This window comes from Manis javanica, chromosome 7, assembly GCF_040802235.1.
Source record: "Manis javanica isolate MJ-LG chromosome 7, MJ_LKY, whole genome shotgun sequence".
In the NCBI taxonomy this organism is placed as follows: domain Eukaryota; kingdom Metazoa; phylum Chordata; class Mammalia; order Pholidota; family Manidae; genus Manis; species Manis javanica.
In genome coordinates, this window is record NC_133162.1 from 52,108,647 (window position 1) to 53,262,079 (window position 1,153,433).

At 38.4% G+C, this 1,153,433-nt stretch overlaps 5 protein-coding genes, 2 long non-coding RNA genes and 2 pseudogenes across 18 annotated transcripts; 4 read left to right on the forward strand and 5 right to left on the reverse strand.

Moving 5' to 3' along the window:
• Nucleotides 1-68,239: 68,239 nt before the first annotated feature.
• On the reverse strand, nt 68,240-168,251 carry REEP3 (receptor accessory protein 3). 2 transcript variants are annotated; one of them, XM_037003020.2, is made up of 8 exons: nt 168,053-168,251; nt 119,492-119,564; nt 96,304-96,380; nt 92,937-93,057; nt 92,660-92,773; nt 83,567-83,714; nt 72,412-72,557; nt 68,240-71,709 (listed from the first exon to the last, which is right to left on the reverse strand). In XM_037003020.2, exons 1-8 carry the CDS (start codon nt 168,082-168,084, stop codon nt 71,653-71,655), a joined length of 768 nt encoding a protein of 255 aa, XP_036858915.1. In that variant the 5' UTR covers nt 168,085-168,251; the 3' UTR covers nt 68,240-71,652. The 2 variants fall into 2 exon arrangements, with proteins under 2 accessions (XP_036858915.1, XP_073097090.1); XM_073240989.1 differs by lacking the exon at nt 168,053-168,251 and adding an exon at nt 140,496-140,514.
• On the forward strand, nt 165,575-546,303 carry JMJD1C (jumonji domain containing 1C). 8 transcript variants are annotated; one of them, XM_037003016.2, is made up of 26 exons: nt 165,575-167,905; nt 322,319-322,483; nt 454,480-454,593; nt 497,136-497,241; nt 500,024-500,148; nt 501,341-501,484; nt 501,583-501,778; nt 501,894-503,569; nt 507,672-507,844; nt 508,081-510,284; nt 514,556-514,757; nt 523,082-523,296; nt 524,145-524,297; nt 526,189-526,278; nt 526,718-526,845; nt 527,093-527,246; nt 527,762-527,976; nt 528,647-528,925; nt 532,306-532,474; nt 532,999-533,089; nt 533,583-533,713; nt 534,100-534,222; nt 537,133-537,272; nt 538,126-538,302; nt 544,210-544,341; nt 544,650-546,296. In XM_037003016.2, the coding sequence occupies exons 1-26, from the start codon at nt 167,555-167,557 to the stop codon at nt 544,737-544,739; spliced, it is 7,743 nt and encodes a 2,580-aa protein (XP_036858911.2). In that variant the 5' UTR covers nt 165,575-167,554; the 3' UTR covers nt 544,740-546,296. The 8 variants fall into 8 exon arrangements, with proteins under 8 accessions (XP_036858911.2, XP_036858910.2, XP_073097087.1 ...); XM_037003015.2 differs by having other exon boundaries at nt 165,577-167,905; nt 527,033-527,246; nt 544,650-546,294; XM_037003017.2 differs by lacking the exon at nt 165,575-167,905 and adding an exon at nt 243,724-245,581 and having other exon boundaries at nt 527,033-527,246; nt 544,650-546,303.
• Nucleotides 251,864-265,488, reverse strand: LOC108387955 (probable ATP-dependent RNA helicase DDX5 pseudogene; annotated as a pseudogene).
• Nucleotides 390,559-410,448, forward strand: LOC140850410 (transmembrane protein 87B pseudogene; annotated as a pseudogene).
• A 37,336-nt stretch (nt 546,304-583,639) lies between the features above and the next one.
• NRBF2 (nuclear receptor binding factor 2) lies at nt 583,640-611,016 on the reverse strand. Of its 2 annotated transcripts, none has more exons than XM_017672785.3 (3): nt 610,782-611,016; nt 591,879-591,919; nt 583,640-587,275 (listed from the first exon to the last, which is right to left on the reverse strand). In XM_017672785.3, the coding sequence occupies exons 1-3, from the start codon at nt 610,864-610,866 to the stop codon at nt 586,565-586,567; spliced, it is 837 nt and encodes a 278-aa protein (XP_017528274.1). In that variant the 5' UTR covers nt 610,867-611,016; the 3' UTR covers nt 583,640-586,564. The 2 variants fall into 2 exon arrangements, with proteins under 2 accessions (XP_017528274.1, XP_036858897.2); XM_037003002.2 differs by lacking the exon at nt 610,782-611,016 and adding an exon at nt 596,892-596,976.
• Nucleotides 611,017-848,407: 237,391 nt separating this feature from the next.
• Nucleotides 848,408-860,194, reverse strand: LOC140850411 (uncharacterized). Its single transcript, XR_012133234.1, has 4 exons — nt 860,061-860,194; nt 857,990-858,072; nt 856,882-857,038; nt 848,408-855,316 (listed from the first exon to the last, which is right to left on the reverse strand). It is a non-coding gene; the product is annotated as an uncharacterized lncRNA (long non-coding RNA).
• Nucleotides 860,195-860,691: 497 nt separating this feature from the next.
• EGR2 (early growth response 2) lies at nt 860,692-868,049 on the forward strand. Of its 3 annotated transcripts, none has more exons than XM_017653509.3 (3): nt 860,692-860,817; nt 863,364-863,472; nt 864,833-868,049. In XM_017653509.3, the coding sequence occupies exons 1-3, from the start codon at nt 860,719-860,721 to the stop codon at nt 866,080-866,082; spliced, it is 1,458 nt and encodes a 485-aa protein (XP_017508998.1). In that variant the 5' UTR covers nt 860,692-860,718; the 3' UTR covers nt 866,083-868,049. The 3 variants fall into 3 exon arrangements, with proteins under 3 accessions (XP_017508998.1, XP_017508999.1, XP_017509000.1); XM_017653510.3 differs by lacking the exon at nt 860,692-860,817 and adding an exon at nt 862,957-863,263 and having other exon boundaries at nt 864,833-868,045; XM_017653511.3 differs by lacking the exon at nt 860,692-860,817 and adding an exon at nt 862,965-863,079 and having other exon boundaries at nt 864,833-868,045.
• A 1,040-nt stretch (nt 868,050-869,089) lies between these two features.
• On the reverse strand, nt 869,090-874,184 carry ADO (2-aminoethanethiol dioxygenase). The gene has a single exon (XM_017653508.3). It carries the CDS (start codon nt 873,827-873,829, stop codon nt 873,017-873,019), a length of 813 nt encoding a protein of 270 aa, XP_017508997.1. The 5' UTR covers nt 873,830-874,184; the 3' UTR covers nt 869,090-873,016.
• A 39,797-nt stretch (nt 874,185-913,981) lies between these two features.
• LOC108392947 (uncharacterized) lies at nt 913,982-918,804 on the forward strand. Its single transcript, XR_001852151.3, has 3 exons — nt 913,982-915,007; nt 915,116-915,245; nt 915,373-918,804. It is a non-coding gene; the product is annotated as an uncharacterized lncRNA (long non-coding RNA).
• The last annotated feature ends 234,629 nt before the right edge of the window (nt 918,805-1,153,433 follow it).

The following is a 1,153,433-nucleotide window of genomic DNA, read 5'->3' on the forward strand; positions in this document are numbered from 1 at the left end:
AGCTGCCTACCATAAAATACATCTGCTTCTCAAAACCATTAGGACAAATTGGGAATGCTACAAAACTCAGCTCTTTGCTTTCTCTTAGTTCACTTTCTCAGATTCAGCCCTGTGTTTCCAGGTCCATCCTTCTGGGAATAAAAAATGGTATTCCTTTCATGAAAGGCTTATGTACATTTTGAGGGGGAAAAAAACCCAGATGTATATCTGTTGAGACTACTCCTGCCTGTCTGTATCCTTTCTTCTCTGGATCTCCATCTTCCTTTAAGGAGTGAAACGAGAAATAATAGCTAATGGTTATGATGCATTTTCTATAGCCTAGGCTCTATATGCTTTCTCATTTAATCTTTGCACACACTACAACATGGAGACCATTGTTATCCTAATTTTATACATTAGAAAATTGATGCTTCAAGAAATTAAGACTTTCCTAAGATGACTCAGCTAGGAGATGGTAAGCTAGATTCAAACCCCAACAGCCTAAATCCAGAGTCATCGTGCTTTACCCATGCTTGACTGAGAAAGAATCACCTCACATCAGTTGCTAGAGCAGCTTCCCCCAATATCAGTGACCTACTTTCCATTTAACTATAGAAGTGTTCCCTATTTTACTGCTGGGCACCATGTTGAGACTAATTTGGATCTATTATGAAAGAATTACCTTGTGAAAAATAACTTTAGTGCATAAATTATAATAATGATATCAGTATTGATCTTTTTAAATTGACTTGATTGAGGTATAATTTTTATATGACAGTAAGTACTGTATATAATCTGATGGTTTTTGACTAATGTATATACCCATGTATCCTTACCCCAGTTAAGATATAAATATTTCCATTACCTCAAGAAATTCCCTGGTGCTCTTTTGCAGTCAATTCCCCAACCCCCAAAACATCCAGCCCCAAGAAGCTACTGGTCTGCTTTTTACCATTACAGATTAGTTCGGACTGTACTTGTTACTTCAGATAAATGGAATCATACCACATGTATTCTTTGCGCCTAACTTTGTTAGTCTGGCATGTTTTTGAGACCCATCCATTTTTTTGCATCTATCAGTTAATTCCTTTTTATTGCTGAATAGTGTTGCATTGAATGAAGATATGCATACCAAAATTTTTTATCCATTTTCCTGTTGATAAGCATTTGAATGTTTACAGTTTGGATTGTCATGAGTAAAACTGGTAGGAACATTCATGTATAAGTCTTAGAGTAGAATTTTCTTGGTCATATGATAAATGTATAAGTGCTCCAGTTGTTCCACATCCTTATCAACATTTGGTATTATCAGTCTTTTTTAATTTTAGCTATACTTTAGTGTGTGAATAGTGGTATCTTGTTTTTAAATTTACATTTTCCTGATGACCACTACTAGTAATAATATTAGGTATCTTTTTTGTGTGCTTATTGGCCAAATACATCTTGTCTTTTATATAGTAATAATATTAGGTATCTTTTTTGTGTGCTTATATATAAAAGACAAGATGTATTTGGCCAATAAGCACACAAAAAAGATACCTAATATTATATATACATGTACTACAAAGATAGCAAACACTGACAATAGTTTCTTTACAAATTAAAGAAAACCAAAGGATTGTTACCCTATAGTTTCTGTCTCTCTCTGGAATAGTTTGCTCATGATCTTTTTAGTAATAAATTGCTTTGTAAGACACTGGGATTATCTTCTAGGTTTGGGCAGCAGTGGTTGCTTCCTGTCTCTGAAGTCCTGGTGCCCCGGCACAAAGTGGACATCCCCAAAATGTTTGAATTGAAATGCATCGAATTGAAATAGTTGTACTTTTACTCTTTGATGGAGTAGAAGAAGTTGCATCAGGGGTGGGGAAAAAGGGATTCCGTTTTACCAAGGCTTATTTGCAATCATCCATTCTAATAAAAGTATCACTTTCTATGCATTATATCATCTCACATCTTACCCATGACTATTTAATGTCCTTACACACCATGATGACATAGACTAATTGACAATATTTGTCCAAAATAAAACCAGTTGCAATCTATAAGCTTCTGTTAGGTAAAAAAACATTCTACTGTAACCCTTTATGCTACTTCCTATTGGACTCATTTCTCATTTCACAAATTGTTTGACCTTCTGTAAATAATGCACAATGGACTAAAGTGGGAGTATCTGTTGGTGACTTCCTCCGACTTCTAGTTTTCCTTTAGCATTCTAAACTTCCAGATGCTGAGTGAGTTCACGCTGCTTCTAGCATCTCACCCATAGATTTCATTTCTATCCAACCTCCTCAATCTCAAAGCACAACCAGGATATCATATCTAATGTGATAAATTATTGCAAAAATTATAACTATTATTATTCACCATCTTCCCTGGATGTTTGTTTTTCATGATAGTAATAATCTCTTATTCCAAAGGAGTAAATATGAAAATTCACAGGTCTTGTGGTAGGACAGATGATGGCTGGTAGAGTTACTGACTTGGGTTATATAATAATTGAGTTATATAATAACTGTTATATAATAACAGTTATATAATAACTGAGTTATATCTCAGTTATTGACTTGGGTCACCTTTTTCCACGCTTTGAATATAATGTGAATACCCCATGGTAAGTCATGTTCAAACTTGCCACATAACCCTTTGTTTTTAAAAGACAGTGGTCAACCCCTGGGAAGATACATGCAAGCTTTGGTTTACTCTTTGTGAATATTTCAGTAACCTAAAAAGAAGGGTAAAGAATAAAAACCCCAGAGGTATTTGATATATCTGCCAAGGTGGACCAGTCATGATACTGTAACACATGTAACATAGAATTTCATGCCATCTACAATTTTCTAAACAAATCTAAAATAAAGCCAAATTCCATTTTCAATTGTTAAAGAAAACCTATATAAAGCTTCTGCAAGGAATGAAACATAATATATAACTGATCCTTCTTTTAACTGTCTATTATTATAATACAAAATCATGTTCTTAGAACAATAGCAACAAAATCTACTGTGAAGAACACTAGATAAGAATCAAGAAACCTGGAGTCTTTGTCTCACTTCTACCACTAGCTTTGAAACTCTGGACAAATCATTCATTCTCCATTTATGAAATCAGGATTATAATAAATATTTCTCCTGCCTGAGAATAATAGGAAGTGTTAGGGTCTAGGACTCCGGGGTTTCCCAGAGAACAAGACACACGGACACGGAGATGAAAATTCAAGCAAAGTCTTTATTCAGCCAGCAAGCTGGGGTCGACAGTACCTCTCCTGACACTCAGACCGAGTCTGAGCTGCTGACCCCGAAGCAACTTTGGGTATTGATTATATAGGATCTTCACAGCAGTTACATCAAAGCCCGCGCAGTTCTACAACTAATAGGTTTAAAACACACTCTATATTGTAACGAATGGGAAACATTGTAACCTTTTTAGGGAACGCGCCAGTTGCCTGCCTGCTTCAATTGTTATCTCTTGCTTACCCAAGCATGTCTATGTGACTTATCACGGGTTACATCCCCAGGCGTTCCCAGGCTGTTGCCCACTTCTAGTTATCTAACTTAGGGTAGGCGCATTTCTCAGAAGCCTCGGGTAATTTACACAAGAAAAGACTGGGTGGCTCTCGCTCTAGGCAGTCAGGTTAAGTGTCATTAGTTCTTTTTCCTGACTTGATGCTCTCTGCACTCTGTTACATTTCCCCCCTTTTCTTGATCAGACTTAAGAATCTTCCGCAGCGGTGTCTAGGGCCTGATATTTTTGGCGAAGGACCAGGAGTTGGACGGTGTCAAACTTCTCCTGCACAAACTTAAGCAGCCTGTTTATTATACATGGGCCGATGGTAAGCAAAAACAGCAGGATGACCAGTGGCCCTGCAACGGCCGAGAGGAGGGTAGCAAACTATGGCTTGTGCTTGAACTAAGACTCCAACTAGCCTTCGCTGCTGCTGCTTTCATATTCTTTACACCGCCTGTCAAGATCTTTTTTTAGTTTGGCTAAGGAATCTCCGACTGTACCTGTCTTATCTACATGGAAACAGCATTCTTCTTTTAGGGCTGCGCATAGCCCACCTTCTTTTAAGAACAAGAGGTCCAGGCTTCTTTGGTTCTGTAGGACCACCTCTGACAAGGAGGTGAGGGATTGCTCCAGGTCTGATATTGACTGTCGGAGCTGTTCTAGGTCCCTGTCAACTGCCAGCCTCAGGGCTGTGAGCCCTTTTTCCCACGTCACAAGGGCTGTGACTCCAGTGCCTGCCCCTGCTATCCCTAGGGAGAAGAGGGTCCCAATGATCAGGGCGGTAACAACTTCCCTCTTGCTCCGGTGGGGGCTCAGCCTTTCTTCTCAATAAGAAAGGAGAGATTCATGAGAATGATACATTAGGCGAGGTAGAATGGCTACCAGCACACAAAACTCCCTTTTAGCATTGAACACAGAGGTGGATAGGGCTGGAGTGAGGCTTGTTTTTGAGCAGAGCTACCAGCCCAAGAAGAGTATAATCTACTTTCTCTGCTCTCACGTAGTGTTATTATAGGAGGAGCATAACTGGCTCTGGGTCGTTGGGACTGTGCCTACACACATACCAACTACTGAGACTTGAGCGATTGTAAGTCCCCACGGTCTCCTGTCCCAGTAAGTGGGATGGGAGTTGTTGATAGTGTAGGAGCCATTTATCTCAATTGCCTCATAGAAGGGGGGTGAACCTGGGTAGCATAGCCAACAGGGATCGGTGAGGGAGGAAGTGGTGTGGTTAAGAGTCTCTACTACTGCCTGCACCATTTCCCACATGGGATTATCTAACCCAGAGGGAGTGTGCTGGGCCTATAACTCAGAGGTCGATGGACCTGGTCCTCTCGTGAGTTCTGGAGCAAGCGTTCTGGTCGGCATTTTCTCATCCTTTTTGCTCAGGCCCTTGTCCTGGATTGAAGGTTTCTGGGGATTTATAACCGAGTTGGGACCTATGGCGGCGATGGGAGTTGACACGGTTAATTTAATGATGAGGGTCGAGCCGGCATGCCCCTTATATTTATAATACACCATTCCCCACACTAGTCTGTTTATCTAGCGCGATACCTCAGTGTTTTTGCCCGTCTCAGTGAATTGAACTCTTACCCAATCCTGGTCTGTTTTGTCACAAGCCTTGGTTTTGTAAAGGGTCATAGGCTGGTGACGAGGGATGCCCTTGTTGACATAAGTAAATTTGACAGAATCTATTTTTGTAACTGACCATCTCTAATCCCCATTGTTCGAGGTTACACAGTCTCAGCTGGCACAAAAGAAGTCATGCCCCCCCCCCACAGTGCCTTCTTTTACCTGTTCCTGGGCAAGCATAAAACCCATGGGAGTGAGCCAAATTTGGAGGGATGGATCGGTAAACGGGGTTGATGTGCCAAAAGCAGAAATACAGGTCAGGCCACCAGGTTCCGACTGGCGCACTGTGTTGTGTGGAGTTGATGACTTCCCCATTGTTGCTATCAATCAGCATCTAGGTCAGGTTCCTTGGTTGATGGAGGTTGGTGCCTCTGATCTCTACAGATGTGGCTCTTGTGAAGTTCCATACTAAGGAGCTTATTAGCAGGATCTCTTTCATCTTCAGCTTAAGTATAGTTTTAGGGGATTGGCAGGATGCTGCTGCACCTTCCACTCTTCTTTTCGGTTCCTTGGATCGTTACGAGGTAGGATCTGAATGTGGGTGTGGTGCACCCATGGAGCGATACCATCAAACTTGAGAGCAGTGGGGGTGGTAAACAATACAACACAAGGTCCTTTCCACCTGGGCTCGAGAGTCCTCACTTGGTGTCTTTTGACCTATGCCATATCTCCTGGGACTATGCCATGTTCCGGGCTCGGAATTTTCCCGCCCTCATAATATGCTCTGATCAGGGGCCAGATTTCTTGCTGCACTTTAGCAAGAGCTTGCAACACATTCAGATGGTCAGGGGATGGGTCTTCTGCACCGGGAAGCTGCACTCACTGGGTTATGGGTGGAGGGGCCCCGTACATTATCTCAAATGGAGTTAAACTATGTACATAGGGGGAGTTCCGAGCATGGAAGATGGCTAAGGGAAGGAGGGTCACCCAGTCTGCGCCAGTCTCCAATACCAATTTAGAAAGGGTCTCCTTCAGGGTCTGATTCATTCTTTCTACCTGCCCAGAGCTTTGTGGGTTATAAGCACAATGTAACTTCCAATCTACTCCCAAAGCTAGGGCTAGTCCTTGCAGGATTTTGCTAACGAAAGCCGGGCCGTTATCGGAACCTATTGCTTCAGGAACCCCATATCTGGGGATGATTTCTTCAATTAATCTTTTTGCTATTACCTGGCTAGTCTCATGCTTGGTTGGAAAGGCCTCCACCCATCCAGAGAAAGTATCTACCATAACCAGCAAATACTTGTATACATACTTCCCTGGTTTTATTTCAGTGAAGTCTATTTCCTAATTCTTCTCTGGAGCCCTCCCCCTTTCCCGGGTACCTACCGGGTGCAGACCTCTTGGGGCTTGTCTTAGCATTGCACAGCTACTGCATTCTTTCGTGATCTGACGAGCTGCCTCATTCTGATGGGGAAACACCAACTGCGCGGACTGGAAAAGGCTGAGCAGCTTTTTCCAGTCTAGATGGGTGGACTTATGCAGATTAGCAAGCATGTACTGCCCCAATGCTTCTGGTAGGATCAACCTACCTTCTTGGTCTCTACTCCAATTTTCCTCCCCAAACACTTTCCCTGAGACTTGTTTCTTAATCCACTCAAGATCCTGGGGGGAATACTCAGATTTGGGTGGCAAGGCAGGCAGTTCAGGTATGGGTATTTCGAGGGCTGCAAGTACAAGGGAGTCCGAGAGGGCTGCCCTCTTAGCTTCTGCATCAGCATGGCTGTTGCCGACGGCCTCAGGTGTCTTCCTTGATTGGTGGCCCAGTACATGTATAACTGCTACTGCTTTGGGGTTTTCGACAGCGGCTAGTAGTCTTTGGACTTCTTGCAGATTCCTCAGTCCCTTCCCTTCCGCGGAATGGAATCCTCTTTCTCGGTAGATGGCACCGTGGACATGGACAGTGCCAAAGGCATATCTGCTATCTGTGTAAATGTTGGCCTGCTTGCCTTCTGCTCTTTCCAGGGCCTCAGCGAGAGCAATAAGTTCCGCCTTCTGTGCTGAGGTACCAGGGGGCAGAGCTGCGCTCCAGACAACTTCCCCTTTGTGGGTTACTACTGCTGCCCCTGCTCCCTTGACCCCCACCTGCACAAAGCTGCTCCCATCCGTATACCAATTTAGCTCACAGTTTGGTAACGGTGTGTCTTGCAGGTCTGCTCGCACCTGGATAATTTCGGAAAGGATATCTCTACAGTCATGGATGGGGGTCGTCAGATCTGGGTCAGGCAGAAGGGTGGCAGGATTTAGGGTTACCGGGTCAGAGAAGGCGATTCGTGGAGAATCTAGTAGGAGCCCTTGATAGTGGGTGAGTCTTGCGTTCGTCATCCATTTTCCTGGAGGATGCTTGAGGATCCCCTCTACGGTATGTGGGGCTGTTACTCTCAGGTTCTGGCCAAAAGTCAGCTTGTCTGCCTCTTTTACCAGTAGAGCGATAGCTGCTAGGATACGCAGACAAGGTGGCCACCCGGAGGCCACTGGGTCTAGACGCTTGGACAAATAGGCCACAGGTCTTTTCCATGGGCCCAGCTGCTGAGCCAGAACTCCTTTAGCCACTCTCTTCTTTTCATCTACAAACAGGATAAAGGGTTTTTCTGGGTCTGGTAGAGATAGGGCGGGGGCCTGGAGGAGAGTTTCTTTTAGTTTGTCAAAAGCCTCTTGTTGTTCCTGAGTCCATTGCTAGCCCGGCCTTTCTTTGGTCACTTCATATAGCGGTCGGGCTATTTCTGCGTACTCTGGAATCCAGAGCCTGCAAAACCCGGCTGAGCCAAGAAATTCTCTCACTCCCTGGGGTGAGGAAGGGACAGGGATAGTCAGGATAGTTTGTTTCGTAGCCTGCGTTAGCCACCTGGCCCCATTAGATATTTTGTACCCCAAGTAGACTACTGACCTCTCACAGATGTGGGCTTTCTTGGCGCTGGCTCGATATCCCAGTTTGCCCAGTTCAGCTAGCAAGTTCCCCGTGGCTTCTTTGCACTCTTTACAGGTTTCCGTGGCCAGCAACAGGTCATCTACATACTGCAGCAGTGTCACATGGGGGTGGCTCCTGCGAAAGGGCTGCAGGTCTTGGCTTAAGGCTTCATTGAATAAGGTAGGAGAGTTCTTGAAGCCCTGTGGTAGTCTAGTCCAGGTAAGCTGTCCTTTTCTCCCCCCACCCCCAAGCTCTTGCCACTCAAAGGCAAACAAAGGCTGACTAACTTCAGAGAGTGGGATACCTTCAGAAGGTGTCTTTCAGGTCCAGAGTAGTATACCACACATGCGTGGGTGGCAGGTGGCTGAGTAGGCTGTAAGGCTTGGGTACTGTAGGATGGATGTCTTCTACCCTCTCATTGACTTTCCGCAAGTCCTGCACTGGTCTGTAATCTCTACTGCCAGGCTTTCTCACTGGAAGCAGGGGCGTATTCCATGCAGATTGGCAGGTTTTAAGGATTCCTGTCTCCAACAGTCTATGGATATGGGGTGCTATCCCTTTCCTAGCCTCTCCCGGCATTGGATATTGCTGGACCCGGATGGGTAGAGCCGCGGCTTTGAGTTGAACAACGACTGGGGATAGGTGTTTAGCAAGACCAATTCCTCCGGTCTCGGCCCATGTGGAAGGGAACCTCTGTAACCAAGAGTCCATTTCTCCCCAGCCCCCCTTTTCTTGATCTGCCTGAAACAGACGATGTTCGTCGGCCAGGGACAGAGTTAACACATGCGCCGGTCGTAGGAGCTGCCCTTCTTTGTCCATGATTTTTATCCCTTTGGGTTCAAAATGAATGCACACCCCAACCTTGATTAGTAAGTTTCTACCTAACAACGGTGCGGGGCTCTCAGGTACGACCAGAAATGAGTGAGAGACCTGATGCCTTCTTAGGTCCACTTTTCTGCTAGTGGTCCAGGCACATTTCTTGGACCCTGTCACTCCCTGGACTATACTTGTGCGTCCTGGGTTCAGGGGACCATGGGCCTGGTTAAGAACTGAATATTGTGCCCCAGTATCTACCATGAATCCAATGGGAGTCCCCTCCACGCACAGGGTTACCCAGGACTCGGGGAGGGGTGCCAAGCCCCGTCCCCGTCAATCTTCCTCTCCTAGGTGCAGGGTCTTAACAGGGTTCCCTCTTCCTTGTTCCCTCCTTTGGGGGCACTCCCTCTTCCAATGTCCATATCTCTTACACAGGGTGCATTGATCTCGTCTTAGTCGGGATTGGCGGCGTCCTGTTCCTCGAGGTGGCCTAGGGCCGTCCTTCACCCCGGCCAGGAATATCCTGGCCATCTCCTCCCTCTGCTTCTTGTTTTCCCTCTTCTCAAATTCTCTGTCTTCCTTCCTATTTTTCTCCTGCATTACCCATTTCTCTTTCCTCAGCCTTTCTTCTCTATCCTCCGGAGTTTCCCTGGAATTGAAGACCTTCTCCGCCTGCTGCAGCAGTTCTCTAATACAGATCTCTCCCAGGTCCTCCCGCTTGTGGAGTTTTCTCCGGATATCGGGGGCTGCCTGGTTGATGAATGAGAGGACTACAGCTGATCTATGTTCCTCTGCTTCCGGGTTTATGGGGGTATACTGCCTGTAAGCGTCAAACAGCCTTTCCAGATACGCGGCTGGGCTTTCCATTTCCCCCTGAACAATAGTTTTTACCTTAGCCAGGTTAGTGGGTCATCTGGCGACCGCCCGGAGACCAGTCATCAGAGTCTGGCAGTAGACCCGGAGACGCTCCCTAAGGGACGCTACCAGAGACAGTCCTGAGGTCCCAGTCCGGGCACGTAAGTGGGAACGCCTCGTTGATGATGGGCTGGAGGGTAGTGGGTCTTCCATTCTCTCCGAGGACATTTTTCCTGGCCTCATTGAGGATACGCTCTTGCTCTTCCATCGTGAAGAGAGTGCGGAGCAATTGCTGGCAGTCGTCCCATGTGGGACGATGGGTAAACATAATGGACTCACTAGACCTATAAGACACTTGGAGTCCTCTGAAAAGGGAGGGTTCTGAGTCCTCCAATTATAGAGGTCACCAGATGAAAAGGGCCAGTATTGATATTGTTGAGCGATGCCTGTACTGATGGCGCGCACAGGCAGAACCAGCACTGCTCCTTCTGAGGTGGAGGAGGGAGTCTCCCCTTCTTGTTCCCTGGCCCCCCGAAGCCTTAGCTGCATTCCTCCTGTTCTACCTGGCCCCCAGCGTGGGGCCAGGGTGGGGGAGTGTGGGGAAGCTCTTTCCGGCCTCCTGCCTCCCTCTGCTGAAGAGTCTGGGGAAGCTGCGGCCGCCTGGTTCCCGCTGGGTTCCCCAGCCTCATTTTCTATCCTCCCGGCAGCTTCACCCCTCTCCTCCGCATACGGGGGTGGCTGCTCAATCGGCAGAAGGGGGTAGAGAGGAGAACTGTCGGGGAGGACAGGCGGTGCACTCAGGCGCACAGGATTTCTGGCCCTGCGATCAGAGGGCTTTAATTTTTCCTGAGCAACTAGGATGTAGGTCTTTAGTGGGTCAGTATGAGGTTTCTCCACCAAAAAGGGCCTCAGCCAGGATGGAGGGTTCTCGGCTAGATTTTCCCAGACCAAGATATAGGGGAGTTGATCAGGGTGGCCCTCAGGGTCTGGTTGGGAGATAATGGTTTTGACTTTGCCGATAAGGTCCAGGGAAAGAGACCCCTGGGTCGGCCAGCCTACTCCAAAGGAAGGCCACTTGACTGAGCAAAAGGTGTCGAGCTTACCCTTCTTGATGCCAAGGCTCATATTTAAGGCCTGTTCCTTGACCTCCGGGAAATGGGAAAGGATCAGACTCTTAGGAGTAGCCTGAGTCTGACCCATAGTGAAAAAGAAGAAGAAAAATAATATGAGGGAGACAAAGGCGAAGGATGAAGATGCCACTTCAAACAAGATGACTGTTGTATGTGCTTGTGAACGGGTGCCTGTCGCACAGTTTTTCTTCTGCGGGGGACGCGAATTTATCTGGGATTCGCGGCTGTGACCCCCTTATCCTGTCACAGGAGTCTTCTAGCGGCGGGTGCCCTAATGGCTCTTAATTGCCCAACCCGTGCCCGTGGGGAATGATGTAGTGGCAGAAAGGAGGAACGGAGAGAGCAGGAGAACCTTAGAACAAGGAAACTTAAAATGAGAAGCACAAAAAAAAAATATAAACCGAAACCAAAACACAATAAAACAATCAATGATAACACCAAGCACACACACCACATCTGATCGCACTCGTTAGGACTGGTCCTTCTTTCACTCTGGTGCGCACCACCCTCACCACTTTCAGGATCCTGAAAAACTCTCATGATTCTCCCGAAAGGTGTCCACTCAGACTGCCGCAGGGTGACGCGCTCAATCCTTTCCTCCTCCGGCGCCAGGTTCCTGCCGATCAGACTTGCTTTCCTAAGGCTGAGTCACTCAGACCCTAGGGCCAGGATTAGTCACTTGGACTTCACCCAGGGTCACTAACCCGGGGGCCAGGACTACCAACCCGGACTCTCTCACTCGGGGTCACTAACCCAAGACCATACACAGGATGGCGACTCCCACTTTATAATGGATTTATGCAGACATGAGGGGGCGACCCTCGAATTACACTGCCCCGTCCAGACAATTAGACCTTGCCTCCAGCCGTCCTTTGTTCTCAGGGAAGCCGCACGGATCCCGGACGAGCCCCCAAATGTTAGGGTCTAGGACTCCGGGGTTTCCCAGAGAACAAGACACATGGACACGGAGATGAAAACCCAAGCAAAGTCTTTATTCAGCCAGCAAGCTGGGGTCGACAGCACCTCCCCTGACACGCAGGCCGAGTCTGAGCTGCTGACCCCGAAGCAACTTTGGGTATTGATTATATAGGATCTTCACAGCAGTTACATCAAAGCCCGCGCAGTTCTACAACTAATAGGTTTAAAACACACTCTATATTGTAACAAATGGGAAACATTGTAACCTTTTTAGGGAACGCGCCAGTTGCCTGCCTGCTTCAATTGTTATCTCTTGCTTACCCAAGCATGTCTATGTGACTTATCACGGGTTACATCCCCAGGCGTTCCCAGGCTGTTGCCCACTTCTAGTTATCTAACTTAGGGTAGGCGCATTTCTCAGAAGCCTCGGGTAATTTACACAAGAAAAGACTGGGTGGCTCTTGCTCTAGGCAGTCAGGTTAAGTGTCATTAGTCCTTTTTCCTGACTTGATGCTCTCTGCACTCCCTTACAGAAGATAAATGTCAGCAAAGTGCCTTCAGCTGCAACATGTATCTGAGGTATTGTTATTTTTTAGTACAGAAAGCCTAAAAATAAATGTTCTATTGTCCTAAAAATTTTGTTATTTTAATTGGTCCAAATTATATGTTTTTTTATGGAACTTTTTATTGTGCAGAGACAGACAAAAAGAAAATAGTCATGTAAAAACAAGAAATAAGAGGAAATAAATGAGACAACTTTTATTAACATATGCTAAAACTTACTGTGAGAAATGAAAAGGCAATTCTAAATTAGATAGCTACAAGACATGAAATCCCCTTTCAGAGCTATTTCAAACCAAAGCCCTATGAGAGAGAATGAAGCTAAACAAATAACATATGTCACTGTAAAAATGCAGTAAGAGAAATCTCAAATAGCTCAATGGTCTCCACAATTAGAAATAAAGTAGGTATATTAACTGGTAAGTGGATCCCACTATCAAGAAAGTATAGAGATCTCCCTAGGGGTCAGGATGTCCTCTCCTGATTGTCTTTCAAAGTAAAAAGCTAAGCATCAGAAGTTTTTGGTCCTTGATCTAAATCTGAAATCTTGTGGGGCCTGGGCCTGCAGATATTTAGCCAGGGTCTAACCACTAAACCTCAACACCCAGTTTATCTTCTATTACCAAGAATAACGGACTCCAAAAGCAAACAATATCAATCTTGAAATTTTATATCTAGTTAGTTAAAATCAATTTAGCACATGTTAGGATTATGAACAGCAGCTATTATTTATGTTCATATTTAAAAATATAAAAAAGTCAGTGCCTTTAATTGAAAAAGATAAATGCCAAAAAGATACAAAAGTTAGTGAATTGTATGGGTAAAAAAATGACTGTGTTTAACTTGATAGGATAAGAGATTCTCTCTTGAAACTTGAGCAACATGCACTTAGCAAAAACCAAAAGAAGTTCTGCTTTGAACCATGGGATTCTGAGGCAGGAGGAAATAATACCACTCATCATGTAAGTATTGTAATTTTCTGATTACTTATCTAAATTATCAGTTTCTTGAGGGTTAAGTGTTAATCGCTGTTTAGCACAGCATCAGGCACATGAAATGTGCTTAACAAATCTTAGTTCTCTTACACTGCCCTTTCTAGGTCCACTTCTCCCTTGGCGTCTGTGGTCTGTGACCCAGATACTCACATTTCTTCTAGCATGGCAAGATTGTGTAACTACTTTCAAGCTCCCAGGGTAGCTGGACAAAAGGACAGGAACAAATAAGCAGCAGATATTTCAGTCATTTCTGCTTAATTTGTTTCCTGTTTCCATAAGAAAGATACTTCACCATCATTCTTTATGATATAGGAGATCTGGTAAATAGCAGTCCTGAGAGGGTAGAGTGTTCACGCTTGGGTAGGTACTTCAGACATTATATTCTCAAATTTTTGAACACAATGAAAGTTGGTCCTTTGCTTATGTTTACTTAATCAACAGTGCTAAGTATAAACACTACTCTTCTCCAAAATAATTTTTATATTATTAGAGATGTTACCAGGCCATAGCCTGGTTCTGAACCCAAGTTTGGCTGCTTGTCAACCAGGAGGCCAAAACTCAAAAGACAAGTGTTGGTGAAAAGGGCAGGTTGCTTTATTCAGGAAGTGGCAACCTGGGAAGTTGGTGGACTGCTGTCCCAAGACCATCTCCAAAGTGCCATTCAAAGTGAGAGCATTTTAAAGGGGAACTTCAAGGAGGCAGGAGCAGCCTACTTGCAGAATCCAAAATGGACAGTTAATCAATGGCTCAAGGGCAGACTTGCTGGTACCACAAGGAGGCTGTGCTCCAAACTGCCTGGAGCATGGAGTGTCCTTATCTGTGGTCTCCTGTGTGAGCACCCCAGGTGAAATTCCTGAAACTCAGAAAGGTCTGGTTAGAGGGCAACATGGAGGGAACTTCTTAGCTTGCTTCAAAATGGAGTGAGTTAGGCTTTCTTAGAGTCTAACAGAGAAACTATTCATAATTCCAACACAGGGGCACAACATGGCAAAGAAATAATTGGGGGACACCTGAGGAAGTTAAACATAACATAAAAACTGACCTACATCTGCCAAAAATAGCTCAAATATATATTATGTATACATATATATGTATATGCATACACAAACACATGTACACATATATAAACAATGTATGATATAAATTGTGATTAGAATGCCACGGACAGCTAAAACAAAAAGAAATAGTTCATAGATCCTAAGCCAGTAGTTCTCAAAGAATGGTGTCTTGACCAACCACATCAGCATCACCTGAGAACTTATTAGAAATGCACATCCTCTGACCCCACCACAGACTTATTGATTCAGAAACTTTGGTATGGGGGCCCAACAATCTGCTTTAACAAGGATTCCAATTATTAAGTCAACCTGTACATCTTAAATTCACACAACGTTAAGTGTCAGTTATATCTCTGTTAGGGTCCTGGCTTCCGAGGCTTCTCCAGAGAACAAAGTACACAGGCATAGAGATGTAAATACAGGCAAAGTCTTTATTCAGCCAGCAAGCTGGGGTGGACAGCACCTCCCCTGACACGCAGGCCGAGTCCGAGCTGCCGACCCCCAGGCAACTTTAGGTATTGCTTATATAGGATTTTCACAGCGTCACACCGAAGCCCGCGCATTTCTACAACCAATAATTTTTAAACACATTCTATATTGTAATCTTTCAGGGAACACTCCAGCTGCTTGACCGCTTCAATTGTTATCTCTTGCTTACCCAAGCATGTCTATGTGACTTATCACGGATCACACCCCCAGGCTGTTGCCCACCTCTAGTTATCTAACTTAAAGCAGGCGCATTTCTAAGCTTAGCCTCGGGTTGTTTATTCAAAACTGGATGGCCCATGCTGAGAACAAAGCACACAGGCAGTTAGGTTAAATGATGTTATTAGTCCTCTTTCCTGACTCTTGATGCCCCCTGCCCTCCTTTACATCTCCCCCCTTTTCTTGATCAGACTAAGGAATCTTCCGCAGCGGTGTCTAGGGCCTGATATTTTTGGCGAAGGACTAGGAGTTGGACGGTGTCAAACTTCTCTTGCACAAACTTAAGCAGCCTATTTATTATACACGGGCCGATGGTAAGCAAAAGCAGCAGGATGACCAGTGGCCCTGCAACGGCCGAGAGGAGGGTAGCAAACCATGGCTTGTGCTTAAACCAAGATTCAAACCAGCCTTCGCTGCTGCTGCTTTCATATTCTTTACGCCGCCTGTCAAGTTCTTTTTTCAGTTTGGCTAAGGAATCTCTAACTGCACCTGTTTTATCTACATAGAAACAGCATTCTTCTTTTAGGGCTGCGCATAGCCCACCTTCTTTTAAGAGCAAGAGGTCCAGGCCTCTTCGGTTCTGTAGGACCACCTCTGCCAAGGAGGTGAGGGATTGCTCCAGGTTTGATACTGACTGTCGGAGCTGTTCTAGGTCCCTGTCGACTGCCAGCCTCAGGGTTGTGAGCCCTTTTCCCCATGTCACAAGGGCTGCGACCCCAGTGCCTGCCCCTGCTATCCCTAGGGAGACGAGGATCCCAATGGTCAGGGCAGTAACAGCCTCCCTCTTGCTCCGGTGGGGATTCGGCCTTTCTTCCCAATAAGAAAGGAGAGAGTCATGAGAACGATATATTAGGTGAGGTAGAATGGCCACCAGCACACAAAACTCATTATTAGTATTGAACACAGAGGTGGATAGGGCCAGGGTGAGGCCTGTCTTTGAACAGAGCCACCAACCCGAGGAGGGTATAATCCACTTTCCTTGCTCCCACGGGGTGCTATTATAGGAGGAGCATAACTGGCTCTAGGCCGTCGGGACTGTGCCTACACATGTACCAGCAATAGAGACTTGAGCGATTGTAAGTCTCCATGGTCTCCCATCCCAGTAGGTGGGATGGGAGTTGCTGATAGTGTAGGAGCCATTTATCCCGATTGCCTCGTAGAAGGGGGGTGAACCTGGGTAGCATAGCCAACAGGGATCAGTGAGGGAAGAAGTGGTGTGGTTAAGAGTCTCTACTACTGCCTGCACCATTTCCCACATGGGATTACCTAACCCGGAGGGAGTGTGCTGGGCCCATAACCCAGAGGTCGATGGACCCAGTCCTCTCGTGGGTTCTGGAGCAAGCATCCTGGTCGGCATTTTCTCATCCTTTTTGCTCAGGCCCTTATCTTGGATTGAAGGTTTCTGGGGATTTATAACCAGGTTGGGACCTATGGCGGCGGTGGGAGCTAACACGGTTAATTTAATGGTGAGGGTTGAGCCTTCTTCTTCATGTCCCCAAGATTTATAGTACTTTATCCCCCATGTTAGCCCTCTTATCCAACGTGATACCTCAGTCTTTTTGCCCATCTCAGTGAATTGAATTCGTACCCAATTCCGGTCCCCGTCACAAGCTCTGTCCCTTTGCATGTGACGTGGGAGGCCCTGGTTGACATAAGAAAATTTGACAGCATCTCCTTTTGTAACCGGCCATTTCTGACCCCCATCATTCGAGGTTACACAGGTCAATTTGGCACACCAGAAGGGCCCCCACTCACATGATTCTCCTTTACCTGCTTTTGGGCAGGCATAAAATCCCTGAGCCTGGGTGCCAGCTGAAGGGGCGATTCCCCAAAGGGTCGGTAACCTTGGTTGATCCGTCGAAGGCAGAAAAACAGGTCAGGCTACCAGGTTCCGAGTGGCGCACTGTGTTCTGTGGTACTGATGACTTCTCCAGTTGCGCCGTTGACCAGCACCCAGGTCAGGTCCCATGGCGGGGTGGGGGGTGGCTGGTCACAGATGTGGTTCCCTTTAAGGTCCATACTAAGGCACTTATCAGCAGGATCCCCTTCATCTTCGGCTTAGGTGTAGTTTCAGGGGATTCGCAGGATGCTGCTGCACCTTCCACTCTTCCTTGCGGGCCCCTGGATCCTGATGAGGCAGGATCTTCTGAACGTGGGTGTGGTGCACCCAAGGAGCGATACCGTCAACCTTGAGAGCAGTGGGGGTGGTAAACAATACAACGTAAGGTCCTTTCTACCTGGGCTCAAGAGTCTTCACTTGGTGTCTCTTGACCCACACCATATCCCCTGGGACTATGCCATGTTCCGGGCTCGGAATTTTCCCGCCTTCGTAATACACTCTGATCAGGGGCCAGATTTCCTGCTGCACTTTAGCAAGAGCTTGCAACACCTTCAGGTAGTCAGGGGATGGTTCCTCTACACCGGGAAGCTGCACTCGCCGTATTATGGGTGGAGGAGCCCCGTACATTATCTCAAATGGAGTTAAACTATGTACATAGGGGGAGTTCCGAGCACGGAAGATGGCTAAGGGAAGGAGGGTCACCCAGTCCCCACCAGTCTCCAATACCAATTTAGAAAGGGTCTCTTTCAGGGTCCGATTCATTCTTTCTACCTGCCCAGAGCTTTGTGGGTTATAAGCACAATGTAACTTCCAATCTACTCCCAAAGCTAGGGCTAGTCCTTGCAGGACTTTGCTAATGAAAGCCGGGCCGTTATCGGAACCTATTGCTTCCGGGACCCCATATCTGGGGATGATTTCCTCAATTAATCTTTTTGCTACTACCTGGCTAGTCTCATGCTTGGTTGGAAAGGCCTCCACCCACCCAGAGAAAGTATCTACCATAACCAGCAAATACCTGTATCTATACTTCCCTGGTTTTATTTCGGTGAAGTCTTTTTCCCAACTCCTCCCTGGAGCCCTCCCCCTTTCCCGGGTACTTGCTGGGTGCAGCCCTCTTGGGGCTGGTCTTAGCCTTGCACAGCTACTGCATTCATTCGTGATCTGACGAGTTGCCTCATTCTGGTGGGGAAACACCAACTGCGCAGACTGGAAAAGGCTGAGCAGCTTTTTCCAGCCTAGATGGGTGGACTTGTGCAGATTAGCAAGCATGTACTGCCCCAATGCTTCAGGCAGGATCAACCTACCTTCTTGGTCCCTACTCCAGTTTTCCTCCCTAAGCACTTTCCCCGAGACTTGTTTCTTAATCCACTCAAGATCCTGGGGGGAATACTCAGGTTTGGATGGCAAGGCGGGCAGTTCAGGTATGGGTATTTCGAGGGCTGCAAGTACAAGGGAGTCCGAGAGGGCTGCCCTCTTAGCTTCTGCATCAGCATGGCTGTTGCCGACGGCCTCAGGTGTCTTCTTTGATTGGTGGCCCGGTACATGTATAACTGCTACTGCTTTGGATTTTTCTACAGCAGCTAGTAGTCTTTGAACTACTTGCAGATTCCTCAGTCCCTTCCCTTCCGCGGAACGGAATCCTCTTTCTCGGTAGATGGCACTGTGGACATGGACAGTGCCAAAGGCATATCTGCTATCTGTGTAAATGTTGGCCCGCTTGCCTTCTGCTCTTTCCAGGGCCTCAGCGAGAGCAATAAGTTCCGCCTTCTGTGCTGAGGTGCCAGGGGGCAGAGCTGCGCTCTAGACAACTTCCCCGTCGTGGGTTACTACTGCTGCCCCTGCTCTCCTGACCCCCTCCTGCACAAAGCTGCTCCCATCCGTATACCAATTTAGCTCACAGTTCAGTAACGGGGTGTCTTTCAGGTCTGCTCGCACCTGGATAATTTCGGAAAGGATATCTCTACAGTCATGGATGGGGGTCGTCAGATCTGGGTCAGGCAGAAGGGTGGCAGGATTTAGGGTTACCGGGTCAGAGAAGGCGATTCGTGGAGAATCTAGTAGGAGCCCTTGATAGTGGGTGAGTCTTGCGTTCGTCATCCATTTTCCCGGAGGATGCTTGAGGATCCCCTCCACAGTATGCGGGGCTGTTATTCTCAGATTTTGGCCAAAAGTCAGCTTGTCTGCCTCTTTTACCAGTAGAGCGATGGCTGCTAGGATACGCAGACAAGGTGGCCACCCGGAGGCCACTGGGTCTAGCCGCTTGGACAAATGAGCCACAGGTCTCTTCCACGGCCCAGCTGCTGAGCCAGAACTCCTTTAGCCACTCCCTTCTTTTCATCTACAAACAGGATAAAGGGTTTTTCTGGGTCCGGCAGAGATAGGGCGGGGGCCCGGAGGAGAGCTGCTTTTAATCTGTCAAACGCCTCTTGTTGTTCCTGCGTCCATTGCCAGCCCGGCCCTTCGTTGGTTGCTTCATATAGCGGTCGGGCTATTTCTGCATACCCTGGAATCTAGAGCCTGCAAAACCCGGCTGAGCCAAGAAATTCTCTCACTCCCCGGGGTGAGGAAGGGATTGGGATAGCCAGGACAGTTTGCTTCATGGCCTGTGTTAGCCACCTGGCCCCATTAGATATTTTGTACCCCAAGTAGACTACTGACCTCTGGCAGATGTGGGCTTTCTTGGCGCTGGCCTGATATCCCAGTTCGCCTAGTTCAGCCAGCAAGTTCCCCGTGGCTTCTTTGCACTCTTTACGGGTTTCTGTGGCCAGCAACAGGTCATCTACATACTGCAACAACGTCACGTGGGGGTGGCTCCTGCGAAAGGGCTCCAAGTCCTGGCTTAGGGCTTCATTGAATAAGTTGGGAGAGTTCTTGAAGCCCTGAGGCAGTCTAGTCCAGGTAAGCTGCCCTTTTCTTCCTCCCCCTGGCTCTTGCCACTCAAAGGCAAACAAAGGCTGACTAACTTCAGAGAGCGGAATACTAAAGAAGGCATCTTTCAGGTTCAGAGTAGTATACCACACATGCGTGGGTGGCAGGTGGCTGAGTAAGGTGTAAGGGTTAGGCACTGTAGGATGGATGTCTTCCACCCTCTCATTGACTTTCCGCAAGTCTTGCACTGGCCTATAATCTTTACTGCCAGGCTTCCTACTGGAAGCAGAGGCGTATTCCATGCAGATTGGCGGTCTTAAGGATTCCTGTCTCTAACAGTCTATGGATATGGGGTGCTATCCCTTTCCTAGCCTCTTCTGGCATTGGATATTGCTGGACCCGGATGGGTAGAGCTGCAGCTTTGAGTTGAACAACGACTGGGGATAGGTGTTTGGCGAGACCAATTCCTCCGGTCTCGGCCCATGCGGAAGGGAACTTCTGTAACTAAGAGTCCATTTCTCCCCAGCCCCCCTTTTCTTGATCCGCCTGAAACAGACGATGTTCATCGGCCAGGGACAGAGTTAGCACATGCGCTGGTTGTAGGGGCTGCCCTTCTTTGTCCATGATTTTTATCCCTTCAGGTTCAAAATGAATGCGAGCCCCGACCTTGGTTAATAAATCTCTGCCCAGCAACAGTGCGGGGCTCTTAGGTACGACCAGGAATGAGTGAGAGACCTGATGCCTTCCTAGGTCCACTTTTCTGTTAGTAGTCCAGGCACATATCCTGGACCCTGTCGCTCCCTGGACTATACTTGTGCGTCCTAGGTTTAGGGGGCCGTGGGCCTGGTTGAGAACTGAATACTGTGCCCCAGTATCTACCATAAACCCAATGGGAGTCCCCTCCACGCACAGGGTTACCCAGGACTCGGGGAGGGGTGCCGAGCCCCGTCCCCGTCAATCCTCCTCTCCTAGGTTCAGGGTCTTAACAGGGTTCCCTCTCCCTTGTTCCCTCCTTTGGGGGCACTCCCTCTTCCAATGTCCATATCTCTTACACAGGGCGCACTGATCTTGTCCTAGTCGGGATTGACGGGGTCCTGTTCCTCGAGGTGGCCTAGGGCCCTCCTTCACCCCGGCCAGGAATATCCTGGCCATCTCCTCCCTCTGCTTCTTGTTCTCCCTTTTCTGAAATTCTCTGTCTTCTTTCCTATTTTTCTCCTGCATTACCCATTTCTCTTTCCTCAGCTTTTCTTCTCTATCTTCCGGAGTTTCTCTAGCATTGAAGACTTTCTCCACCTGCTGCAGCAGTTCCCTAATAGAGATCTCCCCTAGGTCCTCCCACTTGTGGAGTTTTCTCCGGATATCAGGGGCTGCCTGGTTGATAAATGAGAGGACTACAACTGACCTATGTTCCTCTGCTTCCAGGTTTATGGGGGTGTACTGCCGGTAAGCATCAAACAGCCTTTCCAGATACGCGGCTGGGCTTTCCATTTCCCCCTGAACAATAGTTTTTACCTTAGCCAAGTTAGTGGGCCGTCTGGCGGCCGCCCGGAGACCGGCCATCAGAGTCTGGCGGTAGACCTGGAGACGCTCCCTACCTTCTGCAGTTCCAAAGTCCCAATCTGGGCGCATAAGTGGGAATGCCTCGTTGATGATGGGCTGGAGGGTAGTGGGTCTTCCATTTTCTCCGAGGACATTTTTCCTGGCTTCATTGAGGATACACTCTCGTTCTTCCGTTGTGAAGAGAGTGCAGAGTAATTGCTGGCAGTCGTCCCATGTGGGACGATGGGTAAACAAAATGGACTCCACTAAACCTATAAGACACTTGGGGTCCTCTGAGAAGGGAGGATTCTGAGTCCTCCAATTATAAAGGTCACTAGATGAAAAGGGCCAATATTGATATTGCTGAGCAATGCCGGTACCGATGGCACGCACAGGCAGAACCGGCACTGCTCCTTCTGTGGTGGAGGAGGGAGTCTCCCCTTCTTGTTCCCTGGCCCCTCGAGACCTTAGCTGCATTCCTCCAGTTCTACCTGGTGCCCAGCGTGGGGCCAGGGCGGGGGAGTGTGAGGAAGCTCTTTCCGGCCTCCCGCCTCCCTCTGCTGAAGAGCCTGGGGAAGCTGCAGCCGCCTGATTCCCGCTGGGTTCCCTAGCCGCATTTTCTATTCCCCTGGCAGCTTCACCCCTCTCCTCTGCATACGGGGGTGGCTGCTCAATCGGCGGGAGGGGGTAAAGAGGAGAACTGTCGGGGAGGACAGGCGGCGCACTTGGGAGCACAGGATTTCTGGCCCTGCGATCAGAGGGCTTTGATTTTTCCTGGGCAACTAGGATGGAGGTCTTTTGTGGGTCAGTATGAGGTTTCTCCACCAAAAAGGGCTCCAACCAGGAAGGGGGATTCTCGGCCAAATTTTCCCAAACAAGAATATAGGGAAGTTGGTCAGGGTGGCCCTCAGGACCTGGCCAGGAGATAATGGCTTTGATCTTGCCAATAAGGTCCAAAGAAAGAGACCCCTGGGCCGGCCAGCCTACTCCGAAGGAAGGCCACTCGACTGAGCAAAAGGTGTCGAGCTTACCCTTCTTGATGCCAAGGCTCATACTTAAGGCCTGTTCCTTGACCTTGGGGAAATGGGAGAGGATCAGACTCTTAGGAGTAGCCTGAGTCTGACCCATGGTGAGAAAGAAGAAGGAAAAAGAATATGAGGGAGACAAAGGCGAAGGATGAAGATGCCACTTCAAACAAAATGACTGCTGTATGTGCTTGTGAACGGGTGCCTGTCATTGCACAGTTTTTCTTCCGCGGGGGACGCGAATTTATCTGGGATTCGCAGCTGTGACCCCCTTATCCTGTCACGGGAGTCTTCTAGCGGCGGGCGCCCTAATGGCTCTTAATTGCCTGACCCGTGCCCGCAGGGAATGATGTAGTGGCAGAAAGGAGGAACGGAGAGAGCAGGAGAACCTTAGAACAAGGAAACTTAAAATGAGAAGTGCAAAAAGAAATATAAACCAAAACCAAAACACAGTAAAACAATCAATGATGACACCAAACACACACACCACATCTGATCGCACTCGTTCGGACCGGTCCTTCTCCCACTCTGGTGCACACCACACTCACCACTTTCAGGGTCCTCAAAAACTCTTGTAATTCTCCCGAAGGGCGTCCACTCGGACTGCCGCAGGGTGACGAGCTCAATCTTTTCCTCCTCAGGCGCCAGTTTTCTGCCGATCGGACTTGCCTTCCTAAGGCCCAGTCACTCGGACCCTAGGGCCAGGATTGGTTACCTGGGCTTCACCCAGGGTCGCTAACCTGGGGGCCGGGACTACCAACCCGGACTTCCTCACTCGGGACCACTAACCCCGAGACCATACACGGGATGGCAACTCCCGCTTTATAATGGATTTATGCAGACACGAGGGGGCAACCCTCGAATTACACTGCCCCATCCGGACAATTAGACCTTGCCTCCAGCTGTCCTTTGTTCTCAGGGAAGCTGCTCGGATCCCGGACGAGCCCCCAAATGTTAGGGTCCTGGCTTCCGAGGCTTCTCCAGAGAACAAAGTACACAGGCATAGAGATGTAAATACAGGCAAAGTCTTTATTCAGCCAGCAAGCTGGGGTGGACAGCACCTCCCCTGACACGCAGGCCGAGTCCGAGCTGCCGACCCCCAGGCAACTTTAGGTATTGCTTATATAGGATTTTCACAGCGTCACACCAAAGCCCGCGCATTTCTACAACCAATAATTTTTAAACACATTCTATATTGTAATCTTTCAGGGAACACTCCAGCTGCTTGACCGCTTCAATTGTTATCTCTTGCTTACCCAAGCATGTCTATGTGACTTATCACGGATCACGCCCCCAGGCTGTTGCCCACCTCTAGTTATCTAACTTAAAGCAGGCGCATTTCTAAGCTTAGCCTTGGGTTGTTTATTCAAAACTGGATGGCCCATGCTGAGAACAAAGCACACAGGCAGTTAGGTTAAATGATGTTATTAGTCCTCTTGCCTGACTCTTGATGCCCCCTGCCCTCCTTTACAATCTCAGTTAAAACAAAAAAAAACCCAAAAAACAAAGCCCCCAAGTGATTCTGAGGCACACTACAGTTGTGAAACAACTGCCCTTATGTATACATATTATTATCCTTATTTTACCAGTGAAGGAACATGAGTTCACACATAACCTGTCTTACAGAGCCTAGGTGAGAACCAGTACTTGTGACTCTGAATCCTGTGTGTGGTATTGGAAGAAAAGAATCAATGTAAGAATGAGATAATGTCTGATTCCTAAGGTGGTTGCTCTTTCAGTTGAGGTAAAAAAAAATCAGTTGAAATTTCTTAGGCTTCAGGAACTTCATCTGTGATACAGGGATAGTAATAAGGTAATAACCTCAAAAAAGTTTTGGTGAGAAACAAATTAGAACATATATGTAACCATGATTTTAGGTCCTAAAATGTAACATTTTGGTCATCATTATTTCAAGGGCCTTTTTGCCTTATTAGAAAATATATTCTCAGTTGCTGTTCCACATTAGTAGCTATAGGATATACACGAACTTTTAAACATGATGTACTTCTAATTTTGGTTTCTGCCATGAAAAGTTTTTCTTCTAAGTTATGAAATTATATAAGCTGTAACTACTGAAGATATATTTTTGCATAAGGAGAAAGCACTATGTGACATTTTTCTAGAAGTGATTTCAAGTTTACAAAAAGTCTTCTCTAAGATTAGATTGATATGTATCTAATGCTTTTCAGTTCACTGAAGTAGCTTTCACAAGTGAATTACTGTATATTTTGTACAACTGGCATTTTTTTCATTAACTCACTATTTTAATGAGGTGTTATTGATACACACTTTTATGAAGGTTTCACATGAAAACCAATGTAGTTACTAAATTTACGAATATTACTGAGTACCCCCCCATACCCTATTGCAGTCACTGTCCATAAGTGTAGTAAGTTGCCACAGAGTCACTATTTGCCTTCTCTGTGCTACACTGTCTTCCCCATGATATCCCCGACACCATGTGTGCCAATCATAATACCCGTAAGTCCCCTTCTCCCTCCCTCCCCACCCACCCTGTCCCACCCCTCCCCTTTGGTAACTGCTAGTCCCTTCTTGGAGTCTGTGAGTCTGCTGCTGTTTTGTTCCTTCAATTTTTGCTTCATTGTTATACACCACAAATGAGGGAAATCATTTGGTACTTGTCCTTCTCTGCTTAGCTTATTTCACTGAGCATAATATCCTCTAGCTCCATCCATGTTGTTGCAAATGGTAGGATTTGTTTTCTTTTTATGGCTGAATAGTATTCCATAATGTATATGTACCACATCTTCTTTATCCATTCATCTAGTGATGTGATGGACACTTAGGTTTCTTCCATTTCTTGGCTATTGTAAATAGTGCTGCAATAAACATAGGGGTGTGCATGTCTTTTTGAATCTCAGAGCTTGTATTCTTTGGGTAAATTCCTAGGAGTGGAATTCCTGGGTCAAATGGTATTCCTATTTTTAGTTTTTTGAGGAACCTCCATATTGTTTTCCACAATGGTTGAACTAGCTTACATTCTCACCAGCAGTGTAGGAGGGTTCCCCCTTTCTCCGCATCCTCACCAGCATTTGTTGTTCTTAGTCTTTTCGATGCTGGCCATCCTAACGGTTGTGAGGTGATATCTCATTGTGTTTTTCATTTGCATTTACCTGATAATTAGTGATGTGGAGCATCTTTTCATGTGTTTGTTTGTCATCTGAATTTCCTCTTTGGAAAATTGTCTGTTCATATCCTCCACACATTTTTTAATAGGGTTATTTGCTTTTTGGTTGTTGAGGCATGTTGAGTTCTTTATATATTTTGAATGTTAACCCCTTGTCAGATATGTCATTCACAAATATATTCTCCCATACTGTAGGATGGCTTTTTGTTCTGCCGATGATGTCCTTTGCTGTACAGAAGCTTTTTAGCTTGATGTAGTCCCAGTTGTTTATTTTTGCTTTTGTTTCCCTTGCCTGAGGAGATGCATTCAGGAAAAATAACTGGCATGTTTAATGTATCATTTATTGCATCCTAAGTGGCCTTTATATAATAATCTCATAAACTACATATGTGTGTGCTTTTTAAAAATAACTTTAATTTTGTTATAAGATATCATAATACCATAATAAGTAATTGTGACTTTCATCTTTCCAGAATTTTTTATATGCACACACACACGCATATTTTAACAAAATAGGAGCATCTGCTTTGAATATTTATTAATATATTGTGAAAATATTTCCAGGTAATCATTTCTGCTTCATCAGTTCAAATGGTTCCATTGTATTCCATTGGATATATAGATTGTATGATAAATAAGGAATTAACCAATTAGTTATTATTAGACATTTAGATTTTTCTGGTTATTTCACTTTTTTAACCAATGATTGAATGAATGCCACATACTCATCCAATACCACTACTAATACTCTCAGAATACATTCTTAGAAGCAGAGTTCCTGAATCAAAGAGAAGCACATTTTTTTTCACTGAAGTATTGTTGATATGCAATCTTATATTGGTTTCAAATATATAACACATTGGTTCAACAGTTGCCCATATTATTAAATCCTTACCCCCACTAGTATAGTTACTATCTGTTAACATAGGAAGATGTTACAGAATCATTAGCTTTATTTTCTGTGCTGTAGTACCATCCCTGTGACCAACTTATATTATGATTGAGAATTTTTGTGCCCCTCTATCCTCTTCACTCTCCCCACCCACCATCCAGCCTCTCCCTCTTAGTAATCACCAGTCACTTCTCAGTGTCTATGGGTCTACTGCTGTTGTACTTATTTTGTTTCATTTTGTTTTATATTCCACAAATACATGAAATCATATGGTATTTGTCTTTCTCTGCCTGGCTTATTTCATGTCCCATAATATCCTCTAGGTCCTTTCATGTTGTCCCAAATGGCAGGATTTCTTTCTTTTTTATGATTGAATAATATTCCACTGTGTATATTTACCACATCTCCTTTATCCATTCATTTATTGATAGACACTTCGGTTGCTTCTATATCTTGGCTGTTGTAAATAATGAGGCAATAAACATAGGGGTATATATATATATTTTCAAATCAGGGATTTTGTTTTCGAAAAGCACATTTTTAAAGTTTTTAATTCTTATCCCAAATGGCCCTTACAGAAAGATTGCACAAACTTTTACCCTCACCAGGAATATATGTTTTCCAAAAATCCTCCCTTTTGGAAAAAGTTAGTTTTTATTCTATTACATCAAAAATAATATTTCATTGTTTTCATTTGCATGTATTTAAGTACTAGTGAAACCAATCATCTTTTCATATCAGTAGCAGACATTGCCAGGCCCTCCTATGTATACCCCTTGTACCTAACTTTGCATCCTCTAGCTGCTTACTCCACTGTTGAGGGTATTTGGTTGTCTAGCAGTGAGAAGCTATGCAGCACAAGTGGGAAGTATCATAGAATCAATACCAGCAGGAGCAGCCTCAATCAAGTTAAGGGATAAATACCCCAATTGCAGCCCTTCAGAGGGATAACTCTGGGGGAATGTCCCACACTGTCTCCCAGAGTTCCCAAGAGAGACTAAGCTCTATTTGCCCACAGAGGAAATGGCTTGACTCACCCTTTGTTGGCTTCCTTCCCTTCTTTGTTTCATTTTTCCACATCCTATCAGTGTTTCCTAGGACCATCTCCCACATAAACTATTTGAACTTGAATCAGTAACTCAAGGTCTTCTTAAAGGCTGGGGAACCCAAACTAAGACAATAGGAGCCTTACTCCCAATTATTTAGTCAATTACCTGGTATTTCATACATTTTTCCCCCATTTTCATAGTAGAATTAGAATAATCTATTTTAAAATATTAAGAAGGAAAAGGTATTGATGAAGGGCAACCCTCATAGATCTCATATCAGGAGCTTAATAAATAATTAATTACTGAAATCTATTGCATTCCTATACACTAACAATGAACTAGCAGAAAGAGAAATCAGAAAAACAATTCCATTCACAATTGCATCAAAAAGAATAAAATACCTAGGAATAGACCTAACCAAGGGAGTGAAAGACCTATACCCTGAAAGCTTCAAGACACTCATGGGAGAAATTAAAGAAGACACCAATAAATGGAAACACATCCAGTGCTCATGGGTAGGAAGAATTAATATTGTCAAAATGGCCATCGTACCTAAAATAATCTACAGATTTAGTGCAATCCCTATTAAAATACCAACAGCATTCTTCAATGAACTACAGAAAGTTGTTCTAAAATTCATATGGAACCACAAATGACCCCAAATAGCCAAAGCAATCCTGAGGAGGAAGAATAAAGTGCGGGGGGAGGGGGGATTATACTCCTCGACTTAAAGCTCTACTACCAAGCTGCAGTAATCAAGACAATTTAATACCGGCACAAGAACAGACCCATAGACGAATGGAACAGACTAGAGAGCCCGCATAATATATAGTCAATTAATATACAATAAAGGAGCCATGGATATACAATGGGGAAATGACAGCCTCTTCAACAGCTGGTGTTGGCAAAACTGGACAACTACTTGCCAGAGAATAAAACTGGATTATTGTCTAACCCCATACACAAAAGTAAACTCAAAATTAATCAAAGACCTGAATGTAAGTCATGAAACCATAAAACTCTTAGAGGAAAACATAGGCAAAAATCTCTTGAATATAAAGATGAGCAACTTTTTCCTGAATGCATCTCCTCGGGCAAGGGAAACAAAATAAAAAATGAACAAATGGGACTATATCATGCTAAAAAGTTTCTGTACAGCAAAGGACACCATTGGCAGAACAAAAAACCATCCTACATTATGGGAGAATATATTTGTAAATGACATATCTGACAAGGGGTTAACATTCAAAATATATAAAGAACTTGTATATCTCAACACCCAAAAAGCAAATAACCCTATTAAAAAAAATGTGTGGAGGATATGAAGAGACACTTCTCCAAAGAAAAAATTCAGATGGCCAACAGGCACATGAAAAGATACTCCACATTGCTATTTATCAGGGAAATGGAAATTAAAACCACAGTGAGATATCACCTCACACCAGTAAGGATGGCTAACATCCAAAAGAAAAACAACAACAAATGTTGGCTAGGATGTGAAGCAAGGGGAACCCTCTTACAGTGTTAGTGGGAATGTAAACTAGTTCAACTGTTGTGGAAAGCAGTATGGAGGTTCCTCAAAAAACTAAAAATAGGAATACCATTTGACCCAGGAATTCCACTTCTAGAAATTTACCCTAAGAATGCAGCAGCCCAGTTTGAAAAAGACATATGCACCCCTATGGTTATCGCAGCACTATTTACAATAGCCGAGAAATGGAAGCAACCTAAGTGTCCGTCAGTAGATGAATGGATAAAGAAGATGTAGTACATATACACAATGGAATATTATTCAGCCATAAGAAGAAAACAAATCCTACCATTTGCAACAATATGGATGAAGCTAGAGGGTATTATGCTCAGTGAAATAAGCCAGGTGGAGAAAGACAAGTACCAAATGATTTCACTCATCTGTGGAGTATAAGAACAAAGCAAAAACTGAAGGAACAAAACAGCAGCAGACTCACAGAACCCAAGAATAGACTAACAGTTGCCAAAGGGAAAGGGACTGAGGAGGGTGGATGGGAAAGTAGGGAGAAGGAGAATAGGAGCATTATGATTAGCACACATAACGTGGGAGGGGTGCACAGGGAAGGCATTATAGCACAGAGAAGACAAGTAGTGACTCTATAGCATCTTACTACACTGATGGACAGTGACTGTAATGGGGTATGTGGTGAGGAGCTGATAATGGGGGTAATCTAGTATCCACAGTGTTGCTCATGTGATTGTTTATTATTAATGATACCAAAAAAAATTTGTACCACCAAATTTCCTTAATAAACAGGTTACAATTTAAAGTATTACAAGCTATTGATAATAACTATTATATTTAATGTTAAATTATCCTCTTTTTATCTTAAATGTGTCATACTGAGCTAAAGATTCCTTTGAGGTACAGATAAACTAAAATGTAGGAAAAGGGAAAAAAGTAGCAAATGATGGTGAAGAGAATATATTAGCCAAGGTATAGTAAATGTGTTGAGTGCTATAAGAAAACTACATTCAACAATGTAAATATGTTCCATATAGATTGCCATCATTTTTAAGAAGAGACTAGAGGTCAGTGAAAAGTCTGTTAAGAAGGTTTAAAATGGAGAGACATTTGGGTTAAAAGATATTTTCTAGTATCTAAAATCAGTATGTTCTTAAACAGAATACCAGTCTCCTAAGATGGTTCTGAAAGATGTTAAACACTGTCCAACCAAATGGGATCAGAGCCCAGAAAGTCAGCCAGAGTAGGAGTGCATACTATTAGACAAAAACAAAACAAAACAAAAAATTTTCAAAAGCCACTAACCATTTGGAATGGGAAGAAGGGTGGGGGAGAAGGTGCAGAAAACAAAAGAAAACTACCAGTTTGCATCTTACTCTGGGCCAGGAATTAGATACAATCACTTCAACAGAATCTGTTAAAAGGCCATTCTTCCAGCTGCAAAATTTAAACTAAGCCTTTGCAAAAGTAAAACAAGGACACTGCAGACAACTTGTCTTGTATGGACAATAAATGTTTTTAAAGAAATGTAGAAAATTCTGTCCAGATTTATGTCAGTGCAAATGATGGCTGTTGGACCTCAAATCTGGACATTTGAAATATATTAAAACATAAATCTTCAATAATTTATCAGCTCTGAGCTACTCAGATTCAAAGAGCTCATAGTCTAATTGGTCAGGAGGAAAGTCCCCTGAACATTCCTGTCTGGAACTAAAAATTTATTTACTTAGATACATTTATTAGATGCTCATCTGATTATCGCTAAATAAAGATAAATTATTACATTGCTAACCTTAACAAAAACTGAGTTCTCTAAGGCAATCAGCAGCCATCAGTTAAATAAGCAAGGAAAGAGGTGGCCTTGAGCAAATTCTTTTAAAGCATGATACCACTTCCTGTTAGTCAGAATAGACTTGTGTTTTTCTGTGATTACAATCCACCACCAACTCTCAGTGGATTAACCCAATGCAAGTTTATTTCTTGCTCACACCATGTGCTCCATGTGAATCAGCAAAAACTGTTCTACATATAAATCACTAAAAAAATTGGACAAATTAAAGATCCACCAGCTCATAACTGCACTTTCTGTAACATGTGGCCAGGAAGAGGTGGTGGAAGTAAAGAGATTGGAGAATTCCACATAGATCACTTCTGCTTATATTTCCTTAGCCAGAATTAATCTTATGGCTCCTTCTAACACAAGAGGGGTGAGAAGTGCTGTGGCAGTTGTGCCAGGAAAAGGAATAAAACTGGATATTGGAATAATTTCTGCACACACTTCAATGACCTGGAACTTGGATGATTTCCTGGCACAGTGTAAGGATAGAAACAAGCATTGAGAGAGGCAAAGCTAATGACACATAACAAAAAGTATGAGTCATACTCCAAGGGGAATGAGAAAGCTATAAGCAAGAGGGAGCATGCATCAAAATCCTGGGAATGTCTTCAAGTGGCAAAGGCAAATCTATCATAAAGATCTTTTAAGTGACTTTGTTTTGACACAAAGTAACATTTTTTTCAGAGCATCTAAATATGTCACTTGGTATCTGACATCACCCCATTTACACTGCATCAATAGGAACAGATATATCTGAGGGACTTCACAGAAATATGGATTCCTAGGGCCCACCCAAAATTGTATGGATTAAAATCTCTGAAGAATTTAGGTCCAGGAATTTCCTTTTAAACAAGTATCACCTTGGTAATTCTAATGGATTCTAAACTTTGGAAATCTCTGTTTTAGACTTCTGCCAGGATCTAGAGCAGGTCTGAGATCTGGGTTGGGTGTGAGCCCTGAGAGAATGCCTCCACTTGTCCAGGTCACCAGATAGTCTGCTCTAGGACCAAGAGGCATTTGACTGAATGGAAACTTTACTGAATAACAATAATTTGAGAGCATGGACTCTAGGTTGATTTTGAGATCTTGCTGAAGTTGATTTGGGATAGACTGGTTGAACACAGAATAGCTTCAAGGATAACAGAATTTGTAGGTAGGTTTGCCAACAGATTGACAGTGGTGAGGATGGAGAAGAGCACGGAGTTTCTGTTGTTGAGGTTTTGGAAATGGTCAGATGGAGCAGGTAAGGGCCTTGGAGTTTCCCAGGCATGTAATACAAGTGCTGCTCCTTAAGCCTACTGTGCTAGGTAGAGAGGGGACAGCTGGTAAAGCCTGTACCCTCTTTGCTGAGATTGGGGAAGGGAGTGCAAAATGTTGTCATGGTTATTAGAAAGTGTGAGATAATCGAAAACATATACATTGGTCTCTACCCCCATTTCCTAGCAGAGTTCCTAAATCCCTTGGAATTTCCTAGGTAATAACAGTATCTTTTATTCTAATGAGGTGATTCTTGGTAGGCTCCTGGATTGGGTTCTGGTCACCAGAAAGACCAAACTAAGATTAGAAGCTAGAATTTTCATTCCCATCCCCGATTTTCTAGAGAGGGGAGAGGGACTGAAAATGGAGTTAATGATTGATCATGCCTACATCATGAAGACTCTATAAAAATTCCAAAAGTAAGTGTGGTGTTTGGAAAGCTTGCCGGTTGGTGAACATTAGGAGGTGCTGGGAGAGTGGCATACTAGAGAGGGCATGAACGTGCTGAGCCCCTTACCACATACCTTGCCTTATGCATACATCTCTTCCATCTGGATGTGAATCTACATCCTTTATCATAAACTTTTAAAATACATTAGTAAACAGTAAGTTAACTCTTCTTCCACTCTGTGAAGCACTCTAGCAAATCAGTCGACCAGAGGAGGGGTCATGGGAACCTCTAATGTATAGCTGATGGGGCAGAGCACAGATGACAATCTGGATTTGTAAATGGCCTCTGAAGTAGGGTGGAGACAGTCTTGTGGTACTGAGCCCTTCACCTGTGGGATCTGATACTATCTCCAGGGAGACAGTGTCAGAACTGAGTTAAATTTAGAACACCCAGCTTTTGTTGCTTGGTGTAGGGAAAAAAAAAAACCCTCACATCTGTTGTCAGAAGTGTTATGAGTCTGATAGTAGTGTGAGAGTAAACTAATATCACTGGAAAAGGATTGAGTTTTTCTTAACACAGAAATATTTTTAAAATAAAGAAAAAAATACATACTGAATAATTGTAAAAAGATTTATACACTTTACATAAGGGAGTAGTGAAAGCAAAATGGACACACAAGAAAGCTTTACAACTTTCATAATCTAAGATTAATGGTGAATCATAGGTTAAACTTTCCTTCTCTGAAATATTGAGATGAAATTCTGATTCCAACAAAATGCCTCTGTGAATCTTGGGTGTCAAAAGAAGAATATGATCAAAAGAGAATGATGATGTATATGGAGAAAGATATCTCCAAAATGTAAAGCATCTTATAAAAATTGTTTTATTATTCCAGAAGATAGTATTTTGCTTGAATGGAAGCACTTATTACCTGCAGAATGGATAAGTCCTCTGTGAACTCCTCAAATCTATGATCAGAAAGTGAGCTATATTTGAAAGTATAATATCATGATCTACATGATATGGGGCCTAGGGCTGACATCAGAGGTCTAGGAGTCCATAAGAAGTTCAGACTATTATGTAAGAAAAGAGACAAGGTATTGAGCACAATGGCTCTTGGCAAATAAAATGAAAGAATGCTATACCAAATACCTGCAAACAGTGTTGTTCTTCTTCAGGGTCATCAACATCAGCAGCTATTAATATGTGCCCACCAAGTCTCAAAATCTTAATAAAAATATATTTTTGTTCTGTTTTTAGTTTTATTGAGGTATAAATGACAAATAAAATTGTAAGATATTTAAAGTGTACAATGTGGTGATTTGACATACATATACATTGTAAGGATTCTCACCATCTAGCTCAAAAATTTCTTTCTTTCTCACCTTCCTGTGCAATAAAGATTGGGCAGCTTTCCTTGGAGGCTATCTTCCAGACAGTGACTGAGATCTCTGGACTACTTCTGTATTAGGGCTCTGCTATCCCCTAGTGCCTCCATGGACCCCTCTTCTTGGTATTCACTCAAGCCATCAGGTAAAGAGAGACAGTAAGGAGGATCACCCAGGATGTGAAAAATAAAGAAGTCTGGAAGTGGTGTATGTTACTTTCCTCCATTCCATGGGGCAGACCTACTCAAGTATCATCAGCCAACTGTAAGCAGGACTGGGACATGAATCTTCTTGTATATCCAAGAAGAGAAAATGGGATTGGTGAGCATCTGCCCAATCTCTGCCACTTGGTGACTACTAATCCATAGTCTACCTCTGTTTTAGTCAAAATCATACAACTTCCCAAAGTTGTTTAAGCATGTTTTACAGTGTAACTTCACAAATATATTATTAAAAACTGCAATAAATATTTGAATGTCATTATTGGAATAGCTAAGATTCTCAAAAAAACTTTTAGAAATGCAGGACTCTCTGGTAGTGTGTGAATTAAAAAGAAAGTATTCAGAGTTCAGAATGGCAAATTTTTTCAGTTCAGTTCTGGAATGTGGAGGGTAACTAAACCCTTCTTCTTATAATATGCCTTATAAGACCATTTTCAAAAAGAGTATAGGATAGAGAACAATATGAAGAATGGGCAATAAATTCAAAATCTTATTTATGAACTGCTAATATCTCATTTATAATCCCAGATTTATCCTAATACTGAATCTCTCTGCACACTTATATCAGACCCAGTAGAAAAGTGACTAATGACAGCTAGTTTTGAACATTTCTGAGATACGCCCTCCATGCACATACACGTCATCATTGTGCTTTTTTTTTATATTCGTATTTACAACCCAAGATTCATACTCTGCATTTTGTTGAGATATCAGCATATGCTCTCAGTATTCTAGAGCAAAGGATTTCAACCCATGATTCACTATTAATTTTTGTGAGTTGGGGAATTTGAAACTTTCTGGTTTGCCCATTCTACTTTCAACTTCCTCCCTCCCTCTTTCTCTTCCCATATATATAGCTCTGTGTTATAATTACTTGGCATGCATGTTTCTCTTTATTTAAAAAATTTTTTTCCAGTAGCCATGACAGCATCTTAATCCTTACATTAAGGCAGGCTATCTAAATAAGAAACAGATGAATAAGTATATCTTGGGAAAAATAACTTACAAATATGAGAAAGAAAATTAGAGTAGGCATATGTTTGTGGTTGAGAAACATGTCTGTTCAAAATGTAGGGGAGAGGATTAGTATGGGGAAAGAACTGCTGTACAAAATAGTATTGTCTGTTTGCTACATAAGCAATTGAGAATTCTAGGATGACCTTCAGCCTCTTTGGCTGACAAAATATCCTCAACTAGATATCTAGAGTTGGAAATGATGCCAGGTGGGTAAAAGACAAGGTTGATTCCATTTACTGACACCTCATGTATTTCTGGGGCAGGACAGATAAATAATAATAATATATATATATATGCATCAACATCAAATGACCATCATTTTTCATTTGTTTGCAAAGGTGTCAATGGATCATTGGCACTGAAAACATCTCAAACCTGAGTGCAGCTCCTTTTATAAGAAATTAATATAAACCAGAGATTAGAACCAGCATAAAAAGCATTAACATTACCATATTTCAAATAACAAGCAGGAAGGAAAATATGAAAAGAAAAAAGAATAGTTATAGAGGACCCCAACCATGAGATCTTATGTTAAAGTGAAAAACAGTTCTACAATTTTAGTCAATAATATTGTTATTTATAAAGCTTTAGTCAATAACAGCCTTTCATATAAAGCATCTTTTTTCCCTCTGTGAAGGTTTTTCATTTTACATTTGTCATGTAATCCATTATACATTAATCATTATATTACATTTTAGAAATTAAGTTATATTAAAATTTAGAAATTTTATTTAAAAGCTGTTTAATATTTCTCCTATAAGAGACTCACTTTAAACACCATCTTTATACAAATGGTGAAGCCCTCCTCAGCAGGAACTGCTGCTGACAAGTCATGACGTGGACCTTGATCTCTGACCACTTTTGGAGGGTGACCAAATCAAGATAGAAATATCTCATCTTGCCAAAGACCACATAGGAAGTTCTTGGCAAAGTCAGATGAGAAAGCACAGTTCATGAACTCCAAGGGCTAACATTTTCAACCACTGCCTTTGTTCCTTGTTTTGGGAATGCTTTTTGAATTTAAAAAACAAAAGTAGAAAATTCTGGAATTTTGCTTGTTTTTTTCCATGACCAATTTAATGGAGTGGTGGAAAGAGCTTTGCTATAGGAGTCAGGGACTTATATTCTTAAAAAAAAACAAAAAACTTTGTATAATGGAACATTTCAATGAATACTTTGACTCCATTACTTAGCTTCAAGAATCTTAAACTTACAGTCCATTTTATTTCAGCTCTATCCCACCAAATTCTTTCTTCCCATATAATTTTAAAGTAAATCCCAGACATCATACCATTTCATCCATAAATATTTCAGTGTGTATCTCTAAAAGATGTGTCTTTTTTAAAAAAATCAGAACCACAATACTATTATCATACCTAAAGCATTTGATAATTGTTTAATACTCTCAAATATACAGTGTTCAGCATTCCAACTGTCTCATAAATATAATAATTTAACAGTTAGTTTGAATCAAGATCCAAATAAATTCCACTCATTGTGATTCACTACATTCTTAGGTCTTTTTAAAAATTTCTAGGCTTTCCCTCCATCTCTCTTCTTAATTTGTAACTTATTTGTTGAAGAAAAATTCATTTGTCCTGTAGACACAGATTGAATTTTGCTGATTGCAGTCCTGTGTTATTGTTTAACATGTTCTTCAATTCTCTGTTCTTAAATTGGTAGTTGAATATGACAGGTTTGAAAAGATTCAGATTTGATTGTCTTTGGCAAAAGTATTTTATAGATGATAGTTCTTTATTTTTCCATCAGAAAGCACTAATGTCTGCTTATCTCTTGTTCTATATTAGCACGTATTGGTGCTCAGTATGTAGATTCATTAATTCATTAAGCATTGCATAATGATGATATTATAATTCTGTTAGTCTTTCTTCACTTCACCCAGAACAAAAAGAAATCTTTCACTTAACAATATAGCTCCAGAAGTACAGTCAATAAAAACAAAGGCAGGATAAATGCTTCTTTATTTTTATTATCAGCTTTCAAAATAATGAATCAATTTACTACTATCCTACAAGGACTTACCAGTTCTTGTCATTTTTAGGTATCATTTTGAACTCAGAAGTTCACAGTCCATTGGAGGAAACAGACATACACAGACAATTAAACTGCAGCATGGCTTTTCTGTATTATAGTATTATAGTAAAAGTCAGTAAACACTTCTATGAGTATTCAGAGGTGAGAGTATCTAACTCTTCTTTATGAGGTATGACAAAGCCCTCAGAAAGGAGGCAGAACTTGACTTGAGTGCTGAGGGATGAAGGTAACTAGGAAGAGAAAATCAAGAATTTGTTCTCCCATGACTAATAGAATCTTAGCAGAGGCTACCTTTGTAAATAGTTCCAAGCTTTTTATGTGCTACAACTAATAGAGATGGGAAATGGATGGAATTCACTAAGTCAGGATATAAAGGGGAAAGGAGGAGGAGCCATGTGATATGATGGGAACTGTAGGGATGGGATGAATTCAGTTTCTGTATGTTGAGTTTGTGATGCTTTGAGATATCCAGGTCTAATGTTTGATAGACCCCTGGAAACCTGGTCTAGAACTCAGGAAAACCTTGCCTTTCCTGAGCAGGTCAATTTAAGATTCACCAGTATGTAACACAGGAGTCCACTCTCTTAAGGAGGGTAGAATAAGAAAAGAAGAGGTATTAAGATGAATCTACCACCATAATTAAAGGGTCTGCAGAGGAATATAAATCTATAAGGGATTCTGAAAAGGAGCAGAGAAGTAGGGAATAGCATGGACACCAAAGGAGGGAAGAATTTCAGAATACACAGAGAGGTCCAGGAAAATATCAACTAAAAAGTAAGCACTGGGATTTGCAATTAATTAGGCACTAGTGATCTCATCAAAGGCCATTTCAGTGGATTGGTGAGTGTAGGAGCTACATTTCAGTGGGGACAGAGTAGATGTGAGGAAATAGAAACAGAAGCAAAATTACTTGTTTCAAAAAGTTTGGTAGCGTCTGGTACCATAAAAACTCATTATTTTAGATTGTGTCCCATATGTAACACAAAATCAACCAACCAATAAATATTAATTGTGAACTTACCGTGTGTGGACCATTGTGCCAAACTACTACCAGTATGGAAAAGATATTCATGACAGTCCTTACTATAAAGGATAGCAATTGCAGAGGAGAAAGTATGTAAAATTCATAAATGCATATTTAAAAAGAAAGTTCTTGAGAAATCTTGAGAATCAGATTAAATAGGCATTTCTTTAACATGTTGGCTTTTATTATCTCTTTAAAATTATACAAATAATTATACAAATGTATGATAAGCAAATTCCTTATCGGTTGTACAGCAAAGTTAGTGGCTATCATCACTACAGCTGTCAGTGCTGAGGCCTCCTCCTCAGCCTGTTCCCCGACTCCACTGACCCTTAATGAAGATTTTTCACACTTAATGGAAGTACCCTCATAGTTCTGTAAGTGGGTTTTTTACCATCCTGCTTTTGATCAGCTTTGTCATCAGACCTACTTCAGATTCAAGTGGAGAATAAAACTGACCATGAAAAGAACCACTGAGTGACATGAGTTCTTCCCTGAAGAATAATGTTATTATAAATATAAAAATTTAATATTTATTGGTTGATTGATTTTGTGTTACATATGGGACACAATCTAAAGTTCTTCCCTGGAGCAGCATCCTGAATAATGAAGGGTCTTTTCTTTTGCTGCTCTTCATGGTAGCTTTTGAAATACAGGAACCAGTCCCAACACAAGCAAATAAGAATGCAATGATGGGTAGCACAAAGCAAAAAAATACATATCAACATAAGAAGAATCATACTTGGATGGAACCACCTTCTTTGCTAAAGAGGGAATGTTTTCTTATACATTTAATTCTATTATCCAGTAAGGTTACAATAAGAGGTCAAGGGTGACAAGCAGAAAGAACTTATACAACACTGGATATACCTGTCTTTTCCTTTACTAACTAAGACTCAGTCCTGGACTTGAGTTGTATAGAGTGGATGTAACAGCCTGTTCCATTCTTGAATTCTGTGGCTGCCACTGAGAAGATTCTCCATGTGTTCTGAAAGGTGGTTCACACCTGCAGGAAAGTTATGGAAACCTTTTCCCTGCTCCCCATTCCCTAGAAAAAGAGATGTCACTGGATGGTTCTGATAGTAGTTGGCCTCTACCAGTGGTCCAGGGCCAGGGGTTCTGCAGTCTGACCAGAGAGTGGGCCTTTTGGGGCAGTGGAGAGGGCTCTAAGTAAGCCTTTCCGGTGTCTTGGTGCCAAGAATCGCAGGTTCATCTGTGTCTTACATTAATACCTTCTTTCCTCTAGTGCCTGACATCAGATGGCTAAGTAAATAAATAAATTACCACCAAGTCTGTTCTAATGTTACGACTGTTGAATTTGAGATAATTCCGTTAATCAGTCATTCAAAGAGTTGAGTGTCCTTTGTGTCCTGACCTAGAAGCGAATATCTTTCACCATGACTTTCAGAGTCCTTTGGTGATAAACTATTTTCAGTAACAGGGAATATAAATTAAAGTTTTATTACTATATTTTCTAGAGATGAGTTAATGAAAACCTCTGGGTCCCATTTCACTTTGGAAATAACTGCTGACCTTTAAGAACTGTTGAAGAATTTGGGGGAAAAAAATACAAAGTTATATCACTGTTTTAATTTTAAAATAGAGATTTCAAAATAAGTCAACCTATTAGAATTCAAAAGGGCACTTCAAAACTCAAAGCCCCAACCCACAACTTTTTTTTCAGACAGCCAGATGCTCATCTTTCTTTCACATTAAAAAAAATATCAAGTACTTAGATAGGGAAGTGTTCTACTCTAATTATTAAGGACTTAAAGATGCATATAGCCATAAAACAAACTATAATGGCTGATTTGATATTGTTGATGAAAAAAAAATCCTGAGCCCAAATCATAATATTAGAATAAGGAAATACTGTATTACTGAATTAATTGGCTCTTGAGAAAGCAGTTGAGCAATGATCAGAAACCTTAGCACAATAAACAGTGATCTGTTCTAGATAAGCAGTTGTAAACTTCAGCTATACATCAAAATCACAGGAGAGGGGCCATACAAAAAATATTGACACCCAGGCCCCAACTCAGAGATTCCGACATAATTGGTTATGGAGACTCTAAGACCATACTTTTTTCAAAACTACTCCCACACCCCCACCTTTACCCAGGTGTTTATAATATGTAATCAGGCTAAAAACTCCTGATCTAGATTATTTTCTAGCTTTTTATGATACTGAACTATTATTTATAATTGATAAAAGCAATAAAGAGCAGCAGGTACACTTGTAAAATATTTACTTTATGGTAATTTATTCTAACCACTGTTCTCTGAACTTAATGGTTTAAAAAATTACAATTACTAAGCAAACATAAAATAACATCTACACAGTATTTACAATAAGTAACAAACATAGGTATGTGTATAGATGAAGTTTAGATGAGCAATAAGATAGCCTTTTTATTTTTTGGTAAAGTTGTTTTTAAAAGCTTTGGAATGAAATCATGGAATTTTCTTTCAAAAACCTTGCTGAGGGTAGAAATTAAGTAACTTCTCATTTTGAGAAGACATGAAACCAATGTCCCTGGATTCTCCTCCTAATGTTCTTTCAAATATTTCTTTGATTTTAGTTTCTAAAAAGTAAAGACTACTTTTTGGGAATAATAAAAGAAACCATTACCAATTATCAGGGACTTAAAACAAACATTATAGGCAGTTTATAGAATATTTGTCAGACTGTGGATTCTGGAATCAGATAAACCACAGCCTAAGCCTGACTTTAACATCTGCCACCTATAAGATCTAAACTGTTCTGAATCTCTACATCCTCATCAGGAAAATAAGGATATTAAAATATAGTAATATGAGGGAGAAAAATGGATGAAGGCAAATTTCTGGTCACATGGCATTAATTCCTTCCAACCCTAAAACCTAAAGAAAAGAGGGTGAATCCAGATGTCTCTATTAAGTGTGCTAATAAATAAACAATAAAGGCAAATATATATCTGATAAGGAGTTAGAATCCAAAATATATAAGGAATTCATGTAACTCAAAAGGAAAAAAAAACAATCTGATTGAAAAATGGGCAGGGCAAGTGAAGACATTTTCCAAATAAGACATACACATGGCCAACAAGTACATGAAAAGGTGCTCAACATCACAAATTATTAGGGAAATGCAAATCAAAACCATAATGAGATAGCACCTTACACCTGTCAGAATGGCTAACAAAAAGAGAAAAGATAAGAAATCCTAACAAGGATGTTGAGAAAAGGGAAACGATAACAAATCCTAATAAGAATGTTGAGAAAAGGGAGCCCTGGTACACTGCTGGTGAGAATGTAAACTGGTGCAGCTTCTATAAAAAGCAGTATGGAAGTTCCTCAAGAAATTAAAAATAGAACTACCATATGATCCAGCAATTCCACTTCTGTGTGTATATCCAAAGAAGATGAAATCACTATCTCAAAGAGATATCTGCATTGCCATGTTCATTGCAGTATTATTTACAATAGCTGAGACATGGAAATGACCTAAGTATTCATCAATGGATAAATGAATAAAGAAAATGTGGTATGTACACACAGTGGAATATTATTCAGCCATAAAAAAGAAGGAAATCCTGCCATTTATGACAACATGGATGGACCTCGAGGGCATTATGCAAAGTGAAATAAGCCAGAGAAAGACAAATACTCTATCACCTCATTTATATGTGGAATCCAGAAACATTGAACTAAGAAACAGATTAGAATGGCTGTTACAAGAGGCTGAGGAGTGGGGGAAACACTGGTCAAAGGGTACAAGCTTTTAGTTATAATATGAATAATTTCTGAGGATCTAATATACAGCATGGTGACTGTAGTTAACAATACTGTATTGTACATTTGAAAGCTTCTCTGAGAGTAGAACTTTAATGTTCTGAGCACTACCACCACAACAAAATGGTAATCGTGTGAGATGAAGGATGTGTCAACTAATCAATATATACATGTATCAGCTCTTCACGTTGTACTCTATAAACTTAGATCAATTATTTCTCAGTGAAGATAGGCAACAAACAAGCAAACAATAAAGTTCTTTACAACAGCTCATTCTCTACATTAGTTCTTTCCCCTACATTTCAATGGTTGGCAAGCTATAATAGAGTACTAAATAATTTATTTGTGAATTATATAGAACAATGCCTAGCGTAGAATATGCACTCAACATTATTGTATTAGTTGCAGCTATTGTGCATTACTTAGCGTTGCTCCAAGAAGCAGATGGGAGATCTTTTTTCAGGTAAGTATATTGTGTTCATATTCTAAACAGTTTATATTATATGAAACATTCTTCCATGAAGTCCAAACCACTTCATGGTGCGTAATTGGTAATATTTCAAATCAGTCAGGCAGTCAGCATATATGTCTGCAAAATTACAATAATGAGGACATTTTAATCCTTAAAAAAACTGTAACTCAGTGAAAAGGGAGGGAAAGAAGATGAGCTCTGCCAGCCAAATGAAGTACCAGGCTGGTCAACTCATTGAGCTTATATTTAATGTTAGTTTCCCCCATGTTCTGCACTCTGTTCCGTAGGCATGAGCCAGAGTAGCATTTGGAGAATCAGGAGAAATGGTATCTGCAGGCTTATTTGAAATGTCAGTTCTATGTATACTGTATTTTGGTGGAAGGGGGAATAATTCAACCAAGAAAAGAAACATTTTGATGCCCTTGCCTATCAAATAAACTGACTTTCTGCCAAATGAATGTGATCATGGGCCAAGGGTGAGCTTTTCAATCAGAAAAGCAGCAAAGGACAAGATGACATCAGGCTCATTTTATAGGCTTTGTGTTTGATTAATAGGACTGTCAGAGGTTTAAAAAGAAAAAGATTATGCTGAAATGATGTCATCTACCTATGGAAAACTGCAGTTCAACCCCCTATAGTATTATCAAGGTTACATGTGATGAAACATATTCCAACCCTAAAAAGAAAATTTATAATCTTCATTCTGTAATTACCTTCCTTTTGCAATAAATATTGAAGCTTTTCTATTTCATGTTTGTGGAAGTTTTGTGTAAAAATGGCTACAGTTGCCTAAGATTTCATTGAGACAAACAAAACTTTCAAATAAAAAGGTTACTTTAATGTATCCATTAATTCATTTAACTAATATTTATTGCAAGCCTACTATGAGCTATGCACTGTGCTAGGGAAAATAAGACAATGTGTCTGCCCTCACAGACATTATAATCCAATGGGGGGTAAAGGACAATAAACAAATCAAAAACCTAATAAAAACACAGAGATTATTAATGAAGTACAATGAAGAATGTGAATATGGACTGTGAGAGAGAATAAAGGAAGGAACTGCTTTAGGATTCATACCTGAGTCCTCTGGATTAAGCTCCATGGGCTTGCACCTGCTGGTAGATCTCACCACAGAATCCTCCATTGTATCAGATACATATTGACCCCATGTAGTTGGTTTTCAATACATTTTCAATGACTAGGTCAATGAATAGGTGAGTGGATGAATGAACACCCCATACACATATTTATCAGCCTCTGATGAAAACCTTCCAATCTCAGGATTCTGCAGTTTTGGACAGAGATCTGGACTTTTTTGGACAGTTCTGACCATTCAAATCCCTTGTCTATATTGGGCCAGCATCTGTCTATGATTGAAACCATTGGTCCTAGATTTATCCTCAGGGAAACACACAGCAGCCTTTTTTTGACACAATTGGGACTGGTAGTTGCTTAGGTAACAATAAAAAAGCATTTAAAGTAAAGGTCATGTTTTTAAAAAAATACATACATAAATTAAACATTTTAATTTAACTTAAAATATATGAATGTACATTAATCCACCCATCTTTCATGTAGAAGCAAGTCTGGGAACATGGATCCTTTAATGGTCTTTATCAGTTTATCTTGTCTTTCAGCATAAATCACACCTATATTACATCAAGCATATGTGAAACAATGTTGGAATGAGTGGAAAGTGCATTGAGTAGGAGAAATAAAAACATGACTTGGACCAATCTGCAATTCTATGGCTCATTCCTAGCAAAAGCATTGTGTTAGATGAGGCAGAGCAAAAGTTACAGAGAGCTAAAAAAGACAGATATTTCTTTACTTTTAGTAAGTCAAGGTGATTCATTACCTGCAGTAAGTGAGGAAAGCACTTTTCAGTGTTCTACCCATATCAGAAGTACTAATCAAAATATAAAAATAATCCCGAAGTTCCTAAAAATCAGGCCAATATAAACTACGTGGTTGTCAGTTTCCCTTATATTTAATAGGACATTTCAAGATTTACCAATTCATTGAATTCTCAGACACTTCTCTGATTTTCATTTGGAGAAACAATTTCTATTTATGTTCAATAAATTAATTTTCATTAATTGTATGTTTCATGTTTTCTAATAAATTAATCTGTCCTAATCTGTCCCTTTTTCTTGAATTTTTGGATCGAGTTTTCCTTCTCCAATTCTTCAAAAAGAGGTCATCTGTCTGTTAATGCTTAATTTAAAACTTAAAAACTGAAAAGGTATTTTCAAGTATGTATTTGTTCTTAAAATAGAGTGATACATTTTATTTAAGGGGTAGCACCTATCCCAAAATACTCATCCTCACTTAAAGAGTTTAACAATGTCTTATATTTGTACCATGCAGTGTGGTTTCACATTAATTATCTTGCTTAAGTCTTGAAGCAACTATGGGAGGTCAGTGGTACTGTTTCTGTTTTGAAAAGACCAAATGAAACTCAGAGGTCATCAGTGTCTTTGAATATATATAGGCCACCCAGTGGGAAAGTGGCAGAACTAGGGTTGTAAGGAACCTAGCCTTTTGATATTTTGGGCCTCTTTTAAGTCTTCTAATTCTATCAACCAAGGCCAAAGAGAAGTAAACAGGAGTTCTGTCCTTTTAGTCCATGACTCTGTTGCCCAAATGTATTAACAGGTTCAAAAATGTTATTTATTCAAGTTAAAGACTCTCTCCCTCCTTCTAAAAGTGTGCTAAAGAGCTCCAAGATTAAAATGAAATCAAATTATTTGGGAAGTCTTTGTTAAGTTAGCTAGTTTGTTTTTATAATTTTATAATATATTTGGAACTAGTTCTATATAACATTCACAGTCTTTTGAAACTAGGATTGAAGATCTCTGCCTGATATTGATTGAGCTTTGGGATTGGCATTCTTGAAGCATGGTGTCATTAATAGTTATGGTAAATATTCATTTTTTCATTTTATTATAGCAGAATATACATTAAAAATTAAAAACCTATTTAAAAAGTAAACTAAATACACATTTTTATCTAGGACAGTAGATAGATATAAATAGACCACAAACAGAAAAAAAAGTATTTTCAGCAACTCTGAATCATTCTCTGATTTGAATCAGCCTTTGGTAACAACTTCAATGACTTTTCTTAATTGACATTCAAGGTGGGAAATTCAAAATTTGGAGGGAAACGTGTAAGATCAAATCCTATGAATCATTTAATGTAAATTTGTTTTAAATGTCTTCCACCTGAGGAAAGTTTTATTAACATGGTCAAAAGAGCTGGTTCTAACTTCAGACCTTGTCTTTATATATAATATTCATCATATTTTTATTTATAAAAAATATGCAATCTTTAATTGTATACATAACCCCTGCAGAGAAAATCCAATCATCAATATCTTTTTGAACACCAAATAAAGAGTGAAATAAGAAAGGCTGAGGAATTCATATTTTACCAGAAGCTTTTGGGTTCCTCTCTTAGTTACTATACATGTCATTTTCCTGTTAGGTGGACATGCTCAGTGAGCTTTTCATGACACATATGTCTTTTTTCCTGGTCAAGATGATATTCTGGCCCAATATCCCTGCAAAACAATAAGCATAAATAAGCACCCTTAAATCTTTTTTTTAAAAGAACACACCATTTATGTTTGACTGAAGATCTACATCTATCATAATTTTCATGTGGTTTCTTTATTTGTCATACATACTCAGAACTCATCTTTCTTTTTTACTTATAATGGTACAGATTGGTTCCACCCCTACCCTCACTGCTCCCTTTACCAATGTTTTCCCTTACCTGGGGGATTACAATTTGACTTGTTTAAAGGTTTGATGCCCTGAAAAAACTTATTTATGCATGTCTTCTTACCATGTATTGTTAATTGTAGGGTAACAAAAATCATGATGAATATTGTAATGTGTGAACTATTATTATATCTACTTCAATTTTCTGAGATCATAAATTTGTATTACAGTGATCCTAACTAGGCAGAATGAGTCTACATGCTAATTTCCAAGACTAAATGAGCATACAAGAAAAAAGGTAATGTAGATATTGGCAGCACTTTGTTTAGGACCTTTGAGTTAAAACTTGGAAGGAGGTGAACTCTGATTGAAGGGCCCCCACCAGTAAGATGGCAAACTTCCAGCTTCTCTTCGGGGTCCTCAGTTCTCGCCAGCGCCACCTGAAGCCCAATCACCTCTCGCCCCCCCTCCCAATCCCAGCACCTAGCCAACAGCCACCAGCCCTGTAGAAGAACACCACAATTAACCCATGCCCCTTCCTATATAACCCAGTACCTTTCCCTAATAAAGCGGAATTCTCTGGTGAATTGCTGCTGTGTGTCGATCCTTTCCTTTCATTAGTGCCGAAACCCGGGAGACGGGACACCCCAACTGGGCCCCGTCTTCCCCCCGACACCAGCAGCAGCTTGCCATCATCGTCTTTTTCCGGTGCTGGCTCATCACACTCACCACTCCTCTCTGGCCTTTAGGTAAGTTTTCCCCCTGGAGTGGGCCACTCTTCCCCGAGCTATCGCAGTGCCATTGACCGTGATCGTCTGGCAAGGCCCTGATGCTCGGGGATGAGGAGGGAACTCTCCCCGCCTCAGGCCTTCACGGCTGCGGTGGACCCTGAGGCCCCTCCTCCAACAGCCATAAATCCCCACCTCAAGCCTTTATGGCTGCAGCGGACCCTCAGGCCCCTCCTTTGACAGTCATAAACGCATTTACTGTCCCTTCCATCAGTGCTGAAACTTTTTAAGCAAAATTTCCCCGGGGTGGGCCACTCTTCTCGGAGCTATCGCAGTGCCATTGACCGTGATCGTCCGGCAAGGCCCTGACACTCGGGGATGAGGAGGGAACTCTCCCCGCCTCAGGCCTTCACCGCTGCGGCAGACCTTCAGGCCCCTCCTCCGACAGCCATAAATCCCCGCCTCAGGCCTTCACGGCTGCGGCAGACTCTCAGGCACCCCCCTCCAACAGCCATAAACGAGGTGACTCCTTTGCAGATGAGAACGCTCCCTTCCCCCCCCCCTCCTTCTGCTCCATCTGCCGAAATCTGTTCTGTCTGCCAAAAACTCCTAGCGCTAGGTACCTCGTGACTGGCAAACTGCCTTCTTAGGGAAGTCTGGGTGACGACCCACACTTCCTAAGAAATTCCGACTCGTATACGAGTTTCTGGAGACCACCAAGGATCATCGGGGACGCCTTTTGTCTCCTTGCGGTCTGCTTCCAGTCTGAGGATCTCCGTTCATCTTCCCCTGTTTGTCTCCTTCTCTGTCCTTTAGCCATGGGAGCCTCCTCATCCTTCCCTGAAAGTTCACCTCTTGAATGCCTGCTTAAGCATCTGGCTACCCTCTCCCTGACGCCTGATATAAAACCAAAACTTCTCCGTAAATATTGTTCCCAAGATTGGCCGACATACCCCCTAGATGATAACAACCAATGGCCCGCAGGGGGAACTCTTGATCCTAACATCACTCGCGATCTTTTTAACTACTGCCAGCACCTGAAAAAATGGAAGGAGATTCCCTATATCAAAGCTTTCCGCTGCCTCCACCCCCACCCCGCCCCCTCCCAAGTTCTCCTAGCCTGCAAGCCGCCACCCCCGCAGAAGCCTCCCGTTCACTCCCTTCCCCTTCTTCTCCTACAACAGCCCTTCTCCCTTCCTCCCCCACCATCTCCTCCCCCATCTCACCTCCTCCGCCTTCATCCCCTGCAGATTAAGCCTGAGCCTTTCAGCCCCCCTCCCTTTAACTAGGTCCCAGGGGCCTCCTCCGTCTTTGCCCTCATCACCTGTTTCTCCCCTGTAAGGGACCGCCTTTGTCTTCTCACATGTTTGTAGGGAGAATGGGAAAGCACCTTCCCCCATGTCTGAACGCAGCATGGGAAAGCACAAGCTAAAGAACAACCGGTGCAGTCCTTAGAAGTTATCTGTCCACAAAAACATATCTTGCCAAGACTCCTCACTCTGAAAATAGGGAGACCTTGAAGATGTGTAGAAACACCGCCCCTGCTTCTAGATATGCCCTTCCCCCACTTGCCAATGTGGCAGGAATGGAGAACAAAGAACATTCTGTTTATGCATTCCATAAGCAATTAACTGGAGCCCTGCTGTAGCTCAGTTAGTAGAGTATGGGACTCTTAACCTCAGAGTCATGAGTTCAAGCCCAACTAGAGCGGCAGAGGCAAGCAGCTGGGCTGCTAGCTGGTGACATGTGGGTCCGATTCTATCCTTCTTTATTTTCTTTGCCCCCCCTTCTGCACTTCAAGACCTGCTCGACGAGGCACGGCTAGACCACGTCACTCCCCCACAGACTGAGCCAGAACCCTTCAGTCCCCCTCAGACTCGGTCACGAGGGCCTCCCAAAATTATCGCCCCCCTCCAGGAGGTAGCAGGATCCGAAGGCATCGTGCGCGTTCACGTCCCTTTCTCCTTAGGAGATTTAGCCCAACTAGAGAAACGCCTAGGTTCCTTTTCCACTGATCCCACGACATACATCAGGGAGTTTCAATGGACCCTCCAGTCTTACAGCCTCACGCATCATGACACTTTCATGCTTCTGGCCAATACTCTCCTCACTGAAGAGCGTAGACGAGTTTGGAACTTCGCCCAAACGCACGCTACCGAAACCCACAGGACTAACCCCACCTATCCCCCTGGCCCCACTGCTGTCCCGAAACAAGACCCACAGTGAGATTATAACACCGCCATGAGTCTCCACTCTCAAGATATTTTTGCCTCCTGCTTAATAGGTCTGAAAAAGGCAGCGCGTAAAGTAGTGAATTTTCAAAAGCTCCAAGACATAATTCAAAAGAGAGATGAAACCCCCTCCGAGTTCTTAGACAGACTCACTCAACCCCTATTACAGTATACCCGCCTGGACCCAGAAACACCTGAAGGAAGACATGTCATTATGACATACTTCCTAGCTCAAAGCTACCCTGACATTAAAGCTAAACTCAAAAAGTTAGAACAGGGCCCAGCTACCCCACAGACTGAGATCCTAACAGTGGCCTTTAAAGTCTTCCATAACCGGGAGGAGGAGAAAGAACGCCATAAACAAAAGGCTGATCAGGCCAATTTCCAGATGTTGGCCCAGCTGATAAAACCACAACCTGGGCGCCCCTCTACAAACAAGCCCCCCCCACCAGGAGCTTGTTTCAAGTGCAGAAAAGAGGGACACTGGTCAAGGGCGTGCCCCTCCCCCAGATCTCCTACCACCCCATGCCCCAGATGCCACTAAAAGGGCCACTAGGGGTCTGACTGCCCAACCACCTGAAGGGGAGGCTGGACGAACAACCCCCATCCTAAGCCCACCGTAGTGGGGCTGGCAGAAGAAGATTGACAGGGCCCGGGGGCTTCTCGCCCGACCATTTCCATCACCAAACAGGAGCCCAGGGTTACTTTAACAGTAGACGGTCGCCCCATCTCCTTCCTCCTAGATACAGGAGCCACCTTCTCAGTCTTGCGAGAATACCGGGGCCCTACCATGCCACCCATTACTCCTATAGTTGGGGTAGGAGGTAAACAGATTTTCCCACTAACCCCTCCCCCCCCTTTTATGCACAATCCAAGACAATCCCATACCTTTCTCCCACTCCTTCCTGGTTATGCCCCAGTGTCCCATCCCTTTACTAGGACGGGAGATCCTTTCTCTCTTCCACGTTTTCATAACTATATCCACTCCCACAGCCCCCAGTACTCCCTTTCTGATAGCCCTCATAGCCGACAACCCCCCTCTACCCAATGAAAGCTCTGGTTCCGCCCTCATACACCCTGTAAATCCCAAAGTTTGAGACATTACAAGACCCTCCGTGGCCCTATGTCCCCCTGCTTCTATCAAATTACGTGACCCCTCTCAGTATATCTGTCAGGCCCAATACCCCCTAACCACTTCAGCCCTCATAGGCCTCCAACCCATCATTCAAGATCTCTTAAACAAAAATTACCTCAGACCTACTCACTCCCTGTTTAATACCCCCATATGAGCTGTTAAAAAAACCAACGGATCTTTCCGCCTTGTCCAAGACCTTCGCCTCATCAACATAGCCATTGTCCCTATCCATCCCTTAGTTCCAAATCCACACAGCCTTTTATCGCAGATCCCTGACTCGGCATCCCACTTCTCAGTCCTAGATCTCAAGGACCCATTTTTCTATCCCTCTAGACCCCTGCTCCCAAGATTTTTTCATCTTCACCTGGACGGACCCATACACAAGACATTCTGAACAACTCACTTGGACAGTTTTGCCACAAAGCTTCTGAGATAGTCCCCATATTTTTAGACAGGTCCTAGCTCAGGACCTCAAACAGTTTCATCATGATCACTCCAAGTCCACCTTATTACAATACATGGACAATCTTCTACTCTGCAGTCCCTCGTGAGAACAGTCTCAACTTGACACTGCCTCCCTACTTAACCTTCTAGCTTCCAGAGGTTACCGCATATCCCCTGTCAAAGCTCAAATCTCTTCCCCTCCTGTCACTTACCTCAGATTCCTTCTATCTCAACAAAGAAAGTCCATTACCTTAGACACAAAATAGCTCCTCTCTGACCTGCCCATTTCCAAAACCAAGACAGAAATCCTTTCCTTTCTAGGCCTGGCGAGATATTTTAGAGCGTAGATCCCTAAATTCTCCCTGTTGGCAAGACCCCTATACGACCTCAGCAAGTGCCCCCCTAAAGAACCATTATCCTCCTCAGCCTGACACTCCTTCATTAAGCTCTGTCAAGCCCTTGTAGAAGCCCCAGCTCTCCATCTTCCTGATTTGTCGAAGCCCTTCTCATTATACATTCATGAGAGGTCCAGTCAAGCTCTAGGAGTCCTAGGCCAATATTATGGCCCATCCTTTGCCCCAGTAGCTTATCTCTCCAAGCAATTAGACCCCACAGTTCGGAGATGGGCCCCCTGCCTACGGGCATTAGCCGCTGGACAGCTCTTGCAGAAAGAAGCTCATAAACTAACATTCAGAGTGCCCCTTACCATTCTGTCCCCACATCACCTAAAAGATCTCTTAACCTACAAAAGTTTACAGACTCTCCCTCCCTCCAGACTCCTGACCTTACTGTCCTCTTTCCTCCAAAATCCCGTTCACCCCCTTTGCCATCCATACCCGAATCATGACTTTTCCTCCTTTACTGCTATCTCGCTTTTTTTTCCTCATTCCTATTGTCTTCCCCACCACCCCAGCCTCCTTTGTATGGCGATTCAAAGTCAGACAGACTTACACACAGCATCAAACAAAAGTTACTACCCTCATTGCCACACCAGACTGCCCTCTGAAAGGCTGCTCTGAGCCTTTATACCTCCACTTTCCTCCCTCCACTGAAGTGTTCACTAGCAGCTACCCTTATTCTCCCTACCTCTGCTTCCTCTATGACCAAAAAGAAGCCTATTGCAGGCAATGGCCAGACACCTACAGGAGATGTCCCTACTGGTCTTGCGCCACTCACTAGATGGGTAACTTCCAGTACCCACAGTATTACTCCTCCAACCATTTCATGAAATATCCCAGCGGCTTATTCTCCTTATCAATCCCAGATCCCTGGGACTCTCGATGGGCTGCCAGAGTCACAGCCTCAGTTTACTACAGGGGGTCCTCGACCCCCCATGGTACCCTTCATATCTCTCGAAAGTATGTTCCCTCTCATTCCCAGATCCCTCAAGTTGCATCAGATATCAGACATTCCGAAAAAGTCATTATCCAAACTCTTGACAGCACCTCTTCATCTTCTTATCCCCACCCCTCTTCCCATTTCTCCTATTCTTCATTACAGCTCATTCAGGACACCACCATCTTTCTCAACCACACCCTTAACACTGCCAATTGTTTCTCGTGTGCATCACTACAGCGCCCGCTGCTGGCTGCTGTGCCCCTTAATATTTCCAACTACTCCTTCCATGCAGAAAGACAACCCCTCTGCCCCCTGGCAGACATACCCCTATGGGAACCAGAATACACAGATAATCTCACCATCCACCACTGTGTAGGCCCAACTCCACCCCACTCCAGTGCACTTCACTGCCTCTCTATCTACACCCCTACCTCCGGCTCTAAGACTTTTACACAACCGGGACACTTCTTTTGGTGTAATGGCAGTCTTTTCAACTCACTGCCTCTCAACTCCGATACACCCTGCATTCTCGTCACCCTAATCCCACAGTTAACACTTTACAGCATGACAGAATTTCTTGAGCTCCAACCTCCCTTGCCCTCGCGCACAAAAAGAGCTGCTTTCCTTCCCATCATGGTCGGTATCTCTTTGATCACCTCAGCCATTGGTGCAGGGTTTTCAGGAGAAGCCTTGGGTCACTCTCTATGGGCAGTTAGAGTTCTCAACGCCAAACTTGAGGGAGCCCTGACATCCACTGCCGATTCCCAACCTCTCTCCAAAGACAGGTCACTTCGCTAGCTAAGGTCACCCTTCAAAACCGGCGGGCCCTAGATCTGCTTACAGCTGAGAAGGGCGGCACCTGCGTCTTCCTCTGAGAAGAGTGCTGCTATTACATCAACGAATCTGGCATTGTAGAAACTGACATTAACAAACTCACTGTCCTTGCCTCCAGCCTCCACTCTGCTTCCAATTCCAATGCATTCTCTTCAATACTAACAAACCCCCTCCTCACCTGGCTCTGGCCCATTGCAGGCCCCATAATAATCATTCTTCTCGCCTGTCTCTTCTTACCCTGTATAATAAAGTTCATCAAATCCCAAGTCGGAAAAATCTCTAATCAAGCTTTCAACCAGCTTTTACTCAGGAACTACCAGCTTCTGGCCACAGAAGATCCCTCACCCTCACGTGACCTCCTCGCCACACACTGAGATGGACCCCTCTCTCCACTGGAAACTATTACTGGAAACAATGGCCGCAGACGCCTGGCTCCTGACACCCATATCCTCTTGGCACCATTGGAATCGACAGGTCCTCGACCTATGGTTACAGGGAACCTTCATTGATTTCCAAACCTGAAGAAGTCCACATCTACTCGTCCTTACTGTGGGGAGTCCTATCAACCCTTTCCTCCCAATCCTCAAGCCCTCACTCCCTTCTCCGCCCCTGTTCAACAGGGAGCAGCCAGAGAGAAAGCAACGTCCACAAACCCATAGAGGAGAAAGGGGGGAATGAAGGGCCCCACCAGTAAGATGGTAAACTTCCGGCTTCTCTTCAGGGTCGTCGGTTCCCGCCGGTGCCACCTGAAGCCCAATCACCTCTCGTCCCCCTCCCAATCCCAGCACCTAGCCAACAGCCACCAGCCCCATAGAAGTAACACCACAATCACCCCATGCCCCTTCCTATATAACCCAGCACCTTTCCTTAATAAAGCGGAATTCTCCAGTGAATTGCTGTTGTGTGTCGCTCCTTTCCTTTCACTGGGAACATGATCCAGTTACACTCCCTGCATCCCAGTTTCCCACGCATATAACCAGCAGAAGGAAGTTCACTTCTGATAAAATATAGTAGATGTTGTGACGTGCCCCAAGTTTCCCTTTCAGGACTGCAGCACTTATTCCCCAGTTGCCTGAGTTTGTTGAGAAGCAGTTCTCATCTTAGTCCCTCTAGAGAATTTCTTCCTGCTGAAAACATATGCTAATCCAAGATCACATTAGCTTCCCAGGAAGGAGCTCATATCCAATGACTGTCAATTCAGGGCTGTAAAGGACAGGCCGGTTCTCTTGCCTCAGTTTAGTTCTTTCTGAGATTGGCTGAGCTTCTTGTTAAATGCATCACAGTCCAATCTCTCTGCTGTCTCCTTCTTTTCCTTCACAGATGCTATATCTGAGAGCACTCACCCCATCTTGTTGTAACATGCTGATAGTGAGATAAGAGATAAGAAAGTGCTTTGAAAATCATAAAGTTATCAGCAACTCTGGATACCACTTACCATAGCATAATGAGGATTACCTAGAAAATACTGATGAATTTCTTTATTCTTCCCAGAAACTGTGTCCGCCTGCCGCCATTCTACCATTATGGCCCCAGGGAAGAGAAGGTATTTCCCAGGGAGAGAGGAAACAAAGGAGAAATAAGGGAAAGGAGGTTGAATGCTGTAGTCCACATTTTACCCTTCTTGGGATGGAGTCTTTGTGGGGAGATGATAGAAACATCCAGATGGGTTCAGAGGAGACTGAGAACCTTGGGGCTAGTGCTGCCTCCTCTGGGAATACACAGAGGGAAGGTGCAAGAGAAGAGAAACTCCAGTAGTGTTGTGTGGCCTAGAAGCAGTGACCTAAATTGGCAGAAAGCTCAGTTTCCCATGCTGTGTGTGTGTGACTGGTTGAAAACCTGCAGTGCAGAAACTTATGCATGCCCTCCCCCTGTTCCAGCCAATGTCCTAAGGATGGGGCACTGAGTATAGGGGTAGGCTGGCAGAAGCCCCAGGCTGGGAAAAGGAGAAAGGAACTCTGCAAGACTTAAGCATGAAAGCCTGCTGAAAATATGACAAGCTGACTTCAGGGAGAAATCATGATGAGTTAATGTCAGTCTGGAAGAGGGTTTGAAGATTGAATAGTAGTCAGGGAGGTAGAAAAAAAATCACTGCCTGCCACAGTACAGAAAATGTTTTCCTTTTAAAAATAATTATTAAAAACATAGATTTATAAATAAGTGTAAAGTGACGTTTGTTTTGTGGTCTGCTTATGTTCCATATTTCAGAGATGTTTATTTCACATCCTATTCACTTTTTAACAGCATTAATGATTTGGCCTTGCTATGTGCTAGTATTTAATATATTACTTATTTAGAGCTCTGATAGCATTAACTTTCTGCAATCTATCAAATTTTTCCATCTTATGGGAAGTTTAGTAGAATCAATCAGGGATACTGAAGTTATGACTTATTGACATTTCCATTGTTAGATCTAATTTTTAATTGTTTATGTGTAACTAAGGTTTTTACCTAACAGTGGGCTGGAAGTTAGAATTTCAGATAGCCTTTGTGAATGCTGACTTAAATTCATGGTGGATATCAGAACCTTGTTTTTTATGAGGATGGGAAATACTCTTTTTTACTTAGTTTCTTAAGTATGAATTAAGCTGATAGTAAATGTGAATCAGATTGTTTTGTTTTAAAAAAACAAATGTTTGAAAACTTTTAAAATAATTATGTGCAGTTTGAATCCCTGACATATAATTGTATTATTAGTTGAGAATGTTATGCTTTGCTTTCTGTAATTGATATCCTTTAATTGAAGTCTTAAGAGAATAAAGTAAGGTGTAAAATGAGAGATGGTCAACATGTAAATTTTTTCCAATTGTGTTAAGTAAAATAATTTGAGTGCTTATCTAATGAACTGTAAGTCATTCTCTAATAAATCATTATACAAGACATAGCTTTAATTAATAAATTGTTAATATATTCTCAAGGAATCAGGACTTTCAGTCATTAAATATAGACTAGTTAAATGCCCCAATATCCAGATTTATAACTATACCTTTCTAAGATAATTTTTGTGTGATGTTGTTATCTAAAAGTGGTGGTTCAAAATAATTTTTAGAAAAGTTGATGCTATTCTTCTAATAGAACCTTGATGAGTTTTTATAATACTAATATGAATTTAATCTGATGTGTTTATTGAATTTAAGACTTGTAAACAAATGATTATACAATCATTCACTATTTAGTAGCTTTATTGTTTTATTTAGATAAGTTGATGCAGTTTAATAAGGCTTAGTAATTTTTAAATATCAACTTTCTCTGTTATTATTTTCAAAATCTGGTCTTGACTATGTGGTTTTCTTGTGAACACACAGCAATTTTATTAACTACTATAGAAAGTCCATACTTAACAGACTGGGAAAAAATAGTAATTTATGATATTAACATATCAATTTATTGATACTAAAAAAAGTAAAAATATTATATTGGTATTTATAAAATCATAAAATAAATTTTTGTCAGGTCTTTAATACAGGACACATTTAGTATCTGGTTTTAGGCTATAATATAGAAAGCACCTTAAATTATCTCTTCCAGTATAACAGAGCAAAAATTAGTAGTTGCATTTATGATTTTTAGATTGTTTATTATTAAGCTGTTTTATTTAAAACAAAGGAAAATATATTGAGAAGAGATTATATTTACAGAGGGCTTTTTAAATGTGCTTTATTTCTGGAATGTAAACATACATTTTTGATGCATACTGAAGTAACAGTTAAGGAAGTAAAACGAAATGAAAATTGTAGTAGAGTGCATGTTATCAAATTGAACCACTTGGGTGGTCCTGATATGTAGTTTGGTTGAATATAAATTTCAATACAGTAATTCTTGAGGTATAATTCTTATTTAATATATGCCACAGGGAATTAAAAATATGGCCAGAATGTACTGCAAAATGTTAATAGGTTTCTTCTCAAAGTAACTGATTTTTATTTCCTTTTTTATATTTTTTGGATTTTACAAATTTTCCATAATGAGTGAATTAATTTTTGAGTCACCAAATAAACCCAAAAATGCTAAAAAAGATCTTGAGGAGAATGACTACGATTTTGTTGGTAAAAAATTCTCTTTAATAAGAAGATTGAAAAGCCTGCAAAGGTTGTAGATGACATGATATTGTACATAAAAAACCCTGAAGGATCCACTCCAAAATTACTAGATCTAATATCCAAATTCAGCAAAGTTGCAGGATACAAAATTAATTCACAGAAATCTGTTGCATTACTATACACTAACGATGAACTAGCAGAAAGAGAAATCAGGAAAACAATTCCATTCACAATTGCATCAAAAAGAATAAAATACCTAGGGATAAACCTAACCAAGGAAGTGAAAGACCTATACTCTGAAGACTACAAGACTCTCATCAGAGAAATTAAAGAAGATACCAATAAATGGAAACACATGCCATACTCATGGGTAGGAAGAATTAATATTGTCAAAATGGCCTTCCTGCCTAAAGCAATCTACAGATTCAATGCAATCCCTATGAAAATACCAATAGCATTCTTCAACGAACTAGAGAAAATAGTTCTAAAATGCATATGGAATGACAAAAGACCCCAATAGCCAAAGCATTCCTGAAAAGGAAGAATAAAGCAGGAGGGATCACACTCCCTGACTTCAAGCTCTACTACAAAGCCATAGTAATCAAGACAATTTGGGTACAAGAACAGACCCATAGACTAATGAAACAGACTAGAGAGCCCAGATAAAAACCCACACATATATAGTCAATTAATATACAGTAAAGGAGCCATGGATATACAATGGGGAAGACAGCCTCTTAAACAACTGGACAGCTACATCAAGAGAATGAAGCTGGATTATTGTCTAACCCCATACACAAAAGTAAACTCAAAATGGATCAAAGACCTGAATGAAAGTCATAAAACCATAAAACTCTTAGAAGAACACATAGGCAAAAATCTCTTAAATATAAACATGAGCAATTTTTTCCTGAACGCATCTCCTCAGGCAAGGGAAACAAAATAAAAAATGAACAAATGAGACTACATCATGCTAAAAAGCTTCTGTACAGCAAAAGACACCATCAGCAGAACAAAAAGGCATCCTACAGTATGGGAGAATATATTTGTAAATGACATATCCGACAAGGGGTTAACATCCAAAATATATAAAGAACTCTTATGCCTAAACACTCAAAAAGCAAATAACCCTATTAAAAAATGGGCGGAGAATATGAAGAGACACTTCTCCAAAGAAGAAATTCAGATGGCGAACAGGCACATGAAAAGATGCTCCACATCGCTAATTATCAGGGAAATGGAAATTAAAACCACAATGAGATATCACCTCACATCTGTTAGGATGGCCAACATAGAAAAGAATAGGAACAAGAAATGCCGGCGAGGATGCGGAGAAAGGGAAACCCTCCTACACTGTTGCTGGGAATGTAAACTAGTTCAACCATTGTGGAAAGCAGTATGGAGGTTTCTCAAAAAATCAAAAATAGAAATACCATTTGACCCAGGAATTCCAGTCCTAGGAATTTACCCTAGGAATGCAGGATCCCAGTTTCAAAAAGACATATATATCCCTATGTTTATTGCAGCACTATTTACAATAGCCCAGAAATAGAAGCAACCTAAGTGTCCATCAGTAGGTTTCCTAGATTTCCAACAGCGACAACCAAGTGGCCAGCACTAGCGCAATTCCTAACACATATGAAGCCCTCAGTCAATATTTATTGAATGAATGATGGTAGCATAACTTAGGTAAAGACTGTAAGATATCTGTTTATTAATGTATCATATATAGAATAATTTCAAGGCGATTAAACAAACACTAGCTGGGGTATTTCCAGTCCTTTCTTAAGAGGGTCTGATGCAGATATGTGTGAATGAGTGATCAAGGCCTGGAATAGAGTGGTGAAATGCTGAGCCTAGAAGGGTGTTGATGGACTGTCTGCAGCTCAAATAGATTTTATTCTTGTTGAATCTGATGTGAACCTAGTCTGTTCCAAACAGTACAGCAGAGTTTAAACCATCTCAATGTCCATGATTCCCAGAGCAGCCAGGCACAGTTAAAATAATGCTAAGTCTTGAACCTCCCATTTGTGAACTATTTTCATTTTTATGAAAACATAGAAAAACAGAGCTAAAGAGCCTTCTAGAGATTATCTGGACCAATTCTCATAGTTCACGGATGATTTGGCACACAGGTTTAGGAAAAGCACTGATATTTATTTTTCTGTCAGCTGACAGAGACTCAACTACCAAATAACAATGTTATTTTATAGAAAAGGTGGCCAAGAAAAGCTTACAGAACTGAAAAGTAAGGCACATCTTTTGTTCAGCTATTATAGAGTGGGTGACCCCCTGAAGGTACAATTTCTTTTTTGCAAAGTTAGGGATATTTTTGGCTTAGCTGGAATTTATGGCCAAGCATAAATGCTAGAGTAAAAATGGCTGTAAAATAATTAGTGTGCCTGGTGTTAAAACTAAAATGACAGGTCTAAAATTATAATGAAAACTCCAGTGCCAATCATAATGGACAAGTATCTTATGCTAGAAAGTCATTGAAAAAAATGAAAATCAAGTACAAACGTTTTAGACGTGTTTTCTTAAAAAAATACTCATACATTGCTTACTATGTTCCAGGCACTATTCCACATATTGTCTATTTAATCCTTATTAACAATCCTATTAAAGAGGCATTATTATTAGTCCCTTTCATAGATGAGGAAAGTGAGACACTGTAAGGGTAAATAACTTGCCTAAGGTCTCATGCTAGTGTTGTACATTCCTAATTTAAATTCATTTCCCAAATGCTTTGCACTTAAAGGCCATGTTGTTCAGACAATCAGCATCTTTAAACACCCAGCATGACACATTAACCATACTATGAAAAGCACAGAGGAACTGAGAGTGACTAAGGAAAGAGCAGATTCATTTCCCATCTCATGTTTATTTCAGTACATGCACTTCTTGAGTAAAATGGAAAACAGAATTACTCACACTATTTACAGTTTTCTCTCTCTCAATTTCTTTCTCTCTGTTTCTCTCCAACCCCCTGCCCCAGTGAGTGAATATAGTTTGATTTACATATTTATACACATGTAGGATTAAACTCCATTCTAATAGGATCCATCTCAGAGCAGGAGCCAATCAGGAATAAGCTCATAAGATTGGGGAAGCATGAAATTGCTTGTGCTTACACTGACTGAGGAATACCTTGTTTCCCCACTGCTGTTCCAGTGGAGACTATTTTTACTTACCCATTCAGCAATTACTTACTAGGTTTTTATAAGACAAGAACTGTTTGAGACTGGAGAAGCTTAGTTGAACAAGGTCAACCAAGTCCCTCCCCTCACAGAGCATACATTCTAGAGGTAAGATAAATAATAAGCAAACAGGTGAACATTTAAGAGATTTGATAAGAGATATGAAGGAAAATTAACCAGGGTAATTGATTATGTTGCATCTATATTAGGGGGAATGATCAGGAGTCCTCTCCTAGGTGATATTTGAGCAGAGACCTGAATGAGTTCAAGAGAAACCACACTTAAGATCTGGGAATAAAGGCAGGAAAAACAGCAAATGCAGAGATCCTGAAGCAGGAGTCTGCTTGACATTTTTTGAGAAACAGTGAAGTTTGTGTGACTAGAGAGGAATGAGCAAGGAAGAAAGTGATAAAGGATGAGGTGAGAGAATTAGACATGAATCAAATCATATGGGCCATAGTTAGCAGTGTGGGTTGTATTCCAAATGTGATGGGAGACTACTAGAGGATTTTAAACAAGAGCATGAGCATATTTCATTTATATTTTAAAAGGACCGCTTTGACTGCTGTATGGAAAATGAAAAAATGTAGGGTGAAGGCATGGAAGCAGGGAGAATAATTAGGAAGTTTTTGCAGGTTTGTCAAGAAATGATACTTGGACTAGTTGCTGGTGTAGGAGGTAGTTTGAAGGGGTGGGGTCTGTGATATGTCTGTATGCATATCCATATCCACATCTGTAAATTAGGGCTGACAGAGTGGCTGATAGATTGGATGTGGAGTGTGAGGGTGAGGAATCATAAATTCCAGCTAAGCCAAAAATATCCCTCCTTCGTCACCCAACGATGACCATTCACAAGCCCAAATCCTCTTAAAATCCCTTCCTTCCCCCTTGGAAACCCTGGCATGTCCAGGAAATATCACCTGGACATAGCAACCTTTAGAAACCAAAGAATGTTAGTGCAGGAAGGAAAAACCTGTTGAACCGTTTTAATTTGAAGTGGAGAAACTTAGCCTGTAGAATGTAAGACTCAGTTGAGTTCTAACAGCTTCCCTGTGTATAAAATAGCCCTGACTTTTCTAGATTTGTTTCATGTGCATCTAAAATATTTGTAGGTTTCCACATTTTTATTTGATACAGAGGCTGCCGTGATCATATTTTTCTATAATTAGCAAAGGGAGAAGGAGATGTAAGGAAAAAAGAAGAGAAGGTAGGAAAGAGATGTGTTTTGCACACATCTGTGGATACCTGGTCTATCATCACCATCAAAATAGTGAAATTTTCTCTGAGAAGAGTGATCTTCTCTGGGAAGTGGTTATAATGGGAAACCCAAGTCAAATTCACATAATTTTTAAAAAGTCACATTATGAGGAAAGCTTATGAATCATTATCATTTCACCCAATTTCCTCTAATTAGATTGAAAACTTTACCAGGGCAAAGATTTGGAGTTCTGACTAGTGGCGTGCAGGTTTTACTTGTTGAACAGATGTAAAGACTCATACTTTTAGAGGAGTGACCTCCGGAGGCTATCTTTTCCAACTGCCATTGGCCACCTTTTTTTTTTTTTAGTGACAAAGAGAGCCTACTCTCATTAATAGTAATAGTAAGTTACAGAGTTCTTCCTAGGCATTGGGCTCTGTTAAACCCTTGATTTACACTGCCTCATTAATCTGTAATCCTTACACTACTCCTGTGCTATTGGTATGTGACATTTTAGAAAGGTGAAACTGAGGCACCAGGCACGAACAGGTAGAGTAGCTGTGGGTCACACAGGTAAGCAATGTAAGAGCTATTATGTGGACGCTGTACCTGGAGTACTTAGTACCCTGTATTCTTTTGATTTCTCAGTGAAGCCCGGCAGGCCTTGGGAGAGGAAACATTAAATTTGTTGGGTTTCTCAAGCTGGTGACTAAGATAGGAGCAGAGCCTATGCATACACTGTGCCCCAAACGGGAGATTTGCCCTAAGTTGAAGAAGGCTGTGAATAGAATTATTCTGTATTGGTGGAGCGTATGTGATGACTGAGGCTGTTAGATGAAAAAGCACCAACATCTTTCAACATTTTCCTGTCTGTTGCTTTTCTTTTTTTTCCTTTTAGGGTATTTCCCCCCTCTGGTTTTCTAAATGATCACAAAACGTTTGCGCAATGACCTGGGGCATTATGACACCCTTAGATGTAAATCTAAGGACAATTTGCATGAAGGACAACTTTTAAGTAAGCGCAGGGTCTCGTCTGCCATAGGGTCTTGGTTAAACAGATCGAATGGAAAGGATTTGTTCAGATTCGAGCATCCAGCAGACGCAGCTCTTTGAAAACAGCCCTGACTTCTTGGCAAACACTTTGGCTTGGGGAGACGTCAAAGCTCCTACGCGCAAACAAATGTCCGAGGGGCGCGCCGCTCGGCTCTACGCAGCGGTCTCACACGAGCTTAAGTTTCGGTGAAAGTCTAAGGGGCACGTGCAGCTCCTCCTTCTCTCGGCTAGGATAGGGGGAGGGGAGAAGGTAAGAGGAATTGGGTTCCCGCCCTCGCCTTGTCTGTGATGACGCCCCTCGCCGTGCAGGGGAGGCCCTGGATAGTTGCTCGGTAGGAGGAAAGGTCTGAGTCTTAGCGTTGGTGCAGAGGGCGAGGAGTGGGTAACCTTCCTCAGTCGCCTGCACGATCAGCGCACCCCTCTCCACAGGAAATGTGCCCACCCGTTCCTCCCTTCACCTCTTGGGGACGTGTGATGTAAAACCCCATGCAAGCGGAGTGGGGGAGGGGCTCGGTGACTGGGCGGGGCTCGGTCCTCACGGCGCCCAGCACCCCCAGTATCCAGCCGTTCCCTCCACCCCGTCCCAAAGACCCCCAGCGTGGCTCCAGCGCCTCTACCCCCGCCAAAAAAACGCCAGAACCGCGGCCGCCTTCTCTCGTGTCCCAGGGACCTCTCCCGAAGTTGGACCGCTGCTGTCTGGGCTGCAGGGGCCGTAGCACCGCCCTTAGGGTTCTTGGACTTTCCCGGCCTCAAGGACATCTGGGAGCGCGCTTTAGCGTTCCAGATGTGGCTCCGGAGCTGCCAGATGTGTGCGATCCCCCGGCGCAGGCAGCCGGGGAGGCTGGACGGACGCGTGGGAGGGGCTGGGAGTTTTCCCTCCGAGCTGACTTACAGCTGGCGGAACGTCACCACCCTGGGCTCCCGGCCTTGGCTTCCTAGTGATCCCGGACGCACTGCCAAAAGTTTCCAACCGAGTCCCTCCCTGCCCGCTGCCAAGCAGCCGCCGGAGCTTCTCTGACCAGCCGGGAAAATAGCAACTCTACAGTATTTCTCAAAGGAAAACCCTGTGTTGACCATGAGACCCTAGTCCTGGCCGTGTGACTCCAGGCACTCAGTCCGCAAACACCTGGTGTGGGAGAAGGTGCAGTAGGACTGCATCTGGGACTTGCTAAAGTGCTCTTCGGCTGGTTAAGGATCCCATTTTTTTAAGTTGAAGGTCGTATTCCACCAGGTACAAGCAGTTCAGGGCGGGAGAAAAGCCGAATGAACTGTGACTCAATCCCCTTGGAACGCGCCTGGAGTAATAATGGGGACTTGAAAGGTTCCCTGTGGCAGAGGTAGCTGGTAGAGACGTGGCTCCTGCGCCTGCAGTTGGCCGGCAGCTGAGGGGGGCAGTATTGCCTTTTGCAGTGCTGCTGTGCCTGCAAACAGGACAAAAATACTCGGAGCATCTGGTTTAAATCAACCAAAAAGCATTTCTATCGGCTTAACCCGCTGTCCTATGGAACCTACAGAATAGGACAAGCCAAATATATTCCCCGTACTCTTTTAACACTCCAGCAATTGTTAAATCCAAGCACATTTTACCACAGGGATTTCTAATCCTAATGTACAGTTGTAAATTTGTATATGTTGCAAATTAAACTTCCTTTTATGAGGTTGTGTGTGGGCATGTGCATTTACGTACTTGCAAGCAACGATCTGAAATGTTCTTTTTTTCTTTAAAAAAAAAAAAAGTGCTGTCATTTTGCCCTGCGGCCCTATTTAGAAGAGTAAAAAAGAAATACAAGGCCAACATATGGGTTACTTACACTACTAAATATACAGCCGTGGTTCCCTCCCTCAACGCCCTACGCAGAATTCCAAAAGCAAGCTGGAACAAAAGGAAACGTGTCTGAATGTAAGGAGAGAACTTGTGCCAAGAATTACAGTCACAGGGTAAATAACCTTGTTTTCTCCTTCATCAGTGGCCGCTACCAAGCTCTGTTCTTGGAAGGTGGCCAACAGTCTGTCTGGTGGAGAGTGCTGCTAATTAGAGAGAGCCCATAAACCTCTCTGTCAAAGAGGGCATATGACCTTCCCTTCAAGTCTAAACAATAAAGCTGGCGAACTGCAGACTGCACACCACTCCACGCTGGCTGCCCTGCGGATTCCTTAAATAGGAACAGGATGAAGGCCAGGCTTAAAGAGGTTACCATAGCTCCGCGTTCACACTTTGAGGAATCGCTCACTCCACTTCCCAGTAGAAATTGTTTCAATTATTCTCTATATCTATTTAGAGGAGCGCAGCTTGCAGAGTCCATTGTCTAATCTAAATGAGGAAGCAGTTACTACTTGCAGTCTAATGTGCTTTGAGACTGTCGGGTCAAATATCAACCAGATCTCATGTAACTTTACTTTGCCCTGTGGAAGATACAGTCGTTTAATACCAATTATCTATCTAGGATTTTCTGAAACCATTTTTTCTTTTAAGATTTCAATATTAAGGGTCCCCCACCCCCACTCCTCAGCCTTCAATATCTTCTAATTTTAAAATTCAAGTTATTGTGAAGGTCACCTCTTCTCTTCTATACATCACTTCATGTTAAATATTTAAAAAGAAATTGTTTTATAGGCATCTCAGAATGTAGTAAAAAAGAGTTCTCTAAGTCTTCCCTTCTTTGTCTAATTTACCTCCCTGGGAGCCCCATGCAAGCTTTAAATTGTATTTATTAAATTTAAAATATTAAATTTATAGTCTCTATTTACACATGTAGACTATAAATAATACATTTCCACTATCCTAGTACATGTGGTATCTGTCACCTGCTGTATATCCTAACTGTACTTACTTTCAACTCAAAGATTGAACGAAGTTTATCACCTTAGTAAAAAGGCATTTGGTCCTTTCTGTGTGTTTTATTAGTGAAAGACCAGTACGGAACAATGCACAAAAAATTTTCTTCTTGTGAACGTAACACATAAAAGGGTTTACAAGGTGTGGTTTGAAGGGAGGAAGCCACAGAGCAAACGCTGATGGGAAGGCAAGGAAGGAAGGAAGGAAAGCACTTCCTGAGAGGATACTCCTCCCATTCAAGCTACATCCTCTCTTCAGATCTCTTCCTGTTTGGTTTAGCCAGTGATTGACAGTAAATTCTTATTCTTTATTTTTCCTATTCATTTAAAAAGCATCCTTTCTCTCCTAACTGAAACTACTCTAAAAGCAAAACCTACAAACATCAAATGGCTCAAAAACTTGTTCATTTAATCTTGAGAAATAATCTGAAATTTGTATAACACATATACTTCTGTGTGAGTTTTTACTTATTCTGTCATCAGCAAGACAACCCAGTATAATGGAATTAACAAAAGAGTCTGAAGTCACAAATATTGTGGTTGGGTTTTAGGTTAGTCACTACTGAGTCTTGGTTTCTCTATTTGTAAATAGGAGTGATACCTTTCCCAGTATGAAAACAAACTATAGAAATGTTAGTTATTACAACCAAATACAAGGGGCAGCAGAAGCTTGATAAAGTATAATTCTTCCTCTTCCAAATAAACCATGTGCTGCAACATTCCCTTTCTTTGCAATAAAACTAATAAAATCCAAGATTTATCATTTCTACACACTGAATGTCAAACAATTTTATATTTCAAGATAGAGTTTCCTTTAAAGAACTGAAATGATACAGTGATGGCTAACTGTGTCAAGTATGTAGGCCATGGCACATCAGGCATTACCGTGAAGGTATTTTTTAGCTGAGATTAACATTTAAATCAGTAAACTTTGAGTAAAACACATTACCCCTATAATGTGGATTAAACCTGTAATAATCCAATTAGTTGAAGGCCTTAAAAGGAAATTCTACCTGTATAATTAATGCCTTTAGACTGAAGCTGTATGAACTCTTCCTTTGGTCTACAGTTGGCCATCCTGCTCTGCAGATTTGGGGCTTGCCAGCCTCCCCAACTGCATGAGCCAATTCCTTAAAATCAATAACTCTCCTCTACACACACACACACACACACACACACACACACTCTCTCTCTCTCTCTCTACACACACACACACACACACACACACACACACACACACACACACACACTCTCTCTCTCTCTCTCTCTCTCTCTCTTCTGGTTCCATTTCTCTAGAAAGCTCTAATACAGATACCTACTGTTGACTCTTGGCACTACCATGATCTACTGTAACACTCTAAATGAAACTTAAATTAGGCCTAAGGAAGGGGGAAAAAAATTTCCACTTATGTCCCAAACTCTTTCTCAATATTTTAAAATGGCACCATGTCAAAATACATTAAAATTCAGCCATGTACTGTAATCTGGTTTCATTAACTATTCTCACTCACCTTTTCCAAACAATGCTTGGAAGGGAAAACCTTCTCTTCCAAGGCTGATGTACAAACCATCTGCTCCTGTTCTTCACCTCTCTTCTCTCTTCACAACCTTCTCTCTTTTTGTATTAAAGAGCCCAAAGATACTTGTTGAAAAGGAAGAAACTGACAGTTCTGTGGGACTCAAGGTTAAAAGTCACTTTAAAAAATTTTCAAGGCTACAAATAATGTAGTAAGATTTCCAGAAATTCTGCCTTAAATAAAAGTTATGCCCTGAGTACTCCAGGTGAGAGGATGATGGTTTAAATAGGGAAGTTGGAAAGGAGGGGAGTTTAATAGTCAAATTAGGCATACATTTTGGAGAGAGCCAAAACAACTTACTGATGTATCGAATATAAGAGGTAAGGAAAAGAAGGGAACTGGGGATTAAAAACACAAACAAATAGGTTTTTTTTACCTGCTCTGAGAAAAATCAAATAAATCATTCAATAACCTAGAAGAAATCACAACATAAGTAATACTCAAATAATCCAAACATTTGGTAATAGTGAATGCGTTTTTTAAAGCAAGAATTATTTTCCTTAAATTCCTTGTTATGGAATCCTACTTGGATATTGCAGAAACAGCAGCGCTGTTGTATACTTCAGGCACTCAAAGGAGATATTTGAATGAAACAAATTGATGCTAATTTTATTTGCACATAGTGCCAAAATGCCATACTTTCCATTTTCTTTACCTGTTCCTTTGCCCTTAACCTGGGACTGCCAGGTAAAATAAGAGTAAACATGGTGATTTTCTTGCTTTTGTATCTTTTAGTATCTTACACTTATAATTACCAATCTTGTGCTTTAAAATTTAAGTCAAAGCATTATTTTATAAAAAGCAGTTTAAAAAACATTACCCAAAACAGGCCAGAATGAGGAATGTTTCAAGGCTAGAATATTGATGGGTAGGTAAAAGAATGTTTTCCAGGGAACAATCAATCTCTGACTTGACTTTTGTTCTATGAATCTTTCTCAAGAATAGAGAACCACTTAAAGGGAGAATAAAACATGGAAAAAAAAATGCCACAGTTCATATATTCATTGTGTTCTTTTGACTTTTTAATTAAATTTCTAATTCTTTGGGTCTTCACAAGGATATACCTTCTAATAAAGATGAAACTGTAACTCTACTTGGAAATATTTTTAACAGATTATGTATCATAATGAACTAACACAAGGAAAATTTTTTAAAACAGGATTTCTCTTTAAAGCTTAAATGTGAGGCAGGTAGGCATCTGACTTCAAAAGAGATGGAACTCCAGAACATTTTAAGGATATATAAAACTGAATTTTATGTTATATTTTATGTCTGAGACAATTAACCAATACAAATTGATGGCTATGGTTTCTGTACTAATTGTTTTTTCCTGTCTTCCCTTCCTAACACCCAAATTTAACAATTCAATTTTTCCCTTATAATCCTATGGATAAGCATGCCAGAATGTATATGATTTTTATAATTTACTCTATGATTCATAATCTTAAGTGTGTGCATACATTGTATATTATTTAAGACATACTCAATAATAAATAATATCAATTCATGGGACCCAACATCTGTACTCTGACACAAGAAAAAAATACAAGCTGTCACTAATAAAATGAGTTTATTTGATATTAACATTTTCAAAAAACCCCCACATTTGTAATATTACTTTCAACTAGGCCTAAAGATAGCCTTTACAAAGAGATTAAAAATTGTAAAACTGCTTTCTTTTAATTATTAAAGTACATAGATTTAAAAGGTGTTAAAAGAGAAAATGTTAACTCATGGTCAATGTCTAAATAGTTAATATACATTAATCTGCAGGATACTACAAAAAGATTAAATCTTAAAAACATTTAGAGAAAAAGCTATACTTTCCTTCCAGAGAGCTTTATTCTTAAATTATATTTATGAAGAAATACACACTACATACCACAGAAACGATGAACATCTGAAGATTTACCTGACTGCTTTCTAAATGTATCAGCCTACACAGAAGAAAAAGTAGGAAATTGCTTTTCAATACATATTAACTTCTTAATTTTCCTGATAAATTCTTAAAATAAAAATTTAGTTGATTCCAATTAAAATTACACATTACTGATACTTAATATATCTTCTATTATTTTTAACAACACAGAAATTCAATCATTCCAGAAGCACAAACTTATGCCAAATAAAGAAACATTTATCTAACCAATGTTTTACAGAAATATGGAATATTTATTTACATACTTAATAACACTGTAGAAATCTTTGGTGGTGACATATGAATTAAGTTCCCTGAAGACACTTTAATAATTTTGTTCCATCAATCTGTATAGTCAAGTATTTATAATTAGTAATGCTGGCAATATAACTTTCTAGCCAAATCCATATATACATATAGTGAAGTGTGTGGAGGGAATCTTATGCAGGACTAGTTGGGTTTACATAATTAATTACTTAACAATAATGCCTATTTCTGGCTAATTTTTATACTGGAAAAAATACAGTAAACTAAAGAATAGATCAATTCTTACTTCCAAAGAAATTTTGGAAATAGTTAATATTATAGAATAAGTTGAATGTATATATAGTAAAACAAAACACCAGGTCCAATGTCTGGAAAACCTGTTAACAGCTACCAAGCAGCTCCCTAACTAGGCCTGTGCAACATCTGATGTCCATTCACCAAGTGTTGGTGGTAGGAAAGCAAGGCACGGTGGCCTAGGGATAGATTTTACCTCTTTTTAAAGAACAGACTTAAAAGCAGAAGAATGAAAAATGACCTGCTCCACCTTAAAAGAAACAAAAAAATGTATGTTTATTATACAAAGTTCAAAGCAAAGGGCATGGTAACATACATATAAGAGATAAGAAGCATGACTTAAGGAATAGAAGAGAAGGGAAACAAGATAATAGTAAAATGACATCATTATATATTAAATATAACTGGAAATATATCAGAGGAAGCATTGTGAATGTGAAGAGATACAATTAAACAAAAGGGCATGCATTACCTCTTTGAGACTGGTGTCTTTGATTTGACATTTTCTAGAAGTGTAGAGGGAACAAATAATTCCTCTAATTTAGAACAGTATTTATGAGTTTACTAAAATAATAGGTTTAATACTGAGATTAGACTTGAAAAGATAAAATGGTACAAATCCACCCCCACAATTAATGTTTTTGATACAAAGCCCCTTACATGACCTCTTCAGGCAGTTTGAGATGACATTGCCTTTGCATAGGGAAGACAACCAAGGTGTAGCATTTATACTGGTAAATCTAACACTAGTCAATATAAATAAAACTCTCTTCCAAGAATTTATAATCAAAATTCATAGGAATCCTGAACACAAAGAATTTCTAGAAACTAAGAGGCTAAAAATTAGCCAAGGTAAAGGTTAAAATATTCATAGAATTAAACTTTGGGAGAAAAGAAGTTGAATGAATTTTTACTTGGTGTTATATATCAAAAATGTTAGATAATCTAGAAAATATTTTAAGACTTGTGTCAAGAGAAAACTATGAATTATACTAAGGTCCTCCTGAGTAAACATTGTCTTCTCTGCCAACACTTGGAGGAGGTCTTGAATATGTATTGTTAGCTGGCTTCATTTCTTAAAAGGTAGAAAGGTCAAAGATCTCACAAATCTCTTCCACTGTTTTTTTCTTTTGGACAAACAAGAATAACAATCAAGTAAGTTACCTGAAAAAGTACTACTGTACAAATTTAACTACTGATCACTAGAACTATCAACAAGAATATATTTGCTTAGAGTTCATAATGCACAGCCATCAGTGCAACCTAAAAGAGCCTTAAAGGTCAGTCACGCAAAATCTCTTAGATTAAAAAAATATTTTTCTAATGTCTATTTTAATAGCTTTTAATATGGGAGATTAACATCTGTATTTTTCACTGACACCTATCTTCAGAAAATTATCACAGCCAGAAGAGAAGTGACTCAAATCATTCTAGTCAAAGCCAGATTTATACATCAGTAGCACGTGTCAGTGCCAAGCTTGTGAATGAATTGGCTATTGGATAATTTCATGAATCAGAAGAGACCTAAATGCTGTACTGATCTCTGACTCTTTCATAAAAGTTACCACCTTTAAAAGCTGAAAATGTAACCAACGATAACAAAAATGTGCTAAGTTCACCTACCAAGTAGAGCTACATATGGAAACTGGCTATTGTTTGACATAACTTCTTATCTGTACAGAAGATAATTAAAAATAGTTAAAATTAAACAATTACCTATATTTTTATATGATTACAATCTAATGAGTTTAACAAATGAAACCCACAGGAAAAGACACGATGTAATTCAAGGCATAACTTGTCATGTCAGGATGTGACAAGTAACAATAAAGATAGTGTCCTTAAAACTTAAAATAAATGTGCAGTCATAAAATAAGTAAATGAACAAAGTGTGCAAAACTAGTCAGGCTGGAATAAAAGTGCTATGTCGATGCCAAGTTTTCAAATAATTGTTTTGAAAACTTTCAGTTGATGATGGAAAAACTGGAAAATATTAAAAATGTAAAAATTTAAAGAATACATAAATATCCTTTGTCTTCCATTATGCCCTTGTCCTATCACTATTGGCTTAGAGGCCTATTAAATTACTATCCTTATATGATGTCTATAACATAAATGGAGGTAAACGCAATGTCACAAAGGCTAATGTATCTTGAACCATAAAAAGACTCTTTTCAAGTATACTGTGGGTCTATGTTTTATCTTATATTCAGGCACTCAGTGTTGTTGAGGAATTTGAAAACTGGTAATACAAATTCCTATTATTTCTGACATATATATTTATATATGCTTTTCATAACTACTTTTAGTAGTCATATTTGTAGGTAATTGTTGAAGAAATAAAAACTTTAAACTGATTAAAGTAAACCTTATCACTGCCACAATTTAAAGAAATATTTTAATATATAAATCCTGAATATGTAATATTAGAAAAAAAGTCAATGTATTAGAATAATTTGTCTTGGGATTCTTGAAGTGCGTATGACTAAAAATACACCTGTGGTCTCTTCTTCACTTTATATTTTAGTGACCCATACCGCACCTGGAGAGAGAAATGTGTTATTATTATGAATTAGCTGATAACTTTTTGAAATCAGATAGGCTTGTATAGTTCATAATAAAAGTAATAACTTCTAAATTTTTCTGATATAAAGAACCAATTATCCTATCAGTGTGTACTCAAAAGACAGCACTACTTTTATACTCAAAAATGGAGTTGGTCTATGTCGAATTATGTGCTTCAGATTATTATCACTAATAACAAATAAAAACATTAACCATTACTATGTATGCTTTGCTTGATACATGTCAATGAACATTGCTCATAATGACCTGAGGCCATACACTGGAATCCTCAATGCTTTCTGGGCACATAAACAGTATATTTTTGTGGATAAACTTTAACCGTTTAATCCTCTTAAAGGGTTGCTTCAAAGCAAAACTATGCAGTTAATTTTGCTGCTTTCTATGCTTATGCTTATGGCTGGTAATAATAGTCATAACAACCATATGACTTGCCACTTGAGAATATTGTTTTGTGCTGATAGTGGAAGACTAGCAGTTTACCACTTTCTAAATTTCCAGAGATTCTAATACATCGGATCTGAATAAATAATTTTAAACATAACTGCTGCTCTACTATTTTAATCCTTCATGTATAGATCATTAGTATGCTGAATGATAATGCAGGCAGGGAAATCTTTTAATACTAATAATTAGGAAAACAACACTATACTTAACTAACCTCTTTGCGGCCTTTCACGGTTTTCACAGATTTCATGCTTTGCGATCTTCGAAGCCCTTTGTGGGTTAACATCTCATCATCTGAATATGGCCCATCTGCTTCTTCATCAGTTTTCTCATCTCCGTCCTTAAGTGGAATTCCATAACCTAAATGAGTTGTCAAAACCAGCATGCTTTGGTAAAAGGATACAAGTTAGCACTGCCTCTTCGCTCTGTCTGTCTGTAGCTCTCCGCAGGGTATGAATTTGCCTGGTTACTCCTCTCCCCTTCTCATCTGGAATGTGCTCCCTGCCCTTCATCATTAATCTGTGCCTCTTGCACTATTTTAGATGAAGCTCATAACTCATTTCTTCTAGGGAGCTTTCTGTGACCACTCCTATTTTTATTATACATTTTTCAGAATATTAATGATGATTTATTTTTAGTACATTTATTTTGTCCAAAAATTAAAGGATATAAATAGGTATGTAGTGCAAAGTCTCTTCCTGCCCTTTCTCCTTTTCATGAATTCTAAACAACCTAAGCAATTGTTTTAGTCTGTTATTTATACCTTTGATTTTTATTAGGAATTAAGGGACTTCCCCCACCCTTATGTCAAACCTTTTGTGCAGATTGCGAATGTTAGGGGGAACTTAAGGAGTCAAATAAGACCCAAAGGGGTTGGTTGGAATTCTGGGCAAGATTAAGTTCACTGGGGGCAGGTGATGGAGATGTTTAACCAGCACTGTTGCAGCTGCTGAGATAAAACCCAGGTAGACAGGCTGTAGTAATTAGAAACACCACAGGCTATGATGACAGATGTTAGTCAAAGAAAATAGCCAGCATCGGGAAGGTCAGTAGAGCTCCTGTGGGTGTGCTAACGGCTTGCTATGTGTAGCTCCAAAGACTTAACACTGGCCACTGTGCAAAGGTAGTCAGGATGGTTATTGTTAGGAAGTCGGAGAGAATTCTGACACTGGGATCCAGGGACTAGAATACTCCCATTCCTGAAACAGTGGTTCTCAAACTTCTTAGAGTTCATTAGCACAGACTTATTAGCAAATGTTAGAGTCACCCTGAGAACTTACTAATATGCAGATTTCTGGGTCTAGGGTGGGGCCGGGGCTGGGGATCTACACTTCTAACAAGTGATTCTTAGGCTACTGGTCAATGGGCCCACACTTTGAGAACCACTGCTTGGATGGAGTAAGCAAGGGGCCCAAGTTTAAGGCCGCAAGAATACTACATAGGTTGTTGTTATAAAGGGGTGAGGTTACAAGGTTCTATGAAATTTCAAATTCTCCTAGATAAAGATAAGGAGCATAAATACCCAAATCTTCAGGTGAGAAAAAAGGAGTAGGTTTACCAGGCTCAGGAAGGGGCAAGGGATGGACGTCTTGAATGTGAGGAAAAATATATTGAATTAATGTTTATTAATCTGCTTTCCCAGGACATGAATACCCTTCAGACTCACTAAGCCACAAAGAGTTGTTAATAAGCTTCATAGTCTCAGAAACATCTTTAATTGTATATTAAGCAATTACAAAACATTATGCTGCCAGACTTCTAGGCTACAAATTAGGAAGGACTTGGGAGTAGCATCAGTCATAATTTAGGCCAAGATCCTTTGTCTTTCTGCAGCCATTCAAGGAAGCATGTCCAGCAAGCGTGTTCTAGATAGAAGAGACAGCACTTGCAAAACCACTAGAGAGTACGACTGCTTGGAAGAACTGTGAGGAGGCCAGTGTGGCCAGGGGAGGGATGGGGTCAGCTCTCCTGGGAAAATGCTCCTGATGCAACAGTAAGTGGGGAAAAAATGTACATATAGATACAGAGGAAAAACATCAAAATCTCTTGGAAGTGAGCTTTTAGGTGATTTTAAATGTATTCAGTTTTCCTTTTTTTTTTAGTTAGCTGAATTTTTCTTAAAACACTGTATTACTCTATAATTGGGGAGAATAAACCAAAAAAAAAAAATTGCTTCCAGATGATCATTTCTCTGTTGCTGTTGCTGACATAATATACCTGATCCCGATTAAGAAAACTAAGGTAAAACACAGAATGAGGAATCAAGGAAAGAGAAAGAAAGCAGCTATGACTAGAAAGTTCTCTAAGGTCAGATGAAATTTAAGACTGCTCAACAAACACGGTCCTTCCATTTTCAATGCCCTCCTTTACATGATTAGGAGTTGGAATTTTTTTAAAAAGATGATTATATATACATCTTATTCTTTGTTTTCTAATTTCAGTTAAAAAAAGTCTATTATCTTTCTGATTACGGTTTCAGGTAAAGTGATAGATTGATTCATTATTCCACAAATATTTTTGACAATCTACTATGTGTGAAGCAGTTGCTAAATTACAGGGATACAGTGATAAAAAAGACAACTGTCATTTCCTGCTCTGAGAAACTTATAGTCCAATGGGGGTTAACAGACTCTAATGAGCATTGCAATAATATATAAGATGTTGTAAATAAAAGTTAAGGATGAGGTGCTATGGAAGCATATAGTAAACAAATTTAACTCAGCCCTGGGAGTAGGGAGAAGTGGGTTGTGAGAGGACACTTCTTGTAGGAGGTGGTGGCTAAGCTAAATCCTGAAAGGCTCATGATTCTATATAACAAGCACTTGATGAAGTGGGAGGACAAGGCCAGCGCGATAATACTCCACATGCTAGTGAGTTTGGACTTCATAAGGGAGCAATGCTGGGGCCATTGAAGCATTTTAATTAAGCAGAAGGGTGATATGATATGATTTAGGTTCTTAAAGAGATTCTTCTTGCACTTTGGAGAATGAATCAGATGTGGATGAGACTGGAAGCAGGGAGATAATTGCAATATGGCAGGTCAGAAATGATGGAGTCAAAGGAGTGAGGACAGAGAAAATAGCCAAATTTGGGATCTCACAGGAGATGAAATTGACAAGTTTAACTTAGCAACTTACCAAACTAAAGTGTGCATCAAAAAGGAGTTACTCCTACAGTATGGGAGAATATATTCATAAATGACAGATCTGATAAAGGGTTGACATCCAAAGAGCTCACCCATCTCAACAAACAAAAAGCAAATAATCCAATTAAAAAATGGGCAGAGGACCTGAACAGACACTTCTCCAAAGAAGAAATTCAGATGGCCAACAGACACATGAAAAGATGCTCCACATCGCTAGTCATCAGAGAAATGCAAATTAAAACCACAATGAGATATCACCTCACACCAATAAGGATTGCCACCATCCAAAAGACAAACAAGAACAAATGTAGGTGAGGTTGTAGAAAAAGGGGAACTCTCCTACACTGCTGGTGGGAATGTAAATTAGCTCAACCATTGTGGAAAGCAGTATGGAGATTCCTCAAAAAAACTCAAAATAGAAATACCATTTGACCCAGGAACTCCACTTCTAGGAATTTACCCTAAGAATGCAGCAGCCCAGTTTGAAAAAGACAGATGCACCCCTATGTTTATCGCAGCACTGTTTACAATAGCCAAGAAATGGAAGCAACCTAAGTGTCCAACAGTAGATGAATGGATAAAGAATATGTGGTACACATACACAATGGAATATTATTCAGCCATAAGAAGAAAACAAATCCTACCATTTGCAACAACATGGATGGAGCTAGAGGGTATTCTGCTCAGTGAACTAAGCCAGGTGGAGAAAGAAAATTACCAAATGATTTCACTCATCTGTGGAGTATAAGAACAAAGAAAAAAACTGAAGGATCAAAACAGCAGCAGACTCACAGAACCCAAGAATGGACTAACAGTTACCAAAGGGAAAGGGACTGGGGAGGATGGGTGGGAAGGGAGGGATAACGGGGAAAGGGAGAAAGGAGGCATTATGATTAGAATGTATAATGTGGGGGGGCATGGGGAGGGCTGTACAACACAGAGAAGACAAGTAGTGTTTCTACAGCATCTTACTACGCTGATGGACAGTGACTGTAATGGGGCATGTGGGGGGGACTTGGTGATGGGGGGAGCCTAGTAAACATAATGTTCCTCATGTAATTGTAGATTAATGACACCAAAATTAAAAAAAAAACGGAGAGAGGAGTTACATCAAAAGTTTCACTAAAATGTGCATTTTCTATTCTACTTACTCCTAGAAAGGAGTATGTATGAAAATTCTGCTGTGAGTGATAGAAGTAATTAAAGTTGTACCAAGTTTAAGTCTTTGGAGAAGAGGGAAACCTGAGATTACGAGAAGGCCAAATCTGGATCTCAGCAAGTTGGCTGAATGGTTTATGGGTCTGCCCAGCCCAGGCAAGAAGCTGGTACAGTACTGCTGGCATCCTACAAAGGCAATGCTACGGTTGGCTGCTTTATGTCATCAGTTTAGACTGAACAGGCCCTTAGAAGGGTGTGTTCCCTGCACATTCCGGAGGAACAGTGCCTGGGGACCCAAGGCTGATGAGCTTGTGTTGCCAGGTACCCTGGGGCATAAGGCTGCAACTGTTTGGCAAAGTTCCATTACCATTTTAGGAACCTAGCAGATGCTTTTGCAAACTGACATGGTTTTACTGACCACTTAAACAGCTTAGGGTTGGTATCTTTTAAGTTTTCTCTCCTTGTGATAACAATAATAGCAAATGTTAATCAAGTACTTAGCATATACCAGGCACTGTTCTAAGAAGTTTCCATGTATTAATGTAGTAAGTACAGAAGGACAGAAAGTTTGACTTGGAAAGAGCCTTCACTATTGTGACAGAAGGAGCTATGTGAGGAGAAATGAGTAACTTTGCTATCTATTAACTGTGAGATCTCAAGTGAGTTTTGTCCCTCTCCAGGCCCGTTTTCTTATCTGGTTAGGTGATGAGACAGATGAGAGCTGAAGAACAGGTTTCCATGTGAATGCCAACTCTGAGCCACTGGAGCTGTCTGGGGCACTATGTTGAGTGGAATTCTGAGCCAGCAGGGGAAAGTGCCACAAATCATTAGCAATCTCTGCCACCACAGGTATGGGAGCAGAGAGTTGGCATGCCACCTATTTGCCACCTTTGACTAAACATGTCTAAGGTCTCTTCCTACTCAAATTATTTGAATTCATGGCTCCAGTCCTACTGTTTAAGTGTAGCCTCTTTATAAATTAAAAAAAGAAAGAATAATAATTAGCTTAGGAACCCTGGATAGCTAACTTCTGTCACTGAGTATTAGCCCTTGATAAGTAATTTTAATTTAATCTCAAGTCTGTTTATTCATCTACAAAATAAGCATATAATACTTAACCTGCAGTTATCTTAAGGATTAAATAAATATTAAAGCACCTAAAACAAAAAATAAATAAAGTCTCTTTATGTGCTCATACTCAAACTGAATATTGGACCACTTTTAAGTAATGTGAGAGCAGCAGGTTCTTTCCTGAAAAGATATTTCCATTTCTCAAAATGTGGTGTTCTTAAGGGATATGAACATTATGTTCAAGGCATCCAGTTTCTTACAAAAAAGTTTTTGGAGGGAGCTCTTTTTCCCATAGTGACAATATGTAGATTTGAATAACTTCATCAAAGCAGGACTTCCCTTGATCAGCTAACTTCAAAATGCTCAGAGCAGACCCTGATGAGAATTCAAAAGGGACCCACTTTTCCAGCTATTTGGCTTTGCTTGTGTGAATGAACAATTAGAACTTCTGAAGTAAATGTATTGATCACATGAGCTGGTAAGCAGACTTTGCAATGTGAATGAAATTCCCACACTGATGAACTTACCAATTTGTTTTTGTTCTTGGAGAATTTTGGAAGTAAATGAAATGTAAAAGAAAAATTCATGATATAAAATACTGAGTACCTTAATAATTTTGCAAAAGGAAGAGTACTGTTTTGACATAAATGTCAAAACATTTCTGATTTTGAGAAATAGGGTTTTTTTTAGACAGATGCACCCCTATGTTTATCGCTGCACTATTCACAATAGCCAAGATATGGAAGCAACCTAAGTGTCCATCAGTAGATGAATGGATAAAGAAGATGTACATATACACAATGGAATATTACTCAGCCATAAGAAAAAACAAATCCTACCATTTGCAACAACATGGATGGAGCTAGAGGGTATTATGCTCAGTGAAATAAGCCAGGCAGAGAAAGACAAGTACCAAATGATTTCACTCATATGTGGAGTATAAGAACAAAGGAAAACTGAAGGAACAAAACAGCAGCGGAATCACAGAACCCAAGAATGGACTAACAGTTACCAAAGGGAAAGGGACTGGGGAGGATGGGTGGGAAGGGAGGGATAAGAGCAGGGAAAAAGAAAGAGGGCATTACGATTAGCATGTATACTGCGTGGGGGGCACGGGGAGGGCTGTGCAACACAGAGAAGACAAGTAGTGATTTTACAGCATCTTACTACGCAGATGGACAGTGACTGTGAAGGGGTATGTGGGGGGGACTTGGTAAAGGGGGGGAGCCTAGTAAACATAATTTTCTTCATGTAATTGTAGATTAATGATACCAAAAAAAAAAAAAGAAATAGGTTTTTTTAACAAAAATCCTCAAATCCCACTACTTGGAGCTAAACACTACTAACATTTTTAGCAATACCCTTCTAGTCTCTGCTTTATGTATATATATTTGAAAAATAACCTTACATATATTACACCATATCACCTATCTATTGTATCTCTATGGTATAGAATTACAACAGTTTCATTGTTATTGTTTATTCCTTCATAATCTAGATATGTTTTCATGTCAGTAAGTAGGACTAACAGTATTTTCATGGCTAATAAACCATCCTCTTGCTTAACCACTTCTCTTCAGTATTTGGTTTGTTCCAGTATTTTGTTACCATCTACAGTGAGATGAACACTCTTGTACATGCATCTCTGAACACTTGTCTGATTATTTCCTTATGACATTCCATGCTGAGTTAAAGGGAATATATTTTGATAATTATTGCCAGATTGTCACCCAAAAGGATCATTCTACTTTAAACTCTCATAAAAAGTATATGAGAGTGTTTATTTCCCAACATGCTTGCTTGGTGGTTTTAAGATTTATCTACAAATTCTGATACTTTTCTCCCCTTCCCTTAATTCTTAAGGCCTTTTCTCTTGGGACACCAGTTCCTAGAGTCTTCAGCTGCCAGGTAAGAAGTTCAGTGACCCTCAGAGACCATGAAAGGAGAGGTAGAGAGATGCTGGAGAAGCCCCAACTGTTTTAGCCACCAGCTGTTTGACCCTTCCCAGTTCAAACAACAGTCATGTGAGTGAAGAAGGCTTTGAGATTACAACTCTACCCCCAGTTGCTGTCTGACTACAGCTCCATGAGACCCTGAGCAAGAACTGCCCTGCTGAGTTCAGTCACCCTCAGATTCTTGAGCAAAATAACTGACTACGATTTTTTCAAGCCACTGTTTGGGAGTGGTTTGTTTGTTACACAGCAATAGATAACTAGAATAGATAGAGCAGATACAGAACAGATTAAAAAGAGCACTGTTTATTTAAAAAAGGTTTTTTTGCCAATTTGGTGAGCAAAAATTGTCATTTTTACTATTTTATTTACTATCTTTTTGACTATTTGTGAGGCTGAATATTTTTTTCATGTATTAATTGATCAGCTGTATTCTTTGGTAGAATTGACAATAATTAGCTGGCAAGGGTACTTGGATTGTTAAGCTCTGTACCCTTTGCTTGTAACATATAATGAGGATATTTCTTGTGGTTTGTCTTTTTCATGGTTTGTGTTTTTTTCCCCTTATATGGTAGTTTTATGTTTTATGTTATTTTGCCTACATGAAAATCTCTCAAACTCCTTTATGTTTCTTACTTTTGATGTTCTGCTGAAGAAATTTCATCTACCCTAAGAGTATAAAAATATACACAGGAATTTCCTACTATGTTGTTTAATTTCTTACAGTTAAGTCTTAATCCTTTAATAATTTATTTTGACCAAAGGTTTGAAGTAGAAATAGAACTTCATTCCCTTCCCTGCCTTCTAAGTCTAACAGTTACCCTGACACCACTCATTAATCTGCCTTTCTGAAGGCAATTTGAAAGGCTATCTTTATCATTTGATATATTTCCATGTATATCTGGACTTACATCTATCTAGACTATCTATTACTATCTTCTCTTCAACTATTCCTATTCTGGAACCATACTACTTTATTAAAAATATTGCCAAGGGAAAGTTTTGGTTAAATTTTTTCCTTAGAGAAGAAAAGCTCAGATATATGCTATTCTATAGGAAACCCAGAACTTGATCAAATTAACACATATTAAATTTTTAATTTCCTAACTGAAAAGTACCTTTTTTATACTGCTACCACTGACTTCATATTTTTATAAACCTTAAATTACTTTAATTTCATGGTTTCAAATTTAACAAAAAAATGACACAGCAACTTACTATCTTAGAATACTTTAATCAAATCATTTTAAATTTAATAGATTAATTTCAAAAAAATAGTACTATGTATTTTCATATTTATAATACTCTTTCCATCTAAATAATTGGAGTATAATTCTTAATCAGATCTAAGGTATATTTATGAGTAAATTGCTGATAAAGGACTCAGATAACTGGTTCAAATCAGCAAAATATATACAGCAGACCCTATAATCAGAATCAGTATACCTAATATTTAAATGTGTATTAAGAAAATGCCTATATTAGGTACTATTTTACATTATCGATGTATTAAGGATGATAGTTTGAAGTTCAATGCTCCTCATTCTTAAAGACATAACTACCTTAATTAATGGCTAATACTTAATTACTACCTCTGAGATTATAGCCACCAGCTTTGTAAAGTTATTCATTATAGGGAGAACTTAGAAGGAAGTTCACTATTTTTCCTCAGTAAGAAGTGACTGTTATTTTCTAAATTGGTTTTAATTATAAAGAATGATTTTTAATATCCCTCAAAGAAACTTCTACTTGAAAAAAAAAGAAGACCATGTACTGGCACAAGAACAGAGCCACAGACCAGTGGAACAGAATAGAGAGTCCAGACATTAACCCAAACATATATGGTCAATTAATACACGATAAAGGAGCCATTAACATACAATGGGGAAATGACAGTCTCTTCAACAGATGGTGCTGGCAAAACTGGACAGCTACATGTAAGAGAATGAAACTGGTTCACTGTCTAACCCCATACACAAAAGTAAATTCAAAATGGATCAAAGACCTGAATGTAATTCATGAAACCATAAAACTCCTAGAAAAAAACATAGGCAAAAATCTCATGCACATAAACATGAGTGACTTCTTTATAAACATATCTCCCCGGGCAAGGGAAACAAAAGCAAAAATGAACAAGTGGGACTATATCAAGCTCAAAAGCTTCTGTATAGCAAAGGACACCATCAATAGAACAAAAAGGTACCCTACAGTATGGGAGAATATATTCATAAATGAAAGATCTGATAAAGGCTTGACACCCAAAATATATAAGGAGCTCACGCACCTCAAAAAACAAAAAGCAAATAATCCAATTTAAAAATGGGCAGAGGAGCTGAACAGACACTTCTCCAAAGAAGTAATTCAGATGGCCAACAGACACATGAAAAGATGTTCCACATTGCTAGTTATCAGAGAAATGCAAATTAAAACCACAATGAGATATCACCTCACACCAGTAAGGATCACCACCATTCAAAAGACAAACAACACATGTTGGCGAGGTTGTGGAGAAAGGGGAACCCTCTTACACTGCTGGTGGGAATGTAAATTAGCTCAACCATTGTGGAAAGCAGTATGGAGGTTCCTCCAAAAGCTCAAAATAGACATACCATTTGATCCAAGAATTCCACTCCTAGGAATTTACCCTAAGAATGCAGCATACCAGTTTGAAAAAAGACAGATGCACCCCTATGTTTATTGCAGCACTATTTACAATAGCCAAGAAATGGAAGCAACCTAAGTGTCCATCACTAGATGAATGGATAAAGAAGATGTGGTACATATACACAATGGAATATTATTCAGCCATAAGAAAAAAACAGATCCTATCATTTGCAACAACATGGATGGAGCTAGAGGGTATTATGCTCAGTGAAATAAGCCAGGCAGAGAAAGACAAGTATCAAATGATTTCACTCATATGTGGAGTATAAGAATAAAGAAAAAAGCTGAAGGAATAAAACAGCAGCAGACTCACAGAACCCAAGAATGGACTAACAGTTACCAAAGGGAAAGGGACTAGGGAGGATGGGTGGGAAGGGAGGGATAAGGGTGGGTAAAAAGAAAGGGGGTATTATGATTAGCATGTATAATTAGCATGTTGGGGGGCATGGGGAGGGCTGTGCAACACAGTGAAGACAAGTAGTGATTCTACAACATCTTACTATGCTGATGGACAGTGACTGTAATGGGGTGTGTGGGGAGGACTTGGTGAAGATGGGAGCTTCATAAACATAATGTTCTTCATGTAATTATAGATTAATGAGATAACAAACAAACAAACAAACAAACAAAAAAGACCATGTATCCTTGTATGTATGGACTTAATAATACATTAAGAAATGTCCTAAAGATCTTAGTTCTCAGCTAAGCCTTGAACTAAAACTTTCTTATATGTCATACAAAGGACTAAGGAACTATGTTTTTATTTATGTGTATGTCTCTAAGATCACAATAATGTATTAACATTTTAAAACATATCAATTATGATATGCTCATAATTTACATTAGAATATACCCACAAGTTAGTTATTAAACTAAAATATGTAATTTCAACACATTTTCCACTGGAGTAATCCTGTTTTCAAACTGAGTCATCTTTTGTCACTTGCTTAAACTTTTTATCTTGTTTCAATATCCTTATTTGTTGATGGCATTTACAGTAAAGAGCGTTAAACTTATTGACTTATAAAACTCCTTAAAAGTCACATAGTTTGAGTGGAAAGAATACTGATCACAGGTTAGAACTGGTGCTTGTGGGAGGGAGGTTGTAATCACACCCACTGCTTCTAAAAATTCATGGTAGCTCAAGAGGCCACTGCTACTTTCTTGGCTGGATTATCTCCAGAGTCAACAAAGGGCAATTACTAACTTTATTTAAAGAAAATTTAGTGAAAGAGAACTATAGTTAAATGTAAACTAAAAAATATAAGCTTAAAAATATTATCTATCCAAATTCAGACAGTTACCATGTATTATCTTAGTGCCCATCTTGGTTCAGAATTCCATCTGTGAAAGAACAATGTTAAAACAAACAAGCAAACCTGCTGATTCACTGGAGGCCATTTTACTTTTCCGTTTTGTGTCTGGTAGAGGTTGGAATGGTCTTTGTCTCACAGGCTCATCACCTTGGATAGCTGTTAGATCATGCATACTGAAACTTCGTAAGCGTTCAGTTATTGCTCCTTGGCTCTATTTAATAGAGAAGCAACAGATTCAATAAAATACACTTTAAAATATTTAATATGCTTACATTTAAATTTGCCCCAACGTTTTACCATGAAACTTAACTGATTCTATTCTGAAACTTTCAGAAAAGCTCAAAGAACTTACACAGCGGATAATACACATATCACTTACATTTTGCTATAGTTTCTTTATCACAGATCTACCATCTATCTATCAATCCATTTTTAAAAAATTGGAGCAAAGTTGATATATAATATTATATTGGTTTCAGATGTATAAATAGTGACTTGATAATTATATACATAAAATGCTTTCAAAGTAAGTTGTAGACATCAGTACATTCACTCTCAAGTATTTCAGCTTTATATTGAATTTTAATATGTAAGAAAGGTATGATAAGCTTGCTGTTTGAGTAAAAAGCATCAAGAATTTTGCTCTCTCCTAAAACTAGCACTCTGGGTATGATTTAGAAGAACTTCTTAAAATAAAAGAGATACTGTTTTTTAAAGCTAAGCTAAGTCAGGGATGGTAATGGCTGTACTTAGAACAAGGTAAAAAAATATTTAAGAGCCAAAGAATCTTGGATATGAAATAATATTTAGCTAACGAATTCAGTACCTGGCAACGCTTATCTACTACTAAACAATTTGACTTTAAGTCATTTTAAAGCCCTAACAATATGACAGACACGGGGCACATGTGTATATTTAAATTGGAATTAACTAAAAGTAAATAAATGTAAAAATTCTATTCCTTAATTGCACATTTCAAATGCTCATTAGCCACATGTGACTGGTGGCTACTGTACTGAATAGTGCAGATACAGAACATTTCCAACACTGCAGAAAGTTCAATGATTTCATCAATGCACAGCTCTGAAAAGGACCTTTCTTAAGTTTTCAGACAACTATATTCCTTCTCAAAATATGAAGAGAAAAAAATAATTTGCATAGCATACAGATGACTCATTTCTTATTTATAGCTAGATTAAAATATTCTTCTGAAGGCTTTTTCTTACAAATTATTTCTTCTCACATATGTGAATTTATGATTGCTTCTAATTATAATGTTACCATAGAAACTCATCCATAATGGTTCATCTCAAAGTTTCAAAGCCTAAGGCACTACAAACATCTGAATGTTACTACTAGCAAGTACTTAACACTGAAGAAAAAGGTCTTGATTCATGAGTCTTGATTCAGCTATCCTGAGTTAGTGATGATACCATGTTGTGTTAAAGCCAAACACCACCATTTCTATACCCCATTTAAGCTTCATATTTCCACCATATCTTTTGAATTGTGGAAAGGAATTATTAAAGGGTATATTCCTCAATAAAAATAATTGGGTTCTACACATTTTTGAACTTTCTTGGCATGAACTTTCATTACTTTCTTACTCTTTATTATATTATCATTTACTTCTTCAACAGATAGGTGACAGAAGACTTTGAAGACACAGTAACTGGTCACAGATGACCAGTACTCATCTAAAACAGACGCCTCTTTTCTCAGAACTGTTATTTGCTTTATCCCACTTTTGTATTTCTGTGCCCTTTCACAGCAATTCTTGATTTACCCACTGCCAAACAGATGATAAATGGCATACACTTCCATGATAGCTTCTACTGACTCAGGTGCAATTTCAAAGCCCAGCTGTAACTTCCAAACCCTTCCACTCACAAAAGAACATCTTAGAATACAAATGAGTCCAAGTGCCATTGAATCAATATAGATTCATATAATCTATAAACATTGGTGTCTTTAATGAGTATAATCAACTAATTGCTTAGGGCCTACCTCACAAATGAACTCATGCATTATGATTAGCTCTATTGTTGTCTTGTGTATATTTTGCCTCTAGAGCAAGATTTTAACAAACTTAAAAGGAGAATGACAGTTATTAGGCTTCTTCTATGCTCCTAGTGTGCCTGGTATGGAACTGATACTAGCCATGCAATAAATAAACTAAATACTCCTTTTAATTCATTACTCTTGACTGCTAGAGAATTCTTCATAGCAGTGTGTTTGTTTTAATGTAAACTGGCATTTATATGTAGAGGTTCATTAGGAAACTACAGGTACAGTCATGGGTATCTACATGGGTAGGCTACACAATCCACCAGGCTTAAATCAAAGATGGGCAAGGACCAACCCTAAGGTAGCTGGGTGATCTACATATAGCCTGGATTTTAATGTAGCTCTTGAGTAACCAACCCTATAGTCCCAAGTATTATCAATACCCTAAGGATTAACAGAAGGCCCGGTACCTTAGGTAAAAGCAAAAAGGGACTATGTACCCTCTTTGAGACTCAACACTTCAAAGCCATTACCACTTTGAGAAAGAGGGGTTTCCACTGTATATTTTCTTATGGGCCCAGAATAGAACTAATATGGGAACAGAAAATTAACGTAGTATTGTGAACTTTAAAAGCATTACTTGAAAGAAGTGTACTTACACAATAATCACATTTAAAGGCAGACCTATTCCCTCCAATTTTTATATCCTAAGCACAAAAAGTCCATTAATAAAGGAATTATGTTTGTAATAGAATGTTAAGTGGAAAGTACCTCCCTGCTACCTCAGAATTCTAAATCGTATGCATAATATGGTTGCAAGTATGTAGTGTGTTATAAATAGACAGAAAAATATCCCAAAATGAGAACAGTATAATGCTTAAGCATATTGGATGGGTGATTTTTTTTCTTTTTTTTCAATAATTGAATTCATATTAGAAAGTTAGTCATAAATAGTACAGTGAAGTTTTAATTCTAACATAGTGGACTATGAGAATTTCTGATTTATTTCCTGCTCATTTGTCCTGTATTTACTCCCTTACACCTATTATTATAAGCAAAACTATTTACTATTTTTAGAGCACCAATAGGAAATTATAGCCATTTGTCAATAATAATGCTAAAAGGTTTTGAGGTTTTGTTTAAATTAATAATGCTTTACTTATTTTCTTCTATTTGGTTTATACAACATTAAGCCAAAAGTCTAAGAAAAATGAGGAAATGTTCTAGTATGGGGAGAAAAATATGTGTGGAAATAGCAGTCATAGTCAATAAGGAGGACGGGAGTTTCCATATACTCTAGCATTTTAGATCCTATTCTCTGCAGAATTGTTTGTACACTGTTCACATTAAAATCAATCCTAAAAATTGATGAGAAAATAACAAAGATTATGATGCAAATACAAGAGTAAAAGTAATTAAAAACAGTATTTTGTAGAATATTTTACATCAAAACTGATCATCATTAGCAGAAGTGTTTTTAAACCCTTCAGATAGCTCAGAGTGATCAGGGTTTGAATTTGATTGGTCACAGACTATTCATTTAAGAAAATGAGGACACTGTAGGAGCTGGCCGTGTTGGGGTGTGGGTGTCTAGGTCCAGATCTAACACATTCAAGCTTTGAGAAGGATTCTTTAGCTGAGAAATAATAAATAGGTCCCTGTGTGTGTATGACTAATTCTAATTTTTTTAAACCAAACAATGCTGCCTTTGCTTAAATACTTCATTTCCTGGTTAAACATTATATTAAAATTACTGCATTTTGTGTTAAATAAGGGGAATTCACTGTTTATTAGCATCTTTGTATAAAAGCTTCAACCTATCCACATTTTTTATTAAGATTTAAAAAAACATAACCAGTAATGCTTAATAACCTTATAAGCACACAATCTTTTACAGAATAATTCTTACTATACTGTTTCAGTAGTGAGTGGTGATTGAACTATTTCTTTTTGATCTTTGACATATTACATTATAATTTCGGATAAGGTTAGTTCCCAGTTTTTAGGGAAATCTCTTTCTCCCTGTGGACATTTAACAAATTAATCTGTTCAAGCCTAGAATGAAACTGACTGTATTTGCATTAAGTGAATAATACAGTGGTTTTAAGATTAAAACAATATATATTGATAGAACATTTCAACAGAGAAAAAAAAAGTTATTTGTAACCCACCAGCAAAACTACCTATACATATTGATATATCCTTTTAGCTTTTTATGACTCATACTTTTAGAGCAGGGTTTTTCAGCCACAGCACTGTTGCTATTTGGGGCTAGAAAATTTTTTGTTGGTGGACTGTAGGATATTAAGCAGCATCCCTGGCCTCTTACCTCCCTAGATGAAAGTAGCAGCACCTTGCCTCCCTCAGTTGTGACAACCCAAAATATCTTCAGACATTGCCAAATGTCCCTTTGGGGTGCAACTGCCCCCACTCCCCACCAGCTGAGAACCACTGTTTTAAAGATATAAGAGATTTCAGACATCAGGTTTCATCTCCTCCTTTTATAGGTAAGAAAATTAGAGAGATCAGTGTAACAATTTGTCCAAAATCTCAAGGCTAATATGTGGCAGCATCAGGGCTAAAAAATGAAGATAAACTAGACTAAGAGAATTCCATGTTCATCATAACATTCTGCTTCCCTAGATTTTAGGGAAAATACTATGACCTTTTTTTTCCATTGTCTGGACAAATGCTCTCTTTTTTAGTGGATGATATTAAATGGCTAAATATCCTCAAATCCTTTTTCATAAGCAGAAAGTCATTAAAATACAGACAGTAAGATGTCAGGATTTTGGGCCTCATCACCATCATTGAAAGTTAATTAGATTTCACCATTTTACCTGTCAGGCTTTAATTTTTGTGATATTTGATTTTTTGGTAATGTGTGCTAAAGAATTCACCAAGAAAAGGCTGCCACAGAAAATTCAGAGATATTTACTACAACTAATAGTATTTTCTTCATATGTCCTTTACCTGGCAGTAGTGTGGCTGGCTCATTTGTACAAAAGCCACCTGCATTTCTCGTGAAAGCTATGGAATGTTGAACATCCTCAGCAAAATCCTTGAAGGTCCTTCATATGTTTATGCTTTGCTCAGCCAAAATAAACTTGTACACTGACCTTGTGAACAGATGCCCGGTAATGAGGTCATAGAACTGAGTAACATTTTCAGAAAATTGCTTTACGGTATAATAAATGTTCTGATTAGATTCTTATTTTCATCTATAACATGCTCAAGTGGTTCAACCTGGAAAACCTAGTCAGGGGTATTACTGATTTTTAAAGGTCACACCAAGAGTCCAATCATTTTTACCCTGAAAGATATTTTTAACAAACTATATGATGTAAACATCTTAAATTAATTCTCGAGTCTTACTATTGGCTTTTTTGCAGTTTCTCCTTAAACTTGACCTATTTCCTATTTCAGTTTCAATTTACTCTTCAGTATGAAGTGTCTGGTTCAGTGACTCTTCCATCACAGTGCCTTTCTCTGACCTCTCCAGAGATGAAACTAATTCCCCCTACTTGAAAACAGGCACAGTACAACTTGAGGCAAATACTATTAACATTGTTCAGCATACTTAATGTCTATTGCTACTGGATAAAATCCAGGATGGTTGATGCCAACATTCCTGTGTTCATGCTGAGAATGGCAAGCTACTTCCTCATAAACAGTGATCTTGATAACAAAAGGATCACCACATCACAAAGAAGGGAAAGTTCCAAGATGAATTCAGACCACAGGATATGTGTTTGTTTTACAATGGTAACTTAGATGATTTTTATGCTGTTTCCTGTCTTTGAAGTGGGGAGGTGGTTTTAAGATGTTAAATATATAAATAAAAACAATGATTCACAAAGAAGAAAGCCAGAGAAATGTAAGTATAGGATCGCTTTTATAGCCTCTCTACAGAAAGGTGTTTCTGTGAGTTAATGCTTACTTTAATTATGGAGGGCAAAGGGAGTGCTCCTAACAACCAAAGATGCCATTAAATTCAGCTAGTGAATACAGACATTCAGCTAAACAGTAGCCTGTGAGGGTAGTAACTGTACCTATCTTGTTCATTACTGCATTCCTACTATCTACCATACAGCTGGCATTAAACAAATAGATGTTGAATAAATAAGCAGGATGCTAAATACTGGTGGCAGCGAAGTATACAATAAAAATGAATGAGGAGAGAACGAGGATGAGATAATATAGTTGGGATTTCTGGTTCACCACATAGAGGGTTTAAAAGTAATAAATGTAAGTAAAAGTAGCATAATATTCCCCAAACTAGTCACAATATGTAAGGTGTCTCACAGAGTAGTAAAATTATAAACCATATTTAAGTGTTACAGGGAGGAGGAAAAATGGGATTTGTATACTTCTATGTTTCTCAAAACAGTGTTCTAAAATGTCTGTATTTTCTAAGCCATTTTTCAAGTTGAAATTAAATTTTCCCTTTTTTTGCCATAAAATTATATTGAATGATGCCTTTAAATACAGAAAATTCAGAAACATCTTTGAGATTTAAATAAATATGTGTACTTCATGTGTAAAGTCAAATAATGCCAAATTTTATAACAAAAGAAAGCAGTAAGCTTTCTTGTGTTTTCCCTTGGTCCTTCTCTCCACCCACTGCAGGCATCACGCAAAAACCCTTCACTTCCCTATCTGACAGATGAGGATTTTAGTTCTCTTTCACCTCCTTTTCTCCTTCTCATGTATTCCCAAAAGGACAAAAATCACAGTTGTTCAACTACAGTCTGTGTTCACATGATGATGATGTAAATGTTTTGCTGTTGGACTGTCAGGCTCCATTATTATATTGCCTTATTTATATATAACTTTTGTTTTTTTTCAGAGTTAACAATTACCCCATTTTTTTCTCATATTCGTTTGCATAGTCATCCTACGCTCTCCCTCTTCACACTACCTCCCTCTTCACCATTTCTCATGGTGCTCAGGGCTGATGTGCAGCTGCTCCATCACCACACCTGCTGTCTTCTGACTGGTCACAGCATGTGTTGACTGGTTTAAATATCATCCTTGGATAGGATTAAACCTACTAGACAGTCTCATCTCCATACTTTTCCCAGAGACACCTCTCCTGGCACCCTTCACCCATTACATCTGATTTTGGTCAGTCTCACTCTGGACTTGCTGTGTGGTGTTCATTCTGGGAATTCCTGTCACCTCCCTTCTGTGTTGGATACCCCTGCATCCCAGGTGTTTCCTTTTTCAAACATTATTCCCTAACTTTGGCAGACCGTATCTACTCTGACAAAGGATGCACAGGAAGTAAAGTTTGTGGCTCTGCATGCTTAAACAAACAAAAAAAGATTTAATTTAAGCTCACACATGACTGAGAGCCTGACTCTTACCGAATTTGAGGGTAAAAATTATTAAGGTATCATGGCTAGTATTACTCATCTGTCTTCAAGCTTCCATTATTGCTACTTAGAAATTTAAAGTCACTCTGATTCTTGATCAATTGAGTGTGACATACCTTTTATCTTTGGAATCTTTAAGAATTCTTTCCTTATCTCTAGTGTTTTGGAATATTCCAATGACCTTGCGTAAAGTCAGTCTTTTTCTCATTCATTGTGCTGGGTATTTTGTGGGCCCTTTCAGTCTGAAGATTCATGTCCTTCAGTTCTGAGAAATATTATTGTATTATTTCTTTGACAAATGTATCTATTCTCTCTTGTAGAATTTCTAGTTGTTGAATGTTGAATCTCCTAAATCTTTCATAGTATATATGGAAATCAGGAATGTATTTACATTAAGCAAGAAATAAAAAATCAACTTCCACAATTGAAAATAGTCCTTAAATAAGATGAAAATTTTGCCACTTTAGTATATGTTTATATACTAATAAAAGGAAAGCCAAATAGCAGCAAACTATACCACATTAAAGTGCTGACAGTTAATAATCATTAATAATACAATTGTTTTACACATCTAGTGCTGCATAGTTAAGTTTCCACTTAATCCTCAATGCAACACTTCTAGGTATATCATATAAATATAATTTTGATTTTTAATTATGTTGATCATATTAATTGTTGTACGTGAGCCAGAGATCATTCTGAAAAGTGAAGGCTCATTCTGGGAATTCCATTTGACATTTTACATCTCTCCACCATTGCTATTAATATATAATCACCGCTGAATTAGAATACTTATTTCTATAACATTGTTGTCTTAGTTCAAGATAACTAAGTTGAAAAAGCTTAACTCAGAAGCTGGAATATCATTTAGTCTCAATTTAACTTAATAGCAGCAAACTCAAATTTTTACTTGAATTGAGATACAGATGTGATATATATTAATGTTTTATGGACTCCTACTATATTTTGGCAAGCAATGTGCTTTTATTTATGCTCTCACAGATAAGTATATTATCCCCATTTCACATGAAGCAATTAAGGAATACAGAAGTTAAATAGATAACCAACAGTTATTTAGAAAGTTATCCTCAGCACTTTCTGGATTTGAAGCCTGTTTTCTTTCCATATACCACACACCAAAATCAATTATGCTATGGTATTTAAAATAAGCCACACTGAATACTACATGCAAAGAAATCTAAAAGCCATAATGCAAGTTTTCACAGACGGCACTCATTTGATAACTTGGCTTGCAAAACACAACACATGACATTAGTAATTGGCTAAGTAAAATCTCAAGTTTTAAGAACAGAATTTTTTCATGCCTTATTTGGAATGATCAGTTACCTCAAATTGGTTGAAGGAGGGGTGCAGAAGTAAGCCAGAAATCCTACCAAGATATTGCCATCGAGAGAGTGAGAACACCAAAGACAGAGAAAGAAAGAATGGTCATCTTTACTAAAGGTGATTTACTCAAACCTATTTTAAGGTCATAAAGTAGGAAAATTATAACAAAATAACAGTACCAGGTATGGTTTATTTATTAACTAGCTCTCATTTTATGATCAGTTAAGTTTCAAAATATTGACTAGTTATAGAAAGTATGTGTTAAAATGTTTTTTAAATTATCTGCTTGTTCTTTCTAGCATTACAAAAATAAATAGAAAGCAAAATTCTGCAAAAATTTTATAATGATCTGAAATAAAAAGCCACCCTACTTTATCCGCTGAGTTAATGTGAAATTGGATAAAAAAGGTATATAAAAAATTACCTTTACTGCTGCAGTAACAGCGGCAGTGGCTGCTAAGTTTAAACCTTGCCGCCCAAAGTTTACCATGGTCTCGTAGCCTCGTTCCTTTGCTTGTACAATATAATCATCAATCTCCTGGAAGGACAAACAAATCCACAGATATTAATTTTATTTAAAAATAATGTCAAGAAACCAAGTAGTAGGACTTTTCTCCCTTAATATAAGTTTCACTCATTTTAAATATGTTATGGTGTACATTTCTAATCAGTGATTTGTGGAAATAATTTATATATCTTACCCTTTCCTTTGAAGAAAGAAGTGGATGAAGGAATTTTCTATATATTAAACTTGCTCCTTTGGTATAGGGAGAAAGCAGCCATATGACAAAAGCAATCTTAAGCTCATAGTACAGAGGGAACCTAAAAAGAGAAAATTTGAAAAAACTGCTGATGGAAATGAACTATAAACAATGAGGAAATCAACAAAAAAAAAAGCTTTTAAAAAGTTCAGTCATTGTGTTAGGTTTTTGTAGGTAAAAGTGAGTGATCAGGACCACACGACCCAGTTATTCCGCTTACAGGAAATATACCTGCAGAAAACAAAATCCTGATTCAAAAAGATATATGCGCCCTCATGTTTATCACTGCATTGTACATAATAGCCAAGATATGGAAGCAACCTAAGTGTCCATCAATAGATGAATGGATAAAGATGTGGTACATATACACAAAAAAATATTATTCAGCCATAAAAAGAGAAAGAAATCCTGGCATTTGCAACAGCATGGATGGACCTGGAGGGTATTATGCTCAGTAAAATGAGTCAGGAGGAGAAATACAAATACCATATGATTTCAATTATTTGTGGAATAAAAAAAAACCAAAATGAACAAAATAGCAATAGACTCTTGGACACTGAGAAGTTACTTGTGGTTACCACGTGGGAGGGGTTGGGATGGGTGGGTGGGTGTGAAGGGTGAGGGAGATCAAAGAGCACAAAAATTCTCAATCATAATATAAGTTGATCAAGAGAATGCCAGTACAACATGGAGAATATAGCCAATGATTCTGTGACATCTTCCTGTTGACAAATAGTAACACTAGTGGAGGTGGGGATTTAAAAATATAGGTAACTGTTGAACCACTGTATTGTATACTTAAACCAATATAAGATTGTATATCAACAATACTTCAATTAAAAAATATTATTCCCACTTATCTGAGCCATAACATTTACTTCTCTGCATAACTCTTTTTTTCCCTTGAAGTTAATTATTTCCACGTTTATAAGTTTGTTGATTTTTTGTGCTTATATCAGGGGTCAGCAACCTAGAGTTCGTGGGACAAATCCAGCCTGCTACCTGTTTTTGTAAATACATTTTATTGAAACACAAACACACACAAAGTGAGTGATCAGTGACACAACTATGTTTGAATCTGTGAATTAATTTCCTTAACTATAGATCAGCTAACCAAGTGACTTGATCCTTGCAGAGATGTAGACCTTCTAGCACAAGATATTCTGTTTAAGCAAGCCCAGGCAAGTTGCCAACTGACTGTGCTAGTTCAGAGAGGGCATTAATAGCATTTAGCCAGAGCAGTAAGGTACACCCACCATGTCTGCACAGCCCAACTGCCATGGCGGCACTTGACGTACCTCCAAGCATCAGGACTCAACTTCACATGCTCCAAGTGCACAATGTTATCGACTACACCTATCTCCCTCTCCTTCCTAGAACTCCCAGAAAATTTCCTTTCTAATCCCATTTGGCCAGAATTGCAGCACTTTGCAGACCTAAGTCATCCACTTGCAAGGGAGATGGAACTACCATTGTGGTAGACTGGGAGCTAGGGTATATACCTGTGCCCTCTTCCACGTGACTTTGCAGCGCCTTCCCAGAAGGCCAAGTGCATTTCCTCAGGCAGTGATTGGGGGATTAGCCATATGACCTGCTTTGGCCAGTAGAATATGGGTTGGACATATATCACATGCAAGCAGAAGCTTTAAATGCCCTTTCTCCCTCATCCCAACACCCGCAACCTCTTGCTTTAAACTCGTGCTCTCTGCTATGAGAACAACTGCTTCTACAGTTTCAGTCCTGAAATGAAAAGACACTTAAAACTGAGCTGAACCCAGCAAAGCTACAGCCAACCATTTGCCCTCAAATAGCTTAAGCAAGAAATAAATACGTTTTCCTAAGCCACTGTGCTTTTAGGGTTCTTTGTTGCTACAGCATGATGTTAACTCATCCATCATGAGGGGCCTGTCACCTTGTGGTCCATGAAGTATTAAGATACATGATAACTGAACAGATCTAGGTTCTTCTGATGAGGCAGATGGGCAGGGGACAGTGAGGAACGACTATTGTATAGTCACCCATAGGGTCTCTGCCACAGTGCAATTAGAGGAGTGTCTGAATTTCCATTGCATGGTAAATGTTTTCTTCTTGTCCACTTTTTCATAGTGCATATATGTTACATTTGCAATCAGAAAAAAAGAAATCTCTTTAAAAAGAGAACTTTGAAACTTAAGAGACCTAGCATGGTTTGTTATCTGTGTTCTGTCCCTTCAAAACAACCAGCCAACTCTCCCCTAAACACCTACACCAAAAACTTAGAAATGAATGAGCTTTGGGACAGAGGAATGAAAACTTACATTTCAAATCAGAAAGAAAGATGGGTTCAAATACAGAAAAGTTCATAAATAAGGGTAAGTTGTCAAGAACATTTAAGTCAGATGACTTCTATTTTTTCCTATTAATTCAATGTGACCTAATGTGCTGTGAGAACATGACAAGAATAGCAAAGTCATAAAAACTGTTTAAGGATAGAATAGCAAATGTTTGAAACAGATACAGGAGGGAATGGAAGGAGCAAGAAAAAGGAATGGGGAGGTTCAAATTGTTAACTCTATGAGTAGCTAATTTTTTTGGCTGCATATAGTAGCGGTGGAAAAGAAGTAAAGAAGGGCTAATTGAGGCTGAAGGTTTGTGCACCAAGGGAGGTTGAAGGTACCAGTAAGACAGTAAGTCTAAAGATTTTGAAAGAAGGGTTTCTCCAAGTGATGGCAAGGTTTAGATGGTAATGCACTACTTAACTACAGCACAAGAAGATTTAAGTTGTTTATTAAGTATTGTTTCTCAGTAAAATGTTAAATCTTTAAGGGTATAAACATGCTTTAATTTTGTTGCAGCTATTCGGAACAGAGCAGCCAAGTTGGTGTTGAGTGGGTGTCCACAAGGATGTTGACATCATTCAGTTTGAATGTGTGGAGGTGAGAATTTTAAGGATGGGGAGGGAGTGCTGAAACCAGATGTTGCAAGCTTTAAAAGAGAAGTCCTTCAGGAAGTGATAAAGAGAAAAAGCCCCAAATCAGTCATCACCCTGGAAAAAGGATAATGACAAAAAGGTTTCTCTATTCCATGATACTAAAAGGTATGTGGGAGGTGGGCAGGAATGGCACATGGGGAAAAGAATGAGCTGCTTTTATTTGAAGGAGACTCTAAGTAAAGTAATGCTCTTATAGGGAAACCAGATAGAGAAAATGAGACACTGGATAATTAGGTAACGATCAGATTCACTTAGTTAACAGTAAGAAAAGGGTAAGAACTCAGGATACCTGATAACAAGTCTGCAGTCTGGCGCTTTCTCAGTGGTAGAACTTACCAAGCAACTGTTTGATCTGCTATAGTTTCAATCACAGTATAAAGGGCAAAAACAATCCAGTACATCATCCATCGAACCTGGAAATAATCAAAAATAGTTATGAAATAATAGAGTAAAACTATTTGCAACTCTGAATAATTATGTAAATATGTTATATTTGTTTCTAGATGTATAGTATGTTAGATCAAACATAAAAAGCAATGGATTAATTCCCAGCAGGTTTATGTCTGAGTTCCTCACATCACTAAATCAACAGTCTTGGGATATAAGAATCAAACAGCAAATCTATAGGCCTGACACAATATGATGTAGGAATCTGAATGAAAGAATTGGATGAATAGAATATATTTTCCTTAACTAGGAGAAAATTCTTTGAAAGATCTTATTCTTTTCTTAAGCCTGAAACCACACATCCTTTTCATTCTTCTGCTCCAACATCACAATGGTAATTGCAATACAGTGAATTTTTGTATCTGCCCCCAAATTCATTATGCTGAAATCTTAACCTCAAATGTGTATTAGGAGGTGGGGCCTTTGGGAGGTGATGAGATCCTGAGAGTGGAGCCCCAGGAATGGGAGTAGTATCTTTCTAAGAGGGCTCTCTTGACCCTTCTACCTTGTGAGGACACAGTAAGACATCCATCTATAGACCAGGAAGTAGATTCTCACCAGAAACCTAGTCTGCCAGCACCTTGGTCCTAGGTTTCCCAGGCTCCAGAGCTGTAGGACATCTATGGTACTCTCATTGCTGAATGGACTAGGACAGCAGTTCAAGACATTTTCACCTCTTGCCTGCAACAGAGTGTCCTAACTGGTCTGTCAGACTCGTGGTGTCTCTTTGTGATAATACTTTTCATAGAATGTTGCTAGATTAATATTTCTTGAACTTATTCCCTCAAATTTACACCATTCCTCCTACGTGAATACATGGACTCTCCTATCTCTCAAATAGATTGGATTTTCATTAAAAATTAGAATGTCTGCTCTTCTGTTCAATATTATAATAATAGCTAATACATAAAACCATGCCAACTACAGGCTATGGACTGTACTAACTGCACCACATATATTATTTGTTAATCCCCACAACAGTGTTGTGAGATGGGAAATACAATTTTTTCTACTATAGATATGGAAATGGTGGCATAGATTGGTAAAATGACTTGCTCAAGGTCATTTAGTCAGAATTTGAATTCAGGCTGCCTGACTCTGGAACTGGTACAATTAACCAACTACACCATGTAGAGAAATAAATTGTGGGGAACTGCTGAATGTGAGGTCCAAGAATAGCCACTACTTTCTTTGTTCTCATCCCAATGGGATGACAAAAAAAATTTAGGTCTCTATAAATAGCTAGAAAATTGACCTAACTAGTTTTAGTACAGATGCTTATTTGGGTATTCCATAGACAATATGAAACTATAACTCAAGTAGCTTTTAGAGTTTTCTGTTTACATGGACAAATCCATTAAAAATAGCCATGGATAACTTTGGAAATAATGTATCATGAAATATAAATAATACCAATTTACTCTAATTTATAGACTCCTAAAAGATTAAAAGATTTTTCCCAAAGCAAATCACAGGGCATGTTATATACATGTGAAATACAAGGAAATTGATAAGATTATCATCTCAAATTTTTAAAAAGGCCGATTAAATGTTCTCTTTAGTTTTTCATTTTTTGTGAGTTCTCTTATATTCTTCATTGCTGCCAATTCCAAGCTTTTGTCCAAGTATGGAGATTTTCTTCCAGGGCTAAAATCCCATGTATATTTTCTTCCTGCCCCTCCCTTTTTAAAGGCAAGTGATACTCTCATATGGCCTCATTCATCTAGTCTTTCTAAATCAAATTTAGTACTTTTACCTTTGACCTACACACAGGGTTATCTTTTACCCTGACTGACTCTAAGCCTCCCACAGAAAAAAAGAAAAAAGACTGCAAACAGAGCAATGAGCTTTTACAGAGCTAGAAGGGACCTTGCAAGTGATAAAGCTTTTTAAAACTATACAATCCTATACTGAAAAAAAAAAATTACAAGAGAAACTGCTCTGGTTGGGCCTCCTATTCTAACCACAGTAGGACTCTTGAGACTCCAAGAAATCCTAGCACTCCATGGGGCAGAGTTTGCAAACAAATAATATTGTTAAACTCCTCTTATCTGAGGGCCAAAATAAATAAGGTGATTTATTGCATGAGGTCACTGAGCTAAGAAATGGCTCAAGGCAGCACAGTCTACCCTGCAGCCTGAATGAGGCAGCTCTTCAAACAACTGATTGTCATCAAACCAATTTTTTTAGTTTTCTCCTCTCCTCTCTGTACTCAGGACAGGGATTTCAGTGTAAACATTATCACCTTCTACCCCAGGAGAGTGGAAGCTTAAATTGTCTCTCTCAAACAAAGTTTTGGGAATGTTCAGAAAGCTAAAATGTTCTATATCAATGCTTGTTATTTTTCACTATTTCACTATTTCACAACCATTTTTATGGTTTGCAAGCTTTCAAATGGGTAACAGCTATAAATAATAATCCACAGTCACTTTAAAGTGCTTTGAAGTATATAATGTTTATCCCTAAAATAATGTCATACACTTATTTAGGTTGTAAGAATATTTAGTAGTGTCAAAAATAAAAGAAGAAGAAAAGGAAGGCCATGCCTTTTTCAACAACAATAAATTATCCAGTCATAGGGTATTTCTTGGCCATTTCCTGGGCTATCATATAAGCAAAATTCCACGGTATTAATTTGTCTTTGACAATCTGTTCTCTTAAACTTATGGATTTAAAAATTCTCCTTATTGGAAGTATGGTCCTTAAATTGTAATAGACAGGCAATAATTAAGTGAATTTAATGAGTGTGTTATTCATGGGAGCAACCACAAAGAAAGTTAACCTTGAAAAGATATTGCTCTCTTTTTTTGGTTAATGGATTTGGTTAGGATTTTATATCAAATGATTACTCAGCAAAGCTTTTATTAAGACCATATCTCAAGGCCACTCAGTCTACTGTTTAAGGTTTTGCCAAAAGAAATAACAGAAAGAAGTCAAGGTCAAAAAAAAAAAAGAAAGAAAGAAAAGAGCCAGTCATAAAATTATAGTTAAATATGTAAAGATAAAATATTCTTTAGATCAACAGAAAATATCAATTACAAAATGCAACACTAAAGCCAAACAGTTGGTAGGAAAATAGTCATAGTGATAATTTTATGAGTGTATATAGCCAAACATAATAGAAATAAGTGTTATTAGAATGTTGTGCCAATAAAAGTCAGTAATCACAAGCCACCCTTTAAGTTACTGGGAAAAATGGTTACTGGCATTATCTTTACTTAGTAAAAATTTATGTTCTTGGTTAACTGGGAACAAATAGTATGTATTTCCAGTTCAGAAACAACTGGTAAAATCAACAAACCATTGGTTAGCTATCTTCAAGAGAACAGTAAGTGTAAGAGAGCTGCACCCAACTTTTTCTAAAAAGTCTCTTTGATCCCAGGGAAATGAATTATCCAGGCAAAGCTTATGCCTATAAACATTAAGATGAATATACAACACTGCTTTTGATTTCCTTTCATATCAAACATAATTTTGGGGCAATTCTTAAGAACTCAGATGGCATCATTACATATAATATTCATTGATACAACTGTAGCAAACCCTACTTCAAGTCATGAGAAGAGAAACATGAATATGATAGCTTCTGAACTCAAGGATTTAACATTTTACTGGGGAGAAAAAGAAGTAAACAGCTGTGATTAAGAAAAAAAACAGTTCTGTTTTTACTACATTAGTTGCCCTAGCTCTCAGTATGAGTCAAGATGGCAAGAATTTGAGGAAAGCTTACTAAAGTGACTATTTTTACAGAGTTGTGGCAAGGTTCAGGAAAACCAGTAAAAGACAGTGGAGCACCCTTGAGCTAGTTAACAGTAGGAACTGGCATTGCCTCTGAGTGTGAAGGAGGGAGGAGAAGGAAAGGTTTCCGGGGGAGAGCTGTAGCCTCAGGTAGACAGTCACAGCCAACCCTAGGTGGCAGGGAGGGAGCCAGGAGAACAATACCTGACTTCATCCTCATTCTGCCTTCTGATCTTTGGCAGGAGCCTCTCATGGGTGAGACCTACAAGGAAACCGGAGATGATGTAGTCTATGAACCAGCCTCCTGGGCCTTAAACGAGGCAGAGAAATGTGGAGTATGGGGGAGAAATTCTGCTTGTGGGGCAGATAGAAGGTCCCAGCACTACTCAGCCTGTCAGATCTTTGAAATATAACCAGAATGGCGGTCATTTCTTACTATTTCCACAGATACTCGACAGCTCAGATGGCCCTCATCCCCTGTCTGGATTATTCCAATAGCATCTTACTGCTTTTTTGGGTCTATTCTGCACATAACAGTCAGAGTTTCTCAAAAGGGAAGTCAAATCATGTCATTCCTCCACTCAAATCCTCTGTTGGCACCACTGGAATTCCTACCATGGCCTTGAAGGCCCTGTGGATCTGGTACTCATCTGCTCCTTCTACTCCTCCCCCTGTTCTGCTTCAGTTTCATCAGCCCTTTTACTATCCCTTGAATGCAGACAGGCTCCTGCCTCAGGGCCTTAGTACATATTGTTCCCTTGCCTGCCTGAGATCCTCTTTCAGTAGTTATCCATGATGGATGGCCTCTCACTTGTTTCAGGTCTTTTCACACATTTAGCTGAGAGACCACCCTGTTTAACATACCAATGTTTTTCTACCGCTCTTATCTTGACTTACTTTTCTCTTTAGTGCATATTACATATCATAACAATATCCAACAAATATTTACTTTTTCCTACCTTTTATCTACTAGAATGTGAATTCCAAGAGGGCAAAGACTTTTGTTAACTGCTGAACCCCCTGTTCCTGGCACAGATGGTGCTCAATAAATACATATTGATGAATTATTGCATGACTATGTGGCTGCACATAGCATATTGTGTTCCCTTCTGTAAGGACTAAAAAGAATAGACAGTATATAGAAGGTGAAGACATGATGAGAACAGATATAAACTTGTCTTCTGAGAGATCTGCTTTAAAGAAAAAAAGGAGAGGGGGGAATAAAAAATAGCATGTGGCAAAATGAACCTATGTTTACATCTTCAAGGTTTGAAGATTTTACAAGGAAGATAATGAGACTCAAATTATGGGAAAACAGGAAACAAGATCCTCAATGAGATAGGTAAGATTAGGAAGAAGAGTGGACTCTTGAAAGAAGCAGGGAGGCATCTTCCTTCGGAATACATGGAAAGAAAACAGTGGCTATGTTAGGAAGAAGGGTGAAGTGGTTCATAGTTGAGGACCACTCTTTACTCTGCAGTAATAAAGTAATGTAAAAAAACATTTAAGGCTGGGGATGAGTGGGAAGGAGAATGGATTTTAACAGAGTGGTAAAAATTTAGAAAAACTTCATATGAATCAGAAAGGAGCTGCCTCGGATAGAGATGGAATAGACTATGTGACCAAGGATGCCCTCAGCTGCTCTGGTGTTTGAGCTAGGGGGCTGCCATGAAAGGTCTACGACAATGAAAAAGGAGAGGATGGAGGCAACAGCTTGTTGTCCATAAAAAAGCATAAAAGCAGAGTTGTGGTGGGGAAGTGGCCCAGCCAGGGTCGGTGATTCTCAGCCCCCATTTGCAGGTAGGTGGGGCCATGTGTCCAGTTCTCACAAAGATAACATGAGCTGAGGCTTTTGAGAAGTGGGTGTAGCTCCCTAATAGGCTCTTCCTTCTTGCCGATGACTGGGAAGGCAGGGAGCAGAGCAACCTTGGAAGCATGTGTTGAGGATAGGCAGAGCCACAATTCTTCTTAAATAGTTGCATGAGGAAAATTCCTTCCTGAAACGAATGCCGAAGCTGGACTTATGTAGGAGAGAAATATATTTCTATACTCCTTCAGGCATTGCATTTTGTTGCATATTTAATCATGGCAGCTTAGCTTACCCTAATATGAAAGGTTACACTCTCATCTCTGGAGACTGAGAGAGCAAGGCTATAATAGCTCCACAATTAAGTAGGCATCAATCATGGTGCCATTGGCTGCCATCTGTAGCAGAGCTAATGCCCTGATTGGTGGTAACACTACCATCATGCTCTGGAAATGAAGAGGATGGCCATTTTAAGAAATTTTGGTTGAGATACTACCAGGGGACTCTCATAAGGATTTGGGAAGTAACTGGAGGATAGGAAGGCCTGATGTTCTCATGCAGCAGATTGGGGCAGATCCAGAGAAATAATATTTCAAGTTATTATTGTGATCCCTTGACAAATATGGCTTCTATCATGAATTTGTTAGTATCATTTGCATTGCCAGTACCTATGACTTCAGTGGCAATCCCCTTCTAATTTCAATAGGCCAAGAAATCAGATAAATAAGCTTGTTAGAAATATGAATAAAGTTTAAGGTAAATATATTCTGACTGGAGACTGAGATATCCAAAGAATATACTGCATAAAAGTCAGTAGGATGACTACATGAAAAAAGCTGTTTAAAGGTCTGTTTTCCTTTGTTTTCTTCCCCAGGTATATACCTAATGCCTATTATGGTACCTGGAACAAAATAGATGCTGAAAAATATTTATTAAAATAACTAACTAACTGGATTAACTTATAAGCAAGACTGTAATTTCCATTTTTCCTAACTAGTAATATATTTCTTTTGAAAGCGGTCACAATGAAATGGCAGTCATGTTTCAATCTTGAAATTCACCCTCTATACTTTTTGTGACTAGAGAAATGTGATGAATATTTTAATTTAAAATATAATATTTATAAATAAAAGAGACTTCAAATGGAATCTTAATATCATTTAAATATCAAAATGAATTATTTTCCAAGAAAATACATTCCTATAATTAGGCAAATTCTTTTGAAGATTATGGAGTCACCTGTGGTATAAAACCAGAGCAACTAAAATTACATTCTGGTTTATATAGTGTATGGATCAGATTCCCTTGTTTAACAAGACAGTACTTGCTTTATTATTACTCAAAATCCACAAGGCTTTTATAAAGTCCTAGCATTTCAGAAGCCCAGTCAGTCATGTGATGTGTCCTTAGCTTTACTCTCTCAAAAGAATGAGAGAATATTTTAAGACTGAGTGAATACTGTAAAATGAACATACCCATAGGCTAAATTTACTATCAAAAGATCATGCTCCATTTAATAGGTATGCATTTGCCTACCCTTGATGCCAAAAGAAAAGTAAGCCTCATTTCATGATCTTTTAATACTTTTCAACATGATTTACATTCTTAAACTTTTTATGATTTGCATTCTTAGACACTTTTTTAAAGAAATTGATTTAGATCCCCAAATAAGGCAAATAAAAAGTGAACTACAACTATAAAAGAATCCTCATGATTTACATTACGGAAATTAAGAGCAATGCACAGGCTCCAAATACCTAGGGGGAATATCATGCTCTGGTGAAAGGCAGGTTGCTATGGATTAATAAGTCATGGCTAAGAGCAGTAGTGCCATATTAGTTAAAAAGTATTTTTCTTAAGTTATATCTTTATATAACTTATTCTTATTTCTATGCTATGACTGGTGTGATATCATAACAGCAATTATATTAACAATATTGTATGTTAAATAATGTAACCACTAAATTATACTTGCATGATGAAAAGAAAAATTATAATATATTAATTTGCTAAAGATTTTTTAGGGCCTATTATAAACAAAGCCCTTTGACAGGAAATAGTCATAAATCCTGATGTTAAGGTGTTCCTACCCCCAAGAAGCTTTCATGGGAGGGATTAGTAAAAGACATAAAAATATAGGCATAGTGATTCCCAGCACAATGTCTGATGCAAAAAATTACTACTAACACTTTGTTATACATTGTATTATATATGATTTATTTGTCATGTATGTATGAAAGTTCTTCACTTCCAAAGGAAAGGCTTCCTTAACTATCCGCATCTCAACACAGGTTATATAATAATCTTTGTATACCAGAATTTTCCTTTATAGCATATCTGTGTAATTGTTTGTTTAACAGCTGCCTCTGCTGTTTGACTATAACAACAAATAAGGACCAAAAATGTCTTGCTCATCATCTTGTTTACCTTGTGCCTGGTAAAGCAAGCCCAGAGGAAGGCTTTTATTTAAGTTTCTTAATTTTAAGGTCTGAATTGATGCAAGATTCAAACAAGCAACTCTGGACTGCCAAGAGCAGTTAAAACATACAAAACAGTATGTTTTGTCAAAGTTGTTTTCACAGTTATCAGAGATTAAACAACTTTCCAACATCTCTTAATTGCAGGTCCTTTGAATCATAAACAATTAATGCTGGTCCTTAAGAAAAAAAGGAGAAGTTCCGTATGCCTAATGATTTCAATTACAACCATACTAAGTAAGTTCAGAGCATAAAATGCTGAAATGAGATTCACTGGAAAAAAAAAACCTTTGCTGAGTCTGAAAGGCAATAAACACTGCTGAATTTCAGACCACCCAAAGAGAACTTTATTTTCTGACCATTATTAGTTATTCTATCAAGTCAACTTACCCAAAACGTTCTTTCTACACCACATTTCAAAGACAACAGAGAGACCTTCTAATATAGAATTCTTTAGAAATAGTATAGAGTTGAAAAGATTTGTCCTGTTTCATTAACATTATGCAATAATTTGGTTACTTCATAATGGTTTTTTCCACACTAAAAACATAAAGGAACAAAATGTGAGAAATCAAATAGAAAAACTCCCTCTTTTATCCAACCCAGATGGCTCAGTTACGGGATTTTCCCCAGAACTGTGCCAAGGTAGAAACATGCTTGAAAGTAAGCTAGTTGAAGTTCAGTCCAAATGAATAGAGACCATAGATGGAAATAGTTTTTTTTTTTTTAATGTGGCATGTGTTGGGGGTGAATGTTAGGCTAGTGGTGATTTGGTCTTCCTCAACCTTGGGTTGTATCTTCCCCCACTGCCCCATTTAAGAATGTCTTAACTTTCTACAGTACTCCAGGACTCTGATGTTTGGAAGTCAGACTTCCAGATGCTGAACAAACAGCAAAGTGGGTTACCCTGCTGTTTATGGGTATCACCATCAAAGACCACACAGAATAATCCTGTAGTTCTTAAGGAGAAAATCTTGTATCATATAGATGTATCTGTTGTTAAAATAAATTAAAGTGGGGCATGTGGACATCTCTGTCACATTTTTGCCTTCGTTTTCCTGAGTACGTATGAATCCAGAAACCCCATGTATCTCATCCCTGACCTTAGCGGTTTGAGGAACTTGAAAGAAGGAAAAAGTGCAAAGGTATTTAAAAACCAGATGATATTTAAAAGGGGCATTGAATAGAAAATGCAAAAAGCAGAAACTGCTTATGGGAGTTTCTCTCACAACTGTCCAGAGGAGCAGAATTTAGAATGGAATGACCTCTCAGTCCTAAATAACTCTCACCATCCACACTGGCTGAGAATGGACACTTCACTTTTTAAATTGTTTAAAGTCCTATTGATTTCTTTGGGATAATAAATATTTGTAAGAGACACAGTTCCTTTATAATAGTAGCACACAGAATCTCTTGGGATTCATCATGGCAAAGAGCCTATCCAGATAAGAGTAAATTGGGACATATTGCCATGCTAGTGGTCATCCAAGTCTCCATACTAACTTGTCATCCTACCTTCTTCTTTCCCTTAGTGTTCCCAAGTTTTGGCCCACTATGTTTCCAGCTTGAGGCATTCCCAAGGGCTGGAATCACTTCTTAGGCATCTACGTCTTTCAGTTCCTCATCTGTCTTCACATAGTCAATTCCATCTTGTTATTTCCACAGCGAATTAACCTTACCACTAAAAGGTATGTTCCTTTCTCCAGGTGCTGGCAAGACTGACTAATGCAGTAAATGAAAACTTCATTCTTTAATAAGATAACACTTTCTATATATAAGCTGTAACTTTTTTTATTATAGGCTTGGTAGCATTCTTTAAACATACAATAATCATTCCAACATTAAGAACCAGCCTTTGTACCATATGTGAAAACACACTGTTCTCAAAAGCAAAAAATGGTAGGAAAATAACTCCAGGAAGAACAAAATTTCTGCCACGATTGAAAACGAACCTATGTTATCACATTACTTCCCTTCAAAAGCATGTACAATCAACCTCATACAGAGAACTGAGGTTCATACCTGGGTGATTGGAGAGAGAGGCAAGTAATATAGCACTGGATACCTGGGGTAAGGGAGAGCTGGCCGAGTGCCAGGGTACAGGACAGCCTGAAGGCCCTGGGTCAATGCAGCGGGAAGAACAAAGAGGGTGGGAAAGGTGTAGAAAGAAAGATGGATGATTCTAAAGGGAAACTTGCCAATGTAGAAATTTTGTGTATACCCAGCCCTACAATGTGGGACCTAGGAGAAAGTCCAACTGAATGCCCTTACTCCTAATTGTAGCATGTGGTTACTTTTGTTGAAATGTTTTTGTATAAGATATTCTAAGTTGTTAATCAGTCCATTTACATCCAGATGATTCTAAAACACGCTATTTGTCATTTTAGTGCCCATCTGCATACATAAACGTATAATAAAAAAGCACAGTGTGGTAATCATTCACTTTTCACAATGAAATAAGATACCTCTGAATCAATGATTTTCAACTTGGTTGTGAATAAGAATTACTTGGAAATGAAAAAAAAATTCTATAGATTTCTAGTTCCCACCATTATAATGTGTAGAAAGAAGGCAGGTGGGTGTTTAAAAGGCAAGCTCCATGAGTGTTTGTAATGTGTACCCAGAGTACAGAACGTGTGCAAACTTCTTGCTGTGAGAACTGTGGCCTATAGACAAGCATCCTCACCTGGGAACCTGATGGACATGCAGAATCTCAAGTCCAGGCCAGACCTACTAAATCAGAGCTTGCATTTCTGCAAGATCCCAGGGGGATTCATATGCTCCTTTAAGTTTGAAAAGCACAGCAGCTCTGTAATGTTTTGACAGTATCACCTAGAGCAAAGTGGTATTGTTCATAAAGAGAACTTAAGAGAGTCTTGGATTTGGAGAAAAGATGGTGAACTCAGTTTTGTGATAATTTGTTCAATGCAAACAGTTAAAAATGTACTCTTGATTTCATAACTGTGTTTTGGCACATCATTCAAAAAACGAACAAACCAAAAAGCTCAAAAAATGAAGGGGCAGGGACTTTAGCCCACCTCTCAGGGACACTGTTTATGGCTATGAATTGAACAGACAAAAGCTTTGAGCAAGGATGGGCAGCCCACAGGCTCTTCTACCCAGAAGTCCCATGAATAACCTCCCTGATGTCTACCCATACCAAGCACCTAGAGTTAACCTGGACACTGAACACTAAGTGGCAACTTCCTTTCTTCCCAAGAAAGGAGTACCCTTAGATTCTTTTCCCTAAGAGTAAATCTAAATCTGCTTCATACAGACAGAAGGTAAGAATGTTTATTTAGTAGTCTGAAATTATATTCAAACACTATGTTAGTGGCAAAAACTTCTCCAGTTGGCTCCAATAATTATTTTGACAATCTTCTTAAGAGGGACGTAACATAATAAAACTAAAGCGTTACATTATCATTTAAAAGATGCCTGTTGGAAACCTTTGAAAGTTAACACTGTTATTTTAAAATGAAACTATGCCACTTAATCTATTTCTGTGACTTTTCAAAGCCTTTTGAATATTTTTCCATTTTGCCTGTGTTTGAATCCGCAGTTAAAAAAAAAAAGAAATTAGGCCATATTTCTTCTGGTAGCCAAGAGAGACAAAATTTCATAAATTTGTGTAATATTCAATATATTATAAATTTCTTACAGTTTTTCAAAAGAGCTTCATCTTTTTCATTTTTACTACATTTATGAAGTAAAATCTCTCGTGAACTTTTAAAATTACATGAGGTTTTGGGGAAATATTTTATTTTTCTTACTTAGCTAAAAGCTTCAGGAACGGCTCTAGCTTTTATATTTTTGGGAGGACCTTTCACAGTGTCATGGCAATCTGGCTGACAATTTGATTATTACAGCTGTAGTTGGTAAAGGACTATATTCCCAAAATTGCTTAATGGAAAGGTGATATACATATCTGAACATTCTAAAGCTAATTCTGGGATTGTGTAAAAGAGGAAATATCTCTGCATAAGTAATGGAAGCTTAGGTGAAAAGGAAAAAAGATCAGGTGTATTATTAGAAAACATTCCATTTTTTAATAAAAAATTTTAGGTAGTTTAATATTTTCTGTCACTTAAGTCTATCATTGCTTGCTTAACTCTTCTTGTTTCTCGTTTTGTCAAATCCTTTTTCTACTCTTTCCCCTATCTTAACTATTTTAAGTATTTATCTTGTTAGACTTAATCAAGGGAATGACTCACATGCTTTAATTCTCTCATTTTGTTTTCATTTTTACTTAATTCTTTTATTGCTTTATTTATCCTACTGTTTTGAAAATTGTTTTCATTGTGATATTTTTCTTGTTTTGTGTGTGTATAATGTTTTAGTTTTCTTCCTTCTCAAAATACAGGCCTTTAAAGCTATTGTATTCAAGAATATAAATTGTAGTATGTCATTACTGTCACTTTATTTTTGAATTTTTCTAGTACTACACTTTTGATTTTCTCTTGCACTCAATTATTATTTCTCCCTTCTGGATCTTATTGGGGATTACCTTCACAGTAATGAGGTCATGGTTTCTGACAGATCCGGGGGAGGCAGAACAGTGGCTGCCTCTGAACACAGTTCTCTCTGCAGTTAGGGCGGTGGCAGCTCAGTTTTTCAGTTACTGTAGTGTTTATGATTTTAAGTTGTTCCATCACTAGGGGTTAGGGTGGAGGTGGCTAGGCCTCCCTCCAATTTACTACTTAACATTTCCTTTAATAGAAACAATGGTTTCCCTGTTTTTAAAAAGTCTATTTCCACTGGCACTACAGTTGCTAGAATTCTTCCTAGATAGTAGCAAAAGCCTGAGTTAGCCTCTTAGGTTTAAATGTCACTGTGAGAATTTTTTTCTTTGCATTCGAAGCTAGAAAAAGACAAGACAACTGCGGTTGGCTAGTTTTAGCTTAGCATGAAAATTGTGGAAATGATTTCAATTTACTTCATAATGGTCAAGGGGTACTCTAATTTACATTCTAAAATTTTAGAAGGAACTGTGTTAGACATTCATTTAAAATTTCATTCAGAGAACTGTTTCCTAAGTGGATCCATTGTAATGACACCGTGATGATCATGAAGAAATTGTTTTTAGGTAACTAAAGGAAGAGTATGTTAAGACAGCATCAATTTCTTCAGCAGTGGAGTTACATACTGATATATATAAATAATATAAAATAAGTAAACCTGACACATCAAAAATTAAGTTTATAAAGAACACTCATCACCTACTTCACACTAAGTAAATTAAGTAGATTTACTCATTAAAAGGTAATGAACTGTCCCAAGTGAGTTATTTAACTGTCCCAAGTGAAAAATATGATTTTAGTTATAAAAACTAATCTTACAATTATAACTCAAGGCAAGATACACATCTATTCATTGTATGTCAGCTAAAATTAAATTTTAAAATGTCAAGAATTGAAAAAAATGGTATGTATTACTACTTTAAACTTATCAAGACCAATGTTGATGACAATATACATCTTATTTGACATTACAGTATAATTCAACAAGTATTTCACTCACAAAGTCAGTTTGAAAATATGGGTAAAGATGGTAGACTGAATATATACAATATCCCTCCCCAACAAATCTCATTAAAACAGTAAGGATGATTTTTTTTAAAGAGATACATCTAGAAGAATAAAGAACAGAAGATAGCATCAAATATTTTAGAGCTAGGAAAGAAATGGATGAGTAGTAACTGACTTAAGAGACCTGAAAAAACTGAATATTAAACTGACAGTGAGAAAAACTGAGAAACAATCCAACTTTACACTGAGACCCCCAAAAGGCAGAAGAGTTGGTGGCATAATTCTTGGCCCAAAATACCAAAGATAGGAAGAATGGCTGTAAGTCTGCTTAGGAGAAGGTGGGCCCACAGACCCTTCCACTTTAGGAGGCTGGGGTGCTCCTCTTACCTCCAGCATAACCCAAGCTCATTCTCTGGGAAGGGTGAATCAGAGGGACTATGGATTTGCAAACCTCTGGCACACTGTTAAGTAAATTCATAAATTGAGTACTGAGCCCCTACCTTTATTCTCCCATGAGAAAGCTAGCAACCAAGTGCCTTTCAGAACAGAAGAGTCTCTGCTGAAGAATCTGACTGGCACAAGAGAAAAATACCTAAAGACAGAGACATTGATAATTTTTCAAGGAAATGATTGTTATGGGTTGAATTTTGTTCCCCAGAATGATAGGTTGAAGTCTATTATAGACTGAATTTTGATTCCCAGAATTCATATGTTGAAGCTCTAAACCCAAGGTGACTGCATTGGAGATGTGGCCTCTAAGGAAATTAAATGAGGTCATAAGGGAGCTGTAATTCGATAGAACTGCTATGTCCTTATAAGAAGTTGTTTCCTTGTAAGAAGAGGAAAAGATACCGGAGATCTCTTTCCACACATGCATGGAGAAAAAGCTGTGTGAGAAGGTGGCCATCTATAAGCCAGGAGGAAGCCCTGCCCAAAACCAGCCCTGAGTGCACCTGAACCCTGGACTCCCAGCCTACAGAACTGTGAGGAAATAAATCGGCATTGTTTAAGCTACTCAGTGTGTGGTATTTTGCTATGGTAACCCGAGCAGACTAATACAAAGGTCTAACCCCTGTACTTCAAAATGGGACTTCATTTGGAAATGGGGTCACTGCAGGTGGAATCAGTTAAGATGAGATCAAACTGGGGTACAACAGGTGACTGGTATTCTTAAAAGAAGAGAGAAGAGACTCAGAGATACAGCGAATACCATATGACAAGAGAGGCATAGACTAAACTATTGCAGCTGAAAGGTAGGACCACCAAGGACTGCTGGCCACCACTGAAAGCTTGAAATAGGCAAGAAAGGATTCTCCTCAACAGGCTTCAGAGGGGTGGTGGCCCTGTCGACATCTTGTCTATATACTTCAAGCCTCCAGAACTTTGAGACAGAAAATTTCTGTTGTTTTAAGCCACTCATTTTGGGGTATTTCCTTCTGGCAGCCCTAGGAATTAATACAATTGCCTAGTCAGATCACCCTACAGTGAAGCAAGCCTCTTAGCAGGTAAAGGACTTCCAATCAGCTTTTCATTACAATATTCAAATGTGAGCCATGAACCAATGATCACCCAGCACTGAGTAAATACAGGAAAAAGAGAGGTTAAAAACAAACAGAAAAACAAAATTCAAAGTAAAGAGGAACTATGTAGAAAAAAGAACATGTCTAAAAAATTGTCAATTATCCTCAGACAAAAGGGAAGATATTTTAAGCAAAATAACAATAGTATACTATAGAAAAAGGAACATTCAGAGAATATAAAGAGCTCTTAGAAATTAAGCACAAGGGGAGAATAAATTAAAAGATTCACTGAAGAGTTAGAAGATAAAATCGAGAAACTCCTCATAAAATAGGTAAAAAGAAAAAGAGATGGGGAAGAGAAGAAAAATGATCAGAAAATTAGAGAAACAGTACAAATGGCTTTATAGCTGAATAAAAGGAATGCCATATAGAATAAATAGTGAAAATGGAGTGGAGAAAACCTTTAAAGAAATAATCTAACCAAACTTCCCACAGCTGAAGAATAAAGGATTCCCAGATTAAAAGGGACTCCTAAGGGCTTAGCATAATTGACTCATATCAAGGCATATCATCATGAAATTTTTAAATGACAGGAAGGTACATCATCATGCAATTTTCAAACAACGGGGACAAAGAAAAGATCCCACAGCAGGTAAGAATCAGAATGGCTTCAGACTTCTCCATAGCAACTCAAGAAGCTAAAATACAAAGGAGAAATGCCTTCAAAATTCTAAAAGAAATTTCCAACTAGCATCTCAAAACATTTACCTCTCATATAACCTTCTCAGAAAGGATGCATTTAATTGAAATGAAGTGAAATGAGAAAGGAGAAGACAGGAGATTAAGAAATTTGAGGATGTAAAACAAGAGCCAGTCCAGAGTATCTAATGGATGAGAATGCACTAAGAAGAAATTCACATAACTGCAGCAGATTTTGCGTCTAAATTTGCAATAAGAACAGAAAATACAAATATGTGAGAAAAGCAAAAAGAAAACAAACACAAGATAATGATAACACCAGGGAAACAAACTTGCTCAGGAAAGGAATGATAATGCTAGGATACTACAGAGATCAGTTGCAAACCGTGTTTACATAATGAAAAATATCATATAACAAGTACTGTTATATATCATATACAGATTCAAATGCTTTATATCCATTATACCCTCGCAACCACCTGAGGAGGTAAGTACTATTGTTCTCATTTTACAGATAAGGAAATTGAGGCACAGGTCAAATAACTTGTTCAAAGATAAAGCTAGTAATGGATAGGGCTGGGATGGTAACCCAGGCAGCCTGGTTCTAGATGCTGTGTTCTTTAAATACTATTGCTTGTTTCTAACTTTACCTAAATAATGCAAATATTGAATAACTGACTGTGGGGAAACTAGAAGTTCCTATGGCCAGGGTCCTCACCTGAACTTGAATGACCTGATGATGAAATCGACCTGTTAGGCTACTGCTTCCATACTCACAGGCAATGAGCTATTACTGACTGAGTCACTATATAGAGAGCTCTGCCTAGTTCTCTGGGTGGAGGCAGAGACGAGGAGGATTACAGACCTGCAGTCTGTTGGATGCAGATGTGATTCTAGTGCTTAACCTACCATGGTGAGAATAAAGCTGGATATAAACCCTTTTACCCCAAGAACATTCTGTTGTCATTTCTCGGTCTCACCAAATCCAGAGTGAACTTGCCCGGGGCTGAAACCCTCAGGCAAAGACACTGATCCAACCCAAATTACACTATAATGACTCAGAGGCTATAGGGATGGTGAAATATGTATATGTACAGTGACACTGGGTAACTACTATTAATCATCTCTAGTAGAAGGATATCAACTGATGATACGCATCTGAAAAATTAAAAAATAGCAATATAAGCATGTTATTTAGATATGGAAATAAAAAAGGATTCTGATAAAAATTTGAGAGTAGTTGTCGCTAAAGTGTTAGAAATAGGATGGGGAGGGTGGGGAACTGTTGTTTCATAATAAGCCTTGGAAGATTGCTTGTACTTATTTATAAATTTATAAAAAATACAGCTTTAGTAAAATAAAAACTAAATTAAAAGATCAGAATAGAAAATAGATAAGTAGGTGGCTTGACAAAACTTATTTTCAAAAAATCCCACCTTAGTGGGTTAAACTTTATACTTCCCAAATTAAAACCCTTCAGTCAAATGAGTATTTTTTAATGCAGAATACGAAAAGATGCCTTGCCTGGGGAACACTTCTTGACAATAAAGTTCTTCAGTATTTTTTCCCCCTTCTCCTTCACCCTAAAAGCAGTAGACAGCTTCAGATTTTACCAGTTGACAAGAACTGTACAACTAGTATGTGGTATATTTTTTCATTTTAATATTATCAAATATTCAGTAAAAAATTAGGTCACTTTCAAAGTCAACAGGGTTTTAGAGGGCCATTTCTAGGCCTTTAAAAGGGTAGTCTCCCAGAGTTTTCCCTCTTCTTTGTTTTTGCTCACAGTAAATTTCGGACCAAATGCTGGTTTTGATTTTTAAGTGCTGTCAGCCAGTCTTTTCATTGCCACTTTCTCCAACATTCTTAGAATGAGAACATGGTTTCCTAGAAAAGCAACAGCAATTACATGCAACTCATAAGTAGTCATGAGATGGTATAAGCTTGAAAAAATTTGCAAAACCTAATTCTTCAGTAAGTTTACATTTCACTTACTGCAAGGCTGAAAGACTTTAAGTAGGCCATATCAGTCACACTACACAGGAAATTATATCCTAGGAAAGCTCTGTTTTAAAAATAGGCAAAGGAAGAAAGGATGGTTGCCAAAATACACAGCACTTTCCATTTGTTTGGATTTTGAGCACCACATCTGTTTTATCAGGTGCAATCTATTATTTGCAGGCTTAAGGAGAATGGTGGTAGTTAGGATGGGAAGAAGTAAATTAATCAAAATGTTTCCCTTCTGAAAACTATTTTGAAGTAGGTATCAGTGGAATTTAGGTAATAATCAAATACTACAAAGAAACTGGGCTTTGGATAAGTCAGAACTGGACAGTATACACTTCAACCCAGCAGAATCAAAGCTGAGAAACTAGATCAACCAACTTAAGAATGTACACACTCTTCATTCACTCATTAGATAAAAGACATTGAAGAACACCTACTACATACCACATACTATTCCAGATACAGGAATGTAACAATTAATAAATTAACAAAACTCGGTACCTTACTCTGGTGGGGAAGAGAAACACATATACAAATTAAGTATTATCAGGTAGTATAAAATGCTATTAAAAATATAACAGGGAAATTTAAAGAAGTTTAATTTTACTAAGAAAATACCAGAGGCAAAAGAGCAAATTTGGATGGGATCACTATACAGGAAAACTTCATGAAAACAGAGTTCTGACAAAATTGTTATAATCAGAGGTTAAACTGGATGATGATGTTTAGGTCATCCTAAAATGAGACTCAGCAAGAAAATCATCAAAAATTTTGTCACAAGTAAATTTAGCTTGAAAATACCTAAAAAACTGCTAAGACTTTACATGACTTTGAAAAACTTCTAATTTCATCTTCAGCCATTTTGATCAGTTGATTTAGATGCTTATGGGTCCTGCTCTAGTACTGGCTAAGCTGCCTCACTGTCCTTCCTGGGGGATATCTTCTGAATCATTATGTAACTGTAGTCCCTGAAGGTCTACCTTGAATTAATCAGAAGCATATTCACTAGCTGTTTGTGAAAGCTGTTTCAACTTTTTCATGAAGCTATGATTTCTTATCTCCTTTTCTAAAAGTAGCATAGTAGATGAGAAAGAAAAAGTATTAGGAGTAGAAAATATCCAATCTGGTATCATTCCTATCTTAATTATCCATGTGACCCTAAGGAAGTTAATTCACTTCTCTGAGACTGTAATACTGAAATATTTTCCCCACCTACTTTATAGTGCTGTAGTGAGGACCAGTGAGATATTGTGGTATGCAGAATAAGGTTCTCCTTCTCTAAAGATGTCCCTTTCCTAACTCCTGGAGTCTCTGAATATATTCAGTGACATGGTAAAGGAGAAATCAGGTTGCAGATGGAATTCAGGTTGCTAATCAGCTGACTTTGAGATGGGGAGGGAATCCTGGTTTACTCAGGTGGGCCCAATGTCATCACAGAGTCCTTGTAAGAGGAAGAGGGAGTTAGATGGAGAACCAGAGAGATGATGGTGTGAGAATATCTCAGCTCAACATTTCTAGCTTTGAAGATGGAGGAATAGAGCTATATGCTAAGGAATGGCGGCAGCCTGTAGAGACTAGGAGAGGTGAGGAAACAGATTTTCGCCTAGAGTCTCCAGAAGGAATGCAGCCCTTTGGATCCATCTCAGATTTCTGACTCTGGGATGGTAAGAGAATAAGTTTGTGTTGGTTTAGGTTAATAACTGTGTGGTAACTTGTTACTGCAGTGATTGGAAACAATAAAATATAAAAGTATTTCAAAATTGGTAGGAAATCACATAAATGTGAGATGTCAGTATTCTAATGTTATTTCAGCTTAGACTTTCTATAGCAGCTTTGATGGTTGACAGCTTGGTCCCCAGGAGGTCTTTATAGAGTTCTACCATATTTCCTTATACAGGCAGATATCCAGCCTTATTTCCTTGCTTGACTATTATTTTTAGCTCTCATGCTATTTGTGAAGTAGAGTTGATTACCATGTAATTACCAAACCAACTCCTGCTACCTGCCTTTCTACTTCTCTAACTTCTCTTCAATTACTCATTATTCTGATATTCCTAAAAGGCTGGTTAAGAAAACTTTTTTCAAAGTCACAGTACTATAGCAAAACTATATACATATATTTCCTACTTTGTTAAGTTATTCTCTAAAAACAACTGTGCAAGGCATATGTGAAGAATATACCTAAATATGCACATATACATGGGTAAGTACATATATGTGTATCAATATATATCAAGTTTTATAGTTCTTATATCAGTTTGAATAAGAATGTTAATGGATTCCCTTTCATAGGTTAAATTATCTTTAATTTATGAAGCAGAATTAAAATTTCAGGGTTAATTCCTAGTTTATATAATAGTCCAGTAATAAAAACTGGAATGTTGTATTAAGGAAATAAAATACACAAACCTATGTTTTTAAGTCTTTAAAATTTAACATTAACAAAGTTAAATTAATGCATAGCAAGAAATGGACTAATATTTTTACAATGGTTCTTAGGCCAATCCCTAAATGACACCATCTTTTCTGCTCTTTTAGCACTAATCTACATAATGGCAGGCCTATTTTACTATAATTTATTATACCTTTATATTTATTACTATATTTTAGGGGATGGTAGTTGTGTGTTCACTTATAATATCTTCAGATAATTAGAGTTTCTCATCTAAACTTCATTTTCAATTTGTACTTAACTTTCCCCGCCCCCCCAAAAAAATCATGAAGATCTGGGAGGGAAGACAGAATACCAGAAGCACAAACACTGGTATATCAGTTACTGAATATCCTGGGCTTCCAATACTTTATAGGTGAAATGGCCAAAGGTTGAGAAACTTATCATCCTGTACTTGAATTGTAGCATTAATCAGATTCAGAAAAAAGATCTTGTATAATAAGTGTCATAACCATATGAAATAAGGAGGAATGTACGGGTCAATACATTTATCAAGTCCTTGCCAACTCATGTTTTCATGATGTTTGGAAGTGAAAAACAACTCTTATTTTTATCTTCCAAAAGAGAATCCCAATTAAAATACTACACAGTTGGGCGAAGTGTTGTCTATGGACTAGTGAAAGTCTGTGAAGTGTTACTGTTTTGTTTAAACATAAAAATTGACAATTTCACATCTACTGAATCTGGTAATAAAGTTGGGGTTGTATTTATGTTTTTGGGTTTTCATTTCATTTTTCTACTGATAAGTTTTTTATTTTATGAGATTATTGGCCTATGATTTATTACAATTAAAAACAAACCAACCCAAAATTGGTCCTTTACCACAGGTATATTAAGCATTGTTAAAAGAAGAAAAAATGTTCATTTTCTCAGAACAAACATGTTAGTACTATACAGCAATACTTGAAGAATTTTTTACAGTATATATTAAAACATATCATTTCAAGCCACTCATAAAGCTACTTTAAAGTGCTAGGATTTAATGTGGTTTCATCTCTTAAGACTATTTCTCCAATCCAAGATCCAACAGGTGTGTAGGTGTGTGTGTGTGTAAAATATATATAACATAAAAGGACAGAAAAATTTCAGAGCTCAACTAATTCCTTTACCTCTGCTAGATATAGTCCACCATTCTATCTGATGCATGTATTCCACTTCAAAAGTTTTATGTAAAAGAGAAAAAAATGACTGTAAGAAGGCAACAGAATGGCTGAGTTAAAAGGTTTCAGAACCCACCACCCCTGGGGACAAAAAAACCTGAACAAACAGAATAGAGAATCTTCATGTAATCTCTGATCACTTGAGTTGGATGATAAGCTTACCATCCAAGATCTCTACAAAGAACCATAGCTGTATACCCAAAAGAAATGAAAACAGGTTCTCAAATCCTTGTACTTGAGTGTTCATAACAGTACTATTATTTATAATAGCCAAAAGACAGAAACAAGCCAGAGGTCCATTAGTGGATGAATGGAGAAACAAAATGTGTAAGTGTACAATGGAATATCATTTAGCTACCAAAAGGAATGAAATACTGATACATGCTACAATGTGGATGAATTTTAAACATTTTTATATGAAATATTCAGAATAGGTAAATCCATATAAACAGAATTGGCCGTTGCCAGGGCCTGAGAGAAGGGGAGCATGGGGAGTAACTGCTTAATGGTTTATTTTGGAGTGATGAAAATATTTTGGAACTATATAGAAGTAGTATTTGCACAATATTCTGAATGTACTAAATGCCATTGAATTGTTCAGTACGCAATGGTTAATTATATGTATGTGAATATCACCTCAATTAAAAAAAAGTTATTGATGTGCAATATTCTCAGTGCTGGCTGCATAAGCCTGTTGATTAACTAAAAAGTTATGCTCTTGCTCTCTCTGAAAATTCACTCTTTCACAAATAGTATACTGTGCCAGGAAATACACGTGGGGAAGGCCATTTACTATTAAGCAGTATGAATAAAGTTGGGAATCAGGAAAATTACAGAAATGAGTGAAAAAATAAAAACAATTAATGGAAGTTAAAAAAAATGAGGAAGAGGAAACTGAAAGAGAAGGAACACTTAGGACTGAAGAGATCATTACTAACAGTCTGACCTGAGTAGAAAAAAAGACTGCCATTGTCAATAGTGATGAGGTATCTGCCTATTTAAATCAATTAGAAAGTGACAAAACATGAAAGAAGGAAAAGGTTTAGGGCCAGAGAGAGAGATTCTCAGTATACCTATAAATATACAAGCCTAAAAAACAGACAATCCCCCATCCTCTCATACTGGAAATTACAGACTAAATAAGAGATCAATTACTCCATTTGGGAATCATAGATTCATTTATTTGTAATAGATTATTCATTGAGTATAGTTGATATACAATATTGGTTTCAGGTGTACAACATAGTGATTCAACAGTTATCCACATTATTAAATGCTCACTCTAAGTAGCTACTGTCAACACAGAAAGATATTATAATATTATTGACTATATTCTCTATGCTGTATTTTCATTCCCATGACTAGTTTATATCATAATTTTTTTGTGTGTCTCTTTATCCCCTTTACCTATTCCACTTCCCACTTCCTTCTCATTCCCCCATGGTGACTACCAGTCTCTTTATATCTAATCACAGACTTATTTAAATGCCAACTGACTGAATATTTTTCAAATTCCACTTTGGAATTCTATTCAGAATTAGTTATAAATGTGAAGTAACAAAATTTGTATTTTTTTATTACATTTAGCCCAAAATATTATGCCACCTGTTTCTCAAATTAGTTTTTCTAGTCTTTAAAATTTGCAGTATTAATTAAAGTAGAATTAATAACTCATAAAATCATACTTACATATTCCTTCACATTTTTTGTTTTCACAGCTTTGTATGAATAATATGCAGGGTAAAGCATTCCAAACACCAACCTAAAAATAAAAAGTATGAGAGAACTAATCAAACACAACAATACTTTTAACAACTCATGAAAATTTCAACTAATAGAAAAGTAGAAGGTACATGGAAAACAGATGATGGTATAAATAAATTTGTATGAATGCCAATGTGTGTATAAATAAGTACACTCAGAAAAGCAAAGTAAAAATACTTTCTTTAATAAAAAAGATGATTTCAGTATTCTATCATACAGTTCAAGGGGAAAAAAGTTTTTTTAAAAATTGCAATTAAAAAACTTCTCATCACAAAAACTATTTTGTGGTTACTTGGACATTTAGAAAATGTAGAAAATTGCCAAAAAATTGTGTTAACCCTACCAGTCAGAGATAACCACAGGCAACATTTTATTGCATGCAAATCCTACTTTTTATCCATGTACAGTATACCTAAAACATAAACATAACACATATATACACACAAACACAGTTTGTGATAATGAAAAAGTGGTCCCTCATTATTTTGAGAAGCACTGGCTTCTAATTATGACAGTGCTGTGAAACCGTACTTGATTATATTTATTATATGTATTCAACTAACACTCCTTAGGTAGTTATAAAATAATGAAATTACTAACAGAACTTAATTGAATGCCATTTGTTAAGATTATTTCACCAAATACTAGAACCAAGAGAGACACATACACACACACAAGAACACATATATAATGCAAGGACAGACAGAAATGATGTGGCACGGTATACATGGTTTCCAACTGTCATTTTCATGTAAAACATGGAATTTTTTGCCCTCAGATATTATTCTACAGTATTAATGTCTTCATTGTATTCCACACTGAGGTTCCCATAGTTTATTTAAACAATATTCATAGGCTTTTGGTTAGTTTCCAGATTTTTGCTGTTGCACACAGCACTGTAACCAACATTTCTGTGTACGTTGATATTCACCTCCTGGTTCTGATGTTGTTTCAAAAAGTAACACATTTTTTTACCTATTACTAAAATACCCTCCAGAGAGGTAGTTCTACTTTCCATTCCTTGATGTTGGAAATCCTGGATATTATCATTTAATAAAAAAAAGTCTGCCAGCTAAACAGGAGAAAACTAATAATCTCATAGATGTCTAATGTGCATTTTTGACATCCCGTTTGTCTACTTCTTTTGGTGGTCTATTTTTGAAAGGAACACTTAAGAATAGTTTTAGCTTTACAGAAAAGTCCAGAAGATAGTATAGATAGTTCCTATATACCCTACATTTCCCCTATTATTATCTTGAATTAGTATGGTGTATTTGTTACAGTGCCAACAGTGATTAGATAAAGTCCATACTCCATTCACATTTCTTTTAACTTTTCCCTAGCAATCTCTTTCTGTCCCAGGATCCTTTCCAGAGTAACACATTATATTTAGTTGTCTTGTCTCTTTAGCTCCTCTTGGTTACAACAATTTCTGACTTTCCTTGGGCAATAACCTTGACAGTTTTGAGAAGTACTGGTCAAGTATATATTGTAGGAGTCTTCTCCACTGGAATTTGTCTGATGTTCTGCTGATTAGACGTAAGTATGGGTTTTGGGAGGAAAACCACAGGGGTGAAGTACCATCTCGCCATATTATATCAAGGATGTATAACATCAACATATACTCTACAGCTTATCACTGTTGCTGTTAATCTTGGTCACCAGGCTGAAACAGTGTTAGATTTACCACTGTAAGGTTATCCTCCCCACCACCGCTCTACACTCTACTCTTTGAAAGAAAGTCACTATGCACAGGCCACACTTGAGTAACATTATGCTTCACACCTCCTTGAGGACGAAGTATCTACATAAGTTATTTGGAATTTTTCTGCATGGGAGATTTATCTATTCACCCCATTTATTCAATGGCTTATTTATATCAATATGTTTATTTTGCAGTTTGGGTTCTAATCCAATACTCTATTTTTGCTCAAACCTTTGAACATTGGGAGGTCTTACAGTTAGCTCCTGTGTCCCTTTGACATGCCTCTGTAATTGTGAGACTTTTTGAGCAATTGGTTACTTTGGGCCACTACATGATGTACTAGGCTCACTGTGTATACTACCTGTCTCATTCCTAGAATCATCCACTTCTCCAAGGAGCCTCAGTTCCTTTCACTGGAGGATGGCATTTAAGACCAAGACTTGAGTGCTAGGTATGCTCATTGTTAGTGGAGTGTTATAGATTCTAGGCCCTTCTCTGTCCATTTTTTATGTCAACTAGTATTTTTCTAGGTTATTATTATTTTTAGATTATGTTTGAAGCCTGTTTAACACATATTATGCTTGCTGGGCTTCCATAACAAAATACCAGACTGGATGGCTTAAACAACACATTTATTTTCTCATGGTTCTGGAGGCTATTAGTTCAAGATCAAGGTGCTGGCAGGTTTGGTTTCTTCTGAGTCCTCTATCCTTCAACTGCAAAAATCCCACTGTGAATTCATATGGCCATCCCGTGGTGTGAGTGTGTGTCCCAATCTCTTGTTATAAGAACACCAGTTGTATTGGACTTGGTTGCATCCTAAAGACCCCATTTTAACTTAATTCCCTCTTTAAAGACCTTATCCCCAAATACCGTCACATTCTTAGGGGTAGTAGAAGTTAACACTTCAATGTATGAAATTGGCAGGGGAGGAGAATACAATTCAGCACATGTGTTTGTATATTTAAGAAATTTTATTTTAAATAAGTGTTTGCACTTACATTAAACTTTCTCACATTGAGAGCATGTAAGTATCTACGTCTCTTTATTTTTTAGTTCATTTATAGTTTAACTGGCGAGGGGGACAGTAAATCTCTTTCTTATCCCTCGCAAAGCTGAACCCTGGGTTTAGGCTGATGTCACTAGGTCAGGAGGATAGCAAGTCTCCTGCTGAGGATTTTATTCTCATCAATTGGAAGCCACATCATTACCAATCTCTGCCTTACCTAACAATATTATCCTGAGAATGTTAGTTCACCTGAAGCCAATCCCCAGACTCTGGATATGGAAAATTTTAGCTGTGCCACAGAATCTGGGGCTTTCCAATTTAACACAGGGGCCCCAACCCAAGGTACCGAGGCTATCCCGCTTAGTGATTTATAAGAAAGCAACTAACCTTAAGAACTGAGATGTGAACAAGAGTACAACTCCCAAGTCTATTTTGTGTTCATCCTCACTGCTGACACAGGTACAATCCCATAGTTAGCCATCAGAGTTACAGTTTATATAATCAAGTTAGTAATTTCAATCCACATTGTATTTCACTTTAGAATTTGGATGCAATCAACATATTATCTTTTATATGCCCATACAATTTAGTACCACTGGATTTAAATTCAGCATTAGAATCTTCATTTCTATCGTGGATGGATCTTTGACTTCTCCTTCCCTGGCTACAACATCCATCCAATCTGTAACCCAGTCCTGTTGGTTTTTCTTGTGGAGAATCCATGAATCCAGCCTCATATTTTATTTTCAAATCTGTGGCCAATGATATATTTCGGCTTATGCCAACTCATCTGACTTACTGAATAGTTTCCTAGCACATGCCTCTGGCTCCTCTGTCCAATCAGTCCTCTTGATGCCACCTGCATCACCTTGCTTCAAGACTTCAATAGCTGGCCTCCTCACCGTCTTGCCCACAGCCCTTATGGGGGCTCATTAGAACATAATTTGAAAACCACTGCCTTATATATGACCCCTCTGTTCCAAGGTAGTTTCCTCAATATGCCTCTTGAATTTCTATTTAATCCTGGAGTATATGCTATTGCCTGCAAAGCCTCCCTTCCTCCTTATCTTTCCTCTTCTTCCATTTTTTTTCTTGCACCAAATTTACTTTTTTCTTGAAGATCCAACTTTCCTCCATAGAATTCTACATTAGTTTTATTTTTAAAATTAGAATTTGTCAAGGTTAATCATTTTGCCTTAGCATATTCTATTTTAGATTCTTAGACATATTTTTTTAATGTATATAATTGACTTCCAAAACAAGTTAATTTTCTTACGCATAATAAAGACTTGGTGCCAGTTGATACTATGCATACAGGTGCTTTGCCTTTACTTTTTAACCTTTGTATTGAACAGAATCAGTCAAGTGAATAAATGCAATATTCCTAACAACTAACTCTTTATAAGAGAACAAGAATTTATTTCATTTGGAACATGGGTAAGATTAAATGTATTACTGAATATTGGGACATTTTTAAGCACCACCACTATTAAAATTCTAATTTGTTACTGCTCCAATGTGAATATTACTGAGTAATTTATTACTAACATCTGTAATATTTTCTCATTTTCTTTTCTTGGTTTATTTTCTTTAATATTGGGTCCTACTTTAGATGTTTGCCACCTGGGAGGTCAGGCATGAAGCCAAAGCATGAACACAGTGGAGAAAATCAAAGTTTACTTTAAAAAGCCACCTATAAGATAAACTGAGAGTATATAAAGGGAGTATTTGCTACAAATAAAACTCATGTACAAACTGAATATTATACAGAGCAGGAAGAATTACTCATTTCCTTACTCTTATTTCTGCCTGAAGAGGGAGAGCTCTGCCAACACCCTCATGACACCCTTCCTTCCCACTAACTTCCCAGGTAAAGTTGCTTGTATGAACACTGGCTATGTTTAAAAAAATGTGCACTATTTAAAAAAAGAATTGAAATGTATAGGAATGTAATAGTGGAGATGATCCTTGTATCATTTTTCACATATAGAAAATACTTAAAAGTCAGCATCATTTCATAAAATCGTTTATTCTGATTAACATCCTAAACACAGCTTATTATAAAATTTTTGGAAGATGTAAAAAGTATAAAAACAACAATACAAATCACTAGTAATTTCATTACTGAATGAATCATCTTTCTTTTTTATTAATTGTTATTCCACAAATTTATATACAACTTTTATTAAAGTTTCACAAGCCTGATAATCATTCTCTGAAATGCTCAAAAACTCTTAAAAAACATCAATAAACTTAAGAACAAAAATTAGTTAATTTACATTCAAACAAGTTATAAAGCACTAGTTAGTTCCAAGGATTTACATTTCTTTTATCTGTTTGTCTTATTGTCATTCTTTCTAATAATGTATTATGAAAAATGAAAATATACAGAAATAAAACAGTATTAATATAATAAATCCCTTATACCTATCACCTAGTTTTAAGAATTTAACAGTGATCCATTTTTAACATTTTGCTATTACCTTTTCCAGTTTTTTCTAAAATATCTTTTAAAAACATTTTAAAACATAATTAATTCATTTTCAAGACAGTATTTCAGAAATCCTATAACATAATTAGAACACAAATCAAACATAATTGCATGTAGATTATTCTGCCTTTTCACTAAATGTTACATTATGGGCATTTTCTTATATTTTTATTATTCTTTAAGAATGTCATTTAACAACTACAAAGTATAATATTCCCTCATATGGATGAAAATCATTCAAATCATTACCTATTATATCTACTATTTTTACAATATGAACAATCTTTCTATGATTACTATTAACAATTATCAACATTTTGTACTAGCCAGGATGTTATACACTTTCCATATATTCATTTAATTTTCATAATAACATCAAGGTAGGTATTATTTTCATACCTATTTTACAGGCACAACAACTGAGGCTTACAGAAGTTAAGAAAGCAATCCAGTGTCATACAGCTTGCAAGTTTATTGGCTGGATTAAAAGCTAGGCAAACTCCAAAATCCACACTTAAAATCACTGTTTATTTCCAATACCCTAGAAGTAGAATAACTAGGTCAAAGGATCTGAAATTTTGAGGTCTCTAATATATACTGCCAAACTGCTCTTTAGCAGAGTAACATCAGTTTATATCTTACAAGAAATGTGTATGAAAACACCCTTTTAAGGGGCTGTTTTTAAAAACAGGATTAGAAAAAAGGCCAAACAGATTAAGTAGAGTCAGTAGGCATTTCTGAACAGATGAACTATGTTTCTAAGATAGTAAGATACAGATTAGAACAATCATAGGCATGTATAAATCTTTTTTAAAAATCCCAAAATATTAGTTCATGATACTAACATTTAGTTTCCTAACTATTTAAATCTCTGCTAAAATTGTATTTAGACTGTAAATTTTTTGAAATATGAAAGAATTGTAGTTCATTAAAAGTAAATGTAACAAATAGTTTACTGCTGATAATAAGCTATGTAATGCTCATATGTAATATGACTATGCTCATATAGGAAGTACTTGGCAAATTCTATTCCATAGTTTTCAGAATCATGCTCCCAAACCAAAACAATGTAATTTTGGTGTTCTATTATATTAAAAGACAAGAAACAACTCAATGAGACTAGAGATTAACTAAATAATCATAGTAATATTAAATAAACAAAACAAACTACAGGATCAAAAAACAGAATGATAAAAGATTTTCCAGGCTGTTAGGATATTAGTCACAATTAACATAGAGACAATACCTGAAGTCTTATCAAAGAGTATAAACCCCACTTGTCTGTAATCCAGTTTACACTGGAGACTGTCAGAGACCAGTGAAATTTACATAAGATAGTTTGGCATAGGGATGGCAAACATAGAGGTTTCTCTGCTGCTCCCCATTCCTGTGACCAAGACAGATTTCCAGTCATTCACTTATTCCCTTCTGCTGATCCTGGTCTCAGAATCCTTATCTAAATCTTTATCCTTTAGGTGGTATCACACAAATCTGAATCAAGGTTGACCACCAGATTATCTTCCTAAACTACTATACCTATCTCTTTTGGGGAAAAGTCACTTTTGCTGAGTTGCTATTTAATATTACATTCTTGTTTTTTTCTTGAAATATATTCTAAGAAACTGCCATATAAAACCCATTGCTATAAATACTGGAGGAGCAGTGTTAAGGTCAATATAACAATATTATATTAGTATCCCTATATATGAAATTTCATGTGTGAGATTTACTTTAGAATTCAATACAATGCAATTTCTAGCTTTGAGAAAATAATGCCCTTCCTTCTGTCTGATAAAAATTACATTATTCCTTTTCTTCCACTGATTGAAGGAAGCTCAGAGGCAAAATCTGTTGTTCAACTGTGTTAACTATGGTTGGCCTTAAAATTGGCATATTTATATTTGTATTTATCAGATCTTGATTTTCTACTTTGCTACATTTTCTAGTTGTTATTTTGCATCATGTTTTAACATATACATTCAACAAAATGTGTTCTTTTAAATGGGTTGAAAAACAACAGAGTATAAATAGTTAAAATGTAGTAGTCACTGCAATTAAGCACAAAATCAGCTTAGGTGTCAGAGAATTAAGAAAAACATTTTTAGTTTACCTAGCATGTGACTGGGAACCACCTGTGGTTCCCTAACTTAGCCACACATCAAACCACCTGGAAAGCTGCTTCTTCAGTACTGTTTTTGTGGTTGCTGCTCATAAATTTAACATAGATAATTAATTTAAATAACAGAATAAGGGAGAAAATGCAAAGTAAGTTTTCTCCCATTTTGAAATAATCTGTTTCCCCAAAGATAAGCATGAAAACAGTTTCTTGGGTATCCTATAGTAAAATAAATATATGACATATTAAAAACAAAAATGGTAAATGCTCAAGCTCATTATTTCCTAATTATTTTATTCCTAATCATTTCATATTTTACTATGGTCTTTAAGCTATTTACAGCTATTCTGTCTCCATAGTGGAAACCCTAAGTGTGCTGTGCGTCTCTTTCCAGCCCCACATTCAGTGACATCATGTTGGTAATTTGAGGAAGGCCATTATTGTAGGGAATACTTATGTCATGAAAATTAGCATATAATATGAATCAGTCCTCTTTCCCCCAGTTGTTAAGCATTACTAGCATACCACTGCCTGTATGAATTTTAGCTAAGAGAAAGTAAAATATGTTTTTATCAGAAAAACAGTGAAACACTATATGTAGAGGGAATTCACAGAATTTAGTGAATTAAAAAGACAGACTATAATGGCAACCAAAAAATAAAGGTCTTCATGCAGGATAAAGAGAGGACAAAGGTTTTCTGCTCTTCATTATAGCTCATTGCAATTCTGTTTGAATATTAGGTCTTTAATATTAATACAAACTCTGGTGAATTTTCAAAATAGAATCAGAATCTTAAAAAATAAGGTATCCTAGAAATAGTCTATCTGGCAACAATAGTTTTCTGATCTTTTTCCAAAGCAGCAGTATTTTTTCTTGAGAGGGAATCTTTCCTCAATAAATAAGAGACAAATGCAATTAAGTTGCCCTTAGAGAACTTAATTTCATTGATTGTAGAATCCTGAGGAATCCTAAGCCCTTCAGCACTATTTGAAAAGGAACATCTATGAATAGTCCAGTTCCCCAAACCTGTCTATGTATAACAATCAATTGGGAATGAGAATCTTTGGAAGACGGGTTCAATAATTTCAATTTCCGAATTCTCCATCTTCAACAAACTAATGTGTGATATTATTATGTTTACTTTGGTTTTGGATTAAAACTGATTATGATTAAGCAATATGCTGTAAGTAGGGTAAGCTGGTTTCAGTCTAACTGGATTTTTCAAAGCAAATGAAATTTAATATAGATGATCTTGACTTTTGCCAAACTCTATCCTTACTTATCCTTAAATAAATGTAATAAATCATAAGGGAGAGAGAAGAGTTACATAAAGTAAACTGAACTGATAAAATTTAATTTATCTCTGAAAATAACAAATTTATGCTTGTTTAAGGCTAAATGTTTACAACCTGTGCAAGGTCCAGTGATCATTATAGGACCTGGATATATTCTTCCTACATGAGTCATCATGCCACTGTTTAAGCAGCCATCATGTAGCAAAAGTTTATGGATGATCACTGCCAAAATAATACGTAACTGCTGTTTTACAAATTTCAAGGAAGACATCTGTTGCTAAGAATATCTCCTAGTAGAAAATTCTCATTTAGTAAAACAATAGTTAAGTGGCTACCAGGTAACTATAACCTTAAACAAAAATATGAAAATAACATACAGGAAGAAAAAGCCAGACCCATGAGAAAAACCCAAATCCTGAATTCTACAACAAATGATGCAAGTTTAAACCTGCCAAGGAGAGAACAGGGCAGTAAAAATTCCTTTGAAAGACTTTATACATATTTTAATTATAGTTATCAAGAGCTACGAAGCTTGGAATTTTATGCAGAGCTAAACTTCTAATTTTACTCCAGAACTTCTAATTTCTACTCCAGAAGGAAAGCTCAAGACAAAACTAGGACAAAGAAATCAATCCACAGCAAATTGGACTTGTACTGCATCATCTTCTCACTCTCTCCCCTAGCCACTTTCCCCGCTCTTCCACACCACCGGGTCCTACTATGTGTTAGACCCAAACCAAAGAAAAATGCTTAGAAAGAATGCCAAACTTAGCACAGAGTACAATGTAGAGCCAAAGGCTACAAACCCTTGAAGCACTCAGGTAACTTGGCATCCTGTGGGCGGAGGTCCACAGAATGGCCCACATAGCTAAAAGGTGATGGTCCCTGTAATCTAAAGCATTCCCCAGTTTACCAGCTGTAATTTTTCCACTCTGAGAGTCATTACAAATGAGAAACTCATTGGCAGGATAGGTATTATTGATCTATTTCTACAAATGATAAGTGTGTCAGAGATATGAAGGCTCTTACAAATTATGTGCCCAGCAAACATCAGAGCCAAACATCATGAACAAAGAACTTCAGTTTCAAGACCTAGGTAGGGTCTTTCCTCTATACCAAAAAAACCTTTGTATTTCATATGAATATAATAAACTCATAGCAAGTAGATTCCCAATACTGGTAGTTTAATGAAGCCAATATTCAGAAGGTATCTAAATAACTATAACCTGCCCATATACTGTTGTCATATACAAAAAGATATCTAAGGCCCATTTTTTGTGTATGAGATCTGTATAGAATAATATCCACTTAAATTAACACACCCTCTCCAATTCCTATCAAACTGGTCAGGTGGCTATCTTGGAGTTAAGATTATCATATGATAATCTGACCAACCTGATTCCTGAGTAACTCTTAACTCAGAGGAATACTTTTCTTTATTTAGCCACTTAAGCACAGATTAGTTGAAACCCAAACTTAGCATTAGCTCCACAGACATTAAAGATAAAGAGAGTTCAGCTGTAATCTAAGGTTTTGAAAAAGGTTTTGGTGGAAAAAAGTTACATGCAAACTACTTTGAAAATGTCGAGAATTCCCCCTCTAAGTACATGCCTCTATAGAAGTAAGAAAATGAGTAAAAAAGCCATAAACATGGATTCTATCCTGTTCTGTACACTTTATTTGGTATCATATGACCACGAAGTGAACTTCCCTGAACTGAATTTAGATCTAAAATTGCTGTGAAGTCCACCCATTGGACATTCATACCTACTGTGCAATCGAAGCTAGTCATTTGTATAGTCACCTCTCAAATGAGAGCAGCAATTCTTTTCTAGGCTCCACCCAATCTAAAATGAATTTAACATTCTGCTTCTAAACAATCTTTTAAAATCCTCTCCATTACACAAAAGCAGATATCACTGATGGCATACTGCAGCCAGGCACCATGCCTTCTGTCAGTAAGCTCATCTTTACTTTTTGATTAAAACTAAGTCTGTGATGATCTGGAAATCAAAACATTGTATTTTCATATATTTTAAACAACTTCATTTCATTTGCTCAAATCTTTCTAATACCCCCAGTATTCTCCAACTGAGTAATTTTTTCTTATACACGCCACTCCCTACAGCTAGCATGATCTCCCTCTTTATATTGAGCTCTCCCTTTTTTCATAACCACTCTTCATGGTACTATTCTTTCAGTAATATGATTGAAGGAAAGTTTCATCTTCTTATTTTGTACAGCAAACAAATAATAACAAATTAAATTACTAAAATAAGCAGAACAGAACAATTAAACCTTGTAAGATCACTTTAACATATTCTCTATATCCTTTTGAGATAGTTAACTGATTAGAGAATGTCTCAGTATTTTCTTTGTACAAGAAAATTAGAGAGCTGGGAACTATATATTATCTTGGGCAACTCACCAACAGAAAAAGACAAAAAACAAATAAACATGTGTCATGAGAACTACACCACTACCTAATTTCTGACATCAGTATTTAGAGCATGTAGCCAGCATGCTGGCTAGCTGGCACTACCAAGCCTTCTGTCTCTTACAAAACATCACTCATTGTTTCAGTAAAGACAGTTCGGATGACCCTACTCTCATTCTTGAGAAATGGTACAGTCTCCACCAATTGTAACTGCTGTTTTTTGCTCCCTAAAACCTAAAAGTGATTAAACAAACTGTAGCTGATCTATTAATTGAAAAGAATGGGGTGTTAAAATTCCTCATCACGCAGGGACCATTTTATGTTAAGGAGACTAAAGAGAAATGACAAATGCAACAGGTGATCTTGATTGGATTCTGTGCCTTTTTTAAAAAAGAAAAATAATGCAGCTACTTAAGTATAAAGGCAACTTGGGCAGTCTGATTATGAATTGTAATTTAGATGTTAATATTATTGTTATATTTTTTAGGTGACTAGTGGCTACATAAAAGTATCCTTGACACAGTAATTAGGGCTGAAATGTCATGTCTTCAACTTTTAAAATTTAAAATTTTAGTTTCAGTATAGACTTAGAGAAAAACTCTGATTAGAGTTCCCATATCACACCTAATTTCCCCTATTATTAAAATCTTACATTAGTATGGTACTTTTGCACAATTAATGAACCATTAACAATACATTAGTATTCATTAAAGTCCATACTCTATTCAGTTTAGCTTAGTTTATCAATTCTAGGATACCATCTGGGATCTCTCTCCATTTACCCTATTTAATATTTAGCCTTGTCTCAGGCTCCTCATAGTTTCTCCAACCTTTATTTATTTTTTCTATTTTTTTTATTTCATCCATTAATTTTTTTATTAAGGTATTATTGATGTACACTCTTCTTCATGTTTCACATGAAAAAAAATGTGGTTACTACATTCACCCATATTATCAAGGTCCTCCACATACCCCATTGCAGTCACTGTCCATCAGTGTAGTAAGATGCCACAGAGTCACTATTTGCCTTCTCTGTGCTACACTGTCTTCCCTGTGACCCCTCACACCATGTGTACTGAACATAATACCCCTCAATCTCCTTCTCCCTCCCTTCCCACCCACCCTTCCCCTCCTCTCCCCTCCCCTTTGGTAACCGCTAGTCCCTTCTTGGAGTCTGTGAGTCTGCTGCTGTTTTGTTCCTTCAGTTTTGCTTCATTGCTATACTCCAAAAATCAGGGAAATCATTTGGTACTTGTCCTTCTTTGCCTGCCTTATTTCACTGAGCATAATATCCTCCAGCTCCATTCATGTTGTTGCAAATGGTAGGATTTGTTTCTTTCTTATGGCTGAATAGTATTACATTGTGTATATGTGCCACATCTTTATCCATTCATCTTCTGATGGACACTTAGTTGCTTCCAAATCTTGGCTATTGTAAATAGTGCTGCGATAAACATAGGGGTGCATGTCTTTTTTTAATTTTAATTTTAATTTTATCATTAATCTACAATTACATGAAGAACATTATTTTTACTAGGCTCTCCCCTACCCCAAGTCCCCCCCACAAACCCCATTACAGTAACTGTCCATCAGCATAGTAAGATGTTGTAGAATCACTACTTGAATTCTCTGTGTTGCAAAGCGCCCCCCTTTCCCCCACCCCCACATTATACATGCTAATCATAATACCCCCTTTCTTCTTCCCCACCTTTATCCCTCCCTACCCTCCCATTCTCCCCAGTCTCTTTCCCTTTGGTAACTGTTGGTCCATTCTTGGGTTCTGTTATTCTGCTGCTGTTTTGTTCCTTCAGTTTTTCTTTTGTTCTTATACTCCACAGATGAGTGAAATCATTTGGTATTTGTCTTTCTCCGCTTGGCTTATTTCACTGAGCATGATACCCTCTAGCTCCATCCATGTTGTTGCAAATGGTAGGATTTGTTTTCTTCTTATGTCCAGCCTTTATTTTTTGATGACGTGATAGTTTTGCGGAGTGCTGATCAAGTATTTTTTAGGATGTCCTTCAATTGGGATTTGTCTGATGTTTCTTCCAGGGTTAGACTGGGAATAAAGGTGTTTGGGAGGAGTTCACAAACATGATGTGCTATTTTCATCATGTATCAAGGGTACACTATCAACATGACTAACTGATGATGTTAACCTTGATAACTTGGCTGCATTTGTCCGATAATGTTACTAGATGTTCCCCGAAACCCTGCTCCACTTCCCAAACCATACTTTTTGGAAGGAGGTCACTATATACAGCCTATAGTTAAGGAGTGGCAAGTTATGCTTTGCTTTGCGTACTCAAGGGTCAAGTATCTACATAAATTATTTGGAATTCTTCTGCATGGGAGATTTTTCTATTCCCTTCCATTTATTTATTCAATCATTCTGTCAGTATTACTCATGGATATTTACTGTATACTTTGGATTCTAATTCAATACTGCTTAATTTGTGGCCCAAACCATTCCAGATTTGGTCATTGGGATCTCTTTCAGTTGGCTCTGTCCCTTTGACATTCACCTGTAAGTATTAAAAAAAAAATTTTTTTTTCAAGCATTTCGTTACCTACTGGTATTAGAAGATGGTCCAGGCTCATCTTATATACAGGTTGCCCCATTCCTAGAATCAGCCATTCTCTAAGAAGCCCTGGTTCTGTTATCTTGGATAATGTATTTGAAACCAAGATCTGGGTAATAAGTGTCCTCATTAATATTGTTCATTCTAGGTCCTTGTTTATATCTTAACCAACATTTTTCTAGGCTAATTATCTTGATTTTGTTTATGAATTATGCTGATAGGAATGTTGCATATTTGTGAAACTAAAACGTTTGCATTTATATTTGATAAATCTTTCTTACAATGAGAGCAAGTACGTATCTATTATAGTCTATTTAACTTGGGAGATTGGACAGTAAATCCTTGGCAATTTTCTTTTCCTGGATAAAGCTGAACCCTGGGTTTCAGGGTGATCCAGGTCAGCAAGAACAGATATTTTCCTGCTGGGGAATTTATCCTTACCAATTAGGTGCCACATCATTACCAATCTATGCCGTGCCTAACAATACTACCATGTGAATGCTACCTCATCAGAGGCCAGTATCCAGTCTCTGGATATGGAACTTTTCACTGTGCCACAGGAATCAAGGGCATTTCAATATAATACTGGTTCCCCTGTGCCCCTACAAAGCACAGAGGCTATCCAGTTTAGTGAATCCTAAGAAAGTAACTAACCATACATGGTCACAACATTTTTTTTCTTGTGATGAGAACTTTTAAGATCTATTTTTGTGGCAACTTTCAAATATTCAATACAGTATTATTAACTATAGTCATCATACTGTATTATATCCCAATGATTTATTTTATAACAGGAAGATTGTACCTTTTGACCTCTTACCCAGTTCTATTACTAGATGGATCTTTGACTTCTCCTTCCCTGGATACAACATCCATCTAATCCGTAACCCAGTCCTATCAGTTTTTCATTGGTGAGAGTCCACACATCCATCCTCTTCTTTTATTTTCCAACAAGTGGCCAATCATACATTTAAGTTCATACCAAACCATCTGACTTACTGAATAGTTACCCAATACATGCCTCTGGCTCCTCTGTCAAATCAGCCTTCCTAATATGCTTATTGCACTGCTTTGCTTAAAGACTTCAATTGTTGGCTTCTCATGCCTTTGCTGACCATCTCCTGAGGAACTCTTCAGAACATAATTTGAAAACCACTGTTTTATATAATCCACATCTTACAACATTGTTTCCTCAATACGCTTCTACTTCTACTTCAGTGCTGTGTGTGCTTTTTGCTGGCAAGGCCTCCCTCATCTTTTCTCTTCTCCACATGGACCATTTAACTTCCTCCCCTTGTTTATTTATAACCACCAATTGCAACAGTCAGAAACATTTACTTACTGTTCTATTCAAGTATACATGTATAGTGGTTTCAAAATGGCTGATATGTACCTTCTGGGATACAACTTCATCACCTAGAGTATAGTGCTATGAGAAGTTCTTTTTTACTTTGGTCTTAAAGCCTCCAATCATTTCCAAACTTATTTAGATCTGCACCTTTTCCCTCCATTCTCTCCAACAGTTGTTTAATACATTTGTAATATAGATTTTGTATCACATCCTATTTCCATCAACTTCCTAAGTGATTATTTAAAATCTGCATCTATTAAGGTTCATTCTTAAAGTTGCATAATTTCACATATCCACCATAAATAATGGTTTTACTGTTCTATAGAAACCCTTGTGCTTTACCTATTTAACATTCCCTTTCCCCAGGCAATCACTGCTGTTTAAAATCTCTATAGTTTTATCTTTTACAGAATGTCATATATATAGAATCACATAGTATTTAGCCTTTTCAGACTTGACTGCTATTTAGCAATATGCATTTAAGATTCATTCATGTCTTTGTGTGGCCTGATAGCCCATTCCTTTTTAATCACTGTATAGTGTTCCATTGTATAGATGTACCAATTTGTTTACCCATTTATATAGTAAAAGACAACTTGGTTGCTTTTAGTATTTAGTGTTAGGAACATTCTTCCAAGGTTTTCGTGTGGACCTAATGTTTTCAATACAGCTGAACAAATATGTTAAGTATGTGATTGCTAGATCCTATGGTGTATGTTCAGCTTTGTAATAGCCAAGCTGTCTTCCCACGGCAATGAATGAGAGTTTTATTGTTTGCATCCTTGCCAGCAACTGGTATTGTCTATTTTTATGATTTTAGATATTCTAATAGGTGTGTAGTGGCATCTCACTGTTGTTTTAATTTGCATTTCTCTAATGACATATGGGATGTAACGCATCTTTTCATCATATGTGCATTTGCCATCTGTATACCTTCTTTTGGTAAAGTGTCTATTCATTTATTTTGACCACTTTCTAAAAAATTTGCATTATTTTTGTTTCTTGAGTTTTAAGTGTTTCTTGTACATACATACATATATATATATATATATATTTTTTTTTTTTTCCAGTCTGTGGCTTATCTTTTCATTCTCTTAACAGAGCAGAATTTTTAGCTCAATTTATCAATATTTTTTCTTTCATGGAGCATGACTTTGGTGTTGTATCTAAAAAATGAACACTAAACCCAAGGTCACTCAGATTTTCTCTTATGTTCTCTTTTAGAACTTTTATAGTTTTGCATTTTATATTTAGATTTATGATTCACTTTGAGGTCATTTTGTGAAAGGTGTTAAAGTCTTTGTGTAGCTTCATTTTTTTGCACAAGCACGTCTAATTGTTACAATACCAATTTGTTGAAGCAACCTACTTCAAAAGGTTCAGTAAAGCTATGAGTAACAAAAAGCTGTATACTGCAGAATACTGATGGATGAGGAGGTGAGAGAAAGGGTGAGAAAGATAAAGCAGCTGTGACAAATCATAAACAGGTGATTCTTAGTGAAGAGTATATGGACTTCATTGTTCTCTTTCAAATTTTCTGTAGATTTAACTTTTATCAATAGAAAGCAGTGAAATACTTTTACAAAGAAGGTAGGGAAGAATGAAACACATTTTAGAAGTATTTTCATTAAATTCTGAAAGGGTTAAGTTTCAGTTTTATAAAAGACTATAATTATGTAGAAAATGGGATTATTTAACATAGATTAACAAACTACCACATTCCTAGAGAAAAATATAAAAGAGGAATAGTAAGAACTAAAGACAGAAATATTAAAAATATTTTATGTCAAATTCCTACCGTAATTGTGGATTCATCTATTCTTATAATTCAGTTGATTTTTGCTTGAGAACATCATCTCCTAAATATGTAGCCAGATTTGTTTTGTTATGCTGTTAAAATCTTTTAATTAGAACTGTTAGTCCACTTATGTTTGTTGTAATTCCAACATATTTAGGTTTAAATCTAACATTCTGTACTTTCTAAGTGTCCTACCTGTTCTCTCTCTCTCTTTGCCTTTTCTGGAACTAATGAGACCTAGTTCTTTGGTTTCTAGTTTTATGCTATTAGACTGCCTATGTGGCATGGACCCTTGGACCTTGTTTCCTATTCCAACATGCCCCATGAGAACAGGAAAAATAAAGAACTCAGGGCCATCATGTTTCAGGAAATTCCCTTAGGTGAAAGCTAGCTTTAGTGCTCCCTTTACCTGTTGGGCGTTTGGCCTCTGGTCAGTCTGCACTTTCTAGTCAGCTCAGTGGTGTTATTTCTGCTTGTTTTTCAGTAACTCAACAGGCATTTATTTTGATTGCTAGAGGAGATAACCATCAAACATTTCCAATTCCCAACCATTATATATAAAAATTCATATAATATTCTTAGGTTGTCAACTTTTTGATTGGTTATGTTTGACTAATATTTTATTTATAAGAATACTCATGGTCTTAATATCTTTCATCACTGGTGTTTAGAAAATGTTAAATGTAAATAAATATTTTATGTAGTATTTTTCCACGTTTTCAATGAGAGGGCTCATCAGTTACATTTTTTTCCACCAGACTGCTGGAAGTGAAACTCTAAATTGTTCTTTAGAACAAAGCCTCTTAAAATTTAAATATATAAAGGACAATCTGAAAAATCTGCAAGAAGTAAATGAATCTCTTACCAGACATTTCTAGGGTTGGAGGATGTAAGTAGGAGATGGGAGTTCCCTATATCTGATGTAAATTATGTAAATCAATTACCTAACTATTGCTATACATGAGAGTTCCTAACATTGGATGCTTATGGTGAAAGAGCTTTTCTTAAAAAGCAGTTTCATGTTCAGGGACAGTTTTCTTTTTTTTTTTTCTTGAAATTTACAGCTATTCAAATTTTAGGCCAACTTGAACAATCTCAATTTCTATTTAATACCCCAAATTTAATAGTATAAAAGGAAACACTAGGAAGCTGTGATTCTTTCCCCAACAAATATATAAAGAGGGTGGAAATGTAGTTCAGCATTGCATAATGTTGCCACCCACACCAGATACAGAAATGAGTGCCTAGCAACAGTAAAGGGTCATCTCAGGAGAGTGCTGATTGCTCATTGGAGCATTCTAAACACAGATGCTTTTCCATCTTTATCACTTCCAGTTCCAGCTAAATACATGCTGGTTACCTTGGATCCCAGGGCCATCTCATGAAAACCTTCCTCTTATAACAATAACTGCCTCTCATGGCAGCCTCTACCTTTCGGTTATGTCCTTGAAAAGAAGGCAAAATAAATTTTGAAACATTATAAGAAAACATGCATTTTGTGTTTAGAATAGTTTCTGCATTCTCCTTCTCCAGTGATCATGTTTCTTTTAAGACATGAAATGTTAGTTTTCTTGTTGGTATTTTTCTATTTGGTCTCTCATGCTCACAGTGTTAGCAGCAAGGCCAAAAGCATCAACTTTTAATAAAGAGGTTATGAATGAGTGGAACTATTATTATCTGTGCTTATGATAGGAGGGCTTTTCTTAAAATAGTAATCCATGTTCAAGAACAGGTTTTCATTTGTTTTAAATAAATAGCCACTCAAATTTTAGACTAACTTTGAACAATGTCAATTTCTATTCAATGTTAAAGATTTAGTAATACAAATAAAGCTCTAGTTCTTTTTCCAAAGACATATAAAGAGGATGGAAATGTGGCTTAGCATTATGTAATGTTACCACCACTCCAGAGAAATAAGAGGTCCTTTTACCATGTTTCTTGACTATTTGTATGTTTCCCCTTCCTGCCTTTTAGGCTGAAGTCTCTTGTCCATTTTTCTTTGTAGAGTTTGAATAGAAGCTATCTGTCACCTTCATACATTACAAATATTTTCTCCCACTCTGCCTCCTTTTTTCACTCTAATGGTGTCTTTTGTTGAAGAGAAGTGCTTAATTTTAGTCTGTTTCAATTTATCATTGTCTTTTCCTTTATGACAAATGCTTTTTGTGTCCTGTTTGAAATTGCCTTTCCTCATTTCAAAATCATAAAGATGTTTTTCTACATTTTCATGAAACCTTATTTTACTTTTTATCTGTTATCAGACAAACTGATTTTGTATATCATCTGAGTTAGGACTATGATTATATCCATATATAAATATCAACTTACATAGGACCAATGCTTTTCCCACTGCTCTATGGTGTCACCTTTGTCACAAAACAAGTATCCGTACATGAATGGGACTCTTTCTAGATCCTATGCTCTTTCACTGGCCTATTCCTATTTCCGTGTCCCAATAACACATTGTCTTAATTACTATAGCTTTATAATCTTGATATCTGATTAACTCATTCTGCTATTAATATCTAATCAAGTATGTCATCCCACTACTTTAGTTCTTTGCTTTTCTATTTCAAGATCATCTTGGCTGCTTTTGGTCTTTTGCATTTCCATATACATTTTAGGAGTAACTTGCTACTGTTCTTCTCTAGGTATACTCACTCCCTATGTGAACTCATTCAGTTTCATCAAAGTGTCAACAACCAATCTGTTAAACGTCCTCTGGGAATCAGAGTTCAGAATCTGATGACTGCCAACAACCTGGTCCAAATAACCACGCATCTCTCACTTGTTTATTAAAATAGCCTCCTAACTGATTTTCAGGCCCATCCTTGCCCCTTTACAGTCTGTTCTTCATGGTAGAGCAATCTTTTTTTTTTTTCAAGGTGTCATTGATATACAATCTGATGAAGGTTTCACATGAGCAACATTGTGGTTTCAACATTCACCCATATTATCAAGTCCTTCCCTCCCCCATTTGCAGTCACCGTCCATCAGCATAGTAAGATGCTAGAGTTACTACTTTGGTAGAGCAATCTTTCAAAATAAAATCTGATGTCACTCCTCTGCTCATAACCCTCCAGTGGCCTCCCAGTTCACTCAGAGTCAACTCCAATGTCCTTAAGAGTGGCCTACATCTCTAGTCAAACCACTGCCACACTGACCTTGAGCTTACTTAGCACAGCCCTATCTTGGGGCTTGCACTGGGTCAGCTCCCTTCCTGAGAAGTTCTTCCCTAGGATCTGTATGGCTAATGCCCTCGCCTCCTTCAAGTCTTTGTTCAAATAAATGTCAACTTCTCACCTCCCCTAACTAACATCTTTACTTAAAATGCCAAGTTTCCTTGAGTCTAAATGAAAACTCTATTCCAAATAAGATGCTTCATCTTTTAACTGAAACATAATATGGTGAAGTATGGCCCTTAATAACCATAAGCAATGTAAATGAAGTTTTATTTTTTCCAAGTAGCCAACTGTCTTCCTTGTATTTGTTAAAAATTAAGACAGCCATGGAGATTAATCTACCACATGATAACTACCACAAAGTGGCAGGTGATAGTCTCTTCTGTTGGCCATTGATCCAATAGTTTTGTTTTTTTAATTTGTAATGTATGGAAAGAGGAATACATAAATGGTCTGTTTTAGGGGCATTTAACTAAACCCTAATGCATATCCATATAAGGAGTACTGGGAAGTATTCTAAAAATCCTAAGGCACTAGGGTGTATTTTTTTCTACAGCAGTTATACCAAATGTTACTTTTAAAACTATGTAAATTTGATCTATCCTGGAATATACAACATACATGAAAATATTAAGTCTAACACATGTGAACCCAATAACCAAATTAAAATGAGAACATTACCATTAATATCCACCTACCTCTGTGCTTCTCTAAGTGCTCTGACCACCCTTCTCTCTTAGATCAACACCTTGTAGTTACTGCTGTTGTGTTCAAGCTCATCATTCCTTTTCTTCTCTAAACCTGTTCTTCCTCTCATATTTCCCTTCTCACAAAATGGAGACACCTCCCACTCAAGTAATACAAGCCAGACATATGAAATTCCTTTCTTTTTGCATCGAATCACTAAGCTTTGCAAATTCCCACCTAAATATCTCATCTCTCCCCAGGCCCCAAACACTTACCTCAACTTTAATTCTGGCCTCTCTTCTTTTTCAAGGGGACTATCTGTTCTTAGTCCTGTCTCCAGCCCACAGTATCATTAAAATCTTCCAACTTCTTTTCCTTGTTTTTTCAGTAAAGAAAATTCCTTACCAGGCTATGTAAGGTTAGACCTAATTGATGTGATTTTTCTGACATCTCTAATCTCATATTTTGCAACTCAGTCTTACAATGATACTGAACTACCTGCTGTTTCCCGCGAGAGTCATGTTATCTGTTTCTGTGTCTTGCCATATTTTTTCCATATCTTTCCAAGGAGGATCACTTTGAAGAGGGAATTCTCCTCTGGGTGAGTAACCCCTCCTCCCTGTTCCCACAGCACCCTGCACATACTTGACATGACACTACTAGCAGGGTGACTTTGGACAAGTCATTAACCTTTCTGTGCCTGTTTGCTTTTCCGTATGATGCAATAACAGTAACTACCTTGTTGTGATCATTAGAGTTAAGCCCTGTACAATGCCAGGCACACAGTACACAATCCTCAAACATTAGTCAGTGTTATTGTCCCACAATATTATGTTCACTGGCATTTCCCATCTACTGTTGGTGTGTCAGGTGTTACTTTAGGAGAAAAACTGTGCCATGTTTAATTCTGTATCCCCAAAACCTTAGAACACACTCTGATGCATGCTAGGTACTCAATAAATATTTGCAGAAGAAAAAAACCCCAAAACTTCTTTACTGTGCATAGAAGGGCAGAATGAAATCTTTTGTATGCACAATCTAACATACCAATAAAGCCCAAGCTGAGGAGAGAAAATGAAAAAGTGACAAAGAAACTGACAAAGGGCTAAATATTCAATCTGACAGTCCTATGACTTTCTTTTATGGCTTTTAAACAACGTGATGGCCATTTTGGATTAGAAAACTATGACAGCAGTAACATTTTTTTCTGGTGGGCTAAGTATAATCACTCAGCTAAACACATGTATTGGCAATTTTAATTGTCAATCTGACATACAATGTTGTCTTTTTATCATAATTTATTAAGCCATAAAGTCAAAAGCAGTAATATTTCCCAATGTTATTACATTCATTTGGATGATGATTTTCCTAATTTCTGATTCATCCCTATTTTATAGAGAGCATCTACTCTCAATTTGTTTAAAATGTATTTGCTTCACTAAAAAAAATTTTTCACAGAATGTTTTTGTTATTGGTTAATGGCCAAAGATGTACCTTTTATTTATTTTGTTTATTAATGTTTCCATAGCAACAGAATGAACTATACTTTAAATACCATACAGCTTCCTTCAGGGATGGGGCATAAAAGAGAGGCTGGACAAATTCCAACAATTTCTTTTTAAAACAAACACATATCAGCTATAAGGAAACAAGAGTCACAAAATGAACACCCCTCCAAGTATTGTTTGTTAGCAATAGTATTATAATAAATCGTGTGTGCCCTTATTCATCACTCAGGAAAAAAATTAATTTTGGGAAATACTTTCTTCCACACAAATGTTTAAACCTGTTGAGATTGTTTCCTAAGAGATTTATTCTTTAACAACCAAAGCACATTTTTAGTAAGCTAAAATTTAGCTACTCATGATTATCTAAGAACTGACAAATTATCTATTTTCTTCTTCACTTAGAAACAGTTTTACTCTCTTATTGATCAAATAGAGGTAACTTAATCAAATCATCATAGAACTCAGTTTAAAAGAAAGTGAAAAAGAGAAAGTGTGGTTTGCATACATGGAAAAAACCACAGTTAAATACTTAAAGATGACACCTGTAAATTCTGTTATTCCACCACCAAATTGAAGACTTTAGGTCTAATAGTTTGGAGAATAAAATAAATTAATGCACAAAATAGTTTTAAAAAATAATTCTAAACATGTAATAACAAGTTTGCCATGTGATAACATTAGGAAGATTAAAGCCAATTTCCTCTCTCATACAGCACAGAATTATGAGATATAATAAAGGTTTATTTTTAATTTTTTTTATTTTGTCATCATTAATCTACATTTACATGAAGAACATTATGTTTACTAGGGTCCCCCCTTCACCCAGTCCCCCCACAAACCCCATTATAGTCACTGTCCATCAGCACAGTAAGATGTTGTAGCATCACTGCTTGTCTTCTCTGTGTTGCACAGCCCTCCCCATTCCTACCCCCCCCACATGATACATGCTAATCATAATACTCCTTTTCTTTGTCCCCACCCTTATCCCTCCCTTCCCTCCCATTCTCCCCACTCCCTTTTTCCTTTGGTAACTGCTAGTCCATTCTTGGGTTCTGTGATTCTGCTGCTGTTTTGTTCCTTCAGTTTTTCTTTGTTCTTATACTCCACATATGAGTGAAATCATTTGGTATTTGTCTTTCTCCACTTCGCTTATTTCACTGAGCATAATACCCTCTAGCTCCATCCATGTTGTTGCAAATGGTAGGATTTGATTTCTTCTTATGGCTGAATAATATTCCATTGTGTATTTGTACCACGTTTCTTTATCCATTCATCTACGGATGGACACTTAGGTTGCTTCCATTTCTTGGCTTTTGTAAATAGTGCTGCAATAAACATACGGGAGCATCTATCTTTTTCACACTGGGCTACTGCATTCTTAGGGTAAATTCCTAGAAGTGGGATTCCTGGGTCAAATGGTGTGTCTATTTTGAGCATTTTAAGGAACCTCCATACTGCTTTCCAAAAAGGTTGAAATAATTTACATTCCCACCAGCAGTGTAGGAGGGTTCCCCTTTCTCCACAACCTCGCCAACATTTGTTGTTGTTTGTCTTTTCGATAATGGCGATCCTTACTGGTGTGAGGTGATATGTCATTGTGGTTTTAATTTGCATTTCTCTGATGATGAGTGATGTGGAGCATCTTTTCATGTGCCTGTTGGCCATCCAGATTTCTTCTTTAGAGAACCGTCTATTCAGCTCCTCTGCCCATTTTTTAATTGGATTATTTGCTTTTGTTTGTTGAGGCATGTGAGCTCTTTATATATCTTGGATGTCAATCATTTATCGGATCTGTCATTTATGAATATGTTCTCCCATACTGTAGGATACCTTTTTGTTCAATTGATGGTGTCCTTTGCTGTACAGAAGCTTTACAGCTTGACATAGTCCCACTTGTTCATTTTTGCCTTTGTTTCCCTTGCCCGGGGAGATATGTTCATGAAGAAGTCACTCATGTTTATGTGCATGAGATTTTTGCCTATGTTTTTTTCTAAGAGTTTTATGGTTTCATGACTTACATTCAGGTCTTTGATCCATTCTGAATTTACTTTTGTGTATGGGATTAGACAATTATCCAGTTTCATTCTCTTACATGTAGCTGTCCAGTTTTGCCAGCACCATCTGTTGAAGAGAAGACTGTCATTTCGGGAACAAGGGGTCTTGTTCCCGATCTCAGAGGAAAAGTTTTCAGCTTCTTGCTGTTCTGTATGATGTTAACTATGGTTTTATCATATATGGCCTTTATTATGTTGAGGTACTTGCCCTCTATGCCCATTTTGTTGAGAGTTTTTATCATGAATGGATGTTGAATTTTGTCAAATGCTTTTTCAGCATCTATGGAGATGATCATGTGGTTTTTGTCCTTTTTATTTATATGGTGGACGATATTGGTGGATTTTCAAATGTTGTACCATCCTTGCATCTCTGGGATGAATCCTACTTGGTCGTGGTGTATGATCCTCTTGATGTATTTTTGAATTAGGTTTACTAATATTTTGTTGAGTATTTTTGCATCTACGTTCATCAGGGATATTAGTCTGTAATTTTCTTTTTTGGTGGAGTCTTTGCCTGGTTTTGGTATTAGGGTGATGCTGGCTTCATAGAATGAGTTTAGGAGTATTCCCTCCTCTTCTATTTTTTGGAAAACTTTAAAGAGAATGGGTATTATGTCTTCTCTATATGTCTGATAAAATTCCGAGGTAAATCCATCTGGCCCGGGGGTTTTGTTCTTGGGTAGTTTTTTGATTACCACTTCAATTTCTTTGCTGGTAATTGGTTTGTTTAGATTTTGTGTTTCTTCCTTGGTCAGTCTTGGAAGGTTGTATTTTTCTAGGAAGTTGTCCATTTCTTCTAAATTTTCCAGCTTGTTAGCATATAGGTTTTCATAGTAGTTTTTAATAATTCTTTGTACTTCTGTGGAGTCTGTTGTGATTTTTCCTTTCTCGTTTTTGATTCTGTTGATGTGTGTTGATTCTCTTTTTCTCTTAATAAGTCTGGCTAGAGGCTTATGTATTTTGTTTATTTTCTCAAAGAACCAGCTTTTGGTTTCATTGATTTTTTCTATTGTTTTATTCTTCTCAATTTTGTTTATTTCTTCTCTGATCTTTATTATGTCCCTCCTTCTGCTGACTTTAGGCCTCATTTGTTCTTCTTTTTCCAGTTTCGATAATTGTGATGTTAGACTATTCATTTGGGATTGTTCTTTGTTCTTTAAGTATGCCTGGATTGCTATATACTTTCCTTTTAAGACTGCTTTCCCCGTGTCCCACAGAAGTTGGGGCATTGTGTTGTTGTTGTCATTTGTTCCCATATATTCCTTGATCTCTATTTTAATTTGTTCGTTGATCCATTGATTATTTTGGAGCATGTTGTTAAGCTGTTAAGCCTGGCTGCTGTGGGTCCCTTGTGTTGGGAGTTCTGTGTACTTCCGTGGTCTGATTGTTTCCTCCCCCAGGTTGGGGAAGTTTTCAGCCATTATTTCTTTAAATACACTTTCTATCCCTTTTACTCTCTCTTCTTCTTCTGGTACCCCTATTATGCGTATATTGTTCCTTTTGGCATGGTCGCACAGTTCTCTTAATATTGTTTCATTCCTTGAGATCCTTTTATCTCTCTTTGCATCAGTTTCTATGCGTTCCTGTTCTCTGGTTTCTATTCCATCAATGGCCTCTTGCATCTTATTCATTCTGCTTATAAATCCTTCCAGAGATTTCTGTTTCATTTCTGTAATCTCCCTCCAGACGTCATCCCATGTCATCCCTTAGCTCTTGTATATTTCTCTGCAGGTCCATCAGCATGGTTATGACCTTTATTTTGAATTCTTTTTCAGGAAGATTGGTTAGGTCTATGTCCTTCTCAGGGGTTGACCCTGTGATTTTGGTCTGTATCAAATTCTTTTGTCTTTTCACGGTGATAGAGGTAGTTGTGTGGGGCTGGCTCCATGTGTCGGCTGGGAGAACATCCCTTCTTGCTGGTTTGTGGCCTTCCTCTCCTGGGAGAACAGCTACTTCTATCAGCTTGGGCTGGGCCGCTGCATGCAGAAGGGGCCTCTGATTCCTGCCTGGCTGCTGTGGAGTTAAGGTCTGCAGTTGCTATAGGCATGGTCGGTCTCGGTCTGCTGCTCCAATACAGTGGAGCCGCGTCGGAGGGGAGACAGGTGAGAGGCTGTTTATCGCCGTGAGGGGCCTTCAACCCGTGCTGCCGCCCAAGAGGTTAGGGTGCCCGGTGTTCCCTGGGATTCCCAGCCGCTGGTCTAAGTGTCCGGGGGTGCTTCTGTCCAGCTGTGGGATCTGTCCCTTTAAGACTTTCAAAAAGCACTTGCTTTTCTTTGTCCCAGGGGCGCTGGCTGCAGGGACCCGCTCACAGGTCTTACTGTCCTGTTTCCTTAGTATCCAGCACACCTCACACTTCATGTCTGTGCTCAAGTGTGGATGGCTAGGGCTGGCTATTTAGCAGTCCTGGGCACCCTCTCCCTCGCTGCTCTGACTCCTCTCCTCCCGCCAGGAGCTGCGGTGAGGGACACTCGGGTCCTGCCGGGTTGTGGCTTGTATCTTACCCCCTTCGTGAGGCACTGGGTTCTCACAGGTGTGGATGTAGTCTGGCTGTTGTCCTGTGTCTTCTGGTCTCTCTTTTAGGAATAGTTGTATTTGTTGTACTTTCAAAAATAGATATGGTTTTGGGAGGAGATTTCTGCTGCTCTACTCAAGCCAACATCTTGGCTCCACCCCCCTCTTTTTTCTTTTTTTTATGCCATTAAGTTTTGGGGTTGTTTATTATGAGGCAGCAGATAACTGAAAGCAGGAAGGAAATTAAGGTGCCCCTGACTGAGCACAGATTTCTGAGGGCCTGTAAATCAGGGCGCTTTAACATTGCCTGATGAATGGTTGCAGACCGCTGGTGGTCACAGCAAGGCATGGAGGAAGGTGGCATTAATAGCACAAGAGCTGGAGCAAGAAGACGGGCTGCAGGTAGTTGCTCTGACTATATCTGTGGCATCCTATACCCTTGAATACATCCAGAGGCAAAGAAGGAAAGAGCTGAGGTCTTAACCTATGTCACACAGGTCAAGTTTTGTAATCCATTAGACTCAGGGCCAACGCTGAAGTGACCTTACTTGAGGTCCACAAGTTGGTGTGGAGAGAATACTAAGATATAAAGCAAAAATAAATAAATTTCAGAGTCTGTTTTTCCTCACCTTCCATTTCTTTATGGTTCTAATAACATTTGTTTTTTAATGAAAGGGTTGCAACTTTGAAATACTCATTAATGCCTTGTGGAGTTTTAAGGAACAAGGAAAGGATATTTCTGTACAGGCCATTCACAAAGAATATCACATTTGTGCTTTTCAGCAACTTCTGTGAGTTAAGAACAGAATTAGTCCCATTTTTGGGATGAAGTAAGGTCATAAAACTACTAAGAAATAGTGGTGTCTCTTGTACTGACACAAATAAAAGGATGATATGGGTTTGCATTTATGACACTCTAAGTTCTGTAAATTAGAAATAATGACTTGAAAATATGTTTTTATCTTATGAATAAAAACTGAAATGTGGATCCAAAATTATTATAATTTCATAAAAATTTCAAAGATGGAGAGAACCAAGATGGCGGCATGAGTAGAGCAGCAGAAATCTCCTCCCAAACCCACATACAGTTTTGAAAATACAACAAATACAACTCTCCCTAAAAGAGAGACCAGAAGACACAGGACAACAGCCAGACTTCATCCACACCTGCGAGAACCCAGCACCTCGCAAAGGGGGTAAGATACAAGCCCAGGCCCGGCGGGACCTGAGGCCCCTCACCCCAGCTCCTGGCGGGAGGAGAGGAGTCGGAGCGGGGAGGGAAAGGGAGCCCAGGACTGAACACCCAGCCCCAGCCATCTGCACCAGAGCACAGACACAGTGCATGTGTGGGGTGCTGGAAACTAGGGGAACAGGACAGTAAAACCTGTGAGTGGGTCCCTGCAGCTGGCGCACCTGGGACATAGAAAAGCGAGTGCTTTTTGAAAGTCTTAAAGGGACAGGGACCCCACAGCTGGACGGAAGTGCCCCAGGACACCTAGCCCAGCAGCAGGGAATCCTGGGGAACTCTGGGCACCCGAACCCATGCAGTGCAGCTCGGAGTCCCCTCACCACAATAAACAGCCTCCTGCCTGTTCCCCCTCCAACGTGGCTCCGCCATATTGGAGAAGCAGCCTGAGGCAGGCCACGCACACAGTAAATGCAGAGCTATATAAACTCCATAGCAGCTGGGCAAGATCAGAAGCCCCGTCTGCACACAGCTGCCCAGCACAAGCCGCTAGAGGCCACTGTTCTCCCAGGAGAGGAAGGCCACAAACCAGCAAGAACGGACCTTCTCTTACCCAACACATGCGCCAGCTCCCCACAAATATATCTATCACCATGAAAAGGCAGAAGAAAATGATACAGACCAAGATCACAGAGGCAAACCCTGAGAAGGAGATAGACTTAACCAGTCTTCCTGAAAAAGAATTAAAAATAAAGCTCATAACCATGCTGATGGAGCTGCAGAGACATACGCAAGAGCTAAGGGATGATGTCCGGAGGGAGATTATAGACATTTGGAGGGAGATTACAGAAGTGAAACAAACTCTGGAAGGATTTATAATCAGAATGGATAAGATGCAAGAGGCCATTGATGAAATAGAAACCAGAGAACAGGAATGCATAGAAGCTGATGCAGAGAGAGATAAAAGGATCTCAAGGAATGAAACAATATTAAGAGAACTGTGCGACCATGCCAAAAGGAACAATATACGCATTATAGGGGTACCAGAAGAAGAAGAGAGAGAAAAAGGGATAGAAAGTGTATTTGAAGAAATAATGGCTGAAAACTTCCCCAAACCGGAGGAGGAAATAATTGATCAGACCATGGAAGTGTACAGAACTCCCAACAGAAAGGACCCAAGAAGGACAACACCAAGACACATAATTAAAATGGCAAAGGTGAAGGACAAGGACAGAGTTTTAAAGGCAGCTAGAGAGAGGAAAAAGGTCACCTACAAAGGAAAACCCATCAGGCTATCATCAGACTTCTCAACAGAAACCTTACAGGCCAGAAGAGAATGGCATGATATATTTAATGCAATGAAACAGAAGGGCCTTGAACCAAGAATACTGTGTCCAGCACGACTATCATTTAAATATGAAGGAGGGATTAAACAATTCCCAGACAAGCAAAAGTTGAGGGAATTTGCCTCCCACAAACCACCTCTACAGGGTATTTTAGAGGGACTGCTCTAGATGGGAGCACTCCTAAGACTAAATAGATGTTACCAGAGAAAATAAAATCACAGCAAAGAAAGCAGATGAACCAAATACTAACTAAAGGCAAAAAATAAAATCAAGTACCCACAAAAGCAGTTGAAGGAAGCACAAAAGAGCACAGAATAAAACAACCAACATATAAAGAACGGAGGAAGAGGAATAAGAAGGAAGAAAAATAATGACCAGACAGTGTTTAAAATAGCTCAGTAAGTGAGTTAAGTTAGACAGTAAGATACTAAAGAAGCTAACCATGCACCTTTGGCAACCACAAATCTAAAGCCTGCAATGGCAATAAGTACATATCTTTCAATAATCACCCTAAATGTAAATGGACTGAATGCACCAATCAAAAGATACAGAATAACAGAATGGATGAAAAAGTAAGACCCATCTCTATGCTGCTTACAAGAGACTCACTTCAAACCCAAAGACTATAGGAACAAATAAAGACTGAAGGAACAAAACAGCAGCAGAATCATAGAACCTAAGAATAGACTAACAGTTACCATAGGGAAAGGGACTGGGGAGAAACGGAGGGAAGGGAGGGATAAGGGTCGGGAAAAAGAAAGGGGGTATTATGATTAGCATGTATAATGTGGTGGGGGGCATGGGGAGGGCTGTGCAACACAGAGAAGACAAGTAGTGATTCTACAGCATCTTACTATGCTGATGGACAGTACTGTAATGGGGTATGTGGGGGGGATTTGGTGAAGGGGGGACCCTAGTAAACATAATATTCTTCATGTAAGTGCAGATTAATGACAAAAAAATTAGTTAATTAAAAAAAATATTTCAATGATGCCTGAGAGAAGAAATTGAATATTTTTTATGCTGCTCTATAAGGCAGTGCCATTTAAGGTGGCAGAAATATTCTTTATCCTTCATTTGAGACATCTTTATTATGAAATCTTAAAGAACTTAAACTTCATATAAAATGCTACCAACTGAACTTTAAATAAACCAAACATGCAGTTCTTTCTTCAGTATAACTGGAGGGTTTCTTAGCCTTTAAAAAGTACTTTTCATTGTACAATAAATGTTAGAATAAAGACCATCACTTCCTATTAAGTTATATGTTGGTAGGTGGTTATACTTCTCTAGCTAATAGTGCTTTTATTTGGGTTCAAATGCTACCACTTTCTTTTTGTTTTAATATAGAATTCAAAGAAAATTTATTCTTCTTTGTACAATGTCTCATTTTCATCTGTTTAAGAAAAATTAATTCTTAGTAAGCAAACCCTAGGGTTCTATGGCAAATCTAGAATCATATGAACCTCCAGAAAAGAGCCAATCACAAATCCCTCCCCTTAAAAAAACTTTGGAAAATTAAAATCATAAGGTTACATAGATGTGTTAGTATTTGTTTGTTTTGTACACACAGGAGCTATTCTAAGACCAGCACTTCAAAGATTTCACTTATGGTTGGTATTAAATGTCAAGACTATAAAATAAAGGCATTTATTTTTCTGAGGGAAATTTTATTTGAATTGTTAAATGAATTAAATATTTACTTTAAAAAGCAACATGTTTGGTTTAAATAAGTTTTTTAAGAGATACGATTCATATTTATTACAGAAATATTACCCCCCAAAATCTTAAAATCATCCCCAGATCCACTGTCCAGGAATAATCAGTGACAACATTTGATGATCCAAACATCTTTCAGTTTTATTAGAGAAAGAAGAGATGAAAGTATATAAAATGGGGTCCTAAAATAGATGGCATTTAAAATAAAAACTCTAATTTTGCTTAAATTTAACAAATGAGAAGTAAAACTGGAAGGATAAGTAAAATTTTATGTAAAAAGTACAAATGTCAAGGTCTAATGCAATCATTTGATTCTAAGGAAAGGATTATGAAAGTCTGGCATTTCAACTCTAAACAGCATCTGTCTTTTTGCTATAAAAGATGAAATTTGTCCAGTGCTTCCTCCTATCTTCTCTTGTCTGCAGATTTTCATTACCTATTTATTTTCTGAACCAAGAGATAGAACACATCCTAACCTCACTATTAATACTGGGGATACTTTTAAAGGCATGGAATGATTTTGATGAATTTAACTAAAAATAAACATAAAGCCCCACACCAAGAAATTTTACAAATGATCTTTTTAAGGGGGCATAAGTAATGTACTGCTGCTTATGTCCTATTCAGCCAATTTGAGAAATGTGGTATTTTACTGTTTGCTAGACTTTGTTCACATGCTAACTAGGAATATGAAATACACTTCCAAGTTGAATTGCATTAAGTACTATTACAGAGAATGTTGTAATAAAATCCAGAAATTTCATCTACTACATTCGTTTCCTCTAATACTTCTCTAATTTAATCTGAAAAGGCCAATCAAGTTTGTCTGGAAAGATTACTTCTTGATACCACTAATGTTGGCTCTTTGTTAAGCGTCAGATTATTTTCAAACTTCCTTGTTTTAATATCATGAAATCACTAAAAATCAAACTAAAGGTATTTTTCAATTTTTGTTTCCATGTCTTAAAAATGGTTACAATATTAAGCAGATCAATTCTGTGACAGTTTCCCAACACTATTTCTCGAAAAAAAATCATCACCAGATTGTCTTTTAATCTCTAGTGTAAAGGTTTTTAAACTTGACTGTACATTCCAATCACCCAGACAGTTTTAAAACTAAGTATGTACAGGTCTTATCCCAGGTCAAGTAAGTCTGAACTTTTGGGAATGGGATCTGGGAAAGGTGTTTCAAGGTTTTAAATACAGTATAGTGGCTTTCTGAGTTTTATGCTAAATGAAGAACTCAAAGCATCTCTATGAAAATAGATATTCTTAACTTATCCTGTGTTCAGGAAAAGTAAATAATTAAGATTAAGAGGTGAATGTTATCCTATCAACCATATTTCTCATATAAATGGTAGCATCAATTTTCAACATTTGTAAAGCTTTAGAACTCTTATTTTCTTGTTCAAAGCTGTAATTTTAAAGCATCATATCACACAAAATTTCTTTCAAAAGGGTGAATAAGTTTAAGAAATCTTGCCTGTTTATTGGGAAGTTTTAGAATTAGAGGGATTACATGTTAGCAAAACACATGACTGACTGATAATAATAAAATAAGAATTCAGTAAAGAGTAAAAGGAATAAATGGTCAAGGATTTCAGAGCTCATTTGTAGGCTAACATTATTTTCATTTGCTCTTTTCTGTTTATTCTAGCTTCCAAATGTGTCATTTATATTAGGAGCCCCATTTTACCTCATGAATTTCCAATCCTTTCTAATAAGAGGTGTCCCACAATAGCTCACTTCATGTAGCCCATCAGTACATGCTTGGGTGTTGGGCAGTCCTCCTCTCTTGAGAGGCTCAAGGAGGATTCAATTTCTAATTTCCTTCTTTTTAAACCATTTTTAAGAAATCCTCCAGGACTCCTCAATCAAATAAGGTAGTGGCATTCATGTTAAAAAAAAAGAGTAATTTAGACTAAAGTGGACAATCCTATTGGTATTTCTAGGAGACTGCTGGGGGAGTTCAAGGGTATGAATACCTTTTAGAATCAAATCTAGTAAATTTATAGACTGATCTGGCAAATCTACTAGCTAATGTCTCATGATCATGTTTCTGAGGTGCTGCAAGGCTCTTAATGTTCTCCTCTACTAACCAAGTGAGCACAGCACATGGAATGACAAAGGAGCAAAGGGGCAGCCTAAAAGGCAAAACATATCCTGGCCATCAGTGGGTGACAGATGTCTTCGCCAGATCACCCCCACAGCAATGCTGACTACATGGAAAACACACAACGACTTTGTAGTTTCCATTTTCCTCCTCCTCTATAAATGAGGCTCAGCATGAGTAAGAAATCAGAGCTAGGCATTAGTATAGAAGGTTAATATTGGATGTCATCTCCCACTGGTACGTTCAAACCCATTCCAGATCCTAAGACTAATACCATTTCCTTTGTAATAGCAAGGAGTTGCTCTGAAACATGAAAGCTAGAGTTAAGTATTAGGGAACTTGAAATAATGTAGTATTTTTGAACAGCTAAACTATCAAAATAGACAAGCAACATTAAGAATACAAGGCAGAAGTGTTTAACTTATTTTACATTTCAACATCAACACTCTTAGGTATGTCTTAATCTGGAAGCGGCTATTTTTTAAGACACTGATTGCTTTTTACAGCATATCCCACATAGCAAATGGACAGACAAAAAACAAAAAAACCCAAAACTACTGTCATCTGAAAATAAGTAGGGGAAAGGAGAAAGCTCTTAAGTGGCTATCTATGTACCTACTTCTAGAACCTTGAAAATCCTCTGAGTAAGAAACTGGACATTCTTCATTGGACTCATAACAGCTTTGAGAAAAAGGGACTAGACATAGCCTGCCTGGTGATTTCATAGAGGTTTTGGCCTTCTGTTCACATACTCTTCATGATAGTTAGGTATGTCCCCCATGCCCCCCGTCCCTTTGGAGCTTGGCTAAGCACTAGAACTGGCCTTTATACCACCAAGAAGCATATGGGCTAGGACAGGGACAGCATCTCTTTTCTGTTGGTGTCTGCTCCACATTGTCTTAGCTTGTCCCTTTAGTTGCTGTAGATATATTGGGCTTAACTCACTCCAAGTGTTCATCAGTTTTGTTTATTTTTTACTGTAACAGCTCATATAAAGACAATGTGACATACTTCAAATTGTGAAGCACAATTAATGAAGTGAATTAGTAAACCAATTTCAAAGTAAAATACCACCAGTACCATTGTTCCAGAGCTCTTTCCTCTGCCTGAGGTACTCCCTCAGAGCTAACCCCTATTCTAAAATGTGTTTTCCTTTCTTTTTTGAAAATTAGATCTGCCATATATGCATATATCCCCAAATCATAAAATTTGTTAGTTTTACTTATGCTGGTATCTTCAAAATGGTGTCATACTAAATGTAATCATACCTGGTTTGTTTAAAAAAAAAAAACAAACCATAATTTTTCTAAGTCTTCCAAGTTGATGCTTAAAGTGGTATTGCATTGTTTACTCCTGTATAATATTCCATTATGTAAATATACCAACAGTTACTTACCATTCTCTCTTCTATGTAAACTATCATTCTTGGTAGATTTTTGCTTTAAGAACTTCCCTATAAATATCCTGGTGAATGTCTCCTGGCATATGGACCAAATTCTACCTAATAGTGGAATTGCTGGGTTGTAGGGTATGTGAATGATTAACACTATTAGAACCAAACTGTTTCCCAAAGCAATTGCAACACCTTAATTCTCCTACTAGCATCACAAAAAAGGATCCTGTTACTCTACCCATCCTTGCTAACACTTAGTATTTTCAGATGTAGACTTCTTAATTTTGGTAGTCTAGAATGTGTGAAATGGAATTTCAATGTAGTCTTGATTTACATTTTCCTGAGAATTAATGCATTTTGTATATCTTTTTTTTTTGAGAGGGCATCTCTCATATTTATTGATCAAATGGTTGTTAGCAACAATAAAATTCTGTATAGGGGACTCAATGCACAATCATTAATCAACCCCAAGCCTAGTTCTCAACAGTCTCCAATCTTCTGAAGCATATCAAACAAGTTCTTATATGGTGAACAAATTCTTACATAGTGAATAAGTTCTTACATGGTGAACAGTGCAAGGGCAGTCATCACAGAAACTTTCGGTTTTGATCACGCATTATGAACTATAAACAATCAGGTCAAATATGAATATTCGTTTGATTTTTATACTTGATTTATATGTGAATCCCACATTTCTCCCTTATTATTATTGTTATTATTATTATTATTTTTAATAAAATGCTGAAGTGGTAGGTAGATGCAAGATAAAGGTAGAAAACATAGTTTAGTGCTGTAAGAGGGCAAATGTAGACGATCAGGTGTGTGCCTATAAACTAAGTATTAATCCAAGCTAGACAAGGGCAACAAAACATCCACGGATGCAGAAGATTTCTCTCAAAACAGGGGGGGTGAGATTCTAAGCCTCACCTCTGTTGATCCCCAATTCCTCACCTGATGGCCCCCCTGCGACTGTGCCTGTCTTAGGTTGTTCCTCCCTTGAGGAATCTTACCCGTCTCTGGCTAACCAGTCATCTTCTGGGGCCATACAGGGAAATGTAAAGTTGGTAAGTGAGAGAGAAGCAATATTCTTTGAAAAGGTTAGCTTTTTACTTCTTTACAGGTTTATGCCCTGTGGTTTTTATGCCCAGTATTTGTCTTGAGGTATCTTTACCACTTGGAAGAATTATGATACTCGGTAATTTTGTTATGAGGCACGAATTCTACTTAAGGGTTGTAATTAGGAAGGAGGAAGAAAAGCTATAGAAGTAGCAGACGGAAGAAAACATGGGAATATTGATTATTTCTTTGACATATCTTCTTGTAGAGTAACATAAGCATGTATAGGTTTTAAACTACTAATTAAATTGTGCACACACATTAACATAATAGGAATACAGTTACATAACCAAAGCAGACCTACAATTACCAGCCATCTCCAGTGAAACCAAAAAAACCAGTTAGGCACCCTAGGCATTTGTGAAAACTTATCAATGATATGATGGCTATTGTCTAATTGAATTTGAATAGTTTGAGAAAAATCAGACAAATTAAAACAACACATTCCTGGGAACTGTTCACATCCCATATGTTCTTTTAACAGTAGATAGTCTGTAGTCGCAAGATTTTGGAGTGCTGCAACTTGCACTTCTCCTAGTTCTTGGTTGACTTCCGACAGTATAGGTCCAGTCATATTTGTTGTTTTACTGTATGCACAGGCCAGCTTAGATATCTCCTTCTTCATTCCAATGGCAAGTCCAGGAACTGGTGGGATGAATGCAGCTACAACTGCAACAGTGCCAGGATCTTTGTTGAAGTTTTTTGATATTCATCTTCTGGAATGACTCTTCCAGAGAATGTTGATGTTGGAAGTTCTTCTTCATATTGTATCTTAATTCGTTTTCTGGGTAGCTAAATTAGGCTTTGATCCTCTGCATAAACACAAATAAACCCTTTGCCCACACTTTGATATGCCCTTTATATCACTGTGAACATTTTGTGTATCTTTTTATGTCTAGTTGCCATTGGTTTCCTTGTCTAAGAGATACTTTGTTCTTCTACTCATTTTTCTTTTAGATTATCTATTTTCTTATTGATTTCAAAGAATTCTTAATATCTTCTGACTATCATACCTTCTTTTATATGTTAAAAAATTACATTTCTTTACCCTCCTTAGGTCACAGTTGTAGTGCTGGCTTCCCTTTTTACACTCTCCTCCCCTCCCCTACCTAAGCTATCGATGAATGGAGAAACAGCAATGAGAGTTTCTTAGTAGAATTTTAAAAATCATATGTTGTGAAAAGGAAATTTAAAGTAATTGGGTATTTTTTTAAACACAGATTGGCAGAGAGAAAATTATTCAGGATGGCAAATATAGTAGAAATGGACATTCAACTACAATTGTTGGAAATGTAGAGTGACTCTTGATCAGGGTGGTGATACATGCATATACACATTTGACAAAATTCACTGAAATCGTTGTATGTAAATTCTCTCAGTAAAGTTGATTTAAAACATTTAAAAAAGGTGTAAATTACAACATAGGAAGGGGTATAGCACATTGTTTAAGGTTTGGTTCTAGAGCTAGACTGCCAATTAACTCTGCCACTTAGCAAACTATATGACCACCTTGGGCAAGTTATTTCACATCTCTAAACTTTGGGTTTCTCAATGGAAAAATGGGGATGACAGCAGTATCTGTAATGTTGGGCTGTACATATAAATGAATTAGTTTGAAAGTGCTTAGAATAATGCCTAATGCAGAATGATACTGATGTATGTTGGGATGTATTTACCAATCATTTCCCTTTTAGTTTGTTGTATTCTTAAAAGTTCTTCCCTATTAAATTATAATCATAAATGATATTATCCTACATTTTCTGCTAAAAGTTTAAATGTTTTCATTTATATAGGCTGGTAACCAACTTATAATTTATTTTTGAGTTGCTGTGAAGTTATAGCTGTAATTTATTTTTTTCTGAGACAACACTATTTATTAAGTTATCCATCCTTTCCCACTGATTTTGAATACAGTTGTATCAGATTTCCACATATGCCTGGGTTATTAATTTCTGGATTCATAATGGCATTCCATTGAGTCTGCTGTCAATCACTGCATCAGTGCTATACTGTCTTCATTATTACAACATTATAATACATCTTGATATGCAATAGGAAAAATAAATCTTCCTTCTTGGTTACAACTGTCTTCTTGATTCCTGAGCTTTTGCTCTTTCTTATAAACTTTAATTAGTCTATTAGTTCCATGAAAACAAAAACAATAAAAATCCTGTTGGAATCATACTAAATTTATAGATCTATCTGGAAAGAATTGATAAGTCATCAACTAATAGTGATCCATTAACATGGGTTATCCATTTATTCAGATCTTCTATCTTTCAATCATGGTTTACAACTTTATTTGTAGTTTTTTTTCCCCAAGCGTTTACACTTATTGTCATTACTGATATAACTGAACCCATTTCTACCATCTTTTTTTGTCCATATGTCCCCCATCCTGTCCCCTTTATTTTGGTCTTCTTATATCCTTAATAGTTTTTTTTTTTTGCCTCTGTTGGTTTGGAAACTATAGATTATATATATTTAAAATTGTCTCTCTGCAAATGACAGAGACCACACCATTTTCTCCTCACCTTTATTGAGAGTGAAGGGGTAGAGAGAAAAACCAGAGAAAAATGTGAAGTAAGTATAGAAGACAGGACCAGAGACAGTGATGACATGCCTTGAAGGAGGGGAGCAGAACTGAATTCTTCAAAGAAACTGAATGCTTACCTTCCTCGTATATCATATATAGCTCCTCCTGTCATCATATACATTTGTGTAGTGTCACTTTTAGGTTACAGGTTGTATCACTTGCAGCATTTCCTTTATATTTCTCAGTCATTCAAGGTAATCAACGTTTCTTTCTATTGTAACTATTAATCTTAAAATGGTTTGCCACCATTGTTTTTCTGATCTTAGTAGTAAGCCATTTTAGTTAAAGCACTATAAGAAACTGTCACCAGCAAAACTCTAAGTTAATTGGGTATAGATTTATGAGAAAATAGTCCATTTTATTACTTAGAGGGGACTGACTGAAACAAAGCAGTTTTTGCACTACATTTACCACATAAAATACTACGAGACCTAGGATTTAGAAGTTCCTAAAAAGCATTTAATCATAATAAAAAGGCATAAACTTTGTGAAAAAAAGTTTATCTCCAACTTGGATTTGTTATTTTTACTTGGCAAGGAAAAAGACCAGATATCCTTTCAGAATATCTTTACCCAAAGCTTTCAGACCACTTTTCTCACATAATTTAAAACTTTAATATTCTCATAAACAATCTTTAAGATTTACACATTTCCAAAGCCCTTTTATGTGGATCTAGAGGTATACCTTCAAAGGTATTTTTTCCTATCAACGATCGGTTAAATACTAAAAAAACCATTATTATTTCTATATGCAAAATCAGGTATGCAAAGTGAAAGTTGAAAGGCCCTGTATTTCAGAAAATCAGAAATAAAAACTAGGTTCATGGAAATTAATAATTAAAAAGTACAATGTAAATAAACATTAAAAGAACAACTGGGAAGTTTGTTCAGTAATAGATTGGGCAGTATTTCCAATAGGCAAAAAAAAAAAGACCACAGGCACAAAGCAGTGAAGTACTGATCAGGGCAATAATCAAGTATCACCAAGTTCTGTTCTCATATGTGCATTTCCTCTAAGTCAGGACTCAAGAATGCCTACTGCTCATTGTTTCTGTGGTTCTTTCAAAGATTAAACAAAGAAAATAAGTCAGTTTAGCTACTTTACAGTTTTGGTGAAAATGTATTCCAAATTTTGGGAGTCCTACAGATTGGCGACTGAAGTTTGATGAAAAAGTGTCACATTGGCAGAATCTTTATCAAGTAATTTATTTAGCATATAAAATATTCATGCTACTTTTTAATGCCAAACAATGCTATTTATTAATCTCTTCTGGTAGTCACATAATACAAGGTTAATATATTCATTTACTTAAATATCTAAGTTGTTTTATTAAATACAAACTACTTCACAGCTTCTCACAAAAGCTATTTATGCTTGCTTCTGCACAGGAAGCATACAAGTAATATAGTCAAGATCTTCAATTAGGATTCTGCTCTCTGCCTCCAGTGATGGAAAACACACTGTTTCACAAGGTTGTCAGTCTCAAAGCCAAACAACTCAAGGTGTTTGAAAGTTTTCCCTTATACACTGAATAAAACTGTTTTCCCTGTTAACTCCACTCATTGCTCTAGCCTTATATTTCACAATTTAAAAAATCAGTATCTGCTCTCCCGCCCATGTGACAACTCTTAACATTCAGACAGTTATTTTGTTAGCTTTTTCTCCTTTTCTAATCTAATCCCTAAAACTGTTTCTTGGCATATATACTAGCTTTGTTCAGAATACATAAAAGACATTGTTAAGAGTTGAACAGTGCCACTCCAAAACATGTTTGAGTCCTAAATGCCCCCATCTGAGAATGAGACCTTATTTGGAGACAGGGTCCATATAATCAGTTATAATGATGTAATTAGGGTGGGCCCTAATCCAGTATGATTTGTGTTCCTTATAATGGGAATATGGACACTGATACGCACACAGGGAGAATGCCATGGGAAGATAACAGCAGAGAGGAGGGTGATGCATCTTCAAGCCAAGAAATTCCAAAGACTGCCAGCATACCATCAGAAGCTAGGAGAGGGCCGAGGAACATATTCTCCCTGATAGCCCTCAGAAGGAACAGAACCTGCTGACATCTTCACCTGCAGCTTGTAGCTTCCAGAACTGTGAGAAAATAAATTTCTGTTGTTTACGCCATCCAGTTTGTGGTGCCTCATTACAGCAACCCCAGCAAACTAATGCACTTCTCAGAAATATGACATGATAAAAGGTTAAGGGACTTTTCCACAGCAGAAAATGCTTGGTTTTATTAATGGGTAAGAATACTTCTTTCCTAAAATGGGCTTTCATTATGTGAAAATAGTAATGTTCTGAGCAATACTATATTTGAGTACTTCCTGAAATTAAGTTTTGAATTGCGTGTCAGTACTAACCTATCATGTTTAGATTTTTCCTATGACTACTGTATTCATGATTTTCTTAGTAGCTCTGCTTTGGAAGAGCTGATGAAACTATTAACACTAAGGATAACAGCATACTGGTAACCCTTTGCTCTGTATTCAAATTCTATTATCCAAACAACTTGTAGGACCAAGATCACTGTAACTTGTAAACCATATTTCATTTACAAATTTAGAAAATAAGGAATATAAAAGCTGATGTGCAGAATGTGATTATATAAACTATTTTCAAATTGTACTATATCAATGATTTTCATCAATTTTGGGAAGTTCTCTGTAAATACTAAAATACAAGTTGATTTTGAAATAGTAAAAAGTTATGACAGTTGATCAGCAACAATACATACAGAATATTCTTAAGTGAGAGAGATCCTGAGATACTTAAAAGTTTCCATGTATTCATTATAGCCTAAAATTTCTCCCACAAAGTTCATAGAAGCAGCCAACAGCAAACAACAAACCCATTTTCAGATGAGGATGCCGAGCAGACTGTATCTTATGGGATCACACCAAATGAAATTTCTGTAATGATGGAAATGTGCTATTTCTGTGCTGTCCCATAAGGTAGTTATCAGGCTCTTGTGGCTACTGAGCAGTTGAAATGTGGCCAGTGTGACTGAGAAACTTAAATTAAGATTTAACATAATTTACATCTAAGTAGCCACATGGAATTGGTGGCTACCATACTGAATGAGCTTCTAGGCTCATACACTCACATTTTTTCCTTGCCTTTTCACTTAAATAGTAGTTCTCATCCAGTGGCAATTCTGCCCAATAGGTGACGTATGGCACTATGTGGAGACATTTTTGGCTGTCATAAGTGGGGAGTACTAACGGCATTTAGTAGGTAGAGGCCAGGGGTACTATAAAACACCCAGTAATACACAGGACAGGGGATAATTCCCAGAAAAGAATTATCCAGTTCTAATGTCAATAGTGATAGGTTAACAAACCCTGACATATTTAAAGATGTTTCAGTGAAATTTAAAATACTTTGAATATTACATGGCCATTCATGATATTCAAATATTAGCTAGTCTGCTCTTAGAATAATCTCTAGCCACTGTTCAATAATTCTATTCTAACTGCTACTGTTTTCTCTGTCCACAGTATCTTAATGAATATGCTTTCCTGCATGATTTTGTCATAATGGCCTCTGCAAATTTAACATGAGTAAAGCTGGTAAATTTGCTTTGATTATAGGTATGAGTATGCATAAACTCTTAACAGACAGTTAACATGAAAACATTAATTTTTACCTTTAACTTAACATAAAAAAATGTAAGGAAGCGGTAGTATAGCACAACTGTATAATCAATGACATAAAAATTACCTCATGTTCTGCTAACAGTCTCTGCAGTAATCTTTTTCCATGTGACAAAACAGTAATATATTTTAAGATACTAAAATGACCCATTTATGCCATGATTATTATAATGTACCATTTAATTGAAATTTTGTTCTGTGTGTTTGTTAAAATGGTGCTTTATTTATTTTTTTCAATTAAAAAACTTTTATTTTTAATTTTAGTATAGTTGACATACAATATTATATTAGTTTTAGGTGTGTAGTATAGTAATTTGACATGGTACACATTATGAAATGCTTACTATAATAACTGCAGTTGCCACCTATCACCATAGAAGTTATCCCAATATTTACTGTCTATATTCCCTATGCTGTACTTTTTATCCCCTTGTCTTTTTTTTTAGAACTGTTAAGTTTGTACCCCTCAGTCCTCTTCACCTATTTTGTTGCCTCCCCTACTCACCGTCCCCTCTGGCAACCACCAGTTTGTTCTCTGTATTTGTGAGTCCGTTTCTGTTTTTGTTTGTTTTGTTTTTTAAGATTCCACGTATAAGTGAAATCATACAGTATTTGTCTTTCTCTGAGTTATTTCACTTAGCGTAGTCCATCAATGTTCTCACAAATGGCAAGATTTCTTTTTTTTTAATGACTAATAGTCCATTGTATATATTTGCAACACATCTTTTTTTTAATCCACTCATCTATTGATGGATTTAGGTTGCTTCCATATCTTGGCTACTGTAAATAATACTGCAACAAATACAGGGGTGCATATATCTTTTCGAATTAGTGTTTTCTTTTCTTCAGGTAAATGCCCAGTAGTGGAATTGCTGGATCATATGATATTTCTATTTTTAATTTTTTGAGGAATCTCCATATTGTTTTCCATAATAGTTGTACCATTTTACAATCCCACCAGCAGAGCAAAATGTTCCCCTTTTTTCTACATCTTAACACTTATTATTTCTTGTTTTTTCTTAATACTAGCCATTCTAATGGGTATAAGATGATATCTCACTATGGTTTTGACTTTCATTTCCCTGAACATTGTAATCTATACTGAAAGTAGAGAATATAAAATTTCCATTCTAAAAGAGCTAAAAAATCCAGTGGAGAAAAAAATAATTAACTACAGCAGCAGTAACAAAAAGTGGACAGAAACAAATTGTTTCTGAAATGAAGGCTAATAAAGGAATTCTTTTGAAATTCTGACCTATGCACTGAGAATAAGACCTGATAGTATAGCTGTGTTTTCTGTCTTAACAAAGACAGAAAAGATGACTCCTTGAAGAGCATTCACAACAAACATAATTTTTAAGATTTTAATTTTAAAAATTTTCTTGAAAACATCATTGTTTCTATTTATCTTGTTTCTCATTGTTTAATGGAAATTTCAGTAAATATCCATTTTTAGAAACAACTTATGGACATTTAAGCTAGTCACATGATGGATTTGATCAAAACTGTACATAAAAATGAAATCTACATTAACCTAACTGAAGGAAAATATTTTAGTATCATTGCAATTTTATAACCATTTAAAAATATTTAAAGCATAATAAAGGAAGAAAAATATCACTTATAAATTGTAACTACTTTTAATCTTCTAGAAGGATTTAAAAATTACTCAAGATGTTTTTCACTAACTCTATCAAGATCTTAACACACAAAGTCTAGAAGTAGGATGCGATTATCACAATACATTTAAGAGATGATGCTGGCTTGAGCTAATGTAAGTAAAGGTGGTGAGAATTGGGTGGGTCTTGGGAATCTTTTAAAAGTACAGTCAACAAGATTAGCTGTAGGATTCAATGTAGGGAATGAGAAAAAGAAGAATCAAGGGTGATCCTAAGATTTTTGGCATGAGTGACTAGAATGACTGAGTTGTCCTTAATTGAGCTAGGGCAAGCAAGCTGCTAGAAAAGCAGATCGATAAGGAAATTCAGGAGCTCAGTTTTGGATATTTGTAATTTCAAGATGACTTTCAGATGTTTCCAAGTAGAGTTAAGTAAGCAGTTGAAAACTATATGATCCATGAATTCAGCAGAGAGGTCAGGGTTGGAGACATACGTTATGAGAGTCCTCATAGGAGTACAGATAGGAAAGATCAAAGAACTGAGCCCCTGGACATGCCAACTTTAAGTCAGGGCATTTGAAGGAATGTGACAAGGACTGAGAAAGGGAGTGGCCAGGGAGTTATGAAGAAAACAACAAAAGCAAGTTTTCCTGGAAACAGAGTGAACAAAGTAATTCAAGGAGTGAGCAACTATATCAAAAGTTACTCGTAAATCAGATGAGGATCAAACAATTTGGCAGCCTGGAGGTCACTGCTGACCTAAAGGCAATTTCACTGGAGTGGCTGTGACAGACTAAACGGTATGGGTTTGAGAATGATCCACTTGAGAGCAAGTGGAGAAAATGTATAAAATACTTTTTTCTTTAAGAAAGGGAAAGAAATGGGGGATTAAGATGAAAACTATAATAGGCTGAAAGAGTTTTTGTTGTTTGTTTTGTATTTTTAAGATGGGAGAAATAATAGCATGTTTGCATGTTGACAAGAAAGATCTAGCAGAGAGAGAAAATAGCTGATACTGAAAAGCAGGAGTAAGACTGCTGGAATATGGTTTCTAAGGTATATTATTTACACTCTACAGATACCCATTAAATATACTAAAGAGGATCAATTAAAGAAAGAAGATTGAGGTTTTACTAGTATTGCCAGATAATATTATGGTAAAACAAAAATAAAAGTGTGTTACTAATGCAGTCAATGAACAAGTTGAGCTGTATTAAAACTATAAATTATGTAATTAAAAATATCTAAAGAGAAATATAATTAGATTGAGCAACATATTTACATCAAATATGACTTAAGATTAATTTCTTTATTATGGAAGGAGCTCAAACAAGTAAATTTTCAGATAACAAGAGATAAATGGGTAAAGTGCATGCAGACTATCTGCACAATAGATTAAATATTAAACCTCATTAATAAGAAGTGCAAAAGAAAACAATGAGGTCTGCTGCATTTATGAGGAAAGTATAAAAAAGTTAAAATGCCCAAATCTGGCTATACTATAATAGAGTCAGTACTCATAATAGTGTTGGTGGCAGTATAAAATACTAATTTACTATTGGAAAGCAATTTGGCAATTCATATCAATGGTCATAAAAATATTCATAATCTTTGACTTTGACTCAGAAATATTCCTCTTGAATATTTAGCCTAAGAAACTACTTAAAAATAAAAATACATAAAAATGATGTTTGCTGTAGCATTATAATTATGTTGTAGCATTACTTATGAATATGTAATATTAGAAATGATCTGAAAGCAAAGTTTTAAAAATAGGTGAATGGCTCTGAAAATTATGAATACTGGCCTGATCAAATAGAAGGTACAAAATTTCAGAGCAAAACAGAAGATGCTTACAATATAATAAAGAATAAGTGTGAAAGTTTTTATTGTACTATAATTACAGCTATGTCACCTACACACAAAGAAACAGAAAGAAAATGTAAACTGAAAATAGTTTAAATATTTAACATGCTGGGACTGTGAGGAAATATGTTCGTTCTTGTTCCAATAACACTAATACTTATTGAACATTTAGCATGTGCCCAATGCTGGACTATGGACATACGAATGCACTTTAATCTTACGGGTAGGATTATAGCCAATAAATAGCACAGCTGATATTTGAATTCAGGCAATCTGTCTTTAAAGTCTGATTACTCCCTCTCAATAACTGCTAACTAACCTTTCAATTTTGCCTGTAAAAGTTCAAGTAAACTGATTTTAAATAGATGACATAGTAATGAAAAATCCTTTCATACTATCACAGAATGCTAGAGCTATACAAGATTCTGGAAATTCCCAGATTCCTTTACCTCTACAAAGAATCAGTAAGAATCAGTAATCAGGTAATAAGCTGACGCAAGATCATTCAACTGGCTGATAGAAACAAAGCTAATTCTAAATCCCAAAGATAGTCCAGTGACATTTCTTTCTGTATCATCTTATTCCCCTCCGGCACACATACCCATGTATCTTTTATGTTTTAAGTGCACAATAAAAGCCAGACCCCTCATTTAGTGTGTTTTAATTTAGTCTTTACAACAGTTGTGAGGAGGTAAACATAACCATTTTAAGATGAGGACACTGAAGCTCCAGTAGGTTTATTATGTTGCCCAGGACCACATAGTTATTAACTGGCATCCAGGTCTGATTTGGAAGGCAGTGCTTTTCCCCCAGTTGTCTACCACAAGGCCTGGAGACAAAGTGCTTGTGTACACACGGAGCTCTGGTTACGGAGGTTCCTTGCTGTGGGTAAAATTGTACTATTTCCAGAATATCTCGCCTGCCTTTAGTACATATGCATATCAATAGGCATTCCGAGGTGGAAATAAGTATGGCTTTATTGCATTTGCATCATTCCTCAGGGGTGGAAACACATTTCCTGACACTTGATAAATACATTTCCAAGACCTTTTCCCACTCACATTTTTGCCTCACACTTTAAATTCTGTAGGTTCCAGCATCATAGGCTTTAATCTCTTCTCTCCAGTTAGGGAAGCCCCTAAGATACCTCTCTGTCTTCAGTGTCTCTCCACTTAGAACCATTTCAACAAGAAGACAAAATCTTCCAAAGCAAAGCCACTACTGCCTAATAAAATCTATCACTTTTTCCTTAAAGTCCTTGAAAACAGGCTCCAGCCTACCTTTCCAGTTTTCTCCCCAGTCCCTCAAGTCCTCTGTAACTAATCTGGGCTCTCCCTCTTGTTCTGGCTCACAGTGATACCTTTATCTGGAATCCTTTGTTTATCTTTGGCTGTCTAAATTCAGTTTGTACTATAAGGCTCATCACAAATGTTCTCCCTTGCTTTTTCTGATTCTCCAACCAGATACAATCCCTTCCTTGTCTAAAACCCCTGTAGCACTTGGGTGTAACTCTTACAAGAATTGGCCTTCTGACCTGTTCTACAGTTATCAGAGTTTCAGAACTGTCAGGTCCATTAGGATCCACTCTACTTTACTAACCTGTATTATACACAGCGCCTAGAAAAGACATTCATATTCACAGTTAATGATCAAAAACAAAAATCTGATTTGAGTAAGGCAAACTAAAAGTGCTTCACAATTTTCTATCAGTTAAAGAACTGGTCAAAGAAAAAGGTACAGCTTCTTAATGGGGCACTTGATTTTCTAGGTGCAGGCACAACAGTTGATAGACATCTACTAGGTCAAGAAAGGTATGCCTGAATTACAAATAAGTGACAGACTCAGAGGCTCAAAAAGTCTAAAAAAAATCGGATTGTTTCTGGATTACAAATCAATTATTTCTTGATTTTTAGTGTTCAGATGCATACAGCAAGCTCTAGAAACTGTAACAAGGAAGAACAAACTGCATTAAGACAATCAAATGACAAATTTTGAAGGGTAATGCAAATCAAGTCGAACAAGGGCAACTTCCTAAGTGATTGATTCATTCCTTAACAAAAACCAAAACTCACAGATAATTTAGCTCCTCCTTCCTAGTGAGAAACAAAATAAAGTCTGGTTGGTATTTTTCCACATTCTAAAGCCAATCAGAGAAGCCTGCCGCCTCACAAAAACATTTCATAAAGGTACTGAGGTATTACTCCTACGGAGATCATGAATAATGAACCCACAGGCCTCTGGCTGTAACTATGTCATTTGTTTGTGACTTTTTTCTTTTTAAGGAGGGAAGGCGTTAAGATGGGGAGGATAGGAAGAAGTCAGTTTAAATTGCAGTCAAATACCTTTACAGAGCAAACACCACAACTCAATTTTTCTTATGACCTGTAGTACTTGTTAAGAGCACGATGGAATGAACCGATAATCTGAACAAACGCAACAGGCACCTGCAGGTTCTCAATCACTTAGCAAATACTTTGCCAAGATAGGCCACTAGAATCTGGACGAGAAAGCGGGTGTCACCTTTCAATATAATGAGCTCCTTTCTGGGTAAGCCTGTAAGTCTTGGGGAAACAGGGACCATTCGTAGGGTTCTGAGCCAGGAGCACTCTAAAACAAATCTCTCCTCCTACCACACGTGACCGAATGGCAATCAGCCACCAAGAGAGACACCGCAACGCACCAACCGCGGGTACAAAGGGTCGCTGCCGCCGCCGCATCCTCGGGAGGACCGCGGAGCCTCCCGCGCTCGGCGTCTGCGGAGACTGCGCACGGCGCCGCCGCGAGGCGCGCCGCTCCCAGGCCTGCAGGGCGGTGCCGCGCAGCGCAGGGAGCGGGAGCGGGGAGCGCGCGCCACCCGTCCTGAGCGCCGGCCCACCGAGCGCGGAGGGAGCTGGGCCGTCGCGCCGCACGCAGCCCGGCAGCACCGCAGCCACCTCAGCCGCCGCCACCAGGCCCTCGTCCGCCCGGGGGAGCGCCGCAGCGTCGTGGACCAGGGTGAGCAGGCTGAGGGCCCCCAGCCCCGGGGCAGGCCCAAGGCCGGGCTGGCCCACCCCCGCCCAGGCCTGCGTTCTCCTGGCTCCTGCCTTCCCACACTTTCCCGGGGCCTCGCGTGGGTCGCGGGGCGCCATGAGCGGCACTTACACCACTGCTCTGGAGATCATCCAGGACACCATCTTCCCGGGCGCTCGGACCCCGCCTCGGGGGCGGGTGGACGCCGAGCGTGGTGGACAGGCAACCAACGGCAGGCCGCACGCTCGCCAGCTCCGCGGGCTCCTCGGGGCCGCGCTGGCGCCCTCGGGAGCTGGGCCTGGTGTGTGCACGCGGCGGCCGGTCCCCAGCCCGTCCCGAGCCCGTCCCCGCCCGCCGGCCGAGCGACCGCCAAGCAGCTGCCGAGCCAGCCGGCCCCGCCCCTGCGCTCCGCTGATAGGCGGCGGCAGCAGCTGCGGCGCGTTGGCCGAGACCAGGTCTGGGCTGCTGGGCTCCGGGGGTTGGGCGTGCAGGACCCCGGCCTGCTCCGGAGCATCTGGGCCGGAACCCCTGCGCTCTAACATCGCTCGCCCTTTTCCTTACATCCTCGGGGTGGCTCCCTGGAGAGCATGGGAGTTGGGGTGGCGGGAGGCTAAAGAAGTACTTGGTGGCAGAGGTTGTCGATGTGTGTATGAAAAAGAAAATACGAGCAGCTCTGTGTGGGATAGAATCGCCCGGACCAGGCCCTAGATTCTGGCGAGGCAAGGTTTTGGGATGTGTTCAGCCACATCCGGTGCCCTCACTGTTTACTCAGTCACAGCGGCTTCCTTAAAGGACCCAGGGGTACTGCATTTACAGGGAACGTCTGAGGATCCTTGCATAGGCCTCCGTGTACACCGGATTCTCGTAGCCCTTGGTGCAATGCAGGGAGCGGCAGAGGAGGAAAGCGTTGGGTTTCCTGTTTGCAGCAGGGTGTTTGTTGGTACCACTGTTTGGGCCTCTTAGGGTACCTGTCCACCACAGCATCCGCAAAGTCTGTTTTACAGATACATTTGAGCCTGCCTAGTGAAAGTGGGGCCCAGGATTCTTGACTTGTGCTATTTAAGGTGTCTTTTTTGGGAAGTTGGATTATTGCTTACACCTTGTCGTCCTTACAGATACCATAATTGAAAAAAACTAATTTTTTAGTGACTACCAAATGGAGAAAATGATCTTAAAAGTTCGGTCTTTATTTTTTTCAGTTAAGACGATAATAAAAGATAATTCCAGTATTCAGATGGTATGAAGAATAAGGATGAAATGTGGGCTTTGAGCCTTTAATTAGAGACCTAGAAAATACAGTAGCATATTTGGTGACCAAACTGTAATTATTTTTTGTGTTCCTCAGTTTCCTCATAGTAAAAAGAGGCTAATAATACTGTAGCCTACTTCTTATCATCCAGGGGTGACATGGGCACTGCTAAATAACATGTTTAGGAAGTTCTTTGACTTGCCTGGTAGAAAATCAAGGACATATATAAGATTATCATGGGTTCTATTAAATTTCCAGGTTCAGTAAATTTAGTAATGTTTTGATTATTTAGAAATGAACTCAGAAGCAGTCTTCTACTCTTGCTTAGGTTCTTTTTGCTTACTTACTCATATCAAGAATGTTTTAATTCAAGATCTCATTAATGAAAATTTGCGATTGTTCGGAATCTTATTTTTGGCCATTATTCAGCATTATTTGGGGATCTAGTGTGCCACATAAGCACCAGTTTTCTGGAAAACCCTTGCTCAGTAAAATCCAAACTCGTTTAAATGGCATATAGATTCCTTCACGAACAGGTCCTGAAATGTTTTTACAGCCTTAATATTTACTGTCTTCCCAGCCCCTACTGAGCACTTTTCCTACCTCTCTTCTCTGAACCAAGCTGTATTTTCAAGCTCAGTGCCTTTTGCCTGGACTTCATTTTTTTCTTTAATGACCTGCTCCCCATTCTCTACCTATCAGAATCCTTATTTTTCAGTGTCCTAAACAATGAAGATGTCCTCAGTGATAATTATTCTTAATTTCCCTAGGCCTCCATAATTTATTACTTGAGTTTTTATTTAATGTCTGTGTCATTCTGCTTTAAACTATGGTTATGATTTACCAATATCTAATATATTGGATAGTAAACTGTTTGAGAACAGATAGAGTATATTAGATACCTTAGTGTTTTCCCAGTATCTGTAATAGGGTAATTGTCCAGTAAGTTACCTGAATGTTTGAATGTTAAATACAGTCACTCTCTTAAATGTCAAAACTTCATGCAATTTTGGTCATGTACAGTAGAAGTCTCTCAGTAGAAGTGTTTCTTGTTTAGGGGTCATCACTCTGAATATTATTTCACTGCATCATAATACATTAATGCCATCAGGGGTTGCTGGGATATGGAGGACTACTTGCCGCTCTCTGCAATGTCTCGTGGCTGCTGTGTGTTGAATTTCATTTTGTATGCTTATTCTGTCTTCAGCCTCCTCCACACTCATGTCACTCTTCGCTGCTTTCAATCTGAAACAGCCCCCTTCTTCACATTTCAATATGCCATGTGTTAGAAACCACCTACTCTGTGTCACACGCATGTTTTTGAGCCAACCTTTACAATCCAAATGTTTATTTTGTTTTGATACACTGGAAACTGAGATTTAGAGAGCCTAGTACCAATGACCACATAGCTGATAGGTCTAATCCATACTTCCTAAGAGTTCTTTACTTTATACTGTGACTGAAATCCATACTTCCTAAGAGTTCTTTGCATTACACTGTAATAGCCAGTTGAATTGTGTCTAAGGCAGGGGTCCAGATGGAGAGTGTCCTCTGTGGGGAAATGAGGGAGGCATTTTTTATTTTGGCTGTTGGACTGATTAGCACTACCACTAACATTTGACGGGTATGGGCCAGGGATACTATACTTTTTGCAGTGCATGCGCTATCCTGAGCAAATAATGTCCCTATGTTCTACATGGTTTTGGAATATCCGACGTTTGTGTAATATTTGTGTAAATTGTGTAATATCTGTAAATATATGAACCTAGAACCTTCATTTTACATATAAACTCATGGTTTCAACTGAGACTGAATTTCCATGGTCTATTTTCACATGCAACTGCTCTGTGAAAGGAGATTTGTTTTATTTACATCTTGACTAAGAATTGTTTAGTTTTGGAAAATTGCATCACAGACAACTTTGCATTCATAGCTCTCATTTTCATCTACTAATAACTTTTATGTCTTCTAGTTCAGCTTTGTTTCAAGATTAACATTAAAATATGTATTATAAATTCTTTTCATTCCCTTTTCCACTACATTTTATTTCAGAGTATATATGGGTTTGAAGTTGTCAGTAGGCAGATTGGTACTAATTTCTTTCAGGGTGATAAAGCAGAAGTTGGAAAGTATTTTATGGAAAGGGGACATTGAGTCTGACATGGTTGAGAATTGTTGGCCTAAACTGAGGAGGATGTTACAGAAAGTGCTCAGATTCCAGATTTTTGTCGTGGTGTTTCCAGTCTCTGTATTGGGCTGTGCCTTGGATAATTGAGATATACTGGTAGGTGGCCATGAGATAAGAGCTTCATAGGGTAAGGCAAAATTCTAGAGACAGTGGGAAAAAAGAAAATTAATTACCTGCCATCTCAAAGCTTTTAAAGTGTGGTCTCATTTGGCATACTTGAGATCATTTCTTATATAGATGAAAGAAAATTATTTCTTTAAATACTAAACATTACATTTTAACAAATATTACTAGTTATTCATTAGTTGTGCTGTGGAGTGCTTCCTGCATTGTGTTCTGTAAAGACACTTTTCTTTGGGCATTTAGTTTAATCACAGTGGGAGGCAGCATATTTAAGGCAGAGGATGTTCTATCAGGAGACTTGTTTCTACTACCAGTAATGTGATATTTGGCAAGTCAATCTCTGTTTCATGTTAATGGTGATGATAATTTTATGATGATCAAATGCAAGGGGTTTTAAAACCATAGGGTAATTAAACTCTAATCAAAAGAATTGTTTTCTCTCCTACATTTTCGCTTAGTGTTCCTAGGAGATCCACAGAATGTGCATCTTGTACATGTTAAAGGATTTCATTTATTAGGAAAAAGAATAGGAAAGTCTGTAGATGAGTGGGTAGTAGTAAGAGCAGAAATACAGGGTATAGAGATAGTATCTAATCTATGTAGTTATTAATGAGTGTGCTAATGAGACTAAATACTAGGTCATCTTTCCATTTCTATTGTAGCTTGAAAATATTTCTATTTGGAGAGAGGCTAAGATTTCTAAATGAGTATATCTTTAATAGTTGTTTTGAAAATAATGTGAGAGAGAGGATCTCATAAGAGTGACTTTAAGGAAGAAACCTGTTTCTTTTCCATCTGTAGCCAGATGAACATTTCTTTTATCTTAGCCCGTCTGCCTTATGAGGTCAGATTTGGTCTCTGACACTGAAATTGAATTTAAAGAAATAATATTGTGAAAATACAATTACTGGATTGCAGTAGAATAGATTAGATTCTGAATTAAGTATTTAATTATAGTATTGATAGAAAAAGAGTGCTAGCTAATAATCAATGAAGAAAGCAAAGTATGTCTGTGATGGCTATATCTAGGGAACACATAGTAAGGAATCTACCTTATATAAGGTTCTTGCATATTTGAAGCAGTAGTTTTACTTACAACAATTAAGGATTTAGACAGAGGAGCTCTTTTTTTCTCCTCAGGGTGAAAAATTGTTTTGTGTTTGCTCATGTTAAATGGCAGAGGAACATCTAGTTCGACATATTTGAAGCACTGTCATTATCCATTTAAAACTGATTATTAAATTGTAGTTACCAGTTTTAAAATCAAGGTAGATGAATGATTTCAAGTATTGTTTAGATGCATATGGGGTTATGAAGTAATGTATAGATAGCTGATATATTTGATAATGACTTCATGTCTAGTAAGCAGAACTTTAAAAATCTTTTATTGATGTTTTCAATAACTATTCAATAATCTGAAATTTAAAATTTTCAGTAAGTAAATATTGGTGTAATTCAAACCACATGGAATAAAATTCAAAGTGGTAAACAAAAAGTTAGTCTTCTTTTATTGCTTGTCTCTAGTTATCCAGTTCCCTTCAGAGGCTCTCTCTCTTGCCAGTGTATTTTTTTTTAACCAGAGTAAACTCTAGAAATAGACTCAATAGATATAGGTATTTAGTCTTAGATAAAGGTAGAATTTTACATCAGTTGAAATATGATGAATTTATTTAGTCAATGATTTTGTGACAGCTACACAGCCATTTGATAAAAACTGAAGAAAAATTAATTCTTGATGGATAAGAAATGTAAATTTAAAATCTGAAAGTACTACTAAGGTACAAAAAGAAAACATATGCGAAGGTAATATATAATCTTGTTAGTGAAAAGGCCTTTAAAAAGCATGATATAAATTCAGAAATGGAAAAGGTGTCATAGACTTGATTACATAAGAATTTAAAAACTCCTACACCTCCAAAAACAATACAGATAATATTTCAAGACACTTGACAAACTGAGAAAAAATATTTGTAAAACCAGGTGAGGGTCAATAGTCTAAATATACAAAGCACTCATAAAGACCGTTAATTAAAAATATATCTCAAAACTCAGAATGCCTGGCTTCTGGTCTGGCATGTAAAAAGGAGTTTAGGAGTTACTACTCTGTCCTAACAATGGGTAAAAAGCTGAACAAACTAAAATATCAACAATTCTTCTTAGGTCCTTCAGAGAAGTAAAGTCACAGTATAAACCGCTGCTCCCCATATGGGAGAGGCAGATAGGCAGATACAGAGAATCACAACTTAACAGAGCAGAAACCTCCACGGAGTACAATGCCGGGTAGGTAAACCTAAACTAATTAATGAGTCTGGAGGCTCAATGTGGACAACTTTGTAAAAAAGGCTGGAAAATAATCTAATCATAGGGGAAGCACCACGTATTTGTGAGTTTTAGCAGGGTTCTACCAGGTCCTCACAGATAATATTGGAGAAAAATCTCTGTGTGCTTCCAGCGGTGGGAGTGGAAAAAGGAACTATTTTGAAATACACTGGTACATTCTGCTTTTCTTAACAAGACAGGCTGTCAGGAGAAATTGTTTTACAAGAGCCTAATTGAGGGAAGGGAAATACCCAACAGCCGCCAGCTCTAGCCTCTATCTGGGGGAAAGAAAAACCGAATTTGAGGTCCTCTAGCTAGCTGTACATGTAGGGGAAGGGACATACATAACTCCAGCCTCCTCCAGTTATCCTCTCCCATCTAAGGAGAGATTGGGGAGGTGAGGACTGAAAAGCATTTGTGAAGCTCAGTCTGTAGGTACAGGCTAAATGAAAGATTGAGACCTAATCATAGGACTTTCAGAATCTCTCCCTGACCACCACCATACCAATATATTACTAAAGGCCTTCTTACCACAGTTCCTTTTATCCAGTGCATCATGTCTGTCTTTTAACAAAAAAGTACAAGGTATACTAAAAGACAAAAAATAAAGTTTGACAAGACTGAACAATCTTTAGAACCAGAGTTAGATATAGAAGGAATGTGGGAGTTATCAGATAAGGAAAAAAAAAAATCTGTAGTTAATATGCTAAGGGTTTTAATGGAAAAAGTCAATATGCAATAGGTAGGTAATATAAGAGAGGTGGATATTCTAAGAAAGAATAAAAAAATGTTAGAAACTAAAAAATTAAAACAAAAATGAATGATTTTAATGGGCTCATTATTGGACAGAACATGACTGAGGAAAGAATCTCTGAGTTTAAGGATATGACAATAGGAAATTCCAAACTGAAAGCAAAGAAAAAAAAATGGAAGAAAACCCAGAATATCCAAAAACTATATGCCAACTACAACAGATATACACGGAATGTAAATACCAGAAGGAGAAGAAAGAAAAGAGAATCAATATGTGAGGCAATAATGACCAAGAATTTCTCTAACTTAATTTTAGAGACTAAACTGCAGATCCAGGAAGCACAGAGAATACCAAGAAGACTACACCTAGGTGTAATGTATTCAAACTTCAGAGGACCAGTGATTAAAACAAAACAAAACAAAAAACCTTGAAAGGAGCCAGAGGAAAAATACCTTATGTATGGAACAGCAAGGATGAGGATTACTTTTTCTTTTTCATTTTATGAAGTATAGTTGATATATATTATTATATTGCTTTCAAGTATACAACATAGTTAGACAGGAGGATGACGTTTCTGCAGAAACCATACAAGTTAGAAGAGAATGTAGTAAAATAAAGTATTGAGAGAAAAAAAATCCACTGACCTAGAATAATGAAACTTGTGAAATTATTTTTCAAAATTGAAGAAGAAATACCTACTCAGACAAACAAAAATTGAGGGGATTGTTGCCAATAGACCTGTCTTAGATGAAATACTAAAAGAAGTACTTCAAGAAGGAAAATTGTATACATCAGAAACATGTCTACATAAATTATGAGCATGGAGAAGTAAGTAAAGGCAAAATTAACATATGCTTTTTATTGTTCTAACAGATGACAGTTCAAATGATGGCAATGTATTTGATTCTGTATGTGTGTATAAATATGCCTACACATGCTTATGTATAAGTGAAATTAATGAAAGCAAAGGAGACAAGGGATGGGAGGGAGGAATTAGGAATATTCTGTTATTATAAGGTACTTGTGCTACCTGTGCAGCAGTAGAATATTATTTGAAAGTGGACTTGGTTTACTTGTGTATTACATACTCTTAAGTCAATCAGTAAAGATAAAATAAAATGGAACAGAATCAGAATAGAAAGCCCAGATATAAACCCACCAATATATGGTCATGTAATGTACAATGAAGGAGCCAGGAATATACCATGGGGAAAAGAAAGCCTCTTCAATAACTTATGTTGGGAAAATTGAACAGCTACATGTAAGAGAAAGAAACTGGATTATTGCCTAACTCCAGATACAAAATGAAACTTGAAATGGATCAAAGACCTCAATGTAAGGCATGAAACCATAAATCTCATAGAAGAAAACAGGCAAAACTCTTGAACATTTTTTTTCAATTTTGAATAATTTTTTCCTGAGCACATCTCCTTGGGCAAGGGAAACAGAATAAAAAAATGAGCCAGTGTTACTATATCAAGATAAAAAGCTCCTGGACAGCAAAAGACACCATCAGCAGAACAAAAAGCCTACAGTGTGGGAGAATATATTTGTAAACAGTTTATCCAATCAGGGTTTAACATCCCAAATATATAAAGAGCCCAGGTGCCTCAACACCAAAAATCCCCCAAATAACCTGATTAAAAAATGGGCAAAGGACCTGAACAGACATATCTCCAAAGAAGAAATACAGATGGCCAGCAGGCACATTAAAAGATGCTCCACATTGCTAATCATCAGGGAAATGTAAGTGAAAACCACAATGAGGTATCACTTCACACCAGTCAGAATGGCTGCTATCTAAAAGACAAGAAATACCAAGTGTTGGCGAGGATGTAGAGAAATAGGAACCCTCCTACACTGTAGGTGGGAATGTCATTTGTGCTGCCACTTTGGAAAGCAGTGTGGGGGTTCCTCAAAAAATTAAAAATAGAAATACCATTTGACCCAGTAATTCCACTTCTAGGAATTTACCCAAAGAAAACAAAATCCCTGATTTGAAAAGATATATGGACTCCTCTGTTTATTGCCTCATTGTTTTCAATAGCCAATATATGGAAGCAACCTAAGTGTCCCTCAGTAGAGGAATGGATAAAGAAGAAATGGTACATACACACAATGGAATATTCAGCCATAAAAAGAAAAGAAATCCTGCCATTTGTAACAACATGGTTGACCTAGAGGATATAATGCTAAGTGATATAAGCTGTGTGGACAAGGACAAATTCTGTATGGTTTCACTTATTTGTGGAATATAAAAACAAAGCAAAACAATGAACAACAGCAGTGGACTCATGGACACTGAGCGGTGACTGATGATTGTTATGGGGGAGGAGTTGGGGTAGGTGGGTGGGGAGGTTTAGGGGAATAAAGGGACACAAACATTCTCAATCATAATGTAGGTCGGTCATGGGGATAGTAGTACAGGTGGAGAATACAGTCAGTGATTCTGTAACATCTTCCTATGTTGCCAGATAGTAGCTATATTGGTGGGGGTGAGGATTTAATAATATGGGTAACTGTTGAACCACTGTGTTGTATACTTGAAACTAATATAAGATTGTGTATCATTAAAAAAATAAAATATGTTGTGAGAGGAGAGAAAATGGAATTATAAAATGCTCAGTTAAAGTTCTAAGAGGCAGGAAAAGTGGAAAACAAAAATAGGAACAAAAAAAGGGCAACAAGTAGAAAACAGCAACAAATATGGTAGATGTTATTCAACTATATCAATAATCACCTCAGTGGTCTAAATATAGTAATAGGTTAGTTGATCATATGGGGTGGATCATAAAAACAAGACCCTGCTTAATGTTGTCTTTAACTCACTTTAAAACATGTAAATTAAAAGTAAAGGGTTGGAGGAGGATACACTGTGCTAACACTAATCAAAAAAAGTAGGAACAGCTGTATTAGTTTCAGACAGAGCAGACTTGAGAGCAAGGAAAGTTGTCTGGGATAAAGAGGGACATTGCATATGATAAGAGGGTTGGTACTCCAAGAAGACATAGTAACCCTTAATGTATATACAGCTAACAAAAGAGTGTCTAAATACATGAGGGAAAATCTGATGGAACTTCAAGTAGAAATAGATGTATATCTACTATCACTGGAGGCTTAAATGATCCTCTGCCAGAATTAGACAGATTCAGCAGGTAGAAAATCAGTAAGGACTCAACAGCACTGCCAGTCAACTGGATATAATTGACATATAGAGAGGATTTTATTCTACAGCAGCAGGTTACATATCCTCAAACTCACATGGGCCATTCACCAAGATAGACTTCATTTGAGGTCACAAAATGTACCTTTAAGTTAACAAATTTAAAATAATAGAATCATACAGTATCTGTTCTGAGAACACAATGGAATTAAACTAGAATTCAGTAATGCAAAGATGGTTGGAAAAATCCCCCAAAATTTAGAGATGAAAGAGCGTATTTCTAAAAGTTACATGTGTCAAAGAAGAGATCTCAAGAGAAATTGAAAAATATTTTGAACTACATGAAAATACAACTTAACATTTGTGGGATGCAACAAAAGCAGCGCTTAGAAGGAAATATATAGCATTGAATGCACGTAGTAGAAAAAAGTATCTAAAATCAGTCATCTGAACTTCCATCTTAGGAAATTAGAAGAACAAATTAAGCCCAAAGTAAGCAGAAGGAAGAAATAAGAATTCGAGTAGAAATCAATTAAATTGAAAATAGGAAACCAATATAAAAAAATCAATAAAAAGCTAGTTCTTGGAAAAAAATGAATAAGATCAGTAAGTCTGTGACAAGCTAAAAAAAAAGAAGACTCATAAGTTATTAATAGCACATATGAAAGAGAAGACATCACTGCAGTTCCTATGGATAATAGTGGAATATGAACAAATCTATTCCCACAAATTTGATAGCCTGGATGAAGTGAATTTATTCCTTGAAAGTCACAATCTGCCAAAACTCACACAAGAAAAAACAGACAATCTGAATAGCCCCATATGTATTTTAAAAATTGAATCAATAATTAATAAGTTTCCAGAACAGAAGGCACCAGGTTCATGGTGAAGTCTACTAAACATTTGAGGAAGAAATTATCCCACACCTGTATAATCTCTTGCAGAAGATAGAAGCTCAGGGAATACTTCCTAACTCATTCTATGAAATTTTACCCTAATACCAAAACCAGACAAAACTACATACTAATATTTCTCATGAATATAGATGAAAAAAAACTTTAAGAAAATATTAGTCAATTGAATCTAACACTGTGTAAAAATAATTTTATATTGAACCAAGTGGGATTTATCCCAGATACGAAAGGCTGGTTAAACATTTGAAAATCAGTTAATATAATATATCATGTCAACAGGCTAAAGAAGAACCACATGATCTATCAATAGATGCGGATAGTATTTAACAAAATCTAGCACCCATTCATGATGACAAACTCTCAGTAAACTGGAAATAGAGGGGAAGCTTCCTCAATTTGATAAACATATACAAAAAACCTACAGTTAATTGTTTTCTTAATGGTGAAAAACTAGAAGCTTTCCCACTAAGGTTAGGAATAAGGCTGGGATGTCCCCTCCCACCATTGGATTTCAACATCATGATAGAAGTCCTAACTAATGCAGTAAGGCAAGAAAAGGGGAAAAATTTTACACTGATTGGGAAGGAAGAAATAAAACTTTGTTTACAGTTTTATTTCTGCTTGACCATCTATGTAGAACATCCAAAAGAACTGACAAAAAAAATTCCTGGACTGCAAATGATTATAGTAAGGTTGCAGAACAAAAGAGTAATATGCAAATGTTAATTATTTTCCTATATACTATCAGGGAACAAGTAGAATTTGAAATTGAAAGCAGAGTGCCATTTACTTTAGTGCCCCCCCCAAATGAAATACTCAGGTATAAACCTAGTAAAATAATGTGTATGATCTGTATGTGGAAAACTAAAAAACTGATGTGCAAAATCAAAGATCTAAATAAAGGGTGAGATATTTCATGCTTATTGTTAGAAAGACTCAATATTGTCAAGATGTCAATTCTGACAAATTTCATCTATAGGTTCAATGCAGTGTCAATCAAAATCCCAGCATATAACTTTTATGGATATTGACAAACTGATTCTAAAGTTTATATTCCAAAGTAAAAGTCCCAAAATAGCCTACTCAGTATTGAGAAGAATAAAGATAACTGATTCTACATAACGTCAAGAATTAGTATAAAGCCACTTTAATCAATATGGTGTGGTATTGGTGAACAAATAGAAGAGAGATCAATGGAACAGAATAGAGAGCCTAGCGACAGATACATGTAAACATAGTTAAATGACATTTGACACAAAGAAGCAAAGACAATATGTTGGAGCAAAGATAGTCTTGTTAACAAATAGTGCTGTTTCAACTGTCCATGTATACCTTATGCCCTTCACAAGAATTAACTAAAAATGTACTGTAACTCAAATGTAAAATGCAAAATTCTGAAACTCCTGGAAGATAAGAGAAAACCTAGATGACCTTGGTAGGCAATACTTTTTTAGGTAAACACCAAATGCATTATCCATGAAATAAATAATTGATAAGTTGAACTTGATTAAAATTAAAAACTTGCACTCTGTGCAAGACACTTTCAAGGGAGTGAGAAGGTATGCAACAGACTGGGAGAAAATACTTGAAAAAGACACATCTGATAAAGGACTGCTCTCCAAAATACAGAGAACTTAAACCTCAGCAAGGAAACCCAATTAAAAATGGACATAAGTCCCCAGTGGATACCTCAGTAAAGAAGGTATAGAGATGGCAAGTAAACATGAAAAGATGTTCAACATCACATGTCATTAGGGAATTGCAGAATAAAACAAGATACTACTCTATACTTAGGACAGATTCTCAAGATGGCGGGATGAGTAGGGTGGCGGAAATCTCCAAAAACCATATATACTTAGAAAATACAGTGAATACAACTATTCCTAAAAGAGTGACTAGAAGATACAGTACACCGGCCAAGCTACATCTACATCTGTGAGAACTCAAAATCTCATGAAAAGGGTAAGATACAAAGCCAAGACCCGGCAGGACCCGAGCACTTCCCCCACCCCAGCTCACCGGCAGGAGGAAAAGAATTAGAGTCGGGGGTGGGGAGTGGAAGCACAGGACAGCTAAACAACCAGAACCTCAGGTGTCCTAACGCCCTTGGTGGGAACGCAGTACTGAATCCCCTCATGGAGATAAGCAGCCTGTTGTTCATCTCCCCCTGCTGGCACTGCAAGTGAACCGTCTGATCCACCATTGCTGCGGAGCGACCAGGGAACAGCCCTCCCAGCCCCACCCACAGCAACCACACAGAGACTTCTTCAGCACATGGCTAACTGGGCCAGAACCAGAGGCTGCCCCCTACCCACAGTCGACCGACACAGACAGTGGAGACTGCGGCAGAGTCCGGAAGGCACAAAGGGGCTTTGTTTTTGCAGTGAACACATGCTGCTCGTGTACAACCCCCACCAGTGCCTTAGGCCATCCAGATGGCCACCCTTCCCACGGCAGCTCAGGGAATTAACTCAGAGGCTGCACCTGCATGTGGCTGATGAGCACAGGCAGAGGAAGCTGGCGCGGAGCCCAGACAGCACATAGGAGCTTTGTTCTCACAGCTAATGTGCTGATCGCCTGCAACCACCGCCACTGCCCTAGGCCCCATCCTGAGGGCCGCCCCGCACATGGCAGCTCAGGGGATTAACGTGGATGCTGCTCCCTGTGTGCAGTTGACTGGCACAAGCAGCGGAGATGGCCAAGACGACCAGCAAGCAGGAATGGACTTTGTTCTCCAAGCTGACACACTCGCCACTTGCCGGTAATCACTTCCATTGCCATGAAAAGGCAAAAGAACCTTGTTCAGTCCAAAATCCCTGAAACCCCTGAGGAGAGGGCCTGGGGAGACCAAAATCACCAATCTTCCTGAAAAAGAGTTCAAAATAAAAGTCATAAGCCTGCTGATGGATCTACAGAGAAATATGCAAGAGCTAAGAGATGAATTCCGTAGGGAGATAACAGAAATGGAACAAAGCATGGAAGGATTTAAGAGCAGACTGGATGAAATGGAAAAGACTATTAATGGACTAGAAATCAGAGAACAGGAATACAGAGAAGCTGAGGCAGAGAGATAAAAGGATCTCTAGAAATGAAAGAATATTGAGAACTGTGTGACCAATCTAAATGGAACAATATTTGCATAATAGGGGTACCAGAAGAAGAAGAGAGAGAAAAAGGGTTAGAAAGTGTCTTTGAAGAAATAATTACTGGAAACTTCCCCAATCTGGGGAAGGAAACAGTCTCTCAGACTATGGAAGCCCAAAGATCTCCCAACACAAGGAACCCAAGGAGGACAACACCAAGACATATAATAGTTAAAATGGCAAAGATCAAAGAGAAGGACAAAGTATTAAAAGAACTCAGAGAGAGAAAAAAGATCACCTACAAAGGAAAACCCATTAGACTATCATCAGACTTCTCAGTAGAAACTTTACAGGCCAGAAGAGAATGGTATGATATATTCAATGCAATGAAACAGAAGGACCTCGAACCAAAAATACTGTATCCAGCGAGATTATCATTTAAATTTGAAGGAGGCATTAAACAATTCCCAGATAAGCAAAAGTCGAGGGAATTTACCCCCCACAGACCATCTCTATAGTGTATTTTAAAGGGACTGCTCTAGATGGAAGTGCTCCTAAGGCTAAACAGATGTCACTGGAGAAAATAAAACTACAGCAAAGAAAGTAGACCAACCAAATACTAACTAAATGCAAAATAAAATCAGCTATCCACAAAATTAGTCAAAGGAAATATAAAAGTCTACAGAATAAGACACCTAACTTGTAAAGAGTGGAGAAAGAAGAAGGGAGAGAAATAAAGAATCATCAGAATGTGTTTATAATAGCGTAATAAGTGAGTTAAGTTAGTTAGATAGTAAAGAAGCTACCCTTGAATCTTTGGTAACCACAAATCTAAAGCCTGCAATGGCAGTAAGTACATATCATTCAATAATCACCCTAAATGTAAATGGACTGAATGCACCAATCAAAAGACACACAGCAATAGAATGGATAAAAAAGCAAGACCCATCTATATGCTCCCTACAAGAGACCTCAAACCCAAAGACATACACAAACTAAAAGTGAAAGGATGGAAAAACATACTTCATGCAAACAATAGGGAGAAAAAAGCAGGTGTTGCAGTACTTGTATCAGACAAAGTAGACTTCAAAAGAAAGAAAGTAACAAGAGACAAAGAAGGACATGACATACTGATAAAGGGATCAGTCCAACAAGAGGATATAACCATTATAAATATGCACGCAACACGGGAGCACCTACATATGTGAAACAAATACAACAGAATTAAAGGAGGAAATAGAAAGTAATGCATTCATTTTAGGGGACTTCAACACACCACTCATTCCAAAGGACAGATTCACCAGACAGAAAGTACTTAAGGACACAGAGGTACTGAACAACACACTAGAACAGGTGGATCTAACAGACATCTACAGAACTCTACACCCAAAAGCAGTAGGATACACATTCTTCTCAAGTGCACATGGAACATTTTCCAGAATAGACCACATACTAGGCCACAAAAAGAGCCTCAGTAAATTCAGAAAGATTGAAATCCTACCAACCAGCTTCTCAGATCACAAAGGTATAAAACTATAAATAAATTGTACAAAGAAAAAGGCTCACAAACACATGGAGGCTTAACAACAGGCTCCTAAATAATCAGTGGATCAATGACCAAATTAAAACAGAGATTGAGCAATAGAAGGAGACAAATGAAAACAAACAGCATAACACCCCAACATCTGTGGGACATAGAGTAGGCAGTTCTAAGAGGAAAGTACAGGGCAATCTAGGCCTATTTAAAGAAGGAAGAACAATTCCAAATGAATAGTCTAAAGTCAGAATTATTAACACTGGAAAAAGAAGAACAAATGAGGCCCAAAGTCAGCAGAAGGAGAACATAATAAAGATCAGAGAATAAATAAATAAAATTGAGAAGAATAAAACCATAGAAAAAATTAATGAATCCAAGAGCTGATTCTTTGAGAAAAATAAACAAAATAGATAAACCCCTAGCCAGACTTATTAAGAGAAAAAGAGAATCTACACACATCAACAGAATCAGAAATGAGAAAGGAAAAATCACGACGGACCCAACAGAAATACAAAGAATTATTAGAGAATACTATGAAAATCTATATGCAAACAAACTGGATAACCTTCTAGAAAAATACAACCTTCCAAGACTGACCAAGGAAGAAACAGAAAATCTAAACAGACCAATTACCAGTAACGACATTGAGTTGGTAATCAAAATCTACCCAAGAGCAAAACTTCTGGACCGGATGGAATAATCACTGAATTTTATCAGACATTTAGAGAAGACAGAAAACCCATTCTCCTTAAAGATTTCCAAAAAATAGAAGAGGAGGGAATGCTTCCAAACTCATTCTATGAAGTCAGCATCACTCTAATACCAAAACCAGGCAAGGACACCACAAAAAAAGAAAACTACAGACCAACATCCCTGATGAACATAATGTAAAAATACCCAACAGAATATTAACAAACCGAATTCAAAAATACATCAAGAGGATCATACTCTGTCCTTATTAGGATGGCCAAAATCCGGAATATTAACACCAAATGCTCGCAAGTATATGGAGCAGTGGTGCTTTCATATATTGCTGGTGGGATTGCAGAACGTCAGAGCCACTTTGGAAGAAAATTTGGCAGTTTCTCATAAAACTAAACATGCTCTTACTATATGATCCAGCAGTGACACTCCTTTGTATTTACCTGAAAGGACTTGAAAACCATAGGCCCATACACAAACCTGCACATGGATGTTTGTAATAGCTTGGAAACTGAAGGTTTCCTTTGCAGCAGGTGACTGGTACATCCAGACAGTGGAATATTGTTCAGGGCCAAAGAGAAATGAGATATGAAGCTCTGAACAGCATGGAGGAAACTTGAATGCATATTACTAAGTGAAAGAAACCAATTTGCAAGCCTACCTACTCTATGAGTCCAACTGTATGATGTCCTGGAAAAGGCAAAACTGTGTAGACACTAGAAAGATTTATGGTTGCCAGTAAGTAGGGGTAAGATAAACAATGAATAGGCAGAGCACGGAGGATTTTTAGGGCAGTGAAAACTATTCTGTAGCTTACTACAAAGTTATAAACATGTTATTATACATTTGTCCAAACCCATGGAGTGTACACCACCAAGATTGAACTATAATGTAATCTGTGGACTTTGAGTGATAATAACTTGTCAGTGTAGGTTCATCATTTTTATCGAATGTACCACATGGTGCAGATGTTAATGGCGCAGGTTATTAGGTGTGTAAGGAATGCAGGTATATGGAAACTCTCTCTGTCCTTACTGAAAGAAGAGAGGGAATGCGAACTCAACCGTCCAAGCAGGTTTACTGCTGAACCTGAGAGGGACCCCTCTGTCCTGACAGCAGAACAAATGAAAGAGAGTCTCTAACAGGTCAAGAGGCTTTTTATGGTCAGGGTTTTTGATGGGCTGTTTGAGGATAGGGGTCTGGGGAAAGGTGGGCTTGTGGCTTGCTGACATGTCCTCTGGAGAATGCTTGTAGCCTAGGTAAGATGATACCTAGGTCTCTCTGTGATGGTGGGTGGGCTTATTCAAAAGGTGGTACTCAGGTCCAGACTCTATCACTTACTCCTCAGTTTTCTTTGAACATAAAACTGCTGTAAAAATTGAAGTTCATTTATGAAAATAAATAAATCTCAGTAGAAAAAAGTGTACAAGTACTATCAACAGGCAATTTACAAAATTAGTACAGATGGTCAGGATGTATTGTGATCCTAACTAATCCAGAGATACACATGGTCTAAGTTCAGAACTGGGTCTTGTTTGAGATACATAGTTCAACACAAAAAGTTATTAAAGAGGAATTCCATTTGTCCTCAAAGGAAATTTAGTTCATAACTAGATTAATCTTGCAAAGTCTCCTCTTCCCATTTTTACTGCCCCTGCAGCTTGTCAAAGGTAAAATTCTCAAGGATTTGTGGACCCCAGATCCTCAAATCCAGCTTAAAAAGGTCACTTCCCCTATAGCCTTGCTTGTTTCCTTTATTATGTTAATCAACTTAGTATCAGCAATTCATTACTTTTTAAGAAGGGAAAAATAAGTACAGGGAAGAGGGCTGTGGACATTCTCATATTAATCAATTTTCCCGTTTCACACTAGGAAAATACTTTGTTTCACTGATTATTAAGGAAGTACAAATAAAAATTGTTTCCTTTACTGCCAAATTACCAAGTATTAAATAGGATGTTACTGCTTAGTGTTGGTGAGGCTGTGTGGTACACCCAAGTCCCTACTGAAAATTTCTGGGGATAAAGTGAACACATTTTTTACATTTTTATAGGTACCAGGTCTTTGATTTTTAATTGCACTTCTAAGAATTTATCCTGCGTCTTTTGGTTTAGTCTGTGTGTGGGGGGGTGGGGGGGCATTAAGTATGCGTTTAAAAGTTCTATTTTCATCCTTTTAACGTTATATTCTCAAAACTGACTCCATACCATATACCTTGAATATATGTATGATCTGTATTGAAGTCACCTGTGATGCTTCTTAAAAGAACAAATTCTCACTTCCTACCCTAGACCAACTAAATCAGAATCTCTGGGTAAGGTCTAGGAAATTTTTTTTATCAAGCTCACCATAATTAGATATAAAACTAAAAGAGCCCTTCCTTCAGACTCTCAGGTTACTGAACTTCAGCTCTGATCGAGTTCCAATCCTGTTTAGCTCCAACCCTGAAAGGATTTGACCAGAATACTTGTCCGTCTCTTAATCTTTGAATTTTGATTCTCCTTATCTTGAAATTCCTTTATATCATTTATCATTCTTTTTTAACTACCCCCACCCCCCACCCCCAGGTCTGAGAAAACATACTCCTTCCTAAAAATCACCCCTGGAAGCTTTTGATACTCCCAACTTTAACACCTCTTCCCAGACACTCTGCTTTTCCTGTCTACTGCCTTCCCTCTTTTACTTCATACTATGTTTTTGAGATTTATCCTGTTGTTACTTGAGACTGTATTCCTTGATCACGACTGCTGTGTAATATCCCATTATATATATGTACAACAATCTATTTTTCATTCCATTTAAGGATATTTTGTATGTTTGAATATTTTTTTGGCTCCAGTTTCATGTTTGAAGGTTTTTCTACATGTGCATACTGTTATTTATGGGTAAAAACATATGTATAAATAATGACCACACCCTAGCATAATATGCCAGGCAAAACCTTTTGATTTTTAAGTTCATAAGAAAGGGTGAGATTGCTGTTCATAAGAAAGTTCATAAGAAAGGGCAAGAACTTAGATACTTTAAAAGATGATCCTTTGGTGAAGTCTTGTAGAAGAGAGAGAAGAGAACATAGGCAGGAAGTCTTCAAAGTGCAGTGCAATGCTGGAAATCAAGTTGAAGAACTGTATTAACAAAATGGAACCTGGAGAGTGTGTCAGTGTCACACCATCCCATATGCTAGGGATTTACAAGAATTTTAAGCACCGGAGTATTGTAGTTGGACTGGCCTCTCTGATCTTTCATCTGGATGTAGGGTAGATTTGAGGAACTATTGGAAGCAGGGTGATCAGTCCCCAGGTTGTTATATTAATTGAAGGGAAAATCAGGGGTTAACCAAAGGCTCTTAACCCTGGGATTCACAAATTAGTTCTTTGATGGAATTCACAAGGCCATGAACCTAGAAGATTAAACAATTACATTTTTCCCACTTTTTCATGAAATTTAGCGTATCTGTTAGTTATGAATGTGGGCAACAATAGTAATATTGGTAATACTTCTGTATATCCTTCCCCAACTCACTAAGTTGTATTCTTGATTTTTCCCATCATTAAACCTAACATCTTCCCCAGCCTTGCCTTCCCTATCTCACTAAATTACATCACTCCATGCAGTTCCTGAGGTAAAAACATAGGAGTTAATCCCTGATTTTTTTTTCCCACCTGTTACATCCACTATACTGCCACCACTCCAGGTCCCATCGGTTCTACTTCCTAGCCTTCTGAGTCTGCCTGTTCCTTTCTGTCTCTATCAGCTCTCAGCTGGACTGCTGCAAGTCTTCTGATGAGTCTTTTTATTTCTGTTGACCTGTTAGCAGTCTATCTGCATTGCAACCAGAATGGCCTTTTTAGTACACAAATGATAGGACTTTGTTTACTGCTTAAAACCCCTCCAGTGGCTTTCTGTGCACTTGTATTAAAATCTCTGTGTAAGATTTTAAAAGGCAGTCTCTGCTTGCCTTTCCAACTTTTATATCACTCTCTTTCTGGTCCACTCAGCTTCAGACACAATGGTCATCTTTTTGTTCCTATAAGCATGTCATCCTACTTTCTGTCTTAGGATCTTTACCTTTATTGTTTCTTGCAGCCTTTTCCCATGTATTAGCTTTTTAATACCATTCAGATTCCAGGATGCCTTCTTCATTTATCACCCAAACTAACCTAGTCCCCTAATCATGCTTGGGTCATCCTATTCTAGTTCTCCACAGTAGTACTCCCCACTGCTGCTGTTCATTTCTGTATCCTCTTCTACTCAGAACGTAAAGTCTATTAAAACAGGAACATTCTCTGTATTGCTTTCCTAGTACCTATAATAAGTACTGAAATATTTCGGACTACATTAAGTCTTAATGAATAACTACTTGAGACTACACTAAGTGCTATGCCTCTCACATATTCAAACTAGTCAGGGTTTCAAAACACAGGCCTGGTAATACCTTGAAGAGTGAGAAATGTGTCCAAAGTAAGTAAAGTGGAGTCTTGCCAATGGGTTCAGCCCCCGGCAGGTTTGCTTTTGATTCAATGTGACCAAAGAAGTGACAGTAGAACATTATTGGGGTGAAAGGGTTATACCCAACTTTTTTTCCATGGTAGCAGGTCAATCAGTAAAATTCCATTCACTCAGAGCAAGTCTGCATGCAGCAAGCCAGTCTCTGCTTCTGGGACCCTCTGCCCACACAGCCATCCTCTGGGCCTCTCTCTCCACACAGCTGTCCTCTGGGCTTCCTGCCTGCACAGTTGTCCCACACAGCCATCCTCTGGGCCTGTTTGTCCCCACAGCTGTCCTCTGGGCCTCTCTGCCTGCACAGTCATCCCACACAGCCATCCTCTGGACCTCTCAGTCTGCACAGCCGTCCTCTGGGCCTCTGTCCTTGGTGCTGCCACCACTCTAGCCTCTGCTCTGCTCTTCTGCAGCCTTGTAGCCGTACCACTGTGTCGCCCAGAGCACTGGGCGGAGCTCTTTATATAGAGTCAATAGCAATGTATTGCCCACACATGTGTAGGAAACTAACCAACTAGGGCCAAGTGAGAATCCTGGTGACAGGAACTTTCATTTTATCTACACTCCACCCCTCCAGGATTCTCTCCTCAATCATGTGCCCTCAGTCCTCTGCAATGGTCCCTGTGCAAGGAAGCTGGAACATTGTAATCAAACTCCACAGCAACATAATACAATATACAAATAACAAATTATAAATTATAATAACCCTCAAGACTGAGGAGATCCATTGCCACTAAGTGGTCATCCTGGCTGTATTTAACCAGTTCTACTCAAATGAGTTAACCAAAAAAACTATGAGTGGACCTTACAATACCCTCTTTCTCCAGTCTCTCCAGCAAAAAGTCTTGCAGGCACACAGGCCAGACTTGTGGCTCTGTCTCTGATCTCTGCCTCTCTGGTCTTAATGGCTGTAACTGCTGCTCTGGTTTCACTTGTTGCCATAGCTCTAATGAGATCCTATTTGATTTCCTGTCTAATTTCCTTCCATCTGTTCCTGCCCATATTAAATCAACCCACATCTGGGTCCTTGTAACCTTCACGAGGTCCTTTAAATTCTTCTTGTGAGTAGCAGACCTTATTTCTTTCCGTGTTTTCATTGCTTCAGCTTCTCCTAAGTCTGCTACTGTACATGTCACCTTGCTTATGGGCTGCCCTAAGTGAGGGGAAGAATGGTCACTAGAAACCCAAAGAGGGATGTGGGAGCCATTTGAGGCACAATATTTCTCATCCCAGTAGTGAAAGTCTCTTCATCTGGACCATAATTCTGGATTAAAGATGGTATTATGCCTAGCTCTTGTAGCACCTGTTGGAGCTCAGCATACGTCTGCCATCTACAGGAGAGAATGGTAGATCACTCTGATTGGGCCACACAGTGTGAACTGCAGCCATAAGCCAATCGAGGAGGTAGTAATTTCCTGGGGTCTTATGTGCACTTTGTAACCGCTTCCTCAAGGCAGGCTGAACTGGCAGGGAAGCCAGCTTTCCCATCTCTGATCTCACAGAACAATTCCATCCACCCCTAAGTCCCACAGATGCAGGAGCCAAGCTGATATTGGCTTCTGCCTAAACTGGGAGCCCAAGTCCACCAGCTCAGCCTGAATATAGGGGCAGACCATAGAGTGCTCCACGACCTGGGGAGGGGGCTGCTCCTCTCCTTGGGGAACTTTCAGCTGCTGGGTCTTTATTTTCTTTACAGCCACTGGGCGTGCTTTCAATACAGGAGACGCCAGTGTCTCTGGCACCACCCCTTCATCCTTCCCCAGCCCCTCCATTTCTGGGGCTGACGGCACCTTTCTCTCCCCTTCCTCGAGTGCCTCCTCCGCTACAAAGTTTACCTTTTCTACTGTGCCTCACAGCAATGCTAGCTCAGTCTTCAGAAGCTCTCTTACCTTCACCTCAATGCTTCGCAGCTGACGTTCTCGTGCCACCTCCACCTGTGCTTCCCTCAGGAGTTCGTCTTTTTCCTTGATGGCCTTTTCCTCCTTCAGAACACCTGGCAGCGCTGCCGTCTCATTCTGTAAGGAATCTTTTACCTTTCCAGTGGCACCTTGCTGCCAGCGTTCTCATGCTCCCTCCTCTCCCATCAATGCCATTTCCTTCTTCATGGAATCCACAGCAGTTTTCAGCTCTCCTCGTTTTCATGCTGCAATTTCTTGGGTCTTTTTCAGGAGCATGTCCTTCTCTTCTGTAGACTTTTTTAATACTGTGAGAAGCAGCCAACCCACAGTCCCTGCTCCCTTATGGGCACTCTGTCTCTCAAAAGACCTACTTAGTATACCAAGGGCTACCCCTACTGCCTCAGGTATCACCTCCACTTGTCTCCAGTCCTGGGATGGGGCCTAGCCCTCCAGGAGGCAAGCCACCTCAGACCACATACTCATTGGGGTACTATCCACTGTCTCCCCATTCACAGGTGCAGCCCACTGAAGCACCCCTCCCATAAAGGCAGCCTGTCTTTTCCCTTGGTCAACAATGAACCCTGTCAACTTTCACCAGTTTTCTTGCCAATGGGTTTCAGCTCCATGCAAGTTTGCTATGGATTCAATGTGACTAACGCTATGGTGCAGCCAGCCGTCCTCTGGGCCTCCTCTGTCCACACAGCCATCCTCTGGGCCTCTGCCTGCACAGTCGTCCTCTGGGCTTCTGTCCTTGGTGCTGCCACCACTCCAGCCTCTGCTCTGCTCTGCTCTGCTCTTCTGCAGCCTTGCAGCCATGCTACTGTGTTGCCCAGAGCACTGGGCGGAGCTCTTTATATAGAGTCAATAGCAACGTATTGCCCACATATGGGTAGTGAGCTAGCCAAGCAGGGCCAGGTGAGAATCCTGGCCACAGGAACTTTCATTTTATCCACGAGAGTGGGTGTGACAAAGTTAAGAGTTATTTATGACTTGATGTCACCATATAGTAAATACAAATAACTTTTAAACATTCCAAGGAAGTGAGTCATAATTGTTTCATTTTGGGAGTTGGGGATGGGAAGACTGTGAGATTAGCTGTATAAGACCTTGTGGATACAATGAAGGTTCCTATGGCCAGGATTCTCACCTGGCCCTGGTTGGCTTGCTCACTACCATGTGTGGGCAGTATGTTGTTATTGACTCTATATAAAGAGTTCTGCCCAGTGCTGGGCTGCTGCAGGGCCTCACGGCTGCAAGGCTTCAGGAGAGCAGTGACTGGAATACTAGCAAAGCCAAGGACAGAGACTGAGATGGCTGAAGGGGCAGAGAGGCCCAGAGGCAGAGACCAGCTTGATGCATGCAGACTCGCTCTGAGTCGATGGAATTCTAGGGACTGACCTGCTACTGTGGGAATAAAGTTGTGTGTAAAACCTTTCACCCCATGAACATTCCATTGTTATTCCTTGGTCTCACTGAATCCATAGTGAACTTGCCGGGGGCTGAAACCCATTGTCAGGCCCAATATCCTTTAGGATTTAGCTAAGAAACTACAGAAGTAAGTAATGACTTTGTACACTGTGTATGATATTATGCTTTTTGTCCACAGACTCCCCATAGCATTTTATGGAATGTCCCCCAATTAAATTCAGTCATAATAAAATGATTTTAGAGTATCATGGTAGAGTCTGATTGGGTAGAGTGTAGCTTATAGCAGCTCAAATAGAACTAGGAAGGAAGTAGAATAGGGAAAACATAGTAAGTGCTTATGAGGCACAAGTGTGTGGACACTGGTGAAGTTAGATACTTCTCAATCCATCAGAATGATCCGGATCCCAGAGAGAGGGGCTAGGATGGAGGCTCAGTTACCATATACTAAGTAACTACTAGGGGGTGTTCAGTAGTTGAAGAAGAAGAACTGGACAGTTGGACAGATGGTAAGTCATTAAACACATAGCCAGGGAACCAGAGAAAAAATTGGGAGAAGCCAGGTATGTGAGAAAATGAACTGCCCATGATCACATAATAGAATAAATACGAATTCAGCCTCAGTTCAACTTTATTCAGCTCACCCTATTGAGAGATAATATCAAAGTTTCCTAGTCCTATCAGTGGTAATAAAAATCACTGTTGGATTATATTTGTTAGCTTTGGAGGGAGGAACGGGCTGGAGTTAAAGTTGAGTAGATATATTTCCTCAGTAGAAATGCTTTTTTGGGAAAGCATAAGATGTTGTTAGATCCTTCACAGATCATTGAGATAGGTTAGTCTGTTGTCTCCCAAAATTTTCACACAAAAGATCTCTTAAATTGCTTTTTTCACAGTGAACCCCATATTACATTATGTTTTTCCTTGAATTATTAATAATTTGCTTCCCCATTTTAACCAAGGACTGTAATTAGAGCAGCATATGCTAACCATACTGAACTGACAAAAGTTCAGGTAAGGCAAAAAAAACCTTAAACAAAAACAAAACCTCTAAAATTTTAACTACCTTATTTGGCATTTTATAGTTTAATGGTTGTTTCATTTACATTTTTCAAACATTAAAAATGACCTTCCATTTGAGAGTTTTGGTGCTTGCCAGTTGAAACCCTAAATTAATTTTTCCGGCCCTTTGACTTCAGATTTTTCTTTGTCTTTTCAGAGCTGTGTTCTTTTGCATAGGTTACTTAGCTCTAAGACTTAGTTTCTGCATCTGCAAAAATGAGTATAGTAGTAGCATTTACTTTAGGAAGTTATTTTGAGTATTGCATGAAATTATGCCTGTGAGCACTGGTATATTGCTTGATATGTAGTATAGCCTCAATAATTATTAGCCATTATTCTATTTTTATAATCATGATTGCTATTTAGAGCTATGCAGCTCATATTCCTGGAATTGTATTATAGATTTTGATTCAGAGTTTGATATTTTTATACCCAAGAATCGATTCCCTCTCCTTCAACCCCAAGAAAGACAGAGTTGAACAAAATCTGTTATATTGGTAGTTGTGAGTGGAAGAATTGAAGAGCTGGCAGATTTTTAAAGCCTTCATCCTATACAAAACAACAAAAAAACACAACAGTTGTTCTCCATTCACTGAGCACAGGGTGAGAGGAAATAAGCTTCAACTTCAGTAGTAAGTGGATTGCCGAGGTACTATAATGAGCTGCCAGTGAAATTTTAGAGGTCACCTTATATGGAAGTAAAGAGATAGAAGGGATAAAATCTGCAGATTGGCAGAATTTGTAAATATGATTCTGACCTGAAGTGTCTCTCATGCACCCCATTTTATTGTAACACATTTCATAATTGGAATCAATGTAAGAAGGAATGTACATAAGTGAATAAAGTTTATTTCCTTGGTAGCTACTGGCATGTTATTTTAACACTGTAAGAAAAATATTTCCCTTAGAAGTTATAGTTCAGTCTTATTTACTAACTTTATTCAAAGGATTATTAAATTGTGAGTTTAGCTAGATTTTAATTACTAAAATGAAGTCTTTCTCCTCTCCTGGCATCCCTCCCTCTCTCTTTCCTTTCTCATAACACCACCAGTTTATTCTCACGTGATTTTTCTGGAGATTTAGTAAAACAAAAGCCTCACAGAAATAGTAGTACTCTTTGTCTTGCCTGAGGGTTTCAGCCCCAGGCAAGTTCACTATGAATTCAGTGATACCAAGAAATGATAATGGAATGTTCTTGGGGTAAAAGGGTTTATACCTGGCTTTATACTACCTGTAGTAGGTTGAGCACTAGAATCATATCTGTATCCAATAGTCTGCAGGTCTGTAATCCACCTCTGTCTCTGCCTCCGCCCAGAGCACTGGGCAGAGCTCTTTATATAGTGACTCAGTCAGTAAGAGCTCATTGCCTATGGGTTTGGAAGCATTAGACGAGCAGTAGGCCATTTTACATCATCAAGTAGTTTAGGGTTAGGTGAGCATCCTGGCCATAGGAACTTCCATTTTTCCCACACTCCACCCCTCCAGGATTCTTGCCTCACAATCTACACACCCTCAGTCTTCTGTAATGGTCCCTGTGTGAGAAAGCTGTAGCATTGTGACCAGATTCCACAATGGTAAATAGAGGATAAGAACATACAGATAATAACAAAACTATGATACAGGTAACAAAAATTATAATAATCCTTAAGCCTGAGGAGGTTATCTCAGCTGTATTCAAACCAGTTCTATTCAGATGAGTTCATAACTTGCACTTTCTATCACAGAAATCAATTTTTTGCCATAGTCCCTGTGAGAGAAAGCCAGAACCTTGTAACAACAAAAATTGTAATAATAATTGTCCTCAAGCCCAAGGAGATCTATTGCCACCAAGCCATCATCCCATCTGTATTCAAACCAGTCCCAGTTCCAGATTTGTACAGTCCACAGGAGGCTAGTAGTGGTACTGATAGGGAGCTCCATGTACCCCAGCGAGTAGCAGTTTTTTGCTAGGGTGTGTGTCCAATCCACAAAGACATTAGAGATTAACCTTAAGGTGATAAGAAACATTTTTAATGACATGAACATAGGCAAATCTTGTCCATCGGGTAGGATGCATGCAAAAAAGTGGTAGGAATATGGCAGGAAGGGGGTCCTGTCTGGGTCTGGTATACCATACCTTTACCCCTCTCCCTGTGGGGATTGCTTAGGGGTCTGTAGAAGTATATGGACTGGCCATAATGTTAAAACAAAACTGGGTAAGGTGCTCCTGCCTTCTAGGTGTTTAGGATATACTACCATGATCTTTGGGGACCACTCTACTGTTACTCCAGGAATGCACAGGAGGCTAGCTCCCAGGCTTTGTCCCCAAGATCCCAGGAGGGCCAGCCATTGCTAGTCTGTGTGTCAAAATGTCCAAGGTCATGTCCACTGAATGGAGTCTCCAGGGTTTATTGCCCAAATAGGGATGGGAGGGGGCTGTTTGCAGCACCATATCCAAATCCCTCAAGTAAACAGCTCCTCATACAGGCCCTGTTTTACTGAATTATAAATGGCATTTTTCATGTCCAACTCCTATAACACCTGTTGGAGCTTGGCATATGTCTGCCATCTAGTTGGGGAAGATGGTAGGTCACCCCAGTTGGGCCACACAGTGTGAATGGCCATAAGCCGCTCAAGAAGTGTATGGGTTTCTGGGGTCTAGTGTGTATTCTGCAGCCACTGCCACAGGCAGATGAGTTATCAGGGAGGCCAGTCTTCCCATCTCTGATCCAGACAGGAGAATACTATCCACCCCTACATCCCAAATGTGCAGGAGCCAGGCTGATATGGACTCTGAGGGCTTCTGCCCAAACTGGGATCCCATATCCACCAGCTTAGCCTGTGAATTGGGGTAGAACATGGAATGCTCCATGACCTGGGGAGGGGGCTACACCTCTTTTGCTGTGTCTTTATTTTCTTGAAAATTGGGTGGGAGTTCAGTAGAGGAGGGGTTGGTGCCTCCTGCACCACCACCTCATCCCCATCCTTCTCCACTTCCTCCACCATTTCTGGGGCTGATAGCAGCTTTCTTGCTGCTCTGCAGTGCATCTCCTCTGCTACATCCTTTACCTTCTGTACAGTGCCTCACAGTGACGCTGTCTCAATCTTTAACAACTCTCTTACCTTCCCCTCTATATCTCACAGCTGGAGTTCTCATGCTGCCTCTTCTTGTGCTTCTCACAGGGGTATGTCCTTCTCCTTCATGGCCTTTTGCCTCTTTCCCAGTGCCTTGCAACAATGCCGTCTCATTCTTCCAAGAATCTTTTTTTTTATTAAGGTATTATTGATAAATACTCTTATGAAGGTTTCACATGAAAAACAATGTGGTTACTACATTCACCCATATTATCAAGTCCCAACCCATACCCTATTGCAGTCACTGTCCATCAGTGTAGTAAGGTGCCACAGATTCACTATTTACCCTCTCTGTGCTGCACTATCTTCCCCACGACCCCTCCACACCATGTATACTAAACATAACAAAGAATCTTTACCTCCACCAAAGTATCTCACAGCTTGTGTTCTTGTGCTGCCTCCTCTTGTGCTTCTTGCAGGAGTACATCCTTCTCATCTATAGCCTTTTTAACACTGTGAGAAATAGCCAACCCACATCTCCCACTGCCATGTGGGCACTCTGTTTCTCCAGGGATCTCACAATCTCATGGAGAGTCTCAAATACTTCCTTAGGTGTAACTTCCACTTCCCCTAGTCCTGGGGCAGGGCCCACTCCTCGAGGAAGAAAGCCACCTTGGACCACATGCCCACTGGGGGACACCCAAGTATCTTCCCATCAATCTTCCCGATCACTTAAGTACTCCTCATGAGGGCATCTTACTGTGTTTCTTGGTCTGCAGCGAATCCTTCTGACTATGCCAAAATGTAGCACTGGAGGGCTTCAGCTCTGGAAAAGCTCACTCTGAATTCCGTGAGACCAAATAACACAATGGAACAACGAAGGGTTTATACCAAGCTTTATTCTCACAGTGGCATTAGAATCACATCCACATCCAGTAAGTCCACAATCCATCTCTGTCTCTGCCTGCCTCCTCCAAGCACTGGCAGAGGTCTTTATATAGCGATACAATAATGGCTCATTGCCAACGTGTGTAAGCATGTGCCTGCACAGTACACCAACTGCATCATTGCACATGCACAGTGAGCAAGTAGATTAGTATCAGGTGAGATTAGTATCACCTGCAATTGAAATTTCCTATTTATTGGACTGATAGTTAAATCAATCATGGGTTTTGAGTTGATGTCAATATATGGCAAATTCCTAGTTTAAGAACCATAACGAATGGTTTGAAATCATTTAGTTCTCAATTGTTAACTAGAGATGTTTTTGATATGCTTGTTTTTTGCTTTAATAATGTCTCATTTGTTTTCATATAGATAATCTATTTTGTTATAAGGTGTTACTAGCTCATCAGACATAGAATTGAAGCTTACTTATATTAATTTAGAATTCTTACCTAGGGAGAATGAAAATTTTAAGGAGCAGATAAACGGCACGAATAAATGCAACAATTTGTTTGTTAAATCAGCCAGTCCCACACTTGTACTTCAGTGACTTCCAGGATATTGCTTTGATTTTTACAGTGATTGACTTTGGCTAATATGGGAAAGGCGAAATTAAATAAAATTTACATAGTTTTTTAAAAATTTTTATTAAGGTATTATTGATACACACTCTTCTGAAGGTTTCACATGAAAAAACAATGTGGTTACTATGTTTACCCATATTATCAAGTCCCCACCCATACCCCAATGCAGTCACTGTCTATCAGTGTAGTAAGATGCCACAGATTCACTGTTTGCCTTCTCTGTGCTACACTGTTTTCCCATTGACCCCCACACCATGTGTACTAAACGTAATACCCCTCAATCCCCGTCTCTCTCCATCCTGACCCACCCTCCCACACCCCATCCCTTTGATACCCACTAGTCCCTTCTTCGAGTCTGTGAGTCTGCTGCTATTTTGTTCTTTCAGTTTTGCTTCATTGTTATACTCCACAAATGAGGGAAATCATTTGGTACTTGTCTTTCTCTGCCTGGTTTATCTCACTGAATGTAATATCCTCCAGCTCATCCATGTTGTGGCAAATGGTAGGATTTGTTTCTTTCTTATGGCTGAATAGTATTCCATTGTGTATATGTACTACATCTTCTTTATCCATTCATCTACTGATGGATACTTAAATTGTTTCCATATATTGGCTGTTGTAAGTAGTGCTGCACTAAACATAGGGGTGCATATGTCTTTTTGAGTCTGAGAAGTTGTATTCTTTGGGTAAATTCCAAGGAGTGGGATTCCCGGGTCAAATGGTATTTCTATTTTTAGTATTTTGAGGAACCTCCATATTGCTTTCCACAATGGTTGAACTAGCCTACATTCCCACCAGCAGTGTAGGAGGGTTCCCCTTTCTCTACATCCTTGCCAGCATTTGTTGTTCTTAGTCTTTTCAATGCTGGCCATCCTTACTGGTGTGAGGTGATATCTCATTGTGGTTTTGATTTGCATTTCCCTGATGATTGGTGATGTGGAGCATCTTTTCATGTGTCCTTTGGCCATCTGAATTTCTTCTTTGGAGAATTGTCTCTTCATATCCTCTGCCCATTTTTTAATCGAGTTATTTGCTTTTTGGGTGTTGAGGTGTATGAGTTCTTTATATATTTTGGATGTTAACCCCTTGTCAGATATGTCATTTACAAATATATTCTCCCATACTGTAGGATACCTTTTTATCTGTTGATGGTGTCCTTTGCCATACAGAGACGTTTTGTTTGATGTAGTCCCATGTGTTCATTTTTGCTTTTGTTTCCCTTGCTTGAGGAGATGCATTCAGGAAGAAGCTGCTCATGCTTTTATATTCAGGAGATTTTTGACTATGTTGTTTTCTAAGAGTTTTATGTTTTCATGACTTACATTCAGGTCTTTGATCCATTTTGAGTTTACTTTTGTGTATGGGGTTAAACAATAATCCTGTTTTATTCTCTTCCATGTAGCTGTCCAGTTTTGCCAACACCAGGTGTTGAAGAGGCTGTCATTTCCTTGTTGTATGTCCATGGCTCTTTTATTGTATATTAATTGATCATATATGGTTGGGTTTATATCAGGGCTTTCTAATCTGTTCCACTGGTCTCTGGTTCTGTTCTTGTGCCAGTACCAAATAATCTTGATTACTGTGGCTTAGTAGTAGAGCTTGAAGTCAAGGACCTGCTTCATTCTTCCTTCTCAGGATTGCTCTGGCTATTCAGGGCCTTTTGTGGTTCTATATGAATTTCAGAACTATTTGTTTTAGTTCGTTGAAGAATGCTATTGGTATTTTGACAAGGATTGCATTGAATCTATAGATTGCTTTAGACAGAATGGCCATTTTGACAATATTTATTCTTCCTATCCATGAACATGGGATGTTTTTCCTTTTATTGATATCTTCTTTAATTTCTCTCGTGAGTATCCTAAAGTTTTTGGAGTATAGATCTTTCTCTTCCTTGGTTAGCCTTATTCCTAGGTATTTTATTCTTTTACTTCAGTTGTGAATGGGATTCTTTTCTTGATTCTTTTTCTGCTAGTTCATTGTTAGTGTACAGGAATGCAACAAATTTCTGTGTATTAATTTTGTGTCTTGCAACTCTGCTGAATTCAGATATTAGATCTAGTAGTTTTGGGGTGGATTCTTTAGAGTTTTTTGTGTACAGTATCATGTAATCTGCAAACAGTGGCAGTTTAACTTCTTCCTTGCAAATCTGGAAGCCTTTTATATCTTTGTGTTGTCTGATTGCCATGGCTAGGACCTTCAGAACTATATTGAGTAAAAGTGGGGAGAGTGACCATCCTTGTCTTTTTCCCGATCTTAGAGGAAAAGCTTTCAGCTTCTTGCTGTTAAGTATGATGTTGGCTGTGGGTTTGTCATATATGGCCTTTATTATGTTGATGTACTTGCCCTTTATACCCATTTTGTTGAGAGTGTTTATCATGCATAGCTGTTGAATTTTGTCAAGTGCTTTTTCAACATCTATGGAGATGATCATGTGGGTTTTGTCCTTCTTTGTTGGTGTGGTGGATGATATTGATGGATTTTCTAATGTTGTCCATCCTTCCATCCATGGAATAAATCTACTTGATCATGATGCATGATCTTTTTGATGTATTTTTTAATTCAGTTTGCTAATATTTTGTTGAGTATTTTTGCATCTATGTTCATCAGGGATATTGGTCTGTAATTTTCTTTTTTGTGGTGTCTTTGCTTGGTTTTGGTATTAGAGTGATGCTGGCCTCATAGAATGAGTTTGGAAGTATTCCCTCTTCTACTTTTTGGAAAATTTTAAGGAAGATGGGTTTTAGGTCTTCAGTAAATTTTTGATGAAATTCAGTGTGAAGCCGTCAGATCCAGGTTTTTGTTCTTAGGTAGTTTTTTGATTACCAATTCAATGTCGTTGCTGGTAATTGGTCTATTCAGGTATTCTTTTTCCTCCAGGGTCAGCCTTGGAAAGTTGTATTTTTCTGGAGAGTTACCCATTTCTTCTAGGTTTTCCAGTTTCTTAGCATGTAATTTTTCATAGTATTCTCTCATAGTTCTTTGTATTTCTATGGTGTCCGTAGTCATTTTTCCTTTCTCATTTCTGATTCTGTTTATGTGTGTTGACTCTGTTTTTTACTTGATAAGTCTGGCTAGGGGTTTATCTATTTTGTTTATTTTTTCGAAGGACCAGCTCCTGCTTTTAATGATTCTTTCTATTGTTTTATTCTTCTTGATTTTATTTATTTCTGCTGTAATCTTTATTATGTCCCTCCTTCTACTGACTTTGGTCCTTATTTGTTCTTTTTCTAGTTGCATTAATTGTGAGTGTAGGCTGTTCATATGGGATTGTTTTTCTTTCCTCGAGGTAGGCCTGTATTGCAATATACATCCCTCTTAGCTCAGCCTTGGCTGCATCCCACAGATTTTGTGGTGTTGTATTATTGTTGTCATTTGTCTCCATATATTGCTTGATCTCTGTTTTTATTTTGTCATTGATCCATTGATTATTTAGGAACTTGTTATGAATCCTCCATGTGTTTTTGGCTTTTTCGTTTTCTTTGTGTAATTTAATTCTAGTTTCATATCTTTGTGATCTGAGAAGCTGGTTGGTACAATCTCGATCTTTTTGAATTTACTGAGGCTCTTTTTGTGGCCAAGTATATGATGTATTCTTAAAAATGTTCCACGTGCATTTGAAAAGAATGTATATCCTGTTACTTTTGGATGTAGTGTTCTGTAGAAGTCTGTTAGGTTCATCTGTTCTAATACATTGTTCAGTGCATCTATCTCCTTATGTATTTTCTGTCTGGTTGATCTATCCTTTGGTGTGATGAAGTCTCCTAAAATTGATGCTTTCCATTCTATTTCCCTTGTAATTTTGTTAGTATTTTTTTCACATATGTAGGTGATCCTGTGTTGGGTGCATAGATATTTATAATAGTTATATCATCTTGTTGGACTGACCCCTTTATCATTATGTAATGTCCTTCTGTGTCTCTTATTACTTTCTTTGTTTTGAAGTCTATTTTGTCTGATACAAGTTGCAACTCCTCCTTTTTTCTCCATATTAGTTGCATGAAATATCTTTTTTCATCCCTTTACTTTCAGTCTGTGTATGTCTTTGGGTTTGAAGTGAGTCTCTTGTAGGCAGCATGTACATGGGTCTTGTGTTTTTATCCATTCAGTGACTGTATGTCTTTTGATTGGTGCATTCAGACCATTTACCTTTAGGGTGATTATCAATAGGTATGTACTTACTGCCATTGCAGGCTTTAGATTCGTGGTTACCAAAGATTCAAGGGTAATTCCCTTACTATCTAGCAGTCTAATTTAACTCACTTAGTATCCTTTTATAAACACAACCTAAATGTTCATGTTTTTTTCCTCCTTTTTCTTCCTCCATTCTTTATATATTAGGTATCATACTCTATACTCTTTGTCTATCCTTTGATTGACTTTGGGGTTAGTTGATTTGATTTGCATCTGCTTAGTAACTAATCGGTGTAATTCCCTTCATGTAGTTTTATTTCCCCTGGTGACAGTTATTTCGCTTTAGGAACACTTCCATCTATAGCAGTCCCTCCAAAATACTCTGTAGAAATAGGTTGTGGGCGGTAAATTCCCTCAGCTTTTGCTTATCTGAAAATTGTTTAATCCCTTCTCCAAATTTTAATGATAATCTTGCCGGGTTGAGTATTCTTGGTTCGAAGCCCTTCTGTTTCATTGCATTAAATATATTATGCCACTCCCTTTTGGCCTATAAGGTTTCTGTTCAGAAGTCTGATAATAGCCTGATGGATTTTACTTTGTATGTGATCTTTTTTTTTTTCTCTGGCTGCTTTAAATACTCTGTCCTTGTCTTTGATTTTTTCCATTTTAATTATAATATGTCTTGGTGTTGTCTTCCTTGGATCCCTTGTGTTGGGAGATCTGTGCACATCCGTGGCCTGAGAGAGTGTCTCTTTAAGCCCCAGATTGGGTAAGTTTTCAACAATTACCTCTTCATTGACACTTTCTATCCCTTTTACTCTCTTTTCTTCTTCTGGTACCCCTATAATTGTGAATATTGTTCCATTTGTATTGGTCACACAGTTCTCTCAATATTCTTTCATTCTGGACATCCTTTTTCCTCTCCATTCCTGAACTTCTTTGTATTCCTGTTCTTTTTTTTCTTTTTCATTTCCCATCTCCTCTAGTTTATGTAATCTGCTTTTAAATCCTTCCATTGTATGTTTCATTTTGGATTCTATATTTTTCAAAGCTTGTGTCTCATTTTTGAATTCTTCGCTGGGTTCTTGAATATTTTTTTTAGCTCCATTAGCATGTTTGTGATTTTTATTTTGAAATATTTTTCAAGAATATTGGTGAGTTCAGTTGCACTTGTTCCTCTTTCTGGTGTTTGTGTGATTTTGGTTTGAACCATGTTCTTTTGACATTTCATATTTTTAGGTGGTACCCTCTAGTGCCCAGAAACTCTACTCTCTGGAGCTGCCTAGCCGCTGGAGCAATAGCAGAGGTCACAGGTGAGCAGCGTTGGTGCCTGTTGGGAAGAAAGATCTCTTTCCTGCTTCCTGGCTGCAGTTCTTCGCACCACCGCCAGGACGAGTGGGCCAAGCACTCAGCGAGAAGCCTCTATACTTGGCACTTGTAGCTGCATTAGGCGAGGCTGCTCTCTAGGTAGCTTGGTGCTGTGGTGGGTGCAGCTGGTTTGTGAGCCAGTTCTGGCTGGGAGGAAAAGGACCCAGGCTGTGTAGCATGGTGAGAAGCCTTGTTTCTACATTTCCAGCCAGGGGAGTTGGACTGCCTGAAGCTGCTGAAAATTCCCAATCTGCTGGTCAGAGTGTGCCCATACAGTTTTGTCTACTTGTCTTTTTTTCCTGAGCAGCAAGTTCTGTGCAATCCTTACCCATTTAGCAGCCCTCTTGCTGTTAGGGAGTCTGTTCAGACTGCCCATCTTTCTTTTGTCACAGAGTGCCCAGTTGTAAATAACTGTTCTGCATAAGCAGCTGGAATCTCTGTCTCACTAAGTATTCCGCCTGTCTAACTTCCCAAACACACTAATCTTCAGAGCACCATGTAATGTAGGTTCGTGCTCTCAGAGTAGATCTCCAGGGCTGTATGTTCAGCAGTCCTAGGCCTCCGCCCCATCCCTGTTCCTTTTCTCTTCCTCCCCTCATTGAGCTGGGGTGCAGGGAAAGGCTTGGATCCTTCCAGATCATGGCTTTGGTACTTTACCCTTTTTCTCGAGGTCTGCTGTTTTCCTCAGGAGTAGGCAGTCTGCCGCAGCCTTCTTTCTTGTTGCTGTTTCAGGATTAGTTGTGTTTGTTATATTTTCATATTATATATGGTTTTGGGAGGAGGTTTCTGTTTCACCTCTCACTTTGCTATCTTTAAGCCTCAGGATGCTTGTGATATTTTTATCATGGCAATCATATCCCTCGTTCACATTTATCTCCCTCCCTTCTGCTTCACAATATGCCTTCTAATCCCAGTATTGACAATGTATGTTTTAAAGTCATTAAGCAATATAGCTTCATGATTAGGAATGAGTATTTTGAAGTGAGTGACTATATTTGTATTCTCTCCTTGCCAGTTTCTAACTTTTTCCGTAGGTTCCTTTGCAGTCTGTGGGTGATAAGGCCGCTCATGTGCTTGTTAGAATTAACTTAGCTACTGTTTTTAATGTGGTTAGAATAGGGCTTGGCAGAAAATGGTTACTCTTTTTTTTTTATTGCCAAATTCAGTGACATCTTTATACTGTTACTTGATTGTGTAGTTTCCTGAACTAATTTGTAAAGTTGTTGAGAAGGAAGATACAGTTGTTTTTTTGAATATCTGCCACTTACCTTATACAGATTAGTTATTTTTTTAAGACCTTGAAGGTCCAGGACCTATAATTCTTATAGTTTTGTTTAAACACAAATTAGAATTTCACTACCATGGATCCTTGTGTGTAGAAGTCAGTCACTCATCTAGTGGAGATGAGCACTGTTACCTAGGGTAGTGGTGACTTTCTGTTTTTTTTCCCAACAAGTGCATAGACCTAGACCATCATTTTATTTCTGAATTTGGGGATTTGCGGTTGTGTGGGAGATAACCTTTGTGCACCTTAAGGAGCACTGTACTCATTAAATATTTATTGGCTGATATCTCTCCAAGGTGAAGAACAATTTTATTTTACCTTTATATAGAACAATTCATAGTAATTGGTTACCTTGACATTTAATGAAGGTTTTTAAAAAGTAATTACTTTTACTTTATTATGTGAAGGCTTTTGTTTTTTTAATCGATATAATCTGAAGGTTACATTTAGAACCAATTAAAAAATATTTCTCTGCACTTTTATCCTGAACTTTTTCTAAAGTGGGCAGCTTGCTATTCTTTTCTAGGTTCTTAGGCTTTTAGTCAGGTTGTTACTCAGTGGTATTCTCCTAGTTTGCAAAGAAAGCTTGTACAACTTTAGAGTATAAAATTGACTTAGTTCATTTATAGTGATTTAAATTTTTTAAATGATCTATGTATAGACTTTAAAAATAACAGGTTTATTTAGATTTAATTCACATGCCATATAATTTTCTCAATTAAAACATAAAATTCTGTGGTTGTTAGCATATGTACATAACTCTGCAGCCATCATTACAATTAGTTTTAAAACATCCAAGTCATCCCCCAAAGAAACTCCATGCATTCATTAAACTTTCCATTCATATAAATGGAATCCTGCAGTATGTGGGCTTTTGTAACTGGTTTCTTTCACTGAGCAAAATGTTTTGAAAATTCATTTATAACATGTATCACTACTTCATTCATTTTTATTGCCAAATTTTATTTATTTAGCAATAAAATCTATTGCATGGATATGCAACATTTTATTTAGACCATCATTTTATGCACATTTGGATTATTTCCACTTGCTCATTATGAATAATGCTGCTATGAATATACATGTGTAAGCTTTTGCATGGAAATATCTTCATTTCTTTTTATAGATAATTATTTTTATAAACTAAAACAACCAAGTTCTAAAGGAAAAGCAGTTGTATGTTTTTAGAAAAATATTTTGAAGGTATTTAAAAATTCTCTATCCTTTTTATCCCATATCTTAGCTTTTGCTAGGTTTACTGCACTAACAAATTACTTCAAAATCTCAGTAATTTACAACAGTAAACGTTTGTCTCTTGTTTATGTTACGTGTTAGTTGCAGGTGATTGGGATTCTGTTCCACCAGTCTTCTCATTCCAGGATTCAGGCTGAAGGAATACCCGCTATTTAGGACATACTGTTCTTTGAAGGAGAAAGCAACAAAACTATTGGAAACATGCATTTAAATCCTCTGCTTAAGCTAGCATAAATCACATTTCTACTTATATTTCATTGGCTTAGACAAGTCATATAGCAAACCTAACAATTGTGTAGAGAAATGTAATCTTACCACAGGGCACTGCAAGTCACATTGCATTAGGTGGGGATATATAGGCTTCTTATATGGAAGGGGGCACAGATGACTGGGAACAGAAATTCAGGTTATCACACCTGAGATAGAAAATAATTAAACCTATGGAGGGAAGATGAAGAAAGATGGAGGTGAAGTTGGTGGAGCAGTGTGTCTTTGAATTCAAGGGAATATCCCACAACTCCATCATAAGGAAGGATAATTTCTAGCACTAAGGTCATGGGACGGCCAGCTTAAACTACGGGGTCTGAAAGTGAACCAGAGACCCAAGGCAAGATGATGAGAGTGCGGGTAAAAGATCCTATTCCATATGATACATGGGAGATAATTTATCAGAGAAGAGTAGAAGAGACTTAATCCTGGGTGCAGTTTTTTGACCAGTCACATTCCCCTTCTGAGAGCCCATTCTATAGAAGATCTTCTTCTCCAGGCCCCTCTTTGTCAGCCAATTACTTGTGAAGTTGAGCCAGGAAGAAAACTGAACCAACCCTATTTTCATTCTCCGTATCCACTTTTTCTGATAACCCTTTTCCCTCTATAGGAGGCGTTAAAAGAGCTTTTACTGATTGTCTCTGGGTCATATACTTGACACAGAGGGGTTTCCAGTCTTGAAGATTCTGAGATGGGGCTTGCTGGGGTGAGAGTATAGAGGAATCTCAAGTCAGACCAGTCCCTACCTAAGTACATACTTTGCCTCCCAGCCCAACTATCTATTCTGTTATTGCAGTAGTTCTCAAAGTATGATCCTTGGAGTGACAACATTAGCGTCATGTAGGAATTTGCTAGAAATTCTCAAGACTCCATGCTAACCTACTAGGCTGTGGCCTAACAGTGTGTTTTAACAAGTGATTTCGGTGCACACTGGAGTTTGGGAGCTACTGTATTATGCTGCCTGCTCTTCTCTGTGCATGACCCCCCAGCCCCCACCCCAGTCCAGTCTTTTTTTTAAATCAATTTGTCCCTCCCTTAATCAATTCCTTCCCTTTCTCCTACCAATATGCTTCTCATGTCCCAAGCCTTGCAGCTGTTTTCTTTTTTTTTAGTTTTCATTACTGAAAATTTGGATATGTAAGAAAAATAGAGAATAGGAAAAAATCCCCACATTTTCAATAACTAATTTCAGCAATTATGAATACATGGCCAAGACTAGATTCATTATTATCTTCAGTCACACCCATCCTGCCTCAGATTATTTTTAAGCAAATCATATCAATCAATCTTTGAATATGTTAGTATGTCTCTGTAGAAGATAGGGCCTTCCTTCCTTCCTCCCTTTCTTTCATAACCAGTGTACCACTAGCCTTCCTTTCCAAAAAAGAACCAAGCAGTCATAATTTCTTAATATTATTAATATCCACTTTTCATATTTCCTCAATTATGTTTTTTATTCTTTTTAAAAAATTGTTTGCTTGAATTGAGATCAAAATAAGGTTTGTACCATGTAGTCTCTTAAACTTTTTAAACATGGAACATCCCTCCCCTCCCCAAAATTCTTGTACTTTTTTGTTTAGGAAATTAGGTTATTTATCCTGTAGGTTCCTTCAGTCTTGATTTTCCTGATTTCATACCTGTGGTGTCATTTGACATGTTGTTCCTCTGCTCTTGCATTTCCTACAAATCAGTAGTTAGATTTAGAGGCTTAATCAAATCTTGGTTTGAGTATTTTGGCATACCTACATCATAAATTGTATTTTTCCATTAAGAGGCATGTAATGTCTGTTAGTAGCCATTGATGGTCATTGCATAGATCCATTAATTCACTAGGGGTTGCAAAATGGTAATATTCTTTTTTAAAAATTTTTTTCTCATATTTAATAACTAACATTTGTAAATAGAGGAATTTTCTCTTGTCACCTGTTTAATATCCTGAGATAAAGTTTAAATGGGAAAGGAAAGATAAATGCTCAGTTATTTCTCTTTTAAGATATTTGATGTTTCAGTCCATTTCTGTTTATTGGTGCTCAGATGGCCAGTGAAAGTTTCTTCAAATTGGCTCCTATATCCTCTTGGTATGACCTCAGTAGTCCTTCGTTGTGTTCTTGTTTTTTTGGTATAATAACTTATGCAGGGTCATCTTGTAAGTGTTTTGACTGAGACCTGGAATCAGCTATTTGATCGAAGAATCTTGGTATTTTAGAAACAATCTGAGTACTAGGGTTACTCATTGCTACTTGGATTTTAAGTGAACAGATAAAAGGAAATTTTTTTTTTTATGCATAGGCATTTTGCTTGGCACTTGGACAAATAGATGTAAAACATGATCCCTGGTTTTTTTTAAAAGAATCGAAGCACAGCATAATAACTACTAAAATGTTTGGCTTCTGGTATGGAAGTTTTTAGGGAGTTTGCTTCACCTATAGGGAATAGAGGCATCAAGGTAGGCTTCCTCAGGATTGTAGCACTTGATCTCAGCTTTGAGGAAAAAAGTAAAGTGAAGAATAGTTTTGCGAGGTGTCTGCCTAGGTCATGTGAATAGTGTGCCTTTGTCGTTGCACATGTTTGCTTCTAGAAGTACACAATTAATATAATGAAGTTTATATCTAAAATATTTTCAGTGCTTTTGGAATCTAGAGACTTATTTTGTAATGGAACTTTGGAATTCTTTACTATGGATTAATAGCTTTCCATATTTTGTAAATTAATTAAAAGTCAGCATACCCATTAATCATATACCTTGCTTCCCACCAGTTACAGGAATAAAAGGCTTCCTAATTTCTTTCTTCCTTTTTTTTCCCCCTTTTTTGAAATGTGATCTGGATTGGAAAGAAAACATTCTTTTTTTTTTTTAGTCTGTGAGTCCTGTTTTTAATTGTAGTAAAATGCACATAACACAAAATTTGCCATCCGAACTGGTTTTAAATGTACAATTCAGTCGTGTCATAGACACGGACATTGCTGTGAAACCAATCTCCAGAGCTCTTCACCTTGCAAAACTGAAATTGTACACCCATGAAACAATGAAAGAAAACATTCTTAAAGTAGTTTAGGAGCCTTCTAATCTTACCATATTCTTTCTGCCTTTATTACCTCCATTTATACTGACCACATGTGTGGTTTATGAAAATGGCTAAACCGTAGTTAATTCGTGTTTGAAAGCAGAACATACATGCTCTCTCTCTTAGGGGCTATTGAATTTACTATTTTAATAATCTGTACTCAGAAATATTAAGTTTTGTTACTGTTTACTTAAAAATAGCCTGTGATTCTTATATGTCAACCCAGGTTTTAGTAGTATTTATTTCTACTTAAGTTTCTATTTAAAATTTTCTGCTATAGATATATTATTTCATCAGGTCTTCATACCTAAAGAATTTTCTTAAATTATAAATGGTGTTGAAAAGTAAGCTAGGGAAAGAATAAAGAACAGTAGGGAAATAAATTGAAAGAATTAGATTTTTGAATCCTCTTTTCCCCCCTTAAATAGAAAGCTAACACTTTCATCTGATGCTTCACTTGAAGGTGCCAACTGTTATCTAGATTTACTTTGTAGTCAGAACCTCACAGCTAAGTGAAAGTGAAGACTAGTTAATACTAGGTTTATTCAGGCAAAGCTGTGGTGAGTTACTTGTCTGAACTATTTTCAGTTGCTTTGATTCCACCTCTCCAAATTTTGGACTTGCTATTTTTTGAGTTTAATATATAAAAGTGGTAATTTGTTCTATTTTTCTTACATTTTTAATGATTTTTATTATTTACTAATCAACTTTTTGAAAATTGTCTTTTAAATCTTTGTTGTAAATGCAATCTTCCCATCCGGTGATTAATTTCATCAGTCTTTGTTCATATCAGAAGGAGCCTTTTATTTGAAGATTCAACTTGACATACAAAGAAAAAGTGATAATTACTCTATATGTTATTTAAAAATAAACTCTCTATAAGGGCAAGGAATTTCTTCCAGAGTAGATTTATTTTTTCTTTCTTAGTTTAGAATGAACTCTCTTTTGTGGTGACAAATAGCTGTTTCTGTAGTTGGCAAGAAAACTTCCTCTTGGGACTATTATAGAAGTGTTGTGGCAGCTATCTGATTCAACTGCTTAGAAAGCTCTCTGAAAGTTGCCTTATTTGTCTGGAAAGAGTCGAGCCTAAACCTGCTTTTTCCCCTGAGGATGATTGTAGCTCCAAGCTGGTATGGGAACAGCCATGAAAGATTCTGAATGACAGTGTGAAACAGCAATACCAAAGGATACATTAAAATTTTTGTACTCCAAAGCAAAATTTCACACAGTATAAAAGGGGCTCTTTATGGCACAGATATTTATATTCATATCTATTTTAGGAGACCAAGAGAAAGAAAGGAGAGGAAAGAAAAGAAAGCCTTTCCTTTCATCTTTCTTTATTCTGAATAGTTCACAACCAACCTGACTGCTGTAAGAGAGTCACTATGTGAGAAAAAGGAGGGTTGAGAATATCGGTGCAGATTGTTTCTTATTAAAAAACAAAATTGTAAGTCTTTCTATACATTTTAGTGAATACTGATTACCTTGTATTAAAATATTACATATAAATATTAAAGTATACCATAAAATTATTTTGAATGAGATCAAGTGGAGTAAAGAGTAATTAAAAATCATTGTGAGGGGGGAAAAAGGAAAAGTGATGAAAAAGCAGATTACCTTGTATTAAAATATTACATATAAATATTAAAGTATACCATAAAATTATTTCGAATGAGATCAAGTGGAGTAAAGAGTAATTAAAAATAATTGTGAGGGGAGAAAAGGAAAAATGGTGATGAAAAAGAAGGTAAGAGAAAAGATGGAAGTAGAAGAGTTTAGGAAAGAACAATTCCTGCCTGCCGGCTTTTGGGCTGCCCTGTGGAGAGGCCCGCACATTAAGTTGTGTGCCCAATGGGCGAGGAAATTTAACAGGTCAGTGTTTCAGTTTTCTAATTTCTATAGCTGGTAAATTAGTGCTTTATACTTTATAATTTGCACAGTAGTGCCTGTTGGGTGGTAAGTACTCAATAAATGTTAGCTGTTATTATTACAATCACTATTTTTGTTAATACCATTTTTATTCATGTATTCAACAAAACAGGTAAAGTACCATTTTGGAAGTTGGTGATTAAATAAGGTCCCTGCCCTCATGAAGCTTCTATTCTTGTTAAGGAGACAGGTATGAGCTAGTATTATTTACTAAGTGTTAGGAAGTAAACAGAGGGGTAAGAAAGGAAGAGTAACTGGGGAAGTCACTTTAGGTGAGGGTATCCAAGAAGGCATTTTTGAGGAAGTAGCAATTTAGTTGAGGCCTGAAGAGCCCATTAGGTCAAGAGCCTAGGAAGGTGCATCCCAACAAAGGCAGCAGCATATGCAAGGCTCATAGGTTGGAGGCAGCTCTGACACATTTGTTGAATAGAACATGGAAAAGTGGGCCTGGACCATAGAAAGCAAGAATGGTCTGAGAGAGGGCCCACAGCCCCCTATCCCTCTGCTCTAATAAGCAAGCTGTGCTTCTGGTGCATCTTGCCTGATATGATCTTGGTGCTGCTTGAGGCCCCAAGGGAAGTCAACCCCTCTAGACACACCGGAAGTAATACTAGATGACCCCTCCCCCATAGCTTTCCCTTTCAGATTGATCAGAAGGCCAATTATTTATTAAAAACTTTAAAATTTTAATTCTATACTTTAAACTCAACCAGTTATTACCAGTTGTTTCAGAAAAGACATTACTTGGCTTTAGTTTATTAAAGTTCGAATCCTTGTTTTTTCTGGTTGTGTTATTCATGGTTTCTAATAATTGCAATGTTAAGCTTCTGAATATATATTTTTAAACTTTTATTTAATAGATTATTAAAAAAATAAAATTTTATTTTGTGAAAAGATGGTATGAAGAGGTAAAAACTGAAAAATGGACTAGGAGAATAGAAAGAGTAAGGGAATATCAATGGGATGGAGGAAGAAAAAATAAAAAGATACAGAAATGTTTTGCATCATGTGAAATAGACATATTTCTCTTGTCTACTATGAGTCACATGTTAACTAGTAGACTTACCTGTTTGGAGGAATTTTTGCCAGAGTTGTAGTTACAAAAAGTGGGGTATTTCAGCTATTTTTTTTCAATACTTACAGGCAGTTTTGTTCATATGAATTCTTAACTCTTATCTTACTATTAAAAAATTTTTAAAGTTACTTTTGAAGCCAAGACATTGAAAACACTTTGGAAAATTGCTTTTATTTATTAGTTTTCTGTTTAACCTTAATCTTAGGAGAGAATTCCAGTATTTGGGTAAAAATAAAATGAGACTAATGTATTTGCCTTTTGTTGGCTTTTTAATGAAATAGGATGTCTCTTTGTGATGAGGCAGACTTGTAGTTAGTTATAATTAGGAAATTTTTTTTTTTTTTGCGAGGGCATCTCTCATATTTATTGATCAAATGGTTGTTAACAACAATAAAATTCAGTATAGGGGGGTCAATGCTCAATGTACAATCATTAATCCATCTCAAGCCTAATTCTCGTCAGTCTCCAATCTTCTGAAGCATAACAAACAAGTTCTTACATGGTGAACGAATTCTTACATAGTGAATAAATTCTTACATGGTGAACAGTACAAGGGCATTCATCACAGAAACTTTCGGTTTTGATCACGCATTATGACCTATAAACAATCAGGTCAAATATGAATATTCGTTTGATTTTTGTTCTTGATTTATATGTTGATCCCACATTTCTCCCTTTATTATTATTATTTTTATTTTTAATAAAATGCTGAAGTGGTAGATAGATTCAAGATAAAGGTAGAAAACATAGTTTAGTGCTGTAAGAGGGCAAATGTAGATGATCAGATGATCAGGTGTGTGCCTATGGACTAAGTATTAATCCAGGCTAGACAAGGGCAGCAAAACATCCATGGATACAGAAGATTTCTCTCAAAGCAGGGGGGTTGAGGTTCTGAGCCTCACCTCTGTTGATCCCCAAATTCTCACCTGATGGCCCCCCTGCGACTGTGCCTGTCTTAGGTTGTTCCTCCCTTGAGGAATCTTACCCGTCTCTGGCTAACCAGTTATCTTCCGGGGCCATACAGGGAAATGTAAAGTTGGTAAGTGAGAGAGAAGCCATATTGTTTGCAAAGGTTAGCTTTTTACTTCTTTGCAGATTTATGCCCTGTGGCTTCTATGCCCAGCACTTGTCTCGAGGTATCTTTACCACCTGGAGGAATTATGATACTCGGTAAATTCGATATGAGGCACGAATTCTATTTAAGGGTTGTAATTAGGAAGGAAGAAGAAAAGCTATAGATGTAGCATATGGAAGGAAACATGGGAGGATTGATTATTTCTTTGACATATCTTCTTGTAGAGTACCTTAAGTATGTATAGGTTTTAAACTACTAACTAATTTGCACACACATATTAACATAATAGGAATACGGTGATATAAACAAAGCAAATCTATAATTACCAACCATCTCCAGTGAAGCCAAGAAAACCATTTAGGCACCCTAGGCATTTGTGAAAATTTATCTATGATATGATGGATATTGTCCAACTGTACTTGAACAGTCTGAGAAAAATCAGACAAATTAAAGCAGCCCATTTCTGGGATCTGTTCACATTCCCATATGTTCTTTTAACCATAGATAGTCTATAGTCATGAGATTAGGAATTTTTTTAATGGCTTATGTATTGGATATATTCTTATGTAAGAAATTATACCCTTGTTTGTTGCTGTATTCAATGATGTTTTATCTTTTTGATCACTATCATGTAATCATAATCCTTGGCCTATTGAGGATGACCAAGTTGAATTAAACCCTCAAAGTTGCATATCATTTTAAAACTGTTCTGTAGAATGCTCAAAAATATTTTTCTATAAAAAATTAGACAGGGGCTGTCTATCATATTTAATATCTAATGCATTCTACATTTTCCAGAAACTTTTAAAAACAGAAAAGTTAGACTCATTACATTTGGTAGCCTAGTTGTAACAGAGGGCAACAAAGTGTATTACTTAAAACATTTAAGCTGCTTCTAGAGGAAAAAAAAAATTATTCTTATTGTAAGTATTAGTTTGTCTTTTCCCAAATCTCGCTTTGTTTATACAGTTAATTTTTGATAAATTTTTTAAGATGTTATTCTTTTGGGGAACACCTTTATCTTTTTTGGAATCATCTTGCCTTATTGATATTTGGCTTTAATTTCTTCCTATCGTGCTTTTTTTCAGGGTCATGAAATATATAGTCAGGTCCTCAATGCCTAGTGCCATTTCTAGAACATTCTTCTTCTCTCTTATGACAATCCCTGGTCCTTGAGGCTCATGCCTTCTAATCATAACATTTTTTCATTTTTTCCTTCCTCACTCCAGTTGTCTGTGGACACTCATCCCTTGAAGAACAGAGCTCACTTCCTTGCCATCTGTTCTTGCCATCCTACTTAGTGTCTTCTGCATCCATGTGTGTGACCCACCCAAAACATAGTTTCTCATTTATTTGACCTCATTTCTAGTACCTTTCATGTTTACTTTATTTCTTCTACTGATTTCCAAACCAAACAGTAGTCCTTTAAGTCACCTTGAATGCTCTACCGCTGATATACTGAATTTTATTCCATTCTAATCACAGCCTCCTATCCTTTTAGTTCTGTCACTCGGTTATTCCCAGTATGTCTTTATCTTTTTTTTCTGTCTTGTATTTTTAAGGATCTCTCTTCCACTTACCTTTTCAGTCTTCTCCACATAATTTTTTTGTAGCAATTAATTTTTTTATTGAAACTTATTCTACACACAAAAAGAGTTAATATAACAACTATATACCTCTATGAATTTTCACAAACTGAATACATGCATACAAGTAGCACCCAGAGCCAGAAACAGCACATTACCAGCCCCCTAAAGCTCCTCTCAAACTCTCCTCAAACAGTCACTGCATTTTCTTAATTCGCTATAGTATAAAGTTAGGCTATTTCTTACTGTAGCATATCTTCAGTTACCAAATTCTGGGAAATGTAGAGTTAATCTCAGCTTATTAACGTATGTTATATGTTATATATGTTATGTGTATATAACATACTTATATAACATGTTATATAAACCTCTATTCCTGTTTCTTGCTGTCTTCTTAAATGGTTGTGATCAATTCTGAGAGCAAGTTGCTGTTATAGAATCAGTAGTAATATCTTTAAATATAGGACAGCAGTTTTTCTTTAAAGGTTCATTTTTTTACCCATTTTGAAAAGAGCCTGGGCATAATGTTTTTTCATGGAAGTATTAAAATAGTTGTTTTTTTTCTAATGTGCATTTCATATTATCTTTTAAATACCATATTTCTTTCCCAATCTGGTTTTAATCTAAGACAGGAAGCTTTAGAATTAATATTATTTAAATACTGTTTAAAAATGCTATTTTCCCAGCTCTAGGGAGGCTCCACATGGATGAGCTCTTCTGGTTTGATAGAATTTCACTCCATTGTTTGAAAGCAAGATATATTGAGGATCTTCAATCCAGATAAAGAGGTGTTCACATACATGAATCTATGCTGTGACTGTCAAACACTGAAGGTATGAAACAGATGTGTGTAAACATATAGACCAATCTTCCCCGCCTACTTCTCCTTTTTAAAACAGTCACAGATCTTAGTGTATCAGTTCCTAAAGATGGTCATTTGCAATTCTGTTGTTTTGGAGTGAATCCCAGCTCTGTCATCCATGCTGTATGACAGTATATACTCCCTTTCCCCTTTCCATGTCTCAATTTCATTATCTGTAAGATGGGAATAATTTCTTATAAGTTTTAGGTGAGGAATGAACAAGATGATAAGTGAAAAATACTAGCATCCTGCTAGAAGATATTGGCCTTGGTAAGAGGAGATGGGATGTCTTTCCTCTGACTCTTGTTTTTCCTGTTACTGTTTTGTTCTGTTTGAATGAATATTTGTGAAGCAAAATTGAGGTTGTAAGAAAAATATGCATTCTTTGAGAATGCAAAGGGATTTTGAAAGAACATTTTGAAAGAGGAGAGCACAGAAAATATTTCTGGAAGAACTGCAGATACTTTCCTTTCCTCTGTGTTTTTGAACTTTATACTGACATTTACTAACAACTACAACAAACGATGAATACCTACCAGTTACTGTTCGCTTACTGGTGCAGTAGTAGTTGTTTTATTTCATTGAATTCTCATGAGGCAGTGTTTTTATTATTCCTTTAGTGCATATTCTATCCCAGGAATTTTTTTCTTCCAGTTTGTTAGTAGAGATAATTTTGAGAAGTTCATAAACCATTATGTCAAATTCTAATTCATCTTCCAGTGAGTAAGGGAGGGAGAGCAGCATGAACTTTATCTTGCCCTAGTATTGTGAAAATCCCTGGCCCTTACAGTAGTGGGCTAGAAAAACTAAGGAAACTCTGTTCCTTTGTTTTCTCTCTTTTCTCCTTGAGACTGGCTATTGCAGGAAATATATCATTATTTCCAAGTCAAAGGTCCAAAAATATGAAGTGTATAGTATATAATCAATTTTAGATGTCAGAGTTGAGGTGGATATTTTTATCTATTCATTTTTTTGTTTAAGAGAATATAAAAATAACATTCTCATTGCTTACATTGGTTTTATCAAAATCTTACATTTTCAACCTTATTTTTTCACAAAATCTAAAGTTTGTCAACTACAAATTCTATCACAAAGGCCACTATTGAAGTTCAAAGAAGCACTGTGCCTGGTTTGAGGAGAGAGGAGCTAACTACTGGGAAAAAGGTATCATTGATTTGGAAAAGTTACATATGCCAGAAGTTATATATTTAAAAATTGTTCAAAGAGGAAAGTAGTATTTATCTGAAAAGGTGAGAGGCCTATCAATTCAGTTTTTTCAAAGGATGGTTCTTAGATCTTAATAGGGAAACATCTGGTGCACTGAGTTTGAATACTGGCTCTGGAGTCCAATCTAGATTCTGTCACTAGCAGTATGGCTTAGTCATGTTCTTCTTAGCCTCATTTTTTTAACCTTAAAGACTGGAGGTAATAAGACTTATATTGTTAGGACTAAATGAGGTAATTCATGTTAAATGCTTATCACAAGCTTAATAGATCTCAAATGCAGATAAGTGTTAGCCATTCCTTTGTTGAAGTACTGTGCTCATGACTGACAACATGATATATCTGGTTTAAATTTAAAATTAAGATTAAAATTTTCAATCCTAATGCTAAGGTGGCAAATTTTAAATAACTCATAGTTTAGAAAAGTATTAATGAAGAATTACATCCTTTTGGCTTCACAGAATGTCTTGCCAATGGGTTTTGGCCCTGGGCAAGTTCACTTATGGATTCAATGAGACCAAACAAATGACAGTGGAATGTTCTTGGGTCAGAGGGTTATACCCAACTTTATTCCCAAGGTGTCAGGTCAATCACTAGAATCCTGTCCACTCAGCCAGTCTGCATGCAGCAAGCTGGTCTCTGCCTCTGGGCCTCTCTACCCTCGCAGCCGTCTCAGTCTCTGTCCTCGGTGCTGCCACCACTCCAGTCTCTGCTCTCCTGTAGCCTTGCAGCCATGCTACCATGTTACATATTCTAGCAATATAATATCCAAAAGAAAATTTCTCAAATCTGACATTAAAGTTAAGGTATCTTAGTTTCCTTCAAATCCTGAAATATGAATTATCAAAATAACATTAACAGCTATTCAAGTCCCACATCTGTTCATCAAATATTATCTAGAAAAAGACTTCATGGATTTAATTTTTTGATTTTTACTTTTTTGGGTATCATTAATATACACTTACATGAACAGCATTGTGGTTAATATACTGCCTTCCCTGTGCCCCCCTCTACATTATGTGTGCTAATCATAATGACACTTTCCCCCCTTATCCCTCCCTTCCCACCAATCCTCCCCAATCCCTTTCCCTTTGGTAACTGTTAGTCCATTCCTGGTTTCCGTGAGTCTGCTGCTGTTTTGTTCCTTCAGTTTTTTTTTTTTTTAATGTTCTCTGTCTTTTTTTAAAATTTTGATATCATTAGTCTACAGTTACATGAGGAACGTTATATTTACTAGACTCCCCCTTCACCAAGTTCCCCCCACATACCCCATTACAGTCACTGTCCATCAGCATAGTTAAAATGCTGTAGAATCACTATTTGTCTTCTCTGTCTTGCACAACCCTCTCTGTGCCCCCCCATATTATACATGCTAATCGTAAGGCCCCCTTTCTTCCCCCCTCCCTCTTATCCCTCCCTTCCCACCCATCCTCCCCAGTCCCTTTCCCTTTGGTAACTGTTAGTCCATTCTTGGGTTCTGTGAATCTACTGCTGTTTTGTTCCTTCAGTTTTTTCTTTGATCTTATACTCCACATGTGAGTGAAATCATTTGGTACTTGTCTTTCTCTGCCTGGCTTATTTCACTGAGCAGAATACCCTCTAGCTCCATCCATGTTGTTGCAAATGGTAGGGTTTGTTTTCTTCTTAATGGCTAAATAATATTCCATTGTGTGTATGTATCACATCTTCATTATCCATTCGTCTACTGATGGACACCTAGGTTGCATCCATTTCTTGGCTATTGTAAATAGTGCTGCGATAAACATAGGGGTGCATCTGTCTTTTTCAAACTGGGTTGCTGTATTCTTAGGGTAAATTCCTAGAAGTGGAATTCCTGGGTCAAATGGTATTTCTATTTTGAGCTTTTGGGGAATCTCCATGCTGCTTTCCACAGTGGATGAACTAATTTACATTCCCACCAACAGTGTAGGAGGGTTACCCTTTCTCCACATCTTCGCCAACGTTTGCTGTTGTTTGTTGTTTGAATGTTGGCTATCCTAACTGGTGTGAGGTGATATCTCATTGTGGTTTTAATTTGCATTTCTCTGTTGATTAGCGATGTGGAACATCTTTTCATGTGTCTGTTGGCTATCTGAATTTCTTCTTTGGAGAAGTGTCTGTTCAGGTCCTCTGCCCATTTTTTAATTGGATTACTTGGTTTTTGTTTGTTGAGGTGAATGAGCTCTTGGTATATTTTGGATGTCAACCCTTTCTCAGATATGTCATTTATGAATATATTCTCCCATACTGTAGGATGCCTTTTTGTTCTACTGTTGGTGTCCTTTGCTGTACAGAAGCTTTTTAGTTTAATATAGTACTACTTGTTCATTTCTGCTTTTGTTTCCCTTGCCCAGGGAGATATGTTCATGAAGAAGTTCTTCATGTTTATATTCAAAGAGTTTTGCCTATGTTTTATTCTAAGAGTTTTATGGTTTCACAACTAACATTCAGGTCTTTGATCAATTTTGAGTTTACTTTTGTGTATGGGGTTAGACAACAATCCCGTTCTAGTCTCTTGCATGTAGATGTCCAGTTTTGCCAAAACCAGTTGTTGAAGAGGCTGTCATTTCCCCATGGTATGTCCTTAGCTGCCTTTATTGTATATTAATTGATCAAATATGCTTGGATTAATATCTGGATTCTGTATTCTGTTCAACTGGTCTATGGGTCTGTTGTTGTGCCTGTACCAAATTGTCTTGATTACTGTGGCTTTGTAGTAGAGCTTGAAGTTGGAAAGTGAGATTCCCCCAGTTTTATTCTTACTTCTCAGGATTGCTTTGGCTATTCGGAGTCTTTTGTGGTTCCATATGAATTTTAGAACTATTTTTTCCAGTTTGATGAAGAATGCTGTCGGTGTTTTGATAGGGATTGCATTGAATCTGTAGATTGCTTTGGGCAGGATGGCCATTTTGACAATATTAATTCTTCCTACCTAAGAGCATGGGATGAATTTCCATTTATTAGTGTCCTCTTTAATTTCTCTCAAGAGTTGCTTTTAGTTTTCAGGTTATAAATCTTTCATTTCCTTGGTTAGATTTATTGCTAGGTATTTTATTCTTTTTGATGCAATTATGAATGGAATTGTTTTCCTGATTTCTCTTTCTGCTAGTTCATTGTTAGTGTATAGAAATGCAACAGATTTCTGTGTAATAATTTTGTATCCTACAACTTTGCTGAATTCAGGTATTAGTTCTAGGAGTTTTGGAGTGGATTCTTAAGGGATTTTTATGTACGATATCATGTCATCTGCAAACAGTGACAGTTTGACTTCTTCTTTACCAATCTGGATGCCTTTTATATCTTTGTATTGTCTGATTGCTATGGTTAGGACCTCCAGTGTCTGTGCCAACTCATTCTTTTTCACGGTCTTCCATTGTCTTCTCTACCTGGTCTTTGTGTTTCAATTGGCTTTCCTCTGTAATTCTTCATATTTATTAATAGGTTTTTTTCTCTAAAAACCAAGTCTGATGCTATCACCTTACTTAAAGACATTCTGTGTCTCTGAAAGCTTTAAAGAAAGTGTGGACCACATATTACAGTATATATAATGTGCTAGAAGCATTGGCAACATTTTATAGTGGCCTCAGCCATAGCTGGCTCCTCCCTAGGCACTTTGTATGTAACAAACCGCACAATTTGATGATTCCCTAAACCCAATATTAGGTATTTCCAAACACTAAACTCTGATGCTGTGTTTTATGTTATTTTTTCTTCCTTGAAATCCTTTTTCTTTTAACATAACTTTTCACAAAAATGCTTCTTAAATTTCAAAACATAACCTGGGCATCATTTTTGGGAAGCATTTTCAAACTGTTCCAGATACAATTACTTAACTCCGGTGTTCCGGGGAATCTAATTCTGCCTTGCCATGTTGTATATATTATGTACATTTCTGATTTCCTAGTTAATTAAGGAAAATATAAATATCCTATGATTTGGAATCACAAGATAGTTTTAACTGTCAGAAGTTAATTCTAATGAAGCAAATTTTGTTTCACAACTATGCCTTTCTCTTTTGCTTGACTTATGTTCTATTATTTTGCCTTTACAATTCTTGTACTGATAGTATACATATAGTATTCTCATTGATTTTTTATATACATCCATACTCTATGCCAAAGATATCCAAAAGATTTTGAGTATGTTTTTAAGGCAGTGAGCTGTGTTGTTTTTAAATTTTATAAAAAGGTTCTAGGACCCACCCAAACAAAAAACAAAGCAAAAAACTTGATATGGTTTTCTTTAGTCCTACCTTCATTGCTATCTTTGTTCAAACTTGTTCTGAAAAAAGCACTCTCTTTTGTTAAAAATACTCAGAACATCTTTTCAGTGTTTAAAGTTCTCAGTACTTCACATTAGCATTCAGGAACCTGGCCAAAAAATTCCAAATATATGTATCATTGTTATTTATTTCCATAGAATTCAGCAAGATAACATAACTTAGAAAGTAGTGAGAAGGCTAAAAAGAAATTGATATTAATAAATAGGCATCAGCTTTTGGAAGGTGCTAGATCACCATTTCATTATTCTGAGAATTTGTAAATGAAAAGAATCAAGAATTTATACTGTTTTTCCTATGTAAGCTGGATTCCAGGGTAACAAGTTAAATAGGGAAGGTTCTTTTTAGAAGAATTTCAGATAATAAATGCACAGGATCCAAATCAGTGAAATTAGCAAACCACTTTTGGGTAACCTCTAACTATATACTGGAGAATGATTTTTGGGTGAATCAGGCTGGCAACACTTGAATTCAGTAACCAATTTGAGTATCTCTTTAAGGGGACAACCAGACATTTTTTGAGTCTTAATGTGATAGATTAGGGAAGTACATGCATCACTTAATGGAGTATTCTTGCCAAAAGAGTGAAAATGAGTCATGTCTCTACATCCTACTACAGTTTATCGGAAATGTGGGGAATGGGGGAATAAGTTAACACCATGAGGAAACAAACAGCTAAATTTAGGATACGAGAAATTCTGTAGGACAAACTATTTGTTACAGATTAAGTGAGATATAAAGAGATAGATCAGTCAGATACAATGTGTGGTTCTTGTTTTGTTCCTGATTTAGACATACCAACAGTAAAAATTTCATTTTGAGACAATTGAAATTTGAACATAAGCTGTGTATTAGATGAAATTGAGGAATTATTGCTGATTTTGTCATATATTATAATGGCACTGTAGTATCAAGAAAAGTCTTTGATAGTGTACATTCTTTGCAACATGTGGGTGAAATTAGACGATGTCTGAGGTTTGCTCTAAAATACTCCAACCCACCCACAGAAGAGAAAAGTTGTATAGTGTATAGGAGAAATGAGATATGTTAAGTTGCACGGACATTCATCTATAGTTAATCTACTTCCTTATCTGAATGTTTGAAAATTTTGAGGAAAAAGAGGTTGAAAAATTCTATAGGACAAACGATTTGTTACAGACTAACTGAGATTTAAGAGATTTATCAGTCAGATACAATGTGTAGTTAAAGCCTAAAAAACATATATCACAAAGTTTTCTAGCAGCCTGTATGGAAAGAAAACTGGGTCAATAACGTAAATAGTGTCTATATGATGAAAACAAAAATATCTGCTAGGGAAAAGCATGACTCTTCCCAATATTAAGACAAAAAAGTAAGTTTTCCTTGGTAGTGTTCTTGAGGGCACCAATGTCATTGTAGTGTAAAAAATGTTTTAAACCATATCCCTCCAATAAGTAGAATCTACTTTTTGTAGTGTTTCTCAGAGTCCAGTGGAATACCACCCATGATTAATTTCAGTGAAACCAGCTTTATGGCAAACCAATATGATACATTCTTGGAACCTCACTCTCTGCTGTGCTGGGTTCCCCAGTAGAATTCATTAAAGGTGTCCTTCCCATCTTTTAAAAGCTTAGACAAATGTGATGACTTTCCATCCATTTATTTACCCCTCCTCTTTTCCATTTCTGTTAGGAATTCTTCCCCTAACCCTCTATTTCAAATTAATATAATAGATAAAAGAAAAATTCTTTATAGCTACTCCTGTTAGTCAAGAAAATCTTATTGAACTTTGTTTTCTGTGATTTGTCTCAAAAACAAGTCTTCTTTAAATTGTGAAAGTATTAAAAAAGGCATTTGAAATATAATAGTTATTATCTATTCCCTTAGAGATCTGGATACTAGCTCCTCTCCCACTCCCCAAAGAATCTAAGTTTTAGAATAACTAGGTGGACTGTATAAAGTATCCTGTAGACATTCTTCATAAATACAGTTTTATGTGGGGCTTTTCCTAGGTATTGGACAGCAGTGAATTTGAGATTATGTTTCCTGGCAACTATCTGAAGTATACAGATCCTTTGTGTTACTGATTAAATCTGAACCATTTTTCAGTGAAGCTGTGTTAAATTCAACATTTTTGTGTGTGAAAATTGGAATAAGAACAGGGTATTACCTCTAATTTGAGATAAGCCAAGGGAGTACCCATGGGTAAAGCCAAGATTCTCTAGAAAATAATTTTAATTACCAGATTAGTTTTCTAGTGCTGCATAACAAATTGTCACAGTTCACAGCTTAAAACAACACAAATTTATTATCTCACAATTTCCATGGATTAGAAGGCTGGCACAGTTTAAGATGGGGGCCTTCCAAGGATCCAAATCAGAGTGTTGGCCAGGGCAGAGGTGTCACTGAGCCTCTGGGTTGTCTTCCAAGCTCACATGGTTGTTGGCTGAATTCATTTCCTTCTAGCTAGAATTCAGGGCAGCTTGCTGTTTTAAAGACTGTAGGAAAATCTGACCTCTAGATACTTTTTTAAAGTGGTCACCTTAATTAGGTAGGCCCACCCAGGAAAATCTCCTCTTTGATGAATTTAATGTCAACCAATTAGGGACTTAGTTACGTCTGCAAAACTTTTTCATTTTGCCATTTAAAATAACATAGTCATGGGAAGAATATTCCCATCATCTTTGCCATATTCCATTGGTTAGAAACAAGTAAGTTCCACCCACACTCAAGGAGAGGATAGACAAGGCCATGGTTCATTGGGGGTCATTTTAAAATTTTTCTTGCCGATATGCATTGTCATCTGTCATTATATAATTTGTAATAATAAATAAATATGTATTTGTTATTATTAATTTAAGTTTATGCTACTAAAAATTTTAAGTAGCTTATTTTGTTTATTATATAGATGATACTAATGTAACTTGAAGTAGAGGAGAAAAAAAAGTTGCCCATAATCCTGCTATCCAGTGAATCAAAATGTTTTCCTATGGCTGTGTATATGTATAATTTTTATATAAACTACCTATAGAGCAGAAATAAAATTTTTTATTGCTTTTCATTTAGCAGAGGCATTTCATTGCTTACATAATGTTTCTATTTGCCATTTTTAAGGGATGAAATTGATTCCACTGAGTGTATATTACTGGTTGTCTTAATCAGGTTAATTAAGGTATAATTCACAAACGGTAAGAGTCATCGTTCTCTATGTATACTTTTGTGAGTTTTAACAAGCACATGTATGTATTCATGTAACCACTGTCACAATCAAGATATGGAGTATTATCTTGTGTCTCTTGGTAGACAAGTCCTCCTAATACACCCTAGAGTTTGACAATCACTGATCTGTTTTCTGTCCTTGTAGTTTTGCTTTTTCGAGAATGTCATTATAATAGATTCATATACTTTGTAGGCTTTTGGGCTTGATTGCTTTCACTTAGTATATAATGCATTTGCGGTTGTCCAGCAAAGGAATAGCATTCCTGTAGCATAATAAGAAATACGTATTTGGTCTTTGTCCCTGGTTCCTGGCACAGAGGTCCTAAAATCCTTATAATTTCCTGAAAGGAGCATCTTTTGTTATTCATAACAAGCCTTTTAAAACCATACCTGAGTTTTCACTAATAAAATGACTCTTGGGCCCTAGATAGCTTCAGAATGGGGGCTAGTTGCTAGAGGAGCCAACCATGTGAGTAGAGGGTTAGAACTTTTAGCCACCCTCCTTGGACTTCCAAGGAGTGGGGAGGGGCAAGCGATTGAGTTCAGTTACCTGTGGGCAATGATTTAATCAATCGTTCCTACATAATAGAGCTTCCATAAAACCCCTTAAATGGGGTTTGGAGAGCTTCAGAGTTGGTGAACACATCTACTTGCTAGGAGGGTAGCACACTCCAACAGAAGCTTCTGTGCTCAGGATCCATTTGGACCTTGACCCATGCTCCTTTTCTTCTGGCTGTCCATGTGTGTCCTTTATTATGAACTGTTAATAGTAAAGTTTCTCTGGAGTTTTGTGAACTCTTCCAGCAAATTCTCAAAACTGAAAGGGTGTGGGATTGTTGGAATCTCTGACCCTGTAGCCAAATCAGACAGAAGTATGGGTAATATAAGGACCTGATACTTGGAACTAACATCTGAAGTCATGGCAATCTTGTGGGACTGAGTCAAAAGCCTGAGAAGTCTGAAGCTGACTATTTAGTGTCAGAATTGAAATGAATTGTAGGAAGCCAGTTGGTGTCAGAAGTGTTGTTTTGAGTAAAAATAGCTCAACTGACCAAAGAATGGGAAACTCAGCTGCCTAAGGTTTGGCCCTTGCCCAGTGCCTGGTAAGTGAAACCTGTAAGTCCTTGGAATATCCTGTCTGATAAGAGTGTCTTTGTTGGCTTAGGGGACTTTGGCCACCCCAGAGTGCCTATGCTAACAGTGTGGCTAACAATGTGGTGGAGACCTTGGACCATATGGTATCAGCTTGACATATGGAGTAATTGGAGACTAATAAGGTCATGTAGATTATTACCTTTACGTACATTTCAGACTCTGGATAAAAATGCTGGACACCAAGCCTCAAGTGAGCTTCCCTGGTTATGCAGCTCCATGTTGTCACACATTCTTGCTGGGAGAAATAAACACTGTCTGCACAACTCCATTGGAAACTTGGTGTTTCTGGGGCCCTGCCCTATGTCCCTCTTCCTTTTACAGATTTTAATCTGTGTCCTGCTATAATAAACTGTGACTATGAGTAAAATAGTTCTTTTGAGTTTTGTGAGTCCTAGTGAATCATTGAACCTGAGGTTATAGCCTTGGGGATCTTTGAACTGCAGAGGTTCATCCATATTGTTACATGTTCTTATTTATTGTTGAGTAGCATTCCAAAGTTGATTCATTCACTAGTTGAGCTGGTAGTTTCAAATAAAACTGTAGACATTTGAGTACAGGTTCTTGTGTGAACATAGGTTTTTATTTCACTTGAGGAGGTACCTAAAAGTGGGATTTCTGGCTTATATGAAAGCGTACATTTAACTTGCTTAGAAACTGCTCAGCTGTTTTGCAAAATGATTGTACCATTTTATACTCCTCCCATCTACCACTGCATGAGAATTCTAATTTTCTTCATCCTCCTCAATATTTGGTATTGCCAGTTTTATTTTTCTTTTTAATTTTAGCCATCCTGATAGATATATAATAATATCTTATTGTAGTTTTACTTTGCATTTCCCTAATAGCTAATGATGTTGAGTGTCTTCATGTGCTGATTTTTCATTTGTATATCTTTATTTGAGGAAGCATCTGTTTAAATCTTTTGCCCATTAAAAAATTTTTAATTGAGCTTTGAGAATTCTTTAAATATTCTGGTTACCAGTCCTTTATCAGATACCTATTTTGCAAATTTCTCCCAGTCTATGACCTGTAAAGAATTTTTTTAAAAATTCCAGTAATGTTTAATTTTATGAATTTCATGGGTTTTAAGAAATCTTTGTCTACCCAATATGTTAAAAATTTTCTGTTCTCTCAAGAGTTTTTTAGTTTTATATATATATATTTTTTTTTTTTACAGGTGGTAAACACTCAGTTCCTCTATTTTCGTGATCTTTTTTTTTTTTTTTTTTTTTATTTTTTATTTTTTATTTTTTTGAGAGGGCATCTCTCATATTTATTGATCAAATGGTTATTAACAACAGTAAAATTCAGTATAGGGGGGTCAACGCTCAATGTACAATCATTAATCCATCTCAAGCCTAATTCTCGTCAGTCTCCAATCTTCTGAAGCATAACGAACAAGTTCTTACATGGTGAACGAATTCTTACATAGTGAATAAATTCTTACATGGTGAACAGTACAAGGGCAGTCATCACAGAAATTTTCGGTTTTGATCATGCAATATGACCTATAAACAATCAGGTCAAATATGAATATTCGTTTGATTTTTGTACTTGATCTATATGTTGATCCCCCATTTCTCCTACTATTATTATTATTTTTATTTTTAATAAAATGCTGAAGTGGTAGGTAGGTGCAAGATAAAGGTAGAAAACATAGTTTAGTGCTGTAAGAAGGCAAATGTAGATGATCAGATGATCAGGTGTGTGCCTATGGACTAAGTATTAATCCAGGCTAGACAAGGGCAGCAAAACATAAACGGATGCAGAAGATTTCTCTCAAAGCAGGGGGGGTGAGGTTCTGAGCCTCACCTCTGTTGATCCCCAAATTCTCACCTGATGGCCCCCCTGCGACTGTGCCTGTCTTAGGTTGTTCCTCCCTTGAGGAATCTTACCCGTCTCTGGCTAACCAGTCATCTTCCGGGGCCATACAGGGAAATGTAAAGTTGGTAAGTGAGAGAGAAGCCATATTGTTTGCAAAGGTTAGCTTTTTACTTCTTTGCAGATTTATGCCCTGTGGCTTCTATGCCCAGCACTTGTCTCAAGGTATCTTTACCACCTGGAGGAATTATGATACTCGGTAAATTCGATATGAGGCACGAATTCTATTTAAGGGTTGTAATTAGGAAGGAAGAAGAAAAGCTATAGATGTAGCATACGAAGGAAACTTGGGAGGATTGATTATTTCTTTGACATACCTTCTTGTGTAGTACCTTAAGTATGTATAGGTTTTAAACTACTAACTAATTTGCACACATATATTAACATAATAGGAATACGGTGACATAAACAAAGCAAATCTATAATTACCATCCATCTCCAGTGAAGCCAAGAAAACCATTTAGGCACCCTAGGCATTTGTGAAAATTTATCTATGATATGATGGATATTGTCCAACTGTACTTGAACCATCAGACAAATTAAAGCAGCCCATTTCTGGGATCTGTTCACATCCCATATGTTCTTTTAACCATAGATAGTCTATAGTCATGAGATTTTGGAGTGCTACAACTTGCACCCCTCCCAACTCCTGGTTGAGTTCCAACAGTACAGATCCGGTCAAATTCGTTGTCTCACTGTATGCACATGCCAGCCTAGACATCTCCCTCCTCATTCTTATGGCAAGTCCAGGAGATGGTGGGCTGGATGCAGCCACAACCGCAGCATCGTCCGAATCCCTGTGGAGGCTTTTTGATGATCATCCCCCGGCACTAGTCCTCCAGAGAGTGCTGATGCCGGAAGCTCCTCCTCATATCGTATCTTAGTTCATTTTCTGGGTATCCAAGCTAGGCCTTGATCTCCTGCATAGAAACAAACAGACCCTTTGCCCACACTTTGACATGCCCTCTATACCACTGTGCAGAACTCATTGGAGGTCAGCACACAGTAACTGCTTTTTTTTTTTTTTTTAGATTAAGAGAAAGGAATATTATCGGAAAAGAGTACCTCCATAGCTGATCATCTGACACCCTTTAAGTGATCAACATTAAGGATATTTAAAGCATGCGTTGATCTTTGATTTACCAATAGTTTTATCCTGTTAAGGAGTAATCCCCCTTTTCCTTCTTTCTTTCTTTCTTTCTTTTTTTTTTTTTTTTTTTTTTAATTTTTAATCTACACTTACATGAAGAATACTATGTTTACTGTGCTCTCCCCTATATCAGGTCCCCCCTAACAACCACATTACGGTTACTGTCCATCAGCTTAGCAAAATGTTGTAGAGTCACTACTTGTCCTCTCTGTGTTGTGCAGCCCACCCTCCCCTTGCTCCCTCCCCCCCATGCATGCTAATCTTAATAACCCCCTTTTTCTTCCCCCCCCCCCTTATCCCTCCCTGCCCACCCATCCTCCCCAGTTCCTTTCCCTTTGGTACCTGTTAGTCCATTTTTGGGTTCTGTAACTTCACTGCTGTTTTGTTCCTTCAGTTTTTCCTTTGTTCCTATACTCCTCAGATGAGTGACATCATTTGGTATTTCTCTTTCTCCGCTTGGCTTATTTCACTGAGCATAATACTCTCCAGCTCCATCCATGTTGCTGCAAATGGTTGGATTTTTCCACTTCTTATGGCTGAGTAGTATTCCATTGTGTATATGTACCACATCTTCTTTATCCATTCATCTACCGATGGACATTTAGGTTGCTTCCAATTCTTGGCTATTGTAAATAGTGCTGCGATAAACATAGGGGTGCATCTGTCTTTCTCAAACTTGATTGCTGCGTTCTTAGGGTAAATTCCTAGGAGTGGGATTCCTGGGTCAAAAGGTAGGTCTGTTTTGGGCATTTTGATGAACCTCCAAACTGCTTTCCACAATGGTTGAACTAATTTACATTCCCACCAGCAGTGTAGGAGGGTTCCCCTTTCTCCACAGCCTCGCCAACATTTGTTGTTGTTTGTCTTTTGGATGGCAGCTATCCTTACTGGTGTGAGGTGATACCTCATTGTAGTTTTAATTTGCATTTCTCTGATAATTAGCGATGTGGAGCATCTTTTCATGTGTCTCTTGGCCATCTGTATTTCTTTTTTGGAGAACTGTCTGTTCAGTTCCTCTGCCCATTTTTTAATTGGGTTATTTGTTTTTTGTTTGTTGAGGCGTGTGAGCTCTTTATATATTCTGGACGTCAAGCCTTTATTGGATCTGTCATTTTCAAATATATTCTCCCATACTGTAGGGTTCCTTTTTGTTCTATTCATGGTGTCTTTCGCTGTACAGAAGCTTTTCAGCTTAATGTAGTCCCACTTGCTCATTTTTGCTGTTGTTTTCCTTGCCCGGGGAGATATGTTCAAGAAGAGATCACTCATGTTTATGTCTAAGAGGTTTTTGCCTATGTTTTTTTCCAAGAGTTTAATGGTTTCATGCCTTACATTCAGGTCTTTGATCCATTTTGAGTTTACCTTTGTATATGGGGTTAGACAATGGTCCAGTTTCATTCTCCTACATGTAGCTGTCCAGTTTTGCCAGCACCATCTGTTGAAGAGACTGTCATTTTGCCATTGTATGTCCATGGCTCCTTTATCAAATATTAATTGACCATATATATTTGGGTTAATTTCTGGGGTCTCTAATCTGTTCCACTGGTCTGTGGCTCTATTCTTGTGCCAGTACCAAATTGTCTTGATTACTATGGCTTTGTAGTAGAGCTTGAAGTTGGGGAGTGAGATCCCCCCTACTTTATTCTTCTTTTTCAGGATTGCTTTGGCTATTCGGGGTCTTTGGTGTTTCCATATGAATTTTTGAATTATTTGTTCCAATTCATTGAAGAATGTTGCTGGTAATTTGAGAGGGATTGCATCAAATCTGTATATTGCTTTGGGCAGGATGGCCATTTTGACGATATTAATTCTTCCTAGCCATGAGCATGGGATGAGTTTCCATTTATTAGTGTCCCCTTTAATTTCTCTTAAGAGTGACTTGTAGTTTTCAGAGTATAAGTCTTTCACTTCCTTGGTTAGGTTTATTCCTACGTATTTTATTCTTTTTGATGCAATGGTGAATGGAATTGTTTTCCTGATTTCTCTTTCTATTGATTCGTTGTTAGTGTATAGGAAAGCTACAGATTTCTGTGTGTTGATTTTGTATCCTGCAACTTTGCTGTATTCCGATATCAGTTCTAGTAGTTTTGGAGTGGAGTCTTTAGGGTTTTTTATGTACAGTATCATATCATCTGCAAATAGTGACAGTTTAACTTCTTCTTTACAAATCTGGATTCCTTGTATTTCTTTGTTTTGTCTGATTGCCGTGGCTAGGACCTCCAGTACTATGTTAAATAACAGTGGGGAGAGTGGGCATCCCTGTCTGGTTCCCGATCTCAGTGGAAATGCTTTCAGCTTCTCGCTGTTCAGTATAATGCTGGCTGTGGGTTTATCATATATGGCCTTTATTATGTTGAGGTACTTGCCCTCTATTCCCATTTTGCTGAGAGTTTTTATCATGAATGGATGTTGAATTTTGTCAAATGCTTTTTCAGCATCTATGGAGATGATCATGTGGTTTTTGTCTTTCTTTTTGTTGATGTGGTGGATGATGTTGATGGATTTTCGAATGTTGTACCATCCTTGCATCCCTGGGATGAACCCCACTTGGTCATGGTGTATGATCCTTTTGATATACTGTTGAATTCTGTTTGCTAATATTTTATTGAGTATTTTTGCATCTACATTCATCAGGGATATTGGTCTGTAATTTTCTTTTTTGGTGGGGTCTTTTCCTGGTTTTGGTATTAGGGTGATGTTGGCTTCATAGAATGAGTTTGGGAGTATTCCCTCTTCTTCTATTTTTTGGAACACTTTAAGGAGAATGGGTATTATGTCTTCTCTGTGTGTCTGATAAAATTCCGAGGTAAATCCGTCCGGCCCCGGGGTTTTGTTCTTGGGTAGTTTTTTGATTACTGTTTCAATTTCTTTGCTTGTAATTGGTTTGTTTAACTTCTGTGTTTCTTCCTTGGTCAGTCTTGGGAGGTTGTATTTTTCTAGGAAGTTGTCCATTTCTTCTAGGTTTTCCAGCTTGTTGGCATATAGGTTTTCATAGTAGTCTTTAATAATTCTTTGTATTTCTGTGGAGTCTGTCGTGATTTTTCCATTCTCATTTCTGATTATGTTGATTTGTGTTGACTCTCTTTTTCTCTTAATAAGTTGGGCTAGAGGCTTATCTATTTTGTTTATTTTCTCAAAGAACCAGCTCTTGGTTTCGTTGATTTTTGCTATTGTTTTATTCTTCTCAATTTTGTTTATTTCTTCTCTGATCTTTATTATGTCCCTCCTTCTGCTGACTTTAGGCCTCATTTGTTCTTCTTTTTCCAGTTTTAATAATTGTGATGTTAGACTATTCATTTGGGATTGTTCTTCCTTCTTCAAGTGTGCCTGGATTGCTATATACTTTCCTCTTAAGACTGCTTTCGCTGCATCCCACAGAAGTTGGGGCTTAGTGTTGTTGTTGTCATTTGTTTCTATATATTCCTTGATCTCTATTTTGATTTGTTCATTGATCCATTGATTATTTAGTAGCATGTTGTTAAGCCTCCATGTGTTTGTGAGCCTTTTTGTTTTCTTTGTAGAATTTATTTCTACTTTCATACCTTTGTGGTCTGAAAAATTGGTTGGTAGAGTTTCAATATTGTGGAATTTACTGAGGCTCTTTTTGTGAGCTAGTATGTGGTCTATTCTGGAGAATGTTCCATGTGCACTTGAGAAGAATGTATATCCTGTTGCTTTTGGATGTAAAGTTCTATAGATGTCTATTAGGTCCATCTGTTCTAGTGTGTTGTTCAGTGCCTGTGTGTCTTTACTTATTTTCTGCCCGGTGGATCTATCCTTTGGGGTGAGTGGTGTGTTGAAGTCTCCTACAATGAATGCATTGCAGTCTATTTCCCTCTTTAGTTCTGTTAGTATTTGCTTCACATATGCTGGTGCTCCTGTATTGGGTGCATATATATTTAGAATGGTTATATCCTCTTGTTGGACTGAGCCCTTTATCATTATGTAGTGGCCTTCTTTATCTCTTGTTACTTTCTTTGTTTTGAAGTCTATTTTGTCTGATATTAGTACTGCAACCCCTGCTTTCTTCTCACTGTTGTTTGCCTGAAATATGTTTTTCTATCCCTTGACTTTTAATCTATGCTTATCTTTGGGTTTAAGGTGAGTTTCTTGTAAGCAGCATATAGATGGGTCTTGCTTTTTTATCCATTCTATTACTCTATGTCTTTTGATTGGTGCATTAAGTCCATTTACATTTAGGGTGACTATTGAAAGATATGTACTTATTGCCATTGCAGGCTTTAGATTCGTGGTTACCAAAGGTTCAAGGTTAGCTTCTTTAGTATCTTACTGCCTAACTTAGCTCGCTTATTGAGCTGTTATATACACTGTCTGGAGAGTCTTTTCTTCTCTCCCTTCTTATTCCTCCTCCTCCATTCTTCATATGTTGTGTGTTTTGTTCTGTGCTCTTTTTAGGGGTGCTCCCATCTAGAGCAGTCCCTGTAGGATGCCCTGTAGAGGTGGTTTGTGGGAAGCAAATTCCCTCAGCTTTTGCTTGTCTGGGAATTGTTTGATCCCACCATCATATTTAAATGATAGTCGTGCTGGATACAGTATCCTTGGTTCAAGGCCCTTCTGTTTCATTGCATTAAGTATATCATGCCAGTCTCTTCTGGCCTGTAGGGTTTCTGTTGAGAAGTCTGATGTTAGCCTGATTGGTTTTCCTTTATAGGTGACCTTTTTCTCTCTAGCTGCCTTTAAAACTCTTTCCTTGTCCTTGATCCTTGCCATTTTAATTATTATGTGTCTTGGTGTTGTCCTCCTTGGATCCTTTCTGTTGGGGGTTCTGTATAATTCCATGGTCTGTTCGATTATTTCCTCCCCCAGTTTGGGGAAGTTTTCAGCAATTATTTCTTCAAAGACACTTTCTATCCCTTTTCCTCTTTCTTCCTCTTCTGGTATCCCTATAATACGAATGTTTTTCCTTTTGTATTGGTCACATATTTCTCTTAGTGTTGTTTCATTCCTGGAGATCCTTTTATCTCTCTCTATGTCAGCTTCTATACGTTCCTGTTCTCTGGCTTCTATTCCTTCAATGGCCTCTTGCATCTTATCCATTCTGCTTATAAATCCTTCCAGGGATTGTTTCACTTCTGTGATCTCTTTCCTGACATCTGTGATCTCCTTCCGGACTTCATCCCACTGCTCTTGCATTTTTCTCTGCATCTCATCCCATTGCTCTTGCATTTTTTTCTGCATCTCTGTCAGCATGTTCATGATTTTTATTTTGAATTCTTTTTCAGGAGGACTAGTTAGGTCTGTCTCCTTCTCAGGTGTTGTCTCTGTGATCTTTGTCTGCCTGTAGTTTTGCCTTTTCATGGTGATAGAGATAGTTTGCAGAGCTGGTACAAGTGACCGCTGGAAGAGCTTCCCTTCTTGTTGGTTTGTAGCCTTTTCCTGGGAGAATAGCGACCTCTAGTGGCTTGTGCTGGGCAGCTGTGCGCAGACAGGGCTTCTGCTTCCTGCCCAGTTGCTTTGGGGTTTATCTCCGCTGTTGTTGTGGGCTTGGCCTGGCTGGGGCTGTTCCTCCAAAATGGTGGAGCCCCGTTGGAGGGGGAGCAGCCAGGAGACTATTTATCTCTGTAAGGGGCCTCTGTGCTCCCTGCTGCCCAGGGGGTTAGAGTGCCAAGAGATCCCCAGATTCCCTGCCTCTGGTCTAAGTGACCTGTCCTGCCCCTTTAAGACTTCCAAAAAGCACTCTCCAAACCAAAACAACAACAGCAACAAAAAGGAAAAAACAAGCGATTTTTTTTTTTTTTTTTTTTTTTCCTCAGGTGCCGGTCCCAGGCACCCGCTCACTGGTCCTGCTGCCCTGTCTCCCTAGCACCAGGGTCCCTGTCCTTTCAAGACTTCCAAAAAGCACCCACCCACCGGTCCCGCAGGGAAGGAACGCTCAATATTCTTTTTCCTCAGGCACTGGTCCCAGGCACCTGCTCACCAGTCCCGCCGCCCTGCCTCCCTAGCACCGGGGTCCCTGCCCCTTCAAGGCTTCCAAAAAGCACTCGCCAAAAAGAGAGAAAAAAAGGGGAAAAACGCGCGATTTCTTCCGTCCTCAGGTGCCGGTCTCAGGCACCCACCCACCGGTCCCACAGGGAAAAACGCGGGATATTCTTTGTCCTCAGGTGCCGGTCCCAGGCACCCGCTCACCAGTCCCGCCGCCCTGCCTCCCTAGCACCGGGGTCCCTGTCCCTTTTAGGCTTCCAAAAAGCACTCGCAGAAAACAGAAAAAAAAAGGGTAAAAACGCGCGATTTCCTCTGTCCTCAAGTGCCGGTCTCAGGCACCCGCCCACCGGTCCCGCAGGGAAAAACGTGGGATATTCTTTGTCCTCAGGCGCCGGTCCCAGGCACCCGCTCACCAGTCCCGCCACCCTGCCTCCCTAGCACTGGGGTCCCCGTCCCTTCAAGGCTTCCCAAAAGCGCTCGCCAAAAAGAGAAAAAAAAAACAAAAAGGGGAAAAACGCGCGACCTCCTCCGTCCTCAGGCACCGGTCTCAGGCACCCGCCCGCCGGTCCCGCAGGGAGAAACGCGGGGTGTTCTTTGTCCTCCAGTGCCGTTCCCAGGCACCTGCTCACCGGTCCCGCCACCCTACCTCCCCAGCAACGGGGGCCCGTCTCTCTAAGGCTTCCAAAAAGCGCTCGCCAAAAAAAAAAAAAAACTGCTACGGTTTCTCTCCACCCGCCGGGAGCCGGGGGGAGGGGCGCTCAGGGCCCGCCGGGCCGGGGCTTGTATCTTACCCCCTTCGCAAGGCGCTGGTTCCTTGCAGGTGTGGATGTGGTCTGGATGTTGTCCTGTGTCCTGTGGTCTCTATTTTAGGAAGATTTTTCTTTGTTATATTTTCATAGCTCTATGTGTTTTTGGGAGGAGATTTCCACTGCTCTACTCAAACCGCCATCCTGGCTCCGCCCATTAGTTTTATATTTTACACTTAGTTCTATGATGTATTTTGAGTAAATTTATATGGTGTGAAATACAGGTCAAGGTTAATATTTTTTGGCATATGAATGTCTAATAGGTCTAGCACCATCGGTTGAAGAGACTATCCTTTCTCTATTGAATTGCATTTTTACCTTTGTCAAAAATCAACCATATATGTATGTGTCTATTTCTGGACTCTCCATTTTGTTTTATTCATCTGTCTATTTACTATTTTGCCAATGTCATGATAAGTTGATTAATATAGCTTTATAGTGTAGTCCTGAGGTAAGATAGTATGTCTCTAAATTTTTTCTTTTCAAATTGTTTTGGCTGTTCTGGCTCATTTGCCTTACCTTACTGATTTTACAGTCAGCTCATCGATGTCAACATAAAAAAGTTTGCTAGCATTTTCATTGAGATTATTATTCATTTGTATATAAATTTTGGGAGAACTGAGTCTTCTAATAATACATGCACATGATATATTTCTCCACTTACTTATGTCTTCTTTACATTCATCAATTCTTTGTAGTTTTCAGGATAGAGATCTTACACATAGTTTATTACATTTATACACATTTTTATGTTTTTGGTGATATTGTAAATGATGCATTTTAAAATTTGCATTTCAAATTTTTACTTTTCAGTGTGTAGAGATATAATTGATGCTTGCATATTGATCTTGTATCCTGCAATCTTGCTAAACTCACTTACTAGTTCTAGGAGCTTTTTTGAGTATTGTGATTTTCTAAATAGACTATCATGTCATCTGCAAATAGAGGCAGGTTTATTTCTTCCTTTTCAATCTCTATGCCTTTCCTTTCTTATTGCACTTCCTAGGATTTTCATTATGTTGTTATTGAATAGGAGTGGTGACAGCTCATGTCTTTTTCTTGTTCTGAATCTTTGGGGGAAAACTTTTATTATTAAATATGATCTTAGAAGTAAGTTTTTAGTAGATGCACTTTATCAGGTTGTGTTAAGTGCCCTTCTATTCTCATGTACTAAGCATTTTACCATGGATAGGGGTTGGATTTTCTCAAGCACTGGTTTTTTGCGTTTGTTGAAGTCATCATATTTTTTTCTTTAGTCCGTTGATCCCGTTGAATTATACTGATTGATCTTTCAGTGTTGAATCAACTTGTGTTTCTGGGATAAACTTACTGGTTGTGGTGTATTATCATTTTTATAAGTTAGTGCGTTTGATTTGCCAATATTTTGTTGAGGATTTTTCATTTGTGAGGAATAATTACCTATGGTTTTCTTGTGATTTTTTTGTCTGATTTTGGTATCAGGGCATTGCTGGCCTCATAAAATGAGTTAGAAACAGTTCCTTCCTATTCTGTTTGTGTAGGTTTCTGCTCTTTTTTTCCTGTTTGGTTTTAGCTTTGGTAATTACTGTTGTCTTGTTGTCAAGGTTATTGTTTCTTTCCTCAGCTATGTCATTTAAGGCTTTTAAAAAAAAATTTCATTCATGCATTTCTCATTTTTAGTGTTTCAGTTCAACTCCTGTAGTTTCTAATATTTGCCATCTAATCATGCATATTGTTCACTGTTTGAGCCTTCATCATTATTAATACTTATTTTTAATTTCTTGGCCAACAGTTCCAACATGTGAGTTATTTCTAAGTCTGCTTGTGTTAATTGTTTTGTCTCCAAACAGTGATTTGTTTGTTCTTGAGATTTTTTTATATAATTTGGTGGGAAGAGTGTGGGCTACCAAATTACTTTATTTGAAGGAAACTGGTACAAATGAAGAACTTAAGTAGATGTACTTGTACAACTTACAAAAAAGGTGATGGTAACTCTAGCATTCATGTACTGCCTTGATAACCAGGGATGTCACCCTCACAGCTAGGCTTATAAATTTTGATTAGATGCCATCCATCATTTGCAGGATGGACAGATTGAAGTATATAGTATTTATGGCAAGAAATGGGCATGGCTCTTGTTCTGCTAAGCTAGTAGTATGGGGGTGGTAGAATCAGTCTTGCCTAGAGTTGATCAGGGTTATGTTTTGTTGCTGGTATAGTTACCGTCAGTGCATCATCAACTTTAAGTCCATCAATCACCTTGTGCTGGGGATGGGGGTTGATTCGCTGGAAAGTTTTAACTCAGTGTTTCTACTCTTCCTATATCTTTAAACCTTACTTGCACCTCTGTACTTCAGAGAGGCTCTCTATATACTCTTTAGTTCTTTCTCTATTAGTAAAGTCCTGTTACTACTGGGAGCTAATCCACCTTGTGGTGGGCATGGATCTTTCGCTAGTTTTAGTTTTGTGGTGGTAGGCATGGAACCTTATCTTTTGTCCCAGACGAGCATTAGTAGTATTAGTTAGGCTCTGTTTCCCTTTTTTCTCAGTAATCTGGCTTTTCCCCTAGTAGTAGTAGACCTCTGTTATTTGGGAGTATGATGATTTCCTATCCTTTCCTCAAGGATAGATAGTATCATCTAATTTTGAAGGAATTATAAAAATTTGCATTATGAAAGTATTAGAAGAAAATTAGAAGAATACTTACATGTTTTCTAAGCATGTCTTAATGTTGAAACATAAAGATATTGGCATATTTAACTATGAAAAAATAAAAAACTTGTGAATATCAAAACAAATTGCAAGTGGGGTAAGAAGCATTCATGTAAACTTATGCACAAAATCCAATCAACAATTGGTTTTAAGGTAATTTTATAGTTAGAATAGTTGAAAAAAGGATTTTTAGATATTATTAACAAAGAAGAATATAAAGGCATGCAAGGTAAAGGTTTCAAATATAAAGGTTATTGGTAATGAAGGGTATCTCAAAAATTCCTGCACTTGAAGTTAGTCCTAATTACTTTAGTATAATAATTTTGAGAGCAAATTTGGAGAGCAGGGGAAATAAGCAATTCTACAATGGTATTTAAAATTGTTGTTTAATTGAAAAATTCTTTGTTCTGTGTTATTAGTATGTATGTATTAATGATTGTGTATTGCCATGATATCTTTGAGATAGAACCTTTCTGGCTAAAAACATTTGTTTTCCTGAGCAAGGTTACTTTTGTCAATCCTTTAGTATTTTTCAGGTTTGACCCTACCATGTAATAGGAGAGTATACTTTGCTACTTGCTTAATTATTCAGAAGCCTTAGAAGCAGGCTTTTAGGAACTCTAAAGGTTAGGTCAGCCTCTACATTTTATATATGATTCCTAAGGAAGCAAGGTGATTTGCCCAAAGTATACATTAGTTAGTGGTAGAAGTAACATAGACTTCCACACATTATATGACTGTTAATTTATAGTTTGCTACATTTGGGATATACATTTTAGAATATCATTTTGTAAATGACTCTGTGGAATGGATATTGACCAGTTTTAAAAACTATATTGACTATTGTGTGAAAAGCAACATTGATTGCTTCTGAGTATTTCTTTTGGATATTTAATCTTAGGTAATACAGATATGTGGAGAATGTTTGGGGGATGTTGATTTGAATTCTAAGTTTGTACTTAAAGTCTTTCTTTGAGGTCTTGTTTTCAGATGTGTCAATTGTGATTTTTTTTTTTTTTTTTTTTTTTTGCCTACAGTGACATTAGCTAATTGTATTTTGGAGGCCTAGATTTTTAAAATTGGAATACAGTTCATACACAGTATTATATTGGTTTCAGATGTACAACATAGTGACTTGATAATTATATACATTACTAAATGCTCACCAAGGCAAATGTAGTTACCACCTGCTACTATTCCAAGAAATTATGATATTTTTCGTTATGTTCTCTAATCTGTACTTCTATTCCTATGACTATTTATTTTGTTTTAGTTTGTACCTCTTTGTCCCTTCACCTGTTTCACCCCTCCCCTGTGGTACCAGCAGTCTATTGTCTATTTATGGGTCTCTTTCTTTTTCTGTTGTTTTATTGTTTAGATTATCCATATGAGTGAAATCATATGGTATTTGTCTTTATCTGACTTATTTCACTTAGCATAATACCCTCTAGGTCCATCCACATTATCACAAATGGCAAGAGTTCCTTCTTTTTTAGGGCCAAATAATACTCCATTGTGTATGTGTACCACATCTTCATCCATTCATCTGTTGATTGGCATGTTGGTTGCTTCCATATCTTGGCTATTTTTAAATAATGCTGCAGTGAACATAGGGGTGCATATGTCTTTTCAAATTAGTAATTCTGTTTTCTTCAGGTAAATTCCCACAAATGGCTTTGCTGGGTCATATGGTATTTCTATTTTTAGTTTATTGAGGAACCTCTGTATTGTTTTCTACAGTGGCTGGACCAGTTTACCTTCTCACCAACAATGTAGGAGGCCTCATCCTCAACAACACTTGTTACTTCTTGTCTTTTGGATAGTAACCATTCTTGATTGGTATGAAGTGATACCTCACTGTGATTTTGATTTGCATTTCTCTGATGATTAGTGATGTTGAGCATGCTTTCATATGCTTGTTGGCCATCTGTATGTCTTCTTTGGAAAAATTTTTCCTCAGGCCCTCTGCCCATTTTTTTTTATTTTAATTTTTTTTTACTTTGATATCATTAATATACAATTACACGAGCAACATTGTGTCCCCCGAGTCAACTGTGATTTTTTAAAAGAAAAATCTAGGAGCCTTCAAATACTGAGCTTCTGTGAACACAGGCCTTGGAATTGGAGCACTATTTTATGTACTCTCTTTAATTGAATAAATAAATAATCTGTGATAGTGAAGCACATATGGAGCCAGAAGACAATGCTCTCCTTTATGTGGAGTAATTTATTTTTATTACATATTTATGTTTTGTAGTATGTTACAAGTCTTATTATAGGTGTAATCATGTGGCTTTCTCCAGAATGTGCCAAAGAAAAGATTAATTAGAGTCCCCATATTTCACTGCTAGGTCTTGTTTTGTTTCTCTGAAGCCAGAGCCATTAATTGGAGAAATGTGCCTCAGAGCTGTGTGTTCTTGATCATAAAGTTCCTTCCTTACAAAGAATCTAGCTTCATCTGTGGGGAAGAACATCAATGGAGTATAATTAGCATGCTGAGATTTTAAGTCAGTATTACTTTTTAGTTTAGATTTTATTTTGACTTTCCCTCACTTTTTAGCTTTAAATACAAGAATAGTAGAAGTTTGTTTCCTTCATTTAAACTTCATGGATATGAACCATCATTCCTTAGGATTTTTAGCTCTATTGCTGATAACATGTGGCAATAGTGAAAGCTTGTGAGACTGTTAGGAACATAACCTTTCAGGAACCTAACCTATTCATAAGTAAAGGAGCTAATATAACATCTGAAGATGCAATGTGCAAACTGCAACTGCCATCTAGCATATTTTAGTGGTAATTAATAGTTAAAGCATTAAGGAAAGGGATGATGAACAAAGTGCTGAGGGAACCCTGGGAAGACCCTTGCTGGATGCTCAATGGCAACTTTCCATTTCTTTATTCCTTATAGCTCCTCATGCAACAGATTAGGAAATTTCCAATGCTATGTGCATTCGTTCCAAATTAAAAATTATTTTTATTAGAAATCACATGTAAAGGCTTACTTTTAATAGAAAATTTTGAAAAAAAAGTGGTATGTTTCTCTGCAACCAGAATTTAAATTGAAATAAGATAACAAATGTGAAGAGCTTATAATTAGAAGGCCCAGTATAGATTACTTCTTTTCTCCTTCCTTCCTATCTTCCTTTCTTTTCTTTTTTTTTCTCTCTCAGGCTCATTCCACATGGCTTCAAGAAGACAGAAAGTTGTTGACGTGTTGGCTTCATCAAAGATATCATTTGAGATTGTTCTCCTTAGAATACTAAGAATAGACTGGTGTTTTGGACATATACTAATAGGATCATTTTTGAGTTTACATTAAATTGGTAGTTTGGTAACAAAATGAATGTTTTCCTTGTGAATTGTAACTCTTTCTCTGTATCTGTTCCTTAGAAATTTTCCCCAAGAACAACCTTGCTTTTCTTGTGAAGCTCAAGTTTTGAAGGCTTTATTGTGTACCTCCATGATAAATTGAGATAATGTAGCTAAGACATTATTTTAAAGGCAATAAATAACCCTCTAAGAAGAGCATGAACTCTTATTAATGACCCTTAACTTAGAAATTCTAAGTTCCTCTTTATTAGGTTGAATTTAGAAAAAGGTACATTTTGTTATATTCATCCATTAATTCATCCATTAATATTTACTGAGTACCTGCTCTGCACAAGGCTTATAAGATTCTGGGAGTATAGTTATGAAAAAGACACAATGCCCTTGCACTTATGGAGCTTATATTCCATCAGCAGAGACAAACATAAAACAATCGATCACACAATAATGGTATAAATACTCTTGTGATAAATACTAATACAAATAGGAAATGTTTTGAAAATCCAAATTGGAGATTTGACACTGAGGATCAGAGATGGCTTCCTTGAGAAGTAACATTTGAATTACTTTATCATTATCATGAATGTGATTGAGAAATTCAGTTTAAATAAGTGGTTAAAGAAATACCTAAATAAAAGTTATGTAAGATATAATAGTAAACATGGTAACATAAATTTATTTCCATTCTGTTCTTGGTCTTCTACTTGAATAATTCAGTTGAGACTCTTGACTTTTTCATATTAATACTGGCTTCCACAGTTCCTAGATGTACTCGTATATATAGATGATATGGATCACCCAATCATAACCCAATCTAATTATAAATTAATAAAATCCTCCAGGTTATAATAGATTTGAAAATTGTTAAAATGTCTTAAATTTATCTTCTATGGCATTCAGTTGATTCCTCCTTAAATAAACAAGTCAAGGCATTTCTGTTATCTGTATTTTCAAGGATAGAGGCTCTATCTCCCAAGAACCTTACAGGATGTAAGACACATGGTAAGTGCAGATAAACAAATCAATTATGAATGATGTGTGAAAGCAACTTGGTGACTGACCTTCATGTTTCTTTTCGGTGACTCTTTACCATAATGCAGTGACCTTTGAAATCATATAACCTGGTTTTGAATCCCAACTCCTTAATGTGCATTCTTAGGAAAGTATCTAAACTTTTCTAAACTTCATTTTTTCATCTGTAAAATAAAGTGAGATACTTATGTAAAGTACTTAGCATAGTGTCTGACACACAGTAAATGTTCCATAAATGGTAGCTAATATTGTAAGATACATTTCTAAACTTAAAAAAAAATTGTCAAAAAGTGGAAAAATTTTAATTAATAGACAGTTTGCCTTTTGAAAGTAAACTTCATGAACTACTAATGGTTGATAACTAAGTCGATAATTATGGCCCTTAGCATTGGAATCCTTTATAATGCAAGTCAGGTTTTTAAAAATAAACCAAATAGTTTTCACTCATAAATCTGTGTGGATTTTTAAAAAATGAAATAATAATACCCAAATGCATCTTTTATGGATATTAAGGTTTTCTTGCATTGATATATGTATGTGTGTGTGTGTTTGTATGGGTATATTTAATGTACATATTGTATGTGGGGGATGGAAAAAGTAGTCTGTATTTCTGATCTTCCAGCTTCTGTAAGTAAATTTAGTCACTTAAATACTTCTGTATTAATCTGTTTGCCTATATAATTAAAAATACTATAACTCTTCTTTGTATTGACTAATGCTGGCATTTTCTGAAATCTTTATGGAAGTAAAGGATGTAAGGGAACCACTTGATTGCACAAATACTCTGAGGTTTCAAATCTGGCTTGAAAATTTAATTTCATGTTCTTTATAGTTAAGATTTGGTGGCAAAAATAAATGTTCTCAAGCAAAGATTTGTAGGCAAATTCCTCTAAATGGACCCCTCTAAATGTTCTCAAACAAAAATAAAAAAACCGCAAACAAAAATCCCTTAACTCCTTTTCAGTTTACATTTTTAAAAATGAACTTGAAGTTTTTCCAAAAGCAAATTACCCACAAAGTAGTTTTTTGTTTTTGTTTTCCTTATAAACCTTACGCACTAGCTGTAATCAAGGGATTCAGAGACTGCTGTTTGGAATACTGTCCTAAGAATATAAGACATTTGATTGGAAATGTTATAAGTATATATGACTTTTGAAAAACTTTATTTCTTCACTTGAAATATTTTTATTGATTTGGTGCATTTACATGCTTTTCGGGGCACTTAAGAGGACAGTATTTAATATGTTTGAGGGTCCATAGGGGTCCATTTAGAGGAATTTGCCTACAAATTTGAAATCAGCTGGCAACTTTTATATAAAGTAACCTGAACATTCTATACTCTTAAAATAGAGTTTAGTGAATGGGATTCATGTAATAGGAATGTTATGTGTATCTTTTTCAAAAGACTTTATATTTTCTGACTTGCTCTAGAATATCATAAAGATTAGGAAGCAATTTCCATTGTAACAATTATGTCATGCCCAAAATCACAAAGTGCATCATTGATAATTTGGTATCTGAACATGAATCTTACTCTGTCCTTTCTCTTAACATGTTAGGTTATTTTCACCAGGTTATTTTACTGGCTCCTTACTCTAAGTTGAGATTTTAGAAATCTTAATTAAATCTGTACTTCTCAACATTATTTACTAAGTATTATGTAGTATGTACTAAAAGAGTGAACATGGAAATAAAATTACACAAGTAAAATTAAATTTTTCTCTTAGTTTACCATTATGCATTTCTGATATGGTTTTCCTTTACAATAATTCTATATTTAATTTTTACATTAGCAGAATTAGACTTTGATGACTAAAGTCTGTCTTCCTTGTAATTTTAGTTTATAACCTGTTTAGTAGTGGCCAACACTGGAAACAGCTCAGCTTGGGTGTTCTGAGAAAGCCAATAAAAGCCTTACGTTTATTTTAAACATTCATATTACTAGTGTGAACTCCTTTAAAGGGTAGATTTCTTTTTTTGGAATAGAGGTTTAGGAAAATCTCTACGAAACTGACATTTAGAATGAGTTTTTATTAAGCTAGAAGAACTTTTGGAGTTGATTGTAGTCAGCGGCTCTGAAAAAAAACCACGACAGGGATTAAAAACACTATCAAGTATGTCTGAAATCGAACTGCTTACTAACTTTATAAGAAGGCTTGATCTAGAAGAGTTCAATGGTTGAATCTAAGAATAACTGTTCCAAGTTTGAGAGATGGGTACGTGTATGGGTAACAAAGTCCTGTTGTGATTGGACGGCAAGTAAACGTACTTTATTTTCCTGAACTGTGATTGGCTAAAATCCTTTTCTTTCCACGGTTTTTTTTTCTATTAACTGAATTCAGAGCCTCCCTCTGCTGTTATCTGAGCAGTGAGGTTGAGGTATGTATGTACTAGCACTGAAAGTACTCAGATTGGCGAGAGACCGTCATGAATTTTAAGGACTTGACAAAAGCCCTCAATCGCGCATTTGGCGGTTTTACAACAAAGCAGTAGCGAGATACAAATCTCTGCATAGCTCAAACACGTAATAGGTATCGCAGCAAACAGGAGGAATTGAAAGGATGACAGTGTTTTCTTCACTTTCACTTAAAGTCGTGGACTGTTATTCTGGAATGACTGACTTCTGTGGGCTTAGTTTTCAATTGAAAGTGTTGCTGTGCTTTGCTCCTGGGACTACAGGACTGGTAATCCAGGCAAATTGGGGCCAACTCGGAAGGCGGGCGCTGTACATACATGTATTCTGAAAAACCTCGCTCTGGAGATGCGGCGTTAACCTGGAGTGTTTTTTGTGTGTGAGTGGAACAAGCACACTTCACTTTTGCCTCATCCCTTTTTCTAAGTGACGAGGAGAGAGGAGGACCTTAATAGTGTTCCTGAAGGAGACCCTTCCGTTTTCCCACTTCTGCTTTACCTCTCCGGCTGGCTGGCCCCGCAGCCTCTGCGGCGCGGGGCACTACTTCGCCTCTGCGGTGGTTCCTCCGACCCTCTGCTGTGGCTCCCTCTCCTGCTCGCGCTGGCGGAAGGAGACGCGCGGTGCCGTTCGCAGCCGTTGTAGTGGATGGGTGGCGGAGTGGTACTGTGCGCGGAACGGCAGCGGCGTTGGCGGCCGCGTCTGCCTCAGGGCCTCCGACGGCGGTGTGAGGGTTACTGTCATTTTCGTGTGTGTGGAGCTGCAGCCAGAGGCTGCTAGTCGGGAAGTCCAGGAGAGTGTTGAACACTGTGAGGAACCAGGTCGCTGTGCCCTTCTGGGTGGAGCGTCCGGTGCGCTCCCGAGTCCGCCCTCGCTCGCTTACCGGACGACCGTGGACCCTGGTCCGCTCTCCTCAGCATGGGCGGCCGGTAGGAGCGGGGTTTTTGCTGGTTTCCTCGCAGTGGAGGAGGCAGCGGCCGCTTTGGCAGCGACGGCTATGGCGGTGGAGAGACGGCCAGAGCTGGTGGGAAAGCGGTTCCTGTGCGTGGAGGTCGGCGAAGAGGCGCGGCCGGAGCGCGGCGAGAGCGGACGCTGCCGGCGGGGCTGGCGAGCGGGAGTCATCCGAGCTGTGTCACACAGGGACAGCCGCGACCCGGACCTAGCGGTAAGAGCGCGCCCGCCCATCGGTCTTCTGGCCCACGCGTGCATCCCCGCTCTCTTGTAGCCGCATCTCGTGGGGTTCCTCAGCTCGGCCAACTGGCGGTCACGCCCCTCTTCCAACCTCCCAACCTCCCAACGGGTTTGCCACAGCCTCTGCAGAGGTCGCTGCCTCCCCTACAGTAGCTTCTCCAACGCGAGGGGTGACGGAGAGAAACCCCCTGCGCCCACCCAGGCCCGAGTCCGGCCCCCCGCCGCCGTCCGGGATGGGGCCGGCCTGCGGTTTCAAACCCCACGGGGCCGCGGCGGCTGCTGAGACCTCACCAGAAGGTGGGGCTGGTGCGGGCAGGGGCGTAGGGGGTGGACCCCTCGTGGGGATAGGGGCCGGCTTCATCATCTTCTATTTCCTTGCAAATGTCTTAATATTGCAGGGGTTAGAGACTGAAAACTTACTCCCTAAGGTTGCTGAAAGGGAGGGAGAAAAGGAAAGACATCTCTGTTTTTCTAGTCTTGGAATTAGCATATGCTCTCAAGGCAAAGGCCGTGGCGGTGCCCTGGTGCAGCCTCTTTCTACGGTAGATGCTTGTATTTTTAACCGGAAACTATGAGAATGAAAAATTTTAATTTGCGGGGGGGGGGGGGGGAGCGGGGAAGGGGAGCAGTGAAATTAACCCCCTTCCTTCCTTTCGTTTTTTTCCGTAGTGTTTTGGTTTTTTTTGTCGGAAGTGAATAGTGCTTTAAAAGCATGAGGCCGGGTTTTATGTGATTTTAAATGAAGTAAGAAATAGTGTAAATAAAAAAATGTTAAATGCGCTGCAGAACCTTAAACTGTTTTTTTGTTTGTTTTTTTGCTTTCTTTTACTTACATATGAAACTGCCACTGTTTTTCAGTAGAGAAGGAATGCGCACTATTTCAAGGCGGTATATTCTCTGTTAGTGTCCTAAGCACGTTTCCTCTGGGGGACACAGGTTGGAGATAAGAGCAGAGTAGAGGCAAGACATTGACTAGGCTTCGACAAGGTTGATTTACGAATACATAATCCATGAAATTTATTGGTTAGTGTCCCGGCATATATAATTTTTCACTGAAAATTTCAAACTTGGAAATATTTTTTCCTTTTTTATGTATGCGAGTTTACAAGTCCAGATTCACTTTGATATCTATCTCTACATACCTATATTAGTATATTTTTTAGAGTTTCTTACTGTTTTGTCCATAACTATAGTCAATGATAGGGTTTTTGCGTCATGTATTAATGTTCACTTGATACTGCGAAATAGATTTGTTTTGCTCGTAGGTATTTTGAAGATTTTGGTTATTCTTTGAAAAGACGAAAAAGAATCTTAAAACACTTCCCATCTTAATGGTTCTACAAATTGTGGCAATTCAGTAACTTGTTTATATAAAAGGCAGCGATGATTTATTTCTTCTGCTTTTACTGTTACACGAAATTGTCTTCGCTTTTATGAGTTAGGGCTTAGCATTTAAAAAACATTTCAAAACGAACAGGGAACGATATTTTGTGTTTTCCACAGCATTTTGTTTTAATAGGTACATGAAAATTAGGAAATACAGTTTTTAAATTATGAAATCATTGGTTTGGTGACAGTCAAGTTATCAACGTTAAATATAACCAGAACAATTACTTTCATACATGGAAATTTATATGATATAAAAGAAAGGGGTTTACATATGTCCATGAAAGACAAGGTATAAAGTTAAATATTTAAAAATGAAAAATATATGTGGAGGTGGGGAATGGTTGGAAAGGGGAAGTTTTCTCAGGTGATGGAAATGTTTCCTGTCTTGATTGTTGGCTACAGGGGAGTACACATATGTCAAAACTCATCCAATTGCACACTTAATATCTGTGCACTTCATTATATACTGATTTTACACCCCCACAAAAAAGGAAATGTGTTTTGAACCATAACTGTGAACATCAACAGTTTTCCTTTTTTAAACAGTCTTTATTTGAAAAATTTGTTATTACAGTATAATATGAGTTTTTTTTAGCCTGGAAATGACAGTTATTTCCAAACTTTCTTTTTTAATATTTCTAATTTTTTTACATTGATATTTCCTAAATTAAACTTGGAACAGTTTAGCATCACCATGCTTCCCCTTTTAGAATTTTTTACTGCCAAATAAATTTTAAATAGCTTAATCAATTCTAAAAATGCTGCTAAAGAGGCTTTTTAAAAAATTTATAAATGTCTGTAATTTAAAACCTGCAAATTCATTAGAAATCTTTATTTTATTTTTTTATTGTACATGATTTGGAAGGGTAACTCAAAACTTAAAAATGGAATATTTGTCTGAAATGTTGATCAGTTATTTTTGGTCTTATAGATGAGGAATGGCGAAGTGCATTAATTAACTGCTGTTAACTAAGTAACACAACGTTGGTGGTTTAAACAATACAAACTTATTTTACAGTTCTGTAGATGACAAGTATAACTTGAGTCTCAGTGGGCTAAAGTCAAGGTGTAGCAGAACTATTACTTTCTGGCGGCTCTCCGGGAGTTCCATTTTTTTCCCTAGCTTTTAGAAGCAGCCCACATTCCTTGGCTCATGGCCCTCTTCCTCCTCCTCAAAAGCCAGAAGCATTGTATCTCTCTAACCATTCTTTTGTAGTCACATCTCCCTCTGAATCTCCTGCTACCTTTTATACTTTTAAATACCCTTGTGATCATATTTTGCCCACTCAAACATCCCAGGATAATAACTTTATGTGCTAATTAAATTAACAACCTTAATTCCATCTGAAATTTAATTCTCCTTTGCTGTGTAATGTAACATAGGTACAAGTTTCGTGGATTCGGGCATGAGCGTATGTGGGGTGGCATTATTCTGTCCACCACACCATGGTAGCAATTAATTCTTCTATAATATGAATGTATATTATTTGATAAAAATAAATTAAGTCTAAAATTAATTATTTTTTAATGCCATGAGTTTTAGTGATAATATCACTATATATGATCTCTTAAGTAAATGGGCTTCATTGGTGGAATTTTTACTAGACTTTGCTTAGGTAATTTCACATATTTTATTGGTGACTTTTAAAGAATGACTTAAATCTTCTGGGTTACATGTATTGGAATTACATTAACCAAAAAAAAACACTTTAACTGAACCTTTTTTATTCATGGGGACAAAGTGGTCAATGCTGACATACATGAAATACATTGTGAGCCCATAGCATGTTGAGTTTATGTTTTGCCCTGTTACTTAGGAAGGTTTTTGCCTTGGTAAACATGTTGAATGATTACTGCCCTACTTTTTAAGGAACTTTTCCAGGAGATTAGTATGGAAGGAAAGCTGGCAGTTGAAAAATACTCCTGCATATAATTTATCCTTGAATAATATTGGTTGTTAAAGAACATGGATTTTTTTTCTTAGTTTTACTTCCTTCCACACCTATAAACCATTGATTTACTTATTTATACATCCATCCAGTAATCTATGAACACACCTTCCCTTGATGATTAGGGAGACTGCATCATTGTGAAAGCTAAATGAGTATTTTTTAAAACACATAAGTTTTTTCAATACATAAAAGCAGCAGAAAGTATTGTTTCATAGACCAAACACATAAATTTGCTTGTATTTGGGGGATTTTATGATTGTCACTTACTAGGGATTAGCTAGTCTTGGAATGCAGATTTTTTTCTGTTCTAAACTGTGTGCCTATAGACAACTTATTTTGCAAATCTTACGTATCTTAAATATAAGTAAAATATTAATGTTAGGAAATTTAAAATGATTTATGATTTATTTGTTTACAAGGAAGCTCTTTTCCATTTTTAGTTCTGTATGTTTCTGGTCAACTGTCTCTTACACTGAAGTTTCATACTGAGTTGGTAATATTTGATTCGCTTATAATTTTTGTTAGGATAATTCTTTAGGTAAGTGCAGTTTATATCATTGTCTTGCACTATCAGTAATGCTAATTTCTGGTCTCCTCATAAAATAGTTAATGAATGAATGATATTTATTTCATTGCTCAGTATGACCTGCGTTAAGTTAGCCATAGAGAAAATTGGTTTAGCTGGTAGGTAGGTAGACTTCATGTCTGATTTGAGAACATAGACTTGTTTTTACCGTCTCTTGAATTGTTGTTATTGGTCATACAGAGTTAGGTAACAAACAATGAGTATGTAAATTGTAGCTCTGGTGGCACATAACTTGTGCAGTTGTAACCACTAGCTGGTTTTAAAATGGTAAGCAACCAGTAAATAGTGTGAATCGTATGCTTCTGTGTGAAATAAAATAAAGAAGGTATTTTTTTCCCCCTTTTTGACTTGTCATATATACATTCTGGCACATATTTGAGTTCCATTAATTTGAGGTGTAGAATTTTTTTTAAGGGTAATTGGACTAAAGACATTTTACCATGAAAACTCTGTTCCTACCTTCATATAAGGATGTCATCACATTTGAAAGTAAAAATGTCTAGATATTTCAAAATAATTGAAAGATTGTAGGTTATTTCCCTACTTCTATAGATTTGATTACTTTTGAACATTTTTCAATTTATGTACAAAGAATGTCTTCAACTCTCAAACTCATACTCATTTTCCCTTTACATACTTATTTAGTACAGTACTTAAAATGTACTTAGGTATTTATTAAATGTTCATTAAATAGTAAATAAATGAGTGAATATCAATCATTTCTTGAATACTTGAATCCAAAAGCTCTGAATTCTGAGTTAATGAAACTTTTCGTTATGTCATACTTACTGTGTTAGATTATTCTCTTATATAAACAGTGATTTCTGCTTAGTGTTTCTTTGGGATGATCAAGATGAGTTCATAGAGGATAAAAAGGTACAAACTTCCAATTATAAAATAAATCTCTTGGGGGTGAAAAATACAGCATAGGGAAGAATGTGGTCAATAATATTTTAATAAGTTTTCATGGTGACACATGGTAACTACAGTTATTGTGATGACCATTTTCTAATTATATAATTGTACCACTGTTCATCTGAAATTAATATAATATTGTCTGTCAGCTAAACTTCAATTAAAAAAATATAGTACCTGTAAGGGATGATACTGAAGAACAATTGAAGAAGGCAAATTATTTTCTGTGTGAAAATATTTAAATAGTCATTTAGGATCCCCATTTGCCTGTGAGGAGCAATGGGTTGGAGTGAGAATTTTATATAGGATACCTGCACAATGCCTAAGGTTTCAGTAGAAATATTACAAAGAGAATTGGGGACCAGAGCCTAATAAAAACAAATTCATAGGATTTGGATTTTTATGATCAGAGAAATTGAGATAGAATAAATATCCCAAGGCTACAATATTGGGTGTTGAAATAATTCATATTTCTTCATGCACTTACAAGTTTTGATCAGCTGTACCTTTAATTTTTTTGTGTGGGAAAATACCCTAGAGTTCAAACTGATCAAAAGAAGTCAACCATTGCTTCTCCAAATGGTTAGCAATTCAGACTTTCAAAGTAAAAAAAAAAAAAAAGGCCCCTCTGTTGCTGCGATAAATATTTTCCCTCAATCTTTGCTTTTGACTTTTGCAGACCCTTGATTCACGTACTCTTGGAAATTCTTCCTTTCCTTACTGTAGTTCCTTCCATCTTCTCAATTTAGTATTAGAGATTCAGCCCTTTGCTTACAGTGTTTTCATTTGTTTTTTAAATCTATTCCCTCTGGAGAATTTACTTGTACTATTTTGCATTATTACAAGTCTATAATTTAAACATTGGCCTTCAGTTTGAATCCACCACCTCTGCCTTCTTTGATGTCTTTACATGAGTATATCCTACATTTGAGTATGTTATAATGTGTCCAGAATTTATCTGTATGTGAATTTAATGTATTATCTGTATCTTGAAGACTTAACTGACTTGAAAATTCCATATTTCACCTTTCTACCACCTAGAATGTAGGCCTATACTTCATTCTGCAAATTTCTTCCTTCAAACTGCAGTCTTTTCTCCCTACTCACCCTCCCACCCATTTTCTTTTTTTTCAGTCTGTAGTACTACTGGGTATAAACCTTCATTGCCACAGGCCTGTGTTATGTAATCTTTCTACTTTAAAGTTTACTTTTCTAGTCTTTTTTATTCAATATGGACACATTACTCATCCAGAGTTTCCCTTTAGCTCACTTTAGTAGTTTCTCCTTGGCTTATCTGATGAAGTCCAAACTCCATTCTTCAATGTTCAGACCTGCTTAATTGCCACTATGTCTTGAAATTTAAAATTCACCAATCACCTATGCAAACTGTTATGGTGTTAGTGAAAGTCTTTTGTTGGAATTTAAAAAACATAAGTAGCTGTTTATGGAATCATAAAATGCATTTCCTGCTTTCTTTTAAATTTCATTTGCTGATAAAGCGTTTCTGATGTCTGATGTTAGACACATCCTCTGTTAAAAAGGGTATTGCTTGTTCCTTGAACTGAATCAAATGAGAAAGGATTCTTAATGAATCAAATGGTATAAAGTATCAGTTATTCCATTTCTGTTCATAAAAGGCAAAATCCAATTTAACAGCATTTTATGCAGTATTTGTGAACCTGGAAATACTACTTTTTTTTTTATTTTAAGATATACATTTTCCACATTTTAATGTTTCTGAAATTAAGACACAGTTACATACAGTTCATGTCAAGAGCTACTTGTTTACTACTGGGCAGACTATCAAGTGGCAATATACTGTCAGTAGTCTCCTTGCAAACATGAGACCTTAGTTTCATAGAACTTTCTTAGTACCCCTCTAAGCTCTTAAAAATTGAGAATCCCATAGAGCTTTGATGTTTGTGGGTTTACCTATTGAAATTTGTTTACTATATTTAAAAAGCTGAGAAGTTGGGCATACAAGCAGACATTCCATTACCTGTCAAAGCAGTGTTACCATACTACGTATAGAAGGTAGAAAACTGCACGTTGATAAGACAATAAGAGTAGAAAAGACAAATAACATCTTAGTTTTACTGTGAAAAGTTTTTACTTTAACCTCTTGAGTGGGTTCAGTTTTCCTGAAAAACCTGTGAAGTTTTCTGTTCATCTAGTTGTCTCCCTACTTGTAATTATTTATGTTGGTATCATAACAGGTATTTAAATTTTAAGTGGAATTTGTTTTTTCATAATTTAAAATGTTTTCTAGTGTTTTAAGTGTTGCTGTATTGCCATGAAAATTATTTATTTATTTATTTTTTCAGTCTTCAGATGTTTTTATTGTAAGGCCATGCATTGCCTTCATTTATTGTATTTCAAATCACTGTACATTTACTTATGTGAAAACAGTGCCTGCATTTTCTAGTACAAAAAAAAAAACCCTAAAAATTGTTCCAAGAATGTAGAGAAATATCCAACTTTAGTGAAAAAGTGCACCATAATTACTGCAGTACTGCAGGTATTTCTGCATTTCCCGTGTTTCTTAAATAACTATTTTGTCTGGTAACACACAATATAAAGAGCATTTATGAAAAACAGACATTTACACATACCTCTAAAGTCTTAATGAGAATATCCTGTTGCATTGGATAACCAATCATAGGCGCAGCTGCAGTACAGGATATGCATATGCCTGTTGGTTCATACCATTGTGCATATTTGGAACATTACTTCCATATTGCTGAGGGCTATCATAACCATTCTGGTAAGTCCCTGTTGGGTTACCAATCCTAAAACTGGTCTGTATACCAGCAGACACAAAATTACTTCTAAAGCTCCCATTGGTGTAATTTGCAGCACTGGAAACACCATTCTGAGGTTTTGCCACAGAATCTCTCTTTAGCAAACTAGAGTAATCCCTGTCTTAATTTTCCCTGCCTCTAAAGGTATTAAATCCACCCCTTTTGCCCGCAGAGTATCTGTCCTGAAGGTCATCCTTCATGCCTCTACCCCTGGAATGACCTGAACCTCTGTCTTTGACCAACTGAGGCAAACTTGGGATTAATTGCTTGATTAGCTTCATGAAACCCAGAGATAAGGTTGATCACTTGCTTTATATTATTAGGTGTAAAGAAAGTGTGTGCTGTGCCTGTTTTGATACTGCAAGCAGTTCTTCCAATTTGATGAATATAATCCTCTGAGGAGTTAGTGTAGTCATAATTAACGACAAATTTCACATCTTCCACATCTAGCCCTCTACAAGCTACATTTGTAGCAATCAGAATAGGAGCTTTTCTGTGTTTGAATTCATTTAGAGCCCAGTCTCATTCCTGTTGACTCTTGTCACCATGGATACCCATGGCAGGCCACCCATCTCGCCCCATTTTTCTAGTGAGTTTATCACATCGTTTGGTTTCAACAAAAACAGTGGTTCTATTTTCCTTCTCACTCATGATCTCTTCCATTAGACAAATAAATTTTTCATCCTTTTCTACATCATGATACACAGCCACAATCTGGAGAATGTTGTGGTTTGCACTCAGTTCTAGTGCACCAATGTTTATATGAACATTATATGAAGATTATTTCAGGAAATCTTCAGCAAACTGTCTAACTTCTTTTGACCAAGTTGCACTCCACATTAGGTTTGCCTATCAGGTCTTATCTGATCCACAATCTTCCTTATTTGGGGTTCAAAGCCTGTATTAAGCATTCTGTCTGATTCATCAAGAACAAGGTAGGTGATTCTTCTCAAATTGGTTTTCTCACACTCTCAGAAGTCAATAAGCCTTCCAGGTGTTGCAGTACAGATTTCCATACCTCTCTCCAAATCACAAATCTGTGGTGCCTTGGGAGCACCACCATAGATGCAAGTGGACTTCAAGAGTCATGCTCTGTGGTACTCAGCAGCTACTTGCTGTACCTGTAGGGCCAATTCCCGGGTTGGTGCCAGCATCAAGCAGATAGGCCCATCACCTTTCTTTAGGAATGGCCAATGATTGATATGGACAGTGGCAGGAAGCAAATAAGACAGAGATTTCCCAGATCCAGTCTGTGCTACTCCAACCATATCCAATCCACTTAGAGCAACTGGCCATCCCTGAGCTTAAATAGCAGTGGGTTCAGTAAAATTCTGTCTTGCAATCACATCCATGACGTTTGCAGGGAAGTTTCCTTCATAAAAATTCAGAACTGGCTTTGGACAGTTGTGCCCTCTAACTGTAATTTCCTTGCTACTTCTGTATGTCTCCACCTCTTGTGCTGTGTGCCTAGCCAAATCAGGGAGTTCTTCATAAAAATTCTTCTAAAATTTGGACAGCTCATCAAGATTCCACTTCTTAACTAGTTTCTCCCCAGGATTTGCAAACTTCTTTCCAGATAGGGGCCCTGCCCTGATTTCTCCAAATAGAGGTGCACCAAACCTTCAATCCCGGCTGCAGTCTGTCACTCAGATAACCCAACATGGCGTCAATGGTTGTGGCTGGTGGGGAATGAAGTTGAGAGAATTGGGTGCGACAAGGTGCCAGAGGTGGCTTTGGTGACAGCGAAGCCTTGCGGGGATGGCTGCAGCGGAGGGACGACGATGACAGGCCCTGGAGCTGCTCAGCAAGAGGCCGGTGGAAATGAATGAGGTGCGGTCCGCGTCCTGGCAGCTATTTTTGTAGCCTAGACTGCCGCCGCTTCAGCGGAGAATGCTGGGTGCCGCTCTATGACCTAATCACCTCACCCCTGCGCAGAGGCCACAGTGTCCGCCCCCGTTCCGGAATCTGCCATGTTCTCGTCCCTACCCCCAGCCCCCGCGGCCTCTCACCCAGAGTTGCCCGTTTTTCATCCCTTTTAAGGGTGGGTGGACCCATCCACCACCTGGATGATTCAGCCAGCACTCTCTTGACTTCACCTTTTTTCTCGTGTTTCCACACCTCAAGGAAGCTACCCCACCCTATTCCAGAGACAGTCCATGCGATAAAATGGCAGAGAGGCCAACCCACTCTGCCTACTTGGATATGTTTACGTCTCCAAAGAGCCCTCAGGCCCAGAACCGAAAGGGGCGGGAAGGCGGATCCTGGCTTTGTCACGTGGCTGTCCCCGCCCACCAAAAATTATTTAAACATAGATTTTCTGTCTCATACCAGCGAAGGGAGAAACAGTAGAACATGTAGCAGAAATTGAGTCATTCCTTGAAGAAATTTTAGAATTTTTCAAAGCTTCCTAGGTCTGTATGATTAATGAATATTCTAAGACTGTCACCAGCTGAAACATCTGATCCATCTGTCAAAATTAAGAGTTTAAGATTCAGAAAACATCCTGAGGCTCAGAGAACTATCAAAGAAGAAAGCAGTATGTTAACATATGGATAAAGTTATGCATTGCCATTTATGCATTAACGTAAAATGACTTTATGTATATTTAATACAGTATTTCTGCCCAGAATTGTTATTACTTTGAGTCTTAGCATCAAGGCTATACAGTACTAGGTAAGGTATTTAAACTGTGAAACAATTTAAAGTTGGTAAGCTGTTCAACAATATCTTGAATAGCACCATACTATTTTTTTTTCAAAACTGCATTGATGAAACTATATTGATCATGTAGTATTAGAGTGTTTCTCCAATTTTATTTCCAAAAGTGTTTTGTTGCCTTAACTTTCAAAGTCTCTTAGGATATTTTAATACCAAAGTGAATTATTTTAATGGGAACCATTTTACTTTATGATGTTAATCTGAATAAAGGGAATAAATAATGTATGTGGGTACAGAATATTTGTGTCCCATCTTTCCATAATGGTTTTTGAACATCATACATATTTATGGAAATAATGATTAATTCCTACTGAAATATAAAGTTAAAGCTTTTAAAAAGGAAGAAGGTAAATATGTTTATAAAAAGAGCTAAAACATATCATTAATTTTCAAAGTGATTTTCACTAAGCCTTACTAGCTTTTTGGATTGCTTTCTGAAGTTTTTTGGAAAAGAGAATGGCTAGAGGGTATAGGAGAAAAGGAAGAATCCCTAGGGTACTAAATTCTGGTCCTTGACCCCTTCACTTACAGAGCAGCTTTGATTTTTATCAGTTTTCTTTATAATGATTTATCAGGTCAAAAAAATTAGGTTATGCAGTTATTTTTTAGGGAAAAGGAAGTATAGCACTCTTAAATGAAACTTTTCCTGACAAAAAAATTTAAAATTACTCCTACAAAGGTAGTATTAAGTAGCATGCAACTATTAGTAAAGATATTATAGCAAATGAAGAACTCTTTCTTAGTAATTAAGGATCAAAGGTATAATCATAAAGTAATACTTGAGAATATTCCTGCAAGAGATTAAGCAAATGTGCTCCAGATATGTAATTTTTTATGATCAATGGAACCTTAGAAGAACTAAAGTCAGTGATTTTCAACCTTTTTTATCTTGTGTTTATTGCAGTCCGCCAGTAGATAGGGTTAAGCATTTTTTTCTTGTTTTAGTTCTGTCTTTTCCTTAAAGTAAATGGAAGTAGCAAACAACAGTTATGTCAGAGCCGTACTACTTAGTTATAACCATTGGTTGGCTACAGATATAGAGTGACAAAAGTCAGTGAAAAAATTTTATAGTAATAAAGAATTCCATCTGTTTTATTACTTAAAAATTATGTAATACGATTAGCACACATAATGAGGGGGATGGGACACGGGAAAGGCAGTATATACAGAGAAGACAAGTAATGATTCTAAGCATCTTAGTACACTGATGGACAGTGACTGTAATGGGGTATGTCTTGATAATGGGGGCAGTCTAGTAACCATAATGTTGTTAAGTAATTGTACATTAATGATGTCAAAATAAAAAAATTAAAATTATGTAATAAACATGCTTTATATCAGTAAAATGTGTAATACTTCTAATACGTTAAAATATTTGTTAAGTCGGTAGATGTTTAAGTATAACATTTTTTTTCCAGAGTCTACTATTAAATATTTACCAGTATACTACTAGGTGGTAGAAATTACCTGTATATTCATTGGAGTGATGGTTTCATGGTGCATACATTTGTCAAACTCATTGAGCTGTACACTTAAAATGGGTATTGTATGCAAATTATAACTCAAGAAATTGATTTTTATTGAACTATAGGTAATACACAATATTATATTGGTTTCAAATATGTAACATAGTGATTCAACAGTTATCTACATCATTAAGTGCTCACCCCAACTAATGTAGTTACTGTCAACATAGAAAGATCCATCACATTATTATTGATTATATTCTCTGTGATGTACTTTTATCACTGTGACTAATTTATATTATAAACTGAGATTTTGTGACTTTTTATCCCTTCCACCTATTTTACACACACCCCCAACCTCTCCCCTTGGTAACCACCAGACAGTTATCAATGTCTGTGAGTCTATTTCAGTTTTGTTTTGTTTTTTTTAGATTGCACAGAAGTGTAATCATAATGGCATTTGTCTTGCTTGACTTCTTTCACTCAGTGTAATACCCTTTACGGCCATCCATGTTGTTGTAAATACCAAGATTTTTTTTCTTTTTCAGTTTCATTGTATATATGTACATCATCTATATCCATCTGTTGATGGACACTTTGGTTGCTTCCATATCTTTGTTATTGTAAATAATGCTGCAATAAACATAGCAATTGCATGTGTCTCTGAATCATTGATTTTATTTTCTTTGGGTAAATTCCCAGAAGTGGAATTTTTGGGTTATATGGTATTTCTATTTTTAGTTTTTTTAAAAACCTCCGTTCTTGGCATAGTCGCTGCACTAATTGACATTCCCACTAACAGTGTCAGAGGGTTTTCCTTTTCTCCACATTCTCGCCAACATTTGTTATTTCCTGTCTTCAATAGTAGCCATTCTGACTGATGTGAGGCGTTATCTCATTATATATTTTTTTAAGATGAGCCCTTTAAAAAAAGTTTGTAAAAATTGCCGTTCTGTTATAGTAAAGTATTGTTAATATACAATCTTATGTTGGTTTCATATGTACATCAGAGTGGTTCAATAGTCCCAGTGATCAACTTCTGTTGTGATTGCTGTGATCTTGTTACTTTCTTTGTTTTGAAATCAATTTTGTCTGATATAAGTACTGCTACTCCTGCTTTTTTCTCCCTATTTTCATGTAATGTCTTTGTCCATCCCTTCACTTTTTGTCAGTGTATGTCTTTGGATCTGAAATGAGACTCTTGTAGGCACCATATGGATGGGTCTTGTTTCCTTATCCATTCTGCCACTCTTTGTCTTTCCATTGGTGTGTTCATTCCATTTACATTTAAGGTGATTATTGATAAATACGTACTAATGGACATTTTATTGTTTTCTGTCTGTTTTTTATAGCTCCTCTCTGTTCCTTCCTCTCTTATTCTCTTCTCTTGTTATTGATGGTTTTCTTTAGTGTTGTAATTGGATTTTTCTTTTTTTTAAATTTATTTTGTGTGTGCGTGTGTATTTATTGTAGGCTTTAGTTTTGTGGTTACCAAAGGTTTAAGGATAGCTCCCTTACTATATATTAGAGTCATATTAGTCTATCTTAAATTGCTGATTACTCTATTTCAAACATGACTTAAAGCTTTTTTTCTTCTTCTTCCTCCTTCATAATTCTTGTATTGGATGTCATAAACTGCACTTTGTGTGTAACCCTTCACTGATTTTGTATATAGTTGATTTTCCTTCTTTTGTTTTGTTCTCATTTCCTACTTGCTTGGTAGGTAGTTGGTCTACTACCTTTACAAAGTGGGTTTATTTTCACTGTTGAAAGCTATTTAGCCTTAGGGTCATTTCCATCTGTAGCAGTATCTTTAACATAATCCTGTAGGGCTGGCTTAGTGGTGGCAAATTTCTTCAACTTTTGTTTATCTGGAAAATTGTTTAATACCTGCTTCAAATTTAAATTATAATCTTCTCAGGTAGAGGATTCTTGGCTGGAGGTCCTTCTGTTTCAGGACTTTCAGTATATCATACCACTCCCTCCTGGCCTGTAGATTTTCATCTGAGAAGTCTGCTGATAGCCTGATGGGATTTCCTTTGTAAGTAATCTTTTTTTTCTCTCACTGGCTGCTTTCAACACTCTCTCCTTATCCTTGATCTTTTGCCAATTTAATTATGTGTATCTTGGTATTGTCTTCCTGGCATTCCTTTTGTTAGGGGATCTCTGTACTTCCATGACCTGAGCATCTGTTTCCTTCCTTAGATAGGGGGAAGTTTTCAGGAATTATTTCCTCAAAGAGACTTACCCTTTGTCTTTCTCTTCTCCTTCTGCAAATAATGTTTTGTTTGGATTGGTCACATAGCTCTCTTACCATTCTTTCATTTCTAGTGATCCTTTTTCCTCTCTGTTCCTTAGCTTCTTTGTTTTTCTGTTCTCTAATTTCCACTTCATTTACTGTCTCCTCTGCATGTTCTAGTCTACTCTTAAATCCCTCCATTGTATGTCGTTTGGTGTTGAGTTCTTCATGTGTTTTGGATAATAGCCCCTTGTGGGATATATCTTTTGCAAATATATTCTCCAATTCAGTAGGTTGCCTTTTTGTTTTATTGATGGTTTCCTTTTCTGTACAAGAAGTTTTTTAGTTTGATGTAATCCCACTTGTTTATTTTTCTTTTTGTTTCTTTTGCCCTGGGAGATGTGCCCAGAAAAAAATTACTCATGCTGATGTTCAAGAGATTCCTGCCTGTTTTCTTCTAAGAGTTTTATGGTTTCTTGTCTTACATTTAGGTCTTTAATCCATTTTGAGTTTACTTTGTGTATGGAGTGAGACAATAATCCAGTTTCATTTTCTTGAATGTAGCTGTCCAGTTCTCCCAACACCAGTTATTGAAGAGACTGTCTTCTCCCCATGGTATATTCATGGCTCCTTTTTCATATATTAATGACCATTTATGTGTGGGATTTATATCTAGACTTTATTCCTTTCATTGATACATGGGTCTGTTTTTGTGCCAGTACCATACTGTTTGGATTACTGTAACTTTGTAATACAGTTTGAAGCTAGGGAGTGTAATACCCCTAGCTTTGATCTTTTCTCAGGATTGCTTTGACTTTCGGCGTCTTTTGCGGTTCCATATAAATGTTAGGATTATTTGCTCTAGTTCATTGAAAAAGCCAGTGGTATTTTGATGGGAATTATATTCAATCTGTAAATTGCTTTGGGCAGAATGGCCATTTTGCCAATATTCATTCTACCTATCCATAAGCATGGGGATAGATTTCCATTTTGTCTGTGTCTTCTTTAGTTTCTTTCATCAGTGTTGTATAGTTTTCAGAGTATAGGTCTTTCACCTCCTTGGTTAGGTTTATTCTAGTTAATTTTTTTATGCAAATATAAATAGAATTGTTTTCTTGATTGCTCTTTCTGATTGTTATTGGTATATTGAAATGCAACAGATTTCTGTATATTGATTTTATGTCTTGCAAGTTTACTGAATTCATTCATTCTAATAGTTTTTTGGTGGAGTCTTTAGGGTTTTCTATATGTAGTATATCATCTGCAAATGGTGACAGTTTTACTTCTTCCTTACCAGTTTTGGATGACTTTTATTTCTTTTTCTTACCTGATTACCATGGCTAGGATTTCCAATATTACATTGAATAAAAGTGATGAGAGTGGGTATCCTTGTCTTGTTCCTGATCTTAGAGGAAGCACTCTCAGCTTTTTGCCACGTAGTACAATTTTAACCTGAGAATGTGTCATATATGGCCTTTACTATATTGAGGTATATTCCCTCTATATCCACTTTGACAGTTTTTATCATGAATTCACATTGAATTTTGTTAAATGCTTTTTCAGCATCTATTGAGGTGATCATATGGTTTTTAATCGTTATGTTAACGTGGTATATCACACTGATTTGCAGATACTGTATCATCTTTACATCCCTGGAATAAATCCCACTTGGTCATGATGGATGATCCTTTTGATGTCTTTTTGAATTTGGTTTGCTAATATTTTCTTGAGGATTTTTGCATTTATGTTCATCAGGCATAATAGTGAGTTTTCTTTTTTTGTAGTGTCTTTTGGTTTTGGGATTAGAGTGATGCTGGTCTCATAGTGTGAGTTTGGAAGTATTCCTTCTTCTATTTTTTGGCGTAGTGTTTGGTAGAATTCACCTGTGAAACTATCTTTCCTGTGCTTTTGTTTGTTGAGTTTTTTGATTACCAGTTCAACTTCATTATTATTTGGTTTGTTCAAATTTTCTGTTTCTGGTTTGTCTTTGTAAGATTGTATGTTTTAGGAATTTGTCCAATTCTTCTGTGTTGTTCAGTTTATTAGTATATAATTTCTCATAGAATTCTCTCGTAATTAATTGAGTTTCTGTTGTGTCAATTGTAGTTTCTTTTCATTTCTTATTATTTATATCCTCTTTTTTTTTTTTTTTTTTTGCTAAGTCTGACTAAATGTCTATTTTGTTTATCTTCTCACAGAGCCAGCTCTTGGTTTCTTTGATTTTTTTTTTCCTACTGTTGTCATATTTTCTATTATATTTATTTCTGCTCTGGTATTTATTATGTCCCTCCCAATAACTTTGGGCTTTCTTTGTTATTGTTTTTGTAGTTCCTTTAGTTACAAAGTTAGATTGTTTATTAGGGACTGTTCTTGTTTCTTGAAGTAGGCCTGTATTGCTATGCACTTCCCTCTTAGAACTAGTTTTGTTGCATCTCACATATTTTGAACTGTTGTGTTTCTGTTTTCATTTGTCTCCATGTATGATTTTCTCTTTGATTTGTTCATTGTTTCATTGATTATTTAGAGACATGCTGTATAGCTTCCATGTATTTGTAAGTTTTTTTTTTGTTTTCATTTAAGTGATTTATAGTTTCACACCATTGTGGTCTGAAAAGATGCTTGATACAATTTCAGTGTTTTTTAATTTATTAAGGCTCTTTTTGTGTACTAATATGTGATCTATTCTGGAGAACATTCTATGTGCACTTGAGGAAAATGAGTATCCTGCTGCTCTTCAGTGCAATGTTCTATTAAGTCTGTGTGGTCTAATGTGCCATTCAGTGCTGCTTTTTCCTTTTTTTCTGTCTGGATGATCTGTACATTGATGTAAGTGGGGTTTTTAAGTCTCCTAATATGATTGTGCTGCTGTCTATTTCCCCCTTTAGGTCTGTTAGTATTAATTTCAAATATTTAGGTGTTCCTATTTTGGGTGACAAGATACTTAAAATTGTTATATCCTATTGTTGGAATTATCTCATTATTATGTTATGTGACCTTCTTTGTCTCGTTACTTTTTTTTGTTTTGAAGTCCATTTTGTCTGATATAAGTACTGTTACTCCTGCTTTTTTCTCCCTATTATTTGCATGAAATATCTTTTTCCATCCCTTCAGTCTATCTCTTTAGGTCTGAAATGAGTTTTTTGTAGGAATATAGATGGGTCTTGCTTAGCCATTCTGCCACCCTATATTGTTTGTGCATTTAGTCCATTTACATTTAAAGTAATGTTTGATAGGTATGTACTTATTGCCATTTTTTGTTTCCTGGTTGTTTTTGTAGTCCCTCTCTGTACCTTTCTTAATCTCTTATACTCTTCTTGTTATTTGATGGTTTTCTTAGTGTTATGCTTTGATTGCTTTTTAAAAAATTTTTTATGTATATGTTATAGGCTTCAGGATTTTGGTTTCCATAATGTTCATAGTTAGTTTCCCAAATATATAATGGTCCATTTAAAGTTGGTGGTCTCTACGTTTCAAAAAAAAAAGAGGTACATTCTAAAAGTACCTCTTTTTTCTTCTTCCTCCTCTACACTTTAAGATATCATAGTCTACATCTTTTGTTTATTCCTTGACTGGTTTTGTATATCATTGATTTAACTTAGTTTTAGTTTTTTTTAAAATTTCATACTTACTTGGTAAGTAATTGGTATACTATTTTTACTGTAATTTATTTTCACTTATTTAGGTTTAAGAACATTTACATCTCCAGAAGTCCTTTTAACATCTGTAAATCTGGTTTAGTGGTGGTGAATTCTTTTACCTTTTATTTATCTGGGAATCTTATAGTCTGACCTTCAATTCTGATTGATAACCTTGCTGGTAGAGGATTCCTGGTTGTAGGTTCTTTCCTTTCAATACATTAACTATTTCATGCCACTCCCTCTGGTCTGTAAAGTTTCTGCTGAGAAATTTGATATCCTTCTAGTTTTCCTCAGAGATAAGTAACTGTCTGCCTCTTGCTGCTTTTAAGATTCTCTCTTTATCTTTAATCTTTGCCATTTTAGTTACTATATGTCTTGGTGTTGCCCTGTGTGCTTACCCCCTCCCTGCTTCTCTCCCTCTTGCTTGCGGGTTGGGACGGGGGATGGGTTTGGGTTCTGGTCAGTCATGGTTCTGCCAGTTTACCCTTCTCAGTGTAGTCTTCACTTCTTCACCAGGTGTTTGTAGTCTGTTCTGCTGTCTTCAGGTCATTTTCAGAGTTAGTTGTATTTGCTGTAGTTATTTCCTTGGTGTGTCCGCAGGAGGAGATTTCCACCTTGCCTTCCTACTTCACCATCTTTTCCCCCTCCTATCACTTTGTGGATTCTTAACTGAGGCACTTACTTGTGAAATTTAAAAATGTATGAGGAAAATGTTCAGTTTTACTAAATTACAAAAATGCAAAAAGAATGAAAGGAATGTAAGTTAATAGATTCTAATTTATTGTCTGGTCTTTTTTATTTTTTACATAGGACAAACTAATCCAGGTTTTCCCAAAACTTTTATTTAGATTTGGTTTCAAGGAAGTTTTTTGTTTTGTTTAGGTAGTTTTGACTGACAAAATAAACAATGGATACATTTAAAAATCCTAATTTTTATCTTATTATCTTCCAAGTGAGCTTTTTTTATTGTGATTAAAAACAAAAACAAAAGTGTTTTTCCCCTTCCATCTTTCTCCATACTTGACATATCAAAATTAGGTGCACTTACACTAATTGTCTCATTCTAGCTGTGATAGTAGTTATGCAGCTATAGGAAAAAAGATGTCTCTTCAGATTTTAAAGTAATACCTTTGTTATTTCTGTCCATTTAAATAATGTGGAATATTATGATTCATGTTAAAGTTAGAGTGCTCTGAATGTTGGAGAGAAAGTGTACAGGCTTAGTGAAATTTATTCACTTAGTAGTGCAAACAGAAATTAAAGAGGTCAGAAATTTGTTGATTTTAGTAACAGGAATAAAAGGGGGAGGGTATCTAAACCCAGGCCATTTTGTACCCTTTAAAATTATATGTCTGTTCCAAAGTCTTCCAGTTACCATTGGTTGCTTTTTACTCTGGTGATAAAGAGGTTTCTAAGAAGCTTTGTAGAAATAATGTGGGAACATGGGGAAGAACTGAGTTGAGGTCAGGGAAGCTATAAACCTTTGAGTGCTTTTGTGATGTTCTATACTCTTTGGGAGACTCTGTGTAAGATCAAACTTGAGAAACTTGTTTGTTAAAAATGTGACCATTAACACTTAGAGTGCCCTATTTTTGTTGAATCTATTGGGAAGATTGATTTTTACTTAAAAGTTGATTGTAGCTTTTGTTTCTCTGTTTCTGAAATGCTTATAAATATTTTGTCTCTAAAGTTATAACAATCCCTTACAAATAACCTGAAGCATGAATAAAATAAAAACAACAGCAAGAACAAAAAACACTGTCTTGCATAGGAAGGAATTTTCTGCTGATTGATTGCAAGGAAATTGGAATCCCTGTTTTGTCAGGGTAGTGATCTCCTGTTGTATCTTTGGTCCTTTGACATATAAAGTGTTTGACATTATCCAAACTCTCCCCAGTTTCTTGGCTTCTGCTCTCTGTTGAACATACTTTAGCAAGCTTTTGCCTCCATTATTACTCCCAACAAAACTGCTGTGATGGAGGTCATAAATGGTCTGATCCTTTCTAAAGCAATTGTCATTTCTCAGCCCTCATCTTACTTGTCCTATCAGTAGCATTTAATATGATTTGTTCCTGCTCTTCCATCAAATATTTTGCTTCTAGTACCTTATGCTCACCTTATTTCCTCCCTAACTTTCTTACCTTTTTTCTGAAGTAGTCTTTGCTAGTTTTCCTCATTTCTACAACTACTAAGGGCTCATTTCTTGGATCTCTCTTTTTTTAAAAAATATATCTAAACTCTTACACTTCATCACTACATCTGTTCCTGTGACCTTAAATACCATCAGTGTGTTAGTGATTCCCACATTTATATCCTAGTTTGGACCTTTTCTCTGAACCTCAGACTCATATTGGAACATCATATTCATTGTCTCCACTTGGATATCTAATGGGCATCTCAAACTTGTCTGCAACTGAGCCTCTGATACTAGTCCCCTAAATCTGCACTGCTTTGAGGTTTTACCATCCAGTAAATGGCAGCTCATTCTAGTTCAGGTCCTTTAAAGTTGTCCTTGACAACTTTCCCTTGTGTCCCATATCCAGACTGTCAGCAAAGTTGTTTTGGCCCTACCTTCAAAACACATCCAGAATCCCACCGTTTCACGTCATTATTACCATTCTATTCTGAGATAGCATCATCTTTTGCCTAGATTTTCTAGTAGATTCTGACTAACTCTAGTAGGCTCATAACTAGTTACTAGCAACACATAGGTATCTAACTAGCCTAGTAACTAGTTCTTACCCATAAAAGAGCCTATAGCAATTGGGCAGTCATGGTACTCCCATGATCAGATGCTTTCAAAGACATCTAAACTTAGAGTGAGAGCTAAAAAAGTCCTCATTCATGGCTTGAGAGGTTCTACATTATATGCTGCTCCCCATCAGCCCACTTTGACCTCATCTTCTCTTGCTCTCTGATTTATTTCTTCTTTTCCAGCCCATTGGCCTCTTTGCTGTTCCTCTAACATTCCAGGTAATTAGCCTCCCTTGTGGCCTTTGCACTTGTTTCTATGCCTCGAGTGCTCTTCCCGAAGATATCCACATGACTCACTCCCCCAGGTTCTGTTCAGATATCAGTATGCTTTGCTTATTGTGGTTTTCTCTATCTTATCTAAAATTGACTGCCTTCCATCCTTCCTCAACATTTTCTGTCCTGTTCTATTCTCCTTTTCTAATTTCTATCAAACTAAGGACTTTTCTTATTGTTCTGCATTAAGATTAAGCATGATGAAAAGGACTTTTGCCTGTTTTGGTAACTGCTATCTTCCCAGCACTGAGAAATTGCTTATCAGGTAATGGATATTCAATAAATATTTGTTTAATTAACTGAAATACAAAGAGAAGTCATAGAATCTTCTGAAATTTAGCTCTTATTCTTTGAGATTCATTCCTTTATAATGAAATACCTAATGTCAATAAAAGAGAACTTTGTAATATTTATATATGAAATCTGAAATCCAGTCAGTTATGTTAATGCACTGTCTCTTAGGAAGTTTTGTAGAATGAATAAATACCAAGTATCTATTAAGTCATTATCAGTGTTGGCCAATCCAAAATTTAAAAAGTAACCCACTCTCGAGGAATTTATACTTCTAGTGGAGGGAGATGATTAACATACTTGACTGTTGCTTTATGCTACAGTAAACAGTTGTGATTTAGTAAATACATATTTGCTATAAGTTGCTGGTTCATGACACAGAGCTCCTAAAACTCTTGGAATTTCAATTGATGATAAGACTGGTGGGGCATCTTTCGTTCTAATGAGGTGACCTCTTATGAGCCCCTGGATAGCTTCAGGTTTGGGCTGTTCACCACAAAGACTAAGCCTTAATTAGAAGCATTGAACTTTCAACTCCGCACCCTCAACATTTGGAGAGGTGAAAGGAGCTGAAGATGAGTTAATCACCAATGGCCACAATCATGCCTGTGTAATGAAGCTTTCATTCGAAACTCCAAAACCAGTGAAGTTTGGAGAGCTTCTGAGTTGATGAGCAGCATCAAGGTGCTGGGAGGGTAGTACACCCATGGAAGGCATGGCAGTGCCATCTCCCACTCACCTTGCCCTATGTATCTCTTCCATTTGGCTCTCAGTTATATCCTTTATGATAAGCTGGTTATAGTTAGGTAGAGTTTTGTTAATAATTATAGGTAATCAGCAGTCCTGAGAGAATGGGGTCATGGGAACCCCCAATTTATAACTTGTTAGTCAAAAGTACTAGTGCATCCATACTTTTGACAGATGACTGAAGTGACAGCAGTCTTGTGGGACTAAGCCCTTAAACCTGTCCAATGTGAACTCCAGTAGTGACAGAGTCAGAATGAATTGCAGGATACCCATTAATATCAGATTGTTGGAAAAGTGGTTTTGGAAAATACACCATGTATTTGATATTAGGAAGGAAAAAAACCCACTCAACAATTAAGGATTAATTATATTGTAATGCTAAGTGCTATAGAAATGAAAAGAAGGGGCGTTATGAAAGTGTGTCATCATACTTTCTGTGATAGGCCTCATGGAGAAGCTGGATTAAAAGGATAGGGATTACTTGTATTTGATGAAGAGATTACATTCCAGAGAACGGAATAATGTGAATATTGCCTTGGGGGCAAGAATATGTTTGGCATGAAAGTAGAAATTTTTATGCCATGTTTCCTTCTCTTCATTTTCTTATTGGTTACATTTTTTAATTACAGGGCATTAATTTTATCTACACTATGTATAACATTCTACTGAGTTGCTAGAAGTTGTAGAGAATATAATGAACTAACAAGTCTCCTCTTTGTAGAAATTTTAATGACTCATGGAGGCAAATCAAGTAAAAATCCAAAAGAATATGAGAACACACACATATACACACATTTGTATATCCAAAACTTTCTTTATGTATGTGCATATAATGTAGTTTCAACTATTTTGTAACTTCTCTGGTATCCTAGGTTTATTAAGAGTGACTTAATATCTAATTGTTATGTGCTAAATACTGAAAGAACTGTGAGGAACTTTTATAGCAGGTCCAGAGTCAGAAACTTTATAGTATCTCCAATCATTGTTTACTTTTTCTCCCTGGCCATCCAGGATACTGTGTTTCTGGACTTGTTCATTGTGATTTTTAACTTATAATGGGAAAACCTAGCTTTCTACTAGATCAGCCTCCCTCTATCTCTGGACGGTATTTTGGAGTATTTTCTATATATCGTTTATCAAACATGATTGTTTCTTGTTGATTTCACCAATTACCTTGACCAGTCACCCTTATGTATGTGTATCATCTTAAACATATAGCCCCAGAGCAGTGCTTAGCAAATAACAGGTACTAGATAAATATTATTGAATATATTAAATGTTGGATAAAATTTATTCTCCTAGGTCCCCCGCTTCAAAAATGCCAACACTGTAACAGTGAGAGGAGGAGGAATCAGAGGAGCAAAACAACAGAGATATTTATTAAAGATGACTGACTCTACAGAATAACTGGGGCCAAAAACTGAAAGAGATTAAATAATAAGAATAAAACCAAAAGAAGAGAATTGAGGGTAATATACAAAAGGGGCAAAAGACAGGTTTTTCTCCACTACCAGCATATGTTGGAGTTAACTTTTTGAGTCAACAACTGTCTCATGTTTTATTGAACATTGGGTGATGCTTGCAAAAGGAAAACTGAAAAAAGAACTTATAAGTGAAACTGAAGAAAAGGAGTAGGAGAGAATGTAAAACAGGATGACTGAAAGACCTAAAAATCTGAGGCAGAGGGAAGGGAGGACTGGTGGGTTCATAGTGTAATACTACTAGTTTCTATTTTCATAGCCCTTGGTATGTGCCAGGCATTATCTTAATTTTAAGCATTTTACATATATTATTTCATCCTCATATTAACTTTATGAGTTAATTATTGATGTTACTTCAGTTTTACAAATGTGGCAGCTGAGGAATATAGAGGCTTGGGAAATTGCTTAAGGTCATACTTGTTTAAGTTATGACAAGTTTTTGAACCCAGCTCCTGTAACTCGAGTTCAATTTTTTTTCGTGTTATTCTGCCTCTCAGTAGTAAGAGTTGAAGGAACCCTTTAAGAGTTACCGAATGAGGTGACTTGCCAGGATTCTGTTTAAACCATACACAAAAGGAGGGTCTCCTGAACCCATGGATTTGAGAACTTTTTAGTTTTTCAGCACATGTAGTACTGTTTTACACTTTATCTTCAGGTGTTTGGCCCTTTTTGCTTGCTAATCCCTTGGTTTTTTTTCCTACTTTTTGGTTGATTTCTACTGTCCTCTTAAGGTGCAGCTCTTGCAGGAAGTATTTCCTGATCCCACCCACTTTCCCTCCTCCGTGAGTAAGGTAACTTGGAGCAGGCTTTCCTCATAACTATTACCTGTGTATCTTTGAAAATGATTCAACCCCTCTTCATTTTCTGATGTATATAAGTAGGGAATATTTTACCTAGAAGTGTTACTGTAAGAATTAAATGAAATTATGTTTTTATCACAGTGCCTTTTATATTCCCTTTACTAAAGCGTGCAGCTGTGTTCTGGGGACTACAGTAGACTATAGCACTACTATAGATTATAAAGGACAGTAACTTCAAGGCTCAGTCTTCAAGAAAGATAGCTTGAATTAAAAGATACACCAACAGAGTGGCAGTAATCCAGTGGTTCTGGTCTTTCTGAGAGTTAGTTGGTCACTGGTGTGGTGAGTGATAAACCTTAGAAACTGTAGAAGCTGCGTCTATTTGGTGGATCCTCATAAAATGCATTTTAACTTTAATAAGTAGAAACTTTTTTACAGACCCTGAATTGAGCAACATGGGTTTGACTGTGTGAGTCCACTGGATTTTTTTCAATAAATAGATTGGAAAATTTTTTGGAGAAATGTGGCAATTAGAAAATTTTTTCTCTAACTTTATTGTACTATATATTACATATATCACACAAAATATGTTAATCGACTTAATGTTATCAGTAGGCTATTGGTAAAGTTTTGGGGAAATCAGTTTATTCACAGATTTTTTGACTGTGTGGAGGTTGGTGCCCTTCACCTGTATTGTTCAAGAATCAACTGTAATTAGAATCATATGAGGTATTATAATGGCAAAAGTGAATACTTGGTTAGTTATTTGTAATTGTCTACTTATGCTTTCTTATTGGTGTGAATAAATAAGCAGTAGTTGTCTTTAAGATTTCATCACTAATTCTTATTCTTTCTCTATAATGGCACCCATATTTCTCTTTGTACATTGTAGATTGCTTTCATATCTCACTGTCACCTAAGGTGAAATCATTGCATTTCATTCCTTTAATTAGACTAGCAGATTACAGTATATTTGTCATTGAAGTGATTTTCATGGCATACAAGTAATTTTTATAATTTATACTTTGATTAATATATGTGATAGCATCAGAGATTTATACAGTATATTTCTCTATTTACCTAAATAAAATAATTTGAGGTGGCTCTTATTAAAGATAACTATCAGTAAGATTGACAAAACAAATAGGACATTAAAAAATATATGTAAACTGAGATGGGTTCAGTATAAATATTCTCCAAAACTTAGAGATATGAATTAATGGTAATTGTTGAATATAACTCTGAAATTTGTTATGTGTCTGGAGATAAGGAGAGTCAGGGATATATTGTAGGCTAGAAATTGTCATTATTTGATAAATAATGAACATGTTTTTAAAGAATGATTTTTCTTGGCTCTATAACGAGTTTAAAAAGTTATTTTTATTTAATAGCATTTGTCATAATGGAACGAGTAATTTATAACAATTTTGTTGTTTCTGTAGAGGTGTTTTTCATATGGCTTTTAAAAAATAATTCTCAGTAAGGGCCAGGGTAGAACCATTACACCACAACTTACTGTTAATTCTGCAGAATAAAAGACGATTTAAAGATCCAGCTTTATAAAATGATGGAGTTTTGAATGCATAGTTAAAGGGTGAATAATTTATCTCATGGTAACTGAAGACCATTTGCTATACTATTTTCTTCAAATGTCAATTGTCTGCTTGTCTTTGACAGGTGTTGGGTAGCAATTAAAGATTGAATACAGGGAAAGGGGAATACTAAAGTTAAAGCCCATTCAACAAATACTTATTGCATGCCTTGTATATACCAGGCAGTGGGGATACAGTAGTTAACAAAATAGACTAAAATCTTGCCTTATAGAAATTAGTTTACTAAAGGAGAGACAAAAGATAAAGACCATAAATAAGTATTGCCAAGTCGTATGTAAGATAAATGCTTGAAAAGAAAATGAAGTATGGAAGTTGAGGAGGTGGAGGTGACATTTCAGATAAGATAGCCAGGGAATGTCGCTCTGAGAAGGTGATTTGAGGAAGACTTAAGAAAAAAAGTATCCAGCTATGCAGATGTCTCAGTAGAAGTACCCCACGCATACAAAGAGCAAGCACATAGTTCCTGAGACCAGGACAAGCCAAGCATATTTGAAGAGCAGTGAAGGTAATATGGCAGGCTGAATGAAAAGTGGAAGAGTTGGAGGAAATAAGAGCATAAGGGTACAGGAGGCAGTTTGTGAAGGACCTTATAGGTTATTGAGAGGATCTGAGTTATATGGGAGGGCAAAAGTGATGTGGTGTTAAAAGGATCACTCTGCCTGCTTTGTTGAGAGGTGACTGTTGGGATATGTGGGCAAGAACAGAAACAGGGAGAGCAGTTAGGAGGCAGTTCTCAGTGCTAGATAGAGGTAGTGAGAAATGCTCAGACTCCACATTTATTTCAAACAGAAAATTGATAAGGATGGGTTGTTGAACTGCTTATGATATGAAAGAAAGAGGAGTTAGAGGTCAGATCTAAGATGTTGGACTCTAGCAACTGGAAAGATGGAGCTGTCATTTTCTCCAGTAGGGATTGATGGTGGGAGAGCTTGGTGGTGGTGGTGGTGGGGTGCTGGGGATCACAAATTTGAGTTTTAGATACATCAAGTTTGAAAAGAAAAAGATAAGTCAAGACAGAGATATTAGCATTTAAGTGAAGTAAGCCTTGGTTAAACTGTCATATCTATTAGTTCAAGAAGAGAGGTCCAGACTGGAGAATCTGGGAGTATTCAAGATGAAAGACAGCATTTGAAGCTGTTGAAGTGGATACTAAGTTATTGTAGAGAGTGAGTGTAGATAGAGACATCTAAGGATTGACCCCTGGAGTAATGTTTAAACAACCAGGGAGGTAAGGAAAACCAGGAGAAAGTGATGTTTAGAAGGCCAAGTGGAAAAAATGTTCTACAGTTTTCAATTTTTCAGTTTATTAAAAGTCTCTTTCTTTTCTGGAATAATTTAATATTAAACTAAAGCTAGCAACTGTTAAGCAGGGGATTTTGTTCATTTTGCTGAATGAAAGTGAATCTGACTAAAATAGCAATGTGTTATATATTGGCACGAAGAAAACTGAATCTTATGAAAGGCATTATGGACAATAATAAGTGTTAAGTTATCACTGCAGTTGAATGATTAAAGGTAATTTATATGTGAAGACTATTCAGGTCAGGAAATTATTTATGCCAAGTGGAAAGAGTTGAAATCAAATGTTCAGAGGTATAGACAAATATTTCTGTCTCAGCTGAGTGTGTCACAGAGGATATGGGATTTTAATTGATATTCCAAAGATATAATATTGGTATGAGGAGCAGTGTGGCAGGATGTTTTAGGAAATTGGTGTTTGAGAGCCACAGGCAGAGGTAAGAAGAGGAAAGACCGTTTTTAATGCTAAAAATAGATTACTTGGCCTAACTGGAAAGTTTGTCAAGGGGTGATAAGGCTATAAAAGTATGAAGATGAGCTGATAGAGGATCTTGAATGCCAGCCTAAAGTAATTTAGAGTATTAGAAGAAACCATCAAGAGATTGAACAGATGTCTATAATCACTTAAAGTGGTATTTTAGAAAAAGGTGACACTGAGAGTTTAAGAATGGGGTCAAAAGACAAAGCAAAATTTAAATAATCCTAATTGTTAAATTACTTAAATAGAAAAATAATCAGACCAATGTTTTTGATAGAATTCAGCGTGGATTATCTGGACATGGTTTATGTGGACTTGAATCGGCATCTCTGACTAGGTTAGAGTATTTCCCCTCTGTGTTGTTCAATTCTTAGAACTTAAATGCTTTTTATGTTGCTTTTCCCCATCTTTTCTCATTAGTATGAATAAAAATATGTGTAAAAACATTTTTATTTTGTATTCTTTTCTTCATTTAGATTGGGTGAACATTCTTTTTTTTATCCTTCCGATTTACCTTTCTCTAGTACATCCATTTTCCTACTCTTCTTAAATCATCCTCTTTAAAATACAATTAAGATCAATCTTATTTTCAGAAATATAGTAACACATTTTTTTGGTTTGTACTTATTCTTGTCTAAGAATGTTCAGCAGCTTTGAGGTATAACTGACATACAATAAACTACACATTTAAATGACATGTAAACATACATAAAACCAAGGTAAAACCAACATAATCAAGAAAATAGACTCATCTCTTAATCCCCAAAGTTTTGTGGGATCTATTTGTATTCCCTGCCCTCCCTGCCACCCCTCCTCACAATCTCAAGCAACATCTGATCTGCTTTTTGTTACTATAAATTAGTTTGCATGTTCCAGAATTCTGTATAAATGTAATCATATAGTATATGTTCTTTTTGTGTGTGTCTTCTTTTACTCAGTATAATTATTTTGAGGTATATCCAAGTTGTTGCATGGATTAGTAATTCATTTCTTCATATATATAACTGAATAGTATTCCATTATATAGATGCACCACAATTTGCTTGTCCATCCACTAGTTGATGGACAGCAGAGTTGTTTCCAGTTTTTCATGTTAAAAATGAATTTGCTATTTAAATATGCTTTCATTTCTCTTAAAAAAATATTTTATGGTAGAATTGGTCTTATGATTATATGTATTTGTATTTGATTTATCCAGGTGCCTGATAACAGAAGTAGTCTTGTTAACTATTTTATTCTAAGTGTGATTTGAGATTTTCTGAGCCACTATGATTAATCAAAGCTGGACTTTAGATGATGTAAGAGGTTATTTAATTCTGGGTCACTCTTGCTCCTAGGATATAGAACTCTGAGAGGTCTAACTCAGTAAAGAGGGGTTGCCATGGTCCTTCCCTTTGGTGGGCCCTACATTTGGGCTTCCCAAATCTGTTAGATGTAGCTTGGGGGACCACCAGTTAAGTTTGCATTTTGTGTATTGCTTGGCCTTTCAACCTCAGGACAAAAGTTGCTGACAGTGTTTTTTGCTTATTTATCTCCAGATTTTTCATCTCTTCAGATTCTTGGCTCAGTAATTCCTCTCTGTCTTGTTAGCCCTTGGCTTTAAAAAAAAAACAAACCCAAACTTGATATGTATTTCATGTAGATTTTTAACTGTCACAGGTAGTGGTGGTATGAATTATACAGGAAGCAGAAATTCCTACATGGTATTTTGATTGCTTGTTTACGTATATGTCTTCTAGGCAGAGGTAGCTTTTATTCTTTGTTACTCAGTTCTTGGCAGTGTATGATACTTAAGTACATAGCAAATACTGAATGGTTTTAGCATGGCTTTAAAAAATATGTAGACATAATTTTCCTTGAACCATCAAAGAAAAGTAAGTCTAACAGTCTAATGGTTTTATTTCTTTTAATACCTTCAATACTAGTCCTAATAAATTTGGATGTTAATGCTTTTGGCAGTGGCAAATCACGGAGAGATCTCTGAACAACTGTTCGGTGAAGTGTTGTTAAAGGGAGATTAATTTGAAACTGTATGCAGGATAGATTAGATATTTTGTGAGGGTGCATGTTACAGGAATCCTTCAGTATGGTAATTTTCTGTGTAGTCCCAGACCAGTGGCATTAGTATTACCTGGCAACTCATTATCTTTCTATGATGATAATATTCTTAGAAGATATTTAACATAGTCACAATCTTAGTCTTCCTTTAAAATCAAATTGTAAGCCTTTATACGGTAATGAAGGTTATTAGAACAAATTTATAATTAAATAGTTGAGTTAATTAAAAAATTAAAAAATTGCATTACACAGGAAAATGATGTGGTTCTAACTTGACAACCTGTCTTATTTCAGTTTTCTTACTGAAGGATTGGATTGTTTGGGACCCAACTTTTATTTTTCTAACTATAGTTGATATGCAATGTTATATTGATTTCAAGTATACCACAGTGATTTGACAGTTACCTACATTATTAAAAGTTCACCTTAGTAAGTGTAGTTATTATCTTGTCTATTCCAGTATTATTGGCTATATTTTTGCACTGTATTTTTATCCCCATGTGTAATTTATGTAATAATTGAGATTGTATACATCTTTATTCCCTTCACCTATTATACCCACCCACCCCATCCTCTCCCCCTTGGTAACCACCAGTCTTTTCTCTGTCTGTAAGTTTATTTCTGTTTTGTTCTTTTGCTTTTTAAGATTCTGCAAAAAAAAAGTCATGGTATGTATATTTCTTTGCCTGTCTTATTTCACTGTGTGTAAATAATCTCTAGGTCCATCCATTTTTTTTTTTTTTACAAATGGCAAGATTTATTTCTTTTTTATGACTAACTAATATTCAGGACCCAACTTTTCTTAACAGTCTCATTTGAAGTAAGTTCTCTATTTTTCATTGTTTGGAAGGAAATGATTTATATCTATGTGTTGGTAGTTCTTTAGTGTGTGTGTGTGTGTGTGTGTGTGTGTGTGTGTGTAAAACATGATCACAGATAGGGTTTTATATAATCCATCCATTTCTTAGTAGCTTTAACATTTTTAAAGGAGATGAGTTTCCTATGCTACATAAAAATGTCAACATTAAACTGAAAAAAGCTTCAAACAGTCCCTTGATCATTTAAATTTTGCTCACTGATTTTCTGAGGGCCTTTGGAAAAGTGTTTTTATCTAAGATTTAAAACTCTCCATTCATAATTGGGTAAGCTTATATAAAAGGGCATATTTTTAATGTTTACCGGTCATTTCATAGCTACAATATATTTGTCAGAACTTTGGCAGCACTTCAGGTATTTAACAGATAGGGTGGTACTTTGAAGAGAAAAATACTTAAACTTCAAAGTTTAGCTTTAATATCTCTGTCTTAAAATACAGAAGTTCCAATAAAGTAAATCTTCATCTATATATGTACATTGAAAATGCTTCTTGTAGTATTTAATATAATTCTGTGGTAAACTTGTGTTTCATTACTTGTTTAAATAATTGAACAAGTTCACAGAGTTGTAATGTATGGAATGTTTTCAAGATGATTAGGCTCAAAATTTTTTCAAAATAGGTGACATTAGTCTCTATGATCATAGAAAAATCCCAGTGTTCTTATGAAAAGTTTAGTTTTAATGGTATAGCTTCTTGTAAGCTCAGTCATCTAAAGTGAATTAGTTATAAAATGAATTATTCTCATTGAGTTAAGTGACCTATTAACATTTTTGACTCATAAAAAAAGTCATACTATATAATTTTTGTGTCAAAATTATTCTAAAAATTCATTTGAACATATAGCACTTTTTTGGGCTGAGAAATTCAAAAAATCGATTATGTATTTTTTTTCACATGGAAGGATTTTATGTGCACATTTCATGAACATAATAAACATAATTTTAGAATAAAGTACAAATAGAATTTTGTAGTCTTTTTTAAGGGTATGAATTCTGTAATGAGAAAGGGATAGACTTCACTACCATTTATTACAAAGGTAAGGTTTTATTTAATTACTATGTAAAATAGTGTTTTTGTTTAGCTTCTTAAAGTGCTAGGAGAATTGTATAGTTCCATTGATTGGTTCCATAAAATGTAATCTGACCTTTAGCAGATGTTTGAGAAATTGCCAGCACAGTATGATCAGCCAACTAGATAGTTTTCCCTTTAAATGACAGGCTTTTAATGGTTTAGTGACTTGCCAAAGAAATTTTAAACTTTTCAATATCAAAAGCTTTTTAAAATATTAAGAACACTTTTGAAAAATATCAACAAAACGAAGTAGATTATTTTTTCTAAATCGTGAGTTACAGTCCAGGTAATTTTTAAATGTCCACTTATTTTAAAAATAAATTTTTAGAGAAAATTCTGATTGTTGTGTAAATAATATTCTACTTCATTATTTGCAGTGTTTTTGCCTATCAAATTAATTATCAGTAAGCATTTTCATATGTTATATATTTTTCCTTTGTCATATTCTTCCTCATGTAGTTTAAACATTGCAGGTGTCTCTTATTTTAGTGTTATTTAGTTGTAAACATCTTAGTTCTTATTTCATTGGAAGCATTTTGTAAAAATATAAACCTTTTTATAAAGGTTAAATGTATCACAGAGCAGTTATCCTATCTGGAACTCCTAGCTAGGAGCAAGAAGCACATGAATGTGTTAAAGCCTGTTCCCTGAAGGACAGTATTTTTTAGAGGGTGAGAGAGGTTCAGCTTTATAGTTGTGGGAGTTAAGCATGAACACTCTAAGGTGTGTTTTCTTCAATTTCATTGACTGAGTGTACAGGAAGGGGGAAAAGGAGTGCTTGATATTTGAGAATCTCATCATGAATTGGAAGTACCAGTAGTTGACAGACTGGATCTTTTCCTGCAGGTGTTACTGTTTCATTGGACATTGCAGTTGCCTTTCTTTCTGTGAGATGTGGGGAAAACAATTTTTTGAGAAAAGTTTAAGGAATATAGTTACATTTTATAGTGTTCTAAGTTATATATGTCTTAGGTTTATATACTGAATTAGGTATGTAAAGATTTATTATTTGTAGTTAAGTGTGGTATACAGTTATATATATATCACCTTAAAAAAAAGTGTTTTTAAAGTTACAGATTCAGTATCAAGAATAGCCAAGAAAAACTATGCTAAACTAAAACTTTAAAAATCAAACATCTCTGCTATAGTTCTGCTAAATCCACATGAAGCAAACTAATGGCTATTACTGATTGCACTGCAAGTGAAAGCCAGTTTCAGGTGTTTGTGTGTGTATATATATATATATATAAGCTTTCAAGGAAACAGTATATGCATCCCTATGTTTATTACAGCATTATTTGCAATAGCCAAGACATGGAAGCAACCTAAGTGTACATCAACAGATGAATGGATAAAGAAGATACGTATGTATGCGCACGCACGCGCGCACACACACACACACACACACACACACACACACAATGGAATATTACTGAATCATAAAAAAGAATGAAATCTTTGCATTTGTGACAACATGGATAGACCTAGAGGGTATTATGCTAAGTGAAATTAGAGAAAGACAAATACCATTATTTTACTTCTATGTGGAAACTAAAAAACAAAACAAATGTATAAACAAAAAACAAACAGATTTATAAATACAGAGAGCTGGTAGTTGTCTGAGATGGGAGGAGAGTGGGGGATAGGTAAAACAGGTGAAGGGGTCAAGAGGTTTAAACCTCCAGTTTTAAAAGAAGTCACAAGGATGAAAAGTACAGCATAGGGAATATAGTCAATAATATCATAATAACTTCTATGGTGACAGATGGTAATTACACTTATGGTGATGAACCTTGTATATAAATGTCAGATCATTATATTGTATACCTGAAACTAGTACAATATTATGTTGATTATATGTCCATAAACAATTTTTAAATGTAGGTAATTATTTCTCCAGTCATGTTATCACATTACTGTAACCTTTCATGTTGGTGTGTTCTGATAAAAGTCACATATAAGGGTTTTTTTTTAATTGAAGTATAGCTGGCATACAGTTATTGTGTTGGTTTTAAGTGTACAATATAGTTATCATAAAAAAATTTATTAGGTAGTAAAGGTTATTTATTTTAGTAAAGTAATGGGGGTTTTTTCATTAAAGTATCATTGATATACAATCTTATGATGGTTTCAGATATACAAAACAGTGGTTCAGCATTCACATGTATTATCAAGTACTCCCTCCCTCCAGTGTGGTCACTGTCCATCAACATAGTAAGATGTTATAGAGTCATTAGTTATATTCTCCATGCTGTACTACCATCCCCGTGACCAACCTATACTGTGATTTTGAATTGTTCTGCCTCTTAATCCCCTTCTCCCCCACTACTCTCCCCAACCGTTCCCATTTGGTAACTGCTAGTCCCTTCTTGGTGTCTATGAGTCTACTGCTATTATGTCTGTGTGTCTGTTTTGCTGCAAATTGATGGCTTTTTAAAATATACAGATAGGTACTAACATCTATATAAAATTCTACTGAAGTGTTCTTATCTGTTAATATTATTTGTAATATTACATACTGATAGTAAAGTTGTAATGAAGTCACTTTATATGAAAAAAAATTATGATCTTAGGTGAGATTTGGTAAGTAACCATAATCTTACTCATACCTATAGTGTTATATTTACTCATTTTCAGAACCAGTGAATGGAGTTGTAAAGAAGGGATTAGGTTGTAGAGTGGGCAACAGCAGGGAAAACTGCATCTAATCAAATGCGTTCTTAAAGCTTTTATGGGAAGACTAAACTGTTGTTTTTCAATTCATCCAACACAGCTGGTCTTTTGTCTTTCATTATTGGAATGATTCTTTTAAATTAGATACAAAATGCTTTCTTTGTATCTCTAAATACTAGAAACACACTCATTTTTTGGGCAGGGTGCTCACATTATAAGAGCCATAGGAAGCCGTGAAGAAAAAACTCTAGATTTGTGTCTGGTTAGACTTGATCTCTCTAAACTGAAATTTCTAAATCAGAAAATAAAAGTCAGTATGTTTCTTAAGATTAAAAAAAAAAATTCAAGAAAATTAAATAGATAACATTTTCTTAACAATTTTAGAAGAATATATAGTGTTCAGCTCACATTTTAAGAAAGCCAGATATCTTCGTAAAAGTGTGTACTTATCAATCTTTTTCAGTATTTATTGATCACCCTTTACTCTGTTTCTCTTTCCGATTTGGATAGAATCAAATCACCTTTTTATTTTTCTTCATTGATGTATAATTTGTCACTGTAATTTTGAAATCCTCTAATGTTTGTCCCCAAAATTTGTGACTGTCTTCTATTTGCTTTTTAATCTGATTTAAGAGGGAAAAATTTAAATACTTGCTGAAGTTAAAAGAATAGCTTCATTTAGATTTTTTAGCATTTTTTATGTCACATCAGATAATCTGCCATTGTCTCACCTCCTGATAATCTTTTTTTCTTTTTTTTTTGGTAAGATTTCCTTCTAGCAAAGCAGGAAAAAAAGAAAAGATCATAAGACAGCTGTGAGGAGCTGTTTTCCAACAGAATGGAGTTTAGCCAACTGTTTTATAAGATTTTCTCCTTCCCAGTAGTTGCTACCATTTACATAAAATTTTCCTACAATATGAGATTGTGTCTCTATTTCATAACATTGCTAAGGAAACCCATTCTTAAAAATCTACACATATCAACCTACTATATGTCCTTTTAAAAATGTTACTTAACAGAGCTGAATCTATTTCTTAATACCATGTATTTAGGATGGCAAAAGCCAAATCTATCTATTTTGGTATTCAGCACCAGACCTGTTAAGGTCCAAACAAAAATCATATCAAAATACTGAAAAGTGCTTCTCTTTGACCTGTTTTCCCATTATCTCTTCAAGGTATATAGACAAACATGTATGTTAAAAGATGAGACTAGGTATTTCTAAATTGCATGTTTCAGTCTGCCTGACTAAAATGGTTTAAGTCTTAAGTTAGCTCTGAACTGGTCAGCCTTTCAGTAATAATTTATTTAGGAACTGTTTTGTGATTCTTATTTCTTTTATGCTCAAAATATACGCTGTTGTTTAATTTAAAAAAATACATTTTTATCTACTCACATGACTACCACCCCAAAAAAAATACAGAATGTTTCTGACACACCATACTTACCCTAGAATTCCTTCCCAGCTTTCTCCTTCTCTATTCCGCTAATGTGAAATCTGTCCCCATAGATGAGATTTGCCTGTCGTTGAACTTCGTGAAATAAAGGGAGTCATGCAGTGGCTTTTTGAATTCTGTATAATATCTATGAAATTAATGATACTAGTTTTCTAGGGCTGCCATAATGAATCACCATAAACTTGGTGCCTAAAACAACAGAAATTTATTCTCTCAGTTCTGGAGGCCAGAAGTATGAAATTAGATGATGGCAGCTCCACCCTCGGAAGGATCTAGAGGCGGAGGAGCTTTCCTTGCCTTCAGAGGGAGTGTGACCCTGATGATACCTTGATTTTACACTTCTCACCTTCAGAACTTTGAGAGAATAAATTTCTGTTGTTTAAGTCACCAAGTGTTGTGGTGATATGTTAATGCAACCCTAGAGAACCGAAACATTCATTCATATACCAGATTTTCATTCTTTTTATTGCCCAGGTAATAATTCATTATATGAACACATCACTATTTAGCTGTTCTCCAAATAATGGGCATTTGGGTTCTTCCCAGGTTTTGGTTTTCAATAAAGTTCTATTCACTTGGAAATTTTAGCCATTCTCTTGGGTGTGTATATGACTGCAGATATGCATTTCATTGATGAGTAATTTGTTGAGTACCTTTTCGTATGTTTTTTGCCTGTTTGGATCTATATCCTCTTTGGAAGTGCCCAATCAAATCTTAATGCCCACTTCAAAAATTAGATTGTCTTTACCTTTTTGATTAGTACAGAGTCTTTATATATTCTGCATGTAAGTCATTACATGATTTGGGATTAGAGTGAGGCAAATGAGGCATTTAGGTTACAAATTTAAGGAGATACCCTCTTCTAGGGTTGAGTTTCCTCTGTTCTGGGATTGCATTTCCCTAAAATATTTCTGTGGTTCAAGACTCCGGAATTCTAGTTCAAGACTGTGCAAATGTTGTCTCATTACAAAGGCCATTATGTCTAAAGTAGCACCACATTCATCTGCCATGTTGTCATCTTAGCTACCTCTGTTGATGATCACTTATCATCAATCAGACTTAACGCTTTTTGTGTATGCTTTCTTACTTTTGGTCTACTGACCTCTAAAAGAAAATATCTGCTCTGTAAGAGTTGTGGCTTTCTTTTTGTTTCCTAATGTTACCCTGTTATTAGAGTACTGTGGTACATAAAAAGTCCTCAATAAATATATGTTAAATATTAATGAAACAAGTGAAGTTGAAAGAAAAGTTTACGTATGAAAATAGGCAGTTGGCTTGTGGGCCATGTTTTGCTGACTCCTGAACTAGGTAATGGAGAGCTATAAATGTGAGACTTAAATGCTTGATCTTGGGATTCACAAGATAGTCATGACAGGTTTCACATTAATAAAGTGAGAGGACAAAAGGGAAATGTTCTAAGAAAATTAGCCTGGTTGTAGTAGGTGAGCTGTAGAAAAAAGTCAATTGAAGGCAGATAAAATAGTTATGAAACATTTAGGCATATATAAAGCTCACTATATGTGAGACATTGTACTGAATGCTTTGTATGTATTCATTTAATCCTCACAAAAACCATATAGGGTAGTTACTATTATTAACCCCTTTGCACAGGTAGGGAAAAATGAAGCATAGAAAAGCTAAATAATATTCCCAAGTTCACACAACTATTAAGAGCACTGTTTGAACCTAGACTGTTCCTTATCAGTGTTGTTTTACTGTCTTGTAATGTAAGGTAGTTAGGAGTTGAACTAGGCTGTGGCAGTGAAAGGGATAGGGTTATAATAATGAGGAATGTGAATCAAGTATGGGCCTGATTGTGAAGACAGAATAAATGTAAGTGGAGGAGAATGATTAGGGAAAAGAGAAGATTAGGGTAAAAAATAATTCCCAAGGATTATAGCAGGAAGATGGGAAATATTCTTCATGGTACATATGGTATATGAGAAAGAGAACTCATTAGGGAAAGATGATACATTGTTTGAAATGAGGATGAAACACTATTGCATGGAGCTGTATCATTGAGAATAAACAACTAAAGGTTTATGAGAATATATCTAGAGATTCAAATCTGGGAGTCATTACCATTATTTCAACATATCTTGAGTGCCTCCTTTATTCAAGACTTTGGTAAGTGACAGAATAAAATAATACTTGAAGCAATATGAGAGGATAATTTCTCTGAAGGATTAAATATAGAAATAGAATTTTGTGACATCAAGACCCCGAGTTGGAATATACCTTCTTAGTATACAGGAAATGAGATACATAAGTAGCAAGTGGGGGAATCAGCAGAATCTAGGGTTATGAAAACCTGAAAAGGGATATTTTTTAAAGAAGAAAATATTTGTTATAAGTATTCCAGATTTTTGAAAGTCAAAATATTTTATACACAAGTATCTTGAGGAACCGAATAGATACATTTTAGTACACGCACTTGGAACACTGGTAATCCATTAAAATGGTTAGTTGATATGATAAAGATAACTTTAGTGATTAGATCACCTAATCCAGTGGATCTACTCTGAGAAGAAAAAAGAGCTGTCAGAAATCCCTCAAACCCAAAAGTTAAAGGGAGATTCACATTCCAAGCAAACTCAAATGTGGCATCATTTCGGGCAGGCAGTAAGAAAAAAAGATAATCCATTTGTTCTTGACACCTGAAACTTCTTTAAATGAGACACAAGATTAATTAATAACAGGATTTACTTGTCTTTCCCCATGAGTTCTACAGTGAACAGTATTTTTAATGTGACGATTGAACTGTCTAGCCTGCCTGGCTGAAAGTTGATTTAGACCAAAAAATGGTTGAAATTGTTCCAGATAGGAAGACAGGACTCATTCTGACTCACTTTCTTCCACTAGACCTCTGTAGTTCTCTTGGGCCTGAAAAGAAAAGATAATCATTTGATCAGTGTACTCTAGGGCAAGTATTATAAAAGCCTGTGATAGCTAGAATTTTTAATAAGAGATAAAAATAATATATAATAAAAACATAAAAATTGCTGGTTTGGGCCCAGTATATTCTTTATCTTTAAAAAGAAAGTGCTAACTGAAGGAAGGACAATATGATACACTGGAAAGATGATTAGATTAGAAGATAGGAGAGTGCTGATTTCTAGTCCTGGCTCTGTCATTAACCAGTTTTGTGTCTTTGATTTGTTAGTTAACATGTTTCCAGTTCCTCATGTGTTCCTTGTTATTTGCAGTGGTTCCCAAGTTCACAAATATCACCAGTATCATACCTCTTCACTTATTATTTCCTTCATGAACACTGTTAACCTTTTTTTTTTTTTTTTTGGTATATTTTAAGACTTTGCAAATATTATATTAGACTAAGTTGAAATTTTTAAAAAAATGTGTTCATTTAGGAGAAATCCATAGTTGTGTTGGGCTGTGGATGGTTTTTGTTCAACTAAGTTCATTTACATAGTAATTTCCTCTGCACAAAAGCCATGAAGTATGTGAGATTAAATTTGTACCTTGGTGCAATAACATGTTGTTATATGTTATGGCCTTTTGGGGTTTTTAAATTAAGACTAGCCTTCTGCTCATTTATTTTTTCCAGATAGATATTTGACAATGCTTCCACATATTCACAAAAGGGCTGTAAGACCTTTTAATATTTCCAGAAAGTAAGACAGTTCCTTATGTGATTGAATTTTATTTATTTGAACATTATTTATTGATGACCTATTGTGTGCCAGGTACTGTGTTACTGAACATCCCAGATAGAGTTCCATTGCTCTTACAGCTTTCTATCCATGATGTTTTTGTATATAGTAAGATTTCAGTTATAGGTGGTTCCTTAATGACTGTTCTTTTGAAATGCCAATAATACTTATTAAACCTTATGTATTTCTGAAATTAACATGCAAGGGAGGAGAGAAAAACATTTAAAAATTGTTTCCAAAATATGAAGAATAGATAAAAATGTCAAAACTAGATAAACTGCATCCCACCATACGATTTTGGTTAGATGGGCACCTGATGTTTATATTATCATGACTATACAAAGACTGTTTTTAGTTGCCTTTTAATTTCTTGGAAAATATTTTTTTATTATTTTCTCTTGGAGTTAATAATTGTGTTGCATTCCTTCCTTTACTTATTTTTCTTTGTACTTGTCATTAATCATATATATACTCCCCAAGTTATATCCTTTCAGTACATTCAGGTATGTGAATAAGGTATTCTGTCAGTTTAATCTTACTTATATACTCTTTCTTAGGGCCTTTATATCTGGACTCTCCAGATGTCTTAAGATCTTGTCATTATCCTGGTGATTCCCTTGGCTCTCTTGGATTCTGTTTTTGGATTCCATGTCTTGCTTTATTATTCTCTTGTATTGGTGAATATATCATCTAGTAATTTCTTTAAAAAGGACTGCCTCTTTGAACATTTTTTAATGGCTGTTCATCTGAAAGAATCTGCATTCTACCTTCAAACTTGACTCATACCTGACTGGGTACAGAATTCAGGATTAGAGATAGGAATGATTTTTTTTTCCCTCAGAATTTTAAAAGCATTGAGCTTATGTCTTCCAGATTCTGCTGTAGCTTTTGAAAAGCACACCATTCTGTATTTTTATCTTTTTATGAAAGAAGCATAGGATTTTCTCTTTTGTTTGTACTTGGAAATTTCATAATGACGTTTCTTGATGTACATACATCTGTTTTCATCCATGTGTGTTGCTGTCAAGTAGTTGACTTTCAGTCTGGGAACTTTGAGTTTTAGTTCTGGAAATTTTTCTTGAATTGTTTCTTCAACTCCCTGTTTTCTGTATTGTTTTTCTCTTTACTGGAACTTTTATATTGGGATATGGAACCACACGGTTCTCTTTTTACCGTATTATATTTGTGCTAGAGGGAAATTTTTCAACTTTATATTCTAAACTTTCTAATTGTTTTTTATTTCTGATGTTATATTTTAATTTCCTAAAACCTTTTTATTCTCCAAATGGTTATTTTATGATAGCCTCCTGTTTCTGTGTTTTATGTTTCTTACTGCAAATATTAATTGTAATTTTTTGTTTTCTTCTTCCTTCAGAATCTTGTTTTCTTCCAGTCTCTGTGTTTTGTATTTGATGTTTTCTTTTCCTCCCATGAAATATCTGATGATTCTTTCTGACTATTCATATTTAATAGTTTAACACTTAAAAAAGCACTTTGGGAGCTCTTGATTGTGTGGGTGGGGTTTGTTGATTGTAATCTTATATGTTTGAAGATTAGACCATTTCCCTGGGGAACACCTAATATCTATGTATTTAGGTGTCCTTTATCTTAAACTGGTCAGGTTTTCCAGATAAATCTACCAATCTTTTCCCTGGCTCTTAAAGTTACACTAATTGAGGTAAAAAACTGGAAGTTGGAGGATGGGGTTCTCAACATATTTCATTATATAAACTTTCACTTAATCATTCTGTTTCAGTAGTAATCTCTGCTTTCAACTTGCTTTAATATGTTCTCTGGTCCATAGACCCTCTGATAATCTTTCTCTAGGAGGAAAAAAAACCCTCCTTTTCTGCCACAGTGGGAGAGGAGGCAGTTGCTATGCTAGAGTCAGGGAGAGATCTGTGAGTCTAGCTGCTGTTTAAACTGGCTGTCATTCTTCCTAATAATTCTGTCTTCTCCTCACCCAGTTTTTGAAACTTCTCTGTTTTGAACTGGACTTTTTATCAGCTTTCCCATATTCTCTCTTTAGCTTAACTTTTTTTTAAATTTCATGATGTTACCTACTACTACTGTTATTTTATGTATTTATATAACTGCTGTTATTTTAATATTTAGTGGATTCTGCCCATTTTTTCAGTCTATTGAAATCTTTTGGAATCTTGATTTTGTAATTCCAACATGTTAATTATTCTTAAGATTAAATCCTGTTAAGTCATCTGGTTATCTTGACTAAAGTGTGAGAATAGAGCCCTGTAGATTACTTTTGAAGACATTCAATCAGTTTTACTTTAGTTCTTGATTACTACTATAAATTGTTGTTCATCCAGCTAGGAGTACCTGGTATGGTGTATTATTAATGAGCTTATATTGTTTGCATTCCTAAAAGTATTTTCAGGATCTTTCATTACAATATTCTAATTTTATAGACTTTGTGTATTAGTTACCCTAACCTACCAAAAAACAAAAAATTTTTTGATAAAGGAAAAGTTTACAATCACTTGTAGTGAAATAAAATTTGCTCTTGGTATAATCTTTTTCTTTTTCAGTGCTTAGAAGCCATCTTGCAAATCACAGGTTTTGTACCTTGGATATAGGTTGACATTAATAGATTGTCAACAGCCTTTTAAACTTGAAGAATCTTTTTTCTCTGACATAATTTTCTAAAAAAATTTTTCTTCATATCCACAATTAGTGCATTTTAGAAATTGTTTTCTTTCTTTTTTTTTTTTAATTTTATTTTGGTATCACTAATCTACAGTTACATGAAGGACATTATGCTTACTAGGCTCCCCCCTTCACCAAGTCCCCCCCACATCCCCATCCCCATTCACAGTCACTGTCCATCAATATAGTAAGATGCTATAAAATCACTACTTGTCTTCTCTGTGTTGCACAGCCCTCCCTGTGCCCCCCCACACTATACATGCTAATAGAAATTGTTTTCTTATGATGTTTTAGAATTACACACATTAGAGATGCATGCCTAAATTCAAGCCTGTGATTATTTGGACTTTGTAGACAAAAGCTAAATTAAAAAGTGGCTAGGTATTCTCTTACTGTCTTCTTTTCTCATTTCAACTTCATTTACTTTTTAACTATGTTTGTTCTGCCTTTTCCAGTTCTCTACTCAATTCTCCTTGGTGGAGAAGATGGATGCAAAAGAGGAGGTGTGAGTAGTTCTTTATTCTCTCTGCATCTGTTAACATTACATCATCTTTCCAATGCAATATTCCTACTTTATTCTTGGTTCATCCTCTTACATTTATGCAGCTAATGATCCTGTTTGGTTTTCTTTTGTATTATTTATAAAATTTAGTTATTCTGACAATATTATCAATAAGGTTTATGATATTAATTCATAAATATTCTTAGCTTTGTTTCCCTTCTTCCATCATTTATATATGTCTTTTAAAATCTTAACATCGGAAAACTGTATGTAGCATATTGTTTCACTCACTCATCACCTTCATTATTTAGTTCACTGACTATTAAGTTTCTGAAGTATATCAGGCCCTGGGAGACAAAATTTTGATAAGAAGGTACTTAATAAGAGTTCATACTTTCATAATGAATATCTCCACCCATTTCTTACTAGAATTATCCACATCTATATAATCAAAAACTGTAACTTTTTGCTTTCGGGCTTCCCATCTACATTGTTGAATACTATTTCCTTTTGGAGCTATGTGTGGCATTATAAAGTAGACTCAGGTTTGAGTTCTAGCTATACCAATTATTAACTATATAATGTTGGATAAATTGCTTAATCTTTCTGGGTCTTAGAGTTTTCAGCTCTAAAATGTACCTGCTATGTACTTTGTAGGATGAGTTGAGAGAATGCACAATACATGTATTATATAAACATTTTAAAATTAAAAAGCTGTATGATATAGTATTATTTTTATGAAAATTGCTATCTAAATATTTATTGCAGTCATTTTGAAATGTGATTATAAGTCTCCTTGGGAGCAAGAACTGCACCTTAGTAATCCTTATCCATTGTAACTGTTAAATAGCAACGACTTGTACTTTCGGATCGAATTTCTTTAAAAATGGACTTAGAACAAGTGTTAACATAGTGGATACTTCTTTTCACCCTTCTGTATGTACTGCCTGTGTGGCACCTGAAAATTTAATGCTAAGAAAACGTTCTCTGTATGGCCAATTTCTGTTATATACTTATAAATATTATAGCTTCTAGTTTTTCTTTGTCCTAAACTACCATGTTTATCACCCTTGAGTTCATGGATTTCTGGATGCCTTTACATTCTGCTACTCAGTAATCCTTCTTCTTTTGTCTGTTTCTGAAAGATAAATTACACAGATGTTGCTGTATTCCAGTAGCAAATTCCATTTTTGTTGTTTTTCTCAAATGAAGATATATTTTTACCTCTTTATGTTAAAATATTAAATTTAACTTAAAAGTTAATGTATAGTGTAGACATTGTATTACATAAAGCCAAGATTAACATTATTGTGTCTGTTTTACTCTCCCTCTCTCTCTCTCTTTCTTGTATTCTCTCTCTAGTTTTGGACGAGATTGGCCAATTTCTCTGATGGTTCTTTTTAAAATTAAATTTGTTCTTTTTCTGAATAACTGCATTTTGTGTTTCCTTCCCCTTTCTAACATTTCAGTACAATGCAGTCTTGATCAAGGTGACAAATCTGTAGCCAAACATCATCTTTCTAGTCCTTATGAAGTACATTATACTTTTAGGTCAAGAAAAAAAGGAAAGAGAAGCTGACATGTGTTGGTTACTTTGTTAATCCTTTTCTTAGATAGTAATGTTCAATACTTACAACAGCCCTCTGAAATACTAATTATTACCTCTGTTTTGCTAATTTAAAAACTGAGCTCAAAGAAATTTTATCATTCCAGGTCTCAACATTCGGACTCCCAAGAATATTCTCTTTGCCCCTGTAATGTATGACCTGGAAGGTAATGATGCAGAAGACTGAATCACTTAAGTAACTGTATCATCTGAATTTAAGACCTTCAGTGTCTTAGATTATAAATAATAATTCTCAGTGCACTTAATTCATCATTGGTATTAATTGATATTATCTAGAATGCACTTTGGAAATATACTTCAAGAGTTTAAATGTTCATACAGTTTGGATAAGTAATGTGCATTTGAGAGTAGTAGGACAATTTATATTAGCCTAGGGCAGTCTTGAGTTTCCTGGTGACACACTTCCAGCTCTCTGACACTGATCTTTGTTCTTTAAAGAGCTAAAACATAGCTTCAGAGATTGATCTGTCCATCTTTCTTTCTCTTGACATTTCTTTAGGTTTCAAACATTATTTCATTATTATTTTTAATCACTGAAGTGAAGTTTTATCTTATGGTTTTTTTTCCACCATGGAACAGAATGAACATGGTGTATTTTAGAAACAGGAAGAAAATCATGGTACCAATCTGTAGTAAAATACTAGTGGTTGTAGCAGGATCAGAAGAATGCAGAAAGTAGGTTTTTTTAGAATCTTGTCAAACAACGTAAGTTTAGACTTTATTCTGGTCCATGGGAACCTAATAAAGGGGCTTAAAGTAAGGAGGATGACTTACCTTTTTGAATTTTTAATATCTTATTGCACAACAAATGGAAGACTCTAAAATACACCCATTAAACTGCTAAAATACAAATGGAGTGGTGAGAATACAACAAGTCTGATTTATAATGTGGTACTGTTTGAATGTAGGTACAGATTCTTCCCAGTTTTCAGCTGGGGCTCTTAGAAGCTAGTTTATACTTTGGAGCAACATGGCAGGAAATAGTCCTGAAGTCTTGGAGTTATATTTACTTTTTCCATCCTGATGGGAGGGAATGGCTCATTAAGATACTCCTAAAAGCATTCTTTTCAGATGAATTTTATATATACAGTCTCATTACTTTTTGTGAATCTACCCAGGTACCTCTTTCTCATTGTTTATTTTAATAGTACTTTATTTCTAGCATTTTTATTAAAGATTTTAGGTTAGTAGTATTTTAAAATCAGTTTTATTTTCATTTGTTTCTTAAGATCATTATTGTTAGGAGGGAGACAACCTTTTCCTCCTGTATTAGGGGAGGGGAAAAAGCTAAATTTATAATACAGCACTTTTGTGCTAAATTATTTGAATATATGGGGTATGTCATAGATTTTCTCATTAGTAACTTTGAGTATTATTTCTTACTCCAGAGATTTGCAGATAGTAAGGAACCTGTGAACCTTTGAGATTTAATGCATTTACACCTCAGATCTATGGAACTGAGTTCTATAGATTGAATTTCTTAACCCTACTAGTGAGGCTTAGTTTTCTGTATTTGGAACCTTCCTTAACTGTTAACATATCTGTTTCAGAATTGAAAAGTTTCATCTAATAAAAAATACTCATTAGTGTTCTATGATAATTACTGGATTCATCAAGGCATTCCTTGTTATGTTACCATGTTATAAGAAAATGAATTCTACTTGTTAGTACTAGCATACTTATTTTCAGTTTGAAACTGAAATTCTTTTAGTTGAGTTGTTTACGTAAATAATACATCTACCTTGTAAAGCATTTTAAATGACAACTATCAGTGATGAAAGTTTTTACTTTATACCTCAATGTGGTTATGATCTATGGCTCTGTGGTTGCATAACATCATTCTCTGTCTTAAGAATGAAGCTTTCTTCTGATGTTTCTACATTAGTATGATGAATTTAGAGATATTCCTGTAAATATACAGAAAGTTGTTCTCTGTGAGAAACTTCCCAGTGTGCTTTTAGATAAGCTCTTTAGCTTTTAGGTAAGTTCATTTATTAAAATCCTAAGGCTAATGATAAATAGAAAAGTTTGTTTAATAACAAAAGCATACATTTTTATCCATGATGAAGAAATATATTTGTATAATTTTGAGTATTATAGAAATATATCTTATTCATTTATTACTAGCAATTTTCCAAACTTGAAAATAGTATATATCTAGATTTAATAAAAGTTACATCATTAGTGTATTTTTTATCATAGCTTTACAAAATTTTCTTGTATTGCATACATGATATTGTTACTTAAAGGAGAGTGATTGCATCCTAGTTTTGATCATTTGTATTTATGCAGCATTGAGCAATTTACTTAATCCTCTAAGCCTGCATCCTCATTTAAAATTTAAAATAAAGTCAACAGTACCTAACTTGTAGGGATGTGCTAATGATGAAATGAGAGAATTTGTGAATCAATCAACACTCCACACTGGAGTGTTAGAAAGCAGAAACTGTAGGCACTCCACACGGGTTTGTTTGTTTAAGACAATATGACATTTGTTTTAATGCTTCTGCCCTGATAAATGTTATATTGGCTGATTTTTTTTAATCTTTTAGTTTTGGCAAATTTTCAGAACATCCTTTTCATACTCCTCACAGTCCTACCATTACATAGTAATTTAAGCCATTCTTAGCTATGTCAGTATAAATTTTACCAGTGAGACTAGAAAATGGTTTAAAGGAATAACAGAGGTAAAGGTAAAGAGAAGAATAATTGCCTAAAGGTAATTTTCTTCCATGAACTTTTTTTTTAAACTTCCAAAGTTATTTTAAAACTGGCATGTATATTTACTCCTGAAAATTTTAACAAAACATAAAGAAAAATCTGTACATCATTCTTAGATAATTTTAACTTTTTACAAAGTGCTTTTAGTTCTATAGGTTTTATAATTGAATTGTATCATAGAACAATAGTCGAAAGTATAGGTCCTGGATTGGGTTGAGAGTGATTGGTCAAACCAGAATTGTGAGTGAGCTGGAAACATAGAAGGTGGCGTTCAGGAGTGAAGTGTTTGAAATTGAGGTTATGGAAAAAGTATAACCAGGGGAGTGACTGGGGTAGGATGATTGATCAAGGAGGGAGAATGATCTGTGCAGAGGAATAAAGAGGAGCCTACTCCAATTCTAAACTCAGTAGTACAAGGTATATGGGAGAGAAAATGGTCATAACTTGAAAAAGTGCCAGCAAAAAGCACTGTATTTGAAGAAGAGCCATATTTTATTTAAAGGAGTTACACAAAGGATACAGAATTCAGAGAAGACGTTGAGGTTGTAGTAGATCTTTGCTGGTATTATTCCAAAGATCACTGTGGTAGGTTTTCAGGAGTTATGTTTGAAAATGTTATAAGGCCGAATTAGTGTACAACAGTAGCTAAGAAGTACGATATATTCACACTTTCCTTTTGCTAGAATTGGAATTCTTTTTATATTGACGATATTTATCAGTTACTGGTAACTAGTAATGCTATATTTCAGACTCACCAATAGGAGGTGATGTAACAAACAATTTTATGTGGGTCTCGGATGTGGAGAGAATAGCTAAAATAGCTCAGTGGATAGGCAATTTTAATGAAGAAGATGACAACACAAGCTCATATAAATCTCCCTTCTAAAAATGGTAACACTATGAGGTATAGGAGAATGACCTAATTATGTTTCACCATTATCATATACCTTTCTGATATTATACCTGTATTCAAGGATAATAGGTGTGATTACTAAGGGCCATTGCAAAATGCATTATTAAGTGTCTCACCCATTTGTGCTGTGTTCCAAGACACAAGTATCACTGCAGATTTTGGTGCTTAGCTTGTAGAGATCATTTGGACTTCTTAGGCCTCAGTTCCTTTACTCTTGAGTCTGTAAACATTCAAATTTCAAATTTCCTTGGCTGCCAAGTTACCTTTGACATGTTTTGGGGGATAGAAAGCTCTGTGTGTTCTGTGCAGACATAAAGAGCATAATCTATAGAGAAGAGACCAAAATAGAACACACCTTTGCTTATTTCCAAAGACCTAGTTTTAGGCCCTCTATGTAAGAGGGCTAGAAAGTCCATTAATAGATTTATGTTAAAATGTAAAGACAGTCTGTTTTCTTTTGAAGCCCTTCAAATTAATTTTTTGGTTTCAAGAACAAGGAAGTAAATTTATAATTCTAATTTCTCTTTACCTAGGGTGACCTTTTCCCTATTGCGGCTATAGATAGGTGTTACTATGAATTTGTTCAATTTTAATGGTTTGTCTATCCCTTGCATCCTCTGGATTCTTCAAAGTTGTTGTAGTAATTCCTTATTCTATTTAAATGTGCTTATGCTGGGCTGAGCTACACAGTCCCTGCTGTGAAGTAATATTCCATCCTCAGTTCTTTTCTTTTGAAATATGAACTCATAGTGGGCCCTCTGTGACACTAGAATCTCATTTTGATGGAAAGGGACTATTGCTTTCTCTGATTATTTTAAACAAATATATTACATGCCATATCACAGCCAGTTAATTAAACTAATAAATTATATTTTTTTAATTAATAGGCTTTATTCTTTAGAGCAGCTTTATGTTCACAGCAAAATTGAACAGAAAGTAAAGAGAGTTTCGATTAACCTCAATCTCCCTCCACAATTTCCCTTATTATTGTTAACATCATGTATTAGTGGGATAATTTGTTACAATTGATGAGATGATACTTGTACATTATTAAGGTTCGTGATTTACATTAAGTCCATAATACACATCACTGTGTTATATAGTTCTATGAGTTTTGACAACTGCATAATTACAGTATCATACAAAACCACTATATTGTCCTGAAAGATCCTTTGTGCTCCAACTATACATTTCACTTTCCCCAAACAAACCATTACCAACTATTGATCTTTTTTTTGTACCAGTAATTTTGCATTTTCCATAATGTCATGTTTTTGGAATCATAAAGTATATAACCTTTTCAGAGTAACTTCTTTGAGTTAGCTGTATGCATTTAGGTTCTTTCATGGCTTTCCATAACCTTAGTAGTCCATTTTATTTCTTATCACTGAGTAGTATTTTATTGCATCGGTGTGCCACAACTTGTTTATTCATCTACTAAAAGGCATTTTGGTTGCTTCTATATTTTGGCAATTATGAATAAAGCTGTTATATACATGTTACAGAATATAGGTATTACATACATTAGCCATTCTCATGAAAGTTTTATGAAATACATTTCTGCATTATCTTCTACTACACTGGATATAAATTTAAACTTATGAAGAAGTCATGTGAGCATACAACAAGAAGGCAGCTTGTTTGCAACCCAAGAGGAGGATAGTCCTCACCATAAACAGACTGTGCAGGAACCCTGAATTCAGACTTTCAGCTTCTGGAACTGTGAAAAAGTATATTTCTATTGTTTAAACCACCCATTGTATGACATTGTTAGGGCAGCCCAGGCTGACTTAAGATCATGATCATCATCATCAATGATATTACATTAAATAGTATACATAATTTACCTAAAAGATAGTAGCATATACATATTGGATTTTGTAATGTAATAAAGAAATGAATTGGCATAACAGAAATATTGTTCTTTTTCACTGAATGTAAACAAAGTTATTGAAACTTCCAGATCCAAATAGTTTGCAATTCTTGATACATATTTGTTTGTTCAAGTATTATAAAAAGATTATTAGGTAAATAATTCATAAGAGGAATAAGCAGTATAGATATTGAAAACAAACATAGTTTCTCTTTCTTATTTTACTCTTTTACTATTTTCATATACCCTTTTCCTTGTTTTTCCCTCGAGGGATCTAACTTGCAGACTCAAAGTGGTAAATCTCAAGGTCATTAAGTATGTAGTCTTCTACCTTTCAGCCACAAAGGAGTCACCTACCCAAATATAACTCTGTTCAGTGATTTATCACATGTGCTTGTGCAGCTTATAGGGACTGTGCTGCTGTTAAGCCTCTTACCAGCTATTTTGTTGCTCTCATCGACTCCATCATTTACTAACTGATTGATCTTGGACAGCTAGTTTAATTACTCTGTATTAAAGTTCCCACACTTGAAAAATTTGACAATAATAATCCTACTTACAGGGTGTCTGTAGTGATCAGATGGCTTAATACATGTGCCTAGCACAAAATATGCACTATTAAAGTATATGTTGTTTTTATTGTTACTGGTATTGCTTTTATTGCCATTATAATAATGCTGATCATCTTTGATAAATATTTGAATGCCTTTTGGGAGATGAAAGATTATCCCTGTGAGAGCAGACCACTTTAGAATTCTGAGAACCTAGACTTATATACTGTAATGTATATTTTTAATTTTAGTTGTTTTGATTGTCATTCTAGTAATGTTATGTCTTGATGTGAATACATGTGGACTCCTTTCAAGAATTGGTACTTACTATTTTACTTCACCATAGAAAATTTAATATGGCTATACAGAGTATATAATACTTGTTTATTAAAATGATGATTTACATCACATCTACTAGGATGACTGTAATAAAAAAAAAGAAAAGAGCCAAGTGTTGGCAGGACTGTGGAGAAATTGCAACCATCATAACATTGCTGGTGGAAATGGAAAATGGTGCAGCTACTGTGTAAAAACTGTTTATTGATTCCTCAAAAAGTTAAACATAGAATTTATCATATGTCCCAACAATTCCACCCCTAGATATATACCTCAAATAATTAAAAACAGAAGTCAAAGAAATACTTGTACACTAATTTTATTTGCTGTCATATTTATATTTATTATAGCCAAAAGGTGAAAACAAGTGCCCATCAACAGTAGAGTGGATAAATAAAATTTGATATATATATGTAATGTGGAATATTACTCAGTCATGAAAAGAAGTAACATTCTGATCATATTATAACATGGATGAATCTTGAAAACATTATGTTATGTTAAATAAAATACCACGGATACGAAAGGTACAAATATATGATACTATTTATATGAACTACCTAGAATAGGCAAATTCATACAGATAAAAAGTAGATTTGAAATTGCTAAAGTGGGAGAAGGGATTAAAGATGGCAGTGAGACAGAAACCTCCTCCCAAAACCACATATAAAATGAAAATATAACAAATACATCTAATCCTAAAAGAGCAACAGGAAAGAAGCCTGTGGCAGACTGCCTCCACCTGGGGAAAACAGCAGACCTCAAGGGAAAGGGTAAAATACCAAAGCCATGATGTAGAGGAATCCAAGCTCTTCTCCCACCCCAGCTCACCAGAGGGAGGAAGAGAAATGGAGCGGGGAGTGGATGGAGGCCTAAGACTGCTGAACACCTAGCCCTGGAGATCTGCTCTGGGAGCACAAACCTACATTACATGGTGCTCTGGAAATTAGCAGCGTTGGAAAGCTAAAACAGGCGGGATACTTGGAGAGCTGAGATTCCAGCCACTTGTGGAAAACATATATCCACAACCAACCACTTTGGGAGAAAAGAAAGGCAGGTAGTCTGAGAGAGCTAACAGTGAGAGGGCTGCTAAAGGGGCAAGGATTACACAGAGCTTGCTCCTCAGGAGAAAGGACAGGTGGACAAAATTGTCTGGATGCACTCTGGGAACTTTCAGGAGCTTCAGGTGCTCTATCCCCTTTGTTGGCTGTGCAGCTCCGAGACCCCCCACCATGATACGCAGCCTGCTGTGCCTTCCTTCTGGCTGGCACCAACTTGCAAACAGGCTGCCCCCACCATTGTGCCAGGCCAGCCAGAGGGCAGTCCTGCCTATGGCAGCTACAATTGCAAAGCATACGGGCATCTTGCTGTGTGCTCTGCCAACTGGCACTAGCAGTGGACGTACGCACTGTGGCCGTAAAGCAGGAAAGAGCTCTTTTCATCCTGACAGGCACCAGTGCCAATGACTGTGACCGCCACCATCACTCCAGGGGCTAAGCAGCTCCAGAGAGCAGAACTGAGATCTTGTTTTCTTCAGGTAAATTCCTAGGAGTGGAATTCCCAGGTCAAATGGTATATCTATTTTTAATTTTTTGAGGAACTTCCATACTGCTTTCCACAATGGTTGAACTAATTTACATTCCGACAAGCAGTGTAGGAGGGTTCTGCATCCTCGCCAGCATTTGTTGTTCCTAGTCTTTTTGATGTTGGCCATCTTAACTGGTGTAAGTGGTATCTCACTGTAATTTCAATTTGCATTTCCCTGATAATTAGCGATGTGGAGCATCTTTTCATGTGTCTGTTGGCCATCTGAATTTCTTCTTTGAAGAAATGTCTGTTCATATCCTCCACCCATTTTTTAATAGGGTAATTTGCTTTTTGGGTGTTGAGGCATGTGAGTTCTTTATGTATTTTGGATGTTAACCCCTTGTCTGATATGTAGTTTAGAATACCTTTAGTATAGTATAGAATACCTTTAGTATAGTATAGAATACCTTTTTGTTCTATGAATGGTATACTTTCCTGTACAGTTTTTTAGCCTGATGTAGTCCCATTTGTTTATTTTTGCTTTTGTTTCCCTTCACCAAGAAGTGGTGTTCAGGAAAAAGTTGCTCATGTTTATATTCAAGATAATTTTGCCTATGTTTTCTTCAAAAAGTTTTATGTTTTCATGACTTACATTCAGGTCTTTGATCCATTTTGAGTTTACTTTTGTGTATGGGTTACAGTAATCCAGTTTCATGATTTTACAGGTAGCTGTTGAGTTTCGCCTACACCAGCTGTTGAAGAGGCTGTCTGTCATTTCCCTATTGTATATCCATGGCTCCTTTATTGTATATTAATTGGGCATATGTGTTTGGGTTTATATCTGGACTCTTTATTCCATTGATCAATGGGTCTATTGTTGTGCCAGTACCAAATTGTCTTGATTACTGTAGCTTTGTAGTAGAGCTAGACGTTGGGGAGCATAATCCCTGTAGCTTTATTCCTTTCTTGGGATTGCTTTGGCTTTTTGGGTCTTTTGTGGTTCCATATGAACTATAGAACTATTTGTTATAGTTTGTTGAAGAATGCTCTTGGAATTTTAAAAAGGATTGCATTGAATCTGTAGGTTGCTTTAGGCAGGATGGCCATTTTGACAATATTGATTCTTCTTGTCCTTGACCATGGCATTTATTTTGATTTATTGGTATCTTCTTTAATTTGCTTCATGAGTGTCTTGTAGTTTTTAGGGTGTAAGTCACCTCCTTGTTTGGGTATATTCCTAGGTATTTTATTATATTTGATGCAATTGTGAATGAAATTATTTTCTTGATATTTCTTTCTGCTCATTCATAGTTAGTATATAGGCATGCAACAGGTTGCTGTGTATTAATTTTGTGTCTTACAACTTTCTGAATTGAGATATTAGATCTAGTGGTTTTGAAGTGGATTATTTAGGGTTTTTTATGTACAATATCATGTCATCTGCAAACAGTGACAGTTTAACTTGTTTCTTACAAAACCGGATGCCTTCTATTTCTCTGTTGTCTGATTGTCGTGGCTAGGACCTCCAGTACTATGTTGAATAAAAGTGGGGAGAGTGGGAATCCTTGTCTTGTTCCTGATCTTTGAAGAAAATGTTTCAGCTTTTTACTGTCAAGTGTGATGTTGACTGTGGGTTTGTTGTATATGGACTTTAATATGGTGAGGTACTTGCCCTCTACACCTGTTTTTTTGAGAATTTTTACATGAATGGATGTTGAATTTTGTCAAATGCTTTTTCAGCATCTATTGAGATGATATGTGATTTTTGTCCTTCTTTTTGTTGGTGTGGTGTATGATGTTGATGGATTTTCCAATAAGGTAACATCCTTACATCCCTGGAATAAATCTCATTTGATCATGATCATTGATCTTTTTTTATTCTATTTTTTAAATTTTGGTATCATTAATATACAGTTACATGAGCAACATTGTGGTTACTATATTCCCCCAATTATCAAGTCCCCACCACATAACCTATTACAGTCACTGTCTGTAGTAAGATGCTATGGAGTCACTACTTGTCTTCTCTGTCTATACTGCCTTCCTTGTGGCCCCCCAATACATAATGTGTGTTAATTGTAATGCCCCTCATTCCCTATCGCTCCCTTCCTACCCATCCTCCCTAGTCCCTTTCCCTTTAGTAACTGTTAGTCCATTCTTGGGTTCTGTGATTCTGCTGCTGTTTTGTTCCTTCACTTTCTGCTTTGTTGTTATACTCCACAGATCAGTGAAATCACTTGGTACTTGTCTTTCTCTGGCTTATTTCACTGAGCATAATACCCTCTAGCTCCATGCATGTTGTTGCAAATCGTAGGATTTGTTTTCTTCTTATGACTGGATAATATTCCATTGTGTATATGTACCACATCTTTATCCATTCATCTACTGATGGACACTTAGGTTGCTTCCATTTCTTGACTATTGTAAACAGTGCTGCATAAACATAGGGGTACATATGCCTTTTTCAAAGTGGGCTACTGTATTCTTAGGGTAAATTCCTAGGAGTGGAATTATTGGGTCAAATGGTATTTCTGTATTTAGTTTTTTGAGGAAACTCCATACTGCTTTCCACAGTGGTTGGAGTAAATTACTTGCCACCAGCAGTGTAGGAGGGTTCCCCTTTCTCCACATCCTCACCAACATTTGTTGTTGTTTGTCTTTTGGATGGTGGCCATCCTAACTGGTTTGAGGTGATATGTCATTGTGGTTTTAATTGGCATTTCTCTGATAATTAGTGATGTGAAGCATCTTTTCATGTGGCTCTTGGACATCTGAATTTCTTCTTTGGAGAAGTGTCTGTTCAGATCCTCTGCCCATTTTTAAATTAGATTATTTTCTTTTTGTTTGTTGAGGTATGTGAGCTCTTTATATATTTTGGATGTCAATCCCTTCTCAGATATGTCATTTATGAATATATTCTCCCATACTGTACGATGTCTTTTTGTTTTATTGATGCTGTCTTTTGCTGTACAGAAGCTTTTTAGTTTGATATAGTCCCATTTGTTCATTTTTGCTTTTGTTCTCTTGCCTGATAAATTCATGAAGAAGTTGCTCATGTTTATATCCAAGAGATTTTTGCCTATGTTTTTTCTAAGGGTTTTCTGGTTTCATGACTTACATTCAGGTCTTTGATCTATTTTGAGTTTACTTTTGTGTATGGGGTTAAGAGGATGATCCAGTTTCATTCTCTTACATGTAGCTGTCCAGTTTTGCCAACACCAGGCTGTTTGAAAAGGCTGTCATTTCCCCATTGTATATTCATGGCTCCTTATCATATATTAATTGACCATATATGCTGGGGTTAATTATCTGGACTCTCTATTCTGTTCCACTGGTCTGTGGATCTGTTAATGTGCCAGTAACAAATTGTCTTGATTACTGTGGCTTTGTAGTAGAGCTTGAAGTTGGGAAGCGAAATTCCCCCTGCTTTATTCTTCCTTATCAGGATTTCTTTGGCTCTATTCGGGCTCTTTTGTGGTTCCATATGAATTTTAGTACTATTTGTTCCAGTTCGTTGAAGAATGCTGTCTGTATTTTGATAGGGATTGCATTGAATATGCTGATTTCTTTCAGCAGGATGGCCATTTTGACAATATTAATTCTTCCTAGCCAAGAGCATGGGATGAATTTCCATTTATTAGTATCATCTTTAATTTCTCTCCAGAGTGTCTTGTAGTTTTCAGGGTATAAGTCTTTCACTTCCTTGGTTAGGTTTATTCCTAGGTATTTTATTCTTTCTGATGCAATTGTGAATGGAATTGTTTTCCTGATTTTTCTTTCTGCTAGTTCATCGTTAGTGTATAGGAATGCAACTGATTTCTGTGTATTAATTTTGTATCCTGAAACTTTGCTGAATTCAGATATTAGTTCTAGTAGTTTTGGAGTGGATTCTTAAAGGTTTGTTAAGTACAATATCATGTCATCTGCAAACCGTGACAGTTTGACTTCTTCCTTACCAATCTGGATGCCTTTTTTTTTTTTTTTTTTTCACGGTTGAAGCATCTCCTGACATCAAGTGGCAGGGTCTTTCTTTTTATATCTTTTAGGCCTTACATAATGTTAAACATTTTCTTTGCTCATGGATGATACAATGTTTTTTCCTTTCACTTTTTTTTTTTTTTTTTTTTTTTTTGAGAGGGCATCTCTCATATTTATTGATCAAATGGTTGTTAACAACAATAAAATTCAGTATAGGGGAGTCAATGCTCAATGTACAATCATTAATCCATCTCAAGCCTAATTCTCGTCAGTCTCCAATCTTCTGAAGCATAACGAACAAGTTCTTACATGGTGAACGAATTCTTACAGAGTGAATAAATTCTTACATGGTGAACAGTACAAGGGCATTCATCACAGAAACTTTCGGTTTTGATCATGCAATATGACCTATAAACCATCAGGTCAAATATGAATATTCATTTGATTTTTGTACTTGATTTATATGTTGATCCCACATTTCTCCTATTATTATTATTATTTTTATTTTTAATAAAATGCTGAAGTGGTAGGTAGATGCAAGATAAAGGTAGAAAACATAGTTTAGTGCTGTAAGAAGGCAAATGTAGATGATCAGATAATCAGGTGTGTGCCTATGGACTAAGTATTAATCCAGGCTAGACAAGGGCAGCAAGACATCCACGGATGCAGAAGATTTCTCTCAAAGCAGGGGGGGTGAGGTTCTGAGCCTCACCTCTGTTGATCCCCAAATTCTCACCTGATGGCCCCCCTGCGACTGTGCCTGTCTTAGGTTGTTCCTCCCTTGAGGAATCTTACCCGTCTCTGGCTAACCAGTCATCTTCCGGGGCCATACAGGGAAATGTAAAGTTGGTAAGTGAGAGAGAAGCCATATTGTTTGCAAAGGTTAGCTTTTTACTTCTTTGCAGATTTATGCCCTGTGGCTTCTATGCCCAGCACTTGTCTCGAGGTATCTTTACCACCTGGAGGAATTATGATACTCGGTAAATTCGATATGAGGCACGAATTCTATTTAAGGGTTGTAATTAGGAAGGAAGAAGAAAAGCTATAGATGTAGCATATGAAGGAAACTTGGGAGGATTGATTATTTCTTTGACATATCTTCTTGTATAGTACCTTAAGTATGTATAGGTTTTAAACTACTAACTAATTTGCACACACATATTAACATAATAGGAATACGGTGACATAAACAAAGCAAATCTATAATTACCATCCATCTCCAGTGAAGCCAAGAAAACCATTTAGGCACCCTAGGCATTTGTGAAAATTTATCTATGATATGATGGATATTTTCCAACTGTACTTGAACCATCAGACAAATTAAAGCAGCCCATTTCTGGGATCTGTTCACATCCCATATGTTCTTTTAACCATAGATAGTCTATAGTCATGAGATTTTGGGGTGCTACAACTTGCACCCCTCCCAACTCCTGGTTGAGTTCCAACAGTACAGATCCAGTCAAATTCGTTGTCTCACTGTATGCACATGCCAGCCTAGACATCTCCCTCCTCCTTCTTATGGCAAGTCCAGGAGACGGTGGGCTGGATGCAGCCAAAACCGCAGCATCGTCCGGATCCCTGTGGAGGCTTTTTGATGATCATCCCCCGGCACGAGTCCTCCAGAGAGTGCTGATGCCGGAAGCTCCTCCTCATATCGTATCTTAGTTCATTTTCTGGGTATCCAAGCTAGGCCTTGATCTTCTGCGTAGAAACAAACAGACCCTTTGCCCACACTTTGACATGCCCTCTATACCACTGTGCAGAACTCATTGGAGGTCAGCACACAGTAACTGCTTTTTTTTTTTTTTTTTTTTTAATTAAGAGAAAGGAATATTATCAGAAAAGAGTACCTCCATAGCTGATCATCTGACACCCTTTAAGTGATCAACATTAAGGATATTTAAAGCATGCGTTGATCTTTGATTTACCAATAGTTTTATCCTGTTAAGGAGTAATCCCCCTTTTCTTTCTTTCTTTCTTTTTTTTTTTTTAAATTTTTAATCTACACTTACCTGAAGAATACTATGTTTACTATGCTCTCCCCTATATCAGGTCCCCCCTAACAACCACATTACGGTTACTGTCCATCAGCTTAGCAAAATGTGGTAGAGTCACTACTTGTCCTCTCTGTGTTGTGCAGCCCACCCTCCCCTTTCTCCCTCCCCCCATGCATGCTAATCTTAATACCCCCCTTCTTCTTCCCCCCCCTTATCCCTCCCTGCCCACCCATCCTCCCCAGTTCCTTTCCCTTTGGTACCTGTTAGTCCATTTTTGGGTTCTGTAATTCTGCTGCTGTTTTGTTCCTTCAGTTTTTCCTTTGTTCCTATACTCCTCAGATGAGTGAAATCATTTGGTATTTCTCTTTCTCCGCTTGGCTTATTTCACTGAGCATAATACTCTCCAGCTCCATCCATGTTGCTGCAAATGGTTGGATTTTTCCACTTCTTATGGCTGAGTAGTATTCCATTGTGTATATGTACCACATCTTCTTTATCCATTCATCTACAGATGGACATTTAGGTTGCTTCCAATTCTTGGCTATTGTAAATAGTGCTGCGATAAACATAGGAGTGCATCTGTCTTTCTCAAACTTGATTGCTGCGTTCTTAGGGTAAATTCCTAGGAGTGGAATTCCTGGGTCAAATGGTAGGTCTGTTTTGAGCATTTTGATGCACCTCCATACTGCTTTCCACAATGGTTGAACTAATTTACATTCCCACCAGCAGTGTAGGAGGGTTCCCCTTTCTCCACAGCCTCGCCAACATTTGTTGTTGTTTGTCTTTTGGATGGCAGCTATCCTTACTGGTGTGAGGTGATACCTCATTGTAGTTTTAATTTGCATTTCTCTGATAATTAGCGATGTGGAGCATCTTTTCATGTGTCTCTTGGCCATCTGTATTTCTTTTTTGGAGAACTGTCTGTTCAGTTCCTCTGCCCATTTTTTAATTGGGTTATTTGTTTTTTGTTTGTTGAGGCGTGTGAGCTCTTTATATATTCTGGACGTCAAGCCTTTATCAGATCTGTCATTTTCAAATATATTCTCCCATACTGTAGGGTTCCTTTTTGTTCTATTGATGGTGTCTTTCGCTGTACAGAAGCTTTTCAGCTTAATGTAGTCCCACTTGCTCATTTTTGCTGTTGTTTTCCTTGCCCGGGGAGATATGTTCAAGAAGAGATCACTCATGTTTATGTCTAAGAGGTTTTTGCCTATGTTTTTTTCCAAGAGTTTAATGGTTTCGTGACTTACATTCAGGTCTTTGATCCATTTTGAGTTTACCTTTGTATATGGGGTTAGACAATGGTCCAGTTTCATTCTCCTACATGTAGCTGTCCAGTTTTGCCAGCACCATCTGTTGAAGAGACTGTCATTTTGCCATTGTATGTCCATGGCTCCTTTATCAAATATTAATTGACCATATATGTTTGGGTTAATTTCTGGGGTCTCTAATCTGTTCCACTGGTCTGTGGCTCTGTTCTTGTGCCAGTACCAAATTGTCTTGATTACTATGGCTTTGTAGTAGAGCTTGAAGTTGGGGAGTGAGATCCCCCCTACTTTATTCTTCTTTTTCAGGGTTGCTTTGGCTATTCGGGGTCTTTGGTGTTTCCATATGAATTTTTGAATTATTTGTTCCAATTCATTGAAGAATGTTGCTGGTAATTTGAGAGGGATTTCATCAAATCTGTATATTGCTTTGGGCAGGATGGCCATTTTGACGATATTAATTCTTCCTAGCCATGAGCATGGGATGAGTTTCCATTTATTAGTGTCCCCTTTAATTTCTCTTAAGAGTGACTTGTAGTTTTCAGAGTATAAGTCTTTCACTTCCTTGGTTAGGTTTATTCCTAGGTATTTTATTCTTTTTGATGCAATGGTGAATGGAATAGTTTTCCTGATTTCTCTTTCTATTGATTTGTTGTTAGTGTATAGGAAAGCTACAGATTTCTGTGTGTTGATTTTGTATCCTGCAACTTTGCTGTATTCCGATATCAGTTCTAGTAGTTTTGGAGTGGAGTCTTTAGGGTTTTTTATGTACAGTATCATATCATCTGCAAATAGTGACAGTTTAACTTCTTCTTTACCAATCTGGATTCCTTGTATTTCTTTGTTTTGTCTGATTGCCGTGGCTAGGACCTCCAGTACTATGTTAAATAACAGTGGGGAGAGTGGGCATCCCTGTCTGGTTCCCGATCTCAGTGGAAATGCTTTCAGCTTCTCGCTGTTCAGTATAATGCTGGCTGTGGGTTTATCATATATGGCCTTTATTATGTTGAGGTACTTGCCCTCTATTCCCATTTTGCTGAGAGTTTTTATCATGAATGGATGTTGAATTTTGTCAAATGCTTTTTCAGCATCTATGGAGATGATCATGTGGTTTTTGTCTTTCTTTTTGTTGATGTGGTGGATGATGTTGATGGATTTTCGAATGTTGTACCATCCTTGCATCCCTGGGATGAACCCCACTTGGTCATGGTGTATGATCCTTTTGATATACTGTTGAATTCTGTTTGCTAATATTTTATTGAGTATTTTTGCATCTACATTCATCAGGGATATTGGTCTGTAATTTTCTTTTTTGGTGGGGTCTTTTCCTGGTTTTGGTATTAGGGTGATGTTGGCTTCATAGAATGAGTTTGGGAGTATTCCCTCTTCTTCTATTTTTTGGAACACTTTAAGGAGAATGGGTATTATGTCTTCTCTGTGTGTCTGATAAAATTCCGAGGTAAATCCGTCCGGCCCCGGGGTTTTGTTCTTGGGTAGTTTTTTGATTACTGTTTCAATTTCTTTGCTTGTAATTGGTTTGTTTAACTTTTGTGTTTCTTCCTTGGTCAGTCTTGGGAGGTTGTATTTTTCTAGGAAGTTGTCCATTTCTTCTAGGTTTTCCAGCTTGTTGGCATATAGGTTTTCATAGTAGTCTTTAATAATTCTTTGTATTTCTGTGGAGTCTGTCGTGATTTTTCCATTCTCATTTCTGATTATGTTGATTTGTGTTGACTCTCTTTTTCTCTTAATAAGTTGGGCTAGAGGCTTATCTATTTTGTTTATTTTCTCAAAGAACCAGCTCTTGGTTTCATTGATTTTTGCTATTGTTTTATTCTTCTCAATTTTGTTTATTTCTTCTCTGATCTTTATTATGTCCCTCCTTCTGCTGACTTTAGGCCTCATTTGTTCTTCTTTTTCCAGTTTTAATAATTGTGATGTTAGACTATTCATTTGGGATTGTTCTTCCTTCTTCAAGTGTGCCTGGATTGCTATATACTTTCCTCTTAAGACTGCTTTCGCTGCATCCCACAGAAGTTGGGGCTTAGTGTTGTTGTTGTCATTTGTTTCTATATATTCCTTGATCTTTATTTTAATTTGTTCATTGATCCATTGATTATTTAGTAGCATGTTGTTAAGCCTCCATGTGTTTGTGAGCCTTTTTGTTTTCTTTGTAGAATTTATTTCTACTTTCATACCTTTGTGGTCTGAAAAATTGGTTGGTAGAGTTTCAATATTGTGGAATTTACTGAGGCTCTTTTTGTGAGCTAGTATGTGGTCTATTCTGGAGAATGTTCCATGTGCACTTGAGAAGAATGTATATCCTGTTGCTTTTGGATGTAAAGTTCTATAGATGTCTATTAGGTCCATCTGTTCTAGTGTGTTGTTCAGTGCCTGTGTGTCTTTACTTATTTTCTGCCCGGTGGATCTATCCTTTGGGGTGAGTGGTGTGTTGAAGTCTCCTACAATGAATGCATTGCAGTCTATTTCCCTCTTTAGTTCTGTTAGTATTTGCTTCACATATGCTGGTGCTCCTGTATTGGGTGCATATATATTTAGAATGGTTATATCCTCTTGTTGGACTGAGCCCTTTATCATTATGTAGTGGCCTTCTTTATCTCTTGTTACTTTCTTTGTTTTGAAGTCTATTTTGTCTGATATTAGTACTGCAACCCCTGCTTTCTTCTCACTGTTGTTTGCCTGAAATATGTTTTTCCATCCCTTGACTTTTAGTCTATGCTTATCTTTGGGTTTAAGGTGAGTTTCTTGTAAGCAGCATATAGATGGGTCTTGCTTTTTTATCCATTCTATTACTCTATGTCTTTTGATTGGTGCATTAAGTCCATTTACATTTAGGGTGACTATTGAAAGATATGTACTTATTGCCATTGCAGGCTTTAGATTCGTGGTTACCAAAGGTTCAAGGTTAGCTTCTTTAGTATCTTACTGCCTAACTTAGCTCGCTTATTGAGCTGTTATATACACTGTCTGGAGAGTCTTTTCTTCTCTCCCTTCTTATTCCTCCTCCTCCATTCTTCATATGTTGTGTGTTTTGTTCTGTGCTCTTTTTAGGGGTGCTCCCATCTAGAGCAGTTCCTGTAGGATGCCCTGTAGAGGTGGTTTGTGGGAAGCAAATTCCCTCAGCTTTTGCTTGTCTGGGAATTGTTTGATCCCACCATCATATTTAAATGATAGTCGTGCTGGATACAGTATCCTTGGTTCAAGGCCCTTCTGTTTCATTGCATTAAGTATATCATGCCATTCTCTTCTGGCCTGTAGGGTTTCTGTTGAGAAGTCTGATGTTAGCCTGATTGGTTTTCCTTTATAGGTGACCTTTTTCTCTCTAGCTGCCTTTAAAACTCTTTCCTTGTCCTTGATCCTTGCCATTTTAATTATTATGTGTCTTGGTGTTGTCCTCCTTGGATCCTTTCTGTTGGGGGTTCTGTATAATTCCATGGTCTGTTCGATTATTTCCTCCCCCAGTTTGGGGAAGTTTTCAGCAATTATTTCTTCAAAGACACTTTCTATCCCTTTTCCTCTTTCTTCCTCTTCTGGTATCCCTATAATACGAATGTTTTTCCTTTTGTATTGGTCACATATTTCTCTTAGTGTTGTTTCATTCCTGGAGATCCTTTTATCTCTCTCTATGTCAGCTTCTATACGTTCCTGTTCTCTGGCTTCTATTCCTTCAATGGCCTCTTGCATCTTATCCATTCTGCTTATAAATCCTTCCAGGGATTGTTTCACTTCTGTGATCTCTTTCCTGACATCTGTGATCTCCTTCCGGACTTCATCCCACTGCTCTTGCATTTTTCTCTGCATCTCATCCCATTGCTCTTGCATTTTTTTCTGCATCTCTGTCAGCATGTTCATGATTTTTATTTTGAATTCTTTTTCAGGAGGACTAGTTAGGTCTGTCTCCTTCTCAGGTGTTGTCTCTGTGATCTTTGTCTGCCTGTAGTTTTGCCTTTTCATGGTGATAGAGATAGTTTGCAGAGCTGGTACAAGTGACCGCTGGAAGAGCTTCCCTTCTTGTTGGTTTGTAGCCTTTTCCTGGGAGAATAGCGACCTCTAGTGGCTTGTGCTGGGCAGCTGTGCGCAGACAGGGCTTCTGCTTCCTGCCCAGTTGCTTTGGGGTTTATCTCCGCTGTTGCTGTGGGCTTGGCCTGGCTGGGGCTGTTCCTCCAAAATGGTGGAGCCCCGTTGGAGGGGGAGCAGCCAGGAGACTATTTATCTCTGTAAGGGGCCTCTGTGCTCCCTGCTGCCCAGGGGGTTAGAGTGCCCAGCGATCCCCAGATTCCCTGCTTCTGGTCTAAGTGACCTGTCCTGCCCCTTTAAGATTTCCAAAAAGCACTCTCCAAACCAAAACAACAACAGCAACAATGAGAGAGGGAACAGAAAGAAAGAGAAAAAAAAAAGGAAAAAAAAGGAAAAAACAAGCGATTTTTTTTTTTTTTTTTTTGTCCTCAGGTGCCGGTCCCAGGCACCCGCTCACTGGTCCTGCTGCCCTGTCTCCCTAGCACCAGGGTCCCTGTCCTTTCAAGGCTTCCAAAAAGCACCCACCCACCGGTCCCGCAGGGAAGGAATGCTCAATATTCTTTGTCCTCAGGCACTGGTCCCACGCACCCGCTCACCAGTCCCGCCGCCATGCCTCCCTAGCACCGGGGTCCCTGTCCCTTCAAGGCTTCCAAAAAGCACTCGGCAAAAAGAGAGAAAAAAAAGGGGAAAAACGCGCGTTTTCTTCCGTCCTCAGGTGCCGGTCTCAGGCACCCACCCACCGGTCCCACAGGGAAAAACGCGGGATATTCTTTGTCCTCAGGTGCCGGTCCCAGGCACCCGCTCACCAGTCCCGCCGCCCTGCCTCCCTAGCACCTGGGTCCCTGTCCCTTTTAGGCTTCCAAAAAGCACTCGCAGAAAAGAGAAAAAAAAAAGGGGAAAAACGCGCGATTTCCTCTGTCCTCAAGTGCTGGTCTCAGGCACCCGCCCACCGGTCCCGCAGGGAAAAACGGGGGATATTCTTTGTCCTCAGGCGCCAGTCCCAGCCACCCGCTCACCAGTCCCGCCACCGTGCCTCCCTAGCACTGGGGTCCCCGTCCCTTCAAGGCTTCCAAAAAGCGCTCGCCAAAAAGAGAAAAAAAAAAAAGGGGGAAAAACACGCGACCTCCTCCGTCCTCAGGCACCGGTCTCAGGCACCCGCCCCCAGGTCTCGCAGGGAGAAACGCGGGATATTCTTTGTCCTCCGGCGCCGTTCCCAGGCACCTCCTCACCGGTCCCGCCACCCTGCCTCCCCAGCAACGGGGGCCCGTCCCTCTAAGGCTTCCAAAAAGCGCTCGCCAAAAAAAAAAAAAAAAAAAACCACTCCGGTTTCTCTCCACCCGCTGGGAGCCGGGGGGAGGGGTGCTCGGGTCCCGCCGGGCTGGGGCTTGTATCTTACCCCCTTCACAAGGCGCTGGGTTCTTGCAGGTGTGGATGTGGTCTGGATGTTGTCCTGTGTCCTGTGGTCTCTATTTTAGGAAGATTTTTCTTTGTTATATTTTCATAGCTCTATGTGTTTTTGGGAGGAGATTTCCACTACTCTACTCACGCCGCCATCTTGGCTCCGCCCCTGTGGATGCCTTTTATTTCTTTGTTTTGTCTGATTGTCATGGCTAGGACCTCCAGTACTATGTTGAATAACAGTGTGGAGAATGGGCATCCTTGTCTTGTTCCTGATCTTAGAGGAATAGCTTTCAACTTCATGCTGTTAAGTATGATGTTGGCTGTGGGTTTGTCATAAATGGCCTTTATTATGTTGAGATCCTTGCTCTCCATACCCATTTTGTTGAGAGTATTATCATGAATGAATGGTTGAATTTTGTCAAATGCTTTTTCAGCATTTATGGAGATGATCATGTCATTTTTTTCCTTCTTTTTGTTGATATGGTGCATGATGGTGAATTTTTGAATGTCGTACCATCCTTGCATCCCTGGGATGAATCCCACTTGATCCTGGTGTATGATTCTCTTGATGTATATTTCAACTTCTTTTGCTAATATTTTGTGGAGTATTTTTACATCTGTGTTCATCAGAGGTATTGTTCTGTAATTTTCTTTTTTGTCGTATCTTGCCTGGTTTTGGTATTAGAGTGATAGATAACTGGCCTCTTAGAATGAGATTGAAAATATTCCGTCCTCTTCTACTTTTTTGAAAACTTCAAGGGGAATTGGTATTATGTCCTCTCTAAATGTTTGATAAAATTCAGTGGTGAAGCTATGTGGTCTGGTTATTTTGTTCTCAAGTAGTGTTTTGATTACCAATTCAATTTCATTGCTGGTAATTGGACTGTTCAGACTTTCTGTTTGGTCCTGGATCAGTCTTGGAAGGTTGTATTTTTCTAGAGAGTTCTCGATTTCTTCTAGATTATCCAGTTTTGTTGCATATAATTTTTCACAGTGTTCTCTAATTCTTTTTATTTCTGTGGTGTCCATAGTGATTTTTCCTTTCTCATTTCTAATTCTGTTCATGAGTGTAAATTCTTTTATTTTCTTGAAAACCCTGGCAGTGGGTTTACCATTTTGTTAATTTTCTTGAAGGACTATAGCGTGTTGTCATTGATTCTTTCTATTGTTTTATTGTGTTCAATTTTATTTATTTCTTCTCTGAACTTAATTATGTCCCTCCTTCTGCTGACTTTGTTCCTAATTTTTCCTTTTTCTAGTTTAAGTAATTGTGAGTTTAGACTGTTCATTTCGGATTATTATTCTTTCTTTACATAAGCTATTATGTATTGCTATATGATTTCCTCTTATGATGGCCTTCCCACAGAAGTTGGGGTGTTGAGCTGCTGTTTTCATTTGTCTTCATATATTGCTTGATCTCTGTTTTAATTTTGTCATTGATCCATTGATTATTTAGGAGCATGTTGTTAAGCCTCCATGTGTTGGTGGGCTTTTCTGTTTTTCTTGCACAGTTTATTTCTATTTTTATAGCTTTGTAGTCTATGATGTTGGTTGGTACAATTTAAATCCCTCTGAATATACTGAGGATCTTTTTGTGACCTACTTTGTGATCTATTCTGGAAAATGTTCCATGTGCAATTGAGAAAAATGTGTATCCTTCTGCTTTTGGGTAGAGTATTCTGTAGATATCTGTTAGGTCCATATATTCTAATGTGTTGTTCAGTGTCTCTTGTCTCCTTACTTATTTTCTGTCTGGTTAATCTGCACTTTGCAGTGAGTGATGTGTTGAAGTCTCTTAAAATGAATGCATTGCGGGGGAGGAGCCAAGATGGCAGCGTGAGTAGGGCAGCGGAAATCTCCTCCCAAAACTCCATCAATTTTTGAAAATAAAACAAATACAACTAATCCTAAAAGAGAGACCAGAAGTTACAGTACAACAGTTAGGCTACATCTACATCTGCGAGAACTCAGCACCTCACAAAGGTGGTAAAATACAAGACGTGGCCCGGTGGGATCCCAGCACTTTCGTAACCCCAGCTCCCCAGCAGGAGGAAAGGAGTCGAAGCTGAGAGGGAGTGGGAGCCCAGGACTGCTAAATACCCAGCCCTAGTCATCTGCACCACTAGCGCAGACACATTTTGTGGTGTGCTGGATATTAGGGAAGCAGAACAGTAAAATCTGCGAGGGGTTCCTTGCAGCCAGTGCCCCCTGGGACAAAAGAAAGCGAGTGCTTTTTGAAAGTCTTGAAGAGACAGGAGCCTCACAGCTGGACGGAAGCGACCTGGCACACTCAGCCCAGCAGCTGGGAATCCTAGAGAACTCCAGGAACCCTAACCGCCTGTCGGACAGTGCAGCTCTGAAGCCTCTCATGGTGATAAACAGCCTCCCTGTCCATTCCCTCTCCAGAACGGCCCTACCAGAGCAGGGGAACAGCCTAGGAGCGGCTGCGCCCACAGCAACTTCCCAGAGCCTCTTCTGCAGCTGTCCAGGCCAGACTCAGAGGCCCTGCCAGAGCACAGCAACCCAGCACAGACAGAGGAAGCCGGGACAGGGCATGAAAGGTCGCTGTTCTCGCAGGAGAGCACACCCGGCACACCTGACTCTCCACACAAGGCTCTGGGTTGCCACAACGGCTGCCCTGCCCGTGGCAGCTCAGAAAATAAAACCAGAAGGTGCTCCCTGTGTGCGGGTAAGTGGCACAGGCAACGGAGAAGGGCAAGGCGCATGAAGGGATGTTGTTCTCCCAGCTAACACACGTGCCAAGTGCCTACGACTACGTCTATCACCATGAAAAGGCATTAGAATTTGATCCTGTCCAGAATTACCCAGAGAACCCCTGAGTGGGAGCCTGGGGAGACATATTTAACCAATGTTCCTGAAAAAGGATTCAAAATAAAGGTCATAACCATGCTGATGCACCTGCAGAGAAATATGCAAGTGCCAAAGGATCAAGTGAGAAGGGAGAATACAGAAATAAAACAATCTCTGGTAGGACTCAAGAGTAGACTGGATGAAGTGCAAGAGTCCATTAATGGAACACAAATCAGAGAACAGGAACACAAAGAAGCTGAGGTAAAGAGAAATAAAATGATTTTCAGGAATGAAAGAATATTAAGAGAACTGTGTGACCAATCCAGATGGAACAATATTCACATTATAGCAGTACCAGAGGAAGAAGAGAGAGAAAAAGGGATAAAAAGTGTCTTTGAAGAAATGATTGCTGAAAACTTCCCCAAACTGGGGGAAGAAATAGTGTCTCAGACCACGGAAGCCCACAGAACTCCCAACACAAGGGACCCAAGGAAGACAACACCAAGACATATAATAATTAAAATGGCAAAGATCAAGGACAAGGACAGAATATTAAAGGCAGCCAGAGAGAGAAAAAAGGTCGCCTACAAAGGAAAACCCATCAGGCTATCATCAGACTTCTCAGCAGAAACATTACAGGCCAGAAGAGAATGGCATGATATTTAATTCAATGAAACAGAATGGCCTTGAACCAAGGATACTGTATCCATCATGATTAACATTTAAATATGAAGGAGGGATTAAACAATTCCCAGACAGCAAAAGTTGAGGGATTTTGCCTCCTATAAACCACCTCTACAGTATACTTTAAAGGGACTGCTGTTGATGGAAGCACTCCTAAGGCTAAACAGATGTCACCAGAGAAAATAAAATCACAGCAAAGAAAGCAGACCAACCAAATACTAACTAAAGGCAAAAAATAAAATCAACTACTCATAAAAGTAGTCAAAGAAACACATAAGAGTACAGAATAAAACACCTAACATACAAAGAATGGAGGAGGAGGAATAAGAAGGGAGAGAAATAAAGAATCATCAGACTATGTTATAATAGCTTAATAAGTGAGTTAAGTTAGACATTTAGATAGTAAAGAAGGTACCTTTGTACCTTTGGTAACCATGAATCTAAAGCCTGCAATGGCAATAAGTACATATCGTTCAATAATCATCCTAAATGTAAATGGACTGAATGCACCAATCAAAAGACACAGAGTCATAGAATGGATAAATATGCAAGACCCGTCTATATGTTGCTTACAAGAGACCTAAAATCCACAGACTAAAAGTCAAGAGATGGAAAAATATATTTTATGCAAACAATAGGGAGAAAAAAGCAGATGTTGCAGTACTAGTGTGAGATAAAATAGACTTCAAAACAAAGAAAGTAACAAGAGATAAAGAAGGACATTATATAATTATAAAGAGATCAGTCTAACAGTAGGATATAACCATTATAAATAACCATTATAAATATATATGCACCCAATACAGGAGCACCAACATATGTGAAACAAATACTAACATAATTAAAGGAGGAAACAGAATGCAATGCATTCATTTTAGGAGACTTCAACAAACCACTCACTCCAAAAGACAGATCCACCAGACAGAAAATAAGTAAGGACACAGAGGCACTGAACAACACACTAGAACAGATGGACCTAGTAGACACATCTACAGAACTCTATACCCAAAAGCAGCAGGATACAAATTCTTCTCAAGTACACATGGAACATTTTCCAGAAGAGACCACATACTAGGCCACAAAAAGAGCCTCCATAAATTAAAAAAGATTGAAGTTCTACCAACCAACTTCTCAGACCACAAAGGTATAAAACTAGAAATAAATTGTACAAAGAAAGCAAAAAGGCTCACAAACACATGGAGGCTTAACAACATGCTCCTAAATAATCAATGGACCAACGACCAAATTAACACAGAGATCAAGCAATATATGGAGACAAAAGACCATAACAGCGTAAAGCCCCAACTTCTGTGGCATGCAGCGAAGGCAGTTCTAAGAGGAAAGTATATAGCAGTCCAAGCCTATTTAAAGAAGGAAGAACAATCCCAAATGAATAGTCTAAAGTCAGAATTATTGAAACTGGAAAAAGAGGAACAAATGAGGCTAAAGTCAGCCAAAGGAGGGACATGATAAAGATCAGAGAAGAAATAAATAAAACTGAGAAGAATCAAACAATAGAAAAAATCAATGAAACTAAGAGGTGGTTCTTTGAAAAAATAAACAAAATAGGTAATCCCCTAGCCAGACTTACTAAGAGAAAAAGAGAATCTACACACATCAACAGAATCAGAAACGAGAAAGGAAAAATCATGACTGACCCCACAGAAATACAAAGAATCATTAGAGAATTCTGTGAGAATCTATATGCTAACAAGCTGGAAAACCTATAAGAAATTGACATCTTCCTAGAAAAATACAACCTTCTAAGAATGACCAAGGAAGAAACAGAAAATCTAAACAGACCAATAACCAGCAACGAAATTGTATCGGTAATCAAAAAAACTACCCTATGAGCCAAACTCCCGGGCTAGATGGATTTACCATGGAATTTTATCAGACATACAGAGAAGACATAATACCCATTCTCCTTAAAGTTTTCCAAAAAATAGAAGAGGAGGGAATACTTCCAAACTCATTCTATGAGGCCATCATCACTGTAATACTAAAACTAGGCAAAGATCCCCCCAAAAAAGAAAATTACAGACCAATATCCCTGATGAACAAAGATGCAAAAATACTCAACAAAATTTTAGTAAACAAAATTCAAAAATACATCAAGAGGATCATTCACCATGACCAAGTGGGATTCATCTCATATATGTAGAGATGGTATAACATTCAAAAATCCATCAACATCATCCACTACATCAACAAAAAGAAGGAAAAAAAAACACATGATCATCTCCATAGATGCTGGAAAAGCATTTGACAAAATTCAACATCCATTCATGATAAAAACTCTCAATAAAATGAATATAGAGGGCAGGTACTTCAACACAATAAAGGCCATATATGATAAACACACAGCCATCATCATACTTAACAGCGAGAAGCTGAAAGCTTTTCCTCTAAGATCGCAACATGAAAGGGATGCCCACTCTCCCCACTGTTATGCAACATATTACTGGAGGTCCTAGCCACGGCAATCAGAAAAAACAAAGAAATAAAAGGCATCCAGATTGGTAAGGAAGAAGTCAAACTGTCACTATTTGCAGATGACATGATATTGTACTTAACAAACTGTAAAGACTCCACTCCAAAACTACTAGAACTAATATCTGAATTCAGCAAATTTGCAGGATACAAAATTAATATACAGAAATCTGTGGCTTTCCTATACACTAACAATGAACTAACAGAAAGAGAAATCAGGAAAACAATTCCATTCACAATTGCATCAAAAAGAGTAAAATATGTAGGAATAAACCTAACTAAAGAAGTCAAAGACTTACACCCTGAAAACTACAAGACACTTTTTGTTTGTTTGTTAATTTTTTTTTAATTAATTAATTAATTTTGTTGTCATTAATCTACAATTACTTGAAGAGTATTATGTTTTCTAGGGTCCCCCCTTCACCAAATGCCCCCCACAAACCCCATTACAGTACTGTCCATCGGTGTAGTAAGATGCTGTAGAATCACTACTTGTCTTCTCTTGTGTTGCACAGCACTCCCCATGCCCCCCCCCCCACATTATACATGCTAATTGTAATGTCCCCTTTCTTTTTTCCCACCCTTATCTCTCCCTTCCCTCCCTTTCTCCCCAGTCCCTTTAACAGCAATTAAGGAGGACACTAGCAAATGGAAACTCATCCCATGCTCTTGGCTAGGAAGAATTAATATTGTCAAAATGGCTAGCCCGCCTATAGCAATCTATAGATTCAATGCAATCCCTATCAAAATACCAACAGAATTCTTCAACAAACTGGAACAAATAGCTCTAAAATTCATATAGAAACACAGAAGAGCCCGAAAAGAGCCAAAGCAATCCTCAGAAAGAAAAATAATGTGCGTGTGATCTCGCTTCCCAACTTCAAGCTCTACTACAAAGCCACAGTAAATCAAGAAAATTTGGTAGTGGTACAGAACAGAGCCATAGACCAGTGGAACAGAATAGAGACTCCAGATATTAACGAAACATATATGGTCAATTAATGAATGATAAAGGAGCCATGGACATACAATGGGGAAATGACAGCCTGTTGAACAGCTCGTGTTGGCAAAACTGGACAGCTACACGTAACAGAATGGAACTGGATCATTGTCGAACCCCATACACAAAAGTAAATTTGAAATGGATCAAAGACCTAAACATAAGTCATGAAACCATAAAACTTTTATAAAAAAACATAGGCAAAAATCTCTTGGACATAAACATGAGCGACTTCTACATGAACGTATCTTTCTGGGCAAGGGAAACAAAAGCAAAAATGAACAAGTGGGACTATATCAAGCTGAAAAGCTTCTGTACAGCAAAGAATACCATCAATAAAACACAAAGGCATCCTACAGTATGGGAGAATATATTCATAAATGAGAGATCCGATAAAGGGTTGACATCCAAAATATATAAAGAGCTCACACACTTTAAGAAAAACAAAGCAAAAGATCTGATTAAAAAATGGGCAGAGGAGCTGAACGGAAAGTTCTCCAAAAAAGAAATTCAGATGGCCAACAAACACATTGAAAAGATGCTCCACATCACTAGTCATCAGAGAAATGCAAATTAAAACCACAATGAGATATCACCTCACACCAGTAAGGATTGCCACCATCCAAAAGACAAACAACGACAAATGTTGGCGAGGTTATGGAGAAAGGGGAACCCTCCTACACTGCTGGTGCGTATGTAAACTAGTTCAACCATTTTGGAAATCAGTATGGAGGTTCCTCAAAAAACTCAAAATAGAAATACCATTTGACCCAGGAATTCCACTTCTAGGAATTTACCCTAAGAATCCAGCAGCCTGGTTTGAAAAAGACATATGCACCCCTATGTTTATCACAGCACTATTTACAATAGCCAAGAAATGGAAGCAACCTAAATGTCCATCAGTAGATGAATGGATAAAGAAGATGTGGTACATATACACAACAATGGAATATTATTCAGTCATAAGAAGGAAACATATCCCACCATTTGCTACAACATGAATGGAGCTAGAGCGTATTAAGCTCAGTGAAATAACCCATGCAGAGAAAGACAAGTACCAAATGATTTTACTCATGTGTGGAGTATAAGAACAAAGAAAAAACTGAAGGAACAAAACAGCAGCAGACTCACAGAATCAAGAAAGGACTAACAGTTACCAAAGGGAAAGGGACTGGGGAGAATGGGTGGGAAGGGAGGGATAAGGGTGGGGAGGAAAGAAAGGGGTCATTTTGATTAGCATGTATAGTGTGGGGGGAGACATTAATAGGATGTTAAGACTAAGAATGGTCCTATTTCTGTAGAAATAAGGGATTCTCATATGATCATACAAGAATTGTGATAATTGTTGATGAACTTTAACTCCAAAAAGTATGCCCTATCATACTAATATGAAACATTTTTTCAAATTGTCCTATTAATATAGCTTTATTTTTGTATAGCTTATATTTTTAGTATTCCTGCATTGTTTCCCAAAATTTATATTATATCATTGCAGATAAAGATTGTAGCCTATTTAGGAGATCTAAAAATACATTGTCAGAACTGAAATTACATTTGAATCATTCTTAGTCTTAACATCCTATTATTTTGATATATATAAACTGAATATATATATATATGTCTCCAAACCAAGTGATCAGTACTTTACTGCTTTGAAGCTTCATGCCATGTAGTAGAAAAAAGACATTTTCCATATATGCAATAATTCTTTGTAGAGTTCAAGGGTTAGGTTACTTTTCATGGGTGAAGTAACAGAAACCGAATTGCATCACTGCTGCTTTTACTCTTTTTTTCTTCTTGCCAGTGGTTCCTTTGACAGTCTGACAGATTTTCTTTTCTGTGCTTGCTATTACACCTGTTTAAAACTGAGCATTTCTCTATGTTGACAAATGTTGAAGAAGACGTATTAAATGTGACAGTCTTTTAACTACCTTGCAACCAAGTCTTAGAATTCATTGTTCTACTATCTTAAAAAATTATTTACCACATGTTCACTATTAATTCCTTTAGTGATTATTTTGCTTAGCCTTTTGTCACATCATGTTCACTCTTATGGTAATAAAGTACTGTTAACTCTTGATTTATATCTGTCATTTCTGAAGTTCCAGTGTTTGTAATGATTGGTTCTAATATGCAGTCAATTTCTCTAATATTCACTCAATTATTTGTTCAGTAAAATCTTTGTCCTTCTCTTTTTTCTACATAATTACAAAAACAGTGATTAGTTAGTTAATATAACATCTTTAAGCATATTGCACTTAGGACCTTTTTTCCTTCTTTTTCTATTTTGGAAATTAGTCATTTATTTGTACTTGTGTTTTGTATGTATGGTGCTGGGTATTCAAAAACATTTTCTGGGCACTTTACTATGATAGGCACTGTGCCATGCACTAGAAATGTAGAAAAAGAAAAAAAAAGATAAAAGCATACTAATGCTTACTGCCAAAATTTTAGTTAGCAACTCAGGGAATGAAGCAGACAGTGAACTCAAAAAGGTGAATGAAAAGGGAGTCAATATAAAACAATACATAATTACACAACCAAGTAAGTATATACAGTGTTTTAAGTAGGTTTGCTGATTAATGGAAAGAAACTATACTTTCCCAAATCTCCATACCCACATCCATACCCATCACTGTACGGATAGATTAGTTACTGATTTAGTTAAACTCTGGATACAAAATCTCATCTGTGTTAGTATAGGTAATCCAAGAAGATCATGAGTGTCTATGAATGTTCTTGCTATTATGCCAAGAATGCAGACCCTGACCATCTTTTCCTTAACCATTTCTCACAATTGTGTTTGTTGTCAACAGCAATGAGAGATGAGGTAAAAACTTCCTCCAAACAAAGAGGAGCCTTGCTTCCACTGGTAAAAGTGGAAGTTCCACCCTGAGGGAATTCCTCTCCTGGAACACAACTCTCTCTGCATACACAGTATTCATCCTGAGTCCCTTCATCCTTCCCATGGGATTTGGGAGGCATGAGGAGCCAGTACAAGCAACATGCTAATATTCTGCTTTAATTGATGGGTAGCTTTTGCTCTAAAGAATAGAGCCCCAGGAGTACCATGTCTTTTGCCAAATCCATGAAATAGTAACAGACTAGCTTATTAGTATCTGTCTATCTATAGTCAGATCCTAAACCCTTCACTGTTCTTGATAATATGAGAAAGGTTGGCTACACACTAAAGGAGAAGAAGCAGAATGTCTAATTTTAGTTTCTTTTTGTGCCAAAAACTGCCATTGACACTGCCCATTCACAACAAACTGAGTTTAGAAAGTTCACTTCATGCTGAAAACTTTAATTTTATATCAAGAGCTTTACATTAAGAAGAATTTACATTGAATTTATGTCCTTTAGGGCAGGGAAATGTTTAAAAGCTTGGCTCTTTAGGTTCATGACTGAAACATTTTGTCAAAAAGAACATGTTATTGTCTATGAGAGGAAAACAGAAATAGTGTTCAGATTTTCCTGAGCATTGTCTCTGCTTCAGTTTTCTGGAGTTTTCAAAAGCCCATTTTTACCACAATTTAGCAATTAAATACAAGAATCCTAAAAGCTTTCAAGTGGTGGAGAAATTGGTATAGCCTGAAACCTTTTCATAACACCAAATGGACCTCAGCTTAACCCCTAAGGATGCATTTTTATAAGAAGCCAAAGATCTTGTTAGCTTCTTCCTTAACTTGCCCTCCTACTCTCTCTTGGTGTGGATAACTAGGAGCAGATGTTAACTCCTTGAGCGGTGTGTTCTTCTCTTTCACAGTTTTGACAGGTAGGCACATCTAACTAGCTAGTAATGTGTAACAGCACAAAGATTTCAAAACCAAACATATCTTTTACAAGTTGGTTTCCATGTTTAAAAGTCCATGTTGCAAGAATAAGGAGACATTTAATATTTATTAACACTTTGTACATATGCAGTGATACTGGGCACTTATAGCTCTACTCTGTGTGAGTGTGAACCCATAAAGATATATTCTCATTATTTTTTAAGAATATAGGGCATTATTTGTTTATATACTAGTATAAACTATGTGAAAAACTGCTTGTTGGAGTTCAAGGCTAAGTTTCAGTTAAAGTGGGGATTGTAAACATTCTGGAAGAACTTGAGTGACACCAGAAGCAGCAGGATTTAAGTAAATAGAACCTGAAACAAGGTGTAAGGGAGCAGAAGATGGGTGGAAGAAAAAGATGACAGCCATCAACATAATTCATAATCTAGCAGGGAAGACAACTCTAAAGAGAATTTTAGGGAATGAATTAAACTGGATTAAAGTAGGGGAAGAAGGAGCTGAATGAATGAGTATAAAAGAGCTTCAGTTTTCCAAATATAACATCCCTGTCTTGTTCCTGTTGTAGAGGAAAGGCTTTCAGTCTTTCACCATTGAAAATGATTTGAGCTATGGATTTTTCCGTATGACCTTTATTGTGTTGAGGTACTTTTCTTCGACTCCTAATTTGAGTATTTTTATCATGAAAGGGTGTTGAGTTTGTCAGACTTTTTTTTCTGTGTCAATTAAGATGACTATGTAGTTTTTTTTCCTTCATTCTGTTAATGTGCTGTACTATATTCATTGATTGCCATGTGTTGAACCATCCTTGAACTGCCACTCATCTTTGTAATTAAAGGTTTATTGGAACAAAGCCAAACTCATTTGCTTATATATTGTCTGTGACTGCTTACTACACAGTCAGAAGTAAGTAGTTATGACAGAGACCATATGGTTTGCAAAGCCTAAAATATTTATTATTTGGCCCTTTACAGGAAATGTTTCCTCATCTCTGCTCCTAGAATCATAGGTATTCACATAGCTCTTCAGTTTATCTTTTAATAAGTTCCAAGTAGTTCATACTGACAAACATCATGTAAATTGCTTTTCTTAGTAAATGTGTAGTTTATCTTTTTGTCATACAGTAAGTAGAAGGTTCTAATGTGATTAAGGAAAAGTTAAATAGTGATTTTAAGAGAAATGTTAATTTGGATAATAAATTTATTAATGTCTTTTCTAATTCAGCTTTATGGCTTCTCTTTTAAAGTATCACACTCTTTATTGCTTATGGAGTTCTGTTTTCTTTTCCATAGGTGTATGTGGAATTTGATGATCTTGAATGGGATAAACGAGAGTGGGTTAAAGTTTATGAAGATTTTTCGACCTTCTTGGTGGAATACCACTTAATCTGGGCCAGAAGGAACGACCCTAGCCAGACTCAGGGATCAAAAAGCAAACAGATTCAGTGGCCTGCCTTGGTAAGAGCTGTTCCTGTTTCATTAAGCATATTCAGTTGTTTGTTTTAAAAGGACAAGAACTGAATATAAGTTTAGTTTTGTCTTGGTGATTACAGATTAATATTCATGAAAAGGCTCTGAAGTATTTGGCAAATACTACTTTCATTCTTCTCAATAACTATGTGTATCTTTTTGTTATTACTCTTTTAATGTATTTAGTCCACAAATAGTTAATCCTATCTAATTAGGAGAAACATACTAATTGAATTAAAGGCCACTATGAGATCTTTGGTTTGTGTGCAGTGTGGAACAACTTTGATGAATGAGACTGTAGGTGGATGATCAGAAGATACTTTTTATAAAGCATTCAATAGCATATAGTTTTCATTGGACTGTTAAACTTAGTAAATATTGAGTGGAAATTGTGGTGGATAATAGCAAATATTTAATGTGAAATTATGTGTCCAAGTAACAGGTAAAATTACTTTTATACCAGGAAGTGTTCCATTTAAGAAAATACAGGTTTCAGCAAATTCGGAGCTAGCTTGAAGTTTTATAAAGGAAGCATACTAATTAAACAAGATTATTAATTCTATTATGAAAAAAGCCACATCTGTTTAACCAATGTTACCCTTGTTTTCTGGCAGATGTCTAGCATGTAACAAGTGTATTCTATATGTTTGAATATAAAATAATTTTTCTTACAGTTAACATCAAAGAAATATTTTTAAAGTCATTGAAACATTGTTTCAGGTATTTGTGTATGTATTATCAGGGTAGGTACTTTCATATTTTTTTAACGTAAATTAACTACTTGTTAGGATAACTTTGTTCGCTAATAATTGTAGTGTTTATAAATTTTCTCCTTTAGTTAGTTAACCCTTTAAAAGCCTGAGGAAGTAAGCGGTTAGAAAGAAAAGACAGGAAGGGAAAGAAGGAGGAAATGAAGAGAATTTTAAAAGAAGATATGTAGAAAGGTGAAAGATGATATCCGAGAGCTTCAATAGGTTTGATAGGATTCTTTGAGTACTGTAGCAAAATAAAGATAATTTTATCCATTACAGATTTTAAGAAAGTTTTATTGAATATGTTGGATTGTTAATACAAAGTTCTTAAAACCATAACTAGAATCCTTTTTGATTTTATAAACCTTAACTCAAAAATTGGTTAAAGCCTTTTCTTATGACATATATGTGAGTTTTATATGAAAAGTTTCAAAAGCATGAAGGAACAACATTAATACCAAAAATTATGCCTCAGTATCATAGTTAAAGAAAAAATAGAATATAAAAAACTTTTGCCCTTTTTTAGAGACAATGAAAATTAAGGTGAATTCCTAAAATATATTCATAAATTACTGATTATGGAGAAAATTTCTATTACGAAATACTGTTTAATAATTTTTGTCATAAGTTTAGAAATTTGTTTCTGTTTCTGATTAAACTACTTAATCACCAAACCTCTTTTTAGAATTCAACTTATTTTTTATTATACAAAAAAGTACACATTATTAAAAACTGTGTATGAAATACACATTATATAAGGAAAGTATTCTACTTCTACCACCAAGGTATAATTAACTTACCTCTTTGACATATTTTTATATAGAATGTTTCTCTCCTTTTATTTTCCCACCATAGACATTTAAGAAAAAATTAAATTGTGGTAACATATTTTTAACATAAAATATTCCATTTTAATCACTTTTAAGTGTAAAGTTCAGTGGCACCAAGTACATACACTGAGACTATTGTACAACTATCTGCCTACAGAGCTTGTTCCATCTTACAAAACCGATTAAACAGCAACTCCCCATTCCACCCTCATCCTAGCCCCTGGCAATCACCATTTAACTTTTTCTGTTTCTGTGATTTTGACTACTCTAAGTACCTCATGTAAGTGGAATCATTTATTATTTGAATTAATGACTGGCTTATTTCACTTAGCATAATGTCAACAAGATTCATTTATGTTGTTGCCTGTGTCAGAATTTCTTTCCTTTATAAGTCTTAATTGACCCTTGAACAATATAGGTTTGAACTGTATGGGTCCAAGTATATGTGGATTTTTTTTCAATAAATTTACTGGAATATTTTTTGGAGATTCTACAAAAACCATTTTCTCTGGCTTGCTTTATTGTAAGAATACAGCATATCATACATATGTAACATACGAAATATGTGGCAATTTGCCATTTATGTTATCAGTAAGGCTTCTGGTCAACAGTAGGTAGGCTATTAGTAGTTTTGGGGGAGTCAGAAGTCATAGGCGGATTTTCAACTGCACCAACATTCAGCACCCCTAACCTCCGCATTATTCAAGGGTCAACTGTATGTACTACATTGGGTTTACCCATTTGGCTGTTGATGGATATTGTGTTGCTTCCTAGCCTCTCAGCTATTTGTGAATAATGTGACTGTGTGATGCACATATGTCTCCTTGAGACCATGCTGTCAATTCTTAGATTATGTACCCAGAATTGGAATTGCTAGATCATATGTTTATTATATTTAAAAATTGTTTTTCAGGAACGGTTATACTGTTTCCCATAGCAGTCACACTATTTCAAATCCTTGCAAACACTGTTTTTAGTTTTTTGATAATTTCCATCCTTAACATTGCTTTAATTAGTGATGTTGAGCATCTTTTCATGTACTTATAGGCCATACTGGTATGTATCTTCCTTGGAGAAATGTCTATATTCAATTATTACTTTGTGTATGTTTGATTGGGCTGTTTTCATATTGTTGAGTTTTAGGCATTCTCTGTATATTCTGGATATTAATCCCTTATCAGATGTGATCTACAAACATTTTCGATGATTCTGTGGGTTTCTTTTTTACTCTGTTGACAGTATCTTTTGATGAACAGATTTTAAAATTTTTCTTAAAGTCTAGTTTGTCTATTTTTTCTTCTGTTATCTGTGCCTTTGGTGTCATATTCAAGAACTCATTGCCAAATTTAATGTCATAAAGCTTTTGATGTATGTTTTCTAAGAGTTTTGTTGTTTTAGGTTTTACTGTAGGCCTTTGATTCATCTTTTTCTATTTTTTAAATTTATTTTTTATTGAAGTATCATTGATACACAATCTTATATTGGTTTCAAATGTACAAGACAGTTGTTCAATAGTTGTTCATATTATTAAATCTTCACATCCACAAGTGCAGTTACTATCTGGCCTTTGAACCATTTTGAGTTCATTGTTTTTATGGTTTTAGGTATAAGGGTCCAAGTACTTTCATTTGCTTGTGGATATCTAGCTATCGTAGCACCATTTATTGAAAAGACTGTCATTTCTTCTTGGAGATATGCAAGAGTTTACTTCTGGGCTTTCTATGCTGCTCCATAGGTATATATGTCTGTCTTTATGCCAGTATCACATTGTTTGGATTAGTAAGTTTTAAAATCGGAGTGTGAGTCCTCCACCATTGTTCTTTTTTATGATTGTTATGGCTACTTGGTGTCCCTTGAAATTCCATATGAGTTTCAGGATGGATATTTTTTATTTCTGCAAGAAACATAGGAATTTTGGTAGGGATTGTGTTGAGACTGTACAGATCACTTTGGGTAGTGTTGATCTTTTTTTTTTTCATTAAAGTATGATTGATATACACTCTTATGAAGGATTCACATGAAAAAACAATGTGGTTACTGCATTTACCCATATTATCAAGTCCCCACCCATATCCCAATGCAGTCACTGTCCATCAGTGCAGCAAGATGCCACAGATTCACTAAGTGCCTTATCTGTGTTAAACTGTTTTCCCGTGGCCCCCACACCATGTGTACTAGACATAATACCCCTCAATCCCCTTCTTCCTCCCTCCCACCCATGCTCCAGCGCCCTCCCCTTTGGTAACCACTAGTTCATTCTTGGAGTACCTGAGTCTGCTGCCATTTTATTCCTTCAGTTTTGCCTCAATGTTTATACTCCACAAATGAGGGAAATCATTTGGCATTTGTCTTTCTCCACCTGGCTTATTTCACTGAGCATAATGCCCTCCAGCTCCATTCATGTTGTTGCAAATGGTACGATTTCTTTCTTTCTTGTGGCTGAATAGTATTCCATTGTGTGTATGTACCACATCTTCTTTATCCACTCATCTACTGATGGACACTTAAGTTGCTTCCATAACTTGGCTATTGTAAAAAGTGCTACAGTAAACATAGGCGTGCATATATCTTTTTGAATTTGAGAAGTTGTATTCTTTGGGTAAATTCCAAGGAGTGGGATTCCTGGGTCAAATGGTATTTCTATTTTTAGTTTTTTGAGGAACCTCCTTATTGCTTTTCACAATGGTTGAGCTAGCTTACATTCCCACCAGCAGTGTAGGAGGGTTCCCCTTTCTCTGCATCCTCCCCAGCATTTCTTGTTCCTACTCTTTTCAATGCTGGCCATCTTTACAGGTGTGAGGTGATATCTCATTGTGGTTTTAATTCGCATTTCCCTGATGATTAGTGATGTGGAGCATCTTTTCATGTGTCTGTTGGCCATCTGAATTTCTTCTTTGGAGAAATGTCTCTTCATATTCTCTGCCCATTTGTTAATCAGGTTATTTACTTTTTGGCTGTTGAGGCATATAAGTTCTTTATATATTTTGGATGTTAACCCCTTGCTTGATATGTCATTTACAAATATATTCTCCCATACTGTAGGATACCTTTTTGTTCTGTGGATAATGTCCTTGGCCATACAGAAACTTTTTAGTTTGAAGTAGTCCCATGAGTTCATTTTTGCTTTTGTTTCCCTTGCTTGAGGAGATGCGTTCAGGAAGAAGTGGCTCATGCTTATATTCAGATGTTTGCCTATGTTGTCTTCTAAGAGTTTTCTGGTTTCATGACTTACATTCAAGTCTTTAATCCATTTTGAGTTTCCTTTTGTGTATGGTGTTAAACAGTAATCCAGTTTCATTCTCTTGCATAGCTGTCCAGTTTTGCCAACATCAGCTGTTGAAGAGGCTGTCATTGCCCCATTTTATGTCCATGGCTCCTTTATCATATATTAGTTGACCATTTATGGTTTGGTTGATATCTGGGCTCTGTAGTCTGTTCCATTGGTCTGTGGGTCTGTTCTTGTGCCAGTACCAAGTTGTCTTGATTACTGTGGCTTGGTAATAGAGCTTGAAGTTGGGAAGCATAATTCCCCCTTCTTTATTCTTCCTTCTCAGGATTTGTCTGGCTATTTGAGGTCTTTTGTGGTTCCATGTAAATTTGAGGACGATTTTCTCTAGTTCATTGAAGAATGCTGTTGGTATTTTGATAGGAATTGCATTGAATCTATAGATTGCTTTAGGTAGGATGGCCATTTTGACAATACTAATTCTTGCTATCCATGAGCACGGGATGTGTTTCCATTTATTGGTATCTTCTTTAATTTCTCTCATGAGTGTCTTGTAGTTTTCAGAGTATAGGTCTTTCACTTCCTTGGTTAGGTTTATTCCTAGGTATTTTATTCTTTTTGATGCAATTGTGAATGGAATAGTTTTCCTGATTTCTCCCTCAGCTAGTTCATTGTTAGTATATAGGAATGCCACAGATATCTTTGTATTAATTTTGTATCCTGCAACTTTGCTAAATTCAGATATTAGATCTAGTAGTTTTGGAGTGGATTCTTTAGGGTTTTTTATTTACAATATCATGTCGTCTGCAAACAGGGACAGTTTGACTTCTTCCATGCCAATCTGGGTGCCTTTTATTACTTTGTGTTGTCTGATAGTCATGGCTAGGACCTCCAGTACTATGTTGAATAGAAGTGGGGAAAGTGGGCATGGTTTTCTTGTTCCCGATCTTAAAGGAAAAGCTTTCAGCTTCTCGCTGTTAATTATAATGTTGGCTGTGGATTTGTCATGTATGGCCTTTATTATGTTGAGGTACTTGCCCTCTATACCCATTTTGTTGAGAGTTTTTGTCATGAATGGATGTTGAATTTTGTTGAATGCTTTTTCAGTGTCTATGGAGATGATCATGTGATTTTGTTGATGTGGTAGATGATGTTGATGCATTTTTGAATGTTGTACCATCCTTGCATCCCTGGAATAAATCCTACTTGATCATGATGGATGATCTTTTTGATGTATTTTTGAATTCGGTTTGCTAATATTTTGTTGAGTATTTTTGCATCTATGTTCATCAGGGATATTGGTCTGTAATTTTCTTTTTTTGTGGTATCTTTGCCTGGTTTTGGTATTAGAGTGATACTGGCCCCATAGAATGAGTTTGGCAGTATTCCCTTCTCTTCTATTTTTGGAAAACTTTGAGGAGAATGAATGTTAGGTCTTCACTAAATATTTGATAAAATTCAGCGGTGAAGCCATCTGGTACAGGAGTTTTGTGCTTAGGTAGTTTTTTGATTAACAGTTCAATTTCGTTGCTGGTGATTGGTCTGTTCAGATTTTCTGTTTCTTCATTGGACAGCCTTGGAAGGTTTTATTTTTCTTGAAAGCTGTCCATTTCTTCTAGGTTATCCAGTTTGTTAGCATATAATTTTTCATTGTATTCTCTAATAATTCTTTGTATTTCTGTTGTGTCCATAGTGATTTTTTCCTTTCTCATTTCTGATTCTGTTTATGTGTGTACACTCTCTTTTTTTCTTTATAAGTCTGGCTAGGAGTTTATCTATTTTGTTTATTTTCTCGAAGAACCTCCTGTTGCTTTCTTTGATTCTTTCTATTGTTTGTTCTTCTCAATTTTATTTCTGCTCTAATCTTTATGCTGTCCCTCCCTCTACTGACTTTGGGCCTCATTTGTTCTTATATATCTAGTTTCATTAATTGTGAGGTTAGACTGCTTATAGGGGATTGTTCTTCTTTCCTGATGTAGGCCTGTATTGCAGTATACTTTCCTCTTAGCACAGCCTTGGCTGCATCCCACAGATTTTGCATTGTTGAATTATTGTTGTCATTTGTCTCCATATATTGCTTGATCTCTGTTTTTATTAGGTCATTGATCCATTGGTTATTTAAGAGCATGTTATTAAGCCTCCATGTGTTTGTGGGATTTTTCATTTTCTATGTGTAATTTATTTCTAGTTTCATACCTTTGTGGTCTGAGAAACTGGTTGGTACAATTTCCATCTTTTTGAATTTACTGATGCTCTTTTTGTGGCCTAATATATGATCTGTTTTTGAAAATGTTTGATGTGCACTTGTGAAGAATGTGTATTCTGCTGCTTTTGGGTGTAGAGTTCTGTAGATGTCTGTTAGGTACATCTTTTCTAATGTGTTGTACAGTGCCTCTCTCTACTTTCTTATCTTCTGTCTGACTGATCTGTCCTTCAGAGTGAGTGGAGTGTTGAAGTCTCCTAGAATGAATGCATTGCATTCTATTTCCCCTTTTAATTCAGTTAGTATTTGTTTCACATATGTGGGTGCTCCTGTTTTGGGAGCATTGATATTTATAATGGTTATATCTTCTTATTGGATTGACCCCTGTATCATTATGTAATGTCCTTCTTTGTCTCTTGTTACTTTCTGTGTTTTGAAGTCTAATTTGTCTGATACAAGTACTGCAATGCCTACTTTTTTCACTCCATTATTTGTATGAAATATATTTTTCCATCCGTTCACTTTTAGCCTGTTTATGTCTTTGGGTTTAAAAATGAGTCTCCTGTAGGAGCATATAGATGGGTCTTGTTTTTTTTATCCATTTAGTGTGTCTTTGTCTTTTGTTTGGTACATTCAGTCCATTTACATTAAGGGTGATTATCGATAGGTATGTGCTTATTGCCATTGCAGGCTTTAGATTTGTGGTTACCAAAGATTCAAGGTTAACTTTCTTACTATCTAAGAGTCTAACTTAACTCACTTAATATGCTATACATGCACAATGTAAAGGTTCTTTTCTTTTTCTTCTTTTTCTTCCTCCTCCATTCTTTATATATGAGGTGTCATATTCTGTACTCTTTGTCTATCCCTTGATTGACTGGGGATAGTTAATTTAATTTTGCATTTGCTTAGTAATTAGCTGCTCTACTTTCTGTACTGTAGTTTTATTACCTTTGGTGACAGCTATTAAACATTAGGAACACTTCCATCTATAGCAGTCCCTCCAAAATAGACTATAGAGATGGTTTGTGGGAGGTAAATTCTCTCAGCTTTTGTTTATCTGGAAATTGTTTAATCCCTCCTTCAAATTAAAATAATAATCTTGCTGGATAAAGTAGTCTTGGTTCCAGTCCCTTCTGCTTCATTGCATTAAATACATCATTCCACTCCTTTCTGTCCTGTAACATTTCTTCTGAGAAGTCTGATGTTAGCCTGATGGGCTTTCCTTCATATGTGATCTTATTTCTCTCTGGCTGCTTTAAATAGTCTGTCTTTATCCTTGATCTTTGCCATTTTAATTACTATATGTCTTGGTGTTGTCTTCCTTGGGTCCCTTGTGTTGGGAGGTCTGTGAATCTCCACAGCCTGAGAGACTGTCTCCTTCTCCAGTTTGGGGAAGTATTCAGCAGTTACCTCCTCAAAGACACTTTCTATCCCTTTCTCTCTTCTTCTGGTATCCCTATAATGCGAATATAATTCTGTTTGGATTGGTCACACAGTTCTCTCAATATTCTTTCATTCTTAGAGATCCTTTTTTTTTCTGTGCCTCAGTTTCTTCGTATTCCTCTTCTCTAGTTTCTATTTCATTTATCGTCTCCTCCAGCATATCCAGTCTGCTTTTAATCCCCTCCATTGTGCTCTTCAACAATTGAATCTCGAACCGGAATTCATTCCTGAGTTCTTAAATATCTTTCTGTACCTTCATTACTATGTTAATGATTTTTATTTTTATCCCCCTTTCAGGAAGAGTCATGAGGTCCATGTCATCTTTCTCAGGTGTTGTATTAGTAATTTTACTCTGAACCAGGTTCCTTTGGCTTTTCCCATTTGTATGTGGCGCCCTCTAGTGACCAGAAGCTCTACTCTCTGGAGCTTCTCTGTCTCTGAAGCAATGTTGTGGGTCTCAGGAGAGTGGTATATTGTATTGGTGCCTGGGGGGAGGAAAGAGCTGTTTCCTGCTTCCCGGCCGCTATGCTGGTCTCCACTATCTGAACCTGTGGGCCGAGCACAGGTATAAGCCTCTATGCTTTGCGTTTGTAGTTGCGTTAGACAGATCTTCCCTCTGGCTGGCCTAACGGCAGGGCAGGGTTTGCTGGTTTGCCAGCCAGGTGGGGCTGGCTAAGAGAAAGGCACAGTAGGCTGCCCATCATGGAGGGGGTCCTTGGAGCAGTGTAGCCAGCCAGGGAGCTGGAGCACCTGGAAATTGTGAAAGCTCCCAGCCTGCTGGGCAGAATGCACTAGTGTTGATATCTTATTATTTAAGCCTTCCAATTCATGAACACAGGATGTCTTTACATTTATTTATGTCTTCTTTCAGTTCTTTTAGCAGTGTTTTGTAGTTTTGAGTGTTCAAATCATTCATCTTCTTGATTAATTACTAAGTAATTTATTCTTTTTGATGCTATTGTAAATGGAATTTTTGTTAATTTCATTTTCATATTGTTCATTACTAGAGTATAGAAATGCAATTGAGTTCTGTGTGTTGATTTCATGTCCTTCTACTTAGCTAACATAGTCCAGTGTGAAAGATTGGAAGGTTTTTCCTAATGGGACAAAACAGTGATAACACTTCTTTTCAACATAGTACTGAAAGTTCTAGCCAGAGCAGTTAGGCAAAATAAAGAAAAAGGCATCTAAATTAAAAAGAAGTAAAATTATTTCTTTATAGATTATGTGATGTTATATATAAAAACCCTGAAGATTATACACATACACACACAAATACTAAAACTAATAAATGAATTCAGCAAAGCACCTGGATATAAAATCTCTGCTTCCTTTTATAATTTTTTTAGCTGAGACTGCCTTAAAATTATAGATTCTGTTTTTTTAACTTAATACTTCATCCTATACATTTCTCCTCACAGGTAGTAACTTCAGTTTTTAGTGGCTGCATAATATTTGATCTTATAATGATCTATTTCCCTAATGTCTGGTATTTTAGTTGTTTCTTGGTTTTTTTGTGATTATAATTGTGATAAATATCGTAATATATAAATCTTTTCACCTCCTATTTTTTAATTTAGATTCATAGTAGTAGAATTACTGATCAAAGAGGATGAATATGAGAACAATAAAAATCTGAACAACTCATGATAGTCTCCACAAATTAGTTAAAAGTCATACTTACTGTCATTTTCCTTAGTTTATAAAAGTGTTTTCACGTTCCCAAACCCCAACTCCTCCCATCCCAACATCATCCAACTCCCACCTGCAAGCGTTGATTACTTATTTTTAGACCTCTTGTATTAAAACCCATTTATAAAAGGAAGGTTTTTAGAAGTAAAGAATACAGAATTGAATGTTACCACTTTTATATCTGTTAATTTGATACTTGAAAATAGTATCTCATTTTAATTTGCATTTCTTTAATGGGATGAATACTTTTTCGTATTAGCAATTTATATTTTTCATGAATTGTCTTTTTTCAATTATTAGGGTTTTATGTTTGTCTAATATTTGTTATGAGCTTTCTTTATATTATTACAGCTACCATCACCCTTTTTTGTATTTGTTTCATGATTTGCTCAGCTAACTTTATGATTGCAAGTCTTTGGACTATATATGTATATTTAAATAAAGTCTGTAGAATGTATTGTCTTAATTCAGACAATCAGGGTGTGGTGTGTCTTACTTTCTGCTGTTTCCTTTCTTTCTTTAAGAAGGTTGTAAAAATTACTGAGACAAGTAATTGAAAGGAATGCTTGATATACTTTAGAAATTAATCATTTAAAGTTACGTAAAAGGCTTTGCAAGCATTCGTTATGTATAGTACATGTAACTGAGATTCTGTTGTTTCCTTATGGTTCATTAACGTGAGGCTTATCTACAAGCAGTAGTTATGAAGTTCAGAATTTTTAAATTCATATAGTAGATTAAAATGCCCTTTCTACAAATTAGAGACATTTTTAGGGACCTATAGGTAGCAATAGAATGAAACAGTGGAAACTAATTCTCTTGTCTTTAATTTTCTATAAATTTAATGTTTCTAATTCTGTGCACATGATACTTGCTTTCATGTTCTTTTGCATTGAAACGTGTTTGTGTCTATTATCCTCTTTCTAATTGTTTCACTCCTCCCGTGGTACCTGTTAAATAATATATATTGGTTATATTATCTTGTCTACTTTTATTCTGAGAAATTAATAGAAAACAGCAGTGTACCTGCTGGCTCTTGAAATCATGACAGGACAAAAAAGTATCTTGTTATCTCATTACCCTATTCTAAACTTAATTTCAAAATTGGAAAGTGAAAAAATCTTCAAAATATGGGGTAGTGTAATTATCCAGTTTACTTCTCTGGATTTGTCTCTTCATCTTTCTTCCCAGGAAGAAACAAATATAGCAAAACATATATTGGAGCACCACGTGAGTAACATGTTAAACTGGTGTCTGTTTTGTTTTTTGTTTTTTTGTTTTTTGTTTGGCTTGGTCCTGTTTGATCAGGGTACCACCTGAGGCTATTCTGATGCTGGAGGCTGAGGTAACTTAACACTTATGTAAGTTGCTTAAAATACATTGTTAAACTTCATTTTATTTTATTTTTTTTTAAGTAAAATACTCCTGAAATCACATTTATCTACACCAGGGAAACAAAGTGTTGGCACTCATAACTGAAATCAACGACTCACCTACCTAACTGGGTTAGGGCCCTGGCTCCATCTCCTTTAGAAAAACCTTCTGTGGGGAGTGGGGCTTCGACCCTAACCCAGCTGGGTTGTAACACTGCTGCATTTTCTAAGGGGCAGAGTTTTCTACTACTTTTCTGCTGGCCCAGCCTTCCAGATCACCCCAACCAGAATTAATATCACCATCCTCTACTCTTGTAGAACTTTGTACATATGTTTTAACAGCTTGCAGATTCTGCTTTGTATGATGCCTATTTGTTTGCATGTCTGTCTTTCTCCATTAGATTGTAAGTTCTTTGAGGACAGGAATCATGTCTTAGTCATCTTTGTTTCATTCCTGAGAGTCTAGCACAGTGCCTTACCCATCTTAGAGAGTGTTTATTTTTAAGTGACACATTTACCCCAATTAGTCAAAAGGAACCCTACTGGGAGTTACAGTAAGTTTCCTGGCTCTTACTTTATGCTAAAATTAAAGGAGTTGGTTTAGATTATGTACTCTACCAAATTTTTCTGAAATGTGAAGACATTCCACATTCCAACTACTCATTAAACTTTGAAATAAATTCATTTGAATAGTTTTTACATACTGATAATTGAGTTTCCAGGATTAGAATTATTTGTTTTACAGTTCTTTTTACTTTGGCAAATAATGAGATGGCAGCAAAGATGGTATACTGTCAGGATTATTATTTCTATTTTTAGTAAAGCACCTTATGAAATCAAATTATAAGAATTATTAAACTTTTTAAATGATAAAATCTAATACTGGAGGGGGGAAGGGGAGGGCTGTGCAACACAGAGAAGACAAGTAGTGATTCTACAACATTTTACTACGCTGATGGACAGTGACTCTAATGGGGTTTGTCGGGGGGACTTGGTGAAGGGGAGAGCCTAGTAAACATAATGTTCTTCATGTAATTGTAGATTAATGATAACAACAACAACAACAAAAAATACCCAATACAGCAGAGGGAATTAAGGTAGGGCAGGGAAATGGGATAAGGATCATGCCACTATAATATCTACTTAGTCTGTGAAAAAGGTCCAGGTTATTCCTTAACTTAATCTATAGGCTGTTCTCCCTCTTCTTCCCTCCCCTTAGTCAATTACATAACTTTGCAACGAGGACAGTAGATAGACTTCCAAAGTGAGCCTATGTGGATAAAGAATGTCAAGACTGGGACCAACAGTCACTTAAATAACTTAATATTCTTAACAAAACTTCAAAGGAATTATGAATCACCTGTATACATCATGCTTTAATGAAGACCCCTACCCAAAAGGCCCTATGAAACTCCAAACCCTTAAGTGTGCCTCCTTTCTGAGGCTGCTGTATTCCCTTTGAGTGTGTACTTTTTAAATAAAGGCTTCTCACTTGCTCGAAAAAAAAAAATCTAATACTGGAAAAGACTGCAATGAATGAGCATACTTACTCATTTCGTGCTGGTTATAAATGACAATTTTTTGGAAGGTATTATGTTGTAAGAACCATAGAGAAGTTCATACTCTTTGATTCATTAATTCTACTCTTAGGAAATTATCCTTATAAAATCATTTGAAAAAATTTTTTAATGATATACAATCTTATATTGGTTTCAAGTATACAACACAGTGGTTCAACTGTTACTTACCAGTATTATTAAATCCTCACCCCCCACTAGTACAGTTGCTTCTGTCAACATAGGAAGATGTTACAGAATCATTGGCTATATTCCCCATGCTGTACTACTACCCCCATGACCAACCTACAGTATGACTGAGAATTTAAAACAATTTTTAAAAAGTAATTATATTCAGTTCAGCTAATATTAATCAGATATATATGAGCCAGATAGTTTACTAGGACTGCAGATACAAAAATGAAAGGCATAATGTTACATGCAGAAAGATGTTCATTACAGTCCTTCTAAAGGAAAAAAGGAGACAGTTTTGATGTCTAACAATTGTGAATGTTGTTAAATTACTGAGATGTACAGATTAAAAATGATTATCAATTATGTTAGAGAAAAATGGACAAATAAAATTCAAGTAAAAAACATCTTCATTACAGTGGTGTCAAGTGTCAAGGTCATGTACTTAGAAAATGCAGTTGACCCTTGCACAGCCCAGGTTAAAAACTACATGGGTCCATTTATATGCAGATCTTTTTTTCAATAAATACATTGGAAGATTTTTTGGAGATTTGTGACAATTTGAAAAAAACATTTTCTTTTCTCTAGCTCACTTAATATTGTAAGAATACACTGTTTAATACATATAACATACAAAATATGAGTTAATTGGCTACTCTTGCTATCACTAAGGCTTCTGGTCAACAGTAGGCTAAAACAGTTAAGTTTTGGGGGAATCAATAGGTATACATGGAGTTTTGACTTGGTGGGGGTTGGCACCCCTAACCCACACACTGTTAACTCTATCATAAAGAACTTAAAATCTTTTTTTTAGAATGGTGGGGTTATGCCTGACCACAGTTTGTCTTTTCAGTGAAAACAATCATTGCTTTCCAAAAAATTAGAAATTCTAATGTAATAACTCTGTCTTTTAACTTTTATTTTGGAGATAGTTTTCTTCAAATGAATTAATATAGTAGATTTGCTTTAGGCTTCTGTTAATATATTTTGACAGTTACTTCGTATGTTTCATTAATACAACATTTTTAACATCTGTCCCTAACAAGAGAAGAATTGTAATGTGAAACGACAATTTAAACACTGGACAAAATACAATGACGATTATTGGAGATTATTTTAACTCTGTTTTTTCATAGATTTATGTGGTTTAATGTGAGCTTAGAAATCTTCTATTCATAAATTCAGAGAATTTAATTGCTTAAAAGAGAACTTTAGTAGTCATCTGGAAAGGCAGTGTGGTACATTAAAAATATTTACCTTGATGTTGGATTTCAGGGTCCAGGTCCCTACTCTTCTGTTTAGTCTTAGTATCTGAATGAACTTGAGTTGTTTATTCTATGATTCACTGTCTTAATAATAGTAGTACCTACCATAGAGGGTTGTTAAGCAACTCCATAGAGTTGATAAGTTAAGCAACAAAATATATAAATAAAAATCTCAGCATAGCACTGCAATGAATTTAGCCCAACTGTACAGTTTTAGGGGAATCCTGACCATACTGCCCTGTCTTCTGATAGCAGTTGCAAGTTACAGGGTTTCCCAAACCTGCTCTCAAGTTTGATAGTTCACTGGAAGGACTCACAGAACTCACTGAAAAATGTAATAGTCATGCCTGTGGTTTATTGTGAAGAAAAGATGCAGATTAAAAATCAGCCAAAGAAAGATGCAAAGAGTATAGGAAGGTAAATGTGGACTGTGAAGTCATGGTGTCCATAATGAAGACATCATTATGTCCTTCCATCCAGCTAACATTCAGAGTATTGTCAACCAGAAAAGTCCATCCAAACCATTACTGTCCACAATTTTTACTGGAGCTCAATCACTTACTATTTACATACCTGAGCTTTGGTCTGTATTTCCTCCTAGAGAGCTGATACTTGTAGTTATTACTTCCTCTGAAGGTTGGATTGGATGATGAATCACATTGTGGCCAAAGTCCTGAGGCAAAGATACTCTGATCAAGCAGGACATAGGACATTCTAGGGACGTAGAGATCACTATAGCTAAAGTGTAGGTGAGACCTCTCTGGGTAGGGTTGCTTCTTCACTATACAGGCCACCCCATAGCTTTTAGCCTATCCTGTCTTACAGCAGAACGATCATATTTGTCTGTACATCTACATTAGTGTAGCATTTATATGATAGTCACAGCAATAGCAGCTTTATGAATATACCCAACATTTGGAGGAGCTAGTGTGGAGTAGTGATAGATTTAAAGCAACAGCTTATTTGATTCATAAAAAGTCACTTCATACATTTTCATACTCTTGTACTAATGTAATTATTCACTTTGTAACCCCACCATGATCTACCTGTATTTGTACCTTATAATAAACTTGTACAAAACTATTTAGTATAGAAATTAGTTAATGATTAGTTAAATCTAGTTTTTCCTCAAGCCACTCTTTTTCTATTATATGTGTCCTGAGAAGGCTTTCACTCATTCTCCTGATACATTCATTATAAGTATTATTGTAAGACTTTACATAAGGTAATTGAATCTAACCAACAATTTCAAGTGTTATGCCATAATATGTTTTGGTTATGATACAGTGCAGTTTCAATGACCAACAAATCAGTCAGAATTGCAGAGGAATTTCCTATGCCTTAACAGAATTGACTCTTACCATATACTAGCTATTATTATAGACATGCTTAGTTATAATTGGCCCTTATTCAGTTATATCTGTGTTTCAAGTCAGTTTGGAACAATTACACTGCCTTTTACATGTCTCAGTTAACAAGCTCTGTACTAAAACTGGTTTCCAGTGTGTGCTATTATATAGTAGGGGCTGCCTCTCTCACAGTGAGGGCACAAAGAGTATTCAGAATATTTCCTGTCCCTGCTAATTATACTGTAAGATATCTCTTATTTTGATCAGTCGTAGGTGAAGAACAGTCAAAGTGCATGAATATAAATTGCCCCAGGAGATCTTCCATAGGTTTGAAGGTCAATAAGACTCCCATACATGTTCTCCTTGAACCTTATCAAGTAAGATGAGGGTCATTGTTCCAGGCTTTCTTGGCTTTCATCTGTATTAATATATAATTTAGAGGCCCTTTTGGGTCAGAATACAGTCCTTTCTTAATGCTGGTTCCTAGCATTATGTTACCATTATTTGTTGAGTCTGCCTGACCATTTTCACTAAAACTTTAGTATCTTCATTGGATGTTTCCCATCCCTTGCTTTCCTCCAAGAAAAGAACTCCCTCTAATCTGCTCATTCCAGTTGCTAAGTCTTTTTCTTCTAATTGCTGCTCCTCATTAAAAGTGAATTCATCTTCTCTCTTGATGCCTAGACCAGCTTCAATCTCCTTTAAAGCCCTTTTCTGTTTTATGTGCCTATGTTTGTTTAACCCACCATACACATTATTACTGTGATGTACTAATGGAGTACAGTTAGGATATATCTTTTTATACTCCAAAATGTTAGGTCCCTGTAACTCCAGGGGAAAATCCCAGGAAAAAATACCTTTGAAACTGAGATCAAAGAGAGAAATAAAATGGGAAAAAACCCATTTATTGATTAAAAGCAGTTGTCTACTTCTGTTCTCTCTCGTGTCTTTCACGACCTGGCTACAGGAAAAAGGGGCCCCAACAACCTGTCCAGTCCAGATTTATCCTCACTCACTGTATAATTACCTACTTCTCTCCACCCCTTGGAAATACCTATTGTATGGAGATGCACTAAAGACAAGCAAGAGATTATGGGAATCTTGCGGTTTTACCCACAGCCTACCCCTCCTAAAATCTCACCTCAAAATCTGCTCATTCCCCATCTTCCACAATGGCCTCTGTGTGAGAAACCTAGAACATTGTGACTAGACTGATAACATATGATACCAACAGCAATAAAATCGCGATAATCCTCAAGGTGGAGAATTCAGCTAGGTTCAAAGTCCTATGCAGATTAAGTCCATAGCTTGACCATTCCACAGTTGGTCAGTAGCTGAACAGGTAGGGAATTGACAGCAATCATCACACAGCAGCTGCAGGGCAGGAGACAAGTCCAGGCCACAGGGAATGCAGAAGAAAATAACTTTAAGGGTGATAAGATGCATGTTTTAATGACACCAGCATAGGCAAATCATTTTTATCAGGTAGGATGCTTGCAAGAGAGTGGTCCTGTGATAGGACAGTGACAGGAATGAGAACTGTCCTGGTCTACTATACCAGACTTCCGTGTGGAAGTTACAGATGGGTCAATATACAGGGCTTTGGGGGGTACATGCACTGGCCATAAAGATAAAACAAAACTTCCCTGTAATATGCTCCTACCTACTGGACATGTACTCTCAGTCTGAACTCACCTGCCATCATCTGTAACCACAGGCCCTGCAGGATATTGACCCCAAAAATATATTCAGGGATGGGAGAAATGTATACAGTTTACACCTTTTGGAGCAAACACCCTATCCCAAATTGGATTTGGACTTTCTTCACTCTAATTGCTTTACCCCCACACCCATCTGTCACAGCATGGGTCCCAAGAGCATGCTCAGGGTTGCCATAAGTCAGAGAACATTCAGCTCCTGTGTCTACCAGTACCATGACATGTACATTCTCAGAGGACCAATGAATTGCTAATTCTACATGTGGCCTCCAGCTCCCGCTACGTTCCCCAAGGTGCAGGCCATAACTCCTCCCCTTTGTCAATGCCCATCATCCTCCTATGAGCAGTGCCCAGTCATCCTCCTATGGGGGTGAGGGCCCAGGAAGTCTTGCAGGGACACAGGCTGCACATGGGGCTTTGCCTCTGGCTTCCGTGTCCTGGACCTCAGCGGCTAGAATGCTGCTCTGGCTTTAATTGGTGCCACTGTTCTAACAAGATCCTATTGGGCTGCCCATCAAGTTTTTCTTTCATGACCCCAGCCTTTATTAAATTAACCCACATCTGGGTCCTTGAGACCTTCACAGGGCCTTTTGCTCCTCTCCTTTCAGTCGTAGATTGTACTTCCTCCATGCTCTTACTGTTTCAACCTCCCCCAGATCTGTTGAAGTATGAGTAGTCCCACTTTCAGGTTTCCCTATGTGGGGGGCAAGAATAATCACTAGGGACCCTGAGATGGGGGAACTGTATGGAGCACCAGATTTCTCATTCCTGTGGTGAACAACTCCTCACTGGGGCCCTGGGAGTCCATGTTGTAGATGATATTTTTTTTCATGCCCAGGTTCTGTAACACCTCTTGGAGCTTTACATACAGTTTCCAGCTAGTAGGTAAGTATGGTAAATCACCCTGATTAGGCCAAACTGCCCTGATGGCTGCTGTCAGCCAATCCAGCTCCTGATTCCCTGCAGTGTGACAGGCACTTTGCAACCACTACCAGAGAGTAGGGGAAGTCATCAGGGAAGCTAGTCTACCCATTTCAGAACCCAATATAACAACGTTTTTCACCCCCATATCCCAGAGACGCAAAAGCCATGTAGGCAGAGGTTCTGTCGGCTTCTGCCAAAACCTGATGCTCCTGTGCATCAGTTTATCCTGGGTATAGGGAGTGGTCCACAGACTGGGAAGGGGGCTGCTTCTCCCCTTGAGGAGCCCACGGTTGTGTTTTTACTTTCTTAATTACAACCAGGTGGGCATTTAATACAGGAGAGGCTAGTGCCTCCAGCAGTGGCCTCAGTAGCAGATTGGCCCTTGGCCCTGCCTCCTCATCTTCTCCCCCAGGCTTCTCCCCCGTCTCCAGGGCTGAAGGCACCACTCTTTCCTCCCCCTCCCCCATGACCTCCTGCATTGCGCCTTTTCCTGCCTCCTCCTCCCTTGCTGCTGCTAAGATATCTTCCAGGAGCGCAATCTGTGTTCTCAGTAACTGTCTCTTTTTCTTAAGGGCATCCCATAGGTCATCGCCCACCTCCTCCAAGCAGTGCAGGCAAAATGTGTATGGTGGGTTAAACAAACATAGCCACATAAAACAGAAAAGGGCTTTAAAGGAGATATATTTAAAGTATATCTCTCCTGCCGAAGTCTCTCTCTCTCTCTCTCCTTGATAACCCTCTCTCTCTCTCTCTCTCTCTCTCTCTCTCTCTCTTTCTCTCCTTGATAACCCTTTCCACTATCTTGAGAAAAAGACATCCAATAGTCCCAGCTACTTCACTGCCACTCAGAGCCTCTAAGCAGTCTTCTTTCTCACGTAGGGCTCATTTCACAGCTTCTGGTGTCTCCACCCTTCCCCAAGGCCCCACCCATCTAGGAGGTGCTTTACACTTGACCAATTCCCCACTAAGATGCCCCACAGATAGTGGATTCCCAAGTGAATCTGCATCCTCTACCGCTGCAGCCACTGGGGCCTCCCCACCATCTACAGGGGGGGTTCCGGGCATCTTCCCACCATCTCTAGAGGTGACCCGCCCAAAGGTAGCACCCATGTAGACAGATTTAGGGTTCAGAGGTCCTGCCGACTACAGCCAGATGTAACTCCGGGAGAAAATCCCGGGCAAAATATCTTTGAAACTGAAATCAGAGGGAGAAATAAAGTGGCAGAAACCCATTTATTGCTTAGAGGAAATACTCCTGCTTTCCCGTGTCTCTCTCCCCTTCCTGGCTGGGAAGAACCAAAACTCTCTTGTCCCAGTGCATCCTAGCCTCTCCACACCTTGTAATTAACTCCTGATACAGAGAGGGACTACTGCTCTCCACCCCTTGGAAATACCTATTGATATGGGGATGCACTAAGGCCAGGGGAGAGATTATGGAAATACTGCAGCTGTGCCCATAGTTTCCCATATATTTCCCCTACAAAATGACTTTGTATGAATCAAATTAACTTTTCTTTAAATCTGTCATTACTCCACACTGGCTCCTCCAGATTTTGAACCTACCGTAAAGTTGCTATTGCTATGACTGTCTTATAAATGCTACACTAATATAGGTTAGATTACTGTTAGGATTAGATTAGTGATAGTCGCACCTAGATGTAATTTAGAATGTGCCTTAAAGCCTCTCATAGCCTTCCTTAGTCTCAGGATGAAGCTGTTTTCTACAAGTTTTAGGATCACCATGTGATACCTATTGTTTTAATACTGTGTGAAAACCATTATTTCTTAATTCTGTGTAATAGCACTTAGCCAACAAAAACAAGAGTGATATATATTTGTGCGTAACACACTGGCATGGTCGGCATGGCACTCCCATGTGTTCTCCATTATAAGCAGAGACCTTTTAAAATATTTGATTATCAAGTTACTTTAGTGTTCAGTCTACCAGGAGTTGTATACCACACAGTCCAGTAGCCCAGTAGGAAGAGTACTCAGAGATTCCATCTGAAATGGTATCCTTTATAGTAAATGTAACCTGAAAAATAAGAGTCGAAGTATACTGGTGCTTTAGAGTTCCACCCACAGATATACTGTACAAAGTATTTGTCCACCTTCTTTACTATATTATTTGAAATTAACTTGTGTGGTTTAGACCATTCTCATTGGTTTTCACTTAGCTTATATAATCAATATTGCTTATAAGGTGGCTTTATATGCTTCTGTTTTACATTATTAAGTAGGAGAAACTTTCCCTAGTCAGACATAATAAGTATCTCTCTAATACATTTAGGTAAAGAGATGTAACCACTTTACATAAAATCTGTTCAGACATTCCAATTTTCATCTAAACTTGTACCGTAACCCCATCAATCCTTGTATGCCTGTATCCCCTCAATCTAACTGTAGCCTCTACTTCACCAGTAGATTTATATCTTTAGTGATGGCACTCTCATGTTTAGGAGCCCCAGAAATATCTCTTCTCTATCCTGTTCTACTCACTATGTGCCTGTGATATTTGGACTCTGCTGGTACTTAGCCAGAAGACCCAGGCCTTTTGTTGATTAGGCTGTGAAAGCATCAGCTTAGGCAATTCGAGATTAGGTCTCTCATAGTCATCTTTGCCTCGTGGATTTTAAGGTTTCCTCAAACTAGAGTGAATAAAGTAGTTTTGTTTAGGGCCTTTTAATGTTGGGAGACCGGTAAGGACTCCCATCACCCTGCTGAATCTCTGAGAATGCTGCAATGAGATTTTTGTTTGATGCCATCAGTGTCTACTTCAATCACCCTATTTCTTTAATAACCACTTAATGATTTTACCCAGCTGATACGAATCTTTTAACTCTTCCCCTTTTTTTCCCCTATTCTCTTATGAATCTTTATTATCTGTTTACCAGCATAACTTTTCCCTGTAGAAGTTTATCTGTGGCTAGTGGCTATAGCTGGTTCTGGCCAGCATCAGGATCCACCTCAACACACTCCCTTACATTCTCTTTATTGATTATCTGATAACAATAGTAAAGAGATTCTGTAGTTAGATCATTTAAAAAATTTTACATTTATTTGTGTCCAGTGAGCCAACTCCTTAGGCGTTGTATCCATCACTTCTAATTTTCACTGGAAACTTTTACTATTAGTAACTAATCACAGTATAGTTGTAGTTCCATACCATGGGTGGCCCTTTGGCCACTGAGGAATCAGAAGTTTGTCATCCCTCACCCTCATTCTTTCTCTTCCCACATCTCATAGTTAAGCTAGTTAGCATCTGTCTGTGAATCCCACTTCTGATACCAGTTGCAATGAGTTTAGCTAACTGTGCATTGAACTGTTACATTGAACTGTGCAGTCTCCACAAAACTGCCCTCACTTCTGACACCATTACAGGTTCTAGGGTTTCCCCAAACCACCCTCAGTTCTGATAATTCACTAGAAGGACTCATATAACTCATTGAAAACTGTTATATTCATGCCCACAGTTTGTTTCCAGCCACAGTGTGTGACAATATGCAAATTATTCCCAACCAGGAAAGCTCAATCAAGACTTTGGATTTCATTGTTTTTATTGGGGCTTTATCACATACTGTCCACATGGCTGACCTTTAGTCCCTAGCCCCTCGCAGTGGGTCAGACTGGTACCTTTAGTTATCATATACTTTGGAAGTCACAGCTGATACTTTGTGGCCCAAAGCCCCTGTAATAAAAAACATTATTAGACTGTCCAGTGGCCAAAGCCTCTAGGCAAAACAGAGACATGCCTATTAGGACATTTCAGAGGCCTAGAGATAACCTCCCAGTCAACAAGACAGAGACAGACCTCTTTTTGGATTAGGTTAATACTTTACTATGTAAGGACATATCATAAATAAAGCACTTTATAAAAAGTCTCTCGTTAATGGTATTGTTATCATTATCCATTTTGATGTTCTCCTTTTTCCAGTAAGAAAAGGAAGTGCTAGGGTAATTATGTCAGTTGATTTGTTTACATTTATGTTCAATTTAATTAGCACAGCTGGAAGTGGAAACGGAACCCAAGTCTCCTATTTCCAAGAGAATGCTTTTTCTTCTATAATAGAGTATATATCCCTCCAGTTATTGAATCCTGCTGAGAAATAGCATGGAAGAGCATTTGTATTTTTCAGCCAATCTAGTTTCACAGAAAGTCTTAAAAGGAAAACAGCCTAGTATTTATTTGAGTTTATTCTTGATCAGATAATTTAATAACACTACAGATATAAACTAAAAGTTAGAATAAATTAAAATATTTTGTTTCAGAAATCTACAGAGTAAGGAGAGAGACTGGTGCACAGGTGGAAAATGAGCCAGTTAATGATATAATAAAAGTTTATGAAAGTAGAAGTGGGAAGGAAATCCCTTGGCAAGGGAGCTAAGGAAAAGCTACCGTGGTGATGCTTCACAGGACTTTGAATGCTGAATTGGCATTTTCTGATTGAAAAAGTATAGAAGGCTTTTTGTGAGAAAACAGATCATGACTGGAAAATCTCAAAAATGTATGCCAAGCTGGAATATAGAGTAAATGTGACAAAGTAGCAGAAGATGATGTAAAGAAGAGTAAGCCGAGTCCAGATCATAAGGATCTTGTGTTACAGTAAAGATTTTGGACATTCCTCCTGTACAGAATGGAAAGCCCTTGAATCACAGTCATGGTTTAAATAGTCAACTTTAGATAGATTTTAGATAGATTACTGTATCAGAGTGAAATGGTTGGAGAAAAACTGAGATTTACTCATATATATACCTTTGTTTAAATAATCTAGGTGACACTTGGATAAATGTACCTGGTGGAACACATGTTTATCTTCATTCCATCCAAAATTACACTAAAATAACAAAAAATTTAAAAGGACAAAGAACAGGAGCCAACAGTGGCAACATGTTAATATATTTTTAAGATATTGAGAGTGGATGAGTAGTGACTGACTTATCAAGATGAAAGAAAACAAACATAAATGTTAACAAGCAGAGAATGCTAACAGATACAGAAAGTTTAAAAAATTGGAGCACTGTATGCTTTGCATAATAGAAGTAATGGAAGGGGTTGAAAATGGAGGTATTTGTTGAAAGGTGACATGAAAAGAAGTAGACTCTCAGAACCTTCCCCTCCTTTGAAGCCAGGCAGCCAGTCCTCTAACCTTGAACAAAAGGGTGGGAGGAGCAGGGTACATTCTTTCAAGAATCTGAACAAATAGAGGTTTTGGCTTCAAGGACGTTTGACATCAGAGTTTAATTGCACATGAATTGAAAGGAATTTCTTGTTTTCAGTGTTAAACCTCATTTTTCAAACTAATAAGTTTAATACCAATATTTCTAAAATCACATAAAAAAAGTGAACTAATAGTCTAAATACCCTCAAAGTCCTTCCCAGAATTGAGTGCTTTTGAAAAGTAGATTTAAATTTTTTCTAATCCATAATTTTGGCTTTTGCTTTCCAAGTTTGTTGAGTGGGATCAAATTGAGGAGCAAGTCATAAATTTAAACATGCCATAAATAAAATTGAGAAGCCAGTTTTCTTCTTTTATCTGTTACTTTACTTTGTTGTTATTAGTTACAGTATGCTAAGTTCTAGGTGTACAAGAATCAAGCTATTTTTTCTAACACATCAAGAAGAACTCTTGTAAAAATTAAATCAGAACATTAGTTTTGCAAAGAGAAGTAAGCAAAAAAATAATTTTAAGGTGCCAGCCATAGGTAATGTTTGAAACAGTTTATTTTTAATGTTTAAGATTATCAAAAGCAGTTTAAAAGATAAGAGAAACTATACTTTTTATACAAATGTAAGATTTTGCATTTTAAAATCTTATTTTTATTTAGAGTTATACTTGGAGGGACATTATTACTGAACTTGCAGTTATTTTATTTTCTTTCTGTTTTTTCCCCCCATATTCTAAACCTAATCTATGATCTGTCTCATATTTTTTCCCCTGTGCTTTAGATTGTCACATTTCTTTGTTATAACCAAAAATGACAATTAAGTGCAATTAACTAGAATTTATTTTTCAGGTGGTTAGTTTTCTCAGTAAAGATATTTTTCATGCTCTGATAGAGCTTTTTTGTTTTTGCTATGTTCTTAGGCCACAGTGTGTTATTCTCTGGATATAATTTATGAAAAATCTTTACACCCTAAAATTATTTTGGAATAATTTACTTGATTACTTGACAAGTATTTCCTGTATTTATTCATCTTTTCTGTTACTCTTGGAATTGCTGGGGATTTTCATTTTGCTGCTATTATAATTCAAAGCAGCCAAAAGCAGCTTACCCGTGTAAAATAAAGACAGGAAAGTGTTAAGTCCATTTTCTTCCTGTCCAGAAATGTGGTTGCCACGCGTACTATGTGTTACAATTCGAGAAATTTTTTTTCAGCTCTTAGTTGGAAAAGTCTACTTTGGTATTGAGTTATACTAACCAGGTCTAAAAATGCTGACTTCTTTACTTCTTAACTTCTCTTTCACTCTATATATACTTTTTAAATTTGTAAATAGTAAATAACTGAAAACACAGCAGCATCACATATATGTTGCATGATCATTTCTTTATTTAGTTAGTAAATATTTTTTTTACCATTCATTCAAGTGCTAAGCCTTATGTAGGTACCATGGCCCAAGTTGTCTGACATAATATTTAACTGCACTTATGGAGAGTTCTATGAAAAGTAAATATATATTTCTTTTGATACTGTTTTAAAGCATATTTATACTTGCCTTTGTAGAAAAATATGATTTGTGTTAAGTTTTTATTACATATAATACTATCAATATTACATAATTAAATTTCTAAAGGCTGACCAAGTACCAGTCATTTTTCTGGTGTGCTATCCCTTTGAGGTAGATACTTATGTTTTCCCTGTGTAACAAATCAGTAAACTGAGACGTGGTATAGTTGAGTAACTTACTGAGAATAGAGGCAACTGTGTATGGGAAACTTTAAATAATTGTGAATTATATAAGGTTAAAAGTGGTAATGTCTTATTCTCTTCTGTGTGTTTCCCATAGGTATCCCTAGTTAACGGGTTATCACATGTCCATTTTGACTTTACCCCACCATATACACACACTTTTTTCCTTACCTTCTTGGTAAACAGGTAAATATTTCCCCAAAATCTTGTTTTAAAACAAATAGGGACCTTACCATGTATGTACTGCTTTGTGATTTTAATGTAGTTTTGATATCTTAATGGGTGTATGTACTAATAAAGACCCCTGCCTTTATCATTGTAATATCTTCTAAACTGGGTAAACCCAGAGGTGATTATTCTAATCTTGGGGCTCACCCAGGGATTTTAAGGAATGTTAAGAATGATTTTCAAGGTCTTTTCTATTCTTCAGAGATGGTTTGGAGATAAAACATATCAAAACAATTCACTTTTGGAGTAAAAAAAGGCAGTCTAACCTTTTCTGGTTAAAGAAATAATTACAAATTTAGGAATATTTTTATCATTTTGATTGGCTCTGTCTCCTACTTTTTAAATGCCAGGAAATCTCTGGTACTCTGACAAAGCTGTATTTGCAGATAAAGTTTGTCTTCTATTTTGTAGTCTCTAAAGTAGTGGCCAATAAGATGTATGTAGTGGTGGTATGTTACAGAGTTAGATGACATCTTTTGCAATCCTTCTGTTCTTATGATGTACCACAGCTATGTACTGCTGTATAGTTGTATAACCATAATATTGTTGTAATTTTAAATGTACATAAATGTCATTTAAACTTAATATTCCCCTCATTGGAGTACAAAGAATCCTCATTTAAATATAGCATATTTTAAAAACAGTAATTTGGAACACCAGAATTTTATTTTTAAAAAATAGTTATGCATGGAGTCTATTAAATTACGGTTTTATTGGGCTTTAAATCAGCCCATCTTGAAATTGTTTAGTCCAAATAAAGCTGGGTGTGCTTGCCTCCTAACTTTGGTATCCATCTCATTATTACATATTATCTAAAATCAGTTCACATGAGCATACTTTATCTTTTTTGAATAAGTAACCAGAGAAGACATCACAGAACACAGAAGAAAATTTCTACAAAATCTTCTTTGCATATATTTCTCCTCAACCAAGAGCTACTGTCATACATCTGTTCCTCAAAAAATCATTTTGCCTACTCCTCAACCTTTTGACCTTTACCTCTTCCACAAACTGTCTGAAACTTTCTCTTTCAAGAGTATACTTTATATCCTTTCTTATGTAAATCAATCTAGGCTCTGTTTCAAGGTTTTTATAAATGGTGTGAGAGCATTAGGAATACTTGTGGTGATGGATTCTATGTATCATGGTTATATATCAGTGTTGTGGTGATGGTTACATGAATCTAAACATATTAAATAGATTACACACACATATACATACACAGACACATAAATATGCATACATGTATATCTGGTGAAATGGGATATGTAGTTTGTACATCAATTTGCTGGTTTTGACTTTAGCCTATTTATACATGGTGTAACTGTTAGGTGACTCTAGTTGATGAGATTTTTTTCTTCTCAATTTTATGTGAATCTATTTCAAAATAAAAAGGGAAAAGGTTCACTAGATGACAACATATATGGGAGAAATTAGCATAACACTTGCTTTATTTTTTTAAACAAAATCTCCATTTTCCTCAACAAAGTGCTAAAAGGCATTTATTTTTAATTGAAGTAGATAAAGATGTTTAAAATATACAAATATTATTAACAAAAAAAGCTTAAAAAATTAGGAAATGATAAAAATTATAAAGAAGTTGAAAATTCAAATAGAAAATACTCAATAATAAAGGTAAAAGAAAGTAAATATATAACTAAAACATTAAAGTTACTTTTTAAATTAGAGCAATAGTGAAGTATACAAGTTTTATGTATAAAAGTATTTAGCATGTTCATCTCAATTGTAATAAAATAAAAACAAAATATTAAGTCTAGAGATTTAAAAGAAGATTTAAAAATAAAAAAAATGGTTAAAATGAATAAATGGTTAGTAATAAGATCTTGTTAGACTCAGTAAATAAATATAATACAATCAGAAATTTAAAAATTAAATAGAAAATGTCAAAACACTGAAAAAACGTAAGTAGTTTCAGGTCAAGGAAATTAAAAATGTAAAATTTCATTCATTAGCATAAAAGAAAATAAAGAATATCTGGTGACTTCCTTCTCTTATCTTAGTGATATCAGGGGGAAGTTCTCCTTTACTGGAAAAATTATAATAACCTTTATTTGTTGTAGTTGTCTTTAACTAATTATATTATGCTTGTGCTTACAGTTAAGTGCCTGATTACTATAAAAATGTAAATATAGTAATGGAGTTATAGAAAGAATTCCCAGTGTTCTTTGGTTCCCAAAAAGATGCAATCAATGCTTGTGAGTATATTTTCCAAATGAAAATAAAAATTTTCACCTGCTTTGCATAGAATCCTTCAGTTCTTATTAATCTTAGGAAAAAGACCAAACTTACCCATTTATAAGACTGCATGATCTGCCCTTCTAGCTGTATGAACCACCCACACTCCCTACCCTGTGCTTCCTCATTGTTCTTGATAGTCCTTCTTTGTAATTTTCTTTGAGTTATTGAAAAATACCATATTTTCTCCTGCCTCATGCCTTTGCACATACGAACTGTTCTCTCTTCTTAGAACACATTCCTAGTTATTATTTCATGTCTGCATGGAAGGGCTCTCTCAACCTAATGTCTAAATTAAGAAAAGTACTTGGTAAGTTTTCCTAATTTTATTTACCTCAGGAATAATATTGTGTGTTTTATGTGATACTATTTGATGAATGTCAGACTTTCCTACCTTCTGTATATTCATATAAACAGGGTCATGTTATGTTTGTTAAGTATTATAATCCCTCTCCTTCATTAGTTTAACTCTGAATAAACTTAAGGTATACTTTTTACTGTTTCATTACTTTGTTCTGTATTTCCTCTGATCTGACTTTTCTATGGTATCTAATAGGATTTTATATATTCATTGGTTTTTTTTTATAAATTCAATTTTTTTATACTTAGGAATTATATTTGGTTCTCCAATTCTGCTTGCCCTTTTTTTGAAAAAAATATTTTCTACACATTTCTAAATGTGTGTTATTTATTTTAAATATAGTACTCATAATTATTCTGTGTTAATCTGTGTTTAATTTTCACATCCAAAATTTTTCCTATTTGCTGGTTCTCAGTCATGTTGCCTTGTTATCTTCTATTCACTTAATTTTTTACTCTTTATCTACTATCGTCTTCCACCAACCTTTCGAGGCTGAGGTGGTTGAGAGAGTTTTGTGAGAATATTTTGAGGTGTACAATGAAAGTAGATAATATCAGAGAGGATTTGCTGTTGTCTGCCATATATTTGGGCTGACACCACCGTGATAATCTTAGACGTCGTTAAATTCAAAGCTTGAAGTTTTTCATATCACTAAGATAACATGAATAAATCCATATGAGGGCTAGTTTGTGGTTACAACTTGCAAGGAATTTTTTTTTTTTACTTTTAAAAAAATTGTGTGATCATTAGTCTATAATTACATGAAGAACATTATGTTTACTAGGCTCTTCCCTACGCCAAGCACCCCTGCCCCCACAAACACCATTACAGTCACTGTCCATCAGCATAGTAAGATATTGTAGAATCACTACTTGTCTGTGTCGCACGGCCCTCCCCTTTCCCCCACCTCCCACATTATACATGCTAATCATAATACCCCCTATCTTCTTTCCTGCCCTTATCCCTCCCTACCCTCCTATTCTCCCCAGTCTCTTTCGCTTTGGTCGCTAGTCCATTCTTGGGTTCTGTGATTCTGCTGCTGTTTTGTTCCTTCAGTTTTTCCTTCGTTCTTATAATCCACAGATGAGTGAAATCATTTGGTATTTGTCTTTCTCCGCTTGGCTTATTTCACTGAGCATAATACCCTCTAGCTCCATCCATGTTGTTGCAAATTGTAGGATTTGTTTTCTTCATATGGCTGAATAATATTCCTTTGTGTATATGTACCACATCTTCTTTATCCATTCATCTACTGATGGACACTTAGGTTACTTCCATTTCATGGCTATTGTAAGTAGTGCTGCGATAAACATAGCGGTGAATCTGTCTTTTTCAAACTGGACTGCTACATTCTTAGGGTAAATTCCTAGAAGTGGAATTCTTGGGTCAAATCGTAAGTCTATTTTGAGCATTTTGAGGAATGTCCATACTGCTTCCCACAATGGTTGAACTATTTTACATTCCCAACACCAATGTAGAAGGGTTCCCCTTTCTCCACAACCTCACCAACATTTGTTGTTGATTGTCTTTTCAATGATGGCGATCCTTACTGGTGTGAGGTGATATCTCATTGTGGTTTTAATTTGCATTTCTCTGATAACTAGCAATGTGGAGCATCTTTTCATGTATTTCCTGACCATCTGAATTTCTTCTTTGGAGAACTGTCTGTTCAGCTCCTCTGCCCATTTTTAAATTGGATTATTTGCTTTTAGTTTGTTGAGGTGTGTGAGCTCTTATATATTTTGGATGTCAAGCCTTTATTGGATCTGTCATTTACAAATATATTCTCCCATACTGTAGGGAACCTTTTTCTTCTATTGATGGTGTCCTTTGCTGTACAGAAGCTTTTCAGCTTGATACAGTCCCACTTGCTCATTTTTGCTTTTTTTCTTGCCCAGGGAGATATGTTCATGAAGAAATAGTTAATGTTTATGTCCAAGAGATTTTTGCCTATGGTGTTTTCTAAGAGTTTTATGGTTTCATGACTTACATTCAGGTCTTTGTTTCATTTCAAATTTACTATTGTATATGGGGTTAGACAGTGATCCAGTTTCACTCTCTTACATGGAGCTGTCCTGTTTTGCCAGCACTGTCTGTTGAAGAGACCGTCATTTCCCCATTGTATGTCCATGGCTCCTTTATCGAATATCAATTGAGCATGTATGTTTGGGTTAATGTCTGGAGCCTCTAATCTGTTCCACTGGTCTGTGGCTCTGTTCTTGTGCCAGTACCAAATTGTCTTGATTGCAATGGCTTTGTAGTAGAGCTTGAAGTTGGGGAGTGAGATCCCCCCCACTTTATTCTTCTTTCTCAGGATTGCTGTGGCTATTCGGGGTCTTCGGTGTTTCCATATGAATTTTTGAACCATTTGTTCCAGTTCATTGAAGAATCTTGCTGGTAATTTGAGAGGGATTGCATCAAATCTGTAAATTGCTTTTTGCAGGATGGCTATTTTGACGATATTAATTCTTCCTAGCCAAGGGCATGGGATGAGTTTCCATTTGTTAGCGTCCTCTTTAATTTTTCTTAAGAGTGTCTTACAGTTTTCAGGGTATAGGTCATTCACATCTTTGGTTAGGTTTATTCCTAGGTATTTTATTCTTTTTGACGCAATTGTGAATGGAATAGTTTTCCTGATTTCTCTTTCTATTGGTTCATTGTTAGTGTATAGGAAAGCCACAGATTTCTGTGTGTTAATTTTGTATCTTGCAACTTCGCTGTCTTCCAATCCCAGTTCTAGTAGTTTTGGTGTGGAGTCTTTAGGGTTTCTTATGTACAATATCATGTCATCTGCAAATAGTGACAGTTTAACTTCTTTACCAATCTGGATTCCTTGTATTTCTTTGTTGTGTGTAATTGCCGTGGCTAGGACCTCCAGTACTATGTTAAATAACAGTGGGGAGAGTGGGCATCCCTGTCTTGTTCTCGATTTCAGAGGAAAAGCTTTCAGCTTCTCATTGTTCAGTATGATGTTGGCTGTGGGTTTATCATATATGGGCTTTATTATGTTGAGGTACTTGCCCTCTATACCCATTTTACTGAGAGTTTTTATCATGAATGGATGTTGAAATTTGTCGAATGCGTTTTCAGCATCTATGGAGATGATCATGTGGTTTTTGTCTTTCTTTTTGTTTATGTGGTGGATGAAGTTGATGGATTTTCAAATGTTGTACCATCCTTGCATCCCTGGGATGAATCCCACTTGGTCATGGTGTATAATCCTTTTGATGTATTTTTGAATTCAGTTTGCTAATATTTTATTGAGTATTTTTGCATCTACATTCATCAGGGATATTGGTCTGTAATTTTCTTTTTTGGTGGGGTCTTTGCCTGGTTTTGGTATTAGGGTGATGTTGGCTTCATAGAATGAGTTTGGGAGTGTTCCCTCCTCTTCTATTTTTTGGAACACTTAAAGGAGAATGGGTATTATGTCTTCTCTGTGTGTCTGATAAAATTCCAAGTTAAATCCGTCTGGCCCCGGGGTTTTGTTCTTGGGTAGTTTTTTGATTACTGCTTCAACTTCTTTGCTGGTAATTGGTTTGTTTATATTTTGTGTTTCTTCTTTGATCAGTCTTGGAAGATTATCTTTTTCTAGGAAGTTGTCCATTTCTTCTAGGTTTCACAACTTCTTAGCATATAGATTTTCATAGTTGTCTCTAATAATTCTTTGTATTTCTGTAGGGTCCGTCGTGATGTTTCCTTTCTCGTTTCTGATTCTGTTGATGTGTGTTGATTATCTTTTTCTCTTAATAAGCTAGAGATAATAATGGCTAAAGGCTTATCTATTTTGTTTATTTTCTCAAAGAACCAGCTCTTGCTTTCATTGATTTTTTTTTTCCGTTGTTTCATTCTTCTCAATTTTGTTTATTTCTTCTCTGATCTTTATTATGTCCCTCCTTCTGCTGAGTTTAGGCCTCATTTGTTATTCTATTTCCAATTTTCATAATTGTGACTTAGACTATTCATTTGGGTTTGTTCTTCCTTCTTTAAATATTCCTGGCTTGCTATATACTTTCCTCCTAAGACTGCTTTTGCTGCATCCCACAGAAGTTGGGGCTTTGTGTTGTTGTTGTCATTTATTTCCATATATTGCTGGATCTCCATTTTATTTGGTCGTTGATCCATTGACTATTTAAAACCGTGTTGTTAAGCCTCCATGTGTTTTTGAGCCTTTTTGCTTTCTTTGTACAATTTATTTCTAGTTTTATACCTTTGTGGTCTGAAAAGTTGGTTGGTAGAATTTTAATGTTTTTGAATTTACTGAGGCTCTTTTTGTGGCCTTGTATGTGGCCTATTCTGGAGAATGTTCCATGTGCACTTGAGAAGAATGTTTATCCTGTTGCTTTTGGATGTAGAGTTCTATAGATGTCCATTAGGTCTGTCTGTTCTAGTGTGTTGTTCAGTGCCTGTGTGTCCTTACTTATTTTCTGCCTGGTGGATCTGTCCTTTGGAGTGAATGGTGTGTTGAAGTCTCCTAAAATGAATGCATTGCAGTCTATTTCCTCCTTTAGTTCTGTTAGTATTTGTTTCACATATGCTGGTGCTCCTGTGTTGGGTGCATATATATTTATAATGGTTATATCCTCTTGTTGGACTGAGCCCTTTATCATTATGTAATGTCCTTCTTTATCTCTTGTGACTTTCTTTGTTTTGACGTCTATTTTGGCTGATACTAGTACTGCAACACCTGCTTTTTTCTCCCTATTGTTTCATGAAATATCTCTTTCTATCCCTTGACTTTTAGTCTGTGCATGTCTTTGGGTTTGAGGTGTGTCTCTTGTAAGCAGCATATAGATGGGTCTTGTTTTTTTATCCATTCAGTGACTCTATGTCTTTTGATTGGTGCATTCAGTCCATTTACATTTAGGGTGATTATCGATAGGTATGTACTTTTTGCCATTTCAGGCTTTAGTTTTGTGGTTACCAAAGGTTCCAGGTTACTTTCCTTACTATGTAAGAATCTAACTTAACTCATTTAGTATGCTGTTACAAAATCAGTCTAAAGGTTCTTTTCTATTTCTCCTCCTTTTTCTTCCACCTTCATTCTTTATATATTTGGTATCAAATTCTGTACTTTTTGTCTATTCCTTGATTGACTTTGGGGATAGTCAATTTAATTTTGCATTTGCCTCGCAATCAGCTGCTCCACCCTCCCTACCATGGTTTTTCTACCTGTGGTGACAGCTATCCAACCCTAGGAACACTTCCATCTATTGCAGTCCCTCCAAAATAGACTGCAGTGATGGTTTTTGGGAGGTAAACTCTCTCAGCTTTTGCTTATCTGGAAATTGTTTAATCCCTCCTTCAAATTTAAATGATAATCTTGCCGAATAAAGTAATCTTGGTTCCAGTCCTTCTGCTTCATGGCATTAAATACATCATGCCACTCCCTTCTGGCCTGTAAGATCTCTGCTGAGAAGTCTGATGTTAGCCTGATGGGCTTTCCTTTGTATGTGATCTTATTTCTGCCTCTGGCTGCTTTTAACAGTCTGTCCTTATCCTTGATCTTTCCCATTTTAATTACTATGTGTCTTGCTGTTGTCTTCCTTGGGTCCCTTGTGTTGGGAGGTCTGTGGATCTCCATGGCCTGAGAGACTATCTCCTTCCCCAGATTGGGGAAATTTTCAGCAACGACCTCCTCAAAGACACTTTCTATCTGTTTCTCTCTCACTTCTTCTTCTGGTATCCCTATAATGCGAATATTGTTCCGCTTGGATTGGTCACACAGTTCGCTCAATATTCTTTCATTCTTAGAGATCCTTTTTTCTCACTGTGCCTCAGCTTCTTTGTATTCCTCTTCTCTAGTTTCTGTTTCATTTATTGTCTCCTCCACCATATCCAACCTACTTTTAGTACCCTCCATCTTGCTTTTCAATGATTGGATCTCCGACCTGAATTCATTCCTGAGTTCTTGGATGTCTTTCCGTACCTCCATTGGAATGTTGATGATTTTTATTTTGAACTCCCTTTCAGGAAGAGTCACGAGGCCCATATCATTTAAGTCTTTCTCTGGAGCTGTATTAATAATTTTCCTCTGGACAAGGTTCATTTGGCATTTCATGTTTGTATATGGCGCCGTCTAGTGTCCAGAAGCTGTAGTCTCTCGAGCTGCTCAGCCCCAGAAGCAATGTTGAGGGTCACAGGGGATCGGTAGTGGTGCCTGGGGGCAGGAAAGAGCTGTTCCCCGTGTCCCGGCTGCTGTGCCTGTGTCCACTGCCTGAGCCAGTGGGCCGGTCACACAGGTATGTTTTTGTCCCAGAGCAGCCAGATATGGATCCGTGCTTTCCACAAACAGCTGGAATCCCAGTCTCCCCAGGAACTCTGCTTGTATTAACTTTCCAACCTGGTAGTCATGCGAGTCTCATGAAAGTACCATGCAACGTAGGTTTGTGCTCCCAGAGCACATCTCCAGAGCTAGGTATTCAGCATTCCCAGCCTTTCACTCCCTCTGTGCTCCATTTGTCTTCCTCCCGCCGATGAGCTGGGAGGGAGAGGGGCTCAGGTCCCAGAGCCACAGCTCTGGTACATTACCCCGTTCGATGAGGTCTGTTCTTTTCTCCAGGTGTGTGCAGTCTGATGCCGTTCTCTTTTCTGTTGTTCTCTCAGGATTAGTTGTGCCAAGTATATTACCTAATTGTATCCAGTTTTAGGAGGAATCCTCTGTCTCTCCTCTCACACCGCCATCTTTAATCCCATCTTGGTAATTTTTTTTTTAAGCTATGTTTTGCTCAATTCAACGCAGCTTTCTTTGTAGACCCAGGAAAGTTAAGAGAGTAGGGAAGTTGACTCCTCTTAAGGTATGTTTAGCTACCCTTCTATCATTCTAGGTTTCTTTTTATTTATTTTATTTTATTTTGGTATCAGTCTGCAACTACATGAAATACATTATGTTTACTAGGCTCCTCCCCTTCACCAAGTCCCCCCCACATACCCCTTTACAGTCACTGTCCATCAGCGATCACTAGTTGCCTTCTCTGTGTTGCACAGCCCTCCCCGTGACCCCCTTCACTATACATGCTAATCATAATGCCCCCTTTCTTTTTCCCCACCCTTATCCCTCCCTTCCCACCCATCCTCCCCAGTCCCTTTTCCTTTGGTAACTGTTAGTCCATTCTTGGGTTCTGTGATTCTGCTGCTGTTTTGTTCCTTCAGTTTTCCTTTTTTCTTATACTCCATATATGAGTGAAATCATTTGGTACTTATCTTTGTCCACCTGGCTCATTTCACTGAGCATAGTTCCCTGTAGCTCCATCCATGTTGTTGCAAATGGTAGGATCTGTTTTTTTCCATTCTAGGTTTCTGACGGGTGACTCTCATTAGCCTTCTCACTTTAAACAGTACCATGACTTTTGTGTATTGTTACTTATTTCCCCAAGATCTCTATAAATTTCAGCTCAAGTTTGCCTCCGAAGAAGTCTTTATGCAGTGCCTATTTTTTAAATATGAGGTATTAGAATTAAGTGATACTAATATTTTTCAGGAATTAGTGTTGCACTGTTTTGATCCACATATTGGAATGTTTATGCAGATTATAATTGGTTGTGAGTGTTAAATGTATTTACTCCTATAGAGCCCTTCAATGAATTCATGGGATATGTTGGTACTGTTTACTGTGCAAAATGTATTTTGACATTGAAAAATGAAAAAAGTTGTTTTTAACAATTGTTGGAATATTTATTAATCATATGTAAAATGGTAAACTAATTTTCAAGTCAGTAAATTAAGTTTTAAAACATGTGAAAGTTGTGTCTATTTTTCTGTTACAGAAAAGAGTATTCATCTGTGGAATTCCATTTAAGCAAATGAAGAAATCTTTTCAGATATATAATAAATAAAAATCTTTTTACTCCCTAAGTATAATTTTATGGATAGAAATTTTTATGCTATTGTGGGATGTTTGTGACGTAGAAGCAGTAAGTACTAAATACTTCCCTTTTTAGTTATAAGCCAGGTTGCTTTTTTACAGTTATGGGATATAAAATGTTAAGGTTTTAAAAAATCCTAAACTTTTAAATAATGTCTATTTAGAGTCTCTTCACCATCAATTCTTATTGTCTGAAATCTGTGAATTACTCTTCTAGTGAATTCAGTACATTACTAAATTATTACCTTTTCTCTGTACCTCCCACAGTGCTGTATTCTATCCATATCTAAGTGTGCTTACCACTTCCAGGAAATAGTATATAGTTTTACATCTCTATTTTTTGTTCATGCTTTAGCCTCACCTGTAAAACCATTTTGCCTAAATCCCTACAAACCCATAGTGACTTATATGTCTTCTTCATTTCAAGAATTCCATTGGTTGTAATCACAGAATCCTCTTTATAGGTACAATACTTTTTATGAATTCATTCAACATTTACATGAGTGCTTGAGTTATAGTAATTGCTATATAAGCCTGCCTTCCCAAGCACTTTAAGGACAGGAGTTGTTGATTTTTAAAATATTTTTTATTTCCCTTTTCCAAGTACTAGAGCACAATATCTTGAACATCATTGACATACAGTATATGATAAAACAAAAACATCAATAACTTTTTGTATCATATAGGCTCTGTGGAAATCACCTTTGTGGGTATCATCTAATTGAATCTTTACAACATCTTTATCTATGTTTTGCAGATGAGGTAACTGAAGCTTCTGAGGTAAGCAACTTGCCTGTGGATCTGCAACCTGGGAGTGGCAGACTGGGATTAAAACCCAGGCTCTCCTGACATTTGGTCCTTACCAATTCCTGGAAATTAATCATACCTATGGATTTTGTAAAGTTTCTTGTCAGTTATGTGTAAGCCTGGGCTTGTCTTAGTTCAGACAGCTAGTACATCTCCATAGTCTCATGGTCTTAGATAACAAATTCTTGTAGCTAATCCAGTGATACTTGCTTAGGATATTCTTTTGGCCAAATGCCAGGACTTTTTGGTACCTTGATTAACACTTGAATGTTTCTTAACACTGTTATCATTGGCAAGCAGTTTAGATTTCTTTGCTTAAAGAATAGATAATATGTAGTAGGTTTTAGATCTTAATTTTCTTTTTGATAAACCTTTAAATGTTTCTGAAGTACTAATTTGAGAATAAGTGCCTTTTGCTCAGATTAACAAATACAATTTCTTTATGGAAATTTTTACAAGACAAAGTGAAGATGACAAGAATTCAGGCTTTATTATAGCTTAGAGAATAGAATCTTTCTGTTTCCATTCCCTGATTAAAATTTTCAAGCAAAAGAAAAATTTCACAGGATAGTTTCTGGATTTTAAATGTTCCTAGAATTTTCATTTGCTGCTTTGTGCCACAAGGAAATGATAATTGAAATGGTATTGCCTATTTATGAACTGTATTTTCTCTATTCAGTTGTATGTGTTTAACAACTCCATATAAATAGCTGCTGTGCTGAACGTGGAGATCCCTGATTTAAATTAGGTACCTTGGTCATTTGCATATTGATTATGAGCTGGTTAAGCCTTAAGAGTTTCCATACTTTAAAGAGGCCTTATGGTATCTCATGTTAATGTCTTACTGGGGAGGCAAGTGACCTAAGCTAACTCCCACTAAGTCTTGTTTTTCCTTTACAGTTGCGTAAATCATTAACATATTCTTAATGTAGTCTCACATCAGCACTGCTGGCAGCTTTAAAACGTAAATGTGTGTGTAGGACTTTTATTTAGCCTTATATTTAGCATTTTGTCTTTGTTCATAGTACTTTAAAGGTAATGATAAATATAATTTATATAATAAATAGAATATTTAAGTGAAAAACAGATTCATGTAGTTTCTTCTTTTACACAAAATAATTGTAAAGTAGGTGAGAAAATACATATATTAGCATTTATTTATTTAAACATAAACTCAAAAAAGATGCATGAGAAAGCAGTAATTGTGGTTATCTTAGTGTGTTTCAGATGGGAGTCTTTGAAGGATACATATGGGAAAGGGGGGAAAGGCATAGAATTTTCTCTATTTTGTGTACTTTGAGAACCATTTGAATGTATGTGTCTACTTAAATTTTTTTAAGCATCTGTTTGCTCATTGACTTCTGTACCTTCTCTTAGCTACAATTAAGAAAGCTTTCTTTTTGATTGAATGTTTACATATATGAAAAAAATTAGAGGTTAGATTTAAAAATAGCATTATATACTTGTTTAAAAACTTGACTTTCATTTGTTCCACACTGTAGAATTTTCAATTTATTGAAAATGTTACCCTTCAGGGGCCAACTTTACTTTTGGTATGAAAATGCAGTTGTTATGTGTGGGTAAAATTGTAATATTTCCAGAATACTTTACCTGGCTTTGGTACATCTGCGTATCAACAGGCGTTCAGAGTTGGAAAGAAGTAGGCTTTAGTGCATTTGCATCTTTCATCTCCATATCAGTGTAATTACCTGAGCAACAGAGGGCTTATCTGTACCTGAGAGGTGAGGGGAAGGGCCTTGTGGTTGCTGCTGGAGTAGGAGAGAGATGGGCCAGATGACAGTTTCGTGAGACCCTTTCACCCCAAAGAGCATTTTGCCGTCAGTTTCTTTGGTCACATTGGAATCCACAGCGAATTTGCCCAGGCTGAAACCTAGTAGCAAGACAATTGACGAAGTCAACAGGGTTCACTGTTGACCAAGGGAAGACAGGCTGCCCTTATGGGAGGGGTACTTCAGCAGGTTGCCCCTGTGAATGGGGAAACAGTGGATTGTCCCCCAATGGGTATGTGGTCTGAGGTGGCTTGCCTCCTAGAGGACTGGGCCCCACCCCAGGACTGGAGGAAAGTGGAGGTGACACCTGAGGCAGTAGGGGTGGCTCTTAATATAGTAAGCAGGGCCTTTGAGAAGCAGAGTGGCCATGAGGCAGCGGGGAGTGTTGGTTGGCTGCTTCTCACAGTCTTAAAAAGGTCTACAGAGGAGACCCAAGAAATGGTGGCACGAGAACGCGAGCTGCAAACTTCAGTAGATTCCCTGAGGAGGAAAGTGGCATTGTTGCAAGAGGCGGCACTAGAACGTGAGCTGCAGAGTTCTGTGGATTCCCTGAGGACAGAGATGGCAGTGATGCTGGAGGAGGCGGCACGAGAACGCGAACTACAAACCTCTGTGGGTTCCCTGAGGACGGAGATGGCCTGGATGCGAGAGGAGGCAGCACGAGAGTGCCTGCAGCAAGGAGCCATTGGAGATGAGATGGCAGTGCTGCCAGGTGTTCTGAAGCAGGAAGAGGCCATCAAGGAAAAAGACGAGCTTCTGAGGGAAGCACAGGCAGAAGTGGCACAAGAACATCAGCTGCGCAGCATTGAGGTGAAGGTAAGAGAGCTTCTGAAGACAGGTAGCATTTCTGCGAGGCACAGTAGAAAAGGTAAAGGTTGTGACCAAGGAGGCACTCAGGGGAGGGGAGAGAAAGGTGCCATCAGCCCCAGAAATGGAGGATCTGGGGAAGGATGAAGGGGTGGTGCCGGAGGCACTGGCGTCTCCTGTATTGAAAGCACACCCAGTCGTTGTAAAGAAAATAAAGACTCAGCAGCTGAAAGTTCACCAAAGAGAGGAGCAGCCCCCTCCCCAGGTCGTGGAGCACTCTATGGTCTGCCCCTATACTCAGGCTGAGCTGTTGGATTTGGGCTCCTGGTTTAGACAGAAGCCCTCGGAGTCAATATCAGCTTGGCTCCTGCGTCTATGGGACTTAGGGGTGGATGGAATTGTTCTGTTGGGATCAGAGATGGGAAAGGTGTCTTCCCTGACAGTGCAGCCTGTGAGGCAGTGATTACAAAATGCACATCAGACCCCTGAGAGTCATCCCCTCCTCGATTGGCTTATGGCTGCACTTCGTGCTGTGTGGCCCAATCTGAGTGATCTGCCATCCTCTCCTGTTAGATGACAGGCATATGCTGAGCTCCAACAGATGCTACGAGAGCTAGGCATAAGAAATGCCATCTATAGTCCAGACAATTATGGCCCAGATGAAGAGGTTTTCACTACTGGGATGAGATATATTGTACTTCAAACGGCTCCTACATCCCTCTTTGGGTCCCTAGTGGCCATTCTTTCCCCTCACTTAGGGCAGCCCATAAGCGAGGTGACACATACAGTTGCAGACTTAGGAGAGGCAGAAGCAATGAGAATCTGAAAAGAAATAAGACCTGTTACTCACAAGAAGAATTTACAGGGCCCTATGAAGGTTAAGAGGACCCAGATGTGGGTTGATTTAATATGGGCAGGAGCAGATGGAAAGAAATTAGATGGAAAACCCAGTAGGATCTTATTAGAGCTATGGCAACAGCTGAAACCAGAGCAGCAGTTCCAGCCATTAAGATGAAAGGGGCAGAGGTACAATACACTCTGATAGAAAGACAACCGACTGCCGTGTATGATGAAGGACCCATCACTAGAATGGCCCCAACAAAGGTAATAACCACCTATCCCATCTTGGAGTGGGTACAAGACTGGACCCAAAAGCCAAGGAATGGTGTGGCACAAACACCCACACTAGCCAAGTGGGGTGCTTACCTACAGCAGCATAGTGACCTCTCTAGTAGCCCCTTGAGTGAAGAACTCCAATGCTTGTTGGGGCCATTGACATATACTAGTGAAAAGCAGGAAGAACTTACTTTCAAACCATTAGCAGCAGAAAGTCTCTTTCGGGAGGGAAAAGCCCCTATACCCGAAGATGCATGGTACACAGATGGCTCCAGCCGCGGGCAGCCCCCACAATGGAGGGCCATAGCTTTCCATTCTAAGACTGAGACAATATGGATGGAAGATGGTGAGGGGAAGAGCAGCCAATGGGCAGAATTGCGGGCTGTTTGGCTTGTGATAGGCAAGGAGCCCTCCCCTATAGTTGTTTGCACTGTCAGCTGGACTGTCTATCGGGGCTTGACCCTGTGGCTGCCAACCTGTTACCATGCCAACTGGCTGGTTGGTCACCGACCCCTTTGGGGGCAAGAATTATGGCAAGATGTATGGGCCTGTGGTCAGACTAAAATAATTACAATATGCCATGTGACAAGTCATTTGCCACTGGCATCCCCAGGAAATGATGAGGCAGATAAATTGGCCCAGATATGTTGGTTAGAAGGAAAACCTGCTTCTGATGTAGCCCAATGGCTACATCAGCGTTTGTTGCATGCAGGGCAAAAGACAATGTGTTCTGTAGCCCGTCGGTGGGGCTTGCCTTTGACCTTTGTAGAAGTTAGTAGAGCCAGCAGGACTGTGTCGTTTGCTCCAAAAGGGACTTACACTGAGTTCCACAGCAACATAGGACAATAGCTAAGGGGCCTACACCCCTCGTCAGGTTGCAGGTAGACTATTTTGGGCCTCTACCTGTGTCAGAAGGATATCGGTACGTGATGACTTGTATGAACACAGCTACTGGAATTCTGGTTGCTTTTCCTACCCATTGTGCAGACCAGCAGGTGACCAAAAGAGGCCTGGAGCGTCTCTTTGCTGCCTATGGCCGACCACAGGTGATTGAGAGTGATCAGGGCACCCATTTTACTGGACAAACACTGCAAGAATGGATACGACAGCTGGGAATCAAGTGGAAGTCTCATGTGCCATACAGTCCTACCACAGCAGGCATGATAGAGAGGCACAATGCTTGTTAAAATTCGGACTGAAGTCAGATACTAATAGTCTGTGGGGATGGTCAGTCCACTTATGGACCGTGCTACGGCATTTGAATGAGAGACCCCGAAAGGGAGCTCTGAGCCCCATAGTCATGTTAACACATATGGCTGGCCCCCCTATACAACTGCAATTACAAACCAAGGAAGAATCATTGAAGCTGAGATTTGGCCACCAGAATAACCTCTTGCTGCCAGCACCAACTGCATTGAACCCCAGAGACTCCATTGAGTGGATGTGGCCTTGGACCTTTCGACACATGGACCAATGATGGCTGGCTCTCCTGGCACCTTGGGGACAAGGCTTGAAAGCTGGCCCTCTGTGTATTCCTGAAATAACAGCAGAGTGGCTGCCAAAGGTTACAGTAATATATCCTGAACGGCCAGAAGAGCATCTTACCGGGGAGTTTTGTTTTATCATTGTGGCCAGTGCATGCACCTCCAGTAGCAATATATATATACCCTTCAGTAAACCCCCACGGGAAAGGGGTAAAAGTATGGTATACTAGACCTGGAAGGTACCCCCTTCCTGCTACAGTCCTATCATAGGACCACTCTCTTGCATGCATCCTACCTGATGGACAAGATTTATCTATGTTGGTGACATTAAAACGTGTCTTATTGCCCCTAAAGTCTTTGTGGACTGGAACCTCCTCCAGCTTGAGGATTATTATAATTTTTGTATCAAAATCTTGCTGTATCTTAATTTTCATTATCTCTAAGTTGTTGTTATCCTCTGTTGGTATTGTAGAATCTGGTTACAGTGCTCCAGCTTTCTCACACAGGGACCATTGCGGAAGATTGAAAGTGGGTAGATTGTAAGGCGAGGATCCTGGAGGGGTGGAGTGTGGGTAAAATTGTAATATTTCCAGCATATCTCACCTGGCTTTGGTACATCTGCATATCAACAGGTGTTCAGAGGTGTAAAGAAGTAGGCTTTAGTGCATTTGCATCTTTCATCTCCATATCAATGGGTAATTACTTGGGCAACAGAGGGCTTATCTCTACCTGAGAGGTGAGGGGGAGGGCCAGTGTGGTTGCTGCTGGAGCAGGAGAAAGAGATGGGTCAGACGGCAGTTTTGTAAGACCCTTTTACCCCAAAGAGTGTTTTGCCATCAATTTCTTTGGTCACACTGAATCCATAGCGAACTTGCCTGGGCTGAAACCCATTAGCAAGACAGTATGCGATATCACACAGAAGCACCTAAATCCTGAAATTTTTGGATTCCCTCTTTTCCCCAAAACTGAAGTTCTCACTAGCAGATGAATTTTTTTTTTTGGTATCATTAATCTACAATCACATAAAGAACATTATGTCTACTAGGCTACCCCCTTCAAGTCCCAAGTCCCCCCCCACATACCTTTTCACAGTGACTGTCCATCAGCGTAGTAAGATGCTGTAAAATCACTACTTGCTGTCTCTGTTGTAGAGCCTGCCCCTTACCAACCCCGCCCACATTATACATGCTAATTGTAATGTCCCCTTTCTTTTTCTTTGCCCTTATCCCTCCCTTCCCACCCATCCTCCCCAGTCCCTTTCCCTTTGGTAACTGTTAGTCCATTCGTGGGTTCTGTGATTCTGCTGCTGTTTTGTTCCTTTAGTTTTTCTTTGTTCTTATACTCCACATATGAGTGAAATCATTTGGTACTTTACTTTCTCCGCCTGGCTTATTTCACTGAGCATAATACCCTCTAGCTCCATTCATGTTGTTGCAAATGGTAGGATTTGTTTTCTTCTTACAGCTGAATAATATTCCATTGTGTATATATACCACTTCTTCTTTATCCATTCATCTACTGATGGACATTTAGGTTGCTTCCATTTCTTAGCTATTGTAAATAGTGCTGCGATAAACATAGCAGTACATCTGTCTTTTTCAAACTGGAGTGCTACATTCTTAGGATAAATTCCTAGAAGTGGAATTCCTGGGTCAAATCTATTTTAAGCATTTTGAGGAACCTCCATACTGCTTTCCACAATGGTTGAACTAATTTACATTCCCACCAGTAGTGTAGGAGGGTTCCCCTTTCTCCAGAACCTCGCCAGCATTTGTTGTTATTTGTCTTTTGGATGGTGGTGATCCTTACTGGTATGAGATGATACCTCATTGTAGTTTTAATTTGCATTTCTCTGATGACAAGTGATGTGGAACATCTTTTCATGTGTCTGTTGGCCATCTGAATTTCTTCTTTGGAGAAGTGTCTGTTCAGCTCCTCTGCCAATTTTTTAATTGGATTATTTGCTTTTTGTTTGTTGAGGTGCATGAGCTCTTTATATATTTTGGATGTCAATCCTTTATCGGATCTGTCATTTATGAATATATTCTCCCATACTGTAGAATACCTTTTTGTTCTATTCATGGTGTCATTTGCTGTACAGTAGCTTTTCAGCTTGATATAGTCCCACTTGTTCATTTTTGCTTTTGTTTCCCTTGCCTGGGGAGATATATTCAAGAAGAAGTCACTCATGTTTATATCTAAGAGATTTTTGTCTGTGTTTTTCTCTAAGAGTTTTGTGGTTTCATGACTTACATTCAGGTCTTTGATCCATTTCAATTTACTTTTGTGTATGGGGTTAGACAGTGATCCAGTTTCATTCTCTTACATGTAGCTGTCCAGTTTTGCCAGCACCATCTGTTGAAGAGACTGTCATTTCCCCATTGTATGTCCATGGCTCCTTTATCATATATTAATTGACCATATATGTTTGTGTTAATGTTTGGAGTCTCTATTCTTTCCCACTGGTCTTTGGCTCTGTTCTTGTGCCAGTACCAAATTGTCTTGATGCTAGCAGATGAATTTTAAACTAGTCTCAAAAATTGAGTTTTAAGTAAGTTAACCTATGGTATGAAGAATGGTAGTATACTGTGACACTGAGTGATACTCTAAGGTTATTAAATTTGTAGCAAAGCAGCAGAAAATACAGGTAATGTCTGTTTTTCACAGGCTTTATTAGTATGTCCTGTTCATTTAATTTATTTTTTTATTTTTCTTCTTCCATGGTGTTATTTCACTTGTTTTTCAGCTACTCAGAGAAATTTTATAAATGGTATCCAACCCTTTTTAAAAATGGAATTTTTATCTGTTTATAAATATAACCATTGTAGGATTTTTGAAAAACACAGAAAGTTGTAAGGAGTTAAATATGTCATCCTTAATATTTTGCCAGAAATAATGGTTGTTAAGAGCTCTTTTATTCTATAATACTTCTTTTTATCTTCTTTACAAAAGTAAATAGCTTTATTTTTATAAGTACTTGAAACTTACAAAAAATTTATTCAATTTCTGAAAAAATTCACTGGTCTTTAAAAATACATACAATAAAATTCATTTATTTGTTTACACATAAATTTGCATGAATTTTGGCAAATTTATAGACTCATGTAACCATTATTGGAAACAGGATGCAGAATGGTTACCTCTCAGAATTTTCCTTGTGCCTGCTCCCTTTGTAGTCTAAGTACTTTTCCTACTTCTGACCTCTGTTAGCCTCTTAACTGTTTTTGTTTACAGTTTTTGCTTTTGAAACTTATCCATATTGTTCCATGTATCAGTAATTTTTATCAGTTGCTTATATTAATGAGTATTCAGTTGTATGAATGTATCATAGTTTATACATTTACCCACTGAAAGATGACTGGTTTGTAGTTTTGGGTGTTGATGAATATCCCTAAAAACATTCATATACATGTTTTTGTATGAATATAAATTTTTTTCACTTGGTAAAATAACTAAGGAAGATTGCTGGGTTATTACAGTAAGATGATGTTTAATTTCATAAATAACTGCTAGGTGGTTGTCCAGAGTACCTGTCTCACGTTGAATTCCCACCTGAAATGTTTGAGTTCCAGTTGGACTTTGTCTTCATTTAGTATTGTTCGAGCTGGTTTCTGTTTTATTTTAGACATCCTATTAAGTGTATAGTGGTATATCATTATGGTTTGTTTTCCCCTTATGATAATGGGTGTTAAGCTCTGATATTGAACTTATTTACTATTTTCTTTGGAGAAGTATCTTCAAATTATTTCCTTTTTTTTTTTAGTTTTGAGGTTTTTTTAAAAACATCAGATACAATTTTTTTCTAGATATGTGACTTGCAAGTATTTTCTCACCGTCTGTAGCTAAAGTTTTTAATTTCTGTGAATTCTAGTTTATCAGGTTTTCTTTTTGTAATTGAGCATATTTTGCTGTCATATCTGAGAACTGTTTGCTTAACCTGTGGTCACAAAGTTTTTTTCCTATTTTTAAAAAATATTTTAGAATTTTAGATTTTCTATCCAATTTGAGATGTTGATTGGAGTAGAACAGAAATGTGAAGTATATATGTTGACAAAATCTTAATGCTTAATATCTGTGCATGTTTATGCTCTATTAGTGATTAATGAAAAGCTATGAAATCACCAACCAACCTTAGCAGTACAACAGCCTATATCTTAGCTTAAATTAAAATGTGTAATTTGTAAATATATATGTTCTTTGTCCCTCCTTCTATTCCAGTCATTATATCTGCCTGGAATGTTTTCTTTTTCATTCCTCCACTACCTTCTCATCCTGCCAACTTTTGTTTTTTAATAAGGTTAGTTGGAGTCATATTTCCTGATCACTCACTTTTCTTATTCTTATGTCTAGGAATGAGAAAAGGTTTAGAGAAAAATTTGTTAATTATAGCTGGCATAAAGTTGCTTACAAGCATGAAATTTCCTGAGGTAATTGTATTTGCTTTAGTGCAATTGGTCTGCTTCACTAAATATACACAGTTGATCCTTCAGCCATTTGAAGGTTACAGGCACTGACCCTCTCATGTAGTTGATAATCTTCATATAACTTCTGACTCCTCCAAAACTTAACTACTACTACTCATAGCCTACTATTAACCAGAAGCTTTACTGATAATAGTTAACACATATTTTATATGTTATATATATTATATACTGTATTCTTACAGTAAAGTAACCTAGAGAAAATGTTTTTTCAAATTGTCACAGATCTCCCCAAAATTTTCCAGTATATTTTTTGGAAAAAATCTGTATGTAAGTGGACCTGTGCTATTCAATCCAAATTGTTCAAGGATCAATTGTATATACATGTAGAACAGATGTTGGCAAACTTTCCCAGTATAGCACCAGATAATAAATAGTTTAGGCTTTGCTGGCCAGATGGTTTCAGCTGCACCTCTAGGCAGCATGGCATGTAAATGATGTTACAGTAATACTTTGTTTATGAAAATAATCTCTGAAAATTGATGCCTGGGTCCAACCCCAAAAGGTTCTGATTTCAGTAATCTGAAATGAGACAGCATCAGGTTAAAAGCCACCCAGGTGATTCTGATGTTAAGTTTGAGAACCACTGATTTGAAAGGAAGTTTGATACGGAATTAAGTTAAAGAGAAACCTTAAAAATTTTTTAAATGTTGATATCAATTCAGTTCAGCTCAAATACAGATAAGCCAAATGGATCTTTGGGGGAAATTCAATATAAATTTAAAGGCTCTGTGTCTTTCCTTTAGCCTAATTGGCAAATAACAAGAGTTTCTCTTGGTGCCTTAAATCTTCTCTTCCTATTTAGGCAAGCACAAAATTACAGCAGGTTTTCCTAAGAGCCAGCTAATAATAGACAGTTGCATCACTGCATCAGACCATCCCTTTTCTAGTTTAATTATCAGACCAAAGTAAAAACTGATTGATATCAGACCATGGTAGTGACCTTGAATATGAAGCCATAAAATAGTGTCTTGGGGAGGTCAGAAAATACTGAGTTCCCTGAGCTATTTAGTTGGTATTTCATGTAACACAAACAAATAGTAATATCTTTACTTTTAAAAGTTTATTTAATATATAAAAACACTAATTACTTTTGGTAATCTGCCTATAAAATATATGCCAGACCCCAAAATGCTGAATACATTCATAGTATTTTTAAACCTTGCTGCAAATTACCTTCTTTGTTGAAGATAGCACTTTCTCTGAGAACTGCTTCCTTCCATTGTCAGTTCAGAGAACACTGATGGCCTACTTTGCTACTGCAAAATCCTGCATCATTCTTTCTCCAAACTTAATGACTGGATCAAGGATGGATACCTACCCTACAGTGCCAAACTGGTTAACAGATAAATATGGAGTAATGTGATGGCCCTCTTTGAGCAGGTACATGTACAAAAGTTCTTAAGTTCATTTTGTCTCTAGTGCTAGAATGAAGCCTTAGACATAAAGAGAATCAGCAATGAGAAAGAATTAAAGAGAATGGTTATGATTCTTAACAACTTACTAGTTGTAGGTATAGCCTTTTGAAATCCTAATCTTTTCTTGCCTTTTGATTTTGAGATATCTGTATAATCTTATAATTCTGGTTTTATCCTCATGCTATTTTTTTGTTATTTGTAATCAAAGGTACTTTATGTTGTTTACATTTTGAATTTATTTGCGATATTTTAAGTATTTATACTACACAAAATCATTCCTATACCCCAGGTGACTAGCCAGAAGAAACAAACTGGGTCTTGAAACACCTGAAGCACATAAGCAGAAAGTCACAAGGTGAAAAATTAGTGTTTGGAGTTCAAAACATCAAGGGAGAATTTAGTGATTTTTGGAAAAGCCCTCTCCCGTGTTCCCCCACCCCCAATTCTTCCAAACTCAAATCGGAGCTATCTTTTATCAAGGTTAAGTTAGGTCTGGTTTCCTTTGTTATCCCAGTGGCACTCTTGAAATCTAAGTTGTTTCAGGATATGGAAATTATTTTTATTTTTCCTGTAGCCTCTTGAGAAAATGCAGTAAGTACATTTCATGCATAATGCATAATAAGCTTCTTTTCTAAAACAAAATCATCTTCCATACCTCTTTCACTTGTAGATTTGCTTTCTGTGCTTGGAGACTGCTTTGTAAAACTCTTATCTTTTGAAAGTAGTCCCAAACTAATCCCAAATATAGTCCTCCATGTTCTCTTCTAAACCCCCATCCTCATGGATTCTCTTCTTTTTCACTTAAAATCATGCTTTTATGCAGGTGGTCAAGGAAAAATGAGAAGTAGATGAGGCCAAATTGTTAGGGAGCGGGTGAGAGGTATACAGACAAAATGCCAGAGAATTCTTCCATTATTATTTTTTTAAATCATTCTCTACATACAAAAAAACATTATCTTTGTTACCTTATGAGCCTAGCCCAGCACCGGGTTGGCATTTGTTATGTATTTAGTAAATAACTTTTGGTTATTTGTTTTGGCATTCAAAATGTATCCTTTATTTTTATTCTTATAGATGTATAATTCATATTCAGTAAAACTCACCCCACTTAATTGTTCAGTTTTCATGAAATATTTTAGTCACCCCAGGAAGTTCCTTCATGACCCTTATAGCCTATCTACTCACTCAACCCCCAGATCCTAGCAACCTCTGATCAGATTTCTATCTCTGTTGCTTTGCCTTTTCCAAAATGTAATCTAAATAGAATCATATGTACATATGAAGCCTTTTGTATTTGGCTTCTTCCATTTAGCATAATGCTTTTGAGATTCATCCATATTATATATATCAATAGTTCATTCCTTTCTGTTGTTAAAAGCATTCCAGTGTCTGGATGCACCACAGGTTATCCATTCATCAAATAATGGACATACGAGTTGTTTACATTTTTGGTCATTGTAAATAAAGTTGTTATGTACATTCCAGCACAAATCTTTGCATGGGTGTGGTTTCATTGAACTTGAATCAATAACAAGAAATAACATTACTAGGTTGTATTGAGTGCATGTTTAACATCATAACAAATTGCCAAACATCCAGAAACTACGGTTGTTGATAGTGAGTATATTTTCAATGTGTTTATTTACCTTTCATACATCTTTTTTTTATAACACCTGATCAGATCTTTGCCCATTTTTAAATATAAACTTTTTATTTGTGAATAACTGGCTGTTTTGCAATTTGTGGTTTGTTTAAAAAAATTTTTTTTTACTACCATGCCCTTTTATTCAATATTCCACCTGTAAGTGAATATTGTTTATGCTGTAAGGAAATACTAAAATTTCATTTTCTTTTCCATTTGGATAATTAGTTATCTTGGCAAGGAAGAGCCCATCCTTTTCCTGTCAGTCTTTAATGCCTACTTTCCTACTTTTGTCATTTGCATAAATGTTTTGCTTATTTGGAGGGTTTCACTTTTCTATCCTTTTTCTCCCCCATATTCCTACTTTACTACACACAGCCTTAATTAGTATGGCTTTATTTAAATTTTAGAGGATTTTTTTTTGTAACTTCTTAGGGTTTTTGTTTTTCTTATTTTAATTTCCTTTCCTTTTTTTTTTTTTTTTGTCTTTGTCTTTTTTTCTCCTGTTGGTTGTTACTCTGGCTTTATAATATAATATGACTGGATATCTGGTGGGGCAGGCCCTCCAGGTTGTTGTTCCTCAGTAGTATGGGCTGTTTCTTGTCCCTCTGTTCTCCCAAATACTGTTAGAATCTTGTCAGCTAGAGAAAGTAATTTGAACTAGCTCTACTATTCAGAACAACTGGAAAAGCTGAACTAAAATAAAAATAAATAATTTATATTTGAAGACATCAGTCAGTCTCCAAAGTTGTGAAGAATTACAGGACCAAAGTTCTGTAGGAAAAGAAAGACAGTGTATTGAGAGTGACATTTGAAGACTTCTTTTCTCCATATGGTATATCGATTACAGAGAAGACCACTGATAAATTGAGAAGCTAAGCAGTTGCTTTGTCACATATACTGAGCTAAAGAGACAAAAATTGGAGTTCAGGACCTTCAAGGGGAGAATTCTTTGGTTGGATTTATGTTACAATTTCTAGGGACTTTACTCTAAGTCAGGGTTTCTCTTTGGTCTAGATCATTCTTTGCTGGAGAGAATTGTCCTGTGCATTGAAAGGTGTTTACCAGCATTCCTTGCTTATATTCAATAGATGCCAGTACTAACCCCAAACCTCCACAGTGACAATAAAAAATGTCCCCATATATTGTCCAATATCTCCCAATGGACAAAAGCCACCCCCATTTAAGAAAGACTCCCCAAAGTGTATGCTGGAATAGACAAGACTTTATAGGGATTGAAGCCCAGTTTTGAATCACCTCAATCACATACAGGATTGAGATGATCTGACATTTAGTAGTATCCTTTGCTTTAATCTGTCTATTAAAAGAATGTTAGTCTACCCTTCAAAAGATAATATTATCAAAAGACTCACATTATCTCTTCAGTTTTTCAAATATGGTTTTTGACAATCAAAACCAATTAGAAGACCTAGTAGATCCAGCCTAACAGAGATACAAGACAACAGCTGAAGAAAAACCAAATAATATACAGGAGAAACAAATGAAGAGATAATCCATGTAGTGGAATAAGTAAGACTGTGACTGTAAATAAGTATGTAGTTGTAACTCCCAGGAGGAAAATATGTTCCCAGCAGAGGGCAAATTACCCTTGAAGCTGAAATCAGTCAAAGGGAGAAATAAAGTAGGAGAAATATGTTAATTGATTACAAGTGGTCAGCCACTTCTGCTGACCTGTGTCTTGGGACCCAGCTACAAAAAGGGATCCCACCAAATCTCTCTGGTCCAGATACACCCTCGCTCCCCTAACCCTTGTAATCACCTACTGATATGGAGATGGACTTACTTCTCTCCACCCCTTGGAAACACCTACTGAAATGGAGATGCACTAGGGAGGCTGGTGGCAAGGGTGGGAATGGCAAAGAGTCCTGGCTGGGCCGAGCTAAAGGCTGAGAGCCCAGTTCCCTAGGTGGGAGTGGTCCAAAGTTGAGCAAGGGGCCAAACCTCCTAATTCCTTATAACCCCCAGGCTGACCTCTGGGGAGTGTGGTCAGCGTAGCAGTCCCAGGTGGCATCCTTGTCTTAATGCACGCCCTCCCCTCCCCACCCTTGTACTTTATCTCTGCTTTTCTGTCTTCCTGGAAATATGCAATTTTACCCACAATAATTAAGAAAATTAAGACGTTAAAGAGAAGACTGAACGAAGGGGACATTCTAGAACTCAGAAATGCCAGTTTAATAGCAGATTACCCTGTCAAATTTCACAGTAATCAGTGTTGGTTTTATTTCAATTGCATCAATGTAGGAAGTACTAACAACTTTACTCTATTGGCATTCCTGTTCAAATATGTTCTCTTTTCTGCAATTACTTAAGTGTTCTTTAATGTCTTTTCAATAATTTTATACACAATGGGCTTGCATATCTTCTGTTAGATTTTTTCCTAGATACTTTATAAAATGCTTAAAATTTTTTTTAATCTAATAGATGCATTTGTTAATGAAATGAAATGAAATCTTTATTTTTGTATCCAACTACCTTACAGAATTTTCTTAATAGAGTTTTTAAAAGAGAGGATATATCATTTTCAAGTAATGATAGTGATTTCTTCTTAATCTTTTAAACTATTATTTAAAATTTTTTATTTCCTGTCGTACTTCGAACTGCATTCAGGTGTTGAACAGATGTGATTGTGAGCTTCTTTGTCATCATTAAAGCTGATCTTTGCTGTAGATGTTCTTTAAGGAAGTTATCTTCCTGTTTTATTCTTTTTATCATGCATAGATGCTGAATTGTATGGAATATTGCATGTCAATGATCACATTTTTCCTTATTTTTCTTTATTATTTCCATATTATTCTACTATGTTGGGTGATGTTTATAAAATTTCTAATGGCAACCATCCCTGTATTTCATGGGTTAACCAAAATTAGTTCTAATGAATTACTTTTCATATATTGCTGGCCTTGGATGGCTGGTAACTTTCTTCAGAATTTTTTGCATCAGTGTTCCTGAGTAAGATTGGCCTGCAACTTTTTTTGTACATTGTTTTTGTCTGAAATTTAAGACTCCTAAGATGATCTATGAAATATTCTCCCCTTTTATTCTGGAAGTTGTTTTTGAGATTGGAATTAAACGTTTCTTGAATACATGGTACAACTTCAACTTCAAACCTCTCCCAGTCTGGTGTTTTCTTTGGAAGCTGATGACTACCCATTGATTCAATTATTTTTAATAACTGTAGAAATATTAAGGTTTTTATTTTGTCTTTGGTAAATGGTGTTTTTCTAGAAAAAGTTCATTTTATCTATTTTTAAAGTTTATTTGTGTAAGATTAATACTTTTTTTCTTTTTAATGTTTGTGAGACCTAAAGTCTGTAAAGGCATTTTACTTCCAAATGTTGTTCATTGTGACTTCTCTTTTTTTATACCTTGATTTGCCTTGTCAAAGGTCTGTGTGTTATTATTCTTTTCCAAATAACTTTATTTTTGCTTTATTTATACTCTTCATTATAATTTTTTTTCTGTTTAATTTTGTTCTTATGTTTTATTCTTTCTTATGTTATGAGTTTATTGTTTAAGTTATTCTTAGACCTTAAGTTGAATACTTAGCTCAGTAATTTGGGGTGTGGCTTTTATAATCAGCATACCTCTGAATTTCTCTCTGAATAATGCTGGAACTGATGCCCACATATTTGGTACATATTTTCATTATTAGTGTAAAATATTTCCTGAATTCTATTATAGTTTTTCTTTGACCTATGACTACAAATGGAAATGAATTATTAACATTTTCTTTACTGTATATTTTCTAGTTATATTTTTTTGCTTATTGCCAAATTAATGCTATTATGGTCCGAGTATATGGTCTTTTTAATACCAGTACTTTGAAACTTGTTGAGGCCATCCTCATATAAATAAATATGGTCAGTTTTCTTATGTGTTCTTTGGGATAAAAATATATTTTTTATAATAAGGCACAGTATCTTACATATATCTCTTAAATCAACCTCATTAATTATGCTATTCAGATATTTATTTTGACAGGCAGTTTATGGTCTTTGGTCCATCATTTTTTTTTTAATAATAATATTATGATCTTGTACTCTGTGAATTTATCAAGTTCTCTTTGCTCTTGTCAGTTTTTTAAAATAAAATTTGAAGCTAAAGTTATAACTTGGACAAGTTTAGAATTGTTACATGTTCCTAACGCATACAAAATGATCCTCTTCCTGTCCAGTTACACTCTTATCCTCAAATCTATTAGGTCTGATATTAATATAAATGCAACACTTCTCTTTCGAATACTATGTGCTGATTTACCCTTTTGCATTTTTTTGTCATTCAAAATTTTTGTGACTTTGAAGAGGTATGTATATGTAGATAGATTTTGTGGATAGTATGTTCAGTCTTACAAGATTCATCTTTTAACTGAAGAATTTATATCACTATATTAATTAAAATAACCAACATATTTGAAATTATTTATACCTCTTTATTTGTCCTGCATTTTCAGTTTTCATTTTCTAATTTTGCCGCCTATTTTACAGTTCCCCCTCCCTGCTACTTTTATTATTCTTATTCCATTATTTTTCCTTGTTTGGGCATCTTGTATTTTATGTCTACCTTTTGAATAGATAAGCTTTGTTATTTCAAAATGCATACTTAAATCCTTCTGCAACTCCAGTCACTTCGCCCAACCTATATGGTCTTGTCCAAAATTTTTGCTATAATCTGTTTTATATCTTAATGTTTAGATATTATTACTACTATGTTATACAGTTTGTTTAGATTTACTCCCACATTTTCCACTGACTATGACTAGGATTCTTTGTGGTGATTTTCACTTTTTATTTGAAATAATTTCCATATGTCAGTTCTTTAGAATTTCATTTAGTGACTGTTGGGAGGAAAATCTTCAGTTTTTATTGTTTGTTTATTTCACCTCGTTGTCAAAGATTACTGTGCTCAGAATTCTAGGTTGATGGTTTTTTTATATTCAGAGACTAAAGATGTTTTTCTACTGAGCTCCACTTAAGTTGCAGCTAGGTAATATTTCTTTTGTTTTCTTTCTTTTCTTTCTGGATATTTTTATGATGTCTTTTTAATCTTTCTTAACATTCAGTTTTACTGTGTTGTATTTCACGTTGGATTTTGTTTTACTTATTCTGAGATTGGTTGGACTTTCCACATGAGGTGGTGTAGAACACTTCTGTTAATATTCTCAGCCATGATCTCTTTGAACTTAACTCTTCTCCTTATCTGTCTACACTGTCCTGGAACTCTGATTTCACATATGTCAGACCTCTAGTTCTCTCCTTTTTATGTTCTCATTTTTGTAGACTGATACTTTGTCATTATGGGCTATGTTTTGGAGAATTTATTTGGTTATATCCCCCAGTTCATAATAATTCTCTTCTGTTTTATGTTGTTTATTATTAAAAACATCCAATGAGATTTTAAAACTTTTCAACATTCTGTTGCCTTTTTCTTTTGAGATTGTTTGCACATTCTTTAAAGTTTTATTGTCCTCACTATGTTTTCCACCTTGCCTTTTATTCAAGGTGATTAAACCTGGTCATTTTAGATTCTGAGTCGAAGGTCATTTCAACTCTACCATTTAAGGATCTAATGCCATGTGTGTGTGTGCACATCATTTATAGTGCCTTGCTTCATTATGTTTTTGTGGGTCTTTTTTTAATTGGTAGCTGCTCATTTTCCTTAGATATTTATCTTTGGGAATTCTTTGATACTTCTGAATTGAATTGGCATTTGTTTTTTCTAATTAGGCTTTCATGTGAAACCATCACTTAAAGTGTTTGGACTGTAAGGTCATATAAATTCATTCCCAAAGTCTGCATGAACATGATTGTGATATAGAATTTTCAAAGAAAAACCCATAAAAGGAGAAATACTGAACCTGGGTAAAAAGCAATGCAACACTTGTATCAAGAGCTGAGTTTTAGTAGAAGCTATGACAGCTCAAAGGGCATAGAATGACAGCTTTAATATATTGAAAGAAAAATATTACCAATAAGGAATTGTATATCCAGTGAAAATATCCTTTCAGAAATGAAGCAAAGTGAATATACTTAAGACACAAAAAAACAGATCTGCCACAGGAAGAACCAATTAAGGATGAGCTTCAGGTTGAAGGAAAATGATTCCAGTTAAAAGAATATCTAAGTGCAGGAAGAAGTGAAGAGTGCAGAGGAATTTTTGGTAAATGTAAAGATGTTTTATAAAATATAAAATTTAGGTAAATAAAAATATAAAATGTAGGTAAATTTTAAAATACTGCCTTTTAAAAACAATATTTGTTGTGGTCTGTAGCACTTAAATCATAAAAGTAAAATACATGACAGTAGCATAATTGGTGACAGGATAGGTAATGGAATTAAACTGCTGTAGGTTGCATTATTTGCAAAGTTATTAAAATGTGTGAATTAAGGTAGGTAATAGTAATTCAGGGATTTTATTGTAATCTGTAGGGTAACCACTAAAATAGTTAATGAAAAATTTCAAAGTAAAATGTGAGTAAAGTAGGAAGAATTGAATAATGAAACATTTGGTTAACCCAAAATACATTTAAAAAGAAGTAAAGGAACAAAGTACATGGGACAAGTAGATAACAAATAATCAGGTATTAGACATAAATCCATCTATTACCTATCATTGCACTAAATTGAAATGCACTAAGCAGTTCAATTAAAATTAGGTACACTAAATGAAAAAACAAAACTCAACTATGTACTACTTATTGGGGCATACTTTAAATATGAAAGAGGTTAGAAATAATAGGATGGGGTAAAGGGAAATTTATAGTTATCAACGTGTATATTGGAAAAGAAGGTAGAAAATCAGTTTCTATTTCAAGATTCTAGAAGACAAGCAACAAATTAATAAACCCAGTGTATGTAGGATGAAATATATAATAAAAATAGTAGTCACTGAAACAGGAAACAATGTACAAAAATAAAAAGTCTAAAAGCCAAAAATTGGTTATTATTGCAGATATTTCAGATATTAACAAGGCACTAGCAGGCTATTACATACAGCTTAATACAAGTATATTTGAAAATTTTGGTGAAATTTAACAGATTTCTTAAAAATCAGATGTCAATGATATATACACAAAATGGAATAGAAAACTTAATTTATCTGTGAAGAAATTTATCCCACAAACCTTTCCATTTGATAACTCTAGACCCGCCTGGCTGTATGGGGTAAATTTTCCTACATATTTAAGAAGCTATATCACAAACATTTCTGAAGAGTAGAGAAACAGGAAAAGGCCTTTCCAGCTCATTTTTATGAGCTCGAATAACATTAACAACAAAAGCTGAATAGGGTATTAAAGGACAGGAAAATTGCAAACCAATATAGCATGTGCATGGATGCAAAAACCTTTTATAAAAAGGATGTTAGCTAATAGAATCCCATGAGATATAAAAAATGCAACATGAATAGATGGGTTTATTTCAGAAATTCAAAGCTGGTTTAATATTTGACAAAATAGTGTAACTCATTGATGGAAGAAAGGAGAAGAACAATGTAATACAAAGGATTATAAAAATGTGTATAAAATTTGATACTTGTTTATGATTTTTAAAAAATTTGGCAACAGGAATAAAGGGAACTTAATTTTTCTGATAAAGAATATCTATACTAAATCTTTAGCTGTTAACATATTTAATAGTGAAATATTGAATGCTTTTACATTGACATTGGGAACAAGATAAGAATGTCAAGTGTCATCATTTATTTAAACAGTCCTCCTTATATTACTCTACAGACTGTTAGAGGTTATGTGATTGATATGTTCAAGGTTATCATGCTAATGTAGGTATCATGGTTAGAGATAAAACCAAGGTCTCACTGTTCTCCATGTGATTTTTAGGTTTCCTGTTGTGTAAAGTGGATTGATACCATGTAGCATGGTGGATAGTTAATGTTTATGAGCATTACTGGAAAAACAACTTCTTGTTAAATTACAGCTTTATGTTTTATATATTTTAATTTGAATATATACATTTTATTTTGCATGTTCATTAGTAAGGTTTGTTCTATCATTATTTCACAACTACAAGCATTTTAAATCATAAAATTTACTTTCCTGTAATGTCAAATGATTAAATGTAATTGAGTTCTACAATATTTGTGCTATAAGGGACCTGAAAAAGTTTAAATTTAACTGCCTCATTGGGTAGATGAGGAAACTGAAAGGGTATCTCGCCGTGACCCTCCTTACCCCAGAACAACTCAGGAGACAGGAGCCCATGCAAGAGATTTTATTATCTGAAAGAGAAAATGGCTGCCCCCGGAGAGAGGCAACAGCAGCTCGTGGGAGAAGAAGCACATTTTTAAGGAGTAGGGGTAGGGTGTGTTCTGTGTTGGTGATTGGATCTTAAGGGGTGGGCGACCATCTGGTCATTTGGTGATTGGATCATAAGGGGTGGGGGTCTTAACGCACTAGAATTTGCCTTCAGAAACTATTCTATTTAACTATCCTATTGTAGTTCCTGTGCACTCATTTGCCTTACCATTTTTCTCACATAAGAAATAAAGTTAGCATAGGTGTAGAGCAATTATTCATAGGGATTTTAGAAGAGGCAAAGAGGATGCCTACATCACATTTATTAAATATGGCCATAGGCGTATTTCTGTTAGGAGCATTAGGGTAGATCCTTCTCTTACTAAGTAGTTTCTCTTGTCCATTAATTTTAAGAACTATTAATTTAAAGCTCCAACACAAATGGGACATACATGTGCTAGATTTATATGACTTTTCCTTCCTTTGTTTCTATTTTTTGGTGGTTGTAGACTTAAATGAGTTCCCACCAAGGTGTCTCCAGAAAGCAAGAGGTTCCCATCTCCCACCTCCCACCCACCGCCATAGAGAAATAAACCAGGATAACAGAAGGTATACTTTGAATATAAAGGTCCTGAGAGAGAGGTGTAAAATGAGTCACAGTGGATTCAACAGCACCACAGTATTTGGTGTACTGTTCCAACAGTCTTTGAAGCATACTGTAGGACTCCTAGCCCAACTTCCAAGAGGAATAATAAGAAAGATGAGGATACAAACATTAACAGGGGCAGTAGAGGATGAATACTAATTAGCAGTCCTTTCCCTTCACTCCAGCTGGTTGCAAAAAAGACAGATCTTTCCATTTAGCCATTATATTTTTTAACTATAAATTCTTAGACAGTCTGTATAGGAAAATACCATATACTAAAGTAGAAAAATGTAGTAGAGAAAATAGTTCATCTTCTTGAAATATGAGTGAACTAGAAAATATTATGGGTAAATTTTTTTTTCAGGTTATGCATTTAAAAAAAAATTTTGTTATCATTAATCTACAATTACATGAAGAACATTATGTTTACTAGGCTCCCTCCTTCACCAAGTCCCCCCCCACCCCATTACAGTCACTGTCCATCAATGTAGTAAGATGCTGTAGAATCACTACTTGTTTTCACTGTGTTGCACAGCCCTCCCCATGCCCCCCCTACATGCTAATTATACATGCTAATCGTAATACTCCCTTTCTCCCCCCCCCCCACCTTATCCCTCCCTTCCCACCCATCCTCCCTAGTCCCTTTCCCTTTGGTAACTTTTAGTCCTTTCTTGGGTTCTGTGATTCTGCTGCTGTTTTGTTCCTTCAGTTTTTCTTTGTTTTTATACTCCACATATGAGTGAAATCATTTGATACTTGTCTTTCTCCACCTGGCTTATAATATATTTACTTCAGTGGTTTTGAAAAGCAAGGAGAATTTTAGACAACCAAATTTAATTCAACTATATTCTTATTAAGTAGGCATCTGTTCATTGGAGATATTCTTACTAGAGTTCTTTGTTACAATAATAAAATCATCTAAGACCAACTAAGACAATTTTACGTAGAAAAGGGACTAGAATTAAGAACTTTGAAACACAGGACCTCCCCCCCGGAACACCTAAAAACCATGGTTGAAGACTATGCAGGAATCAGTGTAGCATGTTAAATCAAATCCAAATTCTGTTGTTGGACAAAGGCACTATAGTAATACCATTGTTGCTTAAAGTAGCCATACATCTTAGTTTTCCTTGGTAAGAATTAATAGTTCATTTCACTCTCAGCAGTATCCCATAATTTACATGGTCACCATTCTGGTGTTGGAACATTACTGCCTCTGAAAAGCAGATGAAGATGCTCCTACCTCCAGCACCCTTGCCAGCATTGAGTTCACTTATCCTTTGCTTCCCCACTGGCTTCAGCTTCAAATTCTGGGACAAATTTGATTGATAGCACTCAGCTCCTAGGGAATCTGGAAATGTATTTGCATTTTCCAGGTTCTATAGTGAGAGACTGCTTGAAAAGATAGGGGTAATAGTTTCATAATCTGGGCAGTCAAAAGAATACAGATATTCAGAATATATTATGTTTCACAATTCTCCCATTGTGTTCCTTTTTTTTATATATATACAGTACTATCCTCTTTTTGTTGGAGTGACTAGATCTATTATTAGTCTGTTATTAAAGTGATTTATGTATCTGCTCAAAAAGAATGGTAATGAAAGTACAGAATAGTTTTTTTCTTTCTGTTTTTTGTTTTTCCTGTAAGCAAGGAAACTCCATTGGAATGAAGGAAATACATTTGCCCGTTCTCACATCTTCATTGTAAAAAAATAACTCATCCTAATACAAAAGATAGAGAATTAAGCTTAATAAAAAGCTGTTTGACTATGAAAATTTTGAAAGCTTTTGCAGTCCATGTAGCATGTGTGTAGTCTTCGCTAAAATTCTGTCATTAAATCTGTGTCTGTCTTGGTGGTACATACTTAAATTTTATTTGAACAACCTTTAAAAAAACAAAAAAAACAAAATCCAGATCGTACTAAGATTTGCTCTAAAGAGCTCCAGAGAAGTAAAAGCATTTAAAAAAACTTTTTTTATCTTTAATTTTTTGCCTGTTCTAGAAACTTGGGTTATTTGTCAGCTAGCATCCATTTCAGTCTCACTTCTCTTTTATTAACCTTAAGAGCTTATATGTCATTTAATCTCTTTCAGTTTTACTTGTCCCAATTCACCTTGAAGATGTCTCTTCTGGATGTTCAAGATGTCTCTTCTTGAACAATATGGGTGTAAACTGTGTGTCCACTTACACATGGGTTTTTTTTCAATAAATATATTGGAAAATTTTAGAAGATTTATGAAAAATTGGAAGAAATTTTTCTTTTCTCTAGTGTACCTTACTATAAGAAGACAGTGTATAATACATATACAAAATATGTGTTAGTCAACTGGGTTACCAGTAAAGCTTCCTGTCAAACAGTAGGCTATGAATAGTTAAGTTTAAGGGGAGTCAAAAGTTTTTTGTATTTTCGACTGCACACTGGGTTGGCACCCCTAGCCCCTATTGTTCAGGGTTCTGCTGTACTTTGTAAATGTGAAGTGTTTCCTTACTGTAGTAATAGGCCTACACAATGTCACTTAAGTATACCATCCCCCTGGGAGAACAGGAAATATGCTCCTGGTCCATCTACATGCTGTGTTCCTCTGTGGCTATGCTGAATGAGGTAATCCACATAATAATGCCTCAGGGAATAGGATTGCCACTAGAAGGGAATTACTGTAACAGAGCAATACTTGCTATAAAGAACAATGGTGAATGTTCTATGACTTTACAAAGCATCTCACTTCTGAAGAGCACAGAAATTGAGAGGGTTAGGGTCTAGTGCAGTGGACAATAATTAGGAATTAGCTTTTCCTGACCTTCGTCCTCTTTATTTGCATTCTTCTATTGTGGGTTTCTTCTTCTGTAGGGTTCTCAAGGTCTCCTAAAAAAGGCTTTGTGTGAAACCAAGGAGCCATTACAATACATTGATTATAACATTGGAATACATAGTGAGTGCTGAGAACCTTTATATTTGTCCTTTGTATTCTAAGTATTATCATTCAGACTGAGCTTTTCATTGTTTCTTTATTTTTATTAAAGTATTCCAGGAAATGGTTCTAGGGATCGAAATATGGAAGCCAATGGAAAGTTAACTAATATATACTTAGGATTGAAATCTGCATATATACTTTTGAAAATAACAATACTTTACTTCATTTTATAGAACATTACACAGGATTTAGACCTTGATTCTTTTTTCTTTTTCTTTTTCTAATTGAAATATATTTGATATGCAGTATTATATTGATTTCAGGTATGCAACATAGTGATTTGATCATTACATACATTACAAAATATTCGCCATGATAAGTATAGTTATCGTCTGTCAACAAAGATGTTACAGTATTGTTGACTGCATTCTCTCTGCTATACTTTGATCATCTTGCCGCTTTATTTTATAATTAAAACTTTATATTAATTTATCCCTTTAACCTATTTGACCCATCCACCTACCCACTCTCCTGTGGCAACCACCAGTCTATTCTCTGTGTTTGTGAGTTATCTCTGTTTTGTTTGGTTTTTAAAGTTTTTTTCTGTATTCTCAAGTTTGTTCCAGTGGTCTGATAGAACCTCATCTTATATAAAATAACAACTTTACCTTGATTTAGGATATCATGGATATACAACTCAAGTATAATCTACAATCATTCTCTTTTCTTTAATAAATAAATATTATCTATCAATTTATTTATTGTTAAAGTATAGTTGATACACAATGTTATATTGGTTTCAAATATACAATATAGTGATTCTTTATCAACACTATGTGCTTACCCAAATAGAGTAGTTTCTGTAAACATATTTGGTATTGTTTGTAAATTTGTTTCTTAGATTCCACATAAATGTAAAATAATATGGTATTTGTCTTTCTCTGTCCAACTTATTTCATTTAGCAAAGTACTTTCCAGGTCATCCATGTTCTTGCAAATGGCAAGATTTCATTTTTATTTTATGACTTAAGAGTCTACAGTGTGTATATGTGTGTGTATATATATATATATATATACACATACACACATCTTTTTTATTCATTCATCTATTGATGGACACTTAAGTTGATTCTTATCATGGCTGTTGTAAATAGTGCTACAATAAATACAGTGAAGCTGTAACTCTGGGGGGAAATATGTTCCAACCCTGGGGCAAATAACCTCTGGAGCCAAACATCAGTCAAAGGGAGAAATAAAGTGGGAGAAACCCGTTTATTGCTTATAAGCAGACATCTACTTCAGCTTGCCCATGCCTCTCTTCATCGGCTGCAGAAGGACCCCACCAAACCTCTCTGGCCCAGATATACCCTCACACCCCATGCCTTGTAATCACCTATTGATATGGAGATGGATTACTCTCCATCCTTTGAAAACACCTATTGATGGTAATGAATGAAGGTCAGGCAAGAGATTCTGGAAAAACTGCAATTTTACCCACAGCCCACCCCCAAGAAATCTTGCCTCACAATCTACTTACTCCCTATTTTCCACAGTGGCCCCTGTGGGAGAAAACTGGAACATTGTAACTAGACTAATAACATACAATACCAATACCAATAGAATCATGATAATCCTCAAGTCAGAGGATTCAGCAAGGTTTAATGTCCTATGCAGTTTAAGTCTATAGCTCACCCATTCCACAGGCAGCCAGTAGCTAAACGGGTAGGGGGTTCAGAGTAATCATCACGCGGCAACTGCAGCCAGGGGGCAGGTCCAGATCACAGGGACTGTAGAAGAAAATAACCTTAAGGGAGATAAGGTACATGTTTTAATGACACCAGCTTAGGCAAATCTTGTCCATCAGGTAGGATGCATGCAAGAGGGTGGTCTTGTGACAGGACAGTGGCAGGAATGGGATCTTGTCCTGGTCTAGTATGCCAGACTTTCACACCCTCCCTGTGAGAGTACCAGATGTGGCTCAATATATAGGGCTTTGGGAGGTACATGTACTGGCCATAAAGATAAACTCCATAAGATGCTCTTACCTCCTGTAAATTTTGAGTACACTACTGTGATCTTTGGGGGCCACTCTGCTGTTCCTCCTGGAATATACACGAGGCCAGTTTCTAGGTCTTCACCCCAAGATGCCAGAAAGGCCAGCCATCACTGGTCCATGCCAGGGTCATGTCCAATTAACAGTGTCTCCAGGGTTTAATATAGTAAGGGCTGACAGCAGGATGTTGCTCTGCGGCCATATCTTGGCTTCAATAACTCCTCTTTGGTTTGCACATACAGTTGTATAGGAGACACAGCAGTGTTTGTTAATATGTCACAGGGTTCAAGGCTTCTTTTTGGGGCTTCTTATTCCAACACCATAGCACTTTGAATAGTGAACTGACCAGCCCTGTAAACTATTAGTGTCCCAACTTCAGGCCAGAATTCAACAAACCATTGTACCTCTCTATCATGCCTGCCCCACTAGGGTTATATGGTACATGAAACTTCCACTTTATTCCTAATTTCTGCACCCATTCTTATAACACATGTCCAGTAAAATGGGTACCTTATGTATATCCAGTCACCTGTGACTGGCCGTAGGCTGCAAAGAGGTGCTCTAGGTGTCCTTTGGTCTTTTACTGACCTGCACTATGTGCAGGAAAACCAACCATAAGTCCAGTAGCTGTGTCCACACAAGTAATGGCATACTGATATCCTTCTGATACAAGCAGAGGCCTAATATAGCACCTGACAAGGGGTATTGGCCCCCTTACTATTGTTCTATGTTGCTGCAGGACTCTGTAAGTCTCTCTTAGAGCACACAGGGTACTTGTTCTGGGCTCTGCTGACTTCTTCAAACGTCAATGGCAAGCCCCACTGACGAGCCCACAGTCTTTTGCCATGCATGCACAAACACTGATGTAACCATTGGGCTACATCAGAGGCAAGCTGTCCTAATCAATCCATCTAGGCCTATGTGTCAGCTTCATCATTCCTGGGGATGCCAAAGGCAAATGGCCAGTCACATGATACATGATAACTGTCTTAGTCTGACCAGAGGCCCATAGGTCTTGCCACAACTCTTCTCCCCAAAGGGGCTGGTGATCAACCATCCACTTGGCATGGTACCATATCGGTAGTCACAGAACCAAGTCCTGATAGATGACCCAGCTGTCAGTGCAGACAACTATAGGGGAGGGCTCCTGGGTAACCTCAAGCCATACTGCCCACAACTCAGCCCTTTGGCTGCCCTTCCCCTCTCCATCCTATATCCATATTGTCTCACTCTTAGGATTGAAAGTCATAGCCCTACACTTTGGGGGCTGCCCACAACTGAAACCATCTGTTCAACAAGCATCTTCAGGGGCTTTTCCCTCCTGATGAGGTCTCTGAGCTACCAATGGCTCAAAAACAAGATCTTGCTTTCCACTGGTGTAGGTCACTGGCCCCGATAAGTGTTGGAGTTCTCCATTTAAGGGGCTACTGGAAATAGTGCTGCTCTGCTGTAAATATTCTCCCCATTTGGCCAGTATAGGCATCTGTGCCACACCACTCTGTGGCTTTTGGGTCCACTCTCACACCCATCCTACAATGGAATGGTGGCTATTTTCTTGGTTAGATCTGTTCCAGTGATGGGCTTTATATCCAGCAAACTGTGGTACACAGCAGCCAGTTACTCCTCTATCAAGGTGTACCGGACCTCTCTGCTCCTTTCTATAGATGTGACCAGAATCCAATAGGCTGGTGGGTCCATTCTAGCCAAAAGTGCCATCCATAACATCTTCTGTTACCTGAACACCTAGCTCACAGGGCCTTGATGAGTCCATTACACTTAAGGCCTGTACTGAATTGACTGCTTGCTTAGCAGCAGTAAAAGCACATGTCTTATTCCAGTCCCAACTGATGCCCTTCTGTACCAACTGGTATAAGAGCTTCAGAATTTGTGCCAAGTGTGTAATAAACGTAGCCCAAAAAGTAGCCCAAAAGATCCAATAACTCTTGTAATACTGCCACAGTGGTAGGGGTAGGGAAAGCCTTGACCTTTTCTGTGACTGTTTCAGGAATAACTTCAGTTTTTCCTTACCAGACAACCTCCAAGAACTTTACAGACAAACCAGGTTCCTGAACCTTGGTGCCTTTCACAGCCCATCCTTCCTCCTTTAGATGTTGCAGCAGTGTAGGAACTGCCCCTTCTAAATCTTCAGGAGAATCATACATGAGCATCAGTGTAGTAATAGAGCCAAACCATTTGTAGTTTCCTCCATGTGGCCAAGTCCTGGGCTACAAGTCTGTGACAAATGGTGGTACTGTGGAGGTATCCCTGTGGAACAACAGGGAGTGTCCACTGCTGGCCTTTCCATGTGAAGTCTAACTGTTCCTGAGTTTCCTGTGCTATGTCAATAGAGAAGGTTCATGACTGAGGGTGTTCATAAGGGCTGCTATAGAGGGCACAGCAGCATGCAGAGGGGGTGTGACTTTATTCTGCGTAGTCCACAGTCATATGCCAGGAGCTTTCTGGCTTTTTCCCTGGCCACACTGGGGAATTTAAAGGACTAGAGTGGGCTTTATGATGTCCACCTCCCACTTCTGTAGAGTTTATCCAATATTTTTGTCACCCCCCCCCAGGCAATTTATACTGCTTAGTATCTGTCTTTTGCCGAGGTACTGGCAGAGCTACACCCCTTGGAAATTCCTATTGATATGGAGATGCACTAGGCCAGGCAAGAGATTCTGGAAATATTGCAATTTTACCCACAGATGTACATATCTTTTCAATTTATGATTTGTCTTCTTTACGTAAATTTATAGAAATGGAATTTTCCAAGATTTGTGGTATTGCTATTTTTAGTTTTCAGAAGGTACCATACTGCTTCCATCGTGGCAACACTGTGTATACCCCTGCCGTCCATGCTGGGATTCCTTTCCCATGTAATTGGCAGCACTGGTGGTGGTGTTGTGATACCAGCCTTCTGACTGGTGTGAAGGGTAACTCATTGTGATTTTGGTTTTCATTTCCTTGATGATTAGTGATGTGCAGCATCTTTTTGTGTGTCTGTTGGCTATTTGTGTATCTTTTTAAAAAAATTTTTATTAAGGTATGATTGATATACACTCTTATGAAGGTATCACATGAAAAAACAATGTGGTTACTACATTTACCCATATTATCAAGTCCTCACCCATACCCCAATGCAGTCACTGTCCATCAGTGCAGCAAGTTGCCAGAGATCCACTATGTCCCTTCTCTTTGATACACTGTTCTCCCCTTGATCCCCCATACCATGTATACTAAACATAATACCCCTCAGTCCCCTTCTCCCTCCTTCCGCACCTGCCCTCCCACACTCCGCCCCTTTGATAACCACTTGGAGTCTCTGAGTCTGCTGCCATTTTGTTCCTTCACTTTTGCTTCATCGTTCTACTCCACAAATGAGGGAAATCATTTGGCATTTGTCTGAATTCGCCTAGCTTATTTCACTGAGCATAATGTCCTCCAGCTCCATCCATGTTGTTGCAAATGGTGATGGCTGGATAGTATTCCATTGTACATATGTACCATATCTTCTTTATCCATTCATCTACAGATAGACACTTAGGTTACTTCCATATCTTGGCTATTGTAAACAGTGCTGCGATAAACATAGGGGTGCATCTGTCTTTGAATCTGAGAAGTTGTATTCTTTGGGTATGTTCCAAGGAGTGGGATTCCTGGGTCAAATGGTATTTCTATGTTTAGCTTTTTGAGGAACCTCCATATTGCTTTCCACAATGGTTGAACTAGCTTACATTCCCACCAGCAGTGTAGGAGGGTTCCCCTTTCTCTGCATCCTCGCCAGCATTTGTTGTTCTTAGTCTTTTCGATGCTGGCCATCCTTAACTGGTGTGAGGTGATATCTCATTGTGGTTTTAATTTGCATTTCCCAGATGATTAGTGATGTGGAGCATCTTTTCATGTGTCTGTTGGCCATCTGAATTTCTTCTTTGGAGAACTGTCTCTTCATATTGTCTGCCCATTTGTTAATTGGGTTATTTGCTGTTTGGGTATTGAGGCCTGTAAGTTCTTTATATTTTGGATGTTCACTCCTTTTTGGATATATCATTTACAAATATTTTACAAATATATTCTCCCAGTACATTGTTCTGAAGGTTATTTAGGAGTGTTGTGAATCACATACCTTCCTTGGTTTTTATCAGTACATAAACTAGTCTCATTTAAGTATTTTATATTTTAGTTTTCTTGAGAAACAGCTTTGTGATTTCATTTTGGTATTTGGATCAGAAAACTTTATCATTGTAAATTACTTTTTTTGGAAAATGTAGTATTTAAATACCAGAATTTAACTGGGAAATGACATCAAGGTGAAGTGATCTTTATACCTCAATTACAAGTATTAAAAAAAAATCTTTTAAGACAGAATAGTAAGTGCTCAAATGAAGATGAGCTCAATTATTAATCTGTTTTATTTAGCCTTCTGGATTTCTTATAAATTTGTGTAAATCTTTCTGAAAAATCAGTGTTTTTCGTCCTAATTATTTTTCCCATTCTAATATGTCACAATTTACTAATCTTTAGTAATTGTTTCCCTTAGGATTACATATGTATATTTTTTAATTGAGCTGTAATTGATGTATTAGTTTCAGTTATACGACATAATTTGATATTAATTTATATTGCAAAATGATACCACAGTAAGTCTAGTTAAAGTCTGACACCATACCTAGTTACAAAAAATTTTTCTTCTGATGATAACTTTCAAGATCTCTCCTAGTAACTTTAGAACTTTGAAAACAGTATTAGCTATAGTAATCATGCTATACATTATATCCCAAAATCTTATTTATTTTATAACTGGAAGTTTGTGCCTTCTGACCTACTTTCACCCAATTTGCATACCGGCATTCCCTTCCTCTGGCAACTGTTCTCTGTGTGTGTGTGGTTTTTAATTTTGCTTTGTTTTTTAAGTTCCACATATAAGTGAGAGCTTCCTTATTTGTAACTTGGAGGTATGTGTCTAGCACAAAATTCATTCTTCTAAAGCACTGAAAGGATTTAGTTACTTAGGAAAAAGATATAGTATGTATATATTTAGAGATGTATACATACATAGAGAGATCTCTATCTTAAGCAAATAAAATAACTCTCCATTTGTTCTATTTAGAAATTGAGCTACAGCAGTTGAAACTTTGAGTTACATAAGTTTATTTAAATTCATGAAGCATGAAAATGAAGCATCTTTAAGATGTGTCTTGACCCTAGGTATTATTGTATTCTTACTAATTTGTTCCTTTTCAGGTTGGAGGCTCCCTGGTATTTTTTTGCAGTCAGTGCATAAATTAATGCATATTGATTCCTAACTAGCTGCTAATAAATTACTAACACGTTTCTATCATGTTTAATTTTCTTATACATGACTTTCACTGTTCTATTACACTTCTCCAAAACATTGAGATTTCTACCTAGTACTCTTTCCTGTCAGTTACAAACTTTCTTTTCTGAGTTACCACTTATTCACATTGCCCATTGTTCTCCCCTATGAATCTTTGACTACTTGAAATATGTTGTTTTAGTTGTATCAGAACATAAAATCTCATACTTACATCTTTGCTATCCTAGATGTTGTTGTTATCACATAAAATATTTTTTCATAATTAAGTAAACCACTGTGTTGTAACAAATTCTGTGTATAAGCTACATAGAATAAGTGTGTTGATGTACATAGAATGTATGCATTAAGACATATTGGAGTGATATGGAGACAGCTGTGATATATGGCCCCTAAAATGTGAAACACAATAGTTCTCTGAGATTTAAACTGATAAAGTTCATTCTAACAAGGATTATGTTTAGCTGTCTCTGGAATAAATGAAATTTTTTGCGTGTAAATTAACTTTTATTAGTTATAGTACAAATTAACTGTTAAGATAGTTTAGGGATATGGGAGATAGGACTAAAATGTAATTGAAATTTAGTGTAGATATTTATCTGATCAGTTAGTTGTATTTGGAAGGGAAGTGGAAGGGAAAAAAAGAGAGATTTAGGTTAGACTGTTATATGGAGAGGTAAGTACAAAGAGCTAAAAGTTGACATTGCCCATCCAAGCACTGTCTGTAGTAAAGGATACCCTCTTCTACTCTTGGACTGATTATTATTCTATTTTACATCATTCTTGTTTACCAAGTAATATTTTGATTTAAGTACCTTCCTAAGGAAAAGATTGTACTTTTGCTCATCCATGTATTCCTCACTAATTGATAGCTAATATTGGTCATTTTTATTTTTAAATAATACATTTGCATTGTGGTTTATGTGTCAATGTCAGTGAGCTTGATTAATAATAAGTCTGTCCCTAAGAACAGCAGTGTGCTTATAAAAACAGATTTATGAGTTTATAACATTGATAATAGACTAGGCATCTTGGCCATTTCACCAGGATAAAGGCCACACACACATCATGGCTTTAGAAGGTAATCAGCAGCAGTACATGGTAAAAATAAGTGTTTGGTTTGTATTGAAGCAACCCAAGGATTTTATGATTCCGACATTATACAGTCTAACTTAAAGTCTATCTCAAGGTCTTGTTCAATTTCTGTCTTTTCTATGGAACTTCTCTGATTAGACTTCTATGCAGAGGTTACTCAAGATAATATCCTGAAAAATCTCTGTGCTCCCTAAAATGCTATATTTTTCTCTAAAACACTTATGTGTTATTTTGTTTATTGGCATTTCCTCTCTACATATACATCCATACACGGTAGGATTGTGAGCTCCATAGGTAGGGAGTTTGTAAATATACTGCTGTATCTCTTTTACCATTACTAGTACATATCAGGCTCTCAGTAAGCATTGGTTGAATGAATGGATTTATTTAATTCTGAATCTTCTTTACTTGGCTCTTCTGTTTGTAAGTTGTAGTCAGTATAAAATAACTTAATTTTTGTAGTGTTTGATGTGATAAATCCGTGTCCATCACCACTGGAAGCTTCTTGGGGTAAGGACCCTATTTTGTACTACTACCTCTCTCACAAAATCTCACTATGCCTGATTGTCAAGTTTAGGCTCTTGATTCAGATAGAACATGAATTTGAGTTGGGCTCAGCCAATTATGTAGTGTTTTGAAACTATATAACTTTTCCAAACCTTTATTTCTCCATCTACTGTGGTAAAAATCATTGTTTTGAGGATATACTAGGTAGTGTTATTTGAGTACATGCAAGATAGGTTATTTGAAAATTGAGAGAATGCATAACATGGTCCCTCGTATATAGTAAGCTTGATAAAATTTAGCCATTGTCATTATGTAGATGAGGAAAGCATTGATTGATTCATTCCTTTCTGTTACTTACCTAATAATTTTCAAAAAGAAAAAAAAACCAGGTCTGTATACCAGTCATCTCATTTTATATCACATCTAAATATGCCATGGATATATGAGAGGTTGTTTTCTAATTTTCTGTTCAAGACTTTCCTTATTGTGCTCTTATCAGTGTGATTCCTGTTTTATGAATGAATACCATTGTTTACCAACTTGTGCTTCTGGACACACCAGTACTATTTCTAGGCTTAATTAGTTTGTTGCAGCCAGTGAGCTTTCCCAGTGTTTTGGTTTTGGCTCCTCTCTTTCATGACTATGAGTGTAGTTTTTTTCACTTTCCTCTTCTTCCCATTCTCTCATCACAACCCTGCTTTAGTTTTGTCCAAGCAGACATATCCATCCTATTCTGTCTTCCCTTTTCTTTACTTAATATTATCTAACTTTCATATATATGTGAATTTTTCATACATATATATCATACATTTTTCAGAGCCTGCCTTCTCCATTAAGAATCTCATCCTAGTATTTATGACTGGATCTGGAAACATTTAATATATTATGTTCTCTCAACTGTGCTATAACGTTTAGAAATGGTTTACACTTCTAATAAATGTAAAAGGTTACAAATACTAATCTATCCTGACTTTAAATCCTGTCATTTATAATTTTAGAATCTAGCAACTTTAATAAAATCTTCATACTGCGTAGTGGGACTCCCCTCCCCCTTTGCCACTTTCCCTGTCTTGCTCTCAGAATACTGTAAGTTGGCATATACCTCCTAAGTAAGAGATTAGAGGGAGATTCCTTCTTGTAGAAATTCATATTTTCCATAGGAAAAAATACTTTGACATTTTGAGAGTTCTTCACTAAAACAGTGAGCACTTTCATCCTGCAGTGAGGCTGGCACCATTCATTTTCCAGTCATATTTTTTGTTCCTCTTTTATATAAACTTAATGGCTAAAGCATGCTAGACATTTGAGGAAAACTTCCAACGTGAGGGAGAGAAAACATATAGGGAAAAAACAACACCCAAGAAATTTCAAAGCACAGTTTTAAAAACCTAAGGGGAAAAAGATCCTCAAATACATTCAGAGATGAGAAAATATTTCATCATTAAAAAGAATGTGCTGGTTCAGATCTTAAAAATATGTTCAAGTAACATGACAATTGGCTCCTTCATCCAAAATCAGCTTTGTCAAGGTTATAAGGGAAAATTACAGGTTCAGAACATATAGTGAAAAACTCCTAAGATAGAAGAGAGAATTTTCAACTGGTATGTGAAATGGGAGCTTTGATTTGGGGCTGATTTGGGGTGTCCTGCTTTGGCTATGGGAGGAAAAAATAAGAAAACTATTAAAATTCTGCACTTCTCTCCTTTGAACCAAAGTTGCGTAACCTCTCCATACCTGCAGTGTCTTAGAATGCTCATGCAGGTTTCCTCAGGAAGTCAAACCAGGGTGGTGCCCTTTCCTTCTCAGAGAATGAAAAATATGAACTATTGCTTCCCTACTTTATATTCACCAAATTCCTAGTACTGATAAATTGTAGTCTAAGGAGACTCTAACATTGATGACACTTTTCTCTGTGAACAAAGAGTGAAGTTCCCTTCCCAAGGAATGATGCTTTGAGAAAAGAGATTGATTATAGTTTTTTGCTGCCTGGAACTTTCCACCTTGGGTGTTGTCTATCCCAAGGTGCTTGCTGTTAATGGGGGTGACAGACTGTGGTCTGGCAACCTCAGATTGCTTGAGTGAGTTTTCCTAGAAGAAAATGAACACACAGGCCAAATTAATGACATTCCAAATAATAGGAAAGGAAAAAAATTGAAAAATGGAGAGAAATTATTTGAAGGAATAAAGGGGATGGATTTTCCAGAATTAGAGTGGACTGGATAAATATTTTTAGGTGAAAGAGGCCCACGATGAGTCAAGGGAGAAATAAGACAAAACTCACCATGCACATTAAAGTGAATATAACTACCAAAGAGAAAGAAAAATCTATAATCTTCTAGAGATGGGAAAGAAAGAAGGCACAAAGAAATGAAGAATTAGATTGACATCACATTTTTTTTCAGTAACAGTTCTGAAGAGATGCAAGCAGAAAATTCATTAGCATTTTCAAAAGTTCAAAGGGAAAGAACTTGGAATTTTTTATCTAGCCAAACTGTCATTCTTATATAAAGACATAATAAAAAATGTTACGCATATTAGTCTCAGAAGGTCTGCTACATAAATTCTCACATTAGCAGTAGCTTTAGATGAAGTACTGAAGTAAAGTGATAAATTTTTTTTAAAGCTGAGACATATGAAATAGAGATAATAAAATACCTTGGTGTAAAGTTTTTTGTTTTCTTCCTTAAAAGAATACAGCTAACACCAAAGAATAAGACCAACAATATGTCCATAATAACCCTGATTTATAAAAGCCTATGTGAGCATGTTTCAACTTGTATGTTGAAAGAACATTTCTTAAAAATGTCCATTAAGCTTCAGACGTAACTTTTATACATTATTTTAAAAAATCATAAGCATTGATATCCCAAAAATGTGTAGTTGGTATAAGAACTTTCAGACATGCATTCTCACTTCCTGTTCTTCTTGGACAAGAAACAGATACTTCAAAGAGGCAAACTGTTAATAGAAAGAGATGTAGTAATGGCAGAGAGGAAGGAAGTGGCTGACAAAGATACTATAACAATATTATAAATGTAATCTATACACAAGGAAAACATGAACATAGAAATACAAGATATAACAAAAGAACCAAATAAACATTTAGAGGTGAAAAATACATCTGGAAATGAAAAATTCACTGTATGGGCTTAACAGCATATTAGACATGGCAAAAGGAAATATCAATGATCTTAATGTAAAAATATAAACTATACAAAATAAAGCACAAAGAGTAAAGACTGGAGGGGAAAACAGTCTTAGTGACCTGTAGAATTATATCAAACATTCTAAAATGTGCAATTTGAGTACCAGCAAATGGCAGCCAGAGAAAATATTCAATGAAGCAGTGTCTAAACTTTCCCTATTTGGAAGTACCTAATAAACTGTCAGATTCAAGAAGCTCAAAGAATCACAAGATCAGAATACACACAAAAACACCCAAAAATCACATACCAAGGCACAAGGCACATTTACCATCCATGTCATTGTAAATGGTAGGATCTGTTTTTTTCTTACAGCTGAGTAATATTCCATTGTGTATATGTACCATACCTTCTTTATCCATTCATCTACTGATGGACTCTTACGTTGCTTCCATTTCTTGGCTATTGTAAATAGTGCAGTGATAAACATAGGGGTGCATCTGTCTTTTTCAACCTGGAATGCTGCATTCTTAGGGTAAATTCCTAGAAGTGGAATTCCTGGGTCAAATGGTAAGTCTATTTTGAGCATTTTGAGGAACCTCCACACTGCTTTCCACAATGGTTGAACTAATTTACATTCCCACCAACAGTGTAGGAGGGTTCCCCTTTGTCCACAACCTCGCCAACATTTGTTGTTGTTTGTCTTTTGGATGGTAACCATCCTTACTGGTGTGAGTGATACTTCATTGTGGTTTTAATTTGCATTTCTCTGATAACTAGCAATGTGGAGCATCTTTTCATGTGTTTTCTGACCATCTGAATTTCTTATTTAATAGAGAACTGTTCAGCTCCTCTGCCCATTTTTTAACTGGATTATTTGCTTTTTGTTTGTTGAGGTGTGTGAGCTCTTTATATATTTTGGATGTCAACCCTTTATTGGACCTGTCATTTATGAATATATTCTCCCATACTGTACGGTACCTATTTGTTTTATTGATGGTGTCCTTTGCTGTACAGAAGCTTTTCAGCTTGATATAGTCCCACTTGTTCATTTTTGCTTTTGTTTCCCTTGCCTGGGGAGATATGTTCAAGAAGAGGTCACTCATGTTTATGTCTAAGAGATTTTTGCCTATGTTTTTTTCTTAGAGTTTATGATTTCATAACTTACATTCAAGTCTTTGATCCATTTAGAATTTACTTTTGTGTATGGGGTTAGACATTGATCCAGTTTCATTCTCTTACATGTAGCTGTCCTGTTTTGCCAGCACCATCTGTTGAAGAGACTGTCATTTCCCCATTGTATGTCCATGGCTCCTTTATCAAATATTAGTTGATCATATATGTTTGGGTTAATGTTTGGAGTCTCTATTCTGTTCCGTTGGTCTGTGGCTCTGTTCTTGTGCCAGTACCAAATTGTCTTGATTACTGTGGCTTTGTAGTAGAGCTTGAAGTTGAGGAGCGAGACCCCTCCACACTTTATAATACCTTCTCAGGATTGCTTTGGCTATTAGGGGTCTTTGGTGTTTCCATATGAATTTTTGAACCATTTGTTCCAGTTCATTGAAGAATCTTGCTGGTAATTTGAGAGGGATTGCATCAAATCTGTAAATTGCTTTTTGCAGGATGGCTATTTTGACGATATTAATTCTTCCTAGCCAAGGGCATGGGATGAGTTTCCATTTGTTAGCGTCCTCTTTAATTTTTCTTAAGAGTGTCTTACAGTTTTCAGGGTATAGGTCTTTCACTCCCTTGGTTAGGTTTATTCCTAGGTGTTTTATTCTTTTTGATGCTACTGTGAATGGAATTGTTTTCCTGATTTCTCTTTCTATTAGTTCATAGTTAGTGTATAGGAAAGCCACAGATTTCTGTGTGTTAATTTTGTATCCTGCAACTTTGCTGAATTCTGATATTAGTTCTAGTAATTTTGGAGTGGAGTCTTTAGGGTTTTTTTTATGTATAATATCATGTCATCTGCAAATAGTGACAATTTAACTTCTTCTTTACCAGTCTGGGTTCCTTGTATTTCTTTGTTGTGTGTAATTGCCGTGGCTAGGACCTCCAGTACTATGTTGAAAAGCAGTGGGGAGAGTGGGCATCCCTGTCTTGTTCCCGATCTCAGAGGAAAAGCTTTTAGCTTCTCGCTGTTCAGTATGATGTTGGCTGTGGGTTTATCATATATGGCCTTTATTATGTTGAGGTACTTGCCCTCTATGCCCATTTTGTTGAGAGTTTTTATCATGAATGGATGTCAAATTTTGTTGAATGCTTTTTCAGCATCTATGGAGATCATCATGTGGTCTTTGTCTTTCTTTTTGTTTATATGATGGATGATGATGGATTTTCAAATGTTGTACCATCCTTTCATCCCTGGGATGAATCCCACTTGATCATGGTGTATGATCCTTTTGATGTATTTTTGAATTCGGTTTGCTAATATTTTGTTGAGTATTTTTGCATCTACGTTCATCAGGGATATTGGTCTGTAATTTTCTTTTTTGGTGGGGTCTTTTCCTGGTTTTGGTATTAGGGTGATGTTGACTTCATAGAATGAGTTTGGGTGTATTCCCTCCTCTTCTATTTTTTGGAAAACTTTAAGGAGAATGGGTATTATGTCTTCTCTGTATGTCTGATAAAATTCTGAGGTAAATCCATCTGGCCCGGGGGTTTTGTTCTTGGGTAGTTTTTTGATTACCACTTCAATTTCATTGCTGGTAATTGGTCTGTTTAGATTTTATGTTTCTTTCTGGGTCAGTCTTGGAAGGTTGTATTCTTCTAGGAAGTTGTTCATTTCTCCTAGGTTTTCCAGCTTGTTAGCATATAGGTTTTCATAGTATTCTCTAATAATTCTTTGTATTTCTGTGGGGATTGTTGTGATTTTTCCTTTCTCATTTCTGATTCTGATGATGTGTGTTGATTCTCTTTTTCTCTTAATTAGTCTGGCTGGAGGCTTATCTATTTTGTTTATTCTCTCGAAGAACCAGCTCTTGGTTTCATTTATTTTTTTATTGTTTTATTCTTCTCAATTTTATTTATTTCTTCTCTGATCTTTATTATGTCTCTCCTTCTGCTGACCTTAGGCCTCATTTGTTCTTCTTTTTCCAATTTTGATAATTGTGACATTAGACTATTCATTTGGAATTGCTCTTCCTTCTTTAAATATGCCTGGATTGCTATATACTTTCCTCTTAAGACTGCTTTCGCTGCGTCCCACAGTAGTTGGGGCTTTGTGTTTTTGTTGTCATTTATTTCCATATATTGCTGGATCTCCATTTTAATTTGGTCATTGATCCATTGATTATTTAGGAGCATGTTGTTAAGCCTCCATGTGTTTGTGAGCCTTTTTGCTTTCTTTGTACAATTTATTTCTAGTTTTATACCTTTGTCGTCTGAAAAGTTGGTTGGTAGGATTTCCATCTTTTGGAATTTACTGAGGCTCTTTTTGTTGCATAATAAGTGGTCTATTCTGGAGAATGTTCCATGTGCACTTGAGAAGAATGTGTATCCTGTTGCTTTTGGGTGTAGAGTTCTATAGATGTCTATTAGGTCCATCTGTTCTAGTGTGTTGTTCAGTGCCTGTGTGTCCTTACTTATTTTCTGTCTGGTGGATCTGTCCTTTGAAGTGAGTGGTGTGTTGAAGTCTCCCAAAATGAATGCATTGCATTCTATTTCCTCCTTTAATTCTGTTAGTATTTGTTTCACATATGTTGGTGCTCCTGTGTTGGTTGCTTATATATTTATAATGGTTATGTCTTCTTGTTGGACTGAGCCCTTTATCATTATGTAATGTCCTTCTTTATCTCTTGTTACTTTCTTTGTTTTGAAGCCTATTTTGTCTGATACTAGTATTGCAGTACCTGCTTTTTTCTTGCTGTTTTTTGCATGAAATATCTTTTTCCATCCCTTGACTTTTAATCTGTGCATGTCTTGGGGTTTGAGGTGAGTCTCTTATAAGCAGCATGTAGATGGGTCTTGCTTTTTTATCCATTCTGTTACTCTGTGTCTTTTGATGGGTGCATTCAGTCCATTTACATTTAGGGTGATTATTGAAAGATATGTACTTATTGCCTTTGCAGGCTTTAAGTTTGTGGTTACCAAAGGTTCAAGGTTAGCTTCTTTACTGTCTTACTGTCTAATTTAACTCTCTTATTGAGCTATTATAAACACTGTCTGATGATTCTTTATTTCTCTCCCTTCTTATTCCTCCTCCTCCCTTCTTCATATGTTGGGTGTTTTGTTCTGTGCTCTTTTTAGGAGTTTTGCCGTCTAGAGCAGTTCCTCTAAGATACCCTTTATAGGTGGTTTGTGAGAGGCAAATTCCCTCAACTTTTGCTTGTCTGGCAATTGTTTAATCCTTCCTTCATATTTAAATGATAGTTGTGCTGGATACAGTATCCATGGGTCAAGGCCCTTCAGTTTCATTGCATTAAATATATCATGCCATTCTCTTCTGGCCTGTAAAGTTTCTGTTGAGAAGTCTGGTGATTGCCTGATGGTTTTTCCTTTGTATGTGACCTTTTTTATCTCTCTGGCTGACTTTATTCCTCTGTCCATGTCTTTAACCTTTGCCATTTCAATTATTTTGTGTCTTGGTGTTACCCTCCTTGGGTCCCTTGTCATGGGAGTTCTGTGTGTTTCTGTGTTCTGAGAGGCCATTTCTTCCCCTAGTTTGGGGACGTTTTCAGCAATGATTTCTTCAAAGACACTTTCTATCCCTTTTTCTATCCCTTTTTCTCTCTCTCCATCTACTGGTACTCCTATGATGCAAATATTGTCCCGTTTGGATTGGTCACACAGTTCTCTTAATATTCTTTCATTCCTGGAGATCCTTTTATCTCTCTCTGCATCAGCTTCTCTGCATTTCTGTTCTCTGTTTTCTAGTCCATTAATGGTCTCTTGCTTCTTGTCCATTCTGCTTTGAAGTCCTTCCAGGATTGTTTTATTTCTGTATTCTCCCTCCTTAGTTCTTGCATATTTCTCTGCAAGTCCATCAGCATGGTTATGACTTTTGTTTTGAATTCTTTTTCAGGAAGATTGGTTAAATCTACCTCCCCAGAATCCTTCTCAGGAGAGGATGTTGAAGGTGTCTGGGTTAGCCTGGTCTGAATCAATTTTTTTTGCCTTTTCATGTTGATAGATGCAGTGGTATGCTATTGACTCATCTGTCAGCTGGGGGAGCCGAGATCTTTTCCACTTGCTCCTGGCCTTTCTTTACTGGGACAACCGCGATCCCTAGTGGCTTGTGTTGGGCAGTTGCGCATAGACTCAGTCTGTTTCTTGCCCATCCGCTATGGAGGAAGCTCCCTTGCCCTGGGTGTGGCCAGCCTCAGGCCGCTGCTCTGCTATGGCGGGATGCTCAAGTGGGAACAGATGGGGGAGCTGTTTATCGCCGTGACGGGTCTCAGAGCTGCTGTCCAGAGGGTTAGGCTACCCGGAGATCCCTAGGATTTCCAGCTGCTGGGCTAAGTGTCCCGGGCTGCTTTTGTCGAGCTGTGGGGTCCCTGTCCCTTTAAGACTTTCAAAATGCACTTGCTTTTCTTTGTCCAAGGGGCGCCAACCATGGGGACCCACTCACAGGTCTTACTGTCCTGTTTCCCTAGTTTCCAGCACCCCACGCCTGGGTGCGGATGGCTAGGGCTGGGTATTTAGCAGCCCTGGGCTCCCTCTCCCTCCCCGCTCCGACTCCTCTCCTTCCGCCGGGAGCTGGGGTGTGGGGCGCTCGGGTCCTGCCAGGCCAGGGCTTATATCTTACCCCCTTCACGAGGCGCTGGGTTCTCGCGGGAATGGATGTGGTCTGGCTGTTGTCCTGTATCTCTCTTTTAGGGATAGTTGTATTTGTTGTATTTTCAGAAATATATATGTTTTTGGGAGGAGATTCCCACTGTCCTACTCTGCCGCCATCTTGGCTCCGCCCCTCATTTTGTTTTTATATGGAATGATGTCTCTATATAAAAGTATTAAAAGAAAACTCAACTTAGAATACTTAATACAGGAAGGCTAACTTTTAAAGTGAGGAAAAGTAAAGATTTTACAGGTAAACATAAACTGAATGGATTCATCATTAGCAGACATGAACAATAGGAAGAGTTAATGGTCTTTTGGCAGACAGAAAATTATACCAGATGAAAATGTGAATCTACATAAAGGAATGAAAACTGCCATAAATAACTTGTTGTGAAACAGGAGATCTATTAAATGCTTTTCAGTTTTTTAGTTTCTTTAAAAAGGCATTGACTGCTTAAAACAATAATAATCTGCTGTTGGTTTTCTAATGTTTAAAACTAAGTATATAGTAACATTAGTAAAAAGAACAGGAGGGAGGAATGGAAGTATATATACTATTAAGGATAATACATTAGGAGGTGAAAAAAGATAGCAGCATGAGAAGTGGGACAGAAAACTCCTCCCAAAACCACAGGTAACATGAAAATACAGGAAATGCAACTAAACTTGAAAGAGTGACTGGAAGGAGAACTGCTACAGACAGCCTACATCTGGGGAAAGAGAAGACCTCACTGAAAAGGTAAAGTAGGAACCCAAGCCCTTCCTGTACCCCAGTTCATGGGTAGGAGGAGGAGAAATGGAACGGGGAGGTTGAAGAAGCACAAGACTGCTTAACACCCACCACTAGAGAGATCTGCTCCAGGAGCACAAACTCACATTACATGCTGCTCTGGAAATTAGGGTGGTTGGAAAGCAAAGACAGGCAGAATACTCGGACAGACTGAGATTCCAACTTGCTTGTGGAGAACAGGTACCAACAACTAGCTGCTCCAGCACAAAAGAAAGGGAGAAACTTAGAAAGACTTCCTAATAGCAAGAGAACAGCTAAAGGGGAAGGGATTGCACAGAGCTTGCTGCTCAGGAGAAAGGACAGGTGGGCAAAATCGTCCTGGCACACACAGTCCAGCAGGTTAGAAACTTTACGTGCTTTAGGCACTCCAGCTGACGATGCAGTGCCAAGGTCCCCCACTACAGTGTGCAGAATGCCACTCCTTCCTTCCATTGAGCACCAGTTCACAAATCTGCTGCCCTGCCACTGTGCCATGTCAGCCAGAGCGCTGCCCCAACAATGGCAGCTACAGGGGCATAATGCAGAGGCTCCTCCATGAGTGTGTGGCACACTGGCCCTGGCAATGGAGGTAGGCACTGCAGCTGGGAAGCAGGAAAGATGTCTTTGCTCCTGGCAGGCACCAGCACTCCTCACCAGTGATCCCCGACATTGGTCCAGGTGCTGGGCACCTTCAGAGAGTACAGCTTCTGGGCACTATAATGCAGTGCCTACACCAAGTTATTATTCCATAGTAATCACTTGAAATACGAAACGGCGAAAGAATATTCTACAATTCAAAATCTCTCAAACAGCAGAAAGAGAGCTAAGGGAAACTGAAATCACCAATCTTCTTGATAAAGATTTCAAAATAAAAATCATAAACATGTTCACAGAGCTACAGAAAAATATTCAAGACCTCAGGGAGGACTTCAAGAAAGAGAGAAACTTTGAAAAATACAGTATATGAAATGAAACATACAATGGAGGGATTTAAAAGGAGATAAGATGAGATAGAGGAGATGGTAACTGAAATAGAAATTAGAGAACAGTAATACAAAAAAGCTGAGGAACAGAAAAAAAGGATCTCTAGGAATGAAAGAATAATAAGAGAATTCTGTGACCAATCCAAATGGACCAGTATTTGCATTATGAGAGTATCAAAAGGAGAAGAAGAGAGAAAAAGGGATAGAAAGTCTCTTTGAGGAAATAATTGCTGAAAACTTCCCCACTTTGGTGAAGGATACAGTCTCCCAAGCTGTGTAAGTACGCAGATGTCCCAACATAAGGGACACAAGGAAGACAACACCAAGATATATAATAATTAAAATGGCACAAAGATCAAGAATAAGGACAGACTTTGAAAAGCAGCTAGAGATAGAAAAAAGATACCATACAAAGGAAAACCCATCTGGTTATCATCAGACTTCTCAGCTGTGTGTGCCAGCACGATTTTGCCCACCTGTCCTTTCTCCTGAGCAGCAAGCTCTGTGCAATCCTTGCCCCTTTAGCAGTTATCTTGCTATTGGGAAGTCTTTCTAAGTGTCTGTCTTACAGGCCAGAAGGGAGTGGCATTATATATTCAACACAGTGAAACAGAAGGGCCTCGAACCAAGATTACTCTACCTGGCAAGATTATCACTTAAATTTGAAGGAGGGATTAAACAATTTCCAGATAAGCAAAAGTTGTGGGAATTTATCTCCCACAAATCGTCTCTACAGTGTATTTTAAAGAGACTGCTCTAGATGGAAGTCATCCTGAGACTAAGTAGCTGTCACCAGAGAAAATAAAACCATAGTAAGGAAGTTGACCAATTAATTTACTAAGCAAATGCAAAATCAAATAAACTACCCAGAAAGTCAGTCAAGGGATACACAAACAGTACAGAATATGACACCTAATATATAAAGAGTGAAGGAGGAAGAAAAGGGGGAAAAAAACCTTTAGATTATGTTTGAAATAGTGTAATAAGCAAGCTCAGTTAAACTATTAGATAGTAAAGAAGCAGCCCTTGAAACTTTGGTAACCACAAATCTAAAGCCTGCAGTGGCAGTAGGTACATATCTATCAATAATCACCCTAAATGTAAATGAACTGAATGCACCAAACAAGGGACAGAGTTACAGAATGGATAAAAAGGCAAGATCCATCTATATGCTGCCTACAAGAGACTCACATCAAACCCAAAGACATACAGAGACTCAAAGTGAAGGGATGGAAAAAGATATTTCATGCAACGAATAGGGAGAAAAAAGCAGGAGTTGCAGTACTTGTATCAGACAAAATAGAATTCAAAACAAAGAAAGTAACAAGAGACAAACAAAGACATTACACAATGATAAAGGGGTCAGTCCAGCAAGAGGATATAACCATAATAAATATCTATGCACTCAACAAAGGAGGAGCACTTAAGTATGTGAAACAAATACTAACAATTAAAGGGGAAAATACAATGCAGTGTATTCATTTTAGGAGACTTCAACACACCACTCACTCCAAAAGACAGATCAACCAGACAGAAAATAAGTAAGGATACAGAGGCACTGAACAACACATTAGAACAGATGGCCTGAACAGACATCTATAGAACACCACTCAAAAGCAACAAGATACACATTCTTCTCAAGTGCACATGGAATGTTTTCCAGAATAGACCACATACTAGGCCACAAAAAGAGCCTCAGTGCATTCAAAAAGATTGAAATTGTACCAACCAATTTCTCAGACCACAAATATATGAAACAAGAAATAAACTGTGGAAAGAAAACAAAAAGCCCACAAACTCATGGAGCCTTAACAACATACTCCTAAATAACCAGTGGATCAATGATAAAAATAGAGATCAAGCAATATTTGGAAACAAATGAAAACAAAAACTCAACACCCCAAAAGCTGTGGGATGCAGCAATGGCCATTCTAAGAGGGAAGTATATTGCAATACAGGCTTACATCAAAAAAGAAGAAGAATCCCAAATGAACAGTCTAAATTCATAATCAAAGAAACTAGAAAAAGAAGAACAAATGAGGCCCAACATCAGTAGAAAGAGAGGCATAATAAAGATCAGAGCAGATATAAATAAAATGAAAAGGAAAAATGCAATAGAAAAAAATCAATGAAACCATGAGCTAGTTTTTCGAGAAAATAAATAAAGTAGATAGAACCCTAGCCAGACTTACCAAGAAAAACAGAGTGTACACATGTAAACCAAATCATAACTAAAAAAGATAAATCACTACAGACACCACAGAATACAAAGATTATTAGAGATACTCAGAAATTGTATACTAACAAATTGGATAACCTAGAAGAAATGAACAACTTTCTAGAAAAAGACAACCTTCCAAGTCTGACCCAGGAAGAAACAGAAAATTTTAACAGATCACTAGTCAGCAATGAAATTGAATTTGTAATAAAAAAACTATCTAAGAACAAAATTCCTGGACCAGACGGCTTCACCACTGAATTTTATCAAACATTTAAAGACACCCTAATGCCCATCCTATTTAAAATTTTCCAAAAATTAGAAGAGGGCGTACTTCCAAACTCATTCTATGAGGCCAGCATCGTTCTAATACCAAAACCAGGAAAAGACACCACACAAAAGTCCTCATCAAAATATTAGCAAACCGAATTCAAAAAAGGTCATCTATCATGATCAAGTGGGATTTATTACAGGGATACTAGGATGTTAAAATATTTGAAAATCCATCAATATCATATACCACATCAATAAAAATGACAAAAACCACATGATCATCTCAATAGATGCTTAAAAAGCATTTGACAAAATTCAACATCCATTCATGATAAAGACTCAACAAAATGCGTATAGAGGTCAAGTACCTCAGCATAATATAAGTCATATACAACAAACCCACAATCAATATCATACTCAACAGCGAAAAGCTGAAAGGTATTCCTCTAAGGTTGGGAAGAAGACAAGAATGCCCACTCTCCCTACTTTTATTAAACATGGTACTGGAGGTCTTAGCCACGGCAATCAAACACAAAGAAATAAAAGGCATCAGATTGGTAAGGAAGAAGTTAAACTATCACTGTTTGCAGATGACATGATATTGTACATAAAAACCCTAAAGAATCCACCCCAAAACTACTAGAACTAATACTGAATTCAAAGATGCAGGATAGAACATTAGTACACAGAAATCTGTGACATTAATACTCTCGATGATCAAGCAGAATGAGTAATCAGGAAAACAATTCCATTCACAATTACATCAAAAGAATAAAATACATAGGAATAAAACTAAAGGAGCAGGTGAAAGACCTACACTCTTAAAATTACAAGATAGTCATGAGAGAAATCAAAGAAGACATCAATAAATGGAAGTACATCCCGTGCTCATGGATGTAAAAAATTCATAATGTCAAAATGGCCATCCTGCCTAAAGCAATCTATAGGTTCAGTGCAATCTGTATCAAAACACCAACAACATTTTTCAAGGAACTAGAGCAAATAGTTCTAAATTTCATATGGAACCATAAAAGACCCTGAATAGCCAAAGCAATCCTGTGAAGGAAGAATAAAGCTGGAGGGATTATTTTCTCCAACTTCAAGCTCTTCTACAAAACCACAGTAGTCAAGACAACTTGGTACTGGCACAAGAAGAGACCCATAGATCCATGGAACTGAATAGAGAACCCAAATATAAACCCAAGCATATGTGGTCAATTAATATACAATAAAGGAGCCGTGGATATACAGTGGGGAAATGACAGCCTCTTCAACAACTGGAGTTGGCAGAACTGGACAGCTACTTTTAAGAGAATGAAACTGGATTATTGTCTAATTCCATACACAAAAGTAAACTCAAAATGGATCAAAGACCTGAATGTAAGGCATGAAACTATAAAATTCTTAGAAGAAAACATAGGCAAAAATCTCTTGAACATAATTATGGGGAAATTTTTCCTGAACACATCTCCTTGGGCAAGGGAAACAAAAACAAAAATGAACACATGGGACTACATCAAACTAAAAAGCTTCTCTACAGCAAAGGACACCATCAGTAGAACAAAAATGCATCCTACATTATAACATATCTGACGAGGGACTAACATCCAGAATACATAAAGAACTCTCACACCCCAATACCCAAAAAGCAAATAGCCCTTTTAAACAGTGGGTGCAGGATGATGAACAGACACTTCTCCAAAACTGAAATTCAGATAGCCAACAGGCACTTGAAAAGATGCTCCACATAGCTAATTATCTGGGAAGTGCGAATTAAAACCACAATGAGATGTCACTCACACCAGTTAGAATGATCAGCAATCCAAAAGGCAGGGAACAATAAGTGCTGACGAGGTTGCGGAGAAAGGGGAACCCTTCTACACTGCTTGTGGGAATATAAACTAAACCATTGTGGAAAGCAATATGGAGGTTCTTCAAAAAACTAAAAATAAAAATACTATTTGACCCAGGAATTCCACGCCTAAGAATTAACCCTAAAAATGCAGGAGCCCTCTTTCTGAAGACATGCACCCCTATGTTTATTGCAGCACTAATAACAATAGCCAAGAAATGGAAGCAATCTAAGTGTCCATTACTAGATTAATTGATAAAGAGTGGTATATATACACAATGGAATATTATTCAGCCATAAGAAGATAACCAATCCTACCATTTGCACCAATGGGGATGGAGCTAGAGGGTTTTATGCTCAGTGAAATAAGCCTGGTGGAGAAAGACGAGTACCAAATGATTTCCCTCATTTGTGGAGTATAACAACTTAGCAAAACTGACCGAACAGAAGAGCAACAGATTCACAGACTCCAAGAAGAGACTAACAGTTATCAAAGGGAATTTGATTTGGAAGGTGGGTGGGCAGGGAGCGAGAAGCAGATTAAAGGGAACTGTGATTAACACATCATGTATGGGAGTCCCGGGAAAAGCAGTACAGAGAAGACAATTAGTGACTCTATAACATCTTACTATGCTGATGGACAGTGACTGCAGTGGGGTGGGGGTGGGGGGCTTGATAATATTGATGAATGTAGTAACTTCAGTGTTGCCCATTGAAACCTTCATAAGATTGTGTATCAATGATACCTTAAAAGAATAGAATAGTACATTATAGATCAAATGTTATATTATTTGAAGGTAGAGTGTTATAAGTTAATGATGCTTACTGAAAATCGATCAACCACTTAAAATAATAAAGAGATAAAATAATTAAGTCCTTAATGAAGATAAAAACAAATACCAAAAAATAATTGATGCCTGGCCCCTTCCCTGCTTCCACCTTCCCACTTGGTACCCAGCTGCTATACATTGTACTCTGCCTCCTCTGCTGGGCCCCAGTGGCTGTAGGCGCCAACCCCAAGCTTGGGCTTTGTGCAGCAAAGGTCAACAACCAATCAGGACCTTTGATATTCAGGAAAACTATGTTTAACCCCACTGATAGCAAGTGTTCTGTGAAGCCACTTTAAATATCATACCTGTCAAAATCAGTTTTCTCAGCTAGCAGAGGAGCTGTCACAAAAACATAAACTTAGTGTTGATGAAGACTTGTGATGGTTATTTCAAAAATATCGATGTGGGACAACACAAAATGAAAACTTAGATTGCAACAGTGGTTACAGGTGTTTAATGCATTGAATAATAAGGAATTAATTACAATATCAGAAATGTTTCAAAACAAATAATTAATGAATGTTATAGGACACAGAGAGATGGGCTTCATGTTTTGTTATTTTAAAAAAAAAAAAAAAAAAAAAACCAAACAGATATGAGGTAGAATTTGAATGTTTCTGTTTCTATGATGGGGCCTCATGGATTAATCTCTGCATCAGATTGACCCTGGCGATATTCATTATTTATATTTTATGTAGCTTATCTCTGGCTGTTGTGTTCTCTTTGTAATTGGAAAGATATGTTAAGAAATCATTTTTGGATTGAAAATGTTGCTTTCCTGGGAATGCTTGAAAAAGTATTTTCTTATAGTGAGTATCAAAACATCAACAGCACTGGGCATCAACCCAAGGTTTATTTATATTTGTGGAGTTTATGTCTGATTAAGAGGAAATTAGCTTGCCTCCTTGTGATCATTGTTAGCTTGGGTTATGGCATTGTGAATCATCTTTTAGGAATAGTCATGCTCGGGTAGATTGGGGATTCTTTAGTTTCTCTTTGCAGCTATTGAAGGTGTGATGAGAGTCACTGGGTTAAATGACTGCTATTGTGCTTCTGGCCAGCTTTCCTCTCTCTGCTCTAGATTCTGGCTTGACTGGTAGATTTTTACAAGTTTGGCACAAACCAGGAAGATCTTAAGGCTAAAAGAGGACACAGTGAAATTTTCTTTAGGCACTTTACAAATACTCTAATCTCTGCTGTACTGTTTTCAATAGTGTTTATAGTATAGACAACCAAGACATTTAGAATTGTAAAATGTATATTAGATTGCATGGAATGCAGAATTGATGATGTGTTTTGGAGCTTCCTTTTTTTTGCCTTATCCTTATTGCAGTAATGTTTTTGTGGAAACCATTAGCAAATAATCAGAGATATGACTTCCTGCTCTTCCTAGATTATTCTGATAATGAAATTGAAGAATTCATGGTAACATCTGGAAATTTAAGATGCAGATTTGAAGTGGGTAGAAGAAAATATTCCCTCTTTATTCACAGATACAGCTCTTCCAGTGTTAGTGGATTCAGATGAGAAAATCATGACCAGATATAAATGGCAGAAACAATGTTCTCTTCAGAAAAGATAAATATGATTGAAACCCACTAAATGAAACCTATTAATGGTAAAGGACCTCATCAAGCCTGAAAGAGCTTTGTTCTGACAAGAGCACAAGTTTGTTATTGCATTATCTTGCAAATCTGTTCATGAAAATTAAGAATTCATGTGGTGGGAGTGTTCTTCAACACTTTTAAAGGTATTCATGAATGTCAATTTAATATCAATTAAATTGCCTGAACATGAAGGAGAGAAAAAAAGGATGCCAAGAGATGGGAAAAAGAAAAAATGGACAAATAAGTATCAAATAGCCAAATGGTGGATTTAAGCCTAAATAAATAAATATTTTCAATAAATAGAAACTTCTCAAACACCCCTATGAAGTGGCAAAAACTGTTAGATGGGAACTAAAATAAACCCGAATGATACAACGTCTAGGAGCAAAACAAACATTAAAGATGCTGATGGATTAAGAAGTAAAAATATAAGAAGAAATTTAAATTAGAGATCAATAACAGATACCTGGAAAGTCTGCAAATATGTGTGTAGATTAAACATTTCTAAATCAGTGGTCAAAGAGCAAAATCACAAGGAAATTTAGATATACTTTTAACTGAATGAAAATGAAAATAAAATTTGTAAGATGCAGCTAAAACTGCTTAGCAGGAAATTTATAGTTTGAAATATTTGAGAAAGGAAGAAAAGACTAAAATCAGTGGTTAAGAAGCTAAATCTTGAGAATGTTTAAAAAAGAGCAAATTGAATCACAATAAGAAAGGAAATAAAGATACAAGCAGAAATCAGTGCAAGAAACAGGCAAAAGGGACTAACAAGAAATTAAAAGCTATTTCTTGGAAAATATAAATAGAATTGAAAAACCTCAAGCCTGATTAAGAAGAGAAGGTAATAATACAGTACTAAATGTAAGGGAATGAAAGGACATCACTAGGGATCTGTATTATTAGAAGAATAGAATATAAAGAACAACTCTGCTAAATAAATCTGATTACTTCCTTAAAATGGCCAATTTTGAAGGTACAGACTACAAAGCTCACTCAAAAAAAATTACCTAAATTAGCCGTACGTGTATTAAATGTAATTTATGATGAGAGGCTTTCCCACAATGAAAACTGTAGCTCCAGTTTTCACTACATGGTTTGGCTGGTGAATTCTACCAAGCCTATTTCAAGAGGAAATAATACCAGATCTATACAGTTTCCAGAAGTAGATTAGGAAAGAATACTTTCAGATAATTTTATGAGTCCAGCATTATCCACATAGGAAAACCAAAGACATTTTAAGAGAAGAAACCACAGACTAATGTAATATTCAGTCACTTCCATTTTTATATATCAGTACTAATCAGTTAGAAAGTATAATTAATAGGAGATATCATTTGTTATATTAGATAATCAGAGAGAAGACTTTAGAATATATTTAACAAAAAACATGCAAGACGTCTATAGAAAAAATCATATAACTTGTAAAACTTTCATACTATGTTTACAGGAATGTGTAATGTCAATTCTGCACCAAATTGACTTATAGATATAATTTCTGGTAACATACCAGTGGAATTTCTTGAAGGTTGATAAAGTGACTCTAAACTTGATTTGAAACAATAAAGACTCAATATTTATCAAGATACTTTTTGGAGAAGAGCCAGGTATACATGTTATTTTCCCTACCAAATATGAGGACTGCTATGAAACTTGGATAATTAAAACAGTATGGCATTTGACATTTGACACTGGAATAAAATTGATCAGTACAGTAGAATAGATATCCTCCAAAAAGAACTGAGCATGCTGTGGAAGTTTATGAAATAGGTAAGACGTTAGATCAATTGGCAAAGCGAGGACTATCCAATATATTCAGCTTGGGAAAAAAATGATATACTTATGAAAAAGCATTTGACATTTCCCAAACATATACAACAATTAGTTCAGTTCACTAGAATCTAATGGGTACACATTTCAGTTTCAAAAATAAATTTAAAGCTTTCCAAATATAGAGGTGGACATTTAAGGCTATAAACTGGGGAACATTTTTTAAAACAAGACTTACAATTTCTTTTTTTATAAAGATTGATAAACCTATTTTGTGGTTAATTTTTATTCATCTAAAAATGCCTTTCAATAGCTGAGCATATTAAATAATTTCTATAAACTTAAGAAGAAATGTACAAACAAACTAATGGAAGGATAAATGAACAGACATTTCACAAATAAGGAAAATACTGCATGGCTAATTATCATTTTTAAGAGATACTCAGCATCATAATGATCAAGAAAATACGTATAAAGAGATACTATTTGACAAAGGATTTTTGGCACATATTTAAAAATGTGACAATACCAGGTGTTTGAGAGAATGAAATAGTCTCTCTTATTTTCCTTGTTGAAATATAAAATGATGGAATAATTTTATAAAATAGTATGATATTTTCTTCTAACACTACTAATGTAGCTTTTGTTTTGTGAATGGTTTCTCATGTTTGTTATATTAAAATAACATTTAATAAATACTTCCTAATAGTATTACTTTAAGAACCAGGGATAAGGCACATTACAAGAAATTTCATTATCAACTGAGTACATTTCCATAAACAAACACAAGTCCCACTCCCCACTCCTCCTCCTAAATAACTTTATATCCCCCCATTGATCTCTATAACACTGTTTCTTTTTTAAATACCCTGTGCTCAGAGGCCTTAAATAACTTTTCTTTGTCATATACTCAATGAGTTGCAAAACTGGTATTCAAACATTGTGTCAATTTAGCACTAGAAATTTATTTGTACTCCTTGTGGCTTACGAAACTACCATAAGAGAATGCTTATGCAAATCAGAAAAGGAAGGGAGATGGATTTAAAAGCACTTAGAATAACAGTCATCATTTTTATTATATTCATTTTAGCAGAGGATACTCTTAGCTTCCTGTTCTGCAGTCTTAGTTTCTAGGTTTTCAACTTGTAAACCATTCTGAAATGCTATGAGATAGAAAAGTTGGTATAAGAAAAGTACTGTCTTTTTTAAGTAAATAGCAGAATTAAGTATAAGAATGAGAGAGGAGAGACAAATCAGGAATTGACAATATTGTTAAGTACATTTAAGGCTAATTTTCCACTTCACATTTATCCTTACAATTTTGAAAGGACTTCTTACAACTTTGAAAATGTGTATGTTTTAAGAAAGTTATTTTTAAAGCAAAACTGAAAGATTTTTATTTGGATTTCTTCATAGAGTTAAAAATAATTTTTTAGCTCAGAATAAGTTAACCTCTATTCACATTTCTTAGGATTTTGACATTGCAAGTGCACACATAGGTGTAATATTTAGATTACTTATGGTAAATCCATGAGAGATTGGGAGTATTCTTTATTATGAGCTTTTTATTTTAAGAATTCAGTTTAACCCAGCTTTTAACAGATTATGTGGCTTATATAGTTAAGGTTTTCTCAAAATCTAAATGAAAAATTATGTAGCAAAATAACAGCAAATGAGAAGAAAAACTACTAATGTATCCCTGTATGTTCGTACTGTGCAGCTTTGCTATGTTAACGTTTTCACATAGTTCAAGATCTTCTGTGTTTGAAATAAAAGGGTTCCTTGTGTACTCCTGATCCAGCTTCCATCCTTCTCCATAGGTAATCACTGTCTAAATTTGTTGTCTCTTCTTTTTTTTTAAATTTTTTATTAAGGTGTGATTGATATATACTCTTATGAAGGTTTCATATGAAAAAACGATCTGGTTACTACATTTACCCATGTTATCAAGTCCCCACCCATACCCCGATGCAGTCACTGTCCATCACTGTAGAAAGATGCCACAGATTCACTATGTGCCTTCTCTGTGCTACACTGTTCTCGCCATGATCCCCCGCATCATATGTACTAAACATAATACCCCTCAATCCCCTTCACCCTCCCTCCCCGCCCTCCCACACCCCTTCCCTTTGGTAACCACTAGTTCATTTTTGGAGTCTTTTGAGGCTTCTGCCATTTTGTTCCTTCACTTTTGCTTCATTGTTATACTCCACAAATGAGGGAAATCATTTGGCATTTGTCTGTATCCCCCTGACTCATTTCACTGAGCATAATGTCCTCCAGCTCCATTCATATTGTTGCAAATGGTAGGATTTCTTTCTTTCTTATGGCCACATAGTATACCATTGTATATATGTACCACATCTTCTGTATCCATTCATCTACTGATGGACACTTAGATTGCTTCCGTATCTTGGCTATTGTAAAAAGTGCTGCGATAAACATAGGGGTGCATATGTCTTTTTAAATCTGAGAAGTTGTATTATTTGGATAAATTCCAAGGAGTGGGATTCCCAGGTCAAATGGTATTTCTATTTTTAGTTTTTGAGGAGCCTCCATATTGCTTTCCACAATGGTTGAACTAGTTTACATTCCCACCAGCAGTGTAGGAGGGTTCCCCTTTCTCTGTATCCTCACCACCATTTCTTGTTCCTAGTCTTTTCGATGCTGGCCATCCTTATAGGTGTGAGGTGATATCTCATTGTGGTTTTAATTTGCATTTCCCTGATGATTAGTGATGTGGAGCATCTTTCATGTGTCTGTTGGCCATCTGAATTTCTTCTTTGGAGAACTGTCTCTTCATATTCTCTGCCCATTTGTTAATCAGGTTATTTGCTTTTTGGGTGTTGAGGTGTGTAAGTTCTTTATGTATTTTGGATGTTAACCCCTTGTCATATATGTCATTTACTAATATATTCTCCCATACTGTAGGATGCCTTTTTGTTCTTTTGATGATGTCCTTTGCCCTACAGAAATTTTTTAGTTTGATGTAGTCCCATGAGTTCATTTTTGCTTTTGTTTCCCTTGCTTGAGGAGATGCGTTCAGGAAGAAGTGGCTCATGCTTATATTCAGATGTTTGCCTATGTTGTCTTCTAAGAGTTTTATGGTTTCATGACTTACATTTAAGTCTTTAATCCATTTTGAGTTTACTTTTGTGTATGGCGTTAAACAATAATCCTATTTCATTCTCTTGCATGTAGCTGTCCAGTTTTGCCAACATCAGCTGTTGAAGAGGCTGTCATTTCCCCATTGTATGTCCATGGCTCCTTTATCATATATTAATTGACCATATATTGTTGGGTTTATATCAGGGCTCTCTAGTCTCTTCCATTGGTCTGTGGGTCTGTTCTTGTGCCAGTACCAAATTGTCTTGATTACTGTGGCTTTGTAGTACAGCTTGAAGTTAGGGAGCGTAATTCCCCCTGCTTTATTCTTTCTTCTCAGGATTGCTTTAGCTATTCAGGTTCTTTTCTGGTTCCATGAATTTTAGGACAATTTTCTCTAGTTCATTGAAGAATGCTGTTGGTATTTTGATGGGAATTGCATTGAATCTATAGATTGCTTTAGGCAGGTTGGCCATTTTGATAATATTAATTCTTCCTATCCATGAGCATGGGATGTGTTTCCATTTATTGGTATCATCTTTAATTTCTCTCATGAGTGTCTTGTAGTTTTCATAGTGTAGGTCTTTCACTTCCTTGGTTAGGTTTATTCCTAGGTATTTTATTCTTTTTGTTACAATTGTGAGTGGAACTGTTTTCCTGATTTCTCACTCTGCTAGTTCATTGTTAGTATATAGGAATACCACAGATTTCTGTGTATTAATTTTGTATCCTGCAACTTTGCTGAATTCACATATTAGATCTAGTAGTTTTGGAGTGGATTCATTAGGGTTTTTTATGTACAATATCATGTCACCTTCAAACAGGGACAATTTAACCTCTTTGTTGCCAATCCAGATGCATTTTATTTCTTTATGTTGTCTGATTGCCATGGGTAGGACCTCCAGCACTGTGTTGAATAGAAGTGGGGAAAGTGGGTATCCTTTTCTTGTTCCTAATCTTAAAGCAAAACTTTCAGCTTCTTGCTGTTAAGTATAATGTTGGCTGTGGGTTTGTCATATATGGCCTTTATGAGGTACTTGCCCTCTTTACCCATTTTATTGAGAGTTTTTATCATGAATGAATGTAGAATTTTGTCCAATGCTTTTTCAGCATCTATGGAGATGATCATGTGGTTTTTGTCCTTCTTTTTGTTGATGTGGTGGATGATGTTGATGGATTTTTGAATGTTGTACCATCCTTGCATACCTAGAATAAATCATGCTTGGTCATGACGGATGATATTTATGATGTATTTTTTAATTTGGTTTACTAATATTTTGTTGAGTATTTTTGCTTCTATGTTCATCACTGGTATTGGTCTGTGATTTTCTTTTTTCGTGGTGTCTTTCCCTGGTTTTGGTATTAGGATGATGCTGGCCTCATAGAATGTGATTTGAAGTATTCCCTCTTCTACTGTTTGGAAAACTTTAAGGAGGATAGATATTAGGTCTTCACTGAATGTTTGATAAAATTCAGCGTTGAAGCCTTCTGGTCCAGGGGTTTTGTTCTTAGGTAGTTTTTTTATTACCAGTTCAATTTCTTTGCTGATAATTGGTCTATTCAGATTTTCTGTTTCTTCCTGGGTTAGCCTTTGAAGGTTGTATTTTTCTAGAAAGTTGTTCATTTGTTCTAGGTTATCCAGTTTCTTAGCATATAATTTTTCATAGTATACTCTAATAATTCTTTGCATTTCTGTGGTGTCTGTAGTAATTTTTCCTTTCCCATTTCTGATTCTGTTTATGTGTGAAGACTCCCTTTTTTTCTTGATAAGTCTGGCTAGGGGTTTATCTATTTTGTTTATTTTCTCGAAGAACCAGCTCTTGCTTTCATTGATTCTTTCTATTGTCTTATTCTCCATTTTATTTATTTCTGCTCTAATCTTTATTATTTCCCTCCTTCTTCTGACTTTGGGCCTCATTCCTCCTTCTTTTTCTAGTTTCATTGATTGTGAGTTTAGACTGCTTATATTGGATTGTTCTTCTTTCCTGAGGTGGGGCCGTATTGCAATATACTTTCCTCTTAGCACTGCCTTGGCTGCATCCCACAGATTTTCCGGTGTTGAATTATTGTTGTCATTTGATGTCATGTATTGCTTGATCTGTGCTTTTATTAGGTCATTGATCCTTTGGTTATTTAGGAACATGTTATTAAGCCTCCATGTGTTTGTGTGATTTTTCATTTTCTTTGCATAATTTATTTCTAGTTTCATACCTTTGTGGTCTGAGAAACTGGTTGGTACAATTTCAGTCTTTTTGAATTCACTGAGGCTCTTTTTGTATCTTAGTATATGATCTATTCTTGAAAATGTTCCATGTGCACTTGAGAGGAATGTGTATTCTGCTGCTTTTGGGTATAGAGTTCTGTAGATGTCTGTTAGGTCCATCTGTTCTAATGTGTTGTTATTTGCCTCTGTGTCCTTATTTTCTGTCTGGGTGATCTGTCCTTCAGAGTGAGTGGAGTGTTGAAGCCTCCTAGAATGAATGCATTGCATTCTATTTCCCCTTTTAATTCTGTTAGTATTTGTTTCTCATACGTAGGTGCTCCTGTGTTGGGAGCATAGATATTTATAATGGTTATATCTTCTTGTTGGATTGACCCCTTTATCATTATGTAATGTCCTTCTTTATCTCTGTGACTTTCTTTTTTTGAAGTCTATTTTGTCTGATACAAGTACTGCAACTCCTGCTTTTTTCACTCTATTAGTTGCATGAAATATCTTTGCATCTCTTCACTTTCAGTCTGTGTATGTCTTTGGGTTTAAAGTGAGTCTCTTGTAGGTAGCATATAGATGGGTCTTGTATTTTTATCCATTCAGTGACTCTATGTCTTTTGATTGGTGCATTCAGTCCATTTACATTTAGGGTGATTATTGATAGGTATGTACTTATTGCCATTGCAGACTTTAGATTCGTGGTTCCCAGAGGTTTATGGTTAACTTCCTTACTATCTAAGAGTCTAACTTAACTCCTTAATATGCTATTACAAACACAATTTAAAGGTTCTTTTATTTTTCTTCTTCTTTTTCTTCCTCCTCCATTCTTTATATATTAAGTTTCAAAATCTGTACTCTTTGTCTATCTCTTGATTGACTTTAAGGGTAGCTAATTTAATTTTGCATTTGCTTAATAATTAGCTTTTGTATTTTCTTTACTGTGATTTTACTACCTCTGGTGACAGGTATTAAACCTTAGGAACACTTCCATTTATAGCAGCCCCTCCAAACTAGACTATAGAGATGGTTTGTGGGAGGTAAATTCTCTCAGCTTTTGCTTATCTGGAAATTGTTTAATCCCTCCTTCAAATTTAAATGATAATCTTGCCTGATGTAGTAATCTTGGGTCCAGTGCCTTCTGCTTCATTGCATTAAATACTTCATTCCACTCCATCCTGGCCTGTAAAGTTTCTTCTGAGAAGTCTGATGTTAGCCTGACAGACTTTCCTTCATATGTGATCTTATTTCTCTCTCTGGCTGCTTTAAATAGTCTGTCCGTTTCCTTGATCTTTGTCATTTTAATTACTCTCTCTGTGCTTCAGTTTCTTCGTATTCCTCTTCTCTAGTTTCTATTTTATTTATCGTCTCCTCCACCGTATCCAACCTGCTTTTAATACCCTCCATCGTGCTCTTCAATGATTGGATCTCCAACCTGAATTCATTCCTGAATTCTTGGATGTCTTTACATACCTCCATTAGGATGTTGATGATTTTTATTTTGAACTCCCTTTCAGGAAGAGTCACGAGGCCCATATCATTTAAATCTTTCTCGGGAGTTGTATTAATGATTTTACTCTGGTCCAGGTTCCTTTGGTGTTTAATTTTTGTATAAGGCGCCCTCTAGTGTCCAGAAGCTCTACTCTGGAGCTTCTCAGCCCCTGTAGCAATGTCGGGGGTCACAGGAGAGCAGTATTTTTGCCTGGGGGGAGGAAAGAGCTGTTCCCCACTTCCCGGCTGCTCTGCCTGTCTCCACTGCCTGAACTAGTGGGACGAGCACACAGATTAAGCTTTTGTCCCAGAGCAGCTGGTCATGGATCTCTGCTTTCCACAAGCAGCTGGAATCCCAGTCTCCCCAGGAACTCCGCCTATCCCAGCTTTCCAACCCGTAATCAGAAGAGTATGATGAAAGCACCATGAAATGTAGGTTTGTGCTCCCAGTGCAGATCTCCAGAGCTAGGTATTCAGCAGTCCCAAGCCTTCCACTCCCTCCCTGCTCCATTTCTCTTCCTCCCACCCATGAGCTGGGGTGGGGGAAGGGCTTGGGTCCTGCTGGGCCACGGCTCTGGTACATTACCCCCTTCGGTGAGGTCTGCTCTTTTCTCCAGGTGTATGCAGTCTGCCATCCTCTTTCCTATTGCTCTCTCAGGATTAGTTGCACCAACTTTATTTTCTAATTGTATTCAGTTTTAGGAGGAAGCCTCTCTCTCTCCTCTGCGCCACCATCTTTCGCTTCATGTCTCATTTGGCTCTTGTAGGCATCCGTGCCACACTTCTGTGTCCTTTGGGTCTAGTCTCGCACCCACCCCGTGATGGAATAGGTGGCTGTTACCTTGGTCAGAGCTGTTCGGGTGATGGGCTCCAAGGTGTGGTACATAGCAGCCTGTTGCTTCTCTGCTGGACTTCTACTCCTTTCCATAGTTGTGACCAGAATCCAATAGGTTGACATGTCTGTTTAAGCAGCTGCCAAAGACCCCATCCAAAACTATCTTCGGTTACTTGAACATCTAGCTCATAGGGCCTTGATGAGTCCATTACACTTAAGGCCCGCACAGCCTTGACTGCCTGCTTAGCAGCAATAAAAACAGCTGCACATGTCTCATCCCAGTCCCAACTGATACTCTTCTGTACCAGTTGGTATAAGGGCTTTAGAATTTGTTCCAAGTGTGGGATAAATACTCTCCAGTAGGTCAAAAAAACCAACAAAAACCTCTTGTAATATTCCCACAGTGTAGGCTTAGGAAAAGCCTGGGCCTTGTCTGTGACTGCTTCAGGAATAACTTTAGTTTTACCCAACCAGACTTTTACAAACTTTTACCCCCAGAATTTTACAAACAAACTAGGTCCCTGAACCTTGGTGCCGTTCACAGCCCATCCTCTCTCCTTTAGATATTGTAGCAGTATAGGAACTGCCCTTCTAAATCTTTGGGAGAATCAGACATGAGCATCAACGAAGTGATAGAGCTGTACCATTTGCAGTCTCCTCCATGTGGCCTAGTCCTGGACTACAAGTCTGTGACAAATGGTGGGACTGTGGAGGTATCCCTGTGGAAGGACTGAATGTCCACTGCCAGCCTTTCCCCTTGAAGGCAATCTATTCCTGACTTTCCTGTCTGTGTCGATAGAGAAGAAAACATTAACAAGGTCTACAGTGTAATGATGTGTCTCCAGTTCATGACCTAGTGTGTGCAAAGGGCCGCTTTAGAGGGAACAGCAGCATGTAAATTCCTGTAGTCCACAGTCATATGCCAGGTGCCTTCTGGCTTCTTTACTGGCTACACTGGGAAATTAAAGGTTTATGAGTGGGCTTTATGATGCCTGTCTTCTCCAACTCATGTAGAGTTTTTCTATCTTGTGTCCCCAAGGCAATTTATACTGCTTAGTATTTTTCACCCGCTGACATACAGGCGGAGCTACAGTTGGATGCTTAGCATGTCCCCTCAGAACTGCCTTTACTGCATATACCCTCAGCCTGAACTCACCTTCAGTGGTCTCTAACCACAGGCCCTGCAGGATATCTACTCCCAAAATATATTCAGGGATGGGAGAAATATATGCACAGTATATTCTTTTGGGGGTAAATGCCCTATGTCCAGTGGGATTTGGGCTTTCTTCATTCTAATTGCCATACCCCTATAGCCATCTGTCATACCAGGGGTCCCAGGAAAATGCTAAGGATTGCCATGAATGAGAGAACAGTCAGCTCCTGTGTCCACCAGTGCCAGGACATGTTGTACATTTGCAGGGGACCAATGAATTGCTAATTCTACATGTGTCCTCCGGTCCCCACCATGTCCCCCAAGGTGTGTACCTTGAACCACCCCCTTCCAGTCAAACCACAATACCCAATCATCCTCCTGTGGGTATGAGGGCCCAGGCAAATCCTGTCTACTGTCCACCAGGAAGTCTTTCAGGACACAGGCCGAACATGAGGCTTTGACTTTGGCTTCTGTGTTCTGCATCTCAGTGGCTGGAACTGCTGCTCTTTCTTTAATTGGTACTTCTATTCTAAGAAGGTTCTATTCTGCCCATCAAGTTTTTCTTTCACTGCCCTGGCCTTTATCAAATCAACCCATATCTGAGTCCTTGAGATCCTCACTGGGCCTTTTGCACCTCACCTTTCAGTCATAGCCCATACGTCTTTCCAGGCTCCTATTACTTCAACCTCCTGCAGATTTGCTAAAGTACATGTAGCCTCAAATCATGGGTTACCCCATGTGCGAGGCAAGAGTAGTCACTAGGGACCAAAAGAGATATGTGAGAGCTGTATGCAGCACCAGATTTCTCATTGCTATCATGAACAATAACTAATCAGGGCCCTGGGAGTCCATATTATAGGTGACATGTTTCATGCCCAATTCCCACAACCCCTGTTGGAGCTCTGTGTTTTCCAGCTAGCGGGTAAGTATGGCATATCACCATGATTAGGCCAAACTCCTCTGATGGCAGCTGTCAGCCAATCCAGAGGTTCCTGATTTCCTGAGGCGTGATGGGAGTGAGTCATTAGGGAAGTCAGTCTACTCATTTCAGGACCCAACATAGCAATGATTTCCACTCCCATATCCAAGAGATGTAAAAGCCATGTAGGGAGAGATTGCAATGCCTTCTGCCTATATGGATGCTCATATCCACCAGCTCATCCTGGTTATAGGGGCAGGGCATGGAGTGCTCCACAATGTGGGATCGGGGCAGCTCCTCCTTCTGAGGAGCCCGTTATTGTTTCATTTTCATTTTTTAGCTACAACCTGGTGGGCCTTTAATACAAGGAGAGGCTGGTGTCTCCAGCAGTGGCCTCGGCAACAGATCAGCCCTTGGCCCTGCGTCCTCATCCTCTCCCAGCACCTCCTCCAGCATCTCCAGGGCTGAAGGCACCACTCTTTCCTCCCCTCCCCCATGACCTTCTGCAATGTGGCTTTTCCTGCTGACTCCCCCTCGCTGCTTCTAAGGAATCTTCCAGGAGCCCTACCCGTCTTCTCAATAACTCTGTCTCTTCCTTAAGGGCATCCCATAGGTCATTGCCCATCTCCCTCAAGCGATGCCAAAGTCTGTCTCTCTCCTCAATAACCCTTTCCACTATCTTGATGAGTAAAGATCCTACAGATGCTACACAGCCACTCAGGCCTCTAAGCAGCCTTCTATCCCATAGAGGTTTAATTCCACAGCTTCCTGTGTCTCCACCCTTCCCCAGTTCTTGGGAAGGCTCCACCTCTCTAGGAAGTGCTTTACCCTCGACCAAGTTTCCCATTAGGAGCTCCCCAATTTGAAGCCAGATAAGGGGCTCCCAGGTGATGCTGCACTCTCTACCCTGGGGCCACACCACTATCCACAGGGGTAATTCCAGGCATCTCTCCACTCAGTTCTCCCAAGGGTCTGGGTGTCTCTAGGGGCAGCCCACCCAAAGGTCGCACCCATGTAGACAGATTTTGGGTTCAGAGGTCCTGCCGACGACTACTGTCTGATGTAATTCCGAGGAGGGAAATCCCAACGCAAAATACCTTTGAAACCGAAATCAGTCAAAGGCAGAAATAAAGTTTAAGAAACTCGTTTATTGCTTCCAAGCAGTTCTGTGTTTCAACCCGGCTGCAGCAGCAGAGTAAAAAACTCCACCCTATCTTCCCAGTCCCTTGCTGGCCCTTGTAATTCCCTATTGATACAGAGATTCACTAAAGCCAGGTGAGGGATTCTGGAAATACTGCAATTTTACCCACACCTTAGTTTTATAGTTTTTTCCATAAATGTCTTGCAGATCTTTTGTTGACTAATTACTGTGATCTTATAATAGTAAATGATATTACAAGTAAAATCATTTCATGCTACATTTTATAATAGATGCTGATACATACAGAATTACAATTAATTTTTGTGTGTGACCCTTTTGTCCAGTAGACTTCCTGAACTCTTATAAGTGTTCTAGTTGTTTGACTATAAATTATGTTGTGGAATTTTTCTCTAGGGACCATTGTTTTGTTCTTTTATAATGCTTTTACTTTTTTCAAAATTTCCTTTTCTGCTATGTTGAATAAAACCTACAGACCTACAGGTCATTGTTGGATACAATGATAGCAGGCATCTTTGTGCCTTTCATAGTGGACATCATTATACCTTTCTTGATGGTAAAGGAAATAGTAACATCTCTGAGGAACAGGTTTCCAGTAGCTTTCAAAAATAAAAATACACAATTACTATGAGTCAGCAATGCTTTCTCAACCTTGCTCATGTCATGACATACACAGAAAATGTAACATTTGTATAGCACATTGAACTAAACTATGGCAGAGTCTTGTAATTGGGGTTCCCAATGCCGCAGTTCCTGCCCACCTGTCTCAAGGCTACATAGATCAAAATCAGGAACACTACCCCATTACCTATTGGAGGCATTGTAGTTAGAAATCTCTGTTCTACTGTTTTACCATTAAAAGTGATATTAGCTATAAATTTTTATAAAGATAACCATTTATTAGGTTAAGGAATTTCTTGTTACATTGCTTAAAATGCTTTTATTGTCATAAATGATTATTGAATTTCATCAAATGCTTTTTCTGCATCTACTGAGAATAATTATGTATTTCTCTTTTAATATGTTAATGTGGCAAATTGCAGTCATAACAGTCTTTCCACACTTGGGAGAAGCCATGTTGAGTATTTCTGGATGAGTTTAACTGAAAAGTTGTTTATTTATCTGGTTCACAATGTAGCTAGTTCAGGAAAAATAAACCTATTTTTTAAAATTCTGAAATGCACTATAAAAATAAAAGCATGTGTAAAACATGTTTTCATAATATTTTACATAAATTTACATTATAAGATGACCTACTCTTTAGTTGCCATCCAGGTTAAAAGGTAGAACATTACCAGTGCTCCTCAATGTTTCCCTCCTTAGTTGCATTTCTTTCTCCTCAGTATCACAACAGATAATTAGTGTTTGTGACTTTTGTGTTACCATTCTCTTGGCTTTATTTATAGCTTTATAACCCAGTATATAGCCATGAAGTATGAGCTTCATTCTATGTGATCCAAGACAAGCCAAGTACATTTAACCCATGAATTCTGTCCTGAAGCTACAAAAAAGTTATAGTATTTAAAAGATTCCAAATCAACTGTTGAGAAGGCTGAGGGCATTCTATCTTCTGATCCTTTGTGTATCACTTTTTTTCTCTTTATGGAAGCTTGTTGAGTCTTCTCTTTACCCCCAAAGGTCCTGAAATCTTACTGTGATGTGAGTTTTTTTTCGTGTACTGTGTTTAGGCTCTTTTAAGCCGGCAGTTTTTTTCCTCAGTCCTGGGAGATTTCTTTAGCTTTGTTTGTTTTCTCCCCTTGATTATAGCTTTCCACCCATTTTTTCTGTTCTTTACTAAAATGGATGTTGGTCCTTCATTTTATTCTGGTTCTCTAATTTTCTCTCTTATTTTCTACTTCTCTGTGGGTTTTTTTTTTCTACTTTTAATTTCTAATTTCCTAGAAAGTGTATTTCCCCAACTTTCAAGATTCCAACTGATTTTCTTTTATAGCATCTTGTTTTTGTTTCCTGGGTGAGATCTTATTCTGAGAACATAAGTTTTGCTTTTGTTAATGTTTTGATTTCTTCACAGTCTGTGTTTCCTACATGTAACTTTTTTCCTTTTGTCTGTTTTTAGATGCTGTCTTTTAAATAAGAGGCTTTCCGTAGATACTAAGTAATCACTGGCTTGCAACTCATTATTGAGAAGGAAGCTAAACTCCTGATTACACGTTCCAGGTGCATTGATAGTTTGTCTATTTTGAACTTCATTGGATGGTGATCCAGGAAAAGTATTTGTGGGACAAATTCCGGTAGTAGGATTTTTAGTTATCTTTTTCCAGGATACTTTCCCAGGGAAGAATCATTCCTTATGCCTGTATGGAAGAGTTACGTTGTAAGGATTGTGGGTGGGTACCATGTGGGGAAAGAAGGCTGAATTCTCTACTCTTATCTGTTAGTAATGCATACAGTCACTTACTTTTCCTATTTTGGTTTGGATAAGATGATGAAACCCACAACTGGGTTTGTGCTGTCTCTGTCCAGAGGCCCTCTATTTTAAACTTCCCAAAGAATAAATAACCAAGACTATCTCCCTAGTTCTTGGGATCATGGAGGAGATTGAGGGATCTGATTTTTTTTTTAATGGCTATCACTGACATCCTTCTTGCTTTAGCCCTCTCCTCCCTTTGTCCTCAGATCTAATGTTACCTGTTACTGGCAGTTCTTAAGTTTTTTGAGAATTCTGTGGTGGAAAATGGGTTGGTTCTTAGCTTCTGTCTCAGACTGGAATTTATCTATCTCTCATGTAAGTCATTTACCATTGGTCCATTTCCTTTCTAACTTCCAAAATATCACTGATTTTCTATTTCTTTTTCATTTCCCACCTCCTTCTAAAGTATTTCCATGATGTGGAAGTATTTCAGGATGGACAAAAATTAAATGCACATATATAAATCACTATTGTAACCCAGAAACCTAGTCCTACTTTTTAATTGTCCTACTTATTTTTAATGTGTGGTATTTATGATGAAGCACTGAAATATCTTGAAATGGGTGATATCGAGGTTTTCCATATTTTTTAACCAAATCATTGAGTGAAGACTGTTAGCTGTTTTTGTAAATGTCAGCATTCATGCTTCCCTTTTGGATTAGGAACTAGATAAAAGGAAAGGACATATTAGGAAAATTCAAATAAATCTGCCAAACTATTCAAATAAAATATTCTCTGTAAAATATTGAGGTAAAGAAATTTTGTATTTCATACCATCTTTTCCGATAGTTACTAAGAAGTAATGTCAGAAAATATATATTTTAATTAAATTAAATATTAAATTTATTTGTAGTGTTACAAAGTTTGATTACAAGCCTTATTAGGATGTCTGGAAGAAAGGTCTTCTAATAAAGTAAATACTGTTAACTCAGGGATGCCTTAACCAAAAAAAAAAAGAGGAGGGGTAAAATGGTTGCCCAGACTGAATCATAATCTGAATAAACATGTTAGAAGGTACTAGAAAGTACTTCTATGTATGATAGTAAAGCCACTCACAAAATGTATCTATTGTGGTGTTTACTTGAATATTTAGAAAACAGAAAAATGTCTTTCTGTTATTTTGGTGATGCATTTGGTGTTATTAATAGGTTATTGATGCTTAAAATTCTTACACTTCCTGTACAGGCTGAATGGAGGGGACACTTAAAGTCCTTGCACTTGAATATGTATTTTCAGAATATGTTGTATGTCTTTAAGATTATAAAAAATATGAAATAGGTTAAAAGAGTTTTCTAGTCTCATCTCACACACATCTAATCCCTACAAAGTTTGGGAGTCTAAACTGCAGAAGAAGATCCAAAAAAATTATCTGAAAGGGCAGAATTTAGTCATCAGTGCATCACAGGTACTTTTAAAATTATTTATTTTATGATTTACTGTTGAGAGACACTTACCATTCTTTATATATCACTATATTTATGTTATCTCTTGAATTATAACTAGTACAATATCCATTATCTAAAAATGTGTCCTTCTCCATATCTGAGCTCTGTTTGAAGAAAAATCAAAGGCAAGAAGCAGACTTGTTGGACCAAATCCTTTTCTCTCTGTACCACATAATATTCTACCCAAAATCCCTGCTTCAGTACAGGCTAGAATTGTTTAGTGTGAAATTTACTCAGGATATAGTGACTCATTCTGAGTTTTACTTAGAAGACCAAATTATTTGGTGACAGTATATATACATTGTGCTCACTTTTTTCCCCATATGGGTTTCCTGAAGTTTCACAAGAACATTTTTGTAAAGCATATTAAGCGATGAAACACCTCAGTATTAGTTAGCTAGGGTTTCCATAATAGTAATACAGGCTGGGTGCCTTAAACAACAGCAATCTGTTTTCTCACATTTCTGGCGGTTAGAAATCCAAGGTAAAGGTATCTTCAGAGTTGGTTCCTTCTGAGGGCTGTGAGGGAAGGATCTGTTCCAGGTCTCTCTCAGTGACATATATAGATGGTTTCCTACTCCCTGTGTCTTCATATCATCTCCCCTTTGTACTCGTGTCCAAATTTTCTCTTATAAAGACACCATAAACCATACTGGATTATGTCCCACCTTAATGACTTCATTTAAACTTAATTACCTCTGTAAAATCCCTTTCTCCAAATATGGTCACATTTGTAGATATCAGAAATTAGGACTTCAACATAGGATTTTTTAAGAGGGGATGAAATTCAGCCCATTTACATGAAATTTATTTTTATTACAGAATTTTATTACAGAAATTTATCTTTAAAATAGAGATGTGTCTGCCTGAGAAATGAAATAATTTATTAAAATTCACTTGAGTAGTATTATAACCAAAAAGAAATTAATTTCCCTATTATCAGAACTGTGATTTTGAAAAAGAATCAGTAATGAAATCTCAGCACTAGTCCTGGTAAGATCTAACTCCGTACTAAATAGATCCTGTTAGAGGCAGATTATCAAAAATGATAATCATTTTTTGTTAAGGGAGCCCTGTTCAAGAACTAGATTTAAAAATATATATAGGGCATTCAAGATGGTGAGAGGTGAGAGAATTCCTCCCAAAACCACATATAGTATGAAAATGTAGTTAATCGATATAACTAACCCTAAAACAACAACAAGAAAGAAGGCTGAACCAGACTGCACACAGACCTCAGGAACAGAGCAGACCTTACGAAACAGGGTAACGTATGAAAGCCTTAATCAGGCGGGACCCTAGCTCTTCCCCCACCCCAGCTCACCAGCAGGAGGAAGGGAAATGGAGCAGGGCAGGGGGTGGAAGCCTGGGATTGCTGAACACCCAGCCCTGGAGGTCTGCTTTGGGAGCAAAAACCTATACTGTGTGGTGCTCTGGATGTTGGGGAGCTCAGACAGGTGGAGTGCTTGAGAGACAGATTCTGGCCATTTGTTGAGGAATGGATTCACACCGGGCAGCTCTGAAAGAAGGGAAATGCCGGCGGTCTAAGAGGCCTCCTACCAACGAGAGAGCTGCTGAAGGAGCAGGGTTTGCACGGAACTTGCTGCGTTGGGGAGGAGAGAGCTGGATAAGGTTGTCTGGGCGCGCTCTGCCCAGCAGGTTGGGAACATTGAGGAGCTTTTCAGGTGCCTCATCCCCTGGCTGCCTCCTCAGCTCCGAGGCTCCCCACTGACACGCAGCCTGCTGCTCCTTCCTCCTGGCCTGCTGGCACTGGTTCACAAACTTGCAGTCACTATGCTGGCATCAGGCCAGCCACAGGGAGGCCACGCCTACAACAGCTAGAGAGCTAAGCACAGAGGCTTACACCTGTGTGCTCAGCCCATTGGCTCTGACATCAGAGACAGGCACCGCAGGTGGGAATCAGGAAACAGATCTTTCCTCACCCCAGACACAAGCTCCGCTCCCCTATGACCCTCAACCTCACTCTTGGGGCTGTGCAGCTCACTGTGCACCCCACACCGACAGTGGGATTCAGCCTTCCTTTCACTTGCTACTCTTGGGTAAAAAGGGAATTTTGATTTTTCAGTTTTTTCAAATATTAGTAAGGCTGAACATCTTTTTTTTTTTTTTTTTTTGGTATCTTTAATCTACAATTACATGAAGACCATTATGTTTTCTAGGCTCCCCCCCTCAAGTCCTCCCCACAAACCCCATTACAGTACTGTCCATCAGCATAGTAAGATGCTGTAGAATCACTACTTGTCTTCTTTGTTGCACAGCCCTCCCCATGCCTCCCGCACATTATACATGCTAATTGTAATCCCCCCTTTCTTTTTCCCCACCCTTATCCCTCCCTTCCCTACCATTCTCCTCAGTACCTTTCCCTTTGGTAACTGTTAGTCCATTCTTAGGTTCTGTGATTCTGCTGTTGTATTGTTCCTTAAGTCTTTCTTTGTTCCTATACTCCACATATGAGTGAAATCATTTGGTGTTTGTCTTTCTCCACCTGGCTTATTTATACACTCTAGCTCCATCCATGTTGCAAATGGTAGGATTTGTTTTCTTCTTATGGCTGAATAATATTCCATTGTGTATATGTACCACATCTTCTTTATCCATTCATCTACTCATGGGCACTTAGGCTGCTTCCATATCTTGGCTATTGTAAATAGTGGCTTTTGGATGTAGAGTTCTATAGATGTCTATTAGGTCCATCTGTTCTCATGTGTTGTTCAGTGCCTCTGTGTCCTTACTTATTTTATGTCTGGTGGATCTATCCTTTGGAGAGACTAGCGTGTTGAAGTCTCCTAAAATGAATGCATTGCATTCTCTTTCCTCCTTTAGTTCTGTTAGTATTTGTTTCACATATGTTGGTGCTCCTGTGTTGGGTGCATATATATTTATAATGGTTATATCCTCTTGTTGGACTGAGCCCTTTATCATTATGTAATGTCCTTTATCTTTTGTTACTTTCTTTGTTTTGATGTCTATTTTGTCTGATACTACTGCAACATCTACTTTTTTCTCCCTGTTGTTTGCATAAAATATCTTTTCCCGTCCCTTGGCTTTTAGTCTGTGCATGTCTTTGGGTTTGAAGTGAGTCTCTTGTAAGCAGCATAGAGATGGGTCTTGCTTTTTTATCCATTCTATTACTCTGTGTCTTTTGATTGGTGCATTCAGTCCATTTACATTTAGGGTGATTATTGAAAGATATGTACTTATTGCCATTGCAGGCTTTAGATTCATGGTTACCAAAGGTTCAAGGTTATCTTCTTTAGTATCTTACTGTCTAACTTAACTCGCTTATTGAGCTATGTTAAACATGGTCTGGTGATTCTGTATTTTTCTCCCTTCTTATTCCTCCTCCTCTGTTCTTTATATGTTGGTTTTATTTTGTGCTCTTTTGTGTTTCCTTTGACTGCTTTTGTGGGTAGTTGATTTTATTTTTTGCCTCTAGTTAGTATTTGGTTGGTCTGCTTTCTTTGCTGTGATTTTAGTTTCTCTGGTGACATCTATTTAGTCTTAGGAGTGCTCCCTAGAGCAGTCCCTCTAAAATACCCTGTAGAGGTGGTTTGTGGGAGGCAAATTCCCTCAACTTTTGCTTGTCTGGGAATTGTTTAATCCCTCCTTCATATTTAAAAGATAATTGTGCTCGATGCAGTATTCTTGGTTCAAGGCCCTTCTGTTTCTTTGCATTAAATATATCATACCATTCTCTTCTGGCCTGTAAGGTTTCTGTTGAGAAGTCTGATGATAGCCTGATGGGTTTTCCTTTGTAGATGACCTTTTTTGTCTCTAGCTGCCTGTAAAACTGTCCTTGTCCTTGATCTTTGTCATTTTAGTTATTATATGACTTGGTGTTGTCCTCCTTGGGTCCCTTCTATTGGGGATTCTGTGCACTTCCGTGGTCTGACTATTTCCTTCCCCAGTTTGGGGAAGTTTTCAGCAATTATTTCTTCAAATACACTTTCTATCCCTTTTTCTCTCTTCTTCTTCTGGTACCCCTATAATGCAGATGTTGTACCTTTTGGATTGGTCACACAATTCTCTTAATATTGTTTCATTCCTGGAGATCCTTTTATCTCTGTATCAGCTTCTATGCGTTTCTGTTCTCTGGTTTCTATTCCATCAATGGCCTCTTGCATCTTATCCATTCTGCTTATAAGTCCTTCCAGAGATTGTTTCACTTCTGTAATCTCCTTCTGGACAGCATCCCTTAGCTCTTACATATTTCTCTGCAGCTCCATCTGCATGGTTATGAGCTTTATTTTTAAATCTTTTTTAGGGAAATTGGTTAGGTCTATCTCCTCAGGGTTTGCCTCTGTGATCTTGGTCTGTATCAAATTCTTCTGCCTTTTTATGGCGATAGAGGTATTTGTGGGGAGCTGGCGCATGTGTTAGCTAAGAGAACGTCCCTTCTTGTTGGTTTGTGGCCTTCTTCTCCTGGGAGAACAGTGACCCCAGTGGCTTGTGGTGGCTAGCTGCGTGCAGGCGGGGTTTCTAATTCTTGCCCGGCTGCTGTGGAGCTCCGCAGTTGCTGTGGATATGGCCAGCCTCAGGCTGCTTCTCCAACATTGCGGAGCCGTGTCAGAGGGGGAATGGGCGGGAGGCTGTTTATCGCCATGAGGGGCCTCTGAGCTGCGCTGCCACCCTGGGGGTTAGGACACCCAGAGTTCCCTGGGATTGCCAGCTGCTGGGCTAAGTGTCCTGGGACGCTTCCATCCAACTGTGGGGTCCCTGTTCCTTTAGGACTTTCAAAAAGCACTTGCTTTTCTTTGTCCTGGGTGTGCCGACTGCGGGGACCTGCTCACAGGTCTTACTGTCCTGTTTCCCTAGTTTCCAGCATCCCACGCATGCACTGTGTCTGCACTCCAGTACAGATGGCTAGGGCTGGGTGTTTAGCAGTCTTGGGCTCCCTCTCCTTCCCTGCTCCGACTCCTCTCCTGCCGGGAGCTGGGTTGAGGGGCACTCGGGTCCTGCCGGGCTGTGGCTTTTAGCTTACCCCCTTCGCAATACACTGGGTACTCACAGGTGTAGATGTAGTCTGGCTGTTGTCCTATGTCTTCTGGTCTCTCTTTTAGGAATAGTTACATTTGTCGTGTTTTCAAAAATATATATAGTTTTGGGAGGAGATTTCTGCTGCTCTACTCACACCACCATCTTGGTTCCATCTTACCAAAATTTATTTTTATTTGTCTTTTGGATGGTGGCCATCCTAACTGGTGTGAGGTGATATATCATTGTGGTTTTAACTTGCATTTCTCTGGTGATTAGTGATGTGGAGCATCTTTTTATGTGCCTGTTGGCCATCTGAATTTCTTCTTTGGAGAAGTGTCTGTTCAGATCCTCTGCCCATTTTTTAATTAGATTATTTGCCTTTTGCTTGTTGAGGTGCATGAGCTCTTTGTATATGTTGGATATCAACCCCTTATCGGATATGTCATTTCTGAATATATTCTGCCATACTGTAGGATGTCTTTTTGTTTTACTGATGGGGTCCTTTGCTGGACAGAAGCTTTTTAGTTTGATATAGTCCCACTTGTTCGGTTTTACTTTTGTTTCCCTTGCCAAGGGAGATATATACATGAAGAAGTTGCTCATGTTTATATTCAAGAGAGTTTTATCTGCATTTTCTTCTAACAGTGTATGGTTTCATGACTTACATTCAAGTCTTTGATTCATTTTGAGTTTGCTTTTGTGTATGGAGTTAGAGTAATCCAGTTTCATTATCTTATCTGTAGCTGTCCAGTTTTGCCAACACCAGCTGTTGAAGAGGCTGCCATTTCCCCATTATATACCCATGGCTCCTTTATCATATATTAATTGACCATATATGCTTGGATTAATATCTGGACTCTCTAATCTGTTCCATTGGTCTATGGGTCTGTTCTTGTGCCAGTACCATATTGCCTTGATTACTGTGGCTTTGTAGTAGAGCTTGAAGTCAGGGAGCATAATCTCCCCAGCTTTATTCATTCTTCTCAGGATTGCTTTGGCTATTCAGGGTCTTTTGTGGTTCCATATGAATTCTGAAACTATTTGTTTCAGTTCATTGAACAATGCTGTTGGTATTTTTATAGGGATTGCATTGAATCTGTAGATTGCTTCAGGCAGGATGGCCATTTTGGCAATATTAATTCTTCCTACCCAAGAAAGAGCATGGGATGAGTTTCCGTTTCTTAAGAGTCCTCTTTAGTTTCTCTTAAGAGTGTCTTGTAGTTTTCAGGGTATAGTTCTTTCCCTTCCTTGGTTAGGTTTATTCTCAGGTATTTTATTCTTTTTGATCCAATTGTGAATGGAATTGTTTTCCTGATTTCTCTTTCTGCTAATTCATCGTTAGTGTTTAGGAAAACAATAGATTTCTGTGTATTAATTTTGTATCCTGCAACTTTGCTGAATTCAGACATTAGTTCTAGTAGTTTTGAACTGGAGTCTTTAGCATTTTTTATGTACAATATCATGTCATCTGCAAATAGTGACAGTTTGACTTCTTCCTTACCAATCTGGATGCCTTGTGTTTCTTCATTTTGTCTCATTTCCATGACTAGGACCTGCAGTACTATAAAGAATAAAAGCGGGAGAGTGGGCATCCCTTTCTTGTTCCCAATCTTAGGTGAAAAGCTTTCAACTTCTCGCTGTTAAGTATGATGTTGGCTGTGGGTTTGTCATATATGGCCTTTATTATGTTGAGGTACTTGCCCTCTATATGCATTTTATTGAGAGTTTTATCATGAATGGATGTTGAATTTTTGTCAAATGTTTTTTCTCCATCTATGGAGATGATCATGTGGTTTTTTCCTTCTTTTTGTTGATGTGGTGGATGATGTTGATGGATTTTTGAATGTTGTACCATCCTTGCATCCCTGAGATGAATCCCACTTGATCAGAGGTTATGATCCTCTTGATGTATTTTTGAATTCGGTTTGCTAATATTTTGTTGAGTATTTTTGCATCTATGTTCATCAGGAATATTGGCCTGTAATTTTCTTTTTTAGTGGTGTCTTTGCCTGGTTTTGGTATTCGAGTGATGCTGTCTTCATAGAATGAATTTGGAAGTTTCCCTTCTCTTCTATTTTTTGGAAAACTTTAAGGAGAATGGGTATTATGTGTTCTCTGTATGTCTGATAAAATTCAGTGATGAATGCATCTGTCTTGGGGATTTTGTTGTTGGGTAGTTTTTTGGTTACCAATTCAATTTCCTTCCTGGTAATTGGTCTGTTTAGATTTTCTGTTTCTTCCTTGGTCAATCTTGGAAGGTTGTATTTTTCTAGAAAGTTGTCCATTTCTTCTAGGTTATCCATCTTGTTAGCATATAGATTTTCATAGTATTCTCTAATAATTCTTTGTATTTCTGTGGTGTCTGTCATGATTTTTCCTTTCTCATTTCTGATTCTGTTTATGTGTGTAGGTTCTGCTTTTCTCTTAAGCCTGGCTAGGGGTTTATGTATTTTGTTTATTTTCTCAAAGAACCAGCTCTTGGTTTCATTGACTTTTTTCTGTTTTTTTATTCTCCTCAATTTTATTTATTTCTTCTCTGATCTTTATTATGTCCCTCCTTCTCCTGACCTTGGTCCTCATTTGTTCTTCTTTTTCCAGTTTCAATAATTGTGACTTTAGACTATTCATTTGGGATTGTTCTTCCTTCTTTATATAGGCCTGGATTGCTGTATACTTTCCTCTTAGAACTGCCTTCGCTGCATCCCAGAGAAGTTGGGGCATTGTGCTGTTGTCATCATTTGTCTGCATATATTGCTTAATCTCTGTTTTAATTTGTTCATTGATCCATTGATTACTTAGGAGCATCTTGTTAAGCCTCCATGTGTTTTGAGCCTTTTTGTTTTCTTTGTACATTTTATTTCTAGTTTTATACCTCTGTGGTTTGAGAAGTTGGTTGTTAAAATTTCAGTCTTTTTGAATTTACTGAGGCTCTTTTTGTGGCCTAGTATGCGATCTATTCTGAAAAATGTTCGATGTACATTTGAGAAGAATGTGTATTCTGCTGCTTTTGGGTGTAGAATTCTGTAGATGTCTGTTAGGTCCATCTGCTCTAGTGTGTTGTTCAGTGCCTCTGTGTCCTTACTTATTTTCTGTCTGGTGGATCTGTCCTTTGGAGTGAGTGGTATGTTGAAGTCTCCTAAAATGAATGCATTGGATTCTATTTCCTCCTTTAATTCTTTTAGTATTTGTTTTGTATATGTAGGTGCTCCTGTGTCGGGTGCATATATATTTATAATGGTTATATTGTCTTGTTGGACTGACTCAATATATGTTTATTTTTGCAGGAGTAAGTAAGCCTGGCTACAAATACAACTCATGAAAGACTTGCTGAGCAGCCATGCCTTTCATCTTATACATTTTTAGCCAGGGACACATGAGGCAATAATGGGTATCATCAGTAAATGACCATTTTAGGAGTGATGTTTTGATAAGCTTCTGTAGTTGATAAAATAAGTAGGTGACATGATCTGAGCTGAATGAATCAAAGAGATTTACTTGATGTTTCCATGTTTTCTCTGTGTTCCCTGTTATTCTTTTGTGTGTCTAATATACCACACAGGATGCTTGCTATCTATATTAACCATATCTAATGAGTTTCATCCATCATATTTGTTTTTCTTGTTATCTAGAACAGAATTTGATATTATCCAAAATTACAATAAATGTGTATTTACTACTTATATCCTACTTATTATTTTTTTCCTACTCATAAATAAAACTCTTATATAACAATTTTAGCCTCTAATAATCGTCTTGAGATACATTGAAAACTCTTATTGTTTAATATAACTTAAAATTTCAAAGCAAATATCTTTTCAAATCAAAGACTTGACAGATTTCAAAGTGTACCTGCAACTCCTCACATCCTGGTATCCTCTATAAATAAATACTCTTTGTGTGAATGCTTTTTTTCTGAGATTTTACTTTATAAGGTGCCTCATCTCATTATCGGGCAGACAAAATTTTTATAAAGCTTTTCCTAACATTGAACCAAAATCTGGCTATATATAAATTCCGTATGTTGGTCTTTTTTTGTACGCACCATTTCTTAACTCTTTTAGTCATGGATCCCTTTGAAAATCTGAGAAGCTATCAATAACCCTTTCTCCAGGTAAAGAATGCAGATAATCACAAATCTTTACAAATAATTTCAAGGACTTTCTGGACTCCCTAAATGTTTTTTTTTTTTTAAACCCAGATTGAGATCCTGTCCTCTAGAACAAGATATATACAGTTTTTCCTATATATTGAAGTATAATAAAGACCTTAGGCTAAACATTCTCAGTACCTTTAACCAGTCCTAACATGACTAATTGTAAAGAAACCTTCACTATCCAGATGACCTGTTTTTTATATTCCGAAGTCTGTGTTTCTGAATGGGATGTCTGCTCTTCATTTGAAGTGATCTCAATATATTGAGACTGTTAACATATTTGTAATAGTCTAGAATAACCTTTTTAGCATTCTTACCACAGTACATTCTTTCCTTATACTCAGTTTCTGTGTAGCCTCATCTTTGTATCATCCAGAAATCTCTGGGACAATGCTTAACAGATTGTAGATGTTCCAAGTAGCGAATATTTGTAGAATGAATAAAACTTCCCAATCCTTTTTTATATCAAAAGCTACTAAGCAAGTTTTATCACATATTATAGTGATGTGTGCTTATGAGGGATGGATTGAAGTGTGTTGCACCATGCTTAAGTAATAGCTTTTTAGAACCTCAACTACAGACTTTTGCTCTTGTTAAATTTCATTGTACAGTTCAATTGTTATTTAGCTAGATTCCAGAGGAAATAGAATGTTTGTAAATCTTAACTTCCTATGTATAATACCATGCACAGTAGGTTGGTAGCACTTTATAGGTACTTCATAAATGTTTTCCAACTAATAATTAATGGTTGTGAACTTGTAGTTACCAAAACATTTTCTTTGAGAGCTAGATTTCCTACTAATCTTTTATGCTTTGTATTTCAAAATGAGTAATTTGTATTTTTTCAAAGATGAGCACCTTAAATTATAACTTCATGTGTACTTTCTAGATGTTAAGATAGGAGACCTAACCTTTAATTACCATGACCACCACCGCTCATTGCTACAGCTGATCATGTGTGATAGAAAAAGTCTGTGGTCTAATTTTGGGCCTTCACTTCCTTGGTTATAATCTTGATCCAGTTCATAATGGGTTCATGGTTCATGTGATCTAGGAAACTTTTTTTGCTGTTTCACAGGCAATTTTAATAAGCTTTGAAATCTTTTGTTGAATTATTAACTATACTTCTGGTTCTTTATGTCTTCTCTTGAGGAACTACCTCCTTGTTGCTCCTACTGTGATAGAAAGCAGGGAATAATGATGATTGGAATCTTAATTCTTCTTTTTTAAAATCAAGGGGAAACTACATTTGGTATTATATTATTTTTATTATATATATTTATGATATATATTATATATATTTACTATTTATATGTATATATTAAATATATATATTTAATATATATATGGTGTTTTGGTGGTCTCTGTTTCCAGTTAATCTAGAGAAGCATCATTGCCACTTTCTGAGCCTGTTGTTTTAGCTGCTTGATATTTTTAAGATGCCAAATCATTTCTAAATAGGTATCTCTCTGCATAATACCAAAGAGTTTATCCTCTACTAGCCCTAGGTTATTTGAATTTGAAAACCTGGTATATGAAATTGAGGCCTACATGGTTCAGATAGCCCCACCTTGAGAATGAGCAACTTTCCAATGTAAGCTATTGCTGCACTTCTGAGAAAATAGGTTAGGTAGCAAAGTGACAAGGAGACTGATCTAACACCTGGACAGGAGCACTCTGTTCTGAGATATACTCACTCTAGGCTGTTTTTCCAAAGGGGAAGTCTCATCCAAGATTCATGGTTCCCCGAAATAATGGTTCCCAAAGCTGACTGAATTTCAGATTTAACTTAGCATTTTAAAACTAAGGATTCCTGGGCCTGTTCTGTGTTCTTTTATGTGATGGTCAGTCAGGTGCAACCACAAGAGGAGAAACAGGAGAGGCACAGGAAAACCAAGTTTATTATATTCATAGATCCTAGCGAGATAAAGTCAGTGCATGAGATAAAGTCTCTGCGTGGCACAGGGGAGCAGGCTCAACCAAGCACGTGGAAAGCCAAGAGAGAGCACAAAGACCTGTGGGCTAGCGCCTTTCTTGGGGGTCAGGTTGGGGAATACAAGAAAAGGAGCAAGCAGATTTAATGGTGCATTTGGATGTTACTAGGGGTGGTCAACAGAGGACAGGAAGGGGGACCTGTGGCAGGGGCCAACCTTTATCAACCTGGTGCACTTGGTCACCTAGGCAGGGTGCTTATGGACTGTTTATGGGGATGTTGAGACAACAGGGAAAATACTTAAAAGTGCAGTTTTAAAAATATTTACTATATAGTGCTCTGTCCTCAGTTTTTGATTCAGTAGATCATCAGGATTAAAGGTTAAAAATACAATTCTCAGAATGTTCTCCAGATGATCTTGGAAACCCCTGAAATTGTAGTACAAAACTATGTGTGTCATGTTTCTAAGGGAGCTATAGTTTTCATCAAACTTTGAAAGTTCTTTGACCCCAAAAAGGTTAAGAGCACTTGCTGTTCCTTACTGGTTCTCAACGTTTACAGTGCTTCAGAATTACCCAAGGACTTGTTAAAACACAGATTGATAGCCTTAGATTTTCTAATCAGGTAGTCTGTGGTAGAGCCTGACAATTTGCATTTTTAACTAGCAACTTGGTACTGCTGGTATCAGCTGCTGGACACGGGGTACTCTGAAAACCTCTATTCCAGTATTTGGCTGACACCACTCTGTGCTTTCAGCATCAAGCTCTGGAAGCAAAGTATACCTTTCAGGATTCTTCACCAATTAATATAGTAATAAACAAAATGTAACATAACAAAGCTCAATCAAGTTTAGTATCTAAGAGAATAAAGAAAACTCCCTCCTTCCTGATAAAGGAAGCAGCAATTTAAAGTACATAAACATTTTTAGTTAACCCATTGATAAACTGGTGTCATAAATAATTGCTCTACTATGTAGCTTTTCTTCCTATCAGTAGAAAAATGCATACATAGTTCCATAAGTGTTTTAATTTTTTTTTACTAAATAATACTTTTTAAGTATGTTTACATTCTCCAAGGCCAAGTAGAATACAGCTCAAAGTTAAAACATAAAATATAGTTACTTAAATGTAACAGTAGACGGGAAATATTATCTATAAGGATTCCTGAAATTAGGAAAAACTTATTCTATTTTAAAACGCTCCTAAAGTTGATGGTCAGGTGGTCAATGCAGGGAAGCTTTCAGATCCCAAAGAAAAAGCAACTGTTTCAAAAGCTATAAAACACTACTAAATCCACAGGAGTCCCAAAGAAGTTTATTTGCCCACACTGCTTACAGGCTGTCTGAAATTTTGAAGGAAACTGAGACCTGGAAGGAATCTTCATTATCCATGGAGAGTCCAATTGTGAAAGTTTCCTCTCTCTACAGAAGTAAACTTAAGCAAGGCTTCTGGGCATCATTAATGGGCCTCAGCGGTTTCCTTTCCCAGCTAGCCTTGGGGCTTTTGTTGTCTCATCCTCTTAGAGGGAGATGTCCTCAGGAAAAGGGAAGTTATCTGAATTAGGAAAAGGTAGAGCTTATAGAGGAGGGACTTTGTTTAAAGGAAGTATGTCAAAATTATTAGTGGTTGGTGACCTGAAATTAAATTATGGGAATGCATTTTCTCTGTAGTTTTTTGCAATATAATTTTCAATTGACCTAAAACATACTAGAAACATAGCAAAGTTAATTTTAAATGAATCATAATTTGTTAGTAATTGAAAAAAGCACTTTACTGCCAAAATCTTTATGTAAAGTTCTCTCTTCCATTTTATATAGCTGAAAAAATATGATTGAAATCTTGATAACTTTGTTATTACCTTATCATATTTTGAATCCAAATATTATCTAACATACATTGTCATTATTACCTAAAATGTATTTATTTTTTAAAATAACCGAAAATAGCTACTGTATTATACTTAATGGAAATTATGAATCCCCCTTGTTAGTTGAAAAATTCAGTTTCCAGACTGTTGCTGACATCACCAGAGTTTTGACAAATGAGGTAATGGGGAAATAATTGTACAGCCTTGTTGACTTGTTCTGCACAAGAAACAGATGTTTGTCAGATGAAAATGAACAAAACCAGTAAAGAAATAGATACCTTATTCAAGTTTCCACAATACAAACAGTGAAATGGTTAAGAAAAAAATGGAACAAATATTTTAAAGTTAGTTTAGAACAAGAGGCCAGGAAATCCATCACATGCAAACATAAAGGCATGTATCTACTGTACTCAACTGAGGATGGCATGCTTGACAAGACTCAAGACTGTAAGCATTTTATTTTAGCTTAACTTTGAATTTCTTTTGTGATTTTGTGCTTATTACCATTTTAACACATGCTTTGCATTTATGGTTGGGTTGATTTAATTTTGTAATATTTCTTATTTCCACAAAATTATATTTGGTTTTTCATCATAAATAATAAAGGATCTGTGGATTACAGAAATCCCATGCCACAGAAGTCTACCATGTAGTTTTATTTCTGCCAGGCAGAACAAGTGTTGGTTAACTTAATTTATTCTGGAACAGGAGATGTTATATTTTACTTCTAATTCTTCCACCTTAAGCAAATAATACATAAACATTGAGCAGTACTCCTTTTATGCTTTCATATATGTAAAAGTAGTAGCAGTGTTTATGAAAAGTTTGATTTAATCTTGCTTATATTCACTTTGCTTTTAAACATAAAGTGACTTAAAGAAGATAATAATAGAATATTAGAATTGCAAAGAATCTTTAATATATTTTATAAAACAATTCTTGCCAAAGCCAGAAATGGGATCCTTCAATGACAGACTTGTCAGGTTTAATTTTCATTCAGATTCTTAATTACCTCTAATTACTGAAACCTAACTACTTATGAGTAAGTCTGCTTTGGTTTGGTAGTGTTTAATTATTAGAAATTTTCTTCATTCTTTGTGCTGAGTTAGAATTAGCCTGCCTGGAAGTTTTACTTTTATGGTTCTTCCTTTCCAAATCATCTGACCTGTTAAATGACTCTACATAATTATCATTTATCCTTCTCTTATTCAGGTTAGACATTCTCCATCACTTCAAATAATCCTAATAATTAATTATTTTTAAAAGTCTCTGACACATCTCAGTTTGTATTGCTTCTCTAATATTTGATACCCCAAATTGAACAATATATTCAGAGAGGTATGACCAATACAAAATATAAAGGGACTGTTACCTCCCTTGGTCTTGGTATTTTGTTTCAATATTTTATTTGTATACCACTGTTTTTAAATAGAGAAACCTGGATTGACTTTGCATGGTGAAATCTCGAGGACTCCTTCATATGAATTTCTAGGAAACTAGATCTCTCTTACATTCTACTTACATAGTTGATTTTTTTTTTTTAACTAAAAAATAGGACCTAAACTTTGTATTATTAAGTTTGAGGATTAATGCTTATTCCAGCTTTTCTTGATAATTTTAAAATCTAGGTCTTAATTATTTTTTTGTAATCATTTTGTCACTTGCTAATTTGCAAATAAAGGTAGCCTTCACATGATGGTGTGTAAGACCAAAGATGAAGTAATAACATGTTACAGGATAAAAACAGTACTATTATTCCATTATTCTTTAACCAGCTACAAAATATCAAGAAATGTCATCCAGTTCATATTTCATTGATTTTCCTATTGCAGATTGTCTTCATAAAAGTAACCTTTGTTTTTAAAAAGAGAAATTACTCTCAAGGAATATATTTGGCTCTTAGGAACCATTTTTCTTTTTATAATTCTAACTATCCATCTCAGAATTTTGCTGTACTTCAAGTTCATTAGCATGTAGTTTATTTCTAAATTGTCCCTTTCCTCCTTTATAAATATTGATAGATACCTATCTAATATCTTGATTATCATGATTTCAAAGACTACCAGTAGTGGCTCTGAGTTTGTATGTATCAAATTAATATTCTAACATGTAATTTATTTGACCCCATATAAACTTGGATTGATTTTAGGCATGAAGATATTCCTATCATTTTTTGTGATAGTAGAAAAGTGAAAAGGTCTAATCAGAACGAAGAGAATGCAGAGTAAAACTTAAGGCTCATTTACTTTGATTTAAGCATTTGGTAGCTATTTAAAATGATATCCAGTATAATAACAAGAAAAGGGTACTAAATAAAATGAGCAGCTTATTAATTGTATGTTTCTTGAAACTTGGTAACAAATATATTTGTGAAAGTTCAATTACATGGTTAACTGGCTGAGATCATGGTGAACAGTGTAGGAACCTTTTTACCCATTTGTTTTCCCAAATTATCTCTAATGTAATTATATTATTTATAAGGAAAACTAATTCTGTTTTTTAAAACAAAATGCTTTTTTTTAATTTAGATTATTTTACTCTTTAGTGTACACTTGGAATATTAAAATTTTTTTTCTTGACAGACATAAATAGTACCAAAGTAGGAATTAAAGTTTCCTTTTCTTTTAACTATTAGAATCATCTTCCCAAGTTATCTTTTTCTGAACATAGCTTTAAAAACTCCTTTATGATGATTTGCTTTCTTTTCCTAATCCTGTTTATTTCTCTGTCTGAAAGGTGACAGAAGTGTCAGTGAAGCATATTGAGAGTATAAAAATTTATTATGTTCTTCCTCTTTTTCTCAATAGTATATGATTTTGCATTTTCTTCTAGACTGGTTTCATTTTCCTCCATTTTATTCAGTAGATGGCAAAACACTTTGCTCTCTGCTACTTCATGCCAGTAAGCATAAAAACAATATAGTTCTTTAAAACCATCTTAGAATGTAAATCATTCAGCTATGAATTAAATTAAAGATATTGAGACTAGTTCTAGGGCTTCTATAAACAAGATTTTGACAAATGTCACTTAATTTCTTGGAGTGTCCATTTCTTCATTTGTAAAAATGAGATTATTAATCTGTAAAGATTCATTTTCCATTTTTAACAGACTGTTTTTCTTTCATTTAGTTTTCTCATTTTTCACCCCGTCTGATTTGAAAAATCCACCTTTACCTTAAACTGAATCCCCATAGTTTTGTGATACTATTTGGAACTTTCTAAACTATACATTGATGACTGTTTTATTCATATGAAAGGAAAATACCAACTATTCACAGTATTATATAAAGAAGCAAGGGAAACAAATAATCAAGCGTAATCACTGTATTAATGAATTTCAAGGTATCCTGATGTAATAGTACTAGTGGTTTTGAAAGAAGTGCAAATAACTTATGAAAGACGGTTAAACATTTAATTCTAATTATATTTGGCTTTATGTGGTAACAGGATATAAATATGACTATGTTCTAGTAAGAGTACAAAATATAGGCTAAAAGAAGGTAAAAGTTCAGGTCTTAAAAGATAGTTGGGAATTATTTATTTGTGAAAAGAACAGTTGGTTATCTTTAATGGCATATATCTTGAAGTTGTAGAGAAAGAAAAGTAACTGAAACCTCATAATATTGGGAGGAAGGGGGACTATCTGAACAGGGAGATACTGAAAGAGAAGTCATAGAGATAACAGACCCTAAGAACTTACTCTAAAGTTAGAGTATGGGCCTTATTAGTATCCAGAAAGTCTGAAAGGAAAAAAACAAAAGACAAAACACTAAATTCAGCCATGATGCTTATTGAAAAATAGACTATTTGTGTAGAATGTTTTTATGTTTTAATATTTTCAACAGTGATTTTTCTTAGCTCAACAATATGCTATTAAAAACTATGAAATGAAATCTACAACTTTAAAAAGTGGGCCCTTTCTGTTGTACTCCTCTTCTCATGAGTTGGGGCAGAATATAGTGAAGAAGGGAGGGAGGGAGAGGAGCACTAATTTTTTGGAGGTTTCTTTTTCTATAATCACTCAATGTCTCTTTTCTCTTTCCTTCTAAAAATCTGTAAAGTAGGCTAGAATAGGAATTTGGTTGTCTTTTCCACACCATTGTGTTCTCAAGGTCAAGCTGGGTGGTTGGCACATAAAAGACATCCCATATATATTGGTTGAATGAATGTGCTGCATGCTTGAAGGAGTGAAGAAAGTTTAAAAACTTAGTATGATATGTCCATTTCATCTGAAAATCCTTATAGAACTAATACTCTATTGAAGGTACAAAACTGCTACACAACCTTTGCAGTGCCTGGAAGATCTTTATGGGTTAATATGAAGAGTTTAATCCTTTAGACATTACCATGGTGCAGGAGTTGCACATTTGATTATATATTTTCATAGATTTATAAGATGGCATATTGAAAAATATTTTCCTTTATCTAATTAACCTTCATAATAGGCCATATAGAGTTGAAATCCTTTGAACTATTATTGTTCATCTGTCGCGTGCCCTGTCCTCGCCGGCAAGAACAGCACGCAACAACAGCAGGATTCTTCTGCAGAAAGCTTTATTCTTCAGCTCTTTGTGAAACAAATGAGTTGGGCAGGACCCAGAGGGGAAGGAGAGGCTTGCTTATATAGTTCTCATGCTCTGACCTGGTTGGTGCGGCTCCATATGCCTTATTAGCATAACCATTTGGTGGGTCTCATTGGTCCTTATGCCAAGGCGCAATTAGCATGTAGTTTAGTGGTGTGGGATGATTTGTCATTAGGAAGTTCGGGGCCTTCCGGCTGCCCTGCATGGGGCGCTATTTTCTGAGCACGGCTGCCAACATCTCCCCCTTTTTTGTCTAACAGAAGCTCAAGGCGGAACTTGCCAGCAGAGGCGGAGACAGAGGCCTGACCTCCATCATACTTCCTGATGCCCCCTTTTTGGAGAGGGGTTCTGGGCATCTACCCCTATGCAGTCAGGCATGCCTCTCAGAGGGGTCCAAGACCTCTTGCAGTGCTTTGCCTCGCATCCTCTGGCTGGCGTTGGGACCGCTTGGTACAAAGGGTTTGGACCCTTTTTCTCAACCCTCTTGCACCATGAGCTTCTTAAAGAAAGCTGTGATTAAGCATTGAGGTACTCGGGCCTGGTGCAGTGCCACATGGGCTCAGGGTGCAAGAGCTACCTCAAGCTAAAGCTGAGCTTCCTTCTTAAGCATATTGAGCCACACTTGGGGAGAGGCGCCAACGTCTATCGCCATTAGGGCTTGAGCAAGGATCACCTTGTCCTGCTTATGTTGGTTGCGGAGTCTGCATAACAACCAGAGTAAGAGCATGAGACCTCCAAGCAGGAACACGCCCATCCCAGCCATGCCCGCCCACTCCTTGACGTGGAAGAGAGCTCTGAGGAACCAGGAAGAGAGTCCTTCTGCTACGGAGATATCTAGACGGGTGGAGTTGATGTGGATTATTTCTCGCCGCAGTTCTTCTAGTGCTCCATCAAAGTCCTGGGACCAGTTTCCTGAAAGATACTGGGACAGGCCTCGTGACAGATTAGTGAAAGCATTTAATACTTCTGTTAGTGATCCTGGCTTGTTTGTGGCTCTGTAATATGGCTGCGGCTAGGCCCGCGTTGGTGAGTGGCCCTCCTATTTCTCTACAGGCTTTCAACCAAGCGTGTATCCCTTTCTGTTTCCAGGGTGTTATCGCCTGTCTGCATTCCTTGGTACATTGTTCAAACACTAATTGCTCCACTAGGGGCATTGCTTGTTCCTGATCTCCAAATATTCTGCCTGCGGCCTCCATCATACGAGCGACAAAGTCAGAAAATGGCTCGCTCGGCCCCTGAATAATTTTTGTCAAATTGCCTGATACTTCTCCTTTGTTGGTGAGGGCTTTCCATGCCTTGGCGGCGCACGTGTTTATTTGTGCATATACCTGTAAGGGGAAGGCGGTCTGGTCGGCTACCCACTGTCCTTGGCCCGTCAGCATATCATATGACCATGCAGGCTGTCCTTCGGCCGCGTTTGCGCGTGCCTGGGTCATGCTGATATCATGCCACAATGCCTTCCATTCTATGTATTGCCCCATACTAGAAAGGCATGCCTTAGTTACATATTGCCAGTCTGCGGGTGTCATGGCTGTCTCTGTTAATCTCTCAACTTGTGCTATGGTATAGTTAGCACTGACTCCATAAGCCCGAACGGATTCTGCTAACTCCTTAACTTGTTTATGGCTCAGGGGCTGGTGAGAGCGTACACCGTTATCCTCAAATACAGGAAACATTTGTCTAATTGCCTGAAGAGTATCTGGGTGGCAAAAGGAGAGTGCGCCACTCACGTAAGGTGGCGGGGCAAAGGGCGTCGGGGGACACCCTGCTTTCATTTTTTCCTTGGTCCGCTTTTCAACTTTGCTGGTTCCCTTACTTCTACACTCTGCGGTTTTATTTTCTTCCCCTTCCTCTGCGGACGTTAATTCCTCCTCAGATTCCCTATTGGAGAGTTGGAGGTCCCTCAACTCTTTCCAGGGGTATTTACTATTTTCTCCGAGGCGATTGTCACTCGCTTCTCGGGGCTCTTTCGCTTTTGCCCTAGGCGGGCTTTCTCCCTCACTCTGAGGTTTCTTTACCTTCGTTTTTGTGGCCTTTTTTCGGCCGCGCGCGCTCTCTGTTTCCCGTTCCGTTTCTGACATGCTCTCTTGGATATCTGTCAATGCTCTCTGACCTTCTTTTATTACCTTTTCACATCTCTCATCTTGCAGACAAGCTCTAATCAGTTTCCAGAGGGGCCTGGTGCCTCCCCTCAGGCTACCCTCCTCCTCCTCTCTATCAAGATCTTTCCCCAGTTTGTCCCAGCTCGGGATTGAGAGGGACCCTGAACAAATGAACCAGGGGGCCACACGGTCTATCTCCTTCACAAAAGATCCTAAGACTTTGCTGGAGACCTTCAAGTTTCGCTCTTTGAGAGCTGTCTGCAGCGCCGTGACTAATGACGGTGCATTCCCCATGGTGCCTCCTTATTTACAGAGAACCATCAACCATCATCCTAAAAAGCAGGGGCCTCTCGGAACTTACCCCTCCGGGCTTTCTTCTGACCTGCAGTTCTGAATCCTCTCCAGATGTCTGAAGGGTCCTCCCTGTGCCGGTGATGTTCTGGTTCCCGGGATTCGGCACCACTTGTCGCGTGCCCTGTCCTCGCCGGCAAGAACAGCACGCAACAACAGCAGGATTCTTCTGCAGAAAGCTTTATTCTTCAGCTCTTTGTGAAACAAATGAGTTGGGCAGGACCCAGAGGGGAAGGAGAGGCTTGCTTATATAGTTCTCATGCTCTGACCTGGTTGGTGCGGCTCCATATGCCTTATTAGCATAACCATTTGGTGGGTCTCATTGGTCCTTATGCCAAGGCGCAATTAGCATGTAGTTTAGTGGTGTGGGATGATTTGTCATTAGGAAGTTCGGGGCCTTCCGGCTGCCCTGCATGGGGCGCTATTTTCTGAGCACGGCTGCCAACATTCATCTTCTTTTTCTACCCTTATGTCTATAAAAATATTTACAATGCTAGGCCATTGAACTTAAAGGCTTTTGTTTTTTTGTAAAGTCTGTACACCTGGAGGAACACACTTGTTTCCTTAGTCTTCCATGTCTATAAAGATGAGGGGTTTATGTCTTCATGGTTCAAGATAAATGGAACCAAAATGCTCATATTAACTCTGAATTGCTTGTGTAAGGTTCTTACATTATTGGAGGTAACACATTTTTTTCAGATAGCCATATAGTGTTGCCTTCCTTTTAGCCTCTGTTTACTTTCTCACCTCTGTTGATTTATTCAGCTTGTAACCTAGAAACCAGTTAAAAAGGAAGGAAGTCAGAGATGTGTATTTGTGGGCAGTAACTGGAGTAGTTTCCTCTTCCTCTAGCCTAGTTCAGCTGTCAGAAAAGACCTTTTATCCCTACCTCCCCACTGCAACAGAGAAAAAAAGAAAATAAAAATTGACAGTAACTCTTTAACTTCCTTCCTTAATCCATTAAGGAAGGTCTAAGCTATAAGGACAACCAATTTAAAAGACTAAAATGCTGCTCTCCTCAAATTGGTGCTTTTCACTGTCTGAAAGGTGGTCTCTATGATCCCTAATGAGCTGTAAGAACATAAGAGAATTAAGGAGACTTGAGGTTAAAAACAGCAATTTAAGCTTGCTACCATGTGGTTTCTCAATATTGTTACTTCATTTTTGTGTTAGAAATTCACCAGAGTAAATTTTACCAGAATACCAGAATAATTTTATAAAATTACATTCTTTTTTACTAGGAATATAAATATTGTGATAATTGGATTGTTAGCTAAACGTAGTTCTATGCTGTTTGATTCTGTAGGGGACTTGATAGTACTTGAGGAACAGAGACAGCTGTTTTTAAGTTAATATATATGGTCAAACCTGAATTTATGTGAGATTGTAGGATAAATCCTGTGAAATATTAAGTTAACTCTATTAAGTTAATTCTCTAATGTTAAGTAAATTGTAGGAATGTAGTATGACATGTATTTAAAATTTGACAGTGTAATGATATATGCATCAAGCATTTGATGTTTCTTTGTTGTTTTGGGCTAAGAATAAGACTGCCATGTTTGTCCAGTTGTGTGTTTGGTAACTTATAACATTGTGAATTCTTCTGTTTCTGTATATGTTTATATTCATGTCTTAAGTGATTATGAATGAATTATTGGGATGTTGTATATCATTTAATATTTGGTTTACTCATTATTAAAATACTTTGCTTTAAAGTTATATTTTAGTATTATCAAATATTTTAGTACAATCAAATATGTTCTAAAGCTATATTTTACTGGTATTCTTAGAATAGTCATTACCCATCATAAAACAAAAAAGGATTGAGATTTTTAGAAGTGCATGTCTGTCATATACTGAATTTAAAATATCTTCTTTTTAGTAATAAACCTGATGTTTCCTGTGAAATGAAACTGGTAACATTGTGAGTAGGTATGAGAGACAGAGCTTTGGTTGGTGGCTGAAAATTTTTCCCTTAACATGATTCATCATATTGGTTGTGTATGTAGTATTTCAAAAAAAATATGTATATGTAGATTTACTGAAATTGGTATCTCGAATGGGACAAATTTATAATAAAAGACATTTATATACATCATCGAGAAATAAGTAAATGTTTTCTGGCATTTACAGGTATTTCACATCCTTTTTTCATATTCAGTGTGTTATACATGCAGCACACATCTCAATTCAGACTAATCACATTTCATGTGCTCAGTAGCCTTGTGACTACTATATTGGACCATATAAATACAATTACAGAAATAAGAGTGTTAGACAACACATCAGAAAAATATATTTTATTCTTTCAAATGATAGGTTTTTTAAATGAACTGTCTAGATTATGTTGTTTTTATAAAAAAAATGTTTCAGAAGCATTTTTTAAAATCTGCCAATATAAGGATTATTATTTTGTTTTTCATTTGAGTAAAGTACCTCTTAAGTTGTTAGTTATGTCATTTGATTTCAGTAAGACTGTTAATCTAAAAATGTTTTAAACTTTTTCACCCTGAGGTTTTTTATATTGGTATTTGTTAAGGACAAATGATTAAACTAAAAATATATACTTTACTTGACGACACACTGAAAGTATTTTTAATGGTTTAAAGTTATGCTTCATTTTTGCCAACTGGAGAGAAACTTACATATTAGTTTTCTGCACTTTCTCACCTTGGTAAAATCTGGTAAGCAAAAACTTCGTATTTGCATTTGCTGTACGAAGAAGATGGTAAACTTGAGCTCTCAGTCTGACCACTAGTCTGTCTTTGTTGTTAAAATTATGAGCCAGTCTATGGCCGCAGCCAAATGAGTAATCACCAGTAATGTGACTCGTGCTGGAAGTGACTCCATCAGCACCTGTGACGGGGGATTAGTTACAGTTTACAGAGCACCGCCTCTTCCCTTCTCTCAGTGTGCCCTAAGCCAAATAGTCTTTCTCATTTGGGTGTCTGCACTGTTGGAAGCTACTGCAGTGTGTTTCCATGCAGTGTACAGTGGGAAAGGCTTTCTCTAGCTGATGGATGGCTGTTCTCTCTATGTGGAGTATCTTACCGGTTATGTAAGCGACCTCGGGAGAAATTATCCTGACCCAAATCGGAGGATGCAGTAGTGCTTCAGCTGCAGGATTTCTTAGTCGTTAACACCAGAGTGCTGATGACAAAGAGCGAGTTGTAATCCTCATCACTGCCAGGGCTGAGCCAGAGCAGACAGAAAATCGTCATTTGCTTGTTGGAGACTTGTTAGGTTACAGCCTCTGCTTCATTTTGTGGTCTTGGCTTTTCTTCCTATACAATGACGACGCTGCAAGAGAGCTCAGAAATGAGAGCCATTTGCCTGTGATTTTTGAAGACTAAAGTATTTAGGCTAAATAAAAAATACTGCTCAAGAACAAAATGGGAATGTCAGCGATACTTCTTGACCTTTAAAGACCTGTCGTGGATTTCGGAGATTTAAAGATACTTTAAAATTGTAAAGAGCAGAGTACGGTTTGTATTTTTCTGCTTCCTTTTTCTTTTGTCTTAATTTACATTTGGTTTTGCTTCTCAGCGTTAGGAATTAAGGTCACTGCCTTTTATATATACAGCCTTAATGTTCTTAGTTTTAAGAAATTTCATTGTACTTTTTTAGAAAGATTTATTGTTTATGTAATTTTTAAAACTAAAAATATTAAAAAGTAAAGTTTGTTTAAAGTATTACAGCAGAAATGTTTCAGATCAGGGTTTTTAAGAATACAGTGTTTTAAGGGAAGTGGAGGTATTTGTTTTGTGAGGTTGTTTAGTGTGGAGTATTCCCGCCCCCACCCCCAGCTTGTTTTCTAACAGTACCCGTGTTTTTCAGTAGACCTGCTTGGGTGGGAATTTGGACTTTGTTCTTTCAGGGCACTCCAGTCTTTTTTTTTTTTTTATAGACTAAACCTTGACTTCTAAAATACTACTTAGATTGTTTTCTGCTTCAGTATTTTCTTTTAGTGAGATTTATGTCAAATTTTTGGAGTTAATGAGCCTGATTTTTTTTTTTTTTACTTGGAAAGGGAATTGTTAAATGTTAAACTGACATTGTTAGAAACTCAGACTTCAGACATAAACTCTATGATTTTCCAGATAAATTAAATGGTGAGCTTTAACATGGGTTTGTTTGAGCAGCTGAGTTATGTTTGAAAGCTGTAGCTGATTTATTTTAAAAGTTTTTTTCAAGAAGGACTCATCTGTTCGCCTCTTCCTCATGTGAATGGAATGTGGTGCAGCATGGAGCCCCAAACAGGATACAGTTGTTCTAAGCATTCTTCCTATAGCGTGGTAGGCCTTACTAGAAATGCAGGCTCTCAACTAAGTATTTATTTTGGCTTTAGACTATTTTTAAAGTATGGCTAACACAAAGGACCTTAAAAGAACTCCTAATCCATTAACAAAATGGAAAAAGTATTTTGTTTCAACTATGAATATTTGATTTTAAATAATTTTCATTTGGATTTTCAAAGATTTTTTTCAGCATTGGAATAATAGTCTTTTTGTGATTAGGGCCATATTCTACTGTGTCTTTCGTCAGATGGTGGCTCATTGCTTCCCCTTAGGCTGTGGAAGTTCCTCATAGAATAATATATCTTTAGAGTCTTGAATTAGTTATGCATGAGTTCTAGTTTCTTTACATTCCAGTGCACCTAGACCCATGAAATATTTACTACAGATTCATCATAAAAACTGTAGGATCCATTTATTTTTAAATACTTCTTTTAAAAAAATTTTTTAAACAAATACTTTTTAAATATGTTCAATTTGGATACAAAAATTAATGGTTATGTCGTTGATTTGCCACATTAAAAAATCATGATGTATTTAGGTAAAGTTATACATGTTGTCTTTAATTTTTCCATAAAGTAGAAACAGTCACACATTTTCAGAGTTGTTCATTTATTATATATTGAAACATTAAACAAGTACTATAAGCATATTTATCGGCACTTGGTGAGAACATATTTATAGTTCAAATACAACTGCACATTTTAAAATTTGGAAGTCTCTTCCCTATTTGCTATTTAAGAAGCATGGTATACTTCTGACCTCCATTTTTACATGATTATAACTATTAATATATCAGAAATAGACAATTTGTAACTAGTCTTAACATTTCTGGTAGCTAAATTCTAGCAATGGCTTTCAGTTAGGTATCTTAAAGTGAGAAGCTTTTTATTTTAGCTTAGAAACTAAACTTTTTCCCCCCAACTGAGTGATTTAAATTATAGTAAGTTGGCCTGTTGAAATTTACCCATAGAACTCTGACCTACCTTAAAGCATAGTTCTGAGAGGTTGTCTTCACAAGAATGTTTTTCATATTATAAAATGACTGGGTCTCATAGGAAATGCAAACCACCTGTATTATTTGCATAAGAAAGAGGCACTCACATGAGTTTACTTCTTTTTCAAATCCTACTTAATTGAATTGTTTTTTTGTTTTTTTTTTTAGCTACTTAGATAATATCTTTTGTGGATGTTTTTGTTAACCTTCACAAGTTCACCTGAGATGATACTATTTGAAAAGAAAAGAGCATTTGGTGAAATTTAAAGATTAAAAGTCCCCTTGAGAAGGTGCCAGTGTTTTCTAGTTTTCAACCAAGTAAAGATAAAATACGGAAAAAATAATATGAAGAAATGTTACGCATTTCATGTCAATCACGTACTGGTAGATTTTTAAGTAACGAATGCTCTTGGATTTCTTGCAAACCTCAGTCACGTGTTAGGTGAAACAACAGTGTTAGGAATTTAGTGTTAGTAAATGGAAAATGTTAGATGGCAACAGGAGCATAGGTATAGCTAAGTAATGGGGAAACATCTTGTTTTGAAAAAGTGATTTTTCACCCAAGTAAAATACTTTTGGTACATATGTAGTACTTAAAAGGTTAGCCCTGGGACAGGGGAAGGATCTTAACAGCTTAGGTATTTCTAATAAATACTTAAGTTAATGGAGATGTAAGGGAATTTTTTTATAATTCAGGAAAGAAATTACAAATTCATGGTGCAATAATGTAGAAATAAGGCATGTTTAAAATGCTCATTTATTCTCATGTTTTTAGCTTTTTCGAAACACTGTGTAATATAGACTCTTCAGTGAATCCAACTGAAAGCTTTAAGAGGAATTTCTTAAATATAGAAATTAACTCTTTAGGAGTCACTCTGAACTAAAGATCTTGAAACGTTTTCCCTCAGTGTTCATTAGTTATGATTAGTAGCGGGATGTTAGATTTCTAAGACATAGTAAGAGAAGGAGGAAACACAGTGGCTTCGGATCTCCTGGGTATATTTACTGTCTGTGCCAAAAGCTTTGGTTTGTATTCAGACCCCGTCACAAGAGGTTTTGTCCCAAGATCTCATCATGTGATTATAGGTAATTTAGAAACTGAGTTGGTTGTGAATTCCAATTTCCAAACTTAGATTCTTTTACAGTAAAGCCACTGTTTTACGATGGTGGAATTGTTTTCATTTTGAAGTTTTTAGAACAGTACCATAGATACATGACACTTCGTTTTTATTTAAGCTGCATCTATTTCGAAACTGAGTGTGATAGTCTTAAATATGCATACGTTACCTTTGTTTCCTTCCTTCCTCTTCCTCTCCAGCCTACCTCCCTCCCACCCCACTCCAAGATCTGAGTAAAATCTTGTACATAAAAAATGAGCGAGTCTTCTTTAAAATTACTAAATGACTGACTGTGAAGCCCTCCTCTCCACCCCCCACTTTTTTTTAAGTAGTGGAGATCTGGAGAGACTATACTGAAGGATGGGTTTTGTGTAATATTTCTTATCTCCCTCTTCTCTTCCTGTTCCCTTCCCCCATGCAGCTCTTACAAGCAGCTGGATTTTTATTTGTGCTTGGTTCAGGGGCAGGGGTGGGTAGTACATGGGTGGAGTTAGAAGACCAGATGCATCCTGATCATTTAAAATCCTTGATGTAAATGAGCTAGGAAAAAAAAAACTCGTTAATACTACTGGGTTTTATGAAGTTTAATACTTAAAATTTTTTTTAAAATGGGTGGTGTAAATATGGTCTTAATTAACTTTTCTAGTTTTTCAGAAGCAATTTATCTTAGAAATTTTTATGCAAGTGTATGTTTGATTATATCCCTTTTAAAAAATAAACAACTGGGACCTAATATACTGGAATTTTTTTTCGTATCATTCTTCAAAATCTACTTAATTCCTCTTTTTCAATAACATGGAAAAACTGCTTTATATAAAGTGGTTCTCTGCTACTTAACAATATAAAATATAAAATGATTACAATATAGTTAGGTAGTAAAGAGCTACATTAATGAGTTTTGCAAACAGTACAACTATGTACTTAATTCCTCTTTAATATATAAGATATTCTATTGTATGGATAAAAATGTTGTATTATGGTAACTAATAATAATTAGTATCCTAAAACTATAATGATAATGGCATTAATACATTGTATTTATATATAAACTTCACATTTTGAGGATACAACGCAGAAAATAACCATTAGAAATTTTTTTTTCTTTTACCAGATTTTCAAACCCCTGGTTGAAAAAAGTATACTCAATTCAATCACTGCAGTAGAATTCCTTATAGATAAACAACTGGATTTTTTAACTGAAGATAGTGCCTTTCAGCCCTACCAGGTAAGAAAGTTAAGGTTGCTTTTACACGTTAAATTTTGATTAAACTCACTGATACTCAGATATTCTTTTAAAACTCAGTTCCGGCTATCATCTATGTGTGTAAGGAACCCAGTCAATCCATTCATTAATTTAGACTATAGGATAAATGATTCATGTATCCAATTAATAAATACGTAATGAGAACTTACTGTTAAGCCAGGCAGCAAGCATTCTTTCACTGGGAATACACAAAAGAGGAAAATAAAATTTCTGACATTATTAGTAATGTCCGTTATTAGAAAATAACTAGTTAACGTTAGTATAAATTATCTTTGTCTCCAGCTCTAAAAGTTAAGAATTAGGTCAATTAATGTTAATTAAGTGAGATGAATGTTTATTATATGCATACATATCAATTTAGCATAATAGTAGTTCATTTTCTTCTTAATTGGGAATTTTCCTTCAGATTGTCATTAATTGAGTAGTTGAGTTCTTAAATTTTAGTTCCCAGTTGCAATTTAAACACAAATACATTTAATTGGAAAAACATTTTCTAGTAGGCTTTTAAATTTAAATCATGTGAAGAAACTCAGATCAAAAGTAGTAAGCTATATTTTTTTATTTTTAAAATTGTTGAATTTCTAGGAATTCTACCAGCTAATTTTTTAAGGTAAAAATAAAAATGCACAGAAGTTTGTTTTCTTGGTATATTTGGATTTTAGACTGAATTAAGTCTGTTTATAGGTTCTTTATAGGTTTCTTTACACCTAAATATTTAAAATAACTGCATTGAAAGAAAGGATGAGTGAACTAGTTTGACTTTTTTCTTAAATGGAGCTGAAATCCATATTACTATTTCATTTCAGAATAGTTACCGTTTCTCAAAATAAAATGTAGAAGCATTGTTTCCATGGAAATAAGAGCTTGAGTTAATGAGCAGAGATTTGTTGTGTGTGCAGTTATAATACTTAGGGAATTAGAGTAGTTATGTGCTGCTTCTGTTAGAGCTACCAAATTGTAGTGATAGTTCCCTCAGTTAAGTGTTATTTTCTATCTTAAAGTACTATATAGATGTGCTTTTGTCTTTTCATTATTTTTATTTCAACAGATGGCCTTGTTTTTGAACTATTAAGTTTCTGCATTTTGTTTACAATATTTATAGCTAAAAATTCATAGCAAGTCCCAGTCTAATAGTGGAGGTGTTACAGCTTTTTCCCTTGGGTTTTATTTTGTTTTGTTTTTCATTGTGAATACCATTAAGTTTATTATAGGCTTTATTAAGACTTTTTTCATTTCTAACAGTCTTTTAGTGGGAACTGGACTATCTGAATCCAGGTAAAAGCAAAGGGAACTTCTAACTCTTAACTGTTTTCTTTTGTTGCTGATCAGCACTCTGAAAATTTCAGCTTGGATTTGATTTAGAGAAGTGAAATCATCATGTAGAAATTACTTTTAAAAATAAACTTTTGCCAGGTGGGCTAAAACGCTACAACATGTTCATTAAAAATTACAAATGATTGAAACAATGTGCTAACATTTCATAGTTTCTTTTATTCATTTTTAAACTGTTTTAAATTCTGATAATTCTAAAATAAAGGCACATGAGTGAAAGTCTTATTTGGTGAATTGTTTGATTGTCTTTGTTAGTAAACTATTTATTTATATTGCTATCAATATAAGTCATCCTCTATTCTTGAAGGATACCATATCTCCCAGAGGTGAAGTGATTTAAACATTTATGCTTCACAAAGGTGAATTCTTAACTCAGAGAAACCAGAAGGGATGACACTAGCAGCACTTGATTTAGGAAACAGCTTGTCTTAATTTTTGAATTTCCTAGGAGTTTCAAAAGCAATTTATGGTGTACAGTAGTTTTTTTTGTTTGTATTTGAACTTTTACATTAAATTTTTATCAGGTAAAATAACATAAAAATATTTTCTTCAGTGTGTAAATGATAGACACTACCATAACATTTTGAATGAGAATTTACTCCAGAAACCTAAGATCGCTCAGTCTAGTTTTTCAAATTTATTTATTTAAATATTGAAGTATACACTTTCTAGGTAAAGGAAACAATTTTAGAGTTCATATAATTAGAGTGGCTTTATCCCAGAATGCTTTTCTCTGACCAGTTGTCTAAACAGTACATTAAATTCCTTGGCATCTTAAACATGGCAGCTGTTACTGGCATACATTTTGTAAATAATGCCTCAACATATCTTAACCTTAGGTTAACCCTATATAAGTCAAAGGGAATTTAGGGAAAATTGAACAAGTTTTTTAAATGGGCTTCGTTTTTTCTCATTTCTTTAAATTTCATGAGGCAGTTTCTTTTCAATCTGGATGTTAATAATCCTTCATAGACTTTTTAAGTGTGATGGAGAGAAAAGTCTTTGAAAATGGCCTTTGTGTTAGAATGATGAGTATGTATACATTTTGTTTCAAAAATTCACACAAATGGTGCTTTGCTGTGAATTGATTTAAACGTTTTTGTAGTGGGAATTCCATACACCATCTTTCTTCTTGAGTTCTCAGCATTTTATTCTGTAGTAGTATGTTCCCTTTAGTTTCCTTGATAAAGTTTGTACAGCCCTAATTTTAATATATCAGAATGGTAATGTGAAATAATGGTTAGGGAACAGATGACTTCAGATTAATACAGATCCTTTCATTTTTAGGCCACTGGTTAGAATCCTGCATTATCTCTCTAAATGATTTCAATGCATTGAACATCAGATGGCATGTATTAAATTAGTTGATCTGGTTGGTATTTTTAGGTGACATGAAGTTGGGGGATGGGCTGCAACCATTGTAGATCATAGTGTTGAGTATATTGGAAACAGTTGAATGAGGAGAAAAATCACATCAGCATCTTTTAGGCAATGCAATGGATGCATATTAATTAGATCACTGAAGCAGCATACCATGGTATTGTTAATTCTGTTTTTTCCTTCCTTATGCACACAAATGAGTTTCTGCTTCCTCCTTTTAGATTTTCTGATCATGCCTGGCTGCAGTTAATTTTCTTTGAAGTACAGGGGGAGGGGAAAAGAAAGGAAGTAGGAGGGAGCACTGCAGATTCTACTATGTATCTCAACTGGCTGGGAAGGAGAAAAAAACAAATTAGTTGTTTTAAAAGATGCTTTACATATGTCAGTATTTTTTTAAGTTACTGTGACTTCTGTGGTATTGTTGCTTTAGAGAATGAGTACAGATGTTCTAAAAAAAACTTCATTAAACTTTGAAGTTTTGATCCAATTCATAAACAGTTTGATAATGAAATATGAGCACTTAACTTTTAGCATGACTTTGAAATCATCTTGTCCTGAATTTTGGCTTCTGGCCATGTACACGCCTGCAGTTTTCAGGTTAGTTGCTTCACAGAGGATGTAGAATAAATTATTTCTTACCTGAAAATTGTACATGACTCGTATCAACTAATGTGGGTTGGTCTGCCTTGCTAGTCCAGTATTTTGTAGGGATCACAATCCTCTTTGGGGCACCAGTTTAAAACTGGTAGAGATTTGAAGCAGAATGTGCTTGTTCAAAATTATACCCTATGTTTATCTTAATTATATATTAAAATTCATTGTAGTAATGAAGTATTTTCCCTAGAATAAGGTAGAATCATCCTAGACATGAGGGAATGATCCAGTTTGACATTTTGGATTATAATCTGATAAAAGTTTAGTGATAAGACTATTCATATTACAGTTTTTATTATCATAGGATATAGACATTGAACTACTTTACTAATACAAAGTGGAGTACTATTTGCTGTGAATTGAAAAGGGAGTGAGTGGAGCAAACCTGAGTATTTTCTTAGTACCTGGAGTAAAGATTGCTTAAATACTTGAACCAAAGAAGAGTCTTATATTAATCAGTGTGAGTGTGTCTTGACTGTGTCATATCTCTGTATGTCTATCATTTCTGTATTCCTCAGTGAAAAAAGTTGTTTTCCCAGTTTCAGTTCATTTTGACCCACAATTTTTCCATCATTGACGATACAAATTTATTGGCTGTGATTTCAGGATATCCCTGACGTAGTTGTTGCTCAACACTTCTAATTAACTAAAAATTTAAAAATGACTGCTTATGAGAAGTTTCTAGTAGTTTAGGGAGTGGAGTGTAGCAGAGACGTGTCTTTTTACCTTCTAAATTATTTGACATAAGTGAGCCACTGATGGAAGTTTGAAAATCTTGGTAGTAGTTTGGCTTATAAGCAGATTTATTCCTCAAGGGTACTATGACGATAATTGCTAATAGTTTACATAAGGAAGTAAACAGAACATCATGTTAATATTGCTTTGGTGGACAGGGAAAAGACTTGTTTTTCATAGTTTTCTTTACTCTCACTTAAATTTGTAGCAAAGATATACCATGTTTTAGACCTTTTTTTAAAACTAACTTTCCTGTAGAGGAAATGGGAATTTGACCTGGTACAGGATTTATTGGTATAGTTATGTAAATGTTTCTGTCCCAGAATTCCTCTCAGATTTATTCTCTTTTTGGTATCAAAATTACTGCTCCCTCATTAATTTTACCGAAAGAAAAAAAAAATTGACTTCGAGAAACTGCCCAGCAAACTGTTGGGTTGGTTTTTTTTTTTAAGATAGGAATTAGATTTTTTTTTTTCAATATTGACTGAACTTGGTATTAATATGTTTTATAGGAATTTGTATGAAACACTGGAAGCACGTCTCCTATTAGGATATGAAAGTGGAGCCTACACTCCCCGCCCACCCATGAATGAGGGCATCTGCAGTGTAATTAAGATAGGAAAGACAGAGGTCAGGAGCACAGTAGGTGCTATCATTTCATTATGAGTGTTCTACTGAGTGTTGACTCACCTGATTTTTCCCCAGAAAGGAGTCTTTAAATGGAAATTTTATGCTTAGACTCTATTCCCCTTTGACTTAACCCTTAAAAATTTTTAATGTCTGGCCTTGGAAACATCCCAACTGATTTCATTCAACAGTTATTTAAATTATGTGGTTTTCCTATTCATAGCTTCCTGCTATTGCTTAATGTCTTTTAAAAGTTGATAGAAGTATAAGTTATAGTCCTCTTTTGCTTTCAAGGCATTTACAATCCATGATAAGAACTTACATATTTCAAAAATTTTTTCCTTGAAGTATACTTGATTTAATGAGTCAAAATGCCTAGTAAAGACTAGGAATACAAAGAACAGAAAAGTCAGTAAAAATTTAAATGGTTAAGTTTCACGAAGGAGTTAAAACTTGAATACGGGATTTATTTGGATGGAATTGGAAGTGAAAGAATAAAGCAGACATTGGCAGGAGGGACAGCATGGATCAGAAATGAGAGGAGGTAGATTTAGGGGACAATAGATCAGTGTAGCTAGAGAGGAGAGCTTGCTTTTCAATAGTAGGCATCAAACTAGGTAAATAGTGTGTGTCAGATAAAAGGGGAAAAGGACTGCTAAATACAGTTACTTAAGCAGCTTTTATCTTGTAAGCCATATGAATCATTGGAAACTTTGAAGCAAGAGCATAACAAAATTCTCTACATTAACAGGGACATCTGGTTATTATATAGAAGCAGCTAATTGTTTTAAATCTTCACTAGTCTTTTGTCCTAGAGACTCAGTCTAGCACAATGTTTAAGACATGAATTTTGAAGTCAATTCATGCAGACATTGTTTCAAATTTTAACTTTACCATTTGCTAGTTCTGTGACATTGGAAGAGTCTAAAGCATTCTAAATCATGGTTTCCTCACCTATGAGATAAAGGCACTATCTCCTTCAGAGTTGTTAGGAAGATTAAATGAAATAGTGTATTAGAAAGCTTATTATTACAGAGAAATCACTCAGTAGAAGGTAGCTATTTAGACATGCCCTAAATTTTCCTTTTTGTAGGTGGTGTCTTAAGCCTTTCTTGTAGATATTTGAAACTTCCTTTCTCTTCCATATGAAACTATTGGATATTACTCTTCCACCATCTGCATCTCTTACTTTTAATAATCTGTCTTACTTATTTTTTCTGGAAGTCTTACCATTCTTTCTGCAGCTGGTGCTAGATAAACTTTTTTGTTGTCGTTATAAGCCATGGTCAGTGTGTAATAGAATATGGCTTTGTCATAGTGTTTATTCTCTTTCTACCCCTTTTTAAGGGGTATATTTAGATAAGATTCCATAGTGACTTCTTAAACTGTCGTTCTAAGAAAATGATATTACAAAAGATGCAGAAAGAACCCTATTGAGGTATTACCCTCCTCAACACACTTACCTTTTTTTCCTCAGAGGAGTCATAAGCCCCATTTGCAGCTGATAGTTATTTTTATCTCAAAAAAGCATAAGTGCTACTTAGTTACACAATTGCTTTTCTTTGTTTGGCGGGATGAGAGCCCCTGTGGATATAGTACTATGGTTTGGAAGTCCTTTATGCAGTAAGAGTTGAACTAAATGACCCTTGAAGTTCCTTTCTAACAATTAGAGTCATAATTCTGTGAACCTGCTCAAGGTGGAAAAACAACCATTTCTGGCCAACATTAATGTAATCAAGTTAATCCCTGAATAATTAAGTTAGTCTCAAGAGAGAGAGACATTCAACCTAAATCTACGTTTGTCTGAAAAGAGAAGTAATGAGTCAGGTAGTGCCAGATGCAAATCAGAATTATGCAAAATTGGGTTAAGAGGATTGTTTGGGATAATAGTACATACTAAGAGCTTCCTTTTCTGTATTTTTCTATATCCGTTTTCTGAATTACATTTTGACAGAAGTTGAGCACATTGTGTTTTCATATGCAACTCCCTTTTCAATTTCAGTTTGCCTTTATATTACCATTTGATTGAAACTTAGAGGTGCTTTGTTACCATAAAGTCAGTAGAAAGGAGAACTGTGAGACTGTAGGATATACACTGTGCCAGGAGTGTAAAAAATACAGGATCATAGCCATAGTTATGAACTGACTGCTAGTGGACTATTGGCTTAGTAGGATCAGTATCTGTGGCAGGCGTTGGCCTGGGGGCGGTCTAGGAGATGAGGCCAGAGCTGGAAGCTGCTATTGTGTAGTAGTTGGCTTTATTCCATTTCTGGTCAAAAGTGACAGCTTGCAATAGTGGAGCCATGCTGAAGCCTAGAAAGTAGGATGGACTACAAGAAAAAGGGGAACCAGTAGCTAAAACGGAGTCATTGTACTTCCTTATTTAAGCAGACTTTTTAAAAATTTTAAGTTGATACATCTTGTTTTAATATTCAGTAAACTTGCTGTGCATTCTCTTTAAGTACGTCTTCTATTTGACTGATTTTATATTGCCATAATTTCAAAAATAGTATGAGACACGCTTATTAAGGTTCCACAAATCAGGTATGTTGATTTCCCCAAGTGCATATCTGCTGCCATTAAGAAGGGAGTTCTTCATTTGTAAAAATTGGTTGCAAAACTTAGTGTGCTGAAAATGTGTCTGTGGAGTCCAGGAACATGTTATTTTGACTGAAATTTGGCCCAAGTATGAACAGTTCTGCAATATTCAGATTAAAAACATTTCACAGTCTGCAGTAGTTCTGTCTTGGTCCCAAAGTGGCTATGATCATATGCTGAAAAATCTGCCAGTCCCTTCTTAGTTTTTTATTTTTCTGACTGCTGTTATGAATTTGAAGTATGTGAAACTGTACTTGTAGGCAGCAGATTCTAAAGATTCTAAACCACCACTTGTTACCATTGAGAAGGATTTATTTCTTTTTGCCAATCAAAATAGGTTGATATTATTTATTTATTCCTGTTGCCCGACTGCAAATTCTCACACACAGCCATATTAACTCTCAAATTAAAATTTTATTTTGCTCAGTGTGTTGTACATGTTTCACATTTGTAAAGATAGACAAAATTTCCATGTGCATTATTTTAGTTGATTTTTGTGTTATTCTTACAAGGAAAACATTGTATTGTCACTTTAATTTTGTATAATCCTTTCAGAATACATAAATTAATTTAATCCACATAAATCGGTGAGATGTCTAATTTACAAATGAATAAGTAGCAGAAATAGAAACCTACTTAACCTAGATTAAATTTTAAAAGGGTGGATATAAATATAAAGATGAAACAGGCAGTGTCATGGACATCCAGAGCAGGAAAATACAGCTAAACCTTATTTGGAATGGAATTAGGAACTAGAAAGTCAGGAACTCAAGTCACATATTCCTTCTTTCTCCCTTCCTCAATCTCCTTTCTGCAGATAGGTTTCTTCTGCTTACTCATAGGCTTTGCTTCTCACAATACCAGTTTCCATGTGACTTTTCTGTATCAGTGGTGACTCGCCCACTTGCCTCCTGTCTTTTATAAGACCTTTTAGATCTAATGTTTGTGTTTCTTAGTACAATCAGTATAGGAACAGGCAGTGTCATGGACATCCAGAGCAGGCTGAAAGGAGAAGGAAGACATACGAGGAAAGGAGAGAATAAATAACAGCAATTTTTATAGTCAAGAAAAGTGAGGTTCGGGAATTTGAGACTTGGCTTCTAGATTTACACACCTAAGGGGTAGCCTAAACAGAAGTTGAACCAAACACTTAACAGCAAGATATTATTTCTGCTAATACCACCTGGCCTTTGTGAGCCACCAAATGGGAAATGTCTCTTATTTACACATTATTCCTTTGTTTAACACTTCATTATTTGTCTTGGAGTCAACATCTTTACTAAATATAATTAATGTTTTCCTTAATTGTATTGCCTGTGCATGTTCTGTCAGCTTTTCAAGCACTGGCATTAAGCTGCACTCTCTATGCATCATTTTCAGACTTCATTTGTTCCCTAGGAAAAGGATCCAAACAGATTTAAGATATTTTGCACTCTTTTTTCTCAGCTGTCTGGTTTTCTCTGTTGTGCATATAGGTATCCTGAAGTCCCAGTTTGCTCAGAGTTAAAAGTGAAAAACAGTATTTTAAAATGAAGCCCTTCTAAGCCTTTACCAAAAAGATCGTCTCTAAGCTCCAAGTCTTCCTAGGCTTCAGACTGAAGTAAAAACCACTAGCTCTTAGTCAACAAATAATAGACTGGGGCCTTTTTAATTATGTATTTTATTTGAGTGCCTGCCATATTGCATTCAGGAATACAAATACCTAGGCTTCATAGGACTTATAATATCATGGGAAAAACACACAAATATGAAAGTAAATATAGGCAAAATGCATTAAGTAACAAATAGAGGGATACAGAATCTACCCTGATGTTGAGAGATAGGGAAGGGATGCCCTTATTCTTAGAATAGATGACCTCTGAGTGTCTCAGTATGAATAGCAAGTACCTAACCCATTAGGACAGCAGGAATGGCTAAATGCAGGAAATGAAGCAAATATGCAGAATGTGTGTTGCATGGTCTGATTGCATAAACCCTAGCCATATCTTTCTTGTGAAGATTGGAATGGTAATGAGAAGGAGCCTTTTAAACCATTTTTAGTGGGCTTATCAGACTGACCTCAACCTTGTCCTCATGGAGTAAAGGAATAATGTACATTTGTTAAAAGAAAACAAACAGTAAAACTTAACTATTTAAAACCATTTAAGTAAGTATACAATTCAGTGGCATTAAATATATTCGCAATCATCTCCCTTTCTATCTTCAAAACTTTTTCATCATCCCAAGTAGAAACTCTGTATTCATTAAGTGGTAACTCCCCATTTCCCAATAATTTAATGTCCTCAGCTCCTGGTAGCTTCTTTTCTATTTTATTAATATATTCTTTCTTTGTCTAGTCTAGACTTGGTCTTTTTGTGACTTGCTCATTTCACTTAATGTCTTCAAGTTTTAACATTTGTTGTAGCGTATGTCAGCATTTCATTTATTTTTTATGGCTGAGTAATACTCCTTTGTGTGTATACACCACATTTTGTTTATCCATCTGTTAATGGATATTTGGGTTGTTTGTACCTCTTGGCTTCTGTGAATAATGCTGCTGTGAGCTGGTATACAAATATCTATTTGAGTCCCACCTTTCAGTACTTATTCATATATGTCTAAGAATGGAATCACTGGAGCATATAGAAATTTGTCTTACATGTCTTACAGCCAGACTTTTCCACAATCCCTGTACCATTTTACCTTCCCCATGAGCAAAGGGTTTCAATTTCTCCATATGTGTGAGAAGAGTTGTTATTTTACATTTTGTTAATAAGCCATTCTAATGAGTGTGAAGCTCTTTGGCTACTTTTGAATTTAGTTGGTTTTTTGGAGTATTATCAATTCCTTATCAGATCGATGTTTTGCAGATATTTCCTCCCATATTTGGAGTTTTTCTCAGTGTTTTTTGCTGTATAAAGTTTTTGATTTTGTGGAAGTCAGGTTTACCTACTTTTTTGTTGTTGTCTATGCCTTTAGTGTCTCTATGCCTTTAGTGTCATACCCAAGAAATTACTACCAACTCCAACATCATGAAAAATTTCCTCTAAGCGTTTTATATGATTTTAGTTCTTATGTTGAGGTCTTTGACCCATTTTTAATTGATTTTTATATGGTATTAAGGATCTAATTTAATTCTTTTCCATGTGAATATCCAATTTTTGAGCACCATTTGTTGTAAAGAATTGTCCTTTCCATTTTGAATAGTCCTGGCGCCTTTGTTGAATACCAGTTAACCACTTACTCTATCTAAAAAAATTTTTTTCTAGGCTCTTAGTCTGTCTATCTGTCCTTAATGCTAATATTACACAGGTTTGATTACTTGTCACTTCTCTACAACTGTATGATTTGTCCAAATGATTGTTACCTCTAGAGCTAAATCATATTAAAGGATACTGTTGTGCTTAACTGTTGAGATTTTCTGAAGCACCTGATCAGTCTTTGGAGTTAGGCACAGACCTGTCTTTTAGAGAAGGCATGTTTTTTTAAGATTCAAGGAAAAAAGATATGGTGATGCTGAACTACACATATAGTCATTCATTTATTGCTATGTGCCAATCACTCTGCTAGATAGTGGGAATTTAAGGACAGATAAAATACTTGATTCTCTTTCAGGTCAGGGGAGAGACATAAGTATAATTATAGTAACATGCCAAAAATTCTAAAAGAGTTATGTTTATGATGTTTTACACTATGGAATCAGTTTATGCAGTAATACCAGATATTTGCCTGTTTGTTTTTCTTGATTTTATTTTTTTCTCAGAAGTCAAGGATTTAGAAGATGGTAAAGAGACAAAGCTAATAACATTTCTCAGTGGGGGGGACTGTATTAGGATCCTCCAGTGAAATAAACCAGTAGAATGTGTGTATGCAAGCATGTGCTTAGTGAGAAAGGGAGTGGGAGTGGGAGGAGGTTTAAGTAATTGACTCATATGTTTGTGGGATTGGCAAGTCTGAAATCCATAGAGTAGGGCGGTAGTCTGGAAATTCTGGCAAGAGTTGATGTTGAGTCTAAAAGCAGTCTGGGGGCAGAATCTTTCCTCTTTGGAGGACCTCGTTCTTTTTTCTCATAACCTTCAGCTGATTGGATGAGGCCCTTGCTCATAATGGGGGGTGGTCTGCTTTACTCAAAGTCTACTAATTGAAATGTCACATCTGAAAAATACTTTCACAGCAACATCTAGACTGATGTTTGACCAAACTGGCCAAATTGACACAAAATAACAGTCAACATTTATTATTGATAATTAATTCCTTGCTTTGTAGTGAATTGTAGGACCTCAAGCATCTCTGGCTTTGAAATGGTTAAGTGCCTGTGGTACCTCTTCCCAGACATTATGCTAATGAAAAGACCTTCCACACATTTCCATTGCCTTCCATTTTATTTAGATCTATTGGACTATAGATTAAGGTGACCGGACAGGTAGAAGCATTCAGTCATGTCAAGTCAACTAAGAAGTGGTCACCAGGAAGTGGCCTACCAAGTATTGCCAGAAACCTACGTGTGAGGAAGTAACCATCATGCCTTTCTGAATGTTAACATAACAGTGCTTCCTCTTGATTCTTGATACTGTTATGTTTTCTCCTGGCTATCAATGATAGTCTTCCAATTCAATCTAATTCCAGATGAAATTTTTATATCACTCACACATTCTCCAAACTCTTTAGACTTTTATTTAATAGTTATTGGATAAAGGTTATTAATTATAAATGGATATCTTTCTATCATATTTGCACTTAAACAGGGATACCTATATATCTCAAAAATGTAAGTGATTATAAAATTTAACAAGTTTTTTGTTTTGTTTCAATTTTTTAATCCAGTGCTTTTCTAAATGTTCTTTTTTTGCATATCTTATATATGATTTTATTATTATATACAGTACATTTTATATTAATGTTATACAATAATGTTATACATATAATACATATGAATGAACAAGGCTTTTTTTTTTAACTTGTTTTTGAAGTAATTATAGATTTGCAGAAAGTTGCAACAAGTAGTACAGTGAGGTCCTGGGGTGTCCGTCACCCAGTTTCTCCTAAGGGTTACATCTTAACACAACAGCTGTTTTATTCATTTTTAAAAGCTGGATATAATAACTCATAGTCTATTTCTAAGTTCAGTTAATTTTGATACTTGGTTGTAAAGCTGTCATAGCTGACAAGGTATCTTAGAACAAGATGGAAGAAGCTCATTGCTGAGGCACTCCTAAAACCATGGTATTCATTTTTCTCTCACATTCACCAACTGTGTGATGCTGTGGTTGAAACTGGCTAATGAATTTCCATCTTCCCTGAGGTCTGTTAGCTGTTCAATTTCCAGTTTTCAATTTTTTAATTTTTTAAATTTTTTTTACTTTGGTATCATTAATCTACAATTACATGAAGAACATTATGTTTACTAGGCTCCCCCCTTCACCAAGTCCCCCCCACATGCCCCTTCACAGTCACTGTCCATCTGCATAGTAAGATGCTGTAAAAATCACTACTTGTCTTCTCTGTGTTGTACAGCCCTCCCCATACCCACCACGCACTATACATCCTAATCGTAATGTCCTCTTTTTTTTTTTCCCCACCCTTATCCCTCCCTTCCCTCCCATCCTCCCCATCTAGATGTTCTTTGCCTGGGAGTCATGTGTTCTACATGGAAATAACATGTTATTTTTTCCCAGTTAATAACCCTTCTGCCATTATCAAATAGCCATTTTTGGAAGTAGAATTATTTCTAACAAGGCTGAATAAAAAAACTGCATATATAAGGCCTCCTCATATATATATAGTCTTCAAGCTTAAAGACCTTTAATTATCCAGTATGTGGACTTCAGAAAAGCAATATGTGAAGCACCTCAGAAGGTTTTCATCTTGTTACTCCCACATCCACTCCTATTTTCCACTTACTAAGTTCGATTGCATACTACCAGTTCCTTCCCATGCTTAATAAAATCTATTCTTAAGAATTTTACTTAATGTTCATTGCACATATGTGTATCAATCTAGTATCTGACCTTCATATTGTTAGTGTGGCAAAGGATTGTGAGGCTGTGCTTTGGCAGAGAGTGTGTAGTTAATGATGTTTACCACTGTAAAGGAAGACTGCTGAACTACTGATTTACTTTTATTGGTCTTGATCACTTCCATGGTATCTCTTCCCATTCTATCTTGTGTTGCAAATATATATAAAAATGTGTATGTGTAGTTAAATATTTATGAATTCAACTTGAGTGATGGCACAACTTGGCTAGCTCTGCCTTTTGCCTCAGCACTCCAAGAATTTTAGAATTGTCTGATTTAACGCTAATACTATTAAAATCAGAAATAATTCACAAATTAATCAAATTTTAAAATATAGAGAGAAGAACCAAAATCGGCATACAACAGTTAAAGAATAAGTTGCCAAATTTTAATATGATTCTATTTTTTAAGATACCGTCTTGTGCATACATACACATGTATAAAATGTATCTTTTTAGGGAATTTGGCTTTTTTGGGGGAGGCAAAAGTTATATTTATTAAAGTATTAGAATTTGATAGTAAAACAGTAGGCCAACTTGGATTCCTATCCCAACTCTGCTATTTCCTGTAAAATATTGGGCAAGACATAGAATATGCTGAACAATTTTTAATTGTTTATTCTATATTTGGTATATAATACCTGACTCATGACAGTGTTGCCACTGTCTGAGATAATATGTGTGAAAGAACTTTATACCCTACAAAATTTTTGTGACAATAAATGTGGTAGGAGTTCAGAAAATAAATAGGGTCTGGTTGGGTAAATCTCAGTTCATAAGATGTATACTTTGAAGAAGTCCATTAGAAGTAATTGTTTTTTAAACCCTAAGCAGACAAAATAGATGTCATTCACAGGCATTACCTACCACCTAACCAGTGGGTTACATAATTGGTGAATTTCCTATATTCTCCTAGTTTTCTTTTTTTTTTCCAGCCATGTTTCCTGTGGTATATTATTTCAACCATTCTTTCCAGCATCTTAATTCCCTTACAGCTTTGTCTTTTTGTCACAAACACCTTTTAATTTCCTGTCTTAGAACAGTCATACTGTTTATTTTCTCCACTTAACACCCTAAAAATGCCCAGTCCATTACTTATAGCCACTAGCCACATGTGGCTACTAAAATTAAGTAAAAGTAAATTAAAAAATAAAGTGTGTCAGCATACTAGCTGTATTTCAAGTACTCAAATTGCCATATGTGGAACAGGACAGATATATAACATAACCATCATCACAGAAAGTTCTTTTGGAAAGCCTTGCCCTAAATGCTTCAGAGCTTTTAAGGCTTAAAAGCCGAAGAAAATTACACCTATGTATTTTGGTGTCATTGTATTGTCTCCAATCTCAGCTGAGCCTTTAGTACCAGTTAGCATCCTTTTCTATACTCCTGAATTTCCATTTCCTAAAGCAGTTATTCTAAATTATCGCTACTCCACTCAGCTTCCTCCTTTTCTCTTAGTGGAAGACCTTTCTCCTATACCACAAAGGAAATTGAGGTTACCAAGCAGGAACCCCCTTAACTTCCTGTTCTTATACCTATTTTGCGTCTTTTCTTACCAACATTTTCTAAGGAAGTATCCCTTTTTTCTATGTTAAATTCACTTTTACAAATATTGGATACCTGCTATGTTCCAGGCACTACTTCTAGGTACTTAAAGTACAGCTATGAATAAAACAAAGAATTCCCTGACTCCATATAGTTTACCCTCTAATGAGAAGAGAAAGACAGCAAATAAAATAACTATTTAAGTATATTAGAAAAATACAAGTACTATGGAGAAAAATAAAACCAGATAGGAAGTGTTAGCTGAAACAAAAATGTAAAGACCCTAAAATGAAAGCATTCAAATAGCAAGGAGGCAACTATGTAGAGATTATTAGAAAGTCAAGTAAGAAAGGTAGATAAGTAGGACTACTGTAGGCTATTATAAAGATTTTAGTGTTTTTCTGATTAAGATTGGAATGGAAGCTTTTGGAGGGTTTTGAGCAGAAGAGTGATGTGATAAAACTTTTTTCCCCAAAATAATTTAAAACATATACTGACATAGAATAGTACAGTGAATTCCCATGTCCCTGTCATCTAGCTTTAACATTACCAATTCATGGCTAATATTGTTTCAGCTTACTGCTTTTCATGTAGTATTTTAAAGCAAATCCCACATACATTATTTCATCCCTAAATGTTTCTCTTTATGTTTGTGCATACATACTATGCATAAATAAATGTTTATATATAGTCAGTTCTAATTATAGTAGTTATGTTTTAAAAAGTTAAAAGTCTGAGCAACATCAGGAATTATGGAATTAGCATAGTATATTTATTTCTAATTTGCTTTGTCCTACATTATACAGCTATGAATAATAATAGTACTACCAGCAGTATAATTACTGAAAGCAATCTAAATTTTTTATTGCAGTTCTTTTCTTCTTTAAGATACATCCCACTAGAGATATACTCATTGAGGTTTTTGTTTCATATCTTGAAATTGTTCCTCTCTGCCTGTTGTTTTGAAAGGCTAATTAATCCCTGTCCTTATGTACTAGAATCTATGTTCACAGATACCTTGTTCCATTTACCATATACAGTAAATACAGCTTATTTTATCATACCCATTCTGGTTATTGTCTTATCTTACTCCTTGCTTCAAAGCTAGACATTACATATCTGACTTAAAATATATCTATATTTTCTTACTTCCCAAAAACATCTCTAATCCTTGCAGCCTGGCTTCTGCCTCCAACTCCATAAAACTGATGTTAATATCATTAAAAATATTCCAGCTTTCATCCCTATCCTAATGAACCTTTGCATTTAGCACTGGGGATCACCGTCTTGGAAATTCTTTACTCTTTATTGCTTCCATGACATCTCTTTTCAGGTTTGCTTATCTTCATCAGTCTTCCTTGGCTGGTTATCCTCTGTAATTAATGTTGGGTGGGTTTCCACAGTGTTCCATTTGGTATCTTCTCATTTCACTACTTAACCTGAGCAGTGTCCTATTTCCAGTGCTTTCACTGTTATTTAAAACCATATATTCTGAGTCTGTAATTTTAATCCATACCTCTGCTGTATTATCATTCATTTAACGATTTATTTAGTGTCTTCTGAGTGCCAGACACTGTTGAAACAAAAATTTCTGACCCCTCTGGAGCTTAAATTCTAGAGGAGGCATAGTAAATAATTAATAGTAAGTAAATGATACAGTATGATAGTTTAAGTACTGCTGGGACAAAAGGAAAAACTAAAGTAAGGTGTTAGAGCAAGTAGGAATGGAGAGGGTAGAAGTAGGTTAGAGTATTAAGTAGGCTGGTTACAGTAGATGTCATTAAGGTATAGACCATATATTCTGTAACTTACTATACTAAATTTGAGCACTCAGACCTTTTCTTTTTTCTGGATCATTCTCTATCCTGCTAATAGCATAACCACATATACCCAGTTTTCTCACTCAAATCAACATCTGGGGATGTTTTAGGTTCCTCTGTTACCCTTACTCATTGTCCTCCAAAAATTGCTGATTCTGCCTTCTTAACATTGCGTATATCCATTCCAACTTACCCCTATTTTAAGGCTTCCATCCTCACCTGACTGGAATATTACAGAGCTCTCCAAATAGGGTCCTTCAGTCTTCCTATTTACCTATTCCCCTGTCCTTGTGTATGTAGTCCATACCTAGTGTACTTCTCCACATTTGCCAGTTTCATCCACCCATGCCTGCACATTTATTCCCTCTGTCTTGAAAGCTCTTATTTTCTGATTTCTCATGTCACGGCAGGTGTCCTTGGATTTTTGGTGTTCCAGCTAAAAAGTCTCGAGTGGCCATGCTTTTTCAAGCTCCAAATCAAATTTCTCTTCTGTGACACCTTTCGTGATAAGACCTAACTAAGTTATCTTTACCTCTCACCTCTGTCCTATGCAGAACTGTTTAATCTGTATTGCAGTGACATGTATGATCCTTGGGGGCAAGAACTCATGTATTGCCAGTCTCTTGGCACAGTAATTGACATCTAAGTGTTGAAAATCTTGTTGAATGAAGTATATTCACAATATATTTAGTCCCACACTCTTAGAGACTGTTAAAAACATAATTCCAACAAGTTGTCTAATCTGGTTTCCCCTACCATACCATGTAAGAAGCCAAAAGGAGAATTTTAAGAAGTATGATAATAAATTAAGAGTTTGGCAACACAAGAGGTCACAAAAACAACTAAAAAGTAATTACAACACAGATTTTCTCTTTCTAGGACAGTTTCGTATAGAGACAACATCAGTTTTCATAAATCAGTAATTTCGATTGTATCATAATACAATAATCAATGATAACCATGAGTTTTGATGAACAGCTGTAAATTGTATTCAGATTGTCATTTAATAAAGAAACTCTAGAAATGTTTTCAATTAATATTAGTAGGATTTTGATAAATTTTATTTCTGTAAGTTATCTTTTAAAACTATATATAATAAGCACCTAACATGTCTTATCTGTTCTCTTACCTTTTTTCTAATTAGATTTTCTGATTAAGTAAACTTAACCTTTTAGTAATAGCAAAATAATGATTGGAAATCATTGTGAAAAACATTGTGCTTACTATCTTCCTTAACAGTATTAGGTGTAAGATATACTTGTGTTATATACAATACTTTGAAGTTGTGGTTTTAACTCCCTCCCTTTTCCTGAATGACTTACACATTTTCATGTATTTGCATTTGCTCTACATAGATCCAGTGAAGACAACTTTCAATATGATAAAAGACTAAGTCAAGTCACTTGGCAGATACAAGTCTGTCAAGTTATAGGACTTGTTGATTATTTCAGTTTGCATTAGATTGTATTCATTCTTTGTAAGGAAAGATAAGTTTGGTACAATAGTTCTTAAAGTTTATAGTTTTATTATTTCCATAGCAGCATATTGGTAATAGCAAAAATCAGCCCCAAAAAGTGTCTAGTGTGGTACGGCATTAATTTTGAAGTTATATCCTTTGCATTTTATTTATATTAATAATTTTTAAAGTAAATGTTCAGTCTATAATAGTCATTGACAGAATTGTATGTATACTCTAGCTCAGTATTATTTCATACCTAGGAATTATTTTTAGTAGAATACATTCCAGAAAATGTTAGGCAAGCATATAATTTCATTTCCTTAGGTTGAACTCTCTCTTTCCCTTCTCCACTAGGAGGGAAGAATATAGGAAAGCAGTAGTGCTCATCAGCAAGGAAGCTGGCCTGTTTTATTTTTTTAAACCTGGTCTGTTTTGAAAGAATATTTTCAGTTGCTATTTTGGAAAACATCAAACAGTTCTCAGGCCTTCCTCCCAGTTTTTTGTTCAGTTGTAAGTTTGAGGAAGCTGCAGTCAGTAAATTGTGGTTGGCAGATGCTGTAAGCAGGTGACTCAATAGGTTGAACTCATGATGACTCAATTGTGTAAAATCATGCTGATAAATAGCTTGAAAGAATTGCCTTACAGACTTTTGAACTGCCATAAAAATTCCAAGACTATTATCAAAGGTATCACAAAGAGTATTAATATATGGCTTTAGAAAGAAACACATTTTCCTTTAGTGGTTTTGTAAGTTCTTCTTAATTGTTCTGATTTTTGTTCTGTAGTAATTCTCAAGGGAGAAGACCTTACACCAATAACACTTAGCAAGTTTTAGTTAAAAATGCAGAAATGTTACAGGTCTACATAAAGCTTATTCAAGAGAATATTTTTTGAAAGGTCAGTTTCAGCTGGGAGATTAGCAGAAAAACCCAAATTAGTTGTTACTTTTAATTAATATAATAAAAATAATCTAGTTAGCTTTTTATTTAACCTTGATGTAATTGAACAAGTGAGATATGTAGTCATTTTCTTAAGATTTGATGTATTAGGACATGTATATTAATAGAGTATATACCATTCCAAAATCTTTTTTTATTATTTAGTTTTATCTAATAAATTATAGAGATTTTTGTTATTTATGACATCCATCCCAAATCTTAGAATACCATATTCCTGTGAACTGATTTTAATTTAGCAAACATCCTTTTCTCTATTTAAAAACAACAATAAAATAATTTGGTCAATTGGATTTTCTTTCACTGTGTGATTATGTTACTAATATCATAAGTAAATAATTGAAAACCTAACAGAGCGTATTTAAAAATTTGATTCTGAAAGTGCATGGACTGGAAAAAGGTTAGGTGGGAAGGGCTTTTATACTGGACAGACCCTCACTGATTTGCCTTCCAGCCATGTGATTTGGAGTAAATTACCTATCTCTGATTGTGTTTCCCCATCTGTAAAATGGAAAGAATATCAAGATAGCACAGGAGTTGTTAGGAGTAAATGAGATTAACATCAGTGAAAGCACTTTTCTTCTGTCAAGTAAATATGTTTCCTCTTAGATTGAAGTATAGTTGATATGCAATATTACATTTGTTTCAAGTATACAACATGGTGATTTGACAGTTATCTAAATTATTAAATGCTCACTCCAAGTAGTGTATTGTCTGTCAACATAGGGTGATGTTACAGAACTGTTGATTCTATTCTCTATGCTCTACTTTCATCCCTGTGAAGCATTTATGATTGAGATTTTGTGCCTTTTTATCCCTTCACGTATTTCACCCACTTAGCCTAGCCCCTTCCCCATGGTAACCACCAGACACCTCTGTAATTATGAGTATTTCTGCTTTATTTGGGTTTTTTGTTTTGTTTTGCTTTGTTTAGATTCTTCATATAAGTGAAATCATATGGTATTTGTCTTTGCCTGGCTTATTTATTATTATACATACCCTCTAAGTCCATCTGTTTGTTGCTTTCTTATGGCTGACTAATATTCCATTGTGTATACACACTACCATCTTTATCCATTCATCTATTGATAGACACTTCAGTTGCTTCTATATCTTGGCTGTTGTAAATAATGCTGCAGTAAACACGAGAGTGCATATATCCTTTTGAATCAGGGATTTTATTTTCTTAAAGAAGTGGAATTTATGGGTAGTATGGTACTTCTTTAAGTAGATATTTTTTAAAAGCAGAAAGTCGATTTGTCCCATAAAGCATGTATTAATTTAGGATATACTTAACTATATTAAGGCCTAAAGATACTGTTCATTTAGGATGATTGAAGAGTAGTGGTGTCCACAATCCAGTCTTTAAATTTTGGTTTTGTAATTTTTTGAGAGGTAGCAGATACGACTTCTCTCATGTTGGCTTCATTTTGGTTAAATTTGAGTAGTTGCAAAGCCTGAGTATTGGGGATGCTTTTTTCAAAAGTGATACTATGGAGATGAACTTTGTACAAGTTAACGGGCAGCTGGCCCAGATACATTAAAATGGTAATCTTTCTGTTAATAATTGGGAACTGATGAAGTTTGGTTTTGATCTTCTTAATTACTACATTGACAAAATACTTTTAAAAATAGGCATTTAATCCTTTAGCACAATATCTGAAAATGCCACATCAAGTTTTACAATGAATATAAAATAATCTATTTTACATGGAGCTTTCTAAATCACTTTTTTAAAAATGTCAGATACTTGTGTGTGTGTGTTCATACTAGTTTTTTTCCCTTGAAAGTTGACTATCAAATGTATAGCAAAGTGTTTCTTCAACATAATCTCTCAATTAGTGAAAAAGAAAACTATTGCCTTTAGCTCAGTGAAATTTGAATTTTTTGAGTTAATGTTTATAAAAAATGTATTACACACTTAAAGGTTTTATTTATATAGAGTTTTTATAAGACATTCATTTGAACCATTTTGTATAATCACTGGCATTCTTAGAATTGCATTAACTAACTGCATTTTGTAGGCCTTTATTTAACTCTATTTTTAGTAACTAAAAATTTAAATAGCAACATGTTAAAGTTTTTATTTTAGTGATTTTTATAAAATTAGTTTTTATCATAATCAGGATGTGAGGATGCAGAGTATTGTCAAGTCTATCAACAAAATGTCTAATTAGCTTAAATCTATGGAATGTTTTCATTGTACTTAACTACCAGATTGCATTGTATTTGTTATTTAAACTTGTTTCCTCAGATGGAACTTTAATATGTATAAAGGAAATTAGTAGTAATATGAACAAATTGTTGGCACCGTTCCTTTGTGTTTTAAAACAAGTTTATTTTTCTCATAAAATAAATACATGTTCCTGGCAAAATAACTCTTAGAAAAGACATGAGTGTAGCCAAGAAAAAGGATTAGCCATAATTCAGTTAGCTAAGGAACCTGCTGTTAAAATTTAGTGTATCTTGCATCTATCTATCTATGCTACATAGACACAGTACATACATACACACCCTAACTTTTACTCTGTAATCTATTTTTCTTTTTCTATGTCAGTAGCTCCTTTCCATGTGGGTAAGGGTATGTCTCCGTAATAATTTTACTGGCTCTGTTGTATGGATATGTGATCAAACTAAAAAAAGACTTTTTTTCTATTTTAAAACACAGACAGACCCTTCTTATACATGCATTATTTTGTTTTGTTATTTCCTTAGATTCCTTAAAGTTAATTGTTGGGGAGACGAGTACATATTTAAGACATACACATAGCTTTAAAAAACCTGTTCTACAAAACCCTCATGCTGCAGTGTTAAGGATTTTGAGAAAAATAGTGTCAGAGTAGATTGTTAAAAGCTTATGCATGTTTTTAACAAAAGTACTAAAAAGAACAATCCTAGCATAAACAAAAATATAAAAAACTAGTAGACTTTAAAAAGACACATTATAGTTCTAATAAATAAAGGTAGGTAAATACAGAAAAAGGAAGATTGCTTGATACTAAGAATGTATAAGGAGGAATTGAGATTGCTGTATTATGGAGTCAAGAGCAAAATAAAGGAAAATTGGGGCAATCAAATCAATTGAGTTTATAAAGTCAGCATGCAGTTACATTAAATTAAGAGAATAAAGTGGAATGGATGGGTATTATGTCTAGTACTGTTTTCAGCTTTATTTGTATACTTAATTCAGGTACTTATACTAGGTAGTGGAAAAAAATCAGTGGCATATGAACCAGCATTACTTCTGTTAGACTGACATAATTCACCTATTTTCTCCAAGTCCTTTTGAGCTAATTTGAGTCACAGAAACAACCACTGTTTTAGAATAGGATGTATGATCAAACTACCTTTTCAGAAGAGGCTTTTTCTCTCCTACCAATTGAGTATGCCTTAGTTTTTGCCTTGCCAACCCTACATTTTTTAACTTCCTCAATTTGATCAGCAAAAAAACTGGAATATACTTAAATTCTGTGATTTTTGAATAATGGTGGATAAGACTTCTTGTTTTCTCATCTATGCTTTCTGTGAACACACTTTTTTATCATTAGCCCTTATGTTTATTTGGGTGTTACTCCTTTGTGTTAGAGCTTTGTACAAATAAAAGGCAATGTTTATTATACTGTTATAATTACAGTTTTTCCCCCAGTTTGGAACTCTTTTGAATTTTTATTTTTAAAGAATGTACTTTTGAATGATACCTTTGTGAAATCATGAGATTCAACCAATACAATTTTATTGATGATTAATAAGTTGGTTTACTGGTTAATAAATTCTAGGCAATTGAAATAAAAAGATAACTTTCCCAAGATGCTTAGTAAAGTCGAGGGAAAAGAAAATTGTAATATACTGTAATATGAGAGCACAGAGAATACAGCAAATAATTGTCCAAAGTTATTTTCCCTTTAACCTTTAAGTTACTTTTTCTGATTTCATTAACAAACTCTTTATTAAAAAGATACAGAAAAATGAACAAGAGGGATAATAGCTATGCATAACTCTACCACCAAGACATAACCATAATTAAAAATTTTGCCACGTTTCCTTCCAGGCTTGTGTGTGTGTGTGTGTGTGTGTGTGTGTGTGTGTGTGTGTGTGTGTGTGTACTTTCTTTATATAGTAGGTGACTGTTTAGATCTGGTGTCAGCAAACTATAGCTTCTGTATGCCAGAAGTCAACCTGTTGCTTGTTTGATACTTCTTGCAGACTAAGAATGGTACATTTTTCAGCAGTTGTGGATGGGGAGGAGGGCGGGCCAGATATAAAAATAATACTTAATGCTGTTAATGCCCATAAATAAAAGTTTTGTGGGAACATATCCATACTCATGTGTTTATATGTTATCTATGGCTTCTTTTTGTGCTACATGGCATAGCTGAGTTGTAGAATATTGCCTGCCAAGCCCTAAAATATTTACTCTTCTTCCCTTTGCATAAGAAATGTATTTATCTCTCATATATATTATTTTTTGTTATTTGAACTTTGCATCAGCATTTTTGCTTGTTACTAAAAATCATTAATGGAAATACAATAATTTCCAAGCTGGAATTCTGTCTTCTGTCCCCTAATGGCTGACATTTAGATGTTTGATGTTTTTTTTTCCTATTAGTCTGACTATCATAAATCTTTGTAAATCTTTATTTGCCTTTTGCATTTCCTTAGAAGAAATTGTTAGTAGTAGAAGTACTGCATCAAAATGCATAAATATTTCAAATTGGCTTAAATCTTAAACAAGTTAAATACCCACTGATGGGTGGGGACATTATTAATAACCAGAGTAAGGGTATGCAAAGGCAAGAAGATAATAAAGGAAGTAGTGTATTATGATAATAAAAGTGTGAAGTTCAAGTGAGAATACTGCCTATTTTAAATCTGCACACCACTGTTTGCAGTCTGTAACCCTGGACAGATCTAATCAGTGTCTCCCTTGATTCCTCATCAACAAATTGGGGATAATAATACTTGCATCATAAGGTCATTTTGAGAATTAAGTGCTATTAAAATAAAATGTTCAGCATAGTGTCTGTTTCATAGTAAATACATATGAACTTTGTCTATGAGGCTTTGATCTTTAGAATAATTTAGGAAAGGAATTATCCTTGAAAATGTATTAATCTTTCTAGTTAGAAAAATAATGAAGAAAAAGAGTGTATTACTGTGATTGAATTTGTGATCTTTTGAGCCAAGATAGTATTTTGAAAGCTGTATCCAGTTATATAACTGGATTTTCTTTGGGGAAATATTTTAAATTCCGGGATACACATTAATCTAATAATAATAGAAAGTTATATTAAAATACTCTTATTTTCATCATTAATTGTGTTTGCTTGGTATGTTTACTGTGATTTGAGATTTGTCCCTTTGTTAGATATGAAGTCTGAAACATGTTTCTTTTTTATTTAGCCTATTTTTATCAGTAGTAATGTTACAAGCAGTGTTTTTTCCAGAAGGAAAATGATTATACTCTAAATACTAGGGAAAAATATTTGATAAATAGTGCAAGTTATTAATATGCTGTTAAGAGTTTGGAAAACAGTAATGCTCAGTTGAGCAATTTTTAGTTCATACAGATTTATTGCACACATTTTTTTACCATAAAGAATCAACTAAATTTAAAGTTAGTTAGATACTAAAGAAGCTACCTCTGAACCTTTGGGAACCACGAATCCAAATCCTGCAGTGGTAATAAGTACATATCTATTAATAATCACCCTAAATGTAAATGGACTGAATGCACCAATAAAAGACACACAGTAATAGTATGGATAAAAAAGCAAGACCCATCTATATGCTGCTTACAAGAGACTCACCTCAAAACCAAAGACATACACAGAGTAAAAGTGAAGGGACGGAAAAAGATATTTCATGCAAACAATAGGGAGAAAAAAGCAGGTGTTGCAGTACTTGTATCAGACAAAATAGACTTCAAAACAAAGAAAGTAACAAGAGATAAAGAAGGAAACTACGTAATGATAAAGGGCTCAGTCCAACAAGAGGATATACCATTATAAACATATATGCACCCAATACAGGAGCATCAACATATGTGAAACAAATACTAACAGAATTAAAGGAGGAAATAGAATGCAATGCATTCGTTTTGGGAGACTTCAACACACCACTCACTCCAAAGGATAGATCCACCAGACAGAAAATAAGTAAGGACACAGAGGCACTGAACAACACACTAGAACAGATGGACTTGATAGACATCAATAGAACTCTACATCCAAAAGCAACACGATACACATTCTTCTCAAGTGCACATGGAACATTCCCTAGAATAGACCACATACTAGGCCACAAAAAGAGCCTCAATAAATTCAAGAAGATTGAAATTCTACCAACGAACTTCTCAGACCACAAAGGTATAAAACTGAAATAAATTGTACAAAGAAAGCAAAAAGTCTCACAAACACATGGAGGCTTAACAACATGCTCCTAAATAATCAATGAATCGATGACCAAATTAAAACAGAGACCAAGCAATATATGGAGACAAATGACAACAACAGAACAATGCCCCAACTTCTGTAGGATGCAGCAAAGGCAGTTCTAAGAGGAAAGTATATAGCAATCTAGGCCTATTTAAAGAAGGAAAAACAATCCCAAATGAATAGTCTAAAGTCACAATTATTGAAATTGGAAAAAGAAGAACAAATGAGGCCCAAAGTCAGGAGGAGGAAGGACATAATAAATATCAGAGAAGGAATAAATAAAATTGAGAAGAATAAAACAACAGAAAAAAATCAGTGAAACCAAGAGCTGGTTCTTTGAGAAAGTAAACAAAATACAAACCCCTAGCCAGACTTATTAAGAGAAAAAGAGAATCTACGCACAAACAGAATCAGAAATGAGAAGGAAAAATCACGATGAACCCCACAGAAATACAAAGAATTATTAGAGAATACTATGAAAATCTATATGCTAACAAGCTGGATAACCTAGAAGAAATGGACAACTTTCTAGAAAAATACAACCTTCCAAGATTGACCAAGGAAGAAACAGAAAATCTAAACAGACTAATTACCAGGAAGGAAATTGAATTGGTAACCAAAAAACTACCCAGCAACAAAACCCCCGGGGATAGATGGATTCATCGCCGAATTTCATCAGACATATAGAGAAGACATAATACCCATTCTCCTTAAAGTTTCCAAAAAATAGAAGGGTAGGAAACTTCCAAATTCATTCTAAGAAGGCAGCATCACTCGAACACCAAAACCAGGCAAAGACACCACTAAAAAAGAAAATTACAGACCAATATCCCTGATGAACATACATGCAAAAATACTCAACAAAATATTAGCAAACCGAATTCAAAAATACATCAAGAGGATCATAGCCTATGATCAAGTGGGCTTCATCTCAGGGATGCAAACATGGTACAACATTCAAAAATCCATCAACATCATCCATCACATTAACAAAAAGAAAGACAAAAGCCACATGATCATCTCCATAGATGCTGACAAAATTCGACAGCCATTCATGATACAAACTCTCAACAAAATGGGCATAGAGGGCAAGTACCTCAACATAATAAAGGCCATATATGATAAACCCACAGCCAACCTCATACTGAACAGCGAGAAGCTGAAAGCTTTTCCTCTGAGATCGGGAACAAGACAGGGATGCCTACTCTCCCCACTGTTATTTAACATAGTACTGGAGGTCCTAGCCACGGCAATTAGACAAAAAAAAAGAAATACAAGGAATCCAGATTGGTAAAGAAGAAGTTAAATTGTCACTATTTGCAGATGACATGATATTGTACATAAAAAGCCCTAAAGACTCCACTCCAGAACTACTAGAAGTGATATCGGAATACAGCAAACTTGCAGGATACAAAATTAACAAACAGAAATCTGTGGTTTTCCTATACACTAACAATGAACCAATAGAAAGAGAAATCAGGGAAACTATTCCATTCACAATTGCATCAAAAAGAATAAAATACCTGGGAATAAACCTAACCAAGGAAGTGAAAGACCTATACCCTAAAACCTATAAGACACTCTTAAGAGAAATTAAAGAGGATACTAACAAATGGAAACTCATCCCATGCTCCTGGCAAGGAAGAATTAATATTGTTAAAATGGCCATCCTGCCCAAAGCAATATACAGATTTGATGCAATCCCTATCAAATTACCAACAACATTCTTCAACGAATTGGAACAAATAGTTCAGAAATTCATATGGAAACACCAAAGACCCCGAATAGCTAAAGCAATCCTGAGAAGGAAGAATAAATTGGGGGGGGGATCTCACTCCCCAACTTCAAGCTCTACTACAAAGCCACAGACCAATGGAACAGAATAGAGACTCCAAACATGAACCCAAACATACATGGTCAACTAATATTCGATAAAGGGGCCATGGACATACAATGGGGAAATGACAGTCTCTTCAACAGGTGGTGCTGGCAAAACTGGACAGCTACATGTAAGAGAATGAAACTGGATCACTGTCTAACCCCATACACAAAAGTAAATTCCAAATGGATCAAACGCCTGAATGTAAGTCATGAAACCATAAAACTCTTAGAAAAAAAACATAGGCAAAAATCTCTTGGACATAAACATTGGCAACTTCTTCATGAATGTATCTCCCGGGGCAAGGAAAACAAAAGCGAAAATGAACAAGTGGGACTCTGTCAAGCTGAAAAGCTTCTGTACAGCAAAGGACACCATCAATAGAACAAAAAGGTACCCTACAGTATGGGAGAATATATGTATAAATGACAGATCCGATAAAGGCTTAACATCCAAAATACATAAAAAGCTCATACACCTCAACAAACAAAAAGCAAATAACCCAATTAAAAAATGGGCAGAGGAGCTGAACAGATAGTTCTCCAAGGAAGAAATTCAGATGGCCAACAGACACATGAAAAGATGCTCCACATCACTAGTTATCAGAGAAATGCAAATGAAAACCACAATGAGATATCACCTCACACCAGTAAGGACTACTACCATCCAAAAGACAAACAACAACAAATGTTGGCGAGGTTGTGGAGAAAGGGGAACCCTCCTACACTGGTGTTGGGAATGTAAATTAGTTCTACCATTGTGGAAAGCAATATGGAGGTTCCTCAAAATGCTCAAAATAGACTTCCCATTTGACCCAGGAATTCCACTTCTAGGAATTTACCCTAAGGATGCAGCACTCCAGTTTGAAAAAGACAGATGCACCCCTATGTTTATTGCAGCACTATTTACAATAGCCAAGAAATGGAAGCAACCTAAGTGTCCATCAGTAGATGAATGGATAAAGAAGATGTGGTACATATACACAATGGAATATTACTCAGCCATTAGAAAAAACAAATCCTACGATTTGCAACAACATGGATGGAGCTAGAGGGTATTATGCTCAGTGAAATAAGCCAAGCAGAGAAAAGAGTGTAAGAACAAAAGAAAAACTGAAGGAACAAAACAGCAGCAGAATCACAGAACCCAAGAATGGTCTAACAGTTACCAAAGGGAAAGAGACTGGGGAGAATGGGAGGGTAGAGAGGGATAAGGGCGGGGAAGAAAAAGGGGGTATTATGATTAGCATGTATAATGTGGGGAGTGCGGGAAAGGGGAGGGCTGTGCAACACAGAGAAAACAAGTAGTGATTCTACAACATTTTACTATGCTGATGGACAGTAACTGTAGTGGGGTTTGAGGGGGGGCCTTGGGGTAGGGGAAAGCCTAGTAAACATAATGTTCTTCATGTAATTGTAGATTAATGATAACAACAAAAAAATCCATTAACATCATCCACCACATCAACAAAAAGAAAGACAAAAACCACATGATCATCTCCATAGATGAAGAAAAAGCATTTGACAAAATTCAACATCCATTGATGATAAAAACTCTCAGCAAAATGGGTATAGAGGGCAAGTACCTTAACATAATAAAGGCCATTTATGACAAACCCACAGCCAACATCATACTTAACAGTGAGAAGCTGAAAGCTTTTCACCTAAGATCGGGAAAAAGACAGGGATGCTCACTCTCCCCACTGCTATTTAACATAGTACTGGAGGTCCTAGCCACAGCAATCAGGCAAAATGAAGAAATACAAGGCATCCAGATTGGTAAGGAAGAAGTCAAACTGTCACTATTTGCAGATGACATGATATTGTATGTAAAAAACGCTAAGGACTCCAGTTCAAACTACTAGAATTAATGTCTGAATTCAGCAACGTTGCAGGATACAAAATTAATACACAGAAATCTGTTGTTTTCCTATACACTAATTATGAACTAGCAGAAAGAGAAATCAGGAAAACAATTCCATTCACAATTGCATCAAAAAGAATAAGATACCTAGGAATAAATCTAACCAAGGAAGTGAAAGACCTATACTTTGCAAACTACAAGACACTCTTAAGAGAAATTAAAGATGGCACTAATAAATGGAAACTCATCTCATGCTCTTGGCTAGGAAGAATTAGTATTGTCAAAATGGCCATCCTGCCTAAAGCAATCTACAGATTCAGTGCAATCCCTATAAAAATACCAACACCATTCTTCAATGAACTGGAACAAATAGTTTCCGAATTCATATGGAAACATAAAAGACCCCAAATAGCCAACGCAGTCCTGCGAAGGAAGAATAAAGTAGGGGACATCTTGCTTCCCAACGTCAAACTCTACAAGACAATTTAGTACTGGCAGAAGAACAGACCCATAGACCATTGGAACAGAATAGAGAGTCCAGATATTAAGTCAAACATATATGGTCAATTAATATACGATAGAAGAGCCATGGATATACAGTGGGGAACTGACAGCTTCTTCAACAGCTGGTGTTGGCCAAACTGGACTGGTACATGTAAGAGAATGAAACTGGATCATTGTCTAACCCCATACACAAAAGTAAATTTGAAATGGATCAAAGACCTGAATGTAAGTCATGAAGCCATAAAACACTTAGAAAAAAACATAGGCAAAAATCTCTTGGACAGAAACATGAGCAACTTATTCATGAACAAATCTCCCTGGGCAAGGGAAACAAAAGCAAAAATGAACAAGTGGGACTATATCAAGCTGAATAACTTCTGTACAACAGACACCATCAATAGAACAATAAGGCATCCTATAGTATGGGAGAATATATCCGTAAATGACATATCAGATAAAGGGATGACATCCAAAATATATAAAGATTTCACATACCTCAACAGACAAAAAGCAAACAATTCGATTAAAAAATGAACAGAGGACCTGAAGAGACACTTCTCCGAAAAAGAAATTCAGATGGCTAACAGGCACATGAAAAGATGCTCTACATTGCTAATCATCAGAGAAATGCAAATTAAAACCACAATGACATAATCACCTCATACCAGTTAGGATAGCCACCATCCAAAAGACAGACAACAACAAATGTTGGTGAGGATGTGGAGAAAGGAGGACCCTCCTACACTGCTGGTGGCAATGTAAGTTAGTTGAACCATTGTGGAAAGCAGTATGTAGGTTCCTCAAAAAACAGAATAGAAATATTATTTGCCCCAGGAATTCCACTGCTAGGAATTTACCCTAAGAATGCAGGAGCCCAGTTTGAAGAAGACATATGCACCCCTATGTTTATCGCAGCACTATTTGCAGTAGCCAAGAAATGGAAGCAGCCTAAGTGTCCATCAGTAAATGAATGTATAAAGAAGATGTGGTACATATACATAATGGAATATTATTCAGCCATAAGAAGAAAACAAATCCTACCATTTGCAACAGCATGGATGGAACTAGAGGATAGTATGCTCAGTGAAGTAAGCCAGGTGGAGAAAGACAAGTACCAAATGATTTCCCTCATCTGTGGAGTATAAACAAAGAAAAAACTGAAGAAACCAAACAACAGCAGACTCACAGAAACGAAAAATGGACTAACAGTTACCAAATGGAAAGGGATTGGGGAGGATGTGTTAGAAGGGAGGTATCAGGGGGAAAAAGAGGCATTGAGGGAGGAGGGTGTCCGGGGAAGGCAGAACAACACAGAGAAGACAAATAGTGATTCTATAGCATCTTACTACACTGATGGACAGTGATTGTAATATGGGGTATGTGGTGGGAACTTGATAATGGAGGGGGTCTATTAGCCATAATATTGCTCATGTAATTGTACATTAATGAAACCTAAAAAAAAGTGGCAGACACACCCATTCAGCCATTTCCTGATGCCACACGTTAACCACTGGTTTTATGGGTAACATCCTGTAGGGAATATGGGCAGGCTGCCCCAAGATGGACCACTTTGGCAAGCAGATTATTTTGAGCTGAAAAACCATCAAGGCCCGTAAGACTCAGGAAGATACTTTACCTCCCCTCACACAACTGGATAAAAAGAATCTGAATGGAGAAACGCCTGGGGGTGGAGAGCTAACAGTATGGATAGATGTACTGTAATGTAAAGTAAGGGTTAGAGACAGGAAGGAATGTAAAAAAAAAAAGGAATTAACTGAAACTGTTGCATCCTTTTGTGAGTTGGGATTCCATTTAATATACAGTTTTGTTTTTTTGTTTTGTATTTGGCAATTTTTGGTGAAATTTTTGGTAAAAGATAATTCATGCCAAAGTCACTTTTCCAAATCACAGTGTCATAATTAGATAATAGAAATAATAACTTAAGATTTTCAGTGAAAATAGAGATCATTGTAGTTAGAACCTTGCTCACTTTAAATGATGTTTACTGTAACATTGGAGTTCCCAAGAACTCCAATATATATAGAATATAGATTGCCAAATACGTGAATAGAGGAAATATTCAGTAAACAGAAAGAACTTTGAAATTCACTCAGCGGTGAAGGCATATAATAAAAATAATATTTCGAATGTTGTTTCACATTTTCAGATTTCAGTTTGTAGAAATCTGGTAAATCATGAGTCCAGAGTAACATCATAGAACTATTACTATACATGAAATAAAAATCTTCACACTTTTTAAAATTTTAGAGCCTTTTCACTGCTTTCTAATTTCTTGAGGTGTGTGCTTTTTTAAAATTAATCGTAAACATTTCTTTTTTGGTTATTAATGATATAATTAATTTCACATAACACCAAATGGAAGTTTCATGGAGAGATTCGTAAAATAATTAGATGAATATATAATGGCTGGTTGCTTACAGTGGAAATAAGCTTAAAGGTGGGTTTTGGAGAATGATAGGTTCATCCACAACCCATAATGGGTTCAACCCTGGGTTAAAACTCGAGAATCAAGCTACAGGGTTTAGCTGTAGTCATTCCTTGAAGTGAATTACTACTATTGCCCAATTTTGTATTTACAGGTAAAGGTGACTTATGTTAACACTGCAGAGGACCAAATATAGTTGTTGTTAATTAATTCATGTGCTTCATAAAGGTGCTTTTCTGAAAGTAGGAGCCATAAGGTAGGGTAAGTACAGGTGTATCCGAGGGAGACTGCAGGTTCCGTTTTAGAACCCCTTCAAGTAAAGCAAGTCAGATGCATTTTTTGGTTTCCAAGTGCATATGAAAGTATGTTTATGCCATACTACAGTCTGTTATGTGCAGTAGCACTATGTCTAAAATAAAAACTATGTACCTTAACTTAAAAGTACTTCATTGGCTAAAAAATGTTAACCATCATCTGAGCTCTGTGCATTATAATCTTTTTGTTGGTAGAGGGTCCTTGTCTTGATATTGATGGCTGCTGACTGATCAGGCTGCATTGAAGAAGGTTGGGGTGGCAGTGGTAATTTCTTAAAACAATTAAACAGTGAAATTTGCCCTATTGATTATTCTTCCTTTTGTGAACTGTTTCTCTGTAGCATGCAATGCTTTTTAATAGCATTTTCCCCCAGTAGAACTTTCAAAGTTAGAGTGAGTTATTTCCAACTCAGCTGCTTCTTTATCAACCAAATCTTTGTTGTTGTTTGAACCACGATCACAGCATCTTCACCAGGAATAATTTTTATATCATGAAACCACTTTTTCTTCATTCATTCATTCATTCATTCATAAAAATCAACTCCTCACTCATTCAGATTTTATCACTTCTTCAGACTCCACTTAGCTTTCTTGCTGTTTCCACTTTATTTGCAGTAACTTCCTCCACTGAAAGAGGAACCCCTCAAAGGCATCCTTGAGGGTTGGGATCAGCTTCTTCCAACTCCTGTTAATGCTGGTATTTTGACTGAGCTTTTCCCATGAATTACAAATTTTCTTAATAGCATATAAAATGATTTATCCTTCCCAGAGGTGTTCAACTGACATTGCCCAGATCAGTCAGAGGAATCACTATCTATGGCAGCTATAGCCTTTCTATGAAATGTATTTCTTCAATAATAAGACTTGAAAATCTAATTCTTTAATCCATGGGCTGCACAAGGGACATTGTGTTAGCAGGCACGAAAACTACATTCATCTCCTTGTGTATCTCCATCAGAGCTCTTGGATAATCAGATGCATTGTCAGCAGTAATATTTGAAAGGAGTCTTTTTTTATGAGCAGTATGTCTCCACATTGGCTTAAAATAGTCAGTGAACCATGTTGTTAACGTATGTGCTAGCACTCAGGCTTTGTTGTTCCAATTTTCGAGTACAGGCAGATTAGATTTAGCATAATTCTTAAGGGCCCTAGGATTTTCAGAAGGTCAAAGAGCATTGGCTTCACCTTAAAGTCACCAGCTGCATTAGCCCCAGTGAGTCAGTCCATCCCTTGAAGCTTTGAAGCCAGTCATTTGACTATTCCTCTCCAACTATGAAAGCCCTAGATGGTATCTTCCTTCTGCTAGAAAGCTGTTTACATTGGAAATCTGTTGTTTAGTGTAGTCACCTTCATTAATGATCTTAGCTAGATCTTCTGGATATTGCTGCAGCTTTTCAGCACTTGCTGCTTCCCCTTGCACTTTTTTTTTATGGAGATGGCTTCTTTCTTTAAACCTCATGCATTAACCTCTCCTATTTCATACTTCACTTTTGCAGCTTCCTCACCTCTCTCAGTGTTCATAGAATTCAAGAGTTAGGGCTTTGCTCTGAGGCTTGACTTAAGGAAATGTGGCTGGTTTGACCTTCTGTCCAGACCACTCAATCTTTCTCCATATTAGCGATAAGGCTGTATGCTTTCTTGCATTCGTGTGTTTGCTGAAGTAGCACTTTTAATTTCCTTCAAGAACTTTTCCTTTGCATTCACAACTTGGCTGTTTAGTACAAGAGACCTAGCTTTTGGCCTATCTCAGCTTTTGACATGTCTTCCTCACTAAGCTGAATCATTTCTGGCTTTTGACTTAAAGTAACAGTTGGAGACATGCAAGTTTTACTAACTGGCCTAATTTCAGTTGTTGTGTCTCAGGGAATAGTGAGGCTCAAGGAGAGAAAGAGAGGGAGAAACAGCTAGTCAGTAGAGCAGTCAGACACACACATTTTTAAGTTTGTTAACTTATGTGGGAATGGTTTGTGGTACCCCAGAACAATTAACAGTAGTAATACCAAAGATCACAGATCACTATAACAAATATAATAATGATGAAAATGTTTGAAGTATTGTGAGAACTACCAAATTCTCAAAGTGACACGAAGTGGACAAATACTTTTGGAAAAATGGCACCAAAGATTTGCTTGACACAGGGTTGCCACCACAAAAATTCAAGTTGTAAAAAATGCAGTATCTACAAAGCACAACAAAACTAGTCACAATGAAAGGCGATATGCCTGTAAAACAGTTTTGAAACATGGGTGGATTAATTTAATCAGGACTGTCAGAAAGCAGATACTATAGAAGGGTGCTGCCTTCTTTTTTTTTAAGTATTGTTAATATACAATCTTATGTTGGTTTCAAACGACTGTGACAAAACCTTAGAAAATACAGTGTAAAATTAAGTTATTAAGGTAAATAAAAGAAATAGTCATTTTTATGTGGTTGTAATCCACTACATAGTCCCCATCTTTAGGTTCACTGCTGATCTCAGACTTGTTCACTGATTTTTTACAACCAGGTAATCAATGCCTTTGAATTTAGCAAGACCTCTCTAGGACTACCCAGACTATTTGCAGCAGCCTTGTCATTGCTTCAAAAAGTTGCTTTTTCGAAAGCAAGGTTTAATTGCCATTGCAGTCAGTTTTGTTCTCCAAAGCAAAAGTCACAAATTAAAAATCATAGTTGATTGAATCCTGTATACCAGTTTAATTCTGATTCATGTACCTGAAGGTCTTGAGTAGTTTCTTTGTTTTCTAGTGTGGATATATAGTCTCCAAACCTCTTTCTTGACTCTAAAATACTGATGTTTGGTTTATATACTGGGAATCAAGTAGTTCCTAAATAATTATAATAATTTTATAATTCTGCCTAAAATTTAAAATTTTAGCAATGACAATAAATCTGGAAAATTTTAGTTTTTATCACAGAATTTGTAAAGAATCAAGTTACCAAAGTGGATTCAGATTTATATTAGAAACATTTTAGAAATAACATAGCATTAATCATATGTAGCAGAAAATAACAGGTTAACATATTTTAAAATTATTGATCCCTTTCCCCAGTAGCATTTGGAGACAATTTTGTCAGAAAGTGGTAGTGGCATTTTCTTAATCCTCAAGCCTAATTGTTTTCTTTGTCAGAGTATCATAGTTAGCCCTTGGAGGAAGTAGAAAAGCAAAGAATTAGTTGTTTGTCTCCCTGTTTGGGTCATCCCCTCTGTTTTTTTTGATGAATATCTGTGTTTTTGGGTAACAGTATATATGATAGTATTGAATAAGTCTGTCCATAAAGAAATGCTTTAATTACCTTCTCAAGGAGAAGAAAACACTCAAGTTTTCAGTCTTCTAACCAGATATTTTATGTGTACCTCCTATGTTTATCATCCTCTAAACCACCATTATAAATACAACTCAAAGCTCCAAATGTATTTATAGTTCTTATTTTATGAAAGGACAAAACATTTACCTCTAGGATTTTACACAGCTTATAGAACCTTCTGAATATTAGATAATTTAATATGTTATTCTGTTAAATTCTTATGATTAAATGATATGAAAATGGCTGCTGTGAAAATGGGTAATACTGAAAACATGAAAAATGGTGGGGGGAAGCTATGGTGGATTTTCATTTTATGTATGGATAAATTTAAAATGACTTGCCCAGCAGCATGTTAGATATTGTCTTTAATGACTTCAAGGCATCAGTTGGCTGTTGGCCACAATGTCTGATGAAGATACTTACAGAAATGTTATTTTTAGGAAAGAAAATATAATGCACTAAAATATTCTAATATTTTTAAGTTATTGACTAAAGTTGCTTTGTTTGAATCAACAGGTCAGGGTGATTCATCACTTTTATTTTTTCAATTTTTGTTTCTAAATAAAAATTAAACTAATGTTTGCATTAGTTTTAACTAATTTGAAATTAAATTTAACTAAATTAAACTAATTTGAAAGCATTTAAGAATTACAAAAGACTGAAGTGTTGGAGTTTGCCATTTTCCCTTGTATAACTGAATTATATGTTATTTAATAGAAAGTACACTTTAACATAATTCAGATTTTCTGTACTTGGCTCCCATTTCTAGGACTATTTCCATTAAGAGTATTCAGCAAAAATAGAATTTCATTCATTGTATTGACTAATTTTTATAACATTTCTGTTAAGAAATTATCATGCAGTTTCAGAATGTCAGTAATTTTGAATGAGTATGGATCTCACATTTTTTTGATTGTGTGATTGAGCAAAGAATCATATGGATAATATAAACCATTAGCTTGTTTTCTCTTTCTGCCATTTAAATCTTTATAATTTTGTTTTTGTAACAGAAATTTTATTGTTTTGTTTTGAACTATAATATGGATTCTGGGCTTCTGAATTAACGAAAATCAACCAGAAATTGTGAAATCATGTATACATAGAACTTAATTGTTGCCTATGATTATGTAAATTTTTAAAATGTTTAAGATTATATATTTACAGAAGTTTAGAAATTGATCCCTGGAGTTATTAATCAGATATATGAAACATAAGATTAATGTTGGAGCACTGCTTTAGAAAGTTTTTTCTTTTTCAATGCATGTACCTATATTTACCCTACTCTGGAGTCCAGAGGTGATGGAACCAACCTCTGTATGTAATGAGAATGTATCTTGTTGACAAAAAGGAATAAATCTTATCCTTCAAAGTATAAATTTTCCATACTAAAATCAAGTACATTATTATATTTGAAAGGCCAAACATGGTATAGGGATATATCAGGGAAATTCATTTGCTGATGAGAGCCTTAAAAAATGATTTATCTTAAAATATTTTTTCTTTAATTATTAATTAAAAGTATTGATTAATTGACTTATATTCTTATGCTCATGAATATATATAATGCAGCCATTTACAGAAATAGTTTGCAGTGAATTTACCATCAGATTGCATTGCATTGCATTGATTAGAAGTTTTAATCTTGCTTTGTACCAGTAATTTATTTGTTCTTGTTTTAAATCATTGGTAGGCACACTACAACCACAGGCCAAATCCAACAACCTGCCTCTTGTTTTTTATAAGGTCCTTTACATATAAACTCCAAAGAAAAATAATAAGGCATGATGTCTGAACATATGTGAAATTCAAATTTCACATACCAGTAAATTGTTTATTGAAACTTAGCTGTGCTCATTCATTTATTTATGTATTTTTTATGGTGCTTTTGGTGCTACTACAGCAGAGTTGAGTAGTTGCAGCACAGATGGTATGACCTGCAAAGCCTAACATATTTACTCTCTGGCCCTTTATATAAGGAAGAGTTTGCCAACCCTTGCATGAAAATATATAGAAGCCCTCAGTGATAGCTACAGTTAGTCTAACTGCAGATGGAGACAACTGTGCTTTTTGAAGACCTCTGTAGTAGCTCTCAGAGTTAGTAGTTTTTCTGTTTCTGTAAATCCTTAATAACAAAGTGAATTCTTTTGTAGGTCATACAAGAATTGGTATGATAATAGTTAGTGTCACTCTTGACCTGTGTGGAATTACCATTCATGTTTTTAACTGGCTAGCAACCCAAGAGATCTAAGTAGTTTTGTTGAAGTATGAATTTAAATTATGACTATGTTAATGCATGTTCAATCACCTAAGCTAACATTTAAGGTACAGATAGTTACTTTTATGATAGCTTCTATAAAATACAGCCAAGTATGATATTTATGGGAGTTTATGTAATATGATGGGGTTTAAGATGTCACCACAAAGATCAAGAGTTTTATTGCAGAGGGAAAAATGATTCCAATACTTACGCCACACAATCAGTATCAGTTTGAAAGCAGGTATTAGGTCATTCTCTAACAAATTGTCCAAAGGGGGAGAAACTGCTCAAATTCGGGATACTTTTTGTATCCTAAAATGAAAGTGTTGCTCTAGATATCACTTAAGATTTTAGAGCAAATCTTTTATAATTATTAAGCCAGTCAGCTCAGTCACCTAGATAAAAACCAACAAATGGTATGTTATTATCTAATTCATGCTTCTGCTGGCTCTTTTATCAGTAGTTAAATCCAGAGTATGTATGACATACAGAAAATAATTAGTTGAACTAGAAAGGAGCACTTTGTTATGGCAAGACAAATCACTCCCTGTTGCCTTAGAAAATGTGTTGCTTATAATTTGAACACTTATAATATTGCTGTTGTTAAACCTAGTCAGGCATATCTGTTTATTTTAGTGCTGTGGTCTTATTTTTATGCTATTACAATTATTTTTTCCTTTGAACTGGGATGAAGTAGAGAATTGAATGAAAAATTAGGTTAGTCCACTATTCTTACTGTCAAATTACATATTCCAACCTAATTTTAACTTTAAATTTAATCCTGAGGAATGCTTTTTTAAAAATTCCATCATACTATTTGGTACATGAAAAAAAATGTTTTTTTGATTTTCTCAAATAGTACTTCAGGGCAATGTTTACCTAGAAATACAGCATTTGTGAATTTGTAGGTCATGACTGAGTCACATTGCCAAAGAGAGTATCTTCTCTTTTATGTTCTCTGACTGTATGATTGCATGAGTTTAACATCCTAAGTCTTCCCTCTGATGCGTGTTAGACTATTCCTACATATACAGAATTTCAAATAACCAGTGTGAGGTTATAGAAAGATAACTTCTGATTTGTTTTCTTTTGACCCACTCTGACTTTGCGAGGTAATGTTACCTTCCACCTCTTAAATACAATGTAAAGAAAGATGTCAGATTTTGAAAGGAATTAACAGCAAGTAAACAGTCTATATTACTCATTATCATTTCAATACAGGGAACTAGTTTTTGTTATACTGGTTCAAGAAAGAGAGTAAGTGAAAAAAGCCTGAGCTCCAGAGCCACAGAATTAAATTCAAATACTAGATCTCTCTAACACATCCTGTCTATAACCTTGGACATCTCTGGGTATAACATATGTAAAGGATATAATAACTCAAGCCTCACAAAATTATTAAAAATTGATATATATGGAAAGCACTCAGCATGGTATCTACCCTAGTGAATGCACAATCATGTTAACAAATTCTTTGTTATTATTTACATTAAGGTGTCCCAGTGATGTTCAGTGAGAGCTAATCTGTCTTTACAAACAAAACAGCACACAAATGAACAATAAATACAGTGCAGAATCTCACTTGAAGACATTGTTTAAAACTTTTCCATGTTTTCTTCATAGTTTCTAGTATAGCAGATCTTGCTGAATTGAATTTTTTGCATTAGTCTTTTGCTGGAGGTTAGGACTAGTTGTATAACACATTGGATAGTTTATGGAGGAGTGGAGATTCACAGAGGGTGCCTTACTTCAGTGTCTAGGTGATGTGTTTTCAGGGAATTAATACAAATTTTAGTTATTCAGAATGAAATTGTGCATGTGTGTGTATAGATACTAGTTACTGAAGAGTGATGTACTCGCAGTTACATTTTTTTTCTTTGATCTCCTAAAAAGTCAAGGCACTGCTGAAATTATTAGTCAATGGCTTCTGTGAAAGATAGTGAATATTCATAGCTAATTTTTAAGTACAGTCTCTTAGTTTCTTTTCCTAGTTCTTGGCTTCTTCTTTCTGAGAGTCTTCCTTATACCTTCATTTGGTTGCCTGCTAGCAACTCTTAGAAGGTTTGATCATTTATCTTTTTGTGAACCTCTTTAAAATGGAGATGATGACTACAACTTAACAAAAATACTTATAACTTACAAAGCACTATACGTAGAAAAGGATGTCAGCAACAGTATGATTATCATAATCAGGCGTGTGTTGGGATAATTTTCAAGGGTTTTAATTAATTTGTAATTTATGTCATCCAGTACCATGGATTATTCAAAATCAGATGTTTTCAGAAAACTAGTTTCAGTATTTTTTTTATCTTATTATAAGAAGTATTAAGATAGAAAAAGGCAGATACTAGCATTATACATGAGGAAACTGATACATAGAAATTTGAATTTCAGTAAATAGACATAAATTATCAGTTTTTTAATGGTATACTTTTTCCACTAGAAAATGGTTTTAACATTTCAATACAGGCAACTGGTTTTATAGACCATACCTGTACCAGTCTGCAAAATATTGGCAAGGCTGCTTGGATAGCAGTATACCTCTTTCTCCCTCCCTCTTCCCCCCAAAAGAGGTTTGGGAACAACAGACCACAGTATAGTACAGACATAGTAAAGGCAAGTGATCATCTTCTGCATGCCAGTTAAATGTCTTTCTCACTCCCTCTTCCCCCCAAAAGAGGTTTGGGAGCAATAGACCATAGTATAGTACAGACATAGTACAGGCAAGTGATCATCTTCTGCATGCCAGTTAAATGTCTAAGTAAGAATGAGAAAAGCAGTTGTAATGAAAGTGGGTGTTTAGAAGACTCAAGGCTATGGAAGCATAAACTCAGAATTCAAATGCTTGAAAGACTATAAAGTAGGAAAGTGATTAGTCTTGTGTTTGACTCCAAGGAGTTAAGCTTAGATCTTGGCAGTTAGAGCTATCTGGAAATGGTAATGGTTTTCCTTGGGAAGTACAGTTTCCTGCATTTTGTCTGTCATAGACTAGACTGTCACTTAGTGTGCATCAAGACAGTTAGAGTCTGAAGTTTCCATGTTACATTCTATTTCTAAAATGATGTTAATTAAGTGTGCAGTGTGTTAAAGGGACGTGGAGAAAAAAGATTGCTAGAAAGTTTCTCTATAAAAAGGAAGATATGTCATGGATATTTTTTCCCCAAAATGACAAATCTTGCCTACTTTTTATGTAACAATTTTCCCTCTAGTATTTCTAATCAAGTAGCATTTCTATATATTTTCCAAGGAACATAGTTGATGACTTTAAAGGTCTTTACTTCTGCCTGTTGATGTTGACTGGGTATAAAAAAAAAATCAGAATATTTAACTACAAAATTGCAGAAATACAGAGTAGTTCCTTAAAGCAGTGATAAGATGAGAAAGAAAAGCTTTACTTGTATAAACTTTAGAGCAGAAGATTGAAGTATGACATCTTGATAAGTGTTCCTTCTTTGTGTTCTTCAACCATGTTTTGCCTTTTCAAAATTGCCAGATTATTTTCATTCACCAGATAAATTTCCTTCATGTAGCTGCCTTCTGTTCACTGGTTTCCGTGGTCTGAAAGTCCACTTTTAGAGGGCCGCCAATTGACGGTGCTACTTTGTTATTCTTCCCAGCTCTACTCTAGGGCTCCTGCCGCTGATCTCAAATGCAGGAGCAGCGGAGAGGTGCGTTGAAAGAGAGAACAGAATGGCAGAGAGTCCAGCGGGGGACCAACAGATTGTGGGAAACCATGTGACTGTGTGATTCACATCTCCAAGGAGAGAGAACCGGTTGTTCTGTGTCTAGATCCACCCTGTTATGAGGATAATACCAACAATAATGTAATTTTAATTGCCTGGATGCTTTTGACACTGGCTTGAAAAGAAAAAGAACTTTTTAGCAGTAAAGTTAACTGGTCAGATGAGTTTGAGTAGAACTGAATTTGATGTTTAAATCAAGACAGTGAATAATGACTTGTAGTTTAAAACTTTTAATATTTTAGTCATGTATGGTATACATGGTAACTCATCCATGTATATATGAATTGTCACTAAAATATTCAACTCAAATTATTTAGCTACCAACCTTAGATGACCTGATGCTATTTGGTTTGTATTTGCTTCTAAAAGTGAAATCTTTAGAAATGTGACCTGTATGAGGCCATACTTAAGTTAGAAAACACATTGGTAAATTTCAAATTTTGTCTTTAGGACACTGGATCAAATTTTACCACAGATTAATTTCTTATACTTTTGTTAAGTAATTACTAATGAACTGTAACTTATGAACTTGTGTTTTTGCATACCTTCAGATCAAGGAATTTTCTTCAGTCCTTAGAAAACATAGGAGGGAAAGTCAGTAATATTAATGTTAGGACAGCATAACATGGCCCTTTCTTTTAATCTGTAATTCTAGGACGACATAGACAGCCTAAACCCAGTTCTCAGGGACAACCCACAACTTCAGGAAGAAGTGAAAATCTGGGTAAAGGAACAAAAGGTGCAGGAGATTTTTATGCAAGGTAACTGTTGTGAAATTATGCATTAATTTTTGAGGGGTTCTGTCCGGCGGGTGGCTGGGCAATTTCCCTTGTTTGGTTTTGGTTGTTGAGTTACATACAATGTAAATAGAAGATCTAGTCTAATATTTTGTGTTTTATATAGTGCAGGAAAATAATAGCAAAATCATAGTAATTTCAGTAGAACCAGTTTATTAACTAATTTGAGCTAAATGTCCAGCATGAAATTGTAACCACACAGTTGTTTCGTTGATAGGAAAATTTCCATATTACAGAATGCTTTAAGTGTGTCCTTCCTAGAGAAGGAAGCATTGCAGTAGAGTGTTGCCCTAAGCCACAATTGATTTCCTTTGAAGAATGCTGTTGGTATCTGATAAAAGTGGCCTATTTCAGTTCACCTTCTTCAGTAATGACGACAGTACCAGTCTTAGTTTTGTTTCCTTTTTTTAGTAAGTTACAAGTTTGTCTACAATATGTGACAGTTCATACCCTTGAGGTTTAACAATTCTTGGTGACTTTTTTTCTGTCAGTAAAATCATCCTAAGATTTTTTTGAAATTGAAACGGACAGTATGGCATGAAGTATTGATACTTTGCTTAATGTTTCTAAAAAGGAATTGTTTAATTTCTGAATGTATATAGAAAAAACTATAGATTAACTGTAAATATGACCCAATTTTCCATTCCCATTAGCATTATCATCTTAAGATGCTTCATTCCCAACATTAAACATAATTTGGAATCAGTCACACATAATCTTTCTAGGATGGGTAGGAACTTTTCAACCCTCAACCTGCATGCCATTTAATTTAAACATTAACAGAGATTGTCTCAAAGTTCTGACTGTTTTGCTTTGTTATTGGTATTTATAGCAGCAGTTCATATACTTATTAAATTCTTCTTAGTATATATATATGTTATAAACTTTAAATTGGAAATAATACACAGAAATTGAGTATTTTAGAGAACTTCCAAGTGCCTATCTCCCAGCCCCAGCAGCTATAAAACATTGGCAAATCCTGCCCCATCTATATTCCCACTTCCATCAAATTTCAGACATGCTGCTATTGCCTATCCATTCTATCCATTTTTAAGCATAGCTTCCATACCATTACTCTGAAAAAAATTAACAGTTCCTAATATCAATTACTGGATGGATATTCAGGTTGAAATTTCCATTTGTCTCATAGTGTCTTATAAATGATTTTTAACAAGACTGATTTTTATTTTTATTTATTATTTTAAATCTAGGGATCTAAAGAAATCCACAAATTGTCCCATCTCTATTTTTCTTCCTTACTTGCAATTTATTTATTGAATAAATCAGGCTAATATTTTTTTAAACAACTTTTTGTTTCCTTATATTCTTAACAGGAAAAGGTAGAGCAGTAAGTCCCTACCCATCCTAGGAAGATTACATGAGACTGATTCCAAATTATGTTTAATGTTGGGAATGAAGCAGCCTAAGATGATAATGCTAATGGGAATGGAAAATTGGGTCATATTTGGAGTTAAGCTCTAGCTTTTTCTATATACATTCAGAAAAAATAAATATTATTCGTCTATAGTGACAAAAGACTAGAGTTTATATAATTTATGGCTATGAATATATTAATTTACAGGTCATATGGACTACTTTCTGCAGATGCATTAATTGATTTATATTTTGGGCGGATACTGGCATTTTTTTTTTACCTGGCAAATATTATACCATTAATTGGTACGTTAAATGTCTCATAACCATAGAAGAAAGCATCAGCTTGGAAATCAAGAAAATAAATTCAGTCCTAGCTTGTGATCACTTAAAAATCTATTTAATCCTATAAACTTCACTCAATTTTTATAAAAGGGAAAACAATACCTAAGTGTTAGAGATTAAATAAGCAGTTGCATAATTTCAAGGCACTTTGTAAATTGTTGATGTTTAATATATAATGCTACAATTAAGGTGAATAATTAAGATGAATAATGCTATAATTAAGTTCCCCCTCCTCCCTCCAGTTCTTGTTAAACTTCAGAGTATTTGATATCATTTACACTAGTACCTTTGAATTGAAGAAATTTTTATCTCCATTATCTTCTGTGGGACTGACTTTGTTTTAGTAGGCATATTTGAACATATACAGATAGATATTTTATTATTTAATCCTTCCCTATTTGCTAAAGGATAGCTATATGTAAGATACACAGATATAGATAACCTTTTAAAAATGAGTTTAATCAAAAAATACACCATACTTTTTATTTTAAAAAGCATTTTATTGCCATACTTATAAATTCATTGAACATTCTCTACATTTGTTGACTTAAACATCTTTTCTTCCTAGCTGTCACAGAGGAATCAAAATTTGTATTTGCGTATGGTAAAGCTTTGGAATCTAGAAGACTCAGATATCAAGTTCCAAGTTACTTTCCATTTCAGCCATGTAGTCATTCATGTACCCCAGTCTTACAGGTAGCTTTGTGACCAGACGACTTTATAAACCACTGTAACTTTACATTTTGTACTGTTAACTCATAATCCTAGAAACATTCTGACTTTAAAGTACTTCATTTCCATACATACAGGAAATAGGTGTATCTAGCAGAGTGTGTTTAATGACATCTTCAGAATGATATGGCCTTAAAATATATTCACTTCTTAATATAGTTTTTTGAAAACTTATTTGAGTATGGTATTACTCATCTATCACATAGTTCATGTTTCCCCTGAAAGGTGCTTCTTAAATGAAAATGTCTCCATTAAAGGTATCCCTGTTATGTCTGTGCATGTTTTTTTTTTTAAGGTCCTTATTCCTTAAATGGATACAGAGTAAGAGTGTATAGACAAGATTCTGCCACCCAGTGGTTTACTGGCATAATTACTCATCATGATCTCTTCACTCGCACCATGATCGTTATGAATGATCAGGTAAATAGTCCAACTAATATTTTTGAAAAGAAATACTTTTAATTTAGGTATTCCATGCACCCCAGAAAATAGATAAACAAGTTGAGACTAATTTTCATCTCTAGGTTTTTTTGTAGTTATATAATACTCGCAAGTTTTCATGTATTTAATGTTACATAGAGGTCACTTTAGGTCACAGAGACAGTGATGCCAAATTTATGACAGTATTGATAAAATCAGTCCCTAAAATAGAGGATCAAACTTTTTTAATTACTTTTTTCAACCTAAAAATTGAGATAAAATTTTCTTAGTCTCATCTTTTCTGTCTCTGCAATAATAAAAATACTTCTTGATCCCAAATGGCTTCTTTTCATTCATGAAAACTTTAACGCACACTAGTTCTTTTCATATCAAATTTCAGAGTTGGTATGCTCCTTTAAGCTTTTATAGTAGGTATATTAATAAGGTATGATAACAATTGTTAACTCAATTTCATATTGAGTTTTGAGTAACAGTCTGAAAGTCTTGATTTCAGATCTTTTAAAGCTGTCGTTTACTTACCTGAAAAAAGAGGTAAGGTATCGACACCTTCCTACCTGAGTGGATTGTAGAGAGTATCTGAATAAAGGAGTCTTTCTTTATAAACAATTTCAAATGCTTTGGATAAAATTATAGGCAAAATGCCAAAAAATTATACTATTTAATTGTATTTCCTTTTTTTCCTTAAAAAAGACAGAATTCTTTTTTAAAGAATGAAAGGTGACAGAATTTCATCTAATGAAGCATAAAATTGCCCATAGTTGTTAAAATAGTTCTTCCTTTAATCTGTCTTTTAAAAAATTATTATTACTCATTTACACAATTTTTATCATTTTCTTCTTCCTGAATTTTATCCATTAGTTTTTTTATAGCTGTTTTTTAAAAATTAGTTATTTTTAAAATAACTAATTAATTCTTACCCTTGTTTTTTAAGGTGTACTTAACAATTGATATATTTACTTTTTAATTTTTGTTTAGCAGATGAAATAGGTTTCAGAAGGTTATAAAGGTAATTTTATCTTTAATGATTAAAACTGATTTATTGTAAGTCTGACAGTATCTTATAAATTAAAGATCCCAAACTGATCTCTGAGCATTTCTACTCAGTAAAGAAGTATCACACTGGCTAGCTGATTGGATTTAATTTTTGTTCTTGTTTTGTGTCATGGATTAGGTACTAGAACCACAGAATGTCGATCCTTCTATGGTTCAAATGACCTTTCTAGATGATGTTGTTCACTCTTTGTTAAAAGGTGAAAATACTGGCATTACATCTCGACGAAGGTCTCGTGCCAGTCAAAATAGCAACACTGTTCACGTATGTATGCTGTTAATGGTGGATTCTTGTAAAATACTTTTCCTTAGATTACTTAGGGTCAGTACTAAAAAATTCATTGTTAAATTGATTATTCTTAGAGTCATTATACACGTGCCCAAGCAAACAGTCCCAGACCAGCAATGAACAGCCCCCACGCTGCTGTACCAAAACAGAACACACACCAGCAACAGCAGCAAAGAAATATACGTCCAAATAAGAGGAAGGGCTCAGATAGCAGTATACCAGATGAAGAGAAGATGAAAGAGGAAAAGTACGATTATATAGCACGAGGAGGTAAGACCCACCTTTTTGTTTTAGGGGAATGAGAACAAATAAATGTGCTTTTAAAATATACTTATTTAACATTGATATTAAAAATAAAACTATTCTTTCTTTTTTAATCTTACAGAAAATCCTAAAGGTAAAAACAAACAATTGATGAATAAAAGAAGGAAACCCGAGGAAGATGAAAAAAAACTAAATATGAAAAGACTACGAATAGACAATGTTTCAGACTTTTCTGAGAGCAGTGACTCAGAAAATTCAAATAAGAGAATAATAAATAATTCCTCAGAGCAGAAGCCAGAGAATGAGCTGAAAAATAAAAATGCTTCAAAGATAAATGGAGAAGAAGGGAAATCCCAGGATAATGAGAAGGCAGAAGAGACACTGATAGATAGCCAGCCTCCCTGGGATCAAATACAGGATGATAAAAAACATGAAGCAGAGAAGCAGAAGTCTATTGATTCTCAGCTTCAGGAAAAAATGATTATCCATTCATCAGAGCAGGCCACACTTTCTGATCATAGTCCTAATGATTTACTTCTTCAGGAATGCAATATGGAAAAAACACATACAGCGGAATTATTACCAAAGGAGAAGTTCTTATCTAGACCACCCACACCAAAATGTGTTATTGATATTACAAATGACTCTAATTCAGAAAAGGTGGCTCAGGAAAACTCAAGTACCTTTGGCCTTCGGACACTTCAGAAAATGGATCCTAATGTTAGTGATTCAAAACTTCCAATTGCAAATGCAAAATACTTGGAAAGAGCGAAACAAGATTCTGACCAGAGCTGGGTCAGTGATGTAGTTAAGGTAGATTTAACCGAATCAAGTGTTAGGAATCCTTCTTCAGGAAATGATCACCTAAATATGGAAAAAGAGAAAAATCAGTATGTTTCCTACATGTCTTCTCTAAGTGCAGTTTCTATCACAGAAGATAAGCTGCATAAGGGAAGTCCTCCCCCAGAGACTGTAAAATCTAAGCTTAACACTTCAATGGATGCTCACAAGACAAAATCTAATCCTTCACCTGAAGTTGTTAAACCTAAAACTACCCATTCTCCTGATACTGTAAAGTCTAAAGCCACTTATGTGAACAACCAAGCTGCTGGTGAAAGAAGACTGGCAAATAAGATAGAACATGAGTTATCAAGATGCAGTTTTCATCCAGTTCCTTCTCGAGGCAGTTCACTGGAAACTACCAAGAGCCCTCTTATCATTGATAAAAATGAGCATTTCACAGTTTACAGAGATCCTGCTCTTATTGGGTCAGAAACAGGAGCTAATCACATTTCACCTTTTTTAAACCAGCATCCTTTTCCTCTTCATTCTTCATCCCATAGAACCTGTTTAAATCCAGGCACTCATCACCCTGCCTTAACTCCTGCACCTCATTTATTGGCTGGATCATCAAGTCAAACTCCATTACCTGCCATTAACGCTCACCCTCTGACAAGTGGTCCACACCATTCTGTTCATCACCCTCATTTACTTCCTACTGTGTTACCTGGAGTGCCTGCTGCCTCCTTACTTGGTGGCCACCCACGACTAGAGACTGCGCACGCCAGCAGCCTGAGCCACTTGGCGCTCGCGCACCACCAGCAGCAGTTGTTACAGCACCAGTCGCCTCATCTCCTCGGGCAAGCCCACCCTTCTGCTTCGTACAATCAGCTTGGACTTTATCCAATTATTTGGCAATATCCAAATGGAACACATGCATACTCAGGACTTGGTCTACCTTCTTCTAAGTGGGTTCACCCAGAAAATGCAGTTAATGCTGAATCTTCATTAAGAAGGGTAAGTCATGCATGCTTTGCCACATATTAAGTGTATTTATTAATCAACTACAAGTGCTTTTTTTAATATCCCATTCTTTTCTTTAGATTTCTTATTAAAAAAACATGTTTGAATTTTCAAGCAGTTATTTTTCTAATTATAATGAAACTTCTGATGCTTACTAACTTGGGAACTGTGGAAACTGATATTTCAGAAAGCCCTATTTATAACAAAAGCCAGTTCAAAGAAGTAGAACTTCTTAGATTGTAATATACCAATTAGGAAGAATTAATATCATTATAACTATTATGGTACATATGTAGTTATTTTATTCAGCTAAACACCTAGAGGCAAAGTTTCTGGATTAAAATTCATATAAGATGGTAAGGTTTTTGATATGTATTAACAAGTTACTCTTAAAAAGCAGATTGTTACATTCCCTATCTAGATACATGGTATTGATGGTATATTACAAGCTAGGACTCTCTAAGCCCTTTGTTTTCTTAAGGATACCAAGGTTGGAAATTTCTGATACTTAGGAGTAAAGTGGACAGAGGTCCTGCCAACATCAAATATATGAGGTGTCACTTAACAGAGTGTTGGCTGAAGGTGGTGGTAAAGGGCTCTTACTCCTTCATGGGCTGTGTCATTTCTTTAGCCAAATTCATTTTCATACTAAGAAATGGCTGTTGAAGGCATTCCCAACTCCAGAATCAAGAATGGGGGGAGTGGGTGTATCGCTGTTAAACTCCAGGAGACAACTTAGTCCTTGATTTAGCCTAGGATGCTCTTCAGATATTCCCCAGAATATTTTAACACTTTCTAAAATTTATTTTTATTGTGGTAAAAACATTTAACATTGGATTTACCATCATAACCATTTGTAAGTGTACAGTTCAGCAGTGTTAGGAATATTCACATTGGTAACAACAGATCTCTAGAACTCTTTCATCTTAAAAACTGAAACTCCATACCCATTAAACAAATTCCCCTTCACCCTAGTCCTTGGCATCTACCTTGCTACTTTCTGTTTCTCTGATTCTGACTGCTTTAGATACTTCATTGAGTGTAATCGTACAGTATTTGTCTTTTAGTGGCTTATTTCATATAGCATAACATCTTCAGTGTTTATCCATGTTGTAGTATCTCACATGATTTCCTTTTTTAAGCTGCATAATCTGTTATGTATATCCCACATTTTCTTAATACATTCATTTGTTGATGGACTTTTTGGGTTACTTCCACCCATTGGCTGTTGTCATAAACTTCGGTATTTTTAATGCCTTTTTCAACTTGGGCAAGATCCATAGTAGTTATATTAGGGATAGCAATTTGAAAGAAAATGCCTGTGAGGTTCTCATATATTTTAAGGATAATACTGCTTATGTAGAGAGCCTTGTTAGTAGGTGGAAAGATGGTCTTCCTCATGCCAACAGTTTGTCAGACTAGAGCTGTTACATTCTGGGTAGCAGTGATGACATAGACTAGCCATAGTCCTTCCTTGATTTCCAAGTAGTTATTGTTGACCTTAGTGGTAAGGAGCGTCAGGTGGTTAGTGGTGCAACAAGAGTTCCAACAATTTTGAGGGATATTTCTTGTGGTTTATATCCATAACAAACATCAACTCCTTTTGGCTCCCCCTCCATATGAGTTTTGGCCTTCTTTAATGAAGTCATCAGTGAACTCCACAATTTATTCTGCAACAGCATCTCGACATTTAATGTTGGCAAGATTTCAGTTCTAGAAGAATTGGCTTGCATTATTATAAACTTCCCATTCTTGATGGTGCTATTGAACTTGCAGTAGGTAGTATCTTACTGGAATGTGTACATTAGGTAGTTAAAAATCAATTAAAAGTCACTAATTACTATAATACTCTATTTGCAAGAGTTGGAAGCAGGCCTGATAAACTTTAGTGCCCAGTGCAAGCACATTTTTACTCCAATCCTCCACTCTGATGGGGTCATGAATACAGCTGCAGGGTAGAGGAATACATGGGAGCCAAGAACTGGCAAATAGTTTTGAGTCGTCTTCTTAACTTCCAAACCCTGGAAAACAAGTTTAAATAACTATTAGAAATTGCTTGGATGGGATCCTCTCTCAGTATGTGTCACCCTAGCTTCCAGGATTATGAAGGCATAAAATGTTTTATTAACTGGTAATAGACTTATTAAAAACAAGCATAACAGACTCATTTTGTTATGTAAAATTATAAAGGAGTAAATTTAAGTAATATTTTGAGCAAAAATAAAGATCTTAAACTCTAGTATTACGATTTAAAAATTTTAGTGGTATTTCATAATCAAAAATTTTTATCATTGCCATAATTGATTGCAGCTTAAGATTTCTGGATCTTATATAACAGGCCTTGTAAACATGTATATGAATGATCCTTATGTGCATATATATATGTGTATTTTTTTCTCATGAGGTTTGTGGTTTTATAATGTTTATTTTTATTCTAAGTAATTTATAGTAGCATATCTTTGGTGGTTTTTTTGTTTCTATATAGCAGTAGTACAACTTCTTTCAGGTTCCCAGACCCAGTTTCAGTGCACATGTGTGTGTAGGAGAGGGAGGGGTCTTGCCACATACAACATCAAGCAATTCTTGAACACCAGCAGGGTGTCAGAGAACTCAACTGAATTCTGACATTACCTGCCCAGAGACAGCACCAGATTCCCCAGTTGAAGGGTTCCATCCTACAAGACTGCCCTCCACTACCACCACTGCCCCCCAGCCGACTCCAGATACCAGTCACAAGCCCCAGGCAACCTGTACTTCTGACCAACTGGCTACAGATTGGATGTTCCCATGACCTCCCCCTTAGGTTTGATTAATTTGCTAGAGTGGCTCACAGAACTCAGGAAAACACTTAATGTTTACTAGTTTAATAAAGGATACCTTAGAGTTAACAGCCAGATGAAGAGATTCATAGAACAAGGTCCCAGGTAAAGGAGCTTCTATCCTCGCGGAGGTTGGGGCCTGGCTTGGGGGCATGTGGCATCTTTCTGGTTCACCAAGGCTCTCTGACAGAGAAGCAGGGTGCGAGGGAGAGACACGCTCTTCTTACGGGTTTTGTTAGGGCTTCATTGCATACTCATGATAGACTATCATTGGCCATTGACTTATTGAACCTCCAGCCCCTGCCTTTTTTGGTGGAGTTCAGAAATCCCTCATTAACATGTCAAAACACCCACACCCCTTTTTTCGCCTTTAAGGCTCTGAAGGATTTTCAGAAACTGGATGAAGACCAAATATACCTGGGAAGTATGCGGTCATTCAGATGACCAAATACGTATTTCTCATAACTCATTATATTGTAGGTGTGGTACCATATTGCTTTTGCATTATCATTTTGAAATGTAAAATTTATTCTCTCTGTTAAGACTAAAGATGTATTTTCCCAATATCTGACTCAATTAAGCATAACTGAACAAAGTATGTTCTTGAAGAATGTCAGCCATAGTATTGAAACAGTTCTTAAGCATGTTATTAGATAGTTCTAAGTCTCAATATAGACATCAGTGTCATCAAATATTCAGTATGAGAAAGGCAGCATAATGATATATAAAAAATTTTGTTACAGCTCCACACCTCCAAGTTTAATGGTCCAACAGTTCTTACAGCTTGTAGTGAAAAGGACTGGATGACCTTTGAAAATGTAATTTTCTGACAATTCTAAGTAAATGTGTTACATTGAAAAAGTTTGTTATTTTTATAACAAAAATTGGCAAATGAACTTGATTATAATTTTCTGGTCAAATTATTTTAGGAATAATAAATTGTTTTCTTTCTATTACCAGTCTATTTTAGTGCTAGTATCTTAGGGTATCTTAAAAGCTAGGTTCTCTATATATTATTTGTAAGTTAAAGGCTCTGCATTCACTAAAATACACACAATAAATTTCTGGAAATTACTGTCTTAATGCTGATTAATTTTTTACATCACACCAAAAAAAAACCCATATTATTATGTTGGGTTACTTATTTACCTGAATATTTCTTTTAAGATACATTTAGAAAAGTCTTGTGTTTTATAAATATACTGCAATTAAAGTCTTACTATGCTACTGTGTTTAGCTTTTTCTAGTAACTAAAGTCTGAGTTTTTTTCTTAATAGAATTCTCCCAGTCCTTGGTTACATCAACCCACCCCCGTGACCTCAGCAGATGGTATTGGATTACTTAGTCACATTCCCGTCAGACCTTCTAGTGCAGAGTCTCATCGGTCTCTTAAAATCACAGCACATTCCAGTCCACCATTGACAAAAAGTTCAGTAGATCATCATAAAGAGTAAGTTGACCAATGCTTAAAACTTACAAATACCTTGTCTTTTATAGTTTTTCTTAATTCACTTTCTAAACAGGTAAGTTTGAGATAGTAAATGACTTGAAACCTTCTGATTTACTGCATAATATTAGTATACAGAAAGTTATGTTTTACTTTAATAATAGCGTGATACTGTATAGAACTGTCTTCATATCACACAGGAAAAAAAGTGTTTACAGAACCTTTTACTTCCTTTACAGAGATTTGGAGAGGAAAGCTTTTTTTGAACCATTACGTTCTGTTGCATCCACATCAGCAAAGAATGACCTGGATCTAAGTAGGTCACAGAGTGGAAAAGATGGTCACTTGCATAGGCATTTTGTGGATCCTGTATTGAATCAACTTCAGAGACCACCCCAGGAGACTGGAGAGAGATTAAACAAATACAAGGAGGAACACCGTCGAATTCTTCAAGAAAGCATTGATGTTGCTCCCTTCACAACTAAAATCAAGGGGCTTGAGGGTGAGAGAGAGAATTATTCCAGAGTAGCATCATCATCTTCTAGCCCTAAAAGCCATGTTATCAAGCAAGACAAAGATGTAGAGTGCTCAGTATCAGATCTTTATAAAATGAAGCACTCAATGCCTCAGAGTTTACCCCAAAGTAACTACTTTACTACATTGTCTAATAGTGTGGTCAATGAACCACCAAGGTCATACCCATCCAAAGAAGTTTCAAATATTTACAGTGAAAAACAGAGTAATACTCTTGCTGCAGCAGCTAATCCTCAGACACTGACTTCATTTCTGTCATCTCTTTCAAAGCCTCCACCTTTGATTAAACACCAACCAGAAAGTGAAAGTTTAATAGGCAAGATACCAGAACATCTTTCTCATCAAATTGCCTCTCAGTCAGTAACAACCTTCAGAACTGATTGTAGGAGTCCTACTCATTTGACAGTGTCTTCTACAAATACACTCCGGAGTATGCCTGCTTTACATAGAGCACCAGTGTTTCACCCACCAATCCATCACAGCCTGGAAAGAAAGGAAGGCAACTATAGTAGCCTTTCCCCTCCAACTTTAACTCCAGTGATGCCTGTGAATGCCGGTGGGAAAGTTCCAGAATCACAAAAGCCTCCAACTCTAATTCCCGAGCCAAAAGACTCTCAGGCAAATTTTAAGATTTCTTCTGAAAAGAGTTTGACAGAAATATGGAAATCTAATAATAACCTCAGCAAAGAGAAAGTTGAATGGCATGTGGAGAAAAGCAGCGGAAAGTCACAGGCTGCTATGGCATCTGTCATTGTACGTCCACCTTCTAGGACAAAACTTGATAGCATGCCAACAAAGCAGTTACCTTCCAAAGATCGAGTTAGTGAAAGATCTTCAACTGGGACAAATCAAACAGATTGCCTTAAGCCGACAGAAGCTGGAGAGACTGGAAGAATCACTTTACCAAGTGTGAATTCAGACAGTGCTCACATAAAATCCGAAAAAAACTTCCAGGCTGTCTCACAGGGCAGTGTTCCCAGTTCAGTCATGTCTGCTGCAAATACAGTATGTAATACTAAAACGGATGTATTCACATCTGCTGCCACTACCACCAGTGTCTCCAGCTGGGGTGGTTCAGAAATAATTTACTCTTTGTCAAATACCATTTTGGCCTCTAAATCCTTAGAATGTACCTCTTCTAAGAGTGACAGTCATTCAGCAGCTCAAACACAGGCATGTAGGGTCAGCACTACAGCTCCAGTTACACCAGCCAGTAGTCAGACAGGAAGTGCTGTTCAGCCGAGCTCCGGGTTCTCAGGCACTGATTTTATCCATTTAAAAAAGCACAAGGCAGCATTGGCTGCAGCTCAATTTAAAAGTAGTAATGTCAGTGAGAGTGAGCCTAATGCTCTGAAAAATCAGACATCTTCAGCCTCCCTTCTCTTGGATAGCACTGTAGTTTGTAGTACAATAAACAAAGCAAACTCTGTTGGAAATGGGCAAGCATCCCAGGCAAGTCAACCTAACTACCATACTAAACTGAAAAAGGCCTGGCTTACTAGACACTCAGAAGAAGATAAAAATACTAATAAAATGGAAAATCCAGGGAATTCTGTATCAGAAATTATTAAGCCATGTTCTGTCAATTTGATAGCCTCTACATCTAATGATATACAAGCTAGTGTAGATAGTAAGATCATAGTAGATAAATGCATAAAAGATGATAAAGTCAGTAGGAGAAAAACCAAAAGAACTTACGAATCTGGCTCTGAAAGTGGAGACTCAGATGAAAGTGAAAGCAAGTCAGAGCAAAGGACTAAAAGGCAACCTAAGCCAACTTATAAAAAGAAGCAAAATGATTTGCAGAAGAGAAGAGGTGAATTAGAAGAAGATTTAAAACCCAATGGGGTTCTCAGCAGAAGTGCCAAAGAAAAAAGCAAATTAAAATTGCAAAGCAACAGTAATAGTGGTAAGTAAATTAATAACTTTTTAAAATCTAGGTAAAATGGACTGCATGTTCTTGGAGTAATGCTGGGACTCTAAAGATGAGCGTGCTTAAAGGCACCTTTTAACTCTATTTGTATATAGCCCTAGCAGAATGTATGTGCTGACTGACGTCATTTCTGCATTTCACAAGTACCCTATAAGAGGAAATGAGAGAAGATATCTCTCTCCATTTTTAAGACACAGAAATGTTTTACCTGGCACTCATGTTGACAAAAACCCAGTATGTAATGTAGTAGTTACTCAGAATTTTAAGAATTGTCAAAATACAGGTACAGCTATATACCAAAAGTAGATTCCTAATACTAGGTACTTACTTACCTGTTTGTAACAAGATACAGTTGAGAAAGAAATCCTGCTGATATATATTTCTTTAAGTCACATTTTAGAAGAGAAATACTTCAAAGTACCATAGTGTGAGTGTGGCCTATATCTCACCCTTCTCTTACCTTGTAACAAAATAGAAAGCTTAATTGAAATTATCTTTATTTAAGTGTAATGCTACTCATTGAAGCAGTACTGAACAATGGGTAAAAGTTAAAAGGGGCTAGGGGTGCTTACTTTTATGTATTCATTTCTGTATTCAAGAACTTCCACAGTAAGTAGAAGTTCCAAAATTGATCATATTTACATTTTGTTTGTGGCTATAGCAGGGCAAAATAAGTGGTACTTGCCATTAATATTCACTGTAAAGTGTTCTGGATGTTTTTACTCTAGTTTTTCTCAGTTCACTTATTTCTTTTTAGGTTGCCCAATGCAGAAAGCTCCAAATAGTTTCAGTATATCCATGTATTCATCCACATATAATACATGAAATATCTGACAGTGTGGACATTCCAAGAAGTACTTTCACAAGCACTTGGATGCTTGAAAGCTCCTATTTGGGGCCTTTTGACTGAATGAGATTTTCCCATATGTCTTGGTGTGGAAACCAGAGGCAAAAGTGCAAGAGAAATACAGAAGTATGGAATCATAGAAAAGGACAGTCAGAAAGTGAAAAAATGAAGGAAAACAAGCTCAACTAGAGACAGGCTGACAGACTGAAATGCAAATTTAGTCAGAAAAAAGAAATGGAGCTTGACAATAGAGGATACAGGGTACATGCCATTTATTTGAGTATTGGATTGTATACAGTATTGCTTTATCTTTCTCATGTGTTCTACTTTCTTCCCCAACGAATTCTTAAGAGGCTTAGTGTGATCAATAATTGTTTCTGTACCATGTCACGTAACATTTCCTTTGGTGTTGAGTATTCAAATACTTGAGTTAAATTTACAGAAGACAGAGAGAGAAACCTTCCAGCTTTTAACACTTAAATTTTTTAGCTTAACTCTTAATGAAGTATATATTCTGTTTTCATTTTAAGACTGAATGAACATGTTCCCAAGTAAAGAGTTCTAAGACAAAGACTGAAATCAGTACCTCCCCCACCACAAGTTGTGATGCTTTCGTCAGATCTCCCCTTTTAGGAACTAACATTTAGCATCAGAGAGGCTGTTTTAAGTATATGTATGACCAAGTCCAACATAATAGTAAGTGACTGTTAAATGCCATCTATTAATTATGGACAGAGTTGACTTACTTTTGTTTGGGGCTATCTAGAAAAGTTCTCTAAATTGGGAGTTCATAAATCCAACTTCTAAATATGAGTGAATTATCTACCTCACGGATTAAATATGACCTTTATTCTTCTAATGAACATTAGGATTGTCATCAGTCACAGTCATTCAAAAAAAAGTAAGTTAAGTATGTACTTAGAGAATATAATGATTACATACACAGTTAATACACATATATACATAAACACAAGTAATAGTATGATTCTTGGTACATTCTGCAGCCAAATATAATAATTTTGCTTTATCTGTTTTGTTTTGGATAGTCTTTATATCTTTTGCCTTTTGTTACTGGTATGTTAAAAGTTGGCTTCTCTGTGACTAATATTTTATGTAGTTTTGTTTCATGAACTGAAATGGCCCATGAAATTTAAATAGATGTCCTAAGATATACAAAAACAGTGGTTTGACTGTAATCAGAGTTAATTTCTATATCTCAAAAAATATTTTCAAAAGTGATAGCATATCATACATAAAAGGTTAGCATGAATTTCTCTCATTTTCTTCCTCTCTAGTTTTCTGTTGCTACAGCAGCTTTTAGAGGATTTGCTAGTAAAGAACTAAGGTTGAAAAGGTTCTTAAGATAAAAAGGAAGTAGAAATATTCATTGACTTCCTACTGTTTTTTGTTGACTGCCTTAATCTCAAAGTTTGAAATTTTACATATTGCAAGTAAGTCAGATATATAGAATTGAAAGATTAAGTTTTATTTGCTATACAAATACTATTTCAGTAAAATTCACAAGCATTAGCTATAGTCATGCGTGGCCTAATCTAAGGCAAAACTTATAATAACAAAAATTGTCTCTATGACCTGGGACTTCATGTCTTTGTAACTCTTTTTTCTTTTTCTTTTTTAAGTTCTTAAGTGTCTATTTTATGCCACAGAACTGAGATTTGCTTGGAAATCTGGCTTTTGTTATAATAATTAAATTGTTCATAATGGTATGTTTTCCATACTCTGAACTGTTCCATTATCTGGAATGTAAAAGTGTATTGGTTAATAGTTTTCTAGTAAAAATAGAAATAGATTGCATTCATAGTTTATTCTAATGTAATAAATAAAAAATAAATAAATGATTGGAAGAAAATGTGCCAAGTAAAACTTTTTCACCAGTGTACCATTTCTTTTGTTCATTCTGACTTCTAAAAGCTCTGAATTTAATACAGTCCATAGGAGAAATCAGTCTTATACACGGTGGAAGAAATAACAAACCTCTTTTACACAAGCCTTCCAGAAACATTTTTATTCTTGAAGTGGTGTTTATGTACACATATGTTTCTCTAGTGGTTTGAACCAAATGGCTCCTTGCCCTAAGTTGGAGACAGAAAAGGGGAGAACATGTAGTTGTAAAGAACCAGGCAGCAATCCTTAGAAGTACTTAATAACTGGAGCTGATTTTAGATGGGCCACCCTGGAGTCTAAACACAGTACTTCCTGTGTTAAGATGTGTGATACTGCTGTAATTGTACTACATATGGTATCAACAGGTAAGTGATAATGGGAGCTCAGGACAAGGGTTCAGCTGCATGCTTCTGCAAGAAATATAGTCTCAGCAGAATAGCTGTACTGCCTCTGACCCACAAAATGGGCATGATTAGAAACAAAAAGGTAGGAAGTACAATTTTTTTCAACATGACAGGAATAGCGAACTATGTAAATCTCATGTCTGACAAGCTATATAAATATGGGCAGTGTAAGTACAACTTAAAAAACTCAACATAATTTGCTCCAGCATAGATTGCTTTTAAATGACTGGTTCTTTTTTAATTTAATAGGCAAATTTACGTATAATGTTTTGATTTCTTCCTACTTTAATAATTACTGATTATTGGAGCCAATGTTACTACAGCAATTAAGTTCCAAGTAAATAAATGTGTTGGAGCAGTGACATAAAGCATAGTAAATAAGTTTTTTCCTTCTGATACTAGGCTGGTATACTGCATTTGAGGTTTTTTTCTTTTAGACCTCTCTGATTTCCTTTTTTTTTTTTTTTTTTACTTTCTTCAAAACCTTCTATTTTTCTAAAAGAGAACTGCTTCCAACAATGTATTGGAGGTATTTAAAATAAGGGAGTCAAATATTGGTATTATAAAATCACCACTTGTCTTAATTTAATGAGCTACACTTTACATGATTTAAATATTTAAAAACAATACAAATATGTTGAAATTAGCTTGTAGTTTCTAAAAGTATTAACTTTTGTTCTTTTATGTTTTTCCTATGGATATATCAAATATATTGTCTTCTTACATATACCAAATTTCTGTGTAAAAAGGATGAAATTTCTATAGATTAACCAGAAAATGAATGATTCCTGTGCTTGCTGTTACACAAATTTGAATATTTAATATGTAAAGATGTCAGAAAGGAAGATTTATTCAGCTCTACATTTCCAGTATACTAACAAGAGTTAATTTGGTAGTAGAATAGTCAAAAAAATAGTAATGCTGCTGTGGGTTTGTTAATTATTAATGAATACCTAGAACTATAATCTTGCCTCTTTCCTGCAGTCTTAATGTATTGACACCACTGTATTTTTGTCTTGAATTTTATCTCAAGGGGGGGTACCTTTCAAAAAAAGATACAGTCTTACTAAACTTTCTTACTGATTTTACAGCTGGCATCCCTCGTTCAGTATTAAAAGACTGGCGTAAAGTCAAGAAGCTGAAGCAAACTGGGGAGTCTTTTTTACAGGATGACTCCTGCTGTGAGATAGGGCCTAATTTGCAGAAGTGCCGAGAATGTAGGCTTATTCGGAGTAAAAAAGGAGAAGAACCAAGTCACTCACCGGTATTTTGTAGATTTTACTACTTTAGACGGTAAGTGAAATTACTTAAGTAGGAAAAGGTATGTTTATTTAACATTGGAAATTCTGTCTTTTTGAGGGTCCCTTTTGGTGGTGAGAGTCTTTCAGCCTACTTGTTTCTGAAACATAAGAGAATATTAAACTTTCTGTGCACTAAATTTAGTCATAACTAGCTGTTGGACTAAATTCATATTCACATTGCTACTTGTGTTCATATGGCCTTTTTCTTTTGAGAAAAAAGATTATTCCTCCTCAATAACAAAAATAATAGTATATGTTTTTCTAGAAAATGGTAGGAAACAGTAGTTTAACAATTTCTTTAAGTATATACTTTGGCCAAAACAATGTCACATTTATATCTGTGCATTAGCTAGCAATCACAAATAGTCTATTATTTAGGTAAACAGTGTAGGGATTAATCTAAAGTCTGTGCATTACATTGGAATATCCATACTTTTGTTAAATATTTGTAGCTGTAAAAATCGAAATTACTCATGACAAGAAAGTATTTTTTTAGTACCGTGTCACATTTCACAGGTTTTGAAGTAAATATAAAAGCAACTTACAGTTGTTTTTAACCAACATATTGATGTAATACTAATATTACAAAATACTTTAATACTAAAAGTTACAGGCTTGTATGAGTTCAGCTAAAGAATAACTGGGTAACCCAGCCATAGAGACTAGTTAATTTCTCAGACTCTAGAGTTTGGGGTTTCAGTTCCAGTTCTGTCTCATAGTTCCTGTATGACTTTTACATTGATTATAGTAGGACCTCAGCTAAAGCTGTGTCATTTGCATAATGTGAATGATAGTGGTACCTACCTCAGAGAAGTTTAATGAAAGTTAAATGAGATTAAAGTACTCTGTAGTACCAAGCACATATGAAATGCTCTATTAATGTTAGCTGCAGTTAGTTTCCTAATCATCATAATTTTTTTTGAGAAGATAGGAAACACTTTTCTCTGGCAAATATACTCTCTCAGTGGCCCAGTAAAGACCCTCAATATATGTATGGGTAAGAAGAGAACAAGTTCTGTTTATTTTTTGGTGTTTTTTTTTTTTAAAGTATTCTTTCTTTTTATTAATTGAGTTATCATTAATATATAATCTTATGCTCAGGTTTCACATGAGCAACATTGTGATTACTACATTCCCCCCTATTATCAAGTCCCCATCATATACTCCACTACAGTCACTATGCATCAGCATAGTAAGATGCTATAGAGTCACTACTTGTCTTCTCTGTGCTATACTGCCTTCTCCGTGCACCCACTATATTATGTGTGCTAATCATAATGCCCCTTAATCCCCTTATCCCTCCTACCCCACCTACCCTCCCCAGTCACTTTCCCTTTAGTAACTATTAGTCCATTCTTGGGTTCTGTTGAGTCTCCTGTTGTTCTGTTCCTTCACTTTTTGCTTTGTTGTTATATTCCACAGATGAGTGAAATCATCTGGTACTTGTCTTTCTCCGCCTGGCTTATTTCATAGATCATAATACCCTTTAGCTCCATCCATGTTATTGCCAATGGTAGGATTTGTTTTCTTATTATGGCTGAATAATATTCCATTGTGTATATGTACCCCATCTTCTTTATCCATTCACCTACTGATGGACACTTATGTTGCTTCCATACCTTGGCTATTGTAAATAATACTGCGATAAATATAGGGATGGTTATGTCTTTTTAAATATGTGATTCTGTTTTCTCAGGATAAATTCCTAGGAGTGGAATTCCTGGGTCAAATGGTATTTCTATTTTTGAGTTTTTTGAGGAACCTCCATACTGTTGTCCACAGTGGTTAAACTAATTTACATTCCCACCAGCAGTGTAGGAGGGTTCCCCTTTCTCCACATCTTCACCATCATTTCTTGTTGTCTGTCTTTTGGATGTTGGCCATCCTAACTGGTGTAAGGTGATATCTCATTGTGGTTTTAATTTGCATTTCTCTGGTGATTAGTGATGTGGAGCATCTTTTCATGTGCCTGTTGGCCATCTGAATTTCTTTGGAGAAGTATCTATTCAGATCCTCTGCCCATTGTTTAATTGGGTTATTTGCTTTTTAGCTGTTTAAGCACATGAGCTCTTTATGTCTTTTGGATATCAGCCCCTTATCGATATGTCATTTATGAATATATTCTTCCATACTGTAGGATGCCTTATTGTTTTACTGATGGTATCCTTTGATGTACAAAAGCTTTTTAATTTGTTATAGTTCCACTTGTTCATTTTTGCTTTTGTTTCCCTTGCCCGGGAGATAAGAAAAAGTTGTTAATGAAAAAGTTGCTCATGTTTATATTCAAGAGATTTTTGCCTATGTTTTCTTCTAAGAGTTTTATGGTTTCATGACTTACATTCAGGTCTTTGATCCATTTTGAGTTTACTTTTGTGTATGCAGTTAGACAGTAATTCACTTTCATTCTCTTTACATGTAGCTGTACAGTTTTGCCAACACTAGCTGTTGGAAGAGGCTGTCATTTTCCCATTGTATGTCCATGGCTCCTTTATCATATATTAAGTATCCATATATGTGTGGGTTTATATCTGGGTTCTCTGTTCTGTTCCATTGATCTGTGGGTCTGTTCTTGTGCCAGTACCAAATTGTCTTGATTACTGTGGCTTTGTAGTAGAGCTTGAAGTTGGGGAGCATAATCCCCCCTGCTTTATTCTTCTCAGGATTGCTCTGCCTATTCAGGGTCTTTTTTGTTTCCATATGAATTTTAGAACAGTTTGTTCCAGTTTGTTGAAGAATGCTGTCAGTATTTTGATAGAGATTGCATTGAATCTGTAGATTGCTTTAGGCAGGATGGCCATTTTGACAGTATTAATTCTTCCTACCCAAGAGCATGGGATGAGTTTCCATTTATTAGTGTCCTCTTTAATTTCTCTCAAGAGTCTCTTACAGTTTTCAGGATATAGGTCTTTCACTTCCTTGGTTAGGTTTATTCCTAGGTATTTTGTTCTTTTTAATACAATTGTAAATGGAATTGTTTTCCTGATTTCTCTTTCTGCTAGTACATCATTAGTGTATAGGAATGCAACAGATTTCTGTGTAATAATTTTGCTGAATTCAGATATTATTTCTAGTAGTTTTGGAGTGGATGCTTTAAGGCTTTTTATGTACATTATGTCATCTGCGAAAAGTGACAGTTTGTCTTCTTCCTTACCAGTCTGGATGCCTTTTTTCTTTGTGTTGTCTGAGTGCAATGGCTAGGGCCTGTAGTATTATGTTGAATAAATAAAAGTGAAGAGAGTGGGCATCCTTACTTGTTCCCAGTCTTAGAGGAAAAGCTTTCAGCTTTTCACTGTTAAGTATGATGTTTGCTTTGGGTTTGTTACATATGGCCTTTATTGTGTTGAGGTACTTGTCCTGTATACCCATTTTGTTGAGAATTTTTATCATGAATGGGTGTTGAATTTTGTCAAATGCTTTTTTGGCATCTATGGAGATAATCATGTGATTTTTGTTCTTGTTTTTGATATAGTGGATAATGTTGATGGATTTTCAATGTTGTACCACCCTTGAATCCTTGGGATAAATCCCACTTGTACATGATGTATGATCCTCTAGATGTATTTTTGAACTCGGTTTGCTAATATTTTGTTGAGTATTTTTGCATCTGTGTTCATTAGGGATATCTGTCTGTAGTATTCTCTTTTTGTTGTGTCTTTGTCTTGTTTTGGTATTAGAGTTGATGCTGGCTTCATAGAATGAGTTTGGAAGTATTCCCTCTTCTACTTTCTGTAAAACTTCAAAGAGAATGGATATTATGTCTTCTCTAAATGTTTGATAAAATTCATCAGTGAATCCAACTGGTATGGGTGTTTTGTTCTTGGTTAGTTTTTTTATTACTGAGTCAATTTTATTGCTGGTATTTGGTTTGTTTAGATTATCTTGTTTCTTCCTGGGTTGGTCGTGGAAGGTTGTATTTTTCTAGAAAGTTGTCCATTTCTTCTAAGTTATCCAGCTTGTTAGCATATAGATTTTCATAGTATTCTCTAATAATTTTTTGTATTTCTGTGGTGTCTGTTGTGATTTTTCCTTTCTCATTTCTGATTCTGTTAATGTGTATAGATTTTCTTTTTCTCTTAGTAAGTCCAGGTAGGGGTTTATCTATGTTGTTTATATTCTCAAAGAACCAGCTCTAGGTTTCATTGTTTTATTTCTGTTGTTTTATTCTTCTCAATTTTATTTATTCCTTCTCTGATCTTTATTAAATAGCCACTCCTTCTGCTGACTTTGGGCCTCATTTGTTCTTCTTTTTCCAGTTTCAATAATTGTGACTTTAGACTATTCATTTGGGATTGTTCTTCCTTCTTTAAATAGGCCTGGGTTGCTATATACTTTCCCCTTAAAACTGCCTTTGCTGTGTCCCACAGAAGTTGGGGTGTTGAGCTGTTTTTTTTTCATTTATCTTCATATATTGCTTGGTCTGTGTTTGTGAGCCCCTTTTTTTCTTTGTACAATTTATTTCTAGTTTCATACATTGTGATCTGAGAAGTTGGTTGGTAGAATTTCAATCTTTTTGAATTTACTGAGGCTCTTTTTGTGGCCTAGTGGTCTATTCTGGAAAACATTGCATGTGCACTTGAGAAAAATGTGTATCTTGCTGCTTTTGGGTGTAGAGTTCTATAGATGTCTGTGAGGTCCATCTGTTCTAGTGTGTTGTTCAGTGCCTCTGTGTCCTTACTTACTTTGTCTGGTTGATCTGTCCTTTGGAGTGAATGGTGAGTTGAAGTCTCCTAAAATGAATGCCTTGCATTCTATTTCCCACTTTAATTCTATTAGCATTTGTTTCACATATGTAGGTGTTCCTGTGTTGGGTGCATAGATATTTATAGTAGTTATATCCTCTTGTTGGACCAGTCCCTTTATCGTTATGTAATATGCTTTTTTGTCTCTTGTGAGTTTCTTTGTACTGAAGTCTGTTTTGTCTGATACAAGTACTGCAACTCCTGCTTTTTTCTCCCTATTATTTGCATGAAATATCTTTTTCCATCCCTTCACTTTTAGTCTTTGTATGTATTTGGGTTTGAAGTGAGTCTCTTGTGAACAGCATATAGATGGGTCTCTATGTCTTTTGATTGGTGCATTCACTCCATTTACCTTTAGGGTGATTATTGATAGATATGTACTTATTGCCATTGCAGGCTTTGGATTCGTGCTTACCAAAGGTTCATGGGCAGCTTCTTTACTATCTAGCATTCTACCTTAACTCACTTATTACACTGTTATAAACACAATCTGAATATTCTTTTTTCTCTCCCTTCTTTTTCTTCCTCCTCCACCTTTATGCGTTAGGTGTCATATTCTGTACTCTTTGTGTATCCCTTGACTGACTTTGTGGGTAGCTGATTTAATTTTGCATTTGGTTTGTATTTAATTGGTCTGCTTTGTTGTGGTTTTATTTTCTCTGGTGACAGCTATTTACCCTTAGGAACACTTCCATCTAGAGCAATCCCTTTAGACATGGTTTTTGGAAGGTAAATTCCCTCAACTTTTGCCCATCTGGGAATTGTTTAATCCCGCCTTCAAATTTAAATGATTGCCTTGCTGGGTAGAGTGTTCTTGGTTTCATTGTGTTGAATATATCTGGCTTATAAGGTTTCTGCTGAGAAGTCTGATGATAGCCTGATGGGTGTTCCTTTGTGTGTGATCTTTTTTCTCTCTCTGGCTGCTTTTAATACTCTGTCCTTGTCCATTGATTTTTGCCATTTTTATTATGTCTTGGTGTTGTCTTCTTTGGGTCCCTTGTGTTGGGAGATCTGTGCACCTCCGTGGCCTGAGAGACTATTTCCTTCCCCAGCCTGGAGAAGTTTTCAGCAATTACTTCCTCAAAGACACTTTCTATCCCTTTTTCTCTTTTCTTCTTCTTCTGGTACCCCTATAATATGAATATTGTTCCGTTTGGATTAACCACAATGTTCTCTGAGGTTTCTTTCATTCCTAGAGATCCTTTTTTCTCTCTGTGCCTCAGCTTCTTTGTATTTCTCTTTAATTTCTGTTCCATTTACTGTCTCCTTTACCTTATCTAATCTGCTTCTAAATCCCTCCAGTGTTTGTGTCATTTCAGTTACTGTATTTTTTAAGGTGTGTATCTCCCTCCTGATTTTGTCACTTTGCTCTTAAATATTTATATTTTCTGTAGCTCCATTAGCATCCATCCTTATGACTTTCATTTTGAATTCTTTTTCAGGAAGATTGGTGATTTCAGTCTCACTGAGCCCTCTTCTGGTGTTTGAGGGATTTTGAATTGAACAAGGTTCTCTTGCCTTTTCATAGTCCTGGAGTGATGGTTGTGGTTGCAGGCGAGTGGCATGGGTATCAGCTGGGAGAACAGAGTCCCTTCCTGCTTCCTGGTCGCAGTGCCTGTCTCCGCTGTCTGGGCCAGTTAGCCATGCGGAGGAATCTGCCTCTGGGTTAACCCCCCTATGCTGCCATGGTTGGGGCTACCTTCCTGCTCGCCTAGGCAATGGCAGGGGGTCACAGGCGAGCAGCCCAGGTATTTGCAGGGAGGGAAAATTCCTTTCGTGCTTCCAGGTCATTATGCCTGTCTCTGCTGTCTGGTCCAATTAGTGGCATGCAGTGAGAAGCCTCTGCCTTAAGCTATGCAATTGCTATAGCTGGGGCTTCCCTCCAGTGGCAGGGACAGCAGGTTTGCATTTAGGTGCCAGTAGGATGGAAGGAGTAGCAGGCTCCTTACCACAGTGAAGGACCTTGGGCTGCATTGCCAACCAGAGGAATAGGGCACCTGAAGCTCCTCAAAGTTCCCAGATTGCTGAGCTGAGTGTACCATGACAATTTTGTCCACCTGTTCCTTCTCCTAATCCCTTGCCCCTTTAGCAGCCTTCTGACTATTGATAAGTCTTTTAAAGTACCTCCTTTTCTTTTATCCCAGGGCAGCTGGTTTGGGGAACCTTTCACAGTCTTAGTCTCTGACTTTGGTTTTCAGTTCCTCTAATCTCCAGAGCACCATGCAATATGGGTCTTTGCTCCCAGGGTAGATTTCTGGGGGTGGGTATTTAACACTCCTGTGCTTCCACTCCCTTCTGGCTATGATTCTCTTCCTTCCGCCAGTGAGCTGAGGGGGCGGGGTGCTCGTTTCCTGCCAGATCAAGTTTTTTTTCTTTGCCCTTTTCCATGAGATGTTGACTTCTCCCAGATGTAGACTGGCTGGTGTACTGTTAACTTCTGGTCACTCTTTTAGGAATAGTTGTATTTGTCATATTTTCAAAATGTGATTTTTGAGAGGCGATTTCTACCACACTACTCACGCAGCCATCTTTTCTCCTTCCCCCAAGTTGTTTCTTATTTCTTCTTTACTTCATAGTCTTGTCTTCTACCCAACACTTCCAAAAAGGACAACTTCAAAAAGTAGTAATAGAGCGTAGTTGACATGAGAGTACAGAAAAATGAAAGGAATCAATAATGGTTTGAAGAGAGATTAGAAACCTTAGAAAAATCTAAAGGAAAAATATGTTCAGGTAGAGATAAAAACACAAAACTGAAACATGACTGGTTATAACAAAGGAAGAAATTTGGTTTAAGAAAAATTGGGAAAGGGTAAGGTAATAAAGGTATAAGAAATATTGGTATTTTCTATTTCAAAAATACAGAATGACTTGTAATGAACTTTTTGATATCTGCTGTTTAAAAGTAAAGAGAGTAAGTACAAAGACAATCACCAGCCAGTAGTGAGAGAATAGCATTTTCGTCTTTCATTTTCCCTATGTGTCTCTGAATTGAGTAGTTGTATTAATTGGATATCAGAAGCTAAAGAGGAAGCACTAAGTGGGTTCCTTACACACTTTTAAGAACTTTATCCTTGTTCCTGTGAATCATGTAATAAAGTATCCTTTTCATTAATGAAAAAAATGTATGTTTACTTAGCATTTTTTTAATCCTCCCAGTGAATGTTTTAAGGTGATTTAAGGCATTTTCAACTTTAGAAGTTCCTAATTTAGATTATGTAAAACAACAGCATTGCTCTAGGTGCCATGTGGCCATCTTACAAGCTCTTGGCTCATAAAATATTTGGACATAGTTTTCATTTGGTTGGAATTAAGTATAAGTGATGGGGAAAACCTTATTTCTTGAAATAACCTGAAATCGGTGCTGCTTATCACTGCCATTTGAGTTGTACTATGCAAGTAATTTAAGTTGGTTAAATTAATAAAGTGTGTGTGTGTGTGTAAGGACTACCCTGGTTTCTTATATTTTAATTGTGAATAATTTCTATGTCTATAATATAATTTAAATTAACTATAAATTTACAACTTAAAACTGTACTTCTTTCTTGGTATCTAATGCTTTTGTGTGTTAAAATTTCAGATTGTCATTTAGTAAAAATGGAGTGGTTAGAATAGATGGTTTTTCTTCTCCTGACCAATATGATGATGAAGCTATGAGTTTATGGACACATGAAAATTATGAAGATGATGAACTAGACATAGATACTTCAAAGTACATCTTGGATATAATAGGTGATAAGTTCTGCCAATTAGTAACATCTGAAAAAACAGCTTTGTCCTGGGTGAAAAAGGATGGTAAGAAAGTTAAGTACTTAGAATATACAACTGTGCAAATTTCTTTTTAACAGTTTCTCTTTGAAGTATGTTTAATCATGTGGGAAAAGTCCCTAATCTTACCTAGTCTTGTTGATCTTTAATTTGATGACACTTGTTGACATACAAATGTACCACATATTCTTAAGGTAACGATTTTCCAATTGAGGTTGAACTAAGTAGATTAACAGTGAAACTGAATGATATCACAATAGCAGTTTGCTATTTCTGCCATTATAATTTAGTGCAATAAAGACACTTGGATGTGAAATTGGGAAATTTCAGCATTTGTTATATAAAGACATAATCCATCTCAATTATTAAATTTTTAATGTGTGGTCACAGCCTATAGAGTTAGATTTATATTTGAATCTCAACTTTACTCCTTGTTTAGCTGTATGACTACCTCATAAATTAGTTTATACTTATATAAAGCACCTAACATATTGGGTGCTTTAAGTGTTAGCTACTTCACCTTCCCTTTCCTTTAAAATACTCATTTGCCCCCAGGGGACATTTGGCAATGACTAGAGACATTTTTGGTCATATAACTAAAAGGTGTAGGGGTGTAGAGTACTAGCATCTGATGGGTGGAGGCCACAGATGCCAATAAACATCCTCCGGCCAATGTAGAGAAACCCTCCATTAGATGTACATCTTCCATAGAGAATTATTAATTATAATCTGCTGTTGTTCTTTAGTTAATATATCCTTCAGAGTTCTTGGTTTAACATTAAACTTTTGTTTTTATGTATTTTAGTGGCAGTGTTTTTTTGTATTTCAGTGGAAAACAATGTATACCTTAAAATTTTTATTTCTCTCTGTTTCAGCCAAAATTGCCTGGAAAAGAGCAGTGAGAGGAGTACGGGAGATGTGTGATGCATGTGAAGCAACATTGTTTAACATTCACTGGGTCTGCCAAAAATGTGGATTTGTGGTCTGCTTAGATTGTTACAAGGGAAAGGAAAGGAAGAGTTCTAGAGGTCAGTTTATAACTTTATATAAATTGAAAAGTTTTGTAATATTCCCTTTTTTAGGGTCACTCATCTGGAAAATTAGGTGAATGTGGTTTGTTTTGTCCCTTCCTTAACTTTGGATATATATTACATTAAGAAAGTTTCATGAAGTTCATTTTTTAAAGTAGGAGTAACCACAATTTATTAATGTCCAGGTTTTGTAGAATCAAAGTCCATCTGCATCTTTTCAGCCCAATGAATAGATCCACACTCCCATTCAGGCAGATAGTTTCTTGATGGAGCCCAAATTTAGGTTAGGCTTTGCTGCTTTTGGATTCCAATGTATAGAACCCTGAAGTCTCTCCTAGACACTGTTAAATAACAGCCATGCACATAAATTATAATTGAATACTTACTGCTATAAATTGATTTTTCTAAATATTGGTCCATAAAGTTCCAATCAAAATACCCAAAAATATGTTGCCACTAGTACCATTCTTACAGGATGAAGAAGAAATATTTATTTATGCAAACAGCCTTTGAAAATATTTTCTAGTTAAATAGAATGGTATAAAAAGTGTTCTGCATGTTAATACACTTGTAGATAATAGGAAGTTTAAAAAAGTAACTAAATGTACCTGTTCATATGCTAAAAGTGTTTTAGAAAAAGTTTTAGGCACAGTTTAAGTATCTTCAAAACCACAAAATATATTTGGATATTTTCAGTTGATAGAACCAGCTGCACTTTTAGAAACTTCATAACATGCATTTTATATTCTTTCTACCTTATTCTATATAACTTGTTTTCCCTTTGCCTAATTATAAAGAAACTTTTTAATTCATTATGTTTTGCTGAATGGTATACATGTATGTGAAAGCATGATAGGGTATGTATGTGTTACTGTTGATTTTCAAAATTGTTAATTTTGGAAGTTATAATATCAGTCACCATACTGTTTGGTTTTGGTTTTCGTTTTGAGTATAACCTATATGTCTTGACTTATATGTTTTTTTTCTTAGTATAACCTGTATGTCTTGAGTTATTCTGTGTTATCAATGTATCTCTTTATTTCACTGTTAAATATTGTAATAGACTCACATTGACTAGGTTATAACTTTCTATAGTTGTAATTAACATAACTGTCTAAAATAAAAGCAGTTAGGAAACATTTACAAGTTAGTATGTAGGCTTTGGAGGGGAAAGTCAAAAAGCTTTTAAAAGCAAGTTTCAAACTGGACTTGAGTTTTTATTTAGTCTGAGACATTACATGAAACAATAGTGCTAGGTTTTTTTATGCTGAATTTACTAAGCTTTATTGTATTTATGGAAGGAAGCTTTTATAGCCACACCATAGTAGCTTTCTATGTCATTAAAGTTTTAGGAAAATATCACCTTAAGATCCAGATATTGTGTATTTTTCCTGTGTATGATATGCCACATGCTATACCTTACTACATTTACAATTCCAGGTATGCACTGTTGTTTAAAGGCAGTAATTGCAGTTAAATACTATATAACATAGTGACTTTTTCACATGTCTGTAAAGCATAAAAGGGAAATGCGCAATACCCTCAAACTTCTATCAGTGTAATGTACTAAAATTAGGCAGAAGCCTTTTTTGGCATAGGAAATAGCTGAGATAAAAGGGTTAGCTACAGAGAAGCTTGAATCAAATGGAAGATTGAAGTAACTAATACATTAATGATGATAAGGAATAATCACTTCAGAAAAGGCTGACATTTTTTCAGTTTTGTATCCTGTTTTTATAAAATTTTCAGAATAGTGGAACTGTCTTATATTTTTAAGAACCAAACATTTGAAGTCTACTGTTGATATTTTATGTAATTGTTAAACTCTTTATATACAGACCATCAATTTTCTAACTGACTGATATAAACGTAGGTGTATATCTTACAGATAAAGAACTGTATGCTTGGATGAAGTGTGTGAAAGGACAGCCTCATGATCACAAACATTTAATGCCAACTCAAATTATACCTGGTTCTGGTAAGTATAAGTGTACATTATTTAGTTGTGAACAGCTCTTGGTTGCTCCCAATTATTAGAATGGAGAGGTAAAGTTTATCTAATCTAGGATTGTTGTTGCTCAGTGCTTAGAATCCTTTGTAGTAAAGCCTGCAAGACAAGCTCAGGCTCAGTGGCAAAGCCAAAGGAACCATTTTTTGGAATGGAAAACTAGAGTGTAATGAAAAAGCTTGTTGGACTTCATGATAAAAGATTACTAATTTACTTCTTTTGAGTGTACTCAATTTTTAATAATAGAGGTGAAGAGAATAAACATGAATTTGGTTGAATGATCAAACATGAAAAAGATGGAAGCATTGAAGAAAAAAAGTGAAAAGATAATAGAAAGCCTCCACAAGAAAATTTTATAATCTTAACAACTACAGGGAATCTTTTTATTAACCACTGTTACATTTTGTAGTTTTGACAGATCTTCTAGATGCAGTGCATACTCTTAGAGAAAAATATGGTATTAAATCCCATTGTCATTGCACAAATAAACAGAATACGCAAGTTGGAAATTTTCCTACAATGAATGGTGTGTCTCAGGTGAGTAAAAATCCTCTATTCAAATAAAATGCATGCTTAAGTTAATAAGCTTTGATATTTGAAATTCAGTTTAGGACTCGTGTTTTGTAAATTGTCATCTGTGTTACAGAATAAATATAAGTACTACTTTTTAACTCTTAGTAATTGAAGAGACAGTATTTTAAAAACAATTGTTCTACTCTTATAGGTTTTACAGAATGTTCTTAATCACAGTAATAAAATTTCTCTGTGCATGCCCGAGTCTCAGCAGCAAGACACCCCTCAGAAGTCTGAGAGTAATGGCAACAGCAGCCCAGGGAGTGATGTGAGTTTAGACAGCAAGTTAACTCCTCCGGAATCCCAGTCACCACTGCACTGGTTAGCAGATCTTGCAGAGCAAAAGGCCAGAGAGGAAAAAAAAGGTGAATATATGATTATTGAAATATATAGTAGACATTATAATACAACCACCAAATGTGCTATTATACATTAATGGATTATTCACTAAATAATTAACTTTATGTCCTTTGCTTGCATTATGACATAGGTTCAGTAAAACATTTTGTTTTCTCTTATTAGGAACCTGGCTCCCTATGATTACATCAAAATTAGTTATACAATCATTTGTGGATGAGCATATCCATAAAGCCACCAGGGCAATCAATTTGTAACTTAGGTATACTTTCGCCCTGTGTTAGCTATAGCATTTTTCATTTGTCACTGGTACAAACTTAGATACATGTCTAAGATACTGAGGAAGGCCTTTTCATATTCAAACTGACTCCATTTTGAAGGATCTAACCATCCTCTAGTGTGTTCAGGTGAATAAATCACTAGTACTACAGTTTCTACCTCTCTAAAATGTAGGGTACCAGTTTTGTTTGTACTGTAGAAGCACACCTAATTTTATTTGAATTTTGTAAATGTTTTATTTCAGAAAATAAAGAATTTGTACTTGAGAAGCAAATTAAGCAAGAGAGAGAACCAGACAACCCTGATTCTCCACACAGTGTAACATCACCTCCTGCATCCCAGAGTACTGAACAAGGCTCTACCTTACGAGATTTGTTGACCACAACAGCTGGCAAGCTACGTGTGGGTTCTACAGATGCTGGCATTGCCTTTGCACCAGTGTATTCAATGGGAACCCCAGTGAGTGAGATGCCAGATTTTTAGCTTTCATATGCATTAATTTTAGATAATTTGATACTTGGCTGTAAAGTACACAATAAATAAGTGCAAATGAAATCAGTATACCAAATTACTAGACATGTTCCTATTTACATTATAATTCTCGTAACTCAAAGGCCAGAGATTTTGTTCCTTGCCAGGTGAAAAGAGTTGGAGGGAGAGGCATTTTGAGGCCAGAAGAGCTCTAAGATATTGAAAACCATGTTTCTAGTGGGGGGTGGGAGAGATGGGGGCATAAGAAAGTGAATTTTTCATTATTATTATTTAAAATACTTAGAAATCAATTTTTGCTTTATTTATTTACCAAAAAAATAAATAAATAACCAGTAATCAGCATGGATAGGCCCAAATTTTTAGTGACTTTTAAAAGTATGTGGAAGATTCCATGTATCTGTCCCTTCTTCCTACAATATAAAAGGTAGTACGGTCACACTTGTGTAGATCTGGCTGTGTCCCACATGGAGACCACCACATTCCTGGTTCCCACCTATCAGAAACTGTAGGACTATAGATCCATATCCACTGACATGATTGCATATTCTTGAAGAGATGTGTGTTAGTTCTTTGTTAGTAGTAAATCCAAATGAAAGTTAAAAAGTACAACTCAAAGTACAACTCTTTCTCCTAACAGAGTGGTAAAAGTGGAAGGACTGTGCCAAACATTCTTGATGACATAATTGCTTCAGTTGTTGAAAATAAAATTCCACCAAATAAAGCCTCTAAGATAAATGTAAAACCAGAGCTTAAAGAAGAGCCTAAAAAAAGCAGGAAATCTGCCATGGATGAAAACAATAAATTGTACGATGATATACCACATTCTTGGATCTGTGAGAAGCATATTCTGTGGCTTAAGGATTATAAAAATATTAATAATTGGAAGCTTTTCAAAGAGTGTTGGAAACATGGACAGGTGTGTATTTTAAGCTGATTTTATACTCTTGGTAAAACTGAAGTTGGTTGAATAGGAAAAGTGGTTTTTCTCTTAGGGACAGAAAGGAGAAAGACAGTGTTATTTAACATACTTGAGGTGGACATAAGATACCAAAAACACCAAAAAGTTATGAGAATTATGCTTCTGAATTCTTACTTTTTTGTCAGATTTGTATGAATTAACAGAGAAGAACTGATTATTTGATACTACTTTTGAGCTGTCAGCAGACTTTTAAAAACCCATTTATTTAAAAAGTTCAGTACCTCTTTCCTTTTTTTACGTTTGTGTTTTAGTGCAAGTAACAGATTTCATATCTACCATTAAAATGTTAACAATGAAAGGTATACATGTTTTTGCCTCTAATGTTTATAGAACATTTATTCTAAATCAGCTCCATCAAATCTTGAATGACAAGCTGTTTTTTAATTCTGCTCAAACAAAAATGATTTGATTTTCTGTTTGACCAGTTTTGATATGTTTGGCATACATTTCAGATGGCAGTTTACTACATTAATGTACAAGTTATGAACAAAATTAAGAATCTGCATGATTTAGTATTTAGTTGTTTTTCTTTCTTGAAAACAGTATTGCTATTTTGTTTTACTTCATTCAATAGATAGTTATTGAGCACCTAATAAAGTCCAGTCTTAGCACTGTCAATAAAGGATATACAGATAAGTTATGCAAAAATGCCCAAGATCTGAGTAAGAACCATTTTATAGTACAATGGTTCTCAGTTCTTTTAGGTTACTTATCCTTTTCAAAATCTAATGAAATCTGGGTTCCTTTCTCCCAGAAAAATAGACACCCATACATTGCATATACACAAGATTCAGTATATATATATATATTTTGGTTGACTATCTTGAAGCTCCAATTCCATTGTTGGGTCACAATTCAGACCACTTAATTTTGGATGAGATTGAATAGTCACCATAAATAAATACTTGTATAAATATGTTAAATATTCTAGTAATTCTGTTAAGGTGCTCTAAAAAGCCCAAAAGAAGGAATTAGGCTAGAGTACTGATTCAAAAAGATTAGTCTGAATTGTTGCTACAGGTTTCTAAATGTGGACAGATTGGGTCAGGTGTTGGGGAAATTGCTAAGTGGTTGTGTTTGCAACATAAGTAAGAGCTCTGGAGGGTAATGGTGGGGAAATGAGGTGGTTAGGATTATGATTATGAAGTACCTTTGTATATCAAATCGTGCTAAGAAGTTTCAACTTTATCCTATAGATAATTGTTTTAGTTGAGAATCAAAATAATCAGATTGTCATTTTAAAGTAACTGGCAACAAAATAGATTGGAAACTGAATTAGAGGGGAATAAGACTAAAGTCAAGGTGTCCAATTAAATCTACTTTTTCCAAGCTTTTATGGTTACCATATGAATGAATGGGATTATTATTGGATAGGCATAACAGGGGCTGGGAGTTAATATGTGAATTGCCAATAATAGTTACTATGTAACAGCTGAAACTGTTTTAATAGTTCAATATGTTTTTAGCCCATTGAAAGGATATTTAATGGAGCAGTCACCCAAGTATGTAGTTAACCAGACTTTAGGATGGTTTTTTTGTTTTATGTTTTTCCTTTGAGATACTTCTTACAGTAAGACCTTAGCTAGAGGCTGTTCTCTTATGGTTCCCAAAAAGTTATCTGTGAAAGTTTGAGAGTACTTAAAATATCATCTTATAGAAGAGACTCTTAAGTCATAACTTTCCGTGTTCTCTATATCCCAGACCTTTATTTCATTTATATTAAGGGAATTTTTAAAATTGGGAATGATACATTGGATTGTCTTGAGGTTTTCTTATATCAGCATTGGAGTTTTGGAAGCTGTTAACTCTTTCAGTTCTTGGTTTTTAGGTTAGAGAGCCTTGATTGAGGAAACCAGTCATTAGGCTTGAAATTTAATGTTGTTATGCCTGGTTTAATATTTTTATTTATCAAGATCCTTATAGAAGTAAATAATATGAGCATACATTTTAAGTGGTACAAATTCAGAATGTATATAAATTATGCTTTACTATCAAGGAGTGTATGTAGCATATTAAAGATCTTACATATTTATACACATGCAATGTATGTAATAAGTAGGTTCTGTCTGTAAAACTGAGTCTGTATGGCTAACAGGCACATGAAAAGATGGTTCACATCGTTAATCATCAGGGAAATGGAAATTAAAACCACAATGATCTAATCACCTCACACCAGTTAGAATGGCCACTATCCAAAAGACAAGAAATAACAACAAATATAGGTGAGGATGCAGAGAAATTGGAACCCTGTTACACTTCTGGTGTCAATATAAATTGGTTCAGCTGTTGTGGAAAGCAATATGGAATTTCCTTAAACAAGTAAAAATAAAAATACCATTTGACCCAGTAATTCCACTCCTAGGATTTTACCCAAAGGAAAGAAAGTCCCTAACTCAAAAAGACATATGCACCACTGTGTTTATTGCTGCACTATTTGCAATAGCCAAGTTTATGGAAGCAACCTAAGTGTCCATCAATAAATGAATGGATTAAGAAGAGGTGGTACATATACACAATGGAATATTACTCAGCCATGAAAAGGAAAGAAATCCTCTCATTTGCAACAACATGGATGGATCTAGAGGGTATTATGCTCAGTGAAATAAGCCAGGCATAGAGACAAACCATATGATCTCAGTTATTTGTGGGATATAAAAACAAAGCAAAAAGAGAAGGAACAAAATAGCAGTAGACTAACAGACACTGAGAAGAAACTAGTAGCTACCAAGGGGAGGGGTTGGGGTGGGTGTGAGGGAAGTGTGAAGGGGATGAAAGGGTATAATAATTTCCAATCACAATATAAGTTGGTCATGGGGACAGTGGTACAGCATGGAAGATATAGGAAGTGATTTTGTAACATCTTATGTTGATAGATAGTAATCACTCTAGAGGGGATGAGGATTTAATAGTATGGGTAACTGTTGAACCACTGTGTTATAGATTTTAAATCAACATAAGATTGTATATCAATGATAATTTTCTTTTTAAATGAGTCTTGTAAGTAACCAAAAAATTTCATATATTCTCTAGAAATAAAATTTTTAGAATAGCCTTTCAGATTTCTTTAATGAAAATTTTACTACAGTTTTTTATCTTTAAAAATGCTAATGTCTTCTCTGTCATCACTTTTTCTCCTTGACAATAAATTGTGAACATCTTCTCATGTCAGGTTCTTATTTTTAATAGTCTCTTTTATTCTCACAATTTGTCATTAGTCCTGAAACAATATGTTACCCATTTGTTGTATCTGCATGTAAAGTCTAATTTTGGAAGTGTCCATATACCATTTAACTTTTATTTATTTGTTTGTTTATAAGCCTGCAGTGGTTTCTGGTGTGCATAAGAAAATGAACATTAGCTTATGGAAGGCAGAATCAATTAGTCTTGATTTTGGAGACCACCAAGCTGACCTTCTGAACTGTAAAGACAGCATTATTTCAAATGCCAGTGTTAAGGAATTCTGGGATGGTTTTGAAGAAGTTTCAAGTATGTTGATTTTTGGTTTTTTTACTCTTTTCTGAAACATATCTCCCAAAAATGATCATTGCAAATGTGACTTGACAGATTTCTAATCTTTGAAACTTATCTATTACTTTGTTATGTAATAAAAACAAACAAGTACTCAGAAAAGAGAATGGGGTCCTATTCCTGGCTCTACCCTTAATTTCTTTCGGCCATAAACATGTCATTTATGCTATGTCTCCTTATATCACAGGGGAAATATTTCTGGCAACCCCATAAACCTTTGTAAATTGTATTATATACTTTATTTAAAACACTTTGAAGAAATTAAAGTAAAAATGTAAGACTGATGTTTGAAGAGAGTTACTTTTGCTGTATTACAAAAGTTTTAGTACTGTGTAAGTACATAAGAAATAAAAGTCAGTGTTTATTTGAAGTGCCTACTGTACAACAATCATATCATTCATTTTGTTCTATATCTTCCTTTTCAAACATTAAAATTAAAAGACAGATATTGCCTTTTTAGTAATTAACTATATTCTTTGTAGAACGGCAAAAAACGAGAAGTGGGGAAACAGTTGTTTTAAAATTGAAAGACTGTCCTTCAGGAGAGGACTTCAAGACTATGATGCCAGCAAGGTATATATATATATATATATATTTTGAAACTTGTTAATTTGACTCTTGGCTTTTTGAAGTTGAGCAGAGATTATCCCCAGAAGTAGGACAAAAAACTAGAAATTTGACCTTGACTCATTTTCTTTGTCAAATAAAAGTAAAAAACTAAAAACCAAAATTGAATCCCTCTGGTTTCAGTAGGGGAAAGTCTTTATGTTAGGGCAGTAAAGGAGAAATGTTGACGTCAGACATAGGGCCCTGTTGGTGACCTCCCTGCTGTTGGTGCTTTTACTTTGCAGTGATTAGGGAAGCAGAACTGAATTTCAGTATCACTACAGTATTTTGTGCTTGCCCATGTGTTATGCATTCATTTAAATTTTGAAGTCAAGGAAGGCGTAACCTGTGAGGCCTTCAGGAAAGGTTGCCTTGTTTATTTGAACAACTTGAAAATTATAAATTTGAAAGCACCTAAGAATGTAAATCTTTATTCAAAGAAGTAAATGTTATTCTTCAGGTATGAAGATCTTTTAAAAAGCTTGCCATTGCCAGAATATTGTAATCCAGAAGGAAAATTCAATTTGGCTTCTCATTTGCCGGGATTTTTTGTACGCCCAGATCTAGGACCCAGGCTGTGTAGTGCCTATGGTAGGTATATATTTGCATTTCTGTCGACTTGGAATTATATGGAATTTTAACTTTTGTCCAAAGATAAATTGTCTAATATTTTTAGGATCTACTGAATCTTTTTTTAATAATCCATTGAAATCTTTTTCATATCAAGCAGTATATTAGGAATTAATAGCCAGTATATAGTTAGGTATCTGATAATTCCTTGCAAAGTATTTACATTTTCTCTTAATTTGATTTTTATGGGCCATTTCATGAGATGTCTTTTGGGAGCAGGTTTTGGAACACAAAGAGTGTAAGACTCAAAATTAGAATTCATAAGTCTTCCTTACAGAGCTGACTTTGGGGAAACTTATCTAGGTCCCTAACTTGTTCTGCCAAGTAAAATCATATTTTATGCATAGGAGTTGCCGCTGCTAAAGATCATGATGTAGGAACAACAAATCTCCATGTTGAAGTTTCTGACGTTGTAAATGTTCTGGTCTATGTCGGCATAGCAAAAGGAAATGGCATTCTTTCAAAAGCAGGTAAATAAACTTCAAGAAAGTGGTCTTTGGAATAACCATTGAATTGCAGTGGATATAGGGATATTTTAATCTTTATGTTTAAAGAGTGATTAATTTACCTGTTTTTTTCATGTAATAGGAATTTCGATTTTAAAAGTGAGTATTTTTATTCTTTTCTATCATTAAATGTTGTGCTTATGAACATAAACTGTTATGCTTACTTAGAAACATTGTTGATGTATAGAAACTAGGTCCTGGGGCTCTGAAGACGATTAAGGTACAATTTGTACTTCAAGCATTTTTCTTTTGTCCCCTCCAGTATGAGAGAGAAGGGACCTTTTCTCCTAAGAAGAAATAACCTTTCTGTCTAGTGTATAGGTTTTAGATTCCTCTTTCTTGGATTTCTTTCTGAACCCTTGTTCATCTGTTATTCCTTTCTTTGTAGACATGTGTCTTTAAACTTTCCCTCTCCACTGGCTTTTCTTCTTCAGACGATTCTAGACTAGTCCTTCTTTCTCAAAAGTAAACCCCCTTCAAAACCTGCTTCTTTGCACCCATCCTGTTGCTCTTGCCCGTAATAACAAATTCTTTGCTATTACCTTCCTTTCACATTTCAGCTCAGTGCAGTTCGTTTCCACTGAACCTGCTGTTGCTGCAGCTCTCACTGACGATCACAATTGTATAATTCAGTGGCTTATTTCTGGTCCTTTTTTTCTTTGCCCCCTCTACAATAAAGGCACTGTTAATTACTGCCTTTTCAAATACTGTCCTTTGTATCTGTGATACCACACCCCCTGTCCTTAAATACCATATGAAGTTAGACTTTTCTAGAGTTACAGACTTTAATTCTCTACATTTTCTACTTTACATGCACTTCTTTGGAATTCTATACATGGCTTCCAACCACCACTTAGATAATGAATTCTGTATCTGGAGCCCAGGAGTTTAGTGGTGGTTAGGTGCTGAGGAAATGGGGGTTTCGTAATAGTATTCATACTACTTTTGTGTATATTTCACAGTTTCTATAATACACAACATGAATTTCCCTAAAACTGTGACTGAGTTTTATATTGTTTCTCAAGCTCCCTTAACTGACGCTATTTATTATATAATGCATAAAAACTCTTAGCCTCCCCCACTACCAGGGATTTGAAAATGAGGTACAGTTGAGTTGTAGTGCCAACTCTAGCACAGAAAAGTGAGACCTGTGATTCAGATTACTTACCCTTTCAAAACTGGTGATGCCACACAGTTATCTCTTTTGTGCCTCATTGTACTTTGTACAGACCATCCCCTATATAGCTCTTACTCTGCAATACCTACTATTCTCCTTTATTAGTCTTTCATGTCCTTAAGTGCTGGAACTTGATCTTTGTTTCTACATGCTTTCTATCCCTATTCCTCATTCATAGCATAATATTTGGTCTTTTGAGAAAACACCCATCAACATTTTTACTCTTTGACTGTCTTACCTAGAGCTTTTGCCACTTTATCTAGGTAATCATTAAAAAGGAGATGTTTTAGGGTTATAATAATGCTTAAAATACATCAGGAAATACTGACCTACTTAAGCCATATGGTTTTTTCTCCCCCTATCGTGGCTCTCCTCCCTCCTTATCTCCCTGGCATATTCCTGTATTCACCTTTCAAAGTGTAGCTCAGATAGTTATCTTCCCCTAAGGGCTTCATTAAAGAAAATAAACTTTCTCCAGCTCAACAATCATTCTCTTCCTTATGACACCTTCCCTTTCCCCCTTTCTAATTCACAGAGTGGTAAAATTTAAAGAAAAAAAATTCGAGAACCAATCTAAGCTTGCCAACTTAAAATTTTGTTAAGAAAGCTCATTTTAAAAGCATCAACTGTCATTTTTAAAGAGAATATTTTAAATATAGATAACATAGATAACATTTGGAAACTGAGCCAGTCTTTGTGTACCCGTTGTATTCATATGTCTGCAGTTAGCACTGATACTTTGGTTTATTGCCTACATTTATTAATACCCTCTTTTACTTTGTGAGGTCTTGACTGAGTTTTAACTCTAATCCCTGATATTCTAGGACATTGTCTGACACATGTAGACACTTAATAAAAATTTGAATTGAGAAATCCTTGTAGCCAGCTTTAAAGATTTCACTATGACAAATTAGGAAACTAATGATGTATTCTTTGTAGCGGGCAGTAGATTTCTTTTTCTCTCAAAACTAAATTTTTTCAAAATGTTCAATGCACTGAAATCAGGAATTTGAAAAAGATGACCTTCCTATGTATGCTTCACTCAGAGATAATTACAATCACTATTTTTTACACATGTACATATGTACAGTTTGTAGTTTGTCAACATTTTTAGAAGAGTGTCCTAGTGGTTCCTCAAAACTGGCACATCAAGCTGTTTGCATTTGATTACGTGAGATCTTCCAGGAATTAGACATTTTACTCTGCCATTCATTCACTGTAATAACAAATCCCTTTACCTCAGTGAACATATTTGTTCAGATAAGAAATAAGAGATTATGATCTTTGCCTACTTTATTAATAAGTGATTATAGAGGCCACTTAATTAAATAGTGGTCATGAAAGTGCTTTGTAAGTTATGAAATGCTATACAGTACAAATCATTGTTACTGATCACTCCCTGGGACAGGGTGAAAGTTGGTTCAGTTTGAGTAGAAGCCCTTGAGTTTATTTTCTCCTATTCCTTCCTTGGTTTGCAGAAAATGAACTGGGAAAGTTGCTGTTACTCTTTTCCCATTTATGCAGGGTCATTGTTCTCTGCTTTTGTAGTTTTAACACTGTGAGCTGTAACTGCATTTATTTCCTCCCCAGAGTCCCAGTCTAATCAGGCACTATGCTGCTCTGATGGTCAATTTTAAGATACCTGGCTTTCTGGTAGTCTTCACTGACCAGTTTGAAAATATTTTCCTCTGCTTCAGGAATACTCAAGAAATTTGAGGAAGAAGATTTAGATGACATTTTAAGAAAACGATTGAAGGACTCAAGTGAAATACCTGGTGCTCTATGGCATATTTATGCTGGGAAAGACATTGACAAGATAAGGGAATTTCTTCAAAAGGTATAATTTAGGTTGCAAATAGTTTATCTGTCCATCTTGAGATAGTTTGCAATAATTTTACTGATTGCTCTGTGATACTTACTTTAATAGAGACTGTTTAGTTTAGTTGTTAGACACTGAGTTAAAGTGACACATTAATCTGAAGTAAATTGGTTCAGCCCTTTGCTCAGATACTTTCCAAATTTTGTAATTATAGAACTTTTTTCTAAGGGGCCATCACTGCTGATTTTCTTATTATGCTTCATCTTCTTTCTAAATTGACTCAAGATTTGTCTCTTGTGATCAGTGTGAAGTGAAAGAGCTGTGACCTGTACCTACTACCTCATCCCAGAACACCTAAGCAGTATTTCAGTTTAAAATACTATATATTATGCTTTTTAAAGCAGATTATTTCACTGGTTAAAGGATTCCTTGAAATTGACTCATCAAGGATTAGAAGGTTAGCAGTAAAAAGGTACTATCTTTGTACCTACCTTAAATGTGTCTTGATCCTACTCAAGTTCACACATGAACGATTTGGCTTTTGGAAGAAAGCTAACTGAACTAAGTTTTCTTCATCTCTACTATACTCTTGATATTATAAAGAAGGAAGCAAATGGATAGAACTTCATAATGGAAGGGGACAAGGTGAGAAGGTAGTATGATTCACTTTTATTAACAGCATATCAGTACATAATATTTTAATATCCTTTGGGTTTTCAAAGTATTGTAGAATATTATTTTAACTTAATCAGTGTTCCATAAAGTTCTGAAAACAAGACTATTATTGTAAAGAAAATTGAAATCTAACTTAGTAAGATTTATCATTTCCCTTAGATTAGGGTGTATATTTTAAATCTAATCCATATTTCAGATTTCAAAAGAGCAAGGTCTCGAGGTTCTGCCAGAACATGATCCAGTGCGTGACCAGAGCTGGTATGTGAACAGAAAGCTCCGCCAGAGACTGCTTGAGGAGTACGGAGTCAGAACCTGCACCCTTATTCAGTTCCTCGGCGATGCAATTGTCTTACCGGCAGGAGCACTTCATCAGGTATGCAAAACTTAACTTCTCACGTACCTGTTACTGAAAGGACCGATTTTGAGCAAGAGATTGTTCTGAGTATACACAAAAATGAAGACATAAGACAGGGACCTGCTCTGGTCTGCATTCATTAAGAAACCACAAAAACAGCTTTCCAGTGCTTGAAGAGACCTGATATAATTAAATGCTTTGAAAGCTTTAATTGTTTTAACATGAGCCAGATCTCTATTTTTGTATTATCCCTGTTTTAGTGTCTTAAAATATAATTTTTACGACTTTCTGAGGGGATAAAGAGAGATATTAATATATTTAATTCTCAATAGTGACACTTAGCAGTGAGGGGGGAGTGTCAAGACTTAGAGATCATACATTTTCTAAGGCACCAAGTATGAGTAGAATGAATTACTGGCTAGACCATTACAAAATTCAGGCTTTCAGTGTACCTCACCTCTTTTTAGTTTGCTAACATAGCAATAGCCCATCCGAAGATAGTGTGTAATTTTTATGGCTATTGGTCCACACAACTTAAAAACTAAAATACCCAATCTTTGTTTTTGTGGCTTAACTGTGTGATACCTGGAAGAATGGCATAGAGTAGATTGTGGATTAAAAGCACAGTGGATTCCTATAAGTAAACTGGAAGTATCACAGACCACCTTAGCCCTCACAGTAACAAAGTGTGCAAATGAAACTTGAGACCCAAAAGGCCTAGTTTGCCTCACATGGTTCCTCATCTTTTTCCAGCACCTGGTAATTTATCTGATATGTATGTATTTTTACCAAGGAAAGTTCCATATAACTATATATGCAGTTACTGCCTATACAGCATCAGAATTCCTTAAATGATAATACTTGCTTAGTTTTTAAGTGTCAAGTTCAGGGTTGGGTTGATCATTCTTAAATCTCAAATAACATTTATGATAGTGAAATAGAAATGTTAATAATAAATAAACAAATTTTTGTTATTAACTTCCTGTGGGGGAATGTATTATTTAAGTTAATGTATTATGTTGAATTGTTTGATTTTCCCATGGAATTACACACTCATTTCAGAGAGATCATTATGATTGAAGTTTAATTGGGATTCATCCCACATACCATTTTTGGCCTTAGCAGCTAATCTGTGTCCAAATGTAAATGTAAAATGCTCTCAGTTAAGCAGCCTATTTTAAAGAATAGTACAGTAAATCTTTCTGTAAGCAGGAGTAATTTTTTGATAATACAAAACAGTTTCCTCTGAAAATCCTTACTCATATATTCAACTTACACTGGACAGTGCAGCTTTTTTTTTTAACTGAAGTATAATTTGCATATAGTAAAATGTACCCTTTTTAGTACACAGTTCTGTAAGTTTTAACGAATGGATTAGGTGCAACACAATCAAAATACAGAACATTCCATCACTCCAAGAACTTCCCTCTTGCCCCTTTTTAGTCAACCTCTCCTATGACATTCCTACAACCACTTACCTGTTACCTGTTTTCTGTCCCTATAATTCTCACTTTTTGAGAATGTTATATAATTGGGATCGTACAGTATGTAGCCTTTGAATCTGGCTTTTCTTATTCAACACAATGCAGCTGAATTTGATCCATGTTGTGCAACTACTGTTACTGCAGAGAGATTCCATGTGTGTACATGTCTCTCTGCTGCTCCTACTTTTGTAGAGGGGGAGAGAGGAAGAAGAGCCATGTTTCTGAAAATAGTAGCTAAGTGATCCTGTTTAAAAAGGTTAGCTCACGTACTTTGCTCAAAACCTCACAAGGCGCTAAACAGTCTGTATTTGTATCCTACCTATCCACAAACACACACCCTCACTGTGTTCCTCTCCTACTGCTCTTCTTATTTCTCCTGCCACCCTGTACCCTTTGTTTTTCATTTCTCACAATCACTAATAAACAAGTTCTTACCCCATGGCTATTGTATTTGCTGTTGTTTTTGCTTGAAATTCTTTTTCCTTTCAGGTGTTACGACTTGTTTTTTAATATTCATTAAGGCTTTACTCAATTATCACCTCTTACCTAACAGCCTAGTTCAGAACTGCAAAGTGTGTCTCTCAGATCCCTGTCATCTTTCCTGCTGTGTTGTCATTTTAGTCATCACCTCTGAATATGCTTCAAAATTTATTCTCTTTTAACCCCCACTAGAATACAAGGTTCATGAGGACAGGGATTTCTGTGTTTTTCACAGCTCTTTCCCATAATGCACTTAAATATTTGTAAGGCCTGAAAATACATTCTCATATACATAGGTGTAGATGAAAACAAAATTATGACTTTATAATTTATAGTGTGCTCTTTGTACAGACATGTAAATTTCAGCATCTCCCTATATGTGCCTTCTCTGGCTGCTTCAGAAAATTTACTTAGGTTGGAATCTAACTCCTAATTGTGATTGGACATGTAAGTATATGGGAAAACATGCTTTTTTTGAGATATGTAGACATTTCACTTGTGATAAAAGATGTTATACTTAACATAGACTGGTGCGGCATGTATGACCTAGACTGGCAAATTCTATTCTGACTTCCACCATTAATTGCTAAGGATTCCAAGACAAAAACTCCTCTGCTGCATATTTTAGCACAGAATTTCCACCTATAGGGGCAAGAATTTCTACCTTCCCTTCCCTTGTGGTATAATGACAGCACAGGTATTTATACTCTGATGAAAGGGTGTCATCCTTGACTCATAAGTGATGGAAATGTGGTTTTGAGAGAGAACTAAAAAGAAGAATTCTGTTACCAATATTGTATTTGACATATATTAATTATGTTTACAACTTTAGTCCTTAGAGCTCTTGAAAACTTCATTGATGGCTTCAGGACTTCAGTAGATTTCAGGTGGCCCTTAAAATAATCCCAAACTCTTAAGTCAGTGCTTCTCACAGTTTTGCATATACCACAATTTTCTGGAGGGCTTACAAAACACAGATTCTGGTTACCATCCACAGGGTTTCTGATTCAGTGGGTCTGAAGAGAGACCTGAAATTTCACATTTCTAACAGGTTTCCAGGTGATGCTTGCAACTGTCTAGAGACCACACATTGAAAATCACACAAGTAGGAAACCCTTGCAAACCAAGGCATCTATCAAAAACTGTTTGATCTTACAATACTGTATGACAGGCACCAGAAGTGAGCATTTGGAGAAGCCAAGCTGAAGTAAAGTATATAGCCAATGTTATAGTCTAAGAATTACTCTAGAATAACAGACCTAAAAGCCTGATGTTGGCAAACGTGACTGAGTCTGAAACTTCTGCATATCACTAGACAGACCAGGTGAAGCCTGATTTCCAGGATTTACTTTGTCACAGCTCTGGTATCCTGAGGTTTAAGTTTAGTTCTCTCTCATAACCACATTTCCATCACTTGTGAGTCAAGCAAATTAAGGCCTTAATTTCTTAAAAAATTGTTGCTGTTTAAGTAAAATATGAAATATTTAATAATAAATTTGCCCTTAACTATTTGGCTTAATTGATAGGTCATTCATAGTTTCTAATATTGCTAAGTTGTAGATCTCTGCATATGACTAAAGGGACTTTGGCAGAAATCAGAAATCCATTCTGAAGTTCCCACAAGTCACCATGAATTTGGCAGTTAGTGTCAAGATAATGACCTTCCTACCATGAACACAAAAGTGTTACATTTTCTTAACATTACTTGTTTTTTATTAAAACTGATCTTTTAAGGCAAGTAAGAATTAAGACAGTCTGTCAAGGAAGCGAAATGTAAATGACTCAAAGATGGCCCCAAAAAGGGATGAGCAGAATGGGAAGTTCAAATGTATTCTTTAAAACTGGACCTTGTCTCTTCAAATTAACCCTTAAGCCTTTAAGCAAAGTACATCAGGTTGAGGTCATTAGGAAACAGTAGTATCTTGTAAGTACTAACAAAGTCACTGTTCTAAAAGTGATTTTAAAACACCTGTAAACTGGCAAGGATAGATAGAGCCAACTTTTTCTAAGCTCTGGAAACAAATCCAAAACTCAAAACAGCCATGGGTCTGTTTAATGACGGAAAGAGAAGCTGGTTTTTGGTGTTTAAGGAAGTCTCTGGCAGGTGACTGGCTGACCACTGAGGTGATGGAACTGATACTTCAGTAACCCCACCCAACAGGGAATATGATGTTTGCAAAAACAGTTTGGAAAAGTCGCAAAACAAGTGGATAAAATCCTGTAGCTGTCAATAGTCAACAGTAGCAAACCCTGAGGCAGGGGGAGAAACTGATTTCCAGTTGTCACATTATAATGTTCACGAGTCCAGTTTTCAACAAAAAGTTACAAAGCATACACAGAAAGTATAGCCCATTCACAGGGGAAAAAAGCTGCAGAAACTTTCCCTGAGAAAGCCCAGATAAAACTAGACATAAACTTTATGTAAATTGTCTTAAATATGCTCAAAGAGCTAAAGGAAATGACAAAGAACTAAAGAAAACCAGAAAAATGATGTATGAACAAAATGTCAGTGAAGAGAGAAACTATAAAAATAGTTAGACATGCTAAAAGTACATGCTTGAACTTTTGAAGGACTCCCCACAGCATGTTCAGGCAAGTGGAAGACATAAGGAGATGGCATTTGGAGACTGTATTGCTGGTATGACTGAATTAATGTAGGACTGGAAAGCATCTGTTAGATAAGAAGAAATCACACGATCTCAGTTCCTGTTGACTTGCCATTTATTGGCTGATGTATCTTGGAACAGGCGCAGAACCTCCTAAGAATGTCCTGCGCTGTAAAATAGAGCATCTGTTGGGCAGACACATAACAAAGATCCAGGAAGGCCAGAGAGCAGTGCTGAGAATGAGGCATCCGCTATGTTCATCCTGCGGAGGAGCCAACAACCTAACGATAAGAGAATGTTTTCTGTATGTATATGCTGCTGAGTTACTGAAAGAGGCACAGAGTTTGAGTTAAAGGACTCTGAAGACTTCAGCAGCTGTTCAGGTGGCCATTTTGCCCAGAGGAGGAATTCTTTCACTCTGCTATCACTTAGATCTTTTCCACAGTCCTCTAATCCCCACTTACTGTCTCCCTCTTCTCAGTCCTCCCAATCAAACTTAATTTTCATACTTCTAAAAAATTAGTTATGTTTCCTTTCCAGGAATTTTATGGTATCATTTAATTCACTAAAAGACAGCTTAGAAACATCAAAAAATCCAGACTGGGTCAGTTTGGTCCTTTCTCTTAATACTAAACATTGACAGAAAACAGTTCTAAGAAATAGTGAAGTGTGGAGTCAGTTTTTACCTGTTGAACAACTAGCTTTATAAGACTGTTGACTGGCTTCTTGTGAAAACCATTTAGTCAGGGGAGTGACAACTGCTGAAAAATAGTTGTACTGATGCCGCGGGAGATTGAAGGGTAGCTAGCTAGTAATTTGAAAGGCACAAATAAACAACATCATAGGATAACTCCCAAACCGTTGTGGTCAGTAGATCTGTCTGGAACTACAGTTTTCATCTCAGTTCCTCACAAATAATCAAACTAAGTTTCATTTCCTTTTCTTTACTCTCTAGTTTAAAAAGTTTCAGTGAAACCAAAGGAGCAACAGTAAACATCCAGACTGATAGCACTGATGGGGATGACAGAGAGTTCCCAGTTGTCAGTGTGTTTGTTTTTACGTAACACAAAAAAGTAATCCACCTTAATAAAATTGATAACTTAGGATCTGATTGTTAGCCTCTCTGGAGTATTCCTAAAAAAGTTTCTTTTCATCATTTAAAAATAATCCATTTACAAAGTCATTTTATGTGAAGCTTTTCAGTGATACTTCAGTTTGCCTTAAAATACATTTGATGTTTTGGAGAATAGTCCTCTGTTAAATTATCCATTGTGTTTACTGTTAATAGACGACTTTGCTTTCCTTTATTCCCACCTTCTAAAATTCATATTTTACTGTTCGTGTTTTGGGGATAGGTACAGAATTTTCACAGCTGTATTCAAGTAACGGAAGACTTTGTGTCTCCAGAACATCTTGTACAGTCATTTCATTTAACACAGGAACTGAGACTTTTGAAGGAAGAAATCAATTATGATGATAAACTACAGGTAAGAGATGAGTTTTATAACCAGCTCCTATTTTGCAGGATTTTTATACTCAGAAGTACATACACATAACAGCTTAGGAAGTCACCTACCTAGTTTGTCACCTTAGGATAATAGCCAAAGATAAATAACTAAATGCTTTTAATTGTACCATTTTTGGTGGCCCTTATTTTTAACATTAATTAACTTTGACATTTATTTTTCTTGAAATTGGTCTTCTTCCACTATAATTAACAAATGAAAACTACCAGATGAAAAAAAATTTTTTTATCTTGAGCTGAAGTGATTAAAAATATCAACATCCCTTTCAGGTTAAAAATATCTTATATCATGCAGTCAAGGAAATGGTGAGAGCTTTGAAGATACGTGAAGATGAAGTAGAAGATATGGAAGAAAATTAGATGTGATCCCCTGAACTGGGATTACTTACTCTTGAATTATGATATATATGTACACTTAAGCTTCATAAAACCTTCAGTGCCAAGAAATTCTCTTTGTAGTAATTACTTGTTACTGACACCACAGCAGTATAGCATAAGTCACAGCTCCTGTGATTGAACATTAATTAAAACAAGCTAAATTTAAAAAGCAGTGCTTCATAGCTGTTTTTGTATTATAATGTATATGATGTTTGTGAAAATGCAAGATTTAAAATGATGTATTTATTTTTGGAAAAAATACAAAATTCTATGCTATATTGTTGATCAAGTGTAAATGTGACCTTGTACAGTTTACTAAAATAACTGATATTTTTCACTACATTGAGACAGTTACTGTGAGAATAGGACACAAACACCAGCTATTGCCTGCATTTGGGAAATTGCTGAATCGCACAGCATTCATGTCATAATCAGAAAATTACTGCCAAATAATTGTAAAATTTGTAAAATATAAAGTATATAAAGTAGATACTAAATACAGACACTTCAATATTTTGTTGAAGCTCTTGACTGTACAATTAAACATTTTCAAAGGTGTAATTTATTTAAAATTGTCTCATTTTGGTAAAATTTATGTGAACTTTTAAAGCTAAATATTAAACTTAATATGCTATGTAAATATATACATATATACATTTAATGATGTATTTTTTTAAAACACTGGCTTGCTTTTATTTGTTAAAGTGCAAGTGTTACATATGGCTTTGTACGTTAAAGTTGAAAGGGGTTTTACATTTTCCATTAAAAGGACTTTATCAAAAATTGGCTTGTCCCAGAGTTCTTCCTCTTTTGCACTGCATACCACTGGGGGGTTTCATCAGGGTGACTACAAGCATTTTCGCATGATCTGATGCTCTCCTGGAACACTGCTCCCTTTTCTTACTCATTTAAGCTTTTTTTACCTTTCTTGGGATTTAATGGGCCATCACAACTGCCTCAGCTTACTTGTCCTGTAGCCCAGCTTAATTTGTTACTTATGAACACATTTAATTGAAAGAGGAGCTCATACATTAATTTTAAAAGCCATGACTATGAGAGTATATGATCAATTTCAAGTAAGTCTTTCACAGCTGAGTTGCTAATACAGTGCTGGGAAGCAGGTAGGGAAGAGCCTGGACTCTGGCTTGAATGAATGAGGGGGATTGAATGAGTTCTGCTACTTACTGTATGACCTTAGTAAGTTGCTTTAATTTGGAGTCTTTGTTTTTTTATAGCTATTATCAGGTGGTTGCTTTAAGCCTCTGAGTCTTAACCATTTGAATTTTACTGGAAATATATAGCCCTCCACTGACATCTGCAGGACACTGAGGGGACAGACTTTCCTTCTCATCTGAAAGCCCACAGCTTAAAATAAAAAAATGGTAGCCAAGGTTGTGACCTTGTAAGTTTCATCCTGTTGCTTATTACCACCATCATCTTTTAGGCTCCATGTAGGCCACCCCGCACTCCAGGCAAGGAATGTGAGCAATTACATTTCACATATTAGTGCTGCGCCTTGCACAGAGTTAATAGCTAGGGGGAAAAAATAGGCTTAATGGTATTTTAGTATGCTGATGGACAGTGACTGCGATGGGGTTTGGTGGGGGGAGCTTGATAATATGGGTGAATATTGAAACCACAATATTGCTCATGTGACATCTTCATAAGATTGTGTATCAATGATACTTAAAAAAAATTAGGCTGAAGAATAAGTGATCATGTGAATCTTTGACTTTTTAATGTCACTTGTCAAAACATGCCTCAGCTCATTTAAATAGTGTCTTTTGCTTAATGCTTTCATGTCCCATCTGATTTAATTTTGATAAGACATTACTTTCAAGCCCCAGATACTAATTTTACACTAGACCATCATGCTGGTCCCCTGAAGTCTGCCAAGAGCCCAGAGTCTCTGATGAATTTCCTCCAAAAGCGTTTTGCTTCTCTTGCTGTTGCTTGGCCACCTTCTAACCATGCTGCAGCCCCCACAGAACAGCTGATGCTAAAGTCACATCAAGCCCAGCAATGTGGTTTCTTTCAAAGCACACTTCCTTTATGAAAGTATCCATCCACCATCTGAATTACATGCTAGTGACCCAATTCTTCATAAAGTGGGGTGTAGAGAAAGGACCATAATATTTACATCATTAAAGACATTTGTTGGCTTTTTAAAAGGCTGGGCGTTTGTCATATCCTGGATGGAGTGATTCCTCTGACCATTTACCTTGTTCCCTTCATCCTTTTGGTTGATTCAGATGCTCTTCTTCACGTATGAAAACACTTCCTCCAGACAGTGACAGTATTAAATGTGTACAATAATTTGAAAGACTTTAAGATTAAGGAGACTTTATAAAGGGAAACTTTTGTTGAATATTTAGGTCCCTCCTATCTTAGTGTAATTTGGACCTGTATTTGAACTCCTCTTTCTGATTAATGAATTAGATACCCAGATCATTTATTTTAGCCATGCATTCTGGAATTGTGACACCCATAGCAAATTATTGTCTAGTTTCCTGTTATTTCCCTTTGTAGATGGTGTGTGGGTTTAATGCTAGGTGAGTGAGCTTCAGGAGAAATATGTGATCACATATCTGCTTGTTCTGTGTGTGTACACATACTATATACTGTAGGTTCTGCATGCTCTGTTTCTAGATGCCAACCTGTCAAAGACGCCTTCCCAGACCAGATCAGAATTGTCACCCATCAGAGAGGAAAAAGAAAATGTTTTAATTTACATTCTATAGCTATTCAGTATAATATGCATTATGAATCCGGGTGCAGAAAATGACCAAGATACAAAGCTATATGCCAGTAGGCCTGTCACCAAGATTCAGACTCAAGCCTTTTTCTCACTGCAAGTTATGACATACCTGGTTACACAATAGATTGATCTCAATAATTGTACCTTGAAACCATATGGAAGGTATAGAACTGTATTATATAAACTACTTGGGCTCTCAAGAGTAATCAGTCTGGTTCTTCTAATGAAAGCAAAATGATTTTCAAACAAACAAACATGAAATGTTGGCAAGCTCTGGGTCACTGGCTGCATACAAAGTGAGTTCCCTTTCTTGAATAGGGAGATTTTTCACAGCTGACAAGCTGTTCAGTCAGTTCTCTGTAAATGAGCCAACCAGCTGCAGCTAAGCCTGGAAGACTGCCTGTCTTTTCGGGAAAAGAACTCAGCCCAAGGGAGCAAAAGGTATGTGTATTACATGTGTTTATCAGAGCTAGACTCCCATTTTGAGAGGAGGTACATGTGAGGACAAATTAGTCCAATACTGCTTTCCTGCCTCCTAGTCTTTGGCCCCAGATTTGAAGAGGGTGAAAGATGGGTACTGGGTCAGGGACAAGTAGAAATAAAGTGCAAAATGAAGGACTGACTCCTTTCCCAAGGAAAGCCAGTATACTATTCTGCCATCCAGTGAGGATGGTAACACTGACAGATCCTATCAAGCTGCTGCAGAACACAGAACAAAATCAAAGTAGAACACACAGATTTAGTAAACAGAGATACAAAATAAAGGGGATTCAGGGATTACTGCCCCCAGCCACATGTTCCTTGAGAATTACAATATGGGGATATCATGGTAGGATATCTGTCTTTTACAATTCACTTGACATCTGTTAAACGTTTGGCACTGGTAATAGAATGTACTCTCCCTCAGAAACCTCAGGATTGTTGCCATTAATGCTAAGTACTATGTAACAAGTACTACATACAAAGCACATGAAAAAGGTGCTGTCTGGAGTAAGAGAAGGCCACAGAGGGGTCAGTATTAGCAAAACCCTTCAAGAAGAGAAAAAAATGGGACAGCAAATGGGTTATTACTTAAATTGCCTTCCAGCCCTTTACCATAAACACAGTAGAGACTTCCAACACACTTTAAAGGTAACTTATGGGGGAGAAAGAGACTGAGTAGGAAGACAAGACAGAGAACACCTCTCACACAACATGGAAGCAACTACAGCTACAGCAAATACAACTAACCCTGAAAACAACCCCAACATGGCAGAACAAACCACCTACACCTGGGGAAGAAGAGAAGACCACACAGAGAAGGGTAAAGTGGCAGAGCCATGACTGAATGGGACCCAAGGCCTTCCTCCATCCCAGCCCACAGGTGGAAGGAAGAGGAACAGTGGGGAGGAGATAGGTACCCAGGAACTCTGCACACCTAGCCCTGCAGATCTGCTCTGGGAACAAGAATCCACCCTGTACTGGGTTCTGGTGATTAGTGGGGCTGGACACCAGGGACAGTTGGAACACTGGGAGGCTGATACTCCAGCCACTTGTAGAGGACAGGCAGGCTCAGGGGGTCCCACTGAGACCCAAAACAGACATCAGAAAGGACAGGTGGATGATACCTCCCAGCCCTCCCTTGGCCACTTTTGAAAGCCCCAAATGCTCCATCCCTCTCACTGGCAGCTCAGCTCCAGGTGCCTTCCTCACACTTGCACACAGAGCAGCTTTAGACTTTGCTGCCTGACAGGCAGAGAGAGGCTTTCCCAGCTTTGTCAGCCCAATTAGGCACCTGCAGGAGCCAGCTCCTGGTGCTCCCTCCTTGCTTGTGGCCCAGTGCAGTGCTATGTCCCACCACTGCTAATACCCCCACCACTGCTTTACACCCATTCCGCCCACCACACCAACCCCATTGGCCCAGCAACCACTTCCCCCCACCATTCCCATCCCTGCTGGGCAGGTAGTGGGCAGCCCCACCAATGACTATCCCAGCAGAAGCACTGCTGCTTGTTCACAAAGGCCCAGCTGAGGCAAACTACTATGCATGGTAGACTGAGACAGACACTGCCAACAGAGACAGAACAGCAGCCCTACCCATAGACCAACAGCAAATTGGGTTCACTGCAAAGGCACTGGAGAGGAAAGAGTCCTGAGCTCCTGGGCACCACAGGACACCTTCATAAACCATTACTCCTTAGACCAGGAGACATAGCAGATCCATCTAATACAAAAGAAGAAGCACAGAAACCCTGACAAAATGAGGAAGCAGAGGAACATGTTCACAACAAAACTACAGGATAAGATACCAGAAAGAGGGCTAAATGAAACAGATTACCAATCTTCTTGATAAAGATTTCAAAGCAATAGTCATAAATATGATCACTAATCTACAGAAAAGATGATCTCAGGAAGGATTTCAACAAAAAGTTTAAAAATAGCCACTCGGAGCTGAACAATACAGCATCTGAAATTAAATATACAATGGAGGTAATGAAAAACAGATTGCTGCAAGTAGAGGAGAAAAACAATGAGATGGAAATTAGAGAACAGGAACACAGTGAAGCTGAGGAACAGAGAGAAAAAAGGATCTCCAGGTATGAAAGAATGCTAAGAGAGGTGTGTGACCAATCCAACAAAACAATATTCACATAATAGGGATACCAGAAGAAGAGGGACAAAAGGAAAGAAAGTCTCTTTGAGGAAATAACTGCTGAGAACTTCCCCAATCTGGGGCAAGAAATAGATACCCAGGTCATGGAAGCCCAGAGAGATCCTCACAAAAGGAATCCAAGGAAGACAAAACCAAGGCACACAATAATTAAAATGACAATGATTTAAGGATAAGGAGAGGGTACTGAAAGCAGTCAGAGAGAGAGAAAAGATTACTTATAAAGAGGAAACCCCCTCACGCTATCAGCAGATATCTCAGCAAAAATTACAGGCCAGAAGAGGGTGGCAAGAAATATTTAATGTATTGAAACAGAGGACCTCCAATCAAGAATCCTCTACCCAGCAAGATTATCATTCAAATTTGAAGGAGAGATTGAAAATTTCCCAGATAAACAAAGATTGAAGGAATTCATCACTGCTAAACTGAAATCACAGGATATGTTAAAGGGACTTCTATAGATGGAAATTTTCTTTAGCCTAGTTTTCCCGACTGAAAATAAACACACAGTAAAGGTAGTAGACCAGTGACTTACCAAGCAAGTATGAAATAGAAACAAAAGTACAATCAAATATACACAAAATCAGTTAAAGGTACACAAAAAGTGCAGAATATGACATCTAACACAAAGTGTGGAGGAGAAAGAAGAATAAAAAAGTACTTTAAGATTGTGTTTGAAATAGAGTAGACATCAGCTTAATATAAGGTGTTATATGCTTAGGAAACTATCCATGAACCTTATGGTAACCACAAACTTAAAGCCTATAATAGAGACACAAAAAATTTTTTTTAAATCCAATCACATCACTAAGGAAAACCATCAAATAACAAGAGAAGAGTATAAAGGAGGAAAAAAGGAACAAGAAGAGCTACAAAACAACCAGGACATAATAAAATGGCAATAAGTATATGCCTATCAATAACTGCCTTAAATGTAAATAGACTGAATGCACCAATCAAAAGACAAGGGTAGCAGAAGAGATAAAGAAACAAGACCCATCTATATGCTCATCTATATGCTGCCTACAAGAGACTCAGTTCAGACCTAAAGACATACACAGACTGGAAATGAACGGATGGAAAAAGATTATCCATGCAAATAATATGGAGAAAAAAGCAGGGGTTTCAGTGCTTGTATCAGACAAAATGAACTTCAAAACAAATAATGTAACAAGAGACAAAGAAAGACATTACATAATGATAAAGGGACCAGTCCAACAAGAGGATATATCAGTTTTAAACATCTGTGCACCCAACAGAGGAGCACCTATATGTAGAACTAATACTAACAGAACTACAGAGGGAAATAGACGGCAACTCGTACATATTAGGGGACTTCAACACACCACTTACATCAATAGAGCAGACAAAAAATAAATAAGGAAACAGAGGCATTGAACACCACATTAGATCAAATGGACTTTGATCAGAGATCTACAGAACATTCCACCCAAAAGCAGCAGAATACACATTTTTCTCAAGTGTGTATGGAATGTTCTCCAGAACAGGTCACATACAAGGCCACAAAAACAGCCTCAGTAGATTCAAAAAGACTGAAACTGTGTCAAGCAACTTCTCAGACTACAATGGAATGAAACTAGAAATACATTACACAAAGAAGTCAAAAAAGTCCACAAACACATGGAGGCTAAATAACAACCTTCTACATAATTAATAGATCAATAAACAAATCAAAACAGAAATCAAGCAATACATGGAGACAAGTGAAAACAAAAGTACAACAGTCCAAAATTTGTGAGATATCACAAAAGCAGTTCTAAGGATGTACATGGCAATGTAGCCTACCTGGAGAAACAAGAACAATCCCAACTAAGCAATCTAAATGCACATTAGAAAATGAAGAACAAATGAAACCCGAAGTAGGAGGGACGTAATAAAGATCAGAGCAGAAATAAACAGAGAAGGAAAAAACAATAGAAAAGAAAATCAACAAAACCAAGAGTTGGTTCTTTGAAAAGATAAACAAAACAGACAACCCATAGCCAGACTTACAAAAAAAAAAAAAAAGAGCACACAAATAAACAAAGCCAGAAATGAAAAAGGAATACTACAATAGATATCACAGAAATAAAAAAAAAATTAGAGAATTCTATGGAAAATTATATCCAATAAACCTAGAAGAAATAGACAAATTCCTAGAAAAGTACAACCTTTCAAGATTGACCCAGGAACAAAACTAGAAATCTGAACAGTTCAATCACCAGCAATGAAATTGACCAGGTAATCAAAAAACTTCCAACAAAACTTAAACACCAGATGGTTTCACAACTGAATTCTACCAAACACTAAAAGCTAATACCCATCCTTCTTAAAGTATTCCAAAAAGTAGAAAAGGAGGGAATACTTACAAACTCATTCTATGAGGCCAGCATCACTCAAATACCAAAACCAGGCAAAGATACTACAAAAAAAGAAAATTTTAGACCAATATCCCTGATGAATATAAATGCAAAAATCCTTGACAAAATATTAGCAAACTGAATTAAAAAATACATCAAAAGGGCGGAGCCAGGATGGCGGCATGAGTAGAGCAGTGGAAATCTCCTCCCAAAAACACATGTATCTATGAAAATATAACAAAGAAAACTCTTCCTAAAATAGAGACCAGAGGACACAGGACAACATTCAGACCACATCCACACCTGCAAGAACCCAGTGCCTTGCGAAGGGGGTAAGATACAAGCCCCGGCCCGGCGGGACCCAAGCGCCTCTCCCCCCAGCTCCCAGCGGGTGGAAAGAAACTGGAGCAGTTTCTTTTTTCTTTTTGGCGAGTGCTTTTTGGAAGCCTTAAAGGGACAGGGACGCCATTGCTAGGGAGGCAGGGCAGCGGGACCGGTGAGTGGGTGCCTGGGACTGGCGTCTGAGGACAAAGAATATCGCGCGTTTTTCCCTGCGGGACCGGTGGGCGAGTGCCTGACACTGGTGCCTGAGGACAGAGGAAATTGCGCGTTTTTCCCCTTTTTTTTCTCTGTTTGGAGAGTGCTTTTTGGAAGCCTTAAAGGGACAGGGACCCCAGTGCTAGGGAGGCAGAGCAGCAGGACTGGTGAGTGGGTGCCTGGGACCAGTGCCTGAGGACAAAGAATATTGCGCGTTTTTCCCTGCAGGACCAGTGGGGGGGTGCTTTTTGGAAGCCTTGAAGGGACAGGGGCCCCGGTGCTAGGGAGGCAGGGCAGCAGGACCAGTGAGCGGGTACCTGGGACCGGCACCTGAGGACGGAGGAAATCGCGGGTTTTTCCACTTTTTTTTTCTCTTTCTGGCGAGTGCTTTTTGGAAGCCTTAAAGGGACAGGGACCCCGGCGCTAGGGAGGCAGAGCAGCAGAACCGGTGAGCGGGTGCCTGGGACCGGTGCCTGAGGATGGAGGAAATCACACATTTTTCCCCTTTTTTTTCCTCTTTTTGGCGAGTGCTTTTTGGAAGCCTTAAAGGGACAGGGACCCTGGTGCTAGGGAGGCAGGGTGGCGGGACCGGTGAGCAGGTGCCTGGGACCGGCGCCTGAGGATGAAGAATATCCCGCATTTTTCCCTGCAGGACCAGAGGGCGGGTGCCTGAGACCGGCGCCTGAGGACGGAGGAAATCGCACGTTTTTCCCTTTTTTTTCTCTTTTTGGCAAGTGCTTTTTGGAAGCCTTAAAGGGACAGGGACCCTGGTGCTAAGGAGGCAGAGCAGCAGGACCAGTGAGTGGGTGCCTGGGACCGGCGCCTGAGGGCAAAGAATATCGCACATTTTTTCCTGCGGGACCGGTGGGCGGGTACCTGAGACCGGCGCCTGAGGACGGAGGAAATCGCGCGTTTTTCCCCTTTTTTTTTCTCTCTCTGTTTGGTGAGTGCTTTTTGGAAGCCTTAAAGGGACAGGGACCCCAGTGCTAGGGAGGCAGAGCAGCAGGACCAGTGAGCAGGTACCTGGGACCGGCGAATGAGGACAAAGAATATCACGCGTTTTTCCCTGTGGGACCGGTGGGCAGGTGCTTTTTGGAAGCCTTGAAGGGACAGGGACCCCAGTGCTAGGGAGGCAGAGCAGCAGGACCAGTGAGCGGGTAACTGGGACCGGCGCCTGAGGACAAAAAAAATCACGTGTTTTTTCCTTTTTTTTTTTTCTTTCTGTTTCCTCTCTCATTGTTGCTGTTGTTGTTTTGGTTTGGAGAGTGCTTTTTGGAAGTCTTAAAGGGGCAGGACAGGACACTTAGACCAGAGGCAGGGAATCTGGGGATCTCTGGGCACTCTAACTCCCTGGGCAACAGGGAGCACAGAGGCCCCTTATGGAGATAAATAGCCTCCCGGCCGCTCCCCCTCCAACGGGGCTCCACCACTTTGTAGGAGCAGCCCCAGCCAGGCCACGCCCACAGCAACAGCGGAGATAAACTCCAAAGCAAAAGGGCAGGTAGCAGAAGCCCTGTCTGTGCACAGCTGACAAGCATAAGCCACTAGAGGTCTCTATTCTCCCAGGAGAGGAAGGCCACAAACCAACAAGAAGGGAAGCTCTTCCAGCCGTCACTCGTACCAGCCCTGCAAACTATCTCTATCACCATGAAAAGGCAAAACTACAGGCAGACAAAGATCACAGAGACAACACCTGAGAAGGAAACAGACCTAACCAGTCCTCCTGAAAAAGAATTCAAAATAAAAATCATGAACATGCTGACAGAGATGCAGAGAAAAATGCAAGAGCAATGGGATGAAGTCCGGAGGGAGATCACAGATGTCAGGAAGGAGATCACAGAAGTGAAACAATCCCTGGAAGGATTTATAAGCAGAATGTATAAGATGCAAGAGGCCATGGAAGGAATAGAAGCCAGAGAACAGGAACGTATAGAAGCTGACATAGAGATAAAAGGATCTCCAGGAATGAAACAACACTAAGAGAACTATGTGACCAATCCAAAAGGAATAATATTCGTATTATAGGGGTACCAGAAGAAGAAGAAATAGGAAAAGGGATAGAAAGTCTCTTTGAAGAAATAATTGCTGAAAACTTACCCAAACTGGGGGAGGAAATAATCGAACAGACCATGGAATTACACAGAACCCCCAACAGAAAGGATCCAAGGAGGACAACACCAAGACACATAGTAATTAAAATGGCAAGGATCAAGGACAAGGAAAGAGTTTTAAAGGCAGCTAGAGAGAAAAAGGTCACCTATAAAGGAAAACCCATCAGGCTAACATCAGACTTCTCGACAGAAACCCTACAGGCCAGAAGAGAATGGCATGATATACTTAATGCAATGAAACAGAAGGGCCTTGAACCAAGGATACTGTATCCAGCACGACTATCTTTTAAATATGATGGCAGGATTAAACAATTCCCAGACAAGCAGAAGCTGAGGGAATTTGCTTCCCACAAACCACCTCTACAGGACATCCTACAGGGACTGCTCTAGATGGGAGCATTCCTAAAAAGAGCACAGAACAAAACACACAACATATGAAGAATGGAGGAGGAGGAATAAGAAGGGAGAGAAGAAAAGAATCTCCAGACAGTGTATATAACAGCTCAATAAGCGAGCTAAGTTAGGCAGTAAGATACTAAAGAAGCTAACCTTGAACCTTTGGTAACCATGAATCTAAAGCCTGCAATGGCAATAAGTACATATCTCTCAATAATCACCCTAAATGTAAACGGACTTAATGCACCAATCAAAAGACACAGAGTAATAGAATGGATAAAAAAGCAAGACCCATCTATATGCCGCTTACAAGAAACTCCCCTTAAACCCAAAGACAGGCATAGACTATAAGTCAAGGGATAGAAAAACATATTTTAGGCAAAAAACAGTGAGAAGAAAGCAGGGGTTGCAGTACTAATATCAGACAAAATAGACTTCAAAACAAAGAAAGTAACAAGAGATAAAGAAGGATACTACATAATGATAAAGGGCTCAGTGCAACAAGACGATATAACCATTCTAAATATATATGCACCCAATACAGGAGCACCAGCATATGTGAAACAAATACTAACAGAACTAAAGAGGGAAATAGACTGCAATGCACTCATTTTAGGAGACTTCAACACACCACTCACCCCAAAGGATAGATCGCCAGGCAGAAAATAAGTAAGGACACACAGGCACTGAACAACACACTAGAACAGATGGACCTAACAGACATCTATAGAACTCTACATCCAAAAGCAACAGGATATACATTCTTCGCAAGTGCACATGGAACATTCTCCAGAATAGACCACATACTAGCTCACAAAAAGAGCCTCAGTAAATTCCAAAATATTGAAATTCTACCAACCAATTTTTCAGACCACAAAGGTATAAAAGTAGAAATAAATTCTACAAAGAAAACAAAAAGGCTCACAAACACATGGAGGCTTAACAACATGCTACTAAATAATCAATGGATCAATGAACAAATCAAAATAGAGATCAAGGAATATACAGAAACAAATGACAACAACAACACTAAGCCCCAACTTCTGTGGGACGCAGCAAAAGCAGTCTTAAGAGGAAAGTCTATAGTGATCCAGGCACACTTGAAGAAGGAAGAACAATGCCAAATGAATAGTCTAACATCACAATTATCGAAACTGGAAAAAGAAGAACAAATGAGGCCTAAAGTCAGCAGAAGGAGGGACATAATAAAGATCAGAGAAGAAATAAACAAAATTGAGAAGAATAAAACAATAGCAAAAATCAATGAAACCAAGAGCTGGTTCTTTGAGAAAATAAACAAAATAGATAAGCCTCTAGCCAAACTTATTAAGAGAAAAAGAGAATCAACACAAATCAACATGATCAGAAATGAGAATGGAAAAATCATGACACACTCCACAGAAATACAAAGAATTATTAAAGACTACTATGAAAACCTATATACCAACAAGCTGGAAAACCTAGAAGAAATGGACAACTTCCTAGAAAAATACAACTCCACAAGACTGACCAAGGAAGAAACACAAAAGTTAAACAAACCAATTACGAGCAAAGAAATTGAAACGGTAATCAAAAAACTACTAAAGAACAAAACCCCGGGGCCAGACAGATTTACCTCAGAATTTTATCAGACACACAGAGAAGACATAATACCCATTCTCCTTAAAGTGTTCCAAAAAATAGAAGAAGAGGGAATACTCCCAAACTCATTCTATGAAGCCAACATCACCCTAATACCAAAACCAGGCAAAGAACCCCACCAAAAAAGAAAATTACAGACCAATATACCTGATGAATGTAGATGCAAAAATACTCAATAAAATATTAGCAAACAGAATTCAACAGTATATCAAAAGGATCATACACCATGACCAAGTGGGATTCATCCCAGGGATGCAAGGATGGTACAACATTCGAAAATCCATCAACATCATCCACCACATCAACAAAAAGAAAGACAAAAACCACATAATCATCTCCATAGATGCTGAAAAAGCATTTGACAAAATTCAACATTCATTCATGATAAAAACTCTCAGCAAAATGGGAATAGAGGGCAAGTACCTCAACATAATAAAGGCCATATATGATAAACCCACAGCCAGCATTATACTGAACAGCGAGAAGCTGAAAGCATTTCCTCTGAGATTAGGAACAAGACAGGGATGCCCACTCACTCTCCCCAGTGTTATTTAACATAGTACTGGAGGTCCTAGCCACGGCAATCAGACAAAACAAAGAAATACAAGGAATCCAGATTGGTAAAGAAGAAGTTAAACTGTCACTATTTGCAGATGATATGATACTGTACATAAAAAACCCTAAAGACTCCACTCCAAAACTACTAGAACTGATATTGGAATACAGCAAAGTTGCAGGATACAAAATTAACACATAGAAATCTGTAGCTTTCCTATACACTAACAATGAATCAATAGAAAGAGAAATCAGGAAAACAATTCCATTCAACATTGCATCAAAAAGAATAAAATACCGAGGAATAAACCTAACCAAAGAAGTGAAAGACTTATACTCTAAAAACTACAAGTCACTTTTAAGAGAAATTAAAGGGGACACTAATAAATGGAAACTCATCCCATGCTCATGGCTAGGAAGAATTAATATCGTCAAAATGGCCATCCTGCCCAAAGCAATATACAGATTTGATGCAATCCCTCTCAAATTACCAGCAACATTCTTCAATGAATTGGAACAAATAATTCAAAAATTCATATGGAAACACCAAAGACCCCGAATAGCCAAAGCAATCCTGAAAAGAAGAATAAAGTAGGGGGGATCTCACTCCCCAACTTCAAGCTCTACTACAAAGCCATAGTAATCAAGACAATTTGGTACTGGCACAAGAACAGAGCCACAGACCAGTGGAACAGATTAGAGTCTCCAGAAATTAACCCAAACATATATGGTCAATTAATATTTGAGAAAGGAGCCATGGACATACAATGGCAAAATGACAGTCTCTTCAACAGATGGTGCTGGCAAAACTGGGCAGCTACATGTAGGAGAATGAAACTGGACCTTTGTCTAACCCCATATAATACAAAGGTAAACTCAAAATGGATCAAAGACCTGAATGTAAGTCATGAAACCATTAAACTCTTGGAAAAAAACATAGGCAAAAACCTCTTAGACATAAACATGAGTGACCTCTTCTTGAACATATCTCCCCGGGCAAGAAAAACAACAGCAAAAATTAGCATGTGGGACTACATTAAGCTGAAAAGCTTCTGTACAGCGAAAGACACCATCAATAGAACAAAAAGGAACCCTACAGTATGGGAGAATATATTTGAAAATGACAGATCCGATAAAGGCTTGACGTCCAGAATATATAAAGAGCTCACACGCCTCAACAAACAAAAAACAAATAACCCAATTAAAAAGTGGGCAGAAGAACTGAACAGACAGTTCTCTAAAAAAGAAATACAGATGGCCAAGAGACACATGAAAAGATGCTCCACATCGCTAATTATCAGAGAAATGCAAATTAAAACTACAATGAGGTATCACCTCACACCAGTAAGGATAGCTGCCATCCAAAAGACAAACAACAACAAATGTTGGCGAGGCTGTGGAGAAAGGGGAACCCTCCTACACTACTGGTGGGAATGTAAATTAGTTCAACCATTGTGGAAAGCAGTATGGAGGTTCATCAAAGTGCTCAAAACAGACCTACCATTTGACTTAGGAATTCCACTCCTAGGAATTTACCCTAAGAATGCAGCAATGAAGTTTGAGAAAGACAGATGCACCCCTATGTTTATCGCAGCACTATTTACAATAGCCAAGAATTGGAAGCAACCTAAATGTCCATCGGCAGATGAATGGATAAAGAAGATGTGGTACATATACACAATGGAATACTACTCAGCCATAAGAAGCAGAAAAATCCAATCATTTGCAGCAACATGGATGGAGCTGGAGAGTATTATGCTCAGTGAAATAAGCCAAGTGGAGAAAGAGAAATACCAAATGATTTCACTCATCTGAGGAGTATAAGAACAAAGGAAAAACTGAAGGAACAAAACAGCAGCAGAAGTACAGAACCCAAAAATGGACTAACAGGTACCAAAGGGAAAGGAACTGGGGAGGATGGGTGGGCACGGAGGGATAAGGGGGGGGGAAGAAGAAGAGGGGTATTAAGATCAGCATGCATGGGGGGGAGGGAGAAAGGGGAGGGTGGGCTGCACAACACAGAGAGGACAAGTAGTGATTCTACAACATTTTGCTAAGCTGATGGACAGTAACCGTAATGTGGTTGTTAGGGGGGACCTTATATAGGGGAGAGAATAGTAAACATAGTATTCTTCATGTAAGTGTAGATTAAAGATTAGAAAAAAAAAAGAAAGAAAAAAAGAAAAGGGGGATTACTCCTTGATAGGATAAAACTATTGGTAAATCAAAGATCAACGCATGCTTTAAATATCCTTAATGTTGATCACTTAAAGGGTGTCAGATGATCAGCTATGGAGGTACTCTTTTCTGATAATATTCCTTTCTCTTAATAAAAAAAAAAAAAAAAGCAGTTCCTGTGTGCTGACCTCCAATGAGTTCTGCACAGTGGTATAGAGGGCATGTCAAAGTGTGGGCAAAGGGTCTGTTTGTTTCTATGCAGAAGATCAAGGCCTAGCTTGGATACCCAGAAAATGAACTAAGATACGATATGAGGAGGAGCTCCCGGCATCAGCACTCTCTGGAGGACTTGTGCCAGGGGGATGATCATCAAAAAGCCTCCACAGGGATCTGGGCGATGCTGTGGTTGTGGCTGCGTCCACCCCACCATTTCCTGGACTTGCCATTGGAATGAGGAGGGAGATGTCTAGGCTGGCATGTGCATACAGTGAGACAACGAATTTGACCGGATCTGTACTTTTGGAACTCAACCAGGAGTTGGGAGGGGTGCAAGTTGTAGCACTCCAAAATCTTATGACTATAGACTATCTATGGTTAAAAGAACATATGGGATGTGAACAGATCCCAGAAATGGGCTGCTTTAATTTGTCTGATTTCTCTCAGACTGTTCAATTACAGTTGGATAATATCCATCATATCATAGACAAATTTTCACAAATGCCTAGGGTGCCTAAATGGTTTTCTTGGCTTCACTGGAGATGGATGGTAATTATAGATTTGCTTTGTTTATGTCACCGTATTCCTATTATGTTAATATGTGTATGCAAATTAGTTAGTAGTTTAAAACCTATACATACTTAAGGTACTCTACAAGAAGATATGTCAAAGAAATAATCAATCCTCCCATGTTTTCTTCCATATGCTACCTCTATAGCTTTTCTTCTTCCTTCCTAATTACAACCCTTAAATAGAATTCGTGCCTCATATCGAATTTACCGAGTATCATAATTCCTCCAGGTGGTAAAGATACCTCGAGACAAGTGCTGGGCATAGAAGCCACAGGGCATAAATCTGCAAAGAAGTAAAAAGCTAACCTTTTCAAACAATATGGCTCCTCTCTCACTTACCAACTTTACATTTCCCTGTATGGCCCCGAAAGATGACTGGTTAGCCAGAGACGGGTAAGATTCCTCAAGGGAGGAACAACCTAAGACAGGCACAGTCGCAGGGGGGCCATCAGGTGAGAAATTGGGGATCAACAGAGGTGAGGCTCAGAACCTCATCCCCCCTGCTTTGAGAGAAATCTTCTGTATCCGTGGATGTTTTGCTGCCCTTGTCTAGCTTGGATTAATACTTAGTCCATAGGCACACACCTGATCATCTACATTTGCCCTCTTACAGCACTAAACTATGTTTTCTACCTTTATCTTGCATCTACCTACCACTTCAGCATTTTATTAAAAATAAAAATAATAATAATAATAAAGGGAGAAATGTGGGATCAACATTTAAATCAAGTATAAAAGTCAAACGAATATTCATATTTAACCTGATTGTTTATAGTTCATAATGCGTGATCAAAACCGAAAGTTTCTGTGATGACTGCCCTTGTACTGTTCACAATGTAAGAATTTATTCACTATGTAAGAATTCGTTCACCATGTAAGAACTTGTTCACTATGCTTTAGAAGATTGGAGACTGACGAAAATTCGGCTTGGGGTGGATTAATGACTGTGCATTGAGCATTGACCCTCCTATACAGAATTTTATTGTTGTTAACAACCATTTGATCAATAAATATGAGAGATGCCCTCTCAAAAAAAAAATACATCAAAAGGATCATCCATCATGACCAAATGGGTTTTATTCCAGGGATGCAAGAATGGTATAATACTTATGAATCAATCAACATGATACACCACATTTAGAAAATGGGCAAAAACCACGTGATCATCTCAATAGATGCTGAAAAAGCACTTGATAAAATTCAACATCCATTCATGTTAAAAACTCAAGATGTATATAGAGGGTTTTTACCTCAACATAATAAAGGCCATATATGACTGACCAACAGCTAACATCATACTTAATAGTAAAAAGCTGAAAGCTTTTGCTCCAAGATCAGGAACAAGACAAGGATGTCCACTATCACCATTTTCATTCAACAAATTATTGGAGGTCCTAGCCATGGCCCTCAGACAACATAAAAAGATAAAAGGCATCCAAATTGGTAAGGAAGAAGTTAAGTTGTCACTATTTTCAGATGACATATTTTATATAGAAACCCCTAAAGATTAAAACAAAAAAATTTTGGAACTAATAAATGGAGTCAGAGAAGTTACATAATATAATACACAGAAATCTATTGCATTCATAAACACTAACATGGAACTAGCAGGAAGAGAAATCAGCAAAACAATTCCGTTTACAATTGCATAAAAAAATTAAATACCTAGGAATAAATCAAACCAAGGAGGTGAAAGACCTGTACTCTGAAAATTCTAAAATGCTCATGACAGAAATTAAAGTGAAAGACATAAATAAATGATGGTGGCATGAGAGGTGAGACAGAGGTCTCCTCCCAAAACCACATACATATGAAAATATAATTAATAGAACTAATACTGAAAGAGCAACTGGAAATAGTTCTGCACCAGACTGCACACACCTGGAGAAAAGAGCAGACCTCATGGAACAGGGTAACATACCAAAGCCATGGCCCGGCAGGACCCAAGCCCTTCCCCCACCCCAGCTCACCGTCAGGAGTAAGAGAAATAGAGCAGGGAGTAGGTAGAGGCCTGGGACTGCTGAACACCTAGCCCTGGATATCTGCTATGGGAGCATGAATCTACATTGCATGGTACTCTGGTGATTTAATGGGGTTGGCAAGCTAAGACAGGTGGAAGACCTGGAGAGATGGAGATTCCACCTGCTTGTGGAAAACAGAGATCCACAACCCACTGCTCTGGGACAAAAGAAAGGCGGGCAGTCTGAGAGACTTCCTAACAGTGAGAGAGCTGCAAAAGGAGCAAAGATTGCACAGAGCTTACTGTTTGGGAGAAAGGACAGGTGAACAAAATTCTCTGGGTGTGCTCTGCCCAGCAGGTTGGGAACTTTCAGGAGCTTCAGGTGCTCCATCCCCCTGGCTGGCTACCAGCTCCAAGGACCCCCACTGTGATACACAGCCTTCTGCACATCCTCATTGCCGGCCCATAGTGGCTTGCAAACTGGCAGCCCCTGCCTTGGTGTCAGGACAGCCAGAGAGAGGCCATGCTAATGGCAGCTACAAATGCAAAGCATAGAGGCTTCCGCCTGAGTACTCAGCCCACTGGTTCTGGCATTGCAGACAGGCACAACAGCCAGGAAGCAGGAAACAGTTCTTTCCTACTCCCATACACCAGCACTGCTCCCCTTCGATTCCCGACATTGCTCCAGGGGCTGAGCAGCTCCAGAGAATAGAGCTTCTCAGCACTAGAGAGCACCACATGCAAATGTGAAATGTCAAAGGAACCTATGTCAAACCAAACTCCCACAAACACCAGAAAAAGGGCCAAGTGAAACTGAACTCATCAGTCTTCCTGAAAGAGATTTCAAAATAAAAATCATAAACATGCTCATGGAGGTAAAGAAAAATATTCAAGAACTCAGGGAAGAATTGCAGACAGAGATTCAATCAGTAAGGAATTCAATATCTGAAATAAAAAACACAATGGAGGGATTTAAAAGTACATAAAATATAAGGGAGGAGATGGTAAATGGAAAAAATATTAGAGAAGAGGAATACAAAGAAACTGAGGCACAGAGAGAAAAAAGGATCTCTAGGAATGAAAGAATATTGAGAGAACTGTGTGACCAATCCAAATGGAACAATATTCACACTATAGGGGCACTAGAAGAAGAAGAGAGAGAGAAAAAAGGGATAGAAAGTGTTTTTGAGGAGGTAATTGCTGAAAACTTCCACAATGTGGGGAAAGAAATAGTCTCTCAGGCCATGGAGGTGCACAGATCTCCCAACACAAGGGATCCAAGGAAGACAACACCAAGGCATATTATAAATAAAATGGCAAAGATCAAAGACAAGGACAGACTATTAAAAGCAGCCAGAGAGAGAAAAAAGATCACATACGAAGGAAAATCCATCAGGCTAATATCAGACTTCTCAATAGAAATGTTACAGGCCAGAAGGGAGTGGCATGATATACTTAATGCAATGAAGCAGAAGGGCCTTGAACCAAGAATACTCTACCCAGCAAGATTATCATTAACATTTGAAGGAGGGATTAAAAAGTTTCAAGATAAGCAAAAGCTGAGAAAACTTCCATCCCACAAACCACGTGTACAGTCTATTTTGGAGGGACTACTGTTGATGTAAGTGTTCCTAAGGGTAAATAGCTGTCACCAGAGGAAATAAAACCACAGTAACGAAAGTAGAACAATTAATTACTAAACAGATGCAAAATCAAATCAACTACCCACAAAGTCAGTCAAGGGATAAGAATAGACAATAGAATATGATACCTAATATGTAAATAATTCAGGAGGAAAAAGGAAAAAGAACCTTTAGACTGTGTTTGCAATAGCATAATAAATGAGTTAATTTAGACTGTTAGAGAGTAAGGAAGTTACCCTTGAACCTTTGGTAACCATGAATCTAAAGCCCTCAATGGCAGTAAGTACATACCTATCGATAATCACCCTAAATGTCAAAGGTATGAATGCACCAATCAAAAGACATACAGTCACTAAATGGATAAAAAAACAAGACCCATCTATATGCTGCCTACAAGAGACTCACTTCAAACCCAAAGACATACACAGACTAAAAGTGAAGGGACAGAAAGAGATATTTCATGGAATTAATAGGGAGAAAAAAGCAGGAGTTGCAGTACTTGTATCAGACAAAATAGACTTCAGTACAAAGAAAGTCACAAGTGACAAAAAGCACATTACATAATGATAAAGGGATCAGTACAACAAGAGGATATAACCACTATAAATACCTATGCACCCAACACAGGACCACCTACATATGTGATACAAATACTAACAGAATTAAAGGGGAAAATAGAATGCAATGCATTCATTTTGGAAGACTTCAACACACCACTCACTCTGAAGGACAGATCAACCAGACAGAATGTAAGTAAGGAGACAGAGGCACTGAACAACATATTAGAACAGATGGACCTAACAGACATCTACAGAGCTCTACACCCAAAAGCAGCAGGATACACATTCTTCTCAAGTGCTCATGGAACATTTTCAAGAATAGATCATATACTAGGCCACAAAAAGAGCCTCAGTAAATTCAAAACGATTAAAATTCTACCAACAAGCTTCTCGACCACAAAGGTATGAAACTAGAAATGAATTATGCAAAGAAAATAGAAAAGCCCACAAATACATGGAGGCTTAACAACATGCTCCTAAATAATCAATTGGATCAATGACCAAATAAAAACAGAGATCAAGCAATACATGGAGACAAATGAAACAATAACTCAACACTGCAAAATCTGTGGGACACAGCAAAGGCCATGCTATGAGGGAAATATATTTCAATACAGGCCTACATCATGAAAGAAGAATAATCCCATGAGAACAGTCTAAACTCACAATTAATGAAACTAGAAAAAGAAGAATAAATGATGCCCAAAGTCAGTAGGAGGAGGGACATAATACAGATTAGAGCAGAAATAAATAAAATTGAGAAGAATTAAAGAATAGAAAGAATCAATGAAAGCAGGAGCTGATTCTTTGAGAAAAACAAAATAGATAAACCCCTTGCCAGAGAGTCTACACACATAAACAGAATCAGAAATGACAAAGGAAAAATCACTACAGACAGCACAGAAATACAAAGAATTATTAGATTAATACTATGAAAAATCATATGCTAACAAACTGGATAACCTAGAAGAAATGATCAACTTTCTAGAAACATACAACCTTCCAAGGCTGACCCAGGAATAAATAGAAAATCTGAACACACCAAATTACCAGCAACAAAATTGAACTAATAATCAAAAAACTACCTAAGTAGTTTTTGTTGCCCTGGACCCAACTGCTTCAAGTTGAATTTTCTCAAACGTTTAGTGAAGACCTAATACCCATCCTCCTTAAAGTTTTCCAAAAAGTAGAAGAGGAGGGAATACTTCCAAACTAATTCCATGAAGCCAGCATTACTCTAATACCAAAACCAGGCAAACACACCACAAAAAAAGAAAATTACAGACCAATATCCCTGATGAACATAGATGCAAAAATACTTGCCAAAATATTAGCAAACCAAATTCAAAAATACATCAAAAAGATCATCCATCATGATCAAGTAGGATTTAGTCCAGGGATGCAAGGATGGTAGAACATTTGAAAATCTATCAACATCATCCACCACATCAATGAAAAGAAGGACAAAAACCACATGATCATCTCCATAGATGCTGAAAAAGCATCTGAAAAAATTCAACATCCATTCATAATAAAAACTCTCAACAAAATGGGCCTAGAGGGCAAGCACCTCAACATAATAAAGGCCATATATGATAAGCCCACAACCAACACCATACTCGACAGCAAGAAGCTGAAAGCCTTTCCTTTAGGATAGGAACAAGACAAACTGCCCACCTACCCTGCTTTTATTCAACATTGTTCTGGAGGTCCTAGTCATGGCAATCGGACAACACAGAGAAATAGAAGGCATCTAGATTAATAAGAAAAAAGTTAAATTGTCCCTGTTTGCAGATGAAATGATATTGTACGTAAAAAACCTTAAAGAATCCACTCCAAAACCACTAGATCTAATATCTGAATTCAGAAAAATTACAGGATACAAAATTAATACACAGAAATCTGTTGCATTCCTATACACTAATGATGAACTAGCAGAAAGGGAAATCATGAAAACATTTCCATTCACAATTGCATTAAAAAGAACAAAATACCTAGGAATAAATCTAAATAAGGAAGTGAAAGACCTATACTCTGAAAACTACAAGACACTCTTAAGATAAATTAAAGAGGACACTAATAAATAGAAATTCATCCCATGCTTGTGGAAAGGAAGAACTAATATTGTCAAAATGGCCATCCTGCCTAAAGCAATCTACAGATTCAAGCAATCCCTATCAAAATACTGACAGCATTCTTCAACGAACTATAGAAAATAGTCCTAAAATTCATATGGAACCAGAAAAGAACCCGAATAGCTAAAGCAATCCTGAGAAGAAAAATAAAGCAGGGGGAATTATGCTCCCTAACTTCAAGCTGTACTACAAAGCCACAGTAATCAAGACAATTTTGTACTGGCACAAGAACAGATCCATAGACCAATGGAAGAGACTAGAGAGCCCTGATATAAACCCAACAATATATGGTCAATTAATATATGATAAAGGAGCCATGGATATATAATGGGGAAATGACTGCCTCTTCAACAACTGGTGTTGGCAGAACTGGACAGCTACATGTAAGAAAATAAAACTGGATTCTTGTCAAACCCCATACACAAAAGTAAACTTAAAATGCATCAGAGACATGAATATAAGTCATGAAACCATAAAACTCTTAGAAGATGACATAGGCAAAAATCTCCTGAACATAAACATGAGCAACTTTTTTTCCTGAATGTATCTCCTCAGGCAAGGGAAACAAAGGTAAAAATGAACAAATGAGACTATATCAAGCTAAAAGGCTTCTGTACAGCAAAGGACACCATCAGTAGAACAAAAGGCATCCTACAGTTTGGGAGAATATATTTGTAAACGACATATCCAACAAGGGGTTAACATCCAAAATATATAAAGAACTCGCATGCTTCAACAACCAAAAAGCAAATAACCTGATTTAAAAAATGGGTGTAAGATTGAACAGACAGACACTTCTCCAAAGAAGAAATTCAGATGGCAAACAGGCACATGAAAATATGCTCCACATCACTAATTATCAGGGAAATGCAAATTAAAAATGCAAAAACAAAAAATAGATATCACCTCACACCAGGTATGATGGCAGGCATAGAAAAGACTAAGCACAACGAATGCTGACAAGGATGCAGAGAGAGGGGAACCCTCCTACACTGCTGGTGGGAAAGTAAGCTAGTTCAACCATTGTGGAGGGCAACATGGAGGTTCCTCAACAAGTAAAAATATAAATACCATTTGACCCGGGAATCCCACTCCTGGGAATTCACCCAAACAACACAAGTTCTCAGATTCAAAAAGACATATGCACCCCTTTGTTTACTGCAGTACTATTTACAATAGCCAAGATATGGAAGCAACCTAAGTGTCCATCAGTAGATGAATGGATAAAGAAGAGGTTGTACATATACACATTGGAATACTATTCAGCCATAAGAAAGAAACAGATCCTACCATTTGCAACAACATGGATGGAGCTAGAGGGTATTATGCTCAGTGAAATAAGTCAGGTGGAGAAAGACAAATACGAAATGATTTCCCTCATTTGTGGAGTATAACAATGAAGTAAAACTGAAGCAACAAAACAGCAGCAGACTTGCAAACTCCAAGAAGAGACTAGCAGTTACCAAAGGGGAGGGGTTAGGGAGGATAGGTGGGGAGGGAGGAAGACGAGGATTGAGTGGTATTATGTTTAATACACATAGTGTGGGAGCGATCATAGGAAGACAGTATAGCACACAAAGGACAAGTAGTGACTTTGTGGCTTCTTACTACACTGATGGACAGTGACTGCAATGGGGTATGGGGGGGAACTCGATAATATGCATGAATGTATTAACCACATTGTTTTTCATGTGAAACCTTCATAAGAATGTATATCAATGATATCTTAATAAAAAAATAAAATAAAAATAAAGCTTTTTAATAGTGAAAAAAAATAAGACATAAATATAATAAAATCTATTCCATGCTCATGGATAGGAAGAACTAATATTGTCAAAATGGCCATCCTGCCCAATGCAATTGGCAAATTAGATGCAATCCCTATCCAAATATGAACGGCATTCTTCAATGAACTAAAGCAAATAATCCTAAGCTTGACATGGAATCATAAAAAAACCCAAATAGGCAAAGCAACCCTGAAAAAGAAGAACAAAGCTGGGGAGGATTACATATCCTGACTTCAAGCCATACTACAAAGCTACAGTAATCAAAACAGTATGGTTCTGGCACAAAAATAGACCCATAAATCAATGGAATAGAATAGAGTGCCTAGATATAAACCCACAGATATATGGTCAATTAGTATAAGATAAAAGAGCCATGTATATACCATGGAGCAAAGATTTTCTCTTCCATAACTGGACAGCTACATGCAAGAGAATGAAACTGGATTACTCTCTCCATACATAAAAGTAAACTCAAAATAGAGTAAAGACCTAAATGTAAGGCATGAGACCATTAAACTCTTAGAAGAAAGCATATGCAAAAATCTTTTGAACATAAACATTAACAGTTTTTCCTGAATACATCTCCTCAGGCAAGGGAAAGAAAATAAAAAATGAACAAATGGGACTATAATCAAACTAAAAAAAGCTTCTTTGTGCAAGAACAGACCCGTAGTCACTAGAAAAGAATAGAGAGCCCAGATATAAAGTCATTATATATGGTCAATTAATATATGATAAAGGAGCCACTCCTTTATCAATGAATAGACAATGGGGAAAAGACAGTCTCTTCAATAACTGGTGTTGGGAAAACTGGACAGCTACATGCAAGAGAATGAAACCAGATTACTCTCTCACTCCATACACAAAACTAGAAATGGTTCAAAGGACTGCATGTAAAACATGAAATCATAAACTCTTAGAAGAAAATAAGGCCAAAAATCCCTTGAACATAAGCCTGAGTAGTTTTTTCCTGGGCACATAACCTTGGGCAAGGGAAACAAAATAAAAAATGAACAAATGGGAGTATATCAAACTAAAACACTTCTATACAGCAAAATACACCATCATCAAAACAACAGGCAATCTACAGTATGGGAGAATATATTCATAAATGATTTAGCCAATAAGGGCTTAACATCCAAAATATACAAAAAATTCATATGCCTCAACACCAAAAAAAAATTAACCTGATTAAAGAATGGGTAGAGGACCTGAACAGACATTTCTCCAAAGAAGAAATTCAGATGGCCAACAGGCATATGAAAAGATGCTCCACATTGTTAATCATTAGGGAAATGTATGTCAAAATGACAAGGTATCACCTCATACCAGTTAGAATGGCCACTATCCAACTGACAAGAAATGACAAGTGTTGGCAAAGATGTGGAGAAAAGGGAACTCTCCTACATTGTTGATGGAAATGTAAATTGGTGCTGCCACTGTGGAAAGCAGTATGGAGGGTCCTCAAAAAACTAAAAACAGAAATACCATACAATGCAGTAATTCCACTTCTAGGAGTTTACCTTAAGAAAAAAACATCCCTGATTAGAAAAGATCCATGCACCCCTATGTGTATTGCTGCATTATTTACAATAGCCAAGATATGGAAGCAACTTAAGGATCCATCAATACATGAACAGATAAAGAAGATGTGGTACATATACACAATGGAATATTATTCAGCCATAAAAAGAAAGAAATTCTGCCATTTGTGACAAACAAATGGACCTAGAATTTATTATGCTCAGTGAAATAAGCCAGGTGAAGAAAGACAAATACTGTATCATTTCACTTATTGTGGAATAGAAAAACAAAGCAAAACAAAATGAACAAACTAGCACTAGACTCATAGACACTGGGAAGTGACTGGTGGTTACCAAGGGGAGGGTTTGAGGTAGATGGGTGGGGAAGTTGAGGGTGATAAAGGAGGCACAAAAACTGTCAGTCATGATATAAGTTGGTCACAGGGATGGTAGTACAGCATGGAGAATTTGGCCAATGATTCTTTAACATCTTCCTATGTTGAGAGATAGTAACTGCACTGGTGGGGGTGAGGATTTAATAATATGGGTACTACAATAATATTGAACTACTGTGCTGTATACTTGAAACCAATATAAGATTGTATATCATGATACGTCAATAAAAAAAACTTACAAAGGCATTCATTCAACTCTTCTAGGGGAGTAGAGGGGCAGGAGCTGATTCTGAGACTTTTATTATAAGAGATGAATGTCAGTAGACAAATGTCTGTCAAGGATATAATTCAATAGACAATTTCCAAGATATATCATAGGCAAGCAGGTATAGTGTCATCTCCCCCATATACTATAGTTACAAGTACAAAGTATTTTCATATCCAGCATCTACAGACACTGTGATAGTTGAAATGCTTTTCTTAAATCAACTGAAATTTTAACCAATCTAATATATTTTGCCCCCTAGTTCTGTGGAAATATAACCGTATGTAGCACATAGGGGGACTCTTCACCAAAATTTTGAAGTAACTATAATTTTCTCATTTTGCAAAAACATTACATAGAAAAGAAACTTTATTTTGTTAGCAAACTTTTTCCAGACCTAAGGAAAAGGCCAGTCTATAACCTCTTGAGAAAGGAAATCAAGTCCCAGTTCAGTCAGTTCCTAAAAATCACTGCAATATGCAAAGTCCAATAAAAATCACAAGATGTACAGGGGGGAAAAATGGGGTCTGGGCATAACATTCAAAAACTTTATCAGTAACACAGTAAAAATGGAACAGTAGTCATTTTACGTATGTTAAATGTTTAAGAAAAAGATGGCACTTTACCTTAAAGAAGACCAGAAGTTTACTTTTGAAGTGGGTGTCAGAAGGGTTACTGCCTGTGACTTAGATATTGTTGTTAAGTGGTGGAAAGAGCCTTACCTGAAATTGTAGGGAAAGTTGTCACACCAGATGTGGATGCATGTGGATATGCAGCAATGCCATGAAGATTCAGATGGTACTGCTTTCTGCATTCAAGTTTTTCTTGCAGACAAAATTGCCCATTAAGCAAACACAATATTCACAGTATGTTCAAATTGCTCCCTATACATTGATCATGTTGGGACAAACTTGCATTTTCAAAACATAGCTGTATTGACTGTATACAAAAGATTCTTGAATCAGAACTTCAAACCAATGAAGTAATAGACTTTCAGAAACAATTCTAGCTCATTAAAAAATTGGCACATCTCTTGGTGGTCCATCTCTTGGTGGATGACTTGACCCATCATCTCACATTCCCTACCGGGGAGAAATAAAAATAGCAGTTAAGGCCATTTAGATTGAACCCAGTAACTAATGGCTATGTGTTCTACAAGAAATGTACATCTCCACCAGGTGCTGCTCACACCTGGTAAGTGGAACTTTTGGAGAACTCTATAGGACATATTGGTCCACCATATGTATGAAACCTGAGTTAGGAGTACACATTTTGTTCTAAGTATTTCATTCACATTTTCCCAACCATTAGCAGTTTATCCAATTTTTCAAGTCATCTATTTACTTCTCATATGGTCACCCAGTGTTGCCCTGGTGTTTAAAGCATTTTCTGTGGTGCTCAGTGAGCTGGGAGCCACTACTGTTAACTGAACTTTGGGGAAGAGGGCTTATTTAAAATGTAGGCAAGGACGGTGTCCATCAAAGGATGAAAGGATAAAGAAGATGTGTCACATATACACAATGGAATATTACTCAGCCATAAAAAGAAAAGAAATCCTGCCATTCACAACAACATGGATGGATCTATAGGATATTATGCTCAGTGAAGTAAGCCAGGCAGAGAAAGACCAATACCATATGATTTCACTTACTTGTGGAATATAAAAACAAAGCAAAACAGAAGGAACAAAATAGCATTAGACTCACAGACACTGAGAAGTGACTAGTGGCTACCAAGGAGGAGAGGAGTGGACCAGGGCTGGGGGGAGAAGGAGGGGGACTATTGAAGCACTGTGATGTATGTTTGACAAGAAAAAAATAATAATAATGGACTAAATCATAGGTCACTAAGTCTTATATTGCCTCTCTTCAAGGCACCAAAGTCTTATTTATTTAACCATTCATCAAGTATATATTGTATACCTACTATGTGCCATACATAGTTCTGAACAGAAGGAATAAAGTGAACAATATGCCAAAATTCCCTGTTTTCATGAAGTTTATATTCTACTTGGGGAAGATAATTTTAAGAGTAATCAAGTCAGACAAATAATTATTGACTCTAAGGTCTTGCAATAAGCATTATTTAAGATGCAAAGGAGGAGTAACACCTAAGTCTGTACCCTCTAAATCCATACCCTTATAATAGGGAAGATGACAACTACATGAAAAATTATAATGAAAGGTTAGTCAGCTTTCTTACATTTTGCTTTGGTACAACTCATACTTTCACACATTACATGATGAAATCCCTAGGCCATCGGTCTGTCTACATCAACTGACCAACAAGCTTTTAGTTACAGTCCAATGAATATTGTCTATTAACTGAGAGTTCATATTTTTGTAAAGTCTCCATCTTTCTATAATAGCATTATTCTAACATTTTATTGTATTTCATCCTTGCATTACCAAAAATGTTTGCTAAAGGAAAAAAAGTGTGAATAGTAGTGAGAGACATAGGACTCAGAAACTTAATTCACTTGAGACAAAAACAAAAATTATTAGGCATACTGAATACAGCAATAAAAACTTTATGTACTCATTGGAATTACACTGTAGCTACAAGTTCAGTTATGAGGCAAAAATACCAAAATAAAGTAACAAAATGCTTGTTAGTCAAAATTATAATGAAAAGCTAAGAGATTTCATTCTATGTTTAATATTTTTGGACACAAATTGTAACCTCTAGCACAAACATCTATGGATTGACTTGCAGACACTTTGAAGAAAACATTCTGCTCAAACATTAAACACTGGCTGTGTGAGACAAAATTATAAATTTGTGGCATTATAAAGTTGTGAAATAAGACTTTTGGAAGAAAAAAAGGTATTAATACAAAGGAGTAAACACAGCATTCCAGTTGGCCCTGAAGAATGAACAGAATTTGGGGGACAGGAGTATAAGCATTCTATTAGAGGGACCAAAATGGTTTAAATAAGGGTACATGGGAGGGTAGAGAAAAAGATAGGTTAAGCTAAATTCAAAGTATAGAGGATCTTGAACATCATACAAAGAATTTGGACTTTATTCTATAACAACTGGGATGTACCAAAGACTGTTACTTTCTATTACTGCATCTTTAAGCAGACAATGACAGCGTATGTTAAGATTAACAGAAGGTTGTGGGTAGGAAAGACTGGAGCAAGAAAAAGGCTGTTACAGGTTGCTGCAGTAGGTAATCAGAGTCTGAAATAGCAATGTGGCAGTAGAAATAAGCCGAAGTGAGAGACAGAAACAACCAAAGTTGACTTAAATATGGGGAAAGTTGACTAAGATTTCAGGCCTAAGTAACTTGAAGACAGTTATATATTTAATTACAAAGACAGAGTGTGCAATGAGGATGCATTATCACTTCTGTGCCATTCCTACAAAAGATGTATATCCTGAATCTAAATCACAAAGAAACACTAGGTGAGCCCAAACTGAGAAATACTCTATCAAAACAACTGGCCTGACAGTTGGACAATATCCATCATATCATAGACAAATTTTCACAAATGCCTAGGGTGCCTAAATGGTTTTCTTGGCTTCACTGGAGATGGATGGTAATTATAGATTTGCTTTGTTTATGTCACCGTATTCCTATTATGTTAATATGTGTGTGCAAATTAGTTAGTAGTTTAAAACCTATACATACTGAAGGTACTCTACAAGAAGATATGTCAAAGAAATAATCAATCTCCCATGTTTCCTTCCATATGCTACATCTATAGCTTTTCTTCTTTCTTCCTAATTACAACCCTTAAATAGAATTTGTGCCTCATATCGAATTTACCGAGTATCATAATTCCTCCAGGTGGTAAAGATACCTCGAGACAGGTGCTGGGCATAGAAGCCACAGGGCATAAATCTGCAAAGAAGTAAAAAGCTAACCTTTTCAAACAATATGGCTCCTCTCTCACTTACCAACTTTACATTTCCCTGTATGGCCCCAGAAGATGACTGGTTAGCCAGAGACGGGTAAGATTCCTCAAGGGAGGAACAACCTAAGACAGGCACAGTCGCAGGGGGGCCATCAGGTGAGAATTTGGGGATCAACAGAGGTGAGGCTCAGAACCTCACCCCCCCTGCTTTGAGAGAAATCTTCTGCATCCGTGGATGTTTTGCTGCCCTTGTCTAGCCTGGATTAATACTTAGTCCATAGGCACACACCCGATCATCTGATCATCTACATTTGCCCTCTTACAGCACTAAACTATGTTTTCTACCTTTATCTTGCATCTACCTACCACTTCAGCATTTTATTAAAAATAAAAATAATAATAATAATAAAGGGAGAAATGTGGGATCAACATATAAATCAAGTACAAAAATCAAACGAATGTTCGTATTTGACCTGATTGTTTATAGGTCAGAATGCGTGATCAAAACCGAAAGTTTCTGTGATGAATGCCCTTGTACTGTTCACCATGTAAGAATTTATTCACTATGTAAGAATTCGTTCACCATGTAAGAACTTGTTTGTTATGCTTCAGAAGATTGGAGACTGATGAGAATTAGACTTGAGATGGATTAATGATTGTACATTGAGCATTGACCCTCCTATACTGAATTTTATTGTTGTTAACAACCATTTGATCAATAAATATGAGAGATGCCCTCTCAAAAAAAAAAAAAAAAAAAAAAAGATGAGATGCTACCTAAAATCCTACAAGGCACAGAACAACCCTCACCTCCACCAAAAGATTGTCCAATCACAAATGTCAATAGTGCAGAAGTTAGTAAACCCTGTCCTGGTTAGAATATCAGTTCTGAATAGGCAGGAGCTGCTGCTTCCATTCACTGCTGTGTCCCTAGACCATAGCATAGTGCTTAGTTGGCTGGCACACGGGCAAGACTAGAAGGGGTCTGGGGAATGTTAATTCCCAGTAACAAGTGTTAATGTTAGTTATTGAAATAATTAATACCATGTTTGTATTAGTTAAATACTGTATTCATGTCAATTTCTTGCTTTGGATGGTTGTATTGTGGTTATACATTAATGTCTTTAGGATGAGGAGGATTCAGATCAACAACTTACTTTCAAATGATTCAGGAAGAGTTATTTGTGCTGTACTTCCAACTTTTCTGTAAGTTTGTAACTTTTACATTAAGAAAAAAATTAAAATATGTTCATTAAAAAAAAAGAGGTAGGCAAGGACAACCACTAGTTGAGTCAAGCTCAAACTGTTTCTGATTCTTAAAAACCTCAGAAGTTTAAAGTTACTTTTTCCTGATTTATCAAGAGGATATGTGATTTCCAACAAGTATGAAGAATTGGGGGCAAAAGGCAGTGCCTGGAGTTTCCCTATCCAGAGGCCCACTGTTACTGGTTTACTTCCTACAAATCTTTCCTGAGCATATTTTCCACTTTACAGAGCAGCAATCATGTATTATGAAGATTGGCATGCTAGGTTTTTGTTTTTCCAACTACCATTATATCATCCTAACATTCACACTAAATATTTCTAATAGCTTTATATAATCCCACAAATAGATCTGCCACCGCATAACCATGGAAAGACAATGTTCTTATTTTTCAACTGTGCTGAAAAACTGAGCCAAAGTCCAGATCCCCCAATTTTGGATTGTGATCCTAGTCACTCCATTGCCAGTCTTCCAATAAATGAACCTACATTAAAAAAATTCAACAAATACCTCAAATAACTATATTCAACCAACTTGAAAAACCAAAAAAAAGGTCATTCTAGAATTTGCAAAAATGCCCAGTGTTGAATATGTAAGTAATTGGAAACTACCTAATTTGAAAACTGGTCAATGACCTTACTGCCCCTGTTAACTTTTTGCTGCCTCCATATAACTTTATTTCGTTTTGACCCTGAAACTAAAAGATTTTGCGGAGGTGGTTAAAATCTGTTTCAAGTAGCTGGGCCCTCCCCTGAATAACCATTTCCTCATTTCTTACACGGAAGTAACTGATCTAAAGGCAACAAAAGATGTACTGGTGGCAGTGGAGGCCTTGCACTTCAGGACACTCTCAGCAGCAGTTTTCTTTGGGTGATAGACTTCAAGGGAGCATAGGCCTCAAGGCTGTCTGGTCCCTCAAATCAAGAAGCCCTTTCAGGGGTTCTTTCTCTTTGTAGAAAATACCCTTTGGGAACCCCTTATGAGGCTTTTGTCATTCATTCCTACCCCACTTCCTAATGACCTAACCTATCCTGTGTCCTTGTCTTTGCATCCTAGACTCGGAGAACCTTAAAAATATTCCTGTTTCTTTGGGAATATCCCAAATTCCGATCCTTGGTTCCTTCCCCTTTTATCTTTTAATCATACCAAAAGTACTCTACCCTCTTTCTCTAATATAACATCTACAAAAGAGAAGCAAGCTAAAGAAGCACAAAAACTGACTGAGCTCCACTAGGACTCTTGGCTACTGAGCAATCCTAGGAGGGCATATTCCTAGTATTTTCCACTCCACAAGACCAAGCCCTGACCCTAGCCTCTTCAATTACAGGAAATGGGAAGGACAATCCACATGAACCCCCCAAAATTGTCTTGCCATGATCTGATTCTGACCACATTCATAGTTCCTCCTCCTATTTATGATTTCATGCATTTGGTTCATGCTGTTCTCTACCTAGAAAGCCGTTTCCCCATCCTTTGGTCCCTGTTCTTCCACCAAAGCTGTATTAGTTATTTTACAGTTTTAGTGGCAGAAGGTAAAATGGTGTTCAGTAAATACTTTGTGCCTGTATTCAGATTACACTCAGATTTAAACTGAGGCTTTAAAATTTTTTGACCTATCCATGTCTATAAACCACTCTTGTGTATGGAAATATTTAGTAATTACTAGGAAGCATTTAAGTATGAAGAATTTGCTAGCAAGCAAGACTTTTTTTTTAACAGCTTACCATACTCACTTTAACCCAAGAACCACAAAAGTGTCTCACCTTTCACTAGATGGCAATCTTGGTCAGCAGTGACTCAAAAAGACAGGATTCCAACTGAGCCAAGAGACAAATGTGAAGAGACTTCTTTAAACAGCCATGTCACTTGCTCCGACAGAGGTCTTCAATTAGGCTACACTGGGATTATGACAAAATACGATAAAGATCACTTTTTTTAAAAGATGTACATACATTTTATTTTTATTAAGGTATAATTGATAGACACTTTTATGAATGTTTCACATGAAAAACGATGTGGTTACTACATTCACCCATATTATTAAGTACCCACCTATACCCCATTGCAGTCACTGTTCATCAGTGTAGTAAGATGCCACAGATTCACTATTTGCCTTCTCTGTGCTACACTGAATTCACTGTAACCCCCCACACCATGTTTACTAAAAGTAATACCCTCACCCCCTTCTCTCTCCTTCCCCACCTGCCCTCCCACAACCTTCCGCTTTGGTAAGCCCTAGTCCCTTCTTCGAGTCTGTGATTCTGCTGCTGTTTTGTTCTTTCAGTTTCGCTTCATTGTTATACTCCACAAATGAGGGAAAACATTTGGCCTGTGTCTTTCTCCACCTGGCTTATTTCATTGAGCATAATATCCTCCAGCTCCATCCATGTTGTTGCAAATGGTAGGATTTGTTTCTTTCTTATGGCTGAATAGTATTCCATTGTGTATATGTACAACCTCTTCTCTTTCCATTCATCTACTGATGGACACTTAGGTTGCTTCCGTATCTTGGCTATTGTAAATACTGCTCCGATAAACACAGGAGTGCATATGTCTTTTTAAACCTGAGAACTTGTATTCTTTGGGTAAATCCCTAGGAGTGGGATTCCAGGGTCAAATGGCATTTCTATTTTTAGTTTTTTGAGGAACTTCCATATTGCTTTCCACAATGGTTGAACTAGCTTACATTCCCACCAACAGTGTAGGAGGATTTCCCTTTCTCCACATCCTCGCCAGCATTTGTTGTTGTCTGTCTTTTGGATGTTGGCCATCCTAACTAGTGTGAGGTGGCATCTCATTGTGGTTCTAATTTGCATTTCCCTGATGATTGGAAGCATCTTTTCATGTATCTATTGGCCATCTGAATTTCTTCTTTGGATAATTATCTCTGAATATCCTCCACCCATTTTTTAATTGGGTTATTTGATTTTTGTTTGTTGAGGTGCATGAGCTCTGTATAGTTTGGATGTTAATCCCTTGTCAGATATGTCGTTTACAAATATATTCTCCCATACTGTAGGATGCCTTTTTGTTCTGTTGATGGTATCCTTTGCCACACAGAAGCTTTTTAGTTTGATGTAGTCTTGTGTGCTCATTTTTGCTTTTGTTTCCCTTGCTTGAGGAGATGCATTCAGGAAGAAGTTGCTCACGTTTATATTCAGGAGATTTTTGCCTATGTTGTCTTCTAAGAGTTCCATGGTTCATGACTTACATTTAGGTCTTTGATCCATTTCGAGTTTACTTTTGTGTATGGGGTTAGACAATAACCCAGTTTCTAATTCTCTTGCATGTAGCTGTACAGTTTTGCCAACAACAGTTGTTGTCCATGATATGTATGTCCATAGCTCCTTTATCATATATTAATTGACCATATATGGTTAGGTTTATATCTGAGGTCTCTATTCCTTCCCACTGGTCTGTGGGTCTGTTCGTGTGCCAGTACTGAATTGTCTTGATTACTGTGGCTTTGTAGTAGAGCTTGAAGTTGGGGAGCATAATCCCCTCTGCTTTATTCTTCCTTCTCAGGATTGCTTTGGCTATTTGGGCTCTTTTGTGGTTCCATATGAATTTTAGAATGATTTGCTGTAGTTCGTTGAAGAATGCTGTTGGTATTTTGATAGGAATTGCATTGAATCTGTAGATTGCTTTAGGCAGGATGGCCATTTTAACAATATTAATTCTTCCTATCTATGAGCATGGGATATGTTTTTAGGTATTGGTATCTTCTTTAATTTCTCATGAGTGTCTTGTAGTTTTTAGAGTACAGGTCTTTCACTTCCTTGTTTAGGTTTATTCCTAGATATTTTATTCTTTTTGATGCAATTGTAAATGGAACTGTTTTTCTGATTTTTCTTTCTGCTAGTTCATCATTAGTATATAGGAATGCAACAAATTTCTGTGTATTAACTTTGTATCCTGCAACTTTGCTGAATTCAGATATTAGATCTAGTAGTTTTGGAGTGGATTCTTTATGGTTTTTTATGTACAATATCGTGTCATCTGCAAACAGTGACAATTTAACTTTTTCCTTACCAGCCTGGATACCCTTTATTTCTTTCTGTTGTCTAATTGCTGTGGCAAGGACATCAAGAACAATGTTGAATAAAAGTGGAGTAGGCATTCTTGTCTTGTTCCCGATCTTAAAGGAAAGGTTTTTGGCTTCTTGCTGTTAAGTATGATGTTGACTGTGGGTTTGTTATATATGGCCTTTATTATGTTGAGGTACTTGCCCTCTATATCCATTTTTTTTAGATTTTTTATCATGAATGGATGCTGAATTTTTTTTTTTTTGAGAGGGCATCTCTCATATTTATTGATCAAATGGTTGTTAACAACAATAAAATTCAGTATAGGGGGGTCAATGCTCAATGTACAATCATTAATCCACCTCAAGCCTAATTCTCGTCAGTCTCCAATCTTCTGAAGCATAACGAACAAGTTCTTACATGGTGAATGAATTCTTACATAGTGAATAAATTCTTACATGGTGAACAGTACAAGGGCATTCATCACAGAAACTTTCAGTTTTTATCACGCATTACGAACTATAAACAATCAGGTCAAATATGAATATTCGTTTGATTTTTGTACTTGATTTAAATGTTGATCCCACATTTCTCCCTTTATTATTATTATTATTTTTATTTTTAATAAAATGCTGAAGTGGTAGGTAGATGCAAGATAAAGGTAGAAAACATAGTTTAGTGCTGTAAGAGGGCAAATGTAGATAATCAGGTGTGTGCCTATGAACTAAGTATTAATCCAAGCTAGACAAGGGCAGCAAAACATAAACGGATGCAGAAGATTTCTCTCAAAGCAGGGGGGATGAGGTTCTGAGCCTCACCTCTGTTGATCCCCAAATTCTCACCTGATGGCCCCCCTGCGACTGTGCCTGTCTTAGGTTGTTCCTCCCTTGAGGAATCTTACCCGTCTCTGGCTAACCAGTCATCTTTCGGGGCCATACAGGGAAATGTAAAGTTGGTAAGTGAGAGAGGAGCCATATTGTTTGAAAAGGTTAGCTTTTTACTTCTTTGCAGATTTATGCCCAGTGGCTTCTATGCCCAGCACTTGTCCCGAGGTATCTTTACCACCTGGAGGAATTATGATACTCGGTAAATTCGATATGAGGCACGAATTCTATTTAAGGGTTGTAATTAGGAAGGAAGAAGTAAAGCTATAGAGGTAGCATATGGAAGAAAATATGGGAGGATTGATTATTTCTTTGACATATCTTCTTGTAGAGTACCTTAAGTATGTATAGATTTTAAACTACTAACTAATTTGCACACACATATTAACATAATAGAAATACGGTGACATAAACAAAGCAAATCTATAATTACCATCCATCTCCAGTGAAGCCAAGAAAACCATTTAGGCACCCTAGGCATTTGTGAAAATTTGTCTATGATATGATGGATGTTGTCCTACTGTACATGAACAGTCTGAGAAAAATCAGACAAATTAAAGCAGCCCATTTCTGGGATCTGTTCACATCCCATATGTTCTTTTAACCGTAGACAGTCTATAGTCATAAGATTTTGGAGTGCTACAACTTGCACGAATGGATGCTGAATTTTGTTGAATGCTTTTTCAGCATTTATGGAGTGTGGTTTTTGTCCTTCTTTTTGTTGATATAGTGGATGATTTTGATGGATTTTCTAGTATTGTACCATCTTTGCATCCCTGGGATGTATCCTTACTTGATCATGGTAGGTATCTTTTTGACATATTTTTGAATTCGGTTTGCTAATATTTTGTTGAGTATTTTTACATCTATGTTCATCAGGGATACTGGCCTGTAATTTTTTTTTGTGGTGTCTTTGCCTGGTTTTGGTATTAGAGTGATGCTGGCTTCACAGAATTAGTTTGGAAGTTTTTCCTCTTCTGCTTTTTGAAAAACTTTGAGGGTGGGTATTAGGTCTTCACTAAATATTTGATGAAATTCAATGGTGAAGCCATCTGGTCCAGGAGTTTTGTTTTTAGGTAGGTTTTTGATTACCAATTCAATTTCGTTGTTGGTAGTTGGTCTGCTCAAATTTTCTGTTTCTTTCTGGGTCAGCCTTGGAAGGTTGTATTTTTCTAGAAAGTTGTCCATTTCTTCTAGGTTATCCAGTTTGTTAGCATGTAATTTTTCATAGTATTATCTAATAATTCTTTGTATTTCTCTGGTGTCTGTAGTGATTTTTCCTTTCTCATTTCTGACTGTTTATGTGTGTAGGCTCTCTTTTTTTCTTGGTAAGTCTGGCTAGGGGTTTATCTATTTTGTTTATTTTCTTGAAGAACCAGCTCTTGCTTTCATTGATTCTTTCAATTGTTTTACTCTTCTCGATTTTATTTATTTATGTTCTAATCCTTATTATGTCTCACCTTCTACTGACTTTGGGCCTCATTTGTTCTCTTTCTAGTTTCATTAATTATGAGTTTAGACTGTTCTTATGGGATTGTTCTTTCATAATGTAGGCCTGTATTGCAATATACTTCCCTCTTAGCATGGCCTTCGCTGCATCCAATTTTGCACTGTTGAATTATTGTTGTCATTTGTCTCCATATGTTGCTTGATCTGTTTTTATTTGGTCATTGATACATTTATTATTTAGGGGCATGTTGTGAAGCCTCCATGTGTTTGTGGGACTTTTTGTTTTCTTCGTGTGATTTATTTCTAGTTTCATACCTTTGTGGTCTGAGAAGCTGGTTGGTATAATTTCAGTCTTTCTGAATATACCAAGGCTCTTTTTGTGGCCTAGTATATAATCTATTCTTGAAAATGTTCCATGTGCACTTAAGAATGTGTATTCTGCTGCTTTTGGGTTTGTTAGGTCCATCTGTTCTGTGTTGTTCAGTGCCTCTGTCTCCTTACTTCAGGTCTGGTCGATCTGTCCTTTGGAGTGGTGTGTTGAAGTCTCATAGAATGAATGCATTGCATTTTATTTCCTCTTTTAATTCTGTTAGTATGTTTCATGTATGTAGGTGTTCCTCTGTTGGGTGCATAGATATTTATAATGGTTATATCCCCTTGTTGAACTGACCCCTTTATCATTATGATGTAATGTCCTTGTCTCTTGTGACTTTGTTTTGAGTCTATTTTGTATGATACAAGTACTGCAACTCCTGCTTTTTCTCCCTATCATTTGCATGAAATATCTTTTTCCATCCCTTTACTTTTAGTCTATGTATATCTTTGGGTTTAAAGTGAGTCTCTTGTAGGCAGCATATAGATGGGTGCTGTTTTTTTATCCATTCAGTGACTCTATGTCTTTTGATTGGCAGACCACTGACATTTAGGGTGATTGATAGGTATGTATTTATTGACATTGCAGGCTTTAGATTTGTGGTTACCAAGGTTCAAGGTTAACTTCCTTACTATCTAAGAGTCTAACTTAACTCACTTAATATGCTATTGATAAAGATCACTTTTGATCTTTACATATATATAGCCTACTACTCTAGAATGACTCAAAAAATATTAGTACTTCATGTCTTGCCTCTTTACAAATAGACTGTAAACACCCTGTGACAGACTGCCTCACACTTTTATTCATCTTCACCTTTTAAAACTTTAATCACAGTTCCCAGAAATTAAAAATGTATACCACAGAAAATGGCTATTTTATATTTACAATGGAGCATAAGGACAAATACAACTTTCCCCAGGTGGTCTCAAACTTCTCTTTGGGAAGCAGAGTAGCTAAGGTGCAATGGTATAATGTATAACTGAAGAGAAATCTGAATGACCATGTCCCATGGCCAAAGTAGGAAAATTAGGCAACACAGTTTTCCCCCCAATCCCCTTGTTAAAGACAGCACAGGACTACTGCTCATACCTCTTTACTCTTAGCTCTGCTCCCAATCTGGTTTAAAACTTCACATAAATCATAATCTTTGGGGCTTCAATTTGTTTCTTTATAAAGTAATAGGTCTTAAAGGTCCTAAAAATTTTGACATCCAAAACATTTTTAAGACAAAAAAGTACCTAGAGGTGTTAAAAGAAGAAAGATAATATATATTCAACATTTTGAACTGATTTACCTAGAGACAAAATATTTATTACTTCAACAACCTTGATGAAACACTGGATAGAGAATTATTTTGAAGAAACTATGTTGAGAATACCTTCTTCCTATTCCCTTTTAAGCAATGCTCTCCAGGAAGTATCAATTACCATGGTTACCATGACACTATACCTAGACTGTTACTACATAGTACTTACTTTCAGAAATATTTGTCATTCTGTAAGAAGCTGAAAATAAGAACTCAGGGAGGGCTAGAATTTCTGGGCTTCTTAATGTTCAGCTAGTTATTTGGGCTCAATAGCAAGAGGCCACCACTGAGTAAGGAAGGGCAGGAGCCTGCTAGCTTCCCATACAAGCATAAGGCATTGGTATTTAATGGAAGCAAGCTATCCTCAGACCCCTTTCAGTGCCTTAAGCTAGACAGCAAAGACACCAGAAAACCTAAAACCCCAGCTAGGAGATGGGCCATGTGCCCAGACACTCAGTCCTAACAACAAATAAAACAAGTGTTTTGTTGTAGTTACCGTGTCATCTTCATCAAAACGCACATACATTCCATTAATAAATTCAAACACAAAACTTAAAAGACCAGATTAATAAACTAGAACACTAAATAGTGTTAACAGCTTCAAGGACAATAGAAAAGTTAAATTATTCCACTTAACATGCATTTGTTACAGAAATGCAAAGCACTAGTCCTGTAAAATAAATGTCAAATTGCTAAAAGTAATGGGAAGGTAAGACAGGGAAGGAGGGGAGAAGGCAGTGGTAGAAAAGGAGGGTGATACAGGGTGTTCATGTCAAAACATAAAGCTCATTCTTAAAAAGAAATGACTAGGCTAATGGTTTATTTTTGGCACAAGCTTTTAAATCTGACGTTTTATATGAAAGGTTAGGCAAACAAAATATTTTCAGAGTCAGGGATACTACAACACTCAGATGGACAAATTGACAGATTTTGACAGAGAATAGAACTCTTTAAGGTATTTTAAGAAGCTGGTTTATTCTGGTTTCATCTCAGCAAGATGAGACAGGTAAAAAAATGTGACGTCTGCATGGTCCCTTTATCTCATCCTACTTCTCCTAGTCATCGCTAGACGTATGAGCCCAATACTACTCTTTCAACACAGCAGTCCGATTCCCTCAGGAGAGGCATGCACTCTTCATCTGACTGTCACTCCCGTAACTCCACACAATAAACTAAGTATATGCTTTAAACACACCCAGTGGCTTGTACCCAGATGTTCCACTTATATCCTTGTCCTCTTCTTCCAGCTCCCGGCACATTACTGGACTCTGCAGAGAGAATGCCTGTGTGGTACTTTGCAAGCACTAAGCTCTGACTGGGGAGCAGGTGCGCCAGGGACAGTGGAATCCAGCCTGAGTATTTGCCATGTGTGTAGAGCAAGAAAAAGGTTAGGAACACATTTAAACCTCCTTGTTTTAGGAACTTCCTTGTTTTTTCACTCTAGTAGGGAAAACTGACTACAAAACACTAAAGAAAATCTTTAACATAGCAAAGTAATCATTTGACAGAATCTCCTCAAAATTATTGTTCAAAATTTACAACATAGAAGCCATAGAAAATTTGCTTTATAACTACCAACCACATTCAACAAAGGTATAAAACACAATTACTTTATTGATTTCTTACAATCAAATACTGCCAGCTAACAAGTACTTCCACTCATGCATCATTAAAAATAAAAGGCTACTTCCTTGGTATTTTCAAATGATGCATTATACAATAAACAAAAAGAGTTAGAACTTAAAATGCACCCTGATTAATTATGTAAACTGGTAATCTTTTTAAAAAGCATAACTAATAATTTGGTTCCTTTCTTCATAAAATGGAAATTTAAATATTTCTCCTGATAGTCTTGAGGTTATTGTCATGTCATGAGTAGTGCAAAGTGTAGCACACAGAGCTTCATCTAGAAAGGTGTGTCTTACACACCTCATCACACAGATGAAATGTGCTTAACAAAATGCATGATAGAAAGCATGTTTCAAATACAAGGCAGCCCATCGGGCCACCATATTATTTAGGTTTTGCATTATCATTTATGGCATTATAGATTAATTACACATAACATACTTTTATACATTTTAACCCTGAAGATAAGAAAAACAATTCTTTCTTGAAAAATCATTCCAGGTAGTCATTTGGTTTGTATCAGGAGAAAGTGAACCTCCGGAAGTTCAGTGTCTGCCAAGTGTGGAATCATTAGCTCAAGTCAAAAAATCAGATATGTGACATATTTCACAGTGAGTGTTTCCCAAGTTCTGGCGTGCCTCCTCTTCCCCCTGCAGTACATGCCAAATGATGGAGCATCTCCGGGACTATCTTTGCACATGGTTGCCCTTTTTTTTTTTGCTGGATTAACCATATTATTGTATTGTTTCCTCTTCAATGGCCTTCCAATTCAATTATTCATAAGTCCTTTAAGAATATCCTCAGAAAGCTCCATAAGGGGAAGTTCTGGAGATGGAAAATCCAAGGGCGGAAGATTGGGGATTGGAATATCCTTGGCTTTCCCAGTACTTGCTGCAAACTTCTGCCAGGTTGAAGAGGCTGCATCACTTTCTGAATGTGGTGGCAAGCTCCATAACTCCGACTTTTCTACAAAATCAGCATCTACATCCAGCTCCTTTTCTATTGGGCCTTTTAGAAGTCTGGCCTTTTCAGCCCTTAGTTGTTTATTTTCTTTCCTTAATTTTTCATTCTCAGCCACAAGGAATTCCACATGCCTCTTCAAATCTGCAATTTTGGTTGCCTGCTCCTCTATAATTGTTTTATCATCTTTTGGGGCTTTGCTTCCAATGAATGGCTCTATTGGCTCACTCCTCTGCTGAAGTAAAAATAGTAGTGTGTCTGGATCTCTGTCAAAGACGCCCTTAATTTCAGGCAGGTGTTTCTCTGGGGAAGGGCTGTATGTCTGAGAGAGAAGGGGACTCTGGCCCTCTGCATCTTCAGCAGAGGGTTTGTGAGATGCCTGAAGATGGGCAGCCACATCCTTGTCTGTGCTCTGCTGGGCTTTCAATCTTTCCTCCCGCTTTGCCCTCTTCCATCTCTCTTGGATGAGGAGGAGCTGTTTCATGTGACTATCCCTTTGCAGTTCCAGTGATAAATGAGCCTAGTATATGGAACAAAAGGTACAATTGAATATTTTAAGTCTCCTTAGTAATGTCTAAAAAATACTATTTCAAATTCTTCCTTTCTGAATAATCCAATAAAACTTAAAATTTATAATCTATATTCACAATGCAATAGAACATTAAAATTTTTTCAAAAATTGTATTAGGTATCAGCCAGGCCAGTGGTCCAGCCATGCCCACAATCATGTCCATAGCAATTGTAGCCCCACCACAACAGGATGGCACATGGAGCTCACACAGGGGATACCCCTGGAGCACCTGGCTCAGGTGGTGTGGTGGGACTGTGCTTCTGGGCCCCATACGACATCTACATAAGGCCACTCCTTCAAGACTAGGAGATGCAGCTGAACTACCTAATACAGAGAAACAACACAGAAAGGCAAGATGAGGAGACAAAGAAATATATTCTAAATGGAAGAATAAGACAAATCCTCAAAAAAAGAATCAATGGGAAAAGAGAAGCAATTACACAATGAAGAATTCAAATTAATGGTTATAAAGGTACTTATTGAACTCAGGAGAAGAACAGATGAAAACAGAACTTCAGCAGATTGAAAATATAAGTAAGTACCAATCAGAGCTAAACAGTTAGAGAAATGAAAAATACTCTAGAGAGAATAAAGATCAGGTAAGATGATAGAGAACAACAAGTATGCAACTGGAAGAAAGGAGAGCAGAAATCATCAAAACTGAACAGCAGAAAGAAAAAAAAATGTATTAAGTGAATATAGTTTAAGGAACCCATAAGACAACATCAAGTGTACTAAAATTCACAATGTCAGAGATCAAACAAGGAAGCGAGAAAAATGGCATAAAACTTACAAGAAAAACAACTGAAGAGTTCCCTAACCTGGAGAATCTGTATGCTCATCTATATGCTGCCTACAAGAGACTCAGTAAAGACCTAAAGACATACACAGACTGAAAGTGAATGATGGAAAAAGATTATCCATGCAAATAATATGGAGAAAAAACAGGGGTTTCAGTACTTGTATCAGACAAAATGAACTGCAAAACAAGTAATGTAACAAAAGACAAAGAAGGACATTACATAATGAAAAAGGGACCAGTCCAACAAGGGGTTATAACCATTATAAACATCTGTGCACACAAAACATAAGCACCTATATGTAAAACAAATACTAACAGAACTACAGGGGGGAAATAGACTGAAACTCATACATATTAGGGGACTTAAACAGACCACTTACATCAATAGAGCAAACTAACAAAAATAAATAAGGAAACAGAGGCACTGAACACCACATTAGATCAAATGGACTTTGATCAGATAGCTACAGAACACTGCATTCAAAAGCAGCAGGTATACATATTTCTTCTCAAGTGTACATGGAACATTCTCCAGAACAGATGACAGCCTCAATAAATTCAAAAAGACTGAAATTGTATCAAGCAACTTCTCAGGCCATAATGGTATAAAACTAGAAATAAATTACACAAGAAACCAAAAAGCCCACAAACACATAAAGGCTAAACTACACACTTCTAAATTATCAACAGGTCAATGAACAAATCAAAACAATCTAGCAATACCTGGAGACAAATGAAAACAAAAATAAACCAATCTAAAATTTGTGGGACATTGGCAAAAGTGGTTCTAAGAGGGAAGTACACAGCAATACCAGCCTACCTCAAGGAACAGGAACAGTCCCAAATAAACAGTCTAAACTCACAATTAAAGAACTAGAAAATGAAGAGCAAATGAAACCCAAAGTTAGTAGTAGGAGTGACATAATAAAGATCAGGCAGAAATAGAGAAGAATAAAACATAAAAAAAAAAATCAAAACCAAGAGCTGGCTCTTTGAGAAGATAAACAAAATAGATAAACCCCAACCAGACTTTTCAAGAAAAAAAGAGAATACACAAATAAACAAAATCAGAAATGAAAAAGGAATAGTCACAATGGATACCACAGAAATATACAAATCATTAGAGAATTCTATGAAAAATCATATGCTAATAATTTGGACAACCTAAAACAAATGGACAAATTCCTAGAAAAGTACAACCTCCCAAGACCCAGGAAGAAACAAAATCTGAACAGACCAACTACCAGTAACAAATCTGAACTGGTAAGCAAAAAAAATCCCAAAAAACAAAAGTCAAGAACAAGATGGCTTCAGAGTTGAATTTTACCAAATGTTTAATAGGAGTTAATACCCACCCTTAAATATTCCAAAAAGTAGAAGAGGGAATACTTCCCAACTTATTCTAGGAGGACCGCATAGGTCTAATAACAAAACCAGAAGACAGGATGTCCACTCTCACTTCATTCAACATAGTACTGGAGTCAATCAGACACAGCAAAGAGATAAAAGGTATCCAAATCAGTGTGATATCACCTCACACCAGTTAGAATGGCCACCATCCAAAAAAGGAATAACAAGTGCTTGCAAGGGAACCCTCCTACACTGCTGGTGGAAATGTAAATTGGTGCAGCCACTGTGGAAAGCAGTATGAAGGTTCCTCATAAACTAAAAACAGAAATGCCATAAGATTCAGTAATTCCACTTTTGGAATTTACCTTAAGAAAACAAAATCCCTGATTCAAAAAGATACATACACCCCTATGTTTACTGCTGTATTATGTATAATAGCCAGCTTATGGAAGCAACCTTAGTGCCCATCAATAGATGAATGGATAAAGATGATGTGGTACACTAAGGAATATTATTCAGCCATAAGAAAACTAAATCCTGCCATTTGTGACAACATGGACAGTCCTAGAGGGTATTATGCTAAGTGACTAAGTCAGGCAGACAAAGACAAATACCATATGATTTCACTTATCTGTGAAATAGAAAAACAAAGAAAATACAATGTACAAAAGAGCAGTAAATTCAGACACTGAGAAGTGACTGGTGGTTATCAAGGGGGAGGGGCTGAGGTGGGTAAGTGGGTGGGGAGACAGAGGGGGATAGTTACAAAATTCTCAATCATAATTTAAGCTGATCTCAAGGATGATAGTATAGCATAAAGAATGTATCCAATGATTCTGTAACATCTTCCTATGCTACCAGACAGTGAATGTACTAATGGGGGTGAGGATTTAACAATATAGGTAACTGTTGAACCACTGTGTTGCATACTTGAAACCAATTTAAGATTGTATATCAACTATACTTCAATTTAAAAAAACAGAAGTTATGTTTATGAATAATATTATTAAATAAAAATGACCATTAGATAATAAAGCATGATTTAAGACTATGTTGCATATTATCTCAGTTATGTATATATACACACAAATGACAAGAATTAGAAGAAAAAATATTGATGTGTTATCTTCAGGTGGTGGAACTGTCACTCTTACCTTTTTTTTTTAACACATTTATGTATTATGTATATTTTCTATGGTGAATATTTAAGTTTTTTTTGTCAGTGAGTGTTCACAGAAACTTTATGTTAACAATTTTCCACTCGTAAAAGTAATAATACTTTTTGTAGTTTATGTGAAAAAAAAACCTTAATATTTTCTTTAAAATACTGTCTGGCATTATGTCAACCACACTGTATTTTAAAAGACATTGTAAATGAGAAAAACACTGAAGTCCAAAAAATTACAATGTGATTTAAATTAGAATTCTATTCAACCTGGTATGGTTAAAAAATATAGTAATTCTTTCTAGGTAAGCCAACATTTTCATTCATAAACAGAACACTACTCATTCAGGAAGTCAGAAGTCCTATTCCAAATCAACACAATGAATCAAACCTTTTTTGAACATGCCTTACCCCTCTGCCATGCCATTTGTACTCAGCTTAAAATTAGTTAACTTTCCTCTTCAGACATTAATTCTACAACTAGCTGAAAAGTCTCAATCAGCAGGCTGTTCAGAGAACTTAATGCATGTCTGTAATACTCGGGCAGCATGAACAATTCTATACAAAAAAGTACATCTATACAAAAAAGAGAACCCAGCTTTCAGGTTCTCTTGGTTCACTTTGAGGAACTGGTGTTTTTCCCCCTCTGTCACTGATACCCCTTGCAAAAAGAGTCTTAATTCATTCAACAAACATTTACTAAGTACCTTCTATGTACCCATCACTTTTATAATCAGGAAATCATCTTTGGATAAAAATTTATCTTTGAATAAAGGCACTTTTAAAACCTAAACAGGTCTTCTCCCAAACACAAAAGACAATTTAAAGACATTGGTGAAACAAAGTTTCAAGTACCACAATTGCTTAGGAGTTCAGGAAAACATAAATTCAGATTTAGATTTTGTTTGACAAGCAAAGGGAAGGCCAACTGGTTTTCCCTTGGCCAGGCCTGCTTACTTTTTGTGAGCTAATGGTCAAATGAGCTACAAGTAAAGCCCTAAGATGGGTCACATACTGACAGACCTGAAATGTGTGAGAATCAAATAACCACTAGAAAAAAGACAGAAGTTTCTATATGCCATGTCTGTTGTTAAACAGCATCATTTAGTTTCAATTTTCTTTCCAAAATTTTTGACTGTAGAGTTTTAAGAGGGGCCCAATGCTTTATACACAACTCAAATCTCCAAGGGAAAATCCTTCTAACCCTTGTTGCAAATATTATGAAATTGTCTCACCTGCTCAGATTTTGTCAGCTTCATGGCTTCAGAAAGATATGCTGGTTAAAAAAAGAAGAAGGCACATCAACACGAGTGTCACCATTTTGGAATTAACAGATCAACGGAAGAATTTTAATATTCCTCATACTACAAAGAGAAGAAGTCTTAGAACCAATTCTACTACATAGTTACCCAGTCCCTAAAAAAGAAACGCAAAAGAGATTTTTTAAAAAGGATGGGATTCTTAACTTCTCCAAAAAAAGATGTCAGTGGTAATCAAAGATAGATATTGCTTACTGCATCTTGAAGGGGTTTGTTCCTTAAAATCCCTGTAGATTTCACAATTAAGATGATGACCTAATCAGAAATAAAGGCTGAACGTTTCAAACCCCATTATTCATTATAATCACAAAAGATCAAGAGACTGATTATCAATTATTTTTTACCCACATGAATACCTGGACTATATCATTTTGGCCTCCTACAGAACTATTTTTCTTGAATTGTTCCTAAGCTATATGCCATCATCTTACTATAAATTAGGTAATTTAAAAGCCCTAAGAACTTGACATATTTATAGTAAACAAGTTGTTGAGGACAGTATAATGTCATTTATAAAGGCCATAAATGGTCAATAACTCATAATTTCTGTCTGATCTTCGGATCAGTTCCTGGGTGACTTAATTTGTTTGAATTTAAATAGTATAAAAATCTCTAATTTTCCAGTTTGAACTGACTGCTAGAAAGCCTAGGGCACCAAGCTCTCCCTCTATCAACTACACAAAAACTCATAGTGAATTTTGTGAACTATAATACTTCCAGTCCTTCCCCACTTTTATCTTTCTATGGATTCCTCATGTACTTTTTTAAATATTTTGTTGTATTCCTCTATAAATCCTTTTATATTCTGTCTGAAACAAGATGGGGTATAAATAACAGTACTATAATAATAGATTATACACAATCTCCATTTTTTTTCTCTTGTTTACCATAAACTTTTAGTATCTCTCATTCCTATATTAAGTTCCTTTTGGCCTTTTTGCAGATATTACAAGGCACTGCTTTCTACCTAGTCTTAATCCAAATATTTTAATGGTTTTCTGAGTTGATGACTTAGAATGTTGTCTTTAATAGACTCTTTAAGATAGATTAACTAGAGGCTCCCTTCCCAATAGAAAACACAACTTGATTATATAGCCTTTGTTCTAGCCATAATCTTTTTTCCTCAACCTTTTGTCTTTTATTCTTATTCTCAATCTGTTTAGCTGCAAATAGATTATTTCTTCTCCTTTTGTTCATGTTTAAGTCTGCTGAGACATTCTATTACTGCTCTGACAGTGTGGATGAATTTCTCTAGACATCCCTATTATGTCATATGTATTTGTCTCCCAGTCCAAACCACAGTTGGCTTTAAATCCACTTTCTTAAAAACACTATGGTTAAACTATGGTTAAACCAATTGCAATATCTCCCTTTATATAACTCTGAAACTGTAACATGACAGAAGAGGATACCCAAGAACACCAAGTTTCCAAACCACAAAGAATTCGACAAGAGTCATGCTGTCATTTAAAGTATTTCCCACATTTCAATTTAAAATCTGGGCCTTAAAAAATAAAAAGTTATGTTAAAAGAAAAACAATGCTTAATCTGACTACCTGCTCATGGATTTACTCCAAAGGCATAACAGGAATAAATGCCATCAGTACAAAAATTTAGGAAGGGAATACTTACCACAGAAAAATCTAACAATTCTGGTTAAACTGTCTCCTTCAACTATGATGCAAAGCTAGTCAAAGTAGGAATTAAGTAAATGATGGGCAAAAGGAACTAAGAAAATCTGAAGAATCTATTCTTAAAATAACATTTATTACTACTCTATTGTGAATTTGTTAAACTGGTACCAAAGTATGAAGTATACAGCCTACATGCACACATGCAGTAAAACACTGGTTTCAGGGACAAAGACTGGCTCTGAATCACCTTCATGTTAGTCTCAGGGAAGGTCCAGGTCAAGATGTGTTTTCAACCACATATAAACACTATGCACTCTGAGGTCTGTTCATCTTCTGAAATGTTCATTTTGAATTCTAAGCATTATTTAGGGCTATTACCAACTTCCCATTTAAGCTTTTGCTACTTTTGCACTGTTTAAGAAAAAAATGAAACCACTTAGGAAACCAAACTCATTGGACTGGCAAGAATTACAACAATGCAGTTACAGCTGCTATTCAAGGGTCTAAAGTCACAGATTTTTCCAACCATGTCATGCTGAATCCTTGGGAGTTTATGGCTTCTTAAACTTTCTATTTTTCAATATAGGATAGTAAAACATGAACTCCTCCTCCCTACCTCCTGCCAGATGTAAAGAGATTTTTTTCTTCCAGATTTGGTATCTCAGTTTATCTGGCAAATGAATGCTCATATGCTGAATTTCATCTAATTCAGCCACTACCATCTCAGGAGTAATCCTACCTGTCCTCAAGAGGAAAGACAAATCAAGTAGCCTGTTTTATTTCAACACATTTACAACAAAACCATTATCAGAACACTATAAAGTACAAAGGCTATGAGTCCTTAGCTATGTAATCTTGGGGTAAATTTTTAGTCTCAGAATCTCCTCTGATCACTGACAGTTGGACACAGAGGCCCCTGCTTTTGACCTTGAAGTTCTCTCTGTTCAGGCTTTCCTTCCTATCAGTCTTTCTCAGATAATGATCTTTTCCTGTCATACTTCTAAATGAAATCCAAATACTAAGTTCCTTCCTCTCAGAATATATCCACATCCATACCCTCAAAACACTTCTGCTATAAGCCCTAGATTTAAGTCCATCTGGAAAATACTGAACTTGTTATAACCACATTAATTTTCAAATTAGCATTACATTCACAACTCCACTCTAAAACACAACGAAGGCTATTTTTAACAGTCTAAACCACAGATCTGCTCAGTGGGATTACCTAATCACACTTAAATTCTATCTCCACAATTAAAGCTAATGGGATCCAACAGCCTGCCTTTATCTTTTCTACTCCTAAGAATGTCACAGAATTTAGATATAGAGAAAAGTAGGGAGAGGCATTTAAAATCCAACATAACTTTTAAGTCTTCAAATAAACACAGGGATATAGATCAGCAATGAAAAGAAACCTTTTCCCTTTTATATATTCAGAATGTCCTACTGATCAATGCACAACATATGCTGGTCACTCCATTTTAACATACATTATATATGTATAACCATAACCACTGTGGGCTACTAAAGGAAAGGCATCATTTTACTGTGGCATTAACCCACAACATTGTTTTGTTAATGAGTAAAGTACATTGTCTTTTCTTTATAGTACTACAAATTAAACTTAATTCATAACAAAATATTGTTTAAGGAAGATTTAAAGAGCACCAGCTGCCAAGTTTAATGCTGTGTAAAGCTCCCAAAAAACTCACCATAAAAATCCACAAAGATTTATGGAGTACACACTACATGCTCAGCCCTACAGTTGAAGGGGTACACATCTAATCCAATTCTTTAAAAATAAGACTTGAAATTTTCTATGAAAATTACTGTTGTAGGCAAAAATCACTGATGTAAGAGGACTTATCCAAAGCAGTGTCTGCTGTGTAGTCTGTATTTCAGCAGTAAGGCAGTCCTGGAGGGGCAGACTGCCAGGAAAGAACATGGCTTTGATCATCATACTAGAGAGAAGAACACAGACCCAACATGCTGTTACTGCTGGGCTAACTCACCACACTAGGGCTTAACACCTAAACTAACTACCTTCAACTTATCCCAGACATGCAATTGTCAGGAATTTTCTGGTTAGCATCGGTAAGGTAATGTCACACATGACCTCTCCATCCACAAAGGGAGATGAAGTCATCCACCTAATGAGACCCTCACCCTGACCTCCCACAGAGCATCGCAATGTGTATAGCATGATCCTTTAGGACACTCACTAGATGTATCCATGCCACACTGCTTGATGTATTGATAAACATAACTTTTCATGCACACATCTCCTGCTACAGAAAAGGTGTTTAAGATGTCTCCAGACGAATAGGCTTTAGTACAGTTTAACAGAGCACACTCAAGGGCTGCTCTCAGGTCACGGTCCTTACTCAGTAACACTATGAATAAATTTTTATCTTTTTTAAATTACATAGTAGTCATGTTGATTTCAGTTGACAGTCATATTGGCCTGGAGGGAAAGGAAGGTACCTTCCTCTTGCAGAAAGACTGCAGGGCTTGGTCTAAGAAAGGTGGCTACACCTATGCAGCCTGAGTAAAACACCCCCTCCCCAAAGCTTTTAAAGTTTGTTACACAGTCAACAGACAGCAGCCTGAACAAAACAGACCCCAAAAATCTATTTCTGAATTCAACATACAGTAGGTTGTGTTGGCTGACTGGGATAAAATGAGGTGTTAGATAAGAAGCCACCAATTCTAAATTTCATACCTCTAAGTAAGCTATCATCAGCATAGTGCAATAGGCAAGAAATGTATAGTTGCAATAGTCAGAAGGGAAGCTAAAGAAAGACCATACATAGGAAAGAGTTTTGGTAAGTCTTATATTATCAGCATCTTACAAAACAGAAATGCAAGGAAAATTAATTGGTTGGAATCATTAGTTATTATTTTCAGAACCCAAAATGGCTAACTATCTGGAATCCAGATTCCTTTTCTCTAATTAGGTGAAGTGACGGACTTCTCTCAATCACTTCTGTCTTTATGTATCTTCAGACTCAGAGAGCTGTATCCAGCAATCATTTACCAATATGGCATATGCAGTCTCCATAGGTTAGAAAGTAGACTGGGTCAGGAGGAGCTGGGAAATCCAACACACACGTGAGAAACAATCCACGTGTACATTCTGGTGGGTCAGTAGTATCCACCTTGTATATACAGGGCAACCACACAACATTTATAATTACTGGTGTGATTTCCCTTCTACTGAAGTGTTTGAGAGATACCGGAGAAGATAAATTGTCCTCCAGTTTTAGACTCAGTATTTCTTTAAAAGAATACTTACCTGAAGCCTTTTTGTGACAAGAAATAGCCTCTTCGTATTTCCCTGCAGCTAATAAACGATCTGCTCGTCTGCTCTGTTGATGAGCCTAAAAGACAAACATTCATAAGTACCTCTGAATCATAAAAAAAGACAGACATAAAAAAAAGCTTTTAAGAAAATAAACATTGGTATTTGTTGCCATACATCAAACTATCACAACTGTTATCTGTAACTAGGGCAACCTAATGGATAGCTCCTTCAACTATAGCATCTGAAAGGATTACACTTCTCTCAACTCTACTAATAAAGAATCACGGTTAACACCAGGCACATAAATCCTTCAGTGACCCATGGTCTTCCATTCTTCAGAGATTAACCAAGAGTTACAATCATATACTGTTACTCAAAATGTGTATTTTCTTGATTTCTAACATGCTCCTTTCAAAACAAAAGTTATTGTGTAGAAACTTTCACTAATAGTAGTTTAGAAACAACAACCAAGAAATTACTTATCACATAGAAAAATTCAAACTTCTCTTGTATCAACTTTTTCTTCCCTTTCAATATTAAAGTTTGCTATTTATGTCTTTAAGATAAAAAATGTGTACATGGTATGGCTGAGCAATTTATGATGCCAATATTTAATACTATGGTAGAGATTTTTTCAGGTACAACTCATCAAAACAACAGATAAATTCCTAAGTTCTGAAAGCAAATGACCTATGTGCCCCTCAAGGTAAACGGATTAAATAAATAGTCACTGGCCTCCTTAGATTTGTATTACACTTCAAGGATTACAACTTTATGAATGTATTTCCTACTTTTACATAAGAGTAGAAAAGAGTCCAACAGACTCACAGGGGTCACATATCCTATATAAGATTATCGAGTTACCAGATGAGGATACAAATGAACAGCTATATACAGTCTTCTAACTAGTGTAATGTTTTAACAAACTCAAGAGATGATTTAGCAAAGGTTCTGTAAAGAAAAGCAAAAAGCACTGTATACCCATGTCCAGAGCAGCATTATTCACAACAGTCAAAATATGGAAGCAATCCAAATGTCCAACAATACATGAGTGGATGAACACAACGTGGTATAAACCTTCAACAGTATTATTCAGCCTTAAAACGGAAAGAGATCCTGATACATGCTACAACATGGATGAACTCTTGAGAACATTAAACTACGAATGAAATAACCACTTACAAAAAGACAAACACCATATGATCCCAATAATATGAAGTATCGAAAGTAGTCAAACTCACAGAAACACAAAGTAGGTAGTGGTTGAGAGGAGGAGCTGGGGTTTAGTGGATGTAGAGTTTCAGTTTTGCAAATGAAAAAGTCCTGGAGATCTGTTGCACAACAATGTAAACATACTTAACAATACTGAACTGCATGCTTAAAAATGGTATCGAGGATACCATTAAAAAACGAAAAGCAAATCTGTTGTCAGATGTAAAGTGATTTACCTCAAATAATTTTCAAAAAATGTGACACTAATGCCTCATATACTTCAGAGAATCACTTCTGCAACTGAGGTTAGAAATATTCTGGGCATGTTTGCAAATCATGTTCAGTGTAAAAAAGGTGAAAAAAAAAGCAGAAAACAGCACTGCAGCAATGCCTGCTATTTATATATTTCCCAGTTCTATTTTTGTAAGGAAGAAGCAACACTCTTAAAAGATCATCCCTTTCAACTGTTTCAGAGGCTTTTTATTCTTCAAATAGTAACTAAACAAACTTTTTCTCTTAAGTATCATTTTACTCATAAAAATAATGGGTAACAAGAAATGACTCAGGGATTAAATTAATTCTAGCCATGGAGCCTTGGACTGGGCAAAAAATATGTTCTGAACACAGATTTCATAGTACCCAGAATGATACAGATCTTTTGGGAAGAGAATGTATATGATAGAGACTATATATGATAAAGAAAGCTAAGTTATGATTGTCTTGCCTCATGGGGACTGCCCACAGGCAAGTTAACTCTGGATTCGGTGAGACCGAATAACAACAATGGAACATGGAACGTTAGGCGTAAAAAAGGTTTATACCAAGCTTTTCTCATGGTGGCAGGTCCAGCGCTGGAATCACATCTGCCTCTGGGACATTTGCAATCTGTCTGTCTCTGCCTTCCAGGGAGAGCAATGGGTGGAGATCTTGATATAGTAACACTGACTATAATGCTCACTGCTAATGGGTGTGAAAGCATTAGCCCATGCAGTAGGCCAATTACATCATCAAGTAGTTTAGGGATGGGTGAGGGTCTTGGCCATAGGAACTTTCATTTTCCCTACAATGATCAACACAGTATCTCTAGTGAACATGTTCTTACAGTATAGTTAAAGCAGGCGGCACTCATTAACAAGGTTGGGGCAGGGAAGAATAAAAGGTGACTGTAGGTGACTACCTTTCTGAGCTTTGAAAAAAGCCCTACATAAGAAAACAAATCTCTGAAATTCTGTAATATCTCCTAACTATGGATGGCAAAGCACAGATCCAGCCCTACCAAGAACCCAAGACTCTGGGCTCAAGTCCTAGCTCTCCCACTAAATCAGTCAAGTTATTTCATCATTTAGGGCCTCTTTTCTCACCTGTAAGATTGTTATCAGATCAAATCCGTGCTTCTCAAGTTTTAATGGAACAAATCACCTGAAGATCTAGTTAAAATTAAGATTCTGATCTAAGGGTTATGGAGTAAGGTGCAAGATTCTACCCAGGTGCTGCCAAAGCTGCTGGCTCTTGGACACTTTGAGAAGAAAGGATGAAATGCTACCTGAGGCTACCTCACTCTAATGTTGTGTCTCTATCATCTTTGTCTCTAACGGCATTCATCACTTTCTACTTTGTATTTTAAACTTCCTAATTTTATGTCAAGCTCCATAACAACACAAAATGTTTCTTAAACACCAAAGAAAACAAACAGAAAGTTCTCTAACTGTGAGAACAAGACCTTAGAGGTCTCCTGACTCTCAAAACCAATCTAAGTCCAATTTCTGATCATTCTGCCATTTAAAGAGTTTCATCTCATTTAAAAACAAATATATGTACTGTAGGTTGACACCACAGCTATCAAATTTCCTATTAAAAAAATGCAGTTCCTACCAAGTTCTTCTTAGTCACCCAGCAAGTACAAGTTCTAGAGAGAGCTTGACTGTATAGGTTCAAATCTCAACTTGAACACTTATTAGACACACGTATTTGTCTCCTAACTTTCGGCCTAAGTTTTCTCAAGTCTAAATGAGAAAGTTGTGAAAATTAAACTAGTTAAAAGAAAATAAACACATTGGAGGTGACTGTCATCAAAAGGTTTACAATGTAGCTTGGTGGACTGGACTAAATTGCATTTTTTAAAACTGAAGATATTGTAGAAAATTTAATTTGGTGTAGTAATTCTTACTTTTAATACATTCTTTAAAGATCTACTTAATATTAAAATTGACCTCTCTTTAAATATTGTTCTTGGTAGAATCACAGTCATTAAAGTAATAAGTCCATAAATGTTTCTTTGGTAATTGAAAATAAAACAGAAACAAGAAGCAATTGAAATGCAAAGGTTTGTTAGAGGTTCTAAAAGCCATTTTAGCTAGTTCTGATAACATGTTTCTCTGCTGGAAGTATTTCAAGAAGCACTTTTTATGGAAAAGCCTTTATCTCAATATTTCTTATTCATTCAGAAAAGATAAAGCACACTCTATTGTTTGAGTGATTTCACTAACAATTCAAATAATATTTTAAGCCAAGAATGAATCTAGTTTGGGTATTAAACTAATTGGGCTGGAATTCTATTTACTTTCTTCTTAAATAAAGTGTCAAGATATATGAGGATAATGCTAAGACAGAAAAGGTAATATAACACTCTTTAAGAATTTCATTAGCCCATCTCCCTGGTTGATATATGAAAATAAGCTTAATTTTATCTGTTTTAACCTTCTGGATTTCTTATAAAGTTACATAAATCTGATTCATAAAAATCAGTATTTTCTTTTCCATCTTAAATATTTTTCCCATTATGTCACAATTTACTTATCTTTAGTAGTTGCCTCCTTTAGGATTAGTTTTTTTAATTGATATAATTGACATATAACATTATATTAGTTTCATATATACAACACTTGGTATGTGTACATATTGCAAAATAATCACAGTAAATCTTGTTAACATTTGACACCATACAGTTACAACAAAATTTTATTTCATCTCAGGAGAACATTTAAGATCTACAATCTTAACAACTTTCAAACTTGCAATATAGTATTACTAACTATAGTCATCACCCTGTCCTTTACATCCCCAAGATTTACTTATAACTGGAAGTTTGTATACCTTCTGCACCTCTTCCATTTTCCCCATCCCCCACCTACTGCCTCTGGCAACCACTAATCTGTTCTCTGAGATTATATGGTGTTTATCTTTCTCTGACTTATTCAATTAGCATAATGTCCTCAAGATTCAACTATGTTCTTGCAAATGGCAAGATTTCATTCTTTTTTTATGGCCAAATAATATTCCATTGCATATAAATACTATATCCTCTGTATCCATTCATCCATCAGTGGACACTCAGGCTGTTTCTGTATCTTGGCTATTATAAACAATGCTGCAATGAGCATGGGAGTTTATATATCTTTTCAAGTTAGCTTTTCCATTTTTGTTGGACAATACACAAAAGTGAACTTGCTGGATGATATGTTATTTCTATTTTTAATTTTTTGAAGAAACTCCATACTGTTTTCTAATGGCTGCACTGATCTACATTCCCACCCTTTACTCTGCACAGGGATTCCTTTTCCTCCACATCCTCACCAACACTTGTTATTTCTTGTCTTTTTGATAATAACAATTCTACCAGGGGTGAGGTGACATATCATTGTGATTTTGATTTGCATTTTCTTGATGGGTTAGTGATGTTGAGCACCCTTTCATATGACTGTTGGCCATCTGAATGTCTTCATTGGAAATGGTCTATTCAAGTCCTTTGCCCATTTTTTTATTGGCTTGGCATTTTGTTTACTGAGTTGGATGAGTTCCCCGTATATTTTGGATATTAATCCTTTATCAGATATATAGTTTGCAAATATTTTCCAATTCAAAAGGTTGTCTTTTCATTTTGTTGATTTCCTTTGCTGTGCAGAAGCTTGTTAGTTTGATGTAGTTCCACACACAGCATTTTGCCTTCTTTGTTGATTCAATTCTTATTTTCTCTGCTTCTCTAACAATTGTGTTAAGCAGCTTACGCTGTGGCTTCTAATGACACCTCCTGGTATCTACACTCTTATGTAATCTTTCTTCTTCAAATGTGGGCTGGGCCTAGTGACTTACATCCAGGAAACAGAACAGAGCAAAGGTGATAGGATGTTACTACCATAATCAGGTTACAAGACTGTCACCTCCAGTCTTGTACAAGACTACAACCTCCATCAGGTTACAAGACTCTCTCTTTTTGCTCAGTTTAACAAAGCCAACAGTCAGGTTGTAAGCTGCACTAGGAAGGCTCACATGTAAAGGACTGAGGGTGGCCTGCCAACAGCCAGCATGGAACTGAAGTCTTCAATACAAAAGCCCTCAGGAACTGAATCTTGTCATCAAACATGCAAGTGAGCTTGGAAGCAGCTCCTAGTCCAGTGGAGCCTTCAAATGGGACCATAGCTCCAGCTGACACCTTAATTGCAGCCTTGAGACAGACCCTGAAGCAAAAGACACAGCTAAGCCATGCCCTTTTTCCTGCCTCACAGAAACTCAGAAAACGAGTATGTGTTATATTAAGCTGCTAAAATTTGGAAAAAATCATTCCTTGGAGATAATACAGGTTTGTTTCCAGACTACCGTAATAAAGCAAATATTGAAATGAAGTTAGTCAAATGAATTTTTTGGCTTCCTAGTATATTTATGTTTATGCTATACTATAGTCTATCACAGGGTACAGTAGCATTATGTCTAAAAAATCAATGTACGCAAGTTAATTTTAAAATACTTTATCCTAGGTAGTATATACAGAGAAGACAGGTAATGACTCTATAGCATCTAACTATGCTGATGGACAGTGACTGTAATGGGGTATCTGAGGGGGACTTGATAATAGGGGGAGTCTAGTAACCATAAGGTCGCTCCAGTAATTGTACATTAATGATATCACACACACAAAAAAACTTTATCCTAAAAAATACTAACCATCATCTGAACTTGCAGTGAGTTGTATTTTTGTTGGTGGAAGATCTCATCTCAATGTTGATGGCTGGGCTGCTGACTGATCAACGTGGTAGTTGATGAAAGCTGGGGTGGCTGGGGTAGCTGGGGCAATTTCTTAAAATAGGACAAAAATGAAGTTTGTCCCATCAACTGACTCTTCCTTTCACAAACAAATGATTCCTCTGTAGCATGCGATGCTGTTTGACAGCATTTTAACACAATAAAACTTTCAAAATCGGGATCAATCGTCTCAAATTCTGCCAGTAAGTTTATATAATATTCTAAATCCTTTGTTGTCATTTCAACAATCTTCATTGTATCTTCACCAGGAGTAGATTCTATCTCAAGAAACAACTTTGTTTATTCATCCATAAGAAGCAACTTTTCAGCCATTCTATTTTGACCATGACATTGCAGCAATTCAGTCACATTTTCAGACTTCACTTCTAATTCTAGTTCTCTTGGTATTTCACATCCAGTTACTTCCTCCAATGAAGTCCTGAACCCCTCAAAGTCATCCATGAGGGTTGGAATCAACCTCTTCCACACTCCTGTAAATGTTGGTATTTGGACCTCTTCCATGAATCACAAATGTTCTGAATGGCATCTAGCAATGGTGAATCCTTTTCAGAAGGTTTTCAATTGACTGCCCAGATCCATAAGAGAAAACACTATTAGAGCAGTTTTAGTCTTACAAGATGTATTTCTTCAGTAAGACTCTAAAATCAACATGACTCCTTGATCCATGGGATATATTATGCTGCGTTAGCTGGCATGAAAGCAACATTCACCTTGTTTACACCTCCATCAGAGTTGTTTGGTGACCAGGTGCACTGTCAAAGAGCAGTAACCTTTTGAAAGTGATCCTTTTTTCTGAGCAGTAAATCTCAACATAGGAATAAAATATGCAGTAAACCATGTTGTAAATAGATGTGCTATCACCCAGGCTTTCTTGTTCCATTAATAGACCACAGGCAGGATAGTTGTAGCATAATTATTAAATAGGGCTCTAGTATTTTGAGAACGTCAAGGAGCACTGCCTTCAATTTAGTTACCAGCTGCATTAGGCCCATACAAGAGAGTTAGCCTGCCCCTGGAAGCTTTGAAGCCAACTGCTGACTTCTCTCTAGCTATTGAAGTCCTAGATGGCATCATCTTCTAATAGAAAGCTGTTTCATCTACACTGAAAATATGTTCCTTAGTGTAACCACATTCATTTACTACTATAGCTAGATCTCATGGATAACTCCCTGAAGCTTCTACATCAGCACCTGCTGTTTCACCTTGTACTTTCATGTTATGGAGATGGCTTTTTTCCTTAAACCTCATGAACCAACCTCTGTTAGCTTCAAACTTTTCTTCTGCAGCTTCCTCACCTTTCTCAGCCTTCAATGAAGAGTAAGGTCTTGCTCTGGATTAGGATGTTGTGACTGTTTTGATCTTCTATCCAGATCACCAAAACTCTCTCCATATCACACCAATAAAGCTTGTTTCACTTTCTTATTATTCGTGCATTCACTGGAGAAGAACTTAGAATTCCTTTGCATTCAAGGCTTGGCTATTTGGCACAAGAAGCCTAGCCTTTGGCCTATCTCATCTTTTGTCATGCCTTCCTCATTAAGCTGAATTACTTCTAGCTTTTGATTTAAAGTGAGAGACGTGTGATTCTTCCTACAATCTAAACACTTAGACGCCATCATAGCACTGACTGGCCTACCTTCATTATTGCTGTATCTCAGGGAATAGGGAGGCTCAGGAAGGGGGAGAGTGATGGGGAATGGCTGATCAGTGAAAGCAGTTAGAATACACACGTTTACCTACTAAGTTTGCCATCTTATATGGGCACAGTTTGTGGTGCTCCAAAACAATTACAACAGTAACATCAAGGATCACTGATCAAAGATCGCCATAAAATATAATTACAATGAAGAAGTTGAAATAGTGTAAGAATTACTAAATTATGACAGAGACACAAAGAGAGTAAATACTGTTGAAAACATAGTGTCAACAGACATTCAGGGCAGGGTTGCCTCAAACCTTCAATTTGTAAAAAATGCAGTTATCTGTGAAATACAATAAAGCAAAGAACAATAAAACAAAGTATGCCTGCTATTAATTTTTCCGGATATGTCTCCTCAAGTAAGGGAAACAAAAGCAAAAATAAACAAGTGGCTGCATCAAACTAAAAAGCTTCTGCACAGCACAGGAAATCACCAACAAATGGAAAGACAACCTACTGAAAGAAAGAAGATACTTGCAAATGATAAATCCAATAAGGGGCTAATATCCAAAACACATAAAGAACTCATCAACTCAACACCAAAAAACAATGTGATAAAAATAGGCAGAGGACCTGAATAGACATTTTCCAAAGAAGACATAGAAGGCCAACAGATACATGAAAATATGTTTCACATGGCTAATCATCAGGGAAATGCAAATCAAAACCACAATGAGATTATCACCTCACACCAGTCAGAATGGCTACTATCCAAAAGATAAGAAATAACAAGTATTGGTAAGGATGTGGAGAAAAAGGAACCCTCCTTCTCTGCTGGTGGGATTGCAGACTGGTGTAGCCACTATAGAAAGCAGTATGGAGATTTCTCAAAAACTTAAAAAACAGAAATAACATATGACCCAGCATATGGTTATTTTTACTTTTTGGGAATTTAGCCAAAGAAAACAAAATCACTAATCTGAAAAGATACATGCAGTCCTATGTTTGTCACAGCATTATTTACAATTGCCAGAATACTAAAACAACCTCAATGTCCACCAATACATGAATGAATAAAAAAGATGGAGCACATATTCACGCTATTTCATCCATCCAATCTCTAGGACATTTTAACCAGAATTTTCCCACTCCCTCTTGAGTAAAAATGAAAGCACAATACTACAAAATGTTCTAAAACTTTTATTCAAAGGCAAAACATCTTCAGAGTAAGTAATACATTACTTTGTGTGCCAGGAACAAACTCCTCCCCTGCTGAATGTCCTCCTCAAATAGCTAACTAGCACATTCCTTACCTGTCAACTGCTCTTCTTCCTAGGCAGTGGGTATGTCCCATGGGAGTTACTATATTCTTATATTACCTTGTTCCCTGAACACCTAAATAATATGTCCCACCAGATGTTCAAACTTAAGATACTGAGAGTATGTCAATAAAGTTTTAAGTGGTTATACCTAACGTGACATTCAGGAGTTAGCCAGGTGAAAAATGTACACACTGCAGAGAGAAGTAGTAAAGCAGTCAAGCCTGAAGAGACAAAAGGAAGAATCTGATCATCTTTGAGCCCTAGGTCCCATTATATTCTTAGACCCACCTACATTTTAATCCTGACTTTCCTGCACCTTTCTTTTGATTCCAGTAAAATATCCCTTTTGGCTTAAACTAATTTCAAGTGAGTTTCTATCACTTACAACGAACAAAAATCCTAACAATTACAACTAGATTATTAAGTAAGTGACTGCCCTCACCAAGTACTTTGTACTTCTACATGCAGCTTTAAAAATACAGGTTCAATATTACCCTCTTTCCCAAAGGAGAAGAATATTACTTTCTATTACTTTCCATTGATTCTGTGTCCTTGGGGAAAGCTCTATGTAAAGATAAAAAGAAAAGGAACACCACTCCAAACACAATATCCAAAATGCAGTAAAGGAAAATCTCCTGTACTTCTGAACCTTGCAGGAGGGTCTTAAACAGAGAACAAAGGAGAAACATCGTTTACTTCCTCTTTCCCAATCAATTCTTTATGAATCTCTTACAGGCGGGTAGTAGCTCCTAATAGTAAGTACAGAATTGACCAGCTAACTAATGTAGCGCTATTATACTTAACATAACAAGTCCAGTTTTCGATTTTAAATTTAAGGATCAATTTCTTCCACACACAGCTCTGCTGCATCTTTTTTTCTTCTTCAAGTTTCCAGTTTAGCTTGCCTTTTTTCAGAACTGCCACCATCTGCTGTGAAGACAAATTATAGGACGCAATCCACTAGTGGGTTGTGAAATCAATTTAGTGGGTCACAACCAGCATTTTAAACAATCTAATAGCAAACATTAGAGTGCATCATATATAGCATCATACATGGCATCATATAAAGTTAGTTTTAGGATTTTGTTTTAGGTGGAATTTATGGACACCCCTGCATTTTGCTCAGTTCCAAGAGGCAAATCTACAATGTAGCAGCTCTACAGTAATATACGCGTACGTATGTGTACTGGTCATTATGCAAAAATTTCTCATTGTGGGTCACAGTCAAAACAAATGGGCAGATAGTGATCTAACAGAGATATCAGTATTTATTTGGAGTCTTGTTTTCAAATCTCATTATCACCACTTACTCTGCATGTGATGCCTTCATCAGTAAAATGGGGGGCTATCGCATATTGTTACTAAGAAGACAAAATAGTTAATATATGTAAAGTGCCTGATGCCAACACCAGCACTTAGTAATCGTTGGATAAGCCTTGGTACTCTACCACTTTTCCCTACAGTGCTTCCATTAAGCCCAGCCTCACCTGCAACAGGATGAATTTTCCTTAAAATTTTTCAGGGCAACAAAGAAGTGGTTCAAACGGCCCTTTTTCTGAACCTTAAAGATTTTACTGCCAATATAATTAACATGGAATAATTACAGAGACTCCAGATATGTAGAAGGTCATTATTCTTTGGATCATGGTATCTGATTCCTTTTCTTAGAGAAGGGGAACTGACCACTCTAGAGGGAAGCTCAGTTACTCAACATTCTCAGTACCCTTATAAGGACCAAATACACTGTGGCCACACAGTTACATGGACCCTGTCCTTAAAGGTAAACAAAGCAGGAACAACAGTCATGTATAAATTAAGATATGACATCATTTTCCAAACAGGCAACAAAGAACTAGAAATTATTTCACACAAGTTTTGACACTTGCTATTAGCACTCATACTGCCAAAACAATATAAATGGAAAGAAATGTCTAAATATACACTCAGTAAATTTCTAAGGTTATAATTTTTCCATATTAAAAATTGACAAAAGAAAAAAACTGATGAAACAAAACATTCCATCAAAAATCTAGCTATTCTGTCCCCTCAATGGAAATGATTTACTTTATTTTCCTTTTGACCAACTTCAAAAACCAAAGAACTACAACACAGTATCTGTGCTACACATTAAAATGACTACTTCAGACTGGTCTCTCTGTACCTTAAAAATTCACTGTGAGGAAATAAACCTACAGGCCCCTACTGCAAAAATAAAAGAATCAATACTGGAGCAGAAGCATTAAATGTTGACACAGAATCTGCAGCTCAATATAGATAAGAATCACACTGAAATGAAAAGGATTAATGTACTCGATATAGAAGCACATTAATATAAGAGTAATATAAAATACATTAGTATAGAAGCATTATGTGAAAGAGGTCATGATATCAAAATAAGTTGTGATGCATAATGAATTTGAGTCACTGAACTAAGTAATTACTTAATTTCTGTCAGTCTAGGCTCATTTGCGAATCTGGGAAACAGTTCCACTGAAATCCAAGGATGCTCTGAGAACACATGATTATAAACCCAGGCACTGTATTTAAGACCTTATACAATCAACTGGACTACAATATGGTATCAATAGAAAAAGCTTGTATATACTACAGGGATTTTCAAAGGCACTCATTAAATCACAGCATTGACAACTATTCTCATGTCGAGTTAACTGGATACTAAACTGGACATCTGAAGACATACAAGAACATGACTGTCTTCAAAACAAACGTGTCTTCTAAAATGGACAACAAATTCAGAGGCTTGTCATTGGTACTTTGCAGCAGTTAAGATAATTTACGTAAATGTTAATATTAGCTCTATTGTTACCTTCCAATAAACAGCTAGGCTAGAATCCAGATCTTTCAAATCTCAAGTAGTTTAAGAATTCAAAATGCCAAGTTTCTGATACTTGGCCACATAAATTGTGTGGCTAAATTACGGAAGCTAGCCTGCTTAACAAGATTTTATTCAGAATTCTCCTGTATAAAAAGATAATACTGCTGCCACCATTTAATTTTTCCTAAACTGTTGACTCTGCTGCTCCATCTACAACTGTAACCAGTTCCAGTCTTCTCATAAACTACCACACACTAGTGGGGCAGTTGGCTGGAGTTATGCTGCAGCCAAATAAAGTGAAGCTAACTGGAACTGAACCAATGGTCGTTTTGAAAGGACACTTGAACTTTGAAGCACTTGCTAAACTGCTGGTTATTCTAATAATATTCCTGTGAAATTTCAGTTTTGAGCCACCCATTATATTTCATTACAAACTATAAATCACCTTAAAATCAAGAAAAGTGCAAAATGTTTTCCTGGTTTTTAAAAATTCACAAATCTATTCCAGTTATTTTTTTAAGAGTAAACAACTCTTACCAAAGGGGGCAGGGTTTGACTTAAAACTGGAGGCGCTTTTCAGATGAGCTACCCTGGCAGCAGTCACATGGGAACCACAATTTTTGGTGCTAGAATCTTAGGCTTTACAAGCTCAAGTCCTAACCTTTATTTTACAAGTGAAATTTTTAAATTAAGGTTATGATCTGGTTGTTGTAATAGCTAACTCTTACATGAAACTATGTACCAGGTAGTCTTTAAAGCCCTTTACACCTATTTATTCACCAATCCTCACACAACCAGAAACAGAATGTCAACTAATTTGCCCAAGGTCACACAGGTATTAAGTAACAAAGTCAGAATTCAAATCCAAGCAGTCTATACTCCTAAAATACCAGGCTCAACTGCTTCTATATCGAATGGCTTAAGTACAGCTTAGAGCTCTTCCACAACACCAGGGTTCAGAGTTCCCAACCTGAAAAACCAATTCTCCACTCGTTCTTTTTCCAATCTCACCATCGTAAATGAACTGCAAACCTGTGACTCTTAAAAGTTCCTTCTGTCAGTCTGAAACCTTAGGTAACATGACTTTTGTATCCAAAGTATATACTCTCTGGGAAACCAAAAGATGCAATGATCAGTCAGAAAGGAACTAGTGTTTCTCCTTGTTTTCATGGCAAAACCTGAAACGTCTAAAAGCAGAAGTAAATGGGCTATCAGTACTTTTTCTGAGAAAGGCAAACACCTACATAATTTCATGATGCCTAAAGTGATGAAACTGAGCTAAAAACAAGACGGACTTTTTTTTCTCAGCTGTCTCTACTTATCGAGAAAGGATACTCAATTTACGCATCTGAATGTAGGTGAGAAATGGGGGGTGGAAGGGAAGTATTACATCTCTCCCAAGTCGGGAGGCTCAGACTTCAGACCCTTTGCTACAAGTTAAAACCAGTATTCCACAATATTTCTGCCCTGGACGGCTTCAGAGGCTCTCCACGCTGCACGGAGGTGTTTACGTGGCGCTTAGAAGCATTTCCTCGGGCCCAGAGAGAGCAGGGCTGCCCCGGCTGGTAGGAGCCCCTAGCCCAGGGCCTTGCGGGAGGAGCGCCCGAAGCCGGCGGGAAAGGGGACGCGAGGGCTTCCCGCGGACCCCCGAGGGGATCGGCGCCTGGGTCCGCCGGTCTGAAGCCGCCGCTGGGCCACGCCAGCCTGCGTCGCCCCCCAGCCATTAGGACCACCGGCCCAAACCCGCCTCAGGGTCAGCGGCACGCCGCGGTCGGGACCGGACTCGAGGGGCCGAGGAGCCCGAGGGCGGACGCGCCCCTCTGTGGGCCACTCACCAGGTTGAGGGGTCCTTCCATTACTTCCATAGACCCCGGGGTAAACGGCGGCCTGAGGAAGGGGAGCAACGGCGCCGGGGCACATGGAGGGGTACAGTCTGAGGAAAGTGCTACGCTGCAGCGGCGACACGGGACCCTCTTCGCGCCTCAGGGGCCAGTAGTAGGCGCAGAGGGAGCAACTACACCACTTCCTTCTCCGACGCCGCAAGCCCGCCCCCTTCGCCGCTGGCACGTACGCGTCATGGCGTCACACGCGCCTGGTTCAAGGTGGGCGCGAGAACGGGAGGTGGGTGGAGCTCAGGGAGGGCGCAGCATGGACTGACATGCGCTTTGTCGAGGTTGGTCTTTACTTTCACGACAGGGTATCTTCAGCTTCTTGAAGAATCCTCTGACGTCGCGAGAGGAGGTGCGACCTTGCTGGAACTTAAAGACGTGGCAGCGTTCTGTTATTGTCCTTACCCATTTTCTTCCAGCCTTTTTCCAAATTCCTTTCGCTTTGTTACACTCTTGCTCTCTCGTTCCCACCCTCATTCTTGCACCTGATTTTTTTTCTGAAAATCAGATTTGAGCAGTGCTAAACCATGCACTGGTTTAATCGCCCCTGGAAAGAGGCAAACATGGATGATTAAGGGTTTTGTCCTCAAGTTGCTGACGAACTAATAAAAAAAATAATATGAGTCACAAATAGCCAAACATAATAAATGATTAATTTAACAATAATGTGCCAAACCACTATGCTAGGTTCTTTTTGTCAAGGAATTCACTGACAAGGAAATATAATCGTGGTGTATGCTATAAGGAGAATGAATATACAGGGAGTCGTGACAGAGGAACCACGAGTTCCTCAAGGAAGTGAATTTTTCAAAAGCCATATGAGATTGGAAGACCCCAAGGTTCAGGTGAGACCCCAGCCCTGACCTGTACCTTCATTGCAACCTTGTGAGATCCTGAGCTGAGGAACAGATCAAAGCGATGCCCAGACCTCTGATTCTTAGAAATTGTGAGATAATAAATGAGTGTTGTTTTAAGCCACAGAGTTTGTGGTAATTTGTTACACAGCAAAGAAAACTATTAGATATCTTCAAGAGGGTAAAATTCAGAGGCAGAACTTTCTTGATAAACTATAAAAATGAGTAGTGAATCCATGTCACTGCACTACTCAAACCACAGTGGCTGGCTGTGCAGTGGACAGGTTTAATACCTTTAAAGGGAACTTCGCAAACAGCTGGACAAGAGAGTGTATTTTCAATCACATGCCAATGTTTGAAATTAACTTCATCTAGATCAGCAAAAGAGGAGATACGATAGATGTACATAATCATGTCCAAATGGTAATATGGACACTGCATCTGCCAGCCCTATTCTCTGTCACTATAGTCATACTATTGGCCTGGCCAGCCACAGGCTTATGAAGAGCATGAAGGACATAGTCAGGTCATCAAAGGAAGAAGTCACAGGCCTACAAAGATTTTAGAATTATCCAAGCTTATCCCTTGAAGTTTAGGAAACAGCTATTCCTGAAGCTTGCCATTAGCTGTTTTTCCTACTTGCATGTTTGTATCCCTTCAGTGGAAGACTTCTTTGCCTATTGGGAAAAGTCCACTCACCTCTTGAAACCGTCAGTGGGGAGTTATAGAAATCCCCAGGTCAGCCAGGCTGGGGATACAGTAGCCGTGCTTATTACTAAATCAGAGATGAGAAGAGCTCAGCAGTCTCTGCTGTGCCTCAACAAGATGGAGCCATGGGGCTTTGGGAGAATATTTAAAAGCTGCAAAGATTATAGTGTTCTCTGTGACTCACCTGGAAAATGCATTCCATGTAAAAGAATCTAATCTTAAATGGACCACACTGAGGGATTTGCCTGTGCTTCTCTAGAGTATATCACAAGGCTCAATTTCAGACATTCCTTAGATATTAGCTGCTGTAATCTCATATTCATCTACAGCATCATGATAGCCCAGCCTCTTCTTGAATGCTTACTACCCCAATGAAAGGAGGTTGATCTGTTGTGATCTATTTTTAATGATTAGAGAGTTCTTCCTTTGTTTGAACTGTAATATATCTTCTCATGACTGCCATGTCCTGAGCTTGTATAAATCACTATAACATGAGTACATGAATATATGCCAATTTTCTCCCTGCTACCAAAATATAAAACGTACATACCTTTGACTCAGCAATCCCTAAAAAAATACTAGCACAAGTACACAAAATAAAACTGTGAGAATCTTCACTGGGGCGATTTTAATAGTGCTCTCCATAGTTCTGGAACAGTTCAAGTAAAAAAGATCATTTGATGCAGATGCTGTAGAGGGAATTCTGCATTAATGGGAACTTGGACTGATGCCCCCAAAAGTTTGTATAGTTATAAGCCTTTGGTGTGCTCATTTATGAGAAGAGAGGGAACAGACCCTTCTAACCACCTTTCCTCTTTCTTTTCTCTATCTCTGTTTCCTCCTCAGCACAGGAGCTCCAGAGAAGGGGACCACGATTAGGTCAGCACTGGGAACCTTTACATGGTCCCTGAGATGTCTGAGGCTCCCTCCTTTGATTATGCTGTGGGAAAGAGCTTTCGGGGTGCCTCTCACACCTGCTGTGTTTATAGACTCCCCAGGGAATCAGCCTCAAGCACAGTCTCTTCTGTAGTCACAAAATCTATGGGGCCTGCCAAAGGAGCAGTAACAGCAGTAACAGCAGGAATAGTACAGCAGTGCTGGGTTCAGCAGCATCAAGACAGCAGAGCCAAGGCAGATTAACACAGCGAGTCAGGAGCAGTCCTCAAGGCCCCAAGAGGACAAGGAGCTAGCACAATCATGACAGAGCTACCAACATGTCCTCAGTGGGTATTGAAGTGGCTATGGGGGGTGCTCCACACATGTCCTTGGAGGGTACTTTCTAAATTGGATTGGGAGGTAGGCACAGAGGGTCACAACAGTGTGGGGATTTGTTCTGTAGACAAGGTGGTGGGTACTAGATCCTTACCATTGTAATTTTCCCTATTTTACTATCTCTGAAATCAAGTGACCTTACTATCACTGTTAGCCAGGTGGCAGTTGTGATGAATTGATATTGCTTAAGAAAAACTTTAACCAATTTCTTTCACTTATGTTTCCCTTTTTATGTATGCACAAGATTGATATAGGGCAGAAATATGTCTAAATCTGAAAAACTAACTTCTTTCACTATATATAAAGTAAAAATTTAAGTGACAAAAACAATGGCTGAGCTTCAGAGAGAACGAGTTTGCTGTCATAGTTAGCATGTAAATAGATGACCCTCTTTCCTATACTTGATATGGGGATGCATTTTGCTGTTTCCTCATTCCTTGATAAGAAAGGAACCACCAAATCCTTTCCCATTTCCAACTTCATCTTGAAAAAAAGGGAAGACTGCCTTTAACTTTAAATGGAAACTAACTATAATTTTACTTCTTTGTTTTTAAGACTGAGTATGGTATTCAACAGAGGGTGAGCATTATCTTGCTTCAAGTTGATTCAAGTGCTTCTTAAAGATTTAAATTTCTTTTTTTTCCTGAAACTTCCTTATCCTCATTTCCCAGTAGTAGTGGTTTAACTTTGTACAATGCTTCAAAGGGTTTCACGCACTTACGTATACATTCACTCATTTAATTTCAACAAGCTCAAGTGAGTGACTTGCCCAGTGTCATAAAATCAGTGAATAGCCAAGCTAGGTCTTGAATCTAAGTCTCCTTGGCCATAAGCCTAGTACTCTTTCCACTACAAGCAGCTCAATACCGACTGGAGTGATATCTAATGTTGGTAATAGCAGAAATAGACTGTTAGGGCCACCCACTGTGATTACACAGGTTATTTTGGGTTTTCCCAAATTCACAGCCCTGAGTACCAAGGGATTCATGCTATAAAGGGAGGTGCTATTGTTAGTGCCTCTATTCTCCTCCAGGGTATTTGCCAAGAACTATTCACAAACCAAACTGGGCAGGAACAGGCCAAGTGAAGGAGGAGGGGAGGGGAGCTGTGAGATCGGGGGATGCAGTCCTTGAACTCGGAACCCAGCTCTTCAGTTGCTTCAGCATAAGTCAGGATGAAGAGAGCCAAGTCAGGCAGGAGTCAGGCATTCTATTCAACAAAGTTCAACAGAGGGGAGGCTAAGGAAAGTAGAATTTCAGGGCAGGTTTCTTATCCAATAAGCTGACACCTGGAAAAAGTCAGTCAATTAAAGGCAGAAAGGCAGTAATTTAAGTATCTTTCTATTAGGTTAGTGTTTGTAATATGACAGAGCAGAGAAGAGCTCTCCAGAATCCCAAATGTCTTGGACCATGTACCTGCTGGCACATCTGCAGGGATGCCTTGTTTCCATCCAGAAAAAAATAACTTTCCTATTAATCAGTGCTTGGCCAGACATAAGGGAAACCTTTTTCACCTGTACTTTCTTTGCATGTATCTCAGAACATAGGGCATGTTTAATCAAATTCTCTGCAGCCATTATATTCACTATCCCCAATTACAGAGAACTCAAACTTCAACTCTACCTTTTGCTCTGGCCCTCTAATGCAAAATGCTGGGCCATCCAGACTTTATATCAAACAGTGGTCACACATCAAAGGAATCATGAGATACTGAAAAATAGTACAGTCTCATTATTCTTAAATAAATGTGGATGAGAGGAGTCAGGAAAGAGACAACTGAAGTCATAAGGCAGATGTTCAGAGCCTGTTCCTCCACAAGTTTTCTGGGAAGATTTGTCTCCAGCTCCCTTTTAAAAGTACTTTTTACAGTTGACAAGATTCTCAAATCCAGAATTGACCTGTTCAGCCCCTCTGTGGTTCACGCTCCTGCTGCCGTTCTACCTCAGCAGGCAGGCCCAGGTGGCCTCTGCCCCACGTCCAGGGGAGGATGGGAGGCCTTCCAGGAAGGGAAGGGTCAGATGTAGCAAAGTGGCATAGAGATTTCACCACTACTGAATCTGTCACTTCTCACTTCCACTGTACTCTTTACTTCTCAGATGATCTTTGTCACAAATCTTTATGCTTTCTCTGCCCTTCCAGGATCTGAAAAACCCTTGGGAATCTCTCTTGGAACTATGTAGGCAAGGGATTCCAAAACAAACAAAAAGAAAGAAGGGGTAGGGTACAAGGTAAGGAGGAACAGAGAGAGAAAGAGAGGCAGAGACAGAGGCAGAGAGAGAGAGAGAGAGAGAGAGAGAGAGAGGTATAGGTGGGTGGAAGAAAGAAAGGCAGAAAAGAAAGAAATGTGGCAGACACCTCGTACACTCTACGTGGACATGTTTACTTCAGATTCTGTTGACGTTCGCTCCAGAAGCAACTGTGAGAAGAATGAGGCAGCCTCAGGTGTCAGGACTCCAGGACATTGGGCCAAGGAATTTTCACGGCATTCATGGAGGCTGGCCAAACTTCAGCTCTGGCCAGACAGTCAGGTCATTCCACACTGAATTCTCCCTCACCAGTTCTAAAATCTGCTGGGCTCTGATCATCACTGGCATCACTTGACTGCCATATGCGTTGCACTCTTCCTTTCTAGCACAGGTTTTGGGGGAAAGGAGAAAAGTGATTGGTAAAATAGACCAATTGGACAATTTTCAGTTACAATATTGAAATAATTTACAGAACTCTCTTGAATTCTTCAATTATCACAGAGCAAATATCCCACTTGATTAAATCAAAATTATTGGCTGCATTTTAGTTTATTTTGTAATTGCATAAAACTAAAGTTTTTTTGCATACATGCATTTTTATACCTCTTATACAAAATTTCAAATATAGCAAAAAGTACAATAGTATAATGAACACTATACCCAAACCCTTTATTTTGTAGTTGACATTTTGTGAATTTTCTCCATCTATTTGTGTGCTAAAAATTTTAAAGTAAATTATAAGTATTTTTACTTCCCTCTAATTACTTAAGTATTCACCTCTAAAAAATAGCAACATTTTCCCTACTTTGCTCTAATACTTTAGTTGTATGTAACAAAATTAACACTAATTCTTTAACATCAACCTATACCATAGTCAAATTTCTCCAACTGTTCCTAAAATGTCAAAACTGTAGTAAGTCAAGATCTAATGAAAGTCCACACCTTGCATGTGATTGGTCTCTTTAATTCTCTTAATTTTCTTTTCTTCTACATAAATCCTTACTCTTCCTTTTTTTTTTTTCATAATATTTACTTGTGGAAGAGATTTGGCCAACTGTCTACTCTTCCACTCTATTTTTGATTGTTGTTATACCATCTTTTAAAATCATTGGATATAGATAAAATATTAAATATGCTTTCTTCACATATTTACTTATAATAAGCCTTAAAGTAAGTAAAATAAGGACTAGCAAATTTTGACTTTTAAATCATAAATCCTGTGCCACTTAACATGTACTAAAATGTAGGTACTCTTTTTGTTTCCAATAGCAGAACTCAACCTTGACTAGATTAAATCATATGGGGAGTTTAATAGAAATTTATTAGGTATGAATTGCATTTTCCTGCATATAATATAAAATCCCAGAATAAAAATAGCTTAAACAACATAGAATCCTGTAAAAGAAATCTGGAGGAAGGCAGCGCATGCCTGGCCCGGCAGATTCATAGTGGAGGCCAAGCTCACTCCCTACTGAACCTGCCGTCACCTGGTTTCCATCTCAAAGTTGCCCCTCAAGTTACCCTCCTACCTCTTCCTTCCCTTTTATTATCAGTGTGCTTGGAAGGAGTAGTGTGTCCTCAGGGACCATTCTCATTATCAACTTACACCTCTCCCGTTTTCTTCTGAACCTCAGGGCACAGATTTGAATTAATTATAAGCTTTGTTTTTTGACTAAATGTCATCAGTAGTCTTTGTACAGTACTTTTTGTTTTATTTGTAATTAATTTATGTACAATGTAATGAACACCCACTAACCCACCACTACTACAAGCAATGCTAATATGATTATTCTTTTATGTTTTTTTGAGCACATATGCATGTACTTCTGTTGAGCTATCTTTAGGACCAGAGTTCCTAGGTTATATGTTATGTACATGTTCTGCTTTAGTAGCAATTGCCAAAATGTTTATGCTAATTTACACTAGGACCAGCAGTGAATGAAAATGCCACTTGATCTAAATTGTTGTCAATATTTTGCATATTTTTTCTTTTTCATGTTAACCATTCTATTGGCAGGTAGTTTTGTCTTACTCTTTAACTCATTAAAAGGTGATTTATGCTCTCATTACTTTATACTTAAGGTATGCTTCTCTAAAGATATCACTATTAACTTCTTGATCACCAAGTCTAACCACCTTTTGTTAATTCCTGCCCTTCATCTCTCAGTAACATTTGACACTTTCAACTACCACTTTATTCTCGAAACTCTACTCCTTTGACTTCCATGACATTGCATTATCCTAGAAGGTACACCTTTATCCACAACTCCAAAATCCAGTTGCAACATCTCTAACACCAAATGCCATGGTGCATTTCTTCCCTACACATATATATATATATGTAACAGTATATGTAACAGTATATGTAACAATGTTATACCCAGCAGTAATAGTACTGTAACTTCATTTGGGTGCCCTGACCCAATTCCAATATGTGTAAATGTGTGGGAGGTGGATCTTCCCATGCATACTTACACCAAGCAACTCTTGAACACCAGTAGAGTGTTGGAAAAAACTCAATTCTGATGCTATCTGCCCTGAGACAGCAGCAGGTTCCAAGGTTAAGGGCTACAAGACTGCCCCAAACCCCACTCCAGACGCAGGTCACAAGACCTAGAGTTACCTGTACTTCTGACCTACTAGCTACAGACTGGAGTTTCCCACAAACTCCCCCTTAGGTTTGATTAATTTGCTAGAGCGGCTCACAAAACTCAGGAAAACACATTTACCAGTTTAATAAAGGATACAAGTTAACAGCCAGATGAAGAGAGATACACGGCAAGGTCCCAAATAACGAAGCTTCTATCCTCGTAGAGCTTGGGGCCTGGCTTGGTGGCATGTGGAGGCTTTCTGTTTCCCCAAGCATAGAAGCTCTCCGACTGAGAAGCAAGCTCGAACCGAGCAGCAGAGTAGGCAAAGCAGAGTGAAGAGCAGAGCAGAGAGCTATTCTTGCAGGTTTTGTGAGGGCTTCATTGCAAAGTCAAAATTGACCAAACTATTGGCCATTGGCTGATCCAAACTGCAGCCCCAGCCCTTGGGTGGGGGGTCCAATCCAACCTCCAGCCCCAGCCCTTGGGTGGGGGTCCAATCCAACCTCCAGCCGCAGCCCTTGGGTGGGGGTCCAAGCCAACCTCCAGCCCCTGCCTTTGGGTGAGGTCCAAAAGTCTCTCATTAACATGACAAAACACCCATTTCACCTTTCAGACTGCAGTGTTTTCAGGAACTGTGGATGAAGACCAAAAATACCTGGGAAATACATAATTTGGTCATATGAATGACTTATAGCTCATTATATCACACCAGTACACCCTGAAAACAGAAGTTTTTATATTTCCCATTTGGTAGCAAAACCTATTCTGAACTATCATATGAGACTATTCATAGTCTTTCTTTATCACACCTGTTATATTCACACAATTCATTGGAGATTTATTAATGCATGTTTATTATGAGATACTGCCCCAGTTCCTGCTCTGTAATAGAGAATATAGGCACTATATTAGTTTTCTAAAATCCAGAGAATTCTGAATTCTGAAATCTATCTGACTCTTAGGGTTACAGGTAAAATCCTGTGGTTCTGTAGCCCTTGGAGTCAGATAAAGCTAGGTATGGATCCCACTTCACTCAACCTCTTGAAACTTCAGTTTTGTTTTGTTTAATTACATCTCTAAAACAAGGACTGAAATAGCTAACTCACAAGGCTGTGAACATCTTTAGTCATATGACTCACACATCTAAAACTCAATATATTGAAAACTGAGCTCATCCTCCCCTCCCCCTGACCATCTGCCTTTGTTCCCTAGCTCAGGTCATGGCACCAGATTCCCACCCATTTGCTCCACTGGGAAACCTAAGCATCATCCTTAGTTTATTCCTCCTTCTGTAGTCCATTAGCAAGTCCTGTCATTTCTACATCCTCAGGCTTTCCCAATCCTGTATACTTCTCATTCCTCCTACCATCTTGCCTATTTCACTGTAACAGCCTCCAAACTTGTCTTCCTCTCCAGTGTTGTCACTTTTCAGTTCCCTCACCATGTTATAGCCAAAGTGATCATGGCAGATTTGCTTATGCCACTCTCCTGCTTACAGTATTCCACTTTATCCTGAGATAAAGTCCCAATTCTACCATGTCTTCCAAGGCCTTCGAATGTTATCTACTTCCCTCTCTGGTTTCATCTGAAAACTACCTTTAGTTTCCTAATATGCAGATTTTTTATTTTGGAAGATAAGAAAAGGGAGGGTAAAAGATGAAAAATGGTAGAGTCATTAACTAAAATAGGAAAACCAAAAATGTTTTTTGTGGGAAAGTGTGAATTGCATCTGGGATATTAGTTACCATTGAAGGGACCACCTTTTGGCTGAAAGGCTGGGGGAGGACGCTGGGTCAGCCTACATTCCTACTATTCTTCCCTTGTACTTTCTCTTGTTTACTCTCCAAAGAGATAGTTTCTACCTTTCTCCCCTCTTTAGACCTCCTGTACACCACACTATCTCCCTCTTGACTTTTAATTGATGACCTTGTTTCAGACTTTACCAGGAAAAATAAAAGAAAATGGTTAATCATTTGGGAATTATTCCTTTTGTAGGATCTGAAGAATCAAAAGTTAGCATAAGTACAGCCATCTTAAAGGCTTAAATACCACCCCCTAACCTAGAAGGAGGAAAATTATTAGAATCTTGAAAAACAAGTTAGTCAGCCAGTGTTAAATGTAGTGACCTTTAATTAGCTGACCTCAAATCAGTTAATCATACACACCAAGCTTATCTTGCTAGAACCACCCTAAACATTCCGAAGGTAATCTTATCTAACCAGACCCCAGGATGTGGCCCCAGCCAAAGATTTATGTGTCTATGAAAAAATACTGTATTGTGATTGTGGAAAATGTTGCCCCCTTTGAAAATGCTATAAAACCTTCTGGCTTTGTGTGCTCAGGGTCCTTGTTGAGACCCGCTGCGTCGGGCTAACTTGGACCCCAGCTAGCTGGTTCCTGAATAAATTCCTCTTGCTTATTGCATCAAGAGACGCCTTTCATGAGTGATTTGGGGCGGCGTCCTCGTCTGGGAGAATCCAACACTTTAAATCTCTTCCTTCAGCAAAATCTGCCCAGTTGCCTGCAGCTATACCTCCTCAGCCTTCCTTCTCTGTGCTCACAGATCCTACACTGTCATACTAAGATCCTTATTTAACCCTAATCGAGCCCCACTCCACCTCATATTCCAATATTAACAGGCATATCTTAAACCAGGCTCCAAAACCTCATAAAGGTTCTGACTTTGCCCTCCCTACTCTAAGACCTGAATGCCACAAAGGGGGTGCTCTGTCTTCACAGTGAGAACAGACCCCGCGAGGTCAGCTCTTGTTCAGGGGAGCCTGCTGGCTCCCGCCTCACCGCAGGTCTTAGCTCCCACAGGTAGGCTTTCTCTTCTGTATTCTTCTTCCCTTCCTCTATGCTGGGTCAGAATAGCCTGTCCTAACAGAGCTCATCCTTCAATACCCTGCCCTTTGCCTTGTGTGCTCCTCTGGCTCCAGCCACGTCACTGCTTCCTATCACAGCAACATTCCTTTAAAAACACACCCTCTCTTAGACACATAATACATTCACATTCTTCAACAATTCCAAAGTCCAATTCCCCTTGCAGGAGGGGTCTTGTATGTGCTTCGAAAGACAAACATATCGAAGCGTTCAGCCTGTTGCTGAATAGGTGTATTCATAGAGTACACCATAGTGTACACACTATTCTCTACCTTTCACTAAATAACATATCCTGGAAATCTTTCTATATCAGCACAAAAAGGTCATAGCCAAACTTTTGGTAGTTTTTTTGTCTCACTTTCCTAACCTCCCATTCTGTCTCTTAAATACATTGAAATAACCTTATTTCCCTTTCAACGCAAAGACTGTCCTCAAGGTCACCACAGAACTCTACTTTCTAACTCCACAGGTTGCATGTCAGTCCTCATCTTACTATACTGCTTGGCAGCTTTTGACAAGCAACACTTTCCCTCTTAAAATACTTTATTGTCTTGCAGAGAAGAATTTGTAAAGAAATGCATAAGCCACAGGCCCCCTCACTGGTACCTATTCCTCCTTCCCAAAGACCTTTAAGGTTTCTAGCCACGTGTCCACAGGATCATGTAACTGTGAAATTTGCAAAATATTTTCATTGCAATCAGTCATGACCACTGCAGCTCTTCACTCTCACCTCCACTTCATCACTCCATTTCTCCCTGTATTTTGTGATCCAGCCGTGTGGAAATTGAGTTGCAAATACAGTTAGTTTAGATTTAGTCGTACAAGTGTAGTGGTACCAGTATGGAAGAGGTTTTAGGAAGACTATGGCCCACTATGTCACCTCACCCACAATTGTGACATGAAAGTGCAGGACCTGAGGTCATATCATGACATCAACGTGTCCTACAGCACCCTGCTCTGTATGTACATATGATGTGGAGAAAACATAGAGCAAGAAGCTAATTTGTGAAAAAGTCTCCCAGTCTTCAGATATGTATATCTGTAAGCAGGAGAATTAGATTCTCCTCAACAGCTTATCAAATTAAAAGTTGTCTTCTGTTAGGAATATACTTGATTATGCAGCATATACATAAAAAAATGTACTGTTCTTTTAAAAACGAGAATCACGCAGGATAGAATTTATCAAAATTCCTTTGTTTGTAGGACAGAAGCCTGAGCAGTACTACAGTGAATACATATATGAAGCTGACATATTGGACTACATTTTACATTTTTTTGCCACATCTTGTCCTTCAAAATCTGATTGTTCCGGATGAAATGGCACTACAATTGGCAAGAAAGAGCAAAGTGGTCCAAAGAAACCCATGCTCCAAACACAAAACTCCTATACTTCTCCATCTGTAAGTCAATGTACTCAGAATAAAAGGAATCTGGTATCACAACTGCATTGCTTGATGCAATGTAGCAACAATTTAAGACATTTGAATTGCTCTTGTGTCTTCCTTAAGTCTAGGTTTTTTCTTTTTTTGTACTAGCAATCATTTCACTATTCAAATGTAGTGAGGAGGTACACTTGTGGAAGCCAAAAACATAAACTCAAAGAAGGAAAGAAGACAGGTAGAAGCTTTAAAATGCCAAAAATATTTCTTATTACATCAAAACAAAAAAATACATCTGGTATTCAAAAGCATGATTAGGGAAAGATTCATGATAGACAATGAAAAGATAAAAATGATTATGAGAATCAAAATGCTTCTAAACCAGAAATTCAGATGGCCAATAGGTACATGAAAAGATGCTTTGCATCACTAATCATCAGGGGAATGCAAATTACAACCACAAAATGAGATACCACCTCACACCAGTAAGGATGGCCGACTTCCAAAAGACAAGAAATAACAAATGTTGGCAAGGATGCGCAGAAAGGCAAACCCTCCTACACTGCTGGTGAGAATGTAAATTGGTTCTATGATTGTGGAAAGCAATATGGAGTTTCTTCAAAAAACTAAAACTAGAAATACCATTTGACCCAGGAATTCCACTCCTAGGAATTTACCTGAAGAAAAGAAGACTCCTGATTTGAAAAGACATATGCACCCCTATGTTTGTAGCAGCACCATTTACAATAGCCAAGATACGGAAGCAACCTAAGTGTCCATCAATAGATAAATGGATAAAGAAGATGTGATATATATACATAATGGAACATAATTCAGCCATAAAAAGAAAACAAATCCTACCTTTTGCAACAATATGGATGGAACTAGAGGGTAATATACTCAGTGAAATAAGGCAGGCGGAGAAAGACAAGTGCCAAATGATTTCACTCATTTGTGGAGTATAAAAACAAAGCAAAACTGAGGGAACAAAATAACAGCAGAGTCACAGACTCCAAGAAGGGACTAGTGGTTACCAAAGGGGAGGAGTTGGGGAGGGCAGGTGGGGAGGGAGGGAGAAGGGAATTAAGGGGCACTATAATTCACAATCACAATATAGGTAGGACATGGGGAAGGCAATACAGCGCGGAGAACACCAGTAATGACTCTATAGTATCTTACTAAGCTGAAAGACAGTGACAGCAATGAGGGGTTGGAGAGTGTGAGGACTTGATAATATGGGTGAATGTTGAAACCACAATGTTGTTCATGTGAAACCTTCATATGATTGTATATCAATGATATTTTAATTTAAAAAATGTTTCTAAACCAAGCACAGAAAACAGAAGCAGGAAGATGAAAGTAATAGTAAAGAAAAACAAACTTTGCACAGTAAGTAGAAGATCAGAAAATGCTTCACTTTGATGAATTCATTGATTTTGGTAATTGCCATGAGACAATTACAAGAATCAATAAAACTTCAACTCTAAAAAATGGGAAGTGTTCCCTTTTTCCAAATTTTGACCTAATAATACTTACTGAGAGTTAAACAAATCATGAAAAACATACTTCTCAAACAGATATGTTTAAAAATACTTCTAAATGGTCAAACTGCTATGAGAACCTGGCTAGCCTATTGTAAAACTAAGGGTTGCATTTATCATTTTATTTGTAAACTTTTTTCAGTAGGATAGATTTAACATCAGATGGGTTTTAGTACTGGATAAATGTATTAAGGCATTTCAAAAGTCAAGTACATTCCATAAAACACTACTGTTAAGGGTTGAGTTTGTTCTCAGTTCTTGTCTCTACTAAAACAAAGAATTGAAAGACAGAGACACTGCAGCAAAGTACAGCAAAAGTTTTATTTGAATACACTCCAAGGGAGGAATGAGTCAGAGTCAAGGTAAACAAAGGCCCCCAACTTTTAGGAGAGGGTCTATTTATCAAGTTCTAGCTAGGAGGCAGTTTTTTGACTGACAGGGTGAGGTCATTTGATTGACACCTCTCGTTATACACACATTCTTCTGGGCATGCACAACTTTTCCCAAAATGCACACAGAAAAGCCAACAAGGTTGTGGGGGTGGGAGGAGCAAAACTACAGTTTTATTTTAATTAAATTATGATGAAGTGTGGCTTGGGTGGATCTTAGTTTTGTTCAATTGCACCCATGTTGGGATCAGGTTTATCCTGGTCCCAATAGGCCAAGAAGTTATCTCCCTGCAAAACTTGCAGTCTTCACCTGGGACCCCAGACCTGGGAAGAATTTGGGCTGTTCTTTCCTTGAATTTTAACTTCCCTTTACCTGGCTGCTCATGCCTATCTTTCTACCTAACAGTATGAGGCCATGTTTTTTTTTCTTTTTTAATTGATTTTTATTTGTTATGAAGCCATGGTTACTTGGAATACATCTAAGTCCAATAAATGCATTTAGACTAATTTCATAAAAAATTAACAGGAGATTATTTTGAATTATTTTGAAATGCTACAAAGTATAGCAGCAGCAGTTAGTTTTTAAAATAAAAGTGTCTTCGAAGGTCAGAGTAAAAAAATTATGTTCTTCAAAAAAAGGTAATTTTCTGGGAATCATTGAACAAGTTGCTGAATTCCGATTTTGCATAAGGACTTGGGAAAAATGTCAAAATAAAAGAACAAATATGACTATCTAAAAATTCATTAAACATTAATCAAAGTAATGGAAAAGTGTATAAAATTAGTGAATCAAATAAATAAACCAGATATCCAATACTACTTCATTTGTTAGAGTATGTACTAGAGTGACAAACACCAAATGGTGATTGTTTTATTCTACAGTAACAATAGAAACACCTGTGAATAATTTCTAACTTTTCACTAACTGAAAACCATCTATTTGTGACTTTACTCAATAATTGCAATCTTCCACTGAACAGTATTCATGGTCCGTTATACCATCATGTGACTGTTAGGAAAGGTGAGAGCAAGGGGTTACAAATTTTCTTTTAAAATATTAACTATCTGGAATTTTCTTAAATTTGGTGAAGAAAAATCTGTCTTCACAGTGCCTGAAGTTATTGACTGTTTTGATATTTTGCAATGGTTATATTTTTCTTTTTTGGGTTCTTTGCACATGCAGAGCATTTTAAACAAACATGCCAACTTGGATTTTTCTTCAAGAAATCTAAGTGTAATGAGATGATTTTCTCTTTGTAAAGCTGTTCTATGACTTGCAATATGGATAGAACAATGTTTCATGGACACTAAAGCATATTTTTTTGAAGACTCAGAAGAGAAAGCTTAATATAACCAGATGCAAAGAGTTTATTCAAAAAGTTGATGAAATTAGACTGTGGTTTTAATTGCAACTTAGAGAGATGTTTTGGAATATGTCAGAAAAACAAGTGAGAAATTACAAACTTCTGATTTGGAGTTATATAGAAGTATTTACTACATCATTTTAAATTTATTTATATAGTAAATATTGTAGAAAGAATTCACAAGAAAAGATAATGGAATGTGAAACAAAAGTGATAGGTTAATCACAGTGTTCTGATATTGGGGAGCAAATTATAACAACAAGTTTGCAGATTATACCAAAAGCAGTAATACATTAAGAGGAAGATACATATTTTGAATAGAAAGAATAAATAAAAGTACATTGTTTGGAAATCCCATTAATCAAGAGAAGTGAATCATATAAGCACATTAGGAAAATATTTAAATTTCTTGCTAATTTACATGAAAAACTGATATTGATGAAACCAACATAAAATTTCTAAAATGACACTGTAAGAAGAACATCAATGTCAACTGGCTAATGAGCATTGTTAATTCAAAAAACATTTAAAGTAGCTACTGCAGAGGAAAATTGTCCTGATATCCTAGAGCTTGTGAAACAAACTTGACAGAGATTCTCCAAATTTGATAAAAAATGCACATGACATTACAAATTATGACTTGTGAAGCTGAAAGCAACTTTTAAAAATTAAAAATAGTAATAAAACTAAGTCAATTAACAGTGCTAAAGGAAAGACTGAATTTTATTTAAACCATAGACAATTATATTACAAAGTTATAGTCATTTACACAATCAGTATGAAGCTAAAATATGTAGGGAAAAAATAGTTATGTAAGATTTTCTTATTTTTTCTAAATAAGTATTCACTCTGCACTTAATTTTGTTTTCATGATTTTGCATCTGTTAACTTAAAGCAGATTCTTCCCAAATGGTAAAACTCTGCAGCTCCTCAAAGCATGTATCTGCCTTTTCTGTCTCTCTAGCTTTGGTTTCCATGACACCATGGCCCTGGTTTCTCTTCTAATGCCCTCCCTGCACCCCTCCTCAGTTTGTCAGGGGTGTTGTGCCCAAGGGTGGGGAGCCAGGACTCCTCACGCACATGTTCACCCTTGGCACCCTCGTCAGGCTGGCTGTAAGTGCCACCTAGAAGCCAGTGGTACCCAGCCTGGTCACTCAGCCTTTTCCTCCCGCTTAATTCCAGATGGCCTGTTTGCCTGTTTAACAATCTGGATGTCAACATGCATCTTGAACAAAACGTTTTCCCAAACAGAAATCTTGATACGTGAATGCAAACAAACAAATAAAAACTATTCCTCCCTCAGTTTTACCAACTCAGGAAATGGTGCCAGCAACACTCAGTGGCTCACGTCAACACCAGTGATAGTCCTTGACTCAGCCGCCCCTCACCACACGGTTCCAATCCTTCACCAAATCCTGTTGTCTCTTCCCAAACCCACTCTTGAAGCCATTCATTTCCCTCCATGTCTGCAGCTAGTATTCTTTGGCTAAGCCACCATCATGTCCCCCTGCACGTCTGAGAGGCCTCCCAGCTGGTCTCCTTGCCTGTCCCTTCACGATCCTTCTCCACACCACCATGGCCAACCAAAGTTAGAGAATGACCTTCCCTCACCTAACAACCCTTCGCAACAAGCCTCTGTCACACTAATAATAAAGTCCAGATCTCTACTTTGGCCTATAAGGCCCTATGGGTTTGATCTCTGTCCACCCTTTCAGAGTCATCTTTTGTCACGTTCCTCACTAAACACATTCTAGTCCCACCAGGCTTTCTGCTCCCTGAACCCTGCAAGCTTGTTGTATCATGGTGGGGAAAATGGGCTGGTGTTCCCTCTGCTTTGTTCCCATGGCTCACTCCTTTTTGCCTTTCAATTCTTATCTTAAACAGTAGTTCCTTAGCAAGCTCTTCCCTCATCACTTCTTCTAGTAGTTCTCCTTGGGGGTGGGGTGGGGTAGCACCAATACCTAGGAGGTGTTTAGGAAACATGTGGGGACATATTTGTCACAGTGATTGGGGGTATTATGGGCATTTAGTGATGGGGTGTGAGGGGATGCCAGATGTCTGGTACTGTACAGTATAGTCCTCCTGGTAAAGGACTGGCCTACATAATGCATGATTTTGACTGCCCACTGGACAGTCATGAAGGGGAAACACTTATTTATAATTTCCTGTACCAAGAGCTCACTCTATGGACCCATAGATGGCTAATAGTTAAGTATTTTTTGCCTAGTTTTAACATCTACTGCAATTTCTGAGGATGCAATTACCCTGTAAATTGATGAATGATGATAATTCATTGTTTTGTTTGAAGCATTACTTAGAGTTGTTCCCTATTTAGGTGAATCATGTCACTAGGGGCAATGACAGTGGTATTTGAGTCTTGTAACACTCCTACAATCAGTGGGCATTCGTGGTTATTGCAGTCATGGTGACACAATGTATGCAAGCAAACATCTGACAGCTTCATTATGTCTTCAAGTATAGTCATGCTTGGTCATTTACACATTGAAAGGCATATTTTTTGTTTACAAGTTATGTCTTCCTACTACAGTTAGAAAAATATATAGATGCATATATATTTTATTATAATATATAATAAAATATATGTATACTATATGTAATACTTAATATATATGCATCTGTGTGTATTAATTATGTGTGAGGTAGACTATCACCTATGAATTTCATTTTAGAATTACAAATTCTATTATAAGATACTTGTTATCAATAGAAGCTGTTGGGTTTGATAGGGCTGAAAAACTGAGTTAGTTCAAAGCAACTCCCCAGTCTCTTCCTATCACAACATGTTCTATTTATATCATAGCAATAATCACTAGCCAATAGCTTTTTGTTAATTAATTGATTTGATTGTTCTCCCCTTACCCCCTGTAGAATGCAAGCTCTATGAGAGTAGCAACCTTATCTGTCTTATCTAATGTTTTATCCTCAGTGCCTAGAATAGCGTCAAGAACAGAACTGACCTCAATGTTAATCAAATGGATGGATGGGTGGATGAATGAATGAATAAATGACTGGAGAGGTTGGCAACAGTGTCTGTTTCCTGTTCAGCTCCTCAGGTTGGATTTGAGTCTCTCTAGTTTAAAAATGATGATCAGAAACTGATAGAAAGGCTAAGTGAGATTCTGAGCATGGGTAAAAACCTTTCACAGGAGATTTTGAGAGATCCTGAATACAGAGATATTTTGGCCTCAGGTGAGAAGATGTGGCACAGAATTGGAAAGGACACCATTCTCATTCCTCTGTAGTGCTCCCAGTGTTCCCCTGGCACTCTGAGGACTGGTAACTTTGGTGGCTTCCAAAAACCTTGGCAAGTCTTCCGTGGTTTTAGGAGAAGACAGTGATGTTGGCAAGTTGGAACTGGAGCAGAAAGTAAAGGAACACCATGTGGACCTGGGACTACCATTTGGGTTGTAGGCACATGTGAGGCTCGCTTTGGGGTTTTCCAGAAATTACTTGTGTTGGGGGCAAATTAAGTTCTGCTTGAGTAGGTAGGGACTAGGAGGGTAATATTTAGTGTCATGGCCATGTGGGCATCAAAATTAACTTCTACATTTTCTTACATTTATAAGCTGATAGGCAAGCAAGTTACAGATTACATACACATTACTCCATTTTAAGTCATCTAGTCTTTGACATAATCTGTAAATATAGTTTATGTAAGAGACAATATTGATTTACATGATATCTGTTTTGTTTCTCTCTTGTCCTTAATTTGGAACCACCAAATATAGTTGTGAATGTCAAGGGCCCCTGGCTTAGGGATCCCATGGGAGTTGAAATTCAGCTCTTGCTTCACTCACCAAACCTTATGCCCTAGCGTGGACTTCTTTTGCCTGAGAGAAAAGTATTTTTTCTTAGTTGACATATGAATACTATCTGCTCACCAATCCTTGGGACTGTGGTTCACCAAAAAGGTCTTTTTAATTTGCATGAAATGTTTGCATGGACTAGTGGAGTCCATGCCTTAATTCTTCTCTCAATTTCCTTCTTTTTCACCTTGAGGATTCTGTGATGATGCCTCTAGACACAGCCAAGGTCAAAATGGCACCTATACCACCTGCACATGTTACCAGAAAGCTGGTGTATCGTAGAGCTTCCTGAATGAACTCCAGAGCTGGACACCTGGTTCCAAATTCCAGCTCTGCCACTTACTAGCTGTGTAACCTTGGGCAAGTAATTTAATCTTTTTTATGCCTTAATTTCCCCAACTGAGAAGAGAAATGATAATAATAATACTACCGTATTAAAGTTGTGAGACTTAAAAAGAATTAATATATGTGAAGTATACAGCAACCCTATGGAAGGATTAAGTATGAAGGCCGTCCCTTTCCTTATGCTGCCCCACTTTTTCAGATATTTACAAAATATCACAGCAGTTGACCTTGGCTATCAAAGCTGGGAAGCATAGCGTCCTTGCCTCCCAAGGCTTTACTACCAGCCCAGTTAAGGGCTCAGTCATCACTGCGGCCCATCAGGCCTGTGACCAGACCACCCTCTCTGGCAGGGTCTTCCATCTCTGTCGCTGCAGTGTGCGCCCACGCTGTGAGAGCCTGGGCCACTGTTTCCATGCTTCATGGGGGGTTTGCCCAATCTTTCTGATCATCCAAGAGGATTGCTTAAGGTGTAGGTAGGTGGTGGTCACAGAGCCTCAGGAATGTTCAGGAGGTAGAAAATGATCCAGTTGGATTAGAATGTAGGTTTTTCTATAGTGGAACGAAAAAAGCAATGGCAGTACTTATTAATGGCTAATTATGGCTAAAACCAGAAATTATTACAGAAGGAAAGAAGAAACTGCAGGCAAATCATGCTAATCAGACAATGTTTATTGTGTATCAACTATGTGATAGCACATTCTTCTAGGAGGGCTTCCCTCCATGGTATTTTTTTTTCTGGACAGGTGCACAGGTATTTGTTTCATTATTTATTCAAACCATACAGATATATATATATATATAAAACATGTCATGAAAATAAATGATATTAATTAATTTTAGAAGCAGGAATGATTGAATAGAGTGCTGTTGGGAGTGGAGATTGTTGGAGGCCATTCACTGAGTTTGGAGAGAACAGAACCCAGAGAGATGGGTAGGAGAAGGGTCAGAGAGTGATTTTTTTAAAATGGCGGGGGGTACTGGACTATATCTGCTTCTGCATGATCCCTTAGGGAGGGAGAGGATGAAGACACAGGAAAAAAAGGAATAATGCATGGGAAAGGAGGGGTTGGGATCTGGACACTGGGCCTCAGAGAGGAGGAGAGGCCCAATGACCCCCCCTTATTATAATGAGACAAGGACGAACACAGATGTTGGAAGGCTTAGAGATTCAGTGAGGGGAAGGCAAGAGCCCTGTCCTACTGTCCTAGCAATGTCTGCTGTCCAGTGGCTTTGACTTTGTCACTGACGCATGAGGTCATTTTCTTGGTTCAGCAGACCCACATCAGTCTATCAGCGAGACTTCGCTGGAGCACTGATGGCCAGATGTGTAGGCCTTGGGGTCAGACAGACTGGAAGTTTTTTTTGGATCTCAGGTGCACAGAGCAGAATACATCCTTATCTGTGGTTCATGATATGCTCTCACTATTGGTTCAGGCTGGGGCTTCTTCACTCATGGCTCTTCAGTGTGACCTTGAGCAAGTTATTCATTGCTCTGAGTCTCAGTTTCTCCATCTGTAAATCTGTTAAATCTACTATTTAACATAAAACTAGAAGTCTGGGCCAATATTATTTAAAGAAAAATATTTTCCCATTGGATCACTGAACAAAACCCAACTGCTGTATTCAAGAGAGACAATTTTCTCATTCCAGAACAGATAAATTAAAAAAAAAGAAAACAGTAAGGATATAGAAAATCTAGAAAACTTCTCATTTTTCATGCTCAGGCATGCATAACAAATAATAATTTTGTATGAACTCTGGGGTAAATGCAAACCTACCCAGAAGGACCAATCTGGGGACTCATCCCAGACACAGAATTGAAGGAGGTTAAGAGCTCCATTCACCTGTAACTCTTTTGGCATACCTGTTGGGAAGCTCTTAGAAGAGAAGAGAAGAGATCAGTAAGGGCCAGGTAACTGAGAAGGGTTTCATGGAGTATGTGAAGGTAGAATTTGTCTTTGAAAGGTGGTAGTTTGGAGGGACAGGATTGATGGGAAAAAGACACTCCTGCTGAGAATATGACATAAAACAGGGCAGAGCACTGAGGGTGAATGTAAGGTCTGTGGGATCTGGGAAGGGGTAGAGACAGTAACAGATGGCAGTAGAGGGTCTATGTTGAAGTGTAGTGAGATTTTTTTTGCAGATTGGGTCCAGGATAGGGAAATCCTGGAAACTATCACATTTCAAGCTCAGGGATGAAGGAGATATTTTTTAAAAGCCTATGTATTGGGGAGGGTGAGGAAGCAAAACTTTCATATAATGCTGGTGCAATATAAATGGTATAACCTCTTTGGGGGAACTCTGGCAGTATCTAACAAAATTACAAATGCACATGTCCTTTGACCCAGAATTCTACTTCAAGGAATTTATTTTACAGGTACAGGTATATACTTTGTATACTGGCATATTCAAGGTTGTTCCTTATACCATTTTGCAATAGTAAAGGTTTGCAAGCAATCTGAATATCCATTAACAGGGGGTTCTTTGAATAAATTCCATACAATGGAATACTATACAGCTATAAAAATGAGAGAGTTTTATGTACTTCATGTTTTTAAAGATAAATTAAATGGAAAAAGCAAGGTACAGAATATAATGTTTAAAATGCTCATGCAGTTGCAAAAGGTAAGGGAAAGAAGGTATGTGTGAGTGTATTCATTTAAAAAATAAAGGATACATTAAAAAAATGATTATATTGACTGCTTCTGAGTCAGGAAAATGGTTGTTAAAGGACAGGAATAGAAGGAAAATTTTTTATAGCATATCTTAATCTCCTTTCAAAAATATTAACTTATGTGGTCCATTATGTATTTATAAATAATTAAATTAAAATTGAGAAAATTGCTTAGACTTCTTAAAGGAAAAACACAGCATCCATGATTCTAGATGCTCTGGGCATGCAGGATATTTCCAAGAGAAAAATATTTTTTGATTAGTTTATTTCTTTTAAATGAGGCCTTTGTTTCTTTTACCTTTATGAGTCTTCTGGGTTCCTGTTTTCATATTAAATATTCCAGCAATGGTCAGTTGGTTCCACTTTAACTCAAAATCTCTTAACACCATCTGGACTTAATTAACAATCTAAAAACATTTGATTGTGCTTATTTTTTTTGCATGTATTTAATGAATCTTATCATTCAAGCCCCACACTGAAACACATTATGTATGGACCTCACAACTATTCACATCATTTAATTCTGCCATTTTATGTAAGTGCTCAATAAAGATTGAGCAATAACGGTATCTCTGTGTGTATTGACAGATTGTTCCTCCTGACCTTAAGGAAACTTAACAAATCTATTCATTGTTTTCCTCCTTGAAAAAGAAAATGAAAATTGCCAAATGCACATTTTCTCCAGTTCAAAGTCTATGTCGAACCACACCCTGTCTGGACATAAAAATGCAGCCTCATATTTGAGTTTGTTATTGGTAAGTACTTCCAGACACTGGTAAGCAACTTCTTCCTGTCCCCTGGTTCCTATTCCAAAAAAGAGAAGAAAAAAATTTAGGCAGAAAGCTGAAGTATTTTTAATCAATGGTTGGGTCAATAAAGCAGATGTTCCGGAAGTAATACCCTCGGTCAATATACAGTCTAATACCTTTTTAACAAAGGAAAAGGAAAATTTCTCATAAAGTAGTGTGACATCTCCATGGGAAGTTGTGGTGAAATTCCATTATAAAGGTGTGCTTGACACAGCCTGCCTTCTTGTTGTAATAAATGTTGCTTGAAATATTTAAACTTCTTTCTGGGTCCTGGGATTTTGTGTTAAGGATAGTTGTTCTTATAGTTGTAGCTGTGTTTTAACAGTCAGGACATTTGCTTTAACTGCATGCTATTGCCCACCCAGACTATACAAGCCTAGCTTCTTAAAGCAGTAAAGCACTGTTTCCACCAGCCTGCTACTAATTGTAAAGAATAGGTTGATGGGCCAAAAGGGAGAAGGTGGGTCATCTCTTTTTTCTAGCAAAGGGGCTTTTGATAAGCCAGACCGAAGTTTTCAAGAGCCTTAAAATAACTTTTTGAAGTTTGCATAACCCATGGTACAAGTAGCTCTGGGAAGGTAGCCATTGGAAAGCAAACAAGGCATCAGAGCAGATGCACCCACATTTTCCTCCTTCTTTGACCACCATAAACCACAATGGAGTTTTCCAATGAGTTTCTTCTTTAGCTAAAGAATGCATTCTAATTATTTTAACAGGAATATCACAGAACATGTTCTTATGGAGCTAGTTTAACACATAAAACATTAAACATCATGAAAAATCACTCTGGCGTGTGCTGAGGATCTTATTTCCCAGCTCTCAGTACCCAAGGCCCGATTCCCAACTCTGCTTCCCTCCTCCCATCAGGCCTGAATAAAATGCTCCTTAAACACAGCGGCAGCAGTAAGTAGTGCTGAGCATTTGTTCTGTTTCTATGTAGTTTCTAAACATGTCCTCTAGGTGTCTTCACTGACCAGCATTCGTTGAGAATTTCGTGCACATGGGCCTGGAGTTCTGCTTGTAAGAACAAGTTCTGCAATTGCTCCTTAGAGTATTTTGCTGACCTAGAATGAAATATTTTGGATTCCACAGGTGTCTTTTGTATAATAAATACTTCTAAATATTAAAAGAAAATTTTACTTTCATCTTTCCTAAACATTAACAAAAATTTTCCATTCATCCTAGGTGATTTCTACAATGTGATGACTTAGGAAACATTTTCTTAATGTAAGTGGTTTGAATTAAATTGTTAAAAAAATACCTCTCAGGGGCTAAAACAACCACATTTCTTCTTGGGAGGAAATAAAAATTGCATTTATTAAAAGATGTTAATATAGTTTGTATTATGCAAAATAGAGTTGGCACAAAAGACAGTCCAAGTAAACTGTAAAGTGGAGTGAGATTGTCAGGTTGCAAGTCCCAGACTGTAAACTGTTTTCCTTTGTTATTACAGGTTTGGGCTTGGGGAGCATTCTAAAAACAATATATAGAGTGGGAAGATCGAGTTCTCTAAACCAAAGGGAAAGACTTTGAGGATAGGGACATGACTGGGATTTGACGCTGATCAATGTGGGTGGGGTCAAAGAACACTGGGCTAGGGAGGGGATTGATTTTGCAAGCCAGAAGATTGATTGACTTTATTTGTAAGGCTCCGTAATGCTTAATATAAGATATTGATGATATAGGAGGGATTTGCAACATCTAAAAATGTGACATTTAAGTAAGTTTTCTTCATGTATTTTCCAAATAAACTTTCACATTCAAATAAGTAAGCACAACAATTGATTTGCCATTATGATTAAAAGATAACAATAAAGTATGCCATGGAATTGTTTCCTTTTATTCCTTTGTCCTTAAGAGCTACAGAATATCAAAGCATTTCTTTCCTTAAGATTTTTGTTTGGAAATAGTTCCAAACTTGCAAAAGTAAGGATAATTACAAGGAATACTAGACTTTTCATCCAGATTCATATATTGCTATAGTTTACCACCATTTGCTTTGTCATTTTTGCTGCTCAGTCTCTCTCTCTCTCTGTAGTTTTTCTAAACTATTTAAGGTAAGTTACAAACATTATGGCACTTTACACCTAAATTCTTCAATGTATATTTCCTAAGAATAATTACAATGCAGCCAATTACTTCTTAAATTTACATTGACAGAAAGCTTTTCTCTCATCTACTATCCATATTCCAAATTTATCAGTAATCTTGTCATATCCTTTTATAGTATGTTTTCCTCTCCAGTGGATCCAGTCTAGGACTAGGTATTACATTTTGTTGCCAAGTCTCTCTAGCCTCCTTGAATCAGGAACAAATCCCCAGCTTTTCCTGGTCTTTTATATTACTGACATTTTAAAAATAATATCATTTCTCCCCCTTTAAAAAAAATATAACATATCTCATTTTGTGTTTGCCTGATGGCTAGATTGAAGCTGTATATTCTCAACCAGATTACTGCACAGGAGACAGGTGATGCTTCCTTTCTGGACATTGCATCTAGAAGCATACAATGTCCATCTGTCTCCTGTTGGTGATACTAATATTGAAACTCTGGTTAAGGTACTGTTTGATTTTCCCATTATATAATTACTTCTTTTCTCTTTCTGGCAGCTGATAGGGCTATGCAAATATCCCACATCTCATGAAAATATCCTCAAAGATTTAACATGCATTGACAATTCTATTCTTTCCTGCTTTTCTGATGCCTTTTTCCCTCTCATTCCTCAGGTACCAACTTGCTTCTAGACCATGACTGACAGTGTTCCCTGGGGTGGCATTCTTAAATTTCACAAGACTTGCCTTGATACTGAAGATCTCTATCCCATAATCCTCAGAAAGAATGCTTTCTTTTGGATTCTTTGGGACTGGGCTCCTTTGACCTTCAAGAGAAACAAAGTAACTCAGGGAGTTTGAGATCATGCAATAGAGCTAAAGACCACTCCACCCAGCTCCACCAAGTGGTTTTGTAGGAAATTTTCATTCATTCATTATTTATTTATTTACTGAGCACGTACTATGTGCCAGACAGGAATTGACAATAAGTAGTAATGAGTGAGTACAACAGTAAATGAATTAAAAATAAGATAATAAAGCTCTGATCAATCATATGAAGGAAATACATAGGGTGATAATACATAGGATAACCGGGGTAGAAGTTTCATTCCTAAAGTCTTTATAAAAGGAAAAAAACTGTAAAGGGAAGCATTATAGACCAGAAAGGAAGGCCTGCCATCATCTGATCCTGCAGTATCTATTCAGTTATTTTCCACCCCTGCCTTCAATGCCCTCTTTTAATCAGACAGGTCTTATTTTCCTAAGAAAGTCCTCTTTTACCTCTGTCTCTGTTCCATTGCACCTTTTGATCTTCTGTCCTTTTGTCTAATCCATGCTATCATCTTAGATTCTATTCTTCCATTTCTTTACTCAGTCATAGACAAAGCCCTTCATGGTTGCTCCATTTCTTTCTTGTCTTAATTCAGTAGTACTTGAAAGTGTCACAAAATTTTAATTATATATTATCTTAATGTATTTGATATTCTCACCTCTTTATTTTTGTCTCTCTGAATTAATTGTTAGGTCATAAAGTCAGGGATAATATCTTGTATTTACTTTTGTGTTCAGCATCTCCTGGGCATAAAATAAATGCTTATATTTATTATATGTAAGTGTTACATTTACCAGTTAATACTGATTAGTTGAAGAGAATACTGGGTTGATGCAGGCTAGTGGAAGAGCTATTTTGCAACCAGCAAGGCTTACTGAACACCTTAATTTATGCCATGTAGGTGGTTGCCCTGATTTCTACACATAAGGCTGGCACTGTGCTGATTAACCCAGGCTACAAGAAAGCCTTCTTCCAAAATGCAACACCTGCCAATGAATTCTCTTTTACTCCTTTGCTAGCAGGTTGTAGACCAAAGCCCCAGACAAACCACAATTTGTTTCATTTAGTTGTATCCCTAGTCTTCGTTGTTCCTCCTCACCTTCCCTCTTCCCGCTTTCTCATAGACAATCCAGGTCTCTAGAGCATAACTGGCTTACAGAAAAATGCAGTTATTACTCCTTGTGAATTTGGAAGAGAAGGAGAAATGGTTTATTATTTTGTTTTTCTGTGATAAGAAGTAACATTATCTGAGATGGAAGCTTACACAGGCAAAGCTATATTTTCCCATAGATTAGAACAAGTGAGTAATACAGGTACAGATGTTGTTGACTGACATAGATATCAATTATTCGGAAGAAAGCATTCTAAGTGGCATGGGTTGGTGAGCCATTAGCCAAATCTGGGTGCATTCTTAACTCAGTGGAAGTATTATTTGCATTATATATTAACGATAAGTTATAAAGCAAAATCTACACAAAAATCATATTGTCTCAGCTTTTCTTTACTGTTAATTCACTGACTCAGCCTTCGATGGTTGCTATGATTCTTTGCTTCTTCCCTTCATTCTCTAACAGTTGAAATTTATCACAGTCTTAATTACATATAATCATATTTTGATATAAATTATCTTAAATTTGATATGTATTATCTTAATTTATATCATAGTGCCTCATAGAACTCATTTGTTTGTGGAACTCTGTCCAGTTTCATACTTTGTCCCAATGAGAATACTTTGATTCTGTGTTTCTGAACACAGCTGTGATGGATAATAATGCAAAGCTCGGGAGAACACATGTCCTGCTCAGTTAAATTTTCTTATAATGACCATTTAGTCACTACACATTGATTTTGTACTTACTGTTGGGCCACTGAATTTTCATTTCATTTTACAGAACACAAAACTAGGCAAGTGTAAGTGATTCAATGCCAGGGCATAACAGAGAAAAGTTACAGGTTTCCTGTGGTGTACTATTGAAAACATTCTGAAATTGTGGTTGATGTATTGGAGGTTTATTTGTTTCCTTCTTAAAAAGAGCTTGTCTATGAATGGAACCAATAGTGGAAGAGGCTCCTGCAAAACCAGCGTTTCCAGCATGGAATTTGTGAGTGGGTGGGAAATGCTCAATTGCTATTTACCTGCCTAACGCTGCCTTTGACACACATGATGAGCCAGCGTCATTTGACTGTCACCTCCTTAGGAGGCAGGATTCTTCAGCCCACACTCTGCTCAGCACCAGTTTCTTCTCTGTGCATGCTTTGTGTCTGTATTTTTTGCCCAGACTGTGCATTTTGAGTGAAGCACCAACTCAAGACAGGCTCCTCAGTTTTGTCATTGTAAGGGGGACGACAGAGCCTCCCACACAGCCACATCCTCAAAGGGAGGCAGGGGTGCTGATTCCTTTGAAGAAGCATTTCTTAAACAAAAGGGATTCCCCTATGTGCTGGTATGCCTGACAAGTCTTCATTTCCCACCACATCGGGTAGAACTCACAGATGGATGGCTGTCTATTTGTACTTGTTAGGCCATATGGTGCCAGATAAATAGATAGACAGACAGATAGATAGATAGATAGATAGATAGATAGATAGATAGATAGATAGATGATAAATGTCTTGGACATCTAGGCTCTGTCTTCCACTCATTTAAAAGTTCAAGTGGCAAAGATGCAATTGCAGATTAATAAACAAACTGTGTTTTAGAAATAAAAGATGACTTCCAGTATAATAGCTCTGGCTAGGGCACAGATTATTATTACTTAATTTGGATATACCAGAGGCTAAATTTTATTCTCTGAAGCATGATAGAATTGCATACATGATGGAAATAGCAGTTACGGTGCCTGGTGCCTGCCTTCTCCACACTGTCTTCTGTAACTCAGCAGATCTGCAACCCTAGAGCAATGCACCACTGACCTGCTCCCACCAAGACTGGCCTGCACTGCCTGATCAGTATCAAAATAAACCCACTCTGCTGATCTCCTTGGAAGGGAATAGCCTGGGACAGGCCAGACTTCCTGGGCCTCTGTGATCTAGATGAGACCACTCTGGTCCTATAGCAATTCTACAATTTGACCTGCAACCCAAGTTCAGGTGGGGACTAAATCAGTTGCCATGGGGGTATGATACCAAGGGGCCGTCGTGGGTCTTGTAGCATTTCTCATGTGTTTGCCCAAGTCCTGCTGGCTCCCCTCTCTGGACAGCAGCTCTGCTGCACAGAATGAGACAAGAGGAGGCTGAGCCCAGGTCTCACAGTGGCTCCCACCCAGTGAGCAAGGGCCTAGGCAGAAGTTTGTGCTGCCCCAGCAGGCCCAAACACTAGCTCAGGAGTAGGTATACCAGTTCCAGGGGGCTTTCCATCAATTGCCAAAACTGGTTCAGCCCTCCAACTCTTCATCATCTTCTCTATTTGACCCCCACCCTGCCTTCCCTTTTGGCCACATGGTCTTCACCTTGGCAGCTAACTCATCTGCAAATATGAAATTTCCTTGCTTACGCAGCTCCCTTCCCAGTAGCTTTAGGCTCTCAAGCAGTCTAACAAATTAGTGCTGTGATTTTTCCCATCTTAGAAAATCCCTTTGGAAAAACTTCTCCAGTTTCTGCTGTGTTCCTTAATTTTTTTTTTTTTCCTTCCTGATGGACTCTTCTGGCACACAGATACTTTTCAACATGTGATGGAATATACCCAGAAAGACACCTTCCCCTCCTTTCCCACATCCTACACTGGGGGCCAGGTAGCTGGACCTGTCTTCCATGCTCTCGATCAAGCTGGTGTCAGATGAGAGGAAATCAATGTTCTGGTCCCATGATTCTGTTCCTTCTCCATTTTGGGCCTGATTGCTGATTTAAATCCAAAGAAAGGATAATTTGTGTAGTTGTTTTTGGTAGATCAGAGGAAGGGAAGTGGAGCCAAGACTCAGCCTGGTGTTACGTGACATCCCGGGGCTAAGGGAGGAGGCAGCTGTTGTGAGGAAACTGCAACTCCTGCAGAAGATAAGAACCAGAATACACTATGAATTCCCCATGTCAACTGAAGGCAGAAAGTCAGGGAGAACTCTAAAAAAAGCAAGATGGCACCTTTGTCTAAATCTGGTACAGCATAGAAGCAGAGCTATGGTTGTGAAAGCAGTGTTTGGAGTTCTGATCAGGGCAAGCTCATCATGTATTTGAGTTGTGTTGAATATGCCTAAACATGTGGGAGGCTGGATCACTCTGCCTGTCTCTGCATTTGTATACCACCTTTCACCAGAGAACCCAGGTGCTCAGACTGCACCCAGTTGGATGACTGGCTCCCTCCCAAAAACCTGGCAGGGGCCCAGGCTAAACATTCCAGTAGTATTTGAGCAAGAGAGGCTCCTTCCCTGCCCAGGTTCTGCCCCTCCACTGTCTTCTCCTGCCAGCTGACAGCAGCCTGGCCCCTTATGGGATCAATGGAAAAATCAGTCAGCTTCTGATAATGAGATCTTGGGCTCCAATAAAAAGACGGCGATTGAGATTACCTCTTGAACACTACTCATTGCCCTGTCTGGTGGTGTCTGCACTTTCATTGATTGCTCTCTGATGTGGTGTGTAAACCTGGGACCCGGATGAGGTACCTATCAGCCCAGTGGTGTACAGGAACACAGATGAGGGGCCAGACTGTCCAAAGGCTGGCAGGGAGGAGGCACAGCTGGCCACCTGGCATGGCTGGCACTGACCCGCAGGAAGAGTTCATGCCATGGTTCAGGGCGTGTCCTCAGCTTCATGATTTCTGCCATTCCAGTGCACAGGTGGCCCTGTGGTTTGCTTATTAGTTTCCAAAACTTTCAAAGCATAAACATCTCCTTTAGCCTTTTTCTAAGCAATGATACCCATGAAATCACAAATTTGATGTTTTCTAATATACCTTCAAATAAATATGTAACTGCCAAAATGAAACATAAAATAAAATAAATAAAAAGTATAAAAATAAAGTAGAAAGTATGAATTCATGAAGCACCTAAATTAATTTGGAGTTTTAGGGAAACTGGAGTAGGTATGTTGGCCTTGGGGGGTAAGACTAACCTGTCAAGCACATTATACCATGCCAATGTGAGGAGGTTAAAACTGAGCTGATTCCAGATTGTTCTACCATGAGACAAGATTCATTCTTCTTTTGAGGAAGAAGGAGGAGGAAGAGAAAACAAAAGGACAAGGAGAAGCTTGATAAGTAGGAGGACAGGTAGTTGTAAAACATGGCTTTTGGTTGATGAGGTTAAAGTAAGAAAAGTTTTGATTATCATACAGACTAATACTTCTGGCTTGTAGCACTAGCTCTGACCAACCATATTTTAGGTCTCACCATGTTAACAAACAGGCCAAACAAAGCATTCCTGAAGTACCACGGATCTTCAAAGTCTAGGTGGCTTAATATGCTAGTTGGCTTCTTCCTCACACAAAGCATGCTGTAGGTTAAATACTTTCTCTGAGGCATCTTCTGTCCAAGGATCACTCAGATCCAATCCTGAGCTTCTCTGCCTCAGTGCGTGGCTGCCAGAACTGTCACAGTGTAGGAAGAGCACCTGGAGAGTCTCACAGGATGCAACACTCAAGCCCCAAAGTGACCTGTGTGAGTCACATAGCCCTGCTCAGCAACAAGAGAGGCCGGGATGTGTTTTCCTTCAGGAGTCCAGGAAAACTAGGTGAATGGGGTATGGATGAGTGCCCACTGTGTGGCTTTGCTGTGGAGTTAGATAAGAGATCACATATAAAGTGTCAAGGGGATTACATAAACATGAAATATTACATAAACATGAAATTTAATGTCTTTACCATTTTCCAGGGTACAGTTCCATTGTGTTAAGTTCACATTGCTGTGCAGCATATCCCCAGAACTTTCTCAACCTGCATAACCAAAACTCTACACCCATTCAACATCAACTCCCCAGTACCAGCTCTCCCCATTCCCTGGGAACCATCGTTCTATTTTCTGTTTCTATTGATTTGACTGCTTTTGATGCTTCATATAAGTGGAGCAAGAACAACAACGTTTAGTTAAAAACTATGATTAGAAAACCACAAATCCCCATGGATAATGAATGGGCCCCTCTTTCACTGCAAATATAATTTTTGAGACTGAGAAAAGAAATTACAGCATCTATGACACTGGTAGACTTGATGGATCTAACGTCTCCTCTGGTGGCTATAAAGCAATTAACAAAACACAACTGTGGAAGTTGAGATACTTATATTTCCTCATAAAATTCACTTCTTGTGCTTAATCTGTTACTCTCAGTAGTGAAGTTTGAGAGTCATCAATATGACAGTAGAGCAATATTGCCTCATCAGTCATGATTTACTTAATGTTTTCTGAATTTAGTAATATTTGATTAAAATTTAATGTGAACATATCATATCATGCCATATATATTATTGCATCCATTAATCAGGTAACTATAGTAATGAAATGCTGGAAGGTTGGATGAAAAAGGAGCCAAAGTCTTGATATATGTTTGACATAATTCCATAAGTGATTAACCAAAAAAGAAAAAAGTCAGTCATACAAAACTTCATTAATATATATTACTTTTACAATCATCTATGTATCATCAGATATTTTTAACCTTTGTTAAGCTTGATTTTTTAATTTACTTTAAGACATGAAATATTAATAACTATGAAAGATATACATTGTTCTATTGAACCACAAGCTGAAAGAATGATTCGTAGTTTATTCTAATTTTTTTTGTATAATGATGTGTATTAAACATTATCTAAGTTATTTAATCAGTTTGTCATGGGGGAAATGGCACATATTTAACATATGACTGTGTAAAATACTAATTTAAATATCATACATTTCTATCATTTTCAACTTCTATGTTTGTTGACCATAGCAGGTAATCAGTGTGATGATGCATAATTGATGTCTGACAGGCTGGTTTTGCGTGCAAGAGTTCTCTTTTTCTTATTAAAGCACTGAGTCAGTCATAACCTGTTTCTTTTAATACTACCATTTTAATCAACTAAAATGGACCAACTGGTGTATAAACACCTATCCGTCTTGTTTATCAAAATAATTAAGGAGGGGCACACATTTTTATTCTATCCAAGGAGAATTATTGGATAGAATAAAAAGTTAGGTCAAATACAAAATAGTTTAATTTTAACTTAACAGGAGAATGATGATTATTTAAACACAATTACCTCTTAGTTCTTCCCTTTGAAAAAATGAGTTGAATTTCATTTCTTTCACTCATTCACGCATCACATTCTTTACTGACACACTGTCATTACACGTTTCTCATGTTAGACATTGTCCTAGGTTCTGCTATACAAAATGAAATGTATAGTCCCTGGCTCCTGGTAGCTCACAATCTAGTCATGAGCAGAAACAGATGCAAGCAAGAGCGGGCTTCAAAATGGAGTCTGCACAAAACACAATGGGGCGAGGGCAGAGTGTTAGAATGAGCCTGGGCATCTCTGGAAAGGCGTCTCATGGGCTGCAGTTGCCTTGAGTGGAGACTTGAGGTGCAAATAACAGTTTCCTCAAAGCATATATGGGCATGGGAATGTGGGCGAGGGGTAAGGATGGTCAGATTCTAGAAAGAAAGAACATCATGTTCAAAGGCTCAGCAACATGAGGAAGCATTTTTGGGAGAAGGGAAATTCACAAACCTGCCTCTCTCTAGTGAATGCCTACTAAAAAGGGTGGTGTGATAGAGATGTCAAGATGGCCTCAGGGTGCTGCACACGGAGCTATGACTCCATTTCAAGCCCTAGCGTGAGGATGCTGCTATTCACAGGAGTTGTTTTATAGCTAGGGACTTAAAAGGGAAGACAAGGATGCAGAACAACTGGCCGAGGTGACACACACACGCAGCAAATACTGTAACGGATGTGAGGACCTTGTCCTAAAGAATTGTGACGCATAAAACACTACCCAGAAACTAACAAAAAAAATGTAACTTTAATTTTTCCCTTAAATGTTCAATTGCAGATAGAATCGGGGAGCCTACAACTACGATATTATGTTGTAGCTAAACTCCACCTTAGTAAGGAACCCATTAGAAACAAGTCAATGGGCTTTAAGGAAAATGGACAACTGGAGGTTTAGTCTTGGAAATGCAATCATATTTAGATGAGATTGATTCAGAATAAGAAGGTAATAGAGTTAGGAAAAAAGGAAAGGAGTATTGAAAGGAAAGATCAAATCTGCCTGTCGTTATGTGTTCGAATGCTTGATCCTGTCCTTGGGAGTGGGAAGTTGCTGCCAGTTGGAAATAAATGCTTTTCATGGCTGGATGAGTCCAGTCCTTGGTGAGGTCAAACATCATTTTCAGTGACTTGTTGCAACATTCATGATTAATGTTGATTTATTACTCGATCATTGTGTTATGTAAATAAGTGGCAGTTTTTTTGTGTGTGTCTTGGTATGATGCTGGTGTAATTGAGTTTGGGGATGGAGGGAGGAGGTGGGAGGTTCCAGGGTTAATACTGTTAGTGCCTTCCTCAGTAGCAAACTCTTCTCATGATGGATGAAGCAGCCAAACTGTTAATGGAATTCCATATGGAAAGGAGGGGTTTTATTATTACGGCGATTTTATGACAGTAACAGAGAAGGATCTACAAACTAAAGAAAGTTAGTTATGAATGTTACCATGAATCAAAAACTGCAACAAAGCATATGCTAATTTGGTGACTCCTTAACAGAACTCAAATTTTATTGTTTTACTGAGCAGTGAGCTTATTTAAACACAGACATACACACACAGACACACAGACACACATACACACACACACATAATTCAAACTAGAAGCAAACTGATACATTTTCCTAAAATGATTGACATTTATGCCAAACAAAAATGGGAATCCCCATATTTATTATAAGATTTCAATAGTGAAAATGGAATTGTTTATAATCGAAAAAAATTAATTATACCCAAACTGAAACTAGTCTTCTATTGAGGTATGTTGTTTGTTATCTAGAAGCTTCTACAGGGGATTTGAAACTTCAAAGTGGAAACAACTTTTATGTTGAAGAAAACACTCATCTGTAGGATTTACTCAGTACTAATAACTACAAATGATGAGAAAAAGAATCTCTACCCTAAGATTTCGAGATTCTGAATTGATACCTGAGTTTCTAATGACCTATATGAATCTTTACCTCCAATCTCCCTTGCTCCTGTGGAGTTGCTGATATAGAGTGTGGGAGGTGAGGAGGACAAAGCCTCTTCAATTCTGATCAGATCGCTGTTCACAGAAAGGTCTTCCCAGAGTTTGCTGTATAGAAAGCACAGCCCACACATCATCATTATTCATTCTTCCAGCTTAAGAGGCTTGTTTTTCGCAGATGTGCCCTTCCTGTTTGGCATTTGTAACTGTGGACTGTTGTTCAGTCGAAGAAAATGCGTCATCTAAATAGGAACTAAGATTGCAAGCTGATTCATGAACACCTTTTGTTAAGTGAAACATAAAAAGGAGTATCGTTGTGGAGAGTGAGGTATGTGGCCAGGCAAAATTTTACTACCATGTGCCACACTAGGCATAAAAGAGGAGTGCAACTGGTATAGTCAAGGGAGCCTTTCTCTCAGAAAAAGTAAAACATGAGTGATATGAAATTTCCTTGAGAAGATAAACAGACAATATGCTCTAGCTTCCATTTTGCTTGTGTATGCACTCTATATTTCTCTTGAAGCTTTTCCCATAGAGATAGTGGCATTATTTTTTAAAGTAACTCCCAGATTCATTCTTTGAAGCAAATTAACCTTCCTCCTACGCTTTGACTCAGACGTTTGTTTTAGGGGATGTTACATCTACTGAGGCAGTAGAGGGAGGGGAGTTACTGACTCAGTCAAAATGACAGGAGGGAATCTTGTAATTACGGAGGATATATTCATTCATTTAACATTTATTGAGCACCTATTGTTAGCTAGGCAGTGTGTGCAGTCCAACATTTGTGGAAGTGATCTCTTGCCACATTCCACCATACTTCAAACTTCCTGTGTCGGATAGTTAAAATAACCCAAGCGAATTTGGTCTGGGGATTCAGAGTAGGACCATGTGACTATTAGGATCAAGGAGACAGTAACAACACCTCAAGGAATATAATAATTTTATCAGGCTGAACATTTGCTCGAAGTTGGTCTATTAGCTATTATCAGGCAAAATGAGATCATTCTAGTAAAGAACACATATATTTTCTCTCCTATGTCTTTTACTCTTTCCACAGTGAATCATCACCTAAGTTCACATTTGCATTTCACCAACTGGGAGGAAACAAACACTGCTGCTTACTGTGTAACCAATGGTTTGTAGAAATGGTCTAATTTGGTTAAAGTTCAGGGCCTGATTCCCAGCTACTTCTCACCTTAGACAGGTTACTTCTTTGAAGCTCAGTTTCCTCACCTGAAGAAAAAGAGAGATTAATACACATAGAATGAGAGAATGATTATAAAGTTACTTTTAAAACTAGAGTACCCTATGCAAATGTAGAGTACAGTAAATTTTAAACGGTTAGCTCAAAGTCAAGTCAAAAGCAGGGAACACATTTTAGTTAGGTAAAATTATTTTTGTTGAATTGAATCACTTAATCCTTTCACATTTAATTAGAATCTCCTGGATGCTAAATTCCTAGATGAAATTAATTATTGGTTAAGGCCTGAAGTCCCACCTAAAAATGTAATTGTCATCCCTATTAAAATGCAAGTATACCTGAGTTGTCTATTAGTCATTTACACCTTAGTATAATGGAGAAGAGATTAAGAAGTTTGTTTTAAGAAGGAAGAAGTATTTGAGTACTGCCTGTTTGAAGAAGGTTAAACACCCTAAATAGGAGGCTGAGGGGTTGGAAAAGATGTCTGCATTCCCTTAAACTATAATTCTGAAATCTTAAAAGCACAAGGGTTTCTTATAACTCATGTGGCAACAAAACATGGAATGAATGGATGTGAGGCTGTTTAGATTAGTTATTTTTCCCATTTAATGAGATTGAAAGTTCATATGCTTTGCTGCAAATATTAATAGGTTTGATTATGGGATGGTGTGTCCCAGGCCCTGCTGGGGATGTTATGTAGCATATAGTACATGTACAAAATCCAAAAAAGTTTAAATTCTGAGGAACATTTGACCCCAGTGATTTCATTGAACCTATACAAATATTTTACACTACCCAGATTACTTCCACATGCTGCCTAACCCACCTGAGTGCTTTTAAAAGTTTGCCTATTAGCAAGAGAAATAAGCCAAACTGCACATAGAATTAATACCCCCATGGAGATCTAAAGAACACAGTGCCCCGTTTTTAACTACTTGCATCTATTTGTTTGTCTTGGCCTTTTCATTAGACATCCTCTCTTCTAGTTTCTATATTGACTGCATGTTCCAATTCACAGTATTTTTACCTTTTAAATTTTGGTTTATCTCTGGATTCTGTCTTCCCTGTGTCGTTGTGTCTGGCTGGATTGACAACTCCATGACAATGCCATTGGAGGGATTGTGGGCCTCTAATGCTGATGCAGTGAAACTAGGAAGTGGCCCTAAGTTTGAGCTGCCTGGCCCAGCAGTTAGTCCCTGAACACCACCAGTCAGCATGTAAGGTCAGCGAGGTAAGTATTTAGTGCCCACTAGGGTTTTGCTTCTCAAATTGTGGTCCCTGAACCAGCAGCATAGATTTCAACTGCGAGTTTGTGAGAAATGCAGAATCTCAGGCCTCACTCCAGACATTCCAAACCAGAATCTGCATTTCAAGAAGATCCCAGGCTATGTGCCTTCACACTAAAGTCTAAGGAGGCCTGCTCCAGACCTGTGTCCCCACTATGCCTAGCATGATTGTAGGATGCTCACTGGGGAAGTTAATTTTCACTGAGAAGGTTGTAAATATGTGAAACTAGAAGCTTAAAGTAAGATAAATCTCTACATTAATTAATTAATTTTATTTTATTTTTTTAATTTTTTAAATTTTGTTATCATTAATCTACAATTAAATGAAGAACGTTATGTTTACTAGGCTCTCCCCTACCCCCAAGTCCCCCCTACAAACCCCATTACAGTCACTGTCTATCAGCATAGTAAGATAGTAAGATGTTGTAGAATCACTACTTGTCTTCTCTGTGTTGCAAAGCCCTCCCCTTTCCCTCACCCCCCACATTATACATGCTAATCATTATACACCCTTTCTTCTTCTCCACCCTTATCCCTCCCTACCCTCCCATTCTCCCCTTTATCATTATGTAATGTCCTTCTTTATCTCTTGTGACTTTCTTTGTTTTGAAGTCTATTTTGTCTGATACTAGTACTGCAACACCCGCTTTTTTCTCCCTACTGTTTCCATGAAATATCATTTTCCATCCCTTGACTTTTAGTCTGTGCATGTCTTTGGGTTTGAGGTGAGTCTCTTGTAAGCAGCATATAGATGGGTCTTTTTGTTTTATCCATTCAGTGACTCTATGTCTTTTGATTGGTGCATTCAGTCCATTTACATTTAGGGCGATTATCAATAGGCATGTACTTATTGCCATTTCAGGCTTTAGATTCGTGGTTACCAAAGGTTCCAGATTACTTTCCTTACTATCTAAGAGTCTAACTTAACTCACTTAGTATGCTGTTACAAACACAATCTAAAGGTTCTTTTCTATTTCTCCTCCTTTTTCTTCCTCCTTCATTCTTTATATATTAGGTATCAAGTTCTGTACTTTTTGTCTATTCCTTGATTGACTTTGGGGATAGTCAATTTAATTTTGCATTTGCCTCGCAATCAGCTGCTCAACCCTCCCTACCATGGTTTTTCTACCTCTGGTGACAGCTATCCACCCCTAGGAACACTTCCATCTATAGCAGTCCCTCCAAAATAGACTGCAGAGATGGTTTGTGGGAGGTAAAGTCTCTCAGATTTTGCTTATCTGGAAATTGTTTAATCCCTCCTTCAAATTAAATGATAATCTTGCTGGATAAAGTAATCTTGGTTCCAGGCCCTTCTGATTCATGGCGTTTAATACATAATGCCACTCCCTTCTGGCCTGTAAGGTTTCTGCTGAGAAGTCTGATGTTAGTCTGATGGGCTTTCCTTTGTATGTGACCTTATTTCTGCCTCTGGCTGCTTTTAACAGTCTGTCCTTATCCTTGATCTTTTCCATTTTAAATACTATGTGTCTTGCTGTTGTCTTTCTTGGGTCCCTTGTGTTGGGGGATCTGTGTATCTCCATGGCCTGACAGACTATGTCCTTCCCCAGATTGGGGAAATTTTCAGCAACTACCTACTCAAAGACACTTTCTATCCCTTTCTCTCTCTCTTCTTCTTCTGGTATCCCTATAATGCAAATATTGTTCCATTTGGATTGGTCACACAGTTCTCTCAATATTCTTTTGTTTTTAGAGATCCTTTTTTCTCTCTGTGCCTCAGCTTCTTTGTATTCCTCTTCTCTAGTTTCTATTTCATTTATTGTCTCCTCCACTGTATCCAACCTGCTTTTAATACCCTCCATCATGTTCTTTAACGATTGGATCTCTGACCTGAATTCATTCCTGAGTTCTTGGATGTCTTTCTGTACCTCCATTAGCATGGTGATTATTTTTATTTTGAACTCTCTTTCAGGAAGAGTCATGAGGTCCATATCATTTAAATCTTTCTCTAGAGTTGTATTAACAATTTTACTCTGGACAAGGTTCCTTTGGCGTTTCATGTTTGTACATGGCGCCCTCTAGTGTCCAGAAGCTCTGTTCTGGAGCTGCTGAGCCCCTGAAGCAATGTCAGGGGTTGCAGGGGAGCAGTACTGGTGCCTGGGGGCAGGAAAGAGCTGTTCCCCGCCTCCTGGCTGCTGTGCCTGTCTCCACTGCCTGAGCCAGTGGGACGGTCACACAGGTATAAGTTTTTGTCCCAGAGCAGCCAGATATGGATCCCTGCTTTCCACAATCAGCCAGAATTCCAGTCTCCCTGGGAACTCTGCCTGTATTAACTTTCCAACCTGGTAGTCATACGAGTCTCATGAAAGCACCATGAAATGTAGGTTTGTGCTCCCAAAGCAGATCTCCGGAGCTAGGTGTTCAGCAGTCCCAAGCCTCTACTCCCTCCCTGCTCTGTTTGTCTTCCTCCTGCTGGTGAGCTGGGTTCGGGGAGGGGCTCGGATCCCATGGAGCCACAGCTCTGGTATGTTACCCCATTCGCTGAGGTCTGCTCTTTCCTCCAGGTGTGTGCAGTATGATGCCGTCCTCTTTCTTGTTGCTCTCTCAGGATTAGTTGCGCCAATTAAATTTTCTAATTGTATCCAGTTTTAGGAGGAAGCCTCTGTGTCTCCTCTCATGCCACCATCTTTACATTAATTTATTTTTATGAGAAATTTTGCTCATCTCCTTTGTCTCAGGATCTTCAGGCAAATCAGACTTTCTAGAAAATTCTTCTATTTTATTTATTTATTTATTTATTTTTATTGTGGTATCATTAATCTACAATTACATGAAGAACATTATGTTTACTAGGCTCCCCCTTCACTAAGTCCCCCCCACAAAACCCATTACAGTCACTGTCCATCAGCGTAGTAAGATGCTACAGAGTCACTACTTGTCTTCTCTGTGCTGCACATCTCTCCCCATGACCCCCGCCACATTATACATGCTAATCATAAGGCCCCCTTTCTTTTTTCCCTGCCTTTACCCCTCCCTTCCCACCCATCCTCCCCAGTCCCTTTCCCTTTGGTAACTATTAGTCCACTCTTTGGTTCAGTGATTCTGCTGCTGTTTTGTTCCTTCAGTTTTTTCTTTGTTCTTATACTCCACATATGAGTGAAATCATTTGGTACTTGTCTTCTCCACCTGGCTTATTTCACTGAGCATAATACCCTCTAGCTCCATCCATGTTGTTGCAAATGGTAGGATTTGTTTTCTTTTTATGGTTGAATAATATTCCATTGTATATATGTACCACATCTTCTTTATCCATTCATTTACTGATGGAACCTTAGGTTGCTTCAATTTATTGGCTATTGTAAATAGTGCTGTGATAAACATAGGGGAGCATCTGTCTTTTCCAAACTGGGCTGCTATATTCTTAGGGTAAATTCCTAGTAGTGGAATTCCTGGGTCAAATGGTATTTCTATTTTGAGCTTTTTGAGGAACCTCCATACTGCTTTCTACAATGGTTGAACTAATCTACATTCCACTGGTAGTGTAGGAGGGTTCCAGTTTCTCCACAACCTCACCAACATTTGTTGTTTGTCTTTTGGATGGTGGCGACCCTTACTGGTGTGAGGTGATACCTTATTGTGGTTTTAATTTGCATTTCTCTGATGACAAGTGATGTGGAGCATCTTTTCATGTGTCTGTTGGCCATCTGAATTTCTTCTTTGGAGAACTGTCTGTTCAGCTCCTTTGCCCATTTTTTAATTGGATTATTTGCTTTTTGTTTGTTGAGGTGTGTGAGCTCCTTATATATTTTGGATGTTAACCCTTTATCAAATCTGTCATTTACAAATATATTCTCCCATACTGTAGGATACCTTTTTGTTCTATTCATGGTGTCCTTTGCTGTACAGAAGCTTTTCAGCTTGATATAGTCCCAGTTGTTCATTTTTGCTTTTGTTTCCCTTGCCCAGGGAGATATGTTCATGAAGAAGTCCCTCATGTTTATGTCCAAGAGATTTTCGCTATGTCCAAGAGATTTTTACCTATGTTTATTTCTAGGAGTTTTATGGTTTCATGACTTACATTCAGGTCTTTGATACATTGCGAATTTACTTTTCTGTATGAAGTTAGACAATGATCCAGTTTAATTCTCTTACATGTAGCTGTCCAGTTTTGCCAACACCATCTGTTGAAGAAACTGTCATTTCCCCATTGTCTGTCCATTGCTCCTTTATCATATATTAATTGACCATATATGTTTGGGTTAATGTCTGGAGTCTCTATTCCTTTCCACTGGTCTGTGGGTCTGTTCGTGTGCCAGTACTAAATTGTCTTGATTACTGTGGCTTTGTAGTAGAGCTTGAAGTTGGGGAGTGAGAAACCCCCCCCCCACTTTATTGTTCCTTCTCACGATTGCTTTGGCTATTCGGGGTCTTTGGTGGTTCCATATGAATTTTTGAACTATTTTAGTTTGTTGAAGAATGCTGTTGGTAACTTGATAGGAATTGCATTGAATCTGTAGAATGCACTGGACAGGATGGCCATTTTGACTATATTAGTTCTTCCTAGCCAAGAGCATGGGATGAGTTTCCATTTGTTAGTGTCCTCTTTAATTTCTCTTAAGAGTGTCTTGTAGTTTTCAGGGTATAGGTCTTTCACTTCCTTGGTTAGGTTTGTTCCTAGGTATTTTATTCTTTTTGATGCAATTGTGAATAGAGTTGTTTTCCTGATTTCTCTTTCTATTGGCTCATTGTTAGTGTATAGGAAAGCCACAGATTTCTGTGTGTTAATTTTGTATCCTGCAACTTTGCTGTATTCCGATATCAGTTCTAGTAGTTTTGGAGTGGAGTCTTTAGAGTTTTTTATGTACAATATCATGTCATCTGCAAATAGTGACCGTTTGACTTTTTCTTTACCAATCTGGATTCCTTGTATTTCTTTGTTTTGTCTAATTGCTGTGGCTAGGACCTCCAGTACTATGTTGAAATATGTTGAATAACAGTGGGGAGAGTGGGCATCCCTGTCTTGTTCCTAATCTCAGAAGAAAAGCTTTCAGCTTCTCGCTGTTCAGTATGATGTTAGCTGTGGGTTTATCATATATGGCCTTTATTATGTTGAGGTACTTGCCCTCTATACCCATTTTGTTGAGAGTTTTTTTTTATTATGAATGGATCTTGAATTTTGTTGAATGCTTTTTCAGCATCTATGGAGATGATCATGTGATTTTTGTCCTTCTTTTTGTTGATGTGGTGGATGATGTTGATGGATTTTGAAATGATGTACCATCCTTGCATCCCTGGGATGAATCCCACTTTGTCATGGTGTATGATCCTCTTGATGTATTTTTGAATTCAGTCTGCTAATATTTTGTTGACTACTTTTGCATATATTTTCATCAGGGATATCGGTCTGTAATTTTCTTTTTTGGTGGGATCTTTGCCTGGTTTTGGTATTAGGGTGATGCTGGCTTCATAGAATGAGTTTGGGAGTATTCCCTCCTCTTCTATTTTTTTGGAAAACTTTAAGGAAAATGGGTATTATATCTTCTCTGTATGTCTGATAAAATTCCACAGTAAATCCATCTGGTCCGGGGGTTTTGCTCTTTGGTAGTTTTTTATTGCTGCTTCAATTTCATTGCTGGTAAGAGGTCTGTTTAGATTTTCTGTTTCTTCCTTGGTCAGTCTTGGCAGGTTGTGTTTTTGTAGGAAGTTGTCCATTTCTTCCAGGTTTTCCACCTTTTTAACATATAGGTTTTCATAGTATTCTCTAATAATTCTTTGTATTTCTGTGGGGTTAGTTGTGATTTTTCCTTTCTCATTTCTGATTCTGTTGATGTGTGTTGATTCTCTTTTTCTCTTAATAAGTCTGGCTAGGGCTTATCTATTTTATTTTCTCGAAGAACCTGCTCTTGGTTTCATTGACTTTTTCTATTGTTTTATTCTTCTCAGTTTTATTTATTTCTTCTCTGTTCTTTATTATATCCATCCTTCCGCTGACTTTAGGCCTCATTTGTTCTTCTTTTTCCAATTTTGATGATTGTGACTTTAGACTATTCATTTGGAATTTTTCTTCCTTCTTTAAATAGACCTGGATTGCTATATACTTTCCTCTTAGATCTGCTTTCACTGTGTCCCACAGAAGTTGGGGCTTTGTGTTGTTGTTGTCATTTGTTTCCATATATTGCTTGATATCTATTTTAATTTGGTCATTAATCCATTGATTAATTATGAGCATGTTATTAAGCCTCCATGTGTTTGTGACCCGTTTTCCTTTCTTTGTACAATTTATTTCTAGTTTTATACCTTTGTGGTCTGAGAAGTTGGTTGGTAGAATTTCAATATTCTTGAATTTATTGAGGCTCTTTTTGTGGCCTAGTATGTGGTCTATTCTGGAGAATGTTCCATGTGCACTTGAGAAGAATGTGTATCCTGTTGCTTTTGGATGTAGAGTTCTATAGATGTCTATTAGGTCCATCTGTTCTAGTGTGTTGTTCAGTGCCTCTGTGTCCTTACTTATTTTCTGTCTGGTCAATCTGTCCTTTGGAGTGAGTGATGTGTTGTAGTCTCCTAAAATGAATGCATTGCATTCTATTTCCTCCTTTAATTCTGTTAGTATTTGTTTCACATATGTTGGTACTCCTGTATTGGGTGCATATATATTTATAACCATATATATATGTTTATATCCTCTTGTTGGACTGACCCCTTTATCATTATGTAGTGTCCTTCTTTATCTTTGTTTTGAAGTCTATTTTTTCTGGTACTAGTACTGCAACACCTGCTTTTTTCTCTTTGTTGTTTGCATGACATATCTTTTTCCATCCCTTGACTTTTAGTCTATGTATGTCTTTGGGTTTGAGGTGAGTCTCTTCTAAGCAGCATATAGATGGGTCTTGCTTTTTTATCCACTCTATTACTCTGTGTCTTTTGCTTGGTGCATTCAGTTCACTTACATTTAGGGTGGTTATTGAAAGATATGTACTTACTGCCATTGCAGGCTTTAGATTCGTGGTTACCAAAGGTTCAAGGTTAGCTTCTTTACTATCTTACCATCTAACTTAGCTCACTTATTGAGTTATTACAAATACAGTCTGATGATTCTTTATTTCTCTCCCTTCTTATTCCTCCTCCTCCATTCTTTATATGTTAGTGTTTTATTTTGTGTGCTTTTGTGTTTCCTTTGACTGCTTTTGTGGGTAGTTGATTTTATTTTTTGCCTTTAGTTAGTATTTGGTTGGTCTGCTTTCTTTGCTGTGATTTTATTTTCTTTGGTGACATCTATTTAGACTTAGGAGTGTTTCCATCTAGAGCAGCCCCTCTAGAATACACTGTAGAGGTGGTTTGTGGGAGGTTAATTCCCTCAACTTTTGCTTGTCTGGGAATTGTTTAATCCCTCCTTCATATTTAAATGATAATCATGCTGGATATAGTATTCTTGGTTCAAGGCCCTTCTGTTTCATTGCATTAAATATATCATGCCATTCTCTTCTGGCCTGTAAAGTTTCTGTGGAGAAGTATGATGATAGCCTGATGGGTTTTCCTTTGTAGGTGACCCTTTTTCTCTCTCTGGCTGCCTTTAATACTCTGTCCTTGTCCTTGATCTTTGCCATTTTAATTATTATGTGACTTGGTGTTGTCCTCCTTGGGTCCCTTCTGTTGGGAGGTCTGTGTGCTTCCGTGGTCTGAGCAACTATTTCCTCCCCCAGTTTGTGGAAGTTTTCAGCAATTATTTCTTCAAAGACACTTTCTATCCCTTTTTCTCTCTCTTCTTCCTCTGGTACCCCCATAATGCGGATATTGTTCCATTTGGATTGGTCACCCAGTTCTCTTAATATTCTTTCATTCCTGGAGATTCTTTTATCTCTCGCTGCTTCAGCTTCTCTGCCTTCCCGTTCTCTGATTTCTATTCCATTAACAGCCTCTTGCATTTCATCCATTCTGTTTTTAAGTCCTTCCAGAGATTGTTTTATTTCTGTATTCTCCCTCCCAACTTTGTATTTTACCTCTTGCATTTTTCTCTGCAGCTCCATCAGTGTGGTTATGACCTTTATTTTGAATTCTATTTCAGGAAGATTGATTTAGTCTATCTCCCAGGTTCCCTCTCAGGGGAGGATGTCTGGGTTATTCTTGTCTGTATCAAATTCTTCTGCCTTTTCATGGTGATAGCGGTAGTCGTGGGTAGTTAGCACGTGTGTCAGCTGGGAGAACAAAGTCCCTTACCGCTTGATCGTTGCCTTCCTCTCCTGCGAGAACAGCAACCCCTAGCAGCTTGTGCTAGGCAGCTGCATGCTGCTGGGGTCTCTGAGACTGGCCTGGGTGGCTGCAGAGTAGGCTCTGTGCAGCTGCTGTGGGTGTGGCTGGTTTCAGGCTGCTACTCTGCTACAGCATGGCCACACCCAAAAGGGAATGGGGCAGGAGGCTGTTTATCACCGTGAGGGGCCTCAGAGCTGCACTGCTGCCCAGGGGGTTAGGGTACCCGGAGTTCCCTGGGATTCCCAGCTGCTGGGCTGAGTGTGTTGGGATGCTTACATCCAGCTGTGACACTCATGTCCCTGTAAGATTTTCAAAAGGCACTTGCTTTTCTTTTTCCCAGGGGTGCCAGCTGCGGGGACCTGCTCACAGGTTTTACTGTTCCATTTCCCTAGTATCCAGCACACCACGCACTGTGTGTCTGCGCTTCCAGTGAAGATGACTAGGGCTGGGTGTTTAGCAGTCCTGGGGTCCTCTCCCTCCCCGCTCTGAATCCTCTCCTCCCACCAGGGAGCTGGTGTGAGGGGTATACTCGGGTCCTGCTGGGCCGCGTCTTGTATCTTATCCCCTTGTGAGGTGCTGGGTTCTCACAGGTGTAGATGTAGCCTGGCTATTGTACTGTATCTTTTGGTCTCTCTTTTAGTAATAGTTGTGTTTGTTGTATTTTCAAAAATATATATGGTTTTGGGAGGAGATTTCCGCTGCCCTACTCACACCGCCATCTTGGCTCCTCCCCTTCTCTTCTTTTAAGAGTTCTATTTTCAGGATAAACTGCTCTATTTGTTCATGTTTGAACAACAGAATTCTATGTCTCATGACATCACACAGACTTATAGAATTTGATGAGGATCAGTGATTAGATTTTACTTTTTAATACCCAATTCTCTGTATATATAACATTCTACCAGTTCTTAAAAAGGGTTTAAGGGGCATATATTAGTCTCTCCCTTTCTCTTGCTTTTTTAGTACAGTTTGCCCAGAGGTAATCATAGGGAATGTTAAAAAATACTAATTCATTTTAGAAAACTGGCATTTTCTTGATTTAGAAAGCACCTTAATAAGAAAAACCTCTCACCTTAAAATAATCAATCTAGTTAGGTTTTAAATCCCTAAATTAATATTTTTCTCTCAGCACTTGCTACAGACCCTTTTTCTAAGTCACAGGTTACTGCTCAGGTGGCATACTTTATATGCAACCCAGCAAACCGCAATCCATCAACTGTTCTTCACGATTTCTGGGTGCAGTCTTGGGCTTGGTGATGTGGGAGCACAGAGTGGAAATGCTGCAGTGCCTTCCCTCTGTGTACTTGCAATCTCTGACATGGACCAAAACGACTGTTAGGAAAAGGATATACTTACTAATCGTCATGAAAGCATCAACAAGAGAAGGCTTTGAAGAAAGGAGATGACTCATCCTGTTTGGGGGATGGGCAGATCTAGAAAGCCTTGACTAAGCATGAACTTTTACCACCAAACTCTTACTTTTTTAAGACTAAAAATATAAAAAAATACAAGCCTGCCTATATGGCTGCTATTTTTTTCTTTTTTGTCTTCTACTCTGTGCCTTATCCCTTCCAAGATGACCAGTGGAAAGGGAGAGAGAAAAATAAACAAAGAACCCTTCACTGGTTGCTTTATTTCCAGGACTCTAAAGAACCCTGACACCCCATCTACCCAGTCACTTTCCTAGCTGGTTGGAGCTGGAGCAGTTGGCGCACTGTGAGGACACAGTCTTCTGTCTCCTGGCTGCTCCCTCCTGGCCTCACTGCTGCATCTGGAAGTTGGAGGTTCCCAGTAGCACAGTGCTGGTGCCGGTCTTCAAAGATGGAAGTTTCGGCTTTCAAGAAGGAAGAAGATGAAAAGAAAGGAAGTGAGGGCGTGGGAGGACTCTGAATGCCCACAGTAAGAGGTCAAAGGCCAGTGACCTATGACAACTTCAAATAGCACAACTCTGAAAATAAGACTTTTCATAGTCTTTCAGTTACTAAAAACCTATGTTACATTTATCATATAGACCAACATAATGTCTTTGCTTGCTAGGGTAATAATAAAATTTGGTTCCCCTAGCATGGGTCAAGGAGTCAGGAAACTGGACTTCCTTAATACATGCCATTGCCTGGCCAACATTAACTTCCCTTTCCTTCCCTCTTGTTTATGTATTTTGCATAGAAGTGATAAGTTCTAAGGATCATATACCTAGAAGGTTTTTGAACCCTCTGGCCAAAGTATCCTGTTTAAAACCAGTGCAGTATAGGACTATGATTGACAACGAAATGTGAAAATCTGGTAATAGAAGGGAAGCAGAATTCCTCACCAGTGAGGCCCCTTCCAGTTTATCATGGAATTCTTGAATGGCTGGTATCTGTACAAGTGTCATGTTGTTATTACTCATAGAAAAATATTCACTGAGGCTGATCCTAAAATGTAGTTGTTTGTATGACACACAAAAATGCATTTGCAAAGCTGTAAAATAAAATACCTAAATTATCCCATTTTTTAAATACTTTAAACTAATACAGATTTGGGAATGTAAAATTTATATTTCCACAGTGCATTAGAAATCCAAAGCCTAAACTGTTTGATTAGAAATTAAGGATCATAATAAAACAGATTCTTACCAAAAACCCAACCTATTTTGGTTTTGGCTGTGCAGTATAATTATATATTTATATACCCCAGAATTGTGCCTGACAATTGAATATTCAGGGTAGAAGCATAGAAATGAGACTGGAAGCTAATAGAGAGTTCCTTTCTCCTTACAAAAGCTTGCTGGGTCAGGCAGTGTGGGAAATTTTACAAGGCTCACACTCTTCTTATTCTAAGGAGAAGTAAATGGCTTGAGTGCCCTTGGGCATTCTTTGGAAAAAGTGTGATCACAGACTTTCAAAAACTGGGCTTTTCATCATGAACTTATCAGTTAATCCTTTTCCAGTCTGTAAACATACCCCTTCCCCTGTTTCCCTGAATAAATACTGAGCTACAAAGCTGTTTAAGGCAAGATGCTTTACTCACATAAGATTAAAAAAATATATGTGAAGCATTCAGTAAACACAGTGAGGTAGTGAGGCTCCTAGGCAAGTCACAATCTTTTTGTGCCTCAGTTTCTCCATCTGTGAAATGTAATACACATTCCGCTACCTCACAAATAATTCCCTGCTAGGAGATTCTTTGCATGAAGGATCAAGGACACTCCTAGGGAAGAGAGGAGGGCCTTTACAAAATTGACGCTTGTGTGTTCATTCATTTGACACTTACTGTACTGAGGGCCTTCCATTCTGCAGTCACTTGGACAGTTTTGAGGACTTGGCAGTGAGAAGATACACTAATCTGAGCAGAGTGTAGGTAAGGCAAATATTCTTTGGTCTAATCTGCCTGGACTTGTGACTGATTTCTAGGGAGAGAGGCTTTGATTCAAAATTAACTATGGTTGTTTCAAAAATACCTCCATTGTTTGCTGAGAGCCGTGCTATAGGATTCACATGACAGTGTATGGCCTTGACTTCAGGGGCATAGGTGCCCTCATACAGAGCAGAGACAGAACTCTTAAATGGGCCTCTGGGGCTCTCAGGAGCCTCACCAGTGGCCAAAGTTTGCTGGAGCAAGAGGGGAGGTGTCTCAATCATTTCGGGCTGCTGTAACAAACACCATATTGGAGGGCTTAAACAACAGACATTTGTTTCACACAGTCTGGAAGCTGGAAGTCCACGACCAAGGTGCTGGCAGATTTGACTTCTGGTACAGACTCTCTTCCTGGCTTGCAGACCACCATCTCACTGTGTTCTCAGAGAGCTGGTCTCTCTCTTCTTATAAGGGCAACAATCCCGTCATGGGGGCCTCACCCACATGACATCATCTAAACCTAATTACCTTCCAAAGAGTCCACCTCCAACTATCACTCTGGGTCTTAGAACTTCAACCTGTGGATTTGGGAGGGGCACAAACATTCTGCCCACAACAGGGGGGAAATGGCAGGTGACCTAGAGCTAAGCTGTGTGAGATCCTCTTGGGAACTCCAGGAAATCACAATGGGTGCTCTCTAGGGAGGGCTGGTTCTACCAAAATAATGAATGATGGACTAGTATCACTCTATTGTTATGGTGGTTTGCTGACCGCTCTGCCACCTCTGCTACCGCTGCCACCACTGCCACCATCAACACTGCCACCACTGTCACTGTTGCCACTGTCACCACTGTCACCACTGCCACCACTGTCACCCCACTGTATCACTGTCAACACTCTCACCATCACCACTGTCATCACTGTCACCACTGTCACTGTCACCACTACCACCACAGCCACCACTGTCAATACTGTCACCACTGCCACCCTTGTCACAACTGCTACCACTGTCATACAGTCACTGCTGCCACCACTGTCACTGCCACCACTGTCACCACTGTGACCACTGCCACCGCTGCCACCACTGTCACTGTTGCCACTGCCACCACTGTCATGGTCACCATTGTCACCACTGCCACCATTGCCACTGTTGTCTCTGTTACCACTGTGACTACTGTCAGCACTGCCTCCAGTGCCACCACTGTCAACACTGCCACCAGAGTCACCACTGTCACCGCTGTCACAACTGCCACCAGTGTCACTGTCGGCACTGCCACCACTGCCACCACTACCACAAATGTCACTGTCCCCTCTGTCACCACTGTCACCACTGCCACCAATGCCACCACTGTCACCACTGTCACTACTGTCACCACTGTCACCACTGCCACCACTATCACTGTCTCCACTGCCACTCTTACTACCATTGCTGCTATGGCTGCAGCAGCTTCTGCTGTTACTAAAAATGTTATATTATTATTGCTATGATTATTATTAGTCTGTCTCTTTAGGCATAGGGAACACATTCTCTGTAGTGGTCGTAGTGCTGAACTTGAACCAATCTTGGGAAAAAGAATAGCCAAAAATCAAACTAACATGTAAGAATTTGATCTACCAAATTATATCAGTTATGTGACTGGAAATGACATGTCAAGCTCCGTCAGTACTTTCATTGCTGACACTGTTGATCATTGGCTTTTAAAAATAATAAATCACTCTCTTAAAAGAGCCAAAATAAATATTTGGTTTTTCTGAACTATTCTTTTTTTAAAAATGGATGTCTTTTTTTCCCCCTATCTTTACCACAACATACATTTTCATCTATGTAAAGAGCATTTTTTCAGTCTGTTTTTTGGTTTGTGTGAGACTGGCCGGGTGACATTCTATGAAATTTGGAGTGTACGCCTGATAGGATTTGACTATGATTCTTTGGCAGAATGTGGTTTCAGGAGAAATTAGAATTTGTGCCTCTGCAGAATGAGGGAGAGATGCTTTTTAGAGGTACAATTATATGAGATACAATAATATCCATCCAGAAGTGTGGAAATTGTCATTAACAGATTGATGCTTGGAATTCAAACATTAAAAGAAAAAGGGAAATCAGCATTTATGTATTTATCTAGGAACTACTGTTTATTAGTAATAACATTTATCATTTATATGTTTATATTATTATGATTATTATATATTTATAATGATACTTACTGAGCACTTCATATATGACAGACATTGTACCAATGTGCTATGTGCATTTTGTCATTAAGTCCTCACAACGACTCAGTAGAATAGGTCCCCTGGTAAATCAGCATTTAATATTCAGATGCCAGACTACACTGATTTCCTCAAAACTACCCCTTTAATTTTAAATGTTTGCAGTTCCCGTAAACCATATTTGGTACAATCACTCTAGTTTGATGTTCTCTTACATGCAGCCAAATGCACTCCTGATTGATATTGTTTGCAGTAAGGCATGACCATATTCTCATAGTGCTGTTAAGGCCCTTAGCATACCCTATTGGAACCAAGGATTTTACTGTTCGTCTCTTCCTTGGACAGGAAACTCCTTGAGTCCAAAGAAGATCACCTTTATATTGCAGGTATTCTAAGACCTGGCAAAAAGCTGGTGTTCTATAAATATTGGCTGAGTGAATGATCATGTATATATTCTACTGTCACATATATTCTGTTGTGTCTCAGTGCAATTAATGCTTTGAATGAGTAATATTTAGGGGATAAAACAGACAAATTTGGTGATTCATTGGATGTGGGAAGAAAGAAAAAAAGAGATCAACTGATCTAGGATGACTCTTAAGTGTCTGGATATAACATTAGTTATAAATGCATTGAGTGACATTCACCCAAATAGGAAATAGGTGAGTAGTACTTTGGGGGAAGACAATGGGGCTTATTATGCCCATTGACAGGTAAAAATATTGAGGTTTAGAGTTTTAAATATCATGCCTAAAATCAAACAACCAACAAGAGGCAAGGATTCAAACCTTAGCAGCTACACAACTGTATTGACATCTACTGTTAAAATATTTCTCAATCTTAGGCCCTGTCTATGTGCCTGGGAGGAGCCATGCGTTTCAGTGAAAGCAATGCCACTGGGAGACTAAGATGTCTATCTTCTGACACTGTGAGTGTTGATGAGCATAGACTATGACCAGGACACATTTAGGCACACCAATATTATTAGTGTTAGATCTTTTAAAACATAATCAATTGTTTTTCAAAGCAAACATCTTGAGAAATTACTCCTAAAAATCCAAGTAGAGAAAGCTGTGTTTCCAGTTAGCTCATCTATGTGTATACATGTATGGTAGAATTTTAATAGCAACATCTATCATTTTATTGGTTTTATCTGTAAACTAAGAATATAACTTAATATTACTTAATTCAAGGGATTAAATGAATTTATATATTTAATGCTCATAACAATGTATGGTACATAGTAGGAACTTTATGAATATTAGCTATTATTATTGATAATAGTTTTTATTCCCCCTAACCACAACTATTTATTGAATACTTACTCTTTCCCAAGCACATATGGACTCAAAATCCTGCTGAGCTTAAAAATAGTTTAGGAAAGCAAAGATTTGAAAAAGTTATTCTTGAAATTGATAATGGGAAAATCATTAAAAAAATTATTAACAATAGATTTAAAAAAATGCTTTTCTCTAAACCATGTTTAAGGTAAAGTTTCTTATCAGGAATAAGCCAACCACATGCCATAACTGAATAAAAACTGTATATATGGCTATATAAAATTTGTATATAACAACATACATTTCTTTGACAGGCTGTGAATCCCATATTTGTTTAAACAATTGAAAACTTTACCAAATCTTGTATTTAAGATATTACTTTTTAATATCCTTGCATTAAAGTGAAAATGATTACTTTTTAATATTACTGGAAACTACCCTATCCCCAATTGCAAAGATACATTTCTTTTGTGATTTTATTATATGCTTAATAATAGTACCTGTGAGCTCAGATTTCTTTTGAATAAAATTGATTGGAAACAATATCTACTCTAAAGCATCTTTAATGTCATTATAGATGGGTAGGAGTAAATTAAGCGGTATTTAGGCACCAAAGTCTTTAATTTCATTGCATTCGAGTAGGAGTTAGACATTATGAGGTCCAATTTAAAAAGTCGCTAATGTTTTTACATCTGAGTAGGAGTAAATTAAACAAAATCACTCCAGAGCTGCTAATATCATTTTAATTGAATGTCATTCAGTTTCTAACTGCTGTTACAACACTACAGATAATGAGGCTGTTTCTACAAAGCATGGAAGACTCTAGGACTGTGGTTGCTGAAAATGAAGTTATGGGTTAGAAGATGACAGTGCAAGCACTGGGACATTGGAAAAGAAGCCAGCTGACTTGATGAGAGAGGTGACATCCTGTCTCATGACAAGACCTACATGTATTAAAACTATTGTATCAAGGAAGCTGAAATGCTGCTGGCTGCAGGCTGGATCATTACTCCTGGGGGATTGGCATTGGAAAGCTACACCCTCCCTGACGACGATGAGCTTTGTAGACTCGGAAAGCTACCAACCCTAATCCCATTTATTTAGCCTCTATGAATTATTCAGAGTTTGATTCAATGGAAAATTTGAAGTTGAGACAATAGTTAAGAAAGACATCAAGAAAAGTAGAATGGCAACTTTGAGATGGTCAAAGAAATATAAACATTAAATAAAGTTTCTTCTGTACTCATTTAAGACCTTGACAGATTTTAATAAATGAAGAAAGAAAAATTTGTAAAGGAAATCCAGGTTTATATAAGCCATATAGTATTATTACTATTACTATTACTAGTTACATTAAAGTCTCCTAAGTTTTGACTGGATAAAGAAGATTTATGAATGAAAACTGCTATTAATCCTTTAAAAATTAAAAAATAATTAATCACAGTGTTTATATACATTGGATATTTGTACACATAAATATCATTTTTATACATTTAAAACCAAAGGCTTATACTATAAAACAACTATTTTAATGGTTTCCATTAAACAATGGTTTTCAATTGTCTAGCTGTTTCTTTTGCTATTTTCTACTGTATTTCTAAATATTAATCATACTGTTATTTCTTGATTTTTCAACTTTAGAAATTGCTTATTGACTTTGAATTATGCAAGATGAAAATTTTCACCTTTTCACAATCACCCCCTGACACACTCTTCAGTGTTTTGGTTAAGTCTATATTTGGTGTTTGATTTTTATGACTATGTAAATAATACATAGCATACTAATGTTGCATTTCCTTTTAAAATTCAACTTTATTTTATTATTCCTGGGTGAATTTATATATGTAGAATTATTTTCCAAACTCTCTGCTAGACCCTTGAAGTACCTCTCAGTGGGTCAAACAAACTGTAGTCTCTCAGTTCCACTTTTTTCTCCCTTAGAAATATCTTCCCTGGACCCTTCTGCATTTGCTCTAATCGGGACTGGCCACGTAGGCCTGTTTCCCGCAGTTCTTTCAAGACTTGTCCTCACAATGCTTAGATTCTCTTTAAACATGGTTTGCCTGTGCAGTAGAGACTACCAGTGGGGGATAATTATCCATTCTTCTTCTGTTTCACAATAGTGCAATTAGTAGAATTTTTAGGTGGTAATATGGTGCTGATATTAGAAATAAATTATACATTTTTCAGCCTCCCTTATTCTAGGTGGGGCCATGTGGTACATTCTGGCCCATGGGATATAAACAGACATGCCATGTAACAGATTCTGGGTACTTTACATAAGAAACAGTTTGTATGTGTTCTTTGTCCCTTCTTTGCAACTTCCTCCATTTGTTATCTAGAACAAGGATACACCTTAAAGGAGGAGGATAAGTAATTTTGTGCAGCCTTTACCCAGTTTCCCTTAATGGCAACATCTCACAAAACTATAGTATAACATTAACAAGGATACTGACATCAATACAGTCAAGATACAGAACCACAGGCACTCTATTGCTGCAGAAACCTCTCATATCTTTTTACAGGCACATCCACCTCCTTCCTTCCCCTGCCACATCCTTAACCCCTGAAAACTATTTTTTTCTCTGTCTTTATAATTTTGTCATTTCAAGAATGTTATATAAGTGAAATCATGCAGAATGTAACTTTTTGGCTGGGCTCTTTTTTTCACACAATGTAACTCTGGAGATTCACTCATGTTGTGTGCATTAACAGTTCAGTCTTTCATTGCTGTCTAGTACTCCTTGTTATGGATATATTGCTTTTTTTGATATTAAAAAAATTGAGATATTGACTGTAACATTTTATTAGTTTCAGATGTACATAATGATTTGATATTTGTATATATTTGTGAAATGATCACCACAAGTCTAGTAAACATCCATCACCGCACATAGTTACACACTTTTTTCTTGTGATGAAAATGCTTAAGATCTATTCTCTTGGCAACTTTCAAATGTATAATATACTGAGGATTATTAACTATGGTCACTATGCTGTACATTATATCTCATTATTTACTTATTTTATAACTGAAATTTATACCTCTTGACTCATTCACCCCCAACCACTGCCTCGTGCAAATTCCAATCTGCTTCCTAGGCACTGTTCCAGGTACTGGGGTGTACAGCAGTGCAAACCAAATCTCTGTCTTCTAGCCTTGACTTTACTGCTATCTGGTTTACTAAATCAAGGTGGGATAATCATTGTTCCCTGAATTCCACTGGTTTTATGCCCACCTGGATAGAATACACCCGGCTATACCCCTTGTCAATTTCATTTGGCTCTGCTAAAAATTGAGGGAGAGATTTATAAAATCAGATACAAGAAAAATGTTTAGGTTAACTTTGATGTTTTAGGAAATATTAATGTTTCTTTGCAAAGGTAAGGACCTAGTGCTGGGGGTCATTTAATCAAAAAGTGACTAATTCATACATATATTGAATCATTATGTTGTATACCTGGAACTAATATAGGTCCATTATATCTCAAACACCCCCCCAAAAAAAGAGGAAAAAAATTCCAATTGTCTTTCTCTGTCTTGACTTTAGTTTTTTTGTTCTTTTTTTCAGATTCCACTTGTAAGTGAGCTCATGTGGTGTTTGTCTTTCTCTGTCTGACTTATCTCAGTGTAATGCCCTCAAAGTCCATCCATGTTGTGCTACTTATCTCTGCAGGTTGTTTATGTATTTGCCACATAGACATTTAAAATTTCTGTGTGATTATACTTCTCAGTTGTTTATTATCTGGGTTTATTTTTCTTTATGAATGACCCACAGTTTGGAACTTATACAAATATTTTTTTCTATTTTCATTGTTTATTTTTTGAGTGTGTGTGTAGAGCTTTAGTTTATTTGAAATTTATTTGGTAAAAATTTATTTATGAGAGATATATGGCTATAATTTTATTATTGCTATTAATTTCAGATGGATAACCTGTCAAATTTGTTAACCAAATCATTTCCCTTAAGAAACTTATCTCCTATTTTATTTTATTACAAAACTCCTTTTTCCCCATTGATTTAATGTGTCTCCTTTACCATATACTTAGTTTTTATGTACTTTGGCCTATTTTATTCTACTGACCTTTCTATACTTGATACCTAAACCATAATATTTAATAATTACAATAGAAAGTGTTTAGTTAATCTTTTTCATGACTTAGAAAGTAATGAAGGAAAATGAAAAGGAAGAATCTGTAACTTTGATTTTGTTTTTCCTGTCAGGTTAAAAAATAACTCATTGCAATTTTTATTGTATTTGTATAGAAATTATAATTTAGAAATTGGCAAACTCATAATATTTAATTTCTTTTTCAGGAATATGCCACATTTATTCATTTATTTAAATTTTGTTCTATTAACAGCCTTCAGCAAAGTGATTTTCTTCATATTGTATGCAGAAATTTTCATCAAAATATTTTTAAGTAATTGATTAACTATTTGGGAAAAACAATTTAGATCCTTACCACATATCATATACTCCAAATAAATTTCAGGTGGATTAAATAGCTATGTGGAGAAATGAAATGATAAAAAGTATAAGAAAAATATTTAAGCAAATGTTTATCTGAACTTAGAGTAGGCAAGCATTTCTTAAAACTTTAAGTAATGAAGGAAAATGAAAAGGAAGAATCCGTAACTTTGATTACATAAAAATTCAAACATTTTGAATAAAAAATTGGTGATGAAATGTTGTGAAAGAATATGGATACATATATAAAGAGCAAATGACAAATGTCCTTTTGGTAGGTCAGGTTATTATTCCCAATTCCTTGCACCTTCTCTGTGATAGGATCACGCATTATCCACTTTATGCCTCCAAATAAAACAGGTGGAGTAAACATCCCAGGCCTACTGACACTAGAATTGGCCATCTGTCTTGCTTTGCCCAATGGAATGCTAGCAGATATAATAAAAACAGAGGCTTTAAATATGCTTGCATAGTTGGGTTTGGCCTCTCGTGCTTCTGCCATCTGTCTTGGGTATAAGAATGCCCTGAGATGACACTGATCCCCAAATGAGACATGTGCAATAGACCTGTACCCACACAAGCATGAAGCAGAGCTTGGCTTGCCAATCTGCAGGCCCATACAGGAGAAATGAGTGCTTGTAATTTAAACCACTAGGTTTTCTTTGGTTGTTAAGAACATAATGATGGAAATATGGTCACCAATAAGGGACTTTCATAAATCAATCAAGGAAATGTTCAAAATCTCAACTGAAATTGAGCAAAAATCAAGAATAGACTAACTTCTCTCTAAATCTCTCTCTCTTGCTCTCCCTCTCACACACAACCACAAAACACAAAATGCCAATAAACACATGGAAAGGTTTCCATCTCACTAATAATCAAACACATTCAGATTAAAATATCAATAATATATTTCTCAATTTCTCAATTTTCTACTGTATTACTCATCAGAACTACCATTTTATCTTTCTTGCAATAACTGATTAACTGGTCCTCCCTGATCCACCCTGATTGACCAAGAATCCATTTCCTATGTTGGAACAAGAAGGTACTTGTCAAAATTCAAATACAATCATGTCACCCCCATGCTAAACTCCCCATTGTCTTTTGATCCTTACCTGAAACCACTCACATAGGTACTCTATTCATTTCCTTCAGTGCATTGATGTTTGTAATTATATTTCAATCTGCATAACTATTTGCTCAATATTTATTTCTTATATAGATTATGCACTCCAAGAGATCAGAAGCTAGGTCTCCTTTTGCTTGACATTGTATACCTAGACAGACACTTGATAAGTACTTGTCTAATTAATTAATAAACAATGTTATTTTGCAATTAATTGAGAATGGTGAAACAAAGTTAACACTCAGTGTTGGCAAAGCTGCAGTAAAATAAGCCCTCTCAGAAAGTGCTGCTAGCAATTTAAATTAGTATTACAACTCTGGAGGGAAATTTTATAATGTATACCAGATTTATAGTTTTCATGCCCTTTGACCCAGTTATTTTACTCCTAGGAGTTTACTGTTTTATAATCGAAGAAGTTTAATAATCAAAGAAGCCCACAATTATGGATGCTGAAGCAATAAGTATTATAGCAAAAATGAAGAGAAACTTAATGTTTATCCATAAATGGTTAAATAAATTATAGTATGACCACGTGATGGAAGCTTATGTAGCCATGGAAAACTGCCCATGATACTCTTCAGCGAAACAAGAAAGGAGGATGAAAAATAAAATATTCGAAAGTATGTATACGATACAAAGCTAAATCATATAAAATACATATTCATATAAAAAAGCTAAGAAATGCACCACGTTTTGACAAAATTTAATTTAAGAACAGATTTTATTTATATTTTTTATCAGTTTACACATTTTAAAAAAAGCATACAGTTTCACTTCCTTATTAGCCTTTAATTGCTTTCAAGTAGTCTTTTCCATTACTTTGCTCAGGTTTTCTTCTTGTCTTTAGAGGAAAGCATGGTGCAAATGACATTATTAGAATTCAAAGGCTGAAAAATCATTACTATTTGTGTTTTCCAGATACACTGTTTTTCTCATTTTAAAATCCTGCAACATTATTAACGGCCATTTTTATGTCAGAAAGTTAATTATAAGATCATTCATAGATGACAATTTTAGTTCTCTCTCTGTCTTAAGGATATATTTGTTCATCTTGATTGTTCTTATCTATTTCCAAAGTTTCCAGCAGTCATGTGTATGTAAGTGAACACTTAGATGCTTTTATAGTGGCTAAGACCATTCACTTTAAGTAGTTTAAAAAAATACTTTCACTATTAGACAGAATTTTATTTATAAATATCTGACATCCTCTTCACCAGGTACATTGTATGCATTTTAAAATAAAATTCAAAATTTTCTTTAAAGACTATTAAATATGATATTAAACCCATAATACACTTAATAAACATTTATTTTAATAAGCTTCTACTATGTGCCAGGCAGTATTCTGAGCAACAGACCTATAGTAGTGAATAAACAAAATAACAACCACAACAAAAATCAACATTAACAAACAAAAAACAAAACAAAGTCAAGAATATTTGCAAAATGGAACTTTTCCTCTAGGCCAAATTCAGTTATCCTTATCTTTCTTTCTAATTTGCTGAGCTTTGTTTTTCTTCATATTTGTCACACCTTACAAGCTCCTCCCTGACCTTAAATATGCATAGATTACTATGCGCAGCTGTGTCAAACACTGTCTGTGGATTTCTTTTTTTTCCCTGCCTTGGATGAACTATTAAGCAGATCCCATAACTTTTATCATCAATCTCAGAGAATAAAAGTTTTCCAATAATACTATTTCACAAGAACAGGCTTATTTCAGTAACTGATTCATCTAGCTAGTGTAATAATGAACACTTAGAGCCTCTTTCAAAGTGAAAATGCTTTCCCTCCCCAGCAGCAAGGTCCTCCTCCTGGTTGGCAAGCCTGCGACTGGGGAGGTGGATCCCAGCACGTCTCCACCTTGTTCTTCTCCTCCTTGCTTGATTGTTTCTGGCTCCTTCAGAGTTGACAGGGAATGGGAAGAGAGGTGAGACTCATGAAACATCTCTAATGATAGGCACACATAATTTAGTGATGGTGCCTGCAGGGAATATAGCATACCCAGTGTTGGTATTTTTGAACCCCTCCTCATATGATGCTTTCCTGGGGTCCTTGCAAGATAACCATGCTGGAAAACCCTGTCTACAGTGCCCATAGCAGGAGATGGTTCACTTTCCTGGTTGGCACTCAGAATTCCTTCCTGAGTGCCTGGACATTCCCTGGCCCATACCTTCACTTGATCACTTCTCACTTCGTTCCTTGAGGAAGTCCTCCTGGGCAGGATTCAACCTGGCCACAAGGGATGGATCCCTCCCATCTGATCCCATTTGATCCACAAGAAACACTCCTGCAGTTTTGCTGTGCCGTTGGTGTAGGTACAGTTTCCTTCCAATGCAACCACGCAGTCCTTTTGCTCCCTGATCTCCAAGAGACACATAGAGCTTTCTGAGTGATTCTCATGAAATTCCTTTTCTCACTTCGCTTAACTGGGGCAGAAGTTTCTACATCTTTTCCTTCATTGTGGGAGGGAGGGAAATGCACAGAACACCAATAGCTGTCCAGATAAATCCTCTTTCTTCTTTAACAACTTCAATCCTTTTATATACTTAGGTAGGGTGATGGGGTAGGGGTCAACAAACTGTTTTTTGCTACCCCTTTGGCAAGTTCCTCCTAGCTGGTTTAGAATTCAAGTTGGAATTCCATGAGTTTTGGCTTTATTGGCCAATAGGTCTTTTCCAAAATTGAGGCAGAAATTGTCCCATGTTAACATCCTCTTGCACTGACTACAAAGTGTTTGCATCCTGGCACAGTGAAAAGAAAAATATTGTTATTTATAAAAATTAACTGCATTCACTGCTCCTTTTTATCTTACAGGGGGAATGTCATAGTTCATCTCAGGGAGGATGAATTTTTGCTTATTTAAGAAAATAACCTGAAGGACATCTTCGATTTGAAAAGGTGATTTCAGCAGTTCTGCAAGGAGGTGAAACAAAGAGCGCTGAGTGTTGTGCTCAATAGGTGAGAGGCATTTTTGAGTTTTCCAGGAAAGAGGGGCATATGAGCCTGGGAAGGGAACTCAGTGGGGAGGTGAGAAGCAGTTTGGTGAGAGAGGGTCCAGAAGTCTACTGAGAAGTCATGGCTCAAGGAAAAAGGATGATTAATGACAGGATGGTCAGGGGAATTTAAAACAAGGATGCCTAACATGACTGTTGTAAGCGTTTACCTCCCCCACCCTTTATTACAAGTAGGCTATTGATAGTAACCTTGTTTCAGAGGTAGCTTTGGGAGTGAAAGAAAAAAGGGACTTGTGCAACGTTTTGGATGATATTAAGTGCAGGAATAAGACTCTCCAGTGAGACCACATGGGAACAGAAAGTTCGAATGAGGGTTGACCCTGAGAGGTCAATCTTGGGAAGACACTCATCTTCCCACAGTGTGGCATTGAAGGTGTGGGGCACTTAAAAGTTTTTTCATTACAGAAAATTTAAAAAAACCATCAAAAAGAGCAATGAGATCTTGGTTATCCATCACTCAGTTTCAAAAATTGTTAAGGCATTAAAAAAACTATTTAAGGAAAAAGTGAGTTCCTACAGATAAAAAACTTGGGACAAAAACAGGGAGGGCTCAGCTAGGTTACAGTTGCACAATGGGTAACTGGGAGGCTTCTTACCAGTTCCAGGGAAGGTTCTGGAGTCACTTCACTGATACATCAATAACTTTTCTAATGGGAGAGCTGTACACCCAGAAGATTGGTCCTAGGAGGAAGTAATTCCAACTTCCCTTAATTTTCACTTGAAACAGCCAACTAAAATTAATCTGTCCCAAACAAAATTCCTAATTCCCACCCCAATTTCCATGTCCACCCCTTTCCATATAACCTGCACCACTTCATCATGATTAATAAAAGTTCTGTCCTCTGTGTCATCTTGACACCATCTCATTTCTTTTCTTTAAATATTAAAAAAAAACCCCTCTCCTTGTCTCCTTGCATTTTTTCCCTTCAAGTGAGTTTTTAAAATTTAGAATCATTCAGTTAGAGTTTAAAAAGATCTTTATTGAAATACTGACTAGAACTACATTCAACATGTTACATAATTTGGGGAAAAGAGGCATCCTTATATTAATGAGTCTTTCCTATCCCATTCAGAAACCCAACACAGCTTCCCATTAGAATACATTCAGTTTTGATGGTCAAATTATTTGTCAAATAAAAATTCTTTAATACAAATACTGGATTTTCCTGTATTAATGATCAAAATTTTATTTGAATAGGGAATAATACACCCTTTATCTTTTAAAAGAGCTTCTAAAAAGAAAATTATCATAATAATGAATATACCTGTATTTTTTAAAAAAGAAAGCAAGGATTCAATGAATAAATTTTGCTTCTTTTATATTTAAATAACATCTCCTTGTAACTTCAGTACTTTTTAAATGCACCTTTGACTCCTCTTTCTATTTTATGTCTATATCCAGCAAATTCCATGTCTTAGGGAACCATTCTGGAATATTCTGCAAATATTTCTTCCATTTCCATTTTTGGTGCACCTAATCTAACCTAACCAGTTGTTCCTAGAAAGGCTTAAATGATTATTATTGTAGTCTCCTAGTTACCTCCCCCACTTTCTTATAGCCCTTACTTATCCTAAATACTACTGACATGTTGATTTTTAAATACTGCTTTGTATTGAGGTACCCCTTCTCACTAAGCCTTTGGTCAGTGTATAGCATGAGTGCCAGTATTCAATTTCCATGACCTAGAGTTAAGAACAAAGACAATACCTCAAAGATGGAGCAGTAGAGAAAGGGAAAGAATCTGGGTCCTTGACACCATTGTTAGGCCCCTGGACCAATCTAGCCTGAGACCCATAGCAAACCTTGGTATACAAGATAACAATTTTCCTTACTGTTTAAACCAACTGAGTTGGGATTTTCTGACACATGCAGCTAAGAATCATCCTAAGTGACGCAACAGTGCTGGTGAGCTGTGAGAAATGGTAGAGATTGCACAGAAAGAGACTTTCTCAGTGGGTTCTCAGCCTGAAATAAGTGCTGCTGGTAATCAACTCTTGGCCTTGGTGCCAGTAAGACATACAGAATGTTTGAGTAGCTCTACCAAGTAAAACTGTCTTGGAAGTCGCCATATCTCAGTGGCCAGGACTGGGTCATGGGTGTGAGGTGCAGGACGACAACCACTGCAGGGGTGCTGGACAGTTGGTGACAACTGCCGCCACATTTGTGTTTAATTGAACGGCTAGCCATACATTTGTTTTGTTGAATTCTTGCTTTTTTTTTTTTTTTTTTGAGAGGGCATCTCTCATATTTATTGATCAAATGGTTGTTAACAATAAAATTCTGTATAGGGGAATCAATGCTCAATGCACAATCATTAATCCACCCACAGCCTAATTCTCATCAGTCTCCAATCTTCTGAAGCATAATGAACAAGTTCTTACATGGTGAACAAATTCTTACATAGTGAATAAGTTCTACATGGTGAACAGTACAAGGGCAGTCATCACAAAAACTTTCGGTTTTGATCACTCATTATGAACTATAAACAATAAGGTCAAATATGAATATTCATTTGATTTTTGTACTTGATTTATATGTGAATCCCACATTTCTCCCTTATTATTATTATTATTATCTTTTTTAAATAAAATGCTGAAGTGGTAGGTAGATGCAAGATAAAGGTAGAAAACATAGTTTAGTGTTGTAAGAGAGCAAATGTAGATGATCAGGTGTGTGCCTGTAGACTATGTGTTAATCCAAGCTAGACAAGGGCAGTAATATATCCAGGGATGCAGAAGATTTCTCTCAAAACAGGGGGGGTGAGGTTCTAAGCCTCACCTCTGTTGATCCCCAATTTCTCACCTGATGGCCCCCCTGACACTGTGCCTGTCTTAGGTTGTTCCTTCCTTGAGGAATCTTACCCGTCTCTGGATAACCAGTCATCTTCCAGGGCCATACAGGGAAATGTAAAGTTGGTAAGTGAGAGAGAAGCCATATTGTTTGAAAAGGTTAGCTTTTTACTTCTTTGCAGATTTATGCCCTGTGGCTTCTATGCCCAGAATTTGTCTTGAGGTATCTTTACCACTTGGAAGAATTATGATACTCAGTAATTTCGATATGAGACACGAATTCTACTTAGGCGTTGTAATTAGGAAGGAAGAAGAAAAGCTATAGATGTAGCAGATGGAAGAAAACATGGGAAGATTGATTATTTCTTTGACATATCTTTTTGTAGAGTAACTTAAGCATGCATAGGTTTTAAACTACTAATTAAATTGCGCACACACATTAACATAATAGGAATACAGTTACATAACCAAAGCAGATCTATAATTACCAGCCATCTCCAGTGAAGCCAAGAAAACCATTTAGGCACCCTAGGCATTTGTGAAAATTTGTCTATGATATAATGGATATTGTCCAACTGTATTTGAACAGTCCGAGAGAAATCAGACAAATTAAAACAACCCATTCCTGGGAACTGTTCACATCCCATATGTTCTTTTAACAGTAGATAGTCTGTAGTTGTAAGATTTTGGAGCGCTACAACTTGCACTTCTCCTAATTCTTGGTTGAGTTCCAACAGTATAGATCCAGTCAAATTTGTTGTTTTACTGTATGCACAGGCCAGCTTAGATATCTCCTTCTTCATTCCCATGGCAAGTCCAGGAACCAGTGGGATGAATGCAGCTAGAACTGCAGCATCACCTGGATCTTTGTTGAGGTTTTTAGATGATCATCTTCTGGTATGTCTCTTCCACAGAGTGCTGATGTTGGAAGTTCTTCTTCATATCGTATCTTAGTTTATTTTCTGGGTAGCCAAATTAGGCTTTGATCCTCTGTATAAACACAAACAGACCCTTTGCCCACACTTTGAGATGGCCTTTATACCATTGTGTAGAACTCATTGGAGGTCACCACACAGGAACTCTTTTTTTTTAAGAGAGAGGAATATTATCAGAAAAGTGTACAACCATAGCTGATCATCTGACACCCTTTAAGTGATCAAAATTAAGGCTATTTAAAGCATGCATTAATCGTTGATTTAAGTTAGTTTTATCCTATCAGGGAGTAATCCCCCTTCTCTTTCTTTCTTTTTTTTCCCTGTTATCTTTAATCTACACTTACATGAAGAATATTATGTTTACTATGCACTCCCCTATACCAGGTCCCCCCTATAAACCCCTTTACAGTCACTGTCCATCAGCATAGCAAAATATTGTAGAATCACCACTTGTCTTCTCTGTCTTGTACAGCCCTCCCCTTTCTCCCACCCCCCCATGCATGCTAATCTTAATACCTCTCTTCTTCTCCCACCCCCCCTTATCCCTCCCTACCCACCCATACTCCCACATCCCCTTACTTTTGGTACCTGTTAGTCCATTCCTGGGTTCTGTGATTCCGCTGCTGCTTTGTTCCTTCAGTTTTTTCTTTGTTCTTATACTCCACAGATGAGTGAAATCATTTGGTATTTCTCTTTCTCCGCTTGACTTATTTCAGTGAGCATAATACTCTCCAGGTCCATCCATGTTGCTACAAATGGTAGGATTTGCTCTCTTCTTATGGCTGAGTAGTATTCCATTGTGTATATGTACCACATCTTCTTTATCCATTCATCTACTGATGGACACTTAGGTTGCTTCCAATTCTTGGCTGTTGTAAATAGTGCTGCAATAAACATAAGGGTGCATCTGTCTTTTTGAAACTGGAGTGCTGCGTTCTTAGGGTAAATTCCTAGGAGTGGAATTCCTGGGTCAAATGGTAAGACTGTTTTGAGCATTTTGATGAACCTCCATACTGCTTTCCACAATGGTTGAACTAATTTACATTCCCACCAGCAGTGTAGGAGGGTTCCCCTTTCTCCACAGCCTCGCCAACATTTGTTGTTGTTTGTCTTTTGGATGGCAGCCATCCTTACTGGTGTGAGGTGATACCTCATTGTAGTTTTAATTGGCATTTCTCTGATAATTAGTGATGTGGAGCATCTTTTCATGTGTCTGTTAGCCATCTGTATTTCTTTTTTGGATAATTGTTCAGTTCCTCTGCCCATTTTTTAATTGGATTATTTGATTTTTGTTGAGGCATGTGAGCTCTTTATATATTTTAGATGTCAAGCCTTTATTGGATCTGTCATTTACAAATATATTCTCCCATACTGTAGGGTTCCTTTTTGTTCTATTGATGGTGTCTTTTGCTGTACAGAAGCTTTTTAGCTTAATATAGTCCCACTTGTTCATTTTTGCTGTTGTTTTCCTTGCCCGGGGAGATATGTTCAAGAAGAGGTCACTCATCTTTATGTCTAAGAGGTTTTTGCCTATGTTTTTTCCCAAGAGTTTAATGGTTTCATGACTTACATTCAGGTCTTTGATCCATTTTGAATTTACTTTTGTATATGCGGTTAGACAATGGTCCAGTTTCATTCTGCTACATGTAGCTGTCCAGTTTTGTCAGCACCATCTGTTGAAGAGACTGTCATTTTGCCATTGTATGTCCATGGCTCCTTTATCAGATATTAATTGACCATATATGTTTGGGTTAATGTCTGGAGTCTCTAGTCTGTTCCACTGGTCTGTGGCTCTGTTCTTGTGCCAGTACCAAATTGTCTTGATTACTATGGCTTTATAGTAGAGCTTGAAGTTGGGGAGTGAGATCCCCCCTACTTTATTCTTCTTTCTCAAGATTGCTTTGGCTATTCAGGGTCTTTGGTGTTTCCATATGAATTTTTGAATTATTTGTTCCAGTTCATTGAAGAATGTTGCTGGTACTTTGATAGGGATTGCATCAAATCTGTTTATTGCTTTGGGCAGGATGGCCATTTTGACGATATTGATTCTTCCTAGCCACGAGCATGGGATGAGTTCCCATTTGTTAGTGTTCCCTTTAATTTCTCTTAAGAGTGATTTGTAGTTTTCAGAGTACAGGTCATTCACTTATTTGGTTAGATTTATTCCTAGGTATTTTATTCTTTCTGATGCAATTGTGAATGGAATTGTTTTCCTGATTTCTCTTTCTATTGGTTCATTGTTAGTGTATAGGAAAGCTACAGATTTCTGTGTGTTAATTTTGTATCCTGCAACTTTGCTGTATTCTGATATCAGTTCTAGTAGTTTTGGGGTGGAGTCTTTAGGGTTTTTTATGTGCAATATCATGTCATCTGCAAATAGTGACAATTAAACTTCTTTACCAATCTCGATTCCTTGTATTTCTTTTTTTTGTCTGATTGCTGTGGCTAGGACCTCCAGTACTATGTTAAATACTGGTTTAACACAGTATTTACTGTATAACACAGGGAGAGTGGGCATCCCTGTCTAGTTCCCGGTCTCAGAGGAAAAGCTTTCAGCTTCTCGCTGTTCAGTATAATGCTGGCTGTGGGTTTATCATATATGGCCTTTATTTTGTTGAGGTACTTGCCATCTATTCCCATTTTGCTGAGAGTTTTTATCATGAATGGATGTTGAATTTTGTCAAATGCTTTTTCAGCATCTATGGAGATGATCATGTGGTTTTTGTCTTTCTTTTTGTTGATGTGGTGGATGATGTTGATGGATTTTTGAATGTTGTACCATCCTTGTATCGCTGGGATGAATCCCACTTGGTCATGGTGTATGATTCTTTTGATATACTTTTGAATTCGGTTTGCTAATATTTTATTAAGTATTTTTGCATCTACATTCATCAGGAATATTCATCTGTAATTTTTTTTTTTTGGTGGGATCTTTGCCTTGTTTTGGTATTAGGGTGATGTTGGCTTCATAGAATGAGTTTGGGAGTATTCCCTCCTCTTCTATTTTTTGGAAAACTTTAAGGAGAATGGGTATTATGTCTTCTCTGTGTGTCTGATAAAATTCCCAGGTAAATCCGCCCGGCCCGTGTGCTTTGTTCTTGGGTAGTTTTTTGATTACCGTTTCAATTTCTTTGCTCATAATTGGTTTGTTTAACTTTTGTGTTTCTTCCTTGGTCAGTCTTAGAAGGTTGTATTTTTCTAGGACGTTGTCCATTTCTTCTAGGTTTTCCAGCTTGTTGGCATATAGGTTTTCACAGTAGTCTTTAATAATTCTTTGTATTTCTGTGGAGTCTGTCATGATTTTTCCATTCTCATTTCTGATTCTGTTGATTTGTGTTGATTCTCTTTTTCTCTTAATAAGTTTGGCTAGAGGCTTATCTATTTTGTTTATTTTCACAAAGAACCAGCTCTTGGTTTCGTTGATTTTTGCTATTGTTTTATTCTTCTCAATTTTGTTTTTTTCTTCTCTGATCTTTATTATGTCCCTCCTTCTGCTGACTTTAGGCCTCATTTGTTCTTCTTCTTCCAGTGTCGATAATTGTGATGTTAGACTATTCATTTGAAATTGTTCTTCCTTCTTCAAGTGTGCCTGGATTGCAATATACTTTCCTCTTAGGACTGATTTCACTGCGTTTCACAGAAGTTGGGGCTTTGTGTTGTTGTTGTCATTTGTTTCTATATATTCCGTGATCTTTATTTTAATTTGTTCATTGAACCATTGATTTTTTAGGAACATGTTGTTAAGCCTCCATGTGTTTGTGAGCCTTTTTGTTTTCTTTGTAGAATTTATTTCTACTTTTATACCTTTGTGGTCTGAAAAATTGGTTGGTAGAATTTCAATATTTTGGATTTTGCTGAGGCTCTTCTTGTTGGCTAGTATGTGGTCTATTCTGGAGAATGTTCCGTGTGCACTTGAGAAGAATGTATATCCTGTTGCTTTTGGATGTAGAGTTCTATAGATGTCTATTAGGTCTATCTGTTCTAGTGTGTTGTTCAGTGCCTGTGTGTCCTTACTTATTTTCTGCCCAGTGGATCTGTCCTTTGGAGTGAGTGGTATGTTGAAGTCTCCTAGAATGAATGCATTGCAGTCTATTTCCCCCTTTAGTTCTGTTTGTATTTGTTTCACAAATGCTGGTGCTCCTGTGTTGGGTGCATATATATTTAGAATGGTTATGTCCTCTTGTTGGACTGAGCCCTTTATCATTATGTAGTGTCCTTCTTTATCTCTTGTTACTTTCTTTGTTTTGAAGTCTATTTTGTCTGATATTAGTGTTGCAACCCCTGCTTTCTTCTCGCTGTTGTTTGCCTGAAATATGTTTTTCCATCCCTTCACTTTAAGTCTGTACATGTCTTTGGGTTTGAGGTGAGTTTCTTGTAAGCAGCATATAGATGGGTCTTGCTTTTTTATCCATTCTATTACTCTGTGTCTTTTGATTGGTGCGTTCAGTCCATTTACATTTAGGGTGACTATTGAAAGATATGTACTTATTGCCATTGCAGGCTTTAAATTGGTGGTTGCCAAAGGTTCAAGGTTAGCCTCTTTAGTATCTTACCACCTAACTTAGCTCACTTATTGAGCTGTTATATACATTGTCTGGAGATTATTTTCTTCTCTCCCTTCTTATTCCTCCTCCTCCATTCTTCATATGTTGGGTGTTTTGTTCTGTGCTCTTTTTAGGAGTGCTCCCATATAGAGCAGTCCCTGTAAGATTCCCTGTAGAGGTGGTTTGTGGGAAGCAAATTCCCTCAGCTCTTGCTTGTCTGGGAATTGTTTAATCCCGCCATCATATTTAAATGATAGTCGTGCTGTATACAGTATCCTTGGTTCAAGGCCCTTCTGTTTCATTGCATTAACTATATCATGCCATTCTCTTCTGGCCTGTAGGGTTTCTGTTGAGAAGTCTGATGTTAGCCTGATGGGTTTTCCTTTAGTGTTGACCTTTTTCTCTCTAGCTGCCTTTAAAACTCTTTCCTTGTCCTTGATCTTTGCCATTTTAATTATTATGTGTCTTGATGTTGTCCTCCTTGAATCCTTTCTGTTGGGTTTTCTGTGTATTTCCGTGGTCTGTTCGATTATTTCCTCCCCCAGTTTGGGGAAGTTTTCAGCAATTATTTCTTCTAAGATACTTTCCATCCCTTTTCCTCTCTCTTCTTCTTCTGGTACCCCTATAATATGGATATTGTTCCTTTTGAATTGGTTCCACAGTTCTCTTAATATTGTTTCATTCCTGGAGATCCTTTTATCTCTCTCTATGTCAGCTTCTATGCATTCCTGTTCTCTGGTTTCTATTCCATCAATGGCCTCTTGCATCTTATCCATTCTGCTTACAAATCCTTCCAGAGTTTGTTTCATTTCTGTGATCTCCTTTCTGGCATCTGTGATCTCCCTCCGGACTTCATCCCATTTCTCTTGCATACTTTTCTGCATCTCTGTCAGCATGTTTATGATTTTTATTTTGAATTCTTTGTCAGGAAGACTGGTTAGGTCTGTCTCCTTCTCTGGTGTCTCTGTGATCTTGGTTTGCCTGTAATTTTGTCTTTTCATGGTGATAGGAATAGTTTGCAGACCTGGGACTAGTGACAGCTGGAAGAACTTCCCTTCTTGTTGGTTTGTGGCCTTCCTCTCCTGGGAGAATAGCGACCTCTAGTGGCTTGTGATGGGTAGCTGTGTGCAGACAGGCTTCTGCTTCCTGCCCAGCTGCTATGGAGTTTATCTCTGCTGTGGCTGTGGGCGTGGCCTGACTAGGGCCGCTGCTCCAAAGTGGTGAAGTTGCATTGGAGGGGGAGCGGCCAGGAGGCTATTTATCTCCGTAAGGGGCCTCAGTGCTCCCTGCAGCCCAGGGGATTAGAGTGCGCAGAGATCCCCAGATTCCCTACCTCTGGACTAAGTGTCCCACCCTGCCCCTTTAAAACTTCCAAAAAGCACCCGCCAAAACAAAACAATGACCACAAAAAAAAAGAAAAAAAAAAAAGTTAGCCACTTGTTTTTCTTTATTCTCTGGCGCCAGCCTTGGGCACCCGCCCTCCAGACTTGCTGCCCTGTTTCCCTAGTATTGGGGCCCCTATCCCTTTAAGACTTCCAAAAAGCGCTCACCAAAACAAAACAACAACAAAAAAAAAAAAGAAAAAAAGAAAAAGGGAAAAAAAGGTGGCCGCTAGCGTTTCTTTTGTTCTCCGGCACTGGTCTCTGATACCCGCTCACCAGTCTTGCTGCCGTGTTTCCCTAGTATTGGGGTCCATGTCCTGTTAAGACTTCCAAAAAGCACTCACCACAACAAAACAACAACAACAACAACAACAACAAAAGATGGCTGCTTGCTTTTCTTTTGTCCTCCAGCACTGGCCTCCGGTACCGGCTCACTGGTCCTGCTGTCCTGTTTCCCTAGTATCCAGGGCCCCGCGCATGCACTGTGTCTGTCCTCTGGTCCGGGTGGCTGGGGCTGGGTGTTCAGGAGTCCTGGGCTCTCTCTCCTGCTCAGACCTCTCTCCTCCCGCCGGAAGCTGGGGGGAGGGGCACTCAGGACCTGCCCGGCTGGGGCTTGTATCTTACCCCCTTTGTGAGGTGCTGGGTTCTCGCAGGTGTTGATGTGGTCTGGATGTTGTCCTGTGTCCTCTGGTCTTTATTCTAGGAAGAGTTGTCTTCGTTATATTTTCATAGATATATGTGGTTTTGGGAGGAGATTACTGCTGCTCTACTCACGTGGCCATCCTGGTTGCGCCTGAATTCTTGCTTTTAAGAATCTTAGAATGTCTAATTTATAATTCCACAGGCCTTTAAAGCAGGCAGTTTAGTGCTGTGGTTCCTAAATATGGCTGTTCACTCATTGAAATCACCTGAAGAACTTATAAAAACCACTAAAAACGAAAAAAACAAACCACACCAAACCCCAAACTAAAAAGCTAACTGCGCAAACTCCCTTCTTCCAAAAGGACTCTGTGCTAGGGTGCTGAGGCAGGGCCCAGGAATCTGTGCTGACAGCACACTTCTCAGGGTTTGGCAGTTGCCCCTTTGGAGGCTGTCCAGTGCGGTCATCTCTTTTGCACATGAGAGAAACTGAAAACATGAGAGGTTCAGGGTTGCTTTTCCAGGTTTGGTAAGCAGCTCTGATTAAGCTTCCAGAACAAAACATTCGCTGGTGTTTGATCGTCATCCTTGGAAATACTCAATAATAGATTCAGTTTAAATCAGTAACACCACCACCACCACCACCACACACACACACACATACACACACACACACACACACACACACACACACACACACACACACAGTTTTTCTTATCTGTTGCCTCTTTCTCTTACAAAGGAGAAAGTAAACAATATCAGCTTAATTGCTTAATTAAGGGATCTGGCTAGACAGAATATGATTAAGGGGTGTTTCATTTAAATCAGAACAGTAATGACTTAAGTTTCCTGCTAGAGAGAGAGTTAGTGAACCAGTTGTTTTTGTCTATATGAACTGAATTTATCTCAGCAGCTTCTTCTTAGTTCTTCAAGAAGGAAGTATAAAATTTTGCTAACTTAAGAAATCTCTTAATTACCTATTAGAGCTAATGTCATTTGACTGTCATGCTTAATTGTAAATAGTGTCTCTTTTATTTAACCTCCCAAATCATTGGCAGTGTTTAAGAAAAGAAACACTATAAATCTTCCTGTGATACTTCTATTATGTTCTGATTTTTAAATCCTTTTCCTTCACAGTAAAAGATTGTTTAAACTTATCAAAATCACTTTGATTTTACACCTACATTCGGGATCCTAACATCTTGATTTTCGACACTTATAAATGCTTTAATAGATACATGGACAGTAATTTAGTTTGACTTAAATGTAATAATCAAGCCCATTTATCTAGGCTGACAAGATTTCATTTCCTAATGATCTTTTATTGTAAATTTATTTGATTTCCTTTAATATATTATCTCATTTCTCATCGCCTTTCCTTTAGAAAAAATATGAATAATTTTGTCTGGAATTATGAGGACTTGACCTTGAGTTGACAGCTCTGAGAAGCACTGAATATCTCCACCCTTTAAAAAAATTACAAAGAGTCCCAAGAAGAGGAGAACCTTAGTTTATCAAGAAGTTTTTCTAAAAGACACCAGGGATTGTACTTCCAGGTGCTCTTGTTTTCCTTGCAAGAATGGGAAACAAAATAGGTCAATCTGACTCCAGTTCCATATTCCAACTGCTTACTTGAGCTCTGAGAATCCCCACACTCAATTTATGCTCAACATTTGGTTATAAAACCAAATTCTCCTTCTTTTTTTCAAAATGGCACTTCCTCCTATGTTTTTATTCTCATTAATGATATCACCATCCATTCAGTCAGTCAAGCTGAAAAATTACAAGATATTTGGTGACCTCTCTCTCTCCAAAATAATCAACCTGTCATAATATCTTGACTCCCATGAATTCCAAATAGCTTAAAAATTGTCTCTACTCTAATCCTTCTGCTATCATCCTCTTGGTTCTTTTCTGAACAATCATTAAAACCTCCTACTTGGTTTCCCTGCCTCCATTCTCACCCCACATCACTCATCATCTATGCTAGTCCAAGAGTGATGCTTAGGGAAATACCAAATGGACTTTACCACCTATCTGAATAGTCTTCATTGGCTCCTTATTGCCTACAAGACTAACTACACAGTCCTTGGCAGGGCGGATGAAGCCCTTCAGAACCTGGTTCCAGTCTAGCTCTCCAATTTCATCTCTTGTCACCTTCCCCTACACCTCTCCTCCTACCTGAAACTCCTCTCCACATTCAAAGAGTAAACTTGAGCATCACCTCCTTTGATGATGCTGCAGTGCAGGTAGCCACTTCTATGCCCTGTCATGCCTCTATGGTCCTATTTCCTCCTTATCTGCTATAATTATTCATTATGTCTCTCCCTAACAGGACTGTGAGATCCTCAAGAGGAAGTTCTGTATTCTATTCATTGTTCCCTCAGTTGCTAGTGCAATGCTTTGCATGATAATGACATAATGCATATTCATTGAATGAAGAATTGAATGACTCAGTAAGCTCCAAAGGGCTGTTTAAATTATTTTCTTTTGCTGGATGTCTTATTGTTGTCTCTGTGATGCATAAATGGAATTTGCTATTTATCATAATTATATCTGTTGAAATGGCATTTGATCTGTGTGTGTGTCACAATTCTATAGTAGAAAGAAATGCCAAAATAAGATGGTAATTTAGAAACCTATGGTTGTAATATAAACATAGGCTGCTGGTAATTTCAATAATTTTTTAAAGATCTTGTTGCAAAATTTTATTTTCATTCCCCTCCCAGCCCCACCCTTTGTGTAAATACCCTAAACATGTTTGTTTTTGTTGTAGAGGAGCCTTCTGTATTGGTTTATTTCCACCAACTTTACTGAGATATAATTGACAAGTAACATTGTGCAAATTTAAGGTGTATAACATGATGATTTGACATATATATGTTATGAAATGATTACTGCAATAAGGTTATTAACACATCCATCATGTCACATGGTTACATTTTTTTTGTGTGTGTGGTGAGAACATTTAATATTTACTCCCTTAGAAGATTTCAAGTATACAGTACAGTATTGTTAATATTGTACTGGATTTTGCAACAGCCCTTCAATTCCACAGATTCAAGTTGGTGAGCATCCCTTCCATTACTCCCAAGATGTGAAGCAACTCAAATGAACACATGTAATCAAAATATGGTAGGTATTTCTGTGAACGGAAAGAGAACATGACTAAACTCTGCCTATTTACTGATAGCTCATCTTGTTTAAAACATATTTAAGACGATTGTAGTCTTTAAATAGAGTATATACTCTTAGAAATAAAGGGGAGAAATGCTCTGAACTTAGATGCAGTTTCTTTTTTTTAAATTGAAGTATGGTTTGATATACAATATTGTATTGCTTTCAGGTGTCCATCAAAGTGATTCAACAATTACATATGTCATGAAACGCTCACCACTGTTAAATGTAGTTACCATGAATCACCATACAAAGTTATTAGAATATTATTGACTATAGTCCCTATGCTGTACTTTCCATCCCCATAATTTATTTATTTTATAATTGGAAGCTTCTATCTCTTTAATCCCTTTCTATTTCACCCCTACCCCTCAGGCCCCTTCCCTTATGGCAGCTACCAGTTTGCTCTCTGTATTTATGAATCTATTTCTGTTCTGTTTGTTTTTTTGTTAATTTTTTTAGAGTCCACATATAAGTGAAATCATATGGTATTTGTCTTTCTCTGTTTGACTTCTTTTACATACTCTAATATCATCTAGGTCTATCCATGTTGTCACAAATGCAGGATTTCTTCCTTTTTTTGTGGCTAATATTCCATTGCATATATATATATATATATATATATATATATATATATATATATATATATATATATATATATATTTGGTTCTCAGCCATTAGGTTTGCCATAAGGAAACCTTAACTCTGAAAAATCATATATATACCTTCTTTATCCATTCATCTATCAATGGACACTTAGGTTGCTTCCATATTTTGGCTATTGTAGATAATGTGGCAATAAACATAGGAGTTCATGTATCTTTTCAAATTAGTGGTTTTGTTTTCTTTGGGTTAATACCCAGAAAAAGAATTACTGGATAGTATATGGTATTTCTATTTTTAGTTTTTTGAGGAACCTCCATACTGTTTTCCACAATGGTTGCACCAACTTACATCCCCACCAATAGTGTAAGAGGGTTTTCCTTTTCTCCACATCCTCACCAATACTTACTTCTTGTCCTTTTGGTACTAGCCATTCTGAATGGTGTGAGGTGATGGGTCATTGTAGTTTTGAGAAAGTTTCTTTAAAATATAGAACAAACATGAAAAAGTCTAAAACCTACTTACTTATGACCCATAAAAGAGCACCTTACTTTTATCTCCAATTATACTGTAATGTTTTAAAAGGTCAATGTCCAGATCCACCAGACATTAAGCTGAGCTTGAGGATTACATAATACCCACTTAAGCACTGAGTAAGAAGGTTGAGAGATTTCCAATAATGGTAAATAAAATCCTCATTTTCTTTTGGTTCTCAGCCTTAGGTTTGCTGTAAGGAAATCTTAACTCTGAAAAACCAAAAGCAAAACTAGTTTAAGCATCATATTAAAAATTGTAGGGTAAAAGAATTATGTATGTGAGAGATCCCAAAGGCTCTGTATGATTGTTTTTGTATTTTGTAATTAAAAATTTTATTGTTTTCACTGCCAATTTGAATGTAAGATAATTTAAATAATTCATAGAAGTACTTGCATATTATAAAAGCCTGGGAAAGAACTAATGTGACAATAGAATTAATTTTCTTCCTTAAAAAATTCAATTGTTTCAAAAGAAAGATGGATGATGATTTTATTAAAAAATGTTTTTATTAGCTTGGTATTCAAAGCCCTTCCTTAAATGCTATTGCCACACCTGTTCCTTTCTCTACAGCTCCAGAGGATCACATTCACCCTTCTTTCATAGCACTCACCATCTAAATTAGAGTTTTTAAAATGCCACTTGGTCATCCAGCTAAGCTGTAAGCTTCTTTAAAATCTATTTCACCTTCTTTATTGACATATAACATACCTGAAATGCACTAATATTTAATGTCCAGACTGATGATTTTTTACATTTCCTCCGAGGTGAAGATTCAGAACATTTCCAGCACCCCACAATGTGCCTTTGGGTCCCAATTTAGTCAACACCCAGGCCGAGAGGTAACCATTCTTCTGGGTTCTATTACAGTAGAAGCTTGGCTTGATCTTGAATATAATGGAATCATATTGGGTGAACTCTTTTGTGTCTGACTTGTTTTTCTCAACATTATATCTTTGAGAATCATTCATGTGTTTGAGTGTGGCAACAGTTTATTCTTGTTGTATAGTATTCCATTATATGATATCCCAAATGTACTACAATTTATTTATCTATTCTATTGTTAATGGATAATTTGACTCTTATTTTTCATTATTATGAAAAAGTTGACACAGACATTTTTGCACATTTCTTTGGATGATGTATGCTTTTGTTTCTTTAGGGACACATATAGAAGTGAATGTGTTGGGTCATACCATAGGCCTGTGTTTAGCTTTCATAGCTTAGTAAATATTGGCAAATAATTTTCCAGAGTGGTTGTACCAGGCTGTGATCTTTTGCAGGACAGTGCCACTATTTCTGTCATCTTTGTATCCCCAGGGTCTAATATAATATTTGGCCCATAGTAAGTGTCCAGAAAACATTTATTGAGTGTCTAGATGCTTAGATGTATGAGTAGAATTCTTTTTTTGTAAACAACAGAACACCCACCCATGTTGCCCCAAATGACCTTATCTCCTATGTGAAGCCATCACCTCACATAGCTCACAACTATCTTCCAAATTTCTTGCTGGTACATGTGCTTGGTGGACCCAAGTCATCTATGAACCCTAGCTCTAAGGGAATCTGGGAAATGTACTTTAAATTTCCAGCCTCTATAGTAGAAGAAAATGTGCCAGAGGGCTTAGAGATGATATTGGATGAGCCATTCTGCAGTTTCTGATACAGAAATTAAAAGGATGGCCAGGAAAGAGAATAAAAAAGGTAGAGGCCAGGGCTGCTTTGGAGGTCTAGATCACAAAAACCAACTCACATTTCTTCTTTTACTTACTTTCTTTTTGTTGTTGCTGTTGGAAGTATTGCTTTTATTGATTGATATATTTTTTAACTGAAGTATAGTTGATACACAATATTGTATTGGTTACAAGTGCACGACATAGTGATTCAACAGTTATATACATTAATAAATGCTCACCTCAACTAGTGTATCTATTATCTGTCAGCATAGAAAGATTTTACAGAAGTATTGACTATATTCTCTATGCTGTACTTTCATTCCCCATAACTAATTTACATTGTGATTGAGATTTTGTCCCTCTTTCCCTCTTTCTCTCCTTCACCTATTTTATCCACCCACCCCAAGCCCTCCCCATGGTAACCACTAGTCACTTCTCAGTGTTTGAGTCTATTGCTGTTTTATTCCTTTTGTTTTGCTTTGATTTTAGATTACACATACAAGTAAAATTATACGGTATTTTTCTTTCTCCATCTGGTTTATTTCACCTATCGAAATACTCTTTAAGTCCATCCATGTTGCCACAAATGACAGGATTTCTTTCTTTTTTATGGCTGAATAATATTCCATTATGCATAGGTATCACATCTTCTTTATCCATTCATCTACTGATGGACACTTGGGTTGCTTCCATATGTTGGCTATTGTAAATAATGCAGCAATAATCATAGGGGTGCATATATCTTTTCAAATAAGAGACTTGTTTCCTTCAGGTAAATTCCTACAAGTGGAATGACTGGGTCATATGATATTCCTGTTTTTAGTTTTTTGAGGAACATTCATAGTGCTTTCCATAGTGACTACACCAATTTACATTCCCACCAACAGGGTAGAGGGTTCCCTTTTCTCCACATCCTCACCAACACTGATTATATTTTATCTTTTGGTTAGTGGCCATTCTAACTGGTGTATGTAATATCTTATTGTGGTTTTGATGTGCATTTCCCTGATGATTAATAATGTTGAGCATCTTTTCATGTGTCTGTTGGCCATCTGTATGTCTTCTTTGGAAACATGTCTGTTCAGGTCCTCTGCCCATTTTTAATTGGGTTATTTGTTTTTTTGTTGTTGAGTCATATAAGTTCTTTATATATTTTGGATGTTAAGCCCTTATCAGATAAATCATTTACTAATATATTATCTCATACTGTAGGTTGCATTTTTGTTCTGCTGATTGTATCCTTTGCTTTACAGAAGCTTTTTAGTTTGATGTAGTCCCACTTGTTTTGTTTGCTTCTGTTTCCCTTGCCCATGGAGATGTGTCCAGGAAAAAATTGCTTATGCTTATGTTCAAGAAATTTTTGCCTATGTTTTCTTCTAAAAGTATTATGGCTCTATGTCTTACATTCAGGTCTTTAAAACATTTCATGTTTACTTCTGTGTATGGTGTTAGAGAGTAATTCAATCTCATTCTCTTGCATATAGCTGTCCAGTTTTTCCAACACTATTTACTAAAGAGGAAGCCTTTTTTCCACTGTGTATCTTTGCCTTCTTTGTCATATATTAATTAAACATACTCTTGTGGGTTTCTGGACTCTCTATTCTGTTCCACTGATTTATGTGTCTGTTTTGATTACTGTAGTTTGTAACATAGCTTGAAGTCAGGGTGCACAACACTCTCAGCTTTGCTCTTCTTTCTCAAGGGTGCTTTGGCTCTTTGGGGTCTTTTGTGATTCAGTATGAATTTTAGGATTATTTGCTCTAGTTCCTTGAAAAATGTCATTGGTATTTTGATAGGGTTTGCATGTAATCTGAAAGTTGTTTTGGGAAGGATGACAATTTTGACAATAATAGTTTTATCCATGAGCATGGGATAGATTTCCATGGATTTGTGTCTTCTTCAGTTTCTTTTATCAGTGTCTTATAGTTTTCAGAGTACAGGTTATTCATCTCCTTGGTTAAGTTTATTCCTAGTTATTTTGTTCTTTTTGATACACTTGTAAATAGAATCGTTTTCTTGATTTCTCTTTCTGCTAATTCATTTTTAATATAGAGAAATGCAACAGATTTCTGAATATTGATTTTGTATCCTGCAACTTACCTGAATCTAGTATTTAGTTCTAAGTTCTTTTTGTGGAGTCTTTAGTGTTTTCTATATATAATATCATGTTATTTGCAAATAGTGACAGTTTTATTTCCTTACCTATTTTGATGTCTTTTATCTCTTTTTCTTGTCTGATTGCCATGGTTAGGACTTCTATTACTGTACTGAAAAAACTGGTGAGAGTGGGAATCCTTGTCTTGTTCCCAATCTCAGAGGGTAAGCTTTCAGCTTTTTGCCATCTAGTATGATGCTGGTTGTGGGTTTGTGGTATGGGACTTTTACTATGTTGAGGTATGTTCCCTCTATACCCATTTTGTTGAGAGTTTTTATTATGAGTGGATGTTGAATTTTTCATGCTTTTCAGCATTTGTTGAGATGATCATATAATTTTTATCCTTCCTTCTATTGTGGTGTGTCTATCGTTGGTTGATTTATGAATATGGTTCTATTCTTGCATCTCTGGAATAAATCCCACTGGTCTTGATGATTGATACTCTTGATGTATCTTTTAATTAAGTTTACTAATATTTTGTTGAGGGTTTTTTGCATCTCTGCTCATCAGAGATATTAGTCTGTAATTTTCTTTTTTTTTTGTATTGCTTTCATCTAGGTCTGGTATTAGAGTGACGCTGGCCTCACAGAATGAGTTCGGATGTATTCCCTGATCTTCAGTTTCTTGAAATGCTTTAAGAAGGCTGGGTATTAGCTCTTCTTTAAATGAGCTTTTGTTTGTTGGGAGTTTTTTGATTACCAGTTCAATTTCATTACTGGTAATAGGTCTACTTAGATTTCCTGTTTCTTCCTGGGTTTTGTTTCTGATTTAGTTTGTGTCTTCTCTTTTTTTCTTGTTAAGTCTGGCTAGAGGTTTGTCTATTTTGTTTATTTTCTGAAAGAACCAGCTCTTTGTTTCATTGATTTTTTTCCATTTTTTTCTTATTATCTATTTTATTTATTTCTGTTCTGATCTTTATTACATACCTCCTTTTACTAACTTTGGGCTTTGTTCTTCTTTTTCTAGTACATTTAGTTGTGAAACACACGTTTCTTTTAAGGATATAAGTCTTCCCTTTACGATAAAAATTCAGAGTCTTGGAAAAGAGTGTCTAGTGAGAAAAGATTGGTCATGTGACTATTTTTTGGGTAAAAGAGTAATGGACTGATAATCTTACCAAAATAGCATACAATCAAGAAGTAGTTCCCCACCCCAAAAATGGAATGCTATTGCCAAAATGGTTTGAATATTCAAATTACATTGCACACATTTTGCCTGACAGCCAGCATCCCCATGAATTATATTACTTAGAGGAAAAGGGAACTTAGGTCATTTTATGGGGTCAGGTATATTGTAGTATAATTTACCTACAGTAAACTCACCTTTTTAAGATACAGAGCACCAGTCTAGATATATTTCCTTCACTGCAAGAAGTTCCCATATGTCCTTGTGTGATCAAGTCTGTCCTGCATCCCTTGCCCAACTCCTGGTAATCACTGATTTGATTTTGTACCTATAGTTTTGTCTTTTCCAGAATGTCTTATAATTGGACATATATAGTATGTAGCTTTTAAGTCTGACTCCCTTCACTTAGTCAAGTGATCATTTTGCTCAATGGTTTTCAATCTCTTTCCCTTCCATTAGGAATATTTTTTCCCCAAAACAAACCTTTATGCAGAAACTCAATATTTGAGACAAGTAGAAATTGATTTGTTTTCATGAAATTGGGGTGAGGAGCCAAGTCTAAGTTTCCTTCTGATGAAGGACATTGTAATTTCCCATAGAATTTATTTTACCATTATTATTGCACAGTTGCAACCAATTCAGAATCTCTATGCTTTTTCCAGTAGGTTTCTTGCAGAAATATTCACAGAGCATTTTCCATGGAGGAAGACATGGCCTGGGAAAGCTATCAGAGATGCTATAAGATTTTTGTTAAATTGTGGATTCTTACCTATTTAGTTGGTTTTCCTGCTACAAATGTTCAGTTCAGGTCCACTAGGTGTCAGTTGCCACCTCTTACATCTTTTTTAACCTGTTTCTTACAAATACCACTATTAACCATTAAAATGGCAAATGTCCAGATATTGCTTCATCTAAATTAACCCAAAGGAAGCCTCTTCAAGATATGACTTCTAGCCCTCTGCTCTCCATATGATAGTCATTAGCCACACATGGCTACTGAGCACTTGAGATGTAGCTAGTCCAAATTAAGATGTGTTATAGGTACAAAATATACACCAGATTTGGAGGACGTAATAAAAGAAGAATGTAAAAACACCTGCTTAATAGTTTTTATATTGATTGCATTTTGAAATGATATCTTAAATCTATTAGGTTAAAAACTTTTATTAAAATTAATTTCCCCTCTGTCTTTTTAGTTTTAAAGTTGTGACTATGAAAAAATTTAAAATCACACGTGTAGTTCATAATTTTGGCTTGTATTATATTTCTATGGGATAGCACTGTCCAGAGAGATTGCTGATTGTGCATTTTGCCAATCCGTTCCAAGAAAGACCCTAAGGCTACACTTCTCCAGTCTGGATCTCAGAGATAATGAGAAGAGACACAGGCCACTTCCATTTTTTTTGGACTTCCTAGTAAGTTAAAAAATGGGAAATAAAAGAAGTAGAGTTACATAAATGGTTTTATATTTTCCTATTGTGAAATGTTCCATTTAATTAATGCTTTTAATATAAAAATACATTGTAATATAATGTACTGTGCCAGCCATAGACAATTTGAGCATCTGTCCCTTTATTAAAAAGAAAGCGATAAAGATGGTGTGGTCCAGTTATGAGGCACTATTTGAAAGTTAGTAAAGGAACTTTTTCCATCTCGATTCATTTCTGTAAATTGTATGTAAAATCTTATTTGGAGTGACTTCAGAAATCTAAATTGGATGTCCTTTGTGAATGTGGGGCCTGAGCCCACCCCCCCAGTGGTGATAGGTCCTGTCTTCCATCTTTCTTACACATCTGCTGCTTGTGCTAGGTGCCAGGCTCTCAGCCATACACTGTATAGCATTAGTCTGAAGACTCAAAAAAGCTGCAAAAATTGGGCCATTGTTAGAGAGAGAAAGGATGACACTAATTCTACCCCAAATTCCTCTCAGCAATAATGTTCTTGGAAGGAGTGAGTGATGGAAGTTTGGATAGATAGGAGATAATGAATAAAGAAAGGATAATAAATAACAGAGGGAGGCAATGGAAAGAAATGAATCCCCTGTTTCTTGTCTCCATATAGCTGAACTCTCCTTCTCATCTGTGTGGCATCTAGACTCACCCAGATAGCTTTTTATCAGGACCTGATGGTTGCTTCTGTGTATGCTAGACTGCCCCAAATCAGAGGCACTTAAAAATCCTATCTGGAGAAGCAGGAAGAAGCTAAAGTAGGTGTCTTCCCCGAGAACACCACCTCCTAGCTACAAATTATTCACTTTAAACCCTGCATTAGGTGGATGCCGCTTTCCCCTGGGCTCTCAAGTGTTTATTTTCCACCATGTATATGCCCTTTATGCCTGTAAAGTTAGGTTTTGTTTTGCGACTATGTAAATTGGAGCCAAGAGAGTTTCTTTTCTTTTTTTTTTTTTTCAAGGGAGTTTCTTTTCCCTCTGTGACTGGAACCACAGTGAGGCATTCTCCGCAAGCCAGCAGGTTATACACGTCTGCCCCTGTGTGGGCAGAAAACAAGCAGAGGGAGCTCTGGCATGCAGTTTTCACCTGGTTTAAACAAGAGCTTTGAATTCCCCTTCCTCTTAATCACTATGGCTCTTGAAGTGAAAGCAGGATTCAGAGAGGCTTTCCGCGCACCCCCCACCCCTGAACTGTTATACGATGATTAGATTTTAACATTTAAGATTATGGTAGAAAGGGTCCCCCCGGACTTCTGCATTACGGTAGATTACTGGGTGGTCTTTTAGTTTAGGCAGGTTTTCTGTTCTTTTCTAACAATACATCTCCGTGTATTGGGTAATTATAAAAGCCAACAAGGTATTTTCTTTTTTTGAAAGGGTATCTCTCATATTTATTGATCATATGGTTGTTAACAACAATAAAATTCTGTATAGGGGACTCAATGCACAATCATTAATCAACCCCAAGCCTAATTCTCAACAGTCTCCAATCTTCTGAAGCATAACGAACAAGTTTTTACATGGTGAACAAGTTCTTATATAGTGAATAAGTTCTTACATGGTGAACAGTGCAAGGGCAGTCATCACGGAAACTTTTGGTTTTTATCACGCATCATGAACTATAAACAATCAGGTCAATTATGATTATTTGTTTGATTTTTATACTTGATTTATATGTGAATCCCACATTTCTCCATTATTATTATTATTATTATTATTATTATTATTATTATTATTATTATTTTAAATAAAATGCTGAAGTGGTAGGTAGATGCAAGATAAAGGTAGAAAACATAGTTTAGTGCTGTAAGAGGGCAAATGTAGATGATCAGGTGTGTGCCTATGGACTAAGTATTAATCAAAGCTAGACAAGGGCAGCAAAACATCCACGGATGCAGAAGATTTCTCTCAAAACAGGGGGGTGAGGTTCTAAGCCTCACCTCTGTTGATCCCCAATTTCTCACCTGATGGCCTCCCTGCGACTGTGCCTGTCTTAGGTTATTCCTCCCTTGAGGAATCTTACCCATCTCTGGCTAACCAGTCATCTTCCGGGGCCATAAAGGGAAATGTAAAGTTGGCAAGTGAGAAAGAAGCAATATTCTTTGAGAAGGTTAGCTTTTTACTTTTTTGCATATTTATGCGCTGTGGCTTCTATGCCCAGAATTTGTCTTGAGGTATCTTTACCACTTGGAAGAATTATTATACTCAGTAATTTCGATATGAGACACGAATTCTACTTAGGCGTTGTAATTAGGAAGGAAGAAAAAAACTATAGAGGTAGCAGATGGAAGAAAACATGGGAAGATTGATTATTTCTTTGACATATCTTCTTGTAGAGTAACTTAAGCATGCATAGGTTTTAAACTACTAATTAAATTGTGCACACACATTAACATAATAGGAATACAGTTACATAACCAAAGCAGATCTATAATTACCAGCCATCTCCAGTGAAGCCAAGAAAACCAGTTAGGCACCCTAGGCATTTGTGAAAATTTGTCTATGATATAATGGATATTGTCCAACTGTATTTGAACAGTCCGAGAGAAATCAGACAAATTAAAACAACCCACTCCTGGGAACTGTTCACATCCCATATGTTCTTTTAACAGTAGATAGTCTGTAGTTGTAAGATTTTGGAGCGCTACAACTTGCACTTCTCCTAATTCTTGGTTGAGTTCCAACAGTATAGATCCAGTCAAATTTGTTGTTTTACTGTATGCACAGGCCAGCTTAGATATCTCCTTCTTCATTCCAATGGCAAGTCCAGGAACCGGTGGGATGAATGCAGCTACAACTGCAATAGCACCAGGATCTCTGTTGAAGTTTTTTGATGATCATCTTCTGGAATGACTCTTCCAGAGAATGTTGATGTTGGAAGAATGTTAATTCGTTTTCTGGGTAGCCAAATTAGGCTTTGATCCTCTGTATAAACACAAACAAACCCTTTGCCCACACTTTGATATGCCCTTTATACCACTGTGAAGAACTTATTGGAGATCACCACACAGGAACTGCTTTTTTTTTTTTTAAGAGAAAGGAATATTATCAGAAAAATGTACTTCCATAGCTGATCATCTGACACCCTTTAAATGATCAAAATTAAGGATATTTAGAGCATGCATTAATCAGTGATTTGAAGTTATTTTTATCCTATCAGGGAGTAATCCCCCTTTTCTTTCTTTTTTTTTTTTTTCATTAATCTACAATTACATGAAGAACATTATGTTTACTAGGCTCTCCCCTATAGCAGGTCCCCCCCACAAACCCCCTTAGAGTCACTGTCCATCAGCATAGCAAAATGTTGTATAATCACTACTTATCTTCTCTGTTGTACAGCCCTCCCCTTTCTCCTACCCCCCCATTATGCATGCTAATCATAACACCCACTTTCTTCTTCCCCCACCTTATCCCTCCCTACCCACTCATCCTCCCCAGTCCCTTTCCCTTTGGTTCCTGTTAGTCCATTCTTGGGTTCTGTGATTCCACTGCTGTTTTGTTCCCTCAGTTTTTCCTTTGTTCTTATACTCCTCAGATGAGTGAAATCATTTGATATTTCTCTTCTCCGCTTGGCTTATTTCACTGAGCATAATACCCTCCAGGTCCATCCATGTTGCTGCAAATGGTAAGATTTATTTTCTTCTTTTGGCTGAGTAATATTCCATTGTGTATATGTACTACATCTTCTTTATCCATTCATCTACTGATGGACACTTAGGTTGCTTCCAATTCTTGGCTATTGTAAATAGTGCTGCGATAAACATAGGGGTGCATCTGTCTTTTTCAAACTGGAGTGCTGCATTCTTAGGGTAAATTCCTAGGAGTGGAATTCCTGGGTCAAATGGTAAGTCTATTTTGAGCGTTTTGAGGAACCTCCATACTGCTTTCCACAATGGTTGAACTAATTTACATTCCCACCAGCAGTGTAGGAGGGTTCCCCTTTCTCCACAACCTCACCAGATTTGTTGTTGTTTGTCTTTTGGATGGTAGCCATCCTTATTGGTGTGAGGTGATACCTCATTGTAGTTTTAATTGGCATTTCTCTGATAATTAGTGATGTGGAGCATCTTTTCATGTGTCTGTTGGCCATCTGTATTTCTTTTTTTGGAGAACTGTCTGTTCAGTTCCTCTGCCCGTTTTTTAATTGGATTATTTGTTTTTTCTTTGTTCAGGTGGGTGAGCTCTTTATGTATTTTGGATGTCAAGCCTTTATCAGATCTGTCATTTACAAATATATTCTCCCATACTGTAGGGTTCCTTTTTGTTCTATTGATGGTGTCTTTTGCTGTACAGAAGCTTTTCAGCTTAATATAGTCCCACTTGTTCATTTTTGCTGTTGTTTTCCTTGCCCAGGGAGATATGTTCAAGAAGAGGTCACTCATGTTTATGTCTAAGAGGTTTTTGCTTATGTTTTTTTTCCAAGAGTTTAATGGTTTCATGACTTACATTCAGGTCTTTGATCCATTTTGAATTTACTTTTGTATATGGGGTTAGACAATGGTCCAGTTTCATTCTCCTACATGTAGCTGTCCAGTTTTGCCAGCACCATCTGTTGAAGAGACTGTCATTTTGCCATTGTATGTCCATGGCTCCTTTATCAAATATTAATTGACCATATATGTTTGGGTTAATGTCTGGAGTCTCTAATCTGTTCCACTGGTCTGTGAGTCTGTTCTATGAACAAGGTATTTTATTCACAAAACTAGAGCTGGTTGGAAAAGGTTTCTCCCTTACACATTCATTCAACTACCATTTCCTGATCTGCTTGTGTACTTGTGCAAAGACAAATAAAATAGTCCTTGTCCTTAAGTTTGTGGAAGGTAAGTGGAGAGGCATGAGAAAGTGAACAAAAGGAATATGGTTCCAAGGTGTCCTCATGCTGCATCTTGAAGGATAGGTAGTGGTTAGCTAGGTGAAGGAGTGGATTTTTAAACAATAATTTTAGAACAGTTTTAGGTTCATAGCAAAATTGAGCATAAGGTAGAGATTTCCCATATGCCTCTCAGCTCTACTTCTCACATAAACCTTCTCCATTATCAACATCCCCCACCAAAGTGGTTCTTTTGTTACGGTGGGTGAACCTACAGCATCATATCCTATGATCATATCTACCAGAGCCCATAGTTTACATTAATGTTCACTCTTGGTGTTGTACATTCTATGAGTTTGGACAAATGTATAATGACGAGCATCCATTATTGTAGTGCCATGCAGAGTAGTGAAACTGCCCTGAAAATCCTCTGTGCTCTGCCAATTGATCCCTCCCCTCTCCTCACCACACGCTTCACTTGGAGGATCATTCCAAAGCCACAATGTGGAGCCTACTGCTTTGATGGCACTTCCATCATTATAACGTGTTACTTATGTAGATCTTGTCTGGAAGCGGATACAAGAATATCCTGTTTACATGTGATCCACAAATTTATATGGTTAATTTTATTATCTTAATTAAAAACAGAAAAAGCTTCTGTTAGGATGATTTTAAGTTATGTTATGAAAATCAAGTCAAGGGAAATAGTAACTTGTGGGTTTGAGTACAGTTTGGCCTTCTTATGACTCAAAGAAATGTGTACTTTTGGTTTTCTGGGAGAGCTCCATTGCATATTTTGGATAGGAGCCCGAGTTTAGGGCTGATGGTAGCTGGTGGTAGGCCATCCAATTTAGCTTAATGCTGAGGAACCACAGTTCTTTTAGAAATAAAATAAATAACAAGTAAGTCACCTTGAAAGCATAGCCTACAGCCTTATTAGTCAGAAAACAATTACTGTTTCTGTTCAATACTTTATAAACTAAATTTCATATGACAGATGTAATTATGCCTTTAGCATGTCTGTGATCAATCAGATCAATATTTCCCTTGAAGAATCTAAAGGTACCTCTTTTCCCCCCTGATGGACTTTATTTCATCTCTTAATGTAGCAAACATTGGTTGATCTGGTCATATTCTCTCCTGAACACACTTCAGTTATTGATGAGCTCCATCAGTAACTGTGTTCCTGAGAAACGTCCAAACAGCTTGGAGATGAAGCATTTTATTTCATTTGTGAAAGCACTTTCAAAAGTTCAAGGTGTTACATTTATGCTAGCTATCATTATTCCATTTTTTACTCTTTTTTTTCCAGACAATGAAATAGCTTAGTGTGGGGATCTTTGTCTTACACTATTGAACTATCAAGAAATCATGTCATAAAGATATTCAATCTTTATGACTCAACAATCTTCATCTTTTGGCTCAATAATCCCCAATTTAGGGCTAAATCCAACATAAGTAATCCCACAGAAGTAAAAATCTCCTTGTCCCCACTGCTCAACTATCATGGTGTTATTTCAACATGGGAAGAAATTCAACTAAAACAAGCAAAGTGGAAACTATCTAAATATTTACCAGTATGGAAATGCTTTAATAACCATGTGTATAAAGAAATATTTTGCTGACATAATACAACAGTTGGGAAGGTTGATATAGAAAGATGGAAGGACGCTTATGATTGGTCATGTGAAAAAGCAGAATCTGAATTGACCCATGTATACAAACATGTAAAATGGAAAATTCCATGCAAAGAAAACTGTGACATTAGAATGTGGAGGGGGTTAGGGAGATGGAGTTTGCTGAGTTATTCTTTTACTGAAATGTTTCTTAATGTTGATATAATATCTCATCAGTGGTTTTTAAATTAAAGCCTTGTGAGGCTTTAATCCAAATAGTACCCAAATTTCATATTAAGGAAAACTTGAAAACAAACCGTTTTGCAAAGGGGCACAAGAGGTATCATTATATGCAACGCGTATTTGTTAAAATGTTGTTGGTTTGTGGCTGAGGGTTATTAATATTTGCCCTCTAGTGGTTTTAAGTTGTAAACAGACAATTTTGATTTAAATTTTGGTTGCTATTGCTAATATCCTGTTTTGAAGATGATAATACTTACTGTAAAATTGTAGTCCATGTAGAGTGTGATCAAAAGTCATACTATGGTCAGTCCCCTCCCATCCTAAACCTGCCCTCTGTAGCTCATAGCTGTTTACAAGGTTCATGAAGACAGAGCAGCATAGGAGTCAGGAGCCTGGGCTTTGCAGTGGGAAGACTGGATGATTTGAAGTTCTGACATGCACCAGCTGGGTGACCTTGGGCACAATCACAACTTGTTTTCTTCATCTGCTAAATGAGTTAATTAAAGTATTACTTCATATGGTTTTTTGAACGATGAAATACAGGGATGTGTAATGTAACGTATGTATATGACATGTAAAGTGTCATCATCACTACTGTTTCTACAGTACTGACACTGGTACAATAGATATTGATTTTGGTGATGAGGATGAACAAAAGGAGATTTTCCAGAGATTTCCAATTTTTTAAGAAGATATGTTTTCATACAGTAACAGTGAAAATATACAGTAAGTAAGTCCTAAAGGGGTGAAAAAACTATATAACATTGCTCCTAATACAGACTTTCTCATGATTTATATTTTTATTATTGCTGTGCATCTAATAATTGATAGTGATTTATTTAATAATTGGCAGCATCTTTTCATTTTTAGTGGTATATAAAATAATGGTGCATCTTGTAACTGATGGTGTCTTGGATTCAATGAAATTTTATAGTTAGTAGTAATATGTAACATTCAAAACAGTATTTACCACAGACCAGGTAAAGGGTAGAATAGGTTATAAGCACAATCAACATACCCCTTAGGAGAAATTCTATGAATATGTAAAATGGGAAAAACCACTGGAGAAATGAATGAATCTTAAGGCAGTTATAAGGGGTTTAAAGGACTCCCAAGGTCAGCCTTGAGCTAAGTTGTTAAATAAGGAAAATGGGCTTGGAAAAGCTTCAAGAAGAGGGGTAGGGATTCCAGGAAGAGAGAAGCTGCCAATGTGACATGCTGATCAGAGAAGCTGTGGTAGCGCACAGTTACCTGCATGGTCTCGCTGGCTAGTCATTCCTTCTTAGACCCTCTCCCACCTTTGTTGTGTTCTTTTATAGGGAAGACCTAGCACAGCTTTTCTTTAGTCTGATTTCTTCTCATCCATTTTGCTCTTGAATTTTAATTGTTTAAAGCAGAGTTTCTTAACCTCAGCACGATTGACATTTTGGGCAGGATAACTCTTTGATGTGGGGGGCTTTGCTATGCACTATATGGTATTTAGCATCAATCCTGGCCTCTTCCCATCAGGTGCTAGTAGCACCTCCCAGTTGTGACAACCAAAAAAGTTTCCAGAGATTTCCAAATGTCCCTGGGGGACAATAATCACCCCTAAATAAGAACCATTGGCTCAAAGAAAAGAGCATACCTGTCATTTTCTTTTCATGTGTGTATGTGTGTTATGGAAGAACCTTAACAAACTTGCGGTTTTTTTTTTTTTAAACTCTTCTATCTTGCTATAAAGTCTTGCCAGTGGACCACAAAGATGCCATTGTGTGTATGTCTAACAAGCATCTGCTCACTTGTCGGTTTACTATTAATTCTGAAGTGTGATGGGGGTAGGAAGCCTGGTGCCCGGGAGCATTTTTTTTTCCTTTTTCTTTTGAAATAACTTTAGATTTATAGAAGAGTTTGTAAAGATGGTACAGAATGTTCCTGTATATCTGCCTCTCAACTTCCTCTAATGTCGACATCTTATGTCGCCATGGTACATTTATCACAACTAAGATCTTGATTGATATAATCAAGATATCACAACATTGATTGATATAATATATCACAACATTGATTGATATAATATTATGAACTAAACTACACATTTTATTTGGATTTCCTCAGTTTTTACACAAACTTCCTTTTTTTGTCTCAGGGTCCAATCCAGAATAGCTCATTGCATTTAGAGAGAGTGTAGCTTTTTTTGTGTTTTGGTGCTATGTTTTTTTTTAATGGAAAGAGTATAATGTATTCCTGGAAAACTGTTGATTTTCAGATGATGGCAGTGATCAGAATTTTCTAAATAGGGGCTAATATGCATTAGCATTCATTGAGCTAAAAAGTTCCCTTATTTCTGCTTAATAGAAAGTAGAATCAACACTCTCCAGAGGCAAAAACAGCTGTAATGGTACATATTTTCTAAATCTCTGAAAAAATAGCCTAAAGATGGCTTTTGTCTTGGCTCAATCTAAGCCATCTCATTTCATAGTTTTTCTACAAATGATAAATGCTAATGGAGGGTACCAAAAATATAGTCCCAAATTGCTGTTTCATACTGAGGGCAAGCTGAATGGTTCTTTTCCAGTTCTGCCTAACAAATACAACATGAGCACAAAGTGCCATGGAGAAGCTGTGATCTATTGAACATGGTAAATGTGAGTTGTAAGTAATTGCAGTTCCTTCTTAGTCCCATTTGTAGCTCAACCATTTCTTATTATATGATCCCTTAAAGTCAACCTGATTCAAGAGCAGATCAATACTAGGGAAACCCTTTTGTCTGCTTTTAGGGCATAAAATTTAAAAGATGCTTAAGTCAATATTCCTTTTAATAATGTGTCTTACAGAAATGCCCGGGTTCCCTCTCCTTGTTATATAATTAATTGAGCTGCCTGCCACCCACAAGGTATAGTCATTCTCTTCCATAATTCTCCTTTGGCCTAATTGCCATTCTGTTTTCAGTTCTATTTGTCTTCAGATATTTCTTTTTTTCCCCAACAGTGTTGGGCATGCTTTGTACTTAGTTTTATCTTTCTGTGCTTTTGCTTCTAAATGTCAGCATAATTTTTCTGCCTTATAATATTGGAGATGTCATAACCATCCATCAGCCCAATAGAAGAGCAGAAAAGATTAGATATCATTTATCTGTATTGGTTGTTCATTGTAATGACCCAGTGGACAACATGAACAGATAATCTGTTGCTCTGATGGAAACTAATTATTCTTAAGCATGACAGCAACGAAATAGCTTTTGTGACATTGTTTTTAAAAATGACGGCTACCTAGTCATTATTAGTGCAAGCAGACGTTCAGTTGTGTTCGCTGATGATTTCCCTACGTAAGCAAAAAAAAAAAGATTTTTTATTAATACTTTATAGAAAATTTCAACTAAAATTTAAGAACTTTAAAATTCCAGTTGACATTCAAATATAAGGACTACCCAATAAAAATCTCTTAATGTGAAATAATTTACCATCCCCTAGCCAAAAGTAAGAGAACAATTAAGAGGTAATTTTGCTAGGATGGGTTAACATAGCTTGGTTTCTTTTTTGCTGCTGGTGACCATACTAAGCATGGCTTGGGGAATGAAATTATTGTGAGTTAAAATTCCTTTTTGATGGAATTTCCTAAGTGAAAAGCATGGTTCTATGGTTAATTCTTAAAATGATATAATTTATCTGTAGAAATGAGAGAGGTGGTTTTATTTTAAGTGTGTTTATGTGCAAACTGTACCCAGTACCCAGGGTACTAATGTACTTCCATGCTTATATATTGTTCTCAAAATGCTTTAGAAGTTTAATCAATATTCTAAGATAGCATTTTGTATTACTGACACCACTAATAACCAAATCAAGATTTAACAGTGTGAGTGGACCACAGCAGAGATGCACTTTCACTGCAGTGTGCCCTGGTTTGAGAGCAGAAGCAAATTAAGGAACTTCACAGGCCACATGTATCCTTTTGTTATAATGGGTTTTGCAAAAGCTTTAAGCTTTGGGGATGCTTTAGATGATGATAGGCCATGGCTAATATATTAGAGTATGTTAACAGTTTATAATTACCTAAGTAACAATTACTGTAAAAAAACCCAAAAACTATTGCTGTAAAAACATTTGAACAATGCTGAAGTAAGGAGAATAAAAAATAAAAAGTGTTCTTCTACCTCCTTTTCTGGTTTCCTCAGTCCTATTCCTTTCTGTAGTGGGCTGCTGTTAACGTGGTGCATCTCTTTCCAGACTTTTCTCCATGACTTTAAGTACAAGTATGTACACACACACCCTCTATAGGTTCTGTAGATTGTTCTGCAACTGATTTTTTCACCTAAAAATGTTTTGAGTGACTTTTCACATATACATATAAGGCTTTTTAAAAAAATTGCTTATACCTATTTTTAACTATTAAATTGTTCTATGAAATAACTTTTGCTCTTTCATGTTACCTTCTATTTTAGGAAGTCTCCTTTAGACACAGATAAGCTAGAGGAAAACCTCAGTGCGAACCTCAGCCAGTGAAGTGGCTGGTTTGTGTTGACCCCTTCTGACCACATCCAAAGAGGGAACCCATCCTGTGGTCAGAGGATGTGAATCCCTGATCCGGCCCAGGTGCAGTGAGAAATCTGGCTCTGAAACAAAAGAGCAAGTCAGCTATCTGAGCTTCAAGTTCTCTGTCTGAAAATGGGAGCTGGGGTGGATTGGGCCAGATTTGGTCCTGTCCTGTCCAAATCTTACATCCTCTATTTCTATTTTCTGACCTCAAAGCTGCGTTTTTACAGGGGGTAATTCTCCCAGGACTAGTTATAATTATGTGTCAGTGACAGATACCCCAAATTTTAAGTATGAATACTTGGGTCTATTTTACTGATAGTGGGCATATGACTTTTTCTTTGAAACACTGAAGCAGCTTTTTGTCATCACCAAGGTATGATGATGCTAACCAACAGGGAGAGAAACAGACAGCCTCCTTTGCTTGCAGTCACCTAAGGAAGCGGCATGGGAAAACTTCCTTGTTATTAGAATCCTCTAAAGGTGATTCTAGATACACCTTCAACTATCCTTTGAAACCTGTAGTTAACTTTAGAATCTACACTGTAGAGATGATGTTTATCACCAGGTGTTCTTTTATCACATTTATTTATAGAATGATGGGTTCAAACACCATAAAAATAATACTAGCAGCTAAAATTAATGAACACTTACTATGTGTTAGGCACTGTTCTAAGCCCTTTAAAAGCCATTCACCACAACCCTATAAAATTGTTTACAGGTGGAAAAACAGACTCAGAGAAGATAAGTAATTTGTCCAATGGCACAGAGTTGCAACTTTGTGATGCAACTGGGATATGAATTCTTGTTCATGGAAAGGAAGTCAGGAGCTAAGTGAATAGTTACATAGTTACAAAATGACTAAAAATTTAACCTAAAGTGATAACCAATCTGGCTGTGTGCAGACAGCAAGCGCTGGTTCTCCTGACTTCCCTTGATGCTGTGAAGTGTTGCGATTTGAAGTGGCCCTGTTTCTCAGGCACATGCATTGGTGCTGCCTATGGTAGTCAGTCCTTTAAGAAACATATAAACAAAGCAATTTCTTATTTTTTTTTGCAGGTACAGATCATTCATGCTGACTTTTGCAAAGCTCCTGCCCTGGTAGACAAGCCCTGGCTCTGGAATCTGCAAAGTTGATGATTAGTCGAAACAGTCTGGACTGCAGCCACAGGACACCTTGTAGCACAATCAAGCACCACTTCATCATGCCTGGTGACAGTTTTCCCACTAGGTTTCCATCAGGAGCAAGGAGCCAGGGCATAGCTCAGCAGCTAATTAGACAAGGCAACATACAAGGCTAGTACATGCCAACTTCAATAGGCTGGAGCACTGGATCTGTCAAACGAATCTGTCTTCCCTTCTGTGCTTTATCCCCATTACTGTACCTGGTTGAACATTAACACTCAGAAATCTGCTGATTTTCTCCAATATCCTGGCCCATGCAGAGAAGGAACTGAAAAGGAACTGTATGTCTTTAAGGTAGTTCCATGCTTCATTATCCTGGAAAGCATCAATCTTCAACTCATTGTTAAAGAAGCATCACAAGATGTGGAAAAGTTGAGAGGATGGGTGGAAATGCAGTGTATGGATTTTTTAGTGTCTCTGCTATGATTTCTTGCCTTTCCTGTGATGTTTGTTTTGAAGAAAGTCAAAGACTTCAAAAAAATTAAAAGGGTTTCCTCACTGAGACAAAAGCCAAGAAATTGCAAGTGTCTTCTTCCCTATTGTTTCTGTTTCCTCAAAGATTAAGGTTAAAAACAAATCTTAGATTTGTGTGTGTGTTTTTAACAAATAACAAATATTTTAAAATATTGAAACATACACAGTGGCAGCAACAAAACACCAAAAATTTTATATCAGGTCAGGATATATTCTTGACAACATAAGCAATTAACCTATACAATACGTTAGTCTTAAGATGTCAATTTTGTGTGAGTATTTTCATCAAAAAACTTCTAATCAGTCTCTACTAGCTGAGGTAGAAGCAATACAGGTATTAAAACTTGGAGACTCATGGAGTCATCTTGTTCAATTTTCTCACTTCACCAATGAGAAACCCGAATTCCAGAGCAGACATATCCATTGCCACCACTCTTTCCTGCTGGGGGTGCACTGTTTTTTCTGCAACATATGCCATCATGCTATGGGAATTCAGGGGGTAGAACCTCTTTTCATAAGCTTAGGTACTCGGGGCAAAATGCAGCCCAGAATCTTGAGGGCTAGAAACAGTGACTACAAGAGACCACCTCTGCCTTCCTCATGGGGTCTGCCTAAAGAAAATATTTAACTGTTGTGTTCGGAGCTACAAAGTATTATTATATGCCAGTCAAGAGTAGATTCTAAAATCTGTGAGTCTGATGGATAACGGTAGGCTTCTTTTTGCACATTTTCGACTTGGTGAAAAAAATTCACCAGTCCCATGATGGTACGTTACAATTGCTGATATCTAATAGCAAAAACTCCACATTGAATGGGAAAACTGGAGACTTGGGTCCTAAATCCAATTTCCTGACCAGGTAACTAGGTTTCTGATCATCCTCAAACATTAAAATTCCTTGGGTCTCAGTTTCTTCAGATGTAAAAAGAGTGGATTGAAGTGAGCTTCTGTCTGAGGATATTTCCATGTCTAATGTTGAATGATCCTCTCATTTGGACAGTTTCAGTATTACTGCTATGAAACAGTCTTTGCTCTCACTGTTTACTTGATTTCTTCTTGTGTACATGGAATTCAACTCAGTGCAGGCCAATTGGTATTGTTTTGTCTTAATCCATAGATGTGACACCTCATGAGGGCAGAATTTTTTAAATAGAAAAGTGCTATCCCTGATAAGAGGTTGTACATAGATAAGAGCACTCCAGCTGTCACAGCAGGAAAAAAAAGTCTCGAAATACATGTCCTACTAAATGTTAACTTCATACAGGGAGCATGGAGGTAAAAAAATCTCTTTGTTGCCCCCAAGTTTGTGTGCTGAATTTAAATTTGGCCAAAGGCAAAGGCTGGGAATGGAGAGGTGTGCATGAAGGTTGGAGGTTGACTGGGCAGGGTGGAGAGACATGGGCGTAACACGTAAGGAACCCACCTTACCATGGTCTCAAGAGCTGCAGGCAGAGGTGGCACACAGCTTTTTTTGTTTGTTTTTTGGCCCACACAATATTACTTGTAACAGTGTTTCTTAAAAAAAAGAGAAAACAAACAATAATAACAACAAAACAACAAGCTAAGTTGCCAGCTTGGGGAAAGTCCAGATTTATGCCTTCTTTTGAAATACCAGACATTTGGCAACCCTGGGTCATGAATCTGGTATGTCAGCAACCTGCTGAAGGTGTTCCATGGCTACCACTATTGGATAGACTTACTGTGCTCCTGTTTTACACAGTCCCTACCATTCCCTATTGCCAACATTGAGGCCTAGTGTCAGTTGCCATTTACCATTGCCTTGGAATGTTATTTTCATGTAGTAGAGGGAAGGTAAAAGCAATCTATTTCTTATATCCCTATCTTCATTAAAAGTGGGGAAAAGAACTAGACTGATTGAGACAGGTGCTTCTCACACCCGGTCTACTTTACATGTTGATGTTGTATGCCTCCCTTCTGCAGGTAACTGAGTTTTCAAGTCCTGTCCTAACTTAAGCTCTGTCCTTGACTGAAGCAGTAAAGAGAAAAAAAATCCAGCTAAACCAGAAAACCCCAAGGGGATTCTAGCCCTGATCTTCTCCGCACCCCATTATATGTTCCATTTGGTTATGATTCTTTAACCAGTTTGAAGAGATCAGAGCTAGAATTTTGAGGTTCTCTATTTTGTAGGAAAAGAAGTGCAGGGAGGAAATAGGCAAGACAGTGATGTGAGAGTGGAGATTCTTCCTCTAGCCTCCCTTGTCTGGAAGTCAACTCACTAAGTATGCCAAGGAATGCCCTGGTGGTGAAGTTGCCAGAGCAGCTACTGTCTACAGGTAGGTTTGCTCTAATTATTTGTGGTTCTCACTTTAACCTGGAGATCTCTGCAGAGAGATACTTTGGGGTTTGAGGTTTGCTGTCTCCGACTTTGAGGGCTTTGGCAAAATCTGCAAAGACTACTGCAATGACCTTTCTAAATTACTTCTTAGATTAGATCCATAGTAGCTACTAAAGAGTGATTTTTTTCACTCCAGAAGGAATACCTTAATGGTAAATCTCATTAAATATCCAAGTCTTGAGCTATGCTTTTGTTCTTGCATGATATTTTTACTCTCACCTTTTATGTGCCTCAATTCTTTAATTAATGTGATTATGAAAATTTCAAAGGAACTACACAAATGTGGCTCCACTGAAATGCTAGTATGAACATGAAATTGCATTATGAAATTGAGAATAGAGACAAGTCACGGCACTTAACTTTTAAGTGCAATTTTTATCTATTTCACTTTCAGCTGCTCATTTATTCCAAGAGAAAACAAAATTCAGAGGTATCAGGGGTGAAACTGTTGAATGACTGCAGAAATTGGCTTGTTTTCTGGGACTCCCTTACAGACATGGAAACATAAGTTTTGTGTGTTTGCATACTGGTGGGAACTTGATGGACTATTTAGGTAAGAAAAAATCAAGCTAAAGGCTCAGATAAACATGCCGACATTTCAGTACTCACCCGGTGCTTAGCCTTCTTTGGTTGGGAAACAACATGAGAACAGCCTTTGTTTTTATATTCCAGTTCATTACTGGTGGGACCTTAGCCAAAAAGAAAATGCTGTTAGAACAGCTTCAGAGTGCAGACAAAGAATCACGTCAGTTCTTATTTTAGACGAACTGGTTCGGCCATTCCTCCTTCAGAGAAGCCGGTGGGTTTCCCCTGGTGAGCCAAATTGAAAGAACTTGCTTCCACTTGAAAGATGTGGCATCTGGCAAAGTGAGGAGAGTTTGGAACTATGTAGAAATCTGGGAAGAGAACAGGAGCCAGAGGCGTACCTAACTGGATTCGGGACCAGGGTCACTGGTTTCGTGCCTGACTCCTCCATTCATTTGACTTTGACCTTGGATGTGACTTGATTATGTGTTTCCTCTCTGTTGAATGGGAATGATGAGATGATGAGTCACATTTACCACTGGGACAATTAATTGTGACTAACTAAAAAGCATTTTGCAAAAAGGGCTTCCACAGGGACCCAGTCATGCTAAAACAGCTGGAAAAAATGTGGTAGTACACAAATTTCAAGGCAGTAACAATAAACTATAGAGCTTGCTGCATAAGGAAACATGCTCTTCCAAAATTTCAGGACATTTGTAAGCTTTACTTATTATAGGACACTCCATGGTAGAATAAGGAATGCAGAAGCAGTAGATAAGACTGAAAATATTGAAAGAGATTTTCATACATTCACCACCTCATCATATATTTATCAAGCTCTTTCTATGATCTATGAACTGAGTTGGTAATAGTAATTAAACATGCTCTTGCCCTTATGAAGCTCACTTTTCAGTGGGGATGCAAAAAAGAAATGGTAATAGTAAATTCTAATTTTAAGGATGTGGGCAAGTGCAATTTTTACATCTGGAAATTGGGGATTATGCCCACCCTCAGATTTCATTCTAGGATTAAATGAGTTTTTTTCTGTAAAGCACTTAGTACAGTACCTGAGAACCAGGAGGTATTTATGATAATAGAGAATACTTTTATTGCAAATGCATTTTAAAAATTCAGTTCTTTGTATAATTAATCACTGGAGGAATTATTTGTTAACTGTTGGAAGACTTCCATAGGTAGAGGTTGGTTTGAAAAAATGAAGAATTAGACATTTCAATAGCCTCACATGCAATCCCAAAGAGGCAATGGTAGGCTTAAAATTATAACAAAATAACCTCAAGAGATAGTAGAAAGGAGAGCTGGATTCTAGTCTTGGTTGTGTTACAACTTAGCTGTGAAATTTTGGATAACTCATAACTTTTATGGGCTTCAGTTTCTTCATCTAGAAAATGAGTTGGTAGTTATATTTGTGGCCAATTCCAATTCTGAATTTGACGAATCTATAATAAATATTATTGAACAGTAGCATTCAACAAAATACCATGCTAGTGCTAATTTCTTTTAGCTGAAGACTTAAGACATGGGCTTATGCTAATAAGCATTATTTGTAAGTATAGGAAGAGAATAACAGTGTAAATGAGGAAAAATATTCTTGATGAGACTTGATCCTTGATAGAAAGTTTAGTTTATACATATGTTGCAGATTACCATAGTGTTGCTTAAGAGAATTGGTAAGTAAGCCAGACCACTGATTAAGAATATGCCCAAGTGAAGTGGTAAGTAGGTATAGAATCCTTAAGTGGCTGAAAACAAACTTTCTAAAAAAAGGCGGGACCTTATATAGTCCTTGTATGAGATAGAACAGTGGTTCTCAAAGTACTGTTTCTGGGCCAGTAGCATCAGCATAAACTGGGAACTTGTTACAAATGCAAATTTTGAGGCCACACTCCAGATTTATTAAATAAGAAACTCAAAGTGTGGGGTCCAACAATCTGTTTAATAAACACTATAAGTGATTCTGATAAATGCCTAAGTTTGAGACCAACTGAAGAAACCCTTGTCCTGATTAAGTGGTAAAAACTAAGTAAAGAGCAGCAAGAGAAAAATAAGTTTGAGATTAATGCATAAATGTATTTATTAAGCATCTTCTATGTGTAAAGCACTCTGCTTGATCTCTAGGAAGATACCAACATATACTCTGAAATAAAATGAAACAATGTCATGATTGACAACACAGGGGCCTAGTGAGAACAGGATCATCAAAAGGTAAAATCTGAAAGAGATTGTCCCTCCTCTTCCTCCAACCAGTGATAAAACCCTGTACATGCCATCCAGTCTTTGGATCACAGTTTCTTCTGCAGACCCAGAATCAGGGATTCCTATCCAGAAATTAGCAGATGGTGGGCTGTCAGAAACATTCAGAAGGTTTTATTCAGAATATGAAAGCTTCTCTTGTATCTTGTCTTTGAGAAAGTATGGTATTCTTCCAGTGAGTTGTGGGGGTATAGGGGGAAAAAAATAAAACAAAAGACAACTGCGCTAGATGCTCTTGAAGTGACTCTGACTGGGATCAGATATGACCTCAGGAAAGCAAACAGCAGAGAACTGCAGGTGAAGAGTTTTAGAGGGTAGGTGGAGTGATAGGGGGAATGAGGCCATTTATAGACTGGGAACAAACCCTATAGTTCTCAAGGATGGTGAAGCAGCCTTTCAAGGACCAGGTGCTTTGGCTTGGTGGTTCATACAAATGAGAGCTGAATACACACAGTACTTTTCTTCCAAGTGTCTGATCTCCATTGCCTCTTTCACACTAAGCCTCTCCGTGAGATAGGCGTAGGTGGGTGCTATTTCCCCATCTCGTAGTAAACAAGAACACCAGGAAAATCAGTGCCTTTGATTGGAGCAAGTTCGGTCAGTCAACAAATATTTATTTAGTATGTGACATTATTTCCTGGCATCCCTTTTTAAAAGGTATAGGTAGGGAGGTCCCTTAATTTGATGTAATATAGAGGTAAACTCTGGGAATTAAGAGAAAAGTGAGGTTCTATCACTTGTTTAATATCACTGAGAAAGGTAGCAGGGACATGAGCTTGGGTGCTTTTTCTATGAAGCACAGTTTATTGCCAGGACGCCTTCCTGCCTTTCTTCCTGGGGCCTGCTAAGTGTCAGGCTCTGTGGTAAGGTGAGATCTCTATTAACCCAGCAAATTGGGTAAATCAAGTTTTATTATTAACCGAAGTTCAATCAGAAAAAAAGTTTCAACCCTGCTGTTTAAATAAAAAAACGGATGTAAGAGAGCAAACAGTTCTAGAAGAGGGGAGGAGACCTTTGTTTAAGCTCTGCCTCTGCCAGCCAGTGAAGCTGTGATGTTTGACCTAACTTAGACTTTTTAGCTTCAACTTTCTAATCTCTAAAATGAGAAGGTAGCTGCAAAGGATCTTGCTGGCTCCTTTGAGTGTTCTTTCTCAGTTCTATACTTTCTTTCTGACGGCCAAGTACATCATCATCCCAACATTAATTTATATCTAAGGCTGGAGCAATAAATGGAGAAAGCGAAAGTTAATGGGCCCAATGTGCTCTAGGAATAGGGAAAAAAACTTGATGTTATCTTTTTGGAAAAAAATGTTGGTATCAGGTTGTTTAACATATTTTCAATATTTAATATACTTCAGTATATATGGTATCAGTTCATTTTGATACATTTGCAAATTAATGTATATTCAATGTATGTGCAAACCCAGTAATCTCAGAGTAGTAAGACAGCAGGTGATTTAAATTTGCTATTTATTATTTGTTAAAACTACATAAAGGATATATATTGCTTATGTAATAAGAAAAAAAGTTAATATTATACAAATAGAGTCAAAGAGGTTAAAAGCTGAAAAGGTTCAAATGTGTAGTCTAATCCACTCATTTTCAGATTGGAAAACCGAGGACCAGAGAGATAAGTGACTTGCTCAGACTCCCTGAACTTGTTAGAAGCAGTCTTGGGACTACCAAATTTCTAGCTTTTTAGTCCAGTACTTTTTTTTTTTTTTTTTTTTTACTATAGCACACTTTCACTGTATATTTCCATTTTCTACTAAAGGAGAAAATGGAGACAAACAACAATAATAATTGGCCATTCCTGTTATTTAGATTCTGCTTACTCAAGACCTGGTAAGTCCTGCGGCTCAGCTAGCAGTGACGTCCTGCTCTCTGGAGGCAGGCAGTTGGAGTCCCAGCTTCACCAACACACTCTGGGCAAAGCTCATCACCTGCGCAGTACAGCAAGGGTGGCTGCCATTCACCCCGTGTGTGTGTCTCTGCTATGACATGCATACTGTGGGAGTCTTTAACATAAGATACCCTGTGATCATCATAGAGATTATTAGTAGTATGTTCAGGAGACTAAAGAGGGCAGAGGAACAAGGCACAAAAGATACTTGGGAGCCAAAGAGGAGAAAAGAGCAACTCCCTTGGCTTGTTATGTCAGTGATGTGGGCACACAGGATTCTCATGTATAGTTAGCAGTGCCTGTGTGTGAAAACTCAACACTCTCTTTACATTGGCTTTATTAATTGTCCCATCCTTGATTCTGATGATTTCAGAAAAGATAAGATTTAATTTTGTAGTTAACTATTTACTTGTATAAACAATCAAATGGATTATTATCCCAAATGAGGGGTTCTTCTGTATAATGAATAACAAGCAAATATTCTACAGAATGTTGAATATTTGTAAGTGGATATGAATATATCCACTGCAAGTGGAATATTTGCAAGTGGTTTCTGTCTTTACATAGAAACCAACTTGGCTGAATATTTTTGGCTTGAATTGTGAACAAGTTTCCTCAAAAACAAGCCTATTTTTTCCTAATCTTTACATGTAATTTCTAATAATAAATATTTCTTATGCTTTACATTTGTGTGGAAAAATTGCCTCCTACACAAGCCCCACCTTCCAGCCAGGTCTAAAGCTCTCACCACCAATGTTATCATTTTACTGGGGATTCCAGCTGCCTTTGGTTATGAGGATTTCATGCAAATATGAACCAAAGAGAGCAAAACAAAAAGCTGCCATTTTTTCTTCCCATTTCCCCAAGTTAAATAATAGTTTATTCTGCAAGCTTTCAAATCACTCCCACAAAATTGGCAATCCAATACAATCAACACATTCATGCTAATCCACCCAGAAGTAAATACACTGTGGTAAAACTGTGACATTTGCCAAGACCATAGCCCCCCAATTATTGAAGTATTAACTAGGGGTATAATGAGGGAGGACCAAGTGTGATTCAGCCTGGAGGGAAGCAGCCTCGCTATTCTCTGTCTAATCCTCATATGGAAATTTTCTATACATTTGAGAATTTAAAAGAGAAGTGTGGCTAGCTTGAGCATTTGCTTTAAATAAAAATGTTGCACCACATTTTCTTTGTTTCAACATAAGAACTGCCAAATGCCATTAAGAGGTGTTGGAATTTTCTGGATTTAGCCATTACCAGAATATGTTCAAACCCTTGCAGAAATGTGTGTGTCTGTGGGTTCCATATTTGTTGAATGTTAATGGAAAGAAGAGGCAATTCAGTCTGTTTAGCTTTTGTTGGGGCCTGGAATGGGAATAGGCAGCCCTGGAATTGAGTCCCAGGTTTACCCTGTTACTAATAATGGCACTAGGAGGAACTACTTGTTGAGCACTATATAAATTACCAGAGTTTTTATATGCATTTTTGTCTTACATTGACCTTGTGAGGCAATGAAGGCATTAGTTATAGTTATACCGGTTTTATAGACAAGGAAGCCGAGGCTCAGAGACATTATTAGTTATGTGTTATCTCATAGCAGCCACTTCCTTCATGCAGTAACCAAGGCCAGGCAGAGGTCCACAGAAGGTAGGTACTTCACCTGGCCTCACACAGCAAGTCTGATGCTAGAAAGAGCAAAATTGGTCTGGAATTTCCAGCCCATTGCTTAGGTCACTAGACCATGCTGTCTCAGTGTGTCCAGCCTGGCCTGAGAGGTGACCACCTCACATTTCAGCCCCTCAGCCAGGAAACTGTGTCTGTGCCCTGACTGGATCAAAGTGAGCACAGCATCCAGAGACAGGTATTTGGGAGAAGAAATAAAACACTAATGATGTTCTTTGCAGTTATAAGAGCATCTAGTGTTCCTATAAATGGATGGCTTGGATAGATTACTCTGAAGTCATAATAAATAAAGACTTGCCACTACTTTAATCTCTGATCCTAGTCCACCCACAGGTTTCAGGAAAATGCCTGCCTGAGAAGACAGCTTTACAGTTATTAGCCTGTGTCCCCTCAAGAGGGGAAGAACATTCTGGAGGTCTGAGCCCTCGAAGAGGAAGTCTAGTCCCCTCCTAGATTGCATGCAGACAACTTGGAGTTGAGAACATTGGGTATAATGAAGTAAATTTTATTGAGCATATACTATATGTAGAACCAAATTCAAATATCTAACACAGGCTAATAATCAGTGGTACAAACTTTACATGCTGAATCCTCTCCTTATGAGCATCACCAACAAAACTAAATCATAGGGGGAAAAGAAATCTATTTTGAAGACCGGTAGAGAAGAGAATGAACGAATTGTATACAACAGTTATTGATGCTACACTTGTTAAAAATGGCACCATTTATAAATTCAAACCCCTTTGGTTTAGGAACAAAAGGTGCATTTGACACAGTTTGGTTTGTTTATGAAATGACCATGTTTTGTGTGTTTCTGGATATGAAATTCAAAGGTGAAAAATCCAGAAAAATGAGGGACAAAGAACTCCCAGAAAAGTCTTCAGAAATAAGGACCATCTTCTGATTTATTTTGCTCTTTTACTCTAGTAACTTAATTTATAAATAGAGGTTATTCTTTTTTGTGGTTACTAATTAGCTATAACAAAGATTGTTGTGAGTAAAAATATGGTTGTTAGAAAATGCAGACAAAAAACAATACAGACACACACACACACATACACACATACACACACACACACACACACACACACACACACAGAAAAACTAAGAATTCCCCAAATCCACCAAATTATACCTACCTCATGTTATTCTTTTATTTTCTGACATTTTATATTCAGCTTTTGTCTGCTTAAGTATTAGTTATCTAATGACTTAGCAATTTCTATGATGTTGCCCCAATAAATTAGTTTCTATTTGACCTTAAGTATATTGCTTTTAGTTGCCTTCAGGGGGAACTCTCTGTCCTTGGTTGATTTTAAACCTCAGCAGGGGGAGCCTTGGGCTCTCCCATCTCAGTAAATTCCCACCTGTCCTGCATAGGAGCTCCCTCAGGTGCTCTTAGGGTTTCCCTTTGGGGCTGTGGGAGGGTGTGGGAGGAGGAGAGAAGAAAGACTGGGACTCCACACGAGGTAAGAGATTAAATTCATGATTTCTGCTGCTTATTAATGAATGATGTCTGATATTTGACTTTGTTGGGTAGATATGATAAAAAGGGGATTATAAAAAGATAATCTAAATATAAAAGATTTGGGTAGATATGATAAATAGGGGATTACAAAAAGATAATCTAAATATAAAAGATATAATGAGAAAAACCAAAGCTGTTGCATTTTACTGAATTAAAAACTTTGTATCATTTGTGAATTTTATCCTTCTCTGTATCTGCTCACTTTTCATTCAACATTGAGTAAACATTTACAATTACATGTCAGGCCTAAGGCTTTCTACTGGGGATTTGGAAGTGAATGACACAATCTTTGCAGTATTTAGGCCAGTCATTTCTCAAACATTGTTTCATTTAATTTTTTTAAGTAATGTTCCAAGGTACATAGCTTCACCTCCATTTCACAGACTTAGAAACAGTCTTCAAAAGTTTAAGCAACATGAAGTTGGGAAAGTGAATGGAGAAGTTGGAATGGCTTGATGACCCCGAAGTCTGTGCTCTCTTACCTGTGGCTGGTTATAGTCTCCTGAGGCATCTGATACAAGATGGTATGATTTTAAGGAGTCCCAGAGGAAGGTGGTGGCCTCAGGAAGGGAGAGAAGGTTTGAATGGGAGTGGAGGGGGTGAGCAGGCCTGCTGAAGGGGGCAGATGAGGCAGGATTGAGCATGGTGTTTGGTGTGTGAGTCTGTGTCGGGGGTGGGCTGGTCGGGGAGGTTGGCTAAGCAGGCTATGTGTGCCAGCTCAGGTAGGGGTTTGAGAGCCAGGCCAAAGAATTTGAATCTGAAGCTGTTTGAAATATGTGGTTAAACTCTCTAGCTATTGGAGGATGGTAGAGATTGAATTTTGCTGGGAAAAATCAATCCCAATGCAGCCATACCTTAAGTAGTGAGAAATGGGATTGTTCACTGACTATTTCAAGTCCATCTCTAATCATCTACCCCTAGATTCCTCGATTGTTTCAAGGTACTTGTTTTACTCAGGGCTTAATATGACTTACACATGTCTGAGAACTCCCTTGGGAAAGATTTCAAAGATCTCACACATAGGACCTTGTGCTGGTGGAGTCTCGAACAAGGATACAGAAAATAAAGTCATTTAACAGCTATTCCTGAGCACCTACAATGTGCAAAACTGTTCTAGGCATGACTGAGAACAAGACATGATGCAGAAAATATGTACCCAGCGATACAGGGAAATCTTGGTACATGATGTCACAGCCACAGTGACATACTTTCTATTGATAAAAATTAATACCGAAAGTGATCCATGAGACAAGGTGTAATTGGCAAGTATCAAAGAAGGTTATGTCAGTGGAAGGGATCCTGACTGGGGGTATCTGTTTAAGTTAGGACCAATGGAAAGATGTTCATGAAACTTCTTTGTGAATTTCAAGTTCTTCATGTTTCACAGAAAAAAAAAAACTGATCAAAGTGAAGATGATCATGGTAAAGAAGGTGCTGGTATTGATGGTACCATCTTCTGGGAGGCAATGAGCCTAGGCAGTTACTGCTCTTTTCATTTGAGCATGAAAGGCCTGGAAACTGATGGTATCTGGAAGACATTAAGCCAGCTGCAAACCAGTATTTCATTTACTACAGATCTTTTTCATGTTAATAAACTTTGGCTAGTAAGAGTCCTTGGGGCAGGCAGTATATATACTGAAAGGAAATATTGAAAAATTAGAGAAACATTCTTATTGCTAATGACTTGGTCAACTGAGAGTGGGTAATAGACCTCATTTCTGTTTGTTATTAGGCATAACATGCTTTATTCCTTAGTGTAGAAAATATGAGCTTTTGATATCACTGCTTAGTATAATTGACTCTTCTGAGCTCTGTTTGAACTTAGTGATTTATCATTTTTCAAATTAGCAGGGACATGGTTAGGCTAATCTGAAGCTGTAATCAGTGAAACCTTCCGAATGCCTTCCACAATAATGGATTAGGCTGTCACTTGTAGTATCTCTTATTTCTGTTATCGTCAGAGTTTAGGATGTCAATTTAAGCTCATTAGTTTAATTTTTAAGACATTTCTCCTTGCTTCTGACAGCCAGAGGAAGCACGTCCACTTGATGCATGCTGCCTTATTTGTTGAATTTGGCAGAAGTGACACCCCCCCATCCTTGTAAAAGACAAGATACTCAAGTGTCAAAGGCTTATGGGGTCATCCATCTTCTTCGGCCCTTCCACCCACTGGGGTTGGACCACAAGCACCCCCTGTTCAGGCCCCTTCTCTGCTTTCTTTTTGTCATTATGCTGTTGTCAATTCCAGTATTTATTCAGTGATTAATCATCATTTGGAAGGTTCTGCTGGGAACCAACAGAAAGGGTAGTATTCCTGCAGGTGGTTTCTCTCTGATTAGCCAAAAGTGATAATGACTTGCTACTGGGGCTTTGTCATAAGGAAGGGAAGATAGTGAATTCTCTTTCTTTTGTGGATATGCATTTAAATTTTATAAACCTGGGAAATAAACTTAATTGTACAAAGAACATTAGAATGAGCCTTTTAAAAGTCTTCTCTGGAGACACTGTTTTCAGTTAAAGCACATTTAGAATCACAATGTGTTCACACTCTTACCCCTAAGTTTTAATTTTTACTTAGGGTTTTAAGATGCATGTTCATCAACTTAAGTGCCTAAAAATAACTCCACGGAAATGAAATATCTGATGATTTACCACAAGTTGCTTTTCATGGAGGTAACATATTTAATATTTTTACCTTTGACCACAAAGGTGGATATGCTGGTATTTAACTTGATGCAGAGTCACTCTTTTATATTATTTATTTAGGAAAAAGTCTCTGACAATGGGCTTCAGTTACATGGTTTAAAGTGGCTGCTTCCATTAAAAAAAAAATATTTAGAAGGATGAATGGGCTAGAAGATTTTTCAAAGGGGCTCGGGCTCTGTAGAAAATAGCGGGTGCCTTGTTCACAGTGGCGAAGTGCAACCAGAGCAGGAAATATGTGCCTGTTGAGGTGGCGGAGGGGAGCAAGATAGCTAGGGAGGGTGGGAAGGAGCAACGGAATGTCATTCAGCCTCCTTCCAGCCAGACCAGTCTCTCCCCTGATTCTTATGCATGTGATTTCTAAGTGAGCAGGCAGGGTTTCCAGAACAAGGAAAGTTTAGTCCTTCTTTAGAGAGTAAGAAAGAGTATGGGTGTACTTGAACTTTTGAAAAACTTTCCAATTAATCAATGTGAGAAGTGGAATGAGTGGGCTCAGAGAGAATTACTCATTTCAGTCTTATTCCCTTGGGCAAACTCAGAGATCCTGGATACTGCTCTGTGCATTGATTCATTATTTTCATCCTCTCCTAATGTGGAGTTTCTCTCAACTGACATGTGTGGATAAAAGAGACTAAACATGTCAAGATTCCAGAAGCAAATACTGGTGACTAGTATTTACTCTGAATAGTAAATTATCTCGTCTTCCCCAGCCTCCCTTCTCTTTGCCACACTTTGCTGGGGATTCAGGTTTTTCCTTGGATCTTTGATCTCATGGTCTGAGGCTGAGCTTTGGGAGGCTAAGAGCGAGCCCTGAAGGATCCCCGTGTGGGTGGAGGAAACAGTGGCCACTTGAAGCATTCTGCTTGCATGCCTGGCTGCTGTGTGTGTATGAAGTGGGGAAGGAGTCCCTCCCCTAGGATAGCTGCTTTTTGGGCAGGGAGCTTGCCCTGGTACTGGGGGTGATCTGCAGTTCACAGTCTTGGCCAGTGACTCCTTAATAGGTCAGTTCCTGAGGACTGGGAGCAGCTGTTGCCTGACTGGGAGATGAACAAGAGCCAGCCTGGAAGGTGGCTGGCTGTCCTGTGGTGGAGGATGGGCTCTTGTAGAAAATGGTTCAAGAATAAGGAAACCAGGCGGAGGTAAGAGGGACAGAGTTGGATGTGGGGAGCAGCCCAAAGCCTTCTCCTGAGCAAAACAACAAAGCACTGAACACAAGCCTTTGTGTCCCTTCCTGGCTGTCAAGCTCTTCCCCTCCCCCCAATCTAACCCTGACTTTGGAGACTTTCTCCACCCTTAGTTGTAAGAGGCTGATGACGGCTTGAGTGTAGTCCAGCCCAGGTGGAGACAGCTTCCGAATGGCTGTCATGATCTAGAGCAATGGCGCCCAAAGTGTGGTCCCTGGACCAGCAGAGTTAGCATCACTTGAAAACTTGCTAGAAGTGCAAATTACTGGGCCCTACCACAGATCTACCTGGAAAACTTATTGAAACAATATGCTCTACTGGCTCCCTGAAGAGGAAAAGGGGTGCAGAGAAGCAAAACCAGGGTTGAAGACTAATTACTTCTGTTTCACAGATAGAGTAGTAGCCTCCTGGGAGGAGTGATAAGAGGGCTCAGAGGCCCTGTTCTCCTAGTTCCCTTTTGCCTCAGCTCCCTGATAAATGCACCAGTGCCACTGGGTCATGCTTGGTCACTGTAGGTCAGTGATGCTCAATCTTTAGGTACATTAGAATCACCTGGAAAACTTATTGAAATAGATTGCCAGGTCCAACCCCTAGAGACCCTGCTTCAAAGGAGTATGCCTCAATCATTTTTGTTGGCTTTTACCACCTATTGTAAAGCCTGAAATAATATGCTTGATATAACTCTTCATGTATGTAAGTATACATATTCTCAGATAGATAGTAAGTTATTTACACCTTAATATGAATGAGGTATGAGGGTGAATTTGACTCTACATTTGGAGACAAGTAATTAGGCATGCTCCTTGCCTTCAAGAAAGTTAAATCTAGTAGGAGAACATAAAGGAATTGGCTTACCCAGAGAAATGAGTTCCCAATAGTAGAAGTGTAGGCATTTTTGATCTGGCCAGTTGGTCTGCTCGGCAGGAGTCACCTTCCTTCCTCACTCCTCTGTGTGGTGTCAAGGAGGTACCTCGTCTTACAGAAGAAGCTTTGTTCATTCACTGAGAACCAGGAAGAGGAGGGCAGTGTGAGTGTTCTGGTGACTGGGAATAAAAGATCAGGATATGCTGACATAACAGCACACAGATTGAACCTTTACTATGTACCAGGAATTCTTTAATGCACTTAATGGTCATCAACTCATCTGACTCTCATAATAACTCTATGAAGTAGGCAGTCTTAGTGCTTTTCATAGAAGAGCAAACCAGGATGCACAAAGATTAAGTATCTTGCCAAAGAGACATAAGTGGGAGAGTGGGAATTCAGACCTGGACAGTCTGATGTCAAAGCCTGGCTCTGAAACAATATGCTCTACTGGCTCCCTGAAGAGGAAAAGGGGTGCAGAGAAGCAAAACCAGGGTTGAAGACTAATTACTTCTGTTTCACATTTTCTGCCAAGAATGAGCCCAATATAGCATGTAGCAAGTACTTCAGGAAACTGAAATTAGATATTGCTGGGATTCTAGGAGGGAATGTATGAAAGAAATGCTCTATGAGAAGCCTGCTTTGTCATGTAGGGGAAGCAAAGAGTTATCTAGAAGAAGATCAGAAGTTTCCTTTCAACTTCTACAGTTGCAGTCCCCTCTACTGTTCACCTCTTCCAATAATTTGATCAGTTCTCTGTGGAAAGCACTTAGTTGCTATGGTAATGAGTACTCAAAAAATATTAATAGAATAAAGCCAAACAGAATATTGCTCCATTAATGTAGAGGCTCATGGAATTAGCCTTGAACATCATGGCTAATGATGGGTCATTCAATCATTTTGTTTTAAATTTTACTGAATACACGCACTAGCTCCAGACCTCATAGTGACGAGTAAACAAAGATCTAGAGTAAATGCTGTCCTGCTGCTTTTGAAGCCCAACCCACCTCTTCTCAAGTGCTGTGCATATCATGTATGTTCACTGTTTCAGTGTTTTTAGTGGAACTTAATGGAAACAACTTTTTCTTAATACTCGATATTGTGTTTGGTAGCTTAACTCATGAGATTTCAGCATTAAAGGAATACAGATTCATCCACTTTAGAACAGAAAAGGATCTTGGTGATTGTTTAGACTAGGAGTCTAAACTCAAATGCCTACAGAGTTGAGGCAGTTAAGGTAAATGAGAGAAGCAGTCTGTGCACAAGACAATTCCAAGTGATAGGCACTGTGGCATGCCTGGAGCTTGGAATCTCATTCTAGTGCAATGTATTTATTTACTTATTTTCCCTCCATCTCAGGATTTAAGGTCATACAAAGAAATGCAATTAAAAAGTAAGTAATAGAATGAGAGGGAAATAATCATAAGAATAAAACTAAGGACAAAATTAATGAACATAATGATTTTAAAGTTACAGTGCAGTTAGTACAGTTGCTAGGTGCATGTCACAAGTCTCTAAGTTTTTTAGTAACCAATACGAAGAAAGGAATACATACAAAATATTCAGAAGAAGCTGAGACTACTTCTGGCTCTGAAACCCAAAGTCTCCCCAAGTGCTTGCTTCTTAAACTCTGTCCTTCTTTCCTTCTCTCTTGGTTCTTTCCTCATTTGGCTAATAATTCCTCGTGAGTTGTTAGGTGAACATTTTTCCTTCATGGATGCCTTTGGCCCTCTGACATACCTGTTCATCCTAGCCTATTTACCCACTGTTGAGGTTCTGACCACAGCAGGTAAGTGGTGGCCTCCCACACTTTCATTCACCATTTTGGGCTCTCTTCTAGCTTCCAGATCTAAACATCCAGACCCACTTGCCTGGTGCCGTTCTCATCACAGACATCCCTCATGTCGTCATATCCCCAAACTGAATGCATCCTCTTCCTCTACCATAGTCTTAACACTTTTACTCTTAGACTGGCTCCTCTTCCTACTTTCCTTGTCTTATAAATTACACTACAAGCTCTAGCTGTCATGTTGTCCTAAACAGAAATCTGGGATTTATGTTTGAGCCTTTCCTTCTCTCATCTGTATGCAGTTGAAAAGGCTTACTAGTCTTATGTCTTCTATATCACTCAAATCTCCAGAGCCCTCATGTAAAGCCCAAGTTCCTTAGGATAGAGTGTGGGGGGTGTCTTGCTTACTCCTCTGGCCAGGCCTTCCATGACCACCCTTCTCACTGCCTTTGCCCTAGCAGAATACGACTCCAAATGACTTACAAGTTGTCTCTTTCACAAGGGCTAGTCTACTGCTAGGAACATTTCTCCCACCATGTATGTCTGCTACCACATGACTATTTTTAGTCACCCAGAATCCTTCTCCTCTTTCAGAAAGCTTTTCCTAAACCTCCTTCTCCAGGATTAGACTAGGGTACTTTCCTCTCTGCTCCCATAGCTGAGATTCTTGACCTGACATCCTAGGACCCCTGCACAATCCCAAGAAACATTAGTTAAAGAATTTAGTGACTTATGAAACTCCAGGCATAAATAGGTCCAGGGACCAGGAGTTTAAATAAATATTCAAGAGTTGGCTTCCTCTCCATAGGTCTGCTTTGATTTTTCTCTCTGTTGAATTCCTTTCCAGGCAGGCTTTCCCATGCGGTGGCTCCTAATAGCTTCACACCTGCCTTAAAAAACAAAACAAAAAAGCAATCCACAAATCTGCTCTCTGTTTTTTAACAACTTCTTATTTCTCTTTTAATAAAGATGCAAATCCTTAACATGGTGTTTAAGGCTCTACATAGTACCTTTTTCCTACTTCTCCAGCCCCATTTGTTTTGCTGAGAAGGCTATTGTCAATCTTTTGTTGGGCCTTTGATGTAATGTGCTTTCTTTTTTTCTGGCTTTTTTTGAAATTTTTCTCTTTGGTTTTTAGCAGTTTAGTATGACATATTTAAGGGTTTTGTTTTGATATTTAACTTGTTTAGGGTCAAAGTGCTTTAGTTTGTACTTTGATGTCTGTGTTAATTCTGAATACTCCTTGGCTTTTTCTTCACATATTACTTTTGTCTTATTCTCTCTCCCCTCACTCTGTATGGATTCTTCTTGCATTCGATTATAGGCATACCTTGAAGATTTTGTGGGACTGGTTCCAGACCACTTCAATAAAGCAGATACCACAATAGAGTCAAATGAATTTTTTGGTTTCCCAGTGCATGTTAAAGTTATGATTATACTATACTGTGGTCTATTAAGTGTGCAATTGCATTATGTCTAAAAAAATAATGGACACTTTAATTAAACAATACTCTATTGTTAAAAAGGGCTAATCATCCTCTGAGCATTCAGGGAGTTGTATCTTTTTGGTAGGGGAGGGTATTGCTTCAGTGTTGATGGCTGCTGACCTATCAGGATGGTAGTTGGTAAAGTTTGGGGTGGTTGTGACAGTTTCTTAAAATAAGACAAAAATGAAGTCTGGTCCATCAGGTAACTCTTTTATGAATGATTCCTCTGTAGCATGTGATGCTATTGATGGCATTTTATCAATGGTAGAACTTTCAAAATTGGAGTTTGAAAAAAAGTCTGCAACTAGTTTATCAACTAAGTTTATGTTATATTCTAAATCCTTTTTTGTCATTTCAACAGTCTTCACAATATCTTCATCAGGAGTGGATTCCACTTCAAAAACCACTTTCTTTGCTCATCCATAGGAAGCAACTCTTTACCCATTCAAGTTTAATCATGAGACTGCAGTAGTTCAGTCATATCTTCAGGCTCCACTTCTCATTCTAGTTCTCTTGTTATTTCCACATCTTCCATTACTTCCTCCGCTGAAGTCCTGAATCCCTCAAAATTATCCATGAAGATTGGAGTCAACTTCTTCCAAACACCTATGAATATTGATATTTTGACCTCTTCCCATGAATCACAAATATTATGAATGGCATCTAGGATTGTGAATCCTTTCTAGAAGGTTTTCAATTGACTTTGCCCATACCTATCAGAGAAATCACTGTCTATGCTGATTTAGCCTTAGATATAAAACTATAGCCTTACAAAATGAATTTATTCAATAATAAGACTTGAAAGTCAAAATGACTCCATGATCCACAGGCTGCAGAATATGTATTGTTAGCAGGCATGAAAACTGCATTCATTTTGCTGTACATCTCTGTCAGAGCTTTTGAGTGACCAGGTGCATTGTCAATGAACAACAATATTTTGAAAGGAATCTTTTTTTCTGAGCAGTAGGTCTTAACAAGTGGACTTATAATGTTCAGTAAACCATGTTATAGACAGATGTGCTGTCATCTAGGCTTTGTTGTTCCATTTATAGAGTACAGGCCAAGTAGATTTAGTGTAATTCTTAAGGGCGCTAGGATTTTCAGAATGGTCAATGAGCACCAGCTTTGACTTTAAGTCACCAGCTGTATTAGCCCCTAATAAGAAAGTCAGCCTGTCTTTGAAGCTTTGAGACCAGGTACTTACTTCTCTCTAGCTATGAAAATTCAAGATGGCATCTTCTTGCAATGGAGAAGCATCCTTAAAGTACAGGAATACAACTACATTCATTTAACTATAACATTAACAGTGTATCACAACTTACAATTCCCTTCCAAGAGTATTCATTTCTTGACTGGGCAGGAGCTGTCTTTGGGAGGGTAAGTGTGTTTTATCATTATGGCAGCACTGTGCACATTAAAATTTTTTTTTTTATTAAGGTATTATTGATATACACTCTTATGAAGGTTTCACATGAAAAAACAATATGGTTACTACATTTACCCATATTATCAAGTCCCCCCCATACCTCAATGCAGTCACTGTCCATCAGTGTAGTAAGATGCCACAGATACACCGTTTGCCTTCTATGTGCTACACTGTTTTCCCCGTGACCCCACACCATGTTTACTAAACATAATATCCTCAATCGCCATCTCCCTCCTTCCCCACCTGCCCTCCCACACCCCTCCCCTTTGTTAACAACTAGTCCCTTCTTGGTGTCTAGCACTGAGTACATTTTTAAAAGGACTTTTTTCAGGGAAAACATTTTCATCCCTAACTGACTAGTTAATTAACTAGCTAACTAACTAATCTCACCACCTAACAGTTGTTGAGTACTTACCATGTACCAGGGACTGTTTTAAGAGTACTACAAACACTATTTCACAACTTAGAGAGTAGGGTTCTTTTATTATTCCTGTTTTTCAGATGAGAAACTAAGGCACAGAGATGTTAAATGATTTCATAAGATTACGCATCTTATAAGTGGCAAAGACAAGGTTTTAACCCAGGATATTTGAATCCAGAGTCCCCATTCCTAACCACTAAATGATTTGCCTTTTCCTAACCACCTTTTCCATGGTGACAAAGGCAAATGAGTTCTGCAAGTATTTTGAGTAATGATAATATCTTAGTAATAAGTTTATGAACTCAGTACTGGAGACAAAACTTATTTAGATACATGAACTCAGTTATGTTTGTTAGAAGACAGCCTATAGTGCCCTGTAAGTTAAATTTTTTTATGGAAATAAATATACACACATACAACACACACATATATGTATATATGTAATATCTCCAGATAAAGATTAGTTTGAGGTGAACTTTCCAGATAGAATCAAATTTATATTCTATTATCTATCAAAAAGAAGCAATAAAAAAACACAATCATTTAGATTTAACATTCAGATCTTCTTGGCTTAGTAAAATCATGACTCTTGAGAAAAAATACTAGATTTTTAAAACACATATGACTCACATACTATTTTTCAGTATTTAGCAGGCAGGCATTTTCCTAGTCAGTATTATTTTAAAATCACAAGTAGCCTTCTCAGGATGGTACCAGGTTTTTTTTTAAAGCTGTTCTTCTCACAGACAAATCAAAACATTGTGAATAAATCTAATAGTTGCTGTCTATTTCCATAGTTTAAATGCAGTCTTCAGCATGATTTAAGCATCCAGTTTGGTGTTGGGTAATGAGATTATATCTCTTGCATTTTCTAAGACTATATTGATTTCAAATATTCAGTCCATTGTCTTCATAAAAATCAAACATATTTTCTAATTTTGGGTTCAGAAAATCTGGTGACCCACTCTTAATCTTTTTTCCTACTTTTTCAGAAGAAGACTTTTCTCTATGAGAAATCTACCCTGTTCATTTCTTAGTAGCTAAGTACCTATAAAGGTCTCGGATTTATTGTTAAATATTTCACATGTTAAGAATTATAATTGGTTCAAGTTGTTTTTGTTTTTGCTTTCAGCCTCTATATGGAGCTTAGTCATCATATATTAAAGAGGTTTTGTTTATAGAAACTGTTTCTTTGGAGACACAAATTTGTCCCCTCCCTCCATTCATTTTTACAGTCAAATAAACATGGGTTTGTGTTTCTCCCAGAATGGAATCAATTATTGTATTATTATCTATTGCTGTATATCAGATTACCTGAAAACTTAGTGACTTCACACAACAAATGTTTTATTACCTTACAGTTTCTGTGGGTCAGGAATTCAGAAGTGGCTTAGCTGGATGGTTAGCTGAGGGTTTCTTATAAGGCTAAGGTCAAAATGTTGTCCAGAGCACCAGTCGCCTGAAGCCTTGACTGGGGCTGGAGGATTCAATTAAAAGATGGATCACAGTGGCAGAGAAGTGCTGGCTGTAAGCAAGAGATTTAACTCCTTACCCAAGTGGACTACTCTATAAGGTGACAAGAGTGTCCTCATGACATAGTGACTTCCTTTGCCCAGACAGAGTGATCTAAGAGAGGGGAAGGAGGAGCTCAAATGTCTTTTATGGACTTAGCCTTAGAAGTCATAAACTTTCATCTGCGTGGTATCCTATTAGATACACAAGTCAGCCCTATTCACTGTGTGGGAGGACTATATGAGGGCATGAACACCGAGAGGTGAGAATCATTGGGGGCATCTTGGAGACTGACTTTCACAGTTATTCATTTAACAATTCCTAACTGAGTATTCACTTATCCATGTGAAAGAAAGGGAGAAATACTAAGGATGGTCCTGCCTTCATAGGTTCGCTCTTACAGCCTAGCAAAAGACACTAGCGGTAAAAGGCAATGCATGTTAAATAAATAGTGGTCATTTCAGGCAATGATGTCTGGCAGAGGTGACCCCACATGGAAACTAGCAGCAAAGGCTTCAAGGGCAGGTGTGGTGGGTGCTGGGGTTGGAAGGATGGATAAGCAATTGGAAAAAAGAAGCTCTGATTCTTTCTATAGCCTTCTCGGAGGCACTGTCCATTCCTAAAACAAAACACCAGAGTGTATATACTTACTCCAATACAAGAGTTCTTTGGTTCAAGCAAAGATGATAACTCTGGCTAACTCAAGAAAGAAAAAGTGAGTTATCAGCAGAATGCTGGTGTTTCTCCTAGGAGCCAAGGCTGGATGGGTCACAAGGGTTATGGAAAGCAAGAGTCATGCACCCTTGGGGATCATGGTGGTAAGGTGCATAGACACGTTCTCCAGGACAAGACATCAGGTGACTCTGCTCCATGACCTTCCTTCTGAGTACCCAGAAGAGAGCCTGATTTGTCCAACTTGTGTCATGGGGCCATTCTGGGCAAGGAGACGAGAGGGCCCATGATTAGCAGTCTCCCAGTATCCCAGGGCTGAGTCCTCCAAGAAAGGGAGCCTGGACAGATACTAGTCTTCTGCTTAAACCCAAATAGTTCTGTAAATTAAAAAATTTGTTTTTTCATTTTAAAGAAAATGGGAGTCTCACTGAGTCTCAAACACTATTCTATTTATTTTTAATTTCTTTATGTTGACAGTGTTATTGGGGGTGGTGCCACATTTCAGAGGGAAAAATAACAGAACAATTATCTTGAGCATTGAATTTTTTTCCCCAGAAAGGCACCCAATTTATCTTGAGTTTCTAGTGTTTTTGGGTTTCTAATTAGTTTGCCTGAGATTTTCCAGAATGCTGTCATCTGGAAATGACCAGTTATCTTATCCTGCTGAGGCTCATGCCATCTATCAAACAAAATGGTTTTACCTGTTCTGCAACTACCCTATAAGGATATTGAGGTTGTTAAGTGAAATAATGGATATAAGTAGGTACATTTTGTAAATTTAAAAGTAGTGTACAAATGGAATTTTCTGGCATTATTAACATTAAAAATAATAAATAATACAAACTTCTTGAGGCAGCGGCTGTATTTTATATACCTTTGTATCTCTTTAACCTACCATATGGTTACATATCTAGTGGGGAGCTCCACAAATGATAGTTGGTGATGCTGATACAGTGGCTTGTGAAGTGTGGATCTCATTCATTACATAAACTTGTTATCTCATTATACTCTAGTTAATAAATAGTTGTAGAGTCAAATTGAATTTCAGATAATTACCCAAGAAGTCTGTATTATTGCTCATGCATATGTATGCTGGCAACTTCTGAAGCTATGAGTTGTAAATATCTTATATGAAACATATTTTAAGGACCTAATACTGTTATGGATTTTTATTGAGAAATTTAAGAATATTTTATTTTATATAGGAAAACGTCTAAGTGGAAATTCTGGCTGATTTCAATCTGAAGTACTTGAAGATTAAAAGTAAATGTATTTTCAACACTTGGATGGATTCATTTTCTTTTTTGGTTTTATTATAAAAGAAAGTGACAAATATTCCAGAATATAGTAAGAGATTAATCCACCTAAAATAAAATACTCATCTTTCCCAGATGTTCCCTGAGTTTTAAAAATTGTTTCAACTAATTCTAAACCCAGCTTACTAAAATGTGTTGTTGAAAAGCTCACAGTTGGTTTGGCCTTCCTGATATTGGCCTATTTCGTGCTAATGCTAAAATTGAACACCATAGTAACAAATTTGTTTTACTAAAAATACTGAGATAACACAAATAAGACATTAAGGAACCTCATGCATTAGCTGAGTTGACCTTTCCTGAAAAATAAATACTAAAGAAATATTTTAAGGGAGTTCCTTTTTTCCCCCCTCAACTTCAGGTTCACTTCCAGTCAAATATTGTTTTTGTTTAAAAAGAATTAGGTTAATACCTGTTAAATGTGGCAGTAAAGTTTAACCACATATAATTAAGTTGTAAAACTAAATGGACTTTATGGACATAATTTCCAATACAAGCTTTTATATTTTTAAATGAAAAATAACTGACTAGCTCATTGTACTAAATACTACACTAGTTACAGAGTTTTGAAAATATTTAGTTTGTTTTTCTAAAATGGGAAACCCAGAATGAGGTTTTTTTAAGTACTTAAAAAAGAGTGATGGATGCTATATTTAATTAGTGTCACGCTGACCTTTTTCTCTATGTAAATTCAGATTCGGAGGATTACTGACCATTTCCCATGGGTCAAACACAGTGCTAGCTTCTTCCTCATATGTGGTCACTTAACTTCACAGCCCCATGATGTTACCTTCATCAGGGAAAAGAAGAGTCTGAGGCTCTTGGAGGTGAAGAAACTTGAACTCCAATGTTTAAAAAGTGCCAAAACTGGGATACAAACACAAATTTCCTTATAGTGAAGTCAGTGTTCTCACCAGTCCCTGTCCTGAGGATGATGTGAACTTGGGTGCCATTATGGTAGTATTTTAACTTTCCCAAGGATAATGTGCTGACATTTGTTGATCTGACACAGGACCACCAGACATATATCTATAATTTCTAAACTTTAAAATTTTTCTGAACTTGGCAAAATAGTGATTAGTCATGGTATGCTTATTTAAAAGTGTTTATAGGCTACTATTTTATGTCATGATGCTGGGCTGAACTTGAGATTTTTATTGGTTAAAATTGGCAAGTTCCTTCCTAAGTTATCATGCAGAGGACAAATATAAAATGCTCAATGATTGAGTTGAACCCCAAACCTCACTTTTTTCAATCATTCATTCATTCGTTCATGTGCTTCTGTTTATAAATGGAAACCCATCTGGTTTTGTCAAAAGGTCAATTTAAAAAGAGGCACCTTCATGAGACTAAACCAATTTCAAGATCAGAAAATGGTGGACATTTTTTCAAGTAACCAATAATTCTTTCTTGTTAAAACTGGCTAGCCCTGCAATATAAACATGCTGGGGGCTCTTAGCAAAGCTTAGGGAGGGGAAGGGGATGGTTAGGATGGATGACTGGCCAGCTCTAGGGTGACACGGTCACTTCAGGCCCCAAAGGAGCTGGCAAAATCTATCCAATCCAACACGGTGAGTCCCAAAGATTTAATCGAAGGGTCAGGGTTGTGACAGAGCTTCTTGACCATGGTAAGTCTCAGCATTTAGTAGGCGTCCCACTGGACTTAGGGAGGGTATGGTAATGGTAAGTGTTATTAATCACTTATCCTACATCCATTCTTAAAAACAAGTGGTGACAGAAATTTATTCTTGTCTCTAATATGCATTTTACCATCTTCCAGAATTAGAATTCCTAATATTAGCTGGGCACAATGGCCACCCAGAATTTATTGCTCAGACTGACTTTCAGCTAGGTGTGATGATATTACTAATGAGATGCAAGCGTAGTGATACATGTAAGTATCTTTAAAATCTCCTGGCTCTCTCCCTGCTAGCCAGTTGTACTATAGATGTGAAAGGTGCAACAAGAGCAGCCATGACAGACTATGAAGTGTATTGTGGACTGAATGTTTATATCCCCCAACTCAATTCATACATTGAAGCCGTAACCCCCAGGGGTGGTATTAGGAGATGGGGTCTTTGGGAAGTAATTAAGTGCAGGTGATATCATAAGGATGGGATCAAGCAAGACGGCAGCTGTTAGAGGGCCAGGAAGAGTGTCCTCACCAAGAAACGAATATGCTAGCACATTTATTTTGGACTTCTCAACTTCTAGAACCATGAGAAACAAACATGTGTTGTTTAACCACCCAGCCCATGGTATAATATTCTGTTACAGCAGCACAAACGTCTGATGAAGACAATGTGGCTGCCCCACGCTGACAATGGTGGTGCTGCAGTGAGAGGAACCTGACACCCTGGTAGCTGAGGAGCCACTGAACAGCCCGGGACTGCCTGCATTAATATGGATTTAATCCTAGCACACTAGTAGAATCCCTGTATTATTGGGGATGGCAAGGTATGCAACAATAAAACGTCCCCCAGCCTCCCTTGAAGCTATCTATCGCAATGTGTCCAAGTTTTTCCCATTGAAATATGGGAAGAAGAAATTCTGAAGAAATTCGGAAGGAATTCTGGAAAGTGTCCTTAAAAGAGGCGTAGACAGCTGAAGAAAGTACCTTGTGTCCTCCCTTCTTCCTCCTACTGCCTGAAATATGGTAGTGGTGGATGGCATTCTGGGGGCTATTTTGGATCACGGGAGTTCTAGAGAACAGAAAAATAGGAAATCTCCTGTGTCTTCCAAAGTTTCTCTATGACTTTGTGGAGCCAGCTTATCAGTATCAGACCACTTTCTTTTGGGCTTCTTTTACACAAAGAAATAAAACTTTTGTTTTTAAGCCTCATTATTCAGGTTTTTTTTACTAGGTGCAACCAAATCTAACCCTACCCTATAGAGATTCAGAGTTAATGAGAAGGTACAGAAACATGGTCGATTTCAGAGACCTGGTAAAACTGGAGTGGAAGTAGCAACTTCCTGGCAACCACCTGGCTGACCTGTCAGGTTCAGTATTAGGGCTCTAGCCCAGTGTACGGGTGTGGGCATCAGTGGGGTGGAGCAGCCAGATTAGGTACTCATGTACTGGGCACAGATGGGCCTGCAAAAGGCAGGCCTTTAGGGTCTGACATGGGTTGGACGGAGGCAAAAGCAGGCAGGAGCTGACGTAGCCCATGCTTTTTTAGAGACTTTAAGGCAGAACCAGTATGCTGAACGGCTGTCATCTCTGGGGGCTGTAAGCAGTTGGATGACTGTCTCAAACTTCTAGGCTTGTCAAGCTCAGCTTTGCTCCTCTCTCCCTGTCATGTGTGGGCCAGCTGCATCCCCACTGGGCCTCATTTCCCCTGCACTGAGCTCATTTACTCTCTGGGGATTAATTTGACTGTGAACGCTCTGGACTCGAAAGTGTGGGAAAGCTGGAGACACAAACAACAGAAGCCTTCGTGCTCCAGGGGCAGGGAGTACGTTTTTCCTTTGGTTAGCATCTCATATTCGACATGTAGTTTTGACGATTTTGTAGCTGGTGACGTTTCATAGTCAGAGACACTTGGAAGCAGTGACTCAGGGCGGCAGCCTGATGCTGAACAAGAAGGAGGCAGGTCTGTGTGCGGCAGTTCAGAGGATCCTGGGCCCATATGAGAACTACCCACCCAGAGCTTTTACTATCAAAGTGGAAAGGTGGGTGGAAGCACACTGTGAAATATAAAGTGCCCTGCAGATTATTTAATTGTATTAATGGAAAGAATACAACAAAACCATCTTCATCCCCATTACTGAGACCACAGAGTAATGACCCCCTTCAACACATCCAGAGGTGGCAGGTAGCCCTCTCGTTAATTCCTCTCCATCAAGGCTGCCCTTGGGATTCATTTGACTCAATGTTCATGCAGATTTTTAAAAATGGAGGAATAGGATCATTTAGAGTATATTGCCTCAGTATATATTCCTTTCTAGGGGTGCCCTGTTCAGAATACCATTGCAAGCATAACTGACAGCTCAGTATACCTTTAAAATTAACCACACTGGTGACAGGTTATACTAACTGTGTGAGACCTTATTCATATACCCCATTTACATGTAAATCTCATACCCCATTGGCTATTATTTTCCCCATTTGCAAAAGTGTATTCTATTGTTAATAGGTGTTACATGACAAAATGGTGGTAGAAAAATTTTGGGAAACATTGGGTTAAACAAAGTTGAGCTGGAAAATTGTTACTGGGTGTGTGAGTCCAAGGGGGCAGAAGCATACAATGTAAACACACTGAAGTGAGGGTCTTCACTGCTTCCTGTAAAAAATTTGATGGGGTAGATGATAATTTTCTTTGCTTCCATTGGTTAGAGAACGGGCCTCTGACCTGGGCTTGACTGTTCAAATGCTTCCTCCTGAGATGTTCATCTGGGGAATGACACAAAGTCAAAGAAGACACAAGATGACTCACGGTGGCTGGGACTCCATGTTTTTCTGTGCCTCACATCCTAGGTTTTCCAGCGTTCCATCTATTTGGTGAGCTACTTCATATCCTCTTTATAACTCCCTTTTCTCCTTAGGGTAGGTGGAGTTTGTTCTGCTGCCAATAGCCAAGAACATTGACTAATGAAGAACTGAAGTGAGTTTCTTTCCTGCTGAACTCCCAGAACCTTTCATATGCCTTTTTGCATTGTGATTCTCCAAAAGGTCCTCAAGAATGTTGCATTTTCCAAAAGTATTTTTTCTAGAAGCTCTGCCTCCACATCCACTTCTATCTCCACCACAACATTGCTTAGGGCTCGTGTTCCATGAAACACACTGGTAGACATGCTAATTTAGTTAAGTCACTGCTTAGCTAAATCAGAAGATATCTTGGTGGTACAGAAGAGTTCATTTAACTGAAACAAAAGTTAACAGTTTTCTTCTTGCTCTATAGTAAATTCAGGATCTCATAATAGATTATGTTCTTATCATGGATTCATAGAGGATTTTTCTCTAGAGGATCATCATTGGCTTCACATATACTGTCTCCTCTATATATACCCTGCACTGGCAGTGAGGTCCTGGGACTACAGTGGATGCTGATTGAGCACTTGGTAGAAGACAAAAAACATCTTATTTTTACCCGCTCAATATATCTGCTAATGACTTAGGTCAATTGGATAAGCAATGTGGTCACTTATAATTAATTTTGCTGTTCATTATAGCCAATTATTTTAACTGCTGGATCATTTGTATTTTTATACAATCTTCAGTTGTCCAAGAACATACAAAAGCTTAATGGGTTGTATAATGTGATCTCTGATCCATGATTAACATATGGTTTAATGAGCACAATTTTCAGAAAGCTTGAAACTTTAGGTCCCTGAATCCTTCTACAAAGCCAACTCTGGAATAAAAAGTTTGCAACAGTAATGGGTTTTGAATGTTTTAAATGGAAAGTTATTCTCACGTAAAGGAGACTCTCCTTGCAAGCCAGGAGCATCTCCTCCTTATACAGCCATGCTGAGATGTTAGTGAACAGGGGCAGCATTAGGAGCTTGTTAATAATGCTTATTTCTCATTTCCTGTCCTAGATACCCTGATTCAGTAGATCCAGGGTGGATGAGGCATGAAATTTTCCAAAATGAAATTTTGACACAGAGGGCAGTGGCTCACCCTTTTGGAAATACTAGACTGAAAAAATATTTTGAGGTTTATTGAGTGTGTAGGGAACTGGCTTCTCTAGCTGGGGAAGTTGAGGCCAAGAAGCTGCTCAGGAGCACCCGAGCACAGTTTCTTTCTGGTGTTTCTAACTGGTTTCTCTCTCTGGAGGAGCAGTGGCCTGCCTAAGGCTGGATTTATTTCAATAAGCAGGAGAGCCCAATATTTGTAAGTATTCCCAGAATGTAGGCACACCAATTAGTGGAAGTTTGTCTGGAATGGGAATTTTGTCTGGAATCCTGGTGGGACAAAAACTGGGCTTTCTATGTTCTGTTAGATCTTACTTTGTGTGGATGCTGTCTCCAAAACCTAGCTGTGTTCCTGCTTCAGCAGTTCTAAGAGCAGTGAGAAACTGCACTGAGGTCTGTTGTACTCACTCCTGTTTGTGTGGTTGCCACACTTCCAAAAATTTTCCATACCCTTGGCTAAGTACCCTAAACACTTAATCCAGTCTGACAGGCAGATGAATGTGTATGTGTATGCCTGAAATGCTACAGTTCCTGAAATAGACTACTTTTATCTTACTCTTGTTCTTACCCACATTGAAGCACCAGGGGAAAGGTGATGGCTAGTGATAAGATCATTTATTCAATCCTCTGGCAATTTCTGAGTATTTGGCTTTCCTTCTTGCTGGTGACACTGGAAAGTTATTTGACCTTTGCAATTTTCTCAGCAGACGAGTAGCACAATAATAGTACTTCCCTTTTAGGGCTCTTGGTAGGATTAAATGAGATAAAGCATGTAAAGTACTTAACATGATTCCAGGCATATGGGGGTCAAAATATGTTGACCATTTCTCTTCCTCCCTCTCCTTTTCTCTCTCTTTCTCTCCTGACTCACTTCCCCTTCCCACCCTCTATTCCCTTCTCTTAAGTGTCAGGCAGCTCTAGAAATTCCATATAGGAAGGAGACTTAGGTTATACAATCAGTTTGGAGGGTGAAGAGGAGTGGCCTAAAAAATACTTGTTTTAAGATTGAATTGCGAAGTGCAGTTCCCCCTGGATTATGTGCTCGTCTGGGATGGCCAGGATGGACACTAATATCCAGAAGTATAATGCTGAGGACCTGGGAGAGACAATGATGGTGGAGACACTCTTTCCTCAGGCAGTACCATCTAGGGAGCCTGCTGAGGTTTGATTAGCTTACTCTGTATGTAAGGCAACTTATACGACTTGGTTGGAATGAAGGTACCTTGGCCAAGGGAGCACAGAGGTGGCAGCCATCAATTCTCAGACAGTGTGTTGTCTCTATATTCAGAGTCAGAAAGAAAGGATCTGCCTGTCTGATAAAAATAACAATATAATCATGTGTATATTGTATCAAGTAGATTATTAGGGAGAATCTAGGCAAAGGCAATACTGTATATATCAGAGTGTATCTACAGGATCAGTAAGAAAGTGGTAGCAGAAAGGATCTGAAAAGCTTCTTTCCTACAGCAGCATTCTAATTTCACACAAAAACCTTGTTAAGGGAGCTCTACTCTCACACTGAAGTAGTAAAAGTGAAGTTGAAAGATACTAGGGGAAACCAGTGTTTGCCTTCAGTTGTAGGCATAAATTGTGTGGGAAATGCCAGTTTCAAAATTCCTCCTTTCTGCACGATTCAGTGTAAGACAGAATCATTGTCGTTGACTATAAAATCCATCTCAAAGACTCAGAAATCATTAATGTCCAATAATACTGATTTGTTTGCTGTTAAGTCTGAGTCTTGTGGGTTCTATAAGTCTTTCCTTTGGCAGAAAATTCAATAATTTGTTATCACCGAAGGTAAAGTGATTTCAAAAATGTTTGGTTTGGTTTTGCTTTTGTACACCTCCAGTCCATAAAATGCTGCCTGTGTCTCCATAATTCTTTACTGGAGAATTAATTATGTTTCTTGTTTCTGAAATTTACAGCTTGACTATGTTTTTGTTAGGGATCTGGTGGGAATTCTCATTTATTTTTGGTCTTCACTTTATGGAAACAATTTCTATGTTAAAAATTGCAGAATGGAGAACCATAGGGCCAATAATACTATGATAGGACAACAGGTTTTTCTAGTTTACTTTTTAAAATGAAAATAAGACTGGCAACATCAAGATCTGACAGAATTTAAAAAATCTGTTTAAAAGTTTTCATCTGAGAAAAAGTGCTGATCTTCACACACCACCTTATATCTCAAAATATTCTTTATTGAACAACAAATACTTGTCCAGTGTAAAAAAATTCCCATGATATAATGATATTCACAGGGAAAAATCACATAGGCATGAATTTCTTTTGAGAGAACCAGACAAGATTGTGTTTTTAAAGGCTTCATTCTACATATAATAGAATGTAAGCCCTTTAGTTTAAGAGAGCATTCAAATTTGGATGCAAAGTTTGAGTTTGTTTAAACTTATGGATCGTTAAGAGGATGGATACTCAGCTTTGACTGACTAGGCTCCCTCAGTCTAACCCAGATAGGTTTCAGGTTACTGATTTCCTTCTGCCCATGCTCTTTGAATTAAGAAGTACTTTATGAGAAAATAGCATGTTTGGAAAACAGGAGAGGTAAAATTGGAGGGAGCAAATGGTACATTTTTATTGTGCTGCAAGTAACAATAAATGTTACTAGAGAGACCAGTTCTTGCCTCAGTCATTTGTCCTTAAGATTCTTTGCCTCATAGTCCACAGGTTTCCCTGTTTGTACTGTATGCCTCCTTCTTCCCTTTGGACACATGACTGAAAGAAAACTCAGCCCTGGACTAGGCTAAGTCAATCTGATTGACTCTGATTTGAACAGAGGAACCTGGGGTGGAAAGTTCACCTGGTGGTGAACTGTAAGATCTCGTAGCATTTGGGGCTGCAGAAAGAGGATGGTGTCTGGGGAACATTCTGAAGCTATAGGGAAGCTGAGAAACCATAGAAACAGAGGAAGGTGGACACAGAGAGGCCCCTGGGAATTGAGCTGAGGCGCGGGCACTTCAGACTGAGATCTCACGACCTCTGGGAAGGTGCCGAGAGCAGTCAATTTCAGCTCGGCTCTTCCGGCGCTGAGGAAGCCTTGGGGTCACTCCCCATTTTGCTCATGGATTGTGGGCCCCATGACTCCTCACAGACACCGCTACTGCAGTTATCTACAACTACAACTATTATAACTACAGAAGCCTAACAAGGATGGAAACGGGGTCAACAGTGCTGCAGCTTCTCCTTGTAAAACATGCTATTTTATTCATTGTCATGACTTTATATCAGGGATTTGTAGCATTGAAAATGAAGGTAGGATTAGCCTTTCAAAACAGAAAGAAAGTTCTCTTTGGTTGGAATTAAGGAGGCGCTGATTCATCCAGTGACCTCGGAGTGGACTCTGCCAAAAGGTAATCAGGCCACCTGTCTTTGCTGAGAAGTGTGTAAGACCCAGTGCACAGCCTCTATGAGCCTGCAGCTCAGGCACTGGAGACAGAAGTAACACCTGAAACAGCCCAAGAACAATTAAAGGCAGGGGATAATGACATGCTACGTCATGTGGTACTAAGTAGGTGCGATTAGATCTGAAGAGGGGAGGTCAGAACGGATTGGTGCCTTGGAAATGAGTGAGAGAGGAAGGAGGTGGGCTGCGAGTAAGGAGGGCTCAGTGCTCTGAATGGGCAGTGGAGCCGGGATGGAAAAGGGTGTCGGCCTGTGCAGGGAGGTAGGAAAGAGCCAGGTGTGAGGATCCCAGGCGTGAACGAGTGCTGCATGTCTCTGCAGGTGGGGCCTCCACCTCCGCTGGGGCCTCTGCTCCACTCCCGCAGATAAGACATACAGGGATGAAAATGCATCAGAAAGGGATGCAGGCATGGTATGAATCGAAGTCCTAATAAGGAGTTCCAAGAAGGAAGAGTTCTTTATGACTTGGAGGGAGCTGGAACAGACTGAATATCTGAGAAACAATGGGCAAGAAAGTGGTTGGGAAACCATGCTATGAAGCCACTGGACCTAATGAAAAATGTGAACCTAGTCTTGCAATGACGTACCTCAGTGGTTCTCAAGCTTCTTTGGGTGATGAAAGCTTTTACTTATTAAGAAATATTAAGTGAAGTTCAGAGAACAAAACAGATGAAAATGATTAGTTTTGGGCGAAGTTCTGAAGCTCGGGGACCCACCTGTCAAATGCCATGCCCCCTGCCCTACCCTGGAGGCCTGTCCGCTGTACGCAGGTGCTCCTCTGGGAGCTGCTTGCAAATCCAGAGCAGTAGGAAGAACGGAGCTGTCACAGAGTTGGGAATGGTCAGAGCGGGAGGGCAACTTCCCTGAAAGCTTGAGCTGGCATAAGGAGCAGGGAAAGGAGGGCGCAGGTGGGAGGTCCTGAGGGCTGGGGTCTGGGTGAGGTTGGCGGGGAGAGGGAGGCAGAGGTACTGGGTTGGAGACAGTCACCTGTCCTGCCTCCCATGTCTTTATCAAAACTGATCACGATACTTTCTACTGCCCCTGGACTTTCGTTTGCAGAACTGGTACTCCTCATCATCTTTGGAATATTGAATGAGGAGTTTTCAACATTCTAAACAGCAGTCTTCATGCTGGGAAAAAAGAAATGTTGATAGATGAGCAGTGGCAACTGCTTAATCCTTGGGGTTCAAGTCATGGGTGTTCTTCTAGAAGCATAACTGTCTTTCCTCCTCCAGATGCAAGCTGCTTTTATGTATTTATGAATTTTATGGTTTCCTGCTTAGGAAGAAAGTGTGCTTCCCAGGAGGTTATATTAAATTGAATTGATTGTCAGGTAGCATTGAAGAGTTACAACAAAAAAGAAAGCAGGCCATATTCATCTCTCTGGCTCTTTATGTTTATGTACAATTTTTTTTTCAGCTTCCAAATTAAGTCTCTATTGGTTTTGTCCAGTTAGTTCAGCTTTCCATACTAAAACACGAAGCCACTTAAGCTGATTTTAGTAAGTGGTAAGGCTAAAGTGACACAGCTCCTAAGGGGGGACAGATGGACTCCCCCATTCAGCAGCGTCCATATTCTTCATTAACCAAGATGAGCTGATTGAAATGTCTTAGCAATCAATCCACATTTGCCCTTATTGAAGTACTTTGGTGAATGGGAGAATAACATCGGTCTGTAATTAAAGACTAATATGTGAGGCTCAGACAGTGAGTCCCTAAATAGTCAGATGTACTTTGTGGTTAAGAAGCTAGCTAAGGAAATCCACACACTAAAAAGCATAAAAGGACAACAACAACAACAAAAAACCCCTCAACCTTTCAAGATGGTCATTATTTGCTCTTCAGATAAAAATTCCCTTATGAAATTAAAAGGGGGAAAACACTAACTGGACCAAATACTTCTAAGTAAACATTCTGAAGCACAATTCTGATTGTGCTGTTCTTCTGCTCAAAAACTGCCCATGGGATAATTCAGGCCTCTGTGTCTTGCTTGGCTCAAGCCTGCCTTGTCTGCTGTGTTTCCACCTGTTGCCTCCAGGTGCCCACAGATGCTCACCATTTCTCAGGCACAGTCCTGGGGTCTCACCTCTGTGCCTTCGCCCTTGCTGTTGGGAGCCACCGGAATGCCTGTGCTGCCGTCCTGCCTGAATCCCATGGAAACCCTACGGCCCAGCGTAGGTGCATCTATTGCCTTAGTGAAGACTTTCCTCCAGCTCCCCTAGAAGGGATGCTCCCCTTCCTTTGCCTCCTTCAGGTTTGAACTGAGCTTCTAGGATATGACCTGTTTTTTTAATCTTTATAAAGATATTTGGATGCATGGCTTGTAAATGTCTATGCTAGAGATTGATAAATTGATAAACAGTGGGGAAAACATGGACTTTGGGATCAGGCTGATCTGTGTTCAAATCTTAGCTCCACTGTCTAGTATCTGGGCTTCAGTAAATCCTATTTCTAACCTGTGTTTCTATGGCATCTGTTAAATGGGGGTCACATCAACTACCTCACAGGGTAATAGAGAGATATGAGAAATCAGGATGTGAAATCTAAGCTTGGCACTTGACTTCTAGTAGATGCTCACCTTTTATGTATTCCGCATCATTTAGTAGTTCCCTGCTGTGTTAAGGTGCTCAGCAACATTTTCCAAATTGAATTAAATTGAATAAGGAAGTGGATTTGGGACTTTGCCAGTGATGTTAACTCTTTTCAGACATCTTAGTACTACTTAGTGCATCCAAATAGTTATTTTCAAATAGACCAGAAAGCAAACACTGTGGTTTACATGTTGTTTTTTTTTTGGTAAGGGGAGGCCTGTTTGTTGGGGTGCAGCTGCTAAAGAGAAAAGAAAACATGCAGGCTCCACTTTCTCTTGCATCCTCCTGTCTCTGTCCCAGAGGTTGGGCTCTGTTCTGGAGAGAGTTGTTGCTGGCTTTTGAGGCTCTCTGATGGAGAACTCACAAATGGGGTGCTGGGCTCGGTGGTGGTTACAGCTGGAAAATATGGAGAGCAGGCTCTGGACTGTGTGTGGGCTCTGGAGTGGCCTGGAGCCTCCTGCCTCAGTAGCCCTGGCTTATTGACATTGTCTAAGTGGTTGAGCAATGCACTTCATGAAGCCCTAATAGAGCTTTTGTAAAGTGCCTGAGGCCAGATAGTGTAAAGTGTCTGATCCACACCTACAGAACAACTTTCTCCAGAAGGTTCTCGCATTTTATTGTTAGCTGTTTCCACACTGACACTTTAAAATCATAAATGTATACTTGTCTTAGATAGAGTTTCGGATTTTTAAAAAGTACTACCTATTCATTGTAGATGATTTGAAAAATGTAAAGAAGCACAAGGCATACCTAAACCTTAACATAGTTTTTATTTACAAAATGATACTGTGTTTTGTATACTATAATTGTATTAAAACAATTTATTGTGTTCATTTTCCTATGTCAATAAATTTTCTTCAACAACACCAAATAAAAATTTGCTTAGTATTCCACAACACATAAAGTTTCCAAATTTTATTTATCTAATTCCTTAGAGTTGGAAATTTTTAATAATGCTGAAATAAATATCCTTTTAGGTATACTACTTCACATAGAAAAAGAATTGCTAGGTAGAGAGTAGGGGTAAATGTTGCCAAATTGCAACATTTGTTCCAGTTATCACTGTTCTATTTTTTGACAGGTTATACCCAATTTTGTTATTATTGAAAGTTTTATTGTGAGAACATCCTTGAACATTTTTTCATACATCTATTGTTTTCTTACGGTAAAATCCTTAGAAATGCAGTTGCAGTATCAAATACATAATCATTTTTTGAAACTTTTTTCTCCTAGAAATGTTCACTCTCACCGCCAGTGATTAGAATTCCATTTAATTATCAGGAAGTTTGCCAGCATGTAGCTTATCATTAAAAAAAAATCTTTGCTAATGAAACAGTTCAAGAATAGTAGTTTAGTATTTTGATCTGTCTTACTTTGATTGTTAATGAGGTTGAACATAATTTTGTTATTGTCAGCTTTAGGATTTATTAACACAGTAGCTCGAGCATTGCAAATAATTAAAAATATATATATATATATTAGAATTAGACCACAAAACTTACATTTTGGCTGAATTAATTAGCTTTCATACCATTAATCAAGAACCATATTGAGCACTGATACCTGCAGGACCTTGTGACAGCCACAGAGAGGATGCAGCAAATTAGAAAAGGTGAGTTTTTTTGTTAGTTTGTTTTTTAATTAAAGTATTATTGATATACACTCTTATGAAGGTTTCATATGAAAAAGCAATGTGGTTGCTACATTTACCCATATTATCAAGTCCCCACCCATACCCCAAATCAGGCACTGTCCATCAGTACAGTAAGATGCCACAGATTCACTATTTGCCTTCTCTTTGCTACACTGTTTTCCCCTTGATCCCCCACACCATGTATACTAAACATAATACCCCTCAATCCCCTTCTCCCTCCCTCCCCACCCACTCTCCCCTTTGGTAACCACTACTCCCTTCTTGGAGTCTCTGGGTCTGCTGCTATTTTGTTCCTTCAGTTTTGCTTCATTGTTATACTCCACAAATGAGGGAAATCATTTGGCACTTGTCTTTCTCCTCCTCCTGGCTTATTTCACTGAGCATAATGTCCTCCAGCTCCATCCATGTTGTTGCAAATGGTAGGTTTTGTTTCTTTCTTATGGCTGAATAGTATTTCATTGTGTATATGTACCACCTCTTCTTTATCCATTCATCTACTGATGGACACTTAGGTTGCTTCCATATCTTGGCTATTGTAAAAAGTGCTGCGATAAACATAGGGGTGCATATGTCTTTTTGAATTTGAGAAGTTGTATTCTTTGGGTAAATTCCAAGATGTGGGATTCCCAGGTCAAATGGTATTTCTATTTTTAGTTTTTTGAGGAACCTCCATATTGCTTTCCACAATGGTTGAACCAGCTTACATTCCCACCAGCAGTATAGGAGGGTTCCCCTTTCTCTGCATCCTCACCAGCATTTGTTGTTCTTAGTCTTTTCGATGCTGGCCATCCTAAGTGGTATGAGATGATATCTCATTGTGGTTTTAATTTGCATTTCCCTGATGATTAGTGATGTGGAGCATCTTTTCATGTGTCTGTTGGCCATCTGAATTTCTTCTTTGGAAAACTGTCTTCACATCCTCTGCCCATTTGTTAATCAGGTTATTTGCTTTTTGGGTGTTGAGGCTTGTAAGTTCCTTATAGATTTTGGATGTTAACCCCTTGTTGGATATGTCATTTATAAATATATTCTCCCATACTGGAGGATGCCTTTTTGTTCTGTTGATAGTGTCCTTTGCAGTACAGAAACTTTTTAGTTTGATGTAGTCCCATGGGTTCATTTTTGCTTTTGTTTCCCTAGCTTGAGGAGATGTGTACAGGAAGAAGTTGCTCATGCTTATGTTCAGGAGATTTTTGCCTATGTTGTCTTCTAACAGTTTTATGGTTTCATGACTTACATTCAGGTCAATGATCCATTTCAAGTTTACTTTTGTGTATGGGGTTAAACAATAATCCAGTTTCATTCTCTTAGATGGAGCTGTCCAGTTTTGCCAACACCAGCTATTGAAGAGGCTGTCATTTCGCCATTGTATGTCCATGGCTCCTTTATCATATATTAATTGACCATATATGGTTGGGTTTATATCAGAGCTCTCTAGTCTGCTCCATTGGTCTATGGGTCTGTTCTTGTGCCAGTACCAAATTATCTTGATTACTGTGGCTTTGTAGTAGAGCTTGAAGTTAGGGCACATAACCCCCTCAGCTTTATTCTTCCTTCTCAGGATTGCTTTGGCTATTTGGGGTCTTTGTGGTTCCATATGAATTTTAGAATGATTTTCTCTAGTTCGTTGAAGAATGCTGTTGGTATTTCGATAGGAATTACATTGAACTGTAGATTGCTTTAGGCAGGATGGCCATTTTGACAATATTAATTCTTCCTATACATGAGCATGGGATATGTTTCCATTTATTGGTATCTTCTTTAATTTCTCTCATGAGTGCCTTGTAGTTTTCGGAGTACAGGTCTTTCACTTCCTTGGTTAGGTTTACTCCTAGGTATTTTATTCTTTTTGAGGCAACTGTGAATGGAATTGTTTTCCTGATTTCTCTCTCTGCTAGCTCATCTTTAGTGTATAGGATTGCCACGGATATCTGTGTATTAATTTTGTATCCTGCAACTTTGCTGAATTCAGATACTAGATCTAGTAGTATTGGAGTGGATTCTTTAAGATTTTTTATGTACAATATCATGTCATCTGCAAACAGGGACAGTTTAACTTCTTCCTTGCCAATCTGGATGCCTTTTGTTTCTTTGTGTTGTCTGATTGCTGTGGCTAGGACCTCCAGTACTATGTTGAATAGAAGTGGGGAGAGTGGGCATCCTTGTCTTGTTCCCGATCTTAAAGGAAAGCTTTCAGCTTCTCGCTGTTCAGTATGATGTTGGCTGTGGGTTTATCATATATGGCCTTTATTATGTTGAGGTACTTGCCCTCTATACCCATTTTGTTGAGAGTTTTTATTGTGAATGGATGCTGAATTTTGCCAAATGCTTTTTCAGCATCTATGGAGATGATCATGTGGTTTTTGTCCTTCTTTTTGTTGATGTGGTGGATGATGTTGATGGATTTTTGAATGCTGTACCATCCCTGGGATGAATACCACTTGGTCATGGTGTATGATCCTTTTGATGTATTTTTGAATTTGGTTTGCTAATATTTTGTTGAGTATTTTTGCATCTATGTTCATCAGGGATATTGGTCTGTAATTTCCTTTTTTTGTGGTGTCTTTGCCTGATTTTGGTATTAGAGTGATGCTGGCCTCATAGAATTCATTTGGAAGTATTCCCTCTTCTTCTAATCTTTGGAAAACTTTAAGGATTATGGGTACTAGGTCTTCACTAAATGTTTGATAAAATTCAGCAGTGAAGCCATCTGGTTCAGGGGTTTTGTTCTTAGGTAGTTTTTTGATTACCAGTTCAATTTCATTGCTGGTAATTGGTCTGTTCAGATTTTCTGTTTCTTCCTTGGTCAGCCTTGGAAGGTTGTATCTTTCTAGTAAATTGTCCATTCCTTCTAGGTTATCCATCTTGTTAGCATATAATTTTTCAAAGTATTCTCTAATAATTCTTTGTATTTCTGAGGTGTCCATAGTGATTTTTCCTTTCTCATTTCTGATTATGTTTATGTGAGTAGACTCTCTTTTTTTCTTGATAAGTCTGGCTAGGGGTTTATCTATTTTGTTTATTTTTTCAAAGAACCAGCTCTTGCTTTCATTGATTCTCTCTATTGTTTTATTCTTCTCGATTTTATTTATTTCTGCTCTAATCTTTATTATGTCCCTCCTTCTACTGACTTTGGGTCTCATCTGTTCTTCCTTTTCTAGTTTCATTAACTGTGAGTTTAGACTGCTCATATGGGATTGTTCTTCTTTCCTGAGGTAGGCCTGTATTGCAATAGACTTTCCTCTTAGCACGGCCTTCACTGTGTCCCACAGATTTTGCAGTGTTGATTATTCTTGTCATTTGTCTCCATATATTGCTTGATCTCTGTTTTTATTTGGTCATTGATCCATTGGTTATTTAGGAGCAGGTTGTGAAGCCTCTATGTGTTTGTGGGATTTTTCATTTTCTTTACATAATTTATGTTTAGTTTCATACCTTTGTGGTCTGAGAAACTGGTTAGTGCAATTTCAATCTTTTTCAATTTACCAAGGCTTCTTTTGTGGCCTAGTATATGATCTATTCTTGAAAATGTTCCATGTGCACTTGTGAATAATGTGTATCCTGCTGCTTTTGGGTGTAGAGTTCTGTAGATGTCTGTTAGGTCCATCTGTTCTAATGTGTTGTTCAGTGCCTCTGTCTCCTTACTTATTTTCTGTCTGGTTGATCTGTCCTTCAGAGTGAGTGGAGTGTTGAAGTCTCCTAGAATGAATGCATTGCATTCTATTTTCCCTTTTAATTCAGTTAGTACTTGTTTCACATATGTAGGTGCTCTTGTGTTGGGTGCATAGATATTTATAATGGTTATATCTTCTTGTGGATTGACCCCTTTATCATTGTGTAATATCCTTCTTTGTCTCTTGTGACTTTCTTTGTTTTGAAGTCTATTTTGTCTGATACAAGTACTGCAACTCCTGCTTTTTTCTCCCTATTAATTCCATGAAATATCTCTTTCTGTCCCTTCACTTTGAGTCTGTGTATGTCTTTGGGTTTGAAGTGAGTCTCTTGTAGGCAGCATATAGATGGGTCTTGTTTTTTTATCCATTTAGTGACTGTATGTCTTTTGATTGGTGCATTCATACCTTTGACATTTAGGGTGATTATCGATAGGTATGTACTTATGGCCATTGCAGGCTTTAGATTCATGGTTACCAAAGGTTCAAGGTAAACTTCCTTACTATCTAAGAGTCTAACTTAACTCACTTAATATACCATTACATGCACAATCTAAAGGTTCTTTTCTTTTTCTCCTCCTTTTTATTCTTCCTCCATTCTTTATATATTAGGTATCATATTCTGTACTCTTTGTCTATTCCTTGATTGACTTTGGAGATAGTTCATTTAATTTTGCATTTGCTTAGTAATTAGCTGTTCTACTTCCTTTACTGTGGTTTTATTACCTCTGGTGACAGCTATTCAACCTTAGGAACACTTCCATCTATAGCAGTCCCTCCAAAATACACTGTAGAAATGTTTTGTGGGAGGTAAATTCTCTCAGCTTTTGCTTACCTGGGAATTGTTTAATCCCTCCTTCAAATTTAAATGATAATCTTGCCAGATAAAATAGTCGTGGTTCAAGGCCCTTCTGCTTCATTTCATTAAATACATCATGTCACTACCTTCTGGCCTATAAGGTTTCTGCTGAGAAGTCTGATGATAGCCTGATGGGCTTTTCTTTGTATGTGATCTTATTTCTGTCTGGCTGCTTTAGTCTGTCCTTATCATTGATCTTTGTCATTTTAATTACTATATGTCTTGATGTTGTCTTCCTTGGTTCCCTTGTGTTGGGAGGTCTGTGGATCTCCATGGCCTGAGAGACTATCTCCTTCCCCAGATTGGGGAAGTTTTCAGCAATTACCTCCTCATAGACACTTTCTATCCACTTTTCTCTCTCTTCTTTTTCTCATACCCCTGTAAATCAAATATTGTTCCGTTTGGATTGGTCACATAATTCTCTCAATATTCTTTCATTCTTAGAGATCCTTTTTTCTCTCTGTGCCTCAGCTTCTTTGTATTCCTCTTCTCTAGTTTCTATTCATTTATCATATTCTCCACCATGTCTAATCTGCCTTTAATACCCTCCATCGTGCTCTTCAATGATTGGATCTCTGACCATCATTCCTGAGTTCTTGACTATCTTTCCATACCTCTATAAGCATGTTAATGATTTTTATTTTGAACTCCATTTCAGGAAGATTCATGAGGTTGATGTCATTTAAATCTTTTTCAGGAGTTTTATTAATCATTTTACTTTGAACAAGATTCCTTTGGCAGTTCATATTTGTATATGGCACCCTCTAGTGTCCTGAAGCTCTGCTCTCTGGTACTGCTCAGCCCCTAAAGCAATGTCAGGGGTTGCAGGGGAGTGGTATTGGTGCCTGAGGTGAGGAATGTGCTGTTTCCTGCTTCCCGGCTGCTATGCTTGTCTCCACTGCCTGAAGCAGTGGTCCGAGCACACAGGTATAAGCTTCTATGCTTTGCATTTGTAGTTGCTATAGACAAATCTTCCCTCTGGCTGGCCTAATGCCAAGGTAGGGTTTGGCGGTTTGTGAGCCAGGTGGGGCTGGCTGGGAGAAAGGTGCAATAGGCTGCATTTCACAGAGGGGGTCCTTGTTGCTGTATAGCCAGCCAGGGAGCTGGAGCACCTGAAGATCATGAAAGCTCCCAACCTGCTGGGCAGAGTGCACCTGGACAATTTTGTCTACCTGTCCTTTCTCCTGTGCAGTAAGCTCTGTGCAATCCTTGCCCCTTTAGCAGCCCTCTTGCTAAGGGCTTCCTTGTTAGGAAGTCTCTCAGACTGCCCACCTTTCTTTTGTCCCAGAGCAGCTGGATATGGGTCTGCTTTCCACCAGAGGCTCAAATCTCAGTCTCTCCAGGAATTCTGCCTGTCTTCACTTTCCAACCCCCTAATCATGAGAGTACCATGTAAGCACATGAAATGTAGGTTTGTTCTCCCAGAGCAGATCTGTGGATTAGGTGTTCAGCAGTCCTAGGCCTCCATTCCCTCCCTGCTCCATTTCCTCCAGCTGGTGAGCTGGGGTGGGGCAAGGGCTTGGGTCCCGCTGGACCACAGCTTTGGTACGTTACCCTATTCAGTGAGGTCTGCACTTTTCTCCAGGTGTATGCAGTCTGGTGCAGTCCTCTTTCCTGTAGCTCTTTCAGGATTAGTTGTATTAAATATATTTTTGTATTATATGCGGTTTTAGGAGGAAGCCTCTGTCTCACCTCTCATGCTGCCATCTTTAATCCTCTCGAGAAAAGGTGAGTTTTTGTCTCTAAGAAATTGATCTGCTGAGAGAAAATATAAATATAGCCAGGTAGATGAATGTATAAGAGGGGAAACTTGTATATTTTATTTATTTAATATTTATAATATCTGAAAGAATATTTGATAAATATTTTGATAAAAAGCATCTGGGTTGACTAACAACAAATAGCATGGATCCAATAACATTTTTAAGGCAGAGATTAAAGAATGGTATTTACCTTGAGTTTAAAAATAAAAAAAATGACTAATTGCAATGATACAACTTAACTTGAAGCTTTTTGGCAGCCAGAGGAACATGTGAAGGGCCATGTAGCTGTCATTAGCAAATGAAAGGATGTGTGTAAGTTATGTTATAAAGGACAGAATCTTCCTAGTACTATTCTAGAATAATTCTCACATAGGTCTTTCTATAAGGAGCATTGAACCACATAATGAACAGTGTCTTTGATAGAATTTTATTGAAAGTTACTTTCCACATGACCATTTCTTATAGTAATGAGAAAAAAAAAGAAGACTTAGTGTTAAATTGTAGTCCTCAGTATTTCTGAGGGATGTTAGAGACATGTCTTTCCAATAATCTGATTTAGTACTGAGGTAGAGCCTTTAGAATCTAGAATCAGAATGACCAGCCTAAATCTTTGGCAAACCCATTTCAAAGTCAGCTGTTTTAACTGGTATTTTGACAGGCACTGTATCAATGACTGAAGATGATTAAAAATGACAGAAACACAATATGCTAAATGCCCAGAAACCCAAAGTAGGGTTTACAGTTATGATCAAATTAGTTTTCTTGTTTCATTTACTCATTTATGCATTTAACAAATGTTCAATAAGTCCAAGATACTGAGCTAGGGACACTGGAGGGCTCTACAGTAGATCATAGTTTGGGAGGAGACAAACAAATAGTTAAAACCTAATGTGGTGTAACTATCATAATAGCAATTAATGCAAACTGCTAGGGAGCACAGAAGAAAAAGTAAATTTGTCTATCTATATGGATGTGATATCAGTAAAGCCTTCTGAGTGATCGTGACTTTTGATCTAGGTTTGCAAAGCTGAATAGGAGTTCATCAGATAGAGAACCTAAGAAATGCCTTCTAGGAAAAGGGCACAATTAGCAAAAACATGGATATATAAAAGCATAAGAAGTGTTGGGAAAGGATGACTAGACTATTGGGGTCACAGTATAGGGCATTAGGGGATGGAATATATAGGATTTGCAAGGCCAGGTTGTGTGGGCTCTATTCTCTGGATCTCTGCTGTCCAACCTGGTAGCCACCAATCATAAGAGGCTATTTGTGTTAAAACTAATTAGAATTAAACATAATTAAAAATTCATTACTTCAGTTGCACTAGCTGCATTTCAAGTGCTCAATAGCCACATGTTGGGACCAGCTGAGGGTCAAGCTGAGAGAAGATGAGTGACAATGATAATGATGACATGGGTTCAATCTAAAACATTTGGAAGATAGAAATAACATGGCCAATTAGATAGATGAATGTGAGCACTGAAAAGTAACAATGATACTTCATGGTTGGGCTGAGAGTGGTAATACCACTCATGCAAACATGGAATAGAGGAGGAGGTCTGTTGGGAAAAATAAAAAGTTTAGTGTTGAATGTGTTGCGACTGAGGCACCTATGGGACCACCATGTGAACAGGCAGTTTAATGCTCACAAAAGAGGACGGATATTAAAGAGAGATATGAGAGTCTTGACTATATGAAATAATAATAGTTAAGGATATAGGACTTATAGTGCCAGATACTATTCCAAGTGCTTTGCATATAGTTTAGCTTCTGTAATCTTCTCAGTAACTACATGAAGTTGGACTTAATATTATTAACCCCACTTTATAGGATGAGGAAACTGAGGCACAAAGAGGTTATATGATTTATCCCCCCATACTCACACTATCAAGTGGTGAAGGTAAGGCAAATTACTTAATCAAATATCCATACACAAAGGATAGTGTGACAAACTACAAAGACAGGTGAATTTGAAAAGTAAGGGGAAAATTCTTCTGAAATTCCAAAAATAAAATCATGGTTAATTACATAATAAAAGCAACTTTTATAGAATACATAAAGTAGAATAATTTGGAGTGGATTAAAAAAATTTAGAGCCCATGATTGCTGGTTGTGTAGTATTGGTGGAAATTATAGGTGTCACTGTGTTTACCAGGAAAGAATGTGAGACCTGGGAGGAAAGAGGGTCCAGAACAGAACCTTGGAGAACACTGATATTCAAGAAGTGGTCGAAGGGTCACCAAGTAGCCAGGAGGGAGTGGCCTGCCAGAAAACAACAGAGAATAACATCCTTCAGTGACAAAATGGTCAATGGGAGGAGTTCAGGTATAATAAAACCTGAGAAAGTTTCCAGTGACTTTTCCAAGTTCCTGCCTGTTGGCTTTTGTCAGAACAGTTCCCATGGTACAGAGGAGCCAGAAGTTAGTAGAGAGAAATGCAGGGGAAGTGAAAAGTGTAGACAAGTCTTCCAGAAATGTGGTGGTGAGGAGAAGGATGGGTTCTAGGCATAAATAGTCTTAAATACTAATGTGTAGATAGAAAAGGGCCCCTCCATCTTTCTGAGGTAATGGGCCACTAGGACTCCTGTAGCTTAGTACAAAACCCCACCCAAAAAATTCCAGCTTCATAGCAACTCAAACACTTGAACAAGGGCTTCATTGAAATCATGGAATCTTGAAACTTTAAGAGTGTCTAGGCAATATACAATTACTGTGCATTCAGTATTCATGCTTTAAGTTGCAAGAAGTGACAAGGAAGATCATGACATAGCAATCTGGCACTTTGCTGAGGTAGGAATTTTAACTGCATGCATGCTGAGGCTGCTGAAAGGGTGTCTGTCACTTAGCTGGTTTGTGAACCTAGCAAACAGTCCTCCACCCACTCCATCCACATCCCATTGTGTGAAGTCTCTAACGGTGTTGCTTCTTTGTAAAAAAAAAAAGGGTCATCAACTGAGAGAGAGAACTCAAAAAGGTGGTTTTCTTACAGTGTATAGATGGTGTTCAGACACACATGGGTCTAAATGCAATGGAATTTAGGAGACAGCCAGGAACCTGAACCTACTTTCATGATTCTGACCTAGAAATCACAGGAATGTAACCATCACGGACATCAAAGATCCCTGAATCAAATAAGTAAGGTGACTGTGCATCCTAGGTTGCCTGGGTTGTTCCTGACAGACTCCTGTTGAGCTGACATGCTAGTTAATAGTGTTTTCATTCTTTCTCAGAGGAGTCCTCATTTGTATGATAAATTATAAGGTCATGATACACACAAGTAATAATATAATGAATTTTATTAGATTATGGAGAAGGAGAGAGGGGTGGTCAGAGGTAACAGGGAAGGGCTTGGAAAGTGTAGCCTTGAAGAAGGACAGATCTCCAACAGGGCAGAGAAGGTAGGGGAGGCATTCCTGTTGGTATAGTAAAGCACAGAAGTACTTGGCTCAGAGAATACAGATATTTTGAATTCTCCCTTAAAGCACACACCTTAAACCAACCAAACCTAAAGAAGTTAAAATGAAAAACAGAATGCAACCAAATTCCTCTGTAAGACCTACTGCCTTATTTTTGGCTGTCTAGTTCTGACCATTTTAAAGGTGTTTGTTAATATTTGCATATTTTTATTAAGTTGTTTTCTGTAGCGAATACTATTGGGCAGTGACAGTGCCTCACGACGGAACCAAAATCAACTTCTTCAACTCATACTTAGATTCCACTCTTTTAGAAGTTGTAGGAGTTAGAGCTTCACTGTCTAGCTAGAGAAGGCTTTGGATAGAGGAGATAAACTTAATTTAAACAAGAGTGTTCAAAGGTTTCCTCCCCATTGTAATTATAAGAATTATATTTAATATTTATGTAACAGATATTCACATCTTGTTGGGAAAACAACTCTCTTCACATAAGGTGAAAAAAATACTGCAAATACTTCATTATGTCAATTTATTCTTTTGAAAACCCTGACAGTATCATTTTCCTTAAAATTAATTCTGATTATCACTAAATGTTCTTTATTTACTTAATTCCCAAGTTCTCTGCTACTTGATGCCAAGTAGTGCTTTCCACTACTTTTTTGGTGGGGAGAGGAGGTCTTTGTGTATTTGTGTATGTGAGAGTTTAAATACACTTATTTTTTAATTGTGGATTTTGAAAGTTTTGGGATGAGGATATTTGCAAGACCACTGTCAGAATTTCTACTAGGGCAGAATATCAAGTGATATCTCAGTGCACAAAAAAGTCATTAAAACAAATATGATTATATGTGGGAAATTGGATCTAAACCTATATCACAAAGAAAGTCTAAAAATCATCTTGCACTTAGGAAACACAGGAATAAAAATAGGCCTCATTCTATCATCTCTCTATAATGTGATGGTCCTTATCATGTATTGGTATTGTTTACCCATATACGAGAACTTTAGAGATGCTGCTGATAGCCTCTACATAGGACCTCAGTTGTATTTGGGGTGGCAATGTGCTTTGCCTAAAAAACATTTCCATGATTCCCTTCTAAGTCATAGGAATAGCCACTGACCTCATTTCTGGTCAATGAGTTGTAAGCGAAAGTCACTGGTGAAGCATCTAGGAAAAGCAATTTTCTTGTTAGAGGGGACTTACTCAGCCAGTCAACATTTTCGCTCTTTGCATTTCCCTTCTTCTTGCCTGGACTGCAGATATGATGACAGATGGTGCCACCATCTCGGTTCATGAAGCAACAAGCATGAAGACTTACAAAGGGAAGGTCAGTTAGAAATATAAGATGGCACAGGGCGTTTCCATGCCAGCCCCTAAATGCCTTCCAGTGGAGTTTTTGTTGTGTGAGAAAGATAAGCCTTTATTTTTTTGAGTCATTATTTATTAAGTGTGTGTTATGGATAGCCAAACTGTTTTGTAACTGACAAATTCCTGATCGACAAACTAGGGAATGGTCCAATTTTAGTGACACTTTCTCCATGTGATTCTTCCCACCTCTGAGAAATATTCTTAGCATGTGAGGGCAGTTGTGAAAATTAAATAAGTTAGAACAATGAGATGCTTGAAATAGTGACTGATACTCAGTAAATGTTGGCTACTGTTAAACTAAGTGGGTACAAATTCCAAGGAAATGGCTCAGCATTTTAATCTAAGAGAAATTAGGTGAAGTGAATAGTAGGCTTGTGAGAATGTTTCTATTGATAGTAGCAGATAACCTATTTTTAATTGTAACTTCATTATTTTATACCCACTTTGTCCAACAATTGATTTAAGATGACCCACAGCACAAAGACATGCAATAATACAACCAAATAAAAATAAAAATTTGTGTCCGTGGAAATTAATATTAAAATAGAAAATAAAGAGGGTGAAAAAATAAGTGTGCAGATTTGAACACCATTCAACCATTAATACAGTAGTGGAGAAGTTGTAAACTTAGCCTAGAGGTTCCTGAGGACCACAGTGAAAAAGGAGTATCATTCAATGGCATTAATTCAATAGACTTAATAGGTTATTAAATGTTTATTAGGTTCCAGGCATTGTGCTGGGCTCTAAGGAGGTACTGATCAGAACAGTAAATGTGTTCTCTGTACCATGGAGCTCATCGTTAATAAGGAGAAGAAGACATGAATAAGATAATCACACATATTGTCTTTGGTGTGAAAAAGAAGAAACAAATGTATGTTCTTTAGGGAAAGCAAAGCTTTCCTACCCAAGTCTTGGTGGTCAAGCATGACCATAAGGCTATAACTCTCCAGTTCCAGTGTGGTTCTAATGGAGCCTCTTTTTCCTTTGAGACCAAGTTCCTGGTTTTTAGTTGGAAAGAGGGATATAAAATACAGCTATCAGCTTTGCCTAGCTGGAGATCTGTTCTGCACAAAATGCTTATATTTCAGATATTTTTGTCTATTACATGACACCCTGGGAGAAAGTAAAACTATTGAAAACAATTTTTACATTAGATGTGTTGCAGGTTTTGTTGACGTGCAATAAAACAAATGCCTGTTGTTTTACTCAAATTTATTTTTATAAGCCTTCAGGCAAAGTTTCTGAGAAATACAGTCTATAAAAAATGAGGGCTTTCCCAGGCAGAGAGTTAAGACCAAATGGAGCTTAATCTACCTTGTTTTTCTGGCATCATCAAGAGTGAAGTATTACACGTATTTTCCAGATAACTCAAGTGGGTTCCACCAAGTAGCAGGACTTAAAATCTGAGAGAGAAACATGTGAAAGATGCCTTTTTGAGTGATGTGTAACTCATAATTACAAACATTTGTTTTGCTGCCACTTAATGCAGTTCTGACTTTAGGTTGTTGCTCTTGCCTGAAGGGCAAGTTGAACTTTTCGTCTACTGCTGCTCTTATTAACACCCATTTACTGTTTGAGACTATTTCTAACTTGCTGAAGACTGTGAAACCATCATGTTTCCTAGAATTGTTTAAATAAGATCCAATAAGCTTTGAGTGAAGGCCCAGGCTTTATGACATCCTGTTTTCCTTTGATGTTTCTAAGACACCACTTGTTTATTTCTAAATTTAAAATATCTTCCAGAAGGATGGGGTTTCTACAGGTCTTACCTCCAGGTACCAGAGTTACAGTGCCTCTTGAGGACTCTGTTTGAAAGTCGGTGTAAAGGGCTGGTTCCACTTCCCATGATGTGTGTGTCTTGGCGCATTGTGTCGAGCCTTAGTGAGTAAGCCTTGGTTTACCACGGAATATGTCAAGGTGTTGGCAGGAGCTGAATACAGAGCACCATCATAGACCACAAACCAAGTGGGGAATACTTACTGAGAACGGTGATGTGTAGGGCTCAGTGTTGATTCTGTCATCTGGGGTAATTTTTGTTATCAGGAAGGACCTATAGCTTTATGGAATTCTGAATGAAAGGGGAACAGCCATCAACACTCAAAGCAGATGGAAGCACTTATGCGGGTGGCTGTGCACCACTGGTGAAAAGAGAAAACGAAGCTTAGTGTGATCCTTGCTTGAGAAGGACATGCAAATTGATGAAATTTCTATTTTTAAACTAAGCAAATGAAAAAAATGAAGTAACTATGGACTCCAGGAAAGAAAAAAGTTTATGCAAGAATACAACCATAGTATATTACATGGCTTAACAGCAAAGAGTATTTACCAAATCATAATAACTAAAATATTTAAAATGGGCTGAGCCCAAAGTTATGATGTAACTAATTGGGAAAATGAGAGAGCTGAAGGGTATTGGGAGAAAGCCAAAATATTCCTCTGCCATAATAAGTCGATACAGAATATCTATAGTTGGTGAATTAAGGGGTAGCAGTATATTTATATTATGTAATGAATTGGGGTAAATTTAAGAGGGAAAAAAAATCACTAGAAGAAATGTAGTTGCATCTGGGTAAGATGGGAAAGGCAAGGAACTGCTCTTTTCAGTGACAAATGTTTTAGACTATTTGACTTTTGAACTTTGGTACATTTTAAAGTTAAAAAATTAATTCAGAAATTACAGTTCTGGCCAGAACAAAAAAATGGATTGACTACAAGAGATCAAGAGGGAATGATTCCTTGGGAGCGGCAGTTGACAAAGCAAATTACAGAATATACTCAATGAGAATCAGATGAAACACAGGAGATAAAAGGCTCGTGACCAGGAGGTCCCAGCAAGGCATTCTGAGGAGAAAGGCCACGACCAGGAAGTCCACATGCTCCCGGCTGCTCCCCGGCCCCAGCGCTCACCCAGCAACAAAGCCACTTCTGTCTGGGGAACCACAGCGAGGCAAGGCAGGGAGCAAACAGCCTTTAGCTGGGGTGGCGAATGAGCGGCCCTGTGAACTCCAAACACCTCCAGCAGGCTGGGGCATGCTCTTCCTCTCCTCCCTGCTTTGCCCACCAGTTGATGGCCTGCCCTCTATGCTTCTCAAAAGGCTTCGCTGGTCTCTTGGCTTCTCCCTGTGCTCCAGCTCCTGAGCTATCCTTCCCCTCTTTTTATCCTTCCATCCTCAACACTTGCAGGCCAGGACCCATGTTGGCACCTCATGCTCCTCTCCATCAAAATGCTTCCATCTGGGTTTTATTTCCTCAGAAGCAGCTAGATGGCTGGCTAGCTAATCTGATAACCCATGAATGAAATTGGTGGTAATGAAAGGCTGATAACTGCTTTATCCTCTCTATTAAACTTTCAATTTAATAGAGGTCTTCAGAGCTTCGACTCTGAGAATTATTTCTCTGGGAAAGTTAGGCAGTCAGCATCCAGAGGAGAGGGACTTCAGGTGGACATCTCCTGTTTCCCTAAAATTGTTTTATATAAGAATCATCCATGCTTTAATGCCCCCAGTTGAAGTTCTTTGGTATTGATCTTGCCCCATCTTTACCTCTCCCTGAGCACTTAGAAACCTCAGTTCATTCTGCATTATTTTGTGCTTGTTGAAAGGTAAGTTTTTTCCTAAGACAGGTCACATGTGGCCCTTTCTTTCCTAACTGGTCCATGACCTCCTTTAGGGCTAGCATCCTGTTATCAAATGACATGATACTTTTATTACCCTTCATTATCTACACATGTCCTCATTACTTCATCTCTGAGGCCTTGACGAAAATGGCAGCAGAGCCTTTTGGTGAGAAGCTTGTTCCAGCAGAGACAGAGCACTGATAGGAAAGGAAGATAAGCATCTGTTCTATACTAAAAAGAGCCAAAAAAAAAATGAAGGGGAGCTCTCCTGCAGCTACCGAGAAGCTGCGGCTTGGTGTACAGATGCAGACCAGGGAGGCTGACAACTGCGCTGCTCACCTCGATTCCCAGCAGGGAGGTTTTCTCCAGGGTAGAGGTCACACCGCGTTTCTGGGAGGCCAGGAAACCACACGGAACTTTGGACTCAGTCAATTTAAAATGCCCTTCTTTGCTTTAACCACCATATTAAGCTCATAAAAAGGGTAAAGTATTGGAAAATGGCCTGTTACCATAAATCTCAAAAATCTCATTACATACACAGAGCAGAGTAATTATGACACTGTGGACAAATCTTCACTTAAATATTTTTCAACCTGTTTTTGTTTTTGTCTGGTGATTTCAAAATGCCAGAAATGGTGGAAGCTAGACCTCTTAGGTTGATCCAGGTTTAAAACTGGTTAGAATGTTCACCTGCAAGGAAGGGCTCTATATGTATTAGAGGTAGCCAGGAATGGCAATTATAGAAAGGTATTTTAAAAAAAAAGAATTAAGCAATATTATATTTTAAAACATAAAAACATGAAATGTGCTCTTTTATTATATAAACCATAGAAAAACAAAATGAAGAAAAAAAAAAGTCCATAGTAAATGGTGAAATTTAAAAGGTTAAAAGAAACACTATTAAATATTGTCAGACTTTTATATTTAAATATACATATGCAGTATACATCTATCCATACGTATTATATACATACACACACACATTTTAAACCATAAATGGGCTGATGCATTATTTGTTGTAAAATTTGCTCTTAGTACATTTATAGCCATCTTTCCATATAAGTACCTATTTACTTCATCATTTCTAAAGGCTGAAGAGCATTATGTTGTGAAGATGTGCCAAAATTTACCCAAATCTCTACTACTGGATATTTTTCATTATTGTGAGCAATGCATCATTTCACACTATTGAAATCAGACGTTTTGTTATTTTGACAAACATTATGCTTATTATTTTTTTGTTGCTAGTCAAAGTCACCAAGATACTTTTAGTCTTGTTGACAGGAAAGGCATAGTTACAAAGAACTAAAGGTTAGGAGCAGCTGGGTTTAAGCTGGAAGAAAGTGACCTGATGTGGGCATCCTATCAATAGAAGAACAAGATGCACTTAAATATTTCAGAAAAATAAAATGATTTTTATGAATCTAACAAATAAAAAATGTTATTTTTACAAGCTATCTTATTTATTTATTTATTTATTTATTTTGAGAGGGCATCTCTCATATTTATTGATCAAATGGTTGTTAACAACAATAAAATTCTGTATAGGGGAGTCAATGCTCAATGCACAATCATTAATCCACCCCCAGCCTAATTCTCGTCAGTCTCCAATCTTCTGAAGCATAACAAACAAGTTCTTACATGGTGAACAAATTCTTACATAGTGAATAAGTTCTTACATGGTGAACAGTACAATGGCAGTCATCACAGAAACTTTCGGTTTTGATCACTCATTATGAACTATAAACAATCAGGTCAAATATGAATATTCGTTTGATTTTTATACTTGATTTATATGTGAATCCCACATTTCTCCCTTTATTATTATTCATATTCTTATTTTTTAATAAAATGCTGAAGTGGTAGGTAGATGCAAGATAAAGGTAGAAAACATAGTTTAGTGTTGTAAGAGAGCAAATGTAGATGATCAGGTGTGCCTGTAGACTATGCGTTAATCCAAGGTAGACAAGGGCAGTAATATATCCAGGGATGCAGAAGATTTCTCTCAAAACAGGGGGGGTGAGGTTCTAAGCCTCACCTTTGTTGATCCCCAATTTCTCACCTGATGGCCCCCCTGCGACTGTGCCTGTCTTAGGTTGTTCCTACCTTGAGGAATCTTACCTGTCTCTGGCTAACCAGTCATCTTCTGGGGCCATACAGGGAGATGTAAAGTTGGTAAGTGAGAGAGAAGCCATATTGTTTGAAAAGGTTAGCTTTTTACTTCTTTGCAAATTTATGCCCTGTGGCTTCTATGCCCAGCATTTGTCTTGAGGTATCTTTACCACTTGGAGGAGTTATGATACTCGGTGAATTCGATATGAGGCATGAATTCTATTTAAGGGTTGTAATTAGGAAGGAAGAAGAAAAGCTATAGAGGTAGCAGACGGAAGAAAACATGGGAAGATTGATTATTTTTTTGACATCTTCTTGTAGAGTAACTTAAGCATGTATAGGTTTTAAACTACTAATTAAATTGCACACACACATTAACATAATAGGAATACAGTTACATAACCAAAGCAGATCTATAATTACCAGCCATCTCCAGTGAAGCCAAGAAAACCCGTTAGGCACCCTAGGCATTTGTGAAAATTTGTCTATGATATAATGGATATTGTCCAACTGTACTTGAACAGTCCGAGAGAAATCAGACAAATTAAAACAACCCATTCCTGGGAACTGTTCACATCCCATATGTTCTTTTAACAGTAGATAGTCTGTAGTTGTAAGATTTTGGAGCACTACAACTTGCACTTTTCCTAATTCTTGGTTGAGTTCCAACAGTATAGAACCAGCCAAATTTGTTGTTTTACTGTATGCACAGGCCAGCTTAGATATCTCCTTCTTCATTCCCATGGCAAGTCCAGGAACCAGTGGGATGAATGCAGCTAGAACTGCAGCATCACCTGGATCTTTGTTGAGGTTTTTAGATGATCATCTTCTGGTATGTCTCTTCCACAGAGTGCTGATGTTGGAAGTTCTTCTTCATATCGTATCTTAGTTCATTTTCTGGGTAGCCAAATTAGGCTTTGATCCTCTGTATAAACACAAACAGACCCTTTGCCCACACTTTGATATGCCCTTTATACCATTGTGTAGAACTCATTGGAGGTCACCACACAGGAACTGTTTTTTTTTTTTTTAAGAGAAAGGAATATTATCAGAAAAGTATACAACCATAGCTGATCATCTGACACCCTTTAAGTGATCAAAATTAAGGATATTTAAAGCATGCATTAATCGTTGATTTACAGTTAGTTTTATCCTATCAGGGAGTAATCCCCCTTCTCTTTCTTTCTATTTATTTTTTGTTATCTTTAATCTACACTTACATGAAGAATATTATATTTACCAGGCTCTCCCCTATACCAGGTCCCCCCTATAAACCCCTTTACAGTCACTGTCTATCAGCATAGCAAAATGTTGTAGAATCACCACTTGTCTTCTCTGTCTTGTACAGCCCTCCCCTTTATCCCACCCTCCCTATGCATGCTAATCTTAATACCCCTCTTCTTTTTCCCCCCTCTTATCCCTCCCTACCCACCCATACTCCCACATCCCTTTTCCTTTGGTACCTGTTAGTCCATTCTTGGGTTCTGTGATTCTGCTGCTGTTTTGTTCCTTCTGTTTTTCCTTTGTTCTTATACTCCACAGATGAGTGAAATCATTTGGTATTTCTCTTTCTCTGCTTGGCTTTTTTCACTGAGCATAATACCCTCCAGGTCCATCCATGTTGCTGCAAATGGTAGGATTTGCCCTCTTCTTATGGCTGAGTAGTATTCCACTGTGTATGTGTACCACATCTTCTTTATCCATTCATCTACTGATGGACATTTAGGTTGCTTCCAATTCTTGGCTATTGTAAATAGTGCTGCGATAAACATAGGGGTGCATCTGTCTTTCTCAAACTTGATTGCTGCATTCTTAGGGTAAATTCCTAGGAGTGGAATTCCTGGGTCAAATGGTAAGTCTGTTTTGAGCATTTTGATGAACCTCCATACTGCTTTCCACAATGGTTGAACTAATTTACATTCCCACCAGCAGTGTAGAAGGGTTCCCCTTTCTCCACAGCCTCGCCAACATTTGTTGTTGTTTGTCTTTTGGATGGCAGCCATCCTTACTGGTGTGAGGTGATACCTCATTGTAGTTTTAATTTGCATTTCTCTGATAATTAGTGATGTGGAGCATCTTTTCATGTGTCTGTTGGCCATCTGTATTTCTTTTTTGGAGAACTGTCTGTTCAGTTCCTCTGCCCATTTTTTAATTGGGTTATTTGATTTTTGTTTGTTGAGGCATGTGAGCTCTTTATATATTTTGGATGTCAAGCCTTTATCGGATCTGTCATTTACAAATATGTTCTCCCATACTGTAGGGTTCCTTTTTGTTCTATTGATGGTGTCTTTTGCTGTACAGAAGCTTTTCAGCTTAATATGGTCCCACTTGTGCATTTTTGCTGTTGTTTTCCTTGCCCGGGGAGATATGTTCAAGAAGAGGTCACTCATGTTTATGTCTAAGAGGTTTTTGCCTATGTTTTTTTCCAAGAGTTTAATGGTTTCATGACTTACATTCAGGTCTTTGATCCATTTTGAATTTACTTTTGTATATGGGATTAGACAGTGGTCCAGTTTCATTCTCCTACATGTAGCTGTCCAGTTTTGCCAGCACCATCTGTTGAAGAGACTGTCATTTCGCCATTGTATGTCCATGGCTCCTTTATCAAATATTAATTGACCATATATGTTTGGGTTAATGTCTGGAGTCTCTAGTCTGTTCCACTGGTCTGTGGCTCTGTTCTTGTGCCAGTACCAAATTGTCTTGATTACTATGGCTTTATAGTAGAGCTTGAAGTTGGGGAGTGAGATCCCCCTTACTTTATTCATCTTTCTCAGGTTTGCTTTTGCTATTCGGGGTCTTTGGTGTTTCCATATGAATTTTTGAATTATTTGTTCCAGTTCATTGAAGAATGTTGCTGGTACTTTGATAGGGATTGCATCAAATCTGTATATTGCTTTGGGCAGGATGGCCATTTTGACGATATTGATTCTTCCTAGCCACGAGCATGGGATAAGTTTCCATTTGTTAGTGTCCCCTTTAATTTCTCTTAAGAGTGACTTGTAGTTTTCAGAGTACAGGTCATTCACTTATTTGGATAGATTTATTCCTAGGTATTTTATTCTTTTTGATGCAATTGTGAATGGAATTGTTTTCCTGATTTCTCTTTCTATTGGTTCATTGTTAGTGTATAGGAAAGCTACAGATTTCTGTGTGTTAATTTTGTATCCTGCAACTTTGCTGTATTCTGATATCAGTTCTAGTAGTTTTGGGGTAGAGTCTTTAGGGTTTTTTATGTACAATATCATGTCATCTGCAAATAGTGACAATTTAACTTCTTCTTTACCAATCTAGATTCCTTGTATTTCTTTTTTTTGTCTGATTGCCATGGCTAGGACCTCTAGTACTATGTTAAGTAGCAGTGGGGAGAGTGGGCATCCCTGTCTAGTTCCCAGTCTCAGAGGAAAAGCTTTCAGCTTCTTGCTGTTCAGTAGAATGTTGGCTGTGGGTTTATGATATATGGCCTTTATTATGTTGAGGTACTTGCCCTCTATTTCCATTTTGCTGAGAGTTTTTATCATGAATGGATGTTGAATTTTGTCAAATGCTTTTTCAGCATCTATGGAGATGATCATGTGGTTTTTGTCTTTCTTTTTGTTGATGTGGTGGATGATGTTGATGGATTTTTGAATGTTGTACCATCCTTGCATCGCTGGGATGAATCCCACTTGGTCATGGTGTATGATCCTTTTGATATACTTTTGAATTCGGTTTGCTAATATTTTATTAAGTATTTTTGCATCTACATTCATCAGGGATATTTGTCTGTAATTTTCTTTTTTGGTGGGATCTTTGCATGGTTTTGGTATTAGGGTGATGTTGGCTTCATAGAATGAGTTTGGGAGTATTCCCTCCTCTTCTATTTTTTGGAAAACTTTAAGGAGAATGGGTATTATGTCTTCTCTGTGTGTCTGATAAAATTCCCAGGTAAATCCGCCCGGCCCGTGTGCTTTGTTCTTGGGTAGTTTTTTGATTACCGTTTCAATTTCTTTGCTCATAATTGGTTTGTTTAACTTTGTGTTTCTTCCTTGGTCAGTCTTGGAAGGTTGTATTTTTCTAGGAAGTTGTCCATTTCTTCTAGGTTTTCCAGCTTGTTGGCATATAGGTTTTCATAGTAGTCTTTAATAATTCTTTGTATTTCTGTGGAGTCTGTCATGATTTTTCCATTCTCATTTCTGATTCTGTTGATTTGTGTTGATTCTCCTTTTCTCTTAATAAGTTTGGCTAGAGGCTTATCTATTTTGTTTATTTTCTCAAAGAACCAGCTCTTGGTTTCATTGATTTTTGCTGTTGTTTTATTCTTCTCAATTTTGTTTATTTCTTCTCTGATCTTTATTATTTCCCTCCTTCTGCTGACTTTAGTCCTCATTTGTTCTTCTTCTTCCAATTTCGATAATTGTCATGTTAGACTTTTCGTTTGGAATTGTTCTTCCTTCTTCAAGTATGCCTGGATTGCTATATGCTTTCCTCTTAGGACTGCTTTCACTGCATCCCACAGTTGGGGCTTTGTGTTGTTGTTGTCATTTGTTTCTATATATTCCGTGATCTCTATTTTAATTTGTTCATTGATCCATTGATTATTTAGAAGCATCTTGTTAAGCCTCCATGTGTTTGTGAGCCTTTTTGTTTTCTTTGTAGAATTTATTTCTACTTTTATACCTTTGTGGTCTGAAAAATTGGTTGGTAGAATTTCAATATTTTGGATTTTGCTGAGGCTCTTTTTGTGGGCTAGTATGTGGTCTATTCTGGAGAATATTCCATGTGCACTTGAGAAGAATGTATACCCTGTTGCTTTTGGATGTAGAGTTCTATAGATGTCTATTAGGTCCATCTGCTCTACTGTGTTGTTCAGTGCTTCCGTGTCCTTACTTATTTTCTGCCCGTTGGATCTATCCTTTGGGGTGAGTGGTGTGTTGAAATCTCCTAGAATGAATGCATTGCAGTCTATTTCTCCCTTTAGTTCCGTTAGCATTTGTTTCACATATGCTGGTGTTCCTGTGTTGGGTGCATATATATTTAGAATGGTTATGTCCTCTTGTTGGACTGAGCCCTTTATCATTATGTAGTGTCCTTCTTTATCTCTTGTTACTTTCTTTGTTTTGAAGTCTATTTTGTCTGATATTAGTACTGCAACCCCTGCTTTCTTCTCACTGTTGTTTGCCTGAAATATGTTTTTCCATCCCTTGGCTTTTAGTCTGTACATGTCTTTGGGTTTGAGGTGAGAGTCTCTTCTAAGCAGCATATAGATGGGTCTTGTAAAAGCTATCTTTTTTTATCTGTTTTATTCCCCCCACAGTTTTTTAAGAAGATATAATGAATTCTGAATGTTCCAAATGTAGAAAGCCTAGGTGAGTGTGTACATGTTTTCTCTTTCCTTTCCATTTCTGCGTGAAAGCCTGAAACCTGTGTCTATTTCAAACACTTCCTAATCTTCATCAAGTGGCAGCTTCTGGAGCAGCAAACAACATCCATGAGAAAAAAGTGTAAAAACCTCTAAAACTGAATGTCAAATTTGAATTTATTGAGAAAGACAAAAACAACAGACATTGATCAGTTCTCAAACTTCATGTAGTCCATAAAACTCATCAGCCGTACTGCCCAATACCGTAGTCCTATTGCATGGAGCTATCCAGCAACTGAATGTGGCTGGGATGACTGGGAACTGAATTTTAGATTTTACTTAATTTTAATTAATTTAAATTAAAAAACTGAAGCCATATATTTTTCCTATAATTTGGTTTTATTGTTTTGGTAAGGCTACATTTCATACATTGCTTAGTGTTCGATACTGTATTGTAGTGCATGTGTTGGGCGTGTGTTTTTCTAGTGTGATACATAACCACAAAATCAGGTAGTTGATGTCAACAAATTGATTCAGTCAGATTATTTTTTTCTATGCATTGATGTAACACAATAATGTGTTTATTTGAATATGGTATGCAGACAGCTTGAGTCACCATAATATTCATAAATTGAAATGCCTCTTATTTTAGCTGTAATATAATTAAATTATTTTTCTAGTTAAAAATAAATGTGAATTAACTTTAAATTTAAAATGAAGGTGTACTACTGATGGAAAATGAGTGGAGATGCAGAAGTAGTACAACAATAAGGGAAAAAAGAGATTGGAAAAAGGTACATTGTATATTTCACAGTGAAAGGCAACTGTAATTTGCAGTGGCTGAGCAAAGTCAAACCATCTGTCTTTTGTATAAAATTTATTTTTTAACATAACAAAGTGAAGAATATTAAGAGACGGTAAGAAGTTTCCTCTTAGCAGTCAAAAAATATTGAAGAGAAGAGTTACCTGAAATCAGACTTTAATGTCCCATAAACTTTTAAAAATGATTTTTTAGAGGATCTGAGCTATGCCTTGGCTAACTAGAAAACTGCTTGCATTCTTGCACATGTACAAACACGCACATATGCACACACATACACTATCTGGAGGGAAAGATGGGTAAAGCAGCATTTCTGTTATGGAAGTTTTGACAGAAAATTCTAAGGAAAACACTACAAAAGATTGTTTATAAAAAGCAAAGATATTTCAATTAAGCCACCGGTTACCCAAACATGACTTTTCCCAACAATATAAAAGATCAATTGATTCAAAATTTGAAAAATTGCAAATACTTTTCCTTAGTGTTAGATACCATGTGACATAAGAGATATTTCCCGATTAGCACTTCGGTTACTTAGGTCTCAAAGAAATATTATCAATATCTGACTTAATATTAAACTCATGATGTACATAGTTTATGAATCTTTTACAACTGTTGAAGGAGAGTTTCAACTAGATATGAAAAAAATTACTTTTTATCATAATGGATGGCACTCCCACTGTATCAGCTTTCATAAAACAAATTCATTTTTTTCTATCAGGTTAAAAATTCAAATTCATTGGAATTTTAAAATAAGGGATTGATGTTTCCCTTATATGACATATATGATATATATGGAAAACATTTGTGTTCACTTTGCTGTAACAGACTCTGTGAGAGTGTTATGGATATAGTTGTTAAGGTCCTTTAATATATATGTGCGTATGCTATGAGTCACTAGTAGTTATGGGACTGTTGAAAGATACAGAAGGCAATGAATTTAATGATCTTGTGTTCTTTGCCAATGCTCATGGCTGAGTTATGGAAGAGCTTTACAAATTTTCTGTATTGTTAACTCTGATTTTCTTGGAACAAAAACAATGCTTGACAAATATCAATTATCAAAGATAAAAATGGCAGTGTAATTTACATTTTTTCACCGATATCACGGCACATGTGAACAAGCTAAACCGAAGCTCCAAGAAAAGGGAAAACTCATTTGTGACCTAGCTGGACAGACAGAAAAATTATATTGAAATGGGAACCTTTCATAAAACAAATTAGTAATGATTTTACACATTTTTATGACATGAATCCATATGGAGAGTATTTTCACGAAATCTGACTGCCAATAGTACAAGGGAAAATCGAACACTTTATTGATACTGATAAATTTAGCATTGTATTTCAATGTATTAAAAATTTTTTAAGTTTGATAATAATATTGAGTGGACACAGGAGAGGCTGAATTTACCTAACTTGGACACATACAGTTCTGAAACTGATATGCTTTTGCTTCAAAGTCGAATAAAATTTTCTTCGGTTAAATTTATTTTTAACCAATTTTGTCAATGTGGATGCAAGTACTAAAGGAAATTGATTTTTGGATAATTGATTAAATTTTTGGAAACTTAAGTATATTTGAAACAATTTGAGTGTAGGGATCCATTTTTTAACTAAGTTTTGAAAGTATTTCTGAGCACATACACCAAGATATTCTGAAAATAAAAAATCGACACTATATTTTGAAGACTTAGAATTAATACAAGAATGTAAAATATCTCAGTAATTTTTTATGTTGATTACATGTTAAAATTATAATATTTGGGGTATATTGGGTTAAATAAAATTTACTATTAAAACTAATTTCACCTGTTTTTGTACCCATTTTAATGTGGTAACTAACAAATTTTAAATTATTTATATTGCTTATATTATATTTCTGTTACACTACACTTTCCCTAAAGTCTCAGCATTATGGATTTTGTCAAATATTTCCAAAATCCCAAAGGTTTCAGTATCTAGTTACATATAGCATCACCAAGATCAATGGCAACTGTTATGTAATGCCAAGTTGTAAGTCACTGACCCACTCACATCCTCTCCCCATTGTAAACTAGGGTGTGTGTTTGTGAGATGCCTGGACAGAAGTTCAAAGTCCAGTCTGTGGTCATGGAACTGCATTTCCCTGAGAACTTTGCCTCTCTATGAAGGAACTGTGCCAGTGACCCCGGAGTGATTATCATTTACTTCCATCAACTGAGGTAAACCCTGCTGGGAAGTTCACCAGAAATCGAATCCTATAGGATTATGTCAGTCAGTGTTGATATGCTCACCTGCACCTGAAACAAGTGGACTCATCCTGCCAAGGCCTTTTTGAGATAAGACAACAGCTAAAGTCATTGTCTAAGTTCCTGAAGGAGAATAGAGACCAGCCAGAATCAATACATTCCTGAGCTTGGTTAGGGAGAGATTGCCAAAGAGGGAAAAGCAATCTGAAAATCTCTCCATATGTACCCTAGACACTTTTTCCATACTGTCTTCATGTCTGTATTCATGCCAGATTCAGGGTATTCATAATAATGATGCCTTGTGGTTTAAAAAACAATTATTGGACTTAAGTCAGGAGATCTGGGTGAGAGGTCCCATCTTGTCGTTTACTAAGTAAATGACTTTGGGTAAATCACATAGTCTCATTTTTCTGTTCTGGATTAGATTAGATCAGATGATCTACAAGAAATCTTCCAGAACCAAGGTTTTGCATTTTTAAGTTGTTCTGAAAATAGCTGAGATATGAAGCCAAAACTATGTAAAACTAACTTAAAATCTCAGTTCAATTCTAAGAAAGAGAATTGAAGAGCCACCATTTTCTGACTTTTTTCATCAGAGGAAGAGAGTGTGGAATAATATCCTTGTGCAACTTTCTGTTTATAAAAAGTGCTATTACATTGTTTTATAAGAACTGATTGATATTTTTCCCTTATCAAAAATAAAGTAGTAAGAAGGACGATTTAGTAATGTTGTTGTATTTCTGATATTGCTCTTCATAAGCGTGGGACTCTAAAAATGAAAGGTTGTCTGTATAATAGCATTATGGGAAAAATGGTCAAGGAAACATTTCTTACTTTCACTCATTCAACAAAGCTTTCAAATGTTAGTCTGAACTAACTTTTAGTGGTATTAGAAGTGGAAACTAACTCTCCAGGGTAGATAATTTTATGCTAATTTCCTGCACCTTAATATACACAATTATAGGGCATGCAAACAATCCACTCACTGAATGAAGAAAAATTATTCCAAATGATTATTGATGAGTTAATCAAGATAACCATGTCAACTTTCTTTGTCCATTAGTGGTAACATCTACAGTATTTCACAATCATAATAATAAAAGAGCCAAATGCTAATGGATGAGGTAATCAGACCTTAATGAAGAACAGTGAAAAATCTGCTTTTGAAAATAGTGTACAGTTTTCATAATCACTGAAGTGGTCAGTTAGTCCCAGGATTCTTCATATTTCATAATGTTTGCTTGAAGTTTTTCCTTCATTTCAAAAATAGTTGGATTTTCCTATGAAAGAATGAGTAGAAATGATTTTTTAATTCTTCTTTTTAAATGAAAAGCTATTCATATCACAGTGGAGACTTAAAATGGGGGAAATCTCTCCCCATTTAAAACTCACAATTAAACATATACCCTTTTCCTCTCTATATGCTTTTACTAACATCAGATGAGTTTGGCTTTGCAATTGTACTACAATTGTTTATTTTATACTGTGGTTTAAATTTATATTTATTGATTGATTCCAATACCCCCACATACTACATGATGATCTGAGGACCTGCCACGCACAACCCACTTTTAAAAAAAGCAATTTAAATTGGTTCCCTATAAACATGTCACTATACTTTATATCATATGACCCCATTACCCAGGCATCATTAACAAAATATTCTAGAGAGTGGCAACTGACTCAGATAATCAGTTATCTATACTTGGCTGGTGACCCAAAGATAGCTTGACACGCACCTCTTCCCCAAAAGACTAACTATACTGAATGTTGCATGGGAAATACAATCAGATTCTTTAGGCATTTAAATATGGGAGACTCCAAAAGATACAGAAGACAGTAGAGAGGTACAGAGAAAAAGCAGTGCACAGAATCCACAAGTACAAGTCCTCAGTAACCAGAAGCCATGAGAAGGTTGTGAATGGGGAGTCAGTGGCAAGTCAGAGAAGCATGTCTTTACACTAAGCCTTAATGGCAGTGTGGCCTTTCTGGTGGCACTGTTCTGAGGGCTGCTTTGGGTCAAGACAGTTGCTATTGGATGACAAGATCTACAGCTGTTCCTTGAGGGAACTTCCCGTTCTCTGTAGATTTTGGTTACACCAGTGATTTTCAAAATATTGCCTGTGATTCCCTTAGGGGTTCCAAGAAATTGTTTAGGGGCCTCTACAGGGGAAGAGGGGGATACTAAATGGACACTTCCTTGCCTCCAGCCATCAGCCACAATAGTGCACTTTGTTCTGTTTGGCATATTTTTTTTCCACGAGATTTCATGGGAAGGAAGAGTTCTACTGCAGTTAAAAGTTTAAAAGTCCTTTCAAGAATTTGCAATTTGCATACTAAAGAAAATTCACTTTAACTTTTGTTGAACATCATCCTAAAATATGAGACTTAAGAGGCTTATTTTTTCCTCGCAGTCTGTTTTCCTTCCTCCTCTATGCAATTTTTTAATAACTACTAACATATTGTGATGAAATGTCGATTGCGTAAATCTTCAACATTTATCATTTTGACCTACAGGTAACTTTTAAATCTTACCTGCAGTCTTGTATTCTCTGTCATTTATGCTTCAGTTAATTGTCATAATCCCCAAACCTGGCTGATGATAAGGACCATCTAGAAAGCTTTGTAAATGGATTCCTGGCCTTACCGTCCCTCTACAAGGGTACCCCTTGGGGACTAGCTCTGGGAGGAAATCTGTCTTTCTAAAGCTCCCAGGATAATTGTGATTCCCAATCAAGCTTTAATACTGCTAGATTAGACCAAGTAGGCACTGATCGGCTATGGGGGCAGAACTGGGGAGAGAAGCAAGCAGGTCAAATGAACTATGATTCTAAGGGGAGAAAAGGAGAAGTTCTCCTAGTTTACAATTGATCTAGAATTAGCCCAGGGAGCATCGTCGATTCAGTAGAAGTGTTCTTATTCTATGCTCTTAGAGCTAGTAGTTTTTTGGGTTGGGTTAGATTAAAGAGTAAGAGTGAGGAATAATAATATATGCATATATTTTTACTATTTTATTTAAAATTTACATGTATAAACATATGTCTTTAGACAATCTTTTATGTAGGGTCATGGCCTTATCTTTGCCTACTGAGTTTCTTGTCATCTTTTTTGCATAAACCACACTTACAATTCTTCATCTACTTTTCAAGTTTCATTATCCCTGAAGTGGGTTCTTTACCGAAATTTAAAGACATGTGCAAAGCTGTCTCATGAGTAGAGAATTCTTGCAGAATCTATAATTTTATGAAAAACCTCTAAAAATTTAGTTATTTTGTCATTTGATTCAAAGGCAACTCAAACATTCAACTAAGTTTTTACAGAAACCATTATCTTTTTTGCATTCATATTATACTTACATGGGTTTATATAATACTTGATTAAATTACATAAGTCAAAAAACAAACAGAACCAGCATAAGTAGATTTGGGAACAAATACAATTTACTCTTGGTGAGCAGACGACTTAATGGGAAGTGTGTGCTGCAGAACTGTCTATAGTTACAAGTATCCAGTGTGTTTGGGTCATTGATCACTGGGTTAGTAGAGGGAATGGAGATCATTAGCTAATCTGGTGAGCTGATTAAGTAGAAGTTGGTTAAAGAAAACTTGGTAGTAGTCCCCCCTTATCTTCAGGGGATAAGTCCCAAGATCCCCACGTGTGTATGAAACCACAGATAGAACTGAACTGTATGTATACTATGATTACCCTAGACATACATCCCTATGACAAAGTTAAATTTATAAATAAGGCAAAGTAAGAGATTAACCACAATAACTAATAATAAAATAGAACAATTATAACAATATACAGTAATAAAAGTTATGTGAATGTGGTCTCTGCCCAAAATATCTTATTGTACTGCACCCACCCTTCTTCTTGTGATGATGTGTGATGATAAAATGCCCACATAATGAGATAAAGTGAGGTGACTGATGGAGGCATTGTGACTAGAGTGGGGTACTCTTGGCCTTTTGACAATACATCAGAAGGAGGAACATCTACTTCCAATGAAGTTGACAAGTTGACTGCAGTTGCCTGAAACTATGGAAAGCGAAACTTCAGGTAAGGAGGGTTGCTGTATTGTACTTCATGCTGTATATATAGAAAGGGTTTTAGTTATCTAAAATTAAATAGATACTGGATTTTAACTATGTACTTTAAGGCCTCAAGCTCTGTTTCTGACATACTAATTTCCATATATGTATTTTCTACTAAGCACAAAACTGTGGTAACAGTTGACAAGTTGGACAGAAAGATTATATTTTCCCCCTGTGGTTCAGCTAGAACTATATTTTTATTATGCCAAAAAAGACATTTTATGAGCCTTGCATAATCAAAGATTGAAAGTAATTGAGAGAAGGGAGAAATCCAATTTGAGATTGTAAAGAAGGGGATTTTTAAAACAAAGAAATGCTGTTTTTATTACTTTGATGTGCATGAGATAGCTTACACTAATCTAAACATGTTTCTAGTACAGAATCTCAATGATCTAATAATCGTATATCAATTGCTGGCATGTAAGCAGTTATTGGTGTGTAAGGAAGCATGTTGTACTTAACACTCACAACATATTTAATGAATGAATGATTGAATATTGAAAAGTTATTTTAAATTCTTCATCTCTATAATTTTTAAATGATCATTTGCTAAATTGTTGGATTTCTATAAAATGGTTTCCTGGGCTCCTTTCAGAGTTGTGGCACCTGATGTTTTGTTTTCCTGGAAAGCACGTTATGACGTACAGTAGAGTGATTAATAAGAGCAAGGATTCTAGAGTCAAATGGAGTTCCATATCACAGTTCTATCACTTACTCATTTGAAATATTGGGCATGTTAGCTTCACCTCAGTTTCTTCATCTGAAAATGGGAATTATTATTCCACAAATCCTACTCCATAAATTTACGAGGATTAAATGTGATAGATAATATTTAAACATGTTGTTAGATAATATTTAAACATATTAACATTAAACATGTTAATAATAGAAAATTTCTAAGAAAAATTCTGCTAAGGTTTTGATTGTGTTTGCATTTCATTTACAGATCAGTTGTAGGGAAATTTATCTCAATAATATTGAGACTTCTGACCTATGAACAAGGTATATTCCTCCTTTTGTTTTCTTTAATTTCTCTCAGTGATGTTTTATAGTTTTTAATGTACAAGTCTAACACATCCTTTATCAGACTTAACCTTAAGTATTTTGTATGTTTGGTGCTGTTGTAAATAGTATTGTTGATTAAATACAACTTCTGATTGTCCACTGCCAGTTTATAGAAATACAATTGATTTTTTGTATTCATTTTGTATCTCACAACCTTGCAAAACTGGTTAGTTCTAACAGTTCTTCTTTAATTCCATAAGATTTTCTGTGTATATGATATGTCATCTGTGAATACAGTTTTACTCCTTCTTTTCTAGTCTAGATGCTTTTTATTTTATTTTTTTACCTTCCTGCTCTGGCTAGAGGGCTAGAGACTCTAGTACAATGTTGTAAAGAAGTGAAGTGGATATCACTTGTTCCTGATTTCAGTGGGGAAGCCCTCAGTCTTTCTCCATTCAGATTTTTATAAATGCCTTTTATACAACTGGGGAGGTTCCATTCCATTCCTAGATTACTAAATATTTTAGTTATTAGAGATGTATATTGAATTGTGTCAAATATTTTTTCTGCATCTGCTGAGATAATCATATAGTTTGACTTTTTTGATTGACAATATAGTGAATTATATCGACTGATTTTGAATATTGAACCAACCCTGCATTCCTGAAATAAAACTCCACCTGGTCATGATATATTATCCTTTTTACATATCATTGTATTCAATTTGTTAAAGTTTTGTTTAGAATTTTTACATCTATATTCATGAACTTCATGGAACTATTGGTTCATAGTTTCTCTTCTTGTAATGGTTTTGACTGGTTTTAGTATCAGAGTAATGCTACTCTTACAGAGTAGTTAAGAAATATTCCCTCCTCTTCAATTTCTTTAAAATTTTATGTAGAATTGATATTATTGCTTCCTTAAATGTTTGATAGAAATCACTAGTGAAGCCACCTGGGATGAACTCTTCTTTGTGGGAAAATTTTAAACCAGAAATTTAATTTAAAAAATAAATTTAGGGATATTCTGATTATTTTTCTTGAGTATGTAAGTTATAGCTTTTAAGGAATTTGTGCATTTTATCTAAGTTGTTGAAATTGTAAGCATAAAATTGTTAAAAATACTACCTTACTAGCTTCTTAATATCTGTAAAATCTGTAGTGATGTAGATTCTCTCATTCCTGACATGATTTGTATCTTCTTTCTTTTTTTCCTTATCAGTTGGGCTAAAGGTTTATCAGTTTTATTGATTTTTCTCAGCTTTCATTGAGCTTTTTTTTGTTTTCTACTTCATTTATTTCTGCTCTGCTCTCCATTTTTTTCTGCTTCATTTAGGTTCAGTTTCTTCTTCTTTTGTAGCTCCTTAATGTGAAAGCTGAAGTCATCAAGAACTTTTAAGATTTCTAATATAGACATTTTGTGCAATGTATTTCCTCCTAATCACTGTGTTAGCAGTAGTCTGCAAATTTTGTTTTCATTTGCATATCATTCAAAATATGTTCTAATTTTCCTTTTGATTTCTTCTTTGACTCATGAGATTTTTGGAGTTCAGTTATTTAGTTTTCAAATATTTGGGGACTTCCCTAAGATCTTTCTGTTATTGATCTCTAATTTAATTCCATTATGGTCAGAGGATAGATTTTGTACATTTGAGTCCTTTAAAAATGTATTTAAACTGGTTTATGGCCAAATACGGTGTATCTTGGCAGATGTTCAATGTACACTTGAAAAAATCTATGTTCTTCTGTACTATGGAGTGTTCTATAGTATCAATTATGTCAAATTGGTCGATAATGTTGTCAAGTCTTGAATATTAGGGGTCTGGATATCCATAAACTTTTTCTGTGAAGGCCCAGATAGTTGATATTTTCAGTTTGGTGGGCCATGCATTTCTTGTCACAACTACTCAAATATCTAGTTGTAGTGGGAAAATACATAAGTGGGTATGGCTATATTTAACCCACCATGATCTGGTCCATGATTTGGACCAAACACCCATTTGCTATTCTCTATCCTTACTGGTTTTTTTAGTCTACTGCTTTATCAATTATTGAGAGATGAGCATTGTAGTCCCAGCTGTAATTATAAATTTGTCTGTTTTTCCTTTCAGTTCTTATCAGCTTTTGCTTCATGTAATTTAAACTCTGTTATCAGGCACATGAATGTCTAGGATTGTTCTGGGATCTTGATGAATTGACATCTTTATAATCAGGAAAACCCTTCTTTATTCCTGGTAATATTCTTTGATCTAAAATATACTATATATATAGCCACTACAGGTTTCTTTTGAATAGTGCAAGCATGATAGATCTTTTCCCACGCCTTTTTTGAGCAGTCTGTCCTCAGGCTAGGCTCACTTCCTCCTCTGCTATGAGGTAAGCCACTTGTGTCTGCCTGGAGTTAGGCCTGAGGTTGTCCAGTTCTACCAGTGCCTGGTTGAGTAAGTCTGATTTACTCAGATGTGAATTAGGAAATCATGTGCCTATCCATTTAATTCACATCTCCAATACTAGCTTTTATCTATAATGAAGCAGATTCCAGTGTCTATATTTCCATCTGTTCAAAATTTGGGAAGAGAAGAGAGGCATTCTTAATTGGCTTGTTAGAGCTACCACAGGAGGGTGATAGGGGCAAGGAGCTATTGCTTGGACATCAGCTTTTGTGGTGCCATAAAGCACTGATTCTGAGCACTATATTGGCACCATGGATTATTTAGCAAGAAGCAGAGCACCTTAATGCTACCCATTTGGCTGTAGCAAAAATGCAAAATTCCTGCTTTCTATTAACAAGTAATTTTTGCAAATATTTTGTTTACCAAGTAAGAGAAGCAGCATTTTCCTATCCCCACATTACACTCTGTCTCTGATTCTCACCATACTCAAGCCTCACCCAGAGATCCAGGAAGGATGTGAGGGACAATAACAGGGTGAGGCTCAGGGAGGGGGCAAGCCTGAGAAATGGGTTGAAGATGCATGGGATTCAGTGAGAAGAAACACCAGAAAGTTTAATGGTTTGTTTGGTAGTCATCTTAAAATGAAGAATCCTTTAAGCCAAAAACCAAAACAACTCTATAAGATATGTCACATCTCTTTAAGCATAAGCTAGCTGGGCCACCTTCCCCATATCACGGTCAGGTCCTGTCACTTAGTCCCAAAATCACATACCTGACATTTCCAAGACATGATTCTAAAAATTACTTTGGGGAAAAACAGGCAGATGTCCCAGATAATGACAAGGCCCTCACCCTTTTGGGGAAGACTAGTAGCACTAACTTAGTTCTTTCCCCATGACCCAGTCTCTGAAAGGGAACCATAATGTACACCTTAGATAATTATTACAGAATCTGTTGAGGTCCTTTTCTTTACATACCTCTTTGGAATTTCTAAGAATCTGTACAAATTCTAAAATTATAGGAATTCTCATCCAGGTGCTTCACCTCAGCCTCATCACACAAGTGGCCATTCTAGGTTTTGTATTTCTACTTTTTGGAGATTATCTAAATATCTATCTGTGTAAGAATTCAAATATCTCCTAATGAGATGATCAATATGGACTTCTAATTGGTGACTTTGGTTCAGTGTAAACTGTTTTTCAATTGCAAATGACTGGCTCAGTGGAAGATGTCAGCTTTAAGTTCCCTAAAAAAGAATAAGTCCTCCAAGCTTGTCCAAGGCCATGTGCAGCCACACCTTTAAAGCATGAAGGATATCAACCTGTTCAATGCACTTAAAGTGAAAACAGTGAAATATGAGTTGACAAGAGGAGAAGAATACCCACAAAGGGGGAATGAGCATAAAGAAAAATCAGAACCTTAAAGGAAGGAGCTATGCTGGGTGTCTTCTTTTATAATGTTAACTAATTCTTCCTCTGACATTATAAATGTGATATGATTTGGAGAGACAGTAGCACAAAATGGACAGAAAACTTATTCTAGCCTAAAATTTTTCTTATTCCATATAACATATGGCTTATTATCAAAAGTTTATTTCTCCCCAAATGTAGTTTCTATATGGCCAATTAGTTTAGTTCTGCCCCATGACTGTGGCCTGTTTCTTAAGTGTATCCTGCTGCCCGGCTCTAAGAGACCAAAGGAGAGAGAATTGAAGGATCCAGCAAATAATAGTCATCAATTCCAGTGAAACAGTTCAAAGAATGGTCATGTGAAAATGAGTCTATAGAGGATTTATCTTTATATGACAAAAGTATCACACATAGGATAGGTGTTGGTTACTCATGTTTTCCAAAGACAAATGGCATTAAGTGGGCTATTAAAGGACAATGCTGAACTCAACCCCTTACTGAGATTGGAGTCAGGGAGGTGAGACATTTGTAGAGAGCAGAAAGAAGATTATACTGTCTGAGGCTGGTAACTTTTCCTTCCCTCCTTTTAGAGCTGTAACTTGGTGCCTTTGGCCAGGAGTAGTACTTTCAGAGAATTTCACAGGGTCATGGAGCTTCCAAAGCTGAGAAGAAAGGAGAACTGCTGAGACTCATCCAGGGTAGAGACATGAGATAACTGAAGATCTCTGATTTTCATTCTAGTGCATCCTGCATTAGAAAGCTGACAGGGACTTAGGATAGAAGCCAAAGTCAGGAATCAAGTGTGTAGATTTGACTCAAAATTTGCTCTGTGCCAAATCTCTTAAGAATGGGATATGTTACTGAAAGAGAGTCCATCCCATGTAATTAGGAGATGGAACAACAATAAATGAGAGCCCTCACATATGGGAACTCTGAAAGTACTCCTAAACCTGAATTCCCTCCCTTCCACCCCCTTTGAGGCCTGGTCCCAGCAAAGCAGCAAGGTGCAAAGGTGTTGACTCTAGGCAGTTAACAAGTCTACTAGTGTTTCTACATTACTCACTCTTAGTCACCGGGCATTCACTAAGCGACCACTGTGAGCACGAACAAGACTACGGGCTGTTAGTCTGTGGCATTCCCTTATGCGCCTGCCCTCATCAACTGCTCCTGCTTCCAATGTCTATGTCATGTTCTTGTAGCTCCTGACAATGCAACTGGGTTGGGTACTAACAAAGAAGTCCAGAATGAGCTCAAGGGTATTACATTATTGCTGGAAGAGTGTTCCCATTGATAAAAGCGGGCATTGTGTAATGTCATTCACATATTACTGTACATGAGATGATGCAATGTAATACTGGCCCTCAGTTCACCCAGAGCTTAATGGGAGAAATGAGACTGGCCATTCTAAATCCTTTCATGTTTACCACTGAGAATCATAAAATATTAGAGCTGGAAGGGATTTAAGAGAATATCTCACCCAAACTCCTTTGTTTTACCAAGGGGAAATCTGAGGCTTATGTTATTCTTCATTGAATCTACCAACTGGAATCTGTCCAAGTGCCTGTTTCTATTCACAAATGGAACGTTTGAAAACAGACTGGGTTCTGTACCATCTGCTACCACTCTTGGTAGACTGGAAGGCTAAGAGTCTAGAATAGTTCCAAGCTGTCTAATGTACTTCATCTACATAGTATCCTGGTTCCAGAAATTTTTTCCCTGAAATCAGAGTGATTGGGATAAAGGTAGGGAAAATAAAAATAATTCTTGTTTTCTTATAATTTCATCTGATTCATCACTGCATCAAGGTGAGCTTTCTAATCTTAGATCTCAGATTTCTAGGGCATAGGCCCAGCCCTCTTTCTTTAATATGGGGCCATGAAGGTTGTCCAGCTTTGGTAGTAATCTCAAAGGCATGTTTGTGTTGGATGATTTGAAAAATGACATTGTGTTCACTGGAGCTTGCACCTGTGTGTTTGTCTACCTTCTGCCACATCTCCTCAACAGGGAGGCAGGTAGGGAGAGTCTACTATTTAGGACTAGTTCAGGCTACATAGTCCACATAAGCATCAAGACATGGATGGTATAGTTCTCAAGTCACTTTTTGCCTGACTTATTTGTGTAATTATGGGATGGGTTACAAGAAGTTTCCTTAAGAATTATTTTTGGCTTTGGCAGGCTTTGTTCAGTGGGAACATGTTTGGCTGTGTGTGAATTGGCCTAATAGAAAAGTCTTGGGCATGATTTTTCACTAGGAAAGTTTTCAACTAAAGGGTACTGTAAATATCTTGGATGCACAGAGTCAATTGAATCTATTGACCTAAGGTTGGCCATCATAAATGACTTGTAGCCAAAGACATATTTGCCTGGATCAAGATACTTAGGCTTCTAAGAATGCCAGAAGGGAAATGGGAAATTAGCAGAGCTTGCTTCTGTTTTTGAGAAGGACCCTCCTATGTTTACATAATACAAAGCTTTGGAAGTAGAAAACCCTGGCCAGATAGTTGGAGGCCAACAGAAGAAATAGAAATGAAATGAAATGCTTCCTTTTGCCTCCCCCTCAGTCCTGTAAAAATAGACATAGACTTCCTTTTCCACTTACAGATGGGGAGAATGCCGCTTTGCAGTCAGAGTCGAGTTGTGAGGCTGAAGCAAGTGGTGAGTGTTGACAGCTCTGAGTTATAGTCTCCCTGAATTTAAACACCATCCCCAAGAGGGTTTTTGGATAAGAAAGTAGCATGACCTCCTGGGCCATGCATAAAAGACACTTGACTTAATGTTAGAACATCATTTTTTGGCAAGCTCCTGAGTTTAGTTAGGTTCTTCTACTCTCCAGAAGTTGATGTTGCAACTCATCCCTGCAGTTCACTGCAGAGAGAGTAAGGGTTGTTCTAATGGTCTTTTGAAGGATCTGTAGGTTCAAGAGAGAAGAATGCAATTTCATTCATTCATTCATTCATTTACTTAAGAAACATTTATTAAACCCCCACCTCTTCTAATTTGTGCAATTTTCCATGTTTGTGGAAAACAGAATATGAAATGACCATATCTTGGCTCTCTATGATCTTTCATACTAGTCAGGGAAACAAGAAAGACCCCAAAATAATGATAATAAAAAGTGGAATATAACAAGCTCCTTTAGAAAGATAGGAATAAAAAGTTACAGGAATTCAAAGTTGAGAAGGATATGGCCAAGCTAGAGAGAGCAGGGAAGCCTTCATGGTGGAGGAGTTAGCAGGAGTGGTGACAAAATGCATGCCAAGTGGTGAACAGCCAGTGAGAAGAAAGGCATTAAGGCCATAAAGCATAGAAGCATGTTTGGAAAACACTGAGTCCTCCAGTTAGAGGCTATATGGAGGATGAGTTGGGAGTAATAGAAGCTTGGAAATTCATATCCAGCTTTGCAGCTTCATTTCAGACACCTCTGCAGCCAGGTCAGAGCTGTGATCAGTCTGGAGAGGCAATCTGTCAAAGTGTTTTAGTGTATCCTGGTCCTCATCATTCACGGCAGCCCTTGCCTTTAAGAAGTCCCTGCTCTCAGTACTAAGTTTCTGCTGACAAAAGCAAAAGATTTTCTTTTCCTTTTTTCTCCCCCTTTTCCTTTCTGCTTGCAAGCCACACAGCTCGCCACACAGCTCCAAGCCTGTGCTCTGGGGCATTCGAGTTTACAAAGGACCTTTGTCAGAGGCAGAGCAGTCAGAAATTGGGCCCTCTGCTAGGCTGGCTTGTTATTGATCAAAAGCCCCATGCAAATTTCCTTAACTGGGTTTTTTACAGTCAACGATAAGTGATAAATAGGACATAAGTATTTAGTAATAACTAATAAAAGCCCACACTTCTTTCTGTTATCTGGAACCCCCATTTCTGAATGGCACCCACTTTTATGTCAGAGGGATGCAAACAGTTTAGGAACCAAACTGTTGTTGCAGCTCTGGCCTTACCCAGGAACGTTTCTCAGGCTCTGGTGTGTCATCCTGTGCTTCTCCTCATGTCCATGTGGAAGTTTGATAGGGTTAGAACAGTTTTCTCATCTTTCCTGGGATGAGAAGTGTTTTTGCTTTGTTTTGTTTCTGTTGCTTCAGCAGAGGGAGTGAAGGGTCCTAGCTGAACAGTAGCTGTCAGAGGCTTGTACCCCCTGCCAAGGGAGTGAATGTGTAGGCAAGGGGTTGCAAAAGGGGCGAGATGTCCTGGCTAGTTAGGCAGACCCTTCCTTCTTGCATCTTTTTCATCATTTGAGACTGATTTTGGTAGCAACCAGAGCAAAACAGTGGCCCTTCCAGAACTATCTTCACTGATTCTGGCTGCCACCTATCCAGTCACTAGGCATGCCAAGGGAGGGGGCCTCAGGATGAAGCTTCAGGGACTGGAGTGAACTGCAGCCAGGGCCACCAGCAGCTTCATCCTGCTCTGAAGGCCACCAATAGAGATAACATGAAAGAGAAAGAATCTCCCCAGCTGGATCTGCTGGCTAGTGAGTACTTCTCTGGTTTTCTCCCTGGCTCATTCAACTCTTCAGCCTTTTCAGGCTGGGCTGACCCTCCTTCACTGTGCCTTCTTTAGGATGATTTAATGATGACTCGAGTTCATTTTCACCTCCGAGCCTGTCTCTCCAAGAAGAGAAGAACCATTCACATATGATATTCCTTCATTATCATATTTTCCTAGTCCTGACTGATCTTCAGATGGCTCTTCTCTTTTCTGACCATATTTAGGGCCTGTAAGATGCTGGTTTGGGGCAAACTTTATTACTTGTGATGTCCTGAGAGCATTCCAAATTATGTAGGTCTCCATCACCTGAATGAAACACACCCCCACCTTTGGATTGCATCTTTTCCCTTCCCTCAGCTCAGGTTCCTAAGGACTGGCATTCTTATTTGGGAGAAGCCCTCTGCTCCCTTAAAGGCAAGCAAGCTCTTGTACACTTTCCTGCATCCTTACAGAGACAGATCCAGTTCGATCCCTTCTGAATCACTGTGAGTTTCTCCTACTGTTGTATCAACTACAAATATCTCAGAAATCTTAGTCTGGAAGAAGAGTTTTGATTTTCAAGAGGAGGTTTATGTAGTATAGAGAACTGCTGTCTTTTCCACAAGCTCTTGTTTGGGGACTCAGCAGCTCTTGGCTACAAATCATAGAACTTTATTCCAAAGACAGTGTATGTCTGTCTGTGGTGCTGAGGCAAAGGGGACAGCTTCCTTCTGAGTTACTGCAGGCTAAGTGACATCAGGCACCCGCGAACCCTTCAACATCTGCACTTCTAGTCTTTCCCTTCTTCTTAGGAAATCTCCTGCCCACAGCTTGTTCTTCTGATAAGCAATGGGACAGAATTCCTGGTGACTCATGGGAGGGGAGAAAGGCAAACGCCCTCAGCTTCCCACACATGGAGGGAAGTTTGGGGCGGTGGGGTGAGGAGGGATAGTTTAGTAGGTTTCTCTAAAGGACCTTTGACATTTGTGTCTCCTGAATGTTGTCTCTTTCCATCTTTATTTTCTCTCCTCTCTCAAGCAGAGTTCCTGAAAGACCGATATTTGGCCCTTCACGGCTAGGGAATTTTGAGAAATGCTGTCTTCCTGCATATCACTTTTGTGAGATGAATTAGTACAATGAATGACTGGCATCATCTAGACCCTAAATTAATTTATCTTTTTCTCTTCCTCCCCTTCCTCCTTCTCTTCCTCTTCTTTCTTTAAAAACAAAAATGAAAAAATGTGGTTACCTTGGGTAAGAAGGAAGGGTTTAGGAAAATGTTCCATTCCAGCACCAGCAACCTCTTAGCACTTATTTGAAGGCTGTGCTACCACCGGTCGCCCCATGGTTAGAATTAGGTTATAGATTTATGACCCCAATGTAGTTTAGTTACTGGTTGCATATAGGAGAGAACTGTTCTCAAATCCTAGCCTGATTCATACAGCTGTATGCACCTGGGCAAATTATTTAACTTCTCAGAGCCTCATTTTTGTCAACATTATATGGAGAATAAGAAAATGCTTCATGAAATTGAGGGTAGAACTATTTTGCTGAAGCTAATTTCAAAATGGTTTTGTATTCCTTCAGAATACATCAACTAACTTTGAGGGCAGGTCAGAAGTGTGTAAGAGATAGAGGAAGAATGTTTAAGATTTTAAAATTTCTCTCAGAACTTTCAAAAGAATCTGTCCACTTGATACTGTAGATACCACTGATTCAGTGCTTACAATGTGCCAGGATCTGTGCTAGCTACACTACATGATTTTAGAGTATATACCTCTATACTCTCAATTTCATAAAGCATGTTCTTTTGCTCCATTTACTGATTGAAAAAAAAAAACAGGCTCTAAAGAAGTTAAATAATCTGTTAAATAGGAATATTAGGGTTGTTATGGGCATTGAAAGAGCTCATCTATATTAATCACTGGGTCCAGTTCCTGGCATGTAATGAGAAATAAATGAAATTCTAGCTACTTATTATTATCACTATCATTTATGTGTTAAATATATGCTTCCTGGATGTTTGGACAGACAAATGGATGGAGAAAGGGATGTCATTATAGCTGTAGCAAGCAGACATTGCAATGAATCACACAAGTATTTCCACAAAAGTCTGGTCTGCCAGGTCTCCAAACTGTAATTAGAAGCTGGGGATTTCCATGTTTTTAAAGCTCCACCCCCACTCTCAGTTGTCCCAATCTTCACTATGATGCTTGAGGCTCATTCTAAAAGCTGGTAACTGACTCTCCCAGCCTCTCTTTCCTAGAGTGAAGGTCCAATTTTTCCTCATAGACTATCGCCAATCGCAGTGTTACTTCTAGAAGAATAATCTTTGTCTTGATGGCTGCTTGGTAACATAAATAGAGAAGAGAAAAGAACACCATTTCTACACGATCCGGTGGAGAAATAACCCAAAATGCAACTAAGTGCTATGGTGATGGAGTGATTTGCACACTCAATTACCTGCCTGAGCTGTTGGGCTTCTTCCTGGATGCTTTTCTTGGTACTGCTTGACCTTTAGACTAATGCCATTAAAATAATACCCGGTACCACATAAATGGCTTTCAATGGCCTGGCTGCTTAGAGAAAACTCATTGACATGCAGTGTACAGTTACTTATGCATGTGAAAAGAGAGATTAAGAGTCCTTTTTGACATCACTTTATAGGATCATATTTTGTTGCAGCTCCTCTATAGATTAGTGACCCCCCCCCCTTTGGATTGTTGGCCTCAAATGACATTTAGCACCTGACATCTCCTTCTCTAGCTACCAGGCAAGGAGGTGTATTCCTGGATAAGAAGTTCTCTGTGCTGGGTTCAATCCTGGGCTTGTGACTGAATGACTGGTTGATAAAAAGAGTGGTGTTTTACTCTTCTATGCTTGTCTGGATTCATCTGTGTCTTTTACCATTTTCTTGACTTCATTTGAGTCTAGATACTGGAGTTGTATGCTTTAAGAACAGGGAGTTCTTTTCCCCCTTAACTTCCACTATTTTCTCCCAAGAAGGTAAGTAAGACTATAAACCCAATGCGGATTCCAACCCTAAAGAATCAGAGAGAGGCTCCCAATGGAGAAGAATGCCTCTGTAGCTTGATCAGGGTATCACTTTGATACCCCAGAATGATTCATCCAGTCATGGACATTTAAAATAACAGGGACACTTCATTCATTTGTTTTCATTTATGCCAACCGTTAGAAGGAAACAAATAAATATAAGACATGTCTTTATTACCTGACATAATACATAAAGCATTACTAAGATATAAGAATGAGACTGTGAAGAGAGGGTCATGTTCCACAGGACGATGACATTTGAACTGGATCCTGAAACAAAGGAAAGGGTTTGATGTGTGGATGTGGAGAGACATGTGCTCTAAAAGAATGGTATCCGTCATACAAGCATGGCTGTTGGGCACCATTTCTTGCAAATCAGAGGCTTGTTCCCAGAGAGAGGGGACCTTGTAAACCTTGAGAAGTGTCTACTACATTCACCTCCTATGGAACTGACACTGAGTAAGGTTATAACCTGTTCTATTTGGAAGCAGATCTTTGACAATGCCAAACACATGTACATAGCAGGCAAGAAGAGCAAAAAAGGGCAGGCCCCTGCTCATTTTCAGCATCAGCCACCCATGGGGTGAGAACATCTTGCCCATGCAGAAGTCTTCAACCTACCTACATATGAAAAAATATATATATACGCACATACGTATTATACATTTGCACGATGTGCACAATATCTGTAACTACTGACATATGGTATAACATAAAAGAAGATATATTTGTGAATTGATCATATATTATAGTATATTATATATTATATTACATATTGTATGTTTCTTTTTAGAATATTTATATGTTATATAACCAGAAGTTTTAGCTTCCTTTTCTGTTGCAGTTACAACATATTTTCTCTTTATAATTGTGTTGATTATTCTTCATTTATTCTCTTTCCCTTTTGGGATCCATGCCCTGCTTCTCTCCCTGCTCTACACCCCAGAGGGTGACCCTGGGGACTCCGTCATCCACGCCCCCTCTCGTGGTGGCTGGCTTGCAGTTTGGTTCAGCAACAGGAGGCGTGGTGGAGACCCTGGAGAGACAGGAGAGAGAAGTGTCAGGATGTATTCTTCCCGGCTTCTTCCTGCATGGCTGCTGCTTCTGTCCTGGATACGCATAACACTATTCCCTCTCCTTATCCTCTCAGTCCTGGTCTTGGTGAAACAGCTTCCACTCTTCCTGCTCCCTGGAAGGCTTGGCATTCTTTGTTTATTTCTTCCCTTAACCCTGCTCTTAACTACATATATATGTTTTGGTCATGCAAGTCTTTTCATTTGAATCATCTGGGGATGAATTGTTTTGTACTTGAATTTGCACTGATACAATCCTTCACCCCTTTGTTCAAAGAAAGTCTTGGCAAAATAGAGTGGAATAGCTCAGAATGTACAAATACCTTTTTCTTTTCATATCTTTAAAGTTACTGGGATATTATGCTGTAGAGAAAGTTGAGTTACACAGAATTTGATTTTACGAATTGCATTATATTATTGCAACTCAATACCTTAAAACCAAAATTTCTAACTATACTTACTTCTGCAAGTCTTCCATAGCAGCCCCAATACTGGTTTTACCACCATGAGACAGATGAATAATAAAGAGAGAAAGTGAGATAACATCATATCTTCATTCTTGCAATTTTCTAGGTCTGCAAGGTCCTTTCCAGCATAGGCACAGTTGTGGAAACCATTTTATCCAACCTCACACAATTAGATAAAGATGGATTTCACACTGGGGGTATCTTGTTGCCAGTAGGTGAGAATACCTTCAGTACTCCAAGTTGCATTTGTTCATATGTTCTGGAACCTTGCTCTGCTAAGTGCTAACGCAGTAATTACAGGAAACAGAGAGGGCTCATCTCTATGACTTGCCATATGAACCTCCTGCTGCTCTCTGTGCTCTGGCCACTTTGTCCTTTCTGATCTCTGTTATGCCACAAGGCCCATCTGAGGGCTTCACATAGCTCCTGCTGCGCAGAATACTCTTACCTCCTCTTTTTGCTCAGCACACTTCCTCCCGTCCTTCAAGTCTATGGGGATCAATGGGACTAAATCTGATTGCTCCTTTGGTACCTATTCTATTCCTTCATGGCAGAATTGTTATTAAAGTGCTTACGTGTTAAAATACCTGTATTTCTTTAATGTCTGTTTCCCTCATTAGAGCTTAAGCTCATGAAATCAGGGATTATGTTAATTTTGTTCACCTCAGGTTCTCTAACACCTAGCACAAAGTTTTATATACAGTGGGTGCATAACAAACTTGGTTGAATGTTGAATGAATTAATTCATAGAGGAATTTAAATCATAATGGGCAGTCAAACCAGGTGCAGAATGAATGAATGAGTGAATGAATGAAATCATTTATTTATTACTAAGACATTTCAAACAGAACTCCAGTCACTACCAATTCCAGGTCTGAGAGAGTATGATTGTGTTTAAAGAGGTCTTTGCTCTAAACAAGTCCCCAGAAGTTATTATTCACTGAAAAAGGCCAAGAGCAACAGCTGCTTGTCTCTAGGCTGTAGAAACAGGGGATATTCTTTCAGATCAATGTCTAAGCCCTAGAATTGGGAAAGGCAATGAGAGTGAGGCATCATTTCTAGCAGACATTCACCCCTCTTCCTGCTTTTTCATCCCCCCCTTGCTTTTTCCTCCCCTTTGCTCCAACTCTTTTTTACTTCTTTCCTACCATTGATATTCTGTGGCCCCGTGGATATGGTTTGGTTATGGTGATCCAGTCTAAAGAGGGCTTTATTCTTGCTCTGGTGTAAGTGAGGATTTCATGCTAAATTATAAAGTAGTTCTATTCTAGGTCATAGGTCTTGGCAAAGAAAGGTGGCCATTTGGGCCAAGGGTGCAAGCATAAGGAATAGTTAGACCACAGTTCTCCTGGACATCATTTTTCACCTTTCCTTCTGCTTCAAAAACTTCATCCAGTTTGTAAGCAACCCTGTTTGATTTGACTCTGTCTCCTCTCTTTATTACCTTCAGCCATTTACAGAAGTGATTTCAGGCTCTCACCATCCCCTTCCTGATTATTGCAGTACTCATCCAACTCATCTCTCAGACTCCAGGAGTTTTATTTCCCAAAGCTTAGCTTATATTCTACTGGCCAACTCAAAATTTGTGATGCCTACCAATGCAAATATGAATTCCCAGCTTCTCAGCAAGCATTTACTAACTTTTTGCAAGCTTTCTCCAAAATCCCTTCCATCTCTAACCACATCCGACACATCTGCCAAACACATATTGCTCCCATAACTTCAACTCTGATCAACATCCCTGTCCCACTCAGTCTAATATTTCTGTGGCTTGCACACCCTGATCTCATTGCTGCGAAACTTGCCATCCCTGAGCTTAGATATTCTTCCTCTGAATACCTCATCCTAATGCTCAGTCTGAATTACATATTCTCTGCTCTGTGCTCTCAGGCAAATTTACTTAGAGGTCACTTACAATTTGCCTTGTTTTTTAATTAATTGTTTCTGCCACCACCTATGAGCTTTGCAAAGCAGAAAATCATGTTTAATTCATACAGTATCTATATGATCTTGATTTTTCCAGACCGGTGACTTTTCTGTCTTGTTCCCCTAAGTTCACACATGACTATCTGAGTCCTGTTCAGAAAACAACTCCATCTTTTATTCATCTTTTTATATCTCCATTACAGAAAATGCTCAGAAATTCTTTATTAGCTTGAATGAACTAAGTGACTCCTTAAGAAGCAACAGTCCCCCTTTAGTGTATGATTCAATTAGGAAAATATATTTATGTCTTCAATGAGTTTTGTTTTTCTTCAAGTGTCCTGGCAGCTGGGGAAAATTGGAAAGAAAAAAACAACACCAATCCATGAAGAATAGTAGAGATTGAGGTTTGAGGTGAGGAAGAAGGAATTTAATGAATGAAATCAGAATCATTAAACTTTTGAGGTGTCTGCCTTCCTGCTTGTTGTATCATTGTGTCAACACACAGCAACAGCTTCCTATTCTTGCCAACAAGGCCCCACAATATCTACCTTTCATGCTGAAAAACAGCAGCTGTAGCACAGCCTGAGAACAACACTCTTCTGTAATTAAGAGCCCAGTTCTTAGGAACTCTAATCACTTCCCAGATAGCATCTCCCAGTTCTCAGACTATTCCTCCAAGGGAAGGAGGAGTTGAATTGTTATCAGCTCTATTTTGCATACAGTGAAAACAAGGCAAGCTGAGGTTAAGTGATTTGTCCTTGGTCAGGTGTGAGTCAGAGCCTGAGCCAGCAGGAGAAGCTCCTTCACTACCAGGCTATTGTTCTATCCTCCTGATAATTGTCTTCAGGGTTTGGAAAGGATATAGAAGTTGCTTGATCCTGAAGTGTTTAAAATGGGGAGAATATATTGTATTCTGTGGTGGATGCCATAAAACTGATATAGAAACAGAAATATTAATATATAACTTGACCCACTGTTCTTATAACTGGTGCAGAAAAACCATAGGGGGAATGCCAAGTGGGCTATCCCTACTTCCTAAAATACAAATGTTGGCCACTGGCTACAAAACCTAATGCGTAGCCAATGTCAGGGGAGCTGCATATCTGTAGATGTGTTTGCATTCCTTCAGTGACCATCTCTTTGCAGGACTTGTGCGAGCCAGTCACTCTGCTAGCTGTTGGGGAGGTGGTAAACACAACAGTCATTGTCCCTGCCTTCAAGGAGCGTCCATGCCAGTGGGATCACACATGTCAAACATGGAAAGAAATACAATTGTTTTTATCAATCCATCTTTTTTTAAGCAAACTGGGCCCATGCATATGAAAGGCTCCTAATCTCTTTTATTCCCTACCTCTCAGCAGGACATCCAAGACCCACTGTAATCTCTCCTCACAACGTCTTCCACTGCCATCCATCGCCAGCCATCCTTTGCCCTTCTCCTGTGAACACAGTGTTCCAGCTCCACTGGACTCAGATTACCATTTTGGGGCCACCCAATTTTATGTTTCTGTGGGTTCACTGAAATGAACGGAGACACCCTTGGCTTCTTAGCTGACAAACCTTAGACTGGAGCTGAGGATGTAGGAAGGTTGAGGGGTGAGAGTGGGAACTGTGCAGGAGGGGCCAGGCCATGGAAACGCCCACTGGTGAACACATGTGCTGTAGGTGAAGGGGGTGGAAGGATGGCTGTTAGGGCCTATTACTGGGGTTAAGTCCTTTGTCTGACATTTTAGTTAGTGCAGTGGGAAGAGTAACTGATTAAGAGCCTGGGTGCCTGGGCTTTAGGCTTGCCTACATCTTGGGTAAGTCACAATTTTCTCTAACCTCAATTTTCTCTTGGGTCACATAAGCAGATAAGATTAGGTGTTCTCTGAGGGCTTCAGAGTAGGACCGGACATAAGTTCTTCAACCTGATTTCACTTGTATAAAATATATATGTCTGCACGTGAGTGTGTAGGGGCCAGGGTGGTAGGTTAGGGGAGAGTGATTTTTAAAATTGGCCCAGCCCTTAGAAACTACTGATTTCTTCCAACTGTGCATAATACCAGTGTCAAGGTAGAGTTCTATACTCATATTTCTGTTTCTACATCAGTTATATTATACCCAACCCAGAATGCAATGTATTTTTCCCATTGTAAACACTTTGGGATCAAGTGACTTCTATAGCTGTCCCAAACTTTGGAGACCTTTTTTCCCTGCTCCTTCCTTCCTGGGCCCACAGTTCTAGGTGGTAGGGGAGGGCATACCCCCAATATGCCCAACCCCCCAAAATGTCTAAGTGGATTTCCTCTGGGGAATGTCAAAAATATCTGTCATCCAGACCTGGTTACAGAGCCACATGGACTTCCCAAAGTCAGCCAGCCCTCGCTTCCAGGTCACTTAGTTAAATCTTGATTTTGACTTATTGCTCACTTCTAGGGAGGGGGTCAATTTCCTGGGCTTGTACAGTTTTCAGGCATACACTGCTGGAGTCTGCAGCTTTGTTCCTACGAGGCAAGATTATTTCACAACACTAGTGGCCCAGCACCATCTGATTTCTAAACCTAAGAGTCATTCTGCACCCTTGCCAGCATCCAGTTCTTGCAGCCTTTCAGGTAAGAGAACTTCTTAAGTGACTCCTCCAAACAAACGCTTGGGGGGGTTCAAATCAATGGGAGGAGTTTTACAGAAACTGTAATGTAGCCAACATTTATGAGTTTTCAGGTATTTAAAATCAACTCTTTCTAAATGGAACAGATTTTTCCAGTTATTCTTTCTAATTGTGCCACTTATTTCTTTTAACCATTTTAAAAGCTTTGTCCTCAGTAGTAGATCTGAAATAGGCAGAAAAAGTGTCAAAATTAACTTCTTGTCCAGGAAGTGGTGAGACAGAGCCTTAAGGTTTCCAGCTACAGAGCCCAGAAACCAAGTCAACCTCCTCCGGGCTTTGCCAGCGACATTTCCAGAGCCAGGAAAGGAATGACTCAGAAACAGCACCAGTTTCGGTTGCACACCACCTTACCTTCAGGCCCAGAAGTCCAAATCCCATCTTAAGAATATTGTTCACTTCACTTCCTTTTAGTAGGTGGGAAGCATAGGGCTGGAGGAATTGCCCCGTTCATCTACTGAGGAAGGCCGTACCTTTGCATTGCTCCCCGGGTCCCTCAGTTGGTTACCTCTTGAAGAGGCCAAGCCTCAGGAGCCAAGCTCCATGGGACCCTCAGTGCTTCACCTTTAAACCTAGATTTCTGCTTTTTGTGAACAGGTCTGGAATGAAATTTGGTTCAGAAGAGCAAAACTGTAGGTTGATAAAAGTTTTTGAGTTATATGTGGATGACAATTTATTCATACCACCTCTATCCATTTATTATCAGATGGAGTTTTAAGGTCTGTGTGCATTTTCTTATTGCCAAATGAAGAGTGCAAAGGAGAAGGCTGCTTGTCTGGCAGCAGCTCACCAGAAGCATTTTGGTCTTAGGTGCTTAATTGTTAAGGACTAACATGGCCAAGGTTGACTTTCTATTCGCGTGTCTCTTTTCCTTTAGGAAGAAGTTTTAAAACAGTTGAACCAATGTCTTCCCCATTGCTGGTTCAAGAGATGACTTGTTTGAGTTTGGCCAATTAACATGACAATGTCAGTGGCAGGGTCCATTTCCAGGGGAAAGAGTTGTTCTTTGAAAGGCAGTGTCTGAGGTTTCTAGGCAGCTTCTCCACTAGAACTGTTTGGATCTTATGTTCCTGAGCCAAAAAACATTCTTTAGCATTGGCTGACAAAATGGGTTTCAGAACAGGAGTTTCTAAAGCTGCAGAGGAAACTTTAATTATGCGGATCCTGTCAAAATCCATCTGCTTAATTCGACTGTTTCTGGGTAAGGTACTTTTTATTTTTCCAGCAGTATTACTTGATGACTCTCAGATAGGAATATGAAATTAGATTTTTTTCACAGACAAGCTTTATTCTTTAGTCTTCTCAGCATTAGGAATTTGGTTGAGGTGTCTTCCTAGAGTTGATTTGCATTCTAGCTGACTTGGTGGGGGCACTTAAGGGACTTCAGAGCTGAAAGGTAGAAGGTGTCCTCTAAGGAAAGGCTGCCAGAAGTTTCACTGTGATGAGGACTTAGTGAGTGACCACAGCCCATGATTTATAAGGAAAGCCTTATAATCCTTTTTAAGAGGAGAGGGACATCAAACGTTGTTTTGATTTGTGAAGACTCCCATACTTGACCTGTTCATAAGAACATCTGTAGTCTTAACTATTTCAATGTGTTTCATCTGAGCAGTTGGAAACCCTATATTAGGCAATATTTACATTTATGATGAGCATTCATGGATTTGCTTTTGGGAAGGGAGGAGGGGAAAGGTTTGAGGTGGTTGTTAAATATATAAATAATGAATGTGCCAGTATCTGGGATTTTTCAGCTTAAATATCAGACAGTAAGCCTTATGCGAGCAACTGATTTAGTAAAACTGTTATTTTAGAGAGCTTGCCTGGGTAATAAGCTATAGGACAAACCAGGATTTTCAAAATCTGTGATGTCATATGTTTTTAAAATATAGGTAAAAGAAAACTTATGCTATGATTCTCACTGGGTTTTCACTGGGAAAACCGCAGTAAAAATATATATAGGAAAATGGACTTGGTAGTGGCGATAGCCATACATGTATGTGGGATCTGCTTCCAAACGGCTTTCGAAAACAAACTTCTCTTCAGCAGTTCAAATAAAGAACTCTTCAAACCAGGAGAAATTCTTGGCAAACTTGGGAAAATGGCTCTCTGGGACCTCGAAATTGGGGAGGGAAATAAAAATATTTCACAGGGCTGCTTCTTGATGATAAATACTCCTATGATAGTGTCATTACTCCATGTGAAAGGCTTGCTTCCAGGGCCTGACTTTTCAGCTCATTAAGAGCATCTCTTGCTTTTCCATTTTCCCAATTTCTCAAACTCAGACTCATGTGGCTCCCAAGGTGGCTTGTTGACAGGCTAACCTGGCCCTTTTCCCTGCAATCTGGTGTCTGTCATGACACTCACCTGCTGTCTAGGACTCACCTGCTTTTGGAGGCTTGCAGAATGGCGGCTTCTTCTTGTTACAAAACAAAACTCTGATTGCTTCCTCACCAGACAGGGTGTAGGGCTTCTCCAGTCCTACTACTCAAGTCTTGGAGACTATTCTATTTCTTCACCCACCTCCTCATAAAAGTCTTCAGGAACTCGAAGAAAAGAGGAAATAATCTGAGTATTTTCATCTAGGAACAATCTGATTTTGCTATGAGATTTGGGCTAACCTGACTTAACCTTTCGGTGCCTCAGTTCTGTTTATCTGCTCTTCTGATCTCAAGGGAACACAGACTCTTTTGAGTTGATTGTGTATTTTCAATGTGCATTTTAACAATTTATAGTACTTTAATAACTCACAAGTTCTATGATAGGTCCAAGTATCTATATGTCAAAGCAGTTCCCTTGGTGATTTTGATACTTATGGTCTAAGGACCAAGTCTGAGAAACATTAATGCTTTAGAACTTTAATGTGGAAAGAATTAAGTGACTAATGAAGAAATGGAACTTAAACAAGATGATAAGCCCACAGCTATTTAGTGGCAGATCTGGGACTAGAAACTAGGTGTCTTAACTTTAAGCTTATGAGACTCTAAGTTTTAAGGTGAGAAACAATAATACAGAAGTAAAACAGTTCAGGGTTGTGGGACTTAGCAATGTGGCTGCCTCTAGCATGTGAATTTGAGGATGTTACTAAAATGCAGCAATATGAGGGCAACAGATTCTTTCCTGAAATATCTGAAAGTGTCTTTGTGGAGGTTGTTAAGTCTACACTTGCATTTGGTTCTGAAAATCCCCAATATGACATCCCTTCCAGGTGGGCATCCATTGGTTTAAGACTTGTTTGATTAGAGACTTCTAGGCATGGAGATGCTCCCACTCATCTTTAGCTCCCCCAACCCCCTCCATCCATTTTCTAACAGCTCTGATCCCATTACAGTTGGTTCTATATTGAACTGGAAATCTCTCTTACCCACCTGCAGCTTCTACCACTGATGCTGGTCTTACTTTCAAGAGAGATTCAGAACAAGTCTAATTTCATTTCCACATGACAATGTTCATGCTCTCTTCCTAAATCATCTTTTCTAGGCTGGATAACCCAAGGTTCCTTGGCCATTCTTTGTATAACTTGGCTTCCAATACTCTCTTCCTTCTGATAATTTTCCTCTAACTGTGGTTGGTTTGTCCATCTTTTGTATTAAAATACAAAAGATTTTAATACAAAATCTTTTGTGTGGTTTGACCAGTTCAGAATTTATTACTTGTAGATACTTTGCTCCTAACTGTAAAGACTAAAAGTACATGATCTTTTTTGGATAGCCCAATCAAATTTGACTCATAGCCAATTAAGAATCCCAGCTTTTTTACGTATGCTGCTAAAATCATGTGTATCTCACCTAGTTTGTGTTCCGGACTTTTTTTTTTTTTTACATCCATGCATTTTACTTTACAATAATCTAGTTGAAATTATTCTTGTTGGGCTCACCTCACTGTCCCAGATTATTTGCACCTTTTTTGGATTCTGATTTTGTCATCAATCAAAGATTATTGGATTTTGTTCGATCATTCATTGCACAAATATTTATCAAACACCTACTAAATACCAATCTGATATTGGATGTTATGACCAAGATAGACATATCCCTTCCCTCCTGGAGTTCATAGTCTAATGAGGTAAATAAATGAGTCACCAACAAAGTATGCCTTAACTGGTATAAATGGTATGATGAGAGCAGTACGGCATGTTGTAGACACACACGGCAAGGGAGAGAGGACCAGAGGTGAGCACCTTGTCTGGTCTTGGTGGGCAGTAGTTAGGGAAAGCTTCCTTGTGGAAATGACCTCTAGCTGAGACATGAAAGGTGTGGCATTAGAGAAAAAGGAGTATTCCAAGCTGGGAAATCATATGAGTCAATGACTAGAGACAAAAGAAAGCATGGTCTGGAGAGCAGGTCATGGGTATGTGTGGATGGGACTGGCAGCAGTGATAGGAACCAGGAAAAAGGTAACAGGAGCACCTAGAGGCAATTTCAGGCTCCCTGGGTTGATAAAAAGATTGGTCAGCAGCGTCTGGGACTGACACCAGTCCATTAACCAGCAGGCTTAGGGGAGGAGAGTTTGCACAACTCCAATCACTGTGTTTCTTCATCCTGTCCACCAGAACATCCTGAGAAGTTTGGCCAAATATCTTGTGGAAAATCAGATACATCATGTATCCTGATTGAGCAGACTAATAACCTTATTAAAGAGAAAATGTGGTTGGACTTCATTTGGCCTGATTTGGTCCTTGTGAACCTGTGCTGGCCACCTGTGCCTGCTGTCTGATTTCCTGTGCACACAACTCCCTCTGAGATGGTCCCTGCCCTCTGCCCTAGGGAGGGAGCCAGTGAAAAACCTCTGGAGGGTCAGCAGCCACAATGTAATGGTGGGTAACCATGAAATGTGACCTGGAAAAGTTTTTTTTTTGCTCAGAAGATATCAGCTGGGTTACAAGAAGCCCTCAAGAGGCACTGTCTGGCTGTTACAATAGTGATTGAGTCAGGCCTGGGAGTTAGATTACCTGGGTATGAACCCCGTCTTTCTCTGTTACCATCTGTGTGACTTTGGACAAAACTTGACTTCCTCAATTGTAAAAGTGTGCCCAAATGCCTACCTCGTGGGACTGTATGTATTTGAAGTAAATAAATAATGCATGCCCAATGTCTGTTATGTAATAAACATTTGATAAGTGTTATTGATTATTTTTCTGGAACAAATGTATTCATCAAGCCACAAAGACTTTTGTGCCTGCTAATTTTTTGCCCTCATGTGGTTCTTTTCATCCTCTCCCATCCTTTGTGGAGCAGCCACCTTCTTTTAATTTTGTTATAACAACCATGACATGCAAAAGCAATTAAGTGTCTGGAAACAACATGAATTTTTTTTGACAAAAGTGATACTTTCTTTCCCTCTCTTTTTTGGAGGCCTGGAGCCAGCTAGCCAGGCCAAGGTGAGGAAATGCTGATGGTTTGAACAAGTTGTGTATGGAGATGGCAGGTTCCAAGCTTGCACAACCATGGACAGCAACCCCCCGCCACCACACACACACACAAACACACCAAATCCTCAGTGAAGGCTGTGGGTGGACCTCTGACAGGAGGTGCTCTTCTCAGCGCTGTTATGTGACACCCAGTCAAGTGAACAGTAACACGCTGTGATTTTGCAGCATTTCATTGTTACATAGTACTTTAGATTAGCTACTGTCCAGAGCTGATGGGGCAGCTGTTTATAAAGGGATAGTATTTTGTCAGCTTGTTTAAGCCACTGACTGATAAACCAAAATGTGTATTTCATTTGTAGAATGAGTCTTTGAGCCCTGCAGATTTGGAAATCTTCTTTACCATTCCAACCATTTACACAAAACAATGGCTAAAATTCCAGTTGATAATACATGGGACCAGGAGATACTTGTTGAGTTTTCCCCTATATTTGGATCAATATACGTGAGAACCGATCAGGCTAAGGCCAAGATCTGTCCTTCAAGATACTTTAGAAACTTTTCAGTGGTTTCTAGAGACCAGCCATATCTTAATGTTCATTCATGTCTTTCTTTGGTTTGCAAGCAAACATTCCCCAGGGAGATGAAGTGGTCAAGATACTGCCTGATCCTCTGTCCCCATCCTCCTGTCTGAAACAAGGTGAGACTGTTTCAGGAAAGACACGGAGATGGTGCCTTGTTAATGAGAATGGCATGCCCTCTGCAGCCTCCTCAGGCGCGGAGGAGGGAACACCTGCTCTTATGTGCTGTATGTTTCAACCCATTGAAAGATCTTAGTGCAAAATCAAGCATGGAATGATGTTCTGTGGTTTCCAAAGAGGTTCCTAGAGTGTTTGAGTTGGGTAGGCTGAGGACAAGTCCATTCACCTGTGACAGATATAACCAGACTCCAATTTCTGGTGGGGGAAAACTGGACATCTTTTCCAGAACCCAGGAGGTTGGGCACCTCATTTAGAACATTTAGAAGGTAGCCTGGTCCCAAATCCAGCTGAGCTCACAACTGTGAAGAGGGTAAGTGTGTTTGGGTCTGTGTTTTTATACAGTCAAGTGAAATCATCCAAACTGTTCTCTAGAAAAACTGCAGATCAATTTTTGCATCTCTGGATAATCTCCCCGGTAAATGCCAACTGATGGCCTCAGAAAAAAGCTCCGGCCATTATCTCCAAAACTAATTTTTCTCAGTTCCTTTGGATAAACTTTCTCTATGAATCAATTAGAGGAATCTCCATTTTTTTTTAAATATCAAAGAATTGGATTGAAATGGATTGTGCAGGAAATGCTGTCACTAAAAGGGCCAAGAAAAGAAGACATGCTTAATTATTGAGCAGAATATTCATAATTTTTCATATCTATCAGCTCAGTGTGTCCCTAACATGTTTTTAAGATATACAAAAGGAACACATATTATAGCTCTTTTTTTTTTAGGGAAAGCAAAACAAATGCCAACATAACCCTTGTTTTTGAATACTTCATTTCTCTGTAGCTGAACAAAATAACACTATTTCTTTTTCAATCCACTCCTTCAGGGCTACCTTCCACTTAACCATTGTCTAAAGAGCTACATTTAAAGGTAAACCCTGCAAGGCCTCAAGAAGGGTTTTGCTACCAAGCTCTTGTATTTAATCACAAATGATTACTAGTTCCTGCCTTCTCTGCAGTGAATCGTGGATTTCTGGTTTTTCAGTAAGGATAAAGGAAGTTTAAATGTCCACAGGAGCTCTCAGAGGCCTGCAGGCTTCCCCTCTGGTGCATACTGTCTTAGTCAGGACTTATTCTGAGTGCTGAGTACACCTCTTGAGGACCTGGTGAAAACCAGACATAGGGGCCTTGGAGCAGGGCCTTAATAGGTATTAGCAAAACCTATTATTCCCTATAAGCATTTATCAAGCCTTTAATCTGAGTTAGGATATCTTGGGGCTTGCATTTGGCCAGTAGTAGAAAAGGAACTGACTTCAGTGGTGTGAGACATTTGGTTTTTCTAAGAATATGACTATTTTTTTCTTCACAGGTGTGAAGAATATTATATCACAGGTGTGATATCTGGCTCTCTTTGAAACACCCATGTCCTTCCCTACCAGCATCTCTCTCCCTTTTTCCTTTCCCTGCAGCACAGTTTCTCCTCTCCCTCCTACCTCCATTTCTCTGTCACTGTCTCTTACTTTCTCCTCTTCAGTGTTATCTTGACTATTTTCTCCCAGATCAAAGGTGGAAGTGGGCCATTTGATTAATTGCCGTGCAGCAGAACCCTTTGCTTCCTTGACACACAAGCCAAGGAGACAAAGGGCACTCTTCAGAAGCCCGGAGCTGCGTGGGTGCAGGGTGGCGGGTTCACAAGCCTGAGAGCGTGGCGCCCTCCCAGCAGGGATGCTAAGGTCCCAAGACCCTACAGAAGAATCAAGTTGCTACTGCTGCACTTTGTGCTGAGCCATATTTGCATTTGAGGGAAGAGCACACAATCTCAGCACTAAGATGTGTGGATTATATGGAAGCTTATTTTCAAGTTTGAAAAATCTTTGAATTTTCATGTGTGGAAATCAGTTCTATTTGGAAATGAAAGGAGGTTAAGTAATGATGACTGACAGTTTAACCTCCAGCCTGTGCTGTGAAAATACCCCAGAACGGCACTGGCCAATATGGCGCTATTAGTCCTGTGTGGCTATTTTCATTCGAATTAATTAAAATGAAATAAAATTTAATATTCAATTATTCAGTCACATTGGCTGCATTTTATGTGTTAAATGTCTGCATGGAGCTAGTGGCTACTCTATGGATGGTGCAAATACAGAACGTTTCTGCCTTTGCAGACAGTTCTGGACAGCAACTGCTCCTCACCCTTTGTTCTCTTAAGCTGGGTAGCTTAGAGGAGGTCATGAAGGGCCTGACTATAGAAAGTTGAGAGGGATTCCAGAACTGGCTGAAAGAAAGAAAACTTTTAATAGAATGCCAAGTGATCCAAATGAGATATCGTTTGGGAAGGTGTTTAAGAAGTCGAAAAACTATATAATACTACATGGGATTATGACAGTCACTCATGATGATTGCGAGGAGAGAAAGAATGCTGTAAACTGAAAGTGAAAAGTTATCCCAGAGTCATGTGCATTCTCTGCTCTTCAGTATTGAAATTTGGGGACCAGACCTCTCACTTCCAGTTAGAATTTTTTAAGTGAGGAACCTTGCTGGCTACGTAAGGTTAATGGTTGTTTTGGATAAGTGAGACTTACTTAAACTTGTCAAGGGTGAAGATCTTCTTCCCCTGATCCTAACAGAGGTCCAAGGTCACTTAATACCTTCAGATAGTGACATTGATAACGAAAGCTTAGATCTTCTTTAGACAAACCAATCATCTTCTGTAATTGAGCACAGATTCCTCTCATCCCCATTATCAAATTAACTTATGGTTCAAGCTGAACATGGATGTTTGTCACTGTTCAAAGAATGGTCACACACACACAAAAACCCCTTGGGCTGCCCCATTGTCATGAATGCAGACACTGTCTAAGATAATTGATTCCAGCCTCCTGCCTTGCATGAGGCAGGCTTTTCCCAGGCCCGTCATCTAGTATCCCTCAAAGTAATAACACTAGCTTCTTGAGAGAAGGTAGTTCTGGCTGCTGTACTGTGACTTCCTAAATTCACAAATAATCCTGCCCATCCTCCCCTCCCCAGGTACTTTCATTCACTTATCAACTCCACTGGCTCTGACCTCTGGAAGTTACAAAACCAAATGGGTAAGAGGTTTGGGAGACAACCCATCAAAACCTCAAGTCCTAAGCTTAGGGTTTTCCAAGCATCAGGTATCGGTGTCTGTGTGTTAGATCCTTCCCACCTTTTCCTCAGAGAAGTGCATGGGAGGGCAGTCTGGGAACCGGATGTTATGGGAAGATCTTAGTTTCTGGGATGAATGCTGAAGAGGTTTTACTGCCTGGTTTGATGATGAATGGAGGACTTCATTAACCCTGGAGAAGCCTGCAGAGGTTTCATCAGCATATATGTGAGCTTGATTTTTCACTGGTAGCAATTAGAACTTCGTATCAACATGTTTGCTATTAACCAATAAATATTTGTTGAGTGCCTGCTCTTCATCAGATACCGAGGTATAACGAAGGAACTTATAATCTATTTGTCATGTTTTAGACAGATTAATGATATGTTATGATTCACAAACTTTGGAAATCTCAAACATTTTGTGTTGAATATTTCAAAGGTTTTGTTTGTATTGTCAGATGTGAAAAGCAATGTGCAGAAGGATTGTGGAGGGGGAAAGGTCTCTTGTTGTCTATGTTTTCTGGGCCTGGGATGAACTTTGGTAAAAATAGGTGGATTGAAGAGTGAGTCTATGATGAGCAAAGTCTGAAAATGAAAAGGTGGCGTCTAATTAATTACCTGGCTATTTCTGCATTGATTAGCTGTTCGTTGAAATAGGAAGGCCATGCCAGAGCTTTCTCTCACATTCCTGGGATATGCATTTACATGTTTGGTGTCTGCTTTCAGGGCACCGTTGAAACTTGCTTGTCATTTCCCCTATCGCTTCATCGCTAACAACCCGTATAGCTGGGGGAAGAATAGAGGCTCACAGTCTCTTTTAGAAAGACAAAGGACCTTCGAAGTCCTCTATCTTCACTTTTGTATCTTACAATGAAAAGTCTGAGGTCCAGAGAGGCGAGGCACCACCCGCGAGGTGCACAGCTTCATAGGCCAGAGGTTGGATGACTAGAGCCGTGTGTCCTACCTTTATGTGGGCTTTGCACAGCCTTCATTTGTCCTGTGTTTGAAAACCATCCACTGCTGATCTGTTAAGAAGTGACTGGTAAGGAAAAGTGAAGGCAAACCTTTGGGTACCTTTCAGACAATATAAGAGAATCATTTCTATAATCTGGAACAAAAACAATTCTAAATGGAGACTTCAAACTTCTGGATTCTGAATAGCTTCCAAGTTCGATAAAATAGGATCCGCCAGCTTTACCTTCTCAAGGAAAGGCTACTCTCAGGCACATGGCTGGATAATGTACAATTTGAAGGCAGTGTAGCATGGCTGTTAAAACATCATTCTGGTGCCAAACCACCTGGGTTCATAATCCTGTCTTTGCTATGTACAAGTTGTATGCTCTTGGACAAACCAAGGCTCCATGCCTCAGTTTACCCATCTGTAAATTGGGGATAATGATAACATATTATCTTCCTCAGTTGAATCAATGTATTGTAAAGAACTTAGAGTGATGTCTGATACATTATTTGAGCATTATCTATTCTTATTACTTGTTTCGCCAAATGCAGTGAACTGTCCACTATTTACTTCCTACATAAAAATATCTTACAAGAAACAAAGCAGGAAAAGCATAAGAAATCAAAGAGGTGGTGTGATTTGGAAGTGCTGATTTCTTCCTCCCCCTAATAAGCCTGGACACAGTGCCAGAAAATTCTACTATGGCCCCAACAATTGAGCATTGAAGCTGCAAGAGGCTTGGTAGGTCACCTGACCCATCCTGCTGGTTTAGGGAAGACCCTGAGGTCCAGAGAGAGGCCTATGACCTTGGCTGTCAGGGCCAAGTGCCTGCTGTCCACCACTGGCCTGGTATGGCCCGTTTCATCCCTCAGTGCCTTAAAATAAGACATCATCTGGAAAAGGGGAGATGGCTGGGGCGTTGAGTGCACCCCTTTTGGAAAGAGTATGAATAACTTATTTAAGTTGCAGGGAAGACTTTCACCTGAAGAGTGTTCAAATGGAAGAGGAAAAACGGCTTGTGTGTTTTGATAGTCACTCTGTACTTTGCCCGAGTCCTATTTCTGAGCCTGCCTCCTGGTTTACACGCGTTCAGTTGGGTCTGCACTGCTGGTGGCGGCGGTGACAGAATGTCTGACTCAGGTTCCCATGAAGCATAAACAATGCTCCTTCTTAGATGAATGGGGTCCCCTCACATCTCTTCAGGTTTGACAGTCATAACCTACCAAGAGACTTAGATGCCCTTTGCTTTGTCAAGCATCCAGCTGACATCCCAGCAGAGCCAAGATCTCAGTCAAGTTACCAGTGGGTCATGACCTTACTTTTCCAGACAGTAACATGGATGAGCTGGAGGATAATGAGTTGATACATTTTAGTGATTAACTTCATTTAGGTTTGTATTATTCTTTTTTATTGTGAAATAAATAATACTTAAAAGACTGTATGCCATATATGTGTAATTAAAGGACAAATAATGAAATAAGTAATGAAATGAATACCACCCAACTTATAAATTAGAATATGTTAATATTACCTTATACGGCTAACCCAAAGCTCCTTGAGGCTGTGTTTACAATATTTATGAATATATCTATAGACATACAATTTTTTAGTAATTGGCAAATATTATGTATGTATGTATAAGTATACACTGCACACATATATTTGTTTATTTCTGTAAAATAAGTTGTTTGAAGAGGTTAAGCAATTTGACCAAGGTTACACAGTCCTAAGAGGCAGATGTGGATTTGAGAGGAGGCCTGTCTTAAAGCTTGGGTGCTTAATCATTCTACACTGTTGCCTAATCTTTTGTACCCTTGTGCTCCCCTTCACAACCTTTAGTAGATGAGTGCATGACTGGCATTCAGTGAGAACCAAGGTAAGCTTGCTTCATTGAGAATTTGAGTGCTGGTAAAACAAGGGCGACGTGCTGTGGAGGGCTGCAGCCACCCCCTGTAAGGAACCGATTGTGCCCATCCTTCCCCAATGTCGAGTTCAGTGACATCACATTGGGTGCTTAAAATTGGCTGTGGTGGGAGTATTTTCACCATGCAAATCTTACAAATCATGGTTCTAAATATTTGCATTTTAAAGCACCCTAGGTGATCTAGAGAACTAGTCCAGTTCTTCTCAAACTTTAAGGAGCATACAAATCACCTCAGGGAATCCTGTGATGATGCAGATTCAGATTCAGAAGTTTAGGGGGGAACTGAGATTTTGCATTCCCAGCAGGCTTCCAGGTGAGACTGGTCCATGGACCACACTTCTAGTAGGAGCTAATTCAAATCTCTCATTTTACAAGTGAGGAAACCTAAGACCTACAGTTGTTAAGCAACTTGCACAGTTGATTATTTGACAGCCATTTCCTGATACAGTGAGGGAGATAACAAATGGTTTAATTCTTCTTCAATTTATTAATAAAAATAGAACTATTTATTAAATCCCTTGAATGTGAGAGACGCTGACTTACAAATATGAATCATGCATGGGCCATATCTTCAGATTGTTTACAAGCTGGTGGAAGAAGTAAACAAAGGACAGGAGGAAGTGAGGAGTGGTGACAGAAGGACAGGGCAGAAGACATGGAGGTGATCTCCCTCGGTCATTACATTTGGACAAGTGAATTAAGCTTTTTGAGATTCTAGCTTTTCCTGTACGACACCAATAGCACATCTAGGGTAAGGATTCTATGAAGTACAAGAGGTTTTTTTTTTTTTTTTTTTTTTTACTCAAAGACTGAAAACGGGTGGCCCATGAAGGAGATAAGGAGATTTGGCTTGCAGACGTTTTTAAAACAAAAAAAGTTATATTTTACTGACTGTTTTAGGATCAATTCCTTATTTTAGAATAATTTTAGATTTACATTAAGGTTTCAAATCTAAAACAAGGGTTCTTGTATACTTCTCACTCACTTTCCCCCATCTTACATTACCATGGTACAGTTGTCAAAACTAAGAAGCTAGTATTGGTACCTTCCTATTAATTAAATTTCAGACTTTGCTCGGCTGTCACCAATTTTTCCATTAATGTCCTCCTTCTGCCTCCGGATCTGGTCCAGGGCCCCTCACTGCAGTTAGCTGTCAGTATCCCCTGACTCCTCTGGGCTGTGATAGTCTCTCAGTCTTTCCCTGCTTTTATGACCTTGATTTTCTTGAGGATTGCTAGTCAGGTGTCCTGCACAATGCCCCCCCCCCCCAATCTGGGTGTGTGTGTTTTCTCACGATTAGACTAGTTTTTGTAAAGAGTAACAGGGGTGAGTGGCCCTCATTGACATGTTTTTAATCTTCCTCCCTGTGATGGGCCAGAACTTATCATCAGAATACTTTACCACGAGCCCAAACCATGAAGAACTAAAGTCATAAGAGGTCACCTGATCCATCATGCTGTGACTTTAAAAATCTTGAACCAACTCTGAAAAATTGGTACATTTTATATAAAAAAATCAGGATTTCTGCCTTCTCTGGAAAGCTTGAAGACCTGGCAGTACTGGGCTTGCAGTGACACCCAGGGAGAATAGGCTAGAGCTGAGTGAGCTGCCCACTTTTCTGGGGCCTGAATTTCCCAGTTCACTGTCATTCCCAGCACTCACGTGGTGCATATGCATGTGAGCTCATGCAGTTCCCTGACTCCCTGGCCTGTGTGCAGTTGCTTTGTCTCTGCAGAATGTATTAAATGTGCAGTGACACTTGCAGGAGAAATCAGCAGTTCTCAAGGGGCGGGACCACCAGCATCAGCATCACTGGGAACTTGTTAGAAATCAAATATCTCAGCACCATTCCAGACCTACTGAATAAGAAACTCAGAAGGTGGGGCCGGCAGTCTGTGGTTCAACCCACCCTGCAGGTGATCCCAATGTCTGCTAGAATGGGGGAACCACTGCAGAGGCAAGCAGGATTGAGATGGGGAGAGCCTGGTGGTCTGGGCAGGGCTACATACACTCTGTTGGTGGGGAGCTGGCAGTGGGCATGGACAATTTTGTGGATTCGCATGTTACTGGGCTCTGGGGTTAGAGCCAGGCGGGTGTTACTTTTCAGGCCTGTGGACTCTTGGCATATGTGAACATAGGCTTTGCTGCTCTATGCTGGATTCTGGATAACCACAGTCTTCCCAAGTTGAGGCTTAGGGTTCCACATCTGTCCTCTCCCGTGCCTCTTTCATCAGACACCCCTGATTTTTGCACCATCAAAGTCCTACCCACATAAGAAAAGAGAAAAGAACCATTGTGGCCTCTTTTGATTGGCAGGCAATTAACTCTTGGAGTTAGCCCTTTGTCCAAATGGCAAAGTTCCCTGGGTCTGAGTTAGAGTGAGAGGAACAGGTAAATAATAGGAAATTTCAATGGGATCAAGTTATATATCAAATATACCACCCATCTTCTTTTACTTTATTTTTAAGAACCTAGCTCAAGCTTTACTCCCTTCCAAGTCCATCCTGTCAGGGAGATCTCTCCTCTCTGCTTGTAGCTCCTCAGTGTCCTGTCGGTACCCCTGCTCCTGCTGTCATGATCCTAGTGGGGCTCTCTGTGACTGCTTCTTCCTCTGGCTCCCGCTCCACTCACTGTCCAACTCTTACTGTCTTCCAAGTCTCTCGTTACAGTTCATGTCCAGAAGCGCTTGCTGACCTCCAGGGAATGGGGCAGTTTGTTACCATCTGCTGGAATTGCCCAACTACCCTGGTCATGACTTGTGTCTTACTCATCTCTGCCCACAGTGCTTGGCATGTAGGAGGTGCTCCATTCATACTTGCTGGATGAACAGCTGCTTGTGGACACACAGTGCACAGCATGGTCTTGTGGTTAAGCATCCTGCCTCTGGATCTGTCAGCCTGGGTTTGAATCCTGGTTCCACCAAACTGGCTGTGTGCCCTTAGGCAAACAGCTTAACATCTCTGGGCTTCCTGTAAAGGGCATGCAACACTGACTGCAGGGTATTTTTGTGATAACCACATGAACTGAAATACTTAAAACAGTAGCTGGTGGCTGGTACTTAGCAATAAATAAGCTCCTGGTGGTGATTTATTGAACTGGATTGTTGATCATTTCCAGCCTAAATTTTACCTGTAGAAATTCTGTTTCTTTAAGGGGAGAGATTTGTGAGACCTGACCAAAGGTAGAGTTGGGAGTGTGCCTACCTGCTCAACAAGAAGGGCCTTTGCTGCCCTTTTAAAATTCTCTTTCCAAGGTAGAACAAGTTGGGACTGATCAGGCTCACCAGAAAGATTTGGGGTAGATGCATTCTGAGAGACAAACATTTCTGCTGTTTAAACTGACTCCATAAGTACTTCTCCCAAACAGCTTAAAGAAGGCGTTAAATCCATTTGCTTGCTATAGACATATGTACATGACTGCAAGCCTATTTGTATCTGGGGAAAGATTCTGAATGCAGTCCAATTCCTGTGCATTTCACCTCTTTTATGTTGAGTAGGCTGCATTCTGTGACAGGGTTGTAATTAATATTGTAGAACAGGAGGCTCATTAAATCGGTCTCATTATGACTGTTCAGGTTCTGGGAATCGGCTGAAAAGGATTTCCCTATTATCAGTGCCTGACATATATTCCTAATCAAGCAGGCCAATTCCCTTCTGTCAAGGACTGTCTCCCAAATGGAGATGATATTTATTCTGACTTGTACTATTAGTGTGAAAAATGTTGCCCCTGATGACTTACGTATAGACCTCTGTTACAGGTGGGGTTCCCTTTGCACAGACATGCAGAACATACGAATTTATAAGACAATACATTTTTGGTGGCTGGAATGTCCATTGGGTTCCTTTTTAAGTCTTTGGCCCACTGAGAAATTTTGAAAAGGAAAAGGAAAATTATGAAACATCGTAATTATAAACCTCTGAATCTTCATGTCAAAGAGGCTTTGGTAGTAATTTAATCTTCTACCCACTATGAGTTCCCTCTTAGCAATCATAATTCCTGATTCTCAGTCTTTGCTTGATTGCTCCCTTTGACAGAGTGCTTGTTGCTTCTAGTGTAGCCAATTTCATCTTCAAATAGATCTAAGGAAACCCATTTTTTTCTACTGATTTAAAGTTTGTCTCTCTTACTTGCCCCTTGACCATAGTTCTGTCACCCAGAGCTACACAAAACAAGTCTGGTCATTCTTCCTTGAGAAAGGTTTCTGAGTATTTGAGATAGCTCGCCTCCCCTTTTAATCTTCTCTTCTTTAAATTAAATGTCTTTACTTCCCTTTTTTCTTGGTCAGATCCTCCAACCTCCTATTTATCAGCTAAAGGTGAAATACCTTTAAGCTCTCTGAAGATGTGGCATCCAAAAGGGAATGAACTTTCCAGGTGTGGTCAGTCCACCTAAGGGTCCAAGAAGGCAGCTATCCCAACAGAGACAGAGTTTCTAGAATTTTCTTTGGAAGATACTACTGCATGGGCTTAATTTCAGCAACTTTGAGGTCATTGCCTGGGTTCAAAGCCCAGCTCTACTGCTTGCTGTCTGCTGTATTGTTGGGCAAGTTTCTCAACCTCTCTTAGCCTTGCTAGGGATAGAAATAGGGTCTACACTATAGCCTGTTGTGAGAATTAAGAAGCTTATGCATGCAAGGGTAGCAGAGCTCCTGAGAAATGCTCGATAGAGTGTTAATGATTATTAACAAGAACCAAACACCAGTCATCTCCATCTCCCTGCTTTCCATACCCTGGGCTTTGAGTCTCTTAATTTTGATTTATGGGTAATCCCAATCCTGAGAAAGATATAGGATGGGCAATTTCCAGTAATTCCACATGAATTTTATCTTTTGGTTGAGTTCTTGTCTTGTGTCCGACCAATATAAATACACATTGAGAACCTTTCCCTAGAATGCTTTTTATAAAAGATAACACTTCTTGAGAGAAAGAGAAAGAGAGAGAGAGGGTTTATGAGCTCAAATGTTTTTTCAAATGTTATGGCAGAATGATCTCTCTCGGCATTTCAGTTTCTCTCTTGCCCCTGCCTCCTTCCTCCAAATGAAATCTTACTCAGAACCCTAGGACATAAAAGAGATAATAAATGAACAGACCCCTCTGGCAGTTTTAATCTTCTCTCCTTGGCAAAAGTCCCCTCGTTTGGGGACACCACTCGCGGTTGTCTGTGGAATCCTGGATCTCTGAGTTCCACACTTGAAAACCTCTGTATGAGCTAGTTCCTCATCCAATTTTCTGAAATCTGGCCCCAGTCCCTCCACCAACCTGATCCTCTTGTCCTGTAGGCTCATATTATCTCTGCCTTTGTAAGAATTCCACTTCTGCCCAACCCGCCAATGTACACTGCTGCCCCACACCTAACTTCTGTGAGAATCTTCCCAGCTCAGTCCTCCAAATGATTTTTTATTTTATCCTCTTCTGAGCTTGGTATCCTGGATCTCCCTGGGGATTGACAGCTACTCCCCACTTTCATACTAAAAGACCCCAGGATTTAGGGATGGAGTCATCCAAGGGAGATGGGGTGGGCCAGGGGCAAGTGACAGCCATACTCTAAGGGAGAGGTCTTGAAGGGGAGAATGAGGAAGGGGGGACAATCATGCGAAAGCTAAAGAGAGCCAGCTATTCAAGTAGCAAATCTCATTGCTGTCCTTAGCCTCTTTGACCTTTCTGAAATATTTGTTCATCCATTCATCCATTTGTCAACAAGTATTTGCCTGTTATATGATGTCATGCACAGTTCTGTGCACTGGGGCTCCAGGAAGCAAGATGTAGCCCCAGCCACTGAGAAGCTCACAGTTCAGTGAAGGAAACTGGTAAGAAAACTTCACTGACCCCCCAGACATCCTTGGGAGTGCCTGATCACTTGTTTATTTGGCTTAAGGGTTACACCAAAGTATACCTCATTTTCCTAACTTGATTTCCTCTCAGAGCTTAGCTTGTGAAATACTGTGTTCTTCAATTTCCCCAGGCCTGACAGGTATGAGGGAAAAAAACCCCACAACCACTCATAATGCAAATTGTTGTATTGCACACCTGTGGCCAGATGTTTTTATAAACCTCCACCTTTGTCACAGCATTCCCTTTCCCAAAGACTTTCATGGAAGTCCTAACTCCTTGGCTCCTCAGAGCTTCCCAGCACCCAGCAAGATCTTCCTCTTCTAAATTCCCAGCTAGTATTGCATATGCTGATCGCAGGACAATAAATCCATTCTGCCTTGTGATGTCACTTATACTGTTGTGGTTATCGATGAACTCATTACCTAGCTTCTCATGTGCGTAAACCATGCTTTCCTAATTACTTAAAAAAAATGAGAGTAATTATAGAAAAAGCAAAAGATTACTTTGATTTAGACTCATATAGTTTTCCTCTCTCCCAGAGAGAAACTGGTGTGTGTCCTTCTATATCGTTTTAAAAACATACTTACACATGTAGATGTATTATGTATTCATAGAGCACATAGAATATTATTTTCATATGTGTGTTTGCATAAATAGTATTATACAATATGCATCATTTTACAAACTGACTTTTTCACTCAATATGTTTTTGAGATATATTAATGCTGACACCTATAATCTATAGTTCCATTCCATTTCTCTACTGTATTCTAACGAAGGCAGTGTGCTGCATTTTATCTGGCCCTTTGCCTCTTGATGGATATGTAGGTTATTTCTAACATTTTGTTGTTATAAACAATGCTTCAGCGAACATCCCATACATATGCCAAACTGCTTTGAAACCCTGTGGGAGGCAGGAATGGCCAGTTCTAACTTTTGAATCCTCTGTTCCCCTTAGCATAAGGTCCTGCCTATGGTAGATAATCAATGTATTTATTATTACATACTTCGTGAAACATATGTATAAGCAAACTATTGCCTAAAGTCACATTTCAAAGCAGTGCTTTAAATGAAAGTAGAAATTCAGAGCTGATGGCTTTCTGGGTACCAGGGTCTAATCTCCCTGATGCTCAGATACTGGGGTTGGGCATCTTCTGAGGTAGATGCTTCTTTCCTCTGGACAGAGGTGACCTCCATAGAGACCTTAGAGAGAAATAAACAGGTCACATCCCAGGACACTTGCCAGTGGGCGTTTTTGTGCATGGCCCTGGGTTTCTCCTGCATCCTGTACCACTTTTTTCTTCTAATGAGGTCTCTGGAGATCATTTGGAACACTGAATGCCTGAATGAGCCACTGCAGCCAAACTCCTCATGTTAACCAGGGTGGAGGTCTAGGTGCAGGGAGGGTTGTAGTGTGAGGGTAATGCAGGTTTTTGCTTACACTGTGTCTCCTCAATAGCTAAGCAGGTAGAGACCTGGGGGAGGCCCAGAAGTTGTTAATGGTGTTCTCTCATTTCCATCCTTATCTTTCAGTCCAGAGGTTTGGTTGTGGAGCAGAGATTACATATTACCAATTCCAATATTTTATTATTTAAAAAATGGATTTGGCCTACCTCTAAGGGACAGAAGTGACTCCAAATCCTGTGGCTAAACACATCACACACACACAACCATAAAAATAAATACAATTCTGTAACAATATCAAATAAATAAAAACGGATCAAAGAGCAAGTTAGGAAGAGGTTGGGAAAAGAGAAGCTGAAGGTGGGTCCATGTGATAGGAGGCTGCAGCAGTGGTGCTGAAAGGGCCTGAGTTAGAATATGGGCAGAGGGAAAGGGCCGATGGCACATACACGAGAGGCAGAGAGAACTCAGGAGCAAAATGAATGTATCAGAAGGAAGAGTGGAAAATGCCAGGCCAGGGTCACATTCTGACTTTCGTGGGCCCTGGGCATGTTTACCTTGAAGGATCCCTTCCTCCACTACAAAAAATTAAAATTCTATTTTATAATTGCCTTTGTTAAGGATAAATGTATCAGTATTATAGATAAATATTTTTGTCCTAAAATTATATATTTTTTTGTTCTGAATTTAAAGCAGAAGAAAACGTTTTTGTAGGCCCCTACACAGGTATACGGGCCCTTGGCGCTGCCCCTTCTAAGCTTCCGGGAGGAGCATGGCCCGGGACAGCCCTCTGTGAGGCACTGATGGTCTCCTCCCCGAGGCTCCGCCCTCCTTCCCATCCAGCCTCCCTATCTGTTGACCGCTCAGAGTATTGAGGACTTTGTTACTGCAAATACGTGGTCTGGCAGGGCAAGACTTCCCGAGGTTTTCAGCTCCGTGTGGGGGTTAAGACTGTGGGATCAGAATCAGAACAACTGTGTCTGAAGCACAGCTCGTTGGCCCTGCCTGGCTGTAAATTGGAGCAAGTTACTTAAACTTTCTGAGCCACAGTTTCTATCCCTAAATTGCAGCTAAGAGTTTCTGACATCATACACATCTTGTGATGTTTAAATGTGGTGAGAAAACAACTGGCTTAGCACAATGCCTGATACATGGCTGGCAAGTGCTGGCAATGCCGAGCTTTCCTTAAAGGGGGCACATAGCATCACCTCTTCTGACTTGGTATAAACAGGCACAGGATCTGGGTTTGCTGTGAGGGGGAGGAAGAATGACATAAAGCCCCTTGGTGAGGGGAAAACAAAAGGAGTGAAGGAATCCAGGGAGAAATGGAAGGAGCATGAACCATTCCACACGTTTGCCCGGGTCAAGCCCAAATAGCCTACATCTCCGCGCACACTGCCTGGCGTGTCACCTCTCCCAAGCACACAGTGGCTCATGTCACCTTCTACACACACCCTGAAAATCGTACCCCCAGTGTGAGGCTCCAGCTCTCCTAAGGTCCCAATCCCCCCTCACCTTCCTCCACTCTAGACTTTCTATTCCTCGTGCTCTCCTATCCTTTATGCTCACACAGCATCTTTTGCCTCGAATGCCTTTTTTGGTGAACTTTACTCATCCTACAAGAACCAGCTCCAGTGTTTCCTCCTTCGGCAACTGCCTAGGCAAACTTATGGCCCTCCTCTCCCGGGCTCCCACAGCACCTGCACCACTGAGCTTATCATATCACTCCTTTTGATAATCATTTGTTTACATCTTTCTCCAGCCAGAAGTTGTGTTCCAGAGGGGAGGGCTGTTGGGCTCTCATTCACAGGTTACCCCTACCACCAGGTCCCACCCCAAAGGCTGCCCCACCTCATTCACAATATGCCAGGAGATAGATGCAACCCGAATGCTCATTGACACTTGGGTTATCAATGGATAAGCAAAGTGTGGTATATATACATAAATGGAATATTAATCAGTCTTTAAAGAGAAGGAAATTCTGGTATGTGCTACAACATGGGTGAACTTTGAAAACTTTAAGTGAAATAAGCAAGTAACAAAAGGATAAATACTGTACAACTCCACTTACATGAGGTATATAGAGTAGTGAAAATAATAGAGACAGAAAGGTGAAAGGTAGGTGGTTCCCAATGAGTGGTGAGTGGTGGGGTGGGTGGAATGGGGAGTTATTGTTTAATGGGTATGGAGTTTCAGTTGGGAAAGATGAGAAAGTTTTGGAGATGTCTGGTGGTGATGGTTGCACAGCAATGTGAGTGTACTTAATGCCACAGAGCTGTTCACTTAAAATAGTTAAAATGGTAAATTTACATTCTATATATTTTAGCACACACCCAGAAAGAGAGAGAGAGAGAGAGAGAGAGAGAGAGAGAGAGAGAGAGAGAGAGAGAGAGAGAGAAAAGAAGAGAGAGAGAATGCAAGCCAGGTAACAATACATCTTCAATCCTGTTTGCTTTGGAGAACTTTTTACACTCTCAATTCAAACTTCAAAATCTGTTTTCCACTCTTCTTCTCAGGACTGTATTAACTCCTAATGCCTTCTCCAAAAGCTCTGCAACATTGTTTAATTGCTGTATTCCAATATTTCCCTGTTGTCTCCTTTACTCCACTGCATTTTCCAAAGTTGCTTGCTTTGCCTGGAATGACTTACCTTCTTCCCTCCAAGTTAAAAATTCCCTCTATTCTTCACGAGTCAGTGTTATCTCCTTCAGGGTCATAACCTCAGTTCCTCTATTTTGGTACTTTCCATCATCTGTTTTACTGGCCTTCTTTCACATTTTTGTCTCCCTTGATAATTTTAAATGCTGTGAGTGATATATATTTTTAAAAATAGCCACAGAGTTTAGCCTGCAACAGATAACAAACAAATATTTATCGAATGAATGAAGCTTTCTTCAAAAGAGGTTCTCAACATGAAGACTGAGAAAACTTTGGTTTCTTATGATCTTTGATTAAATATTTCAAAAGAAATTGAAAGCCTTAGATAAAATTTTGTAAATTTATTCTGTCACTATTTCCTAAGTCCTTGTACATGAGTGAACAAAATGACATTCAAAATAAATGAAATTTGTCTGCGGATGCATTTCTTAAGGGTTTTTTTTTCCCTTGAACTAAGATGGAAGTGTCATGTGATACAGCATGTAATGAGCAGTTCCTCTAAAAACTGTATTTTGTTTATTCACAACTACTTTACATATTAGGTAAACACCCCTGGAAGGCAGTGCAGAATGTGAGCAGATGGGAAAGCAGTTTGTCATTTGCCTACTGCTCCTTTTTGAAAGCAATGCTCTTGCTCACATAAGTGATCAGTTTAATAAATTCAATTAAAGGCAATACAGGTGTGATTTGGGGGAGCAGGGTCATTATGTAAGATACAAGCTGCAGAGTCAAAGAACCTAGTTCATGGTGAAACAGGCCTTAAAGCATTTCATATGAAATAGGAAGACCTTCTTAGTAAGAAAATTTTCTAGAAATAAAATTGGTAAAACAAAACAAAACAAAACAAAAAAAACACCTCTTTTTAAATGTGAGTTAGGAACTGGCTCTGAACCCTTAGACAGTGGTGTCAATGGGAGGAATAGGGAGGCAGGCCAGATCAGGGGTAAAACCTAGTAGTTGGGGTTCAGGTTGCCATTCTGATATTACTTAATCTGGGATCCTTTATTGTCAGCCTTTCAAGAGGCATTGTTTTAGAATGCCCTTGAGTGGAAACAGCACTGTGGAAGAAAGAACATTAGAATTAGTGGGAGCCAAAATATGATGTATAAACAAATCATTGCAATGTAACAGAGACACAGAAAAGTGCACCAACCACAAGTGATATAAAATGACCAGCACGGGGCTCAAGGAAGGCCACAGCCCTGAAGCCCCTCCTACCTCCTCCCCAAATCCACTCCTCCCTCCTCACTTCCAACAGCTTATATTCTTTTGCCTCTCTTATTTGAACTTTATATAAGTGGAACCAAATAGTAAATTAAAAATAAAATATGTTATGAAATAAAATTATCAAGTTCAATTTGAATAAGAAGAAATATTTAAAAGTGTGCCCAATGACCAGTGTGTTTTGAGGGAGGGTGAGGAGAAGAAGAGAGATGACTACTTGCATCTCTGTGGGTTTGCCAGTGGTGGTGGTGTAGGGGTCTGTTAGTAAGTGCTAGTAATTATGCCACACAAGCCACCAAACCTATTAATTTTTTGAGTTGGTGGATGAATCATGTACTCCATCTTTTCAAGTCTGGCAAGGCAGGATGCAGAAACACTATTTGGTTTTTGCCCATGGATGTGCAACCTGGTAGATCCCTGAGCTCCAAAATAGTGTCACTAACCCAATGGGCTGGAAGAAGCTAATTTGGTTTGATGGGTCCAATCAAAACTTTCTTTCAAATGCATAAAGTCCAACAAAGGGGTAAAAGGAGGAGGTTGCTGGACTAAAAGGCCCCTTAGTAAAATAAGGGCCTGCTAGCACAACGGGGAAGGATGGCGACTGGGGAGAAGCCAGCAGCATCTGCCATGATGTTGTTGTCATGATCACCATTCTAGAACCACAGTGACAGTAGACAGCCCAGGTCTCAGGAGCCCACGCTCTCAAAAGGACATCCTCTGCTTATTTTCACAGGTGGGAAAGAACACCTTCCACAACTCCAGGCAGGAACTAAAGTTTCTCAGGGCTGCTATAGCAAAGTATTAACTGGGAGGCTTCAAACAGCAGAGAATTTATTGTCTCACAGTTGTCTCACAGCTCGAAGTCCAAAATCAAGGTGTCAGGTCTCTGCTTTCTGTGAAACCGGTAGGGGAGAATCCTTGCTCTCCTCCTGCGAGCTTCTAGGGGTGACATCAGCCCTTGGTACTCCCTGGTCCCTGGGCTCGCACGCAGCTGGAGCGCCTCTGTGCCTCACATGGCATCCTTACCTCGTGTGTCTGCTCAGTGTCTCTTCTCTTCTAAAGACACCAATTACACTGAGTAAGGGGCACCCTGTTCCAAGATGACCTTATTGTAAGCTAGTCTAATTACAACTGCAATGACCCTATTTCCAGTAAGGTCACATTCTGAGGTCATAGGGGTTAGGACTTCCACAGGGGGCGTCATTGAAGGTGTTTCCTCATCACAGGCTTTGGGGACTGCAGAGCTAGAACTAGAAGCTGGCCTTGGATAAATATTTGCTATTAATGTCTAGGCTATGAAACACCACTCTAAAGTTTGCAAGAGACATAATTAGGAGCAATGAGGAACGAGTGTGTGAAACATAAAACTCTGGAGCTTTGGAGCTATCTTAGAGCTGGGTATGAATCCAGTTTTGCCATTATTAGCAGTGTAGCTCTTTAGTTTCCCCTCTGTAAAATCAGAAAAATAATGACTGCAAATGAGTACTGAAAGAGGCAGCTTATGTAAAATGCTGAGTTCCACACTCAGCTCTCACACCGAAAGCAGACTTGTATGTCAGTTCTTTTTTTGACCAACAAAGGGGTAAAAGGGGGAGGCATCTTTTCATACAAGATATTGCTAGCAATTTTGAACGGGAAGAACTTTTTCTTATGTGCTTTTTTATTTTTCAAAGTCTCTCTTCATCCTCTCATTTGGGGCATGCTTAATTTCCTCCCCCCCACCCATGAATGGTACACTCTTACATTCTCTTTTGCCATATTTTTCCAACTTCAGACTTATCTCTGACACATTAGAGCTTCTATTAGCTTGGTATTACCATGTTTTTTCCAAGTCCTGTGGAATTGAAGCCAATCTGATAGATAATAGTCAGATACCCAAGGTTGGGGTTCAGCAAGGACAAAGGTTGCCATAGAAAATTTTAACATGTGTTTGGAAAAAAAGGCTGGAGCAAAAATTCCAATCTAAAGTGTGCATTGAATCCATGTTATAGCTCAGAAATCTAATTATAAAAGCTGCCATTTGTTGAGCAGATACTATATACCAAATGTCATTCTAAAGATTGTATGTATTTTATTTCATTCACTTTTCACAACAATTTTATGAGTTAGGTACTATTATTAGCCCCATTTTGCAGATGGGGAAACTGAAGCACAGAGAGGGTATAGAACATTTCCTAACCAAGACAGTCTGGCTTCAGGCCCATATGAATAACACTACGCTATTCTAGCATTTAAACAGGAAAGCTCACGGTGAGTCTGTTGGGATGTGGGCACAGGACAACCACCCAGCTGGGTCTGTGCCCTGCTCACATTCTGCAGTATGATTCTCAAGGTTAGTTAACTTCTCCAGACTGAAGTTCACATGCCATCATGGTGTCTGGCTTGGATACCAGAGCCTCTCCAAGTGCATCCTAGTTATGTGGTTGTAGTAAACATGTGAGGAAGTGTGCTGGCTTTGCATGGCCTGGGAAGTAAGTGAGCAGAGCCAATTAACAGCATCAGTAAGGTCAGCCTTGGTAATTTCAGATGAACCTAGAACTCAGTGTAGACAGTGGAACCATCCAATCATGCATGACTAATGCCAATGAATGAGAGCTTGAATACATCCCATAGACATCTGTAAGTGCCTACTATGTACCAGTTATTGTGCAGGGTAGAGGACAGGATGGTTAAATGAAACAGTCCCTGAAATCTAGGAGCTCACAGTTCAGTGGGGTAGCCTGCTGGAGAAGTAAGCAAGGACAGCACAAGGCTATGACAGTCTTAGTAGACGTTTGGATTAAAGACCACGGAGACCATCTTTGCCAGAGGAAGGTAGGAAACAGCAAACTTCTCAGTGTGTCTGGCAGAGTGCAGAACAAGCCTACCAGGCAGAGAAGACACCAGTGGGTTTCTCAGATGATATTCCTGAACTTATGCAGATGTTTGAAGTGGATCCATCCAGAATCACACAGGATGTTTATGAAGCAGATTCCTGGGTACCACTCTGAATTTCTGAATCTGCATCCTTAGGGGTGTGGGCCCAAGAAACACCATTTCAAAGGAGGCCAGAGTTCTTGAACTTCAGTGTTATGCCTAAAAAATCAAGGTTTCTGACAGTGGTTGTCTTGTGCAGGTTTGGGATGGCAGAGGTAGGGTGTTTGGAAAAGACAGTGCAGAAAGAAAATGGTAAGAGATGAGGCAGTAAGGGGCGGATTGAGGCCAGATTTTGAAAATCCCTAAGTAAATATGTTAAAGGTCATCTTGCAAACAATGGGGACCCAGTGATGATATTAAAGCAATGGTGTGACATGTTCAAATCCTCAATTTGGAGGGGGTGAGAGAGGAGAAGCCAGGAAGAGTGGTAAGTCTGCTCCTGGGGTAGCCTGCTGACAGTGTGGCCGACCAAAGCGGGTGCAGTGGAATGCTTCCTTACAAAGGTAATGTAAGCGTATTGCAGGAAACAGAAGAAGATGACATTTCCCCATGATTTAACAGCATATTAGGTGTCTTGCACATAGTTAATGATGGATAAGTATTTGCGGTTGAATAACTATTTAGTTGGTGCCACTCTGTGCTGAATGATCACATACATGATCTTACTTACTCTTCATGAACCATGGAGAGATAGCTATTACATTTTACAGATGAAGAAAACTAAGTCTTAGAGAAGTTAAGCAACTTGCCCAAGGTTACAAAGCGAATAAGCTGGAGAGCTGAGCTGCAAACACAGACAATCTGTGATGTCAGGGTTCATGCACTTTGCATTACGCACACTGCTCTGGCCAGGGACAAGGGCATTTCCTTGAAGTCTCTTCTTACATACATGTAGTTTTACATAATTATTATCTATACAATTTTATATCCTATTATACCTAAAGCATACTGCCATGTCATAAAATGTTTTTTTAAATCTAATTTTAATGACTACATAATCATCCACTGAATGGATAAAGACTTCTAATTTTACTCACTATCTCCATTGTTGGTATTTTGGTCCTTCCTCAATTTTCACTAGTATACATAATATAGTAACCTCATACAGTAACATTCATGCATGCAATATTCTCCATATATAGAATTATTTCCACAGACTAGGTTTCTAGAAACAGAAGCACCACTGGACACAGGATCGAAGGCCTCATTACAATTGTGCAGTCTTGATTCACTGCCGAATTGTGTGTTGGAAATACTTCACCAGTTCACATAGTCACTATGCAACACATAGCTTCCTGCAAAGTCTGAGAAAATCAATTTTAGCCTACCCTCACTTGCATTAAGCATTATTTTTTAAAAAATACCCCTCATTTAATAAGTTTAAAATTATATGCATAATTTTAACCTGCATTTATTTGATTCCTAATAGAGTTGTTTATTTTCCCCTATCCTTGTTGATTAAATTTCTTCTTTTGCGTATTATCTGCTTGTGTACTTCATTTATTTATCTTCTGGAGAATTTTTAGAGTTGTTTCCCAAGTAGATTATTCAGATTTAGGGAAAACTTTGGGGCAGGCAGTGAGTGAGAGAGAAAAGTCAGAAATCATCACTGATTGCTAAAATGGCCAAATGCCTTCTTAGGAACAGACTTGACCTAACTACCATTTTGGGGGAAGAAGACAAAATAATCCCTTTCTCCTCAGATACAAATTGTGCTCCACAAATTAAATAGTTTGTATACATAAAAATTTAAACACAGAGTGTTAACTTTCTTCTGAAGACAGTATTGTTGAATGTGTGCTAGATTCCTACTGAAAGACCTAAGGTATAGAAATAATAATACACTTAATTGTTCCACAATTTTAGGGAACAAAGCCTAATCAGTGCTTCCCAAAAGTCATCTGCCTACAACAGGTATAATGATTTAGATGTTACCTGGATGAATACCATTCAACAGTTAGCTACTTATTTTAATATGTATTAGGAAAAATATAACCCACTCATCAATCTGTTTGATTTCACAGATGTGATTGCAAAGAATAGCATAAAGTTTAAAAAATAAAAAGCATGAACCGATTGAAAGAAGAACATAATTGCACAGGTGGTGGTAGTTGGCTAAAACAAAAAGCACAACATTGGCATTCAACTTCATATTACATCGCCAGTATACGCATCTTGAGGGCCCACCATGTGCCAGATGCTGTGCCCAATGCCAAGGACAGAGAGATAAACGGACATGCTTCTTTCTCTGTGAATTCACAGTTAAGGCGAGAGAGGGCATGGAAGCTGGTAAATGTGGGAAGTCTGTACTGATGGCAAGGCAGGGTACACACCAAACAGCCAGGAAGTCACACCCAACAGCAGTAGCTACACACTGGCATGCTACAGATATCTTCCTGATTATCTCCTTTTACAGTGTTCTTGCCTGGCAAGATGAAACTAAATTGTTCCTCTTTCCCTCTTTCTCCCTCCCTCCCTTTCTTCTTTTTTCCTTCCTTCCCTCTTTCCTTTCATTTTTTTATCCTTATGCTCTCACATTATCCCTCTAATTCTAGATTTGTTTTATATGCCACCAAGTTGCCCGCCCAAAAAATGAGGCACCCAGGATACCCAAGTGTGTGCCACAGGGCATCGGGGACATAAATTATGTGTATGCACCTGGTACAACAGCCTCAACTGGTAAATCAAGTCTCTGTTCTTCTCATCCTGATGATTTCCTTTTGAAAATTCATCTTAGAGGAAGTTGTGTAACATTTATTTTCCAGCCTGGCCTTCTAGTTCACTCAGCTTTGAATAACAACCTGTCACCTTTGGGACTGTGAGCCCTGGTTACTGTGGGAATGGGAGAAGGGGAAATATTTCTGGGTGGTGGAAGGATTATAGGGGCCTTGAGAGGACCGGTGAGATGTACTGTTATCAGCATCCCCAAATAGGCCTTGGCATCTGCTATGAGCAAGCTGTCATGTAAAGTGCTCTGGGAATAGAAGAGAGGCACCAAAGTCTCTGCCCTCAAGGGCCGCACCAAGAGACTGACTGGAGAAATAATGATGTCTATAAGAACAACCACCTCAGCAAGGAAGCATGTGGTACATGCACAGGGGATACACAGAGGAAGATCATTTTTGACGTAGGAAATCTAGGAAAAAGAGGTTTAGCTTTCCCAATTTCTGTTCTGACTGACTGAATGAACTAACAAATAGGCTGTGAGAGATCTTTGGATGGGAGAGAGGAATGGGGCACGTTTGGAAGGGGGCATACAGAGGAGGGGAGAAGAAACCAAGATGGGAGGAATGGAAAGCACACATTCCATGTGGGAAGCAAGAGGTGCTTGGGTGCATCAGTAGACACAGCTATGGCCGCGGGTTTATTTAGGGAGCTAGTGGGTGGGAAGTCTGGAAAGTAGATTAAAGGACCCTTCTCAAGTGTAATGGGAGGCATTTTGTAATTGTAAGAATAGTGAGAGTGACATTATTGTTGTTCTTTGTGAATATTATTGTGGCAGCTGTTCAGAGCATGGGTGATGAAGGAAGAAACTGGAAATGGTAAACCAGCTGGGCAACTATTGCCATAGCCAGCTGAGACCTAATGAGGCCCAGATTAGGGCTGTGGTGACAAGGATGAGAGAGGTGAAGGATGCACAAGGTGTTTTGGAAATAAAATCACAATATCCGGGAAACTAGCTGGATACAGAGGGTCAGAGAGAATTAGAAGACTACCTTAATGTGGAGGCTGGAGCACTGTAGAAGTGGCACTTACTGGGGCAGAAGAGCTGCTGCATGGTCAAAGTTTGGTAGTCTCCTTCATCTATGCATTTAAGCAAAACAGGGTCTGTTTTTGATTAAACCATCCACCACTGGCTATTCCTGGAGTAACGGGTTAATTATTAGTAGTAAACAGGGTTGCAATCTTCTGGTGATGAGAAGAAACTCATAGACAGCAGGAAGGAGGACTTGGAAAAGTGTTTAAAACACCACTAGGTACCATTCTTGTGACTTGAGAAATGAGTATCTTTAATACTTTTACCCCTGTGCTTGCCAATTCTGTACCTAGAGCCCTCTGATTTCAGACTCTTTTCCTGGAACTGTTCACCAAAGCTACAGTCAAAACTTCCTAGTCCTAATGCCCCTAGTCTCATAATCTTGATCTTTGTTAAGTGGCAGTAAGCTAGGCAATTCATTCATTCAACAAATAGTCAGGAAATCCACCATGGCCAAGTGCTGTTCTAGTAGCAAACAAAACAGACTAAAATCTTTGCCCTTGTGGACCAACGTTCTAGTGGAGGAAGCAGGTCATGAATAAAGTAAATAGACAAAGGATATTTTAGATAGTGGTTAGGGTTATGGGGAAAAAAATAAAGCAAAGAAGGAGGCTAGAAATTGTTGAGTGCGGAAACAGCTGTTTTAAATAGGGTGGTTAGGACAGGCTTACTGCCAAACTGACATGAGTCAATGCTTCTAGGTGAGGAGAGGGAGAGCCGTGTATATCCAAGGAACAGCATTCCAGTTGGAAGGAACTGTAAATGCAAAAACCCTGAATTGGATGCATGCCTGGAGTGTTCAAACAATAGTAAGGTCGGCAGGAATGGAGTAGAATGAGGGAGAGGAAGGGGCCACAGCAGAACACGTGGAAAATAATGGGTTGTGTCTATGTTTGAATGGAAAGCCCACCCTTGGTAACTACATCTTAGCTGGAATCTTCTGGAGGTAATGTCTGAGTCTTACAGAGCAGCCCTAAAAATTAGAAGTTAGTCACTGGGCAGGAGATGTTCTTGGTCATCTTTTACTTATGGGTGGGGCTTGCTCTACAAAGAACCAAGTGAATGTCTGGGCGCAGGAAGAAACAAAGAGAGTTTTGGTCAGAAACACTAAAGCTCTTGCTCCATTTGGCAGCAGTGACACCAGCAATGGGGTTCCCCTTTCCACCCCCCTTGTACTGTTGTGGCTGACAGGAGACCTGGGTCTTCCTAGAAGTTGTTGTAAGGCCGATACACATCAATATCAATATTACTCAAAATGAATAGATTCTAAGAGAATAAAAATAAGAATAAATTACTCTAAAAAACTATGTGCTCTTTAACTCTTTGCATTGGAAGTTGCATTTAATTTACAGTACACTTTTTTGTATATATGCCAAACAGCAGGGTGGAGCTGCAATGGAGAAAATCATGTTGGCTTAAGTCTCTCAAATTCTATACTTAAATTTCATCTCCATGGCAGCATGACAACCTTTGACCATGTGGAACTGTCACAAGTTTTGAAGAATAGCTTTAGAGATACAATTCTTCACTTATCTAAAAACTTCATTTACTTAATGAAGCGATTTATTATATCTCTCCCCCATCTACTGACCATCAAATTGGGGAGGGGGGTGTTTTCCTTTATTTCTCTGAATTGGGCAACTCACTGCTTTTGTGCTGGCTGGGAGCCTAACCAGTTGCAAGGGCAGGGACAAACACAGGAAGGGGCAGGGGGTGGACTGGGGCAGAAGGCCTTGCCCATGGTAGAGTCATATGAACTTGTAGATCAAAAGAGCAGTCCTGGCTTTAAAAGACTGTGGCACTATTCATGAACCCGGTGACTGCCCAAGAAGGAACACAACTGCTTGTTGTCACCAAAGATAAAAAGGCGCAGCTGGCTCCCCACCCCCTACTCTCAATCCAACTTAGATCCCCCCTGTAAGAAGGTGGAGGCTTTGACTCCACTTGGTCTCATTAATTGCTGATGAATGACAGACCCATAAAACAGAACCAACAAAAGGAAGTTGGCAAAAAGGGACACTGTCGTTTCCTTTCAGAGGATGCTCTCAGACCTGTCATTCTCTTAATATTATGCCATTTCCTTGGTGATGAGGTATTTTTTCTCTTTACTTTAATGCAAGTGAATTTCACCAGCTAATGTTAGTCCTCAAGCAGACCAGTCTCTATTCCAGCAATTCCCAATGTCTGTTCCCTGGAATCCTAAATTCCTTATGTCTTGATAGACATTATGTTGGGGGGAAAAAGAGAGGCTTAATCAAATCAGTGTTGGAAAATGCTACCTTTAAATAGTGTCAAACAAGTCTTTACTGCAAAACTCTCCAGAACTTTTGACATTCCTAAATGGCAAGTAGGAGATATCCCATGCATTTCCCATATTTGGATCATCCAACCCCTTTTAGTATGAAGCCCAGGGAGGTTACAAGACTTACCCATTGTCAGAACTAGAATGGGAAGACAAATGACTTGGCCTCCCAAGTTCTTTTGTCTGGAGAAATACAGAGCATAAAAAACTGAAAACAGAAGTATTATAAATCATTATGGCAAAGGACAAAGTAAATGTCAGATCCAAAATGTTGGGAGGCCAAAGTTGAATCAGTCTGTTAGTGAAAGATGCCAAAGGTAGAGGCTGAGGGAAAAATCAGAAGCCCAGGATCAGGGCAAGTAAGGCTACAGAAGTCAAGAGTTGTCCATTTATTCCACAAATCCTGAGTATCTCCAATAAGTTAGGCACCATCCAGGTGTTAGGACACAGAGGTGAACAAACCATGTCTATTGAAGGCTGGAGGCTGCCCCTGGGCATGCTCACAAGGGCCTCTATCTTAAAGGTGCTTTGGATGTACCTCCTGGCCTTCACTTCATGCTGGATAAGGTCCAAATTCTGCAAATGTCTGTTTGTAGGTCCAACTTTTGAACTTCAGCTTGTCTCAGTGGCCAGGTACAAAAGACAGGCAAAGCCTTGGTGTGATTGATGTTTTTGATGCTTTGATTATTACTGTGGAGGCAGAACAGGAAAGGCTTGAACAGTCCTTATGGGCTTGGTTAAAGTGAATTGGCTGAACATGGAGCTGTAGTTCCAGGAGTCTGGGAGCAAGTGACAGAGAGCCTAGGATGAGGAGGGCAGGCATGGAGAAACATCTTTGGTGCCTTCTGCTACATTTTGGTCAGTCCAAGAGGCAAGAAAATGACATGATCCTTTGCTCCATTAGTTTATAGGTACCTTCAATGATGAAGATTCTCTAAAGGTACAAATCAGAATTCCTAAGGTCAGGGAGTTGAGAGCTTGTGAAATCCTTGGAACAGAGTATCCTAAGGGGGATAAGGTCTTTCAAGTCCAAGCGTGGTGGGTCTGTCTTGATCACCTCCAGTTCAAGAGACACTTTGGATAATGCTTCCAAATTAAAAATTTGGTCAGTGGTCAGAAGATCTTTTCCATAAAGGGCATTTCACTGAACCAGCTGGAACCTCACTTTTATAAGAGAAAGAAAAATGTGGTCTTAGGGTTTTCCTTGGCACAAAAAGGCATGAGTGGCCATATTCAAACATTTGTTTTTTTCTACCAGGGGATGGTGAGGGGTGGGGCTTGGCAAAGGGTTCTGTTTTCGATTTCCCAGGGTTTTTTCCCAGCTAGTTCAAGGGTTGCAAACTCAACTGTCTACAGAGGCCAGAAAAATAATGTAAATGCAGTAAGTGATCTACATGTAATACAATAGAGAGAGGTGGGGACTGTGTCGAACTAGAGCGTACATGCCATGTCCAAAAGGGGGTAGCTGCCACTCATCTCCAGCTGACTGTTAGCAATGTGAGTGCAGGGTTGCTTCTGATTTTTCAAGAGAAGCTACAAATCAATATTTTTTGTGTATGAAATTTTCTAACTTTTGTTGACAACCAAATTCAAAATTAAAACAGCATGTGAGACAGCATTTTGCTATAAAACTGAACACATCCAGAGGCTGGAGGCGGCTCAAGGGCCACCACTTTGTAATTCCTGCTACTAAGTCCACTGTAAATTCTTTGAGCAAAAGAAATGTGTCTTCTCCATCTTTGCTGGATAAAAGCCAAGTGGTTGGGATCCGTCTGGAGCACAGAATATAAAGGCAATAGGCAGAGAGAGGTACATGACATGGCTAAGGGTGGTCCCTGGAGCAAAGTGGGAGAGGTGTCAGTCTCTGCTGTACAAAGGGAGCTGGTAAGGCTGACTGGCAGTGATTGGTCATGGATGGCAGTCGGAAGTTCCTATGGGTGCGCCATCTAATGTCAGAGGTGCATTTAAAGAGCCAGGCATTTACTGCTAAGACAAGGATGGGTGACACTTGTGCATAAGACTCTGGTCAAAGTAGTTTCTGTCTTCACATTTTGGAATCTCTTTTCCCAGAACTACTCAGGCTGTTTCCTATGCCCTCTGTCTGTCGTGTCCTTCTATTATAAACCAAAAGTAGGAACCAATGATTTTTTCCCCATAATTTATTTATATGGAAAGTGTTACAAAGTATAGACATTACATTGCATTTCACTATACATATTTATGAATCTGTATTCCTAGTATAAAAGAACAAAATTAGATAATGAGAAATACAAATTTTGGTAACAATATCCATGATAAAACCCATAGAACTGTATACCACAAGGAGTGAACCCTATAAAGTATAACATTTTAGTTAACAAAAATGCATCAATATTGACTAATCAATTATAACAAATATACCAGACTAATACAAAGTGTTCATAATAGGGGAAACTACGAAACAGGAGAAAGGGGGTATATGGGACTCTATTTTAACTGTTCAGTTTTCTGTAAATCTGAAACTATCCAAAAGATAGAGTCTATTAATTTAAAAAAGGAAATTTGTTTCAAACAAAGCACAAAGAACATTATTTTCAATGAATTATAATTTGGGAAGTTAAAACACAAATGTGTGTATGTGTGTACATATATATATGTATAATAATTTAATATAATATTTGCTTTCTCAGTTTTATCATTTACCTAATAATGATGCTGGTAGCAAATAACCTTCCTTGGATTTTTTTGAAGAACTCAGATTGTTCAATAACTGTGTATTTTGTTTAATTTTATCAAATATCTCTCTAACCAAGTCTTCTGAGTATTTAAGTTACTAAGAGAGAGTCTGCAAGTTCACTATTCAATGAAGATATTTCAAGATCTCCAAAACTGTTATTTGCTGAAATTTGCTTCTCCTTCATGGTGTACCCAGCAGAGAGGACGAATTTGAGTTTTTGAAATGAGACTGGGATATTAACATACACAGGACAAAACCATCTTTCAGCATATTCAGTTGTTTCTCATGTGTAGATACTTTCTCCTTGCCCATTAGGCTAGTAAGTTCTCATTAAACTATAATTTAAGGACATGGTGTTCATTACAAAGATCATTGCATGATAAGGAAGGAACAGTGCTTTGAAAGGGATTTATGGCTCCTCTGGATGATTTTATTTATAATCTCCCCCCAGCAGCTGAATCCAGTATTAATGATAGACCCTTTTTAGACCTATCTCTCCCAAAGTTTTGTGATTTAGACTCTTTATTTTGTATTTTATTATTTTTTATTTTGGTATCATTAATAAACAATTACATGAGCAACATTGTGGTTACTAGATTCTCCCCATTATCAAGTCCTCACCACATACCCCATTACAGTCACTTTCCATCTGATTTATACTTTTTATATGTAACTCATCTGTTAGCAGTAGAACAGATCTAAACCAGAGTGAAAACCACTGTTAGTGATTCTCTCACAATTCTTATTTTGAAATGAAAGTGAAAACTTAGACTTACTTATGACTTTTGCATACTGCTAGAAAAGCACATAGTGTTCGGTGATGTTTTGGCCCTTGCTTTAGAAAAAACAACACATAAAATAGTATAAACAGTTTTACATAAGGCCAGAACCAACGTTTTGAGTTAAAATCTTTAATTTTTTTACTTTATTTATTTTGTTTTTCTTAGAGTCGTGATCTATGTGAAACATTTTTAGTCTGTTTTCAAGAGAAGGCATCCATCTCAGGTATCTTGGATTTAATATACTATTTGTAGTGCACTTTGAATAAGTCATCAAATTATTTAGTGATCATATCATATGAATATAAAAATATTTTTACAAGAAAAACTTTCCTTAAAAACTGGAAAATCATCAGATGTGTTATTCACAGAGCCGGTATGAGTGTACCAATAGAATCAATCCTCATCAATGCTTTGATGAAGTTAGTCATCAGTTTCTAGAAAAAAAATCTTTGAGCTGGTAGAATTTTCCATCTCTGAAGTTAATATTAAGGTTATCAGCTGACATGCTAATCATCTTATCAACCAGTGTACTGAGCTCAGAGCAGAGAAAATATAATCATTTAATTGGTCACTTGTCACACCTGGCAAGACATCAAGTTCAAGAACTTTTACAATATCTCCAGGAATTTCATTAAAATAACTTACTAATACAGGGACAACCTTTTGATTTTTGTGGTTTGCTGAAGCTGTCATATTGCTGAGACATAAAGGTTTTAGCCAGTTCTTGTTAAATCTTTTGAGGTCCTGGAGCAATTTTTTTTTTTACATCATACCTTTGGTTTGTGCTGATGGAAATTTAAGTTTCAATTACCATGGAATTTAGATCAGATGTGCAGTCTAAAGATCTGAAGCCACGATTGTTTTCTGTGGCATTATATGGAATTAAGGCTTCTTTTCTGAGCTATTTCATCATTGAATCATGGAAGCTCCAGATCTGACAGATAATGGCCATTTCCTTAAACTGAAAATGTGAAAAGATGATAGATTTGGCCTCAACATTTATCACACTCCTACATAAAGAGCAAAATTCTACTTGTGGATTGATATCTTATTATATACAAGAGTATTTGGCAAACATCATTAAATGTTTTCTTCCTGAGCCCCACCTTTGCAATCATTTTGATAATAAAATAAAGTGGTTTAAATAATTTTAAGCACACCTCAAATATCTCTGAACTATGTGCAACAACATAAATAGCCACTGTAATTATCCCATATCCCAGGAATCTACTTTGCCTGATGACCATCCCACATGTATAAATATGCAGGGAGCTTCGGATTTACATAACACAAACTAATACCCATTCCAGTGTCCACAGGAACCAACTTCTTGCTCTCTGCAATTCTTTCTCCCTCAACATCCTACTGCTGTCTTTCCTAACCCTAGACATGTCTAGTCTCTGCTTCCCTACCCCCAGCCCCCACACCCAGGTGCCCATGGACCCAACAGTCAACCCTTAGGGTACATTTACACAAACATTTACAGGTTATTGTAAGAAATCATTCATCTTATGATGCTTCATCTTTTCTAGTCCTCAGACTTGTATTTCTAAATCCTTTAAATGGACATGACTGATTTGAATCTTTTAGTCACTATCTAATAAGATCTTGGAAGTTTTGGAACATTTTTGTATGTATGCAAAAAAAAAAGAACAAAATATTTAAAATAAAAGTTTCATATCAAAAGTCAGCCTCTTCCCAAGCCTTGGTTGGCTCAGGCGGTTCCCCCTCTACCCCACTTGTATACGTTCTCTGCTGCACTTACCATTATATCAGTGTATCTTACCTATCTGTGTGTTTCATATGTGTGTCTTTTTGGATCATGATTCTTCTTCCATTAGAAGCTGGGGCTTCCTTTTGCTCTCAGCTGTTCCCAGGTGTCCAGAACAGTGCTGGCAAACACTCAGTATAGCTTGGTTGAAAGAAAAAAATAAACCTAACAAGCTGTGATGGTCAGTCCCCACCTCTGCAACTAGGCCACCCACAAACGACCCTTGCTTGGAGACATCAAGGTTTCCTATGATCTCAGGGTTCTGCCGCCTCTGGGTGCTAATCCTTTTTGGAAGAGGTTGCCTCCTGACCCCATAGCAAAACAAAATGCTTTGACAGGCAAATTATATCTTTCTACAAATGATTGAAGGAAGCCCCAGAGGTCAGACAAGGTAACTGAGGTCAGTTAGAGACCAAGGGCCAAGCAGAGGCCTCACCATAAAAGGGAACTGAACAATTTGTCAGGATACACATTAGTATGTGGCATAAACAGGGCTGCATAAAGTAACATTTTTTAAACTACGAAATGCTGAATAGTAATAGCTAGTTTTTCTTAGAAATTTATTAAGCATTGAATTATCTTACAAATGCATGGATTTCTAATTCCATGTACTGTTTCAATAAATATTTTATAGTAGCTGATATATCCTGCATTACTGCCTGTAATGCAAGGTACATTGTGCTATTGAGAGTATCTGCCTCTGGGAATCTAAAATATCAATATGTGAGAATTTTTTTCCTAGAGTTATAGCATCATTGAGTGTTATACAGGGAGGTAACCTAGAGACTAATAATCAACCCACTCATTTTTACTAATAAAGATTCCAAGGATCAAGACAGAAAGGAGACTCATCTTAAGGGATAGAACTCAAATCCTGTGCTGGATAATCTATTTGCCCCTCTAGATTCACTATTCCTCCTTTTCCACCCTGCTTTCTGAACTATATGGATCAAGCCCTCTTGCCCCCAGACTTTCCCCTTGTGTTCATTGGGTGGGAGGCAAGGAAAAGATTGGGAGATGAGAGGAGGGCAGGTCCCTGCTGGGCTACATGGGCCAGTATTGCATTCTTTGACCAAAGGCCACAGCTCTGGTCTGCTGCCTTCTCTCCAGGTCCAGAACCATTTCCTCCTCTTGTCTCCTCACAACTAAGGACATAAAGCTCCCAGTTGTTGCTAGGCTCAGGTTGTACATCGGACTCTGCTGGCACCCTTAGCTCTGCGCATTCCTTTGCTACATAGTCCCTTTTTCTGTAATAGTTAATGAATATGTCTTGGGTTTCTCCCGCGGACTCTGGCCACACAATTTGTATATCAGGTCTTCTGAGGCCTGTCTGTGCTCTTTCCTTTATACTCTCAAATTCATTAGCTGCTTTGGAAACACATATGACTCTACCTGCTCAGATGATATGGAAATATTTTTAAATACTTTGAGGAAGAAGTAATAGAAACAAAATTTTAAAGTATGAGTAATGAGGACCACAGAAAGGGGAAAGGCTGACTCCACAGAGGTTCTGCAGGAAATCTTGCAAAGGTGAAATTTGACTGGGGCCAAAAGTGGAACTGCCTAGAGCAGTAGGAGGGGGACGTGGTTCCTGTGTGGTTAGAAGAATTGAGGTTGCAGCTTTCAGTCCTGCACCAGCTAGTTAACCCACTCTGGGTGTGATTTTATGAGATATGTATTTTTCACGCAGCATAGCCCCAGATGTAAGCTAAATACTTTGTGCTCAGCTAAACAAGCAGCACATTTTTTCAACACTAGGTAGAAAACCTGGCTATGTTAGACTTCTTGAGAAGGAATCTCCTGGCCTCCAGTTGGGTGTATAATTGAGATATTTTCAAGGGTAAAACTGACCAAGGCAGAGTTTTCACCTCTTATTCTGACTCCACTGGAATATCACCTTTACATATTGGTATGTCATTTCATTCACTCCTATTTGCTCTTTCTTCCCTGTGAAAATGGGGTATGAGTAAAGCCATGAGAATGCAGAGGATGTTTTCTGAATAGAGCTGTTCTGTAGAAGTAAAAATAACTTTGTTCTAGTCTTGACCCTGTCACTAGCTTTGTGTGACCTAATCTCTGGGGCCCAGGTTCCTCAGAGTAAAATGAAAACATTCATTAGAATGATTTTGTCACTTCCACTTCTCAGACTGCATGATCCTCTTAAGAAGTGGGCTAAACTATAGCATCTTCGAGCTTGAACTCTTTGCCTATTTGATGAAACAGTTCATTTACTCAAGTCTCCTTCATTATGGATTTTGGAATCTGTTTCAGAAAGAAAGCAATAAGGCGGTGCCTCCAGCTTTCCTGGGTCTCTACAGCTGATGTCAGATCCAGAGACCACACTTTCCCAGAGCTCATGGTCTTTCGGCCACCATCTCTCTGGAGATGTGTCATATAGGAAACAGAAGACAGGAGGTGGAATGTTCCATTATTTGATTATACTGTTGGGAGGACCAAGAGAATCATTCTGAGTTTGGATTATCTAGATCATGTTTCCATTTTACTTGACTCTGTCAACATGTGTGAAAAAAATCAGTCCAGTGCTTTTCCTTTTTGACCCGCCCAAGATCGGACAACTATTTTGGCCAACTTCTGCCCTCATCGATCAGTTGTTTTGATGCCATTTAGACACAGCATATGGAAAATTCAATTTCAAAGGTCACTTTCCGCAAAGGCCGCTCGAACCAAGTGCCTTTATTTTTCTGCCTTGCAAATTTTGCCTCATATCTTTAAAGTATAGCTCAAACAGCACCTCCTCTGGGAAGCATTTGTTGACAACATTCCCTTTTCATGTAGAATTCATTCATGTCCTCTCCCTCCTCCATGCTTCTTGTGCTGGGCACTCATCTCCTCCCTGGCATTTATCTTCTTACAGAGGAGTTATTGTATCTGCTAGAGGAGGAGTGTCTTGGGGTGAGAGAACAGTTCTTGTGTCTCTCTGCCTAGAATAGTAACTGCTTAGGGAGGACTCCTTAAGAAAGGAAGAAAAGAGGAATGCAGAGAGGGAGGGAAGGAGGGAGGGAAGAACTTTCTGTTTACCAAATGCTTGCGAGACTTTCTCCTTACACACATTCTAAGAGTGAATGATATATGTCATAGAAAATGTATAAGCATCTTTGACTGTGAAGTAAGAAAAAACCACCTGTGGTGGAATACTGCTGATGGGTTTGTTTTCTCTTGCTCCCCTCATATCTGATTCCTGGCTTCTTTGGATATCCAAAATTGTTCATTAGGAGAGGCAGAGATTCTGGGAAAAAAATGCAATGAACTTAACTTTGACAGATACCTAGGAGAAATGGTTTTTAGTTTTGAGAGATTCTGTCTCTACATTTCCCCAGAGAATAAAGGCTTAACTTTAGAATTGCCTTATCTCCGGGATGGGGAGTTGTCTTAAATCTCAGCCTAGGCACAATCAGAAATGCTTGCTTTGGGGAAAATAATCTGGTTTGCAAATTAGGTGCCATGGAATTAACCAGGAAGTGGTGCAGCCAGAAAAATTAAGGTGTTGTCTTGCTGAAAGTCTGTTCCCATCTAGCCTGGTGGTCAACAGGTGTCTCGGCTTAGGTTGTTAAAAAATATTGGCCCATGTCATTTTCAAGGATATCAAAAACCTCCCAAAGTTCTGGTTCTTGTCTTCTTGGTGAATAAGGCAGAGTTTCCCCAGACACTCTACTCCAAGAAGGTGGAAAATGTTGTCAACTATTCATTTTTGACTTTGTGATACTAAACAACCTATCTGCTGAAGTTTTCACTAGTGTGAGTGTACTTGTTGGGGCTTTTGGCATTGATAATATTGGGCCACTGCCTGTAATGCAAGGTACATTTGTGCTGCCAGTCCATTAGGGGGCTGTTTTCTATGAAGTGTTCTGATAGAATCTTAGAATCATAGGGATCGAGACCTAGAAGTCAGTTATCTCATCTAGATTTCTATACAGCATAAGAATAAAGCCAGGAGAGATGTTACTGTACATTTCTTATCACTGATGAATAAACTTGAGTTTAGTCATTTCTAGTCTTGGAAAATAGAAACATCTAACTTATGCAAAACACAATTCATTCAATTGAAAAAAATTTATTGGGCATCCACTATGTGTCAGGCACTGTCCTGGGTTCTTGAGGTACATCTGTAAAGCAAACAAAGATCTTTGCCTTCATGGAGTTTACATTCTATGTGGGAAAAGGACAGGCAGTAAACAATACACATAGTGATTAAGTAAATTAGCTAGTATGTTAGAATATGACAAGTGCTGTGGAAAAAGGGACAATTAAATCACAGGAAGGGGACTTGGGTATTGAAGGGGCAGGGACAGAAAGTAGCAGTGCAAGCTCAGGATGGGTCTCACTGAGGTGGTGTTATCTAAGCAGAAACTTTAAGAGGTGGGGAAGTTAGCCAAGCAGATATCTGACAGAAGAGTATTCTTGGAAGAGGGAACAGCTAGTGCATAGATCCCAAGGGGGGACTGTGCCAGTCCTGTTTGCGGAATAACAAGGAGGCCAGGGTGACTGGAGCAGAAGGAGTCAGAGAGAGAAGTAGGAGGTAGGAAGATGAGCCCTGGGGTCTGGAAGGTTTTACTTTCAGGAATAAGGGGAGCCATTGTAGGGCTTTGCACAAAGATGTGACACAATTTTGCATATGTTTAAAAAAGATTACTTTGATCTCAGTGTTGTAAATGGACCATGTTACAGACAAACATAGCCTGCATGGTAAATCAGGCAAAACCTGATAATAGGACACTTCGCCAACAAGATTCACAAGACACCACATTCAAAAGAAGTATTTGTATTCTACTTTCAGAATATCACTGTGGGTGCTATGATGAGCTTGACTGAAATGGCCACTGTACTCACTGAATTTTTGTGAGGTTGTTATAATCCACCTTAACAACAGAGAGAAGCAGGACTTGCTAGGACTGCCATAACAAAATATCACAGACTGGGTGGTTTAAACAACAGAAATTTATTTTCTCATAGTTCTGGAGGCTAGAAGAGCAAGACCAAAGTTGGAAAGTTTGATTTCTATCATCACCTTCTTCCTATGTCCTCACATAGTCTTTCCTCTATATATGTGCATCCTGATGTCTCCGTGTGTCCAAATTTCCTTCTTACAAGGACATCAGTCAGACTGGTTTAGGGCTCACCCTAATGGCCTCTTGTTAACTTTATCATCTCTGTTTCCAAGTATAGTCACATTTTGAGAGACTGAAGGTGAGAATTTTAACATACAAATTTTGGTGGGTGGGGGGGACTCAATTCAGCCTCTTACAGGTGGGGTAGTCTCATGTTTCAAGTCTAAGACTAGTATCTTGGGAGTATTTAAGCATTTCCACAAGGGAAGTTTATATGCTTTGGAGCTAACTCATCTGTGCAAAATTATGGGACCTGTTATAGGCAGGTGTGAGGCCTGAATTAGTTTTCCAAGAGAAGGAATGGCCCCTGGGGTGCAGACTGTGTCTATAGAACTCACATACATGGAAGATTGAACCAGCCTGGCCTTAGTGAGTTGCTCTAATGAACTGACTCAACAAACAAAGCCAAGTAGGAAAACAGATTAAAGGACAAATAATTCTCTGGCCAATATATGCTGTATTCTGAAAGGGTTTTGCTGTTTTGCTTGGTAAGCATTTAGTTCTTATTTTCTTAGGATAACTCTGAAATCACCTTGGAAATCAGGTAAGAAGGGGAGATGCTCATGATAAGATGCCCTATGTTTGCTGGTGTGTAGAAATTTTCATTTAGAGTTTGAAGATGATCTAATAAACAAGAGCTGCAGGAGGAGCTTGAGTTTGGGATTTGTTTCTAGACTTCCACATTCTTGCCCTGTTTCCATTGAGCTGGCTGGATATATTCTCATGAATACTAGGCAAACATTGTTCTCTGACCTCAGCTCACTTTGCAAGTGGCAAACATCCCTTTAAAGTCAGAGAAACCTCACTTTGGAGTTACGTTAGTAGTCACCATGGAAATTTAAAAGAAACAAAGGTGCATGTTATTATATTTTAAAAAGATGATGAGTAAGTTATCTGGAGAAGGCTGGTGGTCCAGATAGCTCTCCACTGAGGGATTTTATACAGGTGGATCTGCTGGAGTCCAAGGTTTGGTTTTCAGACCTTGAAGTATCAAGATACCTAATATGTCATAATATTGAAAGAAAGATAATATGTTTTAGAAGAAGGATTACCAATAATGAATTAATGAGACTTACATATAAATCTATTGAAAAATATAATTATTGGGAAGACTGGATACTCTTGTCTTCTGAAAAGTCCATTTGGTTTCTGTAACCTCCATGGGAAACTATGTTCTAATCAGAAGGTTGCTTGGTGAGTCAGGTATCTAAACAAAAGGAGTTACTTATATGATTCAAATGTTTAAATGCAGGGATGAAAGACAGATTTAATTTCATGAACAACTTTTATTGATTGTTAAGGGCTGCCTTCAGTGTTGAGAAGAAATATGAGGCCACATTTAGACTTGGTGGGAAAGTGACAGTTGATTAGAGATGCCTGTCATGGGCACAAGATTAGGAGGAAGTGATACGTGTGCTGTATTTGAGCCATCCTTAGTGGAAAACCTTTAGACAAAGAAAGCCTTATAAATTCATAGACACACACACACACATACACATCATTAGGACTGGGAGGTCAGGCACCCTGGAAAGTGCTTAGTGTCTTTGAGATGACTATACAATTCTGCTCTGAGCCATTTTAGGCTGACTTCTCTTTCACTCCCAGAGGACATCTTATTACCAGATTTGGATACCTTTCTACAGCCACTATCTAAGGAAAGGAAAAATCTGTGGTGATTTTCATACTTTAGGAGAACTCTTTTTCAAACTAAATCTTACCTAAAAGCCTAATATATTAAACAAATGAAAGCAATGAGAAGATTTCTCTAGAAGTCTCAACTTTTCACATAGTGTTTGACAGACACTTTTTTCTGTTTGTACAACCTGGAAATACATTTGTAGTGAGCCCTGGGGATGCATGGAGTATTACTTGAAAACCACTTACATGGTTTAATTCCTTCAGTCCAGATATGAGAAAATCCAGGTGTTGAAAAGTAAAATGGTTTACTCAGGATCAGACAGAATAGATGAGGCTGTCCTGGGATGAGGGGCCCCCATTTCCTCACTCCTCGCCTGGTGCTCTTTTCAGCACTTGTGGGTCTGGGGAAAGAGTCTCTGTCACTGCCCCGGTGGCCTAGCCTTGTCTAAGTTGTGAGTCCCAAGGGGAGAAGTAGCTCCAGGCCCACTTGAGGGGGCATGCTAGGGACCCCATAGAGGAATATGTCGCCTCCATTTCATAAGTGAAACCTGACAGCATAGGTTAGAAAAATAATAAAAGGCCATCTCATCTGTGTTCCTTATTTATTACACATTATCCAGGTATCTGATTGCAAAACCTGCACTCCTACTCCTCTCTCATTGTCAGCCTTTGAAGCAGAACACACTGACCTGCTTCATCAGATAACATCGGCATTTCAGTGAGTGCTCCCTTTCCAGGTGACTTCCACCCTCCCTTCTCAGTTACCCCTCTCCTCACGCCCCAAAGTATTCAATGGGTGAACACCTTAATTAGCAGCAAAACACCCTTCCTTTACTTGATAGTGACTGCTTCTATCTCCAGTCAAGGGAAAAAAATAAAGGAAAATAAAACTGCACTCCTTTAAAAGGAAACAGACAGACTACAGAGACTAGAGTCAGTCAATGGAGGCTGGAGGAACGTGACCCGGTTGACCACGGCGGGCGTGGACACGCAGTCCTCCCGTGCCCCCTCCTCAGCCTGTGGAGGACACCCCACCTGTGTGAGGAAGCAGCTCTTGTCGGAGAGAATGAGCGAGAGAAGGAGTGAAAGAAAGAAGGGATGTAAGGAAGGGAAGGGGGATGGAGGCAGAGAAAAGGCAGGGAAGAGCCACAGAGAGAAACAAGGAGAGAAGGGGAAAGAAAAGGGGGAAGAGCGGGAAGAAGAGGACAGGAGGGGGTTTTGCTTATAAAGTGCACAAAGTAAAAACCAAACCGAGCAGTCCCAGCCTAAGCTGCCACGGAAGCTTATGGGGTAGAAAGACTGGACACTGTGTGGGGCACTCCGGGTTCCAGCGGCACCTCCGTCACCAACTCTGTGTGGCCTCGAGTGAGTCTTCTTTCCTCTCAGGGCCTCAGTTTCCTCTCTATGCCGTGAAAAGGGTCTGTGAGAGGCCCCGAGTGTCTCCTCCCCCTCCCCACCAACCCTTGCCCTCGGGCAGTCCTGAGTCTGTGCTGAGGAGACACCAGGAGGAGAACAGAGCCCTTTGTGGCTGGCTGGGGACCCACGACTTGAAAGGCAATGGGGGCAGAAGAATTGAAGCATTTTTGTTGTGGAGGAAAGCGTGGGCTGCAGGCAAGGAGCCAGAAACCACTGACATCACCATAATACTTGGAACAGGCCTCTACGAGGTGGGTGGGAGCCTCAGGGAGTGGGCAGACTTACCTGGCGAAGGGATGGAGGGCCTGAGTGGGGCACAAGAGCAACAGGGACACTTGAAAGAGGCTCACGGGTCCTTGCATGATCAGCAGACAGGCAACCCAGAATCCAAAGACAGGAGGAAATTAAGGAAGTATTTATCCCCTCAGTTCTTTGGTTTGGGTCTTGATGGGGTAGATGACCATGATAATATTGGGGCAAAAATCCATTAGCCTTATTGCTGGACCTAAGTTGGAAACACTTCATGCTGTAGATGTTGATGTCCTCCTTCCCTCTTTGGTTCCCAGAGCCTGGCCAACACAGAGTGGAACTGGACCCCACCTCTGTGATAAGGCTATAGGGGTACCAGGAGTTGTTTCTTTGCCTTCAGATATGGCCTCCACTAAAATACCACAGTGCTTATAATCTTCACTATTATTAAGCCCCCTTTTTGGATTAAGCATTGCCCTCTTCCCACAGACCTTTTGTAATAGTATTTCTTTGCTCCCCAGGGATTTGCAAGTACTAACATCTTAGTGGAAGCCTATCAGCTCTACGGCATGTGCTCTACCACTTCCTACCACAGTTAGAGAGAAAGGTAGGAGAGAACTCTTCAAGTTACAATAGATAGAGGTGCTGGAATAAATGGAAGGAGCTCATTTGCCCTAAGGAAGCTGGTTTCTGTCCATGCTTATGGGACACCAAGAGATGCCTTACTCTTCAGGGTAGGTTTTGCAAGGCCCTTCAAAGTCCACACATCTTTTCTGCAAACCTTCTCAGTGATGGGAACGTCATTACCTCATGAGACAGCTCATTTCATTGCTGAATGACCTAAGTGGTTAGCAGTGGTCAGCTTATACTGGATTGGAGTCTCTTTGCTTGACAAGTCCACCCATTAGTTCTGGTTCACAGAGTATATCTACTTCCTCTTCCCCCATGTCAGCCTTTCAAGTGTAAGATGGCTATCATGGGCCTCCTAAGTTTTTTCTTCTCTGGGCTAAATATCTCGTTTTTGACTCTGCCTCTGGTGAGGCATTAGAGCTTTCATCATCCTGAGGGAGCCCCAGGCTGTCAATGACTGCCTTACGACCAGTACTCCAAATTGAAAAAATATGTAAAGTGGCTCATAGAAGTCTATGGGATACATGTTTTTTGAATTAAATTGATTATTTGATCCTGTGATCTGGAAATTATCCTATTTACCAAAAGTTGATATTTTCAAAAGATCTGCTTCATCTTGCCTTGTATTAAGCTTGTAATCAGCTAAGACCATTAGACTGCTTTCTCACAAACTGCTACCCATCCTGTATTCAACTGATAGGAATTTTAAAACTGGTTACCACTGTTGCTAAACAGGAATGTGCATTGACTGTCTATCTGCGTGTGGTCCTGTGCTGGGCATTGGACCAAAGAGATAAGGCCTTTAGAGAATTAGAATTTGATACTTACTCATTCAACACATATTTATTGTTAGTACTGGCTTTTTAGTGGATAATTTGTCGGCATCAGAATTGCCTATGTTCTTAATATTTGTCCAACACTCTATCCTTGTTTTACATATCAGATCATTCACATAATGAGCATAAGGATATATGCACAAGGACATTAACTGCAGCATTAATTTTATTATGAAAAAATAAGCAAACTAAATTTCAAAGGGGAATGGTTAAATATAGTTCAGCACTTCCATAAATGGAAAAGCGGAGGGTAGGAGTAGAGAATGGATTTTGTTTTTTTCCTCTACATATTTTGGTGGTTGGATTTTTACAAGAATGTATTCATTTATTACTTGTGTGACTTTAAAAAGTTTTTAGAAGACAGAGGAAATAAACTCCCAGTAAATATTAGGAAAGATAAAGAATTCAAAGGTGGAGAAGGCATTGTTTCCTACTCTTAAAACAAAGTAAAATCCAATAGGAGGGATAATGCAACATCCAGATAATGAAGGTATGACACCATGCAAGGTGTTAGGGAATCTGGATGAAGGAGATTCCTTCTGCCTGGAGAGAGGCAAGGTCAAGAGATGGACCCCAGTAGATGGCAGGGTTTTGCCAGGGAACAGCATGAGGGCATCTTTGTAGGAAGGTGATCAAGGCCTCACCTTCTCTGGGTAGGACATTCTAATACATGGAAATGTAGGGATTGTGTGAGGCACAGTTAGCAAAATATCTAGAAGGGCTCCTTAGGCCTAGAGCCTTTGATATGCTTCCTTTGTTACTCTTTGGGAAATACCACTAGGCAGCATCTTAGGTAGATTAACTCAACTGTGATGCGATCAGAAGGCTGAGGGACAGTGAGACTGGAGGCAGAGAGAGCTATTTAGGGAGCTATTGCTGTATATTAATATTTTTCTAGGTCCTATTCAAAGTCAATAGTGCTTCTCCCAAGCCCCTCCCTAGATTTTTCTCAGCAGCTAAATCTTAGAAAACCTGCACATTAACTCTCTTTTTGGAGATTTGCAATACTCTTAGCATAGTATAGTCTCCAAGAAGTCCTATATTAAAATTTTACTTAGTTTTTGTTAACCCAGCATTTCACAAATTTATTTGAGTCTGGAATATTTAGTTTGCATCCTGTATTTTCCACAATGGCATTCTCAACAGTATTAAGCTCTTTGGAAATCTTCTACAGCAGAATCAGAAGTCTGAATGGGGATGGCAGCAGAACAATGGAAAGGAAGGATGGAGGCAACCATCCTGGAGAAGGAAGAATTGGAAGGGTTTGTTTGGATGTGGGATCAGAGAGAGAAATGTGTCAAAAACTAAATTTCCTTACTTGTGCTATTATGTCTTCATACCAAAAGTCACAAGCATCCATTCTAGCTTTCTGAATGGTTGGTCATACAACTAAGGCCATCCCTGTTTCAGTGAGTCCCACATAAATTACTGGCCTGGGAAAAAAATCAATTTCCTTCATGCCCCCAATCCTCACAAAGATAACTAATTTTAAATGGGATGTAACACAATCAACAGATTGAAAAGACAACCCATGGAATGGGAGAAAATGTGTGATATATACATTCAGTGGAATATTATTCAGCCTTCAAAAGAAAGCAAATTCTGACACATGGTACCACATGGATAAACCTTGAAGACATTAAGCTAAAATGAAATTAGTCAGTAACCAAAGGACAAAACTGTATGAGGCACCACTTACATGACATACCTAGAGTAGTCAAATTCATAGAGATGAAAGTACAATGTTGATGCCAGGGACTGAGGGATGGAAATGGAGAGTTATTTAATGGGCACAGTGTCTGTTTTGCAATAAGAAAAACGTCTGGAGATGACTGGTGCTGATGATTGCCTAACAATGTGAATACACTTACTGCCACTAACCTGTGCACTTGAAAATGGTTAAGGTGGAAAATGTTACATTATGTGCATTTTACCACAATTTATAAAAACAGCAAGACATAGCATTTTGATTCCTGTAGTCAGAAAGATGCTAAATCTCTTTAACTGGTTATTTTATTTATTTTCTACAAGTTACTGTCTTTGTATAGGTGGTCTGGAGTTTTGAAGACCGCATATACAAAACGTCAATTAGAATATTTCAAAAGCATAAATGCAACACATCATCCACTATAGAAAATATGGCAAATATCAGTGTACAAAAGGAAAATGGCATCACCCACCTCCTATGTGGAGATAACTGATCAAGTTATCTGATGGTAGTGTTTTGGTGGATTTCCTTTAAGTCTCTGTCCAGAGTATCCATTTGTGAATCCTCAGTCTCCTCTCCTTCTCTTTCTCTCCTGCTCTCATTCTGGGTACCAGGGACATGACAACCATTGCCTAAGACAGCTACTTATGACAGGTCCTATTCCAATCTGTGACCAAGGTAGCTGGTCAACAGTTGAATAACGAAAAACTAGAGATTGCCTGTCTCACAAGCTGGATGTGTGTAGTGTTCACTGATCATTGGAATTGTGCCCTGCCCAGTCTAATATAAAACATTATGGGATTTAGAAGGGATTTGTCATACCAGAAATTAGACTACTAGTTCCCAAGATACCCTAGAATTTCCCCTGTCTTAGTGCTCAGTAAACCTTATAGTAATGAGGGCTTTGATGTCTATTTCACACTAGAATATAATGTAGGAACACTGTCTGCCTGTTCACTGTTGTAGCCCATTGCTAGGAAGTATCTGGATCATATCAGGTGCTCAATAAATGTTGGTTGAATTAGTGAATTAATTAATTAATGGATGTTCATAATTACATTCAACTTTATAGGAGAATAAAGGGGAAGTTGAATAGACTATTATTTAAGAGCACTGTTTCTGGACTTAGACTACTCACATTTGAATCCAAGATTGTGTAATGTTGAGCAAATAATTTAACTTCTGCAAGTTTTATCTCATCTGTAAAACAGGAATGAAAAAGTGTGTATCACATGGAGTTAGCAGATAATTGAGATACCCCATTATAAATCATTTGGAATGAACCTGGAACATAGTAATCACTCAATAAATGTCATTTGTCATATTTAGCTCTCTGTTTGATAGCTTCATAAACATTTCCTATGTCATTAAATTTTTCTGAGAAAGAATGTTTTTAGTGGGAATGTATTACTCCATGCTGGAAATCTACCATACGTTATGGAGTCTATATTTAGTTTTCTTCTATTTTAAATAATTTATGGATGGGCATTCTTGTACTAGAGTACCTAGGAGCACAGACTTTGGTACGCAGTTGCCTGAGTTCATATGCTGGATCCCCTCTTACAAACTCTGTGACCTTGGACCCTTAATATCTCTGTGCCTCAGTTTCCTGTTGGTAAGGCAGGGACACTAATAGCAATTCTTAAGATTTGGGGGAGAATCAAATGAGCTAATGTATGTAGGCTGCTTATGATGATGTCTGGCACAGTTTTAGTGCTTAATAAATGTTTGCTATTATATTATTGCTCAGCTTTAACTATTAATTCTTTAGGCAAATGAAGACTCTTGTTGAATTTCTGAGGGAAAAGAGATGTCTTTTTATGTTTGTTCAACAGGATGAACATTTATTGTAGTTTAGGTAGGAACCCCTAACCTAAACATATGGTTTGGTGTTGGAAAAACCTGGTCATTATTAACTATTATAACTTATATTAATTGTGACCCTTCAGTAGTTAACTACATTTAATATCTGAAAATGTTTTTAGGTCCTTAATCATTTATACTTTGAAAAGAGTAGCTGATGTTAAGTCCTAAATATGATTTTTCACTACTATTTATAAATTCTACCTTCTACAACAATTATCTTTCTGTGTTTTTAAACAAAGACTATTTGATACACGAATTCATGTTGAATTTAGTAAGAATGCCATCCTAAATCTATGTTTGTGCCTTGCGTGTTAGTGATCCTGCTACAGTGTTTATATCATTTATAAATAAACAACACATTTTTTTGGTAGTATGGACTTACAAATATTTAAGTAATAGGCGTGCTTAATTGAAAAAAGATGGAAGAGCACTGGTCTGTAGGTTAAAGCTTAAACCCTTTAGCATGGAGTGAAAGACCTGGCCAGTCTTGCTTCAACTCACCTTTTGCTTGTATCTCCAAGTCCTCCACCCTGCAGTCTCTGCTTACCAGCCCTACCAAACAACCTGTAACTTCTCAGTCACACTGGGATGTCCCTCACCATGGATCTCACTCATCGTGTTCCACTGTTCTGGATTCTACTTCCTTTCCTCCTTTACTTGATGAACTTCAAGTTACAACTTACGTATCATTGCTTCTGGAAGCCTTGGTGGGCTTCCCCTAGGGAAAACTATGCCTATACCACTTCATCTACTCCACTTTAGCTATGCCACTTTCAGAGAAGTTAACACATTGTGTTGCAAGTTTTTGTCTGTCTGTCTTCCCTATCAGCCTAGGATCTGTTATCTTTTCTTTGTTATATCTTTCTTTGCACTTTTTCTCACCAGAGCCTGGTAAGTTAACCAATTCATTGTAGAATCTTAGTGAATGTTTGCTATATATTTTTCATCTCACACTGAAGTTGGTAAGAGTTCAGATGTGAATAAGTCAGTTTCAAGTCCTCCCAAAAGCTTTTCACAAAGTCACTCTTTCTCCTAGCACTTACAGCAATGTCATAAATGCAAAGGTCCAACGGGGACCAGGAAGATAACGAAATGAATAAAGCAGACTGTATAGACAACAGAACATTAACAGGACATGGTGAGGTCTGTGGCAAAATGGAAGGCACTTAAACATGTTTTTTTTAAGAGGGGAGAAGTCTCTCAATTCTAGTCTACTGTTGCTGCATGGGGATGTGGGTCCTTTGCTGGTGGATCTGCTGATACTTTAGGGAAAGCCTAGAGATCTAAAATTTTATAGGAATGTTTTGAATATGAAAAACTAATCTAACAAAAGAATTACAATATGGGGCAAGATAAGCTATATGTATCTGGGGATTGCAGAGGGTCCTTGGCCACCATTGCCAGCTCTTAGTAAACAAGGTCTCCCATAGAAGTATCAGATTGAATTTTAGGTTTTTGCAGACTGAGTCTTTCCCAATTTTTGTTCCATGTAAAACTGGTTCAACACAGTATTAGATGAGTCCTGAAAAAAAGGATCCCATGTTAAAAAAATTGGGGATATGTTGAGTTCAATAGAGCTAAGCAGGCTTTCTTCTACCTCTTGCTTTTTCTGCAGTCATTAAATCTTTCCTTTGTTTGGAATTGGGAGCATGAGTTCAGGGACTAGCATTTCCCTTTGGGCTGTCTTAGGTAGATGCTCCTTCAATCCAAGGTGAATAAATACTTCTTCCCCCCTTCCATATATACTTATACTCTAACACCATAAGTATGGTAGAGACAGACCTGGATGCAGCCATTTACTACCTGTGTGACAATCTGTAAGCCCATGACTTATCTGAGTTTTGCTTTTCTCATCTGCAAAATGAAAATGAAAAGTCCCATTTCATGGAGTTGTGAGGAATGAGAGTTAGCACAGAAAGTAACAAGTGACAATTCAATAAATGTTCTTTTCTCTCCCTCAGGGTTAAATATGACAGCAATAATAACAGCTAACACCTACATAATGCTAAGAGCCAAGCATTGTGCTAAGTTACCACATGTTGCATGAGTTACCCCATTTAATCTTTAGTACATACAACTCTAAGACCATTTTAAACTTCATTTTACAGATGAGGAAACAGGCACGAATACAATTTACTAAGTCACAGAACCATGAATTGGGCTCCATTTTTGAGGACTGGCTGTGGTACTGGGCAGGGTGTGAGGAACACTACAGCAGGAATGACAAAAGTCTTGTCTTTAAGAGGCTTACGGTATGTTGGGGAAAAAAGAAAAACGGACAAGTGTGTCAATGTAGTACCCTAGCCATGGGAGCACACAGGAAGTCTCCTGACTCGCTCTCGAGGTGGTGGTAAGGAAAGCAGCCATACTTATTCAGAAGAGCATGGTATGCTTCAGAAGTAAGCAAAAAACATGGTTTATCATTGAACAGATTGCCTTATCTGTTTCTCATAAACATGTAGAAGAACAATGTTGCCATTTATTTAACACCCTTGACGGTATTCATCATAGGACTAACACTTCCTTTGTTAGGAAGGTGCTTTTAACTTTCTAGAGCCTTTCATGTCTATTCACTGTGAAAGTTTCCTATCAACTCCATAAAGTATAAAGGAAGAAATTATTCTACAAAGGACCTACTAGCATGCAAATGTCAAGCTTACGGTAACCCAGTTGTTCTTCGAGTTTCTAAGCCATACTGTGCCCTTGGCTGAGAGCCTTGGATGGGGCAGAGGGGTGATTACTGATTAAAAAGAACGTTCCAACTCTAAACTTAGAGTAAAACATAATAAAAAGACTGAGCTGATTAGCAGTTGCCATGGATTGGCAACTGTGTGCACCAAGCACATCACAAAAGCCATTTCTTCTCATTCTTGTAAGAGCTAGCAAGATTGATTTAGTCTTCATTTTACAGATGGGAAAATAGGGTGGTGTGTGCTGGGGTCTGGATTCAGGTCCCTGTGGCCTGAGGGTCCCTTAGTGTGGGCTTCCCCTACCATGCTGTGTAACATGACTTTAGATGGTAACAGTTTTCTGCAGAGTGAGAAAAGTATTTCCTTTTAAATTATCTTTATCCATTTGGTTGGATCAAAGGAACATCTCTGTGCCAGTTGTGTTTGCTAATCTTTCTTTATAGTGGAGTAGGCCTCAAGCTCAAAGCCTTCAATAAGCAACAGGACCCAGTTTCAATGTGAAAGTTTGTTTTGTTTCCAATTAACAGATACATTTTCCTTTTCTCAACCATATATAAGAATATAAAGAATAATAAAATACCCACATACCCATCACATAGATTTATCAAATGTGTTTATCACTTTAATTAAACTTTAATACAGATTCTGCTTTTAGGTGGACTCTTACAAGCAGTGTTTAGCTAGATTTTGTATTTTTTGAAAAATCTTTTATCGTCTCTAACATCTAACCAGGAATTTAATCTATTTATAGATATAGCAGTTTTTGACTCATACAGACTTATTTCTGTCACTGTACTTTGGGTGTGCTGTTAATTATACATTTTCTTTTCTCTTTTTAGCTCCATTGATCTCTATTGGATTCATTATACTTTTTGTATTACTTTTCCTCCTTTGCCAAGTTGAAAGCTATGGATCAGTTTTATTTAAGTACATAAAGTGCTTAAATCTTCAGTTTATAGCTCAGTTAATTTTTCCCAAGTGATGGGCACCACCAGGATCAGGAACATTACTAGCACCTTGGGAGCCTCTGTGGTGTCCCTCCCAGACATTGCCCTCAACACAAAAAATCACCACTATTCTGATCTCAATCATCATGTGTGAGTTTGGGCTGTTTTTGGAAGTTTATATAAAGCCAATCATGCACTCACTCATATATGTCTGTCTTCTTTCACTCAACATTATGTCTGTGAAATTTTTCTGCATTATTGTAAATGGTTTTTGATTGCTGGCTAGTTCTGCATTGTTTGCAAATACTATAATTTATTTGTCCAGTCTTCTTCTGAAGGATATTTGAATTGTTTCTAGTTTTTTGGCTCTTATAGAAAATGCTGCTGGTTATATTCTAGTACAGGTCTTTTGGTGTAGTTATGTACTTATGTCTGTCAACTTAATACCTGAGAAATTAACTGCCAACTGTTATAGCAGTTTAATCTTCAGTATTAGAAGATACTGCCAAACAGTTTTCCAAAATGGTATCAACCTCCCACCAGGAGTAAGTAAGAGTTCCAGCTGCTCCACATCTTCACCAATTTTTGCTATCTTCAGTTTTAAAAATGGTAGCTATTTTGGCAGATATGTAGTGATATACAGTGGTTTTAATTAGCATTTCCCTGATGACTATGGATAGTGCAATATTTTTTAAGTTTGTTTACCATAAACATAATCTTTTGTGAAGCACTTGCTCAAGAATTTGGCCATTTTTAAATCAGGTCACCTTTTAAACAGTGGTTTGTAACAGTTTTTTAAAAATTTATTTTGGACATAAGTCTTCTGTTGGATATCTATGACAAATATCTTCTACTTTGTAGCTTGCCTTTTCGTTCTTTTAAAGCATCTTTGACAAGCACAAGTTTTGCTTTTTAATGGAGTCTAAATAATCAGTATTGTCTTTTGTGATTAGTACTTTTATATGCTGTTTAAGAATCTTGTTCCCACCCCAGGATCATTAAAAAATTGCTCATTGTTTTTGATTTTCCCTTCACATTTTGTTCTATGATCTATTTGAATTGATCTTTGTATATGGTATGAAGTAAGGCCAAGGTTCCTTTTTGACATATGGAGAACTAATTGATCTAGCACTGCTGATTGAAGACCATTATTTTCTGGTCACATTGCAGTGACACTTTTGTCATAATTCATGTGACCATATATATGTGGGTGTTTTTAGATCCTAATCTGTTCCATTGGCCTTCCAGCAATACTGAGGCTTTGAGCTTGAGGTGTGATCTGGTATAAAAATTTATCTTTTTTTTTAACATAGTGCAATTTTATAATAAATTTTGAAATCTGGAAGTATAGATCCTCCACCTCCAACTCAATTATTCTTCAAAATTATCTTTCTTCATGTGCATCTTTTGTTGGTTTAATTAAGATACGTAAGTAGTAAATATTATGTTGAAAATGGCTTGATTTTGCCTTTGATAATGGTTTATATGGGTATAAAACTCTAAGTTGGCTGTTATTTTGTTTTCTCTCAGTGCTTTTATGATTTATCTCCACAGTTATGTGGCTTCTATTACTGCTGATTAAATAAGTTTAACTGTACTTTAGTTATAGTTGTAGGTAAACTGTCTTTTTAGTCTGGCTGCTGTTAGAATGGTCTCATTATCCTTAATGTTCTATATTTTATTCCAATTCCAGTGAGTCTCTGTTTAGCCTTGCTTGGTCACTTGCACTTTTAAAAACAAGAAACTTAATTTTAGGACAGTTTTCTATGTATAGAGTTATTGAGAAGATGGCACAGAGTTTCCAAATACCCCACACTCAGTTTCCTCAATTATAAATATCTTGCATTATTATGGTACATTTATCCCCAGTTAATGAACAGTGTTGCTACATTATTATTAACTAAAGTCCAAACTATATAGCGATTCTCTCAAGTTTCCCTAATGTCCTTTTTTGCTCTGTGCCAGGATAGCACATTACCTGCACTCTTATGTCTCCTTAGGTTCTTTTTGGTTGTGATAGTTTCTTTGGCTTTTCTAATTTTTGATGACCTCCATAATTTTGAAGATTACTGGTCAGGAATTATATAGAATGTATCTCAAAAGGGGATTTGTCTAATGTTTTCCCCATAATTATCCTGGAATAATGTTTTTTGGAAGATCACTCAATGGAGGGCCATTCTCATCACATCATATTGAGGGTACATACTCTCAGTATGACTTAATACTGTTGATAATAACCTTGATCACCTGACTTGAGGTAATGTTGGTCAGGTTTCTCCCTATGAAGTTATTGTTTTTTCCCCTCCCTTTCCATACTGTTCTCCTTGTGAGGTAGTCACTCTGTGAAACCCATGCTTAAGTAATAAGGATTTCTGAGTCTCCTCCTCAAGGGCAAAGTATCTACGTAAGTTATTTAGAATTTTTGGCATAGGAGATTTGTCTTTTCTCCCCCATCTCCTTATTTATTTATATCAGTACAGACTCATGGTATTTGTATTCTTTGGGTTATAGCTCAATACTTTATTTTGTTGTTCAAGCTGTTTCAGTTTTGGCCCTTAGGAGCTCTTTCACTTGGCTCCTATATCTCTTTGACATTACCTCCTACAATGTATTTTGTTTGTTTAGTTTATTATTGTCTTACTTTCTGGAAATGCAAGACACTTCAGGCTCATCTTGTATATTTCCTGCCCCAGGCTCTGAATCAGCCATTTCTCTAAGGAGCTCTGGCTCCTTTTGGTGGAGAATGGTAGTGTAAGCCAAGAGCTGGGTGTGAATGGCACTTTACAACACACTTTCAACCTTAGGTCATCATGCTAAAATTTGCAAGTATTCTCTCTTCATATAATGCTTTTCCACCATTCTTTTCTTTCTTTCCCTGAAACTAACAAAAAGTTCACTGAAGAGGTGAGCTTTCTTTTTGCTTTCTGTTTCTTCCTTTTCTACCTCATCTTCACATTTTTTCTGTGTCATGTTCTAGTGAATCTTCAGTAATATGTTCCCACTTAATAATACTCTCTCTGAATATCTCTAGCCCTGATTTTTATTTTATTAAGTTGTTTTATTACTTCCACTAGCATATTTTCTATTTCCAAGATTTCTAATCAGTTATTTTTTTCTTTGTTCCTATTATTATTTCATTCACAAATCAGATACACTAATCAGCTGGTGGCATGGTTAAAGTCCTATTCATAAGGCTGTGTCTATCTTTACACACTTCTTTGAGCCATAACCTCAAATAGGAGGTCAATTTTTTTTGATACACATTATATAAAATGGTAGTGAGAGTTTGTCTCAGCCTTTGCTCTTAAACAGTGAGCTAGTTTCCATTCCCCACATTTGATCTTTTTTATTCCAGAATCTGAGCATCAGCAGCCACTTCACTGGGTTGGCTGGAAACCCCAATGTGTTTAATCTTATGATTTATTTTTATTTTGCCAAATGATACAAGTTTCTACTTTGCAGTAGTAATATAAAGTTTTCCTTTAAAAATATATTTATTCATTAAGTCATTTAAAGAAAAGTAAAAGTGAATAATAGTACAGAATAAAAATGACTGAAGTTTGAAAGATTAGCACTGAGCCACAGTGTTTGGCAATAGGACATAGGTTTGCAGCATGATGTGTCCAATGATGCTGACATAGTAACCATGTGAGCTACTGGTTAGAGGGAAATGAAAATTATAGACCTTCTCCAAGGCCTTCTTGCAGGCACTACAGCAGCCCACACTGACTGGCCAATGACAGCCATCCCACGTGGTTATGGTACTGATGCTTGGTGACAAGGATGGGGAATCCTGAATCCCCTTCCTGGCACAACGTCTGAGTCTGAGGTTTGGGGATAAATGACTTAACTGCTCCAGAGATGAGTCACTGCAATTTGGAAATTCTCAGTTGCAGCCTGCACTTTAAGAAAAATTATTATTATATCTCTGACTAATAACTAGAGAAGTCAAAGTGAAAAATAACTTAGTGGAGATGAAGAGAAAGTTCTTTTAAAAAGAAAACTTCATATTGAACTGCAGTATATAATAAACTAAAAGCAGAGAAATGCAGATAACAAATCTTAAAATATTAAGTGGGTAATTATATCAATTAACATTTAATTTTATCTATGCCCATCACATTTTATCTATAATAGCATCATAGGTAACAATTATTGCTGTAGATTTCTGAAAGTTAATTAAAATCACTGAGACAGAACCATCTAAAGTCCATTCTTTTTTTTTTAATTCATAGAAGTTTAAATAATCAATTTTCTGTTCTGAAAACCTACTCCAAGTAGAAACTTTGTGGGCCAGAGCCAGACACAGGTTTCTGTCTTTCCTATCAATTGCCTTATCAAGAGACTTTCATTCTAGACTTCCCCTAGTTCTCACTGAGGGAGAAGCTACATACAAGGCAGGAGCAGAGTAGGTGCTAAGGCCCTGTGTGTCCCCCCAGTTCCTGATTTCTGGCACCCCAGCCTAATGCAAAGGGACACCCACTACAAAATGGGCTTTCCCTGGCTCTGCAAATTTAGTGACTGTAGCTCAAGTGAGTTCTCAGTTCCAGGAGCCCTGTGGAGGTGCAAGAAGAGGTGACAAACTAAAATTCACAGGCTGATTGTCCCTCATGGTTCATTTCTAGCAGGGGCCTTGGATGCCAGAGGAGCTGCCTGCACAGTGCATCCAGACCTAAGTTTATCAGCCAATGGCGGAGAAACTGTGGAGGGGCCAGGGGCAAGGGCTTAAGGTGGGTGGGGAAATTCTTTGTTTAGGAACCTGCCATATCCTGAAGGGTCCTCTAGACTGACAGCCCTCTGCACAAGGCTGAACTTTTATTTCTGTCTATTATATAAAACCAAGCTGGCACAACTTGGGGCCCACCTTCTCCCCTCAGAGTCACATAACCACTTTTTGGTGAGGTATATGTGAAATAATTCTCAGAGCATTTTGATGGAAAAAGAACATTTAGCTGCTTCTAAATGTAGCCTCCTTCATTTTTGAGTAGGTTGCACAAAAATGTGTATTTCCTCTTTCTTGACTGGGTTCAATAATGTTTGCCCAGAAAATGAAAGGTGATAAGTACATACAGAACTTACATTTGTCCATTTGCAACTATGTAGCCAAACATTTTTTTACCAGTCTTCAAGTAAGTCCCCGGGATCCATTAATTCTACCAATTGGCTGCTATTGCATACCTTTAGAATATGGTTCCTTTGTCTTTTATTGCATATCAACCAATGTTTATTGGCCATTTCCCACAGCCATGCCACTGTATTAGGTGCAAGGTAGAGAGGGGTACTGATCTATGACTGACATGGCTCCAGCTGAATCTGAAAAATGAGTAACCTTCATGTGCTTTGCCTTATCTGATTTCCACCTACCATACCTGTAATAGGTCTCCCCTTTCTTGGGACCCCATAACAACATTTTTTAACATTTCTGATAGTGCCTTTCATGCATTCTATTTACTTGTGTACTTGCCTTACCTCTTTCTTGGACTACTGGTTCCAAGAGGCAGAGACTCTGTCTGATTCATCTTTCATTCCCTATAACCTCTGGCAAGGGGCCTAGCACTCGCTAGGCCTCCAAAATACTTAGTGGATTATTTTTTCAGCACTGGCTCCCCAATTCTACCAGGTGACATTGGTATAACTGTCAGCTACAATTTACCTGTGATATTTATGATTCTTTTGGAACATAACAATAAAAAAATTGACTTCTTTCTTTGCACATCCATTTTCTCTTTACCTCACACATTGATTTGTGTGTGTTTTTAAACCAGGCCCCAATTAAGCCAACCTATTCTTGGTCAACTTATTTTTGATTTTCTAAAAATTATATAAATTGTAGTTTCATTTCTATAGCCTAAATTAAAGTACATCATTGAAATTAAAATAAGCCTACAGGAGTGCTATTAGTGTATTCAAAGCCAAATTTGATAACAATGGTATTTACTTACTGAAATTTAGCAGAATTCATTCAAAAATGATATGCAGCCCTAAATGCCTTAGACCAAAGAATACAATTTACTTTAGGTGTCTGTACTCTAATTAGGCAGGAAAATCATTTCTTTTCCTTTTACTAACTGTCTCTTTTCCATTATATTCTGTATCATTTTAAGCGGAACATCCGTTTCAAAGAATTAATGGAATCCTTGGGTCTTACCTAAAGATTGAAAAACAATAAATCACTTTATTTATAAATGTAAAAAAAGACCCCTGGATTTTCAGATTCAGTTAAGTCTACCGTCTAAGCATAACTCAAGTATATGTCTGGAAACTGATTTGCTACATTTATTTGCAAATGCCTTAGCACGAGCAAGTGAACAAGATTCAATCAATGAGATTTCGTAGAGAACAATTCCTATCAGAATTATCTGACCTCTTCCTAGGAAAAAGCAAAGCCTGAGTTGTTTCTCTTTGGAAGGACAGAGGCCTCTTCCACAGGGCTAATCTGTTTTGCTTTATTGTGACTCCAGATGCTGCCGTTACTTACAAAAGCACAGAGCAGCTTGTGGTGATGCTCAGGTTGCTGCCTGTTGGACTTCCCACGGGTCCTCAGGGCCAGCTCATAGACTGCCAAAGCTGTATTGGGGCTTTAGATGCTACATAAACTAATACTCCTATTTTAAAAATAGGGAACTGGGAGCCAGAGAGGGAAAGGAACCTTATTAAGGCAGTGGAGCCCAAACCGGGCTGACCATTTCTCATGCATTCCATTCATTTAGCAAATGTTTACTGCACACTCCTCTATGTTAGCACTATTCCTGGGGTTTGCATACAGTGATGGTTAAGGTGGCTATGGGCCTTATCCTCATGTATGCCAAGCACCAAGAACAGTGCACAGAAATGGACAGGGTGATGAGGGAAGAGTGGGGAGGGTTGGGAAGGGAAGGCTTGTGCTCAGAGCTGAATGAGAAAGTGTCTGCTTGGGCAGCTGTAACAGCATACCATAAACTGGGTAGCTAATAAACAAAAGAAATTTATTTTTCACAGTTCTGGAGGCTGGGAAGTCCACGGTCAAGGTGCTAGCAGATTCAGGGTCTGGTGAGAACCCATTTTCTGGTTCACAGATGGCTGTCTTTTCACAGTGTCCTCACATGGTGGAAGAGGCAAGGGAGCTCTCTGGAGCCTCTTTTATAAGAGTACTAACCTCATTTTGAAGACAGCACCCTCATGATCTAATCCCCTCCCAAAGGTCCCACTTCCAAAAACATCACACTGGACATTAGGGTTCAACAAATGAATTTGGGGGGAACACAAACATTTGGTCTATTGCAGAAGGACTAGGCTGAGGATGATTAAAGGGATGGGGCAGGACCCATTGTAGACAAAGGGAGTACTGAGCACACAGGCTCTGGGATGGGAATGAGCTTGAGATACTTAAGTAATCAGGGAGAAAGAGGACAGAGCTGTTGGTGGAGGAGAGGGGTAAGCCAAGGCATGTAAAGACTTATAGGCCATGGCAAGGAGTGTGGATTTTTAAAACTGTAATTGACAGTCAGCTCAGCAATAAGTTTAACTTTTTTAAAAGGTTATTTTCTTTGTTGGTGTTGTTTCAATACAGATTATTGGGACTGGGATTCCGATGAGTCAGATCTGAAGATGGACCAGAACAATTCCTGGCCGGTTCTTGGGTCTACATGTCAGCTTCTTCCATTGTGTTAATCATCCTTTAGCAACCCTTTGGGCAGGAATGAAATGGGGGGAGGTGTGTTACCCATTAGATAAATAAGTTAAAATTAGCCTGAAAATACTATTGTGACTATCTTTGAGCAGACTGTGGCATAGGTTAGCTAAGTTTGGATAAAACAAATCCATCAAGGCCTTCTGTTGATGAAGCTGACAAATTTGTCTCCACCCCCTGGTCAGGCTGGTCATCCCAGTAGGGTAGACCCAACCACACTGCAGCCACCCCACACAGATGAGTATCTTCTGATTGCACCACAGACTGATAACCCGGAGGGCGGTGACCAGTGAGTCAGTGCTAGCCTCACAGAAATGGGACAAATGAGGACCATAAGGATGGACTTGGGGCTGATGGCCCTGAACCACCTTTGATGACCTGGAAGCCTAGAATCTGGTTGGTCGGTTGTTACTGTTTTAAGTATGCTTCCAGTCTTTCCTGTTGGGGGTAAGATGACACGAGGGTGCAGGACAGGGCCTGTGTACACCTATGGAAGCAATCATATGACCTAAATGTTAACTGGCCACCAGCCATCCAAGCGTGTTAGGGATGTCACAAGATTTCACATGCCTGAGGCTTCCCAACCAATGAGTGAAGCTAGAACTAAACAGAGCTCTCAACCTGGCTGGGAATGCTGGCTCTGCCTCCTTACTAGCTCAGTGAACTTAGGTAAGTAACTTGGCCTCTCTGGGTCTCACTTGGCTTCTGCAGGCAGTGGAGAAGGCGACGGTGGCCTTGCCACTATCACAGGGTTATATTTCAAGTCTCAAAGGTGTGAAAAGGGACTTGGAAAGGGTAGTATGGCACATAAAATGTCTTGAGGCTTTACATGCACTGGGAAGTGTGGGAAATTAGGAAGTTCATCAAAGACTTGACATGGATGGTGAAAGGATCAAAAGGCAAAGTTCTGAGAGCAGGCTATAGGAACTCAAATTTTTCTGTGTTAAACAGAAAAGGGTAAGGACTATATATTCCAGCTTATGACTGGTTCTTACCCAGAACATCATGACTACTTTCATTTTGCCTGAGGAGAAAACAAAATAAAATGCAGAATATAAAGGGGGTGTTTTCCATCTCTGAAGAATGTCTTACAAGTGTGTTAAACACTAGAATATGTTACCAAAGCAAGTTTGATATTCTTTTTCTAAAGGCCTTATGAGAGATTTGTACCTGAGTGTAGGTGGCTTAAATGTGATTCTGGCTGAAGACAAGGGACGTACTATAAACTGAGTTTTTCTCTCTTTTGGTTCTTGGAATTAAAATCACAAGAACTTCCAGGTTATAAGCTACAAGAAGACAAGGAGTCTTGTTTACTGATGCATCTCACGCACCTCGCACAGTACCTGGCATATAGTTTAACAAACACTGCGAGCTTGTCACAGCATTTGGAAGTGAGACAGGCCCATGTCTATGTTTCACTTGCTCTCTCGTTCACCTCGAGAAGCAGCCCCAGCCCTAGCATGTTGTGGACTGGCTCCATAAGTCACAGCAGTGGATGTTAGATCCTGGGGAATCTGCATGGAGTGGAAGGAGTCAAGCCCACTCCAGTTCCACTGAAACCAACAGCTTTTACCTAATACAGATATACATATTGGGCTTCCAGATACCATTTTCCTTTTTTTTTTTGTTACATTCCACTCAAGTTGCCATTATATGAAACAGCTTTGTGATGGAAAGCCTGAAACGCAGGAAAAAGCAATAAAATAAGTCTCTTGTTGATACATTGTCCGTCTCTAAATTTCTGATTAACAGAACAAAACAGAAGGCGCTAAAATGGTCATTTCAGTCATGTCTTTGGTGTCTCTTGTTTCTAAAATACAAACAGAAAAAAGAAAGGATCTAGTTTTCCTTTCTCTAGAGTTTCCACAGTCTGTATCCTAAATAATCATATTTTTAAAGAGCAAACTTTCTAATTTTAAAAGGCTGGGAGGTGCCAGGTCTCTGGGGAGGCTCTGATTGTGCGTTTACAAGGCCATTGATTGAAACTGTTCTATTACCAGTGGTGATCACATTGTAACCACAATATTCTCTCAGGCACAACAGCCCTTGAGCAGAAAGATGCATTCTAGCTAATTATTAGGATCCAAGAAGGAGTGTGAACATGTGTCTAGGATTGTTATTAGCACCAGGAAAAAACAGACCTGCCAAGGACTCATTCCAAAGGCTCCCAGGCCCCCCGGGGTACCTTCCCCAATCCCGTCTCAGAACCAAGCACAGTACACAGATCTGGAGCATCCTCAGTGGGCGGGGTGATAAAAAGCCACTGTGAAGGGCCTTTGGATTGGTCAGCAAGCAAACAGGCTAGAAAGTTCAATCATGGATGTCTTGTCCCTGATCTCGAATCATAAACATTGCCTCCTGTCCTATCCCAGTCCGCATCCACTTCTGTGCTGAAGGTCCTGCAACCCAAACAAAGGCTCTGGGAGATAGTGACCAGACCTGCAGATGGTACTCTGCTTTTCAGAATGTATTCTTGATCCTGTTTCTTTGATTCACCATGATACTCTGGCCAAGAGCAGTTGAGGGAGACATGCCCAACCCCATTGTAAAGATGAAGAAAATGAGGCTTACAGAGGTTAAGTGGCTCGTCTAGTTTCACAGGCTAGGGAAGGTACTGGGAGCACAGGCAACAGAGTCAGATTGTTTGGGTTCACATCTTGGCACTTCCACTTAGGTAGCTCCATGGCTTGGGCTTTGGTGACTCAGTTTCCTCATCTGTAAAGTGAAAATAGTAATGATATCTGCTTCATGGGATGGTTGATAGACTTAAGAGATAAGGCAACAAAGTCAGCAGAGTGCTTAGTACCCTTAAATGCTCAATAAATATTAGCATTGTTATTTTTAAGGACATTATTATTATGGAGAGACACCACTGAGCCTGATTCCTAATCTAGTGCTTTTTCTACTACACAGTGCTGCTCCCAAAGCCAGATTCTGACATTCTCCTTCTATCCATCCAGTCCTTTTCCTCTGCCCCCACCACCTTCCTCACTCAAAATAGTAAAAACTCATACTCTCTTTCTAACACTGTGGCCTTTGGGGCTGCTATTTAAAATTCTGGGCGGGCATGAGGGAATGTGATGTCTCTACATCTTTGTGGCATATGCTTAAGAAGTACCATCAGATACGAAGAAAGAATAATCTGTCTCCCAAGGCTGTTACTGAAGGATTGAGTGATGGGAATGCAGGAAGCACAGTTGGTTCCTCCCAGCGTCAACCACCAACCCAGGATAATACCACCAGTCAGTGGCAGAGGTGGAACGGGAAAGGGGGTCTTGGGGCTCCTTGCCCTGAGTCCTTTCCGTTTCCAGATGCTCTCATCCCCCTGCATCTGTGACCAGTAGTGCGTGGGATGAAAGAGTCAGCAAGGAGGGGAGGAGGCCTGAACCTGGCTTCTAGGTAGACATCTGTACAACGTCTTCACTGTGGCTGCTACCACATCAGGGGCACTTGCTGTGCTGAGAACAGAGTGGCAGCCCAGAACTTCATGATTTAAACCTCTGAAAAAAGGGACATATCTGAAAGCAATCCCTTCAGACAATGTTTTCTGGGGTCCTTGCCCTTGTTCTGAAATCCAGAATCTCCTGGAGAAATCATCAGGCATAGCACGCCACAGCCTGGCTAAGAGCCTGCAAAAATCTCAGATGGGCCAGGCCTTATTCCCTCTTACTGCTGGGAAGATGTATATGGGTTCCTAACCAGAGTTCTGTTTGCTAAAATACAGACAGGAAGAGCATTTTGAGGTCCCCGTCTTCAGGAAATTTATAATGGAGTTGAAAATGTATGGGCATAGAGCATATGAGCCAACAGCACAAGGCACGTCCTCTGTACTAGTTAGTTATATGAAGTAAGACTACACTTAGTTACACTAAGGCCACAAATGTCTCTTACGGAGCATTGTCTCCAGATTTTGCAGGTCACTCCCTAACCCACTCTTAGCAAATTTTAAATTTCTGTTCCATTTCTAAACCTCCTTGGGAAAATAATAATATTATCATGGCACGTTTTGATCTTCTGGGAAAAAGGTATCATGTCAGTTAGATTATTATTAATGTAGAACTTGGTTTTCCAAGTTTAGATGACATTTTCCACAAGGGTATATATAGCTTGTTATAAATTACATGTAAAAAACTGCTGCTTTCTCAGTTAACTTTTCTCCTTACAAGCTAAACCTGAACTTCCTGGGTAACACCATCATCATTTTTATTGGAAGCTGGAACTCAGAATTAGGCAATAAATATCACAAATACTTTATATATCAATATTTGAAGTAACGCTACCCTTATCTGCTGTGGGTGCTATGCATCACATGATGTACTTGAAGGATGTGGGCTTTTTTCCAATTGAGAGAATAGATTTCATATTCTGTCTCTGCAACTTCCAAATTGTGTGAATTTGGGTAAGCTCTGTATCTTCTCCGAGACTTACTTCTCTCATCTGTAAAATGGAAATAAAAAGCCCTATTTTTCAAGACGGTTTTGAAGAATAAAGCAATGAACACAGAAGCACATAGTGTAGTGTTTGTCTAAATAATTGAATAATCAGTAGTAATAATAATAGCTGACAATGAGTGGCTACTATGTACCAGTGTACTACGTGCCTTACATATATTACTATATATAATCCTCAGTACACATATTGTGTATTGTGTCTGTTCAAATAATTGAATAATCAGTAGTAATAATTTAATAGCTGATAATGAGTGATACTATGTACCAGTGTACTATGTGCTTTACATATATTACTATATTTAATCCTCAATACACCATGTGAGATATTTAAATAATTTTGTCCACTTTATAGATGAGGAAACTGAGGCATAGAGAAGTTATATGACTTGCTGAAGAGCAAAAAGCCCAGTAGTGTAAGAGTTAGGATTTGAACCCAGGACCTAGGATTTGAACCCAGGTCAAATGGGCATCCAGAGTTCATAATCAACCACAAGAAACATTGACCATTCTTTCAAGATAATTCAGTTGAAATACGAAATATTTGAATTTTTTTCTTTTTTGGTTCAAATGCTGCAAAACAACTGACAACTGGATGCACTGACTTGCTCTGTCCTTTTCTCAATATAAAAATGAAGCTCCTGGTCATTATTTGGAAAATGGGAAATTGCTTCTGGTCACCTAGTAATGTAAGCAGTCCCGTGATATGTGCATTAAAAAATCCAGGAATTCTTTAGTTACAACAAATATAATTTTTCATACAATTAAATGTATAAGCTGAAAGATTTAAAATTTAAAGGCATGAAAAGGTATGATTTGGAATGGAGATTTTGCTTTGAACCTTTTCGAGCAGACTGACAGAGTAACACTTATTAACCTGGATCCCAGGTAGATATGTACCTTGTCTTAAACAATCATGATAAATGATGCATTGGTTTACCTTTTATATTTTGCCAGCATTCGAAAGGTGATCTGCAGGCTTGACGTGATGTGTTTCTACTGGAAAAGCCATACTTCTTCACTCTATTCATTTTAAATGGGACAAAATTCACATTGTCTGTCATTTCCTTATTGAGAAATAGACAACTAAGGAATATTATTTCATTAAGACTGCCACTGAGACATAATGCTGATGTCAATAAGGATTTCTGTATATGTTCTCTTGCTGAAATCTTGTTGGCATGTTGTTATTCATTTCCAGAAGCTGAGTTGTAAAAAAACAATCTGAAATGTAAAAATTATAATGCCATTGTCCTTAGTCAGAAAAGATAATGACAGAGAAAAAGGAGAGTCACTGTATAAGTTAAAAATCTGTTGGAGGATCGGGGGAGAGACTTTCAAGGAGGCTGTCTCTGTTGGTTACCCTTAGCCCCAGTGTACTAAGCATGGAAGGTGGTTTGGAGGTTTCCACCCACTCTGGACTTTAATTCCACAAATGCACTTTGCTTCCTCCCACTTTGGAGCCTTTCCACACTTGCTCTTTCTATCTGGAATGCTCTTACCCACTGACTTTGCCTCCATCCTTCCACATCCTTCAGATTTCCTCTTAGAGAAGCCTCCCTCAACCTCTTAGATTCACTTGGGTCCTTCGTCCTTTTCCTTCATTGGGGTCAAACACTGTCGTTGTTTGTAACTGAATATTTGTGTGATTGGCTGCAAGCTCTATAAAGGCAGGAACCAGGCCTGGTTTTATGCCCAGGATTTGGCACAGTGCTTGACACATAGTAGATGCTCAAAAAATATCTGTTGACTTGATACAGGGAAACATTTATCAGTTTACTGAGCACACAGAGGCACCTTTAAAAAAGGCTTGGCTGCATGGCAGAGTTGGCAATTAGGTTGATTTTCACTGAGATTCACACATGCTATGCCATTCAAGTTCTGGATCCACACCCTTGTGTGTATCCACCGTTATGGCAAATCTGACCCTCCTTTGTTTCCCACTCCAGGAGCAGTATTAGAATGGAAATGAGTAAAAATGACTTTATAATAGTAATAGCACATAATCATGCCCCAAAATGTTAGTACATCAAAATGCAAATGTTAACAAGACAAATTATTTGTGATTTGCCTCATGGTTGATTGTGAATCTCAGTCCACATTGTGGGGGAAAAGGGTGAAAACCATTCAGAGAGGGCCTCTGAGAGCCAGGTAGGATCCGCAGGCTGCCTCCCCTCCTCCTCAACCTATCTAATCCTCCACCTGCAGAGCCAAGCCTGCTGAAGGGCTCCTCTGCTTCCTTTCTCTTAATTTCTGGAATCAGGACAAAGCAAACCAGAATCTGGCATCAACTTGCTACTCTTTTAATTACCCTGATACATCTTGGAGATGCTCATTTACTTGGACATTTTGACAACTCTGTTTTAAAGAAAGACATTTATTTGTTAAGTTTTTGATCTGAATAAGTTCGAGTGCCTAAAAGTAGAGACTAAAGTACGTCTCTGTATTCAACTACCACATTCTACCCTCCTTCCTTACCTCCTCCCCAGCATTGTATCTTACTCTGTTAACACCTTTAGAATTTGTATATGTCTCTACCTCTTTCTTTTCACACTTCTTTCCTCCAGGAAGCATACCGGTGGGGTTGGCGTCTCTTTAATTAAAGGATCTATTAGTATGCTGCCTTTATGCCAACCTGGTTACTCCATTCATAACATAGATCTGGAGAGCCAAAAAACTCAGAAATTCCAAAGAAAAGAGATGAAGCTGGAGAAGTGACCTGTTTCTTCCATAGTGTGCTGAGCCAGGCTCCCAATGCTCAAACAACCGTTTTCTTTACGGAACTGGGTTTTTCTGCCCCAGTAATGTAGCGACCAGAGCACTGTACCTGGAGTCAGAAGAGCCAGTTCCAAGTTTGGATACTACCACTTATCAGCTGCGTGACTTTCGGCAAGTAACTTCAGTTTTCTGAACTTATCCATCCACAGGGTGGCTGGCTTGCAGTGAGTGTGCCTAGACTTTGTTCCATTATTACCGTTAAAGAAAAAAGGGTTACAGAAGTATCTACTGACCGTTTACAGCGGAGGTTCAGGGATGGCCTCCCAGGACTGGCTCCAGGCACTCTCCTGGGAGCCCGCATAGCCTTCCAGACGCTGTTGGTCGCGCCTGTCCCCAACCCACCCCCCGGCGCACCGCGGGCTTGACGTGGCGCAGCTCTTAAGGGAGGTGTGAGATGCTGGAAAGCTCCGAATCATTCTAGAGGGTCAGTCCCTCCCACTTACTCCAACGTGCTTTCAGACGGACCTGGCAAGCCCGCCTCTCCTCGGTGGCGTCCCCTGCCCTATCTGACCCTACTCAGCCTTCTTATGGAAGGGTAGCAGCCGAAGACCCGCGTCTCTCCCTCGCCCAGGCTGCCCGAGCTTGCGTTGTGTCCTCTGCGCCCGACTCGCCCGGCACTCGGGCGTCCAGGAGCTCCCCCTCCGGGTGGCGGGAGGTGGCCGCCGGCGGGGTTGCCAACAGCACCCGCCGCGGGGCGGCCCCGGAGACTCGCCCGCCTGCCCGCCCATGTGCGTGGAGAGGAGCGAAGCGCTAGCAGTCGCCTCGCCCGCGCTTGCCGAGGTGGGTGCCTCACCTCGGAGGCCGGCGGGGGCCGTAACCCGAGTTCTGCTGCCGCAACCTACATTTGCATAATTCAGCTCCCCTTCACTTCTTTCGGACTCAGGGCTGGAGATGCGAGTCGGGCTCCCCTCCGAGGCGTCGTCTTGCAGGTGGTCAGCGCGGGGGCCGCGGGACCCGCCGGAGCACAGGCGGAGCGGGCTGGCGCACGTGGTAAGAATGCGGCTTTCTTTTCTTTTTCTTCTTTTTTTTTTTTTTTAAGAAAGAAGACTGCACGTTTTTGCCGAGGGTGAAGTATCTATCAGGGTGCCAACCATGCTGCGATTTCCTTCTTTTTCCCGTTTATACTTATTTTCAATTGGAAAAGAGCGCACGGCGCGAGCGAGAAACTTTCCCAAATTTTCTCTGGGCATTTGAAGTCGGGGAGACTGCCGGCCGCGGGAGTACAGATTTTACGGCGTACCAGGGAAGAAGCGGCGCTTTTCCCTGGGGCGGAGGGGTACAGGCCGCGCGCGGCCGACCGGGGTCCTGACCGCCGCGCTCGGGGCCGGGCGGGAGCGGGCTAGCTGCAGTGGCCGCCGCGGCAGGTGAGCGGAGGGAGAGCCGCCTGCAGCGCCGCGCTTTCCCCACGGCGTGGCGCCGTGGCTCTCGCCAGCGCGGGCCCCACGAGGCTGGGGCCGTCCGGGCCAGGGGCGGGAAAGGGCCGGGCTGGGCCCTACAGGCTGCCCCCACGTTCTGGCCCAGGCCTTGGCGGCTTTGGAGCGGGAAAGGGCCAGGCGGGTGGCGGCGCTCCAGGCTTGGGCATCTAGGACCAGCATCCCGCGGGGGCCCGGCGAGGCCTGGAGAGCGCCTGGGGCGGAGCGGGGGGTAGGAGCTGGGGTGCAGCAAGCCAGAACCCACCGCTATCTGGACCTCTAAAGTTTTTAAAAATTGCTTTGGGAACTAATCAGAAAGGTTCCCTTAGGAGTCAGGTTTTTTGTTTCTGTTCCCCCTCCCCCCCCGGCCCCCCCGCAAAGGGAAACGTGTGTGGGGTGATGGCGGCTTGGCAACTGGCTTTAGCGACGCTGTTTACTACCACTCAGGACCTCGGCTGGGCTCCTGGAGATGGTTGTTGGCGAGGGAAAGAAGGAATATACCTCCTACTGTGTGTGTTCTGGCGTAGGGCTCGGGAGCGGGCAGGGGCACCCCCGGAGTGGAGGCTCTCGGGGGTCGGGGCAGCGGTGACGGCCGGCATTGGCAGTGAGAGTGAGCATGAGTATTCGACGGACCCCCTGTCCAGCAAGTCCAGGCACTCTGGTAGCGAGGCGGGCGCACTGGCGCGCTGTCAACAGGGAGGTGTGTAGCGTAAGGTGTGCGAGTGGGTGTGTGAAGTCAGTGGGGGCGGGACTGTGTGTAGCGGAAGTGGAGTGTGAGTGTAAGAAAGCGTGTGTGTGGCGGGGCAGGGTGAATGTCCAAGCTTCCATCTGGACGCCCCCACACAGCCGACCGCCCAGACGCGCTGGGAAGGGCGCCCGCTCCGCTCAGCAGCTGAAGGAGGGCCAGTAGCGCGCGAGCAGAGGAAGCGGGGTGTCTCCCGTTGAGGATTTCTCTCGAAGCTCCTCAGTTATTCTGTTCCCCTAGGGTCTACCCCGCCCCAGCCCCTGAGTGCCCGAAATACTTAAACAAACAAACAACCCCAAACCTGTTCCGTTTTCGCTCCTGTATAAATAGAACAGACTTTCCAAAAAAGCAATACCGCATTCACTCTTATCACCAGCCACTTCTTTCCACCAAGTAATTCAGAAAAAAGCAGTCAGCTTCCGTGAATGCATGCAGCTTTTTTTTTTTTTTTTTTTTTTCTTCGCTGCCTCCTTTTGCTTGCGGTTTTGAGCTGCCAAGAAAGTGAGTAGGGGTTTGACTGTAGTGTCTCGGCTCCGCTCGGTTTCTTTCCGAAGTTTAATTTTCCGGAATGGTTCCCAAACAAGGGCTGGGGAGGAGGAGCCGCCAGCACCGGATCTTCGCCTTTTTTGGAAAGTCCCGGAGAACCGGAATTCCTCCCCGCCCCGAGAGACACTGCTGCAGCGCGGACCCTCTCGCGCTCCCTGGGTGGCCGGAGCCGGACCGCGGGCGCGCCCGCTCCCTGCTGGGCTGTGCGCCCTGTATCCCGGCTGCGGCTCAGGCTGCAACCCTAGACCCCCTCGGATCCCAGCGGGCAGTGAGCCGAGAGTAGCGAGCCTGGCGGAGCCCGCGCAGCCGAGCCGGTATGCAAATCGGCCATGTGACGGCAAATGCTGCCTGGCCCAGCCCTGTTCCTCAGTCCATATATGGGCAGCGACGTCACGGGCATTGAGAACCTGCCCATAAATACTTAGAGCAACACTTTCCGTCTAACCGAGAGAGCTGCAATTGATTAATAGCTCGGCGAGGGGACACACTGACTGTTATAATAACACTACACCAGCAACTCCTGGCTTCCCAGCCGGAACACAGGAGAGAGTCAGTGGCAATTAACCATTTTTCTTATTTCTTAAAAAAGCCCAGCAACTTGTTTCCTAGTTTTATTTCTGGTGGATTTTTTTGTTTTTGTTTTTGTGGTTGCTTTTAAGTGTGGAGGGCAAAAAGAGATACCAACGTAGGCTTAGTCCAATCCCTCTCCAAAACGGCTTCTGTGACACTCCAGGTAGCGAGGGAGTTGGGTCTCCAGGTTGTGCGAGGAGCAAATGATGACCGCCAAGGCTGTAGACAAAATCCCAGTAACTCTCAGTGGTTTTGTGCACCAGCTGTCTGACAACATCTACCCGGTGGAGGACCTCGCCGCCACGTCGGTGACCATCTTCCCCAATGCCGAACTGGGAGGCCCCTTTGACCAGATGAGCGGAGTGGCCGGAGGTAAGCCGCGTGCTCCCTTCGCGGGCCGGGACCCACGCAGCTCGGAGGTGGCGGGTGGGGTGCCGTGCGTGTGGAAGACTTCGATGAGAAGGTTAGGGCGCGTGGTGGACGGTGTTGACTGAACCGGCTTTGAAGACTGGAAGGGGGTGCAGGAGGAGCTCGCGGGAGTAGCAACCAGCGCACTAGAACTGGGCGCACGGGCAGATGCACCAGGTCGGTCGCCAGCTAGCGGGCGTGCGTGCGTGCGCCGCAGCGCGGCCAGCCCCTGGCGGGCGCGGGCACAAGAATAGAAGAGGTGTCCCACCAGGCTTCGGGACTTGTGCGGGCCTTTTGGCCGGCTGCACCCCGGCCTCCCGAGGTTGAGGCAAAGTGATGGGAAAGTTCGGGGCTTTGGAGAAATGCCGCGCGCCTGAAGAACCGAGAGGCAGAGAAGCGCCAGAGGAAAGCGTCCTCTGCCCCTTGATGGGCAGAGTGGACCCGGAGAACATCCCTGAGCGCGCTCCCCGTGCGGCCTGAAGGAGCGCCCCCATCTGCGCGTCGCCCACGAAGTTGAGGGGGTTGGCGGGGCGGGAACAAGGAAGAGGAGGAGGGCGGGCAGCCGCGGACCGCGGCCCCTTGGCTGAACGAGGCCCGCGGGAGCAGCGGTGCTGCCGGTTTCCTTGGCGATGCGGTGGAAAGTGGTCTCCCACGGGCCCCGCTCCTTCCTCGAAGCCCCGCCACTTGCCTTGGGTTGGAGCGTGCGGGTGTCCGGTAGGGCTGAGAAGGATGGGAGGGAAAGAAAACCTACAGGCTCTATCCACCTCAGCGCCGGGTTCCCTCCAGCATCCGTCAGCTGAAGCGCAGAGGGAGAGGGAGAGAAGGCACCGGGATGGGAAGCAGCCTGGAAATCACTGACCTGCTTCTTGGGCTCACCTCTTGGGCTGGCGCCTTCTCGGCACTGGCTGGCATCAGTCTTCTGGGTGGTGTCTGTCCTGAACCCCCAGCCATGGGAACCCTAGACAAAAGAGAGGGAGAGAAGTTCCAGGCAGATGGGGAATTTTTAATATTGTTGTTGCTATTATTGGGTGTTTTTAATGGGCACTAGAGCCACAGATGGCTGTGTGGGGGTTGGGGGTGTTGGGAGAAGCTCATCCTGCTTTCCTGAAGGTAGCATGAGTCCCAGACTGTCATTGGCTGCCACAGTGGGATCTTGGCCTAGCCTCTTCTTACTGTCTCTGGGCCTCAGTTTCTCCACCTGTTGGACTCTGCTCCAGTGCTGCAGGGATCCTGGGCTAGGAAGGGCCCGTGTGAGGGGAGGTGAGAAGGGATTCTTAGTAGCCGCTCATTGCTCCACCTCCATTCTTCCTTTCACCTCCCCCAGATGGCATGATCAACATTGACATGACTGGAGAGAAGAGGTCCTTGGATCTCCCATATCCTAGCAGCTTTGCTCCTGTTTCTGCACCCCGAAACCAGACCTTCACTTACATGGGCAAGTTCTCCATTGACCCCCAGTACCCTGCCAGCTGCTATCCAGAAGGCATCATCAATATTGTGAGTGCAGGCATCCTGCAAGGGGTCACCTCCCCAGCTTCGACCACAGCTTCATCCAGCGTCACCTCTGCTTCCCCCAACCCACTGGCCACAGGACCCCTGGGTGTGTGCACCATGTCCCAGACCCAGCCTGACCTGGACCATCTCTACTCTCCACCGCCACCGCCTCCTCCTTACTCTGGCTGTGCAGGAGACATCTACCAGGACCCCTCAGCATTCCTGTCGGCAGCCACCACCTCCGCTTCATCCTCTCTGGCATACCCACCACCTCCTTCTTACCCGTCCCCCAAGCCAGCCACGGATCCAGGGCTCTTCCCCATGATTCCCGACTATCCTGGATTTTTCCCGTCCCAGTGCCAGAGAGACCTCCATGGTACAGCTGGCCCAGACCGCAAGCCCTTTCCCTGCCCGCTGGACTCCTTGCGAGTCCCCCCTCCACTCACTCCGCTCTCCACCATCCGCAACTTTACCCTGGGGGGACCCCCTACCGGGTCCACAGGGCCAGGGGCCAGTGGAGGTAGCGAGGGACCCCGGCTGCCCGGCAGCAGCTCATCTGCAGTGGCTGCGGCCGCCTATAACCCACACCACCTGCCACTGCGGCCCATTCTGAGGCCTCGAAAGTACCCCAACAGGCCTAGCAAGACGCCAGTCCACGAGAGGCCGTATCCCTGCCCCGCAGAAGGCTGTGACCGACGTTTCTCCCGCTCTGACGAGCTGACACGGCACATCCGAATCCACACAGGGCACAAGCCCTTCCAGTGTCGGATCTGCATGCGCAACTTCAGCCGCAGTGACCACCTCACGACCCACATCCGCACCCACACTGGCGAGAAGCCTTTTGCCTGTGACTACTGCGGCCGTAAGTTTGCCCGCAGTGACGAAAGGAAGCGCCACACCAAGATCCACCTGAGACAGAAGGAGCGCAAAAGCAGTGCCCCCTCCTCGTCGGTGCCAGCTGCCTCCACAGCCTCGTGCACTGGGGGCGCGCAGGCGGGGGGGCCCCTTTGCGGCAGCACCAGCGGCACTGTTGGCGGAGGGCCCCTTGTCCCGTGCTCCTCTCGGACCCGGACTCCTTGAGAATGAGGCTCAGGCTGACGTGCCAGCTCCACGAGGCCCCACAGGCCTTTTGCTCGCTTGTCCTCTCGAGTTGCATGATAAACACTACCACCCTTTCCTGCCCATCCTTCCCTTCATTGGGCAAAGGGCCTTGGCAGAGCTTAGCACTGCCCTCTTTTCCTTTTAGAAGAGGATCCTTTCTAAAACTTAGCCCACCTTAGTCTCTCTTTGGCTGAGTTGACTAACAGCCTAAGGAAATGGGGTGGCTCAGAAGACGGTTGGGTGAGGGCCTAGAGGGCAGAGGCCTAACCCTGCTTATAAGGGTTGTTTGACTAGGTTTTGCTCCCCTCCCTTTTATTTTGACCCATTACAGGTTTTTGACTCCATGTCAGAGTTGGTGTGAGACTTTTTCTGCAGTAGGTTGGGAGATGCTGATCCCTTCAGGTGGGGACAGCAAAAAGAAGCAAAACTGATGTGCACTTTATGGCTTGGGACTGATTTGGGGGATGCTGTCCAGTGAGTGAAGCATGGCCTTTATGCTGCATTCTGTGGCTCTAGAACAGTCAATTGAAGCTTATCTAGTCGTCTCAACCCTTTAAGCAATATGTATTATAAACCCAGAGAACAGAAGTGCAATGTGATGGGAGGGACATAGCAATATCTGCTCCTTTTTGAGTTGTTTGACAAACGTAGACTATTTTTTCAGTATATATCCAATTCAGATTTTGTGTTTATTTTTCATGTGCACTGTTCTCCAAGTTCTGAACCTTTGGGAAAAAAAAAAGTAAAGCATTTATGATCTCTTAAAAGTGAGTCAGAGGTTAACTTATTAAAGGGGGATGTACATATATTCTCTGAAACTAGGTTGCATGCAATTGTGTTGGAAGTGTCCTTGGTGCCTTGTGTGATGTAGACAATGTTACAGGGTCTGCATGTAAATGGGTTGCCTTACTATGGAAAAAAAAATCACTCCCTTGGGTTTAGTGTGGCTGTATATTTCTGCCTATTAATATTTGGAATTTTTTTTAGAAAGTATATTTTTGTATGCTCTGTTTTGTGATTTAAAAGTGTTATCTTTGTAGTTGAATTGCAGGTAAGAATGTAAATAATGTTACTGGAGCTGACTTGTTTGGTTATTAGCTCTTAATAGTTGTGGAAATATCAATGATTTATTCTAACACAAAACCACTAACTGAAGTTCAAATAATGGATGGTTTATGACTATAGTGTAAATAAATACTTTTCAACAATATTTTTGTTGCAGAAATCATTTATGAAAGATTTACTGGGTGGGAATTTAAGTCATCCATGGGTTTTAGAGCTTTAACCAAGCCAGGATATCCAAGTTTTCTTTGCTTGCCTCTCAACACTGGTCATTTCACCCAAAGCAATCTCCATTCATAATCAAACGCTAGTGTCTTGGGGTTTTCCCCTGTGCATTAGTGTAAAAGTGGGGAGGCGTTGTTTTGACTCATTGTTCCGTCCTCTTTAACAGCCTATAGCTTCTCTCTGCTCCTGAGTGGGCTCCGGAAAATAAATACTTACAAACAAGTGCCCACTCGGAGACTACACAATTTGTGGTTGCCTTCAAAACCCTGACCAGGGCCACTCAAACGAGATGTGGCTTTGTGGAAAGTGTGGTGGCGTGGTCAAGCTGGAAATGACTTTAAGGTTCCAGGATTAGTCTCATGACCACATAAAACTTTTTGAAAAGTGCTTTTGCCTCTTTAGATAAAAAATGCACTCAGACACTGCTGATGACAGCATTAATGGGTTGTCAAAGGAATTACCCCAGGACTCATTTCTCTTCAGCCTTCTCTCCCCAATTACCCCTATTTGGGAGGATCATTTGTCTGCCATAGAAGTGGCACATCTACAGACTATCAAAATACCCAATTCAGATAAGGTGTACATCAGCCTTAAGAAAACCTTAAGACAGACTGACTTAAATAAGTAAATGTAGTCCTCTGTGGTACTGGATAATCATTTGCAGAAGAATTACACTGTAGGATTCATTTTACTGCAAGCCTCCTTTAGTTTAAAATATAAATTCATCAAAAAAGTTATCAGTCATACCAAGCAAAAGGATGTCTTTGTAAAGTTACCTTTAAATTTGGCCTGATGTCATTGAAGTTCATTCAATGCTTCTGCACCCTTACCCAAATATAGCATGTTGGAACACCCAGTTTAACTATGTAATCTGAAAACCCTGTCATCTTGTTTGTCCTTTGCCACTGTTAGACTCCTTCAGTTGTGGCTGATAATTGATGGCCTATATTCTGGAACAATACTCAGCAACAGCTACTCTTGGAAACTTTTTGCCCTTACCAGCACTAGAATTTGAGATCTAATTTGTGGAGGTAAATTAACCCTTTTCTTATTTCCTCCCTGTCTGTATTTTAGGGATGCATAATGCTTTTTTAAAATAATTACTAGATAGACATTTCTAAACTTGCGTCACATTGTTCTGGTGACTGGTGTTAATCTGTTAGATTCATATTTCCTAGCTTGTCAGCATATTATCATCCTTGCTTGGCCAATTTTGTTAAAGAAATACATGTAAAGCAATGCCGCATTTTGTAGTTATGTCTTTAATGAATACTTCTCTCCTACTAAAATTTCCTTTTAAAATTTAGTACCCAAAAGTTTTAGATCTGTAATATTCTTGCCAAATTTAATTTCAGAGCACCTTCCATTAAAATAATGTAAACAATTGTTTACGGAGCAATAGACTAAAAAAGGCATTTTAAAAGTCATCTTCAAGAGAGTAAAATTAAATACATTTTGATGAGTAAAATCAGTTACATAATCACTTTCACTTGGGGGCTTAGTGAAGTGGCCTAACATACCATAAGGAACATGCCTTGTGTTTTCTGACACCCAACTTTGTGGCTTCTATGCCTTCATTTCAACATGGTAATCAATCTTTAATCAGATTTTACTCTTTGCTTGAAACTTTCAGGGTGCCTTTCACAGGTGTCTCATGTTTTACTTTGCTCAAGAAATCAAGCATACATATAAAGCTAAGTCTACTTATATTCAATGTGCTTTATTGAATAATAGTTTCAGCTGTTACTGAGATTACAAATAAACTCCTGGAGAATAATTTCTTAGAGGTTAAAATGCATCTGAGATGGTTCTGTGCACATTAAAAATAGGCCTATTAAACCTAAATAAGGTTTTCAATTATTCGTAAACCAGGCTATTGAATTTCAACATCCTGCTAATGAAATGAAGGCAAATTGTTTGGTATGTATTAAAAATGGCTGTAGTGATATTATAACTGTCCAATACAATTCTTTTTTCTTAGGGGAAAGAACACTTAGAATCATCACAAGCACCTAAAATGCTGCCAGCCTAAACTAAAATGAAACAAATTTTACAGAAAAAGGAAAGACAAGAAAATACTTAAGTCCAAAGATTCTTTCCTTGGTAGCTTATTTTCAGATTTTCACTAGCTTATTTTCTTTATGTTAAATATATAAGGAGCTTTTTTCTGTTGTAGCAAAATAGTCTGGTAAGACATTAGTTTCAGATGTATTTTCAATCAGACATTTCAAAGCTCATTCTTAAGGAAATCAACTATTAATTTTAAGTTTTTATTATTACTTGGACTGTAGACCACCAGATTTTAGTATAACAATCTTACAGACCATGAACCTTTAATATAATTAAATTGTAGCATCATAGCAATATTTTCCTTCTTCATTTAGCAATAATCAAGTAAGATTTACATCTAAACATTTTCAAACATGCCTTTATTTTCCATAAATACACCAGTTTTGTTCCAGAAATGTAACATTCCTGGATCTGAAGATTCAGTGTCTATGTGGGGCTTAACAAATGATTTCCTTCTTTGACAGTAGATGACTTTGCGCTGAAGTGATCAGTGGTCCACTTCTGTATATAACCTTGAGTACTGAATTCAGACCAGAGTTATAGGAGTGGCACTGCCTCAGGTTAGAGTTGAATAGTAGTGGGCAGAGCCCTGAAAAAAAGATATATTGCTTTTTCAGAAAGAGCAATTGAGCTACAGCACAAGACTCAAAGTCATTTATAATAGCGAAGTGATGACAGAGTCCACCTGAGATGCCAAGACTGAGGCTCCTACAAGGGGACAATGCAAAAAGAATAAAAGGTGTGTTTGGGAGAACCTACTCCTGTTGACAAACACTACTTTAAAAACAGGCCTACCACCTTTGTTAATAAACAACAGTTGGTGTAAATGCAACCCATGTACATCAGGCTTAATAAACCCTCAATTCTCATAAAGTAGTAGGAAGGTATACATACTCTCCATTGATGAAACTGGCCATTGATAAGAACCAGAGAATTAAAAAGCTTTAGAAGTGCTTAGACAACTTCTAGGACATTATTGTATTTGTTATTCAACAGAAAAGTTAAGCAATTAGTATCATTGTGCTCACTAGTTTTTGTAGGGAAGACTTTTTCCCACAGTTGTTACTAAAACAGTGTACATTGCAGGAATATATGGAAACGTAATAGCAGCACATGAAGTCAGTCATGATTGACAGTTTATGCAGAGAGATGCAAGGTTTTTCTGCACCATTTTGTCTTTGTAATAAGAATATTCTTTCCTTAGTGGCTCATTATATGAGTTACATTTTTTCATCATTAATTACTCAGAATTTATTAGTGAACCAAAAGTTTCACAGTTCTTATTGAACTATATGAGAGAGAAAGATTATATTGCTGTTTTGGCCTGTAACAATTTCAGTTATTCTTTTGAAAAGCACCTTAGTTTTTTTCATTCAACTTGCTTATACTTGAGAACTTTTCATAATAAAGTTTGGAAAAACAATTTGTCTTCTATTACTTATTGCCAGAATGAATTTTTGAAGGTTAGCTTAATGTACTCCAAGTTGTACTATAACACGCATGCCTATCAACAATCTTTTTAAGTTAATCAACTTTCTGCTAGAATATATTTCAAAACAGGTAGGCATGTGATTGAGAACCATCTTACTGTGCTAAGAAAAAAAGCCATTTGTGAACACATTTCTAAGAAAATCATCATTTTTTTATCTAGAATTTAGTCTTAAATTGAATCGCATGAAGAAATGCTTCAAATTGCCCCTTAGGTATACTAAATCACACCAGAAAGTGAAGCTACCATAAAATACTTTGAGCAATCCTGGAGGAAATGGTAGGTAGGCATTATTCTTTTCTCAAGTTTTACAACATAGTAGCATGTCACATGGAATAAGCATATTTTTGTGTTAAAAAATAATCATTCATGAATAATTTGCTTTTTCATTCTAAACTTGGGGAAAAAACATTCCTTCCCTCTGGGTCTCTGTAACCCAGGGTGCATAAAGAGGCAAAGGCACATACTGTTTTCCTACAAGGTCAACACTTTACAAGAGGGAACCTCCCTTTATTACGTATATTAGAACTCGACTGCCACATGGACCAGTCAATCAAGAGGGATTAGACAACAGCTAGGCAAAGTTTAATGTGTTTATTTCTACAGTTTGTTTTGTTAAAAGTTTTGTGAAAAAAGGAATCCTATAAGTAGTAAAAAGGGGGGAAACAACAGTGCTCCATGGCCAGAAGCAAATGGTGTCAATACATTTGTAAACAAGGTAAAGTTGCTCAGCTTATTAAAAGGGCAAAAATAAAACCAGTCACAGATAGCACAACTGTTCATTTCGAGAGGTTGGGAGTGGGAAGTGTTTTGTCTTAAGTTTTGGTACCCTAAAATGGCAAGGAGTGTAATTAATTCTCAAGCTCTTAGACTTGATAGCTGTGCCTTCCCTCTCTTCCTACTGAAAACCACACTAGATGAAGCAAGCACTGGCTCTCTCCTGTAGGGAGAGAGTTCTTAGAACACTGCCACCAGGTAGCAGCTGGAACCACCAGTGCCCTGGAACATTAGAGCTCCTGATAGAATTTGAAACAGTCATCAGCACTTCTCTCTCCTTTTGCAGGAAAATACTGCAAGTATATAGGGGCATGGAATTCAACAGCTGGCTAGGGGTATTTTACATTCAGTTGTTTGGAAGCATACAGATTCAGCTCCTCTGAATCTTCTGGTTAGGAAATACACAATTACCCACAATTATCCTATCACCTCTTAAATTACACTAAGGCAAAAAAAAAAAGTCACGAGGATAATACAGTTTTTGCATTAAAGGTGAATCTTCAACAAGAAATCTGTTCAACTCACAGATATGGAGATTCACAGGGAAGATAAGTTTAGGTGACCATTTGTCAGAGATAACGCAGGTGCTGCATTTCTTACTAGATGCTGCTGGAGTAAACTAGATGTGGGCAAAGGTAGGAAAGTAAATTTTGCCCTCTATATGCATAGTTCTGTTTTGGGGGTGATCTCTCAACCCCGGAAAAATGATTTAATTTTTTACAACGAATTAATTAAGTAGGATAGCTTACTTTAAACAGTAGCTCATCTCTTTAAACCTAATTTTTACCAATGTCTTGAACTAAAAACAATTCAAACCACTGGGTCATGCACAGTTAATAACTTAAAACTATAATAAGGAGAAAAAGGGCATAAGGACATGAGTGGAGAACAGACCCTATTTACTCAAAGGGTGGGAGGGAGAAATTCATTTAGTGTATTTCGTATAGGATGGGGAAAAGAGGGAAGAGTATTCTCTTTATGGCTTTAGAATGGAAGCGCTTCAGATAGTCCCCTGGCCCTCTGCCCCGCTAATCAAAACACCAGTGATAGTGACAGAGCCAGGAAACAACCTAGCCTCCCCGCCAACCCCACCCCCGTAACCATGCCGGGTGGCGGCAGTCCAGTCGCCAGAGCTTCCCAAGGCTCCAGAGGAAGCGCTACAGCCCATTCCAGTAGATCCAACGCCCAGGGCTGGGAGAAGGGAGGGAGCCCTTGTGGCTGGTCGCGAGCAGCCAGGCCCAGATCTGAGTAGGTCACATTTCGGCCCACAGCTCCCTGGCGCCGGCAGCTTCAAGGGAAGACCTTGGGACCTGGATAGGGTTCCCCCTCGCACCAGAAGTCATCGGCCTGAGGGGTCTCCAGGAGCCACACCTCTCGGGGCAGGTCACAGGCAGAGCCAGAGGCCTCCTTGGCCCGGATGGGCTCCAGCACCCGATAATAATGGCAGTCCCGGCCGTTGTCGGGGTCGTAGGGCGGGGCCAAGATGTCCAGGAAGGCGGCTGGCCCGTCTACAGCATCGATTTGGTGCAGGTTATCCCGGTGCGGGGTGAGGACGCAGGGGCCGCTGGCCTCGGTGTATTCTGCCCGCGAACGCAGCACGCCCGGCCGCACGGCATCCCGCTCCCTGGCCTGCAGCGGAGGATCGAACTGCTTTTCTGGCGGAGGCGCCCGCGGCCGCTGTCCGCCGCCCGCCTCCAATTTGTCGATGCAGCTGATGCGCACGGTGCCATAGAGCACCTTGAGCATGCCGTGCATGCCTGGGTGGTCGTGTAGAGGGATGCACGTGCCGCCCTTGAGCAGGAACACGCCGAGACTGAAACCGTCGGTCTCGCAGATATGCATGTAGGTGACGGGCGGCAGGTTGGGCGGCAGAGGCTGCAGTGTAGCCTTTCGCGGGGCGATGTTCAGGTCCTCGGCGCGGACCTGGGTCAGTAGGCTCTTTAGCTTGTTTAGGTTCTCCGGGAAGCCCTGAGGCATCGGCGCTTCGGGGCCTGGCGCCGTGCAGCGGTCGGAAGCGCTGAGGCCGCCCCCGCTGCCCCGGAAGGTGAGGCACGCCTGGCGGGCAATCCGTTGGATCAGGGAGGCCATGTTGTCGCGGGGCATGCTCGGCTGTTCCTCCGCGCGCCGAGGCCGGCCCCCTCCGTCCCCTGCTTTCCTACGCCCCTTGCGGTCCCCGGCCGCCGCCACAGCTGCCCGCAGCCCCGGGCGAGGCTGCAGGCCCCGCAACTACCGGCCCTTAGGGCGCGCGGCACCGCTGCCGCCAATCTCAGCAGCCGCGAGCCCGCAACGGCGGGGCGCGCCCGTCTCGCGCCCTCTCCGAGCGCGCACGCGCACGGTCCACACCCCACACTCACGCTCTGGGAGCAGGTACCGTTCGCGCGGACGGTAGCAGGGTTTGCCTTACTCCCGACGCTCCATTCAAGCAGTCCACACCTACGACGTTGGACAGTCGCTCCGGGCGCTTTGCAGGGCATGCTGGGACTTGTAGTCCGATATTCTGCATGAGCTCTAAGAGCCTGCCCTTTGTCAGACGGAAAAGGGAAGGATTAGATTTGTTGGCCATAAAGTGACCTTAGGTTTTCAAGGTCTTCGTTTGTTTGAAAAAAGGTGAATTGAGGAGCAAGAGACTCAGTTAACTACAACTCCCGGCATCCCCCACAGGCTGGGGGTTACACACTTCCGGCAGCTGGTCTGTGGAGTGGTGGAGACTTGGCCATCACAGGGTACAGGGCAAGAGGGTCATTAACCTTCTGGCGCCGCTCGGGCTTAGTCAGCTATCCACGGTCGCTTTCCTCTGGTCTTACGCTTGGGAAGGAGGTTGTTGAGTTAACTTTAGCCCTTTATGGCCACCTAGGCAGTACTGTCTGCCACGGAGATTACGGGAAAGGCACTTGCATAAATTTCTAAGTTTCTTGGGAGATGAGCGAGCGAGTCGAGGCTATTCCTGGTGATCGTGATGGTTACTCTGCACAGCCGTCCCCAGCTGTTGTTTGCATCAGAGTATGATGACCCAACTCTTCCGGTGTCGAGCATGATAGTTCTTTGTGGGGACTGGAGAGGCCTTGTGCTCTGGTCACGGATTGTGTATACAAATGGTTATCAAACCTGGGTTTGCTTAGGAAGCGTCTGGTTGGAGAATAAGGATCTTTTTAAAAATACAGGTTCCTAGTCATCATCCAGAAATCACTAGATGATTTTGATGAGGAACTGGTGTGCAAGAATCAGGCAAGCCCTGGACCTTTCACCTTACCGTGAATATAAAGTCCTTTTCAACTTCCAAAGCTAAACATGAGTTTCTTATTCATTTTGTAGTTGGAGGAGTTCAGTACTCTTCTGTAAAAAAAAAGGCATGCTTTTTACTGGGCCATGTACCTTACTGATGAGCATTCGGTATATGCCAAGCACTATGTTAAGTGCATTACTTAATGAATGTTATATTGTTTAATTCTCACAGCAACTCTTAAAAGGTAAGCACTATTATTCCCAGTTTACAGATGAGGAAGTAAGTTCCCTGAAGATAGTAACAGCCAAGGCCTAAGCAACAGAGCAGAAATAAGTACAATTTTACCAAAACAGCAGCTTGAATTGGTATTAAAAGTGCTAAAATGTGGAGTTAGAATATTGTTTTTCCACACTATTGTGCTACTTAAAAGTTGTCTGTCTTTAGACAATACCCTTATCAGACCTCAACTTACTCACTTTTAGAATCCTGGGGTTTGGCTAACTGGTTTGGAACCCTAGTTATTCATCAAAAACCCTTGGGGAGCTTTATAAAAATAAAGACTTGGGGCATTGGAGCATCATACCCAGAGACATAATTCAGAACTGGTTTGAAGCTTAGAATTTTTCTTTTTAAGATGCTTCCCAAGTGATTCTTAATTCTCTCAGCCCAATTTGAGAACCACTGTTTGATCTATAATTAATGAACCAGTTCTTAATATTTGGTAATTTTGACTGAAAGGGTGATTATTTCTTTTAGACAAGGACTCTTGAGATTATTCATTTTCAGAAGTTGCCATGCCATTGTTAAGGTATTTAAATGTACCACCAAAGTTCACCTTGTAATAAAATCCCATGCAATACTAAAGTGAGGAATATTTATATTAAGGAATATTTATATTTTCTTAAGTGAGGAATTTTAGGAGAAATCCTTTCCTTTCATTTACAAATCTGGATTTTTATTTATTGGTACTTTTATTAACATATACTTGGTGGGAGGTATATCCTCCATAGAACACAGACTTTAGTAACATACAGATCTGTTTGATTTCTGAGTCTGTCACTTCTTAATAGTTGGTTGTACTTATTTAACTGCAGCTCATCTATAAAATGGAATAAGATACTTGTGTAAAACACTGGTGATAGCATTCACAGCGTAGTAGCTATTATTGTTTTCAAACAGCTAAAAGATGTAAAGACCAATGGATTTAAATAATAGCAAATATTGAAATGGAATTTGACTTGAGAGCTTCAAGACAGAGATTTAAAAAAATTATTCTATTGATTAAACCATCTACCTGGTAATATCCCTCAGGTCTTTGCTATTCTTTATTTGGTCCAAGAGTTCAGAGTTTCTAAAGACTGCCTGTATCAGAAGTGCCCGGGGGAGTTGTTGAAAGTACAGATTCCCAGATGATGTCAAAGCTGCTGCATTTGAATCTTTTGCATGTTGTCATTTTTAAGAACTGCCCAGTGTCCACACATAGCATGTGGTACTTTTTTTATGCCACAGAGAGGCTTCCTCCATAATTCCTTTTGATGCTGTCCTTAAGAGCAGCCCTAATAGATGAGATCAATCCTAAGGGCTTTTGCCCTTAAGGAGCACTTTACTTGGCCTTCTGCCCCACTGGCAGTAGCATTGGCTGAACATGTTTCTGTTACCATTAACCTCCTTTGTGTTGCGGTAAAAATAATGAAGACCAAAAAAAAAAAAAAATCCAGAAAAGAAAGCATGTGATAGTGAACAGGTGCTAGAAATACAAGACAGAAACAAGATTTGGGAAAAGTTGGAGATAGATGAAATCTTTCATTCGATAAATAGGGAGTATCCACCAGGTACTACACATTATTCTAGGCTTAGGGAATTTGGCGAGGAATATCTGCAGTCCCAGGAGTTTACCTGAAAGTGTGTGTATATATTTTAGGGGTGGAGGTTGTTATCCAGTGCAAATAAATAAGCAACATAATTTCAGTCAGAGATAAATTTATGAAGACAAAACAGGATGATAGGGTGGCATGATATCTGTGTGTGTGTTTGTGTGTGTGTGTGTGGTTACTGTAAACTGGATTATCAGGAATGACCAAAAGGTAACATTTGAGCTGCTCTTGAATATTAAGGGTCAGCCAAGAAAAAATCTGGGGTCAGAACATTCCAAGACAAGGAAAGAGCAGGACGGTTTTTAAACAGGATATTGCATACCATGACTTTGACCAGGTGGAAGGAACTCGGTATAATTGGGATTAAGAATGAAGGCCTGTGGGGTTTTTGACCTTCAGAGTTCCTGGAGGGAGATGAAGTTGGGGTGCTAAGCAAGGGTCATATTAGATAGGCCTTATAGGCCACGATTAGGGGGTTGTAGAGAATTGAGGGCCATGGTAGAGAATTGAATTTTATTGTAAGTGCAATAGAAGCTTCTGGAGTGCTTTGGGAGAATTGACTTAATCTGTTTTACATTTTTCAGAGATGGGTGGTGGGGGGAATGTAACAGCAGAGGAACCCTGATTGGAGCTTGTAACCCAGAGGAAAGATAAGAGAACTTGTGTAAAGATTAGAAGTCTGTTTTGTAAGTGGAGCTGACAGGGCTTGCTGAGGAACTGTTGCTTTGGTAGTCTATTTCTTAAAGTATATTCTCTCCACATTTTCTTTTTTGTGAGTTGACAGCTATGTGGTGATAGGTAAGACTGATAAAATTTAAATCTTACCTCCTGCCCACGTCTATTAACTTTGGGAATGGGGGAAGCACACAGAAGCATGAGTAAAGTTGAGACTTTTTTTTAAATAGTTGCTTAATTAACCAGAAACCAAGAAAAACTGGAAGAGCCCTCAGCCAACATGCACACACATATCCGCTTTGCTTAACTCTACCTGATCATTTATATATTCTCTTCATACTTTGGTAACTAGGGGTGTATTTTGTCCTTTATCCTTCTTCCCCTGGCCCTTCTCTTTCTGAGGTCTTATTTTCTTTAATTCATAAGATAGATTACCTTTTGACTTTTTCCCACATCTTCCCTCAGAATTCGTTTTTCCCCATTTTGTTTGATCATACTGGGACTCAGCCAGGAGAGTATAAAAGTACTGGCATTCTCATATGCTCAGAGTTCCTAGCCTGCAGTTGTTTGTTTTTTTAAAGTGTCAGGAAGTTTCTTGTTCTTCAGTAGCTTTTGCCACTGTACTCTGATAGCTGTGTTTTCTGTTAGTATAGAACATAGGAAATAAATTGATACAAAAATTTTCTTACTTTTAAACTGACTTATACTTAATTTTATTTGAAATATTTTGGGTTTATATTGTGACTTTCAGTTTTTGAAAAATGTTAGCATGTATTTCTCATTGATTATCATGAATGAATGTTAAATTGTAAGAAAAAAATGAATGGTTCCAAAGGCAGAAGAACTAGTTTTAGATACAGCTTTGCTATTGACTAGCTGTGTGTTATTGAGCAAATCTCTTAAGTTCACTAGGTCAAATTCTTCATGGTTCAAAGTGATGATCTTTAGGATTCTCGCCATATCTTAATAGCCAACCATGGATAAAGAAACAATTATAAGGACAATTCGGACAAACCCAAATGTACATATTTTCTTCCATCTCACTTATTGAAAATTATTATACCAATTCTCTTAGCTTTGTCCATGTCCCTTAAGATCTTATACAGTAACTCTGCTGAAATCAATTCAGTTTGCTGTACAGGCTGTTCAGTTAAATATTCTACACTCTGGAATTTTTAGTGTTCAGGTTAGACTTGAGATGTACACATTGTACCAATAAATTGCAGAGGTTGTATTGTGTGGTCTAACCTCTAGGCATTGTTTTCTAACTGTAGACAATTGTGTGTAGGGTTGGGATGAAGAACTTAAACTGGTTCCTTCTTTCTCTTCCTGACCAGTATCTTATTTCAGGCAATGGGAGGCAAGGGAGAAAGAAATTAAAAATCAGGAGCATGCACAGGGAGGCTGAGGGGGGAAAATAGGTGTGGCTTTCACAAATCTATAATGGAAGAAGCTTTTGCTATCCTCAGGCTGAAACACTGCCCACAGCCAGGTAGTACCATTTTTGGAGGTGATTTAAGATAATATCCTCCTACCAATTTGATAATAGGTTTTCCTGTTCTCCTTTAGTGCAATTATTTTGAGACCCAAAATAATTCTGAACTGTAAATTAACACCCTTTACCTCTCTTAATTAACTTTTTCCCCCCAATTTTATGCTTCTTGTTTTTCTGAGAAGACATCAGCTATTTCCACCTCCTCCGCTTCCCCATCTGTCATTTTCCTCTTGGCTGTAAGAGAGATTTTTACTTTATATTTATTTTAATTAATGGATTTGAATCACAAGTGGTGAAACAGTTGATGTTCATCTTCAAGAGGCAGTGAAAGGGAAAATCATCTTCTTGAACTTGGCAGAAGAAAAGTGTATGTTCATTGCTGGTGCCTGCCTGAAAAATGACTGCAAAAGGGGCAGGGGAAGGCTCCTGAGTATTGTGTCCTTGCAGGTAACAGACATCATATCTCAGGATTAAGGGAAGCAAAGATGGGAAAAACTGTTTAGAATAAAATTGTATTTTCTTGGGAAATATTTTTCTCAAGGCATGCTTCTCAAATAAATATTGCTTGGTGGTTCATGGTTCACCAATTTAGAATCACATTCCCTAGGAACAAAATATATCCTGAGACATTTGACTGACTAGGAACAAATAGGGATAGTATTATACGTGGAGTGAAAGGCTACTAATTAAAGCCTTTTGAAAAAAAAAAGTTTTTCCAACTAGATGCTTTGTTATAGCATTGTAGATAAAGTATGAGAAATGACAGTATAATTTGAAAGTGGAACAATAGGAATTCAGGAAGAAAGAACAATCAACTGAGAGATATCAGTTCTATTCCTGGTTCTAGCAACCTGCTATTGACTTTGGGTAAGTCATTTCACTTCTTGGAACCTCACTTCCCTTATTTATAAAGTGAAGAATTTAGTCTAAATGATTTACCACTTTCCTTCTAGCTTAAGGAAAACTTATGAATTAAAAAAATTGTAATGACATGAAATTAAATAATACCATGAAATATTGCAGAGCATCACAAAAGACACTTTGAAAGTATATTCCTAAAAATGACATATGAAGAGAATACTCAGTAATATTTATATGATATTTGATTTCTCTTTTGTGTCTGTGTTGTCTTTACCTAAAGCAGATTATATTGACATTTTCTGAATATAAATCATTGAATAAAATGAACAAGAGCTCTTATTTAGAATAATGTTTATCATCATTATTAAGTTTCTGCAGTATTTTTTAAGGGACAACTTTTTTTTTTTTCATTCTAAGCATAAATTATCATGCAACAAGAGTGCCATGTATTGCTATTGGGGAAAGCAAAACATGCCTTGAGTTAACTGCACATTTCAATAGGACCTGCTGAGGTAATAAACAAGCAACATGGCAGTGCAAGAAATTTCTCTAAGGCAGCAGTGCTTTAGTTTAATTAGATAATTAGCCTTGGTCAGCCTATAATGAATGCACAAATAATTAGCAATGAATTTGGGCTGCTAAAACCTGTTTTTCCTCTTTTGTGTTCCTTTGCTTTCATTAACAACTCTAACTACTGAACATTTCATATCTTTGCACTAACAATCAACTTTATTATCATCAAACTCTTTGTAAGCAATAAAGCAATGAGATTTGACTGTTGGTTCCACAACATTAAGAGATTATGTTATGTAATGCCAATTGTTTGCTTAGCCATCCCACTGCTGTATTATGTCAAATAGGGCTCTTAAAAGCAGTGCACATGCCTTGATTTCAATTATTGCTTTATTTGTCAAACCCAAGCAACTAGCAAGAGATGTCCCTCAATTTGGAGTTCTTTTTAGTGGCTTTCAGCAGACTTGAATAAAAGGAAACAGTTCCATAAATCTACAAAAAGCTAGCTCCTCAAAAAGAACCTTTTTTGTGTGTGTGGCTTGATTCTAATGTTTGGAAGGGTTTAAGATTAATTTCAGTAAGTGAAAGCCCTCACTTGGCCATTTCTTCCTTTTGGGGACAGTTTTCAGTTTTATGGGTGACAGAAGGAACCACAGTGGTTTCTCCCCATATATCTCCACTGCAAGTCTTTCACATCTGTCGCCCCTTTCTCCGGGGAAGTGGCAGATGAGAAAAGGAAGAAAAGAGGGGAGTAATAAAAAGGAGGAGAGAGAGCTTTCTGATGCAGAAGAGCAGAAGTTGCCTAAGACATGGAGGTCATGTTCCTAAGACTTAATATCAAGAAGGCATTTGTGTTGCTCTGGTTCTACGAATATAAACTGAAACACTTCATTGTATTTCAATCAGAAAAGGGTTTTGAAAAATGGACCATTTAAGTTTATACAGGCAGATTATACATCTACAAATAGATGCCATTTACCATATCAGAAACCAGTCTGATTCCATTAGAATTTAGAGTCCTTATTATACAGTGTTCTTATAAAAATGCTGTTTTGCTTATTAGTAAGCTAATAAAATTTGGGGAATTAAACCCAATGTTAGAAAATTAGCCAGGTAATAGCAGTTTAGGAATTAATTGAAGCAATGCATTGCTTACTATTTAAGCAGATTTATAAATGTATAAACAGAATATTTAAACAGAATTTTTCTTCTGATTGAAATATGAACATTGGCTTGTAATTTCTTATCTTGAGACTTCCCATCTGGCTGGGCTTGGAGATTTTTTTTTTCCTCAGCAATAACTAGCAATTAGAGTTTCAGAAATGCCAATTTTAATCAAAACTCTCATTTCCAAAATAGAAAAACTTACATGAACTATATAAAGCCTCTTCATTTTGTTCAATTGACTGTTTTGAAAATGTAATTTAAATAATTCAGAGCCAGAATTAAGATGTTCCAGAAATGTTAAGAAAATGTGCAAATCGTTCTAAATTATGGCCATTTTTACTCTTACCATGGGCACAGTACTTTGACTGGCAGTAGTTTTTATATCGTCCAAATACAGAATTTATAGCGGTTAGCTTGTATAAAGCAGGTTTTCTCAACTTTGACACTGGTAGTATTTTGCCTTGGTTAATGCTGTGTTGTGGGGGCTGGCTTGCACATTGGGGGATGCTTAGCAGTATCCTTGACCCTGACCTACTAGATGGCAGTAGAGTCAATTCCCCTCACCCCACCCCTACCTTGTAATAAACATAAACATCTCCAGATGTTGACAGAAGTCCTTGGGCAGAGGGTTGGGGGCATATTACCCTTAGTTGATAATAATATAGAATAAGACTTTGGCAATTTCTTCCTTTAAAAGCATTTCAGTATAAATGAAGTGTGTTGAGTTTGGTTGTCTAGATAATCTTTAGTAAGTGAAGTTTTAATAGAGATAAAACAAATTAATCAGACAGACTTCCAGTTTGGAGTGGTTTTGGGGGCTACTGGAACAACACTCCTGGTCCCAAATTCCACTTGACTTTCCCAAATACCTGCTATAGTGTGAGAAGTTTGGACTCTTAGAAACTCGTTCCTTCCATTAAAATCAAAATATTCCTGAGTGATTTCACAGAGTGGTAATTACAGACAAGGTAAAACACTGAATAGAAATTTAAATTGTTCCAAAGGAATAGTAACTAGGAAAAAAATTCTTCGTGATTGTGGATTCATGTTACATTACTTAAATTACCCCTTATTGTTTATTGTAAAGCTACCCTAAAATAACAAACATTTATAAACTGCTATCAATAAAAAGAAGTGAATAGAAATAAATCCAGGGACTGAATGTGAAAACTGCTGGCACAGTCCAAGACCATCTTGACCATGTCCAGGGTAGTCAGAATCATGTCAAACCGTTCTCTTTAGATTATGGCAACATACACAGAAATTAGCTCTTGTCAACAGAATTATCTTGAAGTACCATAGACCAGAACAAATGTCTCTTACTACCTTGAAACTCCATAGATTCTATAGCAATTCCCTAAATTATATTACTGATAGAAAGGTACTTACTAAGCTGTTGAGCAAAGAAACTTCCTACAAACATTTTACAAGACAACATTAGATGGGAGTAGATTTGTTTTAAAATTTTGTAAAAATGAACCTGCACAATTTAGTTCCTTCAGAAACTCTTGCTTCAGGCTATTCACTTTACTGGGGTTGGCTAATACAGTTAACAAACCTATAAGAAAGTAGCAGAAGCCCCAGAACGGAAATCCAGGACAGTGCCATCTGGGCCATTTCCTTACCATTGGGAACAGGGATGGGAGGGAAATTCATGTATTGGGTTATACATTTATTGAAGACAAATACTACATCTATTTTTAGCAGAACCCAGGATGATACCATGAATATCTTAGCATATGTAGTGACTGTGGGGTTTATTCCTTTTGTACTCTTCCAAGCAGGGCACATTCTTGAATATACTCCTAAAAGAGATGGTAAATGGAAAGTTTTGGGGGAAGTGAGGACAGCACTGCAGAGGAGGAAGAAAATATGATGTGGAGATGTTGCTTTAATGTGTATTTTGCCCAAGTGAAGGGAGAGCAGATTCTGAATTGCTTTCCTTTTTTCTCTTTCTACTAAAAAGGGGAGGGGGATAAACAGTCTAACTTGAGATGTCCAGGTATGAAGCATTAACATGAACGCTCAAAGAAGTAAGGCGATCTGAGAATGTGTGACTGGGACTCCCCACCTCTCCCTTCCCTGGTGAGAGGTACACTTTAGGAAGCATGCTGGACCCTGCCTACAGACATGACTAGGAAGAGAGCGCTATGGCCCTGTGTTTATCACTGCCTAGGGGATGAGCTGTACTTGAAGTCTGGAAAGTACCCTACAGGGAGACTGCCTCTGCCTCCATCTTATGCTGGTCCTTTTGGTCCCATTGAGAAGCTCTTTTGGGTTCCTCTATCTAATTGGGTCAGGTCGTCTAGGAAGGCTGCTCAGAATGGCCAGCAGTGGACACTAGGAGAATTGAGCTCAGCCATGACAACTTTTGATTTCCAGAGAGATTTAGAGCTAGAGGGAATTACCTAATTAGTCCTTATTCTATCTTTAAAAGAGTGAGGTGAAGTGCTGAAAAGCATCACCATGGAAATGAGCACATTAATCATGTTGGTGACCTTGGAAGCTCTCAGGTTTCAGTCCTCAAACATCATCAGATCTGGTGTGGTTTGGGAAGATAACACCCTGGGGCTGCAGTTGGGACAAGAAAGCAGTTTGGGAGCAAAATGTTGCCTAACCAGTCTTCAATGTCCAGTAAATGAACTTGATTGTGCTGTAAGTATCATCCATTCCCCTCATTCTACCTTCCTTCCACCTCAGGGTGCCCCTTAAACACATACACATACACCCAGAAATGCTCACATTATCTCACTTTTGCCTCAACATGTAGTACATTCTTTCAGAAGCCCTCTGTTTTGGTTTTGGTGCCACCATTCTCTCCTGGCCTTGAGTCTTTGTCCCTCCTGGATCCCCTCTGAGCTTCCTATCTTCTGCTCAGCCCTGAAATGGTGTTGCTGGGTCCAGAGGTCCTTCCTGGCCCTTTCCTAAGGTATGGTCAGTCGTTCTTTACCTCTTCTTCCTTAGCCTATTATGTTTAAATCTTTTTTTTCCCTCCAGTCACATTTCAGTGTACTCCAATCTCCAGTTCTTACACTAGGACCCCCTGATTTTCAGGAATGAATCCTCTGAGAATATAATTTGCTAACTCATTCCTCCAGTCTTTATTAAATACCTTTCTTGTGAAAGTACTGTACAAAACTCTGGGGAAAAAGGGGCATCCATCCCTGGTGGAGAGATTATAATGTACCTCTAGACAGAACACATGGGCTAGAATGAGAACAGAAGCAGGTTATGGGGATGTGTATAGCATCCCATTACACATTGAGAAAGACAAGCAGGGGCTCACAAAATACATCGAAGTCAGCTGTAGGCAAGATGGTTTAGGAAAAGCTTTTCTGAGGATATGCAGCTTGACTCAATCCTCCACAAAAGAATTGGGAGTAACCTGTTGGAAAGAAGACAGCAGAGGAATCCAGGCAGGAAAGTGCAAGACCAAGGCTCAGCTGTATTCTCGGTCTCATGTGTCTGTGGAAGAGGCACACATTTTTGTTTGGCCTTGTGTGCATGGTATAGCCCATAGAGGCATGGAGTCTGGCTAACTTAATGGAATTCTCTCCAACCTCCTGGAAATCCTGCCTGAAATTTCCCGCAAGTGTGTTCCTTTTTGGTGGCCTCTCCTCCTAATGCAGTCAGCAGTGTGTGTTCTCTCCTACATAGACAGTTGTGCTCCTGCTCGGGGAAGCCCGCAGCTATGCACTATAGCTGAAAGGCAGGGACAAGCGGCAAATTCCTCTTTGACATGTTGTATTTTTAGATGTACAAAATGGACTTTATGTGATAGTGCGGTTTTCTTGCACTAAAGCTAAAACAGAGTATTTTCTGCCTAAATGGACAGGGTTTGTGAAAATGAATTTCCCATTTAGCCATACATAGATAGCCCCTACTCTATCATAAAAAATGTAGGAAGCCTGGTGGATGCAATTATTACCTTGGCCCTTTGGCATCCAGCTTCTAATTATTTAATTCACAATATACACTTCATATGGCAATGTTTATTTTGTCTGCAAAGAAAAATCTTTTTGGTATTTCTTACTGGTTGTGGGATTTTCACATTTTAGCAAGTGATTGTTTTGGCATGTTGGTGTAGCAAGAAATACTGTTGATAGGGATAATAGAAGTATATATCCCCGTCTTCTGGTGCTTCCAGATGTAGGATTTGGGACTCTGCTTACGTTTCTTAGCAGGAGTTGGTGGGAGGACAGATAAAACAGATATCATTTCACACAATGAAGGTGGTGAAAAAGATGCTTGGAGTGCAAAGTTAAGTTCCTGGTAGGCTTTTGAAAGTTGCTTTTACTCTTATCAAGTTGCTTTTGAAATAAAGAGGCAGTTCTTGTATACAGCAGCTCCCTGGGGGTCAGAAAAAAGATGAAGTAATGGTGTATTGGTCAGAAACACTAAATAATAGAGAACTTTATTTTATGAATGTGTTTTATTGTCTGGCAGTTTGTATTTTCTAATAATAGCATGTGCTTAGAAATTTTGTTCTTTCAGTTGCTTAGATAATGTCATTGACAATGGGCTTTCCCATTTACATGCTTCATTTACCTGGTATTTATTGGGGAATCAAGTTCTCACAAGAAAATTTGTTAGAAAATCCATTAAAAACAAGAAAATCCTTTAGTTCTGAGGTATCAAAACTCAGAAGTTTCCGCCACTGATTTGGTCACTCATTCATTCAATGAATGGATATTAAACACTTCTCTATGTAGTAAGTGCTCTTCTATGGGTGAGTGATATAATAGTGACAAGATGGGCAGGATTGCCGTTTGCATAGAACTTACTTTCTAGAAGGGGGGAATAGACAATAGAAACAAAAGAACAAGATAATTTCAAAATGATCAGAGTTACTGGGATAAAGATAACAAAGTGAATATAAGTTGGTGACTACTTTAGTCTGGAAACTGAGAGAAATGTGAATGTAGCATTTGAGCTGCACCTAAAGGACAAGAAGGAGCCAGCCAGGGTAACATCTGGGTAAAACGCTCCTTGATGAGTCTCTAAGGCAGAAATAAACTTGGTAGCTTTAAACTAGTTTTGGGGTATACTTTTTTAGTGTATACTAAATATAATTTTTCATTAATAATGTAAAACTCCTATCCTTTAGACTCTTTATCTTTCCCTGGAGTTATTCTCTTCTGTTGGCTATCTTGGTGGGTTATCCTCTGAAAGCCCTTGATCCCTTCCTGTTGGTGTTACTTGAGAAGAGCCAAAGCCACTCCAGAGAAACAGATTTGTTGTTATCAGACTCGATTTACTCACAAGTTTCATATAGGATTGAGCAGTGAAGAGGAAGCTGTGGGCCCTTAGAGTGGTAACCTGTATGAACTCCACTCCTTCCATCTTGCCTGGCTTTTAAAGTTCAGCACCCAGATGTGGGTTTGGATGCTTAGAGTACAAAATCTCTGTCATCTTCTCATGCCAATTCCTTTAACTAGGAACTTTCCTTTGTTAGTTTTTAGACTAGGTGACTACCAATTCTTTGACCCACCTGGTTAGCAATTAAGATGAATAGACCCACACAAGCTGTTTCTGTTTCATTACACGATGGGCGCAGACAGTAAGTAGACATAGTCTTGACTGGACATAGACTATTTCCCAGAAATTTTTTCTCTGATCTATTAAAGGGGGCTGTTACTATGAAAAAAATTTTAAAAGGACCTGGATGATTTGAGGATTGTCACATTTTAATCCATAGAAAGTGAACAAATATATTCCAAAGTTTACTGGCATTTTCCAGTTAAATGTAAACAGATGAAAGTTATTCAAAACTTTGTCCCAAACTTTAGGTATATGGTAACATTTAGGCATCATCTGCCTAAGATTTCTTCAAAATTTCAGAAAAGTTATCACAAACTTTCTACTTGGTTCAAATGCTAATGTATAACCTAGTTGTAATGCTAGTAACCCTGGACCTGACCCTTCTGATGGTACAGCCTCAGTGTCAGACAGTTGATAAAAGAACCAATCAGTTAAGGAGATGTTTATTTATGAATCAATGAAAATAAATGATCTTTTTTTGTATCTCTCCCATACTCATTAGTCAATCTTCTCTTCTATTTAATATTTAAAATAAAATAGTTCACCTCTCTAGGGGCCTTGGGACTTCCCCAGTGCCAAGGTTGTGATGTGTCTTTTCACACCTCTTGTCTGGGGAAACCCCAAACTAGGCAGAGAGCCAGTTTTAGACCTGGCAGCTCATTAAGGAGATTCAGAATCTAAGGAGCCACAGAGAGACAATTACAGGAAGGAGACAAATATAGGGAAATAATACCTGAAGCTGGCACTTTAACCAAGTTAACAGACATTTTAACATCTTAGACAGAGGCAGTGTGGGAATTGGGAAAAGATGTTAGTTTACATATTTGGAAATTTCATGGATAACAACCTTTGGGAAAAGATAAGATCATTTATTTTAAGTGATCCAAAGAACTGGCATTTGAGCTGTGAGAGAAAATCAGTCTCAGAACCTCATGGTCATACCATTAGGGAACAAAAACCAACTCTAACTATGGAAGGGACTCTTGGAAATCATCTGCTTCATCCTTTGACTCAGCTGCAGGAACGCTTCTCAGAGATGCCTGACCGGTAGTCATCTGACTTCAGCTGGAGAGCCCATTGTTGGACATATGTGGATAGGCAGTCATCCCTTGGCTGGGTAGTGCAGTTGAAAGGAAGTTCTTCATGTTAAGATGAAACTGCCTTCCTCTAATCTGCAGCCAGAATTTTTTCTTTGACATATAATGTCTTCTCTCTTTCACGATTCATTCCAAATATTCGAAGACAATTAGCTGTCCTACAGCTTCTAAGTTTTCTCTTCTGCATGCTAAGCATATTAGATACTTCAGCTCTCCTTATGTTTCTGGCTTTCACTGTCCAATCACCCTTTTCTGGACTGACTGAGTTTGTGGAAGTCCTTCAGGAAACCCAGGGCTGGGAATGGAATATAATTCTCTGGGTAGGGTCACCTCAGATTTAGACTGTCTTTCTGTGGCAGAGAATGTGGTCTATCTTGAATGCTCCATGCACGCTTGAGAAGAATATGTGTTCTGCTGTTGGGTGAAGTAGTCCATACATGTTTGTTACAGATGGTTGATTGATGTTGTTGAGTTCTTACTGATTTTTAGCCTACTGGCTCTGTCCATTTCTGACTGAGGGATACTGAAGTCTCCAACTATAATAGTGGGCCCATCTGTTTCTCCTTGTAGTTCTATCAGTTTTGCCTCATGTATTTTCATGCTGTGTTATTATACACATACATGTTAAAAATTATTATGTCTTTTGGAGAATCGACCTTTCTGTCATATGTAATGCCCTTCTTTATCACTGCTTACCTTCCTTGCTTTGAAGTGTGTTTTATCTTAAATTAATATAGTTACTTCTGTTTTCTTTTGATTAATGTTAGTATGGTATATTTTTCTCTGTCCATTTACTTTTTAATCAATATGTGTCTTTATATTTAAGGTGAGATTCTTGTAGACAATGTAGAGTTGGGTCCTGTTTTTGAACCATTCTGACAATCTGTCTTTTAATTGGTATATGTAGAACATTGACATTCAAAGTGATTATTGAGATAGTGAGATAGTTGGATTAATATCTACTGTATTTGTCACTGTTTTGTATTTTTTGCCCATGTTTTTGTTCCTCTTTTGTCTTCCATTCTTTTGCTGCCTTTTGTGGTTTTAATTCAGCATTTTATATGACTCCATTTTGCCCCCTTTTGAGCATGTATGTCTTTTCCTATGGATTGCCCTAGAGTTTGCAATATACATTTACAACTAATCCAAGGCCACTTTCAAGTAACACTGTACCTATTCACGGATGTGTGAGTACCTTATAATAACAAAAAAATCCTAACTCCTCCGTTCCATCCCTTGTATCACTGCTGTCCTTCATTTTACTTTTATATAAGCATACATAAACATATATATATACACAAGCATAAATAATTGAGTACATTGTTGCTATTATTATTTTCAACAGTTTTCTGTTAGATCAATTAAGAGTAAGAAAAATAAAAATTTCACATTACCTTGACTTATTTCTTCTTTGATGCTCTTCCTTCCTATATGTAAATCTGAGTTTCTGACCTATATTGTTTCCTTCTCTCTAAAGAACTTTATTTAATATTTCTTGCAAGACTTTTATTTTTTCACTTTTGAGGGATATTTTCATAGGATACAGGATTCTAGGCTGCTTGTATTGTTTGCTCAACACTTGAACATTTCACTTTACTCTTCTGTTGCTTGCAAGGTTTTTGAGAATTTAGGTGTTATTCTTAACTTTGTTCCTCTATATGTAAAGTGTTTTTACCTCTTCTGGCCTTTTTTCAAGATTTTTAATTTATCTTTGATTTTATATAGTTTGAATACAATATACCTACATGTTTTTTTGTTTTTTTGATTTTTGGTTTGGGTTTTATTGGGATTTTTTTTTTTTTTCGCATTTATCCTGCTTGTTGTTCTCTGAGCTCCCTGAATCTGTGTTTGGTGTCTGACATAAATTTTGGGGGAAATTACGTCATTGCTTCATATATTTCCTCTGTTCCTGTCTTTCTTCTCTTTCCAGTATTTCCATCACACATGTGTTACACTTTTTAGTTGTCCTACAATCCTTAGCTATTCCATTCTATGTTTTCAGTTGTTCTTTTTGCTTTTCAGTATTAAAAATTTCTATTGCTGTCTATCATTTCTTTGTAGTCCCTTCTTCGGATTTCCATCTCTCTGCTTACATTGTCTGGCTGTTCTTGTATGTTGTTTACTTCATCCATTAAAGCCCTTGGACTATTAATCATAGTTGTTTTAAATTTCTGCTCTGGTAATTTCAACATCTTGGTGTGTCTAGTTCATTGCTTACCCTATTTCTTCAAATTGTGACTTTTGCCTTATAGTATGCCTTGGAATTTTGTTCTTGATAGCCAGATATGATGGGTTGGGTAAAAGGAACTGCTGTTAATAGACCTTTAGTAATGTGGGGAGGGGAAGTGATCTGTAGTCAATGATCAGGTTTAGTCTCTTAGTGAGTCCATGCCTCTGGACTGTGAACTTCACAAATGTTTCTTGTGTTTTTCTATCCTCTAAGGTGGTATGGAATGACTACAGTAGGTTGGAGTTAGGTATTTCTCCCGGGCCATTTAGGTACTGAGTGTAGCCCAGAAGGTTAGGCTCTGGTTCATTAGCTTCTCCTGAGGGCTGGACTTAGGCAGAACTGCAGAGTACTCTGGAGTATTTCAAAATATTTTCCTTCCTCCTGCCTCTCTCTCCTGTCTTGGGGGCAAGTATCTTTGCTCTGTGGCCTCCCCTCTCTTGTGGATCCAAGAAAAATTGATTTTTCAGTCTGTTCATCTTCCTGTTGTAAGGATAGAATGGCAACTCTAAGCTTCCTACATGTGGAACCAGAAACTTGAAGTTTATTTGCCTTTTTAGATACCCTTACCTCCCTTGTGGTTTATATTGAGCTTTTAGTCAAATAAAACTTATTTGCTGTTCTTATTTACTTTTAAACGTATTATAACATGAACCATTATAAGCCAGCTTCCTCACATCCTGTATCTGCTAGAAATTATATGTGTTTAGTGATATGTATGTGTGTGTATATATGTATAGTTTTTTGTTAAATTCTAGGTCAATTTTTCTTTTATTATTATGAAGTATATATTTGATAAACATGTTTTTGCTATCTCTAACCCAAGTCATTAATGATATTCCAGTGTGAGCCTTGTAGCACACCAGAGGTGATATCTAGTCTAATTTACTATGACTTTTAACCACCCAATTCTTCTATATCCTCCCGGCTGTTACCAGTACCCTGCTTCATTTTTCCATCTTGTCTACAAGGATATCACCAGATACCTCATAAAATGCTTTGCTGGAATGAAGATACAGTGACTCTGTGGTGTTTTCTAGTCTAATTGTTTATTAAATATAAGTTTGTTGTGACTGTGGATTCTGTTATCTGTTTCTGAACCCAGTTTCCACTGAGTGACCATCACTTTATTTTTTTAAGTATTCTAAGATACCTGATATAACCCAAGTTATTGTCTTGATTTCCCCATTATGCTCAGTTTTATAACCTTAGGCAAGTCAGTGTGTCTCTTTTACTCTCCATGTTATCAAGTCTGTAAAACTATGAGCTTGATTATTGTAGGATTTTATTATTGAGGCCATCTGTTGAACATCCTATTCTAGAATTTTTCTAGAAACAACATGGTTTCTAGATTCCGCTTTTTCCTCTCCCACTCTGTACCTTCCCTTTGAACTCAGAAACTTTGATCTGTTCTCAGCCTTTCTCCTTGATTTCTTAAATGTCACCAACTGTGGTTCTGTGATTACAGGCACACCTCAGAGAGATTGTGGGTTTGGTTCCAGACCACCACAATAAAGTGATTATCACAGTGAAGTGAGTCAAATGAAATTTTGGTTTTCCAGTGCATATAAAAGTTATATTTACACTCTACATTATGCAATAGTATTATGTCTAAGAAAGTATACATACCTTAAATAAAAAATGCTAGCCATCCTATGAACTTTCAGCAAGTCATAGTCACTGACCACAGGTCACCATTACAAATATAATAATAATGGAAAAGTTTGAAATATTGTGAGAATGACCAAAATGTGACACAGAGATATGAAGTGAGCAAATACAATTGGGAAAATGGTCCAATAGACTTGTGTGGTGCAGGGTTGCTACTATGAACCTTTTATTTACAAAAAGCACAGTATCTGTGAAGCATAATAAAATGAAGTATGCCTGCCATTTGGAGTGTTTTTTTTTAACCTTTCTTTTGTGTGTGTACACATGGGTATAATTCTTATTTAAATTAACAATTATTCTCTAATATCTATCTTAACTTCAGTGCCCTCTTAATGTTAATTCCTTTATCTTTTCCCATTTGAAAATTATTCTTTTTGGTGAATAAGGTAAATGCAAAACAGCACCAACTTAGTTTAATAACCAACCTTAGTCACTGGATTGTCCTTCAAAGCATCACCGCCTACTTCAGTCTCCTTACCATTCCTCTTAAACTCTTCCCACCTACTCCCAAGTGAAAGAAATCTTTAAATGATAAAGACTTAACATATTAAATTCTAGAATAGGATGTTAATAATTGAAGATATTCTTAAGAACTTGCTGAAGGTTCTGAAGGAAATGATCAGAGTTCTCCATATGTTGTAAGCAATAGCAGCATCCTCAGGATAAATGTATACCTGCTCAGAGTACCTACTTAGAGCCCTTCCTAGGTTGAAAAGTTATGCTTGTTTAAAAATCAGCTATGGTACTTTCCATTGCACTCCCAGAACATCTTGAACTCTAGTCACTGACAGTTTTTTCATTTGGTCCAGAAGCTAGCACTCAGTTGTTATAGTATCACTATCTAGTATCAGGGTCTATCTAGTTTCCACTCTGCATTTGATAGAATCATTTCTCACCTCAGCCATTTGGATCTGAAGGTGGTACTGAACAGATTAGGCATATAGCTCTCTTGGCCTCTGTGATTCTAGGTACCATTGACAATCTCATTTGGTCTCAAAAACTTTTGATCTAAACAACAGCATTGAAATATAAATGTATGAAATCACAAGTTTTAGTAGTACACAGAAAACTACGTTATAAAGATATTAAGTACTTTGCCTATCCAGCTGGGAGTCTGGTCCCAATTCTGATGCTAAGTCCTGCTAAGGTCCTATAAGCATGCTAAACATAGAACACAACTTCACAATGTGTTTTTCTCCCTTCCAAGGTAGAAAGTATTTATTTAGAGCCCTTTTAGTGTACTGCCCTTATGTAAGAAGGAGTAAGTGAGGGAGCATTTTTAAAGCAACATTGAAATTGGGTTCAGAGAAGTCTTCTCATAAGAGAGATATTTTACTTTGGGAGTCCTAAGTAATAAGAACAATACATTATTTTCTTTTACAAGATTTTGTTATATGACAGGCATGCAGTTGTGTGTGACAGCTTTGCTTCTGGAAAAAAAATGTGTGTATGTGTGTCAGGTGATATTTTAGACATGTAACTACATTATAAATTTTTTCTATATAAAGATTATTTATAATAAACCATTTAATAGAACCAAATACTATTTTTTCCAATTTATAATACATCTGTTTCTGAATGTTTTCATATGTTTACAGCTTTTTCATCTTTCTATATAATTTGTGCACAAGACATATCTCTTATAGTAAGAATAAAAAAATAAAAAGCCCAAAATTACAGCCACTTTTTTAAAGACAAATTTCTTTTTTTCTATCAAACTATTTCATGATTTGCATAGCTCTTCTTTAAGCTTCTGATGCTCCTTTGCCTATGACTTTAGGAGCAGTGTATGTAGTCCCTCCTACAATTATTACAGCACTTCATGTAGGTGGGTTGTGGGTAGCTGAGGGGAAATAGAGTCTTTAAGTGGTGAGCCTGGTGAGCCTCAGAAGTCCTCCCTCACCATGACAGAGATTGGATTTTCTGACCACATGGACTTCAGAGCATGGAGTAGGATGGTAAATGAATTTGAGCTTATCAAAGATCTGCACAGTGTCCTATAGATAACTGGAAATTGGTAAGAGCTTGATACTGTTGCTGGTGAAAGAAGCTTATTAATGAAAATTTAGAACCTAGGACATGTGTGATGGGAATAGTACCATGTTAGCTTTGGGCTTACAGAAGACAAACTCTAAATCTCTTAAATAAGGAGAGATTATCTTACATAATAGGAAGCCAGCTTTACTTGGTGTTAGTGATAGCCACATGATACATTTCTGTTCAATAAATAGAAATTCTCTTGGAGTGAAGCTTCTGGGAAAGCTTTTATTTTCTTGATAAAAGGGACAACTGTTAGAGGAGAGCTTACTGGGACTTCCCCTTCCTTCTTCTTCCTGTCATGAACATACATCTGATGTCAGGAGCTAGAGCATCCCTCTTGGCAACATGGAATAGCAATTTGGGAAGAAAACATTCACAGTAGCAAATGGTGGAACAAAAAGATAAAAAGATCCTGAGTCACAGGACCAAACCTGGAGTGATCTACTTTAAAATTTCTGGTTATACAAGATAACTTAATAGCCTTATTTAAATGATTGGAATGAGTATTCTATTGTTTGCAACTTAATACATACAAAAAACAGTGAACAATATGTTATGTAGATACTACAGCTATCCTATCACCTCATGTTCCCTAACATTTTAGTTATACTTTGACTCTGAATTCCGAGAGACTGAATAATTTGCCCATAGCTATGCAGCCCTTTAACTTAATCTCACTTACATTACTCCCTTTGTATTCACCCTCAACACTTTTGAAGCTACTCTATCTTTCACTTCTTTTCTGAACCTATTCATGTTTCCTTTCCCAACTAGATTTGAAACTCCTTATGGACAGAGGCTGGGCCTGTTCTTTTTCTTCTGGTGTCTATTCCTCTACTCAGTGTAGAGAGCATTCTCAATGACAGAGAAGTGAATGAATACTGTGGCTTCTCCTCTTTATCATAGTCATTGGAGGGAAGTAAGCAAATGACTTATCTTAAGAAGGTACAAGCTTATCACCTTCTTGTTCTCTAAGTTGGGAAACAGAAGCTATGGAATATCCTCTGGAAATTTCTTCATGTTATATCACTTACCATCAGAAGTGGACATTATTTGAGTTTTATTTACATATCAATATTTCCACTCCTTATGAACAACTTAGATGCAGGATTAGGTGGCATCCTGTAATGTTAGCTTGAAACAACATTTTAGGGAAGCATTTCCAAATTTTTGAGTTGTAGCTGGCAAATGTGGAATAAGGGAACTTCATAGCTTAAGGAAGATTTCCAACAGACACTGTGCTTTCGGATGCAGTTGGATTGCTACAACTAAAAAATTCCCTTGCACGAGTTTGTCAGCTTCAGGGGATTTTGGTCGTGATTCAGTGAAGTGGAACTTCCAGTTTAAATGAGACTCCCATGGCTTTTGTACATCTTTGCTCATAGCCAGACTGGTACATTGGGTGTGTTCGTGTCTATCACTGGCTTTATACATGTCTCTGCTTGTCTCTTCTTACTGCACATGCTCTTGCTAGGTCGACTCCTCATCCCAAGCCTCTGCTGCTATCTCTTTCTCTCTAAGCACAAGTGCCTTTGTGGCCACAAGATGTAACTCCAAGACACTGCTTTATATAACTGTGCATTGTCTTTAAGGTAACTGTGGGTGGCCCCTCCATTTATTTTCTTGTTTCCTTTTTGTTTCTGTAAATTCTGCCCTCCACTTTCTCCTGAAGCACATGCTGTTCATGTAATCTGAATGGCCATTTAGAGGAAAGATCAGAAGTTTGTTGTTTCATTACCAACATAAATCAAAACTTTGTGTTCACATTGCAATCCGAGTGAGTCCAGGAATAGCTTTGGGATTGCTAAGTGTCTGGGGAGCACTGACTACACAGACATGTTTTGAAGCCGGCTATAATAGTTTCTACAGCTGTTAACAGTTCGTAGAAGAATGGCAGCATTATATATCAGTGTTTAAAATGTGCATGACTTGCATTGCACAGAAGTCAGATTAGGATAGAATCAGATTTTTTTTCTGAAACTTGGCCAGGAAAGTCTTCAATAACTAGAGAAATTCTTTTCACTGCTGAAATCAACATGAAGGACATTGTGTTATTATAATTGCTTATAGCTCACCATGAAAGTTGTCTTTGTATGAGTGGATGTACGGGCTGTACTGTTTTGTTTTTATTTATTCTGCATTCTTTATTCTAATGTCCTTTCCTTTTTCCTGACCAGAAAGATTGTTATTGAGCCCTTCACAAAGCTGAAATAATGCAGTGTGTTAAAAAAATGTTAACAATTCAGAGAAGTTATAAAAATTTATAACTTGGCTGAATGCTTGGGAAATTTCTGCATTTTTTAATATAAATAGGTAATGCAAATATTTGTTCTTTGCATTGAGAGGTGAGTTCTGTTTTCCAAAGGCCCTGATATTTAAATTACATTCACTTGATTGTAATGAACTAAGGACAGTTTCCATTTTGAATGATGGTTAAGATTAAATACCCCGGTTGTTATCAAATACCAAAAACTTAATAAGTAGATGTGTTACTGCATCATGGGATTAAAAACTTTCCAGAGATCAGTAGAAATTGCTTCATGATTAGAATTCCCATGAGGGTGACTTGCTTAATAATTTTTTTGATTTCTGGCTGAGGCTGAGGTTTCGCATACAAGAACTATCTTGACCACCTTTGTACTCTTGTCAGTTTTACTGTATTTAATGAATTAAATGACAGATTTAATTGAAGGCAGAAGTCATAGAGATATCTTGAGGTATATATATATATATATATTCTTATATATATGTAAGTAAAGAAAAGAATTTGAGTAAAAATAAGAAAAAAGTCAAATTGTGAGAGGTATGATAACATCAAGCTAGACACATTTTGAATGACCACATGACCACAGGTCAGGGATTTTTGCAAAAGGATTAAGATCTAAGGTCTTAAATCTTTCTGAAGTAGTATGCCAAGACTCACCCAGTGGGAAGCCAGAGCTAACCAGGTAGAGCTACACAGAGGAAATCCTACCTAGTGGAATTGGTTTCCAGAGGTGAAGTTGAGATATTCCATGGATATCAAATCCCAGGCCTGGGATATCCAGCATTCTGGACACCATGACCTGGGCTGTTCCTTCACAAGATATGTAGCTTGTTGGAAACCTCAGCACAGAACTTAAGGTTCTCTTTGAGGTGCTAATGAATTCTCATGCCTTACCTTTGTCAGCTCTCCTTTTACCAGCTAATAAATGTTTCAGCTATTAACCATCAGGGTGAGAGGGTCAGAAGGAGACAGAAGGATAGGAGGAAGGAAGACTGCCAGGTGGAGGGCGTGCCCTTCACAAACTTCACACAGCACCTCACAGTTTTACTCAGACAGGTGTTGGCCGCCATCACCTCTCTTCTTTACACTTGTGAAGGCATTAGGTCGCAAGCATCATTTCTGAGACCAGTCTGTAACTTGCTGTTCACTTTTGCCTCTCAGACTTCTGTAAACTGAGGACACATCTGGAGGAATTTACTTTTCCTTGAGAAAAGTCATGCCTAGGAATTAAATTGATAGTGTTTTCCAGGGAGAACAGCCAAGAAAACATGAATTTTCACTTTCTTAAACTAACAGGCCCTACTTGATTGAGAAATAGTACCAAAAGTTGACATGTTCATTGAGTGCTTATGATATGCCAAGCATTGTATTTATTGTCTTGTTTAAAACTGAGATGCCAGTGGGTAGCATGACCAGCAGAAGAAAATGTAAAAGCAGTTTGATGAAAGGTGGTACATAGGCCAGAGGTGAACTAGAAAATAAATGGGAAAACTGGACTAAAATCTGTGTTTCTCCAGATTCTGAGGATCCTTGGTAAATACTTTCTCCTCGTTGAAGCATGGCTTTATTATAAAATAAGAATAAATACCAACCTGAAATATATAATTCAGATTTATCAGTCAGGAAAATGGTCCTAGAGCAGTGGTTTTATCTTGGAACTTTTAGAACCTAAGTAGGGCTGAGGGCTCTTTCTAAAGAAAAACACCTACACACATATGCATGCAAAATGTTGCACATGATTTCTGGGGTTGCCAGTTTCATTCATTTTAGGTGAAATGTGGCATCAGCAAAATCCGATAATATGCAGTACTTTCAGGTCCAGCCAGAACTTCTCAGGCAGGAAGTTCGGAAAGAGCCTAGCTGGAGTTTCCAGCTATAGGAAGGGGAGCAAGCAGTGAATCATGTTTTATTGAGGTGAGAGTGGTGCTGGGAATAGCTAGGGTATAACTGTCAAAGCCTAGCCATGGGGACTGAGATTTAGGGGTAAATGCCCATCTGGATTATTAGGATTATTGGGAAAAGAGCCACGAGAAGGCATCAGGAATCATATTAGAAGAGAATAACAGAAACTGGGTTAAAAGTTGCAGACTGGGTCACAAAGAAAGCCCAGTAACCAAAACTAGAGTTAGGACTGACTTTGGTAGGCTCAGGATTACTCAGCAAGATTTTCCCATTGATGAGATAATTAGCTTAAGACTCTGGCAGGGGTTAAACCCTTAGGTAGGACAATGTGGGCCAATCTCTGGAAATCTGGTGGGAATGATGGAGCTGGGTAAAGAAACTGCCTAGTTATTACAACTCTGGGGCTATCCCTCTTCAAAGCAATGGTAATTTGGCTAAGGGTATGGGTGAATTACCACGTTCAAATTTTAACACATTAACTTTGAGACCAGAGGGTCACTCTTCTCATCTTGTGGATTTGACCATTTACTTAAGTTACCTTTAACCTGCCACTCTATACCAACAGCCAGTCCTGGTCCAGTCTTTCACTGGGAGATCAACTGATCTTCATGTCTTTGCCTTCCTGAGCAAAATAAAAAGTTGGCAGTATTTGTTAGTTCATCAAGTATTTTTGGATTTTACTGATCTGTAAAATCTAAATACTGGCAACTATTGGGTTATAGTGTCCTTGATTGGGTAGAGTAGGTGCTTAAGAAATATTTATAGTTCTACTGAATAAATCATTCAATAAGACATGAATTGTATCACACAATACTAAGGCTTGATATGTCCACTGTTTGCTTACCTCACTTTGATATCGCTTGAAAAATTAATTCTGAGACAGGCTGAGGTTTCCCATATGCGTGGTAAATTAGTAGGTTGGGCCACTTTTGACTATTCGACAGGGTAGAGTAAATTGTCTCCTTAAGTAGTAGCACTTTCTTTGACATTTAGTATGTTAAAATAATGCTGTTGTTTTTGGTTAAGTAGTGATTGTTGTCAGCTGTTGGGGTCAGTTGTTGGAATTTTGAAGGAGAACAGGCATAAAGCAAGAGACCATTTAGCTCATGGGGTAAACAGGCACAGGAGAGATTCCCAGTCCTTACCCACTCTGGTGAGTGCTGTTCTTAGAGTGAATCTGTGACCTAGATAATGAATGTTTAACAGCTATTAGTTAAACTGCTCTAAGTAAGTAAGTACTAGCTGAAATTAAAGATGTGAGATTTGAAGTCATGAATACAATGAAGATTAGAGGAAACAAGTAATGGAATATGAAGAAGAGTCATAATTCTGGCATGAAAAGTGAGGCAAAATAGTGCAAGAGGACTTTTGTGCTTGAGCTGATGAGAGTTTTCTTCCTCAGATGGGATTAAAGTTACAAAGGGGAGGATTTTCTTCCTTTTGATGGCTGTATTTAGCAAGAGATTAGTTGCTCAAACTTTCCCTTTGGTCCAGTAGAAAGAAATACAATGTAATTTGAAGTCTGAGTCAATGTAATTTAATATGTAATTATTTATATTTTAATTAAATAAAGTATATTTTTATAAAAATATAATAAAATAATTATATTTTAATTAAATAAAAAAACTAAATGAGTGTCCATAGGGAGTTAGGTAAATGTTGTTCTGAGCAAGGAATAAGAATCCAAGGGTTGAAGAGATTCTTGCTAAGTAGGAAATAATAAAAAACAGCAGCAGACTCACAGACTCCATGAAGGGACAAGTGGTTACCAAAGGGAAAGGGGGTGGGGAGGGCGGATGGGAAGGGAGGGAGAAGGGGATTAAGGGGCACTGTGATTAGCACACATAATGTAGGGGGGGCACTGGGAAGGCAGTATATACAGAGAAGACAAGTAGTGACTCTATAGCATCTTACTTCACTGATGGACAGTGACTGCAATGGGGTATGTGGGGGGGACTTGATAATAGGGGTAAATGTAGTAACTACAATGTTGCTCATGTGAAACCTTCATAAGATTGTATATCAATGATATTTTAATTTAAAAAATGGGCAGAGGACCTGAATAGACAAAAAAGAAATAACAATGAGACAAATTTCCTCATTAAAAAATGGATTTCCACATTTCTGAGATAAATGATAATTTTAAGGTGAAAAAATATAGCACTCCTCATAGAGATTCATAATGCTTTTAAGTGGCTAAGTTGTTAATGTATGTGTGTGTGTCACAGAGCAGAGTAGTAAGAAGAAAATATCATGAGAGACACAAGATGGAGATGATTTGGCTAGCGGCAATCATACCTGACTCATCTCCGATTCCCCATTAGCACTTTGATGCCTCACCACCTCTTGATGCCAATGCTTTCTGCCCAGGTGAGAACCTGTTACTTCCAAAATTGGTGGAACACTTTAATAGTGTTTTCTTCTTAGCAACAGTTAAGGGTGGGGATCAGGACAGAGGGAAAGAATGAGGTGTAGTTTGAATGTGGACCTTGGGAAATGGCAACGTTTATGTGAGGTGAAATGTGGTACAAATTAAAGAAGGGCATATATAAATATCTCTGGAAGTTTCAAAGGAGCAGTTACCTTCATGGGCAACCAGGAAAGTCTTCAGAAAGGAGATGACACTGAAACTGGGCATGGAAGGGCAGGTAGGATTTTGATAGGCATGGATGGAAGAACATTCCAGGGAGAGGACAATATAGCCCAAAGAAAGGTGTCATGGCAAAAATATATGCCTATTCCAGGAATGGCATGTGATTCAGTATAGCTGGAGGTCAAATGGGTACAGGAGGTAGAGGCCAGGTTGTAAGAGGCCATGAATGCCAGGTTAAGATTTTATTTGGTGTACAAGTAAATTCCTCATACAACTCACCAAGAATGTCCATCTTCTAAAACTTAGACTTGATAAGGATTGGTTTTTCACCAATAAACCCTTTAAAAAGTAGGGGCACAAATATACTTCATAAAACCATGTCTTAGTGTCTTAAAGGCAGGGACTTGGCCAGCTTAACCAAAGCCTAGACTATCTCTGAAGTTCAGAAAATCGAAGAGCTTTTGGGGATTCTAAGGTGTTGTATATGGTGGTTTCTTTTTTTAAAATTTATGTACCTTTATCACATGGTCATTTAAACGGAAAATGTGGCAGATTGTACTTTCCATATATGGCCAGGTCAAGTTCTTCAATCCCATGCAATGTTATTACATGGTGACTTTGACTTTCCTCCTGGCCAGAGGTGGAATCTCTGTTCTCCTTAGGCTGGTTTGTGATCATGGTGGAGGTGACACCATGTGACTTCTGAGGTTAGGCCATTAAAGACCTAACCCTAACCCTAACCCTCCTCCTGGTTCTCTTGGGATGTTGGCCTGTGGTGCCCTAAACCACCATGTAAGAAGTCAGGGGTCTGCATGCTGTGAGGAAACCCAGGCCACTCATAGACCTTCTGGGTGACAGCCAACATCAACCACCAGAAATGTGAGTGAAAAATGCCTCCTATGATTCGTGGATCCAGAAGTTAAGTCACCCCAAGCATTCAGGTCCTTCTTGCTAAGGTCCCAGATGTCACAGAGCAGAGCAAACCCTCCACCCCCACCCCACTGCATGTCCTTTCCAAACTCCTGGCACACATGATCAGCAAGCATAATAAAATGGTTATTTTTGTGCAGCTAGATTTGGAGTAATTTGTTATGCTGCAGTAGTAATTAAAACACTATTTAAAAAAAAGAACAGTAAGTGGTGACAGCCTTTTCTAGTTCATCACTCTTGTTCAGCAGGATCAGTGTTGCAGGTTGGGGTGGGGGAGGAAATCACCATGTTTAGAAGGTCCTTTTAGGTGATTTACATATGTTATCTCACTTGATCTTCCGAACAACACTATGAGGTTAATATTATTAATCCTATGGTACAGAGAACTAAGGCTCAGAGAGGTTAAGTGACTGTGCTAAGATCTCATACCTAGAAAGCAAACCCAGTTTTTCTGGCTCTATAGTTCAAAGAATTTCCCCTACCATGGGAGGCCTCCTAGGCTGGGTGGGAGCCCCCTAAGTATCATATGAACAGTGAATCCTGCTACCTAGCTCACCTTTCCATCATATGGCACACTTGCTTGAGCACCTGGGCTAGGAATTGTGAGGGAGATGAAAAAGAGAGACCCAGTTCCTTGCTTTTGCAGCAGTGATAAACATTTTGGTGACTAGGCAGCTGAAGGTCCTATGAAAAGTCCTGTCAGACAAAGCAGTGTCTGATCCACACTGTGGATCAGAAAGAAGGGGTCACTTTGAAATCTTGGGCAAGTAGGTGGCCTCCTAGTGATCTCCTTTGTTAACTGGCTAAAGTAGGGTTGATCTTATCTCCCAGTTCTCCCAGACAGTCTTGTTTTATGCCTGTTGTCCTAGGGACACTATAAAGAGTGCTTTCTTTACAAGTGTTACAAGTGTCCTGTTTTGGATGATAAATTACATGGTTGCCCTAGGATGATACTTTCAAATAGAACTTTTTCTAGGGAATGGGGTGAAGCACTATTGAGTAACCATGTGGAATGGTGTGAAGACGGTGACTAATGGCGTGAAGACAGCCCAAAACAAGGAGTGTATTAGTTCAATGAAAAATTTGTCCATTCGCTATACAGCAAAACATCAAATAGTGATGTTTTTTTTTTGTTCAACATGAATGAATGTTTTTGGGCATTGACTGTGTGCCACAATTAAAAATCTGAATTGACAGAAACAAACAATAAAACTTGCCCAACAAACCAAACCACAAATGAATTGGTCTTCCAAATCGACCTAAATGCTTTGTTTCTAGCAAAAATGTCAGGGGCAGTCTATATCTCTTTTTTCTTCTTTTTTTGATTGATGTATAGTTGATATACAATATTATATTGGTTTGAAGCATACAACATAGTGATTCAACAGTTATATATATATTATTAAATCCTCACCCCACTAGTGTAGTTACTGTCAGCATAAAAAGATGTTATAGACTATTGACTAAATTCTCTATACTTTCATCCCTGTGACTAATTTATATTGTGATTGAGATTTTGAGCCTCTTTATCCCCTTCACCTGTTTCACCCACCCACACCACCCCCACCCCATGGTAACTAACAGTCACTTCTTAGCATCTATGAGTCTACTACTATTTTGTTCATTTTGTTTTGTTTTGTTTTTAGATTCCACATATGGTATTTGTCTTTCTCTGCCTGGCTTAGTCACTTAGCATTATACCCTCTAGGTCCATCCATGTTGTTGCAACATGGCTGTATTTCTTTAGAGGAAAATGAAGGTAAATGAATTGAATGTTTGGACTAGGCAGCATTTCTCAAAATGTGGTCCGCAAAACATGGGCATCAGATTTGCTTGGGGGATAAGATTAAGAATACAGATTCTGGGTCTCCACCCTAAATCACAAATAATTCTGAGGATGGGTCCAGGATCTGGCATATTTGGCTGATTCTACTGTAGACTCAAGTTCAAAGCTATCTAGATTAGATGCTTAGAATCAAGGAAACACTAAGCCCCTAGAGAAAGTTCATTATTTAGGAATTGTTGTTAGTTTGTTGACTTAAAATCATGAATACATGCACACTTGCCCAAGTGAACAGACCACAGGGGTCATGTTAACTTCAGTCAGCACTGTGGGAAAAGGATGAAGTTAGTTTTAATCCCAACTTGCTTCTCCACATTATAAACCTTACCTATGAGGATGGGGAAAGGGTTGCATCATTTTACTACAAAAAAGGGCATATGTGCAAACATCTATCTTTTTCTCATTATTACCTTTGTCGTTGAGGATTGAATCTCCTAGTGAATTTGCTAAGCACTCTCTAATAATAGGAGCTGCAGCAAAAGGAGCTACATTGATCAGAATTTGGTCCATTCTGGCCAATTCTAACAAAATGGGCAAAGGGGAGAGTGGTACAAATTGTATTCTGCAAATTCAAGGATATATAATTGAATATCTCATATTCTCCGGATATGTGTCGCTGTGTAAACAGAACTTTGAAACAGAGTGTAAAAGCCTGGGTATTAGAGCTGAAATAGATTTTTGAGTTCATCAGACCCAACCTTCTTAGTGTATAGATGAATAAACTGAGGCCCAGAGAAAGAAAATGGCCAGGATAAATCCTGGCTGTGCTGCTTCCTATCTTTGTACTTGGGTGAGTCACATACTTGTCACTTGTCAGCTCTGAAATGTGAGATAATAGCAGCCGTTTACTCTTTGTAGTTTTGCAGAAGAGCAAATGAAATGAGAGCATGCATATGAAGTGCTGAACACAGTACTTGGAACCAGCATTCATGCTCCTTGCTGAGAAGCTGGTTATTAGTATAATGGCTAAATCCATGGAGCTAGTTAACAACAAAGCTCGGCCCAGACCTGGACCTCTGATTCTCTGCATTTTCTTTGATCCGTGGAGTTCCAGAGATCAGTCATATGAGATACCTGTGTATCTCCACTTTGTCAAGTGCTATTTTAAGACCTCTCAAAAAGGCCCCAGGACAATGGGCTCTGACTGGCTGACTCCAGCCGCACAGTCTGTTCTCAGGGGTATGTGGCCTCTGTGTTCTGGCTGGCTGGCTCTCTGTGCCTCATAAAACCCTGTGCTTCTGGCCTCCTTGCTGCTCCTAAACTACATGATAGCGTGAATAGGGGACTGAGGCTGCAGATGCCCGAGTCACTCTTTAGAGGAGTGTTTCTTAGTAGTAAGATAACCAGGGGACCTAGGAAGTGTGAGGGCAAAGTGTGTAGGTTCCAAAGGCAAACTGCCTCATTCCACCAATTAATGGCTGTGGAACTCAGATAAGTTACTTGCTCTTAAAAAGTCCTGTTCCCTCATTTACAGAATTTACAACAAGAATGACTACCTCACAGGGTTGTTCTGAAGGTCAGTGAGGAAATTCATACAAGGCAAAGAGCCAGGCCACAGTCTACAGGTGGTTTCTTGTTAACTTTTAATGATACTTTATGAATTTAGAGGAGAATTAGGGTGTAGAGAACTTCTCAATGGAAGGGGCAAAAATCAGAACGAGAATTGTATTTGTAATGAGTAATGCAACAGCATTTTAGTAATATAGAAAGGTAAGGTTGAAGTTGAGAATTGGTTAAAACTATTATATGGCCATTGATGGGGTAAGTCAAAAAAGCTCTGCAAAGGGAAAAATGGAAGTTCCTTCTATACTTCCCTATCTGTTTAAGGTCCTTCCCTTCCTCCACATGTCCAGTTTTCCATGAGTTTGTCATGGTTAAGAAATTGGTGTAAAAAAAATTACCAGAAGTTTACATCCACATGTATAAGTCTACAATGTAGGAACTTTGAAATCAATTTTAATTAATAATAAATGATATCAATGCCATTTATTAGCATTTACACTATTCAATTAAAGAATAGAAGCCTGCTGGCCACAGTATAGTAGGTGAGTGAAATGTATTTTGCTAGGTTTCAAAATGAAGAAAAAAACCCCTAACAACTCTCTTTTTAAGAGAATTGCTGCTGTAGGTAAACTAACATGGATGATGACTGACATATACCTCTGCTTCATAATATATCTGCCATGGTGTATATTTACTACTTTGTCAGGATAGGCCAGGTAATGCTGATAACAAACAACTCCAAAACTCTCAGCGGCTTAAACAAGATGTATTTCTTCCTTACTAGACACACATCCATATCGTGTGTCTGAGGTTGTACTCCAAACTGGCCTCCCTGGGGATCCAGGCTGATGGAGTACCCACCATGGGACATATTGCCAGTTATCATGGTCCAGGGAAACAGAGGAGTGGATGAGCCCAGACTCTTAAAGCTTCCACCCGGAAGTGGCATACATCATTTCCGCTCAGTGTCACTGGCAGAAGCATGGACACATTTAAGTATAATGAAGCAGAAATGTATAGCCTACTCTGTGTTTGGTTGGAGAACAGAAATATTGGGTGAATAATGCTGATACTACCACATTTATACACATCTTACCAGCTGTAAACTTCTTGAAGCTAAAGACAGTGACTAGTTCCTCTTTGCTCTTCTTCCAACAACAGCCTGAAGCAGAAGGGCTATAAATGGTAGGTGACTGGCTGACTGTACAGCTTAACATGCAACTGGAACAAAATGGAAAAGAGGGCCAGAAAACTTGGTCTTCTCTTCCACCTTCCATTTGGCAAATCTCTCCTTCCCTTGTGCCAGAATTCTGACTCTGGAACTGATAATCTGGATGACCCTGGAACAACATTTAGCCACTCTAAACTCAGTTCCTGCAGCTGGAAAATGGAGATATTATTATTCCTTTGTAAAGAATGAGTACAATGGCATATGTGAAAGCCACTGGCCAGTAAAGGCTTGTGGGTCTGGCTGCTGACCAGGGCCTTCTCTGGGGCCCCTTGGGTGTCCATCGCCACCTGCTGCTGCCCTGCTAAGGCCTGCTGTCCTTAGGTAAGGCCTTACCATACACTGAGGCTCCTCTAATCTTTCCCCACCTTTGTCCTTTAATTTTCATATCAGGACTTACCACCCTTATATCCTGATTCTTCAGAATTCAACTTTCTACTAACTAGGATAAAATCATCTCAATTAATTAATAAATATTAATGAGTTAAAAAGTACTCCCTAACCCAACAATTGCTTGGTTTAAGGGATAGTTCACTCAAAGTAAGCAACTAGTAGTCACAATTTGTCCAAAATAAAAGTTGCTGTAGAGATCATCAAGTCTTAGGGCTTTCTAACTTTTTTTTAATGAAAGACAATTCAGAGCTCTCTCTATAAAACAAAAGGGCTCTGCTCTGATTATGAAGAGGTGGGCAGCACCTTCCTGCTCACCTTTTCCCAATCCAAAAGCCCTACAGCACATTCTGTAAAACTCTGGTTTTACAGAAGAGAAACTGAGACTCAGAGAAAGGGATGGAGGCTCCCAGAGAAAGAAGGCCTGGGGATCGCCTCTGCCTCCTGAGCGCTGATCCGGACTCTGTTCTGACAGAGCCGCTTGGGAGAGGCAAGTGCCAGAGAAGAAAGGGGTTGTTTCTGATTACTCATGAAATTTGCTCATCTAAGAGCAAAGCAAGTGTATGCTTTTCTTTTCTTTTAAGGCCCTGGGTGACTCTAGCCAGAGATAATAAGATATAAAAATTTTACGTCTAAGCTACAGTTTTGTATGTAGTACAGGCTGTTAGTTACTCAAGGTCATTATTGTGTGATGGGTTATCAAAGTCTTATGTGAAACGTGTGGGATTTTCATGAGCTTGTTTTTATTATAGTAGAATGTTTAAAGATCCCTTATGTACAAAGCACTTTGAAAACTCTAATGGGGGCCCCATAATCACCTTCATTATTAGGAAGGTCAAATTGTGCTGAACAAACTTGAGAGCTCTTTTTGACCAAATTAGTGGATGAACAGAACAGAATATTAAAAAAAAAAACTTTACTGTCACCTCTTTCAACTGTTCTGGGTACAACAAAAATGCTCTCAGAGCTAGAGAAAATTGCCACTCATGCACTATTCCACTTCGTGTAAAACCAAAAAGGTTTTCTTTCCCTGGGCTTAAGACATAGAATGGACAGACTATATACTAAGTTTCAGAGTAAAAAGTTGGTTGCAGTGAACATTACTATATATTGCTAAAAGAAATTCACTTCAGTTGGTTTTTATCCTTGCCCTCCATTGCCCTACAGTGCATATATGCCCCGCAGGAGCAGCCCTGGCCTCAGCGGATGTCCTTCTGTAGAGACGCCTGCCGCTTTCACTTGCCATCCTCAATTTTCCATTTTACACTAGGAAACTGCAAGGTTAGAAAAACAATGGACCATTTCCTTCCTCTTTCTTTAAACTAAGAGGCTGAAAGGAGGACCTTTATATTCATTACTCACAAGCCAGACTTGAGGATAAAGGTCATTGCAGTTCAAATATAACAAAAGTTAAAATCCAGAAGTCTTTCTGGTCCCCAGCCCAGCTGGATTAAAAATGGCTCTTGTCCTCTCATTTGGGTCCCTTGACTTACCGAAGCCTGCCTCAAGCTTTGTAAGTATTTTGGGCTAACCTTTGGAAGCTGAGCTTGCTACAAAGAGCTGAAGATTATGGGCTTTGGGAGGGGAAAGAACTGACACAAAGCAGGCGCAAGTTGGGGTGAGTCTTCCCTTCTAGGGCCTGGCCCCCAGGTGACCTAACTGTTTTGTCATTGTTATTATTGGTTGTGACAAGCACATTCCTTAGAACCTAGATTTAAGAATGCTTCCCACTAAGCAGTTAAAATGTTTTTCTCTGACATTTTTAATTTCGTCTCTGTAATATCCTTTTGCTGTGGATTGTTTTCTCATGGCTAGACAATTTGTGGCCAGAAAACCCTCATCTGATGGGTGACGTAGACACCCCAGAAGCCACGTTTCTTCACCCATGCTGAAAGGGAGAAGGAAACCACCTTTGCAACACCTCATACCAGATTCCCATTATATGCTAGGTATGCCAAAGCACTGCTGTCATGCTTTTTTACAAACCAGACCTCTCTGCTGCACTTGACATCTGCAGGGTAGAGCTAGAAGTCACCAAGCAGCAATAGTGTGGCCATTGAGTGAGGAAGGTGTGATGAGAAATTGCATCAGTAACACAGAGAGTGCTGGCAAACTCCACACAGCCAACAGGTGGGGCCATTAGTAGACGTTCAGGGGGCTGTACACATTATTACCATCAGGGGCCCCTTCCTCCATAAAAATAAAATAAATAAAATAAATAAATAAATAAATAAATAAATAAATAAATAAATAAATAAATAAATAAATTGCATGGTTACATTGGTATAAAGATAAATATATTAATGTTATATATATATCACTACATTTCCTTTGACCTGAAAGTGCATTTTTTTCCTTCTTATTTTAAAGGAAATTAAAAGAATTTCATGGGCTACTAAAAGTTTGGTGGTGTGTAGGTACTTTGTCTGCTGTACCTAATGGATAAATCACCCTGTCAACAGGAAGCAAACTCTTCCTTGGTACCATTTGTAGACACTGATTACTTATGAGTTAGGGCAGTTCTATTACTTTAAATGATATTGAACATTATAAAAGGGTTTGGTTCATAAAATGAGAGAGTTAATGTGTATACAAATCCACAAATTAAAATCTTACAATTAGCAATTGGTTTGTATGCAAGGTCTTTGACATTCCAAAGTAAATTTTAAAACTGTGGTTTGGAGGCAAAAGCCAGTGTCATAAATGTTGGGGTGGTATGGCCTTGGGTCAGAATCCTGGTTTCACTCGTCACGAACTTGGCAGACTATTTTACCCTTTGAGCAAGTTACTTTATTCTCCTGTGCCTTGGCTACCTCATTTGGTTACTGGGAGGATGAAATGAAGTCATGTTTGTAAAGCACTGTGATACTATAAATTTCCAATGCATGAAGTGTTGTTATCCTGTTCACTAGGTGGAGAAACTCAGGATTCTTTGTTATTTTGTTGAACAATCATTTTGCCAAATTCAGGTAACAAGTAGTAAAAATGAAGGATTTACCCAAGATTAGAATTAATCAGTAGTATGTGAAGAATAGGGAGTGATATGGAAGGGTCAAAGGTAATTAAAATATAGACTTTGGCCCCAAGAAGAGCACTTCATAGTTGGGGAGAAAAGATGCATGCAGAAGGAGTCAGAGACAGTAAAAAAAAAGGGCAGTAGGCAAGCTCGGCAAGTAGCTGAGGAGGTGAAGACCGCCAACATCATGAGGAAGGGGTCCCAGACAATTACAACCTGCTCAGTGGGTGAGGATTCCTCCTGAACGTTCCAGGAGGAGAAATTGCTTCATACTCTTTCTGAACTCTTTCTCACCACATCCTATCTAGAATTGCATAATTTCAGTTCAGGAAATGTCGTATTTCAACTGAATAGGGAGCAAAGGTGGTTTGCCATTGTTCCTATCACACTGGCAGAACCAGACTAGATGAACATAAAACACTTAACTTTCAACTGGAAGTAGGACAGAAAAAGCAGAAAAAACAAAAACACAAATGATATCTGGCTATTTTAATAGTACTAGCAATTATATTAATATTTCTTTATATAATGCTTTTAATTTTTGAAGATTTTTGCATTTTGATATTTCATGATTAAAATTATATACTCTACAAGGATTGCAATACTATTTTCATTTAAGGATGAGGAAATTGAATTTATTTGTCTAATATCATACCCCTAAGTTTTGGGCCTTCAGGAGTTGAACTTACATCTACTAATGGTCTGTGTTGAATTACTATAAAATCTTCATGTTGATCATAACTAATAATCAGAGTATATATTAAGCCCCTATTATTTATTTGGAATATAATATTGTTTCTCATAGCTACCTTAGAAGGTGAGGCTCCTCAGTTCCATCTATAGTTGAAGAAACTCAGGCTTGTCCAAGTCAAGTAACTTATTCCAGGTACTACTTCTAATAAATTGAAATCTTACTCTAAGTTTGTCTGACTTTAAGCATCAAGCTCCTTTCTCCATGCTTCTTTCTCATTAGTTATTGGGATTTGAATGGATATGATTTTACTTTAATGAAAAGGCCCATGTGCTAAAAAATGGAAGATTATTCTAAAATTGTACCCTTACTTTAGAAAGATGCCTTTTGAGAATAATCCTTAGTGTTGTTTACACAAATGAGCTAAAGTATAGATTTTTCAAAAATTAGTCTGAGGTATAAGTAAAACTATTAATCCCACCCTTATACTAGATCACACTAAGATTATAAATGTGTTCTGGAGGTTTTAGGTCTGAAGGTCTGTGCTTGACAGGGAAAACCTTTGTTTTCATCTTGCCAAGTAAAGTGAGATGACCTTTCAGGCTGAACTTAAGTAGGGGAGCCATTGCTGCTTGTAAATTGCCTGACCAGAGTGTTTCCACATTTCTTCATGGGGTCACCTTGAAACAACCAGCTCTTTGCCATACATCTCATAAAATGTTCAATGTGGGTAGTGTTGAAGATGATACTGCCTGTCCTTCAGAGCAACGGTGGATCTTAAATGGTGGGAGACCAGTTGTGATTTGGTCTTTTATGCCTGGACCTCAACTTTATCCCCATTTAAAGGATTCATTATTCACAATGGCTTCCCTATATGTTAAAATAGCCCCCACTTCATGCCTCAGTAATTTTTCATATTTCCTTTGTGAACCTAAATTTCTTTTAAGACCATGACTTTGATAAATAATGTATTATAATTTTGATAAATAAAAATTTTTATGGATATCCCAAGTCAAGTTCAAAGTTATAAAAGGACTCTACAACAACTCTCTTTAAGTATATGGAAGCATTGTGTTAAGACTGTAGCTAGCCATTTATTACTGTTTTGTATTAGCTAATTGGAAAACACCTAAATTATAACTAGTCACCCCCACATTTCTGGGTTGATTAAACAGCTCATGATACTTTTTCCCTTGTAGGTTATCTCAGGAGTAATTATAATGATTTGCCCATTGGATTGTATTCCACATTTCTAATGCTCCTCTCTGCAAATGCCCTAAATATATCCTACAATCTCACACCATTTTTTTCTTATATTTTACAATGGACACATATAACCAGGAAGGTTTGTTTAGTTCGGTTTGGTTTGGTTTGGTTCTTTCACAGGAATAGCTAAATCATCATGCTACAACATAGAGAGGAAATGAAGGTTTATCTTTTATTCAGGTAGCCTATATTTACTTGAGACCACAAGAAGTTCCTAACAGGTTGTTATTGATTGCATTTACCCAATTGAGATGAGTCTTCCTGCCACATCACAGGGCATGCTCTTCTTTTCATTCCTGCCTAAAAATCAAATCCCAGATCTTCCTGACTCTCTCACGAAATTGTGAATTTTTAGAATAGAGATTTCAGGTCACCTGACAGATTTTTCATTAATTGTTCTTCTAATTCAGCTCCTTTCTCTCTGTGCCAATCAGTAACAATATCTTCTTTTGTTGGATGCTAAGTGAAGATCAGATATTCACTGTAGTAACTGAGGTTGACTGAATTATCAGGTGCTCTTACAAGTGATTTCTGTGTATTAACTCATTCAATCTTCACAACAACTTTATGAGGAAAGGACTCTTTCATATGCATTTATAGGTGAGAAACCTGAGACACACTAATCTGTGATTTACTTAAGGCAAAGGACTTTTTCCTTCCTCCTTTCCTTTCCTTTCCTCCTGTGCCTTCCCCTCCCTACTCTTTCCTTTACCTTTTCTTCTTTCCTTCCTTCTCTCCCCTCCCCCAACCTCTCCCCATGCTTCCTTCCCCTCACCATCACCTTTCTTCCTTCTATCCATCCGTTCATCCAAGCCAAAAATTTTAATTGAGCACTTTATGCTGGGCAGTATTATAGACACTAGAGATGGTAAACAGAGCAGCCCTGATGCTGACCAGTATCTTTTAGTGCCCTAAATTACACATCCCCCCTCCCCACAAGAGCCTTCTCAGATTAATTCCACCCAATTTCTAACCCACCTGGATAATCTCACCCCACCCTCCATTTCAATCCTCTTAAGTAATTAAAAAATTCAGAGGGTCATATTTTAGTTAATGTGACTGCTTTACACCCTTCTTGTGCCAATAGGCCATGTCTATCTTTATTATGTACCTTGGACACTTTAGTGAATGGTCTTGCCTCCTATAAGCACACAACATTCAGTGTAACTGCTAAACTGTCTTTGTTGCAATGAGAGGGAGATATGTGGGATAGGATTGCACCCACTTCAAAAAGAGATTTTATTTTGTTTCACCTGATGAAAGCATTAAAAAAGGCTTAGCTTTCAGCAAATGTGATCATGAAGCTGATGTAGAATTTCCTGAATGATGTTTGCAATCTGGGAGTAGAGCGTTTAACCCCAGAAGCTGTGTGTCCTCCTATCTTTAGGCATCAACCTGAGCTTCATGAAAACATTCATTCCTAGGGAAAGGTTCTAGATATTTTAACTGCAATCAGCTAAGCTCACTCTTCCCTTTCCAACTATCTCACTACCTCATGTTACATTTCTCCTATCAGGTAGTCCATGAGAAGCCATGTTTTTTTACATAATTTTAAAATCCGATGTAGAGAAATTACAATTGGGGATACACTTAGTATGGGTTTAGTGGGATATAGTTATAGTATTTTCAGTTACTTCCATGTTATGACTAGTTATCTCAGTATACTCATGTCTTCCAGGAAAATTTATGTTGCCCATTGTGCCAACTCGCCTGATATCATGACACAGAGATTCAGGGCAGAGGTTCTACCTTGATATCAATGTGTTTAAGGGTCCCCAGCACTGGAAGTATGTAGACTGAAGAAGAGAAACAAGGTTTGAAATACAGAGAATTGAAAGCCAGTCTGTGGATAATCCTTCTAAACCTTACAGTTCATATATGGTAGGAACTTGATGTTTTCCCAAAATTGATAATATTTTTAAATATGCACATATTTAAAATTAAAATTAGCATCAATAATAAAAACAAATTTGATCAATTCTTTATCTTTCTGTTCTCTCTATTAAGGAAATAAAGATCATTGTCATAGAAAGGGGTGATAGAGTATGCAGCCAAAAAAGTAAAAATAAATATCATATAGGTGTGTCAGGTAGTTAATTAATAAAAAATATGTCATATTTTTTGGATTTTGTGACACAGCATTTTTCAGTGTTAAGAATTTTTAGTTTGTTGTAATTTATTTTCTAATTCTCAATAATTATTTACTTTTGGACCTAACTGTATTTGTATGTTACGTTCTTGAAGAAGATTGCCCACCCAGTTTTATAAGTTTCTGTTCTTTCAAACCTTAATCCATCATATCTAAGAACCATTTTATGTAATATAAGGGAAAATGTGTGTGTGTGTGGAGCAGGGGTGTTCTTAGCACTCCTGGACCTTCTCTGAACCAGTTAGTCACTAAGAGTTTTCACTGTCAAATATAAGAGAACACTAAAAACCAAAGACAACTTCCCCATCTTCTTTTTATTGTTTAAAATATTCAGTGTCACTGTATCCTAGGCATTAAAATATGTTATTTTCTTTTATCTTTGTACTAGACAGGATTAAGCACTATGCTATAACAAAGAGCCCCACATGTCAATGGCTTTCACCATTAAAGGTTTATTTTTTCATTCATATCACAGGCCACTGCTGCTCCATGTAGTCATTTAGGGACCCTTACTCCTTCCATACAGTCATTTCCACTATTTCTTTTGCATCTGGGCAACCAATGGGATAAGAAAAAGAACACAGTGGATTGTGAAAGTGATCATAGAGAATAGGCCTGAAAGTGGTTTGCATCATTTTTTCCCACAATCCATTTGCCATAACTTGGTTATATTTTGTCACTTAAAGAGGCTGAGAAATTTCTAATGTGTCTCCTTTTCTAAAAAAAGAGGAGAAATATGCATATAGGTGAGTAGCAGTGTTTTTGGCTATAGCCTTCAATAGATACGTTTTAAAAAAGACAATTTTTTTTGTAGATGGGAATGATCTCATAGGGAAATTGTCCCAGCTCCCAAATATATGTGATTTAATTGGGGGTGCCATTGTGTTTTGGTGAAAAGAGTATGGAGTTTGAAATCAGAATACCTGGATTTGTATTTGTCCTAGCTCGAGAGAGAGAGAAAGCAATTCTTGTAGGTAAGTCTCCCATTACAGCATGGCTCTGCAGTAGCAAAGTGTAAAAGTCAACAGAAAAGTTTCAGCAGAGAAAGTCAAAGCAGCACCCAAAAATGCCTGCAGCCCCAGGAGATGCCAGAGAGTCAAAATTTTCCCATTCCTCTAAGGTGAGTATGTAAGGTGGCCTTTTACATTTACCATTTTTAACACATCACATTCATAGCTGCTACAAAAATGTGAACCACTGCAGTCTAATTTTACTTTCTCATATCTAGATGCCAAGTGACCCGAAAGCCTCGGATTTGTCTGCATGACCTTTGAGGACCCACAAACCTGAGAACAGAGCAGGATGCAGATATTGCAAGCACCGTGGTAGTCCCCAGGGATCAAAGAACAACCTCCATTGTAAGTCAGTGGATGGGTACTGATGGTCCAGGTTGACTTCATCTGATATTCACCAGCAAGGCCCCATCAGTTGTGGTATTTGGTGTCTGTTCTAATTGGTTGGTGCCTATTTCCAATTGCTTGTTAGGTATTTTGAGTGTCACACCTACTGATGACTCAGACTGATGCCCGGAAGTTTCAAAAGTCCCCTGCCCCAGCTTGGATCACCTGGTGTGGATAAGGAAAAAAGAAAGGGGAGAGAGCACCCTGCAGTGACTGATGACTTCCTCTCAAGGAGACTGGATAAACAGTGACTAAGTTTAATCTGACTGTCAAGCTTAACTTTTCCACTGTCAGTTTGTGAACTAATTTAAGTTCATTTACTGTGAATAAAAGAGAGCTCCACTTTTTAACATGTAAAATTCATAGCTGCTACAATGTAACTGCAGTTTAGCTTTTGCTTCTCTTATTTAGATGTCACATGTGCCCCAAAACCTCTGAAGCCATTTCATTAGGCATTAGCTTGGGGAGATCTAAGAGGAAATGTGTTCTTTTGCAATTTTAGGGAGAAAAAGTACTTAGTGGTGGTGTGTTACCACAGTGGAGTTGGATTTACAAGCTGGCATAGTGGAACTTCACCTTTCTACTTTGTGGGGATTGAGAAAATTGGTCAAGCGAACCCCGCAACAGATAGGAGGCTGAATAATAAGTTACTTTCTTTCACATGGGTTAAAATCCAGAGACTTCGATTAGGAAAAGCTCAACTGGAAGAGCAAAAACAAAAACAAAAATACTAGAAAGAAAATGGACTGATGTTCATAGCTTACCACAGAATTATCAGAGGGACTAAGATATTCTTCTAGGGAAGGGATTTATCAGCATGTCTGAGAATGAGTTTCTTTAAAGTTTTAAGAAATAAATACTTTGAGTCTGTGTTTGAAAGCAACAGATAAATTCAGAGTGATTTGAGGTGAAGTCTTTGTGAAAATGTTACTTGCCCCTTAAAAAAAGTTTTTTATTTGTCTGGGTAGACTGTATGGGGTCATTGGCTGTCTGCTTAGGACCCCAGAGACATGGGCGATCAATACAAGGGAGATGTTTATCAAGTCAAAGATGAATTCCTCATCTGGAGGCAGTGTGAACATTGTTAGACATTGGAAGGGGTGATTGGTGAGAGTGATGGAGTCCCTGCTCAGGGTTAGGAAGACCAGGGAACATTTTTATTGGCCTTTTGGGTTTTAGAACACTTCAAGGTGAAAGGAATAAAGAAGATGAAGCAGCTGGGTCTGATAGCAGGCTTGGTGGGTCAATGCTATACTAGGTTGTCTTTCAATCTGAATGACCTCTATTTGAAATTTAAAACAATTATAGAATTTTCGCTTTAAATAGTGGATAACAAAAATAGGTAAGAATGGAGAGCATTGGAAAATATGACTGACATGGGGTAAGGGAAATGGTCTCATTAGTCTCAACATTTTTTGGTTTTAAGAGTCAATATATTTTTCAGAAATTCAGTTGGAAGACATTCCACTGAATGGCTACAGAGGATCATCAATGACTCTAACAGTGATACTCATCACAATCTGGAAAGTGCTCAGAATTTACTGCACTGAGAGAGGGTCTGTGAAAGAAATTGTTCGTTCAGTGTTTCTAGGTTTCAGGGTGATTTTTTAAAACTCATATAGGATCAGGGTCACCTCTAGGTTGTACAAGGTCCTGGAAAGATGTTTTTTGCAGGTCCCTTATACAGATAAACAGTTTGATTAAAAAATTAATTAAATTAATAATTTAATTTAAATTATAAACCCATATGAGGTATAGTAATTTATCAATGATATGTAATTTTACAACCCATGTAAAATTAATAAACTCATGTGAGGTATAGTAATTTATCAATGAAGATTTAGAATCATGGGTGAAGAAATGATATTTATGTATTTGTTTACTGTCCAGTCAGTGCATGCTAACTTCATATCTCTCACCATGGGAAAAAGGTGAGAAATAGGTTATTAGTTACAATATCACAACTGTTTGGAGTCTGTATTATTGAAGCAATGCAAATAGATCTTCTTACTTCCCTAGGTCTCTCATAACCATTCACTTAGTGCTGGTCATATCATTACTTATGGTATTCATCCTCCATTGTGCTGCCTGTAAATATTGATCTCCAGTGACTCTAAGGAATCATTACTGTGCTTCTTTGCTGATGACTGTAAATGTAAGCTTATCCAGAGCATGCAGAAAAATGGGAATAATTTGTTTCTTGGCCATGTTAGGTTTACTGCTTGCAATTTTATAGTATTAATGTAGAATAACACATTTTTCTTGAATACTTTAGGATCCAATTACTGCATTCCTACACATCTCTTTCAGTGTTGATGTTGGGAGAGGGTCCTATGGACCCATCAAGAAGAGTGGTCCAAATCCCACAGAAAGACCAATGGGGAAAATACAGTGTCACCACACTGATCAAAGTCAAGAGGGACAACTACTACAAGGGTCTGTAGCCATTTGCATTGCGGAGTAACAGTCTCCAAACTTTGGAGGAAAATGAGTGAGGACATTCCTGGGGACCCTCTGACATGTGGCAAGGAGCATGTGAGAGTGGGGTGGCCACCGTTAGGCCAGCAACAAAGGTGGGGGATGGTCAATCAGGATGGAGCATGCCTGCTGCCATCCTACCACCCTGGGTTTCTGTAGACTGGAGGCAGCACTGCAATGGGTATACTGACAGGCCCACATATGCCAGGCTCAAGCCCAAAGGGGACAGTGAATCCATAGCCCTCAATAATCCTATGGCCAATGTGAGTGAGTCACCCACATCAGTATGCCAGCATCATTCCGGTGGCCCTATGTGAAGAATAGGTCCTATGTGAAGAAACACCATGCTGGCTAGTGGGGGTGACCCATTTGCCAGGACAACCTTCTGGAACAGAGCCTGACCATAGGCCTCATATAGCCAAGAGGTGAGAGAGCACAGTTGGCCCCATCCTGGGGCAGAGGGTTGGAGAGTGCCTGAAGAGGAGAAGTGGGGGCCAGAGCCCATGAAAATCCTGGTCTGGATAGAGGTGCTCCATCCAGATGGCACTGCTAGTCCTGGTAGACCCCAGGCAGCTGATGAAGACTTCAAAAAATTTACACAAGACCTCCAGAGTGCAGATACTCTGAGGTGTTGATGGGGCTGTGCCACTTGCCTGGGTCTAAGGGTGGTACATTGAGGGGATCATATATAAACAGTCATCCTTGACTTAGAGTTGGAGATACTTCAGATAGACCTTCAGAGATACCTTCACTTTGCAAATGGTCTGTCAGAGTGAAGTGGTGTAATTTCCCAAAGACGAAAGCTATATATAATTTGTTAGGAGGGCATGCTTATGTATATAAATACCAATAAAATAATATAAGCACATAATTTATTTTATATATTTTTTATAAATGTATGTAAACAAATATATCTTCCACATAGTTATCTCTTCTATTTGGTAGAAGAATTTGGCTTCACTAATGCATTTTACTCAATCTTTAAAAATTCATGTAACCTATCCATTGCAAAGCAACGATTTTCATATTTTTGATCCAATAAGTCATTTCAATATGCAAAATGATGACACTAATATGACACTAATTCATTTCTTCACTTCTTAAAGAAACTGGTTAGGTATGCTTATACTGAATACTGGGTTCTCTTTACAATCATATTTTCTTTATGGCTGATACTTCTGTGTAATTTTGTATAATTTAGCAGATTTCTTATTAATTAACTGCTTGTTCAGTCTGACTTTTTCTTTAAATATATAGTACTTCTTGTTGTATTTTCAAGAGAATACTTTATAAAGAAAAATTGTTCATCAAAGAAAGGAAATGAAAACCCCATGGATATTGTGTAAGAAGAGAATTGTATCATTACCAATGAAATATTCTTTCCTATAAACCAAATGAGGAACCAGACTGGGAAGCACTAAGTATGCTTAAATATGCTGAGATCTTGGAAATTTTAACTATTAGAAGAACACATATCACTGCCTGTGTTTTAATGGATATAAGTTTCTCATTCTGAACATTCACTGGAATTTGAGAAGTGGTACCAATTATGTATTGTGAGATTTGTACTTCTAAACTTGGTGGCAGTGCAAGGGGCATCTGGAAGTGTCTCTTGTAGGTGGGGTGGCTATATCCCCAGTATGAAGAGGGAGAGAATATAGGGTCAGAGTGGGCCTCATGGTGGGGCAGTGGTGAATATGAACCTTGAGGGCCAGGTGGTGGTTGGAAATGGGAGTAGTGGATGCAAAGCATTGCTGCCCAGATGCCCCTTCAGGTAGAGACACACACTGCCCAGCTGCAGGGATGGTTGGCTGTGATGGATCTCAGTGGAGTCCCTCTCTGGGAACTGGCCTTTGCCAAAGGTGTGCCTCCTGCCTGGGGAAAGCCTCCAGTGACTGGTCAATGTGGGGTAAAGCACACAGCCCCTAGGTGTAATTTATGACACCCCTACAGGGTCATCCCAGCTCCAGAGCTTCCCATGGGATCGGATGAGACCTTAGCTGTGGACACATCATGGCTCAGTTTCTCCCTTTACCCAGTCCTGTATCCCTTGCTCCCTCACTGGTCCTGCTGAGAGCTCCCCACTAAGCCTCCTGCTTACATATCCCAGCAGCTCATTGTCTGTTTCCAAGACTCCTAACTTAGGACAGTGTCAGGCTTTCCAGGTAGAGGATGACTGTGGGAAATAGCAAGATGTCCAGTTTGGCTGGACTGTTTTGTTAAATGTAGGGGCAAAGTGAGGCAGAAGTTTGGGGTACAAAGTAGAGGGGCAGGGTTGGGGGATGGGGAAGATTGACAGTTTTGAGCACAGGACATTCTTATGGCCGGTTTAGGTCAAATTATCAAAATTGTCTTTGGTGTATCTCAGGAACTATGACATGAAATATAACTGAAAGAAGTTGCTCTATAATGTACTGTCATTTTTAGATGCAAATCACATTATCAATGGGCCATGTCTTTGGGACTTTGTTTTTCAAAGAAATAAGACTGGATTCTGAGCAGATTGTCCACATAAGCAATCTCCACATACATTTGCAAAATAGCTAGTAAGGCTTAAAGCTTTCACCTCTTCCCTTTACAGTACTTGTTGCTATTTGTGAGAAACCTACTGTGTACCAGAGATAGTTTATGCTATCTCTGAGACTCAAAACAATCCCGTAAGTAGTGTCCCATTTTTAGGGATGGGAAAACTGAGGCTTGGATGGTATAAGGGACTTGCCTAGTGAGTAAGGGGTGGGGATGGGATTCAATCCCAGATTTCTTTAACTTGAAAGCTCCTGCTGTCCAAGTCAGATGAGCTGGTTCCATGGAGCCCATGATCTGGGCCTCGTGCTCTTGAGCTCTGACTCACCAGGGCCTAAGTGATGATGGAGACATGTCTCATTAACCCTTACAAGTCATCTGTTCAGCTAACTGAAGCAGCTGTTTAACAGCTTAGTAGCTGACCTGAACAACTATTCCTTCCTCAATAAAAATAATAATCATAAAAATCACTTATATTTTTATAATTTGTAAAGCCTTTTTTGTGTCATGTGGTTTGAGCTTCACAACAGAGCTGTGTGGTTAGTAGAACAGAACATTATCCCCATTTTATGGATGATGGAACTGAGGCTCAAAGAAGTTCACATTTTCAGATTCACTTGGTTTAAAAAGTGACCAAGTCCTGAATTTGCTGCTTCCACATTGCTTCTGTTAAGCTATTTACTTAAGCATCAGAAAGGGAATGAGAGTCTATGGAGAATGTTCCTCTTACTTCCTTTGACCTTGGTCAAACTAAATCCTCTGCAAGTATACTGAGATTGTTTGTGAAGGATTCATCAGCTAAAAAATACAAATGGCACAGTCGAAGTGATTAAAAGTGAGGTTTGACTCTATTGTAACTTGCTGAGTAGACATCAGTATTCTGGCACCCTTGCACATGACTGTAATTATCTCTAATTATCATTACATTCTGATGGATGCTTTCTACTTCTGTCAAAACCTCATCTTTTCTGCTCCTATCACCTGGAGGGCCCTTATCTTAAATTCCCTAGGATTGTCATTTAAACTTAATTGCCATGTCTCACCAGCAAAAAATTCCCAGGTTATTGAAACAAGCATCTTCCTCTATGTACTTGGGTTTTCTGTTTCACTGTTTACCTGGCACTTTGTACTTATATAGCTTTTAAGGATTTTCTTTAATTTATTTCTATTTTCTGATATCATCTCATCAAAACAAGTAAAATTTCTAAGCACTGTAGCTATGCTGTGTTCCTGGCTTTGCAGTATTCCTGGTATATGTTAGTGCCACAATCCTAAAGGAGAGAAGAATTGAGATGGGGTCTATCTCTAACTGAGAAAAGTGGGATATGCTGGAAGTAGTGGAGATGGGGGTGGGGAGAAGCATAGAAAGAAAGGGGAGGGGCGGGGCAGGGACAGAAATGGAGCCTTCATGAGAAAATGCACTGGGGTTCCTCTGCTGAGAAAAACTTCCCCTTTTTTTGTTTTTTTATGAACTCCATGAAAGTGAATTGTGTGTGAAGGAAAAATGACCTCATATATTACTCTGCTTTCCATGAAGTAAAAATATCGTGGTGGAAACTTTACAAGGAAAACAATTTGATTTCTCTATTTTCTTGCCATATGATTTTCAATATTTCTCAACGCTTGGACCGTCTCTGCTAAGTGTCTGTCCTTATTGACCTCATTTGTATTTCCCAACCACTTTATTTTGCAGCTTGCTAAATATAATGCTCCCTCACCCTAGTCTTTTTTTAAACAGATGAAGGATGAGACCAGAAGTAGTGACATAATTTTCCTGGATTCACCCTATAATCAGGGGCCAGGGCTGGATAAGAATTCAGACCAGCTCTTTTCCCAGATCTGCTCCAGGGCACAATTAGTAGGAGATGGACCACCCCTCTGGGGTGAAGAGTTTACCGGAGGTTAACAGTTAGGTCATATAGAACAGGGTGGGCAAACCACAGCCAAAGGTAAAATCTAGCCTGCTGTCAGTTTTCTTATGAATAGTTATTTGCATTTAAGAATGGTTATTTGCATTTTATTAGATTTTTAAAAATCAAAAGAATGATAATATTTCACTGCATATGAAAATATGAATTTTATTTTCATGTTCACAAATACAATTGTACTGGAACACAGCTACACTCATTTGTTTATGTATTGTTTTTGGCTGCTTTCATTCTACAATGGAAGAGTTGAGTGCTTGCAACAGAAGCTCAAAAAGTCTAAAATAGTTTATAATTTGTAAATTAGATGACCTGCAAAGCCTAAAGGATTTACTGTAGGGTTCTTGACAGAAAAAGCTTGCTGACTGCTGATAGAGAGGATTCTGAGGGATGAGGCATGGAATAAGAATTAATTTTTTGTCTCATGCTTAGAGGCCTGTGTCTGTCAGTGATTGGAAGCAGAAAAAGGTAGGGCCATGAGCGAAGCTACAGGAAGATTCTAATTTTTCTCAGAGTGGGTCCTGTATGAATCCCTAAGTACATAAAAAGACCCCTCCTTTTTCTCTTTCTTTATTTTTATTTTTATTTTTCATAATCATTTCTGAGTTTTCAGTTATGGGAAAGGAAAAAGACACTAAGGGAAATTTAGTGATTTTCTGAAAGACACACAGCTGGTCAGTGGTCTGCCTGCAACTTAAGCCCAGATCTTCTCTTTCAAATCCAGGGTGCTTTCAAGCACACCATGATTCTGCAAGCTTGGGTAGCCAGAGAGAAGCCATGTTTACTGGCAGAAACCTGCTATACTGAAAAAAATCAGGACTTATTCTGGGCCTGTGCCACCAGGGCCTCCCCTAGCTCTCCCTAACTGCTCCTATGTTCTTAGCATGCTCTGTGTGATAATTATTGCTAATGGCCCATGTAGTCACATCTTTTATTATCAACTGGAGTATGAGTCTTTTGAATAGGTTTTTCAGATTTAACAAAATAAAATACAGGTTGCCTGTTTTAATTTGAATTTCAGTTAAATAATTCTCTAGTATATATATATATGTCCCATGTAATATTTTAATTTATTTGCATGAGATATATTTTAAAAGTTATATTCAAAATTGTTTGTTACTTATCCAAAATTCAGATTTAACTGGACATCCTGTAATTTTATCTGATTACCCTTCTTTTTAGGGCAGGGATCAGAGACTTCAATTACTCTTTATTTTTCTACCTATTTCCTCTCATATCACCATCACTTCTACACCTAATCCCATAAGTGCCTAACACGTGCCTTTTAAAGATACTTACCTACTAAAATTTAATAAAAACCAGTCACTTACAGGCTAAGCAGTAGCTCGCACCAAGCTGAGGAGACAGACATGTAGATAGATGTATTTCACTATATTCTGATACCTGCCATAATAGCAGGATGAGCCAAGAGCTACCTCAGGGAGGGAGCACCCTCAGCCTTCAGAATGGAAATTGGGAAGTCTTCCAAGAGGATGTGATACCCAATGTGAGCTTTGAAGTAAGGATAGGAGTTTACCAGACCAGGGTAGGGAGGGGGAATCAGGGAGAGGGATCAGATTATACCAAAATATAATTGAAGATAAAGGAATGGTATGCCCAGGAATGATGAGATGAGCTGGGGTGGCTGGTATCTGAGATATAGCAGGCACTTGATAATAGTGACTCAAAGATTAATCACAAAAGCTAAATTTGGCAGCTTTATAGACAGGGCTCTGGAGTAGTCAAGCCCACTGAATACTATGACTGTCAATTCTTGGGCCACTAACATAGTAGCTTTTTCAACCATGCAAATGTTCTTGGAAAGTGCCTGTTTGCTTAAGGTTAGCCCCACAATATAGTTGCCATTTCCTTTGCCATGCATGAAAGAAATCCCATAGTGCCATCCAATATTTAGTTACTGTATTTGAACTGATGATGGGAAGAGACCCATGGCCTGCCTTGGCCTGAGGTTGGGCATTTCTTCTACTTTGAGGATCTAACTGGCCATAAGTGACAGTCTATAATGTAAAGAAGTTGGTTTGTCAACTTCATCTCCATTAACATTAACCTCATGCGTCACTGTCCTCAGTCTTTCTCCAAACGACACTGACAGATAATATGCATGGTATCTTCTATGTGTCCCCCTTCTCTGCTCTTCTCCATCTTGCTGGCTACCCCAGAGAGCCACACTGTATGGACTGTCTCAATGGACAACCTTGCCCTCGCCTTGGAGGGTAGTTGATGAGGGAGTTGGCGATCTCCCTGCTGAGTTACTCTAATGTTAGTATGTCTCTCTACAAAGATCACAGCTTCCATTGGCATCTTCATACAGCTACCCTCTCTGGTTCCAGTAAGTGCTCCTTTCTCTTGCTCCTCCCCAGAAAGACCACTGGGCTTTCTTTCCCTGAGCTTCCTGTTGGAACTGGCCAGTTGGAGGCACCAGCAGGAGATCTGGCAATTAGATAAGAGTAAAATCCCAGTATATATATTCTCCTGCTTCCCTTCCTATGGTGACAGTGTGGACTGTCCAGGTTCCAATACTATGTCATAGCTCTTGTCTTCTGTGAGGGACCCTCTTCTCACAATCCTTCCTCCTTGGAAACTGCTCCTTTCTTTTGCCTCTTCAGTGTAGAGGAGAGTAAGCGGAGTAGCACTGTTGTAGCCCCAGATGCTACACAATTTCTTGTTACCTCAAACCCTGACCACTTCTCTGAAAAGAGCCTCTTTATCATACAGTCTCCTCATATTACACAGTTTGAGTGTGCCATTATTTTCTGCTGGGACTTTGTCTGATTATATCTATGAAATAGTATCTGTGTACCCTCTCTCTGGGCCTTTCTTCCTAGAGAGATAATTTAGGACATTGCTTTTTAAAGCAGTTGTTTAATCTTACTGCCTTTCCAGACACCAACTCAGACCCCTCTGGGTGAGTCATTCTATTTGTGTGGGTGGGGTTAGTTAAAAAAATTTGAGAATTTTTTTCAAAAATCCAAGTGCATAGCCCCAAATAAAATAAACAACTGAAAAAAAAAGGGTCTGTGCATTTAGATACCTTGGGCAGTGCCCCACAGCTCAGCCCCTCCACTCCTTTCTGGGCAGGATGTGGTCAGAGAACTATACAGTTAAGAAATTTCCCTTCTCAGCCTCTTCATCCTGTAGTTTGGTGTGGATGAAATCAATTCCAAATAGTATCTAGAAGTTGAGGTATTATGTGTGTAGAATTGGTAGGAGAGTTTTAGAAGAATCAGGATAGCACATTAGTTTTCTTCTGCCCCAAAGAGTGTTAAAAAATGTCTCTTGGAGGCATTTTCTTCCTTTATTTTGGGCATAAGCAGAAAAGGATTGTTTGCTTCTATGGCATGCAGTGATAGATGGTGACCAACCTAGGCTCTTGCCTATCTGGTGTAATGCTTGTACTAAAAGCTTCTCCTCACCCAAACCCTGAAATACCTTTCTCCCCAGAAGTTCTGCACAATTCCAGGAATTCCCATTATTAGCATACCTTAAAGGAATTACAGAGTGATCTATTTTACTGGGGTAAGGCATCATTTTGTGGGAAAAGCTGATTGACATCTTGGCAGGATTAAGTTATGTGGTCTAACTTATTACCACCTAGTATCATGTGCAAGGAGAATGGGGACATGCAAGTCCTGGTTGAGGAAGTAAGCAAAGGTATGAGGCCTACAGAATCATTCAGGAATGGCAGATCTGTTAGGGACAGCACAGTGGTGTAGTTAGTGACCACAGAAGGCACTGGAGGCCTGAGTGTGCCTGGGTGTGATCAACATTGTCATCAAAGATGAACTCTGCTGAAACAGAATAGATGGTGTAGTCTATGTATAGTCTGTGTAGAGCTTAACAAATATACTTTCTTTCCTGCACCACTCAGAACATGGTCAAAGGCCGGCCCAGATAGGAGATTGTCAAGGATACCTTCAATGTGTAGGTTTTCTTTTAGATCTTGTATCCTAGCTATCTAATACCTAGTTACCTAGACATCTAAATTAGGTATCCTAGTTAAGATCTTGAAGAACTAAACTGTTGTGATAACTCAGGAGCCGAAAAGACAATCATCTGTCAGGCTGGTCCTGATTAATCAGTAGTGACTATGGGAGTGCTGTGTCAGTGAGGAACATGAGGCGGCATCCAGTCTCAATGAGTAAGAATGACATTGTTGAATAGTAGTGGACTTGGAGGTAGGGGGAGGTGAGGCATGGGCCACACATGTGCCAGGCTTAGCAAGGGCCTTTTTGTGATTAAATCCATGATCAAAATGTAATTTCTGGGTATTGAGGAGCCCTAGACTGGCTTCAGGAATCTCTAGTACAGCTCTCCTGGGCGTCCACTAGATCAGTTTTCAAGGCATATACATACATGACACTTTTCAGTCCTTCCCATGATTATAATTTGAGTTAGATGCCTGTCGATGGTTTGAGGATTTAGGCTGAGGTCCAGTGGGCCAAGAGGCTTTGTCTCCGAAAGGAGTAGATGATGAAGAGTACATCTTCATAAGCTTGCTTCCTCATTTCAGACCTCTAGATCAAGTCAGTACTCAGGTAATCCCTAGGAGCCAACCTTCCCTCACATTCCCCATCCAGCATATCAGTAAGACCTGACAGAATATATGCTGATATGACCACTTCTCATCACCCCACCGCCACCCCTCCAGTGCCCTCTGCCATCCCTCATCTGGTCTGCTGTCATAGATTCCTATCTGGCTCCCTGCTTTCACTCTTGCTCATTGCAGTCTGTCCTTCACACACGTTTTAAAAACAGAAATTAGGTCATGTCATGCCCCCACTCAAAATCCTCCAGTGGTTTTCCAACATACTTGGAGAACAATCAGAAAACCTCACCATGGCCTCACATATCCATATGATCTGTGATCTGGCCACTGCCTGTCTCTTTGGTCTTCTCCCCTCCACTTTCGTCCCCTCTCCCTTTCTTCTAGCTACCATGGCCTACCTTCCATTCCTCCATCTTGTCAAACTTGTTTCCACCTTGGCCCCTTTGCCAAGATCTAGATTTTTAGGCGTTTCTCCCTCATTCATCCAGGTATCCCTTCAAATGTTATCGTCTTCCTTGGCCCGTTTATCTGAAGTGACACCCTGTCCCCATGTGACTCCCTATTCTCTAACTTCATTTTTTATTCACAATGCTGCTCTTGAGTACAGGATATTATGCTAAATAGCTCTTTATTTGTGTGTAGATTTTTCTCTCTGCTCTCCTGGAACTTTTAAATCTTTGAGGGCAGGGACTTTCACCTATTATTATTGTAAAGACTGGGAGAGTGCCTAGGACACAGTAGGTATTCAGGAAATAATTGTCAAATGGACATGTGGACTTTAGAAAGAAAGGGGTCTTCTTTAGGCCTCAAGGTTGTGTGTCAAGACAGCTGTGCTCCTGGACTTGAGGAGAGAATTCATGGCATGGAGTGTGGCACCTGAGACCAGACCTAGCCAGCTGGTGGGAAGGACTGATCTGGGAGCCATAAGTCAGGGAAGCAGTCAGAAAGTATGGAGTTTCTAGGGAATTGTAAGTCACCTGCAGAATCCAAGTGAATGATCACAACAGCAGGTGTGAGTCCCTAGCACAAAGAAGTTAACATCCAGACACTCTATCTCAGCTGGAAAGCTTATGGTTGGAAAAGGGATATTGTTCCTATAGGGCTTCAGTAGGGTTTGAAGGCGAGCTCAATTCAGAGACAATAAACTGACTGGTTAATCCAAGGAGGTTGGAGATAGAAGTCTACCTGCTATGAAGTCATCATCAATCAATACATTTAACTCTAAAGAGTCTGGAGAGAGAACCACACCTTCCAAAAACAGCACCCAATACAGTCTAACCTCCCTACCCCACCCCTTGCAGATGTTCCCCATAAAACAGTTCTTCAGGGTAGATGTCATGGGCTGACAATCCCCCAGAGACCAGAGACCAGTGAGTTCTGTGGCCCACTCACTTCTCATGTTGGGGAACTCCGCCCAGCAGCAGGGGCATCTGCACTAGCTGGGAATCCCCACTACAACCACAGTCCTTGTGGCATCAGGCGGCAAGCTGCTTTTTAGATGTAGCACACAGCCTCGTGAGGAGGCAAAGTTGTGTTGTCTCAGAAACAAAGCCAGTGATGCTGAGATATCTAAAAAGTGGGAAGATTATTTCTAGAGGTTGGTAGCAAATATCCAGTCTGGAAGTGTGGTAGGCACTGACCCCAATTTTATTTGTCTAATCCTAGGATCAGTGTAGAAAGTACACTGTGTGTTTGTAACTCAGCTCATCATTTGAGGATAAGGAGAAAAGGGGTTTGCATGACTTTCAGAGGAAGTAAGGTGAAGATTCTTCTCCTGCAGCCTACTAAGTAAGCCACTTAGGCCTTTCATGACTCAGAAACCACAGACCCCACAGATGCCAACACGCATCTATTCATTCTTGCCTACAAATATTGATTGAGTGCCTATTGTGTGACTAACATCACATGCTTGGGTTGAGGACATAATGGTAAAATAAGATTCACTCTCTCCCTTGAAAAGTAGATAATCCCACTCTACTGTGGTACATTCTACAACATGGAGGGCAGAATAATCTAGTAGAAAGGAATATAAGCTGTGTTTTACTACTAACTAGGCTGTGTGATCTTAGACAAGTCATTTTCCTTCTCTGAGTTTCAGTTTTCTCATGTATATTTCAGGGAAATTACCAATGTTATGGGATTTAATAAAGTAATGTATATCCAGTGTTTAGCCCATGTGTCAATAATGTAAGCTATGATTCTGGTTATGATTTTATGGTAAGAAGCAATAGAGAATGCTGTGGGGGCATATTTATATATCAAAATACCATATTAATGGACAAACATATTTATTATATTCAGGGACAAGCCTCGAAGAAATTTGAGTAATTGGAGATACCATTTTTGAGCCTGTCTGTCCAAGCTTATTTCCTCCCCCTCTCCTGGAAGCCCTGAGTGCTCTGGAGTTCCTTCTGATTCTCTCTGTTAAAAGCTTCTCTCAGGGACTGACAGATGAGGAGAAATCCAAGCAAGATATGCACATCATACTGTCATTGACTTACAGCCTTGCCCTTCCTGGAGGTGTTCACATCTCACCCAAAGAAAGGTGTCATTTCGGGTATCAGAAAAATATGCTCTTTCTGAGAGTGATGAAAGAGTTTGGTATTTGTGCACAGAGAGACAGGCTGATAGAATCTAATAGTCCCAGAAACAGACTCATGAATATATAGGAATAACAGACAGGTCAATACAAGTCTATAGAGAAAGAAGAATTATCCAAGTGCTGGGATAGTTGTCTGTGGAAAAAAAGTCCCTCTCACACTATATACACAAGTAAATTCCAGATGGAATTTAGACCTACATATAAAAAGGAAAGTTTAAAACTTTGAGGAGCAAACACAGGGAACTATGTCTTGAAAGGCCTACACTAAAAAGAAGAGGTTTTTGAATATGATTATCTTGAAATATAATACTTCTGTACCAACAAAGACATAATAAAATTAAAATACAAATTGCAGACTGAAGAAGATAGTTATAATGCCTACAACCAACAAAGCATTTTCAGTGAAAATTTTTTTTAATTCTTAAAAATCAATAAGAAAAGGCAATCTAAGAAAAATGGCAAATAATATGAACTGGAGAGTCACTGAAAATGCAACTCAATCTCATTAATAACAAGGGAAATTCAAATTAAAACCATAGTGTGATACCATTTTATACCACTGAGGCCAGACAAAATGACAATATCTGATTAAAGCAGTTTCGACAAACATGTGGGGAAACAAACATCTTCACACATTGCTGGTGAGAATGTAAATTGGTAGAGAGCACATTGGCAATATTTATCAAAACTGAAGATATGTGCATCCCAAAGCTCAGAAATTCTACCTCTAGGTTTATAACCTAGAAAATATCTTGCACATGTATACAAAATGACAGGCATGAGAATTTCATTGCCTCATTGTTTGTAAAAGCACAAAGTTGGATACAATTTAAATGCCCATCAATAAACATACGGACAAATAAGTTGTGAATTAGTCATTTAATGCAATTCTATACAGCATTTAAAATGAATGAGATAGAGCTACATATACTAATGTGATAAATTACTGAAAGATAATAGTGGAATAGGAACAGCAAACTATGGGAAGATTTGAATTATACCATTTAGAAAAAAATGGAAAAACACATTAAGTTTTATATCATTAACATGATTTATTATATGTTACATTTATATATTTGCTCTATGTTAATATATGATGTATGCAGCTTATTTTTATTTAGTATACATGTACATCTAAATCATATTAAAACATGTATATTGTATATGTACAATGAAAACCTTAAAAACAAGCATGAACAGAATAGATATCAACTGGAGGACAGTTTGGAGATGGAGGAAAGAAAAGGGGTTGACATTGACTTGCGTGGGAGGTCTTAAAAAGATTTGCACAAAATATAAAATGTTATTGTTAAATTTAGGTGATTGATAGTATTTACACAGATGTTTATACTTTCCCATATGTTTGGCATTTTAAAATTAAAAAATAAATGGAAAAATCTGGTCCTCTTTCTTGATGCTGAGACTGCTTTTCCTTATGGCTTTTCCAATTAGCTCTCCACTGAGGTTATGTATGTGGGCCTACAGTACCTCATGGATTGGTATGTAGTACCTGGCTTGATTCTCCATTGTGTTCTCTTCTTTGCCGGAGAAAGGGCAGAGATACCATGTATGGGTGTGCTGGCCAAAGGATTGGGGGAGCCAAAAATACAGCCCATGCTCTGCTTTCCCAGCTTTGCCCCTGGACCCCTTGCATTCAACCAGAGCAGGCACCTTTTGCTAATTTACGTGCCTAGGGAGGAGTCTAATCTGACCACACAGTGGGCAGTGCCTTTTTCTATTTGCATAAAGGCACAGTCTAGAGGAAAAGTTCATGTGACCTAAGAGAATAAGGCCATGTCCAGGGTTTCCCAGCCCTGTAAGGATAGGTTTTAACTAAATCATTGAGAATAAGGTAGAAAAAATGCTCATCTTCCTGGGACGGCCAGACAGAGGGTGGAGAAGGATCCAACCTGTTCACTAATCTTTACCTTAGTTCTTCTCAGCCAGCTACCAGTTCTCTCAACATTCCCTAGGTCTGCAGCATGTGGGAGCAAACCAGGTCCTACTGACCTGTGCCCTCCTAACAAGGAATACCTTCACTCTTCATGCATATCTCTGGAGCAGCAGGAGACAGCAAGTAAAAAATGAACTCTATTGAGCACAAAATAAAAAGGTATTTATATTCTGTGCCCCCAAAGCTGCAAATAATCTTTTAATAAATTCATATTAATACTACCTTAAAGATGATACATACTGGGTCAATACATTATAATTGTTATTGGTAGTTACAAGGCATTATTGTTATTTTTATTGTGTATTTGCTATTACCAGAATTTATCTGCAAAATGATCTTGGTAGTTTAGCCTGTTAGGGACGTACCTTACAAATTTATGTGAATTCTTTTCACTTAAGATAGATTTCTGCTTTTTCACTTCTGTGTTAGATGCAGCCAGTGGAGAGTTTCTTTGACAGACATATAGAATGTAGTGTCCAAAGGAAAGCAATCAATCATAACTTCAGTAGCAGCCCTGTACGAATCAGGCTTTCATCTCCTTCAATGAGTACTGGCTCAGATACTCTCCAGTTGCCTGTAGTGTCAGTCACAACTCTTGTCAGAGACAAAAATCCAGGCTTGAACTGGCTAAGCACAATGGAGAATTTACTGAAGATGCTGATTTGTCTTTGACTTGATTTGGAGTTCAGGTTTCCCTCCTCTTGGCTATGCTCTTTCTTGTGTTGGATTCATTCCACATTTCACCTCATAGCCTCAGATGCTCCAGGTTTTTGCCAGCACAAGGCCAAACCTATCAGAGGAAAGCAAACATTTTGACCCATAATTTCCTGCCAGATCCCTAAAATTCACCATGTTGGGCCAATTTGTTACATGCCCACCCCTGAATGAATCACTATGACCCACTGGATAAGGGTAGACTCTTATACCCTGTGGGGCTGAGAGTCAGGGAGGGTAGATCACCTGAAGCAAGCCAGCAAACAAAAGATCCCAAGAAATCAGTGCCATTGAAGCAGGAAACGGGAGGTTGCTGGAGAGGAACATTGCAAATGCTCATTACACCCTTTATAGTTTGGGACGCCTCTCAGTCCAGTATGAAGATCCCAGGGGTGGCAGAGGGAGTGCTGCCTTCATTTCTTTCAGTTAACCCCAAAGATTCTTAAATTCTTCTAACCCAGACATCAACAGAGAGGTGGAGGGCGTGCAGGGGAATGAACCTAACACGTAATCAGCAGGCTTGCCCTGAAAGAAGTCTTCAAATTACTTGCAAACGTCCTGAGAGAGCATATGAGCAGAGTTTAAAATTTATTTTCTCTGAAGGCATTTTGGAAGATAGAATTATACAATGTAATGATTTTTAAATAAGTTGCTGAAAACAGCTACTTAGAATATAGCTAGAATTGATGAAAGACCTATTTTATGCTGAGCTCAGTACTAGATGCTTGGTTACTTATTTCCCACAACAGCCCACTGGGGAAGGTCATCTCTTCTACAGTCCAGATGAAGAGACTGCAGTTTAGAGAGGCTGAGTAAGTTTCTGGGCCCAGGGAGAATGCAAGCCCATGCTGTTCAAATTCAGAGCTTCAGGCACTGACCACCATGCTCATCCTCTTTTCCATCCTCCATGTGATTGCACATAACTGAGAAAATCCATCTCCTTTCCAGAAGAAAGCAATAGGGATGAGAAAATCTTCCGTCTGTGGTGCTAAGATGCATTTTTATACCTTTTTTAGGAAAGGGAGAATTGTACTAAATATTTCCCGAGCATCATCTGGATTTAGGCTACTGGGAGTGGAGAGAAAAATTCTTTGTAGTCTGTTTGAAGATGAATGGAGGAGACTAAAAATTCCCAGACCTCTTATTAGATCCAGTTTATGCACCAGGTTGTACATAAACTGCAATTGGTGCTAATGGCAGTGCTGGACGTCGGCATTCGTAGACACCACATGGCTCTCCACCTGCCTAGCAGTGACTCCCAAGCACTAATGAAATGATGCATCAGAAGGCTGCCTGACTCACTACTGGAGTCTGTCCACGCCAGCCTCTGCCACCCACGCTCCACAGAGACGACACTTACTAAGATCACTGAAGATCCTCTCACTCCTAAACCCACGCGGAAATTCTCTGTGCCTCTTGCTGGTCTCCATGGTGCTTGACCCAGTGGGCCACTTCTCGATGTCAGTATCCTCCTCAACAAGCAATAGCATCGCTGCTGGGCTGTCTTCTCTTCCAGGACATTTCTAAGATATTTCCCATAATTTGTAGGAGTTCCTAAATGCCCCATCTGGGGTTGATGACTGTGTTAATGACAAATCAGGACCCAGAGCAGTTCCACTTGTCCCTGTGTGTTCAATATGCAGGAATTACAACAAGTAGGCTCAAGAGTAAATCTCAAGATTTTGATAAATGGCCTGACTTTCTGCACTAAGGTCATCCAACAAGAACACCTGATACACACATCTATTTATGGTCCTCTGCCCCATGTAAATCTGCTAAAGAAACATGTTTATGATATATTTTGAACTTTGATGTGCAGATTTTTGTCATTGATTTAAGGCAAACAGTATATCTTCCCTCACTTAAATAGAATTTAATAAGGAATTAGTTAATAGGTACTGAAGAACTGAAAACACACAAAAGGGAATACTGAAGTATTACAGAAACCTTGGCTATAGAAAGTAGCTAAGGGAACAGATAAAGGAGATTGAGTGATTAGGAACTGGAAGTTTGGAAATGGGGATACACAGAACTGAGATAAAAGCCACTGAGGAGGGACGCTGGCCAGCGGGAGCAGATTCCTCTGAGTGCTGGGAGTGATGAACAAACGCTGGGAACTGGAAGCAACAGCTGCTGCTAAGATAAAGGCCATAGAATAGAAACAATATAAACAAAAAGTAAAATAAGGATGACCAAGCCCCTTCCTCCTCCCCTCTAGTCTCTTGCTGCCCCCCTGAGCAGCACCTAAAAGAATCTAACAGGCAAAAGTGAACTACAGTCTGCCAAATCCCAGCCCCATATTATAAAGCAGAGTGTGGAAGAGTGGATTGTAGCTGAGAGGCAAGAGCTTAATAAACACACACCTCTGACAAAGCCCCTTTTGCCCATTCATTCTCATTATTGTTTTGAACTTTCCGCAAGGATCATCATTTGCCCAGAATTTCCATACCCTACCCTGCCAAGTCATTATTCCTAACTGCAAAAAAAAAGCCACATATCCGTTTTCTCATGAGATCTTCTGGGATTGATCAGAGGGAAAAGGAGGGCTTTCCTTGCCCATCGTGCTGCATTCACTGCTGTCCAGCCTTCCCTGTTGATATTTACAGTGATGTAAATAGCTGTTTTCTTTGTGCTTGACAGGTGCCCTGTATATTTGGTGTACTGGAAATGATGGAATTGTCACCTTTCAGCTATGTGCAAACAATGCTTAATTTTCTTTATGAGAGCACTATGTTTCTTGGACAAGTTTCCATTACCTCTTGGAAGCACGGATGCTAAATCTCATCTAAACTGTGAAATTAGGTCAGACACTAAAACTTTTAAGTCACTTATGGTTTAGAATAGTCTCATTTCAAACAAACATTCAGTCCAAATCAGGTGTTGTTATACTTAGCCACTGTCCAGTTTAAAACACCAACTGCATGGTTTCTATCCGTGTCTCAAGGAATTCCCTTGCCCTCCTCTGGGACCTTGAGCTCACCTGTGTACCTTCATCACAGGGAGGGAAGGCAAGGAGGTTTTCTCAGAGGTGACGGTACATGACTGGGAAGGAAACTCACCAACTGGGATGGATCGGGTGCTTCTGAGCATGCCCCAGCCACTGGTTTCTCGCTGGTCTGCTCTCGTACCGGTGATGGGGACTCCCGTGAGAGGCAGCTCCTTTGCCTGGGTGGTACCTTCTGCTGCCTTCTCCTGGGGCCTGTTGGATGTTTGGCCTGCAAGTGTCAGCACCATTGGGTAGTACTGCTTTTCTCTTATCCTTGGAGGGCAGTCTCCTGGGCCCACCACACTCCTCCTTCCAACAGTGGAAGTCTCTGGGGAGTGGCTAGCCTCTCTGCTGAGAAACCATGCTCAGAGAAGTGACTGCAATGCCAGTCTCAGGTATTTTACTCTTGGGATCATTTCTCATCCTTCCCTGCCCACCCTTTGTTACCACAAGGAGCTGATCCTACAAGCTGTGTTGCCTAGGTTTGCAGGTTAGCTGGTTTTTGTCCCAATTGAGCAAATGAGGGGACTGACAAGAGACTGGAGGTTTCAGGTGACTTTGCTGGCAGCCCTGGGGTGTCCTCTGCAGCTCCAGCTCCCACTGGATGGCTGCTTCATGGTTGCTGGCCCTGCACTCCAATACCTCCACATCTATTCTGTGTCTTCCCAACTTAAAGCTACTATTCCTCCCTACTTTGCTAATTTCTGGGTTGTCTTCACCATCCTCTGTTTGACTCTTGGCTCCTTTACCAGCTCCTAACCAATTCCCTGCTGTAAAGTCCTTCTGTACTAAATACTTCAGCGCCTTCTGTTTCTCTGCTTCCATAGGCCCAACCTGGCCTAGACCAATGGGAACCTCAGAAACCCTCCTCCACATCCACCTTGGCTCTATGGAAAGCCCAGTAATGATCTTTGCCAACTCTCATTCACAACAGACTGTATTGCCCAAGTTCCCAGGTCAGCTGTACTTTGTCCCGATTGAGCAAATGGGGGGGATTGGCAGGAGATCAGAGAGGCCAGGGCAAGTTGACAGATCCTGCTACCCACGACACCCCAAATGAGTAACCAACTCCAGTGCTTAAACTTAGAGAATCACCTACATTCACGGGGAAATGTCCAGGAATTGCAGCTACCCTATGATATGCTGTGCTTGTCAGGGAAGGACAAAGTGCTGGAAGCCCCACAAATGGCCTCCTTCAGCTCTCTCCCCCTCCTCAGGTACCTGAGTTTTTCAGGTGGAAGAGCTGCCAAACCAGTTCTGCCTGTTGGCACTTTGATGGGTATTACGTGGATCTGACCCTGGGGCCTCTGACTTCTGTAACTCCTAGAACTTTTGCTTGACCAGTAGACGAGGGGCTAATAGGCTAGTCAGGTAACCTGGGGAAGTGAGAAGGTGCCTCAGAGGTTATTTCATACTTTATGTCATATATATACCTGTTTAAGATGTGTCCAGAGCCTAAAGTTTTAAAAATGTTCCTAGGGAACTGTATGATCTGGGATCAATCCTATCACACAAATGTGTTAGATCAAATTAAATGGGTATGAAAAGAAATCCTGAAGGGCAGAAGACATGGCAAAAAGAAAACTTGCATCCTTGCAGGAATATGGGCTTACAGAGACAGAACAAGCAGATCTTTCCCTTAATGATGTTGTACTCCTGGATATTCTTAATGCCATCTGGTAGAAGTTACCTCCTGTCCCAGTGACCTACACCCTCATCACCCTAACATGCTTCCCTGAGAGTAAACTGTAGTCTACGGAGATTGATTCATTGTTCTTTTCATTTCTGGCTCTCGTACTCCTTAGTCACAAAAAACAGAATGACTTCATGGAGCCTTCAAATGGAAATGATTCGAAGTAAAACTAAACAAAATCTCCATTAAACTAAAACAAATTAACCCTATTAGTCCTAATTCTATATGTTATGCTAGACACAATGGATTAAAACTGGGACACTCACACTTAGCACGTCCAGACCCTGCCACAACCCCTTAGTTTTACTCTTATATATTGTCCGAAATTCTCCAACAATTCAGTCACTTTTTCTCTTTGGGACCATTAATTTTCAGGGCTAGATAGAGATCAATAGTCATAGTTTGAAATCGGCATCTTTGAGGAGAAATATGCTGTGCCACCATACATAGATTAGATGGTGCTCTGGCTCAGAAAATGGTATGTTCTTTCATTGACAGACCCTGAGCATTATTTTATTGTGTTGTGAAGGTTCTGACAGTCTCCTTAGTATTTTATCTATCACTGAGTTTTCTTTCCTCTCCTTTCATATTTGGTATCTGGATGCAACTTTATTTAAAAGTCTCTGACATGAAAAAGAATGGCCATGGCCAGGTCTTTCTCCTTGGGCAAGTGTCAAATGGTCAAACACCCAAGTGAAGGGATAAGTCTACTGCCTAGCCCTCCATGGTGCGGCTTTCAAAGTAATCAGTCTCATTTGGGGCACTATATGACAATAGGTTTTTGATCTTACAAAACATTGGGCAAAGTTGGCATTTACTTCTGTGACCATGATCACTGCCTGACACCTGGCTCAGAAAAGGGCAGCCTTCAGATTCACTCATCTGGGATGGAGAGATTCACTTTGTTCATTCATCCTTTCAATAAATATTTGTTAAGTACCAATAATGTGCCTGGTGCTATAAATACAGCAATAAATAAAACTGATAAAAATCCCTGCCTTCATGGAAATTATATTGTGTGTGTGTGTGTGTGTGTGTGTGTATAGACAGACAAAAAAAATTAACCAGGACGTTATCTAGCTCTCATATATCTGTCCATCTTTCAGATGATGATAAGTATAATGGAGAAAAATAAAGCAGGAAAGGTTGTGCCAGGGTACGTATATGGGAGAGGAGTTGCCATTTTAAACAGAGTGGCCCAGGAAGGCATCACTGTCAAGGTGACATTTGATCAGAGACCTAAAGGAGGTGCAGGAATAACCCATGCAGATATTTGGAGGAACAGAAAATGTCAAGCTCCTGGGGCAGAAGTATGTTTGATGGACCAGCAAATAGGCCAGAGTGGCTGGAGCCCAAGGACTGGAGGAGAGAGTGGTAGGAGCTGAGGACAGAGGTAGCTGGGACCAGATTATCCAGTTTATTCAGTCTTATATGTGGTGTCTGCTAGGTACTGTTATTTAATGTAATAAGGAAGTTCATATATTGATATATCACAAATTTGAGCTTAAACATAATTTTGTTCAGTGTATCTCAGTATAGCTAGTTTCTTTTTTAATTCCATGTATTTTATTTTGTGCTTTGAAACCAGGATAGTAGCAGTGGAGAAGTGAGAAAGGCTAAGTCCTAGAGAGATTTAAAAAGCAGGACCAACAGGATTTGCTCATGAATTTGATATGAGGTGAGAAGAAAATGGAGTCCAGGGTGACCATAAGCTTTTCCTCTTAGATAGGGAAGCATGCACGGGGGTCAGGGTGGAGAAATGAGGAAGATCAGATTTAGTTTTTGAACATCTTATGTTAGAAATGACTATTACAACTCCAGGTGGAGGTGTCATGTAGGCAGCTGGAGATACAAATCTGGAAGTGTGGGGAGCAGTCCAGGCTGGATGTGAGGTTGGGAGTCATCAGTCTATGGCTGATGTTGAAGCTGTGTGACTCGCTGAGATTGCCCTCCTGGGAAGTCATACACACGGAGAAGAGATGAATTTTGATGGCTGTGACCTGGGGCAACCTAATGTTTAAGTTTGTGAGGAAGAGAAGGAACCAGCTAGAGAGAACAGTCAATGATTTGAGAGGAAACCAGGAGGATTTGATGTCCTTGGACTGCAGGGAGGAAAGTGTCTTGAAGAGGCAGAGTGATCACCTGTTACATCCTGCTCACTGGTCCAGTGAAATGAGGCCTGAGAGTTGACCATGGATTTAGCGACTTCAAAGTCAGGGGTGACCTAAAGGAGGGTTTTGGCCAAATGACTGGGATAACAGTCTTATTGGAATAATTTAATAAAAGAATAAGGAGAAAGGAATTGGAGACAATAGGAACAGGGAACTCCTTTCAGAAATTTCCCTCAAAGGGAAATAGTAACTTTAGGTGACAACTAGAGGGAAATATGAAGATCAAATGATTTTTTTGAAGGTGGGAGAAATTTCAACATATTTGAATGCTGATGCAAATGGTTTAAAAAAAGAGGTCTCACAGATAATTTGGGTAAGACAGAGGTCATTATTGAAGCTATGTCTTTGGGCAGATAAAACCCAGGGATGGGCAGCAACTAATGGAAGAGCAGGGAGATTGAAGAGTCCACCCATAGTAACAGGTGGGAAGCAGAGCTTATGGGCAGAGTATTGTGGGAAGAGGTGGTAGTGAAATGTGGAATTTTTCTTCTAATTGCCACTTTTTTCTCAAGAGAAATAAGAAGGATGGTAATCAGCTAAGTGTGAGAATAGATGGGGAGTAGAGGTTGGAGGTTTGGAAGAGAGGAAAAGGCAATGGATGGTTGTCTAGCCTTGAAGAATGGTGAATGGAATATCAAAATGCAGTAAGATTGTCAGGTAGCATTCAGGGCCCTCTTGAGATTAGTGGTCAAGCACTTAAAAATGAATATATTCAACATGTTATATTTTTCTCCAGTCATATTCAACTGTTTGGATACAGACCCTAAGTAGGTGGAGAGTTAGATTCATTTAGGATTGAGTGTTGTCCTTTAAGTAAGACAAAGGGAAGACAGAGCAAGAGAACTGAGGGTAGACCCAAGGGAGTAACTGATAATGGAATGTAAGTAAAGGGATGAGGCAACAAAGGTGTTGTGGATAGTAAAAAGGTAGAACCCAGTGGATTGTAGGTTCAGTTGTAGTAGAACAATTTTCAAAGTTGAGGCACTAGAGGGAAAGAACTGGAGAAATAGAAGGTGAAAGACAGAAAGTAGGACGGTTAAAATAGAGATTATGGAAGGGATGTGGCTGTTGGTAAGGACTAGGTTAAAGTATGGGCATGAGAAAGAAGAGCTGAATTTAGGTGGAGAGTAAGACCATCAGAGGGAAGTGTGGAACTAAGAGGCCAGCCTCTTGGAAAGTCACCTACTTGGATACTGACATCACTGACATACTGACAGGAGTAAGGTTGACAGTGATACTGATTGAGCCTGGAGATCAAATCTTAAAGAAATAGGAGTGGTGGTGGCCATGGGTCTTTAGATGTCTGCAACAAGTAGAAGAGTGCGAGGTATGGTCTAAGGGTGGAAGATTAAAGCCAGGGTGTGGGCTAGTGCTCTGCCTGCCAGGGTCAAGGCAGTGACAATGGTCTTTTTAACACAAACTCTCCTCAACCTTCTGGGAGCTCTTGACCTATCAAGTGGAAGAAGTATGTAATTACCTTTGTCTTTAATTTCAGGCATATTTTAAATTTTTTATCTTAATTTTGGAGGTTCACCTACAAACAATGGACCCATTGTTCACTAAGGTGACAGACCCTCTTTTGAGTGACAGTGAGGATTGCCCTAACTTGTCATCCCTTTTGCCTAGTCACCTTCTAGCTAGTAGTGACTATGTGACACCAATCTGGCCAATGAAATATAAGCATAAGTAATTGAGTGAGAAGTAATTGAGTGAGGTCTCTGAGAAAGCTTTTCCTTTCCTCAGAAAGAGAGACAGACTCAGTAGTTATTTCCCGTTTGCTCTTTGCCCTTTCTACTTCTTTTCTTTTCTTCAAGGCAGATGGGCAGCCTCAAGTTGTAACAATCATCCCATAATCATGAATGCAAGTATCAAGTACCAACTACTGTACACTAAGGGTGGCAGAACAGAACAATACTTAGAGTCAGGGCCCTTGATGCTGTAACTGAGCTACTGCCCTAGCCTTCAACTTCTACCTCTGGAATTCTTGTCACTTGAGACAAATAAATTCTTCTTCCTTGAAGCTGGCACATTAGTTTGGTTTTCTGTTATTTGTAATTTATTGCTTCCCTAATTCACAAAGTTACTTTCTTGTGAAGATAGAAATGCTAGTAGTTGGACTTAAGAGACAGTTTCACACTTGTAATTAACCTTTCCTTGATATGCCTAGCAACCAAAAATGTTTGCTTGACTTTACTCCATCCTCATTCCTCACTTTGCTATCAGATTTCTTGGTGAGTAGTCCACCCATGCTTTCTCCATTCCTTTATCTTCTACCATGTATCAGGCCACTAGAACTGACTTTAGATAACTTCCACAGAAACTCATGAAGATTGCTGAAACTGTCATTAACTAAGATAACTGATGACCCGAGGCATCTTTTTGGTCCTTAACTCTCTTTGTAAGGATGAAATCTGTAGGGATGGCCCAACTGGCCATTTCTTTCTCTTCTTCTGTGGGCTTCCGCAATATTGCTCTTTCCTAGCAGAAATTCAACTTCTGAATTATTTCTTGATTCTTTTCATAACGCCTATCTCTCACTGTTCCTTCTCCAGTGTACTCCCCTCCATCCTTTCCCCTCTATGCCTCCCATCTCCCTTCTTGTTTTCCTTTCCTGTCTAGGGTTTTCCCAGGAGATTTAATATACTACTAGGTCTCTATCTGCTTCCAAGAGGGCAGTAATTTATAAATGTATAATTGCATTCCAGACCTTTCCCTGGAACTTTATATTCATATTTCTAACTGTTTCCAGACCATCTTACTCCCAACTAAAGTAGACTTGATCATCCTTTCCAGATACTTGGAAATGTGTGTTTTCATACTTCTAAACTTCATTTTGTTCAAAATGGTAAATACGATTGTTGATGTATATATTCTTTGCCTCCTACTTCTGCTCATGACTCCTATTCATTTTTCAAGACCCATATCAAGTTACCTTCTCTGTAGCACCTTCTTGATTCCTTCTAAAAGAGTTTTTTTCTTTCCTATAAGTGCTCCTATTATGCTTTCCAATTCTTGTACTAATAGTAATTATCATATTTTATTGATTTGTTCTGTTGTGTATTTCTTAACCATTTATTTTCATTCATTTTATATACTTTGCTCTTGGCATAGCATAAGCCCTTACTAAGAGTTTGTTTTGATTGTGCAAATGAACATCCCAGTACTTTTTTGGTGGACGTCTGTGGCTGACACTTCACCACTCCATGTGATCCTGTGGCCACATGACTTTTTGGATTTGTGGGTTTGCTCAGTTACAATGGTAAATCACTTTTTTAAAAAAGTTTTGATTCCAATAATAGATTTATTGAGTCATAATAGTCATCTCTAGGTCAAAATAACTGGAAGACAGTGTACTGACAGCTCATAGTATCTTTTGGTGTCCCATGATACTATTTTTTTAAAAACCATTCAGTCAATCTATAAGGGAACCTCATTGACTAGGGGGTTAATTAGAAATTAGCAGTGACTAGGCTTATTGTATTAAAATTAGAAACTAGGGCTCTTATTAGGGATGACGTGTTTATGGTAGATAACTTCATGATGGGCCATTATGAAATGAAGGGTTCTGAAAATAGATTTGGTGCATTTATTAGCTGTTCCTCAGAAATATATCTTAGACCTTGTTTGCCAGTAATTTACCAGTCATTTTGTGTCTGTAAATTATCAAAAATTCAAAGGCATTCTAAGATCAGGGATTGCTCCTTATGTACTATGGGCTGTAAGCTAAGCATAGTGATGGCAAAATACCACCTGCCATAGCCCTTTGGAACACGTGCATGATGTAGGAGGGGTTCTTACTGCATCATAGGAATACAGTCTAAGCTGCTGTGAAAGTGGAACATCCAACTTCTTCCTCCTCTTGTAGGATGCAGTGAGTTGTGTTTTGTTTTGTTTTTTCTCCATATTTGGCTTTGTGGGAAGTCATCTGATCTTGGACCCTAGGCAGAGACTAATGGGCACATGAGATCTTGAGGGTTCTGGTCCAAAATACATTGGGAAAAAAAATAATCAACTGATAGATTTTTGTCAAGGAAGGACAACAAGTCCAGTCTGTAAATACACTCAGAAATAAAACATTTCCTAAAGGCTCACAACAAGGATTTTTCTGACTCTGGCCCAGAGTACTTATAGCAATCATGTGAAAGGATCTCCTGAAGACAAAATCCAGGAAACATTAAACATAAATTTTCTATTAGGAGTTAGTACACACTTTTAAGGAGAAGAGCTGACCTGGAAAAAAGTGAGGATGTGCTTTTAGAAGAGTTTGTCTTGGATGCCTTTCACATCTGTTTAGCTCTCGTATTGCAGTGTGTCAGAGAATAAGCACACTCCTTGTGTTTATGAGGTCAGGAAAACTGGAATAAAAATACATATATTCACAAAATTAATCTGTTAATGCAGCAAGAAAACATAAATTAAACCAAAACAATAGACTTGGCTTCTTTGAATGCTTTAAAAAAACCTAAAATTTTAATGTTATTATGCCAGTTTGAATCCCCAAAGGATCAAATGGTAGTTGAGTGGTTCTGGTTGTGAAAATTGGAATGTTTAGCAAATGTATTTTCTTTATTGGTACTAGGCTACATGGGAGCCGAACTGCTTATAATCTCTGATTTGTATTTTTTTTTTAACATCAGTAGAGTTGGGGTGGGTAGGGTGAAAATAGTCTCACACTAATTTTAGATAATTTGCATAGCATTCTTAGAACATGGTCTGTCTTTGACCTTCATGAAATGAACAACTGGAGAACAGGCACAAATGAGGCATTTTTGTGGGGTTCTTTCAGTCTTTGCTGCCATAATACATCTATAAGGCATATTTGAAGAGTCACCAGGACGGTCTTTACTGTTATATGTTAAGACTAAGTCGTTAGAGAGGAAGTTTCCAATGCTTCTCTATAAAGTGTTGGTAACATATTGAGTACATAGACAAAACCCAAAGTAATGGAAAGATTCCATCACTACGAGTACTTACAGTTTCTAGTAAACGGTGAAGGACAGGACTGCAACTTGCAGTTCCCCTGTGTGTGGAAGTGAGTGGGAAGGAAGGTGGTAAAAGCAAATGAACAGATTGCGTAAATATTTTGAGTGTCTCTGATCTTTTTTCTGTGTTTTTGAATGAAGTGCAAACACAACCACATTTCTTATAGTAGGCATACAGGTATGATTGCTACTAATATTCAGAAGCTAATCTTCTTTTCTTAAAGTACCAAGAATTTTATAGGAAGGTTAAAAATAACACAAGTAAGTTTTCAAAAGAAGCTACTTTTGTGTTTTCAAACAATGCAGTTATTCCAATTTAAAACAAAGCTTAATGAAATGCCTCACTTAAAAATGACTTGAAATATCTTTGGTCTTCTTAAAGCTTTTACCCTCTTTTGCCAGCTACAGAGCAGTACTGAATAGTACAGAATAATACTGAAGTTAGCAAAATTCACCCAAACATAGGACCTTTTAAATGCCTTAACAGTGCCTAAGGAAACTCACAACCCCCTGTGTGATTCATGGATCAAGGATATTAGCCGCTGTGTAGGACAGGCCAGTAGGCCAAGAGTTAGAATGCTATGTGGCATTCCACATCGTGAGAGTTTGGCCATTCTCACCTGTCTGCACATATAGATACACTTTTCTCTAACTCAAATCCCTCAGTGCCTATCTGGTTCTAATTTTATTAAAATTTTCTCAAATCTGTTCCTGAACCGGAAACTTGCCTGCTGAGTTTAGCCCAAGGCAGATTTTAATGGCCAAGTTCTGTAGGCATCAAAGGGAGGAGGAGTTAGTGTGAGGGAGCTGTCTCTTCCCAAATGTGGCAGCCTGCTCTCAAGTGAGAACTCCAGAGAAGCATTGCAAGGTAGGAGAGACTGCAGCATCTCTGACAGGCAGCCTGGACTTTAATCACTTCTCTCCCTTTCATGAAGCCACCTTGGCACAGGCATTTCATGCCTTTAAAAGTTTTCGAATGTTCAGACAGATCAAAGCATTTGAAAGGTAGAGCTAATTTCACTTACACACATTCCTTCATCACAAGTTGTGACTTTCATGTATTAATTTACTTCTCCTCAACTTGGACTTAGCTTTGCTTATTCACTCATCATTCATTTTCCCATTTCTCTTCTCCCTGAATGAGACCCATAAAAACAAAGGAAAGGGGATCCAGATGTCTGAACTGCCTTGATGAATTCTGAGTTATTGTGAAGTCATTTGAGCTTTCTGCTAAAAGTTTTTTAGTGAGAAAAGTACACAAACCATGGCCCAAGTTTCAACTTCCCATTGTCCTTATCTTGTAATGGGTGTAATATTAATTGAAATAAGTTAAAGAGAGATACGAGCAAAGGACATGATTACTTTATTAAATTTTCTAGCAGTGGATACTAAGAGATACAACTGGACCAGTTACGTTAAAGGGCACCTCCTTACTGATCTTACTGATGAGGTGTTTCAGAAGTAAGTAATTCCCAACCAGAGAGGAGTTAACTTACATCCACATATTGGTAGTTGGTTCAGGGACAGCTATGTAAAGCACAGCTTCATTTACTGACAGCTTTGCTCTGCTTAATCTGCCTGAGCTCAAGGAAGCCAAAGAAAGGAGACTCACTAGAAGTTGAGGCTACCCAGGTTATATGTGACATGTGTTATGTAGGAGCAAGGGGGTAGGAAGAAAGATAGAGGCCAGAAGAAACATATTCCCAAAGGGATCATGACTCAGGCAACATGTTAATCTACTTGAGGAGAGGCCAACAGTGTAAATTCCATCATAGATACATCAGCCTCCTTCCCCTCCAAACATACACACTAACCAGCTATAGGTTTATATGTTCTGGGGCATCTGCAGGAAAAAGGACTATACAAGTTGGAGATAAATACTCCCTCCTTCTATGACATTGACTCCTGACATCTTCACCGCCTTCGTCTTTGTTGAGGGCGGGCTCAGTGGTTCATCCCTGAAGCTCACTGAGAGTTCCATTACTTGCAAAAAAGACACCAGCTTAACCTAACTCCCTCCCAGACCAATTGAATCAGAATCTCTGGAGATGGGTCCTGCTTGACTGTTGTTATAAGCACCCCAAGTGATTCTCACAACCAGGGTTCCAAACCAGGGAACCACGGCCTTACACCATTCTATACACCCTATGGATACAGAATAAATGCAAGGCCACTGAACGCAAAGATAGCATTGTTTTCCTCTACCTATTCAGGCAGCTATCTACATTTACTAAGGGCCAGTCTTGTTGAGGTACTGCATTAGGCAGTAAAATTCTAACATTTCCAAGTGCATGAGAATTACCTGTGTATGTTCAAGTGCAGAGGCTGGTTCTCTAGGTCTGGGGTGGGGCTAAGGTTCTACCTGTTCTACAAGCTCCCAGGTGATCGTGGGCTGCTGGGCTGTGGACCATGCTTTGGGGAGTGAGACTAGGAAGGCTCTTTTCCTTTCTCCTGCAGCAATTTCTTGTGCTTTCTTCAGGGGTATCACAAAGCCCATTTGGACAGAGAGCTCTGCCTCCAGTCTAGGTCCCCCTCGTTCCCCGCCTCTGCACTTCCCCTTTGCTTCCTCATGTTCTGTCCCTTTTCTTCCCATCAAAATCTAGTCTCAGAAGAGAATCAACTTGTGTGTTTTATAAAGACTATGATAGCAGCTTTGCTTTAACTATTTAGTTCTGCTCCTTCCCACTCCTCTCCCCTTCCTCCTTTTCGACTACATTATAACAATTTAAGCTGAGATTTTAATGCAAGTATTTCAGGCATCTGTGAGGCTGCCAGAGGGACAGACTTTTAGGGGGTAGGGAGGGGCAGGAAGGTCAACATCTTGTCAGAGCCTCTAAGATGGCCCCATATAGCAAGAATAGATGAGATTTATATCAGTGTCTAACAGCTGCTTTGTGTACTTGCACCTTATCTTTCTCATTGTAACACAGTTATGACCACAGTGAATCCCTTGGCACCTCCTATCATAACAGTTAATATTTAAAGAGTTTTTTTTTACAAAGCAATTCAATTATAGAGAATGTGAACATACCCTGAAAGTAGAATGCTGTATGCCCAAAGCTCAGCCCCACAAATGTTAGCACATGGTTAATCCTGCTCCATTCACACCTCTGCCCACTTCCTCTTAATCCTAGTCAACCTCATGGATTACTAACGCTGTTTATGAGCCAGGCATTCAGTAATTTACAAATATTAGCTCATTTAATTCTTACCACATCACCACATCCCTATTAGGGAGGATCCATTTTTATCACCATTTTATTGATGAGAAATAGGAGCAGAAAGATTAAGTGACCTGCTGAAGTCTCACAGTTGGAAAGTGATAGATGTGGTACTTGAACCTGGTCAGTCTGTCTCTGGCGGGAATGCTTTGAACCATTAGACTGGACTGCTCAGCTGATCAAGATTTGGGAACTTAAGCTGCCTTCTTTTCCTTGCATTAGGGCCTCTGCTCTCCATGAAAGGGCTGAACTGGTGATATTTCAGTCCTGGGTTCGTGGCCAATGTGTAGCAGCTTATCTACAGCGTTGTTCCTCTGGGGAAATGAGGCAACTTTCCCAGCTCCACTATTATTTCCAGGGCCAATCACAGTGAGCTGGGGGCCCAGGGTGATCAAACTTCTTGGCCTTAGTACCCCTCAGGGTTATTTGACAGGTTGATTATACGACATGTTAGGTTGACATTTGTGGCATGCTATATAGAAAAGGCAAAAGAGTACAGTATGATCCTATTTTTATATATAATAATTTCCTTATATAAAAGAAAAATGGTATAGAACAGTATTTGTACCCAGACTCATATCAGATATATACACATAGATGCACACCAAACACATACCTGAAGACACACACAGATTAGTTAGGTATTATCCTATATAATTTTCTATGTTGTTACAGACATAAAAATAGGTGCTCTTTGTTCCATTTTTCCTTCTGTTGGTTTAAAGTTATATACTCCTGTTACTTCTTTTACTGGTTAAGTTTTTTTTTTTACATTTTAGTTTTTATTACATATACATGAACATATATTTTGATAATAAAGACATGAGTTAGTCAGTGTATGTCCTTCTCTAGACCAAGACAAGGATCTGTACTTCTCTTTGTGCTTCCTCCACTTCCAGTGTTCATATAATCCAGAATGGTACTTCCAAATTGCTATGACAAGCAGTACTTTTAAGTGAATATGTATTTAGAATTAATCCATTTACTGTGTCCTTTGCTTACAAGTGTTTCCTAGATCCCACTCCTTCCCTCTGTGTTCATTTGTTCCTTGTTTGGAGTACATTCTGTAGTATTTCCTTAGAAGATTGTCTGTGAGTGCTAAACCTGCTGAGACTTGAATGTCTGAAGATGTTTTTTAAAAATCTTCTCTCTTACAGAAGTAGTTTTTCTCTTAGTATTTTCTATATTTTCTTGAGGTCCTGGGATTTCACTGAGTTTAAAAATATTCTGTTGGGCACTTGGGCATTTAATGGTTGTGGTGGTAGCACTCATTCAATCTGAGGATGCTTATCTTTGGTTCTGGAAGGTTCTTGGTGATAATTTCCTCAAACATTGCCTTCTTCCATTCTCTCTGTTCTCTTCTTAGAACAGTAAACTTCCAGTTTCTCAGTAAATTGGAATAAAATGGTTCTTTTAGTAGTGTTGGCTATGTAAGTTACTTTCTGTACTATTTCACTGGGAACCATATTATTTAGGTAAATTTACCTGTGAAAATAGCACATGGCTCTGAGTTTATCTGGTTTTTTCTTTCCCCAAAGATCAGAGCCAGATTTACTGTGGCACTAATGGAACTTAAGCTCCAGGATCCCTCACTTGCATGGGCCTCCAAGAGAGCTGAGAGTTGCTGGGAGTTTTAGAGTGTTCAGCTGGGGAGGAGAGCCGGGTTGCAACCAGAAAGCACTCCTATATAACATTTCTGGTAAATTACCTAGGGAGAAAGTGTCCAATATCTAAATCTCTAGGATTATTTATTTATTTATTTATTTTCTCATTCCAAATGGAAATTCACATCTGTCACTAAATTTATAATTGAGTTTGCATTCTTTTCACAAAGAGGGCTCCCTAAATTGTAAAAGCTAGGGTTCCTCACAGACCCTTATCCACCCCTGGCATATATGGTTATTTTTATATACATGTTTTTTTTTTGACTATAGACGTATAACAAGGCATCAGTATCCTGCATGGTGCCATCATATGAATTTAAAAAGTCATCCACTCTGAACAGATGCAGTGCATGGGCACTTGACTCGGAGTGCCCCCATGGGCTTGGCTCCCTTCTGCAGGATGCAACCTGCACAACCCAGCCATGTAAGGACTTAGAAAATGCAGAGAGGTTTATAAATAGAAATGAAAATTACTTACAATCTTACCCGCCAATAACTCAAGTTCATATTTTGATGTACAGTGTTTTTAAGCATACATATATACCAAATTGGCATCACACTGGATATGCAATTTTTTATCACCTTTTTACAAATCATTATATATTAAACAAGTTTCCATGTAGTGGAATACTCTTTGAAATACCATTTATAATTGGCAGTGCCACAGTCCATCTTAGGGCAATTCCTTAGTTTATTTTACATTCTTTTAATATTGGTTATTTATGTTGGTACCTACTTTTCTATTACAAATAACACTGTCCAGAACATCTCTATTGCATACACTTTGATTCCAGTTTCTGAATATTTCCTAATCACGGATTCCTGGGAGGGGAATTATGGGTCAAATGTTGCAAACTATTAAGTTTAAAGCCTGTAAGCCATGTTCACAACTCATTTCCCTGAAATGTAATTCAAATACATGGACTACCAAGACCTCATTCTACTGCATGCCTTCATGAAATAGTTTTAACAAAATCAGCAGCATTTACTCAGGCTACTCCTTTCATTTCTGGTAATTCTCTATATTGCTGATTTGGTTATGTGGCTCTAGACTAGAATAACAGCTCACTCAAGACAATTTAATGTCTTACCTAACTTTTGTAAAACTGTCTCATTTTTCCACCCTGGAGTGAAGTAGACACTCATGCTGACAGTGTTATAAGTAACTCAGATCAAAGTATTGATCAGGAGTGGATATGTTGCTTTCCAGTGGGAGGATAAGGATGGAGAAGCCAATCTATTATTGCCTCTATCAGCTATCTTGCTGAAAAGCATTTGGGCTAATGACACCAACTTATAATTGTCGATTTATTTTAGCTTGAAAGTTAACAATAACTCATTGTATTGTCATAGTATCTGTTAAAAGGGTACTATTGAGGATGACAGGTTCCAAATTTGATGTTCTTCTGTTTCATGTACTTTTTTTTATAAAGAGAAACAAAACCCAATCTTTTCTTAAATGTGAAGCAGCGATGGCTCTTCGTCCTCTCTTTTTGATCTCAAAGGACACATATTTTGGCATTTGATTAGAATTCTCTTCTGGCTACCTGATCTTTGCTAGATTCGGAGTTCTATCCCCTCAACAAGACGCTATAGAATTAATCAGAGATTGATTGGTATCCTTGCTTCCATAGAATGGAATCATAAGGCAAGAAACCTGAACAGACTCTTGAAATCCTATAGTACAGAGTTGTAAACCTGGAGCCTCTAGGCTGAACTTGTTCTATAAATATGTTTAGTTTGGCTTTATAGTGTTTTTATATCTTAAGGATAATAACAGCTAGTATTTATTGAGCATGAACTATATGCATTATCCCAAGCCTTTACATGTGTTGTACTATTTAATCCCTACAATGACATTATGAAATGGACATTATTATTATCTTTATTTCACAGGTGAGAAAGCCAAGGCCTAGAGATGCTGAAGAACTTGCTAATATTGAAGTTGGTGGGTGGTAAACCTGAGATTCAAACTCAGGCAATCTAACTCCTGAACCCACCTTCTAGCTGCTATAAGGAATGAACTGACAGCCCTAAAAAAAGTGTTAAAATATTTCACAAAATTATGGGATTTATGCCCTCTTTCAAACAATTGTAACATATAGTAAGAGTCCACTAGAGATGAAGAGTGTCTCCCCTTTTGATAGGATTCATGCTCTGGAATTTGCCTTTCTTTCATCTGATATTTTTCTCATTTGTATAAGAGTTTAGCCCCTGTCAGCATTTATGGCTCCTGATTGAATTCAGTGGTTCTCAGCTGGGGTCATTTTGCACCACCACGGGGCATTTGGCAATGTCTGGAGATATATTCAATGGTTCCAGCTGGAGTGGGAATAGGGGTGCTACTGGCATCCAGTGGGTAAATGACATGGATGCTTTAAAACATCTAAAGAATGATCTGATCCAAAATACTAGTAGTGTTGAGGTTGAGAAATACTGGTCTAATTTGACCTTCCCATTTCGTAGGTGGGAAAACTGAGACCAGAAAGGACATGACTTGCTCCAAATCACAAAACAAATCAGAATCAAGGATGGGACCAGAGTCCACATTATCTCGATTCTCCTTGAGTATCTCCTGGTTATGTAAGTTTTGTAGGCCTTAAACACAGATTTTTATAAATGATATTTTTCTAGTTTGTTTCGTTGAAGTGAGAAAAGGAGAACTAAATTAGTACAGTGGTTTTGAAAAATCTTCATTGTCTCATCTATTGGATTGAAGATTTGCTAATTAAGAATTCTCTAATTAGCCTTAAGTGAAAAATTGTATGCTTCAAAGCAGGATCCAACTATAAATCACACCCTTTCCAAAGATTCTATAGTGTGCATTTATTATATAATATGTACATGTTGCCTGGGAATATTACTGCTTTTCCTTCCTAAGTGTACAGTTTACAAAGAAGAGGAGAAACACAATTTTTGATCCGATTAATTAACAAGGCCTGGAAATTCATAAGAAATCTCTAAACTATGCTCTTTATTGTAGGTGAGATGAGGTGGTAGTCTTAGCTCAAATCTCTGAGCTTTTTTGCTTTGTGTAGATTCCATTCAGATTGTTGTCACGGTTCAATAACATGTTTTGAGGTCTAACATTTCTGAGACTTTTTGAAGACCTGAAATGGGTTACACAGACCTATTACCTTCATCATTAGCCATTACTCAAGGGACTGGGAAGAAGGCAGAGCTTGGAGCTTTACACATGTATGGTGAATGTAATAATAGCTAAAGTTTCCTGTATTAGTAGGCACTGTTGAAAATGATCAGTGTGGATTATTTTATTTAATTTCATTTACCAGTGTTTCTCCTGTACTAACCTGTGTTGAAGCATAAGGAAAATATATATCTTACAAAGTCCAAAGTCCAAAGTAGGACAGCTCTAGGGTTGGTTAGTTTAGTGATTTAACAGTACCTTAAAGGACTCAAGTTCTGTCTATCATTCTAGGCTGCCCTTCTCAGAGTGGTCAGATTGGCCCTTAGGGGAGAGAGCCTGAGGTGGCAACATGGCTGTTGCAGTTCCAGCCATCACAATCTGTCATGACAATTTCTAGTGGAAGAAAAAAGATTATTGCTTTCTCTGTGTCTATCTTTTTTTTGTTCTAATTCAGCAGAAAGTTGTCCAGAGCCCCCCTGCAAGCATCTCTCACAGCTGGCTGGCCAGAATGCTATCACTTGCTCACTGTTAGTCTCACTAGCAAAGGAAATAGAGTCACCATTATGGGTATAGTGAAACATTAAGACTGTGAAAAGGAGGATTTGCTGTTCAGCATTCTGTTAACAGAAAGAAAGGGGAATGACTGACATGTAGTTAGGAACCAACAGGGTCTCTTACAATCATTTTGAGTTGGCTTGAGTTCCTGTTGTTGTGGCTCACCACTGGTCATGATAGAAGGCAGTCCCTAAGCAGTGGGTCACATGCCATGCAGTAGGATTACCCAGCTGAACTGCTCGGGGCTCAGGACGAGCTAGTGCCTCCTTTAAGCTGAAAGTGTGGGTTATCCTACCCTGCTGGCAGGCCCAGGAGCTAGAGCCCTACCTGCTGGTTGTTGACTGGCAGTCCCCTGGTCTCCTTGCTCTGCCCATGGCAGTGCCTGCTGGAGAGCAAGCCGTGGCTCTGCAAGCTAATGCTGAGAAAGAACTGAACTCATACCCACATTAGCTAATAAGCTAATAAGCTTCCCCTCTCAAAACCAAGGAAAGGCTTGGGTCTTCCTTGCTTTGGTGATGTGTTTTCTCCTTTGAGACTTGCTGTGAGGTTCATTTTCAACTGAATTCATCCAGATTAACATTGGTGAGGAACCCAATGATGAATGCTGTGCCCCCACATTCCATGGCTGGTTCCTTTTACTGTGATAGTCCAGATTTTGGATAGCAGATCAGAGTTTATATTGGCAATATACAGACATTGGAGTCTGAGTCTGAATCCCAACTCCAGCAATTGCTAGTGGGAGGCCTGGTGAGTTACTTATTTCTCTAAATTCCAATCTCTGGGCTATAAAATGGAGATAATGATTTTAGTAATATATGTCTTTCAAGGTGGTATTAACTGTACGTATTAAATGAAAATATATATGTAAAGTATTTAGAAAAGGGTGAGGCACATAGTAGGTCTCAAAGAATAATAACTACTAATATTATTATTCAGGACATATGTTAAAGTTCTAGGGTATTCCATTGCTGACCATTAATACACTGCAATAATCAGTAACAATGTCTAGAATCAGGCAAATAGGGTTCTTCTAATTTTGACTGACCCTCAAATCCTCAATTTTGTCCCCTAAAAAAATGTTCTGTAAATGTAAAACGAGACTGTTGTGGGAATTCAATAAGCTGGTACATGATGCTTAATTAAATATAACTATGATTAATAATATTTCAATTTTCAGTGACAAGCTGCCTTGCTCTGTCAAGACTAAGGGTATCCATATCCCTGGGTTTTTGAGGTTTTTCTCTCCCTCTCCCCATCAGCATCTCAGTAACCCCTCTAGGCCTCCAGAGATTGTGGAAGTTTATTTAAACTTCTGATTTACACACTGGCTGTCAGTGCCTTCCTCCCCCACTCTTCAAAGCCCAGGGCCTCATTGGGATGCAGATGTCTCCCCTGGTAGCTGAGCATTGCGGCTGTCATGGGGAAAGCCCTTGGCCACCCAGGGCAGGATGGTGGGCAAAAAGGACCCCTCCCCGGGGGCTTTGCATCTTTGTGGGGAGAAGATGATGATGATGTATGAGACAGCAAGGCCTTTGGAGTTGGAGGAAGACATGACAGATAGGATAATATGGGAGGAAAATACTGTCTTCCTAATGGAGACTGATGGCCTTTGCTTGTTCTTCCTGGCATTGTTTGGGCTGGGGTGGAGCTGGGCCTTCTTCATTTGGTGGTAGGTTGGGTATGTCATCCACACTTTCCTCAGTGGTAGCCTTCAACCAAGGTGGGGATTATGGGAGAAACAAATGGAGGGGTTTGGTGGGGGCGTTGAGTGCAGGCCTTAACCCCCCTTGGCTTTGACACACATGTTTGTCAGGAATGACAGGCTTCACTTGATCTGGTCATAACTGCTGGCTATTGGATTTTTGGCATCCACCCTTAATTCCTCTCCATTACACCCCCCACCCTCCAACCTAGTCCCCGAATAAAAACAGCTAAGTTAAACTAAAACCTCTAAAATTAAAAAAAGAAAAGTCCCCAGCTGCTTACCCAACCACTCCTACTACCCCTTCAGGTCACTACTTGGCCACGGGAAAAAAAGCCTAAAACTAGAGTAGGAATGCCATCTTTAGAAATTATCTTTGGGAGCAGCTTTATTAATTTCACTTCTCTGTGGTTACCACATGTTTGGGGAAGACAATTGGTTTCACAGATCTGTGTGGGAGGCTGAAGATTTGGCTCCGAGGCAGCAGAGAAAGCCTACAGTAAGAACAGGCTCACTAATTGACATACAGCAAAGATGTTCTTCAGGGAAAGTTTTCTCTTGCTGCCTGCTTTTTTAAACTTTAGTTTTTAATTTTTAAGTTAATTGTATTTTTTTAAAGAGAGGATCTATTTTTGTTTTCCATCCCCATCCCCCATCCATCCCCAGCATCCCCCACCCTAAATCCTTCCCCAAGTTTTCCAATTAAGCAAATAAAAGGAAAACTGGACCAAGTGTTAAGTCCCTAATTTTGGCTTCAAAGCCACTGCCAATGGCTACCAGTGTGTCCAAGGCCATCGCTGAAATAGAAATGAGCCCTCATTACCTGGGAAGGAGTCGTTGCCTCTGCTTCCATTTCAGATACCTCCAATTGAGGCGTTTCTTGCCTGAACATTGTCTCAGCAAGGTAGGGAGAAGCAGGTGATCCAGGACAGTCCATGAACACTCTTGTATTTGGGACAAGTCTACCCAACTATGGAGGTCACTGTTACAGAAACTCGCTGGTATTTTTTTAAGGGAGAGCAGCTGTGCTATTGGATGCTTCTGAGATGTCAGCTTGAATCACTGCATCATACAGGTAGGAATCAGTTTGGATTCTAAATAAATAATAGGCCAAGCTGAAAAAGAAAATCTCAGTCGTTAGATCTGTGGGTGGTAGTGGGTGACTAGCTGCTGTTTTAGAACTTTAAATGTGGGTTCCTTGCCACTAGCTTTATTTAAAAGAGTGGTAACTCTTCACGCCCTCTGAAATGTTAATAGCCCACCTCAGAGGAGATGGTTGCCCCGCAGTGTTTTTATGTCACTAACATACTGCCCTTGCGGGAGGCGTACACGACACTTGGGGGAAATTAGGGGAGACAGAGCTCCTCCCCACATGGCTTCTGTGATGACTCGAAGTGCTTGAGGGGCTGACCAGCAGGTGTTTGGGGGCCTGACGTGTGGTAGATGGGAATGGAGGCAAGCATTAGGCCCGTGCCCAAACACTCATGAAAGCCTGCAGCTGGTCACGCTGGTGTTACTGAATGTGGTTGCCTTTTTCCTTCTCTCTGTGTTTTCATTTGCTTTGTCTTCTACTTTTTTGTTGAGTGAAATCAGGTCCACATTGCTCTCGGGGGGTTCTGCCCCAAAGTTTCCTTGAGTAGCATGTAAATGAGAGGCATGGCTGAGCTGGTTATGTATGTGAATCCTGCAGAACTAGCTTTGTGAAGTTATGAGAAGGGTAGGAGGCGCCTGAGAAGACTGGGTGCGGGTGGGAGGCTGTTCTGAGTTCACATGATGGCAAGAAGACTGCTGTGGGGCTCATCTAGAGGCTCCGGGGAGAGGAGCCGAGTCTCGGCTCTGTTGTTTCCAACCGTCTCTGTGACCTTGGCCAAGATCAAAACTCTCCCCAGAAAAATGGGAGTTATGTCGTGTCAGCCTGCCAAAGAGGAGTATTATTTCAAACACTACAGCATTACATTAAAAAAAAGAAAATGTGAGACCCAGGGGAAGGAAGGAAAAAGGGGGCTGTGACTGGAGAGGAAGTGACACGTTTCATGAAATCAGAGCTTTTTGAGATTGTTTTGGGCACAGTTTCAAGAGGAAGTGCCGGTTATTAAGACAAACAATCGCTAATCTAATCTCTATTCAGGAGACATATTTAAGTATAGCACACATTTTTTTTTACTCTTCTGGATTCTGGAATTTCAATTGAGTGCTGGAATTCAATTGTAAACCTGATGGAAGAAAAACAATTTAAGGAAGAACCGTTTCTGATTTCTGCTACATGTATAAAGTTGGAGAAAATTGATCAGCAAGCAATCAAGAAAAATCAATTTTTTTTGGACCTCTGAGTAAAGCTCCCTTTCCTGGTTAACTAGATAATCTTCCTTTAATGGTGACTTTCTCCTTTGAAGCCTTCCCATGCCCCTGCTCCAGTCAGGCTGCCCTCCTCCAGGCCCTGTAGCCCCTCAGGAGCACCTAACTCATGAACACATCACACTAGGCTAGAATGGCCTGGTTACTTGTCTGCTTTCTCTACTAAACTGGCTTCTTGAAGACTCAAAACACCTGGACCATGTTAGATGCTCAATAAACATTAAGCAAATATTAAATGTAGATGGGAATAGAGAAATAAGGATCATCCCTTTATTAGTTTTGCATTGCTAGTGGCTTAAAACACCATACACTTTTTAACACAGTTTAATTTATTAATACAGTTTCCATGCATCAGGGTCTGGGCACATCTTCACTGTGTCCTCTGCTCGGGGTCTCAGAAGGCTGCAATCGGTGTTAGCCTGGACTGCAGTCTCACCTGAGGGCTCTGTGGGTTGATCTGTTTCCAGGCTCATTGAGGTTGCTGAAAAAATTCAACTTCCTTGTGGTTTGATGACTGAAGTTCCCTGCTTCTTACTGGCTGTTGACTGGAAGCCGCCCTCGCTCAGGTCACAGAGGCCACCACCAATTCACAACATGGATCTTTGCTTCTTGAAGACTCGCAGGAGAATCATCTCTCACCCCAATTGGCTAAGACAGAGTTGAGATAACATAACATAATCAAGAGAGTGACATCCCATCACCTCTGCTGTATTCTGTTTGTTAGAAGCTGTTCCCAGGTTTTGCCCACACTCAGAAGGATGGGATTACACGAGGGTGTAAGCTAGAGGGGGTCTGTCTGCCTCAATCTCTATACGTAACTGATTCTACTATTACAAGTACCTCCAGTCCACACACACACACACACACACACACACGTTTCTTGTCTTTGAAGCTTTTAGGAAAAATAGCTTAATATTTCTATTCTGTACTCCATTATCTGAATCAGTTTTTATATTTTGTGGTTGCTTGTTCAGAAAATAGAGCAATCTGATATTTCTCAAATCGTGTGTTGTATGAAAGTCTTCATGATAGATATTCAGCCCCAAAGCCAGCCTTCTATAGTCTCTTTGTGCCTCTGGGACTCTGCAAACTGTATTTCTCCTTTGTAGCTGGCTTCATGTTAGGTTCCTCTAATAGGGGGCAGAAGGGCAGGAGCAGGGGGCAGGCGACTTGCTCCTTTCTATTTGGCTGTTCATGTCAGCATCACCCACCAGGGGCATTTGGTTTGGGTTCAGCCCCTTCCAGCACTTCTAGAAACAGCTTCAATGCCCCCATTATAAAGCAGGCCTAGCCAGGCAGGACTCCCTCCAGGGAGGTCAGAGCCCCAGCTCCACAGGCCCCTCCTCTAAGCTTGTGGGTTCTGACGACCCCATTCTTTGCTATCCATGGTGGTGGCCACTGCCTGTAGTTGTTACCTTGGTGTTAGCCCAGTGTTTTCATTTTGCTTTTCAGTCCTCCAACACCTATTTAACCAAATCTCTATATTATATTTTCTCTGTTAAACAGCCTAATAGAGTTTCTTTTCCTGACTGACCCTGACTGTTGCAATATTATAATGTTCATCCAAGTTACCAAGAAACTGTAGAATCTCAGTAACTACTATTGGAATTTTATACACCAGAGGAACTGACATTTAGCAAACAGATGAAACCCATCTTCTGGTTTCCAACTCGATGCTTTGAGAATGCTGGGCCCACAGTTGACTTTAGCAGTCTATTTAAGGCTTCCTGGCTAAGTAGTAATAGATTTAAATAGGCTCACAGGGGTGATTCATTTCATTTACTCCCAAAATTACAGTGAATCATGACTAGATAGACTCTAGCCTCTGAGAAACCCAAACTTAGAAGTCAGTAAAGATATTTGTTGAAAGCTATGGAATATACACAGATATCCCCATTTTGCAGATGAAGAAACAGGAAGATTAATTTCCATTCAAGGTCTTCTTGCGAGAAGAAGCCTTAAAGTCAGGCACTGTAGCTACACATGTCTTCTCACCTGGCCCCTGAATTGGTTGCTTTTCCTGTGTTCCCAAATTTTTTAATGGCATCTGTACCCAAGTTTAAAATCTGTGGATCAATTGGGTAAGAGTGGTAACCCTTTGACAAGAAGGTGACTCACCTCTCCTTTACCCCTAAATTAGTGTTTAGGTGAGAGTGGTGACTTCTTGGAAGAAAAGGTGACCCACCTCTCCTTCTTCCTTGAACTAGGCCTGCTGATGTTCCTCCAAAATGTCTCTTCTATCGTCCTCTTCATTTGTATTCCATAGTCTCTGAGTTTGTTATATCCTCTTATCTCTTGCCCAGGCTATTTTAACCTTCTGATCAGTCTCTCTGCTGTTCTCCATTTGGTCCACTGCTACCATAAAAATGTATCTCAAATATGTAACCCAGAAAATGTTCTTCTACTCCTTGTAAACCTTCTGTGGAGCCCTATTGCCCATAGGGTAGCACTCAAATGTCTTAGCTGGGAAGGTTAAACTTCACAATTGATCTCAGCCTCTGTTGCCAGCCTTACCTCCTGCTTCCCCCTGTTCTGTGTCCTTCATGCCAGTCAAACCTGCCCTGTGCTCCTGCTGAACCTGTCCTTACTCCTCCTCAAGCTGACCCATCTCCTTATCATGGGCTACCCCCTCCCCCATCTCCTGTCCCTGAAATCCCACCCATTCTTTAAGATGTGCCTCAAATTTCACCTCCACCACCCAGCCTTTCTTGATTCTCCTAATTGAATAATCTCTTCTTTCTACTTTGCTGAAATGACTGTGTAAGGCACATATGGATAATGACAGTGTAAGGCACACAGTACGGCTAATGTCTGATGATGGCTGCTTCTATTCTGGGATTCTGTACTACACTGTAGCCACATCATCCCATTCAATCCTCACAGAGATCCTGTGAGACACGAACTTTCTGTTTTATAGGTGAGGGAACCTACTTAGTAAGAGTACATAAACTGTTTAAGATCACATAGCTCATTTTCTGTCTTTGTGAAGCGTTTATATTCCCTTATTTATCCTCTAAATGGATAGCTCATTGAGATCAGGGAGCATTCTTTGTTCAGCTATGATCCCCTGTTCTAAGCCCATACAGTGTCTTGTGCAAGGTGGGCAATAAACCACTGATTTACTGAAAAGCCTCAGAATTCACAGCTTTGCCACCAAATTGGTTTGCCTTACTCTTCGGTGCTGGATTTAATTTTTTTGGTTATATATTAAGCATATCTGTATTCTATGTAATGTACATTGTTGTAGGGGGAGGAATGTTTGGAATGAGTTGATTCCTGTATTCCTTCTGTTATGGTTTGAAAGATGATCTTTATTTGACAGCAGTTCTTTAAGGAGTCACAAATGAATACTTAAATTCAGGAGCACTTTCAATTTGTAAAGAAACTCTGCAGTCAGTGCTCATCACACAAAGAATCCTTCCAAATGTTTACTAGTGATCACTTCATTTTGTTTTCTAAGTTTGAATTTTGGTGACTGGCATGTATTTTCAAAGCAGGGCGTTGCTTGATATACAGTGAAGGAGGTATGTCTCTGGAAAAATTGAATGTAGCAGGGGCTGGCATGGGAATTATTCAAAAGCTACTCAAATAATTTATTAAACAAAAAGTACAGAGCATAGATTCAAGGTCACGAGTTAGAATCTTGAGGTAAGGGAGCTCTGTTCTCTTGAAAATAAGGCGGACCTTTCAGGAGGGCAGATTTGCAAAGATGACCATATAGATAACATCTTGGGATTCACATGCATGGGATTCACATCTTGGGATTTACCAAAAAGAGACCCCTTTTTGGTAAATATATTCAGTTGCCTTTCACTCTAACTTTAGAGCTGTGACTGCTGTGGGAACTGCTCCTGGATTTGACACAGCTTTCAAAAAACCATGGGCTCCTTATGCAGCCCCACTCCCAGGGGGCCATTTTGTATTCCTGTGAGGGGCCCAGGGATTAGGGATGTCAGTGTCTGAGGTGTGGGGGAGGAGGGAGGAAGTTCAGGGAAAAGGTTAGGGCAGCCAGACTGCTTGTCAAACAAATGGAGGAGGTGTGGGGGGAAATGGTCATTCCGCGTTTCCCTTTGTCTTTTCTGGGCACCTTGTCCAGAAGCCAGTGCTATGACTTGGGGAGGGGTGGTCGCGGCAATGAAGTACTCCCCTGTTGTGCATGTAAAGGCACCACAAATGGCCTGTCCTTAGTGGGGCCAGGGTTTGAAGAATTTCCTATGCTGCACACAGAGTCCTGTTGCTCTCTTCCCATTGCCTGGCTTCAATTAGAGCTGTTCTGTGTCATGGATGGGGCAGAGATCACTGACCACATGGGATCGTACCCTCCTTGCAGTGTTACTGTTCTCGGTGCCTTGGCCGGCCCTAGCCCACCGGGCAGTGTGGATGTGCAGACACCTGAGGCTGCTTGGGCCACCTCTCTCTGCCTGACCCCATGGCTGTGCAGGGCTGGGCCTGGGAAAGCCAGGAATACTGATCTGCTGGCCAACACCAGGAAGGGAGACCCTGAGCCCTTCTATTGTTGGCCCCACAGAAAGGATGAGCAGGTAGGCCACTGTGCCATATAGCTCAAAGAATGCTGAAAAGTAGGAAAACTGTATCATTTATCATCCACCTGGGGTCACTTCTGAGAGTGAAAAGGGGCACTAATTAATAATTATGTTGGGACCACAGGCAAAAACTAGAGTTGTCTCTCGCAAACTTGAAATAACTTTACTGAGAGGTGCCTCGTTCTCAGTTCAATTTAACATTTCTTAAGCACCTGTGCACAGGCACCATCCCCTTGCATAACAATCAATAAGTAAAGGCCCGAGAGGGCTAAGGTCAGTAATGGAAGCAGGCGCAAACAAAAGGCAACAAAGGGAAGGCAAGGTTCTTCTCTGCGGCAGGGGGCAGGGGCGAAGGGGGCACATAGAGACGGCTTCAGGGCAGGGAGTCGTGAAAGCATATGCTGTATAGGTATATGAATGGGGAAGGAAGGTTATATGTAGAAAAGAACAGCAAGTGCAAATTCACAGATATTTGAAAGTATGTAGTGCATCTGAGGGATTGTGAGAGGCGTGGTATTGATGGAGAATAAAGTGTGAAGTAAGAGGGTCAGGAGATAAATTTAAATGGAAACCAGGTCCTGAACAGCTGGTAGACCAAGCCAACCAGCTTAGACTCACTAAGACCAGGGTTGGCAAATTTCAGCCTTTGGGCTAAATCTGGTCTGCCACTTGTTTTTCCTCATGCTGGTAACCCCAGTGACAAAGTGATTTCCCAGAAGGCAGAGGGTGCTGAACAAATGTGCAGTGGATGAAAATCATAGGTTGACTCACTTAGGATCCTGGTCAAACCAAATAGTTTCAGTGGAGGGGCTTTAATGGAATCCTGGTTAGTGGGGGCACTATCTACAGAGTTGAGGACAGGTGAGTGGAAGCAACGTGGATGGTGACACAACCAGAGACTACCCCCTCTTCCAGACCTGAAGGGGAAGGAGAGGTGTCACCAAACCAGTGTGAGTCACAACTATGAAAGAGGGACCATTTGGAGAGAGCTGGGGCTGTAAGGAATTTAAGCCACTGAGGCAATGGCAACTTGGCACCAAGGGAGAGGGCTGAGGATGGGGAGGATGTGGGATATATTCTCCAAGCTGTCACTCCTCCCCTGTAATCTGCTGATGTCTCCCATTGGCTGACTCTAACCAGAAGACCCAGAGCAGGGGACCAAGATGACCTAGTGGGTGACGGCCGTCCTCCTGGCACACAGAGCCTCTTTCTGATTTTTCTTAGCTTCACAGAACTTGGGTCAGTCACACTTGCACTACTGACTTGTTAGTAGCAATACTGAAGTACTTGGGCAAACATATCATTATTCAGCTAAATAAATATGTATTGTTCATGTATTCCTACAGGCAGTTTTGGCACTCCTAACAAGTGTCAGGTGCTTTACTCTGAGTCATGTACAGAGATGACTAGAGATCTTGGACAGATGGTGCCATATGTGAGCATCCTTGTACATAAAACTTTTTGTGTATTCTGATGGCATAGATTACTAGAAGGGGAATCCTGGGCTAAGGGGAATTCACAGTTTACACTCTGATAGACACCGACCAATCATCTTTCTAAAAAGACCAATGTGTGTTCTCAGGTTATTTGAGCACATCCATTTCACTACACCTTCTCCCTGGCCACCGGTTAGGTTAAGCAATTTTTCATATGTTGACCAGTAATGTTTCTTTTGTGAGACACAGTCGTTAAGAGCTTGGTATTTAAAACCAGACTGCTATGTAGATTCAAACTCTGTTTTAGTCACTTGTTTGCTGTGTGACCATAGGCCAGTTATTTAACTCCTTGTTTCCCCCATTCCTCATGTGAAGTGAGTATATCTACCCTTTGACGTTTGGAGATTCAATATTTAAACATGCCTGGTACATAGCGAGCTCAATGTAAGGCTTAGCTATCATAATATTTGCCCACATCTTTTGCCTGTTGTTTTCTCCTGGTGATATTGAAGTGCAAACAGGGCTGAGGGCCACCAAGCAGAAGAGAGCCCATTCCTGGGGCTCTTGTCCTGTACCTGAAATGGTCTGCTGTTCTTGTAACATGACCCTGAGCTGATATGGTGACCCTTCACTTTCTTACCTGGGCCACAGAGTGGGATGCATTTTGAGTGCACACAGGGTCATCTGAGAGTCTTGCTTCTTCTGGCATCTTTGTGGTCCTGGCTTGTCGGGCTTTGACCAGAGGTTCTCCCAGCGTCAATACCATCCTGAGGGAGGGACCACCGGCTCCTACACGTTCACTTCTCTGGCAAGCCCAGAGGCCTTTAAACTTGGCCATCCTTCTTTCAAGCAGCCAGCAGATGGAACCACTCTGGAGCTCTGGGTCTGCAGGAGGCCAGGTGCTCCGCATGCTCACTTGCAGCACTGAGCCTGTGGTTGCGGCTGCCTGAGCTACTGCGGCCGTTGGGGAGCTTGCACGCCCACAAGGGGAATGCCTCAAGCTGCTGAAAAACGATTTGAAGGAGGAAGAGAAGCGCCCCTTCCTTTACAGGCGACCCTTACAGTTACGCAACTCTGACTGTACGTTTTCAGACTTAATGTACAAGTGAAGGTGGCCTGAAGATCCATTGAAAAGCTTTGTATCACAGTCACAGGAAAGTTCACAGGGTGCATGTGTTTTAGGTGTTACTCAGAAGGAATCTGTGTATAGAGCCCGACAGTGAGACTGAGGCTTACAGAGGTAACAGGAGGTTACCACTGTGCCATCAGCACAGCCAGTGCTGGTGCCAGCGTCACTCCCCTTTACTGAGGCTGACTACATGCTAGGAATAGCCCAATGTGTTAGCTCTAATTCTTATAATACAGCAAGGAAGACATTATCCCAGTTTCAATGGTGAAGACATAGAAGTTAAGAAAATTTAACTATCATGGCCAAGATCCACCAGCTACAAAGTGGCAAGCCACATTTTCTGATGTCAAAGTTATGCTCTTTCCACTGCCCACTGCAGAGTTGCAGAATTCAGAATTGAGAGGGACTTAAGAGTTCATAATTTCTCTATGCCCAACATTGCAAAGTTCGTTAGTGCCCACATTAGAACTAGAATCTTCTGTCTCCTATTCACATACTTTTCTAGCAGATGAGTTTGTTTCATAAGACTCTTGGCTAAAAAAAGTTGATTAATGAATAACATGTAATAGCTGGGATTCAGCTGGATAAGAGTTACAGGTTGTACACTCAGATTTTGGCTCTACCACTTCCTAGCTGTGTGGGTAACTTACATAAATAATGTGAGCCTCAGTTGTCATCTGAAAAATGGCAACAATAATAGTAATACTGAAATGAAAATATTGAAGATGAGTTAATGTAAGACATGTGGTATTTGGCAGGCACTTAATTATCTCTCTAGAAGAATGATTTTGAAACAGTATTGCATCCAAGATTTCTTTTTAATCTCAAGGCAACTTGAAAGTGGTATCTGAAAAGGTAGGGGCTGTTTGTTGAAACTGGAAGCTGTGTAATACTTAGTTAAGAGCATAGGCTCCAGAATCAAATATCAGCATTCAGATATTAACTCCTTCGTTAGTTAGCTGCTGTGTGACCTCAGGCTAATCACCTAATCTCTCTGTGCTTCATTTATTCATCTGTGATTAAGAGTAATCATGACATTTATTGCATTAGGGCTGTGCATGGATTAAATGAAACAATGAAAGAAAAGCATGAGCATGGTGTATTGATGTACTATGTTCCCAGCAAATGGTAGTCATCATTGTAATAATTAGGCAACCTAAGATCTGAGAGTAGAACTAATGTCATAAAGTAATAAATACACAAACAGAAAGATCTGCTCTGTAGATTCAGAGTACATTTGGCAAAATAGTAATTTACTCTTTGTTTCTGTGCTCTAAGTTGACTTGGGGGGAAACTCCAATACTGATTGATGCAATTTGGCCAATCATTTTACAAACTGGCATTTAGTAAGTGGTGATTTGACAGAAAAGGGAGATCTGCCCTCTACACAGTAGGATGAAAATGAGAGTTTTTACACTTTTCTGGAGGACAATTGAGCAATATGTGAAAAGTCTTAAAAATGTACAGGTTGTTTGAACCACAAAGGTGGCTTTATTTAATAATCAAAGGTGTCCGCAAAGATCCATTCATTTTTTGTTCAAAGATACTTACTAAGTGCCTACTCCATGCCCTTGCTAGGCTCTGGGGTTAGCACAGTAAAAATAGAGTCACAGATGCTGTCCTCATAAAACTAATAATTTAGTGGGGAGGATCACCATTAGACAAAGAATTATATGACCAGTTAATTAATCATAATTATGTTAAATGTGTGAAGGAGCTGCATAGCGTCCATGAGCACAACCAACCAAGGGATCTAACCTTGGCAGTCTAGGAAGGCTTCCTGTAGGAAGTTGCATTCTGTCTGGGATTTGAAATGCAACGTGAGTTAGCTGGTGAGTGGAGAGTGAGGAGCACTCCAAGCAGAGGAAGAGAGCCATGCCTTGACACCTCCAGCTGCAATGTGACATAGGGTGTGGAAGAGTTGTGAGGAGCCCAGTTGGAAGGTTTCAGCCACACAGACATCCATCACAGAATTATTACTTACAAGAGTGAAAAACTGAAAAACAAAACCCTAATATCTAACAATTAAGGATTGGTTAAATAACTTACACTGCATCCATTCAGGGGAATATAGGAGCCCTTCATGGCCTCTTATAGAATAGACAAGTACTTTATGATAAAAAAAATGCATGCATGTTGTTTCATGAACAAAAATTACAAAACTGTATAGGCTGTATAACTTCATTTTTATTAAAGAATAGTGTGTATAGGCATACAGGAGTCTGGAAGCACATATGCCAACATGTTAACACTGGTTATTTCTGGATGTAGGGAGAATAGGATTTTTTATGTTCTTCTCTTTTATTTATCCATATTTTACAGTGACCACCTATACACACAGAGTCTGACTGTTACTTTTGTAATGAGCACCTTTTTTAAAAGGTTATGCTAGATTGACAGTTTAATATAGTGAAGTGTAAGGGGCTCTAGAGCTGGCAGTCTCAGGTTTGGCTCTACCCATCTCAACCCTGGAACCACAGGTAACTTGCCTCTGCAAAATGCACTGTGGTTGTTATAAGGATTAAATAATGTAAGGCATAGAAAGTGCTTAGCACAGAGCCTGGCATATTAGTAAGACTCAACAATGTTAGCTGGTAATATTGAAAAGAAATGCAACCAGTGTTTACAAACACTTATACCCCCTACAAGTGCTCCTTCAGGCTGCTTAGTTTTGCATTTAGTACGGAGTCTGGGGAAGAGGATCACATTTTACTATAGCCTTTGCTCACACTGCACCTGTGTGAATTGGAGGGGTGAGAAAAAGTGCCCAGAAATGGGCTGTGGAAAGGGAACAGACAAAAGGTTTCCACAGCAAACCACACGACTGGCAGATTCCCTCCTCAGCCCACACCCAATTCCTCTCCTCCCTCTCATCCTCACACCCATTCCTCTCACCTTCTTCCTACCACCTCTTTCCTGTTTTTTATGTTAAATTGTAAATTCCCATAAGGGGTAGAATTTATTTCTCTTCTCCTTGAGCCCCATGGGACTTTGTGGCTGCCTTGACAAGCAGAGTGCTGGGGAATTGAGGCTGCTGGCTCCCAAGGGTAGGTAATACGGACCTGCGTGTCTCTCCATCTCTGTCTCTCTGTCTCTGGATAGACACACACACACACACATGCACGCACACACACGCACACACTTTGGGAGCCCTCCCCTGAAGCTGCCACACTGGAGAGATCACATGAAGAAACAATATAGGAACAGAGAGAGATGGTTAAGGAGCCTCAGCAGTTGGAGTTGTCCCAGATCAGGTGCCAGATGGGTGAGGGAGGAAGCCTCAGACATGACCCCAGCCATAGCCATCAAATACTACAACCACAGGAGAGCCCTTCAACCAGATACTTGGGATATCAGATGTTAGCCCAATCATGATGGGCCCAAATTCCTGATCCACAGGAACAGACAGAATACATAATTATTGTTATTTTAAGACACTGAGTTTTGAGATAACTTCTTAGGTAGTCATAGTAACAGGAACAGTCCTTGATAAATAAATTAAATATAATCTCACCTCCTCACAACTCCTCCTAATATATGAAAGGAAACCTTCATATTCCAGATTCCATATTCTAGCAGCTGGTTATAGTTCAAGCTCATGTTTTTCTAAACATCAGATCTCCACATTGATATGGTAAGGTTTTTGTTAAGGTTAATATGTAAAGATTAGGTTTAGTCCTTGACTAGAAAAACATTGTCATAATTCCTCAGTACCCATCTTACTCATCTTCCATCCAGTAGTGGTTTGGAGGTTTGCTCACTCATCTCCAGCTCCAGAAGGAGGCCCTGAATGATTTCATACATCAGGGAATGCCAGGCCTCTTGTCACAACAACTGGACCACACAAGTCAGGCATAAGCCAGTCAGCATTTGGCTTTCCCGTAGAATTAGTTAGGAGTGGTGATTAGCACCACATCCAGGACTTTTGCAGGAGATTCTGGAGCGTAGAAGCATTCTTCCTCTGAGACATGTTGGGTTCAGACATGCACACTGGAGCCACTGCAATCATTTTGCTACTGTGAGAGAAAACAGCTTGAGGAGGGCTCACCATACGTAAGAGGCAAGAGTAAACGACTCACATAGAAATTATTCCAGAGCTGTGATCAAACCATGTCTAAAGCCAGAGTACATCTGCATTTTCTTTTATAGGAGCCAAGTTGCCCTTTTTATTTAAACCACTTTGGGATGGAATTTCTATTACTTACAACCAACAGAGTCCTAATTAATTCAGGTATCAATACATCAAACATTGTCACTAGAACTAATCCATATTGTCACTAGAACTCTTCTCTAGAAGTAGAAAAGAAGAGCAATATTTACTGCATATAACATTTCCTAACATTCTCTTGGGCATTTTTCTGTAAAAATTTGAGTTTTGCCAAGAAAATAACTACCGTTTTCTGGCTACATCTTGAGTATAGGTGCAGATACTTTCTGGAAGCACTAGGGAAGGACCTGTTCTTGGCCTCTCTCCTAGCTCCTGGGGCCTCATGCATTCCTTGGCTTCTAGACATCCATCTTCTCCCTCTCTTCATATCATTTACCTTGTCTAGGTGCTTGTCTCTGTCCAAATTTCCCCTTTTTAAAGGACACTGTCCTGATGACCTCATTTTAACTTGATTACCTCTGTACAGAGTAGGTTTTCAAGTAAAGTCATATTGGGGGTTAGGGATTCAGCATAGCTTTATTGAGGGACATAATTCAACCCAATATGTGTAACATATTATATATATATACACACACCCAAGTTGTAACAGTGAAGTGGAGTATTTTGGGAAGATATATATGGAAATGACAAGACACCAAACATAAGGAAGATAAAAAATATACCTTTCAAATACAATTTTGGAGTTGCCTACATGTAAAAAGCCTTTACTTTTATTTGTAGGAGAGTGGAAAACCTGGGTTCCTTACAGAAGACACTTTCTGTGACAAGACGTGGTGATGGAGATGAAAGAATTAGAGCCAGTTTCCTGAAACATGGAGCCTGTGTTGCTGCTTTTTTCTAGCTTAGATGTTTCCTTTACAACAATCTGTATTTTGTTGGGTGGCTTTTTTTTTTGAGGGATACACACAAAGCTTTGACTTACATTATTCTCATTGCATCCAGCTGAATGAAATTTATGAAAGTTCTTAAACAGTGCGCTGTTGTTTGAGTTGGGATAACTGAAGTGTCAGGAATATTTGCTGATTGAAAACAGCCCAAAAGGCCCTGTACGCCCAGACAGGACAGGGCCATAAGGGTTTTGCCACATTAAGGATATCTGTGTCCTAATGCCTTTCACAACAGAGCAGCCCTCCCAGGTAAGTTAATTTCACCTGGGGAGGAACACTGGCCTAGAAGCCTTAGGGCTTTATTTCTAATATGAACTTCACAATTTACTTGCTGTATGACCATATGTGGATAAAATGAGAGTTCCTGTGGCCAGGATTCTCACCTGGCCATGGTTGACTAGCTCACTGCACACCTGTGGACAATACATGGCTGTTTACTCTATAAAAAGAGCTCTGCCCAGTGCTCTGGGCATCACACGGTGGCGGGGCTGCAAGGCTGCAGGAGAGCAGAGCTGAGGCTGGAGTGGTGGCAGCGCTGAGGACAGAGGCCCAGAGGACAGCTGTGCAGGACAACTGTGCAGGCAGAGAGGCCCAGAGGGTGGCTGTGTGGGATGACTGTGCAGAGGCCCATAAGATGGCTGTGTGAGACGACTGTGCGGGATGGCTGTGCAGACAGAGAGCGGCTGTGCAGGACGACTGTGCAGAGAGGCCCAGAGGACGGCTGTACAGAGGGGCCCAGAAGCAGAGACTGGCTTGCTGCATACAGACTCACTCTGAGTGAATGGGATTCTAGTGACTGACCTGCCACCTGGAAATAAAGTTGGGTATAATCCTTTCACCCCGAAGAACGTTTTGCTGTCATTTTCTTTGGTCACACTGAATCCATAGCAAACTTGCCTGGGGCTGAAACCCACTGGCAAGACACCATAACTTTGCATAAATCATTTAACTGCCTTGGGCTTCAGATCTAAATAACATGGTCTTGTCTACTTCACAGGGAAACTGTGTTGCTCAAAAAGGGATAATTATGTGAAAATACTTAATGAAGCATAAAATGTTATACAAATGTATATGATTCATGATGAAAGCTAATCATTTCTACTTCTCACGAGATGACATTGAACTAAGGACCCATAATAAGTCAATGTTCCATTTGTTCTCCATTTTCTCCCCAAGATCCATTCTCCACCCTTTTTACCCTGCCCTCTGCCTGGGGAAGCCGAGCCCCTCAGGTTGCCTTAGCTAGACTTCCTTATATGTGGCTTCGGCTGGGGTTTGGCTAGTGAGACCTGTTGATAGGAAATGAGAAGGTGGGAGGAGAGAAAGGTTGGGGGTAGTTATCCCTCTTGTTCTCTCCTTTACCACTGGAGGTTTGGGCAGTAGAGCTGCAGCTCCAGCTGGACAGCCTCTTCCACCCTGTGGTCCTAACTGGATGCCAAGCAGTATTCCCTCTCCTCTTCAGCCACTACCGTGGCTGGTCCTTGCTGTCTGTCTCTGTAAACAATACCTTCTTTATCACTTGTCAGCTCTTTGAATTCTCAAGGGACTCTGATTGCCTCCATGGCCACCCATGGGCATTAACTCAACTTCTTCTCAGTGAATAATTGTCTCTCTTGTTTAGGGTAATGTCTTGCCAGTGGATTTCAGCCCCAGACAAGTTCACTATGGATTTAGTGAGACCAAAGAAATGACAGTAGAATGTTCTTGTGGTGTAAGGGTTATACCCAACTTTATTTCCACAGACGCAGGTCAATCACCAGAATCCTGTACACTCAGAGCGAGCATGCATGCAGCAAGCAGGTCTCTGCCTCTGGGCCTCTCTGCCCCCACAGCCGTCTCAGTCTCTGTCCTCTGTACTGCCACCACTTCAGTCTCTGTCCTCGGCACTGCCACCACTCCAGTCTCTGCTCTGCTCTCCTGCAGTTCTGCAGCTGTGCCACCATGTTGCTCAGAGCACTGGGCAGGTCTCTTTTATATAGAGTCAATAACAATGCATTGCCCACACGTGTGTAGTGAGCTAGCTAACCAGGGCCAGGTGAGAATCCTGGCCACAGGAACCTTCATGTTATCCACAGATAGTCTGTGTTTTCTCTTGTTCTTAGCCACTGGGCAGGTCTGCAAAAATGATTCTTCTCTTGTAGAAATGAACATGATAGATCTTGAAGAATAAGAAGAGTTTGGAAGTCTTTGCTACCTCTATTAATGAACTGGATACTTTAGGTTTACTGAGGCTACATGTCTGCTGGTTCTTTCTCTGGTACCTGCTGCCACGCTCTGCACCTGGGGATTCCCCCAGTTCAGTCAGCCCTTCTTTCACATGCAGCCACTTTGCTATCAACCCACCTACAGGGAGGTTATTCCAGACCTTCCGTGGTACCCACTGAATCTCCACATGGGACACAGCCTCTGTTGACTGTTTGCCCCCACCCCCAGCTTCTCTGTGTCTCCTCGTACTGCCCAGGCTTGCCATGCTGGCTTATTGTTAGCGTCTGTTTGCTCCTCTGTGCAGGCCAGAGCCAGGGGCTATCGCTCCTTCCCTTCAGAATATTTCTCGCATTCCTCTTTGTACTCTCGTCTCAATTGAGACCTCCATGTACTTCCTGAATTTATGTGACAGGATAACCATTTGCATTCCTTTCTATAGGCTTTCCCCAATTCAGTACAGCCCATAGACTTACCATATGAGCTTTCCTGAAACATGGCTTTCACTGTGATCCATTTCTGAGTGACTTTTAATGACTGTCTGGTGCCCATGAGACAGAATCTGAACTCCTAAACTTGGCATTCAAAGTAATGCACAATCTGCTTCTTGACCTATTTATTCTCCAACATACCTACTCTGTTACGCTCACTGCTTTCTGACCAGGGGCTTTCCCGTATCTAGCCCAATAGTCACCTTGTTCCTGGCTCCAAGAGCACCTCCCTCCTGCCTCATGTGAACACCACCCGTTCTTCAAAGCTGAACCCCAATGCTACTTGCTCTCTGAAACCTTGACCTTTGTAAGCCACAGTGTTATTTCCTCCTTTTAAGCCCTCTCTGAAGTCCCAGGATATGTGTCTTGTCAATGGGTTTCAGCCCCGGGGAAGTTCGCTATGGGTTCAATGTGACCAAAGAAATTGACAGCAAAACGTTTTTTGGGGTGAAAGGGTTTATTACCTGGCTTGTTCTCCCAGCAGTAGGTTGAGCACTAGCATCTCTGCCTCTGCCTAAAGCACTGGGTCAAGCTCTCTATATAGCGCAATAATAGCATATTGCCTAAAGGTGTGGAAGTGGTAGCCTAGCAACAGACCAGTTACATCATCAGGTGGTTTAAGTTCAGTGAGGATCCTGGCCATAGGAACCTCAACTTCCCCACCCTCCACCCCTCCAGGATTCTCACCTTACAATCTACATGCTTTCAATCTTCCGCAGTGGTCCCTGTGCGAGAAAGCTGGAGCACTGTAACCAGATCCCATGACAGCAACAGAAAATAACAACAACTTACAGATAACAAAAAGTAAGATACAACAAGATTTTGATACTGGTAACAAAAATTATAATAATCCTCAAGCCAGAGGAGGTTCCCAATCCACAAAGACCTTAGGGGCAATAAGACACATGTTTTAATGACACCGATATAGGCAAATCTTGTCCATCAGGTAGGATCATGCAAGAGAGTAGTCCTGTGATAGGACTGTAGCAGGAAGGGGGGGTCCCTTCCAGGTCTAGTATTCCATACTTTCACTCCTTTCCCCATGGGGGTTACTAAAGGGTCTATATGTAGTACTATTGGAGGTGCATGCACAGGCCATAATGATAAAATAAAACTCCCTGGTAAGATGCTACTACCTTCTGGCCATTCAGGATATACTACTGTGACCTTTGGGGACCACTCTGCTGTTATTCCAAGAATACACAGGAGGCCAGCTTCCAGGCTTTTTCCCAAGGTGTCAGGAGAGCCAGTCATCATTGGTCCATCTGTCAGAAGGTCCAAGGCCACGTCCACTCAATGAAATCTCCGGTGTTCAGTGCAGTTGGTGCTGGCAGCAAGATATTATCATGGTGGCCAAACCTTGGCTTCAGTGATTCTTCCTTGGTTTCTACTTGCAGGTGTACAGGGGAGGTGGCTGTGTGTGTTAACGTGTCTGTGGGCCTCAGGGCTCCCTTTTGGGGTCTCTCGTTCAAATGCCATAGCATGGTCCATAAGCGGATTGATCATCCTTGCAGACTATTGGTATCTGACTTTAGTCTGGATTTTTAACAAGCCATTGTGCCTCTCTATCATGCCTGCTGTGGTAGGATTGTATGGCACATGAAACTTCCATTTGATTCTCAGCTGTCACACCCATTCTTGCAGTGTATGTCCAGTAAAATGGGTGCCCTGATTACTCTCAATTACCTGTGGTTGGCTATAGGCAGCAAAGACATGCTCCAGGCCTCTTTTGGTCATCTGATTGTCTGCACAAGGGATAGGAAAAGCAACTAGAAGTCCAGCTGTGTCCACACAGGTTTTAGCATACCGATAACCTTCTGACACAGGTAGAGGCCCAATGTAATCTATCTGCCACCAGACAAGGGGTATAGGCCCCTTAGCTATTGTCCCGTGTTGCTGTGGAACTCAGTAAAAGTCCCTTTTGGAGCACATGACACACTCCTGCCTGGCTCTACTAACTTCTTCAAAGCTCAAAGGCAAGCCCCACCAATGGGCTACAGCCCATATTGTCTTTTGCCCCTCATGCAACAAACACTGATGTAACCATTGGGCTACATCAGAGGCAGGCTTTCCTTCTAACTAACATATCTGAGCCAGTTTATCTGCTTCATCATTTCCTGGGGATGCTAGTGGCAAATGACCTATCACATGGTATACTGTAGTTATTTTTGTCTGACCACAGACCCGTAAGTCTTGCCACAATTCTTTCCCACAATGGGGTCAGTGGCCAACCAGCCAGTTGGCATGGTACCAGGTTGGTAGCCACAGGGTCAAGCCCTGATAGACAGCCCAGCTGTCAATGCAAACAGCTATAGGGGAGGGCTCCTGACCAATCACAAGCCACACAGCCCACAACTCTGACCATTGGCTGCTCTTCCCCTCACCATCTTCCATCCTTATTGTCTCAGTCTTAGGATGGAAAGCTATGGCCCTCCATTTTGAGGGCTGCCCATGGCTGGAGCTGTCTATGTACCATGCATCTTTGGGTATAGGGGCTCTTCCCTCCCGATAAGGACTCTCAGCTACTAATGGTTCAAAAGCAAGTTCTTCCTGCTTTCCACTATTATATGTCACTGGCCACAATAACATTGGAGTTCTTCACTCAAGGGGCTACTAGAGAGGGCATTACGCTACTGTAGCTTAGCACCCCACTTGGCCAGTGTGGGTGTTTGTGCCACACCACTCCTTGGCTTTTGGGTCCAGTCTTGTACCCACCCCAAGATGGAATAGGTGGTTATTACTTTTATTGGGGCCATTACAGTGAAGGGTTCTGTAGCCAGCAAGGCATGATACATGGCCCCAGTTGTTTTTCTATCAAAATGTATCATACCTCCACCCCTTTCCAGAGTTGTGACCAGAATCTAATAGTTTGGGGAGTTCCTTCAAGTCGCTGCCAGAGACCCCAGCTGTAACTGTCTTCAGTCACATGATCATCCAGCTCACAGGGCCTTGATGGGTCTATCACACAAAAGGCCTGCACGGCCTTGACTGCCCGTTATGCTGTAGTAAAGGCAGATGCACATGTCACATCCCAGTCCCACCTGACGCCCTTTGTACCAACCAGTATAAGGGCTTCAGAATTTGTGCCAAGTGCAAGATAAATACTCTCTAGTAGCCTAGAAGCCTACAATTGTAATGCTACAATTGTAGGGGTAGGGAAGGCCTGGACTTTATCTACAACTGCTTCTGGTATAACTTTGGTCTAAGCTGACCAGACAACCCCCAAGAATTTGACAGACAAACCAGGTCCCTGAACCTTGGTACTGTTCACAGCCCATCCTTTCTCCTGTAAATGTTGCAGCAGTCTAGGTGCCGCACCTTCTAGATTTGAAAGAGAATCGGACATGAGCATGACATCATCAATGTAATGGTACAGCCGTACCATTGGCGGTTTCTCCCATGTAGCCAAGTCCTGGACTATAAGTCCATGACAGATAATGGGGCTGAGGAGGTATCCCTGGGAAGGATGGTGAAAGCCCATTGCTGTCCTTCCCACCTGAAGACAAACTGTTCCTGACTTTCCTGCTCAATGTCAATGGAAAAGAAGGCAGTAGCAAGATCTACCACATAATGATATGTTCCTAGTTCATGGCTGAGAGTATCCATCAGGCCTGCAATAGAGGGGACAGAATCATGCATAGGGGGTATACCTTTATTCGATCTTCTGTAATCCACAGTCATACACCAGGAGGCATCTGGCTTTTTTACTGGCCACACTGGGGAACTGAAAGGACTATGAGTGGGCTTTGTAATACCCACCTTTTCCAGCTCCTGGAGTTTCTTCAATCTCTTTATGCCCTCCAGGCATTTGTATTGTTTGGTATTAGTTACCCACTGAGACACTGGCAAAGCTATGGGTGGGTGCCTAGCATGTTCCCTAGGAACTGCCTTCACCACACGTACTCTCAGTCTGAACTCACCTGCAGTGGTCTGCAACCAAATACTCTGCAGGATGTTAATCCTCCAAATATACTCAGGGATAAGAGGTATATACACAGTATACTCTTTTGGGGATAGATTCCCTATTCCGAAAGAGATTTGGGCTTTTTTCACTCTGATAGACTTACCCCCATATTCATCTCTCATAGTGGGGGTTCCGGGGAACTGCTCAGGGTTACCATGAATCAGTGAACATTCAGCTCCTGTGTCCACCAGAGCCAGGACACATTGTATGTTCACTGGGGACCAATGGATAGCTATTCCAACATGTGTCATCTGGTCCCTGCCTGGTCCCTCAGAGCAGATACCTCAACCTTCCCCTTGAAATTCCCCAATCATCTTCCTGTGTTGGCTCAAGTGAGGTTGCCTCGCTCTCTAGCAGGAAGTCTTGCAAATACACAGGCTGGGCTTGTGGCTCTGTCTCTGATCTCTGCCTCTTTGGTCTTAATGGCTGGAACTGCTGCTCTGGTTTCAGTTGTTGCCATAGCTCTAGAAAGATCCTATTTGACTTCCTGTTTAATTTCCTTCCATCTGCTTCTGCCCGTATTATATCAACCGACATCTGGGTCCTTGTAACCTTCATGGGGCCCTTTAAATTCTTGTGAGTAGCAGATCTTATTTCTTTCCATGTTCTCACTGCTTCAGCCTCTCCTAAGGCTGCTACTGTACATGTTACCTCGCTTATGGGATGCCCTAAGCAAGGGGAAAGAATGGCCACTAGAGACCCAAAGAGGGATGTGGGAGCCATTTGAGGCACAATATTTCTCATCCCAATAGTGAAAATCTCTTCATCTGGGCCATAATTCTCTGGACTATAGATGGCATTTCTTATGCCTAGCTCTCGTAACACCTCTTGGAGCTCAGCATACATCTGCCATCTAACAGGAGAGGATGATAGATCACCCTGATTGGGCCACACAGCACAAAATGCAGCAGGGAATTACTCCCTGGGGTCTGATGTGCATTTTGTAATCCCTGCCTCAAGGTGGGTTGCACTGTCGGGGAAGCCAGCTTTCCCATCTCTGATACTGACAGAACAATTCTATCCACCCCTAAGTCCCACAGACGCAGGAGCCAAGCTGATATTGACTCTGAGGGCTTTTGCCTAAACCAGGAGCCCAAATCCACCAGTTCATCCTTAGTATGTGGGTGGAGCATAGTGTGCTCCATGACCTGGGGAGGGGGCTGCTTCTCTCCTTGGGGAACTTTCAACTGCTGGGTCTTTATTTTCTTTAGAACCACTGGGCGTGCTTTCAATACAGGAGGGGTCAGTGCCTCCAGCACCACCCCTTCATCCTTTCCCAGCTCCTCCATTTCTGGGGCTAATGGCACCCTTCCTCTCCCCCGAGTGCCTCCTCTGCTACAACCTTTACCTTTTCTACTGTGCCTCGCAGCAATGCCAGCTCAGTCTTCAGCTCTCTTACCTTAACCTCAATGCTTCGCAGCTGGTGTTCTCGTGCCACCTTCCCCTGTGCTTCTGTCAGGAGTTCATCTTTTTCCTTGATGGCCTTTTCCTCCTTCAGAGCACCTGGCAGCACTGCTGTCTCATTCTGTAAGAAATCTTTTACCTCTTTAATGTCACCTCGCTGACGGTGTTCTCGTGCTGCCTCCTCTTACATAAATGCTATTTCCTTCGTCAGGGAATCCACAGAAGTTTGCAGCTCACGTTCTTGTGCCATCATTTCTTGGGTCTTTTTTAGGAGCATGTCCTCCTATACTGTAGACTTTTTTAATACTGTGAGAAGCAGCTAACCCACAGTCCCTGCTGCCTCATGGGCACTCTGTCTCTCACAAGACCTACGTACTATACCAAGGGCTACCCCTACTGCCTCAGGTATCACCTCCACTTGCCTCCAGTCCTGGGCTGGGGCCCAGTCCTCTAGGAGGCAAGCCACCTCAGACCACATACCCATTGGGGGACAATCTACTGTCTCCCCATTCACAGGGCAGCCCACTGAAGCCTCCCTCCCATAAGGGAAGTCTCTCTTTTTCCTTGATCAACAATGAACCTTGCCAACTGTCACCAATTGTCTTGCCAATAGGTTTCATCCCTGGATAAGTTCACTATGGATTCAATGTGACCAAAGAAATGAACAGCAAAACATTCTTTGGGGTGAAAGGGTTTATTACCCAGCTTGTTCTCCCAGTGGCAAGTTGAGCACTAGTGTCTCTGCCTCTGCCCAGAGCACTGGGCCAAGCTCTCTTTATAGCGCAATAATAGCTTATTGCCTAAAGGTGTGGAAGTGGTAGCCTAGCAGCAGGCCAGTTACATCATCAGGTGGTTTAAGTTCAGTGAGAATCCGGCCATAGGAACCCCACAGCATGTTTGCTGAATTGAACTTGAACTACTAAGGACATCATTTATACCATTCATTTGAGACATATAACATGTTTTGATCACATGTGTCTTGCATGGTAGTAGGCCCTACCATTTGTTGAATGAACAAAGAAATACATAAAATACATTGCTTTATTCCGACTGCTGTTTCTTTAAGGGATTGGGCACTCATACGTCTTTTGCATATTAGTGGGTCTGTGGCACATGTTTGTGCAGGTGGGCTTTGTGTCTAAGAAGGAACAGTGATATTGATGATGATACAATGATGGTGAAAATTAAAATGCCTACCATTTCCATTTACTGAGTATCTTCTATATGCCAGTGTTTTATATACCTGAGCTTTTTTATGCATATAATCAACTTATGAATGAGGTGTTATTACTATTTCTACTTTATATACCAAGAGCAAGTATGTAAGTTGCCCCAACAAAAGGGCAGATCTAATGTGGGTCAAGGCTAAGCTGAACTCAGTCTGATGATGCTAAAGCCTATTCTACCCACCAAACACCAAGCAGCTTTTGGAAGTATCTTGTAGGCATCCGGGTCTCACCATGTATGAATGCATATGAGGTACTATGTCTGTCTTACTTTTTTTCGTAGTGAGGGCAGGGTCCTATCTTGAAGCTCTTTGAACCCCTCCAGTGAGGCCGCGGACAGTGCCTTGCAGATCATTAGCACTCACTAATGGTTTATTAATTGATTCCCAGCTCTCACCCACTCCTTGCCTGAATTTCAAGTGTCTCCTATAGAAAGACCTGGCCAGGGCTGCCCCATTCAAAGATGAATAGGAATTCTCTGTACACCCTGCGCAAGTTGTGAAATTATTAGTTCACCTAATCACTGGTCTGTGGAGCTCTCCCTTTGATGTCACAGTATACTGTGTTGACTTAGCTCAGCTGGTAGTGTCCCAGAATCTTTCTCCCTGTGGTTCCAGTTTGGGGCTGGACACAAGAGGAACCTGTTTGCTCTTGGAAAAGCAGCAGGGAGGAAGCAGCAGGCAGGCCTCCTCACTTGGTGTAGGTGCCAGGTAGGCCCCCGTTAGCTCAGGCTGGTCTATTGGGGTATGGAGTGGACCTGGGCTTGCAGCTCCTCCAGCTCCCACCCAGACTCCTCCTCCCAATCCCCTGAGCTGCAGGCCTGCCCTGTGTGTGGTCAGTGCGACAGAGAAGGTGCCGCTTTGCAGGTCCCTGACATAAACCAAGGTGGAGGCAGCAAGAGTCAGCTGGGGGTTCGGGCTCGTGCTTGCTGGTTCCAGTGTTTCCCATGTTTCCAGTTTGTGTTTCTTGCCCTCCTTTAGGTGCTATGTTCCTTTCTGATACTGACAACTGCAGGTGTACCCCACCGGGTGCAGAGGCAACAACCTGCCCTTGACTCCACCAGCAACCACAGTTGTGCAAAGTCTAATCTTTATTTGTTCTGTACCACTCAGAGTGGCTCTGCATCTCTGTGCAAACCATAGCTGGTTCATCCCTCTGCCCCACGTCCCAGGATACAATGTCCTTGATCATGTGGCTGCCCCAAAGACATTCATTTGTGGTGATTGGGCAAAGTCACTATCAAAGCCAGAAGAAACCCCAAATGGGTAAGCCCCTCATGCCCTTTCTCTCTCCCTCCCCATAAGACTCTGGTATTACTTCTGGAAGCAGGAGCTAAATGAGATTTGACTCATAGTGAAACCAAATGTAAGATGCCCCAGAATTATTCAAGGCTGTACCTGCACAAGCAAAGCTGAGCTGAACTCAGTTCTGCTGTTTTTGCTTTTGGTGGTTGTGTGGCCACCCCCGCCCCTTTGTGGTTGCCCTCAGGCATCACCAGCCTTCAGCTTCTGTGCATGGAGCTGGGCTGGTGATTAGTCAGTCACAAGTCAAACTAGAGTAAGGAGTTCCCTATAGTAAGTCCTGTGATCCTAAACACCCTGCAAACTGATGCTAAAAGGCACCTACCTTCATTCCAGGTGTTTTAGAGTCTGAAATTTCACCATTAGAGAATCATTCCTTTGGATTACTCTCCTTCTGATGGGTGTCACTTAAAATGACATATCAATCCCTTTGATAAAGGGATTATCTGCAGAGTGTAATAGAAAGGGCAAGGTTTCTGGAATCATATAACTCTAAACTCAAATCCTGTCTGCCATTTAAAATAGCTATAAAACTACCATAAAGTATTTAATCTCCTCAAGCTGCACTTTCCTTGCCTATTAAAATGAGAATAATAATACCCAACTTAGGATGTATTTTAGTGTATTCAGGCTGAAATAACAGAAGTATCATAGACTGAGTAGTTTATAAACAACAGAAATTTATTCCCATAGCTCTGGAGGCTGGGAAATCCATGCTCAAGGGGCTGGCAGATTCCATGTCCGGGGAGGGCCCGCTTCCTGGTTCACAGACAACTACCTTCTCACTGTGTCCACGCATGGTAGAATGGACCAGGGAGCTCTCTGTGGGCCCTTTTATAAAGGTATTAATCCCGTTCATAAGGACTCTGCTCTATTATCCTCCCAATATCCTAATATCCTCCCAGAGGCCTCACTTCCTAATATCATCACATTGTGGGTTAGGATTTCAACATATGAATTTGGTATGGGGAACCCAAACATTCAGTCCATCATTGTCCACAAGCCAACAAATATGAAGTACCCAGCATGATGCCCAGCACATAGATGATGCTGAGTGAATGCTAGTAATTACTCCTGATCTTCTTTTCTGGAACTGAATAATGCGCTTGGAATTCTCAGTAAGGAACTGGGGATGCACCATCATTATTGCAATATCATCACATTTGGGATCTAGCCAGTGAGTGTATATATGGTGTTTTAATAGAGTGGAAGGGGAGAGAGAGAGAGAGAGTGAGTTCTGCAATGGAGAAAGGTCACCAGAAGATGAAATAAGTTAGAACAACTGGCTATTTCCATCTGCTTTCTCCATTTCCATTGCCATCATCCTAATTCAAATTGTTCTCTCTGACCTGGATTATTTCAATAGATTTACCTCGTTCTTTTGACTCTGTCCTTATTTCTTTTAGTTTATTTTCTTCTTGGAAACCAGTGATCTCTTGAAAATGTAAATCAGATCTTACTTAAAATGCTAGGTCCTGTCAACTCTTTGCACTACACTTGACATTTAGTCTAAACCCTAATCTTGGCCTGGAAAGTGTTCCACATCCTGGCCCAGTCCACCCCTCCTCCCTCAGCTCCATTTCCCTCTTCTTCCCCTCATTCACTACATTTTAGCTACACTGGAATTATCCCGGAACTGTGGATCTGTGAGCTCAAGGCCTTTACCCATGCTTCTTTTCCTTCTCTTCCCCTCCTTTCCCACCCCATCCCTCCCAGCCTCTCACCTCTCCCTTCCCTCATTCTTCTGGCTGATTCCTACCCAACCTTCGCATCTTTGTTCATATGTAATTTTCTCAGGGAGACTTTACTCCTAAGCCACCTCTTTTTCTTTCTCATAGAAAATCTCTTCTATGCTTTTCTTATAGCCTATGTCATATTTCAAAATTACAAAGTTAGGTGTGTGGTTTCTGTCTGAAGTGCTGTCCCTCCTTATAGAATGGGAACACAACAGTCTTGCTCCCCATTGTATTGCCAGCAACTAGCCCACCACCTGGCACATGCAGGTTTCAGTCATGCTGGCTGAGGATTAATAAATATTTCACAATGTAGCCCTGGGATCAGTGTATCTGTATGGGATTCACATTTTCTCTCCTCACAGGAAGTCATAGTTCTTGGGTTTGCAATCCTAGAGTCTTACAAAAGCCTTCCAGAAAGCATAGATCACGTTTACCTCCACCTTTAATTGTTTGCTTCCTTACTTTTCTTTTTACAGTTGAAGTATAACTTACACAGAGTAAGCTGCACAACTATTAAATGTGTAGATGTTGAGTTTTTCATATGTATATACCCATGGAACGCCAATCAAGACCAGGAATACCCCAGCATCCAGCAGGCTTTCTTGTAACCTTCTGATTCCATAACTTCCTCCCCAACCTCCAATCCTGGCCAGGTTTACTGGAGATCTGATCTCCATCTCCATAAGGTTAGTTTTGTTTGCTTCAAAACTTCATGTAAATGGGATCATACAGTACATATGTTTTTGTGTCTGGCTTATTTTCCTCAATATGTTTTAAGATCCCATCAAGTTGCTGTATGTAGCAATAGATTTGTTTGATTTTGTTTTTAATTATTGAGTAGTATTTAATTGAATGTATGTACTACATTTAGTCCATTCTACTATTGTCAGACAGTTGTTTTCAACTTTGGACTATTATAAATAAGGTTGCTATGAACATTCTTGTACATGTCTTTTTGTGGACATGACTTTGGGGATAGAACTAAGAATGGAACTACTGGGTCTCTATCTTTGAACTGTGCTCTTTTGTCCTTTAAAAAATCCTTACACATCTCAATCTGAATTTACAATTGAGGCAAGTTGGGGTGATTATCCGTATTACACTAGGCTTCTTGCCTGTGAGGAATCCTTCCTATGGCTTTTCTTTAAGTACATTTCAGGGGTTTGTGTTAAAGTCATTTTACCATTTGCTACTGAGCCTGTGTGGTGACAGGCCTGAGCAACTTAAAAATCATAATCTGAAGGTGATTTGCCTATAGATTAAGGGTTTTCTTAGTCAGTAACCATGATAAGTGATTTCAAAAATGGTTATCTGAGACAATAAGAAAACATCATTCTATTTGTTTGAATCAGTGAGCCCAGACACATTTCCAGGACACAGTTTTTCAATTATAATGATACTAATTATTTTGGCTGTTCCTATAAAATTCCATAGCTATTTCCAATGTGTCAATTTTTTCACTAATTTAGACTACTGCCAACAGTAGTATTGACTGTTTGTTATATCCCAGTCATGGGAGGCTTTCTGACATAATCATGTAGTGGTATTTTCCTTTTCTACAGAATCGCATAGGATTAATAAGCTGTGACCATTAAACAGTATTCACCAAATTCTGTGTGCTCTTCTCCAAAAAGATAAATTACACTGAAAGAGGAAAAATGTAACCCCAGCAGATTCTCTTGCTGAAAACTTCCTTGCTTAGAAAGGAAGCTTACTTGTTATTTTATATTTCAATGGGAGAATTTGCAAACATTTCCCTCAGTGCCCCACATGAGGTAAGAAAAGCTCAGAGTCTGCCCCAAGGAAGGTCATAAGTGCAACTAGAACACTTTCCCTATCTGAGGCAGTGGGCCAGTTGCTTTCCTAGACCACAGCTGGGGCTGCGACCTCCCTGCGTTGCTTCAAGAACTCAAGAGACCTGTCAGCTTGAGGAGCTGGGACCACCTAGCAGGAAAAGAATAGAACTTTCAGTAGCGAGATGAAAGCATGCAGGATATTCTCACATGTTTTGAGTGGAAATGGAAAGAGAAACATCATTAGGACATTTGGGAATCCTGAAATCTCCTTCTCGTTGCAATGCAAAGGAATGGGAGGCAACCCCAGTTTTGGCTAAATTGTAAAACAGTTAAGTGACCTCATTTAATTCTCTAGTATCTGCCTACTAGAAGTGGATATTATCATCATCCCCAATTTAAAAATAGGGAAACTGAGGCTCCAAGAGGTTGAGCATTTTGACTAAGGTCACACAGCTTTTAAGTGGAGAAATAGGAATTTAAACCTAGGCTACCCAGCTTCAGAGCCTGACAGGGTGATTTCCTCTCATTCTCCACCTGATCTTCTTAAGCTGCATCTGAAAATATCATGCAAGGTCACCTTTACCACACAGAGGAGATAAAGAAACAAATAAATATGGAGGAGGAGGAAATGGAAAATAAAACTCCCACTGGGGTCTGGCTATTAATGTGTCTGCACCGTTCCTATACTTGAATAGATCTAGTTCTGAGTCTGCTACTGAAAAGGAGCCAAAAATGACCTTGAATTGAAACTATTGCATAGGAAGGTGCCGTGATGAGCTCAGAAAGACCACAGCACATTCTGCAAGGGCTCTGAGCACCACCGTCATGGCTGCTTCCAGTTGCTGAGGGGATGCTGGTTAGGTGGTTTCCAGTTCCGATGAACTACCTGACTGATAACGCCAACCCTGGGTTTTTCTCTCTATGGGATGGAGAAGATGGGACACTTTTCCATTAGTGGCTCCTTTAAGATGTGTTGACTTTGTGAAGACAGAACCCCAGCTAGCACAAATATGGGCAGGGTTCTCCTTATCAGATACCAATATCAGCCCAAACCTCCCCTCTTTGACCTCATTTCTTATTCTGCTGATTTTCTCTGCTTCAGCCACAGAGTCCTTTTGTTTTTCCTGAAACATGTCAGGCACACTTCTGCCTCAGTACCTTTGCACATGCTCTTTCTTCTGCCTGGAAGTTTTTCCCCAGGTACCCCCCTGGCTTGCTTCCTTTCCTCTCTCAGGCTTTTCCTCAAGCATCCCTTTCTCAGTAAGACCTTCCCTAGTTACCTGTTTTATACCCAATTACATTCTGGACTCCAACCCCCACCCTTTCACACACACACACATTCTCCCTCTCCCCTAGTTGCTTAGCATACCCCACTATGCCATCTACTGTACATTTACTGATGTCTCTTGTTTTTTGACTGTCTTCCCTAGCTGAAGGTAAGCTCTATGAATACAAGGATTCTTGTCTGCTTGGTTCCTTTCTGCATTCCAGCACCTAGAAGAGTGTGTAGCCATTACTTAATAAGAATGTGTTGAATGAATTAATGAGTGAATAAATAAACCCTAACTCTGTCATTCAGTAACTAGGTAACCTTTAACAGATTAGTTAACTTTTTCTATGCCTCAGTTTTGCATCTATAAAATTGGAATAATAATTCCTAGCCTCCTATTTTAAGTTTTAAACAAGATTACAAAAGTACGCACCCAATACAGTACTTGCATTTAGTCAATGATTTACTTTTTGAGTTCAATGAAAATAATACAGATCATAATAGAAACATTTCCTGTGGACCACACACTACTTTAACCATTTTATTTACCTTAATTCACTTAACTCTTACAACATTTTATAAGCTACGTACTGCTATTCTCATTATCTTTAAAAATAAAGAAGCTGCAGGAGTAACTTCCCAAGGCCAGAAGACTAGAAAAGCACTGAGCTTAGGTTTGGACCCAGTCTCATGTGTTTCCATAGTCCATAACTTAACTGCTTCACCACTCTGCTTTACCATGGAAAGAAGACACAATTTATATGAACAGGCAGAGAAAAATCTATTTAAGTGGTGAAAATTCAATTTATAAAGTTTATTTTTAAAACTAGTGAGATGTCTTTATGGGTGAAATGTAAAAAATTTAATTTCTAGTCGATTGAAATATTTAGATAGTGGTCAAATTATATTTAACAATAAGCCATGAAATATCTTTGCCCCATTGAGGAGATATTTGGAAACTATTCTATTTAGACACAGTCTATATGAATCAATACATTTACATTTTTAAATAGAGAGCAGCGTCATTTAGTTTCCAAAGTTCAGTGGAAACAAAAACCAGGGCTATGTAGACACACCCTAAAACAGGCACCTGCTTTTGAAGCTGTCTCAAATATTACTATTCTGTTTTTCTTGTGAATTCGCTTCAGTCACTTGTGATTCCTGTGCATCTAGCATATCTCATAACCAGCAGTCATTCATTCATAGTCTATTTTAAGTTTGGTTGTTAAATGCTAGGTTTTGCTCATGAGAGAGAACTCAGCGATGCCGTCTTCTCCATTCATGGTGTTGATTCTACAAGTCATTGCACACGCAGCCGGGAGGCATACACACACAAACTTTCCAAATAGTCTTTAAAGGTTTTCAGTTCCCTTTTTTCTTTTTTTGGTTTCTATTGCCTTCCCAGTAATGGCTAAGGTGTCACCTGTTTGTCTTTCTTCTTAGGATTTCTCTAGAAGGCCTTGCAGCCTAGGAGTTCAGTTGGGAGTCAGTTTTAATTTCCCATTGGCTTTAATCTGGCTACTTTCCTTGCAGTAGCAGAAAGCCATTCAAGACAGCTCAAGACAAAGGGTCTTTTTATGTACAATAAAGCAATGTTCATGGAAACCCAAGAAAAGGAGCCATACTAAATCTTGGCCTCAGGGAGCCCAGAGCTCAAAGGTGATTCAAGATTCACAAAGGTTCCCACAGCTTCAGTGACAGTTGCTCATGGATCTTTGATTCCTGTGGTTAAGTAACAAACACGCTACCTGTCTACTTCTGGTCCTAGTACTCGCGGAGACTACATTTGCTTCAGGTCAGCGTCCTCAGAGAGAATTTGATTGGTCCAGTCCATCTTTCAGGGCAGACTATAATTCCCTGACCAGCCTATGGCTTATGTAGTATTGGCTCAGGTGCCTGGGCCAGGGCCAATCATCTATGGACAGAGGAGGTCAGGCACTGAGTACTAAACATGGCTGCCTGGGCCTGCCCCTTCAAGCAGGAAGTGTGGTCAGGGTGCATCCCCTCAGAAGAGGCTGTGGGTGGGTAGGCACTGTGCTGACCTTTCCAGAATACCATCTTGTAAGAGAAGGATGTGTTACCTTCACACAGTGTTATACAGAGGTAAGATGATGTTATACTGACAAAGGTATAGATGCAACTTGGAAAGACATCTACAAAGCTACATGCATGCATCTTTGCAATTAGCAGACTTAAAATATGAAACAAATTTCATTGTTTCTTTGTGATAATGTTTTATCTAAAAATGTTTACTATTCATCTGATAAATCTAGCTGTTGAAGTATTGAAGCCCTGTGGTTTTTTTCAGTCAGGGCCTCCAAGTTTGGGTAAAGAAATTGCACTCAGTGTAACCTAGCTGATGCCATTCACAGAGATTTCATTGTGATAATTATACTGAAGCTGCATTCAACTTTGAGGTTGCCTAGCCAGTTGTTATTGCACTGATCAAAATCCATTGGTTGGTTATTACCATTGACTATGTATCTGCAATGCCATGGGCCACAGCTTTAAACACAGGCAGAGTATGTTCATGACTTCAGGGTTCCTTTATGTCAAATATGTGATGCCCACAGTGCTGGTGAGCACTCCTCTGAGGACTGGCCCACTGCTACCTGGGGGCCGACAAGGGACATTTAATGGGGACATTTTGATCAGGATGAGGATGTTAAGAAGCATGGGTCAAGATTCAAATCTGGATGCATCACTGCAGTGGGTAGGAGGGTTATGGGTGGTGGTTGTGGAGACTGCTGATTTAAAGGCATAAGGCATGACAGACTTGGCCTGCATACAATTCCGATGAATGCAACACCCTATACAAAGACTCAATCCTTATGCCTAAGGTAATTGTATTAAGACAAGTTGAGTCATTACTCATGGCAGGCCTTGCTGGACCCACATTTTTATGAACTGCATTCCCTGTTGAGTCCTCAGTAGAAACCAGTCCCTCCTGTCACTGGAGGTTCACAGTACTCTAGCTGGGCTTCTCTTGGCCCACATCACTTTGTACCCAAACTAACAATCACTATCTGACTTTTCTCCACCCTCTGATGGAAATTTCTCCTAAGGCACGAACAATATCTGATTCACCAGTATTCCTGCCATGACTTGGAACATGCCAAGCATTTAATAAATATCTGTTGGCTGAATGGGAATAAGAACCTAAATTGCCTTTTTAGTCACCAAATTGACTGTGGTCCATGTTGCTTCATAGTTCTCTTTGAATAGTGACAGTATTTGGCCCAGGAAAATGTCTCAGATGGGATTGTTGCTGACTGAAGCTAATTTCAGTGTCAAGTTTACTTAAAGTTTTCAAATGCCTCTAATGTGGGTACTGGAGACACCATCAGTTTATCTCATAATATATGGAAGGGCACACAGGTATAGTTGATTGCCAGAAGGAAGTTGGATTTCCTAGGAGCAGATGAGGAAAGCCCTTTGAGTGTGAAGATGGAAGTGAAGGAGGAGGAGGAGAGAAGGGTATTAGTTAACATTTATTGACAGTTTTCCATGTGCTAGGCCCTATATAGGCATTTTCATTGACTCATTTTACACTCACAACAGCCCTATGGGGAAGGTACTGTTGTTTCATTTTACAAATGGGTCTGGTGCAAAACAGAAAGCAGGTTGCCCTATGGTGCACGCAGTCTGACTCTGGGCCCTGGGACCCCCTTTTCCTTTTCCTTCTCTTTTTCCATCTCCCATTCTGTTCATACCTTATAAATTCAAAACACTGTTTGATAAATGTTAAATACTGCTAAATATTAAATATTCAAATGTGGCTTAATTAAGAGTCATTTGCTCACTCATTAATACTCACAAAATTCTTTGAGTCATTATTATGTGAAATACAGTTTTTCAGCAGCTAATGTATTTGCCTTCTGAGGAAGCCTTCCATGGTCAAAGATGAGGTGATAATCATTTCTGATTTTTTTCCCAGGAGAGCCTTGCTGGCTCTTTTTCTGCCCTCTCTGAAGTAAGTCTAGGTCTTCGATAGTCTTCAAAAAAGAGAGTCAGTAAGATAGACAAATCCATTTCTTGCTGATATTAATGCTTCTCAGAGCATGATGCAATATGTTTCAAAACAAAATAAAGCTTTACTTAACCAGCGTGAAGATGGGAAGAGATGAAGTGAAGGAAAGTGTCAGACAGCCTGTCCTGACCCAGCTGTACGTGCAGCCACTCCAGTGACCACTGGGTCAGCTTGGACACATCCATTTCCCAGGCAGCCAGATGAAGGTCACTGCTGCGAATCTGCTCTGACTTCCAAGGACACTACTCCAAAACTTCCAATGTTATTTGGCTAAACATTTTCTACTTCCCGGAAGGGTGCTGTCCTTTCCCATCTATTTTTATTATTGATATTTTGGGTTGGTGATTAAAAAAGACTCTTTACTAGAAACTGGAGACTGTCAGAGACAGAGCAGCTTAGTCAAATAGCAAAAGGGTTTGACTTGGCCCAACAGACAAGGTCACCCTCCCAGAACCTTAGGTATCCTGTGTACACACTGCTCAGAGAACAGATTACATAATTCTTCAGGTATTATATATACCAAAGTGGAGAATTGAGGTAGTATCCAGAGTTCTAGTTTGGCAACACAAATACTTCACAGTAATGCAACACTACTCTATGTCCATATGCCTAATAGCCAGGCATATACTGGCACTCAATAAATATTTGTGGAATCAATGAGTGAATAGAAAAAAAACCCCAAAAGGTATCAATTGTAAGCATTGAAAGCAATGATCTTTTTAAATAGCTGCAAATACTGTTTTTTTAAATTATAAATATGTGTTATTTGTATAGTAATGGTTTAAAAAATATAATCTCTGTTTTCCAGGAAATTACTGCTGTGAAGCTGACGTGAGGGCAAAGAAGGGACTGGCTTTTCCTGGCCGTATTCTTGCCAAGTTCGGCTTTATTGTGAGTAGTATAGCTGCACCTGGATGGGTCAGTTCCATTCCTGGGAGACTGGGCCCTTTCCAGAATCTGGATCAAGTTAACACTTTCTTGCCAATGGGGAAGTAACAACTTTGTTCTCTAAGCAAAGGGCTTCTTAAAATTGTAGAATGTTAGAGGTCATTTTGCCCAATTTTCCTAGTTTTCAGATGAAGAAACTGAGTCCAGAAAGGAGTTTAAGCTTGAGCAAGCCTGTGGTGAAACTGGGCATTAGAACTCAGCTCTTCTAACTTTGGGTGCATTTCCCCATTTCACACTCTATCAGTCAGAAACACAGCAAGAAATTGGGGGCATATTCAACCAGTAATTGAGAAAAATTTAGTAAAGGGACTGTTTAAAAGGTGTGGGAAGAATTAAGATGACTAGCAAAGCAAATGAAGCACTACAGGTCCTGAAAAAATGGAGAGTTCCAGGCCTGAGGGAAGCCAGGGTGGAAGCAGGTACAGAAACCAGAGAGAAGAGGGGTATGGAGAAGGTGCGGGACAGGTGCTGGGCCTTCAGTAGAGGCCGGAGAGCTGGGGAATAACCCAAGCTCATTCTTTTCCTAGCTGGAAGCCAAAGGTCAAGAGAGCTTGTTCATTCAGTTCAAAGAGGTCACAGGGCACAGGGCACAATGAGGAAGGGTGGAGAGTGGGTTTGAGGGGCCTGTAAAAATATGCAGCACATTCACCTCCTAGAAGATAAACCCAGTCCTATCTTTGCTCTCACTTCAGCTTAAATAAGTAACACCTGGACAACTGAGGTTACAAATAATAACATATTTATGACAGAAAACCAGAATAGGAATTATTTAAAGAAATTATAATTCTTTCAACATTTATGACTGACACCTTGCTAGACTTTTTGTATTTAACCATCCTTCTGTCCATCCATTCCTCCATTCATCCATCCCTCCATTCATTTATTTATTCATACCACAAATATTTATTGACTGTCAATGAGTGCCATGCTGTTCTAGGCACATGTATATCAGAATAGACAAAAATTCCTTCCTCCAAGGAGCAAACATTGTAATGGAGAAGAGTACAATAAACAAGATAAGTAATCAGAATGATACTATGTGAAATAGTGATCAAGTGATTAGAAAAATAAAGCAAGTGAAAAGAATGAATGTTATGAGGGAGGTATTGTAATTCTAAACAAGTTAGCTGGGGATGTGCGAGAGAGAGAGAGAGAGAGAGAGAGAGAGAGAGAGAGAGAGAGAGAGAGAGAGAGAGAGAGAGAGAGAGAGAGAGAGAGAGGGAGTGTGTGTGTGTGTGTGTGTGTGTGTGTGTAAGAGGGCCATAGAGAGAGAGAGAGAGAAAGACAGCAAGCAATGACCGCCCGTTTGTAGGGCTTTTCCTCCGGCTGGTTGCTGAGTGTTCAGGTAATGGGGAGTGTAGGTGGTGTGACTTCCCTCCTCCCGCGCAGTTTCAAAATTTCTCTCCTTAGATTTTTCCAAAGGGCAAAGCTTTCTCCGCTCTTTATATTAACCATTTACGAAGTGCTGTGGCGAGCCCTCAGTGCAAGTTTATTAGCTAAATTCTTGGTGTTTGTCCCTTTTGAGCTGGGTGATCTGCGGGAACTCATTTAACCTCTCACTCTCAGGTCCCTCATACGTGAAAACTAGGGTTTTGGTAACAATTAAAGGAAATAAGATTTTGTCTGTGAGTGATTTGATGCCCAGCACACAGTTGATGGTCAATAAATGGTGGCTGCTTTTCTTCTTTGGGCAGAGCAGCAGAAAAAGCACGTTCTGGTAAAACTACAGACTCAAGATCCACAAAGTGGGGAGTTTACTGAACAGTCTATTAATAATAACAGCTGGCGTCAGTTGATCACTTTTGTGCCAGACAAGCCTTTATACGTGTATCTCATTAAATCCTCAAGTTTTAAAATGAGGAAATGGAAACACAGGCGCCCCACCCCCCATGCCCTCCCTTGCCCGGCTGTGGGTCACAGAAGCAAAGCTTGACTCCAAGCTGGCAGACAGTAAAGCCAGAAAAGCTCTCCCAGGCGCTCTGCTCCTCCTCTCCTCTGCCCTGCTCTGCCTGCAGGAGGAGGAGTCAAGGTCGGATCATCAGGCCAGTGCAGGCAAGGATTTTCTCATAGTTTAAAAGCCCAGAAATACCTGTAGACTACCAACTAAGGGCCATTATGACCCTAGAAAAGCTTCTTTACTAAATTCCGCTCATGCAGTGTTTCTAAAACACTGGGGTGCTGGGCTGATTGCCTCTGGAGCACCTGAGCAGTTGAAAAAAAAAAAAGCCAAAACTTTACCCCCTTGAAATCCTAGCTAAGTAAGGCTAGGCCTAGGTGTCTGTATCTTTCCACCCAGTCCCAAGTGTTTCTGATGTGCAACCAGGTTTAGGAAATGTCTCCCTGGGCCCAAAGTTTTAATGCATCTTGGAGATCTTCTGTTCCCTTCTCCTAGTTGCCACCAGGACCATGAGTTACAACTCTTCCCAGTGGTAGTGAGTATGTTGTATAATCTAATCCAGGCCTCACCCGACTCCTTGATGAAAGTGTTGGGACAGTTTAGTTGCCTTGAGGCATTAAGAGGAGAGACTCCGTCCTTGTCAGCCCATTAGGCAGTATTCTTTGGCCATTGAAAGAACAGTTCATTGGCTCTACTCTCCTCCAGGCCATAGCTTCTCCAAGGACATTGTGAGAGACCTGGTCAAATGCTTTGCCAAAATCAAGGTCACAATGTGTGTGCTGCTCCATTTACTTTTCACTTCACTAAAAGCCCCATCAAAAACAAAGGGCCATTGGTTGGCATAACTCTTTATCAGTGAACCACACTACCTGCCAGTGATTAGCAACTTCTTTTCCAAGGGCTTGGAAGTCTTGGCTTGAGAAACAAAAGAATCTACTATCTTTTTTGGTAGGTTTCCACAAATGTGAGCTGAACAATGATGCTCACGTACATCAACTGTAACATCAATATGGGCCTCACTTAGGTCTAAAGTGATTCCTTAAGTGCATTTCTCTCAAGAACAAGGGCTCAGATTATTGGCATATCTAGGGACTTTGGAGGGCAGGCTATTGTGAAAAAAGTGCTGGAATAATTAATACAGTGGTTTTGAAGTTGTACATTAACCACCTTTCTTTGATAATCAAAAAAGGAAAAGGCTGCACAGTTATTTCTGTTGAAAGTGTATCATTTAGCCAGTCTACACTGGCAGCCTCATATCCACACTCAGGCTATCCCTTCCTGGAGGACAGCATATGGATCTGACTTCTCCCCTTCTCTGTAACAGCAAACATGGAGTCACAGTTCCTAATTAAAAGGGAGGATTTTCATTTGTTTTTTGTTTTTAGTTGGTTTATGTTTTTATTTTATTTTGTTTTTTTATAAGAGTTGATCTTTTCTTACATTTGGTCTCAGGTGGCTGTCAATTCTTATGACTCTTTAAGTGCCCTGGCCAATACTTTGAAAGAGTATTTTATTCTCTAAAAGATATGGTTTAATTGACACTGCCCAAATATCTGATCTCTATGTTACCTTTACTCAGGAGGCCAGAGAGCAAGAAGGAATTATTTTATTAATATATCAGAATTCTTTTTATTTTAAGGGAAGAAAAAAAAACTGGCTTTCTCTGAGTAATAAGATTTGGGGTGGTATTTGAGAGAGAAAAACAAAATGGTTAAGGTAAAGAGAGAATATGATGATATCTAAAGATAATAATTTAATATGTATTTTTAATAACTTGATGTATGTATGGCATTCAGAGAGCAGGACCTGGTCTAAATACACTCAGTAGATGGTAACTATCATTATTATTCTTCAGCATTTTTACATGTTCTTCAGTGATTAAAAAATAATACTCAGAAAAATAACAAAGTCATAATTTATAACAGGACAAAGAATAGATAGGATTGTTAATTTATGAGAAAGGGAATTAACTAATGGATGATGATAGGATACTCTTTACATGTATAGACTGATAGATATGATATACACAGGTATGAGAACAGAGATTTAAATATATTTTCTTGGCTGTGTTCATTATTTAAAGGATCATATAGTGAATCTTCTACTAAAGAATATTTCTTCAAAGTGATATTCATATTATAATTTTTTCACACAATGAGTTTATATATGGGGTCTCATTCAAATAGGACAACTTAGGATGAATAAGCCAGAGTTTCACTCAGGGTCTAAGAACATAAGCATCAGTCTATACATGTAAAGAGTATCCTATCATCATCCATTAGTTAATTCCCTTTCTCATAAATTAACAATCCTATCTATTCTTTGTATTAGGGATACAGAAATAAAGGGATGATATTCTTCAGATTCCTCTTCAAGGTCATCACAACAGATTCCCCTGAAACGCTTGGGCAAACATCCTAGCGCATTTTAGAAGCAGATTCCCTCTGCCCAGCACTGGCACCTTCTTTTCTGATCCTGCTTTATTCTTATTTGTGTACTGTTCTTGAAAACAACCTGAGTTTTTATTGTGCCAGTTCATGCTCTACCATTTGGTCTATATCCAATGCTCTTGGAGGCACAAAATCCATTTAACCCCCCAGCCCTACTCCCAGAAGAGTCTTTCTGCTGAGTGGACTCTTTGTATCTCATTTGAACTATCCAGTGTTTCAGAGACAGGGGATTTTACCTACAGGGATGGTTATCTGACTCAGTGTAAATGTTAATTAAATGGTGATGCTGTCACCCAGTCCAGGGGTCATGACCCTCTCTTGGATGTTCTTTCTTCCAAACTAGGTAGAAGGTCCTACCTTGTGATTTCTCTGAAAAACTTTTCAAATACTTTGTCTCTCCAACTTCCTTTTACTTCATCCTTTCACCCAATGTTTGTACTAAAATTGTTGGGGCCAGTTCTTGTAAAATATTAATACCCTTCTTAGGCTCTGATCTAGATGTAATATTTCCAAGCAACCATGGAAATAATTGGGAGGAGGAGTAGAGGAAACAAAATCTCAGAGCAGCCAAAATAGTTATTGAGGTCATGCACTAAAGCCCATGGAGTCTTCTCAGTTTAGCAGACTCCTGGGCATGATGTGTTAGTTTCCTATTGCTGCTGTAACAAATCACCCCAAGCTAAAATAACACAGATTTATTGTCTTACAGTCTTGGAACTCATAAGTTTGAAATGGGTCTCACTGGACTAAGTCAAGATGTCAGGAGGGCTGCAGTCCTTTCTGGAGGCTCTTGGAGGGGAATACATTTTTGTCTTCTCCAGCTTCTAGCTTCTAGCTTCTAGTTGCCTAAATTCCTTGACTTATGGCTGCTTTCCATCTGCAAAGCCAGCAATATCTGGTTAGGTCTTTTTATTGAATCACTTTGGCCTCCAGCTTCCTTCTTTCAATCTCCCGCTTTCCTCTTTCACTTATAAGGACCCTTGTGATTACATTGAGCACACCCAGTAATTCAGAAAAATCTCCATATCTCAAGGTCAGCTGATCAGCAACCTGAATCCCTCCTGGCCATATGATGTAATATATTCAGAGATTCTAGGGATGAGGACATGAACATCTTGTGGCGGGTAAGGAGTTATTCTGCCTTCCATATCTAGGCTCAACTATACATATGCTTAATTCACAGTAATACAAATGTGGTTATTTGGTGGGTGAGCTGCTGAAGGTAGGGAGAATTGTGAATATTGGACAACTGTCTGCAATAGGAAATGAGAACTGGGAGCCTAATGTCAAGAGAAGAGATCAAAACTGAAATCAGCCACAGAACTAGCAAATCACAGGACTCTGAGGTCACAGAGAATGGGTAAAATTCTCTCTACCTACTTGAGTGGCTCCTGGGGGTGTTCTGTTTTATGGACTAAAACTTTAAGTGCTATTCAAAACTGTGACCCTGAGTCATTTAGAAAATGTTTTGTTCAGTTTAAAAAGCAGCACACCATAATTTTTAAAAAGAATTTAAAAAATGAAACCATAAAGCATCCAGAGGCAATCTAGTGAATATTCATCTGACTTCTGAATAAGAAAGGATTTTCAAAGTAGACAAGCAAAGGAAGAAATAAAATAGAAAAGGATCCATATTTTCATAGAAATAGATATTAACATTTACATGTTAAAAATCAGAAACCAAATTAAAAGGTAAGTAGCAAGTTGTAAAATTTTTTGTCACAAACATGACAGTAACCTTAACAGAAGTTATGCAAATGAACAAGAAAAATATTAAGGCCACAAAATAAAAATGAGCACATTATATGTGGGCAATTCATAAAAGACAATATTAGTGCCAAATTAGTATATAAAAATGTTTAAACTCATTGGTTATGAAAAGTGAAAAGTTATGACAGTTTTAACTTATCAAATTACCACTGATTTTTCTTGAATGATAGTATGTAATGTGGATAAGGGTGTGGTAAAATAACACTCTCATACACTTCTGGTTGTACATAAATGGTACAAATCCTCTGGATGGCAATTTGACAATATGTACCAAGAGCCTACAGATATTATAATAATATTTTGACATAATAATTTCACTTATTTATAGGTACTATTCAAAAGAAATAGAAATAGAGACACAGATTTCTACAAAAAGATGTTCATCCTTATTTATAATAAAAATAACTGATTTATTTGATGAAAGTAATGGTTAAATGACATTTGATACATTTATATTATAGACAATAATAGAGCCATTAGAACATATTTTCAAAGACTATTTAATGCTATAGAAAATATTCATTGAATTGTGGAATATGTTTCAGCATACATTTTATGCAGAATAAGGTGAGAGAAATTACGCCAAATGTTAACAGTTCTTGTTTTATGAGTAACTTTTGCCTTATTTTTTCTTCTTCAAATTTTCAAGCTTTTAAAAATAAGCATTTGTTTACATTTGTATTCAGAAATGTTTTGTTTTTAATAATCAAAAGTAGAGATGTGTGTATTACACTTTAGAAAGATTTTCAGATAAAATGGTTTTAGTGTTTGAAACTTCAGATATGTAGACAATTCATCTATCTGCAGTATTATCTCCCAAGATGGTGGATAAGACATTGGTGTGTTTTGAAAACACTGGCTTAACTTTAATGAAAGATAAGAGTATAAATTCATATAATTTGGTTAAGTGTCTGGCTATGACAGCACTTTCCAAAGTGACTTTCAGGAAAACTGAGTGCTTTAAGTTGCCCTGTGAGGATGAGAAAATACTATATACTACATTCCCTTTTTGGAGAGTCACAATTCATATTAGCATTTTCAAGGCTCCAATAAGTCCTGCAGTAAAGAAACCTGCTTAGCTTTGTTTAGATCAGTTTCCTCAAGTAGTATTGAATACTATTGAATTCTATTGAATAACACCTATTAACATCTCCTCCCCAAAAATCATGTTTCATATGTTACACACTTTGGAAAACCATGCGTTTAAGAAGAGCTCAGCTGAATCACTTACTTTAGCATGCAACTTTGTGGACTTGTGAAGCTAGAAGATGTGACTGTAGTTCTGAAGAACTTTTCTGGGTCTGTCAGGAAAATTCTGGCTGGGGGGATATTAAGGTTTTGATTGGCCAAACTTGAGGCTCTATGTGGTAGCTGTTTGCTTGGGATGACTTTGAGCTCTTTTTCCAGTTGTCAGATCCTCCTCTCCCACACCCCATTACTAGCCTGAAGCCAGTGAATAGCTGCTGGCCCAGAGTCGTCTGTGTCGCTAAAGGCTTTTCTTTCCTAGCTCACTGTACCCAGTGGGGATGGGACATTCCAGGCACGGTATCTGAAGGGAGGCTGCTTCTCTAACTTCCTGCTCCAGATTGCAGAATAATGTGCAGTCCCTCAGTTGCACCTGCTACGTCTGAGCGGGTGTGATGCTAGAGTCCACTGGTAGAAAGTAAACCTTATGCTAGAAGATAAAGCATACACATGGGTCACCAGAGAATGGTGCAAGTAAGTTCTTACATGTTTCCATGAGTGGCTTGTGAGTGCCTTCTCTCTTTCTGGGCTTTTGCCCTCTTTCCTCAGGACCTTTTCATCTTTTGGAACCACATTGGCTCTTCCTCAAGGTTCAGGATCCCAGGTATGGGCTCTTTTGGAGTTGTAGGAGCTATGCCATGATCTTCAGGTCCACTCAAGTGAAATAATGTCATTGACTCATATTGACATTCTCTGAGAGCATTCACTAAGTGTCCTATTATATTCCTAGAGTCTCTGACTCTCTTATCTGGCTTCACCAGAGTCTCCTAGGACAAGGTAGAAGTAGGTAGAGGGAGGAGAAGACTCTGGTGAGAAACCTGTGCCACCCTGTACAGATTCACAGATCCCCATGACCCTGTGGTAGGCTGGGAGCTTCGCGATCATCTCTAGTGGCTTGGAGGCTTGTGGATATCTAACATTTAGTGGACAGAGGAATATCACAGAGGCCTCTAGTTCCATATTTGCCACTTAGGACCACAGTGACTCTGCTTTTTAATCTATTGAAGCTGCAGGCAAGATTTTGTTTAAAAAAAATCCCTGCTACTAAAAGAAACAATTGAAGACAGGAGAACTAGTCCAGCTTTATGCATGAATATCTGCAATAGCAGTCATGCAGCTTCTTCCCATCCCCTCCAATGACAGGGATCTCATAACCATTCCATATTTGGTTGTGTGCTACATGAAACAGAAATCTGCTTCCCTGAGACTCCTACCCATTTGTCCCAGTTCTGCTTTCTAAAGATGGATGGAAATAGTTTAAACTGATTTCCATCCTTAAGCTCTACCAGGGCAGGAACTTGGTAAATTTTGAGTTTTTGGTGCATCTCTGGAACAATTCCTGGTGCACAGTGGGAGCTGGATAAGAGACTAGTGAATAAATGAATGGATGAGCACTTTTCTGTAAGATTATCATATGACTTGGGCCTAAAAATTGACATACCTACAGGTTCATGTGATGATGACTTCACTACCCTTCCTCAGTCTGTGTCCTCTCTGTCAAAGAAGTCTGGGATAGAGTGGCAACATGCTAAGAATCTTTGGGCAATGGGCAAATACCTTTGGGATTTAACTTATTATACCCAGTCCTTCTAATAAAAAGCTATAGCAGGCACTGCATAAAAGCAATTTGACAATGATGAAGAAAGCTACCAGCATCTTGTCAGGGAATGAAGTATGACCTAGGCATGAGGTGCACACTTGTGTATCCTCATCATTGGTGGTCATCAATGCAGTAGGACTTGAGAGGCACTGGAAAGTTCTACCAGCTCCCTTGATAGGGCCAGAAATTTCACCATTAGAGAGTCATTCCTTTGTGTAAAGTACTTATCTCTTTTCTAACTGTAAACACTAGTCATATTGACTGGCTAACACCTTGAAGTAAATTAGTTGATTGGGTTGTTTTCTTTAAGGATAAGAGGACCTAAAGATGCTGGATTCTGGGTAAAAAACTGGGTGTCAGAGAGGAGGGGCAAAGGCATTTTGTCTGGAGAGCAAAAAGAAAGTATACTTTGTTTAACTTGATACATGTGCAGGCCCTGCATAAGCTGTTTAGTTTAGAAAAAGCTATTTGTGGGGGAGAGGGAATGGTCTGGCTCCATGGAAACCCTTTGAAATTGCAGAATGACCTTGACTGCTTCCCCAGCCCTTCCATGTGGTCATTTGAGTGAGTCTGATGTAATAGAACCAGGCCACACAAATGCTTTGAAAGATGGCTGCTGGATGCTTTCAGATGACCATGAGGCTGCTGGGAAGGTGTCCACACTCACCAAGGACCAGCCTCTCACCACGGAAGGGAAAAACCAGTCCCTGACCAGCCCGCAGCTGATTATTAGCCGTGTGATGAAGTCTTACTTCCTGTGCAGGCATTCACAATTCTTGAGAAACTCTTTCCCAATCAGAGTGAGTGACAGTTTTAGAAAATGAAGGCCTTTGTTTTCTTTATTGAGTGCTCCCCTCTTCCCTTCCCTTCTCCCAAATCACACACCCTACCCCAGCGGAAAGATTTGATATGGGAGTGCCTGTGCCCACACTGGGTAGGGGTGTGTGGGGTGGCAGTTAGAAAAACACAATTTACCTGCCCTAATGGAACTTGAATTATCTAGGAAGACATCTCTTCTAAGGTCCTTGGAGCCAAGTGTTGCTTTTTTAGTTCTTTCAGATAATGCAACTAATATTATTATCCATGTGGGGGTGTGTTTACTATTCTGAGGTCACATTAACATTACTCATTTAACAATGTGCAATATTTTGAAACCAATATGTCTCACCATATATCCCAGAGTGGGATCTTTTTCGCTTTGATTGATAAGGACTGCCCATGACCATGACCTTTAATGTGCACAATCTGTGGGGTGTAAGACTGGCATGCAAAGAGCCAAAGGCCACCTTATCGGCAGGATCACTGCTGACTTCCCTTCAGCAAATGACGATGAGTGCTTCATGGCAAATTGGATGCCTTCTGAACTGGCTGAGGGCTCAGGAAGCTACTCTGAGCTGCCCAGACTGAGCAATTGAGACTGAAACTAAAGTTGCCAACGGTGGCTTCTTGGGTTTTTAAACCTTATTGATTTGAAGGATAATGAGGCACTATGTTCTCTTATTGATCACACATGGAACAAGTGTCTGTTTTATTGCATGTCCTGTGCACAGGGGAGAGGGCAAAGATTAATAAGACATCATCCTCCCCACCCCCCACTCGTAGTGAGTTTTCAGTCCAGCAGAGAGACAGACATGTGAGTACGTGTGGTAGACACCTTACAGAGACATACTGTGGCAGATCAGTGAGAGTAGTCAGTTCTCTTAAGGAGGGCAAGGGGCAGAGTCAGAGAAGACTAGAGACCTAGTTCTTGGACTAGGATTTCATGGATAAATAGGCACTTGTCTAGGTTGAAATGAGATGCAAATCAAAATATAGACATTTTCAGTGTCTATAGTGAGGTGAAGTCTGGAAGCACCCACGGCATAGAACAGCATGATGCTTTGGGGGAATTTCTAGAATTTTGATGGCCAGGTAGGTATAAGTTGGAGAGAGTGAAGGAGAAGAGTAGAGGTGAAATATCAGGGCGGTCAAAGAGCCCTTTGCAGGCTCTGCAAAGGGATTTTTATTCCACCATGTAAACAATGGTTAGACTTTAAGTAAGGTAGTGACATACCAGACTTTCATTTTAGAAAGGTCACTTGGATATCTGAGGAGAGAACAGGTCTGAAGGTGGTGAGACAGGAGGCGGGAAAATAGTTGGGAGGCTATTAAAATAATTCAGGAAAGATGTGAGTTGCAACTAATGAGTGGGAGTGTGAAAGAACTAGGGAAGTTTTTGAAAGAATTCCCAAGATCTGGTGAACATGTAGTAGAGGGAGGGGTTGGGAGTTAAAGAAAAATGAGAAATCTAAGATGAATGCAGTGTTCTGGTTTGAGTGACTATAGATGACATAGGGAGGGGGTAGGGGTAAGAGAGAATTAATTCACTTTCATGAATGTTGAAGTTGAGATGACTGGGGACACCCAAGTGGAGAGGCCTAGTATGCACTTGGTTATGTGGGTTTGATACTCAAAAGATAGGTCAGAGAGGAGGAAACAAATATGAGTTCATATATAGTGGTAGATAAAACAGTGGCAGAGGATGACCTGTGAGAAGGACCGAAGGAGACAAAGCCAGGGCAGATCATTCAGCTCATCAGCTGAAAGGAGTGGCAAAGAGGAAGGGGTCAGAAAGGAAAACTACAAAGAAGGAAAAGGGAAAGCAGGGGGTCAAGGAAGGCAGGGAAGAGGGTTTTGAGATGAAGAAACTGGCCAACAGTGTCGAATACTTGAGGAAGGCCAGTGAGGTGAAGTCTGGAAGCAACCACGACATGAAATGATGGGTGATCTGGGAGCAGAGCCACCACAGTGAGACAGTGGATGTGGATGTCACATTAGGGTAGGTAGGGGAATGTGGGAGGTGCATACATGGAGACTCCGAGTGTTGACAAGGTTTATCTATGAAGGAGAAAGGTCACCAAAATATTTAGGACTACTGATTTTGTCTGCAAATTATTTCACAAGTGAAAAAGCTAGGGCAGCCTTTCTACAAGAAAGGTTGTAGACTTTTAAACTATTGAGTACTTCCTGCCATGTTCTAGGCCCTGGGCTTGATACTTTGGCATCATAGTTTTGAGTATTTTTCTTTTATTTTGTTCCATGATTTTTGCTGCACACCCCATTCCTCCCCTCCCACTTTGGACTCCATATTGTAACAGGGCTTGCTCCCTGAGGGCATGTGAGGTCCAGATACAGTCTTAGAAGTACAAGCTTTCTCAAAATTTTTGAATAAGCAGGGATAATAGTAATAAATAACAAATGTTAAACAGTAAAAAACTAATGTCATTAAATTCTAATAAATCATGAAAGATTGATTTAGGCAAGAGTGCTATTAGAATGGAAAGGGGTTACAGTCCCAAGCATGGCAGGGTGAAGCAAACCCGGAGACCCATGCTGGTGAATGTGTGTCTCAGGAGGAGTTGGTACCCAGCATCCTTCACAGGGCTCTCCTGCCCTGGTGGTGTTTTTAACAGCATATCCTAAACCCAGCCGGCTCTAATTGTATGATCACAGAGTCAAAATCACCTATCTCAAAGGACTGGGAACCTCAGACAACTGAAAAATCAAAATGCAGATGTGACAATAATACAGAAGATACACCTTCTGAATGCCTGATGCAGGGGTGGTGAAACGAAAGAAGTAATGGGTGGAACAATTGTCAGGGTTTCCAACTTCTCTAACTTGGAAGGAGTCATTAGGTGAATAAACAGCGCACTCCCACTCACCCCCTCAGAAGCCAGAGTGACCCAGTGGGTAGATCGGAGTAGTAATAGAAGTTGTGTTTCTGAATTGAGTTGTTAATAGAGCTCAGGATTCTGGTTGGGGGCAGGGGGGGCCCAGACAATTTGTGAAGTAGGCCAAGTTTAGTCCCTCCTATCTCTTTTCTTCTAGCATCTTTCCCTCCTAGGGAATAGCCTCTCTATTATAAGCTTAGAGTAAGTAACAGGCACTGGACTAAGCATATTGAACATATTCACCCATTTGCATATTGTAGGTAATAGTACCTCTGGGTGGGTTCTATTAGAATCCTCATTTTACAGATGAAGAGACTGAGACTTAGAGGATTAAGGAACTTAAGACACATTGCTGGGTGATCTGGATGTGTCTGATTCTCATGCTTTTAACACTCAGCAATAAGGCTAGTACCAACACCTGATCTTCGAGTTTTTTCCTCCATTGGCTATTACTTCCTCTTAAAGTGTTCATCTTCCCAAAGGCTTTTGGGCTGGAAAAGGCTTAAAAAAATCTCTAATTTAACACAGGTCACTTCCTTCTGTGATATGTAAAGCATCTTAAAATTGAAAACATTTGAAAATCAAAGGGATAGATATCAAACAATAGACTTAGATATTACTTGGTTTGATTAAGGGGTGGGAGGACTCCGAGAGGCATAAAAATAATTATAAAAATGTTAACTTGCCTTGCCTTTTAAATACTATATTTGACACTATACTCCCAGAATTTCACCATGCTCTTTAATTTATTCTTTTTTTTCATAATTGACATATGATCAACCTGTCCTCCATTGAACATCCAACTGAGGATAAAGACTGGCCACTCTTAGCATACCTAATGATTTCTATTTTTGTCTTAATTTTATTAAATTGATGAGACCTCTCTGATTATTTTTGCTAATATTAGCACTTTATTTTTTTGTTTCCCACTCATTTTTGTGAATGAATATTTGAATAATCAGATGATTGCATGAATCTACCATTACCAAGATGGTGCTCCTGTCAAAACTGAACACTTGTACAGCTCCATTATGGAAAAACTCCCAGTGTTTTTTATTAGCTAATGAATTAATATCTGAATTCAGTGTATGGAAACAGTTTAGGGGAAGGAGTGCCTGAGATGTAGAAAGTGTGGGTTGTAAGATAGTAAAACATGACAGTCAAGGACTATAAATACATCAGTTTAGCAAATGTTTGAGGAGAGCCTACTGTGTACTTGCTTGTGCTAGGCCTTATGGACACTAAGAATAACCTGCTACTCCATGATCCTTTTGAATGGGACCATTTTTGGGGGTGATACTTGGGGTTACAAGGAATGGCACCAAATTTCTTTGGTCAAATCTCCCAGGTGGCCACTGTATAGCCTCATTGCAATGAAGGGGTTCAGCACATACTTACTAAGAATTAGGAAACTAGTCCAGGGCTGAAGATGGGCAGACATGGTGATGAGCCCTAATGAGCTTCCAGACCAGTGGAGAGACACAGAGATATATGGATCATCACCTTTACAATGCAGCAAATGTGTTTTAAAGTATAAACAGGGTGCTGTGGGAACTTAAGGCAGATTCCTAAACCATCCTGAGAATTCAGGGAAGGCTTTCTGGAAGATTCCTGAAGAACAGGTAAGAATCAGTTGAGCATGAAGAAAGAGAAAGGGTGTTTTAGATAGAAGAAACAACATAAGTAAAAATGTAGACATACATTTGGGGCTCAGTTCCGAATCTTTATAAGACAGAGAGTGGCAGAAGTGGCTGGAGAGTTATATAGGACCAGGGCATGCTAAATACTGGATGAAAAGTCTCAGGTCACTGTATGTGGAACTAGACTTTGTACAAATGGCTCCTCATTCATTATTTGTTGACAAAATACTGAAATAATTTTGTTTCCTCTTTGATTATAACTAAGACCATTTTCCTACTCCAATTACTGGCCAGCTCTGGAACTCTGAGTGAAGCCCTGATATGACACAAACAGAAGAATACTGCTACCTGAAAGAGCAGTTAATCCCCAGGTGTCATAATGCACAAACTAAACTTCTAATTTGGCTTCAGGAAGTGAAAAGAAGTGAATTTTTCTATAGATAGAATTCTACCACAGGAGTGAGCTCCACCAAACTCACCAGGCTTTATCATTAAAGAAATTGATTCCCCTAAAATGGAGGGAGTAGATCAGAGTAATCCTGTTGGAATCTCCAGAGGTCTTTTACGTGAGACGAGTATCCATCTCAGCCCTTTCCAAAACACATGACCTGTAATTGGAACTGCATAAAACCCCTGCTGGGAGCAGCTTGACCTCCCTCCCAGGACCACTCAGCAGACCACCTGTTTACATTATCCATCTCACTGTTCCTCACTCAACTTTTCTACTTTTCCACAGATTCAGCTCCCCAAATGTACCACTTCTTACTTTTTATTTTTAACAGTTTCATTGAGATATAATTCTCATACCATACAATTCACCCAATTAAAGCATGTACTTCAGTGGATTTCAGCATATTCACAGAGTTGTACATCCATCACCACAATCAATTTTAGGACATTTTCACCACCCCCAAAAGAAATCCCACACCCATTAGCCATCACCCTCCAATCTCCCATGCCCCTCAGCCCTAAGTGATCACTAATCGACTTCCCATCTCTCTAGATTTGCCTCTTCCAGACATTTCGTACAGATGGACTCATGCGATACACAATCCTTTGTGACTGGCTTTTTCCCTGCTTACCTTTTACTTGATGACCTGTCCCATTCTTTTTTGATGTCAGAATCTTGATTTTGGACACCACATGCATATCTTCCTCTTGGCTTCATGCACCACATTATGCCAACCCTGGCCCAAATCCTAAAGAAAGCTTGAACAGCTACCTACTTAGCCTATCATCATGCAGATGAACTAGACAAGGGGGGGAAAGGTAGAACACCACAGGAGCCTGTAAAGTGGAATGGGACAAGTGTCCTCACAAATATCTCCAGTTTCTCTCTTTCCCACTAGTTGACTTTCTGCTATTGCTAAAAAAGCACGGGGTGGGATTGAAGAGTAGGGAGAACTGTCCTCAAAGTGCGTATCTGGAAGATAACAGCATTTTTTTTTCTTTTATTTCTCTCAGATCTTTCTAATCCCATTGGTGTCTCTTTGTCACAGTCCGAGTTCGTCAACTCATGGGTTAGAATCAAATGTGCCTAAGTATTCTGGTAGCCACATTGTCAGTTCAGGGAGCATCCTTAGGCTGTGAGTAACCCTTTCTCCTGGCGCCCCAGAGAACCAAGAGAAAAGCTGGAAAAAGGTGGGCTCCTGCCCCTTTCTAGTGAAGAGATTGCATGTACCTTCAGAATACCAAAGGAGCTATATTACAGATCACCACAATTTACTGGACATGGTGCACCATTTATTTCATTGAATTCTCTTGGGGATTATCACTTAATTAGACTCATGAATCCTCTTACACATTTATCTACAAAGACCATGGAAAAATGCTTTGTCATCATCACAAAGGGGATATCTTGCTTGTTCTATCTACAGGTGGAATGAGAAGCAACATTCTTTTGATGTTACTTTTTTGAAGAAGAAGAAGGCATTGAATACATGGGTTGTTTAACCAAATGGTGATGTGGATTACCTTAAAATCTTTCAACTTCTCTAGTTACTTCAGCTGACTAGGAATTACAGCAGTGACTAGACATGAGGCATCTTATGATGGGATTTTAAGTTCAGACACCCGCAGTGTTCCTTGTGCAAAGAGGAAATAAGAGGAGGAACTATTCATCGGTACCCATCTTCACCCACGCGTCTATAATTACCAACAACGGTTGCAGTGCAACCCCAAAACATAAACATGGTGAGTTGGCTGAAGCCCAGGGCTCTATTTATAGCCTCCACGACCTACTAATAGCTTTAATACCCTTCCTGAAACAGATCCCAAATTGGGAGCAGGGGGCTCAGTGGCAGTCTCAGTTGTGAGATGAAGTAATGAGACTGTACCTGCAGCTCAATATGGTCCATATATGAATGACCATGGAACACACATCCAGCCATTCTGAGGGAGGCATATCTCAAAATAAACGTTTTCCTGGGCAGACCAGACAAGAACACAGAGCCAAAGGATTTCCAACTCAGACTTGGAAATTACAGGGTTTGATTGGGAGGCGTGACTGGGGCACGTCATCATCGCTTGTATGTTTGACCTGAACTGTGTTTGTTCAGGCAAGACAGGAAGTGGTCGAGAAGAAGTGTGATACAGTGGAAAGAGCAGAGTCAGACAGCTCCACATGTAGCTGGGTGGCCTTGTACAAGTTCCTGATGTATCTGAACCTCAGTTTTCTCTTCTGTAAAATGGGAATACTAAAAATATCTACCTCCTAGGGGCTGTTAGAATCATATATGGCATACAGATCCTCAAAATGGGAGTTTTTTAATGAGTGTAATTATTAATGATATATTACTATAAATCAGGATTTCTGAAATATTTGCCTGATATAACTCACAGAGGGTAATTCTCTCATGTCTTTGAGATAGCCATATTATTTTTTAAAAGCTTGAAAGATATTTTTAGAGATTCTTCTCCTACATAGATCTTACAAAGTTATTTTGGAAAGTTGAAAATAGTTTGCTGTATATTAATAAATTTTTAACATTCAAAGATAATATCTATACAGCATAGTTACAAATTTCATTTCTTGAGTATTTTAATAAGGAGCAATCCATTTGATGGGGTTAGTAAATGACATTATGTCTACTTTTATGTTCAGGGGAACAAAGCATAGAAATTCTGTATCTTGGTAAAATTTTGTTAAATCTTAAACAGGATCAGAGAGGTCACTGCGACCACCACTGCTCCACTCAAATACCATCTACAACATCCCTGAGATGTGGGTACACAGCTCCTGCTTGAACCCTTCAAGAAATAGGCACCCAGAGGTAAGCCATTCATTCCCTTTTGGGGGAACACTATAATGGTTAAGAAGGTCTTCCTGCTGTTGAGACAAATTTGATCTCTCTTTTATTCTAATTCATTGATCCTATTTATCCACTGTGGGGAAGAAATTCCTTCCTCTGCATGATGGCTTCTCAAACTACAGAAGAATGAGACCAGGGCTTTCTAAGTCTTCTCCTGTCCAGGCAGACTCTCTAACATCTCTCAGAGAGCCACAGGAGAGCTCCTGATCTCTGGCTCAGTTAAATTCTTGTTTTGGTTTTATTTATTATTATTTTTTTGAGCATTACTGGTCACTCTTCTTCTTTCCCTCTCTTTCAAGATGCTTTTGGTTCTCTATCTGTCGACTGAATCCAACTGTGTAAACCACATGCAATTGCATTTCCTCCTCTGTCCGTCAACTACTTTGGATTATTCCTGTTGCTAAGTTTGTTGACGTATGCTTGAGAATACATATCTTATGTTGCTTTTATATTAATCCAAGCTAAAAGTGGTTTGGAGGCAAATGTGCAGAAAAACAAAATCATGAAGGGCATTCCAAAGCCAAAAAAGAATTGGCTTTTAGTTATCCAGCTTTGGGTTTCTATGTAAGTGTAGATGATTATCCCTGTGCTCTGGAGAGCATCATCCACATTTGTATGTAAACATATATACAACCTCTAGCCACAAAGTCCTATACTAGAGTCATTGCAGCAGGACTAAGCTGATGTTTACATTGTTCCAGTTCTTCTAAGATGGATTCTGTCCATGATAATAATAATAATAACAGTAGTAAACAATGAAGCAAAACTGAAGGAACAAAATGGCAGCAGACTAAGAGACTCCAAGAATGAACTAGTGGTTACCAAAGGAGAGGGGTGTGGGAGGGCGGGTGGGGAGGAACGGAGAAGGGGATTGAGGGGTAGTGTGTTTAGTACACATGGTGGGGGGAGATCATGGGGAGAACAGTGTAGCACAGAGAAGGGACATAGTGGATCTCTGGCAACTTGCTGCACTGATGGACAGTGACCGCATTGGGGTATGGGTGGGGACTTGATAATATGGGTAAATGTAGTAACCACATTGTTTTTTCATGTGAAACCTTCATAAGAGTGTATATCAATCACAGCTTAATAAAAAATTAAAAAATATATATTAACAGTAGTAATGACAACAATAGCAGCAATGATACTCATCACTTACTGAAAGCTTGATACCTCTTAGGCACCATGCTATAAAAGCCTCTTTTTATTACAAAAAGTTTTGTGATAGATTTTATGATCCCCATTTACAGATGAGGAAACTCAAGTCACTGACTGCTCCAGGACTCTGCTCAGGGTCCCACCATCAATAATCGTCCACTACCACTGTCAGGATGTGCACCATGATAATCTAACGCCAAAGTCCAAGTAGCTGAATTCCAAGCAGTTGCTGTTCAGTTATCTGCAGTCAGGATGGCTCCGACAGGAAGAGCATGAGGAATACTACATGGCCTCAGAAAGTGTGTCAGCACCATGCCCAGCTGGAACTAAGGCAGAGGCACCAGGGGCAGAGTTTGGGGGCCCCGCAGAGCCACCACAGGGTCCCTGACACAGGTATAAGGGACGCAGCCCAGTGAACAAACCCAGAGATTGCTCAGTAGCAAAAGGACCAAAGGAAGGGATTTTTCTCTGCTCAGAGGAGAGTTACGTACACCCATGGCTGGGCTCCACTAGCAGTGTCAGAATATACCCACTGGAGGTATCCATATACAGATCATGGAAAGGTCAGCTGCAATTCCTCATCTGGTGTGTAAAGTCTCATTTGCCAGTGTCTACTGAAAAGCTTAGCATCTACCTGTTATGCCACAATACTGTGTCTCTGCAAATTGGGCTCAAAACAACATTTTGTAAAATCACACTTAAAATGAACCAGGAGAGCTTGGTCCTTAATAATATTAATCATAATACTATATAATATTACATAATAATAATATTAAACCATTATTCTATATAGAGAATTACCAAGAAATAATCCCCAAATTCCTTTTTAAAAAAACATAAATATTAATTTTGAGGTGTCAGGTCACCTCTTGTTCACATCCCATAGGTTTTAATATCTACCTCCAACATGGTAAAAATAATACATAAGTGAAAAGGCAGGAATTCCCTTCGTAATCATTTGTATTTTGATGTCTTTTCTAATGTCAGTCTTTTTCACATACATTCTCATATGTGATGCGAATTGAGTAGTTCAAACTAATACAGATGGAGTGCTTTGCAGTTTATGAAATTTTTCCCCATCACCATTCCCTGTTAACAGAGAAGAAAAATAAGGTTCAGAGGAGTAGCTTTGCCAAAGTTACCTAGGTAGGAAATGGTCAGGAGTTTAAACCACATCATTTTAAATCTAGGATATCATGGAACGTCTAAAGATACAGTCGATGATTTTGAGCTATGTTGAGGGAAATGGTAATTGACACTTAAAGATACTCTGTCTCTTAGCAGTCATGGGAATTTCATTTGATTTACAGCAAGATTCACACACTGAGCCAGGCTGGCTAACATTAAACTGCCCTGCCAAAGTTCACAGGGGCTGCTGTGCAATGCAGCACATTTGCTGAGCAGAGTAGAGAGAGAGGAGATGACTAATAGGCATGTCATCAACCAGAAATGGATAGAAAATTCTTGCCCTTTCCTTGATACTGAGCTGCCCATTGCAGTCAACCACCAGAAGGGCAGTAACAAACCCTGGTTTGCAACCCCGCAGGGTGGGGTGGTATGAATTTCAGACACTTTCTTTTAAAACCTCTCACGCTTTCATTTTCTTGAAAAAACCTTCAAATTCCTTCATTAAACTTATGCCTTCCCTGATTCCTCTTCCCCACAGGAATGAGTTTGACTTTAGATATCTAGAGGGTTCCTCCGCATAGGCAACCCCAAGAGGAGGATAACCCATTCCTGCTGAGATGCACCTGTCTTCAAGAGAAGGGAGTCAAGTGATGGCTCTGCAAATGTGCTACATGCACTCTGCCCATCCTCCCATCCCATTCTCCCTCAAAGCCCTCTCAGTATGCTTCTAAGCTATTGAGACCTTGAATGTCAAATTCTCAGATGGAAAGGGACTGCTGTCTTGCTCCCATACTGGCTCTGGCTACCTCCAAGTAACTTCCCAGGGTCAGTCCACTGCCTCAAAGCTGATTCTGACATAGTTCTCCATCAGAACTTTAACTGAAAAACACCCAGACGAGATCTGATGGCTCTCCTTGTACCCTGCAAGCTGGCTCTGCTCATACTGCAGCCGCTCCCGTGGTCCCCATGTACAGATGGAGGGTGTGTGTGCACATGGGGAGAGGCTGAGGGAGATGAACCTCCCTTGTTTTACAGTGTTATGAATTCCTTATGTGCATTCTGAGGACCTATTTGAGTTCAAGCCCCCATAACTTCTAAGAAAGATACCCCAAATAGAAACTCAGTTAGTAAATTTTACATATGTACTGAATTTGAAATTACATTGTTTTTCTGGCTAGTGAATCCTACTGTTATCCAGATATAACTCATTGCATAGATAAATAGAAGTTCAACAAGTGTTACATGGGAAGGAAAGACAGAGAATATGAAATAATACTACAAGATAGGCCCTAATGTTCTGATATGAAGACACAGTAACAGTAACTGACACTTGGAAAATATAATTCATTTGCAATGTGGCAAAGAGACTGTGGAAAGCAGATAGACCCAGGGGATTTCCTGATTCCATCACTTTCTAGTTTTATGGTATTTATTGGTCAAGTTGCCTAATTTCTCTCAGCCTGTTTCCTCATCTGAAAAATCTATCCCATATGACTACATGGATTAAACAAGATAATGCATGCAAGAAAACTTTGCACAGTATGTATCACATAGCCAGAGCTTAATAAATATTACTGACTGTTTTTATTATAGAAGTTCCTAAATTGAGTGTGCAATGGAACCACATCTGACTCCAAAACCCTCTAGCTGCTTCTATGAGGCCACATGTGTGGCCATCCCTGTTCTTCCTCTCAGAGTCTGGTTCTAGGAAGCTGACACGGTACTGCCTTGCTGAATCACTCCTGACACGGATCCGGCTACAAACAACATGTGCTCCCAACTCCCTCCGGCTGCCGGGGTCTTTCCTACCCATGCTCTCAAGATGCAGCTAAGGAAGTCTGTGGGCCCAGCCACCAGGATTGCTGAAGGGAGCCTGGCAAGGGCCACTGGGGTTGCTCCACGCCAGGCTCAGCGAGACCTCTGCCTGGGGAGTGGGGTGGCATGGGGAGGTGAGGGGGTTGCATACAACATAGTGCCTGGAGAGGCAAAATGGGAAGCCAGCAGAGCCACGTCCACCTAATACACAGGTCCAAGTGTAGCTTCTGAGTGGCCGCCCACAGCAGCCTGGAAGACAGCTAAGTGTTTCCAAGGGTGCTGAGAAAGGCAGTTAGAGGGATCCAGGGTGTGCGTGGGAGCTTCAGGAGAAACGAAATGATCTCAATTCAGGAAGATGATGATTTATGTGGCCCCAAACCCTAGAAAAATCTAGAAAAGAAAAAAGAAGAATTGGGAATACAACCACAAACACAGGCCACACCACCAAATGACAGAGTGTTAAAGCTGGAGGGAAACCATCTAAACCTCCAGCACTCAGTTAGAGAAGAGATAAGGAAATGTCATATTATCAAGTGGGTAAAAAAGAAACAATGATTCCATTGCTTTTAAAATGGCATAGTAAAAATATATTCTTTATTATTTATACCCTGCCTGTTTTCAAAGAAAGGATTTGAAGCTGCTGTCCAAAATGAAAACTACTTTGGGAAAAACAGAATGAGGTACTTGTTTTCAGACTATCCTGAAGTGTGAAGGGCATTTTAATACATGGAGGCCCCCTATTATGCAGGGCCCCACACCCATAGATAGCATGAAGCTGAATAAGGCTTGGTGAGTATTTCCTCCAGTCTCCTTGACAAACAAGGAAACTGAAACCTAGGGAAGGGAAGTTAGTCAAGTATGTCAGTCCAGGTCCAACGGGGAAATGAGACACCACACGGAGTGAAACGGGGAATTTCACACCAGGAATTGGTTGCACAGGTGATGTGGATATGGAAAAGCCAACAGGGGCCAGTGTGGCAGCCCAAGATTACCAACAGGAGTAAGTCAATGACCCCCCAGCTGGAGAGGAAAAGGAGGAGGAGGAGGCAGAAGTGCAGGAGGTCAGGGGTTGCTGTCCTGGCAGAAGCTGAAAGCTTTGTCCTGTAGGTTGCAGCCAGGGATGCTGTCTGAGAGAGAGGGAGGAGGAGAAATACCTCAGCTTTTCCCTTACTCCTACCCTCCAATACCTTCCATTGGTCAAATCTAGCAGGAAGGCAGGAGATGCAGTGAGGGCAGGAGATTTGACACTGAGCAAAGCAGGGGAAGAGCAAAGAGTGAGTCTGAGGGCTCATGCCTGGGACTACACTGTCCATCATTTGACAGTCATTCCTTGGGGGGCACCCCTCTGGGTAAAGCTACTGTTCTTGAAGGATGCACTACCTCTTGGTAGCAACTTCTCATGTGCAAGCTATGGGGGGCTGTCATATTTTGTCAGAATACATTCCTTGTAAGTCTCACAATAGGGAAAGTCTCATACATAATGGAACCCTACTATCAATCTTTCCAAATGACAAATTTTTTGAAATACATTTGTTTGGATTTCCATATATTGAGTTCGTAATCTTTTTTTATGAGGTGGAACTACCTGGAAATATAGGCATCCAGAAATTTTTGATTTAGAGTGGAAGCACTGCCAAGAAGTGGTTTTGGCAGCAAGGACTTCAACCCCTTAAAATAGCCATCAGTTCCCCTAAGCTATCCCACATAGACTTACAATTGAAGTAAACCCCATGAATCTTTGTATATGCAGCTTCAAGACTGGTCCCTAATCTCTCCCTTGCAAGTAGATCATGGCAAGTAGATTAAGACATACACATACAGGAACACTTGAGCTGCCACTTACCAAGAGGCAGGGATAAACTTCTGAATGCTGGATAGCCTGCCCGCTTGCCACAGGCACTAACCAATCACAAGAAAAGAGCCCTGGAGAATTTGTGTGTCAGGAGTTATGCCTTCCTGTGCTGCGTTTTTGGGGGGATAGTTGAGGTGGTGAGTGTAGTCAGGGCAATGGCGACTTGCCAACTGATTCAGAAGTGTCTCAGTAGTTTGATAACCATTAGGTTATATTCATGCATACTTGACTGATTATCAACATTGCCACGAAGTTCCTGAAACAGGGTGCTCACGACAGAATGGAAAGTCTTCCCAGGCATCTCAGCAAAAAGGGCCTAGCAGCTGGAATGGGGGTTGCCTGTGTATCTGTTTTCTCCCTGGGACCATTGCTGATTCCGGGGCAGTGACATCTCTAACCTGAGCTCAGGTGTTTTTCCCCAGCACAGGTTTGGGCACTCAAATGGATGGCATTCAGCTAAGGAAACTAACCACAGATGCCAGTCGAAAGGATGAAATATTGAAAAGCTCTCCCTCACTCATGGCCAAGTTTTTGGTTTTTTTTTTTCTTTTTCCAAGATCATCTAGAAAAAGCAGAACCTTTGTCAGACAGGGCAAGTGTGTCATGAAGTTCTGCTTTCAGTGTGTGTTAAGTGGAAATGATTAGGCAAGTGAGTAGTAAAAGATTCCTCTCTGTGTTTCCTCCACACTGGGAGGTCCTGCTTGGACCTCTGCAAACTCAGACAGTGCAAACAGCCATGATGAGCCCTGATACCCCCAGACACTTCACTTATCTGTCATCATGGCTTATCCACAGAGAATGTGGCTGAAGGGGCCACTTCCTGGGTGTGTACATAGGTGTAAAGATGCTGCTCTTTGTGTGGTGTGCACACGCATGCACACCCATGGGTGTAGAACTGACTTGAAGGAGTGTTCTACCAAAGGCTCAGACTAGGTTCAGAGAACTTCTGGCGGCTGTGCGCAGCACCACTGCCATTCACTAATTACCCCCTCTGTGCTAGGATGAGCACTTTATATCCTCAGATGTGATCGGTAGTTCTGTGAGATCTCATTCTCCCCATTTGTACAGGTGAACGAACTGAGCAAATGCTCTCAGCTCCCATGGGATTATGTCAGGGTGGCCTTGCAGCCCACCCCAGGCACTTCCCAGCTGGACTGGCTGGAGTATGAGATGGTGAAGCATTTTGGTCAGTTGACCTTTAGATGGGGAGTTGGTAAATTGATCAGAGAATCTCAAACTTGGCTGCACTTTTTAGAATCTCCTGGAAGGCTTTCTAAAAATACCAATGTTGGGTCCTTCCCCAAATCAGTTAAATCAGATGTGTTAAGGATGCAGCCTAGGCATTGTTTTCTGGTGTATTTTTAACTCTCCAGGTTAGAAACCATTGCTCTGACTCTAGTTTTGACTTTATCCATTGGGCAGGTCATTTATCTGGAGCTGCCTTACCTGTAAGAGGGATTTCATGGCGGGAGCAGCTCATTAACGAGAAACAGGAGCAGGAGCACAGGAAGCCAGGCATTGGCATCCCAGTTACTAGCCAGTGACTGTGGGCAAGCTACCTGACCTTTCTTAGTCTCAGCAAATAACTCAGTTTATGTGGCTTGTGGGCATTCAGGTGTGAGAATTTAATGCGAGAACTCAGAGTATTAATACCTGGCTTAGTAAGTGCTCTCTGCACATTAGCTACTATTGTCAAAGAGTTCCCTGAGTTCTCTGGAAAGGCCATCTACCCAAGGCAGTCGTTGTCTTGTAATGATTTGGTATTATTGTTCTTAAGACCTCAGGAATGGAAAATGCTGCCAGAATTGAGGAGAGGGAGGAAAAAACGGTCAATCCAGGGGCCCCAGAACCGAGAGGCAGTTCCCAGTAGCAGAGTTGGTCTAACTGATTTCTTCAGGCAGAATGGCCTGAAACCAGCTTAATGAGAGGCCAGGTTTCCCTAGCAGTTAAGAGAGTTTAGGTGGAGTTCTGTAGATTCCCTCTTTCTCCACCCCCTGCCCACCCCCAACCCCTACCATAGACTCCCTGGGATTAGATGAAGTTCTGCTGAAGGCTGCCCGCTGGGGTGGACAGTGCACCTGCAGCTTTGCATTGGCTGCAAGACAAGGATGCTCCAGCAGCTCTGGAATGAAGACTAGCCCACTGTCTGAGTTCACCAGAAGCTAGCTGATGCTTTGGGCTCGCTATGCACGGGAAGTATCTCTACTGGCTACAGGCACATTACTAAGACTGCAAAGCGAAAGCTAACCCTTTGCTCTGACTGTTCAGAACCCTGGCAATGCAACCTGGCCCAATAAAAGAGATGCCCAGACATTGTCTACTTGGAAAATGAAGCTCACTTAAGTAACTTCCAGAAGGAAGAAAAAGAAAATAATTTTTAAGAGTTTGAACACAGTGAGGGTGAACTCAGATAGCTTATCATTGACTTTCAGTGGAAGACACTACATTTTTTTTTTTCCAGCACAGAATTTAACCACACTCAGAAAGTTGAGTGGCTTCCGCTGGGGTTTCCTTCCCATACTGCAGCAATATATATCATGTTGAAGAGTCTGGAGCAGGGATACTGAGAAAGTCTGCATAGCAGCTAGGCATGCTGGCTTGGGGATATAGATCCAAACACTTGTGGTCTGGTCACCTATTGAACAGCATCTCAGACTGTGACACCAGCACAAGAGTAATAGAGCTTCTAGCCCAAGTTGCCTATTAATTCACCATTTTCTCCTCTTTTGATCAAACTTAAGTTTGTAATTTTAGCTAGTCTACTCAATAACTGTTTGTTGTTCTGTCCCAGGGTTTGCAGAAATGCCTCAGAGAATCATGGTGGGTCTCCAGGTACTCTTTGATGTGGGTTCTGAAAACCTTACTTTTTACAGGCCTGGGATGGTTAAGATAACTCCCCTGGGCTTCTCTTGTGGAAACATACATTTCAGGGTGTTAAGCGGGGAGAATTATGGTGCTATCTGATGGGGATCTAGGTTCCCAGTAGAGTCCAATCAGGAAGGGACTCTTTCTGCCAAAAGAAACAGTGTAACTCTCTCCAGCCAGGGAGCCAGGCAATACAGCCAGCAAAGACATGGGGCATTCATCTTAGAGAGTGAAGCCATTCTAGGTTGTATAATAGATAACAGTCGGTGTCTTTCAAAATGTATTCAGAGTACTACCTAAACTTAGAGTCCGAGCAATAAACATTTCGCACCTGTGTGCAATCCCATTAGCAGAGACTGAATGTAATTAATTTAAATAGTAATAAGGTTCCTATACAAGGACAATGCCCATCCCAGTCGAGCAGCACTGGACAAGAACAGTGTGGAATATAGAGAAGACTCTGGAAGAAGAGGGCTAAGCTGGACCACGGGAGAGTCTGTTCTGAAAATGCTGGCTGGTGGTCCCTGCCAGGCCCTGGGGGAAGTGCCTGTGAGTTTATATCAGAATCCTCAGCAATAGGTGGAACCCAGCTGTCAGCTGTCACTGTCTTTTTTTTTAGCTATGCCTGCTCTCTGCTGGTTACAACCTCCTCATCCCCCCAAACCCCCATACAAGAGTAGAAGGAAGCAGTGTGGGCCATGCCTGGTGGTCCTGTAGGGCGATTGGATGAAAAGTCTCATATCATACAATACTTGAAATCTGGTTCATAAAGTCTGTTAGAGAAACCTCTTTGCCACTTAGCCCCTTTAATACAGAGCCTTCAATGGGGCCTTCTGTGGATAAAATGAAAGGTCCTGTGGCCAGGATTCTCACCTGGCCCTGGTTGGCTAGCTCACTACACACGTGAGGGCAGTACAATGCTGTTGACTCTATATAAAGAGCTCCGCCCAGTGGTCTGGGCGACACAGTGGCACGGCTGCAGGAAGATCTTGCTTTTGAACCATTAGTACCAGAGAGAACCCAGAGGACAGCTGTACAGGATGACTGTGTGGACAGAGAGGCGTGGAGGCAGAGACCAGCTTGCTGCACGCAGACTTGCTCTGAGTGGCAGGATTCTAGTGACTGACCTGCCACCGTGGGAATAAAGTTGGGTATCACCCTTTCACCCCAAGAATGTTCCACTGTCATGTCTTTGGTCACATGGAATCCACAGTGAACTCCCCAGGGCTGGAACCCACTGGCAAGGCTCCCTCTTTTCATGGGCTTCTTCTCAGCCCAACACCCATGATCTCCCTTTGCTCCTCGATTTTATTCTCCCTCTGTGACATATAAATCTTCTCCCCTTATTCTGAAGAGCACTTTTGCACTACTTCAGCCTGGCACCCAGTCTGGGAGGTTTCCTCCCACCCCAGCATAGGTTCATTAGAGCACGACTCCATCCAAGAGCTCTCCCTGTGAAGGGCATCCATGTAGGCCACACGGATTCATCATTCATCATGTACTTGTTGGGGGCCTACCTTGTGCCGAGACCCTCCTCTGGAGAATAAAACAGACAAAAACCTCTTCTCTTGGAACCTCCATCCTAATGGGGGAAAGTAAAGTTTTATCTAGTAAATATGCATGCAAATACACATTTGGTGATTGAGTTGCATGCACAAACCCTTGTGTGTGTGTGTGTGTGTGTGTGAGAGAGAGAACCAATAGGCAAACCTAAGTCATTCTCACTCCAGCATATGGGTTCAGTCATACTCAACAAATCCTTCTGGCATTTTCTTCATTGCTCATCCCTTGTGAGATGGTGGGTGAGTGGGGGCCAGCTCAGCTGGGGTGATTCCCACAGGGGTTTTAGAGAGCATGCTACCTGAGTGCCTCTTACTTGCATAAGTAGTACTTAGAAGAGAAATGAGGCCAGGAGGACAGAACAGATCCAGGTGAGATGACTATGGAGTTATGGGCAAGAGTTCCACCGTGGGTGAGGTGCAAAGCGACAAGTAAGGAACAGTAAATGGGAAGTGGCCCAGACAATACCCCTGGCAGAGAGATGGTGGCATTTTAGGTAGGCATGTGAGTGGACTCAGGTTCATTGAAGAGTGTAGGTACACATTCTACATCCGCTATGCCCTGTTGCCCGGCTCTTCAAATCCTCCCCTGCAAGCCCCATAAAGACAGGGATCTTGTCTCTCTTGCTCATAACAATGCTCAGCAAACAATAAGCGCTTAGTAATCATTGGTAGACTGAATGATGGGCTTCCCCCCACCCCCGATACCTTGCCAGCCCACCTCAGCATCATGATTTCTCCTTCTTCTGAACTGAAGCCCTTAGTCACCTGGCAGGAGCTTCTGCAGTGCAGAAAGCACGTAGAACCAGAACCTGGTTCTGCCACTTACCGAGTGTTTCCAAGCCACTTACATTCTCTCTACCTTCAGTTTGCAAATCTGCAAATGGGGATACTCCTCACAGGTTTGTAGCAAGACCCGGGAGAATTATGTGTGGCCATGGAAGTCCCTGACACTTTAAATCATGAATTCAGCAATTATTTTGCACTGCCATTTGACTCTTTTTTTGCAATTGCCTTGAGTTAAACTTCAACTTTTCCACTAAAAACAGAAATAGCCATCATTTATGGATCAACCACCCTCCACCATCCATTGCACTTGTCGCTTACATGCATTATCTCCAATCTCACATCCTCCGGGGAGACAGGTCCTATTATCCCATTTGTGGACGAGGAGACAGAAGCTGGGACAGGTGAAGGGAATAAGTCAGGTGTATGCCCTTTGTCAGTGCTAGAGCAGGAATTTGAATCCTGATTTGTTTCTAATTCCAATTTGCTGGCTTGCTAGCCTAGAGCCCAAGCTAGGCTATGCTCTTAAGTTTATGTAGACTTAAGGCCAGGAATCACATCTCTTTGTTTTCAGGTTTTGCTATATTTTATTACTTTAAAATTTTTATTTTCAGCCTTATCCCAATATTTAAGGTGTACAATATGATCTTTTGATATATGTATACCTTAGTTGATGATCACCACGATCAAGTCAGTTAACAGGGCCATCACCCACACAGTTACCATTTTCTTTCCCTTTATTTGTCATGAGAACACTAAAGATATATGCTCTTAACAAATTTCAAGTCTACAACTATAATGTTGCTACCTGTTGTCACTATGCCATATATTAGATCTCCAGGACCTAGTCATCTTGCATAACTGAAACTTTGTCCCCTTTAACCAACATCTCCCCATTTCCCCCTCTCCTGCCCCTGGCAACTGCATTTCTGCTCTGTATTTCTATGAGTTCGACTATTTTAGACAGGGATGATGTCTTCATTATCTGTATTTCCACAGTATCTAACTCTTTGCTTCCTGTACCTAACAAATATCAATGTCTGTTGGTTTTTAACATGCTATTAAAAACAGTATTGGGATTGTCTGATGATCCAGAAGCTAATATGCTGACTCTAAAACTCTGTGATGCTCTCTGTAAACTGGTCTCCTGACTCTAAGAGGTTAAGTAAATTCAAAGTATGAATAGTCTCAATAAAGTGTTGTATTTTTGCATGATAGATATATAAAATACAAAGGATGCTGGAGGGAACATTCCAGGGCATTTGGGGCACTGTCAGAAGCATAAACACTTTTCCTGGCCTGGATGGACTGTGGGTCTGTGATGCCCTGCCTGGCATGATGGGACAAGAAATGAATCAATTGCCCAGCGCAATGGTATGTGCTATTTCCAAGCTGCCTAGCTCATGAGTACTGCACAATCCAGCAGCCTACTCTAATTTGTCACACCAAAGGCTGCCTTCTTAGTAAACAGTTGTCCACACTTCTGTTCATTCTGAGTCACCACTTAGTGCTCACACTGAAATGCCAGCACAGTCCTTGGAATACACCGTGCGGTATGAAACTGAGGGAGGCGGGGCTAGGAGGTACAGCACTTCCCATGGAAACTTCATGTCCTGCCAGGGAACCAGAACCTCCAGCCAGGGTTCTGCAAGTGTTGGCTGCATGACAGTCCATGTTCACAGCTCTCTTCTCCTCTGGGTAGACCCCTCTATAGCTGGGGGTGAATGGTTCAAGACTTGCCCAAGATCTCACAAATTTTTTTGTGACCTGGATCCTACCCTCTCCTAGGTTACTCCCCACCTTGTCCCACATGTGTCCTCTACCCCAGGCAGATGATGTCATTTTAGCTCCATGATCATGCCATGATACTTTTCTTGTGTTTGGAAATGTGTCCCCTTGCCCTGGAATGCTATTTTTCCTTCAGGGCTGATTCTCTAAAACCCAGCTCATGTGTTCTGTCCTTTTGGAAAGCCTTCCTGACCAGTTGTTGCTCTCTAGCAACCCCCACCCCATCCCCATTCAAAGCAGAGCTGTTCACTCTGTTTTCTGTGCTGACTGTGCTGGGTTCACATGACTATTTCCATCATTTATGAGAAGTCTGTTTGCTTTTCTAGGTCATGGAGTCAAGTGTCAGTTAGGATTGTGTTCAGTTACAGATAACAAAAAGGTAATCCATGGTTTAGACAAATTAGGGAGCTAATTTTTTTTTTTTTTGGTAGCCAAAGTTTCCATGATAACTCCATGATGTCATTAGGGTCTAGTCCTTCCACCTTCGTAAAACAACAGCAAAACAACTCCAAACTGGAAACAAAGATGGAGGACATCTGGTGTTAACATGCTCAGCTCCCCTATTTGATTGTAAGTTTCATTTCAGAAAGAATAAGGATCATAGATCCTATGGGCGTGAAGGGAGAGTTCGTTAAATGCCTAATAAGGGGGCTCTTGGATGGTCCCATGGGCTCAGCTAGGATCCTGGGGGTCATTCTTGACTTCTCTTATTGCTCTCCACCAAGGTACCAAGTCCTGTCAATTTGACCTCCTAAACACATCTGCACCCAGCCTCCAGTCCCCTTTGTATCAACCTCTGGCCTTTAGTTACATCCTCATTTTTTCCCCAATTGACTTATTTGCCACCCATTTCTTTGCTTCTACCCCTTCAATCCCTTCTCCACACAGCTCCAGATTGATTTTTCTGGATACCTTATGACCACATCAAAATCCAGCTTCATCCCTTGTTTTAAAACCTGTTCTTACAATTTAGCAGCTCCCGTAAGTGCTATGTTTCCTCATGTCCACATGCACAGTGAGGATTCGATAAGCAGAATTTATTGCAAGGAAGCTTCTTCTTCATAATTTCCCACTCCCCTTTTGCCATCTAAGAAATCGTCTAGTTGAACTCTTTCATTTTATAGATTAGGAAATTGGAAATCTCATACCTAAACCACCCTCCCTTCTCACTTCAAATAGCAAACTTATTTTCCCTGTTAAAATTCAGCTCATTATGTCTTCCAGGAATGCTTGGGACAGCCCCTCATTATAGGGACCCCTGTATGTGCCCTCATAGCATCCTAGACTTACTATCTCTATATTTCTATATGGTGGCTAATTTTTTATTTGTCTTTTCATCTTCCTCAACTAGACTGTAAGTTTTTTGAGGACAGCGGTCGAACCTTATTCATTTTTCTATTTCTACAGACTTTCACACTGCACATAATTGGTAATTGCTTCATGGATGTTTATTGAATGAATAAATGAATCCATGGTTGCAGATTGGAGGAAGTATTAGTGCTGGTAGAGAAAACACTGATAGTTGCTGTCTCCAAGATGTATAGACTTGGAGTATCAGCTTCCCTTCTTTACATCTGTATGGCCCAGGGTCCTTGCTTTCAATGAAACACCCTGAAAGGGTGTGTCCAAGTAGTACATTACCGTTTGGTTTGGGAACAGCCCTTTACTTCTGGGATATTGTTTTATTTTTTGTGGGGGAACCATTCAGAGAGTAAATAATGTACCCTACTTGTGTATAATATGACAGGTTATGAAAACATTTGTTCTTCAATAGCTATGTATTTTTTTAAAGCTACCATTTGTTAGGAGCTTAGTATATACTGGTCCTGTTTAATCCATTGCATTCATTTTTTCATCCATACCTTACAACAGTCCTAAGAGTTTAGTGCAAATAAAATTTACAAATTTACAAATGAAAAATCTGAGAGCTGGAGAGGTTAGAAATCTGGCCAAAGCCATGATTCATTATTGGTTCGAAACTGATCTTTCAGCCTCTAGTGCTCACACCCTTAATTATAACATGACATCCTTTCTATGCACAATCAGTCCTCTTAACTACCCAGCGAAACAGGCTGGGCTGTGCCCCTGTGCCCACTTTAATATGAGGACACTGAGCCCTAGTGGTAGCAGAACTGGCTCAACAATACCTGGTTAGTCCCTTGAGGCAGGTAGGACAGGATTCCAGGTCTCCTGACGCTTAGCCATCTACTAGATCTACGAGAACACCTGTCAGTTTAGTGGACACGATTTTTTAAAAAAGGAAAGAAAAAAAAAGTGCAACCGAGCCTTGTTCGGTGACACACGAAGTTCGTGGACAGCCCTGGCCTCTGTGGGCCCGCAGACCCCCAAGGTTGGCTGCGCCACCGCCGGCTCATGAATTAGGGAAACAGCTCCCTCTGTAGGCGGGCTGGAGGAACAGCAAGGACTCCGGGCGCAGCCCCCAGCCTGTGCAGACTACCCGCCGGCATGGTGGAACTCTTCCAGGTAGCTTGTGGATGACTTCAAACAACTTGACCTGGTGTGCTGTTGCTGTGTGTCCATTAAGAGGTCGTATCTTATCCAGGACTGTGCAATTGAAAAATGGCTTTGGTGGCTAGGATTGAATCACACATTAATCTCAGTTTCTGTGACTTCTGTAATGCTCACCTGTGAGGGAATCTGATTGCCTCTCCTGTCTCCCTCACGATGGAGAGTAAGAGGGAGGAGAAGGAGTCAGAGATGAAAGCAGAGGCTGCAGAGGGAGGCGGTCAGCCCCAGGCTCAAGGTAAGGGGTGGATCCTGAGCCCCATCGCTGGGTGCTTTGGCCTCTCCGTGACAGGAGAGGGAGGGAGGAGAAGCGGCTGCGTGTCAGGCTCTCTGCAGTGCAGACCCTGTGCTGTGTCTAAGTAGCAGGACTGGAAAAGGAGAGGTGAGAGGGTGGAGCACCGAACAGCGTGCGACCTGAGGAACTACAAAGACCCAAGAGGAAAAGCACGGGTTACGAAAACTCACCCCTAGGACTAATTAATATTATGGACCGAATGCACATAACATTTCTGGTCAGGAAAGATTCTAGGGTTACCAAATCCAAATTCACCTCCTCAATTCCCATCCACTCCTCAGAGACAAGTTATCACCAAAGAATCCATATTCCCTTTTTTTTAGGACAATTTTAGGAAGTATAAAATTGGGGCCAGTTTCCTTTCTGTGTGGAGAGCTGGGAAGTCTTACGGTTATAGCCAGAAAATGGTCTGGTTGTTGGAGTGACACAGCTTGAAGCCCTTTATTGCAACGTAGATTGAGTGGTACTTCTAAAAACTGGATAAGCAACTGATAGCAGCTCCTCTCTGAGGCCACCTGGATGGCCTGTGGGTGTCCACATGCCCTCCCAGTGATGCAAACCCTGGTGGAATGTGCCCTTTATGCCTTTGGCACACGGATTCCCAAGGTGGAAAGCAAACTTTTAGGCTCCACTTTACAGCACTGGGAAAATCCTACTACTCTCGGGCCCTTACTAGCTCCATCTCTGACATGAGAAGTTTGCCAAGATTAGGGGTTCTCAGCTATGCTCTGCATAATCTAGAGTATCCTGGGGTACAGGCCACTGGGTCTGTCACATCCACTGGAGGGGATCCTTTTGCATCGTGTGTCATATTTAGCCCACAGTTAAAAATATGAAAACTAATGGACCAAATGATACCTGCTGTGGTTCACTCATTCATTCACTCATTCAACAAATATTTATTGAGTACTTGCTGTGTGCCAGTACTCAACTTTCTGTTGTCAAGAAAACAGTGTGAGCAAAACAGATTTCCCTGTGCAATATGAACTATAATATAAAATCAGGGGCATTTGGGCCTCTCCCGTAGACTTGAACTTGGACCCAGAGACCACATCCTCATCCTCAGATGGGCAACCAGAACACTTACTTTTGCACACACTTAACTTCCTATTTTCTGGTTGTCTCACTTCCTTGTGAGAATTTGAAGCTTGATTGTTGAAGCTATGGTATTCATGAACTCCCAAAGCATTAAAGGAATGTCATTTCCCTAACCAAGAATTAGGACAATTGAACTGATAAAAGAGGCTTTTAAAAAAATGATTTGTTTGTTTATAGGAAAATTCTGGTGAAAGACATATAAATATTTTGTGTTGTTCTGAATATTACTTGACAGATATATTTTGTTGAAAAGAATAAGTTTTCATGGGAAGAAATACCAGATTTGTCATAGTAATTCAGTTAACATATTATATGTGTGGTCCTTTTCATTATTCATGCACTTGTAGGTATTTGGAAAAAGAAAAGAAACTGAGATTGATTGCAGGCCTGCTCTGTGACAGGTATTTTTCTGGACACTTTCATTGCCTCACTTGCTTCACTTAATCACTTAATCTTCAGAGCTATCCTGCAAGAGCTATTTACCAATATTTAAAGATAACAAAATTGAAACAATATCTTTCCAAAGCTTATGAAGCCAGTTAGAAATCCACGTTTGAAGTCCATGGTTGTCTGATCCTAAAGCCTGTCTGTATTTTTCCTACCAGGTGGTGCAACCCCACCCCACCCCACCTTGCTCACTATTATTTGTTCCCAGTGCTTTGTGATCACTTTTGGGCACATCTCTGAGTAATCATTAGGAAAACCAAGTGGTATTTTATAATTTCAAAGGTCACCAGTGGTTTTTCTAACTCTCTGTTCAGCTGTGAAGGGACAAGTATATACATTTCCAGATTTAGAACTCAGGAATTTAGGAATACCAATTCTCTAGGCACCAATATCTTTGGCTCTGTAGATAATTTTACCTTGTCCTAAATGGCTACCAGGTTGGCCTTATATTAAGGACAAAAAAGTCCTTTAAAAGTAGGATTTTATAACAAAGCAGTTAAAGGTGTGCAAAAATAATAAAATAATTTTCCCTTAATTACTCTAGTTCAGAGCTTTTTGAATCCAAATAACTCAGGGATAATGATGAAGACTAGTAAGTTTTATGCCCTCAAGGTCTTTCTAATTAAAAGTATTCATATATAATTTCATGGAGACAGCTGTAGAATTCTACATCATGGTGATTATTGTCAATAACAATTTTCTTAGACAATTTTTACTTTTTAAAGCAAAAATAAGCTTCTCTCATCAAAATTCTTATGCCAGCACACATGCTCACATTTGACTTCCAATGCTAACATTATTTGCTGTCTGAACAATGCTCCTCCCGCCTCTTTTCCTCTCCAGTTTTGGAAATCAGATTGTAAAGTTCAACACTAAAGATATAGAGTAGTCAAAACAGTATTGAAAACTTACAGATTGGGGGTCTCACATTTCCCAATTTCAAAACTTACTACAAAGCTATTGGAATCAAGACAGTGTGGTACTGACATAGGTATAGACATAGAGATAAGTGGAGTAGAATTTGGAGTCCAGAAATAAACCCTTGTGTTTATGGTCAATTGATTCTTGACAAGGATTCCAAGACAATTAAATGGAGAAAGAATAGTCTTTTCAAATAATTGTGCTTGGATAACTGTATTATCCACATGCAGAAGAATAAAGTTGTACTTCTACTTCACACTTACATAAAAATTGAGTTAAAATTAATCATAGACCTAACTGTAAGAGCTAAAAACTATAGCTTGAAGAAAACATAGGAGTAAATCTTTGTGACCTTGGGTTTAGGTAATGGCTTCTAAAAGCTCAATGGACAAAACAAATAAATAAATTGCATGACAACAAAATTAAAATTTTGTCCTTCAAAGGACAGTATTGAGAAAGTGAAAAGACAAACATGAAATTGAAGAAAATATTTACAAATCAAGCAAGGCAGTTGATAAGGAACATCTATCCAGAATATGTGGTCTTAAACTCACCAATAAAAAGAAAACAACCCAGTTCAAAAGCGAGCAAAGGATTTGAATAGACATTTTTTCCAAAGAAGATAAGTGACCAAAAACACATGAAGGATGCTCATAGTATTAGCAGCAGTGAGATGCAAATCAAAACCACAGTGATATATACCACTTCATACCAACTAAGATGCCTAAAATAAAAAAGACAGTCAAGATAAGGGTGGGGAAGAAGAAAGGGGGTATTATGATTAGAATGTATAATGTGGGGGTGGGGAAAGGGGAGGGCTTTGCAACACAGAGAAGACAACATCTTACTATGCTGATGGACAGTGACTGTAATGGGGTTTGTGGGGAGGACTTGGGGTAGGGGAGAGTCTAGTAAACATAAATTTAAAAAAAAAGACAGTCAAGAGGCGTTACTAAGGATGTGAAATTTTCAGAATCTTCATATATTGTTGGTTGTATTGTAAAATGGTGCAACTACTTTGGAAGAAAATTTGGCAGTTGCTTAAAATGTGAAAACAGAGGTACCATATGAGCCAGCAACTCTACTCCTAGATATGTACCCAAGGGAATTGAAAACATATGTCCACACAAAAACCTATATAAGAATGTTCATAGAGCATAATTCATAGCAGTAAAAAATGGAAAATAATCAGATGTTCAAGAGAAGAATTAAACAAAGGTGGTATATCCATATAGTAGAATACTATTCAGTAATAAAGATAATGAAGTAATTATACTTTACAACTACAACACATTATAGCTACTACGTGAATGAACCTCACAAACATTGTACTGAGTGAAATGAGCCAGTTACAAAAGGCCATATGTTGTATAATTCCATTCAGATGAAATGTCCAGAATAGTCAAATCTATAGATAGAAAAAGTATATTAGTGGTTGCCAGGGGTGAGGCAGTGGTCAATGGAGAGTGACTGTTAATGGGTATGTTTCTTTCAGAGATTCTGAAATTAGATAATGGTTATGATTGCACAACTTTGTAAATATACTAAAAACCACTGAATTGTATACTCTAAAAGAATGAATTTCATGATATGTTTATTGTATCTCAAAAAAACTTTTAAAAAAATCAGTAGTAACACTGTATAACAAGAATCAGTGAGGCAGAGATGCTCCTCTCCATATTTGCCTTGTCTTCTTTTCCTTAGCTTACAACTAAGTTATTTTTGCCAGACTCCTTTGCAGCTAGATGTTGCCAAATGATTGGGTCCCACCCAGTGGAATGTGAACTTAAGTGATACACACCACTTCCAGGCCTGGACAATAAAAATAAAAATCTTCCCAATAAAAATCTTACAGTGAAGTAATCTCCAAGGAAATAGAGGATGGTAGAACCCATAAAATGGATGAAACCTGGGTCCATAAATAACTGCATGGAAGTCTTATTCAGAGTTTACTGAATCAAGACTTAGTGAGAATTTTATTGTCTACTGAGATTTGGAGGTTTATAATACTTAGCTTGCCCTAACCAATACAACCAATTTGAAAATTATAACTCAAGATCTCTGAAATTTTTCTTAAAAACCATTTATCCTTTTGAATTTGTACAGTTAACCTTATAGAAGTTGAAATATTACTGATATCCTTCAACCGTAGGCATTAATCTTGGAAATCTTGAATTCAAGCATAATCAATTTTGCCTGCAAAGCAGTTGAATAAACATCACAAAGTGACTTTAACATTTTTAATAGTGTGTAAATATGAAAGAATATCTTATATCAAATTCCATATCAACTAAAAGAACTTCAGATGTGTTACTCATATAATCCTTTGAAGCTTATGCCATTGGTACCTATCCTCACCGATGTTATGCTGTGGTTATTTGATAATTTGCAAAAAAAATTTAAGCCTATATGTTCTGTACCTCCAAAGTTAGTATTAATAATGTTATATGACCATAACAATAATCTTACCAACAAATATCATATGGCTTATAGTGGGGAAAAAAACAGACACACATAACCATTAGTTGCTTGTCCAACTTAGCAGTATGTCCAAGTCAGAACTCTCATATTAATTCCAGCGTTCATTTAAAAAAAAACAGCTTTATTGAGGTATAATTGTTTAATTCCATTTATATGAAATATCCACAAAATCCATCCATTTTAAATGTACAATGAAATAATTTTCAGTAAATTTGTGAGTTGTTCAACCAACTTCACCATCCAGTTTTAGATCATTTCCATCATTCAAAAAAGATCCTTTATTTCTGTTTGCAGTCAACCTCCATTCTTTCCCCCAGCCCCAGGAAACCATGAACCTATTCTGTATCTGTAAATTTTCACTTTCTGAACTTTTCATATTAATGGAATCATCCAATATATAACCTTTCATAGCTGATTTCTTTTAGTTAGCAGAATGTTTTTGAGGTTCCTCCATGTTGTAGCTTGTAAGAGTAGTCAGCTCCCCTTTATTGCAGAGCTGTATTCCACTGTGTCATGCAACAGTTTATTTATCCACTGGCCAGTTGAGTAGCATTTAGATTTTTCCTATTTTTGATGTCTATGACTAAGCCACTATAAGCATTTGTGTACAGGTTCTGTGTGAACGTAAGTTTTCATTTCTTTGGAGGAAATACATAGGAGTAGAATTGTTGGGTTGAATGGTAAGCATCATGTTTAACTTTACAAAAAAAACTGCTGAAATGTTTTCCAAATTGGCTGTACCATACAGAAATGTATGAGAGTTCTAGTTGCATCTTTATCAGCCCTTCATATTTTCAGGGATTTTCAAAAATTATTTTACTAAGTGTGTAGTGGCATCTTATTGTGGTTTTACTTTTCATTTCCATAATGACTAAGTATGTTGAGCAACTTTTCATTACTTTTTTGCTATACATGTATATATATTTTTTGGTGAAATGTCTATTCAAACTTTTTTGCCTATTTTCTATTTGAGTTGTGTGTCTTATTATTTTGAGTTGTAAGAGTTCTTTTTATATTTTGGATGCAAGTCCCTTATCAGATATATGATATCCAAATGTTTTTTCCCATCTGTGAATTGTCTTTTCCTTTTCTTAATGGTGTCTTTTGAAGCACAAAAGAATTTCATTTTGAGGAAGTCCAATTTACCAGTTTCTTCTTTTATGGATCATGTACTTAGTGTCATATCTAAAAACTCTTTGATTAAATCAGATTCATAAGATTTTCTCCTGTTTTCTTCTAAATTTTTATTCTTTTGCTCTTACATTTAGGGGTATGATCCATTTTGAGTAAATTTTTTATATCATGTGAAATTAGGGCTCAGATTCACCTTTCTGCATGTGGATATCCAGTTGTCTGCACTATTTGTTGAAAAGACAATTCTTTTCCCCATTTAATTGCCTTGACACCTTTGTTGTAAATCATTTGACTATAAATATAGATACCTATTTCTGGATTATCCATTCTGTCCCATTGATTTATAGGTCTATTCTTGTGCCAGTGCTATAATATTAACTTTTAAGATATAATACAATGATAAAAGCAACTTTTTTTATACTAAGGGCACGCTAAATCTGTCATAATTGTGAGGCACAATGTTTTGCCCCAAACATTGAGCCTCTGGAACAATAGAGTCTTTTTTATTACTGCATTGACAAAAAACTAAGTTAGCAGGGTGGAAATTAAAGGTGCAGTCTAAATATCGGGACCTGTAACTGTGTCTTACAGAATATGTGATTTGCTACAAACTGCATTTTAAAGGACATACTTGTATTTAAACTTAAATTAATGCTGGAAGCTATAGGATGGTAGCCAGCTTCTGTTTATCTAACATAAAAAGTATTATGAAATTTTCCACCATGAGTGACATTTACATCACTCTCACTGTATATTATTGAATCCAAGAAGTCATTAATTATAAAATGTGCCATTATTTTATGTACACTAAGAAAGAAAAAATGTTTTTAATTAAAATACACAATGCCATCAACTGAAAAAGATGAACACAAGTTTCAGAGATGTAAAATTCTAATAAATGTGCGTCATTACATTGATGAAATACCGTGTACTAGGGACAAAATGTTTCTTTTGAACTATCACATTTCTAACAAAAGGGATATTCCTAAGGTAGAATCCCTTTAAAACTATATTTTTTTCTTCTTTGATTTGTATGTCTTTTAACAGTAAAATAGAATTCTATGATGTTTTCAATGATTTCGAATGTATTTCTAATGATTTTGAAGTAGGAGATTGCATCTAGACAGATTTAGACACTTACTGTTCTATGTCTCCATACATCATTGATATTTCTTCAGCCAGTGTGAAACCTATCTTTTGAATCCATGTGCATCCTTATTGTAATGCCCACCAGTTTAAATTATTTTGAAGCTGTTTCCCAAACATTGGAACTTCTGGGCTACAGCAATGATTTATAGCAACCCGGGGACAGTGTATTTGAAGTCTGGACAACCCCAGAAGTTTGGGATGTGTACTCCCTATACCATAGGCATTAGTCATTGGCATGGCTGTTGAGAAGTCACAAGCTTAGCCCTCTGTGGAATGTATGTTCCAAAGTGGAAGAACTGCCAGATATGAGTAGATCCCTGTCATTTTCTCCAGGACCAAATTCCTAGCAAGGAGCTGGAGTTACACAGAGGCAGTCTGAGCAGCTCCTTCGGCAGGGTCATCCAAGGGATGTTGAAACTATCCTCACTTTCTCCCTATCTCCCACTGGCTGCCCCAGTGCCTTGGTATTACCCCTTTGAGGTGAGGCTTTCTCTCTAGAGAGTTCCTGCCTATGGAGAGATGATCTCTATTAGATATCATTGTTTGTTACTGTCCTGGAGGAAAATAGTCACCACAGACTAGTTAATCTTCACTATGTTTTCAAGTCCAAATTCTGAATAAACAAGAGTTCTTGTCCTAGCTATATACATCAGCCTAGCTGGGTAGAGTCTTTCTCATCCAGCCACCTAATGGACCATAACCAGCTTGCATTGGGCTACCCTTGGGTTAGATGTTGCTTGGACTGATCAGTACCCAGTTGATGGCCACTTCTGGTTTCATGTGCAGTGGACTGGCAGGAAGCCTGATCCAGCTAGAAGCAGATACTGAGCAGGGTTGACACTGTCTACGTCTGGAACTGGGACTGTCAGAAATATCAGAGGAACAGTAGAAGATGTCAACACCCAGGGAGTGGAAGCAGTGGGGAATGGAGGGGGAGGGACCACAGACAAACTTTGTCCTTGAGATCCTGTGTATAAACATGTTTTTCATCCATGTACTCTGAAGACTACTATTCAAGAGTAAGGTGTTTTTTCGAGCATACAATTTGGCCTCTAGATAACCCAGAGCATCTTGTGTCAGACAAGTTTTTCTCATGGCAAATGAAAAAGCACAGTATCTTCGCCTGGGTTTCCACAAAAGCAGAACCTCTGACAAAGGATTTATTTCTCATGTGACTCCCCAGGGAGCAGATAAGGGATGAGAATGAACAAGGGAAGAGGAGAGTCAGTGCCAGGATTCTGTTGGAAGTTGGTCCCTGCTGTGGGAGATTGTTGCTTGATCTCTGTAGGGCCTTTTGAGGAATCTTGTAGAATGAGGTCATAGAACCATCTGTACTGGGGTAACGAAAGAAGCATTTATGCACTGGATCCTGTTCCCTACTGGTCAATGGAGCTGCACATTTCCAAGTTACCCACGTATGAGTGCAGAGCTGTGTGCAGTGAACCTCCACCTGCAGGCAGAGGGGCAGTGAGAAAGATGGCCACAGAGCTGTTGGGTTGAGCCTGCAGGAAGCTGCCCACACCTTCCAAGAGCTGCAGTGCTGGAGTAAGAGGTGGGACTGCATAGGTTTTGAAATACATAGAGATCCCCAACATGATTGACTATGTGAGTAAACCTCTCCTAGGAAGGAAATACATTTTCATGTATTTCATTGCCCAGAGTGTTGAATTTCATTTAGTATGCAAAAAATCTTACCCATGCCAATTCTTTCATTTCTCACAAGGAAAACTCAAAAGTACAAACCCACACCTCAGTTATCTATTCCTTAAGGAACTTAGTCTTTCTCTTAGGAGAGACACACACACACACACGAGAACCCACTACCTGAGACACTGTTACACCACTCCAAAAGATGCCATTCACATCCTAATCCATGGAATTATGCAAAGCCATAGGGCTGTATGTTGTGAAAATACTCAATATTTCCCCTGGATTTTCCCATTGGCCATGGTCAATGTAGAGTCCACTTTCAAATAAAAAATCACCACCAGAGGTATAATATTCCATTAATACTGTGTCCCTTTATTAAAATGCTCGCAACCTTACAAAGATGTGAGCATCCTTCAGTGGGAAGCAATTCAATCTGTCATAAGTCATTTTCACTTAACTAAGGTGGAGAATCAAGGTCTCAGTGGAATTAGAGTGGGAAGGGAATGAATGAGGGCACTGAACACTGGACGAGGAAGGGTAGAGAATGTGTGGCTAGACATTTCTAAAGACAAACTTTAGTTACTTCACAGTTTGGGCTGGGACTGACCTTTCTCAAGTTGGTTTAAATCTGGTTTGCTGTATCCAGAGAGCAGTATTCCCAGGACTTCATGTTCTGCAAACTTGGCATTAATCACATTGCTTCATCTATGCCTTTGTGGAATTTTCATAAACTATGTGTCATGAGAATCTCAAAGCTAAGGTCTTCTCTATGAATACTCCCTGAGACAGCCCTCGAATGTGATCAGACAGGAAGACAGGAGTCCTTATGGTGTATTGATGCCATCTAAATGGCTCTTAGATTTCCCCGAAGTGTTTATAGTCTAAGATCATATAGTCAACACAGATTTGGAGTGAGACCAATGGAAAGTCATGTGCCAAAAGAATGCAGTTGGATCAAAGAGGATGTTAAGAGCTAGTCTAGAAAAATCAAAGATTATCAGAACAAATCTAACCTGTTGCCTGTTTTCATAAAGTTTATGGCACATGTCCTCACCCATTCGTTATGTATTGTCACTGGCCGCTTTTATGTTACAGTGAGAGTTTAGTAGCTATGACAGAGACTGTATGGCTTGCAAGACTGAAATATTTTTCATTGAGCCCTTTACACAGTAAATTTACCAACCTCTGGATAATCTAACCTACTGTGTACTGATACTCCTGCTTTGCTTCTTTTTAAGACAAAGAGTTGCCCTGGATTGAGAAGCCCCCTGAGGCATTACTCCTTGAATTTTCATAACAATAGGTTGGAGCGTTCAGACACACACTGCCTCAACCTCCCCTTTTGAGCACCACTTCGGGAGGTGCAGCAGCATTCAGTCCACAGCTGACAGGCCCAGAGCCTCTGTGGAGGGACCCGCATAGAGCGAGGTCCTGAGAGCACGAAGATGAACAAAGCATGCTGGGCTCATCGTTGTGTGTCCACTGCCTACAGAGGCCACATGAGGCAGTTGTTGCCTGTGGCCTCATCTTTCTTTTCTCCCTATCCCTTTCTTTTCTCTCCCTCTCTTGTCTGCCCTTCCACTTGACTCCTTTTCCTTTCTTTCATCCCCCTTCTTGCCCACATCTCAGGCCTACCAGTGCCACCCAGTGGCTCTGACATGCATTACTGACAGGCTGACTGCCCCCAAGGTTGGGAATGACCACGTGCAAGTTAGTGAGAACCTACAATTAGGGATCCAGGGACAATTAGAAGTCTCTAGTGAACCTTTGTGATCCTCCCTTGATTGTTCAAAGCATTATATTAACTTGTAAAGTCTTTTATACCTTAGTATAAGTGAGGAAAATCAAGGTAGGTTTGTTAAGGGGAAAGAAACCAAGAGGCCCCTAAATAATTAAGGTAAAGAGGTTATTGTGTATTACTCTGAGCAGAAATTGCATTTGAATGGTTTCAGGGGGTAGATTGTATATCATATGGATGTAATAAAATGTACAGGTGGATGTATGACTGCAACCAGTTTGAGACATCTTAATTTTATTATGTATTAACATGAAGCAATAATATTTTTCCAATCACTGCCATTAACTATACTCTCTTTAATTCCATTTCCTGACCTTTAATGACATCTTAGGTAAATCCAATGGTGTCAAGGGGTGTGCTTCTCAGATAAACACTGTCCCTGCAAGGCTGTGTTAGCAAGCCCCCTGGATTCCTGCAAGGCCGACCCAAGACGCTTATTGAGTCTCGCCTGCCAGGCCTCTCCCCAAAAGGATGGAACTGCAGAACGTGGGCGGAGCGGGGGAGTGGCTGTTGTTGATTTTGGTAGGGCTGGTTCCGTAGATGTTTAGTAAGTTGGTGTGGGGGAATGTCTGGTTCCAATTTTTGGCCACTGTCTCTGGGAGGAAGGGTACTAACTTCCTGCTGTTTGGAACAATTCTGGGGTGGCAGGAAAAGCTCCCCTCAGCATCCTGCTGTATGCTATTAGCAGCCCACCTGGGGCTGGCCTTGGGCATCCATGCTCTGTGCCCAGGTGAACTTGTGTTAGTGGGAGGGAGGCTATGACAGCAGGCCTTGGAAATTAGCCTGGCGTCATCCCAGGATCCTTTCATGCGTACCGGCCATTTTGAAGCACTGTTTAAACCGGGACGAGGATTTTCTCACCTGCCAGAATTATTTTTTCTCTTGGAGGGATCTGGTTTCTCAGCATTCTGTCTCAGTGGGCCAGCAGACTCGTCCCGGCTCGCATGGAGGTTCTGGCACTAGCCTTGTAAGTGTGAGAAGGCAGCAGAAGAGGCCACTGCCTCTCTATTATCATCACTTCTAGGGCTAGCCTCCCTTCTAGGCAGAAAAATAGTTATTTGGAATATAGTGATATTTGAAATATTCCCTGTCTTAAACCATCTGTCCCAATTATGTACTCTAGGATCTAAAATTCTACCAAGAGAAATTCATTCTTCTGGGTAAAGCATTGTCCTCTCCTCTACAACTTCTCTTAAAATAAAAATGCCATAGAGGGCAATCCCCATGAAGTCACTAACCACCCATGGGCATGGCTTCTGGGCTGAATGGAGAAGTGATGATTAACTTAGTCTTTTATAGCCTTCTCTGAAACTATTATTCATTTGAATTTACAGTATTTTAACAGTTAAGCCCATCAGTGAAGTTATCAATCATGGACACATTTTAAAATGCATAAAACCTAGTACTTTTGAAAGATGATAGTTGTGGCTTCTCATTTTCAATGTGGCAGCGCTGTCAGAAGTATGAAAGAATTTCCGAGTCAATGGCATAATTTCAATACCACTCAGACTCAGCAATGAGGGCAAGTGAGGAGAGGAGAGGAGGTGGGAAAAGAGCCCAGGAAACTTTGTTTCCTCTTCATTTGTGAATCTTTCCATTTCACCTGACCACCCACATAATAAATAATAGACACTATTACTCACGATACTTATAAACTATCCTGCTTTTGTTGATCCTGTAGCTTCTACCTGGACTGTCTTTTCTCTGTTCCTCCCCTCTCTAAATGCTACCCTTCCTTCAAACCCTGTAAAATTTTACCTCTAAACTTCTCTAGCCACAGAGCTATCTATCCTCCTCCTCCTAAATTCAAAACACTATCTGCACAAATCTCCTGGCATTTGTACCATTATTACAGTGTGACTTCCCAAATGCATTGCTTTGTTCCTGAAGTCTCAACTCAGGTAACTTAGCCCGGGTAGATGTTTATCATGTTTGTCCACCTACCTGGAAATTCACGGCTTTGGAATCCCCACAATGTCAAGTCTAGTGCTGGGCCTATGACAGGTGCTCAGTTCTCTTATTAAATGAGTCAGTTAAAAGCAATGGATTGACCTCTGCTTAGATAAAAGTTCACATATGCATTTTGAGGTCTCTATTTTTTGGCTGCCCCGAAAGGAGAGAACTTACTGAACAAATTGAAAAACATTTGGCAGCTGAAACATACTTTGGTACCTTTACAATGAAGAAATCTGTACAACTGAGCATTTCCAAAATGCTCAGCTTAGATGAGGTGCTAATTCCACATGCCATCATGACTATGTTTTTGAAGAGGATGGTAATGATGGCTGAGGGGAGAAAGGGCCAGTATCATCCTTCAGCTGGACTGGAGGGAAGGAACCCTACAAGTCATTCCTGAATCATGGTCTGCGGCTGCGCCCATCAGGAAGGCTTCAGTCAGGAAAATCAATACCGACTGGAGATATACTCTAGCTAGAACACTGATCGTTATAACTGAACTCTGATTCAGAATTAAGGTTGAACCATCTAGAATTGCTGACTGTTGCAAATTTTTAAATTACAGCACAATTTCCATATGATTTATTTTTAATATTAATCCTCATAAAGTTGAATGGATAGTTCTCATTTCCTTCCTGGATGTGTTAACAGTACAGCTCCAGTTCCTTTTGGTTTGAACACATACTTATGTGTGGCAAACCATATCAATTTTAGTAATAACAGTATCAGCTATGAGACACCTTAAATTTTATCATAGAAGTATCTATCTGTTTAGAAAGTCTTTACTCTTACAACTGTGTATCTACTTGGAAATCCTTTCTCAGCATTCCTTGCTCCTCCAAACATTCTTGAAATTATACTCCACTCTTGATGAAATATAAGGCCATTTTAAACTGGAAAAGCCATTTTAACAAACATTCTTCCTTTCTCTCAAGGTTTAATTTTTTTAATGAAGTTTCCTTTATTCTGTTTTCTCTAGCTGATTTTTGTGATGTATCATGCTTCTCAAGAGGATCATGTGCCTTCATCCTAGCCCCTTCCGGTTCCCCTGCCACTCCCATGATTGCTCAGTGTGCCTTCTGTCTCCTCCCCCCAACTGAGAATGAAGGTACTTACTCACGTCTGTGCCGAGTGAGACAGTGACCCAGCAGTGCCAAGGGTGCAATACTGGAGGTCATTTCCTCGGCAATTGAATCATCGATGGTGTCGTCCCCAGAGCACATGTCTGAGGCTCCAGTCATTGGTCAATAGGCTTGGAGGGAGGAGCTTTGAGTTCTTATCTAAATTATAACAGTGACTCCTGGAATACTTTTAGAACAGTTTATTGAGCTTTCAGTTTGGCCATTTAGTCCCCAAATACACTAAAACTCCTATCTACCCCCCTTTTTATTTCTACCAGGCTTAGACGACTTAACAGATTTCCTCACAATTTGTGTTGTATTTCTTTCCAGTGTCTCAAATTCCTATTGAGTTGGCTATTGAGTGCTTAGCATTGTCTAGGAGATGCTAACTCCTCTATGCTGTCACTTAAATAGTGGCCCTATCTAGAGAACAGAGCAGCCTCTTGGCCTAGTGCCTGATCCAGCTGAAGAAGAACAGATTTGATCTCAGGGTTAACAGAATGAGAAGTCTAGAATGTTCCCTCCAGTCAGTGAACACAGTCTGCTGCATTACAGGATAAAATTGGATGTCTCTCATTGGGCCTGCAGTGGTGGACATGGTAGTCATTACAGAGCATGAGCCTTGCTCTCAAGAAATTGACTTGAGTTGTTGAAGCAAAACAACATATGTGAGAAGTTTAGAGAAAACTTAACTGCTAAATGATATGGTCCTGTGTATGTGTTCAAAGACCACATTGTAATTATCCTTTTTTCCCTTAATTTATGAAACTTACCTTGTAGGATCATGATGTGGTGAAATAGAATAATCAGTGAAGGGATAGAGAATCTAAGTTTTAGGACTAGTTTCATTAGGAACCAGCTATAAGCTCTTAGGAGAAAATCTTCATGACTTCTACATTAAGCAATGATTTCTCAAATATAGCTTCAAAAGCATAATTCACAGAAGAGAAATAATAAATTGGACTCCATCAAAATCAAAAGCCTCTGCTCTACAAAAACCCTGTTAAAAGAATGAAAACACAAGCCACAGACTGGGAGAAATCCTTGAAAAGCACATATCTGATAAAGGACATATCTGGAATATATAAAGAATGCTTACAATTCAATAAGAAATGACCACTTTTTGAAAATAGGCAAAACTTTTCCCACCACCTCTTCTTTCTTTACCAAACAAGATAGACATATGGCAAATAAGTACCTGAAAAAGTACTCAACATCCTTAGTCATTAAGGAAGTGGAAATTACAACCACAATGAAATACTGCTACACACTATTAGAATGACTAAAGTTTAAAAACTGCTGACAGTACCAGTGCTGACAAGGATGCAGAGCAACTGGAATTCTCATACATTGCTGGTGGGAATGCAGGATGGTACAGCCAATTTGGAAACAGTTTGCCAGTTTTTTATAAAGATAAACACACACTTAACCACTTGAACTAGTGTGTGATCACAAGTCCAGTTGTACACCCAGCTGGGTGAGTTCTGATGGGAAAGTGCTCAGAAGACTGAAAAAGACCAGTAGACACCATATGAGACATGAAGGTTCATTGGGACTTTGGCACAGGGAGTCCAGGCGTGGCCAGCTGGATGATGTTGTGCACAGCTTTCATGGACAGGGAGGGAACTGCTTATACGGGATGAGAGGAGAAAGACTACTTGTGTGCCAGGGGTGAGGGACAAAGACTAGGTGCTTTGCTATAAGAGATCATTCTTGGGCTAGCAGAGCCGTGGAATAAAACCTTGGTCAGAGGGCTCTGCCTCCCAACAAGATGTTTCCATTGATAAGGCAGGCCTGGGTTTGGCCAGCCCCAGACCATCAACATATATGTCTAGCATATTACCCAAAGATGGGGGCTATGTGGACACATGGTTATTCTGGGACAAAAAGTTACAAGTGGGCAGTGCTTGTCCCCCATCTAGCAATCCCTCCTAAGCATTTACTCAAGAGAAATGAAAAGTTACGTTCACAGAAAAACCTGTCCATAAAAGTTTATGTGCCTTTGTTCATAATCACCCTAATTGGAAACAAATATCTTTCAGTGGATGAATGGACAAACAAACTCTGGGGCATCCAAATAATGGAATGCTGCCCAGTGATAAAAGGAAACTACCTATTGTTACATACTATAACATAGATGAATCTCAAATTCACTCCGCTAAGTGAAAGAAGTCAGATGCAGAAGGCTACAGACTGTGTGATTCCATTTATGTGTAGGCTGAAGTTTAAGAAAAAGAAAAGCAGGGGGAAAGGCAGAATTATAGGACTGAGAAGTTAGCAGTGGTCATCAGGGCTGGGAGCCGAGAAGGGCTGACTACAAGAAGCATCTGAGGCCTTTTAGGGATGATGGATTTGTTTTGTTTCTTGATTGTGGTGGTTCTTACATGACTATATGTTCATAAAAATCACAGAACAGTAACACCGAAAAGTATGAGTATCACCATTAATAAATTATACCTCAGTTTTTAAGAAGAGGAAAGATACAATATCTCTGCCTCAGTTACACATTTGTGAGATGGGAATGATGTATTCCCTGCTGCTCACCTGCTGACCTGATACCCAGCGGGATCACCTGCTGCTGGTAAGTCATGCTCGCAGGATTTGGGGGAACTTCGGTAAATGAGAACATATCTGAAATGCATGAAGTGCTATACAATTGCCAAACATTATTATTAGAGTTTTGGTTTGCTTTTGTATTTTAGCTGCCTTGCAAAACCCTTTTATTATTTATAAATGTTTGCCTATTGATTCTTTCAGCTTTTTGAAATGAATTATGAAATAAGCCACAAAAAATGACCATTAACCTCTTTTTTCCAATCTCATGCCTTCTTTTTTAACTTATTTTCTTGTGTTGGTTTAGAGTGCCAAGTCAGTGTAGAATGGTAGATGTGGTCATAGACTTTATGATATTTCTAAATGAAATAAGGATGTTTGTAAAATTTCAAAATTAATTATTATACTTGATGGGTTTAGTAGACATCCTTTATCACATGAAGGAAGTTTCTTTTTATTCCCTGTTTCCCAAGAGTTATTTCTTATATTTTTAATAACAAATAATGATTTTTTTTTACTGAATGCTGTTTTTGCATCTATTGAAATCATATCATTTAATCTTTTAAGAAAAAAATTTCTTTTCAATCAAACTTCAGAGCTGACCTTTTGCATTCTTATGTTCCCTTCTCCAATCAGTCTTTCCTCTCCTTAAGGGTACAGACTTTGTCTTTTTGTCACTGTATCTCTGTCACCTAGCCCAGGTCTGACTTAAATATAGTTAACCCTAGAACTTAATCTTCTCTCTAGAGAGAGGAGAGCACTCAAACTATACTCTAGGAAACTGGAGGGCTCTGAAGAATTCTTATTCTATAAGAATTTTAAGTCTTCTTTCAAGATTAGCCTCAACCCATTCAGTCATCTGTGATCTCCATCAAAGTTTTGGTTTCATTCTCTTTGTTCCAAAACTATTCTTGCAGATAGATTTTTTTATAGGTTACTCTAAGTACAGGTACTTTATCAGGCTTCCCTAGACTCTGCTGCTATTTCATATTTTAATACCTTGTCTTCTCAAGCATCGTTGTAGTTTGCCACCTAGGGGCTTGAAGATCTTCAAAGATCAGGATGTGAGCAGAGGAGAGGAAGATACTGGTAACACGTAGAGATTTGTAGCAGGAAGTTTCCTTCTGTAATGTAAGCAGGTCAGCCAGGAGAGCAGCCTGTTGTGGGACAGGTGGTCACCCTCAAGCTTGCTTTGGTTGGGTCTCTATGTAATTCTGCTCTGAGGGGAGGCAGAGGTGAGGGTATAGTGTAATGAGTAAGATGGTGGTCTTCGGACACAGTGGCCCAAAGTTCAAGTCTCAGCTGTCACAATTAGTATCTAGGTGACCATGGATAAGTCACTTAACCTCTATGTTTTTGGTTTCCTTGTCTCCAAAAGAGGTATAGAAGTAGGTGGTTTTGAGTGCCTAACACACAATAAACCCTCAAAAAAATGTGGGCTGTTATTTCAGTTGCAGTTGCTGCAGCATAATCTGATGTGATAAAATAGGTATCTCCATGAGAGGGCACTTAGTGTTATTTTTTTAATTCTGTTTTGTTTTAGATTTCTCTCATGAAGGGAAAATATATAATTTTTAAAATGCAGTTATAAAGATGCAGAAGAGACTCATGACTCATGTTTCACAATTTACATAGCTTATTTATTATTTCATGTTCTGTAATACTTCAGACAGTTATATAATCTCCCTCAACCCTTTTAGGATGCCAGGATATGACCTCAGCAAAACAGGGAAGAAGCATCTTTGGAGGGAAAGCACAGTATGCTACAGGGAGGAGGCATATGCTGCTCCTACATTAATACCCCATCATTTATGTCGGGGAAAACAATCCCAAATGCTAATTGACACCAGGAAGCAGTTTTTTCTGTTATAGTTGTTGTAGCTCTAAAATTCAGCGAGACCTTTAGATAATGTTATGAGCCATTCTCAGCCTGGCCTGTTGTCAGGCACTGCATTTGAGCCCTTGGTTAATTCCCAGTTGTACTGGCTTCCAAATCTCTCCAGTTCTTGAAGTCATAGCCTGGACTTCCCCAGTTCTCTGGGAATCGATTTTCTTAGACATTAGTTCTCCTATATCATTCTTCTTCCCAAAGGCTACAGAGGTCTTCTCTTATCTACCCAATCAGATAGGAACCCTACCCCAGACTCTCCGGCCTCCATCCCTCTGCTTCCGACCCAGACCCCTGAACTCCTGCTGCCTCATCTCCCTGTGGGCAGCCTCCCTTCTAGCCACATCCAGCTGTGGGCCATTTTCATGTGTAGCTTTAACTTCCTAATCTCTTTGCCTCTAAAAAGATGATCTCTCCATCTTGCCGTTCTCTTTTCCTCTCTTTCTGGAGTCATAAGATGGAGAAGATTTTAGTCTCTTGGCATTTTTGGAAGAGATCTATTATTAGGTTCACTTGTTGCATTTGTTTAGAAGAAGCACTTTGCTGTACTGGAGATGAGGGAAAATTGTAAGAGAAAGCTCAAGGGAAAGAGAAAGATAGTTGTTAAATTGTACTTAAAGAGGCAGAGTCCTGTTAACTGCATTTCCGTCTGGCTGCATGATAGCTGGATATATGAGTTTGGAGTTGTTGCCGTGACAGTGTTGAGTTGGCAATGTTTAGAAAAGCTCATTCCTGACTCTCAGGGGTTGCCTTTGAAGCTTCCCACAGACATAGCAGTGGACCACTAAATGCTGCAGGAGCTCCCCCTCACTGAGAGAGTCGTGGGAATTTGGGTCAAAAAACAAAGCCAACATAAACAAGCAAACACCAGCTCTGGTAAAACTGGGGTTCAGGTGCCATTTCCCCTGGAGCTCCCTGCTTACCGTTCCTGTGCTGCTTTCTGCTTCCTGGTGCAGAACCCTGGAGAGGAGGGGGAAGACAAGGCAGTCAGGGCCTCTCCTATCTTCTGCAGTTCCCTGATGCCCAAAAAGTGACTTATCATTAGCCATTTTAACCTTTGTGAGAATCAACATTCTTTTTCTTAACACCTGCAAAGCACTTGGGCATTTTAAGACCTATCTTCACATGAGAGAAGAGTCTTTATTCTTGTGAAGGACATTTTACCATTTGGGGGAAATGCAGAAAGGAAAGTAAGTGGAAAGAGATATTTCCTGGTGCTCCTGAGGTTATAACATACCAAAAAAGTAGTTATTTCATCTGCCATCTCTACCTTCTGTTTTTGGTTTAATATGCCCCACGGACAGGCCCCTGGATCATATGACTTCTTTTCCCCAACACAGGCGTGTATTAGAGTGCTATTTTGTGAGTTCAGTATTAATGAATCAACACCGACCCCTGCTGGAGATCCCACCATTGACTGGACCATGGATGGACATTTGACCCAAAGAGAATCAATTCCAAGCTTGACTAAACCAAACAGTGTCTTTCTGGCAGGATTTGGAGTGGAGACCTGAAGCAACTTGGCCATGGGGAGCAGAGAGGCGAAATGGCATGGGCCAGGTGGAAGCTGGAGCTGATAGGAGTGAAGGCCCCCAAGAAAGCTGAAGCTCTAGGGCAGCAGAAACCTGGGGCCAAGAGAAGCAGCGACAGTCGATCTTCATTGTCTGTGTTTGTGATTTTGCTCACTCACTAAAATTTATCTATAACCCCGAAACCAGTACTTGCATTGTTTGGACAGTCATTTGCATAAGCAAATAGTGAATAATTTGAGTCACTCAATGCCACGCTCCCAGCTGAGGCTGAGCAAGGTGACACTCTGCCCTCTTGTTTTCAGATTTTGTGCTATAAACAAGCATCCTTTTCAGTTTATTTAGTGCCACATTTTTCATTTTTATGTGCTTTTTGTTGGTGATTTCACTGTTTTAAATGGCCCCCAAGGATAGTCTGGAGTGCTCCCTAGTGCCCCTAGGCTTAAGAAGGCTGTGATGGTCCTTAGAGAGAAAATACCTGTGTTAAATAAGCTCCCTTCAGGCATGTATTGGAGCACTATTTGTTGTGAGTTCAATATGAATGAATCAACAATATATATTCAATAAGGTACTTTGAAACAGAAATACACATAGAACAAGGTTATGTGCTGATTGGTTGGCAAAAATGTTGTGACCAGAGGCTTGTAGGAACCTAATCCTGCATTGCCCCTGGGAGTAATTAGCTCAGTAGTCACTCCATCAGTGATTGTGTTGATCTGAGGAAACATAGTGGCTGTGAATAACAAGAATCAAGTTACGTTTGCAGAGACAAGAATAAAGCAGCCACAGAAGAAAGCAGATGAGGGACTGTGATGCTCTAGAAACAGAGAGAGAAGCTGCTGTCGCCGTGGTGGCTCCCAGTTTGAAGCATGGTTTCCTGAGGACAGGCTGAAATTTACTTCCATAGTGTCTGAACATCTTTATAACCATCATTTAAGTTTGCTTGATAAGCTCCTTGCTTTATTTAAGCTCATTGCAACCAAGCATGTACTCCATACATCACCTGCCCTGAGGAGGCTGCTCCCTTGGCAAGATGCAATGGTCTCTCCATTTGAGGACTGCCCCAAGGTCACCATGAGTCTTTGCCTGATGGCTGCTGAGATTGCACCACCAGCTTGCTTCTGAGTCAGGGGCCACATCAGGAAATTAATCCCCTCATCTCAAAGAGGTCTATGCTCTGTCTAAATGGTCCATGCCACTTAAAAAGAAAGCTTAAGGACTTAAGCTTTTAAAAAAACAGACTTTGGTGTCAGTGTTAACTATCAATGACAAATACTTTGCAGCAACTTGCTTCGGTTTCTAATTTGAAGGATGCTAGTTTTAGGATAATCTATTTGTTTTCTTTGCTGGGGGACAAATATATCTTTGAAAACAAGTTCCAGTCTAAACATCCCTTAAGGAAGGGACTGTTTAAGTATAAAGTAGTGTGTGTCTCCACATTGGAAATTATATATAGAGAGAAGCACCAGATCATGCAGGAAGAAAAACAGGGTTAAGATTCTCCAAGTTTGTGACCTGGTTGAAGGAATAGGTTTTTCCCCACATACTTGGTTTGATGGCCATGGAACATACATGTTCAGTGGTATCTGAGCACCAAACAGGCCTCACAGTGCTTTGCAAGCCCTCTTCGCTAGTCTGTGGTCTGAGATGACTCTACCCCACCAGTCCCAATCTCTCACTCCTCAAATGCATGGGCTCCAGTCCAATCAACTGTTTATCCCACTAACATACCAAACTTTTTCTCTGCCTATGCAATCTCTCACACCTGTTTTGTCTGTGTCTATATTCTTAGCCTCTCCCTTCAAAGCCAATCCAGTTGTTCCTCCAAAAAAAACCTCTTGTTGGTTCTGTGAGCCTCCTTTTATTAGAGCTGCTCCTCCACCCCTTCTCTCTGAACCCATCTGGTACTTAAATACAGCCTCTCTTATAACCTACAGCATTTCCTAATGAAGCTGACTCTAAGAATAGTAATTGTTACAGTTATCAACTAAAGAATCATGTTAGCACAGAGAGGTAATACTAATTTCACAGCCACTCATGACCCTTAATTTTCCAAAGCATGTTTGATTCGAGGTCAGACTCGTTTCTTTGGGGTCCTGGGGGCTTATTGCCCTTGCTGATTTCCACGGTCATTCTAGCACAGCACATGGGATAAGTTAGTTTAGCTCATATGGGTAAGTTTTCCATTTCCAAAGAGTAATTTTGTTGGTGCCAACTTGAAAATAATGCTACATTGTCTTTGGGAAGACTTTTCCCAAATAATGTAAGCCCCTTCTTTCGCCAGCTCCTTCAGTCTCATAAAAGCTTTCTGAGGTAGGAATCACCTACCTCTTTTCTCAGGTAAAGAAACTGAAGCCTAACAGGAACAGTTTACACAGAAAGAAAGTTGGGGCTAAAAGAAAGATGGCCTTTTAGATCTAGGTCTAGGTATAGCAAAGGAAGCTAGGGAAGTGTCAGTCCCACAATAGGCTACTATGCACAGCTGGGCAGATTGCACACTGCGTAACTTCAGTTTGTGAGAATGGTCTTCCTGGAGCTGACCTGTTGGGCCAGACATGGGGCCCTACGTGGAGACCTGGTCTGAGGTAAAGGTACAGCCAGCACTGGGCACTAAGGAGGAGACTGTGGGTGCTTCTTCCGGTCTTCTCCTCGGACAGCTAGTCTAGGGGGTTCCACTCTCTGTCTTCTTACTCAGGTCATAAGAAGGGGAGAGTTTGCCAGACCTGTTCCCTCAGTCTCCTCTTCACAGAGTTCTCATTTCTACACAAGCACCAGGCCAAGATTTCTTAAAGGGTTAGACTTTCAGACACACTGGGTTACTGTGCAGCCTGTGTCAGAAACAGAGAGGCCACATCACATTAAGATCTGGGGCCAAGATCTATGCTTTATGGGCTTGACTCCTGACACATTTGGCACAAGTTGAAAATAAAAGGGAAAAAAAGAATGTCCACTGTCTCAAGAGGCCTTGGGCAGCAACATCCAAGGCAAAACATTTTAGCTGTAGACAAGAAAATGCTGGAGAGCTGGCAAGGGATGAGCTGGTCAGGAAATACCTACTTCCTGTGGACGCTCCCAGCATCCTCCTGCTCTGGCCAACCCGGATTGCGGATAATACTGCTGACAAAACACTGTCCAGAACACATGGGCTCGGTCAGCTCCCGTCAGCAGTGCTGTCGACCCCACTTACCCATGTAGGACCTTCTGGATCTCTCCCCAAGGTGGAGGATGTTCAAATAAACCAACAGGAAAGATTTGGAATGGAAATTTGACATTCTGGAGGCCACTGGAGGCAGGTGTGTAAGCTGTGGCTAAAGATACATTTCCCACCTCTTTCAGGTGCAAACAAGGAATTCAGTTTGACTTTATTTGGAAGAAATGGCTTACAAGAAATGGTTTTTATTTAGTGATGGATGTTTTTCAATACCAAAGTATCAAATACCATGATTCACCTCCACTTAGATGAAAACCTACCTGTGAAGGTTGCTACACTGAGGGGGAATTAGTATGCTAAGCCCATTAACCACAACCACAGCTTTCAGGGTAAATTTGACTTGTCTCTTAAATTAAGAAGAAAAAAAAATCAATTGCAGCAAGTCATGCTGAGATGCCTTGCCTTCAGTGAAAAGGGAAGTGTGTTTTCTCTGATGGGCCCACACAAAATCAGATGTCTAATATGAAGACAGAAAAGATTTTTAGGAAAAAGTTCTGTTGCTCAACTCCTAGCAGCCTGCAAAGGAGGAAGTAGGAAGTCGGGGACCAGCCAGCACATTAAAACAAGGCTGAGAAGCAGGCTGAGCAGTCCTGCGAAAGCAGAGGGCACAGGGGATGGGTAAGGCTGGCAAGAGATTCCAAACCCACCTACAGAGTTTTAAGCACATACTACATAAAGATACTTCAATAGGGCTGCTGCCCTCAGGAAGTGGTTGCATTTTAGACCTCTGGCTGACCAGGAAAACAGGAAACATTGCAAACATTTACAACAGAGAATTGGTTACACAAGTGAGAGGAGCTGCAACACCTGGAGAGGTCAGGCTGGCAGGAAGTCACTACCAGCCCCCAGGCTGGAGGGGCAAGAGAAACTTTTCCAGAGGTCCAGGGGCTGGACTTAGGAGGCAGAAGTGGAGCTGTGCTGGGTCTGTCCTGTGAGAGCTGGAGCCATGGAGGAGACCCAGCTATCGCTGAAGAAGAGGGGAAAAAACTCCCTAATTCATCCACATTCTCCCACCAGTCTCTCATCCCTCACTGGTGCCTGCCATTGGCTGTGCCCAGGCAGAAGCCATCCATCAGAGGAGGCTGGAAAAGGCAACCTGCAGGGGTCAGTCCCTGAGAAGCACAGGAGGGCAGGAGGAAGACAAGCAGTAGATGAGGGGCAAACAAGCCCCAGCCTGGCACAGTGAACCCATTTGGGTCATTTTTTACCTTTAACCACCAGGGCATCCCTTCACCCTTGACCAGACCATGCCGAATCAATCACAAGCGGCAGACACTGGCTGGAATGTGTTCTAGCGTCCACCTCTCCCTCCTCCTCCCACCAGACACTTCACCCCATTTGGGCCTGTCTCAACACCCATTTCAGATGGCACCTTAATTCCTCCAGGTGTTAAAAAACTAATTCACATGCCTTGACTACAGGCTGTCTCTTCACAGAAGCCTTGGAGCTGACTCCCTTCACTCCTCTTTCCTGTGGAGAGCCCTGGAATCTAACCAGCCCCGTGACCAAGTGAGTAGGATTTTGTCTGGCTTTCATTTCATCTGTGGTCAGCTCTGAGAAGACTAGCTTGATAGAGACTCTAAAACCCCAGGTGTCTAAATGGATGCTGTCACTGCCTTAGCGCCCAGCTGGCAGCAGCCCTCCCCTCTGCATATTTCTCTGAGTTGATGTCACAAGCCTGTGTTATCAATATCATCAAATAAGAGGCTTTGGTGTTCCTCCCCAGCTATAAGCCCTCAGACAAGTTACTTACCCTCTTTAGTTCCCTGTTTCCTCCTCTGTACAATGAGAACAAATACAGCATTAAATGAGGAGACAGCTATTAAAGTACTGCCCTGGTGACCAGCACATAAGCAGTGCTCAATAAATAGCACAGCTACCACTGTGGCAGTTGGGATTCTTCTAGTTGTAAGTGACAGAAGTCTAGCTCAATTTGACTTAAGCATCTGGATCTAGGAGCTCATCCAAGGTCCTCCCCATGCGCTTTCTTTAAATCACTTGGCTCTGTAGCCCTCTGATTGGTTTCACTCTCAGGCAGTGTCCCCCGTGAGATGGCAAGGGGGCTGCTGAAACATCCTTCCAGCTGAGCCAGGAGAAAGTGATCCCCCTGGAATGAAGGGTCATTGGCCTGGCTGGCTATCATGTGCAGCTGTGAGTCAGTCACTGGAGCCAGGGCAGGGGATGTTCTGGTTGGCCAGGCCTGGGTCCTGCATCCAGGTAGACTGAGAGTAAGGAATGTCGAGTCTCCAGAGGGAAATGGAGGAGCTGTTTTCGGAAGGACAAATGGATGCTATGAAGGCAAAAACAAGCTATTTCCATGACAGCAGCTATTTTTCTATTACTGCAGTTGCCTATTTATTATTGACAGTAGTACTGCCCCTAGCCCCACTACTACTACTCTATGCAATTAGTACAAAACCCTGAGGATTATTCATTGAAAGCAGGGCTAATAGGCAAGTAGAAGGGAAATTTTTAGACAGCTATAACAGGAGAAGAAGGATACTAGATAGAAGGAAATAAAACCAAAGAGCTTCTTGCAGTTGATAAGATGTAAAGGTAAAGCAAAGTGTAAAGTGCTGAGTTCTAGGAGAGGCTTAAGCATCTTTCAGAAACAGAAGGCTCTAAATGGCAATGCTATTTTGCAGTTGCTATAGAAAAATCACCTCACTGTGATTGTTTATATAAAGCTTTCAAGGCCATACACAACATGCATGTCATAAATTTTCATTGTCTATGTCCTCTTTGAGCACTGACACAGCTCTCTGTGAAACAAGCTAACAGCTGGAAGGCCGTGTTCCCAAACACCTTACTGCAGACACAGTCAGAAATACCTTCTTTATGCAGGAACCTCATGATGTTGGAACAGTCTATTCTTTCCTCTCCATTGTCTTAAGTGAAATAGGAATGAGATGTGTATATTGAATTTTTGACAGAAAGTTCAGGAGCTTTAATAGCAAAACATCATTTGGCATTTGGTAATGCTATAGAAACTTTGAACAACTGGTCTACTCCAGGATTAAGACACACACAAGTATATAAATATGTAGAAAATGATACTTGCAACTCTGAACTTGAACTTGAACCTATCTACATTTCATATACAAAATGCTCTGTCAACAAAATGGTCTCTATTAAATTGAGTTCTAATGCTCCACAGAGCATTAGAAAAACTTTGCACATTGCCCCTCTATGTAAACTAAAGCTATGTTCTCAGAAATTAATATTTTTCTTATAAACATTAATACAATGTTAAAAACTAATATGCTGTAAGATTTGCCAAAGCTAAGCCTTGCCATGCAAAACTAATGAATAACTGCAGGTGAAGTTGGTTACTTGGGCCATCTGGATGTTTCTTCTGAAGAACAGCCAGATCAAGTTGGCTGAAGTTCATCTGAGTACAAGTAAGCTGACTGGGCCAAGCAAAGTCTTCAGTTCAACATAAACTGGCTGTAAATTCTGTTTTTTTCTTATCCATTCTTTGATTCTTCAATAGTTATACCATGTTGTTTGATGTCACAATTTTCAAGTGAGAAAGAACATATATCTAAGGTAAACATTTTAGAGAGCCTTGTTAAGAGGTAGTTAGGGGAGTGAATTTTCTTAACTGTACAGAAGTGTTCTTGGGAAACTAGTCTAGTAGTATTATGAAGTCTGATAGGCTCCCCAGACAGAAAAGAATAATATTACTTTATATTTCTAGACCCTATTACATTTTTCAAACCACTTGAAATATAGTGCTTCTCTCAACACCCCCCACAGGCAGGTGGGGCTGCCCCCTAATGTCAGGCCAGTCCCAGTACTGCACACTCTCTCCCATAATAAAACAAACAGGAGGGAAACATTCTTCACCCATGTGGAGAAAAGACACTCACTGGTTTTCTAAGACTTTTTGTTCTTTCATATTTGGAAGGGTGGTGCAGACCAGATTAAAAAAACAGGGCTCAGGGAAGCAAGAAGTCATTCTCCCAAGTGTTTATTAAGTGAATCACAAATTCATTCAGCATGACTGCCTACCCAGAGAAATAAAGGCAAAATGTGAGCCTCCAAGTACCTTCAATGTCAGGATCTCCCTGGGAAAGGGTCACAAGTGTAATCATTCTCAGCTGTCCCTGCCTCGCTTCCGCTGTCAGTGGAAATATCCAGGCAGGGTGAATATACTTTCTGACTAGACTCTGGACTGACCTAGACAGCTTTTTGGAAATTCAGGATATACTTTTCCTAAAGCTTCTTAATTTCTCCCATCCCTCCCTGATTGAAAACATCATTTATCCCATTACAGCATGTGGAAAGAGAGGGGAGGGAGAAGCAATTGGGATCTGAATTCAGGATAAAAATTATCTTGTGAGTTTATTATTCTCATCCATACCAAATGACAATGTTCATGTCATTTAGCTGATTCTAGAACAGAATCACCCAGAGAGATATTAAGTACTACTTTTCATACAATTTTTCATGAGGGCCCCCATGAGACATGTACACCTACATTTAAAAACATCCATAGCTTGCATGTTTCCTGGAAATGTTTAGACACTTTTTGTCAAGTCCAGCTAGCCATTGTTTCACTGGCCACACGTGAAAGAATTCCCCTCCTTTACTTGTATTGTGGTGGATTCCAAAGACTTAGACTTCCTTCAGCGTCTGAGCACTGTCTGGAGATGTTAGCTCTAAAGGAGTTGGTGGATTCGTAGTTTCTGAAGTAACTCTCTTCCTCATTTGTTGGGTGACAGCTGCTTTAATGCCAGGACTCTCCCATCAGTTCTTAAATGGCCTCAGCCCTCTCCGATTTGGAACTCTCTTTGAAACTCAAAGATGGTGTGTCATTTCAAGGGCAAAAAAGCAAAAATGTCATAAATATGAGTGGATGCTGGAGTCCCAAAGACTTTCAGCAGACTACAGCTTCCTAGCTGCTGACATCAGTAATGTGGTTTTTATTATACAGCTGGGTTTCAGACTGTGGTACTGCCAAGTATCATTTCTACTTATGTAAAGAACACAGCTTCAATGCAGTTCCTGCTGTGTTAATGGACAATATTGGGAACGGATTTTTCTCTCAGCCATTCCTACAAATTAACAAGATGACTCTGGTGCACTAGGTCCAAGTAGGTCCCCCCTACTTCCAGGGACTAAGGTGAAGTGCAAGAATTTGTCAATCATCAGAACTGAAATTGTCTCTCAGTGGTTAGTATTGCCACATTAGCTCCAAACCTACTGGATAAATTAGAACTTTCTGAGGCAGTAGCAAAAGGAGAGCAAAAATGTAACTGACAACAAACACTCAGACTATGCAGGTAGAAATTTACCAATCTACCCAGCAACAATCTGCTCTCAGTCTGAACTGTTAAGTGAATGAAGGGATCATTACTTGGATGGGGTAATGATACAGTCAGAATAATTCATCCACTGGAAAAGTTCCATTAAAAATTACCTTTGATCAGCAAATACTGATCCAGCTGGGTCAAGTTCTTGGCTAAATTCATTATAAGCACCATCTCCCATAACCTTTACAATAGTCCTGTGAGTTAGGTACTCTTAGTGGCTCACATGATAAGGTGATAAGATAGAGGCACTAGAGGTTAGTAACTTTCCCAAGATCACACAGAAAATAAGTGGCAGAGCTGGGACACTAACACAATACTGACTGACTTTAAATCCTTTTAACCATTCTGTTCGACTGCCTTGATCAGATAGGACACATGCCCTGCTTCAGTGGTTTGAAACTGAAAAAAGCAGCAGCAGTTGTTACTGAATATTTCACTTGGTGTGTGGTTACTCTTTCCCTCTTCCTGGCTTCCTCTTTGCTAACCTTCTAATGATACTTAAATTTTTTATTTAGCAAATCTCCTTTTGTATACTACCTCTTTTTCTTTGCATGTGCATAATGTGTATTCCATATTGGCAGTGAAGTCTCCAGGAAAGATCTCTGCATGGCAAAGTTAGAAGGAGCCTTTTTTCTTTGGTTTGCTTGTGAATTTGACACAAACTACAAGTCCTGACAGGGACTCCAGTCATGCAGAAGTCTCTGGTTTGCCATGTCCAAGAGGTCTAGACCCTCAACAGACACATTTCTTATTTCTTCTGCACATGCTTAAGTTAAGGCTTTGAAGCAGAGTATGATTTTCTGATTTTTATGTTCCTTAAGATGATGATAAACAATCTTTGCTCTTTGAAAAATATATATAATAGGCTACTAGTTCTTTTTTCAGAAAGGATAGATATGTGTATATATGTATATGAATTAGGACTGATATGCTTAAACATTGTCTGGAAGGTTAGACAAGAAATTCAAGGCAGCAGTCAGTCCTCATGGTGTTGGAAAATGGTAACTGAGTAGATGGGGAATAAGGTGGGAGGGAGACTTCACACTCAACACCTTTTCTTACTTTTTGATATTTGAAACATGAGCCTTTCCTGTCTATTCAAAAAAAAATTAAGTTGAAGAAAGAAATGCTCATAAGATTTACTTGAAGCAATTAAAGGCTGCAACATCACTACAAGATTAGCCAGTCAGGAGTTAGTTAGAGACAAATTTTCACAGGCAGTGAGTGGCAGTTAAAGCCTAAAAAGAGATGGTTGCTTATTATACATATAGCCTGTGTCACACTAGTAAGGGTGTAGCAAGCTGACATAATCAAAGAGCAAAATTTATGAAATCATGTTGCAGATGAATAAGGTTTTATACATAGAAAATCCTAAAGACTCCATCAAAAAACTATTAGAACTAATAACTGGATTCAGCAAAGTTGCAGGATACAAAATTAACACACAGAAATCTGTTGTGTTTCTATATACTAACAATGAACTAGCAGAAAGCAAAATCAGGAAAACATTTCCATTTACAATTGCATCAAAAAGAATAAAATGCCTAGGAATAAACCTAACCAAGGAGATGAAAGACTAGTACTCTGAGAAATGTGATGTTCATGAGAGAGATTAAAGAAGACACAAGTAAAAGGAAATATACCCCATGCTTATGGATAGGAAAAATCAGTATTGTCAAAATGGCCATCCTTCCCAAAGTAATTTACAGAGTCAGTGCAATCCCTATCAAAATACCAACAGCATTTTTCAATTAACTAGAACAAATAGTTCTAAATTTCATATAGAACCTCAAAAGACCCTGAATAGTGAAAGCAATCCTGAGAAAGAACAAAGATGGGGAGATTGCATTTCCAGACTTCAAGCTATATTACAAAGCTACAGTAATCAAAACAGTATGGTACTGGCACAAGAACAGACCCATAGAACAATGGAACAGAAAAGAGAGTCCAGATATAAACCCACACATATATGATCAATTAATATGTGATAAAGGAGCCATGAATATACAATGGGGGAAAGACAGCCTCCTCAATAACTGGTGTTGGGAAAACTAACAGTTGCATGCAAGAGAATTAAACTGGACTATCATCTAACTCTACACACAAAAGTAAACTCAAAATGGGTCAAAGACCTGAATGTAAGTCATGAAACCATAAAACTCTTAGGAGAAAACAGGCAAAAATCTCTTGAGTATAAGTATGAGCAATTTTTTCCTGGACGTATCTCCTCAGGCAAGGGAAACAAAATCAGAAATGAACTAGTGGGATTGCATCAGACTAAAAAGCTTCTGTACAGCAAAGGACACCATCAGCAGGACAAAAGGCACCCTACAGTATGGGAGAATATATTTGTAAATGACTCATCCGATATGGGGTTAACAAATATGTAAAGAACTCATATGCCTCAACACCAAAAATACAAAACCCCAATTAAAAAATGGGTGGAGGACCTGAATAGACTTTTTTACAAAGAAGAAATACAGATGGCCAACAGGCACATGAAATGATGCTCCACGTGGCTAATCATCAGGGAAATGCAAATCAACACCACAATGAGATATCACCTGACACCATTTGGAAAGGCCACTATCCAAAAGCAAGAAATAACAAGCTTTGCCAAGGATGTGGAAGAAAGGGAACCTTCCTATGCTGTTGGTGGGAATGTAAATTAGTGCAGCCACTGTGGAAAGCAGTATGGCCTCTCCTCAAAAAAGTAAAAATAGAAATTTTAGTGGAGAAAGACAAATACCATATGACTTCACTTATCTGTGGAATATAAGGAAAAAGCAAAACAGAATGAACAAAACAGCAGTAGACTCATATAAACTAAGAAGTGACTAGTGGTTACCTTGGGGAAGGGGTTGGAATGGGTGGATGGGGAGGGTGAAGGGGACAAAGGGGCACAGATATTCACAATCATAATGCAAGTTGGTTATGGGGATAGTAGTACAGCATGGAGAATATAGCCACTGATTCTGTAACATCTTTCTATGTTGACAGGTAGTAACCACACTAGTGGGGGTGAGGTTTAATAATATGGGTAATTATTGAACCACTGTGTTGTATATTTGAAACCAATATAAGATTTTATAACAATGATACTTCAATAAAAAAGAAAAAAGAACAACAACACAAAAAGCAGGATCCCTACAGAACTTCTCAGCACCCTTAATAGGCCATTGTGCATTGAGACCTCCCAAGATGGGGTGGGGGATGGGAGGTGGGGTTTCCTAAACATATCTAACAAGGGGACCCCACACCCCTTCAAGGATAATCTCACAGGATTAGTGTTACATGGTACACACAGGAAATGCTAGATTGTCAAGGACCCTTCCTAATAAGAGATTCTTTCTAAACTGTATTTGAACTATGAGGTCTAAGAGTAACATTAAGTTATAACTACCACATGAACTAATGCATTGATCTTAGACCAAGATCTTCCTTTGAATAAAAAGTGAGTGACTATCTGTGAAAGGTGCTTGGGGGCTCTGAGCCCACTGAAAGGAGTAACTTCAGTGACTGAGAAGTGGGATGAAACTTCAGCAGAGAGGGGAGCTAAGCCATCACAAAGGACTGATTCAAATTCCACAGATGATATAAAATTTCTTTAATTTCTAAAGTGCTTGTTTTGAGTTGTAATGCCCTATATTCACTTCTGAACTGAATAGAGCATTAGCCCAGGCGTTTGACAAAAACAGAGTTCAACACCCTCAAACAGAGCAATGTTAGTGCACATCAGGGAAACAATCCATGGCATGGGCTGTGTAGAACATTGTGATCCATGTGAATGGGCAACTTGACTCCCATTTTATAACTTAAAACTAGAGGGATGGGAGAGGAAAAGATAACGGCATGAGTTGGGTGGTGGAAATCTCCTCCCAAAACCATATATATTTTGAAGATACAGCAAATACAACTATTCCTAAAAGAGTGACCAGAAGATACAGTACACCAGCCAGGCTACATCTCCAAGAACACAACATCTCATGGAAAAGGGTAAGATACAAAGCCACAACCTGGGGGGCCTGAGCACTCTCCCCACCCCAGCTCACCAGAGGGGAGGGAGTGGAAGCACAGGACTGCTAAATAACCAGCCCTAGTAATCTGCCTCTGGAGCACAGACACACATTGCATGGTACTCTGGATATTAGAGGAGCAGAAAAGGAAAATCGGAGAATAAGACTGTGAACAGGTTCCCACAGCTGGCTGCCCTAGGACAAAAGAAAAGCAGGCACTTTAAAAGTCTTAAAGGGGGTTATGCAGAGGATTAAAGATGGCAGCATGAGAGGTGAGACAGAGACCTACTCCTAAAACCACATAAAATGTGAAAATATAATTTAATACAACTAATCCTGAAAGAGCATCAGGAAAGAAGGCTGCACCAGACTGCATACACCTGGAGAAAAGAGCAGACCTCACAGAACAGGGTAATGTACCAAACCTGTGGCCCAGAAGGACACAAGCCCTTCCCCAATTCCAGCTCACTGGTGAGAGGAAAAGAAACAGAGTAGGGAGGGAGTGGAAGTCAAGGACTGCTGAACACCTAGCCCTGGAGATCTGCTCTGGGAGCACGAACCTACATTTCATGGTGCTCTGGTGATTTAGTGGGGTTGGAAAGCTAAGACAGGTGGAATACCTGGAGAGATGGAGATTACAGCTGCTTGTGGAAAACAGGGATTCATATCTGGCTGATCTGGGTGGGCAGTCTGAGAGACTTTCTAAAAGCAAGAGGGCTGCTAAAGGGACAAGTATTGCACAGAGATTAGTGCTCAGGAGAAAGGACAGGTAGATAAAATTTTCTGGGTGCCCAGCAGGTTGGGGGCTTAAACAATCTTCAGGTGCTCCACCCTCTGGCTGGCTACACAGCTCCAAAGCCCCCCACCATGATATGCAGCCTGCTGTGTCTTCCTCCCAGCTAGCCTGCACCTGGCTCAGACTCGCAAACCAGCACCCCCCTGACCGGGCATCAGGCCAGCCAGAGGGCACCCCTACCTATGGCAGCTACAAACACAAAGCATAGAGGCTTATACCTGTGTGTTTGGCCCACTGGTTCTGGCAATGGAGACAGGCATAGCAGCTGGTAAGCAGCAAACAGCTCTTTCCTCCCCCAAAGCACCAACACTGCTCTCCTGCGACCACCAACATTGATCCAGGGGCTGAGCACCTCCAGAGAGTAGAGCTTCTGGGCACTAGAGGGCACCATAGACAAATTATGAAGTATCAAAGGAACCTGGTTCAAAGCAAAATTATGAATACACCTGAGAAAGATTCAAATGAAATTGACCTCATGAATCTTCCTGAAAGAGATTTCTCAATGAAAATAATTAACATGCTCATGGAGGGACAGAAAATGATTCAAGAACTCAGGAATGAATATAGGATGGAGATCAGATTGTTGAAGAACACAATGGAGGGTATTAAGAGCAGATTAGATATGGTGGAGGAGACAATAAATGAAATAGAAATTAGGGAAGAGGAATACAAAGAACCTGAGGCACAGAGAGAAAAAAGGATCTCTAAGAATGAAAGAATATTGAGAGAACTTTGTGACCAATCCAAATGGAAAAACATTCATCTTATAGTGGTACCAGAATAAGGAAAGACTGAAAAAGAGAAAGAAAGTGTCTTTGAGGAAGTAATTGCTGAAAACTTCCCCAATCTGGGGAAGGAGATAATCTCTCAGGCCATGGAGGTGCACAGATCTCCCAACACAGGGATTCAAGGAGGACAACACAAAGACATATAATAATTAATAAGGCAAAGATCAAGGATAAGGACAGACTATTAAAAGCAGCCAGAGAGAAATAATATCACATACCAAGGAAAACACATCAGGCTATCATCAGACTTCTCAGCAGAAACCTTACAGGCTAGAAGGGAGTGGCCTGATATATTTAATGCAATGAAGCAGAAGGGCCTCAAACCAAGAATACTTTATCTGACAATATTATTATTTAAATTTGAAGGATGGATTAAACAATTCTCAGATAAGCAAAAGTTGAGAGAATTTAGCTCCCACAAACCATCTCTACAGTAAATTTTGGAGGGACTGCTATAGATGGAAGTGTTCCTAAGGTTAAATAGCTGTCACCAGAGGTAATAAAAAGGGATAGAGAAAGAGTACAGAATATGATTCCAAATATATAAAGAATGGAGGAGGAAGAAAAGGAGGGGGGAAAAAAAGAACCTTTAGATTGTGTTTGTAATAGCGTACTAAGTGAGTTAAGTTAGACTCTTAAATAGTAAGGAAGTTATCCTTGAACCTTTGGTAACCACGAATCTGAAGCCTGCTATGGCAATAATTATATACCTATTGATAATCACCCTAAATGTAAATGGTCTGAATAAACCAATCAAAAGACATAGAGTCACTGAATGGATAAAAAAACAAGATCCAACTATATGCTGTCTACAAGAGGCTCACTACAAACACAAAGACATACACAGACTAAAAGTGAAGGTACGGAAAATGATATTTCATGCAACTGATAGGGAGAAAAAAGGAGGTGTTGCAGTACTTGTATCAAACAAAATAGACTTCAAAATGAAGAAAGTCACAAGAGACAAAGAAGGACATTACATAATGACAAAGGTGTCAATCCAACAAGAGGATACAACCATTATAAATATCTATGCATCAAAGACAGGAGCACCTACACATGTGAAATACATACGAACAGAATTAAAAGGGAAAATAGAATGTAATGCATTCATTATAGGAGACTTCAACACTCCACTCACTCCAAAGGACAGATCAATCAGACAGAAAATAAATAAGGAGACAGAGCCACTGAACAACACATTAGAACAGATGGAACTAACAGACATCTACAGAAGTCTCCACCCAAAAGCAGCAGGATACACATTCTTTTCAAGTGCACACAGAACATTTTCCAGAATAGACCACAGAGTAGGCCACAAAAAGAGCCTCAGTAAATTAAAAAAGATTGAAATTGTATGAATCAACTTCTCAGATCACAAGGGTATAAAACTATAAATAAATTGTACAAAGAAAGCAAAAAGGCTCACAAGCACATGAAGGCTTAACAATATGCTCCTAAATAATCAATGGATCAATAACCAAATTAAAACAGAGATCAAGCAATATATATGGAGACAAGTGAAAACAATAGCACAACACCCCAACTTCAGCAGGATGCTGTAAAGGCACTTGTTTGAGGGAAGTACATAGCAATCCAGGCCTGTTTAAAAAAGAAGGAATAATCCCAAATGAATAGTCTAAATGCACAATTATTGAAACTGGGAAAACAAAAGCAAATGAAACCCAAAGTCAGCACAAGGAAGGACATAATAAAGATTAGAGAAGAAATAAATAAAATTGAGAAGAACAAAATGATAGAAAAAATTAATGAAACCAAGAGCAGTTTCTTTGAGAAAATAAACAAAATAGATAAACCCCTAGCCAAACTTATTAAGAGAAAAATAGAATCTACACATATAAGCAGAATCAGAAATGAGAAAGAAAAAATCATGACGGACCCCATAGAAATACAAAGAATTATTAGAGAATACTATGAAAACCTATATGCTAACAAGCTGGAAAACCTAGAAGAAATGGACAACTTTCTAGAAAAATACAACCTTCAAAGACTGACCAAGGAAGAAGCAGAAAATATAAACAGACCAATTACCAGCAATGTAATTGAATCAGTAATCAAAAAACTACCCAAGAACAAATTCCCTGGACCAGACGATTTCACCGCTGAATTTTATCAGACATTTAGAGAAGACATAATACCCATTCTCCTTAAAGTTTTCCAAAAAATAGAAAAGAAGAGAATACTTCCAAACTCATTCTATGAAGCCAGCATCACTCTAATACCAAAACCAGGCAAAGACACTACCAAAAAAGAAAACTACAAACCAATATCCCAGATGAACACAGATGCAAAAATAATCAACAAAATATTAGCAAACTGAAATAAAAAATACATCAAGAGGATCATACACCATGATCAAGTGGGATTCATCACAGGGATTCAAGGATGGTACAACATTTGAAAATCCTTCAACATCATCCACCACATCAACAAAAAGAAGGACAAAAACCACATGATCATTTCCATAGATGCTGAAAAAGCATTCGACAAAATTCAACATCCATTCACTGTTTGCAGATGACATATTGTACATAAAAAACCCTAAAGAATCCACTCCAAAACTATTAAAACTAATATCTGAGTTCAGCAAAGTTGCAGGATACAAAATTAATGTACAGAAATCTGTTGCATTCTTATACACTAACAATGAACTAGCAGAAAGAGAAATCAGGAAAACAATTCCAATCACAATTGCATCAAAAATAATAAAATACCTAAGGATAAACCTAACCAATGAAGTGAAAGACCTATACCCTGAAAACTACAAGACACTCCTAGGAGAAATTAAAGAGGATTCTAATAAATGGAAATTAATCCCATGCTCTTGGCTAGGAAGAATTAGTATTGTTAAAATGGCCATCCTGCCTAAAGCAATCTACAGATTCAATGCAAATTCCTATCAAAACACCAGCAACATTCTTCAACGAATTGGAACATATAGTTCTAAAATTCATATGGAAACACAAAAGACCCTGAATAGCCAAGGAAATTCTGAAAAGGAAGAATAAAGCGGGGGGGATCTCACTTCCCAGTTTCAAGCTCTACTACAAAGCCACAGTTATCAAGACAATTTGGTACTGGCACAAGAACAGACCCAGAGACCAATGGAACTGAATAGAGAGTCCACATATTAACCCAAGCATATATGGCCAATTAATATATGATAAAGGAGCCATGGATATACAATGGTGAAATGACAGCCTCTTCAACAGCTGGTGTTGGCAAAACTGGACAGCTACATATAGGAGAACGAAACTGGATTATTGTCTAACTCCATCACAGAAGTAACCTCAAAATGGATCAAAGACCTGAATGTAAGTCATGAAACCATAAAACTCTTAGAAGAAAACATAGGCAAAACTGTCTTGGATGTAAACATGAACATATCTCCCTGGGCAAGGGAAACAAAAGCAAAAATGAACAAGTGGACTATATCAAACTAAAAATTTCTGTACAGCCAAGGACACCATCAGTAGAACAAAAAGGCATCCTACAGTATGGGAGAATATATTCATAAATGACATATCTGTTAAGGGATTGACATCCAAAATATACAAAGAGCTCATGTACCTCAACAAAAAGCCAGTAATACAATTAAAAAATGGGCAGAAGATCTGAACAGACACTTCTCCAAGGAAGAAATTCAGATGGCCAACAGGCACATGAAAAGATGCTCCACATTGCTAATCATCACAGAAATGCAAATCAAAACCACAATGAGATATCACCTCACACCAGTTAGGATGGCCAACATCCAAAAGACAAACAACAACAAATGTTGGCGAGGATGTGGAGAAAGGGTAACCCTCCTACACTGCTGGTGGGAATGTAAATTAGTTCAACCATTGTGGAAAGAAGTATGGAGGTTCCTCAAAAAACTAAAAATAGAAATACCTTTGACCCAGGAATTCCACTCCTAGGAATTTACTCTAAGAATGCAGCAACCCAGTTTCAAAAAGACATATGCACCCCTATGTTTATTGCTGCACTATTTACAATAGCCAAGAAATGGAAGCAACCTAAGTGTCCATCAGTAGATGAATGGATAAAGAAGATGTGGTACATATACACAATGGAATATTATTCAGCCATAAGAAGAAAACAAATCCTACCATTTGCAACAACATTGATGGAGCTAGAGAGTATTATGCTCAGTGAAATAAGCCAGGTGGAGAAAAACAAGTACCAGATGATTTCACTCATCTATGGAGTATAAGAACAAAGAAAAAAGTGAAGGAACAAAACAGCAGCAGACTCACAGAAGCCAAGAATGGACTAATAGTAACCAAAGGGAATGGCGCTGGGGAGGATGGGTGGGAAGGGAGGGATAAGGGGAATAAGGGGCATTATGATTAGCAGACATAATGTAGGGGGCGGGTACCACGGGGAAGGCAGTACAACACAGAGAAGACAAGTAGTGATTCTATAGCATCTTACTATGGTGACAGACAGTGACTGTAATGGGGTATGTGGTGGGGACTTGACAATTGGAGGAATCTAGTAAGCACAGTGTTGCTCATGTGATTATATATTAATGATACCAAAATAAATAAAACAAAAACAAAAAAACCTAGAGGGATTAAGCAGTTACCCCTAATGTGCACTGTGACTGGTAGGTTCCCACATGCATTGTGGATGTTATATGTGTCCACAGTGAAGCTGCCCTCCTGGCCCATTTTTCCTGCCCAGTGAAGCAGACACAAGCCAATGAAATGCTCTGGAAGTGAAGAACCTTTTAATCTGACACATGTTGAAAAAAATAATAAACAAAGGACACTTTGAGATTTAATCAAGCATGTTACATATGTCATTGCCTCTCACCAACCCCTCATCACCATCTTGAGAGTGAAGGAGGTTCACACATCTCTGTTTCACAGAAAACAAAACAAAAATTTAGAAAGTCTTATTAACCTGCACTTGGCCACAAAGCCCGCATGTGGTCCTGCTGGAAATCAAGTCTACCTATTGTGATGCCAAATCCCACATCCATTCCAACACACCTCAGGTACACAGACAGAACTGCTGCTCAACTGTGGGTTTTCTAGAATCTCATTAATCAGTATGAAATAATTCTTAGAATTCAAAATGTCTTCTTCTGTCAGTTTGTCACAAATACCTTGGTTCCCATCTTGGGAGATGAATCTCCTGTAGCATCTGAAGCAGCTTATCTTAAGACCCTTATGAACAACTACCAGAAAATATGTGAATGAGGGTAAGATAGTTGTCAGGAGCCTCTGGGCAGGAGTCCTGCTTTGGGTGAGATGAGAGCCTGGATATCTTCAAGACAGTGGATTTCAAACATTGGTGTATGTAATAACCACCTGTCAAAATGCAGATTGCTTGACTCCATCACCAGAGATTTTGATTCACTAGGTCTTAGGGTAGAACCTGAAGTACCTGCATTTTAAAGTCTCTTAGATGATTCTGCTCTGCAGTTTAATAACCCCACAGTTCTTAAATTCTAGAAGCCTATAATAGTAGCAGAGTAAGTCTACTATTTTAAATAATTATTCGTGCTGCTCATCAGTAACTCTTCGGGTTTGTTTAATTGCTCAATAATAGAAAAATCAGTGAGTGATTTAATGCAATCAACATTCAATTCAATTCAGCAAACACCTCGTTTACTTCACACAAGGCATTGTATAAGGCTCTCTGCCCTCCGCCAACTTATTAGAAGGGATGACTGTATACACAAATCACATAATCCAGTGATAAAAAGAGAATTATTGAGGTACTCCAGAAGCACAGAAAAGAAAGAAATCCTGCCTGGCAGCCTTGGAATGCTCCCCAGAGGAGGCACCAGTTGAGTTTGCTTTCAACAGGTACTAATGGAGCAATGGCATTTTACAGGAGGGGATATAGTGAGCACAGAGGAGGAAACAGGGAAACGTATGTGTGTTCTAGGAACCCTGAGAAGATCATCTATGAGTAGAAAAGAGAAGGAACACATGCAAAATGTATTTTCATTTTCATGTCCCTTTACAATATTTCACTTAATCCTTTCAGCTGCTTGCTACATTGGTGAATCATTCCTATTTTAAAGACGAAAATATTGAGTGACTTGTTAAAGATAAAAAATAATTTTGGATGGTGGGGCATAATGAGGTTGTAGATGTTATTTCTGCTGTCATCAATATAGAAGACAGTATTAGCAGCTGATAAAGCCACGTAGTGTAGGAAAAGAAGCTTATGGAAACCCATTCCACCAAAGTGCAAAATTCTCTGTAAACTCATGGCCTTCCTTAAAAATGCTCATCATTCCCAATCCTGTTAGTCAGTATTCCCCGCTGGTTCTCACTGTGCATTGTTAATGCTCAGATTTGGGTCTTTCTTACTTTCTCCATGCAAGGAGACCAAGATCCTTTGGAAGGTGGCTCATTACCTGTCTTGGGATAGTTACAGCCTTTGCTGCCAGACAGCATGCACACTTTTTAGAAAAGGCCAAAACAACATTCAAAGAACAAAAGAGCCGACCTAAGGAGACTTGCCTTAGCCAAGTTGAGTACCACAAAATAGATACAATGAAATAAAATAAATAACAATATTTAAACAAATAGGTTGCAACTGTCTAGAAAACAATGTTCCTAATGATTCACAAAATATGAAGTAGATATAATATGTGTAAAAATGTAGTTGCAGTACAAAGTGTTAATATATGATAGGCTGTATTTAATTTCTTATTTATTGTGGAAACTAAGAGAATATGAACGAGTATTTTGCTTCTTCTAAAGAAATCAGTCCATACTTGATGGTTAAGTACCCTTTATTTTCTGTATTATAGGAAATCATAAATTGTGGGCATTGAGGGTCACCCTAAGGAAAGTAGGTGCTGTAAGCAGAAAAAGAAAGACCAATCAGAACTGGCAGCACAGAGTCCCACAGTTTATCAGCACCCACCAGTGGTCACACAGAATAACCTAGTGGACAGAATGTGTCACAGTATATTCCCAAAGGATGAATTAGCCTCATGTCCTAGATAACAGAACTGGCCAAGCAGACTCAGTCCCTCCTGTGTTTGGAGATGAATTGTCTAGACCAGTGCTCCCCAAACTCTTCCTGTCATGGCACACACAGAAAGTGATGACATCTATCTAATAGCACACTAAGTCACGGCACCCCGTAAGGCTGTGCTTGGTGTCGGGGCTCCTGCCCTCCCCTGACCCCAGGGCTCCCGGGCGCTCAGGCTCTGAGCAGCTCGGTGCAGAGGGATCTCTGTCTGACACCCCTGTAACTCATGTGTAGCAATATGGAATATGCTGGTTGCAAAGTTCTGCTTTAGATGATCCCCATAAGTATAGTAGAACACCTGTAAGGCTTATATTAAATAAAAGACAAGTAAGGTTTATGTTAGTTTTCAGTAATATTGACTGGCCAAATAAACATATCAAAAAGGCAAGACACAGTGTTAGGTACTACCAGCCATGCCCAATTTAAAAATAAGTGATTTTCAGAAAAGCATTGGGTTTGAATATTTTAAACTGGGTGAAAGATGGAAAATGAAAACTCTTATGGCATAATAAGTGAAACATGGTTATGAAACAGAACTTGGTTGAATAACCAAGGAATGAGAACTACCTTAAATACTGCAACAGGTCAAATGTCCCATCTTTGATGACTCAAATACCACTTTGATAACCCAGATACCATAATCAGACTGGTTCTGAGCCTGGTCATTTTCCTTTGATAGAGGAGAGATAAAAATACTAAAATTACTGAAACTTGAGGAAGGTGAACCTGGGGAGAAATGCAGATAAAATAATGGTATTTAAATCTAAGGTATTAACATTTGGGAAACCAGGTTTTGTTCCAGGTTACAGATTGGCTTTTTATCATTTTAATAGAACAGGTGTCTTCTTTTTAAGTTCTTAAATACTGGAGATGATCTATTATGCTAGAATTGTGGTTTCAACCAAATGTATAGAAATATTTACATTAGCAATCAATATTTAAGTGTTTGGGAGATTTTATTTGATAGATTAATATGATTTCAATTTTTTTAGTTGTGAGGTATGTACAAATATTTAAAGAAATGTTGATTGTTTAATGATTACAGAAATGCTAAGTGTTTGATAAATTCATAAACCTATTAAGCTGGATTAAATACAGCACAAAAAGTAATGAGTCCCAAAGGATGCTCGAATACTAAAGAATAATTTATTGAGCATTACTGTGATAGAGTTCATTCAATTTAATGAGCATACATTTATTTATTTATTAAGATATAATTAGCATATAATATTGTATTCATTTTAGATATATAATGATTTGATACATGTATATATTGCAAATTGATCACAACAATGAGTTTAGTTTACATCCATTACTGCACATAGTTCCCAAAATTTTTTTCTGGTGATGAGAACTTTTAAGATCTACTCTCTTGGCAACTTTGAAATATACAATACAGTATTGGTACCTATAGTTACCATGCTATCCATGACATCCCCAGGACTTATTTATCTTATAACTGAAAGTTTATACCTTTGGCTGCCTTTGGCCACTTTACCCATTACCCAACCAACCTGTTCTTGTGCCTATGGGTTTGGGGGTTTTATTTTCTTAATTTTTTTAAGATTCCACATATAAGAGAGATCACACAGTGTTTATCTTTCTGTGTTTGGCTTATTTCACTTGGCATAATAGCCTCAAGATCCATCCACATTATCAAAAATGGCAGGACTCCCTTCTTTTAATGGTTGAATATTCCCATATATCACATTTAAAATGAAAAAGAAAAACTCAAAAATACAAATTAACAACCCCGTCCTCATTTGCTCCCCCAGCTCCCTAACACACCACAGACCCCCCACAAATACCAGACAGATGAGTGAATCAGTGACTGCTCAGGTGCAGAGCTGAGGCCTTTGCACGTTCTGACCCCAGCTCAGTTTTTCTCCCACACCACACGCAGTGGTTTGACAGAGGTATGTGTGACTGGAAGGATGAAGGGGGCCAGGCCAGGAGGGGCCCCAACACTCCTGCTCTCTCACAGGCTGTGGGACAGCGGGAGGCTTGCTGGGAAAGAGGTGCGGTTACAGCCTCAGGTCTGCTCCATGCTAGTGGGTGACAGGCAGTCTCTTTTAACTTCCTTGTGCCTCAGTTTCCTCACCTGTTCAATATAAGGTTTAGAATTGCATTTTCTAATGTCTCTCCCAGATCTCTAGTTCTGTGAAATACTGTGAAAGATGCTGATTTACATCTGCAACAGAGGAGCCTAGCTAACCTTTTGGGCCCATTCCGCAGGAATCTGCCTGAACATTTACCAACGAGAGCACAAGCATCCTTGAGGTGGTCCGCGGAGGCCTGCCGTCTTCTCTCTTCTCCAGTTTTGCAGACATTAACTGGAATTTTTGGTGTCGTCTCAGTGTTCTTCCTATTCTCTTTGCTTTTACAGGTTATTTATTTACCATCATTTTATCAGGCTTTTGGGAGGCAGGGAAAATGTTGGGGTCAGGAGTCATCTTGAACCAGTACCTCATCATTTGATTTTTGAGAATTATTGCCTTACCAGGGCCTGGGGTCCTTCCGCTTCCTGTCAGACACTCCAGTGCAGTGGTTAGAGTAACAGTCTAATAAATGGATAAATCTAAGTTTTATTTGAATTTAGACCATTGGGTTCCTTAAAATACAAAGATTTTACCATCAGTCCTAAGTGTTTCAGAAGTTACCTGCCACAATTTTTTTGTGTGTCTGTGGATGTGCTTTTAAAAATATTCCTATTCTTCCATTTTAGAACAAGCTGAGATGAGGAGTATCTCAGATTTTAGAGGCAGTAGGAAAATTGCTACAATTAAGTTTTGGTCTCGTCAGTGGTTCTCAAATTTTAGCATGCATCAGAGTCAGTGGGAAGGCTTGTTAAAACACAGACTGCTGGGCCCTAACCCTATGGTTTCTGGCTCAATAGGTCTGGTACAGGGCCTGAGAACTTTCATTTCTAGAAAATTCTGAGGTGATGTCAGGATGCTGGTCCAGGGATCACACTTTGAGAGCTGCAGTTCTACATGAAATATAACATTTAGATATTGAAAGTCAATGAATAATTTATTTATTCATCCAATAAATACTGTTTATACTTACTCTGTGTTAAACATCGTTATAGACAGAAGGACATGGTAATGAACAAAAACCTGTGATTTCTGCCCTTAACGAACCTTTCTAATGGAATTTTCCAACTTTTAACCAGAAGGTTTGATCAGGAGTCTGCTCAGCACAGAGTCTCTGTGGAGTCATATCGTGTGTTACATCCATTCCTTTCCTTGTGCCTCATCGGTTCTCTTATTTATTTATTCCCTCCAGTTTTATTGAGATAGGACACACAGCATTAAGTTTAAGGTGTACAGCATGTGATGACTTGGCACACATATATATTGTGAAACAATTACCATAGGTGTAGTTAACATCCACCAACTCACCACGGTTCGCTGACACAGAAAGCCCTGCTTCTCCAGTGGATTCACATCTTGTGTGTGCCTCACTCTACCACTCTTTCTTCGCCACCCCAGCCCTTGACCATTGTTTCCCTCTGTCATTTCTACCAGGGCTGTTAATAGTGCCTAACACTTCATTTACCCTTTATTCAACACAGCTATTTCTATCTGCCCTCACTCTTTGGAGCACCTACAAGGCAACGGTCCATGTGTAACATTTCTTTGCAATGCCAACCCTCAGCTCCTTAAAGAGAATTAGAAATTCTTTAGGAGCGAAACACAAACTGTTGATATATTTGCTTGGAATCCCAACCTCCTTTTTGGAAGAGGTGGGTAGAATTAAAGTCACCACCATCAACAACAGTCAGTCACACCACATGGTCAGACAGTGTTTGTGGTGACTGGGGTGGAGTGAAAGGGATTGGAGACTACGGGGAAAAAATGAGTGTTTGGGTTAGGATTTTACTAACTGGGAAAGAGCCAATAGTGGCTAACTTCCCTTGCAGGACAGAATTCAGCTTTTAAATGGGGTTTATGCTTAAAAAACAGTGTGGTCAGAATGAACTGGAGAATAAGTTAAGGAATCAAATGGCCATCAGTGTTTTCATGACTTGTGTTTCCTAATTTTGCTGAAAATTAGTTCTGAGCCCGTTATAATTGAGTAAATAGGTCTGAGATCACATTTTTATTACAACTAGATTAACTAGAAATTAACTGTCACAATCTAGTCCAAATATATTAATACAACAAGGAAACCCTGTTAGTCTTGAAATAGGTTGCTACATACAAATAGATCCTTTTAAGAAAAACAATATCAAATAGTAGCTACTTGCATAGGTTCTGGACCTGGTCTAATCCAGTTTGAATCTTTACTCTGCCACCTACTGTGTGATCTTGGCAAAGTTTCTTCATCTTTTGGAGTGTTGGTTTCCTTATGTGTACAGAATGAAAGAAAAAAGAAGTATTACATATTAAAAGAATTAATGGGACAAATAAATGTTGGTAAAATAATGTACATGAAACTCCTAGTGCAATGTCTAGCACAAAATAATAGCTCAATAAATGGCAGTTCGTATGTAGTCCAACCCTATCATTTTACATGTGCAGAAACTGAGGCTCAAGTAATTGCAGGCATTTATGGACAGGAGCCAAGACAAGAACTTTGAATTTCTCAATTCCAACCCAATACTCTATTCAGGGTAATTTACCATTCATCACTTACTCTATAATTTGGATCTTTCTAGTATATAATTTGTGAAAACTTGGATAGTGAACTGGGTAGAAATAATTTTTCTTTCTACATTCTGTGAAAAATGGGTTTCAAGTTGAATACCTGCTTATGAAAAAGACTATTTTCAAGCTCTTCAATAGTATCATTTAATAATTCAAGTATAAATATTATCTGTAAACTGGTTACAAGTCATTCCAAACTGTTTAATTGAAAGGTCCTATTCTTGGCAACATTAATTTGAATGTTGCCTAAATAAGTTTGAGTTGTGTTATGCGCTTATGTATGCTGGATGCCCTCTAGTCACACAACCCTATCAATACAGGAATTCACCACCCCAAGATGTCCCCAAGAGAAACAGTTGTCTTTTGTGAATAATTTCAGTGAGACTAAAGTAATGACATCCGACACATCTAGTTCTGTGTTTTAATTCTTGTGATGGTGAAAATACCCTTCAAGCTCTCAGGTTTTAAATCCAGGATCTATGTGGCATTTAAAACATTTCAGAAGTTGCAGCCACCATTGATCAACCTTAGAGTTCCTTCTCCTTTTCAGCAATGGAGCATAGGGAGTGATGGCTTGTTCATTATGCAGTAAAAGTACAGTCAGATTCCAGGTAGTTGACCTGGTCCAGATGGGAACCAATTGCCATGGACCTAATACATATTCAATATGTGGTAGTTGAATGGAAAGTGTCAAAGATGTGTAGTAATTCATTCAAGTTGGGTGTGTTGATAAAAGTGATTAAATTTCATTTTAGAGAATGACTCTGCAGAGAGTAGGCCCAAGAGGAAGCCTTGATCTAATAAAAGAAAGACAGAGCTGGATGAATTTTTTTTCAATGGCACTATGATTCCAGGTAAAAGATATCTTTGCCAGGATAATTTGGGTTGCAAGAGGCAGCAACCTACTCCAGAAGAAAGGGGGAAATGTATTCTCCAAAGGAAGAAGGAATGAGGCTGGCTGGGACCAGGGACTAGAGGGCTCTTGATTTTCTCTCTCCATTCATTCTCAGACCAGCTTTTCCACAAGACAGGGGGTCCGTCTGCTACTAACCTTGGGTTCATATCCTTTACAGCCTTGGGAAGAGAGAAAAGAGGTCCTCTCCATCCTGTTCCAGTTGAAATCACCCAGGGAAAGACTCTGAAAGGCCTGAGTTCTGCCACATGCCATATGCCCACCACGGACAATTGTCATGGCTAGGGATGTGAGGCACCTATGAAAGGAGGTACACAAAATCTGCCCACTGCTGCTAACATTCTATTGAATGTGTTCTTTTTGCCAGGCACATGCACTCCCCTATTTACTTCTAAGGTAAGGATCATGAATACAGGAGGTATCTCTAGGAACCCATTGATTTGTTCTAAGGGGCACAGGGGAACCTGGCCTGGAAGAAGAAAGGAGACCACTAAGTCACCAATGAAAATGAAAGCCAGACCCCTACAGCAGGGTACTCCCCTCCTAGTCCTGAATCAACAGGAACAAGATTGAACTCTAAAAAACAGTCCTCCTCAACACCCTGCCAGCCCAAACACCTTTCCAAATTGGATTGATTTGGTTTCAAGGGGTCTAAAGCTTGTACAAGTTGGGGGGGTCCCTTTTTAAGAAAAAGAATAGCGAAACAGTTTACTTTTGCAAATTTTATAAGATAGAAGCATGTAACCACATTGTTAGTGTCCCTTATCTGTGTCCCTGTAGGAGCAGAATCCTGAAATATAAGCTTCATTAGCTTCATGACAAATCTGCCTCTATAGCTAACTGCAGTTGGAAACAGACTTCAGTGGACATCTAGGATGTCAAACATCCATTCTTTTTCTGAAATATCACCCCATAGGACATCCCCCCACCTCTCCTACCCTGGCCTTTTCCCCACCCCGACACTGGCACTTGTCTTTCAAAAACTTCTACAGTTCAGGCTCTTTGCTAATTTAGACTGTCCTTCTGCCTCAACTAACTCAGATCCTGGAAATGCATCCTTTTTTAACATATCTGAAACTGACTCCCACCTATCTCATATATGATTGTTCTTTCTTTTACAAAATATGGTCACTGAGTAAGGAAAAATGAGCTTGAGAACACCACTGATTTTAAAGCAAACTCTCTAGCCCTGGTGTCACAGGCTTGAACCTGACGTTCCCAGCCACAGCACTGCTCAAACTGATAGTCTAGTCATGTAGGGGATTTTCCTGATTCCGTGTCTGTCTCCCCGTGGCTGTTTATTTGTACTTCTGTCTGCTTTGGTTTAGGACACTGACCTTATAAGCTGCTTCCTCAGCCCAAGCCCATAGCCAGAGAACTAGGAGTTTCCCTCTGTGCTCTCACAGCCAACTGGAAGGAACTGGCTATTGATTCACACTGTGTAACACGAGAGAGAGAGAAGTTGAGAGCGGGAGAGGAGTCTTTTACAATCAATGCCAAGCCAGCTGTGGCTCTCGGACAGCTGAGTCACAGACGATCAGGCAGTTCAGCTGGAAGGCACACTGTACATTCTAACTCTTGGGTTCTGGCTGGCTTGGGGGTGGCTAAATAAAAAGGGAAGGAGGAGAAGAAAAGAAAGACAGAGCCTTAGATAGTACTTCATTCTGAGACTTGCTGTGATCAGAAGTGATGGACAATAAGCTGGTCTCCCTACAAATGAAGTTCCATCCTCATGTGGTTAGTCAAGAATCTCTTAGAGAAATCTGAGCATTGCTATTTTGTTTTTAAATACATAAATTACAGTAATTGCTAGAAGATGCTGGCTGTTGCCTCTTTACTGGAACTGACTAAAGGTTGTCTTAAAATGCCGGCCACTGAGTCACAAGTTCATAATCAGCTGTGTTGTGTGTCCAGATTTGGAAATCTCATGAGGTACAAGAAGTTCATTTTTACAGATATGATTGGAGTGATGGTTATAGGTCTAAAATTTGTCTGAAATGAAAAAATAATTTAAAAGATGGGAAAGGAGGGCTAAAGGGAATCTAAGGAACATAGATATGAGCAAATGGACCACCACCATCCTGGGCAGGGAATTCACTCCAGCTGGCATTTCCTGCACAGAGAAATGACTTGCAGTGGGGTCTACTAACTGGAGTCAACGCTGTTCATTGTATTTATGACACAGGGTCCATCTTCATGTAATCTATCAACTGCCAACTGTCACTCCTTAATTTTGAGGCTAGTGAGAGTCTTCCATGTCCATCTTGTCTACCTAAAGGTCTAGGTGACCCAGGCCTGCTCTTTTTGCTTCTATGCACAGGGAATGGAGTGTTTCCAAAGAAAGCCACAGGACCATGCTGATGCAACTTCCTACAAAAATATACTATCGAGACCCAGCTGGGCACAAGGAGAGGCAGTGATCCTTTTATTCCTCTCTTTTTACTGCTGTCTTGATAGTACCATGCCCTCTCTCTGCTGATGACCTGGGCACCATCTTGCCTGAGGCCTCTGCTGCTGTCTCCCCTTGTTTCTCCCCAACTCCAGATCTCATTTTGCTCAAGTTAGTGGTTCTCCACCCTGGGTACAGTAAAATCATCCAGGGCACTTTAAAAAGTGAAAATACCAGGGTCCCATCCCACTCAAGTTCTAGATTTGGATCATTTAGAATGTGGCCCCACAAAAGTCACCAGTATTATTTTTAAAGTTCCCCTTAGGATTCTAACATCAAATCACCTGCCACCTCTCAGTTGCTTTCTTACTGAGGCTACAGCTGCATCTCAGTGTCTCTTATGTAAAGGTTCTGTAACACTTCACAGAAGCTCTTACATAGGACATGGAAAATCTTGGTTAACAATAATTTCTGGCTAACAAATTAAATTCATTTTCACTTGGTTCCCTTACTCTAAGGAGAAGATAGAAAGCTGAGTTGGGATCCAGACTCCACCTGTACAGCTTCAGGCAAGTAACTTATCCTCTTTGGAGTTATATTCTTCTTTTAACAAAATAAATTGCTAAATAAGATATACTCTAAGATTTCTTTCATTTATAAGCTGTGGTACTTATAAAATCTAATGGACCTTTTTTAGTACTATTATTATGTCAGACTATTATTTATCAGTTGTGAGACCTCAGTGGGCTCATTTATCTTCTTCAAGCTCCTGAGTTTCACATGTCTGAAAACTAGATGAAAAGACCAGGTCAGGGTTTCCCAATCTATCCCAGAGTGTTCCTAGCTCAAGAGATGCTCATGCAAAAAGATTCCCAGGAAACAGCACAGTAAAGGATCTGACAAGTTGTGGAAGGAAAAGAAAGTAACAAACCTAGGCTAACTCTTTTTAAACTCAGAATTTCCAAGTTATTTGACCCTGGAGCTACTGTTTTTGTGCCTATCTTATTAATATCCCATAGCACTAACTATTATACTAGACAATCAGATCTTCTGCTTCTTAAATTCTCCTGCTCGTTGATGAAGACACAAGTTTGTTCAATTAAAGAATGAAGAAGTTGCATTTTCCTTTGATATGTAAAATAGAGTATTTGTTCACTGCCCTACCCCAGCCTTTGGCTGCTTAGCAGGGATGGTTACAATCTGACCTTTTGTCTTCTGGGACTTACCTACTTTCGAGAAGACATTTTTTAAAATGAAATGAAACGTCACCAGTCTTTCTGGTTCAAGTTTATAATGGATTTTGCCTCTCTTTTTGTAACCTGTATGAAGCAGGTCATGAAAAAGAGAAGTAAACAAAACTCACTAACTTTCTCTCTTTAGTTTGATCAAGTAAGATGAAGTCCACATAATCAAAAAGTTCAGACTCAGAGAAATCATCTATGAAGGCAACATAGAGTTTCAGAAATGGGTCTGAAGTCAGACTCCCAGCTGGCCAGGTGACTTGAGCTCCTAATTCAACTATTCTGTGCTCTGGTTTCTCATCTAGTAGACTAGAAGTGATAATTGTCCCTAATTCTATTGCCTTAATTATAGGAATAAATGATCTAACATGTGTAGAGCACCTAAAACAGTGTTGGCTCATGGTAAGCACTCAAAAACTATTATTACCTGACCGTGGACCATCACTTTGTGATCAACGTCATATTCAACTTTCAGACTTATTTCATCTGGCTCACAAAATCAGTATAATTTTAGCATTTGAATGCCTTTATTACAGCTTATACTCTCTACTTTGCCTCAGGCCCCACATCTCTCTATTCATGCAGTATCATACCAGGACACTATGGACATGTGTTACCTGCATGGCCCTGAGTCTAGTATGCAGACTTACTAAGGTATACAGTGTCAGTGTCATGGATCAATGCTGATTCATCTGTGTCTAGCACACAGATGGGGCTCTCTCAGTATTTGTTGAATGAATGAATGAATGAATACACATACACACACACAACAAACTTAATATATGAGAAACCTTGAAAGAGTTGTCCAGCTTCCGCATCAACGTCTCCATGAGAGGGGGTTTACTACTTCCTATACTGTGTTTGGACATTTCTGCTTGTTGGGCTTGTTGGGAGTTTATTTATACAGTGAGACCCAATCTACTGCTCAGTACTTATATTATTCTCATTTAATCCTCAGATATTTTGAAGCTAGAGTATACATTAGAGAAAATCTAGTCCAATCCTCTTACGTGACAGAGAGAAAGAAGTTAATAACCAGAGAGGCCTAGTGCCTCTCAGAAAGTCATAGCTCATTGTGATCCCAGCCTGTGAGAACATACTTCCCTTAGGAATAAGCAGCCACCTTTGTAGTATGATCTGGGATTGTCTAATGCCTCAGACTACCAGTTCCTCCGATAGTCATTCAACCATCAAAGCTTTATGCTTTTGAATCCTGAAAAGCTTTCCAAATCTATCAGATAATCTTCTCTTGAAATGCAACCATGAGTTCCCTCCTTTGTCAACCAACCTTCAGTTATTAATTAATCCTTTGGTAAGGATGAAGATGAACAAGAATGGGGCACAGAGTAGGCCCTGAGGGGTAAGACACATGGTTAGAGGATGGGGGTTCAGGAGGGAGGACAGAAGAGGGGGCCAAGCCTCTTTCACTTCACAAGAAGGCCAGACACGGTCCAACTCCACGTTCGGCCTGATCAGGATATTGCTTAACATCCCCTGGGGAGGGGATGGAGGTGGGGACAGGCAGTGGCTCATTTAATGTAATCAACATGCAATAGTCTCCTTCACCATTAAAGGAAAAAGAGAGAAGAGGGGGAAAAAATCCATTAGTATACTTTCTAGAATCTCAGTCCTAGCTGGAAATGGTTTCAGGAAAAGTGAGATGATGCAAGTCCAGCTCAGCTGGAATCACCCTCATTCCTTGGCTCCCCATCAAACAATAGAAATCTTCCATCAGGGATTGCTTGCATCTCTCTCTTTCTCTTTCACCCCCTTTCTGGAGTCGTGACTTTTAAAGACTTTTGATCATAGTGTCCTTGAGGCTTTGGAAAAAGTTATAAATGCTCTCCAAGGAAAAATGTACAAGCACAGAGAATTTTGCATACAACCTCAGTCAATATCTTTCTCCCCTAAAACAGTGCTTATGGAATCTCTGTTCTTTAATGTCAGAGGGATGCGCTGGGGTCTTTTTGCTCCTGCCTCATACGCTATCTGGGGCACTGTGGAGGACTAAGAGTAGGCAAGCATGTCCTGAGGGCCTCGCCATAATGGAAACACACCCAACCAGTTCTCGGACCTTCCAGTATACACTAGGAGCCCTTGTCTTTATGCTCATGCCCCCTATGTCTATTTTTGTGCTAGTGCTGACCACTCTGTATTTTAATTGTCCATTTGCTTGTTTATGTCACCATCTGTGACAAAGAGCAGACTTTGACTCATGTCTTAATGGTTGTATCCTCAGTGATTGATACATAGTGGAAGCTTAGTCTGTTTTTATGAAAGGAAGGAAAGAAGAAAGGAAAGAAGATATCCATGGGGTTCTCTAGAACTTTTCAAACTTTCCAGTTCAATAGTGGGGAACTAGTAGGAAGGATATCTGGAATTGCATCACAGGTAGTTCTTTTTGATGTTAGTATGTAGCATGGAGCTAGCCATTAATCTATGCTTTATTGTTTTCTACAGTATTCATGTCCTTGGAAAAATAGTCATGATGTTGGAGCTGTTTAGGGACTGTCAAAAGAAAGAAAAATTAGCTGCCGTAATTGAAGACCTGACCGATGAAATTAAAGGTCAGACAAATAAGAGATGTTGGGCTATCAGAGATTTCAGCAGCAGCCTTGCCTTCTCCTTGTGGCATCCCTTGTTCTGCCTGGGAGCAGAGGGAGGTAAGAGGAGAACCTTTGAAATGAAGGTCATATGGTCAGTAGACACCCCAGGCGGGGCATGGCTGGTGTGTTGGTAGAATTACTCTGAGTCACAATAGGAGCTGTTAAGTCAGTGTCCAAGCATCCCTCATTCATCTCCATTAGCTTCCTTAGAGCAGATCAGTTGGGTTTAATCCTCCCAGCTTCCATTCATGCCTATACTGGTAACAATACAATGGTTTCCTTTGGGGAATAACTAAAATTCTAAATCCTATGTCCATATGGTTCTGGTCATCTGATACATCTCTCCATCTCTAGAAATAACATGTGGACCCGATCTGGCCAATCAGTGTATTGCAGCCTTTCAGTCATAATTATTTTCTGGAAGACATGAGGCCTACCTAACTAAGCCCAGCCAATGAGAGTCAATTCTGGGATGCTTATAGGAATAATTAGAAAGAGAAGCTTTCTTTGCATTTGACTGGAAGCCAGTTGTGTGTGAGCCTGGATCTGCTGGGGGCCATGAATGGAGAAGGCAGGAGTGTGCACAAAACTGAGACAGAAGAAGACAGGGCAGAGATGGAGAGCCGTCCTGGAGGCTTTATATCCACTTCTTGTATACGCCTCTTCTGAAGTGTTCCAGACGCTTTTGTTTTTGGTGACTGTTTGAGCTTAAGCCAATTTGAATTGGGTTTCTGTTCTTATGAATAACAGAGTCCTGTCTGCTATTTCTCTTTTCTGGACTCTCACTTTTTGGTAATAACCTACCACTGTGGCTCTGACTTTTGTAGATTTCCCTTTTCCTCTACCTATTTTATTATGTTAATGCTATTTCCTTGGTGTCTTTAATAAAACTGTTTCCTATGTGGAATAAAGATGGGAAGCAGGTGTCACAGAGTGGCCATGCCCTGAGTGAGGTCTCCTATGGGGTCCTTGGCTGGGACACTGGCCCCAGGATTGAGGTGCTCAGGAGTCCAGACGACCGGATGGAAGGCAGGAAGGGAGCATGGTCCTCTGTGCAAAGATTTTAGTAAGCAGAACTTCAATTGAGGAGGTCAGCACCTGTGTTAACCCATACTGAGCAGCCTGCTAACCTAGTATCCAGCTCAAGACATGCCATTAATTGCAAACTTGAAAAATAGTAAAGAGTAGAGTATGCTTCAGAAGAAAGGAAGCATGGTAGGAATATTTAGTGATTTTTCAGTAAAGAAATACTAGATTACTAAGATAGCTCTTAGAACTAAATAAATAAAGTGATTATGATGAATTATTAATTAAACTAAATTTAGCATCTTACGTTTAAAAATGCATACCATGCTTATAATATACAGTATATTTACAATATATTTTAGGACTCCTTTTTATCTACTCCAGCCCTGAAAAATTTTCAGGTGATTTGGCATAGAAAAGAATAAGGTTTGAATATCTGGGAAATTTGCTTATCTGTAACACCTCCTTTCTCTGATGATGCCTGACAAATGGAACACTACTTTATGAGGCATTGTCCTATACAAACATAAGTTATTTGAAAGTGTATTCTAAAGGATTCCAGGAAAGTATTTCTTACATTCTGAAAGTAAAAATATACCTAAAATGTACTCTCTCATGGGCAAAAAAATGACAGGGGTCACCAATAGCCCTGAGGCCAAATGCTAATGATCAGGGTCTGAGGCAATAGTGAGGTGTCCACTACTGATCACCCAAGCCTATATCTTTTCTCTCTCACCCAAACAACCCCAATCTAGGTCTTATAAAGTAGTGTGCCCCAACCCCAAGCCCCAGGAAAGTGGGCCAAGAGAGAGAGAAAGAGAGAAAGAGAGCTAGAGAGCAGGACATCTCACCGCATTCTCTGACACAGCTAGATAAAGGGCCATTAGCCGTATTTAAGAACAATGAATTAAGCCCACACATCTAGTCAGAGGACAAGGCCCAGCAGGGAATCAGAAATTCCTGGCTTGGACAAATAAATTCTGACTGAGTCCTGCTAACCAAATGGTGACAGATTGAGGCCTTTAATAAAAAACTCCAGGGTAGACGACATGTCAACCAGCACCACCTAGTGGAAGAGAAGGATTAATCAACTCCTAACAGCAGGATTCCTTATTCAGTCAACAATCAACTTGGGGAGCTGATTCAACATCAGGTGCCCTGCTGGACAAATTGGAAAGTTAACAAGGAATAGAGAGTTAATAATAGAGTTAACAGCCAAGCTGAAAACATTCTGGCATATGGAATGCTCCTGAAATGTGGGGAGAGAGACAACTGAAATGGTTTAACATCATCAGCCATCAGTGGGATTCAAATTTATAAAAATAAGAAGCATCTACTCTAAAGGGTCCCAGGAGAGTATTTTTCACATTTGAAAGTAAAAGCCTTATTTAAAATGCAATCTCATGGGCAAAAAAAAGGAGAAAGAGACATTTAGCTGAATACCCTGAGTTTGGATCTCCCCGTTTTCCTCCCTCCAGCGGCTATTTGTATGCAGTCAGTAGATGGGAGGCCATGAGAATTTGTTAATGAACATGTGATCAAAGTATACTGAACTGGAAACTTCTAATTAAAAACTGTGCTCCAGCCCTTAGCACAGAACCAGAAAAACTGATTTCTGCCTAAAGTATAACTCTCTTAACTGTGGTTGGCAGGTTGGAAAGAAATTATAATCAGATGAATTGCAAACCACCCCTTGTCCCAACATTATTAGAATGCCCTGACTGATGACTGGTTTCAAACTCCCAAGTATATATGTATTATTAGGACCCTTGAGTGCAAGTGAGCAAAACCCCACCTAGGGAAAAGGAATTTATTGGAAGGTTTCTGGGGATATTTTTATACAATCAAAGAAAGAGTTGAACAACAAACTGTGGTGGTGGGAGAGGCCTCTGGACCTTAGAACAATAAGACCCGAGGCCTGGTGTCATACCTGCGCTCTCTTGTCTCATTCCTATCTCTGGTCTCTCTCTGGGTCAGTGTTACTTTTTGTCACAGTGAACCAGCTTTTCCTTAGTGGGCAGGAAACATGATGCGTGAACATCCAAATTTCTCTTCTTATAGTTTCTGATATCCAGTAGACAGTGGCCCCCTTTCCTCAGCTATGATTTTTCAAATTCAGTGGAGGGACTGATTGTCTTGGTTGAGGTCAGATGCTTATGGATGCTTTACTGATAATGCTGAGATGGCCCTACAAATTGTGAAACAATGGTATTTTGAAATTACCACTACAACCTCCCATGAGACCTCATGCCAGGCAATTTCTCAAACTAGGTGTGATTCTTCTTTTTGGGACTGTCTTTTAAATGCTCCCTATAGATCTCTGACCATCCAGAATTCAACAGTGATGGGTCACTTGCTAGGGGAAACCAAAACTGCCTACATGGAATACAGATCAACTGCTGAAGATTCAATCCACACCCATATTCATAGGGGACAGCAAGATAGTTCTAAACATAAGAATGTTGTTCTAGAACTGGACCATAATGCTGCATGTTCATGGGTTAAGAAGGCAGAAACTGTTTTAACCTGGGCCTTTTCCAATGAGGGGGAAAAACCAGAGAAAGAGGATTTTTACCTATACCCAGGCTCCATGGGCAGTAAGAAGGAATATCTCTGGAGGGAGGTTTCAAGGGTTGGATTTGAAATCAGAAAATCTAGGTTTTCTTGTGGTTGTATGTCCATCCATAAGTCATGTCTCAAGATTTCAAAATCATAGCCTACACACAACACAGCCCCACTTTGAGCATTTGTTCCCTTTGCCTGGGGAGTGGAAACACCTTTGCCCTCATTCTGTAAGTCTGAACAGTTCTGCAACCAAAATTAAGTCCAACTTGGGTCAAACAGTTGTCAGAAGTGACAACAAGTAAAAAAAATGGGTTCAATCTTCAAATAGTTGAATTAGTGTGTTCTTGCCCCAGTTTTCAGCTAGTGTGAGTAACTGGCCCTGAAAATCAGTCTAATATAAGATAGCATTCTAAATTGTGACTATAATTTGTCAGGGTATAATATCTAGGGTAATATCAATTTTCTCCTCTTTATCCTATTCAGATCAGGATTTCTCAGTCAGTAATTGCAGTGAACCCAGGAGAAGGGGTGATGGTGAATGAAGAGGAGATCAATTAAGGAAGGATACATAAAAGCCCAAAATATGGGTAACTAATTACACAATTTTGTATTTTATCCAAAAAGTCATAAACTGTGATATTTCAATGGTAGCTCATGCAATAATTGAAAAGGTATTAATGCAAAGATAAAGAGATTCCACCTTTGGTGGAAAAGATAGTATCATTAAGGCAATAGGATGATAAAATTAACTAAGGAAAATGAGAAGATTGTCAGCAGAGAGGGTCTTTGATGAGAAATGGGGCAGTCTGCACCACAGGACACTTGATGAAGCAACAATCTATCAAGATGAAATTCTACTTTGGGAGGGGCTGTGGTAAAGACAGATGAGATGAAGGGGTGGAATCATGGCTTCAAGTATGGATTAGATGGCCTAACAGGACAATATTTGTGGTGGTTACAATTAAATGTTTCGCTGAAAGTCCTAATTTTCTTCTATAAAATAATTGCTTTCAAATACTGAGGAGCAGAGAATTTTCAATTTATTGGTTGGTGCTAAAATTCTACTTCTGGTTCAAGCATAAAAAAAAAATGAGGAACCACAAAATAAAGTCTGCTCTTTGAAGATATAAATTCATGAAACCTACCAACTATTAAAGATGTTGAACTGGCCCCTTTGAGACAATAGACATTCAGATTCTGACACACAGTACCCAGAAACTCCACTCCATTTTTCTTTTCCTCAGAATTTGGAATGTTTCTGTTGTTGGAGAGGTTTTCATTTCTGAATAACCTTTTTTATGTGTTCCACACAAGAATGCCAAGGAGAATACTTAGCAAGGACCTGAGAGGAGTCAGGTGATGGAAAGGCATCTGAAGAGAGTAGAAAAAAGAAATTCAGCCTCAGGAGGTAAAGGAAGGGACATTAAATCTACATTATTGGAATTAGGTTCCAAGTTGAAAACTTTTTATTCATTAATTATTCATCATATATGTATCAGAAATAATTGTTGTAGACTATGGAGCTACAAATATAAAAAGGCACACCTGCTCTTCTTCTTCCTCTAGGACCTCAAGACATCTTATGGAGGCTTAATGTAAGTCACCTGTACATTAGGGACCATTTTGTTGCAAGAAGCAGAAATGCACTGAAGTCTCTTAAGCAGAGAGAATTCATAGGATTAGATTTGGAAATTTGGGGGAATCCAAAATCTCTCTTCCTGACTCTATGCTTTTGTTTACAGAGTGACCTTTAATTGTTTTCCTGATATTAAAACCTCAGCTTTTGAAACAATAAGACTTGATAGTTGTAGCATCTGCTGCTGACTTAGTTTCTTTGGTCCCAATTCCAAATTAATAAGAAAGAGACTCTAGTGGGCACAGTTTAGTTCAGGCGCCCATTTCTGCATTCAACAAATATGTATTGAGCACCTGCTATGTGCTAGGCACTGTTCAAGGTCTTGGAGCCCCGCAGTGGACAACATTCATAATCTCATGTGCTTACATTTAAAGTGAGGATGTGGGAGGGAGTACCGCACAGATACTAGAGTTAATTTTAGAAGAGAAACGAAGGGATAATAAGTGTTTTGAGGAAAGATAAAGATAGGTAGGATGTAGAAAGTGAAGAGGAGGTGTTATTTTGGAAAGGTGTTCTGACAAAGTGTCTCTTGAGGAGGTGAGAGTTGAGCAAGGGCCTTACGGAAGTGACAGAGCAGGCCATGAGAATATGTGGGGGAAGAGCTGGGTGAAGGGTCAGAAAGTGCAGAAACCCTGAGTGAAAGGAAAGGAGCGACACACAGCAGCAATTCACCGGAGAGTTCCGCTTTATTAGGGAAAGGTGCTGGGTTATATAGGAAGGGGCATGAGCTGATTGAGGTGTCACTTCTACGGGGCTGGTGGCTGTTGGCTAGGTGCTGGGATTGGGAGGGGGGCGAGAGGTGATTGGGCTTCAGGTGGCGCCGTGGGGAACCGAGGACCTGGAAGAGAAGCCGGAAGTTTGCCATCTTACTGGTGGGGCCCTTCATTCCCCCCTTTCTCCTCTATGGGGTTGTGGACGTTGCTTTCTCTCTGACTGCTTCCTGCTGAACAGGGGCGGAGAAGGGAGTGAGGGCTTGAGGATTGGGAGGAAAGGGTTGATAGGACTCCCTGCAGTAAGGACGAGTAGATGTGGACCTCTTCAGATTGGAAATCAATGAAGGTTCCCTGTAACTATAGGTCGAGCACTTTGATTCTAATGGTGCCAGGAGGATACGGGTGCCAGAAGCCAGGTGTCTGTGGCCATTGTTTCCAGGAACAATTTCCAGCGGAGAGAGGGGTCCATCTCAGCGTGTGGTGAGGAGGTTATGTGAGGGTGAGGGATCTTCTGTGGCCAGAAGCTGATAGTTCCTGAATAAAAGCTGGTTGCAAGTTTGATTAGAGATTTTTCCGACTTGGGATTTGATGAACTTTATTATACAGAGTAAGAAGAGACAGGCGAGAAGAATGATTATTATGGGGCCTGCAATGGGCCAGAGCCAGGTGAGGAAGGGGTCTGTTAGTATTGACGAGAATGGGTTGGAATTGGAAGCAGAGTGGAGACTGGAGGCAAGGTCGGTGAGTTTGGCAATGTCAGTTTCTACAATGCCGGATTCACTGATGTAATAGCAGCACTCTTCCTGGAGGAAGACGCAGGTGCCGCCCTTCACAGCTGTAAGCAGATCTAAGGCCCGCCGGTTTTGAAGGGTGACCTTAGCTAGTGAAGTGACCTGTCTTTGGAGAGAGGCCAGGGAATTGGCAGTGGATGTCAGGGCTCCTTCAAGTTTGGTGTTGAGAGCTCTAATTGCCCATAGAGAGTGACTCAAGGCTCCCCTAGGAAATCTTGCCTCAATGGCTGAGGTGGTCAAAGAGATACCGACCATGATGGGAAGGAAAGCAGCCCTTTTTGTGCACGAGGGCAAGGGAGGTTGGAGTTCAAGGAATTCTGCCATGCTGTAAAGTGTAAGCTGTGGGATTAGGATGATGAGAATGCAGGGTGTGCTGGAGTTGGGAGGCAGTGAAGTGCGCTGGAGGGGGGTGGAGTCAGGCCTACACAGTGGTGGATGGTGAGATTATCTGCGTATTCTGGTTCTCATAGGGGTATGTCTGCCAGGGGACAGAGGGGTTGTCTTTCTGCATGGAAGAAGTAGTTGGAAATATTAAGGGGCATGGCGGCCAGCAGTGGGCGCTGTAGTGATGAGCACAAGAAACAATTGGCGGTGTTAAGGGTGTGGTTGAGAAAGATGGTGGTGTCCTGAATGAGCTGTAATGAAGAGTAGGAGAAATTGGAAGAGGGGCGGGGATAAGAAGATGAAGAGGCGCCGTCAAGAGTTTGGATAATGACTTTTTCAGAATGTCTGATATCTGATGCAACTTGAGAGATCTTGGAGTGAGAGGGAACATACTCTTGAGAGATATGAAGGGTACCGTGGGGGGTCAAGGACCCCCCATAGTAAACTGAGGCTGTGACTCTGGCAGCTCATCGACAGTCCCAGGGATCTGGGATTGATAAGGAGAATGAGCTGTTGGGATATTTCATGAAACGGTTGGAGGAGTAATACTGTGGGTACTGGGAGTTACCCATGTAGTGAATGGCGCAAGACTAGTAGGGACATCTCCCGTAGGTGTCTGGCCATCGCCTGCAATAGGCTTGTTTTTGGCCATAGAGGAAGCAGAGGTAGGGAGAATAAGGGTAGCTGCTAGTGAACACTTCGGTGGAGGGAGGAAAGTGGAGGTATAAAGGCTCAGACCAGCTTTTCAGAGGGCAGTCTGGTGTGGCAATGAGGGTAGTAACTTTTGTTTGATGCTGTGTGTAAGTCTGTCTGACTTTGAATCGCCATACAAAGGAGGGTGGGGTGGCGGGGAAGACAATAGGAATGAGGAAAAAAAACGAGAGAGCAGTAAAGGAGGAAAAAGTCATGATTCGGGTATGGATGGCAAAGGGGGTGAATGGGATTTTGGAGGAAAGAGGACAGTAAGGTCAGGAGTCTGGAGGGAGGAAGAGTCTGTAAACTTTTGTAGGTTAAGAGATCTTTTAGGTGATGTGGGGACAGAATGGTAAGGGGCAACCTGAATGTTAGTTTATGAGCTTCCTTCTGCAAGAGCTGTCCAGCGGCTAATGCCCATAGGCAGGGGGCCCATCCCCGAACTGTGGGGTCTAATTGCTTGGAGAGATAAGCTACTGGGGAAAGGATGGGCCATAATATCGGCTTAGGACTCCTAGAGCTTGACTGGACCTCTCATGAATGTATAATGAGAAGGGCTTCGACAAATCAGGAAGATGGAGAGCTGGCGCTTCCATAAGGGCTTGATGGAGCTTAATGAAGGAGTGTCGGAGTGAGGAGGATAATGGTTCTTCAGGGGGGCCCTTGCTGAGGTCGTATAGGGGTCTTGCTAACAGGGAGAGGTTAGGGATCCATGCTCTAAAATACCCAGCCAGGCCTAGAAAGGAAAGGATTTCTGTCTTGGTTTTGGGAACGGGCAGGTCAGAGAGGAGCCATTTTCTGTCTAAGGTAATGGACTTTCTTTGTTGAGATAGAAGGAATCTGAGGTAAGTGACAGGAGGGGAAAAGATTTGAGCTTTGACAGGGGATACCCAGTAACTTCTGGAAGCTAGAAGGTTAAGTAAGGAGGCAGTGTCAAGTTGAGACTGTTCTCATGAGGGACTGCAGAGTAGAAGATCGCCCACGTATTATAATAAGGTGGACTCGGAGTGATTATGATTAAACTGTTTGAGGTCCTGAGCTAGGACCTGTCCAAAAATATGGAGACTATCTCGGAAGCCTTGTGGCAAAACTGTCCAAGTGAGTTGTTCAGAATGTCTTGTGTATGGGTCCGTCCAGGTGAAGGTGAAAAAATCTTGGGAGGAGGGGTCCAGAGGGATAGAAAAAATGCATCCTTGAGATCTAGGACTGAGAAGTGGGATGCCGAGGCAGGGATCTGCGATTAAAGGGTGTATGGATTTGGAACTAAGGGATGGATAAGGACAACGGCCATGTTGATGAGGCGAAGGTTTTGGACAAGGCAGAAAGATCTGTTGGGTTTTTTTAACAGTTAATATGGGGGTATTAAACAGGGAGTGAGTGGGTCTGAGGTAATTTTTGTTTAAGAGATATTGAATGATGGGTTGGAGGCCTATGAGGGCTGAAGTAGTTAGGGGATATTGGGCCTGACAGATATACTGAGAGGGGTCACATAATTTGATAGAGGCAGGAGGACATAGAGCCACAGAGGGGCTTGTAATGTCTCAAATTTTGGGATTTACAGGGTGTATGAGGGCGGAATCGGAGCTTTCATTGGATAGAGGGGGGTCGTCGGCTACTATGAGGGCCATCAGAAAGGGAGTACTGGGGGCTGTGGGAGTGGATATAGTTATGGAAACGTGGAGGAGGGAAAGGATGTCCCATCTTAGTAAAGGGATGGGACACTGTGGCATAACTAAGAAGGAGTGGGAGAAAGGTATGGGATTGTCTTGGATTGTGCATAAAAGGGGGGGTGCTTAATGGGAAAATCTGTTTACTTCCTACCCCGACTACAGGAGTAATGGCAGGCATGGTAGGGCCCCGGTATTCTCGCAAGACTGAGAAGGTGGCTCTTGTATCTAGGAGGAAGGAGATGGGGCGACCGTCTACTATTAAAGTAATACTGGGCTCCTGTTTGGTGATGGAAATGGTTGGGCGAGAAGCCCCCGGGCCCCATCAATCTTCTTCTGTCAGCCCCACTATGGCGGGCTTAGGATGGGGGTTGTTCGTCCAGCCTCCCCTTTGGGTTGCTGGGCAATCAGACCCCCAGTGGCCCTTTTTGTGGCATCTGGGGCATGGGGTGGTAGGAGATCTGGGGGAGGGGCACGCCCTTGACCAATGTCATTCTTGTCCGTACTTGAAACAAGCTCCTGGGGGGCATTTGTTTGTAGAAGGGCGCCCAGGTTGTGGTTTTATCAGCTGGGCCAACATTTGGAAATTGGCTTGATCAGCCTTTTGTTTACAGCGTTCTTTCTCCTCCTCCCGGTTATGGAAGACTTTAAAAGCCACTGTTAGGATCTCAGTCTGTGGGGTAGCGGGGCCCTGTTCTAACTTTTTGAGTTTAACTTTAATGTCGGGGTAGCTTTGAGCTAGGAAGTATGTCATAAGGACATGTCTTCCGTCAGGTGTTTCTGGGTCAAGGCTGGTATACTGTAATAGGGCTTGAGTGAGTCTGTCTAAGCTACATCCCAGAGGGGGGGCGATAATTTTGGGAGGCGCTCGGAACCAAGTCTGAGGGGGACTGAAGGGTTCTGGCTCAGTCTGTGGTGGAGTGACGCCGTCTAGCCGCGCCTAGTCGAGCAGGTCTTGAAGGGCGGAAGGGGGACGAAGAAAATAAAGAAAGATAGAAAGAACTGGGAGGGCTGACGCTCCCACGCATTGCCAGCCAGCAGCCCAACTGCTTGCCTCTGCCGCTCCAGTTGGGCTTGAACTCATAACTGTGAGGTTAAGAGTCTCATGCTCTACCAACTGAGCTACAGCAGGGCTCCAGTTAGTTGCTTATGGAATGTGTAAGCAGAATGTTTTTTGTTCTCCATTCCTGCCACATCGGCAAGTGGGGGAAGGGCATAGCTAGAAGCAGGGGCGGTGTTTCTACACATCTTCAAGGTCTCCCTATTTTCAGAGTGAGGAGTCTTGGCTCGTCTTCGAGGACAAGATATGTTTTTGTGGACAGATAACTTCTAAGGACTGCACCGGTTGTTCTCTAGCTTGTGCTTTCCCATGCTGCATTTAGACATGGAAGAAGGTACTTTCCCATTCTGCCTACAAACATGTGAGAAGACAAAGGCGGTCCCCAACAGGGGAGAAACAGGTGATGAGGGCAAAATGGAGGAGGCCCCCGGGACTTAGTTAAAGGGGGGCTGAAAGGCTCAGGCTTAATCCGCAGGGGACGAAGGCAGAGGAGGTGAGATGGGGGAGGAGATGGTGGGGAAGGAAGGGAGAAGGGCTGTTGTAGGCAAAGAAGGGGAAGGAAGTGAATGGGAGGCTTCTGCGGGGGCGGCGGCTTGCAGGCTAGGAGAACTTGGGGGAGGCGGGGGGAGGAGGAGGCAGAAAGCTTACCATACAGGGAATCTCCTTCCATTTTTTCAGGCGCTGGCAGTAGTTAAAGAGATTACGAGTGATGTTAGGATCAAGAGTTCCCCCTGCAGGCCATTGGTTGTTATTGTTTAGGGGGTATGTCAGCCAATCTTGGGAGCAGTATTTACGGAGAAGTTTTGGTTTTATATCAGGTGTCAGGGAGAGGGTGGCTAGAAACTTGAGCAGGCATTCAAGAGGTGAACTTTCAGGGAGGGATGAGGAGGCTCCCATGGCTGAAGGACAGAGAAGGAGACAAACAGGGGAAGACGAACGGAGATCCTCGGACTGGAGGCAGACCGCAAGGAGACAAAGGGCATCCCCGATGATCCTTGGTGGTCTGCAGAAACTCGTATACGAGTCGGAATTTCTTAGGAAGTGTGGGTCGTCACCCAGATTTCTCTAAGAAGGCAGAGTGCCGGAGTCATGAGGTACCTAGTACTAGGAATTTTCAGCAGACGGAACGGATTTTGGCAGACAGAACGGAAGGAGGAGTGGGGGGAAAGGGAGCATTCTTATCCGCAAAGGAGTCACCTCATTTATGGCTGTTGGGGGGGGAGCCTGAGGGTCTGCCGCAGCTGTGAAGGCCTGAGGCAGGGTGTATGGCTGTTGGAGGGGGTGCCTGAGGGTCTGCCGCAGCTGTGAAGGCCTGAGGCGGCGATTTATGGCTGTTGGAGGGGGGCCTGAGGGTTCGCCGCAGCTGTGAAGGCCTGAGGCAGGGAGAGTTCCCTCCTCGTCCCCGAGCATCAGGGCTTTGCTGGATGATCACGGTCAATGGCACTGCGATAGCTCGGGGAAGAGTGGCCCGCTCCGGGGGAAAATTTACCTAAAGGCCAGAGAGGAGTGGTGAGTGTGAGGAGCCAGCGCCAGAAAAAGAGGACGAGGGCAAGCTGCTGCTGGTGTCGGGGGGAAGATGGGGCCCAGTTGGGGTGTCCCGTCTCCTGGGTTTCGGCACCAATGAAAGGAAAGGAGCAACACACAGCAGCAATTCCCCGGAGAATTCCGCTTTATTAGGGAAAGGTGCTGGGTTATATAGGAAGGGCATAAGCTGATTGAGGTGTCACTTCTACGGAGCTGGTGGCTATTGGCTAGGTGCTGGGAGTGGGAGGGGGAAGAGAGGTGATTGGTCTTCAGGTGGCGCCGTCGGGAACCGAGGACCCGAAAGAGAAGCCGGAAGTTCGCCATCTTACTGGTGGGGGCCCTTCAGTGAGATGGGTCCAGCAAGAACTCCCCATAGGCCAAAGCACAACGAGAAAGAGGAAGAGTGGCCCATACAGAGGACACAGTCATGTAGACTGTGCTGAAGACTTGGAATCTATCAGAGGGGTCTGAGCAGGACCCAGCTGTTATCATACCATGAAGGTTGCCCAAGGTCACCCAGCCAGTAAGCAGGAGACCCAGGGTGCAAGCCCAGGGAGTCTGGCACCAGAGCCCGAGCTCCTAACCACCACTGCCCCTCTTGTTATGATGCAGTGTCTCATAGAAAGGTTTTCATGAAAGCTTTCAGACAGTCTGAAAAGTTCACCAATACTTCCAAATACATTGGACTTGCACCCTGAAGGCAGAGACAGAACACAGAACAGTTGGGTTTTATACTCAAAAGACGTATGCATCTTTCCCATAACAACTCTTCATTTAATTCACCATTGAAAATCCGGGTTTCAGCTACCAAATATCTGTAATACTATTCAAAATAGGTTTTTCCCTATCCCCTACTACTCAGTCATCTTCACTGAATCTCCTACAAACAGCATGTGGATTACCTATTTTAAGCTACAGGAGGAAAAAAAGACACGGAGGCAGGGTCACAGAACAAGGTAGTGACAGTGGTGGGCAACAGCATTTCAGAAAGGGTGCAAGAAAGTAAACTGCAAATGGATGCCTTCTCTAAGGATACTCCACTTTCAGGAATCTTTTTGTAGAGGACATTAAGAAAAGTGGAACCTGCTTTCTTTAGAACTGAGTAGTTTTCGAAGTTCATGTCTTTCGTTAAAGAGTGAATATGTGCATATGGGGCTTGCTCACCGTAAAAGATTGCTTAGTGTAAAAAGCAGATCACACAAGCAACCAATTCTCTTTAAATTGTAGGACAAACTTGATGGCTGAACTCTAACTGACCAGAAGACTTAATTTATTAAAATTGCTGTCCTGTGTCTACTTATATGAGGAAGAATTAGAGAATGTGGCAAAAGCTTTATTATAAAGAACCCCCAATCCCTAGGTGCTAAATAATGGGCAACAGGATGCCACACCCATGGATTCAGCCCAATCTATTTGCAGCAACAGGACCAGATGGTTAGAATTGCTATTTTGTTGTATTCACTCATTCATTTAATAAATATTGTTTGAGTGCCTATTACATTCTAGGCACTGCTGTAAGCCTTGGAGAAACAACTCTGGATGTAATATAAGCTCTTCTCTCATGAAGCTTACATTCTAAGGGAGATGGATTTAAAAAATAAATCTATATGAAATATATCAATTAGTGATAAGTTAGGTAAGGAAAAAAGTAGAGCAGTGTAAGGGCGCAAGATTGGGGAGAGTAAGATTGCTTTTTTTTTGTGAAGGTTGGTCATGGAAGGGCTTTCTGATCAGATGACATTTTAGAGATCAGTTGCCACAGTGTTGCTTTTAGTTGACAAGTTGGCTAAGCCACAGAAGAAGACACGTCCATTTCAATAATTGTTTCAACAAGATTTTTAAAGAAAATATTAACCCTCAGTAAATAGAAAATCCAATTGGCCAGAATTCCTCCTAACCCTATTTCCCAGGCATTACAATTATAGGAAGTCAACAATATATACATTTAAGCATTAGTTAATAATCTGTCCAGAAACAGCATGCTATAGTAGAAAAAGAATGATTTCCAAAATCATTAAGGAGAAGGCACTATATGATTGGTGAGTTCTTAGAATTCCAACTCCATCTCTTAGTAGTTTTGAGTCTGTTGATTAACCTACCCAGGTTTCACTTTATCTATGGAAAAATTATGACACCTACCCTTTGGATTAGCTATGAGAATTAAATAAGATGCCGTATGTAAATTCTGGGCACATAGGAAGTGTCTATGAGCATGTTAATTTCTTTTTTTTTTAATTTTATTTTGGTATCATTAATCTACAATTACATGAAGAACATTATGTTTACTAGGCTCCCCCCTTCACCAAGTCCCCCCCACATCCCCGTTCACAGTCACTGTCCATCAACATAGTAAGATACTGTAAAATCACTACTTGTCTTCTCTGTGTTGCACAGCCCTCCCCTTGCCACGCCCCCCCCACACTGAGCATGTTAATTTCATTCCCCTGAAGTCCCCAGAGAACTACTTATCTATGGAGAGTGTCACAGAACAATGTAAAAAGCATAAAATTTTATTTATTTTCCCAGAACAGAACTGTAAATTTTTGGATGTCCAGTAAACCAGTGGCTAAAATGCACTTAAGATTTATTGAAATGATTATTCTACTACATTGTCCGTGTCAGTCTCCCATCTGTACTATTTGTTTAAAATCTTTTATTCCAGCTACGTATCAGGTCAGCAGACAATAATGAGAATGAGGGCAACTCCTGGAATTTGACACTGAGCCCTAAGACTGTATGTATATAACAGCTAGTCGAGCACACTAAGCATTTACTTGGATACAGCCTCTCATGGTCTGCAAGATTAATATTTTCCCTTGGTCCAGAAGGGTGGGTCCAATGAGATGGGCACCCATGAGTTTCCATGTAATATTCATTACAACAATTTGGACACACGATATGTGCTTCATTGAATTTCCCTAAAATAGAATGGATGGGACCTGCTCAGTTCTATTTTAAACTCACTTATGTATTATTTTTCCCTTTATTGAACATTTAAAGCATTAGAATTAGGAGAAAATTCCTGCATCCCGTCTAGTACTTAATGCTCCTTGTGGTGGTTTCTTTATAATGTATGAACAGGCTGTTTTCTCATTTCTGTTAGTTATTTCAGGACGCTAATGGCATGAGAACTACAGGGTGCTCATTATTCTGCTCTTTCCAAAATTATTTTTAAGTTTTCCATGACTTCTAAGGGAGTCAGCCCCAACCCTGGAAGAACCAGAGCACCTGATATTTGCCCCCTATTTCAGGAGCACTTGTACACTTACTAGCTCTAGTCTATGTGGACTTGTCAGCTTTGATCCCCAACATCACATGTGAAGTCAGTGAAAGCATTAACCTAGTTATCAGGTGGGCATTTTGATAGGGTGATAGTAATCAAATCTAGTTGAAGAAGTTTATTGCTGAAATGAGTATCACTTTTAAATAATATTGTATCACATTTTTAAAGTTTACACAGCATTTTCTAGTATATTACCTTATGCAATCATTACAAATCAATGTGGAGGAAATTACCATGTTCATTTTACAGATGAGAAAAATCTAAGGTTTAAGAAGTTAAGCAGTTTGCCCAAGATTAGATAGCTAGTAAATGTCAACTGGCACTGGACCCCAGAGCCTCAGGATTCAAATCCCCTGCTCTCCTTCCTCCACTAAGGTCATCCAATCCTTAGGCCTTATTGATATATTTATTCCTTAGTTTATTACATCAGCTACCTACTTTATTTTATGCTATTTTACCTTATCACTAGACTTGTGATTTTCAGGTAGCTGATGGGCATTGGATTCTCAAAAAATCTCTATAAAGTACAAAATCAATTCTCTGTTGAAGAAGATGGGAAGTAGATTTACAGATAATAAAAATCACAGCAGGAACACATGTAGTTCTGTGGCTTAGTGACAGAGGGATCCTTCAGCAATTACTCTCTAGACCTTCAGTCTACCTCTACCTACCTACTACCTAGATCCTTCAACAATTACTATCTAGATCACTCATTTATTTCATGATGAATACCTTGTGTACTCATACATTACTGACTTGTATTAATATTATTATTATTTCACTATTATTTAATTTTCCATATATGAATGGCCTCTTAACTAGAGGTTAAGTTACAGAAAGGAAGCATGGCCTCAGAATATTTATTAAAAAAATGGGACCAGAGAAAATATGTTGTTATAGCTATGAAAACTGGCTAATATAACTGAGTTTGTCAGGTAGTCATGTGATCCAAAACGCTAATGAGATGTAAGTAGATTTGTTACAGAAAAGCTTTTGTTTCCTTTTAAGATGGACAGGGAGAGGAGAATTTGCAGACTCATTTCTTCCCTTTCTTCCTATCCTGAATGTGGACGTATGGCCCAGTTCTGTGGCAGCCATGATGTGTTATAAAGCATGAAGCATTAGATTGAAAAGACAACAGCCAAAAAAAAATAGAGAAATGCTGTGTCTTTGATATCAATGAGCAGCTGCACCAGTGCCAGCAATCACCTCCCTCTGGTGTCCTTTCTGAAAAGATTCTATATGTCTGTGTTGTTTAAGCCATTTTTTTTGGGCTTTGAAATCATATAAACAATAAATAATATTTTTTATTTCTTCATCTAAAGAATGGTAATCTATCTGGGTTGTCATACAATCAATGGAGGACAAAACATTGTTCCCTTTTATATAATTTAAAATTTCATAATAGAAACAAATCACTCTACTATGGAAACTTCCTAAAAAATTTGCTGTGGAGGAAAGAGGTTTCAGGTTCTGAATTTATCTGCTTCCCCAGTCTTCTTTGATCCATTAATTAAGTCATTGCTGAACTCTGTCTTTTTCCTGGTTAGATGAAGTCTGAAGAAGGTCATTTAATTGGGTCTTAGTCTATCAGACAAAACCAGCTGGCCCATTGCTGCATTAGGGAGAGAGGAAATACTGACTCAACCCATTTGAGCAGAGAGCAGCGTGGGCAGGAAGGGTCAACCTTAGACATCTTTTATTGCAAAATAGTTCCAAATCTCTTGAGACTGGATGAGTGGGAGGGAATGCTTCTGAAGTAGAAACTCTCTAGGAGGACAGGAAAACAGCCCTTTAGGACAGAAAAGGGATGAGAACCTGCCTTCTACACTGGCCACCATTTGACCATTTTGGTATCTTTGTAGCAACTGGGGGTTTCAAAGCCTTAAGAATCTGCAATCATTAGTACAAAACTGGAACTAATCTTAGCCTTGGTGTTTTGTCTTGAGAATAGAATTAGCCCTGCAATCCATAAGTGACTCATTGAGGAAATACTTGGGCATGCCGCACAATACCAGGGTAATATTTTAACAACAGACAAACATGTATTACATGGGGAAGAATCATAAATGAAAGGAAAATAAATTAGGGAGTCAAGAAACCAGAGGGAGGTTCACAGCAAGAAGCAGATACCATTACTCTGGAAGTGAAACGCCAGCACTTTGGAAACAAAACATATGTGCTGGAATCATCAATGAACTTGAAATGAGACTTGAGAAATACCCACACCAGTTTGCCTTCACTTCCTTTTGTGCTTGCCGCTTGCCAAATAGTTGAATCTAAAGTGTCATAATGGATGTAAGAGCATTTTACAAATTTAAGTGCTCTGGTAATATAAGCCATTATCGCGATTATTGATGAGGAAAGAGCCACCATGTTACTCTGATTATAATGTCTAATAGCCAAATAGTCTTCACAGAAGGAAGCCATGAAACTCTAAACAACAACAAAAAAAAACTCTTAAATTTTTCAGCATTTGGTCTGTAACTGGGTTATAGCTTGTTACCAATAAGAATCTCTTTTAAACATCCAGGATGTTAGAACTCTGCTAACCAGGAAGGCGAATGTTTGTACTTTTCTGTGCTATTCCAGGGGAGCAGAAAGAACTGAGCCCTGGCCCACAGCTCCTAGGCCAGGGCTGGCAAATAAGCTTCTCCTTTCCCCCTCCCAAGCTCAGGGCAAACATTGATTGATTGTGGGACTCTGCTAATCCCATCAGCAGCCTTAGCATTCTTGTTCTCATTGGCTTCCAGGAAGCTACTATCAACTAATCAGCACACTGAACTGAAAACCTAATTGCTGTCTGGGTCCTAGGTGGTGTGGAGTGCTGTTTTAGTTCTCCACCCAGCATGATGAGTGGAGTAGCTCTGACCCTGTGGAACATATCAAAAAGAGATATCCATGCACGGAATAATCAGGATGTCAATGATGAAACTGAAGAGCAGAATAATGATAACAGTATCTGCCTGTTTGCCCTTACTATGTTTCAGGAACTGGTTGAAGTGCTTTACATTTATTATTTTACCTCCATGAGAAAGCTGAGCAGAGGAAGTTAATAACTTGTCTAGACTCACTGAATTTAAATCCAGTTCTCTTTGACTTCAGAGCCCACACTGTGAACCACACCATGAACAAAACCACACCGTGAACCATGCCATGAGGTACAGCCAAGGGCTTTATAACATGGTTGATTATCTGCATCTGTATTAGAGCCTCTGTGAAGTGGAGAAGGAATTCTCCCCCTCATTTTCTTGAGGAAGCTGATGCCTCTGTCTACTTCCTGAGAAGTCAGTATTTGCTAATTTACTGTAACTCAGAATCTTGCAGAGAGCAATCCAGTCATCTCATACTTCAAAGTATTTATTTAAACTCAGCAAAAGTTCACACAGTTTATACAAAAAAGGTTTTTACGGAAATGAAGATGTCATCTCCCTGTTTTACATGTATACTCATCCTTCAACCATCCCCAGCCCTGGGGCACAGTCAGTTATCACAGAGGCAGGACAGGTACAGATCTCAGTGAGCCCAAAACAGTCTTCAAATGCAGTGGGAAAACCAACCAGACTTTCTGGGGTTTCAGGAGCTGTTTTAGTAATTTTTCTCTCAGAAAATGAGAATTTGATACAAATACTAGAAAATAAACCAGTCTTGGTCATATCCGGGACACAATTTGACTTTGGTCTTTCCAGAAGCATCGTTTATGGACATGGGAATGTGGCCAGGGGAAAAAAACACACCCACAGTTTCAGTTTTCCAAATCTTGCTTGTGACAGATAAAGGCAGAATTAAGACAACCAGCTTCAAAATGGTGATACATCCTCCTTTATCACTAAAACCCCAAATCTTTAGGATTCCTGTTATTCAACAAAGATTACTCAAAGTATAATAACAAGGTAGGACACAGAATAACCAATTATTGAAGCATTTTCTCATTACTGAACCATAGAAGGGCCAGGTAAACTTCTGATGCTGTGGACACTGTGGGTAAAATTGCAGCATTTCCAGAATCTCTCACCTGGCCTTAGTGCATCTCCATATTAATAGGTATTTTTGAAGGGTGGAGAGAAGTAGTCCATCTCCATAACAACAGGTGATTACAAGGGTCAGGGGAGCAAGGGTATATCTGGACCAGAGAGGTTGTGGGGGGGTCCCTTTTTACAGCCAGGTTGCAAGAGACATGGGTGAGCAGAAGTGGACAATTTCTTGTAAGCAATAAATGAGTTTCTCCCACTTTATTCCTCCCTTTGACTGATTTCGGCTTCAAAGGTAATTTGCCCCAGGCTGGGAACTTATATTCCCCCCAAGAGTTACAGGCAGAAGTGCTTTTAGCAACTTCTGTTCTTACCTGTGCTTTTTTCCTTTCTGTATGTTGCCCCATCTCCACTCTGCACCCTTAAACATCCCCACCGATTCTTTGCTGCTTCTAATCCTTTTTTCTATCTGCTTTAAAGCTCTATCAAACCTTGTGTTCTGAGCCCCTTTTCCTTTCATTCCTTCTCTTTGCTTAAAGATGAACAGGTTAAATCTAACTGAAATGTTAACCCAGATTTAATAATCTTGATATTTCTATCAGCAAATCAGGGCTGGTGGGCATATGAATTGGAGTACAGGGAAAGGGCTTTCTGATTCTTACCTAAAATCAGACTGTTTTGGCAAGCAGCCCTCTGATTATGAATAGATTTAGCACCCATGCTGAATTAAGGTAGATTGAGGTCTTCCAAGCTATCCCTTTCTAGCCCTAAATTTCATAAATGCAAGTGAGTATGAGATAAACAGATTACCTACATAAGCACACCCTGAACCCTATTCCAACCATCCTACACCTCCAGCTAGAAATGATGCACACAGCTAATAACTTAGAGGCAAAGGTTGCTACCAAACCCCTCCAGATCCAAGTAGATGGCGGCTTCCATGTGTTGATGCTGCAGTGTGGAAAGCGGCAGTTCCCATCATGTGGGTACATCTGTGACTGTAGTGGCAGTTGAGCCATTGAGAGGAACAATTACAAGACCCTGCTGACGTCAATACTTGGAAAAGAGCTTTGCCTGTTTTATAAAGCTGCTGTCCATTGTATTAAGAGACCTCACTTAAAGTAATCAAGGTGATCTGTATGTATAATAATAGCCAGGGTGCTTGTGGTTTCCGCTCCTGCTTCACAAGCACATGAGTGCAGCAAGCTAACCAGAGTTACTATGCTCAAAAAAGTTATTAAAAGAGACTTTTTTCTGCTTCTTCCCTTCCTTGTTGTTCGTAATCTTGACTATTATGTCTTGTCTTTGAGACAAAATGTATAGATAAATAATCTGATTAAAAACATCTTAATAGAAATGTAAAATATTCATTGACATCTACTCAGGAAGTGATCATTATGTAACAAAAATGAGAAAGAAGTGGGGGTGGGTTTTAGAGTAGAAGGAAGACTGGATTTTGTATCAAACAGACCTAAGCTCAGCAACCCAACTGTAAAAAGGGACCTATAATTTCTATAGCCAAATAAGAACCCTAAAGACTTGGGTTCTTTGTGCAAATACTAACATACCAGCTAAAGAACATATTTGTAGTATATTGTTTGAAAACCTTCTCAGAGCAGGTGTTATTTCTGTTACCAGTGGAGAAACTAAGTCTCCAAGTGGTTAGCAGCCATCATTTCTTTAGCATTTACTATGTGCCAGGTGATGTGCTAAGTATGCACTTTATATACCTGTGCCAAGCTTTATCAAGGAGGTCCTGCTATTAACTTCACTTTACAGATGAGGAAACAGATTCCTGGCTGGAAGGCAGGGTGGGGCTGACACTCAAATGCAGCCATTCTGAGTCCACATCCAGAGCCACTAACCACTAAGCCAGGGACCTTGTGCTGGAAAAGGTCTTCTGCAGTTCAAGTCAGAAGACCTGTCTTCACCCCACTGTTGTCTCTTCTCAAATGTGTGACCTTTTGTTAAGTTACTTAATCATGCTCTTCCAAAAAACTTTTTACACTCCTGTGATACTGTTTCAGTTTTGCCTTTTATATTTCACAATTATTATTCTTTTTATGAATACTATTTCTTCATTTATCTCCGAAATGCTAAGAATTGTTCTATTTTCTCTATTTTTAATATTAACATCCAATAAAATTTATTCTTTTTGATATACAGTTCTAGGCATTTTAACACACACAGAGACTCATGTAACCTTACTATAAACAAGTTATAAAATAAGTCCATCACCACCACAGTTCCTCTGAGCTGCCGCCTATTTCATCATGTCCTCCTCCTCCCTGGATCCCCTGGCAACCATTCATCTTTTCTCCATCATCTAAGTTTTATCTTTTTTAGAATGTTGTATATGTGGAATCACACAGTACATAGGCTTTTGAGACTTGTTTTTTTGCACTCAGCATGATGGCTTTCATGTTCATCCATGATGTTACATGTATCCTTACTACATTCCTTTTTGTACTGTGTAGTACTTTGCATCCATTGATATGTTGAAGGACATAAGGGTTGTTTCTAATTTGGAGCAGTTATAAATAGAGCTGCTCTAAACATTCATGTACAGATATTTATGTGAACATAATCTTAATTTCTCTAGGAGTAGGACTGCTGGGTCGTGGGTAAGTATATGTTCAACATCATGAGAAACTGCCAAGCTATTTTTCAGAGTGGTTGTACCATTTTTCAGTCCTTCCAGCAATGTATGGCAGTTTCAGTTGCTCTGCATTCTTCCCAGCATTTGGTATTGTCAATATTTCTTGTTCTAGTTATTCTAAGAGGTGTGGCAGTATCTCCTCATGATTTTCATTTCTATTTCCATACAGCTAATGTGTTGTGCACCTTTCCCTGTCCTTAAATGCCATCGGTATACATCTTTGTTGAAGTATAGTTCAATGTTTTTGCTCATTTTCTAATTGGGTAATTTTCTAATTATTTCTAATTACCTATTTTCTAATTTGGTTTATTTTCTAATTATTTCCTTACTGTTGAGTTTTTGTGAATTCTTTATATATTCTAAATATAAGTCCTTTGTCACATATGTGTCTTGTAAATATTTCTCACACTATATAGCTTGGTTTTTCAACAGTGTCTTTAACAGGCAAAATTTTTTATTGTTGATAAAGTCCTTTTTTATGGATCATGCTTTTTGTGTCAGATTTAAGAATGATTTGCCTAGCTCCAAATAAAGAAAATTTTCTTCTATATTTTCTTTTAAAAGTTTTGTAGTTTTACACTTTACATTTAAATTTATCATCCATTTTGAGTATTCATGTGTGCCATGAGGTTTATGTCAACGTTCATTTATTTTGCATATTGGTATCCAATTGTTCCATCATCATTTGTTGAAAAGACTCTCTTTTCTCTATTGAATTGCATTTCTACTCCAGTCAAATGTTAATGGCCATATTTGTGTACATCTTTTTCTGGACTCTGTTCTATTCTGTTGATCTATATGTCTATCCCTTCACCAATAAGACACATCTTAAGTACTATAGCTTTATAATAAGTCTTAAAAATGGGAAGTATCAGTCCTCCAACTTTGTTCTTCTTTTTCAAAATTGTTTTGGCTAATCTAGTTCCTTTCCCTTTTCACATGAATGTTAGAATTAGTTTTTCAGTATTTACAAAAAAATAAGAAGACCCATCTGGGATTACATTAAATGTATAGATCAGTTTGGGGAGAAATGACATCTTAACTCAACTGAGTCTTCCAATCCTTTGAGAACAATTCAAGAGAATCATGGGAACGTAGTATGCCTCTCTCTTTTATTTAGGTCTTTGATTTCCTTCATCAGCATTTTGCAGATTTAAGCTTATACATGATTTTTAGATTTATACCTACTTATTTCATTTTTTGGAACTATGAAAATTGCTATTGTTTTATTATTTCAATTTGTTCATTGTTAGCATATGTGAATATGGTAGATTTTTTGTGTGTTGATTTTCTATCCTGCAATCTTGCTAAACTTATTTGACTATAGGAACTTTCATGTAGAGTCTATGACATTTTTCATATAATTTTTTATGTAAACAACATCACCTATGAATACAGATGTTTTAAGAAAGGATGTTTTAGTTCTTCCTTTCTAATCCAAGAAATGTGTGTCTTCTATTTATGTTTTTTCCTGTTTTGCATTGTCTAAAATCTCCAGTAAAATGATAAATAGTATTGGTGAGAGTAGAATCTGTGCTTTGTCCCCATTCTGAGGGATAATTCAATCTCTCACCATTAAGTATAATGTTAGCTGATTTTTATAGATGCCTTTTATTATGTTAGGGAAGTTTCCTTCTATTTCTAGTTTGCCAAGTGTTGTTTTTGTGAAGCTCATCAACTTATATGATTATGTGGCTTTTTCTTCTTTGATCTATTAATATGGTAGATTACAGTGATTGAATTAATTTTTTAATGTTTTACATTACAGTAAAATATACATAGAAAAATTACCATTAAAACAATTTTAAGTGTAGTTCAGTGTCATTTAGTATATTCACATTGTTGTGCAACCACTATCACCATCAATCTCAAGAATTTTTTTCATCTTTGCAGTGCATTCATTTTTATAGTTTCAATTTACCAACTCTTTGCTCTCCCCTAAACCTTCAGTCCATTTACCCTTTCTCACCACCCATTACCCACCTCGTATCAATTGTCTATTGTTATGTTACAAGCCATTTATTGAGCTCACAATTCTGCTAGGTGATTCTTCTGGGCTCAGATGATATAAGCTAGACTTTCTCATGAGTTTTCAGTAAATTTATCAGTTGACTGTGGCTTGGTTGCTCTAGGATGACCTCACAAGTCTAGCAGTAGGCTGGCTATTACTGTGTGACAAGAACTGTAACAAGAGTAACTGAGTCACGTGATTTTCATTCTACCAGTAGGATACTCAAAGCTTATTCATATACCAGTGATGGCAGGATCCTGAGAGTACTGAGAGGTCAAGCCCCAAGGCTCAAGGACATTTAAAGCCTCTATTTGTATCATATTTTTAATACCCCATTAACCAAAGCCAGCCACATGGCCAAAATCAGTATAAGTGGGGACTACCTTCTTTTTTTAGCTTTACTGAAGTGTAACTGACAACTAAAATTGTTTGATTTTAAGGTGTACAATGGAATGATTTGATGTATGTATACATTGTGAGGTGATTGCCACAATAATGTTAATTAATATATTAATCATCTCACATAATTGCCATTTTTGTGTTTGTAGTGAGAACACTTTGGATCTACTCTTTTAGCAAATTTCAAGTATACAATATTTTTAACTATAGTAACCAGGCTGTACATTAGATTTCCAGAATGTGTTCATCTTGTAACTGAAAGTTTTTACTCCTTGACCAACATGTCCCCATTTTCTCCAACCCCAGCCCATGGTAACCACCATTCTACTGTGTTTCTATGAGTTCAGCGTTTTTAGGCCCCACATATAAGTGAAACCAAACAGTATTTATCTTTTCTATGGTTTATTTTACTTAGCATAATGTCCTCCAGGTACATCCATGTTGTCACAAATGGCAGGGTTTCCTTCTTTTTTATTTCTGAATAATATTCTATAGTATATGTGTATACTATATACTAGTAGATTTATATATATATATATATATATATATATATATATATATATATATATACACACTATGTATATAAGTAGGTACAATTTCTTTATCCATTATCCATCAGTGGACGTTAAGGTTGTTTCTATATCTTGGCTCTTGGGAATAATGCTTCATTAAACATAGGAGTGCAGATATCTTTGAGATACTGATTACATTTCCTTTGTACATATACCCAGAAATGGGATTGCTGGATCAAATGGTAGTAGTATTTTTAGTTTTTTGAGGAACCTCCATACTGTTTTGCATATTGGCTGTACCAACTTTCATTCCCACCAGCAGTGTTCAGGGCTTCCCTTTTCTCCACATCCTCACCAGTATTTGTTACCTCTTGTTTTCTATTCTAGGAGATGTGAGGGAATATCTCATTGTGGCTTTTAATTAGCATTTTGCTCATGATTAATGATCTTGAGCATTTTTTCATGTACCCGTTGGCCATTTTTATGTCTTCCTTGGAAAAATGTCTATTCAGGTCATTTGCCCAGTTTTTAATTGAATTATTTTTATTATTATTTTGCTATTGAGTTGCATGAGTTTTTATATATTTTGGAGATTAACCACTTATCAGATATATGGTTTGCAAATATTTTCTCCCATTCCATAGGCTGCCTTTTCATTTTATTTTATTTTATTAAGGTACCACTGATATATACTCTTATGAAGGATTCACATGAAAAACACTGTGGTTACTATATTCACCCATATTATCAAGTCCCCCCATATCCCATTGAAGTCACTGTCCATCAGTGTAGTAAGATGCCAGAGAGTCACTACTTGTCTTCTCTGTGCTACTCTGTCTTCCCCGTGACCCCCCCACAAGACATGTATAGCAATCGTAATACCCCTCAACCCCCTTCTCCCTCCCTCTCCACTCACCCTCCCCTACCCCTCCCTTTTGGTAACTGCTGGTCCCTTCTTGGAGTCTGTGAGTCTGCTGCTATTTTGTTCCTTCAGTTTTGCTTCATTGTTATACTCCATAAATGAGGGAAATCATTTGGTATTTGTCTTTCTCTGCCTGGCTTATTTCACTGAGCATAATACCCTCTAGCTCCATCCATGTTGTTGCAAGTGGTAGGATTTGTTTTCTTCTTATGGCTGAGTAATATTCCATTGTGTATATGTACCACCTCTTCCTTATCCATTCATCTACTGATGGACACTTAGGTTGCTTCCATATCTTGGCTATTGTAAATAGTGCAGCGATAAACATAGGGGTCCATATATCTTTATGAATCAGGGAGCTTGTTTTTTTCGGGTAAATTCCTAGGAGTAGAATTACTGGGTCAAGTGGTTCTTCTATCTTAAGTTTTTTGAGGAACCTCCATATTGCTCTCCACAATGGTTGAACTAATTTACATTCTTACCAGCAGTGCAGGAGGGTTCTACATCCTCACCAGCATTTGTTGTTCCTTGTCTTTTCGATGTTGGCCATCCTAACTGGTGTGAGGTGATATCTCATTGTGGTTTTAATTTGCATTTCCCTGATAATTAGTGATGTGGAGCATCTTTTCATGTGCCTGTTTGCCACCTGAATTTCTTCCTAGAGGAAATGTCTATCAGATCATCTGTGCATTTTTTATTTGGTTTATTGGCTTTTTGGTTGTTGAGGCATGTGAGTTCTTTGTGTATTTTGGATGTTAACCTCTTGTCAAATATGTCGTTTATGAACATATTCTCCCATACTGTACGATGCCTTTTTGTTCCACTGATGGTAGTACATCTTGCCTTTTCATTTTGTTGATTGTTTATTTTGCTGTGCAGAAGCTTTTCAGTTTGATGTAGTCCCACTTACTTATTTTTGTTTTTGTTGCTTGTGTTTTTGGTGTCACATCGAAAAATTAATTGTCAAAGCAAATGTCAAGAATATTTTTCCAAAGGTACAAACTTCCAGTTATAAAATAATTAAGTCATGGGGATGTATTGTACAACACAGGGAATATAGACAGCAATAATATGTTAACTTTGTACAGTAACAGATGATAACTGTACTTATTATGGTGATCATTTCACAGTGTATATAAACATCAAATCATTATGTTATACACCTGAAAGTAGATATTGCATTTCAATATACTTCGAGAAAAGAATATTTTTCCCTATGTTCTCTTCTGAAGTTTATGGTTTCATATATTACATTTAAGTCTTTAATACATTTCATGTTAGTTTTTAGGAGCGGTATAAAAGTCCAACTGCATTTTCCCTCTGTTTTATGGAAGAGACTATTCTTTCCCCATTGAGTATTCCTGGTTCCCTTGTCATATATTAGCTGACCAGATATGTGTGGATTATTTCTGGAATTTCAATTCTATTAAATTTGTCTATGTCTGTTTTTATGGATGTACCATTCTGTTTTGATTAGTAAATCTTTACAATATAGTTTAAAATCAGGGAATGGCATGCTTTTAGTTTTGTTCTTTTTTTTTTTTCAAGATTGCTTTGGCTATTTGGGGTCTTTTGTGGTTCCATATGAATTTTAGGATTGCTTTTTCCCTTCTGTGAAAAACTGTCATTGGAATTTTGATAATGATTGCATTGAATTTGTAGATTACTTTGGGTAGAATATACATTTTAAAAATATTAATTCTTCTAATCTGTGACCACAATATATCTTTCATTTGTGTATTTTTCAGTTTCTTTTACCAGTGTCATATAATGTTCAGTGTACAGATGTTTCACCTCATTAATTAAATATATTCCTAAGTATTTTATTGTTTTTGATGCTATTATAAATAAGATTGTTTTCTTATTTTTCAGATAGATCATTGTTAGTATACAGAAATACAACTCATTTTTTATATGTTGAATTTTTTTAATCTTGTAAACTTTCTGAATTCATCTCTTAGTTCTAATAGTTTGTGGTGGAATCTTCAGGATTTCCTATATATAAGATCATGTTGTCTCTAAACAAGGAAATTTTTATTTCTTACTTTTCAATCTGGATGCCTTTTATTTCTTTTCCTTGACCAACTGCTCTAGCTAGGACTTCCACTACTATGTTAAATACAAGTGGTGAGAGTGGGCACCATTGTCTTGCTTCTGATTTTGGAAGAAAAACTTATGGCTTTTTCACAGTTGAATATAATGTGAGATTGTCATACATGGTCTTTTTTCTGTTGAGATAAATTCCTTCTATCTAAAAGGAACAAATTTCTTCTATATCCAAGTTGTTTAGAGTCTTGAATTTTGTCAAATGATGTTGAATTTTATTAAATGCTTTTTCTGCATCTATTGATACTATCTTATGATTTTTATCCTTCATTCTGTTAATGTGGTGTCTAACATGATTAATTTCTGTATGCTGAATAATCCTTGCATCCAGGGTTTATAAATCCTACCCAAACATGATTTATTATAGTTTCATATATGGTTGAATTTGGTTTGCCAATGTTTTGTTGAGAATTTTTGCATCTATGTTTATCAAGCATATTGGCCTTAAATTTTCTTTTCTTGTAGAGTCCTCATCTGGCTTTAGTATCAGAGTGATGCTGTCCTTGTAAAGTAAGTTTGGAAGTGTTCATTCCTCTTCAATTTTTTGGAAGGGTTTAAGAAGGATTGGTAATAATTCTTTAAATGTTTGGTAGAACTCATCAGTGAAACCATCGGGTAATGAACTTTTCTTAGTTGGGAGGTTTTTGATTACTGATTCAATCTTCTTACTCATGATTGTTCTGTTCAGATTTTCTGTTTCTTCATATTTAGTCTTGGAATGTTATATGTTTCTAGGAAATTATCCATTTCTTCTAGGTTATCCAATTTGTTGGCATATAATTGTTCATAATAGTCTGATATTTTGTCTTTCTGTGGTATTAGTTTTAATGTCTCCTTTTTCATTTACTATTCTATATGAGCTCTCCCCTTTTTTTCCAGGTTAGTCTAGCTAAAAGTTTGTCAAACTTGTATTTTTGAAAAAACAGCTCTTAGTTTTGCTGGTATTTTCATTTTCTATTGTTTCCCCTAATGCTCTAATCCTTATTATTGCTTCCTTCTGCTAACTATGGCCTGACTTGGTGAATGTTTTATGTGCACTTCAAAAGAATGTGTATTCTGCTATTGTTTTGTGGAGTGTTCTATAAATATCAAGCAGTTTCAGTTGGTAGGTGGGATTTTTTTTTAGTGATTTTATATCCTTTTAATTTTCTGTCTGCTTTTCTATCTATTATTAAGGGAGGAGTATTAAAATCTCCAATTATAACTGGATTTCTCCATTTCTCATTTCAGTTATATCAGTTTCTATTTCCTCTATTTGAAGCTCTGTTGTTAGATGCACACATATTTAGGTTTGTTAGGTCTTCTTGGTGAATTGACCCTTCTATTATTATGTACCGTACCTCTTTATCTCTGATAATTTTCCTTATTTTAAGGTCTACTTTAACATTTATGTAGCCATCCACACATGATTAGTGTTTCTATGGTATAGCTTTTTTTCATTCTTTTACTTTTAACCTACCTATATAATTATATTTAAAGCTCATTTTTTACAGACCACATGTACTTGGGCTTTTTTTTCTCTCTGCCAATTTCTGTCTTTTTGTCTTATTGTTTCTGTTTGCTCTCTCTGGTTTTTCTGTTGCTTTTCTCCTTTTTCCCACTCTTGCCTTGGAGTATTTTAATATTATACTTTGGAATATTTGAATATTTTTTAGAATCCAATTATAGTTTATCTATAAAACTTTTAACTACATTTCCTTGTAAAGAATTTTTTGGGGTTGTTGCTCCAAGATAAAGTATATGTATAGTCATGCCTCAGAGATATTGCAGGTTTGGTTCCCTGTCACCAAATAAAGCAATATCACAGTAAAGTGACTCAAATGAATTTTTTGGTTCCCCAATTCATATAAAAGTTATGTTTATACTATACTGTACTTCATTGCATGTGCCGTAGCATTATGTCAAAAACAACGTACATGCCTTAATTAAAAAATACTTTATTGCTAAAAAATGCTAACCATCATCTGAGTTTTCAGAAAGTTGTACTCAGTAATCACAGACCATAGAAAATATAACAATAATGAGGAAGGCTGAAATACTGTGAGGATTACTAAAATGTAACATAGAGACATGACGTGATCAAATGCTGTTGGAAACAGAGTGCTGATAGACTTGCTCAAAGCAGGGTTGCTGAAACTTTCAATTTGTAAAGTATGCAATATTTTCAAGGTGCAATCAAAAGAGATATACCTATTCCTAACTTTTCAGGCTAATTAGAATTTATACTTTTTTTACTTTTAAGTGGAATGTAGAACCTTTACTATGAAATAGGTCCATTTACCTACCACCTTTACTGATGTAGTTGTCATATGCATTACATACAGTGAATACCCCTCTGTGAGCACTATAACTTCTGTTTTCAACTGTCATACATATCTTAAAAAAATGTAAGAAAAGAAGAGTCAATTATATTAATAGATTTTTACCATTTCTGTTCTTCTTTCATTCTCAGTATTCCATGTTTCTCTCTGATGTAATTTCCCTTCCATTGAATAACTTCCTTTAGCATTTATTTTAGAGCAGGTGTGCTTATAATACATTGTTAGTTTTTCTACATTGAGAAATGTTATTTCTCTTTCATTCTTGACAGTAAAATATTCTTTAGATACCAGAGTATTTTCATTGGACATAATTTTTAGTTGACTGTTTTTTTCTTTCACCCCTTTAAGACATTGTATCACCCTCTACAGTTTCTGATGAAAAATCTGCAATTATTTGTATCCTTGTGCCTCTTTATGAAATTCATTGTTCTGTTTTCAGGATTATTCTTTGTCTTTAGTTTTCAGCAGCTTGATTATGCTGTTTTTAGAGAGAGATTTATTTGAATTTATCCCATTTGGGATTCACTAAGCCTCTTGAAATTAAAAGAAGTATGTTTTTTGTCAGATTTAGAACATTTTTAGCCATTATTCCTTCAAATAATTTTTCTGCTGTATGCTCTTCTCTGAAACTCTGATAATACAGCATCGATGGTATTCCCCACAGTTCCCTGAGGCTGTTTATTTTTTAAAATCTCTTTCTCTCTGTTGTGAATATTGCATCATTTCCATTGATCTAATTTTCCTCTGTCATCTCTATTTTGCTATTGAGCTCATCTAGTGAATTTTTTAGCCTATACATTTTATTTTTTAGTTTTAAAATATCCATTTAGTTCTCCTTTGTATCTTCTGTTTCTTTGCTGAGATATTCTTTCCTTTTGTTTCAAGGGCACTTATTTACTCTTCCTTCTTGCAGATAATTTCAACATCTGTGTCATCTGAGAATTGGCATCTGTTTCTTGTGTTTTCCTGAAGGGTAAGATTTCCCTGGGTTATTTTGTTTGTTTCTTTGTTTTTGTTTCATATACTAAATAATTCTTGATTGAATCTTAGATATGTAGAATATTATGTTATGAGATTATGTGTTTTATTTAAATCCCAAAAGAAATTACTTTTTTTATGTTTTATCAGGCAATTGTCCAGGTTATATTCAGGCCATAGGTTCTGATTTGCCTTCTATGGGCTATATTTCCAGTATCAGTTCAGTTTCAAAACATTTCCAGTCACAATAAAGTTAAAATGTAAGTGACAAAGTACAAGGAACAAAGGTACTGTATTTCAACACAGATGACAGACAAAAGATTATCATCCAGAATGACTCATACTACAAACGAATAAGAAAAAGACAAAAAGCTAAAAGAAAGTCATTATTTTTCATAATTATTCAGATCAGTCCCACATGTGGACCATCAGTAGCCAGTCGAGGACCTGGAGGTGGTCTAGTCTATCGCCCAGTCTCTCTAATCCTATGGTAAACTCAGATCCATATACGTGCACATCAAAGGTAGGACCAACATTCCTATACAATGTTGTGGGATTACTTAGTTGTGGGATTACTCCCATCTCCCCACAATCTCACCAATATGTTTCGACTCCCTCAGCCTTCCAGCCAGAAACTTAAATCTTTATTTTTTCCACTTTGCAAGGAACTTCTTGTGACTAGAGCCAAGCATTAGAAGGACAGAGAGAAGACAACAATAACACTGCCACTCCTTTGTTGCCTGGGATTTGGAGGAGAACAGGGGGGCAAAAATGAGAGTGCTCCTCACTCTTTCTGATGCATAGACTCCACCTTTCCCTGTCTCTCGAAGCAGAAAACCGGAGCCTCTCTTGGATCTCTTCTTAGAGCAGCCAATATGCCTTTCAGCTTTTGAGTTGCCTTTAAGTCTAGGCTGGGTGACACTGGAGGAAAAAACTAGTTAATTCACCACTGTTTTAGTGAAACTTCAAATTCAGCTTTTATCCCCCAATTTACATACTGTCATTTACTTTTTAGAGACTTCACATAGCTGTGTCATGCAGTCAGTCCAGGAATTATAGTCACATGCAGTAGAAAAAAGGGGTGGAGAATGCTCATTCCATCTTTCTTAGAGCCAGTCCCTAAGTTCTTTTAATTTTCAAATGTCCTATTATTTTCATTTCCACTAGAAATCGTTGATTTTATTGGCTGTGAATGAAAAGAGTCTTGGTGTCAGTTCTTTCTTTTATGGCAGGACTTGGAGTAAATTCTTTACTTAAATTTTCTGTATCAGTACTCTTATCTGTAAGATAGGGACACAAGTGAAGTAGTAATTAGTTAGGTTATTGCTGTAGACATGGAAAAAATAATGTTGGCTCAGACCAAGGTAGTAGCAGTGATAATATGGAAAGCTTCTTTGGCTTTCTCCCATCCTTTATTCCGTCTCTCCATCCTGAGGTTCAAGATGAACATGAAGTATTTCACAAGAAAAAAGAAGAAGAAAAAAGAAAGAACTACTGTTTCAGTTCTTTTTTCCTGCTGCCTCAAAACCAACCTTCATCTATGTTAAATTTTAGTATGAGGAACTAGTTTGTTTACCCTAAAGAAGAGAAAGCTCAAGGGTGTGGCAGAAGGCAGCTAGGAACAGGATAGTTATCTTCAAGTAGCTAAAGAAACATTGCCTAAGAGAAGAAACACTAAATGTATAAGCAAGCAAAGAGGCACAAATAGAACTAAAGGAAAGACATTATAAGGAGTCACTTTAGCTTAATACCAGATGAACTTTATAATTATTAAAGCTGTCTGAAAATGGAATGGACAGTTTCAAGCCTTCTGGGAGTGTTGGTTGCTAGAGGTATTCAGTCGGATAACTTTTCATGTTCCTTCCAAGATTAAGAATTGTCATGAGCTCCCCATTTAGTAGGTAATGATTATACTCAAGTTTAAGTGTCAGGGAAAACAAACACATGAAATTTGTGAAAGACGACAATGCCTTTGACAATAAATTTTGGTGTTTTCTCCCCTTACACTAGCTTTGTCTTCTTCATTTTATTTATTCAAACAGAGTCATGGAAGCAGCCTAAGTCATGACAGCCATTTTGAAAGACATTTGATTTTACTCCAGCCTTCTACCCTCAGGTTTCTTAAAGTATAATTTGTTAAATGCTTACAAAAGTGCCTGTGCTAAGTACTCTAGATGCATTATTTCATTATATTTTCACAACAGGAATTTATTACCATTATCATAATTTTTCAAATGAAAAAACAAGGAGATTTTGGAGATCTACTAATGTAGCTGAATTCACAAGACTAGTATGGAAGACAGAATACTGGTTCCCTAAAGATATACATATCCTAAGGGCTGGAAAAAGATGGTGGTGTGAGAAGTGAGGCAGAAACCTCTCTCCCAAACCACATATAATATGGAAATAGAGCAAATACAACTAATCCTGAAAGAGCAACCTGAAGACTGTTACAGACTGCATACATCTGGGGAAAAAAGACCTCACAAAAAGGGTAAAGTAGCAAAGCCATGATACACCACGACCCAAGCCCTCCTCCCATCCCAGCTCACAGATAGGAGGAAGTGAAATGGAACACAGAGGGAGTAGAAGCCCAGGTCTGCCAAACACCCAAGCCTGGAGATCTTCTCCGGGAGCAAAAACCCACATTACATGGTACACTAGGGCTGGAAAGCAAAGACAGGTGGAATACTTGGAGAGACTAAGATTCCAGCCACTTGAGGAGAACAGGTACCCACAACCAGCCACTCTGGGACAAAAGAAAGATGAGAGGTGTGCTAAAGGGGCAAGGATTACACAGAGCTTGCTGCTCAGGAGAAAGGACAGGTGGACAAAATCTTCCTGGCACACTCAGCCCAGCAAGTTGGAAACTTTCAGGAGCTTCATGCACTCTATCCTCCTTGCTGACAATGCAGCCCCAGGGCTCCCCCACTGTGATATATGTGGCCTGCTGCTCCTTCCTCCCCACATGCACCAGTCCACACACCTGCTGCCTCCACCATTGCACCAGGCCAGCAGGAGGGTGGCTCTGCACACAGAAGCTATAGGGGCATAACGCAGAGGCTCCTCCATGCATGCTCAGATCACTGGATCTGGCAATGGAGGCAGGCACTGCAGCTGGGAAACAGGAAAGAGTGCTTTCTTCCCATCATGGACCAGCACTGTTCACCTGTGACCCCTGCTATCACTCCAGGTGCTGGGCAGCCCCAGTGAGTAGAGCTTCTGGGCACTAGAGGGCTCCACCTACTCAAAGTTATTAACCTATAGTAATCATTAGAAATATGAAATGGCAAAAGAATCTTGTACAAACCAGAAAGCCTCAAACACCAGAAAGAGAGCTAGGTGAAACTGAAATCACCAATCTTCTTGATAAATATTTCAAAATAAAAATTAAAAATCTCACGAAGCTGCAGAAAAATATTCAGGATCTCAGGGAGGACTTCAAGAAAGAGATAGAGACTTTGAAAAATACAGTATTTGAAATGAAACATACAATGGAGGGATTTAAAAGCAGGTTAGATGAAGTAAAGGAGATGGTAAATGAAACAGAAATTAGAGAACAGGAATACAAAGAAAGCTGAGGCACAGAGAGAAAAAAGGGTTTCTAGGAATGAAAAAATAAGAAGAGAACTGTGTAACCGATCCAAATGGAACAATATTCACATTATACGGGCACCAGAGGAAGAAGAGAGAGAAAAGGGGATAGAAAGTCTCTTTGAGGAAATAATTGCTGAAAAATTCCCCAGTCTAGGGAAGGAAATAGTCTCTCAGGTCATGGAAGTGCAAAGATCTCCCAACACAAGGGACCCTAGGAAGACAACATGAAGACATATAATAATTAAAATGGCAAAGATCAAGGACAAGGACAAAGTATGAAAAGCAGCCCGAGAGAAGAAATAAAAAACACATACAAAGGAAAGCCCATCAGGCTATCTCATCAGACTTCTCAGCAGAAACCTTACAGGCCTGAAAGGAGGGGCATGATATATTTAATGAGATTAAACAAAATGACTTCCAACCAAGAATACTTTACCTGGCAAGATTATCATTTAAATTTGAAGTAGGGATTAAGCAATTTTCAGATAAGCAAAATTTGAGGAACTTTACCTCCCACAAACTGTCTCTGCAGTGTATTTTAAAGGGACTGCTCTACATAGTGTGCTCCTAAGGCTAAATAGCTGTCACCAGAGAAAATAAAACCAGAGTAAAGGAAGTAGACCAATTAATTATGAAGCAAATGCAAAAGTAAATCTACTACCCACAAAGAACGTCAAGGGATATAGAAAGAGTACAGAATATCACACCTAGTATACAAAGAGCGGAGGAGGAAGAAAAAGAAGGAACAAAAAAAAAGACCCTGTAGATTACGTTTGAAATAGCATAATGAACAAGTTAGGTTGGACTGTTAAACAGTAAAGAAGCTACCCTTGAACCTTTCGTAACCAGCAACCTAAACCTGCAATGGCAATTAGTACAGATCTATTGATAATCACCCTAAATGTATATGGATTTAATGCACCAATCAAAAGACATAGAGTTACAGAATGGATAAAAAAGCAAGACCCATCTATATGTTGCATACAAGAGACTCACTTCAAACTCAAAGACATACAGAGACTAAAAGTGGAGGGATGGAAAAATATATTTTATGAAAATAATAGGGAGAAAAAAGCAGGAGCTGAAGTACTTGTATCCTACAAAATAGATTTCAAAACAAAGAAAGTAACATGAGACAAAGAAGGACATTGCATAATGATAAAGGGGTCAGTCCAACAAGAGGATATAACCACTATAAATATCTATGTACCCATATAGGAACACCTAAATATGTGAAACACATACTAACAGAATTAAAGAGGGAAATAGAAAGCAATGCATTCATTTTAGGAGACTTCAACACACCACTCATTCCAAAGAACAGATCAACCAGACAGACAATAAATGAGGAGACAGAAGTGCTGAACAACACATTAGAACAAACGGACCTAATAGATATCTACAGAACACTCCACCCAAAAGCAGCAGGATACACATTTTCTCAAGTGCACATGGAATGTTTTCCAGAATAGATCAAATACTAGGCCACAAAACAAGCCTCAGTGAATTCAGGAAGATTGAAATTGTGCAAACCAGCTTCTCAGACCACAAAGGTATGAAACTAGAAATAAATTATACAAAGAAAACAAAAAGGCCACAAATACATGTAGGCTTAACAACATGCTATTAAATAATCAGTGGATCAATGACCAAATAAAAACAGAGATCAAGTAATATATGGGGACAAATGAAAACAACAAATTATATGCTAACAAATTGGATAACCTAGAAGAAATAGATAACTTTCTGGAAAAATACAACCTTCCATGATGTACCCAGGAAGAAACAGAAAATCTGAACAGACCAATTACCAGCAATGAAATTGAATTGGTGATCAAAAACTACCTAAGAAGAAAACCCCTGGACAAGATGGCTTCACCACTGAATTTTATCAAACATTTAGAGAATACCTAATACTCACCCTCCTTAAAGTTTTTAAAGTTTTCAGAAAAGTAGAAGAGGAGGAAATACTTCCACATTCATTCTATGAGGCCAGCATCACTCTAGTACCAAAACCAGACAAAGACAACACAAGAAAAGAAAATTATAGACCAATATCCCTGATGAACATAGATGAAAAAATACTCAACAAAATATTAGCAAACTGAATTCAAAAATACATCAAAAAGATCATGCATCATGATCAAGTGGGATTTATTCCAGGGATGCAAAGATAGTAAAATATTCAAAAATCCATCAACATAATCCACTACATCAACAAAAAGGACAAAAATCACATGACCATCCATTCATGATAAAAACTGTCAACAAAATGGATGGAGAGGGCAAGTACCTCAACGTAATAAAGGCCATATATGACAAACCCACACCCAACATCATACCTAACAGTGGAAAACTGAAAGCTATCCTCTAGGATTGGAGGTAAGACAAGGATGTCTACTCACCACTTTTATTCAACATAGTACTGGAGGTCCTAGCCATGGCAATCAGACAACACAAAGAAATAAAAGGCATCCACATTGGTAAGGAAGAAGTCAAACTGTCACTGTTTGCAGATGACATGATATTGTACATAAAAAAACCCTGAAGAATCCACTCCAAAACTCCTAGAACTAATATCTGAATTCAGCAAAGTTGCAGGATACAAAATTAATACACAGAAATCTGTTGCATTCCTATACACTAATGATGAACTAGCAGAAAAAGAAGTCAGGAAAACAATTCCATTCACAATTGCATCAAAAAGAATAAAATACCTAGGAATAAACCTAACCAAGGAAGTGAAAGACCTATACTCTGAAAACCACAAGACACTCTTAAGAGAAATTAAAGAGGACACTAATAAATGGAAATTAATCCCATGCTTTTGGCTAGGAAGAAGTAATATTGTCAAAATGGCCATCCTGCCTAAAGCAATCTACAGATTCAATGCAATCCATATCAAAATACCAACAGCATTCTTCAATGAACTAGAGAAAATAGTTCTAAAATTCATATGAAACAACAAAAGACCCCGAATAGCCAAAGCAATTCTGAGAAGAATAAAGCTGGGGGAATTACACTCCCTGATTTCCAGCTCTATTACAAAGCCACAGTAATTAAGACAATTTGGTACTGGCACAAGAACAGACCCATAGACCAATGGAATAGACTAGAGAGCCCAGATATAAACCCAAGCATATATGATCTATTAATATACCATAAAGGAGTCATGGATATACAATGGGGAAATGACAGCCTCTTCAACATCTGGTGTTGGCAAAACTGGACAGCTACATGGAAGAGAATGAAACTGGATTACTGCCTAACTTCATACACAAAAGTAAACTCCAAATGGATCAAAGACCTGAATGTAAGTCATGAAACCATAAAACTTTCAGAAGAAAATGCAGGCAAAATTCTCTTGAACATAAACAAGAGCAAATTCTTCATGAACATATCTTCCTGGGCAAGGGAAACAAAAGCAAAAATGAACAAGTGGGATTGTGTCAAACTAAAAAGGTTCTGTACAGCAAAGGACACCATCAGCAGAACAAAAAGGCATCCTACAGTATGGCAGAATATATTCGTAAATGACATCTGATAAGGGGTTAACATCCAAAATATATAAAGAACTACCATGTCTCAACGCCCAACAAGCAAATAAACCCAAATAAGAAATGGACAGATGATCTGAACAGATGCTTCTCCAAAGAAAAAATTCAGATGGCCAATAGGCACAGGAAAAGATGCTCCACGTCGCTAATTATCAGGGAAATGCAGATTAAAACCACAATGAGATATCACCTCACACAAGTTAGGATGGCCAGCATCAAAAAGACAAGGAACAACAAAGGCTGGTGAGGATGCAGAGAAAGGGGAACTCTCCTACACTGCTGGTGGGGATGTAAATTAGTTCAGCCATTGTGGGAAATAATATGGAGGTTCCTCAAATAACTTAAAACAGAAGTACCACTTGACCCAGTAATTCTACTCCCAGGAATTTACCCCCCCCAAAAAAAACAAGCTCCCTGATTCAAAAAGACATATGCACCCCTATGTTTATCTCAGCACTATTTACAATAGCCAAAATATGGAAGGAACCTGTGTCCATCAGTAGATGAATGGATAAAGAAGAGGTGGTACATATACACAATGGAATATTATTCAATCATAAGAAGAAAACAAATCCTGTCATTTGTAACAATGTGGATGGAGAGTACTATGCTCAGTGAAATAAGCCAGGTGAAGAAAAACAAGTACCAAATGATTTCCCTCATTTATGGAGTATAACAATGAAGCAAAATTGAAGGAACAAAAACAGCAGAAAAATCACAGACTCCAAGAAGGGACTAGTAGTTACCAAAGGGAAGGAGTTGAGTAGGGTGGTTGGGGAAGGAGGGAGAAGGGGACTAAGAGGCATTGTGATTAGCATCCATAATGTAGGGGGTCACAGGGAAGGCAGTACAGCACAGAGAAAACAAGTAATGACTCTATAGTATCTTACTGTGCTGACAGACAGTGACTGCAATGGGGTGAGTGTGTGGAACCTGATAATATGGATGAATGTTGTAACCTTAATATTGCTCATGTTGAACCTTCATAAGATTGTATGTTGTGATACCTTAATAAAAAAAAGAAAACCTATGAATAAAAGAATAAACAAACAAACAAACAAAGATATACATGTCCTGATTCCCAGAAGCTGTGAATATGTTACCTTATGCTAAGGGAGTTTGCAAATGCAATTAAGTTAAAGATCTTGAACTTGGAAGATCATCCTGAGTTATCCAAATGGGTCCAGTATAATCACATGAGTCCTTATGCTAGGAAGATCAGAGAAGGGGATGTAACCCCAGAAACAGAGTCAGAGAGAGTTTTAAAGTTGCTCTGTGCTGGCCTTGAAAATGGAGGAAGAGGTCATGACCCAAGTAATATATATTGGTGGTCTTGAGAAGTTGGAAAAGGCAAGAAAATAGATACTTCCTTAGAATCCCCAGAAGGAAAGCAGCCCTGTCAACACCTGAATTTTAGTCCAGCAAGGCCTATTTTGAACTTATGACCTCCAGAACTGCATAATACTAAAGCTGTATTGTGTTAGGCTAAGTTTGTGATGATTTGTTAGAGCAGCAATAAAAAAACTAATATATATAGATTTCAATCATTTTGAAGATTTGAGCTCCAGAGCCCATGCATCATAAAGCATTCTGCTTTTAAGCAGGCATTGGTTTTAAAATTGGAAGCAACCTGTGTCCATCTGTAGACGACCTTAGTAGTGGCCTGTATATGTTGACAAATCTGAGCCAGTCTATGGCCCGTATATCACAGATGGCACTCTTTCTGGAAATTTCATACTCATGGAGGCCATGAGCAAGAGGAAGAGGGCATTGTTAATAGTAATATTAATCATTTATGCCTTAGATTTTGAGTTAGCAGTTCAATGGAGCCACCAACGTTATTTCATTTCATCTCTGCTTCTGAGGCTTGAATTCCCTAACAGTATCTTGGTCAAGTGGTCATCCAACCCTATTTGCACACCTGCAGTGACCAGAATTGCACATCTACAGAAAGTCATGCCATGTTAAATCAACTCAAATTGTTAGGAATTTCTGCTTTAGAGTAACCCCAAATTCTCTCCCTCACAACTGTCATCCATGGGTTCCAGTCCTACTATTTGATGGCACATGGAATAAGTTTTTAGTGATTCAGAATTGGGAGGAGTATTAAACTAGATGGCCTCTAAGATCCCTTTTAACTCTTAAGATTCCTGTGTGATCTTTATTTAGGACATTAATACCAGTCTTGCAGGTTCACTGTGAGGATTTGTGATCATATTCAGGAAATATTCAGCATGTCAAGGAGCTTTATTAATGGTGATGATGATGATAATGGCGATGATGACTACAACACGATCTCACAAATCTGAAGGCAGCTTTTTCATTCTTTGAAGAGTCTTTTAATCACCAGGCTAAATTCCCCACCCCCAATCCCATATCTTGAAATGCCCATGACATAAAGTTGTGTCCTGTCTTTTAATTATCTTCCAATTTGTCCATATCCCTCGAATTGTGATATAGAAAACTGAGTCTAGAACTCAGTGTGAAATATCTTTGTTGCCTTGTTTGTGCTCCCAATACCTAGTTAGGATAAGAACAGTCTCTCCATTATAACTCAGTGGAGTGAGTATATTGGAAAATATTGAATAATACAAGAGAGCTGCATGAGCCATAGTAGAGGGGACTGAGGGAACTTGGACTGTCTAAGGCAGGAAGACAGCAGTTGTGATTTGGATCAAGATGGGATAGTAAATAAGAGGATCCAAATGGAGGAAAAGGCAGAGAATGAATAAGTGGTGAGGATTCAGACAAATTTCACTTGCTTCACAGTTCTGTCCTTAACATACAACTTTGGCCAATATGGACATTTTAACTGAAGGTATCAAAGTGACAAAACTATTGCAAAATTTACTGGCAACAAAGAGGAGAGGTTGAACTTTGCAATGGGAACATCTGTTTTCATAAATTTTCCCTTATCTAAAACCAATTTAAAAGAACTTGGCTCACAACTTGAACCACCTGTAACATACTGTTCTGATTGGTCTGGCTGCCAATCAGGTTCTTTTGATAACCAAGAATTCTTCCATTTTCCCATTAGAACTCAATATGCACTTGAACACAGTCATTGACTCCAATCATACTTGAGATAGTACCTGCCAGTCTCAAATATTCTTTAGTTAATCTATTAGGCATTATTAATCATGAAATACTGGTTTCTATCACATTTTAGTATGACTACTTGACAATGTTCAGTGAATCAAATCTTTTAGATGAAGTCTCTCATTGAATTTACTTTTGATTATGAAACCTATGCAATCATATTCATTAGAAGCACCCCAAATTCTGACTAATGAGCTTGCATCAAGAAGTTAATAGTCATAAAATGGACTTGCATCAATAGATTCAATATCCTTGCTCAGACTTGCCCTTCCTTCAAGCCAAGAGAAGAGAGGAATACCTACCCACCTTTTTGTTCAGCATGGTTCCTCACCCATTATACAGACTGTAGTAATAATTTGTGATTAGCTAAGTCAACAGCTATGTGGGAAATTATAGAAAGTACCCATTATGTGTACAATAATCCAACAAATCTAAAATATCACAAATTACCTCTATAAGAACATTCACAATAAAAGTAAATGAACAGATGAAACTTGACTGAAATAGGGTTAATAGGCCTAAGAGTGAAACATATTCAAGTCATTGGCCAGAAAAGTTAACAATTATTAAAATGAGCCTGAGAGTTTACCACATGCAATGCTCTCACCAGCTAAACAACATTTTCTAATCACCAATTATTCACCAGGACAAAGAATAAAAATTAAGCACTGGAGACAGAGATTTAAGAGTAATAAGTTCTATAATTTGAACAAATAGTGTTCCAATGTTACCAAAAGCATTTCTGTGCAAAATGGATCCCATGGCAACCAAAATCTTAAATCTAAAACTGAGCCTGTTAATCAGCAGCTTGCACATTCTGACCCAGTTGGAAAGGGCCAGGAGAGTAATCAAAAAAGAGTGATTGAGTCTCTAATATGTGCTGGGCCTTGTGCGAAATGCCTTAGAGAATCTAAGAAATTTAAAATTCAAGGAGGTTAGGACCATCTAGTTGGCTGGATCAATGATAAACCTTAACATACCATCGGTGCTAGGTCAGTACTGGGGTCAAACAAAATCACTAGCCAAAGGTAGGTCGAGAGTGACCAAACAGGTCAATCAAAGTCAAGGTGCATCAGAGAAGCAAGGTCAGGGTAAACAAAGGATATGGCTCAAAATAATATTCATTACTTTATATACCAACTACTAATTGCTAGACTGAATTATGCCCCGCCTCACTTCATATGTTGAAGCCCTAACCTCTAATGAGATGGTATTTAGAGATGGGGTCTTTGGGAGGTAATTAGGCTTACATCAGGTCATGAAGGTGGAGCCCTCCTAAAAGGATATAAGAAGAGATCAGATTTCTCTCTCTGCTTTAAGGTGAGCAAATAAAGAAGAGTCCTGTGAATACTTAGTGAGATGGCAGCTGCCTACAAGCCAAGAGAAGCCTCAGAATGAAACCGACCTTGCTGGCAACTTGATCTTCAACTTCCCAACTGTAAAAGATTTATATTGTTTAAGCACCCAGTCTATGGTATTTTTGTTATGGTAACCCAAGCTGACTAAGACACTAATTAGGTACCTACCATCTCCCAACCCTGGGCTGAACATCAGGGAAACAAAGATAAGTAGAATACAGTCTCTATTCTCCAAAGTTGCTGAGGCTAGGAATGAATAATGATGGCTTGTGCTAAGTTCCATAACAGGGGGTCCTCACATAGGGGAGCTTGTAACTGTCAAGACAGGCCAGGAAGGCCTTCCTGAAAGAGAAGAATCACTTTAAATCTCAGTGTTGCCATGTCTAAAATGAGGAAACATACTTCTCATGGTCATGGTATAAAAGGAGTGCTCAATTATTATCATTATTAACTGAACTCAAATAAAATTTTCTTTGGACAACACTGAAGTCTGAGAAGTCTACCCTCTTACCACCACTTCTGCACATATCAGATCCCATCCAGCCCTAATGCAGTTTTTAGGAAACTTCTGGTTTTTTAGAGACTGGATTGAGCTGTGGGGAATAAGATTCATAAACCGTCATCTGTGCTCTCAAGGGATTTACAATCTATTAAGAGATAAAAGACATAACATTTTAAATAATTAATAAACAAAATGATACTTACCTATATATTTACAAGTATGTGAAATGTGTAGAAAAGTACATGGAAAGACATGTCAAACTATCAACAATTATTTCAGAGTAAAACATGGTATTGGGAGAGTTTATTGTACTGTCTGAATTTGACAGTGGAAATGGATTTAAAAATGCAATGCAATGAGAGGGCCAGGGGGGAAAAAAAACTAGTAAAAGATGTAGCAATGTAAAGAAAAGAGGTTTCTTTAGCCACTACCCAAGGCATTACTTGCTGGGAGAGCAACAGGAACCACAGCAAAGAGGTGGGACTGCTCAAAGGAGTTTAGGAGACAATGAAGACAGCAGTGTACCTAACGCAGACCATCTGAGGCAGAGTGGAAGATAAGCATGGGGTACTGTAATAATGCCAAGTAATGGAAAGGGTTGAATATATCAAGTAAAAATACTTGGGTTTTCAGTGCCCAAACAGCACATTCCAGAACTGTCATGAAGCCCTCAGTCTCTCTACCCCACTGCATACTTAAAAATACTGAATTCCATTCAAGTTTTAGACAATTCCAGTTAAATGGCCAGGGCAAGTCACAAACAAGAGATCCCAGCCTTACTATGTTGCCATTGTTAAGTCCAAAGGCACTAGGGAGCCATTGAAGGTTTTTGAGCAGTGGCAAATGTATGTTAGGAATTATCCATCTGCAGAAACAAAGTTTTCTAGTGGGGGCCTTGTTGTATGATAAATATACTCTGATTAAAGTTTATCTTTCCCTCGCATCTGCCATGCTGTGAAGGAGAGTCTGGGGTTTCTCCTGTCTGACTCATCACCCACTGATAAATTCTACCATCAGCATAGCAGTTACAAGAGTTGGGGTAAAGCAACAGACAACAGTGAGCCCCAGCTTCTGTGTGATCTAGACCAACTTGGCCTGAGCTGTTTAATTTGCATTCAAGAGATGAGACAAGGTTCTGTTTTTTGAAAGCTAACAATAGGTAAACAAGTATTCAGACTCAATGTGAATGATCTATAAAAAGTCACTTCCATCTCTTTGTGTCTGAAGTGTTCTGTATACAAAAAGCTTTTGTGGAATATTCCTTTTATTCTATAAATAAAACTATATTCTTACTGTCTCAATTAATTCATATTACTCATATTTGAAATCCCTGAGTTTTTAGTTTTAAAACTCAGTTTTCTTAGGAGTTGGAGAGGCTTTTACACCCAAACTTGTCAAGCACATTATTTCCTGGCTCGAACACAAGCATGAGATGATGTCTGACAGGTATCAACTGGATTCACCACTGACTGAGACCAGAGACATTTAGTGTTGCTGCAAGGGTGCCAGATACTGTGGTTTGGTTTCCCCCACTGCACAAAGGGTTAATGAAGAAACAAAATAAAACAAAAGAAAAAACCCAAGGTAGACTGGCTCTGAGAAGACCTACGTGATACGTGCTCTGTTAAAGATTGACTCGAAGAAGTATTTGATGACTTCCCTCAAACTTCCAGCACTAATACAGCCCCAGATTTCTCCCCATTCTCTCTCTTCACTTTATGTTCATTGATAGAGTACTTACTATGTGCCAGACTCTGTTCTAAGCATGTTTTTTTATGTATATGTAGTTATGCTGATGTCTAGTTATGTATATAATCTTACAGGATATGAACTGTTATTTTCCACTTTTTAAAAATGGGAAAACTGAGGCACAGATGATGCAGTAACATATCCAAGGTCATACAGACTTGTTAGGGTCAAAGTTGTAATTGGAACCTTGGCAATCCGACTCCAGGGTCTATGGCCTTGACCACTGTGCCACAGTACTATTGGAATTTTATACAATGAGAATATGTTTGTATTTTGGGATCCCCTTTTCTTCATCCATAGTTATTTCAAGTCTAGATTCTCCTCATTTGTTATTAATCCAGCTCTTTCCAGCTCCTCCAGTAATTCCCTCACCTGCTTCCCCAGTCCCTCTTCCAGAGGCTCCTTCCCCTGCATATATACTCAGGTGGCCTCCATTCTTAACAAGCAAAATCATTTAAATGCACTTAAACTCACATACTCTCTCTTCCCTCCCATCACCACCAAACTTCTGGAATATCCATTTGAATTTTTCTTCATGGATACCTGTCTTGCCAATGGGTTTCAGCCCTGTACAAGTTCACTATGGATTCAATGTGACCAAAGAAATGACAGTAAAAGGTTCTTGGGGTAAAAGGGTTATACTCAACTTTATTTCCATGGTGGCAGGTCAATCATTAGAATCCTATCCACTCAGAACGAGTCTGCCTGCAGCAAGCCGGTCTCTGCCTCTGGGCCTCTCTGCCCCTGCAGCCATCCCAGTCTCTGTCCTCTGCTCTGCTCTCCTGCAGCCTTGCAGCTGTGCCACCATGTCACCCAGAGCACTGGGCAGGGCTCTTTATGTAGAGCCAATAACGACACATTGCCCCCATGTGTGTAGTGAGCTAGCCAACCAAGGCCAGGTGAGAATCCTGGCCATAGGAACCTTCACTTTATCCATAACACCTGAGAACCTTGCAGTCAGGTTTCTATTTCAAGGCTTTACTTGCAACCAGTTTCTCAGAAGCCACCTATGGCCTCATAACCCCCACCATCCAGTGGCTTTTTCACAGCTTTTTGCCAACCATCTCTGCTCCATTTATCTCTGTGTACCATACCCTCCCTGAAAATCTGTTCTCCCTTGAGGACTATGACATGGCAACCTCTCGCTCATGCTCCTTCCTCTCCTCCGACTCATCTCCTGTCTCCTGTGCTATCCTGGCACTCCTGGCACTTGCTCACAAGTGAGTGCTCTCCAAGATCCTATCCTCTGCTCTCTCCTCCTGTTCACTGCACCTGCTTCCCTCGATCTTGTCCACACCCATAACCTAAATTATTACTTCCGTTTGCCTCTCTATTTCTAGTTCCAGCCCCCTCTGATATCTACATCTGCATTTCCAACTCTGGAGGCTAAACATGTTGCAAAGTAAACCCAGGTGTTTCCCCATAATTCTCATTTCATGGGAATTTACTAGGGACTCACTGTCAATTAAACACTTCCAGGATCAATGAAATTTTATTCTGCCTACAAGAACCATCAATTAAAACGTTGACTCACTGCTCATAGCTCAGTGAATACACACACAAAAAAAATTAACAAGGAATCTGAAGTGTAAACATGAATCAGATGGAAAAAGAAAGAACAGACCATATTTTATGTCACTGTAGAATGACTAACCAGGACACACTTTCAGGCATTGCTGATGTATTCATTCCTTTCTCTTTCGATGGTTTCAAAAGAGCCACCATATTTTATCCTTTTATGTAATTTCACAGACCTCTTACATTGTCCCTTTAAGGTCCCCCTGGATCTCTGCAGATGAAAATCGAGGGGCTCCTTCCTTACAAACAACATGTTTGAGACTGCTTTCTCGTCTTCAATTAAGATATATACAATGGGTCAGAACCTTTACTCTGGCAATAAAATTAGTTTAGAAGCAAACCAGAAAAAAAAACTGGGAACTATTAGAAACTGCCTCTTGTAGCACAACCAAAAATTATAGAATAGAAATGGAAATATATCTATCTGTAGGCAAAAGAAACTCATCCAAAACAGAGAGTAGATTATTCTTTTTGTAAAGATCTCCAAGAATGGACATCACATGGCCTTCCTTGGTAACTTATTCCCTCAATTAAACAATGATTACAGATTCTTGGAACTAAAAGCAACAGGCTTAAATTGCCTGCAGAGAAATTTAAATGTGTTTTGGAGTAATGTCCAAAGGATGTTTCAGAACTGTCATCCAGACTAGTCCTGTCAGCCTCTCCCTGATTAAACAAAGACTGACAGTGTTCTTGTGGGCATGTCCTAAGGAAGTTCTGACTGCCAGTGTAGACCAGAGAGGACACCATCTTGAGAGCAGTATGAATCAGAAGTCCTGGCACATAGTGGGTACATCAAATACGTGAGTGAGCAAGCAAGGACCATACCAGAGGAGCAGGGCAGAAAAGGACACAGGAATAATTCAGATTATCAAGCATTCTACTGAAGGGTGCTGGTACCACAGGGACACCAAAGAGGTTAATAAGCAACTGGATGGGGACCCTGGCCATTAAATGGAGATGCTTGAGTAGGCAGGCTCTAGTGAACCATTTAATATTTCCCTTCACTGGGTAATTCTTTATGGCACAAACCCTCAGAAACTTCCCCAGGCCTTGCTCCTGAGTGGAAAGAAGTAGGCCACATGGAGCCCTGCCTGGCATACTGCTTACCTCATCTGCATGTGATTTTTCTGATTATACTGCTCTTGCCTTAGATGGAGCCTTTGCCAGGGAAACAAGTACTAGAGTTTAAATCCCTTGATCTAGATATTTATCTCATTTGGTCTGTGTCCAACAAAGTTCTTGTTTACCTTCACTTCTGTGGTGAAAATGTAAATCATTCCACAGGTTTGCCTGTTGTCTTGCTTTTTTCCTTTCCTCTCTCTTTATATGTATTTAACTCTCTGCTTTTCTCCTACTTAACTCTTCCATCTTCCTATAGGTTACCTCCTGAACAAGACTGCCCACTATGCAAGCGCCTTGCCCACTTTGGGCACTTAACAAACATTTCTTCAGTGAATAAAGGAATATCCTATTCACATCAGCAGTTACATCAACACACCCATCTAGTTTCTCAGCAAGAGTCAAAGCAGTGCCTCATTTTTGGCTTGTGTTCTAAATTCTGTAGTCGTAATAGAGATCTTCAGCCTTTTCTTTTCTTTTCCTTTCCTTCCATTTTCTTTCCAATTCAACATTCAGAAAACTCATGCTGAAAGAACAAACCCTTTCCTAGACTTTCTGTTTTCCAGAATTGCTGGCAGAGACAGAGCAGCATCTGGCCCCTAGATGCCCAAAGTATGTCTTTCTCTCCAAGAGGAGATAAAGTCAGATTGGTGGTCTCAGTTCTCACCCTCCAGAGGTGTGGCTCCACCTCCTCATTCACAGACCCATGCCCTGTCTTCCTTAACGTGCCATAGTCCAGAGCATGGAGGAAGGGAGGTCACAAGAATAGGCAGGTGAAGTAGTTAACAATTCTAGACAGTTCCCTGTGACACATCAGCATTAAGTCAAAGGGCAAATGAAGGACACTCTCTGAGGGTCATTCTTGGGGATCAGTAGCCCCTAGCTCTGACCACTGGCTGAAGCTCTGCTACATCTCAACAGAGGTCCTAAAGTCTGACCCTTAGTCCATCACCAACCAACAGTGTGACCTTTGATCAAGAACTTAACCTCTCTGAGTCTGTTTCTTCTTCTTCAATGAAATAAGCATAAATGTAATTTTCCCACTAAGACATAGGATTTCTGGGAAAACCAAAATGACACAAAATCAAAGCCTGGTGTAAATGAAGCAACAGAGGTCTACAGAAGGAAAATGATTTGTCAAAATCTCCACAGCTTTTTTCAGAGCCCCATTCAACCTAAACTCCAGGCCTCAACCATTCTACTCTGAGGACCCCACACTCCCAGCTGCTTCCACTGCTTCATACTGTAGATGAAAACTTTGGGAAACTGGCAATATGCTAGATTTTATGCATTCTTTTTATTATTATAGTTATAATCCATTTAGGGATGATTGTGGGTTCTTGCCCTGCTATGTTATGGCTAGTGTATAGTGCTTACCTTAGTTCTTTAAAAACAGAAATGACATAATTTTATTGCTTAAAAACCAAAATTTTTATGCTCCCTGCTTCAATTTTTAATAGTAAACAAACAATAAGAGGAACTTTCCTTTCAGGCTGTGAAGCATGTTTCCCCCCTCCAGAGCCCCACCTGCATACAGACACTGTGGTTCCAAAGAGACTCATATCTATTTAAAAATAGAAATTACTGCCTACCTTCCTCCCCATACCACCCCCAAATACTTCCCAGACTTTGGCCTGAGTCCACTGAAAGATGGGCAAAGAGCAAAGGTAGAATTCTTGCTGAGAGCTATGCAGGATGATTCAAAGAGAAAAAAAAACCTGCCAACAGTTCTTCCGGGGCTTGCACAATTACTAAAATGAGAGGGGTGGGGAAAGGTTGGGGAAGGGGAACCAAACATCTGGGGACGATATGGAAATATGCAAACTTGGGAATTAAAAAAAAAATACTGTTGTCCAGAAGGGAGCACAGCACTTCAAAACAGATGTTTTGGCTTGAAACTGTCAGAATGGAACAAATGAGAGGAGAAGCAAGACCAAGACCCGGAGCACAGTGAGACAACGTGACAGGGCCACTGGCCCTCAGAGGGTCAATGTGCACTTTGAACATTAGGTCTTGCACCTTTCACTTCCAAACTCTATCCCTTCAGAATGTGCTATTGTCCAAAGCACAGCTCCAAAAGCAAGGATGCGAGGCCTTAGAAGCCAACTCTTGAAGGAAAGCTCTGGCAACCTTGAAGCCAAAAGCAAATGTTTGCCGGCAGGGAAATGATCTGGACTGGGAGGAGGGCGAGCTGAGCAGAACTAGTGTCACCCCCTGGAAGGGCTAAGTTACCAGCACAACCAATGGTCCAAGTTGAAGATTTAATGGTTGGAAAAGTGGTTGCTTTTTACCTGCTCCTTTGTGTTACCTAACCTTGGAGTAAAGCATGAATTAGGGTGAAAGTCACATATGAAAGTATCACTGAAGATAAGATAAGGAATATGCAGAGTTCCAACCCTAACCTACAGCTGAAGGAGACATTGCCTGGTCTTGATCTCCTGTGAATGTGTTTTGAAGGGTACACATTAAAGAGTTTTAAACATTCGTAACAGGACTAAACAAGTCCTAAATGATTGGACAGTCACAGCTCCAGAATGGCAATATTTCAGCTGAAGCAACTCTAGCACTAAGCAGCCATTGGAAAACTTTATTCACCTGACCGTTTTTTTTCTTATATATCAATAAGGCAGTTCTTTCATATTCTCACAAACATCTGGCTCCATACCCATGCTGTTCGAACGAGGCAGACTGAGAGCCGCACATGCAATCTGAGCTCTTCTGGTAGCATCTTTAAAAAGGTAAAAAGAAATCAATGAAATCAGCTTTAACAATGTATTGTATTTAACATGCTCTATCCAAAATACTAACTTTCCAACATTTAATCAGCATAAAACTATTAATGAGATATTTTATAATTTATTTTGCACTAAGCCTTCAGACTGTGGTGTTTATCATTCACTTTCAGCTCATCTCAGTCTGGACTGGCCATATTTCAAGAGCTCAATAGTCACGTGTGACTAATGGCTACCATACTGGACAGGACAGGTCTAAACTGTCACCAGTTTGACATAATGATTTTCCTTTAGCTCCTTAATTTTGGAAAATTACACCTTAACCTTGTTGCAAGAACTGCTGACAATGTTTCATCTAACCTACCCCAGAACATAGTATGTTGAAGAAAAAATAAATTGTATGCAACAGTGAAAATTTGGTGGCAATCCTGAGAAAGAGTGACAGTATGTCAGTGCATCCTGACTTACCTGTTAGGAATCATTGGCATTGTAAGGGAGGCAGGGGCTGAGGAAGAAACAAAATGTTTCTAAGAAAAGGTGCAACCAAAAATGATCAGAATGTCTCTTTGATGGCTTCAATAATAATTCAACTCAAAACACCTTGGAGCATCTAGTTCAACCTCCCCCATTTAATATGGATAAAGACCCAGAAAAGTTTGTATTTGGTTCAGGGTCAGAAACTAGTACCAGCATTTAATGTCTAATAGAACATTGAGGGTTTAGTAATCAGGAGAGTTAAAGCCCCAGGAAATTACATATACAGATATGTAGTGTGTATATATGGTTATACACATTTTAGACTTATTTACAAAGTATGAAAACTGGCTATCGTATCAAGTAATCTTCATCCAAAATAATTTTATATTTTCATCATTGATAGGTTATATGTCTGCTCATTTTACTACATTTGTGGTGTAAATAGTATTTACTTAAAAAATTTGTAAATAGCCCTGTGTTGTAAAAGACAACTAAATTAGTTATAGACGTAGAGATCAAAAGAAAGAACTTTTGCTTCCTGGCAGAATAATCCACATTTTTGAACAATAGCCGAAACACTTAAAGAACATGCATTTGTATTCTGCATTTAATGTAACAAACAACAACAGAAAAAATAATTATATATACTTCGCCTTATTAATTTGCTTTTCTGAAGTCAGTTGTAAGTATGTTGACTTCCCTTTCTCCCTTTGTTTTCCCCTGGGATGATGCCTAACCACAATGAGGCCATAATTCGAGAACATAGAAGGATTGATTTGAAAATGTCATGAATGTTGTTAATAAACTCCCATTGACATAAAAGATTCATTAATTCATTCTGCAGTCAATCAAGTTCACCAGGTCTAGGGCATACTGTCAGAATGAAACTAAATGGCTAAAAAGGCAGATAAAAGGCATTTTTTGAATATTTTAATTTTAATGTGAAATAGCAAAAGATGTAAATCTCAGGGTTGGAATTGCCAAAATACATTAGGCCTTTATGTATGTAACATTTTAACTAAACAATTCTGGAAAAAAAAAAGATCCTTTGACCACAGAAGTTTTTTCACTTCCTAGTAATCTGTTTCCTTCTAAACCTTAGGTTATAATTTAATCTATGCATATTATGATGGATTTGTTTTAGTAGTCAAAAAATAAAAAGGAAATTAACTGCATATTCCTTAAATCACTCAGTCCATTCTAAAAGATTATTTTTATAACTGATGTTAAATCAACTTACTTTTGCAGTTGCTTTCAAATAAGTCAAAATGGCTGTTTTTGGAATATACAAAAAAAAAGAAAGGTATAAAAGCAAACTTTTTTTTAAAGTGGATAAAGTGCTACCCACTACTTTATTAGATGTATTTTTCCATTGCGTGATATTTATTAGAATAGTGTGTCATTAGCCTTGATCATACATGGGCTAGAAATCAAACTTCTATTGAGAAATTTTTAATTTTGCCATGCAATTATTCCATTAGGATTTCATTTTTCAACTGAGAAAAATGAAAGGGCCTCTATGAAATGTAGGTTAACCATGTAGTTAACCTCTGCATGGAACTTACAGTCTGGCTAATGAAGTCATTACAGAATTATGGAAACTCCTTGTCATAAACTGATTCTTAAAATATAAGAAGAAAGACACGTTTTATCTGAGGACAAAAGAAATTAAAGATTCAAATGTCCTTACATGGCTTGGAATTATTTGTTAGAACGTGCTATTTTTACTCTCAGTATCTCAGAAAGTCAATTGCTATCTATTTGGTAGCTTAGCTAATAGTTAATGCACATATGTCTTGAACAACTGGGGGTTTTTTGAGGAAACCTAGGAAAGTGGACCACATTTTGTATCTGACTGATTTAGAATCTGGCTTTGCTGAGAGAAGGGAAATAATGGAAAAGATTAGGGTGACATTCAGAGACCCACCAAAAGAGGAACTTGGAGCCAAAAATGAGGATGGGACTGAAATCCTGGATAACGTGCATAAATCTTGAGAGGCTGTGGTTGGAGGCGCTCGAGCTGACTTCTGGAATGCAGACATCTGATGAGAACTCCTGTCCACTTGAAAGTGACTGAATTCCCATGTTTGTGTGGAGTTGCTGCTGAAAAGAGAGAAGGTCTTTCATTTTTAGCTACAAGAAGTCTCTCTGAACCTTATTTTCCTAAAACAATACTGCATTCAAATTTTAACCAAGCACTGCTCACCCCATCATAAATGCCTGTTAAGTGAAACTGAAAAACCAAATGAGCAAGGCTAATGGAGGTCAGCACGATTCTAGAGGTGAGTCCAAACAAGAATTGTTGAACAGTAACTAAGCAGGAAATGGGCCAGTCAAAACCAGTAAAACAAAAATCTGCACCTAGGCAAATCAGACCTGCAAAAAGTGATTTGACTTGTCTTTCTTCACCAAATTATCTTGGGAGGTAATTTTTTTTCAGCCAACACAACTATTCATACACATTCCATTGTATCGTATATGCAAAAGAAAACTAGATCTAGCTTGACTCAGTAATACACACTAATTTACTGAAGAAGTTAGATTCTTTTCTCAAGACCCCCAAGAATAATTTCCAAATAAATCAACCACAAAATCCACCACCACTTTGGTATTAATTGGCTTCTGAAAATGGCGTTTTACTGGACTAGATATCACTAGGGACCAATAACGGCAGCTTGGTCTTAGGATGACCTTAACATGTGGTTACATTCTTGAATGATCACAGACAATGACTTTTTCTTGTATCCAGAAGTACCCAATTTCACATGGTTGTAACTTGTTAACCAATAATGCACCTTGGAAGAAGGAAGCTATTATCATCATTGAGACTTGAAATAAAAACTCAGTTTTTCACATTGCTCTTTTAAGAGGGCATTGTTGAAAGATAGCTCAATAATTTGCTACCTGGTGATGTAACACATTCAATATATACAGTTACTGCAAGCTCTAACTTTTAGATAGGCTAGTGTGCAGTAAATCTGGAGATAGCTGATCATTAAAGAAAGTGGACAAGAGTTTCATCCCCAATTGTCTACTTATGGAAATGAAGTAATCAGGAACAGGTAAAGGACTCTGTTGTTGTGGCAGCAAAGAAAATCTGGGCTATTAACCTACCTGTGGCACACAAATTATAGAGAGCTTAGGACGTAGTTCCTCAAATTAAAAGCTATATTTAACTATAGTTCATAATATGCTGCAAAAAATATCTAGTAAGCCCAAGACTCAGCAATCATTGCTACATAGTTGATATACAATGGTAAAACAAGCAATGAAAGGGGAATAAAATACAACCTCAATCTCTCTCGCTCTCTCTCCCTCTCTGCCCCCAGCACTTCATGGAAGCTCATGGAATAGTTCAAAGACGCCTTTGGAAACAACCAGATCTGGTTTAGAATTTCCTATCTGTCACTTCCTAGTGCTGTGTACCTGGGAAAGTTACTTAGTTCATGGAGTCTTAGTTTTTTCATCTAGAAAATGAAGGCAATTTTCATTAACATAATATTAAAGGTATTTACTTCACAAAGTAGTAAGGATTAAATGAGATTAAATGTGAAAATCTTCTAAAAAGAGAAAACCCAGCAGGTGCTTAAGATCTTTTTTCCTTCTTCCTTTGAAGACAAATTAGAATTACAGCACATTCCTCTTTAATCAGCAAGTTATCATTGAATACTTTCTCTACAGATCAAATCATCTAGAGGTAAGAGGGCGTATTATTTTCATAGGAGAACAAGACAACAAACACATCAATACATATTTACTTAATAATGCACAGATCCCGTATGATTGTCCTCCTATGGGCAGACTCTGAGGTCTAACTTAGCACAGACTTGGCCTTGAATACCAAATCCACCCCACTGAACATGAGCAGTTCATGTTATGGAAGTTAGCAGACATGCAAGATGTTTTAATTATATACCACACGGAAAACAACCTCAATAAACTCTTCTTTGAACCTTTCTATTTTTCTCCCACAGCCTTTCGTAGATACCAGTTAGCTCTTTCCCATCAGAACCCATTCTCTAAATCTTTACTGTTGCTCCAAACACTTCAGTTCTGACCCCAAAGTAGTGTACACTACGAAACAAAGCAAAAGCTGGTATAATGAACTAGGCCAAAGCTCTCTGGAAGTCAGTTAAGCAACTATCTGTGGTTATCCCAACGTACACCTTGGGGAAAAGTTGTCATCTCCAAACCCAAATAGCCTATCTAATTATTCATCTAACAAAAGCAAAAAGTTCTGGCTTTAGGGGCCTAAGGAGAGAAATTCTCCACAAAGAAAAAAAATCAGACTTTCTCCATGTCTTTGCTTTTGCAAAATACAAGGCACCACAGCAAGTGTGGCAGAATATATGCCCTTGTTATCAGACACAGTATCTGGGATGTTTACTAATGATCTACTTGCGATCCTCTCTATGACAGGAAAGCAGGGAGTTCTAGTATAAAGGGAATTCCCTATGGAATGTTGTTGTGAGTAACTCACCTTTGGGAAAGAAGATAGATTAAGGTAAATATGTTTTAGTTCAGAATATACTGATCTGACACTAGAGAATCAAATATATCTTTGTATTGGTCAATGAGACCTGGCCATAAAAATGTTCCAAATTACTAGCATTTGCCTTCTTAAGCAGTGTTAAGCAGTTGATCCAATAATCCAGGTCAAATAAACCAATATGTAGGCAGACAGAATCTATTTTCTGATAAATAGGAGCAGGGAGTGCCAGAAAAAACTTAAGGAGCTACTTGCCTCATGATATTGGGAGTCATGTTATGGAAATCTTCTGACTCTGGGTTGAAGGCTTCTCATCCGTGGCCAATGGGAAACCACTGTTGAATTCATGGAGAGGGAAGTGAAGTGATATAATAAGTTTGCGTGAAGATTGCTTTGAAAACTCTACAAAATAGATTAGAAGTAGGAGAGAAGGAAAGCAAGGAGGCCAGGTGTGGGGGTCTAGACTGAGTAGTGTGGGAGGAAAAGAAATGGACACATGAAGGTTGAGAATTGCTTTGAAAAAATTTCCCCCAAATTGCTGACTGATCAAATATAGAGAAAGAAGTGAAAAAGGGAAGAGTAAAATACAACTCTGACTTGGATCTCAAGTTTCTGAGATAACAGTAATGCCATTTATAGAAATGGGGAACTTGAGATGAGGGGCCAATCTGAGGCTGAAGTTAGGCAAAATGAGTCAAGAAATACTTAATACATGCCCTTCACTGGGCAAGGTGCCAGGGGTACCAGGACAAGCAAACTCAACATGATCCTTGTGCTTGTGGAGCTCACAGATGGGAGACAGCATTCCATAAATAATTATATATAGTTTACTAACTAACAATACATGTCATACATTCTGAAGGGTCATCTCACAATAACCAATGCTTTGTGTTGTAGTTTCAGATTTAGAAATATTCAAGCCACATTTTATTTTTAAATGTCTGGAGAGAGGAGAGAAAGGAGCAAGCAGCACTTAGAGCTCAGAAATCATTCTGTATTCAGAGCAGTGTTATTTACAACAGCCAAAAAGTGGAAGCAACACAGATGTCCATCAATGGATAAATGGTAAATAAAATATACATCCATGTAGTGGAATATTATTCAATTATAAAAAGAAATGGAGAACTGGTTCACGCTATAACGTGCGTGAACTTTGAAAATATGCTGAGTGAGACAGGTTGGTTGCAAAGTACCACATATCGTATCATCCCAATTCTATGAAATGTCCAGAAGAGGCAAATCCATCAAGACAGAGAACCAATTAGTGGTTGCCTCAGACTGAAGATCGGGAAGACTGGGGAGTGATGGCAGAGATGTAGGGTTTCTTGTCAGGGTGATGAAATGTTCTAGAACCATGATGATGGCTGCACAACTCTAAATATATTCAAAGCCACTGAATCAAACACTTTAAATGAATAGATTTCTGGTATGTGAATATCACGAGACAGCTGTTCTTTTTTAAAAATCATGTTGCATGACAGTATAAAGAGGTGGGCTATAGGAGGGATAATATTTTTAAAAAACTTAAAAGAGCTCACTTTAAGTTCAGTTATATCTAAAATAATTAACAATAGGTACAATTCATGAATAGTCTTTTACACTAGCCATGATTTGTGATTTTCAACAATTATCTAAACATGGAGTTTTAAATGCCAAATGGGTAAGGACAAGCTCTGACTTATAACTATAAAACAACTTCAAACGTTAGAGAGCAGAGCATATCACACTTTGTCATACTGAGGGCCTCTGCTTCGTCACTCAGTCACCTACTCAAAGTTGTTGAGTACTTGATATAGCTCACTAGGCTGTAAATTCAGCTTCCCTTTAAGAATTTTATAGCATGGTTTCTGAGAAACAAAATATCTTTAGTCCCAGTTGTGCTTCATAGTTTCCCTTTAATTGAAACTGATTTATTTCCTTCTTAAAGGGGGACTAAATTTTATTTCATATTTCTTTCTCAAAAAGGGATCTTAGACTATTTTTATCTGCCAGGGGCTAAGAAGCCTATTGTGGGGATCCAGTTTAGCTTGGGTGGTCAGAGAATGTTTCTATAAGAAAGTGATATAAAAAAAAAAAAAGAAAGAAAGTGATATTTACATTGTGACCTATTGTTTGATAGGCACAGAAAGAATGTCAGACCAAGGGAAAAGAATATGCCAGGACGCCAGGACACAAGAGACCTGGTACATATTGAAGGTTGTGGATACATTCGAGGTGAAGAACTACCCCAGTCGCATTGTCTGATGTTGGTTTTAGATCATGGATTAGAGATCAGGATAAAAGGAGAACCTTGAGTTGTCATCGGAATAGAAGTGACCGTGGATTGGAGAGATGCCTACAATTAAAGACAAAGCAGGTGGGCAGCTGGTGAGTGAACAACTGGACAAATGGGAGGGAAATCAAGGAGGAGCAAAGTTATAGCATTACAAAAAGAGCAAGTTTCAAGATGGACAGAGTGACCAGCTATGCCAAATGCTAGAGATATTATTGAAGGAGAATAGAGATCAGATGAGGCCTGAAATTTGTCAATACAAGCTCAAGAGACTTGAGAGCTCTTAATAATTATCTAACTCTCCCATCCTTTCATGACTGGTGAACTCTCCCTCCCCATGTTATGAAATGGGGAAAGTAGCTGAGAATCAAAAACCCAAAACGAGGTCTCAGGTTGTCCAAACGGGACAAATCGTCATGAACCTGACATACTTCCTCCTACAGTTTTGTAGTGACATGTGGTCTAGTTGATACTAATGCAGGGGCAGTAAGGAAAAAGCAAGTGTATCTTTTTCAGACATATCTAAGAACAGCTCAGAGTTATTTTGGGGGATGAAATCATGTTTTCCTTTAGTATTTTTATTAGACTCAAATGAAAAGAAAGGCTAATTTAGAATCCAGGGGTTGATTTTCCCATTTATTATTTCTGAGTTTTAGCACTGCAACTCATTTAACATTGAACAGAAACAGTTGAATCACTTTTTGATTTTCAGTGGCTTTTTTCCCATGTTCCTTCATTTATTTATCCTTGTATCCACATTACTTGAGCCTTACTATATGTAAAGTAGAAGGTTTAACTTCCCTTCAGAAACATAAACCTCCCTGTTGAATACAGTAGTTCCACAAACACAAAGAATCTTCTGATTCGGGGGAAGTGACATGATGGTCTGTATTTCAACAGTTCTTTTGCAGTGAACTAACAAGACTTGTAGGATGACACTGCGATGTTAGGCTTTAAAACAGATGTGGGGTGAGAAGCAGGAAGATAACAACGAGATTGAAGAAGCAGCGAACCTTTGGATGTTGGATTGGGGTCCTATTGCTGCTGTTACGAATTACTACACATTTAGTGGTTTAAAAGAACACAGAGATATTCTCTTACAGTTCTGGAGGCCCCAGGTCCAAAATCAGTTCACTGGGCTGAAGTCAGAGTGTGGGCAGGGATGGTTCCCTCTGGAGTCTCTAGAGAAGAATCCACTTCCTTGCCTTTTCTAGCTTCTGGGAGATGCCTGCATTCCTTGGCTCATGACTCCTTCCACCACTCCAGCCTCTTGCTTCTGCAATCACTTCTCCCACTTCCTCCTTTGACTTTCTTGTCTCTCTCATTCAAGGACCCTTGTGATTACATGTAGGGCCCAACCAGGTAATGCAAGATAATCTTACCATCTCAAGATCCTTAACCTAATCATATCTGTGAGCCCTTTTTCCAATATAAGGTAATAATCACAGCTTCTGAGAATTAGATTGTGGATATCTTTTGGGGGTCATTTTTCAGCCTACCATAGGTGTCTTCCTAGCCCTTGATTTCCCTTCTCTAAAAATTAACTCTCCATCCATAACAAGGAGAGACCCCTGTAGCCATGAACTGTACCTCTTGGCCAGAGCTATTCAAACCAAGGGCGGACACACTCTTCCATGGATTTATAATTAAGAAACAAATGCCTGCAAAACCCTGCTAGAGTTACCCAACTCACCTGCAGAGAGACCCAGACCCAAAGCCCAGCTGGGATTTCAGTCTTGTCTCAGGGTAGCTTCTGAATGCACCTGCTAACTTATGAAATTGCCCACCATTCAACTGTAAACACTGAAAGGTTGAAAGCCAGTTTAATCTGTATTTCAATCTCAAGTCTTATTTGTTTTGTTTGTGAAGTTTAAAGGCATTTAGAAAAGTTTTGCCAACCATTAAAGATTGCCAATCATGTCTTCCTGTCACTCACAATATCACAAATGGTTATAAAGAGAATCCAATGGGGAAATTCAAAGTTAAGATTAATGCCCCACTTATTTGTATAAGTAAACTCAGTGGTTCATTTATCAGCTCCCACTAAGTTACATTAACTGTCTCTCCAGATTACAAATCATTCTTATTAAACTGAAGGCATTTCAGTGTCAAAGTTGGGCACTCTAGCCAGGGAGATAACTCACTGCAAATGTTCATAAGCCAGAGGAGTCTGCATAACTTTCATTTTGAATTTGATTTTAACTTTGATGCTCAGATTCCTTATTATTAGTCACACACTATAATCTCCTTCACCAGAAATACTTGGTTTCACATTGGTGAAATCAGCATAATGAAAATTACTAATTTTACATTCTTCTTAAATGCATGTCCCTCCATTTACCAAGATTTAACCAAAGACAAAAGTGCCTATTGCAGAAACATGCTTAGATCTTTTTTTTTAAAGGCCAAGAGTCTCCTGGCTTACTGAGGCCATCGTGATGTTTGGCACAAGACAAAAAGGTGTTCTAGTTTCTATAAAGATCTTAACTGCAAGTGGCTGAACCCTGGAACTGCTTTGTAAATTACCCATTGTCCTTTGTAGGCATCTGCTGTGCCCCATCGTGTCAGATAACCACAGCTAGCATTCTGTGGGCAAACATGGCCCCATTCATTTCATCAAGCAGTGAATAATTCATATAGCAAGTTTTACCCTGGGCAAAATACACTGAATACACTGACATCAGGAGGCATTAAACTGGAGTCATTCAGGGAACAAAATGGTTATTCATGCTTTCAGTGTGAACCATTAAATCTTGCCAGTTAAGTTAAAGAATGAATTAACTCAATTCATCAGACATATCATTCGAGTCCATAAAAATAATATTGCACGAGCAAGTTTCTTATTTGGAGTGTTCCTACCTGAGAACGGAAATGCCAGTCGTTGTGTGGGGCAAGTCCATACTGGCTGGGGAATGGGTGTGTGATGCAGAGGAACCACTGCTTTCCTTGAAATCCCCTTAAAAGAAAATGGATTCCATTCATTATTTTTGTTTGATCTTGTACAATTGTATACACCCTCCCTTTATAATTTTACCACCCACCCATAGCCAAAAGAATGCTTCAAGGGCAATGAGCAACCAACCTGTGCCTAGAGATTATGGACTTGGATATATATGTCAGTTGTTGGCTTTTGCTGGCTACATGTTCACTGTTAGCTTTTAAAAAGAAAAGGATGAGAAGGGTGGCTGTATATGCTGTTTGGAATTAATTTTCCAAAGTCAAAGACACAGTACATTTGATGACTCCTGAAATGGTGCTTCCCTTTGGCCTCCAATCTCAGATCTGGCTCAAGATAAGAACGATCTCCCACAGATACCTGACTTAGCCAAAATTCTTCCCAAATGGGTCCCTGAGGGGAGTATAAATTTCTTCAAAAGATGGAGTAGGAAAAGGGAGGTTTCCAAACTGCATGCGTGCACACGCACACACACACGCACACACTTTCCAACCAACTTCCTCCTAGCAGCTGACCCAGTCCTTCTCCTCAAGGAAGAAGAGAGACCCTTGGCTCTATTTCCTCAGCACCTGCAGACTCTTTATTGTGAAACCCAGATTGTTGTGCTTAAGGTTTTCAATCAGATGAAGAAAAGAGGAAAGAGGGTGGCAACCAAGGGCCATAAGAGGGAAACAGTCAATTAAACTCCAGACTGGAATACCAGGACTGCCGTTACTGAGATGTTTTATAGCATCATGATAGTCCTATTCCTGTAACTCCTTCCCAGGTTGTAGGTCTCAGGTAAACAGTAAACCCCGTGAGTTGATACTAGACTTTTAGCATTCAGTACAGGAGCAGATGTGAGGATAGGAGAGATAGAGGTGGGGAGTGGGACAACTGGCACTGTATATGTTAGCTCACTGGATCCCATCTCTGGGTCTGCATAATTAACATCTGCATTTTATAAATGAGGTACAGAGGGGTTAAAGGACATAATCAGCTAATAAGCAGCTAAACTGAGGTTTGATCCCTAGGACTTCAGAGTCTGTGGTCTTGTACCTGCCCTGCACCGCTGGAGGATTGTGATGTAATCTTTCTCTCTAGGGGAAAAAAGAGAGAAAATTCCTAACTAAAGTATTTAAGTATTCAAGGCTTGTAGCACACCTACCTTTCCAGAATACCTCCCGCTCTTCTCTTGCATAAGAGAACTCTCTGTAGCCAACCAGGCCTCTCACCGTGCCTTGAAACTGCCAGGTATAATTCAAGAGAATTTACAATCCAGTTAAGGAGATATATATGCACAGTGAAAAGGGATAAAGGGCTGAAGGACTAAAATTTTTTTCCAGACGTGCTGATTTTCACCTGACCCAACAGTTTTTTATCCTTGTAAATCTCAAAGACCTTAAGTAAAATAAAAGAATCCACACTGAGGCATTTGTGCTTGTACAGGTCCGTAGACACACCAAGGCCGAGTTTACTCCCTAACACTTTTCAAACAGGTTTTATTCTTCTCATTGTCCCTTCCACCCCTTTATTCAGTCCTCAAACAAGAGGAAAGGGGAAATGGAATGATGCATTTATTTCACTTTAGGTCGATAAATGATTTCAACATAGATGTAATCTCACCCACTTTAAGAAGGCAGCAAAGCCCAGGGAAAAGGGTATAGCTATAAAGACTATTGGGAGAATTCATGAAATGTGACTATTATGTGAATTAGATAATAGTATTGTATCAGGGTGAAGTATCTGATTTTGTAACTATACTGTGCATATATGGGAATGTCTTAATTTTTAGAAAATTTACCCTGAGGTATTTAAGTGTAAAGGGGCATGATGTCTCCAGCTTACTCTTAAATGGTTCAGAAAAAAAAAATATGAGAGAGAGAAATAAAGTAGATGGGGGGAAATGTTGAAAAAAAAAAGGATGAATCTGGGAAAAGAGTATATGGAAATTACTTCTGTATCATTTTTTATAAGTTTCAAGTTATATCAAAATAAAGTTATAAATAAAAATGTTCACAGAGTTAGTTTCAGGATCTCCTGGGAAAAACAACTTATTATTATGGAGAAAACAACTTTAAAGATCTCCCAGGCAAGCCCCTACAATTCAGAGTTGGGGAACAGGTTGAGAGTGCCAAAGGACCTGTATTAGTGTCTATAAAAGGCAGGGGGCACGCAAGCCAAGCACTGAGCCAAGCACTGAGCCCAAGACTCCTTTTTGAATGCACTTCAACCAGGCTACCCTCTTTTCTCACATACTTTTACTTGACTAGTTTATGTTCCCTCTGATTATTTATTGTCTTAACTTCCCTCAAATCATCTGTGTACACTTCTTCAAAAGTGTATTCTATGCATAACACACTAATACTGCAGGATTTTAATAGATGTTATATAAAGAAGTGTGTGCCCAAATAAGTTTTGGAAATACAGGGTCAAACAAGATAAGACAAACTTTCCAAGCCTTTTAAATGATAATGTACACATCATGGGATAGCAAGGGTATTATATGTAATATATAATACAGCATTTCCAAACATATTGGGACAGGAAAATCTCCCTTTTTTTCTCCCAGAATCTTAGGGGCTACACATTCCAACACATTCTGGAAAAACTAGCACAGAGCAGCAAATGTAGTCATGACTGAATGGTACATGAGAGACGCCACGCATCCTCCCATCCAGCATGCTGAAGCTCCTATGCTTCCGGGACTGTTGGACCTTCTTAAATGTTGTTACTAAAGGAGGAATGGAATATCAGCAAAGTCCTAATTTTGGCTTTGAATTTATAAACTACAGTTTTGGACATCAGTAAATCTCTTTGAGCCTATTTTTTCATCAATAAAAGAGAGGTAACACCTATATCACAAGTGCTTTGCATGGGTCAATGGATTTCACCTGTGCAAGTTCTTTGTACGCCACAGACCACTGCTTAAATATGGATGGTAGCATCTGACTAGGGCACTAAAGGTGAGGGTGCTTTCTGAATGAATAAATAGATAAACAAACAGATAAAATACTGCTGCAGACTGTGGAAGAATATAGGGAAGTGGTTTGCATAGATGGTGATTCTGGCTGGAACAGTGGTTTGGAGGGAACTATGTGTACAATCCCAGAGTCGTTAACAACTACCTTTGTAAGTCCATGTGGAAAACAAAGGACAGGGCACAGAACTGGCACAGACACAATTAGGGACATATAAGTATTTGATTTCGGTTTGCCTTTCTTTGGCAAGGAACACTGATGCAATGTCTCTATCAACATTTTGCATGCTATTTTAACTAAAAGGTCTCAGCTGCCTAACAGTCAGCCCCCTTTTCACCTCTGGCAGAAGGAGCTTACCTTGCACTCAGCCTGTGTCAGAGGGAGCAGTGACTTGCAATCACCCAGCACAGGGCCTCAGCTGTTTCAAGGTGGTCAGGCTCTGCCTCACTTCCAGCTAAAGCCACCGTTTCAACGTTGTATAGTTACCATCACAGCCATAATTGTTCACCAACACACCACCTGGCACATAAGCCAGTCCTACCATGGTTTCAGGTACTGTTTGATACCCCATAGACGCATGACATTTACAACCTTAAGGCTCTTTTAAATAAATTATTTTATTCCTCTTTACAACAGTTCTTTGAGGTGAGCTTGACTGATACTGTTACCCCATTGTAGAGATGAGGACACAAAGACCTCATTAGTAGGTGTACTTAAACTGTGGTCGGTCGCAGTGCTGAGATTAGGCTCTGCTGATCCCTGGTCCTGCACACTAACAGCTGGTCCTGGCTGCCCCAGCACCTTCACGTCCAGCATCTTGTCCACAGGTCGAAGGCAGTATAGCTAGCAGGGCTGGTCTCTCATCTGAGCAGGAAAAAAATGTGGATTATCCAGCATGGAAACCCTGAGTGTCCTCAAACATCCTCCTACCTGGGTATGTCAGTGCTAAAAACTGCACCACTAAAGAATTGTTTCCCCATCAGTTCCTTTCTAGGCTGCCCAGTCTTACCATACAGAATCTCGCAGGAGGCCACACCTGAAACAAACAGGAAAGAAGGCGAGAGGAGAAAGCAACCGGCGAAAACCCTGTCATCAGCGACTAAGAACGGAGGAGAACTCTGGGCACCGGAGGAAGGACTGCTGTGCGGCGGGGACGGTGGGAGGGGGGGCAGGGCCAGGCGCGGAGCATGCTCCTTCTTCCTCATGGCCGAGAGGGCTGAGGAGTGGCATCGCAGAGCCCTCAGGGGCGTGCACACTGGAAGAATTTGGCTGAAGCTCTAAGGTGGGGCATCTCTGGGGTCCAGGAAGTGTCTGCTTGCACAAGTGAATTCCAGAGGGGATGGGAGGCTTTTATTAAAACTCAGGATCCTGCGGAACCCAGAAGGCCACAAGCCGAGGAAAGGAAGTGGTGGAAACAATTAAGAAATCTAAGCAGAAACGGTTGCTGGAGAGAGGGCCACAACTGTTCTTTCAACCACATCCGATATTTGCTTCAAATTGTTATGCAGGACAGTAATTGTCTCCTGGGAGGGCAAGAGGCAAACTGGGCTGGGCTGGCCTCTTAATAGGTTTCAACAGCAAAGCACCCTCATAAATAGTGCATATTGTGAAACCAGAGTTTTCTCCTTTTCCAGTAGAACTCTTCCAACCCTCCTCCTTTAATTAAAGAAACGTGGCTTACCAAGAAACAAATACCTCTTTTCATAAGGCATTAAGCATGGATTAAAGAGAGGAAAAAAAAGAGAATTCTACACTGAAGAAGTAAATCTTCAATAAGCCATTCATGCAGAGGCTGTGATATGTGGATAATTCCATGTTTATGATTGTCAGCACTACCTGTGGAATCCCCAGCATCACCTGAATGGCCTGTGACAGTGTCACGCCCCCGAGGACCGTGCCTAGACTGGAACTGGAATGCATCAGGACTTGGTCTGGAGCAAACCTTTGTTCTCATTAGTCCAGTTTCTCTCCACCTCTGATTCGTTACCTGCACCCTCTCCAAATTTGTTCACACTGTATTTTCCTGTGCCATCTGGTGGATTTCAGGTGAATTTGCAGTGAATTTAGATTTCAAGAGAACCCAAAAAAGAGTTCCACTTTAAGTGTTGACTCTTTTCATTTCCAAACTCACCTTAGATCATCATGATGCCATGATTCTAAAGCCTTAATTTTATTGATCTTTTCTAATAAATTTGCCAGTGCTTTCCACATAATTGACTTTTTAAAAATCACTTACATTTTTGAATCAATAAATCAAGCACAGTATAAAACTCAAAACGTGCATATGGTGAAAGTAAGTCTCTCTTCTCCCAGTTCCTATTCTATAAGCTAAACACCATTTACCTTCTTCCAGCAATGCACTGCACACATGAATATCTTTAACAAACACTAGCACGTTTTACGCCGATTCTTTATTCCCCACCTAACATATCTTGGAGAGCTTTCCAAATCAGTATGTATCACTGCCTCATTGTTTTAGGGATGTAATGTTCCTTCTGCATGCTGTAATGTACATTATTTAACCAGGCACTTCTCCATAGATATTTAAGCAGTTTTAATTTCTCTCGTGCATCAGTTATTTCACTCCAATGAAGGTATAGCTATAGGACAAATCCTGAAAGTGGGATTTCTAAATCAAAGGGTTCTAGAGGAACTTTTATTGTAGCTAGGCATTTTCATGTATCCTTCAAAGAGGTAGTAATAGTTTACACTTCCATTAGCAATGTCTGAGCATGCCTGTTTCCTAGACTGGCCAACAACATTTTATGAAACTTTTTGACCTTTGCCCACATTACAGGTGAAAATGGCATCATAATGTAGTTTTACCAATTTAAAAAAAAATTTGGAATGAAGTTGAGAATCATTTCATATGTTCAAAATCCATCTATATTATATTATCTTTTAATTGCTCATTCCTTTGTCCATTTTTCTTTTGAGTTGTTGTCTTGTTTATTTACTTGTAGGAGCTGTTAGTATATTAACAGAATTACTCTAGTTGTATATATATATATAGCTACATATCATTTTTCCCCCAATTTGTCATTTATCTTTTCTCTTCATTTATGATATATTTTTCCATAGAGACTTTTTTTTATTTTACTGTCAAATGTATCAGTCTTTCCACTGGACATTTGAATCAGTCTAATGTAAATATCTTTACAAACCATTAGTATTTTTCTTGGGGTTACATTACTTTTCTAAATTAATTAATGGATAATTATTATCTGCCTCATGTTGACTCTTCCTATTCTATAATATGTTGGTTTCCATTTATTGAAGTGTTTTTATGTGTCCTTCAATAGTGTTTTAAAGTCCTCATGCAAGTTTATGCTTTTTTGTGTGTGATTTTTCTCTCAAATCTGACTGCCTTTCACTATCTCCACTCCTACTGCCCTGATCTAACCTCCATCATCTCTGTCTGGATTACTACAATTAATTTTCCTAACTGGTCTCCCTTCTTCCACTGTTGGCCACTCCACAGTCTATTCTCAATCCAGCAGCTAGAGAGGCCCACTGAAACACAAGCCGACTGTCATCAGCTCCTCTGCTCGAAGTCCTGTAGGACTCCAGTTTTCACTCAGAAAAAGCCAATGGACTCATAATGGCCCTTCATAATCTGCCCACCCATCCCCCCACCTCACCACCCATTATCTCTCTGACCTCGGACTTAGGGTCCTACTTCTCACCCCCTGCTCACTCCACTTCCATCACCCTGGCCCCTTACTGCACCCTGCACATGCCATATATGTCCCTTCTAGGACATTCTCACTGGCTGTTCTCTCTGCCTAGATCAGGTTTTGCTCAAAATATAGAAAGCAGATTCCCTTACCTCCTCCAAATCTACCCAAATCTTGTCTTCTCAATAAAGCCTACTCTGATGCCCTTATTTAAAATTGCGCCCTATCTATACACTTCACCCTAAAACTTCCAATACCCTTTACTCTGCTCTATTTTTCCTGTAGTACTTATCACATTCCATTATATTGTATCATTGCATTGTTTATCATTTCTTGTCTCTTCCAAATTAAATGTAAGCTCCATGAGAACAAAAACCATTGCCTACTTGTTCACTGGTTTAAATATTTAAAACAGTGCTTGGCATATAATAGGCACTGAATAAATATTTGTTGAATGAAAATGAATGAATGAATTGATCAATCAATGGTATGCTCTTCTTCATGGCCTATTTTGTGCAAGGGAAGCACTCGTGCATTCCTGACTCTGGTGCACCAGCCCATTTTCAGCACAGCTCTCTCCTTGCTGAACCCTCAGAACACCTTGCCCCAGCCAAATCCACTTAACCTCTGATTGCTCAGGCTCCACCTCAACTCAGCCCACATGATCAACAAACAAATCAACCACTGAGTGGTCCCAGGGAAGGCCCTATCATCTGACTCAAGGTAAAAGTATGCACCTCACTGTTCTCAAAACGATAGAGGGTGGAGAGATGCTCATGGACAATTTATTCCAAAACAACCCTTTCTCTAATCTCCATGATCTCTCTTGATATTTTCATCCTTTTTTAAAGACTAAAGTTATGATCAATTAAGGAGCACATAGCTGTGCTTCAAATTACTTCTTTGTAAGTCCTGCACCACATGTCTATCATGTTTCTTTTTTTAAATGTGGGAGCTGTTCTGCCTTTTGATTTGAGGTCCCAGTCTAAACTGAAGGAGAGTCTTCTTTTCCTATCTTGTTACATATGATTTTATAGAATATTATTTTATATAGAATAACATTATGAAGAATATATACTATATAGAGTAATGAAAATACTATTTTGTGTGTTTTAAACTTACAATGAATACTTTCATAGTGTAAGTAACATTCTCCAGTTTTATTTTCTAATCAACATTAAGTCTTCAAGACCTATCCATGCTGATACATAATGAGCTAGTTGATTCACTTAATTGTTGTCTAGTATTCCAGTGTATGCCACAATTTATTTATCTGTTCTTCCATTTGTGAATTTTTGAGTTATTTTCAATGTTTTGTTACCAACTGCAATAACATGCTTGTACATGTCCCCTTGGGCATATGTAAAATAATATATCCAGGATATACACCTACAATTGAATTTGTTGAGTATGCACATTTTCAATTAAAAGACCTATTACAAAATTCTTCTCCAAATTACTCTCCCACAAGCAAAATACTAGAATTCTCTTTTCTCTAAATAGTCACTTCCTTGCCAACACTGGTTATGGTAACGATTATTAATTTTTACCAATTTTCTGTGTGTAAAATAGCATCTTGTTTAAAAATTGAATTTCATTGATTACCGAGGGTAAGTATCTTTTCATATTTTTAATTGAAATTTTTTTTATTGAGTTAATTGTAGACTCATTTGCAGTTGTAAGAAATAATTATAAAGGGCTCCCTAGTAATTTTGTCCAGTTTTCCCCATGTTAACATTTTGAACAATTATAGTATAACCTCACATTAAGGATATTGGCATTGATACATTCAAATATCTTATTCAGGTTTTCTGTTTTACTTGTACTCATTTGTGTGTGTGGCTTTTTCTTTGTTATTTTGGCAGTTCAGATTTCCTCTTCTGAGACTGACTATTCAGATCCTTTGATGATTTTTAGTATTTTGTTTTTTTCTTATTTGTACGTAATATGAGTCATTCTGGATTATAATCTTTGGTCCGTCATTTATGTTAAAAGACTTTTGTTCCTTCTACTTTGTCAATTATATTATTTTTTTCTTGAGAGGGCATCTCTCATATTTATTGATCAAATGGTTGTTAACAACAATAAAATTCTGTATAGGGGGGTCAATGCTCAATGCACAATCATTAATCCATCTCAAGCCTAGTTCTCGTTGGTCTCCAATCTTCTGAAGCATAACGAACAAGTTCTTATATAGTGAACGAATTCTTACATAGTGAATAAGTTCTTACATGGTGAACAGTACAAGGGCAGTCATCACAGAAACTTTCAGTTCTGATCACGCATTATGAACTATAAACAATCAGGTCAAATATGAATAATCGTTTGATTTTTATACTTGATTTATATGTGGATCCCACATTTCCCCCTTTATTATTATTATTATTTTTATTTTTAATAAACTGCTGAAGTGGTAGGTAGGTGCAAGATAAAGGTAGAAAACATAGTTTACTGTTGTAAGAGACCAACTGTAGATGGTCAGGTGTGTGCCTGTAGACTATGTGCTAATCCGAGCTAGACAAGGGCAATAAACCATCCATGGATGCAGAAGCTTTCTCTCAACACAGGGGGGGGTGAGGTTCTAAGCTTCACCACTGTTGTTCCCCAATTTCTCACCTGATGGCCCCCCTGTGACTGTGCCTGTCTTAGGTTGTTCCTCCCTTGAGGAATCTTACCCGTCTCTGGCTAACCAGTCATCTTCCGGGGCCATACACGGAAATGTAAAGTCGGTAAGTGAGAGAGAAGCCATACTGTTTGAAAAGGTTAGCTTTTTACTTCTTTGCAGATTTATGCCCTGTGGCTTCTATGCCCAGCACTTGTCTCGAGGTATCTTTACCAACTGGAGGAATTATGATACTCGGTAATTCGATATGAGGCACGAATTCTATTTAAGGGTTGTAATTAGGAAGGAAGAAGAAAAGCTATAGAGGTAACATATGGAAGAAAACATGGGAGGATTGATTATTTCTTTGACATATCTTCTTGTAGAGTACCTTAAGTATGTATAGGTTTTAAACTACTAACTAACTTGCGCACACATATTAACATAATAGGAATACGGTGACATAAACAAAACAAATCTATAATTACCAGCCATCTCCAGTGAAGCCAAGAAAACCATTTAGGAACCCTAGGCATTTGTGAAAATTAGTCTATGATATGATGGATATTGTCCAACTGTACTTGAACAGTCTGAGAGAAATCAGACAAATTAAAGCAACCCATTTCTGGGATCTGTTCACATCCCATATGTTCTTTTAACCATAGATAGTCTATAGTTGTAAGATTTTGGAGCACTACAACTTGCACCCCTCCCAACTCCTGCTTGAGTTCCAACAGTACAGATCTGGTCAAATTCGTTGTCTCACTGTATGCACATGCAAGCCTAGACATCTCCCTCCTCATTCCAATGGCAAGTCCTGGAAACGGTGGGGAGGACGCAGCCACAACCGCAGCATTGCCCGGATCCCTGTGGAGGCTTTTTGATGATCATTCCCCGGCACAAGTCCTCCAGAGAGTACTGATGCCGGAAGCTCCTCCTCATATCATATCTTAGTTCATTTTCTGGGTAGCCAAGCTAGGCCTTGATCTTCTGCATAGAAACAAACAGACGCTTTGCCCACACTTTGACATGCCCTCTATACCACTGTGTAGAACTCATTGCAGGTCAGCACACAGGAACTGCTTTTTTTTTTTTATTATTAAGAGAAAGGAATATTATCAGAAAAGAGTACCTCCATAGCTGATCATCTGACACCCTTTAAGTGATCAACATTAAGGATATTTAAAGCATGCATTAATCTTTGATTTACCAATTGTTTTATCCTATCAAGGAGTAATCCCCCTTTTCTTTCCTTCTTTCTTTTTTTAATCTTTAATCTATACTTAGATGAAGAATACTATGTTTACTATGCTCTCCCCTATATCAGGTCCCCCCTAAAAACCACCTTACGGTCACTGTCCATCAGCATAGCAAAATGTAGAATCACTACTTGTACTCTGTGTTGTACAGCCCTCCCTCCCCTTTCTCCCTCCTCCACCATGCATGCTAATCTTAATACCCCCCTTCTTCTTCCCCCCCTTATTCCCCCTGCCCACCCATCCTCCCCAGTTCCTTTCCCTTTGGTACCTGTTAGTCCATTTTTGGGTTCTGTAATTTCGCTGCTGTTTTGTTCCTTCAGTTTTTCCTTTGCTCTTATACTCCTCAGATGAGTGAAATCATTTGGTATTTCTCTTTCTCCACTTGGCTTATTTCACTGAGCATAATACTCTCCAGCTCAATCCATGTTGCTGCAAATGGTAGGATTTCTCCTCTTCTTATGGCTGATTAGTATTCCATTGTGTATATGTACCACATCTTCTTTATCCATTCATCTACCAATGGACATTTAGGTTGCTTCCAATTCTTGGCTATTGTAAATAGTGCTGCAATAAACATAGGGGTGCATCTGTCTTTCTCAAACTTGATTGCTGCGTTCTTAGGGTAAATTCCTAGGAGTGGAATTCCTGGGTCAAATGGTAGGTCTGTTTTGAGCATTTTGATGAACCTCCATACTGCTTTCCACAATGGTTGAACTAATTTACATTCCCACCAGCAGTGTAGGAGGGTTCCCCTTTCTCCACAGCCTCGCCAACATTTGTTGTTGTTTGTCTTTTGGATGGCAGCTATCCTTACTGGTGTGAGGTGATACCTCATTGTAGTTTTAATTTTCATTTCTCTGATAATAAGCGATGTGGAGCATCTTTTCATGTGTCTGTTGGCCATCTGTATTTCTTCTTTAGAGAACCTTCTGTTGAGTTCCTCTGCCCATTTTTTAATTGGGTTATTAGTTTTTTGTTTGTTGAGGCGTGTGAGCTCTTTATATATTCTGGACGTCAAGCCTTTATCGGATCTGTCATTTTCAAATATATTCTCCCATACTGTAGGGTTCCTTTTTGTTCTATTGATGGTGTCTTTCGCTGTACAGAAGCTTTTCAGCTTAATGTAGTCCCACTTGCTCATTTTTGCTGTTGTTTTCCTTGCCAGGGGAGATATGTTCAAGAAGAGGTCACTCATGTTTATGTCTAAGAGGTTTTTGCCTATGTTTTTTTCCAAGAGTTTAATGGTTTCATGACTTACATTCAGGTCTTTGATCCATTTTGAGTTTATCTTTGTATATGGGGTTAGACAATGGTCCAGTTTCATTCTCCTACATGTAGCTGTCCAGTTTTGCCAGCACCATCTGTTGAAGAGACTGTCATTTTGCCATTGTATGTCCATGGCTCCTTTATCAAATATTAATTGACCATATATGTTTGGGTTAGTTTCTGGAGTCTCTAATCTGTTCCACTGGTCTGTGGCTCTGTTCTTGTGCCAGTACCAAATTGTCTTGATTACTGTGGCTTTGTAGTAGAGCTTGAAGTTGGGGAGTGAGATCCCCCCTACTTTATTCTTCTTTTTCAGGATTGCTTTGGCTATTCGGGGTCTTTGGTGTTTCCATATGAATTTTTGAATTATTTGTTCCAATTCATTGAAGAATGTTGCTGGTAATTTGGTAGGGATTGCATCAAATCTGTATATTGCTTTGGGCAGGATGGCCATTTTGACGATATTAATTCTTCCTAGCCATGAGCATGGGATGAGTTCCCATTTATTAGTGTCCCCTTTAATTTCTCTTAACAGTGACTTGTAGTTTTCAGAGTATAAGTCTTTCACTTCCTTGGTTAGGTTTATTCCTTGGTATTTTATTCTTTTTGATGCAATGGTGAATGGAATTGTTTTCCTGATTTCTCTTTCTATTGATTCATTGTTAGTGTATAGGAAAGCTACAGATTTCTGTGTGTTAATTTTGTATCCTGCAACTTTGCTGTATTCCGATATCAGTTCTAGTAGTTTTGGAGTGGAGTCTTTAGGGTTTTTTATGTACAGTATCATATCATCTGCAAATAGTGACAGTTTAACTTCTTCTTTACCAATCTGGATTCCTTGTATTTCTTTGTTTTGTCTGATTGCCATGGCTAGGACCTCCAGTACTATGTTGAATAACAGTGGGGAGAGTGGGCATCCCTGTCTGGTTCCCGATCTCAGAGGAAATGCTTTCAGCTTCTCGCTATTCAGTATAATGCTGGCTGTGGGTTTATCATATATGGCCTTTATTATGTTGAGGTACTTGTCCTCTATTCCCATTTTGCTGAGAGTTTTTATCATGAATGGATGTTGAATTTTGTCAAATGCTTTTTCAGCATCTATGGAGATAATCATGTGGTTTTTGTCTTTCTTTTTGTTGATGTGGTGGATGATGTTGATGGATTTTCCAATGTTGTACCATCCTTGCATCCCTGGGATGAACGCCACTTGGTCATGGTGTATGATCCTTTTGATATACTGTTGAATTCTGTTTGCTAATATTTTATTGATTATTTTTGCATCTACATTCATCAGGCATATTGGTCTGTAATTTTCTTTTTTGGTGGGGTCTTTGCCTGGTTTTGGTATTAGGGTGATGTTGGCTTCATAGAATGAGTTTGGGAGTATTCCCTCCTCTTCTATTTTTGGAACACTTTAAGGAGAATGGGTATTATGTCTTCTCTGTGTGTCTAATAAAATTCCTAGGTAAATCTGTCCAGCCCCGGGGTTTTGTTCTTGGGTAGTTTTTTGATTACCATTTCAATTTCTTTGCTCGTTACTGGTTTGTTTAACTTTTGTGTTTCTTCCTTGGTCAGTCTTGGGAGGTTGTATTTTTCTAGGAAGTTGTCCATTTCTTCTAGGTTTTCCAGCTTGTTGGCATATAGGTTTTCATAGTAGTCTTTAATAATTCTTTGTATTTCTGTGGGATCTGTCATGATTTTTCCATTCTCATTTCTGATTATGTTGACTTGTGTTGATTCTCTTTTTCTCTTAGTAAGTTTGGCTAGAGGCTTATCTGTTTTGTTTATTTTCTCAAGGAACCAGCTCTTGGTTTCGTTGATTTTTGCTATTGTTTTATTCTTCTCAATTTTGTTTATTTCTTCTCTGATCTTTATTATGTCCCTCCTTCTGCTGACTTTAGGCCTCATTTGTTCTTCTTTTTCCAGTTTTGACAGTTGTAATGTTAGACTATTCATTTGGGATTGTTCTTCCTTCTTCAGGTGTGCCTGGATCGCTATATACTTTCCTCTTAAGACTGCTTTCGCTGCATCCCTCAGAACTTGGGGCTTTGTGTTGTTATTGTCATTTGTTTCTATATATTCCTTGATCTCTATTTTGATTTGTTCATTGATCCATTGATTATTTAGTAGCATGTTGTTAAGCCTCCATGTGTTTGTGAGCCTTTTTGTTCTCTTTGTAGAATTTATTTCTAGTTTTATACCTTTGTGGTCTGAAAAATTGGTTGGTAGAATTTCAATATTTTGGAGTTTACTGAGGCTCTTTTTGTGAGCTAGTATGTGGTCTATTCTGGAGAATGTTCCATGTGCACTTGAGAAGAATGTATATCCTGTTGCTTTTGGATGTAGAGTTCTATAGATGTCTGTTAGGTCCATCTGTTCTAGTGTGTTGTTCAATGCCTGTGTGTCCTTACTTATTTTCTGCCTGGTGGATCTATCCTTTGGGGTGAGTGGTGTGTTGAAGTCTCCTAAAATGAATGCATTGCAGTCTATTTCCCTCCTTAGTTCTCTTAGTATTTGTTTCACAAATGCTGGTGCTCTCGTGTTGGGTGCATATATATTTAGGATGGTTATATCCTCTTGTTGGACTGAGCCCTTTATCATTATGTAGTATCCTTCTTTATCTCTTGTTACTTTCTTTGTTTTGAAGTCTATTTTGTCTGATATTAGTACTGCAACCCCTGCTTTCTTCTCACTGTTGTTTGCCTGAAATATGTTTTTCCATCCTTTGACTTTTAGTCTGTGCATGTCTTTGTGTTTGAGGTGAGTTTCTTGCAAGCAGCATATAGATGGGTCTTGCTTTTTTATCCATTCTATTACTCTGTGTCTTTCGATTGGTGCATTAAGTCCATTTACATTTAGGGTGACTATTGAGAGATATGTACTCATTGCCATTGCAGGCTTTAGATTCATGGTTACCAAAGGTTCAAGGTTAGCTTCTTTAGTATCTTACTGTCTAACTTAACTTGCTTATTGAGCTGTTATATACACTGTCTGGAGATTCTTTTCTTCTCTCCCTTCTTATTCCTCCTCCTCCATTCTTCATATGTTGTATGTTTTGTTATGAGCTCTTTTTAGGAGTGCTCCCATCTAGAGCAGTCCCTGTAGGATGCCCTGTAGAGGTGGTTTGTGGGAAGCAAATTCCCTCAGCTTTTGCATGTCTGGGAATTGTTTAATCCCACCATCATATTTAAATGATAGTCATGCTGGATACAGTATCCTTGGTTCAAGGCCCTTCTGTTTCATTGCATTAAATATATCATGCCATTCTCTTCTGGCCTATAGGGTTTCTGTTGAGAAGTCTGATGTTAGCCTGATGGGTTTTCCTTTATAGGTGACCTTTTTCTCTCTAGCTGCCTTTAAAACTCTTTCCTTGTCCTTGATCCTTGCCATTTTAATTATTATGTGTCTTGGTGTTGTCCTCCTTGGATCCTTTCTGTTGGGGGTTCTATGTATTTCCGTGGTCTGTTCGATTATTTCCTCCCCCAGTTTGGGGAAGTTTTCAGCAATTATTTCTTCAAAGAGTCTTTCTATCCCTTTTCCTCTTTCTTCTTCTGGTACCCCTATAATATGAATATTATTCCTTTTGGCTTGGTCACATATTTCTCTTAGTGTTGTTTCGTTCCTGGCGATCCTTTTATCTCTCTCTATGTCAGCTTCTATATGTTCCTGTTGTCTGGTTTCTATTCCTTCAATGGCCTCTTGCATCTTATCCATTCTGCTTATAAATCCTTCCAGGGATTGTTTCACTTCTGTGATCTCCTTCCTGAAATCTGTGATGTCCCTCCAGACTTCATCCCATTGCTCTTGCATTTTTCTCTGCATCTCATCCCATTGCTCTTGCATTTTTCTCTGTATCTCTGTCAGCATGTTCATGATTTTTCTTTTGATTTCTTTTTCAGGAGGACTGGTTAGGTCTGTCTCCTTCTCAGGTGTTGTCTCTGTGATCTTTGTCTGCCTGTAGTTTTGCCTTTTCATGGTGATAGAGAGAGTTTGCAGAGCTGGTACGAGTGACAGCTGGAAGAGCTTTCCTTCTTGTTGGTTTGTGGCCTTCCTCTCCTGGGAGAATAGCAACCTCTAGTGGCTTATGCTTGGCAGCTGTGCGCAGACAGAGCTTCTGCTACCTGCCCAGTTGCTATGGGGTTTATCTCTGCTTTTGCTGTGGGCCTGGCCTGGCTGGGGCTGCTCCTTCAAAATGGTGGAGCCCCGTTGTAGGGGGTGCGGCCGGGAGGCTATTTATCTCCGTAAGGGGCTTCTGTGCTCCCTGTTGCCCAGGGGATTAGATTCCCCAGAGATCCCCAGATTCCTTTCCTCTGGTCTAAGTGTCCTGTCCTGCCCCTTTAAGACTTCCAGAAAGCACTCTCCAAACCAAAACAACAACAGCAACAACGAAAGAGGGAAAAAAAAAGGAAAAAAACGCGTGATTTTCTTTGTCCTCAGGCGCCGGTCTCAGGCACCCGCTTGCCAGTCTTGCTGCCTTGTTTCCCTAGTATTGGGGTCCCTGTCCCTTTAAAGCTTCCAAAAAACACTTGCCAAAAAACAAAAAAAAAAGGGATAAGCGCGCGATATTGTTTGTCCTCCGGTGCCAATCTCAGGCACCCGCTCCCTGGTCTTGCTGCCCTGTTTCCCTAGTATTGGGGTCCCTGTCCCCTTAAGGCTTCCAAAAAGCACTCACCAGAAAAAAAGGGAAAAATGCACGATTTTCTTTGTCCTCAGGCGCCGGTCTCAGGCACCCGCTCACCGGTCTTGCTGCCCTGTTTCCCTAGTATTGGGGTCCCTGTCCCTTTAAGGCTTCCAAAAAGCACTCACCAAAAAAAAAAGGGAAAAACGCGTGATTTTCTTTGTCCTCAGGCACCTGCTCACCAGCCTTGCTGCCCTGTTTCCCTAGTATTGGGGTCCCTGTCCCTTTAAGGCTTCCAAAAAGCACTAGCCAAAAAAGAAAAAAAAAAGCCGCTCTGGTTTCTTTCCACCCGCCAGGAGCCAGGGGGAGGGGCGCTCGGGTCCCGCCGGGCCGGGGCTTGTATCTTACCCCCTTTGCGAGGCGCTGGGTTCTCGCAGGTGTGTATGTGGTCTGGATGTTGTCCTGTCTCCTCTGGTCTCTATTTTAGGAAGGGTTGTCTTTGTTATATTTTCATAATTCAATGTGGTTTTGGGAGGAGAGTTCCGCTGCTCTACTCATGCCGCCATCCTGGCTCCGCCCCCCTTTTTCAATTATATTTTAACTTTATTGTCACTTTAAAAATTTTGAGTAGTCAAATTTAATCCTTTTTTTCTGTTTAGATTTAAGCTTTTACTATCTTGTTTGATTGAGACATCATTCCCTACTCTGAGATCATAAGATGTCCTCTAATATTTTATTCTAATACTTTTAAGTGTTTTTCATACTATGGTTTTTAATCCATTGGGAGATAATTTTATATATGATGTGAAAAGTCATCTAGTTTTACTATTTTATATGAAAACCAATTTTTCCTTTGCAACAGTTATTTATTAGTTCATCCCATCTCTCATTTATCTGATTTTTACCCCCTCTGCTATATATGCCTATCACCCATATATGCTTGGTTTCATTCCTAGATACTCTATTCTGTTCTGATGATCTATTTGTCTATCCTCGCACCAATATTACCTTACCTTGATCACTATAGCTTTACACATAAACTGGATATCAGGTAGCACTAATCTCTACTCTTTGTTCTTATTTGAAAATAGTTTTAGCTATGCGGCTATTATTTTCTGACTTCCTTATGAAAAACACAATTTTCCACTTTTTATTAAAAAATCCGATACACTTTTTATTGACACAACTGAACTTAGAGACA

Excerpts from the sequence above, each read along its gene's own strand:
- JMJD1C (XM_037003015.2), top strand. The coding sequence starts at position 167,555 with ATGGCAATCAGCCACCAAGAGAGACACCGCAACGCACCAACCGCGGGT. Across the intron at positions 526,846-527,032 it reads CAATGAATGGTGTGTCTCAG|GTTTTACAGAATGTTCTTAA; the intron begins GTGAGTAAAAAT and ends CTACTCTTATAG. Across the intron at positions 532,475-532,998 it reads TGGTTTTGAAGAAGTTTCAA|AACGGCAAAAAACGAGAAGT; the intron begins GTATGTTGATTT and ends TATTCTTTGTAG.
- REEP3 (XM_037003020.2), bottom strand. The coding sequence starts at position 168,084 with ATGGTGTCCTGGATGATCTCCAGAGCAGTGGT. Across the intron at positions 119,565-168,052 it reads ATGATCTCCAGAGCAGTGGT|GTTGGTGTTTGGAATGCTTT; the intron begins GTAAGTGCCGCT and ends TTTTATTTTTAG. Across the intron at positions 96,381-119,491 it reads CAAAAAATGTGAAGGAATAT|GTTCGATGGATGATGTACTG; the intron begins GTAAGTATGATT and ends GATTATTTCCAG.
- NRBF2 (XM_017672785.3), bottom strand. The coding sequence starts at position 610,866 with ATGTGCCCCGGCGCCGTTGCTCCCCTTCCTCAGGCCGCCGTTTACCCC. Across the intron at positions 591,920-610,781 it reads TGGAAGGACCCCTCAACCTG|CATATCTTTCTGAAGCCATG; the intron begins GTGAGTGGCCCA and ends TTTTTTAACCAG. Across the intron at positions 587,276-591,878 it reads AGCTGACAAAATCTGAGCAG|GCTCATTTATCACTGGAACT; the intron begins GTGAGACAATTT and ends TCCATATACTAG.
- EGR2 (XM_017653509.3), top strand. The coding sequence starts at position 860,719 with ATGCGAGTCGGGCTCCCCTCCGAGGCGTCGTCTTGCAGGTGGTCAGCG. Across the intron at positions 860,818-863,363 it reads GGAGCGGGCTGGCGCACGTG|CTGTCTGACAACATCTACCC; the intron begins GTAAGAATGCGG and ends TTTGTGCACCAG. Across the intron at positions 863,473-864,832 it reads GATGAGCGGAGTGGCCGGAG|ATGGCATGATCAACATTGAC; the intron begins GTAAGCCGCGTG and ends CACCTCCCCCAG.
- ADO (XM_017653508.3), bottom strand. The coding sequence starts at position 873,829 with ATGCCCCGCGACAACATGGCCTCCCTGATCCAACGGATTGCCCGCCAG.